This window comes from Drosophila teissieri, chromosome 2L, assembly GCF_016746235.2.
Source record: "Drosophila teissieri strain GT53w chromosome 2L, Prin_Dtei_1.1, whole genome shotgun sequence".
Taxonomy (NCBI): Eukaryota; Metazoa; Arthropoda; class Insecta; order Diptera; family Drosophilidae; genus Drosophila; species Drosophila teissieri.
Window position 1 is genome coordinate 6,674,543 of NC_053029.1, and position 1,091,790 is coordinate 7,766,332.

The following is a 1,091,790-nucleotide window of genomic DNA, read 5'->3' on the forward strand; positions in this document are numbered from 1 at the left end:
GTCGTCTTCTAAGCTGCACCCCACTGATGTCCACGTAACAGCCGTTCTCGTGGAGTACAAGACTCCGACAGGGCGCGTCAACAAGGGTGTGGCCACCACATATCTGAAGAACAAGCAACCTCAAGGCGGTGAGGAAGTAAAGGTGCCCGTATTCATCCGCAAGTCGCAGTTCCGTTTGCCATCGAAGCCGGAGACGCCTATCATTATGGTGGGTCCTGGCACGGGATTGGCTCCCTTCCGCGGTTTCATTCAGGAGCGACAGTTCCTGCGCGATGACGGCAAGACCGTGGGCGAGTCGATTCTCTACTTTGGCTGCCGTAAGCGCAGCGAGGACTACATCTACGAATCCGAGTTGGAGGAGTGGGTAAAGAAGGGCACTCTCAACCTGAAGGCCGCCTTTTCTCGTGACCAGGGCAAGAAGGTCTATGTGCAGCACCTGCTCGAACAGGACGCAGATCTTATTTGGAACGTGATTGGCGAGAACAAGGGACACTTCTACATATGCGGGTAAGTTGCTAGAGGACCAACATATACACAAGATTCTTACCATCCGTTCTTCCCATTTCAGTGATGCGAAGAACATGGCCGTGGACGTTAGGAACATTTTAGTGAAAATTTTGTCCACTAAGGGTAACATGAGCGAGGCTGACGCCGTGCAGTATATCAAGAAGATGGAGGCTCAGAAGCGCTACTCGGCCGATGTCTGGAGTTAATCTAATCCAAAAGCCAACCGATAAGCGTAAAGTTTTCTAGTTCACTAAGATATGTATGTAAGAGTAATTTTTGGTTTGGGAACTCCATGCTGCAGTTCAACAAACGAATGAGTAACGATTAAGTGTATGTCTAGTGTAATTGACTCTAGCTTGACCCTGGACTGTTTGATGGGACAAACTGAGATGGAATCTAAGTAATGAAATGAGCGGAGTAACAAGTTATCGATTAAGTAGCTGTGTACGAGTGCAGATTAGTTAAAGTCCTTTATACAAGCAATTTAATTTGTATTCTCTTGGTGATTTCAATACAAAAACGAAACATGATGTGCAATTAAACAGTGACATTGCAATTGTATTTTTATAAATAAAGAAAAGTACGGTTGACTTCTTTAATGGTTTGTGTTTGATGCTATGGTTTCTTTAAAATTTGTGATGAAAATGGAGGGTGCTATATGATATATATTTTTCAGTTTAAGAGAGATTTTATGATTTTGTGTATGTAAAAACTGTAAGAAGTGTTGCATATGTTTTGGCTGAAAAATAAGTTAAGTTGCTCTCACAGTCATGTCGCATTTATTAAAGCCTGTTAACTTCAAGTCCCCATTCAAAATCGTGGTAATAAGTAAAGTAAAGTAAAGAGTAGCAACCAGTCGGTATTTTGCCACATTGCTTGTTATATAATATATATTTTTTAGCAAGGTTTTTAAAACTTTAAACCTGAATATTATGTATTTACAAACGAAAGTAAAATCAGTAAATACATTTTTGTAAAAATCCTTACATTGGTAGTTATATTAAAATGGTACCTAAATGATAGTAGTGTAATAGAACTTCAATCTAGTACTCCAGCGCGTTCAAAGTGCGGTAGCGTGTAGCGCAGGGTATCCGCCAGTCGGCGGGACTGGAACATCTGACGGACCTTCTGCTTGGCGAAATCGGCGTCCTTGAAGCTCTCCAGGTTGTTGTCCGCCGTCTGGGCCTTGTCCTGGCTAACAGTGGGGAAAATGCCGTAGTTGGCAAAGAATCCGTACGACTCCCGACGATGGACCTCCTCCAGGATTTGCTCGTAGCTGGGCACCGGGACGCCCATGTCCAGATCCAGCAGCGTCTTGGCCAGACGCGCATGGTAGGTGCGCAGCAGCTGGGTACGTCGATGACGCAGTACGTCCAACGTCAGGCTGGTGTAGAAGAAATAGTTGAGGTCAATGCCCGGACTGCCCCACACGCTCAACTGGAAGTCGATGAGGATGAGGTCCTGCGGCCGCTGGGCGGCGTCATACTTGAACAGCATATTGTTGACCCACAGGTCGCCGTGGTTGAGTACCTTGAGCTCCCTCTCCTGCGGCGCCTGGCTCCGTTCCAAGTTGGCTCGCTGGTTCTGCATGTACTTGCCGATCTTCGCGGCGATGCCCTCGTAGCCAGGCCACGTGCTCACCAGGTGGTGCAACTCCTTGCCATTGCCCGAGAAGAACTGCATTAGCAGTCCATCGTCCTTGGCTAAGCCCCGCGGCGACAGCATTCCGTCGCCATAGGCATCGAACAAGTGGGGATCCTGGCCATGTCGAGGTGATTCGATAAGACTTCACCACCTTTCTCCCTTTATAAGAAATACTTACCAGCACCGCCAAGGCCATCGATGTGGCATGAAACTCCGCCAAGCGCTCCATGACCAGCTGACAGTGCTCCTCGTTCAGGCCCAACTCGCGGGAAGCCATCACGAAGCCCTTCTCGGCCAGATCTTCGAACACAAGGGAGTTCTCCGGCTGTTTTAGGCAGTGGTAAAGTCTATGGAAGTCATAAGGATATAGGTCGAACGATAGTAAGTCAAGTATAATCAAAAAGTGCAACAGTGCGTATGAGTAATTTTGAGCTGACTGAAGATTTTTTGAGACTCACTTGGGGCCGAATCTTCGTTTGCACTGCATCAACAGCTCCAGCCGGGGAAGCACCTCGTAGTAGGTGATCTTCTCCTTGAGGTACACCTGCAGGTCGTCGATGAACTCCACCGAGTCCAGGTGGGGAATGCTCTTCACAATGAACGCCATGTGCTGCTCCGGATGATCGGGTCGCTTGAACGATACCTTCACTCGGTAGATCTGGCTGCAGTAGTTCTCGCCCGTGCTGCTGCCCATCCGGATGTGAATGGAGAGCAGCTGCACCCTGGCCGTCCGCAGGGCTGTCTCCAGCACCTCCTCGAAGAAGGCGACGTCCAGGTGGCTGGGTGGAGCAACCACGTCCGCGTCAAATACAATGCTACACATCTTGCGATCGTTTGAAAAGTGGCTACCGGGCGTTGCTCAATTTATATACGTGTCAGTGGAGCTCGCTATGATCTTGCCCAGCGGAATCCGGCGGCGCAATTAATTATAGTTATGTGTATCCAGTTATGTGTAGTATTATACTTTCAGCTAAGTTATATATAGACTTTAATAGGCGACAACGAGATGTCTAATTTTTCGATACTTGTAAAACACGCAACGCGGAGACGTCGACCTTTTTAGGCGCATTTAACTAGTAGTTTGATTCCTCTTTCAGCCTTTGCCGGCAATATTCAGTTAGAATCTTTTTCGAATTCTGCTGGATGGATTTCACTTGCAACGATTGACAGCCTATTATCTAATCAAGATCTGATTCTAATTTGCATTAATACAACGAGTTTCTGATAAGGGAACGCTCTCAGTCAAGTGTCAATCCGAGGTTAATTATTCGCGAACGCTTCCTAAATATATTATTTTTGTATGTAATCACTTATATCTTATTTGTTTGGCATGATTGAATCCAATATTCAGCTTGCAATTAATATGATCCACGTGAAACAGCGCAGGGTTTCGATCATATAAATCAGGTGGCTGTTAGCCTCCTAGATTTAAAATACACCTTTTCTAAACCCTACTATTTAAATTTAGGGTGTTATACTCGTAAAAAGAGTATACCTTATCATCATCCATATGTTGTTTATACGTTATAGCTTTAATAAAAGAGTCAGACGAGAGATAACACTATTAAACTTTTTTATAAGCTTACCTAATGATACAGCCCTAACAAAATGTTCCCAGGCTGCAGAAACTGACTGAGAATGTTTAGCGGAAACTACCAGGAAACCATTAAATTCTGAATTCACGTGAAGGCGTAGGGTGCTATTATCTAATACGTAAGTTGTTATTCAAGATGATTGCACTCTTCAGTGGGAATGCGAAATATATAATATAATTATTTAATACGAGCTGTCTGTGCTTCACCTCCATAATTTTAATGGTACTTTCGGAACTTTAAACCATACGTCATATACGTCCCTAGATTGAACGCGACAATGTGATCTTATCTTAATGTTTACTATTTCTGAAGAAGTTAGCATACACTTATCGAATGAGTGGTTTACTAAATCGACAAAATTGGTTTTTTGTTATGCAAGCCCCTGATATTGTTACAATTGTCTGATACCATTTTCCTGAAATCTGATTAAAACACAAACATAATTGCGATAGCCCAACATTTTCGTTTTAATTTATTGCATCGAAGTCAGGTTTAGTACTTTAATCAATTTAAAGGCCCACCATTTGCACTTTACCTTCTCAGGCAAGAAGCTAATATAGCTATATTAAGGATGAGCGCCTTGGAAGAGCCTCTACTTGTATCACAAAGGTAAAAGAGCCCCAACCTCCATAATACTCATGCCACTCTTCAGTAGTCCTCGAAGACGCCAAGTGAATCCGCTCGCTGCAGAGCCCACTTTTGGTGGTCGTTCAGGAACTTTTGCGAGAAGATGGCATCCATTTTGCGCTGCTTGAAGGCCTCGTCCTGCATGTTCTCAATGCTGTTGTCCTGGGCCAACTCCTTGGGCATGGTGATCATGGGCAGGAAGGCGAACATGCCGAAGAGCCCGTAGGTTTCGCGGCTGCGCAGCTCATACTGCAGATCCTCGTAGGTGGGAATGTCCTCAAAGCGGGCATACTCCAGAGCGTCCTTGAAGGCCGCATAGTACACCTTGATGAGCTCCTCGCGGCGCTCCTGCAGCAGCTGCAGCTTGATGCTGGTGTTCAGGAAGAAGTTCAGGTCGCACGCCGGACTGCCATAGAAGCTCAGCTGGAAGTCCACGAAGATGGCGCGCGTGGGAACGTCCGGCTGCGAAGCGTTATCGTAGCCGTACATGAAGTTGTTGGTCCACATGTCGCCGTGGTTGAGCACCACGTAGCGATCCCCCTTCCTCGGCCTGGCCGCATCCGCGCACACGTTCCTAAAGTTGTCCATGAGCCGCTGCAGGTGCTTGCTAATCTTCTCGTAGCCGCTCCAGCTCGCCGAGCTCTTGATGAGGCCCTTGAGGAAGCCGCCAAACATTTGCTCAAAGGTGTCGCTCTTCATCAGGATGTCCTCGCTGAGCATGCCACGTGTGTACTGCTTCACAATGGCGGGGTCCTGTGGAATTGCAAAGGAAAGGAAAGGAAGTGAGCCCGCAGTTCGAGGATCGTGCAGAGTCGCCACTGTTACCTTCTTGGCCAGCACCATGGAGGTGGCGTGGAACTTTCCCAGCTGCTGGAGGATGAGGGAGGCGTGGTTCCAGTCTAGGCCTGCTTCCCGCGATGCCACACTGAATCCCTCCACCTTGAGGTCGCTAAACACGATCGTCTGCACCGGAGCCTTCACGGAGTGATAGTATCTGTTGTGAGATTGAGATGCTAGTAAGCACTGTGTACTTTCACCAAAAACTTTCTGCCACCTACTTTGCGCCGAATGTGTCGCCACGGCTGAGGATATCCAAGCGCGGCAAGACATCGGTGTAGGTCTGCTTCTCCTTGATGAACACACAGACGTCCTCCAGGAACTGGGTGGCTTCGGTGATCGGAATGGTCTTCACAATCAGCGAAAGCTGTTCTGTTGCCGGCGATTCCGCACCATCGGCCCACCGTGCGAACGTGACTGCGACGCGATAGATGGCCGAGCAGTAGTTGTCGCCCGGATTGCTGCCCCACGCAAAGTTGATCTCCTTCAGGGTCACCTTCGACTCCCGCAGACCCTCCTCCAGGGTCTCTGTGAAGAACTTCTCGTTGAGGTACTCGGGCACCGAGATCTTCTGCTCGTTCTTGATGACCACCATTGCGAACTACTGAATGCGCGAACTATTGAATCTCCAACTAAAAGGGGCAACTTTCGATCGAAACCTTTTCGCTCGCCTTGCGTAGCCAACTGATTCTGCTGCCGCGTAGAACGAAGCGTTTTATATTTGCCCGCAATAGTGTTAGTTTTTTGGGAAATGTTTATACGACATTTCAGAGCTTTTCATACGGCTGTGGTGTCATCGTAAAAAAAAACTAATTGGGCAGTAAAAAGTACAGTGGGTTGATTTCCATTTGAATTTCGTGTTGAAGTGTATTTCTATTTTACGGGTAAAATTTGTTTAAAAAAAAGGGTTTTTGCTTATACTAGAGTATGGGTCTCGCCTTAGTTTCACTTTAAATAATTTCTTATATATGTATGTATATATCTTAAATGCTTTTTTATTAGCTTTTTTAGGAAATAAGACGAGGATTCATATGTAGTGATTTCCAATGAAAATATTTTATAATCTACTCAACTGCGTCCCACTGTCCAAGCGTAGTAGACTGCTCGCCTTGAGCTTTCTTAGAGCCAAAAGTCGCAGCCCAGTATCACTGCTCTACGCGTTTTGCATAGTCATCCGCATACAACGAAATACACATGCTTGTGGGTTGATGGAACCTTAATTAATTTTCAGCTCTTGTGCTACGCTCTGTTTTGATAGAAGCAACCTGTTGATCGCCGTCATTCGACCACGTCATAGGTGCTCTATTCGGAGATTGAGATTCGCCGCTTGATAGTTTGGTTCAACAACAGGCGGTGCTTCGCTGCTGGAACACCGCCCGTCAGTGGGTCAACAGACCTGGTATTTGCTCTCGGTGTTATCAACTGTGCTGGAGGTATCCGCATTGGAATATACGAGAATACGAGAATTATAGAAACGTGTGGCCAATGAATATACATGTGTTCATTTAGTTTTGCTCATTTAGTTGTATTTTTTACGTACGATGACAGTGGGGTTTACCGTCAACGATCTCAGGGAAGGATTTGGACAGCGCGGGGGACTTGGATCATCCCCCTTTGTCACTTAGTTCTAATAATATTGATTGTTAGTAATGAACATTTTTTTAAGATTTTGTCTACATTTAATAAATCAAATTAAAATAAATCAATTATGAAAAACGCACTTAATTATAAATAAATCAACAATAAATACCTTTAATGAACAATTACATTTCGTAGCTCTCATTGAAAATGTCAGTTAAATTTCAGCTCTATATGAAAATATGATATATGATAATTGGTGTCTGGAAATCGATGCTAATCCGCTACTGACCATAGCTAATGAGAATTGCCCCAGCGATAGAAACCAAGCCCATCACCTTATCACGCACACGCTAACAACAGATTAAATCATTTCCTCGGAGCTTTTGCGTTATCACGCACTGTAATTTCGGTGTGTCAAATAATACTTCACAACACTGCAAAAAATATCGTACAAAGCTAAATTACATAATAATACTTCAAATAAATTTATAATGCCAAATGTATTTATTTCAACAACTTTTTTTACTTTACTTTATTAGTTAGCTTGATAGAAGATAAAACTGCCGTGCTCTTAGTTCTACAAATGAATAGTTTGAAGACGGCTTGCCACTATCCTCTACAATCATTTCTTAACAAACTAATATTATAATCGTTCACATGATTCACTTGCCAATAACATGCTTTTGAGCAAACGTAATGCGGTGCCAGTTTTGAAAGTTGGCCCTCTGCTGTTGCGCCCTTTCGGCCTTAAGTTGCATGATGTAGTTCTCCATCAGCTGACTGGGCGTGGTTTGTCGGAAGTTCAAGGTGGGCGTGGTCGTGGACACGGTTACGCCCAGATCCATCTGCCGTCGAGCCTTCCACCTCCGACGCAGTCCATCCAGTCCAAAGGCCGGCACTTCGATGCACAGGAAGTAGGCCAATTCCATGCCGCTTATCAAGGAGCAGCCGAGAAACAGACCGGCTATGCCACCGAAGCTTACTGGAAGAAAAACAATGATTGTTTATTAATTAGTAAGAATATCAACTATTTTTCTCTAAAACAAACTATAGCAGTGTTAATATGTTAAGCATATTTATTTTGAAACCTGAGATGTGGGACTACAGACATGTGAGGATGTAAGAAGGTGGTTTCTCATAGCTCTATAACATAGAAGCTGTTTGCTTTTGTACTGACCCATTAAGTCCACCCAGCCGAAGACGAGGCTGGTGCGATAGACCATGATGGTCTCGAAGCGGTAGTGCACATCCAGGTCCACATAGGAGTTGTTTTCGTACACCTCCGGCGGCAGGAAGGCGGGCCGGACATCGTTGATGTAGTTGAGGGAGTAGCAGTTGCGGAAGCATCTGCAGGTCATGCCCTTGAAGTGGTTGCGCACGAACGCCTTCTCCCCGGGATTGTGGGAGTACATGAGCAGGTCTGCGGGTGAGGGATTTCGTTTATAGAGGGTCTTCCTTTGGTATGATAGGCTACCACTAACCATTGTGCTCGGCGAGGCAGAGCAAATCCTGCGCCCGACACGACGGATATTGACCTGGCCAGGGGATGCCAATGAATCGGTAATTTGGAAACGTGTTTGATATCGTGCTCACCCGGCGGAAACAGCAGGTCCATTGTGCAGTTACAGTAGCGCACCAGGTACTCCTGCTGGCACTCGGACTGGCAGTTCTCAATCATGTACACGTATCCTTGCAGCGACTTGAAGTCCTTGCTGTTGTGTTCGTCCTTGGGTGCCATCCAAAGTGCAGGATAAGTACAAACCCAGTTGGGTATTAAACAGATAGCCACTCACATCGAAAACGCACTCCCGCTGGTCGGAGCGCACTCCCCGGGTGTCGTTGTCATAGAAGTAGATGACGGGCTCGATCTCCAGGGTCGTCTCCGTGTTTGCGGGCACAAAGAACGGATTGTTGTGCCACACGAAGGGCTCGGTTACCATGACATCGATGCCCTTCATGGCACCCGTCTCCCGGCGCCCCGGCCAGTGCTTCGTGGGCTGGATGAGGACGCGCACGGAGAGGGCGCTCATGGGACCCGCCGACCCCGTGCGCCAGGGCCACATGGGATCGAGCAGCTGCATCCGCCTGCCCTCCTCCGTCTCCAGCGAGTTGAACGCCCAGCACAGGCCGTTCTTGCTGCGCCGCTTCGAGAAGATCTCGCAGCAGTTGTAGGCGTGGTGGCGCCACAGACAGTCCGTGAGCAGCTCGTTGCAGCGCCAGGTCATGAAGTCCACCACCTGGCTGAAGTTGACGTAGCTGAGCAGCTCCGTCGGCTGGTTGCGCAATCGCTCGAACGACTGAAAGTGCCCAAAGTACGCGTCGTCGTAGCCGCCCACAATCAGCTCGAAGAGCTCCATCTGGGCGGAGTCGCTGCCGTTGGCCAGGAACCTGGACTTCGCCTCGCCCAGGCGCTGCCAGTTGAGGCGATTCCGGTTGCAGATCGTTATGACCGGAAAGGGTATGCGGTAGACCGGAAACCGAGTGCTATCCACCACAGTCTGGAAGTGGGCGGCATTGTAGCGGGCCGAGAGGATCAGGCACACGTACACCGCGCCCAGAAAGGCACTCACAAAGGTGCACAGCCAGACGAACCGCTCCCACCGACTGGCCCTGGCACAGAGCAGCCTGTCCAGGCCGTGGATGGTGGTCCGCTTGCCAAAGCGCAGGGCCAGCTGCCAGGCGGACTGGGCCAGCTGTTGGGCCAGGCGACTGGATCTCGATGGCTGCTGCTCCTGCTGCTGCTGCTGCTGTTGCTGCTGTTGCTGCTGCTGCTGTTGCTGCTGCTGCTGCTGCAGCTTTGGCGGAGGAAAGTAGACCAGTGTCATGGCGGCACAGGACTCACTGAGTTTGGTTGAGCGGAATGACAGGCTTTTATACCATGCCAGTGTGCCGTGAAGGGAATGCGTGCTGAAATGCAGTGGTAATTAGATGCCGTTTAGCGCGTTGACAACTACTCACCAAGTGCGGTTGACATGCCGGCCCCTTATTAGCCCAATAACTGACTGGCCCAAAGGCTGTCACCCAAAGGTCGGGTCAATCGATTGCCTACTCCCATGAGATCTAACCTGATTCGCAGCCAATGGTCATGGTTGGGGCTAATAAGCATCGAAATATATTCAATTGAATGCAATCAAACGCAATTGATTTGCAAACAGCGATAAAAACTCGAGCTCAATGGAGTGGAATGCAGGTGCGACCTTTGAATACCCTGAGATACTCTATCGAGCATTTCAAGCTGATTTATGAAAGCTTTTCTATGAGTAAAGCTACTTTAGAATCGTTATTTGACCTTATTTGACTACCCATAGATTGGGTAGATCTTTTGAATTTAAAAACTAATTGGCATCCAAATCAGCGAGTGATTGGATTGCTTTGGGCGACAAAGTGCCTGCTGCATTCCATACACTACAGTAATCCAAACTTTTGGAGCTCGTTTATAAAAGCCATGATGCAGCTTAAAGGACTCATATCAAAATGTTTGTTCGCTCAACGGGAAAGGAATCGCGAGCTGTGGCGGCTAGGATACGGCGACAGGACCCAAATCCTTTGCCGCCAGTCAATCTGAAATCAGACAACCAAAATGCATGGACTTCACTGCTCGATAGCTACATATCCCGATCGCACATCCACGGATTGTATATGCTCTTCTTACCCTCGATGCGACGCCGTATGCGGTGAGCTGGGCAACTGAACTCATAGAATTTGGGAAAAAAACAATATTTCTTTGATAGAGTCTTGTGGGCACTGGCCTTGATCTGCGCCTGCACCGTGCTGCTCCACGTGAGCTATTTGCTGGGGGAGCGATACCACAGCAAGCAGTTCCAAACGATCGTGGCCAACGCACATGCTCCTATCGACCACATCGCCTTTCCCGTGGTCATCATCTGCAACAAGAACCGTCTGAACTGGTCGCGGCTGCCCGAGATCAAGTCCCTGTACAACATCACGCCGGCGCAAGAGGAGCTCTTCGATCGCATCCTCACCGCCTACGATGGTTTCAGTTTTCACAACTTCAACGTATTCGATCCGCTCGTGGGGGAGTCCTTGGATGAACTCAATCACCTGAACTTCACGCAAATCGTGATACATATGTCGTGGCGATGTGACGAGATCCTCAGAGATTGCTACTGGCAGAAAGCGCCGAGGGACTGCTGCAAGCTCTTTCGACCCCGTCGCCTGCCCCTCGGCTATTGCCTGGCCTTCAACGAGCTGGAGAAGCGACGTGGCATGGAGACGGGCCTCAACTCGGGGCTACTGCTGAGGCTCCTGCAACGGGAGGCGCATCATGCTCCGGGCAATCCAGGCCTAAAGGGCTTCTGGGTGGGTAAAAGAGGTAAAGAGAGGTGCTCTATAGAACTTCGTTTGTTTTCCAGCTAACTGTGATAGAGTCTTCAGTGTGGTTCGGTTTTCCCATCGAGGTGGTGCCCCACATCCGCACCAATGTGGCCGTTACAGCGGTGTACCACTACTACGACGAGAGCACCTTGAGCGCGCCCTCCAGCTGGCGGCACTGCGTCATGGACTACGAGGAGGAGAGCGAGCACTTCTTCACCCTGGAGGGCCAGAAGTATATGCTGGAGAACTGCCAGGCGGAGTGCCAGCAGCGTTACCTGCTGCGGTACTGCAACTGCTCCGTGGACCTCTTCTATCCGCCATCCGACTACCCCGCCTGCCGGCTGAAGGATCTGCCCTGCCTGGCGTCCCACAACCATTTGCTCCAGAACTTCGAGCAGCCCGGAGAGCAGCCCTATGTGCACCGGGAGATGCCCGGCCTGGTCTGCGAGTGCCTGTACAACTGCAAGTCCCTCTCCCTGCTGACCGACATGCGGAAGAGTGTCCTGCAGCCGTGGCTGCGCTCCAACTTCAGCGCCATCGAGAGCATGTGGCTCAACGTGTTCTTCAAGAAGCCGTCCATGCTGGTCTACAAGACCAACCTGATCTACACCTGGGTGGACTTGATTGGTATGCTGTTCTGAGGTATCTATCTGTGTATATTTCCCATCTATCCATTTCAGTTTCATTCGGAGGCATTTGTCAGCTTTGCTTGGGGTGTTCGATTATCAGCCTCATAGAGTTCGTATTCTTTGCGCTGTACAAAGTACCCCAGTTTTATTGGAGGCGTTTAATGAATGAAAAACGTATGCAATGAATAAAGTTGAATTTATTTGATTGTTGTTTCTCGGACGAGTCCAAAAACATATTTATAATAATAATATTCTCAACGGTTTTTGTTTTAAAATTCAAAATAGCTTGGCTTCTTCTGTGATTTTACTTACATTTGACATTACACGTGTGTGTTATATGTCAGCAAAGACTCAAACCTCTTTTAATTGTACAACAATTGGGAAGATAACATAGAACATAGAACAACAGCGACGACTGAATAACGTTTCGAGAGTAATTTCGAAGTTATTTATTTTACTTATATCTTGGTTACATACACATGATTCGCATAATTTACCCATAAGTTACTTATATTTTACTAAAATTCTACATTACACCTTAATGTCGTTTACAATGATTACAATTCATAGAATTTCATAGCACTTCGAAATCGAAATGATGTTTCGAAAGTAGTTTCGAAGTGCCTTATTTTACTTATATCATAAGTTAAATGCACATTTCTTTGGCGAATACATATTATGTAGAATTTCTCTAAGTTTGATATAAAGTAATTTTTAGTTGCCAGAAGGTAGATGGCTCCGTGGTGTCATTGCATCTGAGAATTACCATTATCAGAGAATTATTTATTATCAACCCTGCAATTTGATATGGTTAAACATTGCAATTAGTAGCTGAAAGATGCAGTATAAATACCTCTTTCTATCTGGAGCAATAGCATTTGGGTCGAACCATCATTTGCATCACTTTGTAGGAGTAACTCTCAGTGCGCCAAGAGTGCCAGACGATCCCCTTCCACGGAAAGTACTGGGCATCATCTCCTTTCACATAGACGCCAAAAAGATTACTGGAATAATAAAATTACTGGAATAATAAAAGGCTATAAATCTGCAATAACCGTATGAGATCATTACCTGTATGTGCAGTTCAAATGCCACCAAGGACCAAAATACTCCTCGGCACAGTTTTTGTGCCACGCATCATTGTCCCTATCGAAGGTGGAAAAGTTCTGGTTCCTGTTGGGCATCATGGAATCACCTGCATCGCCGGTGAATCCACCCAGTTTGGTCATTGCATAGAACTTGTTTTCGCTCTCGACAAAGAACTCATCGTAATGCGCATATCGGGTGTGTCCTTCAAAGTCCTCCAGGTGTATGTATAACTCATGGGGCTGTGACTTGGTGATGGCGTGCAGTTTGTCCAAGCCAATGAAAAAATCTCCATCGAGCTGCCCAAAGCCATTTTTGTACTCCGCCCAGCTGCGAAAGAAGTTCAACTTGTTGCTGGTGCGACGGGCCACCACAGTCCATCCGGAAGCGGCAATCTTGGCATCGCAGGACACCTGAAAGGGTTCCATCCCCAACACTTGCACGGTGTAAACTCCGTGAGCAGATGGATTGGTGGGACAGCGGGAGCGATATCTTCCCAACAAGCCGGTGGTATTCAAATCTAAATCTAATTTAGGCTCTTGGATGTTTTCTGTATTGGGACTGGTTTCGTTTTCTTCGAGCAGGGCCAGTACCATTTTGTAAAACAATTCCAGTGCGGGTTTATTTCTGCAAAATGGCAGCTTGTTTGCATATACTTAACTTTTGGAAGTGGAACTACAAATTTACCTAATTGCTTCTCTCTGGATGGCGGTAGCATTTTGAAAACTCTGTAAAATGATTTAATTGTTAAGTAAATAAGATAAAGAAGCTCAAATGTAACTGATTTACCTCAATATCCTTGGTATCTGTTGAATAAAAAACGAGACTCACAAGCGCCGCATACATATATCCACACTGATCGCATCGTAGCGCGTTAGTAACTGAATGAGCTTTACCATTACTGCATATTTTAATTAATAGCTGCGTCTCCTAATCACACAACTAATTGTGACAGTTATCATAGATATTACTAATTGTGTCACATGGCCACATAATACGGTATAGCAGTTAAGTGTGGCTAAGCAAATCATTTATGGTGGTAAATAATAAGATATGCCAACCAATTCTCTTACTATTCTGCATGCTATTCTTATGATATATTGATATATGAATGTTTATTTAAAAGCTGACCTTAACTTTTAATTTGCTCATTATCCTAACACTAAATGCCAGTTTCATTCATGGATTTCATTGCGGTCTTTTAATCACCGAGCTGATAATCACACTTTGATTGAGGAAAGTCCAGGAATAAATGCCAATTTGCATATATCCAATAATTTTTAAAGCCCAGCCATAAGACTTGCAGACATTCGCATGGCACTAAAGTGGCTGAGCAGACTTCCAAATATATCTGTTTGTGGGTGGGATGGGGTGGTGGGTGGTTTGGTGTGGGGTGGGGTCTTCCATCCTAGTGAGTTTTTAACGGCTTATTGAATGCCGGCGGGCGGTGTCTTAACTGCTGCAATGTCGCGTTCGCCGCTTAACAAGCGTCCTCCGGATGCGAATGTGAATCGGGATGGGGATGAGGATGGGGATGGAGATGTGGGCATGCCCGATGCTCCGTGCAGCTGGGGGCGATTGTGGCTCCGTCTGGCGAATTGTGGCGGGATCGGGATTGGAAGATTGGAAGGGGTCTTGTCGAAATTACGCTCATAAACGTGACTTGACATAATAATCTGGCTGGAGCGCTCTGACTTCGTTCACTTGCTTTGTCTTTGCCTCTTGGCACTTGCCTTCTGACTCCCGGCCCTTTGCAGCAGTGGCCATCTTCGCCTCGGATTTCTTTACCTTGCCCCCCACTTTCAAGGTGGCGTTGGATTTTCTTTTTTTTTTCTTTGCGGTCTCCTTTTAATTTTTTGCGGTCAGATTTTATGTTTTTATGCTGTGGGGTCAGGGCACCGCCGCCCCACCGACCGGCGAATATGGCAAAAATTTCATTAGTTTTGCAAACAAGCAACCAAACAAACCCAGAAACAAATATTTGTGCCTGCATTTTTTAACAGTTTAGCGCCAGTGGTTGTTCTTATTGTAGGCGCCACAGCAGCAGCTTTTTTATCTTGAACTGGAGAACTGGAGAAAAAGGAGCCGCAGCTGGCTGGGGTTATGTGCAGGTGAAGGCGCTTTCCTCCGGGGATATCAAACTGAACAAACAGCGAGGGTATCAGAGAAATGCCATTTCTTGGATTCCTTTTAAAATAAACATTTTATGAACTTTGTTTGTTCTTGCCCTTGCAGATAGCCAGTTGTAATGGGTCCGAAAATGTCAAAAGGAGGCAGCTCACTACACCACTTCTATTAAATCAATCATAAGAAAGCCTTAAACTAGAAGTAATGTTTCGCTAGGAAAAATGTTTGCTTCATTCAAAATAAGCTTTGATTCGTGGTAGCACTTGTTATCTCAATTACATTGATAGAGGAGTGCGCTTCGTCACTACGTGCATTGCCATTTGTTTGCAGCACATTATTTCTATTATCTCTAGTAAAAATCATAGTCATAAAGGGAGTCTGTGAAACGCATTAAAATGAGTCACTTTTTGAAGGTGGTAAATTATTGATGAAGAAAGTGCTCATGTAACGAAACCAATCTCTTACGTACATCAATGGAAATGTCAACCTTTCTTGCTTGAATAAGATTTCTGTGACTGTTTCTGTTTTCTAACTACTTGCAATAGCTTTCAATGGTAACTTATGGACCAGCTTGCTTTAAACTGACAGCCTGGCTGACAAATGGGTGGAGGAAAAATGTATGTCCCTATTTACTCCATAGGGTCGAATATGCACCAGGACTACGGCTGTGCCGGGCGGCGTCCACCAGGAATGGACTCGCCTCACCCCTTATCACCTGGCCCCATAAATTATGGCGAAGAGGTTACTTTGTAATCAGCAAATTAACTTTATCGCCGAAAGCGCTGTGTCCATATAGTGCACGTGTGTGCGTGGGGCGCCACTTCTCCTGTTTGAAGGGTTAACTCAGTTCGGATTTTGAGTGGACATGCCCTGACCTCTGTCCGTGGAGAGTAATGAGTGATGTTTTGAGTGCATTTTTTATACTTGCCTTTTTTTTATGGGGGCAGCAATCAAAAATTAAATCGGGAAGGCGTTCCTTTTTCGTCCTCGATAATCAAAATTTTAATATTTGCACTGTGTGTGGAGACGCCTAACTCACGAGCTCCCCTTCGTTGGCGAATGTGCCGCTGTGTCACGGTTTTCGTGGTCCTGGCTGCCTGGTCCTGAAAGCTGGCGAGTTATAGGATCCGTGCTCTTTGGTGGGGTAACCGCCGAGCGCTGTAAATTATCTAATTTTCAATGTCGGTCGGGAGGCCGCCCCCATTTGGGGGTACTGATTGGATTTCAGTATTGTTCCTAATCTCCGCCCTACGCGGTATGCGCACGAGTTAATCGAATCTGCCTTTTATGTTAACGCATTTCCATATCGGCACAGCGATGCCAGCCAATTTGGTTGTTTGCATTCGATTTGTGCCTCGCCAGGGTGTTTCGTTATCTCTCTTATTATACTAATTTCTGGCCATATTGCAAACAGTTTTCAGGCTACAGGTAATTTTGGTTTAATTTGCAGCCACAAGCTAAGCACTGTTTGGCATCGTAAACCCAAGAAAATGCCCCCAACCTTGTCTTCCAAGAAGTGGACAATTTACGTGAGCCAAGGATAAGTTCATAAGTTGATAAGCAAAAGGTAAGAAAATGAAAATCGAATGTCTGTCAATGTGTCGCAGCAATAGATTTACATTAAGTTCTGGGCCCACAGACCCATTTGAGCACATGTGGTCTTAGACACCTGCCAGACCCAAATCCAGCTGCGACTGGCGATGTGAGGAGCGTTTAATAAGGCACGGATTATCGCCCGGCATTATTTCAATCACATACCAAGTGTCGAGTATTTAGCAGACAAGGAGCACGCGCTCGCCTCCACTGCCCGCTCCAGCCGACCATCCTTCCAGGAGCATCCTGCCACGACCCAAACATCCCTGTCAGGCCGAGGCGTCAGTTGACTTTGGACGGGGAGCTGGTAGCTGGGAGCAGGCTTCCTAAAAAGCCAATAAAAATACTTTGTTTGACAAATAAAAGCCACAGTGAGAGGGGCTTTGGCGATAAAGCGCTTCAAGATATCGGGCGGAGCGCCGAGGTTCGTTCACCAGGCCTGCCTCCGCCTCTGCCTGGCAGGTCGCACATGTGTGGATGTGCGGATGTGTGGAAGTGTGGATGTGCCGGGGAGTTGGGATCTGCAGTTTGTGCAGGCAGGGTCCTCGCATCGTTTGGCTTTAAGAGCCAGTTAAAGTGCCCCGTGACCGTTGGGTGTCCGTGTCCGTGTCTACTTCTGCGTCTGTCTCTGCTTAGGCGGTACATCCGGTGGACTGGGAGTCGCCGGACAGCAGGAACGTATGCCGCATTCGGGGTATCTTGAAAATGAGCTGCCATATTGTCGAGTAGGGTTCAGCACACCTGCAGCACAAGGAGAATAGCAATACTGGTGTTACCTAGTAGAATACTTATCCTCTTCTCAGGTTTTTTAGGAAGACCTGCATTCCATTTCAAGTTTGTGTAGGGTATTGTCTACGCCGTGGTTTATTTTCCTGGGCTTGTTGGAACCAAGACTGGCGACCCAAGCAGATCTTGTTGTTGATGCTGTCGACAACTGTCCTTCCTTTTTCTTCGCCCTCTGTTTGACAATAATCAACGCTGACGACGTTGCCGTTCCACATGTTTGCCAACATGGAGCGGCCATCACGGATATGTTTATGCCTGGGCGTTGAGTTGAGCTGAGTTTGTGCTGCCGCGTATTGGTTCAGTATTGGTTCATGTTATTTTTGCCGCACATATTTGCTCTTAGACAGATGACCCCGCGGCGCTGCTCCTTCGATTCCCTCGAATCCTTCGGCACTCGACATCCAACATCCAGCATCCGGCGGCTCTTCAAGGGAATTTTAAAGTTGTGCGGCGAGACATTATCATCAGCAGGCTGCGTGACTTTGGTCGCTGCTGTCGGCTTCTTTTATTTTTGGCGCTGCTTAAAACTAATTAAAATTGGGGCGCGTTATTTTGGGGCCCACAGAAAATATGCAAACGAGCAGAAGGCGAGCGAGTGTCGGGCATAAAAAATAATACAATTTCCTGGGACGACAGCCTTTTGGGCGGCAATTAAAACGGCTGCAACTTGAGCTGCTCTCGAGCACGCTCCGAAATATTGAAATGTTTGCCACGCATCCACTGTTGTTTGCTCATATCCTGCAATCAGTGCACACAAGCGCAGCCTAGTCAATCGCACACATACACACACTAGCACACACACACTCGCACACACACACATGGGTACACTCAGTGAAGTCCTGATTACAGCTGCCATATTAATCAACTGACCAAAACATACAAATCGCCGATAGCCCATCGTTTATGAATCGCCACAGCACTGCGTTCGAAAATTGTTCAGCTCAACGTTTGGCTATGTTTGTTAATTGCAGATCCTCGTCCTTGCAGGACTATTGCGTTTGCCAACAGAAATCGTCGCTTGACTGCTGCAAATTTCAATAAATGATTGCTTACTTTCGCATGCTGAAATATTTGTGTCACTTTAGTCGCAAAATTTCGATTTCGATTTCTTGTTGGGCTCTATGATTTCAAGAGCAATATAATACTATACTCTGTTTTTTACACTACAAAATATATATGCAATCTTTTATTACATTGAAAGCAATGTGTGTTTTCTAAAAAATAAATCATATGTAAAATAACTTTTATTACTAGATATTTACTTTTTATCGAAAAAGGCGACATGTTTAATACATTATTGCTATTGACTGTAAAAAGTGACAAATTCCAAGATCAAAGGAAGCGCTTTTACAAACAATGCTGCCTCTTATCTCGACAAAGAGCGATGCGAGTATATGGAAATACAGCTTTCCTGGCCAGCGCTCTTGAAAAATGAAACCTGTAATTCATCGAGGCGCCACTGTGGTCCGTCCTGCGACTTTTGCGGCGATGCAGCGAAGCGGTCAAAGCCGCCACTGGGATTCTGGATTCTGGAGGGGATGGGCACGGATGGGTTCGATGGAGTTGGATGGTGGAATGCCGATGGGGAAGGGGATGGGGATGGGGATGTTTGTGCCGTTGGAGCTGCGGAAGTGCTGCGTTGCCATTGAACCGTTAACGACTGGCATTCTTTTCGAGTCTCTTTGGCGGTGGAAGCGGGGGGTGTGGCGGGGGGTGGAGAGATTAATTTTCGTTTGGCGCGCTTGTTAATAAATTAATAAATTAAATTGCATATTTCGCTTTATACTTTATGACGCTTTGGCCGCACTCTCTCTTGTTTTCGTAGGTTTGCCATCTACATGTATGTATGTATGTGCCGAAAATGTACCATTTTTAATATAAATAATTTCGCCTGATTTTCTCTTTGACACACACGGCCTGCCAACAGGGGGGGGATACCCCTCTCAATGTCATTATCTTTGGCGCTAGCTGCATAAACAAATTTAAAGCATTTCCAATAAATTTTGCATTCGGTTGCGCGATTAATAACAAGGGTTTTCCCCTGTTTATGTGCGACAGGCATTAAACTTTATTAATCAATTTTATGGAATTTTTACTGAGTCGCTAATGGATTTATAAACGAGTGCTCCATCAATCCTTTATGCTTAATTGCAATTTAATTATTTTTAATTAATCAATACAAAGTGAATGATTTCAGTGCAGCGATTAGGTGTATATGCAACACAAGTAAAAATAGAAATATATGTATTAAATTAGGTAATCACTTTAAAAGCTGTAAAAGTAGGAAAGTAGGAAACCAAGGAGAACGCTATAGTCGTGCCCCGACTATCTGATACCCGTTACTCAGCTAGTGGTGCGGGGTGCGGAGTGCGGGTAACAAGTAACGAGTAACGGGTATAAAAAGTAAATATGCTCCATCGATAAAATACAAATTAAATTATGTTTTATCAACACCAAGTTAAACAAAGGGCCCAAACAAATGAAATTGTTGTCAAACAAATTGTGCAGCATACTTTTAGGGTGGTGGCCATTCTGACAGGGAACAAATTTAGAACCGAAATCTGTAACCGAAATTAACCGGTTCACTATGTGTAACTGAAACGGAACGGAAATAAACAAAATGGTTAATTCATGTACCAAATCGGTTAAGCCGGTACCGGTTCAAACCCATTTGAATGTATTTTTAACTTTACACTTACAAATTTCAATTCTGACAACGTTGTAATTTGTTTACGAAAAACCAGTACTTGCTGATTTAAGTACCTATTCGAAAAATCAGAAACGTAATAAATTATTTAGTATGTACGTGAAATTTGAGCTTCCCAAAAGATAACAATTTTTTGCGACAAATTTACGCCTCTTTTTTGTTAGCGGAGGTATAGACTCGAATTGATTAGGATCACAACCGAATTCCGTCCGCCTTTCAGACTTCGTATACTTTGAATAGGTTCAACCAATTAGATGCTATGCAGAGATTACAATATTACTGCTGTAAAAATGTGCTTCTATTGATTAAACGGTGTTGCATTCATTGACGGCATTAATGAATCAATCTAATTTCTTGTGATAGATTAGAATATTGCCGGAATAAGCCGGGCAAAATGGCTGATGTTGGCATTTGTCGCTAATGTTTCATTGTAAGTCATGGAATCATGGAAATGTTCAGCTTAAATCACATATTATAATTTTGATAAATGAGCTTTGTGTCAAAATTAAGTTAACAAAATAAATTAGTATACGTCGTTTGAACTTTGTAGATTTTTCTGTCTTGTCGTAGACTCTGTAGATAACCCCCCTACTTAAATGCCGAAAAGAAAATACGTATTTAAATCGCTATAGCTGATAAGCTAACCAAGCAAAAAGAGCCGAGCTGCAAGAATTCTACAAGCACAGGCACAGGCACACAGTCGTCGGAAGAAACCCCGCAAGTGGGGAAGTGTGGGTAATATTTGGTTTGGCGGCGATGAGAGAGCACTAAATGCGAATAAGGCATTCGGCATACGGAATATATGTACATAAAATCGAAACCGCGTGAAACGAGATTTTAGTTGAATTTGAGACAGCGGCAAACGCGCAACCACCCGTCCTGAAGCATCGATAAATCGGATTCGAAATCGGAATCGCAAAACTCGTCGGGTTAGAATACAATTAGCAGCTTTACCTTGAAATGATCGTATCTAAGCACCAGAGACAAGAACTTTGTAAGGCGCCGCAGTACAGGTGCAGCATATGAGTCTCGCCGTGAAAGTGAAACAAACGCGCGGAAATATCAGCTATACACCATTGCCCCAAAATAGAAATTCCAAGGAGCAATGGTGCGAAATCTATGGACTGCCCTCCTCCTGCTGGGCAGTGCCACCTGCGGTTCCAGTGTGCCGGTCAACGCAAATGATCCTGAACAGAGTTGTCCGTACCTCGGCGAGTGCAATTCCACAATCAATGAGCAGCACATCGACACCCTAATGTCCTACGTGGACAGCGAAAAGAATCCCTGCGAGGACTTCTACGGCTACGCCTGTGGGAAATGGAGTGCGAAGCACGGAAGCCACACCACAGCCACGATGATCAGCGAATCGCAGATCAATCGCCAGTACGAGGACCTGTTCCTCCAGCTGCTGAGGAATCCCAGTGCCCCGGAGTACGCATACCCCATGTACGCCAAGGTGCTGGCCCATTACCAGTCGTGCATCGTCCTGGAAAAACCCGACCTGCGGCGGTACATCGAGCTACTGGACCGCGAACTGCTCGCCTCCTTGAACTCCACGCACTGGATGCACCTGCTGGCGGCTCTTGGGCGGTACGGCTACCACGGCCACTTCGTCCAAGTGGAGGTGCGTTGGTACAACGCCACCCACCACATGATCTTCCTGCAGCCGCACAATCACCACCTCAACCTGAGTCTCACGGAGGACATCTATGATGCGCTGAGTCAGGATGGCTCCTCCTGGCCCCCGCTCCACCAGCTGCAGGAGCAGTTCAAAAGTCTGGAGCAGAACCTGGTACGACTGGCGAAGCCGCTTTCGACGGATGACACATTCCGGAATTACAGTCTGGAGCAGATTCGGAAGGAGGTGCCGGCACTGCAGTGGGACGAGGCGTTGAGGACGCAGCTGGGCAGAACGGTGGCTGGGGATCACATCTTCCAGGTGGACGACTTGGACGCCATCCAGGGGCTGGTAGAGTACCTCAATACGGCGGATACACTTCTGCTCAATCGATACAGCCTGGCAAGGTTCCTCAGCCACCTGCTGGAGCTGCCGCACAATCCGCTGGCCACGTGGCGGACCGGCCAGCGGTCCCGGGGAAGGAGCTGCATTCGCCACATGCGCCGCTCCGTTTACCTGCCGATGAACTACGTTTACGAGAGAAGTTTCTACGCCCGGCGGCGACACGCGGACGAGGTGGTCATCCACAGCGTGTTCCAGCAGCTGCAGAGCCAGCTGGAGCAGCGGGTGCAGCACAACGTCTTCAATCTGAGCCAGGAGCTGGTGCACTCGCTGCAGGCAAAGGTGCACCAGATGCGCATCAACGTGGGCAACCTGCCGCCCAACGTTTCGGAGCAGTTCTACTGGGACAGCGACCGGCGGTGGAGCGTGGGTCGCGACTTCTACGAGAACCACCTGAACAGCCTGCTGTACTACTACACGCTCGTCGCCGATCTGGAAAGCAGCACGGACCAGGAGGAGCGCGACATCTGGTACAGCTTCAACATGCACACGCCCGAGTTTCCGGACAACATCGATGCCACGCCCTACTTCTACTGCCTGGGCAACATCATCTTCGTGCCGTACTCCTACGTGAAGCGTCCCTTCTTCGACGCCAACTTCTGGCCAGCGCTGCTCTACGGCGATCTGGCCAACACCCTGGGCCACGAGATCATGCACGCCTTGGACACGGACCTGGTGGACTACGATGCGCGGGGTAATCTGCGCAACTTCAGCGAACAGTTGGGCGAAGTGGAGCTCTACAACGGGGCGGTTGGCTGCCTGAACAGCAGCGCCGTAATGCTGAACGAGCGCACCTCGGACGTCAGCGGATCCCGGCTGGCCCTGCAGACCTACGGCGGCGACTGGCTCACCCGGTCGGGCAACGGGCGGCTCTACTTCCTCCAGTTCGCCCACTTCTTCTGCGGCGATGAGGGCGACCAGTACCACGACTCCGGCAGCCAGCGGCTCAACTACGCCCTCGGCCAGGTGCTGCAGTTCGCCGAGGTGTTCCAGTGCCACGTTGGCTCTGGCATGACCAGCGCGGACCAGTGCCCCTACTGGTGACGGGGGAAACGCAGAGACGGTGACTGCAAGTCGGTGTATAGCTTTAATTAGGAACCCAAGTATTGTGAATAAACTTCTATGCTTAGCAATTGCGTATGCGGTTCGCATCTGTCGGGCGGATTTTCCGACACGGACTCAGTTAATTTTCAATTACGTGTGCCACGTGATAGACAGGACATCGGTGAGCAGTAGATGCCCTTCCAGGATGTTCGCTGTCAGGCGGGGAGAAAAAAATGGGGTACTCACGCCTACACAGTGAAAATAGAGCTTTCCAAAATGGGGCGCTTCACTGAAAATATTTAACAGTGTGTGAGGCAAAACCTTTTTCAAAGATACAAAATGTTTCGACTCTGTTTGTGTGCACCCTGAACTTTTGCAGGTTTCCGCTGTGGAAGAGCTCACGGGTGATTTTGCTCGCTTGTCCACGGTGCGTATGTGCTACGCGGCGTGCTCTTATTTATTTGCTAATTAACACCCAACCTGCGCAGAAACCAAGACTGAATACGACTTCGATTCCGATTGCCGGGGCAAAGTCGCTAGCCGCAAATTGTTGCACTGTGCAACTTGTTGAAGGTCGTCGCGCAAATCGCTCATACGCCGCGTGGGTCCAGAGGCTAGAAGGCTAGAAGGCGCGTGGCAAGCGGTCGGGTTCGCCTGGCAACCGCATTAATGGGCCATTAACAACCTGCCGGGATGATAGCGCGTGAGCCGCGTGTCAAACAGCGGTTTGCCCCAACAACGTGGCTCCGATGGCTTCCGATGAATGGCCGACCGTCTGTTTGGCTTTGGCACACAAGTGGACTAGAAACGGGGGCTTGAATTGAATCTGCGATAAAGAACGAATGCCTCGGAACGCAAACTACTCATGGGAAATACTCATGCTGCCTCCAGACATCTAAATCAATATGCTGCGCTTCTAATTTGGTATGTTTCAGATTATTCTTATCGTCTTTTTCCGAGTCAGCAAAATGGATAGGATAAACACATCTTTAGCAGTCTGAATTCCACAGTCGCTCATCCAACTCTGCTGCATTATGCTGAGTGTGAGCTACTGCGATATAGCCCCACAGACCTCCAGTCCGTCTATCCAACAAGCGGCTTATCAGTGCTTCATTCATTCATGTAATTCAAAGCGACTGTGCATTATATTTGGGCTGCCTTATAATTAGTTTTAAAATAAACCGCTTGGCCAGCGGAACGCGGAAAGCCGAGTGACGCAATCGGAGCTGCGAATTGCGCATGGTGTGCTGTGGTGTGAGTCGCCGGCAGCTGGCGGAAGCCAGCAACAAACTCGCCTCCGCCTCTGATCGCCACGGCGTTGCTCCGCTCGGCTGAGGTCCGTTCCTTGACCCCCGGATTCCGGCGGTCTCTTCGGTCTCGGCGGTCTCGGTCGGCACTCGGGGTTTCCATGTCACGTGCTCTAGCTCGGCGGAGCAGCAAGTATGTGGGTCTGTGCTGAATTGATTGATTCGCCAGCGAAGGTGGCGCACTGGAAGACAGACAGACTGATAGACTGACAGACTGGCAGACTGAAAGACTGACGAACTGACAGACTGATAGGGCTGATGAAATTACAAGTCGCGCAGCGTCATTCGGAACGATTATGGGCATGTTATGCGAGTAAACGGATTTCGCGGCAATGAAATAATTACCAACAATACAGAACTGCTAGTGCCTAATTAACCCCCGTTCAGATTTTCGAAAATTGCACACCCCGCGCAAATCGAGTGGCCAAACTCTGAAACCAAATATTCGCGTTCCGGTGTCGCCGACAGAAGCGGTGGCTACTTAGCAAGTGGAACCACTGCGTCCGTCCATGTCCATCCCTGTTGGCATTGGAACGCCAGCCACATGAGTTTATCGTAATGCATCCACTGAATTTTAGCTGCTGGTTTTGGTGCCGCTGGTGACCACAATGTTTGTAAATGTTTTTCAGCGGGAAATGGAATTTCGGGGATGGCTTTGTTTGTCATTTGGGGTATTTGCCAGCTGACCATCTACTGTCTATTTGAATGAGTTTGTTGTGCGCCTTTTGGCATAAATATCCATATATTCAGACACCAAGCAAGGTACGTTTGATGGAATGCAGGCCACAGGGGCAATCCATTTGTGATAGATGATGGGTCGGTAGGCCCTTGAGCTGTTAGCATCGGAATAGTAACGAAACAGCATGCTGTCGTATTTCCTTGTCTTTACTTACCAAACTCGACTATGAGTTATGGGCATTCTCATCTATTTTCTTCTGTCCATCTTCATATAGCCCATTTGGGGCTCTAAAGTTGGGATTGTATGCTTACGGTTTAAAATGCACTGAGCTTTGATGCTGAGTGCAGCAGCTGATTCTTGGTTCGCGGTGATTGGCTCGATTATCAGCTGTGGAATCTAAATGTATTTTATTTGGCGCAAATAACCACGCTTTTCCGTGGTCTCCAGTTTACAAAAATAATTTGTAATTTGCTTAAGAACTTGTCTGTCTTATGTGTGCTGTGTAGTATACTTGTAGTATATAAAGTATACCGCAATCCTATATGGAAATCTCTAACTAAGTAAGTGTTTTTTATGCTTTACTTTATATATATATCCAAGCCAATTCCATAAAGCATAAAAAAGGGTTATGTGTGCGCACGTATACCCTTCCTTTTTAAGCGCGTTCATCTTTAGAGTCATTACCTTGTGCTAAAGCTAAAAAAAACAGAATTAAAGGAAAAATCGTTAGTTTGCTGCAGTTTGGAGATATGTATATCCCTTCAAGGAACTCATCCTCAAGTTGTGTACCTCATCAGCTCTATTCTGCCACCTGAGCCCCCACAAATCTGAGCTCCTGATTTCATTTTACTGCTCCGTCGGTGTGAAAGTCACTTTGTGGCAAACTGCAAGCAAAGTTGTGCTTATCCCTGGGGTCCTGCATTCGGTTCGTTTTTCCCTCCGAATTTTAGCAATAGTCAGATGAAGAATTTTCAGTGTGTGATTTTTATTGTGGCTGCAATTCGCCTGGGTCTTGTTAACATTCGCATTTTCCGAGGAAATTCGTTTCGCCTGCAGTATGATGATGATGCTGGGAGATGATTTCGCCGAGTTGCTGCACTAATAATTGGAATTTAAATTTTAAGGACTTTCCGTCAGCTGTCGTTCGAGTGAATCTCCGTGGTCATACCTTTCCAAGTCAGCAATCTATTGCACAGCCCTAATATTCCCTACCTGTTTTTCGTTGTTTCAGGTCACCTGGATATATTTATAGCGGAAAGGTTCGCGAAAATAATTAAATAACGGTTAGCGCGAGGAAAATCCATCGATCCGACAGCTGTGGCTGTTAATCTTACCTGATCGCTGGATAGGTGGATTAAGGAAAATCTGAGGTATTGGGTGGGCAATAAAGTTTGCACCCCGTTCATATTTTACCTGATCATTGTATATAAGCCATTAGCAAAATGCCAGAAAGCCACAGTTACAAACTGAAACGTCTAACGTCAACAACCAGACAGCGAACTAATCCAAAAATGGTCCTGACCAATTCCACGCCAAACAGCTCGTCCCAGCACAACCAGATGGTGGTGGACACCGCGGCCATGAACAGTGAGGATCTCAGCGAGCTGCTGCAGCTGAACGCCGAGATCGAGGAACGTCGTCGCTCCTGCCGCTTTGGAGATGCCAGCACCGCCTGTGGCCTGCTCCGCGCTACGATGACCAGGGAGGAGCTCTTCGAAATCTCCTCGCTGGACGACGACCGCTTCCTGACCGCCCTGGAGCACCAAAACTCGTTTGCGAGTCCGCGCCGTGTGCAGGTTACCGATCTGGACCTGTCCAGCATCGAGAATCTGATGAAGTACTTCGACGAAGAGGTACCTGTGACGCCCACAAAGACACTGGGCGCCACCAAGGCAACCACAACCACGGGCATGGTGGCCAGCACCATTGCCAAGTTGTCCCTCCAGACGGAACCGGTCACGCCGCCCAAGCCAAAGGTTGGAGGTGGCCACCTGAAGATCAGCGAGCTCAAGCAGAAGTACGAACAGCTGCCGGAGATGGAGACGCCACGCTCCGCTTACCAGGGATCCAGAAAGGCGTCCGCCTCGCTGCCCATGAAGGTCAAGGAGATGGCCCAGCTGTTCAACTCGAAGATCAGCCAGGTAATGCGACGCACTGAGGAACCGCAGTATGTGCAGCTGCAAAATGAGATGTCGCCGGAGGTCAAGGCCCAGAGCCGCCTGGTCTCGCCCTTAGAGTCCCCAGTCCAGGGACCCTGCCTGGTGGCCGAGGAGGTTTTCCGCGAGCTGAGCGTCAAGGACAAGGCGCTGCTGTTCAACAAGTTCATCGGCGACATGGCAGCCAAGCATCCCAAGTTCAACGCCCATGCCGCGGATCTCAAGGAGAAGGTGAACAAGCAGGTGGCCCGCGGCGAGGTGGTGGCTGAACGGCAAGCTAGTGTCAAGCATCTCGCCCAGGAGCTGGAGGCGAAGTGTATCCTGGAGCCGGTATCGCCACCGCGACCAGGCGGTGTCTCTCCCCCCAAGATAACTGAGAGCAAAGCGGAGACAAGCACCTCCGAGCTCCATGTGAGCACACTGACTGTGATCCTCAAGCCGAGTCCGGAGCGCCGAGCTCCACTGGCACGACCCCGTCGTTGCCTGGACCGTCAGAGTGATGAGCATGCCCGAGAGCCGTCCCAGAAGCGAAACCTCGACGCGATTCGCACCATCATGCCAACGGAGGCCTATGCGCCGCCCAAGAAGATCCGACGCACTCGGCAGGAGCGCTCCGGTGCGGATAACCAAATGTTTTTTCAGAACGAACAACTCGAGACCCTGTTCTACAGCTGGCTCAGCACGGAGAATGGTGTCCAGTTCGACATTACGAGTGTGTCTAACGGCCAGCAGACCATTGAGATAGCCACCGAGGAGGGTGAGCTTCTGGAGCAGCCACTGCTCGAGCCGAGCACCGCTGCTCTGGAGGATGTGAGCCAGAAGTCCGCGGTCGAGCGGCTTCTGGAGGAGGCCATAGCCAAACTGGAGCGAGATAACGAGTCCAGGAAGGTGGCGCAAGTCGAGGAAAAGAAGGAGGTAGAGGAGCCGGTCGTCCAAGTCACTCCGAGACGCATCAAGCGCCAGGCACCGCCAGTGCCGGCCCCACGACCCAGTCTAAGCCAGGTCACCTCCAGTGCATCCAGCTGCAAGCAGTCCGAGGCTGAGGAAAGCGAATCCGGGTTGTCTACTCTGCCCAAGGTAAGTGATATCTTTAACAAGTGGATGCAAGAATGTGAACTAACTGGGCTTAACTTTCTATCACAGATAACCAGCGACGAATCCCAGCCCGACACGCCAAAGGATGACTTGCAGTCAGGTGAATTTGACTTCGCCAAGCCCCAGCGTCCGCCACGCAAGAAGAAGATGCGCCGCACTCTCACCTGGAAGAAGGAGAACTCCATTGTGGAGGCAACTGCCATAACGTCCACGGACTCCGATTCCGATTACAAGCCACCGCTATCGGGGGCAGGCAAAAAGAAGAACCCACTTGCACTTCCACTGCCCGAGCAAAGCTTCATTGAGCTGGACAAGTCACTGATGCGCCACCTGAACTCGCCCCGGAAGATCAAGTCGGCATACACCCTCACCGTGATGTCCTCGCCCTCGCCGAATGCCGACAGCGATCAGTCTCCCAGTCAGACACCAAGGCAATCCCTGGTGCAGGCCATGCGGGACAGTTTCGTGGATCAGGGCTTTGAGACGTGCTCGAACGATCCCATGGACAACAGTCCGATACGCCGATCCTCGGTGGGAGGCACGGACTCGAAGCCCTCCGGCTTTTCAACGCCCGTTAAGGGACGCCACGCTGCCAGTCCGGCGCAACAGCAACTCTTCAGTCCGATTCTCATCCAGGAGCGACCGCGCCGCAGCTCCCTGGCCATGCAAGTAATCCGGGAGGATCATCCGCTCGACCTGGACGCCACCTCCAGCTCACCCTCCACACCGTGCAGCGAGCGGGAGTTCTTCGCCAATGCCCCGACAGTCGAGATCGACAACTCCCAGGATGAGAGTCCCACCAGCAAGGCGCACTCGATGTTCTGGATCACCTCGGGCGACTTCACTGTCTCGCTGGAGATCTTCAAGAACAGCCCGGAACGCCTGCGTCTGCTCTACGAGATCTTCACGCAGAAGAGCTGGGAGACTCGTGACCTGGCCTTTGGCATCGACGGCCACAAGTTCAGTCGCGGAGCTGCAAGCTCCGAGTCCGAATCCGTCCGCCAGTCGCTGCCCGAGCGTCCGCCCAGTGTGAAGGGCTGCTCCCACTACTGGTTCGCCAGCGGAGATCTCGCCGTGCCCTTCAGCGGCAAACTGATGTCCGGCGAGAAGATCGAGCGTCTGTTCGCCTTCCTCAACGGCGAGCAGTCGGAGCTGCGCTTCGGCGTGGACCACATCGAGTTGAGCAGCGTGCCCGAGTTCTGGCCCACCACCCAGAAGTATTCGATCGAGAGCAGCTACAGCATGCTGGTGGGTCTACAGGCGGGTGCCAGCAACGGGCTGGAGGGGCGCAGCAAGTACTCCTGGCCCAACAGCAGCTTGAGTGCCAACCAGGCGATCAAGACCAGCGACCTGGATCAGACGGAGTTCGAGTCCGACAGCTTCGGCAACAACAGTGGCCGGCTGTCCTTCTCGCCGGACCTCTTCTCCCTGGACTACGAGGCAGTGCCACTGGACGAGCTGTTCGCCAAGGCTCCGCCGTCTGGCGCCGCACCTGCCATGTCCGTGCCACAAATGATGCAGACACTCAAGCAGCAGCAGTCCAAACTTCGCAGTGTGGAGCAGCGCATTCGTGGCTATGCCAAGCCCGCCAATCTGGCCGACTCCTCGCTGGAGCACTGCCGCAATACGCCGCAGTATGTCCACAAGCTGCGCTCCATCATCCGGGCCATCGACAACATTGGACGCGACGATGGCTTCCGCGGCTGCTCGATGGAGCAGCTCGAGAGCTTCATGTACTTCCTCAGCGAGTATGCGGATGTGTGCCTGGCCAACTGCAGCGAGCACATGGACAAGATTCTGGACACACTGATGGACCGGAGGGCCGTGGAGGTCTGATTTTAAGATTTAAGATATTTTAAGATTTAATAACCAATTAGTTCCTAGACATTAACATATAATGTTACAAAGACTTTAGATAATAAACTTTAAAGCGAAAAGTTAAAGCCATTCAGTACTTTTCTTTAGGGGAGTGGGGTTGGATAGTCGAACCAATCTGGAGTCCTGGAAGGCACAGCTCCTTGGTATCCTGCACACACGTAGGAGTCTGGCAAGCATCACGTTTCCGGCAGGCACTTGGTGCTCCTTCTTCTTCTCCTTCTCTCATCAAGCAAATGCTCCTGTTGCATCAACTTCAGACATTTCTCGCCAAGGATAACATGTTTGTGCAATTCCAGTGGCCAAGGGAATCGGTTAGGGCCAAAAGGAGGAACTGAGTCCGGCTCAATAACAGTTTCATGTGCACAAGTGCTGCGCAAACACGGTATCAAATGAAACTGCTAACTATTAACGCATTAAATGGTTGCTTGTTCTCCATAAGATTAAATTCCTGTTGACATCTTTTAGAAAATAAACCTGGGAATAATAGTAGTAGTCATTTGTACAGTTCACAAAGTATGAACCACTGCAACAAATATCAATCTAAAATTGTTAAATTATTAGACCCCTAAAATAAAAACCTTCTTACATTTAAGAAGCAATCCCAAATACATAGATATTTTATTTGTTTCTTTCGCAGTGCCTGTTTGTTCCACTCGGGGAGCAAGTTAATAAATATACATTATCACTCTTATCGCTAAGAAACACAAACTAAGGCCTATGATATATGTAGGTATTTAAATATATATATATATATACTTCTGTATGAGTAGTTTAGAACTTACATATTTGGATTTGGCTTTATGGCAACTCGATTATTTCTCAAATGTAAACCCTTCTTAACTGATCAGCTAACTAAATTATGTATCAACAGTTGTCGCTTCAATCGTGAATATTCGTAATTCATATTTGCTTATTTACTTATGTAGGTTAATGGTTTTTGATTAATGCATTTTAGGTGCCTGTTTTGTTCAGAGTATTTAAGCCTTTCTTTTTCCTGTTAAATATCTAGTTTTTGAATGGTTTGATGCCTACTCTCGTACAAATGAACATCCATTTCTAATGCCTATAACGAGTACATAATTTACAATTGCATTCGGGCTTTATCCATGCATATACGCGTTTATTTACAGTTTGCTTGCAGGTGAGTGCTCGCTTTTTAACAATTTGGCATCATTTGAAGGGTATATTTGTTCACTTGTTTATGTAAATTAATTGATTTTATATCTAACTAACCAGGGATTTATGTGTTTTGGTTTGCTTTGTCGCCGCTGAAATGCTTTTTGCTACATTCTTCGTATACCCTCACCGATAGATGTGAACTGATTAGCAATTGTGAACTAAACGAATGTGTAGAAAATATTTAAGAGTGCTTCCGAACGAGTTGCAAACAAAAATGTGCGAGGTTCATTAATTTAGTAGCTTTGTTTGCCTAAAAACATGCTGTGGTTTTCGGCACCAAACGTAATCAAATATTAATGGGCTGCAGTGGGAGTTTGGGGGCAAACCAAAGCCTGACTTCGTTAACGTTTGTAAATTGCAATTCGCTTAATTAATTACACTGTTGCTATGGCTAATCGTATGCATCGACTTCGTACACCTTTCATTTCGACTGTTTTGTAATGGCACTTTATTAATATGAAATCGCACATAATTCTCAACCACAAGAGTGCCTCGCCAGCAGCGCGAGGAGCGCAAGGATCCCGCGGATGAGGGGCCAACTGGAGGCCACTAGGATGCCATGACTCCCACTGCTCTTGCCCTTGGACCAGTCGAATCCCTTGGGACTGCTGCCCGTCAGCTTCTGCTTCGACTTGTCAATCTCGTTCAGATTCGATAGGTATTTACTGCTCGCTGCAACAGATAGACAAAATGTGCAACGTTTTCATTCAACACCAAACATCAACATCCTCTGCATTGGGGCACTACTCACATTTGCCGGACGCAATCACCGAATTTGTGGGTCCTTCGCCCACAATGCCAATGCCATTCAGGGGCGTGTTCATGTAGCCGTCCAGCGCGATTTCCGCCGCGGTTGTTGTTGTCCGCCGCAGCGTTGTGGTTGTGGGCGGCGGTTGTGTTGTCGGCGGACTGGACACTACACGGAGAAAAATGTGGGGTACATAAACGTTACAAATGATTCAACAAATAGGATTCGCATTAGCATGAAGGAAAGTAGAATGATAAATGATGTGTAACTCTATATGTTCTTGAAACAGTAAGAAAATATGAAGCCAGAAACTTGGAAAAGTGTAAACAAAATTAGTGCCCTGCATTATTTAAGCAGATTTCTGTCAGTTTAGTAATTAAAATAAGGGGTAAGCGCGTAGTGTCTGGGCTAAAAAAGATCCAGGATAAAAGTGGATTGCTCAATCGGAAACAATCCATAAACAACTTAAATTAACTGTGAGTTATAAGCCAGTCCTGCCTCCCCATCAGTGCCAAAGTCCCTCTCGATTTCTAAACAGATATTTTCGGTTTCCCAGCCGAATTGTCTTCACTTATCAGCCATCGTAAATTCACTGGCATCCCTTTTGCCACCGCCGCTACTCTCCTTCCCCGATTCTTTTCAATTTCTTGGCCATTCCCCGGGGGATTCCCCACTCTCGACTCTGTTTCTCGGCTGACTGCCCTGCGCTGGCATTATTGAAGACAATTTGTAGAGGAAATTTATTGGGCTTGACACTTGGCCTTGTGCCTGGGCTGGGAATCACTGGGAAACTATACCCCAACTGCCGTGCCCGGTTGACGGCGCCTTTCTGCGACTGCTGTATCGCCTCCTGACCACTCAATAAAATTGTCACAGGTTCATTGTTCTCATTGTCGCAGCTGCCCCTTCTATTATCGATGCGGGCATTGTTACCTTTAATTGGTAGAACGACACCCACTTTTCGATGGGCTGCAGCAGCCCATTGCCATTGTTGTGGCAGCAGAATGAAAACCGTGTATATATAAATTAAGTTGTCTTTTCACATTCGCCATTCTTGGTGGCGGTGGGCTTTCGTGGACCTCACCACCAACGAGCGGGCATTTTATTTTGTTTTATGAACTTTTGTAATCGGAATCGCTGCCGCCGAGCTGGGCTTTAATGGCCCAAACAGTGACTGGGGAGTAATTTAGCAAATTGACACAATATTGACACTTTATTGACCCTGCAGTGGCTCTAATTGCCGGTCGCGAGGATTGCGCATACGCCCCGTAAACGGCAACAAAGATAAAACGAAAAAATTAAACATCATTACCTTATTAAATATATAAATCTTATCTTGCTACATATAAAAATATTATAACTACTTATTAAGAAAAGGTATTTTCTTTTGTGAAGCCCCAAAAATCCAACAAAATGAAACTTCCATTTAAGAAACCGTCGCAGTTTCGAGTTTAAAGCCCCCCAAACACTGGCGCCCATTTTCATTTACAGTGGGGCGTAAATATGCGTTTAGCTGCGACTGTGGCGCAATATCAAAGGGTATAAATAACACATATAGCCTAGTCACTTACTGTAGAGCTTTATGTTGCCGTCCATGTCGCCGCGAGGATTTTTGGCGACGCACTTGTAGTTGCCGTAATCGCTGCTCTGGACGTTGGTAATCGTGAGCCGCATGGTCGCCTTGTACGAGGGATGGCCGGGAATGGTCTCGGTTCTGAAAGTGGAGAGGCGGAGGCATCAGCGTGAGGCAAGTTCAATGACAGCCATTGTGCTCGTTGTGGGTCAGTCCCACAACAGCCCACAGCCCACTGCCCACAGCCCACAATCGGGTATCAAGGCCAAGGTGAAACTGATAAGCGCGCACTTATGTCTAATCAAAACGCGACCTAGCCGCCAGCGTACAGTGGCTTCAGGTGCTGAAGATCCGATCTAAAGTCAAATGATATTATATCCCATGGCTTTGTATCTAGCTATTAAGAATGCGCCACCAACAGCTACGAAGTCCATCAAACTTTGGCCTTTTAAAAACCATTTTAGTTACTTGACAAAAAAACAAGGCGAGCACAGCTTTGCTCTACTTAGGAAAGGTCAAGTACTGGGTGTGTACATGTAGCTAGGATCCACTGCTCCTCCCACGATGATGACTGACAGGCGATGGCCTGCTCTAGTCCGCAGTCGCCGCGATCCGGGCGAATCGCAGTTCGGCCAGTTGCAATTTGTCACAGTCGAAACCATCATGCTGAAGCTCAGCCTGGTGGCCTGGCTCATATTTTCGCTGGCCTGGCGCACCACGCCCACCGCCTGTCGCCAGACCAACGCCCCCCGGAGCGTCCAGGAAATGCTGGCCGAGCAGCTGCAGAGCTACATGGACACGAAGGCGCATCCCTGCGAGAACTTCTACCAGTACACCTGCGGTAACTGGCAGATCCAGCAGCAGGAGCAGCACTCCCCGCGCGACCGGGATTGGACCAGGGATCGGCAGCGATACCAGGGTCAGCTGCTGCCCACCGATACCCTGGGGCTGATCGACCAATCCGTGAACCGGAAGCTGGAGCTGCTGCTGCGGAGAAGGAATGAGAGCTCCGCCGAGTCGGACTCCACGATTCTGGAGCAGATGCGACTCTACTACCGTTCGTGCAAACGCCTTAAGCCGTACAACCTGAAGAAGTACCTGCAGCTCCTGCCGCCCAGCAACTCCACCCAGTGGCCATCGGTGGGTCGCGGCTGGCGTCCGGAGCAGTTCGACTGGATAACGACCTTGGGGCGACTGCGTCTGCACGGACTGAACGGAGTGCTGCTGCGGGAGGAGGTCCTGCCCCGATGGGATGACGCGCGCAACTACAGCATCTATGTGAACAAGCCGAGTCGCCAGGAGACGCAGCCCACGGGTGAGGGAGCCATGATCGAGCTGCTCCTGGACATCGGCCAGACCAAGCGCACGGCCAACGCCTTGGCGCGTCAGGTGGACGACTTCGAGCGGAAGCTGCACCGCCTGCAGGAGCTGGAGGACGACGAAGGACCGCGGGAAATGCAGCTGGGCTACCTGGACTCGTACCTGCCTCAGCTACGTTGGCTGTCCTTTATGCGCCAGGTGCGCAGCGACTCCGAGCTGGATCTGCGCTCCACATTGATCATCGAGAATATCCCGTACCTCAGGGCCCTCAGCGACCTGGTGGAATCGGAGAGCCCGGACACCGTCTGCAACTACATCATGCTCAAGTGTTTGGCCTTCCTCAAGCAACAGGGTCCGGCGGACATCTCGCGGGGTGAGTGCGTGGCCGCCCTCCGGAGGTCCATGCCCCTGGCCAGTAGCTGGCTGGTGGGCCAGCAGTTCTCCGACCCGCAATCCGATACCCACGTCCGCGCCCTGTTCCAGCGCTTGAAGGCGCGATTTGGCCAGATCTTGGCTGAGAACCGGATGAGACTATCGCCACCTCTGGTGCACATCCTGCAGCAGAAGCTGCGCGCAGCACGCCTGCAGATGGGCTTCTTTCAGCCGGAGGATGTGGAGGACGTGGAGCAGTACCACGTGCGCGTCGACCTGAGCGGCCACTCCTTCTACGGCAACCAGCTGGTCCTGCTGCGCCAGCGCGTAGAGGCGAACCACGATCTGCTCTCCGTGAACGCGACCAACTCCGCCAATTCCACGGGCAGCAACTTGAGCTACCTGTCGGAGAGCTGGGAGGCCAGCAACTCGTCGCCCCTGTATGTGCGACCCCGCAACCTGGTCCTGGTGCCTCACGGTCTGCTCCAGCTGCCCATCTGGCATCGGAACATCAGCGCCCTGCAGCAGCACGCGGTCATGGGATTCGTTCTGGCCCACGAACTGGCGCACGGCTTCGACATGTCGGGAATGGACTACGATGGCCTGGGAAACATCATGGGCCCCGTGGAGGAGATCGGCGCCAGTCGACAGTTTCGTCAGGGGCTGCAGTGCCTGCAGCAGCAGATGGCCACCGGCTCCAAGTGGATCGACGAGAAGCTGGCCGACTTTGTGGCCCTGCGGCTGGCGTATGAGACGTTCTTCGGGGTGCGGGACAAGCGGGAGCCGCGGGATCCGCTGATGCCGCAGTTCAGCCAGCGGCAGCTATTCTTCATCACCTTCGCCCAGTTCTTCTGCGGCCGGACACCAGTGCTCAGTCCGCGTTCCCAGTCGGAGGCACATCTGAAGCACGCCGCGGATGAGTTGCGTGTGATGCAGACGCTGGCCAACTTTGAAGAGTTCGCACGGGAGTTCGGGTGCGACAAGAAGGCCAAGATGCAGGCCAGCCAGCGGTGCCGCCTATGGTAATGGTTCTCCCTCCATCTCAGGACATCGCAGGATCCAGTTATGAATAAATAGAATCTCACCCAAGCAAGTGTGTTTTAAATGCTGAGTGAATGTAGCTGGACGATGAGGTAGTGAGCTTCAGATCCATTTAATTTATTGTATGATTCAGTTTTATACATTATTCGATTTTATTCAGATTTATTATTCATGTCCAACGGGTATGAAAACATCCGATTCTCTGTTAATTGTGATAGTGTAGTACCACTTGAATCGGTTGGAACTTGGAACTTGTAACTCGTTACCACAGCTGGCACTTTTCGGGCTGGTTACTCCTTGCTGGACAGCCATAGGCCTGGTGGAACGGAGCGAACCCATTGAGCATTTGCTGCAGACGCATCTGGTCGTTGTCGTGGTCCACGAAGTTCGTGGGATCACCGTCTCCGCAGAAGAACTGCGCCAGATTGAGGAAGAAGATTTGTTGCGGCGGAATGGTGGTAAAGTCGGTTTGACTCCTTCGCAAGTTCTTTTGAAAGTAGGTGGAATAGACCAGATCCAGTCCGGCAATGTCTGCAATGCGCTCGTCCACATACTGGGTATTGTTCTGGTTCAGGCACTGCACTCCCGCCTCGAATTGCGGTGAACTGGATATCTGCGGGTCAATTTCGTATACGTTCCCGTAACTGTCGAACTGCAGACCCATGGTGTCGACGGAGTGCATCAACTCGTGGGCAAGGACGAATCCCAGCAGGCTGTACTTGAATATGTCGTGGCTGTCCGCCGCAAAGAATGGCTCCTGCAGAAGTCCGTGTGGCACCACGATGACGTTGTACCGCATCAGATAGTAGGGACTGGAGTTGATGTCCGCGCTGGGTTCCGCCAGGTAAAAGAACTCCCCGGGACTCGGAGCACGTTGGTCGAGATGTAACAGCTGCTTTCTGGTGCGGAACTCCAGCAGGTTAAGATGCTCCCGTGCGTAGTCATAATCCGCGAGCGGAAACACAAGATCCTCATAGTGCCGGCTGACAAAGCTACGATGGTCAAGTCCTCTTGGCATGCTCCCAATGTTGAGCACGACATGCTGTGCCTTTGTAGCCACCATACTGCTCTGCTCCCTGGTCAGTCCAAGGCGATTCTCACCGAGTTGCAATAGGAATCGCCGGCGCAACTGGTCAAAGATCTGCGTCACCTCCTGGGTGTACTGCTGCAGTGTCGCCGCGTCCAGGAAGCGCTCCTCGTAGAGCAGGTCCGATGCCAGGTTCATGGTGCGGCGCACATCCTTGACGCAATCGATGGGCTCACTGCTGTCCATGCTGTCATCCAGGAGATAGAGCACGAATCGGGTCATGATGTAGTAGGCCACCACCTCGCCGTCTGTGGAGTCCATCAGTCGCTTGAGGCCCTTGAAGTACTTTACGTTTTGGGCCTGCACCAAGTGTTGATTTGAGACACTGTGGCCAACTATGGACTCGATGAAATCCTGCCATGCGTAGCCGGTTAGGTGCTCCCACTGGCGCAGAGTCCAAGTCTCGCTATTATCATCGTCGTCCACTTCGGTTAGGACCCGTATGGCGGACTCCAGCCTTCTGATCTTCCGCGCAAGGGGTATTGAGCTTTTTTCCGGCACACCCATGGCATTAAGAGTGGCGAGGGTATTGAGAAAGCTGCCCAGGTGCTGCGCGTTCCCTTCCAGACTGGGCATACTGATGTCCAGTCGGAAGTGGTCCCTATTCTTAACGCTTGGTAGGGCCAACACGTATACCAGAACATTGGTAAAGCCGTAGCGGTATAGGTGGCCCAGGGCCTGCATCCAATTGAAGTGATCCTTGGGCCAGGGCTCGCCGCGGGGTGCGAAGTGGGGCCATGTGATTGCCTCGGCGGGAGAAGTTAGTCTAAGGTAGTGCTCCATCTTGCGTGTGCTCTGTGGAGCGTCACGGCAGGTTTGGTAGAAGCGCAGTGCCTTGGCCTCCACACTGGACTCGTTGAAGCCAGGTGACCGGGAGCGTTGGTGCAGTTCGTCCATTAGCTGGACCAGGTTTCCGTTCACCTTGTGGTCCAGCATTTGGGTGATCTCCGTGAAGGGATCGTCGATGTGGCGCGCCGCGTACTTGCCGCAGGCATGTTGGTAGTAGTTGTCGCACGCACTGGAATCCTCCGCCACGTAGCTGAGGATGTTGCTCATCAGCCGTGAGTTGGGATGTGACTCGGCATTGCGGGCTGTGGTGGCAGCGCAAATGGGAAAAATCAGCAGGCTGGCAATCCAGAACATTGTAGACAGCAAACTGAGCCGAGATCGCAGATTGCTGGGAGCGACTGGTTGCGAAACGTCGCCATATCAGCGGAATATAATGTGCCCACAGCTGATAGTTCACCCAAGAGATAACCCAAAGCATCCTCAATCGATTGGTGAATAAACAATGGCACGATGACTTCAACTTACTTGTACTTCGATGACTCAGTGATCATTTGATCGTTTTCCCGCGTCCAATAGTTAAGTGATGTCGGATTCGCCTCGATGAAGCACTCCAGCGTGATGTTGAACCCAATGGGAATGCCCACCAGCTGATGTGGTATCCAGACCATTGGCGAAACTGGAGGAAAGAGTAAATGTCATTATAGTAAAAGCTAACCAAGTAAGGATATCGATGGACTTACAGTCCACGCTGACTTTGATCCGCTTGGACACGCTGGGCGGCACTCCATTCGAGGCGATGCACAGATAGGCGCCCATGTGCAGTCGCGAAATGCGCTCCAGCTCCAGGGAGTCCGTCTCCAAGTCGTGCACTGCAAGGATTTCACGGTTTAGTGGCATCTCAAAGGCTGGCCAAAGGCTTGGACTCACCCTCGAGCGTCTTGTTGACAACGATTTTATTGCCGTCATCGCGTTTCCACTTGATGGTCGGCTCCGGACTACCTTTCGCCTTGCAGCGCAGCGTAACGTTATCGCCCTCGCGCACGATGATGTCACTGGAGGTCAGGGCGTCGTCTATATTGGGCGGCACTGTTGGAGAGCCAGAGGGAGAGTGAGAGGGAGAGGGGACATTAGGGGAGTATTTCAGCCAAAACTACATGGAAACGTGCAAAGCTCGATTTAAATGCAAAGGACAGAAGTGAAAAGTTCCACTTTCATGGAAATGTCGCTGCCAAGAAAGCGGAAACCGATGGAAAACACTCCGACAACTACAGTGACTTGGGAATACCCTCTCCGCGAGAAGCACTTGTAATGCGAGTAGCTGGTTGGTTGAAGACACCCAGACATGTCGGACTTGCCCAAAGGTAGTGGGAAAGCGGAAAAAAAGGAACATTTCACGCATTGTTGACTCCAATGCGCTCACTCCGCAGTGAGTGAGTTCTTGTTCTACTCACAGTCAGTGCGTAACTTTAAGCCTAATTAGCTTTGCATCCAGATTCAGACTCGAAGTCCGTTGCTCCTGGCGAAATAAGGAGTCATTCGGCTAATTCAAAAATCGATGCGGCAACCTTCATCAAGTTGTCATCAGTTTCACTTCCCATGCCATTCACTTTGTTTGAGGGTTTTTTTTCAATAGCTCGAGGAACTCTTTTGTATTTGGTCGAAAATCCCTGAAAATCTTTAATGAAAAATCTATGCAAATCACAGCGGAGCGTGGAAAGGGTCGTGGAATGGACAGCCTTCTGGCAATGCACATTGATTAGCATTGACAGTGATTGAAACTTCAAATTCTGCATTTCTGGAGCTGCCTAATACATACATTTTCCGATTTTCAAACATTTGATCGCTGGCAGTAATCCGTCGGGTAGTTTTCATGGGGGTCAAGGCCAGGTCTTCCATGGCAGGTCACGTATTTGCAGCGACCTGTCGCCATTCGTTCTGAATTGGACAGCTAATCAATGGCAATCCGGTCAGCAAATGTCTGGTTTTCGGCACACGTTTTTAATTGATGGAACTGGAGGCCATGGGGCAATAAATATATATTGTCCGCGTATCATTGTAGCGTCGGGATTAACATTAATAGCCGGCTTATCTTGTCGACGTAGAAAGTTGCCTTTCATAAGGAAATACCCCATGTTTCAACTTTTCTCATCCGAGAACTATGGTAACCGTAGGGGAAAAAAGCGTAATTAAAAGAACAAACTTTTGAAAAGTTTCGCCCTTTTACCTTTCTTTTCTCGTGCCCAATAATGACCAAAAACTTTTTGCCCAAGCTTTATATCATGCTATTAATAAACGCTTGATGTGCTAATCGCCGGACAAACCAGGACAGAACCCGGACACAACCAGGATGAAAAAAGTGGCCCAACTTGGTGACCCGGCAGATGTTGTTCCCTTGCTTGTGACATATTAGTTTCTTATTGATATTTTTCGCAGCTGCCGACGTTGCGGAAACTTTCGACCCTAAACCAAGAAACTTTTTCCTCGAGATACAAACATATGTACATACATGTAAGTGCATGTGAAATTTAATTAGTAGTGCAATAGTGTTCTATTTTTTGCTTATTACATAATGCGCCAATTGGTGTTTTTGGCTTAGCACTTTTGATGACCATCACACGCTGCAAAATCTTTGTAAACTTTTTAATCGATGTGTTTGCCTGGAAAGTTTTTATTTATGTGTTTTTGCTGGCTTTTGACTGGCCATAATGACAATAGATAGGAATAATAAATTTTATTTTGGCGTTTTTTATCTAGAATTAGCTTTATTTATTAATCGTTTCTTATCATTGGAATGCGAAGTTATATCTATGGGCTTTGCTATGCAGTCGCAACTTCAATTAGACAAAGGCAATGTCCATTAGAAACTGTTGCCTACTTTTTGGCGCACAATTTAGCGGCTATTCCCATTATTTGTTGCCTTAGTACATTGTGATATTGCCTCTGCCCCGCGCCGATGTCAACAAAATAATTGAATTTAATAAATGGCCTCATTATGTGAACATAAATGAGAATATATGTATGCGGCAGCCGCGCTGAATACACCCAGTGTCCACATCCACATCCTAGTCCTCGTCCTCATTCTCGTCCAGCTCGTAATTGTTGGTGTTTGTTATTTCGCTACGGTTACAAGCTGCATTTGCTGCTACTTTCGCAATGTGCGGTAATTTGGCGGGAGGCGCAGGGGAGCAGCTATGGGGGTCCTGCTTCTGGTACTGGTCCTGCTCCTGCTCCTGCTCCTGCTCCTCCGTGCCCCGTTTGCGTCAGGCGGCACAGCATCAGAGGATGGACAACAGCAGGCTGCCATCGGCATCACCATCGCCATGGCCATTGCCATCGCCATCGCCGGCGCATTTAAATGCATTCTGTGTGCATGGGCCATAAATTCGGACGCATTTAATGTTTGTTTTTGCATGCTCAAGCCACAAATTTCTGCGTAGCCTCCGTGATGTCTGTGGATTTTATTCCGCGCATTGCATTCGAGTCAGCAAATTAAATTCACAAATGTTGCACTACCCAAAAATGAATTTATTTATTTACTCATTTGGCCGACAACGTTTTCAGGTTTGTTTTCCCATCTACACAGCACAAATGCAACATTTTAATTTCGTTTTATGTTTGTCGCTAAATGTAATTAAGAGCATGTTATGTTTTTATTGCGTTTTTCTTTCGCAATTATACCTGTTACTACAGGCAGTATGCTGATTTTTTTGATAAGTACGTTACATGGCAAAAAATAGCTTAAGTTTGTTAGAAATAAGTTGCCAAAGTCACAGAACAACACAGAAATTAAGTTAATAATTGGTCGTAAAATAAAGATAACTTCATACGAATTCAGTTTACAGAGTAGCGGGTATCTGGTAGTCGAGATGCTGAAACCGAAACGTTCCTCTTGTTTAGTTCTGTTAAATCGATGTGCGCTGCGTGGTGTTTCCGATTTTCATTTAGACCAGTGCGCACCATTTAGTTTCGGAGCAATTAATTCGATTTGTTATGTAAATGAAAATTGTTTGATTTCATTTGAATGATGCAATATGCGCTCTTTTATGGACCCATTTTTGGCCAATTGACGGCACAATATTGGCGCCATCTTAGTTGACGCCAGGAAGTACGGCTTATGAAGCCAAAGGCCTAAAACCTGTCTATTAAGCCTGTCTATGGCCTGAGAAGCTCTGAACAGACAATTGTTTCCGCCATTCCTGCGGCTTAATGCCTTATGCCTTTTAAAAAGTCGTTAAGCAGGCGACGGCGCTGTAAAATGCTCATATAACACGCAGCACGCGTCTTGGCCATTTGATGCGGCGTGACCGGAGCGACTGTAACTGTTAACAATTTTTTCCGGTTAACCCTTTTTGGCCAACGTTGTCGTTGGCGCAATTTTTTGTGTCTTTTTCGCCGCACTCACACACTCACGCACGTTATCGTCCACACAGATACAGCACACACACATATGTACATATTCTTGCCACATGCTGATGTGGCAAAAGTTCTGGGCCGGCAAAAATGCAAGGCAAATTTACCAGCAGCAAAAAATGAAAAAGTAAAACACAAAAAATGCAACTATGACAGCTCTGGTCGCTCTGCACAGAGCCAACAAAACGAGCCACAAATGTGGAAGGCTTGACCAAAAAAAAATGCTTGAAATATGCCGCAGCCATTTTTATACCTGCAAAAGTTTTAAGGGCGTACGCCGCATGAACCCCAATATGCGATTTAAATTGGCCTGGGAAATTAGGCTTAACAAAGTTTCATTACTTTGCCCATGCAAAAAACAGAGAATGGGATCAACTGAAATCTGGCTTATACTTGGATGTTGCACTTTTAATTTGTCAACGAGATTTAACCGAATTGAATTGGGATTACTGTCTCATGTGTGTTTTGAAAAATGGCCCTACGAACTTACTGAACTTTGTTGCATTTAGGTAAGTGGCTTATACTATAGAGTACTATTTGTGTTAAAAATAATATTAAATAGTACTGAACTGAATAATATACATATATTTGTTTAAGGTCGCCTAGTGGTCTACCATTTAAACAATTTCAAGGTGAGTCCTTACATTTAAAATTAAAAATTTAAAGTATGCCAAGCTTGTACAGAAAGCTACCTCTCTTACATTAAACGAAGAAATACAAGGCGAAATCAGAAGCATTCATTAAGTTTCAGTAATGGGTGTTTCCAGTCACGACAGAGACTTCTCCTTCAAAAAGGACCTAAGCCCAAAACCCACTATGTGCAGCATATGTGTCCTTGCATTTCCATGCGATGTCTGTGTCTGTTTCTCTTCCTGTGTCTGTGACTGTGTCTGTGTCTGCGTGTGTCCCTCGTGTCGGTATGTGTTGCCACTGTGGCACTCTGGGCTCAAACTGTTGCACGGACTGCCTGCTGATTCTCCCCGTCCATTTCACTTCATCGTCCGTTGCCATTTGTTTGCGCACATATTTTTCAAGTTTTGCCACAAAAACTGATTTATGCGAATGGACCGAAGCACGCCCATTCGACCCTGCAGGAGGCAATAAAGGCTTCTGTGGAATAGGATGTGGACGTGGACGTGGACGTGGACATGGACATGGACTGTGCCCCAGTGCCGTTCGGTAGCCGGATGATGTTGATTTGTCAACTTGAAAGGCGGAACTTGTTCGAAAATTCCAGCACTTCCTTGTAGTTTGTCCGTTCCTTTCAAAGATCTTAATCATTTTATTGGTTCTAAATATTGGTTGCTATGTAATTATTTATTATCTTCTCACGCCCTAGCCGAGTTATGGATCCTTGGATCCTGGACATATCCACGTAGTTCTCAAAAGTAGACAAGGATCGGAAGGAGACAGGTAAACTAATATCCTCCGACAGATTTGGCAAATGAAATGCAAAATGCAAAGGACGGTGCAATGCCAGTCAAAGACTTACCCACTACTTTGACAAATCCATACTGGGTCTTGGCCGTAACCGTATTGATTTGGCACATGTATCGGCCCCTGTCCTCCTCCTGGACATTGTTGATATGCAGGAACCAGGTGCGGTGCTTGTCGTGCTTATCGTGGGTGACACTAATCCTCGGATTACGCGTTATCACGTGGTTGTGAACGGTGAGAATGGCCGACTGCTCGAAGTGCATCCACGCAACCTGGGAAACAAAAAAAAAAAACCTTAATTATTCAAGCCGCTGATATGGACCAAGTTATGATGGATGTCCACCAACTGCGGCATCTTTGCCAAACACATGTACATACATATGTGCGGGTCATTTGACGACAAGCTGTCAACGGTTTTATTGGCCAAACTTTGGGCCATCATCATCAATTTCAATGAAGGATTAACGACCGCATTCGGCTCTAAACTTCTTCCACATGTCACAGCCGATGCGGGGACCATAGTGTAACCTCTAGCAAGGGATGCTAGGCTGGGCATCCCACTCCGCCACTCACCCACACGCTTATGCAACATCAATAGTTTGCTTTTCCCGTCCAACAGATGGCGGGGCAGGGGCTGAGAACAACAAGCAATTTATGCAAATATAAGCACCCAACGCATTGGCTGAGACATGCCGAGCGCGGGCAACAAAGGAGGTCGATGCCATTTCAATGATAAATTCCAAAGAAGTGTCAGGGAATCCATGGTAATGGTGGGCGCTGCTCGCCCAGTGGCGTCGGCGAAGGGGGATTGAATGAAATATCCCGAAACGCTGCACTATCAACATCAACCGAGGGGCGCCACAGGAGGAGAAGCATCCAAGAAGGATTGTGACTGGCAAACGTGGACTGATATCGGTTAATTTTTCAACGTCTGCCAGGGAAAACGTGCAGCCCCATAGACGCGATGAGCGGGAATCGGAGACAAGACGACGAGGCGAGGAAGTCGCCATCAAATTTGCTTATTTTACATTTCGGCGCCGTTGACTTTGGCATATTAAAAGTCAGGACTGCAAATGCTAGTTTTGCGATGCTGTTGCTCAAAGTAGAATCGAATGGAAGAATTAATGTGGCCACGTTTATCAGCCAGACGGAAAGATAGTGGACTTAAAATCAATAGAAATGAATTCCTGAGTGGATTTAAGTTATTAGAAAGTTTGCTTTAAGTTGCAGCCAGCCAATTCTGCTAGAGTTTGCAAGAATATTTTAAACTTATTATTATAAGCTTATGCTTAAACGCCATTTCAACAAATTTAATTAGACGCCATGTTAGGCCATCAAAAGTTCCCCACCATCCTCCTAGACGAAGGCGCAGCCACAGTGCGACTCTTGACCAAATTATTTTACGATTTTCGAGTAAAAGTCAAGGCAATGTAGACTTTTGGGCGGTGCGGTTTGTGTAACAGTGCGACTTTTAAAAGTCTTCTCCTCAGGCCGAGCACCAGCTGCCATTAAAATTTCACGCATATTTTAGTCCATTTATGGCCACCAAATGGCATGAGTCGTGCCCAGAAGATTACTATTAGTGGCACCAGCACTTATGCTGGTCCCAATTTGAAAGTTTTGCTAATTTGAGTTACACGGTCATTGCCATATGTATGCAAAATAGTATTAGTAAGATTGGGTGGGTTGGCATCACTTGAATATGCAACGGACGGACGGGCTTACGGACAGACGTACGGACAGACTTACGGACAGACGTACCGACAGACTTACGGACAGACTACAGACAGACGAACGGACAGACTTACGGACAGGCGTACGGACAGACTTACGGACAGACAGAAGAGCGGACAAACGGACATCGCGTGAACTAAAATACCCTCTTCCCTTTGTAAAAGGTGAGAGTTTGGAAAAGCTATATTTGGTTTACTAAGCAAGCCCGTCGTAAGTGAATCTACCCCGCCACTGTGCCACCACATATTTCACTTAAAGCAGAGCAGCTGAATGTCCACGAGCTCCATTAAAGCAGTTTTTTATTTGGGAAGAGCTGCAAGCTCTCTTGTGTTTATCTTCATTTTCATGGAGCAGAAGCTTTCACTTGTCTCAGACACATGCTGATGGCTCGATTCGATAGAAGCCGACAAACAAAATGACCAATTTGCAATTTGCGTAATGGCACAACTCTTGCCAGCCCCCAAAAATTCCTTGCCGCTAGCCGACGACGCCTGCCATAGAAAATACTAAATGAAGTCATAAAATTTAAAGTAAAAACTAAAAAAGAAAACAAGTAGAAAAACTTGTAGCCGAAGCAAAAATAAACAAACTTTATTATGCCTGAAAATGTTTATGTTCTGTGGGGGCGGCGGAGTGGGAGGAGTTGAAAGTGGGGCCAAGCAACAACATAAACAAAGTAAACTTATGCTCATGTTACTGGCATTGTTGTTAGTTCGGCTCTGTGTGTGCGAGTTTTTCGACTGTTTGTGTAGGCGTTTAAAATTGAAATGCAAACAAGGACAATACGTAGTGCTGTGGGAAATGGGAAAAGGGAAAATGGGGAAATGTGTATGGGTAAGGGTATGGGTAGCTAAAGGGCTTCAGCTAATAAAAACCTACTTGCTCGACATTAACAATTTGGGAGTAAACGTGTGAAAAAAGCGCTTATGAACTACGCGAGTTAATTTCCACGCAGCTCAAATATTTGGCAGCACAAGAAGTGCTGAAAGTTTTTCAAACACTAAGGATAACGAAGTGGGTATGCCCTATCTAAATTGCTACAAAATCATCTGAAATCTTTAAGCTTAATTTCAGAGTGTAGACTTGTCTGGGCCAAAACGAAAATATTTCATATATATATATACAAAAACCGGGATTTTAAGCCAATATTGAATAAATATATTTTCTTTGTTGTACATCTGAATTATTCCGAAAGCCACTTGCACAATAGATATTTGTTCAGTACATCGATAAACAATTTTTCATTGGAACATTAAACTGCTTGTATGCTGTTAATACGTGGTCTTTTTTGAGTGGCCAGTTTGGTGGAAAAGTGGTTATACCCGCCGAGGGCTTTAAAATCAATTCCCCGGCAACCTGACTGTTTGTGCTAAAGCCAATGTGGCGTTGCGATGGGCGAGATGGGCGAAATGGGTGAGATGGGTGGCCCACCCACTCGCTAGGCAACTATTTTGCATGCAAAGTCACGTTTTATTGCAGCTACAAGCGGTCCTCGCTGGTTAACTTTTGAGCTTACCTGAGGCCAATGAGGATAGCACCTGGAGATGAATGGCTGGGCGGGCGGAGGTGGGCGTAGTTTGTGCGGTAATGGGTGGTTGTGGGTGGTTTTGGGTGGTTGTGGGCGGTTGTGGGTGGCTGTGGGAGGTTATGGGTGGTGGGGTCGAGGGTCGCACATGCCGAACTTAAGAGACATAAAAATTATTACAAGCCGAGTGTCGAGGCGAAAGTCGAGAATGAAATTAATGCACGTTTCGGTCGCACGCACATTATGGAAATTCAATTGGATGCAAATTTAAATTGTCGGCTGAGCCACAAGTCACAGCAATGCGATGCGATGCGATGCGGTGGATTCTTCTAGGCACGCCGAGTGGCGCCCAAAAGTGTGCACCACACAATGAATATTGATCAGCTGGATGCATCCATCCGGATGGAGCAGTGTCCAGTTCGCATTAGTGCCACACCCACAAAAACCACTCCAATCGATTGGCGGTGGAGCATTTATTTCAGCGCAAACCAAAAGTCGCTGCGAAAGTTGACTTCGTTTTGTTAACCTTATGGACTTTATGCATTTCGGTTTAAAAAACCAAATGCTACATTTTTTATTTAAGTTAACATAAGGTACAAATCTGCAAAATTGTTGATTTGGCTGGTCTTACCTTATAGGTTCCCAGGTTCTTGACAGAGCAAGCTAACTTTACGTTTCGCCCCGCGGGCACAGTGATATTCTCGATCACATCCGTGAACTCGGGATCTTCGCTGATGACTGCAAATGAAATGAAATAGTGAAATATATTAAACCACATAATAGATTTTCAAGAAATATAAAAGCTATATTCTTATTCGTTCTATATTTTTATTGAGAAGTATCTTAATGATAGTCAGATATTTTTGACAATTCTTTGGTTACAATAAAAACAGATTGAACTTGACATTGTTCTGTAACATTTTCCGAATATCGAGTTGCGCACTTGGTTTTTGGTCGCATAAAAGCTATTGTGTGACCACCACAAAACAGCTGCATAACCCAGCAACCCCCTTGTGTCCAATTTGGCACGGCTATCCCCTCATGTCATCGCTTTTCTGACGGCTAACTGCGCCACGGAAACTTCTGCTGCACCGGCAACTCATTTAAGTTCTAATCACCTGCAACGACGACAATTAATTAGCTGGCTTTGGCCAACGACAGCGGCAGCAGCAGTCATTAGTCTGAAGGCCCATCGGTGCCACAGGGGAGCCAGGGAACTGCAGCTTCAGCTTCAGCTGGATCAGGAGCAGCGCAGCAGCTGAATCCTTGGAGCACTGGCAGCATCAGATAAACAAGGACAAGCGCTGGAGAAGCAACACCAGGAGCAGCAACACTAACGGCAACATCTGCATAATGCGGCAAAAGGAAGTTCCTGTCCGCTCAACCTGAAGATGTGGAAAGGTGTTCCTGGACGATACTTAAGCGAAATCAGATGCGGCAGACGGATATTAAAAGCAGCCGACAACCGCAGGAACTGGGAAAATGTAATTATCCTGTGAAACTTGTCCTTTCGAACTCTGTCACTTGCAGCCCAGGCGGCCGCTGTCTTCAATAAAAGGCATTCTCATATGGAACTTTGTGGTAAATTGTATGGAACTATATGGTAAACTCTTTGGAACTTTATAGTAAAATGTATGGAACTATATAGTAAAATGTATGGAACCGCCAGCATTTAAGCAGCCCAGATGGGTTTATTATAATGTTAAAGGACTAAGGCTCATCTCAGCTCGTTGCACTTGTCCCGGATCATGTTGAAGGTGACCGTGCCGACGCTTTGGGCGGCGTTGTGGAGCAGCTCAAAGATGTGCCTATTGCGCTGGCCCTGCTCCACGGTCCGCTCGTGCAAGCGACGCAGTGCGTCCGAGTAGGCCGTGTACTTGGCCTCGCAGTCCGTGTCCAGCTTGAAGGCCTGGTACAGCTGCTGCAGATCGTACAGCTGGCGGGCGGTGTCGTCGTAGAGGAGACTAGGTGACTGTGGCAGCAGCTGAGCCCAGTGCTCGTGCACCAGGTCTATGAATTCAAAGTTGCTGAAGAGGAAGATGACGAACAGGTCCAGTCCCTTGGTCCGCAGCTGGGTGAGTAGGTGCTCGGTGATGTGCTCGCTGCTCGACGTGTCCCGCATATCCTCGTAATCCATACGCAAGTGGGTCTCCAGGTACGCGTACACCCGCTGCCGTTTCTCGAAGAAGTCCGCTGTGGCAAGCATGGCGTCCAGCTGCTGCAGCATCTTGTCCAGCTTGGCAGTGCTGCCGGCCAGATCCGCATGGTCGCCGTCGATGATGTCCTGCAGCAGGGAGCGCAGGATGTGCAGGTAGTTGTCGATGATTTCGGCGCCCGACAACTTGACTCGCTCGTAAAGCTGCGCCCCAAACTCATTAAGATCCAAGCCGGTGGCGTTGACCTCCTTCTTGGTCAGGTTGAGTTGCTCCAATGCGGCGCCGACTGTCTGTTCGTTGATCAGACGACTCCCTTGATGATGAGGAGCCGGGCGGTCAAGCTGCTGGCAGAGGCGGTACATGCGCATCATGCGTATCTCTTGTGTGCTGGTCTCCTCGGCCGCCCTTAGCGTGGATCTCAGTCGGTTGAGAAAGACCAGGTTCCGCAGCACGATGGTGTACTCCATGTCCGTGTCCAGGTGAGGTCGCACATCCAGCAGCTGCTTGATGAGCGTCACCTTCGATTGGATCTTCGGCGTGGCACGCGCTGCACTCAGCTGTTCTGTATAGTTGGCATTCCTGGGAATGCGCCCCAGACGATCCAGGTAATCGTTGAGACTCGGCTCAGTCCGCTGTTGCAGCAGGTCGCCTAGTTCGCGCAGCAGCTCCAGCTGGAAGTCCTTCACAGCAATATCCAGCTTGGGAGCCACATGATCCGCCTGCATAAGCGGCAGAAGGCACATGCACACAAGTGGCAGCCACATCCAGATCATCGTCTTAGAGGCAACTGGCTCCAACTGACTGATGGAAGGAACTGCGTTGTTGTCGCCTAGTCGCCCACCAGTTGGCTGATTAGACGAAGGGGCTTAGATTGGGGTCAGTCAGTGATGCGGTTAATCCGTCTGATATTCCAAGCCGACTACTGACGATTAACCAGTGCTCAGGCGAACTGTGCTCAGTTCGACTGCCTTATCGCTACTGAGCTTGCACTGGGAGAAATAATGTGCAAACCAAGTTTCTGCTTATAATCAAACGCTAGTTACGTATTTAAAAAATATAAAAGAAGAAGTGGCGCGCTGATAACAATTCCTGTGGTGAAAAAACCCGCCAATTTAACGCATAACTTTTTATTTGATAGTAATGCCATTCTCCAGTTATAGTACTCGCTAGTAGTAGTACTAATGCCTTTTCGCCGAACAATGCTATTGAATGAATGAATCGATACGCTGGAACCTGGTGGCCGTGCCAGAGTGCCACCCCGGTTGCCACTGCAAATGCCCGGGACATTGGAACCCCCACAATGTATCAAATAGTCAGTGGTGCTTTCCAATTTGTCTATGTGGGCAATTGTTGACCGAACTCAAACTGAGCGCGTGTGCGGGATACGTATCACAAGTTAGCTTAAAGTTGCAGACGGCTGCCATTTGGCCATTTGACGACAGAACTTCGGCGGAATCCCAAATGCGATGTGGCACGAATCCACGTGGATTCGAAGCCAGTGATGCTCGTCATTCTTCATTCTTTGGCGCAGCTTGATTGAAGTTCATCAAATCGATTGAAGTCGTAGCACTTTCGTTTTATTGACTTTCGAGGACAACATTTAACTTCGATATCTTTTGACAATTTTATGCATTAGCCTTGCATATTCAATCAAAGGGTATCTGCAACCGCATGGTGGCCAACACCTTTTAAGACGAGTTCCAAATCGCAACAATGACCGTGGAAACGGTTTGGCAAAGAGCGTAAAAAAGGGAAAAAATGGCTGAGAAAAAAAAATGAAAGGCGCACCGATAAAGTTTTTAGAAAAAATGAAAGAAATGAAAGAAAAAAGAAAGGATACCAAAAACCTGAAGAAGAAATTTTCCAACAATTGCACAATTGGCATGGGCAACGCATTCGCTTCAATGGCGAACGACCAAGACACTTTGATTCAAACTGCGGCCAAGGACAAAGGATTTCTGCAGGACGAACGCCGAGGAGTCATGAGCAAGGAAAGGCTATCCTCCATATTTCTGGCACTTAAGTGACAAAATCTATTCACAGGCAAGTCATCTGGTTAGGGTATCTACTAGCCCATGGCGCGTTGCTCCGGTCACTCATGGTCATTTTATTCTTATACTTTTCCGCCAGTGATGCCTTTGACTAAAACTTTGCCACTTTTTCCATCATAGCCGGCAGTTTCTCTTCTTTTTTTTGTGTGTTTTTTTTTGGTAACAAAGCCGAAACAAAACTTTCCATCGCTTTGGCAGACGGGTGGAAATTCTCGCTGGCCAGGGGCGTGAAAAGCGCTAAAAGCGTTTTAATGATTTTAAAGGAGTTAAACTTTTGTTTTTTTCCAAACATTTCTTCTGCGTTTCCTTCTTTGTCCGAACAATTTCCAAATCTTTTTGAACAATTGTTCTGGTTGTACTGTGCTTTGATTTTATCGCTCAACCCGCGCCAGTTACATTTTAAGTCGTCTTCTTTTATTTAAATATACACACGGTAATCCTGGGGTCAAAGGTTAAGGGTATGGATATACTTAAGTCTACTAAAATGAGGAACCAAATAGAGAGAGTGATTACTATACAGTTTTGTAAGCTTGGGTTTAAGATCTCAAAGAAACCTCTTTTTACTACAGACGTGATCAAGGCTCCAAGAATTTACAGGAATTAACGGAAATATATCTTTAGAATGTGCAATTTTACATTTTCTCAGTGCATTTATCTGTTCTTCTATTCTGCCTCATTGTTTACTCAACTTGACAGATAAAGTAAAGGCTTGTGGGGCCAATAGAAAGCATCGCACTTACATATATTTATCAAGTGTGCATTTTTCATCTCAGAATTAAAGTTTAAACTTTAAAGTACAAGCTCAGTATGGAAAAAAGAAGGTTTGTATGCGGCATTCCAGCGATAGAGGCACTCTATCAACTTCAGTGTGTTCGAACACACGGAGGGTAATAGTGTTAATACATTTAGAGACATGTCGACCAGGTAAAAGGAGCAAGTATCTTAGTATCTGACATGACTGCTGCATCTCGGTTAGAGGCTGCATTGTTCCGCAAACTGAGGACTCCTCTAGCCTGCGTTTTCCAGTCCAAGTGCAGTATAGTCCGAGAAAAGCGGGGAAAAGCTATAAGGAGATGGAGTCTTGGGGCACGGGGAGAGTTCAATCAAGCAAATGTAATTCTGCCCCGGCTGCCAATTGCAGCCGGGAGCACAAACAACAACGATTGAATGGGGAGCACTGACAGTTTGACTGGGTGAATGAGTGACATAGGTATGTGTTCTTAAAGCCGATTCTGTTGTGTTTGTCGTCACACATGATGTTTTAGGTTGGAGTGCGCTTGCAGCCAAGAAAAAGGTAAATTTGAAAAGTGGACTATATAAACAGTGTACGAATAACTGCCAAGCCAAACAGACAAAAGTTGCAACAGAAGGATACACAAGGATAGTCACAATATTTGTCTTTGTACAACCCTTAACTATGATCAATGTCGCAGGCTTACACTGTGCAGGCAATAAAAGGGTATACTACATTCGTTGCATTGAAGAGTAGAGAGCCTATATATGTGCATGCACACTATAGGTAAGCAAAGTCAGGAACTGCTCATGCAGAAATGCGCATAACTGCCTTGCAGACAGAGATTCACCTTCACACAAATGCGAAAGTTTAAGTAGCCCCCAGCCATTCTGGGGCGCCGAAGAATGAGCCCCTGCCATCGGACTCCATCAGGCACTAAGTACTGCTCTATTAACCAAGAATCAACAACAACAGCAGCAGACGGCCCAGACTGCCATTCTATGATTCGACAGCAGGGAAAGCAGGGACTCCTCTGGAAACAGGACGTTTGCAAACAGGCTGCCTCGCAGGACCTTCTCTTAATTATGCACTTTGTGCCGCACTCCATAGCCACACAGAATTGATTGGCCTGTGTGTGTACTCGATAATAATTATAGGGCCTAAGTAGGTTTAGAACAGCTAATGGCCAATGTCTCTGCCTGTTTGCTTAGTTCTGCACATGTGCTAAACATTTTTGATGGCCAAATCATCCAACCATTTGAGTACATTTTGGTTTATTTACTTATGGCTCTTTGCACCACACCGACAATTGATTGGTTTTCGCATCTTAAGACTTTCTTATGACTTTTGTTGTTAACTTCTAAATCGATTGAACTGTATAAATGGGTTGTTTTGGGGAGCAAACCCCCAAGGATAACCCGTTCGTAGGGAACTTCTTGGTTAACATTCACGCCTCTCTAATTGCCAATTTCCGAGAAACACAAATAATAATTCGCTGAATGTTGCAATGAGCAGGTTACAAAGTTTGGCACAGGAAGCCGCGCGTTGCAAATTGGTTTTGTTGCGAGAAGAGCAGATGCAACACCTCCTAACGAGTCACTTTCCCATTCGCCACGTGCCACCTGAAAACCCCTTTGCAAGTGACTGCATGCCGAAGTTCAAAAGAAAGATTGTCTTAAATCACAAGCACCCTCAGGGATATACAACATTTAATGACTGCCACGTGGCGGAATATTGTTATGGACCAGAAGCATTGCCAGGATCTTGTGCTTATTTTTTCGGAAGTTTTATTTTTAATTAATAGAACAGACGCAGACACTTCCATTTGGCCGTGTAAGCAATTTTGTCGATAAACAGAAGATTTATGCAACTTTATAGCACAAATAATCTGTACAGAAAGCCAATCAACGAACACAAATGCATTTTACTTTAAATATTCGAACCGAAAAGTTGACGCATTTTTAAAACCCAATGTGCCCAATGTTCAATATGTTGAGTGTGCTTGTAAAGAATTTATTATTCTCTCGCTTTAAAACCTGTGCAAGCTTTAATTCATTATAAGTAAAGAGCAAATGTTAAATGAGTTCGAAGACCAATCAATATGTGTTTTTATTGGGCTCGTTTAGTACATGTCTGTGAGTGTGGCAAAGAAAAAACAGGCATCTGGGATAAACAAGTACAACTCTGGCAAGAAATACAAGCCAAAATGGCAATGGAATCAAATCAAATAAAGTGAAATAGAAGTTCAAATAAAATGTGATTATATACTTGGTGCCTTTTTGGCATTCTCGTTTTTTTTCTGCAATGACTTTCCCCGTATTTACCAGAATTTCTTTCCATGCTTAGTTGAACGTGCTCAGATAAATAGCACAAACGTAAACATTCGATAGAATCTCAGAACACAGAACGAGATGCAGCTGCAGCTGCCTAACACAATGGATGAAGTGAAAATTGGAAAATTCATTTTCACCAGCCCGCAGACGGAAGAGCAAAAGATCCAGACTGAAGCGCCCGGGGGCAGCAACGCATATGAACAGGAAAAAATAGCGATAACTCAAATTGAATGCCAATAAAGTAACATATGCGCCCCCCAGGCATCCGCGCAGCTCCGCCGGAAAAGTCAAACAGAGCCAGATCTGGACAGTTCAGTGCGTCAGCGCACTAACAAGGGGCCTTCGCGAAGGACACTCTCCTGGCCACCAGGCCACCCCCATCCACCACTCTCTCTGCTCTCCGCTCTCCTCACCTCTCCCGGCCACTCCGGCCACCCGGAAACGAAGCGAATCGAACTGCCAAAAGCAAAACTAACTAGCTTCTTTTATTCCGTTGATGCCGCCGCGGCCCCCAAAGTAATGCCAATCTGACATAATACCTTATATGTTCTATATGTGGGCCACTTGGCGAGCAGGTGAAGCTGGCCACAAAGGAGGTGGCCAGGTGGGGTGGGGCACCATTCAAGTGGGTTTTGTTGACAACTATTGACAGCATGCATACTCCTATCTTAAACAGCAAAAGCCTTCAAAGTAGAGAAACCCGCAAAGGCAGGATATTAATATATGGGTTAAACTCCCCATGCCCCAAGATTCATTTGGATCTTCAGGAAGATCTCTTAACATTTTTTTTTCATTTTTACTTTCAGATAATTTAGTATATTGACAAAACAAAAGACATTCCCTTGGCACGTCATATATAACCCATTGCTTCTTTGCCGGCAACATAGAACATTGCAGCTTGCAACCAAACTGCACACACATGCGAATGCACGAGCGTGTGAATGTGCGGCAGGTGCATGCCACTAAATGATACTGAGTGCACATTGCCACAATTCTTCGAGTGCGGCACTTGCGGCTCCTGGGTGGCATAATTTACATAGCTCGGGCACTTGAGGCAGCCATTGTATATAGTATATAGTATGCACGTACATACCCACGTACATTGCGGCGCACAAAGAGCGGGGAAAGCGAAATGCTGATGCAGTGGGGCGCCGTGTGATTAGCGCGATTTAGCGTGCGGACTTGAAGATGCCCGGCTACGCGGCGTATACGTAATGCCTAATTAGCGTTAGAGCTAAAAACTTTTTATTGCAATGGCTAACCGCGGGCAATGCAAGCAAACAAGCAAACAAACAAGCCAACAAACAGACAGATACACAGACAGACAGACATTCAAACCGGCAAAGCAAACAGACACAAGGCCAACTCAATGGGCCAACTTTAAGCAACAAATTTGGTTCGGCCCTCGGCTGTGCCCACCACTGCATCCATATCCATGGTGCACGCACCCAGGGAAAGGTTTAAGGGGGCAACCAGCGGATAGAGATGGATGATGGACGACAACTGTTCGGGGCATGCAAAGCGCGATAATTGACCCGCGAGCGAGTGAGAGGGATCTCTCTTTCAGGGCGTGAGCTCCTGTGTATGTAAGCCATGCAACTGTGCAACAACTTTCGCTTTGATAAAGGACCTTGGCGTCGAGTCAAGTCGAGTCCTTTAAGCGGCAGCCGGGCGTGCTCCCAGTTACATGGCGCACAAAACCCACAAAAGTAGCACAGAGTGCGCGGCATACGAACCCGCATTCGCATTCGCATCCGCAATCGCATCCGCATTCGAATCCGCATCCGCATGCCGCCCTCTATTCTCGACTTTAAGCCCTACTTATGGAAAATTTAAAAATAAATTTAAACCTAACTGCTTAATTAGACGAATCCCGTTGAGGTTTAAAGAACTGTAAGACACAAAATCGAACTTAATTATTACTACTACACATTTTTCATATTCCTAACACATCGCCCCATTATAAAACTAAACAAGGAGCTATTTTTGATAAATACAAGTCGAAATTTATTTATGAAGAATGACAAATACATAATCATTCAAGTTTCCTTCTTAGTATTTCAAACATCTTGTTACAAACTGGGCCAGTCTGTCGTGCGATAAATACCAAAGCACTTTAAGAAGTTTTTTCTTTATTGTATGAAGCCATTTTATTAGGCGTAAAAAACAACATTTAAATGTTAACACACCATTTAAGCACAAATTTACAGCAAACGATTGTAAAAGTCAGGCGGCGGCAAATGGAAAGCAAAAGGGGAAAGCCGGAAAACTGCGGCGTGCCAAGCGCCCGGAGTGTGGTTTTTCCGCCTGATGGCTGGCCACTGCGGCAGCTGAGGCGGGCGGGCGGAGAAGGTGGTAAAAAAAATTCAAGGAAATCGTCGGGAAAAAACTTGTTCGAAATTTATTGACGAAAACAAAGTCAAGTGCTGAGCAGAGCAGCCAGGACCCCAAAAGGACTAGCAGACACCCAGCCGGCTCTGATTGCATAGATCCGTGGGTCCATGTGGGAACTAGCCCATCTCCATGTGTTTACGAGCTGAGATAAGCCCAAGCCACCAAGCCGCCTGGCCCTGGCCCAAGCAAGAAATTAAGTATGCCACACGTTGCCCACTGAAATGTCGCCGAGAGGAATCCTAGCATCCCAGCATCCCAGGATCCGAGCATCCAGCCATACAACCGCAGAAGCAGAGCCAACTATAAATCTATCATGTTTACGCCGGGCTTGACGAGCGTGAGGAAACCCCACTCCGATTTCCAGTACACTTGAGCACAATTTGTTTATGCAAGTCGAGTGAGGCTGCTAGCGGCAAAACGTTTCTTGAATTATGGCTTTGTTTATCCCAAGTTGCAAAAGGCGAAAGCACAAATGCTGCTGCTTCTGCTGCTGCTGCCCCAGAAGGGTTCAAAGTTTTCGCCATTGCAGACAAAACAAAGTCGAGCAGAAAACTCCACAAACGCACTGCATCGGGGGATGACTCAGTCGTTATCTGGCCCAATGGAGGCGTGATATGTTATGGCACCATAACAATGGATTTTATTTTCCCCGCTTATTGATATCGTGAGTTGCTCTGATTTTATTGTGGCAGAGTCTTAACCCAAACGAAAGGAACACCGCTTTGCCATTCGCACATTGATAGCATTTAGAACAGGCGGTCCCAAAAATAATGAAACTGCCTTATCATCTGCCGTTTGTTTTGTGGAATTCTACTTTGGTTTTATTGGTACTCGTCATGTGTTTTCTCAACCGCATCAAGTTGGTTTTAACCGAAATATAAGCTCAATATTTATCGGTGGACAAATCTAAAACGAGGCTAAGAAAAAGAAAAACAAATATGATGGTCCGAATTTCTTACCAATTCTTGTGGAACATTTGTAAATATTATGCCACTGAAAATTGAAATCGCCCCGCAAAATACGCCACTTATTAGAAGCGGCACGTCTGTTGGCAATTTTTCATTGGGTGCAGACTAACAGGTACCTCTGATGAACTGATGAATTTTATGGAATCTCTGGTCCAGATGAAAAATTCATGTATATACTCCTTGGGGGAACCACAAGAAGTTTACCTGTCCGAAGTAAGAAAAGAACCAAATAATTTGAAACAGTGTAAAGCGGCAGAAATAATTTTGATGAACTTGCAGGCACAACATTGCCGAAGCGTTCCTCTCCTAACGAACAGTTTGCCAATTACCCAGGATGGCCTGCCCCCTTCGGAGTCCACTCCCCAGCTTTGGTTAATTAACAGGTCTTTTGGCCACACTGCTACTGGCACCAGCGCCGACCTTTCTCAACCAGGCTAGGCTGAAAGATGGGTGTTTGCGTTTGCTTTGCTCACTTGACGGCCGCGCAGCGAAATGTTTTCTCGGAAAACGCTCCCGAAAACGGCTGCCATGCACAGGAGTGGCCTTGTCAAGGCCTTCGCGACCACAACCGCCGACTTTAATTAAATTAACAACACGAATTGTCAAACGCAGCCAGAGCATTCAGCAGCCAGCATCCAGCAGCAGGCAACAGCAGCTAGCAACGAAATGCGAAGTTTGGGGAAACAAACCTTATTAAAAACGTGTCAGAAACATTTTCATAAATATTTCAGGTGCAACTTTTTTCCGACGTGGCTTGTCAAAGTGCCAAAACCAAAGTGTCAAACTGTTTACGTAGAGGCTACGGAATCAATAAGGTGCTGAAGCTTGTTTCGTGGACTCGAGTGCGTCCAAAGTCCTGCCAGAGTGAGCAACAAGTGAAACTCAGTAAAACAAACTTTCCAATTTGCAATATCAATTATTACTAAAAAAAAAATGAAAACATAACTTTTTAGTGGACTTGGTTAGTTTATGTTTAAAATGTGGAGCTTAAGTGATTCAACTGAAGCATCTTCTACATATAAATTAAAGACGTCTTATAATTCAAAGGGCGACTCAAACACATCACACTCGTAACGTAATCCGCATTGACCTAGAAGATGGGAAAAACAATAAAACCACACTGAAAGCCCTCAGAGTTAAGTGTCGTGTATCATTATGTAATGTCACATTTAAACAAAGGGCCTGCGAAAACGAATGTACATGAGTCATTTGATGACGTGTGAAAAAAGACAGCTCTGGGGGATGATCCAAATCAATGTCAGTGGCAAGGAAAGGAAACATAAGAAATTACTCAAAGTCAAGAGGTTGTTGAAACTATGTTTAGCAGCCTACTTCTCCGAAACATTTCCGGGCTACTATAGGTGCGTGTTGGGGTAGGCGACATAGAACCCATTATAACGCCAGATGACAGATAAAGCACAAGCCACACTAAGCCATTTCCATAAGCAGGCGATCATTTGTCAGCTGGACGGACATTGCCGACACATAGCTGATTCAAAGGATACTTCCTACACCATCAAACACCTCATAATCCCGGGCAAATTGGGGCTGCATCTACGGCTCTACAATACTCTTTGTTGGGGTAAAAAATATATTAAAAAAGCACTGAATTTGTGGACAATTCAGCAAACTATTTGAAACAATCAAATCACAATGGAAAATGCATTAATCTAACTCAAATATGTATTAAATATTCTTGCTGATGAGGGGCGCTATGTGGCTATCATATTTCTTACGAATTTTAAGAAGAACTCGTTAAAGAGTTTCGAATGGCCAAATTAGGTTTAGGAAATTATGTTTTAAAGCTACTCATAGATAGGGTTGAAAAATATCCTTCAAGTGCTCCCTTGCCTTGCTCCACCGCAAAGCAATATAAACAGAATGATTTTTACATGGCCTCATAATGGGTGATGCTGGTAGCACGTGGTCTGTGGTCATTCCGGACGCTTATCCGCCTTGATTAGCAATTAGCACGCGTTCTTGTCTTCTGTGGGCCGCCGAGCGTTGAATTATTGGACGAAGGTCAGCCGATCCGGGCCCAGCCTCCGATGTCTGGTGCCCAGTGGGCCAACGACCCAATGGGCCAAAGGGGCAGCATCCCGCATGGGCGTTATGCGGAGATTAATGATGTTGCCTGTACGCCGTAGTGGTCGAGTAATGATTTTCGCCGTTGGCACTCACATAAATCAAGCTGATTATCAGGTAGCGATAGTTGGTTCCGGAGATTGGAATATGGCATTTAGTTTTTCGCATAAAAAGAATTACCAATTTGTAAAATGTTAAGTGTCCCCAAAAATAAAAAGATGGATTTTCCTAAACGTTTGGATTCACTGTCCTTAGAACAATAATAAACACTTACTGCTGCTGCCATCCCTTTGGCTAACTTCATTAGCCCGACACTCCCGCATCGCAGTACTTAATCGTCCCTGCTCCGAACCGAAATGATTTAAGTTGATTTGCTCGCTGGAAGCTAAATCAGAATCACACCAGGAAACTTTCTGCTTTCAAGCTAATAAATGGCGTACAAAAGTTTTGGGTTCGCTCGTTTGTCATTTTCCTGGTTAACTACTGAACAAGAGTGGGGGGGGCTGGGGAAGAGGTCACCGTATAATTGTCAATTTCATTTGTGTGGCGCCCAACGCGGGGCGAAGAAGTTCAAGTAGGCGTCGTTGAACAAATAAAGGCAGACAGCAATAAAATTTATTTAAGTGCCCTCATAATTGTTAACAACAATAACAACAAATATAATAAAATCCAAACAAAAGGCAGCTGCAAGTGAAATGAGCAATTATTAAGCCATGAAAATTGTAAGCCAACAACAACACGCGTCATAATAAAGTTATTATTCCAATGAAAATCCGTCCGGCTGGTGATTCTGGGGTATTTAAAGTGGGAAAAGGAGAATGCTCCGTAAAATACTGCGCAATGAAAATATTAATAACGTTAATGAAAATTACATTTGCAGGCCGCAAACTCGAGGAGCAGGTTGTGCAGAGTTATTCGACTATTTAACATTATTTTACATTACATTATTTTCCTTTTTGAATCAAACTAGTCGGTTTGTGTTGAATATACTTTTCAGTGTCAAATTACATGTTCACGAAATATGGTCGGATAAAAAATATATTTATAGGTATATGTAAAAATATTAACCCTTAATATTACAAAGAAATAGCACAGAATACCTGATTAAAATGCAATTCCAATTGTTTGTATCAATTAAAATCACAATCATTATTTGTAAGTAATTTAATAATGCTGAGTTCACCATTAATTTACTTGACCAGATAAATTACAAAAGGAAAAGAAATTAATAATTGAAAATATTTACTTAATGTATTTGATTTATACAAATAAATATAATTTCTGCTCCCTACATTAATAACCCAAAAAAAAGTGCAATCGGAAACCTTTTAACCATGTAGTGTGCAATAAAACAAAATATAATTTAAAACAGTTATTTAAAAGGTGTATAATTTTTCTTACAGAATAAGTTAAGTTAAGTTGTCCAGATAATTTATAGGACATTGAACATTAGTTTTACTCACCATTATTTAGGGTTGAGCCACCGACGCTACCAGCGTTGCCTTCACTTCCAGTATCTGTACTTAGTGCCACAGACGAGGCAATCAGGCATCCAAGGCCCACATACAGAAACGAGGAAATAGCTTCGAGGTGGTATGCCATTATTTTGCTGGGTTTGATGCCACTTTTTTTACCGTTGTTTAGCTTCTCAATTAAGAAATTTTAATTACTTGTAGCGTACAAATATTTTGTGGCATTACTGTATATTACTGTATATTCAGGTTCATGTTTTGTTTGCTTTCGGAATCGCTCAACGTTTAATTGCGATTGGCTTTTATTCGCGCTTCCCCTGAAATATAAGGAAACATGAGAGGAAATTATTGGTTGTCATTATAAATTAAAATATAGGTCATTAATTTCAAAACAGTGAAATTATACACGACTGCCTGCCTTTAGGCTTGAGTGTACATTCAATATGTCATTTCTGAAGAGTCTAGGGTTCCACAAGTAAGTTGAGTTGCACGACTATCAGATACCCGGTACACAGCATATTGATTATTTATTATTGATTATATTGATTAAAAAGATAAGCCCTAAAATAGAGTGGTTTAATCTAAGCTTTTAAATTCCATTACCTTCAGGGATCTTGTCGTTTATGCGGACATACGGACAGAGAAGCGGACAGATAGTTTTTTATGTTTAAGAAATGGTGTGAGGGCTTTTAACTAGATCTACATCTGGCTTTCATTGGTCTTCATGGGGTAAATTGGATTTAATAAGCCAGGATCAGCATCAGGAAGATATCAGAGCAGAGGCCAGCACTAAACTCCGTCCGACCTCAAATCCGTTCAAATGCCAAGGACAACGTTATCGTCATCATCAGAATTATCAGCTTCCTTTCCGTGGTTGTTTTGCTGCATGCATGCATAGATGAATTTTTTCCTTGTTTTTAATTCCTGCTCGTGTCATAAGCGAAAAGCAATTTGCTCTGTCAGCTGTTGTTTTACACTCCGGCTACGGCAGTCAAGTAAACCCATGGAGGTCCTTCCAGTCTCGTCAATTTCTTCATTCTATTGCAATATGAATGCATTTCAATTAGAATGCCTCCTTGGGGACAGCTGTTGTGGATTTTCCATTAAGTAAGGGTTATTGAAACCGAATTGCAAAACTTAATTGATTTCTAAGCCGACGACTCAACTTTCATTTTGGGTGTGATATATAAACTAAGAACTTGAACGTTGTGCAGAGAAGGATATAGTAAACAACTTAAAACTTATTAGAGGCATACAAATATGCTAAATGGAATCCTACTTCTAGGGAATTAATGTAAACTTATTAGCGGTTTGCTCCTTAATCCAATTTTCTAATATTGTAGTTTCCCATGATCGATGAGCATACCAAAAATCTCACACATCTCGATATAAAAGCTAAGAAAATGGGCAAAAATATGTGATTTTTTATATGAATGGCGTATATATGTGAAGTTGGTTTAATATACCAAAATGTATTGTGGAACTAACCGCGAAATGTAAATGGACCGTGAATACATAATGCATTTAAATCATTGTAAACAGCGATGTTTGTGCCCCGCAGACAAAAAGGATATTTCCCACATCTTCGAAGTGATGTAGCCGCGTGATGAAAAGGAACCAGCGGTGAATGTTCGCAGTTCTGACTTCTGCTCTGTCTTTCCGTCTCCTAGGGAGCATTTACTCGCTTTTGCATAATAGATCAATTTACATTTCCATTCACACGCAATAATGAATAACGAATAATAGCAACAAGCCCGTGGCGCAGGAATCTCCTTGCGTATTCTTTGAGTATAAGTATGTACATTATATGAGAAACCTCTTCTCGCTGCACTAAAATCACACCGAAAGGAATCAATCAATCAAACAGATTAATTATTTAATTATACTTATTAGTTCTTTTCTGGCGATTTTAACAATTGTTTTTTATACAGCACAGCGAATTTAACCTAAGTGTTTGTTTACCTAAAAGATTCGATCTTCAGAGTTATTCAAAAATATTGTGTTTATTTAGTTAAAACTATTTACTTAAGTAAACAAATAACTTAAATTTAAAACATGAACACAAAGCACTAACCAGACGCAGCATCGTAAATTCATACTACCTCTTAAAATGATTTCACTCCACGGTATATTAATCTTTTCGATCGGACAATCATGGCAGATTTCTGCACGTTTGTTTACATATATAGTAGCCGGCTTTCGCACTTCGGTGCACATTGCCACCACGCAGACGGCCGTCAGGAGGATATATAAATATCTGAGTCAGACTGTGCGCGGTAGTTGGAAACGCACAATTTAAATCGGAAATAAAGACAGAGGGTGTTTTAATTTAAACAAGTAGATATCGGTCCTTACAAGGCTGCCATTTGGCATGTAAAACAATAATCTGCAACGCATTTGATGCCTTGTAACGTACTTAGTGTCATAAATGAAACATGAAGAATATTAGGTTTGAAGTCGGAATTGCATGCAATTCGGATTATTTTGAACGCCGCCTAATGAAACATTTAAGGTGCAATCAGTTGCCTACACAATTGCTCAAGCAGAGGTAAGCCAAGTGGTAAGCGGAAGGATCCATTGTGGAAGGTGCAGCTCCATAAGCAGGGCATCCTGTGAACTCTATTATGCCTTTATTGGTGCCCATCTGCATCTTCGTTACACATCCGATGTCGCCCTGCTTCCAGAAACTAATAACTCACCGTGGCAATGTCTGGCTGCTGGATGGGGCGTCAGATGTCGGCAGGAATCAGCAAATCAATTTATAAATAGAGCAGCGAGACAACATAACAACGGATTTTCATGTTTCCCTCTGCCGTTCTCCGTTTTTGCAACATAACTAAATTAGGGGACCACGCGGCAGACACACAGACGCCGTCACAAAACCAGCAGCTCCTCCGGTGGGCAGCGGAGGTGCATAAATGGCATGGATGGGGGCAATAGAGGGATAAAGCACTCACAGCAGTTGATTTACTACAACAACTATTTGCCACTAATGCCAATCGAAAATACTATTTTTAACTATGTATTTGGCCAACGCAAACAAGACGACGTACGCGCGTCCAAGGAATCCGAGGAATCCGATTCTGGTTCTAATACCGTTACCGATTCGAGTTCGGATTCAAAAGCGATTGCGATTGCGACTGCAGATACGGATGCGGATGCGGTACCGTTGACTGACGACAACCGAACGAAACGACAGCCGAGTTCACACTGGCACCAGCATCCCGTCGTGCGACTCACTTCGGCTGCGGCATGTTAAAAAGATAAACAAATGTTGCGGTTGGCCGTGATTTATGTTAGCTTACATATGTTTATGGCCCTGCCTACAGAGCCAACAGCACTTTCCGCTGCTAACAGCCCCCAAAACAGCGAACTACCCAGCGATTCGAGTGTTCGCGTGTTTTAATGTACTATCCGTTCCACCAGCTAATGCGGCGGGGTTAAATTTTATGTTTATCATGTGAGAGATAAAGTGTGAGAAGAGTTAAAGGTCACAGAATTTCTAGCACTAGAATGAGCACATGTCCGCCTGAGTTAAGAAACATATTATTCCTTTCTGAACTTAATAGAGCAGGGCGTATCACTTGCGTAAGCATTTTAATCTCCCTCATCTGTCTTACAGTGAAAACATGTTTTTCATCCTAGCTAATCATTAAGCATTTGTTAGTTGGTCTTTTGAGCGGGCATAATGGAACAATGTCTTAGCACTTCAACACATTTAAAGTTGGGACTCTATGCATTTGTAAGTTTTATGACCATAAATGTCAGAGTTCAAAAAGCAAGACATCTTTAGCTTGCTGTTAAGTTCGCTATCTTAAGATATGAATGCTGTAACACAAACTTCATTTAAGAGAAATTTGCAAATAACATGGTCTTTCTTTGCTCTACATCCCACATATCCCTTTATAAACCCTTACAAAGCTCCAACAATTTGGTCCTGCAAGCCTTAACATTTCCCACTGTACACCCCAAGCAAAGCTTCAGCATGTTGGTCCTTCAAGCCTTAACATATCCCGTTATTACCCCTAATAAAGCTCCCGCTAGTAGAAAGCGCTCACTGCTCAAAGGCATTAACTTTGAGCGTCCGTTGAAGCTTTAAGTGGTGACGAAAGCTCCTGTCACAAGGCGCTTTCCTCTCTTGTTGACTTTTGGCAACTTGACAGCGCAAAAAGCGAAAGCCACAACACTCAGTCGGAACAGCTGACTCTCAAAGGTGGCCGCACCATCGCCACCCACCACCCTACATATCTGCTGCAGGGCCAAACAGAAACTCCGTCACTAGGCTTACGGAGCATTTCACTCCCCAGAAAGCGTGGGGGCGTCACCGTCACCGTCACCCACTGACGTCGACGCACTCGGCGCATGCAAAACAGTTACGCGCTGTGCCACGGAGTGTGTGGAGTTGCGTTGAAAGGGGCTCCGGAGTGCAAACGGTAATCGAAAAGCCCCCGGGAAGGGGCCATCACAGCGGAGCCTTGACCCGAGCGCCACGCGTGAAATGTGGCGCCTTGCTGGCGAATAAATGACGTGAAATGCCAAGTGCAGCCACATCGAAGCCAACAAGGATCTTGTAGCAGCGGCAGGAGCAGCCCCTTCTTCATGGGTTCATGCCTTGGCAGCTGTGCCCCAGCTGCCGCCGCACCCGCCCAATCCGCCTGCACCTCCACGTCCGACTCCACCACACACTCGACGTCCTCGACGTCGTCTTCCCTGACAACTCCACCCACGTCCTGGGTGGCCAACAGCTGGCTCTGGTAAGTGGGGCCAATTAGTTGAAGCTCAACTCCGTTGACTTTCGTTCGCGCGCAAATCCGCTGACCAATCAATACTGGCTAAGCTCGGGGTGGAATCGGCTAGTTGGGGGTCAACAGCCTAAAACTATGCAACGCCCGCTGGTTGCCACAAAACAATGTGCCACACGCGGGCTTCTCGCCCAAGTGGGTGGTTACTGCAACTAGATCTGTAAACAGTAAACACCAGTTATATATGAATTCCGTCAATAAGTAATTGAAGCTTCTTGTGAATAAAAAACAATTTTATATTAATTAAATTAAATTAGTAAATTTAGTTATAATAACATAAGCTCTGTATTATCTTCCAGGCGAAAGAACAGATCCGCAGGACGACAAGACCCAGAGGCAGAGCTTCTATCGAGGACCACCAGGCAGCGCTGCCAGCGAAACGGATTCATCTACCGCATCCTGCGGCTCAAGAGGAGCCAGCAGTGCCCCAGCTTTCTGGACAAGTACTGGGAGCAGCAACCCAGCTACACCAAGCTGCCGACCACGTATGTTGCCTCTCGTAAGGTGTTGCCTACAAATGAAAACTACTAAATCCTTGCAGGGCCATGTCGGACATCCAGATGCAAAACCTCGACGCCGGCAAGTTGCTCAACGCCCAGACGACGTCCAGCAGGGAGACAGAGATGGGACTTGGAGCGTACCAGCGCATGACCAACTCGCGGGCCAGCTCCTCCTTGGACCTGGAGTGGGAGCACGAGTACTCGCAGCTGCGGCAGTATCAGTTCCAGTGCCAGCAGGTGCCCAAGGAGCTGCCGCCAAAGCCGCGCTATGCATCCCTGGACCAGCTGGCGGCAGCCAATGCGATGGCCACCAGCCAAGGACGACACATGGCGCGCCAGGCCAGGTTGAGTAGCCAACGCCACGGCGGTTCGCTCACGCGGCACTCGTGCTGCTCGTCCACGCAAAACTCCTGGTCCCACATCTCCACGCCGGAGTCGCTCGAATGGGACGTGGACGAGGAGCGGGAGCAGCAGCGTCAGCTCCGCCTGGAGGATGACAATCTGGATGATAGAACGCTCAAGCTGCTGCATCAGATCGAGCAATTGAAGCACCATGTGCTGCAGGAGACTGGCGATGGACTCAGCTTGGAAGCTGCTGCGGTCGACGAGCTCACCGAGGGTCTTCAGTTCCGAGCAACGCACTTCGCCGGCGACTCCCAGCTGGAGGCCCATGTAAGTTGATTGGAATCACTTTAGAACCTATCATGCACATAGTATTAGGGTAAGAGGTGTACATAGCAGATGTAAGGAACAGTTATAATATCCTGTAAGGAGCAGGTCGTTGAAAGATACATATATAGAAACCCGTTTCCGTTTTAATCATATTTTTACTATCTGACTTTTTCGAGTTTCGCTATCCTAAAGACTTTATCTGTAAGCCAATGTCTATACTTATGCACTCATAAAAAGCGATGCTTTTTAATTAGGGCTAAACCATAGTTCGTTAAAAATCATTTTTTAATGCTTTGCTAATTGAGGGATCAAACTTTAAAATTATAAAAAACAATGTCTGAGGTATACATTTTGACTTGCCTTAACTTAGATTTTTTTTAATTTTCTGCCTATTATTTTTGTACCGCTTGCCTTGTAAGAAACTGTTTTAAATCTTTACTAATATATATTTGATTAGATGAACTAAAGAATTTCGCAACATCCTTAGTTTCATTACATATTGCACCTGGTATAAAACATATAAATGGAAAATAAGTTATGAAATTTAAGTGCCTAGTCTAAGTCCGATCCGAGTTCAAAAATTAAAGTACTCAAATAAAGATAGAATTTAATATCCTGAACTCAAAATGTGTCCTATAAAATAACAGTATATCAAGCAAATAGTTTGCATTATTAGCCACACACAAAACTCAATTGTCTATTCTATACCTATTTATGTGTGTGTGTAAGTAAGGGCTTGAAAACTATTTTAATTGCAGAGATTTATACAGAAATATTAGGATGTAGTGAAAGATGTTATGTATTTCTTTCTCTTTGCTCCAAAATTGTGCTTTTTGGATTAAATCCGAACCAAAAATGTATATGCATTCGTTAAAGTAAGAGCTTTTTAGGGCAATACATTAGTGACTTCGTTACATTTTGAAAGCTATTCAAAAGAATCGCACCTACCTTGAAAATTAAAGTACTTTAGGTACTTACATCTTTATAGACCAGATTGGTAAATAACACAAAAACCACTTTAGCTTTTTATCTGTGAACTTTCCGCTGCATTCTGTTAAGTTTCTGTTGTTCTTGTAAAAAAAATAGAAAATATTTTGCAAAGTCTGCGCCGAGATTTGATCGAGTTTTCTAATTAAATAAGTACCTAAGTTTTATTTTGAAACTCGAATGTTACTCTCCATAGACTACAAAAACTAGTATGTAAGTACGTTCACTATTTTCGCTGCACAGTAAATGTCATTTATTTGTGTCTTAAACTAAGAGGATTAAAGAAGGATTTGTAGAAAATATTAAGATTTGTATTAGTTGAGAGTTTCATCTCGGGTAGTAACTTTTTAGTTCGGACTAACAACAGTCCGTTGGTAAATGGCAGTTATTTGGTTTCGCCCTCTAGCCGAGCTTTCCCTTCAGCTTCTCCCAGAACGACGGTGCTGCAGTGGCTTCCACCTCCACCTGTTGGAAGATTACAATCATTATCATCTCTGATATCCCAATCTCCTCTTCTTCACTTACCGGCGTTGCTTGCTGCAGGGGTTGACTCCTGCTGCTGCTGCTGCTGTGACCGGGCTTTTGGTCAAAGTGGAGGTCCTCCTCAACCTGAACCTGCTGCTGACCGAGATCCTCTGCCTGCTGGTTCCAGTCCGTGTCCTCGACTTGCGTTTGCTGTCCAAGGTCCTCCAGCCTTTCGTTCCATCCCTGCTCCTCCACTTGCTGCTGCTGGCCGAGATCCACTTCCTGTTGCAATGGCTCGTCCCCAGCAGCCCGGTTCCACTTTCCTAAACTCGCACTTGCACTGGCCGAGGATCCGGTGGGTCCGCCGCTAGCCGAGGCGGAGGCAGTGCCCACTGGCACGTTGAAGGTGTAGTCCTGGCGACGGTACTCGTACCCACCAGACGGGCCACCACGGGAATAGGGAATTGGAGGCGTTGGTGTGGACAGAATGGCTGCAGAACTTGGTGGCCTGGGGCGGGCGGTATCGCCCTCCAGTCCCGGCTCGTCACCCTCGACAAAGGATTCATCGTAAGTGTGGGGCGGCTGGTCACCGCGATCCTTGGAGAATATGGGCTTGTAGACAGCAGTGGCATTGGTGCTTCCTGGGTCCACCACATATCCGCCATTGGAGCCGCTGTCCGCGGGTAGGTCGATGAGTCCCTGGCTGAGCAGGTAGAGTGTGCGACGCCAGGCGACCAGCTCTTGGCCAAACTTGCCATAGCGACTCTGGAGACGACTCAGTGTCCACTGGTGACGCTTCTCCCACTTCGCCGCCTCGGCAGCGGACAATAGCTGGCGGTGATTGATGTACGCCAGCTGGCGAAGCTCACCCTCGCGGAATTGCTGCAGATCGCTCTGGGACATGCCGTAGTACCGGGCCAACTGGTTGATGCGGGCGAGCTCCTGCTTCTGCCAATCCGAAAGCTGCTGCACCGAGATTTCGTACCTCTGCGCGAATTCCGCCAGCAATTTGGAGTCCTGGATCTGCCAGGTCTTCAGCTCCGTCTGCGTCATGTTCTGATTGCCGATGAACTCGTACAGGCGGTCACGTTCTCGCTGCTGCCAGCTGGTCAGATGGTTGAGGCGGCGCTGCTCCAGGAACTGGCCCAAGTGGCTGATGAATATGCGTTGGGCGGGCGCCAACTGCCCGAGGCCCACCTGGTAGGACTGGGCCAGTTGCGTCTGGAAGCTCGTGTCCTGCGAGATGAATTCGAGCAGCTCCTGCTCGGTGATCACCACACCTTTGGCCACTTCGCGCAGACGCTGTCGCTCCTGGTCCTGCCAGTTGTTGGCCTGCCGCCCATTGTCTGCGATCAAGCCCATGTCCGAGAATCGACGCAGCTGGCTCAGAATGAACTGCCGCAGCTCCTCGTCGGTGATCTTGTACTGTGAGGCTAGGATGTGGACGTCACGGAATAGTCGGTTCTCCAGAGCCTGCCTACTGATGCCCGGATGGTTGACGATCTCCAGATAGATCCGTTGCGATTCAATGCTCTGCCAGGCGACACCTGATCCACGATCGATTCTGCGCTGCTCCAGCAGTCGGTTAAGCTCGTCCTTGTACCACACCTTCAACTCTTCCACGGTGACATGGTACTGCGCGACTGCATCCTGCAAGTGCTTCTGGTCGTTGTTCAGCCGGAGCTCCAGCTCATCGATGGTCCAACGCTGCTGCTTGCGCTGCTGCTGGTTGATCAGGTTGTCGATGTGCAGCCGTTCCTTGGCTTGCCACTCGGAGGTGACCAGGCCCTCGTTCTTGGCGCTCTGGTCCAGCCACAAGTGGATGTCTTCGATGGTCACATGGTACTGGCGTGCGATCTGCTCGAAGATCGGCTTGTTGCGGATCAGGTAGCTCTCGAATTCCTGCCGGCTGAAGGGTCGCTGACGGGTCACGCTTCGCAGACGCGTCACCAAATCGCTCTTCCAGGAATCGTTCTGGTCGCCAACCCATATGTTGCTAATATCCTCGTACCTCACGTTGTTCTCTGGTCGTTCAATCACTCCGATGAGCGAGAGGCGGGCGGCTTCTTTTTGAACCTAAAAAGTAAAATATAGTTGTACAATGAATTTAAGCATATAATCTTTGGATTTGAATTTGTGCCGAATTAGAAAGTCGTCTGGCCTTACCCATTTCTCCACCTGCTCCACAGTGACATGGTAGTCGGTGGCGATGCCATCCATGCGCTGCTTGTCGCGCTTGAGGAATTCCACGAAGTCCTGGTAGCTGGCACCATTGCGCTGTTGCTCCAGCCAGTCGTTGAATCCGTTGCTGATCTTCTGCTGCCACTGGGTCTGCTGCTCGATCTGGACGAGGCCAGAGCTCTGCAGACGACGCAGCTCCTCCCGCAGCCAGTGGTCAACATGGTCGATGTCCACGTGATGCGTTTGCGAAAGGCTCTGTAGGCGGGCGTGATCCTGGGTCAGCTCTCGCTCCACCTGCTCGTAGGGCATCTCTTGCTGCTTCTTCAAGAGCATCTCTATCAGACGCTGCTGCTCCTCCACCTGCCACTTGCTCAGGTGCTCGACCTTAGCCTGACCTGTGGTGCGCAGATTGATCAGCTGCTGGCGTAGCCACTCCTCGATCTCCACAACGTTGACGGAATACTGGTTGGCCAGTTTCTGCAGACGGTCTCGTTCCTGATTCAGCTCCATCTCGAACTCCACAAAGGTCAGATGGTTCTGCTGCTTGACCAAGTTCTGCAGTCGTTCCAACTCGGACACCTGCCAGGCGCTAAGGCTCTTTAGGGTTTCCTCGGTGCTGCCGCGCAGTCGCTTCAGTTCCGCAATCATCCACTCCTCGATCTGCTCCACGTTTATGCGGTACTGATCGGCAAGGTGCTTCAGATGGGCACGGTCTGCCAGCAGTTTCTCCTCGTACTCGGCCGTGGACAGACTGTTCTTGTACTCCGAAATCAGGCTCTTGATGTAGTCCCGCTCCACTCTCTGCCACGTTTGCAGTTGCTCGATCTCAAACTGGCCGTTCTTGCGCAGATCCTCGATCACCTGCTTCACATAGTTGTCGACTTCCTCGATGTGCACGTGGTGCTGTTCGGCGAGGTTCATCAGGAAACGTCGATCGTTGTGGACCTGCAAGTGCAAAGTAATTCATTTCAATGCTGTTTGTCGAGTAATATATGTAATGTATAGGATAAAGACCAACCTTGGCTTGGAACTGCTCCAAGGTGATGTTGGAGTGCTGCTGGAGCAGCGACAGGATTCGCTGCTGCTCGGTGCGCTGCCAGGCGGTGAGCTGCTCGATGTTGAGCTTGCCCTGCTGCTTCAGTCGCTCGATTTCGCTCTGGAGCCACGTCTCGATCTCCTCCACCGAGGTGTGGTACTGGAAGGCCATGGTCTGCATGTGCTCGCGATCCTTCTCCAGCTCGGCCCGCAGTTCCTCGGCGCTCCACTGTTTGTTCTGCTTGATGAGGGCCTCCAGGCGTTCGCGCTCGGCCAGCTGCCAGGAGGTCAGGTTGTCGATTTGAAGCTGACCCTCGTCACGCATGCGCGCCAGCTCCTGCTTCATCCAGCTCTCGATCTCCTCCACCTGCACGCTGTACTGGCGGGCCAGGCGCTCGAGGAGCTCCCGATCCTGCCGGAGACGAGCCTCCAGTTGCTCTGTGGACTTGTACTGCTGCTGGGCCAGGTTCTTCAGATGCAGTCGCTCCACCTCCTGCCAGTTGGTCAGTTTTTCGCTGGGCTTCAGCAGACCCATTCCGATGAAGCGCTGCTCCTCCTTCTGGACAAACTGCTCGATCTCCTCGATCTGCACGTTGTGCTGCATGGCCAGGCTCTGCAGTTGCTCACGATCCTTCAGCAGCCACTTGTGGAACTCCTCGACGGTGTAGTCGCGATCCTGCACCATGTTGGTGAGATTGCCGCGCCACTCCAGCTGCCAGTTCTTTAGCTTCTGCATCTCAATCAGGCCCTGGTCCTGCAGCTTCTGGATCTGCTGCTTTATCCACTGCTCGATCTCCTCGACGCGCACCTGGTGCTGTTGGGCCAAGCTGTAGAGGTGGGTCTGATCCTTGCTGATCTTGGACTCGATCTCCTCGATGGACAGGTTGTTCTTATTGATCAGATCGAGCAGGCGTTGTCGCTCGATCTTCTGCCAGTTGTTCAGCTGGGACTCCATTCTCAGCTGTCCCTCGTGCTGCAGTCGATCGCCCTCGGACTTTATCCACTGCTCAATCTCGGACACCTTGACATTATAGGTCTTGGAGAGCTCCTGGAGGCGTGCCCGGTCGTTCAGCATCTTGCGCTCGAACTCGTCCAGCGAGTACTTGTTCTGTTGCACCAGCAAAGAGATCTGGGCCCGCTCCTGCTCTTGCCACTCCTTAAGGGTTTCCGCCTTGACCAGACCCTCGCTTTGCAGGCGCAGCAGCTCCTTCTTCAGCCAGTCCTGGATGTCATCGACGCTAATCTTGTACTTGTCGGCCAGCTTGAAGAAATGGTCCTGGTCGTTCTTGATCCTCACCTCCAGCTGCTCCACCGTCAGCGAGTTCTGCTGCACGATGGCCTGGAGACGTTCCCGTTCCTTCTGCTGCCACAGGATCAACTCCTGCTCCACTCCCTTAAGCAAGCCCTCCGACTGGAACTTCTTCAGCTCGCTCTTGATCCACTGCTCGATCTCCTCCACCTTTACCTTGTACAGGCGCGCCATCTCCTCCAGGTGGCTGCGGTCGTTGATGATGTAGTTATGGAACTCCTCAATGGTCAGCTGGTTCTGAGTCGCGATGTCGCGCAGGTTGCTGCTCACGCTGATCTGCCAGTCCTTGATGTGGTCCTCCAGCTGCTGCTGTCCGCGCACCTGAAGGCGCTGCAGTTCCTCCCTCTGCCACTTCTCCAACTCCTCAACGGACACCTGATACTTGGTAGCCAGATTCTGCAGGTAGTTACGGTCCACGTTTATGCGCTGCTGCACTTCCTCCACGGAGCCGCGGTGCTGCTGCAGAATGTTCTCGAGGCGGGAGCGCTCCGAGCTCTGCCATGCGGTGATTTTGGAAACCTGCTCGTTCTGCTCCTTAATCAGGTCACCGATACGGGACACCTCGCCGCGAAGCCACTGCGTTTGGCTTTGCATGTCACCCTGGTACTTGATCGAAAGGTTCTTCAGGCGCTGTTGGTCCGTCTTGATGGAGTTCTGGAGGGCGGCGATGGTGGCGTTGTGCTGACGAATCAGCTCCTCCAGACGCTGTTGCTCCTTGGTGTTGTCCTCGGTCAGGGAGCTCGACGACTGGTAGTCGTAGGTGGTTTGCGGCACCGACGGCAACTGCGGCGCCAGAGACTCGTTCACCTGGTTGAAGTGGACGTACAGACGCTGCAACTCCTCGCGCTGGAACTGCTGCAATTGGTTCTGGCTGATACCATGCTGATGTGCCGCCTCAGCCAGCTTACGTGCGTTCTCGTTCTGCCACCGCTCGATGTCCTGGGCGGTGAATCCGTTCTGGTGTACCAGCCAGTCCAGGCGACCACGCTCCTGCCTCTGCCAGCTACCTAAGTCTTGGGTACGCGACTGATACTGACCCAACAGTGCCTGGTAGCGGGCCAGTTCGCGGCGGTGGAACTCCTTGAGCACGGGAAGACTAATCTGGTAGCGCTGCACCACGCCCAGCAGGCGCTCCTCCTGCTGCTGCTGCCAGTCGTCCAGTCGCTGCGGCGTGGTCAGGTACCAGAAGAGCCTCTCGCGCTCCTCGCGCTTCCACTGCTCGTCCCGCGGGATCGTGGACTGGCCAAAGGGCTGCTGCTGATCGAGCACCAGCTTGCCGTCCTGCCAACGCTGATGTGACTCCGATCCGCCCACGGAGCTGGTTCCGTCCGAATTCGTGGTGAATGTTTTGTTAAATCGGCGTATCACCACGGTGGAGCCTGCTCCACCCGGCGACACTGGGACCATCTGGTTCAGGGCACTGTTTCTCAGCTGGTCATCCAAACTGACCACCGAGTTGTAGCCAACCACACTCGGCTCCCTGTTCTCCCTCACCCAGTCATGGATGGTCTTCTTTCGCGTGATGGTGGTCGTGGTGCTGCTAAGTGGCAGCGACGTCTGCTGTTGGCCATGGAAACCGGAGTTCAGCTGGGCAGAGCTTCCGTATCCCGACAGCTTTGTGGCCTCGGTGCAGTTGCGGTGCACCACATAGGTCTTGCCATCGATGACCTTCACCTCAGCGGGATAGGCGTAGTTCTTCACCTCGTCGAAGCCGCTCAAGTCCACGGGCTGATAGGGACCCAGGCCCACTGTCTGCTGCAGACCGGCTCTCTCCACTCCGGAGTATCGCTCGAGCAGCTCGGCGGCCTTTGCCTCAAAGAAATTGGGCTGCGCAATGGTGTGATAGGTTGTTATGCCTTGGCGCATATCCGCCACCAGCTGCTGGCTGATCTCAGAGGTCAAGTGGTCCAGCTGCGAGGTGCTCTTTCCACTAAGGCCTAAAACAGAAGCTGAAGAACCAGGAACGGTTAGAGGTTTTTTGTAAAGATAAGGCGGTCAAATCCAACGAAAGTTGATTAGGCAGTGGAAATATTTCCAACCCTTTTTTAAAGTTAAGCAAAATTAAGACGAATATCATAAGAAAGTTGAGGGAACTTCTTGCTTGCAGATCTAGATGGCGTTAGTTGATATTCTACATAGGATTTAAAGACTATAACTGACGTCATTGCTGTGACTTTCAACCCAAATGTACACTGCAGTTTTCCAAACAAACATTTACTTGAATCTGCATTTTCCCATTCACCTTATATAACCTGCTTTTTCACTAGCATCCATTTAAGTCTAATATACTCTTGAATACATTTCAACTCACCACTCCACGGAGATGTGTAGCCAAAGTTGGTGGATCCCTGCGAAAGGACGTTGAACTTCTGCTTCAGTTGGTTGGCCAGCTCCCGCACCTCATTGAAGTGGGCGGAGGCAAATGAATTGAGTTGGGGCACCGTCTGTCCACCTCCATAGCCCGACGACGAGCTGGATCTGAAACTGGAGCGCTGATAGGTCTCGTAGCCCTGACAGATGGCCACCGCCAGAAGCAGGGTGAGCCCTCCCAGAGCCCTCATCCTGTGATGCGCTGCAAATGAGCAGAAAAAAAAACCATGTCATTCACCAATACCATCTACTCCGAAAGAACGTAGGTTCTCAGGGGATTGAGATCACTTTTTTAAGACCAAGTAGTCGTATTTTCGGCGTTGATAAGGGGAGGATGTCGAATCTAGTTCAGACCGTAAGTCAAGACTATCGCATCGGCTCCGGACTTGTGGGTCGAAAAGGTTAATCGGGCGATAATGCGCGCACTGCCCGGTATCAGCCCATGAAAAAATCACTCTTATTTCAAGCTCACTGACCACTTTGGGGCTTATTTTTCTGTTCTTATTTTTTTTTTTTTTGACAACAATTAGACTAATGTATGTGGCCCCGAATTCCCTTTTCATCCGGTTTAGGTTGATAAGTCCCATGGACTTGGCGACGTGTAACATTCGGTTTCAGGGCCCCTCAGAAGATGTCACCCCAAATGGGTCACACATGCATTTTCCCAATTTAGTATTGCTTATTTCTGGAACACATTTCTTGGGCCCCTGCAGGCTGTCGCTATTTATTTTTAAATGTTTTCCCAACTTCTGTCTATTTTCATCTAACGCATGGATGGTAATCAGACAAATTATGCTGCTGCAATGACTTACAGTTCTAATCACTTTCCGAGAGGAATCTCGTTTAACACTTTAAGTGCGTTTCACAATTATCTATTGATTGAATGCAGGACACTTTGTGGGGTGAACCCTATCACTGGCACTACCGAAATCTTTCCGAGTCGTGGGGAAACCGCTGCGCCTTGTGGCGCTGTCGAACAGCAACTGACAGCTGAGTTCCCAGCACGAAGCTTTTATGGAAAGATCGCTTGGCGCGAGAGGCTGCGATATGCGGAGCAGCGTTATCAGCAGGAGAGAGAGCATATGAGTCGGACTATCACTTGGACGACATAATCTATGGGTATGGATCCACCGGCCACATAGTTAATATCAGAAGAATCGATTACTACGTCATCGCTCGAGGCGAGAAGAATTAATGAATGAATGAATCTCGCCATGACCTCATACACATGATTCACAAGCCGGTCGGTCATCTGCTCTCCGAGCACTTTTATTTTGCTTGCATCCGATCGCATTAGATCGAAATAGCCAGCAAATGCGTGATCTCATGAGGTGCTCTTTACATGACTCGAGGGGAGAACACGGATTTCGGTACTCCAAGTGACTGAATCACTTAGGTAGCTGTTAGGTGGAAATATGCAAATCTAGTGACCTTAGGCTCTATTTCAGTCTAATTCGGCAACACGAATGTGAGCCAGATATCCGTTCTGTCTGCTGATTAGATAGATTCTGTTTATTGGGCTGCTGGGAAATTTAACCACAATGACTTGGCCGATTTGGTGGGGTTCCCCATCTGAAGAACAAGAATGGTTTCAGAGAATGAGAGGATGGAGTACAACGATGCCTTACAGACCCTCACTTCATAGTTTTGAGAAAAGAAGAGGGCATTTTATAAAGAGCTCTCCTCATGACATTGTGTACAAAACCACATTAAACATGTATATCAAATATACTACTGTCAATTTTACATAATTCGGCCATTGCAAATGTATTTCGTTTTAGTTGTTGAGATAGATAGGTCGCATCAGTTGCCGCAACAGTTTTTAATGTAAATTATTATTAAATAGAATATTGATTTATAACAACAAATATATTAAACAAATTCACGTATTGCGGCTGGTGAACGACATTTATGTGTATGAAACGTTTTCATAGACAAATCAATTTGCTTTATATATATATAGTAATCATTTAAAATTTTAAACTATATAAATTTGATTTAATTAAAGTGCTAAAACCTTGCAAGAGTTGAAAAATCAAATTAAGATTACTTTGAAGTAAAAAACGTTTCAATAACTTCGAGATATGTAAATGATTTTATACCTCCCAAGCAACCCCGAATACTCTGTTAGTATTTTTATGTCGTTGCCTATTATTGTTGCAAAACAATAGTTTATAATTGCATAATTGTTATAACGTCGCTAAGTGGATAACCATTTTTATGTAAGCTTTCAAAAGTATCCTTTTTAAATTTGAATTTCAAATAATATCCTCTATGGTTTCACTTCCACCGTTCCACTGTGGAACATGCGGATTTCGGTGGGATGTGTATCAGAAACGGTCACACTTAGAAAAGAAGAAGAAGCAAGTACGTGGTGCTAGAAGTCGGTACGCAGCAACTGCAATATTGCAGATAAACAATTTTGGGCACACGTCTTCCAACGATTGGACGCAACGTAACATGTACCTGGCGTGTCAAGTATTCAAAATTCGCGTGAAACACAAAAGAGCATAAAGCACTGGCCATGGGCACGGAAGCAGAGCAACCGAGTCCACCCTCTCCGCCTGCTCAGCAGCAAGAACAGGCGAATCCGCCACTCTGGAATGCACAAAATCAGAAACCTGCCCGTCTCTACCGCCTGGTATTGTTCTTCATCGCTGGAAGCCTGGCGGCCTGGACGTTACATGCCTTGAGCTCCTCGAATCTGGTCTGGAAACTGCGACAGCTGCATCATCTGCCCACCGCCCACTACCTGCAGACGCGGGACGAGTTCGCAGTGTACTCCGTGGAGGAGCTGAATGCCTTCAAGGAGTTCTACGACAAGAGCATCAGCGACAGTGTCGCTGCCAGCTACACGAACGAGGAGCAGACGAGCATCAATGAGGCGCTGGTGTCACTTCGAATGGCCCAGGACATGTACCTGACGGGAAAGGATGATAAGGCGTCGCGTCTCTTCGAACACGCCCTCGCGCTAGCGCCCCGACACCCGGAAGTGCTTCTGCGCTACGGCGAGTTCCTGGAGCACAGCCAGCGCAACATTGTACTGGCGGATCAGTACTACTTTCAGGCTCTGACCATCAGTCCGAGCAACTCCGAGGCACTAGCCAACCGACAGCGCACTGCAGACGTGGTACAGACTCTGGACGAACGCCGCTTGGAATCGTTGGACTCCAAACGAGACGCCCTCTCCGCCATCCACGAGTCCAATGGAGCTCTGCGGCGGGCAAAGAAGGAAGCCTACTTTCAGCACATCTACCACTCGGTAGGCATTGAGGGCAACACTATGACGCTGGCCCAGACGCGGTCTATCCTAGAGACCCGCATGGCCGTAGACGGCAAATCCATTGACGAGCACAACGAGATCTTGGGCATGGATCTGGCTATGAAGTACATAAACGCTAGCCTGGTGCAAAAGTAAGTTGCCAATTTTATTGTTTACGCAGTCTGAAGCATTCCTAGTAAAACCATATGAATTGCCCACAGAATCGATATTACTATTAAGGACATCCTCGAGCTGCATCGGAGAGTTTTGGGACATGTGGACCCAATTGAAGGGGGCGAGTTTCGGCGAAACCAGGTGTATGTGGGCGGTCACGTACCTCCTGGTCCGGGCGATCTCGCGCTGTTGATGCAGCGCTTCGAACGATGGCTAAACTCGGAGCATAGTAGTTCTCTACATCCCGTCAAGTGAGTGTTAAACAACCGCCCAATTTCTTTATCTTATAGTTTTCTGTCTCCTTTCAGCTATGCAGCCCTTGCTCACTACAAGTTGGTCCACATTCACCCATTCATCGATGGAAACGGACGCACCTCACGCCTGCTGATGAACACCCTGTTGATGCGAGCAGGTTACCCACCAGTGATAATTCCAAAGCAGCAGCGTAACAAGTACTACCACTTCCTCAAGCTGGCCAACGAGGGCGACATACGCCCCTTTGTGCGGTTCATTGCTGACTGCACGGAGAAGACGCTAGACCTTTATCTATGGGCCACCAGCGACCTGCCACAACAGATTCCTATGCTCATCCAGACAGAAAGCGAGGCGGGAGAGCGTTTGGCTCATATGCAGTCTCCCAACGTGGCCCAAAGGTCATCAATATTAGAATTCTACGAATCCGGGTCTGGAGCTCTACCGTGACCCATCTAGATGCATCGATATTAGCCAATTCTTTAATTTATTATTTATGTTCTTCTTTATTCTGTAAATTATTGTATATGCCGATCTATCTAAATAACGATGTAATACTGTGATCATATTTAAGCTAAAAGACAACCAAAAATTGTACATAATGCACAATCCAACTAACGTGTTCTAGTATTTAGTACGATTTGTATAAAATTACGTATACTATAAAACAACCACGTCTATGTATATTTCCTCCTGCTAATATTAGACTAGAAGGTTAAAGGTTTGATTATATATAGGTTACTCGATATGGGGTCTACTTTTTATCTCAACCAAATGTTTGTTATCAGTATTTATTTAAAATAACTACGCCTACAAATTGGAAATCTTTCGCTTGACGCCGCTGCCAGACATCGTATGTATTTGTATTGCAAGTGTACACTTATTTTTGATTAGACAATTCTGGCTATCAACTATATTATCAGCGTACCTATTGCCAATTTAATTATATTATTAAATGGTTCTACGTCATCGACGGTAAGCCTTCAAGATCAGCGCGTGGCACATATCTGAGCTTTTAAACTTCGACCACCTTTGGACCGGTGACATCAAGTGATAACTCCTTATAACATGCTAAAATACTTTTTAATAAAAGTCAACGCGATTAAAGGTTAGTTTAAGCACCGAGTATATTTCTTGGCAAAACCGTAATAGGCAGAGCGTGTAGGTAGAGTGTGTGTGTAACAAATATCATACTGTGATTCTTCAGAACTTTGAAAACTTATCATTAATAATGCACTTGTCCGAATGTAAATGTTTTTGCGACTCTACAATTTGGCGCGCTTAAGGTAATCCTTATAAGTAACGTCACGCCACCAATGGGGACGCTCGTAGACGCCTGGAGTGGAAACAATAGTGCGCTGCAGATGCTGATAGACCTGCAGAAAGGAAAGATTCTTTAGTAAGAGTTGCAGTTGCTTTTAGTAGATCACTTACGTTTCCATCGCTCATGCCCAGTGGAGAGTTAAGAATAAAGTCTGTGGGAGCAATGGCATCCACCAGAGCAATAGCTTCGTTCTTCAGCAGGGGAAGCAGGGCCAAGATACCTTGCTCGTACAGCTCCAGTTGGTTTGAGCTCTCACGGAAGTAGCCCCCGCGGTAGAAGGCAGCGGAGTACTTTGTGACCAGGTGGGCGCCATAGAAGGAGAGCACCTGCTGCAACACCTTCTTCTCAGCAGAGTCAGGCAGGCCAATAACAAACTTATAGAACACGTAGTAGATGGTACGCTAAAAGAAAGAAGGTCCATCTCCATTAATTGACTGTCCAGTTTGGGGGGCTTAGGGGGTTGGCAACTCACCTCGCCGTATATAACAGAGAGCTTCTGGGCGGCAAAGACCTGAATATTGTTGCGCGTCTCAAACGCATCCTTTCCTTCGCGCTGCAGTTCCTCAACTCGTTTCACCGTCGTGTCCAATTGCCAGACGGTAAGCCAGTTGAGAGCATTAAGTAGATCTATAAAAGCGCAAAAGAAAACATGTTTCTCTTTGTTTAATTGGGATAAATACGAAATACTCACTGTGCGGATCCAAAACTTCGGCAGGAGTTCGCTCCTGGCCCTTGCTTTGCAGAATTGCGTCCATATCTTTCAGGAAGGAGACTGTCTCCAATGGAGATACTGCCACGAAGTCGGCATTGTTGCGTCGCAGACTGATCAACCAATTGGACGCTTGCTGGATGAGTGTGTTGTTCTCGCCCTCATAGGTGCAGTTAGCATCGTTGTCGTTGCGAAGCTCGCCCAAGCCTGACGACTTAAGGTAGCCATGACCGCCACAGGCCTCGCGGCACTCCTGGATGCCATCCCTGGCTGCCCAAGTAGCCACTGGCTTGAGTGCCGAAGAGATCGCATGGATCTCCATGCCCGCCTGCGACGTGTCCTCGCCAGTGAAGCCCTTCATGGTCAAATCCACGTTCTCTTTGCCAATCCAGAGTGTAGCAACCCGCAAGGCGATTGTGGTGGCCAAGTGAGGAATAAGTCGGTATTGCTGTGACTGATACTCGATCACAGGCCACTCCGCCGGGCTGTTCGTAGGACCGAACTGGCGTCTGCTGGCCGCATAGCGAGTGGCAATCGTCACAGCCTTGCTCAGCGCCACATAGGTGATAGCAGTAATATTGACGCGGCCCACGGAGAGAGCGCCCAAGGAGGCGCCAAGGCGCTTACGCTCGTCCTTAATTTGACTGGTGTAGTTGCCCTGCGCATCGATGTCACCGGTCTTGGAGAGCAGATTCGCCTTAGGGATGCGATACTGGTTGAACATCACAAATCTGCAATGTAGAACAAATCGAAATTATTGCTGTTGTTGTTGATAAGTTTTATCAACTGATAGGAGAAAGTACTTGCCCGTTATCAATGCCATTGAGACCGATCTTCTCGCCCATATCGCCAACGGTTACGCCGGGGAAAGGCAGCAAGGTACGCTCGTCGCGAATGGGAACAAGGAATGCCTGTAGGCCCTGGTGCTTGTCATCGGGCACGTACAGCTGGGCGTAGACGATGGCGTGGGTGCAGGTCTTGCCAAGATTGCCGACCCAACATTTGGCCGCCTCGAAGTCTGGCGTGTTGATGATAAACTCCTGCCTTTTGACGTCGTAGGTGGCTCGGGTGCGCATGCCGAGCGCGTTGGTGCCGTGCGAAATCTCAGTGAGAGCGTAGGCTCCCAGAATACGGTTGTCCGCGATCTTGGCCACGTACTTGCCCAGGCGGCCAGATCCGTTGGAGACCAGGGTGCTGGGGAACATGCCAGTGGACAGGCCGAACTTGACCGAAGTGCTGAAGTCGTAGCTGAAGATGGCCTGTCCGAAAGCAAGCAGAAGATGCGGAGTTCCCAGATACTGAAAGAAAGACAGGACATTTAAGCAGCCGCTCATTCAGGAGAACGTAAAGCATCCTACCTCGTTGACGCCGTAAAACTGTTGCTCCCACAGAAGATGCTGCCGCTTGTTAGCCAATTCTCGGGTGCGTTCCAAGTCCGATCCTGCCTCCCGCTGGTAGTCGGGGTGCTTCTCCATCCATTGCCACACCTTGTGCTAAAGACGGAGCGGCATGTAAATGAATTACTCAATTGTGCAGATAAGAAGTGCTCGGCTATTAGACAGCTGGCGATTATAAGCTATCGAAGCAGTCTGCACTTCGACCCCGCTGACCATGTAAAAACTGGATATGGCAAACGAACCTTCAGCCGGATGTGATCCTCGCCCTCGAGCACCACGTTCATGCGCTTGTAGCAGAAGCTAGCCCGTTCGCGGTACTCGTCCAAAGGTCCGCCACGGAAGTCGGGAAAGATCCGTTTGTCATCGTAGATGTTGGCTACAGCCTTCTCCTCACGGCGGCCGCTGTAATAGTCGCCCAGTGCGGTTAGTAGTGAGTTCAGACCGTTTTGGTCACCATCGCCGCCTTCTCCGCTCGCCATTGCCCAGGGAACTGGCTACTGACTACTGGCTCTTGGTGGAATGGTGGGATTGTGGACGTTGTGGTCGTGAGTAGGGGCGGGGGGCAGGGGTACTTACTGTGTGCTCAATGCAACCATGTTGGAGTACGATTCTAGCGACTGGTCTGGCTGCTTCGAATGCTAGGCGCGAAATGCTTGAAAGTCCAGCCACTCATAACTATTATTGGTAAAATAGCCAATGTCCAATCGCCAGCGGCGATAAGGAGGAATCCGCTTATCCGCACTTCATGGCCAAGTCGCCTTTTAGTGGTTTGCATCCGCTGCGGATAAGATATGGGCGTCTAAGTGAACGGAGGATTAGGGAGCGCTGTGCCGGTGAAGCTACCTGCGGATTTCGGATTTTTATTGCCAAAAACATTACTTCATTTTCCTATCAGTCAACAACAAGCGCGATAAACATAAACAGTTTTAACCCAGTTTTTCACCATGGAAGATAACATTGATTGACGTGACTTGAGCCATGAGGGACAACCATGTTATATAAATACAACAAATTATATTTTTTAATATAGCTTGCTTTTTGTTCCAGTTTAATTAAATTTAATATTACAATGAAATTAAACGTTTTCCCAAAATATTTTAACATGCGGCGTTGCCAGACTAGTTTTAATGAATCCAGGGCTGGTAAACTTGGTCTAGGCAATGGCGCGAAATTTGAATAACTTTTCAAAAGGCGGAAAACCGAATGGATTTAGAAAACATGTAATTTATAGCAATAATGTTATCAAAGTCCATTTCCCCCACAGCCTACAGTTTCCAAACATCCAATAAAATGAAAATACATATGTACATGAATTGATCTAATAGCGTTTATTTGATTACGTTCTTAATTCAACTTACACACTTAGTTAACATGCACTCGTTTTTCCTTCGTTATTGGCTTGTCAGTTTTTTCTTACGATACACGTCAGATTAATTATAAAACTAAATTGTAAACATCCGCACAGTAATTACTATTTAATGGAGAAATTAATAACCAAAAAGAAACACTAAAGTTGCTTTATTTGATTTAAAAACCCTTTGGAGTTTGATTGATATTAGCAATTAAAAATGTACAAATTGCAAGATAATTAGGGTGCAATTATCAAATCGAATGTTCAGAATACAATTTTACATACATTATTATAATCTGACGTCTAACTATAACCTACATGTGTTGCATTACTTTTTCCTCTGCTAATTTCAAGTTCGAATCCTACATTTCACTCTTTTGTATAAGTTCTGGCTAAAATCCTTGCAATGCGCCATTTGGGCAATTGTTTAATTAAACTAATTAGGTAACACGTAGTTATTGATTACAAATTTAAATTTTCCTATTTTCGTTTCAGTGGCTGCAATCGCGAACAGTTCCTTAATTGTTGCTAAAAATGTTCCATTAGAAAAAGCTATAAAAATTACGTCGCTTTTACATATATGCATTAAAAATTTCATTAATATAGCTGTTTAAAAAAGTAGAATTGACGATTCAAAATAAGACGTTGCGTGATATTTTGGTGTTGCTCATCTAAATCGCTGATATTTCTAAGTTTCTTAAGATTATCAATAATATGAATGATTGAATATATTGAATGAATATAATAAATTTATAGGAAATAAATGGCCTATTTGAGCTAAATACAATTCAAAATCAAACTAACATTTTGCTAAACAACTAAAGAGAACTAAAACACAAGATATTACCACTTTTGGTCTTAAAAGAATACGTCCGGCGTTTCAAAAAGATTCAGGCTCTTCTCCATCAGGGTGCCCGTGAGAATGTCCTCCCCCATCGCCGCTATGGGCTCCTCCAGTGCCGGGGATCTCCATTCGGCGCCATTCGTACCGCCCTCCCCGGCTTTTTCATATCATCGACTCTGCACCGAGCTGGCCGCCGACGAGTTCGATGAGAACGCCGACTGAAGGCTGGTCATGGAGCCCTTGTAGTTGGCCGAGCTGAGCACCTCGTAGAAGACATTTAACTGGGCACCCGATGGACTGAACCAGTGCATAAGATAGCTGTCGTTGTGATGCATCACGTGCGACCCCTGGACGCTCTCCTTGTGCCGGCAAATCAGTGTGGGCTCCTCCCGGAAGTAATTGACGCCCTCGATGAAGTCTTGCAGATCAAAGTACGAGACGGCGGAGTCTGTGGGAGGAAGGCATTTAGTTTGTGTTAGTTAATCAGAAGTAATACTGTCGAGCAAAGTATAAATTGCTTATAAGGTTCAAAGTACAAAAAGCTTTATTATATAGGGTTGGTCTTGTTTGAATTTTACTACACTATCACTCCACATATAAAAAGCAGTCCCTATCATTCAACCGGAACCAGAATACGTGCTTTTTTTCGTTATCAATATAATTGAGCCCCAGCAACAGATACCTTTTCAATTTGTACAAAAATATGCTTACGTATGGCTGAATATTTCTAGGAATATATTTTAAATTGTAATGCAAAATGCTATTAATTTGTTTTAAAATTTCTTGTGCTTACTGGAAGGGTACATAAGTTTCTACTTTCCGTATTGTTTGCTCATTATTGTTCATTGTATTTTTGGGGTAGTGTTAAGTAAACAAAAACACCTTTTAATGAGGCAAGGACATCGTGATATTCGCACCTTTAAAGGGCAACAACACTTGTATAGTAACCAAAACCAGTTTTCAGCACAAAAGAAAAACAAAAACCAGTATGAAAGCCATTTGTTAGTGGATTACAAACTCACCATTCTTGTCCGGAAGCTCCTGGGTGACCCGGTAGAGCGTAAAGTGCAGATCGTTGCGCATTACATCAAAGTCCCAGGTGAGCACACTCTTGGGATCCTCGTTCCGGATGAGCAGCTCGTGCGTGAATCCGGCCTTCAGATCCACACTCTTGTACAGATTGCGATGGTCGTGCTGGTGATTGGCGGAGAGGCGCTTGCCTGGAACCAGAGCCTGTGCCGCGGCAGTGGTGGGCAGCTCGGCGGTCACTTCGTCGTCGTGATCCTCCAGCGAGTTCATCTTGTAGAGCGTCTTGGGCACCAGTCCGCCCTCGTGTATCATGGTCTTTTGGGAAGAGGACAATACGTTAGAGCACTTTCTGGAGGCAAGGGCCCGTGGCTGTTGGCGTGGACTGGTCACATGGATGACAGCCGCCGGGGTGAACAGAGATTAAGTGACGTGGACATGGACGCTGGGGCACAATGGAGGAAATATTGTAGCAGGAATGTCATGGCTAAGCTGCGCACATGGGCTTGACACAGTTTGCAACAGAACCGCACAACGAACAAAGTGTGAGAAACAAAAACGAGGAAGTAAGACAAAGGCGGACGAATACAGTACAATTTGTCGTTGTGGATGGTGACAAACGAAATCGAGAGCAGGAGCAAAAGAACAAGAGAGTAGGATGCTTACACAATCGCATTTGGTTAAATAACAATGGCTAAAGTATTTCTGACTGACTTGCTCCACATGCGAGACTAGCTGGTTCTCTGTCTGAGCAGCCCCAGCGAGCCGGAATCAAGGCCGGAACCAGAGGGAAAGATAGGTTACGCACAGATACAATTATAACAGAAGTAATAGTAAGTACGTAGCTACAGATGCAGCAGTAATGGGCTCCCAACCGAAGACGCGCCACCGCTACCGGAAGTCGTGGCTGCCACCAGCTTGCTTACCTTGCAGGGTCCCCCCAGGAAGTCGGGCACTATCTCCTCGTCAAGATACTGGGCCAGGCCGTCCTTCATGTGTGCGCAGTCGGGGCCGTAAAATAGGAACTTGGATCGGGTGTGCTCATCTAAAGGATTTCAAAGCGTTTGTAAAGGGGGATTCCTTACGGAGCCAAGTTCGGACTCACCGATAAAAGCGCTAACGATTGTCCATGCAATGGGAAACACTCTGGGCGCCCGCACCACTAGGACTCGGCCCATGGTCTCTGGGTAATTGCGCTCCACAGTCTCGATGATGTTGAGCAGGGCTTTGATGCCGGGACGCCAGAGGTGCCGCATGGAAAGACCCTCCAGGTCAACGAGCAGTGACCAGTTGAGGACAGGCTTCTCCAGGCGTTCGGCGGATTCATTGATCTTCTGAATACCTTCCTCGCAGATGTGCAAAGCCTATGGCCAAATAACAAATCGTTTAAAAGGTAATCTCGGCGAAGTTATGCAGCCATGCTTACCAATCGCAGTAGGCCGTCCATGCCCAGCGACTTCAGCAGGCCCTTGACGTCCATGTGTCCTAGGCGCAGAATGTAGACGGGTCGACCGTCCTTGTCGAGGTGGTGCCAGCCGCCCGGAAAGTGTTCCACCACCACGGCGGGCTTGGAGTACTCCTGCAACAGTGCGTCTATGCGGTGTTCCCGACGCCAGCGAAGCGAGTCGCACAGCATGGCATAGGCCTGGCTCACATGCCAGTCCCTGGCTGCCAAGAAACGCAGGATGGTCTGATAACTGGGCACACGCTCCAAGTCATCGACACCATCCAGCATTTTTCGCAGCTCCAGCAGCTTGGACTCCTGCATGGGAGACAGCTGGCCCAGGCTGCGTGCGATGAAGTCGCCATCCAGCAAGATGCTGTGCTGCTGATCCAGAGCCTGGTCGAGAATCGGCGATTTGGGTGCATCACTGGGCGATGTCCAACGCTCCACGTGCGTGACGCCTTCCTCGCGCAGCTGCCCGATAAAGAACTCAATGATTTCCTTGCCCTTCAGCGTCGTCTGGGTGTACTGCTTCATGCCCATCTTTTCCATGGAGTGCTCGAAGCCAAAGAAGTTCTTAATGTCCAGCGTGGCCGACTGGTCAAAGCAGGTCCACTCGGAGTTGTCTGGATGGGCGTAGTAGCGACACCGCTCGAAGATCTCGATGCGGGACGAGAAGCTCTCGTTGACCGCCTCGATGCTCAGCGTGCGGTTGGCCATGTCCAGGAAGTTGTGCTGCAGGAAGTACACATGGTCCACGCCAATCAGCTTCTTGAAGATGTACGGCGCGTCCACCGCCAACTTGCAGCGACGGCTCGTGTTCCGCTTGGCCCCGTTCTCCAGGGACTCGTCCTTAATGACCTCACAGTCCAGCACGATGGGCATCTGCGGGCATGTGGGAAACCGCCGCTCGTAGGCCTGCAAAAGCAACAAGGATAACTAGTTAGAAACATGCCAAATATATATATTTAAGGACTCTTCTAGTTAAGTATAAAGTATCTTAAATGTTTGGTTGGTTAGTGATTTCAAACTGCTAGCAACAGTTTTGGTAAGTGTATGTATTTCCTATATTCCGGTTCCCTGCCAAGCGACCTTGAACGCTGGCCAATTTATAACTTGGCCCTGCAGCCATTTGCATGCATCCCATATCCCATCCCACCCCGTTTTTGCTCATCCTCCGCCAGAGATGGCAGCCAACGTCTCAGAAGCCTTTAACAATTTCGAAGGTCTATTTTTGGCCCATGGTGCTTGGGGTTTCGACGAAAAAGGTCTAATTATTAGGGCGGTTACGAAGTGTTGTTTCCTATATTCCGATTTACATATATATATTTATAAATACTAAACTGCTAATTAGGAACATACAAATTGGGAAAACTTGTAATCTTAACGAAAACCCAAGCCCTAAAACAACTGTTTGATTAGGGCCAACAGCGCGTATGTGTAATTATGCAGTTCATTCGCAGACGCTAAAACTCATATATTTAAATATTTATTTCGGTATGGCGTAAATACGCACAAGCACACTATTTAAGCAGGTGAGAGCAGTGCCTCAAAAAGTTGTTTACAAAATAGGATGCTAGAAACTCGTGCTTTCTTTCATAAATATTAAATGCAAATTTGCTAAATAAATTGAAGACATATAGACAACAAATTTCATTTAGAAAGGCTTCATACTGTAGAGTATAGGACCCAAATCATCGATCGGTTAAAACTAGAAATTGGTGGCTGTTTCTGAAATTTGCGCAGTTGAAAAGCAATCAATTTAGAAAATAGCAATTCTAGCAATACAACCTAATCGCTGAAAAAGTTCTGTCTGATTGGACAAATCAATATAATTCAAGTAATATATATTTAAATACGCCCACATGCTGTTTTGCATTTAATATTCGCTATTTTCATGCAATTGTTGGGTTTACTAATTTCAAATTCTTCGGTCAGTGGAAGAATTTTTTGTAATGTATTTGCTTGGCTTGCAGTTGCCTTTATTTCTTTATATTTTTGTTGGTGGGATCAACTCCATGCCTTGTTAAGAAGCAATAAGCTAAGAAAATCCAAAATAGATTTTCCATATCGATAATTGTGCAATCCAGGGGGAAGGTGTGAGTCCAAGTACTACAGTATTGGAGCACTGATCATAAATCTATCCATAGTTCTATATGCGAGTCCTTGATGCTATGGCAAAGGTCGTAAATCGGAGTGTGGATAAGCAGGTGGATATTCATGTGGATATTCACACGTTGAATAATTCAGTGTGCGGTGGGAGCCATCCAACACGTGGCGACTCCTCGCTGACATGGACATGTCTTCCAATATCCATATTTTCCCCACAACAAGCCAACAAATTGTGGTCTTTAATTATTCAGATAGGCTGTCTTAATTGTCCTGGAGGTCGGTAATAGTGTAAAATGCTAAGCTTTGCCTGCATCTTTGGGGACATGCGAGCGGACAGGTGTCCTTCCGTGTGGCTCATAAATGTGACTTAAGTTTTCAAATTCTTATAGATTTCCCCCTGTCGGTGACGTAGAATAAATGTTTGACCTTTGACATTTAAGTCTTTTAAGTTTTTGTCACGAAAAGTAGTTTCTTATATTTGTGTACAAGAGGAAACATAATAAGCACCCAAAGTATCGAATATCCATAATAGGCTTTCCATTTTATGTGATTTGTGTTTGGCCTACATTTAGTCATAAGCTTTAAATATGTTGAATAACTAGAAGAAAGTCAAAATATGACAGTAAACAATAATCACTACAATAAACTTTAATTTTTAAATTCAAAAGAATGTGTTTTAGGCGACTTCCGTTGCTTGAATAAACTTTTAAAGCAATTTTTAGTTGGAATAGCAAAAAGATTGTATTGTTATCAGTCAGCGAAAAAGCAAAAACAAAGTTTTTAAAAGCAAACAGTAAAAAGAAAGGAGAAATATCTTTAATAGAAACTACAGTCATTTTTTATCTTATAAATTTATTACAATTTTAAAGCTCAATCAACGATAATTGTTAAACCATTCAACAATGCGCATCATGTAAATTGGCAGTACTAGAAAAAGACAAATTGAGGCTAAAACGCAAAGCTAGACGCAAACAATCAGTAGATTAATAAAAATAAATGGGAAATTCACAAACAAGCCGTTATAACCGATCCGCCCCCTCTCTCCCACAAGCCATTCACACCCACATACACACACACATACATGCAGTGTGTATTATTCAATTGGATAAAGAATCGTATATCTCTCTCTTCGGGCGCAACTGCGTGAGAGCGCGGTGGGCGGGGGTGATAGGGAGGGGGGCGGAATTGCTGTCCAAGGTTAATTTTATTTATCTGCAGCTTGGATTCAAATCCAAATAAATGAAGCAACTGGCCAAACGGAAACGATCCACGACGAACCCTTGCGAGTCGCAGTGAATTAGTGGCTTTGCCATCGCATAATGCACAATTTAAATTGATAGGTACGTGTAAACAGGCAGTGGGACACGCCTATAAGGCCGCCCACTCCACACGAATTGGAGACGGGAAAATGCAATGTACACACCTTCATCACCAGCTCAAAAGGATATTTGTAGACGCGAACGGGGGACTGGAATTTCTGCACCATCTTGTTGCTTTTCTATCGTCCGTTCTGGGTTTTTATATTTAGAATTATTGTTGCACTGATTGTAGAGTTCGCACTGTTTTAAAAATCAATTTTCACTCTGCGCTTTTCCGTTGCAGTCGCGGGGGCGGAGGCGGGGGAGAGGCAACCAAACTTAGGCACACAATACCGAGTTGGGTTTGTTTTTTTGCTTGTGACAGTTCACGCCACTGCTATTTATTTCACTGAATTGTGTCTGGTATCCGTTGGCTCCTAGCGTAGGAGTTCTAGAGAACCGCCTGGCCGTGGAAAACAGAGAAAGCCTTTCTCCCAGTTTGATTAACAGACGCCAATGGTGTGACCGCTTTCGGTTAGGTGGTATTCGCCCGCAAAAAATACCCGATGAATACCGAAATTGATTCTAATTACACTGCACTTGCGTTATGCCGCTTACGCACAGCCGCTTGAAAGTGCTGATGCGATAAAGTTCACACCGAACGAAGTTTATGTAAAAACAACAAATTGACCAATGCAAATAAAACAAACCGCAAAAGAAAGATAAAGCTAACTAACTTACGTTGATAACAGCGGACTGTATTTTTAATACATAGCGTTTTTTATCAAATGTGCAGGCGATATCCGTCGCATTTCATACCGTTTAATAGCGACACCTGTGGTAATTTTCATGAAGTTTTGTTGCTGCAATTGCATTGTTTTTGAATTTATTAAATATGAGTGGTAAAAAATATCGCAAAAATAGCTTTAAGCGATAGGCCACCGTCATATGAGTGGCAACACTGGCTGCTTTGCCTCTGCGGAGCGGATAAAACAAATCAAAAATCAATAGCCGGGGGATCGAGTATCCACTGCAGGATGAGCATCGACGACGTAATCTACGTGATCTGCCTGCTGGCCTGCATCGGAGCTGGCAGCTATGTGAAGAAGATTGCGGACGAGGGCCAGCGCAAGCTGGTGTCCACTGCGCTGGGCATTGTTGTGGTTGTCATTGTCTCGGGGCTCCACAGCCTGCACTGCTTTGTTTCCCTGGCACTGGGCACGGCCGCCGTGCTCCTGGTGCACCCGAGGTGAGCTGGGGTTCCTAAGCCACCGGAAACGGCCAATAACCACACTACTCCTTCTTCCAGCAAGGGTCACCTGGTCACCTTTGCGGTCATGTTTGGCTACCTGGTGTTCTTCCGCATGTTCGACTTCTACCTAGGCATTCCCGGCCACACCAACATGATACAAATGATACTTACACTGAAGGTGGGTTGCATAACCATCTAATCAATGCCATTACTTGACTCGTCATCATTGTACCGGCAGGTTTCGGGTATTGCCTTCGAGAAAACGGCCGCCTGGAAGCGCCTGCAGGCGCGCGACGAGCAGAAGAAGAACGACCAACGGGATGTGAACCAGGAGAGTCAAATCGAAATCACCGACTACGATGTGGAACTGCAGACCCTGAGTGCAGCTGAGATCCTGCACTACAGCTTCAACTACATCGGAGTTCTTACAGGTGAAGATCGCGCCAGGTTCAAGTACATAATTTCCTATCCATAAGCAATTAAAAAGTCAGTCTAGTCGCAACGCAATTAGATATCAAAGTCCAATTCAATTGCTGATTGTAAAACGTTACTTACACATGCACATAATCTATTATAATATGTGTACTATACTATCTACTTGTAAATCTGCATTTTAAGCGGAACCACTCATGCTCATGAATTGCAGGTCCCTATTATCGGTATCGCACATACAGGGACTACTTTGAGATGCCCTTCAAGACCCACGCTCCAAGTGTTGAAGCCACCCTGGAGAAGCTCAAATACGCTGTCTTCTATTGTGCATTATACCTGGCAACCAACTACGTGTGGCCACTGGATGTGAGTGCTTAAGCACAGCGCCAAACATAACTAAATTGACTACATTTCAGTATGCGTTGAGTGATGAGTTCTTCAACGATCGCTCCTTTGTGTATCGTTTGTTGTACGTGTGGCCCACGTTCTTCACATTCCGAGCTCGCATCTACACCGGACTGACCCTCAGCGAATGTGTCTGCACAATGGCCGGCTTCGGAGCTTATCCGGACGAGTCGGATCCCAACAATGGCGAGGGGCCGCGGAAGCGCTATCAGCACCTAAAGCGCGACGCCGAGAAGCACACCTACAACTTCACAACGATCGTGAACACCAGGGTTCTGGAGGTGGAGAGATGCTGGACCTTCCGCGAGGGCATGAAGCACTGGAATGTCTGCGTCCAGTATTGGTTGGCTGTCAATGTGTATAAGCTCTTTCCCAGCAAAAAATACAGGTGCGTTTTAATGTAAGGGTATTCTATGAAACTAATAATTCGATTACTTCACGTCGAAGTGTAAATGTTAACTATTTCATAGAACCGTAGTTTTTGTTGTTTTATTGCTTGCTTCTGGTATTACTCTTGTCGTTGTTGTTCTTTCCCTTTGCTACTGATCGCAGGGTTGGCAGGTATTCCTAGTAGTTACCTAAACTATAAGCTTTGATAATGTTCCCCTTACTAATTTGCTTTTGTGATATTCCTAGGACTGGCGCCACTTTGCTGTGCTCTGCCTACTGGCACGGATTCCGGCCGGGACACTACTTCTGCATCATGGGCGCACCCTTCTACGTTTCCCTGGAGGACATGTGGGATAAGCTGGTGCGCAGATCTGCCACCGGCACTAGCCGCCGGGTAATCGATGTTATCTTCTGGATCTTCAAGTGGTTCGCCTTCAGCTACTTGGGCGAGGCCTTCCTGCTCTCCTCATTTGGCAAAATCTGGCGGTTCTATGGATCGGTCTATCACATTGGATACATCAGTTGGGCGGTGATGACTGCATTAGGATTTTACCTCACCAGTCAAAAGAAAGCGGCCGAACGTAGAAAGAATCGCGCTGCAGAGAAAGCAGCCGGCGGAGATGGAATCACCGCCTCAGTTGATAAGGAGAAGGCGCAGTAGAGTGGGCAGTTAGATGGCAACAGCTCTAACACTCCTAATTGGTAGTTTAAATTCAAACACAACTTCCTTTTAGTTTTCCAATTGATATTCTGTAGAAGGAAGTTGAAAAGCTCTTCCTGAAAATTGTATATCATGATGATCAAACGAATTTTCTTCAGAAAAATATTGTTCTCTACGTAAGTCTCCATTTAAATTATGTACAAAGTGGTCTTGTTACGCCTTCTACCCGCTTCCATCCAAACTTCTTCTGGGGAAGGTGATGATATTAATATGAGCAAAATCTAGATTTAGATGCTAAACAGTTGCTAAAGAAAGATAATTATAGTTATATATTTTAACCAAAGCCAATGAAAGTGGAGTCAAAAGTTATATAATTATTAAATCCCAATATGATCATTCAATTCCTAATTATAAGAATTTTAATTATATAAAAGGAAATACACTAAAGATTGCTTTTGTACGTTTACTTTTTTTATTCGTGGTAGCAGAGTTTTCAATGTGTACAGAGAAATTCGAGATTTACACAAAATAATTTTTGCAAAATTAGAATACTTAAAATTCGAGTGAAAATTTGAATTTACCAATGTGTGTTGTGTATAAAATATTGGTGTGCTGGAATCTCCAAGTGATTTAAAAAGCCAATTAAGGTATAATGTTTTTTAAATGCCTATTACGATTGAAACTAACTATTTCCATTAAACCTAATTGATGTTTTTAAATCTACTTGGGTTTCGAAGCACGTCCACAATCATTTAGGGAGCCTTTTGTTTGTGTTTTTGTATGGTTTATATATTCGATACCAGCTCGAATTTGATCTAAATTCAATGCGTTTCGATTTCAGTTGTGTTGTCTTGAGCTAACAAATCAGTGTCTTCAGATGTGGGTAGCATGGCAAGAGGTTTCCTGTTGCTGATGCGAATATGGATGCGGATGCTGATGCTGATGTGGCTTGAATCGGTGGATATCACGCCGACGATGGCTCATCGGTGACCAGGGACAGGCGGCGCTTGACATCCTGCGTTGTGTTGTAGGCGCCGCAATGGACGCACTTGAGCCCAATGAAATGGAATTTGGTTTTTGAAGTCTGTAATATAAAGTTGGTAAGGTTATACGATCTTTTTATATAATATATGCACTTAAGTATGTATAGACGTACCTTGTGACAATCGTTGCAGAATATGTGCACCCGCTGATTCTCGTACTTCAGGGGCACCGGCATGCGCTCCGCCTGGTCGTCCAGGTACTCCCACAGCGCCGTCATGTCGATCAGCGAGGTCTGGCAGGTGGGACAGGTGTAGTGGCCGGAGGCCAGCAGCTGGTCAAAGCACATCTTGTGGAGCAGGTGGCCGCAGTCGGGGATGTGGCAGGGTATGCGCGAGGTGTGGATGTCGCCCAGGCACACGGGACAGTGGGACCGCGAGATGTTCTCCACGCACTGCAGCGGAATAGACAAGCATTGGGTTGTTAATTAATAGGGAGTTACCAATCAGTCATCGCCAGGCAATCTTTGGTTCACTTTGGTGCCTGATACGAGTCTCCATATGCTGCTGCCAATTAACGAAACTATTCCTTCAACACATTTGACATTCATATCCACTCAACTGGATCGCAGATCGCAGATTGCTGATCACAGATCTCAGATCGTTATGTATAGCAATTAGGCAACCGGTTTCGGTAATGAATTGACAAAAAATTAATATGCCAGCCAGCTGGCTGTTTCTTTGATTTGCTTTCGAATCGCGGAGGTCACCATTCTCACTACACAGGCCAAAATGGAGTGCCTGAAATCGAGTTCCAACTCACCCGGTGGCCATCGATCTTCAGCTGGATTGGCAGGCACATGTTGCACACCTCGCAGTGGAAGAAGTTCTCGGCGCCGCCAATGCGACAAATCCCACATCCGTGGCAGTGGTACTGCTGCTTGTCCGCATCGTCGAAGAGGTTGCATATCAGGCAGGTGTACTGTAATCGCAACAAAATGATATTACTAGGACTAAACAGTTTCACCTAGATAGTTAACTTACCTTGCCAAATCGCACTCCGCAATTCACGCACTGCTCCCGCACCGTTTGCCGTGTGTTGCACTCGGAGCATATTAGCTCGGTGAGCGTTTTGCGATCGAAGTGGTGCGTCTCGTTCTCGTCGTGGCAGAATCGGCACTTGTAGAACTTGTTGCAGCAGGGGGTCTAAATGAGACATAGAAAGATATGCGATTAAATCAGAATCGAAGCATATTGGTTTGAAAAAATTCCACTTTCCACAAAAACCTCCAAGTTGGCTGCCCGCCGCCTTCTGATGAACTACTCCCCCGGCCAAGGACTAGGTAACCCATTATGAAGCGGCAATTAGCACGACTCCTCACTCCCAAATCGAGTTGCTAATTTGGGAAATCTGCCTGGAAACCGCCGACTTAAAAACAAATGGTTGTTTAAACTTGAGTAGCGACGCCTCGCTGCCAGAGGCAATAACTTAGCATTATCATAAACATTGCACTTGAAACTGGATCGATTTTGAATCAAATCAGCGGGTGAATCCGCTTTACGACTGTAAAGATGCCAGAGATACTCGTGTTGGCTAATTAGGCGGCTGCTAATTGGTTCACCTGTCGATATTGCTGATATTGCTCGATCTATAAACATTTGGCTATGGTGGAAGATACCGTATGAGACCGAAAGATACTGTATCCGATCGACCAGGTTTGGAATTCCTAGCTGGCCAGGCAGTTTGAGTTAAAATGGGTTATTGTATGCCCTTTACTATCTTGTGTAATGTAGTTTACCCTCGAGTTCGGCTTAGTTACAGCCAACAGCCAACAGTCAGCTATTTATATCGCCCAGCCTCGCTCACATCTATCTCCACTATCTTTGTGAATTATTTATAACTTTAACAACAGTTTTTCGTACACAAGTATTTATTTCAACTCTGCTCCGCGATGATGATAACACTTGAAGTAGAAGTAACACAGAACCGGAGAAGAGTGTTCGAATCCGGTTTCTTTGTGTTTCCCCTGCTTTCATTGCCTTGCCTCACTAATGATCGTATTATAACGCGTTTGCATCTGCAATTGGCATTGGCCAGCACCAGACATCTGAAATTTATTTAGCCAACCCGAAACAAAGCAGGCAAATACAAGCCAGCTTCTAAGACAAATTGATACAAGATCCGTTGGCACAGACGATATCCAGACCCAGATCCAGGGGCATTGGCATTGCTCCAGCAGCACTTGGGATTGCACATTGAGCTTAAGTCCACAGGCGTGTATACATGAATTTCACGCACTGTCGGGTGAAAATAAATATTTGAGTATAAAATAACCCACCTGGTTCAACAGTTAATGGGGCACCTCATTAGTGCCCAAGCCCTCACCTATCCGAATTTCTCGCGGTGTAAGACGTGTACACACAAACAGCAAAAGAACTCAAAAGACCATTCGGATTTTATAAAATGTGGGACAGATTGAACGTGTACGGATTTACGTGACATTTTTTTGGAAAGCAATAGCGCTTGGGAACGAATATTTGGGCAATTAATAATTCATAACGCGGAATTGCAATTGAAAGTTATTTAAACGGGTTGCTTTCCAATAACAAATAAGTATGCCCAACTGGAGCAATTATAAATATTTAAATACGTATATAGCAGGTGCTACTTTCTTTCCAGGCCCTTATTTTCGAAATCTATCCAATCCATTGCAGCTGGCCATGATCTATGTATATATGAAATGGTCAGTACTTTCCCCAGCATTGGGTTACTGTTCCCACCTTTAAACTTCTGCACTTATCACCTCCCGATAATTATGTCTGCTGGCTACTAATTGCTAAAGTAAAGACCTGAATATAGACCTGAATAAACTATTGCAACGATTGCTTGATATGCACACACCATTTTTAGATACCCCATAATTTGTTAACCAAAGCCGAGCGATCAAGACAAACACATTGTTTGCCCAGATGAATGGAGAATGGAGGTGTTAACTGGCCACTCGCCTCCGGGCAGCTGGTCACCGAGAATCACAAAATTCCCGGTCTGCGGATCGGAACCGGAGCAGTTGGAGCAGTTAGTTTTCTAATTTGTGGGTCCACGCACATTCCGGACATCGTCAAGCTGTCCACACAGACCAAACAAACAATTGGCGTGCAAATAGCGATGCCCTCCAATTGAACGCGAATCACACATTAGACACAAAGGAATCTTTGCCAAAGGTGTGTCTGTTTAGAGTTCAGGCACTTTATTTGGGCTGATTGTTTAGAAACGAATAAATAAAGGTTAAATGGCCATTTTCAGGAAGGCAGCATCAGCGTTGGATAGACACACACGCGCCTTTCAAAGGCGCCATCATAAACTTCTTAAAAAGTTCCCAAATGGGTGGAAAATTTAATAGCCTTCCCACTGTTTTCCTAAGATCAGATCATATCATCTGATGAACGATAAAAAATTGGTAATGCGCTTTTTAATTATGGTATAGTGGTTCCAATTGCCCAGTTCTTTATCTGCTGACCCGGAAATTGAACTATCCCCTATCATAAAAATGCACAAAACATAAGAGGGAGAAGTTGCGACTTTGAAGAGCATTCTTATATCATATATGTATCTTATATCATCTTATCTTATATCACATAAGTTGACTGGTTTTTTTTTTAATTGAGGTTTGCATAAAATCAACTCAATACAGCTAATGCTGTAAAATGTATGGATCTGTCTAGTTGTTCTACTAACATCTATCTATTAAACTTAGGTTACAGATATTCAAATTTACTGTAGTACCAAATGGTTTGTGATCTACATATATACTCCTTATACATTAACCTATTCCTTGATAAAATGGCTCTTTTCAGATTTTTTTGATATTACAGTGATACTGCAGTGAATCAAACAAGTTCAAGTGCATAGCTTTGCATGATTTTCCATATCTGAACGCCCAGTAACACTAACTGTGGCTTTTCCTTTCATTTAATGTGCGGAAAAACTTCCCTAGCATAGCTGAGACAGCTGACATGACTGGTTTTGGACTCCTTGTTGCACTTACCACGAACATGGCCCGCCGCTTGTAGTGGGCGCATCCGAAGCGCAGTGAGTCTGGAGTTGTTGGCTGCGCACCGCTGATGTTGCTGCTGCACTTGTTGCTGTTGCTGTTGCAGCTGCCGTCGCTGCTGCTGATGCGCGATGGTTGTGCTGCATGTTGCTGCTGCATTTGCTGAGCCTCCGTGGCGGGGTTACGTGCGCATGGGGAGCTGCGGTGGTGCTCGTCCTCCTCCATGGGCTCCTCCGCCAAGCTATCGCAATTGAGACTCGGTGTCGATTTGCATCTTCGCAGCTTGGCGTGCGCTGGATGATACTTGCCCGTCATCGTTGAGGGCGGCATAATCAACTGGTGTTGCTGGCTTTGCTGGTGGAGATGGGGATTGGGATGGGTATGGTTGTGGGTATGGGTGTGGGTATGGGGAAGGGTATATTGCTGCGCTATCTGAGCAAGTGGAAGCGAAGCGGGCAGAGCAGCCTCCGCTGACGTCGTCAGCAGCTTTGACGATGAATTTAAATTGACTTGATTGGGCTCTTTTGTATTGGTAACTATTTGTACATCGATGCCGGCGCTGCCCATGTATTTGTTGTGGTTTTCATTTAGCGATATTCGGCGCGTTCGCTGGCGGTTCTTCATTTTGCTGCAGGAGCTAACTATCTATATATACATATGTATATATAGATATGTATATGGTCTTTGTTAATTGCGGGATCTTCAATTGCCGCCGCGTAGCATTTAAATTACTGGCCGATGCTGTCGTTGTGCCACATGTAGACTTTGTATCCGATCCCGCGACGTGAGCAGCACCACAAATCTGACTGTCTGGTTTCCCTTTTCACGCGATCGCAACTAACTTTCGTTTGCCCAGCTCATCCTTGGGTATTCCATGGGTTGCACTTGGCTGAAGCGATTGAAAAGTGTGGGAAAGTGGTGGTAAGTATACCATTTGCTGGTAATGATACCATGGCTCACACACCGATCGACCGATCAGTTCAGTGTCTAAGCCGGGTTATCCATTCGTACACAATGTTTGACACACAAAGTAACTACCGAGGCGGCGTATTTGCATTTCAATGTTTCCCAGTCGCAGTTCCCCGGCTGCGAAAGGCCATCTAAACTAGATAACGACTATCTTGATTTTCACTCCGTATTCGTCGCCGTCTCGCACTGTACACAGCGTACAATGGGGCGCAAGAAAATAGCACTAAGAACGCCTGAATTACAAGATGCATGGAAATAAAGATCACTTATGACCACTATTTTCCATTTCTGTTTAGTTTTGGATCAAAAATCAAATAATTTGCATATAATATATTGCATAAATATTTTGCATATCAAATACTGAATTGTTAACTGAGTGTTAATACTCTCTTTCTGAGTCTCAGTCCGCATATCCGTTAGTGCTACTATCTTGGCCGCTGCTGTCTGCGGATGGGACCTTGTGCCATGTGAGCGGCAGCATGTAAATCGCTTGCTTAGCCTGCAGGTCGCCAAAAAGACGTTCACAGCTCCGCAGATTCGGATACGGATTCGGAATCGGATTCGGAATCGCAGTGGCTTGGCACACGGTGCGGATGATGAATGGAAATGCGGGGAGGAACAGCCAGTCACACTTGTTAACATAACCGGCGTGCAACTTGGCAAAACTTTCGCTCATCGGCTGCTTGTTGCTGCAAGTCGGTGTTGCAAGTTGCTCCCGCCAAAGGAGGAACTACGAGCTATGTATATTTGTATATATATATTTATAAATAAATGCACGTATGTAAGCACATTTATGTATTGTCACTATCGTTTCGTGGTTACTTTTATTTGCACAGCGCGGCGAGCTGAATAATCGTTGCCGAATCTTGTTTGCTCACATTGTTTTCGCATTTTTATTTTTTTGTTGAGAAGGAGATCGGGGACCGACAATAAAAATTGAAAGTGTGCTAAAATTACAAACGCAAGGCGATAAAAGCAGCCTCTGGCCGGAAAACCAGTCGGCGAAAAGAACGCAAGTTTGAACTCGATTCGGCGGCGGGGTATTCAATATATTCAATGTATTCAATTCAGTATTCATGTTTACGCACGCACGCACTCACGCACACACTTCCACACACACACACCATTGCACACGTCGATCGGGCGGACAAATGCATTAAAAATGTCACGATCTGGCTAATCGGTTTCTAAAAGTTTCCAATTCAAATCCAAACCGCCTTCAAAACGCCTTTTGGCTGTATATACATATGTATGTGTGTATTTACCCAAATCTGCACATATAAACGCAAATTTATTTAAGTTTTTTAAACCAATTTCTTGTTTAACGTGTTTTTCGTTTTTTGTTTGGCTCTTGCACCGTTTGAGCTTACGGCTCATTGTGATTTTCGTCAAAGCGTAGCCCTTAATTATGATTTAGCCATTTGTTAATTATAATTATAAATATGTATGTACATATGTATGTATGGTATGCACATACTTGAAAGTGAAACAACACACACCAGCGACACGAAGAAGATCGCAGCGCGAAATCGTCAATTGAATTAAAGAGCCACGACAATCTAAATCCGCGTTCCACTCGCGCACCCGGATTCCGCTGACTCGTCCGGCGCGAGTTTCGACTTCCAACTGAGCGGACGGATGGAGATAGTCGATGGGCCCACTTGTTGCTTCCAGCCCGTCTGCCGGAGCTTTCATCCGCTCCGCAGCTTAAAGCTCTCCGAGATTCAGACGCCAAGTCTGGAGATTCATGCACTTGGCTGCATAATTATGCTAATCCCAGTGGATTATGGTATTCCGTGTTTTCTTAATCAGTAACTTTAAGTTGTATCTATATAATTAACGTGGACATATTCTTTAAGTATCCTGGTTTTTCTATTGCATGCAGATACATATGCTGAGACATGTACATTATATCCCCTATGTTAGAAAAGGTGTTCGAATTTTCCTTAAATTTGGAACACATCAAATGTTTAGACAGCATTATACTTGTTCTGCCGTGATAATAAAACCCCATAAAATGGTTTAAAAGCCCACTAGTTATGGCCGTAATCCCCTAGTTGTAAATCATATAGTAATTGCTTAAATCTGTGCCTAGTTATTATAGGCACATTACACTTTTAGCCTATTGATCTTTATAATTCTGTTACCATGGCAATGCTCTCAGTATTACTATAAGATCAAAGATTCAGTAGAAAGCCGTAGGGAAAAGTCGCTGTGGAATATGTATACCAGTACTTATATGGTCATAAATCAAGCAGCTAAATTCACGGCCAACGATACAGCTAATTGCATTGTGTAATTTATGCAGGCACATTTGTGAAGTAATACCGCCTGCGGCGATTGCTAAAAAAATTAAGAGACGAAACTTAAGGATTATAGCGCTATATATTCTGTTTATATAGGTGTGAGTCTGTGGGCAGCGTGTAGGTTTTGTGGTCTTAAATCAAATCACAGCTAAATGCATGGGCAACGTAATAGCTAATTGCATTGTCTAAGTCATATCATCCCGTCCTCTCTATGGGGTAACACCGTCTAGACCTTCTCGATCTGGACGAATCTCTCGCGCTTATACTGGTCATTGTAGCTGGCAATGAACTTGAGCCGGCCTTCGTATTTCAGATTCATGATGGTCTTGACCAGCGGCGGATGCTCGTTGCCCAGTTCCAGCCAGAGCTTACCGCCGGGACGTAGGTGCCGGCAAGCCAAGTCGAAGACCAGTCGAGCCACCCTCAATCCATCGGAACCACCGTCCAGGGCATTTAGGTTCTCATAGCTGTGAAATACAAGATATATTCAGTGCACTGTATTCTTCTGGTAAGCCTTTACTTACACCACCACTTCGGGATGGAGGAACTGAAACTCCTCCGTTTTCACATAGGGAGGATTGGAGATGATCAAGTCGTACTTCTTGTCCTTCAGCACCTCCGGCATGTACTTGTCCTCCTCCATGGTGTGGTTGTGTACCTCGAAACGGTTCAGCAGGCCCAGCATCTTGGCATTCTCAGCCGCCAGCACGGTGGCCGCCTTGCTACGCTCGATGGCAGTGGCCACCACCTGCGGCAGACTGTGCAGCATGGACAAGGACATGGCGCCCGACCCGCAGCCCACCTCCAGAAGGTCGACGTGCTTGGCGTTCTTATATTCGTCGATCACTAGGCGCACAAACTCCTCCGTTTCGGGGCGTGGAATAAAGACCGATGGCGACGTCTTCAGGGTGATGTCCATGAAGTCCCACTCGCCAATGATGTGCTGCAGCGGCATGCGGGCACATCGGGCCTCCAGGAAACGCTCCAAGTCCGCCAGCTGGCTGGGATTTAACTGCAGCTGGTCATACGAGTCCGGAACCTTATTCTAGGGAAAGTAAACGTGGTTAGTCGCACTGATAACCAGCTTTTCTAATTTAGATACTTACGAATTTCTGCTTCAGGACATGCGACACGATGCACTTCACGTTGAACTTCGTGTCCTCGACGCCGGCGGCCTTGAGCTTTTCCACCCACTGCCCTATTTCGAGGGCCTTGGTCACGGGAATAAGGGTGCCAGCTGGGGCATTTGTGCCATAGTTGACCTGCCTGAGCAGCCGCGAGGTCAGGCCCATTGACCGTGTCAGTTGTCTGAGCATAGTTTCACTTATTATCTAATTGCTATTGATTAACAAAATTTCGACGACCCACTGCCTGCAGTTCGGTCCAGCGTGACCGTTTCACGAGCTTTACGATATACCTGCAGTGGCGATTTGACAAGTCGTCACGCTTCAAGTGTTACCGTAGTGCGGAATAGTGTGGCTGAGCTTTCGAGTTCTTTGGCGGACAATTTAAACGTGCGACGTAATTATGTTGTTCTTATTAACTGGAAAAAGCCCTAGTAATTGTTCACGCTCTGATTGCAATTGACCCTTTTTGATTATTGTGGCGCAAATTAGCCTACAATATAAAAAGGGTGGAGTTATAACGGTCAAATAATGATGTGTGCCTCATTAAATTTTAAACTTTATGGAAAGTAGCTAAGCGAGTAAAGCTTTTTGGTAGGAAATTACTAATATTCATTTCAAATTAGTATTATAATCTGCCAGCCTGCCCAAAAATTACAACTAGTCCATCAGTAAGCAATGCAAATTAAAACTGGTTTTAAGCATACAAGTAATGGCGGCGTAAAATGTAGCTCATTTATAAAAACCAGAATGTTTACATCATATATGTAGATAATGTATTCTAAGCCCATGCTATGAAATTTAAAATCTTTGTATAGGCTAACCGGAGATTATGGCATAAGTAACTTTTTCCTGTAAAGCTGCGTACTCGAGCTGGCAAGAAAATGAGGTTTGTTTGCTTAGCAATTGCTATTATGTGCCTAGTCCATCTGCAGGTAAATAAAACTAATATAATCTTGTAGTGCATTGGGTACAATTTGTGCCAATAAGACATTTTCCTGATATCTATTAACAACCTTGTCAATAGGAAACGACACCTGCTCAAACATGGGATGGGTCTACTGTTTATCTGCCATATATATCAATATATGATTCGCAAAGAAGTGAAAATCAAGTCGCTTGATCGTACTAATAATTTTTGTATTTTACAACATATTAAAATATTCATATCATTACATGTTCTATATATTGTATATATTCACATTACGATTGCACAATTATTTCCAAAACGAAAAATAAACAACGGACACAATAATTAACAAATTTTTACAAGTCTCCTTTAAGTACTGAAATCTATGGAATTTCCGTGCACTAACTATAACTTGGGAATCATAACGTTCAGAAACGGTATACGAAAAATGTACAAATAACCGAAACAACGACTACCATCCGTCCATCAGTCTATGCGTCGATACTGCCCCCCGTTTAAAGGTGTCCGTGCAAGGGATCGCGGCTGTCCCGCAAGTAGACGGGACTGGTGAACGACTTGCCCTCAACCTGCGAGGCGAGATTTTCACCGGCGTAGGTGACGAACGGCGAGATCTCGCAGACTTCGCCATGCACAATGCCACCGGCTCCTTCGATATACTTCTTGTGCAGGCGATGCAGATCCGATCGGGCAGTGCTGGGGCAATCCTTGCCAGCTGTATCGGAGTTCTTCAGGGCGCTGAACTCTTCGTCGCGTGGCACTTCCATGGCCACGAACTTCTGGGCGAACTCGAAGACGTCAAATACGAACTTCTCTATCTTAATGCCGTTCGGCTTGTCGGGTGTTAGCCGCTTGCCGGCGTTGTCCACGAAGGGAATCTTCTTCTTGGCCACGTGCAGCTTCAGCTCCTGCTCGAAGGTGCTGCCAATCTTCTGCAGGAAGTTCGAGCTGAAGAAGTGATTGCAAATGTTTCCAGCACTGAAGGTCAGCCTGCCGTCCGAATTGCGCATCTCGGCAGTTTTGGCAGAGATTTCGCTGTACTCCACCACCTGATATTTGCCATCGACAATGGCCACCACGCCCACAGCCTCGTTGGGCGCCGCCTTCTCCACGACCTTGGCGGCGCAGTCAGCCTTCTCCTGCACACAGTAGCCGATGAAGACGGGATCGGCCACCTTGATCAGTATGTTGTCCACGCTGTGGGCGTGCAGATATAATACACCCCGCTTCTGCATGTCGTCCAGTATTCCTTGGCGTTTCATAGCCCGATAGATACCCCCGTTGCCGTCCGGTGCGCGCGCCACCCGATGCTTCTCGTCCAGAATGATGCGTCCATCGTATTCGAAGCACGGCAGTGATCCCTGCTCGAACAGCAGCACGTTCTCCGCCTTCAGGCCAAAGAAGTTGTTGGCCACAAAGTAGTCGTATGTGGGTTGCACCGTGTGCTCCGACGTCATTATGTACCAAGTGATGTGGCCACGCTTGCCAGTCGCCTCTTGGGCGAGCTCCTCCAGCCTCAGGATCCGCTCGGCCTGAATGCGAAACAGGGTCTTCCGGGACTGCAGTCCCACATCGTACATTCCCTTGGGGTGATCGAAACCAAGTCGTGTGCCTGCAAAAGGAGAAGGCAACTTTAGTCGGTTTTGATGTGATGTGGTAAGTGATGTGGAACGCTCATACATTACTAAGGCTTCCAAGAAAGTTCCCCAATATAATAATTATTCTTCGGTATATATGGCAATTCCTGAATGTATTAATCACCCTTTAACAACAAGAACTGCAGCATTTTTATATCTCACCCGGCTGACCTTAAAAACAAGTTTATTTTTCGACCATCGTTTCGCTCTTTCCGTCGTCTTTTGTCTGCGCCTTTTTTAACATATATGAGCGACTTGTTTAAGGTCAGTTCCACTACCGGTTTGGAAATGATCGACTACATTTAATCTATGGCTTATCGGTACGGCAAACGGAACATCCACTAGTGACCAGAAATTCTCAGAACTTCAATCGTTATCTAGGTCCACCATTTATGGCTCTTCTTGAATTTGAACGTGCAAGAAATAATGCTATACCTGATACCTGACTAATAAAGTTCCATTGCCCTGCCCCCAACTGTAAACAACTCTTTTTTCTTGGTTTCCCAAAAGGCAATTACGTGATTGGACTCCATCGTTTGCTCGAGAAACTGGTAAGGAAATGTCAAATGCCGCCCACATTTCAATGTTTCCAATCGAAAGAGCACTGGCCCCAGCAATAATCAAAATGAGAAAGGCAAGTCTGGCTTTAAGAATGGCTTCAAATTGTTGCTGGCCTGGCGTGTTTTAAGTTTTATACGCTTTTTTGTCTTTTTGTCTTGCAAACGGAATTACAATTGCAATTACAATTCCAATGCAGCTGCATGAGTGGGCAGCTGATTGAGATTGCGTGTGTTTGTGAGCGCAATGGAGCGCTTTTATATCAAGTTAATTAGCTCTTATAAAGCACACACACACTGCTATTGATCAAGTTGTTGTTTTGGTTCAGAGGCGCAAATTTCGGTGGGTGGAGCATGATAAAAATATCTTAACTTTTTTGCTATCAGAGGAAGTATCTTTCATAACAGATACAAGCAACTGTGCTCTATAACAACCAAGATATCAGTACGATAGAATACAACATGATTTAATGGTAGTACCTGAGTTGTATGTTATGGTTTCAATGCTGCATTTATGTCATTAAAATACTTTAAAACTTCAGTGTTCTTTTAATAATAAATAAATTTGAAAACCGAAATCATTCATTCATTTCAGAATAACCAAATCGTTTTCGCTATCAATAATTGAATAGTTATCTCAAGTATATATATATATGTCACCTAACATTACCAACTGGAGCCACAAAGGTCTGTCCCACTTCAAGTGCGTCAAATGGCTCCATAATAACACTGTTGACTTAAATATGCTGCCAACTAAACACAGGTGTACTAATTTCCCAGGTATCTGATTATTCTATTTTCGTTTAACTCCCTTTGCGTTAGAGGAACTACTAGCTCACCTTGTCCGCCTGCCATTAGCAACACAGCGACATGTCCGTTGCTGATCTGGAGTAGACCCTCATCCCGGTAGGCGGCCAACTTCTCCAGCGGCGCCCTGGCAATGGAGATTAGTTTGCCATCGGGCAGCGGCTGCAGGCGATCGTCCAGCTTGATGCCATTCTCATTCATTGAGACCGTGGCGCGGTCGAAGTACAGTTTGATTTCGTCCAGATTCAGCTCCTCGATGTCACGCACCAGATCGCTGCGTTCGTCATTTGAGAGCTCCGGCCAGAACTTGAGCAGGTGCTCCTGGCCCACCTGGGCGAGTCGCGAGTGCAGCGATAGGTAGTCCGTCATTGTTGGCGATGGTTTGGCTGTGTTTGGTGATTTTGCTGTGGCGCCGCCAGCTGCAAGAGTCAAGAGACAACATATAAGTTACTGGTATCGAAATAGATTCGTACGCAAAGATTCAAATTGACTATTAAACGTATTGATAAGTAGCAGATTAAAACATCAACCAGAACAACAAGCGTAAGATATTATTATAGGGAATCCCACTTAATACGTGGTATCTTCGCCAAGTTAGTGCAACAATTGGAACATGTGTAATGCGAAACACAGTTAAAAACATGATGATATCTTTAGAGATCACACTGAAATTATATATTAATTGCTGCTATCTGTTTGTTGATTCAGCTAATGGAACAGGCTCTCCGGAAGGTGTGTATTTACTTTTCTCTCCGCTGGCTGACTGACTGACTGATTATTTGGCGAATGCGATAAAAAGACAGTGGTCGGGTTGTCCGGGCTTTGTTGCGGTCCGTTATACGTGGTAACCAAAGCGCAACTGAGCGCCAAGCGATCGCCCTCAGTGGTTTTTCTTGCTCGAAGTGGAGCCGTCACACCGCCACCACCACCACCACCTCTGCCATCGCCATCGTCATCGCCTTCGCCTCCAACTGGCTGTGTCTGCGGGACCGCCTGAATATCTGAATGGCAGTAGCTCGTGTGCAGGTTATATTGGTATCTGGTATTTGGGCGCGAATGTGTGCGAACGTGTGTCTCTTAACGTATTTGCAGCCGCGTTTTAACATGGCCATGCCAGTTGTTTGGCTATACCCTGTAAAAACCTGAAGGGCGGGTCGCGATCATGCGACAAGAATGGCCCAATCTTTGTTTTTAGGTGCTTCATTATATAATATTCAATCTTCTTGATCTAGACATTATAAACTAGAACTTCAGGTCTTTGCGTCCTGTTTCAGAAAGCGGAACTTAGTCCTTATAGGTAACACGTTTATACTGTTGAGAATTGCTCTTTTTATAATAATTTGCTTCATATGCCTATAAACATTCATATATAACATTTTTTATATATATACATATAAATACTCGTACATCTGTTAAGTGATCTTAATGAGCTCAACCTTGTTGTAATTAAAGTTGAGTACGAAATGCCGGGAGTTCACAATTTCGGGTATCAAACACTTAAGACTAACATGTAACATGTAACAAGATAGGGTATCAACTGGTCGGGGGTATCAACTGGCACTCTTGATTACACGGCTTTGTTAGCGATACGGCTACTGGGGCTGCAGCAATTCCAATCGGATTTTCGCCGCTGGGCCAATTTGCCAAGCAGCGTGTTGCAAATGCAAAGCGAAATATCAGAAACCGAAACCGAATTCGAATTCAAAACCAAATGGCCCTGAACACGGGCTTTAGTTTTAGTGAAAGTAAGAGGTGCCACAGTCCAAGAGACGCCAGCCACAAGGAAACACTTAAGGGCGACACATATCCATAGTTCATTTAGTTCATATATGTAGTTCAGTTCCTGATAAACGGGTTACAAACTAGTTGTAGTTGACTAGGCTGTCGGGAGTTGTTGGAAAGGTTATGGCATTAAGGCGAGCCAAGAACTGACGAAAACATGGCAAAACAAAGTCGGTGCTCGGCCGGTTTATTCAGTTTCAATACCCATTAATTAACAGCAGTGGTGTATATAACATATTATGGCATATAAATGTTAAAGACTAATATTTATGATCGGCATTATTAAGCGTGGTTATAGCATTCGAGACCAATTAAAGCTTGAAAATTCGGTCAAAATCCTAACATTTTTTGAAAGGTAATTTTATAGCTCCAACAGGTTTGAAATATAATAAATTTGAAATAATCAAAATATATGGAAACGTAAACATATGTAACATTTTAAATGGGTTACACTCGGCAAACGAATTATGAAAATGTATTCTGTAAGCCGTGATTAGAGGGTATTCCTCATTCGCTATCTTTTCGTTCTTTTTGTTGTTTTTGCCACGAAGCAAAACACTTGTCTGCATGTGTGCGTGCGCATAAAAAACAGAAAAAGCTGCAGCAACAAAAACACAACCGCACACAAGCTCCCAAAAACGGAACGAAACAGCGATAGCAAATAAGTTGTTTACATACACCCGCTGCTGTGTGTGTATGTGATTGTGGGCTTTCCGCTTTTTCTTATCGCAGCTCTCGGCTCCAACTATTGCTTTACCATTATCAGTTTTGCCTTTTTAAGTGGGCTTTTTACCAACTAACCATTGCGGTGGCGCCTCACATGAGTCTGCTGGTGCTGCGAACTGAAGTTGTTGCGACCCATTTTGGCAAGGAGCACCCTGTGTGGCTCTGGCTCCACTCCACTCCGTGCTAATTATTCTTGCAGTGACTGTGCCTTGTCCGCCGCGGATTCTATGGCATCGTGCTAGTTCTGACGTGGTTTAATTCACACCCCGTGCGGCCGTTGGATACATAGGAAAACGGAAAATGCACAATCCGAACGCAACTGCCGTGTATTTTTTTTGGCCCCAAAAACTGGGCGGAGAATCGATATCGATTACAAGCGGAGCCAGCTGGCCGCCAGTGTGACCGTTTTTGGGCAATTGCACTAAGCTAGAGCGCTGAAAAAATACTAAGTACACAGCTCCATATCCAGTAAAATTCGAAAAATATTAAAAACTAAATACAATGAAATATACGGAATAAAATATATATTAAAACTTTATTTTAGCCACAACTTGAATTATTTTAATATATTTAATCAACCATTTTTTGTTAAAATTACAACAGTGAATGCACATATTTAAAATGAATTAATCTTATTATAGAAATGTGTTATATTATAGTTATAATATTTACACTTTATATATAGATTTACTCTTTTTTAGTTTTCTTCCACTAAATAATGAATTCCTAATCTTCGCTTAGACGCGTATCATGAAGATAAAATAATCATTAAAAAAAGTTTGTTTGAAAAAGGATAGTAAAATAATACAAGCTCAAACAAACTTATCTTTTGCAATTAAAAAATTTGTTTAAAAATGAGTAATAGGCAGTGATGGTTTCTTCATATAACCAACCCAACTACAATGGTTAGTAATACGAAAGTTATTAGCAGTCATAAACATATCGAGTGAAAAACAACAATATTTTTGGAGTTTTAAATATATTTACAGTTATTAACTAAATAAAGCATCATTTTCAATTACATGTAAAGACTACAACAGAAAGTATGCATCTATGTAAAGGCTCTAGTATTCTCATATTGCCTGGAAGGTATTTGTTTATGCTGATCTCATATTACTTCACTTCACTGCTCCTAGTAGCATGGCCGGCGGTGTGCGCAGCAAGCAAGCGTAAGTCTACAGGACACTACGAAACACTCGAATGGTAATTACAAAGTGGGAACACTGATGGGGTACGTACTTGATGCAGAATCATACAAAACATGGGCGTAAATCATTAGATCATTCGTTTAAATATCAAAAATTCATCAATGTTTGCATAGAATCACTGTCTAGGCCATCGAAGACGTGGTTGGTACATCGTCCAGGTTGATAAGTGTCGCCTCGCCTCCGGTTGAGGATTCAGCACCTTGACCCGGAATATTCCCCTCCTTGGGCGGCGGCGCCGGCATTGGTATTGCGATCGGACTCATGGTGCTGATCATGCGCGGCTCCGCCCGCGACGTTGTGATGGGCAGCTGACTGGAGCTGCCGGTGGGCTTTAGGAAGTCGGGCTGCGGCATTTGAGCGGGTCCGGGACCATGGCTGTGTCCCGCCCCATGACTATGACTATGACCCGCTCCATGGCTGTGACTGTGCCCACCGCCGTGACTGTGCCCAGCGCCGTGACTGTGCCCAGCGCCGTGACTGTGATGCTTTTGCTGCTGGTGCGGCGCATGCTGGTGATGATGTTGCAGCTGCTGCTGCTGCGGGAACGACTTAGGCAGCTGGGCGTGGCGGCTAGAGTCCGTGGCCTTTAGTCGCTCACTTAGCGCCTTTAGGGCAATTTGTCTGAAATCGAAAAAGAATTATTCATAATCTATACATAATAACAGAATAATTATTCAGGTTAATGCAAGTACTCTTATCTAATGAACAATTATTAGCCTGTTCTGATTAAATGGTTTGTGGCTCTTTAGATAGGCGTACTTAAATTGATATCAAGACAATCAAGTTAATCATAACATTTACCCAATGCTATCTTACTTACCGCCTTCTTTCAATGTCATGCGGATCCACTCCCGGCATTTGCACCGATACCGACGTCAAGCTGGCCGTAGATATCGTCCGCAGCGGCGTGGGCGTCTTGACCACGCCCGCCCGCAAACAGCAGTTGTAAATGGGATTAACCAATACGCTGATAAACGGCTGCGATACGTTTGGGAAGAAGCTGACGAACGTGAAGCTCTCCGAGCTGTCGCCACGCCCATTGGGATGGTGTTGGTAAAAGCGAAGATAGATCCAGGAAACCAGCGATCCGGAGGCAAACATAGCCGGATAAGTACCATCTAGAAGACCGATGGCCCACAAGATGATGGCCATGATGAGGACAGTGAGGGGAACGTTCCTGAGTAGCAAAGAGTACGTTTGTATATTTATTTCATGATTCGGAATATACTTTAAGTAATGCAGTGAAGAAAGTACATACAATTCACGGCAGTATTTACTTTTGCGTCAGAGATCCAATAATTTATTGAACTTTGACCGAAGGCTAATAGGTTGATGAAGTACCAAATTCAATTCAATTTATTGTGCTTGTCCCCATTTAAATCTATATTCAAAGGGTGCACCCTCCTTAATTCTGTGAAAGCATCATTTTCGATTTAGAGACATATTTGGAAATAATGGAGGGATTCCTAAAACGGTTTTAACTTTCTAAAGCTAGCTCTTAGCTACCGTGTAACTTTGAAATGACAGCATATAAAGTATCTCACCTATTGGTCAGACGTCCGTAGCGCGTCTTGAAGATCAGGTGATCGGGCATTATCTGGCGCACGGCTACGCAGATGCCGGCCACGTATCCGGCCAGGCCGTGAATGTGGACCTCGAAGAGAATGGTTGGGTTTTTGGTGACCATGTAGTAGAACAGGTAGTAGACAGTGGTCAGCAGCGAGACGCCGAAGTTGCTCAGGGCGAAGAACTTGAACATCTCCAGCTGACCCCAGAGGGGCTCCAGCATCTTGCCGCACAGGCCCACGGTGACCACGTCGACGGCCACCTCCCACCAGTGCAGCTCGATGAAGCAGAACGTGAAGGCGGTCCATATCCAGAACTTGCCGTTGGGCAGGATATATCCGGGCGTGACGCTGAGCAGCAGGATGGCCGTCTCCGAGAAGGAGAGCAGATAGCCGAACGTGGTCACCACGCAGATGAGGGTGATCACCGGCGAGGTGTTGTGCAGCAGGGCGTTCAGCTGTTGCCAGATGTACGGCCAGTTTCTGGCCAGTTGAGCTGACATGGCACCGATCGCTTCTCCTCGAGTTCGCACGCGTTTTTGGGTGGCCTCGCAGCTCCTGGGCGGCGGACTGGAACCGGGGGGACTTGAATGCGCTGCGGTGCTTGTCTGCCTCGCAACTCAACACGTTCGAGGGGCGTAGAAGTGGTTCATTTGCTAATATTTACGATTTTGCTTCACAATTACAATAACAAGAGTGTCATCGAAGTGGGTAGGCGTATCTATCGCTTATCGATTGTTTTGTTTCAGCATGACCAGACCATTAGCCAGGATAAATTCTTTGAATCGTTTTGCTTTGGCCACACTAGCCAGGCAAAAGGCTAAGTAATTGAACATTATGATTATGAATTTTAGGCGCCATTTCGTAAGCTGAGCTTAAATTAAACATTTATGCGTAAACAAAACGTGGCATAAAGTGTAGAAATAATATTGCTTTCTTTTTTCCCAATACCCAAACACAATAAAAATCGACGAATTCGTTTAAAAAAGTTATCTAATTTACGTTTTATTATGACAATTTGTATGCATGTGTTCGTTTGATGTACATCTTCGCTTTAATAATTTCAATGTCTCCATATCATGTTGTATTTAAAGTATAATTCAATTGATTTAATATTAAAACAAGTTATTGAATTGAAATTCAATCAATTCGCAGAAATATTGAACTCAAGCAATGTAGTCTCACATTTGAATACAACTAAAAACTATTCAAAATAAAGGGTCTCTCATCCGCTTTTATGTACGCTTCTATTGGTTGGGAAGATGAAAATAGCAGCCAAAGGCCTTACAATTTACGCTTACTGTGGGTGTTTGACAGAGTACGAAAAAAACAAAGCAAGTAATTAAGTTTGTTTTAATGGGAGCGAGCGTGTGGGAAGTATGATGAAGTATTAGTTGTTGTTGATTGGATCGCAGGTGATCTTCTACACTGCTTAGAACAGCAGCGTGCCCATGCCGCCCATCTCGGACTGCTCCTTAACGAAAATCTCAAAGTATTGGTAGATGATGGTCACCGCCAACAAGATACCCGTACCAGAGCCGATGGCCCCCAGGAAATCGGCCATCACAGACAGAGCTCCGATGCAGAGACCACCGAAAGCAGCCGCCGTTGGGATGTAGCGGTTGAGCTCGTGGATCATCGAGTTCTCGCGATGGCCACGCATCACCATGTGCTGCTCCTTCAGCTGCTTGGCAACCTGCAGGGAGAGAAGTCAAAAAGGATCGGTAAGTTTATGCTGATTGAGGTTTACTACTATAGTACTTACATCCTTGGCTGAGCTGCCGGACACATCGATCCAGGTCTTGGAGAAGAAGGCGCAGGAGCCCAACATGAAGACAATGTAGAGCAACGCGTGAATGGGGTCGGTCAGGATGTGTCCAACGCTCTCCGGTGGCGAAAGATAATAGCACAGACCTCCGATGGGATAGGAACGGGCCGGGCCGCCGCCTCCAACATCAGCCCACACACCCAAAAGGTTAATGAAGAAGTTGCCCTGGAACTTGACAGCCAGCATCTGGGAGATGACGTACAAGTTGGACACGAGCGCAGACTGCAGGATAATGGGAATGTTGGAGGTGTAGAACAGCTTGATGGGGTAGCTGCTGTACTGGCCGCGGTAACGGGCGCTCTTGATGGGTAGGTCCACGCGGAAGCCTTGGAAGTATATGACCACGGCGAACACCAGCACGGTGGCCAGCAGGTTCATCAGGTTGGGCAGGTTCTGGCGATAGAAGGCCTCACGCAGAGCGCGCACCTTATCGTTCCTGGTGGCCATCAGGTGGAACAGGGCAATCACAGCGCCCTCGAATTCGGTGCCGCGTCCCGTCGTCACGGTGGTGGGGCTGAACGCCTTCCACACGATCGTCTCGCAAATGTTGGTGGCAATGAAAAGGGAAATACCCGATCCCAGTCCATAGCCCTTCTGGAGGAGCTCGTCCAGCAGCAACACAATCAGACCAGCGGCGAACAGCTGGATGATGATCAGCAGGCAGACACCGGCTCCAATCTCAGACGGATCACCGTACATGCCAGTCATCACATAGACGATGGCCTGACCAATGGTGATCACCATGCCGAAGAGCTTCTGAGCGCCGTTGAACAGAGCACGATCCTTGGGCGTATCGCCGACCTCAATGATCTTTGCTCCGGCCAGCAGCTGCATGATCAGGCCAGAGGTCACAATGGGCGAGATACCCAGCTCCATGAGCGTACCACGGTTGGAGGCCAGGATCACACGGATCCAGTAGAAGGGATCCGCCGAGTCCGAGCTCATGATACCGAAAAGCGGGATCTGGCAACAAACCAGGAAAATGAACAGCGTGATCGCAGTCCATAGCACTTTCTCCCTGAATTGGATCTGAAAATGAAAAGAGCCAGCCATTGCAAATGAGTCATATTGCGGTGAAACGGATACAATGTTCTTATGTACTTATGTTTTAAACAAGCTTTAAACAAAGCAAATGACTACACTATTGTTATTTTATTTTAAATAAACAGCCTAAGCTCAGGAGCATTTTACCCTTGAACCTAAGCTGTACAAATAAGACTACCGCTATGTTGACCTACATGGCCGCTTTCCCATGTGTGTACGTGTGTTAAATGTTTAAACAAAATCAGGTAAACTTCATTTTGCCGTAGTCGTCATCGCTTGTCACCTGCGAGCAACAAAAACAAACGAAGCTGACGTCGACAGTGCTTCGGGTGAGCGCTTCGTGCGAGCCGAAGTTTGACATTTCCACGTAGCGTTTGTTTGTCAGTGGGCGAGCGAGTAGTTTGCGTTATAGTGTGTGTGTGTGTGTAAAATGGGAGTATGGCAACAAGTAGCCAGGTGATAAGAAAAGTAGCAGCAGCATTGAGGTGGAAATTATAAGATTTATGAATGAAAACGCCTAGGAATCATATAAAAACTTAAAAATATATGCACTTCAAGTGGTGTACGATGAAATAAATCATTAAATCAAGGTTGGGCATAAATATTATGACGAAATAAACAGACACAAAAGGAACAACTGAAAGAATCTGATTGCTTATATGTGTATTTCTGTATTTCGTCACATAAAAGCCTCAGTTTGATTCATATCAGGGTGGTTTTGCTGCCGTTTGCCTGCTACTAAATGAAGAGCAAACTGTTTGCGTGGCGATGTTCAATTTTTGACAAGTGAAAGCAACCACAAAACGCGTGCGCTGGCAACACTGGCAGAGAGCAAAGCGAGATTAGCTCGGTAAAACACACGTAAAGGCTGAGAAAAGCCGCTAATTGTAAAGAATATTCGATCTTTATGGTACAGCACATATTAGGGTAATAGTCAGGACTTTGATTATATCTAATTACAGTTTAATACACACCTTGCGCTCCGGTTTTGCGATTTCCGGCAGTATACTGCAGAACGGTTTGATAACTTCCAGGAACTTGACTGCAAATAGTGAATTAAGGCAGCCGAATTAGTTGCGTTTCAGGGCATTTTCAATTAATTGCGATTTTCGGACACAACGAACGGCGCCGCACGCCGAATCTTTTTTGTATACGTAAGCAATGAGCGACGGGGGTGCGAGCGGCATTGCAAGGGCGGCACTTCACAAAAAAACCGCTGCAGTCCCCGATTTTGGGGAAGATGTCTGACGATGACGGTTACTTACTTCCCATTTTGCCGGACTTGTGTAGTTAGCCTGGGAACTGAGTGGGTGGCTTGCACTTATTGCACTTTCTACACGAACAGTAGAAGGTCTCACTTTTCACGGCACAGCGAACTCCTCAAATTTCAAAAACCGAATGAACGATGCGAACGAATAGACGACGTCGACGTGTCACTCAGTGTGGCTGTTGTTGAAACGTCAAAATACACCGTCGTGTCACTTGGCACTGAACGGTAACACTAGCTCTGTTAAGCGTTAACATTTGGAGTCAAACAATGGGAAAACCTATATTTTGGGCAGTGTATTGTTAGGCTGTCGAACAATTGTTCGATTAGTTCATAAAGAAAAGCTAAGGAATTCAAACATTTTGGGTATTGGGGGTTTAACGTGACTATTAATAAGGCTTACGGATTAGAGGCTTTTTGATGTAAGCTGGGCATATATATTTATTTTTTATTTTTTTTATTTATTGTGTTTTATATTCCCTTAAAATTTATTTTAGTCACTAAAGCTTATGATATTATATTATAATTTTTCAGAGTCTAGCATTTATGCGCTTTTCAACTGAATATTGGGCATATATATTTTGGGTAATGTAATGTACTCGTTGCATTTTGGCGTTATAGGGTTAATAAACAGCGTCATCGATATCAGATGGCGATAGTGGTAAGGCCATCGCTGTCACCGGCTGACACCTAGCGACCGATACTTTCGGTTCAGCCTGCGATGTTTTGGCAGCTCTAGAACTCTCCAATTTGACAATTGTGAGGAATGAATACAAACAAACACTCACGCAGTGCATTCAGTAGGCGAGCGTAATAAATATGTGGGAGAATTCCCACATATATATAGTATTCAGTGCCAGTGCCGAGAACTCGGATCGAACACGGACGCGTCGTGCACATATGCGTGAAAAACTAGCTGGCAACAACGGGGGCGAGTCCAAATGCGAAGAAAAGCCAGTGAATCGCGCGGCGAGTAAAGTGAATAAATTCGGTGCAGACCACTGCCGTTTCGGGGCGAATAATGTCTGCGTCTGTGATATGTGTTGACTTGAGCTCGGAGTCTGATGAAGAGGTAATTTCCCGATTTCCCAGCGGACTCGCCTGTGTTTGTGTGTGTAAAAAAGTACAGTTGGATTTAAATAGGCTCGCTGCATGAGTATGTGTGCGTGTTACACATAGTGTGGAATTAATTTTTTTTCGCGCTGCTTTTTTATTGAGAGCGAGCAGACACGAACGTGCAGAGCCCCCACTCACACAGTTGCAAAGTGGGGCAGTGCTGCCAGACTGTGCGATTGGAGACCTGGCGAATCTTGCAATTGCAGTGGCGAATATCGGACTTTAATTACGATTACGTTAGGCGTGAAAGAGCGAGTGAGGGTGCGGTGAGTCTCCGCTTCTGGAGAGAATTTGGCTAAGACGCAATTCGCCTGGTTAAGTTCGGAAAGTCGTCTCTGCTGATACGGCAGTAAATCAAATCAACTCTCCACAACGCGCGCTCGCAACTCTCCAAAGCTCTCGCGCACACCGACGAGCCCACAAACACACACTAACGGCTTTCGTTTGTTTATATTTTCATTCAAATTTAAAATGCATCAGAGAGCCAACAGGTCGCCTGTAGTTTGGAATTAAAATAAATGCTGCTAATTATAAAACGCACTTCAATGCCCATGCAGTGTCACTGTGCTTTCTGTGGTCTTCGTATCCATTGAACATGAATTGTTTTTAAGTCTCAAATTATATTTGCAGTCGCCAGCCAAAAGACGACGACTCGAGGATCCTTTGGGACTACTAACGCCATCCGGTAGGCAAAGTTTGCCTGCCAAACTTCTGAACATACCAAAAGCCTCCCTGGCATCTCCGATCGGAGTGCCAGTAGTAGGAACCGGACCTGCAAGGGATCCGGTCATAGCGGATCCACTCCGATCCATGCACATCCCCAGTGGAATCACCGTCACCAAGCACCAGAAGAATGTCCTCACCACAAATGGAAACCTGACCATTTCCCTGGCAGAGAGCAACAACAACACCACCAGCTTCAACAACAATGTGACCCCGAAGCAGATCAAGATTGGCACCGGCCAGAAAGTGGCCTGGTCGGTGAGCAACAAGGCGCCCAGTCCGAATGCCGTGATAACCACCGTGCCCAGCCACCAAGTGAGGGTGACGCCGTTTAACCAGATACGGCTTGCACCCGGGTCAAAAATCATCCCGGCGTCGAAAGCAATGCCGGCAAAGATTCAACCCGTTCTTGGGATAGGTCAGCCTCAGCAACAGCCACAGGCCCAGCAACCGAAGGCCATAATATTGGGTGTTACGAAGCCCAAAACTGCGGTGGGTCAAATGGCGCCGCAGCAGCAGAAGGCGCTATCGCTCCAGGTTCATCAGAAATTAGTTGCAGGACAGCAGCAACATATAGCTTCACTGGGTCAATTGCAGCAGCTACAGTTGCAACAGCCGCAGCCACTTAGACCGGTGGGTATTCAGCTGCAGCAGCAACCGAAACCACTGGGAAGCCCATTGCCAACGCAGCAACCGAAACCACTGGGTGGCCAATTGCCTACGCAGCAACCAAAACCACTGGGAGGCCAACTGCAAACGCAGCCAAAACCATCGGTGGGATCGCCACAACAGCCTGTTAAACAGAATACGGCGATTGGAGTACAGATTCAGCAAATACCAAAGGTTTTCGTGGGACAACAGCCGCAGAAGGTGTTCCTGGGGCAACTACAACAGCAGCAGCAGAAGGTGTTCCTAGGACAGCTGCAACAGCAGCAACAAAATACGTTCCTGGGGCAACTACAACAGGAGCAACAGAAGACGTTTCTGGGTCAACTGCAACAGGAGCAACAGAAGATGTTCCTGGGGCAACTACAAAAACAGCAGCAGCAACACCAACAGCAGCAACAGAAGAAGATCGTCGGTCAATCACCACAGCAAAAGGTTCCTTTGGGGCAACTACAACCACAGCAGAAGCTACCACAACAACTGAAGAATTCACTGGTGCAACCAAAACAGCCACCCCCACAGCAACAGAAACCTTTAGTGAGCCAACAACAACAAAAAACATCAGTGGGGCAAATCCAGCAACAGCAGAAGAGTTCACTTGTGCAGCTACAACAGCAACCACAAGTGCAACAGAAAACTTCTGTGATCCAGCAGCAACAGAAGACATCAGTGGTGCCAATCCAGCAACAGCAGCAGCAGCCACCACAGCGGAAGAATTCACTGGTGCACCTACAACAGCAACCACCACAGCAACAGAAGACTTCAGTAGGGCAACTCCAGCAGCAACCACAACAGCAGCAACCACAACAGCAGCAACCACAACAGCAGCAGAAGACTTTAGCGGAGCAACTCCAGCAGCAAGCTCCACAGCAGCAGAAGACTTCAGCGGGGCAACTTCAGCAGCAACCTCAACAGCAGCAGAAGACTTCAGTGGGGCAACTCCAGCAACCGAAAACTTCAGCGGGGCAACTCCAGCAGCAACCACAACAGCAGCAGAAGACTTCAGCGGGGCAACTCCAGCAGCAACCACAACAGTCACAGAAGACTTCAGCGGGGCAACACCAGCAGCAACCAAAACAGTCACAGAAGACTTCAGTGAAGCAACTCCAGCAGCAACCAAAGTCTTCAGCGGGGCAACCCCAGCAGCAACCTCAACAGCAACAGAAGAATTCAGTAGGGCAACAGCAGCAAAAAACACCAAAAGCGGCCGTAGTGCAACCGGCTACACCTCAAAGGTTACAACAGCAACGAGCAGCCCCAGGGCAACAGCAAAAGTTACCCGTCGGACAGCCCCAGTCGCAGCAGAGAACAAATGTAGGCCTAATTCAACAGCAACCGGTGCCACAGAAGAAATTGGTAGGGCCAATACAGCACCTACTAAAGAATCCTTTGGTCCAAGCGCAGCTTCCAAAAACATCGGTGGGCCTGCCGCGGCAACAACCTCTCCCGCTAAATCCCTTGCTAGTGGCCCAACAGCAATCACCAAAGGCGCAATTGGCTATACAATTGCTAAACTCTGTGATGGGCACACAGATTCCACCGCAGCAACCGTCGCTTCCAGTTGTCAATCAAATAACACACAAATCGATGACAATTCAGAGACTTCCCATGTTACAGACTCCGCCTACGGGTCAAAAAATTCTGCCAAAACAGATAACTCCGCAGCAGACGCCACCACCCGCTCATATAGTACAAAAGCAGATAATGCCAAACGCGGCAATGCCAAATCCTCCGTTCGCACACCGTCCACCGATAGTGAGACCCATGACGGTAGCCAAGATCACGCCTGTGCCTGCAAACAGCAAAGTCTGCTACCCAATGAAATCACAGGTAGCTAGAGCTGTCAGTCCCACAGCCGCAACTATGACTGCAGCTCGTACTTTGCCCTTTAGAAGCTCACAGCACAAGGCATCTGCGTCACCAATGACTTCCACGCATGTCCAGGGATTCACAGCCAGTGCCGCACCTCCACAGCGCCTTCTGGCCACTCCACCGCATTGTGCCGCGGCTTTGAATGAGCCGCTGTTGTTAAACTTGCCGCCCACCACTAGCATTACGCCCCAGCTAACGCCTACAACAACACCACCGCCCGCTGGACCATCGGCTGGAGTTCAGCAACAGCAGCTTGCCAAGGCGGCAGCGTTTAAATTGAATTCGTTGCCCGGCGCGAGCATTTCTCCAGTGATTAGGACTCCTACGGCAAGCGTCAAGCGCATCCAGCCCATTACCGTGCTCAAGAAATCAGACGAGGAATGGCGAAGGCATCTTGAGCAGCAGCAGCAGCAAAAGCATCGCGTACCATTGCAGTCCTCCTCGACGCCAACAATTGTCCTAGTCGAATCACCACCCACTACGCCGCCCACGGATAAGCCGGAGACGGATGCCAGGGAGGCCAGAGACCAAGTAGGAATGGGCAAATCATCGATCAACCCGATTCCAACAGATAAAAAACCCAGATCAATGAAAAGACCTGCAGTGGTGATTACTCCCCCAAAGAAAACAGTTCCTGTGGTCACAGAAATAGTGGATTTAGATGATATACCAGAGACCCCGCCAGAGAAGCGAAGGAAAGAATGTTACACTCCCATTATGCATGCAAACGAGGCATCACCAGCAGCGAATGCTCCTTTTACAACGGAGTACGCGGCACTTTTGAGGCTGTGCCGCGAGGTGGACAAATCGGATGTCATGGAGGGTCTGGTAAGGGGAAAGTTGACCCAGTATTACTACAGTGTGCCCGAAAGCTTCGTGATGTCATGTGGCTTTCGCAAGCTGGTCACAGTGGCTATGGCGAGGATCAGAAACGAGTCGGACCTGGTGTACGTACATCTAAAGTACGTGGTGGATGAGCTTGCAGCGCGGATGGTGGCCAAAATGTTTCCCACAATACGGGCAACGCCGCCAGCTATCCAGTTCCCACTTCCAAGAACATTCACACCCAAGCAGCCGGAGATGTTCAAGGCCCCGGAGCAGATTGGGATGGTGGGGAAAGAGCAGGACGATGATGTAGAGGAGGTGACAGTGGTGCATTTGGAGCCCGTTTCTCGCGAAGATAAACGGAGGGATGAGCGCATACGCCACTTGAACCGCACGCTGCATGCTATTACTAAGCGAATCAAGATGTTGGACGATGCTGAAGTGGACTTGAACGACGAGGACTCCAGCTATCTTCAGGTGGAGCGCTTCAAAAAGCGCGCCTGCCAAATCTATGAGAAAATCTGTGATCTAACCGGCGAGAGCAAGAGTGTTCGTCGTCAGCTTAAGAAGCCCATCCAATTCAAGGATACGAACTATCCATACTTCAATCGCAAGCTTTCGGCTTTTGTCAACAAGTTGCATGAGTTTCCCGACTACCACGATGTGCTTCAAATTCTGGAACAGTGCAACAAGGAAAAGGAACTTGGACTAGCCAAGTTCGAGATAAAGAGAATCGGTATGTTGTGGGTTTAAACTATCAAAATTAATATTAACCACACATTTTATTGTTTTGCAGCCTACGATGCCTTTAACAAAGTCGGTCGAATGCTGCAGTCGCGTCGAAAAAATGATCTTTACGAAACCGTCACACATTTTACGGCGAACGGAAAAGATCCAGCGTCCAGTGATCCTGAGCTGCTAGCCAAGCTGAAGGAAAACAACAAAAAGCAAACCAAAATAAGTGATGTCTTAGAAAAGTGAGCACAAATCAAGGATTTCAGAACTGCGCTGTTCAATAGGGTTTCGACTTGAAAAATATTTGATTTTTATTCATATGTCGGACGTTTTTATTCTTCTGTAAATTCGTATCTAATTTGTTTGGGACGCATCGAGAACAGCAGCAGTGAATGAATTCTACATTTATAAACTACGGTTCCAATCTAATACTTAAATTCATTATTACAGGTATGCCCTCGAGCAGGATCTCAATGCGGAGGAGCGTCAGGAGGCGCGACTCAAGGAGAAAAAGTTGAAGCAGGTGAAAGCTGACGAGGAGGCCGCCAAGCTGGCAGCTTTGTCGCAAGACGATGACCAGCCCTGCACAAGTGCTCAGGCAGCAGCCAAGGCGGCTGCTCTCGCCGCTTTAAAGAAGAGTCCAGCAGCTCGTGGAAAGGTGATTGGAAGAAGGCGCCCCATTAATGGACGGATCTTTAATATCGACGACGACGGAGATGACTCGGAGGAGGAGTCGGACACGGAGGACGACGATGTTGACGAATTTGTTAATAACTTCCAAGCGAACGGTGATGTGAGTGATGCCGACTCCGAAGTGGAAGCAGTTACATCACCAAAGAAAGATGCCTTGCCGCTCGCCGAGGAGGATGTGATAGATATAACGAGAGACGAGACTGGTAAAAAGAATGACGAAGCCACGCCCAACGGCAGGCTTAAGATTATGTCCGTCTCTAGTCTGAACGCCAATTTCGTCCATGGGCAGGATCCGCTCAGAAAACCCAATCCCATGCCGTGTGCTAAGCCTGTCATTGCTGACCAGATTATCATTTCGGATGAGGAGTCATAGAAACAGTTTTACCCGCAGCCCTAGTTAAGTTATTTATTCAATATGTTCAGTTTGTTTCTGAATACGTTCGGTACACTACGTGTACCTTTTTCTACCCTCCTTACTAACAAAAATGCGGTGGGATCGAATAGTTATTTTCCAACATCAATTAATAACTTGTTTGTGTTTATCCAAAAGATTATATAAAATTCGAACGACTATTGTTGTTTAAAAATGACTGTCGCCCTTACATTTTTGTGGTTGCTATGTTACCAGTTCCACCACGCTTATTTATTGTAAAGTCCCCTACCTTTGGGTACAAGCCACAAAACTACGGTAGTGTATATACGGAATACTACTAGTCTAAGTTAGTCGTAGAAAATAAACAGAACGATGAGAAATGATGACAGAAAGCGAAACTGCCCCCGTTTATTCAATTTGAATGTTGCGTAGAAAACGGCATACATCCGATTCGTCGATGGCCGTCTCCTCGATGATGTCGAAGTGGTCGTAGTTTTTGAAGAGCGTGTAGCTCGCTTTGTAGCCCTTCTTTGTCAGCACTTCAGCAAAGTGGCGACTCTGCTCGATGAAGGTGATACTGTCATGCTCTGCGGCCACCACATAGATCTTGGTGGAGTTCCAAACGGATACATCGGTGTATTCCCACAACATCGGCGACACGGACTCTATATTCCGTTCGTTGAGCCCCAGAATATTTTTGGGATTAACCGATTCCAGGTTCCAGAGCTCCCTCAGATCGTAGACGCCGCACAGGAAGACCAAAGCCCACACCATCTTGCTCCTCTGGGGTGAAATCACATTCGGGCGAATGAGTATCTGGGCCAGCAAGTGAGCACCGGCCGAGTGTCCGGCGAAGGTCATCTCCTGCACATTGGTCATTTCGGCATAGTCAAAGATCCAGTTGAGGAAGTCGGTGAACTGCGACATCAGCCGCTCGAGCGTGACCTCCGGGCACAGGTTGTAGTCCATGACGACCACACGGTATCCTCGTCGCACTAGGGGGCCCACAATCGAGCAGGACGTGCTTATGTCCATCTCCTGCCAGTAGCCCCCGTGCACGAAGACGAACAGCGGAGCCTGGTTGGAGGTCCTATCGCTGTAGAACATGTCCACCAACTGACGACCTCCTCCGTAGCGCAAGTGGTCCACAATGATGCCCTGCTTCTCGGTAAGTTCCCTTTCATCTGAAATTTGATTTCGATTTTAAATGGGGCTCTGCCAAGGGGAATGCCAGTTCTTACGCTGCTTGGTCACCCGCACAAAGTGCTCCAATATGGCTAAATTCGGTTCCGGCTGATCCTGAAACCTGGTCGTGTGATAGCTGGGAAAATAGTCCCGGTCAAGGTCTTTGCACCTCGGATTGTACATTCCAGATAAGAGACAGTAAACCCTGAGACTTCGTAACACAGATTAGAAAGGCAAAGTAGCGAGGGCGTAGGCTTTGTGGCTTAATTATTCTTACTGCGATTTGCGGTCTAGTGTAATGCAATATTAGAGCTTAGTTGCTTCAAGTCAAACCGGATTGCCAAAGTCGAACCAAACCGTTAGCTTTTAACGTATAATTAAGCTTTCGCACTAATTATCGGATCTGGAATTGATGTAGGAGATGGCGTTTTGCAACACTGAGCTCCAGGGTCGAAAAGATAAACCTTTTTTTGAGATTTGAAATCAGATTTGAAGTTTAAATTTTTAAGTCAAGGGAACAAAACCTTTCATTTTTGGCATTTTATTATTGACAGCCATCAAAAAATAAGAAGTATGTACTGAATTTCCGAAGCTGAAATAGTGTTTATAGAAAATAATCGGTTCAAAAATTATAAAAATATGTTTTTTTAACAAAAAAGCGTTGCCAGATGGGATTTGAGTCAGGGCATTTATTCGATTCAACGGTTACACTGTGACAACTCGACGATAACAACACATCTAATATCGATGTACGATAGACACCGATAAGTTTGGGCAAATAAGCCAACTCAGCCGAAAAGAATTCTGTTTTCCTAGCTAATTTAAAAATAATCACGAAAATGAGCCGACAACAGAACGAGGAGGACACTAACTCGGTGCTATTCGATGCCCGCAACGAGTACTACATCGGCAACTTTATGGGCTCGATCAATTTCGTGCTGCCGGAGCAGGGCACCGCGGGACCGGAGCTCCTGTCCTACATGTACCTCTCTTACTTGGCCATCGATTCTGGGCGTATCGTCGCCTCAGACATCAAGGAGGGAAACTCCACGCCCCTGCAGGCTTTGCGTCTGGTGCATGAAGCCTTTGAGCAGCCTTCGAGGACGGAGGAGATACTGGAGAAACTCACGGACAAGGTGGCCGGAGAGGAGGATGAGACCAATATCTGGCACCTTGCCACCGCCATCGTCTACTGCCACGACGGCCAGTTTGAGAACGCTTTGAAGATCCTGCACGGCTCCACCAATTTGGAGTCCATGGCTCTGTCGGTACAGTGCTTGCTGCGCCTGCAGCGCGTGGACCTGGCCAAGCAGCTGGTGGCCAAGATGCAGGAGATTAGCGACGACGCTACGCTGACTCAGCTCGCTCAGGCGTGGGTGGCCCTCGCCCAGGGCACTGAACAGATGCAGGACGCCTTTCACATATACCAGGAGTTCTGTGAAAAGTTCAAGCCTACTCCGGCGCTGCTGAATGGCCAAGCGGTCGTGCATTTGGGTCTGGAGCGGTATGAGGAGGCTGATTCTGTGCTGCGTGAATCTCTGCTGAAGAAGCACAACGATTACGACACCCTGATCAATCTGATGGTTCATGCCCATCTTACGGCCAAACCGACAGAGGCTATCACCCGGAATCTAGAGCAGCTGAGGCAGTTCTATCCTAAGAGCGACTTTGTAACCGATCTGGACAAGAAATCAGCGGAGTTCGACCGCCTGTGCCTGCAGTACGACGTCGAGGGCGGGGAAAAATTGCTTGCCATCTAGACATAAGAAGAAATTCCAAATATTCATTTATCAAAACCTTTTGTTTATGTATTAAACTACAATAAAAATTTATTAGAAATGTATGAGGTAGCGGAGAGCACATCAATAGCTGTAAGGAGAAAACAATGTATAAGGGTGGATTTTACATGTTTGATTAATGTCCTGGATACTCACTTCTGTTTGAAGCCATATTTCTTGCGTTCGTAGAACAGGTCAGTCTTGGAGCTACCCAGATTCACGATCTTGGGGCAACCGTCGCGCTATAAAAAACCAAGATACCAATTAATGGCAGACAATGCACCAGGAATGACTGGCTAACTCACGTCCTTCTCCTGAATGGTGCAGGACTTGCAGTAGTAGGCATCGGAAACTCCAGGTCCGCCACAGATGACGCACCTGCCCTGATAGGATCCGTAGTTGCACTCGTCGCAAATCCTCACCAAGGTGCACGGCCGCACATAGGAGTCGCAGATTACACACTTTCCGTCGTCCTTCTCGCACAGGCGTCCAATGGCTGCCGCATGGGATTGTGAAAATGATCAAATTATTGAATTGCCGGTTCGTTTTCAAAGGGTTTTGTTTGAGAACTCACCCACGCCGGGCTGCTTGCGGCAGAAAATCAAATCCGGATGATGTTTGGCCATGATTTAATGGTAGTTTTCAGTCAGCAACTATAAAAACAATTGCAGAAAAAAGCGGCGACTTATTTAGTGTGACCTTTACGCACTCTCGCTTCAGGGTTGCCAAGTGATCAAAATTATCACGTAGGGCATTCATTCAAATCTATGATGGCTTGAATAAAAGGTAAATCAATTTTTTCTAATATTGTTTATTATAAATGATAAAATAAAACATATGAGCAAAGTGGTTCCAAACTATTACCTGAAACTAAATGACCCTTAAGGGCACTTGGCAGCCCTATACCATTGCAGTTTGGACATTCACAGCGACTAGTAAACAACAGCTGTTGGCATTCTCGAATTTTATTTTCTGTATTCGCATTTAGCTTTGGTCCAAAATATTGCAAAAACACGCCCACAATGCAACAGATCAGTTAGGAAGTTGTGAGGCACCAAGGACAGCAACCAGAATTCAGAAAGGACACCAACGAAATGTCGCAGGCGGCATCAACGACGCAAAGTGCAACCGCTGCACCGGTGGGCGGCAGCAGACGCAATGAAGTGGGCGGCGTGGGCGTCATCGGGACCACCATGTCGGCTAGATACGGAGAAACGGAATGGGAGGCTCGAGAGGTGCGTATTAGACTGTAATGCTCACCACTATTGCAAGAAATGAAACTTCTATTATCTACTCAGTCCCAGCGGCAGAGGGAACTGCACGAAGCTCGAGCACGGGCAGCGCAAATGGAGAAAACCATGAAGTGGTGGTAAGTGGAGTAGCTGTTCCTGGTCAAAAGTATCTACTAATCAAAACTTTAACCATTCCAGGTCCGACTGCACAGCCAACTGGCGGGAGAAGTGGAGTAAGGTAATCCGGTTGCCATGGCTTTCAAGTTGGGTCAATATCGCCGGTTTCCAATAACAAAACTTTTCACTTTTCGCAGGTCCGCAACGAGCGGAATAAGGCCAGAGAGGAGTCCAAGCAGCTGAGCCTCAAACTGGACGGCGCCATGAAGGAGGCCCACTCCCTGAAGCGGGAGAAGAACGATCTCGAGTTGCAGATCACGCAGCTGAAGAAGGAGATGGAGAAAGTGCACACGCTGATGATGAAGCATGCCGGTCAGTTCCATCGGGCCGACACCAGCGAGGATGCGGAGGCCAATGGACGGGATGCCAACTGCTCGCCGGACATCTCCTCGGATGGCTTGAAGAATATCAATAGCGAGGACGGTTTGGTTACCAAGCTGACCAATGATGTCAAGGATCTGGACATTGAGGAGTTCGCTATGAAGGGGGCTATGCCCAAGCATCTGACCGAGTTGGATGAAGCGGCGACTGCCGAGGAGAAGCGCCTGATTCAGCAGTTGTCCAAGGATGACTTTGACGAGGACTACTTGCTGCAAAAAATATCCATGCTGCAACTGCGCCTCGACGAGGCTCAGAAAACTCTTCAAGCGGAAAGGGAGTGAGTAATCTCTATTCCAATATCGTACGAATGTTGTTAAATGTTAAATAATTTTTTTCGTAGTGAAAAGCTGGAGCTGCACAAGAGCATTGAGAAACTGACGCTGGAGATCCAGGATGTGCGCGGACGTCAAGAGGAGATGCGCTCGGCCAAGCAGGAGGCAGTGCGCGAACTCCTAACTCTTCAAGAACAACATCGTGCTGAGATGCGTATAGTGAACAACTCGCTGCAGGAGGAGATTGCCGCCCGTGAGAATCTCGAGCGCCGGTAAGCAAAAATGCATTCAATACTTTGGCTAGAGTCTAATCATGGATTTATTTTAGCCTCACGGAGCTGCGCACTGAGCTCGAGCACCTTCAGGCGGAGAACGCCTCCGAATGGGGCAAGCGGGAGCGACTGGAGTCCGAGAAATTGGCCATGGAGCGTGACAACAAGAAACTGCGCGCAGAACTGCGGGACTACCAGGAACGTTCTGATCGTAAGTGCCGACCCATGCAAGCTAATGACGTGGAGCTGCGAGCATTGCAGCAGGAACTTTCGGAGCGCAATAAGGAGATCAGCGAGGTGAAGATGTCGCACGCCAAGCTTAAGAAGTTGCTGGCCGAAACAAACACGGAGCTGGGACACGCCGTGCGCCGCGCCGAGCAGTACGAGGCGGAGGTGAGTAAATCCACGCCCAAAATTCTTATCGGATGATATATGGATCAGATTAGGCATATCAGCTTATCAGCCTAGGAAAACTTAGAGATGTAGCAGCCCCTCTTGCCGAATTCAGTTTCATTAACATTTATTGGCATTGACACATGGACATAAAACAACTTGGTAAATGCAGTAATTTTGGATTATCGAAAGAAGTACATTAGTTAGCAAATGCCGCCAGTCCTGTGATGGCTCGGCCCAGGATCAACGCGTGTATATCGTGCGTGCCCTCATAGGTGTTCACCGACTCCAGGTTGATTACATGCCTGATCACATGATATTCGTCGCTGATTCCATTAGCGCCCAGCATGTCCCTCATTTGGCGCGCAATATCCAGCGATTTGCCAGTATTGTTTCGCTTGAGAAGGGAAATCATGTCGGGCGTATGGAGCTTCTGATCCTTGAGGCGACCCACATGCAGGCACGCCTGCAGGCCCAAAGCAATCTCCGTGATGGCATCGGCCAGCTTCTTTTGGATCAACTGATTGGCAGCCAAAGGACGGCCGAATTGCTTGCGATCTAGTGTGTACTGGCGAGCAATCTCCACACAGGTTTCGGCTGCTCCCAGGGCTCCCCACGCGATTCCATAGCGAGCGTTGTTCAGACAGGTGAAGGGTCCGCTGAAGCCTGCCACATTGGGTAGCAACTGCTCCTCTGGCACACGCACCTCGTCCATCAGGATCATACCCGTGGGCGAAGCTCGCAGCGAGAACTTGCCCTCGATCTTTGGCGTCTCCAATCCCTTGCCGGATATTTTGCGGTCCACCAGGAAGCCGCGCACCTTGCCATCCTCGCATTTGGCCCATACAACTATGACGTCTGCGATGGGGGCACTTGTAATCCAGGTCTTAGATCCGTTCAGGATGTATGTCTTGCTCTTGCTGTCGTATTTGGCGCGGGTCTCCATGCCAGCGGGGTCACTACCGTGGTTGGGCTCAGTTAGGCCAAAGGCACCTGGATTAAGATGAGACAAAGTTGAGATTCGCTTATGAAAATCGTGACTATACTACGGCGCCTTTATATAATCCACTCAATATTTCTTCCAAATAAAAAGCATTACATTCATTTTGGGACTCACCAATCAGTTTGCCCTCCGCCATGCTGGGCAAATAGCGCTGCTTCTGCTCCTCGGATCCAAAGTCGTATATGGCGCCCATGGCCAGCGAGCTCTGGACACTAACGGCGGACCGATAAGCGGAGTCCACGCGCTCCACCTCGCGGGTCAGCAAACCGTAGGCAACGCTAGAGACTCCAGCGCAACCGTATCCCTTGATGGTGCAGCCCAGGACACCCAGGCTGCCGATCTCCTCCATAATCTTCTTGTCGAATGTCTCGAGGCGATTGGCCATCTTGACGCGCGGTTGCAATTCCGCTTGGCAGTAACCGCGGAACGCATCCCGAATGGCCACCTCCTCCTCGGTCAGCTGGCTCTCCAAATTCAGCGGATCCTGCCAGTTGAACTTGGGTGCTGCGGCTTTGGAGCTCGTGCTGGCCAAGCGGCTGGCGCACGGTCGCAGTTTGCTGATTACACTTTGCGCAATCATAATTCCAATTCGGTTCTGTCTTTTCTGTTCTGTTGGATGTGCCAGCCGGTTCTCCACGGAACAGCTGCTCGATTCGACGTTCGGCGAGAGACTGAAGAAAGCTCAAATATACAGCGAGAGCTTTTGCCTGCCGGCTCTTCGCGCGCTCTCTTCGCTCTTCGCGCTCTTTTCGCCACTTTGTTTACCTCGATTTAATATTGTTGTTATGCCCGATCTTAATCGGCGGGTTTTAAATTTTTCGCATTATCGCGCCTATTTTTGCCTTGACGATAGAAACCAAGAGTGATAGAAACGCGAGTGGAAGGAAATTTTTCCTATTTCAAGCGTTATCACCACTTGGCGGGGGTCGTCTGCTTATCAGTTGTGTTTGAAGACTGCAAGACACGCCCCTTTTGCTCTTTGCGTTCTGAGTTTTGGCTACAGATGCAATATCTGGGTTCAGAGTAGATGCATACATATGTCATGTACCAATTTGAAACTAAATATGTAGTTGCTAATGTTCCGAATTTCCCTGCAGGTGAAGCGTCTTCGCCAGCGCGTGGAGGAGCTGAAACGGGAGCTAGCTGGTGCTGAGGACGAACTGGATTCGGCCGTTAACCAAGTGCGCCGCCTGCAGCGCTCCAACGATGAGCTAGTGGGTCAGACGGAAGGGCTGCAGGTGCAGATTCAGCACCTCCAGAATAGGTAAGATGAGCAGAATTATTTCAATTTGTATACGGCAAAGTCTTTTGGCTAACTCCAATAACCACTAACTTTTCCACTGGTGCTGGCTTGACTAATAACCTAACTCCTAACCCACGCTTAACCCAACGAAAAAGACGTGCTCCGAGTCCCCAGCTGCGGGGAATGGGCGGGGTGCAGCTGAGGAATAAGATTGCCGTGGAGCTGCCCAACGATTGTCTGCCAAACATCAATGATCTTCGCCAGATCTTCGATGACTCGCAGGCAGGTTTGAGGAGCTCCCACAATGGCAGCGACGCCGCTGTGCATCATGCTGCTTCCGTGAAGAGATCTAGTCACACGGAACGGACGCTCCTGCAGCAACAGCAGAGTAGTGCTGCGGCATCTGCAGCGGCGGCGGCAGCGGCAGCAGCTGCTTTTTTTGATGCCAAGCCCACGCATCTGGAGGAGAACATATTTGAGTCAAAGTCGCGGAACCTGGAGTTCGAGCGGGCCAAGCAGAAGTTCGATAATCCGCACGGACAGCACCATCACCATCACCAGAGACAGAGATCCGGAAACGGACGTTATGGAAGCGCAGGAAGCAATGCCAGTCGAGCGAATCTCGTGCTGCCCTTGAAGGGAACGACCAATGGAGGCAGCAGCTCCGCTTCCAGTAAGGACGAGCTGAACCGGCAGCTGTACGAGAAGGAGCAGTCCGCAGGCGCAGGATATGCGAGGAACAGCATTAATCTAGACGGTCTCAAGGTGTCCGACGATGAGGTGAGATTGGAGGAAGAGAAACGATTGTTTTCAGCCATTGACCTAAGTAAATAGACTCACTCTGCGCTTTACTTTGAAAGTAACCACTTTTTTGTTAGCTATTATGATGAACAACATTAGTTTGACTTCTTATTACATTACTAATCCCGACTGCACGTATTGTTCTACTAACCAAATCATTACTCCTATTCAATATAATAACTACTATCAATTTAAATTTCAGACTCCGTAGCTATGGTTCGACAAGCTTGCTGCTAGACGACGAGACGGAGGGTAACAGCGATTAGGATAACCAGACAAGCAGAAAAGACATTTGAGAGACAGTAATGGTATTAACCTTAAGTATTAATTCGCAAGTACTTCAATGTTGGCAAGACAACGGTCGCAAATATAATCCGCATTCCTAGTTTATATTTGGGGCTTTAACCAACCGGTGCCCTAGGTTTTTATAAGAGAATCTATTGCAGAACGATAGTTCAAGAACAAATACTTAATTGTAAACTAAGATAACTTTAATTTCGCGACTAATTCCAATCATCAGATCACCAATTAGCCACGATCATGTTCATATCTTCAATATTCCAAGTAACTTAAGGAAAACGTTTGAAACTCATTTTACTGGCCATATTCTTATGAGCTTAACTCGCAGATAAGACGGTTGTTAGGAGGATTTCTCCTTCGCATCCTTTCATCCTCATCGGAAACCCTTGCCTTTACTAAAAATGAACAGACTTAATAACAGATATACCGACATATATACGTATGGAAGCATAATACAGGTTCGATGTTTGCGGAATAGCATTTAGTGCCAGAAATCTAAAGAAATTGTACGTTGTATTAAGAAAGCATGATAAGAATGCTGCTAATTATTAATCGACATTAACTGAAATTATACACATAATTCTCACTACAGATTTAGACATTTTTCCAGTTGCCTAGTCCGAAATTCTTTTATTTTTTCAAAAGTTTATCGATATTCAGCTGCTAATTAGTTGATCTTTTACAAAATATGTATACACATTTGCAAATCAGAATTCAAAATATTTACGTATTATAACATAGCAATATTAGTATTTTAGCTATTGATAAATAACAATTTATTATTAACTATTAAAAGTATATAAAATACAAACGATATGCCAATAAAGGTAGCATGTTACAAGATATACCCACTCGTACTTGTAGTCTTCTTGCGAATCCTATCCTGCTTTTTCCTCGTCCACATGGCAGCACAGTGCCTTCTGTCAGATCAACACTTCAACCATTCGGATTTTGTCAACAAAAAATTGAGAGTGTGGGGCTTGGGAAAAAACTTAAAATTTCAGTCATGGTTCAACTTTCGCGTACTACAAAATTAACCGCCTGTTGTGTGGGCGTCTATACGATCTATGTCCTGTTCACATTCTTCCTTTTGCCCATTCTTATGCCGGATCCGGTGACGCTGCAGCGATCGTTGCTATCCTACAGCACCAGGCACCTGGGCGACCTGAGCAACTTGACCCTGGAAACCGGCGGCCAGCCAATCCGCTCAATGCTGGTCACGTTCCGGGGATCGGGTGCCCTGACCCTGCTGGACAACCTGGCTCATCAGCCGGGCTGCTATCAGCACTACGCTCCACTGATCGGCTACGAGAGCCGTCCCCTTGCCGCAAAGGAGCACGATCGAGCCTTGGAGGAGCTGGTGTCGCTGTACAACTGCAACTACAACATGTCTGCGGAAATGATCCAATGGGGAATGCGATCGTCGGTCTTCCGGCGCTTCTACGGCGCACAGGCCAAGATCTGTCGCACTCACAGCCATGAGACCTGCTGGGATCCCAAGACGATGGCCGCCGTCTGCAAGCTGCACCCATTCATCAACATGGCGGTGTACAATTTGCGGCTGAGTCTTCTGGCTTCCCTCTTGGAGCGCGAGGAGTGAGTGATATAAGTTTTGGCAAATTAATCATTTTACATAAAATTCCTCATTTCTAGCCTTCATTTGAGCATCCTGCTGCTTGTCCGCGATCCTCGGGGCACCATATATTCCCGAATGAATAACAAGTGGTGCTTGGATGAAAGGGATTGCGACGCAGAAGCCCTGTGCAGCGACATGGTCAGTGATCATCAGATGGTGGAGACCCTCACCCGAGCCTATCCCCAGCGTTTTAGGTAAGGTTTTGTCCACTTTATTATCATATGTAATATACTATATGTACATATGTATATTCCACAGCATTATACGTTACGAGGACTTGTTCCTGCAGCCCGAGGAGACCATCAAACAGGTATTCGACTTCTACGGATTGCCCCTGGGAGGAACCAAGTCCAGGACGCAGAAGCTTCATCCGCGCAGTGGCTATGTGGTAGAGTCCTTCCGCCGGGAGGAGCTATTCAACCAGCCCGCCTTTGAGTGGATGAGCGAAATGATGGTGGACGATATTGGGGCTGTACAGGACGTGTGCGGCCAGGCCATGGACCTATGGGGGTATCGCCCGATTCAGGACTTCCAGCGCTTCTCGCCGGAATCATTCCAGCCAATAATGGGCAAGGCCTAGCTTTTTGTGGGCAGATGACAGACGTAGTGGCCCAGGGGCTGGATATGAACGCTTTATTTGAGGTATATTTCGAGAGGGTAGTGTAAACCGCGAATAAATATGTACATTTGATCTATTCTAAACCGAACTTCTTCTTTAACTTTTTATTATACCCGTTACTCGCTTTTGGTTGGAGTCCGCGCTGCATGGCTGGCTAAGTTTCCCACCGCCACCAGTGACTAGTTCACTGTGATTTCATGGAATATTTAGGGCATATTTTTCCGCAATTTCATTGCTCGCCGCGGCATCTTTCCACCTGCCCGCAACGGTCACTTTGTTGTTGTCAATCGTTTCGTTCGCATCGCATCGCGTCGCGTCGCGGAAAATCGAGACATAAATACGGAAAACAAAGATATAACTCCGACTCCGGCGACTTCCGCAGCGAACGGCAATGCGCTCGAGTTGAGGGCGCGGCGATAACTATGTGCGTGTGGGAGCGAGTGCGAGTATAGCACACACACAGTGATCACGCCAGTAATCAGCCAGCAGCAATTAGCGAGTGACCAATGAGCACGGGCATTGGCAGCAGCAGCACCTGTACGGAGGAGCAGCACCTGGACCTGGGCGCGGACTTGGAGGCGTGCTCCCTGCTGGGCCAGCAGGACCAGGACCCGTCGAACGTCGATACCGGCAGGACACGCGCTAAGCAGCGCCTCAGCTTGAACGGGAAGCGGCGCCGCAGCCGGATGTCGCGCAGGGCCAATCTGATCGGCATCTGCGGCGTGAGCAGCCTGTGCATCCTGCTGCTGATCGCCACCACCCAGCACCGTCCGCTGACCACACCGTTTAACCAGGCGGCGGCTGGTCGGGATCAGGGCGCGGGCGGTGGTGGTGCCGCGTCCGTAGATGGCGGTCCATCCAATTCGCTGGCGCGCAGCGCCTTCTATGATCGCTTCCAGCAGCAACTGCAGCAGCAGCAGCCGTCGCAGACGGCCGTCTACAATCTGACAGCTACTATAGTGGATGTCCTGTCGGCTCAACGGTCGCGCATCCTGGCCGAAATGGAGAACTTCGAGTATCCGCGCGGCGGAGCTGAGCGCCTGGCGGACATGACGCCGGAGACGAACGGCACCCCGGTGCGCAGTGTGGTAGTCACCTCTTGGCGCTCCGGCTCCACCTTTCTGGGCGACATACTCAATTCGATTCCGGGCAACTTCTATCACTATGAGCCGCTGCTTGACTTCGGCATCAAACAGATCCGCGATCCCGACGACCAGGAGCTGGCCGTGCAGAACCTGAAGAACCTGCTCAACTGCGACTACGCCGACATGATGGACTACCTGAACTTCGGCAAGACGCACACCTATCTGTTCGAGCACAACACCCGACTGTGGGACGTCTGCCGGGAGTTTCCGCGCTTCTGCTGGCGTCCAGCCTTCCTCACGCGCTTCTGCCGCCTCTTCCCCATCCAGAGCATGAAGACCGTCCGCCTGCGACTCGCCCAGGCCGAAAAGCTGCTCGAGGACCAAAGGTGAGTGGGCCCCAGACATCCGGGTAGAAAGTGAAAGCCAACTGGCATGCGATATGCAACGCATCTCAGGCGGATTGTTTATTCGGGGACCCTGGAGTGTGGAGTGTCTTAGGAGAAAGCTATTTACTGCATTGATTCGTGCCGAATCTCGAGGGTTTAAACGTACCACATGGTAACCTTCTCTCCCGCAACGGTGGATACTAATTCAATAATTAACCATATGAGGGATTGGAATTTTGCTTTAGACTTGATTATGTTCCTTAAGTTCACATATTACACTCACTGCTTGCTTCTGCGTGTCACGTAGTGACTTCAGTGTAGAATTATAGATTTATCACTTTGCAACATGCATTGCTGCATGTCTTATCGTATTGCTTTGTTATATTCCCCATCCAGAGTCAGTCAGTATTTCATGAATTGGTCCCAACAATTGCTTAATGTTACTTTGTGCATCCCATACTTATCTTTCGAGCAGGCCAAGGCCCCCGTTTGTGATAAGTTTGGAGAAGCATTACTATAGTACTTTCTTAGTTTTGCCAGTTCAACTTCCTCGGCCAGTCAACTTATTCGGCTTATCTAATTGCTTATGTACATATGTATATACAAAAGTTTATTTCAAATTTAAAGTCTTGAGACTTTAAACGGAGTTTTGAAACGCGCGAGCAGTAATCAATCTTTTATATAAAAAGGTTCTCTTTTGCTAATTAGCTTCAATTAGTGCTCGCTTACCTTTTGACAATAGAATTTTAATTATCAGTATTAATTTATTTTCCATGTGCAAGCACGTTATCGTTCTGGTTTATTACTCTAATTACTTGTTGGGCTTTCCGAGGTTTTTTGAACACGATAGCAATACGATACTGAGATAGGCTGTGTAGGTTTGGTAGATTACAATATCATGTGCAGAACTATTCAACTTTTCAATTGTCCTATATTTACTTTGTTCTTGATCTATAGAGTTCGGAAGTGTAGCTTAAATAGTTTTACAGAAGTTGAGTATTGACTCATCTCTCAGTTATCAACACTCATTTATTAAGTGGGGATTACCTGTTCAAAAAATAGTTGTATGCGTAGCTGATAGCAATTGCTGATAGCAATTGTTTCTCAAGGTATTTACTTTCGGCTGAGTGAAAACATTTTCACATCAGAGTAAATCCTTGGGGCATTCTCGTTGGGGCATTCCCCAAACAAAAGTGCTGCAAACAAAAGTTTCATTTACATAATTTCCCATTTCAAATGTAAGCCGGCCAACAACAGCAGAAATCGATAAAATTAGTGTACAGCAATCCCTAGCTAAACAAACCAGCGACAAGTAAACAGAAACCGAAAATGTATTTGATTGATGTGGGGTTCTGGTCCTGGTTCTTTGGCCGTTGGGTTTTGGGGACCCCATCCTCTGCAACTGGCTTTTGTGGTTTCGATTACATGCTCCGATCATTCCTTTTGTAAGGACGTTCTAGATATGTATTAGATTCGGCTTTTGTGTGGGCTTTGAGCTGTGTCAATGTTATGCAAAGGATATCCAAAAACCATTTCAATCAATGAGTGCGAATCTGACATGTGTGCACAAATTTCTGTTCAATAAATAATCGAATTGGTAGAGATAAAATGTCTGAGTCGAACAAGTCATTTATAGTCCACTTCTTGTGGCGCATAAATGTCACAAGAATTGTTTAATGTCTTTCAATGGATATTTAGTGGCAGTGGAGAGTCATCTTTCCCTCCTCTGACAAGCGGCAAACAATTAACACACTAAATCATGAGCTGAAAGTACTCAGTAACGACTTTCGTATAGTTTAGCCCGGAAGTTGGACCACCAAATCTACAAACTCTTTAAGTTTAGCACGCCGAATTTCTCTTTTGGCCTGCTAACTTTGTTTTCCTAGTTCCACTCCTCCTCCTAATCTATTTTCTTCTATTTTGGCGCAGACTATATTGTTACCCTTAATTAAAAGTGCTACTGTATGATCTTATTTATTGTGCTTTTATTAGAGTCTAGGAGATAGTATTTAATTAACACATAAACCGGAAGCTATAATGGCGACTTACTTCTAGGCTGCCATTATATTAATTAAGATTATATTTCAATAAATGGTTAGCGTTTGCTTGATTCTTGTTTTACGATAACTTTAAGCTGTACTTCAAATTGAAAAGTGCCTCATACAATTAGCTTTAAGTAAGCACTTTACACTTAAGTTGCGCCTCTCACTCGGTTCTTTGTACTCCCATTCACGGGACTGCAGTAAAAATTCTTTCACACTCTATTAACTTGGCCCGTTGGCCGCTGGGAAATGCATCAAAATTCCGGAAATGCTGACCAGCACTTGGATTTATGTTGCCTGCGGTCCAACATCATCCCAGCCACACACTTAGCCACAATTTGGGTCACTGCGAGCATTGTGGGGCGAAAAGCCGTGTTTGGTGAGTCACTAAGCGACCGCTAACTTGGCTAACATCGCTAGCTTGGCTTCTAATTGTCGATTGGCCCAGTCTCGCCTGGCTGGGTGTGCCTATGATTTTTTTGGGGGAACTGGGCGAAGCTTTCCCACAATTATCGCGTATACGCCGTGGTGGACGGTCTCTTAAATTTAATGCCCAATGACCATTTCATTTATAAATCACACATTATTTTTATGTTATTTTTCATGGTCTCCTTCCCGCCACTCACTCAGCTGCGATAAGCAAGAAAATGTAGCTAATGAAATGTATTACCAAATGGGGAACTGAGTCACGAGCTTTATTGCAAAATTTATTATTACTACTTCCATTGGGCGCACTGAACGAATAGAACCAATCACGGAATGTAAATTGTATTTCGTTATTTTGTTTATTCCAATTGAAATAAGTGTATATAAAATATAATTTAAATGGAAATTGCGCTGCTTAAGGTCGGACTTTATTAAATTTCCTCACGCTGCTGGTAAAGCCTTTTCAGTAAGCTTTTCATTTAATTTTCCGCGCAGCGCTAAGGTTTTGTGGCCGCTAACTTTGAGAGGCTTTTTGGCATCAAGTAGATTAAAATTGTGAGCATTGAATGCGCCCACAGGCCGCACTAACGGAAGATGGCGAAAATAGTTGCATTCAACCAACATCTGCCAAAAGAGCCGAAAGAGCCGAAAGAACCGCAGAAACCACAAAGAGTTTGAGCCCCGTCAGTTTCAGTTGGCTTATAATGAGCAAAGTGGCCATTAACTCAAAAACTTTTCCGCGCTGCGTTTTAAAGCGGCCCAAACAGCCAACAAACAATGAGAACGAGACGCAAGAAGAAGCCGCTAGACGTCAAGAGCCCGCGGTTTTTGGGCTGCTGTAAGACTAAGACCCGGTTCTCGGAAGCCTATTGCGCCATAGACCTCATTCTGGGCCGTTTAGCATTTTGCTCGTTTTGAACCTTTGACTTGACAGTTTTGTCAAAAAAGTCAGCAATTGGTTTGGCGGATTGGATGGAGAGAGACGGCTGTAGGCGGTGCGAAAGAGAGCGATCGTGAGTTCAGTGAACGTTCAAGTAGAATAGTTTGCATGCCCGATGCGGGTGTATGGATTTCTTTATAGCGGTACAGATACATATATGTATATATGACAATCGTTAGATTACCAAGTGCAAGAATGGATATATTATTCATGTTAAGCAAAGATAGTAGTTTACTAAGTAGGTAATTGAAATTGGAGTATGTGGAGCAAGTGTAACTCACGCGCAAACGGGTAACTTACCCTCAACTTTCTTTTCGAAAAACAGCTGACATGTTATCAAATCGCATTTGACCGAAATATAACTAGTCTGTCAGGCAGCCGAAAGAGCATTGAGTCTGCTAGTCTATACGCTTTTGTGTGTGCCCCAAACTTTGTATCTTATTGCATTTGCCAAAAGCGAAACGGGTTTCGTTGCTGGCTAAGCCAAACCTTTTTCTTTTTTCTTGTTTTTATTTTTATTTATATTTCTTGTATATTTTTTGTTTATTTTTGCCGACTACCAGTGCTGTTTTGGTACGTGTAGCGATCGGCTTGGCGTAAATGGGTGAAAAGCAGCAATAAAAATTGTCGGAGGCACTGTGAAGATGGGAGGGAGAGACCCCGGATCGGACCCGACCAGAAACTCGACTATGACAAACTCTGCTGGCCGGCAGTGAAAGTGATTGATTTTTTGTACCAACTTCTCTGCCACATGCACTGGAAGTTTCGCTTTTTTTTGTCGATGTTTGGGCGTAGAAATAATTTCTAATATTGTAGCGTAGCTTGTGCTGGAGCTTGATTGCTCATATAGCTGGTTTTTGTAGCTTATTTATTTTCCTCTTTAGTGGAACTTGATGAGGCGTTGAATGATGATAGTAATGGCAAATAATGATAAGTATAGAAATTTTCGACAAAACCAGTTAAGCCAGTTGCGGCAAGTTGCATGAGCAGCATGCGAAAAGTGATGAAAATAATAGTTTGGTATAGAAGTGATTGACTATGAAAGAGTGATCAAAATCCTTATGTTCGAGTGGCCTAAATGGGTGCTACCAATCCAATCCAAGATGATCAAATAGATAACCCGGTAGCAGAAGAAGCATATTTATCAAGCAAAAAACACAATTTTCTGCAGGCAATTTCCACTTGGAAAAACCTTAATAAATGGGTGCAATCGCTCCGGGGGGCCGCTAATAACTCGTGGTTCTTTTTCTGCTCTTGACAGAGCTGGAAAAGCGTGTGAAAATTACAATGATTTAGTGGCTGAAGGCAGCTCATCGATCAATGGAATCGATCAGTTGGATGCAGCTAACGATGCCGCAAACGGAATCCGCAGCATCTGCTGCCCCGAAACGCACAGAAAATTGATGAACCATGCTAAAGGAAGTTCTGTGTGCCTGTGTGCCTGTGACCCCCGCGAATTCCCCCTTTTGGCCCCGGTAACTGGCCCAAAGCCACAAGACCAAAACTAATGTCATAAAGTTGCAGTTGAGGCTGGGGCCAGAGCGCGGAAAGAGGTCCAAATCGCATTAGGCGATGCGAGCCTTGTCTATGGCTACTTAAAGATTTACAACGCGACGTTGCGGCCATAAATTCCGCTTGGTAATTGTTTGGGCCAGCTGAACGGAGGAACAGAAACGAAATCCAAAAAAACTAGAAACCGAAAAGCTCTCCTCAAGGCTGGGTGTACTGCTGATTGGAGTTCCTCTTACAGCTGACAGACAGAGTGAATAAAGAACAGAGACGTTCCTGCTTCTTGGCCACTTTTTTCACTTTGCAGTTTGGCTAGTCCGTCTGTCAGCGTTTAAAAATAAACAAATATGCCCAGATGGTGTTTGGTGTGTGGTAATGCCCACAATGTTGGCACATTACCTAATGAGTTTGCTTTTGGTTAAATAAAAAAACTAGGTTTTGCCGACGATTAATGGTTGCGATAGGTGTTAAAAAAGTATGCAACTTTGTACATGGGATTTCTACAAGCTTATCTTATTAAAGATTGAGTATTAAGCTTAAGGAATTCGTCGCAGGGAATAAAAGAGTTACTTAGACATTAACAAATGACTGGGATTTGTTCTACACAAAATCAACTAAAAGTTCCAGCAATAAGCCATTTTTAAAACAACCAATTAATTACTTGTTGTTTACTATGATGTTTCATCATAAACTCAAGATCTTTACTTATATAAAATGATTTTTGTTTAATGCACACAGATAATTCTGTGCTTTTCTGCTATTGTTTATGTATTTATGCTTTATGACTAAGAACTTACTTTGGTTTCGTAGCAGTCACTTTAAAAGTAGTTTTAGGATAGCGATTTATGTCTTATTTCACTTTGGGTTATATACGGATTATTCTGTTTGAATCGGTTGTACAAAAAACAGCTTCCGCTGCAACTAAAAACCACTTTAAAATCAGTATTTAAGCTCGGAAAAGACTATGCCGATTTGCTTACATTTTCTTTTTGTGTTCGGTTTTTGGCAAAAGTTTTTGTGCCGATGGACGTTTTCGCAGTTGTAGCTAACTTTGATTTAGACGCGTAAATCCGTGTGGAGCTCGCTCTTGTTTAAGTAGAAAAAGTATTTTATTTTACTTTTAATGACCGGGAAAAGTTGCAGTTTTTTGCTCTTGCTCTCACCTCAGTCACTTTTAATTGCAACCATAGAATGAATGGTGTAGTCGTAGCCGTCGTAGAAAGTCTTCAATTTCTTTTCTGTGAAAACTTTTTGCGCGAAAATGCAGTCGTCAATGTCATTGTGTCTAACCTCACCTTGCCATTTGTGAACGTGTTTTTCTCTTTGTTTGGCTGCTTTTCCTATCCGCCTCTTGCCTTTTAATAATTATGTGAATCTTACAGAGTTTTCTGTTTTCGGCTGCCGCTAACCAGCCGGAACTTTTCTGCGGCTGCTCCAACAATTTTCACTCTCTAAAAACTGGCCTGCATCGTTTATCATTTTCCTATCTTTGTGCAATTGATTGTCTTCTTTGTTCTCGTTTGTGGTTTAAATGTGGCCTGTGGAAAGGTTTTTGTATTACCTTTGGTTCGATGAGTGTTTATGGACTCATAAATAGATTAGCATGTTGTTTTATTTATGTTTTAAACTGTACTGAAATTGTATACAAGTTATGAAGATTGCTGAAAAGTTAATTGGTTGATGTACGGAAAATACAGTTTTTTGTTTTATAAGTTGGTTAAAAAAAGCGAAAAACATTGTTTCCTATAAGCTACACATCATTTATCAGCACAAACATTGCATTCTGCTCTAAACGAAAACTTTTTGGCGCAAGTTTTTTTTAGCCCAACGCTCCATAATCCCCATCGCATCTTTTTCATATTTCCGTAACATTTTCGCTAAGCTCGTTTTTGTTTTATGCTTTCTATTTCACTTTTTTCTCGTTTTAAGGAGCACATCCAACGCGAAACAAATTTCCTGTCTTCAGTTCGGTAGTTTCGCTCTGCAACGAGGTTTGTTTTAGTAACTAAAGCTCGTAGTTTTTGCAGTTGGGTGGGTGGCTGGGTGTTGGCCATGTCGGAAATCCGATGCAGTTTGCTGTTCCACCCGCAGTTACGCCCCTTTTTCGGAGCCATTCCAAGTCGAGTCTGTGGCCATTTATTTATGCATGTGGAGCAAGTTTTTTCCCTCATTCACTTCGCTTTTTAAATGATCCTTGCCGGGGAGAAGCGAAAAATTCCAATAGACGTTGTCTGAGTGGAAATGCTGGGTGCGCGCGGTCATGGCATCTTGTCCGACATGTGGGCGTCTTTCTCTGGACTGCATTTTACGTAAGTGAGCCGTACCCGTCGAACCGAGGAGCCATCGAGCCATCGAACCATCGAGCCAAGGGAAGCGAAGTGAAGTGTTCTGATTGCATAAGAACATTCATGCTTGGCCCCGGGCAAAGTGCTCCATTCGCCGCTCATGCCAAAGGACCATTCACCCATTCCTCCATTCCTCCACTCGTCCACTCCTCCATTCCTCCAGTTCTCCTTCATTCCTCCTGCGCCGAGAAGGTCGAGCAAGTTGCTCAACGATTTATGGCCACTGGCGGCGCTCGACAAAATTCTACTTACCTTGGCATAAACGAAATGAAATAATTGAAGGATGTGTGTGTGCACTGCAGGTGCTCCAAGGGTCTTAGATTATGGATAAGGCCAGGACGGCTGCCAGGACGGCCCAGAACAAAAGGTGTTGGCCAACTCCCTTCGCTGCTAGTCATATTTTGATGGGGAAACGATGTGGGGGCTGATGATGCAGATACTGCAGAATTTATAAGCCAACTCCTTTAACAATAAATATTTCCCAAGGCTGTTGCTAAATTATTTTATGTTTATGTAAAGTTATAAACAGGATGTTTATAACATTTATGCAAGATCTGTTGTAAAAAGCCCTTTGCAGTTTCTAAACATATGTTTCTAATCTATATGCTACTATATTTCGATGCTTTTCTGCAATTAAGCGTTGCATTATTGCACAGCTTAAAATCTAGTCCGTATGCTCTACACTTTCCAGTGACCTCGATAACTCTTTATTCTGGCAAAATTCGTTGGTTTAGCAGACACATTAAGATCCCAGCGAAGTGCTCTAGCATCGAACCCATTGGCCACCAATCTAAATTACCCCAAAATCCCAGCTGCACCGGCAACCTTCCTGGGAACACCTCCACTCCACTGCAATGCACTCCACCACCTGGAATATGCAGCTGGGTCGACAGCTTTGTGGCTATCATTAGCACAAGGCACAGATCCTGACCTCCCTCGCTGCTAAACACTGTAATCTCCGGACTCCGGACTGCACTATTTTCGCCGCTCTACCTTTTGGGCACAGATATATTAGCCTAATTTATGCGCGAAAGTTTTCTGTCCACCGCGGAGGACAGAGCCGCGGCGAGGCGAGGCGGCAATCTAAGCCTGAATGGCTGAGCAATTTGCGTCCATGACTGTTAATGATTGAGTGGAGTTTGGGTTGCAGCTAGTATTAAAGTCGGTGAAGGGAAGAGAAAAGTGTCGGGAGGGTGAGGAGGAGGAGGAGGAGGTGGAGACAGAGGCCCAGTTTCCATTTGGAGTCGAGACAAGCAACTGCAGGCCGCATTATAAATTGTTTCTAGTCATGGCACGCATTTCAGTTAACCGGCATGGTCCGGAGTCGTACCTTCGATGCAGTTGTTCCCTTGGCCAGGCGGCGCAGAGGGGGGACTTTCTCTTTTGGCCGGGCTCATTATATTCCGTTCACACCGCTGTTTGCTGTTCGCTGTTGTGGGTTGTGTGTTGTGTGCTGTCTGTTATTTGCCTTTTGGACGACTTCTGAGTGCCTTGTCTTTGGCAGTTAATCACAATTTAACTCGCTTTAACTGGGTTACTGTGATGGCAGATGGGAGATCTTCCCAGCCAACAGTCTTTGTTTTAATTTTGCCCGCTCAGAGCGCTGTGCTGTGTGGTCTGGTTTGGATCGTTTAGTTTCCTTACGTTACGTTAAGTTTCGTTTCACTCGCTCTTGCCATCCAATAGTACATGGTAGTCAACTCAACTCTACTAGCGAACTTTATAAACATTGTCATGCCGGGCTCGTTTTCCTTTGTTGTTGCCTAATGTTTTTGCAGTCGTCGTGTATCCGCTTACATCAAATGGCCAGAACAACTTCAGCTACAAAAGCATCTTAGCGATTGCAGAGGCAAACAAAAAAAATAAAGAAAAAACAAAACAAAAAAAAAAAAACTACACAACAGATACATTAGAAAACTTCCGTTGTAACGGCTCTAGATATTTTCATGCCCATTCCCCTTTATGCTTGCTGTTAATTTTTTACCTCCCGACTTTTGCATATATACTCATAAATGCATGTACATGGTTCAAACACTGAAAAAAGAAAATATAATCCTACAATTCAATGTAAATCTATTGGGAATATGTTGAGCTGGTTTCTGTATTCATTCTTTATCATCAAACACTCAAATGCTTTCAGCTTCTTAAGGAACATTTTAATGCATACTTCGTTGATTTCTTACATTTGCTTTTAAAGTTTGTGCTGCACATTGAGGTAGTTATTTTGTGGCATTTTTTGTGCAGTGCACTGCTGTTGTAGTCGCTCTGCTCCTCGTCACTCGATGAAACACACAAAGAGACAAAACTGTGTCGCCCTGTTCATTAAAAAGCAAATGGCCAGCACTTGTTAAATTAATAAACGGCAAAAGAAGCGGAGGAAAGAGCACGATACTATGGCAACAGAGTTCCCGGAAATGGGCGGGGGTCAGTGGGAATTGGGTGAGGTGAAATGCCTTCCGAGACTGGGAATGTTCTTTATGTTGGTTGCCCCACGTTTCAAATTCCTTTGCATTTTGGCTCCGACATTTCTAATGCTTTGTGAATTACAAAAGCGCCCGGAATATTTCGCAACCACAGTAACTTAATGAATTCCCTAGCACTTTTGATAACAACTTTTTAGGTATCCAACCGCTGAATTCTATTAGGTGTGATAATCTTGCTACTTTTGTTTTAGAAATTGCAAGTACAACCTTCGCTTGGGTATGGGAATATGCTTACACCATCCTTGACCTCGATTCGCTAAAAAACTTTGGCTATAAATTGATTTTTGTGCTGGACCTTAGTGGCTGCTAGTAGCATTTTGCTGTCGGATTTGCTAAACAGATTGTCAACATTTAACCTCCGGCCTTGGTATGGTTACCTGCCTGGCATCCTGCTTGATATGCTGCTCTTTCCGCTCTTCCTGCTCAGCTTGGTTTCCTGATCCCGGCGAGAATCAAAGGCGTAACATCCTCCGCTTGACTTTGCTTGGTATTTGGTCTGCCAACGCAGGCACTTGGTGATATATTTTTATAAAAGAATAAAAATGCCAGGCTCCGGCTTATTCTTTGCCGGATGGTGTCTGTGTCGTCTCCTTCTCTTCCTCGCGGTGACCCGATATCCTGGCCTTTATTTTATCTCGTTGCCTTGGCTCCTGGCCAAAAAAAAGTTCGGTGTCTTGCCTTCGCCACACGTTCGCGAGGCTTAGCTTTTCCGTTTTTCCGCTTTTCCTTTCGCACGGCATTGTGTGAGTGTGCGGCCAGCAAGGACTTTCATTTGCGTTACCCGTTACCCGCTGCCCACTTGAACTGCCTAAATTCCATGCCCGTAACGTACTCCGCCACATACATATTTCATTCCGTTTGTGCTTCAGTTTTTCCATTTTTCCATTTTTCCCTTTTTGGCAACACGCAAAGCAGAGAGATTTGGGGCCAGTGGGGAGTGTGGAGTGGTGAGTGTGGAGTGCGATGCCTACTCCAACAACTAATTCCCATAACCATAAGTTGGCATATGTGCGTACGCCGGGTACATCTGTCGATCGCACGTGTGACCCCAAGGTCAGAGGTCCTTTTCTCACGGGCAACTGAGTTACTGAGTTACCACCCAGCTCGTTCGTTAATTATTTGAGCTCAGCTGGTTTGGCTTATATCTGCAGAGTGTAAATATGTATTTCTGATGTAGTTGAAAGTTGGTATTTCTATTGCATGGTAACTATACTGGTAATTAGCTAGAATGTGATTTCATGCGAACAAAACTTTTTAAAAAGCTTTCTTTGTCGATTGATATTTACATTAGCATTTTTAATGAGACTTTTGCATTTTGTCAGTATCTGAAAGAGTAGATTGTGTAGTTCATTCAGAAAAGTATCTTTAATATAGTCATTTATTGCTTGTTAATTACTTGATTGAAATTTCTTTCAATTGCTATGTTATATCATCATTTCTCTATATAACTTCTAAATTATCTGAAATAAGTTGCCAAGGTCATGTGAATTGGTTCAATTGTATTTATGATCTTTTCAATGAGCAGATACTGTTTTTTATGGCTTTTTCCCATAGAACCCACCACATCCTACATTTATTTACACAAAATTCATTTATTGAGGCTTGCGTTCAGCTGCGGTTATTGGTTGGTTGTTTATCTGGCCACTACAATGTGAGCTAAGTGCATAAATACTTGGAATACGAGGGGAACTATTCCGTAAATGGGTCAGTGAGAGGTTTCCTTTGGCGGGGCACGTCGTAAACGTCTTATTTCTCGCACACATTTCGCCCAGTAATCTTCTGCTGACAACCACTGACAGGGGGGCTCCCCAACTATTTTTCATATGCCCCATTCCGCACTCATTATATAAGCCTTCCACATGGCATTGCATAATGGACGCAGTCCCAAATTTTCCCCCACCACCCGCCCCTCCGTCGCTGAGACCTCCGTCTTTGTTGCCTCAAATTAAGTTTTAAGCATCGTCGAGCGGGACGATGACGCTCTCTGCGAGCTGTCAGGCGTCGCTCGTTAGTACGTGTCAGTGTCCCCACTGCCAGTCAGCTCCCTTTCCCCAAATTTGGTGAGTGTGCCCCCACTGCGACCCCTTTTGTGCCCCAAGTCACGTGCTTTTGTTGCAGGCCAAAGTCTTTGCCACTGCAGCAATTGGTGGGGTCGCTTGTCTTCAGATTTCCAGTTGAAATTCTTTTTCCAGCTATATTTTGTTATATGTCATTAGAAAAACACTTCTTCGGCAACTCAGCTACTCGGCTTAAAAATACAATGCGTTTGTCTTTGTAAATAAAAGCTTGTAAATAGAAATATATATTTAGATCCCTTTCATCATTTAGATCCCGATTGGCACGCAAATTGTTTAATGCTTTGTTTAAAGCAACTTGTTAAAGTTTTATAAATGGGTTGCCAACAGTAGAAGTGCAAAAATATCAATATTTCAGTGAAATTGCTTTCTATCACAGTTTGTCTTACCTCAACAGCGTTTCATTTCGTTTGTTTTGGCCAACATTCTGCTGCTGTTGCCGCTTTCAAACAAACAACGGACACATTGAGCTCGGATTCTATTAGCCAAAAGTTCGTGTTGCAATTTTCTCCGATATGTTCCGCTCAAGTGCCTGACTGATTGACAGCAGATTCAAGTGCACGTGCTGGCCCAGAACCAAAGCAAGATTGCTCGAAGAGAAGAGTAGATAACTAAACAATACGATCAACAATTTACATTCAAAACAAATTGAAAACTCTATTATAACTATTAGAAATGGAAATGTTCATTAAGCGAGATAATCCATTAATATCGATCGATATAGTGTTCCCCCGCCTGAAGACACCAACTGGCCTCGTTTAGTTGTTATAGATCGCCGATCGCAGCTCCACTTTGCCTCCATCCACAGCTCACTTCCCGTATCGAATTTCAGCCACATCCAGTTTCAATGGATAGCGCAGAACAAGGTTGTCATGTCACTGGGTCCGTTGCGCAGCTCCAACGCCACTCGTCGTCATTATTGGCTCATTATAATTATCAGGTTGCAATTTCTGGCCGCCGCTCTCCAGACAATTCATTCCGCTCTAAATTATTTCTGCCACACTCCGCACTTCGCCGCTGCTCCTGGGCTGCTGTGTCTGTGGCAGTGGCACTCGCAAACTGTAAATTGCTGCCACAATAATCGCAATAATTAAAAGCGAGCCCGGCCACAAATCATGAAAACTGCCGGGCAGACGCAGCGTGAAAAGCGGCAGTGGAAAAGCGCTCGCTCGGTAATGGAGGAAAATCTAGAACAATCTTGCGATGATGGTCCGTGGCAGGGGCTGTCGGATCACTGCGATCGTGGGGCGTTTTGTGAAAGGGTTCTTGATAAGTAATGGCAATTAAAGAATATAATGAGTCGACAGCTCATGGATGCAGGTATCTTCAAGTGCCTGTTCTTTTGGCTGTGAACTAAGTGAAGTACTGCGGATGTGGCAGAAATTAAGAATTTATTAGTTGTTGCCTCTCCTTTTTGCAATGACGCAAGAATAGGTTGTAAAATAGGTAGTATACTTAATATTTATGTTTATACCTAAAGCTTACTACTATTTTGCAGGATATATTATAATATATAAAAAGAAACAGCAATTAGTTGTGTTTATATTCAAGTTAAAGAGCCAACTTCCTTATACGTAGAATAAAAATAGAATAAAAAGTAATAAAAATAGGGTTCCTAGAATATATGCCCTCCCCGAAAAAGAAATGGCCTTTCACACATCACTTGAGCCGCATTATAAAAATTAGCATTTCGTGGCCGTTTTTAATCTCGTTCGTTTCAACAAATAAGTGGCATCTGTGGAATAAACAGATACAACGAAGTGGCATCTGTGTGATAAACAGATACCTGGCGTCTTGTGTGTGCAAATGTGTGTATAAATATATTTCGCGTCTCGGTTTATCTCGCTGGCTTTGTTTGCTGTTGCGGCTTTTTGTCACTTAACCTTGAGGTTGGCGTTCAACGTGACTCTGGCTAAACAGCCTGAACGGAGGCGATTTTGCTCTCCTCCAGAACGCAACCGAAAGCCTTAGCCCAGTGTCAACGCATTCGGACCAAAGCCAAAGGCAGTCAGCTGGGGGGTTGGGGGTCAGGTGTTACTGTGCCACTGTGGTCGCATAAAAAGATACGCAGCTCACTTTTACTTTTCCCGTTTCGTGGGTAATTTGTTTGCATATGCCATCAATGTGTGGGGTGAGGTGGGGTGGGGGCGGTGAAGGAGCAGCTGGGCGTGGCAGCTGCTCCGTGTCGGAGTGTGTCACCAAGTGGTCGTTCCGATGGCTCCGTGTTGTTTAATTAAGGTACAAAGTCAAGGATTTGCATGCATGAATAACGAGGCTGAAAGACCTGAAACAGAAACAGAAAGGCAGCAGGCAGAAAGTGAACGGATTAAAAGTTTCATTTTTTCGTTTCTCGTGCCCGATTCGATTCGATACGATTCCAGGAAATGAAATTAAACGAATACGGCTATTTTTTATGGACAGCAGCAGTCATTTAAGAGCAGCCAGCTGTTATTTCAACCTTGTAGCTTTTACCTGGCCATCTTCATGTATCTGCTGCTCTGTGTTCCAATAAGACTGTCAATATTGTCTCGCGCCACACGGGAGAATGCAATTATCTTAATGTTTACACATAGTGCGGTATTCGACAGAGCTTTTGGCTTTCTTCCGACTTATGGTAAAGTTTTCTGAAAGTTCTATCACATCGCCTACGTCAATCAACTGAAAGAACGAATCATAGAGTCGGTGACTGCGGGCAAGAGTATCTATCGGATGCAATCTATCGCGTCGAACATGTGCACAATGCAATTGAAAGGAGCCGACAGAGAGGCAAACATGTATCTTCACTATTGATATTACGACGGGGGGCTGGTGCACATTTTATTGTATAATTTCTATTACCTTTTCAGTTGAGGGTTGGGCGGTTGAGCGGGTTGGATGTGGTCTTCGGGAACGGGGCGTATCTGCAACCTTGGTCCGCATATCTGCAAGTTGTTTAAATTAGTTCTATTCTTGTGCAATTTTCTACGTGGCACCTTTTGTGCCGCGTCGCCGTGGATGCTGCATTCGCATTCGCATTCTTCTCTTCGCCGGCTCCGTTGTATTGTTAGCCACGCTTCCCAACCACACAGCCCCGCCCACCCATGTGCTGCCCCCTTTTGGCCGCGAACCATTGCAGTCGGCAGTACGTTTTGTATCTGTGCATCTGTATCTTTAGCTGCAAAGCGTTCGCACCATGACTGCGCCTATGCTCGCGAATCCATGTAATTTGCGCACATTTCGCTGGCCGTAATAAACGCAAAATTAGTCTCAACTCTTTCCACTCTGACGAAGAATTTTCCTCTTCTTCAGTGCACTCCAAATTGATTTTATTATGTGAAGATTTGATCCACGCTGTTGCATTTCAAAGAGGATGATTCTATCATTTTCGGATTGGCTGCATCATGAAACATTAATTTAGATCCATACTATTATTATGAGTTTTAGAGCATTTGATGTTATACTAATTTAGTTAACTTCGCAAATTTACTAAATTTAAGTGCATTTACCTTAAGTTCTTGTCGGGATAGAACTGGTTTCCTTTTAAATTTTTTTCCTTTTTTAAAATTTCTTACTTGTGAATTTTATCTTAAATGTGTAGTTTTTAAATTAATAACACCCTACAGAACTTGGTAAACTGGTCGTTTTTATTTCGCAAAGGCAACAGCAGTTGCATTCCTCGCCTGCAGTTCCCTGTTTTCCGGTGCTCATGTTGCAGTTTTCCTTCGCTTTTTCGCCTTTCACGTGGTCGGGGCTATTTGTCACAGATCTGCTGCAATTTATCGCTCTCGCTTGCTCCGAATAATGGCGACGTCCACACGGGTTACCCTTTCGTGCTCCATAAACAAGCGTGGAGCTGCAGCTCCCTTCACCTCCCATCGCCTCCCTGCCCACCAAAAGTAGTTACCTTCTCCTCCTGAAAACTCTGGTTTTGCACCAGATGCAGATGGGTGCCTCTGTGTGGGCAGCGGAATCTGAAATCTGGAGCTGGGAGCATGGAGCTGGGAGCATGGAACTGGGAGCATGGAGCTGGCAACTTGGCCAAACGTGCTCGGCATTGATTTTGGGAAATTTCAGGCAGACCTTGGCTCGCTTATTTATGATTGCCTTAATTCGTTTCCGTGGGCGGCTCCTTTGTGTGCAACTTGTAATTGCCTTTTCCTTTAAATCTCCGGAATTGAATCTGACTGTATTAACTTTATTTTTCTCTCTTTTCCTTGCTTGCAGGTATGAAAACACTGTGAAGAAATAGTAACTATCTCAAGATAATATAGAAAACTGTTTAACCAAGCAAACAGCATTTACGTAAGTACTTAGTACAGATACGTAAACGATGCCAAGATACCAGTTATCTGTTGGATACATTTTCATTTGTTATGCAATTTTGAGTGCTTTACAAAAGGCTACTCTGCAGTACTGTAATTTACTCGTAAACTTCATTAGCAAATCAGGGCGGACTATAGCTAAATGAGGGCGTGGCAAGATGGCCAGCAATAACCCAAGCCCACACACACTTACGGGCCACAGATAAGGGAGAAAATGGCTGGAAAATTGTAACTGCAATGAAATGAAGTGTCAAAATGTTCGGAGTTGCAAAGCCCTGCCACAGCCACGCCCATCTGGAGCTCCGCCACTTCCTGGTCGCAAGTGGAGCAATTTATTTAAGAGTCATGAGAGGGAAAAAATGTACATTTACATGACAATCAGAGGGGCCAGAAGGGGCGGCCATTGCAGTCCAGCGGAATATAAAAAGAGTCACCCAGTTGAGAGTAGGTCCATGTAGATGTTGTCAGTGGGATTCCCTTGTGGTAGGTCGCATCGTGTGACGTTACTGTCCGCCAGGTGACCACCACGTGTCCAATGAATCTGCACAAAGAAACCTCCGGGGGATGAATGCTAAAGCTCCATAAATTATGTCCATTTTAATTCAACTTAAATAAGTACTTGGTTCGGAGGATATTTATTAAGTGGGAGAAATGCCTTTTAACAGCATATTTGGGTTACAAATCTTTTATTATATAATTTATAAATAAAATTGTATTAGAGTTGCATAGCACATAGCCATAAAGGATCAAGAGGACTCTTTATAAGCTTGTTAGTGCATTCGAGTTTCGTTGCTTTTCATAATATTATCCCTACTGTTTGAGCACTCCGCTGCTAAAACTTAATATCATTCATGCCGCGGGCAAAGTGAAAGGAAGCTGAATTTATGTGGGTGACGTGTAGTTCTTGAATAAGCTGCCCCATGTACCCCAAGTACATGCCGCCATTCCGCCCGATGAACCCCACTTCGAACTCTTTCTTTCAGCGGAATCATCTCCGCCGAATATGAGTCGCTTGGCTTAGTAACTTGGCAACATGGCCGCACTTGGCTGGCAACTCGTAGCCTCTCGAGCTTCTTTCACTTTACGCTTTCTTGGCTTTAGCTGCAGCCCAAAAGTCACTTTGAATCGCACAGCCAGCGAGGCATAATGACGGCGATAAGTCATTAAGTAGCTCAGCGCTCAACGCTCAACGCGCCACGGCATTCACTTCAGATGACGTCGTTAAGAGGTAGTGCAAAGTCAATACATCTTGGATAGTGGCGGTTTTATGGGGGCGGCAATGCTCTATTCATATTACTCAAGCGTTCCGTTCCATTCTGTTTTCACTGGAAACTGAGGGCGCATTCTAAAACCAGGGCGGCGGAAGTTGCCAAGGAGGAACTGTGAAGAAGTTTTTAAGAAAGCAATAAAAAAGATGGGAGCGGTTTCTAGTTAATTGAAACTCAAGTGTACGCAAGGGAAGTTTTGCAAAAATATTTTGCAAGACTCGCAGCGAACAAGAAAACAAATCAAAGCGAACACAAGTATTTGTTTCTTAAAATATCAACCTTTTAGAACAACACACTAGTCGGAAAAGTCTGTGCAAACTTTTTACATGTTAGTAGAACTTAGTTCAATGCTATAAAAGGGTTAAAAAGAGCTAAAAGCGATTCGATATGAACACCAACGTTTAAAATTTTAAAGGTCTCCCTATTCGATTGCGTTGCATAAATCATTTCACTTCATTTCATTCCTCGTAGGTTTCTGTCTTTTTGTCAGTGCGCCCCATTTTAATTAAAAGTTTCTAGTGACTCCCATAAATTCCAATCAAGATTTTAGTGTCCCCCATTGATTTCACTTTGCCCAGAAGGAGCAGTTCCCAGGCGTGCGAAATTCAATTAGATCAGAAGTCAATCAACTGCAAGGCGTGGTCGAAATCACATTAAAGGACGTTGTGTATGCATTTGGATTTTGTCAAGAATTTGTTGCTGTAATTGCACATGTTTCGTGTAATTAGATTGATAATCGACCAAATTACTGACAGAATTACTGTGGCTGATCAGTGAGTAATTAGAGAACGTTATTAAAGCCGCATGTCCTTTCTATTTTAGGCATTCTATTGTCAGTTAACAAATCAAACATATCGCATACGAATGTGTGCTTTCCCCAACCAACTTCCCCAGTAAGCTCTACCACCACCGACATCATCTCCATCAGCAGCTCACATGGTTATATAAATTTCTGTGGTTGCCTATCAAAGGCATAGCCCCAAGGCTTCATGTCAAATGCACGAACCCAATAAATTTCATACTTCAGTCAGCTGAAAAACAATGGCAGCTTGAGCACACTCTGTTGCACAGTGTTTCTAAACCCAAGATTTAAACAAAACATTTAACTTTGAAATGATGAGATTAGAAATTAACAAAAATTTTTGGATTGAATAATACGGAGTGTACTATTGTAATAAGCATTACTTTTTTACTTACTTTATTAAAAAGTGACACACAACCAGACCATTATATACGGATATTAATAACTGTCTCAATTAACATAAAATATAACTTTTTGTTCATGATTATAGAGATTAACGAGATTTGATTAATACGATTTATAATTCTAATTATGGATAAGCATAGCTTTTTTACTTACTTCATAGTGAGCAAGTTAAATAGTGACACAACCAAGTTAACTATTCTCATTCCGGGCGATATTAAATTCTAACGGTGTGCTTCGTCACAACGTAAACATGAAATACATGGGTATGTTTCTTGTCGACACTGTGGCCCAGTTCGTCCCTATTCACTCCTAGTAACTCCCCAGTATTAGTGGCTGGTTTGCCGAGACCTTCGGACAACCTCCTGTCATATGTGTGAATAGGTTCGGTTGTAACGTGCATATATCCATGGCATATTCACCAGAGCCGACCCTTAGTTTGTTATTAATGAAGTTTCCAAGAGGCTTTTGCACCTCGGCTCTTTCAACTTTGTCAGTTCCTTGGGCGAAGGACTCACAAACCGACGAAAAACCAATGCGAACAGCAGATAGTTAAAATGTTCCCCTGTTACGCCTCAGACCGCCCACTTGGCCTCCTCTAATTCGATTCTCTTCTGGCAACCTCCCGACTTCCAACTCCTAGCTCCCAACTCCTAGCTCCCAACTCCAAGCTCCCAACTCCCAACTCCCAACTCCCAACTCCCAGCTCACAACCCCGTTTCTCCTTTGCTGTCAACTGCTACTCGGGCCTTTCTCTTTTGCCACTCTACTTGGCCGCATCCCAGTTGACTTTGATTGACATTTGCTGTTGTTTGCATTTGCCGGAACAATTTCAGCGCTTTTTTAGTTTTATTTTTCGTTGCTGGTACTCCGCCATGATTTCATTTCGCATTTTGGGTGGCCCATTGGCTGGATTTTGCCACGCTACTGCTTTTTATTGGAAATTGATCTGTGGGTTCTCCTTTGGGTTTTGACCCAGTTGCGGATCGCAGAGCGCATTATCCTTAGGATTCGTTTGATTGGACTCGTTAGTCACGCAATTTCGAACTTTGTTTGGAAGTCATATAGAGCGTTGGATAGCAGTTCGTTTTTTTAGTTGGTGTAAGTCAAGTTCAAGGTCTGGTTTCTATGGTTAAATTGTTACAATATCTGTAATGACATGACATTGATGAAAATGTGGCTTATCGCAACAATGGAATTGGTATGTAATGGCCAATTAAGTAACAATAAGCACTCAGTTGATTTATGTGGCGGTATAGAAGCGTTTAATGGCAAATAATAATCGTTAAAACTAATATAAGATCTTTAACTCCCTAAAACTTATCCAGAAACTTTCAATTCATGATTGTATCACTTTCCCTCCTAAGTTCTTCCACAAGTTTTCAGCACTTTGCGAGAATTAAAAGCTCTTAAGTTGCCCAACTTTTCTGTGGCCCGAAAATGGACACCCCTTGACCCCAATTAAATTCGTGCTAGAACTCCAGTTCTACATTAAAATAATGCACTTTACGAGGTTAAGTAGCGTCAACAGTCCTAATTGCCTGTGGAAAGTTGCTTGCCTCTTCTCTCATGGCATGTATTATTTAAATTATTAAAAACCAAAAGGGGGACTGAATAAATGGCCATGCACTTGCATTTTAAAATCAGCTCAGTTTATTTTCTAAATTTTTCCCCTTTTCAGTAGAACACATTTTCCGAGTTGACTGCATTCGAAGTCATCGTTTTTGTAGCTTAGCATGTTTTCCCAGTTTTCTGTTTGTGTTCTGTTCTAGATTGCAACATAGGAATTTTGCATATTTTCGACTGGGCATAAACTAAAATTACTAAGCGGCTGTGATAAATGGGCCAAGTACGATGGGGTTGGGTGGGAATTCCGCCTACCGCCTTCATGTGACTGCTGTTTTTGCGATTGTTGGGCAATTGTTAAATCGATAAATTTACTCCACTTTTTATTCGCGTTTTTCCGAAAAACGTCATACTCAGTAGCGCTATTTTCGTTTCGCCCTTGTTGCTTCCGCTTTTGTGGCGGTTGCCGTTCTATATTTCACTATATTTTTGGGGCATGTTTGTGGCAGTAATGCCGAGCTTTGGAGTATTTATGTGGCTTATGTTACTGTTGTAGGGATTCTTATCTGTTTCGGTTCTGTTGTGGTTCTCAAATCCAAAGTATAATCAAATTACGCGCGGAGTCTTGTTGAAAAATGTATTATCCGCATATTTTACTTGTGCCTTGTCAACATAATTTGGTTAACAAACTCTCGAACTATTGTTATGAGTTTTAATAATTAAATATTAAATAAGTCCTGAAAGCTTAAGCCTTAATAGCTCGCACTTTTTCTGTATTTTGATTTTATTTAAATGATTTTTTCCCCTGGTAAGTCTAGTCTTTTTTCTCAACGTGGTTTCCCTTTTTTTCGTTTCGCTCTCAACAGTTTTTTAACCCGCACGCGACAATTATGCATATTTTTATAAATAAACACACACACAAGCGAGCACACACACACAAACACCAGCACATATTTACAAGCCTTTGGCCAACGGAGCGTATGCGTAATAAATTTTCAGCGCTAGCGAAGTGGTCAGGGCGGAAAATTCAGACCACCGTGCCGCAATGGCAAGCATACACAAATGTGAAAAAATTCTTAAAAGCACTCTTCACCCGGAAAATAAAAGAATTACTACTTTAAAAATACGGCTGCAAATAAGTTAAAACGGCCTAATTGATTGTTAAAGTTGTTCAATTTATTGCGTAAATTCTGGTGAAAGAAGGCCAAGGGAAAGCTTTTGGCTTTTTCTCTCACAGATCTTTTCGGCTTGATCGCTGCAATAACTCTGAGTCTAGCGCAGTGGAAAGCCATTCCCAATTTTCCGCTCTCTCAACATTTGAATTTCCCAGTTGCCATTAATCAACATTATCAGCTTATGTCTGGCCTAAGCTGGCGAGCCTCTGGAAATAATTACGCCGTACTTAGTGCGACGATGAGTTTATGAGTTTATAAGGCGAGACATCTGCACACGCATGAGAACCCAGCCGAAAGCCAAACCATCCGCCGAATGGTACTTGGCCATGCCAGAAGTGGGACGTTGTATCTGCGATGTGGCTAGCCCGTTCCCGCCAGAGATGTGGCCCAATCGCTTTGTGGGTCAGCCACTGGGGAGCACTTCGGGTCTTGGGTCTATTAATATATGGAAATCTGTGCCGTCGCCACTGCCGCCTGACTAATGGTGCACATTGTTTCGCAGAGTTCACCTGGCCGGCCGTTGGGGTTCAAGGCCTCGAGCAACACGTGAGCGACTCTTACTTTTGTTCGCTGGTTCGCCTCTTCCTGGTAAAAGTTATGTAAATAGTTGGGTGCGAGTATCGGTTCGATTGAATCGGTAATATGGCTATGGATGTGGTATCCGTGCCCATTATATTGATTAATCGCTTGAGGTTCGCCTCGGCCCAGTGTGACCCCGAATTGGTCAACAAAAGAGCAACTAACTGTGAACGAATCTATCCATCATGTGTGCCACATAGCCAGATGGACCATTTCTATTGGTGTCCCCGGCCATTGATTGCGCTTCTCCCGTATAATTTTGCGTATATTTCTTTTGCAAATTTTCGGCTTTTGATCTTTGAAAGTGTGTCAGAATGCCGCACAACTGCCGCAGTCCCGCAGTCCGATTGAAATAAAAACACAAAACACCAAAGTATGAACACTAAAAAGTCTGAGTCAATGAGTCAGTTGTGATGGAGATGCTTAGAAGCTTTTTGTTTTGGGGGCCAAAATGAATTGCCAAAAGCCAGAGTCAGTGGGTCAATGTGACGCGGAATGTGGCATGCGAATCGAGGTGGCTTCTGCCGTTGAAAAATAATATGTCCGCAATGCTTCTTTTCCAATTATTTTATGTGTTTCAGAAACAATTTTTTCAGGGCTAAGTGCGTTTAACAGGCATTAAATGCCTGTGAGCCATTGGGCCATTAAGATTAAATTAAAAGCCAACTTGACTTATGGCCAGCAAGTGGTAAAACACCACATAAAAAACGGTCACCAGTGCATATAGAAATCCCAAGAGTCGACATAGTTAGCATCCAATTAACAGCTGGCCGAAACACCATACTTTTCAGCCAAATTGATAATTTATTCAAATGTAATATGTAATATATGAAATATACTCTAGGTGGTTGCTCGGCTGCTTCCAATGTCAAAAACTTTTGAAAGCACACTTGAGAATTCCTCGACAGGCCATTTGGATCAACGATTTTGGTTTACGCACAAACATTATGCATATTTATAGCCACAAGTGGCACTTTTTTTTTGCACAATTACACAACACAAACGAAAAGAAAACATATCGAATTACTCAGCCAAAACGAAAGTGAAATTCATGTCGGCCTTCAACAGTTTTGTATTGTGTTTCTGGGCCCCTACATAAGTGCACTTCATCATAAATTATTTTCAAATTTATTCAACTTCAAACGTAACAAAAGATTTGGTTAGCGATCTAGGGAAACGCATAATTTTAAAAAATAAACATTGACATTGACTACGAAATGTAGAAAGTACAACTCTTTAAATTTAAATCACACAGATTAAAATCTTAAAGTCGCTGAATGATGTACAAGTATTTTAAATAAAAGCAATATGTGTGATTGTATATCTACGAATCAATTCATATTTTATTTAAAAGCCTTGACCAACTCGGTTCAAGCCCATTAGCTTTAAACAATTGGGATGTTTTTGCAGCATTTAAATGAATACGGCAAATATTCCCTTCACGTTCCATTGATTTTCCTCGTTATTTTGAATAAATTTAATGTTGTGCAATTTTTACAATCCGCAATTTTATCATACAATTTCCATTGTCTTTTTCGGTTTTTGGCTTTGGAAAAGTTTTCGTTATTGATATTTTTGCAGCTGTTGCGGTTGCCAGCAGCCAAGCACAGTGGACCCTTTTTGTAGATGTGGGAGAGATACAGTAAAGCTCTGCCAAAACGACCATTATTTGTTATGGCTTCTGTTATTATTTCATCCAGCTCTCTCAACTTGACAACAATGCCAGCTGTTGGAAACTCAATTAAATTTGTTCGACAGCAACTTGTATTTAAATTTACGTTCCGAAACATTCATATGCGATTTATTTATCGACTGGAACTCAAATTAAATTTTGTGTTTCTCAACAATCTTATACGATTTATGTGGGATATAACTCTGGGGATTCATTTCTATTTATCGCACTTTGTGCTGACGACATTTAAACCTATAAATAGGCTGTAGGCACATATGTATACCACAATTTGCATGCAGTTGCAGCTTTGGATGTTTACATTGTCTCAATTCGCCACAAACTCATTAGCATTGTGGTTAAGTGGGTGTTGAAGCTCCATGGCGGTGCCCCAGCATGTGGTTATATCTCCGATGTTGATGATGCGCTTCTATGGCATTAGGTTGAAAGAGCTGCGAACTAATTGGGTCGCGAATGTTTTTGGCTTGTTTGCAATAAATACGCTACCAGTTAAAAATTTCTAAATGTTTTATCTCCCTAAAAGGAAAAATAGGATTCCCTTGTCTGCTACTGCTACTGTACATTGATTTAAGCTTCCCTTTAATTTCCCAATCGCTCCCATTGACACCAAAAATAATGTTTCCGCTTTTGCCATTTTATCAACTTTTTGTTGCTTCCGCTTAGGCAAAACATTTTCATGAAATAAATTAGCAATTGCAATGAGTGTTGAGCTGCGAGGATGGAAGTGAAGCTAAAACAGAAGCTACATTTAAGTGTTGTAATTAAAGAGAATTTCCATTCGGTCGATGGATTGCCATGGAGTTCAGCCGAAACTAATTCGTGCTGAGCTGCATGAAAATGCTAACTATGCTTCATTATAGAAGTTTTAAACCGATTTAATTGAAAGCCAATTCCAGGCTGGCTCCCTCCCTCCCAATGTTATGGCAAAGTGAACTTCACGGCTCGGCGCTCAACTATTACGCCAGCAATTATATATCACTCATCACATACAAAATATATATGTACATATGATAATCTCTCAAATGGGTATTCTAACAAGTTTCTCCTCCCACCCGCAGTCTCTCCAGCGTGCGGATCGTGCTGCTGGTGCGGGATCCACGAGGAACGATGCAGTCGAGGAGACATCGCGTGTGGTGCGGAGGCAACGAGGACTGCGAGGATCCGCGACTGGTGTGCCAGGATCTGCGGGATGACTACAAGACAGCGGAGGTGCTGCTGCTGAAATATCCGTCTCGTTTTAGGTGAGTTATCTCATTTGAGGTTTTAACTGCTACGGTGTGTTTAATATATCAATTTATTTGCCTTCTAGGACTGTTCGTTATGAGGACCTATCCCTGAGCCCCAGTGAGATGACCCAGGATATTTTGCAGTTCTATGGCTTGCCATTTGATCCTGCAGTGGAGGAGTTTTTGGACACGCACACCAAGGTGAACATTGGAGGTGTCAGTTCCACATATCGTGATTCCAGATCAGCACCATTCCATTGGATGCAGGATCTAAAACCGGAAGAGGTAGTGTATTCCTCATATTATTATTTGTCGCAATGTACAATTAATTAATAATGATACTATCCCATTTAAGATCAAGCAAATCCAGGATGTCTGTACTGAGGCGATGGATTTGTGGGGCTATCGCCGCATTGAGAACTTCGACAACTTCTCCACCACCCAGCAGACCTTCGATCCAATGGTGATGCCGCCACCGTTCACGTGAAGCGGTCCTAGTGTTAGCGGATCGTTTACGATAACTGATATGGATAACTAATTCTTCTACTTGGTACATTTTGTTGTGATATCGTCGTGTTGAGCGAGCAAAAAAAAAAAATAAGAAAAGAACGGAAGCAAGCAGCGAGATATAGTAGACCGATTGGATGGAGCAAGTGGGTGCATTGTGAAAACTCATTCATAGCGGGCACATTTTTGCTACACACGCAAACACACTTAACTGGGCAATAGTTCAGAATATATGTAAACTGAATATACAATATGAAATGCATAATTTTAGTAATTGGCGAATTTTGTGTAGAGAGTAAAGCGGTACGAAAACCAGTCGAATATCAGATTTACATTTAGGCCTAGAACTTAAGCAAACAATAACTGAAAACTTAGTATATTTAGGGCTGCGTATAGTGGAATGTTTACTTGGCTTTTTGATGTAAATTATTTAGGCAAACAACTTTTGTAATTCGGCTTAACAATGAAATCCAGTGATTTAGCATATAACAACCAAAACGTATCACAGAGATATTAAACAGAACACAACGTTTGAAATTAATCGAGATGCAATTATACAAACATGTTTGGCAAACCAAAAACTGTGCAATATTATCAAATTGGAAGAACGATTAAATTTACCCTAGTATCAATTTAGACATAAATTTTCGAATGAAAATTAAAACTATAAAAATGTATTAAGAAGAGCAATGGGCACTCAATTCCTACTCATAAGTTTCCTTAGGCATAAATTATTTGTATGGTTATTTAGTTGTAATTGTAATTAAATTGTACTATACTTTATGTCCTTATTATATAAATGAGTTATATTCGTTTTCTTTTTCCAAAAACGAAGCCCAGTTCATCAATAGATACGTTTAAAGAGTAAATGGATGTTTAATAAAAAGAAGAATCCAGCAATATTTGCATAATTACACTTATTAAGCAAGATACCAACTGAATAAACAATGAATTATAAAAATAACAATTTTGGTTTCTCTAAAAAGTGGATTGGCTGAATCTGTTGAATATTTTAACTAAAGGACTAGTTATTTTTTGCAGTTTTTTGAACAGCAGTAATATAAAGTAGCATAGTTTTGGGTAACAGAAAACATGTAGAATACATGTATGTAATATTTAATTCCGCGTGTGTAGAAAAGTAAAGGGCGCCATCTGGAGTTCGTGTTGGGTACTATTACTTCAATGCTTATTCTACACAATCGTTCTTACATTGTAAATTTACAAAATTACAAATCATTGCGATCGTAAAATTGCATTAATTCCTCTTTTCTTTTTATATTTATTAAAAATGTTCTTACACGTGGTACATTTTACGTAGGAAACGTTTAGTGTGCAGACCTAAATATTTCCAATATCTTAAACCCATATTAGAATATTTACTCAAAGGTTCACATAGTTAAATCATATTGAAGAATGACAATTTCCAGAATAACTTTCGCCCCCCAATGAAAAATGCTCAGTTTTATGCTTTAATAGAGTGCGTTGCTGTTGGATTTGCTCTTTTATTACTTGGTTTTATATTTTAAATATAGTTTAATATATGCAGCTATATAATAGTTATTTAAAATTTGAATACTACGGCTTTGTCGAATTATTTATTATATTTATGCTTCGGCTTTTAAACTAAGAACTTTAAACTAATTTTTGTTGTGTTTGCTCCGCTTCTTCGGCCAGGATGCGCTATTATTTTCTGTTATTATTTGCTACTCTAGGATGCTAAATACGTATATCATTAATTCATTAATTCATTAATTACACACTTGAACAACTTCGTGCGAGAATTGTTACGATCGTTGATTAGGTGTTTAAAAACTATATAATACAAAAAGTCTTGGCGTTAAATGATAATTGTTTAAACAAAATAATTAAATTATTTTGCGCTGGTTTACAGTTTCCATTTGTTGCTTGTCTCCCACACACACACACACACATACACAGAGACACACACACACATACATATTAATAAATTAATTAAACATTTTGCTGTTTGTACTCAAAACCGCTTCGAATCCCTTACAGTTTGGCCTTTCATAAGAAGCCCATGTCGAGGGCAGTGTAGAGGGCGCGAATGTCGCTGTGGGCGGAGATGCGCCAGAAGGGGAAGTTCATGGCCTTGGCGGCGGTCTCCTCCTCGTTCCCATCCCCAATCACCACGTAGGTGCTCTTGCGGCCAAAGCGAGTCACGATCCGCTCATAGCAGGTTTCATGGCCTGCGGAAAAGAGGGAGAAACTGGTTATATCTCTGATTGATCTACCAACGCCACACCGTCGTCCTCACTCACCGATTTTGTGCGCACTGTAAATGTTCTCGATGTTGAAGATGCCGCCCAGGCCGAACAGCAGGACCTTGGCCAGCGCCGGGGCCAGTTGCGTGGAGGTGACCAGCACGTTGACGCAGTTCTCCCGCTGGGAGATCATGCTCAGGCACTTGAGCGCCAGCGTGGCCCAGTTGTCGGTCGCCACCTCGATTTCCGAGCGGATCTGCAGCCAGGCCTCGCGTTTTCCGGGTCCCAGAAGGGTGCCCACACTGGAAGGTAGAGCAAAAAAATTTTCGATCAGTCAGAATAAAAAATACTTATTACGTAAAGTAGTTTAAAGATAGAGGGCCTATCTTATTTTTACCAGAACGCAAGGACTAGTCTATACTCACTTTCCACGGTAGCTGTTGTAGATGTCCTTGATCTTGCGGTAGCGGAAGGCCAGCTTGCGCATCCAGTCGACGCCGCCCCTCACGCCGGTGGGCAGGCAGAGATTGGGCGGGGCGCCTGGAGGAGTGTTCGTGTGGAAGCCGTCCGTGGCGAAGTTGTAGGCGCTCAGGTCCTGGCCATTGTCATCGGAGCTGACGTCGTCGATGTGCACCTGGTCGCACTCCTCGATCTCGTTGAAGAAGAAGTGCGTGTCGGCCATGTTGAAGACCATCTCCTCCATGCGGAAGGCGATGGTCATCAGGGAGCTGTGGTCTTTGGTGTATCGGTTGGCATAGCTGCCCGACAGCAGCGTGTGGAAGATGATGAGGGTCTCGTCCAGGTCCCACACGAACACCCTCTCCGGTGGCTTCACAGCCTCACTGTTTCCAGTGTCCGAGGCAGTGCTTCTGGTTGGGCTGGGCTGCTGATGGCGCCTACCGCGCGCCCGTCCCGTCTTACCCGTGGGCGTGGTCTTGCTGGCCGCCACGCCCCCCGAACCGGCGGTGCCCACACTGCTGCCTCCGCTCGAGTTGAGAGCAGCGGCCGCAGCAGCTGCGGACACGTTGCCCAGCGGGCCAATGCCGGAGCCGGTGCTCGGCGAGATCGGGAGCGGGGAGTGCGGCGAGTGGGTGGTCTGGTGCACCGGCGTCGTCGAGTGGGTGTCCGTGGGACTCTCGGAGAGGTTCGAGGAGGCCGCCACATGGAAGCCGTGCCCATGACTGGCACTCGAGCTGGGCGAGCTGACCGCGTACGGAGAGTAGTTGGCCGGACTGTAGTAGTTGCCGTACTGCTCGTTGTAGTAGCCGCCGTAGTCCTGCTGCCCGAAGTTGTTGTAGCCGGCGTACGGACTGCTGTACAGCTGCGAGTTGTTGTTGCCGCTGGCGGCATAGCTGGGCGTCAAGTAGGCCGCCGCCGCAGCCGCCGCTCCGGGCTCCATCTTGGCCTGGCGGGCCGCCGTTGCCGCCGCGTATGGAGTTCCGTATCCGGAGTAGAACGGCGGCGGCGTGTACTGCTGCATGCTGTTGTAGTAGTAGTAGTCGTGTTTGCCGTCGTAGACCGCTGCTGCTGCCGCTGCCACCGCCGAGGAGTTGACCGCCACTGCTCCTCCGTCCAGCGGATTGCTGGCCGAGCTGCAGCCATACAAATTGGAGCCGGCCACCGAGCCGTTGTCCAGCGCAGCGTGCACTTGGCCCGGGCTGCGGGACTCCGACTTGACCGCTGCACTGGAGCCAGTGCCATCGTGCGTCCAGTGCGACATCACAGTTGCTCCGCCCACCACACCATCCTCGCCAGAGACGCCACCGCTGGCGCCACCAGCCTGTTGATATGTGGAGAAGCTGCTGCCGGCGGACTGCGCGAAACTGGAGGCTGTGGCCAGGCTGCAGCTGCTCGAGTTCACATTCGGATTGGCATTCCCGTTCGAGTAGTGGCCGCTCAGCGAGGCCAGCGATCCTATGGTCGGCTGGAGCGGCTGGCTCTGCGGCGGCAGTCCCAGCGGACTGCACTGGCCAACCCCGCCCCCGCCTCCTCCACCGCCTCCGCCCACACCGACACCCATGCCGGCACCGGCGCTACTGGGTCCATTGCTGGCCAACACGGTGCTGGGATGGGATTGCTGATGGGATTGTTGCTGCTGCTGCTGCTGCTGATGCGTCTGCTGCTGATGCGTCTGTTGCTGCTGGGGTTGCTGTTGCTGCTGCTGCTGTGACAGATTGCAGAGGCTGCAAGGAGATAAGATGAGAGGGGTGATGAGTGGGGGAGCTAATTAATGGGGTGGTGTGATTAATGGTGTGGGAACACACACAGAAAGTAAACCCTTAACAAAAGCAGTTTTAAATCAAAAGTACACTTTACTACCATTCACAATTGACAAATATATTTATATATTTGATATTAAAAATGCTGTCAATCGAATCGCACATGTTAATTTTAGATCTTCAATTTATGCCTATGCAGATTATGAATATTTTAAACCCGTTCTCAATAAATTCAATATATCCTTAGGTGGCAAACATGACTAATGTAATAACCGAGTGCATTAAATCAATCGAGGTGTTAATATATTAAAACCGGTTGCCTGAATTTATATTTACCAATTAAAAGGTGGCGGCTTTATCAAAGTATTTACTTTATGATCATGTGTTTATTAAAATGTGTACTTACAGCTTAATTATGCTTATAATTAGTCTGAGTCCAAAGCAAACTATGTAGTTATTAAATTACAAAACTTTCAAATTGGAATTCTCTATTATACATTCAATTGCTCTACGAATCATAAGTAAATATATTACTTGAATTGTTTTATTGGAAACTAAAGAAATAATGAATTTTAAGCGACTGCAGGACAAATTGTAAGGGACTTTGGAATGATCCTACTCAATATTGAGAATAATACATGAGGGACCCACAAAACACACAACACACATGAGCAGTTTCTTTGTGTGGAAGAGCATGGAAACACAGAAACACAGAACCTTTTGCTCGTTAAGGAAACACATAAAACTGTTTCCAATAATCTTTAAACAACCATTAAATTAACGGCACGTAGTCGTTCGGTTCTCGGTTCTTGGTTCTCGGTTGCCCATTTCCCCGATCCCTTTGGCCACGGCGACCAAGTCAAGTGCTTCCCAGTTGAAGACCCGGGCGAAGAGGTCTTCCAAATCTTGTCAAGTGTTATAAATATTTTTCTACGATCTGGCCGTTCGTTCGTTCCCCTCTTCCTGTCGCTGGATTTTTGGATTTTTTCGGCTTGTTTACTGGGATCTTGGGAGGAAATCGCTTGGAATCGGTGAGGGGCACTTGAGCGGATCGCTGGGTTCGCATTTTGGTGGCATGTGCGGAGTGTCCCGGACAAGTCCTGACCTTCCCCATCCCCTTTTCGCTGGCCATGTGTGCAGCAAATGTTGAGCTCGCTTAGAGCGGCGACAAATATTTTTTTTATGCTACATACGAGTATTTAACGATTTGTGTTTTGATGTTTCTTTCTGTTTTTCTGGTGTTATTGCTTTTCGAGTAGGACATTATTAAGTGGACAAATTGGAAAATCTTGAAGGGCTCGCTAAAAATCAAATAAAACTGAGCACCAATGGAAAGTCAAATAAATCACAGCTACGGGAAAATTAAAATTTTCGGTTGTTTCGGTTTTGGGGGAAAACGGAGGGAAGAAATTCAATCCTTTTCGAAGCAATTAAGAGGAGTTTTCTTAGCTCCACAAACTAAAGCGTTATACAATCAGCTGTCCATTAAGATATATATAAAACTAACATAAAAAAGGGATTTGCCTTGATTCGAATATTTTCTATCTTGAAGTAGCAACAAGATAGATATAAACTCATTTAGGTACAGGGTTATTTCCCTATTGAGTATAATTATTTTAAATTACTCTCCAGTCTAATGATTTATCTGCCTCACTTTCTTCCTTTGCTTATACCATATTTCCACTTCAACTTCCCCCATTACGGCTTGGAAAATATTTAACAATTTTTCATAATTTTAATAGGAAGGTAAATTAAGTGCCCAATTTCCAAAGGAATCTGACACCTTGAGATACTTTTCCCCCGCCTGCAAAGGGGGGACATTTATCTTGCTGGCAGCCACAACAAGGGGAAAATGTGAAAAGGGAGCAGCTGGTGAAAGGGGGAAAAGCGTTTTCCCAGCGCAGAACGACGCGTGCGCCAGACAGAGGGGGAAAAACCAACCGAAACTTTGGCTTTGGGGATCTGCTCGCCGCAGAATATAACATAATGCTGTGGACCAATGGGAGATTTACGAATATTATAATGGAAATTATTGAAGAGGGAGGTAGAGGTCTTTAGCACTAAGCCGCAACTGTTGCCGCCTTTAAGCCCCTTTTAAGTAGTTGGGCCTGGACCGCCTCGAGTCCCTACGATGTCCTCCTGCCCCTTGGCAAGTGTTAAGTGCTCTGACACTTTTCGGTTCTTTTTGTTTTTTGGGATTTCGGATTTCGTATTTCGGATTTCGGTCTTGGGCTCTCTGCAGTGTCGCAGCTGAAGCGTGCAACGAATTCCTTGAATTTCTGCCGAAGGCATGTGTCAGGTTGTGAGGACCACATGCAAAATATGCACTTCCCTTCCGCCGACGACCCTGGCCCCTTTTCAATTGAAACCAATTGAAGATGGTGCGCCTCTTGTCAAGTGCGAGGGCGTCCTCGCCGTTCTGCTACAAATTGTCTACGCTTACACAGGGGAAAACCTTCTTCTGGGATCCTGGGAAGCAATTTGATAAGAACCCAAATCTGTACATCCCCATACAATTTATTATATACATTATGTTTCCTTAACATGTGATTAGGGCCTTCTATGTTTTACGTTTCAATAGATTTGATTTTAATGCAAATACTCCAAGAGGTTTAGCACACTCATTTTTACATGTTGCATGCTTAAGTTATCTTTTTCATACATGTAGCTATGTATATAACTATTTGATAAGTTCATATATTTCATTTAATTTCGACCTACCGGTTGCGTTCATGTGTATCCGTGTGCTCTGTCTTGGGACGTTTAACCTGAAAATATGACAAGAAGAGCGCACATTAGGAATATATATTAAAATTTTGTGTATAATGTGATTTTTCGGATTTTCGCCGGCCCTGGAAAAGAATTTGTTTATAAACAACGCGGCGCACTCACACCTCAGCGTCTGGCGCGGAATCGGCCTGCTGAGCTCGGCACTTCCAGCGCCTGAAACTCTATTTGGGTTATCCAGTGCGAGTGGCGAAAGAAAACAGCCAATTTTACATAATTCGCAATCGCCATTTGCTGCTGCGCCAAGCGATTTTCGCTGGCCGAGCTTGTGCGTGGGAAAAAGTTTTACTCAATTGTTACTCGGATGTGCGGCGCCATTTGGGGGGAAGTCGAGGAAGGGGGGCGGCTCGGAAAAGCAGCAGGTGGCGGTGATTTTCGATAAGGATGCGACAAGGTAAGATGGGGCATATTGGTATACATCAATAATAAAGGTTATGTGGTTCCTTTGTCAGCTAAGTAAAAAGAAGCTGGAAAAGTTAGTATAGTCTTTGATATAGCGTCATAATTGCTAAGTATCTCAATTAACAGCATCAATCCCAAATGGTGAAAATATCAGGATGTGGCTGGTTTGTTTTTGTTAGTCGAGAAACTGTTCTTAACTGAAATTATAATAAAATTGGTTTGACAAATGGCAAGAAACGAGCCGAAAGATGGCACATATGCAAATCGAACGGAAGCCAGATAAATCGAAGGCGGACAGACGGGAGCGGCCAGTCCAGGTGCTGGAATTTGTGCGCCTCTCCGCCCCTAAAAGGAGACCCTACAAACAAAAAAAGGGCGGGGATGGAGCGAAAGCTGAGCGGCTTCGGTTGACAGCTTCTGCCGTCCGGCGAGATGACCACACGCACGCACTGTCCATCAGCCGGCGATCTGGAACTGGAGGGGGGGCAGGATGCGCCCGGGGGGCGGGGCATGGCGTGGCGGGACGGGACGGGTTTGGACTCAGATTTGTCGACGGAGCAAAGGAAACACGCGCATGAGCAGCGGCGGACAAGCGGACAGATTGCCGAACGGTAGCGTTTCGAAGCTGCGCATGGAGTTGCGATCTCGGGTCGCGAATTCTGCAGGATTGCGTGCTGCACGAGCAACCGAATTCGAGTCGAGTTCGAGTTGTATGCAAAAGTGAGATAGTGAGATGATGAGGGGCCAAAACAAAATAAAGAAGGGGGGAGAAAAGAGCCAAATGCAACCTTTTACTAAACTAATTTATGGCACAAGCTGACAACGTAAACATTAACACAGACAACACTCGAATTGGGGGGGGTTTTGGATGGTTTTTGAGCCGAGTGAGAGGAAAAGAGTGGGAGATACATGTGTGGTATAAAGACCTGTTTGCTGGGCATCTTTAACGAAATTCCTGCGATCGTAATCTCTTTGTCTCTTCTGCTGCTTTAGAAGAAGATTAAAACACACACACACACTCGGTCACAAAAAGCAGGCAAACAAAAGACAAGACAAGAAGACGGCGACAAATTTTTTATTAACTCGGCCCTAAGACCCCTACAACCCCTTGAGCTCCCCTCCCCCTCGAACCCCGCGATAAAAATCAAAATAAACAAGAGGAAAATTTGTATCTTCTGGTGGACGAACGCAGTGGAATGGGCAGCTATGCCATGCACCTTAACACTTTGGCACGTTAATTACGTTTGGGCCACGATCGTGGTAGTATACTCCACAATCGCCAAGTGTCAATCGCAGTGGCCATAATCAATATTTCGACTCCTCCCCCGCCCCCACACTCACACACACACACACTTGCACACACACATACGCACACACACACATGGGCATTCCCTTTGTCATAAATTACATGCAGCGCGTATTGTCGCAGTTGAATTATGGCGTGTTAATTTTTACGATTACGGCTTAAACTTAATTAAAATGTGATTAATGCCGCTGGACGGCCGAAGCCCAGCTCTGGCTTTTGTGGGCCAGGCTCTTTAAATTCCCATAAAGCCGGCACCCAGACCCACTAGTGCTGTAATTTATGCTCTATTAATATTTCGCCTTAACCATCCGGCCTCAACCACTCCACGTTCGTCACGTTTCCATCGATCCTTCGACTTTGTCTTAGCCGTAGTTCAGGAACTCATAAAAGCCTGCTGTTTACTTTTGGCATGCAGTTCCATTAAATCGCCGGCCAAAACGAACTTTACGCCAATCTGGGCCAGAGACTTTGCCTCGAAACTCCAGTGAATGAAGCGGCTTCTTAATTGGTGGGAGAAGTGCATATTATTTGGACGAAAGGAAAACGCTTGTCACTTTTTAGGCACTTTATTAAGCGGTTTTAATGACCTTTGCGACTGCAGTTGTTTGCTTCATTACCCACAATCAAAGTTAAGCCGATTAATGCGTTGTAATAAAATTGTGGTCAGGTGCCCATAATCTTTATCCCCATTTACGATTTCCCAACAATGCACAATCGTTTGGGGTCTTTAAAGCGCTTTTCTTTTGCAGCATGGGTCTATAAAAAACAAAGTAATCCTCTGTAAAAGTAATCCTCAAATCTGCCTAGAGGAATTCTATTTCTTCGAGTGTATTTGCGAGACTTATTGGCTTAGATTTATGCAATCGAATAACATCTCAACACAACTTTGTTGTCAAGCTGAACCAGATTTATAAGTGAAGTGTGCTATGATATCACGCCGCCCAATAGATCAGCTTAAAGCATCCTAAACTGTTGTTCGTACATATATTAGACTCCAGATTTAATAAATTGCTACAAGCGATATCTCGCCGTGGAGTTTCACTTTTCGGATAGATGGTACTCCCGACTGGGGAAGCCCCACAAGGGGCAACCACCAAGGAAGCTACCGCCGACATCTACGAACATAACCATAGTTATAGCAATAGCAATAGCCATAGTCATAACACTAGCAATAACAATTCCAATAACCGACGGCTCAACCACATCACTTTTAAAGCTTCGCAGCTTGGGAGGAGCATTACGACTATGTGATTACCTTTGGCTCGATCATTTTGTCAATTAATCCGCAACGCGGGGCGGCGTAGTTGTATGGCATTAGGGTGACCATTCTGTGGGATTGCGTTTGCTGATTACTGATAACTGAATACTTTCACTAGAAACAACACACAAGCACACGCGGGGGAGTGAACTCGACCGATTCAGGTAGTTAAGTTAGTGTTCGATGTTTTGTAATCGAATATATAGCAGCAGTTTCAGAACGAACGAAGTGTATGGTTTGTATCTTGTATCTGCGACTTCGGGCGGATCGACCGTTCCCGTAGCGCTCGCTTTGAGTGGCTCGAATCGACTGAACCACCGAACTACCAAACCACCCGACTTTTTGTGGCAGAGGCGCGGCAGCGCTGCTTGAGTGAAAATCCCTGGCTCCGGATTCGGATTCGTATGGCTACGAGTATTTGTATCTGATGTGGTGTCGTTTCGGCACTCGAAACGAGTTCGTGTGAGCGGTGCGCACTCGCAGCAGCCTCTCTCGCTCCCACCGCCGGCCAGAGACCGCTCCTAGACTCCGCCCATTCCCATTCCCCAAGTCGAAGGGCCCATCCAGCCAGAGTATCTCACAGGGGTGGGTCGAAAACAACTTTTCCTTGAGAGCCACAAGCCCAAAGTTTGCTGTTTCTTTCTCTGTAATATTTTTGGTTGTTTTTGTTTTCGCGTTTTTGGTAAGTATCTCTCGGATGCGGGCGAACAATGCCCATTGTGAATGAGATTTTGCCGCTGGGCGAACGCAGCAACTGAAAAGTGGGTTTCCTATGCGCATAAATTAATAAATTAATTCCAACCAACTTCGCCACCATTCGAGCACATTACACAAATTAATAAGCTAATCAGATGAAGTTCCTCGGACTTTTCAATGGAAACCGCCGGCAATTTAATGGCAATCGTAAAATGCGCAACGAATATATCGGGTAATTCAATCGGGTAAATGCCTAAAACACATTGGATTCGATGGATCCGTAACGCATTAGAGAAGGAGCTCCAAAAATCGAAATGCTCATGTAAGACGAGCCGAAGTGTGCTGGGCATAATCTAACCGATACACGATATGGCATATGGGACATGGGATATGGGACATCCGATCTCTAGACGGACTAGCGAGTGCCATAAACAAATTGGCATCTAATCAAAATCACAGGGCTCTCTTCATCCATGCAGACGTGAGTCACTTTCGATGGTAATTGGGTACCATAAACACGATGGTGGCTTAGAGCCACTAATGAGCTCGATTTAATGAAGTAGAATGCTCAAAGAGGATGGAAGCCAATTGATGTTGATTGGGGGCATCTCTGGGAAATTACTGAGCACATGAATTCTAAATTGTGTTGAAACTTCAACCGAATTAAGTGCTAAAACACTGATGAAAATCTAGTAAAATTATTATTCAGCTTATAGGCATTAGGTATTTTTGAAGTGACTAAAATTGGAGGTTAATAAAATAAATATTTAATAAGTAATTAAACCTCTCCTCGATATGACTATTAGAATAAATAACCCATGCAACGTGCAGCAAGTTGTTTATTATTCATTTCGCATACATGCTTATTTCCTAGACATTTCGTATTTATTTATGTTTGATTGCCGTCTCCAGCGAGACCAAACAATTGAGTCGTGTGGTAAACAATTGATATTGATGCAACACTTGATTTTTGGCCCAGCAGAGACTGACGTGCAAGCCTGGATGTAATTACAAGTAAGCAGAAACAAGTGCAGTTCAGTAAATAGGCGACTCACATGCAAAGGAATTCCGGCAATAGGCCCATTCGATGCCTAGTCGACAACAAATCCAGCCACAAGAAATAAATAATTGTGAAGCTAGAAATTTGATTATGGCATTTCGGAAGGGGCATTTCCAAACTGAAAACTGAGCATGACCCCAAAAGTGGGGGAGTGGACCGACCTCTTGGTGGCTACATTTTGGGGGGGGGCAGTGAATCGCCGAGCATTGGCGGGCATTAAATTAGCTTTAATCGCTTTAGCACGATCGTGAGACAACATGTCGTCAATTATATCTACGATGATCATGGTGCCCCTCGCTGCTCCTTGCCGCCTTCCCCCAGTTGGCCACTCGGAGAGTCTTCTGTAAACAAATCTGCGCACAATTCGCTGCATTTGCAGATATTTCTGCGGCCTGGCTTGTTGCTGAGACTGGCACATTTGTCGTGGACCGGTTGCCGATCGTCGACCATCCAACATCCAGTATCCAAGTTTCCCCCTGGAACAGCAGATCCCCTCGGAACCGAGCTGAACTGAACGTGCTGATCGTGCGACTGCAAAAGCCTGCTGCACAATGGAGAATCGGAGAATCAGAGAATCAGGGGAATCAGGGAATCGCACGGGGGCAGGGTGGGGCTGGAAAGTGTTTAAGATTTACGTTCAGTTTTGATCGGCCCGGACCTCCCCGAGTGTAGTATTAATTTTACACAGCCAAAGGAAGTGGGAGGTGGGGAGGAGAGGTGGGAAGGCAACATGGTTGGGATCGAGAGGCCTGTGCCACAACGTTGCACGTTGGGCGCCATTTTAATGCAAAAGTTTTAACACCTGAGTCGAGCACATTTGTTGCCATGTTCGCATTCTTACAACTTGATCTGCTGGGCCTGCGACTGTTCGCGCTGGACATCTAGATAAGGACTTGGATTTGGCCACGGCACCAGGGACATTGAATTGCTTGTCCGTTGTCATTTGGTTGGATGACCACCGTGCCCCCTGCCTCCCCACTCCGGGTTCTCCGGTTCAAAAGTCGTCGGGGAATGCGTCACTCGATTGGCGAGCCCGCGAATTGGGTCAGTTTTTCCATGCTATGCTGATTAGGGAAGTTTCACATTTGTCAGCACATGCCAAGCGTCTGAGGCATTCGTTTTTCTACCCCTCGACAAAAAAAATATTGCTGAGCCATGGAGATCTGACCGCAATTACATATGAAATAGAGAACAAAACGATGAATAGCGCAGTCCAGGGAGCTGCAAAGTGCAACGATATTTGCACAGAGTAAAGCCTAGAAGAGTTTGGTATGCAGATTATTCTGGAGTTTGGGGTTTTTTCGTTTTGTAGCTGAGCTTCCGACGGGGGAACTGCACATGGGATTCCAATTCCGAAAATCTTGAATGAAACGGTTTTGTAATAAAACTGCTTCATAGACAAAACCGCACTGAACTTTCCTTGGTCCGCTTGTCACTCAACTATTTCCACAGAAACTTGCAAAATAAATGGAAAAGTCAACAGCCAATCTAAAGGTATTGCATTTCCTATGGAAAACACATTTCCCACTTGTACAAATATTTATAGGGTAACTCCAGACGATCAGCTGTTCCACGGATCCCATATCAATCGAATCGAATCGATCGTAAATCACACAAAATTCGTGTTTTCTATCCCACAGAGCCCAAGGCGCATTAGTCGAATATACATATAATTTTGAGAGGCCATTTTATGGGTCGAAGATCATTAAAGTGCGCATAGCCAACTACTGTGCTGGTTCCATAAAAAATATGAACATAAACTGGGATTTTATGAATCAACAAGGCTGCTCGACCACAAAATCGGCTAGCAAAGCTAAACAAAGACTTGGTCAGTGGTCTATATGGTCTATATGGTCTATGTGGGCGTTTGCCTCGATCTTGATTCCCCCAATAAAAGAAAAAAGAAACAAAAAACAAAGCATACAAAAATAAACCAAGTCGGGAATTGCACTTGCAGTTCATTATGATTGAGTCGATTATCATGACCACCAGGGTCGGCGAGAAACGGTTCGTTTATGCTTTCATTCTTGGGAAAAATTATGCGGAACCTGTGTTTCAGTTCCAGGCACGTGCCGATCCGCGACTGATACGTACATTTGGATGTATGTATGCACATCCGATGGGGGTCAGGCGGCGGTGGGAGAGGGGAACGGCAGGGAGGAGGAGGTGAATCGCCATGGTGACCCAGGCGATGCAAACATTGGTCAGGAATTTCATTAAAAGCCAAAGCCGAAGCCCAAAGCCGAGCAGCTACTATGTGTGTGTTCTCCTGGCAACCGGCGCACAAGCCACCCACTCCACCACCCATTCCACCACCCACTCCAGCCCCGCGCACCACCCATCAACCTGCCGCCGACTGGGCCACCCACCGAGCGAAGTGTGTCGCCTGTCACTGCGAATGAGCATCAAAACTGCGGCAGAACGCCAGAATGCCAGAGCGGCAGAACTCCAGAATGGATAGGATTGGACCGGAGCGAATTGAGGTGAATGGGAAGGGGGGGTGGTCGGAGGTTTACCTGTGGGAACGGCTCTCTAATTAATTTAATTACGTGCTCTCGACTAGCGCGTGTCAAAACGCGCAGCGACCCAACAACGAACAACAAAATTAAATACTCACGCCTCGGTGGGCTCTAATCAAATGCGCCCTCAAGTATGCAATGGAAACATATGCTTTTACCGGGTGGGTAACGCAGGGTATTGGGTAAGAGGGTGTGCTCGACTAGGGGTGACTTCGCACGGCCAGCACTTAACACTTTCAAAATAGTGAGCATTTTACAATATTTTACGAAGAACTAAGGCAAATATGAAGAGAAACATTCAATTCTGTTAATATAGGTTTTCTGTTAGAGGTTTCAAGTTGGGATAAGAAACTAAAAAGTATAGCTTGTAAACTCAAGGAGATAACGTAATCTTTTTGACCTTTCAAATCGAGTCAAATGTGTTCTTAACCCTTTTATTAATGTATGTGTAGATGGAATTCTTCATATGCTGCAGTGGGGATCACAGGATCCAGCTTACTGGGTATGCTGCAGTCGATACCCCACGCATGTTCCGCCAATTTAGCCGCGTTGTTCCTTGGGTTAACCGTTGCCAGGCCTATGAAATGGTGCTTGCAACCACTCGCCCCGTCCGGAAAACAACAACATTGAGGCATCGCTGACAAATTGAATTTGTAAACTTGTCCGCGGGCAACAACAAATCATTGGAGACCCCCAGGGATGCTGTTTCGGTTGCTGATCCGTCCGTTGCCATAATCATCCGGATTCCGGAGTCAGGGGGAGAAGGAGGAGGAGGACGCCCGATACGGAGGTGGATGCGAATGCCATGGGACGCTGGTAATCCAATACCCATGCCCTATCCATGTTACGCTCCTCTGGACGGACTTTCTAACTCGGTCTCAGTTCGCCGGCTCGGTTCTGTCCTCCCAACCACCTCAAACCACCTCCAACCACGCGCCACCCAGCACTCCCCCACAAAAAACAGTGGCGAAAGTGATGTGAAATTATAGACCCGCTCTCGGGCGGTTGGGGGCGTGTCAGCGCAGTTGGAAAAAAAACACACACGCACAATTATTAACACTTATTAATGTTGAGGTTTCGATATGGATGGCACCCCAGGGCTTAAATTAAAGTCATCCCGAGTGCCAAACAGCTGCCTCAAGTGTCGCACTTGAGCCAATCTGGATCCGGAGCCAGGGGGTTGCAACCCGGGGATTGAGTGGGGTTGGGCGTTGGCTTTGTCGCTGTTTAAGTAGTCATTAAGATCGAGTGCGGATAAGATTTTTATTCACAGCTGGCCGTCCTGTACCACCGGGAGTACCACCTATCCACCGGTCCAGTCGCCAACCCCTCGGAAAAGGAAAAAAAATAACAGAACCCCGCCTTGCAATTAGCCAACAACCTTTGACTCCGGCCCAACTCCCATCGTGGCTCACCGGGATCCTGGCTGTTCGGGGCAAGCTATTGACAGCTATTGTCTTCTAATTAAACAACAATGTTGACCTATTCTCAAGATGTCACGGATCGGGTTCAACGAAAACTTCCTTTTGGGCTAAAAAATTATTGCAAATTATTTACACAATTTTTCCTCCGGAAAATCGATTTCATTGTTTGTTAATTAAAAACTTTGATTGCTTCACGAACAACCCTCGAAGTAGTTTGCCTTGCTAACCCTTTGAGTTTATCTCCTGAAGACGTTGCTTGTTAACCCTTTGAGTTGGTCGTCAACCCTTTTCTTGTAATAATTCAGTTGAAGGGAAGACAGTTTTGTAAATTATAAAGCTGAGAAGGGACTGAGTGAGCACTAACGATGTCTTACTACGCAGTGCGGGGTACTTTTGAAAATGAAGTACACCATTTTGTAGATACATAGTTTGAAAGCTTGCAAAACTGACTCAAAAACTCTTCTTATGAGTAGAAAAGTTAGCTTTCCTATTTTAAATAAATCTTTAAATTAATTTCTTCAATAAATCTCCCCAGCATAGGGCAGAGATTCCACTCTGCGGCTGATGGCGAACCGCAAACTGTGCCAACTGTGCAACACTTGGACTTGGGCAACTGGTAACTGGTGTCTGGTAAATGGTTACTGGTAAATGGTAACTGGTAACTGGTAAATGGTAGACGGCAACCGAATACGCTGCTGAACTATCAGTTACACTTACACCATATGTGGCAGCCCTAAAGTTGCCGCGTATCGTTTTCATCACTCAGACCTTGGCCACATTTAACTTTTGCGCGGCAGCCGCTCGACAATTGTGGCAGTTCTAACTATTAAAATGGGTATAAAAATGGCAAATACTTGATTATTTCCGTTAAACTTAATTACGACAAAAAAAACTGAACTGAACTGAACGGCAAGGCCGAACCGAACCGAAAAGAGGGAAATACGTATAGTATTACCAGTGCAAATGGAAGGGCGTAAAGCTGAATTGCGACCAACTGTTGATGGGACACAACTTTCGAGGCGGAGAACAGGTGCACAACTCGGCACTGGGAATCGAACGGGAATCGGTGCGGAAACCCTATAGAAATCGGAGGATGGTGGGCCGGGACATCCCCGACAGCACTTTCATCTACCACCTCTGTCCTCCCTCCAGACGATCCCGAATAACGAATACCGAGTACCGAATATCGAATTTCGCTTTACCGCCTCGCCAATCAATGGACGAAATGTGAATGATTTGTTTGTTGGCATTTTGGCTGCCAATTGTACGGATTTCGGAGGCTGCTACTGCTACCGCTGCTGCTGCACTTTCCCAAGCCCCGAAGAATGGATGGAAAAATGTGCAATGAGGAAATCTGATATTTTTTTGTGAGACAGCCTGGAAAATTGCTGAGGACGAGGCCAGCCCAGGCTAGGAAAAAATTCGTGGTAAAATTATGAAAAAAATCTAAGAAAAACTGTCACGACTGCTAACGAGTAATGCTATCCCCGTTCCTCTCATTTCGCCCCGTAAAGTCAAAGGTCGCACAAATTTGTCTCGGAAAAAACCGCTTAATTGGTAGGGGCTTTCAGTGGGATGGGATGAGATGGGATGGTATGGTATGGTAGGGTATTGCTTGGGATGAGATGGAATGGGGATGGGGATGGGGTTACAGGGAGGGCAGCTGCCTGTCTGCGCCTTTGACTGACAACAGCCACACCTAAGTAAACCACGTTGCGGAGAGTCGCAGTCGCCGGCAGGAGTCTTATCATGCTCATGCCCCAAGTTGTCTGCCACTTGATTGAACCGGAAATGAAGCGCAAGTTTTGTTTTCACAGGCTGCGACCACTTGACCCCGCAACCCGCTGGCAGTGACACCGAAAAGTGGAATCAAAGTGAACCGAATCCAATGCCGATGCTAAACCGAACCGAACCGAACCCCTTTCCCATCGGCAAAATGTTTTACATCAATTTTTGGTTAATGTGCCGCTGGCAGAGGCAGCATCCCACTTACCCCGACTGTCAAATAATTATGACAAGTTCATTTCGTCGCACTTTCGCTCATTTGTTTGGCTCCCATTCGCATCTATTTTTTCCCCTCCAATTTTACCAGGAATTCCTGTAAGCGAGGGCAGGCCCGGAAAAAGACTCAGATCCGGACCCGGGCCCACCAATTACCGGAGCGTTGTAAGATGCTCGGGGCTTTTGATGTGACAGATGCGTGTCTATGTCGCTTCCGAGGTGTATTGCTCCATCACTTGGTAGTTCTACGAATAATACTTCTCGATTTAGCCACAAATGGGCTTAAAGTACTTCTCTAGCAGTTTCTCAAAAGTATGCTGTGATTTTAAGTACCATTTGAAAAAGGTGAACAGAGAAAAAAGGTTCCATGGCAATATATCTAAACTTAATCATAGAAAGGCGAATCACTGTAAATCATTTTACTTATGTAATAATTATTGATTGACAACCATTAGATGATGCCTCGCTGTCACTGTTTTGCTGATCTATTCCAAATTATTCACCAAAAAGGTGCCCAGGAAAGAGTTGGGCACTATATTTAGTGCAGTGCTGGCTATCTATAGACGCATGTGGGCTCAAAATATGCTGTCGAAAGTGACAATTGATTGCGTACAGACGTTTTGTATTTGACTGGGCTATTTCGGTATCTGCCACCATTCAGATTTAGACCAGGAGACAACAATGAGTCACGAGTAGAGCACTGGAGAGCAGACAAAGCAAATCCCTCTTAAAATGGCCACAGCAAGGTACAAATATTTGCTATCATTAGAGGGCATTAGGATCGGAATCCAGCGGAAAGGCCAGGATATCCATCCATCCGTATATCCATCAGGCAGGTTGCTCTAATTTTGCGTTCCACATCTTCATCTGCTGACAGGCGACATAAAACAGGATAAAAGGACTAAGCAGCGTCGCCAGTTGAGCGGATTATGCGAGCCTCTGGCGAAACTGGAACAAAAAGCAGGTCCTTCGAGCAGGAGCCTAAAGGATAAACCTCCTCCTACCCTCTCCGCTTCTCGCCCTTTTCCAGTGCTGTAACTCAAGCATGATGCATGCAAATTTATGCCATACATTCTGTGGTTTAGCCCTCGGATATGACGTCACAGAAAGGACTCGGGGCCGATTTCATCGGAATTATGTCAGGCGAAAGGCGAGCGATAAGCTTGAAATGAATTTTAAATAGTTCTTCAAGCTGATTTGAAATTCTCTAAAATGTACGTAGATATAAAAGTAGCCACATCGATTTGAGAAAGCAATAAAAGTAGCTGTATGTGCCTGATTTTTGATTTCTATCAGCATAAGTCGTCGAATGATAATGACAGTACATCAAAATGATCATCATCGAATTGAAAACTAGTGCCAGTCTCCAAGGAAGAGTTTCCAGTTCGAGCTCCAAGTCTGTTTATTGACTTTGTCTCGACCATGGCTACTGAAATTGCGCCCAACTCAGCACTGGCGAAACTTGCGAGTAAACAAACAAACAAGTTCATTTGTTGAAGTGGCAGAAACCCAGATAAATGCCTCGACTTCGGACGGGAACAGGTAGGTGTATGTATATCCCTTTTCCAGACAGAGATGGATGCACTTCCTGTGCCACGCCCCAGACAAACATTTGCCATTTAAGCCGAAGGACAATGCGGATTAAGAGCTGGGAGATGGGCGATGAGAGATGAAATGCCTGGCCTGAACTCACTGAATCACAGATTCACAGATTATGTTGTAAAACTGTCGCCAGGCATTTGAACCTGGGGGAATAATGAGATGAGCTGCTGGCGAATAGGCCACCCCCCTGCATTTAATTTTAATTTTTCGGGACATTCCCAGGGCGTGGCTGAAATGGAGCAACCGGGGCCACAAACGAGAAGCGAATTGAAATGCTCGCTATCGTTTGGCAACCCGCAGAGCGAAAAGTCCTGCGGGCAGCGCAAACGCCCAGGCGACGATGAGGGGGGATGAGGGGCTGAAGGACCCCCAGCCGAAACCCCTGATCCTGTCCCGCTCCTGCCTGCATTGTTTGTTGTTTTAATGGCAAAACGAAAAGCGCAAGGCATCTGCACGGCGTTGTCCTTTTGTACATTCTCTGCTGCTCCTTTCTGACTACTCAAATTTCAATGAAATTATCCTCACGGCATTTGCCTGCCTTCTCCCTCTCCCTCTCTCTCTCTTACTCACTCTCACTCACTCACTCCTTAGCCGTCGTCTCCTTCCCTGCAGCTCGGCCAACAATGCCGAATAAAATGTTTTTCGCTGAAATTATTTGCTAATGGCTCGTCCTTTTTTTGCATTCCCATTTATGAGATTTTCGTGTTGTCTCCGATGCTGTCAAATAGATACCCGCAAACAAAAAAAAATGGCGGCAGTTGACGCTTTTGTCTCTCTGACGTTTTTGGCTTTCTGCCTTCTTCTGCTTCTTCCTTCCGGCCGCCATCGATGGCAGCCATTTTGGATGGCCGCTGGCAGGAAAAAGCCGCGTTCTGTTTGCCTTGGCAACGAGACAAACACATCGCAAATTGCTTTGCCCCAAAAGTTTGCTCAAGTTACGCCGGAGTTGTGGGGGAGCTGCCACGGCAACGACGCCTTTATGTGGAATGGAACTCACTTTGAGGCAAAGAAAACCAGCAACCAGCGTACAACTGTCAATCACAGCAGGATTCAGCAGAAACTCAGATCTAAAGATCTCTGCTTTCCATCGAGTTACAGCCCTTGACCTAGTGCCTTCACGAACCGATCCTTTTTGCGGTTTTATTTCTGGTCAAATGATTCCCTCTCGATCGACAGGATATCTGGCTGTGGCCCTTTGTGCGCACTTAAGCTGAAAATTCCCTTTTGACTACTGTCTGCATTGTGTCCTGTGTTTAAAGGATCAGCACTGGGCAAATGCGCAGTAGCATCTTTGATTTCTTACAGTTCACTGTACAGTGGGCCTATCTCTCACGATCAACTGCTACCAGCTAGACCCTCTAGCATTAAAGGATCGCAATTATGCGCACTTGATGCGAAAAATATGATTGGGAGCACCAGGAGTCAGGTTTGAACCGCTCTAGAAATTGACTGGACTTTGCTGCTTTCTTTCGGTTTTTAATTCGAGTTTAGATTCTTTGTGCGCGTTGTGCAATATGCGTGTGGTCTAGGATCTTAGCAAGTCAAGATAGAGATTGGAAAATAGAACATGTATATGTAAATATGCATAGGTATATATGAAATACAATGCTTTAAACACAACTCGTATATCCAGAAGCCACAGTGTTATAAGAATAGAACCCATATATTACTTTCAATGACCAAATATTCAGTTAGCTCCGATCTCTGCACTTACTTTGTAGTAATCCAGCGTTGAGAAGTTTTGATAGCACGGCACATTATACAACATATTCCAAGTGTTGTGGCTGCTCCTGTCGCTGCTCCTGCGGCACTCGATGCCGGGAACTGCGGATCCTGGCACAGTGGAAATGTCAAAGGGCCCACTGGAGGGGATACTCTCCCATGGCAGATAGGCTTTAAGTGGACTTTACAAGCATTAAAAGCAGTTATACACACTCGAAAATGCACACACAAGTCGATATTTTAAGTGTTGCGTGATGTGGATTGATAATTAATTGAGCCTATTGCGTTATTTTTATCACAATGCGCGCCACACAAACGATGGACATTAAATTGCGTTAAGTGAGCAGTTCCGTTTCGCCAATTAATTTGTGCCAAATTGATCTGAAAGATGTGAATTGTATCTCGTTTGCGTTTATTTCAGTTTAAGCGCTGCGCCGACGGGCGAAAAGATACGGATTGGTTTATGGTGGTCCGCTCTCGCCACGAATGTCACATAAAGCTGCGTGTCAACTGATTCGCATTCAACTTGCACCAAAAGCGCTCATCGCCGGATTCTCGATCGCAAAGCTGACGTCGTCGCCATGCGACTTTTGAGTGAGTTTCCTCCGCCGGAACAGCCAATCACAAGCGGCCTCCCAGCAGCGCTGCCCTCTCGCTCGCACCTCCGGGCAGCGCCCTGCGTTGCGGCAGGGAAACCACCGCATTGGCCATGTTCTCCAGCTGCTGCCTCTTGCGCTCGAATCACTCGAGTGGCTCCTGGGGCAGCGGCGAACTGTTGGCTTGGCCATAGGTGTGCTCCGAATCGGAATGGAATCGCAGTTGCAGCGTGGAAAGCTCACTTGGAGCCGCTTCCAGCGCCAACTGACTGGTACTGGTGTGAATGCGATTTGTGGGCTTCCATTGCTTGGGATCGTCTTTGTGCAGATTCCCAGTTCTCCTATTTTGAAAATAGGAATAGATTAAAAAAGTTCCTCTTTATAACTCGCAGTTCGTAATGGGAACTGACCTGCGCAACTGTTATTTTTCCTAATGCTCAAACACTTATTTGGTACAAACTTTTAACACATACCTCACGCACAACATGTTTGAATATTTTCAATACGACATAGTTTTTGAGATTTTCACAGCAGGTTGGCAGCGCCGTGCGTTTGGTGCTAGGGCTTCCTGGAAGCCTTATTTCGGAACCCTTCCACGAACGGTTCTGGGTCTCCGTCTCCCCTTTTTTTTTGGTTTTTGGACCCTCGGCTAACCCAATTTGGCAACACTTGATTGGGCGCCAGGCGAAATGTCGACTCGCATTAGTCTGACCAATTTCGGGATATTGCGGACAGCTCCAAGCCGCTGGTCTTTAGCCAAAAAATCACAGGGCAAACTAGGAGACATACGGCCAGTTTCGTCTCCTCTTTGCCTGCCTCTTTCATGGCAAAGAGGTTTTTTTTTGTTTTATATTTTTTGTCGACTGGCGTCTGGACGACGACGACAACGATCTTGAAGCAAGTTATCCCTGCACGGCTCAGCGCATCGCGACAGTTGTTAACGTGTTTAATTAGCCCTGCAAATTCAATGAATTGCGACAGTAACAGTTAGGCTTAACAACACACCCCCCAGCCCCCGCAGCAGAGCAGAGCCCGGGGGCACTCCCTTCTCCACATATCCAAATATTTGTGCAGCCATTTTGAATTGTCCTGGTGCTGCGAGGATGCGGAATCCTCCCCCGTCGGCAGGCGAGGATTTTCGAACGCATGCGCGCGGAAAAGCACTCAATGTTGACTCTCGAAGGTGTGGAAATGGGGGAGTGCTAATGGAATGGAGGGCGTTTTCCTAATTCCATCCGACTTTAAGCCGTAAACTACGGTGTGGCTTTAAATTGGTTTCCTGGCTCGGCGGCGCTGCGGCATAACTTCCTTTAATGAGTCGGATAAAATGGGATCGGCATGATTTGCCAGTCATAGCATCAGGATATAATTAGTATAATTATCAAACTGCAATACACAACATTGTATACTTCAGTTAGATGCACAATTGCAACAATGCGCTAAAATGAAATGTGATAATGGTAGGTTTTGGCAGCTGATAGGCATCAGATACTTAAATAATAATATTGAAAGGGTTATCTAACTATTATAACTACTTTCCTTAAAATCACTCAAGTAACTCAATGACTTTACTTCGACAGAAAGCACATAGTAGTCTGTTATTGATTTCCCAACCCATCCCATTGGATTTGCCTATCAACCTGTCCAACTCCTGCACTCCATCGATTGCCTTCAATTGGATTTACTTTTATTTTTCAACAACCATTTGTTTGCCTGCTGCGGTCGTTGGAATATTTTCATTCATAAAACTCGAGCGACGTCTGCTGGGTAATAGGATTATGCCAGAAGCGCACACGTGCTCAGTGTCAGAGGCATCGGTGCTCCATCTGCAGCTCCAGCCGCCTCCATCTGTGACCAGCTCCGAGTCCAGCCTGAGAGGGCAGCTCGACGACTGGCAGTTGGACCGCTTGACCGATTCAAGTTAAGTGCAGAAATGCATTGGCAGTCGCTGAGCGCTGGGTCTCGAATGCTCGCTGCCTCTTTATTGCCATGGCTCTTATTATTAGTGACGGATTTCCGAGTCATTAGACAAAGTTATGTCGCGGACCACCGCGTCTGTTTAAGCTACTTAAGTGCGCCGCCCACAGTCCGCTGTCCGCGGCCCAAAGATCGGGAATCGAGGCTGGGCGGGATTGGACTTGACTTTAGTGGAGTGGAGTGATGGTGGTGGTGGACAGCGATTGCTCGAGGGGAGTGACTTGCTCATGTCGCAATTGACAGGCGTCAGCTTTGGACCCCAAACCGCTCAGCGCAGCTCAGCGTTTAATAAAGCAAATAAGCTGATAAATGCCAGCGATTGTTGGCCCGAATGCGACGCATTAATCTGCAGGGGAAAGGCTTTCTTCTCCAGAACCCCGAACGCCGTTGGGCTTCCAAGCGGGTCACCCACGGCACTTAAACACAAATCAATAACTTTATTATACAAAAACAAACAGCCAGCCAAGCCAGCCAACCAGCCAGCCAGCTTGTTTTACGAGCTGAAAAGCGTCTTGTTTAACTGCCCGGACAATGAGCACCCGCTGGGCGCGCTAAGAAAAAATCACTTGGCATCGGAGCTGGCGACAGTGAGCTGGAGGAGGAGCTGCTGGAGGCACTGGAGGCGGAGTAGGTCCCCAATTGGGATGCGCAGAGATGCGAAGGGTCCTGCTGGCGGATAATTTATGACCAACCAGTTCGGCCCAAGCGCCAGTTGACAGTAAGTCACCAGCGGGAAGAGCCCACAGCCAGCTGTCCGGATGAGTCAGCGCTGGAAGGTGGTGGTGCTGGTGGTGGTGGTGGTGGTGGGTTTCCAAGGCTTCGCCCGTCGGGTGGTGGAGGGAACTGCTCAGTGGAAAATCTCAGGCAAAGTTTAAAGTTTGCATTTGGAACATATTGTCTTTGTCCCATGGAAACAGCAGCAGATACCCAGCTCAATTTGATGACTAATCCAAGCCGATGACAGGCCGGCAATACCAAGTTTACTTACTATTTATGATAGTAATTTGTATAAATGCTGTAAAATCGCAATTAGATACAGACGCACGTTTTAATTAATTTAATTCAATAAAACATAAGAATTTAGTGTAATGTAGCCCTATTGCACCTGTTCACTGGAACCACCGATGGATGGGAAACCCCTTTGCTGATCCCTTCAAGACGATGCGCCCCCCGTTGGCGTGACCATTGTTGATTTTGCTGCCCTTGTGATTGTGACTGTCGTCCACATACCTATATCGCACTGAAGTTTATTGACTTTTGTATAGACATTCTCGATTGTGGATTTGGCTGATGTTTCTTTTTTGTTTAGCCGCGGGCAATGTAAACGGCGCCAGATTTCGATTTCGAGACAGTCACCAACATTCACCAACATTCACCCCATCACACACACTCACAACTGGTTATTTTCTAAAAGGGTCAAGTGTCAGCCAGCAGAGAAGCGGGGCCCACAAGGGAGAGGTAGAAAAAATAACAAATTACACAATATAAATAAATAAATAAACGCTGTGTGAAGGAATAAAGGGCTAGGGCTGACTTAGGCAGTGGGTAATTATGGGTATTAATGGAGGTGTAATCCTTGCATATACCATTCAGTTTACTGCTGCTTCAGAGGATCATCAACGATGCGTTTAACACATTCCTCGGAAGGTACAAGCCTTTGTCATAAAGCCCAATCAAATATGTAAACTTTGACATTCCGCCACTTGGACACAACGCCACCCCCTCGAATCGCATATCAGGCACATTCCGAGATGAAGCGATAACGCCAAGTGTTTGATGACCCTGCCGCAGACCCAACACTCGACCCATCATCATCGTGATGGGCCTCATCAGTGTCAGGGAGTCGGGAGTGAAGTGAAGTGGAGTCGGGAGATCTTGGCACGTGTAAACGACACCCAAATTAGAGGCAGATTATTTAATGTTCGTCTGGGCCAACGCGGCTTATCTGCGGCTCTTCCGAGAATCGGAATCGGGTACGCGAGGTAGAGAGTCGTGGCCTGGCTGATTCCGGAGGAGCTGCAGCTACCAGTGCTGCCTTGATGAGCTTATCACAACCAAATCGGGCCAAGACAATTCCGGCTCCCCGAGCAGCTTTGTCATGGAAATGCGGCCAAAATCAATCTAAAACTTGGCGCCAGCCTAATGAGGAAAAAGCGACAGGCACAGCAGGTGCCCCCAAACCCACTTCCCCGCAAAGCTCACTTAATTGAGTTATAAAAATTATACTTTATGTATACAATTTGCATTTTTATGCGCCTCAAATGTAACGTGCACCGATTTGATTTATGGAACAAGTCTCGATCTCCGATCTCCGATGCCCGATGTCCGATGCCCATTGCTTGGCCCCGTGGGCGGCTGGAAATGTGACAAATGGCTAGGTGTGACTTATAGCATTTGAGGTGACGATCATTCGGATGGAGATAAGGCCAGGCTTTCCACTCTCACACATCTACGGTTTCAGAAGGGATGCGAATCGGGTGATTTCGAAATGTCAGCATCATGGCAGATTCGCGTGCGGCTCCTCGCCGAAATACTCGTATAAGCAAAACTACCATGGAAAATGCCATTAATGCGATATAAAACCATCAAAACCGCAAGATCAGCGCCGTATCAACCTGGAAACACGCCAGAGGAACCCATTTTTTTCCTTTTTTTTTGTCAATTACACATTCAGTGAGATAAGGACGGTGATGGGAAAGATTTCCGTCTACCAGAACTATTAATGCCCTGAAATCAGCCAAAGTTTATATGTATATTATAAATACATCATTATTTATTGGTTTTAAAATTACCTGTAAGCCTGGGCAACCTTTTTACTTAACTAAGTAATAAATAAACAATGATTTATACACTCATATATTTTTTGACCTGCAATAACAGCAGCCCTTGACAAGTCTAGTTTGTACGCAAATCTGTTGTGTTTCATAGTAGCCTAAAAACAAAAGGTATTAACAAAACACCCAATTGTACAGTATGAACTCGCTATTATCCGATTTCAAGGGAGCAAGCTACCTTAGCACTTTTATAGAGAATAAGCCGCAGACGTCTGAATGACGCGCTTTTATTTTGCATGATTTTTGCGCCCGCTAGATTTCTTTATAATTCTGCCATTATTTGTTGCATGTTTTGACATTTTTATAGCTTCGGCGACGACATTGCGCATTTCTGCTTAGCTGCACATAGAAACTGAATCTTAGCATAACACTCTCAAAATGGCGAACTGGGCCATAAAAATCGTTGACGGGCATACGTCAAACTGAGATGGCCAGGGCCCATCGTCTTGGCCAGCCAGCTGCTGGCTTATCGGGCCAACACGTTTTGTCCTTAAACGTTTTACAGCTACCAACTGTCGAGCTGGGGTCCGGTCCTCCAGCCACGGAACTGGAGGAGCTGAAGGAGCTGGAGGAGCTGGAGCTGGCATCCACTGAAAGGCTGCTGGATGGAACACCCATTTAACAAGTCAGCCCGTGCGGGCAAGACCATAAATATTGGCAATTTAACAGAGTCAACAGTATGGCACTCTGGCACTCGACGGCACAACTTCGACTGGGGGACATTGGGCATTTGGCTGCCGAACGGTGTGGTGGGGGGTAGCCAAATCGGAGGGGGGTGGGGACTCTGGATTGGGGGTCCATAATACACCTTGTCGTACACGATCCTTATCTCTTGGAATTTCTCGTGCGTGTCTGGCGTGCCAAAAAGTATAAAAATAAAGCACCAGAAACCCACAGCAGCCAGTTGAAGATCACCGAATGCTGGATGAACTACACGTCCGGAAAAAGGTAAAGTACTCATATGCTTAAGGTTGTTTAAATTAGTAGCTATATTTAAAATGAAACAAAGTGAAACTGTTTAATAGCTGTAATTTTGCAGCCTAACTGACCAAACCTAGTAGACTGATACAATTATGAATTTATCATTTCACTTCATGCCTTTGCTACACATTAAATGTGGGTTGAATTAGTTTTCAATTGCGAAACCCCCTTTGCATCATTGAATAATGTAATGTACATCTAATGCTAATTCAAAGTTAATACTAGTGCAGCACAAAGGCTACAGAATAGCAATGATACCCTTGCTGCAACTGCGCCAAGTGATAGCCTGGTCAGGAGCTGTCGCTGTCGGTTGCCGACTTTGGCAACGCGAATGGAGATGGAGTTGGAGCTGGGATGGAGCAGGGATGGAGCAGGGATGGAGCAGGGATGCAGCAGGGATGGAGCTGGGATGGAGCAGGGATGGAGCTGCAGTCGGAGTGCGCGTGAAAAATTAGCCGTGGAAATGCGTGTTGTGGTTGTTGTTGTTGTTTCCGTTCTGGTTCTTCTCATTGGTGTTGTTGTTGTTGGTGGTGATGTTGTTGGTGTTGCTGTTGGTGTTGCTGTTGGTGTTGTTGTTGTTGATGTTGATATTGGTGATGTTGCTGGCGATGTTGTGGCCTGTCGCCATTTCTCGTGAGGCGACTAATAAGCACAACAAGCTCATAAAATTTCGAAAGCTGCGCAGTCTGATTTTATTTCCTTTTAAATTGTACACGCGCTTCGAGCGCACATTTGCCCCGTTTCGCTGCAAGATATGTATTCGATTCGATTTGGATTGGTATTTTATTTTGGGTGGAGTGTGTGATTTGTTTAGCATTTACACGCATCATTAGAGCTTGTTGTACAACGGCGACCTAATGATAGATTAATAACAATGCCACAACATAAAAGACAAGCTTTCTATTCCGATGATGGCCATTTAGACATTGACATTGGGCCCCACAGCGATGGCAACAACAACCACATGGCCCAGCCAGCAGACAGAAACAACAACAATAATAACAACAACAACAACACCACCAGTGGGGCGACATCCACGGAGACAAAGACAAAGACAGACAGACAGACAGAGTCCAGCGGACGAAGAAGCGTGCCAAGCCAATCTTGGGTCAACGGTCCAACGGCTGACGGAGCGCTTTAACCCTCGCGCGGGTAAGGGGGTTCCCATCACCCCAGTCACTCATTCCGAGCATAAACTAAAAAAAAGGAGATAAATAATAAAATATAACATTTACGAATATAGCAAAATCAACTAAATGGATACCTAGGATTATTAAGGAAAAAATAACAATTTACGTTAAGTTATTACACTTAACTCCACATAATCCAGAGACCTATAGCTTGTGAAAGTTACCACTTGAAAGGAGGAGACAAAGAGTGATGCTACACAAGGGTTAACTGGAATCTCCGATCTGAGCCGATCTGAGCCTATCTGGCCTGTTAATTGATTGTTACATTCGCCTCGTGTGAGCGAGTGTCTGTTTATGTTGGTGGTTGTGTCCGGCCAGCTTCCCCCCACCCACATTCCGTGGGATTAACCCCCACCACGGATTAACACAGAACTCCACCTTTGGCCAGCTGCGATGCAGACGTGTTGTTTTTTATGATTGCCCATTTTTGACAATGAATAAAAATGATTATAGTGTCGCACGTTTTGGTGGCTGTAATTTAATTAAAGCGATGTCGCCACGACCCGCATCACGATCACGGCATGCTCCATGAGGGTTTTCCCGGAATTTCCCCACCAACCATGCCAGCCAGAGATTCATACAGGTGACAAATGCTGCACAGTTCGGGAAGGTAACTAATTTATAAAGTCCGATTTGTGTGCGAGAAAATCGCAGCTGGAAAAAAGGGATGCGATTGGGAAAACAAACGCAGCGCACTTGAGAAGTCAGGACTTTTTCGAATATTTGCGCTTGCTTTTGGGAGAACGGAAGTGCGGCAAATACAGCTGGGGATTCGTTTGGCAAACAGAATCGAAATGAAATCATTTTTCCCTTCGTTTAATGGAACTGCCCTCGCCGGCCAGATGGCTGAGGAAAAGTGGAAGGTGGACGAGGACGTGGCTGAGAATGAGGATGAGCAGCCGGGAAAAACTTGTGCGGCTTCTGTGCTCCGTGAGCCTGTGAACCTGTTTGCACTAAAGAAACGAAAGAGAAAGAAAAAACCAAACGACTGAAACCATGAATGAAGTGCAACTTGGACTTGGGCGGGCATTGTCACTGTCGATACAGATATATAGAAATGCACTCAAGGTAACTTCCTACTTGGCCGGTATCCGATTTCATCCCAACCTCTTTCTTCCCCTCACAGATTATTGCACCTCCTCACCTCAGCGGCTTAGCCGTCCAACGTTATATTTAGCGGTCAGGCCAAGAAAAAGCCAAACAGAAATAGCAAACAAAATGGCCAACACACAAGCGAGGGATCGGGGAACCCATGGAGTTCCAGTGCGCAGTGCCCAGTGCCCCGCCTGCGGTGTGGGAACCTTCAATATTGATTGATTGAGCAGCCGTTGTCCGGCGGTCGGCGTCGGGGTCGGGGTCACCACCACCACCACTCTGGGCCACTCTCGAGGGGGGAGTTTGGGGTGGAATGGCTGCAAAGTAGCAACATTTGGAAAATAATCCATAACATTGTGTAATTTACTGGAGAAAACCATATGCTTTTTTGAAATTAAAGCAGAGTTTGAGCTCTGAGTTTCTGCAACATGTTAGTTAAAGTGTACTTTGATGTAAGTTGATTACAAACGTTAACCTGTCATAACAATTTCAAATCTATTTATGAATGATTTATTTAAACTTAGTTGGTTGATGTCAAAAACTGTCTTCAGGTAAAACTAGCATTCCCAAGCATATCCTATGTAGCCACATACTCCAGGGAAACATTTTATCTCTAAAGGAAAATCAAAAAAATTTACAACCGCCAGTTGTGCAGAAGTATTTTTTAAAGGACTCCACTCCCTGGAAGTACATTCCCCTTGGGAGCCCAGATTGATGACACTATTTGTTGTGACAAGCATTAACCAGTGGTTTCTCACACGCTAGATCCTCCCGCACCCTGACTCGCATCCCAATTAGCAGGGAGGAAGGAGTCGCCCCTCCGGATAAGCGGAAACAAATTGTTAGCACCTAAAAACAAAACTGCCCCTCGGAAATTCCCTAGGGAGATCTGCGTGGTGAGGAGGCTCCCCTTGGCGTACGGGGAAATATTAATACAAATAATTAATTGTGTTAAATAACCAATTTTCGTACTAAATGCTGGCAGAGCCTCGCATAAGTGCAGCTATATAGCTTTACTTCCCACAGGTCTTGTGTTTCCCGCACTCCAAAAATTGCCTTCGGTGTAATTCAACTCGGGAGCCCTGCGGAGAACGGAGGAGCGTTCATTCGCTGGCTTGCCGGCCATGTTTGAATTCGAGTCGCCAACATGTTTACATAAAACAGACTAGGTTTTCAATTTTATATTAAATATATTCACATAATTCAAATTTTGCTGATTGCCTAATTTTGCCGAAAAAGTTGCAAGGAATGTAGTAATCGGAGCGTTCTAATCCTCCGCATAAGGTCTGTAGCTGACAATTTGGCGCGCCACGATGTTCAGTATCTCGCGGGCGGCCATATCCTGACGGTCGTCCACAATGGCCGTTATCCTGGCGCACTCCTTTATGTAGTTCTCCAACTCCCGCTGGTTGAGAGCCCTCCTCTGTGGCTCCTTGGACTGCAGCGCCTGGAGCACCTGGCCGGTCATGTGCGCCAGTTGTGATCGAGCTCCGCTGAAGGTCTCGTCGAGATCGTACAGCTCCAGCGGTGGAGCCGAAGGCTCACTGAAGATGGGCGGAAACGTGGCCAACTGGACGTTGGGCAGGGGAATCTCGAACTGCGGCTTGATGATCTTCAGCGGCTCGTACTTGACGTGCAGTTGCTCGTAGGTATCCATGACGTCCTTGAGCAGGCGGTTGCTCAGCCTGCAGAGCCTCATGTCGAACATCTGCTTGAAGTCCGTGGGCATATCGGTTCCAATCGAGTCGATCAGGCAGGCCTTGGGCATATCGGCTAGGAACCCAATATCGGTGAAGTGCTTATTGTCGCTCAGCTTTGGAACATAATGTAATTAGTTTCAGTGCACACTTTATATTGATAATCCACCCACCTCCACATCATTGAAGTCCAAGTGGGTGTATTTAATCTCATCTGCTCCGAGCAGCTTAATCAAGTACTCAAACATGGCATCGTTGGTCTTGTCCTGCAGATACTTGTCATGCCAAATGTATCCGGATCCCACAGCCAGGATTTTTCCACCTTTCCCATTTGTAAAGTAGCCGGCTAGGGGACGATTGAAGGGGTACACCACTGGACCAGTGGTGAGCAGGACATTCGCAGGCTCAGATACATTCAGCGTGGCACCATAGGGGTATTGAAAGTGTATCTTGTACTTCTCGTCACTGAAATCGTAGTCCACCTTCTCGATGTCCAGCTTGAGAAGGTGTCGCCACATGGACTCGCAGACAACGCCGCCACCCACGATACACTCCTTGGGATGGAAATTCTTGTAGTAGTGTGGTCGCACCACTGTGTCGCCGTTGATGTAGATCCCGTACTGCTCCAGGAAGAAGTTGACGTTGGTATTGAACTCCGGCTCCCCACCTTCACCCAGGAACACCACCAGGCTGCCTCCTTGCACCTCCACGTAGTGCTTTAGTACCTCGAATTCGTCCTCCGTGAATCGATCCTGTGGCCCGGCGAGAACGAAAATCTTCACCCGAGCAAGACGCTCCTTTCTGAGTTCCGCATCATTTCTATAAACATATTAAAATAAAATAAATATTCTAGTTTTTTGGTGTATCCCTAAGACTAAATTTTACAAACTTTGTTTTATTTTATTGTAAAGTAAGCTTATTGACCACATATAATGTTTGGAATACTGACTGTTCTACATTCCAATGGACCTTCAGCTTGCGGTGCATCATTTTGTAGTTGTCCGATATTTGAAAGCGTTCATTTTTTGATATATCAAAACAGATTACCGGCTTGCTGGACATGTTTTATGCAGTTTCTATTTAACTTATAACTTATATTTTGTTTTCACATTTGGTTGCCCGGCAACGCGGTGGCGCCCTCTCGTGGATCCGATAACAGTGTTCCGCCGGTGTTTTGAAACACTTAAGATCGTGTAATTGTTGCACACTGCAGAGTGACCGTTGTAAAATATTTTTAAAAAGTTGGTATATTAGTATATAAAGAAATTATTCGTTATTTATAAACTTAAGCACCCAGCTGTTTAAGGCACACTTTATTTATATGCAACATATATTTTGTGAAATATATGTAAGCCCATAAAATGATTTTATTATTGCTCTATAATTAGTTTAAACAAACATTTTACAGTATTAATATCACATTTCTTAGGGCCTGCGGTATTTTTTTCTTACTTTCCCGTGGTCACACTGGTCCCTAGTTGTGTGAAAAATTACGAAAGAATTTTTGGTGTTCACCTCCTAAGACCGACCGAAATTTTCGCAAAACGAACAATGGCACAGATCTGTGGACGCATGGCGCTCCGTGCCGCCGCACGCCAGAATGTTGCCTACACGCCCGTGCGCTTCTGCAAAAGTAAGTGGTGAAAAGCAGGAGGGAAATCCCACGGCCAGCTGCTTTTCGGTCACGTTCGCCGATTTGGCGGAGGTTCTGGCCTGGAATTGCATAATATTGGTGTGCTGGTGGTAGAACGCCAAGGCACTGTGCTCGACACCCTGGAAAGCTGCAGATTTGGACCCACAGAAAAGTGTCTATGGAAAGTGCGAGGTTATGTAATAACTATGCGCTGGGAAATGTGTGACTTGTGGACGGAGAGGGGGAGCGGTGACACCTCAGTGCGGAGTTCGCACTTCGACAGAAGCTGGCCGGGATTACCCCTCCGAAGACCTCTACTTGTGACGGAGCCCCTGGATTTGGGGCGTCTGCTGTTTATGTAACCAGTGTCCCACTCGCTTATCAATTTATGAGCTAATTCCTAATTGCGTTTTCCGCTTTTCCGCATTGCAGTGATGAACGATCCTTTGGAGCACGCCACTGGTATCGAGAAGCGCGAGCTGCTGCTCAAGGCCGCCGGCAACGATAATCCCTTCGACATGAAGGTCTTCAAGCGGGGCGCCGGCACCAAGGAGAACCCCAACCTTATTCCATCGGCCTTCGATGCCCGCATTGTGGGCTGCATCTGTAAGTAGTCCGAGAACACTATCTGCGGTCAGGATAATGCCACTATTCGGAGTATTCTATCAACCTTGCCGTTTGCATGATTTTATTCTATTTATATGCATTTCTATGACGTTTTTGTGCGAATCAAACTTTCCCACCTTTAATTGTATGATATATTCAATTGCTAAAAATGTTAGCAATTTTATTTTAAATTAATTATATATCGCATTTAAATGTTTTTATCCCGGATTAAATATTGTTTTAAATAATTTGTTGCACAAACTTAAACTTACCGAGTTAAATGCGAATTAATAACTTAAACATTCTTAAGAAAACCTGAGTGCCTTTATTCTGACCAAAGCTATAGCCCGATATTCGAGTAGAATACTTTCTAACATACATTTTATTCCAACTCAGGCGAAGAGGATCAGACCTACGTGCAATGGATGTGGCTGCAGAAGGGCAACCAGAAGCGTTGTGAGTGCGGTCACTGGTTCAAGCTGGTGGAGAAGGCAGCTGTTTAAAGTTATTATTAATTAATTCAATAAACCAATTAATAACAAAAACACAACAACTATTAAGCTAAAAGTCAACCCACTTAGCTGTCCAAATAAACAAACATCAACCCAAAAAAACGAAACTGTGAACAGTACCGGAGAAAAGGGCGGCGCAGCTTCCATTTTCAGATCTGCAATCGTATTTTCCAACGCAGCCGAGGAAAAATGCTTTATTGTATACAAAAAGCAAACAATAAAGTCAAAAGAAGAGATTTTGAGTGAAAATCAAAGGATTTCATTTGCCACCAACTTTAGGTGAATTTTTAGGATGTGCCCACAAACAGGAGGAAGGTTAATTTCGTTTAAAATGTAACAAATTTAAATTTTTATAAACTAGTAGGCGTCTTAATAAGCAATCAAACATTATCAAAGGCTTTGGTTCACACTTACAACTCACTCAAAGTGAGAATTCCTCTGGCAATAATCGTACAATCGTAGTTAAACTCCTGTAAAAATGTCGTCCTACATTTCGCGTCTACTTAAGGCTCAGTCCGCTTCCAAGCGTCTTATCTCGAATTTAACCCAGCGCGACGGAAAGCTAAGCTCTTTGCTTCGGCGACTAGGATTGCAGCGGCAGGGAGGAGCAGCGGCTGCTCCTGGACAGCGTCCCATATCGACAACTCAGGTGCAGAAGTCGGGTAAGTAGTGGTTGGAGCTTTCAAAGATCCCCAGTTCAGTTTTCATGCACTATTAGCACTAATTGAGGACGAACAACTGGTCACCGGTATTCAGAAGCGTGAAATGCTGCTGGCCAAGCAGGGCTGCGAGGACCCTTGGGGTTTCACCAAGGTGATAAGGCGCGGATCAGGAAGGGAGAACGATCCCACAGTCGTGCCATCGGCATTCGATGCCCGCATCGTGGGCTGTCTGTGCTTGGACGACCGTTTGCCCAAGTGGATGTGGATTGAGAAAGACGAAGGTCCCAAGCGGTGCGAGTGCGGCCACTTCTTCGTTCTAAAGAACGTCCCACCCGTCTAGATCGATGTCACAGAGCGCTGTACTTAACACAAACACACTTGGCATGATCCTTACCTGGTATTAAACATTGCATGATATTATCAAAACAAAGGCTTACATGTATTTGTTAGTCGCACAACAACTATCTTAGCGTATAGCCCGTCAAAAGGTAACCACTATTTCCGCTCATATTCACTTCCGGATGGGTGCGGTTGGGCAAGATCTGGTATGTGCGCAGCCAGTTTGAAGTCAAGTGCAGACCCGTCACCTTGCCTGTGGTTTTCAGCTCCATGAACGTCTCTTGCAGCAGCTCCTTGCAGGTGCTGAATACCACCACGGGTCTTGATGGTTTTACAAGAGGCAGCAGGGCTTGCAGAATGTTGGACGGGTGTTCCTTGGCAGCCACCACCAGGCAGTCAAATTCAGCATGCATTAGGGCTGTGGCTCGCTTGTTTTCCAAATGCCACCGCGGAGGTCCCTTTGCTCCTATAATAACAGAAATGGTATTTTCACTTGTCTTGATTAGTTTACGATTGTATCCAATACCTTCTCTACCGTTCTTTGACTCATCCAGCTTGGGTTTCTTTGTGATCGGTTCTACAGCCTCCGGTTGTTCCTCCGTTGGGGTCTCAGGCTGAGATTCCTGGGGTTCCTCTTCACTGGGCTCCACAACTGGGATCTCTGTTACCTTCGCCTCTCCTCCTTGGTAGAACTCCCTCAAAACGGAATAGAGGTTCACGGAAACACATCGCTGCTGCTGCTCGAGGGGTAGTTTCAAAGCTAACAGCGCCTGTTTCTGGGGCACATTTCCCGGATGCATGTGCACCAAGGTGCCCTCCGTGTCTGCGCCTATGGAGTTCAGCATGGCCGCCGGCAGTAGACCATTGGTTCCACTCTCGTACAGCAGATAGTTGCCGAAGCCACAGACGCCCGAGTAAGAAATAATCTGCGATAAAGTGTCAACGCGAATGCCCATAACCTTCTCTGAGTCTTGGCGGTAAAAGATGTCCATCATCAGACGGATCGTCGGCTGGCGGATCTGAACGAACTCAAAATACTTTTTCTCCTTCTTCCGCAGGTACTTTTCCTGGGAGTACTCTGTCCGATTGTGGAACGTCTTCGAATTCTCCACAAGCTTCTCGATGATTTTGCTGGAGTCGTTGCCCTCCTCTCGCAGTTGGGCAATGTCCTCTGGTTTCAGGGTCTGCGCTTCCCCGTCATCGCAGATGTCCCGGTTATCCGCTCCGCTGCTGGAGATTCCGAGGACCTCCCGGGTACTTCTCAGCTCTGTCTCGCTGCACAGCTCCAGTGTGTGTTGCCTCTGCGCTCCCCTTTTGCCTGGCTTTGTCTCCTTGACGCACATCTTGAACGTGGAGCCATAGGGTTGATCCAAAAGGGACTTCAACTCCAGTGTTTCTTTGCCCAAAGTGGCCGTGGTGTCCAGGCTGCCGAACTTTTGTAGCTTCGTATACTTCTGCCGCTGGATGACTATGTAGTCGCCCAATTGGATTCTAGGAATGGCCTCTTCAGTGGCCATTGTCGTTACTTTATGTTATAATAATTATAAACAACGTGTTTGTCGAAAACAAACGAAAAGCCGCAAATTCTAAAGAGGGGTTAGAAGAGGAAGATAAATTTAGTGTTGGTAAACGGGCAAATCTGTTATTATAGTCACCTGTTGCAGGTGCTTGGTAACATCATTTTAAATGGAGAGCTATATTTAAGACCAATTTAAATTCCTGTTTTGGAAATTAAAATTCATTTATGGAAATGAGGAAATCATTTTATTTCCTTTATTTGTTTTGATTATTTAAATGATCTGGCAGCTCCATTACCTGTTGCATGACGAAATTTTTCAAAATTGTAGTTAAGAATTAACCAACATTTTTTATTTATGCTAAAACTGACAATTAATTTAATTGACAAAATTTGCTTTTAATGCAATCGGAATATATAAGAATTCGGAATACATTCAATCAGGAACACAATCTAAATACTCATAGTAAAAACCACACAAAATAAAAATCAACACCAATTATGTATGTACATACATAATGTAATAATGTATGTACATTACCTACTTTTGTGATAAGCAGTTGGTTGCTATTACTTTTTAAGTGTAACATGGGTGTAGATAACAGGGGTTGTGACAGTGTGAGTAACTAATACAAGATGTACCTTCAATTACTGTGATTAGGTAATACTCATAGCCAAGAAAACATGATTAACTGCCTATACTAACGGCCCCTCTTGGCGATTACGGAAGGAAAAGACTGCGCCCATGTGTGACGGCACCCCTCAAATCGCGTGTAACTACGCCCATAAATCATTCTTTTCAACGGCATGGCAACTCTGTTCGATCGAGTACAGCTGGCTGATACAACGCGGCGATAATCTTGTAGTGCGGTTATAACCTTTGATTCGATGCGATCTGTGCTGTAATCAGTGTTCTTCGGGCACTGCAGTTGGCTCTCCACGTGACCGCTAGTTTCAGGCGAACCTCCCGCCACGAGGATAAACCTAATCCCGAAATCAGAGAGGTGCGCCAGGCGAAGGTGAAAATCAAACCTTCCCGCCCTCCTACCGGTTTTGTAGCCCCCCCGAAGAATAACTGACCGCGCAAGTTTTCGGGTTTGAAGCATACGCCCCAATAACTGCTGTCGCCCGCATCAGCAAAACCAGAAAGAAATCCGAGCCAGAACAGAACAGAAGTCGCGCAGCTATGGCGGAGGCTAAATCGGAAAAGTCGCCTTTTATTGGCAAAGTGCAGGCGCCGGTGACGCTGAATCCCTCGTGGGAATCCAAGCTGCCGCCCCACGATTCCAATGGCAAGGGATCTACGTCGGTGTTGGCGAAATTGGGCCTGCCAGCGCCAAAGGATAAATTCCTTATCGTGTTCTTCATATTCCTGCTGCACGGCGTGGGCACCCTGATGCCGTGGAACATGTTCATTACGGCCAAGTCCTATTTCGAGGACTTCAAACTTGGACCGAACCACACTGTGGCCACGGAAGTGAGTTACCGCACCCATTTTATGCAGAATATGGGCTTCGCCTCGCAGATCCCTAACTTGGTCTTCAACTGGCTGAACATCTTTGTCAACTTGGGCGGCGACCTGACCACCCGAATCGTCTACAGCATTATCTTCGAGATGGTCATTCTGCTGGTGACCATTATTTTGGCCATGGTCGACTCCTCCGAGTGGCCGGGCACGTTCTTCTGGGCCACCATGGTGTGCATTGTGCTGCTGAACGTGTGCAACGGCATCTACCAGAACACCATCTACGGAATTGTGGCATCGTTGCCAATCAAGTACACCGGCGCCGTCGTCCTGGGCTCCAACATCAGCGGCTGCTTCACCACCGCCATGGCCTTTATCTGCGGAGAGATCTTCTCGTCCATGAGGACATCGGCCATATACTACTTTGTGACCGCCATCCTAGTGCTGCTACTCTGCTTCGACACCTACTTTGCGCTGCCGCTGAACAAGTTCTTCCGCCACTACGAGACCATTAGCCGGAGCAGCGAAAAGAAATCGGACTCCAAACAGCAGCTCAACGTGCCTTACTGGCAGATCTTCAAGAAAGCATCGCCGCAACTATTTAACATCTTCCTCACGTTTTTCGTGACGTTATCGGTTTTCCCGGCGATTCAGTCGAATGTGCAGCGCTCCGATCCAGATTTTGTAGTAGGCAAATCACACTTTGTACTGGTCTGTTGCTTTGCGACCTTTAACGTGTTCGCCATGCTGGGCAGTTTGACCACATCGTGGGTGAAATGGCCGGGGCCAAAGTTCCTCTGGGTGCCAGTGGTATTGCGCCTGGCGTTCATCCCCCTGTTTGTTATGTGCAACTACGTTCCGCCGGACTCGGTGCGCAAACTGACCGTATTCATCGACAATGACTGGGTGTACTGGGGCATCGCCATCGCGATGGCCTACAGCTCCGGCTACCTCAGCTCTCTGGGAATGATGTACGCCCCGCAGACGGTGCACACCAAGTACCAGACCACCGCCGGAATGTACGGAGCTGCCATGCTGATTACGGGCATCTTCTCCGGAGTGCTGTTCTCGTACCTGGGACCATCTTTCGTCGTGTAGTCTTACATTTTTTCGTATGACACTTACTAACAATTATCATTGCTCATTGCTTTGCACTTATTTGACCCATGTTAAATTTAGTTTTGTGCTCAGTACCAGTTTTAAGACCTGGCCTTTTGGTTTTGTGTTAAGGAATTATTTAAATTCTTTTTAATTTAATAAAGGTTTTTTAGCTTGCATTTTAATACATCATCGAAATTTTCAAAAGTAATGCATCCACGTATTTGACACATGTTAAATTTAGTTTTGCGCTCAATTCTAGTTCTAGGACTAACCCATCATTTTAACACGTTTTATTTAATAAAGTTTTTCAATTTGTATTTTATTACATCAACGAAATAATACAAAGCTAGTGGTACAAATTTAAACAACAATATACCTCGTATTCATGGGAAAATTGTGCCGACAAAAGAGGAAAGGGAACTTGCAGAGTATGACAATTGGGTCCTAATTGATGTACATATATGTATCAATTAGGAGGGGGTCTAACAAGTCAATGGAATATTTGGTTCATTTTATCACAGCTTCATCCGATTGAATGAAATAACAAAGTGGCACAAATATGCATGAGCAAAGCATTTAATCAATGCATTCTTTTGGTGACCACCGCAACCACTGAAATTGTGGACACCCTTGTATCGATAAATAAAACTTTCAACAGGGAACGTAAGAATAACATTAAATTAAAGATATTGTCAAATGTTCTACTAAAATAATAAATGTGCAGAAAACGGCCTTATAGAAAACTAATTCAATTAATTTCAAATTGGCAGAAAGGTAGCAAAAACTGGATTTAACACTTTTAGGCACGATGGTGAATATAATCTCAAAATACGTAATATTGCATCTGTGCTAAAGTTTAATGCCATCTTCCAGGGTAGCGTACACATAATTTCGGTGTACATTTCAAAAGCGATAGAAGTGTTTGGACATGGCGCCGAAAAATTATTGGTAAACAAACAAAATAACCAAACAAACGAGCCTTATCTGAGAAGACACATAATTACCATGGGGAGCAGCTAGTAGCAGATAATCATATCAGTTCCACTTGTCACTTGGGTGACGTCTAGTACCTATCTATGTATTTACAAGGGCAAATGTGGGGGGGCATCTCCGAGGAAGATCCATGACCATCTCAAGGTGATTTCTTATCTCCGCCCTGCGGATTGGACAAGAAGTACATGATCTTCAGAAGCTCATTGAACTTTGGGGTGTCCCTGGGATGGCGTTTCTCAAGGCCTGCAATCTGCTCGAGGGCCACCTCCACATCCACCACATTGCACAAGATCGACTGCAGGCGCCGGGGAAATTTTCTCGAGGCTCGCTCCACACGCTGGCGCGTTGTCTCCAGCATGACTAGTTGTTTCTGGGTGCTTACCTTGTGGTAGCTCACCACCAGCGTGTTCAGTTGAGGCAGACTATCGGCCATTGGAAAGCCGTAGTCTTGGGCATCAGATAGGCCAAGTCGCTCTAGTCGTTTGCTTCCCTCCGTCTGCAGTATAGTCTCCTCTACGGGATATCGATTTGAGGTGAGGTCCAGATGCTTCAGAGGAACTTGTTCCAGCAACTCTGTAAGAAGGGGCAGCTCCACGGAGCATTCGGGTGCCACTAGGGTTTCTAAATTGGAGAGTCCAGTGAGGTACTTTCCCGTGATGTACGCACTGGACACGCTTAGGCTACGCAGCTGGCGACAGCTCTTAGCTATCGTGCTTATCATGCCATTGTTCATGTTCTCATCCGCAATGCAGAGCTCCCGGAGATTGCTGTAATCCCTGCGCAGATAGAAGGCCAATTCGGGTCGCATCAGATGGCGACCCAAGTACGAGTCGAACGCCTTCTTGTGCACGTTCCAAATATACAGCTCCTCCATTGCAGGGCTCGTCAGTTCGAAGAAATATATGTAGTCCTCCTTACTCAGAGGTTCCAGCATGGAATCGGACACGGAAACCTTCCGGTAGCGCGGCTTTCGCCACACAATTAGGCAGAGGAGCTCCTGGAACCGCGGCGCCAGCCTGGCCATCTTGATCTGCTCCACGAGTGGCAGGAACTCCAGTATGTTACACACGCAGTCATCGTTTAGTCCCTCCATTGTAAATAAATTAGCGCCAGTATAAATAAGTAAATATTATGTTATTGGGTAAAACAATGTGACCAGGCGGCGCGCGCTGAAAAATACCGTGCTGTTTGAAAATGAAAATACTGAATGTTACGAAACTCGTTGGTATGTATATATTTTGAACTACAGGGTATCCGTTAGCATGGTCTCAACTAAAGCATTCGCACTACTTCAAAGTAAGCAGAAAGCTGTCAAATGAATGTTGTTATATTTTAAACCAGTTTTATGCAAAGAAGTATAGATATATGTATATTAATGTCGATTGTGTTTGATTTTAGTTTCGAGTTACATCATTCATTGAAAGTTTCTGTAACCGCCACAACAGCCAATCGAGAAACTTTCTGAGTGCCCGCGGCCCGTAAATCGCATTGCATACGTATCAATTAACATTTTGAGTGGTTTTCCATGTTGAACTGTCACTTTGATGCGCATCGTGCGCCATTCGCCGCCCCCAGGATGCCCCACCAAAATCGAAAAGCCCCAAACCCAATTCCAATATCCCAGTCTGACTGTTGCCGCTTCTTTGGCTCGCATGATTTGTGCGTGACCATGCGAAATGTAAATTATTTATGTATTGTAGGGGCATTATGCTGCAGCAGTATTGAGTTCTGCTTTCCCTGACAGGCGGCCGGCATCTGCAGAGTCCAGGGTATGAGTCCTTCGTAGTCTACGTCTCGGCAACACAATAGCGCAAAAATAGCCAACTGTCGGATGAACCCTTGTCAGGACATGGGACGCCAATTGATTGGCACTAGCGGCCGGATGGTGGGAATAGCTGGTGTGCCCGGAATAACGTATCAGAGCAAAAAATTAAAGCAGCGCTTAAAATTTACATTCCTATCGTAGATGCCATAAATTGGAGTGGTGCAGAAATTAGGTCACTGAACCTACATCATGTTTGCTGTAAGCTGACACCTTTCTTGACTACATACGAACAGAACTTAAATAGAACGTGTTGGTATACCCTACAATTTATAGCTTATATGAGAGAAGAAAAATACATTTGCACAGTAGTAGAATAAGGTGTACCTTTAACATAGTAAGTAATGCTCAATGCCATCATCTTTCTTAAGTTGTTCAAGTTTTTCTTTAACTAAAAACTATGTTTAATAACCTTGTGTTACCTTCACCTTTCTTTATTCCAAAGGAACAGATATTAAATAGGACGTGTTGGTATACCCTACAATTTATAGCTTGTATGAGAGAAGAGAAACACATTTGCACAGTAGTAGAATAAGGTGTACCTTTAACATGGTAAATAAGTGCCATCATCTTTCTTAAGTTGTTCTTTAACTAAAAACAATGTTTAATAAATTTATGTTAGTGGTTATGTCTTCACCTTTCTTTATTACATAGGAACATATATTAAGTAGAACGTGTTGGTATACCCTACAATTTATAGCTTATATGAGTGAAGAAAAACACATTTGCGCTGTAGTAGAATAAGGTGTACCTCTAACATAGTAAATAATGCTCAATGCCATCATCTTTCTTGAGTTGTTTAAGTTGTGTGCTTCTTTAACTAAACGCAAACCTACGTTGTTGTGTTAAATTGTTATATAATAACAATGGCTAAGGATACTTTCTCATAATTGTCGGCCATTGAAATTGGATAATGGCCGTAGTGACATACGTGAGTCATGGCCGTAACTACGAATCCTTCTCCCCCACCGATACAGATACTTCTTCTCGACCGCCTCGGGTTTCCCGATTTAAGTGGCCAGCAATTTGTGCCGGACATTTTCATCGTTGCGGCTCAATTATGGCCATGATTAGAGCGCGGGCGACCATGCCATCCGTGCATTATACCCCATATTTTCATATTTGTTCCTGAGTGGCAATTAGGCGCTCGCTGAAATCGCGTCGATAAATTATAAGCTGCCAAAACGATGGCTCTTAAAACTTGCCGCCTCTTTGGCTGCGGATCGTTGGTCTGCAGCTACAGAGGAGAAAGAAATGTGTAAAACGGCATCAAATATGCAACACTTTTTCTTGTTCAGTGCCTTGGCAAACAATTGGCCAATTAAGTCGAAAGTTTGCCTGTTGGCGGCAGCAGACCTCCTACGAAAACCCCCAGCTCCACTTGGCCCGCGTCCATTGGCCCCAAAACTGATGGCCATTGCATGCCAGTCGAACATTTTGTGGCCATTTGCGTGCCGCCTGTTAGCCCTTTTGGCCCTCTTAGCCCTTTTACTCCGTGCTTCGTGGCCAACAAAGGGGCGGGGCACTGCAACCCGTTACGTGTTTTATGCAGATTGCCAAGCCGGACTTTTCCACGGTTTACATTTTCGATTTTCCAAGAATCCCTTTTGCAGCTTGAGTGCAATATTTCATTTTTAATTCGGACTCCAGAGGTGAGGATTTGATTTAGTTGGCCAACGGACCACGAAATCCATCGACATCTTTTGGCATTTGGGATGTGGAAATGGATAATGTGGCATTGGGGACCACTTGAATGATTTGATTCATGTTTAAAGGGAGTAGATGATTACTTAAAATACACTTACCGCACTTCTTTTCTTGTCTGCATTTCGCAATTTGCTAAATTTTGTGGCATGCACCCAAAAGCCGCGTTAAATAAAACCACATTGTTTTCCAGTTTGCTTTTGGCTTCATGCTTTCATATATTTTAGGTATTTCTGCTTTTCACGATTTCCATTACTAAATGCCAGGCGAAATTATTGAACGTCTCAGCTAATTAAGTCAATGTAATTACATATTAATATTAAATTCATATTATTATATTGGTTAGTTTGGTTTTGCTTCATGGAAGAGAAGAAACTTGTTGGATCACAAAGGTTTTGTTTTCGCTAACGGCTTAAGTAATTCTCAAACACTCTTTAACGAAAGGAGTAAACAAAGTAATTGAATTGAGCTAGCCACCTTAAAGCTTATTTACATCAAACAACATAACTAACAACTTGTATGCGATTTCGTTGGTTAGGATAGACTTCCATATCTGCACATTGGCCATCTGAGCTCTCTAGGAGTTATTGAGTTACCATGTATGTATGTTCGTTCTTAGAATTTCCCATTTAGTTTACGGTAAGGCTGAAGATAGAGTATTAAAATGGTTTTTGTTTAAGAGTAAAAGTTGTTTATAAAATATATATGTATCATATATCAAAGTATAGTTATTTAGTTATGTATAGGCGTATATTACAGTTTTCCCTTTTTTTACAGAGCCGCTTCGAGCTTTCAGTATTTTGAGCTAATAGTATTTCAACAATACAGAGTGGTTTTCATTTGGTTTTTCACTTGGTTTTTCTTTGGTTTTCTTTGGTTTTCTTCATAGGTTGTAACTCGAATAATGCAAACGCTTGATCCACTAGATGAACTAAACTACCATATTCGCATGTGTATACATATTAATTTGATTTCTTGTGTATATCGTTAGGTATATATATATGCTTGTATAATTACTAAATGGTATTTGAGTCAATATTCATTTTGTCGAATGCGTGTCTCTATGTATATATTGCAAATTTTCGTTTATCGTCTACCGCGCGCGTTGCTACATTTCCGTAATTTGTATATATATTTTTATTCTTTAATTACTTCCACACTCCACATAGGTAATTGGTCCTTAGTACACTACATAGAAAGCATTTAAATGTTTTTGTTTCCGGGTCTCCCTTTGTCTTCGAGCCTTTTTCAATTTCCATTGCTCGCTGACACAGCATCGCACTTATGGCTTCATCTCGGATTGTTAGGGCAAACACCTGTATCCTCTATTTTGTGTTTGTGTGGGTCAGATGGATCTGAATGGGAAGTGGGATGGAGTGGGGATGGAGCAGCAGCTGGCCTTTTACAGTCCCTCTCAGAGACGACCTTTCGGTCTAAAAATAAGCGCCTTCACACAAACGCACGACTCCTGCCACGCCCACTGGCCAGGTGGGCGGTGGCGGTGGCGGCGGCAGCTGTGTGCGTTAATTGCGGACAGGAAAACCTGCGGCTTAGCCAAACATTGGCATGCGTTCTGCTGGCGTCTAAAAACGCGACGTAAAAAGCTGAAACCGCCAGCGAGGCACATAAAAGTGTCAGGCAGACATAAATTTATGTTGGCTTGCAATTTTCCAACACCAGCACACATCACTGCCTGCCTGCCTACCTGTGCCCAGGTGAGGGGGGAGGGGGGCAGTGGCAGTGAGCATGGGAGTGGAAAAGGGGTTGCAGCGCAAGGACGAGTTTGTATTTTGTGTAGCATACTTTGCGGCCAACGCGGCTTTATTATTAAAATTGCCCCCAAAGTTGGGGGAAACTCTATCCAGCTGGGATTTGCTTGTGCTACATGCTGCAAAGAGCGTTAAAGCATACACACATTTATGTTTATAGGAATTTAGCGCGAAATAGAGTAGCGATTATATGCAAACATACTTTGCCAATTAGCTGTCACATAATAAGAGTTTGCAGAACCTTGTGGTTATGGATCCTTGCATATACCATTGGAATTAGTGAAGTAAGGATGCGAATACGGATTTTTAATGACTAATTAAATAAAGATTTTGCGCTATTTAAAGTCACCCTATTTCACCAAAACTTATCTGAATTTTAAACTAATAATATTCATAAGTGAATCACCCCAGTATTCTACAACTCTCGGGAAAACATCCTGTTCAGCCATCAGCAGTAAGAGCCGCAGTTTGGCGGCGGTTGCTAATTAACTGCCGCTCTCAAAAAAGTGTGCCAAATGTCTAATTAAGGATAATCCTTTTCTGCATACTGCCACTTCAGGGGAAAAGGGTTGGGATTAATACAGTTTTGCGGAATATGCGATGCGGTGTCAGTTGCTTTCTGCTTCCAGTTTATTTTTGTGTTTCATACATATTGAGCATTGCTTTTGTGCCATCTTTATGTTTTATGTGTATCGCAGCTATTTTTGACCTTTTTCTCATCTCTGTTTATCGTTTTAGTTCACTTTGGCTTAATTAACTAGTTTTACTTGGTTTTAGTTTGGATACCGACTAACGCTACTCTACTGCCACTAAACTCGATTTGTTCGGCTAATGAAATCGAACAAAAAGTCGTAAATTTATATTAAATATTATTGCGCTACTTACATGCAATTATTCTATTTAATTGGTTTGTTTGATTTATAATTTGTTCATTTTCACATTGAATCCTTCGTTCGCGTAATCAATTTACTTTGGCCATTTGGTAGTTTTACTTTTTTGCTTTCTGGAAATTAAATTGGATTCGTTCGAAAGCACTTTTATTCAATTCTTTCAAGTCGCTGGTTTGTTTCATTTATCTCAATTCAAATATTTATGCCTGGTTTATGGCTGCGTTTTTATTTCGTTTGATTTAATTAAACATTCCAACTGAGGCTTCCCTCATCGCTCGGACATTATTCAGCTTTATTTCCTTTCTGTTTGGGCAGTAAATTTGATGATCAAATTTATGAGTAACCAAAATCAAATTAAAAACGTAATTCAATCTAGGCAAACAGAGACAAATGTTATTCAAATTGAATTCGCATTTAAACTCGCAATGAGTTTGGTACACAAATTCTCACTTCAATCATGCGTTCTGTCAACGGTTTGCAAATCCAGACTCAATTATGAGCCAAGTCCATAAATTCAGTCGCAATTTATGGGTCACTATTCGCCTCCACCCCCCAGTGAGCCATTACACATTTTGGAAAACTTTCCCTTGGCAAACGATAAAACCGTTCGACTATCAGAAAATGTCATTTAGAATGTTGTCAGATTTGATTTATGCTGGCCATTTCCGTTCAAGCCGAGCGGCACGAAGTTCAGCTGGTTCACGTGTAGCGTTTTTAATAAATTTGTTTTTCAATTTTATTTCTGTTTGCTCTGCATTGGGAATTTATGCAAAATATGCATAAATTCCAACGAAATGAAAAAGTAATTCAAACCAAGAGTGTTGCCTTTACAAGCCGACTCTCTAAATACCAGCTTTAAATAAGATTTTATGCTTATACTTGTAACTCAAATGAAAATATTTGTTCGTGATATTGATATATTGCTTGTAAATCAGGCGTAGCGCAGAAATTAAAAAATGCAACAAATGCTGAGTATTTTAGGGCTAATAAAGAAAGAATTTGGCAGAGTGTTTGCCGTAATGAAGGGACCTTTCGCGAGGGCATTGAAATGTCACACCTGTCACCAGAGAAAAGCCGCATGTGTAAATTTTTATTGCCTACCTTTGTGCGCGCTCTCTCTGCGTGCTCGTGTGTGTATGTGTGTGTGTGTCTGTTTGAGTCGGAGGCTGTGTGCGCGTGTGTGTGTGTGTGAGTTATGTTTTCACAACCATGTTGATTTTGTCCGCTTTGTCCGCATACATATACATTTGTTTGTTTATGCTCCTTTTTGGGCACACTTACTTGGCATTTCGCATTTCGTATTTCACATTTCGCTGTCGCTGCCGCTGCTGCTGCCGCTGCTTTGCTTATTAATTTTACACAAAATGCCATTTAACTAAGTTGTTTTTTTCTGCCGTTACCGCCGCCATTTGGCTATTTGAGTGGCCATTTAGCCGCGTTCTGTGTGTGAGTGTCGTGGGTGTGTTCATGATAAATCACATTGAATGCAATTTACAGAAAAACATTTCGTTCGCACGTTCCGGTTGAAGTTTGTGGTGTTCCATACTTTTTGTTATCAGAATTCCTGCTGCCATAATTCAAGTTTATCGCTGTTGCATATCGCCGCCATTACCCAGACCAGCTTTCGATTCCGGCGGCACCTGTTGTTGGACAGAAACGGAACCATTATTCAAAAATATCAAATACAATTATTTTCTACATTAATTGACAGACGGCGTCCGAGAAAATGAAAGTGGAAAGGAGTTAGGTTTAAGCACAATCAAGGCATTAGCAAACATTTAGGTAAAGTAGCCAGTTTGGGTGTGCGTGTATCTAGTGTCTCTGGGTGTGTGTGTGAGTGTGTGCATCTAGCCTGCGTAAAAGGAAAACACATCGAGCAACAACAAGTCCCACACACAAACATACGCCAAAGGATACAAATGTTGGACAGCCAAAACAATTTGTTCGAATCAAACGAGGGATCAACGAAAATTCGGGGCAAACGAAAAAAAGGTATTCAAGGCGAAACTTTCAGAATAATAATGGAGAAAGCTCCAGAAACCTAGGAATATGTTGGAACTCATAGGAAAAACTAGCATCAAACAAGGGAAACAAATAATCCAAAGAACGAAGCAACCGAAAACTAAAGCAAACACAACCAAACCAAAAGGAAAAGGAAAGCCGCAATATTCCGCCTGGATCCAAGGCCAGAAAAAGGACAACAAGCCAACAGCAAACACATACGATTATGACTGGGACTTAGGCCCAAAATAAAGTTCGGCTGGTAAACCATATTAAGCCCCAAGTGTAACAAGTGTAATGCAGACTCAACGCGTTCAATATTAAATTAAGAGGCAACCGAACCGGAAAAGTTTTTGGAAGATAAAGGAAAAGGAAAACAGCATTGCTTATGCAGGATGCCAAAGAGACTGAATGGCTTACGCTGAAAATCAAAACACATTTAAAACTTATGAAAAATGTAGATTTGTTCACATATTATTATTCCAGAAAGAATACACTGTCTTTAAAAATAAAATGATATAGAAAGAGGATAATAGGCTTATGCATATTCAAACATCAAACATCAATATCTATCTTAACTTTAAACGATATGAAAGCATGTAAATATTCATGACCGCATTAAGAGTTGGCAATAAGCCAGCGAATAGATTGGGATATCCTTCAAAAAATGAACACACATCGACAATGAAAACGACACTGAACAACTTGACAACGATGAGAAACCAATAAAAGATAACTGACAACCGCGACTGTACCTAGTATCTGAAGGATGTGGGATATGGAATCAAGCTTAGCGGCCATAGAAACTATGGAAGTCCAGGAAATCCATGGAATCTGTTTGATTTTGTTGTTGCTGATCGATCTACACCAGGACGATGGGCATAACAAACCAATAACGTAACAAAAGAGGAATGGCAGTGGTTGTGGTTTTATTTTGGCGGTGATTTGGTGGGTATGTATTAAAATTTGGAGAGCAGGAGAAATAGAGAGAGTTATATATATATATATACTTGTGGTAGGAGAGTGGAATATATTACAAAGTAAGGGTTAGGGTATGCACGGTTCACCTACCAGTTTCTTGAAACAATCCTCAAAGAAGGCGGTCATCGAGCGGTACAGGTGGCGTTTAACCCCCGACAGGCTGTGGCCCTCATCCGGATATATCTGCTGCTTATAGAGCACTCCCTTGCTGGTCAGAGATCGGGCCAGGACCATCGATTGCTGCACATGCACATTGTCGTCGGCGGTTCCGTGGACCAGCAGGAACTGGCGGTCGCGCAGATTGTCCACGTACTTGGACAGGTCACTCTCCTCGTAGCCCTTGTAGTTGTCCGTCACGTTGGGGAAGCTCAGATAGCGTTCCGCATACGTGGAGTCTTAAATGAAAGAACAAAGGATGATTTGACAAAGGAGCTGTATACAGGTTGCACCTTAGTAAAGGCATTCTCTAAAACCTTCAAGGAAATGCGAAACTCACCATACAACTTCCAGTTGGTAACGGGTGACACGCTGATGCCGCACTGGAAGATCGACTGCTGTCCGGCCAGGGCCAATGCAGCTGTGTATCCTCCGTAGCTCCAGCCCCAGACGCCCATTCTGCGTGAGTCGATGAAGTGCAGGTTGTCCCTGAGATACTCGCTCACCTCCAGTTGATCGGAGACCTCCACGCTGCCCAGACGCTTGTAGACCTCGTGGAGCAGCTGGTAGCCCTGACCGGCAGATCCCCGTCCGTCGATCTCCACGACAATGTAATCCTTGCTGCCGGCCAGATAGGTGTTCCAGTCGACGTGCCAGTGATCGGTGACCAATTGGCTGCCCGGTCCCGAGTAAACATGCAGTATGGTGGGATAGCGTGTTATCTCATCCTCGCGCAGCACGGGCGGTAGGTATAGTCGGACCTGGGCATGATAGCCGCCGGAGATCATGACGGGGAAGGTCTTGATCTGCGGCATGGCCGTCTTGGCCATCTTCTCCTTCAACCGCGTGTTGTTCTGCACGATGACCAGCAGTTCCAGGTACTGAGACTTGGGCTCCTCCGCTGCTTTCTCATCACCACCCTCCGTGGGTGGTTCCTCCTGCTGGGTGCTGTGTCGTTTCGCTTTGACACTGTCCGCAGCGGCGGCTTTCAAGCCGTAGAGTATGGAAGTGGGCACCACTGGGCCCAGGCAATCGATCAGTACGTACTTCGCCTGCCGCGAGATGGGAAACTTCGCCTCGTGGTACAGGCAATCACTGGGAGGCGGCGGCAGAGGAGCACTTTGACCCCGTCCCGCAGGCTGTTGCTCCACTGGCAGAGCTGGCTGGGGTGGTTGCGCCTCCGCCTCCTCGGAATCCTCCCAGTCATCGTCCCAGGCGGTGACCAACTTGGGCGGCGACTTGGTGTGACCTTCGTCGTAGCCCTCGGCCGACTGCGACACCGCCGGACACGTCAGACAGTCGGGGGGGCGCAGGGCCTGACCTTGGCGGGCCGGCAGGGCGGATACGCGATACAGATGCTGCTGCGACGGAAGACGCTCCGGAGTGCCCAGGAAGTAACTGGATGGAGGGACAACAAAATGCTGATAAATGCCTTACAAGTTTACTGTAATCTAGGAAGTAGGTACTTTCGTAATGTAAGTTAGTAAACTGCTTAATGTAATACGTAATCTATTTAAAGCACTTAAATGATGAAACAAATGCATTCATTATTATCACATCCAGAACACTACGTCTCAAACGGACGGAAGTTCGGTCGGTTTGATGTGTGCGCAATCACTTACATCCAATTATCCAGCTGATCCCAGTGCAGCAATCGATTCACTTCGTACGGACCATGGGTGAGGGGCAGCACCCGGTTCTTGTCGATGTCCACGTGCACAATGTGCCGGAAATAGCCTGTGATTAAGAGGTATTGGTTTCAGGCGCAAGAGGAAACTCGAAAGAGGAGACTCGCAGCTAGCAGGCCGTGTCACTCGGGGGAAACAAAGGCCAATTTGACAACTCAGTGACTTACCAAACAGTCCATCTCGCAGCGGGGATATGGCCACGTAGATGCTGGCATTGGCGGCAAACAGCGGCACTGCGACAGTGTCCACCCAACCACGTCCATCTCCGCTCACCCGGTGGGTCTGCAACGGGGTTCATTAGGAGATTGGCGGCTCACTGGCACGACTCACTGCCATCCAACTCACCTCGATGCACTGGAACGATGGAGCCTTGCACACACTGACCACCGAGATGTTCTGCGGACGATTGAGCCACACCACGGCGATCTTCGAGTGACTCACCCAGCTGGCGCTGCTGAAGTAGTGATCTCTGTGGGTCACAGTGATTGCGATAATGCGAGAACATTTGTTAAGCCACATTAATGTTTATACAAAGAGCAAACCGACTTACTCATTAGCTATTATTTGCGGAGGATGCAGGTCTGTGACGTGGACTTTCAGCGGATCCTTCAGGTCAGCCACTCGCAGGGTTACCGTGGGATTCTGAGTGCCCGGCTTGGGGTAGCTATCACAATGGAAAGAGAACACAACAATATGAATTAGGAGTTAAAGCTTTAATCCCATTTCCTATTTCTAGAAGACGACCCAAACACCCAAATGAGATATCAACCTTTCCAGCTCCGTTCTAGCAATTTATCAAACGCAATTGACAGGGGATCAACCTCCAAGCGTCACAGCTCGCTTAGACAACCCAAAGGTGTTTTGTCTTACAGCATAGCAACCAATTCTAACGCCCCAACTATCAGCACACCCGAATCGCAGTTGGAAAGGGTATGGCCACCCGAAAAAGGATAAAGCCAGTGCCGAAATCCACCTGTGAAAAGGTTTCGCCACTGTCACCTCATGAATTTTAAGCGTGGCACCAGGAGCCCATTAGATGTTACGAAGGGCACGACGACGATGGGGGCATCATTAACACATAATCGAAAAGCGATTTAGGCAGAGCTCCGCACCAAATGGGGTCACGACTTACCGTAAGGACCTGATTTCCGGGTACAGGCTGGCATGCGGATTGCTGCCGGCTGCTCCTGCACTCCCGCTTCCCGATCCTCCAGCGCCGGCGGCCGCTGCAGCTGCTGCCTCTCCGCCGGACGGACCCGTTGTGCCGTACCAGGCGAAGTGCTGCTCCTGGACGTGCGTGTCGTTGAAGGTGGCGTAGAGCATCAGTTGGCCGTTGTCGGACATCCAAATCGCATTATTTGCACGAAGTAACTCCTCTGCAAAGTGCGAATCAGAACGGAAAATGCAAATCAGTGGCAGTTGGGGCATCATTATTGTGCAACATGCGCCTCCGGTTTGCAAGTAATGCAGAAAGTTTCTCATTTAACATAAGACTTGTATTATATACTTTAGATATTCCTACTTTACTGCCAGCAATATGGCAGTTTAGGCGGGATAAGCAACAGATAAGATTTGCATTTCCCTAAAGATTTGTGTTGTTTCTGGGGCTGATTATCCCTTCAAATGAATCCTGCCACACACATCCGATATGTCGTGCGAATGCCACTCACCTTCGTACAGCCAATCGGGAATGCCGTTGTACACCACTCCGGGCACCCCGTCGTGGGTAATCCGATGCACGGACGCACTGCGGACCTCCTCCCGGTAATAGATGTCGTAGCTCTGGACCCAGACAAGTGCGTTTCCAGCTGGCGTGAATCGCGCATAGTGCAGATAGGGCCATTCATCCTGCTGCGGACTGTGGCGCAGCTTGATGCTCTCGCTGTCGGGGATTAGGGATTAGGGGGGCACAGTGTGATAAAAGTGTGAACGGAACGTGGAATTATGCCGGAACTCACCTGGTCTGAATATCGTAGAGCGTGTACTGGGCCAGGTACGAGTGCCGGAACAGCTTCACAACATTCTGGGCCAGGAGCAGATAGCGCTTGTCCGCCGATATGGTGAAATGGTAGGGTGACAGGGTTTTCTGCGAGGGCAAATGGATCCGTGAGTGCTTGCAAATTATGCGAAATAAGGGGGTGAGTTGCCTGCCACCGCCACATTGCGTATACGCAATTTTAATTAAAATTTTAATGGTATTTTCTGATTTGCACGCAAAATGGCGGAAGTTTGGCTTGGTGGCTGGTTGGGAAGTTTTTGGAAATTTGCGGCATTGTTTACGGCTCTGGCTGCCGAAATTGTTGCCAACGAGTTGCCGCCTTAATTTGCCTGGGAAAACAATCTGAAAATTATTCCCAGCAGATCAACTTAATCAAGAGCCAAGTTGATGTCTAGTATTTTGCTATTCATTGCGCATTTCGTGTTTGAGTTTGACGGCAAAGTAAGTTTATGCCATATCCTTAGCAAAACTATGAATATGCATTGCCATTTTGTCGTTGCGACTGCTCACTCGAGTTTCTTTGGATTCGGCTGCACATTAATTATTTCCCACTCAACTGTCTCAACTGTTTCAACTGTTTCAGCTGGCAACTGTTGACTTGCAGTGGCTGCACTTGTTGCACTCCCCGTCTGCATTTTCGGGCCCTCGAGGCACTCAGAATGTTCATTTGCCAAGTTGGCAAGGAAAAGGAAAAGCTTCTGCTTACCGCCCTTTGCTCCCCCCATTCACCCCTTTTCATCGGCTGGCATTCATTTTCCTTGCCTTCAGTTTCGCCTTATTTGTTTGTTTTTCAATTCCATTCGCGCATTATTCATTAGAAAGCGTTTTTCCTCCCCGCGATTTCCCGGCGCTTTTCCACATGTGTGTTTACCCAGTCATTGACATAAAAATCTTTTTGCCTTTTATCGCTATCACTGTATTGGGGCGAAAGTCGCCGCACTCGGTTAGCGATAACTTGGCCCATTTGTTTCGCCCACATTTGTGCGCGCCATAATATCAGTTAACATTGCCAAGTCGAGTGTGTACACTTGAGATATCTGCCTTCAGGCCGACCCCGCCCCCTTTAACTATATTTTCTAGGACTCCGACAACTTCCCTGGTCGTAAATAAGATGGGGCAAATATTTATTCAGCTCAGAGAGATAAGCAATAAGCAAACAAACAGTCCACAAGGGGGCACGGAATTCAGCGAAATGTACTTACAAATGTCACATTGGACATGAGGACACGTTCCGAGCGATTGGCTGCATTCAGCAGACAGATGCGACCCAAATGGTCCTGGTACAGGAACTCCTCGCCTGCAAAAAACGAAATGAAAGCGGAAATTAAAAGCGATTTGCCACATGGCACTGCCACCCTGCCACCGAGAGGGGCACTCAACGCATACACGCAGAGAAAGTGCCTAATAATCTGATAACCGAAACATACATATATCAATTTGATACGAAATATCCGCTTGTGCCCAAAAGTATGCAATGAAAAGGTTAGGTTCTTTTCCAGTTTGTTGTTGCATACTTTTAAGCACCTTGGTTGGGACTTTCAACAAAGTGTGGCACTCACCATCGATCCAGCTGGCGTTGGAGTGCTGCGGCACGAAGAGGCCATCGACGATGTCCTGCAGCTTGATGCGCTGCCCCTTGACCCGCGGTCCCTCATCGGGGGGCGTGAGCAGCACCTTTTTTGATAAATGTAGAAATTTTATATGTTGTCTTCTGCACACTCACACAGACAGACAGACAGACAGGCAGGCAGGCACACGTGAACAACACACACACAACAGCAACAGCAACAACGAATGGAGGGAAAAATGGTCGGTTTGGTGGTGTGGGTGGGTTAAATTTATCAGGCAGCCACAAAATTGCAAAAAAGTAAACAAACAGACAAAAGACAAAAATGAGCGTAACGTATTTACACAAAAATTTATCACAGTTTCTTTTTATATACATAAGTACATACATACATATAAATATACACATAAATGTTAATGGTCGCTTTGGTTTTCTTTTTTATTTAGCATTGTTGAAATATTTATGAATCAGCCTAAAAGCAGGCCACAAAAATATCGTTGGTGAACGACACAGTTTTGCCAATTAAAAGAGAAAACTTTTGCCATCGAATAACGCATGAGGATTTGTGTTTCGTGTGGAGATTTTAAATGGAGCAGAGTAACAGTTTACAATTAAACAAAACCCAAATGAAATTCGCATTGTGGTGTTTAGTTTCATGGAGGCTTGCTATTATTTATTAGCGATATGTCAGTTGGAATACTCTTGCCATATGGGGGATTTATGGAAATAATTGCATTACTTTTTGTAGAGGTACAGTGATAGCACCTATTTTTAAATGGAAATTTAAAATCCCATCCACATATCTTTTAGTTAGGCAAAGTGCTTTTAGCAGAGTGTTTAACAATCGCGGATAGAAAGTGGATTTTATTTTGGTGTTTTCGTGTGGGTGAAGTAGATGTGCTTTTGTTTTGACAGTATTTTGGTTATTGCTTTGGGCCTATTTTAGAAAACAAACGTAATTGCATTGCGCGTTGTTGAATCAATTTTGTGATTTCGGGTTGGCGATTGTCCAGGGGAGCCACGAGCCACCCCAAATAGAAACTCATTTAATTGTCCATAAATATATTCGTAACACCGATTTCGACCATTAGGCCGCCCAGTTGGTGCCAAATTATATTGCCAGGGACAATAACCAAACATCATGCTGTACTATTTGTGGTTCGCCTTCAGACTTACCACCGATGTTACAATGAGGGCCAGGACGATGATGATGACCAGCAGCGCGATGAGGATTCCGCGCCAGTTCCGTTGGTTGGGATTGCTGGAGACCAACTGTGGGGAATCAGAAGAAAGTAGTCAGAAATTAATTGGTAAACGCTGGAATGCAAATGCTGCACATAAAGAGCACGTGCGACTCATTACACCGAAAGTTATGAAGGCCAACCATGGCCATAATAAACCGGTCAGAACCGCAAATAATTGGTTGGCCAAGATGCAATTAGTAAACTGATGATTCAGTCTTCCCTTTTCTGCGCGGCCTTATAAACGCTTTTCCTTCCAATTTATGCCTGCTCTTATACAAACAGACACAGCACACATATTGCTGCGTGCATGTTGAACACAGAGCCGGCCCAAAACCCCTTGGAAATCAAGGCTTAATGCATATTTAATGTTGTCAAGCAACAAAGGAAAACAGAAACCCAAATTAAACACGACAGAAACTTAACTCACGCAGCCCGCACAAGTTGATACCGATTTTTACGAGCGGTAGGGGTTTTCGTCTGCAACTCTGCATGATTTGCTGCCATTCAGTCCATCATGTCGCACATATAACTACATTCCCGCCTAGCCGCATAATTAATTAAGGGCTCATAAAACTGCGCTGCTCGCAAGATAATAAAGAAATGACAATGTATTAATCAAGAGTTGCGTGCCAAAAGGCCTGGACTTGTCCAACTAATTGGGCAGAAATATAAGTTGGGTTTTATTATTTAAGCTGAGTTTTTAATGGAATGCTTAAGATTCTTACTTGATTGACAAAGAAGCACAGACAAAAGTCCATACCTAATCGATTTTCTGCTTATCAGGGATGCTTAAAAAGGGAGAAATCCTTAATTAGAATCGCATAAATATGTTCCACCTGCAAAGCTTCCCTTTTGGCCATTAGTGCAGGCAGGTGAATCGCGGTTCTTAATTAATAACACGTCGCACATACAAATGGGGGACAAATTGCGAGGGAACACGTGTACCTGCCCACACACATCCTTGCCAGCATGTTTATTTATAAGGGGTCCGATCCCCTATATATGTATGTATGTATGCTCCATTCCGGAATCGAGTCCGTAATCCAGCAGTATTTATTAGTCCGGAGTTGCGTCGCAAATAAGGCGAAAATAGCGTAAACCAAACTATCAAACAACAATAGAGAGAGCTCGAGCTTTGGTTAAACTTTCGTTAAACTTTATGCCAACGCTTCAGTGCTTGAAAATATTTTCGTGATAGCAATCATAATAATAATGATTTCTTTGGGGCGGAGGAGGCGCACGCGTCGTATACTTAATGTGTCCTAATTGAATTGCATTTATTCCCGTCCGGAGGGTCAAGTGATAGAGTCCTCAGGACACTCGCTTAGCACACACAGCAGAGCTCAAAACACTCATCTTGATTGCCATGGAGGAGAGTGCGTACACACAAGCTCAAGAAAATATGCAAAAATACGAGCATAAATGAAATTTAAACACTCAACTTGATGAGTTGCTGTTAACGCTAAAGGAATTAAAAATAATGACAGTCATCAATTTGAACAAAGGCCGTAGCTGCCGCACAATTCAATGAGTTTACTTCTGACGTTTCCAGTAAATGGTGGAATTTGAAGGATACTAAGGATGAACGGAGCACATGAGCTGCGCATCCTGTTCATTTCCATCCATTTTTAATGCCTTGCCATTAGGCGTTACTCAAAGACGGAAAATTGCTCTTCTAGACCGAGAAAAGTGGGAATGGGGAAAATTAGTTGACTGTTGCTATTTATTAGCTGGCACATTAGGTGGAAATAACTCTCTTAATTTAACAAAATTCGTCCAATTTACAAATTACTGCATTTAGTAAATAACATTTAAGTTTTGTAATTCAAACGTTCAACTTTTTTTAGATTGCGTCGGGTGTAATAAATACAATAAATCAGTAAATGGTGACCATAAATAAACAAACTCTACCCCCTGAGCTGCGATAAATAAATTCGAAGGCCGTTTGTTTTATGCGCTTTTCCGGGCATTGCAAACTATGCGGCCCAAATGGAAAAATATTGTATCCAAATTCCACACAATGCGACACTCGATGCATGGAAATGAAATGCACGAGCGCAAATCGTAATGCAAATGGATTGCGTTTTAAGTGCACGCGAAAACAAAAAATAAAAAACAAACAAAAAAGCGGATGCCAGAGATTGCGAGAAAGTAAACCTCTTTCACCGTTTAATGATGTTTATTTGCAGGATTTCCATTTCTGCTGACTTTTGATTACCATGGGATTTCGGATCAGCTTTGTTATCATTCCATCTTCGTTGTGTCCGCAAACGGGAAAACCAGTTTTCCCACCGCACAAAGCGCAGAGAGTGCGGCTTGATTAAACTCTCGGTTACCTGAGATTCAGTCCACCCGGAAAGCGAACTGCTGAAATATTCCTTTTCGGGCAGCGTTCAGAGTTTAAGTTTAAGCTGCAAAACTTACCCGGACCGAGCTTAAAAGCAGAGAATAACCAAATTAAGTCCTGCTGCCTCTCTCTATCTCTGGTCCCACCTGCTTTCACCGCCCACTTTCACTTGCGCCTTCCCCCAGCTGTCCAGGGGGGCAGAGATAATGCGAATGGCCAAGCACTCTTCCCCAACCCCACTCACTCACACACACACACACACTCATACTCAAACACACACACAGAGGCACCTACAATCCCGGGCAGAGCATTAGCCGCCTTTTGCGGTTGAGCTGGGCAAACTCGGGCTGCTCCTCGAGTGCAGAAAGTTGAAGGAGCCAGCTGGTTGAGGGGCTTCTAGGAGGAGGGGGGTTGCAGGAGGAGGGGGGGTTGCAGGAGAAGGGGGGCTGGCAGGATGATGGTGCTGGAGAGCCGCCAGTTATTTGCATAAGTTGTCATAGTTATTAAGCTCTGAGCGTTAAAATTCTTTCCTGCATACTTTTAAGCGCATTAAAAATAGATGCCAGCCATAGTATTTGTCGAACGAAAAGGGGAAAATGAGCTTGTTGAGCTCGCGTGGGAAAGAGAGAAAGGCGGGGAGGTGGCGAGGGCGTGGCCGCATCCCGCTGGCAGTGAAAGTGTCGTTTTCAATTAACTTTCGAGTTGGCTCAACAGCGTTGGAGATGGCCCAGTTAATCGCATTAGGAACCATCTGTTTGACACACAAGAAGAAGGCCAGCTACGAAGGTCTTTCAATATGGATTTCAGGTCTTTTCATTTTGAAATTTAAATCGCACTAGCAATTATGAAGGAAAATTATGAAGATTTTGGCTTAGCTTATAGGGGATGTAGAAGTGAAAAGCTGAACTTCCAATTCAAATTCAAAGTTAAGGTACTCAAAAGATAAGTGCCATGCTTTATAAAACTCATTTCAACAAAATATATCTAAAGGCATATAAAAAACCTTAAAAATAAATACGTAAAAATGTATTTTCAGTTAGCTGCTATAAATTTATTTAATTTTGTAGCTGATAGTTACTATGCAGCATAGGTGGCTAACATTAAAGATCGATAGTATATAGTCAAATTTGAGTTTGAGCTGACCTCCAACCTTTGCCGAATAAAAGTTTATCTAGCACCGTTTGCTTTTCACTCAAAGTCAATGTGTGCAGAACTTCTGAGCCAATGAATTCTGACTTATTGCATTTTTTGCTGGATCCTTCCATCCCCGTTCGTGGGCACTGGAAACCTTGGAGGTCCTGTGCCTCCTGCGAACGCGTCACCTGAGGCCACATTCCGCTCAAACGATATTGCCCTTCGCATTGGGAGGGCGACATTACTAAGCAATCTTTATGGCCCGCTGCCTTCCTGCCAAACATGAAATCCATAAACAGTCCTTCGGCGTTCGCGGGCGATTGTGGAAATGAAAAGGATGCAGCAACACCATGGTGCATCCTTGCACGCTACTTGCACTCGGCTACTGTGGCTGTATTGGTGGGGGGGTCCTCAAGGGCTGGTGTGTGTGAGTGAGTGAGTGTGGCTGTCTGTGTCTGGCTTTCCGGCATGCCAGCCCCATTGTCTACCTCCGATTCCTGCCCACCTGTCCACCCGCCGCCCGTCGCCCATCGCGTTTGGCGCTGTTGTCAACAGCAGTTTAGCTCAAGGCCATAACGGCATAGCATTTGCTATATCTGTCACGTGGTTCCCCACTTCCCCAGTTCCCCATTTCCCGAGTTCCCCAGTTCCTTGGTTCCTTCGTGTGTGCGGCTTTTCCCCCATGTCAACACATACTTGAGCTTCCATTACACTGCCATGATTGCTTATTTTTTGTACTTTCCTTTTCCGATCTGCCCCGCCAGGTGGCGCGCCTGTCGGCGGTCGTGAAGTTGCCTGAATTTGTCAAAATAAAATGTAATATGCCAGCGCTGACACAATTGAATGCGACTTTGGATTGGTTGCTCAAGCAAGAGTGATTATTTTGAGCCATTCCGCCCACGGCGGTTTCCATTTTATGATTTTAAGCTTGACTTAACTTGATTTATTGCCAAGTAAACACTTTTCGAAACTGGGTAGGGAAGCAAAATAAATTATGAAGGAAATAAGTTTCGGAAAACGGAACAAGATATTCTCACATTACTAATTAGTTTCCACTGTCTTCACATCGTTCATATAGAAGCTATTCAAAAACATTTTCCATCTCACAAACCTACAAAGGAATCTTCCATTAAATCGTAGCCAGAAGTGAATATATACTATATTAAGGATATTTAATCTTTAAACTGCAAAGGAAGCCCTAAGATTAATCACATCTTTAGCAAATATTGATATTGCACAGCAACACCTGTCGGCCGAAATTAGCATAGTCAAAGCAGTTAATATAGATGAAGTGCACTGGCCAATTCGATTGCTGCCAAAATATATGGCCAACACTGTGGGCTGCCAAAGGCACACCGATGCGTGTCGGTGGAATGGAAATCGGAGTGGAAATTCCGGCTAATTGATTTCCGCTCGAATGGCTGATTGCCACTGCGACTGGCTGCTGGCTGCTGGCTGTTTATCCGGGCGGCGATTGACACTCCCACTTGGGCGGGAAAGTATCCGCCCGACGACTTGGTATGCGTGGCACACACGCAGTCGGAGTCTGAGTCAGAGTCACAGACACGCGGTGCATGGCTAATTCAATTTCGCAATTGTAGTCAGCACTGTCAGCGTTTTGCATTTGAATAACATGCGGAATTTATTTCAATTAGCATCGCAGCCACAGAGTTGCTGCCATGGCGCCGCAACAAAATCCGGCGAAGCGGCAAGAGCTGACCATCAAAGTCCGGAAAAGACGGAAAAGGCGGAAAAGCGAAAGTGGATAGAGGATAGTGGAAAAGCCGGGAGGAAACTCAAGTAGTCGACGAACTTTCCTGCCTCCACAAAGTACTTCTCAAACTTGAAATCAGAGTGGGTAGTGACTGAAGTGACGATGTAAGTGCTAAGTCAGCTCGTCGCACAAGTGGAGCTAATAATAAATGCAATCGCGAAAGGTAATCTCTGGAGCTGATAAGCCAATCAAGGATTTCCCCAAGTGCCGCGGCTTGTCGTTCAGCAACATTTATGCATTTAAGCTATGTAAATTTAAGTATTATAAGTAAGTCCAGCTGTAAAAATATTGCGGTCCATTAATTTATAGCAGCTAATGAATGACATTTCATCCTTATGTATAAAAACAAATTGTGCACTTTTTATTTAACCTGTTTAAACGCGCATTTATGCATACCTAATTATAGCCAATTTCACGATTTCGTAAATATTTAATAAAAAGAGGGAATAATGAGAGCTTTGTGTTTCACGTTTAGTTACGCTTTTTCATTACATAAATTAAAAAATACTTCTACAGACGCAGTTGCACTGCCCTCAAGGCAAATTCAAATTAAATTGCTATATTTACATAAATGTGCCGTAATGACGCTAGAGATCCCAACTTTAAAGTGAGTTAATTAGATTGCATAACAATAACCCTTACGTTCTGCTTACGTCAGCTAGCCAACTTTCTGATATCCAAGCCATCCTTATGTATTCTCCTGGCGCTTTTCAATTTTCCCCGCCATTAAACAATTTGAAATTTTAATCCCAACCAGAAGTTTGGCTTTCCTTGACTTTCGAATGTGCTCCACGAATTCCGGATGGAATTTTCGGGATGGAAAAATGGCACACACGTGCCGGGGAAATATTTGTTTTTTAAAATTAATTATGCCTAATTATATTTGGGCTCAAAACATATTCTCTTTTTTTCCCAGCTTTCCGCCGCCTGCTGGCTGCGTACGCAAAAAGTGTAACAAAAGAAATTACCTCATCATCGTAATTATCCTGCTCCGGCATGACTCGATGTTTGTGGGCTTACGGCGATGGATTTAGCGGAAGTCCGATGGGCGGTGGGTGGTGGGTGGTGGTTGGAGGTTGGTTTTTGGAGGTTGCTGGTTGCTGTTTGGTTGACAAATTAAAGAAGCCGCCGGCTGTTGTCTCTGTGGTCCGCTGGCTTTATGCTTTCTAGACTGCTGCTAATCGAATCTATCAGTTTCCCCGGCGATAAATTGCGAGCTCTGCCAATTTGTCTAGTTGTGAAAATCACCTCGCTGCGTCCGCCTTGGGCGTCTTGTGGGGCTCGAGATAACTGAAGTTACTGCCCATGGCTACCATGCGCTCGCGAATTATTATTCTGGAGCTCGTCCTTGACTGGTGCCAGCTGTCCTTCCGCCTTTCGCCTTCCGTTGGCCACCCCAAGTTTCCCTGTACTGCTTGTTGTTTTTGCTAATTATGGCAGGGTGTTGTTTTTTCGGCGTTGGCGTTTGACTTAGGAACTCGCAATGCGCTTTTGCTGTTGGCTTTTCCCGCTCGCCGCGTCTGCCCCTCCTAATGAGCGTGCATTTTCAGTTTTCCCAGCTGCAGCCAGCCCAGTTCATCCTTTGTCTCGTTGGTGTGATTGTAGTCGTAGGCGTTGGTGTAGTTGTTGTAGTTGTTGTTGTGTCCGTTGTTGAGACACTAATGATGCAGCATACTTTTAGGCCAAGCGCTAAATTGGAATAGAGTGGGTTTTGGAGTGGGGAGAAAGAAACACACACGATATTTTAAAATGCAGTTCTTGCTTAAACATTTTCTTGTTGCTCTGGTGTTGCTGTTGCTGTTGTTGGTTGTTGGTTGTTGGTTGTTGTTGCTTGCTGTTCATGCACTGTGTGTTGTTGTTAGTGCCAATTTGTTGTGTTGTGCTTTTAGCCTTGGTGGTGTGTGCGTGTGTGTGTGCTTATATAGGATGTTAGGGGTAGCTTATATAACATGACACATGCTGCATTCTTTCGGGCTGCTCGTGTGCTGCTGTGTGTGTGTGTGGCGCTTTGCTGGCATCTGAATGTGGGTTAAGTAGTCTAGTGCTTAAATATTTGCATAAACAAAGGCCGCTGCCCAAAAGCAGGCAATGTTAGTTCTAATTACATGTACAGCGACTATGTTTCCAGTCTTGTACTTTTCGATTGGGGGTTTGAAACATGCAGGTAACCCCAAAGAAAACTAATCTGTTTATTATGCAAAATGTCGCAGGCGGTTGCAACTTGCAACACTTTAAACACGACTGCGTTGTATTATGCAAATCGAATCCATGGGGCGGGGTGCAGTGGTTGAGGGCAGTGTTAATAGCATTACATTTTCAATTTAAGTTATGGCAAGTTTTTCCTAGCTCCTTCCTTTTTTTTTGATACCGCTTATACGTAGCTTATTATGCAAAATGCATGCACAGTTAACAATGATAACAGGGTATGTGGAGATGTGTAGAGACATTCATTGTGGGTGAAAATCGTGCTAAGGTCAGTTTCAATTTATGAGGACTTCAAATACTCGGTATGCCGCAAATCACAGGTTTCGTATTAAATAATCTTAGAGACTACGGAAATTATTAAGTTTAAATAATAGGTGCTGAACGATTTGCGGCTGCTTCAATCACAATGACTCAACAGCTTTCTAAGCCACAAGAGGATCAAGCGAGTGTTATCCCCATAATCCAAAGGCTACCAAAGCTATTTTCTATATGTATAAACATATACTATAATTACCCTCGATGTCAGCTTTATAGCTGCACGACATGAGGAAGACAAATGACTCAACTCCCATACATATACGTTAAAACTTGTTCTTCGCCCGAAGAGAAGCTTTGGCTTAAATAGCCAATGACACACAAATAATCTACAATAGCCCCATGAGGGGCCAGGGAAGAGAGGGTGTTTATCATTCGCCTGAGTCATCTTTAGGGAGCGTTCACTGTGCACTCCGCTTCCTCGAAGCGCATTACAATGCATAAACTTTGGTCATTGTGGGGTTTCGTGTGACCGCCTTTTACCTTAAGCGACAAGCACAACTATAAATTTAAGCAAAATGTATGAAAGAAAACACAATACTCGACCTAAACGTCACTTTGGGGAACAATGGAAATGTAGCTGCTAACATAAATTTCATTAATTTTAACGTAGCCAAATTGTTTGGGACTTTTGTTATGTTTGTTGTTTTTTTGCCGTATTGTTTTACATTAATTCTTACGCAGCCAAGCGCAAATGGTATTGTTTTCATAAAAATGATTTTCATTTTACCCCGAACAATGTACCATTGAAATACTCCTCGCAGGCAAGTAAAACAAAACAATTTGCATTTCAGTTGGCTAACGAGGAACTGCTGATGACCAAGGGAGTATGCTCTGCGGATCCTATTAAAGACACCAGAAACCATATAAATATATTCAAAGATAATTTAAAGTACCTATGATAGAATTATGCTGGAAAAACTGTTAAAAAATGGTAAAAATGACTAGAACAAACAATGTTGTATACCTTCTCTCAGCAATAAAAACACGTGCCCCTCTGCGAATCGCACAGCTTAATCGTTGCAGTTAAATTTATTATTCCCGTATTTTTCATTTCGATACTTGGAAAAGTTTTTAAGCATTCTTCGCAACTTGGTTTCATGTGTTTTGTTATCAACATGTTGACATTCACTCGCGTGGGCGACTCCATTGCCCCTCCTACTTTTGTTGTTCTATCTCGCTCTGCGAACGACTTCCGGCATGATGCAACCGTGCGTACGTCGCTTCCGGTTGAAGGACGAGTGCCGCTTCATAAAGTGCCGCGCACACAGTCACAGAACTGCCAGCACACTCGAATGTATATCATGGCATTTGGCCAAAATGTTAAATTTATTGCTTCAATGAAGCGATAAAACATAGTGCAGCCAAATCAACATTCGTGCAATATGAATTGTTGATTATTTTAAAAGTAACCGCCGTCGAAAGTAGACGTGTGCCTGGTGGAAGGGAAAAATCAATTGCAGCTGCTGCAAACGTGTTGCAGCTGGCCAATTTGAGAGGACACTTTTGTGGCTTTTGCCGTCGCTTTCCCACGTGCCACTTATCGGTTGGCCCACAGCCCATGTTGCACGTATAGTGCGGCCGTAAACGTTTTTAGCAACTGTCTGACTAGGACGGCCATTAGGTCTCATTAGTGGTCGGTTCAGTGCCACTTGGCAGCAAGCACAGGTGGATTGTGGTGGTCGAAACCATGTGCCGCTTTAAAGCTGCAACTACTGTTTAAAATAATGTGTTTCCTATATAATACAGAACTTTCTGCTATTATAAAATACAAATGTATATACTTTCTGCTAATATTCAATATAAATGTATATACTTTGTAAAGCAGCGTAACAATACTAATGCAATCAGCCATGTGTAATTGCATAAACAAATGATCGAATACTCTATTTAGTTGCAGTCAGCTTTATTTGATTAATTTATGCCGTTGCCCCGCCCCTTTGCCGCCCCCCATTTCAGCAGCACTTTCACAGCAAAATATTGCGTAGCATGAAATTAGGCTGGCATCATTAAACGGGGCCACCCAGTGGGACACAAGTGGCAAGGACATCTGCCCCACCGCCACCGCCACCCCTTTTTGTTGCCTATTGCGACGGCAACGGCGACGGCGACGAGGCTTGCACATTAGTTTTAATGCATGTTTCATGCGCCATTAGGCTTAATTAGTGGCATTCGCTTCCCCCAGCGAGCTCAACTTAAATGGGTTTCAATGTTGCTGCACAGGTCAAGGGTTGGGGGTTGGGTTGGTGGGTGGGGTTGGGGGGTGGGGATCACGACCAGACTGCAATCTGCAGCCTGTAGACCGACATTATGGCTCTCAACTCCGCTCCTGTGTCCCCATTAAGCCCAGCGGTCGCCGTCATTCATCAGCCGTTCATTTGGCTTTAAGCCCCCCACACGTACGCTGCGGAAAAATGAAGATTTAATTAAGAAAAATAATAAATGCTTTCGGCCCTGGACGGCGGAACGAAAGCCTGAGGCGGCTTTAAGCAGGAACAAACAAATTGTCTCTTCTGGCCCGGCGCATGAGCCTTTCGGCCTTGGTTGAAACGAGATTTCCATCTCGACAGCCAACTCAGCTGCCTATTCAAATTTGCCAGCAACAATGTTGGTACTACCAAATTTGGCCAACAGCAGTTGAACATTTGATTTGTGCCGAGACTGAAGTGCTTTCTAGGCAGTGATGCGTCTACTTTTGGATGCCATACAACTTAAACATTCGATTTTCCTTTGCAAAATACATACTATTGGTTCGAGAAGACAACTCATAACCAAGACTTTACAAGGTACTTCTAGGCCATTGAATTGTAGCTTAAGTTCCAGCTGATTTGGCCAGCATCGCTGTTGATTTCCGCCGAGTGGCGCCAACACTTTATGGCCAGCACAGAAAACGGTGGCTTATAGGCCATAAACAGGCTAGTCGCTGGGCCATTGAAGCGCACAAAATGCTCGACATGTTTGCCCAGACAGCTACAGAAACTCTGAACTCGGAAAAGGGGAATAAATTTGGGCAAAGACAACTGAAAGTGGCTGGCTCCCAGAAACGAGACTAGTTAACTTGGATGAAAACGGATGGGGCTGAAGCTGGGTGAATTGTAGAGCGGGGCATGAAAGCCAAATTAGGAGGGAAGTCGGCCAAAAGTAAATAAACAAATAAAGACGACGACAAATGACAAGGAATAAGAGACAAGTTCATGTCCATGTCACTGTCTCCTCGTCTCAGTTCGTTTCGTTTTGGCTCGTTCCGTGTTTGCTTTATTTCGATTTTTCTTCTTTGAGGCAATTTCACTGTAAATTTATGGCCCACATTTCCTAAGAACATTTTTCACCTTGTAAAAGTCAAGACCGCGAAAAAAACAACAAAATTACATAAAAGCCCGAGAGAAGAAGCAGAATTTCCAGCGAGCGCGTTCAAAAAATTATCAAAACAAGCACGACCGCCATGAAATTGTAAAAATCGGCATGAAAATATTCTCCAATAATAAACAGGCTCAAAAATGTTTAAACATCGCTGAGAGAACTGGAGACAAAGGCAGGAATATCCGAATATATACACAAATAAGTAGGATGAGACAACACCGAAGGCAAAAGTTCATCGAGATCCATAAACAAAGTGCAATTGTTCGATTTCAGATAAGGTAAGCATTGCATAAAGGATATAGATTTATGTGTTATCATTAAAGTGCTGATGACCTACTGGGAATAAGCGATCGAAAGGTCAGTTCAGTGTTCCCCAAATCAACTCCACGCATTTATTCTAATTTATTCGAAATGTTGTTTTCTTTAATTGAGAGATTTACTACAAACGCCTGTTTGTTTTCGTAGTAATCAATAGGTCCATTGTATGGGTTTTAAATAAATAAAGGTGGGAATTGTTTAAGTTATATTTACTCAGGACTGAAAGTCTACGTGAGCACTGCAAATAAATGGAAACAGCATCTAATATTAGATCCATTAAAAATTGTATAGATATCGATTTTTGGAGACCCTGTTTGAATATGCACCTTGGGAATATATATTCCACAACACTACTCCTACCACAGCGCACGTAAGAAAAATAACTATAAATAACAGGGAAATGTTTTGATTATTGCGGCAAAAAGCTTTTAATGTACAACCTGTCGTATACACAATATTTTACGCTAAGCCAACAAACAAAGCCGAAGAATTGTGAGACTGCAAGCAAATGCGAAGATTTTCCCATCGCTCGACTGTCTGCTTCTGTCAGACGAAAGCCGAAAATGATTTTAGCAACTTTTCTGAGGTCAGTCAAAAGACGTTTCCTCTCCACTGACAGATTGACAGATATCAGCGGTATCAAGTGCCTCGAAGATCTCGAGAAATTTCCATAAAGGAGAACCGCTGGCTATTCAATTCTCACATACATTTTCCCATTTTCCTGGTTAAATCCGATAATAACCAAGTCTTTCAATTAAATAGCTCTATTTATTTATGCGGGCACTCTCTGTGTGAGGCACATTAATTAAAATGGAAAACCAGAAGGAAATTATTTATGGCATAATTGAAAATCGTTTTCACAAAAGTAAGAAAGAACTATGGGAAAGTAAACAAGTGGAAATTGAGCACTTTGGTTAATACACTACATTTCATATAAACGTATAAAAGTGAATTAACTTTTAAATACTTTACAGCTGCAAATAGCCATAAAAATGATTTGCAAAAGTAATTAACTCTTCTGCTTATTTTCATCATTTTCATAGAGAAAACACCAATAAACCGATCTAGCTAATGTTAATAACTTAATCATGCATTCATATGTGTATAAACACGAATAAATTGGCGATTTCAATTGAAAATACGCCATTAGTTCGCTGTTCACGAATTCAATTTCTATCGAACGAAGATGCTCCGCTGATTGATGTTTATGGAGCGTAATTTGTTCTGGCCGCTCGAAAGAATCTTACATGGGCACATACATATATCTAAAAAGTCCGTACGAGGTGAGTCAGATTGATGGCCAGCAGTTGAGTAATGGCTGCAGATAAATGTCCAAATTCAAAGTGTTTAGAGAATAATGCGAAAGAGATAAGACAACAAAGGATTTGTACATACGCTTATACAGAAAGCAATCGCATAAGAACCTACAAATAATTCTACTTTAATCATAAAATATAATGTGTGGTCTTGATTATTACCATTGGCTTCTTGGAAGGCACGAATATTAAAAAGCAATTTTAATTGGCCATAAATAAGCTGCTCGTATATTTCCGCCATTGTAAGTGGAAATCCTTAGACTGCAGTTGATCCTGCTATAAATAAACATTTATCGAACTGCCCGCATTTTGAAGGCTCCCACAGAAAGCGACTTATTTAGTCGGCCACAAAAACTCATTACAAGCGGCAATTCAATGGAATTGGAAAGACGCAGAGGTAAAATCGACAACGAAAACTATTTGGAAAGGCTCTTTAGCAAATGGAATGCGGCATGAAAAAGTTTTGCGAACGTCCTTGCCACATGCGATGCAGTGCCGTGTTGCAGGATCTGGTTTAATGCGGCACCGCAACCGATTCAATAATAATAGACCCACCGGCAGCCATAATTTTCAATTGCAATACCAATTGATGGATCAACTTTTTTTTCCAATTTCTGCAGCTCATGTCTTATAAATTATTCATAGTTTTCGTTTCGAGTTGGCTTCAAATGACCGGAAAATTGCATTATAGACATATACCGATGGCACGGAAAAGGTAGGAATGACAGGCGGTCCACTGCTTTCCACTCGAACATGTCATTGGTGCATTAAGGTCACCCCAGTCATGTCAGTTGTGTCCTGTTCGTCCTGTTCGTCCTGGCCGTCCTGCTGCCCGGCTGCTTGCTGTCCTGTGTGCCATTGACCAGCGGCAACCAAACATAAAATATACATGCCATGGCCGCTCAGTACGGAAAAGTGTCAGGAAAACTGTTAAAAAGCGCTTCAGCAACTTTCACAATCAACAAACATGACAAAAACTGTATGTTCCCATGTTCCCATACCCCCCTCCTCACTGCCCCCCTCCCCAAATCCCCCATAGCCCCACATCCCCATTGTCCGCAGCGCCCTCTGTGAAACGAAAACAAAAACAAGTGTCAAACACAAACGCAAATACAACAAAAATGAAATGGCAAAAACTTGCTGCATAAGTTTGAAGGAGGGCAAGTGGGTGGTGCTGACTAGTGGGTGTCCAGTTAGTAAGCACAAAATGCTGCTGGCTAAAAGAATAAACAATAGCCGAAATGTCCTGCACACAATAGCAGCAGCTTATGTGCTCTGCTGGGACAACTATTTCGTTCGCTCGTTTCAATAATAATAGACTCTATATATAATGCCCTATATTTAGGTATGTTGTGTTAACATTACAACTAAACATAGTACATCTAAGTACATCTGAGTAAATCTATACATCTAAGTTACACAAAATAAATAAAACACTTTATCATAGTTTACACAATGTACAAGTGTACTGAGTTTTATACTATACATAATTTATTATAGATTATTAACTACAAGCCCTAATATTGTAATCTCCCCCAGGCGTACATGCAACTCATTCATATGCCCCACATTCCCTTCCGATGAAAGAAAAAAAAGCTGCTTTACAAGCCAACTATGATGCCCATTCACAGAGTATGACGAGAGATGAAATAGCTGCTGAAATGGAATTTTCACCGCATGGACATGAGTCAGCGACAGGATGCATGGCATATGTACGTTGAGGCGCAAATGACAATGGAAAGTGCTTTGTGCTCCTCTGTGTATGTCTGTGTGTATGTCTGTGTGTGTGTGTGTGGGGGGTGGGCCCTGCTGCGTGTGTGTGTGTGTGTGTGGTGCGAGACTTGCGTGAGTTAAACGCAAATAATGAAAGTGGATGGGCTGCAGCAAAGAGAGCGAAACGTGAGATGGAAGCAGTCAACAAGCGAGCGCAAAGTGAAAGTGGAAAGTGCACTCAACACGAGCTGCAGCGGTGTGTGTGTGCCAGAGAACTGCAAGGGTGGCATTTTTTGCCACCTTAATCACACTCAACAAATTTCGGTGTCGGGTGCCACTCACACCGTCACGCGGTACTTGCAACACCCGCTCAAAATTCGGTGTCTGCAGCACCCTGGTGCGGCACCCGAATCAATGCGGCACTCAGTAGCGGTACCGATCACACACGCCACTCATAACGAAGGTAGAGAAGGCAAATGCAGAAAAGGCAAGTGCCCAAAAAGGGATGAGTGGCAAAAACACTCATTTATTTCTCGGAAACACCCGGGTGTCTCGCCAAACACCCGGGTGTCTGGTAGACACTCGAGTGCCTGTGGTAGCATAATTCCTGAAAAACGAAATAGATTATGCCCAAAATCTGAAGATAGACTCCATTTTTTGCATTCTTTTTACAGAAATTTAAACAACACGAAATAGACTTTTCTCTCTTATATTTTATATTATTTGCTTTGTTAAAAATTTTAATATTTGTTTCTATAAATGTATAGTTTTATAAAAAAAATAATAAAAAATTAAAATAAATAAAATTGTTTTAAAAAAACAAGCGAAAAAACAATAGAAATAGAATAGTGTTAATAATGTATAAATATTATTTAATAATATATAAGATTGTTTTTTGTTAAGACATTAGGTAGATCAAAACGCAAAAACATGTGCTCGACCTTTTTCTTGGGTGTTCCCTTTCACCCTTCATTTTTGAGACCGTCTCGCTTCCACCATACAAATGTATGCATACAGAAATACCTGCGGCGATCGTTGCTTGCGCGTCACTCACCCTAATTTGTTGCACAGCAGACACCGGTGTTTTGTGCAAGTAGCAAAAACACCCGGGTGTTTGTCTTTGCTGAAAATAGAGTGTCTACAAACACCGGTGCTGAAATACCGTGTTTACGGTGCACTTAGGGTGCGGTGGCTTGCTGCAGTTCTCTGGTGTGTGCCTCTTTGCATGTGTGTGTGAGCAGTGCTTATGTTGCATACACTGGGGGTGCTCGCGCTTAAGATAAATAGCTGTGGGTGCCAGAAAAACAAATCTGAACACCAAGTTCACTCCCTTCAGCTCCCTGAATTCTGTCCTTTTTCTTTTTTTCTCGCAGGCGCAGCTCCCAAAACTGAAAATGGTGGCGAACTTTGCCGTTAAAGACGAGGTGAACTTTCGAAATTCTCCCAGCTTCTGGTCATAATTATGTTAATTAAGGCAGGGGAACGTAAGGTTTTCCATATGCCAGGTAGCCAAGTAATTTGCGCCGTTCAAATGAAGCACACCATTTAAATTTGAATTTAGGTAGCCCTTCTTTCCCATTTCACTTTCTCCCCGCCATTTCTTTTCACACGTGGATGGGGACTCTTCACGTAGCTGGGCCACGTTTTTATTTGCATATCATTTAGTGTTCGTAACGGCTGTGGAATGTTCCCTAAAAAGAACAAAACGACCTAAGACAAACTACCCAACTTCAGAGTGTAAGAGTGCACAGAAAAGAAAACATTGCAAACTAACCAATGAAAAATATTTATTGTTATAACTTTATTATTGATCTTAACAATAAACCAAACAAAAATTAGGCTTTCAATACGTATTGATTTATATAAAATTTAAAACATATTTCATTCATACTGAATCCCAAGTACAAAACATTTCCTCTGCTGAAAGGCTCCATTTATTTTCAGTGGAGTGGGAAACTCAGTCAGCAATTTGCTTTAATATTAAATGGCTAACGAACCGTAAGAAATATGAACGTGTTATATAGTTTGATGCGAACGCATTTCGGCCAGAACGTAATGTTGGGGATCATTGGGGAGACCCCACCGAAGAAGCGGGAAAGGAGGTGGCAGTGGGTGGCAGAGGGTGGCGATGGGTGGCGGTGGGTGGCAGGGGGTGGGAAAGTGACTGCAAGGTTGAATGGACATGGCATTGAGCGGCTAAGTGTATGAGTGGGTAGGTAATGCCAACGGGTGGTTACCAGTTTTGTCCAAGCATCAACTTTTCTCAAACTTTGATAAAGTTTTTCACTCGGCAGGAGTAAGTTTTCGGAATCATTTGCCTAGGAAAATGTGTTTGTCAGTGAAATCTTATGATTTCGCCAGATTAATTGCTCAATCTCGAAAGTTTTTAGTAAATTAAGAGAAAATTTTCTCCCCGATTGCCAAAGATATTTTATATATCATTCAGCTAAACTTTTAATGCAGTTAGGGAAAATAAGTCGCAAGTAATTTCGATTACAATTCCTACGTGATATAGTAAACTATTAAGTAAATTGCCTTTTCGACATATTCAAAAATATACCTGTTGATAATTAAATATCACTAGATTGATAATTAAACTACTATTTATTTGCAATTTCCTTAGCTGAAGAACCAAATCTTTCAAATTAAATCTGTTTAATTTTTTCCGCTGCTTTCGAAACTTTTGAGGCCAACCTGGTAAACAAGGATCCTGCTAAAAGTGAAAATTGTTGCTTCCTTTGTGTGGCAGTGTGTGTGTGTTGTACATATATATCTATAAGTACTTCTGCTACTGTCTGCGAGAATACACATATGAGTATGTGTGCAAGGTGAAGCGCTGTGGCGGCAGAGACATTCAAATTTAGATACAAATGTTGCACGTGCCCTCGGAGGTGTTTCACTACAATCCTGCGATGTGAACTACATCCACACCTGTGTGAGAGTGTGTGTGTGCCTCTTTTTCTCGAGTATTTGTGTGTGTGTGCGCTCATTTCGGTGATTGCGCTGCTAAGGTTTAATAAAGCAACACCAAGACGACGTCGAGGAGGACGATTACGTGGAACTGCGTGAGGGAATGGCAGCAGAGGCAGAGGCGGCAGAAATGGCAGCCATTCCCCAGAATCGAGGAGCAGTGCGCCGTGGCCCTCGTACAATAAAGCAACTTACCGGCATAATTGGCAGCCGCAGCCAGATATAAAAAGTGGAGGCACAGAGAGCGTGGCATAAGCAAAAGGCGCACACAAAAACTTCAAGTTGAAATGAAATGAAGCGTGAGGCAGCATTTTACGCATAGAATCCCACCTCAATTTGCCCTTTTATATGGCGCGAGGTTTTCCCGGAAAATGTGTGTGTGCAGGTGTTTTCGGTGTGCTTGTTTAGCTTAATTAAAATGCCCCGTACAAACACTAAAGTGTTTCATAGCGGGCCACAAAAGTAGCAAATACATGGAAATTAGATTTTTCCTTTATCATCTTTTTGCACTCGCAGTCCTATTTTCATTTTTTTTGCACCACTTATTGCGCCTGGAGCTGACCACGTGATGGGTCATTCGGAAAAGTCAGTTCCCAAAGCGACGAAGCTGCGAGGTGTTGAACATTAAGCAAAAGCTGTTATAAAATATTTTACTGTTAAACTATAAAACAGAATTGAATTGCTTAATAAACAAGCATTATTTTCTGCTTCATTAAATCGCCAACACCTTTGTGTGTCTCATATATTACTTTATCTGGGAAATACACAATTTCTGAGTTGAATAATTTCCATTCTCCTACTGACTGCACACACTTTGTGCACTTGTGTGTGGCCATATGATTATCTTATTCACATCATTAATAAAGGCGTATAAGTAATTTGCATCGCATTAGAAGGACGCAATGCAATTAATTTGCTGTGGCAATATTCTAACTGATGTGGTTACAAATGGCAAGGCAGTGATTGTTCCACTTTAAAGTTATATTTATACTGCACAAATGAGAGATGTATAACTAAGGTTTTAAGAAAATAAAAGTATTTCTTGTTGGTGTAGCTTTCTAATAATGTATATAGAGTATATATTTTTTAAGGTAATGGAGCTTGGGTAAATGGAATATATGGAACATAACACTCGCCCCGAAGTGCGTGCAGCTTGTATAATATTTTTATATGACTCTGGGGCATCTCTATTCCGCCACCTGCTGGCTTTCCAGGATCCCGTTGACAAGCGGAAAGGCTGCTGCCTTTCGTGTTGCTGTTGATGTTACCGCTGCTGTTTACCCGCTTTTTATACAGCAAAACAGCAAAAAGCAATTTGGTCTGCCGGCTCTGGCTTGGGCTCTGGTCCGCCTCCTCATCTTTGACAGCCTTTTGTGCTGTCTGCTGACTGATGTCCTGTTGTCCTGCCGCTCCTTCGCCCTCCTCCCTTCGCCGCAAACAAGCCGTTTTATGCTGTGCCCGTTGCTGTCGTTGGTGTTGCCCGCACTGCGGTGTTGACAGCCCGCTGGCTTGGCACTTCAATTTCGGACCGACGGATGGAATATATTCCCAAACACCCTCACCTGCCTAATGGTCTGTGCTGGAAGCTGTGACCGGACATGGGCGACCATAACTCTAATGGACGCGAAGACACGACTCTTTCATTCATTCATTTTTTTCGGGCATAATCAAGGCTATTAAAATTCAGTGCCAGGCATGACAGTGCGTATACGTAATGTGGTGATATTGGCCAAAATTGCGCCCTAAAAATGCCACCAAACGAAATTTCACATTAAAGTGCCCTCTTTTATGGCATCACAATTTGAAGGAATTTGCCATCGCGGAATTTTGAATTCAACCCCCGCATGCCAGCAAGTTAATCCTTTCGTTTGCTTTGGATTTCCCTAAGACACAGCTGCCTGAGAAGCCCGAGAAGCCTGCGAAGCCGCAGGAACTGCATTCATCATCCATCATCCGCCAGCTGAACCATGCGCTCCATCAACTACACAGCGCTCTGCTAATGATTGTGTGCCAAAAGACTTCACCTCATCCTTAATCAGGCCAAAAGGAAAAAAACATAAAAAACTAAAAAAGGAAAAAGGAAAAAGAAAAACGTTTTGCTTGCGGCGAGCGCTTCACAGCCATTCGGAAAACATAATATTTTGAGAGGAGTGTGTGCGTGCCGACCAGAGAACTGCATGGGTAGCCTTTTTTGCCACCTTAATCACACTCAAAATTGGTATCGGTGCCACTCACCCGTCACGCGGTACTTGCAAACACCCGCTCAAATATTCGGTGTCTGCAGCACCTGGTGCGCGCACCCGAATCATGCGGCACTCTAGTAGCGGTACCGATCACACTCGCCACTCATAACGAAGAGTAGAGAAGGCAAACATGCAGAAAAAGCAAGTGCCAAAAGGATGAGTGGCAAAACACTCATTATTTTCGAAACACCGGTGTCTCGCCAACACCGGTGTCTGGTGGACACTCGAGTGCCTGTGGTAGCATAATTCCTGAAAAACGAAATATATTATGCCCAAAATCTGAAGATCGTCTCCTTTTTTTGCATTCTTTTTACAGAAATTTAAACAACGCAAAATATACTTTTCGTTGTATATATTATATTATTTGCTTTGTTAAAATTTGTAATATTTGCTTCTATAAATGTATAATTTTATAAAAAGAATAATAAATAAAATTGTATAATAAAAAAAAACAAACGAAAAAACAATAGAAATATAATAGTGTTAATTAAGTTATAAAATATATAATATATTTTTTAATAATATATAAGTTGGTTTTTTGTTAAGACATTAGATACATCAAAGCGCAAAAACATGTGCACGACCTTTTTCTTGGGTGTTCCCTTTCACCCTTCATTTCTGAGACCGTCTCGCTTCCACCCATACAAATTTTATGCATACAGAAAAGTACCTGCGGCCGATCGTTGCTTGCGCGTCACTCACCCTAAACTTTGTTGCACAGCAGACACCCGGTGTTTTGTGCAAGTAGCAAAGACACCCGGTGGCAAAACACCGGTGTTTGTCTTTGCTGAAAATAGAGTGTCTACAAACACCCGGGTGCTGAAATACCCGGTGTTTACCGGGTGCACTTAGGGTGCCGGTGGCTTGCTGCAGTTCTCTGGTGCCGACGCGTCGGCCTTGGCGGAAAACTTGCGACGAGCGTAGCATAGTTTTCCGCGCTTTTCCGAGACGCCTCCCTTACCACCTCCCCAAAAGCGGGCGCTTTAATTAAGGCGGCGAACAAACACGGGGCGGGAATGTCGGCTTATGGCCATCAATCAAAATGACAAAATAAAAATGTTTGTTCGCCCGTCGAGGAGGCAGATAATAATGTGCATTGACAAGGACTCGTCAAGTATGCAAAGGCATTCGAGATTCGAATGCGGACTCGGATTCGACTGTTTTGCAGCTGTCGAAAATGAAGAGACCATAAAATGTTGTAGTAGCAAGGCGAATGAAATTTATTGCCCTGTTGTGATAAACGTGACGCGCTGTGCCAAGGGCCACGCCCTCCGCAAGGGGCGGGCAGGAGCAGGACATTTTACAAGTGCCTGTTACGTTTGATTTGTGTGACGCCGCTGTGCGTGTGCCTGTACGTGTGTGTGTGTGTGAGTGTGGCTGCCAAGGAAAAGCTGGCATTTTCCGAGGTCTCCGAACAGCTGACAACAGGTTAATGCGAGCCAAAAGGTTGCGGGGAGGAGGAGCCTTTTGAATAATGAGGCTAGATGGATGATCTTTAATGGCTGAACTTGGGCACAAGTTGCACAAATTAAGTTGTTCATGATTGTTCAGAAATAAGTGTCTTTCTTGATTTTATCTCGCTAAATTAAAAGTAGAAAATTAAGCTCTTATTTATTTCCAAAAAATATATAGACTAAAGTATACATATTCATTGAATTCAAATTCATTACATTTAAGCGTATGTACATACATTAAGCAGACCACAATAAATATAATCGCTCGAATAAATTAACTATTTCCACCAAAATAGCTGACGGAACACACTGTTTATTTTAAAACAAATGCCGAATTAAATTGTATTTAATTTCCCGAACTCGGGCGGAAACGGGGATGACTGCATTCGTTATTTAAATCTGAGTACCTGGAGGCCAAATCCGCAGCCAAAGCCAAAGTTCAAATGCAAGTAAAAGCCCTAACCGGATAACTGATAACCTAGAAAAGCTGCCATGACTGCGGAAAAAGTTTGCGTTCAAGGTTCAATCAACTTAGCCCGGAATATTTGCCCAAATTCGTGTCCAACGTGGCGTATGCTCGACATTGGCCCTCACCACGTTTCACTTAGTGCTTCAGTAGCCTGGTTTGACATTTTCCCAGCGTCAATTTTTTGTTGGCTTTATTTCCAACATTTTTGGGACCGCGTTTTTGCGCTGGATTTTCAAACCTTTGCTTCACGTTGCCCGAAATAAGCCTAAAAGATGGAAGATTTACGCTAGCAAAAAAAAGCGAATTCCACGAGAGTTCCGTCAACTGCATTTGCATTCCCCTTTTGACGTAATTTTTTGTGGAATTCTTTCTGTTCTTTTATCAGTTGAGCTGCCAAAATCAAAGAGCCAGTTGGCCAGTTGGCCAGTTTACAGACTCAGATAGGAACTCTTGGAAATTAATGCGCGATTTCTTTTGCTCACTGGGTGTCTGTTTTTGGCAGCCAACTTGACTTGGCGATAAGGTTTAGTTTTTCTGTGTGCTGCTCAAATTTAAGCTCACGATTTTGGGGCACAAAACGCATAAAAATGTAGCAAGCCTCACGGGCATACGGGGCGTATACGTCACGTGAATGTGGCTGCCCACTTTGCTGCTACTCCACGCAGCCATAATCGTAAAATAAAAAGTTCGTATATCGGCGGAAGGTGACCAAGTCGATGGCTTAAGATACCCTCACCCGATTGGGCATGTTGGTTAGAATATATGGCAATAATTTAATCATATATGTTAGGACTATTCCCTGCTTTAAAACTAAATGTTTGCTGTTTATTTAATCAAATATGTTAGGACTCTTTCCTGTTTTAAAACGTTTGCTGTCAAAAATATCCTGTTGCTAAGGAGTATTCAGTATTAGCCATTGATGAATGATGGTCAAAGTTCACAGAGCGCGAAATTCGATGGGAAATGAAAATAAATATAAAATTAGCAGTAAAAGTGGGGGGGTGGGGTGGTGCCCGCGCAAGTCGGCATGCAAACGCGTTAAAATGGGAAATTGGGAAATTCAATTTGCTGGAGCTGAAACAGGCAAAGGGCAAAAATGGCAAGCCGCAGAAATTCGGTTGCTGGAAAATGTGTGTCTGTGGGTGCGTGAGAGTGTTTCGTTTCGTTTCGTTTAAAGTGTTTCGCTTTAAAGGTGGGAATTCCGCTGCCTGGGGCAGCAGGCAGCAGGCAGCAGCTGAAAGGACGAGCCTTTCTCGGGACTCGGAACTCGGGACTCAGGACTCACCACAATGCGCCTGACACGTGTCATTTTGCGGTAATCGCCCAGCTTGAGGCCTGGCAGGCGGACAATTTCCCGGGATTCCGATTCGGATTTGGATGTGGATGTGGATGTGGATCTGGATGAAGTGCGAAGCAGGAGAAGCGTAACCGGCGGCAGGAGCAAAAGTTTTTCCTTCCTGATTGCCGCCTGTCAGCTGCACAATTAGCGACGGCAAATGCGAAACTCCGCCACCGCAGGACACTTTCAGGTTCCACAACACTTGGCCAGGTCCTTTCCGTATCACTTTTCACAATTCACTCTGCAAGTTTTCAACCGGAAAAAAGCTCATTGACAACCACAAGTATCCTTAGTTCGAAATTAAGGTTTTTCTAACTGAATTTTTTAGGTTTTCGCCTTCTTCCTTGCTGGTTCGTATTTTTTTCACAGCGTTTGGCCAGATGCTCTGTGGTATCGACCGCTGCGCCAAACGTCTCAGATGAAACTGAACGCTGCCCGAGATTCGCAGCCAGATGAAGTACCCCTGGAAAACTCGTGTGTGGCCAGGCCAGGAGCAACAACAAGACTGCGGCAAAGAGCGCAACTGCCGCTCTCCGGCTCTCTGGCCTGACTTTTGCTCTCAGCGCCGCTCTCGCGGGCACCCACTGCGTATACGTAACGTCACGCCGAAAAGCAGCTGTGCGCACAGTGGGTGGAATACTGCTGAAAACCTTTCGGAATGTATGAAGTTTAAGAAAATGCATTTCAAATTCAACTTACATGGGTTACATTTATTTTTTGCTCTCTAATATGAACATATGGATTTTCACCTTTCCAATCATTCTTAACCCACTGTGCGTGCGACTACTCCTCGTCCATGGCTTTCTTTCAGTGTACGCGAAACGCCAAGAGAACTTTTTTGTTTCCTCTGAGAGAGTGCTGCCTTTTTGCTTTGTACAACTTTTATTTTCCCAAACAAATTGCAGAGACAAAAAAGTAAGGCACGCGGACAGCCTGAAGCAGGGAGTTTTTTGGGATCGGAAGGGCAGCACAGGATTCAGCTGGCGTGGAAGTTTGGGCTGCTGGAAGCACTGGGACGGGGCGGGGTGGTAGGTGTGTGTGTAAGGGTGTGCTTATCTGTTTGTTTGGTTACATTTTCTGTGAATTTCCCAGTTCCCTTGTGTTTGCGCTCTTGGAGCGACCCGAAGTCGAGAAATTCAAAAATCAAGCACTGCAAACTTGTTGATGAAAAGCCCGGGCTTCACTATGTGTGTGTGTTAGTGTGTGTGTTTGTGTGAGTGCGGAAAACTCTCAGCTTCGCTTTAAAGCGAGAAGAGATAGTTTCCATGCGGATTCGGTTGGTGGAAGTGCAGGAAGGTGGGCTATTTACATATGCCAAGGAACAACATGTTGATTTTACACGTGTTCAACGGGAGCAAACAAGTGCACATGTTCACCATCCAAATGGAAGATTGTGTCCTTCTGTCTGGCGACGACTGCTCACGTGTGTAATTCAAAAATGCAATTACTTAACTGCACGCTAATTGCCATTTAATTGCTGAACGCTGGCAAAGCCCAAGCAGAACCTGCTCCATTGTTTTTGCCCCCCTTTTTGTTTTGGGTACCGGAAATTGCTCGCAAATGGAGCACAGATTTCATCGGTTAAGGGTGCTTTTTGGGGTTGCGAGTGAGTCCAATTTTTACAGGCTTACTCAGTTGTAAGCGATTAAATAAGGGAAATATGAACTCTTTTCCGATTTATCTTTTTAGGACGTATTTCTTATTAATTTGGAAACGAACACCGGAAGGGATTACAAAAAAAGGACCAAAAGTATTGTGTTCCAAGTACCAAGAAAATATATTTTATTAAAAAAAGGAAATTTTGCAGACTTTGTTTAATACTTTACTCAAACTGAGGGTATAATGCAAAATTATGTTAAAACATTTTAAAGACGTATGTGCAAACCTAATATACTTTTGAATCGAAATCCAAATCGATGGCAGAACGAAAGAATTCCAGCGCAAATCAAGCCTAACATGCATGTTTGGGTGTCTTTTTCCAGCTTTGATTTTTCCTTGGCTTTTCCGCCTTTTGCCATTTTCCAAGTCGCAAGTTACCCACTTTTCCGCTGCCGTCCGGATTGTTTTGCCATTGTCTTTTGCTTGGCAGCATGGCCGGCAGTATTCCGGTGAACGGTGAAGGAGCCGCAGCAGCGTGCCCAAGTGGCCCCAAAAGGGATTTCCCAGTCCGCCGGGCCACGTGTAATCCTTTCTGCCACATGACCCCATCGCTCGCCATTCCCATGCCACTCGTCGTTGCCGTTGCCGTTGCCCATCGGCAGGCCTCGCATTCACTCTCTGGGTATTTTTAGGCCTTCGTTTGCGAGCTCTGCCCATTGTTGGGGTTTCTTGTTTTGTTTGGGCCTTGATTACTTTAAGTTTTGGTCTTCGAATGATTTTGATTCGAGTGTAGGCGGCACTGATAGGTCTTTGATGTAAATGATAGCATGGGGGATTTCTGCTGCTTTAAATTTGCATTTGAGCCGAGCCGAAGCGGAAAATCCGTAGTAATGCAATCTGCCCGCAGCTCTGGTCGATAATTCATTCCATAATTACGCATTTGCTCTAATTGGCGGAGTTGGACCGTGAATTGTGGCCGGGCATTCAATTTGAATATTATGCTAGATTAGTTTCCCCTTCGTGCACAATGGTTTATCATAATTTCATAGAGTGGCCACACAGAGTACAATGCAACTGCGTTTTCATGGACGCAACTATTTCCATGATGTTTGCCCAAATGAATTGATAGTAAAACCAAATTTGGGGGAATGCTTAGCGCCAGCATTAAATTCCCAGTGCCCTGGAATGTGTCGTCAAAACAAAATAAACTGCGGAATCAGAGGAGCGATTATATCCGAATATTTCACATAACTTTATGTAGCTATAGAGTAATGCTTGTATCATTTTCAGATGGTACTTATCTGTATGCATTTCCTACACAAAAATCTTTATCTTTGATTTGCCAACCAATGCCCAAATTAAGCTTGTTATAAGGATAAAATAAACCAATATATTGCCTATTCTAGAGTCAAATTTTAGTTCCTAATTGAAGAATGTTTTGCTCTACTAACATATTTATTAGAGTTTTGAGTACTCACTAAAAAAAACTTATTTATAGTGTACAAGTGCGCCGGTTCGAGTTAAAAGTTACGATCCGCTTTTATGGCCAAGCTGCAGCGCTATTTGCTGACAATTAACATTTTATGCGTTCTATTTTTTCGCGCTTTCTGTGTCGTCCATTGCAGAAGTGACTAACTGCCTAATCAAGAGTTAATCCAGCGCCATCCACCGCCCCCGCCCACTCTTCCCTCGGCCCCACGAATGAAGTCATAGTTTTGGAGCTCTGGACCGGGACATAATAATTAGCAGCCCGGGTAATTTGGCTCAATTTATGCGCATAGTTTCAGCGAAGGACCACTCCTTTTGTACAATTTATGCAGAACATTCTGCGTCTGTAAATGCTCAGGCGATGGAAAAACTGGAGGCAAATGTTTGAGCGCAATTTGGCATCCGGTTTTAATTGTGGCCAAGCACAATGGATGGACAGGATGGCACCCATATATCCTATATCTATAACTATAGCTATATATATATTTCTATTCCTATCTGTGTGGAATCTGCCGCTCCAACTGGGTTGCCTTGGAGGAAAGTGACAGGCTGTGTGCTAAGTGAATGTGGTCGACGCTTTCTATTTGCCATTTCAATTGCAAATTAACTTTGCTGTCCCATGTCTGACAATGCCAAGTTCCTCCTCGACATGTGTGCAAATGCTGTACAAATAGACGCGTATGTGCAAGTATATATATTTGTAGAAAACACATATATATTAACACCACATGGCAGCCACAAAAATAAACTCAACTGCTGCTGTCGAGTAGAAAATGCAATGTTCTACGCTTCGTTCCCTTCCTCCTTCAAGTTATTTTCAATTAAAACCTAATTGTATTAAACTCGTAACTGGGGCAAATAAAAAGCACATCAAGAAATTAAAGTTTAACTGCAACTATTTTCTAAACTTCCACTTAACATAGTTGCCATCATCTTGATAAATGGAGCAAGCAACATAATCCCAGTGTCCTAAACTCTCAATGGCAATCGCTTTGCAGAGCTAGGCTTACACAATTTTAGGGGATTTTTCAACTAGCCAACTTCGGTTATTTATGCCCGTACGTGCATCAATGTTGCTGCAGCTGCCACAGCCTGCAACGAATTGTGGCAGACAAAACAAACCACTGGGCCCAAAAGTGTGGGGTGGCAAGGCAAATTTACATAAAGACTTAAGCCAGAAAGCCAGTAATCGTGGTCGAGTCACGTTTATTGGCCACAGGCTGGCTGGACACACAACCAGCACAAATCATGCAAAATTAAACTGAAGAGCCGAGGCGACGACTCCAACATCCCATCCCCGCCCATCGCTAAGTTCGTGCCCGGAGCTTCTCCATTCGATTATTGATCAATAGCAGATTTTTGCGAATTTCCCAGTATCTCACGGAATGCAATTTTCCGACTCTGCCCCAACCGTCTGGGAATATTACCATTTCGCTTCAAGTGTTTGCCCAAACAAGGGGGCACATGTGTGTCTCCTGGCCAGTCGGAATGATATTGCTCGACAACTGCCAGTTGCCCAGTTGTCCAGTTGCTCCATGGATACGTGGAGCACAGGGGAAGACAACAAGATCTCCAGCAGCAGAATGTGCGTGTTTCGCTGCCATTTGGGGCAACTCGATGCAAACCGAAACTGCGAGAGGCAAACACATGTTTTCGCATTGCAGAAGCATCAGGGAAATTGGCTGATACAGGAAGCTCATTTCAATGGCATGATGCATGCGAATGAGATGTACTTCTTTTCAGTAGAGAATAAAGTGGGTTGTACAGAAGTTTTTTAGAGTCTCAGAGCTAACGATCTTATAATTTGATTCTAACAACTTAACTTCAAGTCAAGTTCTTTTTTTAATTTTAGTAGTAAAAAGCTCACATGTGTCAAAGTTCCAGTGCAACAAGTTTGGGAAAATATAAAAGATAAATAAGTGTTTCTTTGACGGGATTTTAATTAGTATTTCTCCACTTGTTTGACCACATCACGCATACGCCCCGTGGTGCGCCATTCAACTTATTTATGACTTTGTGTTTTGGTTCAGCAAATTTAATTAAAGTTCATTTTACTGCCATTCATCAAAAGCGTATGTGTGGGTGTATCCCAGGATATATGTTAGGATATATGAAATAAATGTACTTTTTACACTGCACAATTATGTGTCGACATTTAAATAATGTTACTTTTGGCCAAGACAAATTGCAGCATCATTTTGAGGCAGCTGCACGGGGAGTTTAGACAATTTTGGAGTTGCTAAAATTTACAATTTAAGTCAGCAAAATTAATAATTGGAAACTTTGAAATGCAACTGAAGGGCACTTCAAAAAAAAAGATTTAAGATTGGCATGTTAATGGGTATTGACTTTAAGTTTTATCCTTCTAAAAATGCGAATAAACTCACCGATCCAACCTCTGTACTTGGTCAAACATGGTATCCCGCAGTGAGAGCGAGTCCTTTGATTTTTGTTTGTTGCCGTTTCACTCATTTCTGCCGCTTCGCCTGCTGTGACCGAAGGAAAACTTCTAACGAGTTTCATTTTCGGCTTTTCTTCGCTGCTGTTTGTGGGCTCTGTGTGGTTGGGTGGTGGGTGGTGGCAAGTTTGGACCAGGGAGGTGGAGGTGGTTCCGCCTGTCAGTTGCCAACAAGGAGCCCTTTTTTTGTGTGTGCCTCCAGTGGCCGGACTTCTCTCCAGTTTCGCAGCTGTGTGATTTATATCACAATTTACTCGCATTCGTAGCTCGCATTCTGCTGGCCATTGTCCCATTGCCGAACTACTTGGCTGTTATTGAATTACTTGCGGCACAGCGAACTTGCGGATCTCCCCTCGCCAGAGCCACCATTTAGTTGGTGGCGCACTGTCGATGATAAATCAACGTGCTAACGAATCTTTCGTTTGCTTTCGCTTTTTCGGCTTTTGTTTCGCCTGTTCGGCTGCAGCAAGGTGATTTCTTTTGGGCCAACAATACCTTAAGCCTTCCGCATTTGCCTGGCTGATGGGATGCGATGGAATGGTATAGGATGGGCTGTGGTCCCTCTCCTGGCAGGAGCTTCATAAATTGCCAGCTTCCTTTGTTTCTCAAGATTTTTGCTCGAGTTATTTTTAATTTCGTGGCTCTTGCAATTTCTCAGTGTCAGTTGAAGGGCCTGGAAACATGCCACAGACAGAGATGAAGTGGGCGGAAAAGTGGGGGAGCTCGAGTGCCTCATTAGCCTTTGTTGTGGCCAAAACAACCGAAAGGGAATGCAATTTTTTCATTCAACTTGATGCCGCTGATAATCAGTTCCAATTGTTGATGGGCCGTGTTTAATTAAATTAGCAACACTCGAGTAATTAAAGAGCGTTTCTCAACGCCCCTGAAACGGTGGGTGAAAACCCTTCTTGCTGTTTTCCCATCTGTGGAACATCAATCATATGCCAAAACACAAATACGAAGCTTGACGAAAAATAGAAAGAGAATTTCTAACTTTTTGCTTTCTGCGTCAGGCTCAAGAAGATTTATGGCCAAAACGGGAATGGGACACATGTGAGTTCGCCAACCAGGCAGCCAAAAAGAGGCCAAAAATGAAAAGAAAAGGCTGAGCATTGGGGGGAGGGAGATTCCTCAAACGGAGCTAACAAATGTAGTTTTTAGTCACATTTGGCTCACATTCCGACTGATTATTTAAATAAATGAGTGAGTGCCACACCCGTTTTCATCGATTTTGCAGTGCAACTTGTCGCTACTTCCAAACAACTTACCCACCAAATTGACAAGCCATTGATTGATGGTTCTGGTGGTTGGGTCAAGGCAGCTACCCAATCCTTCTCGGCACATTAACTAACTAAAAAATTGCAATTTATTTAGTTTTTATGGCCCGCATATTTGTGCACCCATTCAACCTTTTCATTTCTGTGGATGCTAACTAATAGTTTGCCATTATCCCATCGCCAGGAATGGCAAATGGGCGGGATTCCATTCCGAAACCCACTCCGAAGACTTCGGATACTGTCCCCACATTCCGAGGAATTTGATTGAACGGCCCCACAAACATTTGACCGTCCATTCAGCACATGCTTACAGTGCGCACCGAACGTGTAAGGCATTCTGAAGGAGCTCAGTCCAAACATCATATTATTCTACTCATTTGTTTTTAAAATTCTGTATTTCTTTGTGTTAAGAAATCCGTTTTTATTTGACTTTAATTATTTATTTTTTGTATAAATCATTAACAGAATGTCTTGAGTCTTTCAACTGAAAACTGTTCGCATTCTTTATGTGTACCATAAAATCACTTTATCAATGGAATGAACTATATACATGTTTGTACGCCAGGCGTCTCAACAAATCGATAATCATAAACATTAGTGCTTTAAATTTAATATTGCTGATGGTCTGACATTTCGTGTGGCGAAGAATAAATGATCCATTGAACATTGAAAGCGGGCAGCAAATGGGATGTATTTTTTCGGAGAAAACACTAACAGAGAAAGCTTGCCACAATATACAAGCTATTAAATGATGATATTAGAGAACAGAAACGTCTAGAAAGGTCATTAATGTATTGCAGGCTAGTCCCTTTAATAAGCCTCAAATTATAAGACAAACAGCAACTTGTTTTCATCTTGCCTTACTTGGCCGCAACTTTTTTGCCTGCACCAATTTGATTTTGTCATTAAAAAGTTTTTAGCGAAATAATAAAATTTGTCAGCGCGGAATTTGAGGACCCAGCGAAAGCAAGTACATCCGGGGAAAAAAGCGAAAAGGAAATCACAGTCCAAAAGTGGCCAATGAAAGTTTTAATTTTCAATGTAGGACGAAGAGTCGGCAGGGTGGAAAGTGGAAAGCAGCTGGCCAAGAGCAAAGTGCAGACTTTTTGGCGGAGCCCAGACCAAAACCTTATCTTCACAGAGCTCGAGATGTGTCCAAACTCGGTTGGTATGTGTCAGGAGCTTAAACGCATTCTGCATTCGGTGCAAAAAGCGATAATAAATGACCTGCAGTCATCGCTTTTTGCCAGAGAAAGTTTAATTAAATTGGCAAAATCAATAAGTAAATTGATTACTTTTTAAATGATTTTGCTCGTCAATGTTATAAAAAATCGTAGTGATTTTAAGTGTGAAATTGCCATACGCGCTATTCAATTATTTTTCATTGGCTGAGTCGAGAACTTGCTGACAAGTCGTTTATTATATTCGCCTATATTAATTATTTAAATTGGCTTTTATGTGCTTTTAAACAGTGGTTTCTTTTTATAATACAGTGAATATGAAGAGTATTCATACTATATAAAGTAGGTAAATGCTCAGTTTCTTTCTCACGAGGAGTAGAAGAATTTCACTGACCCGCTGGCTGCAATTTGAATCACTCTCTCCATTTTCTCTGCGCTTATTGAATTAAATGCAGCGCTGGCCGATGCATAATTCAATTAGCATATGGGAGCGAGCGAGCAGTGCCTGCAGGCACTTCCTGTGTCCAACATGACGTATGCGCAATCCGACACAAAAGATGGGCTTGTGACTGGGCTTGGGACTGGGCTTGGGACTGGGACCTTGCGAACCGGTGCTGCTTCGTTATGAATTACATTTCAATATGCTTCAGCGTGTTCATCATTTATTAAGCCAACTGGGCAGGCGAATGCCAGACTGCGAAATGCCAATCGAGGATGCGGAGGATCCATGAGCCCGACCTGCGATGAGGGAACCTGGGACCTACGAATGCCGACAGGAAGCTGGAAAGCTGGGAAGCTGCTGAGCGAATGGCGACGAGTGCTTAGCTCCGTTTGCAATTTCCGTTTTGTCACATTTGTCTAAGTGAATGGAAATTTATGCAGCTGCTCGATCCAAATCATGCTGCCTGGCGGCTGCTGGTTGGGTTAATGCTTTATTCACGCTCCAGCGCTTAATGAAAGAGTCATTACACTCATTCATTCATTCAATCGCTGATTCATTCATGAGCAGACGAGAGCGCGTGTCCTTTGTTTTCCACTTTTCCCATCGATTCCTGCCTCTGACCCTGCCTCTTACTCTGCATCTGCCTTTGCAGCTCCTGTTGTTGTCGTTAATTAATTGATTTTCATTGATGCTTAGGTAGCATTAATCATACGCCGCGTTGGCCTAGCAACCGTTGCAGACTATTGTTATTCTGTCCTTAGTGCTGCCTGTCCTCCAACTTCGTCGCTATTTTTCCTGTCGTTCAGCGGAGCCTTTCAATTTCCCTGCTGGAATGCAGTTTTCAGTCAAAGTTTTTCATTACCGCTTCACTTGCCAGTTGCGCAGCAGTCTAAGGAAAAGGATGAAAAGTTGCATTTGATGAAATTGAAATTTTTTGGTATGCTTCTCAGAGAGATTCAGTTGAGTCAGAAGATGAAATAGTGCTAATTTAATTTAATTTAAAACACAAAAACAAGTCGAGCTCCTCGACTATCACATACCCGTTACTCAGCCAGTGCGAGTGCGAGAAAGTCATGAATGTATATAAAAAGTATATATGTAAAGGATATAAATATATTTAAGCATATTCCAATTTCTGCCTTGACTTGTGCTCCAACTTTTCCTAATGCAATTGAAAAAGTTTTTAAATTGATCACGCATCGCGGGTTGAAAATGTGCGGCATTTTTATTCAAATCAATTATTGAATTTGAGCAAAGATTAAACCAATTTAATGCCGCCCATACAATAAATGTTAATACATTTTCCGTTGAGGATTTTCACAAACGCAATTACATAAAAAAAGTACAAATGAGCTGAGTTGAGCTTGCACTTTGACTGCTAGGTGACCCATAAATAAATCATTTCCGCAAACAGCAAAGCCCTGTTGCATAATGGATGCCGCGGATTTATGTGCGGTAATGTTGCCTAAAATATGCATAAGTTGTAACCGTCGATTTAAATTCATTCATAATCTGCACCGCCCAACCGGAAGCTGCCAAATGCTCTTCCAGTCCCAAAAGAATCAATTAAATTGGCTTGTGGTCGGTCGGACTGCCGTCCAGAGTGAATCCGTTTCGAGCTTAGTGGTTGACGTTTTGACAGTTTTATTCTAACTGATTCCGCGCTTAACTGCCTTTGAGGCGACTTATTTAGCGACTTATTTATCGACCCATTGCTGTCACAACGCGATTTCAATATAATCAGGGAAATAATTGTGACAGCAGAAACAGGGTTTAATGCGGAGCTTAAATCACCACATATTAATTGATTAAAATAGATAAAAAGTCGGAAATTCTTTAGTCAAGTATCTCGGTTACATGATAGACTATTCCCAATTTCTAAATAAATATATGTTTCTGCCAGATGCAATTAAAATTAAAATTAGAAGAATACAATAGCGGAACTAATATTATACTTGTAAACCTATATACTAAAAAGGTACTTGGTGATGCCTGTTCGTAATACAAACCATAATCTATTTTTTCCCTTTATGCACTGTTTTTAATTTTACTTACTTTACCTACCTTTTTGCAACAGTGTAAAAGGGTGGGAGTTGCCAGACCTGCAAAATTTATTTATCCAAGTTCTCCACCAGTATAGTATAGCTCGCAACCATGCATTTCGTTTCCCCAGCCCTGATGACTCAACTCACCAGCTGACCGCCCCTACTTTGTGGCATTTTGCCGAGACGCGGTCACACCGACGGCAACAGCTGCTCGCGGGCAGAAAAGCGAAAAGTGTAAACGAAAAAAGACAATTGTGCAATTGCTGCGATAGCGAAACACAATTGAACAATAGAGCGCGCAACATTGTTGGTTTGTTGCCCGTTGGCGGGCGAGAGAGCGCGTGGATTTGTGCATTAAATAAAAAAGAAATACTCATCGCATCAGGATGCACAACATCGCTTGGTGATACAGAATGCAGATTGTTTGGCTGTTGCATAAATTCCGTTAGTAATTCTAACTATTTCTACCGTCCTATATTTCGTTTTATTGTTGTAGTTGTGCGCGTGTGCAGTGTGTGTGAGTGTGAGTGTGTGTGTGTCTGTGTGCCATGGTGTCTATATTAGCTTAGCGATATATTTATATTCCTAATTACAAACGTTGTGCCTGTGCCTGCGGTGGTCGCATCGAATTAAAAGAAAGCACTTCAGTTTGTCATCGGCGGGCGCAGCTCATAGTCGTCAACATTGCAACGAACTAACGGTGCTTACGCTGCTTACGTGCCACACGACGCACACCACGTACCGCCTTCCCCTCCCCGGAATCGGCATCACCTTGAGCTGCCTGTCAATTCACGGCATCGCTTCCTATTTATTCGCTGCCCCCGTTCTAACGGAACTTCTTGCGGTGTCAAGGTAGCCGAACCACACACACTCACACACGTGCGCACACACACAAGCTGGCAAACAGCTGCGGCGGAAACAATAGTGCACAGCCTTTAAAATCGAGTGTTTGCAGCTACTTCTACTGCATTATTAGTGCTACCAAACTTTACATTTATTTAAACATTATTGCATTGTGGTTCTTGTGAGAGTAATTTTTAAATTCCTGTTTCCGTTTGCTTGGAATTCATGGTACAGCCTTCCTGCTATTTTAGTGTTATTGTTTTGAACCGAACTGTACCTACATACATACATACGTACGTACATATTAATGTTTATGTTTATATGAGAGTCTGGGAAGAAAAGTGCCGACAGCTGATAAGAACGACCTAATTGTTCTTGCTCATCGATTGCACTTTGGACGATCCATAAAATTTAAAAAGCAATATTATTTTCGACATTGTGTTTTGCAATAAATAATTAATTTTTAATTGCCTCAGTTCGTATTTCGTTTTTGCAAAAAGTGTCTGGTTCTGTGTATAGTATACATTGCATCAGCTTATTTGAGAGGAAATAACTCCGAGGTGTTAATTTGAAATAATACATTAGTTATTTTACATATGGTTGCTTGCTTACGGCAGTGAATCGCAGTGAATAGGATTGTAAAACTGCAGATCACGTGCCCTATTTCGATTTTAAGCTGAAAATTAAGAATTCTTCCAAAAATCTTCATAAACGTAAATAACAAAATCTCCCATGATATTCGATTTCTCATTTTTTCAGTCAAATTAATCGCATGCGATAAAAATGTACCCAAATCCATTTTCTCTCTTTTGATTTGAAATTTTTGTTCTCTTTTTAAGAAGATATCATCCGCTCTCTGGCTACAAATTTGTAGCTTAAATTTGTGGTCGCGATGTTCTCACTACAGCAGTTGCTCAGAGCGACAGCGACTTCGAATGGCGGCAACGATCTCAGCCGGCTGCTGCGCCACATGGGCGGCGTGACGTCAGGAACTACAACGACACAGGTAAAAATAGTTGTTTAATAGTGCAATTATACTCACAAATGTTCATGCATGCTATGTGCTTAAAGTAAATGTACCGTTAGCATTTGTATTGCTTTCATATTAATAAACATTTCTAAGTTAAATTCATTCTGTTTCTGATACAATGCTGGATTAACAAACAAAATAATGTTTTCAGTGCACAACGCCAGCCACAAAACACTCTAGTCAGGCGAAGTTCGGCGACAACAGCAGTCACGGTTCGCCCTCGCACACGGACGGTCGCAGTCACGGTGAATCAGAGTCGGATTTGGAGTCGGCGCACGGCCCGAATTTCACAGCACACCATTTCGCTCGACGGATACTTCAGCAGCGCAGCCAGGACATCCAGCGCTACATCCACACGCAGTCAACCAAAGGACAGACCAGAGCCAAGTCGTCGCAGCAACAGCAGCAGACCGCCACCAAGTTCGCCATGTCATCGCTAGCAGCCGAGCCCCTGCAGTCGCAGAAACCAGATGAAATCACGGCCAGCACGGGCGGCGATGTGGAGGCACCCGGACTAGGCGCATCCTGCCACGAGGTGGCCTCCGCATCGGCCAGTGCCGGCAAGAAGCCCTGCTTCAGCTCCGGCCTCGGCGAGATACTCCAGTTCATGGAGCTCATTGGCAACCTGAAGGTATGTGAAACTGGTTACTCAGCGCCTTGCCTGCGATTTCCCCCGCTCCACTTGCGCGTCATATGCTCGCATCGATTTTTCCCGAAGTTCTATGTGTTTTGATTTTGCCACCAACTGGTTGCTGCATAACATTACAAAGTGTTTTGAAGTCTTGATAATAATATTAGACTGGATTTTAACATTTTAGAGAACAGAAACATTTATAAAAGTGTATTCAAATAGTAGTCTGTTGTTTATTCATATGTCTGCAATTTTCTATTTGCTTTCCTTCAAAGAGTTTTATATCGTATCCACTTGCCAATTGTATTACAAACCTCTGCTAGTACAAGTCGTATCTATAATAAACAAATGGCATATCAAAATATTCCAACAAAACCGCGATCTCAAGTAAAGCCAGATAGATAGCAAACAAAAAATAAACAAAAGTACGAAATCCAACGCAAATAGAACGCGAAGATGTATTTATTTACGTTTTGTATAATCAATTCTTTTTCGCCTGCACTCTTTCGTTTTTCTGTTTTTTATTTTGCTTAGTATATCTGCGAAAGTATTGTATAATGCCAGCGACAACCTCGCTCTTGTCCCCCTTGAACGGATTTGTATAGTCGGTTGCCAAAAAGATATATCTAATATATAGGCGCGTTTGTATATATGCAGTCAAATATGTTCTGCTTCAATTCATTTTAAATTGAAATTCATTTTGAATTGAAATTCATTTTGAATTGAAATTCATTTTTTTTTGCAACTTTCTCTCAATTGTATAACGTATCTAATATCTGCGACAGAAGCTCTGTCAAATTGCAAAGTCCAGCCATATAGGAAGGTATCTTTATAGTTGTGTGTAAGTCAGTCAAATAAACTAAAATGAGCAAAACAAACAGCGCAAAAGTCCAGAGCTTCGCACGTTCTGGAACCATTAGCTCAGCTTTTATCTAATCGGAATAGTTCAACCCATCCACAAAATGACGAAAATCCCCCAGCACGGGGCTTGATTTCCTATCGACAAGCTGCAGAAAGTGAATCGTTTTGTAATTCGAGCAGCTGCCCCGTCGTCCATCGGTGAAAATGTCACTTAAGTGGGCTGATTGTGTGAGTCGTCTAATCTCGCCACAAAATTGCAATAGCTATACAAGCACTCGAGCTAATTTTCAAATTGTTCACGTGACCAGGCATTTGTTGCTTGGCTTTCTTTCCTAAATGTTTTGGATTCCCCTAGAACTTTCAGTTCCAGCCCATGAACAATACTGTATCGTCAGCATTGACGTAAGGCGAGCAACGGACTTGAAAAAGCCACAACGAATATTTTTTTTGCAACGGCAGGTTCCTAAATCTTCTACTATACATATATCCGATTGCATATAGAGCGTGCAAAAGCAGCGAAAACCAAGGCACCCGTGACTTTGATCTTGGCCTTCAAATTATAGACGCTATCTTCTAGAGCTGACGGAGCGCCACAAGGGCTGTTGGGGGTTAGGTGGGCCAATAATATATTCTATATGTTTTCCAAACTGAGCGAAGTGATGCGATAAAATTGTATATATAATACGTACTGTTTTGTTTCTATTCAAAAACAGGCGCATTGTTATTAGTTTACACGAAGCACTTTACGAGGATTTGACGATTTTAGACAAACTGTTAAAATGAATATGAGTTTGATTATATTTTATTTCGCTTTTAAGTTTTGTTTATTAATTTATACCTATAATGTACCTATCTTACATCAACGTGCAACAAATTAACCATCGTATGACTATAATTCACTAGCCCTATATATCTTCATTACAAACAAAGTTAATATAACTTTATATATACTCATAATAATAACTGCAGTGTGACCTCATAAAAAAAGCATATCAATCAGATAAGATCCTCCATTAATTACGTGCCTACAAAATGATCGAGCCAGCTAATCAATCAGCCCGATAAGTCACGACCGTATGTGGTTGCAGCTGAATTGTGGCTTCTTGCAGTTTTATGACACAAAAATCTAAGAAGTAAGGAAACATTTTACCATCGGCAACTACAAAAATGAACGAACGTCAATGGCAATGGGCCTGCAATGTCTTTTGGACCTTGTTCTCCCAACCACCGGTGTCTATAAATACAACTTTTATTGATCAAATAGCAACAGTCTCAAACCACCCTCGCCGACAGGCTTGGGTTGAAGGTCGGGGGCATGGGGCCACAACCTTGATGTGTGCAACGAGCCCAGCCGGCAACGATGTCACCGAATTCGCGTCGTGTTTTTAATTAGTCAAAGTGGCAGGAGGGATATTATGTGCGACTGTGCACAGCAACAAGCAATCTTAGAACCGTGAAATGAAAACAATATCTTAAATAATAAAGAAATTAGTTTCTTATTAAATTTTACCTGAAAGCAATGCATTTTTTTAGAACGTATGTTGTGTTGCCTTAGAATAGTCAGTTTATATTATAAATTCACTAACCGGCTGGTTTTTCTTCTTTTCTTATAGCACACAAAACGCACCGGATGGGTGCTGCGTGATGTCAACGACTGCGAATCGATTTCGGGTCACATGTACAGGATGAGCATGCTAACCTTCCTGCTGGATGGCAGTGAGGGACTCAACCAGATTCGCTGCATGGAACTGGCACTGGTACACGATTTGGCTGAGAGTTTGGTGGGTGACATAACGCCGTTCTGCGGGATTTCCAAAGACGATAAGCGAGCCATGGAGTTCAAGGCGATGGAAGATATCTGCAAGCTGATCGAGCCCCGCGGAAAACGCATTATGGAACTGTTTGAGGTGCGTTACTTAGCGAAGTTTACTCGATGTGGAAAGCGTATTTATGTAATTCAATTTGCAGGAATACGAGCATGGGCAGACTGCAGAGAGCAAGTTCGTCAAGGATTTGGATCGCCTTGATATGGTCATGCAGGCGTTCGAATACGAGAAGCGGGACAATTGCCTTCTGAAACACCAGGAATTCTTCGACTCAACGGAGGGCAAGTTTAACCATCCGTTCGTTAAGAAGCTGGTTAACGAGATCTACGAGCAGAGGGATGTCCTGGCCAAGGAAAAGGGAGCCACACCGCCGCCGGCCATTGAGGTGCCTAGCATGGAGAGATCCTCGAAACTTGTTAACGGGCATGACGGCTCGAGTTGAGCGTTATTCTAGGAACCCGTCTTAGGCTAGCACATGAACACATCCTCACATACAAACCACCACGCTCTTAATTTGTAAGCCAATCCAACTAACAAACTGTTAAGCCTACCTCGACACGCTCATAGCTAGATCTAATTCTTAACTCACTAATTTATTGCGAAAGAAACGGAAAAGATGCAACCGATGGGAAGTAGCTAAATATTATTGTGGACAAACACACCTGTTGAACACGTCTCCTTAGTTCGATTTCCTCTAAGTTAAGCGTAAAGTTGCGGATCGAGTTTTATCAATACATTCAATTGATCTGACTTAGGAACACAATTGTAAATAACTTAAACGAATTGTAGTCTATTTGAAAAGTATATTGACCATTATTATTGTAAATGTTGTCCTAAAGCAATTTTATTCAGCCAACCGTAACCGAACGTAAAAATCAAAATGAAAGATCAGAATCAAAATCAAGTAAATTGATTTTTTTAATAGTTTGTTCACACGTGCGTTACTTTTACCCTTGAATCGAACAATTGTCACCAAAATTATTATTAATATAACATTGTGAATTAGGCAATATAAAGATGCAGTCACTCATTAGACGTGGCCAAAAGACAAAGCACCCATTGTTTGATTGCTCACAAAAGTGACACTTTATTGACGAAACATAGAAACATTATCCACAGGGGTGGGAAACTGCAGCTCTTATCAGACACATTCGCTATGTATTCTGAAATAGTAATTAGCTAGTTATCTTTACCGATTCTGTTTGGGACAAACAAACCTTCGATGACAATGAACTGACTTTCGCGGGAGGACGTTTGGTGCGAGTGCTGTCCATGCTTCTTGGCCTTATCTGTGGTGGTCAAAGATTGTTACGTCTATGGGATTAAGTAACCGAAATATAATCCGACTTACGATGCACTGTTATAATCCGATCTGTCTGACCCATCGCATTCTTTGCCCTGCATATGTACTCTCCAAAATCTCTTTTCGTTATCGGACGCAGAGTGAGCCGCATCACGATCCGAAAGACGTGGTCCACTGAGACCGACTCATAGGAACCTCCTTGCAGCAGTTGCGAGTCCCTCAGCCAGAAGTTCACCGATGCCGGCTGCGATTCTGTGATGCACTCCAGCGTCAGCTTTTGGCCCAGGCCCACGTAGATGGTATCGTAGCGTGTCCAGATCGTTGGCGCAACTGGCATATATCACAGTATTAGGAATTGAATACGCGCTCTTGTTCTCACTTACAGTTCACCACCAGCATGACGCGCTTGCTCACTGTGGGCGGCACTCCGTTGGAGGCGATGCAGAGGTAGGCGCCCATGTGGGAGCGCTGCACCTGCCACAGGGTGAGATTCTGGCCCTCCACGCTGAACACTTCCCGATCGTCGTCGTCTGAAAGGAGGATCGGAGTCGACTCCTCGCGACGCCAGGTGATGGTGGGCATGGGCAGTCCGGTCGCACTGCAAGTGAGTGTGACGTTCTCGCCCGAGGAACGAACCACATCCTGACTGGTTTGATAGTCAACAATGTCTGGCGGCACCACGACGTCCAGGTAGCCCATTTGGCTCTTCATGGGATCCGTGTTTATTTGGCACATGTACCTACGGGGTAAATGTGTAGCGAAAGGGGTATCAATAATGGAATCACCTTCACTCACCATCCGCGATCCGACTCGTGAACATCGCGTATTTTGAGCTGCCAGATGCGATGCTCCGTGTGGGAGATGGAGATGCGATGGTTCTTGGTGATGACATGGTTCTGGATGCTCAGTATCGTCTGCGTGTCCACTCGCAGCCAGGCCACCTTGAAGCTAACCAGGTCGTGGACAACGCACGTGAGCAGGCCATCCCGTCCCACGGGAACTGTTGAGTTGTTGATGGGACCGCTGAACTTGGGGTCCGCTGGAAAGGAAGAAGATGGCACCAAGCCCAATTGTTTGGCATTTATGGCTTTCATCATTAGGGCGCTAAATGGGGCGACGATGTACAAGTGCTGGGTGGCTTTTTGGGGTGGTTTATGGGGCTTGCAAATGTTAGACACTGGCATTTGCTGTATTTCCATTTCATGGAGCTCGGGCGCAAACATTTAATTCAATTAAAAAATAACCTTATTTTTATGTGTAGCTTTTCTAATCCACAATTATCCCGATAATTATTTCATTTCTTTTCCTCGCACATTTTTGCGTGTCTCTGCAGAATGTCAACAGCCCAGGCAAAATTTGCCAGATGGCCCACCGAAACGGTCAACGATATTTAAAATTGTTTAACGGCCATAAATTTGTTGAGGTTAACATTAGGCCGAGACAGCGGCAAATAATCCAACAATTAGGTAAATTAGGTGTCCTAGAGATGGCAGCTACTTTTAGGCAAAGTGGATTAGCTTCAAAATGAAAAGCATATCTAAGCTATTGAATTAAAGTAAATATTTTTGGAGGCAAGAGAAAAATATGCTTAATATATTTAGAAAGATAGTAATACTTTTTTGATTTGTTTCTTTTCTGTGTGCAAATTTACATCATTTCAAAAAGGGACCCATTCATGGTACTCCATGTATATGCTATTGAACAACGTAATGGTTAGACTTTGATTCAATCGTGAATAATGGAATAAACACGTCACAAACAACTCACACACTATGGACTCAAACTACTCCGTTCCGGTATGTTGTTGATTTGGCCAACTCCGACTCCCATCGCAATAATTTTGAGTGAAACTGCCCCACCGACCGCAAGACTTCGACAGTTCGCGTCAGCCAATCCAACCACCAGAGTTCCGACCGCAAACCGACACACACCACCCACACCATTGCAAACACAACAATGGGCAGGAGGCAGGAGTCAGGAGTAATGGAAGAAATCACATCACATGCCTAACAAGTAGCACGACTCTGTGGCCAGGAGGCGAGGAGTCCAGCTCCAGTTCCTCACTCCACCGCCGACAAACGCCTAAATTACAATTATGACCAAATAATAACCCGAAAAAATGCAAAAATCTAATAGAGCGCGGTGTGTGGGGAGCGGAGGGGGGGCAGGTGCTGGTACCTGGAAAATTGTAAAAAGCTGTGCTACACCTTTACATTTTCCCCCGTGCCCCACGAATTGATTGCGTTGCGGGTGCGGTGGGTTTCCACCAAACTAGCATCAAATTGGGGAGCCTACGATGCCATGCCATACAGCCTATAATTTGCGATTATGTTTGGGTCTGGCCCAAGTTGGGCGCTCTTGGAGTCCGAGTCGGTGGGCTCCGCCTTCGGTTCCTCCAAATGTGAGGAACGAGACGCCATTGTTGTTTGACTGCCTTCAGTTGATATGGTTTCTGTTTTTGTTGCTATTGCAATTTGGCTATTGCATGTTTGCATATTGAAACATTCCGAAGAAAAAGGACGAGTGAGACTTTTTAAGCCATAAAACACATCGTGCTTTACACTGCGAGAAAGGGTAGCATACGTTATCATCAGGAGCGGAAAAAGCTAGGGCTAACAATTGAATGAACTAAACTTAAAATAAGACAAAAGTTTCAGTTAAAGGATTGCACATCTTTTATAACAAAGGCAAAGTGCTAAATGAACATTGAAATAAATTAGGAAAACATAAAAATAACAATGAATATTAAACGCTAAAACGATTATCTGCAGGTTAAAACTACAAAGTGTTTTATGATGATCTGCAGCAGAATTCTTTTGAGTGTATTTACACATGTACATACATATGGCTGTTTTAGTTAAATTTTGCTCCTTTTAGTTATGTCTGCAAGGTAAAGTAATTTAGCATTTAACGTTTTCGCCGCCACACGCCTTTGTTGTTGGCACATTTTATAGGGGAAATTGACTATGAGTTGTTAACCATATATTCCCATTTTCCAGCACGACTTGCATCGCTGGACGAGGACTTAAGCCGCAATTTCCCCACGAAGTCCCTGCAAATCCGGCCGAGTCCTTTCCCCACGCCACTTGAACTTGAAACGGAAAGTGAATGTCCTGTCTCCTGTTAGACACTCCAGCTGTCTGCTGGCGCAAAGAATCACAATCACAATCAGCACGCAATGTCTGCCAAAAAGCAGAGAAGTAAAAACTGCGAAATAACCCACTGCAGTGCAACTCCCACATTGCCGCCCCGAAAAACGCGGCACTTCAGCGGCAGAAACCGCCGGCCCGGCATGAAAAATGAAAATATCGCAGAGTGCAATAGGAAGTGGGAAAACGTCGCCTTTCCGCGACTGTCTGTCTGCCTGCCCGCTGTGCGGGGGGTGGTGGGTAGTGGTGGGAGGTGTTGGGTTGGGTGGTTGGGGCGGAACATCGTGCGGTGCATCACTCCTTTGAGCCACTTCTCACTTTCTTATCGCACGCTGCGGCTAGCCTGCCAATATTTATGTTTACTTTGCATCTGGCACATTGATTTAAATGCGAATTTTGTCGAATTTTGTCGATTTTGATATATTTATCGCACTTGGCTCGCCAAAGTCAAGGAACATTTGTTTTTGTTTTTTTGGCGCACATTTTCCCCAGCGGAAGTTGCCCCTCGTTACTCTTTCGCAGCTCTCCACCGGAAACCCTCTACCCTCTGCCCCATCTATCCTGTCTCCCCTGTCTGGGGAACATGTTGGCCACAGTTTATTCACTTATGGACTCGTTGGACTTCCGATTACCAGCTGCCTTCCATTTTATCCGCTGCCGCTGGTATCTGCAGCGCTTTTCGTTTTTAGATAGTTTGCAGTCAATTAGCAGTACACTTTTGGGTCCATAATTTCGAGTTGGCTGGTAACAAAAGTTCAGCTTGCGGACAGGTTACATTTTAATTGTACAACTGTTCAATAATATTCCAAAATATCACAATACGTCAATCGCGTGAGTATTCTTTGCAAAATTTAAATAAATAAATACTTTGCGATATTTCATTATTAATTAGCCTTGGAAAAATATGTTCATGGCTTGTATGTAAAGTTGGAGAAAAAATTAAATGAGCTGCACATTCAATAAGTTTAGAAATGTTAAAAAAAAAGGCATTACGTTTTTGGTAATGAGAAGTGTAAATATTTGTACCAGTTTACCTCTTAAGTTTAATATTTAATAGCTAACCAATTTTATTCTACAATTTCTGACTGATTTTTATGATTTGCAATACCATTATCACCAATCAGTTTTAGTTAACCAGTTCAGTTAACCACATCTCCGATGGACTTACAATTGTTTAGCTCCGAAAAGCTGGCGTGGCTCAAACACAAGCTCTGCATGAACAGCAGCCAAAAACTGGGGAATCGGCTTCTCATCGCCGGAACTGAACCGCGACCAAGGTGCGAAACTTTTTAATATTTGCTGTTTTCCCACTTCAATTTGCTACTTCGCCACTTTCACTGCCCAAATGGACGAAGTTCAACTTCCGCCGCACCAGCGCAAATGTATTTTTTCCGGCTCTGCAGATGAAGTTTTCCGCCGATTGCCGTGGCCAAACGTCCGCACACTCGTACAACTGGTCGCCAACTGATAATCAAGTGTCAAAACTCATATTCAAAATTCAAATGCGGCACTGGCGTTGCGCATGTGTCCTGCGGCCTTGCGCGGCGAGTGGGTGGTTGGGTGGTTCTGGTGGGTCTAGTGGGTCTGGTTGGTCTGGTTGGCCAGTAGTCAAGGTGCCCGGCAGCCAAAAGACGGTGCTATGCAATAGTAAATGTTTCATTCATAAACCGCCCGACGTAACATTTTCATATGCACGTGACGATATGATGTATACGCCATGTTGCCGGGGGAAAGTGACACATTATTGGTATTTGAGGTGGTTGGGTATGAAAGGAAACTCCAATTGCCAAACGCGCCCAACACCATTCTAATTAACCCCGAAATGCCGCGCATCTTCTGCCCAACTTTCACCCGAATCCACATCCACATCCACCGGCTGCTCCACCGCTTTTTTGCGGTGCTTGCATTTCCAACTTGGCTTGGTTTGCATGTGTGAGCTTCTTCGTAAGTTGGCAATAAGTTCGCACCGCTATTTGCGCACAATTAGCGCTTTTCAATAGCGATAACAATAATGATAATAAGCACGTGGAATTTGCTTGATTGTTGTTTCCTCTGGGGGTACATCTTTTGCTGGCACATGCAAGTTTCTCTCGTCTTATAAAATCCTTTTCACATTCTCACCTCTGTGTCAGAGCCTCTGTCTTAATTAAATATTATTTAGCTTTTATAAGCGTATACTTTGATGCAATGTGACCGATGAATCCTACTTTTTCATAATCAACAAACTGTTGCAACGGGTTTTAGACTAGCTGAAATGGATGCTTAATGTCAGGTGTTCGTTAGCATTAGCTGCATCATATTAGAATATTTAAAAATGTTGCGAAATCAGGAAATCGAAAAATCTAAGTTGGATCTCAATCAATCACAATAATAAAATTATTTACTGTTTCATAATGTCATTAAAACTTTATAATATTACTGCCTGATATAAAAACATTGCTCTACTTTTACTTACACAAATATTTACAAGGGCCCTGAAAAAGTACATGTTTTGGCTAATCGCGTAGAAACTGGGATTCAAATTTTGTAAGGAGCAGACAAAAATGGTTTGCAACTCCGATGTCACATAACCATAACATTATGGCGGTGTAACACTCCACTACAACTTGGTCCAATTATGGAATGTCATATCTCGTTGAATTTGTAATTCAATTTCCAATCAAACTGTGTTCACCAAAAAAAAATTATTTTTTTAAAATTTTTTTTCAATTTTTAATGATGAATTTTGGATTTCGGCAGAAAATTGATTTTCTGTTGTTTTCCGATAGCAAATAGCAGTATTTTGATCAGAACATTCGAAATATTGGTCCAAATATGGAATGTCATATCTCGTTGAATTTGTAATTAAATTTACAATCAAACTGCGTTTACCAAAAAAATTTTTTTTTTTTTTTATTTTTTTCCAATTTTTGGTGATGAAATTGGATTTTGTCCGAAAATTGATTTTCTGTTTTTTTGCGATTTAAATAGCAGTATTTTGATCAGAACATTCGAAATATGGTTTCAATTATGGAATGTCATAGCTCGTTAGATTGGTAATTAAATTTCCAATCGAAATGCGTTTACCAAACAAAAAAAATTTTTTTTAATTTTTTTTTCAATTTTTGATGATGATTCTTGGATTTTGGCCGAAAATTGATTTTCTGTTTTTTTGCGATTTAAATAGCAGTATTTTGATCAGAACATTCGAAATATTGGTCCAATTATGGATTGTCATATCTCGTTGAATTTGTAATTCAATTTCCAATCAAACTGTGTTCACCAAAAAAAAAAGATTTTTTTAAAATTTTGTTTCAATTTGTAATGATGAATTTTGGATTTCGGCAGAAAATTGATTTTATGTTGTTTTCCGATAGCAAATAGCAGTATTTTGATCAGAACATTCGAAATATTGGTCGAATTATGGAATTTCATATCTCGTTGAATTTGTAATTAAATTTTCAATCAAACTGCGTTTACCAAAAAAATTAATTTTTTTTTTTCATTTTTTCCAATTTTGGGTGATGAAATTGGATTTTGTCCGAAAATTGATTTTCTGTTTTTTTTGCGATTTAAATAGCAGTATTTTGATCAGAACATTCGAAATATTGGTCCAATTATGGATTGTCATATCTCGTTGAATTTGTAATTCAATTTCCAATCAAACTGTGTTCACCAAAAAAAAAAGATTTTTTTTAAATTTTTTTTCAATTTGTAATGATGAATTTGGGATTTCGGCAGAAAATTGATTTTATGTTGTTTTCCGATAGCAAATAGCAGTATTTTGATCAGAACATTCGAAATATTGGTCGAATTATGGAATTTCATATCTCGTTGAATTTGTAATTAAATTTTCAATCAAACTGCGTTTACCAAAAAAATTAATTTTTTTTTTTCATTTTTTCCAATTTTAGGTGATGAAATTGGATTTTGTCCGAAAATTGATTTTCTGTTTTTTTTGCGATTTAAATAGCAGTATTTTGATCAGAACATTCGAATATGGTTTCAATTATGGAATGTCATAGCTCGTTAGTAATTAAATTTCCAATCGAAATGCGTTTACCAAAAAAATTTATTTATTTTTTAATGATGATTCTTGGATTTTGGCCGAAAATTGATTTTCTGTTGTTTTGCGATTTAAATAGCAGTATTTTGATCAGAACATTCGAAATATTGGTCCAATTATGGATTGTCATATCTCGTTGAATTTGTAATTCAATTTCCAATCAAACTGTGTTCACCAAATTAAGTTTTTTTTCAATTTTTAATGATGAATTTTGGATTTCGGCAGAAAATTGATTTTATGTTGTTTTCCGATAGCAAATAGCAGTATTTTGATCAGAACATTCGAAATATTGGTCGAAATATGGAATGTCATATCTCGTTGAATTTGTAATTAAATTTACAATCAAACTGCGTTTACCAAAAAAATTAATTTTTTTTTTTTCATTTTTTCCAATTTTGGGTGATGAAATTGGATTTTGTCCGAAAATTGATTTTCTGTTTTTTTTGCGATTTAAATAGCAGTATTTTGATCAGAACATTCGAAATATGGTTTCAATTATGGAATGTCATAGCTCGTTAGATTGGTAATTAAATTTCCAATCGAAATGCGTTTACCAAAATAATTTTTTTTTTTTTTAATTTTTTCCAATTTTTGGTGATGATTCTTGGATTTTGGCCGAAAATTGATTTTCTGTTTTTTTGCGATTTAAATAGCAGTATTTTGATCAGAACATTCGAAATATTGGTCCAATTATGGATTGTCATATCTCGTTGAATTTGTAATTCAATTTCCAATCAAACTGTGTTCACCAAAAAAAAAAGATTTCTTTTAAATTTTTTTTCAATTTTTAATGATGAATTTTGGATTTCGGCAGAAAATTGATTTTATGTTGTTTTCCGATAGCAAATAGCAGTATTTTGATCAGAACATTCGAAATATTGGTCCAATTATGGATTGTCATATCTCGTTGAATTTGTAATTCAATTTCCAATCAAACTGCGTTTACCAAAAAAATTAATTTTTTTTTTTCATTTTTTCCAATTTTAGGTGATGAAATTGGATTTTGTCCGAAAATTGATTTTCTGTTTTTTTGCGATTTAAATAGCAGTATTTTGATCAGAACATTCGAAATATGATTTCAATTATGGAATTGTCATAGCTCGTTAAATTGGTAATTAAATTTCAAATCAAAATGCGTTTACCAAAAAAAAATTTTTTTTTGTTGATGAATTTTGGATTTTGGCCGAAAATTGATTTTCTGTTGTTTTCCGATAGCAAATAGCAGTATTTTGATCAGAACATTCGAAATATTTGACTTTTTTGATGATTTTGAAATTTACTTCCGAAAATTGTTTTTGTGCGATTATATTTAATAGTATTGTGATCAGAATAGTCGAAATATTGGTCCAAATATGGACCAATTTTCAATCAAACTGTTTTCAAAAAAGAAAATTCTTTTTTTTTTCAAATTTTGTGCAATAATTTATGATTTTTTAATTATTGCAGAAAATCGTTTTTCTGTTTTTTTGCGATTGCAATCAGACTGAATCTAATCATAAAAAATAAATCATTCATCCACTAATTATTAATTTTTCCAACCTTCCAAGAAAAAAAAACACAATTCGATAGAAATTATTTTAATTTATTTTCAGGTTTCGTTTATTACAAAAGAAAACACAAGACACTTCATAGAGATTCGATTCTTATAGTTCGGGAAGGAGCGACATTCTTAAGTTGTGTACAATCATTTCCTTGTTGCTCACTTAGTTAGCTTCATGTACATGGCTATGTGAGATTTTTGTGTGGGGAATTTAAAAACTAATTGTGGTTTATATGGAGGGTATATACGTATAAAACTTACAAACTATGCAGATTCTTTATTTGCATAAATTAATTGGACGGTTTTCTCAACGCTTTTCTCTTCATTTCGATTAAAAATATTCAAGAGTTAGAGTTAGTTAATACAAATAAGATAAATTTTCATTCGATATGCATGCAAACATTTGTCAAGATACATTTGCTAATGATTTCTAAAATCTATTAAAGGCATTTTGTGAAAGACACATTGATTGATTTTTCATTTCGTACTTGGAGCCCGCTCTATGATAAGGCATAGTACGGTTCGTTACGACTTACAAGATACATTAGGTGGCTATATGTGGTCTGCTACGAGTGGCAGATTTTCTTTGTTCAGCAATAAAAACATAAATTAATATACGTTTAACTGCTGTTTTGTACATTTGATTCTACAGCGGGTCAGTGGAGTACAACTGAAAAGAACTAAAAATAAAACCAAAAAGTAGACCAGCATTTTTGGACGGAATGCAATTTCGTTGGCAAACAAAAACCTACAACTCAAAACAAAAAACTAAAAAGTAAACACTCAATAAATGAACAAAAACACTACAAATCTTAGCAAGGTGTTTTAAGGGTGACTTTGTGAATAGCATTCATTTCGTTCTATGTGAGCAGTTGCATCATGTTTAGGACCAGGTGCGTGCGACTCCGCAGTAGGTATATGAATACGCTGAAGAAGAGCAGAGACATGGACATGGAGGCGCGCCAGCCCATGTTGTAGATGGAGCAGTACGGACACTGAGAGCTGCCGCATACCTCGCAAATGTTCAGCAGATATGTGGGCAGGGCATCAAATATTGATTCGTTGAACCGTTCTGAAAACATAAAGGAAAATAAGAGTTAACTACTTGCTGACAAATAAACTACGATTCTATATAGATTTTACTTACCCGGTGCATAGTAGTCGTAAATCCGCACTGGCAGATAGCGAGACATATTGGCTACTGGATACCAACGCTCAATGGTGAAGTTCACACAAATATCCTCATGGTCAAGCTGTTCAGAATCGACGAGATTTAACATTAATATTAATGAATAACAATAAAAATCCACTTGTATCTTACATAATCGAAGTAAAAGACAATCTTGCGTTCTAGATATCGAGCCCTTCTCAAATTCCTGACCCGATTACTTAGCACATAAGTGTCGAGTTTTTGCTGCTGTATCCAATAGCCAGTCGGAATGGCCACATCCAAAACCGCCATGCCTGACCGCTCCGACTCGTTTTGGTTAATCCAACTAAAAATTTACAAATTTAATACAATGGTCTAACACATTTAGTTCCAATGGTAACTCACTTTTGACAAGCCACATAGGATATGTGCGACTGATTCCTGCCGTGGAAGACTGCCTTGGTGTGTAGTCCAAAGGCTGGCACTGGTGGCTTGGTCTGGAACTTCTCAATGTCCACATTGTACTGCACGTGCATTTGGAGGATGGCATATCCAGCACCCTTGGCCTGAACCTTGATGGTGCCCCATGCGTCTGGAATCTGAGAATGATAATATATATTATTAAATATAATGGTAAAATCTAAATCTAATCCTAAATCCTACATCTAATTGACAATCCTCTTACCTCGATACTCTGCAATTTGGCTAGATTCGTGTCATCAATGTAAAGAGTTTGTGTTTTGCCGCCCTGCGAAGAGGCCTCGATCTCCACGGTCAACGAGGAAACCTCTCGCAGCCTAGACCGCACTGTGTACTCCACAAGAGCCTTGAGTGCTGCACTGGTATCCTGCGTGGAGGCCCATCCGCCGTCGTTTAAGCGCTGCGAGTTTAGCCACCGCACAATGGGATCTACCAAGAACTCACGGCGTGCCACATATACCAATAACGCGTAGGCGGTTGTCTCTATATTTAGCGAATCATATTCGTACGGCAGGCGGGGCAGCGAGAACCACTTTTGATTCTCCAACTTGCGCGGAGGTTGCGGTATTTCCTGGTTACCCCAGTACATAAAATCGCCTATAGTCCTGGCGTTACGTCGCAGAATGGCAAATACTTCTTCGGCAATTGGGGAGTTACAAAGCTGAAGGGCGTAGGCTGTAATGGCCACATCAAAAGGTTGCGCTTGGTGTCTCAGGAAGTCCATATTTCGTTCTATATACGCTAAGGCTCGCTGGGTTGCTAAAGCAACTCGAGAGCCCAGAGTGCCAGAGATATCCTTTACGGTGGCCAAAGTTATGAGTACGTGGGACGTTAGCGTAATGTTCTTGTCAAAGTTGGTGCGATTCATCTTCCTATCCGGTAGCCACGTGACCTCGTAGAAGGATCCCTGTGGCGTCTGGTGTTGCAGTAGCCATCGCATGTTCTTTTCAATAATGGTGGCATCGATCCAGATGAAGTTCTCCCATTCGTAGAAGCTGGCCTCTTGGAACACCCTTAGACAGTAGCTGGTCAACCATACGGACGAATCTGAGTTGTTCCAATCGGAACGGAACAGCGAGAAGCTGCCGTCGGGCCGCATAAAGCTCAACTGCCGCTGATAGCCAATGTTCATGTGGTAAAAGGCATTCTTCTCCAGCGTTTTGTTGCGCTGATTAATTAATCGCATGTACATAATCGTGTAGAGATTGGCGGCAAAACTAAAAGCATTCTGCTCGCCCGACTCCATGGGCAGGTAAAGCAGGGAGCTGGCATTGACGGGCATGGTGGGGAAAATGGGGCCCACCACATCACCGACTACGGATATTCTAGCCTTGTTTGAGCCGTACACAAAGTAACGATCCACCTGGTATGGAATTATTGGCGTTTGGGTTACATTAACATGCATGTATTCCAGGACGTAGGCGCGGTTCGAGAGATCCAGAAGCACGGACTGATGGCGATACTGTGGCAGACCATCCGACTCTACATGCAGTGTTCGTTTTATGGTATCAGTTCCAAGCAAAGTAGCTACGTGTAGGGTAACCTCCACATTGCCCAGGCGCTGAGGCACCACGGGCACGTATACCACCGTGGTGCCTTGGGCCTCCAAATAGATGAAGAATTGGTGTTCACCAAAGCTGGTTCTGGGGTTATACGATCTTACGATGCCATCCTCCTCCACGTGCACAAACTTGTAGTCCGGACTGCCGTGCAGCACGACAACGGCCTCGATCGGAGTTATCATATAATTGAATACGGTGACACGGATGCCCACCTGCTCGCCTTGCCTGCAAGCCTCTGGCATTTCCACATTTATGAAGAAAGGTTGGACTCCAACGTACTCCAGGGCCTTGTTCATCATACCAAAGCCTTTGGATGGACTCACACTGAACGCACTCACCATCCAGTAGGCGGGACGATCAGGAACTTCCACATTAAAGATGTACCGACCATGCGGTCCAATGTTCACATCCTTCCAAAGCCACACATTCTCGTAATGCCGGAGCACGCGATTAAATCGGTACTTTCTGTAGTTCAACAACTCTGTGTCATTTCTCACATGGCAATTGATCTCGTCCGTTCCATCATCACAATCAAACAAACCATCGCACTGCTTCTCGAGGCGATAGCAACGTCCACTCAAGCACTCTCCGAAACCCAATGTACGATTGCAGGTATCCTGTCTTCTGGGAACATAGCCATCCGTAAATACGATCAAGCCACTGTACTCAAATGTGCGATTTGCATCGACACCAAAGGACGATGCGGGGAAGTACACCAACTCATCGGGATTGCCCTCGTGAGAGTACCAAATATGCTTATAAGTTCCGTTGGTCTGCTCGTCGAAGTTGGACATCTTAGTGATGATCTTGGCGTACGTAAGCTCGTTGCCGGCCTGCATTGTGTAGAAGGCGCTGTCGATGCCTGAAAGACCCACATACGAACCAGGCTCTCCAAAGATGGCCACCTCCACTTTTTCTCCGGTTCTCGCTTTGCGATTGTTAATGTATACAGTGAAGTTATTCCGGGAGATGCCATTTACCGGGAATGTGAGAGAATCGGCCACAACCTGTCCCTGTTGGTTGATTTTCCACACTACAATAGTAGCCACAGGTGCCATTTCGGAACTCAGAACCACAGCAATGGTTTTGATACCCTCTGCGATGGTTTCTCGGTCATTCACCAAGATAACACCCTTTGACATAATGAGATAGTTGAACTCTTCGAGGTAGAAGTTCGTACGGATGTGGAAGATTATATACTCCCCAACCACTGGTTTCTCTGTGCTGGTGGTGACCTTGATGTGCTGATTTCTAGGAGAATAGTGAGACACTAAAAGAAGCTCCGTTTGAATGCGTTCACCACGCGGATCCACAAAGTTCGCCTGCAAGCGCATGTTTTGTATACCGTTCAAAAAATCTCTTGCTTGTGGGCGGTCGTCCAAGTTCAAATCATTCCTGATGTCTATCTTCACCTCCCAAATGCCATCACTCTGCTGCGACATGGACAATCGCTGGGCAGGCCAGTCCCTCCTGCCGCCACTGCGGCTCTCCACGAAACCAGAGACTTCCATTAAGCCCTGGCGTAATAGGTTTGGATTAATGGGTGAGCCATCATGGTACTCAACAGCTAGATATGTGGTAAATGGCATGGCGGGCTTAAAGACCTGCGGAGACTCGCCAAGGAATACCACCCTCAGACTGGAATTGTATACCCTGGCCACGGAGTACCCACTGATGATCTCATCGTAGAACTTCTCACCAACAGTGGCCGTGATCAACACTTCCGAGTTGGCTAGATTGGGCACCAGTAGCTCTAGCTCTCTTAATGGCCACTTAAAGTCAAAGGTTCCATTGAAATAGCGCAGGTAGGGCAGGGTTTTTCGATAAGTTCCACTCCACGCCTCGTAGCTGCTGTCCTGATACTCGGGTTTTCTAACCCAGAATGGCCACTCCTCGTCGAACTGATAGTGCCGCTCTACAACATATTGATTCCTGTACAGAATATCCTGTGAAAGATCTGTTCCGTCCTGGGGCAGTTGTCCAGGCACATTATACTGCACTTGCGGATTCTGGTTGGGATTATTGTAGCGCCATCGTTCATTGTATCGGTTAGTTTGCTCCAAAGGTGACCGACCCAGACGATACTTCTCATTGAGGACTTGGTTACTGAAGTATCCAATTGGCCGGATTGTAGCCTTGATTGTGAGATTTCCTCTTACTGGTAGGCCACTGGTAAAGTTAGCCATCACTCTTCCGTGGATAAACGGATCCGTGGTGAAGAAGTAGGCAGGCATGGTAACATTCACTTCGAAGCGGGTCTGATAGTATTCCTCCACGGTGAAGTGGCTCTCCTCTTGCTGTCCCTGAGCAATAACACGGATGGTCCATTCACCAAAAGTGGGCTGATCCGACAGTTTGTACTCCAATGAGACGGAACCCAAGTTTGATTGACTGAAAGTAAAACAGGAATAGTTAGTTCATTTGCAATTACATTTTTAAAAGACTTGATGTTATAATTGTATATTTAGACTGTTGTAATATACAACTTTCACTTACCGCGACAACCAACGTTTAAGAATATGCCTGTTTGGATCCAGCATGTACACATCCACCGGATTGTCAAATCCCTTGAGTTCGGTGGTGATCGGAATGGTCCTGAATCGCACAGTTTCCCCTTGCATATAAAGGGGTTTATCGGTCTGCACAAATATCGTCATGGAACGCTGGGAGAAGTCTAGTCTTGTTTCGTTCAGGAAGGCGAGACCACCAAAAACATTCTGGTAGAAACCTTCCACTCGAAGCTTATAGCTTCCAGTCACACTGGTTGGTGGGATCCTCATGAGCAGCGTCTCCGGTATGCCCTCCTTAACATCCTTAGAGTCTCCGCTAATTTGGACACCATCGCAGGCGATGCTAGCATGAACGGTTATCGGGTACTGAGCTTGGAGAATGGACACCGATACCTGATAGATTAGACCTGGTCTGACCATTCGAGAGGCAACAATGAAGTATGTGGGCTCCCTTGAATGCAGCGATTCCAGGAAGGTGGCCTTGATGTTATAGGACGACTTTCCCCGAGTCAGACTCGGCTCTTCGTTGTCCTGATAGCCTCCTCCCAGTCGTTTATTATAGTCATCTTGCCCAGCAAGATCGTTGTAGATTCCCGAATCTGTCCTGTACGGCGGGCGATCGTTGGGATTCGTTAGGCCAATGTTTGGGTTGTTGTTGCTATATTGATTCGTCGTCTGTGGGTTGTTTCCCCACTGCTGGTTGGGCAGTAGCGGCTGCTGGGGATTCTGCTGGTTCTGGTTGGGGTTGTAGTAGGTGTCACTTTGTCCAACCGCCGGTTGCAGTGCATCCAAGACGGCGGCTACCACGAGCAGGGCGCGCAGCAAGTGCCACATCATTGCTGAGGAGCAGTCAGAAGTGAATGAATTAGAATCGCTGAGTAAACTGCATCTCCCGAATACTATAAATAGAGGGCTTTGATTTGGGTGATCGGCCGGTTCTTTAATGCCCGGCGAACAGGGTGTATCAATGCTTTCCAAAACAAAAATTCGAGTTCTCGACCAAAACAGAGATCTTTGTATATCCATCTGACATGGGATTAATTCAAAATAATTTTTAAAATTCCTAAAATAAGATGCGCTTTAAAAATTTGTGAAGAACCTCCTTCCAACATTCTTCTTTAAACTTAGCATGTAGGTTTTTAAAAATTTTGGCATAAATATATTCTTAGAACACCCTAATCCCTAAGTCATGGACCGCATCTCATGTTCGAGGATTGTGGTCGGTTGGTTGATTTCCGCGTGCTGCGAACAAGTCGTTAATGAGGGCGCCGACATCGGTATTTATAGACTATAGACGCGATCTGGCAGGAGCAATGAACGTATCTTCAGGGAGATCTTTTTAAGGGGCAAGCGGCAGTATGGAAACTATGTCAAACATTGAGTAAAATGTCATTCAAGTGGGCGCGCAATTAGACGGCGGAGATGAATGCCGCGCAGGGATTTGGGGCATTCCAATCTTCTGCCGAATGCGTTTTTAATGCCTTCGTTATTTATGGTTGAATTTAGATTACGAAATCAGAGATTCACAAACCACTTTGAGCACAACAATATTTTTACTATTACTTAACTGTAGAACAGCAAACTTTTAATGATTGGCTCTACTTACAATACGGAAATGTTGTATTAAGTAAAGCTGTTTTCCTTCTAAAATATTATTCCTTTCTATGTTTTTAGCAAATTGCCGGTGGTGGAATGTGTGCAACATTAAAAAATGCGCATATTCGAATAGTCCGGCTTATCAGCACACAATCAGCCGGCACACAAGGAATATATTATTTGAGCAAGGACCTCGAAATCCTCCCTACTCAGGTATTAACTCATTTTGCTAGGTAAAAAGTCAACGCTTGATGGCAACCATACAAAAAGGGTCCACGCCAGGAGAACAATGAGGCACCGACTTCTAGACAAGTGAGGTGAAATGAAACTGAAGGATGGAGGGAGTGTGTGTGTCTGCATTTGAAATGCATCCACTGGCAAGCCAGTGGTAAAGGTAGCAAGCACACTGGAACCAAGCGAAACACGCAAATGAAACGGCCGGCTACCTGACCATAGATATACATAGGTGTCTATATGGGCCTGGGCGAGATACTCTGTGCACTGAAGCAGCAGAAGTTACTGGCCTATAGGGGTCTCTACACTCGGCGGTGAAAACAAATACCGAACTCGTAATAATTTCAACAACGCGACTTGTAATCCACCCTTTGCGCACAGCTACACAGAGAAAAAACAGTTTACAGTGTAACATTAAATATTTAAAATAAGCAACACCTTTAAATGTGATTTTTAATTTTAAATTTAAATATGTACATATATATTGTAATTAATTAATATGTATTTTAATTTAATTTGTTTGTAGTGAATATTATATTATATTCATTAAAAATTAAGAAATATTTTTTTAAATGAGTTTACTTTTGTTTTAACATGGGATTTTAGTATAACATTTCTATTATACCTTTTCAATTCCTTTTTTTCAGTGCAAGAGGGCGCACCACCACAAGCGTAACACACCAACTAAGTGGGCATTAATTAGCCGAGAAGACCCATTCAAAATGAGTTGAGAGGGCAAAAGTGCAATTGAAACAGCAGGCAGGACTTTTTGGCGGCCAAAGAAGCAACTGTTGGCGAAATTCGAGAGCTTGAAGGCAGACAAACTAAAAAAAAATAAAAAAGACGCCGCAATCCAATTGGTCAGCAGGTGGCTAAAACGCCAGCTTCACATTTCCTTTGAGTGGCAAAGAGCTCCTTACGAGGAACTCCATTTACAATTACTAATTCCATTTAAGCAATAAAAGAGCACAACGTGAAAAGTTGTAACCAATATTTGAGACATATCTTCGGTTTTCGGTCAACGCCCATGTGCCAACAACAACACAATAACACTGGCTTAGGCATTTTGTAGACGGCCAAACACACGATTTGGGCGGGTCGCCAAAGTGGAAGAGCTACGAAAACCCATTTCTACTCACCTCGGTACTGAAATCGATCTGATCTGGCTGCTCAGCAGGCCACGCACATTTTATTAATCAACAGAAAGGTAAATAAAACTAACTCGGAAACTCAAATATTCGAAAAAATGAAACAACACAAAACCAACAGCGATCCACACCCGCTTTGATGACTGATGCAGTGTGACCGTCAGCAGAAAGTGGCGCAATACCGGATTCCAGGTGTGGCCAGGACGCTCGGAATTTAACGGTCGCACTGCGAATTGAAATTGCTACGATGAAAAAATTGTATAAGTTTTTATGTTTTTCGTGTCTTAAATAATATCTTAGACAACAAATGAAAGACAAAAATTGTAAGCATTTAATGTTCCAAATTGTTTTGTTTAGACTCGAAGACTTTCAAAAAGATGTGCCAAACAGCTGATATATGTATTTAACGTATGATTTACTTTATTCAAATATTTATCAGTATAAACCAATATTTTTATTTGGTATATAACGGATGTACAAGATGTAAAAAAAATTTTTGGAATGTAGGAACTCCCATTTAAAAGAATAGCACTTTGTGAAAAAATAATTTGTTGTATTATGGGAATTTAGTTCTTATCCTGGGAGTGGGACAGAGAGGGCTATACTTCAAAGGCTTAGCACCAGTGTTGGAAATTGGCGTTCTACTGCCAATTTGGTATATATCGCACAGTATTTATGCTACCATTTGACTGCAAGCTTTGGTCATACCACCGCCTCAGTTGTCTGTGTGTGTGTGTATTGTATGCATGTGATGTAAGGTCATTCGCGTGAAAATATCAGCGAGGAAAAAATCGAATTTTTGTGTTTTGTGTGCTAGGTAATTGCAAAAAATTGTGCAAAGTCGATCGGTTTAAGGCCCAGTACATGTGCCAGCGCTAAAAGTGTGAGCCCGCTCGGTCATTTACGTGTGAAAATTCGCCAAGAAGTCAAAGGTGCTGGGTTGCCCAACGCAAAAATTATGACGAAAAGCACACCAGCACAAGTACCCTATCTCTCTCTCACAGGCACACACACTCGTACACGCAGCAGAAGCAAAAGCAGTGGAGCTGGGAGAGCTAGAACCTAGAGTTGTCAACGCTGTGCGAGGAATTTCGTCATTGAGCGGTGGGATGTGTGTGTGTGTGTGTGTCAGATTGGTGCGTGTTCAGTGAGTGTGTGTGCGAGAGTGCGTGCGTGTGTATTGGTAGTTTCTTCTCTTCTTTGGTAGTAAAATACAAAAGAAAAATCATCGGGGAAAAATGTGAAAAATGTACATAATTCGTTACCCAGTCTGCGGCTAGTGCTCGCCAGCCAGTGCCCGAAAATCGCGCTGAGATGAAACACCGCGCACCGATTGAAAAACTATTACATAAATAGTGCAAAGTGTAAATGTTATTGAAGGCAAAAAAAACCGAGCAGCATTGGGAAAAAGAGCCGCGCACGCTGTCGTCATCGCTGCTAAAAAAAGCAAGAAGAAAGCGAAAAAGAGAAAGATAAAGACACCCCCTTCCTTTGCCACAAAAGAAAAGAAAAGAAATGAAAATGGAAACACAGTAGCTAAAATCCCCAACGCGTTACTGTTACAATGCCGAAAAGTGCTTAAAAACCATATCCGTGTGTGTGTGTTTTTCCTGCTCAGATGTACATACTCCAGTGTGATGCATGATGTACGATGTACTACGCTATTCATACCAATAACATTTTGTTAATACCGTAAATAAACTAATAACATTTAACGCGTGCGAGTGTGTGGGTGTTGGGGAGTACGTCCCTGCGCCTGTGTGAGTGACCTCTTGTGCGTGTGTCGCGTGCTCCGCTGGTGTTGGTGTATCTGTGCAAGTGTGTGTGTGCGGCGGCAAGGAGTGTCATGCGTATATTCTACCTCCCACAACCCCCTACTCACCCACCACCCCCACCCGCAACCTCACACCCTTTTCCAACACTGACCCACTGGCAGGGCCTATCCGACAGTAACAACAACAGAACCAACAAGCAGGCGGCAGCAGCTCCTTTGCTCCAGCGAGTTTTATCTTGTTTTGCCGTTTTAATCATATGCGGGCGCAGAGAAAGGAGAAAAGCCAGCGAGCAAAAGAGTGGGAGAGCGTGTAAGGGGAAGAGTAGAGCAGAGCAGAGGAGTGGAGTGGAGACAATCACGTCATCCAGCCTGCCATGACACACCAACATCAACATCGATACAGTGAGGGCTCTCGGCTAATGAACAGCAGCTCAGAATAGCTAAACTCGCTCTTTATAGCGGTTGCCCCACTGCTGTTGGCCAGTCAAATTCCATGTCATACCTCGTCGATCGCGCGCACAGTGGAGTGCCATATATCGATAGCAAGCTACTTTTCCTAAAAAGTAGGTTTCAAACAAATGTCTGAAAAGAGGAAACCGTTTTCATAGCATACTTTGCGGATTACAACCACATTGGAAGCCAATTTGTGGTTTTTACAAATATGTTGGTTTTTGGGCTAAAAATCCAAACAACAAGAAACATTTTCATGTTCTGTATTTACTTACTATTTCATTATTACATATTGTATTGATCATCTTCTAGGGTTTTGCTGGTTTTTTAAGTTCATGGTTCTGTGTTGACCACTTTATTCGAGAAAATCAGAAATATTGGTTTTAATTACGGTAATTTTTCGTGTGCGAAAGAAGATAGCCTGTAGTTTTTAGATTAAATTGGAATAGATGATTAAAATCACAGCCCGGATTGCAACGGCATACTATCCATTTCTGTTTAAAGACGGCTTCACTGTACTTACCAATGATGACAACACCAACACACACATTTAAATGAACCCTATTGGCGAAATAAAGACGAGCGCGTGAATTCGATTGCGATGATGATGGAGCTCAGTCGTGTTTTTCTAAGCCTTTTAATTAAGGCAATTAAACTGGCACCCCTCTTCCGCGCCTGCTTATTATTTAATTTTTTATCGGTCATCCTTGGTTCGATTTTTGGCCTCAGCTTAGAACAGCATCGTTTGTGTGTGAGTGTGCCGCTTGAATGTCAGAGTGTGTGTGTGTGTGTGTAGGGGGGATGGATGAGGGGGTTCTTGAGCGAGCGTACGAGAGAGCAAATAAACTGAGTCATGGCTGACGATGACGTTATGCTGCTGCTCTTTTCTGCTCTATTATATTCCGCTGCCTAACTTGCGGCTAGGGCAATTTGTCTCTAAAGTGTTTATGCTCAAAGTTTGCCAATAAAACGCGCAAGAAGGAACAAAAGTTTGGCACAAATGCCCGCACACAACTACCATGGCATTTAGCATTCGATTGACCTCGAGGCCAGCAGCAAATCGATAGAAATGTTTTTTGTTTCTCCACCAAATCGATAACATGCCGCACAACACCACCAGCCCCCGCCGCCAACCCCTCTGTGTCCCCGAAAAAGCGGCTTTGAAAACTAGTTTGTGTGGGATGCTCTCACTCCGTCATAAATCTGATTTAAGGTCTAATTAATTTGAAACTATACGATATTGATGAAGATGAACTTGTTCGCGTGCACCAACTACCCCATTGGAGAGTTTAATAGCTATATATATTTCCATTAATTTGATTTAAGTTTCACCTAATGGAAAATTAATATCAGTGAGAACAAATTAAGTGGTTTGATGATTATTTATTTATTAGAATAGCAATCTTAACCTAAACTAAAGGTTTGAAGCAAATTAGCCGTTTTTTATATTTTTCATCATAATCAACAAATTTTTAAGATTACTTTTATAATGTTAAATGGACAGGACACTCATTGCAGTAAAGTATATAGAATATTTAATCAATCACATTATCTGAGGACAGTTTTATTTTGCGCGAACACTTCAAAAATGAGTAATAGAGTATTTGCTTTTCATGGCTTATCAACTTTCTAGAACTTTGGAATATTTGCCAATTACTAGTTAGTAATTCTATTGTCCTCCACAACCTTAGTGTTGCCAAAACATATGACTCTTGTTGCTTTATTAATATTTATTAACTCACTGCAAAATGTTCTTTTCGGGTGTTGGATACACCTCATCAAATACTATATATCTCCTGATCGCCTTAATCTCAGCGGGCAATGCAAACAGCTGATTTCATATTTGCTCTCCCAAATTTGTAAAAATAAATACGGCTGACCAATAATAAATGCGACGAGACGACTCCCCCCCTACGGTGCCGTTTCCCCGCAAAAACCCCTACGTATTCAACACCCATGCCGAATTAGCAAAGTTCCCTGCCTTCCGAAAAGATGGATACATAGAGATGTACATTCGTGTGCGAACCGCACAGAACCGCCCGAAACCAGAGTGGCAGTGCGAGCGGGACGGCAATGGACCAAAGCGGTCAGTTTGGACGGTCTGGGGTCTGGGTCTTTGGGACTCGGCGACTGGGCCGCGGACATCTGACGTCGTTGTCGACCATGCTCGGCTACAGCATTATATCATGTGGCCAAGGCGTTGGTGGTTGTGGTGGTGAATTTGGCGGCGATGGTGATAGTGGTGGTGGTGGGGTTGGTGATACGAACGGACAGAGTCCCGTATTTGTTCAAAGTACTGCATTGGGGCTTTATCTTAATGCGATATAATGAGAGTCGGATTCGTGACACGTTACGGAAACATTTCAACTGGCGTTCTGGCTATCTGCTCTGCCGAGGGCCGCACGTCGTCTGGCGGTAAACAAAAATCCAGGCGCTATGATTTAGCGTTGTCCGTTCGACGGTTTTATTGCCAAAACTTTGAGAATTTATTTTTACTAGTTTTAGCTGTTTCCTTGTATAACACAATTGCTTTCTTAAATGTTTACGTGTTTTACGGCATTTCTTGTGGGGTGAAAAGGAACTGGTCAGATTTTCAATTGTTGAAATGTGAAGTTTATTATTTTAGGTGTTTTCAAACATTTACATATGCCTTTTTTACGCTATCGTCAGTTGTTGAAGTTTAAAACTGATGTACTGGGTTGATGATAATGAAATCTATCAGCACTGGTGAGAAATTCTACCCTTTTTGTTTCTTATCTGCATACACAGTTACTGTCCTCCCGCACTGATAAGAGTGGCAATAGTTGTTTTCTCGACGCATCCGCAATACGAAATTCTAGAAGTAATAATAGATCTCGGGCCAATTGTTATCAGCGTTTATGCGGACGTCATGCGGCAAGGCGAATGGAATGCTATTTTTCATCGACCGTCAAATAATTGGTCGTAATTACTCGCAGACACTGTCACTTTTTGATTTTTGTTGAATCATTGCTCGATTGCACTTTGTTTGATACTGTTATTGTAGTGCCTTATAAAGTGAGAGAAAGGGGAAATATATATATATATATAAATATATGTATAATAAAGCTTTTATTCTTATCAAGCTTTAAAATCAAACAACTTCGTATTTCCTCTGCATTTGTCATTTATAGTTTCTTCTTAAAATTGAATAAAAGCAGCGTATTTTCTGGCACATAAGTACATTGTTATTTCGTCAATATGGGAAATCTCAATCAAACTGGAAGATAAGATTTCAAAAGAACTTTTTAAGTCGAGCCACTTATGGTATGAACGAGTTTCGGATCTTACCAAAATTATTACATGCTTTTGGTTACTTTAAGTCGATTTTATCTTCTGCATTTTGTTTTAAATGTGGTTTTAATGTTTTGTTTTAAATGTCGGTAATTTCCTATCCCACGAGATTCTTCAGTAATACAAAATGTCTTTGAAACTCGTTTTCTTTTTCGCCATTTTGTACAGTACTCGTAATCGGTCTGGTCAAGATAACGGCCGAACTATTTAGATAAGCTGACAAGTGTATGTCAAACTGAACCCAAATCACTGTGCGTCGACGTCGCTGCCGCAGCGACGCTGGCAGAAACGGCGAAGGCGGCTACTCACGTCCGTTGGTCATGTGTGCGGTTCAGTCTGCTCGCTGAATTCGCCGCGTTCGCTCCGTTCGCTCTGTTCTGTTTGCCTCGTTTTGGCCCGTCCGTTTGCCAAATTTCGTTCGCTTTTTGTGTTCCCGTTGTGCAATAACGGCAAAACAGCAATAACAACTACAACTAGTACAAGTACGTGTAGCAACAACAATGACCATTGGCTGAAAAGCAGCTAGAAATTGTTGCGCTCCTTGTGTAAAACATAATTATTTGCTCTCAGTCTCAAGAATCCCTCTCTCTCTCTCCTGCTTTCACTCTATCGCCCTCTCTTTTGCTCGCTGGCTAGGCAGAAAAGTAGTATTTTCGTCGTCAACGTGCCATAATTTCTTTTTTTCTGTTTAGCCAGCAAAAAAATAGAATTTTTTGGACTGGGAAAAGTTAGGTGCGCGTCTGTATGAGTGCGTGTGAAAAAAAAACTAAAAGTAAACGTTAAATTAGCGGGCTAAAAGAAAAAACCCATCCACCCCGCCCCTTAAGTGAACAGCACGTGCTTAGCTGCAGTGAAATAAAAATAAAAAATTTGACATTTGAAAAATTATACATTTAGTTGAATGTTGAATGTTGTTCGTTCGGCTTTCGTTTTGATTTTGATCTTTTCGATTTGTTTTTGGATCCTTGACACCGCTCCTCTCCCCATCTCTTCTTAATTTTAAAATTTATGTATAATTTAAAAAGTTTTTCTTCTCTCACTCGCATTTCCTTTTGCTTTTGTTGTTGGAAAAAAGCATACGATTAAAACCGAACGAAAAACACAACAAAAAGAATACGAGGAAGCGAACGAAAAGTTTGCCTTCAACGAAAAACAATGCAAAATGAAAAATTTTCTTAAACATTTTTTTTTTTTGCAAAAATAGCTTCATGAATTAAGAACAAAATAGGAAAGCTGGAAGAGCCAAAAAAATTGAAAATTCGCACTCAAGCAAAAACACCAACGGAAGATCCAAAGCAAACAACCAACCAATAACATCAACAGCATCAACTAATATCAAATTAAATAACTAAGCCTAATAACGTATACATTTAAAAATCTATTTATAAATTAATATTTACCATAATGATTTAGTAAGTTAAGCTTAAAGTACAAAAAAAAATAAGAAAAGCTAAGAAAAAGAAACACCACTACCAACAACCAACATCAACAACCAACCACAAATAATTTATTAATCATTAAACGGAGTTAATTCACAAATCTGTAATAAATGCAAATGACAAGGAAATAACGAAAACGACAACAACAACAAGTCACCGCCAACAACAACAACCACACATCGGCAGCATAATTAACAAGAACCAACAACAACAACGGATCAATACCAAAGATGGAGGCAAAATTCTTGGCTAGCGCTCTTTCATTCCTCTCGATATTTTTAGCGATTTATGCTCAATCACTTGGTGAGTACAGCCCCCCGAAAAGCCCTCCCTAAAACTCAAAGAAAACCCCCCTACAATAAGCATAATGATAAACAAAGGAGGCCCTTTTAACCTATAAGTTGTACCCCGCCCCTAAAATCACCCTGCCCCACCCACACACCCATACACACATTTAATATCTACACATCTACGTAGCACCCCAGTATAAAGGAATAAAAATGAATATACATACATATATGGGGAAAGTATGGTTAAACTGCAGCTGTGATAGCAGAAATTGCAAAACAGAACACAACCGAACCGAACAAAGCAAAACAATGGGTAGGAGGGGGTGAGCAAGGGCAAAGGGAATAAATAAAAAAAGGAGGATATTGTTTGTGGCTTACTATAACACCCACTAACCTTATCCCATGCCCCCTAATTGCCCCGCCGTCCGAAACAAAAGTGCACCCACCTGACTTTTCCCCCCATCCAAGTTCACCCAGAAGCCAGGCCCTAGCCTCAATAATGGAAACAAGCTGTATTAATAAGAGGTGACTCAAATCGATAGTAAAGTTATCGAAGAAATCGAATATTTCTAGAATTTGTCGGGTATCTCAGAAAGATGTTTATGAACTAGAAAATTATATTGAGACGAGACTTATATTAATCAGCAATTATTTTGTTCTAAAAATATCCGTTAAAAATGAAATACATATCAACGTGCTCAGCTATGATCTTATATCATCTTTTTGTGGTATTCTATGCCAAATTTCAAACATTCTTTAAGCCACAAGGCAATGTGTAATACCAGGCATATTAGAAAATGTGTGTTGCTATTAATATATTTGAGACCGCGCTTTTCAAAATGAAACTTTTATTTTGTTCACGTTCTCGTTCTCGGCTTTGAAGAGAACCACAAAATGGACAATCACATTTCTTCTTTGCCCGGCTTTATGTATTCCCTTTTCATATTGCACGGGACCCCAGCCAACACCCACCACCCACCAGCCACCCAGCCATTTTCCAACTTTGGACAAGGTCTCTCTGCTGCATTCTACTGTTTTGCCCTCTAGTTAAGCGGACTTCGATATTTTCGTGTTGCTTTTATAGTTCATATTGTTGGGTCGGTTGGATGGACTTGGGATTGGATTGCAGTGCTGCCATATTGACATTGTTGCTTATGTTTTTCCCCTGCCTCTTCGTCGTTTTCCGTCGCTTTTCCACTGTCCGCGCGACCGCATTTCATTTGATTTTCAATTTTCCACACAATTGCTGAAAGAGAACAGCGGCGAATGTCGGGAAGAGCAGAGCAACAGAGGAGCAGTAGCAAAGTATCAAGTTCATTTCGTTTCTAGTGAGGGCTATCTTTAAGAATTTTTTGTTTAGCCTTAAGACTATTTTACATGCGGTCCAATAATTACGGCCTGTCTCTGGTTTTTCCCCGCTTGTTTATATTAACTTTAGCCGACCCAAAGCGAAGCGGACCAGAACGAATCGATTTACCGATTAACCGATACGTGCCCGATACTTACCCGATACGAACCGGCAACGGTGGCCTGCATTTTGTTTACATATGGAACTGTGCGGGCAACCCGCCTCGCGCCTTGCGCCTCCCAACTTTCATTGGGATTTGTCTATAAGATGCCCGCGCGGGCGGTTCCATCTATTTATTATTCTATGCATACTATCCATTTACCTATTCTACTTTATTCCATACATCACATCCAACTATCTACATATCTATCGGCCCGTCCGAATGTCCATCCGTCTGGCTATGGCTCACTACCAAAACCTACGTATGTTCATGAATTTTGAATTTTTTTGCGCTAAACTGAACGTTTGGCTGGTTTTGTTTTGTTTCGTTCATTATTTAGCCCCATGCAGCTATTTTCACATTCAAGGTGTATTAATTGAGTTTTTTTTTTTTGCTTGCTGTTCATATGATGGCATTTATTCGTAGTTGATTGGGGGTATTCGTTTCGTTCAAAAGGCAGTGTGTAAATAATTTAAGATTTTATTCATGTCTTTATTAGGTTCTGTGATTGATTTATTTAATGATTAATTTAGATGCCTAAAGTTGCGGCTTATTATGGCTAAAAATGAAATGCAAAAATGTTGCCCTTTTTTAGTATAAACCCATATCGTTAATTGTACATTACTTAGTTTTTATTAGTCCATTTGGTATTTTTTGCACAATTTCCTAAGCGTACTAAATATTCAATGATTTTTCAAATTGTTTACGTAAATAAGCAGCCAAAATAAAAGAAAGAAATTACCAGGCACGCATCGGGGGAAAAGCGGCCTGGAAAAACAAGAAAAGCGATCCCTCCAGGGGGATAATGTCGGTGGCGTGGCAAACACTTGTACATAAATAGGTGTACATACATATGTTGGCACTACATGAATCACTTTGGGTTGGTGGCGAGGGAAGAGGGCGGACAGGGGTCGAAAACCAGAAAGCCAATTTGAAGAAGCATTCCTTTGTCTCCCCGCTGAAAATGCCCCACACCACTTCAAAGCCATTTCCAGTTAGTGGCGAAAAAACCACGTGTTGTCCAGGTGTTTATGCTGCGGACGAATGTGCGAAGAGGCAAAATATAATGCTGGTCCTCCCCCAATTTGCCCCCAACGCCTGAAAACATTCCATAGGTCTTGTCACATATATGTGTATGTACACTGTACCATGTACTCCTCCTTTTTCTCTTTTGTTTTGCGGAATATCCGAGCAGGTGGAATGTCTTGGCAAGTGCTTTCATTTCGGCTGTTGACTGCGCACATTTGGCTAACCAGTTTCATTTTGCCATGTTTATTTAATGACATTTTCATTACATTAATAAATGTCAAATATTTAAATTTCGGCTCACCCAGCAAAAGGAAGCTAAAGCAAACAAGTAGCGTAAAACGAAACCGATGTATGTACAGTGGGTTAAAAAAAGGTTTAAACTGCTCATAATAGACTTTCTTTGTAGCCAGTCGTCTAGATTAACTAAAGAGGAGGGTTCAAAAAATGTGATGTACACTTGCAATGATCCAATAGTTATCGATTAATATTACGAATAGTATGAACTAAAGTTAAAGACATTGTTTTTACTAATGGTAAAATAAATTTAGAATGCTACCATAGGTGAAATGTAATCGAAGAAAGCCCATTTTATTCCCCAAATAACATTGATAAAATGTTTAATTAGCTTAACTGTGTACCTTTTCTCAATTACTTGATCGCAGGAAGTCTCTTTTTGAACATAAATCATACGTATTGATCCATATCTCAAGCGGATTCAGCTGAAGCGAATTTAACTCCTTGAACAGCTAGCAATAATTCAATGTTGTTCTGGTTTCCTTTGCTTTTGCTGCATTTGCTATAAAAATACATTACAAAAGGCACAGATTGTCTTGGGTATCTGCATTTTGCATTGAATCCGAGATGATTTGTGCGATACGGAGTGGGTGGCAGAACCTGGGTGTTTTGCCTCTTTTGCGAAAACATTATTTTTATTAAGACAATAAACATGAAATGTAATTTCCCTTTCAATGTCATCGTGGCCTGGCGTTGGCTTCAGTTTAGTTTGGTCTCATATTGGATTTTGTTGGGTTGGGTTGGGTTGGGTTGGGTCGGGTTTGGTTTGAATTTGTGTTTGGAGCTTGAGTTCTATGGGTGGTTTTACAGGACTACACGCACACACAGATAGAGAGAGCGGGAGAGGGAGAAAGGCGTCATGGTGAAAGAAAGGCTTGGCTGGCAGTTTCTGGTTTCTATAGTGATGCCATGATGCCATGGTGCTAAAGAGCTTCAGTGTGGGCGTGGCATTGGCTTGCACCGCACTTCCCCCCATTTCTGATTGCACATTGTCTGGAATTCTGCGATTGCAGGGGAAAACTCTCTGCCTCTGCTCCCTTTCGACAGCCTGGTTGTGCCACTGTCCGTCCGCTCGTTCCTTTTCTTTCTTTCCTTTCTTCTGACTCTGGTTCTTGTTGTTCTTCAATATAGAGGTTGCCTTGTGTTTCCGGCCCGTGCCAGATAATGGTTGCTTAAACAGGGCACGTCCATAAATATGTATATGTACATATAAGTATGTGTGCCTAGTATGTAAGGTTGCTACACAGCAGAAAACCAAAACTCAAGGCAAGGTGAACAACTTCAAGTTGAAGTAGTGATCAAAAGGTGAATAACCAACCAACATGTACATACTCTACTCCATCGATGTAATGAATTGTATTTTGCTTAAATTATAAACTTAACATTCTGATATTCTTATTATATTCTGAGGAATTGTACGATATCATTGTCGAGAACGGTTGCCAAATTAATTAAGGTCTTGTGACGCAAGATGAGAATGAAATTGTGATTTTATGACGCACAATAGCAGAATAAAATGCCCGTAAATCAAATTTCGCCACCTTGACTTTCGAGCGGCATTCATTTCGCGCAGTGTATGCATATGCATATGCGTGTGCACCTTTCTGTGATGCATTTTCCTGCTAATTGAGGACGGTGGTTCAAGGCGGAAGGTGATGCCGTGCACAAAAACAAAGTTGTATTTTAACGCCCTTATCTATTTATCGTAGCAAAACGACCATCAGCACCCCCAACCAACAACCTCCGCCACCCTAATCTCCATTCCCCACTCGATATTGTGGTTGTTGCTCTTTTATTAGCAGGTACCCGATAAAAGCTTAAAGTTCACACATTTGGCAGACCTTTCATACGGCTATATCCGTGCCATTTGTCTGTGTGCACGCTCCAATATTTGCCTTTGTTATAGGCTAAGCATTATATTTAAAAATAAATATAGTGTTTTTTCTTCTGCGTGAGAACAATAAAAATATATACGCCGCGCTGCTGGCTCTCTCACAGTTTGCTCTTAAAATATTCTCGATTCGAAATGTCAAGTTTTTCACTCGATTTTCATCTTTTGTTCTCTTTTTTTTCGCACTTAAAGACAATTGCGTATGGCCCACTGTGCCGGGCCGCACAAATACGTATATTCGTATATACATATATGTATACATTTGTGTATATCCTCCTATAGATTATATGAATGTGTGTATTTTGAATGTCTGACTGTCTGGCAGAAGTGCTGTTTCTTGTTGTTGCTGTGTGTTTGACTTTTCATCGGCAGCAACGTGAGGCAAAAAAGCAATGCCAAACCAAACCGAAGAGTCGCCAACAACGTCACCAAAGAAAATGACACCACCCGCAGCCCTTTTCCCGCCCAATCAATCAGCTACCCCCCGCGTGTGGGGCTTTTGACCAGCCAAAGTGGAAATCACATACATACTCGTATGTGTATGTTACGTACATACATATATTTCTCCTCCTTTTTTAATTCTGTTTTGCTCAAATATTTTCTTTTTTGAGTGACTGTCTGGGAATTGTTTTCGCTATTTCCACGAAAGAGAGAAATTTTTCCATTGTGATGATGGCTGAAACAGTGGGCAAAAATACACAGAATAATAATGCAAGTACGGACACCCCGCACAGACCGCACAACCGGACTCCACGGACAACGCGGACATCCCGGACAAAGGATATTTATAAAAGGATTCCATTTTTTGTGGTGTAGCAAACTTGACAGCGTTTTATAAAGTCAAGATGCGAACTAACCAAAATAGAGTTATATTATTTAATTATTTAATATTAATTTATATGGTTAAATGACCCAAGAGACTTTATACCCCTTGGAAATATGAAATTCGTTTGCTGTTACGTATTTGACCACATGTGTCAGGATTTTGATTAGAATGCCCTTTTGTTATTTGCCATCATATCAGAGCTTGAAGTTAGTATAAATGTACTTTGCGACAATACTGATAAGAATGTTGAAAATAACAGCTTTATCGCCTGTGGCATTGACTCTCTCTCTATTTTCTGGTGCCTTTGTCTTAAAGTTCAAAAGTACAGATGCGCGTTAAACGAAAATAAAACATTGACGATACAATAAATGGAACTTGGGGACATTTTTTCGCCATTAAATGCTAGCAGGCAGTAAATGCGTCATATTCCAGAGCAATTGGCCCAACGATGATCAATTAAAAAGCCTCACCATATCCATCGGCATTTACTGCGCGAACAGTAATATTTTTTTTTACAAGTTCCATAAATACATAAAGAAATAAATAAATTGGCAACTGCTCGGAGGCCCACACGTGCGCAGATACATTTCTATCTGCATGTTCCCCTCCGAGTTTCTCGATTTAGTTTTCTTTTCCTTGCATCAATTTGCGTTTCGTTCCCAATTGTGCCAAAGCCAATAATAATTGACATAAATGGCGCATCCAGGGGACCGGGGATACTGAATAGCATAGGGGAATGTCGACGAAAGCAGGGCATTCAAATGAAATATTCAACAGAACTGGAAGACATACATACATATGTACGTATGTTTATGCGGACCAAACAATTTATTGATCAATTCTGATGGCCCGTGACGTATGCAGAGCTCATTGATTCTTTTCCCCAACAATGATCGCACTACTGACAGTGCCCGTCAAACAGTATGAAACGAAATATATTACTCAGCCATAAACAATAAATATCGATTTGCATGTGATGATTTCGTTTAGAATTTCGGGCAGAAGTCATAGCTATGATTTCATTTTTAACTAACCATTGTATTCAACTATATGCTCACTTACAAACGAATAAAATTGTAAGAACTAATATATTATTTTTAATATTTCGATTTGGAAAATTCACGGTCAAACTGACCACTGACTAGATTGCTTATTTATTAGCTAGTTAGTCGTTCTTGAGTTTGGGAAATTGAAGCGAAACACACCTCACATTATCTAAACATTATGTAGCCCATAAAACGTTTAAATGTATCTGAACGATATCAAAGTTCCCACTTCTGTGTTCCGGGTTCGCCACGACTTGTATGGCTTTTCCATGGCCAAAAGAAACCGCCACAGGAGAGGCTGAAATTAAATTTAGACTATGTTTATTTCGTTTAATTAGACACAGCAACTGCAAGCAAATAAAATATTTATGTACAGCCACAAGGCAGAAGGCAGACGCACACTCTCAGCACCATCCAAAGATATTCCTATACCTATTCCTATTCCCCTGTTATTTCTACATACTTGAAAACGTTAAACAAGTGTTTTGTTAATGTTTGTTTGCTTTAAAGACGTCTAATGTGCATTTGTCCGAAAACAGAAAAAGAAATCCCAGAGGCCAAAAGCCAACAGCTAAATGAATGAAGAACATTTTTCAAGTTCTTTTCAGATCCACATGTGCCAAAACAGATTGTATCTGTGCCTAACGCAAAGTATAAGGAATCAGGGATAGCTATTCTCTTATTTAACAAAAAATATAAATATAAACTAATTATCCGTTTTTATGAACCGAAGAACAACGCAGTGCATTTTTTATGTATCAATTTCAAATTAGCCTACAACACATCATTTAAAAGTGCACATTTTCACAATGGTTAGAATACAGTTTTATTTCATTCATGTTACCTTGGGTTCTAGAAATACCAGATTATTTTGAAATTGATTTTGAATACTCATGTCCAGAAAGTTTCTCTTTTTAGAAGACATTCTAACTGGAAATAATGAACTTTTTCCCCAGTTTTCCCGAAGGTCCTGCCAGTTTATCAGCGGTAAAAGTGCAAACTGCAATTGCAAATGCAAATGCAACTGTTGCTGTTGTCTTTAGTTTGTTTTTGTGTTTCGCGGCTGTTGCTTTTGTTGTGCGGTGGGGTTAGGCGGCACAAAGTTTTTCACATGCACAAGTGCAGCGAGATACAGATACTATGTAGTTTAGTACTACGTATAGCCTGTTTGTCGGAGGGGGCATATTAGTTGGGAGGGTGCGGGGGCACCGACATATCGCATGGTTAGCTGCGAGCGCGCCTCGTCATTTTCGTTTTGGTTTCGTTTTGCTAATTTTAAAATAGACAAACAAATTTTTATTTCAATTTACAGCAGCAGCCAGCCTGCCAGAGCACCACGCACACACTTCTAGAGCAGAGCAAACACACTACGCGCTCTGTATAATGCCATATACCAACACAACCTAGACACATGACTACTCTACCTCCGACCGCCTGTCAAACAGCCCCTAACCACTACCCCCTACCCCCACCACCACCCCTACCCCGTATTCATTGTGTTTGCTCTGCCTCGCGTAACCCGGCTGCGTATTTAAATATTTATTTATAAATCTCTGGCTGATTATGATAAGCAAGATAATAATAATCACCATAATGGTTAGTTGGCGCATTTTAAAAGTGGCACTTCCCTCACAGTTCCTCCCGCTAGAACCCCTTCATTATCCATCGCACCAGCCTCTGTTCGTTGCTGTTGTTTAAATTACTTTGCTTTGTTGGGATTTCGGTGCGAGTATCTGTATCTGTATCTGTAACTGACTGTGCCTGAGTATCTGTGTATTTGTGTGTGTTTTTGTTTGTCAAGTGTGGTTGAGTTCTCTGCATTTAATTGACATTTCTCATGCAATTTACTTAATGAACCTTCGATACGAACAATTCGGCGTCGCCTGGCGTTCACTGACCCATCATACATCGACCGGTTCGATCGGTGAATCCGGTCTGTTGGGTCTTACGCTCTCAATCGATCGTCAATACGGCAATTGAGTCAATCAGTCAGCCACTCGAAGTATTGAACATTTCGGGAAAATCAATTATATAATTGGGGAATAAAGCAGAGCAACGGAGGTCATGCGATTCATCCGACCACAATAATTAGCATTACAAATGCTCTCGATTTATTATTTCGTATGGACAAGCTCCATAGAAGACTATCCCAATAAACTTTTAAATAAATGTACGACTTTTTAAACACAACAGACCTTTTAACAAGCGGTTTTTCATTTTTGGATGATATCAACTTCTTCATTCGTGGACTTCATCCTAGTTGTATACAAATGAGCTTTAACTTTTTCCGACAGCAAAAGTTTTAAATCAGATTTTCATAAAGTTTTCGAAATTGTTGGGTGTTTTGCTGGTGACCCTCAAACTGTTTAAAATTAGTTTGCGCACGATGTGGCTGTCCCAGTGCACCCAAAACTGTGCTTTCACGTGCGCAGCGCCTGCTAAAAATAACACAAAATCACATATACCTTCGAAGCAGCATATTCATACACATATAACACTCTTTGCGTGGTGTTAATTAATTTTCATTATACTCGGTTTTTTTTTTCGTGTTAATTTAGTGTAATTCTCGTCCACTTTGCGTTCGTTTTCGCGGGGTTTTGCCAATTTTCTCTGTAAACTTTATTTTAATTGCTCTCGGCAACACAAATTTCGACAACAACTGAGGGCAAATACATATAACAATATAGACACTACAGCAACCACCATAACAAGATGGTCATTTGTTTTTCCTTTAGAAGAATGACTTCATCAAATAATGATGCAAAGTCCCAAATTAAACTGGTTCATGTGTAATATGTGTTAAGACACTTAAATGCTAGTTATTTATTGACTGAAAAACTTTTCTCGTTTCACAAAGTATACTTTTCAAAAATATTATGTTTTAATATTAGATCCTATTTCGTGGAAACTTTTAAAAAGCACTAAACATTGAATATGCTCATAGAGAAGTTTGCGTATATACAGTGTATATATATTTACGCCTGCCAATTTGTACGCACATAAACACACAGACAAATGCCTTTAACAATATGTCACAAGTTTGCGATGCAGGGGGGCGTTCGATTTTCGGAGAGGGGGGCGTTGCACAGTCTACAGGCAGTCCCATAAATTTGATTAAATAAACTTTTAGCTTTGCGCTTTTTAGACGCCCCTCTCTGCCGCCGCATTCATTTGTTTTCTGCTCACTTCTATTTGAAGCAGACAGGAATGCGACAAAAACTATGTTAGATGAACAAGCAATAAACCATGAATTTCTTGTTCTCCGACAGCAACAAAAACTACGGCAACTAGCGGTTAAGCGTTTAGGGCTTGTCGGGCGAGGAAATGTGGTGGATTGTATGTAGATATTTAGTGGGTTAAGAGAAAGGGTCGGGCAGGAGCTGGTAAGGTGTGCTTTTGTACATCAGGGCTGCAAGCCATTTCAAATATTTGGCTTTATAGTATAAACTTTATGCGGAAAGCTTGGCCAGAGTTTGCTTAATAATGTGGTTGCTGTTGTTTCGAAGGGATGTTCTGGGCTTCAATGCTTTTCTGAATAGGTTTTATGAACGAATGGGCGGGAACTTATAAATAAATGGCATCATAACAAGGGTATCAGTATTACAGAATTATCAAGTATCAAAAGCAGAAAATTAAATAATTATTCAACTTATAGGCAAATAACATTGTCAAACTGCCAACATTGCGTATGCGCAATACAAATATTACGTATTCGCAATAAAAAGTAAGCAATCATTAAGGGAGCAGTAATAAATAACTTTAGTATTTCATAAGTATAATGATGTCTAGCTTTTGTCTCATATCATTTTCCACAAGCTTTCTTTTGTTTAAATGTAACAATGCGTGTTGGCTTGAGTACTCTCTATGACCATTGAATTTTTTATATTGTTAGCAGAAACGTATTTTTAAAGAGGCGACAGCCCTGGCACCTGTAAGGTACACATAAATTCCTTTAAACGAGAGTGTGTGCGACAGTGTTGTATAAATTTAAATTATTGTTCAGCTGTCTGCTGTCTCCATTCGCCCTGTCTCTCTCTAACTGCCTCTGCCGGCTGCAATATGCTCGAATATGTTGTGTAGCCCCGTCTCCCTCTCGCCCCTTGGCCGTGTAGTTGGTCTGTCCAAAGTGACAAAAGCATTTTCGGGACGAGTTGGGTGGGGAAAATGGGGCGGTGGGCGTTGGGTGGGGCGGCGGCGGTTTTAGACTTTGGCGGTATCACGACTCGTGCATGTAACATGTTTGTAAAATAAATTGCTGTAGCTCTTCTCGCGCTTTTCCATCTTTTTGGCACAACTTTTTCCTTCTCTCTCGTTGCGTGTGTGGAAAATCTACATATGTATGTATCTCTACGCTTAACCCTCTATGTACCCTTAGAATGAATATGCCCAATAATAAGAAAATGTCCTAAAAAATTAAACCGTTTAAAAGTATTCAAAAATAATACATATAATTGTAGCTTAAGTAGCTTACCTTATATTCTTCAAAGCTAAAATGGGTACAATTGCGTTTTTGGGCAAATAGGGGTTAATTCTGATGCGAGTGACAGAATAAAAGAAGGAAAATGCCAGCAGCTGGCTAACGAGACGTAAACATAATTTAACATCAGTTATGTGCAAACGTGCGAGTGTGTTGACATGTCAACGATAAGGACAAGGATAAAGATAAAGACATTGTCCGACCGCTTGCTAACTGCTATAATCAGCTGATAAGATTGTGGGCGCTCATGCTGTGCTGCGTGTGTTCGGTTCGGTAAGGTTCGGTTCACTTTTTATCACACTCGACGACAGTCCATTTTGTAATACATCCGCAGGGTATATGGTATATGGTATACGGTGTACGGTCGAGTGTGTGAGCAAATACAATTACACTAATATTTATGGCGGCCTGCTTCTGTGTTATCACTTGGGCACTTACCGATAACAGCTCAATAAGTTATGATAGCCTTCGCAGCAGGTACTCGTATATGTGGGTATATGCAGTTAAAACTGGTCGAAATTGACGTCACCGATGCAGTTTAAACCAGCTACCAACAATTGACGTCATTGTTTGCGACTATCATTCCTGATGAGAATAACCCGAAGGTCAACCTGAAATCCAATTACCAAGTTTTAAGCAATACAATGACAATTCTTAGAAAATAAATGTGATACATTCGAAATGACATATGGCAAGAAATATTTTACTTGTTTGAGTGCTACTTATAGGAAATATACATGTTGATAGTGCTTTTACTAAACCTATGATATATGCGATTATCGTTATTTGTCATGAATTACCTATGTACCATTAAGGAAATTTTATCAAATTGTATGACACCCAGTGTAGCTTTTAAGGTTTTTCAAACGTGAAAAACTAACTATTTACCCAACTCCGTGCAATGTTTTCCCCACGTCTCTTTGATGTCTTGTATCGATTGAGTTACCATAAATCTCTCAGTGGAGTAAAAAGAAAACAATTAGATCGATACATAAGTTAATGTTAATTTCCACCATTACGTAAATACATTTTCGGTATATGTTAATTTATTTTTCATCCGTTGTGTTTTTTCTTTGTTTTGTGCGTAAATGTGTTTTATTAGTCTCCTTCTCTTTACCCAAAAAAAAAACAAAATAAAACAACCCAGAGCATTTGAGTTTTCGACTAGATAAATTCCAACATTGATATATATCTTAGCAACTTGGCGCTGAAATCAAATAATCTAAAACAACTTTTTGGATAAATACCATAAACGGGAAAAACACACATAATATAAGTCATCACATAAACAATTATAATATTAGGAACGTCTGATCATCGATTTTAGTTTTTCCTCTTTTTGTGTTGAGTTTTATTTTATGATTTCGAATCGTTTCCACTGGTCAACGAAATTTGATCGGAATTTGCTAAGAAACTAGTGGTTGCAACTGTATTTTGGTCTTGAGGAAACCAATTAGGTTGCCACGGAAATCTCTAGTGCTTATAAAACTTCGGAAAATGCGTTAAAATTATGTCATTCCTCACATTTACACGCCTTTTCGTCAGATTTTAAATAGCCGTATATTTTGTGGCACACGGCTCTATACGTTTTGTTGACCAGCACTTTTCCTAGACTAGTTATTTGCTCATTGTGAGACCCTAAAATCCTATACCAACGTTCGCTTTTTGTTGTGGGAGCAGCCAACGACCTGAGCAAGGGGTCCAAAGAGTTCGAGGAGCCGCATACCATCTACTACGGCGATCCCGTGGTGAACCTGGGCCAGCCCTTCTCGATCACCTGCATAATCCCGATCACCGAACAGATTCATTGGCTCAAGAACGGGGAGCCGATCACGCGGCACAATCTGCGGCACGGGCGGGATGATCATGCCTACGCTCTGTCCGAGAGTGCAATCGAGGGTGAGTATTGTGGCGATGGACTTGATTCCGGAGGCGTTGATTCCACCACTCATCTGGTCATCTGTTGCTCCCGCTAAAGGTGAGAAGCACAAGATCGAGGCGCACCTGAGTGTGCGGCATGCCCTTAAGGTGCACGAGGGTCGCTACCAGTGCAACCGGTACAGCGACAGCGACAGCTACATGCTGCACGTGCGGGATCCCAAGGGAGTTGGTGCGGGAGCAGGCGAACCCACCGAATCCGGCTATCAAACCATCGACGAGCTGACGCCCAACTCTGCGGATGATTTCTTTACACGAGCGTGGCTGGAGCAACAGCAGCAGCAGCAACAACAGTTGCCCCACCAGTCGCACAAGCTGCACAAGTCGCATTTGGGCTTCGGAAATGCCAGTCTGTCTGGGTCTCAGCCCTGGCATCCGTCGGCCGGCGGAGGCGGTATCCACCGCGTATACTCGGCCACGCCGCCCGATTTTCCACCCCCGCGCCTTAATCTGCTGGAGCAGACGGTGGCGCCGCCAGAGCCACCGACCATACTATACAATCCCAATCCGACGCATCCCACTGCCAGTGCCACTGCCACGGAGGCTAGCCTGCTCCAGACGACGGCGCACCACCATGCCCACCACCAGCAGCAGCAGTCGCAGCACACGCTGAACGCCTTCCAGTTGCCACTGCCGCCGCGACCCAATCCCGGCCAGAGTGAGCGATACCAGACCTATGCGCCGCACAATGTGCCCCCAGTGGTGGTATCTGGAGCGTCAGGGGAACAGACCACCATTTCAGCAGCCACCAGCACAAGGGCTGCTGCGGGCATTTCTGCGGGGGCCAGTGGCCCAATGCTGGGTGCTGGCGGCCACATGCTGATGGGTGGCCAGGGGCATCAGGTGCATCTGCAGCACCAGACGCTTTTGCCCGTCAAGATGGGTGAGCCACACGCATACACGAAACACACGAAGCACACGAAACACACACACACGTAACACACATGATACACCCACAAAGCCTCTAATCAAAGTTCAACTTGTATTTGCCCACTTTGTTGTTGTTCGTTTTTGGCTTCTAACTCGCTCGCGCCGATCAAAACTGCCATTTTAATTGTTATCGTATCAAAACACAGCTTTGATCCCATTTTTGATATTTAGCTATGAAGATATTTTTCTTCGCATAAAAGTTATCTAATTAATTTTTGGACTTCTAGCTATATCTGAAAACTGAGGTTTGACATCTTTAAGATCGAAAACATTTTTAAATATAGTTTACTCACTCATATTTTCATAGACCCCTAAAATTAAAATTATATTGCTTTTTGATTTTGTTTAAGCTTTAAACTGACATAGTTTTATAAACTTTTAGTATTGAAAGAAATACATCGTTTAAAAAGTATGCTACAAAATATTTCTAATTTTGAATGTCCTACAGATAAATGCAGATGATATTTATTGCAATATTCTTTTATAAGATATCTTTAAAACTAGAGAGTCTTCAAAACAGAAACAAATTTAAAACAAATTAGTTGTGAATTTGAAAATGGGATCAAGGTCAAGTGTCATCGCTGCTGTTGTGCGCCCAAACCACACCACCCCACCCCACCCACTCGCTCTGTTTCGTTCGAACTGCATCTGATCTCAGCTCTGGCACCACACCACACCCCTCCCCGCGCTTTCTCTGGCGCTCTCGCCTCATTAGCAGCCCCTCTCGCTTGTACTTTCCATCGTCGTCTCTTTCCATCGCATTAAACTTGCTAGTCTAAATTTGGTGTTGTTGGTTTTTAATTAAACGTTAATCGCTCCCTCTCGCTCGCTCCCCCTCACTGTGAATTTGGCAAGTTTGCTCTCTCGCTGCCGTCCATACACACAGCTTACATACACACACACGCACACACACACATACATCCACATACGGTCACACCTTTAAGTTGAGCTTAAGTTGTTTGCCTGAACTTTTTCATCATTTCCGCTCTTTCTTTGTCTTTTGTTCTTTACTTTCTTTTGATTTCATTTGTTGCCATGTCCCGTGTCCTCAGTAAACCATGTAGCTATCTCTGTCTTTGTTTTTCTTTGCATTTTTTTGACTTTCCTTGCTCTCCCTCCCACCGTTCGTTCGTTCCTTTTGTCTATTTGGTTCTTCCTTTTTTTAACGCTTTGGTTGTTGACTCTGATTGTTGAACACACAGATGGCAGGTGCATCGATTCCGATTTCAATTTCAATTCAGATTCCATTTCAATTCGTTTCGATTCTATTCGATCGAATTCGAATTTGATTGGCAGCCAGTTTGCAATGACGCATAAGTTTACAATTGGCAGCGTTTGGCTTACGAGCTGATTATAATCAATCAGATTGCCAGATAAGGCGGAAAAACAACACGTGACGAGTTGCTGATTCTCTTTCTGTCGCTCTATTGCTTTTTGCTTGCGTTTGATTATCGACGATGAATCGAGAATCGATCTAAATGTTGTATGTATCGCATTGTGTATATCGATAAACATAAATTTACCTACTTTTGCTCCTTCTTACATTACAGCTAACTTAACCGATAATTAATCAACTATACTATACACATATCCAACTAAACAAACATAAGCGTAAATAATCAGAGTAATCTCAGTTCATAAGCAGCGTAAAAACTAAAGTTTATTTGATTTCAGTCCAAGTTTCAAAATAGTACAAATGTGTTTTATACCAGACAGGATGAATAAAATTCGATTGACCAAATTGTATGCTCTTTTGTTTTATTTATACGTATTCTTTAGTTATAGTTTTAGTTTTACGAATATCCTTCTCTTTTTTTTCGCTCCACCTTTGATTTGGTATTAGTGATTTGTGTGTTGCTAATTAATCATTTCTCTCCCAAGCAATTTAGTCAGTATTCAAAACCGAATCTCAAGCGCTCATCTATCAGCCAAAAAAAAAAAAAAAACTTAAATCAAAAACCTCAGAAATCTCTCCAAAAATCTCCACCAAACCTCTCATACTTTAAGCTCGTTCTCAAATTATTCCTATAAGCAAATATATTTATCTTTACATACAAGTTATTAGAATAAACTTTGTTTAAGCAGTTCTTTATGTAAACGTTTTCTCGTATCCCAACATTAGAACAACCACCCCACCCCACCTAACATATAACTAATCGTCTTTACCTATCTATACCATCTCCAGATAAGCTGGTGCCAAACTATGATAATGCCGAGCACCAAATGAAATTTTACGACATCAGATCGCCGCTCGTTCTCAGCTGCAACGTGAAAGACGGTACGCCGGGCGGCGTGCTCATATGGTAAGTCATTCCGAGGTTCCCCCCATTTGGGGATACGGGGTCATAAAATATCCGGGAGTTGTTTCAAGCAAGAGAATGGGCCGCTGTGTTTGTGTCTGTACCCGTGTCCCACATAGTTAGTAGTTATAAGAGCAATCATTTTAATACGGCACAGCTAAGCACTTTTGCTTAATTATGTTGGCCTGACTGCCTAACTGACTGCCTGACTGACGTAACTTGGTAACCGAAACATGAACGAACCGAGAAACACACTGCACTTGGAAATATTCATCGGACGTGAACTGCATTATATGAAGAGCTATGCTACATTCTAGTAATCATGAGCAGAGTATCAAGCCTGAGTATTTTTGTATTTGTTTTTGAAGTTTATGAAAGCATAGTTATAGTAATTGGGCCAGACTGGATCCTCTACTCTATCCCCACCCTTACACGAATTATGTGAATAATTAGCATACCCTCTGCAAGGGTACAATAAGGTGCCATTTCTGCGAGTGTGCACAGTTGAGTGGGTCTGATGGGTGGCACTTCTAGGGAGGGCGGTTACTGAAAAGTGCCTTCCTGTCTGGGACCAGTAAGTGTTGGTGGCCAAAGCTCCGAGCTCTGTGGCAGGGTCTGGTAATGGTAATGACACTTCTGTTCATTCCGGGACCTGTCCGGGTCTCAGGTTCTCGTTCTCGTTCTTGTTCTGGGGCCAGGGCCAAACTTTGCGTGTGCCTCGGTGTGGAATTAGTCTTTGAATAATTGGCAAAAGGCGTAGAAAACGGCGAAGGGCTTACAGAAAGTTTGGCCCTCGAGTGGGTGCAGCACTCGGATACTCGGCGATAACTGTAGAATTCATTTAGATAAATGAGTATTTTCTGTTACCATATATCTACACAGAAAAAAAGAAGAAAATAAACCATGAAATAACGAATTTTTGGGGTTCTATTATAAGTTCAGACTACATATAAGAAACTAATGTCGTATCGTGTATTCCTCGCGTAAATAGGAGAAAGAACAACACCGCTGTGACGGAAGTAGCTTCTCTAAAAGGTCGCTTTAAGTTAATCGCAGACGAGAACAAGTTCATCATCGATAAGACGGATACGACCGACGATGGCGAATACAGTTGCGAGTACAATGGAGAGAAAAGGAAAATCGAAGTAATTGGTACGTACTGGGTTTTTTATTGAAATCAAGAACCTTCCACTAAGTGATCGTTTCTATATCCGCAGCCCGCGTTGTTGTAAGAGTGCCTTCAAATACAGCCGTTGTGGAGGGTGAGAAGATGTCGGTGACCTGCAGCGTTGTGGGAACCAAACCACGGTTGACATGGACCTATGGTGAGTATCCATCCCTACTTATCTTCGGTTCGACATCGGTTTTAACTGTGGTGCTCTTCTATCGACAGGCAATGTAACGCTGACAAACGCCACAGATCGCGTCATCGTCAAACCAGATAATGGTGTTCCTAACGCCATTCTGACACTGGACAATGTGACATTGGACGACAGAGGCGAATACAAATGCACTGGAGTAAATGCGGCCAATGACTACGGTCAGAACACCACCACTCTTGCCAGCGACGCCACGACTCTTCGTGTTAAGAGTAAGTTTTCATCGGAAGGGTGTGTCACCCGAGCTTTAATTAATATCCGCAAAAAGTCATGGTCGCTATTCGCAGTAGAGATTTATTAGATATTACTACATTTATCTCCAAAACGTGCGCTCTCTTACCGACTCTAAATCGTAATTACGTTTGTATGTAAGCTTAAAAACCAACATTTTCAAGTCGCAAATTTTAATTAAGTAATTAATTAAATTTGGTAAAATCAACATTTTGGCAAATGTAGCTAGAAATTATTATAATAAATTGTGACCCTGGCTAACTAATAGTTGTAACTGCAATTAATTTATGATTTTTTTATTATTTGTAGGCAAATTTGCCGCCTTGTGGCCTTTCCTGGGCATCTGTGCTGAGGTGCTGATTCTGTGCATCATCATTCTCATTTATGAGAAGCGACGCAACAAGAGCGAACTGGAGGAGAGTGATACTGATCCCCAAGAACAGTAAGTGTGCTACTCTCCAACCCACACACCAACCAACCTACCAACCAATCAACACCACAACAAACAAAATACCAACAACATAAACTGTCAACACCAAATAATATTAAAGATCAGTAAACAAACAAACAAACAAACAAGAAACAAAACGCAACAGAAGAAGAAAAAGTTGAAATTTTAGTTTTATACTGCAAATTAAAGACGTTGAAGCTGCAGGCAAATGCGATTGCGAGTGCGATCGCGAATGCGAATGCAGACCAGACACCAACATAACCATACGGAACCAGATACAGATACGGATACGGAGAAGCAACGTACTTACGGACGGACAGACAAACGGACGGAGGAGCAGCAGCAACAACAATTAGTGAAATTTTCTTAGTTAACAATTTCTAATAGTTACCACAATGGGAAACGAAAAATAAATATGAATGAATTTTGTGTTTGACGCAAACGGATATGCGATAAATTGAAAAGTTAAATGTTAAGAAATGATATAGTTTTTGCTAATTTTGTATTATAATGAAATCCATTGTGCCTGGAGCGTCGCAAAGAAATTAATAAAATACCGAAACCCAGAGAAGTGAAATGGAGAGTGATCCACTAATCGTTGTGGTTTCTACTTTTTTCGATGTGTGCTAAGCGAAAGCAAATATATTCGTGATCCGTATATTTGTTTCGCCCCGAAACTCTGACAAACACAAAACGGAAACGGAAACGAAAACACAAAACGAACGCACACAGACAGCACTCACTCACACCAACACATCCGAGAGTTAAAACAAAATATGTAGTTCTCTAGATATAGATACTATAAAGTTAATTCATCGTATATATGCCCTATGATTTCTTGCTTTATTCAAATCGAAAAATTCATTTTTCGCTGAGCTTGTTTCTGTTGCTTAAAAAACTACAAACGAAACTTAATGAGAAATAAATACACATACACAAATCCTTTCTTTTTATGTCAAAGTCCAGTCCATAATATTATTACTATCATGTAAAGGAATACGACAAGAAAATGTTATCAACTTTCTTTTTAAGTACTTATTGTTTAATTATATACATTTAAAAGAAAACCACATTAAACAAAAAAAAAAAACACAAAAACACCGTAGGCGAAGCAAAAGTTATCATTTTGCTTTGAGAGATACAAAAAACACAATTAATCGTTACTTATGTATATTATAAATCATTATATAAGCTTATTAATTTCTTGGCAGCGAATAAAACACACACATGAAAACACAGAAGTCGTAGCTCAACACGTTTGCATTGATTTGGAATTATAATTAGAATTATTTGTATATTGTACACAAAAGAGTATTTTCCCCGCCCCCAATGCCCCTCAACCCTGCCCCTCTAGTTGCGCACTTTCTGTTTTTTTTGTCGCCTCTGTTGATTTTGCTGTGTATAAACTTGAGAACTTTATCATTTCGATTCTTTGTATCTAGTATCTAAACACTTGTGCTATTCTTTACCGATTACAACTATCCATTATAATTTTGTGAGTTTTGAGATTGATTTCTACCGAAATATAAAACAAACAACAAAAAATACAATTGTAAATTAAACAAATGAAAAAAAAAATATATAAAAAATAAACAAAAAAAAGAACAAAACCAACCAATTTGCATTTTTATTATTTCTATCACATTTTACGTAGTGCTACCCTGTAAATGAACACTCTTTTGTTTCTTAGATCTTCGTTTCTGCTTGCGCGCGCCTGCCTGATAAATGGGGAGAATATCCCCGATGAATCTTTGTTTTACTTCTGATTTGGTTTCAGTTGCTGATTGACTTATGATTTGCTGTTCTTGGCGATTTCCGGTATCTTTGAGTGATTTGTCATAGCCGATAATCATGGAAAGCTAATCAAATGTATCTTTCATTCTTTTCTTATTTTCCCATTTCTATCCATATGAATTGTCGAATAAACCAACATTTCTTTTGAGTAGTTGATCAAGTTCGCTCTCTAGTTAAAACTAATTTGAATGAGAAATCCTATAACAAAAACTGAAAACATGTGGGAGAACCTGCTGCTTGATTCGATCGATTGATTGGTTGACTGTTTTCTGCAATCATCATAAAAAAACTTAAAATTGAAATCTAAAAACCGAAATCCACCACCAAAAACGATAAATAACCCAAAATATAAACCTCGCCCTCGATCAATTCTCCATGAACCCGCCTTGACTAAACAAATCTGATCCAAAATGTGCCCAGCGTCAACTAACATCAACAACTACAACTCCAAAAACAACAATCACTGCAATAATTTACCAAAATAGCTAAAAATATCTACTAACAATCCGAACAGCAATAGCAACATCTACGGTATCTGCAACAGCAACAACCAAAGTAGTCTAATTTTTCTACTAACAAACCATTTTATAATTTATTATTTTATTATTATTTACTTACTTTGCATTGGAGCACAGACAAGTTCATTGAGTATTTGAATGTAATCCCCCACTATTATAAAATCTATTATAAATCTTTGACCTTGACATTTTACTTTGACCTTATTCAAATTCGTTGATAAAACCCCAATCCAATCACAACAACATGAGTTAACCAACACCCAAAAGCCTCCAAACTAATTCAAGTGATTTTTGCAATTTATTCTTTATTGCAGGAAAAAGAAAAGGAGAAATTATGATTAAAATTCCTAAGCAAAAGAAAGAACACACCGTATAAAAAAAAATAACAAAATAAACAATATAAATATGAGCAAAACCCACTAACTGAAAGTAAAATGCATTAAAACATTACATAAACTACATAAAACTAGCGAGATCGAGAATGGTAATGGTACCGAAAAAAGAAAAACATCACAAGAAAACAAGTTGTGTATCCATGTCCCTCTCCCAATTCCCCTGCCCCAGCAAAACAGCAAAATTTGTTTAGCAAAATTGTATTTTATTAATGAAATATAAAGGAAAAGCAAACAATTAACATTAAACAAGAGGAAACCGAAGTAAATCTAATATAATATTAAAATGGAAAGTGATAGCAGTTAAACGAACACTAATAAGAGAATATGAATAGACGACGATGGCAGAATAAAGGAACTTTAGCAATTAACCTTAAACTGAATCGTTAACTCCAAGCAAAAATGTCGCACATGCCACCCCCTTTCCCACGCACCCTCCACCTGAACAACCGAATAATATTGTACATAACCTAAAAAGTTGAGAAAAGCTAAAGAAGAAGGGCACTTTCTTCTGTCTCTGCCCCACTCACCGTAGAAGCGAGCAGCCAAGGCTCTGTCTCTCTCTTTCCTAGCAGGAGGACTCTTTATACGACTATGATTTTTTAGGTAGCGATATTTTGAGGTTAGTTTTTAGTTCGAGCGGAAGCGGAAGTAACAGCAGCCACATTTGACAGCAAGATGGCGGAGGAGAGAACAGGATGGAACTTGATGAAATGGGAGACCGTTGGCAAACGACGTTGAAAGAACTTTGTTTATTTAACTTAGTTAATGCGGTGTATTGAAAAAACGGAAGATGAACTTTTTAAACAATTAAGTAGCGCGTTATGAGTATATTTTTAAAGGATTAATACCACAACTAGTAGCTGATGATGGAGAGTTAGACGAAGCGTTGGAAGCGAGAACATTGTATATTGCATAATTTTAGGAGAAGAGGATGGACGTAAATCAGATGCGTACTGCCAAAACTTGTAAAGTTCAGTACTATTTGCTTAGCCTCATTTTTGGTAAACAAAAACTAAAAAACCAAAATCAAAACACACTAACAACTAAAAAACATAAAAGAAATCATAAGCTCTGTTAATTCATTTCTGTTGTTGTTAATTTCGGTTGTTTATGTATGTATAATGTATGTGTATAAAAATCGAATTGTAAAAGAACTAAGAACTAAAGCGGTCTTCAATTCACACCCTAACTCGTTATCATAAATTATAAATTTGTATGACTTGAATTTTAGTTACATACGATTTCATTTTCGTGGACCTTTTGTTGTTGATTTTTTCGCCGCCACCAAAGCTTTAAATATTTACATAGTAAACTGTGTTCTCAGCAAAACGATCAAGTTAATGAAATAAAATTATGTTAAATGATAGAAGTCGAGACAATTTGTATAGTAAACTAAATGAGCATAATAAACAGAACCCTTGATGAAACCAACAAAGAAATGTTCTTGTTATATATATAAATAAAGAATATATATATAATTACTATATATATACATATGTATATATATATAGATCACGTGTGTGTGTGTGCATGTTCGATTACATAGTTATATACATACGCGATGAATTACAAAAATAGAAGCAGAGGGGAAAGGTAAATAATAGCCTAGAGAGGAGACTTTTTGGAAACCGTCGATAAGTTCTCGTGCATAAGTTTTTTATTCATGTACAATTGTTGTACAGTTTTTGTGGCTTATTTGTGTATAACAACTATTACAGACAACAACAACAACTACTACTTGTATTACAATTGATCTATTATGCATAACTGTACATTAAAGTGAGCCCCTACTCTCCCACTTCGTGAACCCCATTCGTGAACCCCCTTCATATTTTGTACTTCTGGGCTTGGAATCCTTCCGACCAACCGACTCCCCTAGAAAACATCCCAGATGTCCTTGAACCTCTTTGAACTGAAAAGCAAACCCAACAACACGAACAACAACAGCTACGATACCTATTTACTGCTATATTGTATGACGTAATGTTACCCACAACAACAGCAACAACATGAACAACTAACCATACACACGTAACTAACTTTAAAGCAAACCAAACCAAAAACCAAAATCAACTTCGGAACACTCGTCAACTATGCTATATACATATATATATATTTAAATATATATATATATACAACAACATACTAACGAGAGAATGCAAAAACAAAACGGAAACTATACATACTTATATAATATACACCTATATACAAACAACCACATACGCAGTATTGTATGTCTTTTTGTACAGAAAACAAACGACAAACTACTAAGCCTGACAACAAACAAATCGTGTATCCTAACTACAACTCCTCAGATAGAACATATGACGCCTCCACAGCACCACCACCACCACCACACAGCACTCACCCCTCACCCCTGGAACTCCCATGCCAACACCCATCCCCCGTTTTCACCGTACGGTCAGGTCTCCCTATCATTTACCGATCACCGACCGACAACGATCCATTGTTTACCCATCAATTGTTGCTAGCTATCGAACAGTATAATCAACAAAAGCAGAATTTCTTGGCACACACTTTTGAATCTCACGCGGTAGTCGCTTCATGAGTAGAGCAGCTAGATGTGAACATCGGACGGAGCTCTAGTTGAGTCACACAAGAAGGAACCTTATATATATTATATATATAACATACATATAAATAAATAATATTAACAATTACATGTACTTTTAATTAGACGCATAAGCCAAATGTCGAGGGGAGATAAATCTAAATCACAAGCCGAAACGAAAACTAAGACTAAACCTAAGCCAGAAAAGCGGTTCGCATCGGTAATCCCAGGATTGATAGATCAAATTGACAGGTTAGGTTCGAATTTCAGGAAGGTCCTCGGTTTTATATATTATTCCGCAACGCAGCGAGTATGCAACGTAGAGCTTGTATATTTGAAAATTAAATCACAACTGTCTCTCTTCGACTTTCCGTACAGTGCGTTTCGGAGCTGCAAAGCCCAAGATAACAAAAAGGACAAATGCCCCCAAAAGTTATACCATCATTATGCAATGAAACCCACAATTTCAACACTTGTTATAGCATTGAAATCACTTGCAGCACCAAAACACATTGTACGCGAAATCAGAGCCAAATGTATGTTTATTCAAAAATATTCTTTTTGGCGGATTCACTGGCAAGTCACACATTTTGTATGAATTCCGGCTCTGGGAAGGAGCTAGCTTCCGATCGATATGGAAATGAGTATATGGTGGAGGAGCCATCAGCCGGCCAGGCTGAGATTCCTGCGAACCGAACCCAGAAAAAAAACCTAACTTTGTTTTCCGCAGGCGCCCAGGGTAGTGTTAATGAAAACTGTAGGAGACACTGTAGGAAAACAAATAATTGCCTTAGGGTTTCAGTAGAAATATGTAAAAGAAAACATTAACGAATAATTTACCTTTTAAATCATTTCCCTTATCGGCGACTTTAAGCAAAACGTGTGACTTGGCCTTATTGGGGGTGTGACATCAGCACTTTATAAACCACTTAGAACTACGGGTAAACACGGTTCGCCATAAAAACCGACACCAAAACCGAAACCAAGAGCCGAGTGCAGTAAAATATTCTGTAATCAACGCTAGTAACCGAATGTCACACAAAACACACACATGGGCCAACGGAGGCAGATGGAATCCTTCCGGGATGAGCTAGATACATACATATATAGGATAGCTAGCCGCATAAGCCTTTAGGGGGAGTTAGAAGAGAAGCAGATGAAATCAATTAAGTGCCACGGCCCCGCCCCTCTCCTAACCAGACTAACTTCGCCGTATGACAACCAAATATAACTCGTTACCAGATCCCGATGAAGGATTCCAGATGGTTCCGCGGGGCCCCTGCGAAATGTCTTCAACTAGAGCGAACACAAAACCGTTTCAGAATACTAATCGATAAAACTATGATTTTTAGCAATTTATATAAATTACATATATACATACAAATACATAGATAATGAATTATGGAAACCGAAGCTAAAACTAGACCTAATCCTAAATCTAGACCGAAGAGAAATCACAAACAAGTCAACAGGGCACAGCGCTTCTTAACTATATTAATTTCGACAAGCAGAACTTTTTCTAAACCTAAACCTAAACCAAAACCAAACCAAGAAAATGTAAAACCAACGCTAATCTTAAACTATAACTAACTTTTTAAACTAATATTGAAATTGAACCCAACAAAGTGTTCATTAAACTAAAACCAAAGGAATACATATGTGTGTATGTACGAGCATGTATGTATGTATATGTACTTAAAGTTATACATTAAAGAAACACAACATTTTGTATGGCTATGGCAAAAACAAATTCAAAAAAAAAACCGAACAAAATAACAAAAAAAAAAGAAATAAACAGAAGATGGTGAAAAGAACCCAACAATTTAGCTAAGTAATTTAATGTAAAGAGTTTATCGAATAAATTGAGAGACAAACCAAAAAAAAAAACAAAATGAAAACTTTAATGAAACTTTCATCAGATTTCTAACGAACTTTACGAATTTCCAATAAGAAGAAAACTGCGCTCTTTACGCCTATCTACCGAACATCTCTTTACATAGACATTATATGATATAAATATAATTATAATGGAGGATCAGGTCCAGGGAAACCGAGACCGAGGCCGAATACTTACATAAGCATACACTTGTTTTTAGCACTAAATGAAATCTCTTGCGTTACTTTTGTTTACCAAATACTAATTAAAACAGATAAATTAATATAAATACAAAACAAACTATAAACATACATACTATATATACATACATTACATATATATATATAAATAGAGTTTTTTAGATCGAACGCCCGACGAAGAAACAAGCCCCTATCCCCAAAACCGAAATTCCCTGAAACTAAACACGCAAATCTCGTCTCATCTCACGGATGTGCTACACTAAATTAGTAACTAAACTAAACTAAAACTAAACTATTGTTAAACCATTAAACACACGCATACATACACGAACACACAAGTCATTAACTAAATATTACATGGCGGACAACAACCAAGCTAAAAGTTTAAGCCAGTTTAAGCGAAACCAAAGTGGAGAAATGGATAGATTGAGAATTTGCAGCCGCTGGCAGTTAGAACTTGAAAAATCCCCGAAAAAAGGCAGTTAGTAAATGAAGTGAAAGTGAGCCGAACGAGACCGTTAGTGCAGTATAATAAACAACAAATTGTATTATATCTAAGCCCATGAAATTAAAACAAAGGTTAAACATAATGAGAACACAACAAAAATGTTAATTACAAGCGCTAAACAAGTAAATAGCTAAATCAAACCAAACCAAACAGAAGCAGCAACCAAGGCGGCGTGGCGGCTATTTATTATTAAAAGTGATTTATAGGGCAGAGTTGAAAAGCAACTTTCAGCTAATATAGATTAATAACAAATAAAGACCGAAAAACCACAAAAAAAAATATTTTAAAGCAAGCGCTTGAATTGTACATTTTTACAAGGCAACTGTACATTAAGCGCCCACGGCATTAAGTAAAAAATGAAAACAAAAAAAGATAAAAACCAAAAGAGTTGACAAGCACATAAAACAAAAGCAAAAACATAAAAATATAAAATCCAAAAAAAATATACGAGACAGCAACGGAGTGTGCGGCTGCTGCCCGACACACAAGAAGTTGCCTAGCCAGAACGGAAATGAGTTTATTAAATATATACATTTAAAAATTCATAAACAAAAATCATGAGATGGAAAAGAAACCCAAAAATTCGTTGCATAATATTTAAAACGAAGGTAGTATTAAACTCGATTGCCTAATTCTAATATTAAAACCAAAAGAAAACAAAAAACTATAAAAACATTAACATTACAGTAATAATAATAATGAAAACAAGAACAACAAAAAATGTTATTATACTTATTATACCGATTAAAATGAAAACAAAAACAGAAAACCGACAAAAAAATGAAACAAAACAAATTAAAATAAAAATTTTATTTAGATTAAAACCTTGCACTTTCGCTGACCTACACGCACAAGCGGAATCCAAAAGGTGGGTACATGTCCAAATTGGTAATACCAATTTCTTACCAATTTTACCATTACTGATTGTTGTTACATACAACTTTCCGCTAAACGACAGGATTATCAGTGAGATAAATATTTATTATGCGGTCGCATACAGTTCACTTTTCTAAACATAATAAAAGTTATCAGTAACCCCATTTCGCAAATACAAACCAGTTGCCAAGTTGATAGAATTCCATGTCGAGGCAGTTCAAGGTGGCTCCTCACTGCGGATGCGATAAGAATGGGGCAACAGAAGATGTGTGTGCTCAGGTAACCGGCGGGGTAAACTTGTCGTCGAGGCAGCCGTCCATCCAACTGGAGGTTCGTGATAAGGGAAATCTGACGTCATAAATTAACTACGCTTAACAGGTGGTAATAATAATTTTTGCTTTATTTAAAAACGTCACTACAAAGTTGGTTGGTTGCATCATGGTTAATGGTTAATATTTGATTCAGATAACACGCAAGTCTGTACTTTAAAATGCGCTACACAAATAGATCGTAGTTAGATTTGTATAGGTATAGCCATAGCTTATATAGTTCTTTGTCTTTGCGTCTCGAAAAGGTACTAAAGGAATCTGCTGTCTGCATTTCTTTCCTGTGCCAAGCGGTTCGTAGGGTTTTATCTTGGTTATTCGGCTTCGGGGCAACGCCGGATAGACCTATTATATACTTCATAGCTCAACTACAAAATACTTTTACAAATATATATATATATATATATGTTTAGGTATGTATGTAAGTACATAGATGCTAAGTCGTTACATCTATGCGAGGGAGGGCTAAGATTAACATTCATAAATTATGCACAAAATAAATATATATTCAAACGGTTCGCGCTTAAACAACTAAGAAAAACATCGCACAGCTGTCACCAGTCTGGATGTCGACTTGGTCTCTGTCTGTGTCTAGGCATACTTTCACTCTTGTCCATTCGATTGTATTACATTGTCGTTTGAGGTGGCCGCTGCGCAAGAGCGTGGCGCCTGCAGCAAGTCCGTGTACTGGAGCAGTGCTTCGCGCAGCGATCTCGAAACTTCCGGCGACGTTGTAGTGGTGCAGTCCACCAGGTATGGATACAGGCCAATCAACTGATCCCAAGCCGGCTTGTTGACTGCGAGAAACGAAACATGTAAGTTAACATACGACACAATCTTATTAAAGTCGTGTATATTTTACCCTTTGATGCTGGCGCTTTTTTCATGGATACCACAAGTGTCGCAATGGCTTTTAGCACGAACGATATCTCAGACAGCCGGAATCTGAAAAGAAAGTAAATTACATGAGTCAATAAAAAACAAATCTCCCAGAAATAGTTTGCGTTCTGTAGAATCGTAATATTCTAGGACAACCTCCAATCTAATCTTACCTTGGAAGCGGGCACTTTCCGCTTTGCCTCTCATCGTCGTTAAACCGTTTGAGCACCTCTTGGAAGCGATGCAGCAGGGCGGTTACTGCTAGCCTGCCGGCAAAGTCCTTGCCCCCTGCTCCCGCGGCCCCTGCAGTCAACACATTGGCATTGAGACGATTGTTGTTGGTGTTGGCATGGTCCTCCAGTAGCGAGAACTGCAGAAGGGTCTCGAAACACGTTTTGGCAAAAATCTCACGCAGCTTCCAGTCGGACTCGTAGCAAATATTCGTGTCTGAGGCGGAGTGAATAGAACCCTTGTTCAGCAGCACTACGATCTGCATGATAAACTGGTGCGGCATTTCGTGGGAGTGAGGCAACACCTCGTCCCTCAGCAGCTCAATGACCTGACAATCGATCGTTTCATCCAGCACGATCTCCTCGAGACCGCGATCCTCGATGGTACACACACTGGCCGGAAACAGGAATTTGTCCAGGGTGTCGGCCAAATCGTCCCACAAGCTTGCGAAATGCTGCGGCTTAGCTCGCGCCACCTTGAGACCAGTATGCAGCACGCTAATCAGACTGGAAATGGCCAGTTTCCAAGTGCTGGAGGACAGGCATTTGTACTTCATTGCCAGTGGCGTACGCAGAGCCTTGACGATGTCATGCAGAATCTGCTCCTGCACCACCGGATCCTCGGTGGCCGTGGTCTGGTAAAGCTTCACGCAAATACTGATTGACTTCTCCCCGAAAGGTATGTAGTTCATGCTGACCACCTCAACGGAGGCATTGTTGGCATAGTGTCCCGATGACTTCGCATACTTGTGCTCCACACTTTGCTGGAATGTGGGCGGGGCGCAAGCGAATTTACTGAAGATCAGCAACTGCCGGAAAATGGCAGGGATAAGCTGACTGATGTGCGAATCGGTTTTTGTGGCCTCCTATTCAAATATTATTGATCATAATTTTTAATGCATAATGCAATGTCTGGTAAAATCGTACCTTCTGTATAAGTTCCATGCAATCGAGGATGCCATCGTGTAGCGGCGTCAGCAGGGTGTCCGACACAGTGGACATGATGTAGGGAACCGCATCGGTCTGGACGGGAATGCATACAGCGTTCGTCAGTACCGTACAGAACTTGTCAAAGTCTGCGGCACTAAATCTGAAAGCATTTCAAATATAATTTAATCTTGTTGAAAAAAAAGTACCTTAAATCTATTAAGCAAAAGATGTAAACTACTAATATTGAAATGAAAAGATCTGAATTACTACGAAATTTATGACAATGCGTTCTGCCTATGCGTTCTGTCTACTAACTTGACTTGAATGTGCTGAAAAATGGCGGGAAAGATTTGGATCAGGGCGGTGAGGAAGGCCTGACTGGGAATGTAAAAATCGTCCTGAGTTTCGGAGCCATTGCTATTTTGCTGCTGCAACTTCGTTGAGGTCGATGTAGACATTTTGGTGCTCTCCATGCCAATGCTAAGCCAAATGTTCCAGGCAATCTGCTCAAAAATAAGGAAGACAGAAGTCCATTTAGTATTAATGTAGAGAAGATAACCGCTTTGGTTGGCAGCTATCACATCTTAATCTGTAGACAACTCACGGTCCAGATTTCCTCGTCCTGCTCCTGGGCCGTCTGAGGATCCTTCAATGCCCTCTCCGTTCGCTCTGCTGTGTTGTGGTACATGATCTCCTGCAGAGACTTAAGGGCAGCAAGTGAAACTTCACCATTTTTGCTCAACGCTGCATTCTGGATGAACTCTAGGATTAGGGACCAGGCACGCTCAAAATCACCCAGCATCTGAAGCAGCTCCCGTTTTGTATTGAACACCCTGCAGACGCCCGATAGAGTCAGCACCTGCGTCTCTGCCCACTGCTTCTGGGCGGTGTTGCGCGAGTGATGGATAAGAATGTTGCCACTGGCGTCCACCTTCTCGTTGCTGGCCGAGCTGCTCAGAGCACGCACGTTGTCCAGCAGCGGGAAGAGAACCTGCCAGACCAGCGCCTGCCACGTGGGCGGATTAAGCAGGCTGCCGTGGGCGGAGATGGTGGAGAAGAGCGTCTGGCCGGCCGATTTACGCACCGCCGGACGCAGATCCACACACAGCTCGCCCAGCTTGGCGTACAAGCACATCCACAACTTATCGAACTGCGGCATCTTCACTGTGCCTGGGAAGTCGGGCAGAATGGCCACATCCTGCAGCTGAGTGGACATAAGCTTGTCCTGGTTTTGATTAAAGAAGTCTGAAATATTCCACTGCAATCAAAGTACACAATTAAAGTAACTCAATAAGACTGAATGCGATAGTTTATCTAAGATTTAAAACATATCTTACCATGAGACCGATAGCCGTTAGAGAAATGTTCAACTCCTGGGTCTGGGAGCCGAACTTAGCAGCAGTGCTGATGCACAGAGGCAGACACCGCCATGGCATCACAGTCAGGAAATCTGTGATAACCAACTGCAGGCATTGGAATGCTGTGCGAATTAACGGCTCGCCGTGGTGCTCGTTTACAGCACCAATGATCTCAATAATGGCTGGCCAGCCAAAGGAGAGGATTTCCCCTGCAGTGTTTAGAATCTGAAGGACGCAATCCAACTGTCGCTGCCGAACATCTGCGTGGAGGACAGTAGACAACTCAGAGAGAGGACTCAGCAGCATTGTTTGTAGTTCCTAAACGAGAAAGTGGAACATTTATATTTTCTTCTGGAATTGCTTCTTTAAAACACTTTTCAGTGACGTTCTACAATAATTGTTAAAGAAATACAGAGGGATAATCTTACCATGTTCTCCTTGAGAGGCGTTTTGTGCTTGAACTGAAGGGCAGACTTAACCAGGTAGGTAATGGCTTCCACGCCCCACTCCCGCATTCGAATGTGTCGATGTTGGCACACCTCCAGCAGGTGATTAGTGAGTGGTCGCCACAATACCTTTATGCGAGGCATGTTAACGAGGCCAGTCTCTAGCAGTTTGGCTACCGCAAAAAGCGATGGTTCTCGATTGGCGTAAGCCAGCTCCATGGCCTCGTGGGAGAGCTTGCACAACGCATCGATTAAATGATGCAGCGCTACATCGTCCAGATATTGACTGGACTCGAACAGCTGACTAAGCATTTGTGACAGCACCGGAAGATCAGCCATCACTGCCGTTTGAATGCCCACATTGGCCTCTACAGCTGGCTTTGGCATGGCCTGAAGACTGCCTCCGGTAGAAGGTTTCAGCCCCAGGATCCACACTAGGTGCTGCAGCGTCTGCAGCACAATGTGCCAGGAGGTGCCCAAAATACCACCATTATTGTGCGCCAGGAAAAGAATAGCTCGCATACACTGTAGATTCTTGTTAGTCAGCATCACCGGCGCCTGCATCACGCTGTGGGGCAATGATGCAGACGGCAGTGGTGTGCCCACCGCTACGATCTGGGGTCGGAAGTCTCCTGCATCGCCACTACAGCTATTGATGAACTGGCTGCTTAGATCTTGACTACCACTGCGCGTGTGACCTGTAACGGAGTGGTTAGCTAAGCTATACAAAAAGTAAATACAATTCGGAACTCACATCTTAAGTCACCATCCGACTGTGTGGTATTGGCAAATATGGACATGGCATAGTGGGGCGGAAAGGAGGCGCGGCACATGGCCATAATAAAGGCGTCTCGGGGCTGTAGCTGCTCTAGCATTCCGCAAAGAGCTGCATAGTTTTGCATAGCCTTAAGGATGTTCTCCGTGGTGGCTTCGTCAATCGACGTCTCCACCAACGGAACAAAAGCGCTGAGAAGGGCAGACCAACTGGAGTTCACCAGTTGGAGGCACAGAGGCTTGTGCTCCTCCTCTGTAATCACTGCCGTATTGTGGCTGGGATGAATCTCCGGAGTTCGTTGAATGACGCCTCCAATTGATCGTGTCATATCCAGTAGAATAGCATGACCCACCGAGATGCCATAACTATCAGGAATATTCGATGCATCTACCTTATCCAACATTTCCAAGCTGAAAACAAATTGTAAATAAGATTTTAAGGAAATAACCAGAAATTTCCACTTACTAAACAGCCTTGGAGATGCCTGGTGCATAAGTGGCTACCAAGGGAAGGTAGGCACCTCGAAACATGAAGCCACATTGATTGCTTCCCGACAAGGCTGTCAGCGAATTGGCGACTCCATTCTGCTGGCCATTCAACATGGCCGATGCATTGATCAGGGAATATCGAATATAGCTACCCATGGCGGCAATCATGTCGTGCACAATGTTGGTTGCATGATTTTTTAGGTCGTACGACTTGCAGAAGAATGCAATCAGTGAAGAGCGTGTAACCAGCTTGTGGATAACCTCAAGGGCCAGGGCTCGCTGCCAAGCTGGCTTATCCGGATCCAAAAACTTGATAATCAGCGACAGAAAGATCTCACACTCTGTTACCAGTATGGTGTGGTATTTTTGTATCAGTATAGCCACGAGGCGCAGCAATCGCATGCTGATTGGGAAATAGGGTTTCTCGGCCGGCACAGGAGCGTTTCCATTGCTTGGTGCAGGCAACTGGCGATGCTTGACGTTTGGCGAGAAGAGCTTTATGACCAAGGCACACACTCGCTCCTTAAGTAGCAGTCGAAAGTCGTTACTCTAATAAAAAAAAGGAATTAATTAATATTTAGATATAACGATATACATATATGCCAAATATATAAAAACTTTACTTGAAACTTTAAAGACTTTATTGTCGATACCTCTCTGCCGATTTGTAAACATACCTCGTGAAACACGGCACTGAAGTTGGTCAGCACGGCCTCAAGTAACTCCAGACCAAAGGTGCGCGTCATTTCGGTCATGCCCAACAGCCAGTAGGGCTGATCCGCGTTTACCAGCTGCACGAGATCCTGAAATAGCAGGAATGCATCCGAAGCAAAAGTCTGCACGTCCTGATTTCCGCCCTCTCCCTCAGCCGGCGAACCACTGGCCTGTTGCTGCTGGAGACTGGAAACCGAGTCTTTCTCCAGGTACACTCGCTCGAACACCAGGGACACCAGTTGCCGGATGGTGGCACCCGCTGTATTCACAATTGTGGGATTTTTGGCGTAGTGCAGGCGGAAGCATAGAACTAAGGCCTTGGCCAATGTGTCGCCGTGCACCACCGTATTGGTGGTCAGCAAAAGTGTTACCGTTTGCAGCACCTTCACTTCCTCGATGTTGTTCTCCATTAGGGTCCACAACGCGTTGGTGATGTAAAGGGCGCCCTTCTGGTCCACCACCTGCTGGGTGATGAGCCGCTGCATCATGCCTAAGCAAAACTGGGAGAGATGGGATAGGAATTAGATATAGATACTATATACTGAAATGGCTGCTCTTACCTTGATGATCTTGAGGTCCTTGGTCTCGCATCCCTGCACCAGCGGATAGAGTATCTGGTTGACGGTGTAGTATACTGAGTTTTGCTGGCTGCTGCCAGCTGTGCAGAGCTTGGAAATGGCCTCCTCGCACGCCTGATTGAGAATTGGAAACGTTAGGGAGTTAATGGGCAGGTGGAAATGTCATAAAAACAATTTCATATGCGCTGGCTATCAATTTCATAATTGCGTAGAGCAAGCACAGGTGGAACCAGAGCAAACCACCCCCCGCCCACCGACGTCCTTCCACCACCACCCAACTGGGTTGTTGGGTGACACACACTAGTGTGTCGGCGAATAAGTGCCGCAATTAGACAAACACGGCCGTGAACCACACGTCAGCAGGACTCACCTCCTTGATCTGAGGATACTTCTTCTTGGTCTCCAGCGAGAGGGTCTTGAAATCCGCCTGCAGGGCCTCCACAAACTTGTGCACGTCTTGGCCACCGCACCCGCCCCCGCCCACAAACGACATGGTTACTGGTTGTACTCGCTTCTGGTCAATTGACAGTCACTGCACCGGATGCGTGCCACATTTAAGTACCGCGACCGATCCACGCATATGCTACGCAACCGCTTTGGACTCGGGAAAATGCAATAATAATGCAGCGCACAATAAAAGCCGTGAAAAAATTGTGATTCGTTTTGACAGCTGACGTACACAGTGCAGAGTTGCTAGTGGTTGGCAACGCGAGCAGGCAATGTTAACTAACTAACATAAGCAGAATCATCATAACAGTGGACTGAAAAGCGCCCTTAACAGAGCTGTAAGTTCGGTGAAAATTGGTGGGTCGCCGGATAACGGAAAATATATGTTGATAATGGCAAGATGAGGCTCAAACACCAATGGTCAATTACATTTTATGCCATAAATTCAGGCAGCACGCAAAACAAACAACAAGTCAAAAGAATTCACAACCATGTTAAGTATAAAAAGTAAGGTGTCAAGCATGCATTTCTTTTAATGCTAATTCAAACGCAATTTATAAAAACATGACTTTTTGGTGCTTCTGTCAAAACCACCTTGTAGAGCGAACATATTCCCGGAAAATAAGAACTTACTTATAGCCATGGCTAGCCGACTGCTGCGCTGCATCCTCATTCTAATCCTTGTCAGCATTACTGTCATCACGTACGTTTCCAAAGTAGGGATAATGGAAAATGTTGACTATTTTGCCAAGAGTCCTGAAAAGCAGTTAGTGGACAAAGCGATACGGCTGCGATCTTTTCAGGAGTCTATTGAAGATGGTGGTTTTGCCGTTCAAATTTTAGGAAACAGCAGTGGCAGCAAAAACGATATGCACACAACTTTTGATGAGAATTTAAATGTTGCAGATTCTATTGCGCTAATTAGAAACAGAAGAATTGATAAGGATGAGCTCCTGGGTAAGAACTTGTATTCTCTAAATAGTCGGCAAAATGAAATGATTAAACCAATCCTTAGCATCATTATTTCATTAGTCGACTATAAATATAAATATAAAGTTATAAGTTGTAACTTTATAGGGTTTTTTTCACAGATGACGGTCCAATGCAAAAATTGCTCTCAGAAATGTTGCTAGACTCGAAAAATATGGTAGCAAGGAAAGCAGTGCCATTGTTCTCAATTGATACCGAAATTCCCGTCCGAATGCCGATCGTAAAAACTATCTACCAGCCTGGTCACCTGGACAGTGAGATTGATATGGAAAGGATATGTCCCCGAGAAGGGTTATTCACAAAGTTGTTGGTTTTAATAACCTCATCACTTCGACACTCGGCTGCCAGAATGTCCATACGGCAGACATGGATGCACTACGGCAGCAGAAGGGACGTCGGCATGGCATTCGTCCTGGGTAAAAGCAAAAACAAGACGCTGAACAAGGTAATCGATCAGGAGGATTTTATGTACCAGGATCTGATAAGGGGGCACTTCATAGACTCGTACAACAATCTCACTCTGAAGACCATCTCTTTGCTGGAATGGGCTGATCTTCACTGTCCGAAGGCGAAGTACCTTCTCAAGACGGACGACGACATGTTCATCAATGTGCCGAAGTTGCTGACCCTCATGGACACGCTTAAAGCCAATAGATCGATCTACGGACGACGGGCTGAAAATTGGAAGCCCATACGAAACCGATGGTCGAAATATCACATATCCAACGCGCAATATGGTAAGAATACCTTTCCCTACTTCACCACCGGACCCGCTTACCTGCTCACTGGTGACATTGTTCACGCTCTGTATGCCCAATCGCTGAATACCGCTTTTTTGAAGCTGGAAGATGTCTTCACCACGGGCATCGTGGCTGAAAGTCTGGACATCCGGAGGGTAAACGTGCGCGAGATGGCCAACAGCCGCACGAAATTCGAGGCTTGCAATATCCGCGGAAAGATTACCATCCATATGGTACGGAATAGCGAACAGTTTGACTTGTGGAAGATGTTATTAGATGACACCATAAAGTGTGATCACAAGTAAAGAAAGCACCTTGTTACTTTTACAGTCTCACTTTTTTGGAAATAAAAATTATATAAACATCTTTTACAAACAAATAATTGTATACGGTCAACAGAATAATGAAAATAAAAGGATTTACAGCGCGCTGGTTGGCTGGTAGACATAGAAATCTTCATCCGCCGACTTGCTGACCCGTAGCTTGCCCTCTTTCTCCAACTTGCTTAGGTGGTGGTTCACATTGTAGGCGGCGGCGGGCCAGAGGTTTTCCGGTGTCTCCTTGTAGACCACCTTCACGACGTCCATAGCCTGCAAGCGTTCGTTGGGCCGCTGAACGAAGAACTGCAGGATTTGCTGCTCGCGCTGGTTGCGATGGTTAATGTAGTACTCAATCTTGCCAATCGGCTCCTCAATGACATTGCCGTGGCCTGGAAAGATACGCTGCGGCTTGATATCTAGTATCTTCTCCAGGCTTTTCATGTACTCAAATAGGTCCTCGAAGACTGCAGTGCCTTCGCCCAGGATGCAATCGCCGCTGAAGAGTGTGCCCTCGTTCATGGCCAGCACCACGTGATCGGTGGTGTGCCCGGGAGTGTGAACCACGCGCACATTCGCCCCCTCCGTGGTGAACTCTTGATTGTGTGCTAGCGGATGGAGTTTGATATCCGTCGGTATCTCGGGACACACATCTGGGGCATCTGTACGCCCGTACTTGAATACCCGGCAATCCTTGTCGGCCAATTTGGTACCCAGAATGCTCTTGACGCCGCCGACATGGTCGTGGTGCCAGTGTGTCAGCAGTATGGTGTCTATGGCGGCCTTTTCCTGCTGCAGCACATCTTCCAGATGAGCAATGTACTGGGGCACGTCTTCGTCGCCAGTGTCAATCAAGATTCTCCTTCTCCCGCTGCCGAGCAGGTACGTGTTGGTGCCCTGGAGCGTCATGGGGCTGGGATTACAGCCCAGTATCCGAATTACGGAGGAGGTGAGTCTGGTAACAGCCGGAATCAGCGCCATCTCTTCGTTCACGAAGTCTATGAAAGTGATAAGTAGCTTACGTATTCAGATTACTCTGCAGAATAAAGGTTGCGATAATGGTTGTATACTTGCATAAACTAAGGAGGAAAGTGAAACACTTAAGGAAGATAATATTAGGGTGAACTTTGGTCTTATCCAGAAAGGCGCTTTTGTATTGCTACAAATCAAACAGCTGTTGGTTTACAGTGATGTTAACCGTCATAGAGTGACCATAACATTTGATAACATGTCAGCTAGTTATCGACTTATCGAAAGAAAAACTTTTTTTAACTTATCGATGTTGTTTTACATCACTAATGTTGAGCTAATCGCGAACAAAATCGGTTTGGTTTTTGGAAGTGGGAGTAATGGTGTTCCCACAAAAAAGGAGGAAAAAATTGGAATATCTGCGGCCGCTGTAACGCAGCGAAGTGTGGAAAAGCCCTAAAAGTGTAATAAAGCCGCGTTTCATCAGCAGACTGCAATCGAAAATCCCAAAAAAAAAAAATCGAGGGCAACGCGAAATTAAATCAAAATCTCTGCTTTGCAGCAACAACAACAAATGGCTTCGCTTGCCAAGGTGTTAATGCTTATTTATTTATAAAACATGCCCCGCATGAGTAATGAAACGGGCTGGCGGTATTAAAATCGATTAATGCCGAAATACGCGCAAAACTAAAGCCAGAACCAGATAATTCCCCAAGGCACACGATTTCCGTGGTGGCGCCTGGGGTCCACCAACAACAACAAAAACAACAGCAAACACTAGGATAACACAAGCAACAACAGCAACGATAGCAATTCATCATCGTTAATTGTCAACAAAAGGCATATTTATTAACGTTAAATAAGCACTAAAAATAAGCAGGCAAGCAAGTAATTATGCTTGACCCTGGTCCAACAATAGCACCATCTCCAATTCCAGCGAACGAGGAAGAGAGACGCAGCTAAACCGCACTGGGAGGTAAGTTTATAATGAGTGTCTCTGGCTGCCCGGAGATTCGTGGATTTCGAAGGGGCACTAAGACTCGGCAACGCAACGATGACGGTGCGTTGCCTAGGGTTTTTGTTTAGTTGGTTTTTTCGGTATTTTATTAACACACATTTACGTCTGCTTAAGCAACCGACGAGCGCACATTTCCAAACTTCACGGCCGGACATTGCACCACCAGTGGGCCCAAGTCAAGTGGAGGTTTCATTAACGCCACCCAACCTCCACGGCAATGTCTTTCTCGTATCACTGGCTTAGACCCCAATAATGCTCGATTTCTAATCAAAACGTATCAATTTATTACCTCATTTATCGTTAATTGCTCGGAATTCCCCATTATTAGGCAGAGTCAAACGTATGATTATACATGCACCAGAAATGCGTTCCAAGAATTTAAATTTGTAAGATGTTTCCGCTTTCTCATTAATTTAAAATGTTGGGAGAACAAAAAAATGCGTTAGAAGAGTCATTTTTTTATCGCCCGACTTAAATTTGCATTTTAATGATTTGAGAGGAAGTTAAATGTCAAACGATCTCTCCTTCTACTGGTTTCACTGCAAGTCGAGAATCGCCTCAATGTGATTTAGCTCTTTGGTCAACTTAATGTCTCGAAAAATAATGAAACAGGGGTGTTAACTCTAAGCAGGCAAAAATGCAGCTTTTATTTGAATTTTTACGACTCTGCAGGCAACTCCTTGCCATTTCTATTGAAGACTTTCATTAGCACGATACAGAGTCCAGCTGAATCTTCCTGGTCGAAACTGTGATTGATAGTGGGCCGTTGGAGATGAAAATAGTTTCGAGACGCCCGAAAACCCGTTTGCCGTCTAACCGGCGATTATCTGCGGTTCATTGTACTTATTAGCAGAGTCGGGAGTGGGGCCACGAAAAAATATAACCGACCGCCAGCCGGATTGGAAGCTTGGATCCACTTCCGCTCACCACTCGCCGCGCGGACCCTCCAACTTCAGCAAAAGCTGAATCCGAGTTACACTTCATCAAATTACGCGCTCTCGTCAAATTTCACGGCTCTTTGGTAATTTCGCACACAATTACAAGGCACTAAAAGCAGCCAACTGCTAAAACATGTGGAACAATTTCAGTCGAAGTTCTTGAAATTGAACAATTATATGCCTAGTGAGTTATGGCAACTGGTGAGAACCGTTTATAAATTAAATTACGAACAGAATCCATAGTTTGTGCAGATAAAAAGTTTCTTTTTTACGCACGACTTCATAGAATGGAACTAAAGCATATTCAAAATATATTTAATGTTTATATCCCGCAAGGGAAATAAAAGTCTGATAGGAAGCGGGTCGCGATTATTACACAAATTCCATTTAAAGTGCATATATACCCTATACTTTTCGATTTATAAAGTGTAATTAGCCAATGCGAGTGAGTGATTCATCTCATTGCACAAGATAAGCCACACTTTCACTCTTGATTGAAAAACAAAGGGTTATCTCTTATCAATGCGCTGCACGTCACGCTACGGATCCAAATAGAAATAGAATTTCGCTCTACTCTGTGTACGTCCGTCCGTTTAGCTTCACGATAAGCCATAAACACGATACGACATTGTCGGATCTAGCCCCCAAAAAAATTCCATTGTGCCCGTACTCGTGGCTATTCTTTCCGGTTCCCGGGAGATAGTTAACCAAACCAGACCACCCATTTAACTAATAACCGTTCACTAGTAGACTTAATATTTGATGAAACTCTTTTAATTAAATGTCAGTGTATGCCTATCAGTATAGCACTATCTTAATAAAGAAATAATTCATTTTGCGGAATAGTAAATTTGTAGTGATTATAATTAATTGATAAGAACAAATTCGTAGAAGTTAGCGATTGTCTTATCAGCTTTGCATTTAACTCGGCAAGGTATTAACAAAAACGCTTGTGTTGCCTTTTATCTAATTTTTTTTATCAAGTATATTTTTTTTTCGTACTTTCTATTTGAAAATAGGATAAACAAAACGCAGACAGAACATTAATTCGATTGTGTTTAACCTTGCCGAATTACGACTTAAGGTGTTTCTTCACCTCCATAAGGCAGATAAGATAAGTTTCAAAAACCTGCTAATTGTTTGAAATAAGAGCGATTTTTAATCATAAGTAAAAGATAGCGAGTAAGTAGGTGGAGTTGCAGCAAAAATGCTTCGATCGTCATTTCCTGACAGTTATTAGATATCTAGATATCTAGACGCGTGTATACAAACGATTCTGGGCAAGAGAAGAAAACGACTTGCTTGATAGTTCTTATCAAAACAGCATGCACTAAAAGAATATTTCATCAGTATTTCAACGACGAAAACTGAAAACAATAGCATATTTGGAAGTAATAAGCAGAAGTTACTGTTTGTTGATTTATTTAGCTGTCCAGCAAAAATTCTGTGCAAATTAATAAATCACTTAAGTATTAGGTATATGACCATTCTCCGCTAGACAGCCAGATAAGATTTGTGTTAATAGGTTGATAGGAACTTGCTTATCGAATAACAATTAAGGTAGCACAGTTACCAATAGTGACGCATTGGGGATTTTCATTGACTATCCAAGACGGTTCGGGGCCGAATCGAAAGGTGCTGGAAGAGCTACGAGTGTCGATGTCCTGCTGTTGTATTGATTTTTATATCGAGCTGTTGAAAACTACTGCCACTATTTTTATAACGGCCCAGAGTATATAAATACTACTACTGATTCTAAGAAAGCCCTGAAATACCCAGATGAGATCGAACGATAAGAAATCTTATCGAACAGCCGGCCATGGAACACGAGTCAAGTGGTTCGTTCCCTGCCAGCTGGAGTAGGGTCTGTCCAGTGCTTGGATTTCTGTTTTGCCTCCGCTGGGGCTCTCTTGAGTTGCGGAATAGGGTCAAGACTGTTGTTGACTTGTTCAAGCGCATGCAAAGTAGGGACAGAGCCGAGGGCGATGTCGTGACGATTCTGGATGCTGTGCGTGTTCTCCTCTTTCTGGCAATTCATTAGCCCACGGAAACTTCCCAATTGCTTTCCAGTTCGTCACTCTCATTACCATACAAAAAGCAGCAAAGCCCTTCCCTTGTGGTTTCCCAAAATAAAATCACGCTGCCCCTTGAAATTTTCAGTTAAAAACTAGGCTTTGCCATTACTATATTTTTAAAAAATGTGCAAAAAACTAAATTAATCGTTAATTAATTTTAAGTGTTCTTTTGTAAACGGTTTGAAAAGTACATAAAAACGTTATCTTTCAGGTTAGTTAACTTCCACTTGCTCGCTCTCTTCACAAATATTTGCATTATTCCGCGCCAATGGTAACAAATGCAACAAAACCGAGTGTCTGGCCATACTCGACTTAAAAATACCATTCTATATTGGATAAGAATATATATTCGATTTAATTGTGAACTTTATTTTTTAACTGTTGCTTTATTATGACATAACCGCAGGACAGAAGTATGCTTTTATAATTAAAAACCTGAGACCCTTTATCGTAATATACTTTTCTATTGCTATAGTGCCACGCGTGAGATCACTTAACAAATGAACTGAGTCAGTTATTTACCTTTATTTCCGTTGTGCTCATTGCAGTTGCATCGCATTCGTCGTCGGACTTGCAAGCGTGCAGTTATCATCGTTATCATAATACTCACAAATTGAAGGCGAGGAGCGGAGTCGTCCAGACTGAAACTGAGACCTAGACTGACTGAGAGATTTGAGAGATTTAGCAAGTGCCACCATGGCGGCCGTGGGCAATCTGCACAACACGCGCATGCTACGCTTCTTTTTAGTCCTAATCGTGGTGATCCTCACCATTTTCATCTACGCATCGTACTCAACGACGAGCACCCTAACAGGCAACCATGTGCACCCCGCGGCATCTCCGCCACAGCAGCTGATTGGCGGTCATCCTGGGCGACAGTCGCTTGACCAAGTGCCACCCGCCAACAGCACGGATAAGGAGTACAATTCGCCCACCGGTGAAAGTTCGTCAAAGCAGCAAAGCGTATCCAGCAGACACTCGCAACAATCACCTTCGCAACCGGCGGAGATCCACAAGAAGCACCCGCAGCACCGGCTGCCCACCATCGACGAGGATGCTCTGCTCGACGGTGGGTCCGCGGGCGCCAGTCCCCAGGTGGGTGGCGCTGAGCAGACGCCCAATGTCATGGCGGATGAGCTGCTGGAGGAGCAGCAGTATGGCCAGAATGTTGATGGCATAACTGGTTAGTGGGTGCGCTAATGCTGCCTCGCTAATTAAGCTAATAATGTTTATTCCACAGGCAACATCAACAGCAGCACCAACAACAACAGTTCTGCTGACACTTTGGCTGTGAAACAATCGATTCCCGCCCAGTCACCACCACAACAACAGCTGCCCCAGTCGCAGGTGCAGCCAGGTCTCTCCGATGCGGACCTCCTTATACCCACATCCAATTTGCAAAAGTTTATTGAGAACGCCGATAGGATACTGAAAAACATCACATCGAACAGTAGCACGGGTAATTATTACGCCAATACTTATGGGGCGGTAGACCTTTGAGACCTATAAATCCAACTGAACAATATGAAATTCGAATTGATCCTCTTTTTGTTTACCTTATTCCGACTTGCATAATCATTTCCTTGAGCTGTTTTGTTTTATTCAAGTAAAGCCCCTCCGAAAACAAACATTTGATCAGACAAAGACACGCTGGCGGCACACCCATTTGTTTAACTGCACGGCAATGGGGAGTGAAATGCGCAGTCCTCGTATTTGGCCAGGTTTCGTGTTTCATTATGAAAGCGCTGTATACATCACGTATTGTTTCATACTATTGGATTACTGTCGAACAGATGTTTACGGGACGGACTAGAATTCGCTTGAGTGTTTGTTTGTATTTCAATTAATGGTGTGGTTTCTCGTTCCAAATAAAGGCAATCAATCGGATATGGCGCAACTGAACTCAGTGGACGGCAAACTGGAAGTCTCGGGTGTTGGGTCCGAAAAGCAGGAACCGGAATCCAAGGTGATACAGGAAATTAAGGAAGCCAAGAAAGAGGCGGCAGCTCCGCAGCCAAAATCCGCAAAACCACCTCCGTCACCTGCGAAAATTATAAAAGGCAAGAGCGTGGTGCCAATTCCTCCTGTTGATCCCTCGAAGGGAGTGGCCACAGAGACGCTCTATGAGCCCGGTCACCTGGATGAGGAGATCGATGCGGAGCGCATATGTCCAAAGGGCGGAGAGTTTATTAAGCTCCTGGTTCTCATTAGCTCAGCGATGTCTCATGATGCAGCCCGCATGTCCATCAGGCAGACATGGATGCATTACGGAACGAGAAGGGACGTGGGCATGGCATTTGTCCTAGGACGTGGCACCAATGAAACCATAAACAAAGCTCTTACCCAGGAGAACTTCATCTATGGGGATCTGATACGGGGAAACTTCATAGACTCGTACAACAATCTTACCCTCAAAACGATATCGACGCTGGAGTGGGCAGATGTGCATTGCTCGAAGGCAAAGTACATTCTCAAGACGGACGACGACATGTTCATCAATGTGCCCAAGCTGCTGACCTTCCTGGACAAGCACAAAGACAAGCGAACCATATACGGTCGCCTGGCCAAAAAGTGGAAACCGATTCGCAATAAGAAGTCCAAATACTATGTATCCGTCGACCAGTTCGCGGCGGGAGTCTTCCCGTCCTTCACCACTGGACCCGCCTACGTTCTCACCGGAGACATTGTGCACGAACTCTACTTGCGATCTCTGAAGACCGTTTATCTGAAGCTGGAGGACGTGTTCACCACGGGCATAGTCGCCAAGAGCCTTAATGTAAAGCGGGTGCAGGCGAACGAGTTCGTCAACCGACGCATCTCATTCAACCCGTGCAACATCCGCAACGCAATCAGCGTGCACATGATCAAGTCGAACGAACAATTCGATTTGTGGAAAAAGCTGCTGGATCAGACCACCAAGTGTAAATAGTATTTTAAGTTTAGAGTGTAGTTTTCCGGTATGAAGAACACAGTGTGGTCTTTCGAGAAAAAAGGGCAAACATATATGTAATATGGTAGGAGTAGAGAATGATTAGCAAAGGCAGCTACATACATATATAGGATTATAAAATTAGCCTAGTCTAAGTCCTAGAAATATCACAAATTTTGTTGTCGGTCTCTGCATCTGCCTACATGCATGCGATCCAACAACGATTCGAGTACATTTTAAAAAATCTGTAGTTTAATTTTAGCATTCTGAATGCCATTATTTAAATGATAATTACTGAGCGATAACTGTGGTTATATATTAACACTAAATACATTAATGTATATGGAGAGAATCATAAAGTGCCTTTTTATTTTAAACAGCTCCTTATGGTGGGGGCTTGGAGCTTTTTCATTTATCAATTAAAAAAATATAGCAAAATTATTGCTATTACCTTCATTAAGAATCTATTAATAAATCAATATTTAGTTTGAAATAGTAAACAAACACTGGGACACTTCCTCAAAATCGAAATCGTACGAAGTGTTCGACGAAATCGCGGTAAAATTGAAACAAAATTTTTTGAATTTTTCATCGTTCCGTTTTGTTGCTCTGAATGTTGGTATTATTCAGTACTTCTTTCGCATCGAAAAATACCGCAAGAGAGCAGTTATCGACTGTTCGATAGGCTGAAACAGTAATTCAATATATGAAAACCCGCCAAAATTTGAAAACAATGGTAGTTATTTATTTTAAAATTTGTTAGACATACACTTTGTTTAACATAAATGTTACAAAGTCAATTACACAGGCGATATTACAAAAATAACAAATAGGTCTCTTCGGTGCCAATCCGATGAATACATATGTAATTTTGTAAAGCTCGAGAACTTGCTACGGATTAGTCACTCAAACGATAAAGACTTCTTATTTTGATAATACCTTTAACCATGTTAGAGTTGCACATATGGAAAATTGTTTGTATGATTGGGCTAACAAATAACATATCTAAATAAATTGGTACTAAATGTATATATAGTTATGGTGTGTACGGTACGTAGGATCGGTGGATCCAACAGAGCTCTCGTGTGGTTTTGTGGACTCACATCGGCAACAGCGAGTGGCTAACACTGCTCTCATGCGAGACGGGTCGCTCGATGGTCATTGAGGACTGCGGCACCTGGCTGTCTGTGCTGATTCCCAGGCTGGCGTAAATCTCCTTCATCACGAAAAGAATTGTATCTTCGGAGCCCCTGCGATAGATAATCCATAATTGGTAAATAAATCCATATTAACAGACTAATTTAAGATGATAACTTACCAGTAGCACACATGGCTGCTCAAGGCGAAAATGTATTCGTTGATGAATTCTAGGGGCGCTTCCTGAAGCACGTAGTCCACACGCTTTGAGTCGTTCAGCTTACCCAGGGGGAAATCAAGTTCTATAAACTCAGGGTCAGAAGCCGTCGTCGAATTGGAATCGGTGCGATTTCGTAGTTTGCAAGACGAGCTAGCAACAGAACTCTCGTCATGATCTTCGTGTTGCTTTTGAAAAGCTTGCGATGAAGTCTGGCTTGTCTCTTTCTCCAGCGACTCCTCGGCTTCCTTCTTTACCTTCGTCACCGTAGTCAAAAAGTTTACGCTGTCCAGCGTGGTCTTGAAGGTGTCCATAAATCGCTGCTTGATATCCGCACCCACACGTGACATCGTCTCCTTCAGCTCCAGGTGCATGCGTTTTCGTCCCTTGTGGTGGGGAATCAACACCGGTCGAATGCCGTTCATGTCTGGATTGACAAGCGCCTCGATCCGATAGGCTACCGGATCGAAGGGATGGAATATGTTGTAGAAACCCGGACACGTGGGCAGGTGGAAGTCGAGGCCAAGCTTATCGATCCCTCTGATTGTTACAAACATTCCGATGGGTGAGCCCAAAGCAAAGAATTTCTTGGGGTGGAATATGAGCTGTGTGTACGTAATCACGGGCTGTCCCGTTCCCTCCGGACCCATCGCATAGCTGACTTGTTTCGGCAAAAGATCGCTGGTTGGTAGCTGAACTTTTTGACTCGTTTGCTTTTGGGGAAGCTGGTCGGGATTCTCCTTAATAGACAAAATACTTTGAAAATTGTTCTATTGATCGCAAATGTTTTACTCACTTTATTCTCTTCCTCGCTTTCCTTAAGCGGTTCCTGATGGCACAGCAAATCGAATAGGATTAGGGAGCCGAGACTGTGTCCTGCCAACGACACTCCCCCATTAAATTCAGGATGTCGCATTCGGTACTTCAGGTAGACATCGTTAAGCGCATCTGCCACCGTGTTCATGATCTTTTGGCAGTATTTCGGACTGGTGTAGAACAGCACGTCGAGCAGCGTGTCATTGGTGAAGTTTCGAAGGCGAGGAATGGACTCCAACGTGATGGACTTGAGCTTTTCGTCGATGCCTAGCTCTTCGGAGTGCAGGTGACCGTGCCACGAGATGGGCAACACTTCAACGCGACCAACCAGGCCCATATCTGTTGAGTTTTTGTAGTGCGACTGAACTAGTTGCTGGGCAATAACACGAAAGTCGTCCACTATGAATGAATTAATTGGTTATTTGCAAGAACATTTAGAAACTCAAGTATATAACTTACCCACTTCCTCCACGGAACGCATTTTTAGATCGCAGGCTGAACCAATGCCATGGACCATGAAAAGCAGGTGATCGACTCTCTGCGATTCGCCTTGTTCGATGGTAAAATCATCCAGGTCCCTCTTGACAACTCTCGGTCGCATGGAACCCTGTGTGCTGGCTCCCCAAGTGTCTGCATTCTGTTGCGGCAGGAAGTGAACGATGACTGTAGGTCCGTGGAAGACCACCTGTTCGCCATTGGCCAGCATGATCTTCTGATGCCATTCGCCAGTCTCGGCAGATCGCTTGTATTCCGCTTCAAGTAGTGCAGCCGTATCCTCGGTGTACGGAACATACTTGGAGTCAACTCCCTTGTAGAACCAGGAGCAGCGTCGCACTTCGATGGCCTTTCCCTCCCAGTAAACGGGAGTCTTGGTGCGTTCCTTGATGTTTACATCGTAACGGCCACCCTCAACGGGAATAATCAATGAGGAATCGTCTGGAATTGCGATGTAGTCATAAGATGATACTACTTGACATGTTTCTACAGCTAAGTAAAAGAATGTGCTTACCAAGGTTTAGGCTGGTTTCCAACAAGGCCGAATCATAGTGGCTGAATGGTGTCCAGATGAACTTAGTGTCCACGCTGCGCTTGTAGAACCAATGGACCACCACTGGTGAGTACGGCTAAATAAAAAATTGTTAATTTATTTAAATATTTTGTAGGTATTTTATAACGTACTATAGCCACGGGAGGCGTCGCCACCTGGCCCTTGTCGCTGCTGGCACTTGCCATTCTGAGCTCTCTGAGGATCTCCTCGGGCAGCTCGCCCAGATGCTGCTGGACTAGATCGTCGCCCGATTGGCGATCGGTTTGTGTTGGTGCTGGAGCAAGGGTCGAGAACTCTGAACAGGCGGACGAAGGCGGCTCGACAAGATTTGAAACGGGCGTCTGGGAGCGCTCTTGCAGCTGCTTTACAGCCACGCCGCTGTGGACGATGTCGTACTTGAGTTCACCTGGTGCAGCGGGTTGATCCTGCAACGGTGGATTGTTGAAGAAGTTCTGGATGCGCTGATCCTCGTTAGCTTGCTGGATTTGCGACTGGGTCTGAGGAACCTGATCGAAGAAATTGACGGGATCGCAGTTTACAACTGGAGCAACAGGTGCTGCAGTTGCCTCAGGTGCGACTGTTGGTGGCGCAATGGCACTATGGCCACCAAAATAGCCGTCGAAAGAGTTGACACTAGAATTTTGGTTTGAATTTTCGACGAAACTGGGTGCTTGCTGGGTTTGGCTTAACAAATCGAATCCTAGAGCAGCTGTGGCAATATTGGAATCACTAGCCTCTGGCGGCGGCTCTTGTGTCAATGGTGGCGGCGCAATTCCCTGCTGCACTGGCAAATCAGGAAACACACTGCTAGGTGCTGGGCTTCCAAAGAAATTGAAGTCGGCGGATGTAGCTGTTTCTGGTGCTGTGCTGAAGAAGCTCTGCAGCGGCGAGGGAGCAAGTGGTGGCTGGCTAAGAACTTCGTTTTCGTTCTTCGGCGCAAAGAATCCAATTGGAGGTGGAACCAGTTCTGCTTTTGTTTCCTGAACCAAAGGTGTAGCTTTAGTTTGTGCAAATGGACTAAACACCGTTTGGGTTTCGGAGTTGCCCTGGAAGAGATTAGTTGTGGTGACCTCTGGTGATCCTTGGAAACCAGGAGGTGCATCAACCAGCTCAGCCGATGTAGCCGGAATCAGATCAGGTGTGGATGGTGTGGTTGTTGATATGGAAGCAAACAACGAAGATGTCGTTGGTGGAGCAAATAATGAAGAAGTAGAATCCCCTTGAGGGGGAGAAAAGAACGATGAAACAGGCGCAGAAACAGGAACAGGAACAAAGAGTGGAGCACTTGTAGCCACTGGTGGCGCAGCAAAAATCGCGCTGGCGCTGGTGGAACCAGTTGGTGGTGGTGGATATAGTGGTACGCCCTGACTTTGTCCCGACAAAGATGGCACTGGCACGAATAATGGAATCTCTTGCTCCACCGGCGCAGATGGTTCTGGGCAGACTATATCTGCTTGATCTACCTTACTTGCGGGCGGAAATAGTGGAGCACTCAATTCCGAGCTAGCTGCTGGGGTTTCTTCGATTACGGGTTCAATTACAGGAGGACCACTGTATGTACCTTCGCCGAGTTCGGTTGACAAGTTGGCGCTCTGAGTAGATTCCTGTGGTGGTGCAGATAAAGGTTCTTCCTGAATCTCAGATGGCTTGGACTCCTCTATTGGTGTTATTAACTCCTGCTGAAGCTGTGGTGTAAAAATATTTGTTGCCGTTGGCACTGGAGGCGGTGGCGCAAAGAATGGAATTCCTTGGTTCGATTCAGGCTCCTGGACAAGATTTGCACTTCCTGAGGAAACACTTGCTTCTTGGTTCTCCGGTTGGGTTTCTATCGGCGATGGGGCATCAAAGAATTGACTTGCGGACGGTGCTGTAGCAAACAAGGAATTTTCTTGATGTGATGAAGGTCCTTGCACCAGAGCTTCCAAAGTTGTCGATGGCGCAGCTGCGGTTTTCTGTTGGCTCAAACCAGTTGTTTGTTGGGGATTAAAGAATGGAATAGCCGTGGAGGATGTTGTTGGTGCAGCGAAGAGTGGTACACTTGCAAAGCCAGCTGTTGGAGGAGGATTAGCTATAGATGCCGATAGCGGAGGAGCAACGATTACACTTTCAGTTGCTGGTGGAGGGTCAATAGGTGCTGCTTGTGGAAGAGCAACAGTTGCACTGGGAGCTGTCACGTGTCCTGGTGGATTATACACTGGCGGCGTAAAGAGTGGAACTCCTTGGCTAGTTTGAACCTCTAGCTGGCCTACTGAATTGAAAGATCCTGGTGCAGGTGCTCCAAATGGATTAAAAATTGCTGGAGTTCCAGATATGGGAGGCAGAGGTGCGGCGAATCCCGAAGATGTTGCGGTTTCTTGAGGCGTCAATGGACTTTTGTAGAGACGAGTTCCCTTCTGGAGGCGATATGAAGCTTGTCCAGCGGCTGGCGGTGGTGCAGCTGTTCCTGGCAAGGGATTCGGATTTGAAACTGGTGGGACACCAGGCTGAGCGGCTGCTGGTGGAAATATCCCTGTAGGTGGACCACCTGATGATGTAATCGGTATGGTTGGTACTGCTTCTCCTGGGTTTAAGAATCCGACAGATTGTGTTGCTGGAGTCGCTGGTGTTGCAAATGGTCCAACAACAGGTGGAACCTCACCTGTGGTAAAGAATCCTCCTAGTGTCGATGTTGGAGGAGGATTGCCTGATGGAACTGTTAAAGGTATTGTTGGAACAGCTTGTGGGTCAAAAAATGACACTGCGGGTGCAATTCCCTGGTCGATTTTCGGTGGTCCCGGAAAAGAGAGAACTCCTACTGCAGATGCGACCGGAGGATTGTTCGCTGGCAATGCAGATTGGCTCACAGTTGGTGGCTGAACAGGCCGCGGAGCAACAGGAGGAACTGATCCTGGAGTAAAAACTGAAGGCGGAACAGCTGGGACAGTAGCAGGAGAAGGCTCCTACAGCTGGGGGAGCAGCTGCTTGTGTTCCAGGCGGCGCGAAGAAGTTTCCGACAGAAGGAGGAACTATTGCCTCGGTCGAGGGTAAGGATGTAGGTGCTCCAGGTACGAAATAACTTCCTCCCGGCGGAAGGGTTGAGTTTGGTCCACCAAATAAGTTCGCAGGTGGAGCTGGTGCCGATGTGGTAGTAATGTCTAAGTAACTTCCTACTGGCTGGGCATTAGTGTATTCTGGTTCACTGCCTCGCCCAGTGGCGGATTGAACAAGTCCTGTGATATTTTGAAGGACTCCTGTGGGTACGAAGCTGGTCAATGAGAAGAGTCCTCCACCGGACTTGCGTTCCTCTGCGGGAATCGGAGCTGACTGAGCTGATATGTCAAAGGGTGCAGGGTTTGCTGCGTATGTTGGCTGTGGTGGATATGGTGGCGTCTGGAATGATGGAACCGCTTGGGGAGCCTGTGGAGCCTGTGCAGGTGGTCCAGACTGCTCTGAGAATCCAGGAATGGGAGCGTATAGCTTCTTCCTGGCGGTGAATCGGTAAGTATTTGGATTTCCCGATGCAGGCGGTGGTGCCGGAACTCCTACGTTCGTTGGCGGAACCTCAGTAGGTGCGTAGAACTTGGGTGGTTCGGGGGCGACCACTTCATTTGCAGCCGCTGGCGGAGCTGCATAAAAGGGAGCAGGCACTGGACTTGCTGGCTGAATGTAGTTGGCCTGCTGAATGTAAGAGGGCTGAATGTCTAGTTTGGGCTCCTCCGAGGTCTCCCTGCTGCCGGCGTAGATCCGCTTCGAGAAGGTGGAAAACACATTGGAGGCCACCGCAGGCAGGGCAGTAAAGGAGGAGGCCGCCTGACTCAGCAGCGAATCGTTTCCAGCTTCCGGCGGTGGTTCCAACAGAGGATTGGCGTTTCGATCGCCTGCGCCTTGATATGGACTCGATCCACCTGCGCCAACGGAATCCTCGCTGCTGGTATTCAAGTTAATCTCGTCGAGGACTTCGCTGTCGTCAATGCTCGATGGCTGACCAACGGTAACCAATGTTTTCGGTTCTGAAATAAAGACAAAAAACCCATTGGTCACAATGATGCTTAATTGTTTCAACAATTAAGTGTTTAATTGAATGTCCATAGGAAGGTATTATTTGGAAGTGACCAATTCCCCGCATTCCCTCCCGTTCTGCACACAAAAATAAGAAACTTAAGGTCGTCAAGAAGTTAAGGCTTGTAATGAATGCTAATATCGGCACAATTCAAAACGTAACCGTCATAAACGAGTTTACGGATTGGCACTTGGAATCAAAGTAGGAACTGGACTTCAAGATGCAGGTTGAGTGGGCAAACTAAACAAGCAATAGCCACAATCAAACATGCAACAACATTATCACAAACGGAGTTATTTATTAATTATGTGGAGATGGTAAAAAATCATTAAATCACTATTAGTTTAAAAAACCAGTACTATTTAATAAAATACTTGAGAAGGTAAGCCATGGTTTATAATTTGTTATTGCACCGACTGATTGCTCTCAAATGGTTTCCGCCATCAATTTGGCTAGATAAAATGGTTAATGGTTCAACAGTTTGATTAACCCATAATAACAAGCAACATTCATGGGGAAACTGGCAAACAAACAGGTCAGTTAACGTTTTTTAGCTGGCTTAGTGGCTTAATCCACACTCTAATTCCGAATCGGGTTTGTCTACTGCGTTGGGGGTGTCATAAAAAGCCAAATCTTGACATTAGCCGTAGTATAAATGCCATGGCATTTGCAGAAGAAGCGCCGATGAAGTTCCCCATGAATGTGAAATGCAAAACGAAATGTGAAATGAAAGCACATGGCCGCAAAACATGGCAAACGTGTCATTTGGCCAGCGAATACGTCAAAGAATTCACCTCGATCTTGAAACGTGATTGGATCCGAGGCGTATTTGCCGGCCAAAAGGTTTTCGCACCTCGACGACTTCAGACTATTTTAAGAACTGCATTGTTCACATGCTCAAAAGCGAGTTTGGAATTCTTGTCGCAGCTGCATAACCAGATTTCCAAAGCCAGGCCAATGAATTAGAATTATGAATAGCGCAAATTATGGGATTCTAAATGCGATCTTTGATTCAAACGGGCTTGCTTCTAAGCTAGTCTACCTGGTCTGAAGTCCAGGTACAGATGCGTCCGTAATGGTCAGGTTTCCTATGCATATCAGTGTTAGTTTCCACAGAGTATTTTGTATAAAGTAATGTGCAATCCAGTTCATTAATTACTTTCATGGATTAGTTATTAAGGAACTAAATTGCCGCCCATAAATATGCTAATATTGTAATGTTACAATGGAAATTATCGAGATTGATAAGAGATCCTATGGTTTCGTTGCAAATATGTTAAATGTTTAATGGTAACAGTTATTATAAATAGTTGTAGTTTGACCTGAAATGTTTCATTAATTACCGACCTTCTTCTGCACTGTTTTTATATTGTATTCGTTTAAGTAATTTTTTCCTTTTTGCTTTTTTGTAATCTTAAAGATCTTAACACAAAAGATACAAATATTAGTTTGGATAGTATAAATATGAAGTCATTGCAAAAGCGAAGTGATTTCATTGATAACTGACTGATTATTAAATTATTGAACAAATTAATTAATTAATGTGTAATGTGTAATGTGGCTTTATTTTAATTATTTAGCATATAAATTGACTAATGTATATTTGTAGCTTCAATTACTGGTTGGAAAATTATGATTTATTTTGCCATTTTTCCAATGAGTGTCAGTGAAAAAGCTTAAATCACGCGCAAAACTATTTTTTGCCGTATATTCTCGCCACTTGAAGGCACTTGACATTGTCGACTTTGTGTTGTCACTTTAAGGGTCGTCATTTGTAACGGCTAGGCAAAGTTTAGTTATAGCAACTGGCCGAGGTGGGGCTCGGAAAATATTAAATAACGACGAAAAAAATTTCAAGTTTTCAGTTTGAGTCTGAGGTGGTTTTTGTTTTAATATTTACAAATGCTCGCAATGAGAATGACGCATTACGACAAATGTGTTAAAATAAATAAAGACGGTCGCTAGTCGTCTAACCGCAAAGGTGGAAAAAAGTAGAACAGCATAATTCATTTAAATTGCGAGCATACACAAAATGTGGAAGAATTTTATACCTTACTTATGAGAGCATGACATCATAACCAGATTTTGGTCACTTTCGAGCACTCAAAAGAAGCAGCATCTGAAAGATCTTCAGCTCCGTCTCAAGTGCCTGCACATAATGGCACTCAAATAAAACAATTAAGGCCCATATGAGCACGTCAAGAGCACGATGAAATCATTTGCAGGATACCCGAGCATAATATGTATTCGAGCCACAACAATGCCACTAAGAAAAAGCTGCCCCAAAAAAAGATTGCCATCAATTTGGGAATTTAAACGCTGGCCAAAGGCTCGTGCAGGTCGCATGCCAAAAACGCGATCCGAAAAAAACAACTAAGAAAACAAAGGATGGCAAAAATGTTTGGCATTGAACCCTCGGGCCAAAAAATAAAGCACCAAAAACTAAGACCGAAATGAAATCAAAATAAATCTCAATAAAATGCGTGCTCTGTGGAAATGATGCTGAAGAAGCTCCTCGAGACGTCGGCCAGTCTGCGTGTGCCAGCGGCTAAATGGCATAAATAAAGCGAGCACGACTTCCAATACTCTATCCCAGAGGTTTTCTGCCTCGATTTTTTACTTAAAAGCAGTTACGGAAAGTCACGGAAGTATGACACATACTGCTGACAAAAGAATATTAAGTAATCCGTCCTATTTTCCAAAACTGATTACTTTAAATAGCGACTTGTTTTCCACCAAGTACCCAAATAGTCTTTTAGCTAAAAGCAATCACAATTCTCCTGTCAAAGAAGTTATAGTCAGTTAAGTTTGTTGCATTATCTCGGAATCTATAAATACTCTAAGAAAAGGAAAGACATTTCTAGTGAACAAAGAAAATATTTATTGTTTTGTATATGGTGCAAGCACTTTCAGCACATTTATTAATTGTTATTCCATACACTGCAGAAAAGCAAGGCTCTGATTTACGAAATCCTTCATGTTTCTTGGCCAAAAAGCAATTTCTTACTTTTGTCAATTGTTTTGCCAAGTCTCTGATCAATTTTTTCCGACACTTTAATAAGTTTTCTGCTCAGCTGTGTAAGTTTATCCACAGTTTTCTTGAATAAATGTATCATACTTTTTCCAAAATAAGTATTTGTGCGTGTTGGTTCGTTTTTGGAATGCATTTCTTGGTAGTCAATGAATTCCATAACGTACTGCATTTGTTCTTTTGGGGAATTCAGCTTATTGGCGCGATCTAAACAGCTCTGAAGAAATTCGACTTGGGAGGTGCACTTTTCCATATTTGATGCCCGTTTGATGGCCTCTTCCAGAGATCTCCTTACATTATGAAATATATTTGACCACGAATCGTCGGTATCAACATGCTCCAAAAGCTCGCAATCATTTCCCTGCTCCAAGGGAAATCCAATGGAGAGACACTAGGATGGCACATGCAATTAGACTAATGGTTACTTCTACTGTAAAATTCTTACCAACAAATTGAGTGATATAAGTATTCCAGAGAAACGCATATTACGGTGGCTTTAAAAACACTGATTGCCAAAGAAAAAAACGTGATCCTTTTATAGGACTCAGAAGGAATTTATTCTTTGAAATCGTCCATCAACTACCAGCATATTATTATTCTGAGCAATAATAGGCTCAACTCTCTAGAAAATTACGTTACCCTTTAGTGGAAGTGTGTTATGGCAGGGGACTCAAAGGAAATACAAACTCAGGTAGCCACAACTGAGATGTGGGGACTCCCATAATTTCGAAGGAATTCGATAATGCATTTGGACTTTATGGTTACGATATTGGTGACAGTCACCAACTGCCACACTAATCACTAGGTTACTTTTGACCATGGATGCCTTGCTATATTATGCATTACAGTATAATAGTTTTATAAACTTCCTAACGTTATGTGATACAAAACAGCTTTAGTGAAACAAATTATATGTCAATTTAATCTCACGTTTTTATTAATTGGGAAGAGTACACTTTGTTAAAGGAAACCGTGTTAAGTACTTCAGCGTGGGAATAGAGAACTCAGATAAAACATTTCTAATCGTATCCACATTCGTATCAACTTGTGCCACGAAATTATGATATTCGTTTTGGTCTTTTACACTTTGACTCAATTCGCGTATATCGGCTTTCATGTCTTTTATGTCTCTTGAATATATGTAACTATACGGTTCCCCATCAGCACAAGGACCCCCTTGATATTCCTGTGAGGATGCGTTGAGATATTCAATTCTTTGTGCCCAAGGACTGGATGCACTTAAGTCATTTCCACGATTTTTCAGGTTTTGGAGGGAAGCAACCTGTTGCGTACAGGAACGATATGATTGTTTATATCTGATTTGAGTCTCCAGAATAGAATTGGCTAAATTTTTACTCTTTTCCCACCAATCATTCTCCTCGTCTTCAAATTTGGCAACATTTCTGATAAATTCGCAAGCATTTTCCGCATTTGGCTCCAGTGGAGTACCATTTGCTGATAACTGCGGTCAACAGATCAATAATAGATTAATAATTTGTATTAGAATTGGTTTCTGAATAGCGTACCAGTACAGCCAGCCAAACAATGAGGAGATGGAAGTACATTGCCTTATTCATTTTATAGAACTGCCCTTTTTCGACGCATACACGCTGCTTTATAGAATTCCAATGCGACTGTCGCAGTATCGCTTATTTCTATAAGTACGCCGAGATAATCTGGACGTCTAGAAGACAAAGAACAGTTTATATAATGTAATCTGTTATATGTCTATACACTGTGAAGAACCTGAGCAGTAATATACACTAAGTAATATCACTAAAATCGTGATACTCTCACGATAAGTGCATTATTTCGGGACGAACTAACAAAAGACTTAGGCAACAAACTCAGGTAGCCACCAGTTCAGGTGAAAAAGGAGATGGGAGTCGCATATTTTTGAAGGTATTTTTCGGGGTTTTTTCCCCGGGCACATGAGTAAACCCTTCGTGGTAGGGGTATGCTAATTGTGTCAGCCACCCATTGCCACACCCACTGACCCGTGACGCATCTGCCACAATCTCGCTTCCTCCGGGTTATTCCGATTGCGGATTCCTATGACTCTATATCTTATCGATGGGGCGGCCTGAGGTGTGCCATTCCGTTTCAACGTTTAGCTACATACATCCACATTCAGCCAATTGTTCAATATTTAAACAATTTATGAGCCACAAAAGCATACAAAATATACAAGTGCGACAAGTACAAAAAGGTCAGTAATTAGTGGAGTTTGTTTTAGTAGATCGACAGTCGTGCAGTGCTTCACAAGTGCGTTCTGTGAATCGAGTGGATATTGTGAAAGTGACATAACACTCAAAGGATTAAGGATATTAGTGTATTATCAGATGCAATTATTAACACAAAGCTGACACCGCCTTGCGCCAGTTCGTTCTGCGAGAGGCTCGTTTGGCTGCCACTGCGAAAACAAGTTGGTAATTGTTGATTAACACTCTTGGGACATGCGTACGCGTTTATATATTCATCATAAAATTAAACCAGCCGCGGCTTCCATATGTGAGCCCATAACAACAGCAGCACAAACAAAATCACAGGCCGAGCAAGCGGCAAATGGAACGATAATCACAAAAATCGACCCAAGCCGATTGCCAAATATTTAATTTGTTTTATTGAAAGGGTTTTTCTTTTGCGTTCGTTGCCGGAAAGTTGTTAATTGAAGCAGTACCCGAAAGCAGGAACAACTGCAAAAGAAGGCGAGCAACAAAAATTGATTGCATAATTATTAACGAAAGCACGACAACAGCGTAATATTCGCAAAGTGAAAATTGCGTGAGCTGCATAAATTCTGGATGCAATAAATTTGTTTACAAAACGTGCGGAGATATCTCCTTGCCATCGACTCTTTGATACTCTTGCTACGTTAATTCAGATATTCGGAAAATGAAAATATAGTAAGCTCATAAATATGTCAACTTTGCAGTTATATACACTATGGTATATTTATAAAGTTAAAATCTTACCAAATGAGAGCTTTGACCGCATGCCCATGTCTCTTCGCTTTAACCACACAATTATCACTTAATAACTCAACAAAGTGTTGCTATTCAAATCGCAATGCAGAGTGGTTCAATGGTTTCTGCCAAAGACCTCAGTATTGGGAGGTTTTCGAGATAGGCACGTAGGTCAAGATGGGCACGATTTCGCATGGAAAATAAGTCATGTCAAGCTCAAGATGCTCAACAATTTGTCATACAAGCTAAAAAGCAGCGAAATCATTGTGCTTAAACGTCGTGGTTGTGTTTACATTTATTTTTGTGAACAATCTAAGGTTCTGCTGGAATAACAATAAAGTGTGTTTTTACAACAGAGCCATTCTTGTTTGTGTCGCACACATTATTCATAGCCAAACGTTTTATTTAACAAACCCGGGTCTTACAGGTACTGCTTAAGTGGCAAACCCACAGTAAACTAATTTCTATGGAATTTCCAAGGCTCAGGTAAAGAAAGCAGGCTAAGCCCTTTTTTAATACACTAGGAAGAAAGAGAGGAAGCCTCAACGTTTCCGCATACAATATTTAAATGAACAAGTATACGAATTTATTGGACTACTATATATGTACGCGCTTGTATTTATTATGATTTTATTGATGCCATCAGCGACTGCCAGTCAGAGTTGTCATATTAAATTCATTTCACGCTCCATTTTAATGCAGCGGCCAGTCGGGTAGTCGAACTTCCACACAAGTTCAACGTCGGTATGTCTTGGATGAATTTTGACGATCACCAAGCCGATTACATATTCACTTTGCATGCCACCATTGCGGTTATTATTTGCCATAATGATTCCCAAACAAAAAGGTCAACATGCAAAGAACTCTGCCAGAAAGTTGCAAAATTTTATAACTCTGAACTTGAAACAGTTTTATTCAATTTGTTTTTGGTTTGATTGGTTCGAGGTCACTGTAGTTACTTAGCTTGTTCCTAGAGAAAGATTTTAAATGAACGTAGGTAGCCTTAAAGTGATAATAGTAATCTTTAATGAACAAAGAAGGCAATCACCCATATAAAATTGTAGTATACTTTCTTTGCAATATACTTATATTTATGTAACTGGTAAGAATAACGAATTTCACGGTGAAACCTAAAGTTAATCTATTATTACAGTGCAGGCTTTGAACTTTCGGCATATATGGCATATGAGTTGCTAAAAATACATTTGTATATCATAAAGCCTTAAACGACTGCATGCAAAACATCCTAAGCAAATTATTCTTTCAATCACAAGCATTACAAATACTTATCTTTAAAACATAAAAGTCAATAAATAAACTAGTGCACAGTATTCAATTGATAAGGAATATAAATATAATAAAAGAAGCTGATAAGAAAACTCCTATAAAACCCGGAGAGTGCATTGAAAGAATTGCAGTCACTTTTAAAGATTTGCGAAATGCTATTTCCCCGTATAATTTGTTTCCTGCCGCTGCTGGTGAGTTGTGCCAAGAGCAAACCCACTTTCAAAATGTAATCCTTGTTGCAATCCCAGGCACTTGCCAGGAGTGATCCTGTGGAAACGAATTCAGCAGCCATATGCGAGTTTTTCCAACACGTTCGAGCGTTTCAAGAAGACTGGTGGGATGATTCAGTAGTCGCGATGAGGACAATGTTGCAGGAAATGATCGTTGCCTTAGAGCCGTATCCCGAATATGAAGAATACAGGAAAACCATGCAGGACTATGTTGAGCAGGGAAGGACTATAGTAAAGTCAAGCAGGTTGGAAGATAAAGTCGCATTTGTTCAAGGATTCAATGAACGCGGTGACCAGCCAGTTCTAACCGGATCTCCTGCTAAGAAGCAGGCGCTCACCAGACCTTTAGACAATTTCAAATCGAACATGATTTTCAAAGTGCTCACAGAATTCCATAAAAAGTTGCTCAAAGCTGCAGACGACGTGGAGCGAGTTGTGCGATTCCCGGATAACTCTCCTAAGGATGAACTTTTTAGACTCCTCGAGAAATATCGCAGGAGTGGCATTGGCAGTCTTACTGAAGATATAGCTTCTCGTATCCTGGCATTGAAGGATAAATACCAATGTGCTTAGACCAAAAGTCAAGACCATATCTTTGGCACTAAATAATTGCAGTTTACTAAACTGAATATGTTTGTAAATAAATGTTCAGTTTGTATATAAATTTAGAAGCCCATGTCTGTTGCTTACTGATTAATTATCCTAACTCTTGTAATCATACACTTATTACTTTCGTATTTTCAATATTTGAATGAAACATATTCAACCCACTACTTGTGGCATAAGACACTTCAGTTGCGGTATCAGCAAGTTCAGTGTTGAGAATGATAGAGCAGTGATTGCATAACAGGTTGATGATACCATGGGAACAGAATTGCCATCTGAGCGAAGATATTTCCATGGCGCTGCCACCAAACATTCGTGTCATGAACACATCCAATTGTGGCATCAGCTCGGCAGCTCAGCTGCTCCAGCACGTTGCCTCGGTTTATCAGTGGCACGCTCTTCTAGATTCCAACCTCTGCTGGCCATATAGCAATAGCAGCTATAGCAGCGGGTATACCTATACACATACCCATATCTACATACCTGCTGCGTCGGCCGAGTAAAGAGAGCCAAGCGAACCAAGCCAAGTTGAGCCGAGCGGAGCGGAGCTGATCTGATCGGATCGGATGGGATCGGTTTGGAATGGAGTGGAGTGGCGTGGCATGGAGTGAATATGAGCAACGAACTGCTCCGCTGGTCGCAGCTTGTGTTTCTGCTTTCAGTTTCATTTGAGACGTTGACGCGATCGCCAGCAAAAAATAAAGCCAGCTGCCAAAATCGCAGTCAGCAAGTACAAGTCGCGCATGAGAAATATATTTAAACGGGTTAATCCAATACACGGTCGCAAATCGAACGCTCTTAATTTTGTACATTTTTTTGTTTCGGTCGCTTGCAATTTGCTGAACGTAAAATACTGCAGCAAGTGAATTTCTGAATTTCGGAATATCTGTGTGGTGGAGTTTTGTTGTTGTCGTGATTTGCATAATCGGCAAGTTAATAAACAATGCAAAGAAGTGGGCAAAACTCATAAATAAAGTGTACCGCTTAAGGTGTAATTAAAATTCATTGAGATTTTTTCGTGCGCACAGCAAGGAGAAAACAAGTTTGTTGCCTAAGTTATTTGTTTTGAATTTCAAAAATTCAGAAAACATTTAATAATAAATATTAAAAAAAAACAAGCTAGAAAGCTTTATTAAGTCCAGACCACGTCGACAAGAAGTTTCACAAAAGGCAAGTGAATGAAAAGCAGGTTTAATTAAAACATTTTAAGCAAATGGAAATACATAGGAAATACCTAGGAAATGCAAAGTAGGGAAATAAATAGTAAACCGTGTCCGAGTCAGCGCACATGAAGTTCGGCAAACAAAAAAACCAGAAACAATTCAAAAAAATATTTTCGAATCATAGTTTACACTGCGCCTACGCCGCCGTTTAGTTCTACAAACAGAATGCCATTAGTTTTGTTATTCCTAGGCCCATCAGAACCCTTCAAAGCACTAAAAATCAACAAATCAATTGGCTTTTCAATGTCAGGGAAATAAACAATAAAGGCGCGTGGGCTCGCTGAAGGGTTTTGATCCCCCCATGCCCCGATCCACAAGCACAAGTATTCATCACTGATGATCGTCGAGTAAAGCTGCCACAATTAGAGTGCATTTCAAGTCGATTCAGCTGACACGAAGGGGCTGGTCAGAGCGAAAGGGGGGGAGAGACATAGGAACGCAATTTGAATTTATAATTTTCGCAATTATTTTTCATTAATTTGTTGCAGCTATAAAAACGGCAGAATAACGTCCGAGTGATATAAAAATCATGGCGAAAATAAATGCTTACGCGTCTGTTAATCACATCGCGGCGACTGACTCCCCGTAATTGCAAAAGCAAAAGCAAAAATACAACAACGAAAAGAAATATGTAAATAAATAAAAACCGACAACGTGCTCGCCTCTCTAATTTGTTTATAGAACCATTTTGTTGGCGCTGTGTGCTTTTTTTATGAGCCGCAACAAATCAGCTGCTGACGCCTGTTGTGCCTGATTGATGAACTGCCTCAGCGGGTTTCGGTTTTTCGGCTTTTGGGTTTATCTAAGCACTTTTCCCTGATCACAAAATAGAGTGCCTATAGATCACAAATAATCTCCTTTAAATGTTGGTTTTTATGGGCTTTTTATGGTTTTTAATAATATAACCCATTGGAAGCTATGTAATTTGCAGACTCACAATCTCTACCAATTGTTAAATTATGTAATGAACCAAAGTTTATCTGGAGATAAGGGCTTCCTAGTAAGGTTCTATAACGAATTTATCTTATCAACCCGCAATAATAATTTATTATTAACAAAAGGTTATTTCCCAATAAGTAAATCAAAATATTGTTTACCCAAAAAAGGCCACTGTGGTTCGTCGTAGAACCTTATTACCCGAAACACAACTTTCTTTCCCCAAAAGCGTTCATCTTCTCGGAACTGAGGAGTTCCCCTGAACCTAAGGGCAATCTATCAAAGAATTACGTGACCTGCTGAGGCGGAGAATCTGAAATGAATAAAAGCCACCCAGCATTCGCCCAAAGATGTCTTATGAATGGGGATTGTGCAATGGACATTTAACATTTCAAAACGATAAAGACCAAGCATGGAGATGACAGACGAACGTGTCGTTCACGAATTTATCAAGACAAAGTTTTCCAAAAAAGAGAAAACGTGCAAGAGAAACGGGCAGACCCCAAGAGAGGCCTAAGCTCCGGCTATTTAATTGCATGATCCATGATCCCCGCTGACCCCCAATTTGGTGACCTTGCAACGCACGAAAATGTACAAATCGATTTGGAGTTGATTCAGCAGGCAGCCTGCCAAACGAGAAAAACGAACGCAGAATATTTTAACTTAATTTATTTCCATTTTACGCATCAATGCGATACTTTTGGATTTCAACTTGAATGTGTATATATCATTTCATTTCATTTTGTTTTATTTATTTGTATTTTTGTTTTAATCTTTTTTTTTGCGGCTTTGCATATTGTTAATTAATGGCAACTGGCTCGTTTCTGAGTTTTTACACTGCAAATCACGGGGCGAGAGCCCAGAGCCAAGAAATCAATCACTCAAATTGATTTGTGGGTAATTTGTTATTCAAACAAGTCGCAGAAGAAACGACTGCAAATATGCAACAAAAAGTATAAGCACACAAACGGCGAGTGCAAAGGAAAATAGCATATCATAAAAGCGTTTTGCATGTTGCCTTAACCAATGTGTTAATTGCATTTGCTTAATTAAATATTATAAATTGATCAAATTGAAGCCACAAAGTTAGCGTGTTCCTCCGGCTTTAATCAAGTTTAAACATTTATTTTTACTTTATTCACAAATGGATTCACATGTGTGAGTTTACACAACCACGAGAAGTCGTTTGTTTTTTTTTTATGGCAAATTTGTTTTATTGTCAACGTCGTCTTCGCTTTCTGTGTTTCTATTTTCCTCACCTGCAGCAGGTTTAACGAAAACCTTGACCATATCTTTGTATATATGCTTTTAATACTCTACCCGGTTATTTTCGACGAGCTACTTGGGCTTTTAGTTGATTTTTGGCCGAACTTTTCATCACATACTAATGTTTTACCAGTCCTTAAGTGGTTTGGATAAGTTCGTGCATCAAGGCTTAGTTTTACATTATTGCATGCTCATGAACATGACTTTGACAACGTATTTTTGGCTCCACAAAAACATTATGATGTGTATTTAAGCCAAGTTACATTGGTACCTTTTTTTTGCTTCTATGACTAGCCCGATGTTCTTTTATTTAATATAATTTGTATAGGATCAAGAGTAACAGAGATAAACTTTCAACTACAATTACAATTACAAACTAGTCTAAAATCATGTTCGAACAAGGTTAGCAACTGATTAAATTAAAATCAGATCTAGTATAATTATAGAATTATATAATATTTATTGGCATGTATTTCCTGATAGTTGTATCTCTGAAGCTAGCAGCATTTGAATTTATACAACACCCTTTGTCTATCATTTCTCACATTTCAATCCATATTCAAACACTTTCAAACTATTAAAACAAATTTTAAACAACAAATTCCCCAGAATTTTGTAGTTAAATGGAAATTTCCTCAAAACTCTGCAACGCCAATTTGCTATAAATGTTCGATTTGTCAGCAATAATTATTTAAAATTATTTTAATAACAAGCCAGATGATTATCACAATGAGCAGTCATAACATTTCACTTTTTCGCATTGCGAAAGTGTTGAAAAGAAGATCAACAGTCGAAAAAACGGACACAATCTATAGAAAAACTAAAAATAACGGCTCGACAAAAGTAAACTCGAAATAATAATGAATAATTGCGTCAATTAAGTAAGCGAAAGAAGTCAGTCAATTAATCAATCAATCATTGAACTCCAAAACGCTTTCCAAAATCGTATTTTGACACATTTCTTTGCTCCATCATTTCTTGCAGACTTTTATGCTGACAACTGAGGATAGCTAAGATAATATCAATCGAAATGATTTTGAGAACGCAACTCTGGCTGGGAGTGCTCCTGGCGGCGTTGCTTCTTAGCCCCATAGTTTCTGGAGAGGATGAGGACTATGGCGGCGAAATGATTGGCTCTAGCCTGGGAGGCAACGATGAGATCTACGACCCTGCTCAACTGGAGGCCGAGGTAGAAAAAGAGATGGAGCAGCATCGCAATAGCTTGGAGGAGGACCAAACCGAAAGTGCCCAGGTCATGGAGATGGAAATGAGCACGATGAGGCCCATGGAGAGCAGGATGAGCACCATGGCTCCGTATTCCGGGGAAAACTCATCCGCCGAAATGATGGATGATGCTTCAACACAGAAACATGTGTCAAAGGTGGACAAACCCGCACGCGATTATTATTACGAAGACGCGCCTGAGGATGAGATGGTGGCCAGCACCACAGCAAAAGTGGTCACCACCATGATACCGGAATATGTGCGTCAAGCCAAGGCAGAGAGATTCCCGCAGCGAGATCAGGAGCACACTGCATCCGACTACATCGAGGAGGAGGCCACCAAGTCGGCAGATGAGCAGCCTCCAGCCGATCAGTTCTACCGAGTTGAGCAACACGAACCCATTCCCCAGGCTCAAGTCCAACAGCTGCCCAGTCGGGACAAGCCCAAACCGTTTGAGTACTCCTCCGAGGATGACTACTACGACGAGCATGCAGAAGTCAAGACGACCACAACAACCACTACCACACAGGCACCTTTGCCCATACTGAGGGCTCGTTTTGGCGGGTTTCCCTGGGCCACCACCACGGCACCCACTCAGGCACCTGCCACCAGTTCAACAACCTCAACGACAACTACTTCAACCACAACCACGACCACCACATCAACCACAACAACGCCCAGTCCCAGAAAACAGCCCAAGCACATCCAAGTGACCGGTGGCCTAAAGCCGGAATTGCTGCCCGCTGATCAGCTGCGCAACTACATCAAGGATGTGTACATTCGCATGCCCCTGGCGGTGATTGTGGATCCTTCATCCGCTTCCTTGGAGCAGGCAAAGCGTCTCTATATCGATGCTTTGCAGGACAAGAACATCGATATCAAGATCGTTTTGGTAACACTTAATGCAGCCGGTAGGTTAACAATCATAATAATTTAAAGTACTTTCAGTTGTCACTCTTTTAGAAACAATCTTTTTTTGTGTGGATATGAGCTTAAAAACATATTTCCTTCCACTTAGGTGCTCCCTCTGCCTTCAGCTTCAACAACACCCGGGAGTTCATCGCTGGCTTGAATAGCACCAAGGAGCACGAGGGCGGCAACTCGTTTGTGGGCGTGTTGCATGCCGCCGAGCTGGTTCCCTACGACAGTGCTGTTTTCATCTCGACCGCAGTCATCCCACCGCACACGGAACTGGTCCAAGATGCGGCCATCACTCTGCTGAAGAAGAGGATCAGGGTGAGTTGATCAACAGTGAAAAAAACTTGGAAGTAAACACGTTGAACGATCTAAAATACTCTTTGTAATCTGCCGGATATTTTTATAGTTATTCCTTTTGTGGTACGGAGAGCGATCGGGCAGCGAAAACGAAACGGAGGACGCAGTGGGCGGCATTCTGGGTGAGGTAGCCATCCGATCTGGTGGCGAGATCATCCACATTGTGAGCACCGAGCACGGACAGCATATAGCTGGCAATACGGTGAGATATGAACGCGATGATAGCAACCAGCAAACCCGACCCGCAATTGGGGTAATTAAAGTGTGCGGACCAGAGCCAGATTCGGCGGGTAAGGCCTAAGTGTTGAGAAACTGAAAGTGGCAACCAGATCCAGCCGACTTGACTGTTGCCCAAGCAGCCAACTGAGACGGAGCCACTTGGATTACCTCTCCAGTGGCCAGGCGGCAGCGACAGCACCACCACCAGCACCAGCACCACCGCCAGCACAGACAGGTGGTGCTCAAGACCCCGCGACTTGTTGTCGATGATGGTGCATCTTTTGTGGCTGTGCGGCCACTGCAAAACTAGGTTATGGAAAGAAAAGTGAAGGGCAAATCTGTTGGTAGAAAGGAAGCCTAGACGAAAATGCCGAAATTAACCCACACAGCAAACTCACAAAATGGCAAATTGAGTATTTTGTACTCAAATTCTGCGGAATGCGGAATAATACATTTGCATAATTTCAATTTCCTGTGCAAGGGTACTTTTGCAGAGGGTTTTAATCTTTCCCTTCTGTCTAAGGTTTATCAACTAAACTACTCTGTGTTCCTATTGTTAATGGACCTTCAAGCCTGATATATGTTTAGTACTTCGAGTTGGCTTAAATGTGTTAACACATTTGTTATTTATCGTTTTTTCAGCTCACCCTAGTAGCGGACGCGTATCAGGGCAGTCAAGAGCTGGATCTGCCGGTAGACACGACGCTGTCCAGTCTCCATGTGCGAATCGATGCGAATATGAGGCGGGCCACGATGGAGACGCCGAATGGTGGTTAGTGATCCTCGAAAAGCGAGTTACCAAGCACCGACTCCGTTTGCTCTATCGCACTTACTAACGCAGGGTTGTATTTTAGTGTTTAGCGACTTAAATGTGTAGGAGTCTGTGTGCCAAACCTACGTAGATCCTAAGTCTAATCCTCTTGATAATGGCACAAGCTTCCAATACCTTCCCAGATGTATTGACAACTGTACTACTGTGTAATTTATGTCCTTAGCTCGTAAGATCATTGACTAACCAACAGACCAATCGCTGCTCTCTAATCCCAAGTCAGCTATGCTGATCCTTGTATATAGCCGATGTCCCAACGCTTTCCTTAACCAAAACGCTAGTATAATAATAATGCTCAACAAAACCACACTTGACACTAAACTGTAGTACAAAGGAAATTTCAATATATATGTTTACTGTTTTACAGTTATAAAGTAATAAATGTTTTAGCTTTTTAAGGGTCCACAAATAAAACGAAACGATAAAAATCAAATCTATTTAACACCAAACACACAAATGATAACGATTTTAAATGATGACTGTTAATTGTCACAAGCTAATTAGCTAATCAGCTATATTGCAATGCAACTTAGCCATTTAAAATCGAATATTTTGCGTGTGCAGATAAATTATGTTTTACGAACTTCACCTTAACTTTATATCAGCACTTTGTGTTCTAGTCCCTTCTGTGTTTCGTCCTGTGAGGTGAGTATGCTTAATATATTTATTATCCAACTTAATCATGGAGCACTTGCAACTGTCCGGCACAAAATGTTATTGTTAACTAACTTAAAACGTAGAATGCCTGGAGGAATGGATCAAATATAACGAGCGTTCCCCCAGATTAATCATACGCCACGTCGAACGAGTGGACAAAGTCCGATTTTGTATTGTATAGCTAATAAAATGAAGATTGCACGGGGTCAGACAGAAAATAATTATGACTCAAAAATGACGGAATATAACATTTGTAGTCAAAACAGCGACTTATCGCACAAAACTGAAAATAACCATTGAAAGTATTGCAATCTTTTTATAACTTATGGAACAGCCGATTATAAACAAACTTATCTCCCGGAAGTTACCAACACAAACGCGCACTGCACATGTACAGCCTGAAAAAAATCAATTTTTTGGGGAGGTTATTGTTCACTGCCTGCCTCAACTCCCAACGAGTTGTGACCTTTTCAGAAAAGTATTTCAAAACTCGAACAAAAATTTCCCTTTGGTATAATATTTAACCATAAATCTTTAAATATTAACATACTTTGAGGTATATGCGCACAAATTTCAAGATTTTAAACATTTGAGGCGGCTTTATAGTTAGATATCTTTCACTTTTTTGTGAAGGCGGTTTTTTCTTAAAATACAATACATACATACGTACGTTTTTAAATAACAAAATTAGGCAAATCACATCACTGTCAAGGGCAAATTTAGAAACCGACCAGTTTTTGGTGATTTATTGCACTGGCTGGCTATGTCGTCAGCACTGATCTAGACTGGCAATTAATATGCCTCTTTGTCAACACTTTAGCGGCCTAAAATCGTACGATATTTGCTAAGTTTACGAGGAAAACCAATTGTTTTTGTCGCGGATTTTTGTAGACGTGTTTTTCTTTCACAACAACTACGGCGCAGCTGCCAGGCCAGGGTTGCCAAGGTCTCGCAGTTGGCTACAGATTACGGCCAATTGTGTTTATTTAATGTTTGTCCATTAATTATAATTATTGTGGCTCTAAAAACACGTTTGATGGCTTACAGATTGAATGTTTATTGCACAATTTTGATGATTTAATTAAAGGGGTACGCAATGCAATGGTCTGGCAACGCCGCGCAAACACCTGTAACAGCTGTCCGCGTTGCGCTGTGAATGCCAAACAGCTGTTCGACTGTTGTTTACTTTGGTTTTTTTTTCTACCTTTTAGAGATAAATTTGAAGAAACTAGCGAAATTCGGTGGAGTTAATGTCACCGAAACGTCAAATATCCAAGAACTCGATGCTTACGTACCGCTAAACAAGCTGCGACGCGCGTCGATTTTCAAACTGAAGTTACAGCCCGAGCTGCATGAGAAGTACAATGTGTTTGTGCGCGCCGAAAGAAAAGCGGATGTGTTTCTGGGTAAGTTATAGTGACAAAATAACAAACAACCTGGCGGTAGTGATTGCCACACAGAACTGAGCCCCAGTTAGCTAATTAAATGCTCTGAGACTGAGTTTCGGCTGATAATGGCCTGCAATCTGGGCTGTTTGCCCCAATGAATACAAATCTTGACTGATAACCGCGCTTCAACCTTGGATGGAATCGTCAGCGTTGACGCCATCATCGATTCATTTACATCTAGCAAAAAATACACGTGTGCGGAGCTGGTTTTGTAATTGTTTTCTATTTTCCCCACAGGCGACATCATTAAACGCATCGACAGCTACTACAAGACCGGGCAAACAAAGGCCAAGTCGGCCAAAATCCAGTTTCCCGACAAGGAGAAGGACACCGAAAAGCTAGAGGAAGATGTGGACTCCCCGAAGAACGATATCGAAACCTTTTCGGAGAAGGAAATCCAGAGTTCTCCAAATCTAAACCAAACGTTATTGGCTTCCAGCACAGGACAGCCGAGAAGCACCCTAAATGCCATGCTCCTCCAGCGATGTGGCACAAAAATTGAGTTGGGCACAGAATCGAAGCTGCTGGTGATGGCTGGTCAGACAGCTACGCTGCTCTTTGAGGTCACTAACATGAAAACGGAAACAGTTTACTCCACCATTCAGGTCACTGACGAACGGCGCTTCCTGGTTCAATTGAATCCTACCAGGTTAGAGCGCTTAAAATCGAAGTCTGTGTTGTAAACATTATACAAATTACGTACTTCTGCCTTTATAGATTAAGCCTGCGCGCCCTGGAGACGGCCACAGTGCGTCTGATTGTTCTGGTGCCCACTGGCACTGCTCAGGGCACCACCGACCGGATTACCTTCACCAATTATGGTCGCGAAACATCTACTCTGGCGGTAAATCTGAAAGTGGTCACCAGCATAGATGCTCAGGTAAATTAACTGCCGATAAGCTGACTATGAAAGCATAATTGAGATGTTTAAATATTATTTCCAGGACTCAACTGGACCCACACTGTCCTGGGAGTTTGGCAGCCGCTGTGATTACCTGACGCCCGAGTCCCTGAACTGTGGCGAGCGTTTTTGGACTGTGGATGTAACCGCTCAGGATTGGCAGTCGGGCATGATGCGTTTGCAGGCCACGCCGCCAGAGGGTCTTTTCTACAGGAACTATTATACTGCTGGTAGCACAGAGCCCCTGAAGGCAACCTACATGGCCTCTTGCTGCGAACCAAAGGTATCATTCGTCGCTTTTGATGCGGCCGGGAATCAGAGGAGCCTTACTATCGATGTCAGAGATGTGTATTTAAACGAGGCCGCCATTGCAGCCATTTGTCTTGGAGTCATTCTGCTGATCCTGCTTATCGCAGCCCTCATATGGAGCATTGTGTGGTGTTGCAGGCGGAGGAAGACGACGCTGGAGCTGCCTACATATAGATCCCACTCCACTAGGAGCATGGAGTAGATTGTTATGTTATTGTGCCAAGTTAGAACAGATGGGAACTCGAAGGAGTCAAATAAAAAAGCCATGATATAAAAAAGCCACCGTTTTACTAAAGTTACGCACATACTTAAGTACTGAAAAGAATTGCAACCCCTGGATTTATATATAAGCTATCCATAATAGAGTAGTAGTGGTGTCGGTGATTGCAAATAATTAAATGGATGACCGAACTTGCAAAAAAGTTCCTAATCTCCAGCTTATCAGGAAAAACATTATCAACAAACATTCACATTTAGATTTTACTTCACCAATATCTTATGTTTTGGGTGTACCAATAATGCTAAAAAATAACTATTCCAACTTATTACCTCATTAACTGAAGTATTCACTTCTAATTTCAGAAAGCTATTATATCATATCATCATACTTAATCGACTTGTATGACATTCATTTGATTAAGTGTAAACATGTGCAGACTTGACCCATTTACCATTACACCGAAAGAAGTTTAGAGTATCTTGATCTGTGATAATGTAAATCACAGTTTTATAAAAGGGCTAGAAGGTCAAGTGCGTGGCTTATCAGCTTATCATTATAGCAGCAACGAGCAACAGGTGACCCCCACTCCGCGTAAGATTCCCGAACGAGCGGTGACCCACTTACCGCGGTTCAAGATGCCAGCGATGAGGACGGGTGCCGCTGGGGGCGTGGCATGGACCACGGGTGGGGCGGCGGGCAGGAGCTGCGGCTTGTTGGGGAAGTCGTCGAAACTCAGGCCGGTCACGGAGGCGCTCAGAAGCGGATTTTTAACGACACGCGTCGGGTTGGCGTTGTTGTTTACGCGAGCGGACACGTCACCTTTCGATCTTTCCGACATGTTAGCGGCCGTTTTGGAGCTTTAAATTGGGTGAATTCGATATGTAGATGTGTGCCAGGTGCACAGCTGCCTTAGAGATATTTTTTATTCACAGGATATTAACACCCACAACGGATTCAAAGTGTTAAACCCGAGAAAACTTCCAGGCAGGCAACTCTCTGCTTCTTTCCGCGCTTGGCACTCACCATGGAAAGCTTTCACCAGGGCTGCAACGGATGTAGAAATGAACAGACAAATCTTTATAATCAAAATCTGCATATAAAATATTTTAGCACTCTTCATATAACAATTGTTATCCTGCGCCAATCAGAAGTGCTATTATAATAATGCCAAGGAAAATTCATTGACAAAATTAACAAATTTTTAAAAACCAAAATAAACTGCAAAAATAGCCAAAATATTTCGCCTGCTTCAGCCCAAATTCTCGCATATTCCTGTGAATGGCAATTGGGCAAGAACAAGAGTGAGGTAGGCAGATCTTGACTTGTGAAAATATAAATTTATTAATAAAATTATTGGATTTGTAGAAACTCTGACCGTATTATTCGAGTTTAAGGCTACAAGTGGAGTAAGTCGCGTCATGCCACTGCTCTAGGATAAGTGGAAAGCCTGCACAATAATTTTTTTGGGGAGGAGACCACAACAAAACACACCCACCGAATTATCCGCGATTACTCATCGCCAGAATGTCTGGAAATCCTTTCGACAGCGACGAAGATCAGAGTTCGGCCAGTGGAGAGATACTGGAGGGCTTCCTATGTCCCATTTGCCGGGCGGATCTCAAATCCATCGATGTGCTCACAGATCATTTTGCCCGCCAGCACGCCGAAGAGGAGGCGGCCCTAAAATCCATCAAAGACATTTTTACGAAGGCGAAAAAGAAAATCCTAAACCCCTTTGAGGATGAAAAAGGAACTTCTGCATCCTCACCCGCAGGGTCCTCTTCTTCAGCGGCTGCCAAGAATCCCAATGGCAACGGAGATCGCAATGGACCCAGTAATGCACGCTCCCGTCTTAATGTTTTTAACTATATGTCCAGGCAGCAGGCAGGGGCTGAATGCTCCCACTTCGATTACTTTCAGTCCATTCGCAATCCTCGCCTGGAGCGGTATGCTAGCGAAACGAACAAGTTAATCATTCGATTGCATCGCCTGCTTAAGGATCTGCCCGCGGATTCAGTGCAACGGCGTCAGCACGAACAACAAACGGTTGCCTGGCTGGATGGTAGTTCCGTCAAGTTGTGCCCCAGCTGTGCCAAGAGTTTCCACATCGCCCGAAGACAGCACCACTGCCGTTTGTGCGGAGGCATAATGTGCAATGATTGCTCTAAGTTCCTGCCCCTGGATGATGCCCGTTAGTAGACCCAGTAATAGAGAAAAAAAATTTGACTTATTTTATTCTAATCCCGCAGTGCAACTGGCCAGTCTCTCCACCACAAGAAGCGAGCCCCTCCAGCAGCTGCATCAAAATGAGAACGCCATCCGACTGTGCGAGCACTGCCTTTGGCTGCTGGACACGCGAAGGGATATGCACGAAAGTCGCACTTGTCGCCCACTCCTAGTCCAGGTCTATGAACAAATTCGTCAGCTACAAAAAGAAGTTACCCCGGATCTGGACATGTATCTAAAGATCATCAATAGCCTGAACGAAGGGGACACAATCTTCACGCTGGCAGATGCTGGAGCTCTGCGCGGCAAGATTGGACAAGTGGCAGAGGCCATGGACATGAGGAGCAAGCGCATTCTAGCCATATTTTGTGAACCAGGAAGCCGGGAGGAGGCATTGAAAAAGGCCATTCGGTTAGGTTGCATCCAAGCCATTAAGGAGCGCATGCTATCGCTGCCACCACTGCCAGAGGAGTCGCACATACGCCAGATGCAAGAGCGTAGACGCATGGAAACAGAACAGCGTATCCTCACCGAGCAGCGCATGGCCATGGAAGCCTACGAGCGAAATAACATGGCAGCTAACCAATCTGGCGTTGGAGTTCCGGGTCCGGAAAGCGGTTCCTTTGCTCAAGGGGTATGTTGTTGACGACTCTCAACAGGGCTCTTTCTGTAACCTCTGTGATTCCATTTGCTCCACAGTCTGATCTTCAATCCCTGACCAACTGGTCGGCCCCGCAGGCGGCTAGCAAGTCCAGCCTGGACGATCCGCTGATTGAGCAGATAAACATCATCAAGGGCTACATCAAACAGGCTCGTCAGGACATGAACTTTGACGTGGTGGAGACGCTGGAACTAAATCTTCGCGAGCTACAGCGAGAGGTGTACGAGCGACAGCGGCAGTCCCAGGGCAGCACCGCCGCCTCACCTACAGAGCCCTAAGCAGTATCCTATATAGTTAAATGTATAACCATTCCCCCTATGACAAATTACATGGCTTACGTTACGAATTTGTGGTGTAATTGTGCGAAAAATCGAAGTTTTGTGCGAAGTTTCTTTAAACCAAAGTTTGTGCGTTTGACGACAACTGAGACTATAAAATGCAATATCCTTTTTTGATTGAGTCTAGGACTTCAGACCAACGGCGGCGATCAGTGCCTTGACCTTGGTGATGTAGGCGGCCTGGGCGTCGGCATTGCTCAATCCCTTGCGGTTGTTCCACGCCTCCCACTTGGCCTTGCCCTTGAAGTCCAAGAAGCCGGGCTTATCTGCATTGGATTTAAATTATCGATGGTGCAACGGAGTGAGGACTATGACCGAGGCCCACCTGTATTGCAATCGCCCACTGTGGCCTGTTTGTACAAGCTGTAGAGCTCCAAAAGGTCATTGTCCCCGGGTGTGGTGTTAAGGTTCTTCACATCTTCGGCAGCCTGGTTGAATTCCTGTGCAGGTTAAGTTAAGGTAGATTCATACTTTATGATGCGATTACGAATTTTATGTTGATTGCCCAGTTCACCTGCAATTCGGACATTTTTGGTAATATTTCTATCTAGCGGAAGTCTATGGAAAATAATTGCTCGATTTTATTTGACCGAATCTATCGGGGCTTATCGATATCTGGTCTATATTTTTGTGTGACCAACAGTTTTGCAATTTAAAAACGAAAAACTGTTGCGTTTTATTTCTCGGGTCTGGCAGCCTATCCTCGAATTAAATAAAAATACCATATAATAATTCTAACTTTTTGTTGAAAACTCTTGTTGAAAACTTAAATACATAATTGAGACGTTAGCTAAGAACATATGTTAGATATGGTAGATAGTTTCCTGCGCACAATAAATGTGTCATAAAAAATGCATGAAATAATATCGACAATATGCGACATTGCAATGGGTTATAAACATATTTAAAATATTGATGAGGCATTTAAAACAATTTAAACAAATAGATTTATTTTTGCATTATCTTAATTGAATATGTTTTTAGACCACTGTCCTGCACTCTCAAAATGTGACAACAAAAATGAGAGGTTTATGGCATAGGAAACATGATTCACTAAGTAACATATAAAATGATGATGTTCTATGAACCAACGTTATAAACTTGTTATAGTTAAAAATTTATTTATTTCAGTCTTAAAGTGAATTCTATTCATTTAATGAAACCTAACACCTAGCTAGAAACCGTAAATACATGAACTTAACTCTTTTCATGTTACTAGCCTCGCATAACCGCAGCGAGAGAGCCGGAGAGCGAGTTTGATGTTCTTCCTCTTTTATTTGTATTTCGTATTTAAGGAGAGGAAAGCGCTAAACAGCAGTCAGTTCGAAATGTTTTCATCTGTGTTGTTCATGCGTTTGGTGCTCCGCTAAAAGTAACAAAAAGTGCACAAATTGCCGGGAGAAAATGTTACATTAACGATATTTTCGGTTTCTGCTAAGCACACGGATACGGATACTATATATACGGATATACGCAGTTCACAACCAAAATCGGTGCAATAAACGGATTCGCGCAAACAAAGCAGCGCCTGTAAAAATCGAAGCCGAAACGAAACAATAACAAATGCGCTGAAGTGCTTACCAAATAATTTGCACCGACAGAAAAAGTGTGCTAGAAAGTGAGCAAAAGTGATCGGAAAGATCAGAAAAGTCCGTTAAAATAAAGAAAGTGGATGGTTCAGTGAGCGTTTTTGGTGATAAATCGGTAAATCGTTCGCTTTCGTTTTTGTTGTGGTCGCCGTTCGCAGAGCTTATGCAAATGTGGTAAGACACCGTGGAACTTGGGCATATTTTTTCTGTTTTGCTCGACTCCAAATGCCTAGCAACTCGATAAAAAGGGCGCTAAAAAGCTGAAGGTCTCCCACTCGTTTAACAAATTCGAGATTCACAAATAACAAGTGTGAAGAGCAAGCAAACAAGAAAACCAAACGCATTTGATTTTCCATTCTGATTTCCCGTGTTCTAGTTCTTTGTGTTTTTCTCACTTCCCCCACTCCATCTCTTTCTGCCACGCTCGCTTTTGTTTGACTTTCCTGGCCACTCTTGATCGCCCCATCTCCCTCGCACACCGTGTATTTTCAGCTGTTGATCTATTTTTAATTTCATTAACGTGTACTGCAAGTTTTTTTAAATCCGTTTCTGTGTCAATTAGTTTGAGGAATTAGCGCAGCCACGAAAAAGCGTCAAATCAGCGCAAATAACTTTCATTTATTTACATTTCTGTGCCGCGATAAGCGTTTCAGCAGTGAACCCCTTTCATTTAACAAGTATTTCCTTTCAATTGCAGCGATAACGCCACTTGAAGTTGACCCATTAGCTTTACGGCCAGGTTAGTCATGGTCATGGATGAGTGCTTAAAACCAGAGAGATAATCAAATGAGCTTGCAGTTGCTTTTGTCCGTAATAGTACAATAAAATATATTCTGAACAGAAGTTTAAAATTGTTCATGTTGTGTGGCGAAACTGACCGGATGTTCCTTTGCTAAATGCCGCAATATAAGCTCCATAACTATATTAATTTTGGGAAAAAAAACGAGATTCTTTTCTAGTTTCTAGTATTCTGACCGCAGTTGTGGGGGTTTTAAAAACTGGGCTTCAGCGTTATCAGACTTGGGTTTTGAGCACATGGCACTGCAGTTTCTTGTTTGGGGCAATGTAAATCAGGGTGTTTGTTTATTATTTACACATATCAATTGAATGCCGGTAGCACATGACTGCGGTTAAAATAATCGTTAAAATCAACTAATTGCATGCACATTAAATACAAGTTGGAGTTGATAGTAACAATGCCAATGGTTTACATTTTTTTGTAATATGTAATATTGTAATATCTTTTTGAAACTCATTTGAATTTGACGGAATTGATGCTTTGTAATACTTGTAAGTATTTCGTTTTGACTCATTTTTGAATGAGGCATTGCATTCGATTTGTTTTTAGCTTCGGTGTCGCTTGTTGCGTTCCCAGATATTTATTTGCAATCAATAAATGACGCATTTCATACGGTGGGACCCACGACTCGCGCCAGTCTAGACCTGTGGCATTATCACGGCTTGGGCATCTGAATCTATTTGGGTTTTGTTTTCTCAATGAAACACTAATTCCAGATGCCACTGATGAGTTCATGAATATTTTTAAAAATTACCTATTATGATTACCGACTCATTATTGTCATAATGGCCTCTTTATATTTGATTTCTGATCAGATCAATGATTTTTGATTTTTTCATCTTTGATTTCGGTGTTTGTTCGTTGGGCTTGTTTAATGAAAATATAATTTGTATAGATCTTTAAACAGTTTCATGTTTATTGTGGGTTTCCGAAAAATGTTTGTGTACAATTTTAATGATTAGAACTCTGAGCTGTACACAAATCAAGTCAATAAACTGCAATGCAGTGAGCAAGCCAAGAGTCACATTGATTAATTGCCAAAAAAAGGGACAGAAAATCTCCGCTATTAGTTCTCATTTCATTTATCAAAGTAGCTTTTTTGATTACTTCTTCGTTGTAAGACGGACGGAAATGTTGTTGCAATTAGTCTATGTTGCCCTGTGCAACCTCGGAAAGTTCTCCACAAAATGTTTCAGTGTCAGTGGCTAAAAGTCGTTACCACCGAGCACCCACCCACTGTCAACAGAATTTGGCACGAGAAAATTTTTACTTTTATTGTGGAGAGCCAGCCAACCGAGTGACAACAGAACGTTCACATCTAACCCCAGCTATATGCCATATAGTATATGATATATCTATACTATATGTGTGCAGATTGGATAGCTAGCCCCTTTGGATGGAGGAGAGGATGAGCTGCAGGGGGAGTACGTTTTTGGGGAACCACATTTATAAAACTGCAACAGCTGCAGTTATTTTTTAGATTGTTTTGTTTGTCTCTCGACGATGCCACTGCGATGTTTCTTTTGTGCTCGCTAGGACCCTTTATTTCATACGCCCCACCTTTCGGTTCCCACCTTTAATATATTGGTTCGATTTTTGCATACCAACTTGTAAAATTAAGACAAAATATACAATCGATTGGATAGCAAGATAGAAAAGAAAAGATTTTGGAAATTAGGAAGCTGCAATCGTTTGCCCCTTTACAATTAGGATAATTGACTGTTTGGCCGTTGTGGCCTTTTTTGAACCGAAATACTTCAACAAAATGCTGCCGTCGCCAGAGGCGAGCAAGAAAACTAAAATAAAGAAAACGAATTCCTTAACATTTTATGCGTTGTTGCGTCATCGCACACGGAATATGTACATTTATATGTATGTATTTACCTCCAAACACAACTTATATATAAGCGAGTATCTAGATACAATAAAACAAAAGTCTCTTTCTGTCTGCGAGTCTGGTTTGAAATTTAGTCATCTGCCGGTCTCGGCAATAGAACTCGTTTCTAGATTTAGCTTTAATTTAGTGCTTTCAACGCATACCAACAGCCTATTTTACATTTCGTGTGAGAATTTCCTTCCATTCTATATAAGCTAAGCTGTCACCGCTTCTAAATGCGTTAATTAAATTTTAGTTTTATCGCAGTCAGTTTCTATCAGAAATAATATACATCTATGCTTATCGTGGCATTGTGGGTGTGGGGCCCGGCAATCAGAAAATAAAATAAATATCAGTTTGTATTGGCAAGCATATTTATTCACACATATTATTCAGGCAAATAGTTCTTAGTATCTCGATATATGTAGATAATCCTAGCTGGTTGACTTCTCATGCGTGAATGTTTTTGTTTCCGATTTTCGCACTGTTTTGAAGGCCGTGAGAAACCAACTGAGTCTGGGTTTACAATTTTCATTGAGTTTTCTTCTCAATTATGGTTCTCTACAAATTGTTGTCTTGGCTTTCGATCTTGAATTCCCCTTTACAAAGTGTGCAATGATGCGCGTGGATGGTTGTGGCCATGCTTCACTGACAGTCGGGAATTTATTTATACACAATATTTGTTTGCTTCTACTGCACCTTGTTCTAGTGTAAGAAAGAAATTTAAATAGTTTAAAAACAAAGTTTATGCTAACTATCACAAAGAATCTTTAGGTATTGATAGCTCCAAACAAAAAGCTCCTACTTTCATCGAAAATAAACTTCTGTCTGACTAGAAAATTTTTTTATAGGGAGGTATGAGCTAAATAATATTATTTATAGTATATTCCCATCTCAGCTTTCAACCATGACCTTAAATAAACTTTGGCTAGCACAAAACTTTTTAATCGAGTTGTTAGATAACTTTGTACGTCATTTGACAAGCCCCACCTTCATGTAAATGAAATGCGCCCCGTTTCAGGGCCAAAACCTGTTGACTCAACTATATCCCTCGGGTTGGGTTGAGTCAACTATTTGGAAGCATGTTAATGTCAGGTCGTAATCCTAAGGACCGCCTGTCAGGACGACACTCATTTGACAGCCTAGCCCGCACTCCCGTTTCCAATTTGCAAAAGAAATGTGTCTCGAAAAAACTGTTGCGTGTCTTCTCTGAGGGATTGGGGATTGGAACGAAGGTCGGACCAACTATTTCGTTGATGTATGATGATGAATGAGGGGAGCATGGCATGTGCAAAAGAATCCTCTTGTTTATATTTTAAGCCTGGGTCAAATGGCAACGAAATAAGCAAGCGAATGGCCAAAGTTACTGTCATATAACGACAAAAAAAGACATTTACGGCAGACCAAATGAAATGGAAAGTGGAAAGGATGTCCAGGGCATTACCATTACCATTACCATTACGCTACATTTGTCACTATTAATGCCGCGTTAGCGGGACGCGACAATTTTCTGGGCGGAGCAATTGCACACATGTACACATGTACGTGCTCAGCGCGCTTTGGCCTTTCAAATAGATTAAAAAAGGGTAAAGATATAAAAGGTCCACGCGAAGTAAACCATAAAAAACGGGAAGCGAAACTAGCTGCTTCTGTTCCTTTGCCCGAATGCATCAGCCAAATTGTTTGTTAATGGACAACAAGGCAGGAGCAATGCCGTTTGGCTCCTCGACGCGCTTTAGACACACGGCACACATGGCGGATGTGTAATATGCTCTGACAGGTCAAACAGAGAGGCGCGCTGCACATTTTATGATATTTGCACACTATGGAGAATCCACAGGGCGCATCACCCCCGCCACTTGCCCCTGCCACTGCCACTTTGTAGTCGATGCTCTTGTGCACAGCTGGTGCAGTTTACAGTGGGCCAAATAAAACCAGTAGCACTTTCCCCGGTTACCCTAAATATTAACTACTACATTTATTTTCAACTTGTGTATCGAACAAAGCTGCATCGAACTAGTAATCATTAAAATGTTTTTAAGTACTAATGCCAATTTCTTATCAGAACCTCAATTCATAGAACAAACTTTCTAGCTATTTTAGTGAACACAACTTTATTAAAAATACAAATAGATGTGACTGTTTGAAAATGTAATTCAATTGTATTTATAGACATCATCAGAGTTTTTCCACGGTGGAAGCGGTGTAGGGGGCTCGTTCGCCAAGACAAATGTAGGCCAAGACCAGAGACGAATATGCATTTTGGTTAGACCGCCCCCATTGCTCCTCCTGCTGCTCCTGCTCCTGGCCATCTCCTGTCATTCTGAGTGAAACGAAGGCGTTGGCCACAGCTTGTCGGCCCATTAGCTCACTCTTTCTGCCCAGCGGCACACACAAAAACAAGTTAAATGTGTGTGCTCGTGGGGTCGCAACCACTTTGAAATTAATTTCCCTTGTGAAATTTACGTACACGTAATTGTAGGAGCTGCCCTTACCCTTAAATAATGCATGAAAGAGCGAGGAAAGCGCTGCAAGTGACCCAATTCTTCTCCAGATGAAACGACACAGCTGCCGATGCATGTCAAGTTTACGATTCCATTCGGATTTATCACACATTAACCATAAATTGTGTGATTCAATTAACCCTTGCTGATTAATGCGGGCTGAAATGATACGAGTACTCGAACAATAATTAATTTGGTTTGTGGCTGATAATGAAATATATTGTGACCTTTTTAAATGCCTGCTGCTGTTGGTCACATATTGTCGTGATAAATTGCAGAATATTATTAGTAGGATATCGGGTTGAAAGATGATTTAGATATTTGAATATACCTGAATTTCCTAGACCCAATAACCGAATTTTCACATTCATTCTGTAATCAAAGCTAAATTATTCTATGAATTTTCGCTTTTGAAGGAATCAACAACTAAATACAGAAGGTTTCAGCAAATAAAAGCGTGTTCTGCTCACTTCTTTATTTTCAAGTTATTGTAAAATAAAATGGCATGCGAAGTTTTCTGCTTTTATGGGCAAGCTTGCTTTTGAAACGCACACCAAGAATGTCAAATGAAGTTTGTTCATTATTTTCGCTACTCCCACTTTTCGGAATGAGCATTGCGTGTTATTAAGTAATTATGCTTTGATTCTCGGATAGTTACTTTTTTTTAAAGCTCCCGAAGCCACGTGGCGACAAGGGGTTAACAATTTGCGGAGTAGTGACATTGTCAGTTTCCACACAAGGTGACGTCATCATCGTTCTATACGTGGGGTCAGAATCGAAAGTAATGTGACATGAATGGGTTTTCAGCAACAATTGCAGCAAGAGGTAGTAAAAAGAACTGGCAGAGGTATCCAACTCAGCGCAATAATTCTTGGATTACGAGGTTCAAAAAAAGAACTAAACCTCCGCAGAAAAGTCGACACTATAAATAGAGCAAGTTGAAAGTGGGCAGAAAAGAGAAAAGCTCAGTCCACTCGCTGGACATTCGTAATTAATGGTAAATTAATGGGCCACAGACACGCGGCAAGGGAGGCAAGAAGTACAGACTAACTGGGCAGAGATTAGTTGACTTTGTCAACGCTGTTCCGACTTTTCCGACGTTTTCGACTTTTCCGTTTTGCCAGTGCACTTGGGAAAATAGAATTGCAAATATTATTGCAAGAGTTGCCGCCCAGACAAAGTTCAAGTGACTGGGTGACTTGGCAATGAAGCTGCCCTAATGAATGCCAGGGAGCTGAGGAGCTTCCGGTGGCTCCAAGACGAGGATGAAGGTCGGTCTGGGTGCGAGATGATGGCAGTCTGGCAATTGTGCTCTTCCCTTGCAGCTCAATTTCGTTATTCATGTAAGCCGCTTTAGATAAAGCGCTTCATCTCGGTTATTCAGAAACTTCGAGAGAGTTGAAATGGGTATCGTGCCAGGGATTTAATAAAAATTAAAATTTCTGCCAAGACTAGATAAAGAAACCACCAGGATTTTAAATATGTGATTCTAAAATATGGCAACGATAAAAACAATAACATCCCAGGGTATTACTTATAGAACAAATAATTAGGAATGCAAGCGAGATAATTCTTTGGACAATAAACTTAAAGTACACATGCTCGCAAATTTATCGACAATTTGTACATTTAAGACTGAATAAAACAGAGGAAATGCCTGAAAATCACGTATACGCCACATGGCCCACACTCTGGGACATTTTGCCACCAGCTGCCTTTGTTTCGTCCAAAACAAATGTTAATGTTTGTTTTCAAGTGCCAAAACATGCATTTCATCTGCATTGAACATATCGAACAAGGGCAACATTGGGTGCCTCAATACCGACAGCGACATTGATGTGCCAGTTGCAAATATGTGTGCCAAGTTAACCCAATGAAAGCACACACGAGAATGCTACTTATGTTTGAAATCGAAAGACAATAAACATTTCGATCGGAATGGAAATGGAAATCAAATCGAATCGAATCGAAACTGTAACAGAAAACGAAAGCAGCCAGCAGGCCAAACAAGAAGAAGGCTCCCCCAAGAATGCGGACAGACAACAGCAGCTGGCCCCTCGATTGGCATATACTTATGTTCATATGTAGATATCTGGCTATCTGGGTATCTCTGAGCATTCATATACATTATAATGCTTATATTATAATCACAAACGGCAGCAGCAGCTCAGCAATCAGCGATGCGTGCATGGCAAATGAATTAGTTGCGAAAAGCACGCGGGTTAAACCCTGCTCCTCTCCTGGCATTTCATATTCATGGTCATTGAGGGCGGGAGGCGTTTGTGTTAACCCAAAAAGGGGGTGTGTGCTTTGGAATGCCTTTAGGCCCATAATCAAGCCCCAAAGCATAGAAGCAACACGTGTCCCATTCGATTTTGATGGAACGATGGAGACGTGCCGCTCGCTTTCCGCGGATGGAAGGGGAAACAAGCTGCGCTTATGAGCTTACTCCGTTCTGTAATAATCGAATTATAAAACCACCATCATGCTTACCATATGGTTCTCGAAAATAGGGTACAAATGGTATAAATTCGTAGAGGAAACGTGAGTTCTTTAGCATTTATCATTGAAGTACTTTTAAAGATGTAAAGTAAAGCCTTTAAGCATATTTATATTAGCTTTAATGGCACACTTATCCCCAAAACTATCTCCCTTGTAGCTGTGATAGACATACTTTTTGCCGGCATTGTGTATTAAACATCCATATAGACAGTCGCATTTCCATCAGCATTATTGTGCTATTAGACATCTGCTCAGACAGAGAAACGCCGGTCTCCTCCGGCCTCCCTTTGGATCCCCAATCCCCAACAGCCCGCATTTATTTTGTTAAAACAGTAGAACAGTAGAGTGCTTTTTTTTGTTTTTCATATGCCTACCACTGGTTTTTATCGCCATTTGGGGGCAAACCGGCTCGTTGTTGTGGTTCTATCATTCGTTTTTCCCGTCTAGCTGAATCTGTTTGTTTGCCCAGGGGCGGCGGGACGGTGGTGCAGGGAAGTGGGTGGTCGTGGGTGGTTCTGGGTGGTGGTGGGGTTAGGTGTGGCACCACTTGAGGTTCGTCGGCTCGGTGGCTCAACTGCCAGACCCTCGCTTTTTGAAATTTCTGCCTCTCTTATTAGCTGACATTATGTCGGATATATGTATGTATGTATGTATTTGCGTTGGAGGCGTGGGTGGAGCCTCTTTTCCCCTCGATTTCGCACTCTTTGTTGCTTTCTTTGTTTGCCCGCTTGTTGTTCTTATTAACCCAGCCAAAAGTGTGGAATTAAAAGTTTTGAACATGCCAAATTACGTCATGGCTGTTGATCTTTTTTCGCCATTCACTGAAATTAGCAGTTTTGTTGCTCTTTTTATTTTTTGCTTGTTTCTTCTTTTGCGTTTTTTTTGCATTTGTAGTTTCACTGTGCATTTGAGGCATTAGGTCAGGAATTCATGCCTTTTTTCTCTACAATATGTGACTTGAGTGGATCTGTAAATTAGCCAAAGAAACGAGTTCAATGAAACAACAAATTTTTACTGATAAAGCTGAATACATTTCAGAATTTCTTTATCTCTTGGGAAAAATAAATAGAAAAAATATTAGAACACAAAGCTGTATATATCAGTTCTTTTAAAAATACTAAAGATAACAAAAACAAAAGAATGTTTAGAACTTTGGACAAGTTTTCTGGCATCCATCAAATTCACGAATATAATTATGTATCTTTATGATGTTCCTAATAATTACGTTTTATTATTGGCTTATATGTTCTTCAATAAATAAATAAACTAACTTCGTTTAAAAGCGAATTCTTAAAGGTCTGGTATGCTCCTTTGCCATTATCCTTAGCATTCTGGATGACTTTCTTTCTTTGTCCCGACAGTTGCTGCACCATTAGTTTAAACCGCAATCGAATAAATGCCGCATTTTGTGCCATCAAATGTCAATTACACAACCTATATAAGGATGGCCTCCCGTCTCCCAGATTCTACACCCTAAAGCTTGAGTTGCGTGGCCGCTCCTCGCTCCTTTTGAGACTGGAAATTGTGAAAAGCGGAAGCGGAAAATTGAAACTAACCCCACCCAATTCAGGATAGCGTGCGACTACCGACTGCCACGCCTTCTTCTCAGCTTTGGCTGGATTTTATTTGCTTTCCTCGCAGTGTTAATTAAAAGTGTGTCAAAGTTTATATCCGTGAAATATTTTGGCTCTTTTAGGGTCCGCTTAATTAAGAACTATTAATCTTTAAGCCTTAAAGTGGTAGCAACAGGCGTTGCGCGCTTCCTTGGACTGAAACTTAATTCCAATTTCTTTTCTTTTCTTCATCTTTAAGCTGCTCTGCGCCGCTTGTGGCAACAAATTGCACTCGAAGCTGAGTCTTTTCTGAATGCTACTGCGTTGGAGTCGGAGTCTGAGTCCAGAGACGCATCTGGAGGAGAACGGCGGCGGCAGCATCCATCAAAATGGTCTTCAGTTATGCGTGCATGGTGCTCCAGCGCATCGTGGTGCCAGCGGTCCTGGTACTCGGTGAGTAGATGGATTTCTAGTAAAAGCATTCTAATTAGTGCATAGAAATTACTCTAATATTGAATGCCTAAATATGAAAAAATAACGATTTTCTTCCATCAATAGCTGCGCTGATGCGACCAGTGGGCATATCCTTTGTGTACCTTCTGATGTTCTTCGTGTCGCCCTTTGTCCCACTGGCCACGCGACGCAACTTCAAAGGATCAGTGACTGCCTTCTTCATCATCCTGCTGGCGCTGAGCACGCTGCTCCTCTTGGGTCACATAACGCTCCAGATTCTGGCGGTCAGCCTCACGCTGTCCATCTACAACTGCTCGGTCAGTGAGCAACTGCTGCGGCACATTGGCTTCGTGAGCTTTATTGGTCTACAGTGGGTGTCTTTTGGCCATCACGTGGTGCCCGTTTATTAATTCTATATTTCGTAGGCCATTTGCCATCATTGAATGGCTGGTGCCCGAGGTGCTGGTATTCGCCACCTCACTGGGATCGTATCTCACCGTGAAGCGAGTGGCCTCTCAGCCCGTCGGCGTCGAGCAGCTGGAGAACGGCGAAGTGGTCGATGGCCAGGCGGAAAACGAGCAGACATCATCTCAGCCTCCTGCCACAGATGCCAATGGCGGAGATGTGCAACAGGCCACGGTCACCACGCCACTGCAGCAACAGCAGCAGCAGCTGAGGAAGCGAGTGTCCATGATCAGCCAGCACATTCACTTTGAGGGATTGGTCAAGATCTGTAAGTGGGAACTACGTCGGGGTATCCTTGAATTTGCTGAGATGGTTGTTGTGTATTTCTAAAATACAGTGGTCTTTGAAAAAAACTGTGTGGTACTGAACCCACTTACTATGAAGATAATTAGCATATACAACTTTCTTTATATACATTTTTTTAGGCATTAGTCTGAGAATATCTAAACTTTAGTTTGCCTACCAGATTCTCCAGAAGTTTTTCAGACAACAACCTCAGGGAATTCATGAGCCCCCTGACGAATGTTTTTCAATCGAATTTAATGAATCGCTTCCATCGACAGCTCCTCTGTTCTGCCTGGCCACGCTGTTCTTTGCGGCCGTGCTGCGTCCCTCGGTGCCTGGCGGATTTTACTTTCTCATTTTCCTGCTGGCCGGCACCTACTGGGCAACATGCCAGACGCTGCAACGGTGCGTGTCCCATCAACGCCATCAATTCCGGACGCCCTTCTCACTTTTCCCCTTGCATTGTTGCACCTTTTTTTGTTGCAGGGGCTTCGCATTGTTGCTGCGCTGCGTGATGGTCGTCCTCGTGCTGCACTCCCTGTCCATTGTGTCCTACCAGACGCCGTGGATGCAGGCCGAACTCAATCATACCACCCTGACAGCCCGGTAAGTAGAAGTGCAGTAGGTGCAGTGGAGCGTGGGGTTTGCTGTTCCGGGAAATCATTCGACTTTCATCTTTCTCTGCCCATCAGTTTGATTGGACTGGAACCGCTTATTGAATCCTACTGCTCGCCGGATATACGAGTCTTTCTGTACAATAATAAGCTATCCCTGGACTCGTACCTCAATCCCTTTGCGTTGTTCTTTGCCTACTTCGCACTGGCCCTGACCACCAAGCATCTCATTAAGCCACGGGTAAGTTTCAATTGCGGGCAAATTGATTACAGAAGACTTCTTATGACGGAACAGCGCTTACTCTGATTTAGACTGCTCTAGAGCAAGTAACACAGGCATCATTTATCAAGAGTGAAAGCTAGTTTAATTAGAAATATTACAAAAATCTATTATTTATACTTAAAGATAAACGTTTAGATTTATCTATTTTTTGTATAAGAACTGAGTATTTTTCTAAAAATTGCTTTCATTCTTCTTAAAAATCTGGCCAACACTGGGATATAGTTTTAAATGCTCTCAATTTCTGCTCTTCCTATGCTGCCATACGCATCCGGATAAACCACTTCAATTTCAATTCTTCTAACACAAAAATCTCTGCACGCCTAAACAACGACATATTAAACACTCCTAACACCTAACAATCAAACGAATTGTCACTAACACACCACACTCAACACCTGAACATCTGAACACCTAAATCCACGAACACCGGAACACCGGAATTCCGAACTCCTTAGCTGGAGCCCAAGCCCGCCACCGCATTTGGGCAGCAACTAGATTGCAATAGCAGCAGCATCAACAACACCACCACCGGCAACAAGGTCAACCGCCAGCTGTCGCTGCTCACCTCGCAAACATCGCGGGGTCGTCGGGATGGGTCGAATCCTGGCGGAGGTGGAGCCACCACCACCACCACCACCACCACCACCACCAACACCTCCACCGCAATCCGCAATCAGCGCTTGAGTGTAAGCGAGCGAGTGGATTGGGCCAGGGTTTCTATTTTGATCTCCATTCAGTGTGTGAATGTTGATTATTTCTGGGGATTTCGGGCGCACAATGAATAGGAATAGGTGTACTAGTTGGGGGAATCAGAAAATTCCCAATAAGCCGGCTTAGCTATATGACCTGAAAAGTATAATTCACTAACATAACTCGACGGAAAATTTATCTCGCTCTGAACACTTTTATTTGCATACTTCCTTTTCGAACGCGCTTAAAGAAAAACGCGCTTAAAGCTTTGAAGTAAACACTAGATATGCCTTTGCCGATCCCATTTCAAGCCTTAAAATTTGTTTAGTTGATTCTTTAAATAAATATTATCTTACATGTGGGGATAGTGGAATTAGGAGCAGGATAAGAACTGGGACAAACACTATACACAACTAGTGACCGCAACTAAAACCCAACTAAATGTTCGTCTGTGGCTTAACGTTTAACCCCAAAAACTCCGCCGAGGTTTATCCGATTTGTGTGCGCTTTTGCTGAAGTCTGACCGCTATATTTTTTTTGTTTGCGATTTTCCTGCCATTTTCTTTTAGTATGTTTGTTTTCCTTTTGATTTTTGTTTATGCTCTCTCTTTTATTACTTCCGCTTTAGGTTTCTTTGCGCCGTGATCAGCGTGCAACGTTGAATGAACCGACTGAGACGACGCCTGTACGTAAACTAACTTCACTTTGCGCCAATAGCGTGTATCTTTCTCCCAGCCTAACCCCAAATCATTAGAATAGTTCTAGCCTATCTCTGCCTCTGTCTCTCTATGTATCATTTGGATTAAGCTTTCCTAACGTTTGCCATTTGTCTATGTAAACCTGTACTCGTCTAACATCTCTAGCGATCTGTAGTACTAATCGCCGTAGTATTTCCCTGAAATCTAGGGATATTCTAACCCATATTATAAACTAAACATTGTACTAACTGCGCCAGTGTGTCTGTATGTATGTGTTCTGGGCCATAGAGCACCGCCAAAGCGATACCAAATAGTCTGCAACTCTCACCCGGATAGTAACCTATCGCCATCAACACCCGTAGTGCTCTAGAACTTTAGAACTCTTTATGTACATATGTTGTTTAGTAAGCTGAACTCTCTCCTTTATGTATGTTCTGTAATTTCAAATTCTGAGCTAATAAGCCCGTATCTGAATCTATAGTTGGTGCGGCAAAGCACGCGCAAGGCACGCACACCCCAACCGCTGGAAAGTGGATCCTCGGTGGCGCCCAGTGTCACTCAGCGGGGAAATGACATTCAGCTGGACTCGATGGAACAGCGATCGGAGCAGGAGAACACCACCACATCCATACTGGATCAAATTTCGTATGGCTTCGTCAGCGTGGGGGGATTCATATATCAGAACAGCTATATATTCACCAACATTCTCATGATGGTAAGTCTGTGCAAATATATCTTTAAGTTATGGTATAGTTTTTCAAATATCAAATCTCTTCATAGGCCTGGTCCATAGTGTATCACAGCTGGCTGACTTTCGTCCTGTTGCTGTGGGCCAACGTGCTGTGGATGATTCCTAACCAGAGGAAGGCCATGATGCGGTCCAGTCCCTTCATAGTCCTATATGCTGAGGCCCTTTTGATTGCCCAATACATATACGGCATGGATCTCAACAACGAAGAGCTGCCTACGAGCGTTCCAGTAAGATTGCGACACATAGCTGACGAATTTAATTTAATTAACTGAAGTATTTGCAGACTGCGGGCATTAACCTGCAACAAATTGGCTTCGAACGACCCATCGAAAACCAAATGCGGCCATGTGTGCCGCTGATCGTAAAGACAGCGTTTGTGCTAATGTTTTGGGTGACATCACGGCAGTTCTTCAAGGAGAAGCGTGATCGCCGAAGGGACAGCACCCTGGCGGATATCATTGCCCCACTGCAGATCACTGTGGGATCGGCTGGCTCCAGCTACCTCATCAACGATGGCAAGAAGACCTCAAAGTTCCTAAAGAAGGCCGGCGATGTGATCAAGAATTTACTGGTGCGTCTGTGGATCTGGCTACTGGTGCTGGTTATCTTCCTTTGCGCCATCACCGGCGAGAACATGACCGGCTTCCGCATCTGCTACATGGCCCTGTTCCTATTCTTCTTGCTAGTCTTTCAATCGTCGTCCAAGGCGTGGGTTAAGATCATGTACGGCTTCTGGCTGTTTCTGATCTTCTATGCCATGTCCATTCTAATATTGATCTACACATATCAATTCGACAAGTTCGACAAGTACTGGAGCGACTATCTCAATGTGTCCGCGACGCTGTAAGTTAGGAATTTAAAAATTCCAAAGTAATAGCTTTAAAGTTAACCGATCTAACCAAAATGATGGGTTTTCAGGCAAAAGGACATCGGCCTTAAGCGCTACCAGACCAAGGATCTGTTCCTCCATTTGGTCTCACCGACGATAATTGTGATCCTGACTGTCATCCAAGTGCACTACTTCCACAAGCGCTTCATCGCCTCATTGCAACAGCAGCCGTTGGCTGGCGGATCGGCACAGCAGAAACCCACGGAGACAACTGCATTGGAACCGGCGCCATCAAAGCGACGTGGCAGCGCCGGTTCACTGCGCAGATCCCAGGGTCCATCGGCGGAGGCTGCTCCAGGAGCCACCACCGATTTCGAGACATCTGTGCGAGACTTGGTGCGCATTTCGTTCCGCAAGATCAAGAACAAGTCGGAGTACATTTTCAAGAACTTCAAGGATGTCTTCTGGCGCTTCCTGGAGCTGCACATCATGAAGGCTGTGTATATCGCAGCCTTCGTGTGCAGTGTCAGCGAAGTCTGCGTACTGCACATTATCTTTGTGGGTTTCTGTGTGCTGGGCGCCACCTCACGCAAGGCCGTCCAGGTGGTGATCAGCCGCCTCATCTCGTTCATTGTCACCATCATAGTTCTGTCCAAGATGATCTACCAGATCGAGTACTTAAGTCACTCGCAGCACAACGTGGTTTGTGTAAGTAAACAATGTTCTTTGAGAAGGGTAATTATAATTGAATCTGAATTATATTTCGCAGTCTGACAACCGGACGGCCAACAATGCGGAGTGGATAGGCCTCACCAAGGCCGACAAGGTAACGGGCGGACTGATGAGCCTGTTGCGCACCTACATCATTTACATGGTTATAGTGACCATGCACGCAGTGATCACTTTGCGGCAGCTTCAAATGCGTGTAAAGATTGGAGCACTGAATGCTCCACCGACCAAGCTGCTGTTTCCCAATATTATTCGAGCTGATGCTGAGAAGGATCTGGTGGGCCTGGTCAAGTATCTCCTCAACTTTGGCTTCTACAAATTTGGCATTGAGATATCGCTAATCGCCCTGGTCTCCACCATCACATATCGCCAGGATATTGTGGCCGTAGTCTATGCTCTGTGGCTGGTGGTGCTTTTGCTTCTGAGGAGATCTCAGTGCGCCAAAATATGGGGCGTGTTTCAGGCTTTCTTTGCCATCTCCATACTAACACAGTACATAGTACTTGTAGGACTGCCGCCGAGCTCATGCCTGGGTACGATACGGAACAATGACTTTAAATTAGGTTAAATAACTTCTTTATATGTCTTGCAGTTTATCCCTGGGATGAAGGCCCTTTCGGCGAGGGCGTACAACGCTGGACGATGCTGCCAGGAACGCTGCACTTCAACCACGTGCCCAAGCTGATCTTCGACTTCATTGTCTTGGTCATTCTGAACCGGCAGAAGAGTATCTTCTGCATCGAACAGCGTTATGCTAGTAACGACGACTATCCGGGTGGCAGCAATCGCAGTGTGATCGCCGATATTGCTCAGCTGGGTCGCGTTCCCTTCGACAATCCCACGCACGACTTTTGCTCTTACATACGGAACTACTCGGACATCCTCAAGAATGGAGTGTTGTGCGGCTTCTACTGGTTTACTCTGGCAGTTGTGTTCCTGGCCGGCACCAATATTGCAGATCTACTGGCTCTGGGCTATCTGATCGGAGCGTTCATCTTCCTGTGGCAGGGATCTGATTTCTATCTGCGTCCCATACACACCATCATCTTTCGCTGGAAGTGGCTGCTGGCATTCAATGTGGCCAACATACTCATCAAGACGTCCTTCCAGATGGCCGGCTGTTTGTTCATGACACAGCTGACCAAAGACTGCTGCTGGCTGGTGCACATGCTCGGCATCACCTGTACGAGTAATGTGCTTACGGAGCAAATAATGCTGCCCGAGGAGGCAGAGCTGGCGCTGAAACCAGGCGAATGTCCTAAGATCACCCACCAGGTGGTCCTCCTGTGGGACACGATTTGCTTCGCCTTCATCATCTTCCAGCTGCGCATCTTCAAGTCGCACTACTTCTGTCACATCATAACGGACACAAAAGCGAATAACATCCTGGCCTCAAGGTGGGTTTATTACAGGACCTCATATTGTCAGTTGGTCAATTAAATTAACGATTTCTGTCACAGAGGTGCCGACATCATTGAGAGCCTACGACACAAGCAGATTTCCCATCGTCACGACCATGAAAAGCAGGTGCTACATAAGATCAAGCGAAAGATGGAGCGCATCCGGGCCACGCAGCAGAAGATGCTTCGACCCTTGGACAAGCAAACCCACTTCGACGGTAAGTGCTTACACAATCACATCCAGGGGCTATTTCCTCCCCTTTCTGTAATTTTTTGGAACTCGAACTTCTCGTCGCGTTTTTTGCAATTTCCCCTTTTGTATTTTGATCGTTGGAAATTGTCGCGTGTGTGTCTTACATTAATCTTTGGATTCCTGAAGGGCGACGCACGCCCTCAGAGCACGCCATGTCCGATGTGGCACCTTTGGCCCACAATAGCAGCTTCACCTCTTGTCAGGGCTCTGGATATCTGACCCCAGATGAGCATAGCTCCGCCACCTCAGCCACATCATCGCCAGCAAGGGCATCGATCCTCTCCAGCAGTGGAGGCAGCGTGGAAAGCGTGGACAGTGCAGACGCAGCAGTGATTATTGAACCTGAAATCAATGTGATGCCTTGTGAGGAGATTACGGATTATGTGGATGTGCAGTCGATCAGTGAGGAGGAGACAACTGTGGCAAGGCCCAAGAAACTTTTGGAGTTCTTGGCCACTTCTAAGGACTCTCAATCAAGGGAATGTGTCTTCAAAAGCCCAGAGCTTTCGAAGCCAACCACGCCGAGTACGGATGTCTTGTCTTCTCTCCTGACCGATGGATTTTTGGAACCAAAGAGAATCTCCTTGGGATTGGCTTCTCCTGAGCTAAGTGCCCCTGTTGGAATGCAAAGCCTGGCTCCTCCGTTGGCCGCTTATGCCACAGCCATGGCTTCCAGTGCGGCCAGTTCTGTGCTGTCCACCAACCTGACTCCGAATCTTCGCCGAGAACACCGCCGCCAGTCGTCGACCAATGCCGCTGTTTCCTGGAACGAAACAGTTTCCATCAAACGATCACCCATGAAAAAGCAAATGGTAAAATGTGAAAAGTGTGGGATGCAAACTGTTCATATTGTGTTATTTAGTTTAAAGTGTTGATTTGTTTAATCAATATACTAAAGTTAATATATCTAAAAGTGGTAAGGCTTGAAAGTGTTCGGTTTGCATCCCAGGTGAATGAATCGATCACTCATTTATCCCACTTGCCAAACAGTCGGCGGATAAGGAGGAGGTGGTAACCATGCGGCACAAGTCGCTCCACCGCCGACACCAGAGCATGGGGAATGCCAGTTACTCCTTGGACGAAGCCAGCCAGTCGCAATCGCAGCGCAAGCGGCTGTCCAGCAATTTATCCGGAACTCGGGACGAGACCGCTCTGCGCTCCGCACAGAGACCACATAGCTGGGGACCCGTGGGTACGACCTCCTACATGGAGTCGCTGATGTGCGCCTTCTACGAGCCTGCTCTGCTGCATGGACCATGTATTGGATGAATCCTTACTCTCAAATTATAATGATAATTTTGCTCAATTTTAACGAAACTCTGTACAAAAAACCATTTGTTCAATGTGCGTGACATTCAATCTTCAATAAAACCGATTGGGGTCCTGTGTAGCAGACCCCAAGAAACTGCCTCCATGAGTCTGGCCTGTAAATAACACTGATCTAGATTTACTTAGCTCCCAATTACTTCTACTTGGGTTAATGCTTACGTGCGCAATCAGAACTCCTGAGCGCTGCTACAAGTGTATTATAAATTTCTTCAAAGATCTAAATGTGATTGCTAGAATCGATTTCTTAAAGCTTCAGGGGGTTTACCTTTGTTGTAAATTAAGACTTTTGATCTGCATGGACAATCTATGAAACTTTTCCAAATTTTCCTTAAAGCTTTTTATGATACTTTTTCTAAGAATTCTTTTATTTCCTTGAAAACGGATATGGAATCTGGTTATATATTTCCACTGTCTATAAGCATATTGAATGCCTTGGGATCGGTTTAGAAATATACAATTTACAACATTTTAAGCATCGGCTAGCCGTTGTTAGATTATGTTCCATCTTCATTTCGATTAAAGCCAAATGTCTAAATTCTGTTTGTTTTTCAACATTTTATTTTTGTTTATTTTGTTTTCGATTATTTTTTAGAACATGGTTATCCACTTCCTGCACCAACAGTACGCAGAAGGAAGGAAATTAAATTACATCCACATGGTAAAGTTTTTGTTTGTTGTGCCTTATTTGTTCGATATTACCTACCGCTATCTAAGCTGTCCCATGCGATGTATATATTCAATCTGTTCCCTATTAACTGCATGAAATTCTGTGTGCTGCTCTGTAAATTGAATGCATCAAGAAAAGCCTACTCCTAGCTACTCCAACTATTTACTAATACCTATCTGAATGTCGTTCAACACTATAACTGCTACTTTTCGTGGGAGCTGTGTGTAATAATGTTGTTTTCAATGTTCCGTGCAGCTACGCGTGCTGGTGACTACTACATGTTCGAGGAGATGGACGATAAGTTTGAGCTTGACTTGATCCACGACGAGATCGACTTCCTCGAGGAGGAGAACATCACCGAGAGCGAGATGAAGATGCAGCGCCGCAAAACCCTCTACGATGTGAGTTTCCGCATACTTATTGTTGGGATTTCTCTAAGTTTAGGCCATGCTGCCATGCCATCCTTGCCCGCATGAATCGTACTTAAATTCTTGTAAATTCCCCCCTTTAAAAATAATCCAAAAAACAAAACCAAATATTGCTCCGACTTGTGATCGAAGGTGTGGAAGGATCTGAATGATGCCGAGTACCGTCGCCACTTCTATATGCGTGAGCGTTCGTACGCCTCAGAGCCGGGCTCTCGCATTATCCTGAAGTTGGACGACGAGAAGGAGAAGATTGGCCCCGATCTCGGCCTGACCAGCGACGACGATGAGGACGACGATACCATTGAGTGCGATCTGGGCATGCGCACCTCGACGCTGTCCGAACCGCTCGACTTTGGTCGTCGCAGCCAGACGCTGCTCGAGGTTGTGAGTCTATGGAGCTACCTGAGAGCTACCTGCATATCTTGTCTTTAATTGGCGCACCTCCCGTTGATTTCACATATTTTGCTCACGAGCTCAAGTTATTCAACTGCGCCCGCAATATCAACCTGCCGACCAGCAGTTGGGCGCACTCACCTTAAAATACTGTACAGAAAACATACAAAACTACAAACGAATTCTTGTAACTGCATATTGTATAAGCTTGGTTTTTCGTTAATATCGTGTAAATGTCTTTCTTACAGCTGTTACCAGCCAGTGGACTAACTCGCTATATTTATTTGAACCCACAGAAGTCGAAGGACGCACCCACTGGCGAGTTTCCCTCCACCAGCAAGGGTATTTCCAAGGAACGCGATGCGGCGACGGCTTCTAGTTCGGCCAGTCCAGCGCCCACTAGGGAGGTGTGTGATCTGCCCGTGATTCCACCACCTTCGACTGGCCTGGGACGTGAGCAAACGTCCAAGGAGACCTCCGATAGCAAGTCCAAAATGGAAGTGGACAGCGGAGAGGTGACGGCCAAGGATTCGGATGAGGACTTTGATACAAATCCCATTATCAGACTGCTCGAGGGCTTCTTGGTCACGTTGACCATAAGACTGAACCGCTTCTCGCGCAACTATCGCTTTGTAAATCGCATCCTGGCCGGCGAGAAGAAGACCCTGAAGGTGGGTTCTATCTATGGAACTTGTAACTAAAATTTTGATGGTGCTTTCTCTTACAGGAATCGAGTTCGTTGAATCGTCTGGGGCTGTCCAGTGCCGCTGCCATGTTCCACTTCCTCAAGTCCAATCTCGAGAGGTATTTAGAAAACGATTCTGGAATACAGTTCCAGTGTGCGCCGCTTGCGTTAAGTTTTGAATTAAGTTTTGATTTTCGGATTTTTGGAAACTGGAAACCCGAACGTCGTAGAGTAGCGTGTTCTGGTCGCGTTACGAAGCGTTCAATTTATTTGTATTTAAGTTTGTTAAGAGTTGTGTTTGGTTTTTATTCATTATTTATTTGGTATTCTTTTTCTTCTTTTTATTTGCATATCCGTTTTACTTTTGTGTTCCGTGTGTTTGAAACTCTGTACCTGCTTCCACAACATACTACTACTATCGAAACCAACAACACCACCCGCCAAAATGTTTCACCACCTCACCTCCATCATTTGTGCCACCATGTCGATCGATCGATGTTGCTGTTGCTGCTGTTGAAGCGATGAAAGTGTCCCGCCCGCCTCCACATCCACCCCGCGGCGGGTGGTGATTGCACCACCGAATGCCACCGAGCACTCAGACCCCACCAGCACCACACTGAACACGAACACGACAACCACACCGCTATCACCACCAGAACCACTGCAACCACTGCAACCAACTACAACTAGTACACCACAGCATCAGCATCAGCATACTCGCGCTGCCGAAGAAATCATCGAACTGCCTTTAGATACCGTTGATGGAGTCACCTATAGGTAACCCAAAACCACATGAAAATCGTTGTTCTAAATGCGGGGATTCCAAAAGAGTTCATTAAAAAGATTTTGTTTAGCTATGTTTGATGAATAATACGTCCCAAAAACACAAGCAAAATTAAGTTACCATTTGGTTAACTTAATCAATCTTCAGTATTTATGAATCCTATCCGCACAATAGTATTAGCGCCGCACTATTTGTTTCACATGTACTTACGTATTCTTTTCCAAATTAGAAAATAATGAATTTTTCTTCATTTCATTAGAATAGAGAGTAATTCCATGTGATTATGTGAAATTTTCAGAATGAACCAAAACAGATCCTTACTAATTTATTTTTCTTACATTTTACATTTTTCTGCGCGCATTTCGATCATCCGAATCAATTTTTGTTTTGTTAGAAAACAATCAATCAATTCATCGCCGCCAGCAAAGGGGTAAGTAGATCGAACCATACTACCAATCTATACCTAAATCGAGATCAGTAAAACCAAACTAACAACACATCAAAGTGTCTGCTCTCTAAGACTCTACTAAGATCTCCGAATACTTGAGCAATTTTCTCTATATATATATATTTGTAAACCTCATCTAAACTGCATTGTGACACCTATTTTCCATTTCACTCCATTCCATTTCTGTTGCCCCATCCATGCGCTGTACCAAATATGTATAACTCGTATATATAGCACGATGCTCAGTCGAAAATCGGATTGTGGCCTGCCCGAGATCCGAATTAAAGCGCCATCTGTCGAGCGCGGTGCACACTATTACCATAATCATCACAGCGGCGGTGGCTCAGGATCCTTGAGCAAACACTGGTCCTACGAGCAGGTGGACAGGTACTGGTCCCGCCCACTAACTATGCGTAGCCCACTATCCCCTAGCCTATTGATGTGCCTATTCATGTGTTGGTGTCTTTCGGTTTGTGCTCGTAACGCTCTATAACTCTTTCTTCACAGGCGGGTCGATTTTACGAAAACTATATCCCAGGTTTTATAAGCTTTTGAACCTTTTATTACAAATGAACTGGGAAATTACATATTTGTGACTAAAGTGATTAAAATTATAAAGTTTAAAGGATAAAAGATACGAATTTAAATCTGACAAACCTATGATAACTTTAAAATTAAAAGTAATATATATTAACGTTTTTTGGAAATTGAAAACTAAGTAATGGGTTTAATAATAGATACATAGTACTACAACTCCAGCACTCCAGTGCAGTGTAAATCGACCCACCCAACTCTATATCTTCATATCTATCTTTTAAGCTCACGCCCATCCTCATGACCATGCTCATCGCCCATGACTACTACCCATGACTACTATAAAATCTATCACGACTCTGTCTCTTCCCTCTGTATCCTTTGGTAACTGTAACTGCATCTATTTCTGTATTTGTACCCGTTTCTCTGCCTCTCCACTAAGTTGCATTCGCTGCTATGATTTAAACCTATCTCTATGCGTTCTTTGCTAGTATGTACCGTTGTCTGGCTTCGATTTATCCTAGTTTATATCAATTTTTGTGTTCCACCCGAGTTCCACACAATGCACTCGCATGTAGACTGTGGAGCATGCAGCGCACACATTTCAACCGGAAACGGCACCCAGCATGTGAAGTTGATAGATTCCACGAATGTGCATAGCGATATTCAGCCATTATCTAATATTGTACTTACGATCTTCCAGCGCGGGTGAGTTCAATCTGGAGGAGGAGAACTTTGCGCAGAGAGATCATCATATCATTGTCGAGGTGCTGATCTCCTCGTGGTATGCCTTGTTGGCCAACACGGATCTCATCTGCTACATTGTGGTGTTCATCAATCAGGTAAGAGATTGGATTCGTACTCCCTGACGATTTATTTGATTTAATTTTCAATTCTAGGTGGTCAATGCCAGTCTCATTTCGCTGCCGCTGCCAATAATGGTCTTTTTGTGGGGTACATTGTCCCTGCCGCGACCCACTAAAACCTTCTGGGTCACATTGATTGCCTACACCCAGGCCATCGTACTGATCAAGTGCATCTTCCAGTTTAAACTGATCTGGTCCAACTACCACCAACTGCCCAATCAGCCGCTGACACCTGCCAAAATCTTCGGCGTGGAGAACAAGGCCCACTATGCGATTTACGACCTGATCCTATTGCTGGTTCTATTCCTGCATCGTTATCTGCTTAAGTCACAGGGCCTGTGGAAATCGGGCTACAAGGACACGGACAACCAGTTCACCAAACCCACCGCTAGCATGTGAGTTACAGATTATTTCTGAAAACAGAAATCTTTATATTCCCTCGCTCTTATTTAAGTGATGAACGCGACGATAGCGACAACCTATCCCAACCGGATTCCCGCCAGCTAAACGAAGATGCTGCTCAGAAGCTGAGTCTCCAAGTGAGCCAGGCTTCCTTGCCAGGATCGCCAGAATTCAGCAAGACTGGCATCAATCAGCTAGAGTAAGTGAAGCACTTACAAGCATAGAAACCCTTAATAAAAATAATCGTTTTTATTTCAGGCGCACCAAGTACACCTCATCACTATACAAATTTTTCTTCAGTTTGGTTCACAAATCCCGTTTAGCCACAGATGTTTATGCTCTGATGTTCCTCTGCGATTTTGTGAACTTCTTTGTGCTTCTTTTCGGCTTCACTGCATTTGGAGTGAGTTTGATTTAAATTATTTATACCTTTTTTGGGATTATCAACATTCTATTCTCTACCTTTAGACTCAGCAAACGGAAAGCGATGAGGGTGTTCAGACATATCTCGCGGAGAACAAAGTACCCATACCATTCCTGATTATGTTACTGGTTCAGTTCCTGCTCATCGTCATTGATCGAGCTTTGTATCTGCGCAAAGCCCTGGTGAACAAGATCATCTTCCACTTCTTTTCGGTTATCGGAATACACATCTGGATGTTCTTCGTCGTGCCCGCAGTTACGGAGCGCACTTTCAACTCCCTCGCACCTCCAATAATATTCTACGTGATAAAGTGCTTTTACATGCTGCTCAGCTCTTATCAAATCAAATCCGGTTACCCCAAGCGCATTCTAGGCAATTTCTTCACCAAGGGATTCTCGATGGTCAATATGATTGCCTTTAAGGTGTACATGCAGATTCCATTCCTGTACGAGCTGCGAACTATATTAGACTGGGTGTGCATTGACAGCACAATGACCATTTTTGACTGGCTAAAGATGGAGGACATTTTCTCGAATATATATCTAATCCGCTGCACCCGACAGTCAGAGACAGATTTTCCGGCCATGAGAGCTCAGAAGAAGGCCTCACTGTCCAAGCTTATAATGGGTGGCACCGTCGTCCTGCTGATAGTGATCTGCATTTGGGGACCACTGTGTTTGTTTGCCCTTGGCAACGCGGTGGGCACCTCGAATGTGCCGTTCCATGTGTCGCTATCAATACGAATCGGACCCTATGATCCCATCTACACAACAAACAACTACGACAGTATCTTCGAGATCAATCCTGAGATGTACTCTCAGATGACTAATGCATACATTAAGGAGAAACAGGCTTTGACGTTTATTGCTGGTTATGATGCAACAGATGTAGCTGCGGTTCGACTAGCCGGCAACTCGCCTTCTCTGTGGAACATAGCCCCGCCAGATAGGCAGCGACTACTAAATGATTTAAGAAACAGTAAGATATTTTTATATTATTTGGTCGGCTAATAGTCAAGTATCATTGATGAACCTATTTCTTATTATTTCAATTTTAGATCACACACTGAAGGCGCGCTTTTCTTACTCTCTCACCCGGAAGGCTCCTGCCAAGGGGCTAAAGGAAAATGTGGGCGACGAGCATGCCATATCCTTGGATGAGTCCTTTGAGGGACGAGCGGCCCTCATTCATATGCTAAGCGAGACCCATGACGTGGAGCCAATTCATAGCAATGCCACTACAAATGGTACCACTCCTGAAGTCGAAGAAGTGGTGGTGATACCCGGTATGATACCCAAGTTTATCAAGGTTCTCAATTCGGGCGACGCTGCGGTGGTAAGTGTGTTGAGCCAAAAACACTACGACTACCGGCCGTTGGTTATCAAAATGCATCGCGACAACGAGACCAATGGATTGTGGTGGGAGATTCGGGACTACTGCAACGATACCTTCTACAACGAAACTCTGTCGAAGTTTGCATACAGCAACTGCACTTCAGGAATTGTAATGTACACGTTCAACGATAAAAAGTTCCCATCTACGTTCAGCTTCCTCACAGCGGGAGGGTAAGTGGGCAGATGAATCCCCAAGAATACATGTTCAAATGTTAATATTTACTTCTGTAGCATCATTGGCCTGTACACCACCTTTGTGTTATTGGCCTCGCGCTTTATGAAGTCCTTCATTGGCGGGCAAAATCGAAAGATAATGTTTGAGGATCTGCCTTACGTGGATAGAGTGCTGCAGCTCTGTCTGGACATTTATCTGGTAAATCAAACAATTGGGATTATATATTTGTTTTGAGCCCTCTATAACCTCGTTTCGTCTCTTAGGTACGGGAGGCATTGGAATTCGCTCTGGAAGAAGACCTGTTTGCCAAATTACTTTTCCTATACCGATCGCCCGAAACGCTCATCAAGTGGACCCGTCCCAAGGAGGAATACGTGGACGATGATGGCGACACCGACTCGATTCCCAGTCGAATGAGCGTGCGCCGGCCCGAGCAGCTGCAGCCACAGCAACCGCAATAACATAGGCCTAATACAATCGCTTAACTAAAGTAGAGTTTGTTTACGTATTTAGTACGTATTGCGTTATCGTAGGTTTCATAGTCTTTTTTAAACGTTTTTGTAAGGAGAAAGAGAACACAAATCAAAACACAAATGTACGCATCACCACCCATTTATACCAGTCGTTCGATTTTTTGTCAAAAGTACTGCCCATGTGTAAAACTGTGTATTTAGCAAGTAAGCAAAAAGTGTTGATGTTTGTTAATTCAAACAATTGAAAATAATAGTGAATCATAATTGCCTAATCAAGGAAATTACCTATTTAAGTTACTTCTAAAAAAGTGTATAAATTGAAGATTAAGTGCGGAAATACTAATAATAATGATGAAAACTCATATTCAGGGAATTTAGCATTTTACAGAAACCGTAAATATAATAACTAACCTAAAGCATCCGAGTTATTAAGTAAAAATAGCGATTAAATAATAAATGTTTTATATTTATACAAAAAAATATCATGGAAAATTACCCATTACTTTGATTCGCATACATTTCTATGCTGTTTGCCTAATTGTGCCCTTTACAACTGATTAAAGATATTATGTATATGTTATACTGTTTACTATATAACTAAATCGATACATATTGCATATATAGAGCGTTGACTTTAGTTTTAGGCATATCACTTGACATATTTTTGTATTGAATGCAAATATCATTTGCTTAAACGTCTCTCTTTTAGGCAAATTCATATCAAAATTGAATGATATAGTGCGTTGGCTTCGAATGAAATTTCTCCCTTTTGCAATCTCTTACAATTAGTAAACGCCAACTAGCTCGGAATGTTATTTTTTTATATAGCAAAACGAAACTAAAATGATAAATGTAAAAATAATGAATTTTTATACTAAGAAACGAACAACTTAAAACGTAAATGTAATAGGTATGTATGTATATTTAGCGATTAATTTCCAAAACTAGCTTATTAACTGCGTGGAATACTTGCAAATTAAAATAAAGAAAACAAATTGATTGTAATAAATATGGAATGTGTTTCAGTTTTATAGCATTGGGGGTTTATTAAAATACCATTTTGAAAAAGACATCCAAAAGATATCTGCAAATCAAAAACTGCGTATATTGTTTTGAGGCTATTTGTTGTTTTATTGTTTTTACTTAATTCTGATACAAATTTATGGATTATCAAAAAAAGATTAAAGATGGTATATCCACTCAGGGAATACGCGTGGCACAATTTCTATAGTGGGTGAACCGCATTTCGTTATCCTCACTCATGTCACTCTCGCTGCTCCCTTGGCGAACGAACTTGACGGCAGGATACACCTCCTCCCATTCCGATTGACTGCGACTTAAGACACCGCGCCGTCGCGGCGTTGTGAAGGAGCTCTCCGGCTGCGATCTGGCGGTGGCAGCGGCTGGTGCCGGAGGCATAGGATTGTTCAGCATTTGGGTAACGCTTTTGGACAGTCGAATCGACTGGATGCGGTTGTATCCACTGCCCGTTGGCTTGTAACGCTCGAGCCTTGATGTGAGGCGCGCCATTTCATTGCTCATCCACTCTGGTGCCCGCATGGTGTGGTGTTCGATTGCGACGACTGCTGGTCAAGTAAACCGAGTGAAGAATTGGTCAAGAGCTTTTATAACCACGGGTAAGTGGCATAAGTCGACACGAAAATCAATACGGCTTGCCTTAAGCGAGGTTAGGGCTCAGTTGCTCGGGTTTCCACCCCCAGTGTTATTGACCTATTAACTAATCAAACACTCGGCCATGTAACACCTTCGATTATTGCAACAAAATATACATAACATTTAATTAAGAACTAGGCGAACGGCGAGGGACACAGAGAGACAAGTTAAATAAGAATAACAGAATAAAATAGCTACAACATTCGAGCTAATGGTGGGTCAGTGCAACGAAGATATGTCAAAACTGTGCTATGTACATAATCTAAATCCGGCGTTCCTCTGCTTAGGATACCTTACAGTTGTCGTCATGCAAACGATCGCCATCGAGCTGAACATCCTCTTCATTGGTGGAAAAGATGCCACCCTGCAAAACCTTGTTGACTGCGGCGCGAGCCAAATAACCCGTAGTCTCGGAATATGGCAACGAATAGAAAGCTTTGAGATCCTCATTTTTGGTCTGCTCATGCTCCGGTTTTGGTTGATGCTGTATGTTGTTGTCCTTGCAGTACATTGCAAACGCTTCCGCCAAGATGCCGTCCAAGTCTAGAGCTTGTTTAAAGTGCAGCTCGGGATTACTGCAAAAAGAGATTTAAGATCATTTAATAGGTCGAGTCAATTTCAACTATCCCGCTTAATTAGGCATTCATTTACCGATTTAGAATGGTGGCCACAATGCACAGAAGCTCCACGGTTATCTGACGCCTCTCCGGGCGGTCAATGCAAATCAGAGTTTCCTCGACCAGCAGATTAAAGGTCAACTCGCCGCGGCTCATGTTGGTTAGTGTGGGCGTGGCTGGCAAATGATGTCCCTGGGTCAGAATGCCTTGGGGGGTTCGCTGAAGGATTTCCCAGATTTTGTTATAAAAATGTTTTGGCACACGGCACAAGCACCCCTCCAGTTGACGACGTTGTAGGGTAGTAAGCCTAATAAATAAAATATATTTAAATGTTGCTGTAAGAACATCAAATTGTATTACTTACTTTTCTTCTACAGCCCATTCGCTGACAGTTAAAACTTTCTGAAGAAGTATGCGGACTTGGAAGGGCGAAAGATTGTCCACATCAATGCTCTGTTGTCCTGAGATTTGTAAATAGATTCGCATCGCCTCCAGCACCCAACCAATGCGAATTTTTAGTATACCGCGGAACATGGATGGATTGGTGGCTATTAAACGGCCACAATACAGAACCACTTCCTGCTGCAACACCGCCTGAATGACGTCGTAGGGCTGGACACTCGTGTACATGACGTTTTGAATCTCCGCCGGCGTCATGGGCTTGTCGAATACCGTCTCCTTCTGGCCAATGATGCCCACTGTGAGTTCCTTGCCATTCACCAACACAGTGGTGATAAATGGACTAATCGAGTCCACGATGTGGTGAAGAAGAGAAGAGCAGTATCGCACGGCACGCCAGTAGCGCAAGGAACCAGCGCGGTGGTAAAGCTGCGTCAAAGCCGTGTTTACGTTCAGACCGTTTACCTCAAAATGAGGACCCTCGCGGTTGAGGATAATACCCCACAATTGGCACAAACAGTAAATGGAATCCGTGCTACGAAGTGCGTTTATGATATCCGGCGTGGGTTTGGTGTCGAAGTGCTGCAGCATGAATATTTTACATTTTTATCTTTAATATTGTTACAACTAAAAGTACTTACCGCAACCGAAATCTTTTCCTCCACATATGTAAGAGCTTTGGGAACATCTGTTAGCGATTGGTAGCCAATGTACTCATGGTTTATCTGCGAGAACGCATTCTCGTTGTCGGTCAGATCACTTTGGTTCATAAAGTCAAGATGCTCGATGCACGAGCTGCTAATCAGATTCTGTAGACGACCGATGCGAACTTTCATGCCATCGCAGTAGCCCTTCTTGAGCATGGCCAGCAGGTCGAGCATCTCCTTGAATTGCGGATCCCGCATGTGCTCCTCCCGGATAAGCAGACAAACTGTTGGTCTGCCCGATAATCGCCAGTACTTGCCCACAAACTGTAGCTCTGTCTTGATGTCATCAATTAGCAGAGCCATGTCCCGGTAGAGATAAAAGTCGGAGACCTCAAAGATAAGGGGGTAGCAGAGAACGGTCATGCCGCAGATGCGATACACCTTGCTGGTGCCCAAGGAACCCACAGGTCTGGATGGACGACCCGACAGGCCAACCTTATTGTTGACACCGAGATGTTGATATACTTTTATGAGCTCGGTGGAGCTCCAAATTTGCACAGGTTCCACCTGTTCAAGAAAATGATTAAATATGCTGTCTAGTAGTTGTAATATAAGCGATCTGCGATTCGACTTACCTCATGTGGCGTCTGTGTTTGAATGCCATAGGTGGCCATCATAGCCTGCAGTCGCATGGACTCGGCAATCAGGACAATCTGCACCACAAGATCAGTGGCAGTGCCCTGTAAGGATTACAGAAGTATAATTAGAAGGTGCACGTATTCTTTGACTATATAACATGTTAGGATGCATGAGACCAATTCAATATTCTTGGGTTTTAATCACTTGACAAGAAAATTTGGACTAGCCAGATGCCAAAATGCAAAAACACACAAAGGTAAACATAAATTGAAGAAAGGATCAGGGAATACTAGCAGAGGGGTAAAAGTGCGGGATTCGGGAGAGTTTAAGTTTGGAGTTTAAAAGTTGGAGAGTATTAACATGCCATACAAGTATTAGAATTTTATAATATCTTACAATTTGAAGCCCCCATTAGTAGTAAATTTGGGATTGAATTTTGAAGTAAGTACTAACTTGAAGATAGAACCATGGTTTTTTTTAGGATTTTTCCAATTTATATATCTTTGCCGATTAGTATACTTAATCAAAGTTAAGCCAGTGAAGACCCCAAATTTCTACCCAAAAATTACCTTTTTGTCATCCAATATTATAGGTATGCGTGGTTTCTTTTTGCACAATGCGGAGGATTTTTAGTAGAGGAGCATATGGATATTTAGCAATGGCAGTTAATAAGTAGTTTACATTTTCTAAGGGCTCAAGCAAAGCTGCTGTCTCTTGGCATTTTATTTTGAATCGCTGCCCCGAAAAACATTTGTAATTAAGAATGCATTGCACTTTGGAAGGCGTGATCATTATTTTGAACATTTTAAGGCTAATTCCCAGTGTTAGCACCTTTGAAACATCAAGCCAAATCAAGCTTCTGCGGCCATTTGGTTAATAACATGAATTAGGAACTGCAAACTACGTAAATAAACCCAAAAGTCTGGTGACAATTACTTACAGTGCCCGGTTTAGCCTATAGAGCGTGTGTTTATGTTCATTTTTAAACAAAATATGCAGTATATTGATAGGTATATAAGGAGGAAAAGAAACCGAAAAGAGTAGAGAGAAAACTTTTGATTTAGATACCAAAAAGAATTTGTTCACTATATACAAATAAAACGGGAATACAGAAATAATAATTCATACTGAAAATAAGCAAATAATCATTTCTATAGTGTAGTTGTGTGTGGTTTGATCGTAAAGTGTGTCATAGTTATATATTTTCGATCAGTGTGTCTTGCCGAACATGAAAAGCCACAATGTAAACTAGGTGATCTTTTGTGCGAATGTGTCTGTGGTCTAAAAAGCAAAATTTAGTTTGTACACATACGTATAATTTAGGTTTTAGATAATTTTGAATTTGGAAATCAATAAAATATTTTTGTACAGCAGGACATCTACTTACTTTGTGTTTTTCGTCAATAGCTTTGCCCTGTTTTTACGAAACCAATTATTATACAATTTGGGGTTTGATTTTGATCATTTTGGATATATAGACGTGTGGTAGCAGTAGTATTTGGTAGTGGTTGGTAGTAAAGAATGAATAGATGTAGACAGAATTAAGTATCAAGAGCCAATTATAAACTAAACCCATATAATCTACTTAGGCAAAAAACAACTTATGTGTAAAGTTCCAATTGAGATCGAACGCAGACACACACGGCAGACACACAAAACTCATCAGCGGCAGCGGCGGCAGAAGCGGAAACCCCAGATAGGCATTTAGGATCCCTTTGAAACCGACGCTATGAAATGTCCTTCCAATGGCTTAGAATAAATTAAAGTTTTTTGATTTCAGGTAGGACAATGTAAATTCAATACAAATTAGAATGCTTTGCCATTGGTTTACAAATTGAGAACACTTCATAGCGTTTAGTACCCTGCAAGTATCAGGATTCCAACTCACCTGGAAAGCGGAATAGCGACCCGCCCTTCTGGGCCGATTATAGCTTGGCAAGTAGCGGCGGATTGGATCCAACTCATTTATGTGTAGGAGTCCTGCGGTCAGCAGCTGGGCTATAATAAAGAAGGACTGACCCCAAAGGAACAGCGATTGCGATGGAGCACGCATGTAGGAGCCATCTCCATCCGGCGCATAGTACATGGTCACCACGGGATCTCCGTTAACGTCAGTACGCAAACAGCGCCTCAGATCGTTTTGGAACTCTTCAATTTGTTCATTGTTATTCTTGAACACGCCATCGATAATCATGGCTATGAAAAAGAGCGGCCATTCACATTCCAGGCCTTCAAATTCCTTTAGCTCGCCAGAGTGATAATAGCGACGTGATTTGTCCTCGTTTTTACTGAGGAAGCCATCACGGGTGAAGCGCTTAAATCCCATTTTGCAGCGCAATCGATTCACCACATTTTGTTTGGTCTGCTCCACTAGGCGGTCTTCGTGCGAGGCAAAGGCTGGGAAGGAAAGTGTGAGAAGCAGTGAAGCATCAACTCCCTAAAAGTACAATCTCAATAATGAAAATTACACTTAAAATAGTTAAATACAACCTTTGAGCTCGATTCTCTGGGCAGCATGGTTTCAAAAATACTGCGATTACGGTTGTGGGCATCGATGTCCACATAGACAACGCTCCATGAAGCTCCTTTTTCGCCGAACAGATTGCATCCGTTAATGGCCTCCAAGGCGGACTTAGCCATGCCAATGGAGGAGGCATGGATCTCTGGGGTGCCATTGTTGTATTTGGAGCCTCGCTCCCACATGCCAAAGTCGGGCGTACGATAGGCTCGCTCCACATAGTACACCAGATTCTGGACAAACGCCACCTCGTCGTGGGTGTAAATGATCTGCAGGCCAGAGGTTATCATCTGGACAAGGAACAACAGATAGAGAGAAACCTAAGGGAGAGGAATTATTGCATTTTAAAACTCTTTGATAAGAAATCCTCTAGCACTCACACAATCGATCTGCAGGTGATTGTAAAACTCATCCGGATAGATCTTCTCTCCGGTGTGCAGCTGGAACTTGCTGTGCAGGGCGTGCTGATTGGACTGGCGCTGCTTAAAGAGCTCCACGCGCGAAGCCTGTTTGACCCAGCACTCCAAAATGCCTCGCATGCACTTCACAGTGCTCTGGCCCAGTTCGTAGGACTTTCCGCGGTCATCATCTATCCGCCTGTAGGCCTGGTACAAGCTCCACACGGCGGATGCGCAATACACACTGTCCCGCACGGATCCCACCACCTGGTCGGTGCTCATCACGGGAAACAAACCGGTGATGGGACTCTGGTAGCGCAGCAGTTGACGCTTAACTGAGGGAAGAGAAAGTGTTAGATTCACCCGGTTATCGTCTCTCAATTGGCTATGCAAATAAACAAACGATGTTGTTTACAATCAAGTGTGGGGCGTCGACATTTCGCGATGTTCGATGCTTATTAATAGACGCCGTCAATTGGTGCTTAATTGGCTGCCCCACAGACGACTCCAAGGTTATATAAATCCTCACCGATGCCATAGTAGATGTCCAGCTGCTTCACCGTATCCTCGTAGTTGGACGTCTTGAGGAACTGGTCCAGATTGATCTCCTCCAAGCTGTTGTGGCGTCCAGTGTCCGGAGCACCTGAACTGCCGCCTGGAGTTGTGACCGAGAGACCGAGACTGGAAGTTGAAAAATGCTTTCCATTAATCTGTGGTTATTTTCGATGCTTTGATGCTTACGATTTCGGCACATCGCGCATTGTTTCTTCAGCAATTGCAAATTATACTGCTATTGCGCCTAAGAAAATGTATCAAAGTCAAAAAAAAGTCAAACGCTTCTAACAGCTGAGCAGCTTTTCGTTGCGATCCGGCAATGCTGTGAGCTAAAATCGATTGCGGAAGACCAATCGATAAAAGCAGAGCGGTTAATTTAAATCGAAAGCACACAGATCAAAAACAAATTAATTTCTGATAATGTTTGGAAGATTACAAATTTCAGTAATTATACTTTTAAGCCAATAGATATGTTACAAATGTGATTTTAAATTAAGTTCAGAAAAACACTTTTAATAACCTATTTAGGGTGACCATTTTGACTATGTGATGCCGTTTGCCGTTTAGTGTAATTTTGTACGCTATGGTCACTTTGCTGCCGGCTTTTTTTTTGTATGCGATTTGTTTTTGTGCCATTTATGCTGTGGTCCTGATTGTCCTTCTGTCGAAATGCGTGCGCCTAATGCGCTCCTGCTCCTCCTCGCTCTCCTGCTTCTCCTGCTGACCTGCGTCCACGGCACCCTCGCCCCCGACAGCCACAAATCGAAGACCAAGACCAAGGAAAGTGCTCTGCGTGGCGGACCGCAAGACCAAGATGTTTTCGATCTGGGACTGGTAAGTCCCGAGCCCCTGGCCAAGGACATCGTAAGCAATCATCGAGGATACTTCAAGGAGACGGGATTGCGTCGCTTCAATGGCACCACCTTGGGCTATGTGACTCCAGTAAGCAGAGGACGTACTCCCACTTTTTGTGCATGTGTAGTAATCTATTGTTTACTTTGCTTGTAGTGGAATTCCCATGGCTATGATGTGGCCAAGATCTTTGCCAAGAAGTTCGACATCATCTCGCCGGTTTGGCTGCAGATTGTGAAGCAGGGAGATCGTTATGCCGTAGCAGGCACCCATGACATCGATGCGGGTTGGGTTACCGATGTCCGGAGGAAGGGTAAACTGGTGCACAATCAAAGAACAGTTAAAGGTACTGGGAAATGATTTCCGCTTTCGTTAGTGTATACTCATGGTTCTTGGCTTTCAGTGTTTCCCCGTTTTATATTCGATCACTTCACTGATCGCGACATTAAGCTCTTGCTTAGCGACGCACAGGAGAGGACGAAAGTCAACGATGTGCTGATTAAGTGCTGTAAGGATAATGGCTTCGATGGACTCGTCCTGGAGGTTTGGTCCCAGCTAGCTGGACGCATAGATGACAAAATTCTGTACACATTGGTTCTGCAAATGGGTGCGTTTAATAGGTTGCAGCCCTCGGCTTATTATTAATAATATAATATATTTATTTTACGTAATTTAGCCAAAGAACTCCAGAAGCAACAGCTGCGCCTTATTCTGGTCATTCCTCCATTCCGCAAGGAAACAGGCCACCTTTTCGGAGAAAAGCACATGGACAAGCTGTTCAAGCACATATACGCCTTCTCCCTGATGACCTACGACTTCTCCAGTGTGCAGCGTCCCGGAGCAAATGCACCATTATATTTCGTCCGTAAGGCTGTGGAGACAATAGCTCCAGAAGGTTGTGCTGATATGGCGGCAAAGCGGGCTAAAATTCTGTTGGGACTGAATATGTACGGTAATGATTACACGCCCGATGGAGGTGGACCCATCACCTTCTCCCAGTACTTGGACCTGGTCAGGCATGTGAAGAAGCACCTTACTTACGATGAGCGGGATGTGGAAAATTTCTTTGAAATCAAGTAAGTTTACTATTGTAGGAGTTTAAGGCGAAGATTATAGATTTTTTAACTTTTAGAAACGATGACGGCCGCCACATTGTATTTTATCCCACTCTCTATTCCATAAACGAGCGTATAAAGCTCGCCCAGGAATTGGGCACTGGCATCTCGATCTGGGAACTGGGCCAAGGCCTAAACTACTTTTACGATCTCTTTTAGTTAGCTTGTAAGCAGCATGCAATGCACAATAACTATTCCAAATAAACAAAATAATATTCTAGCCATAATGCTTTTTACCAATCAACTGTGTACATTTTTGTCATTTTGTGAACTTATCATATTGTAGAGCAACACAAAATATTTTTTTGTAGATGCTTTTCTTGTGGAAAAAATAATTGCATACATATGTACGTTGAATTGGAATTTCGTGTAATGTACAATTTGAGTAACCTAACTTTGAATTGTGCGCCAATTTGTTAGTTGACCCGCCGTCGCTTGACAGCACTGCTAAATTTATCGAGTATTGTAAATGTAAATCGAGTAGTAGAGCCGTTTTGATCGATACTATCGTTGATGGTTTTTCAGCTCTAGAATAAATTTGTTATTATTTTTTAAGCCGGTGGGAAATCCTGAAATGCGATTTCTTTACGCATGTTTTGTGATTGTGCTCTGCGCCCTGATCTTCTGCGAGTATGTGGCGGACTTTGTGGTGCTGCAAAAGTGCAAGTGGCCGGAGATAAAGCGCAAGAAGTATGTGGACGATCCGCTTAGAGCAATGATTCTGGCGGATCCGCATCTCCTAGGACCGCATCGCGGCCACTGGCTGGACAAGCTCTACCGGGAGTGGCATATGACGCGGGCGTTTCAGGCTGCATCACGTCTGTTCCAGCCAGACGTGGTCTTCGTCCTGGGTGATTTGTTCGATGAGGGCGACATGGTCAGCGACAAGCAGTTCCAGGAATATGTTTGGCGCTACCTGAAGATGTTCCACCTACCACCGGGAATTCCGCTCATCAGTGTTGCCGGAAATCATGACGTGGGCTTCCATTACAAGTAAGTCAAGAAGACTGATTGAAAATACATATATTCCCTACTATTTATTAAATGTGTGATTTTCAGAATGCATCCATTTTTTATGTCGCGCTTCGAAAGCTATCTAAACAACTCCTCGGTTAATCTGTACACCATTAAGCAGATCCATTTTGTGGTGATCAATTCGATGGCTATGGAAGCCGATGGCTGCATGTTTTGCACCCAGGCCGAGGATCAGTTGAAAAACATTTCGCGAACATTGCACTGCATGAAGTATCCGCTAGAGGCCGAGTGCGCCCGCACCAGGCGGCATCCATACAGCCAGCCAATTCTATTGCAGCACTTCCCTACATACCGCATTTCGGATACCATGTGCGAGGAACACGATGCTCCGTACATCGAGGCGTTTCGAGAGCGGTTTCATGTGCTCTCCAAGGATGCCACGGATATGCTGGGAGAGCTGCTTAAACCTAGGCTGGCATTCGCCGGCCATTCACATCATTATTGTCACAGTGTAAATCGGCTGGGAATCGATGAATATACGGTGGCCTCTTTCAGCTGGCGAAACAAAGTCAATCCCAGCTTTATGCTGGTGGGTATTATATTTGTTCTCACAATTGTAACACCTTAGAACTTGTACTAACAAGCTGTTACTTTTAGGCCACTATAACCCCCGATGACTATGTGGTGTCCAAGTGCAAAATGCTCCCACAGCAGTTTGTCTTCAATAGCTATCTGAGTGCTGGCTTTCTTTGTCTAATTGTCATCGGGTTCCAGTTACGAAAATGCATCCAAAGAAGAAGACAGTCGTCTGCTGCAGAGCATCGGAAGGCTAATTAGTATGTACAACCATGCCTATACAAGGCACATCCTCTTTTGTGATTAACTCCTAATTGGGGCTTAGTTTAGACTAGTTACGCCAGATTCCAGACTCAGATCCCAGATCCAGTGGAGGTCATATCATTCCTGCTACTTTGCAATCGCTTAACTATATTCTAGGTGTACAAAATTCGGATAGTATGTATGATCTATTTATTGAATTTATCACAGACATTATGCTTGTAAAGTCAAACGGAATACACATTGAGACACAGTCTGCTGACTACAAATCGAAAATGCCAAAAAATAATGCTTGAACAAAGTCTGGAAAGTAAAGAACCACTACAAACAGAACAATTAAATAAAGCTATATTATAATTCAATAATTATATTACGGTAATGATTGTGCACTCGGGATTCTGAGATGCAGATTCATAGGTTCCTGTACTTCGGTTTGTGATTTCCAATAGCTGAATCGCATTGTACTAGACTAGGCTATCTATAAGGTAACTACCACAAAGCAACTACTACTACAAACTATGCTAACAAAACAAGGTGTGGAATTCAATGCCACAGGTATAGGACCACGATTTCTCGATCAATTCCATTAAGTTTGGCACAGGAAGTTATGGTGCGTCTATTTTAGGAGACGTTAAGAAGGTTTTTGTGCGCATGCGCATGGAGATTGCGACCACTAAAGCACTCTTTTGGAAGGAATCTAAAAGAAAAAGATTTGATAACAAAGGTTATTCGTACGTTTACCATAATTACCTGTGAATCACTGGTGATATTAAATCCGGGTCTAGAGTTTTCATATCTGTGGGTTTGGTCACAAGGGAGACTAGTGCACCAACCACTATGACTGTGGCCACGCCAATGGGATTTATCCAGTGGTAGGACAGTCGGTACAGTGGAAAAACTTGCTCCTCATCTACCCATATATTTTCCCGAAGGGTCACATTGCCCACGCATCCGTCCACGGACACGGGAAGCTTTTGAGAATTTAATTCACCCGCTGCAATGGTAAACTGCGTACCGAAAGATATCCACCCGGCGAGCAGAGCACTTGCAATTCCGCCCACAGCAGTGCCTACGGTATTGGCCCAGGGAACGAGCATTCCCAGGGTAAACAGGCCAAAAGTGGTTCCAGCTGCAATGGCCGTCATTGAAGTGCAAATGCTCAGGATTCCACTCAGTTGTTCCAGGACAAACACCAGTGAAAGGGCCACCAAGCCAAGAACTATAACAGTTGACTTGACAAGAATGGTTGAGGCTTTTTCACTTGGTCGCATCTTGAAGCAGCCGCGAACTATATCCTCCAGGATTACCAAGGATGTTGAGTTTAGAACCACGGAAAGTGAACTCAAGGCAGCTCCAAATATTCCAGCTATAAACAAACCAGACATACCATAGATGTGACCCACACTCTGGACGACAAAAAGCGGCAGCAGTTGATCGTCGTGCTGCAAAGATATAAAAGTAAGCAACGTTCAAAAACTATTTATTCTTTACTTACCGTAATTAGTCCCGCACTTAGAGGGTCACAATCTTTATACATCTCATAGATTAACAGTCCCACATAACAACAAACAGAGACGAAAGCAGCGACACCAATTGTAAAAATAGCCATAGAAGCACGAGCCTTTTTCAGCGATGGAAGAGACATGTAACGCTGAACCATGGTCTGGTTGACAGCATTGAATGAGGTCCAGTAAGAGAACCCCCCGATGAGAACGCTCCAAACAGTGTGCCGTACATAAGGCGATGGGTTTGTATTGTTAAAGATCAATCGGCCACCTTTGGCAGCATCATCAAAGAGGACATTTAAGCCATTTGCATAGACAGTGGCCAAAATAGCCACAGCAAGAACGGAAAGGAACATGACCAGCACTTGCCAAGCATCTGTGTGGACCACTGCTTTGATTCCTCCCTGGAATATACCATTTATACGCCATTAATATAAACACAAAGGTCTCAAACACCATGTATAACTTACGACAAATGTGTAGAAAACACACACGACCACAATTACCACTGCAATCACATGGAGATTAATGCCCGATACTGCAGGATTATCGAGAGATTAGAGGTATGTTTGAAACAATTGAAAAACGTAGCTTACCCTGATTCAGAGCTATAGCTGGTACATACACAATGAAAGGCAGAAACAGAATCTAAGAGGATTGACGATTAATAAAATATAGTAATCCGAACTCGAACTTTGACTTACCTCATCCAGAATAAACATGAAGGATGCAATACTTCGTACCACCGAATGAAAGCGCATCTCTAAGTACTGAAAGCAAAATGTATTCCTTCATTATTCAATGACTTGCTTGTAGGATTTGAAAAGTAACGTCAGTCATAAAGACCAAAAACAAAAACGTATTGCTCGACACAATTGTCAAGTGGCAGCAAAACACATTGCAATTAATCATATTGAACCCCTGGAATACAGAAAAAAAGGCGCAACAAGTGGGCGAGTGCAAAGTCCAAGAAATTCCACTTGAGGGTGGTCTCCGATTCCCAGTTAATTAAAGTGTTCACTACGTCCGTTCATTGATTGGAAACAAATGACAGTGAAAGGGGAAAGACGGAAACATCTTAGAGAGTTTGTCATTCTTATCAACCAGTACAGACAAACTTGTCTATCTTTTAGTTTAACCAACTTGTCATTGAAAGAAATGGTAAGTATTTTGTTGTTGAGCTTGTACCAAAAAATAAATATTTCAGCTTAAACCCAATTTAGATTTATAGTTATGCTCTGGACGTTATTACTTTTACTGTAACAATAGGCTTCTCGACTCATTAAATTGTAAATTAATAAATCTGTTTCTAGAATTTACGAGTGTCGTACCTCATAGGAAGAGCCTACTTGAAGAGCCGAGAATACTGGTATATAGACGTAGGAGACGGCAATGCCTTGGAGCACTATTGCGATCGCTATAAACCAATATTGTGTGCCATAATTGTAGATTTCAGAGGTAGTGCCCAGTATGGTGACGCCCGATATGTAGCTGGAAATAAAAGGGAACAGATTACAGGGATGTTAGGGGGCAGTAATATCGCGCACTCTACCTGGCTATCAGACTCATAGCAACAGGGAAAACTTTCAGATTGCGTGACCCGAGCAGATACTCGCTCATCTTCTCCGATCCGAAATCGTGTTTTCGCCTTTGTGGCGTGGTGGTCGGCAGAGTGGGTTCCGCCTCCTCGAGCTTCACCTTGCTCTTCCTGTAATTACAGCAATTGTTTGGCAATATTCCGAGGATTTGTTTAAAGGTCACTCACTTGATGCACCCGAAATAGATTCCCGTGCTGGTGGATAATACGATCATGCCCAGGAAAACCGCATAGTCCACACTGCCGAATCTGTAGTTTTCCATGCCCTTCTTAGCCACCTAAATTGAAGAATGTATTTATTCATTGGATTATGATAATTGCATTAAGGGTTCAGTATTTTTTACGAATCTAGTTTAAAGTTTCTTGTGATTTTGCTTGGCAGTGCCACTCTATATCAGATGGATTTGAGATTTAGAATCGTATTTGGTTTCTTTTGCATGAACAAGTGTGTGAAGTGAACTTAAATCCGTATAATCATCGCACGTCTGGGATTGTGGCCATATACTTGTAAATGCTGAAGTTTGTCTTAAATGGGTCATAAAATGCTATTAACGCGCAAACTGTCTTAAACCGTAGCAGCTTTTCTTAAAAGCAAAGAATGAAAACTTAACAAATCCATGCTAATAACAATTATCTCGCTCTGTTTATTTCTATATTACCCCACAATAAATTTTTATCTGCTTTTAAAATGTTTATTTCGCTAGTTCAAAATGCCATGGCTTAATTATATTATTAAAAGTGGGACTTTAGTCCCTACATCCACAGTTCGCCATGTGGAGTTATGGGAACCAGGTCTTATCAGCAGGTGCCTGCTTATTATTCATCAAATATGAAATCAATGCGGTCTGGCCAATCTCAAAGGGGCACAGACTTTAACCCATTTCCCAATGTATTATGTATTTATTTAACAAGTTTAGCAATCTCTTAAAAATTACAAACAATTTTATTAATATACGCATTATTATCAAAGGCCAACTTGGCAACATAACTCGTTCTGGAGACGTTGGCATTTATCCAGTTTCGGTTTTCTAGATTATGAATCTCTTGTTATTAAAGAAATGTGTCATTTTTAGGGGCTGAGAGTTCACTTTTACTTTTTTAGTTTATAGCTGACGATGTAGACGATGTTTAGCATAAAATACTCATTTTTCGTCTGCGATTTCGGTTCATTGACTGGATGATCAATCGGAACCGATCGAATCTCAGAAAAGAGACTGCAACCGTTTTACGCAATATCTCGAGCAGCATTATCGCCCTGGACTTGGACTTTGTAACAGAGATGCCGGGTCCCCCGCTCCCCAGTTTCTAAATAGCTCTGAATATTTGGAACCGGCGGAAGGTGCGAATACGTACCGCTTCCATATTGTTGGGGACCGGCAAACGATGGGCTTTACGATGGTGGGGGGTGGTTTCCAGAACTGGAGCAGCAGAGGTGAATGGAAAATTGCGCGTCCCTCACGGAAATCAACAACAAAGCAACGCACGATAAACAGCCAGAAACAGAAAACTACCAACAAATACCGAGAAACGTAATGAAAATTTTCACAAAGGGTCAACGGATACCGTGTATTTACATTGGTTTGGAAAAGGTTCTATACACGTTCAAAGTTAATCACATGGAACCAGCACAACACATTAAATTACAACTCAGAAACGTAAAGAAAAGTTTTTTAGGTTTGTTCTGTGCGCTTTTGCCGATTCTTTGAAGTCGAAAACGCGAGTGTACAAAAGTGAAATGTTCCACGTCCGAATCGGAGCAACAACATCAACCGATTCCGCTTCCGAACTGCAACTGATGTCTACGAGCGGGTCGAAAATAAAAGCCACTGGGCCAGCTGCTTAACGAAAACAAGTGGGAGAGCTAAAGTGGAGAGTACCGACTAAAGTATACTCATTACCTAATATTAAAGATAGGAACAACTACTGGGGAATCGGAACAGAAAGCCTGTATAAAGTATAAAAATAAAATAAAAGTATATAAATAAAAAAAGAATAAAATAATTACCTAATTATTAACGGGCATTACATGAACATAATATACCCATGAATACTGCGCTCTAAAAGCTCCCTCTCCCACCCATTTATCTTCCCAGTGCGAGAGAGAAAGTAAAAGAGCGAGCATTGTAAGTGTGTGAGGGTTTTGGCGAGAGTAAGAGGTGTGAGAGAAAGCTTCCGTGGCTTTTGTAATCTTCAACGTATTATGTCAAAGCAAGTGGCTACTTGTCCATTCGATCGGCTAATGGAGCTATTAACGGAACTTTGGAGCAGATGAAAAAATGCACAAGTGTTTTTAACCGCTATTTTTAAAAAACATTTTATAGGAATAATTTTAAGATCTATATGTACAAAGTTAGTACCATATAAATATGACAAATAGAAGTGTTGATATTGTGTTTTGGTTTTCAAGCCACACTTAATAATTTTCGGTTATATTAAAATTATTATACTTCCATCGTATTTTTTAAAGGCAAGAAAATTACTTATTGATTTCCTACCAATTGCTCGAGGAATGCGTGGTTAACTACACAGCGGAGTTTTCCATTGCCCCTTCTCGGGAAAAAAGTGAATTGGACACTCCTTTTTGATTCACTGGCGACATAGAGTTTCTGTTCATGGGTTTTAGTAGGTAACGGGTAAGGTAAGATGTCCCTTTCACGTCACTTTCACTTTGGCTACTCCAATGGATTTCCTCGCGCACATCCCTCTACGAAAGCCTCTCTGTATTCAGAAAATCTGAAAAGTCAATCAATAGCAAGTGACAGGTTTTCATGAAAGAACTATTTAGAATGAGCAACCACAACAGATAATTGCACAATTGTCAGTGTCAGACTTTTGCCACCTCTCCACTCGCACTGCGCCGTGCGTTTGCAATGAGGAATGTAATTGGATTAGGCAGCAACCAAGTCCGAGACCCAGTCTCAGTTTCAGTCCCAATTGCAACGGGAACACTCGGTAGTGCTCCAGATTGCCACGAATGCGTTGTCCGAGCTGCAGGATTGCATAATCTGGGAGCATGAGCAGGGAAAATCGCTCGAAAATCGCATTCAAGCGAAAAACGAGCATCGGGAACAAGAATGGCCAGTTAATGGATTACGAACGCATCCGCGGGGAGTTGGAGGCGGTGGTCCCAACCCCACCTCCTCCTCCAGTTGTGCCACCCAGTGCATCCCTAGGAAAACTTAAGATAAAGTTGAGTTCGGCCAAGATTTCCCTACGAAAAAACTCGCAGACTCCGCAGAATAATCTACAGACCGCTCCCTTACCAGACGCAGTGCGTCGCAAATCAGCACCACAGCTTTTTACCTTCAGCATTGCCCCAAAGAGCGAATCGAATTCAAAAATACAACTACCCTCAGTGCCAAAGCTACCCGGCTTGGCACCAAAGAGCTCCATCCGAAGGTCGAGGACGTTGGGTTTGTCGAATGGTGCCCCAGCCGGAACATCTGGGACTGGGTTGACCAGTGTGGAATTTGGAGCGCAGGATAGGGACAGTGGCAGTGAGCCCACTAGCAGCTTGGCTGGAGGCGGTAGCTCTACTTCCCCTGAATCCCTACTGGATAACATACTCAGCGGGGCCTCCTCCGTTTCCGTACAAAGTAGTAGCAGCAGCCAGGTCAGTAATGCTACGGTGGCTCACCCCATAAAAGCAAAGGAGCAACTGCATCCCAGGAGGCTACTCAGCTTGAAGGCTTCTCCGGAGTTGAGAGTATCTCCTCCAACTCCAGACACTACTCAACCCCAGGTGCAAATGCTACCTCAACTTTTGCTTGCGATGTCTCCAAGACCGGAGGCCTTCGATGCACCATCACCACTGACTAGGAGTCCCACCCGATCTCCCGCAATTTCACCCTCTGTTTCACCATCACCCAGCATTACTCTGAGACCCAGTACTCCTCCCGAGAACCCTATAATCTTCACAGATGATCTCAAGTGCGGCATCTGCCTGGATGTTTACACTGATCCCAGGACACTGCACTGCTTGCATTCCTTCTGTCTCCAATGTCTGGTCAGCGAGAACTTCAAGGACGAATCCATGTGGGATCAGGACCAAGCCCGTAGCGAGGAGCCCTCGAACTATAGTTTAAGATCGGAGATGGGTGGATCTAGTGCGGAGCTCACTGCGACAGTATCACCCGCCAGGCAGCGAGGAGCCAGTTTTACGTTGAGAAGAAAGAAGTCCATGGATCGCCTTGTAATCAGGGTAAGAATGCAAGAAATGTCTTGTCTTCAAAAAGAGATTATATCCGGTGCTTCGCTACTTCATTCTAATAGTCAAAAAGTGAAGGAAAGCGATCAACCAGTTCCATTGGCACCCGATTCACCGGAAGCTTTGCGAGCGAGGTATCCACCCGCTGCATCCGCTGCCATACATGTAACTATCCCACGGATCTTCCGTTAGGAGGAGTACGTCAGCTTCCACAGAACTACTTGCTAGTGAGACGCATTGAGGCCTTGCGACTACAGGCTGGGGAGGATGTAATCTCCAGGGTCTGGTGTTCTCTTTGCACAGAGGAGATAAGCGTAAGAGAGATAAGAGATAAGCATAAGTGATTTGAATGATGTCTAAAGGGGTATATTCTGTTCCAGGCCACCTACCACTGCATTAGCTGCACTTTAAACCTCTGCACATTGTGCAAGGAGGCACACGAAAGGCAAAGGAGCACCGCAAGCCACCGGATGCGAAGCATCCTGGAGCTTAGACGCGCCAGAAAGCAAAAACAACAGCAGATGGGACTGGGAGACAGTAGCAAACTAGTGCTGCGATGTGGAATCCATACTAACTTTGAACTAAAGGCATTCTGCAGCCAATGCCGGCAACTGGCCTGCACTGACTGTTTGGTGCTCCTCCACAAAGGTCATCGACATGAGACCATTTCCCGGGCAATTGGACATCAGGGAAAACTACTCAAAGAAGCTACGGATCAAACACGTCCCCTCTGTCAATATGCGGAGCACTCCATCGAAAGGTTGAACGCCATAGCACGTGGAATTAACGACAAGTGTGACGACATCCAGAGTCAAGTGGAGCGGTATATGCAGCAGTACATGGATGCTCTGGCAGTCCATCGCAAGACTCTGCTCCAGCAAATCAGCAGAGCTAGAGAGTCCAAAGTGGAGGTGGTACTCAAGCAGCAACTTGATTTGGGTAAGACAATTTTCATTCGATTAAAGCTCTAGTTATCTGAGGAAGTCCTCCAGAGAAACGCACTCAGCAGGCCATGGATGCGGTGAGATTTAGCCAAGAGCTGTGCGAGATTGGTGCTGATGTGGAGATTCTCAGTTATGTGACTATACTTCTAAGGCGTTTGGAGTACTGTCAGCAATTTAAGCCGCCCGTGGATCCCAAGGTAGGTTACCCATTTGTTCGTTTAAAGCATTTAGTTCGTTTACATCCTGTTTTTTTAGATATCCGACTCGCTTCACTTCCTTCCAAAAATACGCGCCCCGTCGACGAGGGACCAGCGCGATATCCCTCTTTATGGCATCATCACCATGCAGGTGGTGGAGCCTGGCTTATGCACCTTGGAATGGGAGGGATTTTCGCAGCTGCGCCTCCACAAAAAAGCGGATCTACTGCTTCACTCCAGAGATGCCGATGGGGTTTCACTCTGCCACGGTGGCCTGGAGATCAACTGCATGCTCAAGTACAAGGACTCGAGCTCCAAGTTCCTACCTGTGGAGGTGTCGGACAATCGGGATGGCACCTACAACATATCCTTTACCCCGGATGCCCAGGGCACATTGATTCTTACAATCACCATTAACGACAGGCCCATCAAGGGAGGTCCTTTCAGCTTCCAGGCACGTCAGGTTCGGCCGCATACGGGCATCTACCACTGCTGTTCTTTCTGTTCCGGAAAGGGCAACCGGAACGTAATGTGCTCATGTGAGGGTCGCATGCCTGGGTATAGTGGCTGCGGTCATGGACATGCTGGACATCCAGGGAGACGTCACTGGTCCTGCTGCGGTAATGTCCTAGAGAACTCGGAATGCAATGTGGCCAACAAACTGTTAAATTCCTAAATTATTTAAGATGTATGGTTACAAGACGAATTAATAAACACATGGTAAGGTTTTTGTATTTTTGTTGATCTGGTAAAATTTTAGGGATCTTGTAAATCATATGCACGCCCAGATAGAGAACAAAGATACTTCAAGGGGTCGTAAACGCCTTTTTTACCTGCACACAATGTGGACGGAACAAAAAACAACAATCCCATATTGCTATGGTCAGAAAATCCCGGTCAGCGTACCATATGGTCAGCATATCCGCATCATATCCTGACCGTCGACCAAAAAGAGAGGAATATAATTTACTTATAGGGGCTCCGGCAGAACAAAGGTTTTGTTTATTCATTGAAAATGGTTATGATAAATACAAACACTGTCGCTGGACAGTAATATAACTTTAGTCCTATGCTTCAAGAGTTGTGGGGGGTTTTGTAAGCTCCTGCAAGGGGCTGTAATTCTAAGTGGGTGATTTTTCGTTAAATGTATAAGCGTTCTTATTCGCTCGTTCGATGCTGCAACTGTACCGCAAAGTTTAATCCTCGTTATCCGAGTACCAGGATAGGCGTTCCTCGTAGAAGTGGATGACCATCTGCGGGATTTTTTGATTGGCCACAGAGGACGGCACCATTTCTGCCTGGTCCACGCCTTTGAACTGAATGAGGAATGTCAGGCGGCCATTATTGTCGGAGGCTCCCAGGATCTTCTCAGCCTCCAGGCCGCGATCGAATCCGGTAGAGCCTGAAACGGGTATGGTGTCCTGCTCTGCTTCTGTGGTACGTTTTGATTTGTTGGCAGCGGGCGCTAAATAAATAAAACAAAATAAATAGTAATAAATACAGTGTGCTCTTGAAAATGATGCAAACTGGCTTATTAATCAACATCACAAATCGAAATCTTTGAATCTCTATTACTAAGAGTAAGACCATATTTTTCTTACGCATCCTATTCTTCTGGAGAACAACATTTGTGTTTTTTTATACCCGTTACTCGTATAGTAAAAGGGTATGCTAGACTCCTTGAAAAGTATGTAACACGCAGAAGGAAGCGTTTCCGACCATATAAAGTATATATATTCTTGATCGGGATCAATAGCCGAGTCCATCTGGCCATGTCCGTCTGTCCGTAGACATAGACGCAGCGCAAGTTTTACGATTCATGTTGCCACGCCCACCCTAACGCCCAGAAACTGCCCAAAACTGTTACGCCCACACTTTTGAAAAATGTGTGTCGGGGAACCCGACTATAGCGTTCTCTCTTCTTTTTTTTTTTTGTTGATAAGACGTTAGGAGAAGCTTGGGATATGGAAGTTTAACTGTGTCTACTGCATTGTTGAAAGTGGCAACTAAATGCCAAGGGATACTGTAGGTACTGTTTACTATTATTCACTGTAAGGTACTAGTTTGCGCGGCAAAATGAAAACTTAGTGTACAGAAAATATTTGTAGGTACACTCAATTCTCTAGCTCACTCCGCAAACTTCCGAGTTTTCCTGCATGTGTTGGGTGACCTACCTGTTGGTTCTTCGGACTTTCGCTTGCTTGCTGTGGACGCTGAAGTGCTGGCGCGTCCCGGAGTTTCCTTGGCCTTGGTGCTGCTGCTGGGACGATCCTTTTTGGAGGCCGCTGACTTTTCCTACGGACCGAAGCGAGATGTAATGGAAATCCAAGCAAGCACAACTGTACTTGGCACCGCAATGTACTGTACTTACCTCATCCTTGCGGCTCGCCTCGTACTGCTGGATTAGGTCCTGGCAGTCAAGATTGTTCTCCGGCTCCCAGGTGTTCTCAGTTTCCGGGTAGCCCTTCCATTTGAGATAGTACTCCACCTGCGGGTGGAAAATGCCGTTTTAGGACCAAAAATAATGGGATGTCTGGTTCGGATCACGCACCTTTCCCTTCCGCACACGCCTGTCGATGATCTTCTCCACTGCGTACTCCTCCTCCTCCTCGCCGTCGGAACCCTTTACCGAGCTCTCAGGGTTGTCGATTTTCTTGCCCATTTTGTTTTTATTAAAATACTTTACACGGTGAAAAAAAAGAAAAGAATTTGCACATCCACACACACACGCACATGCAAGTACTCCTTTTAGTCGCTTGTTTACAAGGTGTTTTCGTGACCTACCTATATTAAATATGATCTACACTTTATGAACCTAAGTTAACTGGTTTTTATAAGCCTGTGTGTTAGCGCCAGGAGACTTTTTTACAAAATGAAAAGTCTGCAAAAAAAATGCGCGTTCTAAAGTGACGCCGGTCGAACAGTGTGCAAAAATACTCGTGGACTACTAACCAACGTTATAATTTATCGATAGTTTTGCGTATCCTACTATTTTTATTTTAAATTTAGGTCCTATAAAAATAGTATAAACTTAACAAATTAACTAAAATTTTTCACTGATCCTTAATTAAATACATTTTCTGAGATTGTGTAATAAATCGATATATCGATACGGATCCGATTCTATCTAAGTTATTATCAACGCGTTTCGCAACACTGCATAACTAGCGCGAATATTCACGCATTATTGCCAATTTGCGTTTTGTTTCTTGTGTTTTACGGAAATACTATAAAGATGCCCAAAACAAAAAAGCAGGATTCCGGATAGCGATAGCGGGCCAGATGATGTAAGTTAACTAGAAATACTAAAATACTGGGAATAATTAGTAAAAAAAACCTCTCAGCGAAACAAGCCGGCAAGCAAGAAGGCTAAGGAATCAGCTGCTCCAAAGTCAGCTCGTCGAGATTCAGGCGGAGATAGCGCAACCACTTGGACCCTGGAGGGTCTTCGCCAGGTGCGAATCAATGAGTTCCGCGGTCGCAAAATGGTGGACATTCGAGAGTTCTACGAAAAGGGCGGCGAAACTCTGCCCGGCAAGAAGGGCATCTCCCTATCTGTAAAGCAGTGGAAGAAACTGCTCGAAGTGGCTGAAGAAGTCACCCGCGCCGTCGAGAATTAATTCAAGTTCATCTACATGCCAAACTAAGTCGTAGCGATATCCATATGTAGTTATTGTAGACCACGTTAAGAAGCATTTAACTGGGACGTATCCAGTGAATAAACGTTATCTTAGGCACTAGTAATCTAAAATCTGTATTTTCACAGGTGTTGAACCAATTATGAATAATCATTAATTGCCTAATAGGTATTTTTCTTATCTGAAATTTGGGGGGACTACGAATGGCACATACACAAATGAATGAATCCTTTATTTGTCGAAATACGTACTTAGATAAGCTGTTCCAGCTGAATTATCTTAATTGCTTCCGTGTATTAATATTTCCATAACATTCAAAATTTGATAAAGTTTGGTTGCATTTCCGTGCTATTTTTGACATATAATATATTAAAGTACACCACATAAACGAGCATTTAACTATAAGGTAGACATACTAAATATTAGAAATAGATGCCCAAAATGATGCAGATGGACAGGAGAATTGCAAACGGCAGCCAGGTCTTGATAAAGCCCCCTATTCCAACGTAGCGTCCGCAGACAAAGAGCCACATGCTGAGGATAATCATGTTCCATCCGGTGCTGTTGTTGTAGCGCATGTTGATGAGTGCCGTGGCCACATGCGAGTGGCAGTTGTCACAGAAGATGTTGTGGATGCGGGTGCCATAGAGTACTGATGCTTTGGAGACCGCCTCATCCCAGGCGTAACTGCCGCCCTCCACGTACTTGGGGTGCAACCTCAAGTACCGAGTGGGTCGCCCAAACGCCATGTTGTCCTCCGATACGAAGTAGGCGCCGGCAAAGTCACGAATCACCCCGGACGAAGTGCAAATGCCCATATGTCCGATCATAGGCAACATCCAGGTAAGCACTGGTATGGGAGTCCACACGATACAGTAGGGGAAGCGCTGGTCCTTTTCACTGATCGGAGGCAGTCTGTCTGGCACGCCATCGCCGGCTCCTCCTCCGGAACCGCCCATCGAGATCTGAACGTCCTCTGACAGTTGCCGCTGCGGTCTTGGGTTTGTCGTCATTATTACACTGTATTAGTCAGATATTTGTGCGGGGAAACCACAAGAACAGTCACTCACGGTCTTTCCGCTCGTAATGCTCACGACACCAGGCGCTAACAATTCCGATTGGGCTTTAATTGCACGATAAGGAGAACATAAAGCAGACGCAGTTTACTCACATCTACCTGAGTATTTATTTACATGGAGAGTGACAGTGTTGGAAAGCATTGCTGTATGGCAGGGGCGTCTGGAAAGGGGTTCCGTCCCCCGTACATAATTAGTCGCACAACATTTTCAGCCTCGAAAAACTGAATAAATTAGTACTCTCCTTATGGGCGTATTTAATAACGGAAATATGGTTCAGCATTTGTAAAACAGCAGTGTTAACCCCCAAATTTTAGCCCTGGGTACGCCCCTGCAGCGAACAGCTGTTGCAGCATTTGCTATTGCGGTGGAAGTGAGAACTAGCTGGTGCTGTTTATTGGCTGAGCTGCTACTTCTATTGCGAAATATTCATTAACAATCGTTGGCCATGACACAGGTGTTTATCAATGGTGCCAGAGACGATCTCAATGTACGGGAGTTCCAGAGCCTGGGTACGAAGTCGTGTAACACTGCCATGTAATTCTGATTTGTGGTCCTTCCTGCAGATCCTTCGATTCAGGAGCTCATCCTGGCGGCCACGGAAGCTAGGAAACAGGCATATTGTCCGTACAGTAACTTTGCAGTAGGAGCTGCCCTGAGGACAAGCGATGGCACCATATATTCCGGTTGCAACATTGAAAACGGGGCGTATGCCACCTGCATTTGTGCGGAGCGCACTGCAGCCGTCAAGGCCATCAGGTCAGTGGGTCAATATTCTCGGGGTCACATACGCATGGCTTATGGCTTATGATCTGTATATATTTCATTCCTTATTCTTGGGCTAGGGCACAAGTATGGAAATACAAAGAGTTAAGTGTGACTAACACCGTAATAAACCGTATAATAAATTAAAATCGTAGATTCCAACATATTGAGATAACCTTTGACAGTAACATTGTAAATAAGAATGCTAATCTGTAATGTTTTGATGTGTCCAAGTTTCGTAGTAGCTCACAACGTACAACATATGGATTTTTATGATACATAAAAGCCAGTTCTTATAACCACTTTTACTAAAGTTCTTATATATTATATTGGCCTATCTAATAAACTAAAAACCGCTTTTATTTTTTAGTGAAGGCAAACGCGACTTTGTGGCTTGTGCAGTGGTGGCCCAGCAGGATAATGGCTTCACCACGCCCTGCGGCGTCTGCCGGCAGTTCCTCTCGGAGTTCGTCAACGGCAAGGACATCCCCCTGTACGCCGCCAAGCCGACCAATCTTCCATTGAGGGTACTCTGCACCAGCGTTCTCCAACTGCTGCCCAACGGCTTCAGCTTCACGAACGGAAAATAGGAAAGAAGAGCCCAGCTCAAGCGGACAGGGTGCAATTCATGTGCAATAGTTAATGTGACTTCCAATTTGTAATGTTCTGTAAACCCACCCCTCGTTATTTGTTGATTGAATAGCTACTACAAGACAAGGCATATGTTTGTGTTTTTCACTGCTCTCCGCGATCGTTGCTTATCAGGCTAATACCTAGTTCTCTCTCACGCTCCGAGTTGACCAAATGTTTATTTCTGTCACCACCACACGGCGGAGAGTGCTATCAGCATAGCCAACTTCGCGCGCCGCCGTCACCACAAACTGTCCATTTGCCAGCGGACGTTCAAAGGAGAAACACTGAGCCACGCACTCACCTTGCTAAAAATAAATTAAAATTTAAGAAAAGAGGCGTGCCTCCATTGACCAAAAGATATTAACTATTATGACACATCTGACCAAAAATTTTGCACGTCCGGAGAAGAATGAGGAGGTTGTGACCTTCGGCAGTCTGGGTAAGATTTCTGTGCGAGATTGATCATAAAGCATTCCTTAAATATCTTCTAATTCGTCAATAACATATTGTCTTAGAGTTGTTTTATAACGCAATAAGTTATTAAAAATAGTTACCACATTTACTTATTGACAAGATCTAAGTTTAATTCTCTTGCATGGCGTGTATTGTTTCGACTTCCAGATCCGTCGGTTCAAGAACTTCTGACAGCTGCTTTCCAAGTGCGTCAGCGGGCATACGTTCCATATAGTGGCTTCAAAGTGGGAGCAGCTTTTCGCGCCAAGGTCGGCGGACAGATCTTCACCGGCTGTAATGTGGAAAACGCTGCCTTTACGCCGTGCTCTTGTGCTGAGAGAACGGCCATTGCCAAAGCCGTAAGCGAGGGAGCCACCGAATTTTCCGCAGGGGCTGTTTTGGCCTACGAACCTGATGTATTCACCACTCCTTGCGGTGTTTGTCGTCAGTTTATACGCGAGTTTGCCAACGAGGATATACCCATCTACGTGGCCCAAGCTTTCGATGCAAGGATTTCTGAAAAGAAGGATCTCTTGCAGAGCGATGATCCCGTTCTGTGCACCTCAATCTTTAATCTGTTGCCGAGCAGTTTTCACACCTATCGAAAGTAATGCCCACTGCAGGCATGAATCGCAAAGAGACAGAAGGGAGCTAGTTCAAGGTTGTTTCTCAACCCCTTACTGCCTCGGGTAAATAGTCTAATCAATATAATTATAATCTTATCACTTGCAATAAAGAAAATTACACTACTTAACAGCGTTTTAAGGTTTTTCGATGAATAAAAAGGAGTGGGGATATAAATGATGGAATGATTAAAACAGTGAAACATTCTAGAAAAAGTTGATAAACCACGTTTGATTAAATTCCTAATATAACATTATTATTATGTTGTACATTAGACCACGTACTGCACATTTAAAAATTCAAGATTGTCTCAGAGATATCGAATTTGGATTGGCAACTGCTCAAGTAATGATTTGTAGTTGATTGCAATATAGGGAATTCCCCGATTTGTGAGTGTTATTATCTCAGCTTTCGTTTAATACAGGTAATTTCCTGTATTTATCTCTGCTTTCATTGATTCACAAAAGCAAAACAAAAGAAAGTGCTATTGTCGAGTTGCCCGACTATCAGATACCCGTTACTCATTTTCTGGAATATCAGTAGAAATTGGAAAAAAAGAAAAAATATATAAAAATTAAATATTTGGGCTGTTTTGTGGGCGTTTGAGTGGAAACAAACCTGCGCTGAGTCTATGTCTCCGGAAACTGCAGGCATAATCTGAACAACTTGGCCAGTTCGTCTTGGCAATTGATCCTGTCACAAATATATAAGATTTAAATGGTCGGAAACGCTTCCCTTGGCCTGTTACATACTATTCAAGGAATATATTATACCCTTTTACTCCACGAGTAACAGGTATAATTATTGAGGTATTAAGTTTCGCCAGCTACACAGTTGGGAAAACAAGAAAATCGTTATAGTCGTGGAAATCTTTTAAAGCGATGTTGTATGCTTTGCTTCCACCTAATAGGGCTTATAATTTTCGAGATCTTCATATTCATATATTTATTCATATGATGGTTAGATCAACCTCGCGAATAAGCCGCGTTCAAAACGCGCCCAAAACGCGTCTCAAATTTTTTAAGTAATGACAATGTACAGTTGTTGTGGTTTCAATGTTGACTAAATAAGCATTAACTATAATTTAGTTAATACAAATACAGTTGATACAGATGGCGCAGAATAATATAGTACTCATACCTTTTTCCTACCCTTTTTCGAAGAAGTGACATTAGTTTTTTACAAATTGCCAACAGATTCCGTATTTGTCTCTGGCTTTCAAAAATTTAGTTCATTTTAAAAAATTAAAGTTACCAAAATGGCCGAAAAGCGGAAGCTCCTTCAGTGTTACATGCGGAACCTGAACGACCTACAGGACGAGCTTAAGCGGAAAGAACTGGATAGCAAGATGAGAGAACTGGAAATGCTGCAGGTAAAGCTAGCTCGTCGCCAGGAGCAATCTGGCACCGAATGCGCTGGCGGCAAGATCAAGGAATTGCGCCAGAAGAAGCTTCGAAAGGTGCTGGGGAAATATATGATGACCTTGGAGGGGTTCCTTTGCGAGCTGGCCCGCAGGGAGGCGCGTCTAAATGGCGACAGGGGTCGCGCTAGTGAATCCGAGAACCTGCCACATCCACAGATGTTGGAGGAGTACACAGTAGCGTTCTGCGCTGTCGGTAAGGGTTCGCTATAATGATGAATCCTTAGCATTGTTAATACAACCGCAACTTTCAGGTGAGGACGGTCGGGAGCTGTTACAGGCTGCTCTTTCTGCCCGCCGGTGTGCCTATGCACCATACAGCAAATTCAAAGTAGGAGCAGCCTTTCGTGCAAAGTGCGGCAGGATATACACGGGCTGCAATATCGAGAACGTAGCTTTCACTCCAGGTAATTGTGCAGAGCGTTGTGCTCTGGCCAAGGGAATAAGCGAGGGCGAGAAGAAGTACACGGCGGGTGCTGTGGTAGCCTATCACCCAGATGGGTTCACCACACCCTGTGGTGTCTGCCGGCAGTTCATTCTGGAGTTCGTCCAACGAGACATTCCTATCTATATTGCCAAGGCTCCGCCGCCGGAGCAGGAGGACTGCATTCCCTCGATTCAGGACGAGGATGAAGTACTGGTCACGTCCGCATACCATCTGCTTCCTTACAGCTTTAACTCATTTGAATGAAATCAAATTTTCTTGTAATAATAAAAGGAGTTTGCATATTTATGTACCATTGTAATTTGGCTCTAAACCATATTCTGATTTTATTTAATGCAATACAATTAATCGTTCTTGTGTCAATAAATATTGAGAACAACAAAATTTAGTTGAAAACCAAGTCAAAACGATGTGTAGAGAACTCCTAAACGTACTTGATAACTGGTTCCCCCGAGCCGTAGATGCCGTACTCGCTTTTCTCGGCAAACGGAGTAACTTCCTCGTGCACCAGTACGGGCTTAACATCAGGATCGAATTCAACCCTTCGGAACTGTGGATCTGTGAAATTAGCGCGCACCTCGGTGACCATTCCCGAATGCGGCACTCGTTTGGTGAGGTTTTGAAACTCACAACGCCGCTTTGGGCAGTTATGCGTATTACCCTCGTCACACATTGTAGGATCCTCTTCGCGGGATACTTTCTGGATGATCGGCATCTTCTCCGACCAATTCCAGTATGTAATATTGTCGTGGGCAGCTACTCCGCCACTTAAGTTCTCGGGACACCATCGCACATAGGAAAGATTGTATGTGGTGGCGGAGGGGTCCAGGTACTTGCTGTAGGACGCCTCCGAACGGTCGATGATTATCTTGGTGGCTGCCACTGGAGTGGGCATTGTTACGGGCAATATTTCCTGTTCCTCCGGCAGCTCCTTAAGCACATAAGAGTCATGACTGACACTAGAAATGGGCTTCATCTTCCGCTTGACAAAGCGAAGAGAGCCCTCCTCAAATGGCTTCATGTACTGCGTTTTCATGTTAAGCGAGGGATTCCTAAGTGCATTGGGATCGGCATACTGCAAAAAAAAAGGGTGCAATTTGAGTTTGGTGCAACAAAGACATATTAATTTACTCACCTTCCACACATAATTGGCCATACACTCAGAAGTCGGCTTCTCAGACAGCAGCGGATCTTTCACATAAATACCCTTATCCGCGAACTTGGCGTTCAGCTTGTTACCCATCCTCAAGTCAGTAATGTGACGATGCCCTCGATAGTACGAGGTCCTCCAATCAGGATCTGTAGCGCTGGCAGGGCGCTTGTAATCGAAGACGCCAAATTCATCCATGGTGTGTGGACTTTTAAAATATATCTAACTCTGAAACACAATTCTCAGCGACTATGACTAAGTACTCTCCTTGGGACGCTAAATTTCGAAACCCTTGTTGTTGCCCGGCTACCGAATCGACTCCAAACAATGCTAGTATACTGACGGCACACAAACAGCCAGCCTTCTGTACAATATTTCTCGTTTATATTCTGCTTCAAATGCAAGTGTTTACAATATAGTTGTAGTTTATGCTTTAGAGAGGAATGCTTGTTTGACAAATATAAAAGCGCTCTGTTCACAAAACAAATGAATATTCGTTAATATAATACGTGGGCTAAGATAATAATGTTGCACTCGATCTGGCCTGTGCAATAATAAACTGTTTGCTTAGCAATTAAACAATTGATTTACTTCGTCTCCCGGGGGCTGTGTAATCGATGAGGCGTGCGTTTCAATGGGGTGTGTAAACAATGTGCGGGTGACCCATTCTTCTATTCTTTGTCCACTTCCGGCTCCCCGTCTCAGGCAATCTCTTTGAGCGCTAGCAGCGACTGGCGTAGATATTCATACTGGGTCTTGGCATGCTTGATCTCCAGTTCTGAGAGCTCGACGAGGCTGTGTTTAGAAAAGCGATAGTAAAATGTTGAGAACAAGAGGTTTAGCAGCTGCTAGCTTACCTTTTCTTGAAAGCAGCCACTCGTCGGTTACGGAAACCGATCAGCTCCTCCTTTCCACATGCAGACATAGATTCGAACTTTTCACAGGCCTCCGCCTGGGCAGTCTCAGCCTAATTGGAGGGTAAACGAAAACGATTATGTACAGTGAACACAACAAGTGGGCAACAGCAAGGGCATGCTAGAGTGAATACAGGTTGAGCAACGGTGGAGCGCATGCAGCAGTTACGTGGGGTGGCGACACATCTACTAAACCGACGGTTAAAACGTTAAATGCCAAATACCTCTTGCACCTCCAACGGCTGCAGAAACAGAACCACAAACACGCACAAAAAGTGAAGAGGGAGGGACAGGCAGATCAGAGAGCAGAGTTGTGGGTTTGCGGGGTTGTGTACGGTAGAAATAAAATACAAGAACGCAAATAATTTGTTATTTGTAATTAGTGAAGCGTGAGAATTAACTGCCCCGCTGGAAACATATTATAGGGAAAACAATTGCTCTTTTAAAAAAAAATTGTGATCATCCCTCAATCTTACCGCATGAACATCCTTGTTTTTGGAGCGAGCCTTCTCCAGGTTTCGATTGGCCGTCTCATAAGCGGCCAAACACCGCAGTCGCCGAATAAGTAGAGCTTTGGCAGCGTCACTATCCCGCTGATAGTAGCGCAAAGTGTCGCCCAGCTTGAGATCTTGGTCGCTGGCCACTCGGGTTTCCAGATTCTTTAAAGTATTAGGAAAACAATGTAACAAATATGTGTGGCAAAAACAAAGCAAAGCCTACCTTGATCCTTTCGAATATCTCTGCTGTCTTAGCCACAAACGTCTCCATATTGCCCTTTTCCGTAGTCGAGAGCTGCGTCAACGCATTTGAAATCTTCTGATGCGAGTCACCGACGTCCTTGTGGCGTTGCGTCATTTTCTCCGTCCTGAGTGCTGCCTCGCGCAAGTGGCCGTGGTACTCGGTAAGGAACTGCAGTTCGTTCTCAAAAAAGTCATTAACATCCCGAACAGTGGCACTCAACAAGATCTCGTCTGTGGTCTTGCCCAAGGACTTGACAAAGCCTCCAAAGATGGCCATCTTCTTGCGCGGCTTAGCGCACAGATCTTGGTCGTATTCAAGGAAAACCTTAAGGTGTTGATCAACGCGAAAGACGGGATGACTAGCAAGGCGGCGCAGGAACACCTCGTGCATGGCCACTGTCTTTTTGAAGGTGGCCAGGTACTCACTGGCAAGTAAAAACGTACATTTGTATATAATATATAAATATTTGGATTAATTAACACATACGCCTCCAGCTCTGACTTCATCTTCTTGAACTCCTCTTTGGTCATGTTGCCCTCGCCTTCGCCAAGGCGCTGTAGCTTCTCCCGGGAGGCATCAAAGTCCGGACGAGGTGGACAGGGCGGAATCTAAGAGAGATATTTAAGTAATCAGTGTGGACACGTTTTTACCAAGTACTCACAATATAGCCAGCATAGTCGTCGTTCTCCTCAATTCGGTCGTGGAGCCAGACGAACTCTTCGTGCTGGCGCACCACGTTATTGTCCTTCTTTGAGAATCCCGGTAGTGTGGTGCGGGTGTGGACAGTGAATTTCACCTTCTCCTTTTCGCTGAGAGCATCGGAGATCTCGACGTGGAGGGCGTTTTCGCCTAGCACTGCCGGCGTGGCCGGGGCTGAAGAGGAGCTATCCGGCGATGTGGCGGATCCGCTGCCATTTGTGGCTCCACTTGGTGCGGGTGCACCGCCTGTTGCTGGTGGATTGGCAAGTGGATTCGTAGGCGAGGCGATTTCCATTGTGGCTCCATTGTTGGTGGAGGGACTGTTTAGCAGATTTGAGTCATCCGTGCCGTCCTAGGGGGGCAAAATAACCATTAGCCGTGTACACTCTAATTACGCCCATTTTTAATGATAAGACTTTCTTTGTGTGCGAACGAGGCGTCATTTTACAAGCCACGAAAATCAAATACTACTGAACACTTTAATTGCTCGAATAATTCCAATATAGAATGTTTTATTAGTCTTTCTGATTCTACTTACCATCATCTTGCGGCCGAGTAAATAACAAGTGATTGGGCTAAAAACAAGTTTTTATTACAAATTACAGAGAGCGAATTTCAACTAGAGGTGGCAACAGGCGGACTACCAAATAATCGATAGCGTGCGGCTCAAAAATCGGTATCGAAAACGCCTGCTATCGAATTTGAAATGTGAAAACGAATCAAGTGATTCACAACTGCAACGGAATTAAAAGGCTATATTTATAACACAAAGTATTGGCTTTCTATTACTAATACTCTATTAACACAATAATTAAATGTTAAATTATAGTTATTATTAGAGCTATGGAATCTGATTTACTGAATCTGTGATCGGCTCATAGAATAATCATCTTTAAAACGAGTTTTTGTTTGAACAATTTATCATACATATTCCCAGCTTTTAAAACCATAACGAATAAAAGATAAAATGTATTAAACGTTTATTTAAGCGACGCATATGACCTCGGGAATTTAGTTGTGATAAAAAAAAATATTTGAATAAAAACCCATTGCTATTGTTATCATACCCATTGTATTTGAGTAGTCGTAGGTACATGTATACACAATACAAGACAATCATATACATAGATAAGTTTAATCGACTTAGACTTAGACTACACTAAAAGTAAAACATGAAATGGCATTAATAGTATATAACATGGAGTGAGTGTGTGGTCCTAAAGCTATATCAGTATGTTCACAATGCCACTAAGTAGTATTGTTTTCTAAAGGCCGCTAAACAGTTAAGTTGAAATTTTAACATTTTTATAAGATTATATCGTGTACTTAAACTTTCTTTTAACAATTTGTTCTCCTAGATCAACTATAGTCACTACATAGTTGATTACATTTAAAATTTTCTATTCAAGATTTCGCTTAAAACTCCAACTGAGCTGCATAGAGGTCTTAAACTTAAGTTAATGGCTCCGGGATGTCCTAATACCTTCGTTGCTCCTTCTCGTTGACGGTGGACAGTGGCTGGTAGCTGGGATTCGAGAAGGCCTCCGTGGAGGCTCCAGCACCACCACCTCCTCCACCTGTTGTGGTTTTGCCGGGTATATTCTTCCTAGGCGGCTTCACATTCACATAGTTTTCGGAGGACTCGCCATTGAGTTTGGTCTCCACATGATGGCGAGGGGACGGTGTGGGCGTGACATACTGCTGCTTGAGGGCCTGATTGAAGCGCCTGCCCTGCTCCGGACTTTCATCCGATTCGGTGGAGCGGCGATGCAGCATAGGTATCTCCTCCGGCGCCTGGTCCGCCACATCCACCGTGGGCATGCCGTTCTTCTTGCGGAGCGGCTTGGATGACCCGCTGTTGAGATTGTTACTCAACGTGGGCGATTGTCGCGCTCCTGGGAAATTGAAAGTGGTTTCGCTAGAGAAGTCCGGAAAGTCGGAGGTCTCGCCTTCGAGGCGTGTGGGTGAGAATATGGCTGTGCTGGCATCGGGTTCGGAGTCCGGGCTCATCGCCATGTAGTCATCCGGCAGCTCCTCGATGCCTGAGTTAGTGTGCCAGCGAGAGTGGGTGCATTTGGATGGTCATATGGGTGTGATCGTGCGCAGTTAGTAACCTGATACATGGCCATGGCTGAAATAATACTCACGTATGTCGGGCACTATGTGTCCGTTGACGTAGCGCGGAGCTGCAGGCGCCAGCTCGTCGGGTGAACCCATCAGCGCCAGGTAATCCGTAGACTGCTTCTTCATGTACTCAACGTTGCTCTGCATGTACGGGTTGTTTAGGTCCAGATAGTGCTGTATTTGTTCGGAGAATGCACTTAATTATTATTCTGTTTTACACTCAATATGTTTCCCACTTACACTGGCCACATCCTCGCCCAGCATGTTGCCAAATCGCTTCTCCAGCTCAGCAAACAACGGTCTGCTCTCGGGACTAGAAGAATGGCAAGTATAATGACGATGGATTCGGATTAAAAGATGAAGCTAGGCACTTACTTCTTTCGCCAGCACTCTAGCATAATCTCGTAGAGCTCCTGGTTGGCGAACTTCGGCTTCTCCATGCGGTAGCCGTCGTTCAGTTTGTTGAACAGCTCCTGGTTGGGATCGATGCCCGGATACGGCACCTTGGCCAGCGAGAACATCTCCCATAGAACAATGCCGTAGGACCAAACGTCGCTGTATGTGCTGAACACATGATCGCTCAGCGACTCCAGCGCCAGCCACTTGATGGGCAGCTTGCCACTCTCTAATTAATTCGTTTTAATAATGTTAATAAATAGTTAACTAACACATAGATTCACAATTACCTGACTTCTTGTAGTTATCCCCTCGGTACATGGATCGAGCCAGACCGAAGTCGCAAATCTTAACAACATTATCCTCGCAGAGGAGTATATTTCTGGCGGCCAAATCGCCGTGCAACACCTTCTTGGAGGACAAGTAATCCATGCCCCTTGCCACTTGGAATGCCCAACTGATCAGATCAACGGTGGTCACCGTCATCGCCTCTGTGGAGTCGGTTTTGTAATTGGAACGCCAGGCGGGTTGTACGGAGTTATTGGACATTATCTGATCATCTGTTGATTAAGATTTAACAAGTATACATCATTATATCTTAGTTCAATATTTCAAGTTCCTTGGTGGTTATTAACTATAGTATCTTCATCCTAACTTATTCTGCTGCATCAAACCTACCTTCTGGGACGGTGGTCATCACGGTGGCACACGTATCCATCTGTCGGTCGTAGCTATAGGTGGCGGATCCGGATCCGGTTCGTCCGGCTCGGGTGCCCGATCGGGGATCATTGTCCGAGTTTCTGCGATGAGGTGGCGGTTGCGTGTTATTGTTGTGCGGCTCATTAATGTAAGAGTGGATCGGGAAACCGACATTGGCGTACTTCAAGCCACCACCATTTGTCTCGCTGTTAGTTGGAGTTAAGTCGCCACCACAAGGACACACAGTATAGACACAGAGCACAGAGCGGAGAGCGGAGAGCGGGGATCACAGAGGAGGAGACCACAACCAGGAGCGGGATCACAAGCACCGGTGCAAGAACATTCAGTGTTTTTTTGTAGAGTGTGTGCAGTTTAGTTAATTGTATTGTGTTTGGTTGTAAGTTAGTTGGTGGATTAACAATAGTGGTAGTACCAAAACCAAGAAATAAACGTTAGAAGATGTTAGTCAACACAAAGGTTATCTCAAGTTAGAGTCAGTCAGCTTTGAGGTGTTTAGCCACGTGTTTATAATTAATAAATCATAAAAATAATAATTTGTTAGCCACTTTACTGGACCCTAATTACTTACCGGTGCAGATCGTAGTTGTCGGACATGCGCTGGGTCATGATGCTGGTGTCAATGTGATCGGTATCCGGATTGATTTGATTGATAAAGCACTTCCGGTTCCTCAGAAGGAAGTTCTGAATGTTGCCAAAGCGACAGTACTCCACGATGACCATGAGTTCGCCTATATGATCCATGGATTAATATATTAATAATCAAAAAAGTAAAGTATAGTAGATAGGGCTCGTTAGCATTGCTAATTTTTAGTCAAGTTATAAAGGTAATACACTCCACTTTAGTTTCTTAAAACTTACGCTTCGCAATATTTTTGGTGACGGCACCCAGGAGATTGACCACATTCAAGTGCTGTCCCAGATGCACCATGATCTTGAGCTCGGAGACCAGTGCCCTCACCACCTCATTGTCGGCCGTCGCCTTGACCATCTTGACAGCCACCGTGGTGGTGGGCTCCTCGCGCCGGATGCCCCTGGCCTCGCCCTTGAGCACCACGCCAAAGGCTCCGGCTCCCAGCTGCTTGCCCAGCTTCAGGCTATCCCGCGGGAACTCAAATTCCCGATTGTAGGGCAGCAGTTCCGCCTGCTCGTCCAGGGTCAGATCGGGATTAATGTGTCCCACGGCGCCCTCCTCGAAGTTGGCCAATCCAGCGGCCTTTAGGGCCAGATGCCGCTTGTGCTCCTTTTGGTAGCGCACGGCCAGGAAGAGGCACAGACTGATCAGGATGAGGAAAAGTATCACGCCGAACCACACCCACGCCATGCTAATTCCGGGCAGATCTAAAATAAATATCAAATATGAAACTATAATTTTAGATAGCAAGTATAATTGAAAACTCACCTGAAATCACCACCGTGAAGGAGCGCTCGATTCTGTCCAACCTGTTCTCGACCACACACTTGTAGACGCCTTCATCGCCGGGATAGAGGTGAGTGATCAGCAGCTTGGACTCCTTTTCGATGAAGTGCCTGAGCTTCGATTCGCTCAGCTCCTTGTCGTCCTTGAACCACCGCACCGTGGCCACGGGAACCGCTGTGGAGGCACACTCCAGCTCCAGGGTTTGGCTAAGTTTGCGCTTTATTTTCGAATGGCCCTCCTGGCCGGCGACTGTCCACTGAGGAGCAGAAGGATCGTGGACGTACAAATCTATCTCCTGACTGCTGTAAACGGCGTCGTTGTCGTTGTGGAAGGCGCGGCACTCGTAGGTTCCGCGATCCCTGTCGGATATCGTAGCGATGTGCACAGTGCTCTTGTAGGAGTACTTGGTGTGGCTGGTCTCAATGCGAACCACTGTGGAGCAAATGCTTAGAATGAAGGAAGAGGACAAACAGAAAGCACTTCAAAGACCCTTACGATCTGACTCCTTCAAATCCTCTCCATTAAGGAACCATTTCAGATTTCCATCGAAGTGATAGGCCAGCGCCTCGCAGGTGAAGTTCACATTGTCCTCCTTGGCAATTTTGTGATCCTTGTCGAAGCCATATATGGTCATGTTCGATGAAATGTTGCCCAGCAGAACGTGCGCCTTCGTCAGGGTCCTTCGTTCCTTTCCATCTATTATATTTTGAGCGATGCACGTGAGGATTCCCGGCTCCGTGGGCAGGAAGGACACCTCGTATATGCGCTCCACACTCAGCTTTCCGGGTCTTGGTCGTGTCTGGAACTGGGTATGGTACACAAATCGTTGGTAATTGAGCTTAAAATGGTTGGGGGAAACGAGTTTAAACAAATACCTGGTATTTCTCCTGTTCACTTGGCAACTGCAGCAGGACATAACCAAAGCATGGGACGACACAAAAAAACAATACAAATATAAATAAGAGGACAAAACAAATCTATTATTAAAAAAAAGTATAATTTTGTATAGATCCGTAACATTAAGTAAGGAATATCAGATATACCCATACACCAGGCTTAAATACTTTTAGATATATTAATAGAAATGGATATATATTTTTGGCACAAGTCGAATCGTACTACTTACGCTGAAGTTCTGATTGAGCACGGAGCAAGTGGGCCACCGTGGCTCCAGGCTGCAGGGGCGGAAGAAGAAGGTGACGATAGCCGGCGGATAGGAGCGCACGGTGCACTCCAGTCGCGCCACGGATCCCACCTGGACATAGGCGTCCGACATCTTCAGCGCCGGCGCGTCCATCACACTGACATTGTACTCCCGCTGAACGACGCCAAAGGAATTGGATCCCCGGAGGACATATGTGCCGCTGTCCTGCAACTGGGCGTTCAGCACCTGGAGCATGGTGCTCAGTTCCGTGGAGAGAATCTTAAAGTTGTTCTCCGACTGGCGAACCTCGGCGCCGTCCGGCTTGAACCAGCTGAAGGTGGGCGTCGGAAATCCCTCAAAGTTGGCCGTCATCTGGATGGTGCGATTGGCATACTCCTGCACATTGTAATGGCCCGAGGGTTCGCCCACGTTCAGGTAGCTTTCGTTGTGCTCTGTGGGATTTGGTATACAAATAAGTAGATTTCTTGATAATACTCACTCTATTTACTGTACTCACTTAGGACCTTAATCCTGTAGGTGGCACGCTGAACGTTCTGGTTGAGGGTGTCTGTGGTCACACACTTGTACAGACCAGTGTCCGTGGGTTGGGCATTCAATACCGTCAAGGTGCTCCTGCCCGTTTGGTGGGTGCTGTTCCTGGTCTTGGGATCGGTTATTGACTGCGAGGCAAAGATGCGATTCTGCGGGAGAGCATTATCTCAGCACTAAATTATCACACTAAAACATTGGTTGGCTAAGTTGAACTGACCTCATCGCGGGTCGGAGTGAACCACTCCATTCCGTATACGGATTGAACGTAGGCGGACTGCTCGCAGTCCAGGGTGAAGTTGGTGTCCGTGAAGACGTGATGCTCCACGGAGGACCTGATCACGGGCTTTGGCAGCGGTTTGCCGTCTTCTGTGGCGTTGGTAGAAAGTTTAGCTTTATTAGATACCCTTCGCAAAGGACTGGGACTGGCCAGCAATGCTACGACTTCATGCAGATGGGTTGGGTTAGACATAGACGTGGACACAGATGGGTTAACGTTTCTACAGTACTTAGGCGCTAGTGGTTAGCATTGATTAGTAACTAATAAGGTTGCCCAAGCAGTTAAACGAGTCCATAACCAACATAAATCAAACACAAAGAATGCAAGAATTTATCACGCACATCCAGAACAAAAAACAACATGAACAGAAACAGAAACGACACAAGAACAGATCAACAACAACCAGGACAACACTTACGCCCTGGTCTGGGTGAGGGCGACGCATTCATCGGAGCCAGGCGGGCTGGACTCCGCCGAGCTCGCTCCCCGGATAAGGATCCATCACCACCATCAAGGATTAGTGCCACATTACCCGTCGATTGGTTAGTAACATTGAGGACCTCGTCATCGCCGTCGGTGACACCTTGTGCGTACGTGGTGTACCCCATGTTAGTTGGGAGTTCCAATCCGGATTCTGGAGGAGTTAGCAGATTAACATGACAGTGGGCAGGTCAATCAATAATTTGGAGACAGGGATGTAGAGAAAGGCAAATATACCATTGGTTTTTGGTTAGCACACTTTTGTTACTGGCAAGCCGTGATTTTGGGTGGTGTGCAATTTGAAAGTTTATTTTAAAAGTTAGTTCTAAAGAAATTCGAATTTATTATTATTCGGAATTAAGTGAAGTTTACGTGTAAGAAATTCGCTTTTTTGTTAAATACCCAAAACGATTTATAACAAACGAAAGTGAGCAGAAAAAATATTTGATTGGAAATCAATTTTTTTGAACTTTGTGCGAGAGTCTACAACAAAATGCGTGCAGTGTAGTTTCGTGTATGGGCTGTGGAGTGTGATTAAAGCCCATTAATTTGGAAGAGAATGGAGTTGCATAGATTAGATCCGTGGTATCAGGAAACCAAAACCATAACCGATCCCGAAACCGCTTCAGTTGATCGATTCCAAATATAATTGAGTAATTGAATTGTTGAATAGTTGAATATAGTGGAATAGTGGAAAGCAATATTTACGACATGTATAGACGGAAATCACAAATCACAAACTTTGGGGTGCAAAAACTCACTATCAATGTGACCGTTACCAATAAAGCGCACTTCAATGCTGGTCATCTCCTCTTCGTTATGCGGGAACGGCGGATTGGGGCGGCAGTAGTAGTCCCCGCCATCTACGATGCTGCGGATTTCGATGGTGAATCCCCGTTGCGGATCGTACCGACCGACCGATTTGCTGGAATGCATCTGCACAGAGGCATATGGTCAGATATCAAGTGGGTACTCAAAAGGGTGGCCTAAACTCGGACTCTGCCTCTCTGCTGGCTAACAACACAACTACGAACTTGGAGCGGATTTGTTAATGCTACGCTATAGTAATATATTATTGGTTGTCTGTACAGTATAGTTCGAGTATATACATATATGGAGGGCGCATAGGGGTTTAACTACGAATTGAATAAAAGACGGACTGTGACATACTTGCTGAGTAGTTAAGGTCAATTATCGAATGATTGTACAACGCTTTGCAATAATGGTAACCGGATATCCTGTCAATGACGCGAAAGGTAAAGCCCCATCTGGGGTGGTACCTCACACTAGCGAAGAACTTGGGGTTACCCTGGATCAGACCTTTCGAGCTGATTCTCCACGGGTTCTGCGCGCCGAGAAAAGAAGATCATAAGTTCAGAGGGACAACACCAGGAATACATGGGACCTGCATGAATCTCAAGCAATCTAATTTCAATATCAAAGCAATCAGAATTGTAGGACTGGGAAATGTAAAATCCTTGCCTAGTAGATCTTATGTTCTTAAATTTCTTTTCTAGTTTGGAAAGTACTCCGCTACTTTAAAATATCTTTAGCTACAATCCCTTTTTTTGGTCGTTTCCTGTGGCGGATTCATGCAGGTCCCTTCTGGCCGATTAGACTTGATGTTTCTGAAAAGGTTTCCACGCAGTAGATCCTGCCCACTTACATCTCCATTGCTGGTCTCCAGCACCACCTCCGTGTCCGGCATGGATGGCTTGCAGGGTATGACCACGTCGCTATATTGCCGTGCCGTCACCACGTTGTGACTATCGACCAGCTTATTGTCCGGGTCGTTCACGTACACGTAGATGGAGCTGGCATAGCCCTGATTCACCAGTTCGATCATCGCCTCGTCCGACTGCTCCTCATGGGGGATCTCGTTGAATTTGGAGTCCTTCACGCAATAGTAGGCTGCCACATATTCTGCAGTCACCTCGTTGAGTTGCAGGCTGGTTCCGTATGGTCGGGCCGGATCCTCCGTATTGCTGAATGAATCGGGTAGTATTAACGGCGCTTGACTACTACTGGTCCACCAGGTCATCGGTTCGTTGTCCTCGCACTTCAGCGTGGTGCTCGTCGCGGCATCCAGGATTATGGCGCTCTTGCATGGCGTCATCAGTGGGGCTCCATTCTCGCCGCCGCAGTTTTCGGTGCTGTCATCGGGATCCGGCGTGAACTGCTGCAATGGCACTGAAGTCGTAAAGGAGAACATTAATTGTTGATTTTATAACATAATAAGCCATATGTATTAGTTCGTCTGTCCGTTTGTCCGTAATTCTGTCCGTATAAGTAATGCAAGTAATACACATCTTTCATCGGTGTGTGGCAGAAGGTCAGCTGCACTCGTATATTGCTCATTGATCGCTCGAATGCCCTACAATGGAGCACTTCACATGCCGCTTTATCTAGTGCCGGGTTCCAGCCTTCGGCTTTCCCTCCGGTCAACAATACATAGGGACCCCATCCATCCTGGTGGCGCTATAATAATGACTTCAAGTGATTTGCGGTTGAGCGACCCTCTCGGGAGTGTCATGGGCGCAGTGGCACAATCCTTTACGGATCCCATGCTTCATTTCTATTGATCATGGGGTCCCAAAGGCTGCGCCTCTGTGGTGGCCGCTCAACTAGTTTGTTTTGCCTTCTTGGCTCGGGCTCAGAATCAATTGTTTGCTTACAGCGATAACAATAGAGTTGATAGTAATTATATTATGCTCTCCGCTCAGCCTCGTTCTCTACAAAATGTGAGTGTGTAAGGAATTCTTTAGAAATGCAACACAATATCAAACTCGTAACTAATGCAAACGACACTTGAGTTGAATAGGCAAAGTCGTGACTAGAAGCCCAAAATTCGGGGATATACGAGTACCAAGCAATGTTCAAAGTTCAGAGCGGTGTCTATAAACTGTAGCTGTCGGATCTGTCTGGTGTGGCTGAAGCGTAGAGATGGATAGATTATGCCATCACACTGAGCAGAATTTAGTGCAAGTCCACTAAAATGTTTAATTGTAATCTGTAATTGTAAGAATCGCTTCAAGAATACCAATTGGCATTCACTTTAAAAGACCTATCTCAAAAATGGAACTGCAATTATATTACTGAAATTACTTAGCCTGTGCTAAATAGCCATTCTTTGTGCGACACAGATTGCTCAGTTTTTTGGCTCAGTGCACTTAATAATAAAAAATGTACGATTGTTGACAGGAAGCAAGCCATACATAAATATCAATGCATATTCGCAGATATGTATGTATTGTTTTTTTAATTGTGCAGATTGAAAGCGTTATCCGTCGTGTATTTGCAGGGCTTTCTCTTATCAGCTCCATAAAATTCTTTGGAATTAAATAAATGGTCGGAAAATATGTTTTTTGAATGAGATTCGTGCAGGGCTACTTACGAGCATCGCTCCACATGATCCATAAAATCGGCAGCAGGAACAACCCCTTCAGCATCGCCATTTGTATTGGTCAGATTGTTTGTTTCGTTTGCGATTAGATATTGTGCTAATTGTTAATTGTTATATTGTGCTAATCTTGAATATTCACAATTTTAACACATTTGGCCATGCACAGCCATGGTCTCGCTGGAAGACACCTTGCTCACTTGGCGTTGCACTGAAAAGAATCGAAAGTAGTTTGGATTAGAGTGGAAGTTGTGAGTTAGTGCCATTGAAAGTATTGTTTGTTTGCTTTCACTTTATAGTTTTAACTCGGATTTATTGGTATTACTAATTAGCAGATATGTACATGTTTTTTTCTTATGCACATTGTCGTCCAGTTTCGGCTTTTCTCCCGAAGTTCACTTCAGATAAACACATTTCGTTGATAGCATTTTGGGATTGGACACTTTGATATCTGGACTTTAGTTTATTCCGGGCTTACTCCGCTTTTCGAGCACAAGTGAACGGCATAGCAGTCCGAGGAAGAATAAAGCTTTTGCTGGGTGGTCACAGCAACGACGCGATAAGTGGCCTGTATACTCTTATGTTCTCTACACTTCATTCAAGCCCAATAAATTCGATAAAGCGGAAATACAAGAGTGTAAGTCTTGTATGACTTCGCTGAGATACTGTGCTTACGCATAAACAACAAGAACAACACAATGCACTCCATAGTTTTTCGAAGGCATTACATTTCTTTTTTTCTTTTTTATTTTGGTGGCATTTCCGCATTTTGAAATGCGAGCTTCCGGGAGATATGGTTTTTTTGGGGCGCAAGGGAAGGCGGTGGGCCACACCCACCGACGGATGAGGCAACAGGTCACCCACGTGGCCATAACTCACTGTCACACAAGCTGAGTTAGTCCAATTCTCCAAATGACAACGGGACATGCACAATTAAACAAGCTGACTAACCATTGCCTACACGGCCACAAAAATACAAATTAAAAGATACAGCGATTATTATGTCTACATGGCATACTCTTTGTATAGAGTACTTCAAAAGTTCAGTCAATCTGGAATGTGATAATGATGTTTTTATATTCATATGGTATGCAGTGAGATTCGACCAGCAGTACGTTAATTTCCATTTTGTACGGCTTAACTTTTGCTCCCATTGGCGAGCTTCATTCTTGTTATGCTTTTTATGTTCACTATCGGCAATTCCTTATCATGTCAGCTTGCCTCAAAAAAAACAGTACTATATGTGGATTACCACTGCTTTTATGTTCTGCATGACATATTTTTAAAACAATTTTAGTAGCTACACACATTTTTGCCTATTAAAAGAAATGACTACATTTCAATCAAGATATCAATTTAACAAAGCAATTGAAGTGCAGTGCATTTTTGCAGTGTGTGCAACCGGCGGCGCCTCCGTTTGCCGACAATTAGAGCAAACGAGCTGGCTGCTGATGGGCCACTTCCGTGGCCATGTCGTATAAATGTAATCCCTCCCAGCCACAGACAACAAGTGTCCCGCCTGCTCCCGGCTGACACCAATAAACTGGTATTTAATTTGCTGGCCAACTTTGAGGGCACTCCTACAGCGCCTTCGTGATGACATTTTGGCCTATTCGACTCCTTCTGGCTAATTGCCAGGTGGTCGGCCAACAAAGCCATTCATCTTTGTCACTCCCAGGACTTGAGGTCAGTTCTTAGCCCGTTTCAGCCCGTTTCAGCCCGTTTCAGCCCGTTTCAGCCCGTTTGTTGGCCAATTGAAACCGCTCTGGTTTCTTCGGACCACGAACATTGCGGATTAAACGCAATCAGCCGGCAAATATTGACTTGCTCACTAATCACCTGTGAGGAGCCGCTAATGGAACGATGAAAAGGCGGAAAACTGAGGGGCACGAAGTATAACATTGCGGCATACACTTCCTTTCAAGCATGCTTACATGGAGTTACAATCTTGAGCTTCGTATAATTTTGGGATCCAATTTTGTAATCAAAATTCGACGTAACTCATTTTTCGAATAATTTGTAATATTCTGGGTATTCCCTCAGTCGATAGTTTATCTTTGGCAATACACATTTTCCATCGGTGTTGGCAGAAGGTCGAGCAAGAGTTACAATCTTCGAATAATTTTGTGCCCAATCAAAATTCGACATAACTCATTATTTCAATAATTTGTAATATGTTCTGGGTTTTTCCCCAGTCGATGGTTTATCTTTGGCTCTTCCGCATAAATTTAAACTTAACTGCACATGTTCGAATACTGTTTCCGTTAGTGGCACTATATCCTAATCCACATATGCCAAATCCATTATCGCTGCAGGAATGCAAGCGAGTGAAACCCATAACCAGTAGCAGACAGTACATCAAATGTGTCTGGCTGCTTGTGGCACGTTGCACATTGAACGTTGCAAGTGGCTGGCTGTCGAGAAAAGCTTGGACTTTGACAAGGAGAAGTTAAGACTTGCAACTCCGTTTTCTGCCAGTCACTCGCTACACAGCAAGAAAGTGTGCAGGCATTTCATTACTATTGGCAAGAAGTAATGTGCATTCGAGTTCGATTTAAAGTGGAGCTGGTTTCTTCCGGTGCACCGGTTTGTGTTGTCGCTGGAATGCCGCCTGTTGTCATGACGACACGCCCACTGTGGCCATTTTCAAGGGCGACTGTGGGCTATGGCATTTTCCTACAGCCCCGATTGCGGCTATTTATATCTGGGCAACAGTTTTTTAATGCTGCTGCTCTTTTAAGTGCCTCACGTGCCCGTGACGCAAATTACAGGGCGCCCTAATTGCAGTCCCAGCTGCAGGCGAATCCCTATTCCCTCTTCTTCCGCAGCTCTGAGATTTCTCTGATTGTCTTCCCGCTGCCCTCGGAACACAGGTCGTGCAATTAGCCATGGGCATAATGAGGCCAGTTGGCGAGAGGTGGATCTCCACCTCGTCGCCCTATCGCGAGTACACAACTCTGCACTTAGTCACTTTCCGTGGGCAAACAGAACGCTCGAAATATCTGCTCCAATTTGAGCGTTTTCATTGCAGTAATGGAATTATACACAACTGCTTATCACTCGTTATTGGTTTATAAACGTGTAATGACATTGAAAAATAATGGTGGATGATAATCGATTATCTTTTTAGAACGAAATAAAGAAAAGTCCGAAATTATGATATGGTCTGTCTCAAGAGTTCAAATATTGTTGTGATCATTTTGTTTAAAGTATTTTTTAATCGGCACATATTAATGCGTTTCAAAAGTGAATGCTTAAACGAATCTTGTTGAAAGAAGGAAAACACAGCGAGATGAATAATCTCTGCGGCATCATAGGAATTCATCTTCATCTTCAATTTCCCAGTCACTTTCTGCGTGCTTTTTTCCTGATGCATTTTTTCTCGTAATCTATTAGATTTCTTTAAGTTTTGAGTGTTTCAGTCGGATACGAAATAGATATAATTAATAAGCTTCTGTCTGAAGCTATCATATCAATTCACAACTATCAAAATTCTCATGGATATACACACAACATGTGCTTAACACACAATTGTACACACACATCATCAGGGCGTATGAATAACAAAGAATGACGTCACTTCATGGCCGTGTGGCGCCCCCCTTCATTCATTCCCCAATGTCCCCCATATTTAATGATCCCCTCTTGTCACACATTTGGTCATTCATGTGTGACGTTTGCACTCACGTTTTCGTTCCATGTAAATCTGTTTATATAAGTGACGTATTTGCGTAGTAATTAAACTGCCGCGCACTCAGTCAGCCAACACATTTATATCTGTTAAATGCATAAATATGTATTTTACGTATATATATTATAAAACCGTATAGCACGCAAACCGGTTGACCGACTGCATTTGTAAGGGGAGAACTTTCCTTGAGAGCAAGTGTCTCCTTGCATTCATCATCATCATCTGCATCAGCATCATCGCATTGATCGAACACATATTGCGAAATCTTTTGTTACGAGGAAAGATCTTGCAGCAGAATATTTACATAGAAGAGAAGTCATTGAAAATCATTTAAGGAGCTTACAAGGCAATGATAATCTGAATTCAGGTACCTACAGACCATGTAAAACAATTTCAAAACCTACAAAAGATAACCAAATCCGGTGGATTGTTAAAAAATTGTAGAGAATGTCGACTAGAATGATTAAAAATAACAAATTGGGCTCCAGTTTTACTTTTTGGCGATAAGCTCCAGCATTTTTATCTTAAGTTCTTGTGAATTTCCGAAGTCTATTTATAGCACTTTATAGCACTTACGAGAACGCAGTAATAGAATTGGGCAAACTTTGAAGTGTATTTATGCAATGATACAATGTTTATTTATGGAGAGACAAGTGAACTCTTTCATGCGTTTCAGCCATAAAAGCGGATGGTCATTTTATGTTTCGGCTCCATCAGCGGACAACATTCTTATTAGTTTCATGTTTTTCCCACAAAAATAGCATTCCACCACTATTTTTACGCCGAAACTTTTGACAGTTTAACGCTTTGCCGGGAAAATCTTTCAACGTTATTGGGTTCTTTATGGCCAATGAATGGAAAACTTGCACAGCGCGTGCTTTTCACGCGTTGCATGTGCAACAGATTCATTTCGAGGTTTGAGTGCGGTTTTTGTGGCTTTCCGTCACGTGTTCCTGCAAATTTTCACTCTGAAAATTTACCCGGCTACGTGGCTGGACTTCAACGGATGGCCCCATCACGGTGAAATTTTCCTGCAGTTTTCCACCGCTGTCCATTTTAATTTGGAACTCCCATGTACAAATTGAATTTATATGGGCCACAACTCAGTGTTTATTTCTGCAATTATCCGGAGTCGGGAAAAGTGTGTCTCATTGTTCGGACTACCTTTGTATTTTCCTTTTTTTTTGCCTACGTGCAAAGGAAAATTTACGACTCTTTCGCCTGAGTTTTCCCGTGCTTTTATTTGATTTTCCCGCTGACCTTTGGCGTTGCGTGTTTTTCTCTTTTTGTGTGTGTGCAAAAGTCAAGTGTTTTCCTTTGTTTTTCATTGCAATTGAAATTTCGCGCGCCACATCTTAATGGAAAGTTGGGTCGTACACGAATTCTGCGATTGCAATTGCAAACATGCCGCTGGCTCCTGGCCAAAATAATGAGCACTCAGCCTGGAGAAATACGAAAAATACTTGTATCGGGAAATATTTTTATCCATCTGCATTGCCTGGAAACGGAAAATGGGTGTGGGTTGCTTGTCTTACTTCATTAAGATTCAAGAGAGCGCCACGCAGCCAAATTGAAATTTGCAATTTGGGCCAAGCTGAGATTTGCTGGCTCGTAAATCAAACTATTTGTCAATCGGTTAACAGCGGTATCGAGAGATCTGGGCCCAAACTGCTGCCCACCCAGGCCAGAAAACCGCGTGTGGGCCTCTTGGCCAACTCTCGTTTTTTGGCCCATACCCAGTGCGAAAATCGTTCTGCATAATGACGCTACTTTGGCCCAGTTTGCGTGCCTCCAAATGACGGAGGTTGGGATGATGGTAACGTGGTTATGTTTCCTTGCGGGGCATGTCAGCTAATTCCATTAACCAATAGGCTTTCGTCAGGACAACAAATGTCCGTAAGTGGGCGTGAGCTAACCAGAAGCGCTAATGAACCCAAGGATGTCATAGGGCATAAGCATTTTATTCGCTTCAAATGCCAAGAGATAATGGAATTGCCTTGGCAACTCAACTTATTTCGCACAGACAGAACTTTCCACAAAGTTTACGGGGTGACACAATTTATAATAAGCGATTTCTCACTGAGTCGAGCTGTTTTTTCTCGCCTAATTAGAAAAAATTGTACTTGTGACTGGTAGAAGCATTATTGATTTAAATTGAAAACAAAACTAAAATCTTCAAACTGGCTGCTGTTCGCAGATTAGCAATATATGAGTCCATTAACATTCAAGTGTCCTATAAAAAGAATACGATCTGGGTGCAAATATTTTTCGGCACATAAACTACTTTAATAAAAGCAGACTATTAGTTTTGGGCGAGAACAAGCTGATGACAATTCCAAGGTAATACGGAAGAATTAATATGTCTGGACTTGATTAATTGAGCAGACGTTTCAGCACCCTAAGATTGAGGTCACTTTACTTGTGGGTTTGTGGGTGAGCTGTCAGCGGGAACAGCTGGATTAATGTCTCTTGTTGGACTCTAATTAATTGATATATGGTCCCATTTCAATTGACATTTTTTTGGGCAAGTGCAGCGCCCGCTGTGAATTCCGCCCACCAACAAGAGCGAGTTTTGCAATTGCTGTGCTGGCTTCCAGAGTGTGTCGGCCACGCCCCCACGCCCACGGCCCCGCCCATTTGGCATACCACACTCCCAGCTGGGAATAGAAATACGGGCTTCTGTGCCCAGATCTAATGCATTTCGAAGCGATAGCAGCCGGCGGCGCTAATCTGCAAGACAAATGCATAAACAACACCAGCTGAGAAAGAAACAAAAGTGACGCCTTGATGGATTGGCAACTGGAATCGGAGAGCAAGGAGCAAGGGGTAACAGAAATCAGCCGCCAATCCCCGAGAAGCTGCCAGATAAGGTGGCCAGGCTCTTAGGAACCGTTGCTAAGCTGCGGGCGTACTGCAAGATAAACTATCTGGCAGATACAAATTTCTTAACGCGATTTCGCAACGGCCTATCTTTACAACCACTCTGCTGCGATAAGGCCAGGAAATAGATATAGTGTGTCGTTAAATAAAAGCCAAGCAGAAGCGGCGAAAATAATTAAATGTGTTTTTTTTGCATAACGCGCAAAGAAAGTCAAGTGACATAAAAGTGAAATTACCGGAGCAGGTAATGTATCTTTTAGATGAGTCATTTGGGAAACTTTTTTCTGCCAGTTGTGTAACCGCTGCGACTGCTCGTGAGACTTGGAAAAGTTATTTCATTTGTTTTCCATAAACTGGGAATTTAATAAAAATAATAGAGAGAGAAAGAGCGTTGCCAGTGAAACTGAATCGCTGGCATTCTGCCCAGATATTATACAACTACAACGCGTGGCGACAACAAGTTGTTGGCCAGCTGCTGTCCAATAAATAGAAATGTTATAGGCGTTCACTTAATAGCCGACAAGTGTTTAATTTGTTTGTTTTGGTTTTCGCCCGATTAATAAATAAATGTTTCCAATGCTATGGCCCATTTCGTGCCTCGCCGTGACCTCAAAACATGGCTCAATTTCACTCGATTTGTTTACTCAATGCATTTCTTGCCTGTCTGGCTGGCAGGCTGCCTTCATTTTGTTTTTACTCGCGGCGGAAGCAAGATTGCAGCTATATATTTACTTATTTCCCTGGCTCTCCGAAGTGCACTTGATTAGGTAGTTCACGGGGCGGACCAAGTTTTCCAACGACTGAATGGGTTCTAGTCTAGGGCCCAGGTGAAAGGCAATTGCCTGTTAGCCTTTTGCGCAGATTTATGTCCAGGCTATTGCCATACTCTCCATGCAGACAGCTCGGAATGGCCTGGCCAAAACATTTGTTGTCCGCTGTCCATTTATTATTTGTTATTTATGATTTACGTGCTGACTCACAGCGCAGCGGATGTAAAGAGGCGAAGGTGTCTGTTCATTCATAGAATGCCAAACCAACCGCACAGAGCTGCGTGAAAACGTGTTCAATGTTGGCGCAGAGACTGGTGGAGATTGTCCACCGAATCGGTTTTATTTATGGCTATTGGTAACCGGCAAATTCAATTAAACAGATATTATCTTAAATGGAAATTTATGAGCCAATTCGCCCAAAGAGTTAAGGGGTTTACCTAGCGCTTTTCCTAAAACTGCTTTCAGCTTATCCGACTTACTGAGAAAAACGGAGAATGCTATTTCTGTATGAGGGTCATGTCACTCTGCAGATGTCCAAAATGAATCTAAACTCGATTCAACCCAGTGCTATGATTTTATCTACAAGAGGATGTCAATCTGCTGTGCATTTCCAAACCTCTTGAGATTAAAATGAGATCTGCTGCATGAACACATATCAGCATTCAGAAGATCTCTAGAGATTTTACAATCGCTTGAAATATACGAATTCCTTGTCACACATATTCTTTGATTACTTTGGAGTCTATTTTCGGCGAGTTCTGCTCTATTAGGTGCGTAAATATTTTGTGTGTATTTAAAAGTAGTGTGTATTTAGAAGTAGTACTGCCATTTTGCTCGGTGCAGACAAAGTAATTTATTCGTAATGGAGCTCTCTACTTCAGCATAATCAACTACAGTAAAGTATCTCTAATTTGACACCTACTGAGGGGGGGAAGGTGTGCGTATCTGGCGGATACTTGGCCATAAGCCCCACCTGATTAATGTGCCATGTGCATAATGGGAAGGTGTGAAAAAGAGCTGCAAGTGGCCAGTAGCAATGTGGTGGGGGGCACATTTTCCAGGAACCACTAGTATCCATTGATTATTCTGGCTTATCACAACAGTTGTTCAATGTCTTATGCCAGGTGATTCGCGAATTGGGCAGGGAGTTCCAGTAAATATTTCATCCACACCTTTCGCGGACATTTTTATGACTCGAAACTCCGAGCATTCCTTTCGGTTTTCCACCATTTCCCGCTGCAGTCCGGAAAAGTGATTGAGAACGGCAGCAATGGCAGCAATGAGCAGCAATGGCCAGCCTTTTGAAGTGGCCAGAGATAAATGGAGCAGTCGGCGCACTGGAGGTCTGTATTCAATAAACAAATTGGGCACAGTGTGCAATTGGAGGCAGTGAATTATTCGATCAGAACTTCTGGATCCTGAGTCACGTTTTGGGGGAAATGTATCAACAGTTCGTTTGGCCAAGAAACGGATGGCATGGAACCGGTTTAAGAAAGTCGCTATAGACACCACTCAGTTGACCAGGCAAACAAAAGAAAGGTGAACCCTTTATTTTTACCCACACACACACTTTTATACATATATACGATATAAACTTTAGTTGGGAGTTTCTGTAAAAGCTTTTCTTCGAAAATCGTAGGATTACCCATATTCATAGTCTTACACAGTCTACCGTTTTACCGCATCAGCTTGGCAGCAACAACAACAACAAGATACAACGTTTACAGTCACGATCGGCGATGAATCACGATTTTGAATACCTGGCACCGGAGTTTGCAGTCTCGATTACTTGGAATGCCGCTGACGTATTCACCATAGACACACGCACACTTTTCGTACACCCAACACTTATCAATGAATAATACCAGGCTGTGATAATACCACTCGCACACACACACACACACGCACTTTGAAAAAGGTCACTGATAATAGATTATTATGTACACCATCCATAGAGCATAGTGACTATTTTGGGTGTTTTTCAATTGCATTGAATTGAGCAACAGCAACAGCACGAGCATCGAACTCGATTTTGGGGCTCACAATTGAATATCACTCAGAACAGAACAGAACAGAACTCTTGTCAACCACCTGTGGCTGAGTTTGCATTGGTGTTCGAATTCCGATTCGTATCTGTGTTTGTTGTTCACTTTGGCGTTTTGCGAATGTGTGGGCTCGCTCACCATCGATATCTAAACTTTCGAGTGCGGATTCATTTGCTTAGCACCTTTGATGCTTCACTTACTATACTATATGTACATATATACACTTATACGGCACAATTTGTTTTCGATTCGATGTCGCACACTATACTATTTTTCGCAGCTCTGAGCCTTTCAAAAATTACCGCTTACGTTGTGGTTTTTTGCGTTTAACACTTTCTGCGTGGGGCACTTCAGAATCGGCTGCTCTTAAGAGACAATATATACTGCGTCGTCGGCAAAGTTTGAACAGTTTGCCGCTGAATACAAGTGAAAAGCCCGCGATATTTCGTTCCGCTTTGACGTCCGAACAGCTCGAAAAGTTAACGTGAACTAAATAACGAGCTAAAAATTGAACGGAGTCACGCTGTTCGCGGTGATGCCAGACCGCTTGATAAACAGTGCCATTGAGCTAGATGGGGTGAGCCAGATGCTGTCAGTGATGCCAGAGCTCTTCGCTTGGCGTACTAAACTTGCTAACGGTTTACGTTTTAGATCACAGTCTTTAAATTCAAATTTTCCGTTTTTGTTTTTGATTAGAAATAATAGGCCTTTTAGTATTAATTAAGGCAAATTCCAAATTATTTAGTTTCTTTTCGATTTTCCATCGATATAAAAGCTGAGTTACGGAACCATAGCATTCCCTTCAGTTTCCACCTATTTCATATTTTCTAGAAACTGGTAAACCCTTTAATTGTACGTGTACCGAGTATAATTTCCATGTAAAATGTTCTATTTATTATTGATATAACAGAATACCTTTTATCATTCCGGGTTCACGAAGTGGCCCTGAAAATAAATGGTCTTTTCATCGCGAATGACATATGCAAATGGATGATCGACATTAAAATCCAGAGGTATACCATTTGCACTTTGGTATACCATTTTAATTTCTGTTATACCCGTTGCTTCGGCACCTTCTTCATTAACCTCTATGAACGCCTTATGAACGACTCTCCCCACACGAGCCCTAGGCTTCGCCACTAGATCATAGAAATTAGCCGAAGTTTGGAACGCATCTTGAATGCCCATCTATAAGTCAAATCTGTAAATTGTAAAGGTGTACCAACAATAATCTGTAAATACCCACCGCTTTAAGTTGATCGTTTAGCTCATCGGAGAATTCAATTTTGAACTTCGGCAGCCTTAAAGACACTTCAGTGTGGTTAAGGTTCAGGGAGAATCCAGCGATCTTTTTCTCCAACTCCGGTAGTCCATCGATCCTATCCGGTAGATAGATGACCATGTAGAGGCTTGAATTTCTGTAGGGCAGCTCGATAGCCTTGGCACCTAATTCGCGAATATATCCAGCCTTAAATGATCCTAATCGTGACATCATCTGGACAGGAACACTCTTTTGATCCGAAATGCGAAAATCTTCCTTCCTTGTAACCTTGGGATTAAACTTATACGCCCACTGGCCTTTAAAGTAAATGGCATTTAAGATAACCATTACTAGATCCCTCATGTCACTGGGCTTAACTATGTCTCTGATTTTACCACGGGTCTGATTGTCTACCCACTTATTGATAATTGAAGCAGCTTTGTTGGGATCAGCAACGCTGATTGCCTCCGCCTCAGCCTTAAAGGAATCCTTGACTATCTGATTGTACTCCGGCACTAGCTCGAACTCATTGTTCACGTATATGCGGTTTGCCAGACTAAGAATGGCTACCTTCTCGCGCCCTTCCAGTGCAGTCAGAAGATCCTTGTATTTGGCGGCCACTTCCTTTTTGTCCTCGGGCAGCTTCAACACTTGCCTCATTTCTTGGGCTGTCCTTCCCCTGGCTCCCATGTAGGCCATGCTCAGTGCGATTTCGACCGAAAGGGGAGAGGAAATGAGATTCTTGTTCGCATTCTTCTTGGCCAAAAGTTGGTAGAAGTCGTCGGTGAAGCGGCAAGACACTGACGTGGCCAAAAGGAGCAGACCTGCGGTGCAATTATTGAGTATTGGGATTTGCTGAATTTGTTTTTTATTTAGTTCACTTACACAAATACTTCATTTTAATGTTTGAAGGTAAGAAAGAATTCGGATTATATATAGTCCGCATCGTAATCAAATTAGACTCGCCACCGCGATATTAAATTTAGGCGATTCGGTTAGATTTCGTTAGGTAATCCTTTCGCAATCTTTTACAATTACATAAAGATATTTTGCTTAGACATTAGTCTTACATGTTTGCGTTCCCGCTTGAAGGAAGTATATTGATTTTGGGCACATCTGTGCAGTAAAGTTGATATTTAGGGTATTATAAAGTATGTTACATTTTTGATCAGATTAACAACACATTCGATATAGATGTGTCCGTTGTATAGGTTGTAGGTTGTATATAAATTTGTACTTGTTGCATAGAACTTCTATAGCATATAGTGATAATATAGGAATGCTAGAGTTTTTTGTCATATAGTGTTCCAATTCGGTATACACCAGTTTTTGGACAATAATTTCCGTTTTAATTTCATCAGCATCGAACAATAAACTTTCTAACGGTTTTAGTTTTAGATCGCAGTATTTAAAATCAAATTTTCCGTTTTTATACCCGTTACTCGTAGAGTAAGAGGGTATAGTAGTGTAGTAGACTGGTAGAGGGTTACACTGACTTATCGATACTCATTTAGATGACTATGTTAAACCTATGTAAACTAACATTAAGATCAAGAGAATGTTAGCGGTTCGCTCTAAAAGAGGCATTCTGGATTAGCGTGTCAAATATTGTAGGTCGTGTGTGAACTTATTAAGCTTCTACAAATTCAGAAGTGGTCAAACCTACAAAATGTGGTCACCCAATTAAAAAGCCGAGGTTTTTAAAGCCGAATTAATGGCTCGTCTAGGGCAAATACCGCCTTAACAACGAGGCCAAGTTCCAGAGGAAGTAGCCAGCCAGAAAAACATAGGTTAAATCTATAATCTAAATGATGACTGCCTATGAATGTTGTTCGTTACCAAACTAAACATCGTGCTCGAACATCTCCTCGAGGGAATCCCATCGGCGAGCTTACAAAGGTTCTCCAATCCGGAGCAAATGCAGCTAGCATTTGCCACTGTACGCCATCCACAACAAGCCGAAGGCTACACAAAGAATTCGACAACTAGCAACTGCCGTGTAGACAATTGCTATTCCAGTGGAACTATTACGGAAATGCAACGGTTACGAAAAATGAGACTGTTGAGGAATAACTGTTAGAAAATTCAAATGTTACAGAAATTAAAAAAATTGTTGAAAAACTGTTATTAAATGAAGTTACAAAGGAAACGAAAAAAATATTTATACTAAACTACAGTTATTCGATAAGTTTACTATAAAAAATGTAGAAATTGTTACTTCAGAAATGTTTAGCTCATAAGAAACCAGGATCAGGGGATCCTTATCGTCAGGATGGCCGAATTGTAGTAGGCTGGTAGAGGGTTACACTGACATATCGATACTTACCTAACACGATTACTAAATTTCTAGGGACATAGACGGAGCACAAGCCCACAAATAGCCAAAAACTATCAGAGTTGAAAATTTCTCCTTCGCACTTCAATTAGCTACTATAGCGTTCTCTCTTGGTATTTTTAACAATATGCCTTTACGTATTAATAAAGGCCAATTAAATTTTATTTAGTTTCTTTTCGATTTTCCATCGATATGTAAGCTGAGTTACTTTACCTTTAGTTTCCACCTATTTCATATTTTCTAGCAACTGGTAAACCCTTCAATTGTACGTGTACCGAGTATAATTTCCATGTAAAATGTTCAATTTATTATTGATATAACAGAATACCTTTTATCATTCCGGGTTCACAAAGTGGCCCTGAAAATAAATGGTCTTTTCATCGCGAATGACATATGCAAAAGGATGATCGACATTAAAATCCAGAGGACCCCTTGAGTTCTTGAGTAACATTGTTATTTCTGTTATACCCGCTGCTTCGGCACCTTCTTCATTAACCTCTATGAACGCCTTATGAATGACTTTCCCCACACGAGCCCCAGTCTTCACCATTAGATCATTGAATTCAGCCGAATTTTGGAACGCATCTTGAATGCCCATCTATAAGTAAAATCTGTAAATTGTAAGGGTGTATCAACAATAATCTGTATATACCCACCGCTTTAAGTTGATCGTTTAGATCATCGGAGAATTCAATTTTGAACTTCGGCAGCCTTAAAGACACTTTAGTGTGGTTAAGGTTCAGGGAGAATCCAGCGATCTTTTTCTCCAACTCCGGTAGTCCATCGATCCTATCCGGTAGATAGATGACCATGTAGAGGCTTGAATTTCTGTAGGGCAGCTCGATAGCCTTGACACCTAATTCGCGAATATATCCAGCCTTAAATGATCCAAATCGTGACATCATCTCGACAGGAACACTCTTTTGATCCGAAATGCGAAAATCTTCCTTCCTTGTAACCTTGGGATTAAACTTAAACGCCCACTGGCCTTTAAAGTAAATGGCATTTAAGATAACCATTATCAGATCCGTCATGTCATTGGGTGTAACTATGTCTCTGATTTTACCACGGGTCTGATTATCTACCCACTTATTGATAATTGAAGCAGCTTTGTTGGGATCAGCAACGCTGATTGCCTCCGCCTCAGCCTTAAAGGAATCCTTGACTATCTGATTGTACTCCGGCACTAGCTCGAACTCATTGTTCACGTATATGCGGTTTGCCAGACTAAGAATGGCTACCTTCTCGCGCCCTTCCAGTGCAGTCAGAAGATCCTTGTATTTGGCGGCCACTTCCTTTTTGTCCTCGGGCAGCTTCAACACTTGCCTCATTTCTTGGGCTGTCCTTCCCCTGGCTCCCATGTACGCCATGCTCAGTGCGATTTCGACCGAAAGGGGAGAGGAAATAAGATTCTTGTTCGCATTCTTCGTGGCCAAAAGTTGGTAGAAGTCGTCGGTGAAGCGGCAAGACACCGACGTGGCCAAAAGGAGCAGACCTGCGGTGCAATTATTGAGTATTGGGATTTGCTCAATTTGTTATACCCGTTACTCGTAGAGTAAAAGGGTATACTAGATTCGTTGAAAAGTATGTAACAGGCAGAAGGAAGCGTTTCCGACCATATAAAGTATATATATTCTTGATCAGGATCAGTAGCCGAGTCGATCTGGCCATGTCCGTCTGTCCGTCCGTCTGTCCGTCCGTCTGTCCGTCCATATGAACCTCGAGATCTCAGGAACTACAAAAGCTAGAAAGTTGAGATAAAGAATACAGACTCCAGGGACATAGACGCAGCGCAAGTTTGTCGATTCATGTTGCCACGCCCACTCTAAGGCCCACAAACCGCCCAAAACTGCCACGTCCACACTTTTGAAAAATGTTTCGATATTTTTTCATTTTTGTATTAGTCTTGTAAATTTCTAACGATTTGCCAAAAAACATTATGCCACGCCCTCTCTAACGCCCACAAACCGCACAAAGCTGCCACGCCCACACTTTTGAAAAATGTTTTGATATTTTTTCATTTTTGTCTTGTAAATTTCTATCGATTTGCCAAAAAGCTTTTTGCCACGCCCACTCTAACGCGCACAAAACCGCCAAAAACTGTATGTGCTGAAGACTCTCCTTCGCACTTCGAATAGCTGAGTAACAGGTATCAGATAGTCGGGGAACTCGACTATAGCGTTCTATCTTGTTTTTTATTATGTTCACTTACACAAATACTTCATTTTAACGTTTGAAGGTAAGAACGAATACGGATTATATATAGTCTGCATCGTAATCAAATTAGACTCGCCACCGGGATATTAAATTTAGGCGATTCGGTTAGATTTCGTTAGGTAATCCTTTAGCAATCTTTTACAATTACATAAAGATATTTTGCTTAAACATTAGTCTTACATGTTTGCGTTTCTGCTTTCAGAAAGTATATTGATTTTAGGCACATCTGTGCAGTAAAGTTGATATTTATAAAGTACATTTATGTTACATTCCTAGTCAGATTAACAACACAGTTGATATAGGTATGTCCGTCTTTCCGTCCGTCTGTCCGTCCGTCTGTTCGTCCGTCTGTCCGTCCGTATGAACGCTGAGATCTCAGGAACTACAAAAGCTAGAAAGTTGAGATTAAGCATACAGACTGCAGAGACATAGACACAGCGCAAGTTTGTCGATTCATGTTGCCACGCCCACTCTATCGCCCACAAACCGCCAAAAACTGCGACGCCCACACTTTTGAAAAATGTTTGGATATTTTTTCATTTTTGTATTAGTCCTTTAAATTTTTGTCGATTTGCACTTTTTGCCACGCCCACTCTAACGCCCACAAACCGCCCAAAGCTGCCACGCCCACTTTTAAAAAATGTTTTGATATTTTTCCATTTTTGTGTTAGTCTCGTAAATTTCTATCGATGTCGCCCACAAACCGCTAAAAACTGTCAGTGTTGAAGACTCTCCTGCGCACTTCCAATAGCTGAGTAAAGGGCATCAGATAGTCGGGAACTCGAGTATAGCGTTCTCTCTTCTTTTTGTCATAAAGTGTTTTAATTTGTTATACCCCAGGCTTTTGACAATATAACTTTTTCCGTTTTAATTTTATCAGCATCGAACAATACATTTTCAAACAGTTTTAGTTTTAGATCGCAGTTTAATTTAATTTTAAGTTTCTTTTCGATTTTCCATCGATATGCTAGCTGCGTTACGGGAATCTGATTGTCAAGGATCTCGACCATAGCATTCCCTTTTGTTTCCACCTATTTCATATGTTCAAGAAACTGGTAAACCCTTTAATACTACGAGTAGGGGGTATAAATTCCATGTACAATTTATATATTAAAATAGCTTTTATTGTTTCGGGTTCACGAAGTGACCCTGAAAATAAATGTTCTTTTCGTCGCGAATGGCATAGGCAAATGGATGATCGACATTAAGATCCAGAGGAGCACTGTGATTTATCAATTCTATTTTTGTTGCAGCCGTTGCTTCGGCACCTTCTTCATTAACCTCTATGAACGCCTTATGAACGACGCTCCCCACATGAGTCCCACTCTTCGCCACTAGATCATTGAATTCAGCCGAACTTTGGAACGCATCTTGAATGCCCATCTATAAGTCAAATCTGTAAATTGTAAAGGTGTACCAACAATAATCTGTAAATACCCACCGCTTTAAGTTGATCGTTTAGATCATCGGAGAATTCAATTTTGAACTTCGGCAGGCTTAACAACACTGTAGTGTGGTGAAGGTTGAGGGAGAATCCGGCGATCTTTTTCTCCAACTCCGGTAGTCCATCGATCCTATCCGGTAGATAGATGACCATGTAGAGGCTTGAATTTCTGTAGGGCAGCTCGATAGCCTTGGCACCTAATTCGCGAATATATCCAGCCTTAAATGATCCTAATCGTGACATCATCTGGACAGGAACACTCTTTTGATCCGAAATGCGAAAATCTTCCTTTCTTGTAGCCTTAGGATTAAACGTAAACGCCCACTGGCCTTTGAAGTAAATGGCATTTAAGATAACCATTATCAGATCCTTCATGTCACTGGGCTTAACTATGTCTCTGATTTTACCACGGGTCTGATTATCTACCCACTTATTGATAATTGAAGCAGCTTTGTTGGGATCAGCAACGCTGATTGCCTCCGCCTCAGCCTTAAAGGAATCCTTGACTATCTGATTGTACTCCGGCACTAGCTCGAACTCATTGTTCACGTATATGCGGTTTGCCAGACTAAGAATGGCTACCTTCTCGCGACCTTCGAGTGCAGTCAGAAGATCCTTGTATTTGGCTGCCACTTCCTTTTTGTCCTCGGGCAGCTTCAACACTTGCCTCATTTCTTGGGCTGTCCTTCCCCTGGCTCCCATGTAGGCCATGCTCAGTGCGATTTCGACCGAAAGGGGAGAGGAAATGAGATTCTTGTTCGCATTCTTCGTGGCCAAAAGTTGGTAGAAGTCGTCGGTGAAGCGGCAAGACACCGACGTGGCCAAAAGGAGCAGACCTGCGGTGCAATTATTGAGTATTGGGATTTGCTCAATTTGTTTTTTATTATGTTCACTTACACAAATACTTCATTTTAACGTTTGAAGGTAAGAAAGAATACGGATTATATATAGTCTGCATCGTAATCAAATTAGACTCGCCACCACGATATTAAATTTAAGCGATTCGGTTGGATTTTGTTAGGTCATCCTTTGAAAATCTTTTACAATTACATAACTACATTTTGTTTAGACATTAGTCTAACAAGTTTGCGTTTATACCCTTGCAGGAGTTACATTCCTGATCACATGAACAACACAGTTGATATAGCCATGTCCGTGTGTCCGTCTGTCCGTCAGTTTTAAAGCTTTTATTCTAAAAGGCTTCTTTCAATTCAGAAATAAGATTATAAATTGGTATTTACAACATTGAACTACTATGTAAAGAATATAGTAATAATATAGGAATGCTTTTGTTTTTTCTCATAAAGTGTTATATTCGGTGTACACTAGTTTTTGGACAATATATAAAAACAAGTTTAGTTTCAACGACATCGAACAATAATATCATATAGGGATTGCAAATCAAACTGAAACTTGTCGAAACTAATTTGATTAGTCCACTGAGTATAAATAGCCTTCCAAGTTTTGAAGAGCACTAATAACTAAGTTTTTTCCAATGGATAGGGTTGATAGAGTTGGAGAAATGGATCGATTGATTCTCTGGGACCAGCGCTTCTGACCACAAAACTTATGGAATTTCTGATAAGAGGTGGTTTAAAAAAAAACGAACCATTTGATCGTGGACTAAATTACATTTTTGCCACAAAAGTGGTATGATTAGTTGTCGAACAACCGTGTCGCTACATTTGAATCAATTGCATGCCATTCAATGCCCCACAACTAACTACTCATTCATCTACGAGTATATCTGCGACTTACAAAGCAGTGACATGGCATACATACAAATAACAAGAGTGATGGCCACTTATCAATTACAGAAAACTGATTTTACCGGACTCTGGATGACTCGGCTTTAGCCACATCCATATAGTTGTGGATACAAACACATTCCGGGATATCAAGAGATCAAACTCCAGCGACACGCTAGGAATACAAACAATATCATGTCGCGAGGGTAATTAAAATTGGACGTCCATAATGTTCCGTAGTTCCGACATTTAGAGCGGTCTAATGGATGACCGCCTGGCCAGTGGAGTTTCAGCAATCAATTGAGCCGAACGATCACTGATCGCTGCAGCCAAATACCGCTTAATGCGCAAATAATTGTGGATTTTGGGTAAACGGGGCCAGCGAAATTTCCATATAAATAGGGCTTGGGCCGTCCAGGAGTTTTCAAAATCATCCAAAACCCCGAGTGGACAGAATGCTGCGACTGAATTGCTTGTTCCTGCTCAGCTGCCTGGGCTTCCAGGCAGCCTTGGCCTGCGTAAGTATGGCAGGAGCTCCGAACCAGACCAGATCTATAAGCTATCTTATGCCCAGAATGGCTACAAGGCCAAGCTGGTCAAGATGGAGAACTGTGCTGGCGAGGACGCCATTATGACGGTGGGCAGTGACTTCAACCTGAAGCTGAACAAGAAGTGCGAGCTGGTTCCCTCGGGCTGCATCATGAACAAGCCCTTCGGCACCGCCGTGGCCAAGTTCAAGGTGCAGAAGGACGGCATCGTGATGAAGGAGGGCAAGATGGACATGTGCGCCGCCATCGACCAGGCCTCCAGCGAGGCCAAGGACATGCTGAAGCTCTTCGGAGCACCCTCCGCCTGTCCAGTGGCCGAGGAGAAGGTGTGCGCCAACGACCACTCCGTGGATATAAGCAAGTACAAGGCCATGTTGGGCATGGCTCGCGGTCACCTCATCATCGATTCGGAGGTCAAGCATGACACAGTGAGTTTATTTCCCCTATATGACTATGGCTATTTAACGACTGATGACACCTCGTTGTATTCTCCTCCAGGGCAAGTCCTGCATTCATGCCGAAATCGAGATCACCAAGAACTAATGCTTCTCGGACTATCGGTGGTCTTATGTTTGTATTATGAGTCTTGCAAATTATGTAGTTGTAAATACGCCGGCAATCAAAGCTGGTAATGCGGTGCACACAGGGAATAAATATGCAAAAAATACCGAATTCAAATTGTTACGGCTTTTAATGAAAGCTTATTTAGAAATCACGGCTGCTGGTGCCGCAGGTGGCGCAGCATCACCTCCTTCTGGCGCTCCTGAGGCACCTCCAGGTGCAGGAGTCGTCGCGTTTCCGGGTGGCGGCGGATTGGGCAATGCCATGTGGTAGTGGCAGGCATCTCTGCACGATTCCAGAGTATGGAACTCGTTCCTCCTGTAGAGCTTTCGGCAGTTTGTGGTCACCTTAAATGGTCAAAGGACTTAAAAGTTGTGCTCATGATCGTTTCTCGGCTCTACCTTTATGCAGTCGAATAAAACCCGATGGAAGGCAAAATATTCGCGACGCGGTGCAGTACAAGAGCTTTCGTGGGGATACTTGTTTCTCACCAGACAGGAACTGTTCTTCGCTAGAGGATGGGTAACTGAGTGAACTGGTGACCTAGACAACGGGTATCAAGTTGAATCTTACTCCTTCTCTTGGCAGCCTCAATGGGAAGCCAACAGACGGCCACAATTGCCCACAACAGCAGTAGCTTCATGGCGGATCATCAGATGGGTGGAGACTAAGTGGACATCCAACTGGCAGAGTACTCATAATTAACACCGCTTCAAGCATGAAAATTGCCATTTTCCATGAAAAGTGAATGCCTTTCATGCTCACTTATCTAAGCATGATTCACTGTGCTAAGCTCTTTAGGAAAACATCGTTGCCATATTAGTAATATCTCTTTATATATCAGTGTATACAATTGTAACATTCCACAACACTTTCGGCTTACAAATAGGTTTGAGAAACAATTAAAACTTAAGGTTAGTCCGATACGAGTAGCGAAGGTAGTGTAGTTAAGGTAAGGAAGCTGTTCATCGAAGACCGTCTTGGGCAGAGTGAGGATTTGGTAAGTGGAAGCGCTCCAGCTTCTAGCAAATTCCGGAAAAGCTGTAGTCGAACTCGGTGTTCTTCTCGTTCAGGCGACCCAAATATTGCGAGTGCTTGATGCCAAAGCTGTAGGCGGGCACATGGGAGAGGTTTATCTGTGGGCCGGAGCATAAGAAAACAGAGGGAACCCATTGGTTACTGTGGTGACTATAGGAATTTATGGCATTAATGGCAAAATACATAGGTGCAGTCTCAAAATCAAATATTGTCGTAGGGCTTGTCCGCCCGATTCTCCAGCAAAGAGCGCACACAACGCTGCGGAACTGTGACGGGCAATGGTTTCTTGAGATACGGGGAGTGCAGGATGCCAAAGGATATGGCAGGAGGCGATCGTTTCTCCCAGTACTGCGGGTGGGATCAGGTTGAGGTGAAATCTATTTTCATTGGGTGAGTTGCATGCCCCACAGGCAATGAACGTTCTATGGTAACTTTTGGACATTGGTGAATTCAATGCTTCATGGTTGCCAAAGAATTTTCAATTTGAACTCGGACTAATACTAAAAGTATCTAATGTACCACCAGCACATTACTGTGTACCCACACCCACTTTCAAGACTTAATGGCGAGATGGGGACTAGTATGTTTAGAAATCCCAGACTCACCTTCTCCGGACAGTGGGCTCCGGGTCCGGGCTTCGCGTCCTCGCTGCCCATCTTGTACTTGCCGCGCATGGAGTAGACTGGCGGCTTCGGCTTGACCACCGTGTACTCGCCGTCGTAGTAGCCGGGTCCGGGGAAGATCATCACCGGAATCAGCGGAGGCTTCTCGCGACCCGTAATCGTGTAAGCCGGAGCCGAGCGAATCTTGCCCTCCTTGCTGCTGCCCATGACGGTGGGTATTTTGTAGACATTAGGAGCTGTTAAGGATGTGAAAACATGTGCAATAGTTAGTTGTGATGGTCAATTCATTGGCTGGTCGGGGGTTAATTCAATGGCTTGTCTCTTGGGCTGGTGTTTGAATGGTTCGGGTTAGTTTCGGGTTGGATTGGGTGATCTTGGTCTGGGGTCTTGACATGACGTGCCTGCAAATAAACACACGAAACGGCAACGGCAGACACCAAAGAAATGGAGTACTAATATCAGTTAACATTCGAAAGTTCAATAATATTGTAGTTCTTAAGAAAACAAAACATAAAAACTAAAGTGTTGAATGGGTTTTCAATGCAATACTCTAATCTGTTTGTAACATAAAATATTACTCATACGACTGGTGGGGTGGTAAAAGGTACAAATATTTTTCTTTTGCAAATTTACTTAATTTGTGTCAATAAATTTGTTGTTTTTTCCATAAATACAAAACAATAATATGTTGTAACTATAATTTATGTAGAAAAATGATTTGTGAGCAAGTGCAACGTTGCGTATGAGTGATGCAAAATCTTCTTCGTTTCTGTTTGTTTTAGTCTTCAAAACGTTTGCTGTTTAAAGCCACGCGGGTTACCTGATAATCTTCTCCTGCACGCTGCTCGCCTCCACAGCGTACTTGACCGTCTGCATCCTCGAGGATTGGCCACTGGTCACGATGGCGCCATCCGCGTGCATCACAGTCTGGTGGCTCACGGCCGCCGCCTTGGTGGCACTGGCATCAGACTTACCACTGGCCACCACCTTCAAGTTGCCACTCTCCTTCTGCGCGTGGGCAACTTCCTGAATCCTGGTGGTGGTGCTGACCATCTTCGAGTGGTTGCCATTGGAAACGACATTGCCATTGCTCAGTGGTGCTGGTGGTGCGGACTTAAGCTCCTTGTGGGTGCCATTCACCTGCTTGGTGGTTTCCTTCTTCTGCAGCTCCGGCTGCTCCACTCCGTTAATGAAGGTCTTTGTGGTGGTGGTGGTGGTTGTTGTGGTGGTGCTGCTACCGGCATTGTTGTTCGTGTGGTTGGTGGTGGTGCTGCTACTAGCATTGTTGTTGGTGGTTGTGGTGGTGCATTCCGCGTTGTTGCGTACTGTGTTTTGGTATATGTTTAAAATCATAAATTAACAACAAATAAAAGCAACAATGAGATGGAGCGGGGATGTGTATATACAAAGCACATTTCATTTTACATGCAGAAAGCGATTCAAGTAGATCAGATTGATTTGCAGTGTTCTATATCCATCTTAAAGTCATAACTGTATCTGTATATACTAAGAGATGTCAATAAAACTTCAACGAACACTGATCCTAATATTTAAAACGAATGCTGGCAGTTTGATGATTGGATGATCTGGTGGATTCTTACCGGGACTGGCCAGACGGCGTTCGCGTCTCTGCACAATGCGATCTTCGATGTACGCGCCTCTGGGTTCTGGTGATTCGTGGGTACGAGTATATACAGAGATGAGAGCATGGCCAGAATACCAGCGAATGTGTGTGCGAACAAACATGGAACAAAAAACAAATAGGCACAAGAACAAAAACAGATCGTATGGATCCGGACGGAGTTTGCGGAATCCGGCACCAAGGAAAGCGGAATTGGGTGTCACCTACCTGGAAGCGAAGCAGTGGGCACCGTCTTCAGGCCAAAGCTGTAGGCTGGCGAGCTGTCCAGCTTGCACTGCTCCGGATGATAGTGACCAGGTGCTAAATGGGTTGGAGGAGGAAACAAACAAAGAAGCGGGAGACATGCAGTACACAGTACACGACAGAGACATGCAACACCGATGGAGCCAACTATTTACCTGGAGCATCGGTGGTCACGCGGATATCCGACTTGGTGCCGAAGCTGTAGGCGGGTGTGGAGTGCAGTGAGTGCTTTTCCGGCTCATAGGCGGAGGGTGCTGCAATGGTACTGATGCTCGTTAGGGTGGATCAAGATAATTAAGGATCTAACCCTCTAATCCTTTACGGAACTAGTTCCATTGGAAGCTACTTGCCTGGCGTATCGGAGAAGCGCTCCCTTCCCAGGCGCATGCCGAAGGTGAACGCTGGCGTGCTGTCCACCTGGCACTGCTCCGGATGGTAGTCGCAGGGAGCCGGCGTCTGGCTCACGGGATCGGCGGCTGGACGACCTGCAATGGTGTAGGCGGGTGTATGGTCGAGACGCACTTTCTCGGGGGCGTAGTCGCATGGCGCGGGATGAAGGTGCTCCGCCTTGGGGTCGTGCTTGCCGCCAAAGCTGAAAGCGGGTGCATGGTCCAGTCGCACCTTCTCGGGGCTGTAGTCGCCGGGAGCGGGGGATTCGCTCAGTGATCTGGGATCGTGTTTGCCGGCGAAGGTGAACGCCGGGTTGAAGTCCTGCCTGACCTTCTCCGGGAAGTAGTCTCCGGGTGCGGGCGTTTCACTGGGCCTCTGCAGGTCATGGCGACCGGCGAAGGAGAAGGCGGGATTGTGATCTAGCCTAACCTTCTCGGGATGGTAGTCCCCTGGGGCTGGAGTGTCATTGGTAACCTTTGGGTCATGCTTGCCGGCCATTGTAAAGGCGGGATTGTGGTCTTGCCTAACCTTCTCTGGGGAGTAAGCTCCGGGAGCAGGAGTCTCACTGGGCTTGTGGAGGTCATGGCGACCGGCAAAGGAAAAGGCAGGGTTGTGATCTTGTCTAACTTTCTCGGGATGATAATCTCCTGGCGCCGGTGTATTGTTCTCCACCCTAGGGTCGTTCTTGCCCCCAAAGGTAAAAGCGGGAGTGTGATCTAAGCGAACCTTCTCGGGACTGTAATCCCCTGGAGCTGGCGTGCCATTGGTAATCTTCTCAATGTGCTTACCAGCCATGGAGAATGCGGGATTGTGATCTTGCCTCACCTTCTCCGGCGAGTACGCTCCTGGAGCAGGGGTGTCACTGGGCTTGTGAAGATCGTGCCTACCGGCAAAGGAAAAGGCAGGGTTGTTATCTTGTCTAACCTTCTCGGGATGATAGTCACCTGGAGCTGGGTTATCGTTCTCAACTTTGGGATTGTTTTTGCCAGCAAAGGTGAAGGAAGGTGTGTAATCTAGACGGACCTTTTCGGGACTGTAGTCGCCAGGGGCAGGAGTGTCATTGCAAACCTTAGGATCATGCTTGCCGGCCATTGAAAAGGCAGGATTATGATCCTGTCTGACTTTTTCAGGAAAGTAGGCTCCAGGAGCGGGAGTGTCGCTAGGCTTTTGAAGATCATGACGGCCAGCGAAAGAGAATGCTGGGTTATGATCCTGCCTAACTTTCTCGGGATGATAGTCACCTGGAGCTGGGTTATTGTTCTCCACTCTGGGCTCGTTTTTTCCCCCGAAAGTATAGGCAGGTGTGTGGTCTAGACGCACCTTTTCCGGACTGTAATCGCCAGGAGCTGGAGTGTCGTTGGCGATCTTTTGACTGTGCTTACCCGCCATTGAGAAGGCCGGATTGCGATCCTGACGTACCTTCTCCGGACAGTAGGCACCAGGGGCGGGCGTATCACTCGGTTTGTGGAGATCATGGCGACCAGCAAATGAGAAAGCTGGGTTATGATCTTGCCTGACTTTTTCGGGGGCGTAGTCTCCGGGAGCAGGAGTATTGTTCTCCACTTTCGGATCGTTTTTGCCACCGAAAGTGTAGGCCGGAGTATGGTCTAAACGCACTTTCTCCGGGCAGTAGTCTCCGGGAGCCGGTGTGCCATTAGTCAGCTTTTCCACCGGCTTGCCTGCCATGGAAAATGCTGGGTTATGATCTTGACGTACCTTCTCGGGGGAGTAGGCTCCTGGAGCAGGAGTATCACTGGGCTTATGAAGGTCGTGGCGTCCGGCAAAGGAGAACGCTGGATTGTGATCCAGCCTCACCTTCTCCGGATGGTAGTCCCCTGGAGCCGGGGTGTTGTTTTCTACTCTGGGATCGTTCTTTCCACCAAAACTGTAAGCAGGTGTGTTATCTAGTCTACACTTCTCGGGACTGTAGTCTCCGGGTGCGGGAGTGCCATTTAAGATCTTCTGATCGTACTTGCCAGCCATCGTGAAAGCCGGATTGTGATCTAGCCTCACCTTCTCCGGCGAGTAAGCACCGGGAGCGGGAGTTTCGCTGGGCTTGTGGAGATCATGACGGCCAGCAAAGGAGTACGCCAGGTTGGTATCTTGCCTGACTTTCTCGGGGCTATAGTCACCGGGAGCAGGTGTGTCATTGGTAACCTTGGCATCATGCTTGCCCGCCATGGAGAAAGCTGGGTTGTGGTCCAGCCTTACTTTCTCCGGGAAGTAGGCTCCAGGGGCGGGAGTGTGGTCTGGTTTCTGAAGGTCGTGACGACCGGCGAATGAAAATGCGGGATTGTGGTCCTGCCTAACCTTTTCGGGATGGTAATCACCCGGCGCCGGAGTGCTGTTCTCTACCTTTGGATCACTCTTTACGCCAAAGCTGTAGGCGGGAGTGTGGTCCAGGCGGACCTTCTCGGGACAGTAGTCCCCAGGAGCCGGACTGTCGCTGGACACCTTCTGAGTGTACTTCCCGGCCATGGAGAAGGCAGGATTGTGATCGTGTCGCACCTTCTCCGGAGAGTAGGCGCCCGGAGCGGGCGTTTCACTGGGCTTGTGCAGATCGTGGCGCCCGGCAAAGGAGAAGGCCGGATTGTGATCTTGCCGGACCTTGTCGGTGTCGTAGGCTCCGGGTGCTGGTGTGTCGCTGGGCTTGTGCAGATCGTGGCGACCGGCGAATGAGAAAGCGGGATTGTGATCGTGCCGCACTTTTTCGGGACAGTAGTCGCCCGGTGCCGGAGTGGAGCTCTCGAGGCGCTGCTCGTGCTTACCGCCGAAGGTGAAGGCCGGCGTTCGATCGTTGCGGTACTTTTCCGGGGCATACGAACCGGGCGCCGGAGTCTCGCTCACGGACCTCGTTTCCGGACGTCCGGACAGGGTGAATGCGGGCGTGTGGTCCAGCCGCACCTTCTCCGGATTGTAGGTGCCCGGCGCGGGTGTGTCACTGCACTTGGCGAGCTCGGCGCGGTGGCCAAAGCTGAAGGCAGGCGTCCTGCTTAGGACGCACTTCTCGGGTTCGTATGCTCCGGGTGCTGCAAGAGATTGGGTAAGGTGTGAAAGTTGGGGTTGGTGTGGCTAGGCACGCTAGGACTACTTCAAAGTCATTCATTGCAGTGCGATTCTGTCACTCACCAGGTGTGCAATCGACCACGTCCTGAGATGCCTTTCCGGCGATTGAGTAGGCGGGTGTGGAGTGCAACCGGGACTTTTCGGGGCTGTAGGCACCGGGTGCTGGTCATAGGGACAAAAAGAGTGTGCTCTTTAAGCCACGTTGCTACTCTCAGCTGAGCGGGGAAGCCTTACCTGGCGTGTCGCTGACCTGCATGTGTTTGGTTTTCAAGCCGAAGCTGTAGGCGGGCATGTGTTCCAGGACCACCTGCTCGGGCTTGTAGGTGCCTGGCGCTGGTGAAAGTGGTGTAGGTCATAGTGGCGAAAGCATGAAGCAGCTATTAACGTGGCTAAGTCCTACGAGGAGTACTACGAGTATTTACAAACCTGGTGTGTAATCCGGTCTCTGTTCGTGGTGCTTGATGCCGAAGCTGAACTCTGGCGTCTTGTTGAGCTTCACCTTCTCCGGACAATATGCGCCGGGAGCTGCGGATTGGATGGATATCAGTATTAAGTTGGCCAACAGTCGGGGGAATAGAAAGGGAAAGCGGTATAGATACTGTCCAATTGGGTTCGCTTGAGCAAGTGGATACAGTTACAGATGTAGTTACAGTTACAGTTACAGATACAGATACAGTTACTGGGGAGCTGGGGTTTATTACCTGGTGTGCCCTGATCGTGTTCGATTTTAGTTCGTCTACCGAAAGTGTAGCGTGGCGCATTCTTTTTTGATTGCGTGACCTTTTCAGGGCAATAGCTATTCGGAGCTGTTAGTGTTAATAAAACATTCGATTTTAGTCTACTCGAATCAAAACTAGAGTCTACACTAGGTGAGCTACGACTAAAGGGTGGGTGAAGTACAGATATACCGATATGCAGATAGAAAGATACATTATTTCGGGAATTAGTGATGAGGTGGGATTGAGTCGGGTTAGAAGTTAGAGAGCGGAGCTAGACCAACACCAAAACACAACGTGGACGAAGGAGAGACAGTTAGTTGGGTTACCTGGATTGTTAACCAAATACACGTTAACCTTAATGCGAAAGGAGTATCGTGGGGCTCGCCGCTTGACGACATCAAGTGGCACCACTTGATAATGGTTGGGACCTGAGTTTCGATTTGCCACGGCAATCATTCATTGAAAGAGAAAAACGTTTCAAATTAAAATCAAATCAGGCAACACAAAAACACGGCACACAAATTACTGAACCACTAAAGTAACACATATACAAAGAACAACGGTGTAGCTAGGAGTAGGGGAAATAATAAATAAGAAATAAATTTAATTTTAGATACAAATGTTTTTGGGAAATGAAGACATCTGGTGCCCGTTTCCGTTTAACTCATAAATAAAAAATAACTCATTTGTGTGAATCACTTTGAGCCAAGATGTAGGCAATCGTTAACAAAGTGGAAGACCTTATAAAGACATAGCCAATTCCACCTACGCAAATGTTGGTCTATTTTAGGAAAACAAAGAAAGTTCACAGAACGAAAGATGAAGAAATCAAATAAGTCTTTTATAATAGCCCCCAAAGATGCTCAAAGGCGACAAACGTTTGCTGAAGATTTACATTTTAATTTAATACTTTATAATAAAGATACTTTGATAAAAAAGTAATAGAATAGGAAAAGCCAAAACACAGCTACGATTCATTCACAAGGATACCCAAAGATACAGAAGAATATTCTACGAAATGTGGCTACGACTACACTAGCTACTGAGATAGAGCTACTGAGATGGCGATAGAGAAAGTGGTAGAAAGTGGAAGAAAGGGGCGGTAGCAACTTACGCGATGCAACTGGCATGGGTTCGGATTAGTTAATGAGATCGCTTCTATGTACAATGATGGTCCATGATTGAAATTGATTGATGATTTCCTCAGTCCGCGCATGCAACAACAACAATAGCACCAGTCCGAAACACACACCGAATTCAACTTCAACTCCGAAATCCAACATCAAGTCCAAAACTCCAAAACACCATTCAAACACCAGAGGAAGAAGCCCGCAACTCACCTGGTATCTGGAAGGTTTTCAACGCCACCGGCCGCTGGCCAAAGGTGTACTTGGGCGTGGCATCGATCACCGCCTTGGCCGCCGGCACCACATCGTATTCGCCGGGTCCGGGATTCGAGAATCTCGTCAGTTCCTTGGGCCTGCTCTGCAGCGTGGCTGCGCGGGGATAGTCGCGACCCTTGGCCCGCATACCCGTAACATTGTACTGCGCCGGACCCGGTCCGGAGGTGTCGTACTTGCCGCCCAACTTGTGCCCGAAGGAGTACGAGGGGGCGGCCTTCTTCTTCGAGTCGGGCACTTTGCTGCCTGCATGCAGTTTAAATATAAATTCAGTCTTATTTTATAGCAAGTAATCTAACTATATAATCTATATAATTATTTCATTAATAAACTAGCAATTGATGATACTTTACGCGCTTTTAATGGTTATAATGAATAGAGCAGTCTCAAACTTACCGATCAAAGTTGGAAGCTGGACGGTGGCTGGACCTGGATTGGTGGTCTCGGCGGCGATCCTGCCGATCCTGACAGTTGGAGTCCAAGGACGCTGCTCCACGTTGCCGCCCATGTTGATTGGACGAATCTTACGCACCCGGGCGCAGGGTCCCTGATCCTTGTTCTTCTTTTTTAACTCGACCTGAGAACGAAACCAAATAACAAAATCAAGGAATCCATTAGCTATTAAGATGTTTAATATGCCACCTTGTTCATCTTGTTGTCTTAGGGGTAGAATATCTAAGTCGAAGTCTCAAAGCTGTGCCCCAATGTAAAAAAGAAAACACAAATTTCACCAAACTCCCTTCGATGACACTAACACGTGTGAGTGGGTGATAGGCTCACTGCTCGAAATCTATAGTTCGACCCCTAAATTTGGGTAACCTAATAATCCAAATTCCGCCCTACTCCAACAGCCAGTCGATGACACAAAAATCAATCGCCTGGCCGTTGTTTCGAACTTTCTGGGCCAATTCCGTGAGGCGGCTAATAACCAGAGGCGTGTGGCTCTTTATACCCATACCATCCATGGGCGAGGGTTTGCAGTTTGTGGAGGGGGCGTGTCGTGTGGCGGCTGTCACTCTTTTTCTTCTCCGCTGCAGTGGCTGTTGCTCGGCATTTGTGGCAGGTTGTTTCTGTTCGAGCCGCGAATTTGTTGCGCCGCGCGAAAGACAAACAATGGCAATAACTTTGCGGTAGGCTCGTAATTCTTGGGCGCCAGTGGCAGGGCCAAAAGTTGCAGGGGTTGCATTGCACCCAAAGAAAACTAAAGGAACTGCAATTGAAGTCTCATGTTTTCAGTTGTATTTGGTTTTGAGTGAAGGGCAATCACCTACCAATTCTCGTAGTTTAAATAAATAATATAATATTAGGATATTAGAATTCAAATAGTTGCCTAAACATATTTTACATCGTCTTAAGAAGACCTTTAAAATTAAATGGAAATTGGTGTTTCCCTATCAAAAGGTAATAATAAATTGTGAAGAGAAAACAAAATGAATTTTAACGCAGTTACAACGGTAGACAAGTTTATTATACATATGATTACCTCAAGCAGTAACAAAAAGAAGTGTACAATAAAAAAGTTTCCGGTTAGTTGGGAGCTACCCAAAGTAAATATTTTAATGAGAGCCCCCCTCAACAACATTTGTGTCCCCCAAAACCGGCTGCCCTGGGTGACGACCTTCTTTTCACAGCTCAGCACACTCGGCACACGGGATCCACGTCCAAAGTGTTGCCCATCGACAGGCGGGCAGACATCGGAAAACAGACGGTACCAACTGGTATCAGGAGATCCTTCCACATTCCACCTTTCCACCTTTCTACCTTTCAGCGCCAGGAACCAGCCATCTGGGAGTGTAATCGATATGGGGCTGAATTTGGATACGGATACGTACATATTTGGATTCGACGGGCGCCGAGATTTGGGGCCTGGTCAACAAGGTTGCGCCCCGAATCGGGGCAAAGTATGCTAAGTGCTAATGCTGCCCATTTTGTGGGGCATGTAAGCCAACAAAACGATTACTTTTAATGACTTATGGCCGACAATTGCATGACGGACAAAGAAGGCGCAACTAAAACTAGAACCGAAACAAAAACAAACTCAAACCCAAACTCAAACTCAAACTCGAACCCTAACCCAAAAGAAATGCGAAGCGTGCCACTTCTTTTGGCCGTGAAAATTCGCCAGCCTGTGTAAATAATTACAACAATGTAAGGGGGCGTGGCCTGGCTGTTAACAGGGCCAATAAAGCCGTCGTTCTGCTGCCAAGAAAAGCTTTTTTTCCCGCCTGCCACACTTGTTACTTGCCACATTCGACTCCTGACCTCGCATGCAATTCACATACGAAAAGCCGTGTTCTCTTTTGCAAGGCAGTCATCAGCCATCAGCCGGTCTTATAAGGCAACTCTTACATCACCATCGTGAGGTTGGAAAGCCCACACACCGAACACCGAACCGCGTGTTCAATTGCTGTTCGAGGCCAAGATCAGCAAAGAAAACTGAAAATCTACGATGATGAATCAGAGCCGGCAGCTGAGCCAACAAAGTCAGACATCTGTCAGACAAAGAGTCTTGGGCACCCACATAATTCGCATGGAAGGAAATCTGTCTAAATATGCACATACCGTTTTCAAAACAGATCAATTGAAAACACTACAAATAAAAGATGCATCATCGAGAAAGAAGAATAGAAACAGAACTGACGTGATTATGGGATCATATAATAAAGTAGTTTATGACCACACTTAAAAGAATAGACGAGGGATTGCAGTTGACTGGCCAGCTTTGGGTTTTGTAAATGCCTTTAAAAGAGGAAAACTAGAATGCAAAATAATATATGGATTAAATTCACATGTCTCCAATTTGTTACAATATTACTAAATCGTGTGTGATATTTTTCTGAGTGCTGCTTCAATTGAACATTGTTTGGGGCGCCCGGCCAGGAGGTCGCATTTAATCAAGTTAATAGAGCGTTGGCTCATGCTATAAATTTGCATGCGGCGATCAGATTTCAGTAATCAAATTATAGATGGTGATGCTCGATAATCTATGCACGGGGGTCAGTGTAAAAAGCGGCTAAACTATATAGTAAAATATATAAAGCCGCCCACACACTCGACTTTCGATCCCTCTTTCTCTCTATATATTTTTTTGCATGCAATTTTTTAGAAACAAACCTTGGCATTCATGATTAGTAACAGAGATACTGACTGCGAGATGCTGAGCAAATATTTCAGCATTATCTTTGTGACCTTCGGTGATTTGTTTATGATCATTTGTTTCTGTTTGATTTAAATTGATATTCTCACAGTTGACCCGACTCTCGACCCGTGACGAAAAGAGCAAATTTAGCACGCGTCAGCTTGAATTTGTGATTTCAACTTTAAAAATATAAATATAAGCTGTAGCCTCAGCCAAAAAGCTTAAATACCCTGTTAAAATAATTCCTCGAATAGCAGTTTAGTAGTGCATATCCAATTTGGTTTTATTAAATATAATAGAATGGAATAGGCTAGAATATTCTTTAACATTAAATAATGTATCAAATTGTTTTAATATTTCAAAAGTTTTTAAAAATTTACGTGATCCATCGTTATAACCCCATTTTTACTGATTGAGAGGTATCAATATCTCCGACATGATCAACAATCACTCAGTGAAAATGATTTCATGTTCTTTGGACTTAGTTTTACGCTCTCCCAATTGCGAATTAAATATGAGCTCATTCCCAAAATTTAGACAATTTCCAGCTTTTACGCCCAAATGCGGCGGCCGTCGTTTCCTTTAGCCCACATTGAGTGGTTGAGTTGTCCGAAAAAGCCAGTTCGGAATTGGGTTTCCAGACGGCAGATCGACCCACGCAGCGCTGCGAAACTCCATGACTCCGCGATATATAGACATATAGCCAAATAGCCATAATTCGTGCGCTGTCTCTATTAACAATTGACTTTTTCGCCTCAGACGGTGGTGGCGGTGTGTGTTAGTTTAATTAACGGCGAACAAGTCGAGCGATTCCTTCCCAAAATCAGAAACCGACAACAAGTGAGCAGCCGGCAAAAGGCCAAAAAATAAAAGAGCAGTTAAATGAAAACATGAGAGCCAAAAGCGAATCATTTGTCATCCGCACTGAACTGAACTCTCGATTGTGATAAAAAGCCAAGACCGACGACTGACGTCAGCTGTGTGAACTAGTTTGCGATCGTCCAAATCTAATTAAGTTTCTCAACATTCTCGGTGCTCTGCAGCGAACGTGTTTTGGCTTTGAAAACCAAGAGAAAGCTGGGAAATGAAGCGGGAAAAATTGGCAAACCTTCTCCGAATCTCGGTTCTCAAGGCATGGTTACAATTTCCAAATAGCTGGTTCAAATTATGAATTTAATACGACAATCACATCCGCTTCCAAATTGTAGAGCCTGAGATCACTGGCGCTGACACAATTTGCATGTTTGGATACATAAATACCTGTTGGGTCATTTTATAAATATTTATTTAGCGATTATTGCATTTCCCCTTAGCAGTTCAGCAGTTTAGTTTTCTGTTTAACCTTTTCCCATTCTTTACTTTGTTATTTTTTGTTTTTGGCCAACGCTTTTTTGTGTTGTGCCTGCTATAATCAGTGACTTTGAAAAATGAGCTGACTCGGGTCGACCGGTTATTAGAGCTGATGTCATGGGCTCCATTGGCCCAAGTGGTAGGGAAGGTGTAGTATCAGGAACCGCGGAAGGGTTACATCTATGCCAACAAGTGACATCAATACGAGTACGCGAGTGTCATTGACTAAACAATGGGAGGAGCAAGGTGGATTATTGGGGGCGGAACTGAACAGCTGACTGCTGGGGAAACCTAGCCCTATGCCACCAGGAAATGCCAATAGTCAGACAGACAGTCAATGAACTTTGGGGTCGGGTCGGTTCAGCACGCAATCCACTGGCTGCTCCAGTCGGTCTGCCACCGACTTGGTTAACGCCTACTCCAGTTTATCCTTACCGCTGGCTACTTTTCGATTTGGGGTATCTCGTCCTGCTTCCGTTGTTTCGTTTGATTTCCGTAACTTTCTTTTACACCGTAAAAAACTTCACTTTATCGCGGTGCTAATGACGCGTAATACGCACAGTCCTCGCCAGGATTAGTCGCGATTTTTGGGCGATATTCAAAACATCTGTTCACCCAAAGAGATTGCTATATTCGTTGTTATTGTAGTTGGTTTCGTGGCTGATTTATTATTTCGTTGATTCGTTCGTTGATTGGGTTCAAGTGACAGCTGCTTTCGAGTGTCGGTCTCCGACTGTCGTTTGAAGTCTATTAGAGGTTTTCAAAACAAAACACACTTTGCTGATTTATTTATACCGATTGGATTGGTCGCCGTGAGCTGCGTTTGCTTGAGGGCAGAGAGCTGGAACCGCACTCGAGAGCTGTCGAACAGAAACTGCCGCACAAAGTCGCTAACGCTCGCTTTTCGTTTCAAATGTTTGACGTAGCGAGTGCTACGTAAGCTGCCGCATTGGAGTTAACAGTCGACGTAAGAGTTAACATAAGCTTCATCTGTTACTTGGCTCAGGATTCTCTTGTTAGGTGAGCGATGGGCAAATATTTTATTAAAAACTTTAAGCAGTTTAAAAAATCAAAACAACATTTACAAATCAAATATGTATCAAACACGTTTTAAATAATGCATGCTATTGGCAAATAACCATTAAGGTCCTTTATTTATAATTTCTTTCTAGCAGTCTATTATGTTATCAATGTTACCTGCGTATTATTTTCAATTTAGGTGTAAAGTTAGAAGAAAATTCAAGAAAATATTCAAATTAACTTTCTGGGAGTGCTGTCGAATTGAATTTCCCTGCCCAAACCATCATTTCTAAGATCGATTTCCATTTAATTGACTCATTTACATTTTAAGAAAGTCGTATCTAGGGGAAGGTCGCCTTAGATAGACATTGCCCCCGGTCTCCTGCCCACGGTTCAATCGTATCTTAATGGCTCATTGACTATCTGTAATTCGACTGGGTTTGCGATCATCGAGAGGCCTATTTATGGCCGTGCTCACAGCAAATAATGCCGCTTGCCTGTGGTTATGTAATGCGAGAGCGCGATCTTGCCTCCGGCGAATCTATCCGCCCCGCTGACCCACCAATTTATGGACCACTGCTGCGGTGGCACAGACAGCCTTCACCCACACACGTGCTTAATGGAGCATGACAAATTATTGGCGGGGAAACCACGATTAAACTGTATTGGAAAATCGTTTATTGCAAAATTGGGATAAATGCATTTTTTAGAATAACTATTATAAGTAAAGTTTAAGTCGTTATGGTGTCAAAGTTACTGAAAATAAAAATTGTACATCTTAATTTAAATAAGAACCACAACCCATCTAGATTTTTCCCAAAAAACCGAATTTGCCAATGTTTTTTGTTTAATTTTTGTTTATTTATTTATTTATATCCTAATAGTAGGCCATGGAAGAAAATAAAGCACTTTTAAAAATCCAAAATCAAGTATAAAGATATTTTTATTTTTCAGACCTCCATAATTATGTGGCATAATTTTAGGCTAAATAGCAATGTTATCAAGCAAGTGTATTTAAGCTTGAGTCTTATTTTAGATTCATTAAATTTCATTATAAAAAATTAAAATTTCGTAAATAAATTGCACTTTTATTAAGTCGGCGGGCGAGAAAAACCGCAACGCTCCTCAAAGCTGGCTGTGATATGAATACTGTAGACAACATGTCACCGCCACTTTGAAGACAGTTGAAGTTTTCACTTTTTCAATTTGCACGGAGTCCCCAACTATGCATAAAACACCAGAGACACCAGCAGCAGTATTTTCGGTTCTTTTATTAGCAATATCACGTTGATGATTTTTGGTTTTGTTTTTATTTTTCTGGGTGTGGGTTTCATGGCAATAGACGTATTTCGCATTTATATCGTATCGTTTATCGTATGTATTTATATATAGCTCTTATGCATAGGCGCAAGAAATCAACTAAGCCGCGTATTATAAGTTAGTAGTGTAATTTGTAGATTGCATATGTTGACCGTAGTCTGGATAGTGGCTACTGCAAGGATTTTGCGAATGGGCAATGGGTGGATACTCTATCTCCAATCTGCCCTTCGCTCAGCAAAAGGAATCATCATAGATAGACATTACCATTACCAGTTTTGTGGATCGGCTAATGCTACATATAGTCGTACGAAGGACGCTTACACATTCACATAAACATAGACAAACCTTTGCGGTTTCTGTATATAGTTCGTATCTCGTATCAAAATGCTGTATCAAAAGTTCTACAAAATGCGCATTTGGTTTGCGTGTTGGTGTTTCGGCTTGTTTTGTTGCTTGATTTGCTTTCTGTTTGCTGTTGTCTTGTATAGTCTGGCTAATAAGTCTATGTGAGTTGCATCTATTTTGGTTCTGTTCTCATTGCTTCGAATTCTTCTCGGCTGAACTTGGCTCGCAAACATTTTGGTGTGAAACCGAGTTCTGTGCTTGCAGTCTCCAAAATTTCGCAAATGGATACCAAAATAAGATAAATGATAATGAGATAAAATAAATGTTTATCGTACATTTTATTTGATTTTCGGTTTTTCTTTTCTCTTTTGTATTTCTGGTTGCTTAATCAAATGATAAAATTAATTAAGTAAAACGTTCATAAAAATACGGTAAAATATGTGTATAGATATATAGATTTATATCGCATAGACATTGAAAAAAACGAAAGAATTCAGTTAAAATATATAGCATATCGTATAAATTTCTCGTAATTATACCGTATCTGATTCATACTTTGAGCGTGGAAAAAGCCATCGCAAGATCAAAATTAAATAAAAATAAAAATCGTCTGCAAGAATTAAACAATAAATCACAAAACTTAAACTAAGCACGTACAAATCTAGTCTAAAAATTGTTTATCTTTCTTGGCGAACTTCACTTATCATCCTTCGGTTCCTTCATCCTTTATCAGTTGTGCAAACATTTCGCTTTCGACTTGAGGCTTACATTTAATATTTAATGCATAATCAGTTTTCTTGTTTGTTTGTTTCTATCATTCTTTAGAGATAATCATATTTTACTCAGCACAGTGGCTCGCTATTTAAAAAAGCACATTTAAATATCATATCATATGCATGTATCGTTATAATTTTTTAAATCGCTTTCGGTATGTGAAATGTATCAAAAATTTGACTATTAACTACAGTTTTCCATACTATAATGCATTTCCGTTTTCTCATTTAATATAGTTACTATATGTGACTGTCAGTTGCTGCGCTTCGTATCTCACCGACTAACAGTTAACGCGTTCATAAACATAATGATATCATTCGCTCAGCTCTAATTCTATCAAATAATCCAAATATACCATAATCATGTGGGGCTGGTGCCGTAATGTAAACTGGCTCGCGCTTAACTAAATCTTATGGTTCATATACATGTATGTATAAATCTAAATATATATATCTTTCTTTCGCCGCTTTTGTAACCTTAAATGTAATGCCTTTAACGTTCTTCAATATCTTAAGATGCTTCAGTGTGTTCAGTGCGTGTTAATTTCAGGCGATGGGTGCCGCAATCTGGTCCGCTCCTTAGTCGGTTAGCGTCTGGGCCACAAGAGCCAGCTGATCCATGAGCACACGGAACGCGGGACGCTCCTCGGGTCCATGTGACCAGCACAACTTCATGACCTATATAGAATGATTAACAATTAGAAAACTCGTTCACGTTGTATTTGGATAATGCACTCACATCATAAATCTCCTTGGCACACGACTTTGGTTTCTCTAGGATAATTCCGCGCTGCACACGCTCCACAACCTCGGTATTCTTTAGGCGACCGTATGGCATCTTGCCGCAAGTGAAGATCTCCCACATCAGCACACCTAAAACAGCAAAATAATAGATATTAATTTAAGAATTAATTGAGTTAGTGCTTTCGTTGTGCGGGACAAAGACTCACCGTATGCCCACACATCGCTCTTAGAGGAGAAGCGCGTGTAGTTGAGCACTTCGGGCGGTGCCCACTTGATGGGGAACTTGGTGCCGCCAGAGCTGGTGTACTGATCGTCGAGAACGTATCGGGCCAGTCCAAAGTCGGCCACTTTAACGACATTCTCGGAGCCAACGAGACAGTTACGGGCAGCCAGATCCCGGTGAATGTAGTTATGGCGCTCCAGGTAGGTCATGCCCTTGCTCACCTGTATGCACATGTCAAGGAGCAAACCCATATTACCAATCAGGGTCTTCTCATGCCGTCGCAAGTAATTCAACAAGGATCCGTGCTTCATGTACTCGGTCACGATGTAGATGGGCCGGTGCTTGGAGCAGACGCCATATAGCTGCACAAGATTCGGATGCTGCAGCTTGGTCATCACCTTGGCCTCCTCAATGAAATCGTCCTCGGACATGGTTCCCTCCTTCATCATCTTGACCGCTGTGTCGATAGACCCACGCCACTTGCCGCGTCGCACAACACCAAACTGTCCCGATCCAAGCTCCTCCATCAGCATCAGCTCCATCGGATGGATCTCCCATTTGTCGTGGGACAATCCCGCCGTGGGTGGAACTGGGCGATCGCAGGGCGAGGATTTGAGTCGGCAAGCCAATCCGCCAGAGTTGTGGCGATGGTAGTTGATCAGATCCGGAATTGTTTCACAGCAATGCTTCTCACTCAAATAATACTCGCAGCGAGCATTTTGCTTGATGTGGTAGTGCTTCACATGCGACTGTGGACTATAGATAAAATGACATTAATCTCCATATTTATCTTGGTTGTTTTGCTTGAACTTACACTTTGGTATGCAGCGATAGTGTGTAGAGACCCTTGGTCGATGACTTCCGGACCACAAAGCAGCCCTCCTTGTCCCCTTGCTTGAGCAGGGATTCGGCTCGTTGTCGTGACATGTCGCCCACATACCATCTGGAAATAAGCAGCAGGAGAATCATTAGTTTGCAATCTAAACTTTTGATTTATTATTGAAAACCCTTAATTGTGTCGTTCTTGTATTTAATACTTAATCGTTAGATTATTTGTTGTTTGAAAAATTGGTTTTACTTACTCGTAGCGCTCCAGGCCAAGAAGAGCCTTCGGTTTGACATAGTTGCTGGGTATATAGCCGACATTGCCCAAGGCATCTTTGACCTTCCACCAGTGCTCCTGTGAGTCATCTATCACTTCGTATTCGGCATTCTGTTCAGAAATCAGCCGTATTAGTTTTGCGCTTACACAGAAAATATATTATATTGTAAGCCTTACCTTTTCCAGCGACAAATCACCGCCTTCGATGGCCTTGAATGGATAGAGAGCAACCACCAGCTTGACAAAGTGGGAATTGTCCTGTCGACAAAACACAAATTAGAAGCTATCGCAAATGAATTTACTCAGCTTTTACCTTGGCTTTGGAATTTGGTGTTCCGGGGGTGGGTATACCGCCAGGCATATTGGCATCCAATAGAGTTCCGTTGCCGTTCAATAGAGTTGGGGACTGCTTGAAAGTTGTCAGCGAGGACTGTTCGAATTGAAAGTTGGTTAGTTAGATGCGGCTTTAATTATGGTGTTATCCGAAAAGAAACTAACCTGAGGCTGCAGCGATGTGGGCGTGCAACTGCCGCCACCTCCTCCTCCGCCGCCTAGGCCAAGGCTGCCTCCGCCTCCCAATCCGCCGCCCACTCCTCCGCCGAGACTCCCCGAGCTGTTGTGCTGCAAGCTGAACTGACTGTTGGTCGTGGAGCTGTTGGGACTGATGCTGCGCGTTGAATTCTGGGCTGGAGAACTGCCGTTGCCTGCAAAATGCAAAAAGAAAACCAAACTGATTAGAAACCGTGGACAAGTTCGTTGCTGAAGTCATTCGTTTGCTCAAGTTCGTTGCTTAAGTCTTTCAATTCAGTATATCGTCTTTTGCAGTAGCCGTTGAATAAAGTAAATACAACATAATGGCTTATACATATATGCAGTTTACCAAAAACATAACTCGACTATTTCGTATTAGTGTGCCATGTACTACACTCAAATCTAAATTTAAACATTTTCAGGCCCCAGGGCTGTCCGATTAATTAGCCATCGACAAATATCGCTAAGTCGCCTTATGCTGTCTGTTAGTTTTTTTTTTTTTGTATTTGGTGGCTTGCGATTCTTGTCAAGGTGATAATTAATTAAACGCTGGCCGAGCGCTGACACTGAACATTGACAAGATTTTCAACGGTTCAAGGCGCCCGCTCGGTCGCCCACAATTCGCAGATAAATCAAAGACATCGGGCATTGGAAAGCTCTTTGATGAGCTGCACGGACTTTGCTCGGCTTAATACGATTTCAGTGTTTGCCAACTGGGGGTTTTTCGAGAGCCCGTCAATAATAATAACGTTAGCTCGAAGTGAACTCGAAGTGTAACCCCAATTAAAGCAAAAATAAATAAAGATAAATAAATGAAACTTAAATGCCAGTCGAGAGCAGTCGAGTTTCGGCATTTGAGTGGGCGTCTCTTATGCAATCGCCCTCAGCAAATGAGTCAACTTTTCGGCTCATGATACACATTTTGATGTCTGCCTTAAATTTGTTTTTTCTTTTCTGATTTTTTGGATTTTCTGTGTGCTGTTACCACTTGGAATCCACTTTGCATCGGATGAGCAAATGGAGAAGTGCTTCAGGTAGGCGCCTGCTCGAGAATCGCGAGCGCCGAGCGGCTACAAACAAAAGTGAAGGTTAATCGCAAAGCGAAAGTGACTGCCAGCCGCTTTGCCGATTTCCCAACCCGCAGTCTACACGTATTGCTATAAATTGATACAAAGTGTGGTAGGGGAAAAATTGCCCTGCAGTTTGCAACTGGCAACTGCCAACTGCCGCCACTGACTTTCAATTGATAAGCCAATTTTCTCAATTTTCTCAATATCACAGAAGCACAAAGCAGCGGTGCGCGCATTTTTCATGTGAAAACTTGTTGCGTCTGGCCCGCCCCCTTTTATATTTCCCCACCCGTTCTCACAAACAAGCCAAACAACAGCGTTACGAGGAAAACGTGCCGGCAAAAGATGACAAAAGCCTCGGAGGCACCACTCCAAACTACGTAGTAGTACTTACAAACACAATACGGCAGTTGGGTACCCGTACCCGTAGTCGTAGTCGTAGTCGTACTCGTGCCCCTGCATTGATGCAAGATTGAAACCGAAAATAGAAAGTTTTCTTTCTTTCCCAGCCAAATGCACACAATCGCACACTTGGCGGTTGTTAAAGCCGTGTTCAAGCTTTTGTTTGGCCATTTTCCATGCAAATGAAAAGCGCTCCAAGCATTTTCTCTGCTTACATATACATATAATAAGAAAATTGCTATCTTTGATGTCTGACTTCTTCCGAAAGGTTGAAGTATTTTGTGATTTGCTTAGTCGGGAAAAGTAACGATATTCCTTACGACAAGTTAGTTTGATTATATTGATTTGTATATTAATTATATTCGAAAACATAACGAATTATTTTTAGTAAGAGTAGGAAGAAATGATTAAATTGTTAACCACTTTTTGAATGACAGAGTATTAAAATTCATGAGCCCACAACTGGATTTTCCCGTTGCCCAGCCACTTGAGTATTTAAATCATTTTCAAAACACCTGAAAATTGTCAAACGGAAGTACATATTTTATATATGCACATAACCTGCAGCTCTCTTATAAATTTTCTATAAATGAAGTGGAGAGAGGAGATACCAGAGGTGAGCATACATTTTCGACTTGGTGAGTGCCTCATCAACAGGTGCGTTGCATTTCCAAGCCCACTTGCAACATTTGTCATTACCGTTGTACGGGTATTTATAGCTAATTGTGTAATTGTGCTTTGTGTTTGCCCCGCTTTTACCGCCGCTCCTCTGCCACCCCCTCCCTCCTTTAACACTCCTCTGCCAACAATTTGTTATGCAAATTGCAATTCTTGTTATTGCCATTAAGGCAGGCATTACAATGCATTGTTGTTGCAGCTGGTGGTGCTCAGCCTCGAACCGAGTGTTTGTAGAAATCAAAGGCTGCAAGACTTTCAAACACGTGTTTGCTGCTTTGTTCTCTACTTTGTATTAGTTATTCCAAGCAGGTGAAACTAATCAAAATGCTTGTGCGATGACTCAAAGACAGCAGCGCTGGAAAACGCCCACAAAAGTTACAAACAAGATCAGGGTCTACAAAAAGTTAAGAGGGGCACTGAAAACAATTTATGATTAAATGAAAATGAATGCCATAAGCTGGGCATGTACAACATATGTATATATATGTGATATGTAAATGACAAAAATGTATAATTGTAATATAGAAAAAGCAGAAATAATACTGTATAAGCTTCTTGATTTAGTTCCTAAACCATTTTCTAAACTATCATTTGGACTACTAAGAGGGACGACTATCTTAGTAATCGCTAAGTGGAACTACAAGATAGGAACAGAATGGAAATTTCCTTAAGCATAAGACCTTGTTGATCGCAGCTTACCCAGCTTCAGTGCCGATAAAAGCATCATAGTTCGGCTTCAGGGAAAATCTACGGTGAAGACTGCGGAGGCTCCACTCGGTAAAAATTCCACTGTTTGGTCGACGATATGGTTGCAGTAATTGTGTCAATTCACTTTCACATAAATCGCTTGTTCGGTTTTTATGTTTCTTCTTTTGATTCGATTTGCAATTCTTTGAACTACAGTTTCAGGTTGTTGGCAAACTGGTTTCTCAGTTGCTTCCTTTTGCAATCTGCAGTTGTTATTTGTTATTATAGTAGTTGATGTTGCTGTTGCTGCTTTGCTTTTGCTGCTTTGCTGTTGCTGTTGACCTTTAAGCGTTTCCCATTCAGCGATGCTGAGCGGCTTTTACCGTTAAGGCGGCCCACGAATAAAACAAACTCAGAGCTTCCTGTGCTCAAGATTTTATTTCAAGTGATCTCGACTTGCGCCTCACATTTATAATTATTTATTTTCGCAATATCTGATGTCTGCTTTCACACGATGGCCGAAGGCGTCGCCATCTTGAAAACATTTTCCATAGGCCGTAAATATTTTTCCATTTTCTATCATTAGTTATGTTTGTAAACTTGGTTATTTCATTTTATTTTCGACACAAATCATATGACAACAATTGTTTGGAATAGATTTATCATCTCTCAGAAATTTCTTTCTCCTTTATAAAAAAAATCAATTTTTACTGCGCGACGCGAACTGTTTCAGTTAATGTTTAAAAGCCAACTGACTGAAATGGCAACTGAATTTTTTTTAGCCAGACAGCAGCAACTTGGCTCGGAGAAAAACAACAGCAACAACAGCAACAGAAACAACTTCCAACACACGGAGGCCATAAACATAAAGTAAAACTTAATTGTAGCAGTGGAGAGCGGAGAGTGGAGAGAATGGAGAGCAAAGCAGCAGGCTCCACAAAGCAGAAGCCGCCAAGCGAAACGACGGCAACTTGAGCAACATAAACAAACACTGCGAACAACTTTGTGTAACTTCGATTAATCGATTAATGTTCATTAGCTAAGACCAAACTTAGACAAAATTGAGGCGGATTTCTAGTATACTTCCAATTTAAATAAAAAACATAACATAAAACATTTCACTCTGTAGATATTCATATTCATATTCATAATAGAGATACTTTCTTACAATAACAGAAAGAATATCCCGCTATTAGTCTTTTTAAAATGATGTAATTGGCAAAATGGCAAAAAGATGTAATTTTTGTCGGTGTAAATATGAAATCACATGTGTTTATGTACATATGTATGTATATCACCGATGAAGGTGCAGAGTTCAGAGCCAGCTCTTCTGTTTTTAGGCTTATGAAGCTGCAACTATGGTTTTTCATTTTTGTATTATTATTTTTGTTGTATTTACCAAGCGATGCGCCTTCAACTGTAAAATGATTTTTCTTTGAATGTTAACGGTAAAGTTTCCATTATGCTCATACGCCGGAAAAAACAACAAAAGCGATTACAACAATTACATCAATGTAACGAAACAAAACTTTTGAACTTTGCCTGTACGCCAAAGTTTTCGGAGAACAAAAAGCACGAAAAACTCACTTGTATAATAGCAAAGTGTGTGGAAAAATGAAAAAACGAGAAAAAAGCCGCAAAACACAAGACGGAATAAAAAAGCAGTTTCTTTTGTTACTTCTTCTTTGCGAAGATGAAGCAACAGGCGGGAAATTCAGCGGGCGTGAGCGAGACAGGTGATGTCTGCACACCTGCGCAGGTGTTTGCAGTTGTGTGTGTGCGTTACCGGTAGCTAATGAATATGAATCGGTTGGCAGCAGCAACAAAAGTTGCCAATGTGCCAGCAACATGTTGCTGACGGAATATTAATAAATTCAAATAATTTGTTATTAACAAAAATATAATTTTCTTAAAATATTTTTGTTTTGCTCAACAACCATATTTACATTTATTGTTTTACATAACACAATTTGAAAACCACTTTAAAATAAACTCGCCTATGGTAAACACAAAATTAAGCTACATAAATTAATAACTCTTTTTATTTTGGTCAACAATATCCTAGTAAACATGGCACTCAAAACTTTAATTTAGTTTGGCCCCATTTGATTGTGCAGCTCCACTCTGCCCGAAAGTAGGCAACATTATTGTTTAATTACCAATTGTGGCAACAATGCAGTGTTGTGGTAAAAAGAGAAAAATTATATTAGAGAAAACAAAGAAAAATACGATGTCCATGCCGAAGAAGAAAGGCAGTTGCCACATCCTTAACATTGGGTATTTAACGACCATTCAACGCCTTCAACAGCTGAGCTTTTAAATATGTTGGAAAACTCGGGAAAACGCAACACAAATCCAAGATAGAACCACTAAAATGTGAGAAAATGTAAACACTAACTATTTTCTTATTCAAAGTAATGGAAAATTCCAATCATCTAACAGCCATGAAACGCACTTCACGAAAAAAAAAACCAAATATGTATATGTATATGTAAGTATGGAAAAAATTAAGGTTAAATGTTTACATCCGAGGCTCATAAAAAAGCGTGTGAAAAATTGTTAACTAATTGGCAAGTTGCATGCGGCAAAGAAAACAAATAATTACACGCAAATTGTTTGAAAAATTGTGCAGTCAGCGACACCAGCGTCAACAAACATAAACAATAACAATAACACAGCAGTACTAGTAATCAAACAGGAAACGGCAAAAAGACAAACCAACAAATTGTAATCGTGGCCGCGTCTGTGTTATTCTTTTGTTATTTGTTATGCAAATGTGGGTTAATAACATTTTAACGCATGCGCCATGAATGCAAAGCTGTGCGGCAATCAAGATACTCCGTGGAATTCTAATCATTTTGCAGCAATTTTATTCAGCTGACAGAACATAGATTGTCAAGTTGATTGAAATGTTTTCGCGAGTATCTCATGGATTGCTGCTGGGTGTTCCTTTCTCCAATAACTTTACACGACTTGATTAATTGCCACAACTGTAAATGGCTTAGCCAATTTATGGCAAGAAAATGCATCGAATTATGCATTCGATTTGGTTTTGCATTCTGGCATTCAATTAATGCCAGACGGAAGTGGCTTTTGAGTGGGTTGTAAATAAGTTTGCAATAAACAATCAGTCAATTTCTTTAGGAAGATAGTTTCAGAGTCTGACAGCCAAAGCTACTGGAATTGAATACTTCAATAAGTTACATGATATGGGACGGCCTTTATGTAACTTGTAGTTTTTATTACGAAATAAATCTTATAATTAGCAGTTGCAGGAATTCTGTGAGTATAGATAACTAATTAAATACCATTTTTTCATACACTGGTAACCATTAAGATGATATTACTGTTGTGTTACAACTGCATTAAGTTCATTTATTGAATATATTATTAAATAATATAGATAGAGTATTTAGATTCGGTACATTAACCAAGGGTGTATATTTTCAAAGTCTTTTATTAATCTCTCTTAGCCATCCGATTTTCAATCGTGTTTGGAGTAACATTATGCAACTTTTGAAATTTATATAAATCCCACGTCCAAATTCCCCCGAAAAACTATATCCCTAGGTGATCGCCGCCAGCCTTAAATCACTTGAAAAATGCACAAAGCTGTTGGGATTAGAGACCGCCCTTAAGCGACTGCCACTCCCACCCGTGGGGTTTTATGTCCCCAATTAACACAATATAAAACAAACCTCGAACAAAGGAAGAAATAGACGGGCACAAAGCGAAATCAATCGAACCAATTTGCATATGAAAAATGACGTCAAAAATGAAGCGGGCGTTGCTGCTGCTTGATTTGCTTTTGAATGTGAAATATTTTTTGGGATTTCTGCTTAATTTCTGCCCGCAGCTTGCAGCGGCGAACCATGGTTTTTGTTTTATTTTTATGCATTTTTAATGAAACCATTTAAGAGACCACAGGCAACAGATGGAAATTGTATTTATGACAACGAGAAATCCCTACGTATACGTAAAATTCAAAATCATAAAGTTGATAAGCAACTTTTGAGCTGCGCACTGACCTTGATGTTTTATGGTTTGTTTTTTTCGGGTTTTTTTTATTATCGGTGTAGCTTGAAAGACATTTTTCCATTTTCAGGCAGTCTTTTCAGTGTTGTCAGTCTTGTCAATAACTTAATGTTTCGCATCTCGATGCAAATTGAATTTACAATAAATAAAAGTGGTTAACCGGATGGTAAGATCTTGGGTTCTCCAGCATGGCAACAGAACCACTGAGCCAAGAATGGAGATCGCGGATGAGTGAGCGGACTGACCCAGGTGCAGAATTGCACGTATGGAGCTTCGTGCCCAGAAGCAAAATGGAAGCCCCATGGTCTGAAGAGTCACCACCGATTGCTTTGTCGGGCCAAAGACAATTTACAATAATATTTAAATACGCTATTTGCAACTGCTTTGACTCGCCAACTGGTTTGGCGACTGCCCAAGTTAACTTAACTTAACTTAACCCGACTTGAAGTGAGTTAAGTTGAGCTGAGTTGAGTCGAACGTGCCATTGCCGGTTCACAAGATTTGCCTCTCTGGCGTTTCTGTTTCTGTTTCATTTTCAGTTTCAGTTGCTGTTTTCGGTTTCGGTTTCGTTTCAGACAAATTTAAACGAACGCGAATCTCGCGAAGGCTATTTGGGGTAAATTGGAAATGGTATCGGAATTCACATGCCACTGGGCTGCAATAGGTTTTCCTATCTGTAAAGTGTACAAGTTCTAGTTAAACACGAGTAAGATTAATATTTGTTTGGATTTGTGGCAGGTGTGCCGCCTTAATAATTAGCATCTGCGTCAAGTTTGCGGTGATTTCGCATTGCGACACGAACGTAGTTCTGTGACGTCATGGCAACCACACGTTTTTTACTTAGCAAAATTATGTGAGGTAATTATTACAACGTTAACGTTACACTGCGCCAAAATGCAGCATACATTCAAGCTTTAAGACTCAAAAGACCACCTGATAGAATCCGAAAAGCACTATTCACAATAATACACCCAGAAAACGCGTTGAAAACGCAGCTTGACATGCACATGAAATCGTACATAAAGCAACAACTGCAAAATAAATTGAATGTTTCTGGTCAATTGATTCGGTCAACTTTAAAGCACCGACATTCAACAAGTGGCCGTGTGGGACAGAGATGGAAGCTGCCAATGGCTTGTGCTTTTGGCTCAAATTGCAAATGCAAATTGCAAATTTTTGTGGTCATTGTTAAGTAAAGGCCATAAATAGAAACACACACACACAGAGAGCCAGGGCAGCAACAATGCAATAATTTTATTGTCAACTTTGGCATGCCAATCAGCCGAAAGAAAAGAAAACAAAGCGAAATGAGCACACAGTAAAACCGAAAGTCTAGCTAGAGAAAAAAAACCACACACAAAACGCTCCAAGTGGGGCGTGCTATAAAAATGGATGAAAAAAGGGGCCAAGTGGTGGACCCAAAGGGGGCAAAGTGGGGGGCCTACAGCGGGCATGATGGAGCAGCTTTCAATCTTCGTCGTATCTCATATGAAATTACTATGCAAAAACCGACTTTTCGATTGGCATTGATGCATCTGCCTGGAGAGAATCGTAGAATCTACCACTTTACCCACCCCATCGTGGCACTTTCGGTTTTATTGCGACTGGATACTGGCAACTGGATGCGGTATGGATGGCTAGCTGGGATCAGCTCTTCAGGTTTTCTTCTGGGCTTGGTCGACGGCTGCTAATTGATTTCAATTATGCAATTGCCATGTCTACTCCTTTGTTTTTCTGCCTTTCTTTATCGTGTGCCTGGCATCGTCTCGCCCCAGCTGCTGTCATATGTTCTTATACATGCGCTGCACTGCTGACGATCATCTAATAACCGCCTGCCATCTGAGCCGAGCCATGGCCATATAATCATGATAATTGTCAGGGAGCGGAGATCCAAGAGCGGCCAGCACCGATCGCATCCACAGACTGTCGCTAAATGCTGGCTTGGCTCAAGCACTCCGAAAAATACTGCTCTAGAACTATGGGTTCTCATGTAATAAAGCAAGTTTTCATTTGTTATCACTAGATGCTCAGCATTTCGATTCAAATTCTATCCTTTTATTTACGAGTATATATTTGTTAGCATTTATATGACCTTATGCTAGCAAGCCAATTCTACCTTTTAAGCCTTGACTTGCAGTTCCCAGTTTAAAGTTAAAGCCAGCTGAACTAAAGACCAAGTACTCCGCTCAGTGCAGGATTCGACTGACTGCTGCATTGGAATTGCATTGGCAATCATCGCCAGCGACGCCTCTGCGGGATGAGTTGGCCTCATCTGCTGTGGAAGTTGAGCTTTCGCTTTGCATGCCATGCGGCAATACATATCAGAATCGGCTTATGGATCCCCTCCTGCAGATGGCTTCGTGTTTACAATTGGCATGGCAAAGCCTCTGGAGATGTTTACGCTGCAATACATTTACGTAATTGATGCACTCTTTGCGGGGGGATTGCCTGCACAAGATTAAATCATTTGTTTTCGTTGTGAAAACTTCCGCTTTATATAAACAAACAGCGAACCATAGAGTGGTTCTTATCGGAAAGAATATTTACATTTTTAGATATTGAAACGTTTGCTTGTACAGTACTTGGTGTACAGAAAATCAAAGAACTTTTTACGTTTCTTGCACTCTTGTCTAGATTGCACTGCAGATACATTTACTATCTATCATCTACTATACATTTACAAATATTTAATCACAAGTGCATCATTTTGGACATGACAAGAACATCACTTGCAGATCTCATTTAAAGCAATTCACTTAAGTTTAAGCAGGTTTTTAATCATTAATTTCACTTCAGAATCAAGACGAAAAAACCTGTATATTTTATTCTAAGTTGTGTGTTCACACCCAAAACAATTGGTATTAGTACTGAAAATGTTTCTGTCAATTTATTTGTGTTGTTCTTTCCCCAATGTTTGCTAGATTAAAACCGAAAATAATTTATACGTAATATATTTGAACCGCGGGGTAAAACACTTATACTCGTAGACTGGTAAACCCCATTAGGCGACTTGATATTTACCTTCTTTGGTTTTGGAACTGGTCAGGCTGTGACCAATGTGGTTCCAGAAGTTGAGTCGGCAGCCGAACACCTTCATTTCCTTGACCCGCTCCTTCATGTTGCCAATGACGCTCGTTTCGGCCAAACTCACGCAGGGAATCATTTGGGAACGGATGCGATGAGATACCAAAAACGCTGGCGTTGCACACGCGTTTTTAAAACTCGATTTTTGAGCACTATTTTAATTGAAATTTTACTGCTGACAGGGGGAGAAATACATTTGTTTGAGCATTGACGCGTTTCGGGTCATTAAAGTTGAGTTGGGCAAGCGGTTTTTCGGCCATTCGAAGCGATTTGTGCTTATATGTATATCGCGTTGGTTTTGCACCGATTTGTAATTGCGATTTCTTAAAGTCACACACATAAATACATTAGGTTCAGCCATTTAATGAGCTTCTGCTCAAGTACGACGCGTTTGCGGAAGCAAACTACAACACTACTTAAAGTCCATCAAATTCATGGATGCTTTAATTGCCAAAAAGGCAAAAAAATAAAAATAAAAAATGCCTGGGCATTGAAACAATCAATCAAAACAACAAAATAGCCAACAGAGGAAGCCGACGAAATTTCAATTCCTGTTTTGGCAATTGAATATAAATATTGAAGGCATGCTTTTAACTAACTCGTACACATGAAACCCCCATAAATCAAACACATTATGCATTTGATTTATGCTTTGTTTGCAGAACATCAAACGTGTCTCGTTTTTATTTTTATAGTGAATTCGTACAGTTGGGCTCAAGAATTTCCTTAAAGATGCCAGATACCTGGCACAGATTGCAGCTAAGAGGCAGATGAGCGATGCTGCTAAACAATTGGGGTTAGCCTGCTGCAAATGCTAATGATGCTGCAGCCAAAGTCGGTTGAGGTTGCCCCCATCATTATCGACAATCATCATCAGCTTCATTGATTTTCGCATTGTAATTGTTCGAGTGAATCGCAGCAGCAGCAGATTAATAACGATTTCCATGCGGTAGAAGCTAATGACGTATCCATACTTAAAAAACCAAAATTGATTTATGAGGCTGTGAAGTAAGTAGAACAGTTTTCATTTACTTACAACACGGTACTACTACGGATTAGGCAAGTGGAAACAAGCCTTGAAACAAACAAAACGCACCCAGTCGAGTGAAAAAACGCCATCAATAGCAATCTGAGACAACAATCTATAGCCGTGGGCAGAGGAGACCTAGGCGCAGTTCATTGAGCTCCACTGTAACGCACACACTCGCTTGGCTGTCTCTTCTTTTCATCATTTTTGTTGTTGTATTTTTTGTATTTTAGTAGCAACTGTTGGCAACATAATTAACATCAATTTCAAGTCTTTTCTACCCAGTTGGTTCCTTAATTCAGTGGAACAAGCCAACGAAATCTAATGAACTTTCAAAATGATTAACGATGCTCGGCGTGCGGCTTACGCAAAATGGGCGAGGTGCGGTTTTAAAATTAAAGTCTATTTTAAGACGAATTGGTGGAAGCTTGATAAACAGTTAAACCGATATCGAAGTGATCAGGTGTGGATGTGGAATTTCATTGGAAATGTGTAAATCTGTATCCTATAAAGTGCTGAAAACTATGTAGTAGTGACTAACAGTAAGAAACTATCAAAACAGTGTCGCTGAAAAACCATGATAAATTGTAAACTGTTTTTGTGAGAAATCCACCAAACTTATTGGTTAAGTGAAAGGTATTACCCTTATAAATTCTTACTTTATGCCATTAAGTTATAAAGACTGTAATCTCCACGCTTAAGTTCAAATACCAAGGGCAGCGAATAGTTTATTTGAGAAAATTCAAAGCTAAAAGCCTGATGAAAAGTCGTGGGAAATCAGAAGACAATAGAAGTATTTATACTTGATTGAATCAGAGTTTTAAGCCTCAGCTCTTTGTTGTTGACTTGCCAGTAATTAGTGCTACAGATTGCAGCTTGAAACTCGTGTCGAATTGGAAAAGTGAAATTTTCACGCCTTACACAATTGCCATTAAAGTTGCGACTCCGATGACATGTGAGTGTTGACACAGAAAACGAGAAAAACAGTTCAACTTTTACTTGTCGTTAACTAAAAAAACAGACAAACGAATAAATGAATATGCATGTAAAGCTGCTGTGACATATGAACGTCTCATTGACCTTGCCTGACCCGGCAAACATCCCGAAAAGAGTTAAGATGCTGGCCGCGGGCGAAAGGAAAGGAAAGCGCTGCCAAAGTAAAACCGAATACAAAATAAACCGTTTGGGGCGTGGCAATGGGAAAGAAAGCAACCGCTTTGACCTGATTCCGAAAGGTAAATGCTAAAGCCGAAAACAAAAATCCAGCGACTTGAGGAGCGTGAACAAAGCAAATCCGCCAAATAATTTAAAGCGGTCAAGAAGCGGCGGCGCGAAAAAGGGAGTGAAAGAAGCTATAGCTTTCGCTTGTCATGTTTTTTGGACATTTTTATTCCCTCCTCTGTTGTGCTCCCGACTTCGTCTTCTTTCCCTCCAGATTTGCGAATTGGGTTTGGGGTTTCGGTTTTTCGGGTTTACGGCGTGCTGCTGAAAAGCTCCACAAATGAAATGGCACGTAGCTGACCTTGACCCGTTGCTTTTGGGGCTCCCATAAAATGCAATCTTTATGAACAGGCAGCCGCAACAGGCAAAACAGCAAATTGCAATTGAATCTTTGGGCCAATTTACTTTTGGCAAATTGCTAACGGTACCGCAGAGGAAAATAAGCACAAAAAAAAACGAAGTGCAGGCTTTCGCAATTCACGATAAAAAAAAAAAGTTTTAACCAGTTCCAAAGAGAGCTGCCTAAGGAAAAGGCAAAGAAAAAGAGATGGGGCACAAAACTTGTTTCCGATTTTTATTTGCAACCTTCGAAGAGGCATCCGAAAACTACCTTTTCGTATCTGTGTGCCTGACTATCTGAGACAGGCTGTGTATATATAGGTGTGTGTGTGTGTACTGCCGCATAACCGTTAGGCGGAGGATCCTTCGATTTTAAACCTGGTTTGCATTATAAATTGAGCCAAGCAGCCACACAAGTGGTTTGGCCTGTTTGCGAGTGGAAAACATACATTTTTCCTACCGATAATTAACATGGACAATGAATAACTCTCTTAGGTACCTGCCACACATAAGCACATGCCGCACAGCTGCGGTCAACGAAATAGCTCAAGGAGGTCGCAAAATTTCGAAGAATCAACTTAAGTCGTCACTTAAGTCTTTTTAATAAGAAATATATCACAAAGTATTTATTAAAAAAAGTCAATGAAAAGGCAAATACATTTAATTATATACATTTTTCTTCTATATTTAATGGTTCAACTATTTAATTCAAATGAAAATTATTATTTTCCTTGCTGCACAGCTTTCGAACGCAACTGTGTTAAGTACTTTACATCGTAAGGAGAATTTTACTGTTTGCTTATTTGTTAGGAACATTTCGCCTCGTTTGTTTTATGAACGTTTGTGGAGAGGTTAGAGATGCCAATCGCATTTACCAGGAATTATCCACACACTCAAGAGGAAGTTAAAAGTAAACCTCCCGCCTTGTTTAATCGGCTGCCATCAAAATATTTGTAATCCAAACATTTATGACTCGGTAGTTACATTTTGGAGTAACAAATTTAATGCCCCTCCATGTATGTATGTATGTATGTATGGGATTTTATATCTTTCACTCACTCCACCCGTTGATTTCCCCACTCATTTCAGGCCCTTTGTTCGGCCTTTTACTCAGTTTTTAATGACAATTTCAAGCTACCTTTTAATGGCATTTTGGTTTGTTATTTTTATTATTTTTTATGGACCCTCTTTCCATGAAAAGAACACCATGGAAGCGGAGATGCGGAGAAAATATTTTCTATAAACAAAAGCTTCACGAAAGCTGAGAAAACACGAGTAGACTTGAATTGATTTCTATTGAAATCCGAAACGGCACTTTTAGTGCTGCCTTTGTAATTTTTTAATGGCCCTGTCTGGATCAACCAAATGCAATGTGATAAGGGCCAAACTGATAAGCCAATCGAGAGTTGAGAGAAATGTGTAAGGGCAACTACAGTGTAAGTTGAGAAATGCATATAAAGGAAATGGGATTAAAGGGGAGCATTGCGAGGAAAACAGTGACTCCACATTCTACTTGAGATGGTATCATTACAAAAGTGAGTTTTTTAAGCTTCCAGAGCATACTATGAGTAAGGGGTTTGGAGTTTTAACATTTTGCTCCCTTGAAAGCTAACCACATAATTATGAAATGCAAATATATGTATTAATGCACTCTTTAACAGAAATTTGTATTTTAAATTTCAGCAATAAAATTTTCCGTGGCGCCCGAGACATGCAAATGCAGCATATGATGAGATACCCCTAAGACTCGATGAAGATTGATACTTCCTTTTCGACCACTCCCAGGCAATACATCTTTTATTGTAGTGAGTGAGTGAGTGCCTTCTAGCTCTTGGTTTCAAGTCGGTAGTGTTATTCCACGGCTTTCCACGGATTGCTTTTGAGCTGGGTTACGTGATAAGCAGGCTTAAGTATTTAAGCATTTGCCTGAACGTGCTGGCTGGGCGCACAAGAGACAACAAAACAACGAAAAATAAACATAAAACAAACGACGAACGGCTAACAAATTCTCGTTAAAGCAAAGTGACCTAAACTCAAAACTCAAGACCCAATCGCAAGGCAAACGAGGAAAGAAACGAAAAGAGAGCTGTTTTAAGATCCTGTTTGGGCAATATACAAATATCCACAAGAATAATATTGAATTACACAACGGTGGAATATTTCGGGATGGGCTATTTGGGCTACCTGCTTAGGACAATTCCCAGGTTTTCAGAGCCGTAAACGACTTTGAAATTGAAGTTCCTTAGGATCGGAGGCGCCCCTCACTTTGCTAATTGGTTTGGTGTGAAAGGGAGAACCAAACTAGAGAGAGACAGGTAGATCCTTGAAAACAAAACCGTTTAAAGAAAGTAATTGTCATATTTCTAAGCATTCGTTTAAAATTAAACAATCAATATGATAAGAACTAACTTCTTGGGTCTAAAAATAAAGAACTATTTACGTCGTTGGAAAATAATTATTTTCGTAACTTGCTGATTAAATGAAGAAGGGAATAAACTTTTGCAAAAGAGAAAATCAGATGAGATAACTGTGGTAGATCAAAATCTTTACACGTGCCTAAATCTAGAATTTACATCCACTGGATAAAGATGCTGAATAAAAGAACACAATAGAAGACCATAAACCAAAAATAAACCTTTGAGGAGTTCTTTCTCATGTAAGATTTTTGTATTAAGTGTGTGTTTTTTTCGACAAGTTAATTAAGCAAATGGGCAGAAGAAATAATGAATTTCTGAGAGGGGGTGGCAGGTGACAGGGGGGACTGTTAGAAAATGCGCAAAAGATAAGCACGAAAGCAAAAAGCAGAAAAACTGCTGTGGCACGCCAAAAAGAAACAAGTTAAACAACTTTACTCGGCTCCCCAGAGTTGCCAGATTGGTCCACTAAATAGGGTTTGAACGCAGATGTTTGTATGTTTGTGTGTGTGCCGTGACATAAGCAACTTTTACTGTTAGAAATGAGTTTTGGAGATGAGTGAGATCTCCAGCGGTAATAAGTCAAGAAAGGCACAATGTCTTCGCTTCGCCTGGCTGCAAACACTTTTGCCTCTCAGTTAATTCTTCTTATTTTTTTTCTCAATTTGTAGATATTTACATTTGGATTTATTTTTGGGGCTGAGAACACTTTTTGGCCTTTTGAGCAAACTTCACTTCTGCCTGAGCATTTACATTTTGTCGCCGCCGCACGTTTTGGCCGTAAACAAATTTTCTAATTTATTGCACTTTTGCGGCTTAACGCGGCCAGTGATCTAGCAATTTGGTTATCGTGGTATTCAGCTGGTACTAAAATCAAACTACTGTGTTTTTCAATGGCACACGCGACAATCGAAACAACAGCTAAATTCGAAACCGCAACCGCTTTTCGATTTACGCTTTCCGCTCTGCGTTGTGCACTCGACGACGGTTCAAAAGAAACTCAATCGGATTCGGATCGCGCAGGCGTCGAGCGCTTCTCAGCAGCTCAAGAAGTAAGCGCAACAATGAGAGAGTAAAGAGCACGGCCAACATTACACTTAGAGAAATGCACCTTGGAATTGTACAATATGATTTTCAGTATGAATAGAATATTTATGTAACTGGTTTTATTTGAGGTACTGAAAGCAAACCCCATATTTACTTATAATTACTAATTAAAGTAGAGGTTTAATTTATTAAAAAAAATTTGTATATCTGATTCTTAATATGTTTTTTTTTAAGTGGAAGTGGAGTGAGCAGCAAAGTGTGGGGGAGAGATCCTCTATAAAGCGAAAAAGGGACAGCCGATCTTAAGAGAGCTGCCAAGTAGGGGGTAAAATAACAACACTGGAGCCAGCAGAGTGGAGCACAGCTGGTATAGAGAATAGCAATGTATCAGAAAAGAGCAGAGTGGAGCGGAAAAATGCAACAGAGCCAAAGAGAAGTGCGAACTTAACCGCAAACGTTGTTGCTGTTTTTGTTGCATAGGCAAATCAATGAGCACTTGTGCACTTAGCCAGTCGCAATTACAGTTAGAATCGGTGAAAAATTAGTAACACGCGTAACTGCAAGTGGAAGAGAGACGGCACGAGAGTGGGGGCTATAACTCTAACCAATAAAAGTAATGAAGTTCTAAAGTCCTAAGGAAATGAGAAGAAAACGCTTAAGAGCAAGTTTTTGTTTATTTTTGTTTTTGGGCAAGGCAACTTGTAATGCAACACACACGAAAACAGAGGGAGATAGAGCGAGAGAGTGAGAGATGGAGAAAGGGAAGGGAAGGTGGCGAGAGGGGGTGGTGGCTGCATCTTTCGGCTGATGGCCGAAATGGAGTAGAGAGAAAGAAATAGAAAGAGAACAGACATGGCTAATATCAATTATAAGACGCAATTAGGAAAAACATTTTTGGAGCACAGCAAGTAAACAAAAACAAGGCGACAGGAAAAGTTTGGGAAACAACTTGAAAAGAATATTTTGGGGATTTTTTTGTTTTCTCAATAAAGCAAAACGAGGAAGTTTCTGATGGAATAGAAATAGGAAATTATTTGATTTCTTATCTAAGGAAAGAAAAAAAAAACTATTTAATCATTTTAGCACAAACATGAAACGCACGGTTTTTTTTTGAATTTCTTCAGAACTTCCTTGCAATTGACAACTTTCTTTAACTTGTATTTCTGAAATGGATAAAAATCCCGCTTAAGCATTAACATAAGTATAAAGAAATCATTATTATACCATCCATCAAATGAATTCGTCTTAAACCTCTCAATATCACATGATTAAATGCTTCTGATTAACTGCCAAAACCTGCTTGGAGAATGATGGAAATTCTTTCTTAATTTCACTGGCTTTTTACAGACATGAGGTAATTACCAGCTTAGCATAACAAATCCTGTCCGAAGAGCAGACTTAAGCGTTTATATAATACCAGCCAAATGGCGGATTATAGGAAATCAAACACTTGTCACACGCCAGTTCTTCGTAAAAAGAAAATTAATTGGTTGAGAAATTTGCCAAGATATTATGTATGGCCAAAAATAATTATTGCGTGGTCTTTTTCGAGATGGAAAGGTTAAGAGATTTGAGTGAGTTAACAAAGGAGAACGGGCCAAAGCGAAATAAATAAAAATGAAGGGTTCAAACCATTCGAAAGCTCGGCTTCTGCTGCCGATTTCCCACGTTTAGAACGAATCACAACAGAACGCATCATTAATCATGGCAGGATGACCAGGGGGTGCGGTGGGGATGGTGGGGATGCCGCACTCCGACCGCCAGGCGGCCTAAAACTTTTTGAAAGACCCGACCAGAACAGAGCGGAGCAGAGCAGAGCAGAGCAGAGCAGAATCCAACAGAATGGAGCCAAATGCGAGGCACATTGGGCAGGTCGAAGGCATCCCAGCCACCAGCCACCAGCCACCGGCCACTGAAGATGCATGAACAAAAAGCAGCAGCAACAACTAACACAAGGCGCAAAGGCGCGTTCCTCGTCTGGCGGATTGGTTTTCAAGAACGGGAACAGCAACGCGCTTCAGACTACGTGCACTTGGAAATAAAATAATAAACTTTACAATCAACCGAGAGACAGCCTTGAGATTAAGGATAATCGTTTCTGTATCATCAATTATCTCACATATGAAATGAATGTACATGAATGAATTATTTAAATGTTTGATAGTAGTTCGTTATGAAACTCGTTTCGCTTTATAATATAGTTGTAAATTTGTTCCCAGTGTACTGTGACTTTTATCGGACGCGGAGCTTAGGTCCGTTTTCATGGTCACTCACCCGACGCATTTCGGTGTTCTTTTCCGAGCTGCAAGAGACAACAAGGGGCACCTAATTACAATCAAATGGAAGGAGGCGGACGTCTGGCCAAGATCGGTTAATAGCAAAATTAATCAAATCATCAGGGGGACAGGCGCACCGACATACTGACAGATAGACAAGCCAGTTCCTCCCTATCCACTAAACTGAATTCAGAGCCTGCGGCGGCCAAAGAAAGGAAGCAGCATCGCCACTACGAGTGTAGGTCTATTGGGTACCATCCTAGTTTTCAAGCCAAGTTCAATGCACGTGCCTAGGCACACTCACACAATCGCAACAATGGTGATACCCAGATACTGGCCAGTTGTTGTTGTTTACTTTTTCCATTCGAGGCTTAAACAATTGGCCCAGGCCAGAGCCAAAATAAGAACCAGTTTGTGTTCGGGTTTCAGCTTTTTTCGTCGATTTCAGTTTGTTTGGCTGCTGTGGCTGCTGTTCTCTTGGGCTGTGCTCTTAAATATCGAACGGCTGCCTTTTCGGATACATCCGTGCTGGCTAAAAACCGAAACCAGTTTGGAGAACTGGCCACTGGCCAAAAGGAAACCTCCCTGCTTTTGGTGGGGGTGTTTGCTGGTTCGGTTTGTCAAAATAATAAAGAAGGAGATACGAAAAAAAAAAGTGCAACCCAAAAACTCAGGTTAAAACTTAATAGAAAAACTTCTTTCAGTCCGCTTCTTTGTTTTCGAGTTCACTTTTTTTATGGGCTAGATACATATACCCCCTTCCTTTTCACTCTTTATTTTCTTTACGCCGCGGAACCCAGATAATAATCACAACATGAAACTATTTTTGAAGCACTTAAAACGAGACCCATAAATCTTTAGTTTTCGGGAATAGTGGAACAAAACCGAAAATCCGAGCCACAAAAAATCTGGAGAAAGAGCAACGACATCGTTAAATTGCAGCTAGCGGACCCTACTTTCTGCGTATCGCCTGATTATTCAGCTTAGTTGGGTTTATTACTTCATTTATTTCCATTTTTAACATGAATCGGGAAAGATTCCAGCATTCCTTCTCTGTCGCCTTCTGAGTGTTATAAATTTAACCATATTTTTAATGTTTGTGTATGTTCTTTTATTACCATAATGGTAATAAAGAATTCGATGTATATACCATTAAAATGTTAAAACAATTTGTTAAAACTGTTAGCTAGTTGACAAAGAGGTATTAACTTAGCCATTCATTTAAAGTCAATAATTTATTGGAATATATCTTTATGGTTGTCAGAAGCTCAACACTTTTCCTCTTAATCATCTCACCCTCGATTTTTCTGGCCATTTCAAGAGTCATGCGAAGCGGTTTTTAAATGCAATCATACCATACCATACGATGGCACGCGGCGAAAGTCAAAATGCGAAGGGAAAAGGATTTTCGGGTAGCGTAATTAATTTCTGAAGACCTCGGAATCGCGGGGGTGCGGGGATGTGAGGGCGTAGGGCCGTGAGGTGGAGTGAAAGATAACCGAAGGAGAAAATTGACAGGCTAATTTATTGTAACGGCAACTGACAAGCTGCCGCAATCGCAGGCCCAGTCATTCCACTTTCATTGTCTTCGGCTGATAAATGAAGATGAAGGCGACCTGATTTTTATTGTTATTTCCGCTTGGCTCCTTGCAGATCCCTCCCGATCCCTTCGAGATTCTTATTCCACCCAATGACTGGCCGAAATTGGCAGACTTAACGGCAATTTAAAGTGACGCCACTAATTGATGTCCCCACAACACGAAAAGTAAGAAATGAAAATGGGGAGAATCCTCATGAAGATATCGCCACCAGGGGCAACTGAAATTTGTTGGGCCCTACATTCGGTGAAACTGTCAAACAGTGGGACACAATGTGGCCACACATGGCATTTAGGGGTCTGTCTTCTGGTTCCCAGTTTCGTTCCCATTTTCAAATCTAATCTGATGACACAAATGAGCAATCAGAACACCAGCTTGACATCTGCGGGCTGTCGGCGAATGGGAAAAGTTCTCGACCATAATTTCAGCTGCCTCGGGCGGTCAGGGGTTAAGGTTGGAGAAGGTGCCGGGACAATTGGTGATCTACATCAAAATATTTATGACAGCCGATAATGAGAGCAAAGGATTTGGGATATAGTGACGAAATGGTGTTTACATTCCTTTCTCACACATTAGACAAAAACATTTCTTTTGGGAAATTTGTTTTGGCTTTATTAAAGATAACGAAGAAAGGTGTCTTTTCTAACCATCTCGTTATTTTTTAATTTCCTGGAGAGTCTTTTACCAAATGCTAACCAAAGATTTGTTTTGATGACTCAAAGTCTGTGACACAATCTTATGAGATCAAACAGTGAGTCTCGTGACGTTGATAAAAACCGGTAAGATGTCTTCTCGAGATTAGAGTGACGAAAGCAGTAGAAACAATATAATAAACATTTCATTAAAGCTATTATTTAAATTCGTCACTTTTGTAAATGAATGCAGCAAATGTAGAAGTTTCCTGCAATCCACAGGCAAATATGGAAGACAAACTTTTTAGCAACTATTTGCTGACCACATGCACGTTATAAGGAATTAGCACCCAGTCAATAAAAAACACAAAACAAAAACTTACCGACAGGTGCCAAGTTGCATTAGAGTTGTATACCCAGCAATATGCCCATTTTGTTGAGGTATTTGTTCCGGCCACACAGAAGTATCTGCAAGTGTCTGCCAGTATCTGCGTAACTCTCAGATACTTCTCTCCCAACCCAGACTCCTTTCGAGCCTGCTCATTAACGGCTTAGAAAAGTAGAAGAGCTGCACTTGAGACACGCACACACAATATAAAATGAAGAAAAATCCAAATGGGGAGCCAGTTGGCACCGCAGACAATGTGTCAAATAAGGCCTGACGACAGGAAAAAGGAAAAGCGTTGCAAATGCAGAACATGTGTGTGAAAAACAAGGGGCGATAAGTGAGAAAAAGATGTGCAGATACAAAGGAGCATTTTACGAATGGGCCGGGACAGTTCCCCTGGGGGCAGGAAAAGTGGCTGACAGTGGGGGCAACTCCCACAGTTGACAATGACATTTGCCTGACACGGCAAGGAAGTCGCCAGTCAAGGCTAGCCTCAAGAGGTTCTTCAACTGCGCCAGAGAGTCGGGGCACGCAGCGCATTAAAGATATAATTCTAGTCCAGAAATCACAACTTGTTTCGTAAAACTTCGTATATACATTGCACAATTTTTTTAAGTTGACTAAAGCCCTGGTTAGAGCTTAAACTATATAACTATATCTTCTTTATATGCTTTGACAACATATTTACCATTATAAGATCACATTTACTTACTTGGATTATTGTTTGCCTCACGCCAATGGGCGGCTGCTCTGCAACCAAAGGTGCTTCGCGATAATCCCTTGCAGCAGCTCCACTTCTTTCCGGACCACAAGCCCGGATGATAGCGGTACGATTTTGGAGTATTACTGTCCTCACAAACTAGAAATAAATATAAATAATAATGCTTATAGAATGAAGAATGTTAAATAATGGCAATTTTAAAGAACTCATTATGGTCGTTTAAACTATAATTTTCCATGATTTTATTTCCATGTCTCCTAAACAGCTAACCATCTGCCTTAAGTCTTCTTGATTATTTCAAGTCTCTTTTTCCCTAATTTACAGGCGCTTCTTGAACTGAACACGACTACCTCTTATCGAATTCGATTGATCTGGCCAAAAACAGCTGCAGTTTGGCGCTCCCTTGCCTTTGTTTATTGGGTCATCATCAGTCGAGTCAATGGGGGCTCACCTTGGCGGATGGCGCGGATCCACTCGCTGCGCTCCTTTTCGCTGTTGGCGATCACGTAGAGTGTGTACTGTGGCACCGCTCGTCCACTCTGCTGACCCTCGATTCCGCCCCCGCCGCCGTTCTCCAGCTGATGCGAACTGACCGACGAAGAGATCTCACAGTAGCCCACTTGGAACGGATAACCCTGGATGGATGAACGTTTGTTAATGAAATCTAACCATTCCCAACCGTTTCTGGCTACTCACATCCGGTGCAAAGGGATCACCGCCCTCGCCGCTGACCGTCGCCTCCTCCACCAGGCGAACGCCCTTCAAATGAATGCGACCACGTTCGCGTCTCCGCTGAAAGTGAATCAGATGAATGGGAAAGTTGTAGTTATTCGAATAAACTAATTTAACACTTAAATCGAATGGAAACGTTTATTTGGCATTGGGGCAAAGGAAATATTAATCAATTGGGTACTATCCTTATAATAATTAAACAAACTATTTAAGAAAAGAAAAGAAAGCCACTCCCTCTAAGAATCTACCCCAAATTCCACTTTCTTCCAATTAAAAGTAAATTAACTTAAATTACCTCCAAGCGTATCAGATTCCCTAATAAATTGTTGGTTGTGGGTTCATACGAATCGATTAAAAATATAGTTCTGCTCCAATTCATTCTAATTAAATTCCACCACGAACACGGAAGTTCGTTTTCGTTTTCAACAAATAAGAAACACTCCGAGCAAACAGACTTTCCATTACAGCATACCCTCGATAAATTGGCTTCTTCAATCATCATCATCATTGGGCCCATTAGCAGCCCCATGTTCATCGGCATTATCATCTCTACCACTCATCGCACAAACTCACACATTAGCAGCGCCAATTTAACGGATCGCCTTGTGGATTTTCCTGCTCATTTTCGAGTGGAGTGCGAGTTTCAATTTCAATTCTCAATTGGCCGCCAAGTTGGCTTTTCCTGCCCCACACATACAATACACACATACTCGCATACGCATTTTCAATTTCATTACGAATTTGAAGTTAAAGTTGAATTTGATTTTCTGCTGGCTCATGGTTCCGTCTTCCCCACTCACTCCTCGTTTCCCATCCAACCTTTTCGCTTTTGGCCTAACCCAAATGGGTTTTGACTCTTTATGCACAAGTTTTATGTACACAAAGAAAAATTGATCAAAATATCTTCCGAAAGCAGTGCTTATGAACCTTCAGATGTATTAGAGAATTGTAGTATGTTTCAATATTTCAATCCTGTCATAACACTTTATTTTCATTAAAAGTAAAGTTAATATTGAGTAAAAAATGAAGATACCATTTGTGTTTCCTTTTTTTCTCTGCACTTCTTGAACAACTTGAAGTTTCAAAAACCCAAGAAGGAAGTTCAATTTCTTTTCTTGAATTTCAGTTTCTCGTTTTTTTACTACACTCCCCCTTCTTGTTTGTGTTTTTTGTACAGCTTTTGTTTTTATTTTTTTCTTATTTTGAAATTGCTGCTTGTTTATTTGAGGTCTTTGTGTCAACGCTGTTGTTGATGAGGTTTTTATGTTGCGTCTGCCGTTGGTTGCCTCACTTTGTGTTTGGATAGATTTTTTTTCTGGGTTGCAGCGATAAGTAGGGGCCAAAAGCTAACCCGACAGCCAACAACGTGCTTATCTGCCGGTCCTCAAAAATTTCACTCTCCAAACTGCCTGTGTGTTCCAGCGGCATCCCCACTCCACGCCCTGAAAGTTATACGTCTTAGAAGGCAGCCTTCCTTTGTTGGCCGTCGGAGTCAATTAGGCCAATTACGTTGACTTAATTGAGCTGGCAGCGCTTTAAGGTCTTCCCCAATTGTTGCACCTTCTTGGCCGGGACTTTGCCCCACCTCTCTACTCCTCACCCTCCAAAGTTGCCATCAAGTGGAGGCACACGTGCAAAAATTACCCTGTGCGCAAAAAAGAAAAGGACGTTGACGACGTTGCTCAAGTGCCGTCAAGTGGAATGCCAGGACGATGCCGAAAAAAGGAGCGAGTCAAATTTAAATGGCGCACATTTTTCGGCATCCAGTTAACGTAGTTTATTGAGCGTGTCAGCGCACGGAAATTATATGCATAACAGGGCATTTCTTAACAAATTGGCTATGTAGTAGTTAAGGGGATGTACCAAGTAGTTTCTTAAAAACGAAGTAATATTATATATTGATGAAATATCTCTACCTGTACCTCTCTACCTCTAACTCTCTAAAACGGAGTAAAAATAATTATTTCTTAATAACTGAAGCGCAAAGGACACGCCATCCTTACTTTAACCTATAAATGTTTTACTAATAAGGCAATCAGCAACAAAGAATGCCTTATTAGCTAACGCAGTTCATGCCCATTCTCCCTATTGAAGCCACAAAAAACTTTCAGTGAAATGAAAAATTCAACGTAAATGGAGTTGGCGAGGTATAGTACCATTCAATAGGAGCTAGAAGCAGAGATGATGGGGAGGGGGCTAGGAAAATAGTCCGACAGCTAGATGACATCCGGCGTCTGTCAGCCCAATTCAACCCAGTTTCAGTATAGTTGGCCAGACGATGCTTCCTGAACACGCCAAGTTAGCTGGGAGGAAACGGAGGAGCTGGAGGAGCAGGAGGAGCATGTCGTGCCACTTTCTCGTGAATAGCCAACTAACTGAACTGAGTTGCGCTGAACAAACTGAACTGAACTGAACCGAAATGGATGTAGAAATGAAAAGTAGAACTACATAACTGCAAAAAGAGTATGACTGCTAGTTATGGTTTCTGCTTTTGATATCTGCGAACAATGTTCTGACTTGCAGATATTTCCCTTTGGAGGAAAAAAGGTCAATGCACTGGCAGATACAAATGTATCTGTATCTGTATCTGTGGCCAAAGGTTGCGCAAATGTTGAGCATGTGTTCCAACATGTGGCATCAATAACCGAAATGGAGATGGAGATGCAGCTGCTACTGATTCCGAGTGAAAACGAGCTAAAAATTGTCGGCAATTAAATTGAGATCTTTCAAACCCGTATGGAAATTTCCTTTGGCTAAAAACGAAAAATAAAGTGGAATACCCTGTAAAACAGGTTGGCCAAAATTCTGGTAAAAACAACAAAAAATAATAATATACCCTCGTTTAACGAAATGGAAAGGCCCGGACAAAATGAAACTCCACCAAGTGAAAGTCAATTAGGGCAACATTAATCAAATTGATTAACAAAATGCAGTTTGGCTCTCGAACATTTCAGAAATTGCCGCAAGCCAAAAAATAAAGCCATAAAAACACAGAATGAGTATGGAAATGAAATGAAATGGTTTTGGTGTCGAAAGTTGGTTAAGCAAACAAGGAGAGGATAGCAACCAACTTCCCTCGGGCTCATTCTTTAAGGCAGGGAAATATTTTACCTCATAATTCTGTGCTTGTTAAAAACGCACTTTTCTTACATAATTTTCCAGACGAAGAACGTACTTTTTTCGCCTTCTCTGCTGCACTCTTAAAATGGCAAAGGAATTTCCGGAAGCAAGTGGAAGAAATGCCGTCGAGGGAGCAAAGGTAACACAATATGCCAAAAAGGACAACAGGTTGAAACACGAAACGCACCTGTAAAGGTACACCAGTGTGTATCCTTATTTAATTCTATTGTTAAAGGGGAAACAGGGAGGGTTGGGAAAAGAGCGTCCTAATGGCACGGCAATCACCTGTGCATAATTGAGAGAGCTGTCAAAGCAAAATGCACCCCAGGTAGGCAAAAATGAGGAGAAAATACGAAATATAATGAAAAATAGGGGAGTCGGCGAAGGAAAACGCAACAAAGTCCCGGAAAATTGAGTACCAGCAGCATAAAGAAAAACGATTAAGTGAAAATTGCCATTGCCGGGGGTCAAAGTGGATTGGGTTAGCAGAAAGAGAGAGCGTGGAAACTGAAACGATGATTGTAGAATAGGTGAAGAGAGTATGAAAAAGTGGAAAATGTAATTAAAATTAGAAGCTATTATACATTTTCTTGGATTTTTTAATAAACTCTCAATGATGTTCAAGCTCATTTAATACATATAATAAAAACACTTTGCAATTAATATAAGCAACAAAACAACTGAATTAATTAAAATGGTACAATCGCACTGTGGAATGAACACTCCCTAAAATTGAAATTCCCACGGAGCCGACCAAAAGTGCTCTTAAAATTAGAATGATAGAAACCCGATTATAATGCTAGATGCACTCCACTGGACAGTTAAGTGAAGGCCCTCCCACTCTGTATCTAAATCGCCCACTCAAGTGCATCCTCGAGGTTCAAGAGTGGAACCTTTACAATGTTGATTAATGAAAACCAAACTGCCTCATGTGGCATGTTAAAATGCCATTTCGGTTCGACTTTGAGCTGCGTAACGAATCGGCCAAGATATGTACTGTGTACACATGTTCCCTTCGATTGATCGAGGGGAAACTACATGTATATGTGTATATAGAGTGGGGGAACCCCCTGACAATTCCCATGATTGATTGCAACTGGGAGGGAGCGCTTCTTAAACTTACCGCATGTGGAGTGCGATTGAAAAATCGCCTCAAATAAATTATAACTGTAATAAAGAGAAAAGCAAGTATACAAAATGCCTCGGCGTAATGGTTTTTCAATTTCCCCAACCTCCCCGGTTTTTTTCCCCTTAATTATTACAATTTCACGCGTAGGAGCGGCGACGGGCGATAAATTTCAGTTAAAAGAAGTATGTAAACAAAGACAGCCGGCCAAGTTGTTTCCTTGCCTTGCATCTCATTCCCCAGTTTGGTGGAAAATTTATGCATTTTTCCAATGAAAACGAAAATTTTCCTTCGCATAGTTTTAGTTGTTTTCGCTGCTCTTTCGGTGCTCGTTCCCAGCCATCAAAAGGACATGGTTGGCTGACTCGGATGTTCTGTTCTGGTCAAGACGAAGTAATTAATTTTAGTGTGGGTAATTTGTGCTAAATCATTCCATGTTCATCTATGTCGGCTGTCTTCGCCTCTTCCTGTCAACAGAAAAAACCTCACTTCCTCTACGTGGTTTTATGGCCAAATTTGCATTAAACGCAAACCGTATATCACATTAAAAATTATATTTATGCAGATTACATATTATGAAAAAAAAAAATGGTAAGGTATTTATAAAAGTATTTTCAGAAGCGGGTGTTAGTATTATGCTTTACAAATATATTTTGCTTAATTTAATGTGCAATTATATGTATATATTTTGGAATATTATTGCATCCTGAGAAAAGGCACCAAAGCATGAACTGCTGCTTAGCTGGAATTCCCCAGCACATGGGAGTGATCCATCATTGGGTCGCAGAATAAAAGAAATAACTAAGGAAATCTTGGGAAAAACGAAAAAGCGTTGGCGATGTAATTAACGATAAGACAAAGTTCAAAGTTGCCTTCGGGCAACCCTAATAATTAAATTTATAGAAAAGAAAAGACAACGACAGAGCGAAGAGGAGAGAAAAAATCGAATCCAGATAGGCATCAAGAAGAGCTTGCACATCCACATACATACAGCTGATCAATCAGCGATCCCCCCATTCCCCACTCCCCGCTCCCCACCGCTTTTCCTCTGTAAACTCTATAAATATGAAAATCGTGACTTGAACGCTTAAAAAGCGCTTAAAACGTATTAAGCAAACACACATATGGAAAACTTGTCTGCCGCGGAGACAAAGAAAAAGAGGAATAATTGAAAAGTGAGTGGGGAACAAAGTGCGATAGCAGGGGACCCAAAGAGATAAATGTGCTGAGGAAATTGTCAGTCATAAGGTCAGCGGCGAGTGGATCCGAAGAAAACCCCTATCCCAAAAATTCCTATCCCTCGAAATCTACCCAATATCAAGCAATTACATGCAAGAGCCAGAGGAAAGGGTATTTCCTTGACAGCTGTGGAAAACGAAGGAAAAGCCGAAGTCGAAAATGTACACATGTATACCCCTACGCACGAGCATTCTCAAGCATTTTCCTCTGCTTGGTTAGCTGCTTAAATATATATGTACATATATGCACATACAAATTCCTTCTTTCGATATTTTGAGGGAAACATTTGGTCGCTGCGCCCTTTGTCTATTTCTGTAGCAATTCGTGTTTATTTTTATGTTTTGATAAATGCATTTCTCCAGCCGCATCCCATTCACAGACATCGGCGAATCGTTGGGGAGGTCGTTCACTGCATTTCATCTACTCTTTCATCTGTCCTGAATGGGAACTCTAATTGGGATATCAATACAAATCGGATTAATTTTCGAATTCGATTTTGAGCGGAGCCCATTTAGAAATTTCATGGTCTAGGGTTTTCTAAAAATCCTAGAATAACATTACTGATTAAGCAACTCCGGTATTTCGACTTAGGCAATTTACTTTTTATTCGCTTATTATATTAATTTGGGTGTATGTTTCTAAAAATACAGCAGTACCATATGCACATGCATACAAGTCTATGAGCAACATTTCTTTATTTAGAAACAAAATAAAGTATTGCTAATATTTCCTCTGCAATTTTAAATTGTTTTCGATAAGAAAATCTGAACAGTTCCGTATTTAGAGACGACAGACATATTAAAATATTTAAATAAACATTTCCATTTGTAAGGTAACACAACAATTTTAAACTGAGGATGGACTTGGGAACACCTCAGTCACAGCAATCAACTTAAAAAGAGAGTACAGAATGGCAGAGCGCCAGAACTGTTCTCTTGATTTTGGCGATGTTTGCTCTTATTTCGTTTTTCGCGAGCCCGTTGCCATATGCCCGGATAGCTCAGTCGGTAGAGCATTGGACTTTTAATCCAAGGGTCCAGGGTTCAAGTCCCTGTTCGGGCGATCCATTTTTTTAACTTTTTAATTCCATAACTTTTTTCAGCGCAGACTAATTCATTTTTATAAATATTTTTTCATTCGTGTGGGAAAGAGCTCGAGGCTGTGATTCATTCATAAAAATGTGCATGTGCAACAACATAATTAGGCCAGGAAGAGGGCGTTAAGCTTTGATTTAGAGTGAAGCTTCGATAAAACGAAATATGAATATTACTTTATGACTGAAAATTAAACAAAAACAAAATGTAATACTCAAGTCTTTGACTAAATTCCCGTAAAACCATAGTTGTAATGCAATGTTTTCACTACGTTTTGCTATAAAGTTCCATTTACTGGGGTAGCACTGTAGCATGGATTGGCGCAACCGCATACTGGAGCTGATACACCAGTAGAGAGCACAAGCAACGGCCGTCGGGGCAATTTGTCTGGGTCGAAACTCTGGAATCCTCCTCCTTCTGACAGAAACGCAGTGTCTGCGCCAATTCCTGACCGATGACTGCGAAACGCCTACCAAAACTAAAAATGGAAAAAAGAAAGAGCCACGAGGTGGTGACCACTCCGCAATGGCGGGTGAAAGAGCTGCCTGGGAAACTGTAATGGAAACCGGAAATGGGGTGGATGCCAAGCAGATTGAATCACTGGACATGCCTACATGTGCTACATGTGATCCTATGCTGCAGTCGGGAAAGAAGTGAAATGGTGAGTCGCCGGCTGCATTTCATATCGGGATCTTTTACACGACAGATTCGAGGGAATTTTGATTTGGCGAAATTGCACTGGAAGCGGAAATTAGCCGGAGTGGCAAAAGTGGCAAACGGCGAAAGTCATTTATCATTTTGGACATTTTTCAGGCAGTGTGTGAATATTTTGCTGTCCGTCTGCTTGGACAATTGCTCGCATGATTTTACAGTTACGCATTTAATAAGAATGGTTTGATGAACTGTGGAAAAAAATGATTATTTTAAATACAATAAAATGAAGACTAAGAAGCCTAATTTGTATATTTTCGTTTGTACCAGCTTAACCACAAAGCAAATGTAAAATAGCAACCGATTAATAGTATTAGTTAAAATGTTAGTACATTTAATAGCGTTTCTATTTTGCCAAAATGGCACAAAGCTATTGAAAACGTAAGCTCCTTGTGTTAATGATTTATGCCAAGTCGTAAATGTTCACCGACTTGAAAAGGTAATTTTCAACATTCGCTGTAATTACATTTTTTCCCACATGTCGAAAGCATCTTTTTTTTACTGTCCGAGTTTACGTTTCGTTCCATAGTACTCTAGCAACGGCCTTTGTGTGGGCCAAAATAAAAACGGAGGAAAGTAAGTATCGCACGCAGCTTAAGCAGAACCGACACGACAACCCACATTGAGTTATGAAGCTAACCCATCCCTCCCCCTCCTCAGCAGATGCGATCCACCGCCCCTATTTCGCCGCCAAAAGGCAATAAAGTACAAAACAGCTAACAACTTATGGCGATCGCTGCTGAGGCGGCTGAGGCTGCTAAGGCTGCCGATGCTGCTGCGGCTGCTGAAGAAGAAAAATATGTGTTTTTTATGATGACTCACGGGGCGAGCGGGCCGCGATAAGATCAATCATCAACCACAAAGGTGGAAAGGGGGAAGCAACGAGCTCTCGACAATCTGGAACTCGGCGACCGTAGACGCGTTTGCGGTCTGCGTCTGGCCATTCAGACCATCTTTCATGATAACACTATTGAATACGAAAGTAGACAAGTTTTCGGAATCGTTTTCAGATACAGTGCGTTACGAAATGGAACGGAACTTGGTTTTGAATATAAATCTGTATAATATAATTGATTACAATCTTGACTTAATTTATTGAAAACTCATATGAAACTTGCTGTACTTAAGTTATTGGTATTTTGCTATTTCTCAGCTTACTTGGAATTTACACTACCGAATCGCACTGTCCCACACATGCTCACACATTTGGATGAAACCGGCTTTGATTTCTAATTATTGGGATCGGTTTGTTTTTTCTGGGTCTACAGTTTTTTCTTTTTTGATATTTGATTCGATGGCTCGTGAGCTTTAAATTAACAGCGGAAATAGCTGAAGCGATAATGCCAATAAAAACGCTTAAGACTTTTAGTTTTTCCCCAGAAAGGCGTTTATTTTCGAACTTAATTCCAATAAAACGATGGTTTATTGTCTCCGGCCGATAATAAGGCGTAAAGGGTGTTTAGGCTTATGCTCACTTGCTGTGGGAGCGACCTGATTGAAACTGGGCTTTATGTTTATGGCCAACTTTAGGGTTTCTGTTCTGGGTTCCCTGTCTGGATGTAATAATTCAATGTCAGCTCGTGGGCGAAGGAAAACAAAGGGAGCCAGGAGGACGAATAGGAGAGATTCATTCAAGGCAGCATAATGAAGCATGAAAAGCTTAAGCTTCAACAGACAATGCGACGTCTGGAGTCCAGGCACAAAAGGTATGATGTATACATACATATATATAATCCTAGACACTCTGGCCCTCTTCCTTCTGGGATTTACAACTCATTAGACGCTGCAAAACCTTCATTTGGCATTCAAGACACGGCGGATAACACCAAAAACACCTCCATTCATCGAATGAATCATCTCGCGGTTTAAATCCGTTAATAGGCAAATCATGTACCAGCAGACCACCAATTGTCCAACAGGTTTTCCTTATAATTTTATTACCATCATGCACGGTTCGAGTTCCAGTTCGAATCGGAGTCCGGAGTGCCGGAGTGCCGGAGTTGGAGTGTTACCTTTTCGATTGTGATTCATAATTGTTACAAGTGCTTACGAAAAGGGCTTGGTCTCTGCACAATTGAAATGTATTGAGCATATGCGCACATGTAAATGGCTCGAAAAGTGCTCGTAATTAGTCAGCATATGTCGGGCTGTCATATGGAAAGGGGAATCAAATTTGGGATTATTGTTTCCAAGAATTTCGAATGCCCTCTTAATTGATTGCTTTTCGTTGTACAAAAACTTAAAATATCACATTACGTTCAAGGTTACAAAAATAGTTTGCATTTAAGTGCATTAGACGTAAGTGTTTTTGCTAATTAGCCTTATATACCCTGCGCATCAAGCGGTAGCATCCTTAAACAAGTAACTGTAATCAGGCTTAAACCTCTCGGTCATTTAGCCTGCGGTCATTCGCCACTGCAACTGCCAACCGCAAGAGAAGTCAGGTTGTCTTTCAAGGTCCAGGAACAGAGTCATGCCATCCGATCATTTTCGGAACTGAAAAGAAGGCTAACATATGTCAGAGTCAAGTTTCCCCAACCCCAGAAGACGACCAACCACCAACGTCTACCAACGGAAGACGAGGCTTATCAAAAACATTTTGGCTTTGGCGCCAATTTCGTGTTAAATAAAATGCAGCGCGAAGATTTATAAAGGCATAAAGACAGCGATTGGAAACGGGACCACCCAACATATTCAAAAATATTCAGCTTCGCTCGCTAATTTGTCAGCATTGAAAGGGTGGGGGAGTGGAGTAGCGGGAGGGGTAGGGGGAGGGGGAAGAAGAGCGATGCGGGTTTTGTAATTCTACGAAATCAGCTTTAAGCCATTCGGCGGAGGCCTCCCAAAGGTGTCAATTCGTGAAGAATTTTAAAATGCATGCGATGAGTAATAATCCCCACGACAGACACATATTTTTCTTTCACCGAAGCGGCTTAAAAACCGGCGTAGTGGAATAAGAAAAAGTTGGCGGACAGCAAAGTGATAAATTTGAACGTCTAATTGGGTATGTGGCTCACAATTGTGGTAGATTGATCAGCAGCTCTAGGCCCGCTTCACAAACAGCAAAGATACTTTGGAGTGCAGGTCGTAAAAAGATAAAAAAAAACAAACTCCCCGAAAAGTCGTAAAAAAATGTTTTTCGCTGCGTATTGGCTACTGGAGTGGATTAGTCCTCGTCCACGCTCTCTCACAGGCAAACATCAATAATGGGGAAAGCATTTACAGCATTTACATTTACGAGCCAAGGTGGCAAGGAACTCCAGCTCAACCATGTGCCATATGGCACCTCCATTAGCCAAAGGGCAGTGGCCATTGGCTCTAAAATAGATATGGGGAAAGGGTATATGCACAGTATATATTTATCTGTCGGAGCTATAAATACATCAACTATTGGTAGCCAGGGAAATTGTCTTTGAGTTCGGTTGAAAGGGGGTTGAATGGAGTGCGATTAGAATCTAATCAATGTAGGGTTACTCAGGGTTAATCGATTTTGCTTTTAATACATTTGAATTTATCTGCTTTAGCCTGATTATCTCCTAAAAATATTTGTTCCTCAAATTTTCTCCCCATCGTTGATTGAAAGTGCATTCCCACATTCGTTATTCACACTTCGCCCCCAGTTCATTTCCCCAGTTAACGCGGATTGCGTGGCGACCCGCCTCCTTTTGGAAAATTGTTATTTACAGCCTTAATCTGTGCGAAATGTATTTGAGAGCAGAACGAACGCATTGGCACGGAGCGGCGAGCGTAGAGAACTGCAAAGTGTTGGCAAACAAAAAGTCCAGCTTCAATTAGCATACCATGGCGGTGAGCCATAGAGGATGGCTCTTCGTCTATCCAGCTCCCAGCCCCCAGACATCAGCTCCCACTTCACTACAGTTCACTCTTTTTCCACTCGTGGGACTGCGACTGTAACTGGGACCTGGCCCAAGCTGCGATTTTTATGACAGGTTAATGACACAACTACGACAATGATGGTGCTGCTGATGATGTTGAAGCCAAGGCGGGAGTGCAATACCCACAATATCCAGGAAAAATACAATAAAAAACCTAGAAATGCTAGAACCTTATTTTTTAATTAAGCAGTGAATTAAACATTCACCAAACAAAAAGTGGCAAGAAATTGATCTGGAACGTGAGGCTCAGCGGCATTATATTAGAAGGAAAACAATGCGATAAAGCTGTGGCTGATTCATAAGTGATGCACCTAATGTAAGTTCCGATTTAAATCTTTTACAGCTTTGCCCGGACTTGAATATTGATGCTCCTTAACTAATTACGATTTATTCCTTTTTTTCCCTAGTGTAGGTGGCTGCAATGACTAGGTGGCTACTCGGATGAGTTGGCCGGCTCAGCTTGTTGCTGGCTAGCCATTAATCAGTACGCCCTACGTCCAAAGGTCTGACCCCAATAAACATGACAGGCTCGGACATTGGATTACAAGGCAGGAAGAAAGGCAGACGGAAGAGTGCCAAGCAGCTGGGTTTATCCTCAACTTCAGCGAAATGGGGTGGGAGCACACAAAGAAGCCACCGCGAATCAATCAATTAATTGCACATTTTCTACACGAGTTCATCGAACCCCCGAACTCCGCAGCAGCCCTTAAAATAGGGACAAAAGGAAAGTGCCAAAGGAAAACCAGCGAATGCCAGTTAGTAAATGTATGGGAAAATGATGGGATCGAGTGACAGGAGTGATTGACACCCGACTGTCTGTTGTCTCCTGAAATTGAAACGGAGATTAGATCTGTATTAAGGTTCCATTGAGGTTCAAGTAAATGGAAAATACTTCCCATGATAGATTATGCGATTTTAATGAAGTGGTTCACCATTCGGAGACCTCCTTAAAAAGCTTAACTTTATAATGGAATAAACTGAATTTCAATCAAGCATAAAATGTATATTTATTGCATAACTTCAGGAGTATTCCCCAGAACGAAAAACCCAATCTAATTCAATTACGATATTCAAACTTGGCACATAAAACTAGTATCTCCCGAGGGGGTTTCTCGCTCTCAGTTCAATGCTTACCTAGGACTAAAAATGCGTCCTTTTGGGCGGCAGGATAATCCTTTTAATTTAGGCACAGGCACACGAAATTCGAAATTCGGGGTGCGGCAAAAGTAGCAACAACAACAACGACAACAGCACTGGGACTCACGCACATACACAAACGCACCACGCACGCACACAAAGGCAGCTGGATACACTTGAAAAACTTTTGCCTTGGGTGGGGCGTTTTCTTCTCTCTTTTTTTTCGGTGGCTTTCGGCTAGATTCGCAAAAAATTTTCCAACGACGCCATGGAATGGATTTGCGATTTAAATGTTTTATTTGGGTGTTTTCTTCTTTTCAGCTATCTATAGGATGCACTGCACTTTTGGAATCATTTATATGATTTAGTAGAGATAAAGAATTGTTTTAACAGTTAGAAATAGCGTAAATAAGGGTGGTTTCACTTAGCCGCTGAAAACCAATACAATTTTCAAGGGTAGCGGCCGGCGCATTAGAAAAATGTTTGTAATTTGAAAAGTATTGCAAATAAACAAGTTAGTCGAGATCTAAACACACTCTTGTTTATTTGGAAATGTCATGCAAATCAGAGAGATATTTTAAAACAACTATAATAAATTCTTTGGGCTTGACTAACAATTAATTCGAAAATTTACCGCACGTCCACACGCGACGAAGCCAGGATAGAAACTCCTGCTACGGTTACTGAACTTCATCCAGGATATTCAGAGGGAAACTCAAGGGAAACTTCGCTTCCAATTGGAACGGCATAACGGGATAGGACACCGAGTCTACACCCAAGGACTTACGAGGGTGGGTTTCACACACATAGCACACATTGTGCCGGCTAACAGCTGCTTCTGTGTGTGTATTTTCCATCCCCCACAGTGGTTACTTTCCAGCCGGAGACTGGATGGTGGTACATATACGACCCAAGCCGAGCAGACTGGAGACTTCTCCCGAAAACCACATTTGTTTTGAAACGAATGCAGCCGGCCGCCGAAGCAGAGTAGCTTTTCCCGGGCGCCCGGATGGTGAAAATTGCGTGCCGGTAGGTGCCGTAATAACGACGCAATAAATGACGAAGCTATGACGACAAGATGAGACGCCCACTTGAACATGCATAATGAAAGGACCCTCCTTCATTCACCATTTTGCCCAATTCAAAACGCGCAGTTCCCGGTCCTTCGAGTCTTAGGATCTGTCATTGTCATTGTCAGCCGGACGGACAACTGACTAACTCCGATGTGCCTTTTGGCTAGCGTATTTATAAAATTTCCCGGACCTATTATTTTTACAAAATAATTCAAAATAAAGTGTAGCGTACTGATATAAACCTTTCCACCGTTACACCACTTGTATTACGAGTATAATACAATTTCAAGATCATCCATGAATTCCCAGCAGACAAAGAGCGGACGTAATGAGAATGGATCCGAAAAATGTCCGCTAAATATATTAAATACGGACGTAGAATCGGAGATTTCGCACTAGTTCGTTGAATGCTCAAAAATGTTGCTGCCACAAAACTCCTGACAGGTGATTAACTTAAGTATCTTTTTGGATCTGAAATCGGTCTGTTGGGTTATTTCTATGTTATCTATTAATAGATAAGCTATATTATTTTATTGATTTTACCGTCTGAGCGGAAATAAAAATGCACAGCAGCTTCTCATAATATTTTTGTTTTGTCGCTGTTATCTACATTCTCATTTCGTGTCCGCTAATTTAGCCTAAATTATGTTGATTCACTTTTTTTGGGTGAATTAGTGCTTTCCAAACGAAACCTGTTGGCCGAAATGCTGTACGCATTTGAATGACTCACCTCCACATTTTCCACATCGAAATAGCTGAAAGTTCGCTTGGTCAACTCAAACCATCGATGTTTGTAATTCACGGGGGTGAAACGTTTCTTGTTTTGGGCCCTTTTGACCATCGATCCGCTTTTCACAACGTCGTACAGCCTTTCAGACATCAGATCCATTTTTGCCTGAAAGGATTTGCTGCTGGATCGCAGCGATGATGATGACTTAATGCTGCCATTGACATGTGAATTTCGATGCTTTGTGCCCATCATCTTGACAAGAAAAAGTGTCTGGAAAGACAAGAAACATATTAGCCAACCAAAAATTAATGTTAATATTTACACGCAAGCCAAAACGAGTTTAACCCTTCGATACACACTTCTTTTTATTAACCTAATAGTAATTACATATTTTTCAGGGTAAAGTTGTTTTTAGAATTCGATAATAAGGTACATATGCCTTTGTTTTAATTAATTTTAAGCAATGCATACGTATGGACATAAAATATTGAATTATACATTTCATTTTCCCATCGGCGAAATATAGATTTTTAAATAGTTTAATAGGCCATCTTGTGGGACGTCAGAATGGATGTCGCATTGGCAAACAGAGGGTTAAAATTAGACGCGCTCGGCCAAAAAGATTGGTTACAACACACACTAAAGACAAGGCCATAAATCTATTTTTGGGGGGCGTGGGCGTGCGAATCTTTTCGGCGCCCCTCGAGGCATTGACCGTGGAACATGGAACCATTGGATCACTGAAACATTGGAGCACTGGGAGTTACCTGATTGACTAATTGCCGTGGGCGTTCCGGTTGACATCAATCAGAATGGGATGGCGAAAAGTAGGGGAAAATATAGTTATACATTTACAGATACTGCATACTGGCTATTAATGCAGAAGAGAAGTGCCAAGGAAGGGGAAGCCCAGTGGACAGACAAGTCAGGCAGCAAATCGAACGATTAAACGGACAATTAATTAGCCTCCGACCAGACAGAGTATATATACCACATATGTATATGTATACACTAGTAAAGATCACTTGCTGACCTTGAAGTCGCGCACAGCGGATTAAAGGATTAGCCCCCAAAGCGGGATATTCCCCATTCTCTTGCCGCTTCCCTTTGCCACCTTTCCCCACCACTTCCATTTCGTGCTGCAAAGCGAGAAGCGTGTACACAAACAAACGGCCCGTTGAAAAGGAGGCTCCAACCGGAGGAGCAGCCTCCATACGATCTCTGGCATTATCACACTTCAACAAAAGCTAACAAGACGCAGGAGAGGCTCCAGGAGCGAAGTGCTCAAGATTCGGGAATTGGGCGCTGTAAAACATTTGACCTAAACAATCCAGAGATTGTTTTTTAAGATTTAATTATGATTTAATTATGATTTAAAAACGCCGGTTTCAATAGACCAGGATAAAGTATAAATATTATTTTAAACTATAGGCTGGACCCCTATGAAATTATGACCCTATCGTTTTGATTTAGAAATCCGCTCCTGATCTCCAAGGAACATGAACGGACGCGTCTGGAACAGAGCGAAACAAAGCTAAAGCGACAAATGCTCGTGCGACAACAACAACTGGCTGAATCTCCTGATCCACTCTGCCTCCTCCCCGTCTCCTGCCCCACCCCCTGGCACTTTAATCAAGCGGAGCCGCTACAAAAACAGGAGCGCAGTGCGGGGGAATGGGCGAACGGAGCGTAGAAAGAGGGGCCGAGAGAATCTTGAGCGCAACGCGCATGGCCATAAGTAATAAAATAAACACGGACCGAGGCACAGAAAGGAAAAAAGGATGGCAAAAAGGCAGAAGGCGCAATGTGTACATAAATCTTTTTGGTGGAGCGAGAAGCCAAAAGACCTGGGCTATATGCACATCAACATACATATATATATATGCACATATGTACGTATATATATTTACATATAGCGGGCGTGGCCTGGCAACTCGTTTTTGACTTTGAATTTCGCCACGCAAATGGTCGCGCTTAGTTTGTATTCTTCTTTGCATTTAATTTTTGTTTATTGTCGCGCTTTTTCTAGTCGAGAGGCGACAAAGCAGAAGGCTGAAGAATCTGAGACCTTTGCAAGAATTTCCGTCTTATTTGAAATCAATTTTTGGGTTATTTTATCTACTAATAAGATTGATTTTTATTTTAAAATAAATAAAGGAACTTTATAAAACATTGCTTTTCTTTTTAACTAGTAGTACTATTTATAGTTACAATTATATGCAAATGTTTCGATTGTGACATTAAGCTAGAGTCGCCCTTAATTCTTATCACAAACAAAGCGCTTCTTCTTAAAAGCTACAAAATAAAACCACAAGCTGAGAATAATCGTTTAAATTAATACTAATTCATTTTTTGCCATTTAATTGAAAAATGCGACAAAGGAAATCCACTGCAGAGGCAATCCAATGCAAAGGCAAGGGCGTCTGATTAGAGTGCATCCAGCACAGAGTTTGCTTTTCTTATCAGACCTAACGAGAATCAAGCGCAGCTTGCTAGGCGATTGAATAAATGCTGATAAGGCGAAGAACAAAAGAAGAAATTCGATAACGATAAAAAGGGGACAGAAAGGAGGAGTAAATAAAATTGATAACTGTGCCAGTTCTCCAGCTTACCACAAGTGCCGTTGATTGAGCAATTTGAAGCAATGACCCGACCGCATAGCAACAACAATAACAGCAACTACAACAACACCACCGCACACCACGAACAAATCACAATTCTCCAATTGGAGGGAGGGCAGACGCAATGGGCAACAATAACAAATCACTTTCGTTTGCGCGGCGACGAGAGTAAATACGAAATATCAACCGACCGGCTTGTTCAGCATTTGCATACTGCGAAAAAAAAACTTTATAAACAAAATATATCGCAGGCACAGCTGAGACGCTCACACAGACGAGCGGACACCCGCACACACCTGCACGAAACTTTGGAGAGAGGGAGAGGAGCAACAGGCGCAACGTAGGATTCCTGGAATTCTTCACTTAGTGGCGCCCATGGCAGTTGCACTCGCGATCCTTCGGTTTAACTGGAATCTTTTGTGTTTATTTACGTGGCAGCTGTATTAATATTTGATTGGTTTGTTTACACTAATTAACTATAATTAAATAGTAACGATTTAATACGAAACTAAACGCGCCGCCGCAACTTCTTTGGAGTGTGACCGCATTTCAAGTGTGGAGATATACCAAATTCAAAATAATTACTTTTAAAAATACCAGGAGTATTCCAAATACCACATATACTGTTTTTAATTTTAGTTTCCCGCGTATTTTGTGTTTTAATATTTTGATTTTATGTCCCACTTTTCAAAATTGATAAAGCAGTATGAGTTATTTAAGAGAAACTTTATATATTTAAGGCGCAATAATAATCCTTGCTGTATTCAAAAGGAAGACTACTTGATATGGTCACGTTTTTAAGTTTCTAACATTTAAGTGGAGCAATGGATGCGCTATTATATTCAAATTAATCTTTTTTTATTTGAAAAAATACTGTACTTAAGTACTTAACCAGCTAGAATTCTTTACACTTTATCAGGCCTACAAAAATAGAGTTAAAAGTCAAAAGAGTTTTGGTAATGCACGACAGCGGTGTAAGTTCGACACAAAATGCTAGTTAATATTGGGAATGAGATGTCCTCCAAGTCCACTTCACTTCTCCTTCTTCTGTATTGAGGCAATCCGCCAGGCGCCCACCAAATATCGCAGCCAAATCATGAACAGATCCCTGCCCATTTGCAGCCACGACCAAAATGGTGTCAGTTTCGAGCCATCGATCTCCGTCCATCGAACGGCAACCTCGGTCATGGGCAGCTTTAAGTTCTCGGCGAGGTACAGCAGCTCAACATCGAAGGCCCACCGCTCCACATGAAGACTGGTAAAGAGTTTCCTGGCCGTCGTTCGGGTGAACAGCTTAAAGCCACACTGGGTATCGCGAATGGATCGCACGGCAAAGAGCCAGACGAGGAAATGGAAGCCGTGCATCAAAATGGTTCTGTGGAAATTGTGATCAATATCTGGTCAACTTATAGATGTCATATCCTATCTTACCTAAAGAAACTTCTTGTTGCAATAGCATCGTTCTCTAGATGTGCTCTCGATCCAATGGCAATGCCATCGTCTCGCCATTCGGGAGCTAGTTCCTTAAGGGCCGCCTCCAGCTTATCGTAGTCGGGGAACTTGGTGGCTCCATCCGCATCCGCGAAGAGCAGATTACGACCCCGTGCACTTAGCATACCCATGCGAACGGCACCACCTTTCCCCCGGTTTTCAATGAGTTCCAGAACGCGAACCTTCTCTGCTCCGTGCTTTTTCGAGTAACCCAAGGCGACGGAAACTGTGCCATCTTGACTGCCGTCACTCACCACAATTACCTCGTATGTGAAATTGGGATTGCCTCCAGATTTCTGTTCCAGGAACGCCAAGCACTCGTCCAGCATAGAGGGCACTAAAAATGTATAATTACTTGTTCGTTAAGAATGCTTACAGAATACAAATAATATCACAACAGTTTCTTAAAAGAAATCGAGATCAAAACTTAATAAAAACTGGGATCATCAATATTTATGTTGACTAGATACGGTAGATAAATGAAGGTGTAGACAATCAATCATAAATGGGCATAGATAAAATGTCGACTGTGATTCATCAAACGAAACAAAAAAGCAACATACAGCGCTGCTCCTCATTGTAAGCTGGTACAATGACACTGAGCTCCAAACTTGGCGAGTCCTCAAGGCTGGGAAAAGTCACTGTTTTGATGCTGTGCGGGTCCAGGAAGGTCTCCTCATCCTTGTGCCTCTTGATGTTGGGATAGGGCTTCGTTTTGTAGAGCACCAGCGCCACAATCTAAACGATGGATTATCAATACAATAATAATGATAGCGAATGTATTCGAGAACTGACCGACAGCGCTGCGACTGCAAACGCAGAAAGTATATAGAAGCAGAGCTGGCACAGGCAGGGCCACATCGTAGGGCTTTTTTAGCAACTAGTTTGTATAAACAGGTGCAGCTGCTACCTGTCAGCAGACATTACTTCTCCAATTTGTGCGAGATAAACAGAGCCACGTATTTATTTCCAAGAATTTTAGCCCGAAATGCCGCAGCTGATTAGGGTTGTCAAGACAATTTAGGGATGACACTTCCCCAACAACCAGTGACTCCTTCACAGTCACTGCTTATACCGATTAATGGTCTATCGCAGTAAAGCATTGTACAAATTTAAAAATTTTTAAATACTATAATATTATATATAATATAAGACAAGACCATATTAATGTTTTAAAACTTATAACATTAAATAAGATTATCCAAAGTCTTTTCTTTAAATTAAGATACATATAAAGATTTTCTGCAACTTTAAACTTAATATAATCATTAAAGCTAATCTATATTTTTTAGTCAATGTAAACATTATAAATATTTCAAAACTGACCTAAGTCACAAATATCTCTGTTTTAGGATTAAAACGCGCATGCGCGCTCTTCGAAATTCAAAAACAACAAGTTCTGAGAATATATGTAGTCCTCTCCCATTCAGATACACACCATAGGAATTTTTCATCGCCTTGCTGCTGGGCGGAACAACAATTTGTTTATAGTCAATTAAAATGTGCTTGTGAATCGTAAAAAAAATACATAAATTACAAAATGAAGTTTTTAAACTTAATAGTGGCCGTATTAGCTTTAATCTGCAACGGAGTGGCGGGCCTAAAGTTGCAGGCAAATGTTGGGGAGCTCTTTACCTATAAGATCGAACCGCAACTCTTTAACTGGACACACCAGGTCATCAGCCAGCAGTTTCGCTACAGACCGTCCCTGAAGAATTACCCCGATTTGCCCAGTTGGATGAGATATATGTATAGCCACGAATACCACGCGGGTTTCCTATACGGAACTCCTCCGGCATCGGCGGCTGGCAGGGATCTGAGTCTGGATGTGGTGGCCCTTAATCGTCAGAATTACGAAACCCGACGTGTTGTGGTCTCGATGTTTGTGGCCCACAAGTTCCCCACTCCCAATGTCGTGCAGATGAAGATAAACAACCTGAATTGGGTGCACCTAATGGATCCAGGTAGAAGGGAGAATTTACGCAATATATTCCGCAACGATCTGTGGCCGAATAGCAAGGAGGATTTGAGTGTGGTCTTCATGGAGTCGGCTGTGAATATGGGAGGACGGCTTCCTCTGCGTCCACAGCAGCGCGAGGGGTAAGCTGGTTATCCTCATATCTTTCTGATTACATTAATATGCTACCCATTACAGGGTCATTGTCCACGTGGGCAGCTTTGCCCAGTTCTCACCCCGGCTGCAGGAGCTCCAGGAGGAAGTGAGACCCCTGTACAAACTGCCCTCGTGCACATACAAGCGCACATCCGTGCAGAAAATCTTTGAGAATGTGGGCTTCAAGCTGGACTGGTGCGCCTTTCGCATGGTGGGAATGGAATCGCCCACGGAAATCCTCTTCCACAGTGGCAAGCAGAACGAGCAGCAGATGGCGGAGGATGAGAATCATAGGCCAGAGGATCGCTGGATGGGCATCTCCAGGGAGGACGTACCCGTGCGCAATTACATCGATGAATTTGCCTTTGCCTTCGCCATTCCGGGCATGATTTTAGCCATTTTAATCGGAATGCTATCCGCTGTTTTGTGTTTCCAGCACGAGAAGTTGTGAGTTCCCAACTGGGAAAATTTCGAAATTATTTTCATTATTTTGATATTTGGTTAATTGTTGTTTTCTTTCGTTTCCTTGCACTTCAGTTACGATCCGCATTCTGAGTTTTTCTTTGCCAACATTTTCCACATCTGCGAAGAGTCCTGTGCGCAAAGCGCGTCAAGCGATTCTGGGGCGGATGATGGTTCCGAGAGGTGATTTCCCAATAAACATGTTCTTTTCTTTCTTCCTATTACTCATATAGAGCAATGTAAAATATATTTTTTGATCGGTTTCAGCTCTTCCAACTCGGACTATCCCATGGCATCCACTGTGCAGATGGTCCAGTGTTCGGATAGCAAGTCCAATCAACCCATAACCACATTGAAGAGTCTCAAGGATCCCAATTTTCTCCTGGACAACACTAGCATGAGATCTCAGAGGTTGGGCCGCATAACTATCTCATTCAGAACTCTCATATCTAAATATTTATACACTTATTGCAGTCCCAACAACAGCCTTTACCAGTTGGACTGCGGAAACTCCAGCATTTATGCTCGACCCAAGCCGCCGCCGTATAAGGGCGGCACTTTGGGACGGAATGGAGTGGACATTTGACAAACATCTCCCCGAGTGCTCTACTGCTGAAGGGCATTGGATCCGAACGTATATGAATTCAATAAGCAATATCGAGGAGCGTTATATCAATTGCATAAATACTCACACCTGCCGAACTAGACAAACCATATCGTAATTATCATTTTATATAGATATGCAAGCATTAAACTAGACAATTTATGAATATGCCGTTTATGAATAAAGGCAATCAAATATAGGATACTTTTTTAGCAGACTTTCGTTTTAACTAATTCTAATTCGACTCCTTTTTTTAAACATAAAAATAACGTTTCAAACGTTTGCGCCTAATTTTAAATTGTATTTGAAACGATATTCAGAATTAAAATCGATATTTCAGAATAAGCCAAATATCGATGTATCGATGGGAGAATCGATTTTATCTCCAGCACTAGAATGAATGTTCCGCAAGTTTTCGTTTTTCGGAGAAAGTTTTTACAGTTTTTGCGGGCTGCATCGTGCCGAATCAATTCGCAATGGCGGCACCCGAAAATGGGATCCTTGAGGTCCTCGAAAGCCTACTCGACCGGTACAAAATCAACCTGCTGCAAATGATGTTCGGCACCTTTATCGCCACGATCGTGTTCTTTGGCGGACTGATGACTTTCGTGGAGAAGTACCTGCCCAATAGCATACGCCAGTCCTTTCGGTATGGAAAGCACAGTTTCCAGGGTGAAACGGATCCTTTGGTGGCCTGGCTGGAGGTGCCGAAATCCTGGTTCAAGCATTTCTACATCTTTGCCCTGTTTTGGAGCTGGCTGGCATTTTACATCCTCGTTTCAACTGTCCGGGAGCAAAAGGAGGCGCCGGAATATGTCCTGCTTTTCCTTGACATAATGGGCGGCGGACGAAGTCACCGGAAGGTGGAGATCGACTCAACAACTGCCTGTGTCGGCGCACTCATGCTCACGCTGCAGTGCACCCGGCGTTTTTACGAAACCAACTTTGTGCAGATCTTCTCCAAGAAGAGCAAGATCAATCTGTCCCACTATGCCGTGGGCTATGTGCACTACTTTGGCGCCATTATAGCATTACTATCCAATACCTCTGGCTTTGTGCGCGGCTCCAAGCCTATGGAGTTCAGCCTGGACAGGCTGACAAGCCAGCAAATACTCTACCTCGTCATCTTCTTTGTCGCCTGGCAACAGCAGTATGCCAGCAACATTATATTGGTTAACCTGCGTAAGGATCCGCGGACGGGAAGTGTCAAAACGGAAAAGCACCTTCTGCCCAAGGGTGGTCTTTTCAATGTGCTGTCTTCGCCGCACATGTTCCTCGAGGTGGTCATGTACTTCTGCATCGCCGATCTCTACATGCCAGTAAGGATTTGGCGACTAATCTTCCTCTGGGTGGCCAGCAATCAAACGATCAATGCTCTGCTAACACACAAGTGGTACCGGGAAACATTCAGGGAATATCCAAAGAACCGACGTGCTATTATTCCGTTCCTGCTCTGAGTCCGAAGACTGGAAACATTTCGCATTTTTGTACAAATAATTTAGTAGTGGAATTTATTAAAGTCGTTTTACACGCACGAAAAATGTGTGCTCGCTGGTGATTTTAACTACAAAACGATATAGGGTGAACTTGAACTGGAACAGGACTGCAGTCGATTCTATTTGAACAAGAAACTGTGGGGGATAGAAAAATTAAACTTGATTATTTTATAAATTGCTTTTAGGGTAATAATGACTGACCTATAGGGATAGCCCTGCGCCTTCGAACGAAAAACGGACAACAGGAAGGAGAAGAACACGGTGAGGAGCACCAAACCAGTCATCGCCATTATCCTGTTCTTGTTGTGGACCTTTGGGGTTCCCGATTCAATCAGCAGAATCATGCCCAGCACAATCATGGCATCTGTAATCAAAGTTATTAGTTATTTAATTACAAAAAAATATATGATTAAATAAACTAGACAGGAGACTAAAGTAAGTAGTGTTACTTACTCAGGAACATGACGATATAGGTCTCCACCACCAGCTGACCCTGCGAGGAGCCGTGGATGTAGGCCACGCCACCATTTTGCGACTTGTGCACCAGCGGCGGTCCACGGATATGGTTCCACATTTGGCCCGAGATCATGGCGAAGCAGAAGAATACTGCGATGGCACCCCACAGGTTCTTGTTGTATAAGAACTCCAAGTTATTACGCCGGATATAGAGGAAACTGCCCACCAGGGCCACCAATGTGATCATTGCCACGGTGCCCGAATAGTTTGGGGGACGGAAGATGCGGATGGTGATGTCCGTGCGCTCGGCCACGAATTTCGCAATAGAATCGGCGGCAAAGCCAACGCGATGGATATCCATGGTGTCAGCTCCCTTTGGCTTGCCCTTGGCCGGGAAATGCATGAACACCGGGGCGGTGTTCAGGCGCAGAAGTTGGAAAACCTCGGAGCCATCATCGAAATCCACCATGGCAAAGAATAGTTTGTTGGAGTAAGTCGAGGAGAAGCGGTACGAGTTGGCCACGATGGCGAATTCGTCGTGGGCGTGCCTACAGATCTGGCATTGTCTCGATGGAGCCAATGCGGTGAGCATTACGATCATCGAGTAATTCCGGGGTGCACTCTTCACGTACTCCCGGAACTTGGGTCCATTGAAGCGGAGCAGCGGCTTCTTTGCGTTCATGTCCACCAGGTTTTGTACTTTTTCCGACAGCGACAGCCCCGTCTGAAAGGCATTTGATGTTCATTAATAACATGCTGGATTTTCCTCCACCCGGCATTCTGGGATGTGGAGCTAGAACGTCCACGGAAAAGTGACGTGGCCACAAACAAACCTTTGATTTTGTCTGCGCGGCAGCGTAAATAGCGAATATCGCCACCACCAGCAGACCGCTGAGCAGCGTCTTGTGCAGCAGTCTCATTCTGCAGGCGATTTAATTAACAACTTCACTACTTTAACGCAAAATCACAGAAAAACGTTTAATCAAAAATATTTTCCGGCGCATGCAGCTGATTGTGAATGGCCAGCGACACCTGTGCGCGCTTACTGTGAATGGCTACTTTGATTGTCTAGATGTGGAAGAAAAATAAATATATCGATAACCATATTAAATTTATGTTGTTAAATTTCTTAAATTTGAGCGTATTGATATATATAAAGCGTTGTAATTGTATTCTTAAAAATGTATAATCATATAAATTAGATCTAACCTTATTCAGGTTTATATGTCTTATAAAATTTCGTGCGGTATATCGGTATGGTTATCGACCCCGCTATGATCAGTATGCCGTCACTAGACGGCAAATTTTGTTGTCTTTAATTTTAAGTTTTCTTAGAATTGCGATTTTAAATATAGTTTAGAACGTTTTTACTGCATTTATTAGTATGAGCGATGTGCTAAAGAGCTCTCAGGAGCGATCGCGCAAGCGGCGTTTGCTTTTAGCGCAAACTGTAAGTATTCTCGCTACGTCAAAAGTAATCGGCTTCGAATTTAACTCATAATTTATGTATTTCCTAACTTAGTTGGGCTTGTCGAGTGTCGACGATCTGAAGAAGGTTCTGGGTAATGCCGAGGACATTAACAGTAGTCGCCAACTGAATCCCGGTGGGCAACGCGAGGAGGAGGATGGTGGCGCCTCATCCTCCAAGAAAACCCCGAATGAAATCATCTATAGGGACTCCTCCACCTTTCTTAAGGGAACCCAGTCTTCCAATCCGCACAATGATTACTGCCAGCACTTTGTTGATACTGGTCAGCGTCCCCAGAATTTTATCCGCGATGTCGGACTAGCTGACCGCTTTGAGGAGTATCCCAAACTGAGGGAGCTGATCAAACTGAAGGACAAACTCATCCAAGACACCGCATCCGCACCTATGTACTTAAAGGCGGATCTGAAATCGCTTGATGTCAAGACCCTGGGCGCCAAGTTTGATGTTATACTGATTGAACCGCCGCTTGAGGAATATGCCAGAGCAGCACCTGCGGTAGCCACTGTAGGTGGAGCACCTCGGGTCTTCTGGAACTGGGATGATATACTTAGTAAGTTCTAATCAATCATCGATAAATATAACTTTAAGTAATTTTGATTCTCTGCCAGATTTGGATGTGGGCGAGATCGCCGCTCACCGCTCGTTTGTATTCCTTTGGTGCGGCTCCTCGGAGGGCTTGGACATGGGCCGCAACTGCCTAAAAAAGTGGGGATTCCGGAGGTGTGAAGACATTTGTTGGATACGGACCAATATTAACAAGCCCGGACACTCCAAGCAGCTCGAACCGAAAGCGGTCTTTCAACGCACCAAGGAACACTGCCTAATGGGAATCAAGGGAACTGTTCGCCGCTCCACTGATGGCGATTTTATCCATGCCAACGTGGACATTGATTTAATAATCTCAGAGGAAGAGGAGTTCGGCAGCTTTGAGAAGCCCATCGAGATCTTTCACATCATCGAACACTTTTGCTTGGGTCGACGGCGTTTGCATCTGTTCGGCAGAGATTCGAGTATCCGACCAGGATGGCTAACTGTGGGTCCGGAACTGACGAACTCGAACTTCAACTCCGAGCTGTACCAGACCTACTTCGCTGAGGCTCCAGCCACCGGTTGCACTAGTAGGATTGAGCTACTTAGGCCCAAGAGTCCGCCGCCTAATAGCAAAGTCTTAAGGGGAAGAGGACGCGGCTTTCCACGTGGTCGTGGAAGGCCCAGATAACCACATTTTTACTCAACAACTGCATGTATTCTAGTGTCTAAGATCAAAATTTGTTAAGGCTAAGAATAAGATTAACATTAAAAACTATTGCTGCAGAATGCTGAGTATTCTGTGGATTTCCAGGGTTTTCTTTGGATATTGAGCCACCAGCAGCTCTTTATTATTATCCGTGGCTATTCTGAAGACTGTGGTGATTGTTTAGATGCCTCATATAGATATCCAAGTCATCTTCACTTGAGACGGCATTCTCCTCCGCAATGTGCTCCTCCAATTCCTCCTCATCCTCGCTGTCCTCGAAATAGGCATCTTCTTCATCCTGCTCAATTTGCTTCAGATCATCCAGCAAAGTATTGTCATCTACAGCAGTATAATCAAAATCCTTGTCCTCCCCACTAAGAAAGCGTTCCTTCATCATACCCAGGAACTCATTCCGTAGCAGTTCTCGCTCTCCTGGATTATAAAACTCAGGCGTGGAGATCTTAGTTATATTTGTTGGTGCTCGAACTTGTGCATTTCGACTCGTTGAACAGGCAACTGGTTCATCATCTTCAAAGCCACCCCACTGCTTTCGGCAAGCTACAGGAACTTCAAAGTCTGCGGGAGGATTGGGTTCACGTATTGCCTGCACGCTTTGTTCTCCTTCCTGTTGAGTTTCCTCTAGCAATTCATCTCTTTGCTTTTTTTCCAAAGTATGCATAAGTATTCCCGAGAAGCTAGTATTCCGAACATCGTAACTATCCCGAGCCTTCTTTTCCGCCTCCGTGAGGTACTGACCCACCAGCTCCTGGTAGAGATCCGGCGCCCTTTGCATCATTTCGTGCTCGCTAAAGTATTCTCCTTTGTCAAGTAGCTGTTGCATGGCATGGTATCTTCGGTTTTTAATGGATACCGCACGTGTGCTGAGTTTTCTCCTGAAATCCTCTAGTAGCAGACACATCTCCTCCAGATTTTCATTTGGCTTGATGGGTTCCTTGACAGCCAGTTCCTGGAAGGACCCCAGTTGTCTCACATTTAGGAAGCCTCCAAAACGGATTAGGAAGTTCTCACGGTTCTTCTCGAATGCATCTCGTGCAATTTGTTGCTTCTCTTCAATTGGAATTTCCGGATCATCAATTTGCTGCGACTTAAAGACGATCTGGTTGTTTTCGGCCAGGGATTTGAAGATGTTCATTAGTTCCGGAGGGTGCTCTGGATTTAGGACGATGTCACCATTTCCCTGGTGCTCGCCATCTCCGTCAGCTTCGCTTCCAGTAGTCATAATTGTTTACACAAATTGCACAAAGTGTGAAATAAAACGTAAACAAATGCTTCTTCTTTCTTCGCCAATGTCATTCACATAGAGTTGCCAGGGTGATTAAATTTTTCGATAAAACTTGGAGATTGTGATTACCAACCAATTTAAAACCGTCCTTTTGGTTTTGCATTATCTGTATCTCTGTTGGAAAATTATATATACGATTCTTAAAAAATGTATAATTTAATTTTTCATTTATAATAATCCATTCTAAAAAAAAGAAGAAAACGAGAACCGGTCAACGAATTTCATCACAGTTTTGATAGTTGGCAACCCTGCGGCTCCACATAGCGGCTGTATTTTCATTACGAAGGTTTATCTGAACTACAATTGTTGTGTTTATCGCTTTGTTTAACGCCACTCGGTGGTTCAGTGGTGCAAATGTGCAGGCAGCGATGACTAACTGAACAAGCGCAGCGAAAGACCGAAGAATCCCTCAAAGATTTCGATCGAGATGTCGTCTGTGGATTGGGGCGACTTTGCCTGGAACTGGACGCAGTTCTGTCCCACGGGACTGAAGCCGTTCGCCAACGAGACCAACGATCTGCTGCCCTGCTTCCAAAAGATCCTGCTCCAGCTGCCCGTTTATACTATCTTCGCCGCCATATCCGCCTACAATTTCGGCAATCAGTCACGACCCGTCGTCCGCAATGGATTGCAACTGCGAATGCTTTGGATCCGGGCATTCCTGGCCATGGTACTGGCCCTGCTCCCGGTGGCCAAGGTGTTTGTCTTCCACCAGCAGGGCGTTGAACTGTTTGCGGCTGATCTGCTGGTTGTCAGTGCCGAATGCATTATGTGGGTGGTTCACAGCGGTGAGTGTGCGGTTTTCCTTTTCCCGGGGGTTTACATCCATTCAATAGCTTAGGTGCATATGCGGGCATGTTTGGGGTTTCCCTTTCAAAGACTCGTATTGTATATCCTACTTTCTTTTTATCAATTGAAATATGTGGGAAGTTCTTATCATTTTATTGCCTAAACCTTTTAAACTTGATAGTAAATTTATTTCTTTTTTAAATAGATTTGCTATTTTATCCGCAATACAAGCGTGGTTCTTTCATTTCACCTATCTAGATTTATTTAGACGCCCTTTGTTTTACTTATTAACTTAACAAATATAAACCGTTTTCTGTTGTCTTTTAACAGCAAACATAATTTTCTTAGGACAAGCAGAAATGTATTATTCCGCAATAAAATAATAAGACTAAAACAATAATTTATGACCCCTTTGTTAATCAGTTTTCCTATTCCTCTCCCCTATCCACAGGTTTTCTACTGACAGCCCGTCAATATGGAGAGCTGAGTCATCGGGGATCGCTGCTAATCAATGTCGTTTGGCTCACAGTAGTGGTGTTGGATGCAGTGTGGCTGCGGACAAGTCGTCACTTTAGCTGGTGGCCCTGGAGCTTGGCCACGCTGGTATGCGATCTGCTGTTTGGAGCCACCTTAATACCCAAAGGAAGTGCTGTTTACACCAGTTTGCCCAGAGTAGGAGCTTCTGCCAGAGAGGATGAGGCTCTGCTATCCCAGCAATATACGTACTTTCAATTCGATCTGAATGAGAGCCACTTGGGTCATGCCCAGGATGAAGCCAATTTGGGATCGCGTTTCCTCTTCCACTGGGTTCAGCCCCTAATCCTAAAAGGAGTGGCTGGAAAGCTGAGAAAGATTGAGGATCTGTTCGATCTACCCGACGCCCTGAATATTACGCGACTGAGTGAGAAGTTGCACTTGGCTCTATCGCAATCGCAAAATTTATGGAGAGCACTGCATAGATGCTTCGGTGTGGAGTTTTACCTCATTGGAATCCTTCGATTGATCGCCGACTTAAGTGGCTTTGCTGGCCCTTTACTGCTCGGAGGACTGCTCCGTCAGGATCACGCAGACCCCAATCAAGTATACTATTATGCCTTGGGTCTATTCGGCAGCACATTGCTGTCGGCTGTGTGCGCCACCCACTTCGACTGGCGCATGGCTATGGTTTCCATGAAAATGCGAGTGGGAGTGGTCAACTCAATATACAGAAAAGCACTAGAGGCAAGGGGCTTAAAGGATTCTAAGCCGGATTTGCTTAATCTTATGTCGACGGATACGGATAGGATTGTGAACTCCTGCATAAGTTTTCACTTCTTCTGGAGCATTCCCTTCAAGCTGTTTACCACATTGTACTTGCTGTATCTTCAACTAGGAGCAGCCTTCCTGTCGGGAGTAATATTCGCTGCTCTTCTGATTCCAATTAATAGATGGCTGGCCAAGAGGATAGGCATATTTTCAAGTGGTTTGATGACGGCCAAGGATGCGAGGCTATCTGCCACGACGGAAACAATGCAAGGAGCCAAGCAGATCAAGATCAATGCTTGGGAGGATATATTTATAACAAAGATTCGAGGACTTCGGCAGGAGGAGCTGCGATTTTTATCGAAGCGGAAATATCTGGATGCCATGTGCGTTTACTTTTGGGCCACCACTCCCGTGCTTATGTGCCTGCTTACCTTTGGAGTATCCGTACTAATGGGCAATCAATTGATAGCTTCCACTACCTATACCAGCGTGGCCCTGCTCTATATGCTCATTGGACCATTGAACGCCTTTCCATGGGTGCTCAACGGCTTAATTGAAGCCTGGGTTTCCATTAAGAGAGTCCAACAACTGATGGATGTGCCCAATTTGGATTATTCGTCGTACTACAATCCCATAATGAGAGGAAGCGGTGGATTTGGAGCAGGAGATGATGCTCCTTTGGATGCTCCAAAAGCCAGTGTGCTGCAGATGAAGTGCGCCAGTTTCTGTCATGATAGCGATGAGCACACATCTCCGACTGCCTTCCGCATGAAGGATATAAATGTGGACATAAAAGCAGGACAGCTTGTGTGCATCGAAGGTCCTGTGGGTGGTGGTAAAAGTAGCTTTCTATCTGCCATAGTGGCCAATCTGCAGTGCACCGAAGGCGAGGTGTGCGTCCAGGAACTGACCACTGGATTTGGTTATGTGCCGCAGTCACCTTGGCTCCAAAGAGGCACTATCAGGGATAACATCGTTTGGGGCGCCCAGTTTGATGAACAGTGGTATAAAACTGTTTTGCATGCCTGCGCCTTGGAGGAGGATCTCCAAATCCTTGGAGGTGATCTTGTAGGTGTCGGTGAGAATGGAAGAACACTTTCCGGAGGCCAGAGAGCAAGAGTTGCACTGGCAAGAGCTGTTTATCAGGATAAAAAAGGTGAGATCCGCTTTAAAAGATTTTTGTTGTAAATATTCTAATTTAAATTCATGCTCTGTCGACAGTTTACCTTCTGGACGATGTGCTCTCCTCTTTGGATGCCCATGTGGCCAGGCATATTATTAAGCACTGTATTCTGCGACTGCTTAAGCACAAAACGCGCATTGTGGTCACACGAAGTATTCAATTATTTTTCCACGCCAATCAGATTCTTCAGGTGAAGGATGGTCAACTTCTTCCGAGTGAATATATGACACAGAGCATTGACCTAAGTCTGGATGAAGATGCAGACGAGGAGCAGGAAGCGTCGGCCAGGCGACGTTCGGTGGAGCTATCCAACCAGGACGACAAGAAGAGTGTGGATAGTCTGCTTTTGGAAGAATCGAGGGAGTACGGACATCTTTCTGGAAACGTTTTTACCTGCTACTGGAAGGCAGTGACTTCCCCACTGGCATTTACTGTTTTGCTATCAGTTGTACTCATGCAATTGACACGGAATTTAAGTGATGCCTGGCTGGCATATTGGGTCACTGAAACCACCTTGGATCCCCACTCAAATGACACTTCCTTGGATCACATGCTGATGCGACCTGCTGTGGGCAATGAAACGGTGTCTGGGCACACAACAAAATTCTATTTGAGCATCTTCACCGCAATTGCTGTGAGCAATTCCTTGGTGACTTTGGCCAGGGCGTTTCTGTTTGCCTACGCTGGAATAAAAGCGGCCATCTTTATGCACGAAAAGCTACTGAAGAAAGTGATGTTTGTAAGTAGTTGCTTGGCTTAATTATATAAAGAAAACGTTTAATACATACCCATGTTCCAGGCTAAATTCAACTTCTTTGACATCACCTCAGTGGGTCGTATTCTGAATCGCTTCTCATCCGACACCAACACTGTGGACGACTCCCTGCCATTTATTTTGAATATTTTATTGGCGCAACTTGCTGGTTTAGTGGGAGCTCTGTGTGTCAGCCTATATGCGATGCCTTGGCTGGGATTGGTGATTATTCCCATGGTGCCCATCTACCTAAACTTACAGCAGCGTTATCGGCACGCATCCAGGGACATCAAACGATTGTCGAGCAATGCAATGTCCCCGCTTTACACTCATTTTACGGAGACTTTACAGGGACTGACAACAATAAGGAGTATGCGAGCTAGTCCGAGGTTTCAGCGGGATTTCCAAGTGAAACTCGAGGAGAGCATTAAGGCTCAGTTGACACAGTCGGCTGCCCAACAATGGCTAGCTCTGCGACTTCAGTTGCTGGGAACGCTACTTGTCGGAGGAGCAGGTCTTTTGGCAGCCATTACCGCCTCTCACACAACCAATCCTGGCTTGGTGGGCCTATGCATCTCCTATGCACTCTCCATAACTGGTCAATTGGGAGATCTGCTTCATGCTGTGGCTGAAACGGAACAGGAATTGGTCGCAGTGGAGCGTATAGATCAGTACCTGCAGCTGGAGGAAGAGCAAAATGCCTCCGGAAGTGCTGATCCTCCATTTGGGTGGCCTACCCAAGGAGTTCTAAGCTTTCGGGAAGTCCAACTCAGCTACAGAGAGCACTTGGCGCCGGCTTTGAGAGGTATAACCTTTCAAACCGACGCCTTCGAGCGAATTGGCATCGTTGGACGCACAGGAGCTGGTAAAACTTCTGTGTTAGCTGCCCTACTGCGAGTGGCACCATTGTCGCACGGAGAGATTCGATTGGATCAGGTGAATCTAAAAACATTGCCTTTGAGTGTGCTCAGGGAGCGAGTCGGAGTTATCACTCAGGAGCCCTTCCTCTTTGAAGGTCAGTAGAACGATTTTTGAATGTGAACTATTATAAGAAACGAAATAACAAATCTTACCGTTCATCAGGCACTGTGCGGGAAAATCTGGATCCGCGTCATGGGTTCTACGACTCGGAGATCTGGCACGCCATCAAGAACTCCGCAGCGGCTACTCTGCTCGTTCAGCAGTTGGGTGGGTTGGACGGAAAAGTCGAGACATGTGGCAACAACCTATCCGCCGGTCAAAGGCAACTACTTTGTTTGGCAAGGGCCCTGCTCAAAAACGCCAAGGTGGTGGCCATCGACGAGGGCACTTCCAACTTAGACGACGAATCTGATCTGAGCATTCAGCAGGCCTTAAGAAATGCCTTTAAGGGTTGCACACTCCTCTTTATCGCGCATCGCTTGCGGGGACTGCATGCCATGGATCGTATAATAGTTCTGGATGATGGACGTATTTGTGAGGAAGGCAAACCACAAAACCTGGCCTCCGATAGCTCAACTATTTTTTATAGTATGCTATTGGCCCAGGACATTAATCCAGATGACTTCATCAGATCGAATTAGCACTAAGTAAAGGTTATTAACTACCAATTGTATATAAGTCAGTTGTTATACAATTTAATTTATTATTTTCTTTAATTTATGCACTTCTGTTCCTAACTAACGATTTCATTATGAGTTACATTCAAAATTAAGAAATTTGATATGACTAGCATAACTTTTCTCTATTTTTATTTCATTGTACAAATTTAAATTTGATTGACATACTAATTATGTAGAAAATCCGACAAAGCAGTTAGATCCGTACAATGTGTACAAAAAACGTTATATTATAAATATTACATTATAAAATATAAGACTTGTATTAATTACATACTGAATAATTGATGCGACCGTAAAACAGTAGGTAGGGTGAATTGATGAATCGGATTTAGGACTTCTCTAGTCATTTAAATTATTAAATCATGGATTTTTTAAAATTTGGTTTAAGGCACTGTGGTTTGCTTAATTGATTTCGAAATGAATCTACTTAGTTACGCGTATTAATGCTAAATAAGCCGCATGAATCGGTTAACTTTCCGTTGACTACATTGTTAATACTTTCTCACTTAGATTTCGTAGTTGAATAGCTTTTCGCCTGGCCTGCCCATAATGTGATCATACTGATTGGGCAGATGTGGTGGCTTGGACAGCATGTCATTCACAGAGCGCTCGTAGAGATCAATGTAGTAAAGGAGGTTCTCGTCAGAGTACATCTAGGAGATTCATAAAATTATGATCAGTAATGCGCTATGCTGGTTGTGAAAGTGGTTAAATAGTTAATTGGTGATCTGGTTATGTGTTATATATGAGATTAGTGCCCGAATGAGACCAGTGATTAGTGCATTAGTCCATTAAATGGCCCACTCATACTGATACCTTGGATTGGATACATTCATTCCTCGACCTATAAATACAGCATCGGTTGGCATTCGAGAACAAAAAGTAGTATAGAGTGTAACAGACGGCTGCATGGAATCAAACCAATACCTTCAGGTAACAGCGCACCGTAAAGATGATCCTGCGCAGATCGTGAATAGCTTGGTATATATGATGGTACGAGGCATTCTCGCACTGCACAATAATTGCTCGCACATCTATATATTCATCCTGGCATTGTTGGAAGAAGTCTGGGTACTGAAATGGTAGTTAAAATTAATAAGCAGCTATATAAACTTAACTTAAGAAAACAGACATAGTTACGAGTGAACTGCTTTTTAAAGAAGCGCTCCAAGTGATTGAGCTCCATGACGCGGTCACTGAACTCGTACAGCTGCCTGGTAACCTCTTTGCCAATCAGGCTAAATGGATTTGTGAACGCCCTTACATCTTGCGCCCGCTCCGGCATCGGAGATGCTTTCGGAGTTGGTGCCTTAGGAATCTCTTGAGCTGGCAAAGCCTGCTGTGAAGCATTCCACTCCACGTATTGATCATTTGGCTTTGAGGGCGGCGTCTCCAGTTGCTTCGACTCCTTTTGCAATGGTTGATAGGTTCCAGTTTTCAGGTAAGTACCATTCGCATCCACATTGCGTTGGGTTTCCTCCGAATCCTCAATCATGGTGTACAAATAGTTCAGATTTAACGCACATTTTGGTTTGTAAAGGGACGATGGAGTGGGATCTTGACCTTCTGCAACTGCATTTCGTATTTGATTCTGCGGTGTACTAAAGGCACTGGGTCCTTGTCCAGTAGTCATCCCCTGGTGTTTCTGTCCCAAGCTGCTGCTATCGTTGCTATCTATGAAACTTCTAACAGAGCTGCTATTGTTTAGGTTTGTGAAAGCACCATCCTTTCCAGAAAAGCTGTTTTTCTGCTTCTGCAGCAGTTCGTCCAGACTTACAAAGGATTTAATGATCATCTGCACGAGGGATAGGGTCGAAACCTGCCAGGAATCAAAGGAAGCCATAAAACCCGCCGGCAGCTCATCTTTAATCTTGTTCAAAGCATCGGGGGTGTTGTAGACATAGCCCTTCAGTATGACCCAGGCATTCACAATGCGAGTAAAGACGAATATGAAATCCTTAACGGCCCAAGCAATGCCCTGTGAGTTGATGTTGGGCAGCACGCCATCCGGACGCAGCAGATCCTGCTTTAAGCGGGCACACAGGGTATCGATCTTCTTGAAGCACGGGCGATTGCGATGGGCATTGGCCAGACGTTCGGCTATCTCACTGCCCTGCAGTGAGACCCTAGTAATGTCGTGGAGGCGCTGTTCCAGCAACATCACCTCCGAGTTGCGCACCAAGTTTTGGACTCGCAAACCATCGCCTGCACCGCTTTCCAAAGAACTGACGCTCGATTCTTCAGGAACAACACTGAAACGTATTATTTTTAATTATTCAGTCAACAAAAATGTTAAAATAAATGAGTTTTTCTGCAACTATTTAATAAACTTAAAGATATATATTTTGGGAGAGCTTTTCTATTTGAAATTTATTTATCCTTACCTGTCTGAAAAAGGCACTGGTCCTGGCTTCTTAGCTTCCGAGCGCATTCCTACAAGGCCGAGATCCACCTGCGTGGCCACATCGCAGCTGGTCATAACGGGCTCCTGGGTCTGGGTGTAAGCGGTACAGAACTGCTTTTTCGGCGGTGCATGACTGCAGTTTGCATGGTACTGTGGCAAATAGAGACCGGCAGAGGCCGAAGCACGGGCGGAGTACACCTGATTAGGGCCATAGGCGTTCATCGAGGCTGGAGGGAAGTGGTAATCAATGAAATTGTGGACACTAGGGTAACCAGAACGCACCAGAGCTGGCCGCATAGTACTGCATACCCGGCAAGGGCATATAGGCCGCATAATGGGGATTCACGGTCTGAACTGTGGCGCTATGATGGCACTGTCCATGGATACCTCCGGGCACAATGGGGCAATTGGCCGTACCCGGTATAAAAACAGCCGATGGGCCGGCCGAGCCCATTGACCAAGAGCTCTGCGAGACGTGTTCATGCACAAATACATCGGTGACCATGCGATTGCGATCCAAATAGGTTTGCTGGTACAAGGATTGTTGGTGCAGCGACTGCATGGTCACCGAGGGCACTTGGTAGATGGGGATGTTCATGATCCTGCCTGGAAGTTGGGTTTTTAAACTGAAAGAAAAACAACTGGCGAAAGCACACAGAAATGCTTAGAATTGGTATCTCGATTTTAAGGTTATCCTTTCTAAGTCACACGTGGAATTGGGTGAATCTTTGCAGCAACTTACACGGTCTGAAGTGTTGGTATCTCCTGACTACACAGTGGCAGGTGCCGAAGATTTGGCTAAAAGTAAGAGCCGTCTGCTCCCTAGGAATTCAGAACGGAAAAGGAAATTTTTCAAAACGGTCACCAGAGTTGCCAAGCAATCCATGGAGCTATCGCTTTTCAATTCCAATCGCACGCTTTTAGTAGGACCAAAGCTCTAGAATAGAGTTGAGTGCCAATATTTTTAAGGGCGTTCGAGAGGGAACTCTTGGATCGACGGTCTCTAAAGGTAATTTCGAGTTGCTACAAAGTGATAGTCTTTGGCTCGAATTAAATGAGGTAATGGGATGTAAACCGTGTTAAATAAGTTAATAAAGGAGTAAGAGAATGGATTACAGATAAAATGTTCCACACTTATGTGTAGAATTCATATAACTTATTTCTTATTTATTTTCTTGGTAAGAACGGAAACGGAAACTCTATTTTTGAATTTTTGGCTTAACGGCGGCGATAAGTATCGTCTATCGATAACGGCAGTGTGACCACTCAACAACTCAGTGTTGTGAAACGGCTGCTTTAGTATCAACTGATTACACTTTCTGCGTTTGGTGCTAAATTAATATAAATCCACAAAAAATGACAGAGGAAGCCGATTTTAGCGAGCAAATCGCCGATGGGAAAAACAAATCTAACGTGCGCTGCCAGTTCTGCAACAGTTTGATGCTGAAAGCCCAGGAGGGCATCTACAACCAGGAGGAGGTGAGTGCCGGATGTCTAAGCCCATCTGACTGGGCCAACAATCTAATTGTTTACGTTTTTTGGGACCAGGTGGATGTGCCACTGATGATGCAGAAGCAGGACCGAACGGCGGACAGCCTGAACAGCGAGCCACTGAAGGACTTCTGGCTGGTCAAGGACATGATGACGTTCGAGAACATCGGCTTCTCCAACACGCTGGACGGCAGGAAGTTCCTGGTTTGTGCGGACTGCGAGCGAGGACCCGTGGGCTACCATGATCTGAGCACCCGCCACTGCTTCCTGGCCCTCAAAAGGGTGGTCCACAAGGACACCTAGCTGCCCCATTGCTAAACACTTACGTCCAGTCTCTTGCAATCCATTTTATTCGCTTATCTTTAATTTTTTACTTCCATGACACGGAATATGAGCGATTTTCATTCGATTTGGGTAGGGCTTTTTAGTAATTCCATAAAGATTCACTATTTTTTACACTCTCATTGTCTTGTTAGCTAAAGTTTCTATGCGCTTACTAAAGATTCCAAACGAATTCGCAAAAAAGCCGTGAAATTGAAAGCCTAGTTTGTCGAGTTTAGATTTAAGCGAAATAAAACGCTTTAACGTGTCTGGTTACCAAATGAATTTGCAAGCTTTTTCCAATTAGTCGTTGTTTAATTAAATTTTTATATTTATAAAACGGGAGTGTTCCCTGGTCAATAAGAAAATCGATCTTTGTATTCATATTTATTGTTTTTCACTTTAAACATTTTACAATTTTATTGCATTACAAATATTGCATTTAAGAGGAGATTCTTAACTAAAAAAATTTTTACTATAAACTGTTATTTTGCTAAAAAGAACTAAAGACAATGTATTTGTTTGCTTTGGTTTCTGTAACGTTTGAATGTATTTATTTAATTCTGCATCAGCATTTATTGCTACTTTGGACAAAAGGTTTCATTGGTGTTTCCTCTACAGGATATCGCAAGTATTTCGTATTCATTTGTTGATTGCTGGGTGGTGCCTATGCGGTAAGATGAAACGACTTTAAAGTTTTCTTTTTTGGCAGTTGGTTACAACAACGAGTGTTTTCCCCTGGGGAGTGCGGAGATATGGGCGTGGTCGTCGCCCCTAAGCGTGTCACAACTATCATTTTGGGTTATCCAGGGACGACACTCCTCCCAATTGCTTGCTAATTATTCTAAGAAGTGTTCACCTCGTTGAGCATTACTTTAAATTTGTTTAATTGTTAATGTTAGCTATTGCCGAAATTTTGTTCAAGTCTTGTGTTAAATAAAAATAGACAAACTTAGGCGAAGAGTGTTAACATTTATTATGTACTACTTTTATGTTTGGTAGCCTTAATTTTTAACATCGTTAGCTTTGTGGCCATCTTTGACTTATTCGTTATTTTCGATTTGTTTAATACTTTCAACTGCGGTAGGTTTTAGTTTTATTTATTCGTTATTTTCCTTGATTTCGTTTAATACGTTAGTTGCAAAAATTCCTGTTAATGTAAAAAGATTTGAACGATTATATTGGCCAATTGTTACATGCTCTCTTTGGTTTTTTATATACACTTCTAGTTAGGGAGTTATGTTATTATTTAATACTTTGTATAAAGCTTTTACGGTTCTCCATTCAAAAAATGTTACAAAATCAGGCTGGGCCAGAGCTGAAAATATGTTTCATATTATAATTTGCCATCACATTAGGTCGGATTTTCATTATATTACCTGACTCTGGAGCAGCTCTTCGAGTGGACCTTGTTAATGATGTGGTGGAGTGTGGGGGGCGGAGGAGTAAGCGGTGAAAGTGTCACAGAAGTCAAAGAGTCAGCAGCAATACGAAAGAAAAACTGGGTGGATGCATCGATAAAACAAACAAAAACAACTGAGGCAGTCCCTCGATTTCGTCCTTAACGCTGCAGATACTGACGGGCACTCAGCAGGAGTCCCACCATGGCCGCCACGCCCACCGCCGATGCGCCCATCGCTCCGGCTCCGTTGCAGGTATCCGTATCGCAGGAGCAGACCACCTGCCGACCACCGAACCCGGCACGCTGATAGCAGTAGTTGGTGGAGGTCTGGTTCTGATAGGCGCAGGTCCTAATCACACGGCTATCCGGGGGCACTGCAATGCGATTGTTTGTTGTATTATCTAGACTATCCCATCCATTCAGATGCCATTTCAGGGCATTGTTCTACTCACGGCTGTTCACCGAGAACTCGATGATCTGCGTAATCTTGCGGCAGTACGTGGGAATCCCCTTGCCGCGGGACGAGTACTGCTCATCGCAGTCCTTCACCAGGTTGTCCGGCGGTATGTCCAGCGCGCAGTTGGCGTCTTTGTGGCTGTTGCAGACAAAGCACTTGATGGCATATCCTGAAACCATTCCAAAGTAACCAAGTTTAGTAAAGATATGTTGATAAATGTAAATAATATATCAAATAACTGTCTAATGTGCAATAACTTCGTTTTGCTGAGAAGTCCTTGCTATTTCCCTAGAGCACTAAGTTCTTTCTGCCCCTAATTGTAATTGCATTTGTGCATCCTGAGTGCATATACCCATCCAATAGATTCCTTTCAGCAAGCACTGTTTTTTAACCCAATTGCAATCTTGCGCTTAATTGACTCAAAGCCATAGTTAATGCCAATTAGAAAATTTCCATTGGCAGCATATGCGGCATATGCTTAACCTTAATAGTTTCACAAAACAAGCGAATCTGAAAGAAACAAGCGCGTAAACAAATGCGATATAAAGAGCTCTCTAAGAGATCTCTGGTGCTAGTGATTACTTGTGTAGCGTCGAGCTAAATTGAATTTAAGGTCGTGCGCGACACGAGATTCGCATTATTTAATTTTCCAAATATACGAGCTGGCAATGTCCAGTGCCGCCTGCCCGTTCGTCCGCCCATCAGAGTGCCACCTGCTCCACCGTGGAAATACGGGTGTGCAACCTGCGATGCGCTTTTGCCTCACGCTGTGCCAAAAGTGGCACAATGGCATGGAGATGCGAGTGATGCCAGTGATGCCAGCGATGCCAGTGACGGCAGTGGTTCCATTGACGCCTCCATTAGTGCCAGGCTGCGAGGCTCTTAGGAGTGCCTAGCTAATTGAGCCATCGACATTGCTAATGGACTCGAATAACTTTGCCTCATCCCGTCCCATCTCAGCTGAATACTACCCCGTGCTACTGTCCATTATTCTCCGTCCATTTGGGTTACATAAGCAGGGCGGAAAAGAATGTGTTGCCTACTTCGGGGCGAAGATACTTGAGAACAATGGGAAAAGGTCCTCGCAAAGATGAAGCACTCCACGGGATGGTCTAGATACTCTGAGAGCTGGAAGCTCATCGCGACAAAGGAATGCAATTTTCTAAAGGAAAGCACCGAATATGGTAGGCTTCTAAGATGATTTGAAAACCATAGAGAAAACATATGGATGTTTCTCTTTTAGAAAAATATTTCCTTAATTTGAAGTAAGGAATTATTCATAATTATAATTTTATAGATTGCTTGATGAGCCAAATATCTATAATATTATTAATGTATATATATATATACAGTGTATATTATATATTAATCTATATATTATCAATGATGAAGGGTCTTACAACCCTCATCTAAAAAGTTTTCATGAAAATGCTGACGTTCTTGCACTGTTTACACTTACTCATAACCAATTAAGGTTTATTAAAGTCTATAAAAAGTCGCAAATTGCATTAATTGAATTGCCTAGAACGCGAAAAATACAGCAATGCATTCTTATATGTATATAGGAATTCCCTGACAGACAGTTAAAATTTTGTTTAAACGTTTAAAGTTTCCTTACGAAACAGTAATTAAATATATATTTTTATATAAGTCGCTGAGTGGATTTTGGCTTTGGGTGTCGGATAACTGCAACTTGCCCCCAGGACCTTTAACCAAATAGAGTGCGCATGTCCTACATAAACCCTGCACATACACACATATGTGGGAAAACCTAAATTGGGATTTGCGGTGAAAGGAGGAAGGAAAAACTTGGCTCTAAAGCAAGTTACTCGCCATTATCCTTTGCGAAAGCATGGCACAGTGTAGACTAATTATTATCTGTTTTAATTGGGATGTCAACGTGCCACGACCCCATGGAAAACCCATCCTCCTCCGTCATCTTCTCATTTTTCCATTCCTGAGCTGGGGCTCAAGAAAAAGCTGTGGCAGAGAGCCAACAAATGAAGTAGAGAAAAAAGTTGCCTCCTCGCAGAGAGAGAGCTCGCGACACCCAAGTTCTATCTATATCTATTGAATGCAAATATTACTCAGCGGGCTGGACAAAAAGGCGCCACGGCGACCGGCTACCCAAGATACTCCAGGCAGATACTCTGGCATTTGGCTGTGGCGCCGTCCTGACGCCACAAGCTTTTCCCCCCTGTTTCCCAGCGCCCCCCTGCAGGAAGCAGCCCCCTTCGCCCATATCATATCTTCCGTTATGTAATCGTGTAATCGCGTCGTCGGAAGTGCGTTGACTTGAATCCTTTTACCTTGCTGCACGGCGATGGCCAAAATCAGCGCACTAATCACATAGATGTACTGCATTTCTGTTGAATTATGCTTGAAACACTTTTTAGCTGAACACTAAATATTAGTTATACTATTTCGGTTTACTGGGCGACGCTCACAGACGACTTTATACACAGATTCAGATTCAGTTATTATCGCTGCTTCTATTTAATATATGGGTATATATATATATATATATTTCTTGCAAGAAACTAGCGCTCACGGCAAACGCTGGCAAACGGTTGACAAACGGCAAACGACTGGGCGAAGCAGCAGCCGCACTCGACAAAAGTACCACAAACACGAATTGCGGACGACCAGCCCACGGGGCGGATGAGTCGAATCGTTTCGCATCGGCTGGCGGTGGGTGGTGGGTTGTGGGTGGTGGTATGTGGCATGTGGTTGCTGGGAGGGAGGAGGCCCCAGTCCCAGCCTGAAACTCAGATTCAGTTTTTAGCTTGCAGCCAGGGAGCTTTGGCCGCCAAGCTTTCGAGTGTGCGTCCTCTTTGCGATTTCCACGGTGTGTGTATTTTTGCAGTCAGCAGATGCGAGTGTGTGTGGCCGCAAAAGTATCTCAAACGACACTGGCCTGCAGGGATGCGGTTTCCATAGGTTTCTATTGTCTTTTGGTACAAACAAGGAATTAAAGGCCTAGCTATTTATTTTAGTATACATAAACAATCATTATCATAATTCAAACACATTAATTACGTTATCATACAACTTTAGGTGAGCACAAAACTCACCTCTCAACTTTAACTTGTATAGCATTAAATACCCTTGCAAATATGTTATGATTTTTCTCCAATTTGTATTTTAGAATAAATATTTAAACACAGATTGTTAAATGAATATTTTATGAAGATATGCTTATTCAATTTTTGTAAACAAATATTAATTAGTTGAAGCACGGGTTAAATTGGTAAAAAAATAACGTAAATCAAATAAAATTCATCACATAGCCTATCAATTGTGTTGCTATTAAATATTATTCCAGAAATGAGATCTCTAAGCTAATCCTATTTAAATGTTTGTGATAACAAATACAATAATCGTGCTGCCTGAATTAGGTCACTTAAGAGGCAGATAATGTATTTTCAGATGTAATGTAATGTTTTAAAGCATACATATATGATTACATATTTTTTCAGGAAACTGAAATAGATTGTATTAAAATAACAACCTATCAGTTGCGCTCACTTTGGCAGCTCACTTTTTTATTTATGCATATTTAAGCAGCCGCAATTAGAAGCTGCAATTAGCCGAAGGCAGTGCACTGGCCCATCCGCCATCCACTTATAACCCTGAGCGCCATTTCAACTAGGCGTCCAGACACTCAATCCGGAGCCGGAGATCAGGAGGCGCACGTGAACCGCCGGAGGAGAAGCAGTCACAGCCCAGGCACAAATCTGCCCGGTGGATTAATTAAGCTTAATCGCAGGCTTCCTCTTGGAGCTCCAGCCACGTACATAGCCTATCGCAAAGTCGCACAAATTGCTGCCCCAAGACGCTGCTCAATTGAATTAAGTCTCTCTTTCACTCACTATATCTATACAACATATGTACATATACTCGTATATATTTTTGCAGATCGGTTTGCCTGGCTTTTGTGCCCCAATCAGTGCGCGAAATTGAAGAATCCGTGGGCGTAGATTGCCCTTTGGGGAGATTCGCCTTACCCTGTCTCCCAGTCTCGTTTGTACTTACACTCGACAAAAAAAATGTTTCTAATATGCAGTCAATCCTTCATAAGCTCCTCCAGGTTTCACTGTATGGCATATATTTTGAAAGAGAATTTAGCTGTACTTGGCGTAGTTAAATCGGCTTTGAATATCTTTTAAATCATTATTATTATGTTAGATATACTTAACTATTTATTTAATTTATTGTATTTATATAGAAATATATTACAAAATAAATAATAAAAATTTTTGTGTGTGATGTCCCTCAATTGATTGCATTAAATAATGTTTGTGCCTATAAATAGCGACAGTGAAAAAAAAAGAGTTTTGGCTTTGGACTGGGGTTAAAGTACGAATAATCAAAATGTTGACTAACATATTAAGCAACAAATTGTTTAAATTTAAATAACATTGAGCCCGTCTAAAACGCGAAGCTTTGAAATCTTGAGCTTTCAAGCTATGCCTTCTAATAAGTTGAAGAACCGACTAAAAGCTCTTCTAACAAAATATGGGTTATTTCCGTGAGAATTTCCCCTTGTTTCAATTAGAGCATTAACCCCAACAATTAAGTTTCCTTTTATTTACTTTTTGATTGCTCTGACTTCGCATTAATTTCGTATTTTATGCGCAATTAATCCTGAAGTCTGGCATTTGAAGTCGCGAGCAGAAGAGATACATTTCCAGAAATCACTTGTTAGAAAAAGAAAGAAATCAGCAAACCGGTTCCAGCAAACAAGAATCATCGGCTCATTTGCTTCACTTTGTTTTTGGTTGAAACGAATCCCAGTCTGACCTCCAATAACGCTCGTCGATCAGCTGATTTCTGATTTCTGATTTGTGATTTCTCACTTCTATAGGAATCCAATGCCATTTGGCTGAAGACAAAGATCCCATAGTCACCGACGTCAGTTACACGTTGAATTTGCAGTGGATTGGTTCTACAGTCGGTGGCAATTTAAACTTGAGAGCAAACGAACAATAACTAACAAGAAAGTGAGTTGGTTGTGTTAAACTTTCAAAAAAAGAAGGTATTTCTTAATTTAAATTTAATAAATAAATAGCAGGGAGTAAGCCATTTTAGTGACATTTATAGCACTGTAACTTTATTAACTTATTTGCCAAGTAAAGAACAGATAATTCGTAATTTTTAGCGCAGATTTTTTTTTGATAATTTAAGAAAATGTCTAACAACATTTTCCACACGAGCACAGTAACAATAATTTTGTGTATGGCTCCTAACGAAATTTTCCGCTTTTCATGGAGAGCTCTTTTCGACCAAGAACCACTTTGAACTGGCTGAAACCGGCAACTGAACGCGGCATATATATATTCAGTTTAGCTAGGCGCTCCACCGAATGCAGCGTGGTAAATCATAATTAGTTGCATTGTTTGCAGAATCGGACACCTCTAGGAATGCATTAAACCATTCGGAAGGGCAGCAAATATGAAGTATAATGATGAGTCAAGAAATCGGCACTGCCGCTTAGCACCGCCTTGAACTAGGAGCGATAAGCGCAATCCACTGATTTCCCCAATTAAGAAGAGTCTGGAATTCCGACTTCGTCACCGATGCGGACTAGAACGAACCACCACAGCTGAGTTTTTGGAGGTGCGAACCAGTTTTAACTAATCAGCGCCGTTGGCTGATAAGGAACACTGGCATTACGAGTATATGGAGCTCGTACCATCCGTGTTATGGCGTTCAGAACGTGCTCCTATCGCAAAAACCCAGCTCACCGGAACCAAACCGATCACTCGATAGGAACACACTGCAGAGCCAATGACATCTCGGCCCGAATTCAAGATTCCATTGCGAACTTCCGAGCTTGGACCTCCGCGTCAAATAAATTTTTTATTACTTTACTATTGCAATAGAGGTATAGCAATGGTACATAATAATATAGTAAGATACAAGTTAATTGTTAGTCATGCACTTTTATTTTTTGTTCCATTTCTGAAATATCTTTGTCTTTAAATTAGTACCAATATTCTGTTGAATTTCACTCATGAGCACCTTAAACAAGGGATATCTTTTGTTAATAGGCATAGTTACTGGTCAGTGTCTAGCATGGTATATATGTACATTGTTTATTTACTTTTTTGGATCTGTTAGCGAGTGACGTCACAAGTCGGACTTAACCAGTTCCAGCCGGTGGATTCCATTTGGACAGTGTTTTGCATTCGGGTTAAGAACCAAGCTGAAACCAACCGAAGCTGGCGCTTATCAATGGGACGAGGGAACTACCTTGTGTAGCATTACCCTATATAGACGCACATATATGTATATATGTATGTTGTGTGTATAAAAGTACATATGTATGTTGATATAATACGACCCCGTAAAAACGATCGAGTGACGGAAGTTTTCACATATTTTCCACTTGCTGCCTTTAGGGTCGATCTGGTGTCGCTCTCTTTGCTCTCTCGCGAAGTCACTCTGCTCGGCTCTCAGTTCGCAGTGAGCTGGCTTTTTGAAAAATCAACGTTTTTCGAAAAGTCAAATACGAGTTTTCAGATTCACATCGACGGTGCTCGCGTCCAGTTGTCCGTTCGCATTAATCAAGAATAATTGAATTGTGTGCTGTAACTTCTTGTGACCGCAACGAGTTGTTTGGCTTTGAATTAAAAATATCAAAGGTTATTAAAGGCATACCATTTACATTTTTTAGCCTAAAATTTGTTATGAATAACCAGTGTTTTCAATGACTGTTTCAAAACTTAAATTTATTTGAATTGTAACAGGAACCACTTGAACTGTGTGAATAAATACCAAATGCACAAACAATTTTGTTTGCTGTTTAAATTTACATATTCGCAGCTACTTGTTGCCATTCGACTCTTAAAATATTCAAATCTCAAAAAATCCTAAGGTTACATGAGTACAGTACTTGCACTTGTCACGTTTAATGGCCACGTTCTGATACCGGTTTACGAGTGTAAATAATAAAAGTCGTATATAAGGAATTATAGATTATTAATATTACCAGGGCGATGCTAATTAAACAAGGCAGCTTTGAGTGCTAATCAAATTACAAACAAACCGCAGTAAAAAACAAAGAAAAATCTTAAAAATTAAAACGTAAAATCTAATACATCTTTCAGCATCAGCGTTGAAAATCTAGTAACTGCAACCAAAAACCGCAAAATGGCAACCTCTATGTTCATCTATGCCGTGTGCCTCGTATTGGCTACCAATTTGTTATCAGGTAAGTTTTAATAAGTTTTTTTATACGATATTATTTAGCAATTAAATAGTTTAAACATCTATGATTGTTTCAAATTGAAACTGTAATTACCTTTGAGTTTGAATTATTTGTAGTGTGAATGGTGTTCTGTGTTCCAAAGTAATCAGCTAGTTTTTGTTTCGCTAATCAATTGAAAATCACTTTCAATAGTACAAAAGACCAATTGGTTGGCCAACACTTTAGAGATTGTCAAAATAGGTTTTTGGCCAATTGATTGATTTTCGCCTAGTTAAAATCATCCCCACCAAGTACAACAAATCAGGCCATACAAGCAGCGGGTTGGAAACTGATGCCAAACGCTTTTGTGACTCACCAAAACCCATCATGAAAATTGATGCTGCCCATTCAAGCGCCGAATTTAATTGTGTTTACCCGGATTGAGCGTAAAATAATTGAACTTTTTTATGTGCTATAGCTAAGAAAACCGAATACCCAGCTGCTATGCAGTCATAAATGAGGATGATAAATTGGCATCCTAATTGATTCTTGAAATGGATAGCACTAGATATTGGTATTTATCGTACTAACATATGATGAATAAACATTTACATCAAATGTATTAAAAATATTGAGTGCAAAGCAAAAGCTAGCCTAAAGTTGTTGCTTATTTGTTATTTAATTACTTGTTTAATATTATTTTTCTGGCCGATGGAATCACTTGATTTCCTTTATACGTTCAATAAATTAGCGATGCCCACAGTGTTGGCAGCAATTAGCTCATCATTCTAAGCATCACTTCTGCATCCACCACTGTGCTAAGTATTCATTGTTTAAAAAATCCGAGAGTTTAAACTAATTATACACGCACACACAGTTGCCAGAATCGTTTGTATTCCACCGCTCGAAGTTAATTGATTGTCCAAGCAATTCGGCGACTCGCACTCACTCGTTAAGGGAACATTAAATGGCGTTAAATAATATTGAATGTATTTGCACGCCAACTTATGTATGTTTATATTAAGTATAAGTACATAATATGTATATACCCTCGATTCATTTGGCGGTTGGGCAAATATGCACATTTATGGGCATTCCAGCGGCGAGTGAATAGCACTCGACCTTTTTCCCGGCGAACTGAAGATCGCTTTTCATTAGCGAACAATTGTCAAGCGAAAAGCTGCAACAGTTGAGAGATATTGCGCTCCACTGCCTCGATTTCCTCCCGCTTTTCCGGTTTTCCGCGTTTCCCTTCAAGTTCACTGCAAAACCGCATGAATATGCATCAAATGTAAAATGCAAATGGCAAATGCTAGAAATGCAAATTCTGTTTTCTCCCACTCTTACTCGTACTGTGGATTTTTATGGCAGGTGACTTTTTATTACTGATTTTTGTTTGCACTGCCCTGGATTCGTTTAATTGCCAAACGCCCTGCAAATAGTAACCAAAGTGTTATAATATTGCTCATACGCCCCGTTAGACATTCGTAATCCTGACAACCTCAGACATATTTCGAATTTACAAAAACGAGTTTCAGTTAGTATGTCCTTGCCCTTTGGCAATGTAGTTTATTTCTTTCAGCGGGTTCAATGGGGAAATTCTCTTTGAGTGACGCCTTCAAGTTTACCCATCGTATTCCTAACCAAATTGGATGGAGACTGTCAAATCAGCTGAAAGGAAAATTGATATGGTAATAGGCAGGAGCCTCGAGCAGGATAATTTCCTAATTCGACTAGATTTTAAATAGGCTTCTTATTTCTTTACTTCCGCAAGTTGGTTTTACATCTATCAAATATATCCAACTAAATATATTTATAGAAAGTATAACTAAAACTAAGATACGCTTGGAACAAAAGGCTTAAAATTGATTTGTGTATTTTATTTAATAAATTTAAGTTACTCTCCTTGCATTTTTCATATGCTTTTGTTAGGGCTTACAAACTTCGCATCCATTTAAGCCGAGTGACTTGAAGCCCAGTTTTTGTTGAGTTCTTGACGGTTTGCGTGCCAAAGTCTGGATGTTTAGGCATTTATTTGTTGGCCCCAAGCAGTTGACATGCAATTATTCAGGTTACTGCAGTCGAATAGGACTCAGTTTGTCAGTCAGTGTTTTTTTTTTTTCATTTTTGGCTTGGTAGTGGGTGGCTAATAAAACAATTTCTGTCAGTGTGACGAGGACTTTGAAAAGGGCGAATTGCGAGGCATTTGAATGCCATTAGTGGCTGCACGTATCCAATTACTTTCGAGGGGGGAAAAAGTAGTTTAATTAAAGCGGGGGTTTACCTTATCGAAACAGGAGGCATCAAAATGCATGCAGTTGGAAGGTTCTGATTAAAACATTAAAATTTTAATTACTAAAATAATTCATGGTATTGAATTACCTTAAATTACCAATCATTAAGCTGTAGAAATATATATACAAATAGATCTAGCATAAGTAATTATTTTATATATTTATACTCTAAGTAAAGTATACTAATTGTTGAAAGTTACCTTAATATATATATTTTGATCAGTAGATGATTATTGTCTTTGTCTTTTGTCTTGTCTTTATAGTCAGATCTCAGGAACTACAAAAGCTAGAAAGTTGAGATTAAACATACGGACTCCAGAGACATAGACGCAGCGCAAGTTTGTTGATTCATGTTGCCACGCCCACTCTAACGCCCACAAGCCGCATAAAACTGCCACGCCCACACTTTTGAAAAATGTTTTGATATTTTTTCATTTTTGTATTAGTCTTATAAATTTCTATCGATTTGCCAAAAAACTTTTTGCCACGCCCACTCTAACGCCCCCAAGCCGCCCAAACCTGCCCCGCCCACCCTTTTGAAAAATATTTTGATATTTTTTCATTTTTGTATCAGACTTCTAAATTTCTACCGATTTGCCAAAAAACTTTTTGCCACGCCCACTCTAACGCCCACAAACCGCCCAAAACTGCCACGCCCACACTTTTGAAAAATATTTTGATATTTTTTCATTTTTGTATTAGACTTGTAAATTTCTATCGATTTGCCAAAAACTTTTTGCCACGCCCACTCTAACGCCCTCAAACCGAAAACTGTCAGTTGAAGACCCTTCGCACTTCACTAGCTGAGTAACGGTATCAGATAGTCGGAACTCGACTATAGGTTCTTTTTTTAATACTACGCTTTATAAGTGTAATAGGACATATACTGCACATAATCTTATTATTTTATTAAGAATTGTTAAGCTAGATACATATATTCGTAGTACAAGCAGTTAGTTAATGAATAAAAAGCAATTAAATAACGTATCCTTGTCTGGTTGGTCTCCCCTTGCAGTGAGTGCCATCCGGTGTCACCAGTGCAACTCGCACGACAACGAGGACTGCGGTGGCCTGGTGGTGAACACGCCACGTGCCCAGAGGGACAACCAGTACCTGACGGACTGCATCCCGCCCAGCGGCAAGGACGCCTTCTGCCGCAAGACGGTGATCAAGTTCGAGCAGAACAACGAGCACCGGATCGAGCGGAGCTGTGGCTACATACCGGAGAAGATCCAGAACGCCTGCTTCACCGCCGACAACGAGGGCTACAAGCAGATCATCTGCACCTGTCCCGAGGAGGGATGCAATGGAGCCACCTCCTTGCTGGGTGCCCGCCAGGTGGGCTACAGCCTGGTTGGCTCTGTGGTCAGTTTGGCACTGGCCAGCCTGCTGAGGCATTAAGTCATCGATCAACTCAACTCCTGCATCCTGTATCCTGCATTCTGCATTCTGCATCCAAAACACGTACCTTGTCCTAACTGGTTAAGCTAAGTCCTAAATATTTTGCACTAAGTTCTTTGCTGTTTGCCATATTTAGCTATGTACACATACCCCATTTGTCGTGGCAGCAATTTTGTGTTTAGTCTTGTACTCTGTATTTGTAATTAATTACTATAAAAATATAAGCATCGTATTTAAAAGAAATCTTTGGAGTTTGACATTTATGCGTTACCAGGGGCCGATTTTCTGAACTTGTCGCCAATTGTATAAAATCGAATATTTCATGGAAAATGGAGAGGACTCGCCCACGCACGCCGTCTCGCTCGCACTTTCTTCGTCCTTTTCCTCGCTGCCAAAATGTCTGCAGAATTTGTTTTGTGGCCCAGAGTCAAAGTCACTGTCTACGCAGGCCAAAAATAATAGGGCAACTTTGTTAGTTTTATTGTTGAGGATGAGCATGAAACCCTGACATGTTGGCCCATTAAGTCAAACACAAGATTACACTGAAAATGAAAGCGAGGGTCATCCTTTTAAATGTATAAAAATGATTCCAGCGGATGTGCAACATAAATAAAATAAAACCGTGAAAATATTTGTTGTTTTGATCAAATGCTTCTGTGAGTTTTCTAGTTAAAATCTTAGTTCTTATGGAAAATATTTCTATATCCTTGAAATTGTCATAAAACTTAACCTACATATAGATTGATTTCTTGGGGTGTCGCCCATTTGGTTGACTTTAATGCGCCGCAGCGCGTTGTTGTTTGTTCTTCGCGCATACACACACACACACACACACACACACAGATGTGAGAACACGCTCTCACAGATACGCGGAAGGAGATACAAATACATATACAAATACAACTTCTGGTCGACCTACATGCGTTAGCATTTGTGCTCTGTCGTCGCCAGCTCAAATGCTCAAATGGCTCTGCAGCTTTTGTCTATGGCGCTATGGGTGCGTTCTGCCGACCGAGTGGCGCCTTGTTGCCACGGCCACTGCCACAGCAACAGCATCCGCCCAGCCCCGCCCACTGGTGGGGCCACGCCCCCTTCTGGCCACGGTCATTGGCAGCCTTTCTTCCTGTCTGCTCAGTCGTTGGCTTCCTTTTATTTTCGTGGACAGCCCGGCGCCAACATAAAAAACATTGATTTCGAATTCACTGAGCGCCCTCGCCAAAAATGTTGTCCAAATCATTCATTACTGTTATTTCTGCTGCTTACTGGATGTTCCCCGGTTTTCCTATTTTCTTTAATTGTTTGATTTGTTGGCTGTATTGATTAAGTATATGTTAAAGTAGTACGACATTAAATACCTAAATAAAAGTTAGCACGACTTTAATTTTTTCTGAAACTCATAGAATTACAATTTTTGATAATTTATACATTTTCTTATATATATTTGAATAGCTAGAATATTACCTTAAAAATATTTGTCGTAAGAGTTTCACACTTGAGCGCCACTCCACATTATGCATCATAAAAGCGGGCAGGAATAAATGTCATTACGCGGCAAATTGCGCATACGCAGGGTTGGCACAGCTCGGAAAATAGGAAAACCCCACAAGGGGATAAAGTTGTCATTGTCTGCGGGACTCTGGCATTTTGTTTGCTTTCCAGGCTATGGCGCAAATATGTGTGCAATGCGATGTCCATTGTTCTATGCTTGGAATTTCCATCCACATAGCAGTGGTAAATGTGGTTTATAATTAATGGCAGCTCAAGTTTTTGTTGAATATTTGAAAATGCCATTCTTTATTCTGTGTTGCATGGTGTCACAAAATCTAGTTTATAGAATGTTTTCCTTTCTTTTATGTGCTGTTTTCACACAAAGCATATTTAAGCTGATTATGCTAGTTATCTGAACTTAAGCCAGCTTTTGTTTGCTTTGTGGTAAATCTCAACAAAGTTTGCGTTGTCTTTGGCATTTGTTAGCATTTTATAGCGACTCGCAGATTTCGCATGTTAATCAGCTGCATGAATTCTACTTGGCTTTGTTCTGGCCAAAGGCACATAAATATGTTTTTATTATTCAGAGCGCACATTGAGTCACGTTTCGGAGCCATCGTGGCGTATACGCAATGCGGAGTAAATATTTTCACTAGCCACCTAGAAGTATGCAACGATATTTTGTATTTGTCACGCCCTCTCAGAAGCTGATTGCTGTTGATGGTAATGGTGATGGTGATGCCATGCCATGCCGCACTTGTTCCCAAATTCCTGTGGCACGTGCATCACGGGAGACACTCACAAATTGCTGCCATAGTTCTTCGAGCTGCTTCGCCTTTTTTCTTTTGGCCCAACATCCGTGCTCAGTTGGCTCATTGACCTGTGAATCGTGAAGAGGTTAGTGGGGATGGTAAGCGGGAAATGCCAGCACTTTCCTGGTCGATTTTCCTGTGAGGAAAACGTCCTTCGGCCCACCTGAGGCTGCTTGAACGGCGATGGCAGTCAAGTGCAAGTGATTGCTGGAAAAAATTACGTACTTTGGCATTGTTTGCCTGCCAAATTGATTTCACCTGCTTAGCATTCCGGAGGTAATCGGCCTGGCAATAGTTCAAGTGACGCCAAGGGAGCATAGAAATAAAATAGGAACAATAAATAATATTAATTTAATTTAAATATAAAATTGTATAACTAGAAACTGGAAACTTACCACCTAAAGTTAACCATTTTAAAGAGCTTTTAACTTATATTTTCACTTTAAAATTCAGTTACCTTTATATTACGCTCTAGCACAGAAAAGTAGTTTAGCACGTCAATTGAAATTTATTTATATTCGAGTTTAAGCCAGTGGAATCCCCCAATCAGCCATTATACATGGCCATAAAATACCTTCGCTCGTTCCACACACATATGCTGTAGTGCAGAATAATCCCCACGAACTGTGTGTGTGTGGGATCCTTTTGCAATTGTGAAAGCCGTTCTTTTTATATTCCGACTGCCCAGCAAATCGAGTTTCCAGCATTTGCAAAAGTATTCGTAGCGATTGATTTGCCCAGAAGCTGCAGATATAGCCAACGATAAAGTTTTATGTTTATTGGCGGCACCGCAGCTAACTGGGATTGGTATGCCAGCGTCCTTGGTAGCTGTGCAAACTAATTGGCTACGGGAACCGGCGGCAAAGTGCGTGGAACGCTGCGTATACGTAATAAAGCTTAATTACAGCAGAGTAAACACAGAAGTCCACCGTTTACCGACTCGAGTTCTATTATTGTGACTGTGCAGTTTCAACTGGGTACGTCTGGATAGGATTGTCTGACACAGTTTTACTACACAATCGTAAATAGTTCATCAATGTGGTGGAGAGGCAAAAAGTTTTTCAATTAGCATGCCAAGCGAAAATTTCAACTAATTAAAGGTCATTTTGTGGGTGGAAGTCCACAACAGCAGAAAAACTTTTGACCCACAAAATGTTGTTGCGTTTTTTCGCATTTTGGCAAAAACTAAATTTATGACCGTGGTAAAGCAGACTGCAAAAAAAGGAGAGAAAAGTACGATTTCCGATTAGCACGGTTCGATGCAAAGATAAAAGGGTTGTAAACCAAAGTCGAGTTCCAACGAAAATGTGTCAAGTTGTAAAAGTCGAAAGCGTATAAATAATGCTCTACATTCTGGGGAACCCAAAGAAATAAAATGCCAACCGGAAACGGAAGCGTGCATAAACAGTTTTAATTATGTCCTGTTGCTGTTAGCAAATGAAGTGGCGGCATGCGATGCGGCGAACCCACCGAACACCTCGGGAATTATGACATCAACACTCGAATGCCATCATCGCCATTGTCCAGAAAGTTCGGAATGTGCCCTTGTCACTTGCCACCTATTTGGTGGTAAAATTGGAAAGGTTCTGATTTGGTTTTCATTCTACTTTTCACTGTGCAACAGGCTGCGATTTTATGGCCCTCAGCCCAGTGAAAAATAGCGAAACTACGCTTCTTCAAAAAGTAATTGCAATTGGCGCTAATTCGCAATTCCGTTGGCGTTCTCTTGAGTGGATTACATCGACTTATCCCCTTTAATAAAGTTGTTGCAATTAAAAGTTTCAATGCCCTAAAAGTTTTGTCTGCCGTTGTTTGCGTGAAGTCAATTTAATTAGTTGTTTTTCTCAAGCTTCTGAGATCCCCAATTCCCTAAAGAGTTTACTTACAAAAACAAGTTTAAATGCCCTAGAAAACTACGCTCCTTTAAGAAATACTTTCTGCATATCCAGCGAAGCTTTAAGGATTGGTTTTAAGCTAGTGCAAAGTAAGCCTGGAGGTAATTCCCCAAACACTGGCAACCACGCGACTACTCCCTTATTATCCACCAGAAACAAGCGGCCACATTAGCTAACCCTTTTTGGCGGCTTTTTGGGGCCAGGGTCGCGACCTACACCAATCACGGTCTGCATTGTTTATGATAAATGGAAACGCTTGCCAGCTGCTCTGCCCCGCGGGAGATATGAAAAGGCTCGGATTCGGATTCGGATTTGGTTTCGGTTTCGGATGGTGGCGGGTGGGCGGTTCTGGTGGGGATGCGGTTTCCTGTATGTGAGGACAGCCGTTGGCCTGGCGATAAATGGGCGCCCACGCCCAGGATGTCGTCCTGTGGCCATGCGACGAGGTCACTATTCGCGAAAGAATAGGGAAGCCGCATTGCAGGAACGCGGATGAGTTTTCGCTCTTGGGTGCCACTAATTGCTGCGCTTTGTTGCTGCCACCCAATCCTCTGGGCACCTCCACCTCCTCCACCACCTCAGCATCCTATCCTTTCCATTCAGTTCGTTTTCGTTTTTCCACGTTTTCGCAGCTCTCCAGGCACTCATTTTCTAACAGTATCTCGCTGGAGCTGCAAGACCACTCATTTCGCGCTTTTTTTTATGAATACATAATTTAATTTCAGCTTCAGTGGCAAACTACGAACTGGAGTTATTCGAAGGATAGTATTAAATTTTGAAAGGCACTTGAAAAGTTGCATACTGTAAAATACTTTTGCTCATTTTGGAGATAAGTCATGCATTTCCATATTCGCTAGCACTTACTATTTTTATCATTATATATTTTCGTATTCACATAAAATGGAAACCAATGGAAACAGTATAGAAAGAGCGTCATTTCTCTCTGTGTATGGCTATCCAATTTTGTCTATTTACTTAGTTATTTTTGGTATAATACTTTATTATTCAAATTTTTTGCCATGATATCCTATTGGCTTTGGTGTTGAGCCGCGATGCAGAGGCCAAAAGTGTTTGGCCACAAGGAAATTGCATTTTTTTCCGTCGCGCTACTGCCGTTCCTTTGACGAATAGTTGCCATCTTTGGTTTGGGCTGGTGCATTTCGCATTTTGCAATTTAAATAAATTTTCCTTTGCTGCCATGTGGGGCGGCCAAGACGTTATTACTGTCGGAATCAGGAGCCACTCAAGCGACGCACCCACGCAGGAAAAGGGAACCCACGACGGAGGACGAAGGACGCAGGACGCAGGACGAGCAGCTTCGTTTCGTTTGGTTTCGTTTGCTTCGGGTCGGGCCAAAAACGATGACGTAGTCGTCGTCCTTTGGCAGGCAATTGCCTTCACCAAGTTGGCCACCAATTTCAGTTTGCCTTTTGCCAGCGGCAGCGAAAGAACCTCCCGGGAGTCTTGGAGCGGAAAATTCGAGAAAATCACAGCGCGCGAGTGGCAGAAAATATTTGAAAAATCAGCAACCGAAAGGGAAATAAATCAAAGAAAGGCAATTATAGTGCGAATCATGTGGGGAATGCTATTGCCACTGGCCCTGTTGGCCCTCGTTTCAAATGGTGTGTGTTTTGCCTTGCGGTTTATGGGCTCTTAAGTTCCGAAATGAAAATGTAAAAAAATGTATATTGCATATCCCACAGGCGCAGCCATCAGGTGTTATGTCTGCGATTCCAGTGATAATCCCAGCTGCGCCGATCTGAGCTCGAATTCCAGCATAGAGGCCGAGGTGAGTTGTCCACCAGATTGCCAGGACATTATCCATTAGCGCACTGATTGATTACTGGCCTATGACCTGTTGGTGGGCCACTGGCCAAGTTGGTTTGCAGGTCAAGTTGGTTCAACCTTTTCAAGCCTAATCGTCCTAATCGGATTTCAGTTGACCTTAGTGCTGAGTGAAGAGTTCTGGCCCAGACGGTCGCAAATTAAATCTACATGGCACATAAATTTGCACGGCCAAAATAAAAAATAGTGCAGGGCAACCGTTTGGAAATAGAGCCCACAAAAGCGGAAACGGAAACGTGCTCCGTCGTCGTCCTCTTGTGGTGGAAACCCACTTTCCACTTCTCACTTTTCCCCTTTTCCAGGCTAAGTGAATTTTCTGTTAGTGGCATCTATCGCCCTTTTTAACCCGACTACTACTTAACCCGGCCACGTGCCAAACAGTTGAAATACTTTCGCCAGAGTCCAACAACGTAAATTTCAGGCTGACAGGTTCTTGTAGAAGTACTTTCTTGTAGAATTACTTTGATTTCAAGTGGCGACACCTGAGCTCAAGTGGCTTATAATGCTGCTAAAACTACTGCCAAGCTCTTTTATAAAAATCAAGAAATTTAAACAAGTCGTAGGAAATATATAAATACATATATAATGTATATTATATTATATATAAACAATAATACAATACAAGACGACTAATGTGTATACTCATATATAATATTTTGGACTATAAAGAAAAAGTTTGCAGTTTTTTTAAGTTGTCCAGAATTATCTTTAGTTAAGTCAAATGTACTTCCCAGCTGAAAATAACTTATTTTTTCAAATAATAGACTTTAATCATCATATTCATGAATCACTTACTCAAGTTGGTAAAACTAAAGGTGTTGATTGAATTATTTCGACAAGAACTATGACTTTCTTAGCCTGTCGAAAAATTCACTGTCAAACTTGCGAAAAGTCCCGTGCGAATTTCTTATCGTTGCTGAAAATGATAACCAAATTTGTATTAAAAGTCAAATTAATTCTTAAAATTTATTTCATTTGTCAAATCAGAGATGTGAATACGCAACCACGAAACTGCAAATAGCGCAAAGTGTTCTGATAATTCTCTGAATTATTAATCATGGAAATCTTATCTTGTATTGTGCGCGAAACTCAATTTTGTGTCAAAATAAATAATTCAGAATCAAATTAGATGCGCCGAACTAAACCCATCAATTTATGTGGCTTGTCAAACTGAAGATTTTAAATCGCAAAATGTACAACAAATGTGACACAGCCATTTAGTTATTGTTATGAAATTGAAGTCTAAAGCAATTAAGAACTTAGAAACCCCTCGTATTTAGCAAACGCAATTAGTTAATTAGACAATATTATATTTATTTTACAATTTAATTTTGTATAGCTATATAGTAAAAGGTGCCCATTTTGAGCACTTGCCGATTGCCTGTAGAGTTTGCCTGAGGGTTTCCCCTTTCTCGGTTAATGCTGATACCATTCTAAGAATCGTTTTATATCACCACTTATCTGGGCTAAACAAATAGAGTCTAAGTACTCTTGGTCTGCAAAGCAAGGCCATCCGGAAAACGCATCATTACCGTATCGTATGATTGCGTCGATAAGATAAATTACTTACGCACCGAGTGCAACGGCAATTAATACTTGAACCAAGCAATAGGTATTCGTGGTTCCCCGAATTAAAAAATAAAGATTATATAGAAAAGCGGCTCATACCACTTGATTGATATCCTTTTAGGAGTGCACTTTGGACAAAATGAAATCCCTGGACACCTGGCTCTTCGACTTGAATAAGTTCTCATATTTCGATAATGGCGCCAACAAAAGTCCGCTTATGAATTGCCAAAAAGTTGTGGCCAAAGATCGTGAGTATTACAAAAAAAACACAAATATAAATAAATAAATATATAATTAGATATAAATATACTTGAATAATTGAATCACATTTTACTGCCACTTGGCTTACAAGCAATTCTTATCAGATGGTTAGCAATAAAGCTGCAGTTTGCAGTATGAGTAGAATGTCAATAAAAAGAGCCCTAAAGATAAAGAAAAGTTTTTTAGTTCACGTGAAATGGCACAGATTGTTTATTCAAAGCACTTACTGTTTATGACAAACATAGTGCAGCAATTAAGTTTATTAGGCGCCAATTGCACGCTTTTACCAATTTCAGATTTAACTTAAATTTAATGATTTAAGTCCCCAAGACATATTTATATATAATACTAATGTAAATATTTAGATGAAATAAATTATAACTAGTTCTTTAATATGGCTACTTTCTGCAGCTGATACCAGGAAAGTGGTGACGGCGCGCTTCTGCCAACTGGACACTGGCGACTCCGATGCCTGTGACATCCTGAGGACCAAGCTGCGCATCCCGAGCGCCGAGGAGCGGGAGCAGCGGAATCGCAACCAGAACAAGCGGAGGAAGGGGCACGGCCAGGATGCGGATGCAGACGAGGAGATCTCCGCGGAGGATGCGTTCTTCTGCGACATCTGCAAATCGCATCGCTGCAATGGAGCGGCGGCCGTAACGCTCTCCCTGGCCTCCATTCTGGCCATGATTGCGCTCCAACTGGGCTGCTAAGGCAATGGATTTGTGTGAGGGATATACACAGATGGACGTGGAACGAGTGGTGGTGGCATGATGGTTGCATTTAGGTTGAGTTACCCTTAGCGTTACCCTCGCCGATTACTTTGTAAATATTTGAGTGCAATGTCGCTGATTCGTACAGGTGCTTCAAAGGCACTCACTTAACCCCATTAACCCCTTCCTCCCTTAACCCTAGAAATGTAAGCACCGCACAGCACACACAGCACACACGATACACCGAAACACCGATACAGTACATACAAGAAGGGTAAAACTCACACAGAAACCCGCTTTGATTCAGAGCAAATATGAAACTTTCGATTTCCAAAATAAACACTGGGAAAAAATAAAGAGTAGGGATATGTGTGTTACCAGGCTTGCAAGGTACTACATATACCAGGTACTAGATATCAATGTTTGGCATTCTGTGCCATTAGCTCTTGTTGTTCAGCTTTATTATGTTACTATTCAGATGGTTTGTTTTAATGGCTTGGAGCGATGAGCATAGGAATTCACCAATTGCCTTTAATTCTGATATGATTTCTTAGGTAAAAATTTAAAAGTGCTTAAATGTCTAGTCAATCAATTCGTGTTAGAATATTTGAAAATTGATAAATTGATAGTACGTAAATTAACTGAAAATAGCCGCAAGCAAAAACAATCAACTTAATGCAAAACGCGAATTTAAGTATAACGTGAAACAAGTGCAATAAATCTAAATAAATGTTAGTAAATGTGCAATTAGAGGAAATGTCAACGAAAAGCAATGCAACAATTAATCCGTGAGCTTCAATCGCCTAAAAGCCACACACTATATACCATATAGTACATTATGTTTTTGCGACGCGTCGAGTTCTCAGTTCTGCTTAGTTTATAAGCGGTTTTTGAAATGGAAACCGAATTCAACATTCAGAGCACACAATAAATGCTGTATGACAGTATAAACGAGTTTGGCGTACGAATTTTTACTATCTGATAACGATGGCAATACTTTTATAACAGTTTCGGCATCATGATAAGGGGTATTTCGTTTTCACTGGAGTCTTGTTAGACTCGGGAGAAATTATCTCTGGAATATGAAGTATGTGCCATGGGCCATAAATATATCTTTATATTTATTACCACTTTATTACTTTTTATGTTGTCTAAGGCCAACACAGCGTATGCGCAATATTCCTATGAACTCTATCTTTTAAATCAAATAACTCTTTTTTTATTTTCCTCCGTTTTTTGTGTAAACAGCATTGCGTAATTAATTATCCTTATTATTAAGTTTAACTTTTGGACGGTATCCAGCTCTTCGAGTGCCGAAAAAATCTCAGCCCATATCACGCATTTTGCTATTGTTGTGTTTTTCTCCTTTTGGTCGTGTGTTCAGCAATCAAAGATAATTTTCCCATTACTCATGTAAGATGCTTCAGCTCCACGCCCCCCGCCCGCTTATCAATAGCTCGACCTCTGTCGCTCCATCGTGCCCTCCCTGTCGCTCGCATTTAATTTGAAAGTCTGTGGCGATGCTATCGTATGTCACATGTAGTTTTTTCCTGCGCTTCCCGTGAACTACATGTTCCACCCCAGCCCCCCAAATCATGAGTCAACCCCCACGACCCCCAAGCCACATTTATGGGGGCATGAGCTTCAGTTTTCGATGGAGCCAGACAACAGACTCCGGAAAGTTCTTGGTGCCAGTTCAATTTGAATTTTCGGTAGCTACTGCTGGCACAACGGCAGAGCAGTAAAGAAGAAAATTTATATATATTTATAAAAATAATCCATTGAAGGCGGCTCAATCTGGGAAAGTTGCCTGCTCTGACACCTTGACGTTTGGCACATTGCAAGTTTGAAGCCAATTTACCACCACCGACCTATTAACCTGCCCGGAATGCGCTCCTTGTGGTTGCTACTTGTACTGGCTTTCGTTGGCTGCGGCCCAGGTGCTTCAGGTATGTCATAAATCATCGAGTGGGGTAAGTGAGGTAAGCCCGCCACATGCTAATTGATTGACCCCGAAGCGAGTTGCAAAAGGTGCGCATACGCAACGTTGAACCACACAGAGGGGTGCGCTTATTGCCCGGGTAATCCAGCTGATAAGGTGGATCTGATATGGCACACCCTCACCCCCCTCTTATGGGGAAATGAAGAGGTCTATCTCAAGGTCATGTTCCTTTCGAAAACTACAGAAATAAAGTTACATTTTGCATATTATATGATTGATGTAGTGCTGCAATTAATACATACTCGTATTAAGTGGAATATTCTTCAATCGAATGCCTCATTTATAATTACAGTTTCTATTCAACATTACATTATAGTATTGACTAAAAGATAGTTTCATTATTTTTTTAGCAGAAAAGAGAGGAACATTATATTTCTAAAGTAGTAACCCATTTAATAATCAGAAGTGGTTGAAACTCTTCTTTGAAGTGTGAAATCTTCTTTGAATGTAAAATTCTTTTATTATTTTATTATTTTTGATTATTATTAGCTTAAAATATATTTTTTGCCCAGCCCTGCGTTGCTACAAATGTGAAGACTGCGATGAAAACACGCAGCTAAGTGACATGGAAGTGTGTGAGGGTCCACTTTTGAGCGGTAATGGACAAGGCACACCTGCCAGCTCCAACTCCAGTCCGAGTCCAAGTCCGGCTCCTTCTCCATCACCTGCTGCATCGAACAATACAAATAATGCTTCTGGCTCCTCCTCCGATGCCAGCGAAGAGGAAGAGGACTATGAAAGCGAGGAGTCCACAACCATAGGTATCCTGCCGGCAGGAAATAACCTACCCATCCAACCCGGTTCCGGAACCGGTGGCATAGCTGCTGCAGGCGGACAACCAGCTGGAGGGGCAGCTGGGGGAGAAACTGGAGAAGTTGTGAGCGAAGAGGAGGAAGAGGACGAGGAGGAGGAGGAGGAGGAGCGACGCAAGCGGAGATCGAGTGCACGACAGGTCGATCCCGATGTGCCAATCGCCTTCTGCTACACAGTGAGGCTCCAACGTAAGCAACTGCCTGCCACTCCCATGGCTGCACATCATATAAAATCATAAAATTCATAAAAAGCTGCGTCGTTCGATGTTCCCACCGATGGCGATAAGTTACATATCTACGACTGAGTCATGGAAAAATAGCACAAAGTGCAAACTCCAATGCACTGCGAGCAATGATTTGTATATTGATAGGATCCAATTTCAAGAAGATATTACTATTATTATTATTATTAATGGTTATTCGACTTACCTGCTCCACAGTTAACGACTCGACGATCACCAAGAGGGGCTGCACCACCGCCAGGAAGAGCAATCAGACGGGTGGCTGCGACGGTCTCTTCGAGAACTGGACGGTGGCCGGATGCCAGTTGTGCCAGGACGACGGATGCAACCAGCCCATCGCCATTGGATCAGCCAGTAGAATCGCTGGACGGTTCTGGCCTCTTGTGGCACTCACGCTAATGGCATTTACGATCCGCCATCCGATATAGTAGACATCAGCAGACACACTGTGGGCAATCGATATGATATATAGAAATACAAGATATATGGCCCGCAACTTTGATTTCGACTTTGGCGTCTGAGTTCATTGTTTTTTGGGAGCGTTTGCCGATTTACCAGCCACATGATGTGTCTATTTATGGCTCGCTTACTACACTGGAAACAAACGAAAACTTTGGGGGCAATGAGCACACCTGAGCTATTTTCGCATAATTGTTTAATTGGCGTCGATAAGGCATTGTCCCTTTTTCATTTCATTCTACCAGCTAGGGAAAGTGGCTCGCTCATTGAGCGCCCGTTCATTCAGTTGCAGCCGTATCGCAATCAAATCAATTAGTAGCTGGCGATAAGTGGTGACGAGGTATACTAGATGAGTGGCTATGAGTCGTGTGCTCCCGAATGCCATGACTTCATGCGACCCGCAAATGGCTGATAAATTGATACAGCGATCAACTGGGCAACTGGCCAAAGCGTTTAGGCCGATAAGCGTTGCGAAGTCGAGTGGCAATTGCTGCCTAAAGCTTTTGCCAGATTTATGGTATTATTATTTCGGTGTCCGGAATTAAGTAAAGTTCTTAATAAAGCGATGAGGAAACGCGGCCGACAACGAGGCAGCACTTTAAGGAAACTTGCTCTAAACTGCAAATGCAACTGCCAAATTCGTTACTCTTATTTATATATATGTATATAACTCCCCGATTTGTGGGCTCGCATTGGGGGAACTTTAAAACGCTTCCCCGTTTTATTTTCGTCGGTTTCCGGGATGGTAAAGTACCCTGTTATGACGAGCATGCCCAAAAGTCCGGCTTCCAAGCCGATTCTCGATGAGAATCCAAAGAGCATCTAAAGAGAATCCCAATGAGTAAGAGTATCGTTAGCGCATTTAGCGCTTTACGTGATGTCGTCGACACTTTGGAAGATATATGCAACTTTTCCCCATCGACTTTTGTCTCCGGGGAAGTTATGGTTTTTATCTCCCGTCTGCGCTTCTCAGACAATGCGTCAGTTTCGCCAGCCGGCACTAACCAGATTCGCTCGACATTCGGCACGAACTGCGGCCGGTAAATGATGAGTTATTTGCATTTGGCCAAGATACACGATCTACGAAATGCAACCGTAGTGTTTCAGGGCCAGTTGTTATTTAAAAATATAGAGTTAACTTGAATAAATTATGTTTGGGTCTATAAGTGCTTGAAGAAATACATCCATTTCAATTTGCTAGTTATGCGCACTTAAGCAAATGAGGCTTTGATTTGAAATGGAAACACTGATACAGAATGTGTGGCATACACATTCTTCTATTATCGCACCCTTAATATTGAAAATAAATACAAACAAAAGCAGAACAACAAACAAAACTCCGCACACCTTACAAAAGTTCGGCTTATCAGTTGACCTTGCCCCCAGTCTGCAGGCTCTTTTCTGGGTCAGCTGGCGAATTGAATTAAGTTTCGAGTGGAAACGACCTTGGTGGCTACTCGACTGGAAAATTTCGTTAGCCTAATGCGAATTGGGGGTTCTAAGCTCGCGAAAATAGAGCAGGTGCCAATAGAGTGAGCCAATACGCACCACAAAGAGATCTCTGTTAATTGCCCGCCTCTTTCTGATTCGAATTTGTTTGCTTATCGTGCTCTGATATTGAATAATAATCATGGGACATCCAGGGCAATACAAAAAAAACAAGTGACGAATATTATGTAAATGGGCGAGCGTTATTAAGTTAAAACGCGTCTGGAGTTGGGTAAATCGCCGGATTACGAACGCTGAGTAACAATTAGCTGCTTAATTATCGGGGAACAAAGAAATCAACTGAAATAAAAAGGGTGTGAAGAATCGTATGCGAAAGTGCACTGAATCCCCAGAACTGAATCACTCGCTTGGGGGAAAAGCCGAAGAACCGTAGATTGAATCCCGGAAAAACACATTTCCATTCATTACCATCGATTTAAGAGAACAAAAACCCCAAAGAGCACTGGGGCTCTCTTGGCGATCAGTTAATTTGTTGCTCGTTTGGTATGCATTATAAATTAATTTGTTATCAATAAAGAAAACCGGTAAACTTGTTTTACGGCCCGCTCTTCATCTGTCGCCCCCTCTCGCTCTTTCGGGCTCGTGCCGTCCCGCTCTGGCAGTCACTCTCTTACGCATTGAAGCCACTGACGTCGCAGTAGCAGCGCAGTCCGCTTTTGAAACTCTATAAAAAGTCTCAAACAAATCACAAGATTTTCAGTTAAATTTCAGAATTCGCAAACTGCGGTCGCCTTGATAATAAATAAATAAATTCAAACGTGAGGCGCGAGAACCTAAATGCAAACAGCCCAATTAAACTGGCATAAATACTATACGAAACAATTGTTTGAAATATATCTAGAATATATTTATTTCAAAATAAACAAATATTATGTTCAGCAGAAGTCACATCGTTTTGGCCAGCTCTTTGCTGTTGCTAATCGCCCTGCCAGGTAAAATGAAAAAAATAAAAAAAACAGAAGCATTTTGGGTATTTGCGGCTATTAGAATATCGTGAAAAGTGTCGTGATAACTTTGATGTGCATTATTTCGCCCAAAACGGTCTAAATCATGGGCATATATCTGATATCAGATATCAGATACCAGATAACGCCAGAAGGAATCAAGCGATCTGATAAACATATCGTGAGGATTTTATAGCTGCGCTATAAATACACGCTCGTGTCTCAAGTGTTGCTATTGTACAGATACAGATACAGCTGCAGATGCGGATACAGATACATATATGCAGTTGCCAAAAATCTAAAAAGCCAGCGAAATGTATTCAGAATTCAAGATCACGATCATTTGGCCATAATATCTTGCATATCAAGCAGCGACATTAAAACCGCCCAAGTTTTTTGTTATTATTTAACTGTCATAAATAATGCAAAGACTGTTGCCAATTTGCGGTGCTTTTTTCATTCAGCAGAAATGCTGTGTGATGCGGAAATGTCATCCAAGCATTCAGCTGCCACCCTTCGAATCGTTATATATAGCATTATCATTGGGAGAGGGCCCTCTCTAATTTATGCCTCAGATGAAAAGGAAAAGTCAGTCGGGGAAATTGCGAATAACGAACAAATATTAGTTGACATTGAAACGGTCGGGCAGCTGCTAATTGGAAATGTTATAGTTACACTTAACACATTTCGCGAAGGCGGCCCGAAATGGAAAAACTCGTCTGGGCATTAGCACCACTCAGAAAATAACCGAACCAAACCTGAATTTATAATACTTTTTCACGATCTTTTGACGCAATTGCAAATGATTTCATTTTGCGAGTCGAGAAGAGTAACGTATATGTATATTCCAAAATCAACTTAAAACTTGTTTGTTTTCTACATTAAACGGGCTAAGAAATGGCAATCGTCCAGAACGACCTTTGGCTTAAGAATTTTAAATGGCCTTTCAACTACCTTTACGCAAACAGCATTTGCATCACGGGGAGTTTTATGGATTTACCCAAGTAAATAACAACCCAACCAGTTGCACCCTTGTTTGAAGGGAAAAAAATTGCAAAAATCATCAAGATGCAGCTTTCTATAATGTGGAAATTATTAATGAGAAAGTCAAAAGTGCAAAGTGCTGGGCAAGGTGGCGCTTATCACGTGCCAATAAACCCCAACAATGTTGTCATTGCGCTGGAGAATTTAAGGCCCAAAACTCGCCATCAATCACAATGATTTATGATAAATTTCCAGCAATAAATCAACAAAGTTTAGACACAAATGTATTGAACCATTTTATTGTGACGATTTAACAAAATTATTTTAAATACCAGTATTATGCCATGCAAATAGCTTAAAGTCCGCTGCAGTTAGTCACTTGGCAAGAACTTGCCTTTGCGGCACGAGTTCTGATATCTGATTTCTGATATCGGTATCAATGTGATATGGAAACCCGTCAAGCGGAGATCAACTTCCATGTCGGATTATCACACACACACGACGTTCATGGACATGACTCACTTCTGGTCGTCCGTTGATATTGGGGCTTTTCGGGAGGGTAGCCATCTCCACTGATAAGGCAATTAACGCAATTACACCAGTGTTGCCACGCCGATAGATGTCTCTATTTACCTGTTGACACCTGGCAAATATTTACCATTTTCTGCGATGACGATAACATGCAAATGGAATCGAATTGCTGGGGCAGGGCGCCCGTCTAAAAACCAGATACGAAAAAAAAAAGAAAACAGCTACTTGCGCTAGATCAAAGGCTATGGAAAAGCACATACAACGTAATACTAAAGAATCGGCAAATAATACGCCAAATACTTGGGATTCAAATTGATTTATGGTGCTCACATGTTCTTTGTTCTGGACAATAATCATTTATCTTTTATCGCAATGTTGCTGTTTGCCAAAGCTGTAAATTGAGCACTTTTGAATAATAGATATCTTGGCGTCCAATAAAATGGGTGCGAAAAAAGGGTTAAACGCCATTCGCAAGGAAATCACACAAATGTCAAATAATTAATAAAAGAGGATAGTTCAATAGGTTTGGCAATATAAAGTATATTTTCAGCTGCAGGGTCTCTTGCAAAAGAATATCTATATAGGTCAACTAATAACAAGACAATATCAAATCATAAACAATATATGTTTGAGATTGATAAGCAGAAAAATAGTGATGTTATTAAGGCAATCGGTTTTTTTTATTGCAGTAATCCGTGCCGATCTCATGTGCTACGTGTGCGATGACTGTGCCCAGCTGCCCAAGGATGCACCACTGCTGGCGTGCAATGAGGATTTCTTTAATCCTGGCGGCAGCACGGAAGCCTCCACGGTGACCACCACCACAACCACCGAGGCGAGCACCACCACGTCACAGGAGACCACAACCACACCGGAAACCACCACTGTGATCACGAGTGTTCAGACGGATCCACCCACAACGGAGTCCACGACCACGACAGTGGAGACCACCACCAGCGATCCGACCACCGAGAGCACAGAGACCACCCAGAGCACTGAGAGCACCGAGGCTCCGATACCCACGCCCGCAACCGCCGGACCCGTCCAGACGACCACCGGAGTGCCCACGCCACCAGCCGAGGATCTGACTGCCCTGTTGTTTGCCACGAACACCACCCGTTTGGTGCCTGTGGAGGATGCGGAAGCGGAGACCACCACGCCCATTTCATCGCTGGCCATCAGGCAGCGGAGGGCGGTGATCGACACCGAGTACACCTACCACTGCTATTCCGTCCAGGTTTCAGGTGAGTCTGCATATCCAACCGATCATAGAAAATTGTATTCAAAAAGGTGAAATACTTTTTTTTTGTATACATTCTATAGAAATCCTTTAAGAAACTGTAATTTAATTTCTTTTGCCTTTCCGATTCCAGTGAACGGCACCATGTCGACGGATCGCGGTTGCTCGCGGGTGAGCACCATGGAAGGAGTCTGCGAGCAGCTGAAGTTGCGGAACAACAACACGGAGCTGGCCAACTGCAATCCGTGCAGTATGAACGCCTGCAACGGCAGCTCGGCGCTCCAGAGCTCCATTCTGGCCTCCGTGCTCCTGGCCGTGGTGGCATTCGCCCTGCAGCGCAACTAGGGACCAGATCATCATCCATTACCCGGTGCTTTAGTCTAGTATTCCTCGTTTCTTTAAGGCGAACTCACACTCATCAGTCCGCGCTCATAGTTAAGTGATTCGAAAATTATTATGTAACTTTAAGATATACACAAACCCGAAAATCGAAATATATACAAACGTAATTGTATACAAACTTAATCTAATCAAATGTAACGCTTTAAGCGACTTAATAAATAATGAGTAATTATTAAAACAAGTTCCATTTATTTCAACTGTAAAAAGTGTATGCATTTGTAAAAGTTTATACATTTTTATTCATGACATCATTCTGCGGCGCAGAACCCATATATCTAAACTTTATAGCTCTCTCAGCTAATATCTAGAGGAATTTTTATGGCTCTACTTTTATATTGTGGAAGATAAACGGAGCTTTAAATCACATCCTGTCAATATAATGAATGCAATATACATACAACCAAACCCAGCTATAAATAGTAGACAACTGAAATTGAAGGTCTGAACATCTAAAGTGTTTTGAAGCGGGATTTTCAAATATATATTATAAACTAAGTGACTAATTCATAAGATCACTAAATATAGAAAAGGAAGGAGTTTACACCTTGCCAATGCCAATGTCACATATACGCCTAGTGGTACGATTTCATTTACTGAACAAACATAATATGTTCAAAAACAAGGCGGTGGCATACTTTTAGGCCATTTATGCTAAACAAATTTGCTCAAGACAAGCCCAAAGGCAAAATCAACAAGGAAATCAAACACACAATAACAATGGTTTATCATTGATTAGATAAGATATTGTTAAACAATTTTGGGACTTCGCAAAACACTAAACGCAATAAATATGCGAGCACGAGCCTATCAATAAAAATATTTTATAGCGCCAAATAATTACTACTATAAAGTGTGTGAAAGGCACATCAAAACTATTTACTACGATGCCTTGAACTACTGCTACTTAAAACGTTTTTCTAAACTATTATCTAATCCGCTTATCTCAAAGCTTAACCAATTATAGCAATTACTAAAACTGACCTGCACGTTTTACAAACTGATAAAATCCGAAATCCAATAGACTTGGCGACTCCTTCTCGAATTTCGTCACTAGATTACGAGCTATATGCCCACACTATTGTCACAGATTAGACTAACTTATCAGGTCTAATTGATTTACCAATCAGCCGCACATAGAGGCAAATCAATAAATCGTTTTTAATTTATTTCCACGTAGTTTACTAACTCAACTAAAGTTTTAAAGTTCCAATGTCCAAAGAAGTAGCCAAAGTAACGACGATTCTGGTGCTCATCTATTAGGCAGCTGTCCAAAAATTTATGAATCATGATAAATAAATGTACAATAATACGGCCTATTTTCCACACGCTAGAAAGCAATGAATCATACTAAATAAATGAATTAAATGGCATTTGACTGCACTGATATTGCAGGATTATTTATCGTTATTCTTTTGTCCAACAAAAAGTAAACACAAATACATGTAACGTGTTTGTCTTGCACTCGAAGAAATAATTATATTTTAAATTAATTTACTTATTGAAGTAAATAGAAAGAAATCTATATTTTTTATTTATAAGTTGCTGATTGAAATATGAGCCTCTTTTTTCTAAGTGCCGAACTTTGCCAACTTCATATAGATATTTTCAAAGTATTTGGGCAGATTACGAAGGAAGGAAATCATAAAGCCGAGAAATATTTTGGACTTATTGAGCTAATTAGAATTGGATCCGACTGATTAAAAGTTTCCATAGATAAGATTTGCAGGCAAGCCATCACGTTGTCCAAGTTAGAGAACGTTTGTCCCTAAATAGTATGACTAAATGTGGCCACCTGGACTGCACCTTCGAAAGATTCTATCAGCGAAAATTTCCAGGAAATTTCCAGCTGTGGCATTGTGGGTAAATGCCACTTGAGGCAGTTTCCAGCGCAGATCGATTGGCCAATAGAGCAACGCGGATTTTCATAAAGAGCCAATAGCTGAATATTATCAGACATCCTGAGGAAGTGAATGCCCAGTATTTCCCCGAGGACCCTAAAACTCCTTATCGGCGACGATTGCGGCCATTAACTTTTATTGCCAATCCGTGGGTTGGCCTAAACAGTGCGATTGCTCTGCCTTCTTTCGCTGCCGCCGCTTATCAGTGACTGAAAATGATAAAAACGCCTGAAAAGCCAGGTTAACATTATATTTAATTGTTAGTTCCCATTCAACCGTCGTGCGGTGCGTTTCCTATACCACATTCGCTTCGATCCTCGCTGCTAATATTCAACTCGTTTAATATCCTTTCGGTCATAAGACAAAAAAAAGAAGGAAAAATGCGTGTGATCACAGTCAACCTTTTGCTGATGGCAATTTGTGCTTGCTCAACTCTTTGGCCAGGTTGGTCATTTAATGCCATTATCTAAAAGTGCTACGCAAAAACATTTGATTGAGTAATACAGAGCCTAAAATCGTTGATTGACGGACGTACAAATGGAATTTATCAAAATATTTATGAACTTACTTAGTTCGAAAAACAAGAAAAACTAAAACAACCGAGACATCTTATCGGTGTGTTCGCGGAAATTCTAGTCAAAAATAGTGCCATGGACAGTTCCATTATTGAAATTAGTTTTGTTGCCACAAATAGCTTTTAGCCTCCATATTTAGTATCGGAAAATTATCATCAATGTTTTAAAAGAAATATAAAAATAATTCCAAAAGCAGCTAAGAGGCTAAAACAGTTAAATACTTTATTTAGTCATTTAAATTGCAAGGTTTTATGAATTAAATATGAAATTTAGAACTTACGAAAGTACCTTATTGGTTTTAATATCACAAAAAAAATATTTTATTTCATATAAATATTTTTTTTTATTTATTTACTTAAAAGGATTTTTAAGAGTTGTTCGTTATAAGCTGGCATTAGAAACTATGTTAACTGCTGGTTATTTTTTTAACTGCATTGCTAATAATTGAATATTACTAACACGGGGCTTTCCCCGTAATCTTATTAGCATGATTCACAAGTTGAAAAATAAGAACATCACGTGTGTACTTTAACCAATTTAATAGGTTGATAACACAAGGATTATATATGAACAATGTACATATGTATGTAGTACTGTTGAGCCCCAGATTAAAATGAGGCCATAGAGCGAAAAGGTTATCTGATAAAGGAAAATTCAAGTACAATAACCTAAAAAGAAGCACAATGCGAGCGTAGAAAGTAGTCAGATTTGCTTGGTGAGGCAATCGGTCCGATGTTATCTTGGTATTTGATTTATCAATCAGAGTTATTGCCCGTTCTTGAGCGACGAATTTTATCTCGTTCGGCGTTCGGCCTTCGGGCAACCTGCCCACTTCTCCTCATTCAACTGATTCACCTGCTCACCACCCACGTTTTTTTCAGCGAGTGCCCTGGAATGCTACAGTTGTGTAGGAGATGAGTGCCATGTGGAATCGGTTCCGACGGTTACTTGCTCCATAGATGCCGCTGCAGCATTTGGATTGGATATGGCCGCATTCAATCCGTTCAAACGGTCTCTTCTTTCCGTGATGCCACGAGATGCAGACGATGTACGTTGCATTATATAAAAGCATTCTACCAATTGTATTAATATCCATGCTTAACACATGACACAGGACTCCACAACTGGATCCACCACAAATGAGGATTCTTCAACCACCTCTTCAGCTTCATCAACCGCAGGATCTTCAACCTCCGATTCTACAACAGATTCTTCGACAGCTTCCTCCACCACAAATGCAGATTCTAGCTCTAGCTCATTGGGTTCTTCAACATCCGATTCTACAACAGATTCTTCGACAGCCTCCTCCACCACAAATGGAGATTCTAGCTCCAGCTCATTGGCTTCTTCCACCACAGATTCTTCAACATCAGATTCTACGACAGATTCCTCGACAGCTTCCTCCACCACAATTGGAGATTCTAGCTCCAGCTCATTGGCTTCTTCCACCACAGATTCTTCAACATCCGATTCAACAACAGATTCCTCGACAGCTTCCTCCACCACAATTGGAGATTCTAGCTCCAGCTCTTTAGCTTCTTCCTCGACGGATTCTTCTACCTCCGATTCTACAACAGATTCTACGACAGCCTCCTCCACCACAAATGGAGATTCTAGTTCCAGCTCTTTGGGTTCTTCCACGACAGATTCTTCAACCTCCGATTCTACAACTGATTCGTCGACTGCTTCCTCCACCACAAATGAAGATTCTACCACTAGCTCTTCGGCTTCTTCCACCACAGATTCTTCAACATCCGATTCTACAACGGATTCGTCGTCTCCTTCCTCTACCACAGATGAAGATTCTAGCTCCAGCTCTTCGGCTTCTTCCACCACAGATTCCTCAACCTCCGATTCTACACCGGTTTCGTCGACTCCTTCCTCCACCACAGAGGCTGATTCTACCAGTAGCTCGTCGGCTTCTACGAACACAGATTCGTCATCGTCTGAATCTTCCACCAGCTCTACAACATCTTCGCCATCTCCTTCTACCCCAACAAACTACAAGGTTGCGGCCTGTTACAGCATCTACAAGGACGGAGGTAAGTACACGGCGTTCTTTGAAACCAAATTGTTATTCAAGATAACATATTTCATTAAACTTTTTCTCTGTTGACCCATCAGTGTTGAACCGCGGTTGTGTTAAGGTGCCCGAAGAACAATCCGGTTGCCAGGCTGTGAAGAATGATCTTGACATAACTGAGGACTCTGCCGATCAGTGCGATCTCTGTTTGACAGATCGGTGCAATGGAAGCACTAGCCTGAAGGTTTCACTTGGCGCCATGATTCTTCTTTTGACGATGGGACTTAAAAACGTGCTGTAAGAGATGGTGGGAAAATACTATGAATTATGTATATACTTGTTAGTAATTTGTATTTGTATTATCATTATTAAATAATAAACGTTTACCTTGTATTACTTTGCATACTTTGGGACAAGAGGCTTTCTTCATACTTCGTTATCATGGAGCTTAAATTGTTTCATTTGAATTGATTGATGTACCAGACAGCTATGTTGAAGGATATGAAAATGTCTTAAAATATCAAAGTATATTAACTTCGTGAGAGGGAAAAACCTTAGTTCGTTATCTAACATATTAAAAACAGATTATTGAAATTAGTGGAATATCAGCCAAGTCAAAAATAATAAAATTAAATGAAAACTAAACATTTTGCATATGTGTGGCGACATTTGAACACAAACTTGCGCTACATACGGACAGACACACAGCCCGACAGGCGGACATAGCCAGATCGACTCGGCTAGTGATCCTGATCAAGAATATATACACCTTATAAGGTCGGAAACGCTTCCTTCTCCAACAGATTTGCATACTTTTCAACGAATCTGCTCTACGAGTAGCGTGTATAACTAGATTCCTTATGAGTGGCACACGAATGAGTTACCTTTAGCACGCCAGCACATTCATAAGAAAGAAATACTCCCTAGAAGAGTTAAAAACGGAATTGTATTCTTAAAATACCGGCAGGACATGTCGAAGCCCGTCATGTTCCGCCAGAGCCCGGACCCCGTACCATCCACATCCCGCCAGAGCCCGCTGTTACGGGTATATGAATCCGATAAATGCGGCAACGTAAGAAATGAAGCGTTACGTTACAACGTATTACGACGTAACAACTACGTGTATGGTGTTAGAATAGCATACTTAGCAACAGAGAAAATATTTCGTTTATTTTTAAAGGCACTTCTTTGCTCATAGAAAATGTTAAATAAATACATATAGTAGATTAAAGAATGGTTTCCTATACAGTTTTTAAGTTATATTAAGTATTTAGCACACACACGGAAAAACATATTTACATGCACACAAAATAACACATTCAAAAACATTATTATTACTTAAACTATGATTAGCCAGCTAAAGACAAACACATGGTAGCTGATTCTCATGAGGAAAGACTGTGATTCTGGCGGTTTTCGAATGCCTGTAATTAATTTGAAAAGTATTGAACATTATTTGTCTTTTGTATGCTAAAAAACAAATTAAAAACGAACCTTTTGTGCGATTTTTAGCAGCATCTCATAGGTAGCGTGACCCGTCTGCTTGACCATACCGTGGAACACCTTTGAATCCGCCAGGGTAAGCAGCTCATAGGGCGTTCCGAACTCCACCGCTCTTCCAGCATCCATCACCAAGACTTTGTCTGAGTCCATGATAGTATGCAAACGATGGGCTATCGTCAGCACAGTGCACTCCTTGAACTTGTTGCGAATGGTGGTTTGGATGAGGCCATCTGTCTGGGGATCCACATTGGCCGTGGCCTCGTCCATCACCAGAATGCGATTCTCACGGAGTATAGCCCGTGCCAAGCAGACCAGCTGGCGCTGGCCCACGCTGAAGTTGGTTCCGCCCTCAGTGATTTTGCTCTGCAAGCCACTGGGAAGATCAGCCACCACCTCCTTTAGTTTTACCTCCTCCAGGGAGCGCCACAGCTTCTCATCACTATACTCATCAAAGGGATCCAAATTGTATCTCATTGTGCCGGAAAACAGAACGGGTTCCTGGGGTATGATCGATATTTTGCTGCGCAGGTCGTGCAAACCCATATCATTGGTATCCCTCTTATCTATGAGCACGGATCCATCGTTGTAGGACAGTCGGAACAGGGCATTAATCAGCGAGGACTTTCCAGCTCCTGTGCGTCCCACGATGCCTACCTTCTCCTTAGGTTTTATTACGAAACTGAGTGACTTGAGTACATTCTCTGACTTTGGATCCGGCGTATAGCGCAGGCTCAGCTCGTCGAAAACGATTTTTCCCTGCTCTGGCCAGGACTTAGGTGGCTTCTTATCGGCCGGAGCTTCCAACGCTCCTTCCGGTTTAATGTCCTCGTACTCAACCACTCGCTCCACAGCAGTCATTGTATTCTCCAGCTCCGCTGACTGACGCATTCCCCACTGGACCATGCCAGTCATTCCCATGGCCTTTAAGACACAGAAACGTTGGATGAGTCAATACTCAAATACAAATCAGTGTTTGCTTACCTGTGTGATTGCCAGTCCCACATCACCTCCGTTCGCAGGAGGAAAGATGAAGAAACTGAGGGTGATGATTGCAATGTAAATCACACAGAAACAGTCAAGCCAATAGCCGAAGGCTCGCGAAGTGCTAATGAACATATAAAATGCGGAGCTATGCATGTCCTGGTAGTTGTCGAACTCCGCCTCCAGAACACGTTGGGCTCCAAAGGCACGAATGGTGGACAGACCGGTCAACGAAGCGGCCAAATGCGAGTATACTGGAGACCGGGCTATACGAAAAATTTAATAAAATATATGTGGAATGTATTTTCATAATCGGGCACTTACTAATTGCTTCCATGCGCTTTACATCCCTTGATGTTTTTAGATAGAAGGTACGCAGTTGATAGAAAATAATCCCCAGTATTACGGTTGGAATAAGGAACAGCGGATTAACAATAGCTATAACAATCACAATGCCAGCAAGCGCAAGAAATATCTGGATGACGTCCATCATCACGGCGGGAAGTATCTCGTCAACTTGTCCCATATCCTTCGAGAAACGATTTAGAATGCGCCCAGATGGATTCGTATTGAAGAAGTACATGGCAGCTCGGGTGATGCCACGAAACATGGAGTTGTGCAGACGTATGGAGGCTTTCATGGCTAGATTGAAGAATAAAAACGAGCGAGCCACGGTCACCAAAATTGTCAGTACTGTGATCACCGTGAATATATAAGTATCCAGCATTTCAGCGTCCACGGGCAATCCTATATCACGAAGCCATGTCGACAACCGAGGCTCGAGTTCCTCAGAGCGAATTGTATCATTATTATCTGCACGGTTAGCAACATTTCCTTTTTTCGTTACCCTAAAATTTTCAAATATATTTAATATAGTTTCACAGAAGATCTCCCTAAGGCAATTCCTTACCAATATGAGAGAAAATAGTCACCCAGCGAAGCCAGTCCTTGCGAGAGCACACAGAAGCCCATCATCACGAAGAAGGCGAAGAAACCGCCACCCGCTTTGAAGTATTTGCTGTACAACCGCAGTCCGATTTGACCAGCCTCCTGGCGTTCCTGGTTGTTAGCTTGCTCCGCCTCGAGGTCATCCACACACGAATCTGCCATGGAAAGCAGGGATTGTTCGCTGTTGCGTCGCTGGTCCGAATGGCTATGGGTGTAGCTGCCCGAACGCGACCGTGATCGCTCCTCTGATTGCTCATCCCGCTCTGGATCGGCTAGCATGGTAGCGAAGTCCAATCCGGATTCGCGTAGCGACTCGTAGGTACCCACGGCGCTGACACGACCTTTGTCCATAATGACAATTTGATCGGCGTGCTGCAAGAACTGGAGCTGATGAGTAGCCAATATAACGATTCGCTCGCGTAGATAGCCCCGCATGCACTGCTCGAAGAGATGGCGCGCCACATGGGTGTCCACAGCACTCAATGGATCATCCAGTAAGTAAATCGAAGTCTCCCGATAAACAGCCCTGGCCAAACTGATTCTCGCCTTTTGGCCACCAGACAGGGAAGCTCCTCGCTCACCCACTATGGTCTTATCCTTGAACGGAAGCAACTCGAAATCCCGCTCCAGCGCACACTTCTTTACCACCTTAGCATATCGACGACGATCCATGGGCTGGCCAAAGAGAATATTTTGCCGCACAGTGCCAGAAAAGAGCCACGGTTCTTGGGAAGCGTACGACATGGAGCCGTTAACCTTTATCTCGCCAGACTCTGCAGGCAGTTCACCAAGAATGGCTTGGATGAGACTGGATTTACCAGATCCAGTGCGTCCGACAATACCCAGCATGGTTCCAGGCTGAACACGGAGGTTTACCCCGTTAAGCGAGTAATCAGGGGAGTTAACATCCCATTTGGCCATAAGCCCGCTTATAGAGATTCCCGCCTCCGACAACTTGGCGTTCTCGTTAATATTGGCAATTGGTGGTCCCAAAAGCTTATCCTCAGCTTCGTCGCGTTCCTCATCTCCATCGGCGTGTACCGTTTCCTGATTGCTGCCTAGGAAATCCTCAGTAAGATCTACGCTCATATCCATAACATTGGTCTCATCAGACTGCATATACTTCTGGACACGTTTTATGGACACCAGGGTCTCCGCCATTTGGGAGATGCCTTGGGGAAAGAACACCGTCATAGTGGTACGCAGGATATTGTAGTAGGCTGTGATCAAGAAGGCCACTTCCGGGGTTAGGAACGTTCCAAGCAGCACATATCCCACCAGACTCAGGAAAATGGAGACTCGCGTCAGGAATATGATGAAGGATAGCAGTATTCCCCGGATGTAGGACACATGGCGAATGGCATTTATCTCCTTCTTACGCGCAAAGGCCACCATATGTTCGAATGGCAGTTCCCATGCGTACATTTTGATCACTTGAATGCCCGAGATGATTTCATTCATCATCCGAACCCTTTCGTCTGTGCGTAGAGCGGTTCTGAGTCGAAGAACCGATGTTCTCTTTCCCAGATACGCCTGCAGGGGGATGAACAGCAACATGAAGGCCACACCAAATACAGCTGCGATTCCAATCTGTAAAAATATTTGGGTTGTTAATCGCAGTTTGTTGGGGTTCGAAAGATTATCGCTTTGCTCACCCTAAGGTACATCAGGTACGTGATAAAGATGGTCTCCAGCGGTCCCACCCACAAGTAGTGTACGAATATGGTAGCCAGATCCAGACGTCCCACGTCGTTGGACATAAGGTTTACCACATGTCCGGCAGTGGTGTTTCCCAGTGCCGACTTACTCAGCCGCAGCGCCTTGCGGTAGATCATGCTGCACATACCAACGCGCATCTTGAGTCCTGCGAAAATATAAGCATTTGTTAAAGTAACTTTGATAGCAAATAGTATATCATAATAATTAATGAAATAGTTACAGCCCTCATTATCGCAAATAAAGTTTCAACCTGTACTATTTAACAACAAGACACTAAGTGGGTCGCAGATTACCTAATTAAATGCGGATTGTTAATTTTTTGTCACTTTTTTATCTATGCCGACATCGTTTAAACTGAGTGAGGGGTTTTACCCAATAGAGTAATTAAGACATTCTAGTTAAAAACGTTGACCGGGAATAAGTTACATTGTATCCTATTAGCTTTTAAAATTATATAATAGATGTTAATAATATTCTAATGAATACATAAATATTTATTTACTTCATTTAGATTTATGTACTAAAAAAAAGACTTGTATGAAGTAAAACTCGAGACTCACCCACATGCATTGTGCCCAGCATATACGGATGCATTATGATGACATTGAGGGCACTGCACAGGATCACTCCAGCAGCATAGTAATAGGCCGACTCAATGGATTCCCCGCCATGTGTATAGTAGGATATAAGCTTTAGCAAGAAGATTGGCTGAAGCGTTCGGAGACCCAATTCCAGCAGGAAAAGCACCAGGCCAAGAAGTGCGAAGTACCAGCCGAAAACCCTCAGAAGGGCCCTTAGCAAATTGGGTTTTCCTTTGGTCTTCTCAAGTTCCAACTCCCAGGAAGCGCACAATTTGTTCCCCAGAGTCTCTGGAAAAATGGCACAAATAAACACAGTTTAATCGCAGATAAGGGACTCAATAAATTCGGATTACGAAAACAATGATTACCCAGAGACACAGTTATCAATTTGGGGAAAAAAAATACAAAATCACAAAACAATTGAAGGCATAAAGCGAATCAATTAAGACGGTCAACGAACATACTATGTACGATGTACATGCATCGATCAGTAAAATTAATTGTTCCCGTGATAACTACACACAGTGCGTCCGGAAAATGTAAGTCTGATTGAAGTAAAGACATTTGGAGTGATCACTTCTTTATCTAATTTTTTTGATACACCACTATGACTTGCATAGATAATAACAAATCTCCATTGATGTATTTATGCTCAAATCGTTTTGGAATTTCCCAATTCACCATTAGGTGAATCATAATCACAATTTCACCATACCCGATTTGTGCTCTTTCAAGGCCCTGTAAAGATCCTGGGTATCCAATTGGCGCTTCCGACCCTTGATAAAAGTTGGCATGGTGTACCTATGTACATTGTTAAAAAATAAAACCAAATCATTAATATGTTTAAATTGAATGTATGGTAATATGCTTACCAGAAACATGCTGCCGAAATAAAATTTGAATGTTCCCGGGGATTTTCCGGCAAATCTGCCGTTTTCAGCGACTGCATGTTGTACTCCCTTCAAAGAAACTGAAATAAATGGAGGTATAAGCAGCGGAATAGATAAATAACGAACTAAACTGTATTGGATAAGGGAAATATGTAATTCTGCTGAGTGGTTCTAGAACAAAAGTCGATATGAGCACAAACACGACACATCTTAATCAAACAAACATTGCCGTTTTATTTATCAACGGTTCCTATTGACGTTGGCTTGACGACTCCAAGAAAGTCGACGTACTTTTTATTTTTTAGTGGAAAACCCATTGGTTTGGATGTCAAGGGATGGTGAATGTGTCACTGCTCATGAGTTTGTAGTTCGTCATGATAGGGCTTGCTGTAACGACAGGCCCAGGGAATCAGCAATGTTGAAGAGGGCTTTGGTTCCCTAAAACCAAACACGCGTTTGCCATTTCGCATTACAGTGAATACCTGGTAGAAGTGCATGTTACATGGTTTACATTCTAAAGTTACATTGTCGTTTTTTTAAATTACTGCAAAGATATTTGGTTTATATTTATTTATTTATAATTCATGCTTTGGCGTGACTAATTTCATGCTTGAAAGCTATCGCTTGTTTTCGAAATTCCATAGCACTGTAGTAAACAATTTTTGGTTTTTTATTAATTTCATCAGGCGGCGAAAAGATAAACCCCCGTACTTATAAACACCTATTAAAGATTCCAAAAATAGTTTGTGTTTTGCCGGCTTTTTTATATCCTTCTATTAGCTCTGTTACTTAACAGTTAGAAAGCCCGCATATGTTGTAATACGAATATCTCCCAACTGGGATCCACTGTAATTGTCTGTTTCGCACTCTCTCCCTGTTCCACTCACACCCGCCCAGAATAAGCACTTCGAGCATTTACCGTTTACCCATTCGGAGTATAAGTTATGTGTATGTACATATGTATGTTTATGTGCGGGTGTACGAAACGTACCACGTTGTTGGTGGCACAAGAAAAAGGGAAACTTTTATCCAAATTAACAAATGCAAATACACATTACATTTATCGGCCAACAAACAATAATTGCGCACAGATAAAGCCGCATCGATGGTTTTTCGTTTGTCTGTAAATTATCTAATCACATGGATTTTTTCAGGCACACAAATTACCAAGCAATCGCGGCGAGCATACAATTAAAATAATTGCCATTGCTTACGAATCCCATGTACTACGTACTTCTGTTTCAATATTGTTTACATTCAACAATATGGTTATTGTTGCTGGCGAACGTGAGAAAATCGCGATAGAAGACCCGGCAAAGCAACACAAACTATATACAGATGTTGTAAATAATAAAATAAACTTCGTCCGAGCGCCAGAAAGAGCAGCAGGCTACTGAATGCTCAATTCTGAACACTGGCGGTTTCGGTTTCGGCGGCTATCGGCTCTAAATACGAAATGCGCCCCCAACCCCAGGAGTTCGCGAGTTACAGTGGACTCTGCCTAACGGGAACCGCCATTGTTACTTCCTTTTTTCTTTACTAATAATTAATTTTAGAAACTGGTAAAGGAGTTTGAAATTTGCATAATACTCGATGTAGCACTTTGTCCTATACAACACTTTATCTATCAGCAGTACCTTATCTTAATTATTTCATTGATCTGAGAGCGCACTGTGCATAGCATCATCGTTAAATATTTTTTTCATCTTCCAAGACAAACTCCAACTCCAATGAAGCGTGCAACCATCTCAACGATATTTCAAATATATGTACATAGGTACATACATATGTAGAAACTACATATATGTATATACACATATAATAAGACATATTTGTAGTATACAGTGTATAGTATAGATATGTGAATTACCAATTTTAATCTAATTAGGATTATTGACAATATGATTTATACCGGAAGCGCGATAACCGTTTGAATGCTAGTTAGTACCAATATCATGGTTAATTGCAAATTTTTTCCTATCCCTTAGTATTTGGTAAAGAAAATAAATCCATTTGTCTTTAACTATTAGCGCTATCGTTTTACATATTCTCAACAAGTTAGAAAAAGTTGAATCAGAGATTCAAACATCCTTAGTCATTCATGTTGCAAAAGTATCACTGTACAATTGTTACCTGTGATACCCTCTATCGTGTGGCACATACATACATACAAACACTTGTATATAAATATGTGATTCGCAGATTCTTGCTGAAAAACATGCAACAAGTGAATGCATAAGAGTGGAACATTCCAATTTCGTTATTTGGATAGCTGTTTCTAAAATTATTGGGTGTAGTCATTTCAAAATTTAAAGCACTCATTTAAACACTTCCTAATTGGGAAATAAAATTCAGACACCTATAATTAAAGCCTGAAAGGTGGCATTTTATTCACCATTAGCCCATTTTACGTTCAGGTCTATAAACCAAAGCGTAAACGAAGACTTCGACCAAGACATGCACACAGCGGACTTTCAAACAGAATTTCCCATGGTGTTCCTAAAAATCTTACAATACAACACTAGACTTGGCCGCACATATTTCAAAGCGATTTGGTTTTCAATCCATTTCTATCAAGCTAAATCAGCCTCTAGTTCATTGTTTCACCAAGTTGTAACTTTATTGGAGATGCTACTGAATTCGAATTAAAGCAAAGTTCGGAAACTAAGGGTATCTTAAGATCTTTTGGTTTTGAAAATCAAATCCACATTATCCAAGTAAATAAGCCGCGCAGCAATTGTTTAGTCTATAAAATAGTTCCGATTTCCAGTTTTATTTGTTGGGTTTATTGGTTGTACATTGATGGAAATGTAGGACCCCGTAAGACTTGAAAGCAAACTACCAACTAGCGAATCAAGGACTTAGGCGACCAAGGCGGAGGCGGTGCTCGACTCGTATTTCCAGTTGGGGGGCAGGACACTCTTGGTCTTGTAGTAGCGGGCCAGACGGTGGATCCTGGACTCGACCAGAATCAGACGGAACTTGCCGTCCTTGTCCTTGCGGTTGCGCTCCAAGTGCTTACGGATGGCGACAGCCTTCTTGATCATATGGTACAGATCCTCGGGAATGTCGGGCTTGAGACCCACCGACTTCATGATGCGCAGGATCTTGTTTCCGTTGACGAAACGCACCTGGGCAACTCCGTGCGAGTCACGCAGAATGATGCCTGTGAAAACCGGAATCGAGATTAACATAACCTCAAACAACAACATACTCGGAAACACTCACCGATTTTGGAGGGAGTCAGACCCTTCTTGCCCAGCTTCTTGATCTGGTCCTTAACATCCTCGGCGTTCAGTTTCAGCCAGGATGGGACAGTGCGTCTGTAGGGGAGGGCTGATTGGGAAATACCCTTGCTGCGAAAGAAATACAAAATTGTTAGTACGCGTTTATGGCGGTGCCTGTCAAATACGAATACGTCCGCACCATGTGCTTGCCTTTGCGGTCGATAATTATCCCACTAAAACCCCCGGGGAATTGCATTTGACACATTTATTCGTTCGTCCCGCACGGCAGACACATTTTGCATACATTCAGGTTGACACATAGTCATCGAAAACAATAAAAAATTGCATTTTTACCCAGGAGCGTGCATACGACCCATCTTGATAGTCTAGTTTTTGACACCGAAAAGAAGGTGGAGACTTTTGGCACGTTGACAGCTCTACGATTGTGGAGACCTGTCAAAGAAGCTATCGATAACGGGATGCTTGACGATATTTTTTGGGAATGGACTTACAATGTGTTGAGATATTCAAAACAATAAATCAAGTGAATTTTTCTGGTCTTTTTAATGCCGAATTGTCAGCTTTGTTTTAAAATTTCATTAATTCAGCTTTCGATATTTGTGTACTATCGTTAGCTAAACTCTACATAAGCACAGGAGTGCTTTGGGAGTGCCTTTGGGAAGGTTTCATTTCTTACAGCACGCTAAACGGTCACATTATTGTTTTCGGACCAAGAATTTACCATTAAAATGCATTTAAATAAATATAGTGAACTAGTTGAGCGGCTTGAGAACGAGGAATTCGAGGTGAGTGATTGTTATATAAATCCGCTTTATATGGAATATTAGAAACCCCTATTTTCACAGCAAATCGAACTGGGAGTTGAAGTCTACCAGCAATTACTTGCTATTTATCTCTACCAAAACAAACTGTAAGTGATAGATATTAAATCAATACATATTATAATCTTGTGCTATAGGGCCGATGCCAAATTGCTATGGATGCGAGTTCCGGCTAAACTAAAGGAGGACAAGGAACTGATGCAGCTGAACCTGCTTAATATCGCCCTACAGAACAATAACTATGCCGATTTCTTCAGAAACATCAAGTATGAGTGGTCCGAAAGAGTAAAGTCACCTGTGGAGGATCTTCTAGGTACGGCTATCCCGTTAAGTTTACTAATTGCTTATAAAACTCATAATGTATCTTAGTTAAGCAACGCGAGGAGCTGTTCAAACTAATGGGCAGTGCCTATGTGTCCATTTACCAGCACAATCTACTGGAATTGTCACTAATGTCGGAGGACGAACTGAAACATGCCTGTGCGGCCTTAAATTGGACTGAGGAACTGGACGGTGACCGGGTAATCCTAAAGCCGAAGGTTCAGGAAGCACTGCCAACTCGTGGAAACGATGACCAGTTGCTTAAGTTGACCGAGTTTGTAACTTTCCTAGAAAATTAAGCCTCAATAAATGTCAATACTTTTATGTGGATACTGTGTTTAATTTCAGTTTAAACCTTCCTTTTTGTATACATTTGCAGAAAAGTTATGGTCACACAGCCTGTTTGGCTGAAAACAAATCCTCGATTAATATCGTTGTTAAAGTCATTTCAATAAATGTTAGGTAAATTACCGAATTGGCGCCATTTGGTTTTGCACCAATTAGCTTTTGAAAGAGTACTTCAAACCTTTTTTTGGAAAATTGTACTCCGGAATTATAATTTCCCACGTAATTTTTGAAGTTATTTTAACATGTTCTTGTACAAATTTAATGAGCATGATTCTAATATTTCTTTTCAATTAAATAAAATATATTAAAAAAAGTCTTTCGATGCAACCACCCGCAAACACCGATAATATCGAGTAATCATCGATTTGTGTTCCACCTCTACCGTTGTGTCACTTGAAGAAAAAAAATATTAATTTGCACCAACGACGTACGTTTTTCATTCGAAAAGAAGAGCAATCAGAGAATAATTGTCTATATTATTTGAAAATTTAAGGCGACGGAATAGAAATTATTTTGTAACCTTGAACAAGCTAATTGCGAATCGCCAGAGGGCCAAATCGAAATCTCGTCGATTGCCTGCAGAATAGAAAAACCGATTTTCAGTGCGTTTGTGTTTGTGTGTGAGCAGCAGCAACAGCGGAAAAAATGGCAGCGAGCGACAAATCGGTCGACGATTCACTATATCCCATTGCGGTTCTAATCGATGAACTAAAGAACGAGGATGTGCAGGTTTGTCAAGTTATAAAACCCCAATTTCAATTGTGTCTCAAGAAGAATCTACCGAAATATTCTAGTGCTTAAATTTTGGGGTAGCGTGCCCACACTCCCTGCTTTATCTGCGATTGTGTTTGTGCAAAAATGCGTCACTGTGTGCGTGTGTGTGCGAGGGTGCATGGGCATTTGTGTTGGTGCGAGTGTGCATCGAAATTATACCAAATTTCGATATACACAAGATTAGCGCTTTGTGAAATTAAAGAAAACTTACTATTATCAATTAATTGCAATTATCGGTAACCCTATTTATCCACTTATTATTTGTAGATTTTATTATCCTTCACGTTGATATGTATGTATACATATATATAAGTTTATACGCATTAGTTGTTTGCTAAAACAATTCACAACTGCGTGTTTTAAAAATAGAACAACTTCAATCAATAGTAACCCCATTACTTACGTTAAAATGAGATCGTAAGATGGAATTATTTCGTTACATCGAAAAATCTAATCTCTTATATTATCTTTAAAAGTTATCTTTAATAAATATATTTTCTGCGATACTTAAAAAATTAATATAATATCGCTTTATTAACAAAGAGAGGTGTTGAAAGACCACGCCTTTTATTTAGATACAACCAGCATCAACCAAAATAAAAATAACCTTAAAATCGTGGAATTAGTTACTCATTTACCCTACATGTGATCACCGTATTAAATAAGCTTCTTCAATCTTCTTCCTCTCCCAAAACAGCTTCGGTTGAACTCCATCAAGAAGCTGTCCACTATTGCCCTCGCTTTGGGCGAAGAGCGCACACGGTCCGAGTTGATACCCTTCCTTACCGAGACCATATACGATGAGGACGAGGTACTGCTGGCCCTGGCCGACCAACTGGGAAACTTTACAAGTGAGCAAATAAACAGTACATCCTTCCACGAAATATTTCTAACCATTTTTTGTCGTTACTTTACAGGTCTCGTTGGTGGACCAGAGTTTGCCATGTACTTGATCCCGCCCCTTGAGAGTTTGGCCACCGTAGAGGAAACCGTGGTGCGAGACAAGGCCGTAGAATCTCTGCGCACTGTGGCCGCTGAGCACAGCGCCCAGGATCTGGAGATCCATGTGGTGCCGACATTGCAGCGCCTGGTTTCCGGTGACTGGTTCACCTCACGCACCTCTGCCTGCGGCCTCTTCTCGGTCTGCTATCCACGCGTCACGCAGCCAGTGAAGGCCGAGCTGCGCGCCAACTTCCGAAAGCTCTGCCAGGATGAGACACCCATGGTGCGTCGTGCAGCAGCCAACAAGCTGGGCGAGTTTGCCAAGGTCGTTGAGACCGAGTATCTGAAATCAGACTTGATTCCCAACTTCGTACAGCTGGCACAGGATGATCAGGTAAGCAGATACATTTCGAGGGAAATAAAATAAATTGTTTAATTACAATTTCAATAACTAAAATATTAATCCTAACCTATTTTCCAGGACTCTGTTCGTCTGCTGGCTGTAGAGGCTTGCGTCAGCATTGCCCAACTGCTGCCCCAGGATGATGTAGAGCACGTAAGTTGATCAGCGCTGAAATCATTAATTTCGTGGCTTACACAAAATAATCCTTTCTTAGCTGGTTCTCCCCACGCTGCGCCAGTGCGCCAGCGACTCGTCTTGGAGGGTGCGTTATATGGTGGCCGAGAAGTTTGTTGATCTGCAGAAGGCTGTCGGTCCGGAGATAACTCGGGTGGACTTGGTGCCTGCTTTCCAGTATCTGCTCAAGGACGCCGAGGCCGAGGTTCGCGCTGCAGTGGCCACCAAAGTGAAGGACTTCTGCGCCAACCTTGATAAGGTCAACCAGGTGCAAATCATCCTTAGTTCCATTTTACCCTATGTGCGCGATCTTGTCTCGGACCCCAACCCTCATGTAAAGTCAGCTCTGGCCTCAGTGATCATGGGCTTGAGTCCCATGCTGGGCGCCTATCAGACTGTGGAGCAATTGCTGCCCTTGTTCCTTATTCAACTCAAGGATGAGTGCCCAGAAGTGCGCCTTAACATCATCTCAAACCTGGACTGCGTTAACGACGTCATCGGCATCCAGCAATTGTCACAGTCGCTTCTGCCCGCCATCGTCGAGCTGGCCGAGGACTCCAAGTGGCGTGTGCGTCTAGCCATCATCGAGTACATGCCTGCTCTGGCCGGTCAGTTGGGTCAGGAGTTCTTCGACCAAAAACTGCGCGGTCTCTGCATGGGCTGGCTCAACGATCACGTGTACGCCATTCGTGAGGCAGCCACCCTCAACATGAAGAAGCTCGTCGAGCAGTTCGGAGCTCCCTGGGCCGAACAGGCCATAATTCCAATGATTCTGGTTATGTCGCGCAATAAGAACTATTTGCACAGTAAGTCATCGAATTGAAATTGAAATGATCAATATTTGATGATTATGATTATGATTTTTAGGAATGACTTGCTTGTTCTGCCTGAATGTTTTGGCAGAGGTCTGCGGCACAGATATCACCACCAAGTTGCTGCTGCCCACGGTTCTGCTGCTTGCCGCTGATCCCGTTGCCAATGTTCGTTTCAACGTGGCAAAGACCCTGCAGAAGATCTCGCCCTTCCTCGAAGCCAGCGTCATTGATGCCCAAGTAAAGCCCACACTCGACAAACTGAACGCAGACACAGATGTGGACGTCAAGCATTTTGCTGCACAAGCCATTGCCGGCATAGCTGCAGGTAAGCATTACACGGTCTGATACAAGTTTGGGGTTTGACAGGGATCGGAAGAACACAGCTTTACTTTTGTCGTAAAATAAGGGCATACGCGCTAAGTTATTGAATAGTGAATAGAATTTTTAAAACACACAACAGATTTAATTACCACACGTTTTAATACAAGCAGTTTTAATACAAGCAGTGTGAGTGTTACACAAATTCATAACATGTGAACAAATGTACGTTAGTGCTTAGGCTTTAATTTTAATTGCAATCCTGCCGTAGAAATGGAACTGAATGTGTTTAGAACGGCAATACCGCCTTGCATGGGTGCGAAAATTGAGGCGGCAATGGACTCAAAGTTGATCGTGGAACCGCCACGGCAGTCGGAGACAGCTGACGATGACATTTTGCAGGATATGAATGGCACGGCAGCGGAGCCGCCCAAGCTTGAATCGGAATGTTAGAGGATGAGTAGCCAACCACATAACGTGTGATGTGCCTCCCGCTGTCTCCAGCCAGTTCCACAGCCAATGTGTTTAATCCTCCCCGTCATGACCGTATTCACATTTGATTGTTTGTTTGTTCAAGATAACGAAGCTAGATGTCCGATTTGATTAAAGTGCGAGTGCAATGGATTAAGTTATAACCAATACTAATGTTGTACCATATTTTTCTGTCTCTTTCCCGGTATCATCGCAACCACCACGTGGTTATCTTTCCATCATCCCACTCTGTGTTCGTCTGCAATAATGTATTTTGTATATTTGTTTACAGCGTAATCAACCTTCTTGCATCTTTTTTTATTCTATTTTTAAAACTGTATGTATTTAACGCCGGCAACAAAACATATTATGTAGCAACAACACTTAAGAACGGAAAATTGTAGTGGATCCCGGAAGGTGTTAAACGCTGCAGCCGATGCTGAATGAGGGATGGATGAAGCCAGGAGTCAATGGAAACAGAGATTTGGAGAAGCGCCGCCAAGGCCGGCCAGCATGGGAGGAGACCCACTAAACGCGACACACAACTAAACATTACTACTTACATACTTATATTATATATAAATTACCATAGACATAAAGATCATTATTAAAAACATTTGTAGAGTTTGGAACATTTGATCGCATCTGAATGCAAAAATAAAATTGTAGTGAAACAATATCACAAGATTTATTGAAATGTTTAAAATGGAGGAAATGTAACTAACAAAGTTGAAGCGAATACACTTAACTTCTGATATTTTATATTAATTGATAAATTTGTTTCAGAATCCAATTCTTATAAATCCCAATTATATACAGGAAACTCACATTATCCTGTTCTTTGGTTATTCATGTTTTTGTGTATATTTGTATAATTTAGAGTTTTATCTTTAAAGCTTTATAATTATAAGTAACGTACATTATTTATTTTTGAGAGATATGGCTATTAATGCACAGATTAACAAACTAAACACCTAATTTCACCTTAAATAAATACTGTCAAATAATTTGAGAGTCTTAAAATCACTTTTACAGCTATGAACGATTTTGACAGCAAGTTAGGCTGATATCGATAGGCGGCAAACAGACACCTGGCGATAGTTGCGGCTTCTTTTTTGTTTGGATTGGATGGCGAGCAGTTTCGAGCGAGAGATCAGTTGGACTTTTGCGACGGTGCGATACGCTTGTTTGTTTCGCCGTTCCACTGCGCGTTGGCAAATGTTTTCCTAACTCTCGAATCCGATTCGAAGTGGACTCGTAAGTGCCATTGAATTATTCGTCTGCCGCTCGAGCGCCATCAAATCACAAGCGGCGTGGAATGCGGAGTCAATGGGGGGAATCAGATGCAAATTTGATTGGGCCAATGGGTGGAACCAATCAATTATGTGTGCATATGCAATAAACTGTGGTGTTTGTGTGCCCAAACACAGCCAAATGCGGAACATTATCAGTTTACCCACGGGTGTCGCAATCTCCGCGTCCGTTTACCGACCACTGACCTACGATCCACCTGCCGCCGTCGACGCAACAAGTGTTCGTATCCGTTAGCGATTGTTTGTAGTCTATAGAGTATGCGTTAATTAATCGCATATGTCAAAAACGCTGAGCTGTTATTACAATTAGTAATTCTTTCATTATTTCGTCCGATTTCCCCAAGTGGCGCGTTTTGCTAAGCGTTAGTTTTTACCTTCCGCCAAGCACTTGGCGCCGAACCGATCCCCTCGAACCCACTGATACTCCCCATACCCCTCATGCGACAGCATTATCTGACGGCTAATTTTCCCCCGATAAGCCGGAATATAAATTGAAGTGCTCTTTATTTATGTCCGCAGTACAACGGCGAAATCGAGGCAAAAAAAAGGCCGGTACTTAAATTACGATTTCGTTGGGTAGGCAACGAGGGTCAGGGGTCTTCAATTCCGACATATATCTAAATATAAACACTTCTACAGTACAACTTCCATCAGTTAGATATTTTGCGACTGGAAAAATGTGCATATTTTTTGATTTGTTTTGCTTATATGATTGTACTTTAAAGAAATTGGGCACAAAAACAATGTTAAAAAATATATACCAAGCTAAACTTAAAGTTCGGTTTCAATTTAGGGACGTTGGACTGTAGCTTACAAGTGTGTTTGAATGGCATTGCTGTAATTTCAAGTCTACATATTTAAGCACTGTAGTTTGTTCACTTAGACCCCGGGTTAAGGTAATCTGTGGCAATACACAGTGGGCCATGTAGCTGGTTGAACTGTCAAAAATTTCCCTTTTTTTATGATGTTATTACTAAGGTCAAAGTTACAGGGCCCGCCCATAAAAAGATTATTACTACATAAAAGCTAATTTAAGGTACAATAAAACGCGTTTAAATAGGTAGCAAAAGTATTAAAGAAATGCTTAAATATGCCTATTGTTAAAGTCTATAGGTATACTGAGCCCATCATATAATGATCCATCATATATTAATGGATCAATGATAGTTATGACGGTCTTTAAGTTTCTAATTTTCAACGGGAAAACTTTGTAATTATTCTGGCCACTCTTGTTCGGCAAACCAATTATGTTGCAATACTAAATGATCGTGAATGGGCACTTGCAACTACGTTGCTACCTCTCGAAATTAGTAGACTGGCTGGCGACAAAGCTTTTATGGCTTTTTCATCCAATCACAATTGAATTACTCCTCAAGTGCATAATAGGATTAGCGTTCGATTAAACGATTAAAGCCAGTAAAAGTGGATGAATAATGGGAGATTTAGAATGTTCAAGTGCCCGGAATCGGATGTTCCACCGTAGGAGCACATGAATGATGCATGGACTGGCAAAGGCTTGGACTCCCACACGGACTTTGCCGCCGTTGGTGCCACTCGTGTGATTCACGATACCCATGTCGGAAGGCTTTTTTGGGCCGAATTCACCATGACTATCTTATCCGAAAAAGATTGAAATTTAATTAGAGTTATCAATTTCAATGGGGTTTAGGCCACGCCACATTAATCCGGCTAACCGAGTGCTCGGCCCAGTGTTTGTCAATCACCGCATGGGACCAGAGGATATCCGGACAACCCACTGACCACGTAATCAATCATTTTATGGACTAATAGCCTACAGCCATCAGAAACATGCACAAGGCCATTAAAAACAAATCGAGTAAGTAAGTGTGCGAATATGGAAAATTCCGCTAATACCATTTGGATAATTATTGCTTAGGACTCCTCTGCGGGCTCAAGAACTCAAAGGCGGATCTGACGACAGCTAAGTTTATACTGTATTACGGGTAAGAACTATTACTATTATAAATTTATGGAACTAAAATTAGACTGTCTATTAAACAATACCCAAATATATTCAAGAATTTACTTAAAGTTTTATCTTTTACCCACAGGCCCACGGTGGCAGATAGCGATATCTATGACCTAACCGATTTCCAGAGTCTTTTGGAGGACGAGCACTTGGATTTGGGCAAGAACACCGTGCTCTATTTACACGGCTACTTGGAAGATCCGGATGTGGAGAGCATTCACGTCATAGCCGAGGCCTATCTGGAGCGAAAGGATACCAATCTTATCGTCCTGGACTGGGGTGAACTGGCCGATGGCAATTACATGTTCGATGCCTTCCCGAACCTCAAGCAGTTGGGCCCAGAGTTGGCCAAGGTCCTGCTCAAAATGTTCGACCACGGCCTGGACATTGAGAAGTTTCACATTGTCGGCCACTCGATGGGCGGCCAGCTGGCAGGAGTCCTCGGGCGAGAGATTGCTAAACGCACGAAGGGTGTACGAAAGCTGAAAAGGTGAGAGGAGCGGGGTGTCAATTATCTGCACAAATTGTTATTTAAAATTTTGTAGTATTCTTTCATTTTCCATCTTTGTCACTGGCAACTTGACGACGTCATGATATTATTTGAACATAGATTTATTTATAAGTCCAAAGTGCAATACCTTTGTATCGCAGAAAAGATTTATTTTAAGAAACATAAACCTACATATTCATAATAGAGATTTTTGTTTTCAATGTTTTAGTATTCTTCAATATGGTAAACAATAGATTTAATACTTTCCTTGACACACTAATCTTAAATCTTGTTTTTTAGAATTTCCGCTTTGGATCCCGCATTTCCGCTGTTCTATCCGGGCACGCACCTGTCTGCCAGTGATGCGGAATTCGTCGACGTGATACACACGGACGCCTGGCTGTACGGAGCTCCAACCAGCACGGGCACGGCGGACTTCTGGCCCAATGGAGGATACAGTCTGCAGCCTGGCTGTCCCAAGCGGAACTACAAGATGCTCAGCGACAACGATTTGTCCAGTCATAGGCGGAGCTGGTGGTTCTGGGCCGAGAGTGTGTCGGATCGGTATCCCATCGGCTTTGATGCTGTGCCCGCCAAGAAATGGTCGGACTTCAAGCAGAACAAAATAGTGGAGAACTGCCCGCCCGTGGTGATGGGTCATCATTGTCCCACGACGTAAGTTCCAATTTATTTGCATAGCGCAGAATTTAGTTTCATTATGGCAAATTGTGATTTTCAGAATTCATGGCGACTTTTACTTACAAACCAACGGACATACACCTTTTGCTCGAGGCAAGGAGGGCACTGTCTACGTTGACCCCAAGGATCTGCTGGGAAATACTCGCAGTATCACCTGTGACTGCCCATCGGAGAAAACGAATTGAATAGACCATCTACAATTGCACTGTGTACATTATGAAATGTATCTAAATTAATGTTGTTTCTATGACGCCTTACACCACATCTTGCTTTACGAGAAAAATATACTTAAATTTTGTTGTTGAATGCATGCCTTTTATTCTCTTATGGTATATATAAATTATTATTGCAATTTTTGCTCGATTTTTTTCAAATGTCCATGGAGTTCCTATATTAGTGTTTATTTAACAGACATTTTCAAATTATTTAAATCTGGTTGCTGGTTCCGCTTTTGAAATTCTGTCCGGAACCAGTCGCAACTCGGTGGTTCGATATCGATAGGTCACTCACTTATCGAGCCGTAAGCGTATGCTACCGATAACACAGCCTTGCGACAACTAAAAATATTGACAACAAAACGAAATTCGACGGATCAAAATGAAGATAAAACTAATAGATTCGGTGGTGCGCAGCTTCAAAGTGGCCAAGATCTTCAGGGAGAACACGGACAAGATCAACGCCATTGATTTTGCGCCCAACGGGGAGCATCTAATATCGTGCAGCGAGGATGACCAGATCGTGATCTACGACTGCGAAAAGGGAACGCAGTCGCGCACGGTGAACTCGAAGAAGTATGGAGTGGATTTAATCCACTTTACGCACGCCAACAACACTGCCATCCACAGCTCCACCAAGGTGGACGACACCATTCGCTATCTCAGCCTGCACGACAACAAATATCTGCGCTACTTCCCCGGCCACACCAAAAAGGTAATCTCGCTGTGCATTTCTCCGGTGGAGGATACTTTTCTCTCTGGCTCGCTGGACAAGACGCTGCGGCTGTGGGACCTACGTTCGCCCAACTGTCAGGGACTGATGCATCTCTCTGGACGCCCCATTGCCGCCTACGACCCCGAGGGCTTGATCTTCGCTGCCGGCGTTAATTCGGAAAGCATTAAATTGTACGACCTGCGGTCGTTTGACAAAGGTCCCTTCGTAACATTTAAACTTAATCAGGAGAAGGAATGCGACTGGACTGGCCTTAAGTTCTCCCGTGACGGCAAAACCATTCTGATCAGCACGAATGGATCGGTCATCCGGCTGGTAGATGCCTTCCACGGTACTCCGCTGCAAACGTTCACCGGCTATCCAAACAACAAGGGCATTGCCATCGAGGCGAGCTTCAGTCCAGACTCGCAGTTTATCTTCTCAGGCAGCACCGATGGACGTGTGCACATCTGGAACGCAGACACGGGGAACAAGGTGTCGGTCCTAAATGGGGACCATCCGGGACCGGTGCAGTGCGTTCAGTTTAATCCGAAGTACATGATGTTGGCCTCCGCCTGCACCAACATGGCTTTTTGGCTGCCCACATCCGAGGAGGGCTTGTAGGCAATGATTCCCGCTTGCGTAGCTAATAAGATTAAAGTTTAATTTATAATTAATAAACCAACAGAACTTAAACAGATGCCCCTAATTGGATTCCTTGGGTTGGGCCTTATGGCGGTCGTATCCTCTTCGTATGCTGTTTAGGAGTTGTCCAAGATTGTGACCCATTTTGGCACTAATGCCGAGCACGGGATTTTGCAGCCGACGTTGTAGTTCCTCAAAGTTTCTTTGGCCCTCTTCCACGTCCAGCTTATTGGCCACCACCAATTGCGGGCGACTCGCCAGCCGTCCACCAAACTGGCGCAGCTCGTGCATTAGCTGCTCATAGTGAGTCCACGGCTCTGGTGCACTGGCATCCAATACGAACAGCAGCAAGGTGCAGCGCTCGGCGTGCTTTAGGAACTGAATGCCCAAACCCTTATTGCGATGCGCATCGGGCACGAGTCCGGGAAGATCGGCAATGGTGAGCTGGACATGGTCATCGTACTGGACGGTTCCTAAGTGAGGACGCAGCGTGGTGAAGGCGTAGGGAGCCACCTTTGGCTTGGCCCTTGTCAAGGCATTCAGCAGAGTGCTTTTGCCGGCGTTGGGATAACCAATCAAACCCACATCCGCCATGCTGCGCAGTTCCAGTGTGTAAGATAGGTCTTCACCCCTAGGTCCGTACTCGCTAACTTTGGGACTTGTTTCCTTGTCCGTGGTAAAGAAGCGGTTTCCCTTGCCACCGGCTCCGCCTCGAGCGGCCACAAACATAAGATCCGCTTGTCCCAGGTCCCCGACAATTATGCCTTGGGCATTCCTGATCACCGTCCCAATTGGAACCTTAATCACAGAGTGTTTGGCGTTCTTGCCATGGCAATCCTTGGAGCTACCCTGCTCTCCTTCGTCCGCTTTCAGAATACTCCCCACGTGGTTAAAGTTGCGCACATCGTTGGAAGCCTGGAACACCACATGGCCGCCGTGGCCACCGTCTCCGCCATCTGGACCGGCCCTCTCATTGCACCATAGCTGCAGGAAGGACACGCACCCGTCTCCACCCTTTCCGCCGATGGCACGGATCCTCTTGGCATCGGAAAAGTACTGCGCCTGGAAAAGGGAACAGAAAAATGTGGCATTAGTTATGTAAATTTCTGTGCAAGCTGAAGATCATACCTCTTTTCGGGTGGACTTTGCCTTCTTTGGACGTAGCGCAGATGCCACCTGACAGTAGTTGGCTATGAGACCAATTGGTTTTACATTTCTGGATATATCCAATGAAAACCGCGCTAGAAAAGATTTGCCGGTAGAGAATAACATTGCTGAAGTCTTGTGAGCATGGGCATGGTCAGAAAAACATCTGTGAAAAAGGCGCCGCAAGATAAAGTGAAATTAAATAGAAATGTTTTATAATATTAATAATAATAAAATATATTTAGATGTATTTTTAGGGAGGGAAACAAATCTTTTCAATTTTTAAGAAGTATACAAACCCCCTTTCTACGCCTGTGGTAAATCACCTGCTGAGAAAAAAAACATATCGAGAGAACTATCGAAAGGTATCGAACCAGCTGGAAATTATGTTTTTGTTCTCAAGAGGAACGAGAAGCTTTCAACAGTTAAGAAAGATGTCTATTAAAGGAGCACTCATTGATCTCAGTGGCACCTTGCATGTGGAAGATGAACCTACTCCAAATGCTGTTGAGGCGTTGAAAAGGTGCGATGGCAATAGTCAAAACCCAAATATTCGTAATTACATTCATAATTGTCGTGAAGATTGCGTGATTCTGGTGTACTGGTCAAATTCGTTACAAATACCACAAAGGATTCAAAGGCCACTCTTCACGAACGGCTCTGCAGAATTGGCTTCCAAGTGGACCCCTCTGAGATCTACAGCTCCTTAAGCGCCGCGGTATCATACGTGGAAAATGAGAAACTGAATCCGTACTATATTCTGTCTGAGGATGCACGACAGGACTTTCCCCCGGAGGACACTAGGCGCTATAAGGATTCAGTTGTAATCGGTCTGGCACCCAAGGCCTTTAACTATGACCAGCTGAACGAGGCTTTTAAGTGAGCAACCAAACCAGAATAATCTTAACTTAATTAACGATTATGTTTTCGATAGCGTTCTGTTAGAGAATAAGAATCACAAACTGGTCGCTGTGCATCAGGGTAAGTACTACAAACAAGCCGATGGTCTAGCCTTGGGTCCAGGGTGCTTTGTCAAGGGTCTGGAGTTTGCTACCGGACGAACCGCCAAAGTGATTGGCAAGCCCAATCCTTATTTCTTCGAAGGAGCCATGGCTGACCTTGATCCAGCCTCCTGCGTTATGATTGGAGATGTAAGTAATGTAAGGAATACATTTTAAAAACTTAGCCAATTTCCGGTTCCCAGGACGCCAATGACGACATTGTGGGCGCCATGAGTGTGGGCATGCAGGGTATTCTGGTCAAGACCGGCAAATATTTGCCAGATGTTAAGCCATCGCCGCCACCAACAGCGTTGCTAGAAAACTTTGCCGAAGCTGTCGATTGGATAATACAGAAAAACCGTTCTTAGGCTTTATTCGTGTTTGAAATTATGTTGTGTTATGTATAAAACATAGGTACAGACTATTTTTAATTTAAAATAGTTACTTTACTGATAATAGTAAGGTTTAGATATATTAAATGCTCAAAATAAATTCAGTTTTACTTATAAAGTTTGTATGTGGAAAACAATAAAGGACCCCTTTTTAATGTGTGAACAATCCATATTATTCCATACCATTTTTGAACGAATTACGGTCTCAGCCAAAAACACAGTTAGTATTTAATTTAAGTGTATAAATGCTTTTATTTTATAAATAGCCGTAAAAATTCATCTGAAATGCTGTTTAAAACAGATCAACGGATTAAGATTAAGCATGGTTGTGTATCAAAATTGTGAGTAATTGAAGGTCTAGCCGCTTGGAAATTCTTTATGCTTTTAAGACAGTTTCGACTGAGCGAATTTGCTGGCCAACTGGACAATTTCGTCCACCTTTTCGAAGTTTGTGCCCGATGCCTGGGCGGATTCCGGCTTGCCACCTCCCTTGCCGCCCAGCGTAGCGGAAACATGCTGCACCCACTCGTTGGCCTTCAGGCCCTTTTCCACAGCACTTTTCGGCACCGAGCTTAGGCAGAAGATCTTCTTTGAGTCCGCATCCACTGACAAAAACATGGCGGCAGCGTCGGGCAGCTGGCTGCGTACTTGCTTCAGAGCGGCATCCAGGGCCTTGGTGTTGTTGAAGGCTTCCAGCTGCTCGACCAACACGGTGGCATTGGGATTGGCCTCGCACAGAGCCTTGGCGCGCTCCACAACAGTGACCGAGACGGCGGCACGCAGGGCACGTTCCTTGTCGTCCAGAGTTTTCTTCAAACCCTTCAACAGGTTGCGCATCTCGTCCTTTTTCACGTAAGGAATAGTGGCATGCGAGATCTGTTCAGTCAGCTCAACAATCTCCTTGACATGCGACTTGGAGTCCTTACCAGACTTATCGGTATCAATGGTGGCCTTAAGCCGGACGATTTCTTGTTCGAAAGCTTCAGATTTCTTCAGTGCCTTGAGAGCTTCGGGTCCTGTAAGAGCCACAATGCGTCGGATACCCTTGGCAATGGCCTCTTCGCTGCTGATAACGAAATCCATGATGTGACCCGAGCGCCTTAAATGGGTGCCGCCGCAAAACTCGACGGAGGTTTGTTCGCCGGCTTCTGAATCGGGATTCTGTTCCAGCTCATCTACAGACACTCCGAAGGAGATTACCCTAACAGGATCTGGGTAAACTTCGTCGAAGACAGATCGCAGGCCTCGGATCTTCTTGGCCAGGGCCAATTTCGACTCCTTTGCGTAAATCGGAACATTCTTGTAGACCATGTCCTTAGTCAGCTGCTCCGTCTTGGCCACCTGCTCGATGGTCATTGCTGCCTTGCTGTTGAAGTCGAAGCGGAGCTTCTCTGGCACTACCAGAGAACCTTTCTGCTCGGTATCCTTACCCAATACTTGCAGCAAGCAATGGTTAAGGGCATGGGTGGCGGAGTGGTTTTTCATGGTCAGCCAGCGACGCTCCACGTCGATGTGCAGTTCCAACTCATCACCCACCTTCAGTGTGCCCTCTACAATGCCGATGTGAAGAATGTAGCCTCCGCGGTTGTAGACACGGTCCACAAGGAATTCGTTTGCCTCGTCATTGACTTTAACCAGAGCACCTTGGTCGTAGATTTGACCACCGCTCTCTGCATAGAAATTTGTCTTGTCCAAAACGATGCCCGCCTTCTGTCCGCTGGTGATCTCGTTCACAAACTGGTTTTCGAAACGCAGAGCAACAATCTTGCTATTGCACACACCATAGTTGTAGGCGGAGTCACGTTCGTCAGACACAGCCTCGTACTTGTACTTGAAGGTGTCGTTGGTTGGTGGCACACCTTGCTCCTGCAACTGCGAAATGGCGTGCACATCCAGATTGATCTCCTCGATCTTGCTAGCACCTTTGCCCTGCGAAAGCACATATGAATTATGCTTGGCTGCCTCGTAGCCATCCATATCGATTTTTAAGGATTTCTCCTCTGCCATAAGCTGGGTAAGATCGACTGGGAAGCCGTAGGTGTCGTACAGCCGCCAAGCAACATCTCCGGGAATGGTAGACTGGTTACCCAACTTTTCGATTGTGCGGTTCAGCAAATTACGCCCGCGCGTTAATGTCTTAAGGAACTGCAACTCTTCTTCGTTGATAATATCAATGATATGTTGCGGATCCTTTTTCACCTCCGGGAAGGCATCACCAAGCAGATCAACCACTGTGTTTACCAGGGTGGCGAAGAATCCGGGCTTGGCATTTAACTTCTCAGTGGCATAGCTGTGGGAAAATAAGATCAAGCTTATCAGAATCTGAATCTAGATTAGGTAATGATACCATTATACATAATATATAGTGTGTGTGGCATAAAACTAAGTTCTCTTACCGCACAGCGCGACGAAGAATGCGTCGCAGCACATAACCTCGGCCAGTGTTATCCGGAGTGCCGCCATCAGCCAAAGCAATAGTGATGGTGCGGGCGTGATCGGCAAGCACACGGTAGGCCATGTCAATGCCGTCCACATCGTCAGCACCCACGCGACCCTGGTAAGATGGGGCACCAGTGCCTGCCTGGATGGCATCGAAGAGTGGCACAAACAGATCGGTATCGTAGTTGGATCGCTTATTCTGAATGACAGACACGAGACGCTCAAAGCCCATGCCGCAATCGATGTGCTTCCTAGGCAGTTGCTTCAAGCTGCCATCGGATTCTCGGTTGTACTGGATGAACACGAGATTCCAGATCTCCAGCACATCGGGATCATCCATGTTGACCAGCTCCGGGACGCTGCGTCCTCCGATCCGGTCAAAGTGCAGTTCGGAGCATGGTCCGCAGGGCCCAGTCTCGCCCATCTCCCAAAAGTTGTCCTTCATGCTGCCGGGAAGGATGTGCTCCGGCTTCAGGCCCAAGTCCAGCCACAATTGCTTGCACTCCAGATCGGGCTCCAGGCCGCTGGCCTCGTCACCACCAAAATAAGTCACATACAGACGATCCTTGGGCAGGGAGAGACGCTGCGTGAGGAACTCCCAGGCCCAGGAGCAGATCTCCTTCTTAAAGTAGTCACCGAAAGACCAGTTTCCCAGCATCTCGAAGAAGGTGTGGTGATAGACATCCTTGCCCACATCGTCCAGATCGTTGTGCTTGCCGCCGGCACGAATGCACTTCTGCGTGTTGGCCACGCGCACCCACTTGGACATCTCGCTGTTTGGATCGGCGGTGCCCAGAAAAATGGGCTTGAACTGATTCATTCCGGCGTTGGCGAACAACAGCGTGGGGTCGTCCAGCGGAATCGTGCTCGACGAGTGAACATAGATGTGCTTCTGCTCCTTGAAGAAGTCCAGATAAGCGTTGCGCACCTCCTTTGCGGTGAGTAACTTCATTTTGCTGGTTCTGCAAAGGACAAATCGTGAGTGTACTCGGCATAATACGTTGCCACGCGACAATTGGGGCCCCTAACCCCTCAAAACGGACAAAAATCGGAGCAGTGAAAGTGCACTCTGCACACTACGTGACAAAATTACACAATTTGGGAGCAAATCGAATCAGAAAACGTCCGTTTGCTCTTGTATACAAGAATAGCCCGAACTGGCACTTAACCAAAACAAGTTATGTATTACTCACGGTTTGAACAGTAAATGCAAATGCAAACAATTTCGTCAGCCGACTGCAGCAACGTGTGAGATTGGCCCCTTTGCGATAGTCAATGCGGCAAACTTTGTGGGATATCGATTAATTTAGGGATGGCAAATTGAGGCAAAATAACAGTTTATATATTTTTGATATTTCAATATAAAGTTAAAATGCCTAATTAACATTAATTGCACTTTAGAATCGTCTAGATATTCTAGACTCATCTAGAAATTTAAGTCGTATCAGCTTAATTATATATTTCTAATCCATCCAAAAGTTATAAATATTACAAAATGCATTTAGACAAAACTCTGAAATGCTCCTCTATTTGAACTAGATAACAATAGGTAACAATTAAAAGTCCATTCGCTGTGGCAAGTGTTCCTGCTCCAGCTGATGCTCGATCTCCCTCATGCGCAGCATAAGTTTAAAGTTCTGTTTTTCCTCCTGGCCTGTGAGGAACATGGTTAGCAGGGCCTGCAGGCCGATTATGGTTCCCAAGGCCGGTACAATGGGGCGTGTGAATTTCCGCCACAACTGAAACACCTCCCTTGGACTTTCCGTGATCGAGGGAATGCGGTACGTGTAGCAGCGGGTCGCGAACATAAATGCGGCGAATGGGGCCAGAATCGTGGGGTATATGATGCCCAGACCTGTCTGAAAGGTAGCACTGCGCACCTGGATGCACACCGGGCACTCGCCCAGCGGATTTAGTAGGATGGGCCGCTGAATGAAGAACTTGTGCGCCAGCATGGTGAATATGGCGGGAACGGCGACTATCGGCAGGTAACTGGACAACCGTCCATGTCCTCCGAGACGCAGCTTCGTGCGATAATGATTATTTATGTAAGCGCCCGTCCCCGCAGCCAAGGCACTGAGAATTCCGGGAGTGTAGCGCAACGACCACCTACAAGACAATGTATTTAGATCAGTTGTTAGGTAAGCGGCATATTTGGAATGCTTCATGCACTTACACATCACCGATTTTGTCCCAGGCAGTTATAATCTTCCATTGGTATTTAAGAGCCTGATCCTCTGTTATAACAACCGCGTCCTTGGGCAGTTCGTCGGGCTTGGCGCGGGATAATGCCATTTTTTTTCTAATTTATCAAAATATTTGGTTCGCAGCGAACCAAAAAGAAAACAGCTGCTAATGGGATAGTGTTGTACAATGTCCGAACCGGCGTGAGAATACAGTGGGTATTGGAAAAAAAATTTTGGAAAGTAACGCGATTATAAAACCATAACTTCCAATACGAAATTATGATAAATACAAACCTTCTTTATTTTATGCGTTCAAGTCTTACATTTAATAACTAAATTCAAAATAAAATTGTCTATAGAATTAGTACAATATCTTACCAGTGTTCCACTGTGAAACAGTTGTTACTTTACCAGTGCTGTAAAATAGTCGAATCAGTGTGGCGTGCTGTTTTATATCAGAGGGGAATTGAAATGTACTACCGTAATTCTTGCGGGTTTGTTTAAAATGCCACACAAGCGTAGAAACCGAGTCCATGCGAACCAAAGGAATTCCACAACGCGACGCGTTCCTTTGTCCCACCTGCCGACTGCACCGCCGAATGTGCTCGTCGAATCCTGCAACGGGCTTGATGCGGAGATCCGCTCGCCGAGCTGTCCGATGGCCAAAGGAGGCGCAATGACCACCGGAAGAAACTTCTCGGCGAACAAGTTAGCCGTGCCCCAATACAATACCACCGTGCGCAAGCAGAACGAGGTCCAGATCATATCAAACATTAAGCTGGATACGAAACTTCATACAGAAACTAGGTCGTCCATCGCACCAAAGGTTAATTAATACTTTCAATTATGTAGACTGTCTTTTAAAAACCTGTGCTGAAACCACCCCAAAGGTCACCCAAAAGATGAACTTCGCGCCCAATCAAGCAGTATTCAGGGATCTGGTGCCACTCAACGTCAACGATTCTCTGCTGGTGCCGCACAAGAACAAGAATGATGCTTCAAAGAACAAGACAACGAAAGACTCGGAGACAAACAAGACTAAAGGCGAGCCCCAGCTAGCTGAATATGCGGAAAAAGTAGATCCCATTGGCATGGAGGTTAAGGAACCTACACTCCGCTTGGATTGGGTACCAGAACCCTTTGATTTTTTCGGCGCTTATAGGAGAACATACAATTAGAGTTACATTTTATTTATAAATATATCCGAGTCGCACAGTACACAACTTTGTTAACCGATGAAGTTCATGACCACCAGGTGCAGGATCACATGAGCGAAGATGAAGTCGGCGAATCCGCGTTCCGGCGAAATTCCGGCAAACACGCTCTTGTTCTGGGGATTGGCCTGCAGGCGGAGGCACACTGCCAGGACGAAACAGCTGACGGTGCTGATGAACCCGGATAGAAAGGAGTTGAACGGGAAGGTTCCCACCAGGCAGCAGTAAACAAACTGGATGATGCCGGTGAGCAGAATGTAGCCCAGGTAGATGTCAATCAGCTTCAGTTTCTTGGGCGTGTTCTGAACGTAATCGTTGTAGAACTTGGAAATGACGCTCGACAGCTCAACCATGTTTCTAATTAATGTGATATTGGTCCGGAAATTTAAGGATAAAGGCGATTTTTTACAAATTAGCCGCAGACACGTCACGAATTGGGAGAGAACTCAAAAGTAGGACCGTTTGTCTAATTTAAAAATAATACTGAAAGCGTTATCGGCGACGGCTGAAGTACAGTGGGCACTTTATATCGGGAAATTTTAATAAAGAATTGGGTAAAATATTTAATAATTATTATTATGTGTCTGTTTTGGTAATGAATTGATACATATTTAAGATTTCTATTAGTTAAAGATTCTATATATTACTACTGTCATCTTAAAAAAATTCAAAGCGACGAACTAATTTAAATAAAGTAATACAAATTTAAAAGAATATTACATTTTCTAAACCATTGTAATTTTAACCGATTTTCACTGTACCGCCCAATCAGTGAATTAATCGATAGATACGGAAAATCAACCTCGATTGTTGTGTTTTGCTTTGCATCTTCAGTGCTTGTTTTGGGGTGAGAGGCAATTGTTATTGCAAATCGAGTTCGAAGAAAGTAGTAACGTACGTATTTAAAACACCACAAAAGGATATCATGTGCGTTGCAACGTTAAAATAAATAGTCGCTATCAATTGAGCAACAGCGATGCACCGTGTTATCAAACTTTTATATAAACACAACATGATTCATTACTGATGTTTTCTCTGTTCGATTCGCAGACTGGGAGAAGATAATTGCCACAGCCTCCTCCCACCACGCACCCTAAATTCTGTAATTAATGAACTTTTTAATTTGATTGGCTCTGCACATTGATAAACCAGCGTTGTGACCTTCGCAGGAGCACCCATTTCATTGCCAGTGTCAAGCGGGAAAAAATCAATGGACGACCTGACACCACTGACCAACCTTCAACAGGTAGGGCAGCCACACACATCTGGTCATCGAATTGCGCATGCTGAATGGGTTTATTTTGATTTTGTATCGTACATCTGTTAATTATGTTTTTGTTTCAGTTTTAGTTCCTACATTATAATTTTACCAACTGCCCAAAAGACGCGTTCCTACAGCTACGTAAAGTCAAGCGAGATACAAGTTGAGATACATCTAATTTCCGATAGTCAGTGTAAGTGAAAAAGATATAGTTATGTATCTCTGTAATGTCGCACTTTGTTGTGCAAGTCTGTGATGCAAGATAAAACGAAAATAAGTTCGTAATGCTTTGTTTGGTTTCTTTATTGCTCTCGAATAAAGATTTCTTGACATAAGTCGGCTGCTTGTCTGGATTTAGGTAGACTTTACGATATAAGCACTGTTAATTCCTCGCTAAGAAGATAGCACACATACTATGACCATGTAGTATTTAGTCCTCTAAAAAGTAATGTATGTATGTATATGCACAAGCACATTTGGATTATGAAGTCTATTTTCAAAGCTAGTCTTAAAATAAGGAAAGTATAATTACTTATCAAATGGCACTATAATCATAATATTGAATGCATGTCAATTAAATTTTCATATATCATTGCCAGAATCATCCAAACGTATTATGTTAATATTTGATTATGTTTTGTATTTTTTAACTTAACACTTTCATTTCACACTTATTTGCGAAAACTTTCTCGTTTCAAATGTTCATTCAAGAAAGTTGATTAATTCCTAAATCATTCTACAACATTCTTGCAACTTGAGTAATTCCGTCTGCTGACTCAAGTCAATAATCTGAATATAATGGGTGGATATTTGATTCACCGTCTGGATACACATTATATAATTGTGATTTATGGTATGCTCACTGGCTTCGCAGGAGATATGCGGGTCTTATCTCCTCGTATGGATTGTTTTTCGCGACTTGTTGGTGTTTTCGACTTTAAAGCTATACTCTAGTGGACTGGCCAATTTGATATCGACTTCCGAAGCAGGCGTAATCAGACCCATATGCAAAGTAATGAAATGATCATATTAATCGCACTTTGAGTCAAGTCCAAGGCTAGCTTCGACTATCAGCATGGTCGAAATTTTCCACACCGCCCGGCACGCGTTCGCTGTCCACTATGCGACGCACTATCTGCACCTCCTATTGTTATAAGCGTGGAAAACTGAGTCAGCGGAAAATTTCCGAGGCGAAAAGCGGGCGTCTCAAGTTGCACTTTCAGTGTGTTTCGTGTAGCCGGGGAGGGCGCATCATATAGTCCGACGCTCCTAGTTACTTACCTACCACTGTTTCCAGAGTCCCGAGGAAGCGCCGCGCAAGAAAAAGATGACGGAACGCCAGCCGTTGCTCTTCAACAGCGATGCCTCTGACTACGAGGGCAGTCGAGGATCGGCGGCACGGCCCGTGCGCAGCTCTCCGCCGGACAACACCCTTGTCAACGTGCACAGCGAGGACAGCTTAGCAGGTGAGTTTGCGAAGAGGTCAAAAATCTTTAGTTTACTTAAGTAAACTAAAATGTTATTAAAAAAAACTGAGTAACGACAAGAAACTTATAATTCCTTCGCTTTTTCTCTGTGAGTGCACGCAGCAGCCTCCGGATCGGGAGATGATGAAATTGGGTCGACGGATAAGGCCACTTACAACCCCACCCACCATCGCGACCTGGAGCATCCGACGTCCAACTTCGACACCCTGGTTCATCTGCTGAAGGGCAACATTGGCACGGGCATTCTGGCAATGCCGGATGCCTTTAAGAACGCCGGACTTTATGTTGGACTCTTTGGCACCATGATCATGGGAGCTATCTGCACCCACTGCATGCACATGCTGGTCAACTGCTCCCACGAGCTGTGCCGGAGATTCCAGCAGCCATCCTTAGACTTTTCGGAGGTGGCATACTGCAGTTTTGAGTCAGGACCTCTGGGACTAAGACGATACTCCATGTTGGCTCGACGGATCGTTACCACGTTCTTGTTTATCACGCAAATCGGGTTCTGCTGCGTCTACTTCCTCTTTGTGGCGTTGAATATTAAGGATGTTATGGACCACTACTACAAGATGCCTGTGCAGATTTATCTGCTTATAATGCTTGGACCCATGATCCTGTTGAATCTGGTGCGGAATCTGAAATATTTGACGCCAGTTTCGCTGGTTGCCGCCCTCCTCACAGTGGCCGGACTGGCCATTACCTTCTCGTACATGCTGGTGGATCTGCCGGATGTCCACACGGTCAAGCCGGTGGCCACCTGGGCCACGTTGCCTTTGTACTTCGGAACTGCCATCTACGCGTTTGAAGGAATTGGTGTTGTCCTGCCTTTGGAGAACAACATGCGCACCCCCGAGGACTTTGGCGGCACCACAGGTGTCCTCAACACGGGCATGGTGATCGTGGCCTGCTTGTACACAGCAGTCGGGTTTTTCGGCTACCTGAAGTACGGCGAACACGTGGAGGGCAGCATTACCCTAAATCTACCACAGGGCGACACGTAAGTCATTAAACTTTACATTGCTAATCGGTTTTCGTTGTATGAATGAGGGATTTAATATTCCTCAGGTTGACATAATCTGTTCTTGCTTCTTTGAGAAGACCTTTTCAAAATATTGACAGTTCAGATAATCTTTATTGGCTGAGAATTTAGTAATTTCACTATCTGTATCTATTTATTGAGCAAAAGATTCGTAGACCGCACCCTAAGTCATTAAAGTGCTTTACTTATAATATTAACTTTATTGACCTCTTTTTCACCTATTTAGACTGTCCCAGTTGGTGCGGATTTCAATGGCGGTGGCCATCTTCCTCTCGTATACGCTTCAGTTCTATGTGCCTGTAAACATCGTGGAGCCCTTTGTGCGGAGTCATTTCGATACAACGAGGGCCAAGGATCTTTCGGCCACTGTGTTGCGAGTCGTTCTGGTCACTTTTACCTGTACGTATAGATAGTATATGTTCAAATTATCCCAATCATTATCGTATTTTATTTCACAGTTTTGCTAGCCACCTGCATTCCCAATCTAGGCTCCATTATCTCGCTGGTAGGAGCCGTCAGCAGCTCAGCTTTGGCCCTAATTGCTCCCCCCATAATTGAAGTTATTACATTCTACAACGTTGGCTATGGACGCTACAATTGGATGCTATGGAAGGACGTTCTAATCCTGATCTTTGGACTCGGTGGCTTCGTTTTTGGCACCTGGGCCAGCTTAGCTCAAATCCTGAACGACAAAACCCACTGAGTGTAATCGAAATGAGCAAAACAAAAACAGAACCTGGCTAGTTCTGCCTACAAATGTGTGCGAATTTATGACGAAGGCTTTATGTAGTTACTCTCAGACTACGAATATGTTAACCATTAGTTGTTTACCATTTACCAACTGGTATCGGTCCAGTTCAGTGGCGGTGCTTTTGTGTGATTAATTTATATTTATGGCAAATTAGTTGCATTTTTTTTGTTATCAGCCAGCTGCAATCGTACCAGACAATAACTAGCATTTTAAGTAGAAAGTTTTGCAACATTTGTTCAGTTTGTTAGTTGGAGATTATTTCTGTGTAAACTCGAAGACCGCACAATGCCAAACGTGATTTTACGTAGTATTCTTAAATAAATTATTATTTAGCTTTTACTATGTAGTCTAGATCGGGGCAGATCATTCCAAAGCAACTGCTAAGATTTTCCCAAAACCGAAATTAGCTAAAGTTATCTGCATACTTTTATCGTTCGATTATTTGTAATTATACAATATATATATGTATACTCCTCACCGTACTGGTCCCGCAATGGGGACCTCCAAAAAAGTTTTGTATATACATCAACTCGGTGTATCAACAAATGTTCTTTAATAGTTCAACCAGTAACAAAGACAATAATTAATATAACGTTTATAAAAATCAGTACCAAGAATGTTCTTTAGTGTTCCTACCACAGGGCTTGAATGGTCACTGGAAATGGGATTCCATTGGAATTAGCCACTCTCAATGGACTCGAAGATAGCAAAATCAATCCTTGAGATCGTGGACCACTCCTTATCTGCTTGGTCAGGCGAGCGGGAGCCTGCTGGATGGGCTGAACTTCCTCTGCATCCGGATCGGGTGTAAAGTCTTGCGGCTCCTCATCGCTGGGAAGCTGCTCAACTGCATCGGTGGGCGGAGGTCCGTAGGTTACATCCGGTGGTCCGTAGGTTTGATCCGGTGGTCCATAAGTCTGATCGGGCACTCCTTCCTCGAATGGCACCTCTGGCTTCAGTTCGTCGGCGGATGGGTAGGGTGCTGCTTGCTGTTTCTGAAGTTGCTTTGCCAGCCTTGCCGGCTGAGCTGAAACCGCTCCAAGTGCCAGGATGAGGGCCAGCAAGGAACAGGAAGACTTCACGTAGCTGCACATATTGGCTTCAACTATAAAGATACACGAGCTTATGAGGGAATCGTTGTTGATTGATTGATAACTTTGCTGTTCATAACCTGTCTTTTTATATGTTTTTTCGGGTACTACGTGGATGGATTAATTAATTTTGGGTGGTTGAACGTGGTCGTATGGTTAATGACTGGGTCATCGGTGGCCCTTGTGGTCATTTGGAGTCAATCCTCAATGTCACGTTGCAGGTACCCAAAACGGGAAATCATTCGGCCCATTAATTTCAGTGTCAATGTCAGCAGAACAATTTGCCTTTAAATAAGTTATTAAGAAATATGTTGCAATGGTTATAGTTAAACTAAGTAAGAGTATCTATCTGTATATCACTAATTCACATGCACTGCGCTCTTAAAATTCCCAAGTTCTTTTTCCGCAAAGCAAGCGTATAAAAGGCGGCTAGCATCTGGTGCAAACGTGTTGTTTGAAAGGAGAGCAAGTTAGCACTCCCCTAGACAAGGATGGAACACATAAACGGTCGGCTAGGCACAAGACAAAGCCGTCCACAATTTTTTTTGTTAGTCTCGCATCAAAATTGTACGGCCTTGTATTGTATTTAATGGAAAAAAAAACATTAAAAGAAATAGCGGAAAAATAACCTTGAATTCTATGACTAAATGTTAAATGTTCAATATAAAAGACAAGAAATCAAACAAATACATTATCTTATATTCTGAAGCTCCACATGTCAAATGGTAAAAATAATCAGAGGTATAAAAACATATCAATTTAGTCTTGAACTTATCACTACGCACTAGAGATTCCAGTAATTGAATGTCAATGTTGACCACATTGATTATTGTAAAATCCTGTTCTTACAAAAAAAACATGCTGTGATCTAAGGCCTGTTTAGCCACATCTATGAGCTATGAATTGGCTGAAGGTGGGATCTATACTCCTGGGGGAACTTGGCAGATAAGTAAAAAAGGTGCGACGAATCCTGGAACTGTTGACAAAGCGCAGGCTGTGCTGCGCCTGCCAGCAGAGACGGGTTTGCTTCAGGATGATCTGAAGGACTTCCTCGCGAAACGACTTCTTGAACTTGTTCGACTTTTCCATGATGTCCTTGAAGAGTGCATAAGGGATGGGATTTTGTTTGACTATCAGCGGATCTATATTGGTCAAGAGCGGAATCAATTTCTTTTCCATCTCCGACAATTTACACATTTTGAGCCTGTAGCTTTCTTTTTCCGCATTGGTTTGTGGACCATATCGCTTGCCAAATCTCCTACAAACCCACTCCCGCAGCTCTGGAATTTGGTGTCCATTGGGCAGGCTGGCCAGCACCAGTTTGGCATCGCGACGCAAGACCTCGAAGCCATCGCTAAGCATCTGGTCCATGAACTTTTCATCATCGGGATCGATTCGTTCTCGGTTGTAGACGAGACGTTCACTGGAACGCTTGGGTGTCGGCGCAGTCGGCACCGCCAGCAAACTCTTCTCAAAGATTTTTCTTACACACCGGGCGACAGCTTCGGTGATGTGACTGCTCCTAATCGTACCCAATGCCACTCCTTGCCGCTGCTCGTGATCTTCGTCAGTGAGTGCATCCACCAAGGAGCTCCGAAGGACATCTTTTGTGTCCAAATATTGTTTGCTGCCCATTCTAAAAATTTGTTCATAGTTGAAGGCGAAGGGCCTGTGGTTGCCGGGTGCCGTAAAATATTTAGGTTTGACCTTAGAAACCTTATCCTTAGTCAGGACATTTTGTTTGCCATCCGCACCAGCACAGAGTCGCATCATCGCACCACTCCTGTCGTACAGACGCCCCCATTCACCCTCGAGGAGAAGCACCTGGGGTGGAGTCTCCAAACTCACGTGCACCAGTTCGTTGCAAGCAACACATCCGGATTTCCGAAAAGCAGGCACCCCAGGACTCCAGCCCTTGTCACCAAACTTCAGAAGGTACATGTCCACGTCGCGATTGAGGTGATAAGTAATCCTCTCCCTTGTTAGCTTTAGCAGAGAAATTAAAAGAGGCAGAGCAACAATTATTAGGACAACTTACTCGCTTTTCAGAGCCCTCCAAGTCAATCATTTCCAAATAGCGTCGTCGCTGCTCCTGCAGAAACGCCTGTCGCTCCTGGGATCGAGTTTCCTCATGGAACTCGCACAGATCCCTCGCTTCCTGTGCAGGATCAGAGGCCACCTCGTCTATGTGGTCGAACAGGTGGCACAGTTCGTAGTTGATGACTGCCTTAACTGTACGCTGGATGGGATGCAACTGGAAGTCGGCGAACCATCGTTCCTCATCCGCCTTCGGGTCCCCCACTTCATTGGGAATCTGAATCTTTAAAAGCGGGGATTCCGACAGATACTTCTTGGACCGAGGAACCTTCTTGGGACGTGGCAGCTTTTGAAAGTAGGGCTTGGAACTCTGCCTCCTTTTGCGCACAGACGAGGATTTCTTCTGGGATATCCGCGAGGATAGAACTCTGCTCAGAGCTCTAAATGTAGCTGGGAGATCCAGAGGCATTTCTTCATCTATCTTCTCTGAATTGCGAGTAGGATTCGGACTCTTGAAGGAAGGCCGCGCAGATCGATTCTGGAAGAGCACAAGTTTTTGTTAATTCTATTTTTAGAATAAGACTCTTAGTTTGCAACTTAAATTACTAACCTGTTGATCGGTATCATTCATCGGTTCTTTTGATTCAACGGACAGATTTCCGTGTAGAGGTAGAACCTTATCTAGAGCTCGAAAAGTTGCGGGCAAATCCAGATAGGCGATGGCCGAGAGCAAGAGTTGGCCATTAACTGTGTACTTTCCGCAGGAACCGCCGGTGTCATAGTGCTCCTGGAACAGGAAGAAGAGAAAGGCCAGGTTCTGGCCACGACTGAACCGCAAAATTCTGACTAGCTGACGATTCCTGACCAAAGGACTCAGTCCAAGGCGCAGCAGGCAATCCCGAATGGACCTGATATCGAACTCAAGTGCCATTCTCAGGTCCTCAGCCGCCTGTATCTGATCGAGCGACAGACCCCGATACCAACTAGCCACGGGTAGTCCCAAATCCACTTCTGGACTTTTAAACATGTTTCTAGCAAATAGATAGATAGAATTCACAAGATAAACAAAGAACGAACAATTTAAGAAACGTCGGTAATTTTGTGGTGCAAATGATGCAAATAACTAGAGTTAGGGAGTTCAGAAATAATACTCAGTGCAGACCAGTCGATTGTTTAAGTTAGACATATTTCTTATGATCTTATCATATAAAGGATATACTTATGTAAATCAAGAAGACTGAGTACCCGTTTACCATGATCGTTGGGAAATAAAATTATAAATGCTAAAATAGTTAAATGTTAAACTTTATTATTAAAGTCGCATTTACGTTTGAGATAGTTTCAAAACTAAATGATTTATGTTCAGGCCCATTGCTCGGCTTGGCAAGCAAAATAATTCTTATCAGCACACTGCTCGCGGATCATTTCTTTATCATAGACAGACGCGCAATATTCGTCTACCTTTTCTTGGTTTGACTTCCATTTGAAAAATGGCGCTGTCCTTCCGGTTAGTGATGAAATGAAGTTAAAATCTCTTTTTTGACGGCTGTTCAAGTCCACCCAGTAGTGATAGTCTGGGGCTCCTTTAAAGATTTCATTCAGCTCCTTTTCGTTATAGATGTTCGCCAGGTGACCGCCCATTCGACGACACGTGTCGGATGCAGCATCCCAGGACTTCTTACTTTTCGTTTCCAAGTAAAAGTACCTTGAGCCAACCTTCTTGAACGCTGACATTTCGCTCTTCTTGGGCCTATTTAGGTTTTCCATATCGTTTGAAATTTGTTTCCTTAGAGATTGCATATTAGCGTCCAACTGGGTTTGAAGGGCCTGCAATTGGCTTTCTAAGCGTTTTTCCATGGCATAAACTCTCCACAAAGTTGCATTTTGTCTTAAGGAATTGTAGTTAAACCAGTGCACCTGGTGCTCTCCAATGTTGTCGATGGTATAATACGGCGTTGGTGGTTCTGGCAGTGCAGCCTTGTCTTTGACCTCATTAGCACTGACTTCCCAAAGGTTCCATAAAGCTAAAACGCAGAAAAAACTAGTTGCGTACTTGTACATATTGAAGGCTTCAAGTCTGTGATACCAAATGTTTAATTCCACCTGGGGCTAACCCCTTTTTCACACTTCTAAACGAGGTAATCACCCAAAGCATAAACTTATCAAAGCATTTAATACTCTGTTAACGATTCGATATGGAGCCTATGGAGTTATGGAGTTATATCCACCGCTATGGTAAAGTAACTTTCGAATCCGAAATATCCAAGACCTCATCCATATCTTTAGAATCAAAAAGAAAGTTAATGAAAAAAGCGATTCAGCTCAGAAGTTTATTGTTTAGGTGGATGTTGTGGGACATGGCGGATACCACTGCCAAACGCTCCAATCTACGCAGATTCCAGTTTTGGGATCGAACCCAGTCTGCGGCTCGCAGGCAAGGAGCTCAGCCTGTCCGGTGCTAGAGCACTTCCAGTAGTGGGTGGGATCCCAGAAGTCACGGGAAACATCTCCAGAGCGTCCCACGCAATCGGGCTCACCATCGCCATCGGGATTGCAGACAAAGTCGGCGTTGATAGCCACGCAGAGGCCCAGAAACAGAAGGACTATGGCTGAAACAGAGTTCCTCAGTTGGCATCTTCAAAGTTTCAAGGATATGAGGTCATCATCGAAACTCACCTGCTTTCATTGTGGGTTGTTCGAGTGATTAATTCCGAATGCGATTTGAACGCAACGTTCGTCATTTTATAGCACCCTGTTATCTATCCTTAACATACATAGTCTACGACTATCGGCACAATAGATTCTATTTCTGAAAGAACATGGAATTGTTTAACAATAATCGCATGATCACTATTGGTATCTGTATCTCGACAGTTGGTTTAATTGACTCCATCGTATTTATGAAGATCGTGCCATTCGGTTTCAAACAAACAAGTACATTTTACCACTTTTTATAATATTATAATATTAATAATATTATTATAATATAATGCCGATTTAAATCCATTCTCTTTCAGATAATTTTCACCGGGCGTGGCAGTTTTGTGCGGTTTGTGGGCGTTAGGGTAGGCGTGGCAAAAAGTTTTTTTGCAGATCAATACAAATTTACATTCCTAATAAGAAAATAAACAACATTTAAACATTTTTCAAAAGTGTGGCCATGGTTTTTGGCTGTTTAGGGGCGTTAGAGTGGGCGTGGCCACATGGGTCAACTCTGGAGTCTGCATGCTTAATCTCCATTCGCTAGCTTTTGTAGTTCCTGAGATATCGACGTTCATACGGACGGACAGACGGACATGTCCAGATCGACTCGGCTATTGATCCTGATCAAGAATATATATAATTTATATGGTCGAAAACGGTTTCTTCTATCTGTTGCATACTTTTCAACGAATCTAGTATACCCTTTTACTCTACGAGTAACGGGTATAGGAACTGGTATCTGATAGTTGAGTAGCTCTCAAACTTTCTTAGAGAGGACTTTTATTTTACAAATAACGTGTATAATACGACAAACTCTACTTATTAGCCTATAGTTCTCGAGAAATCGATTCAATAGTAGCAAAAAAACTGCACAATCGCAATTGATATATAAACCGCCCAGCTTGGTATAGTTTCAAATACTCGTTAGAACTCGAATTATGCATAGAAATCCAGATAATAATCCAAGCAATATAAGTAATCATTTAGTTTGCCATATATTTTAATTTTTATTTTATTAGAATGCAATCAACTTAGGGACAGTAAGCAGTCCAAGTCCAATTCTTCCAGGGCACGCATTCTTTCTGTGTGGGGTCGAATCCGGTGGTGTTTCCATTGATCGGCGGGCAAATCACAGCCTGGGCTGTGGAACTGGTGGACTCACACCACCAGTAGCGGGTGGGATCCCAGAAGTTGCGGATATTCACTTGAACGTTGGATGAGTTGCTGCAGTCGGGCTGGTTGTTGCTATTGGGATCGCACGCATTCACGGCGGTGTACACCGCCACAAAGAGGGCAATGCAGATGAAAGCTAGAGCTATGGATCGGGGGAGAAAGGTATTTTTTGAATTGGGGATCCTTTTCGATTTCCTCGGCTGACTTACTGGACTTCATGGTGCAGTTGAGTTCCTACTGGTTCCGTAAGTGTGCTCTGACTGGGCGAATTCGCAAGCTTATATACCCCAGACCGCCACTGATACTAGCTTTCGTGAATAGCAGTTATCTCCCTTGCCGGAAAGCCTGTGCAAAATTCTATTTCGGCAGCGACATGAAATCGTTCCAAAATAATCGCACCTTGTATCGCCCAACCTATCTGTATCTCTCAGCGCAGTATACGCGCCCCTAAGTTTTATTGACGCAATAGTTCGATTAGTTGGAGGTGTTGTAAAGGGCATGCCGCGTGCAGCCCCCCAATTGGGGTCAAAAAGTTATGCTACAACCTCTGAGTTGTAATCTAAAAATGGATTTGGTTTTTCACTTCTAATAACTACTTACCTTCGGGGAACCCCTTACTCATTTTTATTTATATCAATCTACTACCCTTAACTGTTGGTGATAGCACTACCAGACTACTAATCTTAAGAAATTAACCTACCTAAGTGTAAACAACATTTTTTAGTTGTATGACCGCATGGCTTTTAAAAATATTTAACTCTTTGTGAATCCCCAATACGCTTCCTTTAATTAGTAATCTGCAACCCTTATAAAGAGCGCTTCCTTTAAAATCCTAAAATATGCTTTAATTTCAAAAGAAGACGACATTCAAAGATGCAAATATAGCACTCCAAAATATAACATACAATCTCAGTAGGCGTGACACAACTACGTATTCGCTGTAGTAATGATTACAAATTGCTCGTGATAGATCTTCCACAGTGATGGAGTCGAGGGTCACCAGTGGCACAGGTCAGCCGAACACCATTATGATCCAGCTGGTGTCCCAGCAGCCGAGTTCCTGTGGACAGATGCAGGCCATGCCCATCTCGGTGCAGACAATACCCTTGTTTCCCAATTCCAGACAAACGACAGAGCGACCTTGTCGTTCGGTTTCCATTGCGCCGAATATAAGATCTCCGCCGGACGGACCTCCTCGACCGAATTTCAGAGTCCGAACCGAGGACTATGCTCCAACCAAGCGGAAGCATTCGCAAAGCCAGTTTCGTCCTTGCTCCCGTGGCACGAACCAACCGCCACCGGTGTACTATGTTCTTCGTCCAGAGGACCGGATTATGCCCATCTACATACCAGCTCCTAGGCTTTGCAATGGGCAAGGAGCAAAGATGGAGACGGGGTGTCCTTGCTGTGGGCGTACAACGACATTGAACACGGAGGTGCCTCTAGGAGTACACGTACCACAGAATCCGTTTGCCAAAGCAGTGGGTCATCAGAAGGAGGATCCTGGACAACGGGATCAATGCACGAACACCATTGACCAACCAGATCTGGGGAATTTAAGAACGATCTACGAAACTTTAGGACGTGCAATGGTTACCGCAGCCGTAGAGGCTGCCCAGCGATCCCAGTTAGCAGGAGCCTCAGACTCAAAGGATCCGACAAACATAATAATGAAATTATTAACCCAGATGGGGGAGCAGAATCAAACAGCAGGTGGGAGTCCAGTTTTAGGAGGAGCAGGAATTCGGGACGATCAACCAGATATGAGCAAGCGAAAAGCCAGCTTTTCGGGGGCAGTTAGCTTGGTGAGGCCAGCGTCTAACACATCCATTAGTGAAGTGTCATCAGATGAGCTTGCTGACCAAACTAGGCTTCCATCTATACTATCTGATGGTCGTTTACGCGTCGAGTACCCCAAAACGCCGAGGCCAACACCAGCTTTCTCCGTCGAATCTGGGAACACGCCCAACAGCCATATGTCTACGGAGAGATTGAGACTCGATTCTGGATCCTCGTCAAACGTGGGGAACTCTATTGGACAAAGCATGGCATAGCCAGTTCTCTGTCCCTCGATCAGCAGGTATCCCATATACAACTTCAATAGTCTCCAATCCTTTGGGGGAATCAAGCGAAAAATCAAATAAAATGAGTTCTTGAGCACATCGAACAGCAAAGTGTTGTTTATGGCGGCAAAGTGCTTTGACTGGACAATTACGTAGCTATGAAGCTTAAGTAGACTTTACTTGCCCCAGTTACTCAATTCATTATATCTATGTATCTGTAAGTCGCAATTTGTAATATCAAGGACAAGGTCGTAGAGCAGCAAACATCCTGATTAGATTCAATCAAATTGGGCTTAAGATAACACTAGTGCAATGCAAAGTGAAAATATTCGAAACGTGTAGCACGATTGGCTTAGATTATGGAACTTGTCGTGATAAGTGACACACAAATGTATCATATTTAATTTCCCTGGTTTGTGAAGATAGCGAAGCTCCGCGAAATACCATAGCAATTCCCAATAAGCTGATAAAGTGACACGTTCCAAAAGACCGCTATTTTTGCAATCGGGAGTCGTCGTCTGTCGGAAACGAAAGACATCATTCACTACCATTTTAGATCGTTTTGCATCTTCCTATCAAATTGGACACACATCTAATGAATTGGTCATGTTTTCTGGTTAATGTTGCTGCCGTTTTGTCGATTGCAGCCGCAGCCATCGGAAACGGTGATAATTTCTTAACTATTCTTAGCTGCGTTGCGATCTGTCATCATTCCGAATGACTGCCGTGGGTGGTATGAGTAGTTTCCCCCTTGGGGCTTTCCACAAACATCGTTAACCCCTTACCACTTCTAAGAGCACTGAAAAAAAATCTATTGAAATTACATAATTACTTGAAGTACTTAAGGTTCATAAATAAGTTGACCATCAAAAATATAAATATTTAAATGTAATTTTTAAAAATCTAAAAAAATAATAGTTATCATTTTAAAATGAAAGTAGTTAATTTCTTACAATTTGTTTTCTTCTAAATGAAAATGTTTAATTTCTTACAATTTGTTTGCTTCTAATTATTTTATCTTTTACTTATTAAGTCATGTTTAAAGATTCGAATATTCCGCCCAGAAACTGTAATACTTTATTTTCTGTTGAGTTGGGCTTTGCTCACCAGACGCTGCCTGTTAAGGAAAGTGAAATTCCCGACCAGACTGGCGCAACTGATGATGAACGCAGCGAAGCGGACACTTTTAGCTCCAAATTGCACACCACAATTTGTCGCCAGTCGCCTGCAATCCCTCAGATTTTTTATAAAGTCGATGACATGGCGCCGGCGAGCTTTGTCATCATGTTCGCCCGCAATCGTAAGCTTCGGATCGCATTTGGCCTTATCTTCTGGACGAGTCTCGCCGTGGCCCAGAATGCCAGCGATGAACGGGTCAGTGAGCGGTCTGGAAACCAACTGGACCTGGCTGGCTCGGCCACCGCCAAGAGTTTCGAACCACCGCCCGAATTCTACAGGGGTCCAGGCTCAGGAGGGGGATTGGAAGCCAACCGTCCCATAAGTTCCAGCGGTCATCCCGCTCTGGGAAGTGTGGGCGAAAGTCTAAGTGATACCTACAATAGGTGGCGAGCTGGAGGTGCAAGTCTCCAGGATCGCATCAGTGTGGGTTAGTGGTTCATTTTCATTCATTTCTTCATTTTTAATTTGAAGCATTTATATATATTCATGACTATTTCAAATAAACCCAGCTTAACCTCCTGAGTTGTATAACTAAAGCTATATTAATTAATTTTCCCCCAAAAAAGGTCCCTACGGAGTCGCAGGAGTAGGATCATCGCATGCACCGAATGTGGGCAGCTTTGAAAGTAGTTCCCACCCGTATCCCTACGAGTACTCCCACGGTAGCGGAGGAGGAGTAGGAGGAGCTGGTCTAGCAGGTGGAGCTGGTGGAGCTGGAAGTGGCGCTTATTTCGGCAGCTCCAGTGTAGAGGCAGGTATTCCCTTCGATGTATATGGATCGCGACCGGGTCACGGTGTTGGCCATGGTCACTATTCACCGCCCGAGTATGCGTATCCGTATCCTCTGGAGCACCATGAGGTAGCTGCGCACAAGGGTCCTGGCTACGGCGACGTATCCTCCAAAGCCCTGCTGGCCAAGAGCTTTCTCATCCCGTTGGCCAGTGCTGCAGTTCTGGGTATCGCCGCCGCCCTGGTCAGCAATCCTCTGCTCCTCCAGTTGGGCACTGTTTCGGGGCTGGGCACCATCGTTGGCAAACGCAAACGACGCGCAGCAAGTCGAAGTCCGCGAGCGAGAAAAGTCCATAAATACAATTTTTAAATATGCCATTCATAACCGAAATAATGGACGAGTAACAATCCGTGATAAGACTTTGTTGTGGTAAATTATGAGAACCATTCTGTGGACTCGAAGACATTTCATTATTGTTTAATCATTTCTGAAAACGTAATCGCTATAATAATAAATCATTTATCAGCAGAGCGTTAAATGGTTCTTCCCTTTAAAAAAAAGTTACACAGTTCGTGTAAAACATATTATAAAATAAAATGCATTGTTAGTAATTTTATACAATATTATACATATTAATGTGTTTATTAATAAATGATAAAACAGATATCAAGTATTTTAAGATACAAAGTAATACTTAATTTGGATTTAACGTTTTAAATAATATTATTGGCGCCAATAATTTTGTAGCTCGGCTTATCGATTATTCGATTACTTGCCATACGTTATCATTTTGGTGTGGTCACACTGGCTTTTATTCGCGGCTAAACAAACTAAATAAAATGTAGTTCCTCTAAAGAAATATGGGCTCCAAACGTAAACTTAAATTCCTTTTGGAGGAAGACGATCAGCAGGAGAACAGCCCGGAAAGAGATAGTCCAAGGATCAAGCAGCATTTTTCGCCAAAGGACTCTAACAATAAAAGAAGTATTTTGGCGGAGTCCACATGCACTCAGAAGAACACTCCCTCCAGGTTCCAGGCAATGTGGCAGACGTTAAACAAGTCCGGCATGAGCAGCAGTCAACCGGATTCTCCCGGAAACACCAGTTTCTCATCATGTTCCCAGCTTCTGAACACCAGTTGGCCAGGAACGAGGCGAAGAGCAAAGGCATTGCCACTCGCGGTCCAGAATTTTCCAAGAACTCCTCCTTCAATTTCATATAAAAGACGTGAGGCAACCTCTTTATTCCAGACATCTTGGAAATCATTAATGAACCAAAGCGCTTCTGATAACGGTTCGTCAGAGAATGTATACATCGACTCCGACCCAGCTACTCCTCAACGATTGGCAAAGTCCTCATTCCAAACGTCTTGGAAATCGTTAGGCCAGAGCTCGCTGAACAAATCTAACTGCTCTGGCTTGACCGAGGATAGCTATATTGAATCTTCTCCAGCTATTCAACTGGTGCCTACTGAAAGTCCACGGCAGTACTTGCCACTAAGCCAGAACAGGGTCAATTTGAAGTCAAACCTGCGCTTTGTTAGAGGAGGCTATGCTGAAGAATTCCGTAAAGTCCTGAAGAAAGTGCGAATGGATCAGCGTCAATCGAAAAACCATGCACCCACCCACACGGTTCAAGTTTTGTCTGTAAGCAACGAGTGTGGTGTTACCATGGCCCTAGTGGCTCCTGAAAATGGGTCGATTTTCAGCATTCTTTCTCCAAAAGGAGAAACAACACTACTTACAGTGGGCTCCAAAGTACAATTCTATCTAGATCCAAAGATAAAGCCCTTAGAAATAAAAAACAAAGTATTGGTCTATTGTCGCCCATACAATATTGTATTAAAAGGATAAAATACATGTAAGCGCATATTGTATATTTGCAGTATCATATACATATGTACGAGTATATATATTAATAGTATTTTTAAGGACGGAATTCTATAAGTCATTAAAGCCATATTAGTATGTACCATATACATATAAGTTTTGTCGCGAAGTTAGGCTCAACTTGAGAAAAGGAGTTGTATACGTAAAATATAATTTCATTCGCCTCAAAAGAGTACATTATTAAAAAGTAATAACGAAAATCAGTCTTATAGTTCAGAAAGGAAAATCGGATCACCAGCATACTGACTTCTCCTGGAGTATGTTAGCATGTATGCGTTGCGCTAGGAACCTCATTGCATGCGAGGGCACCGCTGCCACGAACAACAAAAATATTACATTTCCTAGGTCATCCGTATGCGCATAGCACTTGTGGTAGTCCGAGCAGCTATACTGGTCCACCAACGTAGTTTTATTGCTGGACGGCTGCGCCTCAAATTGGTGGACTGCATCCATAGTTTGATCGAAAAACTTCTTAAGAATTTCCAAGCGCTGTAGATCGCCCACAATAATGCGCTTGATACTCGCCGACTGGTTTAGATTTCTGGTAAAGAGACTTTTTCGGGTGTGTCGGTTAATAAGAATGATGGCCAGCACATTTCCATCGATCTCCAGGTGCTCGGGCAGGCTACGCGGCACACAGCGCTCAGCGGCTGCCAGAAGGTTGCCCTCATTTCGGTAGGCACTCATGGCATGTGCATGCAACTCTCGGAATGAGGCATTCTCAGCGCCACACAGAACACACAAAGCACTATTGGAGGCCACAGGAATGCTGACAAAACGGTAGGCTATATGAGGACTCTTCACAGGCAAATAGACCGGCACGTCGTGTTGCAGTGTGCTCGATGAATTCAACAGAAACAGCAAGAGCTCGCGATCGCGAGTGTCCAGATCCCACCAGCCCTCTGTGGCAACGGCGATGCGATGTCCAACAACCAGGCAGCAAAAGAGCGAACCGCAGTGGCCGCTAAACTCGTTTAGGCACTGCAGCAACTGGGCGTTTTCCGCCGCCAGCAGGCAGTCCGTGTAGCCCAGGAGCTGTGTGCCCGCACAGGCGGCTTCGAGAATGGCATCAACAATCGGCACATACTTCTTAGCGTCCTTCTTTAGTCTGTCCAGAAGCGTTGCATGTGCCATTTCCGCGGCCCGAGTGATAAACATGCCTATCGCTCCAAAGACAAGATCAGCCAGCGTCTGAAGCAGTTGCTCCGACCCCACGCCGCAACCGCAGACGATCAGGGTGATGGATTCCCTGTCCCGCCATATGTAAGTCCACTCCTCGGCATCCGCGGGAGCCTGATTCTGGATTGGCTGCTGTTTGCTGGTCGTTGTGGCTTCCAGTTGGATCCCCAGCGATTTGAAGAACATGTGAAAGCCGTTCAGGGAGGCCACCGTGGAAAAGGGCAACTGTATAAGAGCAAGGTAAGGTTACTGGGTGATAAGGATAGGAATTTGTTGCTCTTACATTTTCGCATTCTCCCTTCTTTCGCGTAAACACAGGCAATCCGCCGTTTGTTGTCAGACATAACAAATAGATGGACATCGCAGCTCTTCTTCTTCGCCGAACCTGCAACGTATGATGTTTACATCGATTAAATCGATTCTTTTTTAAAGATCGAAAATAAGCGATTCACTAAAAATCGACTTCTACTCGATCGTTAAAATATATGAGTATGCTAATGAATTAATATAATAATTGTTTTTGAATTGTTTGCATTGTCATTTGCGTCATCGTAATATGAGCGCATTTTTATATTTAGCAGGCGTTTTGTTTTTTAATTGAATAGATCAGTACGGAGAAGTGTGTGTATTTGTCTTAAAGGAACAGTTACACTTAATATATAATCAAGGCCTTATTATAAGCGGGCTATTAGTCACGTATATAAAATTCAAATCAATGTTGTCACACTGATTTTTATAGCAGGCATTAAATAAGCAAACGAACTATAGATCTTCATTCCATTTCAATCAGTTATTTTAATCGATTGCCCATCGATGGCATATCACCGCTATCGATCGCTTTGGGTGCATGTCTGCACACCAGGGCTGCGGACATATGTTTTCACCAAACCAACGACTCAGTACAGCACAATACGGGCACACTGTTCACACAAATTGCATTTCGCATTGTCCGTCGTCGTCGTTTTCACACGCTGCTCTTTTCTGGAATCGGAAAAAGGTAAGCTGCATAAGTGAATTGCATGTTTATGATTGTTAATTACGCACCGCGTCCTCGCTGGCGCGTTTGAAAAGCTTCAAAAATTGCGAAATGCCGCCGCAGTTGCTCGTCGCATTTGCGGCGGCGATGCGTTCGCCTGTGCCAGTATGTGCGTGTGTGTGTGGTGTGCCGAGCGCTTGTATGTGTGCGAGTGCGAAAAAGTGTAAGCGCGCGCAGGCAGTAAGCGTGTGCTTGTAGTTGTGTGTTCCAAAAAAATGAAATAAGAAAACAAAAAAGAAATATGGTTGCCTGCCGACAGGCGGAAAAGTACGCAATATGTATAACCAACGGTCTTCTATCCACAGCTCCAGGTCCAGTCCCGGCACTAGATCCAGATCTCGATCCAGATCGAGAGTCGCCGCTCCTCACCGTCATCATAGTGCGAAGAAGAAGAAGAAGCAGTAGCAGCAAAAGCCGCCGCACACATCCGATAAATAGAACGCTAGAAACAGAAAAACCAGAAATCCAAAGGGAAAAACGTGAGAACCGAGCTCATCCGGCGGAGGAGGAAGCCAAGAAGCTATCAAAATTAACGCGGACACAGCTGCAGAGCGACGCCGACGCGAACGCCGCTTCTACTACAAAGCGATGGCGACAATGTTGACATCGGACGAGGCGAGCAAGCTGCTCGACTTCTCCCAGAAGCTGGACATCAATCTGCTGGACAAGATCGTCGAGGTTGTGTACACAGCGCAGGGCGAGCAATTGCGCCTCGCCCAGAGCATACTGACCACGTTGAAGGAGCATCCGGAGGCGTGGACGCGAGTGGACAGCATATTGGAGTACTCACAGAACCAGCGGACCAAGTTTTATGCTCTGCAAATCCTCGAGGAGGTCATTAAAACACGCTGGAAGGTCCTTCCGCGCAACCAGTGCGAGGGAATCAAGAAGTATGTGGTCAGTCTGATCATCAAGACCTCGTCGGATCCCAACGTTATGGAGCAGAACAAAGTGTATCTGAACAAGTTAAACATGATTCTGGTCCACATTCTGAAGCGCGAATGGCCACGCAACTGGGAGACATTCATCAGTGACATTGTCGGTGCGTCCAAAACGAACGAGAGCCTGTGCATGAACAACATGGTCATCCTGAAGAACCTTAGTGAAGAGGTGTTCGACTTTTCGCAGGGTCAGATCACGCAGACTAAGGCCAAGCACCTGAAAGACACCATGTGCTCGGAGTTCTCTCAGATCTTTACACTATGCTCCTTCGTGCTGGAGAACTCGATGAATGCCGCCCTAATCCACGTCACACTGGAGACTCTGTTGAGGTTCCTCAACTGGATACCGCTGGGCTACATCTTTGAAACGCAGCAGATTGAAACGCTGATATTCAAATTCCTTAGCGTGCCCATGTTCCGGAATGTGACCCTGAAGTGCCTGTCCGAAATCGCCGGCCTGACTGCGGCAAACTACGACGAAAATTTCGCGACGCTCTTCAAGGACACGATGGTGCAGTTGGAACAAATAGTCGGCCAAAATATGAACATGAACCACGTGTTCAAGCATGGCTCCGACACGGAGCAGGAGCTTGTCCTTAATTTGGCCATGTTCCTGTGCACCTTCCTCAAGGAGCACGGCAAACTGGTGGAGGATGCCAAGTATGTGGACTACCTAAACCAGGCGCTCATGTATCTGGTGATGATTAGCGAGGTGGAGGACGTGGAGGTATTTAAGATCTGCCTTGAGTACTGGAACAGCCTCGTGGAGGATCTATACAATTCAGAGTTCTTCCACCCCACCTTGGAGTCTACGAAGAGGCAACAAGTGTATCCCCGTCGACGCTTCTACGCCCCCATCCTATCTAAAGTGCGATTCATAATGATTTCGCGCATGGCCAAGCCGGAGGAGGTGCTGGTGGTGGAGAACGAAAACGGGGAAGTGGTGCGCGAGTTTATGAAGGACACAAACTCGATCAACCTGTACAAGAACATGCGCGAAACGCTGGTCTTTCTTACCCATTTGGACTCTGCGGACACGGACCGTATCATGACGCTAAAGCTGCTTAATCAGGTGAACGGATCGGAATTCTCCTGGAAGAACCTGAACACGTTGTGCTGGGCCATTGGTTCCATATCCGGTGAGCCATTTTTGGTGTTTCTTTTCCCAGTCTGTACTTGATTATTATAAATCACAAATACACAGTCTGTATTATCATAGGTATCCATAATTTCCTAGTATCAACCGTATTTTACTTTGTGCTTTTCTCACTTTTAAGGTGCTTTTTGTGAAGAGGACGAAAAACGGTTCCTGGTCACCGTCATCAAGGATCTGTTAGGCCTGTGCGAACAGAAGAAGGGCAAGGACAACAAGGCCATTATTGCCTCCAATATCATGTATGTGGTGGGACAGTATCCACGCTTCCTGCGCGCCCACTGGAAGTTCCTCAAGACGGTGGTAAACAAACTCTTCGAATTTATGCACGAAACGCACGATGGTGTCCAGGATATGGCATGCGACACGTTCATCAAGATAGCAATCAAGTGCCGACGCTACTTTGTCACCATCCAGCCGAATGAGGCCTGCACCTTTATTGACGAGATTCTCACAACAATGAGCAGCATCATTTGTGATCTGCAGCCACAGCAGGTAGTGCCTTTCTTGATTACAACATTGGAACATTTGATTTCAGATTGTGATTTGATAAAATACTAATTTTTAAATGTATTTGTAGGTTCACACGTTTTATGAAGCTGTCGGCTACATGATCTCCGCCCAGGTGGATCAGGTACAACAGGATGTGCTTATCGAGAGGTATATGCAACTGCCCAACCAGGTGTGGGATGACATCATATCCCGCGCCTCGAAAAACGTTGACTTCTTGAAAAACATGACCGCTGTCAAGCAGCTGGGCAGCATCCTAAAGACGAATGTGGCTGCCTGCAAAGCCCTGGGGCACGCGTATGTCATTCAACTGGGCCGCATATATCTGGACATGCTGAATGTGTACAAGATAACTTCGGAAAATATTATCCAGGCCATCGAGGTGAATGGCGTCAATGTGAACAATCAGCCCCTGATCAAAACAATGCATGTGGTCAAGAAGGAGACGCTTAACTTGATATCCGAGTGGGTGTCTCGTTCCAACGACAATCAGTTGGTGATGGACAATTTCATACCGCCTTTGCTGGACGCTATACTGCTAGACTACCAGGTAACTTCCGAATGACACAAGGAATACGTACACTTGCTCTCAATTTGATTTCCGTTGGAAACCATTGACTAAGATTCAAAACTAATGTTGTTTTCTTATTTTGTAGCGCTGCAAAGTTCCATCGGCACGGGAGCCAAAGGTTTTAAGTGCGATGGCAATCATTGTGCATAAACTGCGTCAGCATATCACAAATGAAGTACCAAAAATATTTGACGCCGTCTTTGAGTGCACGCTGGACATGATCAACAAGAACTTTGAGGATTTCCCACAGCACCGGCTTAGCTTCTACGAGCTACTGCAGGCGGTCAATGCGCACTGCTTTAAGGCGTTCCTTAATATACCGCCGGCTCAGTTCAAACTGGTCTTCGACTCGGTGGTGTGGGCATTCAAGCACACCATGCGAAATGTGGCCGACATGGGATTGAATATTCTCTTTAAGGTACATTGTTTGTATTTCACTTTTGAATTTTGATTCTAACGTGTCTCTTCAATTGCAGATGCTTCAAAACTTAGATCAGCACCCCGGCGCGGCGCAGAGCTTCTATCAGACGTACTTCACAGATATTCTGATGCAAATATTTTCGGTGGTCACTGACACTTCACACACGGCCGGTCTGCCCAATCATGCCATCATTCTGGCGTACATGTTCTCACTGGTGGAGAACAGGAAGATTACGGTGAACCTGGGTCCGATACCGGATAATATGATATTCATACAGGAGTATGTCGCGTCCCTGCTGAAATCGGCATTTAACCATCTGTCCGATAATCAGATCAAAGTCTTTGTCACTGGCCTTTTCAATTTAGACGAGAATGTGCAAGCATTTAAGGAGCATTTGAGAGATTTTCTCATACAGATTCGCGTGAGTATTAGTCGACTAATTGCCATTAAAGCTGAATGTAAATAGAGCAGCGACAATTGGCAACATCAACTGCTTTAAAATATAATTTATCCGAATATATCATTTCCATTGCAGGAGGCCACCGGCGAGGACGATTCCGATCTGTACTTGGAAGAGCGTGAAGCGGCTCTGGCCGAAGAGCAGTCAAACAAACATCAGATGCAGCGTAATATTCCAGGAATGTTGAATCCGCACGAGTTGCCCGAGGATATGCAGGACGAATAGATGTCGATGTCGATGTCCCTGAGCTAGAATGTTTTAGTTGATGCTTGAGAATGATAAAAGGATGGTGATGTATGAGTGTTTCTCGAGCGAGAAAGTATAAATGTTTGTTTGATTGAATGCATATAAGTACGTTATATATATAAATACACCCACACAAGACCCAACACACGTGCATACACATACACCTATACAAATATAGTTGCGTTAAATGGTGAATGAGTAAATGGTTATTCGTGCGCAATTACATACATTAATATGATTAACATATTTTTGCGCATTGTCCTCGACATACCAGCATATATAAGAAGCCCAGCCAGTTCCCAACTCCCGCCCCTAATCCACATTATATAGTTGTAAAACGTCATACTACACGCAACCGATACGAAAGATGCAAACTTTATTGTACTAATATAAAATAATGTTTGTTTGGAATTTTTTAAATGAGTAATTGTAGAAATATCGAGTATGAATGAATATTTGAGCAAACACAAACACACACCTCTCAGAGAAACCCACACAAACATGAGCAAAGGAAGCAACAATAAGATGAAAAAACCCTAAAGTAAAAATTACATTGTAGTGACTTAAACAGATCAGATGCTGCAGGAGTAACAAAATTATATGCAATCTTTTTGCATAAATTTAGCATTAACCCGACGTTGAAGACGATGGACGCAATAAGGAGATGATCAAGAAAACAGCATCATAACCAGAATAGAGTTCATCATGCAATGTGTGAAAAAAGAGAACTAAAACGCAGATACCCAAAACACAAATACATCAAGAAAAACAAAAATAACCATAGTAATGCGTATTAATGATCATGTTTAAATTTTTACATAATTAGTTTGTACATTAATTTAAATAAAAATCAATTAAAACTACATTGATGTATGATGCAAAGCCACATTTCAGTTTCAATTATAATACCGTGACCCTCTGGGATTTTAGGAAAAGTTCTCATGAAACATACATATCTAACCTCAAAAGTGGTTAAAACATCATTAAATTCGAATACTTTCCTCCAAATCAATTGCGAAAGGTCGTAACTTAAATGCATTTGAGATACTATTGTCAAAAGATTTTTATTTCGAACATTTAAAGTCAATTTTAGAGAAAGTATTATAAAACGTTTAGAGTGGCAGTCGTATTGAACAATATGAAAATTAAAAATTATTTAGGACCCAATTTTCGAGGCACTGGTAATCTGTTGTTATGTAGAAAGTGCGTGTTCTTTGAGTAGTCCTTCCAGGTTTCGAAAATATCCTGGGAAATAAGCCAGGTGTTGCCAACTGGCGTCACAGGATAAACGTCGACTTTGTTACTAAAAGGAAGTTCTATATCCTGCGAGACTTTCAGCTTGAAAGCGGTGCCGTTAAAGGGTCGCCGAGAATGCAGGGCCACTGTCACATCTTCCAGGAAGAGTCTCCACCGTGGCATATAGTAATCGCTCACCAAGCCGGACCACTGTTTGCACGCATAGTCCAGAATCTGACCATCAGGACCCCAGGCGGTGATTTGATTTCTGGCATTGAATTCGAAGTTTCTTTGTTCCCCAGGGCTGGGTGCCGCTTGTTTGGCCTGCTGCAGCCAGTTGCCCAGCAGAAAGTTCCTGCTGCTCGCCAGGATCAGCTCCATATCATCGAACAGCTTCAACAGCTTGGTGCTAAGGAATTCGAAACGCGAAACCTGTCGCTTTCTAAAGGCCGACCTGAGATTGACGTAAAACTGATCTGCGCTGATCTGCAGGAATTGCCTGGTTATGTCCACCAAATCGTGCTCGTACATCTCGTATCTGTCATCCTCCAGCGGAATAATAGCTCTGGAGGAGAGCAACAGGTGCCAGGCATCCAGCACCGCGCTTGCATTGTACCAAGTGAAGGGTTCCTGGTTGAAGGACGGCCTTCGCGTCACCACATACTGTCCCCGCATTTTCTGCAGGCCACGGAAGGAATAGACACTATTCTTCAGCAGCAGCCAAGCCTGCTCCAAACGCTCATCCTTAACGCCATAACGGGTGTGTGAGAAATGTGTGAACCAGCTATCCAGATCCAGGGGTTTGTTACTCCAGCCGCGCTCCAAGGTGAATGAGTACATCACATAGTTCTGGCCAATGCCCTCGGGTGTGATTCCCGTGCCCACCAAACTGCTGTTGGGCAACCGACGCGCCTCTTCGATTCCGGAATTTATCAGTTTCGCTGATCCAAACATTCCAAGTGTGCCGCCGAAATTGTGAAGCATGCACCATATGAAAGGCTGTCCAAAGTATGAGCGCGTTAGCTCATATTGCGGAAACTGCTCGCTCTGGAGATCCAGCACCAGTATGCGACCACGTGGTGCGGCCGTAAGGAAGGCCTCAGCCATGTCCGTCGTCCAAAAGGGATTCTTTACGAACATCCAGCCTTGAAGCAGCCAAATGGCCTGAGGATCAATGCGGCGCATAGACTCATATATCGCCGCAGCCGTAGAACGCATGTATTCCGGCTTGGCCACCGGTGGCTCCAGTTCGTTGAAGGGATCGCAGAAGAAGATGTGATTCGAACCATATGTCGTAATGATCTTTTGCAGAAAAATCGAAGCTATCTTGTTGAAAAGATTCTCCGTGGGTTCCACAAACAAACCGCAGCAATATTGATCAGGGAACTGGTTCCATCGCTGCACTTCCATGAAAGTCGATTCGGGATACAGGTGCTTTAGAGCCCGTGGCACATGACCGGCAAAGGCGGGCAATGCCACACTCATGCCCAGATTCCGCTGGGCAGCGATTATCTCCTGCTGGAGGAGCAATTGATATCGTCGCCACCCCGGGGTCAGTGGTCCCGCCCACCCACGGATGTTGCCCATGCGCTGCCAGGCCTGAAAAGCTGGTCCAGCCAGATGCTCATCGATCTCCTCCAGCCTGAGACCCAACTCCGAGTACACCTCTACCCAAATGGCTTCCTGAACCGGAGCAATAGTCAGACTGATGCCCATCAGGGCCATCCAATCCAGGTGACGGCGCCACTGCTCAAAGCCCCACCACGCAAAGCTGTAGCTCCAAGTGCACACGTTCTGGTGATAGATAAACGGGCTCGCTGACTTGGACTCGATGGTCACATTGGGCAGCTGCAAGTTGGTGGGCAACTCAATGCGCATCTTGAACCAATCCACGTCCTTGTTTAAAACGTATTTGAGGTAGTGATGGAAGGCCTTGCACACGGAAACACCATCCCATCCCATCAACAGAATCCGGCCATCATCCAACATGGTAATCTGCAGGGTGAAGCGGAACTCTTTTATTTCCAAGCTATTCAAAGATTGATTGACTAGTTAAACCCTCTCTTTTTAATATTTTTTTAAGTAAATTGGTATTTTTTCCATTAGTTAAGCAAATATTATTTCCATAGGAGCGATTTTACTTACCTGAAAGCTTCGTAAATCCATATTTTTATTAACTTGCACCTTAAACAATTGAGAAGAACGTTCGCCGATTAATCTGCTGATTACGGCCATGGCGGCGGTTTCCTGGACATCTGTGGTGGTGCTGGGCGCCAAGTGGGCAGCCATCTGGAGTCCCATTTCAACGCCTGAAGCCGCATTGAAGTTCAGTTCCGATCCCTGCCCGAGTTGCAGGCAGAGCACCGCCAGCAAGGCCAAGGCCAGTTTCCAATTAAGCTGCATTTTCCCGTTCGTCCGTCCGCCCACTGCCATGTGTCAATGTCAACGGGGCGCAAGTGACTGACTGACTGACAGCTCCTCCTCTCGCAATTGGAGCTCTCCCGAAGAATGCGGGATCTGAGGAAAGAGCGCTAAGTGAATGCGATGAGTACACAATGAAAGAGAAGAGCAGCAGCAGCTGGCTGGATTCGATCACTTTCTTCTTATCGCCAGATTGAACAATGACGCAGTAGAGTTCTGAAATGCGAGGGATCTGATACACTCACTAAGTGTATTACAACTCTGATAAAAAGTTTGTAGATCATGTTTATCAAACTTATCCTTGATCTCTAATCCCCCAAGAAAGTCTAGCTGTTTAAGCTAATATGCAGTTTTAGAATAATATGCAGTTTTAGAATAACAATAAATATTAACTTTAAATAAATAAATAAAAAAACAAAATAAGTAAATAAATTATTTTTTATCAGCAACCAATAACGTCAAATCTCGGGAACTATTCAATATAAAAAAGAGTATTAAAATGGCTATCTTCATCGAAATCCTTATTGTGATCTTTGTTAAAAGATATGGTGAAATAAACGCCAAATCAACATGCAATATTTTGTCCAATTGAAAAACATGTATTTGACAGGGTCATTGAGCTTTATTGCACATATTTCGTCTTAGACACTAACAATAATTTAGTTTATGCCGCCGACTAAGCAGCGATCTTAAGTATGTAAATGAATGCAGCTGCAAGAACATCAATTTGAATGCTTCTTGTGGCAATCAGTGTATATAACTCCTAACAAATTGAATAACAATTCAGCGATATATATGTAAAAAATTATAAACTCACAGCGGACAATGCAACGCGATGCTTTCTACCATTGTTTTTTCTTTTTTGGCAACAAAATACAATTTCAAAGCCTTGGCCAACAACAAACGTACGTGTACGTCGGTGATGTATTTTTTGGTGCTTATGAGCTACTCTTAAGTATCTACCATTTACAATTTTAATGTTAAAAGCCTTTCGTGTTGCTCACTATTTTATATGCACAAAATCAAAAATGACTAGCTCTAAACAGCCGCTGGCAATTGCATAAATCAACTAATCACTAGATAATGCTATGTTATTATCCTTAAATACAAGTTATGTACGTATGCAATTCATGTCTATGTGTTCTTGGCTGTGTGAGTTTACTGTACTGACTACAAAAACAACCTGGTTATAATATTGTTACTCGTTTGCGTTCTAGCTTGGCGCAGGTGGAAGCAAACAAATCTTTGGACAAATCACTCTTCAAATTTCACTTTACCACAAACTCGTGCAGTAAATTCGTTGTGCAACACGTTCTTATCAACCTCCATATCTTTCTTTTTATCATACTCTCTTGAAAATCCCTTGAAAATAGTAGAAAAGTTATTTAGCTTCTTGTTAAGTGTGCCTTTCAAAATCAGAAGTACCAGCTTCACGAAAATTTCTGTGCAACAAAGTTTAAAACGTTATGAAGCTAATTAAACATTTGGAAATTCTAAAATATTTTATGCTGTATCAACCAATCACTTCAATAAAATCCTGTTTGATCCCATGTGTGGTTAATTTTAGTAGTATATCTTCCTACTTTTAAACAAGCTATCATCCAGTTGATCTGCTCAACCTTCTAGTTGCACAGTATGTGTTTTAGTTCGATTCATGTTTGGAATTTCTATCTTCATAAGTGGTCAATGTTATTAAATTTAAATCGAACATTTTACGATTGTGCCCTAACAAATCGTGTGGCCATTGTTCTTTGACGTTTGTACTCTTTTCGATCCGGCTGCTTATCCTTTCTTAGTGATCTGGAGTCCTCTTTACTTCTGAATTTAGACACTTCCTGACTGTCCCGACCGACAGGATTCTGATTTTGCTTTTAAGAGCTCCTTACATCTTAATTGTATTCAGATTTGGCACAAATAAATGTGGGGTTAGATCCTTAGCTTATATGGTCTATTTGGCCAGCGATCTGGTGTCATTATGCTTTCTGTAAATTCGTTGTGCACTCGGTCTCCACCAATCCTATTCCAGCTGCCTCCATTTCACTCACTTATGGAGTAGGCCTTTCGTATGCACTTGCTGTGCCTGGTGATTCTCAGCTCCTCGGCATCGTGCGACGAATGCTGGCGATGCGTCACTGTTTCTGGCAGCTCAGTTGACGACTTGTTCAACGCGTATGTGCGGATAAAGTCGATGGTTGAGTAGCCTTGGGTCCCGGAGCATTCTGTTACCTTCTTCGCTTGAGTATCTCCCGCATCAGCAGAGATGCTGTTTAGGCTTTGGGTCTGCATGGGTGGTGGTGGAACGTCCAACGTAGTACCTGCCTCAGGAGTCACTGGGGCAGTGACAGGTGCTGGGGTGGAAATCAGTGATAAGCCGCTGCCAAATCCATTTATCGCCTTTGGTGAACCCGCCGGCCCCACGGGACTTCGCGGCTGATCAAGATCAAGCACAATATAGTTTACTCCGCAGCTACCCGCCAAACTGGTGGGCGTGGCCGGCTCCTGAGTGGAAATGGGTTCTCTCGGCAGCAGTGGCAGCTCCAAGCGGTTTACGTTCTCATAGCAGCGCTCATTGCTTAGATCGAAGATCAGAGCTTCCACATTGGCGTACATGTGCACAGCATCGTTGGGACTCAGAAGTGGAGCTGGTGCTGGGGCAGATTCCAGGGGAGGCAAGTCCATTGTGCGCCTTCGTGTTGTCAATCTATTGCCGGGCGGGGTGGACAGCAAATCCGTAGCGGTGCCTTCGTGACAGCAGTCCTGCAAAGCCCGCAATGGCTGATCCAAATAGGCACTGGGTATTAGGACTGGTGATTGCAAATTGGGCGGAGAGTCTTCGACTTGCGAGTCATTGGCCTGCAGCGGATACGAAGCACTGGTGCTCGAGGGCTCACTGTGGAAGTTGCCCAGCTGGCGGCTCATTAAGGGAGCCGGCTCTAAGTAGTTATTGCCCTCAGTTCTGCCCATATTCACGGACACCGAATGAGCGGAATTAACTCTTTCTCGTTCGCCCTGCACAAATGCATCTGTATTCACCGCGTTGATGTAGCGCTGGAACATCGGATACAGCTGCTCGGCATTGTGGACTCGAAAGGTGTAGATCCCTGGTCCAGACATGCACCTGCGTCCTGCCTCGAAGGAGAAGAGATCGTTATTCAGGCCGTATCGTCGAAGGTGTTGCAGTGCCCAGACAATGGGCTCACAGCCAGGCGTCTGGAATATCAGTTCCCGGGGCGTTAGCTCCAGGTAGCCACTCCGGATGATGGGAGTACCCGGAGTGGGTTGCAGGTGAGCCACTCGCACTCGAAACACATTCTCATGACCGCGCAGCTCGTTTAACTTGCTGCTGCTGGTGATGCAGCCCATGGTGTTGCACTGAAAGATGGAATATCGGCTATTGAATGATATACCACTACAAGAAGGTTCAGTGAATATCAAAATGCACACCTGGACAGGCAGATCCGCCTGGCTGTTATCGCAGCGGGCATGGAAGAAATTGCAGGCCGATAAGAGCACCACCCACCGCCACCTCCAGCTGAAATCAGCTACCCAGTGGAACTGGAGGCTCTGGATTGCAGCGGAATTGTTCTGGCTTTATCTGGGTAAATCCTTCTGCTCTGGTTAACTCCTGCTTGTAGGAACTGCTGGCTGTTTGTTGTTATTTGGCCACGGAAATTCCGTTCGTGTGGTATAAAATTTCTTCTGCGACTTTTCCCCTCGCCCAACAACGCGCAATTGTGAGCAACGAGCATGCCAACTTAATTTTCCAAAAAAGACTTGCAAGGAACTGTTTAAAATAAATCAACGGTGTCTACAATTACTACTACTTGTATTAATATTATCATTTACAGAACATAAGAATAAATTGGAATAAATCCATTACAATATTATAAATTACATTTTTTTAATTTTTCTTCTTTCTTTCAAATTAAAGAAACACAATTAATTCTGCAATTGTAGCTACAAGATGTATGCTTAATAAGTGTAATTAATTAGTTAAAAGAACTCTCATAATAGACTAAATCTATAAGATTGATTACTGGTATGTATTTTTGCAGCAAGGTATTACGATTATTGTTTGAATCATTATAATTGTAAATATTTCTGTAAGTGGCAAATAATAAAACGAGTACAGATGTCGTGTCTCAAAAAATTTGAGAAATAAACCGATTTAAAATTTTAATAAAATGTGTACCCTTAAATATACAATAAAATTCATTAACCATGTCAATCACACAGGTCAATCACTCGGCGGGAAATCAACCTCGTGGACAGCACCATTGCTAGTCCCGAGGCACTAACGCGTTTTAACAACAAAAACACCCTAACGCCACGAAAATACCAGACCAGAGCGGACATTTTTTATTTGTGGAGCGCGCAACAAGAACGAGAAAAGAAACCGAAACGGAAAGCAGGCAAAAAGAGCTGCTGCCAGTGTAGAATCGCAAAGCAAAGAAAGAAGCAAGTGCGTGTGTTTTTAAACCGAAACCGAGAGAATCGAGCCAGGTAAATTGCACTTTAAGTCATAAGATCAAAAAAAAAGGCGTTTATTTAAAAAAAAATGAAAAAGAAACCAAAGCCAAGCAGGCAGACGGCTTGCGTGTGTGTGTGTGCGTGAGTGGTGCTACTTTTGAAATTCTGTATACCCGCTCTAAATTTCGCGTTTGTTTCGAAGGAATTGTGATTAAAAAGGAGACAAAGAGTTTTCGAAGAAAAGTTACTAACTGGTTTAATGAAATGCTAACTGTATTTGAGGCACAAGTGTTCGTAAAAGAGACGCCCGCCGACGCACACACACACAGGCAGGAAAAAGGACGCCATGGAAGGCGGCTTAGTATGCGTGAACGGTGAAGAATGGGAGAAGCAAAGAGTAAAAGAGATCTTTAAATGGAGTTTTATGCATTTGAGAAGAACTTTCTTTGTCATTAACCCCGCCCCCGCATATACATCTTTTCGAATTTCGCCACTTTGGAGTAGTTGCCTTTTTACAAAATTTTTGGGTGTGCCGCCTTCAATGCGTCGGCGTTGCCACCACGTCGGCGTCCGCAGCAGAGGCGCAGGCAGCGACGGCGGCAGAGGCGAACACCATGCCGGTGTGGCTTTGTATTTGTATCCGTTTTGCTCTCTCACTCTGTCTCTCCGGCTCAATCGCACTCCCTCTCTCTCCTTTTTGTGCCTCGCCTTCCTTCGCCTTGCCCGCTCTTCGCTCTGGTCCTTTGTGCCATCGCTTCGCCTTGACTTCTGGTTCATTGTCGTTGTCTCCTCTTTGTTTGCATTGTACGCCTGATTACACTTGCCAACATGTTTCGCCTTCTCGGGCAAGCATCCTTGTGCAAGGTGCATGCACATAGCGAGTGCCCACTGTGGGCATTTGATCTTTGTATGTGTTCCGTTCTGCCTGTCTTTCCCTTTTGCGTCTCAGTTTACTCAGATTATCGATACGAGGATCGTCTTTTTGTTTTTTCTACACTTTTGTTGCGAAAAACTGCGTCGCACTTTCTGCAGCGTCGGTTTGTCAGTTCGTCCGTCCGTCAGTCCGTCACTCACTCAGTCGTTCAATCGCTCAATCGCAGACGGGCAGACAGCCACCGCCCTAGCTGGCGTCGCCTACATGCCTTTGTGTGTGTGTATGTGCTTGCGTGCCTGGCGTAGTGTGCCGGTGTGCGTGCCACGCTGCATGTGTGAGTCCTTTACGAATGGAGTGGGTGGGCAGAGGCCGAGGAGGAAGAAGCAGAAACGCAATCATAAGATTTTCGATTGTCAACTGCAATTTATATTGCAGCGGAGGGAATTTTATGAACTACTTGCAACGCGGAATGCTAATACCTGTAACGCTTATATGTTAGTCGCCTGTTTGTAAATGACCATACAAAAATATGCATGCAAATATGATACTTTAATTTCAGAAGACTAAAAATGTTACATTTTTGTCTTTACTAATTTTAAGCTCCTAAGTTTGTAAGCGCATTTAAGAGCAAATCCTCAGTACTGGTAAACTCAAATCGAATATTTTGAATTTAATTCACTTCTTTTGTTCTAATCTGATCTGACCCAATATTCTGTTAATTATATTTGTCAATGACCCAGAACTGTGAAAATTTTGAAAATAGTTGTAATTCGATTTGCGTCATGAAGTGGAATGGAATATGCATTCTGAATTTCCCCCACTCCCGAAATTAAAGCAAATTAAATTATTGCGCTGTGATTTCAGGTAGCGGTCGGCAACCGGCCACCGAATGTATCTTTGAAATTGGTTTATTGCCAAGAAGGAAGGGGCGCTCCATAGAATTTGTGGCGGGTTTCCCTTGAAGTCGGGTCGAATTTCGTGTACATATTTGCAAGTCGTTCACTGAGGACGAGTATAATGCTTTTTGCTCTCGCCTTTATTGGCGAATTTGTCAACGTTTGCTCAAACTCGAGTAAATATTGCATTGCGATACGGAGGGGGGAGGAACTGGGGACAAACATGCCGTTTCGTCAAGTGCGATTTGCGGTTAACCAGCAGAGCTCGATCGCACAATTGGCCTTAAAGCTGTCGATTAGTGTCTTTAGCTACGAATTATTAGGAAATAAACATTAGGAAACAAACGCAATTCCAATACAACCTTATGAGCGTAAAACGTAGCTTGATATTCTAAGAAGTAATAGCAGCTTTAGGGAGGTTCGCATATGGTTATGGATTTTGTTGGGGCAGTAAAGGTGGCAAGGCATGTATGAAACATATTTTCGGATTTGTAGGACATTTAAATGTAATGTTTATAACTTGAATGATTCTAGGAAGGAGGGCTTATGTTTGTTAACATCGTAATTATATATCAATAGCGATTTAGCTACTTCCTGGAATGACTGACATTGTGACTTTGGAAGTAACCCATCCGATCTAATGATTCGCAGAACGGAGACACAGGTCTGCCCAGCGTATTTGTGCTAAACATATGAAGCTCAAAGTCCGAATCTCAATTGGGGAGCATGGGTTGCGTATATGGGTGTGTGTGTGTAAGCCCAAGTGTTGAGAGGTCCCTTGTCACCGCTGCCATACATCCGTATCTATATTGTGGGCACAGAAGGCGAGCGAATTTCTCATTTCATATGCAAACATCTGTGTGAAAGATGTTCGAAGGCTGCCGCTGTGCTGTGCTGAGTGGAAAACGTTTGCAGATTGAGCTGATTTTCATTTCGCGTTTTCTTCTCGAATAACTAGAGGGATATATGTATGGTATGTAGCCCTCGGTTCGACCACTTGAGGCCACTAATTCCACAGGAATTCGGTATGGTTTCAGGCACACTATCATAATTGCTGGGGTGCACATTATTTGTGGTGTTTGCTGTTGTTGGTTTTGGGAGGCATTTGGCGTGCCGAATGGGCATTGTATTAATGCCAAATCAACAGAAATGTGGAAAATAGAAAAATATGTGTAGTCCGCACTAAAAATCAATCGCAGTAGGCCCCAGAAATCAAAATAAATAAACAAATAGCGTCCGAGGCGAAGATAAGCGGCCCTGGTCGGATTTAATGCGATCCGGTCTCCATCATATCCCCCACTCCCCCGATCATGAATTTTATTCGAATTCAAGCTTTTGGTGGCATTCGATTTCGTTGTTGCGGTTTTCTGATTTACTTATTTCGCGCTCCTTATCAAAGCCGCTATTTGTTCTCAGTCCGCGAAGGTACAGTAATACAGTAATCGAAACAATAAACATGTAGTATCAATTGTTTCACAAATAACCAACTGTTTCCATTATAATATCTGATAATATATCTGATCTCTATGTGTGGCAGTTTGTCTGAATTTACTTGGTAATACTGGTATAGATTGTAGTCAAAGCTGTGCTTCTAAAGTTAATGTATGTTTGATTATTTAATGTATAATTTCTCTGTCCGAAACAGATTGGATTGAATCCATTAGATTTGATCGTAGTTCTATGGAAACCACTTTCAACAGAAGTCACTTCCATTAACCCCGCGACCACAGCAGAGATTTATCTTAAATTGGAGTGGAGTACCCCCACGAAATGCAATCCCAATCCACGATACACAATTACTTTCCCATTCGAGAGCGATAATTAAATAACAATACAAGAGTCCCGTTGACTGTTACACCACATATTTTGGTATTTCGGTGATTCTTCACGCCTTCTCTTTCTCTTCATTTTGTCTCTCTGTGTGTGTGCGAGTGCGAGGCTCCCCCTTGCATATTGTTTATTCCCGCTGCCTGCGCTTGCCTCTGTTTTTGTTGCTTTTGCTGTTGCATGTGGGGTCATTGTGTGAATGGCAGCAAAATAAAGCAATAAAGCATACGCATCGACGCCGCCAAGGCTCATTAGTTTGTTATTGACTAAGGAGTGAGAAGAGGAAGAAGAATCAGATGGAACATTGGTAGTGGGTTATGGAGGGAGGGGTGGTGAAAGGGAGAGGTGGAGTTGGGGGGCACCAGGAGCACGCCTTTATCTTTATCGGCAGCTGACGGTCAGTAAGTGTGTATGTGTGTGAGTATGCCCGCATTTCTTTGCTTCTATTTTTTTTTCCGACTCCTCTGCTTCCGGCTGACGTCGCTGCCTCTGCCGCCGCTGACGTCGCAGTCTCTGCCGGCTGCAAGAGAAGTTTCTGCCATTGATCGCAACTCACTCTCTCAGTCATCGTTTTTCGCTCGACTTTAACGGTTCTCGTGGGAATTCAACTCCAGCCTGCACACACAAATAAAACAAGCTAAACGACGCGGAGTGCCAAACGACTAAACTATTACTCTCACTAGTTAATTGCACAGTTACCACAGTTATTTTCACCCAGTTAAGAGAGAGAGAAAGAGACCACCCGCGCGGTTGGCAAAAATAGTAAGTACCGGAAATCGAAGAATGAGACAGCAAACGCAGCACCAAAGGGGTCTAATGAATTATGTATAAAATCAAAGAGGATCCGTTTACAACAGACACACTTCGAGTGCCCACTGTGAATTTCTAATCAGAAAAGCTGTGTACGGCTGCTGCTCTTTGCGGAAAATGAATGCTAATTGGCCACGCTAGCTAACTTGTTGTTGTTACCACTTTTTAATACACAACTTACAACTGTCGCACGCCTCTCGGAGTTTTAATTAACCGCAACGGTAGAGAAAGAGAGGGAGAGAGTGAGAACAGGAGACCGAGAGAATCAGCAAAGAGAGTTGGAGCAGCAGGAAAAGAGAAGAAAAGCGAACCGGTTTAGTGGGCGCTCTGGTTCTTTTTTCGTTGCTGCTTTCCTCCGATTCACTTTGTCTTCGTTTTTATCCTTTTTCCACTGAGCCATGAAAACGAAGAAGGAGAAGCTGAAGAAGAAGAGGTGACTCTGCGTGGGCAGGCGACAAATTTATTGGCACTTATTCGCTTATTCCCGCTTTTCCGCCCTTTCTTGTCTATAAAGAAAAAAAGGAAGCCCCCAAGCTTTGAATATTCAAATATTTATTGTAATTATTTTCAACAACGGCCCACAGCGTAGTTGATTTAAGTGCGCGCTCATTTGATACCCTGTAATGTGTGAGTGGGGAGGGTATATTAGCTGACGGAAAGGTGTAATAGACTGATGTTAAATGTGCATACATCCATCCAGAATAGTCTCCAGTAAGAATTTAATAGTTAGTTAATTTTATCTATACTATACAAATGGTTCTTAATCAGAAAGTTTTTAAAAAGTTATCAAAATTAGATAACTACTCCAGACGGAATGAGAAAGTTAAACAAATGGACTTTATCTCTTCATATCAGCATTAACTATATTAAAGCATTGCCATGGTTTTTTAAGTCTTAACACAAGTTGATATCTTCCAACGGAATTAGAAAGTACAAAAAGAACTGTGCACCCATCTTCCATTAGAACAACCGTATCTCATGCCCTGAAGTGTAATTTTCTTCGCTACAAAAACTAGGGTTCTTCCATCATTGCTACTTGTCTTCCAGATTACACATTGTTGAAATATTTTCAAGTACCATACACACATACGGCCCCACGGCAACATATTTCTTAGGCCATTTCGGGTTTTGCGCCTTGCAAAAAGAAGTTGGCATACGCTTCTAGCCATCATACATACATACGTAAATACATATATGTTAATAGTGAAGGAACGTTCGTACAAAGACATATCGGACGTTCTCAACGAGCTCATAAAATTTTACGGTTCTTGCTGATGATTTTATGCGTTTTGGGTCTCATTATATTTCGTACATATGTGTGTGATGCCGATTGTTCAGCGGTTTTGATAGGTTTTGAATGGCAGGCCAAGAGGAAGAAGATATTTTCAAGTGCGTCTAATTTAACGATTGATGCCCCATTCCCCGACAATATGCCCCATTCTTTCTTCTTTCCATTCTATGCATGTTTGCTTGTGTGTGGCAAAGTACGAGAATATCTTGAAGATATGATAAAAACCGGCTAGATAAGCCGGTCGTATCTGTATCTGCTGTCATGTTGTGAAAAACTTGACTGGAGCACGTCTCCACAATGTGTACACTCTGCAAGTCCGTATTTCGTGGGGCAGGTAATGTTTGCCAAGATCACCGAGACTGGCCAAACATGCCTAAATTCGGGTGAAATGTTTCGCTTAAACATGGGTGGTACATATATTAATCACGTAGCACCCGATCTTAGTGAATCCCCCGCATTTAGTGAATCACTTGCTGATATGGTTTTCCTTTGTTTTCCTACGAACACTGGCTGCATTTATCAATTGAAGAGCCGTGTTCCTGCACACTAAACTCCCCCCACTTCCCAATCGCAACCGAAACACGACTTCCTCTGGTGTTATCGTCATTATTAATACAGATATAGAAGAATAGGTTTCTGGGTACCGTTAACAATGATTCTATATTTTATTTTTGGCCATGTGAATGTATCCATATCAAATGTGATTGTAAAGACACACGAAACTGAAAAGGGGAGGGAGGTTGTCCGTTGTCCGCTGTCCGTACAGAACATTCCGAATTGACCGGAAATGATAATTGAAAAAAATATTTTCTCTTTTCTTTGGGTCTTGTCAACTTGTGCGTGTGATATGTGTGTATGGGAGTGTGTGTACTTGCTACTAATTATGGAATGCATTCATTTTACGTATCGTATCATTTTCATTATGCCACAACTCCAGTACAGCACTCTCGCCCAGCAACAACAATTGTATCCGGTGGTTACTTGAGACACTCGGCCTGTTGTCAATGTTTTGATATAGTGGCCTGGCCCATTGCTCTTCTCGGTTTCGTTATTGCCTTCTGGTTCTTGCATATTTTTGGCTTAGTGGTTTGGCTTAAACCGTTGACAAGGCCCAATTCGGGCTAAAAAGCACGAGAACTCTTTGTGGTGTTGGACATGGGGTATTTGCATGCAAACTTATTTTCCAGTCGGAACAGTTAAATATTTAAATTTATCTGTAGCATCTGCGATTATTGAAATTGATTTAGTATGAGTTTTGCGTCTATTTATAAGATTTTGATAAGCAAAAATAGCACTGGGATTTTACTGATCAATGTGATAGTAATAAAATCCACTGCGTCTAGACTAAAAGTTTTTTTATTTTAATTTTTTTTTTTTTTATGTATTTATTCTACCCTTTGTTTTAAATGCTAAGCAATTATATATTTTTGGTTAAAAATGTCTTTAAATTTGTTTCTTATTATAGGAAGAATACATTCCTTTCGCACGCTTTTTGGGAATCATAATCTTAATCTTTTTTTAGCTTGCCAATAAGATTGCATCCGCATTGTGGGTGTGCGTGTGTGTGAGTGTGCATACTTTTTGCGTGGGGGGCCACAACAAGAATGTTTCTTGATGACAATTAAAGTGGACTGCGACGGCACAGTCAGTACAGTATATGCGCTCAATAAAGCGAAATGCATCGCCTGATTGCGGCTTAGGCGTGGCTTATCAGCGGCAGCGAAGGCAACAATGCAACGAAAGTGCACTCTGCTTTCTTCTGCTGCTCCTTCCGCGCCGTCTTATTGTTCTCCCACTCGAAACTTGGGTCTACTTGAGCCTGATTGAGGGAAACTTTCCACTCAATTGAGAGGAGGATGGCTGGACGGACTGACGTATGGACAGACGGTTGGGTGGATGGATGGATAGATGGATGGATGGATGTTTGATGTGTGTGAGCGATGCCATTAACGATCTCTCTTGATTAGTTTATAAAAGTTCAATTGCGCTGGTGCGCATGCACTCTGCTCTCAGACATTGTCCCTACCACAAATGGTGAAACTTTTAAATTTTAATTGCACAACAATGTACACATCATGATGCCACACTGCCACTGATCTTGGAGGGAGTGAGTCCAAATGGGTTTATTGGAATGGAGAATGGATGGGAATGGTGGCTCTGCGCCTGCGCTTTAACAAGCCAGGCCAGCATCTCCCAAACGCACACACATTAATTTGTTTGACCGGCCGGCCGGCTAGACATTCAGACGGTCACTCAGCCGGCACATTCCAGCACAATCAATTTAATTTACGTATCAAAACGTCTCATCGCTCCCTCGCCGGCAGGCGAGAATGAGACGGCCAGATGGATTGATAGCGTTGGAAGGAGGCGACTGAGTTGACAGCTTGGCTATTTCTTAGCTATATTCCAAAATCAGCTATCTATCAAATTTTATAAATCTGAAAGATTTGTATATAATTTCCTCTTAACACAACGTCTATTAGCAAAATATATATTGTAAGATGAAATGGTCAATCGCTAGCACCTCTAACAACAAAAACCCGGTTTCAAATCCCACCGCTAGTCAGATTAGTATTATTTTTCAATTCGTAATGTTAGGGAAATAAAGATGCATCGATGGTATGGGAACTGTTTGAATAAGATATAATCCAGTGTATTTTCATTTTCTCAACGTTGTTTACTCATATTATTTAGCCGAGTTTCTTTCGTCAGCACTATTCGCAGAAGAATGCAGGAGCAGCAAAGTGATACACAACAGCTTGGAGTGTCAAAATTGATAGGCGGCTGCGTCCGAAAGGCAGGGGGAATGGGAATGGGAATGAATTGAAGCTCACACTCACGCCTCTTTGTGCTGTTGCTTCTTTTATTTTATTTTCGAACACACTCCATTGTTGATAAATGCGCTTTTATTTATAGACCGCGGCTGCTGTTTTGTGAGCTTGGGAGCTCTGCTCTGCGTTTTCCTTTGTCGTCCATCGGCTCGACAGTTGGAGAGAAGGGGGAAGGGAGCTAAATGAGGGGAGGGCGTGTGAAAGTGGGCGCACATGTCAAAAGCCATGTCTAATTGAATTAAACTAATAAAAACTGAGACACAAAGGCCCCGAAAACTGTCGTTGTTGTCGCCATTAAGTCATTTTCATAGATTACACATTTAGCCGGTCCTCCACCCTTGGAGGCACTTCACTCCATAACTTCAAACTCCCCGCCTCCTGAATCAATTTGGAAAACTAGAGGGTATTAATTTGAATTTTACACATTCAATCGCAGTCTACTTGACGAAATAAGACATTTTGAATTAATTACGATATAAAGAAACAAAATTTGTTATAAGATGTTTTACAATAGTTTCAGAATGCTTAAGTTTGAGTTTTCCACTCAAAGGAAGTATTTTCGGGGTGATCTGGCAACGCTATGCATGTGTGTCCTAATGCATCGAATAAACGTTGGACCGCACTCAATTATTTTCACACGCCCCACCGCAGGGGGTTGTGGGCAGAGACGAGGATGGGGATGGGGATGTGGATGGGGACGTTGACGATAAAGTGGAAGAGAAGGAAGAAGAGGGAGAAACAACAGTTGTTGCTAAGTTGGCATGGCAACGTGCAATGACCAGACCCGTTAACTTTGTTATTATTGTTGTAGTTCCCTGCCGGCAAATGCCGGCAACCCTCGCACTCTAGAGTCCTTCCTTCCTTACTCACGCTCTCTGCTCTCTCTCTTTCTCTTTTGCTCTCTCGATGTCCTTTTGCTTGATGCGTCATGCGCGCCAGTTTACTTGCGCTTTTATGTTATTACCTTCTATGACCAAATTCAGTGGGCGCGATGGGGGAGTATTTCGGCATATTTCGGCCATTACTCATCCGGTTTGGATAGACATAGGGCAGGAATTAATAGCCTCATTCTTTGCCCATCCATCGGATATGTGGCTCGCTCCGCTATCACTCCGATCGAAATACATAACCGAGGAGCTGCTTCAGTTGGCCCGGTATTGTATGGTATACGTATGGTATTGTGTCGGGTTGTCTCGTATTAATTGCTGTGCTGGGTTCGTTGAACCCATAGAGTCTTGAAACTTGAGGTCTCTTTTGCTTGTTACGTATTTAAATTGATATGATGTATATGTGCCGAGTGCACGATTGTTTGCTTTCGGTGCAAATTTGAAGCTTTTGGTGTTATTTCTAATCGGAATTCCAAACCTTAAGAGGTTTGCTGTTCCAAATATAGTTTCAAGTACGAGGTATTGAAGAGAAGGGGCATGCTCAAGTTATTCTGTTTTTTGTTTTCATTCATTTTTATACCGTAATTGATAAAGACAGTGACATATTGCTCACACCTTTATTTAGTTGACAACGCCTTAGACATCAAAAGTGAGTCAAAGCTCTTCGGCGAAACTCCAATGTCAGAACGTTTTTATTCGCACCTACCAAACGGGAATCATTCAGTTCGTTAATTATATTTTGCTTCCTGCCTCAGCCACGTCTTGACTCACGTCCAACTAACTAGGCAATAATAAATTGACGCTAATGAGTCACTGATGGATTCCCGGAGAATTCTTAATTTGCATATGGCGCCCCACGTGCCGGTCGTGCGTGTGTGTCTGTTAAAAAGTGGAAGTGGAATTGGATGGTGGGGAGAGTATGTGGATGGGTGGGATGTGGGAGGCTGTTGATTCACAGGGTCGAGATAAAGCGGTCGGAACAGCTGCTCTTTTAGCCTTTGTTGTCTGTGTGGGTCGGTGTGATGTGTGTGTGTTTGCCGCCATTTTTTCGCTGCACACACCTTCCCCGTTTTATTTCCCACTTACAACCCCTAAAAATGCAAAAACTTCTTGCTGAGCCACCTCTAACCGCCCAAAAATGTTGGTTCTTTGCTACGGTTTCTGTTTCATTCACTCTGGCAAAAATGTTGTGTGTGTAATTCGATTTTACTTGAACATGACGCATTGCTTGCTAAAAAAAACCCTCCTCCCCTTTTCTCTTTTTCTTTGCTGCGGTGTCTGTTTCGTTGTTTCATATAAACTTCCCAGCAAAATGAAAAACATTCAAGTGTCGATGAATCATTTGAGGCGCTGATATTGTTCACGATTACTGCCGTCTGTTTGGGCCGATACAGTATTTATTGGGTGATTGGAGACGATAGTAGTATACATTTTATTACAATTAAAAAATAATATATTAGAGAACATTCTTTAAAATGTAGGTAACATAGTTAATAAACACATCGCCAATATTATTTCCAAATATTGCTTCAAGAAATCTTTTCAAAGTAAATACACATTATCGCACTTGTTTTCTTCACGGTCTAGCTTATTTGATAAGCCCTAAGTGGTGGATGCAATCGACAATCCTTAATGAGGTCATCGAATTGCATTGAAAGATCTAGAGTGCGTCTCAGTGAAAATGTCAATCGCAAAAAATAGGAGAAACACTATCTAAAAATAAAAAGTGCCGCCGTACTTGTGCCATTTCCGACTCTACAATGTTTCACATTTAAACTAATTACTCACTTCATTTGCTTTCAGTTTACACTAGCGACTAAAGGAGGATCAGCAGGAAAAAATGGGTAAAGCTCAGAGCAAGCGTTCAATCGACATCACCACCGATCCCAAGAAGGTCGGAGAGGGCGATGAGGTCGCCGGCAAGGTGGAGAAAATTGATGTGGATCAGAAGACGGACGCGCCGGCTGTGAACGGAGATGCTGCCACGCCCAAAGAGGGTGGTGATGAAGCGGCGGCGGTAGAGGTAAGCTAATCATATTTACAAAAGTGTACAGCTCATGCCTGATGTCTCATTATTCCCCTTAATAGAAAAAGGAAAGTGAGGAGCATTCTGAGAACGACAAAGATCTGACCACCGAAAAGAATGCCGCAGTCGCTGAGGGTGGCGATGCGGCCGCTGAAACGGCGAAGAGCGAGGAGGGATCGCCCAAGGAGGCTGCTGCTGGTGAGGATATCACTCCGCTGGCAGACGAAAGCATCAAGTCCAAGTCCAAGAAGGACAAGGTCAAAAAGAAGTGGTCCTTCCGAAGCATCTCCTTTGGCAAGAAGGACAAACAGAAACCGGCCAAGTCGGAGGAGGCTACGTCCCCCACCTCTGGCACAACGTCGCCCACGACGGCCGAAGCAGAGGCAGCTCCTTCTGCAGATGCGGCTCCCGCAGAACCATCGGTCGCTACAAATGGCGAGGCTGAAAAGCCAGCTGAGGTGAGTTGACTGTCTAAATAGTGAAAAATTAATTTTTTAACATCTCTGAATATCATCAGACTGCCACTGCCACCAGCGAGCCGGCGTCCAAGGATGAGAAGCCCACCGAGAACGGATCGGCGACCGAACAGGAGAAACAGGCCAACGGAGAAGCCGAAAAGGCGGCGCCAGCCCCTGCCACAGTTGAGGAAGCGGCGAAGCCCAAGCCCGCCGAGGAACCAGCCACAGTCACTGCCACCGAGTCGAACACCACTGCCACCGAAGAAGTACCCGTGAAAGAGAGCCAGCCAGAGCCCGAAGTGGTTACCAATGGACATGGAGCCGGAGAGGCGCTGACCAACGGATCAAGCAACGGACTGGCCGAGTCCCCAGTGACCGAGACAGCACCTGTCGCTGACAACATTCCGAGCAACGTTGATGACGAGCAGCCGCACCAGAATGGCACCAATGGCACCACCACGCCCCCGCCCACTCCTGTGGCCACGGAGATTGAGAAGGGACAGCAAATTGAGGTAAAGAACCACACACGAACAGACAGCACCACACAACACAACAGCAAAAACTACACTGTAAATACAAGTACAACAACAACAAATACAACCGAAATCACAGAGAACACTGCACTAAAAACTATAAGTACAGAAACAGAAAGAACTTGCACAAGCACTGTGACCGAGACCGTTGTAGCAGCCGCAGAGTTAGTTCAGACCCAAACAATCCTAACCAAAAAAACCAACACGATCCTTCCCACCTCCCACACGCAGGCCAGCAGTGAAGTGATTGAAACAGTGACCCCCAGCCAAGCGGAAGAGGAAGTTGTGGCAGCAATCATCAAGGCGGTTAGCAGCGAACTTGAAGCCGAAACGGAGACTGAGACGGAGGCCGAGGGATTCGTGGTTGTTGCTTCTGTGTCCACCGAAGTCGAAGTCCCCGTTTCCATTTCCCCTGTTGAACCCGTGGCTGAGGTTTCCCAAGTGGATACTGAACCGGTGGTTGAAATTCCCGAAGTTGAAGCTCAGACCGTAGTTGAAGTGTCTAAAGCTGAAACTGAATCCGTACCAGAAGTTTCTGAAGTGAAAACTGAACAGGTGGTCGAAGTTGAATCTGAATCCGTTATTGTGGAAACGAGAAGCAGCAGTCCGCCACCTCCATTGCCCAAATCCCCGCCTCCGTCTCGTGTCTCCGCATTTGTGCTGTCCGAGGATGTTATCGAGGAGCAGGTTACCCCTAACGTCCCTGAAGAAAACGAAACAAAGCCCGATGAGATCGAACAGCAGGCTATCAGCATGGTGGCTGAAATCACTGAACAGGCAGCAGAAATTGTCACCGAAAAAGAGAAACAAGAGGAGGAGGCCAAGGTGGATTCTGTACCCGAAACAGTTGAAGAGTCCAGCTCCACGGTTGAAGTGGAGGAATCCAGCTCTACGGTTGAAGTGGAGGAATCCAGCTCCACGGTTGAAGTGGAGGAATCCAGCTCCACGGTTAAAGTTGAGGAAGTTTTAACTGTTCAAAACGTTGAGGTAACGCCTCCCTCTCCTACTGCTGATGAGGTTCAGGAAACTATCGAGGACCAAGCCACACCCGACGAAGGAGAGTCTTTCCCAGTTCCAGCTCCCATTGATCCGGCGGAAGTAAACGATGATGTTGCTTTTGAAGTCCAAAAAGAAACGGTTAGCATCAGCTCCAACGTTGTTGAATCCTCTGCAGTCTCCGACGACGAGGCGGCAATCGAAAATCAGGATGAAATCCTCCCAGAACAGCCATCAGCTGTTGAGGAGACCACCGAACAAGAGACATCAGAACAGCAAGTTATATCCGAGGAGGCGCATAGCGATAACGATAAGGAGAATGAAATCGACCTGGTTGAAAACATCATTAGCGATCTGGATGCCCCGATTACCAAAGCAGGTGGCGATCTGCTGGTAGAGTTGGATGTGAGACCCACGGAACAGGAGGGCGAGAGCAACAACAAGGTGAATAGCAACTGGCAGTGAGTCTTAAAACTGCAACCTCAACTCTTCAAAACACATCGACTTCAACACACCATATTACCATTCTTGCATCTGCCGCTCCATTTGGTGGGCATGGAGTTATGTCCTGGGCGTGCTTCTTCTGCTTTCTCGACTCTGTGTGTGTTTCTCATTCGAATGGCATCAGATATTCTGCTGCTGGTAGCGCGCTTGTTGCCGTAGTTAATACGTAGTTCGTTAGTGTTTGGTACATTGATTGATGTTGATTGAATTGCTCGGGGATTGCATGATTTTTTGGTGATGTAAAGCGAATGAAGTACGTAATACTAAAATGAGGATAGCGACTGCATTGTATTAACCGCAAGAAACCAAGCCCATAAACACAACTTAAAACGCATTCATCCTAATCCTCCACACATGCACACCAAAATACAAATTTAGAAAACAGAAAATTATTCCCAATCCATCTACCGCTCTGTCCTAACCCATTATCTGTTTGGCTGTCGTAACTCTTGGCTCTCACTAAAACCAAAGACCATAAATACACAACTGTACCTAAATGTTGAAAACACACACAAATCGCTTATTATTAAATACATTATTTTGTATACTATTTCGTTTTGTTTTTGCGCCGACGAATGCCTTTGTCATTGTCGCGAACTTTCTTTCCCCTTAATTGTTGTTGTTGTGCTTTCAGTTTTTAATCTTTTTATGCGACACAAAAAAGTAAAAGAGCCTTGACCAGATAAACAATTAATATTTTCCATCGTTCGTTCACAGGTGGATCTCGCCAAGGATCTGAAGGAGAAGAATGCCGCCGCGGCAGACGTTACAACACAGGAACAACTGCCCGTTACATGCGAATAATCCTACTCATAATTATTATATATAATATTACATATTATTAAAAACAAAACAAACGATACAAGCAACAACAAAAGAACGCAACGTAAAACAACAAACAATTACAAGATAAACGAGATAAAAACAAAACAAAAAACAAGTAAAAATACATTTTTAAACATTTACATATTTTAAACAATTTTTGTACGAACTTCATATCCCTAATCCAAGATATACGCAAGCAAAAGTCCGAGTTACACGTGACACCACCATCCACGCCACCACTGCAACCACTGCAATTACACCCCACTCAAACACCCACGCGCAGGCATCAATAGTTTTTTTTATTGGTGCCTCTGAATTCCAGATCGGGTTAAGCCCCCAAAACACATCCATCACCCATCAAGCACACATCCACCACACATGCGCATACATACCATTCTCATATTGATGATCTTGATAGAGAAAGAATCAACAAATCATATACGATGAAAAAGATGAAAGTGAGGAGAATTTTTTGAATAATTTCTACTATACATTTAACTGTAAGTTCGAAGAAATTTGTAAAGAATTTTTGGACGAAATATTGGATAAAATATATATTATAAAATATAAAACCCAAAAGCGTGCTTCACTCATATCCGGCGGCTGAAAAAAAAGAGAGATACGAGATACGATGAACCGCAGAAAGGAAACACTGTTTTGAATGTTTTAGTTCTGTTTCGAGTCGAGTCCCAATCCTCTTCTTTAATACACTACCAAAATAGTTTTTCTTTACAATATACACGATGTAACAGAGTGTTACAAAAAATAATCACTTGTCCTGGTAACTGGAGTAAGCGCTAAGATTATGTTCTAAGTACATTCTTAATATTTCGTAATGGTTAATTTAACGTAACAAAATGTTACTACAAACAAACTACAAAAGCTCCAACGAAAGCTTCAAAAGCGAAACAAACGAAACTAAGAAATGATAAAGAAAAGCAAATACTAACTGTGCGTCTTTTGCAACTAAATAGAAAATCCTACTAAGTACACTAAATGTATTCAATAAATTAAAGCGTTAATTTTACGCTGCGCAACGTAAAGAAAAATGGTCAACAAGAATTTGCCATCCAATAATGAGGCTTATATAGGTGAAACCAAATTGTTTCCAAATCTAATCAAATCTAAATCCAGAGGAGGACCTCTCCTCATCGAAGGTCTCTCAGCATCTGACAAAAAACCGCTGCTTGTGCAGGTGTAGTTGCTGCTGCTTCCGGCGATAATCCGGCACATTGCGGAGCATGAAAACGGCTGCGAAGAGCACGTAGAGTGACGACAGCATGATGAGTACGGGAAAGGAGAAGACGATGTGTGCCATCCGGACCTTCCGCTGTGCTGTTGGAGGCGAATAGACGTAGTCACCTGCAATGATCAATTATGATTATGTGGTTACCAACTACTGGGGACTTATAGATAGTAATAGTTAGTTTTGTATCTGGATGCCACAGAAATCCTTTCCAACCACAAGTCCATACAAGATCGGAAGAGACTTCTGTAGCAAGCCGGATGGATTACTTTGCTATGCAAGACCACCTACCATTCCAGCTCTTGTAGGCGCACCTCTCTCCATCGTAGTCGTTTACGCAGAGGCAGGAATGGAAGACTGTGTTGTTTACCATCGGATGCTGGAAGCAGTGGCCGCCGTTCAGGCAAAAGCTAGTATTGTAAGCTTCGCTGCAGGGCAGCATCTGAATCTCTGTCTCCTTGTCGTTCGGGCTGGGAGTTGTGGAGCCTGGCGTACTGGAGGAGCTGTGGTCAGGTGGCGGTTCTCCGGTGTGCGTAACAGTTTCGGGTGTTGTCACTGTCTCGGACTCAGTGATTGGTGTGCTGCTTGCGCTGGCAAACCAGGTCGCGGTACTGGATCCGATAATAACCGCATCCTGTTCAGGATCGGCGACATTGGAGTCGTCCGTGGTTGGCAGTTGGTCGCCAGTGTCCGGAGTAGTATCCGTATCGGGATGCAGTTGGTCTGCCTCCTCCTGAGCGGAAGCCTCCAGTTGCTTGCGCTGCAGCTCCAGGCGATTGAGCAACTCAACCGCAGTCTCCTGGATCTGCTGCTGCAGCTCGTGCGCATGCTCGTGCATGTGGCTGTGCTGATGCTGCACAATTTTCAGCGTATGCTCTCGGAGAAGTAAGATCCGGCTCGAACAACAATCTGCAGGATACAGAGGGGTGCGATTACAAAAAAAGGACATATCTACTGCATGCACAAAATGCTCAAAGATACAGATTCAATAACATTATAAAATTTATGTTCAAGTACAGAAAGCTTTTTGTAACAAATTTTTGAAATGATGGTAAATAAACAAATGATTTCTAGGGAGCTCTAGGCAAGTACGTTACTTTACAATATACATAATTTTGATGAATCCCAAACAAATCTTTAAAGATAATCTACAAATCTATTTTTCAAAGTTTACGTTATTCAGGTTAGACTTTTTTGTCATTTAATAGTTAATACAAAATAAGAGACAATTTTCAAGAAAGTTTGAATGAATTAGCATTAAAAATATCATAGACTCGTCAGCACTGCCAATATTTTAGCTGTGCTTTGTTTTAGCTGTTTTTTATGTTTTCGACGCTAGATATAGCTATTTTTGTTAGAGAACCTGGCAATACTGGCGCAAAATTGGAATCAAAAAATCAGATGGGGATTATGTACTTACCTGTGACGGCGACAATTGTTGAGAGCACGAAAATTACTTTGAAAATCCGAGTAAATGGGATTTGCATCATTGGAAAACGCTTGGGGCGCTCCGAAAAATGTTGGCTGGCTGGACCGATTGTCCACCACTAGGAAAACTGAGTCAATGAAGGGGTCTAAACGATCGAGGGATCGGGCGGCGTGCTGGCCGCAAATGCAATTTGGCGTCGCAACAGAAGCTGAAACATACTACACACTTGCATCTCCTTGTGGATTTTACTGCAAAATAAAAATAGAACATTTTAGCGCCTCCACATTTTCTGTCGCACGAACGAGCACACACACGACACAAAAAAAAATAGCATTCAAATTTGGTGATCCAAAAGCTTTTTATAGATTATCATAGACGTACTGGAGCTGCTATATCGCCTATGGAAGGCTTCGACATTATAAATATAATTATTATAATGACTCGTGAATCATTTTATATATCGGGCAAGTAATTAATTAGTTAATCTAAAGAGCAGCACGCGCGGGAAGCGGGCTCTTCTCTGCTCCACTTTGATTTTAGGTCTTGTTGCGCGCACGTCGGAAAAGAGACTGAGGAAAACAGAGCCAGAGAATCAGATGGACCCCATCCCCACATTGGCATTGGCATGCGCCATGAATGAAATCGATCGGTGAGCGGGGAGAACAAAGAGAGCGCCTGCAAAGAGATGCGATTGCGACGGATAATGGTGCCAAAGAATCATATGGATATGCTAAGAGCTGCAAAACCGCCCTCCCATTAACAGTTATTGAATTTGCTAACGGCACTTTTCACTGCATACTTCTGGGGCAGGATAAAGATGTGTTACTCGCTGAACTTAACTGATAAGGTTCTAAACGAAAATACAAAAACTTCGTTTTGAAGAAATTGTAAAGATTCTTATTTATATATAAACAGAACTTGTTCAAGATTGTTGAAATTTAATCAAATATACAGGTTACTGTAACCAATGATAATAAAAAATGCTGCTTTCCTTTTTCAGACATTAATTTAGTTAATTTATTGCTTAGATTTATGCTTATCAACGAGTACAAGACTCTAATTAGATATCAACTAATATCCCAGTAGAATTTGAACTATTACGCGCACTTGATAAAAAATAAATTCAAAACAATGGCAACTGCACATTAGATTTGTGGTTCCAGCGGAGCAGCTCCCAAGTGCCTGTTTCCCAGGAAATCCAGTTCAGAACACTGACTGATAACGCGGCCGATGTCCTGAGGTTGGAGACACAACGGAGCATTGCCCGCCGACGGTGGCAACTGTTCCAAAGTCTCCTGCTGCAGCTTCGCCGCCAAGGAGCGGCGCACCAATCTCTCCACAAAAGTGCACAGCACTTGGCCGAGCATCGTTAGGGCCAGCGGCTGGGAGACGCCAGGCGGAGATTCCTCCGGTTCCAGTGTGATATTAATGTCCTTGCACATTTCCTGGACCAGCGGCAAGGCCGAATCCAAGTGCTTCGGAGGAGGTAGATAAAGTAGTTGGCGATGGTTCACCATTTGAAGAGATACACTTGCTGAGTTAGTTTCCCTGTGGGCTTGCGAATGAGGTTTGTCCACACCCAGCACATCGATGAACTCCTTATCCCGCACCTTTTGATCATGCCCAAGCAGACGTTCAGATTGCTTGGTTATCCAAGCTTCCAGCCGATTGTCGGAGCTGAGAGTGCTGTAGGCCGATAGTTGCGGTTGAGGCTCGCCCTTGAGTTGCGCCTGAATACGGTGAGCCAGTTGCTCCTCGGCGCTCAGTTTTTGTTTTCTCTTCATCTGCGTGCCAGGTAACACATCTTTGAGAGGTGGCGTATAACCATGCACCCTGGCGAACGCCACTATCTCCCGTAAACTCCAGTAGTGTTCCTTCCCACTAATATTAAGCTGATGCAGCTTGTGATGCTGCATCAGACTGCGACGGAGGAGACGTGCCCGCAAGTACTCAAAGCAACGTTGTTTCAGAGCAGTTTGCTTGTGGAACGCGTCGAGGCTTATGCATGTGAAAGGGTGCTCTTTCTGCTGATCAATCGCCGTAAGCGGCAGACGGCGCAGGAGGAACTCCACAGCACTGCGCATGTTTCGGAATTGGGCACTTCTAAAGACATGCTCCAGCCTTCGGGGTCGCGGTTGTAAGGAAGTGTCCACAAGTGGAGGCAACAGCATTAGCTTTTCCTCCACCTCGCCGCTCATGTTGGCGTACCCATGATCATGCTGCATGCACTGCAGCATATGCCATCGCGTTTCTGACGGTGGCTTAAGAAGACTCAATTGTGGTTTCAGCAGGGATTGTTGCTTCGCAGCCTGCTTAAGCTTCCGCTGCAAAGGATCAATAATGTACAGCTTTCCTGCTCTCTGAAACACAACATTCTTCTTGCCCTGCTGATGGCCATTGGGCACAGGCTTTATTGGAGGCCGATCCGGCGAAGATTCCTGCCACGCTCTTTGGGGAGACGCCGGTGGATAGTGCTTCACTGGCGAAAACTCGTGCCGCTGCCTCTCTGACAAGGATTCCTGCCTAGGACTTCTGCCGTTTACTGGTAGATAGACCACAGAAGGCTTTGAAGCGCTGACGGGAGCCGCATTTAACCGAAGTTGAGCCCTAGGAGGCGTTGATGGAGTGGGCGGCTGCTTTCTAGGACTGTAGCTTAACTTCAGGGGCTCAGAAACCAGCACCGTTGGTTCAATTTTCTCAATGTCGTCGCTGAGTTCAATTTTGTTGATGCCAGCAAACAGATTATCATCCAGTTCCTCCTTATTTTGAGTGAAGGAAATAGTGCGCGGTTTGCACGACTCCCCAGGAAATGCGAAAATCGAAGGCTCTAAAAGATGCGGAGCAGCAACAGGGTGAGCAGGAACAACAATTTTCTTCTCAGGGGAAGTAGGAGGTTTGACACTTTTCTGTTTCGTTAACGCCTGTTTCGCTCTCAGCCATATTTCCACAGTAGTCTCAGCACCCATCGTGTGTAGTCCACACATTGTTTTATCCAGCACCACTGTATGCATCAGTTGCACGGGCTTCTGCTGCAAGTGCTCTTGAAAGAATAACTGGATGCGCATCGGAAACTCCCCCCAACCATGTCGGTTGAGCTGAAAAGGAGGACTGTGCACGTCCACAATGTCGTTTGGTCGGTATGACGGATGCAGGTGGAAGCGCACCTAAAAATGCCAAGAACGCACTGAATCACTATGAACGTTTTTTGAAAATCACTTACCTTTTTAATGTACTTTTCCAGTGGTTCAGGTAGATCTTTGCCTTGCACATAGACCAACCACTTATAGGTTAAAGCTGGACCACCTGTGGCATTTTCTCGAGAGCCATCGCCAATGTACTTGGAGGTATTACCCACCACAAAATTGAACTTGTTCTTGTTATTAAGCCGCGAGGCATTAAGCTCCAGTTGTTTTTCGTGGGCCTGCCGACTGGTGCACGGCTGCTCGTCCTCCAACTTAACGGAAACGGGAGGTTCCTGCTCTGGCTGATCTTTGGAATCCTTGGAGTGATCGGTTACGATGCCTTGCTCCTTGATCTTCTGTTGTCGTCTTCGCTCCGCACGACGATGAGCAGGATTCCTTAGTCTGATGGTTTCTTTGGCCAAGGTGGCCGCCGTGCGCTCTGGCAAATGATTCTGGATGGGAACAGGGCGCTTGCCAACGATTTTTTTGATGGCTGGATGCAGTGGCAGCTGCGGTACGGATACGTCGTCCCCAAAGAGGCTGTCGCCACGGACCTTGGCAACGTCCGCACCAGTGAGGGGAACCTGTTGCTTCCGGTAGTATTCGCTGACCACCTGATAGCGCAGTCTGTCCAACAGTTGTCGTCCCTGCAGCAGTCGTCGGTCGATTTCGGCCAACTGCTCGACCTTCTGAGAGATTTCGCGCTGGAACTCCAGCCGAAGGAGCTCCCGGATGCGCTGAAATTTGTCGGACGACGTTGGCATCTCCTCTGCCTGTTCTGTCTTTGCACGCTTGTGCTGAACGGGCGACTTGCCCTCCGGACGGGTTTCGTCCTCATCCTGGCTAGAGACTTCCGTTTGCTGATAATCTGGATCGTGGTACTCGCTGTGCCTGCGTTTTTTTGGCGGCGTCGCCTGTTGCTGGTCCATGTGCGTGGTAGCTGGCTCACGCACAGGACTCGTATCACGTGAGTTCGGAGGGGAACAGCTTCAAGTTGGGCCCGAAACGCTCCGTGCACATTTATGCCGGGGTAATTGGCTGTTATTTATAAAAATGTGTAAACAATTGATGCGAACGAGGCGGCGCAAACAGAATTGAGTGGAGGAGTTGCCACATCGTGGGTGGAGATGCGTGCACGCTGGCCTTGTCCAACACTGGCTGGCCAGCTGTTTACTCTTTACGCGGGAAGCAGCGACGCCTAAACTCCACGGGAAATAAGAAGTGCCCACCAAGTAAAAGCAGATAAGCCGGAGCAAAATGGTCGAGCGCATCGAGGATCTTAACCTGCCGAATGCCGTGATTGCGCGGCTCATCAAGGAATCCCTGCCGGAGTCTGCCAGCGTCAGCAAGGAAGCGCGAGCAGCGATCACCCGAGCGGCATCTGTGTTTGCCATCTTTGTGACATCCTCGTCGACGGCGTTGGCCCACAAGCAGAACCACAAGACCATCACGGCCAAAGATATTCTACAGACCCTCACCGAGCTAGACTTCGAGAGCTTTGTGCCCTCCCTGACGCAGGATCTCGAGGTCTATCGCAAAATGGTGAAGGACAAAAAGGAGAGCAAGGCCAGCAAGAAGGACTCCAGCACCGCCGAAAATGCCAACGCCACTGCCGCAGCAGCCGCAGAGGAAGCTGCAGAGTGAAGACGAATATATGAGAATATATTCGGATCAATTATCCTCTTTAGTCCTTAAGAACAAAGCTAGTATTAAGCATAAACAAAGAACATTAGACCTAAGAAGTATCTAAGCACGTCACTTGTGTTATGTCGCTTTCCCTAAAGGCTAAAGTACGTTAGTAAACGATTGTTTCCATTAATTTGGGTTTGTAATGTGACAGCAATGATCAAAAAGTGGAAGAAAATAAATTATGAATACTCTACACTTTTTATTGCTAATAATTAGTTTGAAATTTTAATCCAGTTTGATCTAGTTTTTTATGGGCCTAATCGGAATAATATTAAACAGGTGTCAGAATGCTATTTAGTTTCTTTCAGGTATTATTTGTTCATATTTATTGTGATCAGGAAATCACTATTTTGAAAATCACCACTTTGCGCATCTCAGGTAAAAGTCCACGTGCTCTTTTCAACACTAGAAGCAGCTGTTTAAAAAAGCGCGTCTTGTCGCAACAAAAAGTTTAGTTATCTATTATTTTGCATGTTTTATACAATAAATATTTTAGTGGAAAATGGGAGTTACGGGCTTGTGGAAGCTCATTGAGCCTTGTGGCAAGCCAGTGCCCGTAGAGACTTTGGAGGGTAAAATCCTGGCAGTGGGTAAGCATCGATTTCGCCACCTAATGAAATACTTGCTGATTTGGATTCTGTTTATCCCGCAGATATATCCATTTGGTTGCATCAGGTTGTGAAGGGCTTTCAGGACAACAAGGGCTCAGCCCTGAGTAATGCCCATTTACTGGGTCTGTTCCATCGCCTCTGTAAATTGCTATACTATCGTGTGCGACCGGTTTTCATTTTCGATGGATGCGTGCCGCAGCTCAAAAAGGACACCATTGTGAGTTACTATAGTGCATTTTACGGAGATTGACATTCCAAATAAAATCCTCTCTATGTTACTCTTTCAGGCACGTCGTCAGCAGCAGAGGAATAAGCTCAGCAATGAAGCTGATCGCATTCAGGCGTTGCTTCTACAATCCCTGGCCAAAGAAAAAGTAGTGCAGCAAGCGCTGGGCAAGAATGCGGAGCTACTGCTAAAATCTCCGGTTAAGCGTCCGCCTCCAGCCAAGAAGAACGACGAGGATGACTTGTTCAAGCTGCCCGAACTGCCGGCTGCATCGGAGGGGCAAGACAATCACGGTGAAAGCGAGCAGGACACCAGTGCCAGTGCCTCAGACAGCTCCTTTGACGAGTCAACCGCTCGACACTCTTACAACTCCAGTTTACAGGCCATCGATGTGAAGAGCCAGCACTTTCGGAATCTCCCAGCCGATGTGCGACACGAGATCCTCACAGACATCAAGGAGACGCGCAAGCAGTCGTCGTGGGGCCGCCTACACGAGTTGCCCGCCCGCAGCGATGACTTCTGCTCCTTTCAGATGAAGCGACTCCTAAAGCGTCGAGCCGTTCAGGAGAGCTTAGAGCAGGCGGAACAGGAGATGGGCGGACATACGCTGACCTATGCAGAGTTGTGCGACTTCTTCAGCGAGGAGGGCATACTCACCCCAACTGCCATTGAACAGTGCACCCGACAAATCAGCTCAGATGAGCACACACGATTCCTGCTGGTCAGGGATCTTAAGAAGAAAGCTATGGAAAGCACCAAGCAGGAGGTTAAAATGGAGATGATTGAGGAGGTACCCGCGGAGGAGGATGAGAAGCCAAGCACTTCCACCAAGAAAGAGCCAGTGGAAAGGTTAGACCTAGGCACGGAGTTCGATGCGGATTTGGCCAAAGCACTGTCTATGTCAATGGAGGAGACCAAGGTGTACGATGAAAAGGACTACGAGTACGACTCGGACCAAGAGTTGCGCCTCAACCGAGCTCAAACCAAGCAGTTGCGCCATGCGGCCAAAGGACCTGCACGGGCATATATGATTGAGTACGGCGGAATGAACGAAGAGGAGGTTGGCAACATTATGGAGGCCACTCAGTTGAATGACACTCAAAGCCTTGAGAAGTTGTTTGAGACCACCACAGTCCAGACCGACATCGCTGACAACTCGATTGAGGAGGCCAAACTTATTTCACAAGCTATTGAAGAAAGCAAACAACTCTCCCAAGCGATTGAGGAAAGTAAGAGGAATCTTAACGAGGATAAGGTGGAGATTGTAGATACTGATACTGACTCAGACTTGGAAGAAGTAATGGAAGTTCAAGAGCGAGGTAAAAGCAAAAAGAATCTTGAGATTTGTGTTGACATCACTGAGGGCCAAGGGGACTCCAACGATCTGTTTGCGGATATATTCGAAGGTGCAGAGACAAATAGAATTGAGAAAAGCGATGAGGAAGACGATGACTTCATAGAAGTAAAAGACAGTGAGGAACTAAAATTGGACTCTGAAGACGAAGCTAAAGCACTCCCGAATAAAAGTATTCAAGAAATTAATGAAGGGAAGCCGTCCGTTGATGAAGTTATCGAAGTAAAAGATAGTCAAGAAACGCTTCCAGCAGAAGTTAATCTCAAACCTGATCTAGACTCAATTTTAAATGATCTGAAGAAGAAACCGCTGCAGTTAAGAATATTCAACTAAGCATAAATGATGAAGCAAAACCAAAACCAAAGGTTGAACTCAGCTCTATATTGGATGAGCTAAAAATAAAGATGGCCGACGTTAAAAACATCAGTCTGGATCACGTGAAATTAAGCAATAGTGCCCCTATTGTACTGTCCTCCGACGACGAAAGTGCCCTGAAATCCTCGAAAATAGTTCCGAAGGACGAGTTAATCGAGCTGTGCGACAGCGACGATAATAAAAACAATCGCATATCTCCAAACAAAACGCCCAGCAAAAACAAATCCATAAAGGACTTTTTTGAGACCAGTTACGTGATCAAGCGAACGCCCGACAAATCGCCAGCGACAAATGAAACATCACCGGGAACACCCAAGACCCCGCAACCGTTTTTCAGGAAGAGAACCCCAAAGTCCGGACGTAAAAGAGCTAGTGATGCCAATGAGGACAGTGATGAGGAAGTTTCGCCCACTAAAAGGTCCAGTAAGGCCTCGAAATCGCTCTTCGAGCCAAAGGAGCCGGAAAAAGAAAAGACTGTAGATCCTGAGGTATGTATTGTACATATTCATTTGCGAGAGTCTCTAAGTATTTAATTTAAATAATGTTGTATCCTTACAGGATCTTATCAAAGATGCAGCAGAGGCCCTCAAATCGCAGAAGACCTCAGAAGAACTGCAAGAGATGGCTACCAACCTAGCCCAGGAGCGAAAGGAACTTGAAATCGAGCGGAACCGGCAAGACCGAATGGGCATGTCCATCAGCCAGCGCATGAGTATCGACTGCCAGGAGCTGCTACGCCTTTTCGGCATCCCGTACATTGTCGCCCCCATGGAGGCGGAGGCGCAGTGCGCCTTCCTCAATGCCACCGATCTCACCAACGGCACCATTACGGATGACAGTGATATTTGGCTCTTTGGTGGACGAACTGTCTACAAGAACTTCTTTGCACAAAACAAGCACGTGCTGGAATTCCGAGCGGAACAGATAGAGCAAACGTTTAACTGCAACAGGGGTAAACTAATTCAGTTGGCCTGTTTGGTTGGTAGTGACTACACTACAGGAATTCATGGCATTGGTGCTGTAACAGCCCTGGAGATATTGGCCTCCTTTTCCGGACAGGATGCGAATGGGCCAGGTGTCTGCAATCAATCGGTGTTACAAACGCTAACAAAGTTCCGCGACTGGTGGCAAGCACACAAGAGCAGCAATCTTCCACCTGGCAGCTCGGCTCGCCATTCGCTCAGCAAAAAACTGAAGAACATCGAACTGCACGAGGGTTTCCCCAGCGGTGCAGTGGTGGAGGCATATTTAGCGCCCACGATCGATGACAATCGTGATGCATTTAGCTGGGGCACGCCGGATGTGGAATCAATACGGGAATTCACGCGAAAATCTTTCGGCTGGACTACTTCCAAAACGGATGACATTCTGATGCCCGTTATGAAGAAAATTAACGAGAAGAAGATACAGGGTTCCATACGCAACTACTTTACGGCAAAGAGTGCACTGCGAGTTCAACAACCGCTCGTCAGCAAACGTGTCCAACTGGCCATCGATAAGATGTCCGGGAAGATCGATGAGACGCCGGAGAAACCAAAAAAGGTGGCACGCACAAGACGGACAAAGGCAGCTCCGCCAACAGATGCTGATTTAGCCTACGCGGAAGTCGAGGCGAAAACAGCTCGCCCCAAACGCGGCAAACGAAAAGCTGCACCTGAATCGGAAGTTGTGGATGGGGAACTGCCTTCCACATCGCAGTCAGCGCCGAAGCCTGAGAAGTGTCCTCGAATACCAAACACCGTTGAAGTTATACCACAGAGGGAAAAGGACCTGGAGCAGATGCGCCTAAACAAAGCAAAGGCAGCAGAGATACTTAAGAAGTCAGCAAAAGCCAATAAAAAATAGGCTTAACAAATCTATTAAATACAAATTTATAGAAACCATCTAGTGAAGTTTGCATCGCTTTTGTATTTAGTTTTACAGCAACCTTGACAAGCTACGTCATTTTTTTTTTTATTTCTTTCTTTATGTTGTATAATTACTTAAGATCACTATTAGTGGAACTTTAAGATGATTTTGAAACGAAATAATGGACGACCAGCAGCCTACCGTTTATATAACAAACACCTTATTATGAAGGGTTTTAGGAGGCGAAGGACGAAAGCGATTGAACTCCAAGAATGCCTAAACGAACTTTTAAGTAAAGATGGCAATTTAATTCACAGGATCCGAATGATGTCCATGCATAGAACCCGATCCATTCTAGCTGAATCCATTAAATTGCTACGGCGACGAAATCGTAAGCATGAAAGAAATTATCTGCGAGATGAACACAATGACAGAAAACTGAAGTTACTATTAAAAAAATTATTTGATCATAAGACACATAGTTTATATCTCAAAAAAATGTTAGCAAATCTGAAGATTCAAATTAATGAGCATGATTGCAGTAATATTGCAGAAATTTTAAAGTCACATCTAAAAGTAATGAGAAAATTAACCAAAGGCAACTTAAAAGAAGCTGAAGAATGTTATAATGTTGCACGCCAATTGCGGTATATGAGTAGAAGTAGGTCTACAAGACGCAAACCAAAAAAATCCTTTGAAAAATCCATATGGATTTTCTTAAATTCACTAAAAACCCAGAAGAATGTGGAAACAACAAAGATAATGAATAACAATAAAAAAGAATCCTACACGGTGAACAAAAAACGAAATTTATTTGATTTGGGGGAGGATCCTAATGAAAAGCCACGTAAAAAACGTATTCATAAGCAACGCATTTTACGGCCAAAACAATTAGGCGCAATGAACTTTGATTTAATGAAGGATTCAAATGTAGTTTCTCAAAAAAAGAGCACTCATAACATAGCATCAAGGCTAAAGGTTAAAGTTTATCCCCGAGAAAAGACCCAAACATACAATACAGCGGACAGAGAAACAACACCTTATACAGATACAGATTTAAAACAAGCAGATAAAGAAGAAAATCAGCAGGGAACCTGGAGAAAACCCCCCTATACCGACTCAAAAATACTTAAAGGTAGAGTCAAAAAGAGGATGAAAAATAAAAAAGTCTCGAAATTGAAAAAGGAATTTACGTTAACAAATGCAACGATTGAAGACGAATCCTTGCAAAAGGATCAATCGGAACAGATAGAGAAGGAGAATCATACAAAAAATGATCTTACTAAGTTTCCAAAATCTTCAAATCTTAACAATATACAAAATTTCTCAACATACGAAAAATTGAAATCTGCGTACCAAGTGGAAACTTTAAAACCATTGGGAAAAAGTTATGTTCTTAATAGAAAAAATAAAATAGGTACATCTGATGAAAGCCTAGCCAAGAACCAGAAGATGACTGTATCGAAATATTTCGACATCAAATCAAAGTTGAATCCTGTTTTAAGCGCATCTGAGATATCTCAAACAAACTCCTTTTCAGTGGCAAAACCGAAAGTTTATTCCTCGTTGAAATCATTGGATAGCGTAACAAAAGATTCAGCACAGCTACCCATGTCATCAATGGCCACAACGATTATCAATCGCTTATTCGAAGAAAAGCCAATAGCTTCGGATGAACCAAAAAGATTTCACAAAACAATGGACGCCACAAAAATGTCAGCAAACAGTTTTCTGGCAACGATTTCTAAGATCAAGGCCTCGGATTGGATAAGTGCGGTGTGGAACGATTTGCGGGGAAAGTATAAAGAGTGGTCGTCGTATGTTAAAACGCCCGAGGATGCTCACAAACTGAAGGAAATTCTCAAGTGGCGCTACATTCAAAATGTTCAAAAGGTCTTGTACAATCATGTCAAGCTTCTCAAGATCGATTCAGACGGTGGACGATCAGAAACAGAGAGCAGAAAATCTGTTATGTCCAGTAGGGCCATTCGCTCCAGCTTCCGAATACCAACTAACTTTGTATCTTTGGGAGTCAAAAGGGCATCTAGCACAGACATTTCGACGCTCAGACAAACGCACGACGCCTTTGTGCGATCGCAAATGGATACGTTGAAGTCTGGCGCTTTTGACAAGGATGTGGAGCAAATGGAGCACATGATCATGGGTAGACAGGTACCCATAAGTGCGGAGGAAGTTGAAATCTTTAAGAAATATAAAAGTGACCCTCAGCACTACAACGTATTGATACTAAACTTCGGTAAACACATTTCGGATGAAAAGTATGAGGAATTGTTGCCAGTTCTGGAGAAGAATTTTCAATTTATAAGCGAACAATTAGTGGCACTTTCAAGGGAAAGGAGGGTTCAGAAAATGCAAGCCAAAATCGAAATGCAAAGAGCAGAAGAGGAAGTAGCATCAAAAATATCTGGTGAAAGCTACACCATAGATCGTACAGACTTAAGTGAATATCTGGAGAAAAGGAGGGACTGGTGGGCAGCCTACATAGCCAAACAGGCCAGGACTCCTACAGAGATGCTTTTGGACGAAGCCCGGTATCAGAAACGAATGGACCAGCTGGCCAAAAAGAGGGAAGAGCGCGAGCAACGAAGACTACAACAGCAGCGGATTCACAAAAAGAGGAGATCACTTAGTGCCCAATTCAGAGCTCCAAGGCAAACGCACCGCCAGCGACAAGCCATGGAGGATATTAAGGAGAAGCTGGAGGGCAGGAAGTCGAAATGCTCGCTAACATCATTGTGCTGTCGGCAATGCAGCAGGTGCGGCTTGATCTGGATACAGAAGTGCTCCGAAGATTCCGACGATAGCTCAGCAGAACACATCTGTCAAAATGTAGACGTATGATAGGTCTTAGGATATGTACAAATTCCGTGGGAAGATCTTATTTTGTGGTGGTACAGAAGTCTCTCTCCACCAAATTCTAACCGAATGTTTGAATGAATTTGGTGAAGAGAGATTTTTCTACTACCAAGGATTGTTATAATTTGAATGTGTGAGGTGCAACGAAAGTGTAGGAATAACTTTTAACCATTTCCAAAAACAAACAAAAACACATGGAATATGACGTAACATTTATAATATGTATATACTCTAACAAAATGGCATTCTTATTCTAATTAAATTGTAGTCATACAAGTAAATTCTGTATCTTCATTGGACATTTGGTATACAGATATTAAGGCACGTATTTCTATATTAATATTAAACTACAAGTTGGCTGTAATTGGAAATGTATCAGTTTCAGTTAATATCTAGATGCCCAGACAGTAAAGGAAGTTGTCCCGACATCCCACGAAAACACGACGCAGGTCCTCAATAAAGCATGCGCTGGAAAACACTTGACCGGGCAGTTTATCCGACCACTGAATCTCGCCATTTCTAAAGTTCATCAGCATGACGCGTCCATCGGTGGCGGCGCACCAAACCAGAAGACCGTTCGGTTGCACTGTGAGCAGAGTTGGCGTGGCATAAACGGGTGCACCCACATTGACCTTCCAGTGGAGCTCGAAGTCAACAGATTTGCCACCCGATCCGGTTTTGCATCGCAGGCAATACACATGTTGGTCTATACAACCAAAAACGGCAAAGGAATGTCCCATAAAAGTCGGTGGGGTCTTGACCACCAGCGAAGAGAAAATGTTTCCTTCTGTGCTGAAGGTAGCCAGCTAAAGATTGCAATTGTTATGACCAAGTTTGAAATTGGGAACAGAAAAACACTACTCACAATTTTACCATTGCCCACATGACAGGCATGGACTCGACCAGCCACTTCCGCGCTTAGAAAAATACTGGACATGGACTCCAAAAGAACAGGTGTGGAGAATACGGGCTCCCTAAATTTCTGCGTCCACTCCACTGAGCCATCGGTGATGGCCACGCGCGAGTAGCTGCCATCCAAGGTGCAGACTATCAGCGACTGTTCCCTTGGCAGCTCCAGAGGGCTCGCGAAGATCGGCTTTTCACCGATCCTTAGGCACCACAGCACCTCCTGCCGCTCGGCTGACAAGCAATAGACATTGTAGTCATCCGCATAGCTGCATACTATAATTCGACGACCATCGGCGGTCAGCATGGGCTGCGACTTAATCATGCCCCCAATTCCAACGCGAAATACAATGTCACCAGTTTGGGGATTAAAACCGTAGAGACATCCATCGTAGCAGCCCACCATAGCGAGCTGCTCGCTAAGAAACGTAACCTTACACTCGATACGGTCGGGAAGTTTGACTGCACTGTACTCGCTGCCCGTCTGCGGATTAAGAGTACGAAGAATTTTCGAATGTGCGCCCACGCAGATGAAGCGGCCCTCGTATTCGGTCACTGGGGAGTCTATGCACTTTTCGAAGTTTACCTTCCAGTAAAACTGAAGCTTGAGCACCGGCTGTTCGATACGTTTAATTATCAGACCTTGGCAGGACGAGGCAACAACCGCTGGCTCAACATTCTTCCGCTTGGTGTTGTTGGCCACCAGCTTGGCTGTGTCCAAGAACCTTAGCACTGTGCGCAACGGAATGTTCTCATCCAGTAGCATTTCGAACAAGTGGCGTTGCTCGTCATCGATGCACATTTGTAGACCAATCTCTCGGCAAATTGTGATGGCATGGAACGATGTGCCACCCGCCTGGCGAAAACTTAAGTCATAGCCACAGGGAGCAGCGTCTTCAAGTCGCTGCTTTTTTGGTAAGTTATCATCAGGCTCTTCCACACATTCCAGCCTATCGTGCAGATAACTCTTTAAAATTTGCTGAGCTGGCTGAGCAAGGGGAATGCACATCTTGAGGAGCTGTTGCTTGTCCAGTTTGCCGTGTACGTTACACGGAAAGTGTTGTAGATAGACAAATCTATCTGGCTGTTCGGCAATCGATACCTTGGAAAGGATATCAAAGGTCTGGACGCGTTGATCAACTCTAGTTTTTGCCTCTAAAGAGCGAATGCAGCAAATAAGTTTCTGCAAGTCTTCGAGCCACAGGCATGTAGTCAATTCAGCGCTTGGCAGACATTTTTGAATTTTTCGAGTGATTAAACCTGCATATTTGTAAAAAATTAATATTATATTGACTGAAACGATTTGGAAAACTTACCCAAGCTAATACGATTACCAGCTCGCTTTACCACATCGTTCGATCTCTCGCTGTAGAACAATGTGCCATCCTTCTGTTGCGTGACCAGATCTCCTGTCGCCCTGAAACAAATGCCTGGATCGTCTTTTGAAGCATTTGCCTGATCATCAACTTCTGGGATATAGCAGCGACGCTTGGCACTGCCCAGAAAGAGCTCTCCTTGCTGCGAGGGTTCATCGCTTTGAGATTCAATCCGCAGAATAGTGTCCTTTTCAATAGGAGTTCCCAAAGGCACAGGTGATTGTAATGACTGAACAATGTGCAGGAGGCTCCAGCAGGATATTTCTGTGATTCCATATATGTTGCATATGTGTTTCTGCATCAGGACACTCGGATTCATCCAAGTTACGAGCTCGGCATTGCTGGGAAATGGTTCGCCACCAAGAAGCAGTACTCTGAAAACGATGCCTATTTCATAATAAAGATCAAATAACATATATATCAAAAATCACCTCAATGAACTGGATCTGCTTAGCACTCGCTCTCTGATAGAAGAAGCTCCAAATTGCCGAAACAGAGATGGAGTCATCTGCAGGATGGTGATACCCGGCGTGGTCAGGTTGTCGGGGAACAGGGCACCTAGCACCTTACTAGGGGAGTCCCTCATGGAGTGACGACTGGTAAGTAACGTAGCTCCATTTTGAAGAGCTAGGAAGAACTCCACCACGAAGGGATCGAATGTAATGGGTGTGCCAAGGTAAATGATGTCGGCCATGGAGACGTTTAACTTCTGGCTTGGGGGCATAGTGGTCAGTTTGGGTTTTGGTATATCCAGTGGATATTTACCTGAGCCCCACTATGTTGGGTGCAATGCATTCGTAGGGCACATGTACGAGCTTAGGCTTTCCCGTAGTGCCCGTCGTGGAGATGGTGTAGCACATATTGGCGGGCAGCGGCTTCTTGGCCTGTACAGCATGATCGGCGGATTTCGACTTTACGGTGTACAGCTTGCAGTCCTCTTTAAACACCAAGATGCTTCCCAGAAATGTAAAGTATAAGGGTGCAACGGTCAAATGTTTGTTGACCAAGAGGTAGTCCACACCGGCCGTGCTCATCTGTACGTACAGATCATGGGAGAGCATCATCTTATCCGTGGGAAAGAAGTAGCACTTGTTATTGAGGATTCTGGATGATTATAATTTTTAGTTTATATGATAGTAACAGAGTAACCCACATAATTAAGTACTCTTACGCTAAAATCATAAGAGAAGAGGCCGGCGTGTGCTCCGTGACTCGTAGTGCAATTCCTGCTCCGGCTGGGACCTTGTTCATGCGCAGAAAATTAACCAAAACCTGGATCTGTTCTGCAGCATCGCCGTATGTCACGATCGTGTCCTTGGGCTCCATGCGGCTTATCAGGAAAGGAACATCCTTGAACGCTCGCAGTTTGTTGATGTCGTAAAGCTTGTCCGTCTCCTCAGATTCACTTAGGTCCGCATCTGCTGGAATGTTAGTCCCCATGTTCTGAGGGGAATGATCGTGTCCTGGTGATGAATCTGCCGACAATTCAGGATTCGTCTCAACAGATGCAATTTTTTTGTTTGTTTACAAAACACGTTAAAATGTATGGTTAAATGGTTTCCCAGCTAAATGGCGTCGTCCATTCACAATTACAACAAATAATGTGCAGCAATCGTGCTAGTGGAAACAGAGTGTTGTTTCCCAAAAACACATATCATTTAATCCGTAAACAAAATTAAAAGAAAATAATAATAACTACATATATTGTATAGCCGGTAATCGATATCAACAATCGAAACAGCTGTTCGTCTGTGGATGGGATGTAAGCGATAGGCAATTACCTCAACTTTGGCGCGAAAAAACAGAATTCAAAAAGTAAGCTATGTTGCCTAATTTTAAAATATTGTAAAACTAAAGAAACAAAAAACGTTAAAAATTTGTTCAGTGCAAAATGTTTTATTAAATAGGTCTCATTTCATTATTCACATATAAATCAATATATTATTTGCATAAAGCTAAACATCTAACAAATGCGCTTTCTTCGTTTGTAAAATTTGTTTTCTGTTTGTTTCTCGCTTAGTCGAAAAAGGCTCTGGGCATATACATGCATGTACTGGAGGTAAAACAGTTAATATTAATCGGAAATTCACCGATGGAGTGATATTGTGTAGCTTAATACTAGGCCAACGGTTTTACGTCCCTCAAATATCGGCATTCTGTTGCTTTTGATTCATCTCATCCATGGATAGGCAAATCTTTTAGATCGATTGTACATTAAAACCCAAATCACAAGCCCAGTGTATGTGTGGGTGTAGTTTTTATGTAACCTGAGTTTGATTATAGCCTATCCAGTCCTATGCCTGCTTCTTCGAGCTCAAGGCTTGGCCTTCTTTGCTCAGCTTAGTGTACTCCGTCTGCATGATGGACTGGCATTCGTCGATCAGCAGCTGCACGTCCTCTCTCTTGTACTTCTCGGTGGACACCTCGGGAAGGATGTGGATAAGGGCGTGGCCAGGACGGAATGTCTTCTTCTCGTCATCCATGAATGAGTACTTCGATATGACCACCGGCTGCACGGGACTCTTGCCCTGGAGTGCAATGTGGAACGAGCCCTTCTTAAAGGGCAGCAGCGAGTCCTTGGAGTTTCGTGTGCCCTCAGGGAAGAGCAGAAGCTTGCAGTTGCGCTCCTGTATCGCTTTGGCCTCCTTTTGCAGAGAGTTGATCGAGTCGGTCTTGCGGGACCGGTTTATGTAGAGGGTTCCCCAGAGCCATGCTCCAATGCCGAAAAATGGGATGTAGAGGACCTCCTTCTTGGAGACAACTGTTGCTCTTCCGATCACCGGCCACAAATAGGCCAGAACGCAAAGATCAACAGCACTCTGGTGGTTCATTATCACCACTGCGCCGTGGTCCTTACGGACATTCTCCAGACCGCGAACCTCCATTGTTATGCCCACCAGGCGGCAAAGCTGGCGGAAGCACCATGATGGAAAACTGAAGGATTAAAATATTTGAATAAATTTGGAAACATGACGGAAGCGTAGGTATTTTCACTTACAGCGCATTGCGGTAGTCTCTCGGTCGCAGGATCATAAAGGGCACGCACAGAAAGACTATCAGACCTGCTCCAAAAAATATGAAGAACATGCGCATCTGGTAGGGCGCTTTGGCCGTAGCGCTCAGGATTAAGGCCACCACGCAGGCCAGGCCAATTACTTCGCAAGTGCAAGCCATTTTGAGAAGCTGCTTAACCGCAAAGGATCCTTTTTCTGAAAACACGACAAAACATTTAATTTAAATGTTCACTAATTTTTACTAATTTTTATAAGCTAGGGAAATATATTTTGAAATCTTGGGATTCTGTATTGAACGTTTAATGCTAGGGTTTCTATGAGCTACAAGCGAAAATCAACATTCGTGACTGAGCTCATTTAAATTATCTTCATTATTGAATTTAAGAAAGACTTGGGATTACGAGCCTATTACGAGATTGTTTGAAAAGACGCACTGTGGCAATTGTTTTCAATTCTCTCTAATTTGCATACTGTCTTGATTGGTCAATAAATTATCATGTGATGCTCTTATAAATCCTATACCCATGTTCCACGATAGCTTTTGAACCAGAACAAATAGTTCCACTCGAAGTTGGGGTGATTAAAGCTTTATTGCCAGCACGAGTACTTTTAGATTTCTCAAAAGAATTTAGATTATAAATTCATGCGCGTTATCCCTTTGGTAACAAACCTTTAGAAGACCTTAACAAGGTCGGCACACGTCCGATACCGCCGATCGGACAATTAAAACTGAAAAGCCCACTAGCAGGTGGGTCCGTTTAAACGGGGAATCGCCCTGGGCTTATCAGAAAGTGTCCAATTGCTTTTGTTTGGATTAAGGCAGTGAACTTTGATATCTCGCTGATACATGTTGTTAAAAGCCAAACGTTCGAGTAAGTTTCTTAATCAGCTCTTGGTAAGACCATGACGAATAGTACAAAGATTCGGGAGATCAGAATAGTAATCAACTGTGGGCGATAAGCCTTAAGTGGCTCACAAAGGAGGCATATGCTATTGCCCAAAGATTACTGTTGTTTTATGGCAATACACTTTTTTTTTTATTTATGAAAGTGTACAATCAAAAGATTACAAAAATAATTATGCTGGAGTGGGAAGAACTAAGCAAGTGGGTACAACCAAACCCAAAGCTTAAGGGAAAATATTCGGGGATTTAATGTTAACTTTTTTACTTTTGGCAGAAAGTCACAGTTCAAATGTTGACATTCAGGTTAGAGCTCATCTCTACATTTACAGGGACATCATTACTCTAACCTTATAACACTAGTAATTAGCAACAAGAGCTGCGTGTATTATTCAACATTTAACTCAGTAGGCATGTTGCCAAGGGTACTTTAAACATAAGAAGTCTACTTGAGATTAGTAAATTTTTTGTTCAGAATTCATCACATGATCCTTTTATCTTTATGACCACATCATCTTAATATTAAATTCAGCCGCTAGCACTGGAGATCTAATCAGAACATATTTGCTTTCAATTGTTTTGTCGATCTTGAAGTAACTTTTAACGACCTGCGTTTGTAAATTATATACAAAACGACTTCTGATGTTGGCAATAGCAATTAAGACAATTATAATTATAGTTACAGATACAGATACGAAATTCGGCTGTTGAAGCTCTAAATTGATGTCAAACTTTGTATATTGACGTGACCTTTTGCGGGGTAATTACGTGTTGAATGGCTACTAATAAGGCTTAATCAAGCGCCGAGATCTAATGGTAATGCCATTTTCCTTGGATTTTCATTGATTTTTTCTATAAGGTGTGGGGAAATTATCGTGAATGTCACATTTTCCTAACTTTCTACTTAATTTGCACGGCGATATTAGATTTTCGATATTGCGGCTTAGTAATTGGTCATAAACGGCTTATGTTATTGGTTCTGCAGAAAACAAACGCATTGCGATAGCATTTCCACGTATTTATCGTTATTTATACCCCTGTGTTTATTACGTTCCTAGTACACACGGAAAAATAATCAATGACATAAGAAACTATTTTCCTTCTAAGAGAAATGCCAGGTGTAATTTTTTACGACAGACTACATTGTGATTATTCTAGAGAGCTAAATGACAAGAAAATTACAGATATGGTTTTACAGCCTGCAAGCTTTAGAATGCAAATAAAAAATGTCTTAAAAGTACTACGCCCTCATACGGACAACATTTCTGACAGTGTGCTCAAATCAATTTATCTACGGCACTTGTGTGTCTTTTCGTTAACAATTTCCACCGGCACCGCCTGCTTTCAATATCGCGATTCGTGAAGGGGGTAAATGGTTTGACACCCATTATCAGTTCGACGTACGACAATCTCAGCGAAGCGTTCGGTGTGCGACAGCGGAACATCGATCGATTCATATTCATTCAGCCAGCATAAGCTCAGGCTACTGATAAGATTGTGGCATGATTTTACGCTGTGCATTACGATGGGCATTGTTTCGTTACAAAGCTTCACAAGCTACGCATGTGACGAGCGTGGAAATTAACCTAAGTGTAGATCTCCAGCACAGCCTCTATTTGCCGGTCAATTTAGCATTTAGCGTCAGCGTTTCAAGTCAAGTTCAAAGTCAACGAGTGCACGGTCTGTGGGCGATTCTAAGCTCTAGAACTAGACCTAGCTTGAGTCACGACACCGATTCGTTTGATCTGGTGCTTGGACTTTCCTCATCGAATGATCATTGCCTAGCACTTAATTGCCGAGTGGAATGTTTAGGATCGTAATCTTCGGTTGTTGTACAATGTATACATTGTGCACAAAACTGGAAGTCACTCTCATGTGGCCGGCAAATGCCATATTCCTGTGTTTAGAGGTAATTCAATGCAAGTGTAAACATTAAATTAGCAGGAGTCTCGCAGGGTGGCAAATTTGCTGATTCGGTAGGGTGATATCATCTGCTTCAAGGGACTTTAATCAGACCACTAAGCTCAAATGCAATCTTTGGGCTTATTTCACTTAAACCATTACATGTTATCTTTATGTTCAGCCTTTTTAGGGCAGATAGTGCATAGCGCTAGTGTTTTCGTTCTCTACAACTTTATAAATCGTTACCTAAATAGGCTAATAGACGCATTTTGAAGACCACAAATTTGGGAAGTTACATGAAATTATAAATTTTCTTTTTTCGTAGTCCTAGTCATGAATTATTAACGCACAAATTCATTAATATACACGCCATGGCAACTGTGAAAAGTGAGGAATCCCAATAACATACAATCAACAGGGACTTGGTGGCGAAAAAAAGTAAAACTCATGGGAACTACAGGGATAGGTACACAGAAAATAATATTATTTCACTTTAATAAAATACTACAAATTAAACATCAAGGAAAGCGTTCTTCGTACTCATTAAAAAATCTTAAAAGCGCAATGTGTTTTCTTTATTTATCTAATCCAATCAGTTCACCAATTTAATCATACAGTGCAAATAAAAACATTAATCATCTTTACGTTCAACATTTTCTCTCTGTGCAATGGGGGAGAACAATAAATGTACATGGGGTTGTTGTTGCTTTTATTCCTTCAGGACGTTAATAACACACTAACCGCATGGGAGAGGATTGTTGCGGAAGAGTAAGGTGAGGAGAGAAAAGGAGCGGAAGAAGGAGAAGCAGCAGGAGCATAGTAAAGACATAAAGTACGTTGGATGACAACAACAAATACATCCCAAATTGCACAAACTCACGGAACAGTTATTTCCCTCTTTGGGTGGAAAATTGTTGCTGCTAATTCCCTCGCTGCAGCTGCTGTTGTTGTTGTTTCTGCTGCTGTGTAGGCGTAACAGTTGTTTTGCCGATGTGTATGTGTGCGTTCTAGTGTAATTTCCAGCATCTGTAATGCAATAAATTCCACTAAACGAACATCAGTCACTTTCAAATAAACAAATATCGCACTACAATTAAACAATAACCGCGCTCAATCAGGATTAGTTAAAGGAATATACGCGCGCACGCACAGATTTTCAAACAATTTCCACTTTCGCCGAAAGAGTGCCGACACTCCAAAAATACCTCCGCTTTAATCAACAGTTCGCGGGCAATTGAAAAAGCTCTCTTTCTCTCTCACCGCATGTACCTACATAGGTACGCATCAATTAGGTACAATGCGGGTTCTAAACAATAACTTCAGTTATTTAAGCTGCTTTATTTAACTGTGAACTGCAATAAATATTTATATAAGTCGTTTCATTTTAAATTTAGTGCGTGGGATGAAATTACGTTGTATTGTATTTGCGCATCACCAATCTTCAACCCCAAGAATTACACATAAGTAGTTTCGTTTCTGCAGTCAAAAATTCTGACGTTTCTGACATTTGCGCATCAGATTTGGTGTTTGAATAAATAAGTTTATTAGTTATTATTTTATCTATATATATATTATTTTGCTTAACAATTTTTAAAATAGAAGAGTATAAATCTTAACTGAATAAAAATAACTAAATTTTTTGAAATGCAAAATAGTTTAGTTTCAATTGGTTGTGGTATATTCAAACATTCCTATAATTCAATTGAGCAACCCACTGTGCAGCGGTATATCGATTTCCTCCGACAATCGATTGGGCCATGTTGTTAAATTTCGCGATATATCGATACTATCGTGGTGGATTAACCAACGCGTTTTACTTTCTACCGGTGCGGTTTTTGTTTGCTTGAACAATTTGATAATTTAATGTAATTACGGTTTAAATGCATATAATCGAAGAATGCATTCATCGGAGACCAACATGACCGAGGATCAGGATGTGAGCACTTGCCGTCTGTGCCACCGTGAAACGGATCCCAATTCGCTAAACATTTTCGATGGCACTGTGGAGTTTTGCCAGGATTTGTCTGTTGCAGAGGTTTCCCAGGGTCTCTGGAGCGTTCAGGTGATAGGTTTTTTATAATCCATGGGAAAAAGGGAATAAATAACTTATCCACTTGCAGTACGATCGCCACGAATGTTTGTCGGAGCTCATTTGCTCAAGGTGTCTGGAGATCCTGAAAGATGCTTTCGAACTGCGAAGACGGATGCAGGAGCAGGAACAGTCCCTGCAGGAGCAGCTGATGGAGCTGATTAAAGATGATCCCAAGTACCGTCCAGGCTTAAACGGCAACCCCGGATTATTTGTGCCCGAGGAGGGCTGCATTATTGTGGACGTCGATCCAGAGAAGCTGGCTGAGAGCAGTGAAGATGAGTTCGCACTTGGCTCCGACGGGGAATACGATAACTATGACGACGATGATGATGAGGAGGAGGAAGACTTTGATGAGGAGGACGAAGAAGATGGCCAGAACGGCGATGACGTCGACATGCCACTGGGCATGGATGCGGCCCAGATGGCGGCTCAAAAGACCGTTGCCACCAACGCCAACACCACAGAGGCACGGCCCAAACGGGCGTTCCTTTGTCAATACTGTGATCTGGGCTTCACCCTGCCCGCCGACTGTCAAGAGCACGAGCGGACAGCACATGATCCTAACGCGCCGTACTGCTGCACCTACTGCAATCTTAAGCTGGTTACCCGGCCCGCTTTGATTTCGCACATTAAGACGCTGCATGATCCGGAGCGTCCGTATGTGTGTGCCCACTGTCGGAAGGGATTTGTGCGCCGCTCCGATCTGAAAAAGCACACAATCGTGCATACTGGCGTCAGGCCCTACACATGCAACGTTTGCTCAAAGAGTTTCTCGCGGAACACCAATCTGACCAAGCACATGCGCATTCACAGCGGTGTCAAGCCGTTTGTTTGCCAGCAGTGTCCGCGGTCCTTCCAGACGGCAGTGGAAATGATGCGCCATACCCGATCCCACGGAGAGGTAAAGGCTTTCCAATGTGGCCGCTGCCCTTACTCGTTTTCGCGCAAGGATAAACTACTCGCCCATCAGCAAGTCCACACCAGGCGGGACGTAGAGCAGCAGCAGCATATGGGCCTAATTCCCCCGATGGAGGGTGACCTGCAGCAGCAGGCGTTTCAGGCAAAACAAAAGGCTCCTGTACAAACCAAAAACTCGCGCAATTACCGATGCGATGTCTGCGATCGAACTTTTCAACGGGAGAGGGACCTGCAACGCCATCGAGCTCTTCACATGGACTCGCTGTTCGCCTGCAAGATATGCAATCAAGGTTTCAACCGACGCGAGCAACTGCAGCGCCATGAACTGGAGGCCCATGGGCCCAGCTTTACGTGCGGAATCTGCTGCATTAGCTTCCTGCATCAAATCGAGCTGGAGAATCACCTCAAGGTTCATCAGTTGCAGCACAAGATGGCCCAGCGGGCTCAAGAGGCTTCAATTTTGCCCCTGAAAATGCCCGAACAGGCTCCAGTGGCTATGGCAGCTCCGGTAGTTCAGGAACCCCAGCCAATGCGACCTTCGGCAGCGGAACTGTCGTTCTACAGCAACATGATTCCCACAATGAATCTGGGCTTCTATAGCGAGACTCGTCCCGAGGAGTAGAATTACATATTTACATATTTAACAAGCTTAGTTGATAGGTTGGAAAAGTTTTGTAGGTCATGGCTGTTTTAGTCGTTCAGGTCAACTTAGGTTCCATCGACGGAAATGGATCTGTATAGTTTAAGTCATCTGACTAATGTCTGCCAAAATTTAGACTAGCGGTTTTTAATAAAAGGCCAAACGTGAAAAAGTTATCTTTGAGATCGACTGATTTTGTAAAGATATTAATTTTCCTCATATATATAAGTAAGGTTTCTGCTGTATCTAAAAACTTCTCTATAGATGTTGGACTAAATATACGGTTTTATTTAATATATAAATAAAATATTAAGTAATACTATTGGAAAACGCAATATTTTTCAAATTATTGATCTCAGCAGTCATCTCAGACCAACATGTTGCGTGCAACAAGTTGCAAGTTGTCCGACACGAAGACTGTCTTCACCGAAAGCTTCATGGCAACAGCAACGCTGCAGATTCTTTCTTGAGGTCGCCTCGTACGGTAGTGCCTCGACCTGCGCTCGGATCTCGATCGCCTGGAGATCTCGGATCTCGTAATCGCCTCGAAGTGCGCATAGTGAATTGTGCTGGTGCTGACAGTGTAACGCTTGATAGAATAATAAATAATAAGAATAGCAAGAAGGGGGAGATCCACAAAGAAATGTGGCCAAGCTGCCATAAATAAAGTGCGGATTTCAAACGAGACGATAAATCTATTCCCGAATCGGGCACGCAATCGAGGGAATTCGAATCCACCTTACGGTTCCACCAACTTGGTTTTGGATAGGTTCAGGTTCCGCTGAGAGCGGTAAGTACGCAATTACCTTGGCACTGGCAAGGGTCACTTTGCAGGCGATTTATGTGTATGTCGATGCTGTGCTGGCCCGGGGTCTTGGGTGTTTAGGTGTTGGCGTTCCCGCTGGGCGCCCTCAGTTCCCAGTCCCCCATCCTCGAACGGGGCTCTGACCATCCCCGGCCATGACAAATGAACATGTTGCCGGGGCATGATCAGCGGTCCGCGTTGCTTTCCTTTGATTGAATTGAAATATCCACAAGGTTCGGGGACCATCGAACGGGGAAGCCGCGGAAGCTTGCATGATTTGAGTAGCACCAGCAACTTTTGTCATTCCCAAAAAGATAAGGGGCACGAGAGGCAGTGGCAGTCGCACGTAGAAGGCAGCTCCCAGTTGCCAGACATCGAGTCCTTCGTGTCGTCGCTTTTTGTCCATTTAAACCTCGAAGAATGCGAGGGGTTCTCTTTTGTATAGCCATGCTAACCTTCTGCTTAAGTTGCAGGCTTAATCATTTTATAATAAGAGCTGTTGTCGTTGTACCCGATTGTTATATAAGTACTGGCATATATTTGCTTAGAACTGAAGTTGCCTTTATGTATGTAATTGCTAAGTCTTCCTTATGGTCCTTAAGCTATTTCCTTTTTATTTCATTTATAGGATAATGTCTTTATTGTCTCACTACCCCATAAGAATTAGTCAACCATAAACCAATAGAGTAGCAAAACCTTCGAGTTCTTGACAGCTTTTATTAGAACCTTTGAAGCCGTCGATAACTAAGCTACCGCAGTGAAATTTACTCGTTAGCTTCCTTTGCGGATTGCGTGTCTGGGTTGCACGAGATTCCGATTCCGTGGAACCACCTGTGGTGCGAAAGTGGCGCGATTGTGGACTCGCGAACATTTGCGAGAATGATTTTATTGCTGCGGATGCAAAGGGTTAAGTCTTACCCATTCCGATTAGCTGGCGGACGGACGCACGATTCCACTTCCTGGGAAGATAAATGGACTCTAGTTTGATGGAAAACTCAATTTAGCACGCACCTAGAACTGATTTACAATATCTTACAGAAATTGTGCCATATAAGCCTTCGGGCGCGAATTCTGAAGCCGTAGAGCAGCAACAACTTAATTACTCACCTTGTACACGAACTGGGAACATCCCCTTGGGCGGATATATTCTACATCTGAATATGTTTATGTTTATAGAAGTTTTCCAGTTATTTAAACTTATTTTTTTATGAGTTTACAACTGAATTTGAAACCAGCTTTTTGGTGTGCAAGCTGAATAAGTTGATTTCGTTGCTGCCAAACTCACTGAACCGAGACCGAGATTTTCCACTTATTGCACTCCCAAAAGATACATCATTTGGAGTGATTGTGTTGGAGATCCCCTCAAGCTTGCACCATTCCCAGGCTGTCTTCCCTTTCGGGGTATCAGACCTTATCGACCCATCCCAACATTGAGCATCATGTATTGCAAATCGGTGGACTGATGGGAATACGAATGCGAATTCGAATGCATCAATGTCAGCCAGACAGACGACACTTTTACATCTGTCAATCGGAGCGGAGGCACTGTCTCCTCCTCCTCCTCTTCCTCCGTTTCCCCTATAGATGTAGATGTAGATATATGTGGCAGCAGTCCCCAGCTAATCTCTCATAAGTACTCCATAGTGTTTCGCTGAAAAGTATTTCGCCGGTGAGAGAAAGACGTTTTCGTTTCACATCCGTTTCACTTGATTTTGATCAGATGCAATTCAATTTGCAATTCACTTTCTTCTGCGCAGACAATGCGATGCAGCAAGCAAATGTTGCATGTACGAGTATAACGTTCCACTTGGCTGACAGGCGGTGTTAGACCTCCGGTTTTTCATCATCTTCAGTCGTTTTTGTCGCCATCCGCTTACTGTATCATAAACATTCATGCCAACATTATGTCTTTCTGCCCTCACAAGGGGTCTTCGAGTTCAGTGGATCGTTTTGTTATGACGTTGAGAGTGGCAGTCTATAGTTAATGAGCTTGATAAGTGGTAGGGCTATTATGAGGATCGTTGCTTAGATGATTAGGAAGATTAAGAGGATATATCCAGAGAAGAAGTTCCGACAGCTAGATTTAAGGTTAATCGTCTAGCTCAAAGGGAATCCAATCAAAACCTATCAAAACAAGTGTCTATACCTCATTGTTTATTAATGAGGCATTAATTTAATAATTTGTTAAATATCATTCCATTAACATAAATATCCCCTTATGATCACCATATCAAAGGTGCTCCCAGCTTCGAGCTGAATCCTTGGCACTTTTCTCCTCGTTTCGCCGACTGTCGCGATGTGAAGCCGATGAGCCTCCATGGGAAACCAGTTCCTTGGCTCCCTGTCCCCGACGATACCTCCTCCTGCTCCTCCTGCTTCTCCTGCTCCTCCTCCTCCTCATGAGGTATTTGTTTGGCACGACATTTGCTTCTTGGCCGCGGCGATGTTGTGCTTGTTGTGCTGTTGCTGATGGCCCCTCCGAATGACTGCGGCACGCCTCCGACTTTTCCATGGTGGCGATTCTGGTGACGATGGCTATGACGTCTCTGCCCATCTCCCCCCCATCCCCTGGCCAGTCCTCGGATCACATCATGTCGTCACGCAAACTTTAATTCGTTCATTAATTCAGCCGGCAAACGGTTAGCCGGCTCGGTGGGCGTGGAAGTAGCTGGAAGTGTTAATTAGTTGTTAGTGTCTCCGCCTGCCCTTCGCGGATATATGTTACTATATACTTAATGAGCGCCACTGGAGCTCCAATGTCAATCGTGAGTGCCTCTGCCCAGCGCCCAGTGCCCAGTGCTCAGCCAACTGCTTATTAATCTATCCAGATAAGTAGGAAATTCCATGCCCAGCTGCAAATGGACGTGGCAATGGAAAATTTATCAACTAAAAGTGCTTTTAGCTTCAGAAGTAAATAGTGGGTGCTTTATAATCCTCTTTTAGATCTAGGAAGTATACTTTTTTCTGGTGATCATATAACCTTTCACTTTAGGACCCATGATAAATTACCGAATTGAAAGCTTTTGCACTATAAGGATCGGATATTTTTAACCACGGCTCATGCCAGGTGATTTCCATAATTGTGTAAATTGCTCGAGTCGTTGCTTTGCTGTGTCGAATCGGCATTTCCACTTTTGTAATACATATAGTCGTAGTAATACCTCGTAGTAATACCTCTTGTCTGCGAGGAGCAGTCACAAATTAGTGGGCCAGCAACTGAAACTGGGCACATCGATCCAGCGACCAATTGCAATTGGAGAACCCTTGCGAATAAATTCCTCGGCAAGCAATTTTGACCCAGGTCCACCGATGGAAACCGAGCGAAGTGCGCAGGTGATGCGAGGTGAGGTCCAATCTTGGAATTGGGCCCCGAAGCGGCAGTATACTGTGCTGTGGCCAAGAATCACCTCCAGAATCTGGTGTGGGTGTGCAGCTGTGTGTGCTGTCAACCAGCCGGTGATCCATAGTGCCCATGCGGAAATGGTGGCCAAGGGTGTGCAATTGCTTTGGCCACATCCACATCCATGGCCATAGCCATAGCCATTGCTATAGCCGTAGCTCTTTGGCCATGGCAATTTCGATTGCATTTTCTTTATCGCATCCTGCACAAATTACGAAAATATTTCACGTTCCTCGGGGTTTGGCCAACTTACATATATTTGTATGTGAGGCTGTGCCGGGGCCTCCTCGGGTCACTTGCCCATCGAACGTGTCCACATTTGCCTGGCCACAGAGCTCCATTGAGGAATTCCCTGTTGCTGTTGCTGTTCCTATTCCTGTTCCTGCTGCAATCCTCGTGCTCTTTGACTTGCCGCGTGGGAGAGATAGATGAATATGGGGTTGCCAATAGGAAATACACCCATGGCAGGTTACTTACTTGTACTACCACTTCTACATTGGCGGCAAGTTCATGGAAGGCTGCATCTAATATCTGGCTATTTATTTATGGTCTTTGTTCTTAACTTAAAAAGATACAATTTTTAGAATCAGTAAACTGGTATCCCAACTCGTTTCTTGCACGCATATTCCCAGAGAATCTATATGGATAGCAAAAAATTAGAGTAAGCCACTGAGTAATTGCAAACTGGTTAAGCCAAATTGGGTCGGGATTAGTTAACCAGGAATCATATATGGCTATTGCACTTTCATAACTGATTGTGAAAGGAAATTGCAATTATGTAAATTCCTCCAGTGCTAATTTTAATCAAGGTACAAAATTGAAAATGTTTCTGTTTTATTCCTTATCGTTAAAAACAAACGTGTATCAATAAATAGTTGATGTTCAAGTAAGGCAGGTTCGCAGAGCAGCTCTAGGTTTACAACAAATTCAGCCACTAATAAAATATTTTACCACTTTTGGCAAATTGAAGTTTTTTTACAATGCCTTGCGGACGGCTACAAACCCACAATTAGTATAAAAACTCAATCGTTAAGACTCCGCTGATTGGTTTGTCTACCCGTGGCTCCCAAACAGCTAGGATCCAAGATCAGTGGAAGCCAGAGGTCAAGTCGAAGTCATTCACAGGCTGTATATCTTGAGGAGAAATGACTGATGATGGCTTATGCAACAGCGAGCTCTGCAATTCATAAATATCCAGAGTCGGGCTTTAAAAACCAGCGAAGACTCGTCTAATTGTTTGCCTCCTTTTATTGGCCATCGATCCAATGCCATACTATCCAATGCCACTGCCACTGCCAATATGCCACTGGGCAGCGCCGTCGGAATGGCGAGGACAAGTTTTTGTGGGCCAACCACGATTGTGATCTTGGCCAGGTCCTTAGCGGGCTACACGTGCTGGCATCCACATCCACTTGCATCGTGGATCGCAGCGATATTGCGTAACCTGCACGCGACAAGAAATTTAACGCAATGCGGCTAGATCGTTGCGGGCACAGCGGCGGTCAACCAAATAGGTTCTTATAGTAAAAAATATACTTTATAACTGAATAAGTTTGTTGTTTGAAATATATCGCTGAAGCGAAGAATGGATTACAATTAGCTGAGGCATAACTTCAACCACTTTAAAATGCAAATAGAATTAATCTATTTACAGCATGCATCTTAAGAAGTTAGCTAAGATTATCTCTTCTCTAAATTACACTATACAAATTTATAACCTATGTACCTAATAGTATGCCAACCACTGTGCGTGGACTTAGATCGATCTATTATGGAGCGATCGTCGTGCTTCCAATCGACATTGCTGCAGTCGGATTTAAAGCTGCAGAGATGCGCCTTGTTGGGACCTAATGCAATTAAGATTCGATTAAAAGTTTTCACACACCTTTCCTCATTCGGCGATGGCGATGGAGATGGAGATGGCGGGCCTGGAAGTCAGGTGTGCCAATCCCCGGGATCGGGACGGCGAATGCAGCGGGACTCCCACATAAATTAGCACATTACGTGTTACGTTGATGGTGCAGCCGTTTTCCGCTTTCCTCTGTGCACTTCCTCATCCGCTTCCGCTGCTGGGCTTCTGCTTAGAAACCGCGCTCATTGGGAGCGGGAGCAAGTACTTTCCATTTTCTGGGCTCCAGAGCTCCAGAGATCCGCAGTTCAGTTGCCGCCCTCGGCCACTGGGCTCCTTCTGATTCGTGACTGAAGCCTCAGCGTCGTTGCCTTGGTCGCTGCTGGTTCTTTGTTTATGGCTGTGAAATTCGCAAATTGAATCTTGCACAGGTTGAAGACCAACTGCCTCTTTTTTTCCTCACAGCCTCACAGCCGCAGTGGCGTACAACCTCACAGCCTGCTGAGCTATGCACACGTAATTATCCTTAAAGCCAGAAACGTGACGATATTTGCAATTTTCATGCATTTAAGTTCCGTTGAAAATGTTCGGCAGGAATGCGAATATTAATGCCGAATGCGAACTGAAAGCGGATTCGAATTTCGCATACATTGTGGCTGATTCGCGGGATAAACCTCTTTTTTTCGCCTTTTAAACTGACAGCCACGTAAGGTTTTAATTGCAGACCTGAGCAGAGAATAGAGATACCCATCATAAGATCGACTACACAGGTTATTTCGAGAGTAAATAGAGGTCATTTCATTTAAGAAGCTCAGTATAAAGAAGTACTACTACTTCAACTTATAAGATTAGTTTCCAGCTGTTATATTCTATAAGGTTGCTTGCCTTGCATAAAAAGTACTTTCCACTTAGATCGAAATAATAGTTGATAATTACGTGGAAAATCACATACGAATGCAGATATCGATTTCCTTAGAAAAGTATTATTAATGTCCCGAATACGATTAGCTCACAATGGTTGAATTGTGGAACAACGGCGCAGAACAAACGCGATTACCAAATCAACGAAAGAGCCTCAACCACATGGCATCCGCGCCAAATTCATTGAGTTTCGACTGCCTTCGTCTGTCGACTCGATTCGCGAAAATATTTCTCAATGTCTAACCCGAGGCCATGGCCAAGGAGGCCAAGGAGTCGTCCGGATCTGCAACGGTCTACCTTCGACTACCTTCGACTGCCTTCGTCCAGAAACTGGCCACCACCACCTATTAATCAAAATCTCTTGATCTACACAAATCCGTGCACTGCAAGAAATCGCGGTGCAGTCGAATATTCGGTCATGGGATGCCAGCATGAATGGGTGGCTAAAAGATTATTTTTTGGAGTGTGGCCAAGTTCGAGGACAGCATCCACAACCACAGCCGTAGCCCCTCCACGTTGATGGACGACCAAGACGCCATGGCTCCGACTTTGACTGCGCCGAAAACTTCGTTTCTGACTACACAGATCAACAAAACTGGGATGTTTCTGTTTCTTTTGATAGACCAAATGCAATCTATTGTAAACTTTGGTTATATTCCATTTATGTACTTTAAGAACTCCCCAAGAAAGCTTTTATAATTCTTCAAGAGTTCAACGTCTTAATTTCATAAGTTTGTTTGGTAAAACAGCGAATTATCCTTTAGTACTGTATCTCATAGATGCCACTTTGTCTGCATTTAATTCGTGTTTAGCTTCGAACTCAACCCTGTTGTGCAGTGTAGCTCTGGTGGAGATTGGCGGGGGCGGCGCTCGACCCTTGGCAGGGATGTCGCGGGAAGCGGGGAGCAAACATGCGGTAAATCACAAAAGCGAGCCACGATACCACGATGCGATAGCAGCTGCAGTTTGTTGTTGGGGGCACCGACTAGGCCTTGAGTTGGACTTGCCGCCCTTGGCTCTTTATTAAATTAAGTTAAATCATGTAATTTCCCTGCATCGAGTCAAAAGTGCACTTCTTACTCGGGGGAGGAGCTCCGGAGCCCGCAGATGAAGGGCCACATTCTAGGACTGCAATCATCTGCAGGCCTGGGAAATTGCTCAGTCGATGGCTTCAAATTGATTGTAAATGTTTGCCCAGGCGGTCTTAAAGTATAGCTCAAAAAATTGAACTTCATCAGATATTCGTGTTGTTTTTAAGAAGGTTTTATAGAAGTTTGATCTACTTCGATCATTCTTTAAAAGTAAAGAAAGGATTTTAATAGCTTATATAAGAAATATATATATATGAAGATCTAATCATAGCAAAATACATTTAAGAACTAAGAGCGCAGACAATATAATTTATGGGTATATACATATATACTGATAGGTGTTTTTAAAACCTATGAATAGAATGGTAGTTAGTGTTGATTGTCTTTGACAGTTTCCATTAGTTTAAATACGAGTAGCTACTAAGATCTACATTCCCACTGTGGTCCACTTCCCACTCGATATGAATGGAGCTGGAAGAAAACATTTCCATCTGTCTGAACTTCAGCTGACTTATTAATTCATACCTGAACTCGGCCTCGGCGTACGAATGCTGATTTGTTGAAATGGCCGCGAATGCAAATTGCCAGCGGCCCCCCACATGAGAAGTCTTGGCCAGAAAGTCCAGGGAGGCCATGAAGGCCAGGAAGGGTGCTCCCTTGGAAAAGTTTTCGGCTTGGAGTGGAGCGACCCACAGCAGCGTTTGTCTTCCAGTCTTCCACTTTACAGATTGGAGTGGAAATTGTATATCGCACTGGTGGTTAGAATAAATAAATTCCCGTCGTACCACCGAGCAGCAGTCAGTTGGTTGGTTGGTGGCCAGGTAGACCAAAGCCCAGGTATTCCAGCGAACGGACCATTCTAGATGGACCACCTCCATCTGCATCTGCAGCTACAGCTCCAACTGCAGCTCCAAGTCCAGCTCCACACAGCCTGCATATTTATGAGATTTATTTTATTTTATGCGATGTCGCTACCTGATACTCCGATACTCCGATTCTCCGGCTCCCGCTGTCCGTGCGCATTTATTAGATGACATATTTTATTCATTCCAAAAGGACCGGCGGCGAGCATGGCGATTAGCCATGTTCAGATAGCCAAATTGTTCCGGATGGAATGGCTGCCGTTTCGTTTCCGCTGCTTAAGCCGATTTATGGCCAAAACATTTCCTTGGCCGTGTAATCTGTCAGCCACGAGAGATAGGATTCGAGCTGTGGAAGAGGGGTATTGTGGGGAAGGGGGGCAGGTGGAGCCAATCAGCAGCCATATATATTGACAATATCAAAGTACTAGATTGTTGGCCCCGAGGGAATAGGTCTTTAATGTGACCCCCTTCCTTCAAAGCTGCTTCTCTCATGTTGCATCATAAACCACAAGTGGCGCAGATATCGCTGATCTCAAACTGACTTTTACAGGCAGAGAAAAAGGGCACTTTCTCGTAAAATTATCACATCAGATGGATCACACTTTTATTCAGAATAATATGAAGAAAAGAAGCTAAGTACTTGAATTGCAAGAAAGACCACAACTACTATACAAAATTAAACTCATAAATCTGTTCAAATATGCACATTATTTATTCAATTTATCAGTTTTATTTTTGTCAAAAACAATATAATTTATGTGTCTTATCTGGCAGACATTGTGAGATCTACGAATCAGAACTGTTGACCGATTTCGTTAGAACCTTTTTCTTTGTGTTCCTGTGACTTTAATCAAACGCCGCCGCCCGCTGTGGTGACATTGAAAAATGCCGAAGCCAGCGGCCTGATCTCCGATTTCTGCTGCCGCTGGCGGCCACATGTTCCTCCGCACACGTCCAACACTTTATGACAATCATTTCAGTTAATTGCCAACGAACCGAGTGGATCTCGGTGGACCACACGGCGAAGTGGCCGCGTGTGGCGTAAATACTGCGTCTCATTTGGCCAAGCAAACTCATCTGTTTAGACGCACTTGCAACATGTTGCATGGCATGGTGGGGCATGGTGTGGCGTCCAGTTCCATCTCCGCCAGCGACCCCGCCCCCAGACGAGATCCATTCCCACTTCCAGAGCCAGACGCAGACCCAGACCCATCTGAGCTGGGCAGTAAAAGGCATTAGCGTCCGTGTCTGTCACCTTCGTCATGGTCACGCTAATCGTGGTAATCGGCTGCGCCAATAAACCGACAGGTTTATGGACCTGCAGACGCGGAAGCCGCGGAAGCCTCCTGCGACCAGACGCATGCGCACTTGATTTAAAAGCAATTAAAATGCGAATTGATGTCACGATCGATTTTTCACCAGTCGCCTAGCTCGTCGGATCTATGCTGGCCAAATGCCAAAAGCGGGCCAAGTCCTCAATCTTCAATCTTCAATCCTCAATCCTGCTTTCGCCAGATGGAAATGATCCAGCTCAGTTCCGATTTTGGGCTTTATTTCCTATAACTCAAATATGTATTAATAAGCTGTCTAGTAGAAAAGTAACTTTGTAAGAAATTGTGTCAATCAGAGTTGGTGGCACTGCATGGGATTACAGGAGGATAACTTAATATCACCATAATAGTAATGACCATGGACTGAAGTTTGCTGCCTTTCCAGCTGTTGACCAGTTGATGGGTCGATCAGGATGAGGCTGCTATGTTGCTGCCGGACCAGACTTATGCCGACTACGATGTGGGCCGCCCCAAGCTGCTGACCTACCACAAGAGCAGGAGTCGCGGCTTGAAGTCCCAGTCCAAGCTGCAGCGGTCCAAGAGCTCCGATGCCAGCAGCAGCAGCTACGAGCGAACGGCGGACTTCTTCGAGAACATTCCGGATTTCCTCGGCGATTCGCTTCCCACCTTTCTCTACAGTCCGCCGGAGCAGCAGGATGCCCAGTCGAAGGGCGGGGGCGGTGAGGTGCGATTGGAGCGGGATCAGCTGGAGGATGAGGACGAGGACCTCGATAGCGAGAGCAGCAGCCAGAGCGACAACTGCGAGGACGACGATGTCCTGCGACTGTGCGAGGACTTCCTCTGTCGCCATCGCATGCGACCCGACTTCTTCTGCCAGTACCACAAGGCAGTCAGGTGAGTGATTGTAATCCCATTAATACCAAAAATGCTTACAAAAATTTTAGAATAGAGAAATCTTTATTTGTATTTCTATTTTTATTGCAATTGCTCTTGAATATACCATTTGACAACTGATATGGTTCACTACTGTGTATAAAATTATCTCACCTCATATCATGTTCTCATAAGATTTAATACTAGTATTTCAACTCGATACTTATAAAGTCTCTTATTTTTAGTTCCACAACGGCGTCACCAAAGCAAACGAAAACCTCAACTCCCATTGTGCAGTGCAAGTCCGTATCCCCGCCAGGAAAAGTGCCAGCGGACAAAAAGGACCTCAAGTCGACGAGCAGGACGAGTACTGTGGTGGAGAGGTTTGCCAAGTTCTCAGCCATTTACACGCTTCCAGTGCCCAAGAGGAAGAAGGCGTGCAACAAAACCACAGGAAATATCACAGGTAAAACCAAATTACATGAATCAAAAGTTTATAATTGAAGACAACTCTAATATTATTAAGTAAAAAAGAAAATGCTTGCTGGGTGGCTAAATAGAAATTCGAAAAAAACGGCTTTTACGGGCAAGCAGTTGCCGGCGAGTTAGGGCGTTAAATAAGCAGTTCCAATCGACAATAATTTTCTTTAAGCAGTTGGACTGCTTGCGTCCGCGAAGCGGTTATAAAGTAGTCGATAACACACTCGACGATCGGCCGCGAAGCAGTCGTAACCGCAAAAATTGTCTACCGTTATTTTTAAAGGGGAATAAGCTATTTTTGTGCCTATAATTAAATGGTAGGTTACAAATTGTTGTGAAAAAAGGGTTGCTAGTTCTAATAGTTACCGAGCATTTTTAAAGTCACGTAGCTGTGTCTCTCTGAGCCTAGCCTAGCAGCTATGTAAACACCCTTGTGAACCTATGGGCATTCACACTGCAGTGCTGTGGGAATTGCGAAATGCAGCAAAGCAACAAACAATCGGCACTAATTATCACGCGACCAGCGAAAAGAGTCGAGATGGAGATGGTCGGCGGGCGGAGGTTCAAACACTTGACCTCATATTTGAGCAACTGCAAACGCATCGCGCAGGGTAGAGCCTCTTACCTGTTAGAAAACCAAAAACAAAAAACAAAAAGTTACCTGGCCGAGCGGGAGAAGCCGAGATCTTAGGGAGCTGCTCCCAAGCAGCAGCAGCAGCAGCAGCACCACAAGCGATCGCGTTCAGTCTGCCGCCGGAGTTTGAATCGTTCGCATCGAGTGCGCTCGCGTTCGGATGTTGTGCATATACCACTGTGCCCGCTCTCTCGATCTCGTTTGAGTAAAAACCAAGTGAAACGATCGCACAAAACCCAATTAAAGTTTATAATTAATCGGCGAAGAGGTCACGCGCTAGCCGAGAGTTGAAAGTGCCACCAGCAAAATCGCGGATCCAGTGGTTTGGGTTCGGGTTCGATCTGAAAACTCCAACTCCAAACTATCAATCCATCTCCATCTGTGTGGCTGGCTGTATACTTCGTGTGTACCTTCGAGGTATCGTGGTATCGAGGTATCTAAGCGCACATCTACACTGGGTCTGGCTGCCTGTTGGACCTGGAGTTAAAGTTGGAAACGGAAACTCGTTTTTCAAAACCAAAACGACGAAAAAAAGTCTGCACAAAACGAGAAAATAAGCGCGGTCGCGAAGAAAACAACACAAACAACAACAACATCAAAGGCAGCAGCAGCAGCAACTATAGCAATAATATAGGAAAAGCAAAAGCAGATCCAGAACCAAAAACCAAAGGCAAAACCAAAGCCAAAGCCAAAACCAAAACCTGACGGCCAGGCATCCAGTGATTTGGTTCGGTTTGGTTTGGTTTTTGGCCGCCGCTCGCCCTTCTGCATTCTTTTCGCTTGTTTACTTATTTTCGTGTGCTGTGCGGCTGCTTCACTTGTTGCAGCTGCACATACGTTCGCCCAAACATATACATACATATATACACACATATATCCCTCGCGCAACATACATACGTATATATATTTATTCGGACTCGGTTTCGGGTTCGGTCTGTATGGCATAGATATAGATACGGTGCCTGCCAGAGCCTGTGCGGAAAACGAAAAACGAATTACGAATACGAATACGAATACGAATACGAATACTAAAAACCTGTTCCTCCGGCCATTTGCGAGTGTATCGGTGGCGCGGTGAGAGCCTGTATACGGAATTATTCAAATAAGAAAATCGCCGTCTTGGTCGTCGTAGTCGTGGCCACACAAATGTTCAACAACGATGGCCACATTGGGCCTGTCAAAAGTCTTCATACTGGATAAATACTTTACCGAATTGCAAAAATTTTGGGAGACGGAGAAGAAGCTGCAGGGTAAGTTGCACAGTATCCCTGTGAATAAGTTAGTCTATTAGTGACAGGAATTCCGAGTTTGTTTTCCAAGTCTTTTGTATATGGTAAGGAAAATATCCATCACCATCTTCAGTGTGAAGAGCATTTCTTGAAAGTAAACAACTTTCACGGGAACACATATGCACATGAATCGTTTGAACAATAATGTTAGTTGCCTAAGCAAAATTTCTTTTCAAAACAGCAAAGAAAAAGGATTAGTAACATACAGTTTTTAATGACCATCACTTAAACTGATGCTGCAGCTGAAAGAACTGAGGTGGTACTTTCAAGTTTGTTGCCTAAGTCTTTCGATAGTTATGAACAAGAAGCACTGATCTTAAAGCATCTCAGTGTAAAGTCATTTAATCCAATATGAGAAGTTATTATATGTGTTCTTTCTTATTTTACTCATTTTATTAATAGTTCACTGCTGTTTTTTAAAGTTATATACATATGTATGTCCATTTTCTTCTTCAACAAACACATATGCGACTGAAACAGAAGCATAACTTTTTATTAAGCTTAATGGTCAAGCCATTTGCTGGATTTCTTTTCTGGACTATCTGTCGAGAGTGTCAGTTGATTGGTTCTCGACTTACTTGTCTTTGCCATCTTGGGCTGCCCGTTTGAGTTTTTCAATCAACCTCCATGAGCATTCGCCGTCGATCGCATTCATATTCATAATCATCGGCAATAACTACAAACCGAATCCGCTTATATGGATACCTGGTTGTATGGGTGTCGCTTGCCTCTCGACTTGCAACATTTCATTTGAGCGACGCGACTGTTCTTCCACACCAACCTTCTTCTCCCCTCCCAAGCCCCTGGGCCCACTGAAAGCAGATAACTTGTGCTTGGGGACCAGTTTGGGCCAACTTGGTTACTCAGCTTCCACGAAAACTTTGTCGCCCGCTCCATGCAAAAACACAGAGAACCGAAGCGTAGAGGAAAAGCCAATAAAGCTAATTGCTAATTACATTAATTTTAGTACATTAGTCTAGTTGGTGAAATGATCAGCAATTAATTGATTGGAGCAGAGACTCGAAACTTAACGCTTCACTTCGTTGGAAGATTTTCTGTACCTTTTTCTGTGGCTTTTGTCTTATTTCTTGAGTGCAACTTTGGGCCACAGAAAGCACTAAAAAAAACCTACACCAAAACTGGTTTCCTCTGTCTGAGCTCAAGTCATCAATGATATTGTTTTTTGTATATTGTCGACTCTGATTTTGTTATAAGCTCCAGTCTGCCTCACTGCTGTGGCCTACCGATGCCGATACTTCAGTCGAAGGTATACCTTTTGGTGGTAGTACTCTTCGTCCAAGCTTTTCTCCGTTTTTCATTAGCTAATTAGTTTGATTTCCCGCTGAAGGCTGTACAAAATAGTAGACAGGTTTCTGAAACGCATAAGCTTCGTAAAATCTTGTTAGCTTGTCAGCGTTTTCGGGGTGTTGGGCTGTAACAATGACCTCTCGGCCCTGTTTTGAAAGTCTTCATAAATCAGTTGGCATTTTAAGCTGTTCGTCGAGTCTGCCCATTGAACTTCTATTCTCGATGTACACACGTCTTTGAAATTTTGTATCCACCTGCCGCCAATTTGTGTTTCATCTTAGCGCTTTCGGTGTCTCTATTTTTCTTTAACTCCGGCGAAATTGGTTCATTAACATTTTATGTAAATGCTCACCATCCATATCTATTAAAATGACTTTTTCTGCTCCATGGGCACAAGCCTACCAAAGCGATTCGCGTGCATAAAAGTCTGCTGGCCGCGGCGAAATTAATCGGTGCGAATTGATTTTCGTTGTATTGAGTTGTTAATTAGAACTAATTAAATTCCTCTTCGCCATAATGAAGATTTCCATATGGTCTGCTGATTATATGTTTTTAAGTGAGAGCCAAAGGTACCACTATTAAATGCAAAGAGGTTCGAAATATATTAATCTCAGCTTGGATATAAAACTGCAATTCATTTGGATATTTATTTGAGTTAAATAATTAATTAAATAAAGGAAGAAATGGCTTAAGTTATTTAATAGAATGACAAAATGTGTATATACAACTATTTTACTGTTCTTAAAATACTTTACACTATAAGGATTGCTTCTTAGGGCAATGGGACTATTTTAAATCTGTAGAAACTCATCTATTTTAATAATTATTATTTATTATGTATTTGGTTTACACAGTTTCAAGTGAAGCAAAAATTTCCAATAGAACTATTGGCCAGCGGCGTTCAACGTCCTCGATAGTATAGTGGTTAGTATCCCCGCCTGTCACGCGGGAGACCGGGGTTCAATTCCCCGTCGGGGAGACGCATAAGCGAACTTTTTATTTTTTTTTCCTAAAATTTATAAAAATATTTAATAATTTTGAAATTGTTAAACCTGAACACATTAAATAAAAATAATTTCCAACTATTATATTGCCAGACTCATGTATTTCCTTCACTTATTATATATATACATATATAATATTTATAATTCCAATTTTCAACAATTAAATTTAGATTTTAATTGTATTTAAGTTAAAAAGATAAATTAAAAAAAGGATCAATCCTATCTCCCCGACGGGGAATTGAACCCCGGTCTCCCGCGTGACAGGCGGGGATACTAACCACTATACTATCGAGGATGTTGACCGACCGTTGCCAATAGTTCTATTTGCGATTCTATGGTGTTCTCACTGCAAATTTTGGCACTAAGACTTCAAGCCAATATAAATAAAATTAAAGAGATTAAATATATAGATTAATTAAACAGATTACCAAAACTATGTAATGAGTTAAACCTGTACAAACCAACCAATTATTTGCAGGCATCTGATTTTTCATTTGAACTTTCTATATTATCACACATTCCGTGAATTGCCAGTCATGGGTTGCACTTTTTGACAGATGTTGTATTAGATAGCAAGGGCCTACACGTTCACTGTTAACTTTCCAATACGTAAAACTGTTAAATATGATAAAGGAGCCCATTCCTGAAGTGGACATGAGAATGGTGGCCAAAAATGCAGAGGCTCATCGACGGGGCATTTTGGGCTTTGCTCCTCGGATCGCAATGCTCACTGTCGACTACGACGATCTAGACAGGATCGACAACTTCTATCTGGAGAGCCAGAGGTACCGGGACTATTACCGCGACCCGCACAACACTCTGCACAAGCCGCCCCGTTTTCGGCGACATCAGGGAAAGTGCGGCATCAAACTGGACACCAGTGTCCAGCACTTGACCCGGCCCATCCGTTGGGTCAAGGAGCGACAGCCAGTGATCTATCCTTCTTTAAGGGACACTGCCATGATGGTGGGCATACCGATTTCATCCATGCTCATAGGCCACTACGACAAGGCGTCTTGTGTCTCATTTCATCGTTAGGGAAATTGATTTTTATGCGATTGCAGGCGAGCTGAGATTGTTTGCGAAGTCTTTGTTTTCCATTAGGGTGAATGCACTTGGTGGTCAGAAAGGCGCTCGCAGGTCATCTCAGTTCACCTGTCAACGAATCACAGAGCTGGGAGTAAAATCTAATGTATTAAAATAAATGTTTTAATGATACATATGCTTATTTTATTATCTTCAGATGCATCTTCATCCAACGAGGCAGTTCATCTGCAGCAGCGGCTCAAAAGCCTGAGCACCGAGTTGGTTACTCTGCGAAATCGGCTACACGTGGGCCATGGACCCGGTCAGGGTCAGAGCCAGGGAGGAAATGGTTCACAGCCAGTACCTCCGGGTCCCAATGCGGGTCCCAAGGCCAACAACTTTGACCTGAACGCATCCAGTCCGAATCTCAACCTGAGTTCCAGCGGCGCAGGACTCTCAGCCACCGCCGTGCAGCAGCACACCAATGGACACCACACGACATCGAAGGTAAGTTAGACAGCAAAAAAATTCATCCTAACGATGGATTTTGAAGTATAAAAGTTTAATAAAGAACCAGTTTGTCTAAACTAGACTTCTGATACGCAATCTAGTACTTTCCTACTTCTTTCTGAAGTCGTCTTCACCTGACATAAAGATGTTCATTTCTTTTTTTTACTGCTCCTACAGAATCACAGCTTCAGCCACTCGGGCTCCGGGGGAGGAGGAGCAGGAGGAGGTGGGACGGTGGTGTCGGCTAGGAACACCTCGATTCCACACCCACTTCCGCACCAGCTGGCCGAGAAGCCGAGTCTGCCGCATCAGCAGAGTGGCAGCGGACATGGCCAGTCCACTGGGACACTGCCGCACATGAGCGGCATGGGAAGCATCCTGGGGCAAGGTTCCCACTCCCATGCAGCGGTCAACAGCAACAACTCCAACACGCTGCCCATGCGCTCCACGAACTCTGGACACCTGGGCAGCAATGGCGGAGGCGTTGGACACCATCTCAGCCACGCCCACAGCCAGCAATTGCCATTCATCCCGCAGTCGAAGCACACGAATCCCTGCCAGAGTGTGAAGACTCTGCCCTTTGGATTCGGCTACTCCGAGAGTCAGCAGAAGGTGCAGCAGCAGAAGCAGCCGCCGGCCAACTCCTCGCCCAAGGACATGCAGGATCTGATCCACTTGTCGGGACCGCTCACCGAGCACGCCGTGATGCGGACGCTGCAGGCCCGCTTCAATGAGCAGCGGTACTTTGTGAGTATTAGCGGGATCCGCCCCTGCGAGTCACTTGTGTCCACACAGAGCCACAGAAACCATTTGGAACCGGTCCGGGGATCTACACTAGACGGGTCTGCAGCAATTATGCTGATAGTTTGTCATTAAAGCCCAACTCCGTTTGCACTCAGCCTCAGATTAACTGCTAATTTCGACAATTACTTGGCGGAAGGCCGCGGAAGTCGATATGATCTGGTCTTCCCCTTGGCGAACCGGAGTTTGACAACCGGAGCTGCGGATGAGGTGTGAGCAGTTGGATCGGGTTTGGCACATTTGCTGGCAGTCTTTACTCAATTAATGGGCTGCAGAATGTTAGTTTTCAGCTCACTTTAGCTTTCTCACTTTATCGCAGTATATCTATGGAGTTTCCCACTAACAGTTTTAATAGGTGTAATTATAAACATTATTTGATTAGGCAAAGCAAGCACTTGTTTGGCAATTAATACCATTCTTGTTTTATTTTCGGTTAAGTGCTCTGTAGATTCCAAAAATATAATCGTGACTTGAACGAAGGTAGTTAGGTAATTTATCCAACAAAGTTTTGTTGTCTTTGGGTATCAAATATCCTGCGAAATAGCTTGTTGACCCCATTGTTAACTCATATATTTCTTTTTTTCCTCGAATTTATCAAATGACCCGAAGCTTTTGACTCACCGGGCTAATTAATGTGCCATCATTTCATCATTTATCTTGCGCGCTGTTTCAGACGAACGTGGGTCCGATCTTGCTCTCCATCAATCCGTACCTGGACGTGGGCAACCCGCTGACCCTCACCTCCACGCGCGCCATGCCGCTGGCCCCGCAGCTGCAGAAGATCGTCCAGGAGGCAGTGCGTCAGCAGAGCGAGACGGGCTATCCGCAGGCCATCATCCTGTCGGGCACATCGGGCGCCGGAAAGACGGCCAATGCGATGCTGATGCTGCGTCAGCTCTTCGCCATCGCCGGCGGAGGTCCGGAGACGGATGCCTTCAAGCACCTGGCAGCTGCATTCACAGTACTTAGATCCCTGGGATCGGCCAAGACCACAACCAACTCGGAGTCGAGTCGCATTGGCCAGTTCATCGAGGTGCAGGTGACGGATGGCGCGCTCTATCGCACCAAGATCCACTGCTACTTCCTGGACCAGACGCGCGTCATTCGTCCACTGCCCAAGGAGAAGAACTACCACATCTTCTATCAACTCCTAGCTGGTCTCAGCCGAGAGGAGCGCCAGAAGCTCCACCTGGATGGCTACTCGCCGGCCAATCTGCGCTATCTGCGTGGAGACATCGGCCAGAACGAGCAGGAGGATGCGGCGCGGTTCCAGGCCTGGAAGACCTGCCTAGGCATTCTGGGCATTCCGTTCCTGGATGTCGTGCGGGTGCTGGCCGCCGTTTTGCTGCTGGGAAATGTTCAGTTTATTGATGGAGGGGTGAGTATTAGTTAATAGTAATTTTACCCTTGAGGGAAATTATTGCAGACTCTTAAAAAATTGTAAATATAATTGTAATCTAATTGCAAACTATACATATTTTTAAAATATTTTATTTTCAAATATTCAGCTTTCGATTTTGTAAGAGTATATTTACTTTAGCGATAGTAAAACTGAAACCAATGCGTCGACAGCTCCACCTGTATTTCATTTCAATACTTCAACGCCACCTAGCGCCAATTTTAGGTCCTAGCTAACTTTGTATTTAGCCGCTTAACATACTGATGCTTCATTGGTGTGGTGGTCAGAGTGCTGGCTCTCGAATCCGCTCGCGCGAGTTCGAATCCCACTCTGGCATTCATATTTCTAGAATGCAACATTTCTTGCGCTGATGCCATATTCCATTCGTCACAATAATGGAGGTAATTTACGACTGAAAATGCCGTGATTGACAACACATTCTGAGCGAGAAATATTTTGAATATTTTGTGATTTAATTAGCATTATATAAGAATATGACGGTTGTGATAACCTTAACTAATTATGGTTTCACTTACATTTGCAGGGTCTCGAGGTGGACGTGAAGGGTGAAACGGAGTTGAACTCGGTGGCCAGTCTTCTGGGCGTTCCGCCGGCGGCACTCTTCCGTGGACTGACCACCCGCACCCACAACGTTCGTGGCCAGCTGGTGAAGTCCGTGTGCGGCGACGGCGATGCCAACATGACGCGCGACTGCCTGGCAAAGGCGCTGTACTGCCGCACGGTGGCCACCATTGTGCGCCGGGCCAATAGCCTGAAGCGCCTGGGCTCCACGCTGGGCACCCTCAGCTCGGACTCCAACGAATCGGTGCACAACCAGGCGGACGTCGCCTCCCAACACGCCTCCACCATTGGCGGTGGCAATGCGGGCTCCAAGTCGATGGCTGCCCTCAATAATGCGGTGCGCCATGCCACTTCCGATGGCTTCATCGGTATCCTGGACATGTTCGGCTTCGAGGAGCCCTCGCCACATGCTCATCTGGAGCACTTGTGCATCAACCTGTGCGCCGAGACCATGCAGCACTTCTACAACACGCACATCTTCAAGTCCTCCGTGGAGTCCTGTCGCGACGAGGGCATCGTGTGCGACACCGAGGTGGACTACGTGGACAATGTGCCCTGCATTGATCTGATATCCTCGCTGCGAACTGGTTTGCTCAGCATGCTGGACGCGGAGTGTTCGGTGAGGGGCACTGCCGAGAGTTATGTGACCAAGTTGAAGGTGCAGCACCGCAGCTCCAGCCGCTTGGAGACGAAACCCACCGCCGAGCCACACGATCCACGCATGTTTCTCATCCGTCACTTTGCCGGCCGGGTGGAGTACGATACCACGGACTTCCTGGACACCAATCGGGATGTGGTGCCCGACGACTTGGTGGGCGTCTTCTACAAGCACACCTGCAACTTTGGCTTCGCCACCCATCTCTTTGGCTCCGAGCTGAAGGCCCTGTATGCCCAGCAGCAGGCTCCGCGGGGTCTTAGCTTCCGCATTTCGCCCACATCACACTCGGATCTGCTGAACGGCGACGAGCCGGTCTCCACGCTGACCCAAGACTTCCACACCAGGCTGGACAATCTGCTGCGCACCCTGGTGCACGCCAGGCCGCACTTTGTGCGCTGCATCCGGAGCAATGGCACCGAGGCGGCCGGCAGCTTCGATAGGGCCACGGTGGTGCGCCAGATTAGGTCGCTGCAGGTCCTGGAGACGGTCAACCTGATGGCCAGTGGGTTTCCGCATCGCATGCGCTTCAAGCAGTTCAACGCCCGCTACCGGATGCTGGCCCCATTCCGGCTGCTGCGTCGCAGCGAGGACAAGGCTCTGGAGGATTGCCAGCTGATACTGCAGTACGCGCTGGAGCAGCCGCCGGTGCTGGATGGCTCGGTGACCCTGGCCTGGGCGCCCGGCAAGCGTCACGCCTTCCTCAGCGAGGGCATTCGCCAGCACTTGGAGCACTTGCGCACCGAGATCAGGCACAAGAGCGCCACCCTGATGCAGGCCACCTGGCGCGGCTGGTGGTGGCGCAAGAAGATGGGCAGTGGCGGGCCCAAGCGCTCTAAGCTCCCAGGTCATCAGCAGGCGCCACTGGCGAACTCCAAGGTCACGCCGAACTCCGCCGCGCAGAGCAAGGCCGCATCCTCCACGATGGCCGCCCTTGCCGCGGTGGCAGCTGCTGCTCCCATTTCTGGTGAGAACCCCCCACGGGTATTCCCCTACTCCGCCAATCTAATCCCCAAACTCTGTGATGCAGTGCCACGCCTCTCGGCCAAGACAACGAACCTGGGCATTGGGGGCACAGTGGCCAGACCCAGGCCACAGCCCATAGCTGGCACTCCGCCGCCGGATCCGCAGGAGAAGTGCGACCAGAAGATCATACAGCAGACCTGCAACCTGTTTGGACTCGATTTGGTAGGTGTTTTCCTCTTGCTCTTTGTAAATGTGATTATGTATATATTTGAACTCCCGACTACTTTCATTTTGCAGGAACGTCCGCCGCCAGTTCCGCCGTCTCGTTCCTACACAATCACCGGCAACTCCAAGATAAGCTATCCCCAAAACCGGGTTATGAAGATGAACTTCCCGGAGGAGGGACAGTCGGAGGCGCCGCAGCTGAAGAAGGGCGAGGCGGTGACCGTGGTGGGGGCCTCCACCGGTCGGGGTCACCTGATGGTGGAGCACAAGGGGCAGAGCTTCCATGTTCCCTTCCAGTTCATGACACTCAGTAAATAATAGGAGTCCACTGGTGGAAACGAACTGGTTATGATTCTGCCTGGCCAGACCATTGGTGTAACAAGTTCTCCACGTCTTCAACTCTTCCCGATAATAGACGTGCCCAATGTTTTAAGACTGTAAATATTCCACTTGGTAGATTTAATAACAAGCATTCTCTCCACGAAGCGCATGCTAACTGAGGTGCTCCAATTGGCCCGGACTTACGTAGTATTATTACGGTCGTGTTTATTAATAAACGCCAATCGATAGGTTGTAGCTTCAATTACATACCCACAAGTGCCAATCAAATAAGTTCTTCCATCTAATTCATAAGTATTTTACATGTTACTGAGATTACATTATTTGCGTTAAGTAATTAGTTAAGTGAGTTTCAACAACACCATTCAATTATTATTATTGATTTCACTTAAGCATTGTGCATTTTATTAGACTACGGTTCATTTTGTCATTCAAATAAACGAAGCATACATTGAAATATTTAAAGTATCTTGTTTCACTACATAAATAGGCGATGTTTCTGCTAAATAACTAGTTGTAGATAATTGTCGCTGTTTATGATAAGAAAAAAGTATTGAATTAGGTAGAAAAATATGTATAAGGAAACTCCTAACTAATATCATTACATGCTGTTTAATAATAGGTAATATTTAGAGGAGTAGTGTATGTGTACTCAATTTTCCCGCGCTGTTTTTGAATGTGCATATATTCGTAGTGTTAGAAAACGCCGCATTGCATTCAAGCAGTGCAAATGCAAGTGGTTCAAGTCTCGATCGGCAAGCATGCAAACAAACAGCTGACAGTATTTGTTTTTGTTGATCTCTCGTTTTGAACAAAAATTTCGATGTGAGATGGAGCAAATAAACGAAGATATATGGATAAACATACTAAAGTACCTGCCGATGTGCGATCAGTTTTCGCTGACCCAAGTCAACGAGAATATATGCTCCTACGTGAAGTATCAATGGGGTCACCTCAAAACAGTGACCCTGTACCGCGAGGATCTGGAATTTCTGGACCGGAATAGGAGTTAGTGCTGCTGTTATAGATTCAATGCCATAATAATATATGCCATATGTACTTAGAACTGATGCAGGAATGTCTGGGCGGCTGGTCGGCAACGGTGGAGCATCTGAATCTGCAAGGTGCCAGCTGTGATTTGCTTAGGAAGTGGACCGAGTACAGCTTTGCCCACCTCCGAACGCTGGACTGCCGCATGGACTACAATCTCGAGGAGGCGGACGAGGAGACCCTTCTGCTAACCAAGTTGTTTCCGCTGCTGACCAAGCTGTCACTCCATAGCAGCACCACAGGTCGTCATTTGTGGCACTGGAGGCATCTGAAGGAGTTGGATCTCACCTGGTGTGAGTATCTGGACCCGGATCACTTCCAGGAGATCTTTGGCAGCTTGCAGCTGACCAAGCTGACTATGCTCTACTACGGATACAACGTGAACCTGGGCGAAAAGGTTGTGGACATAACCCGGTGTACCATGCTTGAGGAGCTGCACCTCGACGACCACCATTTGTTGGGCGATTTCCTGCCCCGACTGTTGAATCTGCCGCACTTCCGCCGCTTGGCGTTCTACACGCGGGACTACTATGAGTTCATACTCAGTTCGGTGGCCAAGCACAAGCCGCTGAAGGTGCAATCGCTTCTGTTCAACGACTCCTTCTGGAGCAGTGAACGGGTGGCGCACAGTATACTGCATATGACCAATCTACGCCGGCTGGTCCTGCAGGAGGATGACATCGACTCGCAGCAGCTGCACACCATCTGCCACAAATTGCCAAATTTGGAGGAGCTGCACCTTCTGGCAATGCGCAAAGTTCCCTCTCCCAGCCATCTGTGGAACTCCGTAGGTCACTGCCACCTTCTTAGGATCCTTAATCTATCGTCTACCAAGCTGAGCAGCCAGTCGGTGGATCTCAAAAACCCCTACCTGTCAAAGGTTCTGCTCAATCGCAGGATTCCGCTGACCCTGCATCTCCACAACACTGGATTGGATCCTAGTAAAGTAAGTTAGGCACACCAAATTGTTGAATGACTACTAAGTTTAATTATCTGCCTAGGTTCTGCGGGATTTCGATTGTGCTGCTCTAAAAATCTCCTTTGAGCCCATCCATTTGAATATCTGGAGTTCCCGATTTGTGGAGATCGAATTCAGTCCAGACTCGTAGTATCAATTGAGTATGAGATTTCTACCTCAATAGAAATAGGCGTAGATGTCTACATCAATCAAATTGGTGATGGAGATCCAGTTTATACATTCTGTCTAAAGTATCATACCCTTTGCGAGGGTAGAGTGTCAAAGCTGTTTGACAAAAAGGATCGTATTAAATTCAAGTAAATAAATAAAAAATATATTACAATGTATTTTAAACTTCAAACGTACTACTTTCGATTTTTAAACATTAAAAAGCTCCATAGATGGCAACCAATATTGGCTGCTAAGATTTCACAAGAATAATGTCTAAGAATGATAAGTATTTATCTTTATTGGAGCAAGAGCACCAACCTTTGTTTACCTGCAAAAGCTAAATGGATGGCAAACATTTTGCCTCAATGCAGTTGTGCTTTAAAACTTCTTAGGTACGGATACCATTGGCAATGGATCGGACATATGTGGAGGAGTTCATACATAAAATACGGCGGATTCTGAATTGCGGACTTAGTGAGGCCGACGAACTAAAGTATAAATTGTTCGAGGTTCAAAAGGAACTAGATGAAGCTAATGACTTTATTGCCGAAATAAAATTCGAATTGGATAGTGTAAGGTGTGCCATAAACACACGAGTTCCCAGAAAATTCAATGGACTTCTATCTGCGCACAGGTTGATATACTGGCCCTCCAGAATCAGTGGCTACGCGATGAATTGTTGAAGCTGAAGGCCGAGGAGGTGGGTGTGATTCATAGGGACTGGGATGAGGATCCAGCAACGCGAAAGGAGCGTCGCAGCCATCGACAGCAAGTTTCGGTCGGAATGGTGTCCCCTCAGCTCGAATGCCCTCGCCAAGAGCAGCGATACGGACGCAAACTGGATTAAGCTAATGGCTGATTACCTGGCTCTCTATTGATTGTTGATTGCTCGAAATCAGAATTTATTTATCGAAAATAATATTGTATGCCATTAGCCGCTTCCGACTACACACAAACCACTTAAAACATAAGGCTTATCTTTGTCGGCGTCACACTTTATAAAAATATATTTCTGAATCACAGAACGCAAATACTCAAACTCAGTATTTGATAAAGGTTTTCATTGCTCTTCATTTCAGTTAATGATTGCTGTTACCTTTGACTCTTATATATTTGCACAATATATTTAATCTTACCCAATTCGCAGTTGGTGGCGAATTTATGGCACCTCGAAGTCCACTTATGCGGCCAGCTAACCTTTCGAACTCCATGCATAAATCAGCCGATTCTAATTCGCCCGTAAGTACATACATAAATAAAATCAATTGCATTTGCAGCTCGGTGGCTTTCTTAATGGCTGCTCTGTGCGAATAAGCGAATGCAATGCATCTGCAACTCCCAGATGCAAAGATACATTTTGTGAGCTGTGCAAATTGGATGGCCAGCTGCGTCAGGTGTGCGATTTGGCTTGGTTTTGGGGCCAAAGATAAATGGGTCATTTCCGAATTGGGGAAACCCCCCGTTAAAGAAATAATGAATGAAAATGAAATTCAAGCCAGTTCTCAAAATGTAGACTTTTATTTGATCATGTCCGACTCACGTTAAGATATATGTTTGCAGCATAGACACAATAATTATTAAATATATATGCAAGTAGAATTCCGTAATATATTTGTATCGCATTAGTTGTACGTGTGTGTTTCAATCATTTATATTTACAATACTTAAAAGTCAGACCAAGTGAGACCAAGTCGGCTATGGGTAAAATAAACTTTCAGTTTCGTTGGGGTTTCTTTTCGGGTTTCTTTGCTGGGGTTTTGTTGGCTTCATTTGGGGGCCAAAAGTGTGTAGCACATATAAGTATGTATGTTGTGTATGTTTGTGTAGCTCTTTTTTATTTTTTTGATTTTGTTAGTTTATGTAAGACATACCTAGTTAAAGATTTTTTGCGCGATTATGCTTACACTTGAATATATATTTAGGATATTTATTTAAACTTCTCCCTTCTCTTTATACCTTTGCCCCTGATTTTGGGTTAAAACGAGCAATTGCTCGTTAATAGCAGAGTTGCAGAGTTAAAACTGAGATGGAAATTGGCATAAATAGTGTTCAACATTTTCGTTCGGAGCAACAGTTTAACGCTTTTATTCGGTTGTTCGCCTTTGGTAGATATAATTTCGATATCTGTTGAATAGTATTTTTGTATAATTCTTGAAGGAAGAGAATGTGATGAATGCATGAGGACATTTCCGTAATAAATATTTATGTACAATGAATAACAAACAAATGAAAGCTCTAGGAAAGTTTCAAAGTATGGGTCAAGTTTAGTTGTTTAGTTGCTGGAGTAGTTGACACTCGTCGTCCTTGGCGTCCACAGGATTCGCAGCTTAGACATCGGTCTCGGATCGCCGCCTCCGCCCGGGTCCTCCGGCAAAGTTGGCTGCAGCCAGACCCATGCGATGTTTCGCCTCCTGGGTGCCCGAATATCCGCGGGCCAGGCCAAAGTCCACGGTTCGCTTGGAGCTTTGAAAACGAATGAGTTTCGTAGTTAGCAATGATTTGGTTAGATTGGACGGGTAGCATTCAAATATATAAAGGTACTTTAGGTGCTTATGTGTATTAATCAATTTCTATCAAGACTTTAGTGTTATCTGCCAGCTGAGTGCATCACTTACTTCTCCAGATCGTTGCGGGCCCGTATGATGGTGCGCCCGAAGCGAGTCATCAGCTCCATGAGCAAGTCGTCGGGCACCTCCTCCAGTTCGTTGTAGCCAGCGCCACCGTATCCTCCATTGGATTGGCTATTTAAAAGTCAACGAAATGGAAAATTAGAGTGCGGCTTGTGGGGCTGTTTTGTTGTATTCGTATTTATACATCGGCATAATGCCGCTGAACAGGATATCCAATTACGTTGGCCCCGCTGAACTTGACATTCGACTGGCTTAAAATCTTCATTTGCATGGAAACCCAATTATTTGTTAAAGCCCAAATGTTTCCGAGCAATGTTTTCCATTCGAGCAATCGCTAATTAGTTGGGCTGGGGTCAATGAATTTTTAATAGTTACTTTGATGAAGGGAAATTGAGTTTTACACCCGCCACACAGGACATCACTTGTCCTTGGAATATCTGCAATCTACATAAGCGACTTAAGTGTATGGGCAAGTACTGCAATTTTTGAGACACTTTTCTGTCAACGTTTACATTTTGTTAATTGAAAATTTTCGTTCGCCATGTGAGCGTTTTTCGTTTTTCGTTTTTCCGACTGCCTAAGTATATTTTCCCCACCCACTCGCACTCAGTGGGGCAATTGCTTTGCTCAAATATTTGCGTGGCACATTTTTGGTTTTCGCAGCTTAAGTGACGGAATTTAATTAGACCATGTATGTATGTGTTCAGCCAAAATTGGAAGGGATATGTCTGCATAGGGGGGATGTGTGGGGGAATAGGGTACAACTACCTGGGCATCGGAGCTGCCTCGATGCTGGAGATGGCCAGGAGGCAGAAGAGGAGGAAGGCCAAGGCGAAGCAAGTGCATCGGTTTGTCATCTTTGTGCGGCTGTCTCCTGAAAGGAAATGGTTTAAATAATAATTTAATAAACATCGAAGCCTCAAAAAGTGCAATGTAAGCAAAGGTAAATTAAGTAGTAGTGACTTTCCCAATTTTATATAAGGCATTTTCCACATTTTCGTGGCCAGACATTGTGGCCGTTTTTCCAGTGCCTTCATAAGCTATTTGAAAAGCCAAGCGGTTTAGTGTTCTAAGGTCAACATCAATTAGAAGTCGATGGTGGGGGCTGAGTTTACACCCGGAACGGAACGGAGCGAAACGGAACGGAAGTCGAGTGGCGACCAGGTTTTTCCATTAAGTGATTCATTAACTGCTCAACGAAGCATTCCCAATCTGGGTTACCCTTCCTGTTTTCCGTCCTTTCTGCTACACTGCTACACTCATTTGCGTTGCCAACTAGTTGGCCAGCAGGGCCAATATAACCTGTGTTGTCCACCTGTTTCCACCGAGTTTGGAGTCAGGACACCTCCACTTTTTGCATTGCTCAACTGCACTTCCACTTCCTGTCATCGTGCACGGATGCCCCTCGTCCTTCCGCCGCTGCTCCCAAACGGTGTTGTCACTGTGTTGTGTTTGCCATTGCAAAACTATAGTCCCGCACAATTCCCTGACATCACCGGCTATCCTTTGACACCCCGCCACTATCCCTGACATCTGTGGCATTCCCCCGAGGTCTCCGCTGTCTCCGCTGTCTCCGAGGTCCCTCAGTTCCCGCCTGACACCCGGTGACACACTTCATTGCCCGGGCAACAGGCTGGACAAATGAATTGGCTCCCGGAGCTGATGGTTTCTGTCATTGCCTTCATAACACGTCTCCTCCTCCACCACCACCACCCATCGCACATCATCCCCTTTGGGTGCAGAGTCAACATTTGTCCCACTGCCAGCTGGGGATTTGCGGACTGCCGGATAACACAGTTGGATAACCGCTTCAGTCTCCTTAAGTGTCGATAAATCACAGCCACGAGATCTGATTCTGATTCTGAGTGGTTTAGTTGTGAATTGTACTTAGGTAATAGCTTAAGTCAATTAGTTTATACATTATGTACTCTTGAACCATTTAGGATAGGGATATATAGTTTCATTAAACGCATTGAACCCATTTGTTGAAATCCTATCAGGTAAAAAGAGTAATTACAAAGTTATAAGTGCGTCGCAGAAGTTAATTAACAAAACGAGATTAATTTGTTATGAATGGCAAATAGATAAGCATAAATAACCATGAATGTAAAACGCAATTGGAACCGCCTACTCATCCATCCCTCCACTTACGAAGTCGTGAAGAGATTAGATTGTTACACCGCCAGCCTTCAGAAGGTGCCCCACTTCAGGTGACCCAGACATTCGGTGTAAAATTCAAAGAGCTCGTTGCTTTATTGATTACTAATTGGGAATCGTAGGTAGTTTAGGCGACTGGGGCGAAGCCAATGCGGTTGTTGCCCAAGTCGAACTCGGTGTAGTACTGGCCAATGAAGACATCGCCCAGGATCCAGAAGTCGGTGCCCATGTACTCGAAGGCGGACATGCAGTTGCCATCCGACTGGATGATGTAGGCCGAGGGCTCCAGCACGAAGTCGGTGCCACCGATGTTGAAGGTGACATCGGGCAGAGAGCTGACGGTGGAGCAGTCCAGGTAGCCCTCATTGCCCACGTTCAGGATCTCGGAGAGCGTGATGTAGGCGTTGTAGGGAGCCACGATGAGGGAGGTGCCGGTATCGGCAATAGCCTGGCAGTCATCGCACAGAGACTCCCCATCGACGGAGGATCCGTCCATGGTGAACTGCCAGTAGCCCTGCTCCGAGATGGGCACGTAGGTCAGCGAGCCAGAGTACAGGGACGAATCGGAGCCACCGAGGATCAGCTCGCCACCGGAAGTGGAGGTGCCATCGCGGGCCAGATAGAACGAGAACACGGAGCTGTCGACCAGATCCTGGGACACCATGTTGTAGAACGGCGGAGCCACGCCATCCACGGCCAGGGACTCATAGGCCATGCCCAGGATGCCATCGAAGTTGGCGTCGTTGAAGTTGGTGCCCGGCTCGCTGGTGGACTCGGCAAAGGTCTGGCTCTCGATGCTCAGGCCATTGACGTCGACGGTATCGGTGGACAGGTAGCCGGTGAGGCTGCCAGTGCCATACTGGATGGAGAAGGACTCGCCGTTGGCCACGTAGCTGGAGCTGGCACTGGAGTCGTACTGGCTGTGCGTCTGGCAGGCATCGCTCTGGCAGGTGTTCGAGGGCACCCAGAGATTGGAGGAGCCCGAGTCGAACAGAACCTTGAAGCTCTGGGCGGGAGTGCCGATGCTGATGGCTCCGTAGTAGGCCATGTTCATCGAGTTGGACAGCTGCTCCTCATCCACGGTGCGCAGGCTGGGCAGCTGGTACTTGGTGCGCAGATACGACTTCTCGGCCAGCACATTCTGGCGCGTCTTCACAAAGTTCTGCTCCTTGAGGATCGGCACGCGGTGCAGCTCCGCGCTGGCCAAGGCCACCAGGAGCACTACTACTGCGATGGGTTTCCACATTCTCTTGGTTTGTCGTCTACTCGACGAGGTTGACTAACTGACGATCGGTGTGGCGGCTCTAATTTATAGCACTTGCCATCAATCACAGCCCAAATTGTGCGGCGATAAGATTTGTTGACCACTCCAGTCTTGAGCAGTATGAGTTCTTAATGCTCGCCCATCCGATAAATTTAATCTGGCATACTATCATTTCAGGTGATATTTTGGCTTTCTTCGCGATAGCGCTGTTCTCAAGAAGTGAATCCTGAAATTCGATTAGGCAGCTGGACTTTGTTTTGATTGCGCATTTTGAGTGACTTTGATAATGGGTTACATTAGGCGATAATAACAAGTGACTCTCCATGCTAATGCGTTAATATCATTAAGCTCTCAGATAAGCCAATAAATTGGAGATAGCGATAGGTGAGTTGGGGTTTTGGGAATAACCGAGAATTTAGGAAAGTCATGGGCAAATCCTCTGTTTAGCAAAAAACCTTTGTTAGGGTGATGAAATAAATGCTAGACCATTAACAGTCACAGGTTTTACTACATAACTTATTTATTCAATACACATGCAACCATCTTAAGAGCCACAAAATGCGGCGCCATACCAAAGAGAATCTCTTTTCAATTGGTTAATTTAAAGAAACGTGGCAATTGGATCGCTTTCAGCCAAGAGGAAACGTCTTCACTGCGGCTTAAAATTCCCTTCCAATCAAGTGGCCACACTTGAGCACTTTCACCAGCGATTTGCTCGCTCATATAAAAATATAAATTTCGTTTTGCCAGATAAAAGCAAATGCAGGTCTTGCCTTGCCTTGCCAAGGCTGCTACCATTAAGCTTAAGTCCCTATTGAAATCAGATTTAAAATCAAATAAAATGCCCCTCCAATTGGCCAAGCAGGACAATGGCGATTCATGGGTTCGATTGCGTTTTACTGCCAGCTGGACGGGGACTGTTTGCCCATGTGGGATTGTGGGCAGTAATGTGTGGATTTCTGGGTGGGATTTCGACTGGCGCTGTGTGGTCGGTCAGCCACAGGTTAATTGTGGTGCAGAGCATCCGCTGCTATCGCCAAGGGCTAGTGGCACACGGAGAGGGAGACGAGGACAACACATGGAGGTGTCCACGGGCGAGTGCGTTGCGCACTTTCGACCCAAATAAAGTAATCAACGGATTTCACGCACCGTCGGCCAATTTTGGTGACTGGCCATACTGGGCACACGGGGCGTATGATTACCGACGTGGGCCGCCTGCCTTTTTGTTTCTTGTGCTCCTGCGGTGACATTTCATGTGCAATTATTAGGCTGCTCAAATGGTGCCCCTACCCCCCCGTACCCCCCCGCCAACCGTTTATCAATCATTTTTGATTTATGGGCCCGGGCGAGTGGATTGAACTGGAGTTGATTGTAGTCGGTAAACACATAAATAAAGTATACGCCCGGGGTGGCAGGCCAACTAACCGAACAACTCACCGAATTGTGTGCGCTTGTATGAATTTCGATTTATTTTTTCGTATTTGCCGTGCGTGGACATGGCTTAAAGGCTTAGAGCGCGATGCAAATAATATTTAACCAAAAAATAATCAGCAAACATTCACAATTGGTAAATATTTCCTACGTCACACAGCCAGTGAACAAATAAATTGCTATCATGGAAAGTATCCGGTTCGGTCAGTGAGCATTTGCCTCCGAGTCACCAATGTGGGTGGGGCGTTCCATCAGCCGGAAGCACCCACTCCTCCATCTCCTCCACATCCTCCTTCTTTCCGCCGATTGCATTTTCACAGCTTGCTTGATCTGCGATGCACCCACTCGTGGTTTATGAGCCTCGGAGTCACTCAAGTGCCAGGCGATTAATCGGGCAGATACTCGCACTGTTGTTTCAAATGAACACTAGCCGGCGACCTTTGGCCTATAAGCACATTAAATATAACCCGACTGCGATGACAGATAGGTTCAACAAGTGAAAATAGTTTATGCTTTCAATTAACTAAAGTCAAGTGGAAAACGAGTTAAGCACATTTGCTTGGTTTTATGAGAGGTATATTAAATCTGTTGGATGATTGTGTTCGTTTCAATCATTATTTCAGTTAGAGTTTGACTTTCGCAACGAACTACTCAGGAATGGAGATCTTATCGCCCAACAAGCTGCTCCAAGGAACTTCAAAGAGACGTCCAGCAATCAGAAGCTGACTACATAATCTGGCGTTTGAAAACCCCCTTCGCGTATGCAAACCCATTCCATCCAGTGGTCGGAATGCCTCGGCATCGCAGCATTCAAATCCCATCAAGCGGAATAGGCCAAACAGTGTGGGCTGCCTGGTGGTTAACCCAAATCAAGTGTTGCCCAGTCAGCACGGGCATTTGTCTAACGAGATGAGATTCCTGACTGGCAGACCCACCTGCTACGCAAAACTCTCACCTTGGCCAAGTGGAAGTGTGGATGGCGATGGTCTGGATGTGGATGGTGGGAGCTGTGAGCTGGGAGGTGGGTGTGGAGGTGGGTGGTTGGGTGCAGCCTGGACAAAAGTGTAACACGAGAGTCAGACATTGAAATTGCATTGCCTTGATTGTGGCCAAACAACACAAGACACACTCGCACCCTGTGAGCCCCCGGCTTTTGTGGGTCGCTCGGTGGCCCGCTGCGTTGGTAACTGGAAACGTACTTATGATTGCTGGGTGGGGCCAGTTCGGAGGTGGTGCTGAATCTGGATACTCGGTACTGGGTACTGGGATCTGGGCACACAAATGGGCAAATTGAATTTGGGTCATTCAATCGCAAGGCCAGGGCTAAGGACTTTAGCCCACTTCCTTCCGCAGCATCGACAATCAGAAATGGTTTCACGTGCTTTAATCCCAATACCCAGCACGGATTGACTTTGATATGTATATTGCTTGAAGGACTTATCAATTACCCATCAGTTTCTTTTATTTGATTGCTAAAAAAAAAAGAAACTGCCCATCTAAAGATAGATTGTTTCAAATTAATATTATCCACAAGTAACTTTAGTTGTTAAACCTGTTAAAGCTAGGTATTTCCAAAAATAAACCACATTAAAACATGATTTGAATTAAAACCCTCTATGTAATGTTTTAAAGTAATAAGTTGACTTAATTATAAACTGAATATGCATATTTCTAAATTTAGTAAAAAGGGTAAAGTGGTTTATCTGCCTTCTTGGTAAAAGTATAACTTTACCTTGAAATTAGTTTGTGAAGAAATAAAACAGAAAATCCAGGCTCGAATTAATAATTACTTATTCAAAACAGGTAGTTTGTCTTTCTTTAGCCTTTACCCTTAACCATTATTTAATTAGCGTTGCATTACTTTCACTTTCGTTGAAGCCTGAAATTGAATAAATTGCAGGTAATTTAGCAAAGCCCAGCAACGGCAGGGAAGCGGCAAAATAATTAGGGGAAATTATTGCCGCGACAGCTTTCCACTTTTAGTTGCATTAAATTTTCATATACCAAATGGAAATTGCGTATACGCATGGAAGGGGGTGGCACTGGGAGCTGGGCGGAGGGTGGAGGGTGGGAGAGGGCATCACTCCCGTCGCGTTGTAATTGGATGCTTATTGAATTAGTGACAAAGTCGGCGGATTGGGCGGATGATTCTGCGGTGTCCGTGTCCGTGTCCGCTGGACTCCGAAAGTGGAAGAGGAGGAGGTGGTGGCCCCGCTGGTTTGCTGGCTGCCATTTTAGATATACATCAAATTATTCCGTTTGTCAAATTAAGCAAACAAGACCCGCACAGTCGGAGACAGAAGATTGATTTGGATTTGTGTTGGCAGACATTTGATTTGCCCCCGATCCCCGATCCCCGAGCCGAGCGTATCCTTCGTCCTTCGTCCTTGCGGTTAACGCATTGTGTGCGGAAGCGATGCCATCTTAACTGATTAGTTGGCAAAGCCACTGGGCCTAAGTCGGCTGAAAGTCCGCAAACATGTGAGTTGCCATTCCGCATTGCCAGGTGCAAAAGTCTTGTGCAGAAACTGGCTAATGGAAACGGCTAATGAGCTCGCACTTAACTTCCCCAAAGTCGCTGACAGAAGTGAGTTTTCCCAAACTTAAGTACCCTCTACTCCGAAGTTCGAATCATATATTATTTACTGGGAATCCGGTGCAAATCGGGGAGATATCAACAAGTCAGAAACGCGACCACTTCAAGTGTCGAATATCTGTAGGCAGCGATTTGTGACTTCAATCAAGGCAATAATCTTCAACCGATTAGATTGGTTGTCGCGTCAGTTAAGCTGGTTATGGTTATGGCCACAATTGTTAACACTTTAAAGCACGCGACGTCAGCACTTAAGTCTCAACAATAACACTTTCATTCAAGTTAAATTTATTGTGCATTTCTATAATGATTTATAATGATTAGAAAACGATTTCAGTTTCAGTTAAACACAGTAACCTGTAGTATTTTTTATACATTTGAGTACGCTCTTTTTACGACAGACAAACGACTTATCCTTCACACACGCTGGCCTAAAAGGTCACGTCATAAACCACTAGTAATTATAATTGTATAACCTATAATGGTTATGTACCATTAAAAGAGCTGTGCGAAAACTTTGGCCCGTTCCCCGCGGGATCTGAACTTTGGAGCGAAAGTTTGCCTCGCTTCCCGTCGAAAGGACACGGCGCAGAGACAACCGAGCATTTCTCGGATGCCAAAAACAATGTAAAAATTGTTGACCCAACATGGAAGAGGGTGGGGATGATGTAAGGAGCTCCTTTGCCGCACACATAAAGACAATGAGGTGGAAAAGGCGAACGCAAGGTGGGCACAGAGGTGAGGAGCAAGTGCGGGGGAAGGTCGGAGCATTTAACTTCAGGAGGCTAAAAGCATTGCCCACAACAACCGACAGGATAACGTCCTCCTGGGAGTTGCCACGCGAGCGCCGCCTTGGGTTTCCTTCGGGCCCGAGACTTTCAGGTCGTGGATGAGAATGAGGACATGGATGTGGATGTGGATGTGGATGAGGTCTGGATGAGATTTCGGGGAGTGGGGCACAGGCGGCACTCTTTACATTTACTTAAAAATTCATTGCGGCCCAAGGAATTCTTTTATTTTACTTCGGCCCCAACCTTGAATCTTTAAAATTGATGAAAAATTATGCCGAAAATGTCGGCAACAGATTAAAATAATTGCACTCAACTAGAGTCTTCAGTTTTTCATGTCGGTTCATGGGGTATTCGGGTTTGGACTTGAACTTGGATTCGGATTTGGTTTTGGTTTTGGATTTTGCGGTTGGTTAACACCGTACAAGCCACAAATTATGCCGGCAACAGGTTTTAGGCCAAATGGGAATTTGGTGTTAGGCAAATGTTTTTATTCTTTCACATTTCTGTATGCAAACTGTGGGAATTTGTGAATTAGCCTCCGGTGATTCGGAATTCTTGGGATCTTTTCTCTTTCTCTTTTTCGTTTTGGGTTTTGCTCTTTGCCTGCCACAATTCGATACAGTGTTTTATTCTTTGATGAGTTTTCGTTGTTTGGACAAGCCGATGATTTTAAATGCAAGAGAAAATAAAGCATGTCCCCAAGGTATGTTCGATAAAATACTATAAATGTTTTATTTATGTCGAGTGTATTTCGAAAAAAGGCTCATATGAATTAAAGATTTCACTGCGTTTAAACGCACTGGATAGTTTCAAATTTTTACTATTCAGGAGATTCGGTAATGAAGAGTGCTAAAAAATATTATTTATTCCTCGATTACGTTTCACTTTTGCATATAAAATATGTATATTTTGTGCTGGAAATATTCATATACATAATAATGAAAACAAAACGAAATAAAAAATATACTAGCCTACTTTTAAGGGCAGTGCGCAAAAACTTTCTGTTCGGTTTTACGGCGACGAGGCCAAGTAAGTATATCTTAAAAAAGTATAAACTGGAAAAAGAGGAACTTTGCAAATACTTTTCGCACTTGCTAAACTTCCACGTAACTCATATGAAGAATGGAGCCGAAAGCCAAGTGCGTCAGCAGAGTGACAAAATATTCAAATCAAACGAAGACCAGCAACTATGCCACTGGGGAGGGAATCAGCGCACAAAAAATGCGAAGAGGAAAACTTGTGTCGAAAGTTTGGCTAAATACTTTGGCGCCGCCATTTTGTTGTGCCACACAGTATTGCCATCCAGCATGCCACATCCGCCACATCCGTCAGCCGCAAATCCAAATCCCCATAGAGCCGTCATCATGTGCACCAGTTACCAGTTACCAGGGACCAGTTGCCAGTTGCCAGTTGTCGACATATCGATGTCAGTGGCGCAGCTCCTGCTGCTCTGTCACTTTCGCTTGATTGCATTGTCAGGTTGGTGCGGTGAGTAACCCCCTTTAGAATCCCCCCCTTTGAAACCACTCCTCACACATGTATTATGCAATCCAGAGCCACCCGGAGCCACCCACTTCAACCCGCTGGCTGATAAACTGCCGGTCTCAATGACGTTTGTTTGTTTGTTTATGTTTTATGAGCATTGTTGCCACAACTTTTGCTCAACACAAACAGCAGCAGCACACACACACTTGCCCCCTAACCCCGCTCGATTGCTCTTATTTTGCATTGAATTGCTGTTCGCCAGTTGCAAAATGTAAATGTTTCTCCTCGATAACACAAAGCCTTACTTTGAGCTCTCGCTGCCAGTGTATTGTGATATTTACCCTAGCAGTTGGTTCAGCAGCTCAAGTGCCTTTAATTGCCAGCCGGAATGGGAATGGGAACGACCTCTGCTAATTTCGTGGCATTTAAGTTTGCATTCCACACATCCTGGCTCCTTGAGCCTGAGACCATTGAGCCGAAAAAGTAAACACGAGAATGCAGTTGGAACGTGTCGTGGGCCTCGTTTTCATTAAGGTAATACGTTTTATTTAAATTGTTTTTCGGTTTGAAACTGCTCTCTTTGCCGTCATAAAGAAAACCATTATAATAATGAAAATTTCAGCAGTGGCCAAACGCAAAGGCAAATACTTAAACACTCACATCCGCGATATATACATTATATTGGACCTCGTTTAATATTCGGCTTTACTTGTTTTGCACCGCCAGCTGAGCTGGCGAATAGTATTTAATTTGAATACCGACCATAAACATTCGGATATTTTGAATTTTCTGTAAGCAAATTTATTACAAAATGCGAACTTTGTCATACAAACAATTCATGACTCGGGCATGGGTGGGATTAAAACAAACACTTCCAAGGAGGAGCACGCATAAAACCCAACGCCAAAGCATTTTTGAGGACTCAGGAGCAGATGGACGGGGGGTTTAAGGATGTTTTTGGGGGCCTCCGGCGAGGTTGAATGCATGTCTTATCATCGAGGACTGGTATTTGGACGGAGGACTCACGTGGCAGCAGGAGCAAGAGTGCCCGGAAAATGCTGATGGGAAAATGCAACATAAAATACTTTTTAAATGCGAATAAATATTTGGCAGCTGTGCGGTGGCATACCATCAAAGCGTTTGGAGCTCGTGGAGCTCGAATGGTGAGTTGGCGGGCTTTATGTCGATGCAAATGCAGAAGGAAAGTGAAAATTTATATGTTAAGAGGTTAACACACTGCAAGAGTGAATTTATCCTCCACGAAGGCGTAAGCAGCTCAGAATGAGTCAAATGGGGTGAGAAATCACGTGCAGTTAAGCGCCAATATTGGTTGCAGAATGGCAGATAGAGTAGCTCAACCGAAATGTATCTGCTAGATAAATAGTGCTTAAAGGTATGGCAGTTCGAATATTAAAGCAAAAGTCTGACAAATTGTTGCACTATTTAACTGATTTATTTCTCTTAACTATTTCTGAAGGAAACACTATTCTTCCCCTATTATTTCACCTTACAATTATAGTTGCATGTAATACCATTCATGCTCACAGAAAGAATCTAAAAACCTGATATCTAGCCTAATAATTAATTACTCAAACACCACAGGCCGGTCATATTAAAAGCAACTTTTAACAAATTGTTACGCACTACATAAAGCCCCTCACTTGACTTTGAACACCCCTGGCATTTGAGAGTTTATGAATTCATAAACTCGCCCAATTAGAGGCGTAAACATTTTCGGACTGAAAATCGTGCTCAATTAAATTCATGCAGGCAGTCGTTTGGGGAAATATAAAGCGGAAATATTATGAGCCAAATACTCCGCATAATAAGAATGCAATAAATGTGGGAGATGAGCCTGAAAAGTGGCCCCGAATCTTTGAGTTTTAGCAGGGAATAAAGAGGACTGCTCCCAATGAAAAGCGTGGCAAGCATCCGAATCTCATCTGCAATTGTCCCCAGTTTTGTTTGCATTGTCATGGCCTTGGGGCCTTGGGTGTTAATTTTCGAAGGGGATTCCCCTGCCCTGCGGTGATTAGTATGCACATGTGAGTCGGGGCCCCAAGTTCGCAAGCTGCCAGTAAACACTGGCTAAACAATTTAATTAATAAAAATATGCAAATTTAATTAGAGCGAGAGCAGTTCAAGGAGACTGGTGGCGAAACATTTTTGGCCCAAAAGTTGCCTAAGCTTCTAGGCGTCTATGTATTTCGTATTTTGTGGGCTTAAGTCCCTTTTCGCCATGCTTAAGTGAATTTTTAAAGCCTCTCGCTTAAGCATTTTTTAATTGTTGCCCAGTTGAGGTAAACTCCTTTACTCCAGCACGAATTAATTAAGTATGAAAGTTTCCGCCTCTGAGTGTTTTCACAGACCCAGGGATAAAAGAAAGCGAGTGGCCATGGAAAAGAAATCCCAAGACCCAAATCATCTGCCCTCTTACTGTCTTATATCTGCAGTGTGTTCCCTTTTGTAAATTTAAAGAAAACAAGAATTGGCCACAAATCGTCACAGTAGAGAGCATTTCATAAACAACCGCAGGGCAGGGGAGGGGACATGAAAATAAGTAGTTTTCCACGCCCTCTATTTCATCCAAGGCACCTGAGCGAGAGAATTGAATTTTCCAGAAATGCCATTTTACGCAAGAAAGTAGGCAACACAAAACGATCAAAGGTCGCAGGAGGTGTGAAAACAGTGAATAAAAACACTTTTAGTGCGAAGAGTGATGAATGTGAGCTTAGTCAAGCTTTTCCATTTGAAATGTGAAACAAAATAGTACATAAATAAGACTACTTTTGAGTTCACGATCTTGGATTTGTATGGTACAAAATGGCGAACTCAACTTAATTATAATAGTATGGGGAGATTTCCCTGAGATACTTTGTGGCTATAAGCTTATAGTTTTTTATTAATCGCTTAGTGATTAATGTCTGATCTTCGCAAAATCATGTGAACTGCAACCAATTAAAAGTGAAGCTCAAAATAGTAACCGAATTGCGATTTAAAGCCAGTGAAAACATAATCCGCCTTGTTTACAATTTCATTCATGATACCGAATGCTTAATTAAAAAGCGGATGTAAAAAATGAAAAGGATTAGAAGCAATTGCCTGGGACACTGTGCAAAACCAACTCACGTTTTCTGTTGCCGCAGCTAAGCGGCTTTTGCGATGCACCGCACTTGATACAATTTAAATTTCATCATTTTCCAATTATGCTTTTTTCCATCTACATGGTTAAATGGTCTTCAATTTCGATGCCCACGTAAACGAAATTAAATTGCTCATTTATTAAGCGTTGAAATTGAAGTTGTGTTCGTCAGCAACTTCAATTGAATTTTCTTTAAGTTTTTGGGGGGCGCATCAAGTCATTCGAATCACTGAACAACTGAGCAGTTTCTGCGAACTCGAATTGCCCAACTGTTGTTCCTCATAAAGGAAAATTAATTTCATGTACCAAACTTTAAGATCAAAAGTTCCACAAGCTCGCACTGAAGTTTTAGCAATTTAAGTTTGAAACAGCCAAGAGCGTTACCCGTAAGATCATAAAACTATAAGGACACTCTAATGTGGCAGCAAAATAAAGCTCCAAATGATTGCGATAATCCAAAGGACTTACTTGGCCCGAGCCCAGCCAAGAGGTAATAAAGCCAGGGAGCCAGCTTCAATTTTGTAGCAAGAAAATAAAGATTTTCCCAGATACTAGGGGCAAAAGGTCGCCTAGGCCAGAGCCCAAAGAGAACCCAGCCCATTTCGGAAGGACAAAGGGGATGCAACAAATGTCCTGGGCTCAACACACATCGTCGAAGGACCTCTGCATCGGTCCTGGGCATCTGCCTACATGTGGACTTAATGGCTTAGGCCAGCTAAGAAGCAATTTACAAAAGGCCGGCTCATTTTCTGATTTTTAAACGTTGGCAATTTTGAGCCATGAAAACATTATTAAATGCAAGTTGAAAAAACGGAAACACATATTTGATTAATAGGTTGGCTTTCATAGATTAAAAATATTTAAAATTGGGAGTGGCAGTTCATTGCCTTTTTTATGTTAAATTGATGAAGATATTCTCTTCATTAAAGCAATTTCATATTTAAAACTAATAAAAATTAACAAACTTTTTATTTCGAAAATGTTGTTAAACCGAGTATAAATGGTATTCTAAAATAATAACCTAGTTTTTCTATTAAAACAAAAAAATTCTGTTAAATTTAGTATTAGCTGAGAAATAATTTACCCGTCGGCAAAAACAAAAATCTTGCAATCTGAATTTTTTTTACAAAACCTTCAGTAAAAATAATATGTTTCTTTTATATTTCTTGATCAGTTTTAAGATACTTCTTGAAACATTAAAATAATTTATCTAAACGGGACTATTAAAATATATGAGTTAATATTTTAAACCAAGATCTTTTTAAGCCTATAAAACCTTACCAAATTTGTGTGTATTACTTTATAATTGAAATAATAATTGAATATCTTTGTAATATGCTATAAAACATTTGAAACTTTATTATCACTCACCCTTTTTCACAAATGCACACAACACTTTTGCTTTAATTGCGATCAAAGTTCAAATGTTTTAGATCGATTCCACTGCAAAACACAGAAAGCAAGTTCAAAAACGTTGAGCAACGGTCGATGGGATTTTGAAAAACTCTTTTGGAATCGGTTGTCTAAAATATTAACCGTTAGTGGCTGCTGACTGCACCGCTTTGAGACTGAAACGCAAGTGAAATCGGCAGCCAAGGAGACCGCGATTTATACGAGGCCAGGATACGAAAGATTTCAACGCGTTCAGGTGGCAGCCGAGTGGAAACTCCGAAGTTCGCAACACGACGACTGCCGCCCACGACGTGATACTTGCTGCTTTTGTTGCGTTGCTTTTGGCCAATTTCGATGGGGATTTTGCGCAGTCATGGGACGTCGGTGGGTGCTGGCCAACTGGTCGTATACGCAACACGTGGCAAAAGGGCAACTGCTACGGCTACGAATGCTACGACTACGCCAATGGGGCAAGCAGTTAGATATATCAGTTTATTAATCATCTATTACGCACAATTATCGAAGCGTTTATCGAGTCCGTCCACCGTCCATGTCCATCGATCATGGGTATCAGCATTGGATTAATCAGCATCTGATTGTTTTCAATTAGTGCCTGGACAGCTGCCGTATGTCGGCCGTCAAATCCAATATAAATCCCCCCAATATTCCAGATTATTAATAACTTTACGGCCATTATCGCATAATTGGCAGTGCATCAACTATCTCTGCCTTTTTGCCCGCGGCAACTCTGTCTAATCAGATGCGATTACCATCACAATTATTTGGTTATTTTGGTTATTTCGGTTATTTTTGCAAGCTCACAATTAGTCGTCCCTAAAAGCCATATAACGTAATGTGATAATTCCCCATATTGATAAGGAAGTTATATCATTGGCTATCACCGGACTGACTGATGTAATGTGAATGCTAACTGTTGATATTTGAATTGTGGCAATCCCAATCATAAATAGTGCATAAAGGTTACTATAAAGGTTACAATTAAATTATGCAATATTCATTGATAACAATATATTCTAATAATATAATAATATTTTTATCTCCGCAGAGACCAATGGTGATTTCTTTAATGTTAGGAAAAGTATTTTATTACAGTGTATTTTTATTGCTTCATTTCGACAATTTATGGTAAAAAATTAGGAGTTCTTTTTGCTCTGTAACCTAGCTTAATACCCTCTAATCCATGTCAATCCTTTGACTGACCCACATTTTTTCAGCGCTCCAACTGAAGCTAATTCATGTGTACCAAAAGGTTGGCCGGCGGAAATGGGAAAATGGCCAATGCCTATGTGGGAATCCTGACCGCCCATATCCACATGGAAGTATGCATGTTTATCTGCACATATGTACATATATGTATGGATTTTATGGCAGCCACAGAGAACGCGGCTAATGATAATTTGGGCTGATAAAAGCTTTACAATGTTTTTGTTGCTTCCGACGACGTGTCCGGCTTGGTATTTGGTTTTTGCCACATTTATTCGGCGGTCACCACAAACGGAACGTGATTCTAATCTCTAGAGTCGCGACCTTGCCCATTGGAAAAGAACTCAATGGATCTCGCACAATGGAAGTGGACAAGACAGCTGGCCAACTTATGGACGTTCAACTGTCAAAGTTCCTGCGAGCCAGGAGCAATAACTGAATCACCAGGCTAATTAAGAGAAATTATGCAAGCAAATGGCCACTTTTGGTCAGCCACCTCATCAAAAAAGTCCGCATAATACATAATTCGTTGCTGGCGAGACATCAAAGAAATTGCATTTTGCTGTACTCCCACTGGATGGTTCGGATTCAGGGAGCTCTACGAAAACATATAGAAAATTGTGTATATGCATATAAATCGGTTCTTATGAAAATTGAAATTGACTCTGTTGTGTACACGTTGCAACTTCCCGCTGGGCAAAGACCGTTGCCATAATGCATATTGGGATTTTATGACCTCAAAAGGATGCCACGAAGGGTAAGGGTTGTTGGCATCCACTTTGAACTGCGATATGTGAACAGGAATTTGCGCCATGTACCGCGAGCCGGCAATCTGGAAAAGACATTCAAAATCGGCGACCATAGGGTAAAATGTCCATGCCTGATTTCATATAATGAATATGCATGGAAATCAATTGCAAGTCATAAGGCAAAAAGCGATTTTAAAAGCGATATTTGCATACTATCACAATTATATTTATATATTTATTGGTTCGTGATAGTTTTTTGGCGTCGTAAAAATAGCTGTTTATATTTCGGATCAACTGTAGCCAAGCAGTCCTATTTATTTAATATAATATAATGTATACAGAGCAAGACAAATATTTGAGTTTCATTGCCATTAAGTCACATACACAACCATCATGGCGGATGAGTAATGTTAATCTTGTTTGAATGACAAAGAAAACTGGCATGGGTTGATCGCGTTCTGATTTCCATGCATATTCCCATGCATATTCTCACAGCCCAAAACCGAGTTGAAATCGGGCAATATTTGTAAATATGCTGCTAAATGCGCGTTTGTTGAAAATATTTTTAAGTAAAAAGAGCTATGTCTTCATACCTAAAACATTCGTTTATTACTTAAAACTGTTGTAAAAATTGCAAACGGAATTATAGCAAGATTGGTTTGCATATATAGAAATAACCTATAACTAAGAAAGAGCAATGCGACTGACATATTACTCGTCATCGTCATCATCATCATCGTCTTCCTCGTCGTCATCTTCCTCATCGTCGTCCTCATCGTCATCATCATCATCTTCATTTTCTTCATCGTCATCTTCATCAGTATCATCGCCATCTTCGCCCTCCTCGCCACTAGCGCCGTCACTGTCCTCTGCCTCCTCGACTTCCTCCTCCTCATCGGATTCTGCTTCGGCCTTGGCGCCCTCGCTGCCCGAATCCTTGCGAGCCTTTTTTGTGGGCACTGCTGTGTCCTCGCCATCATTGTCCTTTGGGGCGGCATCAGCAGCCAGCAATGCTGCCTTCTCGGCCTGCAACTCGGCCTTGCGCTGCACCTGGTTCTTGGTCAGCTTAATGAACTCGGCATCCTTGGTCATGGCAAATCTGGACAGCACCTCGTTGGCCTGCTTCTTAAGCTTGAGCATACGCTGCTCACGAGGACCCACAACATAGGGTGCATCCTCCGGTGGTGCACACATGCTGACATATAGGGGCAGCGAACTGGTGCCCGTAATGTCGATCTTGAGGTACATCGAACGGATGTTGGCCAGTCCCCCAGGATAGACTTGCTGGAGCTGCTTGCTCACCAGCAGGATGTTCTCAGCCAACTGCTCGGCGGTGATCTCGTGGTTGCCCACCGCAATGGCAGTTAGATCACCCTTGGACAACTGCCTGAATGCGGTGCGGGTCAGAGCACGGGTCACCTCCTCTGGCAGCTTGTCGTTGTCCTTGCTCAGACGCACAGCGTGGAGTACATTGCGGGGCTTCTGGGTGTTCTGCGAATGGAGGAAACAAGTGTTTTACAAATTTTGAAAATAGTTTATAATTTGATGATTTTGCATATTAAAAAACCTTAAAATACATTTCATATGGTTGCTTACTAATGGAGTCGGCCGATTTTACGTTTTAAAATTGGTAAAGTAAATAAGTAATGATTTCATTATAAAGCAGCACAAATGATACCCTGATTCAGATATGTAATCTAAAGTTACATATATGAATACCTTTTAACAATACATAGGAATGTTCGCGACCTTCCTTGAGGATTATGTGCGGACAAAAGAAAGGTACTGTGTGTTCCTGGAACACACTCATTACATTAGCAGGCAGAATTTCTTACCTTGCCCAAAAAGGCAGTAGCCTGTCCTGACAATCGACCGTCGCACAACAGGTAGTCGTAGGTGTTGAGGAACTTGCGCTTGGCCTCGAAGGAACCCATCTCGTTGCGCAGCTGGTTGAATGGAACGATGGTTAGTCGTTGCTTCACACCGGCCTCTCGCAACAGATCCTCGTAGTGCTGCTTGGTGGGATCAGACTCAAACTTGGCTCCCCGCTGCAAATCTGGCACGATGAGAGCCACATCGTCATCCTTACCCACCAACGAATGCTTCAGATTCAACTTGACCATGCGCTTTGGGCAGCTGGGAATCTTGTAGCTGCAAACTTGCAGAACGTAACGATAATCAGAGAAGATCGAGGTGTTCTTCTTCTTGGCCACCTCCTCAGACACAACAGACTTCAGAGCCTCGCACACCTTTGTCACATTATTTTCGTTGACAATCTCCTGGAACCGCTTCTCGTCAAAGGACTTCAATTCGAAGGTCAGCTCAACTGGTTTCTTTGTCTTGGCAGGCTCTTTCTTGACAGCGTTGCCTTTGGCCTGGCCTGGTTTGGACTTGTTCGCTGGCTTCTTGGATTTGGGTGCCTTGGAAGGCTTAGACAGCTTCTGCACCGTCTTTGCCTTCTTTTGGAGCTGCGAAGCCGGCTGAGCCTTAACTGGTTTAGCTTGTGCCGCTGCTTTTCCGGATTTTTGGGGGTTTACTGGTGCTACAGTAGCTGGCTTCTGGGCTTCTGGCTTCTTCACTGCTGCTGCTGTTGGGGCAGTCTTTTTAGTTTGTGCAGCAGTTTGCCCTGACTTTTTAGCTGCAGGAGCCACCTGGGCGGCCTTCTTTACAGAAGGTGCGGGATCTTGAGCAGGCTTCTTTGCTGGTGCTTGCTTCTTTGCTGGTGCTTGCTCCTTTTTGGCTTCCACGGGAGCAGCTTTAGTCTTTTTCTCTTGCTTTTTTGGTGGCACTGGGGACTCTGGAGGAGCCAAAATCAAAGCCTTCTTGGATGCGACCTTTTTGCCCACAGGAGCCGCAGTAACCGCTGAAGCCGCTGGTTTTGCCTTGGACTTTTTCGCCGCTGGTGGAGGAGCAGCCGGCGACTCAGGAGGAGCCAGAATCAGTGGCCGCTTGGCCGCTTTTGGCTGCTTCTTCTCGGCTTCCTTCTTGGTCACCACCTGCTTCTTCTCGGCTTCCTTCTTGGACACCACCTGCTCCTTCTTGATGCCATCTTTTTTCACCGGAGCCGCGTTTTTTCCCTTTTTGCTGCTGGCCAGCTCGAGAGTGGCGTCTGTGGCGAGTTTCTTGGTTTTTTCTGGTTTGCTCTTCTTCTTAACCACGCCCTCGATGCTGGCGCTCTTGTTCAGCGACTTGGGCTGCGGTTTCTGTACTTTAACCATATTATATTTTGCGGCAGATGCGTATAAACTCGAGCAAAACTATATTTAAAATGCTACACAACTACACGTGCTACGCTATAATATCGATATAATCAGATTCGCACATCGGTGCTGCAGTCGATATCGGGAACTAATTCGATTAACGATGTCTCAAATTTAGCCAATACATCCACCAATTGCAGCTGTATCGCAGGAATCGATTAAAAAGTATATTTTTGTATGTCATCTCTAAATCCTTTTAATTTTTGGCGCCAACAGATAAAATCAAATTTTTAATTGTAACTTACCAAGGGATTCAATGTTGGACAAAATAGCACGGCAACCCTCTTTTTTTAGTTTGATCAATTATTAAAAAATTAAAGGATTGGCAGGGGCATGGGGACGGCATAGAAAAGGCAATTGTTTTTTTTTTAATAAAGATAGCAAGATTAAAAAAAAATTCTAAATTCAGCCAAACAAAATATAAAATAGCAAATATAAAAAGTATTTATAATCCAAAAGCCTATTTAAACCATAACCAATCAATTCGATTTGAATACTTTACTCCCATTCAAGAAAAGAACATGAACATTTCAAATGCTACGTTATTTGCTTTGATTTCTTTAATTAGGGTACTATTTACATAGCAAACAGTTATTTTAGGTAAATAATTCTAAAAATAGTCATATTCTGCAAACTGCACGCGTGCCTAATCGCCTCACCAGGACACAGAATGTCCTTGACTCACAGACAGCCACACGCAAAGCGCCCACACATCACATACCCATACGCAGAATGGAACATTAAAAGTACCGGCACATGGGAGCTCCCATTGAGCACCAAATTGGGGACTCCCCAGACGCACAGTACATGCTAAAGATATTCTTGCAACCGGGATTGCTTTGTGGGCATACGTGTGTGCTTGTGACAACTTTCTGGCACGTGACTGGACACGAAAAACTTTGCTGGCTTAAGGCAATTACAATATGAAGGAGTCCTAACATGTACGTTTAAAGCTTTAGCTTCTTGGCATCCGCCTTGGCGGGATCCTTTTTCGGTCGCTTGTTGGATGCTGTAGCCGCTGCAGTATCCTGCAGTTTGTGGAAGAAGGCCTTTGAGGACTTCAGAGCACCCTGGTCGTTGCTACTAGCATTGATCTGCAAGAAAAATGTTCATTTAGAATTTAAGTCGCTCAAGAATAGCATTTTATATACAAAACTTAAATGAAGATAAAGTAACATTGTATTTACCTTTTGAACATTGCGATTCTTGGTGATTGTCTTAAGCAGCTTGGCATCCGCCTCCTTCTTTGTGGGCGCCTTGCCCTCCTTGGCTCGCTGAAGCTCGCGCTGTTCCACAGCCGAGTTGATGGCCCGCTGCTTTTGCTTCTTCTTGCGGCGCTCGCGGTTCTTGTCCGTCCGATCTCGTTCGGTCTTGCCAAGTGGAGCGTGCTTGGGTCCGCGGAACACCTCCTCGGGTGCCAATAGCTTGGCATCGCTCACCGCCAGCGGTGCCACCTCTTCCATGTGAACTGCTGGTGTGTTGGTTACGATCTTGACCTCTGGCGCCACCGGTTTCGGAGTGAAGTGGAAGTTGGAAAGAGCGTCCAGTTTAAGGAACAGCGAACGCATTGCCCGCTTGATTTCTTGGTGTTCTTTTGGTTCCGGACCAGACTTGTCATCGCCATCGCGATTGGGATCGAGTTTTTCCATTTCGCGCTGATACTGCGCCTCGTAGATCTGCGACAGAGATTGTTTTGACTTCTCCTGATCTAGCACCAGCTGTTTTCTGTACTCTTGCGGGGTGTTCACTGGTCGCACAGTGCGCTCCACATCGTCCCATGCTTTGTCGCGAATACGCTGCTTAATTATGTCCTCGATGGAGCGGTTATCCTCTTCCGTAATTGGTGCCGTTGGCCTGGTGGTCGAATCAAAGTCGAGAATCTCCTCAAGCAGTGAGTTCTGGGGCCTATTGGCCGCCTTTACTTCACCTTTGAGCTGCCAAGGCTTCTCGCCTAGAACAACGTCTTCGTAGTCGCGGATGCGTTGGAACAAACGAGCCTCTCTCATCTCATTGGATGATTGGGATGGTGGCTCTGTGGGTTGTGGCTCCTCCTCGTCTTTCTCCGAGTCCGAGTCTGAATCGCTGGCGGGTTCTATGCCACTTTTTGCCACAAATTCAGACTCGTCTATTTCGCTGGCCGCCTCCTCTTGATCATTTTCAGGTTCGTCGTGGCCCTCTTCTCCTTCGCTTAGATCCGGATCGCCCTCCTTGGGAAATTCATCCTCATCCGGTTCATTTTCATTTTCACTCTCGTTTTCATTGAAGAAATCTTTCTGCTTGCCTTTGTTAATCTTTTTAGCATGCTCTGTGAGTTCCTCATTCATGTCGAAGAAGTCCGCATAGTTGACATTGCCCTCCTCGTCCTCTTCCTCATCTTCGCCAAGGCCAAAATCCTCTGCATAGTGATCTATATCATCGACCTGCTCAACGCGCTTCTTGCTGTTCAGCCGGCGCATCTCCTTGGCATCCTCCTGCTCCAGGAACTCATTCATCTCTTCCAACTTGAAAAAGGTATCGTCCACCACAGAGTTGCGTACTCGCTTGTTTCTTTTGTCTTTCGGCGTCGTGGTCTTCTGCTTTTGTTGCCCGCCATCCTCGTCGCTGAAGTCCGGTTCCTCGTCTTCATCCTCATCTTCTTCCTCATCAACTGAGTCTTCAGCTTCTACATCTTCGTCTTCCTCCTCCTGTTCCTCACCATCGTCCAGTTCGATGCCCAGGTGCTGCTCTCGCATCGCCGTCAGCTGAGCGGTTTGCTCCAGCAGCTGTTGGAACACCAGTTCGTTGCGCATCTCCAGTTGCTGCCAGATCTGCTCCTTGTCCATCTGCTCCAGCACCAATTCCGGCAGCAGTGCCTTCTTGTTCGCCACATCCCCGCTGATGCTAACGGCGTATGTCTGCTGGATGAGCTGCTCGATGGCCTCCACTTGTTCCGGCTGTGGCCTAAAATGGAAATTGTTTAGACTACGTTTGAACAAAACACGTGCGCGGTCTTTGGGAGGAAAACAAACTTGAGAAAACGCTCCGGATTCTTGGTCAGCTGCTCGAAGTTCTCTGCGATTTCCTTAAAGACATTCGCCTTCTTAGGTTTTTTACTTCCAATCATTGCTAATCTCGCTTTCTGTGCTTAATTAAATGAAATATATAATTCAACAATTCGAGTGCAAGAGCGGTTCCAGAAACAACAACAAGATGGCAAGAGATGGACCAGATACCTAGAGATGAGTGCGTGACGATTTGAAACCTACGGAACGATTACAAGTAACCATTTACGAAGTTTTGCCAAAAAGTTTAAGCCTAAATTTGTTATTTCCACTCTAATAACTTTATTAAACTTTGGGAAAACATTGCTTAGTAAAATATCCCATTTGCTAACTCAGCCATATATTGTGACAGGGAAATCGATAATTTATCGAGGGCCTGTGCCACCACCAAGCCAGCTGTAGGCGGCTTTTTACAGGCGGAGTCCGTTCCTAAAAAACTATGCCCAACTAGAAGATGGATTCAAAGTTCTTTAAACTGCTGCTCCTGGGCGGCGCCGTGCGCTTCTATTTCTGTCGCACGCCGCTGGCTCCGATGATTGGCAACCGAGTGGAGTTCGCGACGCCTTTAAACTCACACAAGCGCAGTGAGTAAACAAAATACACATCACATAAATGCACCAGTCTGAATGGAGTTATTCTTGCAGTGCAAGAGGGGATATTCCTGCTGCAGAATGGCATTGATCCCTATGAAGGCGACCTGGTACACGAATCGCCGCTGATACTCAGCGCCCTCTCTGGATTGTTTCAAAAGTTCCCGCACTTCTTGCCCATATTCTACATATTCCTGGATGTCTGCACGGCGGCCCTGCTGTATGCGATGAGTCTGAGATTCGTAAAGCAAAAGCAGAAGCAGCAGGACGTGGAGCGAAAGGAATATGCGAAGGATTCGGAGGAGCTGCAGTTTAACCCGCTGGACAAGTTTGACATTCCGGAACTTGTGATCGTTGCATATCTCTTTAACCCACTGACTGTAATGAGTTGCATCGGCATGACATCGACCGTGATAAGCAATCTGTTCCTGGCTTTCTTTTTCTACTGCCTTGTGAAAGGACTGCTCCTTCCATGCGTACTGGTCCTCGCTTTCGAGACCGTCCGCAGCTTCTATCCCATCGTACTGATAGCGCCACTGCTACTCGTCTTTTCACGGAACTCGGTCAGAAGGGGTGTGGCTATATCGGTGCTGTTCATCGTCAGTTGCCTAATCGTGGCAATTGCTAACTATTTTGTGCTGAACAGCTGGAACTTCCTGGATGGAACGTTGGGTTTCATGTAAGCTATAACTTCTCTAATAATTATTTGTAATAATATGTAATATGTATCTCTATGTAATTATTTATTGTAATAATAATAATTTATTTTATGTTTTTTAATGTCTTGCAGATTTTATTTCCGCGATCTGCAGCCGAATATCGGCCTGTTCTGGTACTTTTTTACTGAAATGTTTGAACACTTCCGCACCATGTTCCTGATCACATTCCAATTAAATGCCACCGTATTATACCTGGTGCCACTAAGTATTAAGCTGCGCAAGGAGCCCCTACTGCTAGCCACGGTATTGGTAGCCCTAATGGCCGTTTTTAGGGCGTATCCCAGCCTGGGCGATGTGGGCTTTTATTTGGCCTTGCTTCCTCTGTGGAAAAGATGTTGGAAATGTAAGTTATCTGGTTCACTTAGTAATTTCAACTATTAATCATTATGGAATTTTTTTCAGTCATGGCCCATGGCTTTGTGGTCTTTACGTTCTTTCTGGTCACTCTATCTATGATGGGAGCCCTTTGGCACTTGTGGATCTATGCAGGCTCGGCAAATGCCAATTTCTATTTCGGTGCCACTCTGGCGTTTTCCACCGGCCAGATATTTCTCATCACCGATCTGCTGTTCGCCCACGTTAAACGTGAGTTCTGCCTATTCAATGGTCAGAAGATCCTGATCGATGGCGAAGAAGCGAGGATAGTCTTAAAGTAAGCATAAACAGTATCAGTATGACAGACGGAATCCAGGAACTTTGTACAGATGCAGAATGCGCTTCCTAATGGCAGCCAGGCATACTCTTAAGATAAGTTAACTCCGAACAATATCAGATTAAACAAAATATTTTATTTGATTCTAATGGTTTTACTGATGTGAATAGCCCGTCTTAGTCTTGCGGTTGAGGAATCTGTACAAGTACAGGATGCGCTTCTCCATTTCCCGCCATTTGGTGGGTCGGGCGATTGGATACTTGGACTTCTCGAGCAGCTTACGCTTACGGAGAAGCACCTGGTACTCATTGCCGGAGACACCGCGCAGCCAGGATGGCAGGGAGTAGAGCACCTTGACTGGATGCAGACGATCGTTGCCCAGAATGTCGATGTAGTCGTTCTGGCCAAATAAGGCACGTTTCTTTGACCAGGCGTTCTTCGGGCGGTACACTGGCATGGGCAGCTTATGTCCGTTGTCCACATGGGGTAGTAGACCGCTCTTGAAGATCTTATCCTCGTATCCATAGCGCCGCACAGTGGGACCGCGTGCTCTTCGCTCGGCATGGGATAACTGCCGCACGGTGTAGCTTGTTGATGCCATCGGAGCCAAGGCTTTTCCGCCCACAGCAAGGAGCGTGGCTCTGCCCACCTTTTGAATCGTACTTCCCAGCCAGGACATGGCTATGTTTTAATTTACGATTAGATAATTGTAAACACCGACTGGAAATGGGTGAAAAAACACGAACAGAACAGCTGTTCTAGCTGGCATGCCGGCAGTGTTGGAAAATGTTATGGGTTGTTGTACCTAAGTGCGGTACAAGGCATATGGCAATATAAGTTAAGTAGGGAAGGTAAATATAAGCGAATTTTTATGTTATGAAAATCATAACAATTTAAATTTGCGATGTAATAAGCTTTTATAGAGAGTGCAAGTTATACGGCAAACTAGGAATCGAAACAGTGGACCATCGAAAGTGCCGGTAAGTGTAATCGACATTCAACAGCTGATTGCCCAGCAAAACATTTGTTTCAATTGACCAACGCAAAATCCATCTGCAGCATCCCAATGATGGAATCCGAGGTAGATTCCGAGCGAAGCCAGTTGAAGCGGGAGATCGCCGAGCTGCGCGCAGCGCTCAACCGGAAGGAGCAGTGCCTCCGGGAATTGGAGGCCTCTGTTTACAGCCACGCTAGCGCAGACCAGCAGGTCGTCGGAAATGCTCTGGAATCTCCTGGACGTGCTGTCCACACCAAGTTGACTAATGACGATATTGCACGATACAGCCGCCAGCTTATACTGCCCGACTTCGGAGTCCAGGGACAACTAAAGCTGAAGAACAGCTCTGTGCTGATTGTGGGCCTGGGCGGATTAGGATGTCCGGCGGCGCAATACTTGGCGGCAGCCGGATGCGGACGCTTGGGACTCATAGACTATGACGAGGTGGAGCGGAGCAACTTTCACCGCCAGATCCTGCACTCCGAGGACCGGTGCGGTATGTCTAAGGCTGAGTCGGCGAGGATAGCGCTGCTCGAACTGAATCCGCACTGCGAGATCCATTGCCATTCCAGGCTGCTGTACAGCCAGAACGCCTTGCACATCATCCGTGGCTACGACGTGGTCCTGGACTGCAGCGACAATGTGCCCACCCGTTATCTACTCAGCGATGCCTGCGTCATGCTGAGGAAACCCCTCGTCTCCGGCAGTGCACTCAAGATGGACGGTCAGCTCACTGTTTACAACTACGCTAATGGACCTTGCTACCGGTGTATCTACCCAGTGCCTCCGCCACCGGAAGCAGTCACCAACTGCGGAGATGGCGGCGTACTGGGTGCTGTCACGGGCACAATTGGTGCTATGCAGGCACTGGAGGCCATCAAGGTGATTGTGGGACTGGGCGATGTCCTCGCCGGACGCCTCCTCATCTTCGATGGCAGTAGCAGCTTGTTTCGGAATATTCGCATACGCAGCAAGCGGCCCAACTGCCATGTGTGCTCCGCCCAGCCGCTGATCACGGAGCTGATCGACTACGAAATGTTCTGCGGCATGCATGCAACCGACAAGGACAATCCCTTGCAACTGTTGTCGTCGGATGAGCGTTTGTCCGTGACGGACTACCAGGCGAAGCTCCAGGCTCAACCACATTTGCTTATCGATGTGCGGCCAACGGCGGAATTCGAGATTTGCCAGCTGCCCGAGGCTGTGAACGTGCCACTAGTGGAGATCCTAGACGACAGCTATCTCAAGCGGTTTGGCAAGCAGTTGGAGGATAAGGAACTGCCCATCATCCTGCTCTGCCGTCGTGGAAATGATTCCCAGATCGCCGTTCAGCATGTGCGCAATCGATTCCCCATGCATTCCGTTCGAGACCTCATTGGCGGACTGCACGCCTGGACGAACAGCGTAGACCCCAGTTTTCCCATATACTAATCCGACGAAAGTTCTACGTAGACATATATGTTGATTTATTCTTGTTTTCTCCTGCGTTGCATTGGCTTTTTTTTGTATTTACCTAAGTTCTACGTCTGTCTTGTTATCACAAATACCAAGCTGGTGTAATAAAATGAATAATTCAGTTCTCCCTTTTTTCATTGAGTATAACGATAAATTTGATGGAAAAATACGTCTTCCGGGTTCTAAAGGGGAACTATAAAAGTGGAAAAGTATGGACACCCAAGCATTGCATATCCTTACATACTTTTCTATGTGCAAGAGGTGAAGCGATGGATTTTCAGTCTATAAATATATATATCCATATATATCCTTTTAATTCAATGCTGATAAAAAAACTAACCTTTACAACACGTTTACCTTTACACACCGATCAGTTCCACCAGTTTTTCACCTTCGTAATTGCATTTTGTAATCAAATACAAAGTGAAACAAATTGAATAATTGAAGCGCAATGGTGGGCACAAGAACATTAGCATTCGATTATAAATGGGATAAAGAGTGAAAGCACCTGCTCATTTGTGTAGGCGAGCTGACGAAACCAATATCATTTCAATCCAAAATGCAGACTGACATTTTACAGTTTTATAAAAACAAATCGGTTTTTGTAACCGGTGGCACTGGATTTCTGGGAAAAGGTTGTGATAAATCCCTCGGTATTAAGTCCCAAACCAAGATCTCCAATCCTAATTTCAGTGATCATTGAAAAACTGTTGCGTTCAACTGATGTAAGGCGAGTTTATCTCTTAATAAGGCCCAAAAAGAATGACACTGTGGAGGGACGATTTCTGGCCTGGAAAGATGAACCGGTGAGTCCAATTAGAGGATGATCAGCAAGTGGATAACCATTCTATAGTGACTTCCGAACTCTTCTGATATAAAATCGGATTAAATGATTATATATTCCAGGTTTTTGAGACCCTACTCAAGGCTAAGCCGAAGGCCCTGCAGTTGGTGACACCCATTTCGGGAGACTGCAGCGAATCAGGTTTGGGTCTCAGCGACGGGGATCACAAAATAGTGACCACTGATGTGCAGGTGATCATCCACAGTGCCGCCTCCATTCGCTTTGTTGAGCCGCTCCACAGGGCTCTCAACACCAACACGCGTGCCACGCGCCTATTGATCCAGCTGGCCAAGGAGATGAAGGGCCTAGAAGCCTTCGTGCACATCTCCACGGCCTTCTCCAACTGCCCCTCGCAGCACATTGAGGAGCGTTTCTACCCGGAGCACCTATCATGCCCGGCCGCCAAGGTGCTCGAATTCAACGAGACTTTGAGCGCAGATCTGATGGACAACATGGCTCCGGCTCTGATGGGCAAGTTCCCGAACACCTATACATACACCAAGGCACTGGCCGAGCAGGTGATCCAGATGGAGGCGCAGGATCTGCCTATCTGCATATTTCGTCCTGCGATAAGTAAGTGATCTTGCTCTGAAAGCGATTACGGATTAAATATCTTCATATGTGTGATTTAAGTTAACATTAAACACCTTTGTCCGTTGCAGTCCTGGCAAATTTCAAGGAACCGATGTCCGGATGGATTGACAACCTTCACGGCATCGTAGCCTTGATATACGGCAATGCCCATGGGATCCTTCGCTTGTTATATGTCAATCCTAAGGCCGATGCTCTAATAGTTCCCGGCGACTATTGTGCCAACGTGGCGCTGGCCGCCGGATGGCAGGTGGCAAAGCATTCTGAATCGCCATCCGCCTCTCAGTTGGCGGTAAAGACGCCCATTTATACTCTCGCCACAGCGAAGTCAAATTCCATCACCTTCGGGGAAGCGGTCAAGTTGGGCATCGATCATAATCATAAGATTCCGGTCACCAAAACGATTTGGTATCCCTTTGCCCACTTTACCACCTGTTCGTGGCTGTTCAAGTTGGGCTGCATATTTTATCATCTGATTCCTGGTTTCTTCTTTGATCTCCTCCTGCGCATTCAAGGTAAAAAGCCCATTCTGATGAAGAGTTATCAAAAGATCCACGAAGCACTATTGCTGCTCTTTCCCTTCAACGGCATAACGTACACGATGGATATGGGGAATACCAATCAGTTATGGGATTCCATGTCGCCGGAGGACAGAAGAATATTTCCCTTCGACATGGCCACTCTCAACTGGGAGGAGTACTACAGTCGCATCTTGTCCGGAATGCGGGTGTTTCTCTTCAAGGAATCCTGGGACACCTTGGAATACGCAAAAAAACGATTATTCAGGTGCGTATAATACTGATACAATTTAATAATACTGCTTATCCAATTTTAATGTCTTTTTCAGATTTTACCTGTTGCATCGATTCCTTCAACTTGTACTGTGTCTGGTTTTCGGAAAGTTTGTGTGGATCCTGTACAGTCTAATTGCTAATAATTACTTTCAGAGCGTTGAGGTTAACCTGGCGTCTGCGGTTTTCGATTCTCCAAATATTTAATCGAAAGTCAATTGTTCTTTTTTGATCAATCACAAAAAAAAAGTTGTGTCCGTGCGTAAATTGATTGTCGCAGTCTGCGTTTGACCGTTTTTTACGCTAATATACGAAGTGTTATAATAATTTAAAAACATAAATTTGTTTGTAAATTAACTGTTACGAAAATATAAATTCCTTTTTTTTAACAATTACACTCACAACTAACGGCTTTATAATTTGAGTTTGGCGTAAAAAATACCGTTAGCGCTGCACTCAACAGCTGAGCGGCGCTCAGCCGCCGATAATGCAGACAACAAAAAAAGTATAGCAAAGTGGTAGATTGGAGGGCAGGTGTAAAATTACGGAACACGCAAACTCTTGTGATTGTGTATGAATGCGAGACGGCAAGCAGTTCTGCATTTGTATCGACATCGGGAGCGCATTGAGCAGCAGTGCTGTTAGCTCAGCCATTTTCCCGCCACATACGTACTTAATATATAGATTACTAATCAATTTTATATACTTGCCAACACAACACAAAGATGTATTTACTAGCCATAAACACTATAAATTGTAGAATAATCATAGTTGATTAATTTGTATTCGTTTTTTTATGGCCTATACTAAAACATGTGTACACTGCTCGTGTAAGACTTTAGCGATTTCTTTCGGCCCCCAGTCGGCAGCACTGTGGACTGCTTTATCTCGTTTTACTGTACGATGCTCGTGAACGCTCTTATAAAAACCGTTCTCCGTCGAAACGAGAATTCAGTAGCTCCACAGCAGCGACGGGAAGACAAAGCAATCCGGATTGAATACGTCCTAGTTTTGGGTCCGTATTACTGAAAATTTAAAGTGCAAAGTAGCTGATAAGCGCGGCTTGACCCAGGAAAGGCGGCAAAGATGGGGGCATGCAATATAACCGTCTTATTGCTGGTCATCATGTTGTGGGTGAGTTATACCATCACAAACCGCAAAGAATTCTCTTAATTTCTATATTTAAACATATGTATATATTTCATTAGCTACCCCATGGACTGTCCATGGGCAATAGCTGCTCGGCATCGGTGCTGGAGGCGCGCAGATTTTTCGAGCTAGAAAATGAGCAACTGCGAAAGCGCTTCCACGAGGAATTCCTGTCCGGCTACAACTATAACACCAATGTTACGGAGGCGAACCGCCAGGCCATGATCGAAGTGTATGCCCGCAATGCCGAGCTCAACAAGCTCCTAGCCCAGCGGATAAAGGCCTCCGATTACATCCTGTCGGAGGATGCGGATATACGACGACAGGCCGAGCATCTCTCCAAACTGGGAGCATCTGCCCTGAACGCCGACGACTACCTGGCCCTGCAGAATGCCATCAGTTCGATGCAGACGAACTATGCCACCGCCACCGTGTGTTCCTACACCAATCGCAGCGATTGCTCGCTCACACTAGAGCCGCACATCCAGGAGCGTCTGTCCCACAGCCGTGATCCTGCCGAGCTGGCTTGGTACTGGCGGGAGTGGCACGATAAGGCCGGAACTCCCATGCGGGAGAACTTCGCCGAGTACGTGCGTCTGACGCGCAAGGCATCCCAATTGAATGGTAAGTAATGGACGCCCCGATAACCCGCTGTCTGACCCGAATCGGAGGAAATTGTTCCGCCAGCACTGGGAGAAATGCATTCAAAGTGGGTTAACCACTCCATATTTATCTGTTGTTGGGTATTTTCAGTCCCCTTTTTGCAATGTCGTGATATAAGAAAATTTGAAAAGCAAAGAATGTTTTCCTGTGTAACGAAACTCCCCAAAATATTTAGATATCTAAATATGTTTGAATAACTCTATATCCATCCCACAAAAGCTGAAAGATTATTGAAGCCTTATAATAGTTCTAAAAATAGTTTCTACCAAAGTTTATGTATTATTTTTAATTAATTTAATATTTAATAATAGGTTAAAAGGGGTTATCACTTTTTCAGACTTTGATTTAATTACAAAACATAGTTTTTTTTTTACAAATGCTTTCGATTTAATATTAATAGAATTCACATTACAAATCTTGCCTATAACGTAATATTTCTGTCTGCTTAAAGGTCACCGCTCCTATGCCGACTACTGGGTTCAGTTCTACGAGGACCCGGACTTTGAGCGCCAACTGGATGCCACATTTAAGCAGCTACTGCCCTTCTACCGACAGCTCCACGGCTACGTTCGCTTTCGTCTGCGGCAGCACTACGGTCCGGATGTGATGCCGGCAGAGGGAAACATTCCCATAAGTCTGCTGGGCAACATGTGGGGTCAGTCCTGGAACGAACTGCTCGATTTGTTTACTCCGTATCCGGAGAAGCCGTTTGTGGACGTGAAGGCCGAAATGGAGAAGCAGGGATACACGGTGCAGAAGCTGTTTGAGCTGGGTGATCAGTACTTCCAGTCGCTCGGAATGCGCGCCCTGCCCCTCAGTTTCTGGAATCTGAGTGTGCTCACCCGTCCCGACGATCGTCAGGTGGTTTGCCACGCCTCCGCCTGGGACTTTTACCAAGACAGCGATGTGCGGATCAAGATGTGCACCGAAGTGGACTCCCACTACTTCTATGTGGTGCATCATGAACTAGGCCATATCCAGTACTATCTGCAATACGAGCAACAGCCGGCTGTCTACCGGGGAGCCCCCAATCCTGGCTTCCATGAAGCTGTGGGCGATGTGATAGCCTTATCGGTGATGTCGGCAAAGCACTTGAAGGCCATTGGGCTGATCGAGAATGGTCGACTAGACGAAAAGAGTCGTATCAATCAGTTGTTCAAGCAGGCCCTCTCCAAGATTGTCTTCCTGCCCTTTGGCTACGCCGTGGATAAGTATCGCTATGCCGTTTTTCGCAATGAATTAGATGAGTCGCAATGGAACTGCGGCTTCTGGCAGATGCGATCCGAGTTTGGCGGCGTTGAGCCACCAGTATTCCGCACCGAAAAAGACTTTGACCCGCCAGCCAAGTACCACATTGATGCAGATGTGGAGTACCTGCGCTACTTTGCCGCCCACATCTTCCAGTTTCAGTTCCACAAGGCCCTGTGCCGCAAGGCCGGCCAGTATGCACCCAACGACAGTCGACTGACTCTGGACAACTGTGATATCTTCGGGAGCAAGGCAGCTGGACGATCACTAAGCCAGTTCCTCTCAAAGGGCAGCTCCCGCCATTGGAAGGAGGTGCTGGAGGAGTTCACGGGCGAAACGGAAATGGACCCAGCCGCTCTGCTGGAGTACTTTGAACCGCTCTACCAGTGGCTAAAGCAGGAGAACAGTCGCTTGGGCGTGCCATTGGGCTGGGGACCAACAGACAGTAAGTAATTAAATTTAAAAAAGTTACTCCAAATTACAAATTACCTTTCCTTTGCAGAAATCCCCTCTGATTGCTGTGGAACATTTAGCACCTAGACTGAGCCATCCAAAACATGACTAAAGGTTATTAGGACCCGCAAAAAAAATAGTGGTTTAGACTGTCATTAACAAACAAACAAAATAAACTTGATAAGAACGATAATTAATTCTACATCTGCGCATTGATATTTAAATTGATATTTATTGTATCGATTCATTCGTATCGTTTCTTTCTTTTCATTAATAAATTGCCATTACATAATACACTTTTTAACGATATCTCACCACCTTTCGTCATAAACAAAATTGTATAAATTATATCCTTTTGTGAATTGTGTTTCCATCTCAACCACAAAGTTGTATATGTTTCGGTCAGTGTAAATTTTCGATATCTTGCTTGCTTTTTTGTACACAGCAAAAGCGCTCAAAAGTTCATCTCAAATTTATTTGATGCTTCTAACTGGTTGCCCCTTTGAATAACTCGGATAAGATATGATCGTTAATATCAGTGTTAATGGAACCTGTTGAATATTTAAGCTGAATTCAGATTGGCTACACAAAAAAAAAACTGCAAAAAAAAAAACTATCGGTTAATATTAGTAAACAAAGGTATTGCTGAAACTGAAATCAAGCCATGAGTTCTAAAACCGTTTGTTTAACAAGAACTGTAAACTATTGCCCTTGAGAAAGTGTATTTGTTAACTGGTTATCCTTATACTGAATCCTTATAGGTCATATTCCACCCGAGTTGTTCAAAGCTAGGCCAGTGATTATATGTTGCGACTTGTGCTGCAGTATATGTTCTATGTTCTGCTAATATATCGATGCTTTTGTGATCTGGTCGTATCGAATTTCCGCACATTTTGATTTGTAGTCTCTGTTGGAGTTGTGTATTTGAGAATGAAATAAGGAACAGTTAATTATGATCGTGTGGATTTTAATTCCAATCGTTTAACTTCATAGGGTGATTTAATTTTAGTAGATTATAAGGAATTTGTTTTGAGAAATAAAACAATCTAAAAACTAACAATAAATATTGGAAATTGTATAATTTTTGATTAGGTAATATATGTAAATCTGTTTTCATTTCGCAATCTCCCGCTTTATGCTTGTGATATGGGAGATACCGATGGTATCTACTGCGTTTTCATCAATTTTCGCTTTAACTGTTACTTGGTAAAAATTGTATATGTGTTTAGGATATAAATATTTTATGCAATGCAATTCCAGAATTATAAGACAGTTAGCCCCAATTGCGGAGTGCGACTTTGGAACAAATTGGGAAAATTTACAATCAAAAATAGTTTAAAATGCTTTTCTGCTTCACGGAACGTGCAACGTGCAGGTAACTGACTTATAGATCTGAAACGCACTGTACAACTGCTCGGGGGATTTGCTCCAATACTTGAGCTTTACATATATATGCCTAGTTTTTTTGTTGTATTTTTAATGATAGGATTATTGGACTAACAGTAAGATCAGCTAGATTTTGCTTTGAGATGCAGATACATTTTCGTATTATATAATTTTCCAAACGATTCGCCATTACGAAACTAATACTTAACAGGGCTATAAAATCAATCCAGATATTCATATGTATAGGCCAAGAGTTTAGTTTTGGTTAGTGCTACATGAGTTGGAACAATTTGATTTCGTTTTTGTTGGATAGTATGCATTCTAACAAAACATTTCAGAGTCAATGCAAATAATAGAACTAGATCTATGAATTCGATGCGGAATTTCAAGCATTTTAGAATTATGTTTATACAATTTGAGTAATACATAGATGCATATAAGGATCTTATCCTTTACTACTTAGCGATTATTATTGAATACAAATTTCTTGTGTTTATTATTTAATATTAAACGTGAAAAGTGGTACGCTTACATTCATAGACATTTTCATCGTTTTGCAAAAAACATTTATAAACCGTTCATATGTTTCGAGATTCAATATCAAGAACGAGGGACCATGGCAAGCTTTATGAGTTGAAAGTTGATAGAGTGAGTGTTGAGTGTGTGTGGGATCTTTCTGCACTTGAATTTGAATTGACTCTTGGAGAAATGTCGTCTAATTGACCCTTTCCGAAGTGTTGGCAGCGGCTGCTATTTGAATCTGCTTATGTTCTTGAACTTGGCTTAGTCCAAGAACGGGTTTTGTCATACAGGTCGCGAATGGTGGGTATGTTGGGGATGTTGATGTGAATGTGGATGCGGCTGGGTGACGCTGCTGATGCTGTGGTTACTGCTGCTGGTGCTCGCACCGCCTCCACCACCGCCGCCCGCCTTTTGCCTTGTGGGTGGCGGCGGAGGCGGTGCCTGTCTCATGCGCTGCTGCAGGATTCTCGGCAACTGTGGATGCGCCTTGTGCTGAGCTGGTGGTGCGGGTGGTGGCGCTGGCCTCTGGTGGTAGTGGTTAGCCGATTGCGGCTGCTGCTGTTGTTGCTGCTGCATTTGTTGGTGCTTGCCCATCGAGGAGGCTGCGGATGAGGAGCCGGAGGCTCCTGAAGTGGAGCTAGTGGAGGCGTGGGAAGTGGTCGACCCAGTGGCCAGTTTGGTGGGCAGTCCCCCGCTGGCTGCCGGCGATGCCATGGCCCTGGAGTTCACATTTCCCGCACTCCCAGCTCCAGCAGCATCTGTCATCTTAGGCAAGGCTACTGGCGCATAGGAGCCATCGTCCTCTTCGTCGGAGCTCAAGGAATTCGCGTCCGATGGAGTGCGAGACCTCGAGGGCGGCGACAGTGCGTCCTGCTCTTGCAGGAACACGCGGAATCCCTGTATCGACTCGTTTAGCGCCCACAGCTGAGATAGCAGCGACAAATCCAACTGCCGCAGACCGTACATCTCCCGTCGCAGAATGGCCAACTGGTTGTCGATGGTGGACGAGGTGGCTCCAGTGCTGCTTGAGCTGTTAGTGGGCGTATGAACCGCTCCAGCGCTGTGTGTGCTGGAAGCGCGACTGTGCACAGACTCCCGATCACTGAGCGACTCCTGCGTGGACGAAAGACTACCGTGCCGCTGGCTGTGTCCGTGTCCATTATAGCTGCGATTTCGGGACGCCACCGCCGCCGACGAGGAGGTGGAGGGGCCCAGGTATAGTTCGCCGGCGGCTACTGTCAGTGCGGAAACACTGGACGCTGGCGAGGCCGTGCGGGGATGGGGGCCAATGGCCACAGGAGCCGCCGTAGCGGCGCTCAGACTTTTTGGCAGTGGCGGCAGACCCGTCAAGTGCGGCTGGGCATCGTTGCTGCTGTTCTCCATCATTTGATAAAGCTTACTATGTCTCTACGGTTTCTTCTTACTGCTGATCCTCACGGGTATTTAGTAACTAGAACTATAACGCGGGCTTAATGCACGTTGAACTTCCAGCTCTGGCGGCACATGGGGCACTGTTTGTTCAACGGTTGCAGGTTCAGCCACTTGACGATGCAGTGCATGTGGAAGCAATGGGAGCAGACACCCCACACCAGCGGGCAGTCGTCACCGGGCAGAGCGCACTCCGGGCAGGTGCTCTCGAAGGACATGCGACAGATACCGCAGTTCTCGTCATTCGCTATCCAACGCCAAGTTGCAACTCCCGTCCATGACTTGATTGTCACTTTCATTTTGCGCACATTTGTCTTACACTGAAATTGTCTGGTTTGTCCCCGCTTTGCGTTGCATGGAATATGGGTGCTCTGGCCAATGAAGCGGGTGTTTTTCGACCGTTTCCGAATGTTTTTTGCAAAATATTGCCTTTTTTCTTTAGTTAGGCTGCTGAAAATAGGTCGATAGGTCCGGATATCGATTGCCCGATTGGTCTTAGCGATGGACGCAGTGTAGGCTGAGCTAAGCTGTCGGTCAAGCAGTGCGACTTGCGATGCCCTGTTGTGGTAAACGAAATATTTTTAATTGTTTATTATGGTATTAATATGGATATTTTTCTTTTATTTTTGAGTGTTGTAACAATGTAAATTTGATCTGCACTTAGTGCTATTCTTTGACATTTAAGTCGCTTTGTACCTTTGCAAGCACTAGATAGAGATATCGATATTATATAGAAATCTATCGTACTTTAAAGTGATATCGCTCCTTGGCGGAAAGTATTTAAACTCTAAGCTGTTCGGAATGAAATTATTGATAAAGTAAAATAAAAGCCTACCTATAAAAGGTAAATATAGGTAAAATAAATTATTCTTTGGTCGTATCGGTAAGCGCCTAAGTAGTATTTTCAATATCAAGGCCACGTTCTCGAAGCCGCAGGGCCATCAATTACAATTTTCGGTAACGACGGGTCGGAACTCAGGTCAAATCTTTAATCAGCAATGCGAGCGGCGAATCGTATGTCTGAAACAACTTCCGAAAGCTTATGCTCATGCTCCATCGGATTGGGATTTGATGGGGCTCTGGGGTTGCCTTGTGTTGTTTTGTTGTTCTTGTTGTTGTTGTTGTTGTCGGGGGCCGGTGGAGTTGTTGTCTCCGGTTTATTCGCATTCAGTCAGCCGACGATTGTTGAACCCGACAGACGTGCGCGCACTACACATGTAGCCAGTCAGCTCGATCGGCGAGCTTACCCGTTTTTCCCACTGTGTTTTTTTCGACAATTTCGCGTGCAAAGCGTGATCACTGCCAAAAATTGCTTTGTGTTTTGCCCCCCATGTGTGACGCAGTTTTCGGTAAAGGTTCTGTGGACCAGCAAACGAGAGATCAGCATACAAAAACCCTTGTGAGTGAAAAGAAAGTGCCTGCGAAAAGGAGTTGATTGAAAGTTGTATACTAATTGAAAGGAGCCGTCGCCTGCGAAGTTGCGTGTGAGTGTGAGAGTGAAATAATTGAATTGAAATAAAACACAATAAGTGAAGTACGACAACACGGCGTTGTTTAAGAACCTGTAATTGAAAACGCACTTGAATACACCCATACAGGCAAGAATAAAATGTATAAAATATAAGCCCAATAATGCGCCATACAACACGTTGTTGACCCTGAGCCAGAGCCAGAGCCTCGTGATTTTCCAAGAACAAGTAGAACACCCCCCTTTCAATCCCCCTACCCAAACAAAAACAAAAAAAAAAATAACCACTCGATGATGGTTAGCATAAGAATTTATGTTGCAGTTTGTTGCACTCTTTCTGCCTCCCGTTTCTGGAAAAAACCGTTTGCGCCTCGCAAGGAGATTCTGCCACCTTACTTGGTGTTCCGGTTTTTGGTCACGCCCGGGATTTTCTTGAATTCTGCGAAACACTTACTTACGTACCCCATAAGGCATCTATAAAAAACATGGTGTGCTCGTCAGTTTTCAGTTTTCATTGCAAATGCAATGCGAGAATTCCATTCGATATTTGCGATTTATTTCACTTTGATTTGTCTTGCCTTGTCATGTGTCTCGTCCATAAAATGTTGCCAATAAACAAACAATTATAAAATGCCGGATTTTTGTTTTACCTCTTCACGGCCTTAAATACGAGTCCAAATAAACAATTTACCACCACCACACAAAACTTTGAAGCTGTTCATTTGTTTATGACTCATTCAATCCTAAATAGATTAATTCGTACTTCACAGAAATAAGTGTTATTAATCACCCATATGAAAACATTTATACATTACATATTAGACTAGTCTAGACTTTAATTAAAGAACTGCACATTATTTGTGATAGATAAACACATTTGAAATACTAAACATGTTCAGGAACTACCAAGTATACATATGTATATATTGGCCAAAACCGTTTCTGGCTATCATGCCTTTCGACACAATTTTGATTGATTGTGTATATCCCAGCGATTAGTTTTTTGGCCGTTAACATTCCCAAACTCTTCCTTTCGTCATGTCATATCTAATCAATAATCGTAGACAACCGAAAAAGTGCTGCTATCGTGTTAGAGCCATACGTTTAAAAATCAAAGTTAGTCAAGAGCCTTTCGAAATCGAGCGTTGCATTTGCTGTGCAAACTGTGTGGTGAGGAGAACTTGCACTATCGTCATTCGAAATAGCTGCTATAATGTATATGGTCATGAACAATCAAGTGATTACTGATAAAAAATTGAAGCAAATGGACTGACAAACAAAATACTTGGCACTTGGCACGCGGATTTGGCCGAGATAAGTGCCTATATACGTATACTCGAAATGTATTTCAAGGAAGCATCTTGGCGGAGGGACGTGTTCTGAGTGAATGATTCAAGTAAAAATTACTTATGAGACACACCAGTGACTCACTCGCCTGAGACACAAAATCGCGGAACTGAAAAGATCACAATGAAACGCGGATCGTCCACATAAATTGCATTCATTCATAAAAAAATACAATAAAATCGCTCTAGCCGCCATTCTAGAAGGGGAATGTAATGTCATGGGATTTTGTATTCTGGAGAACAGATTAAGATTCACGTAAAGTATTTCCCGTTTACGCTGGAATTGCTTTTATGTTCAGGGTCTTGTTTCTCCAGTCAATTAATGGGCAAACAATTTAGGGAACCTTTGCGGTTAATCGAAGCTATTATCTCTGTGAATTACAAAAATACCCTTTTGTTTTAGTGTATAATTGATTACGGTACACGTTGTGGAGCAACAAGGTGAAATGTATTTCTCAATGGGAAATTGAAGGCAGTATATTAAAATGCATTTAGAAGAGCAAAGGCGTATGAATATATGTACACTTCCGAGTTCAACTGATTTAATGTTCTTAAATAATCTTTTATTTTGCCTTATTAATTAATGATTTTGATGAAGCTGACTTATTTTTATACATTTAATTCCGGTTTCATTCGTTAAATAAAGCTGTAGTCCGAATAACTTCGATACTTTCCTTTTTAAATTATCTGGTAGCTTAATGCAAAGTATATTTCAATTTCACGTTGTTGTTAAATGAACGAACAACAACGTAATGGTATAAATGCTAACAAAATGGCTATAAAGGCAGAAAGTTGAGCCGCCAGACACGAATCGAAAATATTTGCGAGCTAAACTGCGCTTGAGTTTGAGTTACTAATTTATAAGATCAACAGAGAATACTGCGCGTGCTCTAAAAACTGAAATATATATATATATATATGTATATATTGAAACATTCGAGAATCGATCTGATCTGATCTGCAGTTGCGAAAACGTCAGGGTGCGGAAAGTTTTCGGTTGCCAAGTGAAACTCGATGGCACTGCAGCAGGTCCAACTCGATCGCAATGCAAGTCAGTCTCTGATGTCTTATGTCTGATTTCTGTGTCTGATGCCTGTCAAAGCCTAAAAACTGAAACGAGGCCAATGCACGCCACTTGTCGTCTGGGGTTTTTAGTTTACCATGAACCGATCGAGGCACTATACTCATTTATATATATGTACCTGCATATGTTCATATTGGAGTTGCAAGTCGGGCTGCGGTTAATGACACCTGGGTTCGATCTTTCTGGGCAGTTATAGAGGCTGATTCCGAGTTGCCCGATGCGTGTGAATGATTTTATTTGACGGGTTATTGTAATTTACACTTTGTATTTAATCCAAAAGTAAACAGCAAACAAGCATCTGTTGATTTTCGGAGACGGAAAATGCGTAAATCACAGTGAGATATTAATACTCAAAGTGTTAATAATAGTTGTTATTTTGGAGCTAATATGTACACTTTTCTTCAAAATACTCATTAAAAAGTTTTTAGAGTTGTAATGCTGTTTAGTTACTCGACAGTTCTTGATACCCTTATAAGTTATAATTCATTATTTTGCTACATACATATGCATAGATACATATGTGAATTTGTAGCCTCGCCAATATCTCAAACAATGCCAAGCTCAATTAAATGAAGTGGGAACTCGATTTGAATTTCTACTTAGCAAACTAACGATAGAAATGGAATAATGAATAATATGATAGATCATGTTGATAAAATACACGTTTCTCTCCGGTAATGCAAAAAATAAGAATACTAATAAACCAACTTTTTTACGCTTTTGAACTTTTCGGTGATTTTCCAGTGAGAGATTCTAGATAATGTTCATTTAGCCGTTTATTATATTGTATATGGGCATGTACATATATATTTTTTACTGCCACAAAACTCGTTTTGTCGTAAAATGTTTTATATGGTTAAGGAGAGGGGCTGATGTTGTGAAGGGATGCCTGACAGGCGTATAAAAAGTTAATTAAGTAAAGTGCATTAGATGGTAGATCAATATTTGAAATTGAAACTTAACGCTTAGCTAAAGATTTTCCCCTTCAATAGTGCAATCAAAGACCGGGAATAATTTCGCTTGTTAATCTGAATTGTGGAAATGGGTTATGCATATGAATTTCAGTTTCGTTGTTATTAAAATATAGTTTGAAAGAATGCACCGCATTGCATGCATCGCTCGAGTGACTCGTGAAATTGTACATACATTGTAATTCGATTGTTATTGTTCGCAGTTCGCAGTTTTGGTGCTGAATTTGTTTTGCACTCCGTGCGGAAGTTATTCGCTCGCAAATTTTTACCTGTGTCATGTGATTTTTTCTCTCAAATTACCAAAACAATTCAATTCCGACCCAGTTCAATGGTCAGGGTAAAAGAATATAGCACGAGAAATCTACAAAATGTTGATTGCTTTGTTAGGTTTACTTAACGAGATATGAATCGCAAACTTTTCACAGCCCATTAAAAAGACGGAGACAACTTAAATGCGTTTTGCTGAATGCTTTTTAATTGTTTACCCTAATTAATGACTCGGAAAAGGGTTGGTAAATGGCAAATCGAAGCTGACTAAGTGGCTAAGCTTTTGTACACAAATTATGATTTTTACAATTAGCTTCAGCAAAAGTTGTTTGGCTGGTTTCAAGGTAATGCAAATTTATGTCAAGATAATTTATAATTACAATTAAGGTTTAATTTATAGAGATTTTTAATAGGCACACGATATGCAAATCCTATTTGTGCAAACGTTTATCAAAAAAATCTCATAAGTGAAGTCGAATTTTTGAAATTCCAAGGCTGAATTAACTTTTAAGTTTTGTAAAAGACAGTTTATATGTACAGATTTGGTTAAAGTACACTTTTGAATTAAAAAGGAGCCATAATGAAGATGATGTTATATGGAATTTCACTTGTTTCTGAATTTCCATTAGCTTACCAATATAAATTCCAATATTTCTCCAACGCCCCTCGTGGTGTATTGTATAACGCCATTCGAGTTGGCATGAGTTTCACGCACAAAACGTGTAGACATCAACAAATTGCATTACACGGCTTAAAGTAACAGTGACAACGGAAAGGTAGCAACTAAATGACTGCTATTCATTTCAGCGCAGCTGATTGACATTCAATTACCAAATGGCCCCGCCCCCAGCCCCTTTCACGTCATCGTATATACTTTAATGAGTGTTGAGCGCTTTTCCATTCAACTGTCGCCGAATGCTTCGAATGCTATGAATAGTATAGCTACGGCTTTATCAAAAGACAATCAATTGATCGATTGTCGCAGCTGGGTCTCACATGATTCGCTGTGGTCTCTGAACTCTGGAGCAGCTTACACGAATGTTTCAATTTCTTTTTTTTCTTTCGGTGTTAAACATATCTTTACCACCAGCAAACAATTGTCTTGCTTCTTGACACCTTAAAGTCAAGTGAAATCGGGGAGTTATGTTATCTGCACTCAGAGATTAGGTTCCTAAAATGAACTTGGAGATAAACCAAAAAACGAGATCTGAACAACCAAAATTTGTTCAGTTGGGGCAATGAAAGTAGCCATTGACGATCTAACATGTAATTCGATGCTATAAAATATTATAAATCAATTTTCAGTTCAGTTTGTTGAACTTTGTTTTCGGAGTTGTCGTTATCAACTCGTTTAAATTCAATTAGCAATCTGTTGATAAGAACTTACAAAACTGAATTAGTAATCTATTGATATGACTTTACAAAACTGAATTTGCAATCTATTGATAAGATTGTAGCGAACAAAAAACGCCGATGACAAAGAGGCGAAAGATGGCTAAACTAGGTTGAAAGGCAGTGAAGGAGATTTTTCGACCGCCTAAAAGTATGCTTATTGGGGAACCTTGGGTAGATCCGCACCTCCCACCACCCAACGCAGAGCCACTCCCCTTCCGTCCACCCACCTGGGCAGAGAATGAGGCCTCAATTTGCAGAAACGCTTATCGTTCAAAGCGTTAAGTAAACTCAGGCAGGCAAACACGAGTACATGTGTAGCGAGGTTATCTTCGTGTGTGCGCGGTGCAAGTTTAAAAAGTTTCAATTACTCCACCAACACCAGCACACGCCCACACACACACGCACACACAGACAGAAGTGCAAGGCTTGAGCAGGTGTCACAATACAGCAACAGGTTACAGTGGGGCAATACTAGGTCATAGTGTATAAAATTAGTAGCATGTCTGTATTTTGCACATTAATTTAACATAATGGACTACGAATATTATATTTTTTTTGCTTTTCACCTGTTCACAAATATTAAAGTTTCATGTTTTTCTTTATAAATCTGTATTATTGAAGTAAACACTGTGTACAAACTGCGCGTTAAGCTACATAAAAGTCTGCGAAATAATGAGAACGAAATTGAAACTGAACGGCATAGACTGAGATAACGGCTGGTCATAAATTATAAAATATTCTTGCACTTTTAATCTGATAATGTTAGGGGCGCGCCACGCCATCTGACCCACGGTGCAAAAAGAGAGTGAAAGAGAGAGTTGGCAATGTTTAATCGGGAGAGAAAAAGAGCGCCAAAAGTAGTTATAAATTGTCGCAAAATCATCACTCTCTGGCAGTAATCTATCATGCGCGATCGATCAATGGCTCTCTAAAACTGCTACAGCCAACCACCCCCTCCCATGGCTCCACTTTCAGAGAGATGAGTTCACAAAGTAGGTGAGAGAGAGCCTTCTCCAGTAGCTCCTCTCAAATGTGCTCACTTTTATCACACACTCGTACACAACGAAAAAAATTCCAATAATAAAATATTCTCATTATAAAATTAAATATTTCAATTACTTACTTAACGAATAACAAAACGAATTAAGACATATTAAAACTAATTAGACATTGTTTGGAATGTTCTACTTTAGGTTCTGGTTCTACATGGTCTACGTGTCGTATGAGCAATATTTTGGTGAAACGAGAATATTGAACAACGCTTCAATTCCAGTAAATAAATTCTTATTTCTAATGGAAAATTTAAGCATGTTATGTAAACATGACTTTTTAATTATGTTTAAGAATATACAATTTTTTAAATAATATAGAATAGAACCCCTTTAATATAATAAAAATGTTTTGCAAAATTCAAAACCAATTTCTTCTCAGTGTAGAGTCGAGAGCGGGTGGAGAGAGCCATCAGAGCGCGATTTGGGTTTGGGGCCACTTCATGTGCCGATAAAAGCTGTCTCCACACGCTCACCGCTCGCCACTGAAAAAAAATTTCTGGAACGAGTCACACGCACCGCACGCTCCTCCGCGGAGCAACAATAAAAACAATAACAACATAGCTCGTTGCCGTCGAACAAATCTGAATTTAATTTATTATTCCCAAACAGAAATCATAAATTAATCAAAGCATTGTTACAACACAAAAACGATTTTCGGACTCGGATTCTCTCTTAATTTTTTTTCGGCCGGAGAGTCACAAAAAAAAAAAAGTCAAGAAAGCAAGAGGAAGAGGAAGAGCAGGAGGGAGCCAACAACAAAATGTGCCGCTGTTGTCAAAAGTGAGTAAACGCTATGAATGTTCCCCCTCCCCCCGCTCCCCACTCGCTTAACCAACTTGCTCCGCATTCGAGCCAACAATTCACTTGGCTAACACATTCCGAATCGCCGTTTTTCCCCTTTTTTTCATGTGTTGTAGCTGCTGGGAAGATTTCTACTGGAATTGCTTCGAGGAGCGTTTCTGCTACGACGAATCCATCGGTAAGTTTTCGAGCTACTTTGATTGGGGCAGTTGACGGATACGCGCTGGTCGCGATTATCTGAACTGAACTGAGTACCTTGGCTACTGCCACTGAAATACAAATACTCGCTCTCTTCGCGCGCCACACACTCACAAGAAACTAATAAGATCTTGAAACGCACAATGCTACGGCGGTTTTGCGCGATTTTGCGCGACTTTGCGCGATTTAACGTGTTTGGCATTTGGAATCGAGTACGAGTACGTAAAAGGAAAAAAAACACAAGCTGATAAATCAGTTTTATGGCATTTTTGGCCAAACTTGCATACATATATGGTATATTATAAAGTTTCGCTTTAGCGTCATAATGTTGTGTTAGTAATGTTTCTATAATGAAGTACCAAAAAACAATTTACTGTGTGAATGTGGTAGAGTTAGGCTTATAATTTAGATCAAATTCGGTTTCTGTAGAAGACTCACATTCTGTTTGGAAATGTAATTCAAGAAGTGGGGACTTGGAAGTTTCTGGAACAAATTTGTTTATAAGGTTATTTGTTTATTTCATATACTAATTTCGCCACCTCCTTGTCCCTTAGCCAACTACAATCCCGAGGAGGACGAGGACTACTTGGCATCCAGAAAGAATGGCCAGATTATTGGACGCATACAGCCGACATCGGCGGACAATAATAATTCGCTGACGGTGCCACAACCGATTTGCGATCAGCCGCAAATGAGGCAGGGCAACTCGAGCTTGGGCCTGAGTCTAATGAGGTACTAATTGATAGATCAAATCCCGATCCAGAGATCGCATTTTGCACTTTGTTTGGGAGGCTGGCGGTTAGCGAGTAATTGGCATGCTCGTGTTCGCTTACTGTTGGCGATATCAATTGACATATGTATATATAATCAATGTCTACTTTCTTTTGTGGCCCTTTTAGCGCCAAGATCCACGAGGAGGACTATCGCCGAGAGACGCAAATCAATGTGCCCAACTTGGGACCAGAGATATTGGCGGTGTTTGCCAACTCGCAGATCTTCCAGGACCATCAGCCCACCAAGCTGAACCGGATCAGCACCAAGACCTATCTGGCCGGGATCCATTCGCCGAATCGCGAGATGCCGACAACGCCGCGGCTCAGCGATCAGGATCGATTGCTGCGGCGACTGGAAGGTAATGATGGCCCCAGTGGTGCACACACCCCACTTTTGGGTGGTGCTGGTAATGGTAAAAGCAGCGGCAAGAGCACCCGCAGCAGCAGCATCGTCTCCAGCGGTGTGCCCAAGGTCAAGTTCTATCTGAACTGAGACTCGATGGCATTGATGGCATTGATGGCATCGATGGGCTTTGGGGTTCAATGGGTACTAGCAGTATTTGTGCCAAAGATTGAGGAACTCTCGCTATGCGGATATAATCAATGGGAGAGTGACCAATATCGCCAAAATGTGACTTAATATTATTAACTAATTAGCTGTAAGTGTTGCCAATATCGCATACGGGTATAAACAACGCCAAGAAATATTCGAAAGAGACAGCAAGGCCCGGTGTGGCTGGCATTTAGTATTATCTGTACTCCTAAGTAGCCTAACTTAAGTTAACTTAAACGTTTACTATTTAAGTCTTAATTGTTGGACCTTGTAATTGTTTAGTCCTAAGTGACAAATAGCAAACAGTATGATTTTCATAAAGTTTTTTGAACAAAAATTTCGCTTGGGTTTCACTCTTACGCTCCACATCTTAGATATAGGTGTTACACATTCTGAAATGTTTTATTCAAATTGATCGATTGACTTTATTTGAGGTAAAAGTTCTGATAAATACATCATCCTGCCTTCAAATCGCGTTTACCAGCAAATTTCAGCAAATTATTTTGTGCACTTTGAACAATTGCTTTGTTTGTCAAGTTGGCATTACTCAACAGCTTTTACTAATTGCTTGGGACTGGGATCGCTTAGTCAAACATATTCACATTCTAAGCGTTCAGCTTGTAGGGAGATTTCTCAGAAGTGGTTCAAATGATTTCACTGGGAAACTTCGAAAATCAATTCCTAAAAAAAAGTTTAAGCTGATAATCAGATTTCAAACTGAAATTCAAATTAAAAAGGGAATCAAAAATACGCATAAACAATATTTAAACGAGTTTTCAATAAGGTTTCAAATGCATATGTCATATTTGCTTAAGCAATTATTATAATTTTGCATTCCAAACTTTTCCGCAGCCTTGACTCACAATCCATTAACTCCATTTAGCTTAAAAAATATTCATTCATTCATTCGAACCTCCAACGAGGAAGCGGGGAAAAGAACAAATCTGGATCTGAAGCCAGATTTAATTAACAATATTACTTCTCAATGACGCAGACAGCGCCTTAAGGTGCCGGTTCCATCTGGAGTTAAAAAAAGATAAAATTTCTTGTTTTACGTCACACATCTGATAATTAGTTTTCATATATGGGAAGAGAGATAAAAGCTTAGCCAATCGGCGATGATTTAATGGGCTATAATTTATCGCAATACTCGCAAATTGGTTAATCACTGCGCCAGACTTATTCCACCCAAGCCCATTCCATCAGCAAAACGAACCGAACCCAATTAGTCTAATTTCGACTTTCTTATCGAGACCATAAAAGAGTGTTAACAGCAAATATACACCCAGGCAATATGAATATTTTTGCTCATTTATGTCTGTTGTCCAAAATACACGTATGGGTATATTTTTTATAGATAAGACCTCGAGGTGGTAATCAGTTTTTGCATGCTAACGATCGATTCCTCAGCTTTTCCCCAGCTGATAAAAGTAAAGGCGCAAAGAAACCGTCAAATTTGTAGATGTGTGCTGCTTGTCATTCCATTCTATAGAACTCACTTATAAACTCCAACAATCATCGTTTCTTGTTATAGTTTAATTAAAAAAGAGTCAACTCTTCAACGTGGGCATCTCTATACAAAATGAATTCAAAGTTAATATTTTATATGTTTTATGACTTGGATTTTTATTTATCTTCATATATTATTGATCGATTCAATTTTAAAGAGCAGACTTAAATATTTAAACAACAGGTGTTGTATGTATCGATACTCAATAAATCGTGTTTAATTATTTGTATGTTCGTATAATCTCGGGTTTCATTTCGAAATAAAGCAAAACATTAACAACGATCCGTGCAAAACGGAACAATAAACAATTAATACCCCAATTTCGGCGAATTGTCATGCCAGTTTTATGCCCTGGACTATTTTTATTTGTATTTATACTTGTAAATTATATTGTTATACGTGTGTATGATATCTTAACTACATTCACGTAGTCATCACGTTCTGCTGCTGATGTTGGATGACTTTTCCGATTCGCCAGTTGCCAGTCGAGGGCTCCTGTACATTTATAGCTGCTTTGTTTTAGGTATTTCCCCATCGACATCATATAATTTCGTCAGCAGATTATACCTTATAAAGGTGACGTTTATTGTCGGGGGCTTGACTGTACTTAAATCATCATCATACGTCATCTTGTATCATTTAACAACTTTTGCTTTCGCGAATTACGATCTAAGTAGTTTCCGATTAAGAATTATTAAAGAGTAATTTAAACTATTTTATAGGTATCTCATTTTATAAGTATTATCCTTACTTTTAATTTATTTTCACAAATAAATAGCGAACCAGAATTTAGCAAGTTGGTATTTGACAATGGCGTGCTTTCAAAGCGCATTCTAGTTATCCAAATAAGAAAAATTGTTTTCATTGCAAATATTGACTGAATCAGAATGATACTATATAAAATACTGATAAGAAAATCGTGCAACTTTGTTCATTTGATGCTTGAAAATAACTGTTAAGCTAAGTGCATTGGCTAGTAAATGGGTATTTGTGGTGAAAATCACATTTAAAAGTCAAATTAAATGTACAAATCTTGAAATAACAGTAAAATAACGTAAAAATATGGCCAGTAAGATTAAAAACTATTAAATCAAAGTAATTTCCTAGTGAGTTCCGACTGTAACATTTTCATTTTAGCCATAGTCGAGGGCTACTTATTATCTGCAAATATCTTTCCTATCTGCCATGAACTCAACCCTTATCTTGTTTGCCAACCTTTTATGCGTCATACTTGTCATCTACTTTTCCGACTCTTCCCACCAACTTGATATTACTGAGGTCTTACAAAGATAATTTTGTCATTTCCGACAGTTGGCCAATTGGGGTACATTAAAATCAGGACAAAATCTCTGAATTTGAAGGATTTTTGACAAACACTTTTTAAGATGCGTATGCCTTCCCTTTGCAGGAGATGCCACTGATGCGAGAACAGGATCGGCTGAGAAGCGAATCACCTTCACATTGGCTCCCAGCTCCGCCGAATGCTCGCCCTCGGGTAGCCAGACGACCCTTACTCCCAAAAAGTTCGAGGCCATTGCCGAGGAGGAGAAGGAGGACGACAAGGCCGATGAGGAGGAGGAGGAGGTCATGGAGGAGGTGGTGCTGCGACCTCGCCTCATCGACCGGCATCTTCATCTGCTGTCCAATCCCAGTGGCCTGACCACCACGCCCAAACGGATCCTGCGATCCGCCAAGAGCGTTCCACACATGAATGTCCGCTCCTCAGCCAGTGAGACGGATATATTCTCCATAAGCGGTACGATGACTGGAAGCAGCCAGATCAGCATGACGCCGGAGGTGCCATCGATATCGTTCAGTAATCTGCCGAAGAACTACGAGGACACGCCCACCATCGAGAAGTACAGGGTATCGCAGAGTCTCTATTCCATTCAGACGGCAAACGCTGCACGGGCCACACAAGATGACTACTCCATGCCGCGCTACTTCCGTCGATCTGCTATGCTATTGACCCAGAGCTCTGAGGTTCTGCCCGGCGCCAGTTCATTGGCCTCCATGTCGCCATCGATGGCCTCGTCCTCTGCCTCGCCCGGATCCTCCAAGGACGAGCTGCGTCGCCCAGAGAAGGAGAAGAGCAAACGACTCCAAATGCTGCGCGGAAATCTTCCGCCTTTACTTATCCATTCCGTGTCCTTCAAACGAAATCGCGACGAGGGCAAGCAGGTTGACTAGTCGCACTAGAGATATATATGTGTATATATATGTATTTGATAACCACTTTGTCCATGTTTTTAATGTTTAAAATGTATTAGCCTTTAGTACCTGCCTATGCGTTTTCTGTATTATCTTCTAAGCAATGACCTTGTCCAAACAATTCCTCAGTATTCGGATGTACTTCATTTTGAGTTAATGATTGATATTACAAAATAAATTGTATTTTACCCAAAAAACAAGAGAGAACGCTGATACCTGTTAGTGAGGGGTGAAGGGTGAGGGGTGTGGGGTCTGGGCTGCGGGGTACGTGGTCTGGGTGCGAGGCTGGGCTGCGTCTATGTCTCTGGAGTCTGTATGCTTAATCTCAACTTTCTAGCTTTTGTAGTTCCTGAGATCTCAACGTTCATACGGACGGACGGACAGACGGACATGACCAGATCGACTCGGCTATTGATCCTGATCAAGAATATATATACTTTATATAGTCGGAAACGCTTCCTTCTGCCTGTTACATACTTTTCAACGAATCTAGTATAACCTTTTACTCTAAGTAACGGGTATAAAAATAATACATTTATAAGAAATCCAACACGTATAATAATATTTGTAGTTAAAAGTCATTTATCTGTATTTATGATTTTTTTGAAAATAAACAATTTGGAAAAAAAAATAGATTTACATCTCTCCCCGACGGGGAATTGAACCCCGGTCTCCCGCGTGACAGGCGGGGATACTAACCACTATACTATCGAGGATGTTGAACGATGGCTGTCAAACTCGCTTTTTCCATTTGCGCACTGTGAATGCTAGTTTCAATTTCGTTTGTTTCATATTTTTACTATGAAAGCAGAGCGCTAGTAAAACATTATTTTTTGGCAACCTTCAAACAACATCCTCGATAGTATAGTGGTTAGTATCCCCGCCTGTCACGCGGGAGACCGGGGTTCAATTCCCCGTCGGGGAGATGTGCATACATTTTTTTTTCGGATTTTTATTGTTAATATACAAATGGCATGCTATTTACATTTTACTTGTATTTTCAAAAAATGTAATGCAATACAAGTTTTACTATATTAAATTTCGATTAAATACTTGTCTTGAATTAATAGCTATTTTCTTTACGGGGTAACTGAAAACGGAACCCATTCAGCTAAGCACCCAACATGGCAGCACTGGTTGTAGAAAATCCCACTGGCAACGCTAGTCGACCAGTTTTCATTCGTATTGGTGTGTGTTTGTACAACAAAACATTCTGGTTGTTTTATTTTCGAGGTGCTCTTCTAAATACATTAACAATAAATTGCGTAGAGAGCGGTACAATTTTTTAAGTTGTGAATAAAACAAATATAAACAAAAGCTTGCGCAAGTGAATTAGTTCAATTGTAAATTATAAATAAAGCAATACATATAAACGGCCGGCAAAACAGAGAGCGCAACTTTTTAGAGAGAGCCAAATAGGAAAAGATTAGAGTTGCCAGGTTTCAATTAGGTACCATACTGAAAACAGGTACACCACTAATGTTATGTTTACCAATATAACTAGCTTATATGGGCAAAGCAAATACATTATTCGTGAAGCTTTAAACTTATTATTGGTGGTAAAAACATTTTTCTGAAAATATAAGTGCAATTATTTATGATTTTTGTGCACGTGCAATCGTTGCTATTAAAATTTCGTACACAAACGCCCTTGACACGCGCAGTCGCACCCGCCCACTGAGAGCGGAACGATGGAACTTTCAGAAACACTGTTTCTATTTTCTATTTTAAGTAAAGAAACTTTTTAGAAACTATGTATTTTACATCCTCTTTTAACTTCACTTTTAATATATTGATTTCCATGAATAAATAACATAAATATTTTATGTAATGCGAGGGAGAACTAGAATTTAAAGTTGCCGATTTTTGTAAAGGGGAGTTTCAGTTGACGAGGAGAAAGAATGTGATAGGAGAGAGTTTATTGAAGAGAGCCTTTCATTTTGAAATTTCTCTTAAGCCTTGTGCTTCATAAAGGACACTAAAGCCACGATATTTATAAAATATGAAACTTTACTTTGTGCAAACAAGTTCTTTCGAATTATTGAGTTAATAAAAAAAGAGTTTGGGGATATGCGTAGTATACGACATATTATTATCAAATAATTAGTGACATTTTAAAAATATTTTTGAAACTTTTTATGTTATTATTAAAATGCCCATACAAATAACTTTTTCTTTATTCATTATATCTCGATAATATTACCCAAATAATGCCTACTTGCAATTTTTATTTAATTAATTATTTTTTAACACTCTCTTAGTGTTATATTTAGGTCAATTTCCTTATTGTGTGCGTGTTTTTTTTTAAATTTGTATATTTGTTTATTGACCAGCTGTTAAGAGAGGAGAGCGCAAAAGAGAGTGGACATGTTTGACGTCGAACCAAAAAAGTGACCGTTCGCTACTTTTCATATACCGCTAGAAACGCACTAACGCGCGGAAAGTGCCTGAACTCTCTTTCATGCGAGTTCTCTTTTCATTCGAAAATTTAACGCCCGCGCTGCTGCAGCGCGTTGCTCCGGTTGGAAAATATCTGAAAACAGCATTAATAAATAAACAAAAATATTGGATAAGTCGCCGGAAAAAACGCTGCATAAAACGAAATTTGGTTTCTTGTAAAAATATTGTTTTTCAAGATATTTTCTTGTTTATTTCCGTAAATTCGACAAGGATATATCTGTATCTTTCGCGTTGATAAACAAATTCCAGCACCGCAACCTTTGTGTAGCGCAATTGTGAAAAGTGATTTGTCCATTGTGTACATTAATTAATAAATTGGTAATTGCTCAATTGAGAAACATGTGCAATCGAGTGCTAGTGTGAGTGCGTGTGTGCAACAATAATAAAGCCGAAAATTGCCCAATTGCAATTGGCAATCGCAACAAAATTGGAATATTATGGCACATTAGAAAAGGAAAAAATAATAAAACTGTGCTTCATCCAAAGTTTAGGCCGCAGCGCAGCGAATCCAAAAATATACAATTTCGGCAATTTTTCCCCATATTTTTCATTGATTTTTCGCCTGGCGCGCACCCATCCTGCGGGTGTGAGCGAGAGGGCGACAGAGTTGGAAGAAGAGCCAGGCTTTTGTATTCTGTTTTGTGTACGTTTTGGCAATGGAACGGTCCTGCCACTCTCTTGCTCTCTCTAACCCACCCTTCCTGGCTGGCTGGATTATCCTTTTTATATTTTGTTTATTTCTCTATTTTCCTGGCCACGTTTTGTGCTCACCATTCGTTTCGCTGCATTTCATTCTCGCGGCGTTTCAAATTGGCCACACACCGACTCAGAGAGAGTGCGAGAGAGAGAGAGTAGCTCTCTTTTATTTTACTTCCCCACACACACACCCCCCGCATAATGTTTTTCGGCTCTGCCTTGTGCCCCCCATTCGCATCTCTCTGCAGTCGTTGTCCTTTGTCCGCAGCGCGTTGCCAACCGAAAAAAAAACTAAAGTACTGTTGTCATAATAAGAAATTAATCGGGGAAAAAAGTAGGAATTGTAAATTCCGTGGGACTTAAAATGTGTTTCTTATCAGTTAAAAGGTTTTGACATGGGTTTTCCCAATGCTCTTTCATTGTTTTAATTTCATTAATTTAAAAAAATATTGATTTTTATTCAAAGAGCTCTACATAATTTAAAAAGTTCTGTGTATTATCTGTGAAATGTGGTTTTATGTCAGAAATGAATGTTCAAGATAAGCTCCGCCTGCGGCCGTAACTTTGGATTAAGAAACTGAAATCTAATCCAGTTCTCCTGCTCCCTTTCCCACAGTAATTAAGCCAGAAACAAAGTGAATAAGGCGAAATTGAATAAAGCAAACGAATAAACCAAGGAAATATGCACAGAAAACGCATTCATAGCCTACTTATCGCATGAAGCACCGGTACCGTTAACGGATAATCGCCGTCGCGTTAATTCAACTCCCCGCCCCCCTTCGCCGTTTCGCCCGTTCATATAGCCGATATAACCGTTATCGCGCCCGTGCATCTGCGTCTGCATCTGTGTGCGTGAGTCCTTGTATCCTCTGTACATATGTACAATATTTGTCGTCGTCGTCGTCGTGCATCGTTGTTGTTGTTCTTGCTGTTATCCTATTATTCATCGTCGTCCGCTGGCATTAATCTGCGTATAAAGTAAATATAACAAATTTGTGTTCTTCGGTGTTGTCTCGTGTAAGTGTCTATAATTTGTTTAAGTACGACAAGCGATCGGTGCGAATCAAAAAATTCCAATTCACCAGTCGACGTCAGTGTGTGCAAATCGATAATCGAGCTATCAGAACCACCACAACCACAACAACAACCCAATCAATCGATCAATGTCAGCAAACAAGCGATAAGCAGGACTCGCTGGGACTAATCAATTGCGTAATCTTTCGAATATCTTGGATCCCAACGTCCAAGGAGTTTCAACTTTTGAACAAAAGTTTCGGCTTACACAATCCATTCTATTGGACAGTTTTTGGAAAGGTAAGTTCAGAAATAAATATCATATTTTACATAGTAAAAGAAACCCAAGTGCCTCAATTTCTTAAGTCATTTAAGTTTTCTCTCAGTGTGCGAGTGTGTTTTTAATAAGATGCAGAAATGACAGTTTCAAAGTTTGGATTAAATGAAAACAGATATATGCTAATGATTTGCAATTGAAGGAAATTAAGTTTCGATTAGGACTAATTGTTTAATTTTCCGGAAAATCGGAATGTAATTTAAACAAGATACATTGATATATTTGAAATTTCATTAGCACTGCACTCGTTACCTCCAGCTCCCAAATTTCTAGCTTTGTCCACGGGATAAGTGAATGCACATCGGTCGTGCCGGGGCATATCTATATTTAGCGCACGTATTGTCCTTTGGCCACGTTCTAGGATAAGGAAGGACACTCCTTGGGGAGGGGTCAACAAAAGTCGTTCTCGATATTTGCGTACGCCGCACACACGACTGCATGGGTGCAATGGTATAGGTGCATGGGTATAGGACGAGACTCATTAGGACGATCCGAAAATGGTTGAAATGCACTTTTGCAGACAGACTCAGATACACTCGGACACTACACACAGCAGGAGATATCGGAGCTCAGACAGAGATACAAAACGGAGCGATTTCCATTTGAAACGTAAACAAAGCACGCTGATACCCGCACAGTGGAGCAGATGATTGGACAGACGGCAAAACAAAGGCGAACCGAGCACTTAAGATACGGCTACAGTAGAAACCACAGAAAAGGGACAGCGACAACTAGTCATTCGAAAATGTTGATAAAAATGTGGTAGCTATTTAGTGAACCCATAAGGATACGGATATCTTAGGTTGTGTCTAAAAAACTAAAACTTTATTTATTATAATGCCCAAAAGAGTTTTTTTATATGTTGGATATCAGATCTTGCTAATAGTTTCGATAAATTGAAATTGTGAACAACCTAATCACTTTATATGGAGTATCTTTTATATGCTCAATCCCTACGGCGCCTACTTATAGACACGCATGCAGAAAAAACAGAACAACGTGTATTCGACTCGGGAATTAGATTTAGTTCTGCTTCACCCGCATTTATGTCTGCATTACTTAACCGATTTCCCAGCTGTAATCTGTTCTTTTCCTATCTTTGATTCCCTCTTTTTTACACTCGCTGTGAGATACATTTCGATTGTAGAAATGGTCTTCGTCATCGTTTTTGATAGCTTTAATCTTTTAATCGCTTGCATATTTAGGAATTTAACAGACAGCCATCTACGCTAATCCGCCCAGATTAGCCTAATGGGATTTTGTATCTCTGCTTGTGATTCCCCATAATCTTTAATTTTTGTAAATGGTCACTTCTTGAAATGTTATTCCATGTTCTTATGGTAATTTGATTTTATCTCTGGTGGTAAACGACATATCTGTATCTGATAAGAATTGTGATAGAATTGGTGATTTTCTTCAAATGCCCTGTTGAATTTCTAGCGTAGACACGGTTTCTTAATTAATTATATATTTTTGTAAAAAATTTAATTTGCTTCCCATTGTGCAGTGGCGGGTGAGCTTAGTCTGTGGTTTAGACGACTGTGGACTTCTGGCGTTTAACCTCCTTCGCCACTCCAAGACCCATTTCACATTCTCATAGCCAAGTATCTAATCTATGTATCTAAGTATAACCAAAGAAGCCCGTATGTTTTGTATTATGTTACACAAATATTTAAGCTGCCTTAAGTAGATACAACGAAACGCGTTCAAGATACACAAATATGTGTAGAAAGAAAGACCCAAGGAAAAGCGCAACAACAAACAGCGCCTCGGAAGGAAAAGTTACATTTCAGTTAAATGTGCGGGTGCTGAGCGCAGTGGGTGGTGGAAATCCCCCATCTCCCCAACAAACAAAACTAGAAAAGCCAAAGTCGTGCAGTAAGTTATCACTACCAAAGAAATTGAATGAGCAGACTAACATATAGATGGATTAACAGGCAAATTCAAACTGAGTTGGCATGCAAAAGTGCTGGAAATAAAGCCAACACAGGAACACAGATACAGATACTTATTTACTTTGTTGGCTGGATGGTGGAAATAAATAAATTTGCAAAAATTAAATACTTAGCCCAAATTAACCTTAATAGTTTTGTTTATTAAAGTATATATACATATACGTAGACTGGATATATGACCAACTGGTGATAATTTTTAGCATGACTTACATGTAAATGTAATAGCAAAAAATCATCACTGACTGAACTCGGTTTCTTTCCAACTAGCTAACTGGTTCTCAGTTGGGTGTTTTGGTAGCACATGGACTGTTTTTCTTCGTTTGCCATGCTTGCTATTTGTATAAGTTGTCTACTGATGCTATGCTGTTGTCTACCGATACAATTTTTCCTCGTTTTGTTATCCATTGATACGCATATCGTTTGCCATTTGCCATTTGCCTTTCGCCATTTGCCCCCCCCAACTCCAAAGCGATTCAATTCAATTTCTACGATTTCATCTCGACCAGACTGCAAGTTGGCAATAAGAGCAAAAACTGTAGCGTCACATCCATGAGATACTTTTTCATAGACATTCCAACCATTGCAATGGTCCCCATGCTTATGCTAATAAATTTCAATAAATTCATGAATTATTTTACGGCCTAAATCTCGCTCGTTGCTTCTATGCATTTTCTAACTGTATCTAGTGATGTTTTTCCTATTTTGTTGCCTCTGTAATCTGACTAATACGCAGTGCAGCTGGACTTGCTTTTACCAGAATTTATAGCCAACAACCCAGAAAGGGATAAATAAGGGAAAAAACTGAATTCGTTTCGTTTTTCCAGATCTGCGCTGTGGGCGTTTTGTACTAATCAAGATACACGAGTCTAAAATGTTATTTTAACTCTTTTTCTCTCCATGCCCTACATTCCACTCGTTTCTTCTATTTTGTCCAAATTTGGCTGGAATCATGATTTATCCTCCATGGGCAAGAAAACAGCATACAGTTCTTATAAAAATATGCAATCGGATTGGTGGCAATATTTATCGACATGATTTAATTATGAAAACCAAGAATGTAAGATTACATTGCAAAGAAAATAAATTACTTACATTAATTACGAAGCCAATCAATATCGGGTCAATATCCAATGCTTGTTATTTACGAAACGAAGAAAACTGAGCAAAGAATTTCGTCATTTATTTGATTATAATCATTTTTCTTTGTCAGCCCTGCAAAAATGAAATGTGGGTAACAAATTAGACGAAGAATTTTTGGACACACAAGAAAGCAAAGTAAACACTTATAAATATACGGACAGAGAAAAGCAAATAGCGAAGCCAAGGTAAGAAAATAAAATATTCCTCGGCTGGCGTGTTGACCAAATTAAGACCGCAAGTGGCCGGATGGCTGGCCAAAATGATTGATTTACTGACGGTATCATTGACACTCAATTCGAGCTGCTATCTCGGCCACACCTACCATCGATTTGAGTAAAATCGGCAGATGGCAGGGACAAATGGATTTCGCTTAATTAAATCCAAAAAAAGAGAAAGCACAAGGTTGATCTATTGATTTTCAAACAAAAACCACATAAAAGTCATGTTTATTGATAACAGATTGTATACTTTTTGTAAGCTTCACTTTGTATAAACGTAATCTAAGCAAACATGAATGGCAACTTGTGTTCTAAAATTACATATGCAATGTAATACTTTGCCCGCATAAAAATTTATTGGGCGCACAAATTGGAATTTGTTAAGGGGGACAATAAAAACGCAATTAAAATTTACGCTTAATCTAAAATCACTTGCACAATGCAAAAAAACCATGAATATATAATTAATTTATTAATTAAAATATAATTAAAGCTTTTGCTTTAAAGAACTTCTCCCTTGTCCCTAATCCCCCATCTCCCCGCTCCAACGACACTTTTCAATGGCCATTCGCGTGTGTAAAGTTAATTGCAAAAAAAAAGTAAATAACAAAAGCGGCTATAGTTCTTTTTATGGCACACTTTTTAATGAACCTATTGAATTATATCAGCGTGCTTCCGTTCGAAAATGGTTTAATAACATTCTTTGTTTATGACTTTATGGCAAACATTTTTGCTGTTGAATAAAAAAAACTTGAGGGCCATGTTTACTGCCAAATAAATGCATTATTGTTGCCTGCGCTAAAATATTATAACATTATCTACTGTCTTTATCTTAAATGCAATGAAAAACATTTGATATATGTTATGTGTTTGCAAATGCACTAGTTTGCAGGTAAATGAGGAAAAAATGGTGAAATAGCTGGTACACAATTCTATTAAATATTTATGTCCATTGAATTGCTAATTAAGCTGAATAACTCTCACAATACTAAATTAAATTGACAAATTACCTCGGTGTACAGAAAAAGGGTGACATTCGCACTGAAAACCACATCAAGCCGAAATTTAAATTTGTTTATGGGTTTGGTTAATTTAATTTTCCTTAATTTTCCTGTTTGGTTAAATGCATGTTCGAATATTGTGCTATTAAATATTTATTTACTTTTACAAGGATTGAACGATAAACGAAAAATTGTGTGCTGTAATAATATTGTATCAACTGTATATATTTATTATTAATAATACTATTTGTATAGGCTTAAAACAAGCTCTTAAACACGCCTAACAATTTTGATTAATGTGCAAATAGTGTTGTTTGTCTGAATACTATTTACTTTTGATTCACAAACTACAGGGAAACCAAAATAAAAAGTACTCGCCTTACATTTTTTTATTTGAACGTTCATGGAAAGTTTAACGCGAACAATTTAGTTATTATCATGAAAATAGCAAACACGTATAAATTTAGCATGAGAGGAAAAACGGTAATTGTTAAAAAAAGAGTTTCGAGTGAAAAGCAGTTAATAATTTGAATGGCTGATGTGGGTGGCGCTGGGTAAAACTGGGAAAACCCAGCCATAAAAAGGATCAAAATAAATAAACGCAAATGCACAAACACAAGCGAACATACAGAAATTCGCGATAAAACCAGAAAAACCAGCGAAAACACAAATTTCCAGCAATTAAAAATTCAATGTTTGCCATTTTTTCCAGCATTCATTTATTTGTACATACAACACGCATAGAGATACATGTACATACATATATAAATGGATGCCTATTTTTTGGGATTTCTCCTACATTTGCATACAATTTTAATGGCATTTGTTTTATACTTGGTTATTATTTTTAGTCCGCGATTTTCCCTCCGCCGCTTTATTGATATTATAAATTATGGTTTGCGCGAATTATGAAAAATCCTTTTACCAATTTTTTCAACGCTTTTCGCTCGGTTTATGCGGCGTTGAATTTTATTTTTACGATGATGCTAGCATCCTGCTGTTATACTGTTTTTAATCTCAGCTAAAAACTGAAATATGATAGTATTTTTTGTATTTCGCAATGCGGTTGGTTTTGAATGAAAGGAAAGGCTTTTGATAAAACTTAACCATAGACTTTATTTATCCAATTATAACTACATAATTATAAAAGCTGCATAATTCAAACTCTCAATTTACCTAAACAGAATGGCAAGCTACAATTTTTCGTCTATAAAAACGTATTAAAACAGAATTTGGTACTTAAATTTGAAATGAAACCAGAATTTGGTACTTGGAATTAAAAATGTTTTTCGAGTCGAGAATAATGAAATGTTCAAATGAGCAATGCAAATATGTTGTAGAGCTCTTGGCGAACGGAAAACGAGAGGATGGAGGACTCATTCTCCATTTGGCACAAGCATCATTAACAACAAACCTTTTAGCAAAAAAAGGGGTCTAACCCTCTAAAATAATATATTTCGGTAATGCATATGCGCATTTGCATTCCAAATTGGAGAATCAACCCCCGAAAAAAAGAAAATGCTGGTTTGGGTTCACTCGGGTTAAAGTGCACTCAACGCCAAAAGTTGCGACAGCTGCAAATTGAACTTTTTGGTATCGTTGCATGGAATTCTTATTCAACAAATTTTTTTTTCGCCTTTCTGCCCGAGGCAACGCCACCGCATTTAACCCATGAGCGTCCGTTGCGCTTAGTAATTTGAGCGTAATTGGGTTAAGGCTGAAGAGAAAAGCGCCAAGATGGAAAATTGTGTGCATAATACAATGTGGGGGCGAGGAAGTTCGGCTTCATTTGGTCTATTTCATCTCAATTAAAATTGAAATTCAAATTTAAATTGAAAATGTAAATTCTCCCCTCTCTGTGCCGAGCTGCAAAGCTATCCTTTTGGCCTGCCAGCCTGCGAAATCCAGCTGGTCCAGCAACGAGTTGTGGTAGTTCGGTAGTTTTCGTTCTTGGCTCATCCAAAGGAAGCACAATTTGTTGAGCAAAAGTTATAAAATTAACACTTAAATGCTTCCAGATGTTGGTGCTCCCACTCTTCGAAACCCCGGGTGTGTGTGTGTGTGTGTGGCATGAATGGGCTGATGGATCTGGATGTGACACATGTTGTGCCAATGTACGAACCATTAGGGTTACCAAATGTTGCCTAGGCGAAATCTAATAACAATAAATTGAGCTCGGCCAATTTGGCAGGCCAACACGTGTGTAAAGTTCTTAACAGTTTCCTCTTATTTAATCGAAGATTTGTAATCTGATATGCCAATCAAAGTTGCTTAAATGTGTAGATATCACAAATGTATTTGATTGATTTAATTATGAACAGACTTGTTGATCTGTTGAACCCATAATGACTCAAATAAAAAATACAATTATTTTAAGTTGTATCAAATCTTTAAGGGTTTCTTATTACTAAGGTTTGAACTCAATTTAAAAATTTGCACAAACACAATTTAATCCCAATTTCCATAGGAAGAGAAAAGAAAAGCCGCTTAGCTTAAAACTTTTCGCTATCCTTGTTAAAAATATCGATAACCCACGTAATTCTGTATCGTTCGATATTGAAAAGTCATAAAAGTCCCTTCTTTGTGCGAAAAAGTATTAAATAACTTAACAAATTGTACACAAAGTCCCACACATTTTTGGGCTAGCTACTTAAGGCAACCAAAATAAAAAAAACAACTGCACTGAAAGGTAGGGGTGGAAAATCAGAAAAGCAGAGACGAAGCCAAAGGAAAAGACGACAAGTCTCGGCGAGTGGGAAACTTTTCTTTTAAAAAGTTACGTACACTGGATGACACTTCTGCTGGTGGAAACGAGGGGGGAGGAGGTGGGCAGTTGGGGTCTTGGCCAGATGTTGCCAGGAAAACATTAAAAGTGCAACGCCGGCGAAAACTTATTTACTTTTTCACATTTCGCAGCACTTGACTGCCCCGCCTGCTTGGACGGTGGATGCGGGATGCGGCTTTTCAAGTTGGAGTCCAAAAAAAAACCCCACCATACCCCTTCCAGGCAATGCGCTCTACGTTGTCTCATTTCGCAAGAACGCTACACAGAAAGAAATATGCTTAGCTTTCAATAGTTTCATATGTCGCCGTAAAAGGTTAAAGAGTTTCCTGGAATTTTGTTTATCCTAAATCTCTTTCTTGTTTGCTATCTTGGTGGAAATCAAAGAGTTGCATTATCAAGTATTGCCCCTTTTTCTCAGTGCAGCCTGGGAATGATTCTGATAGCGGGCGGTGGCTGCTTGACAAGTTTGAAATTTCAATTAAATTCATTTGAACTGCGGCCGGACTTCTTGGGGTCGGTCTCTGGTAATGAGCAGGCCAGACCAGCGTAATGGCATCTTAGCTGATGGAGCCAACTGCCAACTGATTGCAATGCGTGAGTGCCAGTCGTTGTCAAAGTTCTGTTGTTAGGTTTGCGGGTCGAAAGGTAAAGCAGGGCGCCGAAAACCAATTGGCCACAGTGGTGCAAAAGTGCAAAATGTCAGGGCACAGAAACACCCATTGGCAGGCACTATCTATCAGGCTTAATATAAGTATTATACATTTGAAACCTAATTTATTGTCTGTAATTAAACAGGCTTTCTTATGTCGCTAGAGATACTTAAGTTTTGGTGAGAGTTTGCTGTGGTCAAAACCACTGTTTCCGCAATTCCGGCCAAACCATTCGAGGCTTAAAGCCATTGGACGGTGGAGATGAGGTCAACGGCGTTGACAACCCCACTGGCGACAGGAGGCCAAGGGGGTTTCTGGCCAAGGGGATGGATGGAGGGATGGATGGATGGGAATGAGCGGATGGGGACATCCATGCCCGAATTGTGGGGGTGTTGCCGCATACCGTGATGGTGGTCCACTGGTCAAGTGCAGTTCGCTATTGTTGCATTTCTCTGGCGAGGATCGCCGTCCGTTGGTCCGTTGGCGTGGGCCAAGCAAATTGTGGCGTTGTCGTCGTCGTTGTCGACCAAACGGAAAATGTCTTCATCTTCATCAATCAAAGCCCTGGCATCTGACACTCAAGTCACTCATGCAGTCACTCAGCTCAATTCAATTCCCAGAGACAATGCTGCCCCGCCCCCCATTTCAGTGGGTTGTCGTCTTGTTGCTAAATTTCAATTACAAGTGCAACAACTAAGTGCATCAAGTCAACTTTCCTGCCACATAAATGAACTTTCCGCAGCAACCATCATTCAAAGTGTTTCCATTCATTTTGTGTTTCGTTGACATCTGGAAAGTTAACGAAAAGTGCGATGGGAGTTCGAGATACAAAACGTACGAGTACATATGCTAGCACCCCGGACTTAAAATAGTTTTTCTACGAATTATATATATTTTGGACAATAACCTATATGATTTTTACTAACTTTTATTACTTATTGTCTTGTAAAGAGTGGCAAACAAGTATAGTTTCCTATCTTGTTTGTCTCATTTATCAGAGATAGCTTTATGATACAGAGATAGCCCTATGCATCCCCCATAGTTTCCATCCCCAGTTGTGGCCATGCTGGCATTTGCCTCTGTCAGCAGCTGATATTGTGCGGTTGGAGCCACACCCCCACTTTGGACGCCCAAAGTCCCCTGCTGTTTCTGCTCAGCTTGGGGTCTGCAATATACTAAATATACAGTATAGTGTATGCATATTGGGTCGTGTGTGCGACCACCAGTCGCATTTCCGCTGAGATACCACATCCCCCTCCATATTCTCCCCCTGACAGTTGGCTGTCATTTGGCTTTGGGTTGGAGTTTCTGGTTCTGGGTTCTCGAGCGGCTGCTTAATTATTACAGCATAAATTATCGGGGTCTTGAGATGTGCTGCCAGCAGAGCGCCGCGTATGATTCACTCACTTAATGTAGCCCAAAGTCTCGATTTGCATACTAAGAGGCTTTTGTCGGTGGTCAAATCCCCACGAACACCGCCCCACTCCCCCATACCATCACTTCCCCACTCCCACACTTAACCCATCGCAGTGCCTTAACCCGCGACTGGTGCAGATAACACTCGCGTACACACGAACACATAATTCCTGGCTTTGTGTTTTCCGGAATTTATTGAAATTGATTTCGTTCGGCTCTTTTCTTTATCGACACCAAGTCTCTGGGACATTACATTCGATCATTTGGGCAGTCGGCATTCGGCATTCGATTCCGGTTTTTATTCTTCCCCTTTTTTCCTTGTGATTTATTGATTTCTTCCCAATGTTGTTGTTCCCAACGCAACACTAATGGCTATAGGTTGAGTTAGAGCATAAAATGGCATAAAAGTACAGTGGTTAAAAGAAAAACATATTTATAACTATCCAATAAAAATCAGAAGCAGATTAGGTAATGTTCCTGAATTTTACACAATAATTCAATTTTGATTCTGGCCCAAAATTTGAAGAAAATTCAATTAGAGTTTGCATAAATAAGAGCCACGAAATATATACTTAACAATTTCCTTTCTCTCAATTGAAACCCAAATTACAGTGTTCAGTTTAGCGAAGAGCCACTGTGTTTGCGATTGGCTTTGGTTAGGTGGGTTCGATTCACTTCGGTTTCGATGGGGTGTCGCCTTTCAGTTTGATGGTTTGATGAGTGAGTTAGACACATTCGCCTCGTCCTGCGGGTGTCCCTCTTGTGTTTTTCAGTCAGTCAGGATGAGTTTGCCGTGGGAATTCGTAATTTCGTATGCAAGATGTGTGCGACAAGAGGCGCGGCTTTGTGATGGATTTTTCGCTTCTTTCTTTTTTTTTTTTTCTTTTTTTTGCACTCACCCCATATCCTAAGTAAATATGATGGGTAATTTCTTTTTAAAGGTTCTGCGTGGGCCATTAGGGGAATTGCAATATCACTGATGTTTAGGCCGCCAGTCCCAAAATGAAATTAAATTGAAAATGCTTTCTTTTCATTCCTCTTCTTTTTCTTGCGTATTCCCACGAGTTGAGCTTTATTTAATTTGGCCTTATACTTTTGTTCTCTCGTTACAGGTAATATTTTGGGACAGAAAGTGGATTTTCATAAAAAAAGGATTCAGGCGAACTTGGTTTGTTATTGTTATATTGTTATAACTGATTGCATCGCAAAATAGGGACGATCAAAATAAACTTTGATTGGTATTTATTCTTTAACTACGTATAGATTTTTCGATTACTCTTGAAAGCGAAAAAATCAAGATTCTTTTAGAGCGAATCAATAAACAATAAACAATATTTACAGCAAATTCCTTGTGGGCTTCAATCTTATCTGGCTTGCTAATGCTTGCCAAGGTTTACTTTTCAATTATTTAGTGAATGACACATGATTTGGCGAGACTCAAACTTGCGTTGCTGCCTGCCTGTCTGCCAAAAGTCAGTATCTTTGATTGGGCCAAAGAAAAACAAAAATGGAAACAAGGACGAGAACTTGTGAGCTATTTGAGAAGATGCAAGGAAAAGTCAAGCATTCAAGAAATGACAACAGAAATGTTGCACCCCTCCCCTGCGCCAAATACTGCCGCCCTTATTTCGCAGTCAGATTTTTGCAAAAATAACAGCAAACAGAATTCCCATGGCACGCGCTTGCGACACTTTCGAGGGGCAAACATTTTTGCAGGGTGGTGGGCGTGTGTGTGTGTTGGTGGGTGGTGGGGAAAAGCCAAGGGCACGCGCTTCTTGCATGTTGTGAATTTTCCTTTTTTGTTTGCTACAAAATGCGGGGGCGATGCGAAGCCGGGAAAAGCGGGGAAAGTGAGAAAAGCGAGGACATCGACTTGCCCACAAGGAGGGTAGTAAAAGCGTGTACCGTTATACAAACATTACATAAAAATATTAAATTTATGATGCAATAAAAAAAACGGTGTTAACAGCAGGGAATAGAGAGAGAGAGAGGGGCATGAAAATTATGGGCGTGGCATGCATGTGAGCGTGTCTAAAGAGCCTTGAAAATCAAACAACCGCAGTGGGAAAATAGAAAAGGAATTAATAACCAAAATTAAGGAAAGTGGCTGCTCCTTGTAGTAATCGTGCTATAAAAAAAATTGTGCAACTTACAAATTATTCACGAACTGAAGCCTTACGTAGTTTGAAATGGCTCTACTAACGCATACCTATTACTTTGTAAACCATTATTACAAGGTACCTGGCATGGAAAAACCAGTATTTGTGCTTTGAAATTTAACTATAGATGATTAAAATGATGCAAAGTAGAGTCACACATCAGACATCTGCTGGAAAATTTCGAAAATAATTCTTGAAAAAATACTGTCCATGAAGGACTTAATTCATTTATTTTACGCCTCTTATTTTTGACCCACGAAGACCATTTTTCTTTCCCTAATGAGATCAGCCGAACGATTTATACCCAACACTCACACACAAACTCAAGCGAACTGAACTGGCCAACTGAACCGGGCCAACCGGTTGCCATATAAAAGCGGTTATGACAGCGACCAACCCCAAGCAAACCCCCCTGGAAATGATCCTTAGAGCGTAAAATGAAAAAGGAAAACTTCTATCGATGTCAACTGTGTGCAAAGCCCTCGAGTCAAACGAGATTAAAGGGATGCGGATGCTGCATGGCCGAGGAAGGGCGATGTTGCTGTGGGGAGGCAATCGGTGGTGTCACGTACCTCAAACCTTTTGGGTTTTATTTATTTTGCACTCATCTTCTATTTTGCCGTCTGTCGGCTTACTTTGACTTTTGACAGCCCGCCGCCCCAATGAGAAAAAGTTGTGGGAAATTCATGTTGAGTTTTCTGAGTTTTCGGGCAGCGAAAGGATCAGACAGGACAGGACAGGACGTACGGGAATATCACTCAAAATGTAGTCACGTGCCAGCCTTCAAAGCGATGTCCTTTCGATGGGTTGCAAAAGAGTTATCGCTGTTCCTTTATTGCTTCTTATCGAGGTCAGCAGGATCTTGAAAATAGAAAAACTTGAATGTTGTTCGCTTAATTGCTTAAACATTATGATGCACTCTAAACAGTTCTTAGATAAGAATAATAAATACTCTTGTTGTATTATAACTAGTAAACTGCAGCGAATGTTTTTCAAATCACCTTGAAACTAAATCCCCCCCTAACAATGGCACCCCTTTCACTCATCGCACTTCGGGAAAATGGGGTGCCCACTTTCCGCGTTGCATTCACCATCCATCAATTTGCATTTTCCTCATCGCCAGGGTGGTTTGTTCCTTCACGGATTGCCAATTTGCATTCCATATGATGAAGGGAACTACAACTATTATGCAATCTCATGTTGGTCGCTGGTTGGAGATGTGCGGCTTTTGGGGTTGAAAGTTAGTAAATAATCCCAAACACGCGACGACTGCCAGCGCCAACAATAATAATTCTCATTCGAAATCTCGTAAATCAATTTTTTTTCTTCTACATTCTAATTATGTGATTAAGTGATTTATGAGTTTTTGTGCGAGTTGAAAAGGGGGGAGGGAGGTGGCGCCACCTCAAGTTCGTCCTCGTTTAAGGATTCCATTGACCCTGCTCAACATTTTTGCCCCTGCTCGTTTTTATTATTTGTTTGTTGCTGTTTGAACTCTTGAAGAGCGAATATAAAAATTTATGGCTGCACTAAACCGAAAAAAGGAGAGGTACAAAATGTGTCCGTGACATTTATGATGTGCCACATTGTGCGCCCAACTCAACCTCTTCTAGTTACCTTTAATATATTTTTTACTGATTCCTTGGCCTCATCAAAAAGTATAAAATAAATTGTTTACTTTTTGGAAGACTCTCTGGTGTGGCTTAATTTTTATTTGTTCAATTTCCTTGGCGCAGCATTTTTTCAATTCAGCATTTTTTACTTCTCTTTGCTCTTCAAATTATGAATTTTATTGCCCTTAATTGATGACCTCCCATTGATAACCACAAAGTGTTTCCTCAATGTGCTACTTCTCCTCCGAATTGATTGAGCAGATCGTAAATACATTTAGTACGTTTCCTGAATTTTCAAGTACTGCCACACCCATTCTCACACGGGCTTTTCAATGCTCCTCCCTGCAGGTTAAGTACTCCACTAATTTGTGACAAACATCGAAATGATGTAAGTTCACATCGGGGCTCAGCCTCCAAAAAAAAACTGAGTTTGGTTTAGGGAATTTCATTAATATTTTATGACTCGTTCTCTTGAAGTGTTCTTGTTTGTCTCGTGGTTTTATTTGATAAGGTCGAAGAGACCTAACCATACAAATGGGGATGATTGATTGTGCTTTTCTGGTTTTGTTAATGGTTAACTTTTCATCGCTTTGTAAATGTCAACTGTGCTCAATGGGAGGGTTCTGAAATCGTTTTTTAGTCACGTTTTCTTTGAAGTGATCTTTTCTTATGCCCGAAAATTTAACTGTTTTTTTTTGGAATTGGAATCATTTGCATTACAGATGAAAAAAAAACAAATATTGCTTTGATTATCTTAAGTTTTATAAATCTGTATAATACCCGTATATCAATATCAACGACTTTTGGAGGATTACCAGACTCAGCTTCATTATTTATGAGCGAGTTTAAGCCGAGAGTAAACAGGCGGCCAAAAAGGCCAAGTCGAGTGGTCCATCAGTGGCATTGGGCATACGCAAAATTTCAGGGGATTATCAAATGCAAAAGAGCTGAGAGTGCGCTGCCCCTTCTTGGGGCCCATAAATCATGGAATCAAAGTGCCACATTTTTGACTGGGTTTCTGGGACGGGGTATGCGTTAAGCCCTTTGGCCGAGGTCTAACACGTACTAAATGCTTGTCAACAGAAATCCGGAGAGGGGGGAATCCGGACGGGCAACGTGACAGTGCGCAGACGTGACGTGGAAAGTATTTATGGGAAAATATTTGTTCAAAAATTTCTTACTGATTGTATTGGATAGACGACGACGGGCAACGAACGGAAAGGGAAATGGAAATGGAAATGTGAATTGATTTTCCAGCGCTGTATAAATATGAGACATTTTCCAATGTCAATGTTATGATAGATTTCGTACAGAATACGGCGGAAACTTAAGTGTTTTGAATAATTTGAAATTGGAATTTTACTACAGCAGACATGGTCCCATGAAGATTTTCCAAACTTGTTTGCTTTTGTCAAGGTATTTTTACAATTTATTCAATCAACTCTACGAACTTATACAACTAAACTCCATTTGTCCAATCAAATTGAAGGACTTTTACTTAACTATACTTTCTCTTCACATCGCATTCGTTCCATCATCAAATTACAAAATTTGTTTTCATGCAGTTTTGCATAAAATTCCAAGGACTGTGGCGGCGTGAAACTTTCGCCCTCTGGAAAATTGCTAGCTGAGTGCATCAATTTGCATGTTTGCAAAGTGTGAGCTGCAAAAACGAAATTAATAATGAATCGACTAGAGGAATCAGCATCAAACTTATCCATAACAAGCGGGAAAACAAACAAGCAAGTACATCGGAGTGCAAAATGCATACTACAAGGAAAATTCGGCTGCACAAAGTGTTGCCAAAAATGGGAAATGGAAACTGGAAAATGGGAGGAAAGGACGACGCTCCAAGTTGCGAAAACTTGAGCAACCACAAAAGAATGAAATTCAAGTTGCTGGGGCAACATTAACTGAGCGCCAACAATGGGAGCTGGCAACAAGAAAAGTACAACAATAAATAGCATTATGCTAATCCAGGCCAAACAGAATGCGGCAAAAGCAAGGAAAGCTTTTTGGACTAGTCTCCCCGCCATCCTTAGCCCCTCCACCCAACCTCAAAAAAAAAAATGGAAAAGGAAAAGGAAGCATTAGCTCCTGTCGGAACTCGGGCAGCAGCTGGCAGAAAGACGGGAGACTGGAGACCGGAGCTCTCGGAGTCCGGAATCCGAATAATAATTACGAGGGAAAACAGCGTCAGCACCCGTCCCAACTAGCTAACTAGTATTTACTAAAAAATAAGTCACAACAACCACAGTTCAGCCGCACAAGTTTCCACTCACAAGCCTCACAAGCAAAGACGAAAAAAATTCCGAGAACGTGTCATGGCACAAGAAATAAGAATTAAATCCCCTCGAAGCACTGAGCACCAGCTTTTTCCGACAATAAACTCCCAGCTTCAAATGAGCTTTGAATTCTGCAGAGCAGATAAATTAGCAGATGAGATTGGGATCCTGATACGATAATGCTAATAGACACGACTTGCAGGAGCAAACTTACCAATGAGTGGAAGGGGTGGATGAACTGGGTTGTAATTAGGAAAATGCCAAAGAACTATAAACTGCATTTGTGTTGAATTCGATAAAAATGAACATCCATATTAAAACATCAAATCATCATTAAATAGCTCGAGATTCAATTGGTTTTAAAGAAGATTTATTTAACATTTTATTATTTATAGAATTTCTTTCATAAATGCTTCAAAATTCTGAAGATTTAAGTAAGTGCCCCTATATCAATCCAAAATGCATTTTAAATTTTCAACACAGTAAATTCATATCATTCGGATTTAGATCCCATTATTCACAGTTAAGCTGGAGGCAGAACGAAGACAAGTGTGTACACTCACATGCGAGCAACATGTTAAATTGTCATAAGCCTTAAAAATTCCATTATGATTATTTACTCTAGTGCCGAAACACACTCATTCCCCACAACCACCCTCCTTCGAAGATGAACATAAAACACGAAACACAAACAAAGACACATGGACCGAGATAAGGATACAAAGTTTTCTAAGCGAATAAATCTGTTTGTCTTGGTGCCAGGACACAAACACGCAACACACACATATACACAAACACACATAAAAGCTGGTAAAAATTGTAAAATATTTTCAAGCAGACACAGACATAAGCAAGGCTAATAAATGAGAACTTTGGCGCGACAACAAGGGCAAATCCCATTTTTACAAGGATTTGAAGGAGCTGAGGAGCCATTGCAGGCCAAAAACGAGGAAAACACAACAAATCGCTGCAGGATATGCAGACAAGACAAACAAGTCACGAGCCGAAACCAAAGGGAGAAAAGCGATAAAGCACAACTGAAAATGAAGAAAAACTCGTCGGGCCGCAAAAGATTTGCAACATAAATATTTTCCATGGCAGACAAACGATAAAAAAACACATTCACACAACACACACACACACAAATACAAATGGAAAACAAAACGCGAATTGCGGCATTTATTTGTATATTAAGAGCTGATTTTTTGCTCCCAACTCTTGTGTTCGCAATGGCGGCGCGGCCATTTTGCAAAAGGCTGCAACAAAATGGCGGCCGCAAAAAACAAATTGCATCGCCTGATGAGTGTTAAGTGAGTGGATGGTGTGAGTTGAGTGGGTGGTGTGTGTTGAGTGGGTGGTGTGTGTTGAGTGGGTTTCGGGTGAGTGTGCAAACTGATGCCGGTACCGCTTTTTATGCTTGACAATCGCGTAGGGAACCCATGACTCACTGACGGGCTAAAGTATGCACTATTTTTGAATAAGTTTTTAAAAATATATATCTGAAAGGGGCTTTTATCATTCGTTATCATAAGTGTAAAAATATAAGCTAAAGGTGCTAATTTAATTGAAATTTTATCCATAAGCTGATGAAAGCTTTTACCAAATTGTAGTTTTTTCTAAGTAAATGGTTTAGTATAAATTTTATATTTTTTAAATATTTAGATTTTAATTTAAATAGTTAACTTAAGCCAGGGTATTTTTACTACTGCACAAAAGCCAATTTCGTTTGCACTTATTATTGTTTTTATTTTTTGAGCAGACATTATTTTTGAGTAATATGCGCCATGCATCAGGCTCAGACGCAGGATCTGGACTATTCAGTTTTTCTTGCTGCCAGCCATTCGCTGTATTTGTTGTTTAAACACACACACACTTACCCGCACACACACACTCATCCGCACACTCACCCGCACACCCACACACACGCACTTGACATATTCGTGCTGTCTGCAGGGATTCGAGGCATTTAATTTTTGGTAGCCATTTACAGACCCCAGTGCCCTAAGTCCTTGCACAACGGAAAATTCAGTTTTCCAGTTTTTCAGTTGTCCGTGCGGCGGCGAGTACAGTGCAACATGCAGTTAAAAAGGCCGCCAAAACGCAGTGGGCGTGGCACTGCCTCATTTTTCGTTAGCCAGTTCTTGTTGTTGCCGCTGCATGAAAAATAATTGTATATGCCTGGCAAAACGTCTCTCTCTTTTGATAGCTTTCCCCAAAAATGTTTTATGTTTGCACTTTGTAAGCGGGTTACGAGTTGAAATAGTAGATGGCTTCCGAATGCTTAGCTCTAAATTATTCCTAAACATTGAAACTTGTGTGTTGGAAATGCTGCAATTGCAGCTAAATGGGCAACACAATTAGGTTTTGACTTATGCAAATGGTTGGGGCAATAGTGCCATTATATTATATTTTGTGCGAGCAGAAATCATATCAGCGTTGTTAAATATTTTTAATTGGATAAATTTGTTCAGCTTGGAGTTGTGTTAGTATTTAAATTAGAAATAGTGTTTTTGAAAACCCAGAAAATATTCAACTATTTTGTATTATATTTCGTTCTTTGTATTCCTATTCCCTTGCACTCTAAGCAGTTAATACCTTGACAGGCTCAATGTCCTTTTTGTGTGCTCTTCAAACAGCCATCGACTGCTCTCGATAGTTTATGGCTTACTGTTCAGTGACAGCGTTTTTGGTTAAATTTTGCGTGAACACTTACAGGCACTTGGCAAACACATGGCCACTTATACTGCCCTCAAACATGTTCGCATCTAAAGCGGCAAGTGTGTCTGTCTGCTTTTTATCCAAACTAACAATCGGTAGAGTGTGCAGAGCTACAACAGCAAAACAGCACAGGGGAGCTGCAAAGTGGATGCTCCACTCGTAGGTACATATGTATGTGTATCACCTGCTGCCCTTTCACCTCCAGTTCGTTTCGGTTCATTCTGGTACAGGGTACTTTTGGACACTGCAGGGTATATAATAGTTTCGTGGCAAAAACAAAGTCTTTATTTCTCTTTTTTAAAGATTGAAACAGATGTTTTTATGTTTTTAATTTTGCAGTATACACAAGTATCTTGAACGTCTTTCTTAGTGGTAGTCAAAATACCTAACTATAGTTCTTCCAGCAAAAAGACTTTATTGCCAATATAAACTAAGTCTTTAAAGAGGTTTTGAGTTTAATTTGCGGGTATTTTATAGTCTTTTTTGTGCATTCTCGTTCGCTTTTGGTTGGCACCTCGGCGCTTCGTTGACGTCATAATTAGAACGAAGCCAACACACAGATGCACATGACTTGGAAAAACAAATTGCACTGCACTCTGGCCACCCAGCCAACCAACCAGCCACACCCACCTCAAAGTTCACCTGTGGCAGATTTATGACACCGAGTAACCCCATTCCGCCTTCATTCCGCCTCCACTCGCCGCACCTTGTCAACCCCTTCGTGTGCTAGATTTGTACATTTTCGTGCCACATTTTAATTTCTCTGCATTTCTCCTCTACTTGGGGGCTCGAAACCACCCACAGTTTCGATGGGTGTTGGGTGTTGGGTGGTGGGTGGCTGGGGGATGTGCTGAAAAACTCATTAACTGTGCACGCTACTTGGCACCTTTTCTCTTCTCACCCACTCTTTGCTCGCTTTCTTCATCCGCCTTTTGCCCATTTTACCCATTACCTACTGCCTTTCAGATTCTTTTCGCCTCGCCTCGCCTTGTTCTTGCTTTCTTCATTTATTTTATTTTATATTTTTTTGTATATTTTCTGTTTTCCACTTCTTACAGCTTTCCATTTGTGGGCTAAGGTCGCTAAAATTATCTGCATGGGGCGGGGTACAACAAAAAAAATACAATTTCTGCGACTTTCCAAAAGAGGGCGTGGTCATGTGCGTGTGTGCCTGTGTGTGTGTGGTATTTGTTTGTGCGGGTGTGCACACACACGATTGCACAATAAGCCCATTTAAGCGCAGAGGGTAAACGAGACCTACATTAAATCGAGCACAAAATGTATGCATGCGAAATTGAAAAAAAAATGCTAAAACAAGGGTTGGAAGACAATATATATTGGGTTCAATTATTCAAAGAGTGTCTTCTTGAGCAACAGCATATGGTTACGCAGAAGGCTTTAAAATTGCGCATACGACCAGTGTGCCGAGTGTTTATTATTCTTAAACTAAACTAATACCTTGCCACTTTCTCTCTCGTTACAGAAATGACTGAACTTTCAACCCGCAATCCATTTGTTCGCCCATAAAACCCAGAGACAATTTAAGCCCTGTTATGACAAGTTGTTGAACAAAAAATTAATCAATATATTTTGAAATAATTTAAAATCAATTTAAAGTTAAAAGTAAAAAGTAAATTCAGCTGCAATAACTCGGAAACACGCACAACCAAGCCAAACAAACATAAAATCAAATCCATTTAAGTGCAATAAAGTTAGAGGCAAAGCACACACAGAAAATCAACAATAATAGATGTTGCAAATTTAATCAAACCAACTGAAATTTAACTAAATTTTATGCAAAATAGAAATGTTAAATTCACACAACACAAACCACAATAACAACAGCGGCAACGGCAACGGCAGCGGCAGCAACAACAACTATAACAAAGGCCACAAAATGCATTTGAAAGGTGCAACGGCAAAAGCAACAATAATGAAACATAAGTTAAGCAAATCTTACGGATACGGTTGGATGCAAGTCTTCCTACTACTTACAGTCCTCGTGATTGGTAATCAAAGTGCCTGGCAGGAGAATATACGACCAAAACTCTACGTTGAATTAGGTGAGTTTAGTTCCAAAGAATTTATAAAAGTATTCATTTGTTTATTTTACACATAAGATATTTGAATGGTGGAAGTTACACTTCAATTTGAAGAATGTCCACAAAAAGCTTATAGTTTTGTGGCCTAAAAATGTTGTTTAATTTAGTCACAATCTTTCTCACAATATTTGTTTATATTCATACGAGATTTTATATGTTCAAGAAATACATACAATTTACATATTTATTGGAATTTTTTCACTCCCGTAATCAAATTTATTTGTCATATTTCAATGTCAGTCAAAGAAAATCTCAAGAGAATTTGGCAATGGCACTGTGCAGAGTCACAATCATTGTAACCAAATTAAGACAAAAGCAAATGCCAATTTGAATTATGACCAATAAAAGATGCAGAGTCGGAGTTGGAATGTTAGGCAACGAAATGAAAGCAACGAATCGAAGTCAGCTGCCAAAAACTTTAATGACAACATTTTTATGAGCTACAAAATGTAATTTGACTGCCAGACTTTCATGCGATGGCAATGACAGGAAGCCGGAAGATAGTTGCAGATATTTCGTTAAAGTTTGACATCCAAAAAACTCGTCCAACGCCAAACGCCCAACGCACAACGCCCAACTCCTAACTCCCAACTCATCAGGAAACCTTTTTGCCATCCTTCGAAAGTATCCACTTTTGGCAGGTGAAGAAGTTTGCTCAAGAAATGAAGCAATAACTTGGACAAAGCGTGTGTGCGAGCGGGAGACATAGAGCTACTAATGCACACACTTTTTGAGATATATCCAGACATCCACACGTTTTGCTATCTTAACTATAAATAACAAAAATTCCTGGAAGACATTATTTGCATAAAAGTGGCGAAGCTTTCAGTGCTGAAATGAGTGGGGATGGGATGGGGATAGTCGGGTGGTGCTGGGCTGATGGTTAGTGGATGGCAGTGGATGGTAGAGGATGGTGTGGATGGCTTGGAATGGCTTGGATGGGTTGGTTAGCTGTTGCCAGCAGCTATTTCTAGTGTCCTGTGTATGTCCTCAATGTGCGACATCATCATCCTGCTCATCATCGTTGCCGTCATGATCGTCGTCAGGAGTTACGTTGCATATGCAAATTTTGTTCCTTACCCACTTTTTTTTTGCCTTTTTTTTTGGCCAAAAAGTTGGGCGACTTCTTCATCGTGCTCACGTAGGTTGGAGACAGATATATGGTACATATACCTATGTAGTATGTATATGCATATATATTTATACGGCGTGCTATGTACATAGTTCTGCTTACATATGTATTTCTGCACCGCTTTTTGTTTGTGCAAGATGAAGCAGAAAAGTTGCCGGCAGCAGATGGAGAAAAAGTCGAGGCGATGCTGGAGTTTTTGGCGCAGAAGAACTAAATTCTAAAAATATCTTGTGCACGCTTCAGAAATTACGTTATTAAATGTGCATTTGGCACACTCTAAAATGGGAACAGTGGAGGGCAAAAACCAGACTGCCAAAGAAAATGTTGCATTCTTGAAGACAATTTCAGCAGCAAAGATATGGAGTCGTTCTACTAGGTGTTGGAAGAGATTCCTTGCCTTCTGTACCAGGAAGTTGTTCAACCGAATGGGTTTCAGAAATGCTTTCTTACCTATGAATTTGAATTGGAAATCACATTTGGGAAAATTCGTACACATCAAGTAGTATAGCTAAAAGTACATTTCAGGATCAGGAAATGAGTTTGGCTGCAGGAAATTGAACTTCGTAATGTAAATGTTGGTAAATACGCTAGCAAAACATAGTAGATAACGTTATTAACCGTATGCATATATTGCTATACTCTTTTTGCAATACTTTAAGGATTGAGTAAAATCTTCTTACGAACGCCATGCAATTTGCCATTTCTGCATGCTCAATATCTCATTAGGAAAGTCTTCTTTCTGCGCCAACTGCTGTTGCCAACTGGAATGAACATTTTTTGTTATTAGTTTAGCAGTAAAATCAACTCAAGGATAATCTGTGAAGCGAACCTGTTCGGTCGGTCGGTCCCCTTCGACCATCCCCACTCGCGCAGTGCTAAACCAATTACTTAGCTCTGGTCCCCTTCATTTCGCACTGTCAGGGGACATTGCACGTGTTAAAGTTCATTTAAAATCCATCAGGGAGCCAGAGCGAGTGGGCACGGAAAGGCGTTATTTCCAGTGGGTGGTTGGGTGACAATTTCATCTTCTTCTTCTGCTTCTTCTCTACGCTGTTTGGGGCACTCGTGCATAACAGGAAAATAGGGTTAATGGGGAAATTATGAATGCGCCCAAGGAGGCGCAGACCAAATGAGCAAGGCTGTTGGCTGCTGGGTGAATGTGTGAGTGGGGCCATGCATTCATATGCCATTGTTGGTCAAAATAGCGAGAAAAAAAGTGGATAGCGTTTCGACTATCAAGTACCTTGTAAACAAAATTATTTAACAACAGTTATAACTAATCAATAAATGTTACATCTGTGTGATAATACCTGTTCATAATACAAGCTTTGTTCGTTTTGCACTATTCACTCCGAGAGTATACCCGCATTTACTGGGTATAATGAAAAGCAAACACCCCTTCTTTTCCGACGCTTGCTCTTGCCATTGCTGTTTCTCCACCATTGGACCACTTGGACCATAAAATATTACAACCCTGCGTGGCCAGAGTTGCATTTGACAGCCGCAAGTGGTTGTCATTAGGAGCTGCGACAAAACGGTCATTTAAATGCACTCTTCTCTCTTTCTTCTTCTGGCTCCTTTCACAACTTGTACGCCAAAGTGGGCGCAACATTTGTGGTAAAATTACGTATATCAAGTGGGCGGCAAGGGGAGCCAGCTAATGCTGATCGTTTTGGGGCACTATCGCGCTGCATTCTTCCCAGAGCAAGTGCGAAGCCCTCATTCTTTCTTCGCTAAATTTTGTGGACATTTTGCAAAATGTTTCCTTTGCTTATATTTTGGTACGTGCGCAGATTTCCTGATTGCCACAAAGCCAATTTCTGGTAAAGGGGATAAACGAACGTCTTGGTAAATAGGACACGATTTTGCATTCTTAAGATAAATTAGATATCTGCACAATCACTACTTAAAGCAATAAAACTTATATTTTCTGATGTCAATGTTGTAGAATAATTTTCAAGAAGGTGTGATAATTAAATTAGTATTTCTCCATCTCACTGTGGCTGTTAAATTGATATTTTCCGCTCAATTGAACCTGTGGAAGTTTAAGACGTCCAGATGCTGACCAAAGTTGCCATCATTGACTTTAAATGACACGAACTTCCGTTGGCAGCCAATTAGGCGGGCACCAACTGCATTACTCAGGTTCCGCACTGAGCGAAAAAAGGCACTCAACAGTTTCATTAAGCCACAAATTTGGTAAAATTCATTTTCGGCTTAAAACCGAAAACATTAAACATTGAAAACTATTATTAAATGAGCTGATTAAATTCGTTTATCATAAAAACATAATGTGCATCTATATCGGAAGTAGACTTTAATAAGATGTAATAAATATAGTTATAAGTGATAATATAATCATTTCCGTGTAAAGACAGAACCTTAACTTCCTGTTTGAAGTCTCCGTTTTTCAGAGGGTGTCTGCGGCCTTTGCTCGAAGTCGAAGTCGCCCAAAAATAGTTCTGCAGTTCTGTGTTCTTCTGGCCGTCATTAAAACTGTCTGCAACGTGTCAGAACAGCAAACATAACTGTTAATTGCCATTTGTGCGCGAAGTCGGAATTCCGTGCCGAAACCCAACCCCCCCTCCATTTTCCGGTTTCACTTGGCTCCGCCGGCACTTCGGTCTCATTTTCATATTTCGCCGCATGCGCCTCATTACAATTTAATTCACAATGTAATTGCAAGCGTTGAGTGGGATGCGGAATGGTAATGAAATGGGCGCTATGTGTGTGTGTGTGTGTATGAAGGGAAGGGGGAATGGAAGGCAACTAAGCAGGGGGATTACAACCACCGACTTGGCGAAAAGTTTTCTTGCAGTTTTGCGCCACTTGACACGCGCCTCGCATAATTTCCACACGTCTTATGTATGCAGTCTTCCACAATTCTCAACACGGCACTTTCATTTCCTTGCCATATGCATTTTTGGCAGCAGTCGAATGTCGAAAGGGGCGGAAATGCGACAACTACAAAAATTCCCCCATCTGCCCCACTTTGTTTGGATTTTCTGTCTGGCTTTGTTTCCTCTCCACTTGTCCATACTTACATCGGCACCCCGGAGTCGAGACCACGATCCCCAGACCACGGACACTGGAGCCCAGACCCCGTACCCCGGAGCCCGTACCCCAGACCACGGAGCCTAGATCACGGACACCGCACCCCGGACCCCTCACCCACGACCACTTATATTTCACTTAAATAAATTATGTATTGATAATGGTGGCTGCTATCGCTTGGCTCTGTCCATATTTAGATTTTCGAAACATGTGAGACGCATAGTTAAATTGATGATTGCGTAAGCCAAAAAATAATGGAAATTCATTCAAAGTTATTTATTCAATGATGTTATCAATATCAAATATATAAACAAACATATCAAATATATATGTATATCTAATATGGTTTCTGCCTGTTACCTACTTTTCAACGAATCTAGTATACCCTCTTACTCTACGAGTAACGGGTAAAAACTAATATTGATTTTAAGTCTGTATAACAATAAAGGAAATGTAAGTTATAAAATATTTCGTAACTTTACGGCAAAGTTTTACAGATATTCTGTGCTTAAAGTTTATTGTACAGCTCTTCAGTTTGTGATATATATTTTCCTCATTTGACTATGCTAACATTTAAATTGAGCACATTTCGGTCATGTAATTTGAAATGGGAATTACAAATCACTGGGTTGTGCCTTAAACACAAAGAACAGAAAAATAAAAAAAATATAAATGTGAGGAAAAACGAAGCGGAAGAGCAAATCCGAAAGGCACACCCAATCAATTATATAGACAGCAATTTTACAGCCCCCACCGGGCAGTGTCGTTCCATCCTCTCCCATAACCTACACCATATCCATGCCTTACCGTACCGTACCGTACCGAACCGAAAACCCGCCCCATGAATTCGTGTCCAGCCTCCCAGTGCTGCACTTGGTCGTGCTTGTGTGTCTGTGCAATTGGAACATTTCATGGATTAAACGTTTTCTTAATTGAGTGCCTCATTTTCCGGTTAGGAAGTTTTTCATGCCGAGAAAATAAATTACACACATGAGTGCAATTTGGTAGCGGCAGTCGCCGCTCCAGGACGCAGGATGCAGTCGCCAGGAACGAGCCTTGACGGTCTTAACCCGTCCCATCTTTATCCCGGCCGGGCCTGAACTGAACAATCACCTCATAATGGCGTTAATCAAAAAGTTGCCGTGGCAACACTGTTGATGCAGCAAGTTGCACTCGAACGATTGAACGTTTAATGGCGTAACTTATAGATACACATTAAAAAAGAATGTAATGCTAGTGCCGGTTTTTGTCTTTAAAATATATTATTTTATGCTCTGGCTAAAAATATATTTTTAAATTAATTTTCATCTTAAGCCATTTTAAAAGTTAAAATCCAATTTTTCTTCGCCCCATGCTTGGATATATTGAATCCTGTAGATCTTGTTTGTATCAGTGCACGAGTGTGAGAGGTTCAATGGCTTGCTCTTGGTCACCAGGGAAATTAGTAATACGACAAGTGCAGCAGCATTACCACCCCGCCCCATTTACCATTTACCATTTACCCCACTTTAACCGTTCACCGCCCCCTTTTCTTCTTCTTCTGCCACTGCATCTGTGGACAAATGAGCTCGATGGCGGTGCCGACGTTGTCGTCGCCGTTCCCTTCACCATTTTTACACATTTTACTTATTCCCTTTGTTCTTCTCGTTGTCCTAGCTTTTTGTCTCTATAAATTTGCCAATGATCGTCCAGGTCCTGCCATGGACATGCCCCTTCCTTTTCTGCCCGACTGCATCGTGCGTCGTGTGTCCTTTTCTGGCTCGTCCTGGCACTTGGCCAGTAATTGAAATGGCGTAACGACTAAAAATTGAAGCGAATCCCGCTCACAACTCTAATGAAAAAGTTAAAGAGTCTTAGCTCCGGTATACGACACACATTCGAGGTGGTCCAAAATGAGAAAAAAGAGTGGCTGACTGTTGAAAAGTTAGTGAAAAGTTAATATTGATAAATTGATTAAAAGTTTAATAATTCAACTTTTTAGAAAAGACCAAAGAGCAGTAAGGGAAAAATGGTAGCGATTGGAATCAGCAAACTTCAAGTTATTCAAGCAAGGCGTGAAACTGAAAAATTATATATTAATTGCAAAAACTAGTTGAATACTTGGTTTTGATTAATGCTATTTTCCCATTGTACCTTTAGCGGAGTAACAAGTATCTGATAGTCACTTGACTGTAGCGTTCGTTTTTGTTTTTATTTGAGAGATTATATCGTTGTTAGTCGTTGGTCGACGTAAGAGGAAGTTGTTGTCGATGGAGGCGGTGTTTTCGGATGTATTAATGTGCCGAACTTCCTCCAATCGAATCCATATCTATTTCCACTGGACAGTATGTTGTGGTACTTTCCGTCTGTCAGGAGTATTTAATATGCGGGGTCTCTTAGGAGAAGCTAAATAAAGATATTTTTATTAATAAATTGAAAAATAAAATAATACAAAGAAAATAATACAAACCGCTGGTCAGAGCCAAAAGGGCGAGCAGGAAGGCAAAAAAAACGAGTTTCATCTTTGACTAGCTACTCCAACAGAGGTGCAAACTGAACTGATGCTACTGTTTGCTTCTATGCTCACCCGTCAATCCGAGGCGATCATCTGTTATCACAGTTTTTATAACCGTTACTCGTAGAGTAAAAGGGTATACTAGATTCGTTGAAGAGTATGTAACAGGCAGAAGGAAGCATTTCTGATCATATAAAGTATATATATTCTTGATCAGGATCAATAGCCGAGTCGATGTAGCCATGTCCGTCTGTCCGTCCGTATGAACGCTAAGATCTCAGGAACTACAAAGGTTGAGATAAAACATACAGACTCCAGAGACATAGACGCAGCGCAAGTTTGTCGATTCATGTTGCCACGCCCACTCTAACGCCCACAAACCGCCCAAATCTGCCACGCCCACACTTTTGAAAAATGTTTTGATATTTTTTCATTTTTTTTATTAGTCTTGTAAATTTCTCTCGATTTGCAAAATGTTTTAATATTTTTTTATTATTTGTTAGTAATGTAAAGTTCCATCGATCTGCAGAAAAACTTTTTTACGCCCACAAACCGCCAAAAACTGTCAGTGTTGAAGAGCCTCCGTCGCACTTTCACTAGCTGAGTAACGGGTATCAGATAGTCGCGGATCGACTAAAAACCACAGTTTTTGCGGGTCGTGCAAAACCGAATTTTTAATTCTACGGTTTCCGGCAATAATGAAATGTTAATGCCAAATGACATGTGTTCGATTAAATGTATTATCATACACAAAATTGAGTCAGAGAGATTAAATCAAAAGTTGTAGAGATTAGTGACTTTTTATTTTAGTAGTCCAATCAGAATTAAGAGGAATTAAGTTGTCGGTGGAGACGGTGTTGTCTGATATATGGATCTGCCGTAGTTAACCTTTACGATTCCATATCCATAGTTTCCATTTAATCTGAGGTCGGGACTCAGAGGAGTAGCTATATAAGAAGCAAAGATAGTAAGGACACAATAAATTGAAATATGCAATTTTTTGTGGGCAATACTGACCTCTGGTTAGAGCCAAAAGGCCGAGCAGGAAGGCAACCAAAAGAAATTTCATCTTTGAAGTAGCTAGAACAGAAGTGCAAACTGAACTGATGCTATGGTCCGTCTGACCCAATCTTTATGCTCTGCCGCCAATTCGATTCGATTATCTGTTTTCAGGGTTTCCGAATTTTTAATGTAGTGTGTGGTATTGCCCAACGCAAAATTTGAAATTCCCAACTTCTCGGTTCTATGCCTACCCTAAAATAATATAAAATTATGTCACCTCATTTGAACATATAAGTATAAATCGGAAAATGATTCAAATAGACTTATTTAGTGATTTATCCCTCTATTATTAACACTAATCACTCACGAAATAAACCAATACTATCACACTCCAAATCTAATTTGTATTATCACTATATCTGTGAGCTTCAACGGAACCTATTTACGGTCTGTGCGTTTCAGATCTCCAATATCGCGATTCGGCTTTCTACTCTTGAGTGTCTGAGCGATAAGAAGTACTTATAACAATCTTGACCCTTGCCCTAACAGTTCTAATAGCTGTGCCTTGTAGCTTGTGTTGAGCTTCTATCGCCGTTCGCTCAAGTGCCGAAATAGCTCAGTTGGGAGAGCGTTAGACTGAAGATCTAAAGGTCCCCGGTTCAATCCCGGGTTTCGGCAAGCCCAGTTATTTTTTTATGTTATTTTTTTTATATTCTTTTACTTCAAGTAAATTCTGTATTTTCATTATCTATTGTAATGCAGAACCATTCTGTAGTTCCTCAGCGTATTTCCCTTGGTGAACTTTCGACATTCTTCGGTGTCTCTATGGGGGACACATCCGTACAGTGCGCTCATTACAAAATGAAGTCGCGCCGCGTCAAGGATTAAGGATGGAGGCTGGCTGTCTGATGAATTCCGACAACAATCTCGCCCACTGCGCACAAATCACAATGCGAACGAACTTTTGCCAAAACTTTTACCCCAAACAAATGCAGAAAATGCTGAGGCACCGCCATGCGAAAGTGGGAGTACAAAAATCAGCATGACAATTATAATGATAATGAGGGGGTTTTCGGGTCTGCGGGCGGGATCGGCGGTGGGGCCTTGATGAAAATGTCATTAAATGATGGCCAGGAATGCGCCCAACTACCACCAACTACATTCAGCCAACTTGCCAACGTCATCAGTGCCATGTTCTGTCTCTGTTTGGCGCCTTATAGTCGCTTTATCCTTGTCGTTGTAGTTTGCAGCTACATTGAATGCAATTAAAAAAGTTTAACTTGGCTCCCATCTTTTTTATACGTGTATGCTACGCTTTCTCCTCGCTCGCTGTGCTCTAATTAATTTAATTAACAGGAAAATGAGTTGCTCAACAGTTGGCAACACGGTAAGTGAAAGATTTTAGCATGTGCAAGTGCAGCTTATCCGACATTTAGGTGTCGAATCTGGCAATGAGAAACGAAAATGGTTTGGCTACTTAAAAACGTATATTTTTCAATAGAATGGGGTTACTTAACAGTAACAGTACTACTATTGATTTAGTTTCATTGTAGTATTAATTATGGCTTTCTATTGCTACCAGGCCAATAGTTAGTTATAATATCACCCGAAATTTATTGTTTGCGGCTGGGGAGCAAAAAGTTTTGGACCCTTGTGATTGCCCAGACCCTAATTACCTATTTGGGCTTTCGCAGTACGCCTGCAGGCAGTAAAATAATAAACACTTTTCTCGAAATCTTGTTGTTATTTTTTATTTTTTCCTCCTGAATTATGCGCCATAAAACATAAATCAAACTTTTGTCTTGGCCATAAACTTTTTCAAGTTGAGGCCACGCTGTCGCGGCCGTTTTTCTTTTGCTTTCTGCAGTCGTTGGCCTGTCAGCAGCAGAGTCGCAAAGTTTTTATATATTTTTTTATTTTAGTTTGTAAAAGAAGTAATCGTTTAGCCCGCATGGGGACGCCTGTCGTCGTTTGTGTCACTCTCCCAGTTTTCTTCACCTTGCCCACTATTCCCGCCACGCTAATGATCCTCGCCACTTGCGCCCACGTAACAACCTCAACTTCAGCTTATTTCCCTAGGACTTTCCTCCTTCACAGCTGGACTGCAAAGTGCTCACGTGACGTCCATTTGGCTGCATTCAGTCTGGAGATGCAAAACTTACGATAGCCAATAGCAAATCGATGTTTTCTTATTGTTGACTTGCTTGGTTGGCTGGCCTCTCAGTTACCAGATGTGCGATGATGTCTGGGAAGCGCCTTACAAAGATTCAACCTTTATAAGTCCAAGCTTTTTCATCTTGCAAACTATATTTGTGTTCAAGCCTTTAAAGACTTAAGGTTATGGAAGCAATCTTCAAAAACCCTATAACTCCTTTCGATAATCGTCTCCTAAGAAATCTGTTCATAATTGAAACATCTGTTTCGTACTGCACATCATCATTCATCATTCCCAAAGACGTTATTAAACCACGTCGGTCAACCCTTAAGGCTTCCATTATAACTCATTACACGGGTCTCATACGCTTATGAGCAATTGTGCGAACAACCCTCGTTGCGATGACGTCGTCGGGAGGACCATCCAATCCCATTTCCTTATACGCATCATCATCGCCGGCGACAGGAGTTGACATCCCACGCAGCCGCTCTACAATTTGTTGTCATCAGGCGGGCTACCGCTAGAGGAAAACCCCCTTCGCCACCGGGTGCCAAACCTAGCAGATCCCGGCCTAAAACAAATGCCTTCCGTCGTGCCAGCTTTCAACTTGCACCAGAAAAAAAAAGTATTTATTAAATATTTGCTTTAAGAACCAGGACAGCAAGCATTATCTGCGTTGCAAACGAGAGAAACCTATAAAATTCCGTACCCTTAAATTGGGAATGCTATAAATATTGGTATACAAAACCATTATTCATCGATATACAAATCTAGTAAAATTTTATCATATTTTTAGTAGAGCCCGTCTTTTCTCGCAGTGCCTTTCAGCAACCACCTTCCGCCGTCTTAACTAGAGTAAATCCGCTGTAGACTTTTTCTTGTGCGGCTCTGTACGTTTCCTTTTGGCGAGATTTATCGCATTTTATACATCATTGTCACACCGAGGAGTCGGCTTGAGAGATTGGGGCTGGATCCCAGCGTTTTTTTTTGCTTTTTGCTCGATTTTTCTGCGGTGACAACGTGCAACCGCGTCAACGCAATTTGCCGCCACGTCGGGGATCGAAGTTTAGCCTAGGGAGTGAGTCGGTGGGGGAAATCTTTTCGTGACGCCTTTCGGCCTTCGTGATGAATTATTGAGACGCATGTCGTTGTGACAATCGGCAAATCAGCCAGGAATCCAACGCAAGTGTGTGTCCCAGAATCAGTGTTTCGCATCTGCCTACTGTATCTGTATCCCGTGTCGTTATCTGTATCTGTATCTGTGGGCATTTGTCCCTTTTCTTGACTGATGATTTGTTAAGGCAACATCCGCTGCGGAGTTGGTAAAGTATCTGTCTTTCTGCATTTCAAGTGGATTACATTTAGAGGTCATTTGCGAGTTTAAAACTAAGCTACTTAGGTGTTTATCAATTGAATGTCGTGGCTCTCGTGTATTTTTTGGCAATTGTACTAATTGTTTCGTTTTCAATTGGTTTAACGTAGGATTTTATAATAAACTACAGATATTTTCAGTTAATTTGCTTAAAATCTTTAAATCTTTTTCATTACGTGGTCAATGAACCATTCTGTGAGCAGTATTGTTTGTAAACATGTATCCTTGGAGCGTATTTACATTCACTCCACTTGAATTTATAGCTCAATTTAAGCAGGGTACAAAACTGCAGGGTACAACTACAGGGAATAAAAAGTGCAGTAATATGAAGCAGCAAAGAGTTTGCTTTTTCATAGTTTACAGCTCGTTAGCTCTTTATAGTTGGCTGATTCTTTCCATATATATTTTATAGTCGGACAGCGAGGCAGAAACTGCTGACAGCTTTTCACTTTTCACCGCGGTCAAGGCTGTCGCTTCAGATGCTTGAGCTGTCATCATTTGCAGCGGAGTCCTTTGTGGTTCACCTCCGATTCTTCTGCCTGGAAAGCATGGCATCTGCGGCAAATGCTCGCCCGCTCCTTGCAGTTGCCGTAATGGCAATCGGCCACTTTGAAGTTCCACTAATGCACCGTGGACCGAAAGTGGTCTTAATTGTTAAAAAATAAATTTATCTAACATACATATCTCTACATTTCAAAATAAAAGAGTCTTAACGAGAAGTATAGGCAACATTCCTTGAATTGATGCGATTAAGATTATTTTCTTAAGATAGTTGCTGGTCCATTGAACCTATAACTCTATTTCCAAGCCACAGTTCGCTATTTTAAGAGGTACCTTTAAAACATATGGTATCTAAACGCCTTATAACTTATATCGCACCAACTCTTTTGAATGCCCCTTGTTTGGCCGATGTCTCTCCTCGCCTGTCGCTCTGTGTTGCTGCAGCTTATGGTGCGGTAGGCTGGACAAAAACATTTTAGAATTTTAAATGTGCCGCCTTCTGCCTTTTATGGCATAGCCCACAATCGTCGTCGGCGGGAACAGGAACGGGAACGGGAACGGGAAAGCAAACGGAAGCAGCAGCAGCTGCCAAACTGGCCGACCGCAGGCCCAAAAGATGGAAGGCAGCCTGGTCGGAACGCACTCCAAAATATATATTTTCCAGTGCCTCTGCTTTCGGTCTGTTAACATGCACATGACATTTGTCTTTAGACGTTAATCTCATTAAATAAGCAATGTGGCGCAGACCAGGCGCCCTCTCACAATTACACCAGCCTCTTCCACTTGCCACTTGCCGCTTTTGCTCCTCCACTCCACATCACTCCACATGTGCATTGTGAATTGTGAGCTGTTTCGGCTGGACCGTGGTTCAAATGTTATTTATGGTTTAGTTTAAGCTTAATGCATAACGTATAGTAAAAGTATTATTACTGTATCTTTTATGAATATTTAACATTATTCCTTTATCAATTACACTAAGGAAAGAAATAACATCCTTCATTATTCCTAAAATACATACATAAAGCTTTCAATATGAAATGCATTAATATTAAAGATTTATAGCTATTATGCTGCAATATCTGCGTGTCTTTGAACCACTGTGCCGTGTGATTTGCAAGCCCGACTATTTGGTTCTGTTTGCCCGTCCGCCTGACAGTTTCTGCTCGGACCGCTTTTAATGCAAATGCAGGGCCAAATGGGCATTAGGACCGGCCCAAACCGAAGCTGGCCGCAAAGTAAGCTGCCGGAGGAGGAGAATGGCGGATGGAGGAGTTGAACTGCACTGGGAGCCACCAGCCACAGCGGATGGAGTTGAATGCCGTAGATACTCTGCATACTATGAGATACAATGTGCATCTTTTATGAGATGGCAACGACACTGCACCGACTGTGTGTGCCTATGGGCCTGGAGTTTTGGGGGTTCTCAGTTTGCATTAGGTTCGCTTTGTGTCTGGGCAAATGTTTCGCCATCGATTAGTTGGTTGCCGAATGGCCAAAAGCCGCACATTGCCAGAGCATCGAGAATTGGGAGGTAAGAGCTTAGAACAGCAGATCCCAATATCGAAATCTTTTTGGGCCCTCGCATTTGCATTTTGTGGGCTGTCGACTGCGGAATGGTAATTGGTAATTCTATAAAGGCGCAGTTTAATTGATGAATTACAGCTGCACTCCGGAATCGCTGAAAACCAAATGGTTCGAATGCATCATTGCCATTCCCATTGTATGGCTATGTGTTCGTATATATGGATCTTTTGCGGTCTGGTCGGTCTGCTGGCAAATTTCATGTGTGTGTCGTCCACAAAAGATAATTCGCCCAGCTGACGAGGCAATCAGACGTGTGTGCATCTGAATCATCACATTATCATATTACGTTTTCCATTCGTACCGGCACATTGTGCAGATACATCTTGAGTACAAGATTTCCAGTTGTGAAATTCTGAAAGCAAATGCATCCAGACTGTCCTGGTGGAACACTAGGCATTGTTAGATTGCATACCAAATTATATTTATATGAAATTATTAATGACAAGACTAAGGCAACTGGAGAATAATACATTAAATAAATTGGTGTGATAGTCTGTGTTTGTATTTAATTCGTTAACAGACAGTATAACTTACATTCCGCCAATTATCTTAAAGTAATAATGATTTGGTTAAGAAACTTTTAAATTTTTCTATATGACGCTTCTAGTTGTTTACTAGAATTATTGGAAGAAATAACTACCCATTCCTTCGTTTGGACAAAGGACATTTTTGACGAACTCAATCTTCAGATGACCTTAATTAGTAGAAACAAGTTTACTTGGGAATTCAGGAGCTGGTTCGGATTCAGTGAGTCCAGTTTTGCAATTTGAAAGTTTTATAATTTCAACTTGAATCTGTCGAGTGCAAAATCTTAATTCTGGAGCTGAGTGCGGGGTTTGAGGTTGATGGGGTCACTTGAAGCTGCCATCGGATGCGCAACTAAATCGTCCATGTCATCGCACACAGATACTCACACACACGCACACTGTAAGCCGGGGAAAGTTTCCCCTGCCCCCTTGCGAAGCAACTCAGACACCCAACATTTCCCTTCGACCCCTGCACTCTCATTCACATTCGCATTCACATTGCATTTTGCTATCCGTCTACACTGTTGACTTATTTGCTTTGAGATAAACGCCAAGTTGATTTATACAACCCACCGACAATTCATTCAGCCATTTGCACCACTCACCCACCCAGTCATTCAGTCAGTCACTCACTCACTCACTCGCTCATTCATTCATTCATTCATTCGCTCATGCAGACATGCAGTCAAGCGTACGAAATTCTTGTTTGTTTGTTTCTTTATTCATTGGACAAGCGGGCTACTTCCTTGCCAGGCAACTTGGACACGGGCTAGTCGAGCCAGCAAACTAGCAAACAATAAGTGAGGAGCGGTCAGGCCAGGATTGGTAATCGGGCATCTGGTGGCCGGTGGTCGGGGGTCGGGGGTCGGAATGGGGCAGGATCTCGAATGGCTCTACGTGGCCACTTGGCCACGTCACTCGACAATCAATCCTCATCGAGGCGGCGTCGGAAATGGTTTTCACTCGCATTTGCATTTCAATATTCAGCGATTGCAGCTGCCAGTTTAGACTGGCTTTAGTGCACAGAAACTGAAAATATGAGATCTGATATGCAATATTTTATTTTCGATATAAAAACCTTAATTGAAAAACGAGGCCGATGCTAATATAAATCAAACCCATTTTAAAAAGTTCATTAACGCAATCATTGTTTGAGTTTAGAAGAATGTAATCTGTAAAGAAAATTTGAAGCTATTCGCAAAGTTTCCTGTAAACGCAGTTCTCCAACCGTTTTCCACTTTTATGTGGACCTAAACCTAAACCTAACCCATATAGAGAGTAACTACCCTGCTGAAGCCACGCTTTTGGCCCTGTATATTTAGGCCTTTATGTGAGGGCGGCTGAATAATGGCGGCTTGTATGCGTAGCGGCAATTAATCAGCGGAACTGTCCGCACCCAAACATGCGTGAATATACCCACCGCCCACCATAAAACCCGTGCCCCGTGTCAGAAAGAGATAGATGGATGGATGTGAAAGAGAGGGGGAGTGTGGCGGGCCACCCCGAAAATGTTTTGCTGTAATTAACTTAGATAAACAAAGACGCCAAGGGGACATTCGCCTGCAAGTGCGACTATGTCCTTTAAGGACCACCAACACCGCCATCCCGAAACGAAAAGGAGGGAAGATGTGCCAGAGAGAGAAAGGCAGAGAAAGAGTGAGAGGGAGGGGGCAAGAAAAGTTGAAGAAGCAGCGTGGCATGGCCTAGAAGTCGACAGACTTCCGTTCTCGTCTATGGCTATATATATACTCGTACATTTGCCGGCAGTTGAGAAAAATGATTGCTCCAATAAATCATAATTAGCCATGTAAACATTTAGCAGATGCAAGTGTGTGTTTGCGCCGAAGACAAAGCGATGCCATAAATCGTACATTGAGTCCAGTCTCTGGGAATAAAAATTCACTTCTATGCTACTTACTTTCTACAATTGCCTGACATCGGCAGCCATGGAACTTGTACGAATTTATTGCCGCTAAAAATTAGTACGCAAGTCTGCATTTGAATTGCGTTCGATAAATCACACGATAAGCATTTCATTTACATTGTTGAGTTACATAAATCTGCAACAGATTTCACCTTACTGATGGCTCTAAGAATAATTTAATCTAAACGAAGGATAGATTTTAATGAGAACAAAGTTTGGAAATATGAGAAGAGAATGAAGTGAGATATATTCTCCAGCCATTTACCTGTTTAATTGTCTGTTTAAATCGATAAATTGGCTTAGTCATGATACCAAGAATAAAAGCCCACTTATCCTGTGGCCATTGGGTCATCTGGTCATCATCAGAAGTTTATCGCCCCGCACATTGACCGCTCGTAAATTTCATAGAAATTAATTACTGCATCTGTTGGCTGTTGTCGCTGGCATTGTTCTTGTTATTATTATTATTGCTATTATTGCTATTATTGTTTAACAGGCATTTGTTTGTGTTTGTGCTTGTGGGGCTCTTTTAATTTCTGCGCCAGCTTAATGATCCATGAATTACTGGATCGTGGGCGTTTCCAATTCCAAAGGGTCGAGGTCACAATTGTTCATGCTGCATGTCATTCCCGCTCTGCGGTTCATTGACTGATGTGGCGATGTCTGCTCGATGTTAACAATTGATTTCTTACCTCTTTGCCGAACTCGTTGAGAAAAGGGCAACGTATGTATACTCGTAATTACTGCTGACATCTGTGAGTACCTGACCTGTCTGGGCTCTGGTAAATGATTCGGTTTACGAGTTCCTTGGGCATCTTTAATTGGTTGCCCGTGAGTGGGAGATCTGTTTAATTGTTCTGGGACAGGGATTGATTTAAAGGGTTTTTTATCTCATTTGGCGTATTTGGAGTTCTCCAAATCGATTTACACCTTTCTTAAAAGGATTATTCACATAGCACTTTAATGGGTTTAGTTGAAGGTAATAAATGTTAAATTTTATAGTTTCGCGTGCTTTAAATTAGTCTCCTTGGAAGTACTTAAGATTTCACTATTCTCATTAGTATAAAAACCGATTAAACTATTGATAAAGTTGCTAATATATGTTCTTTCTTTATCGTTTCAGGTATGTACCCTAAACAAAGCGGTCCAAAGAAGTTAAAAGTAGTAGGTAGTTATGGTCTCTCTTGTACTTCATATATATTGTCCACTCTCAACCCGAGGACTTTTTTATATTTGGGAGTTTACCTTTCGAGTTGTGCTCCCCGTTTTATTTCCACAGCTTAGCAAATTAAAGTTTGGTGGCATTTTTGATGGCAGCGTGAAAGCTTAACCTTGCCAACCCAGCCCCCCGGGGATTAATTCTCTCCCATTTTTTGCTAAGCGACTGAATGTTGTCGCCATTTGCGTTGAATGCCACGGCGGCAGCAACAATGGCAACAACCGCGCTGTGTAATAGAGTCGGTTAGTTTCCACCCTGCATTACATATATATATATATGTACATATATACAAACCTATATATTTATCGAAGGACAGCGGTGAGGGGGCTGCCCACCAAATTGGCTCCAGGCTGAGCTGAGTGGGGTGAATTAAGTCTTTTCAGGGAGTAGTCAGCACACAACAATGGAATGTCGTGCTATCTCCCTGCTGCACAATGTTAGAGTTGCACTTAACTTCAGACACAGGAAAGCCGAGCTGCACAATAAGCACAAGGACAACCGAAGAGTAGCTAAGCAGGATGCTGAATGGTGAATGGTCACCCATTCCCTCTCCTTTCCTCTCCTCTCCACTTCATTCCACTCCACTCCACTGCATTCAAGCAACCCCTCACCCCACACACTTTTTTTGCTCAGTGTCTTTGGGTGTGTGGGCGACCTGACAAAAACAAAAGTCACATGAAAGTTGCATGAAATTGCTGCAGCTTGGCTGTTGCTGTTGCTGCCGGCAAAGTCAAGTGCCGGGCGATTTTTCTTACACAATAATACACTTTTCCCATTTCGCTGACAGGGCTCCACTTTAATATCCTCTAGCTAAATGTTCGCAAGGTATGATAATTGTAGTGCAAATGCAACTCATTTTAATATCTGAAAGTTTTACAGCTGTTACACAATTGGGAAAATTCTGGAAAAATAAAATATGAGAAACATCTTTTGTAAAACGCCAAGAAACTAGATCAGTAATATGAAATGATAGGTCATCAAAAAGTCGAGTACTGAGCACACACGAACTTTCATTTCATCTGTAACTCCACTCAGCTGAAACATTTCTTGCACATGCAGCCTGTGACGTCACTTAGCTCAGACAACTGTGATAATGATAAAATTAGATTATAGATGCTTTCCATTTTTCACACCCAACTCGCAGCAGCAGTTCTCCCCATTTCCAGAGTGCCAGCTCCCCGGTTTTTCAATTTATAGCTGCCTCCCATGTGGGAATTCCATGCGGGTGTTGTGCTGGAAAATAATTACCATCAAAGTTTTATATTACACATATTTATTACGAGCAGAATAGAGGAGCTTGAACGTTGAGTGCTGGAACCATATCCATACGATATGGATACACACAGTCAAGTGGAATGAAGCGAAAATGGTTCAACGGAAAATGACAGTTTTCTTAAGCTCATTTGTTGGCAACAACTGCCACTGACTTTTGTGCGAAAAGATACGGATAAAAATGTATCTCTATTTGTTATCCCAATCGAATGCAACAGTTGCAGTTCCACACACATGTGCCGATTATAAAAGAAGTCTCGTCTCTGCGACCCTTCAGCTGCTCTGCACCAATTCCAATTGAGAAGTCGGAGAAAATTATTTCTATATTTGTCTTTGCCCGTTTGTCTGTGCTGAATTCGACACAGTTTCGTTAAGTAATTGAATTCAATTGTATCTTCAGTAACCATCATCGACTTCTGCTCAAGTTTAAATGAAATGCCAAATGTCGATTGAACTCTCTTACACAGAGTATTGGTTGCTGTTTTGGGTTGGATTTCAGCTGCTACTAAATTGAAAACGAAATCGATACTCTTGATGGGAAAATGGAATAGCTTGGAATAACATGAACAAAATGTACAGACAGCTTCTTGTATTAATTGGAGGGAAGTTGCCGAAAACGTATTTAAACGAAAGCTGTTGTTAGAGGCCTTTATTTCTATCGTTACATTAAATATAACCCAAGTAGAAAAATAACCTTTTATGTCATAAAAAAAGACCAATACCCTTTTTGTAATAATGACAACCAAAGCCGCAAAGTGCAATATAAATTTGTTGAATTGTAATCCGTTGGCAAATGACATTAAACATCCATTCTGATAATAAATAATCCATTTAAATTATATTGATACTCACGGCTCTTAATCGGAATTCCATGTGTTTGAATTTTGCCAGCCAACGTAATTATTTCCATAACGTTTGACCAGCCATTTAATAATAAAACAATTTGACTGAAGTGATTCGCTTAAATTTGAAATTATTTCAATCAGGATCTTCAACACTTCTCCTCCGCTGCCCGCAACCACTGGCAACAAAATGTATTTCCACAACAATTATTTTCCCATTATGGTGATTTCACCTCCGCCTGACCGACGCTCGAAAAATTAACGTGAAAACAAAGACCAAAAAATTAAACATGCCAAACCATCAAATTAGTGTTAGCCGCAAAGGATTTTCAAAACTATTCAAACACGCTCCACCCTTCCGCCCCCCTCAAACTAAAAACAAGAACAAAAACAAAAACAACCAGAAAAAAAAGAGAAAAACTACAAGTGGGAAAAGGGGAAAACCCTGAAAAACGAGAACATGCCATAGAAAAGACTAATTACACTCCACTAAAAACTTTAACGAATGGGCGCCGGTAATCTTGACGAGGGTACGAGATTCTGGCCCGGGGATTTGGAATTCGGGATCCGGGATTTGGGAGGTTGGAGGTTGGAGGTGGACCCAACTCGACCCGGCAACCGCAATGCTATAAACGAAGAGATATTTGAGTGTAAACACAGCTTGCATGCAGTGTGCAAAGTGTTTTCAGGGGCGTTGCATGCCACACACACGCAACAGCCGCATCCCCGAGATACATTTGTATCTTTTCAGCTCTGCCAGCCAGGGCGGGGGCGGGGCGCATCCATGCCACACCGAATGTAAATGTCTGTCTGGTGAATCTTGCGTTGGTCGTTGGTCTGAGGCGCCACCGCCTGCAAATGCATTCGAGTTGAACGTGTAGAAAGTAAGCTGCAGTTGCTGGTGACAAAATCGCGCCTCGCTACGTGATCTGGCTTGGCTATATGCTATATCTGCACCATGCCTCTTAAACTTGCCGCCGATAATATATACATACACATGTATGGTCGTGGACTGACAGGAAGAACTATTTGTCACGACATTCCTTCGGCGACAGGATTAAGTTCTCCCCCCACCCAACCGCCGCCTTTGTCCGGACTTTTGTTGCAGATTTTCACCAGACGGAGTGGAAAAATGCTGGCAATAAAAGTGCCAAAAAGGGGGAGCTGCTCAGCTCAATGCACCTGTTTTGGAAATCCTTGTAAAATAGCTCTTCAAATGGCAGAGTGCCACAAACAAAGCGTCCAATTAGCGAGAATTGACTAATTTGAATCCTTTAAACTTCATAAGTTTAAAACTTTGCTATGCCAAACCAACTTGTATATTCCGTATTCCAATACTATATCCAAAAGTACTCTTTATAAATAGAAAATTAAAGATCAATCCTATTTATAAAAGTGGCTGCAACAACCTGCGTTTATTTTAGATACGAAATGGTGACAAAAATAAATGAATTTACTTACGTAGCTACTGTGATGCAAATAAAAAGAGAAAGTTTCTCTAACTACGCACTAAAAAGTAAATAATCGGTTTAAAAAACTAAAGCTTGCCCACATGAAGATATAAAGGAATTTGTAGTATAATTACTGCTTATAATAATAACAGTAATCAAAGGAAATGAGCGTTATTTTCATTGAGCATTGAGCAAGATAAATAAATGGAAAAAATAAAAACAACTTCTGTGCGAAATCGGAGTGTGGCGTTCCAATATGTAGAACACGCCCTATTAGTGCCACGCCCACTGTCCTCGGGGCAAGCTCAATGGAAAGGAACTGCAGTAAGAGAAATAGAAACATGTGTCTACTTTCGCATCGGCGCCAAAAGGAAACTTCACACAAGTGAGGCAAGCCAGCATGCATTAAAAATCCACGCTTCCGGCAGAAGTTTACCCCCCAAAAGGCAACAACCAACATGCATGTCCAACCCCCCATCCAATACAAAAACAAAAAAAAAACGAAATAAAAAACACCCCCCATGCAGTTTCGATAAAAAGATACACAGGCACACATAAATAAGGGAAGAGCCAAATCTGGGGAATGGCAAATGCATTTGGAGTGTTTGCGGCAAATGCCAAAATGAAATACTTATTACTTAGTAACAAAAGGAAGGCACCACTGCTGCCATCTATGGTCTCGACTACAGGGTACTGTGTAATTAAGTGATGTTTTCTTAAAAACATAAAGCATCATATTTCTTGATTACTTCACTAAAGGTTACAATTATTTGTAATACTTACGATTACAAATAAAATACTTGTCGTTAAGCAGTAAAAGACTTTTAAAAGTTACCTAAAGTAATTGCTAATGTAGTTGAAAGCTATTGAGATACGTTTGCCGAACATATATGCCCTTTGAACTCAAGTTTAATGGGTGTACAAACCAAAAAGGGAGGAACGCTTTATTTTGTTTTGCAGAGTTGCATTTTTGTTTAGCCAGAGGATGGAGCACGCAGTGATATGTATATATCATGACCGATTTAGCAGAGCGAAGTTGTCCCTTTTTTTTGCAACTTTTTTTGTTTGTTAAAAAATTTAATATCGCTGCAGGGCATTTTTCATGTTCGGTTGGGTGTGACAGTTGGGTGCCCGAGGGGCTTTCGGCGATGTTTTGTAATCCGCTTTCACAATAATGATAGAACAAATTGAAAAAAACTCATTTTAAAACCTGTGCATTGCTGAAATTCCGCCACATTTGTTTGATGCAAATCTATCCATCCGAACTATGCATGAATGGATGGATGATTTGGTGATTTGGCGGCTTTCCCTTAAGCACAGCTTCCATTCAATCCAGTTGAAAACTTTTAAAGCAGTCCAAACTTTTCACTCCGATTCGCCCACCGCCGCAGTCAGATGCTGATCCATTTGGTCTGCTGTACAGTGAGTTCGCCTGGAACAATAAATCTTGTGCAGCGAATCAATAAAACTTGCTAATTTTCCGCTCCAATTAGCTGAGTATATACTACGTTCTCAGCAAATCTCGGCAAATGGCGAGGGATAAAGGAAATAAGTTTGCACAATGGCGAAACAACTTCGAGAGGAGCGGAAAACAGCACAACTGGAAATAAGAATTCTAGTCGTTTTTTCCCCTTTTATGTGTTTGTTTTCTTTGCGAGCTCAGTAAGGTCCTGTGTGCAACTCAAATTCTAGTAAGTGAATAGATAGGAAATATAGGCTTGGCTCTTGAAAATAATTTATTTAAAGTCTTTACTACTGGATTGTGGAATATCTGCAGTTTTGTTTTATAATTTACCAACTCAAATGAAATATCCAAACAATTATATAAACATGGCAATTTCAGTGCCTCGAAATCCCCACGAATAGCAACTTATAAACAAGATAGCAAATTTAATTTAAAGATCAATCGAAATTCCGTGAACGAGTGAAACAATATTTATCCAAGCAGCTATCGCCCGTTTGTTGCAGCACTGCAACCATTTGGTGGCGCACCACCACCAGAAATAGCAGCAACTTTATGGCTGATTTGTAGCATGCAGCAGGCATAATTCAATGTTCTATGGCTGAATGGGGCATGGAGTCGTGATGGCGGGCAGGAGACACAAGCCTTCATTGCTGGGATATTCCAACACCTTCGACAATGTCGCCGTCGAAGGGGGGCGGCGGGTGTTTGTGGGATCGGGAGTTTCGGGCTGTGTACGGGGGGCCGTGGCAGGGCAGGCGCCGCCTGCTTGCAACCGCCTGCTTGCAACTGCAATCTGTCTGGCCTGCCAATCTGCCCCTGCCGCCATCCTGTGCCCAGGTCTGCCAACCCTCTTTCTGCAAGGATTCAGCACATGGGGATTATTGCCAAGGGGCAAGGAGTCGAGTCAGTGGCACATCCCCTCCGTCTCCGCCTCCGTCTCCCCACCTTAAATGCAACGGCAATCGGTTGCACCTTTGAAGCGTGTCTGTGTTGCATTGCACCACCAACAACGTCAACAAAAACAAATTTGCACAGTCAGCTGCCTTTCGATTAGAGATGGTAAATGAATAAAATGAATCAAATGCCTAAGCGATATATTTGGCCAACTCATTACTTGGCGGATTAGTGAGTGCGTTTCGCATTGAAAGCGATTGTGTCCTTTTAAATTTGGAAAAATATCGTTAAATTTGCAAATTATTCATTCCAAGATCACAGTGTCGTCTGTAACACTCTGCGCGATACAAATGAATATGCATTGCTTTTCTCTATTTGTAAGCAGATGATCTGCCCTCCCCGAATGTTTCGCTGTTGCATTTCGGTGTTTATTTTTTGCCATGCGCTTGGCAAGATTTTCCAATTCCACCAACTGTTTGCCACCCCGTGTGGCACTCCCCTTTTCGCTTTGACTGTGAAAAGTTCCTTCAACTTCACCTTGTGTTGCATTTGCGTTTTGTCATTGCCATTATAATTGATAGCAATATAATTTTGTGCTGTCGCTTTAGCTGTCGCAGTCTATCTCGTTCTGTATCTGTATCTGTCTCTGTCTTCCTCCTGGATTTTATGTAAATTTTTCGTGCAAATTGCTTTTAATGCATTTTGAATGCAATTTGTGTTTTGTATGCTGGAACCGGAGTGGTGCACACAAAAACTCGTAATTGAAACTGAAAGATTTTAATTTAATTTGAGTTTCTGTTTCTCTTATCGCCGTCTGACTCTGTTATTGTGTTTGCCTTTCGAGGGGCGGATGAGGGTTCCGTTTTCCGTTTGCCGTTTGCCGTATTCTGTATTCCGTATTCGGTATTCCGTATTTTGTATTCCTGAATTCCGGATTGCCAGCTCCCAACTTGGAGTTCTGTGTATTTTTAGCACTCTGTTTGCCGGCATCATGCAGAAACCCATGCGGGATGCTACTTCCTTCTGCCTGTCTGCATCTGCATCTGGCTGCCTGTGTTTGGATGGAGCTTTCGTTGAATTGATTTAGATAAAATCACCGTGTGTCTGTTGTCTGGGTCGTGTGTGTTATACATTTTTGTTGATTGCGTAACGCCCTGGCGAATGCAACTTCATTATGCCGCCCAAAATGCACCACCGATTGGCGGCATGTGAATGATGTGAATGGTGTGACGGTGTGCCGGTGTGCCGCCAGCTCATCATGGATACATTGAGGTGTTCTGTGGCTTGGCCTCCGTCTCCTCCCCGATGACTTGAGGTTGACATCAAACGAGCATGTAAGTGTGTTGCGCCTGGCATCGAGATTTATGGCATGCACTCAGTCCATGAGGCATATAAATCTCAATCTGGCACCGTAAATTGGGAGGACTGGGGGCGATGGGGTGGCTGGCGATAAGACTTTAATGAGATTTGGGCGGCTTTATTCCGTCTAGGAATCAAGTAATTAGGAGGTATTGTTATTAATTTCTGTGTTGTGATACTAGAAGCCATACACCAAATGGCTTTCATCATTATTAATGATTATTATTGGCATTGCTCAGCTTTAAGGAATTTTGATTTCAAGTCAACATTAAAAAATACTTTTTTGTATTGTCAAGCCAATAAATCAGACAAAACTTTTCAGTAATTTTGTTAAGTCTAAAATCCCTGGACGCTGCTTATTAAATTATATCCTTCCTGCTTTCGTTTCCATGTAAAATAGAGTATTGTGAAAATCCTTGAAGAAATGCTGTTGATGTAATTAATATAAAGTTGATAGAGTTCATTTTTAAGCCGGCTAACCTAGCAGTAATTATGTTGATTTTCGGAGTTAAATCAGAAACTTTTACTAGCCAATCCAGGGACTTTTTGTTGAATGGCTACCGCATAGTGGGCAGCAGAGGTTGCAAGGACCCCACACAAAAGGATATTCCATTAAGCCATGAATGTGATTTTTTAATCCCGCCCATTCAAACACACACACATAAGAGGTGATCGTTGGGCAGCCAAAAGCGACCTTTTATGACCTTCAAATGAACAGGCAGTTTTGGGGCCATATTCCTCAGCCAAATAACAATTTAATTATGAACATACTCAGGCCTCCAACTCCAGCATCGAACACCACTCTTCTTTTGGCTCCCCCTCCAGAACTCAAGGACAAATTATGGCCATAAAGCTGGTGTGGCCAGGGGCTGCAGAGCCTTTTCGCCTGTGGGATAAGCCGAGAGCTCATTAATGTCACATTCATGGCAACTCCGGAAAGAGCATAAAATGAGCAAAAATTCTATCAGAGTATCCCCTGAGCTGGGACCAAACTCCATTTAAATTGAGTGCACACAACAATTTGTTGGGTCTATGTGTGTGTTTAAGCCACTTTGTGGGCCTGTAAGGCAATTAACGTGGGACCCCGCACCCAAAGTGCTGCAGTAAAATAATCAAAATTAGCCAAAAAGCCACCATCGTTTTGGGTATTCTGGGCTGCAATTAATTTTCGAGAATATCTTTGCTCTTGGCCCATTGCCGCACTAAACGATTATTTTTATATAATAGTGTGGTGCGTTTATTTATTATTAAAATACCGGGCGGATTACACGGAAATTAAATCTTATTCCCCTAAAAATACTTATCAAATTAACTAGTGCCTTTCTTTCTCATTTTTAATGAGAGCTCACAATAGATTGCGAACTTCATATTCATCGAAGTGAAATATATTTTTGTTTTTGGTGCTTACCAAGTTTGTAGGTGTGTGCACTCATATAATGCTAGATTTTCTGCTAAAAGCTCTAAGCTGCCTTTGAAGTCTGGTCATTGCGGGCTACGTGTTCCTCTGGATGAATTTATGTTTACCAGTCGCTCTAATTAAATTTAATATGCATATTGCCAAGGCATTTCAAGTGGCCAGACACGCTCTCTAAGCTCAAAGGGGAAACTAGATGGCCAGTGAGAGAGAGAGAGAGAGAGAGAGAGAGGGCCACGGCTTGCGGTTGGTCTGCCAGTATATGGGTAATAAATTTGATTAGTAGGATTTACGGGCCGGGCCAACGTTCAAATGCCGCCTGGTGCAGTAAATTTTATGCTAAGCAGCAGTGGAAAAAGGTTGAAAAAGGGCGGCTTGGTCAAAAGGAGACTTGCGATGTGGTTTTCTCGAGTTTTCCCAGCTCTTGTTTGTTTTGTCGTTTTCGGTGTTTTGTCTTCAACGTTCAACGAGTTGTTACAATAAAATAAAATATTATAGCATACTCTGGGTGCCTTTCCATATATTTTGTGTTATGCAATACGGAGTATTGCTCCGTAAGCAAGAATCCATAAGCACAAATTCAAGCCTTCTTTGAGTCGGCCAATGAGTTACTCTCATCCCCATCCACTTTTGCACTGGCTGCCAAAAAGTATGCAACACATCAGCGAACCCATCATTAACGTCATTATCGGGCCATGGAGTTGCACGGAAACCAGAAGAAAAATCACCAAAATGATGCCAAGGCCCAGGGACCGAGATTATGCGATAAAGCACACCGACAACCCCCACACCCTCACTCACACACACACACTCCATTGGCAGTGAGAAGTTGAGATGGCCAAGCTATATCCCCCGATTCCGTACATCCCTCCCACTTCGCAGACCTGCGCCTTTCTGCGGCTTTCAGCCACACAGCATGCTGCCATTTTGCTGGCTGTCGAAAACTCAAAATGAAATGCAGTCAACGCCCTTACTTCTGACACTCCCACAACCGCACAGCGCACTGAGAAAAAATAACACATGTTGTGCTGTAATTTTTTGTGTTAATCAAAGCAAAGGTTAGGCAAAGGTTATCAATGTTGTACAGCTTTCAGTTCTTTCGGTACGGAAAGATTGAATTTATTATACATTTTTATAAAATAATAATTACTGTGTTTCTACAACAACTTGAGTAACTCATTGTTGGGTTTATAAAACAGGCAACATTTTTAGTAGTCAGTAGGAAAAACTCGTAACAATATTCATTTCCATCAGTGCACGTCGGCTCGTCAGTTAAATTATGCGCATTGGGCTTCTTTGGGTACTGAAATTATTTCGCTCTCTAGCTCATGTTGGCTGATGATGATTCCCCCATCATCAGGACTTCCTTTGTGAGTCCGTTTGTGGGAAAAGTGAAAAGAAATTTTTGTGTGCTTGCCAAAAGACCAAAAACGAGCGCCAAAAAATGCATTTTGATTATTGGCGCTGCTGGGACATAAATCTGCATTCGCAATTGCAGAGTGAATCAGTTTGAGCTGCGTGCAAAACTCAAACAGACTAAATGTGAAAATATCTATTCTATTCCAATATCTATATCTAATATCTTACACTAATTAATCATGTTTTTTCTATTTCTTTTAGGTAAGCCTTACGAAACCAAAAAATTGTGTATTTTAATCGTTTTTGAAATAACATATGTGAGTAAAATTTAAAAATAATATAAGGATATACATATTTTCAAGCAAAAAGGGTATTTTCGATATTTCAAAAGGAAGTATCCAGAAAAAAAACGTATAAATTGAGAATAACTTATATTAAATAAAGAATACTTTGTTACCATCGATTGAAAAGTTAAGTGCTAAATTACTTTTAATGCTTTCATCAATGCAAAAATAATGAATTTTTTTCGCTTAAAATATTTTTGAAAAATTATTATCGAATTACAATTTTCGATCATGACCAAATTAAAACCAATAAGATTATCGTGGGCGTAGAGTTTTTAATGAGAATATTATATTCATCATTATCAATTTTCAACAAGTATTAAATAATGTGTAGCCAAAGGTAAACGACAACTTTTATGAGCGCCATATTTTCAGTACTGGGAAAAGGCTAATAAATCAATGCAAATGCCAAACGCGGACATCGATGGCAGTAAAAATAGGTGTTCTCAGTGGCGCATTAACATAGCAGTTATGTGCATATTAAGTGAACATTATGTTCCTTAATCCAGACAATAAAGGGCCCAACAATGCGCCAACAGCAAACGAATGAATTTATGCAACAACTTTACAACAAATCAATTAACTGCATTACCAGCCCCGCGTTTCAAACCAAATCAGCCAACCATTTGGGCCTTGCACATAAATGCGGTAATGCCAAACGGTTTCAGGCAATAATGAAATGAGTTGTTAATGCCGAACGACATGTGTTCGAATTGGGTCAGAGAGATTAAATCAAAAGTTGTAGAGATTAGTGAGTGAGTTTTTATTTCAGTACTCCAATCAGAATTAAGCGGAAGTTGGTGGATCCGGTGTTGACGAATCTATAGATATACCGTAGTTCACCCAAACGAATCCATATACATCGGCGCACATTTTTTTTTCAGTAGTTCGAAGTAGTTGAACCCGTCGAATTGGTGAATTTTCTTGGCCATCCTAAATGCCAATGGCCATAATCACCGAAGACGCAAAAATGTTTGTCGTTATCGTAATAGTCGCCAACATTTTTGGGAGTCCGGTAGCAGGGACTCAGAGGAACAGCTATATAAACCATTTTTATTAATAAATTAAAAAAGGAAATAATAAAAAAAATATTACTAACCGCTGGTCAGAGCCAAGAGGCCGAGCAGGAAGGCAACCAAAAGGAATTTCATCTTTGAAGTAGCTAGAACAGAAGTGCAAACTGAACTGATGCTATTGTCCGGCAGATATTTTATTTATTCTCTGCCACCAATCCGATACGATCATCTGTTATCATGGTTTACGGATCGGGCAAAACCGAATTTTTTGGTATTGCCCTGCGATGATTGAAATTTCCGGATCTATGTCTACCCAATTTCAGCAACCGAGTATTTAAATAGAATTTCGTGCTTTGATATGAAAATACGTCACTTTATTTGCTTTTGTAAAACTGAAAAAATAGTTGTAAGCCGAAAACCACAAACAAATAAAAAAGTAGGGAAACCTAGTGTAATCTAATCATCTTCACCGCTTTGCAAACTTGTGATAAAAATAATAAATAAATAACTAAAACACCCTTTAAAAGGGTGCTACAAATCTGCTACAAATCTTCTCAAATATTTTGTTTGTTTAGAATGAAATCATTTGCAATTTAAAGCAGTTCAATATAGCGGAACAAGGGCAATGGTTACAAATTTTTTCCTATCATTTTCGTTATCACTCAAAACTAATTATATGTGATGAACTTGTTTTTATGGCATTTTCTGAATGATGAAATTAAAGTTGAGACATACAAATTTTACGTTGTCTGTATTGTTAAATTTATTTGTACATAAAATATATTTAAATCGAAGATAAATGATTCGTTTGGGATTCCAAATGCATTTTAAGAAAAGTTTCCTGTATAGTAGGTCCTCGTGTTTTCGCGCTTAACATTTTTTATATCCATCGAAAAGTGCGGACTAGAAAAAGCGAAAACATAGAAACAACGGTTAGCACATCAAAAATGTATTATTTTTTCTTATTTGAAAGTTTTAAAGTCTGTCACCGATCACTGATTACAATTTAAGAATCACTGGTTATCATATTTAAGCTTTAAAGTATTATATGTACCATTCTTGAGGTTCTCCCTCCGGTTCCAAAACGATTAATAAAAGAAAAATGAAAAGCAATTTTAAGAAGTTCGCAGTGAAGACCTTCATGTTGAACTCCTTTGACTGCTGGACACTTTTGAACTGAGCACAATTTGAGTTGGATATGCAATATATGCCATTCGATAAGAACCATTTATTGCTCCATAAATTCCCCTGAGAATCTACACTTCATCTACTCCTTATCAACTGACGGCAGACGGAAACACTGGGTTACAGAACCTATTGACAATATTTTTCCCTTGTTTTAAGCTGTGAGTCTGTGAGTCATGCACTATTTTTATCGTCATTTATTGAAGTCCCTGAAGATCAACAGGAATTCTGGAAAATAATTGAAATTGCGGGGAATTTCATAGTTATCCCAGATTCACACTTGAATCACACTTTATTTATATATTAATATTTGCTAAATCTTTAAATATATTCAGATCATTGAATATATTGATTAAAAAAAGCTTCAAAGAATTCGAAATTTATCTTAACTTCGCCCAAATATATTTTTTATTTCTATCCTAATGCAGCTATGCAAAATTTCTGACAATCAATCGGTAAAAATGCAAAGCTCTGGCCAAATTAAAGCAAAAAGAACTTAAATTACATTACCAACTTCGAAATCAACCATGGAATATTATTTTCCATCGTTTTTCAATTTATTATAATTACTTCTTTTATACTTTCTTTTGCATAACAGCTCAGAGAAACTCGTAAGGCACGGCGAAAAGTGCAGAACTGCATTTTCGTTGCATATTCTTATTCTCATTCTTTCGGTTCAAGTGCTATGGTGATTGCTTTTTATTTTTTGGTTCATGTACATCAGTTCAAAGAATACTGCTTTTCGATATTTAAACAGTTTATAAAGGGACAAATTTTATATTTATTATTACTAATAGACAGTAATACTCAAAATACTACATACTTATTGTGCTAACTACTATAAAACTAAAGCCTTCGCTTTCGCCAGCTTCAATGGCAAATGAATTTAGTTATTTTCCGGACGTCTTCCCCAGATGACTTTAGAGTCCATTAGCAATAGTCTATGAATTTGAGTTTGACAGGCTTAAAGTCTGCGATTTAAAAATGCAACCAGAAATGATAAATGCATCCATCAAATTGATAGAGCCATCTGAAACGTTTCTTAGAATTTATAGGCATGTGTGTGCGAGTATATGGGAAACGCTGCTAGAGCTGTTTAATCAAATTACGAACCGGGCAGCCCCAGACAATAAAGTTAATTAATTTACTGTGCATGGACTTGGTCTTGGTTGTCGTTCGGCTCTGGCAGGAGCTTTGACAGACGCACTGGATGAGGTCCTGTCAGGATTCCGGAGGCGAGGTGGGCTGGCAGTAAATTAAATTTAATGGAAACTGTTTGACGGCCACTCCGACAAAGTGCAGTTAATAATTTTGGGCACAGCCTTAACGAGAGATGGTTTAAATGCCTTGCCATCTGCTTAAGGACATGCCGAGCATGCAAATCACGAACGAAATTCGATTATAAAATATTAATCTATTAATTTGTATTCCGCCCACTCAATGGAAGGTAGTCAGTGCCGGTGTCATTCATAAATCAAAGCCAAAACTGTTAATGTACAATTGTGATAAGGGGCCCAGCTCAAACATTTGCTCGACACTTCACATTCGCATTGAACGAGTAATCAAGGGCCATTCTCTGATGTCGATTTTCGTGCCGCAATTTATGCTAATTTAGTTATAACCTTTCTTGAACCCAGAATCCTTACACATACATATGCACAGTAAAGAGGACTCCATCCATTATTGGGTTACTAACGGTACCCGGCCACCATTTTGTGTAATAACGGCAAATCAATGTCCCGACATGTGAAAAATGGCTGCCAGAACGGGGTTCCTTTTGTTGTATGTCTATTATAATATTGGCGTATTATTTTATGCATGCAACTGTGTCCATGTGGCACACACTCACACCCATGCAAGCACACACACACACAAACTCCCTGTGATTGTGTCTGCATTTTCGTAATCAAGCTCATGATAAATCGTTTGCGCAAAATTTATTGAGTTTTTGCATGACACCACCAAAACGACAGCAGCTGCAGCCTGGAACACAAAATCCATAATAAGAGTGATGCCAAAGAAGTGCTCTTTGGGTGTCTATCTGCATTTATCTATTTTATTTGCCACATTTTTGGCCACCACGCACCACGAGCTTTCTAGCAATGATTTTTCAATACTGAGTATTGAGAAAACTTAATAATACCGATTTTCCGTACTGTCTTGATTTGCAAAAAACGTTTAGTTTCTTCTTCGTGAATGCAAATCCAAGCAAATTCACCCGCCTGTCAATTTACTGAGAACAAAAGATAAAAATCAATTTACGACTCTATTTTATACATTCGAATGTAAATTGCAGAATTGAATATTCTTAGTCCATGTTCAGCATCAATATGTGTGCGTAAATTGTTTTTACTATTTTTCGAAATTTCTCGACTTGCGTGCAACGAATCGAATGGTGGCCAATTCTTATCATGTTTGTCCAGCTGCTGCAGCAATTGCTTTGTACAAAAAATGAGCCGAAAATGTCTTTGTGAAAATTGTTCATGGCATTTCATACATATAAATCGAAATCTACATGCATTCTCACCCTAGCAGGCGAAGGAAATAGGCAAGGACAATCATACATATGTATCCTTGCAGCCTGCACTTGCATATTTAATGCAGTCTCCTACGAAAATGATTGATGACCAAAACGATTCCATTTGAGTGGCCTTATTTTTTATCCCATAAATGAGTTTGCCATTTTACCATATTCACAAATAGGCAATCAAGTATTTTGGTTGTTTGATTTTTATGACTCCTAGCTATTAAATAGTATTACGTAGCTCAACACTTTTATTTTATGTATTATTCTTTAAACGTGCAAAGTTATGCAAAAGTGATTGGAAAGTCTGCATATTTTTTAATGGGTTTCCGCTGTGAGTTTTGTAAATCAAAGCATTCGTTTTTCTATTTATTGATGACGTACACAAATTCAGTTTTTCTTGTTCGTGTTCTAAATAAAGTGTTTGCATCATTTTCAGTTATTATCACTATTATGCATTATTTAACAAAATTTGCAACAATACAGTAAGGCAATTTCTAAACAACAGACTTGCAGTAAATTAGACCGTAGTCATTACGGATAAGTTTCGCACTATGATGCACTCAAAAACTATCATATAAAACACCCGAAACAAATGGCAGATGGACACTAGAATACTAGAGTGGTAGTATAGTATGTCACTCGTCTTTGGAACATGTCGTCAATAAGGGTAAAATTATGAGTGACTACCCTTGACTTACTTGGGTGTTAGTCAGTCGCTTGGCTCTGGTGTAGTCAAAAATCATTTGTGAAATATGGCACACAAAATGGCAATGACAAATGTGCCGAGTGAAGTGGCCTGGTCTGTCCAGCGTTTCTGGTCCTGTGGTCAATGTGCAGTGCATGGGCCCGAATGAAAACTATTAGCCTGACATGCTGGGCGGCCAGTGCGGGAAAAACGGGGAAAATGGGGGAAACGGGGGAAAACAACATCATTGTGCAGTTGTTAGGTGACTCACAGCCGGAGAAGCGTCAGGAACCAGAGAATTCCGTGTCCAGTGTCCATCTGACGGCAGAAAATAAGTTTTTGGCTTTGCACTCGAATAAACCGCAACCCCTGGCCATGGGTGAGTAGCTGATGCAAGTGCACGCCGCAAAAAATACACAAAAAATAGATAAACTGAATTTAAACTATACGTTAATCGCATATATAAACTGTTAACAGAATAGCTATTTTTAATTGCTTTAAAACATTCGAAAATAAATAATTCGGTACTTGAACACGGATCTTCTTTATAAAAGCTGGAAATTTATTTTTGAACTTAACTTATTTTAACATCAAAGAAAGTTAAGAAAAAGCTAAATATATTTATAAGGTATGCTCAGATTAAATATAACTTATTTCTCTCTGTGCATCCGATTTTGCAACTAGCCGGCTGTGTCTGTTTGCCATGTTCATGTCGCTAATGTTGCGCTTCAACCGAACATCGGCCACAACAGCCGTTGGAAAAAAAACTGCAAAGTTTGGTTGGAAATTATTTTGGAAAAAAAGGATTGTCACTGAAATGTTCCCTCGTTTTTTGCCACCTAATCAGTTTTAGATTCTTAAAGGCTTAGCATACTTTCGGGGGCGATGGAAATGGGCTGCGATGGAAAAGTGCCAGACAAATGGGCAATAAATTTGAATTAAGTACTGCTTTTTATTTGCTGCTGATTTACCATGGCTAATGTTATTGCTGTGGCCATAACCTTTTTATGACTTTCACTTGATGTGCAGTTACATAAGCGCTGCTGCGACTTTCGATCCGATTAACCATTATGTTTATTTACTGCGAGCTCTGGCAATGAAAACTACAATGACTGTACCAGAATGCTTGTAATTCAAAACTATTGTTCGTAAACTATTTGCGTAAGGCAAAACATGGCAGCAACTTAAACAATTTCAAATTCTCTGATTGCCCGTCATCACAATTCCATTTTTATGTTTATTTGTATGGCTACACAAAATATAAAGTCACATCAGATGAAAACCATGGCACGAAATCCAACCGAAATGGCGACAAAAAATATCAAAAAAATAACCGAATGCAGACCCAAAAAAGGGGGAAAAAAATATTTGTTGCCCTTATTAAAATTCCATGCAAATTCGTTTATGGTGACTACTGTGGGCGTAATCCCCACCCCTTTTCACTATGATGTGTCTGTGTGTGTGTGTGTTTTGTGGCAACAATTGTTTCGACTGTGCAGCCAAAGAATGGAGGAAAATAAGTGAAAACCTAACGAAAAGTTATTTCATATGCGCCAGACAAAAAAGTCGAGCAACAACGCCACCGAAAAAAAAGGACCAGTCGTGCCAAGGACTTTTTCCAAAGAAGGACATAGGTGGAGAGGCAGGCGATTGTATGGGGCTTGCTACACCTTAAGAAACGTGTACCGAGTTTGATAAAAAATAATATGAAAATATAACTATTTCAAATTGAAATTTTATTGTCTTTTTCTTAATTAAGCCTTTTTAAGTCGCATACTTCGTACTTTTGAATAATAATCGTCTGCTTTTGCTTATTTCTCTCAGTGCAGGGGGTGGCTTACGGCCACGTTTGTGTGGAAGCGCGCGTGTTAAGCATATTTAGTTCATTTATTTCAAATTAGATTCTTTTTCGGAGCGACAACAAAGGAATTGCCACCAAGGCTGGCTTGGTTTGCTTGCACGGTGGCGGTGGGTGGTGTGTGGTGGGTGGTGGCAGTTGGGTGGTGGGTGGTGGGGAGACAAAATCCACGCCAAGGACGAGTGTCAGCATTGATAAGAGTGACAACTGCCACCGGTCGCTGCTCATTTGGGGGATTTTGCATACATTTTCAAATTATTCAGCATTTATTTTTGCTCTTTTCTGCACATTTGTTAAGAATTCCATTACGTATCCGTATATATGCATGATATAATTTTCCATTTGCTGATTAAAGTGGCCATAACAGGGCTGTTTTCACTGTACTTGTTGATGTGTGTGTGTGTGTGTGTGTGGGGCTGTGTTTGTGGGTTAGGTTTAAAAAGGGTTCAAATAACAATAACTGAAAGTGCGCTTAAATTTTGTGAATTGTAAATTGTTTGATGTGCGCTTGGGTTACCCGCTTTCCCTTCCCTTTTTTCTTTTTCGGTTTGTTTGGCCATGTTTGAATGGTTCATCAAGTTAGTTGTCTCTGGATGTGGGCGTGGCCCATGAGTTTGGACTGGAATAAATAAATTATTTAAGGCGCTTAGTTGAGCTGGGAACTGGTCAAATGGGCTGCTGAACCCTTCATGGTTGTTTGCTTTATGAATAAGCCAAAACAAGCGATATAATTTTCCTGAATTGTGAACAAAATTATACAATTTATGTTTAATATAATTGTGTTTAAAAGAATATGAACTGACATGCAGCGCAGAATGCAATAAACTAATCCAAGGCTCTCTGCATTCTACAAATAAAGTTTGTGCAAGCCGCATTTTAATTTAATTTTTCAATGTTGTAATTTGATTCGACTGCAATAACCTGAGTACCTGCAACATTATTGTGGCATGCAGGATGTGTAGTATGCCGGCATTTCTCTGGAGGTTTGAATATTGCTTTTCGCCATGGTTTTTACCAACCTATATTTCTCTTTTTCCTTATTTTTTTTTTTTTTTGCTGTACTTTGCTGTGTTTTCTTTTATTTTTTCACCACTGTTGGCTGGGCACCGTAGGGAGAAGTCCGCAGTGCGCTTTGTTTCCAGCAAAATGAGCAGCGGCAGCATGTGTTGTGCATGCTAAATTGTTTTCTTTTTTGTTGCCAGCATTTTTTTAAGAATTCACTCCTTTTTTTTATATTTTGGCCATCTCCCTGGGCTGGCTACTTGACTTTTGTTGTTGCAGCTATGGGCATTTTGTTTTCTGTGTTGTTTTTTATTCGCCGCTCTGTTTGACCTTTTATGAAATCAGCCAAAAGTCGTTGAACGCTGCTAGCATTTTTTGTTGTTGTTGTTCGCCCGGCTTTTTGGGTCTGAGGCAGCTGTCAAATATTAGTTCTTGTTAGTGGAAGGACGAGCAGGAATGCCAGGACGACGGAACGACGGGATGGGCTGTGTGTACATGTTGTGACCAACATTGTTGGTCAACACACTCAAAAGGGGGCGGTGGATGGGATGGCTTTGCCCACTGCCACTTGTTATAATTGTGTTTGCGTTTTTCAGTCGTTTTTCGCATCTTTTTATTTCCTTTGTTGCACCATTGCCCCCCGCTTCCACGCTCCTCAAGCCCCCTCACATTCAGCTTGTTCGCAATGTCATAAAATTTTTGCTTGTTCAGCAACATTCTCCTTTTGCTTACTCAACTGGTCTTTGGTCTCGCCTTCCCTGGTTCGACCTCCTGCCCCTGCCCCTCCCCCTGTCCAGTTCCCGATGCGATTCTATATCTTCGTGGGACATGCCCTTTGGTATTCAGTTTTTGTGGTACTTACATTGCCCGGTTCACTTTGCCGGATTGAACAGGACATCAAAATTACGAACGACGGAAGCGAACTGATTGGTCTGGGGTCCGAAAGAAATTATAAAAAGGTGTGGTCGAGAAAAATGTACGAGAGTGTATACAAACACAGTCCTTGGTGTGATAGACCTAACAATAAATCAATAATTCCATTATTCAACGTGATCTAATCACAACTGACATCCGTATCGAATTCTTAATCCCATTAAAGGGCCACATATGGTAGGAATCGTAGTCATTTGGGTTTAGCAACCCTTTCGGGTTTACTCAAATAAGCCATGGCAATGATTTACCACCTTGATCTTTGTTTGGCAGCCCCCGTCGGACCATTAAATAAATTAAAAATGAGCAACAGCAGGGAGAAATTGGCTAGCCACATTTATTTGAGTATGCTTTGAAATTCGAGCTGTGGCAGGACACATTTGACTTTCACCTTGCTTGGGCGCCGAGTTCAAGGCAAGAACATGAAAAGGCCACACAAAAGTCGGGTGAAAACAGAAAAAAACGAACTCCACTCGAACTCAGTCAGACACTGGACTCGATGGATGCAAATCTCGATGGATAAAACCTGCACCTGCATCTAGACACAAGTTTAATGTTTCATTTTAGATGCCCATTCAACGGGCGATTCAGTTGGACTGGGCGGTGGAAGGAAAAGTCCAGTTGGGGTTACGCCCTCGGCAATCCATCAAGTTGGCCCGCTGCTGTGGCCAGTATCCAGGACCCAGTAGCCAGTAGCCAGTGTCCAGTACCCAGAAGCCAACCGATGGCCAACCCCTGAATGCATTAGCCATAACTCTCATTATGTGGCATCCGATCCGGATTCCGGACCCGGGTCATAGCTCCAGAGTCCAGCGACCCATTCAATCACGCTATAGCGCCCCCAAAATTTCCACCGCTCCAAGCGGCCGACAAATGGTGAAAACGTAGCCAGATTTTCAATGCGGAAAACACTCTCGGAATGCCGCAATCAAGCGCATTTTCGGCGTGGATTTAGGGATGTGATTTTCCAAGTGAGTCACGGCTTTCTTCTCCCAAACAAAACTGAAATGTGCGATTTAAAACGAGCCAGCGTTACTGTGCATTCCAATATATTTGCTTACTAATGGGATGCTTTTTAAATGAATATTAGAACAATTATTTACAGAAATAGGGAAAGCACACCACCATTAGATTTATTAATATTACCCTTTTGTAATTATGAACTGAGCCCAAATCTTGGCACCATTCCATTAGCATATATTGGAGTTAGTTCTGCCTTTTTCCCCAGCCCAGTGGCGAAATTATTCGGACTGCTAAGTGAACAGGGAACTGGGACTGGGACTGGGAATAGAGCTCCAAGTGGGAAGCTACTGTCCGATTGCCCGATTATGCTGTTGCATTCCGTGATGAATGCGAGTGCCGGCCACCTGGTTGCAACTCGCACTGAAAGTTCAACTCCAACTTGTGCTGTGACTCCCAGTTGGCCATCGGATTGGAGTCGGATTAATTTGCCACTGATAGTGCTCGGGCTTCCATTGCACTTGGTCGGATTTCCATTTTTTATTTTTATTTTTTTCGTCCTGTTTTTGGTGGCGAAACTTTTTTGCAGCTGTGCAAATTTGTGCAGCATCGTCATAGAAAAGTTAAAATGGAATAAAGTAGCGGGAAGTGAACAGGAGTGAGTGGCTCAGAGGGTCCTGTGTGTCCTGTTGTATACTGTCGTCTGCCCTGCCCGGCTAATCAAGTTTTGCAACATTTGCGCACAAAAAATGCTTTCTACTATCCATAGTTTTATCAGCCACTTTTGTGCCGGGCAAAAGTGGGTTAACAATATGTAATATACCTAGTTGAAATTGCTGCTGCTCAGTGCCGAGATAATTGGGTTTTGTAATTAATGCCCTAAGCCATTTATTAGTGAAATCAGTTCACCAACAATGCCAGATTAATTCGACCAAAAGGGAACAAAGCCCAAACATACCTACGGATAATGGATAATGGATTTTGTTCCTATTTCATTAAGCATTAAATATGCATTAAAGGATAATTGCATTACGTTCTTATGAGTGTTAGTGCTTTGCATATGGAGACATCTTTCGATAGTCGTAGATGGCGCCTTCAAGGTAAATGCGATTAAAATCTACATTGAATTAGGCTTATAGATGTATTGGATATTATATTTCATTAAATTTGAAGTTGTGCTTGATATTGGCAAAATATATATTTTGCTAAGCTCTTCAGATTTAAGAGGGCACATTTTTTCTGTCCCGTCCTCGGTCAGTTTGTAAATGTCTATGAGCATTTTATTTTATTGGTTAAAGTTGGCTAACGATTTATATTGGATATTTTGAATGTTTCAGCTTAGCATACAAATAAATAACCAGCACAACAACCCACACACACCACACATACACTTGCAGACAAGACATCTTCCTTAGTACCGAGTCCTGGTTTATCCTTCGTCCTGCGTCCTTTCCTCTCATTCTTATTCTGCTGCTGCTTCACCCAACATCATTTATATTCAACTTGTTTTCGAAGCGTCTGACTAACTTTGTGAAAAAGAGTATTGGAGACTTTTACACTTGAAAAGAAAAGCTATAACACTGCCATTTATGAGATAGTTTCGGTTGTCTATTTAAATTTCCCACTTTAACTTTAGCAATATTAACTGTCACATATCTATACAGTTATTTTACAACAGATTTTCGCTGGCATCTTGTGTTGTACACGTCTAACGCATAATTTTTAAAAATGTACAAAACATATAAAGATATTTATTTTCTCATTCACTGTGCACATGTGTGGCAGCCATTTTTGCGTGTTTTTACAGCATTATGTGGTGGGTTTCCCACTGCTGAGTGGTGCACGATGGTGGGTGGTGCTGGGAGGTGGGTGGTGCTGGGAGGTGGGTGGTGCTGGGTGGGGAGTGGTGCTGTTAAGGATGGGCATGTGGTTGGGTGGGGCTGGGCTGTCTGGATTGCACGCTTCAGTTGAACGCACAAGCAAATGTTGTTGCTCAATCGAAAGTATCAAATTGCCCACAATAACACTTAAATCCCGAGCTTCTATAAGTTGAAGTCAACAGCTGGTGGACTCATGGAGGGGGGGCTGGGGATGAATTGGAGCCCCCAGAAAATAACCAGACCAAATAAAAATGTTCAGCTCAACGAGAAACTGTCAACTTGGACTTCGGCTTGGGCTTGGACTTGGGCTTGGGCTAATCGAAGAAAAATATTTGAAATAAACTTGAGATTTTATGATGGTTATCTAAGAAGTGCCATTGTAGCACACATGCACACATTACCACAAGTCAATCAAATAGTTTTATATATTTATTTTAAATTTTATAGCCCTTCGAATTTCATTGCAATGCAAACGTGATTTCATTCTAATCATCTTCGGTTATCTGAAAACTAGGTAAATAAATATTCTAAAATTGCTGCCTAAATTGTAGCCTAAAGCAAATCAATACATTTAAATGAAAACCCAATGGTTGCAACTTTGTGCAGCATTGGACATCTCAATCGCCTCAACTTCTGGCAGCAATAAGTGTCATAAACTTTTCTACGGCATATTTCATTTTTAATTCTTTTTCCTTGGCGTTTCTTTGGCCGAATCTTGGCAAGCAGCGGAGCCAACTTATTCAATCGCCAATGTTTGTGGGCAAGGGGGGGAAAAGGTTAGCAGAGACACGGTCTGCGTTGGGTCAAAGGTCGTGGGCCAGAAGGAATTGGGAAGAAACTTTGTTGGCTTTGTTGGCTGGTTGGCTGGTTGGCCGGGAATGCCAAGAATTCGACGGACGGGCGACTGGGAAACGAAAAGAATGTTGAAGGAACACAGCGAGCAACTGTTGTGCAATCGTGTCAAATATTAAAACATGAAATACATATTAAACGAGCACTGAGACTAAGCGGAATACCGATTGAAATCGCCGCCAGCTTAGACAGCAAGCGAGTCCTGCCGGGGCAGCAGTAGTGTGTAAACATGGGCACAATAAGTTGAAAAATATAGACAATATTTTGCTATTCGCCGGCGCATCCAGCATCCTCTGTACTGTGCCATAAAACATCGCGGAATCGGTAAGACAAAAAGCCCGGGTAGCAAAGCGAAAATCAAGCAGCCAAAGGGCAAAAGATAAGCGACTTTTGGGGGTGGGAGTTTTTCCTCATCTAATGGCCAAAAACGCAGACAGGAAAATCCCTACATCGCCAGATGCTGGAAAAACAATAACAAAGACATAAATAACAGTTGCATCGCAGAGTAGCAGCGAAAGACGAGACATCGAATCGTGATTTGCTTGAGGAGCACAAAGTGTTTGAATATTTGATATTCGATGTGCTTTAATAACATTTACATTCAAAAATGTCAATGATTAAAAACATTTATTATAGTACCTATTAAGGGGATAAGGATCCGCTCATCTGATTGCTTTTTGTCAGGTGTTTGGGGGCAATTGAGTTGGTAACCAAAGCTAATGAATGTAGAAGCAATCAGCAAATTCTACACGCAAGCTCCACCAATCTTTGTCAATTCTTTAAAATATTGTTAATGACGGCAAAAGTTCATCTCCTGATTACGAATGAAGCCGCCGCATCTGTGGCAATCTGGAAGTATCCTTGCGGCCTGCGCATCCGGCTAACGAGCAGTCGAGTCCTGTCTGCCCGTCTGCCTGTCCAGGGTCAACATTAATATTTGAGCAACGTACGCTTGCTGCGATTCGCCATCCTCGACTATAGTTTTTTCGATTTTGTGTGTGTGTTTATCTGTTCAACTCATATATATATATATATACACTATAGTACTGCTGCTGTTGTTGATTATTCAAGGATCAGAGCGGCACAAACAAAGCACATGGCAGCAGTCAGCGGAGCAACTTCTGCACTCAGCGTATAAATTTCGCCGGCTGCAAACGAACTCAGCAAAATCAGCAAAAATTTCTGGGTGTAAAAACACATTTCGGACCGGTTGGGTACTTTTCGCTCGAAAAGGGAAGGGCGTGGCACAAAATATGCGGCGTACGTGTTAAGTGGCAAACGTTTTTCAACCAAAATCCCAGAAAACTGAAGCCAGAGCTCAAGCCAAAAAACGCAGCCGAAGCAAGCCAAAAACCCGGGTCCGTCAGTCAAGTCAAGTCACGAGGTTTTTGCCACGCATTTGTAAACTTTATAAATCAGTTCGTGTCGAAGCTAAAGTTGGGCTAAGGATGCAGTTTGTGGGGTGTTTTTTCTCCAGCCAGCCAACGATGCGTTGCGAAAATATTTCACGTTATTTTTGTAAATTGCATACTTTGCGGCGCTCTCCACGTTGGTTTGACAGACGGGATCCGTCTCCTGAACTCCAAGTTCTCCGCTTCCCATGTATTTCACTGTGAGGTAGAGTGGGTTTTCGTTTTGCCATATAGTGTAGTGTGTAAAATAAATATTAAACGATTATCATTGTTTCTCTAGTTATTCACCATGACGTATACGACAAGATATCCATACGATGTGTGTATCCTAAGAACTCGATAAATTATATATAATTAAATAATAGATTATTTATAGTTCCCAAAGTAACATTCTAATTCGTTTTATCTGCTCTTTGTTCCCATTGCAGGTTCGTAAAATCAACTTTTCTTGACCCAATCTGATAGCCTGACCGGGAATTTACTATGTGGTTAAATTGAGTAAGAAATTAAATGGTATAAGTGCCCAGTTTGCAGATAGCTTCGTGAATGTAATTTGTGGGCTAATCAGAAATTGCATGGCTACAACATTAATTAATGGCCATTAAGGAGAGAGCGACACAAAGGATATCAGGGAGCTGGGCGTAGGGGGGCGTGTCCATTTCTGCCTTAATAAGCAATTTTTAAAATGCAATTACTCGAGCATTGTACACACTCGACTGAAGCGATTGTGAAATGAATTTTTATTGAAAATGCACATGCAAACTCATTACGTATACGAGGCGTTGGACAAACAAGCGCCAGCTCAAGCCCTTATATACATATCCACACACACACGTATACACTCTGTCATTCACACACACACACACTGGCACTGTGGGAAACCGCATACGCACACCACCAGGCGCCAATCAATGCCGAGTTACACATATGAGTTTAATAACTTTGCCGCTGCCGAGAATGGTCGATCCTAAGTCGACAACTTGGTCATTAGGGGCCTGGGCCGAAATGTTAATCACAATACCACAAAACGTTATAATGTTTGGAGGATGCGGTTCTTCAGCGCCGCCCCCTCCCCTCCCCTTCCACTCAAGCCACAATAACAATTATTTTGACCACGCACACACAGATACTAAATACACTGAGAAAGACGAGGAGCAGCGTTCTTCGGAATGGAATGCCTGCTTTCGTAAGGGTTGATAAATCCAAAAAGTAGTTTCATCTGTCCTAGAAGTTCTTGTAGTTTTTCCCAGTGTACTGGTGTGTATGTCTCATTGGAATAGTGAACCGCAATTTGGCTGCCTGACTCGTCGAGAGCTGCTAACTAGTTGAAAATGCAAACGCAAACCATAACCGACGACGAACAGAGACGGAGCGCCGTGGGCCAGTACTCTGTCCCTGTCCCACCTTTGTGGCGCCACCCGCTTGTGGCGCCTCCCCACTGTTGAGGCAACAACATAATCAAAGTCTCGGCCCACTGTCCACCCTCTCACCCAAACCACCCCCCCGAAACCCCAAGTTGGATGATGGGCCTTGGCCCCAAAGCGGTAAACGGAGCAGCGCTTAGTTCGATCACAAACACAACACACATGGGATGAGCGGCGGTGGCGAGGGGTTTAGGGGGGGTGGCGTTGGCTTGCGAGCCATAATTGTTGGCAAACTTACCATTTCCTGTGCCGGTGCTACACTGCGAGAAAGTTCCGCTCAGGCAGAAACTTTGATTAGTTCAATCAATTGAGCAACTGAGCTGGAAATAATGCGCAAGAAATCGGTTTACCAAATTAGCCAACTGAGCATTAGAAATGAAATCGACGTGAAATCTCTACCTCCTCCGCCATTGATAAGAGTTATTGATTTCCCTGCATTCGAATGGCTCAAGAAATGTACGTGGTTTAAAATTATTAGGAAAGGCATGCCATTTTCTAATTAGGTGTCACACCACAGCTATATATCTATATGCTATAATCTATTGTCATCCTTTCACCTGGCGGCATTTAATAACTTTTCATTATAATGAGCTAACTTTTATTGGTAAACTTCTTGAAAGGATTGTTATTAATGTGGGCTAGAGTTCCACTAAATTGTATGACTCTAAAAAGTCCTTTTTCTTCAAAAAAAGAAGAACAGAAAGCCTATATTTAGTTATTCGTCAACGTAAGCTGCATTTTTACATACATTACGTAGTGTCTACGTAGCTCTCTCTCACAAATCTGAAATCGGAAATAATTTTTTGGTTTTTTTTCGACTTTCATTGCGTATCACGTGCGATTAGAAGAGGCTGTGTGTGTGTGTCATCGGCAGTGGCAGCCATCAAATGGATCGATACGTATTACAATACCACCGCCAGGGATGAGGATGGACCTGTGGTGCTGATGGTGCTGCTGATGGCGGTGGTGGTGGTGGTGGTGGTGGATGCGGTGATGGCGGTGGTGCGGTGGCTGGGCCCCAGATCCCTTAACTTAACTACCCCGTATGGCGGGGTCCTTTGTGCTGGCTTTGCTTCCACTTCAATCATAACTGTGTTCAATTGTTGTTTTTATTACCACATTTTCCTTCACCTTTCCGGGCGAGAAACAATGGCTGCGAGAGCGGTAGCAAATTGGTTGGCTCTACTTCCTCCCGCTGTCGTTATCCTTTGGAGTATATATATTTTTTCCTCTTTTTTTTTTTGTTTTTTTTTTGTGTTATGCCTGTGCTTCTTTTACGGTTTCAGTCGAGCAACCTTTACATGGTGCTTATCTTGCGGCCTGTGTCTGTTTCCTACCCCGATTACTGCCCCTCGTCCTTGCCACGATTTTCCGCATGAACAGCGGCCGTGTGTGTGTGTGTGCGGCTGTGCTTCTGTGTGCGTGTGTGTGTGTGTGTGTGCGAGGACCTTCTGCCCACAGTTTGCAACAATTGCGCATAATATAAATTAATAATGCAACAATTGCATTTTGTTATGCTTCCATCTCCACGCTGTTGTGCCACTGCTGATTTCATTAAATATTTTTGCGGCCCCACCCACTCGTCCTTATCGGCAGCCAGAAGAGAGCGGGATGCCAAGAAGTACACTGATAAAAAAGAAAGTAAAGTCAATAGTAAATGTAAAATATTTTACGTACAACTTTTAAAGATTCCTGTTTCTTGGAACTTAAGATATTTAATGTTGCAAAGATCCGTGTATCCTTGTCTCAAATCTTTTTAGTTGGCAATTTGTTATGTGTTTGTTATGCAGTGTAGGGGCTGTTCATTGCTTTTGTCCCTCTCACTTTTACGAGGCTGCTGTAGACGTGGGCATAACCATTAAGTGTGATCTGCAGGACCTGCCGCATTGAATGCATTTGGCATACCAACCGAAACCGAGCAGCTAGCAACCAACTCCTGGCTCCTTTACGACCCCGTTAAGGTCGAAACGAGTTTTCCTTTTCTGTTGCCCGCTTCTTGTTGTATTGTTTGTTCTATCAAATGTCGAACAAGATACGTGTTGGGCTTTTTAATGACAATGGGTAGCGGGTTTGTGCTTGTGAGTGTGAGTGTGGCACTCGTGATTTGCTGTCAGACATAACTAATTACGAGAGTGGAGAGATTATTGTAGTTTGCGACTTGCGAACTACAACCAATGACGCTATTCTGTTTCATATGAGTCATAAACAAATTTATGGTTGATGCGTGAGCTTAAGTTTGATCAAAATCACAGGAGCTAATGGTAAGTGCCACAGTCAATCGATGGGGATTACTCCTAAATTCCTCTATACACTTAAGCAAATTTCAAAACTCTACTATTTCAATTAGCATTTCTCTCTAATTAGAAGCAAGTTATCCCCGGGCAGAATATCGATTTCGGCCTATCAAAATGCCACTGACTGAGCAGAAACTGCAATGTCCACGCCATCGAGGGCTCATTATCAGAAAATATCAATATTAATTAGTGTGTATTACGTGACAACTTTCGCCCTGTCCAGGACTCCAAACTAACTTGGCCAGCAGTTCAGGGAGATCCTGGGGAAAGCTGGTCATAATTGTTTTCCGACCTCACCATGGGAATGGATCGGGAGGCCGGGGAATTGGCAAAATCAAGCAACTCGTCCTGGTTGGATGGATGGATGGATGGATGGATTAACAAAGCGATTGGCAACGACATTAACATTTTCATCAGGCCTCAGGCTCAGTTTCAGTATCAGTACTCCATCCCCAACGAGTTGACGTCGTAATCCATCATCGATGCCATTTAGTGGGGGCGATGGAGCTTTGAATTTTTATGATTATTATGTATTTGTGCGTTGCGTTGCGTTGCGAGGGACGGCCGTGGGGTAGAGCCTGCAATGGATGGCTTACTATCAGCGATTCCGCTGACTTAACCATTTATCGCAACTCATGGCGCACGTTTCTCATTAGTCTGGCTTCCCCCCATACTCCCCACCCACCACCAACTCACATCCGGCTCTATTGTTGTCCGCGTTCTTGAACAGTGGGGATTACTGGTGAAAAGGGTTAAGTTCTGGGATCGTACCTCTATATGACTATGCTGTATGCTTTTGTTTTGCTAAATAAAGTTGCATGGAGAAGTAAAGCACACGCCAAGTTATTGATTTCTGATCTAGAACGCATCACACATAACAAATCATAGTAAATGAAATCGTATTCTTCAAAGTAGCAACTTATTTGAACGAATCGGAAATCTTTATAATATGTTAAAAGCATTCAATTCTATTATTTAGAAATAGCTAATATCCTCAAAATGAAAACGGATCCCATTGGGTTTAGTAAAACCTATAAAAAGCAGTTGTTGTTTTGAGAAAGTTTTCAGCCTGAGATATATATCCATGAGAATCATTAGTTATGCCACCTATCGATTTTTTGTGACCATTGTGCTTGCGCTCCATTCGGCGGGTGGCAAAGTGGCGATAATGATGACTGACTTCTACAAAGACACCTCCTTCCAGTTGCCTCCCGTCGGCGGACTGTAAACACGTTTAATCTGCTTGCCGCAGATTTCTATCACTGTCAGGGCCGTTTGCTGTAGCCAGTGCTCCCTGTTTCCCTGTTAATGTCGCCGGCATTCGAGCCAAGCCCGGCTGCTTGCTTGTCACAGTCTGCCATTGTCAGCGAACATCGATACCGCCGGCTGTGGCTTCGTCCTGCGAAGGAGAACGGAGCTGTTTTTATTTTGTATTTTCCGCTCCTATCCCGGCTCCTTTGGGTTAACATCGGCGCCAGTGTCGGATCTGTACGCCCGTACTCGCCTCTTTTTTTAATGATACACAATTAGTGGGATGATAAATGGTCTGTCAACTGCAGCATCATCAGGAAGGAGCCGGGCAAAAGCCAGTCAACCCTGGTCATCCTGTACACTACTGAAAAAATTTCAATTTAAATTTAAAATTTTAAATCTAAGGATTTACGCAAGTAATCCACTAAATAATAAGGTGTTTCTCTTGTATATATTAATAAGCATACTTTGTCTAAAAAACTAGAGATGAATCTTCAAAGTTAAGATAAGATGACTTGAAGTCTTAGAACATTAAGGGCATAGCTTTTTCTCGACTTGAATTATAATTCGAGATTTTCCCAGTGTATTTTCCCTTCGCTGCTTAACAACAGTACTGAAGTTGCCCTGCGCCTTTGTTGTAGTTTTCCCATTGATATTAGTAGCTCTCTTTGTAGCGCCAAGTGAAACGTATCGGACAGATAGAAAAGAATAATATATATATATTTTTTGTTGAAAAGGGGGGAAAAAGAAATAAAGTTGGCAAGGAAAGGAAAATAAACTAATGATGCCAGCGCCCAGATATTGGATATTAATTGGTACAAATAACAAGATGCGCTGCCTGCACTCTGCGTCTGTGGCAACCCATGGAGCGGGGAAACCCCCGAGCGAGGGAAGCGACAGAATCAATTAAAACGACTGAAATAAATTGTACACACAAAGTACGACTAAGCAGTGGGGGCAAACTGACTAGCTGACTAGCTGACTGCCGGATGGATATGGTAGATATAGCAGATATAGCAGGAACTAATTCTGATTAGTGTCGTCACAGTGCTGCCAGCTGCAACCCCAATAAATTAGGGGGTGGAAATCAGCCTGATATCTTGATTAAATATATACATTTATCAGAGTGACTAGCATGTATTCGAACGTACTATGAACTGGGTGCAAGTACTAAATGACGTCATAGATGTGTATTAAATTGTAAGCTCTTCCGTCTAACTTATTTTTACAACGATCTACCATGTTGTCCTTAGGAATAAAAAAATATTATATTTAGTTCCCAATCCTCTTATGTTCATAGCTCTCAACAGATTCTCGACCACATGCAGCAGCACTTGTATAATTAGTAATCAAAGGAGAAGCTCCTCAATGGACTGCTCCAATAAGCCCCCATCCTGAAATGCAAATGCTATGGCTTTCAAAACTGGAAATTATCGTTAGCAAATCAGGTTGCCACAACGGATCGGATAACGTGCCACGCTGAGTGTTTGCCCTGTGATTCGATTTCACTGCTGACGACATCAAAGTCGCCGGCCTAACGTAATTTGCATGGACCATGACTATCCGAGAGGCATTTCTTGTTGGCTGGCATTCGTGTATCGTGCAACTAAACGCACCCGCATTGTTATCGGATTGCAAATGATGTGGGTGGCATGGGTTGCTGGATGGTGAATGGTGAATGGCGAATGGTGGATGGGTGGTTGGGGTGAATAATTTGGGTTGCATGCAACTTTCCATCGAACTTGACTGGGTGTTGCAATAACTGTCTGCCCCAGGGGTCGTTTAACGTTTAACGTTTGGATTTTTCATTATTAGTTTCTGTGGTTTCACTCGGTAAATTCGGTACATTTAATCGTAACCACATTGATTTGCGGACTGGTCGGGAAACTCAATAGCTTTAGGGCTTTTTAGTTGTACTCAATCTTTTGAAAATTTGTATTTTAAGCTGCAATTATTCTGAAAACTAACGCCTCGTTGATACGTTAATGTATTATCACAAAACACAAGTCAGACAATTAAATTGCACCGCAAAGAACCATTAAGGTTTAATTTGTTCAATTTATGAGTTCTACACATGCAGATACAAATCAGCACTTTTATGGCGCGATTTGCATGCTGCTGGTGACCACAGCTATGGGTAATATTTTAAGATGGCAATTTATGAGCTTAGATGCAAACCAGCAGATCTATAGAGCAAACAGTTGATCTTTTTAGAAGCCTTGAACTTAATGCTTTATTTTGGAAACAAAGCAACACATTTGGGGTGTAAGTCCGCAGTCAGTGTCTCCTGTAAAGTGTATACCATCGGATAGTTGGATTTACCGCACTTCCCTTTGGTAATATTCCTCTTAAATTTCCCGAGATGGTATTCTATCTCGTGCAGGACAGCAAGTGGCTGCCACACAGATTGCCTGAATGTGGCGTGAGCTGAGCTTCACACGCATAAACCTCTTCGCAGTCACCTGTAGACGGGCGATGCCACTCGAGCACGGTTACTTAACTTTTACCGCCGCCGTGTTTTCCGGGGGATGAAAGGAGCCGCAGGAGACGCTGAACAGCGAACGGCGAATGGCAACATCGAATGCTGGCAGGTTGTTATAAGGAAAGCCCCTAGTCTCGTCCTCGTCCTTTGCCGCGCCAGGATGCGAAAACTCACTCAAAATAAATGCGCAATTAATTTTCATGGTAAAACTCGGCGGGAACTTGGACCAAAGGTTGAATGTTGAACTGAGTAGAGTGGTGAGTGGTGGAGTTGAGGGTTGAGAGTTGGGGGTGGTGGAGAAATTGTTGTTTCCTACTACAACTTTTACCATTGAGGGCAAAAAATAATAATAACAAGCTGCTTGGCTCTGGCGAAAAGTCCACAAAACTTTGCTTAGAATGGAGAATGGAGGCAGCGGAAAAAACGAAATCAAGTAATGAAAGGCAGCCAAGTAAACAGCTGCCGGAACATCGAAAAAATATTCTTTTCAATAAAAACAAGCGTGTGAAATATTTATACTTTTCCTCCAGTTGTTCAACCGCGCGCACAAGTTTTTGCAACTAAAATAAGCATTTCAAATAAATAAATAGTTTTCAAAGTGTTGCGAGAATAAATATATTCGTTTTGAAAGTATGACATGTAGAATTGTTTAATGCGTATACAAAAAATTGTTAAATAACTTGTTTGTTCCTTAAAACAGATAGCTTTATAAATATATATTAAAAAATTGTTAAATGATTTTAACGACGCTGAAAAAATAGCTTTGATTTCGTGCTGTGTGAGCACTTATTAATTTATATTTCACGCAGAGCTTTGCTGAGTGAATTTCAAAATGGAAATCAAAATATTCGGTGGCCACAAATGAGCAAAGTTTTCTTTCACAGCTTTCACGTACTTGTTTTTTTACTTTTTGTGTTCCGTTTGTCCCTATTTTTGTTGTTTCCTCAACTTTGGAGCAAAGCTGCTGAATTTATTGCTTTTGAAATGCGGTTGCGCATAAATGTGCAGCAAGCAAAACATTAACAATAGAAGAATCTCTTACAACTGCGTTCTCGAATGGACGCAAACTCAAATGAAATGAAAAATCCTCACATAATTGCAAACGCGTGAGATACTTGCCAAATGGCGAAATTATGAAAATGAAATGGAAAAAGCATTTCGCAGCCTCTTCTGGGCGGTTGGGAAAATCTCTTGGGTCCCAGGCTTTTCCCCCTTATTTTGTGTTAATTTTTTTTTTAATATTCCGTTCAGGTTTTTTCGCCTCGAAGGCATTTTGGCGCCTCGTCCTTGGGTTTTGCCAACCAACTATTGCCTTGATGCCTTGCCAGCTTAGGTACATTTTTCTAATCAAATTCTCAAGCTATTTAAACTCTGTCCGGTTGGCAACAAATTACGTTTTAGCACATTGAATATGAATAAATAGCTTTAAATGTTATAGCTTATGCTATACGTATGTTCCATTTCACAATGGAAGAGACTGAAAGAAGCTTAACTATTAAATGCACCGAGAACATAATCCCAACCTTTGAAGCCCACAGGAATATTTAATATTATTTTCCGGCCTAAACTAATCAATATTCGTGCGCAGAGAGCGAACAGGACTTTAATTCCACATCAAACATGCATTGTTTGACGGTAGGCCCAGCATAAAGCATAAAGTGCATGAATATTTCATTCAGCAACTGCCCGCCTCGAATGCAGCCCACATAATTGAGTGCTCTTTTATTTAACATGCAAAATTAATGACCGGGCTCTGCATGAATGCAATAAAACTATTAATCAATAAGCGCTCATGTGCCCATTCACACACAGTCTGAAGTGGCGGATAAAAAATGTGGAAGTATGGGCATACAACTTTTGCCCACTTTATAAATTTAATGGAGTTTGCCAAAGCAGCACAGCAATTATATTTTCAAACTTTTTTTCCCCACAGCAGTTTCAGTAGCTGCATGAGTAATATTAATTTTTTTTTTTGCTATGGGTTCTATACTCTTGTAAATGGTCAGGCATTGCCATTATAACGAATTCCGATTAAAAAATAGTTTTGATAAAATTCATAATAAAATCGTATTTGTAACAGATATGAATTAAGTAAATTCATTTTTATAATTCTGTGATGGTTTGTACAACTATAAATACGAAACACTTTTAGTGTTTATAGTTAAATGTGGTTCATGAAAATATTCTTGCGCATTTATTATGAATGTAAAATCTGAATGCTAAATAACTTTAGCTTAATATCAACATTCTTTAAATAACTATATTTTTTTAGTATGTTACGAAGCGCACTACTGTGCACTAAAAACCGGTTGGATTCTGCCTCTGACTCTCTACATGTATTTTTTTTATTTCCCCCACTTTTTTAGCCAGTTGTGAGTGGCTTTAGTTGGCCAAAGATTCTAGAGAAAGTCCGCAGCTGGAAGCGGCTGTAGAAAAAATATATATGACTGGTAGGGGGTGAAAGTACAATAGCGCAAAGTTTCAAGTGGACTCACATGTTCTGGCAGGGGTGGCGTCGGAAGGGGGTCATCGGGGGGTGTAAATGGGAAAGGGAATGGCAATGGAGTATGGAGTAGGTATAGGGATAGGGATCGGGAGAGCGGCTGTCGTTGGTCGTTGGCATCTGTTCAGCGTTGTGGCACATATTCCACTTTTGTCTTTTATTGCGTGTTGCTGGTCCCTGCAGCTTGTAGCTCAGCTTGGCTCCCCGGCTGAAAGCCCACCAGCCACCAGCCAGCAGCTTGTATTTCATTGTTTTAAAACAATGTTTCCCCATTTGGCTGCGCTGCTGACTTTGATTTGCCATCCCTCTCGCACGCCCCTTTATTGTAGTCCGTTCATCTTTTTTTGCTTTTTGCCCTTGTGCCCACTGTGCGATGTGTGCTTTAAGATTTTAAAGCTTTCGTATACGTATCTACGATATGTGTATACCTTGAAAACGATCTGAATAATCTAATTAGATTAAAGCTCTCAAAATTACCGTGTGAACACTGATAGTTATGGCTATCGGTTACAAATTTAATATCAGTCAAGCGGCAAACAACATCCTCGATAGTATAGTGGTTAGTATCCCCGCCTGTCACGCGGGAGACCGGGGTTCAATTCCCCGTCGGGGAGAATGGATGAAACCAGTTTTTTATTTTTATTTTTTTTAACATAACCGCTCATTAAATATATACATTAAGTAATATTAAGCAGGTCTTTTGAATGCGTATTTTAATGCTTTTGAAAACACATCAGAAACGTACACTTTCGGTGATTGACGGCGGTCCTACTTCCCTCATTAATTTGTGTATGGGAATGTTGTGGCTGGGTGTTGAGAGCAATAACAATAAATTGCTTGCGAAAAAATAACGTTTTTGTCTACTCCTTTGGGACTTTAGCCACTTCCACGCAAAGCAGGGCAGGCAACAAACAAATTAAGGTGAAACTAATAAATTTTCAACACTTAACAAAATGCAAACACAAACCGAAACCTCCAACTTCAGCATCGTTTGTTGTTGGCTGGTCACGCCCCCTCCATCCACCGCCCACGTAAAAGGAACTTGAAAATGTCTGGGAGGGTTTGGCTGGCCCTTTTGGTTGTTTCCTGTTTGCTGGCGCACATGGCGAACCTTAACAAAGTTTCTCCTCAAAATTAAGTTGCCTTCCTGGCTGCTATGCGAATTCAATAAATTTGCCCCAGGAAATGTGGGTGTGCGACTGTGTGTGTATGTGTGTGGATGTGTTTTTGTTTGGGACAGGCAAAGCGAATTCGAGAATAGCAGCAATAACAGCAATAACAGAAACAAAACAGGATGAAGGGCAGCTAGTGGAAAAAGTTTGCAGAGATCCTGTAATATGAATACCACAAAGCGGAACCCGAAAGCAACATTTCCCATCAGGGACGTAAGCAGGATATTATCAAGGGGATAACTAATTTTAATGTATGCTGTTTAATTATTATCTTGCTACCAGTAAAATTACCATATTTGTAATTTTATGTTTCTCTCTTTCAAGTGATAATATTGTAATAATGCGTGATATTGGTATAGAAGGAAATTCAATTTGAGGCTCCGGTTTTAATCTAGTGCAAACAATGACAACTCTGCAGTGCCGCCCCCTCCTTATACATTTTCCGCCATTTTCAGCATATATGCGCCCTGCACCTGCGGCTAAAGTTTTGGGAAAATAATAATAACACAAAATTGGTAAAAAATGGCTAGCGAAAGGGTAAAGGAATCTGGGTTACAAACTTTTTCGAATTGTATTCTCGTTCTGTGTGAGCATTTTTTTGTGCCCGCCCGTGTTTTCCTCAAAGGGAATTTATGCCAACGCGAATATTTCCATTGATTTTAGTTCTCTTTATTGCCATTTTGCCACTCGCAATATATATGTATGTACAATATGTATAGGCACCCCAGCGGTATTTGCATCTTTTAAACGTTGTTTTGTTTCTTTGGTTGGAACCCCTTGTCACGAGCAAATAAATTGCCGGCTTGCTGGAAAGCAATCGGAAAAAAGGCAAAAACAGTTTGCGGGGCGGGGGTAGGGTTGGGGAAAACCAGCTCGGAAAAACCAGCTGCAACGGAAGCGAGCGGGCAGCGAACCAAAATGGCAATATGCACAAAGGGGCAGGACCAGAATTCCATTCAGCTCCCAATTCCGAGCACCATTCGATTATTCATTTTAGCCGACAGTCGCCAGGCAACTGTCCAACACAGTTGCACTAGCAGAGCACGATGTGCATTACTCAAATGGAGCTCTAATGGCTGCGCCAATTGAAAACTAATCAGTGAATTGAGTAAATTGACAAAAAACGAGGGAAGCGCAAATGGAAATCACCGGTCCAAATGTGTGCTATTAAAAATGTATATCAATACAAACTAATGAAAGTACTGCCAAAGCTCAATTGGAAACAGATCGTTAATTAGTATGGAATTAAATCGCTTCTAGAAGATGTCAATGGAAATTAGGTATATAGGAGAAAGGAAATATACTTTAAATTAAAAATAAACAATCTTTTATGACCTTTCTGTAATATAAGAGCACTTAAGTGCTCATAGACACATTTTTAACTTATAAACTAATGATATCATTTACTTTTGTATCTTTTCAGGTGTGTATCATGTAATTTATGAAACTACTTAAATTGAGGAGGACTTCAACATTAAGAACTATCTAGTGGCGCTCCCTTAGTAAATGAATACAACCACCTTTGTGTTCCCTTTGAATAACTGCACTCCATTAGCATCTCTAAAAACTTTAAGTTTCTCAATTCATCAGTTGCCAAGGTGAAAATTCCAAGGCAAAAATTATTGCCTTTGAGAGCTCCCGAACCCGCCATGTCAAGTAGCAAACAAAAAAAAAAACCAAAAAAAAGAAGAGAAAAGGAAAACCGAACCCAGGAGACGACTTCAGCGTTTTACATTTTCCCCTGTTTTCCTCTTTCATTTTGACAAGCATTTTTCCGGCTCGCCCTTATCATTGTCTTTGCACTTTTTCTGAGCCTTTGGCGCTTTTATCTTTACTTTCAGTTTACTTTATATCTTTTGTACTCTTTATGTCTTTTGTATCTCTGGTACGTGTGCTGTACGTATGTACGTACATTCAGCTGCGTAAAATTATCAAAGCCCCGGCCTCTTTTGGCCGATTTCAAAGCAAGCGTTTTTCCACCGAACCACCCATTCGGCACTTAAGACTTTCAGCTTCATCGGCTTTCCGTTTAAATAAATAAAACGCTGCGGAAGAAGTTTATCCCGACAAAGTGCTGAGCGGGCTGAAAACTCCTTGCAAGGACCTCGAAAAGCCACAAGTAGTCGAGCGAATCTAAAAGCGTGTATGTATATGCCCCAGCCCTTATCATAAAATCATGCACGATGGCAACGATGACATTGACGAGTTGAATTCTGAAAGCGTTTCCTAGCACTTAACTCAGACCCCTTTGCTTTGTCTGGTACTAAATCCTTCAACGGAAAACTAATGAATAGGTAAATAAATCCGGACGAGACCAGAACTGAGAACAACAATCAATATACGATGAAGCGGTTGCTTATTCCGGAACCATCACGTTTTATCAATGGAAATAACATACGTCCTTTAATAAAATCTGTCATCATATCATATCTCAGTTAATACATTTTAAAAATGTGTATAATTGTATAAAAGTGTTTTTGCACGAGTTAATCAATAAAAGAACCACTCGTAATTGTTTGAGATAATGGCAAAACGCCATTACGTTATGTCACTCATATGAAAACTCTTTAATCCAATTGACAGTCCGAAAAGGAGGCCATATGGCTATTCCTGGACATCTCAAAGACACCAGAAAGGTGGGCTGCGGCAATCGGTGGCAGATTCCCCATACGAGGCAGATGCATCGATGCAAATTGGTGGGCGGTTCAGTCGGCAGAGCTGCAAAGTTAAGTCCTCGTCCGCGGACGTTTGTGTATGTGATCCGGATAGTTGCCAACGCTCGATTGAGCACAAGCACCCGACAGAGATGCGAAGTACCTAGAGGTATTTTTACTAGGCTTTAAAGTACACAAGGTACGCTCAAATCAAATAGCAAGGCTCGTTCCTTAAGCCAGAAGAATCATTACAATCATTGGGGGAAGAATTTGAACCCTTTCCTAAAGTAAATGTGAAATCTTAACCAAATATGACAAGACAAACACAATGATTACATGAACATTATGCATAAAATAGTATGTGTATTTTATCTATTTAATTACTGAATGATATCTCCCTGAAGTTTGATACATATTTAGGTACACATAAATTCTTTGTGGGTCACTTAAGGAAATGGTACCTCGGTGTGGCCATCACTGCAGTTGGCACTTTATGTTAGAGTGCGCGTGCCATGTGAACCACAAAAGCCTGGCAAAGCTGATTCCGCCCGGTGGCAGCGTCCGTTTTATGGGTCATTGGATCATCAGTGCAGCAGCAGTTGGGGTTGGGGTGTGTGTGTGCACTAGGAGAAAGGGGTACTGGAGACTCGAGGTGGCCTCGCTCCGTGTCCGGAGCCGGATAGGGATCCGTACTGATGAAAAGCGCAAAGCGAGCGCATAACCTACATGCTGCTGTCACACGGCACTGAGATGGCTCAGCCACGTCGAGATGAGCCGGCCGGCAGAGCTGGCAGAGCTGGCAGAGCTGGCAGATGTCCTCCGAACGACAGGCAAACGGCATCATTAAAAAGGAGCAAAGTGCCCATCCTCGTCGTCGCCATCATCAGCTTCATCATCCGAGCGGAGGAGCACCAGTTTCCAGCGATTCCACCGAGGATGGGTCATGTATTGTCATGTGGCAATACACATCAACTTCAGCACGTGCTTGTGCCTTGGGCACTGCAAGAAAATTAAAAGCCAGGGTACCCAACGTCGTTAAACAGTCGAGACTTGTTCGTAAAATTCCAATTCTCTGACTCGTGCCTAGATAGATTATAGTTTAAATTCCACGAAATAGGCCAGATCAACCAGCATTTTAGTTATTTTCCAACAGCCTCATGTTTAAATAGACCAATTTTTGGATAACTAAATCATTAAAAAATATTCTTTTTAAAAACAATGGGTAATAGGCTTGAGTCTCTAATAAAGTTGGCCCGCTTTATGGGTTTAAGTTCGTTTTAGTATGATTACCAGCTCGTACGACTTGCACGTGTCCTATCGCCGTGAAAGCCACACGGTTTTGCGAGAAATTTTCTTGCTGTATAAAATGCATCGCACACATGTTTGTATCATCTGCCTGCCGCTCGTCCTGACATTTTGGATTTCGTGCCGAGCATTTCTTAGGCGGAGCCAAGCCTCCTCCCCTCTGCCGTGGCATTAAGTGCAGCCGATTTATGGTGCAACTGCAAGTCATTGTTTGATTGTGTGCGTGCCCCAGTCACTCCTGATCAATTACACCCGCCGACATTTGTTTGAAGGCTCGGGCCCCAGGATCCTTGAGTCCTTGGAGTCGGGGCCGCCCCTCCAACCCCCAACCACCAACCTCCAAACAGCCAGGCTTTTAAACCGGGTCGTGCCCATATTTGTGTGCAAGCGGCATATCATTGTCACTGTAATAAGTGACGCGTGTACTTAGTGCATACACCTGAGCCCTGAGATGCCGCCAGTACTGGCAAAGTAGTCTTTTCTTAGCTAAGTATAGACATTCTTAACCGATACACCAAACTAGCATTTTGTATTAGTTATAGTTTAGTTTGTATTAGTTACCTGTTCATTGTAGGTTAGCCACTATATATGGCAAGAAAAAGGGTAAAGGAAATATATCTGTTGATGATATATTTCAGCTTTTTTTTACCAGTTAGCTACTTTTGGTGTGGCAGATATACCAACACTGACACTGTGTCAGCTTGTGATTCATTCTCGTGTGCCCCAGTTGTAAATGGATGTGGGTACGCCGTACTCAGAGTACGCCGCACGCAGAGTAGAGAAAGCTGCTCCTGACTGAATGGCACCCAGGTACATGCCCCCATCTCGTGTTTGTTTAGGCACATGTAAAGCACATCTTATCTGAGCCATGTCGCTGTGAGTTTGGGTTCCAGGAGCCAAGATCCGGGATTATGCGAGTAAACAGCACATGTCTGGCCAGGATGGGGATGTGGGACTGAGTGGCATCATTTAGACCCTGTTTGGATAACATATCACGTTCCTACGCAAGGGGGCTGCTTCTTAATGACGATGCAATGTGTATCTCAAAAGTAGGGTATTCTTAATATCAAAATTTTCAATTTTACCAGCGACAGTTAGAAAGATAAATGTACTTGCTTTTCTCTTTAAATACAGCAAGTACCCAGAAATAATTACGTACTCATACAGATAAGGTCCTTTAAAGGAAAGTATTTCAACGAAAAAAAACGTGGCCAATATTGCTGCTCTTACTTAACATCGTTTCTTCCCATTTAATCGAACATATTTATTCCGCTGAAACGCTCAGATAGTGTCGCCTCGCACTCGGCTGCATATTCATACATATGTCTGGTGGAATCCTTTGGTTTCCTTTGCGGAAACACCTGGTAATTTGTTACGACATTTTGTTGGCATTAAGCAACCCAACTGTGGCCCATCTGATGTTCCAACAGGCCGCCGACATGCCGCGCAAGACATCAACGGGAAAATGCATACTTTTCCGGCGAGTGCACAATGGATATCTGGAAGCAGGGCGCGATGTGCGTAAATAAATGCAATATAATACAATAATAATTAAAGCGGCATGCAATACGACGCTGAGGTCCTGCAGGTGCAGGTCCTTCGGCTCCTGCAGCGCATGTGCCTGGCGTTAATTGCTGCATAAATGACAAGGAGTTCATATCCTGTCACAGTTCGTGGCAACCGCAGGTCGCAGAAACGACCTCGGTGCCCGCAGCTCGGCTCTTTTGGACTAAATGAATTTTCCAGCCTTTACGGCGTTTTCCTTAACGTCTACCGATTAATTTCATTTCTTTCGAAGCCCGCTTGTCCGCAGCGAAAAGTAAGAAACATGTTAATATATTGATTTTACTCATTGAGTTACTGTAAAAACTTCATCATGTCGGTATGCATTTATCCGTACATCTAAAACTGCCAGAAAAATGTGAAAATAATCACAAATATCTCTGTTTGCATTCTGTGTAAATATGAAATGCATTTCACTTGCAGCTAAATGAATTCCGTTACATTTACTTAATTCTATTTACGCGCATTGATTTTTAAATAGAGTTTTTTCGTTTATAAATTGTTGATGAAAACGAATGTAATTGGCATACGATTTACAATATTAATGACGCTTTCAATTCAGCGAAAAAGTGGAGTCCCGTGGCTTTCGTTACATGCTAAATAAATTTGATTTGGTCAAAATTGTATGCATTAAAAAAAAAAAAAAAAGATTATGACGTGAGAGAAATATTTACCACTGATTGGCGATTGTTTTAACGTTTATTTTTTGGCTGTTACATAAAACCAGACAGCTTTACACTATTTTGGATAGCTAATTGGAGTGACTGCTGGGAAATTAATCAATTGGTAACATGAGATGCATGTCAAATTCATCCACACCTAATGGCCTAATAAGCCCAATAAATTAAATGCAAATTTGTTTCTCGTAATCGAACTTATCAATCGCATTTACACCTGGAATTTCGAAAATCCCTATTAAATTACTGAGATTTGCCGCAAAGGGCGTAACTCCATCAAGTTGCAGAGTTCAGCAAAAACGAAATTGACAACTTTGGTAGCAGGGCAAACAAAGCAAATCAACAATTGCCATTGAGCTAAGAAGGGGATGGCATGGAGTGGAGGCACTGCTCCGATAAGCTGGAATTCAAAGGAGATATGTCCTGTTCCAGGGTCAGCTCGCGGCATTCATTTCACATTTCGTTTCGAGGTCCTCCAGAAGAATAAACTCCCAGGATCCCCTGAATTTTGGACGCTTGCCCCTTGCCGTTTGCTCTTTGCTCTTTCCTCCTATGCCGTTTGTGCCTCCGATTCGGTTTCGGATTCCGATTCGGATTCAGATTCTGATTCTGATTCAGATTCTGTCTGGTCTGGTCTGGCCATTTGATGTGTCCTCTGTCGACCGTTGGCGTTCATTTCAATTAAATGCAAATCTCAACGAGGGATTTTTCCTTCTCCACACCATTTTTTTTTCTTTTTCGGCCGCCGTGTTATTGTTGCTTTTTCCCGGGGTGTGTGGAATCGTTTCCAAAGTCGGGGAATGCTTTTCACGCGTCGCTGCATTTTGTTTTCCGGCAAGCCAAGCCGCTTTTCTCCTTCCACCCCTTGAACAGCGAACTTTATTTCCTTTTTTGGGCTTTCATATAATTTTTATGAGAGGTGTCAGGAATAAATTTGCTTCGTTTCCTTGAAGTAAGTTCTTCATTTCTTTCAAGGGAACTACCGCTGTTGGTTTTTTCGTTCAAAAAAGCATCTTTAAATTTGGGCAGTTGTAAAATTCATAATTAAATCCACAAAAAACGGAATAGGAATTTCTTACAATTATTGCATTACATTTATGGTTTTTAAGGTAAAAACTGCATTAATTACAAAGGCAAAGGGAAAGCATTTAAAAAGTGAATCATTTAAAGTTTTCCAGCGAACCTGATTTAACAACTGGTTAATTCAACAAACGAACGTTTTTTCGTATGCTCTGCTTATGATCACCTTAGGAGTCCAAAGGAGCTCCGCTTTGCATATTTTTTTACTTCCGGAAGCCTTCATTATTGACAGACTGCCGTTGCCTTTCTGCGAAGCGCTAGTCCCGGCGTTTTATAGCCTTTTTCTCTTATTTCTCTCGGCAGCACTAAGAGCAACATTTGACTTGCATTTACGAAGAGGTTTTTGCATTTTTAATGCTGCATTGTTGTCTGCCCTTCCGCTCGCCCATTTGCAGGCGAATGTGAATCTGAAATATTTTTGCAAGGAATGAGGGCTTGGCGAGTGGTCATCACACCTGTAAGCGGACGCCATTTTGTTTGCGCGCGCCATCTTGGGGAAATATTTACCGTTGTAACCGGGACTGCCAACCTGTTCGGGAATTCCGCGAGTGCAAATGAAAAATTCATTAAGAAAATATTTAATAATCAACGTATTTTTTCGATTTTTTTTTGGTTATTTTTGTTTTTTTTTTTTTGGTTTCTGGTGTGTGCGATTTGTTGGTGTGTGTGCAAGAGGTGGCGAGCAAATGCCGCAGGATCGAAAAGTTGACCATTAAGTTGGCTGGTCCTTGCACAGTCACGTTCGCAAGTCAATGTCAAACACGAGAAGGACTCCGGCACTCCACATCGCTAGATGTACCGTACGTCAGAAATTTTATTTTATTTTCCGTTGAATTTGCATAATTTGGAGCAGTCAGTGCCCGGTTCAGTTGATTAAAGTGATAGACTCTGACACGGGGTTCCCTTTTCTTTTTTTGCTTTTTTGCTTTTTGCTGTCTGGCCTTTGCGAACGTCCTTTGTTCAAATATACATACTATGCGAGTGTGCTCATGGGGAAACAGGAATTGGACTGGGACCGCTTCGCTTTCAGTGTATTTTTTTCCCTTCCTCTCTCTGTTTTTTAGCTTGCAGTTTGCTTTTTGCAAAGTCAAGGTAAATATTAGATTTTTGGTTGCGGAATTTCTCGCTCTTTTCCGCTTCCATTTTCCCCTCTATGCAGATGAACGTGTGTGTGTGTAATAGTGTGTGTGTGTGTGTGCCCGGGCGGTATTGTGTGCAGATGTAGGTAAGGCAAATATTAGCTTACAATTTTGGGCTTACAAAGTTTTTGGCCAGGTCGACAAAAGGCCCGCGGTGGCATTAAACAAAAGTTGGACTTGTAGCACAAAAAGCGCTTCGGGGGACAGCAGGCTGAGTAATGAGATGGGCTGGCACGGGCCTTTTGTGAGGAAAAGCTGCAGGGACAACAAATGAGAATCATTATCATACAAATGAGAATGGTTGCGAGCAATGGCCAAGGTCTTGAAAATCGTCTTCAAAACGAACTGAGTAAGAAAAAGCAACGCAGCTTTGGCTTTAAAGTCATAAGTTTTTGAGTAATCTTAAGCTCTTGCAATTGAAGTCGAAAATGAAAGCATAAGGCTAAATTAAAGCTAAAAACCTTTTTTCAATTAAATGGATGAACAACTATATTTTAATTTACTTCTATCCATTACTTTTCTTACCGGTTTCTTGAAGCTTTTCCTTCTTACTATGTCATACCATCCTGACTTGTTTGTCTATCCTTCTACCTTAAGCATCTCTCAGGTTTTTGTCTGCAATAATTATTTTTCCATTCGTTATTTTCATTTTCCCCGACTTTCTGCAGCTTTTGTCTTGTGTCCCTCTCCTTCGGCTACTGTTTGCTGCTTTTGTTGCTTTTAATTACAAGGCAAAATTAAAAAAATGTCGCTTCATTTGAGGGACTCTGTTGCGGGACTCCAGGTTTTAACTTTTTCCATAGTTGGCACCGATCTCACTCTCTCGTCCTCAAAAGAGGACGCCCCCACATTTGTGCACATGTCCCGCGTGTCACGTTAAATGTCAAGCAAACAAAAGGCTCTTCTGTCTCGTGTATAAAAGCGTTCATGGTACCCATTAATTTTAGCATTCGTTTTTTGCCATTCTTGCCGTTCGCTTTTTATTCTCACCCGTTGAAATGAAAAGTGGACGAGCATGAAAAGAGTCCAAATGCGCTTTCAATAACCAGGTGGCATTTACCAGTCCTTTTCCAGGCACCCATTTCCGCGTTGAAAAGGACGCTGGGTGCAAAAAACCAACGAGAACAACTTTTTTGCTCTTTTGAGGTTGACCGAACATTTGCAGTTAAAAGTTAAAAGCTCACTGGAAGCGCAAAAAAGTTTGGGAAAATAAGAAAAATGATTTTTAGCTTCTGCAACATCAATGATCCAATGCTGGCTAGGGGTGAAATAAGTACTAAATGCACGATTAAAAGATAAAACCACAGGAAGCTATGCTATCCAAAAGGATTTCATTAAAAATTTTATATATAGAATAATTCAATTCATAACTCTCATCAGTTATTTGATCAGGTTATTGTGTTTACGAACTTAAACAAAATATTTCTTGTTTTTAATCAGACCACAAAACGAGTTTTTTATTTCACGGAAGAAACTATATAAATTATTGAAACTTCAGAGTTTACCTTACGGTTTAATCCCCGTGGCAACCGTTTCTCTTTTTATCGGCCAGACAGATGGATGAACTGGTTGCAGTTTGTGGCAAGTGGCAAGTGGCAAGGCAACAAAGGTTTTCCGGACCGGCTGCATAAAGTAGATGCAAATAACCAAAGTAAACAAACGACAAAAATTGTACTTGCAGCTGCTGATTATGTTGCTGTTGCTAAACGGGCCATTCTAAGTGCAGCTGCCCTTTTTTGCATATCAGCGGGGGGAAAGTTGCCATCAGGAATCCCAGCGTCCATGCCCCATGCCCCATGCCGCATTTCCCATTTCCTTTTTACCAACTTCAGCTGCGCGGGTTCCCGGTGCAGCGCCATGTGGCTGAATATTCCACTGCTTTTTACGTTGCTGCCAGATAATCCGCTTGCGTTTTTTCCTTTCTTCTCAACTGCCTTTTGTCGCCTTTAACGCCGCCTAATTGCCTAATTAGGCATTTGCTGGCCGAACCAAAACCATCCGGCCATCTCATCTGTCTCCCAGTTTCACCCAGCCGGTTTCACTCCCCGTTCTTCCTGGTGCAATTTATTTATAATCCTCTTTTCTTTCCGGCTTCCAGGTCCCGAAGATGTACTGAAGTTTGTGGGAAACGAAAGTGTTGTGGATCACTTCAAGCTCGTTACCAAGGATGGCAACAGTCTGCTCATTGGTGCCAGGTAAGAGACCATTTATCCCTTAACTTAACAAATATACTATTTTGTGATGCGCTTAAAGGAGAACACACTGCTTTAAGCAATTGAAAACCATGACCAACATATAACGTTTAGTGTGTAACCATTTGCTTCGAGTTTCGACATGTTGGTTCTTTGAAAAACAACTTCCGTCAATTAGAAACCATTGAAATAAAATGTGAGCCTAATCCTCCTTGACCAAGCTAGTATTAAATTGTAACAAAAAACCATTCGGTTCAATTATTTATGAGGGGCATCCCCAATTATGTTCGCTTTGGCTTTGGAACATTGTCAATTTCCCCAAGTCCCCGCCAGGAATTTAGTTGAAGTGAAGGAGGGAATCTCTGAAAATTGCAAAGAAAAAGGGCAAGTGGAAAATACACATAAAGCAAACTTCAATTTATTTTCTGCAGACATTGTATTTAATTTAAGTAGAAGATACTAGCATGTTCACTTCCCCATATATGTGTGTACGTACCAACCGACATGACAAACTTTCTCGGAGCCGAAAATGGGTAGAACGTACATATGTATGGGGTTTTCGGGGGCATGAAGTCTACTCTTAGCAACTTTGATTTTGCAACGCTGGCAAGGGAAACAGAAACGAAAACCAGTGCAAAAGGAAGCGGAAACTTTTGCAGCAGGTGCCCCAAAGATATGAGGAACTGTGCTAAAGTTTCCAGTACTTCCTTTTCGAGATATAACCCCAGAAGACTTAAAGGGTTGCCAAGGTTTTTGGCGACTCCCAGGGTTCTTTTTCTTCGAAAGTGCGGGGTGCGGGCTGCGGTGGATTTTGTCGTCGTCAGAGACCACAAAATATGTTTGCTGCAAATGTGGGGTTTATTATATTTTGCCTAGACAATGCCAGCATATGAGCACTTAAACACACCCACACCAGCACTCAGACATGGACGACGCACTGACATACATATTAAAATGTTGCACACTTTTCGGGGCCCAACGAGACTTAATAAACTTGCCTCACTCGGTGTCTTCATGTGTGTGTGCGTGTGTGTGATTGTGAATGTGGAGTCGTGTTAACTTTTGTAGTCGAAGAATGCTTGCAGCTTGTAATGAATGGACAAAATTCCTCCATCAAATGGAACAATGGGAGAATGTCTGGATTACGCTTCAACTTTAAATAGTTGGTGGTCATTCAATGCACACAGAATTAAGGGAAAGAAATGCAGTTCTAATTTAACAACATAGTGCCCCATGTTTGCTTGGAACAAGTTTGCAAACATTAAATTAAAAATGTACTGCGGAATTAAGTTTAGCTAATACTAAATTCCTAAATATAAGCGCTACATTTTGTAATGTTGTTTTAAATAAATTAAAAAACATAATTCGTTTAAATAGTTGCTATAATTAAAGTTGAGAAGCACTTTCTGAGTCGCTTTGTTGCAGAGTAATTTTTAATGTGAAGATAATGAGGCAATAAAATGCAAAACCATAACCAAAGCAGGAAAATTAAGGGAAACCCCTACTCACATACACATACTCGCATACCCACATACATACTTACATGCATACATATGTACATACGTTAGGGTTTCTCCTGCCTTCTTTATTTCTTTTTTTTTGAATTTTCGCACGCATGAACAAATTTGTATGCCGGCAATGTCGTATCCAGAGTTGCCACTTACGTGATTAATGGATTTTTAACAAGTTGCACACTCGCATTGCGAAAGGGAATTCACACACGCACATATCCACTTATCAGACCCCAAAAGAGTCAAAGTAACCAAAGGAAAACCTCTTCTGCGACTGTCGGCGAAAGCCAAAAAGCACCACGTGCGTTTGAGTGTGTGCGTGGGCTTGGGTTTCCTAGTGTGCATGTATTTGTGGCGGTATGCAGGGTGTACGTAATACGTATGCTAGGGTGCTAGGGTGGACCAACTAAACTAGGATGACAGGCGGAAATGCGAATGTGACACGCGTTTTGCATGTGAAACGTCATGAACAATGTACAACAAAAATGAAAGAGTGTAAAGGGAAAGTTCTACCAGGTAACCATACACAAACACACCCACAAGGCACTTTTTCCATGGCATATAGTAGCTAGACGCTTACATTTCCTGTGGCAAGCAGGTACTACGATGGTGGCTTAACCGGCACATGATGTCAACCATGCCGAAAGGCATTCTTAAACCCCTTTAATCATTTTCTCTCTTATTGATTTTCTTTATATTATTTGAATATTTGTGTACTGAAATGCCTATCTGAGGCTAGCATATCAATACAATCAGTACAATTACCTTTAGCTTTATGGTATAGAGTTAGATTACAATTTCGTTCGTTTCACATTTTATTTTCATTGGGAATGTAAGCCACCATTGGAACTGTACACTTATTACGCTAACTACCTTAGCCATTCCCATTCCCATACCCATTCCTGTTGGTATCTCTTACGACACTTATGCAAATAAGCTAGAAGTGGTTGTCTAAACCAGGACATCTCCTCTGCTATGCGCGTTGCGAGAACTCGGCGGTAAATACTCGTAAAGCTTTTCCTCCGCTGCTAGATTCTCGCGCTGCGATCTATAAATATTCCACGGCAATGCGCTCGACATGAAAATTGGGTTAACACATTAAGATGGGAAAAATGCGCCAACGTTTTCCCTGCTGTCATTGCCACATTCCATGCCATGCCATGCCATACCATCCCGTGCCATCCGTTCCCATTTCCATTCCGTTCCGCCCGCGCACTTCCGTTCCATTCCATGCCGTCCCGACCATGTCAGGTTGGCAGGCAATCGAATGAATCGCGACAAAGGCGGAAATAAAATTGCTAAGCGAACAAAGGAAAATCCATTTCATTGCCCAACGGGCCTAGCTTCATCTCTCCCATCTCCCATCTCTCTCTGCCTCTCTGTCTCTTCTCTGTCTGTCCCTGTCCCTCACGTTTTGAATTCGAGTGTGTTCTATATGCCAGCCTATCTCTCGGCTTTTAACGTCTTTTTCAACGCAATTGTCTACCGAGCACAGTGGTTTGTTGAATTTTAAATATTAGTTTAAGCCAAAAAGTCAACGCTTTGTACAATATGAACTCTATATCACTAATTCATCTTCTTGACTGATAGAAGTGGAATAAATTTAATTAATAATATTGTTTTTTCACTCGTGATAGATGAAACTTTTTGCTTTACACCCACTGTTCGCTTGCAATCGCGTATCCAATTTTTGCATGCAATTTTCCTTTTGTCGGCAGCTCTAGAAATTCCTTTGCTCACAAACACGCACACAATCTCACGGCGTTGTCCATCTTTTATTTCATTTTGTTCTTATCCTGCGCATTTGTGTGTGTCGAGTCGAGTCGAGTCGAGTCCTTTGTGCAACCGCACAACAATCATTTCGGCACCACAAATTCATTTCCGTTTGCGCTCGTTTTTGCTCACATCAGAGTGCATGTGTGAATGCGGCATGCATCCGCTAATTTCTGACGATTTAAGTCCATTTCTGCGTGGGCAAACTCATCAGAAGTTAGGATTGAAATGTAATCGTTTTGTTGAATGGATTGAAGGATTTCGAATTGAATTTTCTGGCCATTTCACTGGCTTAAAAGCCTTGCACGCATTGTTTTCAATGGGCCATTGTTAATAGACCAGTCAGTGCCTTTAGCTCACAAATTAGGGTATTTCTTCTGGGGCAATCGCCATTGTTCAGAAGGCCTTTGTACAGAACAGATGAATAATTTGGCTGATTTGTGATTTAAATAATTGATTATTCGAATGTGGGTTATATAGTCTGAAATGTAGCGAAATTCATTTTATCATTGAGAATATAGTTTGAGTACCAATCCAATTTTCTTTCCATTTCGCCCACTGTACATAACTCGGTAAACAAAATATTCTTACGGCGCAGTCAGCTCTTATTTGACAATTTGCGAAATGGACGTCTGGGATCCAAGTCTTGGCAGTCTGACTGAGAGTCATCAAATTAAAAGTGATTCGAAATGCAGTTAATATTTTATGTGGCTTTGCCCGGAATGTCCAATTTTGGCTACGAAATGGAGTTTAATCATGCTTATGGGACCACAATGATGAAATGCAATTCGCTTTGCCATGTTTGCCTGTGGCCAGAAACAATCGCTCCGCACCTGACTTGGCCAAAGGGCACAAGTCAAATGCCACCACCTGGTTAACGGGACTGATTGGTTCTGGTGGGTGAAGGGGTGAATGGGTGTATGGGTGAATGGGTGTATGGGTGGTGCAACTACAACGATATCAAGTTGTGGGTCAGCTCAGCTCGGGCAATTCACATTTGGGTTTTTGGCATTTGACAGTTTCGACATTTTCTGCCTCCATTGAGTGAATGGCACGGTATAACGTGGCTCAGTTCGGAGTTTGGTTGTTTGATTTGGTTTGGCTTGGTTATACTGGGCTGGGCTTGTTGCACACATGAGAAAAAACTTTGGTCAATAACATGGAAATGCACGCCGATTCAAGCCATACACTTCAGAAAAAGCATCCCAACTTATGCTTCATTGCAAAATATGCAGAACCCATTAGGCGTTCAAGTATCCATTTACACATTTTAAGGCGGAAGGCGCAGTGAGTAAACGATAAGCGATTTGAAATGCTAATTTTACTGCCAGTGTACAATAGCAGCACCCAAAGTCCTGAACTCTGAATTGGCTTAGTCAGCATCATGGAATGATGTGGAATGAAGTTGAAGCCGAAGCCATATCCCTGGCAGAGTCAAAAAGTCAATGAAAAATGACAAAGGCTCAGCTCGCAATGGTGATGGATGTGAGTGCGGAAGGGGTTACCCCCACGTTCTCTCTTGGACTTCAATATATTCTTTTTTCTTTGCATTTGGCAGCCATTGCAAACACTCGCACACGCACACTAAGACAGCCAGCGCATGCAAATGGCGGCGACATACATAAATTCCACCCAAACCAAAACCAAAGCGAACCGAACCAAAAAAGCCTTGAAAGCGGAGAAACATGAGATGCTCGCCTGATTTGCTTAGCTATTCAGAAAAGCCATTTACCGTTATGTCAACCCCCATATGCCACGCCCACGATATAAGGGGGCTGCAGTGCAGTGTACTGCTGCATCGAAATCGGAATCGGGATCGGCATCAGCATCCGCCTCAGAATCGGCATCAACGCATCAATGCATTCCGGAAGTCGAGTGTTCTTTTCTCTGATTGCCCTCGGGCATTCCTTTGGGGCGCTGATGACGTGTGACATTGAACGTTGCTGGCATTTTTCATGACGAATTCAGTCCTGCAATTTGCCATCTCAATTGGCCATTCAGAGGAAATTTATGGAGATAAGGAATTGATTTACGGAAAAGCAGAGCTTAGCAGTGCTTATCGTAAGTTCTTGGAGCCGTACAAAATATTTTAAACCTAACCTATTTCAAAAAGTGTGATTTTTCTATCTCTTAAGTATTCCACTTACATTCCAGTATGCTTTTAAAGTTTTATTTGTGCGAAAATTTATTTCTTCTTTCACCAACAACAATTTAATTGTATTTACTTATATGTATGTTGTATGCCTAATACAACCAAGTTAAAGACAAACTTTGGCTGTAAATAACCCTGGTGATATTTTATTAAAATGAATTTTAAACAACATGAAACTAACCATTTGTATATGTAAATGTCTAGCAAAGTTTGAAATACTTTGTATATATCTACATACATATACATCAAATGTTCAACCTATAGTCTTAAAACTCTTGAAATATTTCCACGAAGGTGATGATTGAAGTCGAGTGTCAGGAGAATTTGCATTATTCAAGTGAATAGCCAATTTTGCACGACATTGATTTTCTGCTGTAACGCAGAACAAATCATTTTTCTTGGAATTTCTGTCTTTTTAATTTACATAATTCCAACGAAAATTACGAGTCACCTTGAAATGTTATACTCGTATTCGAAGAGATGAAAATACCAAGAAATCAAACTCCACAATCGAATCAATCATTCAAGCGCTATTAAATGAAGATGAGAGGGTGTTGTGTATGCCTAACCAAGGTCGTCCAACATGGCGTATGAGTAATTTACGGCTTCCTTTCACGTATTTTCCTTTCGAGTCTAGACATATTTGATTTGTTTGGCAATGGTGTCCTATTCTGTTTATAACCGATACCTTTTGTGGGTCAAACCACAAGAACGCCGACCAAAATGATGGCTACACCAGTTTTCGTCATTCGTCTTGCCTTTGCAGAGGTGGCTTCAATCTATTTTATGACTGTTACTGTTACTTTCAAAGTGTGCCCTCTTCTCAGAGGTTTTGGCGATGTCTTCTCGACCACAATGCTGTTATTTATGTGCATGTGGCTTTTGTTTCATGAAAAGGGTCCTGGCGTCGTGTTTTATTTTCCAACTGGTTGTCCTTGTGGCTTTTGCTTTTCCGATGGCTGACAACGCGGCGGATGCTTGATTTGCTTGCTGGTTTTCGGTTGGTTAACGGCTGGCGAATAATGAGCGAATTTTAAATGAATTTTAACTTGTTTTTGGCAAGTGAATTATATGTATATGTTCAGTGTTTGTCTGGTGATTTGTAATTTATTTAACATATCTGGCATTTTAAACGGTAGCGGATGGTTTTTAATACATTTCTTTTCTGCTAATTATACGTGAATTTGAAATTATTTTCTGTATAAATAAATGGTACGTTTAAAATGCAGATTTATGTGCATGTAGCTCCGAATCATTTCATGTTTAAGCGATATTTGGCACACGTCTGTGTAAACCACGAATTATTTTGGGGCTTAATGGCATTACCACAAACCGCAGGAATTTCAAACCCATGGTCTGCCATCAAATGGTAACCACGCAAAGTGTTGTTTTGCCTGATTTGCCTAGTTATCGTTAGCAGACAAGCTCGTAAATTTGCTTCCTGCAGTTATCCTCTTATTATAATTGTTTTCATGCACGTTGTGTTTCACTTAGGTTGTTGTACTTGTACAGAAAGTTCATACCGATTTATTTTCAGATTTTTAGTTCAACTACAATCGTTAGCAATTGTTTATCTACATATGTGATCTATCTACTTTTTGACTGTATATTTAATAGGTTAGAGTTTTTAAATTTAAAGCATGTTGCCTTGCATATGCTCACCGAAATTCGTTGGGATTGTGTTTGCCTCATTATCGCCAGCGTTTCATCCCACTAAATGTAAAGTGTAAACGTTTTGCTAGAGCAACTCGCCACATATTCCCCTTTATATTTGCCAACTGCGCTTAAGCTGCATAATAATAAACTGCAGAGCAGCGGCAACAACGAGAATTGCTAAATGTGCAACTGCAACAAGGATGGCTAGAGGAACAACAACACGGCCAGGATAATGCGAGCCAAAGCAGTGGAAATCCTGGCGTAATCGTTGCGTTCACTGCTAGCTGGCAACAACAACTGGAACAACTGGTACAACTGCAACACTAACACACTATGCCGTGTGGAAAATATTTATGAGCTCGGTTTTCACGCCAAATGCGTTCTTTAAAATGCTCCACTCCACACACACACACACATACACACGCGTACATGGCTGCTTTGCCATTTCCCTTTGCTTTCACCTCGCTTTGGCATTTTCCGCGACATTTTCACAAGCGCTTGCATTGCTTGTTGCACTCTGCGCTAGTGTGTGTGTGTGCGTTTGCGTGTATTCCTATGTGTGTTAAGCAATGCGCTAAAGTGTTTATGTGTTTGTAACGTTGCAAGCCGACGAGCGACTGCAACAACAGCAAGCTGCCACAGAGGCAACACCAGCAATTCCAACACCCTTTGACCCACTTTTTGATTGCCCACTGGTACTACGGCTATTATACAAGTATTTTGTTCGGGCATAACAGTTAAAAATAATCAGTACAACAAATTAAACTAATTAATACAATTTTTATTAAAATTCAATATAAAAGTTTATAAGAAATACACTTAGAATATATTCTAAACTGAAATCAATCCTTTTTAGAAAACGAAGAAATTAGGGGTGACATGTTTCCCATTCTTAGGCAGCGTATTCGGAGTTTGCCTTCAGTAGAAGTCCCAGCACGAATCCCTTAACCTATCACCAACATTCGAGTCCTGCCACCTGCCCTTCCAGCTCTCCAGCCCGGGTCCAACCCATTATGGCGACTGTCCCCTTTATATGCTAATTTGGTTCGGCGCATTTTATGTGTGTACATATGTACCGCCGCATGCATATATCCCATAGCCATAGTATAGTACGTCCTGCGACAAGGAGGCGCTGACAGGCGAGGACGGTCGAGGGGAAGGGAGGAAGGCAGCTGCAGCAACTTTGCTGATTTTGCTGGCATCCTGCGATGCTGCTGATGGTGCACATTCGCGTCGTTTGAAGTTGCCTTTTGCCGTTGTCATAATTAAAACGCGCTGCATAATTGCCAAACAAAGGTTGTGTCCTGTGCTGGGAGAAGTCCTGTTCACAATGCGCACCGAAGTTGGTCACTCGTTGTTTTACCTCAACATTTGAAGAGCACAACTCGAAAACTTAAAATTATCCCCATTTGGCAAATGCAGAATATCAAAACCGCACGCAAACTAAGCATTGATTATATAGCATATGCATATATTCATATTGATGCATGTTTTGTGCTTTTCTCAGAAAGTTATTATTTTATTTCGAAAATACCCGTATTTGATACCACTCATTGCGTTCTTCAACTAGAAGCTTTGCCCAATTTGGCCATCTGTATGCAAGCCCACTGCTCTCACGCAAATAATATCTGCGTATCTATGTATTTATTTAAAACTTTACGCCCCGTTTTGCTGCACAACAAAAAAACACAAAAAAATGGGGGCAAATTTGAAAAGTTTCGATAAGGTTATGCGGGTTTTTCGGGTGATTTTTGGGTGGTGCGATGGCTGCATCCCGTATTCGGTAGTCATAAAGTGTTCGACCGAAGTGCACCCACAGCCAGGTGGACTAACAAAACCCACACACACGCACACACACACACACTCGCACTCACACACCATCGCACTCACACGTAGTTGTGGTTTCAATAATCAATGAGTTGATTTTATGAAATTTTACCCCCACACCTTGAATTCCAGGATGCGACACGCCCGTCCTTGCACACCACTTCATTTTGTGGGTCGCACTTGGACACACGAACATGCACCGCATGTGTGTGAGTGGGTGTGTGTGCAATTTTATTAACGAGAATTTTGGAATTTCTGCACAAATATCACATTCAAGCCGACAGAGGGGGTGAAAGGTTAAAAGGAAAACAAAACATAGAGCAGAGGCTTTTTGTGGTCCTGGTCACAGGCTGCGTGTTGATTGCTCGGCGGCGCCCAAAAAGCCCAAATGAATTTTAATTAATTTTTTAATTAATTCTCCGAAACCGCCAGCTGCCCGCTGCCCGCTGCCCGCTGCCCGCTGTCCCTTCTACGTCTACTCAACCGATAGCAATGATAAAACGAGAACCGCACACACAATCTATCTGCGGCCAAGTTTGCCCCTTAAATTGTTGACCACAACTGGCGAAGGACCTTTTCTTATGCCATTTCCATTCTTTGTCTCTTGCAGAAATACGGTTTTTAATTTAAGCATACACGACCTCGTGGAGCAGCAGCGATTGGTCTGGACATCGCCGGAGGATGATACCAAAATGTGTCTCGTCAAGGGCAAGGATGAGGTGAGTGGAAAGTTGCCATCAATCAATAGGAAACAAAATCCATAATATTATATTACTTATATGAATTTGATGGGCATTTGTACATCCATCAAATCAAACTGCAAACTTTAGGGGATGAGCAAGATTTATAACTTTAAAACCTTTTAGCGGACTTAAAATAGAATTTAGAAATGGCATTTATTAATTGTGGCCACCTGAAATAACATTTTCGTGCATTCGCTTCAGTTCATTTGCAGCTTTTTTCGTGCTGTTCGTTAACTTTGCTGCACTTTGGCCAAATGGCCTTGCGATTTCCATTTCCCTTCCTATTTCCATTTCGATTTCAACTTTGGCTGTTGCTTCCGTTGTCATAGAAATGCAAAAACAAGGCAATAAAGTGTTTCTCAGTCCCGCACGCCATCTATCTTAACTTTTTTCGCGCTAAAAACATGGAAAACTATGAAGAAGAAGTACGCCATGCAAGAAGAAATTGATTTATGCAACTTTTTCTGTTGTTGCTACGTACTTGTGTTTTTCTTCTTTGCGGCTAAGAAATCAAGGAAATTTATTGGAAACTCTTCGCCACTGCAGTTGACCTATTAAGAAAATGCCAGTTAAGCAGCGGCAACGGGGTAAATTGAGTCCACAGGGAAGGGGAAGGGGAACAGGGAAATCAAAGCCCCAGAGCAAACTTTTGCCTAATGGAAATGGCAAATATTTTGGCTTTCAAATTGTCTTTGTTGCTGGCTTTTTGTTTCGCCTTCCGTTTCCGGTCAACTAAGCCAAGTCCTGCGTCTCACTCGCTCTGGTGGAGCACTGCATTGTAGTTGTCTTAAATTATTTAAACAGTGTAAAAGCTTTTTCCCATTAAATTATTGATAAACTATTATATCAAAACCATTTATTGGGATATTTTATAAGCCCTCTATATATAAATATCATGTCTTTTGCGCAATTGCCAAATAGAAGGAAGTTTGTAATGAATATATATTGTTTCAATATTGAGATGTATTGATATTTGTATAAGCTTTTTATATACATATATATTCCAAGTTGTTGTACAATTGTCAAATAGAAGGGATATTGTAATATATATAAGTTTTTTAAATATTAGGATATATTGATATTTGTATAAGCTTTCTTTCTATATATACCATGTTTTTTGTACAATTGACAAATAGAAGGAAGATTGTAATGAATATATATTTTTTGAGTATAAGGACAGCAGGAATACCGCAAATTGGAGTTATTTTCAAGCCGAATTTCGAGTGCCCCATCCGCATCCTCGACTGTGTTTTCTTCGCCCTTTCCGTGCATGCCCGAGTGCACTTCAAGTTTGGCTTTTTGCTCACGTAATTAGCCAACACTTGTTGGCTGGTCGTGCCACCAATTGCAGAGGCAACAAAAATAGGAGAGCAAAAACAAAAATACGGCAAGCCAGCGCATTAGCAGGTGTAATTTGTTGAACTCAATTTGCTTGCCGGCTCCACCTGAGTGGGGTCACTTTATATGTCTGCGCTCGGGTGGGTCGCGTTATTTATGGCATCAGGGCATCAAAGGGAGGTGGGAGGTGGGGGGCAGAGTTTCTTAGGACTTCTGGCCATGGCGTGCTGCGATGCCATTTTGTGGAGAGCGGTTTTACCACTGAAAATAAATTGCAATTGTTTGGCTGGCCAAAAGAAATGGAGAGAAAAGAAAAGTTCAAAATTTACAATTTTAATTAACCGACATTTTGGCCACTAATTTGGATGCGAAAACGTCGAGTTAATCAAGCTGATAATCGGCCAAAGGACGTAAAAGCCTGCAATCTTCTTAATGCGAAATGCGGTTAAGGCGGTTCCAAATATATATAACGTTCTCACTCACGCTATGAAAAGTAGCCAAGTGGTAAAATAAGTTATTTTAGAGTTAAGTGAGCTGCATTGCCTCCGATTTGTGTAATTATTCGATTATTTCACATTGAATTCCTTAAATTTCTTTAAAATAGTGCTAGTGCATTGGCGCCCCCCGCAAAGTTGACATTGATGATTTATAAAATATTCAAATGTGGTCAACGATGTACAGCTGGCCAACATAAAAGACAAATATTTTTTATTTAACTTGCTGGGTGTTCGACCAAATAAATCAAAGAGCAAAATGTTTTTGCAATGATTTTCGACATACGCAGTTAAAGCCAAATCAAAGTAGGAATGCAATAAACAATTAGGAAGTAATTTGCCCATATTAATTCACAAACCATGGCGTAATGAGCAGTTATGCAGTAATTTTCAACATTGCTTCTCGAACTGAAGAGAGAACTTGTAGCTCACCGTATGGTTGCTATCCTTATTAAGATGAACTACGACCTTAATCATCGAACAGGCCACAGAGCATCACCCACGTTCTGTTCCCCTTTGGCCTTCTCTGGTTTTCCCATCCAACATCCAGCATTCGATTTGGCTTGCAAATGGGTTTTCCCTCAATCTGCCCTGCCCAGAAACACAATTCTGAGTCTGAAAGTGGGATTGCAGTCGCCCATTGTTCTATTGGAAAATGCTGTTGCATTCATGCGGGGCTTACCAACACGTTTTCCTTCATTGTCTGCAAAAAGAGGTCCTGGCAGAAGTGTACTGAATACCTTTCGGTACATCCTCTCAGCGTGCAGCTCTATTAAGCAACTTGTTCTGGTTTCCATTCAAATCTGCGTTACCAGACGATTTCAAGCTAATTAGGCATTCTACTCTCTGCTAAATCTACTACTAATTTGCATTAAATTTAATGAAATAGACACACAAAATGGGAAAGATAAAACATAGCTTGACAAAGCCGAGTCAGACAAAAAACCAACTTTAGCGGAGGAAAAAGTTTCAATGTTCATTATTGTTCGTTGTCAATGGAATGAAAAGTTGGAGCAAAAAAAGCAGGAAAATATTTTGACGGCTACCAAAACGCTCGAGGGCAGAGCAAAATGTTGTAAATGATGCTAAAACAGGACAAAAATGAGCCAAATCAGCCCACGAGTAATGAGTCCTAAAAATCATGTCACTTTATAATTTTTAAAAAACTTTATCTGACTGACAGGACTTAGACAGCCAGAGGCCACTTCTTGATTTTCCACAACCGCAGATTTATTATTGTAATTAAAATGGTTGCCAAATCAATATTTCTACATAGCCAAATGCTTAAAACCAAATATATGTTTTGGTTTAAACAAAAAGAAAAATTTAATCACGTTTGCGAGAGGCTGAGCGACAATTTATGTGCAAAAACTATAATTAAGAATAATTTATTAACCAGCAGCACCCAGTGGCCAGTGGCTGCCGCAAAATTTCGAAAGCAAATTAATAAATATCACAGTTAATTGCATTCTAAACATTGTTCTATGTCTGCAAAGCGTGTTAATTACAAGCGAAATAAGGGAAACTACGACTTCACAGCCAGCCCTGGACTTCATGTTATTGTTTTGTTAAATTATTTAAATTTGTGCTCTAGTAGTTCGCCACACACAACAAGGCCAAAGCATGTTAATTACTTTACGAACAATAAACTAAATTAAATGGAAAACGAACTCTGTGCGAACACAAGACAGCAAATGCTGAGGAAAAGGCCAAGGGTATGGGCATAAATTGAAAAGCTGAGTATTTCCTAGGCATCTGCAATCAACTTATTCGAGGACTTTTAAATTAATTAGGGCACTTAAGGATAATTAGTATAAATGGTATAGCTATTTAATGCAAGTGCAACTTAGTTACCCTTTAATTGGAAAATATTTAATAATGACATGAGGCAATACTTTGGTAGAGCAAAACTGCTGGGGGTAATAGTAACAAATGCAACTAACAACCGGCCTCATTATTAACGGGCAAACCAAATATTTAAATATTGCAGCGCACACAGGAAATGCAAGAGACACATAAAAGGTATACAGTGGAATCAGCTGCCAGGGAACACGAGTATTTCAAATGATTTGTCATGTCAGAGTGCAAACAATTCCGGCTGTAATGGTGACAGAGCGGGGGAAAAGCAGGTGGCGCCGGAAATGTCAGGCAACAATTTTCCACCGCTATGGGAAAAGTTTGCCCCCACTCTCGGCTGCTAAATGGGAGCAAGTTGCGCATTTGCCTTTTAATATTTATTGAGTTGCAGGTGCACCGCCCCGGCAACATTCATTGTTTGCTTTCGAAGTGCTTTTGCAACGCATCAAATATTACAATTTGCGAAACATTTATGCAAAATAGGTTGGAAGTGGAAAAGAGGCGCACATACATATATGTATCTATGTTCACACTGTGACCTCTTTAACTACTATATTTTGGGTCTACATATTATATCACAGAATGGTTGTTTATATATGCTATTTACCTAGCTAATAACCAACCAAATGGTTGAACGTTTCAACACAGAGTCATTTAGAAATCATGAAGATGGCGAATCCAGCTAGTTTTTAAATACCACTTCCTTTAGAGTTCCTGTGCTTAAATTCTTCAACTTTAACGTTTCCAGGAGGCCTGCCAGAACTACATCCGCATCATGGTGGTGCCATCGCCGGGTCGCCTCTTCGTCTGTGGCACCAACTCGTTCCGGCCCATGTGCAACACGTATATCATTAGTGACAGCAACTACACGCTGGAGGCCACGAAGAACGGACAGGCGGTGTGCCCCTACGACCCCCGTCACAACTCCACCTCTGTGCTGGCCGGTAAGTACACCATGGCCACTTTCCATTGTATTATTACTAACAAATCGAAGAATGATAGTTAATAGATTCGAATAGCAGAGAACATGAGAGAACTGCACAGTGACAACACTGCGTATACGTAATTCGCCGGATGTCCATGTAGAACTCATTTGCCAATTACTTTTAATGATCCTAACTGTGCTCGAAAAACATAACCATGTGCTCTGGGGTGCAATTAATATATTTAAATGCCATCACTTTGAGGTCAAGGAAAAAATGGCAAAAACACGCATACGCCCCGTTGCCCATATCAACCATTTTCAACGAATTCAGTTGTGAAGACTTTTTCTGTGTGCCCTCTTGCTTTTTTGCCGCTTTGTTATGCCACTCGAATAATTTATTGTTCACAAGCATTTTGTATGCGAATTGTCCATTTGCTTCCGGCTGTTATCGCCATTCGCAACCAAAGAGAAAAGTGCAAGGAATGTGACTGTGAGTAGACTCCTTGCATTGCCCCCCTCCTCTGCCCAGGCATATAAATCGGTTGAAAATTGTCATTCATCATGCGATGCCTGCGCTGCCGCACTTTTTTTTCAGATTTGACTTCGTGAACGGAGCCGCATGATAAATTTGTAGTATTATTGTTCGGCTGCCGAATGGCAGACAACTGCGAATTATGTGCGAAATACATATTTCTCCGCCCAGCAAACTGATAAAAGATTTCGAAATTACCTACATACTCGATATTTGATTGAAATTTATGGCCCCACCAGGTGTGTTAAGTGGGTCGGTCGGTGCGCGGAAAAGAAACTCGTTAATAATACATAAATTGAAAGGTTTTAATATCCATACAATTTGAAATACTTATTATTTAACCTGACTTTATGCCCCCTCCAACTGTCTGCAACTGGGTATTTCAATTTAAGAGTAGTGGAGAGTAGAGAATGCGCATTGCATATAGAATGAACCTTTATTTTCGCCACTCGTGCAACCCAGAAACTCAGCCAATAAACAAGCGCATTTGGCGACTGCAACGATGGGGGAGCATGCACACCACCCACCACCCACCACCCACTACATCCACCACCCACTTTCTAGCGCCTGCAAAGTCATAGTTTTGATAATATTTCCACTTGGCACCCATAAATCGACATTCTTTGCCGCCATGTTGTGAAGTTTTCGTGCAGTGATTTGTTTGCATTTCATTGTCTGCAGCCAGCGAAAACTTTGCCAAGAGCAAGGAGGAGTGGGTCGCTCATAGATAATATCGATAAACGTTTATAACTAACTTGAAAGTGTGTGTGTTTCTCTCTCTGTGTGTGTGTGTGTCGGTGTGTGTGTGATGGGTTTTGTTGGTCCATCGGCATGAGAGGGCACCAAGTGTTGCCACAACTTCCGCCGGATGCAGCTGCCTTCCCCATGTGTTTGGCTATACATATGTGTGTGTGTGGTGCTTCTTCCATCTACACTCTCACACACACACACACACACAAGTGTGTTGGCAACTTGCCCACTTTTCCGCGCTCGTGACCCCCGTGCGCCCCCTCACCCCCAACACCGCGCCAATGTGGGTCATAAGAGTTTATCATCAACAAGCTGCCACATCCTGGCCAAAAAAGAAGCAGCCAAACCTGAAGCTGTTGTCAGCCGCCATTTTCTTTATTGCTTGCAGCCATTTATGCGCCCATTACTTTCCACACCGCCGTCGGGTATATCGAATTGCCACGCAGCTTGAGTGCAGAGTTTCATTGAGTTCGCTCCGTGGGGAGACCACACCACTTTTAGCACTCGCTCGTAAGCTGATTTTAAATCGAGGCAAAGATTGCTTTTAATTGCAATAAGCCAGAGCTTAGAATTCACTACTAGGTACTAACAAGCCTAATCCGCTTTGGTTTCCTTCATTTTCATCCGGCGTTTTCCCTTCGCCTCCCCCCTCCCCCCACTTTGTTCTTATTCCACTTTGATTTCCCTTCATGGTGCTAATATTAAATCGAAATTTTTACATATACCGACGAGCTGCGTCTTCAGTCACTTCGTTGGCTGGCTGTCAGTTTTGCAGCGCTCGCCTTGCCAGGATTTAAGGATATGCGACGCGGATTGGATAACGGTTAGCCGGGCCATGTTGTTTAGATTACAAATTGCCCGGACAGAGGCAACCCATAAAAAAGCCCCATCATGGTGGTGCACTAAATAACAACAACAATGCCAGCGAGTCTAGAAAAGTTCCGATTCAGAAATGCTGAAAAAAAAAACAAGGACCAAGGACGAGCGAAAAAAAGTCGCCGAAAAACCAGAACAAGCTGAAAAATGTTATCAATTCAGTTTTTATTCGTGACAGGGCGTTGATGTCATGGGCTGACGTGGGCGTGGTCGGTAACTGGCACAAAAGTTTACTCCCCACTCCCCCCATTTTATAGCCCCCGCTTGTCCCTCAGTTGGCCACAGTTTTCTAACGCTTTGCGCAAAAAGTTCGTGGACACATTTTTGTGCCAATTTCGTTGTAAAAATATTGTTGTAACCATGATGAAGTTTTCAATTGCTTTTTCCACCAATATACGACATCTAGCCACCCAGCTCAGCTCAGTTCAGTTCAGTTCAGTCCGGTCCAGTCCAACCGCCTTATCCTGTTCGCTTTCCTGGTGTTTCAATACGGCGGAAGGAATCTATTTTTGTTCGATTTAAAAAGTGCATGCGAAATAAATTTCAATCGCTGACAGTGTCACCCAGCGAATACAAAACTTTCCCAATAAAAAATTAAGCACACCAAAAAGAGGAGGAAACAAGTTCTTTTTTTTGTAGAACCGTAGAAAATGGATGAAGGAAACACGTATTAGCCGGCTTTGTCGTTTAATTTGCTAAATGTTTTCATTTGGCATTAAGGTTAGAGCGGGAATGGTTGAGCAAAATGTGTGGCAGTAGAGAGCTTCGGTAATTCTGGGGCAACACAAATTCAATTAACAAGAACACGTTCTTTATAATGCCTATTTTATGAAGCAAGGTTTGAAAGCAATCTACATTTTTAACATAATAATAAGAAATAAAAAGCATTCCCCTTTCACAGATCCCAAAAATCATTTAAAATCAGTTCTGTTTGCATGCCTATGACTGAGCCCTTTCTTTAGGCTTTGAGATTTTACAAAATAATGTTGTGTTAACTGTCCAATTCAGTGCTCTGAATATTAAACTCTTATCACGCTGATTTCAACCCCCATTTTGACCTTTTGTGGCACTCGAAAATATGGCTTAAATGTCTTACCAATTCGCACACGCCTCAGGAAACAATGCGAAGAATAGTAATAAATAATTTATAACTGCGCATTTGCCACATTAATCACGAGCCAACGCTGCCGGGCTGCCGGCCAAAGGAAAAAATAGAAGGGGGAGATGGCCAAATGGCCAAATGGCCAACAGCGGCCAAATCCCTTTCCGGCAAAGTTTGTCCCGCTCCCCAAAAGCCAACGCATATTAATTTCGGCACCCTCCCCATTCAGACCCATTCCCATCCTTCGGTGTCCTTCGAATTTTCGGTCTGCACGTCCGTGGATTCTCAGGCACAGCGAAGCGTACAAATTGCCATCACTTGCGTTCAATTTTAGACTTTTCCAAGCAAATGCACAAACGCGATTAAAATGCTGACGAATGCTGGCGAAAGGGGGCAGCGGGGGCAAAGGAGGCTGGTCGGACATTGGCGCCGCCGAAAAATGTCAAGGACTCGGCAGGACATGGCGTACACGGCGACCTGTGAACCGGGAACACCATTGCCAAACCGTTCCACGCTGCATTTGCATATCGCACAAACCGCTTCAATTTCACACCACGTTGGCACTTTTCGTCCTTTGCGCCGCTTTAAAGTCCACCCTCTCTGCGATTCAATTTTTGATTCCGTATAATTTATTTCCGCACTTTAAGCACACCTAGGGGAACGTCATTTAGAGATGTGAAAGTTTCAACAACTTTCAAGAACCTTTAAAATATATGATATAAAACAGCTAAAGTAGCAAGCAATATTTTGTGGAGAAAAGTGGAACTGCTTGAAATTATCTAATTTATTTATTTAATAATTAAGGACCATTCTCGCGCATCATTTGCTTCTTAGGGTTATTTCTACTGATGTTTCGGGTCGTTGGGACCGTGCGCCAGAGCTCGTTAAAAAGCGAAGGAGGACTAATTTATTTTAGCCAACTTAAATTGGCTTAGGCGAATGACCAGAGGAAAACAAATGGCGCGTTATCTGGAAACCAAAGCCGGCTAAAAGGATGGCCCTGGTCAAAGTGCGGGTGCAATGCAAAATGAGAGCAACAACTATGCTGGGCAAAGAGAACACGACCAGCGACAGCAACAACTGTCAGTTTCATTAAAAACAATGAAATCTGCTAAGAGCCAAAAGTTTAAATGACCGTCTAACAACTGCAAAGGATAAAAAGGACACCAGCGCACACACACACACATACCTAAAAGGGCACTCGAAGAGCTCTTGAAAAAAAGCCAGGCAAAAACGTCTGCAGTAAAATATGTACTCGAAAACAAAGTCCAAACAATAAACCAAATGGCGGAAAAGCAAAGAGAAAACGCTGTCAAAATAAGCTATATAAAGACCCCAAACAAGCACAGCTTGCGACCCTTTTCAGCGGACAATGTGCGGACTTTTCTCGGTTCCTTTCTCCTATTTATGTCCAAGACAAAAACAATCATTACAAGAAACAATTAGCTGCCAAAAAATGAGGCCAACAGCACACCCCATCTTTTCATAGCTCAAAAACACTGGATCCTTGAAATTCGGGCAAACTTAGGTTTAAAAGAGTTTGCTTTTCTATCTCATTTCTACATTTCAATTGATAAGAATTATATAGTACGTCTATATCAAGTACATAAATAGCTTGGCACAATGACCCGGGTAAAAAGTTATGCACAATATAATATTTTGTGTCTGCCAAAGTTCCAAAATCCACAACAAAAAAAAAAAAGCAGTACCATTACAATAAACACAAATAAAGGATTATTCCTAAGTTGCCATTTACAATTGCTGCCAAATCTCTGTCAGCCATTTCACAATAGAAACGCACTGAAGTGCCCTCGAAAATCAATGACAAGATGCCGCAGCAACCAAGCTTATGTTTGAAAACATTTCCTCCAGACCACTTCTTGAGCACCCACTTTGGGCTAAAAAGACTGGAAAGACATTAACTTTTAATTCGATCGTTTATAAGCACAATGCAAAATCCCCAGCAGATGCAGTTGCATCTGCAAATGCAAATCTGGCCGTAGAGAGACCATAGCTGATAATTGCGGTGCGCCAATAAAAAGCGAATTAAGCTAATTGCCAAATTTTCAAAATCCCCCAAAAAAACATTAGGAATTGGAAAGCACCAGCGCCAGAACAAAGATGGCCCCAAAAGCAGCAAAAAGCCCAAAAGAGTAATGAAAGTGGAGCAAAATGCGAAACTGCTACAGAGCAGCGCACATGTTGCCAAAACTTTTCAGCCATTATTCCTCCCTCGTTATTGCCCGACGTCTGCATTTCTATAAGAGTACAAGTGAAGTGTAATTACAGCCAAAAATTGATAACACACAAAAATGGCAAAGAGAATGTGTTCCCTCACATTCTGGCACTCAGCCAGCCAGTGCAATTAAAGCCCTAAAGTTCCTCTTAAAAGTGGGTCAGGCGTATACTGTAATTAACCCAATTGATGCGGCAGAAATTCTCAACAAAAGACCAAATTTCGATCGAAAATCGATCCGTTTTCCAAGCGTAACTAAGCTTAAGTCCAGATTACATGGCTTGAAACTAATTAGACAACATAAAGGAATAGACTTAACCATACAATAGACACGGGGCGGTTTTTCCACTTGATTATCCAGTATAAATAAATCACATATCGCTTAAATATCATCTAATGTAGCTTGAACATTATCCAACGCCACGCTATGTTTCCGGTCATTTCCATAAAATTAAGCAATTTACCGGATTGCAACGCAGCAGACAATTGTACAATAAGAGTCCATCTAGAAACGCATTGATATGCATAATGTAAGTGGGCACGGTTGAGGGTAATTGCTCCAAAGTGGGCTATTTAACTGAGGGCCTTACACTCGACGTATGCAGGCATGAATAAACGTAATGCAAGGTATTTAACAAGGGCCAAAAGCAATGTTTATATGCTTAGACCCTGAAAAATGGCAATTATAAGTGTGTTTGGGCGCGAGTGTGTGTGTTAGATATCAAATATTTAAAACACAACGTACCGGTAATAAAGCTTTCCCCCGTTTTCCAGCTCGATTCCCGCCGGTGCGCTCGTTATTTCGACCCTCTATCCCTGTACGTCCTGTCATTGAAAATGAGTGTAATTTATGTATTAGCGTGTGCCCCAGTGTGTGTGTGTGTGCCCCTGTGTGCTCGTGTGTGTGTGTGTGCCGGCCGCATAATAAAACATGCAAAAATATGCAAATTGCCGCAGTCAACGCGATGAACTTTCATTACGCCTTGTTCCCGTCGCTCTAAAGAGCATTTTCCGCTTTCCTCGACTAGCCCAGAAAATCGATTAAATCACTTAAAGAGTTTATCGAACTTTATGCCACAGTCAGAAGGCCGCGTTTCCAGAACGCTTCAAGCCCACCAAGACTTTGTGAGAAGCGCATAGAGAGGCGCCGTGTGCGAAAGGGATGGCGCACAGACATGGCCGATGTGCATAATTTTTGCACGCTAGATTGTCATTTAAAATGAGTTAAGCCCGGCCAATTGCTGCAATGCGGAAAACTTCACAAGGCCTTCAGTCTGAGTCGCATTTTGAGTCCGAGTCCTGGTCGGTCGGTCGGTTGGTTGGTTGGTTGGTTTGTTCGTTGGACGTGGGTCGTCAGGTAACTGGCGTTATAATGAGCAAACAATAAAAGCAAACGTCGCTGTACGAAACAATGACGATAACGAGAAAGAGAAAGACAGCGTGCAATAAGAAAGAGATGGGGCAAAAAACACACACACAAACAAAAACCAATTAGATGCAGCGAGGACAGCGAAGGCCAAAGGTGGCAGCTGCAACTTTTCGTGTCCTGTCGATGTTGCGACAGGTCGACCGTTGGCTGCGGCGACTGAGGGGAACGAGGGGCACGTCCTTTTCTCATTGTGCAACTTGTTAGCGAAGGCCAAAGAAAGCAGCTCGAGTTCAACAAAAAAGTATCCCAAATACAACTGCGACAATGACAACCATCTATCGCTATGCTAATTGCATTCTTATTGTTAATTACGGGCATTTAAGCAAAAGTTTTCTTTTTTATTGCACTGCCAGCTTCTGAACACGTAACTTGAATGTCAGCAGGAAAAGAATATATATACTTGATATGGTGGAAAACGCTTTCTTTTGCCTTTTACACACTTTTCAACGAATCTAGTATACCCTTTTACTCTCTCGTAACGGGTATAAAAAGGAAAGTAAGGCAAGCCCAGAGACATGTGTTCGATTGAGTGTATAATCATACACGGAATTGGGTCAGAGAGATTAAATCAAACCGTGTAGAGATTAGTAATTGAGTTTTTATTTCACTAGTCCAATCAGAATAAATAGGAAGTTTGTAGGTGCGCTGTTGGCCAATAAATTCATTCGCTGTATTCTTCATATGATTGCCAGTTATTGCCGCTAAATAAAGACAATTGGTTATCAAAGACATACAAAACAAAATTTTTTGTAGGCAATACTCAATAATGATGCAGCCTACGCAACGTCTAATGTCGACGTCGGGTTCGGGTTCGGCAAACTAAACTGATGCTATTGTGTCCGTCCGAGCAAATATTTATATCTCTTATCAGGGTTTGCGGATCGGGCAAAACCGAATTTTTAATTTAGTGCGTGGTATTGCCCAACGCTGTGAATTGCCCAACTTCTCAGTTCTATTTCCCAATTTGAGCATTCGTGTATTGATATAAAATAATCGCGTCACTTTAATTGAACAAATAGTTATAAGCCGGAAAGAACTAGTAACTAGTGAGTTCCCCGAAGAAGAAATTTGAACACTGACAGTGGGCGTTAGAGTGGACATGGCAAACAGATAAGTAGAGACTAATAATAAAAAAAGAAGTTTCAACACAATAGACGGATGGACAGACGGAAAATCGACTCCGCTATTGATCCTGATCAAGAATATATACATATACTTTATATGGTCGGAAACGCTTCCTTCTGCCTGTTACATACTTTTCAACGAATCTAGTATACCCTTTTAATCTACGAGTGAGGGGTATAAATATAGACATTAAAATATACACATACGAGTATATACACTTGACGATTGTTTTGCCGAGTTGTGTGGATGGAGGTGCTGAGATTTCGATGCCGAGACAGCAAAGCCATTTCCGGCCAGACAAAAAGCTGAAGCTCGGAATTTCCGTTTCTATTGTTCGGCGGGCTTGATTCTGTTTTTCCATATTTATTTCACTGGCTGTCTTTATTTTATTGCTGCCGGAGCTCGAAAAGGACAAAGCCAAAGTCTCTGACAAGCGCGAGCCAATTCGCTGCACAAACAAAAATCAAAACGAAAACGAAAACGACAACGACAACGACAAAATGAAAATACAAAATAAATATAAAAACAAGAAAATCTCATTTATCTTCTCAATGTGGCCGCAGGCGCATTCAATGCCATCCAAGAAGACATGTCAAACTTCTCCCCTCAATGTTGTCGTTGTCGTTTAGCTTAATGGAATTTGTCGCTAGCATTTAGTCCGCCAACAGGGCGTATGTGTGTTGGCTTGTGCTCGATGTACAGCAATTGGCAAGTACATACTTTATAATGCCCGAGATGAATTTTCTTTAATGCATAATAGATGGATGCAGTGATAGTACAATTTAATTGAAAAAGTACGTTAGTACGTTAGTACTTCTGTACTTTTGTGCAGGTAATAGAATTACACGTAATTGACATTTATCTGTGACATTTGAATGCTAGAAACGCCTGTTTCCTGGCCCACTTTAAAATCTGCGATTATGCCTGAAAGTATTTGATTTTACTAAACCAGCGTTTCCATGTATCCTTGCTCTCCTTGCAGACAACGAACTGTATTCCGGTACCGTGGCGGATTTCAGTGGCAGCGATCCGATTATCTACAGAGAGCCCCTGCAGACCGAGCAGTACGATAGCCTAAGTCTCAACGGTAAGTTGTAGCCACTTGTGGTAATTGAAAATGTCATGGACCCTGTCAGGATGGCGCTTCCGTTTTGTAAGCGCAGTGCGAGTCCTGGATACGCAGACCCCCCTACCGCCGCCACCCATGATTGTCCATGGTGTCCTGTCGAATGTCAGTTTACGATGGCCCGCGATTGCCTTTTGCATATTTCAAGGGCCTTGGCCATGTTCAGCTTCCATTAACTGAATCTGAATCCGAACCGACATGGCACGTTCGACTGTCATTTACCACCAAAGATGTGCGACAGACTTCATAATTCATATTAAATAGCCCGTATCGGAAACTATTACTTTACTTGGGGGTCCTAAAGAGGTTCACTGAAAATTTACAGGATTTTTACCTAAAATACTTGCCTATTCACATTTATTGCATGCATATAAAATTGTTTGGGCAAGGATATTTGACTTCGAGGAAAAAATCAAGTCATAGACAACTATTATTTACACTTTGTTAGTTCGAAAACTAATGAATTTTAATCTAGCTATTAAATTCAGAACCTTTGCATAGGAATGAACCCATAAAACCAATATCACCGACTGACGCAACATATTACTCGCCATATATGTACATCATAAATTCATGGAAATTGACAATATCTGAACACTGACAGCTATAAAATTGTTTACAATCTCGAAAACTATAAATGAATTTGATGACCGAACTTTGTGCCATTTCTCGTCCCGCAGCCCCCAACTTTGTGAGCTCATTTACGCAGGGGGACTTTGTCTATTTCTTCTTTCGGGAAACCGCTGTGGAGTTCATCAACTGCGGCAAGGTGAGTACACGTGCAACATCCAATCGAGGAGTTTTCCAATCGATTTGGGGCATTTGGAGCACTTGGAGCAACAGCAAATGCAATCAAACGCGGCGAAGATACAATCAAAGTTGGACAGAAAACAGGGAACAACTGCTGATGCTCGGATTATTTATGCTTCGCAGATTGTCGCATTTGCTGGTGGTCCTAGCAGCCCCAAGCTGAGCAGAATTAATATCTTATCATTTGATGCGATGCTCTTCATGGTCTTGATGGTCTTGATGCTCTTTTCAGGCGATTTATTCGCGCGTTGCCCGCGTCTGCAAGTGGGACAAAGGTGGCCCGCATCGATTCCGCAACCGCTGGACATCCTTCCTCAAGTCCCGCCTCAACTGCTCCATTCCCGGCGATTATCCTTTCTACTTTAACGAAATCCGTAAGTGTTCGGCTTTAAGTGAATGAATGAATGAATGTATGAATTGAATTTAGCTTTTATCTGTGTAATTGAACCAGTGCGTTTGACGTTTGTTATTGAAAGTGACAGCGTCGCTCAGCCAACTAAAATGAGTTTTCACAGTATTAATTAGTAAATTGCCGTTTGCCTATAACTAAAACGCATTTTGCTGTTACCCAAACGAAATAAAATGTGTTGTGAACAACGTAGATTATGTTCCTAATTGAAAGCAAACAGATAAACTTTTGAAAATATGTTAAATAATACATCAATCCTCGTTAAATTCCGTACCAAATTCGACATTTATGAAACATTTGGCTGCAAATCAAAATATTTCATTTACTTGATACATTTAGAATCGGCCAGCAATCTGGTGGAGGGACAGTACGGCTCGATGAGCTCGAAACTGATCTACGGAGTGTTCAACACGCCGAGCAACTCGATTCCCGGCTCAGCGGTTTGTGCCTTTGCCCTCCAGGTGAGTTTCCTTGCCAGCGAATTGTTTCTTGAAATGGAAAATTTAATTTTGCTCCCCCAGGACATCGCCGATACGTTTGAGGGTCAGTTCAAGGAGCAGACCGGCATCAACTCCAACTGGCTGCCAGTTAACAACGCCAAGGTAAGAATCCCCCAATCCTTGAGCGTGAATTTTGTGAGCGCAAATCCCGAATTTCTTGTGACCGCACTCCGGCACATCTGTTGCCTGGCAAATTTATGACTTATGGCCGGCTTGCCATAAAAATGTATTCTTCGTTTTGGCACAAATTTTGCATTTGCATCTCCAAATGCTTTTGCCAATTTCCCGCAGCTGACTGCACATGTCGCCATCGATTTGGGGTTTGCCTTCATGTGCCACAAGGACTTGGCACTGCAAAGGAGTAGCTAAAGAATCGTCTTATTGGAGCTACCAATATTTATCCCCCTATTCGAGCATTAAATCTATAGTTGGTGACAAAATTTGAAATTCTTATGCTTCACTTATTACTATAAATATGTGCTTTATCTCCTCCTCTTTCTAGGTGCCCGATCCTCGACCCGGCTCCTGTCACAACGATTCGAGAGCGCTTCCGGATCCCACACTGAACTTCATCAAAACACACTCGCTAATGGACGAGAATGTGCCGGCATTTTTCAGCCAACCGATTTTGGTCCGGACGAGCACAATGTGAGTAGCTGCATGCCAACACACGTGTATATAGTATGCACGTGGTCCTTATTTCGGTGCTACGTCACTTCCGTTTCCGGGGCGAGGGATATGACAGAACTCTAAGGGGCAGTAAATAAATCCAGGCAACTTCGGCTGGTTTCGTGCTTGTTGTTGAGTTAAAAACACACGACGCACATATCACATATCACATATACTTGTGGCCACTCTTAAACTATTGCTGAATTCATGAGTATCATGGCTGGCTCTGTCGTCGCACACAAAATGCACAAACTTACTGGCTTTCAACGAGCATATCCTGCCATAGATTTGCCATCGCACGGGCTTATTCCCTCCATGTGGCAGCATCTGTTTCAGTTTATGGAAATTCGATAAGGTGTTAGTCAGCGCAAATAGCCGTAAACCGTAGCAACCTGAACTGCAAGCGGAAAGGGAAAGAAAACGGCTGGGTTGTTGCAATAAATTATTTGCCAGCGATATCGCCCTCTCTGGCCGCAGGGAGAATTTAAAAATTCAATTTGGTAACTTTTCCATGTAATTGAGCCACAATTATGGCGAAAAGCGCCGAGATGTGTGCTGGCAAAGTGGTGAAACTTTAAAGAGGGCTAAATCATAGGCGAGCCACTGAGCACCACTTGCGACTGGGAGTTACTGCTGCACAGTGGGGCAAGTACAGCCACAAATTATATAATGAAAAAAATATGAAAAACAAAAGTAGTGGTTTGTATTACATGTTATTAATAATAGAAACACCATTTAACACACAAATAAAAAGCCATATTGCTTCACATCTATTCAGGATCTATTCAGCGTTTTGGCAGTTTTGTTTAATCTATCCTACAGATTTGTAATCAAAATTCAAAGATTACGCCATTGAGTAGAAGAGTCCATTGGCAAATTGATATTTGGGAGCAGCAGGAACCACTGTGGCCAAATGGTGGCTCAGGTGGTGGGGCAGCAGCAGTTGCCTTTGCGATAGTTTGAAGCAAACGAAGCGAGCCAGCCAGAAGGAAATGCATGGATGCGCTGAGGAGGCAACCCGTAACGAAAATATGTATGCACAACTGAATAAATTAGAATGAAATATGGAACACGTAGCAACAACGCAGTCTGCGGACTTGCTCCTGCATCCGCATTCCCATCCGCACTGGCATCCCTTGCACATCCGCATCCGTATCCGCATCCCCCGAACATTTGCTGTGCCACATGAGCACACCACAACAAATGTACGTGGAGTGGGTGAAGTGGGTGGCGAGGGTGAGGTGGATGGAGTGGGTGGAGTGAAGGGTGTGGGTAATGTGGGGCGGCCACTTTCTGCAACTGACTCACTGCATTTTGGGGGACTGGAGCAGCGGATGCTCCGCCCGAGGACGCGGGCGTGCATCGGAATTTAATCAAGACCCCGGGACACTCAATTGAAAGCCATAAAAATGCGCAAAAGTTACTTCAGCACTTTTTTTCTCATTTTGTGGCTCAGCTGCTCTCATATGGCAGAACGTCAACTTTTTCACTTTATCCTGATTTAAATCCAACTGCCTTAAACCGAGATTTGATATTTGAAGACTTGATTAGGCGTCATCCTGAGTCCATAAATCAATTTATTAACTGGGTCAGAGATGTATCCTTCTTGTTGATATTTAATCATCGCAAGGATGTGTGTAACTCGTTAATACAATTCATTAGCAATATTCATAAGAGTTAACCTGTGACTGCAAGACTGGAAGACCCATGAAAAGAAACACATATTTTTTCAAGTTTTTAAATGTTTAAGCCATTTAGCATTTTGCTTTCCTGTCAGCAGAAATCGTAAGATTACGTTTAATTCCCCTCGGCTCTTGGCCGCTTAGTCTTTGAGCCAGGTCAAGCTTGTTGGGCAAATTCATTTATCATGTTTTCCAATTCGGCACAAACAATGCGCATAAATTATTCTCGAGCTGAAACCAGGGCGAAAAACCGCAAAACGAGGGCGTCGTCAATGCGATAGGCTGGATAATGTGGGGGATTTATTGAACGCAAATGACAAAATCAAATCAAAAATTCTACGGAATTCTGCAGAATTTATGGCATTTGGCCAAAACATAAATTTATTATAATTCCGTTCGTTTTGGGCCAGCCCATTTCCGCAGCAGCCTAGGCGGAGGGCGTGGCCGAAATAAATCTGGAAAAAAGGCAAATAATTTGCATAGTGAGTTCCAAAAGTTTACAGCAAGTTGAAAGCCGCCGTGCTCATGAAATGTCGACGAAAGTTGAATGTACCAGCTCGGGCTCCGTTACAGATTGTTTCCTGACGCAGACCGGAAGCATCCCATATTCAACCGATTCCAGCCAGCTGACTGGCTGACCATATCCCGTCTGCATCTTCCTGCCCCAAGATATCGCATTGTGCTTAACGTGTTCTTATCGCTTTCACTGCCAGGTTACCAACGGGCGACGGTGGTGACATAGTCCAAGTCCAAGTGGGAGGTGGAGGTGGACAAATGACGACCAACTTCCCGCCCATTGTGTACCGCCCATTTGTCTGGCAAGTTGGCTGTCATCGTCATCGCCCTTTGAACTCATCGGAGCGATACAAAAAGTTGGCAACATTTTTGCAAGTTTCAATTGCCAGAACTTTGTACTTTGACCCGGACCAGGACGTGTTCTTGCGTCCTGTGCTAGCATTTTTTCTCTCCTCCTGCTGGCTCACATATTTGTTTTGCATATGCTGAAGTTTCATGAAGTCCGTCAGCTTTAAAATTGCATACATATATTTGAAAACTTCAAGCCAAAAATTAACAAAATCTAGTTAGTTCAAATTGTTAAGTAAATGTTGCACAGCTCAACAATGAAGTTTCCTTTCCAAATAGAGATAGAAATATTATGGTGGAAACCCAAAACTTCAAATTCCGCAAAATATATTAAATTAGTATCAAAGAGCTAACGGCCAAATGCTTTGACAAACAATTTTAATCTTAAATTTCACCCTTAAATTGTTCGAAATGAAAACTTTGTTCGATGCATTTTTTGCACAATTGTTGAGCAATTTGGAAATTGTTGCTTGCAGACAGACCGGAGTCCCGAAAACAAGATTAGTTAATTAACAATAAAAAAGCAGAGCAATGGAGCACAGTTCCCAGCTCCCATTTGGTGGCCCATTTCAGCTGCCGGGCATTTGCATTTAAATCGAGGCAGAAGGCATGACAGCAACAATGGACATGGACCTGGCCACAAATGTTGCAACAACGCGGGCTTTTCGGGGGCAGACGGGCGTCGTTTGTGCGGTGAAATCAGAGGGAAGTTTTCGTTTTTATTTCATCTACTTGTGTTGTTGTTTGGAATATGTTTTTTCCATAAAAACACAAACAGTTTGTTGCTGCTGCAGCAGTCGTTGCCTGTATGTATGTCCGCATGTATCTTGTATTGGCAGTCATGTTGCACTGGTAGTGGTTTGTTCAAGTCCTCGACTAACCAGTCCTGCCAGCCAACCAGCCAACCAGTCAACCAGCCAGCCGCAGACTTTTCCTTCAACATTCCGACAGCGAGTACCATTTTGGCATCCGTCCATTATTAATGGACATCTAACCGAAATGACAGACGTACGTCCATTGTCAGGAGAACTGGCGAAACACAATGTCGCAAAATAAAGAAAACATGGATTGACATTCATTCCACCATTTGGATGCTGACCGCCGTTGAGTCGTTGATAAAAGCGGTATTAGATACAAATGAAATGGAATGGGAAAAGTAATTAAGAAACAGAATAAATATGGGTGACATTTAATATATACATTGCTCCCTATTAATTTCGTGTCTTCTTTTACAGATACCGCTTCACCCAAATCGCCGTAGATGCGCAGATCAAAACTCCTGGCGGCAAGACATACGATGTTATTTTTGTGGGCACAGGTGTGTAGAGCATATCAAGTTATATGAAATTAAAACTTTTTAAAATCATATTAATATATTTAATATTGTAACAGATCATGGCAAGATTATCAAGTCAGTGAATGCCGAGTCCGCCGATTCCGCAGAGAAAGTCACCTCCGTTGTCATCGAGGAGATCGATGTGCTGACCAAGAGCGAGCCCATTCGCAATCTGGAGATAGTCAGAACCATGCAGTACGGTGAGTAGTGCTCTTGCTTTTGACCAAAAGGACTATGTTGGCAAGTGGAATTTTAACCTGTTTTTTCGATCCGCAGATCAACCCAAAGATGGCAGCTACGACGATGGCAAATTAATCATTGTGACGGACAGCCAGGTGGTAGCCATACAATTGCATCGTTGTCACAACGACAAAATCACCAGCTGCAGGTGAGTGTCCTCCCCCTCCTCTACCCCTTTCACTGCACACCCCCCCTCTATCAACGAACGCCAGACAATGGCATTTTTATTATCATGTAACAATTTGCGTGACTCTCGCTTGTCGCTTGTCAGGCACTTGACAGCCTCAATATGCAGTGAATTCGTGGAGTTTACACTTGACTTTTAGGTCTTTCAAAGTTTTGTCAAACAGAGCAAATGCTAAATATAACATAATAAATACGAAAGCTAAGAGATGCAAATTAAATCATAAATAAATTCCTTCAAGTCAGACCAGCGAATGTTAGTCCTTCACTCTTACATATTTTCCTGTCGATTTTTTCGGAGTGCACGTACTTACCCAGAATTCAACGTCTGTTCGCAGTGAGTGCGTCGCATTGCAGGATCCCTACTGCGCCTGGGACAAAATTGCCGGCAAGTGCCGTTCGCACGGAGCTCCCCGATGGCTGGAGGAGAACTACTTCTACCAGAATGTGGCCACTGGCCAGCATGCGGCCTGCCCCTCAGGTGAGTGCCCAGTTCTACGGCCAAGTTCCACGGTCCTAACTGGCCAAGAGTGTCGAGATTAACGCCGTTCTGGTCGTGCAGGCAAAATCAATTCGAAGGATGCCAACGCCGGGGAGCAGAAGGGCTTCCGCAACGACATGGACTTATTGGATTCGCGGCGCCAGAGCAAGGATCAGGAAATCATCGACAATATTGATAAGAACTTTGAAGGTGATTTACCTAAACGCATTTCCAGCATATTCTTCCATCATATTTATTTTGCATTTGTTCGTTTTGTATTATGCACGTACCCGCTTGTCACTTTGCCCTTCTCACCTTCTCACCTCCCCTGCGACCTTCGACCTTTGCTTGTTGTCTTCCCCGTGTTGTGTTGTCTACCCTGCAAATCATATTTTCATTTTGTCGGCATTCCCCGGACTCCGACTGCCGGCTTGTTGGCACTTTATGCCATTCAAGTGTCTTGCACTTGCATTTTATCTAAAGCGAATTTGTTTTTCATGAGCTTCAATTTATTTGTAAGCATAGAATATGGGCGGAAATTGATAAGAAGACATCGAGACAAGGATCATTTTTGATTTACTAAATTTCCTGAGAGAGTTGCTTAAGAAAGCTAACATAATAACAATAATTATCCAAAGTAACATTAAAACAAGTAACATAAACTTACTAATCTCAAATGCTTTTGAATGTATACTCAATATTTTGCCTGCCTTTGCTTCATTTAATATCTTGTATATATTTCATAATAAGCTACTTACCAAGATTTCAGTTCAATACATATATATTTTGTTAAACTAATGACAAAGTCTTTTCCAAGTTGAATTCTCGTTGTTGTACAAGGTTACTAACTGTTCCTATTCATATTTTTCTTGTTTCTTTCATTATGATTTCTGAACAATTACTGTGCAATTACCTTATACCGTGCGTTCTAAATTCGATGTTTGGATGTTTATTGATGTCGTTGCAATAATGGACCAACCTCCATAAAACCCGATACCACCCACACTGAAACAACAAACCAAATCAATCAATCAATAAAATCGTTGCATATTTGTTGTGATTTGGAATGTTTGTTGAATGTTTTGCCTAATGCACACACTGTATCGATGCGAAACAAAACGAACCGAATCCGATCCCCGAACCTCCACTAACCGAAGGTCCCCAAATCTCCGCAGATATAATCAACGCCCAGTACACGGTGGAGACCCTCGTGATGGCCGTGCTGGCCGGTTCGATCTTCTCGCTGCTGGTCGGCTTCTTTACAGGCTACTTCTGCGGTCGCCGTTGCCACAAGGACGAGGACGACAATCTGCCGTATCCGGACACGGAGTACGAGTACTTCGAGCAGCGCCAGAATGTCAATAGGTGCGTATAGGCTAACTCGTAGTTAGTATGGGTTCTTTAAAGCTGGCAGCAAACCGGCGCTAAAAAGTAGGCAATGGTATTGTAAACTAGGTGCTCCACATTCTATGGTCGTAAGCTTCAATTAAGGCAGTTAACTCCGGTGTATTTGTGCCAGTTAGTAACCGTGCTTCCATCCACACAGCTTCCCCTCGTCCTGCCGCATCCAGCAGGAGCCCAAGCTGCTGCCCCAGGTGGAGGAGGTGACGTATGCGGAGCCGGTGCTGCTGCCCCAGCCGCCGCCGCCCAATAAGATGCACTCGCCCAAGAACACGCTGCGCAAGCCCCCGATGCACCAGATGCACCAGGGTCCCAACTCGGAGACCCTCTTCCAGTTCCAGCCCGACGGCTACAACACCCAGCAGTCGTATCGCGGTCGCGACAACTTCGGCACGCTGCGTTCCCACCAGGTGATGGTGAGTAGTCGCCGCATACTATATACCTCTATATCTGATTTATAACCATTTTTATCATTCGCAGGGCGATAATTACAGGCGCGGCGATGGCTTTTCCACCACCCGCAGCGTCAAGAAGGTGAGTTGAGCCAGCATTCATAGCGATCGGCGATCTGGGAGAGCAGAGCGATTTGTTTTTTATTTTCCGACTATCGTATCGTATCTACAATCTAATCTAATCTCTAACCGTATCCATTGCGCTCTTTTCGATGTTGTTCGACATTTATTGACATTAGTTAACTAACTTGCTCGCCCATCGAGAGTCCTTGTGCTGCGCTTGTATTTGATTGAACTCTCCTCACACAATCGTCGATTGGTGTATTTCTTAGCCTCACCTTTACTATATGTGTGTGTTCTTGTGTTCGAGGGTGTGTCCCTCTATGTGTGTGTTAACAAGTATATAGCACCGAGTTGCATCACTGTCATCTATCATTAACAAAACCCAATCATATTGCTAACATTGTAGTTAATGTCGTTGTGATCTTATTATTTACCTACTCGTAACCTCTGCACGCTTATCTATTATTTAAACACCTATAATCACTACTTAAACTAAGATAAGAACTATTTTGGGGCTGTGTGGCATATTATCACCGTCTAAAATGAAATATGAACTCTGTTTCACCTATATCAAATCATCAAATCCTTCATAATTTAACCCGGATTTCCATCACTCACGATCAACCGCATGTTAATTTACCATCTTCATTCCACGAACATAGCTTTTGTTTTCGGGTTCTGTCCTAAGGCTGGAAATACACCAATCGCTCAGATAAGTGGGATTGGATCTCTGCAGGGCTTTCTTAGTACTTAGTACCCTATCTCTATCTAAGCATTTGTACAGCTACATTCTTACTACTCACTCTACTTGAGCTCAATGAGGAAACTCTTTCTATCGATACTAACTTTTGCATTCTAAGAACAACACAAGAAGACAAAAAAAAAAAGAAACTGAAACCGAAACCGAAACCGAAAAAACAAAAATCTATCTCTATCTTTTCTCTATTCTTCTTCCCCTTTTTACATTAGGTTTACCTTTGAGACGGGAGTGGGGCGGCTGAAACCAGTCAGGGACTAATTACCCAAAATATGGTAAATACTTATTTATAACTAAAGCCATTTTAGTTTATTTATTTCAGTTGATTTTGATTTATTTTTATTTAGGTTCTGTCCTTAATTGTTCGTATTCGTTCACGTTTCTTTGGCGGGCTTTCGTTTGCTGTAATTATTAATCTGGAAAATATTTTGCTCAAAAGCTGCAATACGGAAGCTCTCTTTGCAACGAGCGAAACCGAAATTCCATAGGCAAAAAGTAATTTTCCAAATCTCCCCGATTTCGCTCACACTTTGCATAATCCAATTTTCAAATTTCGAGCACCATTGCAAAAATTTTGTTTTCATTTTCGTTAGATATTTAGGCACTGTTGCAGAAGCTTTGTTGTTTGCTATCTCCTTCTCTCTTCACTCAATGTTATTTTCTGTTCCACATTACACACTTTCGAATGGCTAAAAAGGTTATCGATCAATCAATGCTGCTCAAAAGCTCAATCGTTCAATCAGGCCAGTCCAGCCCAGTCAGCCATCCCGCGCCCAACTCGCTTCGCAAATCGCCAGCGCTTCCTTCAACATTTTTTTGACCTCTGCGTGATTGAGAGTATGCGTGTGTGTGTGTGTGTGTGTGTGTGTGTTGTCTGGCGCCATCCGATGTACCCACATTCCAGCACCAAACTCCCACCAAACCTAAACCCCTTGAACCGCTTGACCTCTTCTGCATGGGCGCCAAACTCCAATTTCAATAAACCCAATTGATTACAAATACAATACAAAATACTTCAGAGATATTTGAGACAATAGGAAGTGCGTGTGTGCATCCTAGACTACATTTGATATTTAAGAAACCAATATAACGTATAACCCGATAATAATAAAACCACTACTACCCCACCAAGATACATGTACTCTTTTGCTTTCGTTTCTATATATGGTATATGCTAAACATATTATTTCATTCATTGCTTGCCCACTAAAATCTGCCGTCCCGATATTAATTAAAAGTTATTGCATTAACCCACCAGAAATCCCAAACAAAAAACGGTACACTAATAGTTCGATTTTAACCAGATCTTTATTTCGGCTCATAGAGCCACACGTTTTGAAATACAAATTGAAATTGGCATTGCTTGCAACATTTGAGAGCAAAAACTGATTGTGAACTGATTGCGTTTTTACTTAGATTCAAGCAAATTAGCAAATTATACTTTCTTCTGTTTGATTTTCTTCAACAATGACATACATATGTAACTTTTTCAAAAACAATTTATTTTGACTATAAGAGATGAGAAATTGATAACACTCCAACCCCATAGGCTGTAAACAACACAAACACACGTAACAGAAGTCTTGGTCGCGCAAGAAGACAGCCGCCCCGTCATGGCATTGGTAAGTCGAAAATCCTGAGTTGCATTAAGTTAGAGTTACTACTTGACTGGCCCACAGAACCCAAAGACACCAAAGACACCGACACCGACACCGACCCATTTTGATTGTACCATTTTATACATCTGTTGCCAGGCCTTCCTTTCCATCTATATCAGAGATCTGATCGATCTCATCGATCTGATCGCCCTGTGGTTCGAGACCCGAATGGGTTGGACAGTTCTCTGAAATCGAATTCTTTAGTTTAAACTATTTCTGAGAGTAGAACCACACGTTATTTCATAATTTATGTGCTGTATTGTTTCCCTTCCATAACTTGATATTCATTATTTAATATGTGTACCAGTAGTTTAACGATCTGTGTGTGTGTGTGTGTGTGTGTGCGAGTGTTTATGTGCATGTTGCAGCAGATTCAGATTCAGTGTTGTATCCAAATATTCATTCCACAGCCCCATCGTATGTGTCTCTTTATCCCAAGCATCGATGCAACATGCACCCAAGCACCCATGCCAAGTCGATATATCGCAACTAATCCGTGTGCTTTCCGTGTGCTCTTGCAGTAACTCAACACCGCTCGAATAGCCCCCAGCAGCAGCAACAGCAGTCGCAGCAGCCGCACTCCAGTTCCGGCTCCTCGCCCGTAATGTCCAACAGCAGCAGCAGTCCGGCTCCGCCCTCCAGTAGTCCCAGTCCGCAGGAGAGCCCCAAGAACTGCAGCTACATCTACCGTGATTGATTGATATGCAATACCAAATCGATGCCACTCATCCAGGCCCAGTCCACGCACGTCCAGCCACACCCACACACACACCCGCATCCACACCCGCTTCCGCCCCCCGTTCCGACCACGCCCCCAGCCCAGCCACGCTCCAGGAGTCCAGTGATCAGCAGGACGTACGCCAAGTCCATGCCCGTCACGCCAGTTCAACCGCAATCGCCGCTGGCCGAGACGCCCTCCTATGAGCTCTACGAACGCCACTCCGATGCCGCCAACTACCACTTCGGGGATGAGGACGATGAGGAAGATGACGATGACGATGAGCACGACCAGGAGGACACCTCATCGCTGGCCATGATCACACCGCCGCCGCCCTACGACACTCCGCACCTGGTGGCATCGCCACCGCTGCCGCCGCCACGTAGATTTCGCTTTGGCAACCGGGAGCTCTTCAGCATGAGTCCAGCCGGAGGCGGAGCCACGCCCACCGCCTCGACAGTCAGCCGCGGCAGCAGCGCCATAACGCCCACCAAGCTGAGTGCGGCGGCAGCGGCCATGTTTGCCGCACCCCAAATGGCCACCCAACTCAACCGGAAGTGGGCTCATCTGCAGAGGCGGCGGCGCCGGCGCAACAGCAGCTCCGGCGACTCCAAGGAGCTCGACAAACTGGTCCTGCAATCGGTCGACTGGGATGAGAACGAGATGTACTAGTACGCAAACCAACAATGAGATAGCAGAAGCACTTTGATTCAGAATTTATACACCTTTGTTTGCATACTTAAATGGGATCGTTTGTAAAATCGTGTTCCTAAACAAGAAACACAGTTACATGTTAAAGTAATTATTTTTAATTGTTGTAAAGATGCTGCAATCTTTGTTTTCTGCTACCTCACTTAGTACACACTACTTATTTGCAACGTGGCGCTCCCTTCCCTTAAACTCAAAACCGCAATCGGAAAATCATTCATTAGCGATAGAAACTGGATGGGGATTTACTTACACACAAAAAGCCAGAGAAGTTATACACGAAGTTTATAGTTATATAGCCTTTATACATACTCCCCGATCTGCTAAGTATACACAAGCATAACAGAACATACGTATATATGACTCTATATATATACCAATAGATTTCATAGACGGTTCACAAGGATCGGCTACGCTAAATTAGAGCTGCAAAATGATATTGTTAATTACGATTAGAGCGAAAAAACAACAGATGTAAATATTAATCCTAGAGATGGGAAGGACGTAACATACTGTAAGCAAACCTTATTCGAATAGAGTATACACAAGATATACAAGATTTTTTGCATTTAACCCAGAGAAATTTAAAATAGATAAAATTAGAAAGTCATAACAAATGGTTAAGAACAAAGAGAAAACAAAACAAAACAAAACAAAACGAAACGCTTATTACTGATTTATACAAATGAAATAAGTTACCGGAATAGTAGGAGGGCAAACAAATTAGTCTTAAGCCGTCAGAAATCTGGGAAACAGGAGGGGATTGCATTCGGGATTCATTCCGAACTGGAACTTGGTACTGCCAAACGCGATGCAGCGCTCCCAACGAAATCGAGTCCATCGAGTGCACTTTCCATTGTCAATTTCATTTGCAGAGCCTCAAGCTATAGTACTTCTTCAGACTTCCGAATTCAGACTACAGACTACAGACTCCTGCGCTTCTGCTTCAGTCTGCTATAGGAACGTGTAAATTATGTACAGGACTATACGCATTATTCAACCGATCTGTACAGTGCGATCTGCAGTATGTGCGATATGTGCCATAATTGGGCATGTGCCCTCTTTGAGTTTAGTTGTTATTGTTTGCATTGATTCAGAATAGTTCTTTACCGAGAACACAACTCGCTATCTTTGTATATACTCGAATATATATACATATATATATATACATATATATATACATATATGCATGAAGACGGATACACAAATTTCATGTGAAGTGATCGATCAAAATTTAGTGAAAGCATTCAAACTGAACTTTAGCCTAGCCACATAGGGTTTGTAATATAGACTGGACAGAGGGCAGAACAAAACTTTTGAAAATATTTTCACTAGGGGCATTGCTAATGTTGTTCTCATATTAAAGTATATTAGAAATAGGATAAGCCAATTGATACTCAATATTTTGTATGAGAAACATTCAAATCATCCGATCAAACTTGGAAATTGCGTTGCAAAACGAGTAAAAAAGCGTAGAAATATCTAAATCAAAGCAAATGTATAAACGACAAAACCCATAAAAAAGCAGTAGATTTAAAAAGTAAACCCACACAAAAACGTAAGCGTATATATTGATTAATATATACTTTATGCAGCTGCAATTTAATGCTTTTTATATGCCATTTTACTTTTTGACAAAATGTATACAACCGAAGAAAAATCATCAACAGCGGAAAACGAAAATGCATAGAAACCAAGTAGAATCATTACGATTACATTACGATTTAGACAGCCAAAGACACGAATGATTTTAAAAGTTGTTTTTAAAGTTGTTTGTGCTAATTTTTAATTAGTTTTATTTGTACATAAATATTATTTAAAGCAATTTATACCGCTAAACAAACTGTGTAACACTAATGTTACTGTTTCTAATTATTTAGTTATTCCATTATGCTCTCTATTATTGTCTTCTTTTTCTTAAACGAAATAGTGTCGAGTAATTTGAAAGCAATAAAAACCCTTGGAAAAATATATGAAAAACATAAATGAGATTCAGACACATAGAGTAGCAGCAGATGGTAAAACTTAGGAATACACTAGAGTTTTGAACTAATTCTAGATCTACATCAACTACTTATACAATTGCATACAAGTATTAATTGAATCAGATCATTAACTTTTATACACTTTACCATTTACATACGAGTATATACAAGCAAACTGATTGCCGATTACCGATTATTCAATATACAAGGCAAATTTAACATGTAATTGTAATTTGAAGCCAGGCTGCAATTGAAAGGTTTTACAGTAAATCATGCCTACACACATAAACCAGCAACAACAGTAACAAGATCAGAGAATCCGTAAATATATACTTATACATAATATAGATGACCCATATACATACACTTATTAGATACTTTAGAAGAGAGATTCTCTAGAAATGCTTTTAAATTAAAAAATCCACAAAAAATAACAAAAAAAACGAAGAAATAAACAAGAAAAAAATAACTGATTTAAGCAAAGTATTTTATTAAAAACACTCAGTAAGGAAAGGGCAAATTCAAGCGCAAAAACACAAAAAAAAGCATATATATAAATTTCTTAAAACTTTCAGCGAAAGGCAAACATTTGTGAAATAAGCCAACTCAGACACTTTTTTAGAACATCAGAAATTGGAGTTGACGATGATGATGATGATCACTAGACGTCGTTGAGAATACTTTAAAGATAATTATAAGCTAAACGAAAACGATTTTTAACTTTCTCCGAATAAGACAAAAACAATTATTACCAGCAAATGGTAGAAGCGCATTCATATTTGCTAATTAGCAACTTATTAAACTATAAAGAACAAGCAACATTTAAAAGCTAGAGCAGAAAGCAGGAACCCACACAAAAATGAAAAAGCAAATACAAAAAATAAAATGAAAACATGAATCCATGAATCCATGACACCACACACCCAAGTTTTCATTTTCCATTAAAAACGATATATATTCAAGTGCTTCTTACATAAAATAAATATAAATATAAATATATATGAAACAAAAAATATATTAATGATTACATGATAGATATTATTACAAGCAGGCATTACATTATAAATACCTACTAAATAGTTTAAGGCATTTACCACAAACTTCATTATTATGAACTGTATTATTATGTTTTGTGAAATCGAGCGAACTATTACAGATAATGAAAATCAGATAACTGAGCGGATTTAGAGTAAACGTAATAACTCTGTACTATATCCGGTTCCGTTTGGTTTTTTAATCTCTAAGTAGCCAGCTCTCTATGCAAATAGAATAAAGACGAACACACACTGACACGTAATCGATGCATTTTACTTACTTGAAAGCCATCAATGCAGCAAAGTAAAGCGAGTTCTTGAATTCAATTTATATAATTATGTTAAGATTTTATAACGCAACCAGCCTAACGTATGCATTACCCCTATGAATACTATTATGCGAATCTTTGTAAATACTCACCAACCAAATAAATACTCCTTCATTCAAGCGAAATCCAGTTCAGACCCCAAAACTCAACACGAAACATTTGATTTCCTACCCACACCCACACCCACATCCACACACAATCCTAAAGAGATGCTTATCGGTTAGGTATTATCGATTAGGTAGCATACCAGCCACGAGTATGTTATCCGTTCTTTAGCGATTACAAATACGTAAGGATAAATTTAAATTGTTGAAAATGTAGCGCAAGAACGTAATGAGTAATGAGTAACAAACTAAATGAAAGCCCCAAAGCGAATAACAAATATTTAACCAAATAAGTTACGAAAGTTAGACACAAAACGGTACTTCCAAGCAACTATAGAGCTAACAGCAAGCCATTTAAATGAATGAACTCAAATGCGAACTAAACTGTATGAATTGAATTCCCGTCCCGATCCCGGTTTAAATCCGCTGATAAGGTGCACCGAAATAAGCCCCAGATCTTCTCAAGCAAATCCAAAGATCGGTAACGGTTCGTGCGAAAAGGTGGCCCTATCTTCTAGTTCCCCCATTGAAATCTCCTCTACACAACTCCCATTAGGAATTCGTCAAGTTTTGGATTCAGAAACTAATACACAACACTTAATTATTCATGAATGCGGTATGTGCAGTATCATAAATCAGAACGGCACCGCGAATCGAGAATCTACAGCATGAAGAAGCTATATAAAACAACAACATGAACAACAAAAAATTGTTAGTAAAAAGACTGAGCTACAAAATATACAAGAAAAACACAAAAGAAACACAAGCTAGAAACAAATCAGTGAATAACTTTGATTCAGTGACAAATTAATTAATGTGCATTTTTGGGTAAACGATTTTTGACGAACGGAAGCCAGCAAATTCGTTACAATTTTCAGTCTCATCAGTCGTAAATTTGTTAAGAAGTTCCTAACACAAAGCGCAGGCAAATCCATTCTGATATTAAATCCAATCAATGTCGAGCCAGGTTCAATTGTGCACCTACCTAGAAGGAACTTCTGCATTAACTATTTACTTCTCAGTGCACGAGGGTTTGTTGAAATCGTAATTAATGGAAGCTGCTAAAGAAAATACGTAATTTGACACTTTGATACTTTTAAGTTCGAATTTGGATTTGAATTAAGAGGCTTCTTGTTTACTTTGGGCCACTGCCACAGCATAATCGAGATTAAAATACCTAGAATGAATATATATAAACACGTATATACATATATAGACTCAAGTATATATGCATACACTTGCTTTTAGCTTTCCTAGAACTCTGATTTCCATACTTGAACGTACAGTAAGCTGCGAGACATAAGAGATAGTCGGTCTCAGGCACGAAATAATCAAACTGAAGCTGATAAAAACGACACGAGCTCAAAGATTTGGTCCGAGACACAATTAATTCCACACAAACCAAACGGATCGGAAAACATTCTGACGCAAGCCACACAAAAGTTGAACATGCATGGCGAAAAAGAGAAATCGATTAATGAAAACCGCATATTATTAATGATTATTATATTGTATTATTATAACTGAAATATTTAGATGAAATGACGATTCTTAATTATAACACATTATTATAGATACATACTGAACAAACCGAAGCAAAAGAAGAAATTGAAATGAAACTTAAAAAAAAAACAAAAACGGAGGGAATGGAATCTAAAATGATTAATAAAAATGAAAATATAGAGAATATTATATTACGAACTCCCCAATGCGTTTTATTCCAACTGAATTACAGGTCTGTAAATGCAGGCAACTATCCAGAAATTCCAACTAAGTAGTCAAAAGTCTGGCGTAAGAGAAGAATTGGATCCTAATTATATTTTCTGTAGGATATGGCTACCCGTGGTAAAAGTAGTACTAGAATTTTAGGATGCTGGATAGATGTACATCTAGAAATTGCCAAGGATGGGGAATTCATCTCGGACGCAACTGGGAAGAAAGCGAATGTCCTGAAATGGCGACAAAGACCGGATGACTGGACCACCGAAGACGGTGTTGAGATTGGGACAGAAGGGTGAACCACACTTATGATTTTACAATTTAAAATAAAATAAATATTCATTATTTTGATTAAAAGTTGAAAGTTATCGGGACTATTGAGGATAAAAAGTATTTTTAAATACAATTTTAACAACGCATTAAATGAAGAAAGATTGTGTGGGTGTAGTAAGAATGTTATTTTAACCATTTGTTTCATAATCAGTGTGGCTTCCACGACTGTTCCATTAAGTTGCACATATACATATAAATATGGGTTGAACTTAATTTAACATGGCGAAACACGCTTCAACAACAAGAAAAGCTTGACCCACAGATAATCCTCTATCGGCCGCCGACCGGATGAGATTAAGTCCGACAGACCCAGCGAAGCTATACTTGCACATAAATGTTCAACCAAGAATTCAAAAAGTGTTTGCTCGGTATTTAAATTAGTTTGTATAGTATATGTCTATTAAACATTTAGTAATTTCTTTTAATAATATAAAACAAATATGCTCAGTAGTTTTAACTACTTCCTGGGGTCTTGTCAACTAAGAGACTTCAACTCCGCTACTGTACTTAGATGAGTAAAACATTAATATCGAGGGTGGGTCAACAACATCCAACATAATCTTTGTTATTTAACGCTTTATTTTAAATATTTCTTTGAACAAGTAGTTAGAGTAACCATGCAACCAAGCGGTGGGCAAACCATAAAGTTCTATACCTTTCGTAAGCTTTCGTATTCAGTGTTCTAGTGCGGTATCAAGCCAACCTCGCAGATCGGCGCCAAGGCTGTTTTGATTACAGATAGTGCTTGGAGCTTTACAGGCCGTCGAATCCGATTCGGAAATCAGTTCTCTTTAAAACGCGACGGAGTGAGCAACATGAAGACGTTGCTCCTAGTGCTGGCCCTTTGTGGGGCCCAAATCCATGCCCTCTCAGCGGGTCCACGGCCCGACTATAACGATGACTACGACCAGGATATCAGAAACGATTGGCAGCCCGAGCCGCTGAAGCCAGCTTCTTGGCAGTCAGAGCCACGATACGCACAGCCCGCGGAAGCTGTGGTTCAAGTGCCCGAAATCGGACAGATCTTGGGAGTCGGTGGCTATAAGACCATTGCCAATCGCCCGGTGAATGCCTTCTTGGGCATACGGTATGGCACGGTTGGAGGCGGCTTGGCACGCTTCCAGGCGGCCCAACCGATTGGATACCAGGGACGGGTTAATGCCACCGTCCAGAGTCCAAATTGTGCGCAGTTCCCGGAGCTCGATCGCCTGAGGGTGTCTGAATCCCGGGGAGAAAACGTCGACGACTGCCTTACCTTGGACATCTACGCACCCGAAGGGGCCAATCATCTGCCCGTTTTGGTCTTTGTTCACGGAGAAATGCTGTTCGACGGCGGCTCCGAGGAGGCCCAACCGGACTATGTCCTGGAGAAGGATGTGCTATTGGTCTCCATTAACTACCGACTGGCGCCCTTTGGCTTTCTAAGTGCTTTAACCGACGAGCTGCCCGGAAACGTCGCCCTTTCCGATCTGCACTTGGCCCTGGAGTGGCTGCAACGCCATCTGGTCCACTTCGGTGGCAATCCAGGACAGGTGACCCTAGTGGGTCAGGCCGGTGGTGCCACGTTGGCTCACGCCTTGAGCCTCAGCGGTCGAGCGGGCAATCTCTTCCAGCAGCTGATCCTGCAGTCGGGCACCGCCTTGAATCCGTACCTGATTGACAATCAGCCACTTGACACCTTGAGTACCTTCGCCCGCCTTGCTCGCTGCCCACCACCACCCATAAACGCAATCCCACAAGGATTTAAGCCGCTCTACGAGTGTCTCGGCCGACTGCCCACCTCCCAGCTGGTGGCGGCCTTCGAGCAGCTGCTCCTCCAAAACGAGCAACTCGGCCTCACCCAACTGGGCGGCTTCAAGCTGGTGGTCGGCGACCCTCTGGGCTTCCTGCCCAGCCACCCAGCCTCACTGGTCACCAACAGCAGCCTCGCGCTGCCCATGATTGTCGGGGCCACCAAGGATGCCAGCGCCTTCATCCTGTCGCGTGAGTACTCACATCTGTTATTCTCATTGAATTGCGTTTAAGTTGCCAACATGCGCAGTATAATCGTATGCAAATATGAATCTAAAACATAACATCAATGCAGCGATCCATAATGGAGTCAAGCTAATCTAATTCGGAAGGAGGCGATTGAGAGGCACTTTTGCTGATAAGGTGCTGTTCTCGAGGTCAAACTGATTAGGTCTAGTTTAAAATGACTATTAAATTATATTTTAATTACTGGGTTTTTTCGAAAAAAGAAATCTAGGGTAAGCAGATAGCCTTTTGGCACAAGCATAATTGCTTTAAGGTGTATTTTTATTTGGGCGTGTAAATAATCTATTTTAGAATGTATTGTGTTGTAGATCAAATGTCTGATCAAATTTGTTCCCTTTTACATCCAGGAATCTATGACCAGATCGCTCGCCTGCAATCCCGCAATGTGAGTGACTACATCGACGTGGTCCTGCGCCACACAGCGCCGCCAAGTGAGCACCGCCTTTGGAAGCAATGGGCACTGCGCGAGATCTTCACTCCGATTCAGGAACACACGGCTAGTGTGCAAACAGTGGCATCTGGTCTGCTCGAGCTGAGCAACTACATCCTGTATCGTGCCCCCGTGATTAACTCCATTCGTCAGTCGTACCGCTCCACCCCGGCCTACTTGTACACCTTCGACTATCGCGGAGAGCACCATCGGTTCGGACACCTGTCCAACCCTCTTCCCTTCGGAATAGATGCCTCGCTCAGCGATGACAGCGTGTATTTGTTCCCCTATCCACCGGAGGCCAGTCGCCTGAATCCCTCGGACAGGTCGGTGTCCCGTGCCCTGGTCACCATGTGGGTGAACTTTGCTTCTACTGGCGTGCCCAATCCCAATTCTGGTGTATGGCCGCAGGCTACCTCTGAGTACGGGCCCTTCCTACGATTCACGAATAATCAGCAGAGTCCGATTGAGCTAGATCCGAACTTTGGCGAGGGAATTTACCTGCCAAATCATAGCTGGGTAAGCTATAAGCCGACCACTATCGTTTCACCTCCGATTACCACCACGACCACCACCACAACAACAACTACCAGCCGTCCATACGCCTACAACCCGTATGCCAATTGGCAAAACAGGCCTGCCCTGCAGAATCCGAATTGGCATCCTGCGGATCCGGAATACGTCAGAGCACAGGAAGCTCGTCAGCAAGAGTTCATCCGCGAAAGGGAGCAGCGTAGGCGGGAGCAGCAGCAGCGAGAGCAACGGCGTCGCCCCCAGCAGGAGTCACGTGAGCAGCAAGAGGTACGACTACGCCAGCAACGAGAGCAAGAAGAACGAATTCGTCAGCAGCGAGAGGAAGAAGAGAGATTACATCAGCAGCGAGAGCAAGAAGATCGAATTCGTCAGCAACAGGAACGAGAACAGTATGAACGCGAGCAGCAAGAGCGAGAGCAACGAGAACGAGAAGAGCGACAACGGGAGGAGCAAGAACGTGAGCAACAAGAGCGAGAGCAACGGCAGTTTGATCATAATCCTGAGCCAGAACCAGGTTATCCGGAAGATGACCAGCAGCCAGATAATAATCCGGATGATGGTCGGCTACCATATCCCTCATACGAACAATATGGTACTGAAGAAAACGGAAATCTCCCCGAATCCGATCCCAATCGCAACTATAGCGAGGAAGACCGCGAGCAACAACTGCAAGAGCAACTGCGTCGCGAGCAGCATGAACAGCAAGAGCGAGAATATCAATTGCAGCGAGAACGTGAGCAGCGAGAGCGTGAGCAGCGAGAGCGTGAGCAGCAAGAACATGGACTGCCGGAACTTGGCCCCGAAGAATACCCTAGCTACGAGGAATATATTAAAGCCCTACAGGAGAAAAATGCGGAAAGTGATCGAGTCTATGCCGAGGAGCAAGAGCGGGAACGACAGCACCAAGATACATTGCTTCAGGAAAATCAACAGCAACCGCACGAAGTTTTGCCAGAGGAAACGCCAACCCACCCCAACTACGAAGCATACGATCCCGAGCGCAGCTATATCGAGGAGCAGGAGCGCGAGCAACAGCGAAGGGATCAGGTTGAACAGGAAAGGAATCAACAGGAACAGGAAAGGGACCAAGGAGAAGAGTACGAGAGGTCACCTGATGAGGAAGAGGCGGCAGAACACGATGTTCTCAAGGTGGAGGATTTCCCCAGCTATGAGGCTTACCTGGAGGCCGCAACCAAGCTCCGCGAGGAGCAGGAGAAACAAGAAAAATTGGAGGAGGAACTGTATAGGGCCCAACAGGAGGAGGAGGACCGCATCCACGCAGAGAGGGAACGCAATTCTCACAACTAAGGAAACAGATCAACCATGTAAAACCACCTTTCATTATAATCCCTATACACAACTCAAATCAAAAAGTTTACCGCGCTCTGATATCTATATCTATAGAAATACATCGAAAGCTAATGTTTTTGAATAAATGCATTTTTGAATTACTGCTTACATCATAACTTTTGGTTTTATAAATTCTCTATCTAATATGGGTCAAAAACGTATCTTGTTGCGATTTGGCCTCTTAACTAGGCTCTTGCGTCCGCCGAGCTTCGGATTCTGCAACCTTCTTGCATTCGATTTGGCCAGCTGCTTTCGACGTTTATTCTGAGCCCGCTTTCGACTGCGGCTTCGCAAATAGTAAACCTCGCGGATCAGACTTTTGCCCTTTTCCTCGTCGCTCAGCGTGGCGGAGAACTCGGTAAAGTAGTTACCCCCGATGGTCATCGTCTCGTCGATCCTCATGTATGGCCCGTAGAGTGTGGTCATAGGCGGCCAGTAGCCGCCTCGAGCGGATCCCAACGGATGACCACTGATTACAAAGTTTGTCCAGAGGTCCACCATCCGGCGGGCCATCGACTGATCCGGGCGACTGAGACGAGTCACGTGCTCGGGGTAGGGAAACAGGTAGAGGGCCTCGTCGGTGAGCGAAACGCCCGCCCTGAAGGGGCTCTGCATGTTGGTCTCCTCGTCCATTTCCTTGTAGCGATTAAACTCGCCCGCATAATCGAACGAGTAGAGGAACGTGTTGGCAGGATTGTGCTTGTTGTTCATGTTCAGGGCCAACAGGACAGGGAGCTTGTGGTTTAGAGTGCCGGCAACCTAATAATTAAATTTTATAAATTAGTTTATAAAATGTGAATGTAGAGAAAAGTTTGTTTGAGAAAAGTAACTCACATCGATAAGCCTGGGGATCAGTGTGTCGAAGGTGCCGTTTTCCATCAGATGACGGTTGAAGAAATCGTGGGTCACAAAGCTGGTGAGGAGCATCGTCTTGTCGGTGCCCACCGTTTGCCGGATCACGTGGTCGATGTAGTTGTACGTGTTGTATTCGTCATCCGGTATCTTTCTCTCGAAGTCATTGTCCACAATCTCGTTGAGCACTCGAGATCCGGCATTTTTGGGACACCCGCCCATTGCCGGATAAGAAAAGTTGGACTCCAGCATCAGGTCGTAGGGATGCTTGGGCAGAACACCACTAGGTCCGCCGATGGTGAACTGTATGCCTCCGGTGTGCCCAATGCCGAGCTCTGATTTTTCCAGCTAGTAAGCGAGTAAAAGAAATAGATTTGTTATCAATATTTTTTACATCGGTATTTCGATTTTCTTTGGAAAATTAATAATAATTTCTTCATAACCAAGGTTTAAAATTAATTTCAGGGTAAAGAGATCACATAAACTAACTGACCAACTGTGTTAACCATCAAAAGTCCGCTTACCGCATGATCCATGAAGGCAGTGAGCAACTCCAGTGCCGTAAGCTCCATTAGGCAGTTGTTCAAATCCCGCACGGTCACCATTTTGCAGTCGGCCTTACTGGCGATTTCCTGAGCCTGCTTTCGCGGATCCTCCTCGAGGAAAATGGGCATAATGGCCGATCCCGACTGATATATCACCTGGTGGAACAGTCCGCGCTGCACAATTGGCGAAAGCGTGAGCAGGTGCGCAATTGCAGCGCCGCCCACCTGTCCAGCTACTGTGACCTGCGATGGGTCACCGCCGAAGTATTTGATGAAGTGCTTGATGAACTGCAAGGCCAGGAAAATGTCCAGGAACCCGGCGTTACCAGGAATCTCATCTGTCTTCGTAGAAAGAAAGCCGAAGGGTCCAAGGCGGTACTGGGGTGTGACCAGCACCACATCCCTCTCGAGGAGATAGTCCGGCGGAGCCTCCGAGTTGCTGCCCTCGTACAAATACTCGCCGTGGATGTAAACGAGAACGGGGAGTTGTGAGGTCACATTCGGAGTGGTGATGGTCATGGTCAGACAGTCCTCTACGTCAAAGACGTCATCCAACCTCCGGAGCGAGTCCATCGACACCACCGACGGGCAGCCAATCTTCTCCGCAGTGGCATCCATCACATCCTCCCACGGTTCAATCGGTCGAGGGGCCTATAAAAAGCATAATCATATGAGAACTCACGAAACAGACACCCACTGGTTTAGAAGCAAAAATATAAATAATACTATTTTTATTGGTAAAGGCAGGTATTTATGCATCACTTTTTGAATTTGGTTAATAAGTTTGTAATACCAAGTATTGTATTCATTTATATATTTACAATTGATTAATCAGGTTTTTATTTATAAATGTTTGCCTATGACTCATAGAGATCGTTTATCTTGGAAGTAATTTAATAATATTTGTCTTTTGATAAGATCAGCAAACGAAGAGTTCCGATGGCAAATATTTGTGATTGTACGAAAAAAAACCAAGTCCTCGATAGTATAGTGGTTAGTATCCCCGCCTGTCACGCGGGAGACCGGGGTTCAATTCCCCGTCGGGGAGATGCGGAGTATTTCGTATTTATTTTGTTTTCCTCTTTTTGTTTTGCTTATTTATTGCTTCTAAAAACATTTACATAATTTTGAAAGTTTTAAAATGCTATAAGCCAGACGCTCAATAAAATCAAACATTTCTATTTGGAATTTTTGGCAAAGTTACTCTGCGTCAACCTCATTTTGCATGCCGACGTTTTGAATTTGTTGCATTATGTATATGGCTTAATCACTTATGTTCTGCTGACACACTTTTGAGCTTCTGCCATAATCACCAACCACATTTTTTTATCACTTTAATATATCTTCTTAATATTCCAATTAATGGATTACAATTAGTATGCACTTGTGTACCTTAAAGCGATGCAGTCCTGTCGGAGGTTCCGCATATCTGACATCAACGAACTGCAACACTTCGCGTTTCGTCCAGGCAGTTTCGAAAATCTTTCCCTGGATGCTACCCAAACTGGGTAGCTCCACAATAGTGTCCTTCTCCTCATCGTATTGCCTGCCACGAACCCTGGACTCCACCACGGATTGGAGTACTAGGAGCAGGGAAACTATTTGCCACCACAAGAGCTGCATTGTTGAGGATTTCGCGAACCGAACCAACACTCGCTTCGAGGAACCGATCGCAACTGATCTGTGGCCATCGGGAACCAATAGATTTTAGTCCGCTGTGACCCGAAGTTTCACCCCACTTCTGACCGAAATAGCCAAATGAAGAGTTTGCAAACGGAAACTGGCTAAAACGAAACGCGAAATAAACTGCAAATGATGCGGCGTCCCCGAGGCTCGAGCCACTAATTTATGCTAATAGATACACAGAAAATAAATTTGCTTTTAAACTTTTACTTAAATACTACTTATATACTAGAATTTTTAATTTTACCGAAAATTTGTTAAATATATTATATTTGTTAAATATATTCCCGCTTTGTTCCACGAAAACTGCGAAATCCAAGTTTATAGCTCACTATTTCTTCTAGAGCTTCAAGCTCAACATATTAATTTTTAAATTTTTTCTCCAAGCGCAAGAACAGATTTCGCTCCGGTTTTAGCTGCTTAGGTGCTCGGTTGATCATCTTAAGTAAAAGGGAAACCTTTCAGAGCAGCCGCTGGCTTGAACTTCTGATTTGCCCGATAGTCAGTCATTAGTCGCTCATATTGATGCGAATATTTGCCGGCAAACATGGGACATCGTCCATTAACTTGGTTTGTCTTTCTCACGACGATGAAAGTGCGGGTAGCGCCAGGCGAAATTAATTTCTTGAGAGATGCGGGAACTGATTTAAATTTTAGATTTTACCAAATTGTTTCCAGAAATTCTCTTCGCTACTGGTATTCACAGTACGAGGTATTAGTATTAATCATCATCATCGCGAGCTATGGGAGAAAGCATTCGTGATGCGTTGATGCCAAAAAAAGATCGTCGACTCCTAACTAATCGCACGAGATAATTCCACAATTTGACAGCATTTAACTATCGACGAACTTGGGAAGCCCCACTGTATAAGGAAGCTAGAAAGCGAAGACGTAAAATATTTCTCTTTATTATTGTGTTTTCGAGAGCTCAATGTCAAAGGAATTGGAACCTCTCAACATATTTCAAATATTATCATACCCGTTACTCGTAGAGTAAAAGGGTATACTAGATTCGTAGAAAAGTATGTAACAGGCAGAAGGAAGCGTTTCCGACCATATAAAGTATATATGTATATTCAATAGGATCTCAGAAACTATAAAAGCTAGAAAGTTGAGACTAAGCATGCAGACTCCAGAGACACAGAAGCAGCGCAGGTTTGTTGATCCATGTTGACACGCCCACTCTAACGCCCACAAGCCGGCAAAAACTGTCAGTGTTGAGAGAGCCCCCTTCGCACTTCCACAAGCTGAGTAACGGGTATCAGATAGTCGGGGAACTCGACTATAGCGTTCTTTCTTATTTTTTTATTTAATTTACTCACGCTTTTCCTAAATCGATCCGGGTTCTTTTTGAAGTGCCCCACAATTGAGCTGTTAAAGGACACAAAAAACCGCCAAGTTAAATGTTATTTAAACAATGTTCTTGGCCTTTCTTAAATAAGAGAGAACTCTTAAGTTGAGATTTTCGAGAATTTAACAAAGTAGTATTTTTATTGCAGTTATATTTGCATTGACAGAGCATGGATCTGATACTAAGCTATTCAGATTTGATAAAAAAACAGGAAACAAGTATAATATATTTTTCATAACATATGATGTGTATTTTGTTCTTATACCTCGGTTTCTGCATCAAAACGTCTTCTCTTCGAGTGCATGGCATGTGGCATTGAATACATCAGCTTGTTCCAGAAGTTTGGATGATTTCTATCCAGATAGGTGTTCAGCACCATGTACGCTTTCAACTCGCTGTCTAGATCATCGAAGTTTTCTACATCAGGATAAACTACTACGATCAGGCGCTTGCACCGATCCTTCGAGGTTGCATGTAGCGCCAGTCTGAACTCGAGGCGACCCCAGGTGGACTGGAGGAAGTTCTTCGTCATCAGGATGATAATGCGCCTTGAGCCCTGCACAGATCGGTTAATGCAATCGGGAATGCACTCGCCCACTAACCAATCTCGCAGGTAGAAACATAGCCTAAACTTGTGCTTGCCGTTCTCCAGGCGATCCACGAACTCCTCGACAAGCTCCTCGTCCTTGTGGGTGAATGATAGGAAGGCATCGTATTTCTTCTCCTCGTCGAATTCCCGGCGCGCGGTTAAACTGAGGCATACTTCGTGCTCGTAGAACCAGATCATTATGGGTCGCCTAAAGCAGACAAAGAGGTGAATGGACAAAGCAAGGATCAGCAGAGAGACGGTGAGGGAGGTGTAGTAGATTTGAACCGAGGGGCATATATCAGCCCCTTCGATTTCAATCAACGATCGTCCAGTACCACTGCATTGAATAGCTGAAGCGTTTGCAATATTTCTCGCTTGCGCCTTTACGAATACCAGGAAGTCCTTCTCGTCGCAACTGCATGTCCACGGATTCCCAATAAGTGATACTTTCATCTGGCATAAACTCATTTTGTTCTGCAGGAATCCCCGTACTCGACCGTCTAGAGCCGAGAAAGTATTGTTACTGATGTCCAGGTGTTCAAGCTTGTCTGGTAGTTGATCAATATCGGAAAGTTTGTTGTTGGCCAAATAAAGTCGTGTCACACTTGAGTATCCTGGTAGCAAGCTGGATGGCCATTTCGCGAGATTATTTCTTTCAAAGATGAGAGTTGTTTGTCCAGATGCTGGTGTGGGTAATGGTGGTATTTCGCGAAGGTCCTTTCCATTGCAGTCGATCATCAGTGTGAGCGATTCGGAATTGGAGGTGTCGACGCAGCAAATGCAGTCTACAGGACACTTATCCTGAGTTATGTTAACGCGGCGGAGGACAGTTTCGTATTCCTTCGGCTCGTGCTTCCTGAGATAAGATAGGAAGTTCTTAGCCCTGCAATTACATTCCCATGGGTTCCCAGAAAGTTCTGTCTTGGTAATGTTCTCCCGATTTTTCAGGAAGGCTACCACACCATCATCCAGATACTTTAAACGATTATTGCGTACGTCTAGGTAAGTTATGTTTTCTGACAGCAGATGAGGTGGAAGTTCTGTTAACAGGTTTTGGGACATGTGCAATTTCTGAACATAGAACATAGATTTTGTATCACTGAGGTTACTTATTTCATTTGCATCAAGATATAATGTCGTGTTGTACGGAATCGAGTCCGGTAGCCTTGGATAAAAGTCAAGAGTTAAATTCCGACAATTTATAATTAATTCACCTGTTTGCCGTTCGACACAACATGAGCATCTGTAAGGACAGCGTCCGTTGAGATGGTGGAGAATAATTTCATCGAACTCCCCCGAAAACTGCGAAATGGCGTGATTTAATAGTTCCATTGTCTTTAGGTATTTATACGAACTGTCAAAGGCAATTATCATTTCATCTTCATTTGCTATGTAGAAATTATTTCTACTTTCATCAAAATTTATTTTGGAGATGGAAACCATCGATCTTAAGTTCACGTATTTCATTATGCGGTTAAATTCGGATGTTTTTATCCGTACTAATTTTGCGCTATTCCTAAAGAATTCTTGTAAGTAGTATTCATCGCAGTAGATAATCCATTTGTTGCCAACCTGATAGAAAGTTTCAACACTGTATAGATATTGAACAACCTCTGGACCTAGGGTAGTAATATTATTATATCTGATGTCCAGATAGTAAAGACTTTCAGGCAGTTGGCACACGCTTAGACTTGTTAGTTGGTTGTATGACACGTCCAAGTATTGTATGTTTTTATAGCCTTCCAATGAGTTGTAGGGCAGTTCAGTCAACCAGTTCCCCCGAAAGAGCAGAAGTGAATGACCTTTTTTCGGAACCGGTAGCGATGGAATAGTTCTGAGATTACTATTCCGACATCTAAAGTCTAAACGTGATTCGTCTCGATTATATGTGCAATTGCATTCTAAGGGGCATGCAACCTTATTAATTCCCAATGTAAATTTACAGTCCCTTTTGTTTGGTTCACATATGAAAGCAGTAAAATTTGCAAAGGATTTATATCGGTAGACTTCTATGGTTTCAAGATTCGTGAATTTGTCAAAGATTTTCAAGTCCACCAAATTCGCTACATTCATAACGCAATGTTTTAATGATTTCTGAAGTGTAGAAGATCTGAAATGCAGGCACACATTAATGTTAGAAAAGCGACGCTTACTTTTACTTACCTTAAAAACGAAAGATCTTTTAAAATAACATTATCGAAAATAAGCCAACTTAAACTTGTTAAATTTTCAAATGTTTTAGCCGTCAAACCATTTACATTTAATCCAGTAAATGTGACGTCGCTGATGTTATATTTGCCATAAAAAACATTTTCTTCCACCGTTAGTGTCGGTTTTTCAAAAGAATTTGGGTTATGAATTTTGATTTCCTTGGTGTTGTTCATGGTCTTCCGAATGTAATTGTTGATCATCATTGAATTAGGTGCTTTGTCATTTTCATATTTAATAGATAGAACTCGCGGTCCATTTGCGTAATGTACATCCGTCTCAGTTATCACCAAGGATGGAAGGTAAATATTGTAGTTACCAATTTCCCGAATGCCAAGTAGGCCAAGATAATTTACGCCAGGGCTTATTCTCATATCGACTGCACTTTGAATTCCATGCACAACAAGTATATTTAAGTACGTAATCAGTTTCATTACATATTTTGTAAATATTCCAACGGTGAAACACTGGGCTTGTCCAATTTATTTGTAGAGTAGTATAATCATCGAAAGTAGACAAACTCATTTGATAATCTTCAGTGGTTACAATATTATCAGTTATTGAGCACGATCGGTTTTCGCCAAATTCACCAAAATAAATTTCGCAGTAGTCCTCTCTAATGTATTTTAAGAAACAGTGAATTCTAGAATGTTGAATCAAAATAAGAACAAAAAGAAATCTTATTGGACTCGACATTGTACGATGTTGCCCGGGCCGAACTTCAAACTGAACTAAATTGGCTGCAATGTCATTTGCTTTTGATTACCAAAAGGAATATTAATAAATCTACTGGGAGCAATTGGAAAATAGTTTTGAAATTAGAGGCTCACCCAAGAGTGATAAAATAATGATTTAATAAATGGGAAAAAGGCGTAATGGTAAGAATTTTAGTTGTGTTCCGACTCCCTGTGGGACAATAAAAATTAAACAGCCCAAATCTGCCACTTTTAAAAGAGTAACCCGTGGTGCGGGATTTGCGGTGCGGGGTGCCGGGTGCCGTGCAAATGTGTTTCCAAATATGGCCAGCCCACAAGCAGCCCAAAACTAACACGCCCAAATTTTTAATTGTATTATTTTTACCGCAACTTCAACGGATATACCAGAAAATGTTAAAATTTCTATTTAGCACTTCCCCTAGCTGAGTAACGGGTATCTAATAGTCGAGTTTCCCGACTATAGCATTATCTCTTCTTAATGTTGGGTTTGTTGACTGAGCATATCGTTAATATACTGAGCAAATTATTTGTATTCAAATCCGAATTTCTTACAAGAAAAGCATCACTGTTTTGACTAATAAACGCTTGAAATTAACTCGTAAGTTAATCAAAGCAAGCCGAACATTTTTTCCCATCATGACCTGCCAATTCTGATACGAAACTAGCAAATTAAATAGACCATATAAGAAATTAGTTGTCACACTCAATTAAGTCTTTATTATGTTCCCTAATGAATTCTAATTTGAATTTAGCTCCAAGCCAGACTTTTGTTCACCTGGCCTTTGGACACGCAAAAGATGATTTATGAGGCCAATGAAGAAAGCAAGTTCTGAACTATGTTTTGAGCACTTTTTTAAATCAAAGCAGATTTGCCGCGCTTTAGCGCTCTGGCACAGTTATTTATAATTTTACGTTGACCCAACAATATATAAGTTAATCTATTCACTTTTGTTAGTGCCAAAAATTTTCACTACACTATTTTATAATGGATTGAAAATCAAAGTTTTTCCTCTTCTTTTGGTCTCACAATATGTTTATTAGTGAAGTTTATGTAATAAATAAATAAAAGGATAAATTACGTGAATAGGTTGGGGAACTCTACTGCTTCTGGACGCGCGTCGACTTCCTGGCGATGAAGACCCAGTTCTGACCACCAGCCTCACTGGCAGCTCTCTGCCCCTCCGCATCGTCCTGATCCTGTTCATCCTCCTCGTTGGCATCGCTCAAGTTATCCAGCCGGCTGGCCGCCAAAAGGGCTGCCTCCAGATCGTAGTACTCCTCGTTGACCAGGTTATAGCCGTGCTTCGCCTCCTCCACGGCGATGCGGTACTCGTCCAGGTAATTGTCCCCGAAACTGACAGTGCGATCGATCTTCATGTAGGGTCCCGTCTCGTCGCTCATCGCTGGCCAGGTGGGCAGTCCGGGTGCTTGCGGCACTCCCGTGGTGGCGAAGGACGTCCAAAGGGCCACCATGCGCCGAGCCACCTTGAGGTCGCGGTTCGAGTTGAGGGCCAGGAATCGCGGCCACGGGAACAGGTACAGGTTGTCGTCGGTCAAGGAGACACCCATGTCGAAGGGCACGAAGTTGGCCTCCTCCTCACCTGTGGCATAGCGATTCTGCTCGCCCTCGTAGTCAAAGCTGTACAGGTAAGTGCTGTTGGGCAGCTTCTTTGCGTTGGCCTGCAGGACCAGCAATACTGGATTCTTCAGAGAAATAGTGCTGCAGAGCTGGGAAAATAATGGTTTTGAATAATGAATCATTATAGAAAAATGACTATACTTACATCGATCAGACCTGGAGTCAGACGCCTGAAGGTGCCATTCTTAACATCAGCCTGCGTGAATATCTCCTCGTCGGAGAACTCCTTCCACGATCCACTGGGATCGGCTCCATTAGCCTGTTCGATAATGGTGTCGATGTACTGCCTTCCGCTCATTTTGTCGTCCAAAATGGTCTCATTAAAGATATCCGCAAAGATGTCTGTAGTGTAAAGAATATACATAACGTAAAGAACATACATAATACCCTTGGAGAAATATCTATTTAATTACCTCGCAGCATGAAGGTGCCTCCGTGCTTGACGCTGCCGCCCATCGTGGGATAGGCCTGGAACTTCTCGGCCGCCAGCAGGCGACCTGGGTGCTCCGGCAGAATGCCAGATGGTCCGCCGATTACCAGCTGCACACCGCCATAGGCGCCGCCCGACAAGGAGGGCTGATTTTCGCCGTGGACGCTGAAGGCGGCCAGTAGCATGGTGACGTTCAGGCGGCTCAGACACTTGTTCAGCTGATCCACCTTAGTGGACTGCTTGCATCCCGCAATCCGGCCGATAGCCTTGGTGGCGCCCAGGGGAGCATCCGTGATGAAGGCGGGCGACAGCGCCGTGCCGGACTGATAGATGACGCGATGAAAGAGGCCGGCCGGCACCGCAGGACTCAGGGTGAGCACGTTGACCAATGCTGCACCGCCCACTTGGCCGAAGAGCGTAACGCGCTGGGGATCGCCGCCGAAGGATGCGATGTGCTTCTGCACCCACTTGAGCGCCAGTATGATGTCGGTGACCGCCGCATTGCCAGGCATCTCGTCCGTCAGCGTGGACAGGAAGCCGAAGGGTCCCAGGCGATAGCGCACGGACACCAAGACCACATCCTGCTCCAGCAAATAGCCGGGAGCTGCCTCCACAGAGTCGCCATCGTAGAAGAAATCGCCATGGATGTACACCATCACCGGCAGGGACTTGCCCTCCATCTGTAATGAAAGCAGGATTTTATTGATCACGTCGCTCCCAAAACGAAATGCTATTTTCTAAGCTAAAACTTGCAAGAAAGAGTCTTCTTAGCCCCCACAATTGAGTATTTTCTTTCAATATTAACATTAAGTGTTGGCAATTTACTCACCGCCTTGGTGTTCACTGTAAGACGCAGACAGTCCTCCACATCGAAGCCGTCCTCCTCCAGCTTGGCGAACACGATCAGATCCTGAATGGATGGACAGCCGGCGTGGGGTCGATGGGCGGGAAGGACGCCCTTCCAAGATGGTGCCGGCTCAGCTGGCTGTAGATACAACAAATATATTGTTAATTATTCCTTGTATATATTTATAAATTTCTTGTTACACCATTTGGTTCTAATTTGATTTGGAAGATTTACTTTGCACGCATTTCCTTTCCGGTTTTTGGCAAGCGCTGTTCACCGTCCTCGATAGTATAGTGGTTAGTATCCCCGCCTGTCACGCGGGAGACCGGGGTTCAATTCCCCGTCGGGGAGAATGCGAAGGCATTTATTTTTGAAATAAATTTTTTTATTTTCTAACAACTATTAATTTTTTGGATTAACACTAACCTTTATAGGAAAGGTTTTTTCTTTCTTTGGTGATTCAGAAAGAAATATTATTCAACGCAGAACATTTGTTATAAGAAAAATATAAATGTGATTTAATTAAACGTGAATAGAACCAAAATAGTATTTATATAAATTAAAAACATTAAAAAAAAATGCTTTCACATTCTCCCCGACGGGGAATTGAACCCCGGTCTCCCGCGTGACAGGCGGGGATACTAACCACTATACTATCGAGGACGGTGCACGACCTTAGTCAAATAATAAACAACCATTAAGTGGTTGAATTGGCCAACGTTTAGGTATGAAAAAGTAGTAAGCTATGTATGTCGTTTTCTTGCGATAATATTACTAATAACTCACCATGAATCGCTCTGCCTTGCCGTAGGGAATGTCCAGGAATTGCATTATCTTCTTTCCCGTCCAGTCGGTGGTGAGAGTTCGTCCACGGAGCTTGCCCAAATCAGGAACCGTTGTGGTGAACACCTTTGGCTCTTTAACATTCTGCACCTGTTGCTTGTTGGGCTTCTGTTTCTGGGCTTTTTGGGGCTTTGGACGCTTATTTTTCTGAATACCCAAGTTTTGATTTCCCGGTCTGGGCTTCTGCTGCTTCTGCCGGTTGGCGTTCTTTTCCGCCAGGCCTTGCGCAACAAAAACGGCCAGAAGGACGATTGCCAGGAGCAGTACAACTCCATTAAGCCGTGCCATTATATTAATTCGGTCCGCTGCTGTGGCTAGATGGAAGCGAACTGTTGGCCATCTGAGATTTCTGCCCACCAAGAAGACTTTCTCGGCATGTTCGAGTGACACTTGACCGGCCACGGATTCTATTTCGATTGAAATGGGGTCAAGTCAGCACTCTTCGTTCCAATCTTCCTCTTAACTTCATGGCCACTTTTTGCGATTCCAATCGTTGAATATTCATTGACGTCTAATCTGAATCCATACTTGGGCGATGTATTGCCGAAAGGCAAGCCCGCGATATAAATGGGATTATGCTCGTTGGCATGAAAGTAAAATAAAGCCAGGCGCAACCTGTTCTACGATTGACCCCTAAAGCATTTTCTCCCATTGAACCAGACTTAGTGAATCTGTATACGATGAGAAATTGCATTATGCTAAGTTCTTTTTACTAAAAACAGCTGTATCCTCATGAACAAAAATGTCGATTCGCAAACTTTCTTTTAACATATGTTTATTTTTGCTGAAAAATTGCGTACAGCTCGGCTATATCTAATACAACTTTTTCGATTGCATGAGCAAATTTCGTCTCATACAGCTTCAACAGACTTAGATAGACTTTACGGATTGATTTCAACTGGTACAGAGATCCATAGATACAAAATATCTCAAGGGACACAGTGTTCTGCAGCTATTTTTAGTCCAAATTTGAGTCTACTAATGATTTGTACATAAGCATGCATGTTGCGTTCGAATTCGAGTTGGCAGACTCCTTGGTTTATGCGCATTACATTTGTTATTTGTATTAATAAGATACTGTGATAAACGTAAAATTAGGTTAAAATGCATTAGGCTACAACTAGTTCATAAACGCGCAAACAATTGCATTGAAATGCAGAAGTACTCTAAAGCGAAGTATGTATGTTGTGTAGAGAACATCTTGAAGAACATCCAGAAGAATTCGTGAGTGGATGCGAGAACACCTGGTCGAGCAGCAGAACAGCAGGTGACTCACAGTTGCCTAAATGTAGTACAGGCGCACAACCGATTTGGTGATGAGTGTCTCGTTGTCGTAGAAACTGGTTTGGATAGTCACATTGCCGTTCAAGACCTTGGCGGGCATCATCTGGGATTCCGGTGCCGCCTCGATTGTCGACTGCCAGGTATTGGTGGTGTTGGCACCCACGAATCCCATCTCGAAGAACCACTCCTCCATGATGCGGCCCTTGAAGAGCACCTTTTGGTCGAGGCGAAAGTTCTCCATCGACTCGATGGTGCTGAAGTTGATCTCCCGGGAAACAGCCCGCATGTCCAGTATCTTGACCGGCACCCGCGCCTCGTGCTCCTGGTCCGGTGCCGAGAAGTCTTTGTTCTCCTGCCAGATTATCTTTCCACTGTCGGCATCCCGCAGAATCATGTAGTTGATCTGGAATCCCTTCTGGATCCTGTCCCCGGCACTCTGGTCGTCGGAGCCCATCGCTGCCCGTGGAGGTTGCAAGTCGGTCAATCGGGTGCACTACCAGGTGGGAGCGCCTACGCGTTTACGTATACTTTCGGGCAGAAAATCAATTATGTTTATTTTTAATTCTAATGCCCAGTCAGCTGTTCGGCTGCGAACTAGTTCAATAAATGCGATAGCCGAGCTGGAATCAGTTTCATCTGTTCTGAATGTTATAGCTATGCCACCCTGGAAGAACTAGTTTTTGTGTGAATTTGATAACAATTTTAGGCATCCTGAGTATCGGTGATGGTTTTACAGTCCGTTTTATTTTCTAATTCTAATTTATGTGCCATACAGTAATTTAATAGATAATTCACGCTAATAATTTTAATTCCTTCATTGAGCCAAACTGTTAAGTCGGAATGTTAATGGTATGTTAATGGGGACAATCTGGAACTGGAACTGGTTCCGGTACACACAGCTGGCTTGCACTACCATCGCTAATTCGCATAAAATATAAAAACATTCCCAGGAAACACAGAAGTAGTAATAGTAAGAAATGATTATATATGGCGTCTACATAGTTAGTAAATCGGGTGGCCTTATTTTCAACCTGGACAACAATGTGCCGCGCATCGAGCACGAGAAGACCTTCACATACCCACTGGACTTGGTGCTGGACTACGATTCCAAGAAGGTGTCGGTGTCGTTCAACAGAAAGGATGGAATAAATGGTGGGTGTGTCTGGGAATTCTAGAAATAAATCCCGCTCACTATATGCTTACAAACAGTTGGCCATGTCCTGGTGGCAGTCAACGGTATGCCTGTGAATGGAGTCACCCTGGATGATGGACGCGATGTGAGGACAACGCTGGAGGCACCGGAGAACTATCCCATTAACCTGAAGTTCAGCCGACCAAAGATGACCACCAACGAGAAAATCTTCCTGGCCAGCATGTTCTACCCGCTGTTCGCCATCGCCAGCCAACTGAGCCCCGAGCCCAAGAGTTCCGGCATCGAGCTTCTGGAGGCGGACACCTTCACGCTGCACTGCTTCCAAACGCTGACCGGGATCAAGTTCATTATAATCTCGGAAACGGGTCTCAATGGCGTCGATCTGCTGCTGCGAAAGGTGTACGAGCTGTACTCGGACTACGTTCTCAAGAACCCCTTCTACTCCCTGGAGATGCCCATCCGATGCGAGCTCTTCGACAACAAGCTCCAAGAGCTCCTCGCCCAGGTCGAGAAAACGGGCATTAGCAATATCGATAAATAAACGTTAGTTAGACTTTGTAAATTGTTAATGATTTGTCCTCTGCTAGGAGCAGGGTTATGTTCAAAGTGGGAACTAGGATATATTTCTCTGCAGTTTACTTGTGCGAAGTTTTATTTGCGAATTACAGTTGTCTGAGCGGCTTCAAAAATTGGTATAACTTCTTGTAAAAGCATTATTGGTAGGAAAATCAGTTTTAGTAGTTGTTGCTGAAAATGGAAAGACATTCATATTTTCATAAAAACATATTACTAGTAAAAATGCCAGAGTTAAACGATTTACATTCATATTCTCCACTGTTTATTTTGTTTTTGTTTTTATTCATTCAGCCATCTTAGAAATAGTTTGTATATTATACATATTCATATAAAAATAGTTCTTTGTTTAAAACTAAATATATATTACACTTTCAGCGCATAATCTAGACAACACCCTAACCTAAAACAATATATTGCATGGCCTATATGAATGTTTTGTGATCCACGCACAAGTATAAGATAACCAAATAACCAACAAACTCAGTACATGCTAAATGGTGTATATATAGTATAATTGTATATAATAAACTTCTTGAGCGAAATATGACTCCAAAAATAAATTGCAACTGCGTTAAACATTTAAAAATTAAGCAACAATTTCCAAAATACCTACTTAGGGACTAATAAAAAGTATCAAAATGGTTCAAGGCATAACAATTAAGTAAGTTCTTCATTTCAATTTCATCTCTATATAGCACTTGGTAGGGAGTACAGCAAGAGAGGGCCTGTATGTGTGTGGGTTGTGTGCTTAAAGGGTGTCCTATTGCAAACTGCATATTGCACCGTTCGTTATTCTTCTAGTAACCAGTCTCTGGCTCCTGTTTAAGTGTCATGCGACAGGGTTCTGAAATAGTACACAAAATCTGTTATTTCTCTTAAATACAGGAATTTTTATTATCCCTACTCACCCATTCCATAACCAGCGGGGGCTGTTAGTAGCTCGGGAACCCGGATCTTCAGTGGAGTCCGTCGCAGCAGCTCCTCGGCGCTGCTGCCCTCGCTCCGGTTGTACTCGTTGAGCGTAATGTCGGCAGGATTGCGCAGACCCAATCCGCCACCCCCGCTGGACACTTCCGCCGGCGAGGCGACCGCTCTTTGGTAGGGATGCATCCTCTGGGGACTGTGCTGTGTTGGCAGCGGTCCGGACCGATTGCCATTGTAGTGCTTGACGGGCATGTCCAAATATGAGCTCTCCTGTTGTTGCTGGTGCGTCGCATGCTGCTGATGCTGATGTTGTGACTTGGGGCTGTTGAGCGGTGGAGAGATCGCGGCTGGAGCAACGGATGCGGGTGCAGAGGAGGAGGACGAGACGGCTGCTGCGGCTGCCGCTGCAGTACTGGCCGCGTAAGCACGGAAGGAATCATCCCCGCTATTTGCTTCGATAAGTGCCTGGATGTGCTGCACCTCTAGGTCTAAACTATGCGTGCCAGGACCTCCAGACGCGGCCAGCGAGTCCAGAGAGGAGTTAACCTGACTACCGCCCTCCATGTTGCCTGTGTGGGTAGGACTCTGGTAGTCATTTGACTGATTGGGCGGCGATAGCGGCAGAGGATTGTCGGCCAACTCTCCTGTTAACATACGCAAAAACATTAAGTCAATTAATTGTTCCAAACATGTATGTGAACTATTTAAGAACTCACCTCCCAGCAACATCTCCTGCAGCAATGAATCAATGTGGGCGACTCCAAAGATCTTGGCAAACTGGATCTGCTCGATCATCTGCCAGGTGATAGACTGCAGAACCGGCAGGATGAGCAGGATCTCGCCAAAGCGACCGCGCGACTCGTATTGCCGATCCGATATGTAGTCCTCGAGATTATTGAGTATCTGATGCCGAAGCGATTTGATGCGATGCGGTTCATTAAGACCCTTGGCGTCTAAAGAGATTTGAAGAACAGATTATTAAAAGATCACTTTTGTAACTATATCGAATAACTCACTAGGATCAAAGAAGACTAGGGCCTTGATGCAAGCGAATTCGGTATCATCGATGCCCACATCCTTCATGACCGTCACCAGTTCATCGATGATGCGGGCGCCGATCCGCGAGATGTCCAAATTTGGTGACACAAGAGGATCTGCAGCGAAAATTGTATCAAAGATTATAAAACTTTCATATATAGGTTTCAAAAGTATCAAAAACATTACCTGGACAGTGTCTAGTGATCACACAGTTGTTGCTCAGCAGGAGAACATCCTTCAAGTGCATCGATCGACGCGATAGGCCGAGGAGCAGATGCTCGCCAGCATGGGCGCGTAGCAGGGCCACCTGGTCATCCAGCTGCAGCTCGTTGAAGGCCGGAATCTGTTTGGCCCACTCCACCAGGGTCAGCAGCTGCTGCTTCATCGACTCGCAGACGTCGTTGATGCTGGCGAACTGCTTGTTGGAGAGGTCCTCGTTTATGTTTGTCTCCATGGCAGCGCCTGCCTTCGACTGGCGCGACTCATTCTCTGCCTTGACCAGGGAGATCACAGACAGCCCGTTTCCCGGATCCGGGTCGTCATTGGAGGTCCTTCGGCAACTGATTCGATCCCGCTCATTCTGCACCGCCTCTTTCTTCATGCCCGCCTTGAAGCACTTCCTCAGGCGGCAGTAGCGGCACTGGTTCCGCTTGTCCTTGTCCACAACGCAGTTGCGCGAAAATCTGCCAAGAAAAGTTGAAGTTGAGTAAGCGTATAGATAGTCGTATATATTATAATTATATTCTATGGTGATTAAGGTAAAGCTAGAATTTTTGCAATACTAAAGGTAATATCTCATTTAAAGTAATGGCCACATAAACGGCTATATAAAACATTATTTACGTTCTTGTCAGTATATTATTGCAGTTTAACATCGATAAGTCGGCGTTAGTGATGTTTATTGCAAACTGCATAGCTCAATTCATTTTACAAATGATTTCTAACTGCCTTTTTTGAATAATTGGCAATTTGTCATGAGCAAAAACGTCTCCCTGACGTTTTTATACATCATATGTATGTATGCGTACCTGCAAGTGTACTGATGGTTTTTCCGGACACTCCTCCTAAAGAATCCTTTGCAGCCGTCGCAGCTGGAGGCCCCGTAGTGTTTCCCCGTCGCCCGATCTCCGCAAATGGCGCAGACCGTCGGAGATTGCTGTTGTTGCTGCTGCTGCTGCAATTGCTGCTGGCTGCTGCTGGCCCCACTTCCGCTTCCGCTCAGGTTGTTGTTGGGCGAGAACATGCTGTTGTTGTTGTTGCTGCCACTGCTGGCACTTCCGCCTCCTGCGCTACCCGCATTTCCGTTTCCGTTGCAGAGCGCAAAGTTCTCGCTGCTCTGGTTGCTACTGTTGCTCAGCCCCAGCCCACCGCCATTGGGGCTGAGGGCGTGGCCGATCGGACTGTGGGGCTGCGATGCAGCCGGATAGCCAGAGGTCAGAGCATCCGCGTGCATTAGGTGGCTTTCCGATTCTGCAACAAAAAACAGATACAATTGTGATCAGCTAAAGTTTATCATAAGATTCAATATAGTCAAAAGGCAAGTTAAACTAGTTCAATATATTATATAGTTTAATAATATATTCTATATATTCTAAGTTATCTTCAAATGTAGATAGCTTCGTTCCAAAAGTGTCCCGTCATGCTGAGCTCTACAGTTTTGTAGCCCATGCGCTGGGCGTACGCACAGTTTTAGAAGTTGTTAATGCCTACGCAAATTCCTCGCTACGGTTTTGCAGCAACTGGATATGCCATTTTTAATCCACTGACAATCTTTGCAATCAAAGAGCAATTAAAAACATACACAGTCAGAAATTTCAGCACAGTACGATGAACACATTCCTTTTCATAGAGAGGGAATTTATTTATTTATTATATATAACACGAGAGAAAGACAAAATGAGGTGGATAAAAAATGAAGTCTATGCTAAATAATATATTCATTTTACTTTATACCTAAGACCTTAAAAATCATAGCAATATTAATTAGTTAAAGGTAAATTCTGTTCGTTGTTCTTTTATTTCGACCGCAGATGTACTGCGTACGATACACATGGGTCATTAAGTTGTGGTTTTGTACAAACTAGCGAAAAATCTCGCAATAGCAACAAACACAAATTGCACAAATAACAAAAATAATAGCAACAATAAAATCAACAACAACTGACCGTCACTGGATGCAGTGCGGCTGGCGCTGCTGTCGCGCCTGCGTCGACGTCGCCCCGCCCCCACCTCCTCTGCCGCAGGCGCTGCCACTGCCACCCGCTCACCGCCCACTTTGCCACGCAACAGAATGTTGCCAACGGCGACGCGATCGCGACTAGAAATCTTAACTCTACCGGACTTGCGCACCATTTTAATGCAACTGATTAATGAAAAAACACACGACTCGAAATTTTTCAGTCGCGTATCGTATGTTGTGTCTTGGCACCTCTCCTGCTCTCTCTGCGCCGCCGCACAGTGGTCTAATTTCAGAAAATTCTAAGTAAATAAATGTTTCTCTCTTTGCTATATGATATGCAAAAAAATGGCCATTTCTACTGCATTTAAATGTTTATATCTTTACAATCTTGTAAATATTATATTATATATATATATATACATATATATATTCTTAGGGATTCGGAAGTGCGATAACATCACTATTTGACCACGTTACTACGCATTCGGAAATTTCTAAATTTACCTTTGAAAGCTCGAGTTCCCACCGTGCATTTTGAGTGTGTGCGTTAATCGACGCTTAAATCAATTCAACTGTGTTTGCATATCTCGACCCCTCTCTTTCTGCCCCGGAGAGGGAGCGAGAGCCCAAAACCAGACTTGGGGCTCTCACCAATACAAAGGCACGCAGCCGCAGAGATAGAAATTCATTTACTGGACAGAAGCAGAGGCAAAAGCAACAGCAACAACATGAACAACAACCATAACGACAACGACAGCGGCCAAACGAATAAACAAATAAATAAATAAAATGTGTAGAAAAAAAGCCGGCTTTAATTTGGTCCGAGTTATGAGGGATTGTTTGCGTGTGTGAGAAAATCATTTGTGGATACGGAGAAAGAGAGAAACTAGAAATACTAGTAAAACGGAGAAGAGGAATAGATGGAAAATAGTAGTTACTTTTAATAAACAACAATACAAGTGCTCGTACAGTGGATGGCAATCATAACAAATACTTGTTTAATTAAATAATAAGAGTTAAATATAAGAAGTTACTATTTTTAGATTTTTTTTTAATATTCATGAAATAAAAAACGAGATGTTTAATCATGAATGCGAACATGAAATTTTACTGTATAATAATAATGAATATATTTTCACTTTTCTATCTCTAGATATAATAAAAAGAACTTTGATAACATTCTGTCCTCGCATAAAATATTCTTTCAATAAACATTTTAATAGCTCTATAAATACTGCGATTATCTCAAAGCGATCACAGTGGGTGGTCCCCAGAGATTTTCCACTATTTGTCTTATTAGTTTTCATATACCGGGAATTCTCTGAGAGTTAATTGATTGGCAAACATTTACAATTTTAATAGACTTTTCATGATTGCACTCCAAACAGCAAATTAGCCCGTTTGTTTACGGATTCTCAGACAGTTAATCACGGCACCACCCGATATATTGTACACCTGAAATATATATCCTCACCGCTTGAAAATCCAACGCGAAATAAGAGCAGTGGCTTCCAAGAGAAGTATAAGTAAGAAATACAACTGCCAAAAGTTCTTATATCTCTTTTTATGGGTGTGCATTTGTTGTTGTTTTATTACCCTTAATGTTGTTGTTTTACCAGCTCGAGAGAAATAAGCAAAACATACACTGAAACAGCCACGGATAAAAAAGGTAAATACAAAACCATAATACTCGTTTGCTAACATTTCGCGCATAAAACTTTCTCGCCCCACACTCGCCATCCCTTTCGCCCACAGCCGTCGTCTCGCTCGCACACTCCACTGGTGGGGTAAACAGGCCCCGGTGTAAGTTTTATATTTTTAGCCAACTCATCGTTAGAGTTCACTTTTTTCGACCGCGTCATCGTTAGTATCGCAAAAAATGTTGATGCCCCACACTGAAGTGGGCAAATCGTAATCTGAGATTAGAAAATATCGGATTCTTGATTCGCCAAATATTATTATTTGGAGGCTTTCCGATGGTACAAGTATTCCGCAAATAGTTTATGATGCGTTGATAAATCGAAACAGCCGAAAACAGCAATCAAAAGTGTATATGTACATATGTATGTACAGGATTTCACGTTTCCCGATAAGATGGCACAAACAAACAAATGAAGCCACCTGATAATCATATAAAAGCAAAGCAGCACTTTTATCTATTAATACTCTAATGCGTTCGCTTAAAATTTATTTAATTAACATGCCGAACACAATACTTCAATACTCGTAACAGACGGACGACGAGCCCCCAAAAAGTATAAATAAATAGATCTGGAGAGCGCTTCCAAAATAAGAGAACCAAGTATTCGCGCCACGACGATAATTTTTGCATTGACTCTCTGTCTCTCGGCAATATGTAATATGTATTTATTCTTAAAATAATAGACAATGGTCGAATATCTGCTAGAGTATATGACTATTGGAATATTTATTTATTCGAGTTTCTTGTTTGGATTTATTGGCCTACAATGTTACGCAGGCATGTGGCCGTTCTATATATTATATATATTCATATTCATGGGATTCGTCTGCCAAAAACAAGTTGGGTGGGAACTTTGCTCGAACTACGCAAAATTTCTATTTCTATTTATTTTTGGCCACAATGTTCTTGTTTACCAAGCAAACATATAGGATCTTTTTAAAAAATCGTTATATCTTTATATAAGCTTGAGCGAAGGAAGCGTAAAGATACTTAAAAATTGCTACCACTTTTAGGAAACGCTTGTCCGTTAATTGAATTTAATTCCTTTTTTATTAAACAATGCATTGACAGACGTGTTCACACTTATTTCCGGAGGCGGTTGTATGAATAAGAACCTTTGCATTGCATTAGTCAGCCATTAGTCAGAAAAACAATGAAATTTGATAACAAGCAAACAGTTAACGAGATTGTGAATTGTAAATGGAGTATAAATATTCAGTGTGCCGGCAACGCATAAACTCAATGGAAGAACCAAGCAACCGATTTTGTTCTTCATAAACCTTTATTGTTGAATTTCATGGTTCCTACAATTCAGAGAGCCACATGGAAGGGCTTTATCTGAAACGTTTTAGGCTGTTTTTGTAAATTACAGCTTTGGTTTTTTAGATGGTAAAAATTAATGGGTACCATTTAAATGACGAAATTGTAGGCTCGACTTGATTAGGATTATATAGTATAAAGACTGAGGTAAAAATAGCCGTGATAATAGCTCATTATTTTTCTAAAATGATTTGGGCTGTGCTCGCTTCAGGGAAGCTCTTGATCACGCTCACACGCACAGATACACAGATTATTGAATACATACGATCGAGGAGGGCAATTTAGCAAAGACCTTAATTATTGTTTTGTTTCAACGGCGGCAATGCGAACGACTACCATTAGCCCACATAAATGTGTAATTTTGAAACCCCATCTAACCCCATCTGGGCGCACACACATTTATAGCCCCCAATCGAGCACTATACATATGTACATACATATGTACATACTTTATTGAATATATAGACTCTTATCGGCGTCGCAGCTCTGCGGCAGAGACTCAATAACGTGCCTAATGGCAGCGAGGCTCCCAACCGCCGCTGATAGCACACACGGCGTATGATCAATTTAAAATCGGCGAGCTAAATGAAAACACTGCAAATCGAAATTGGAAACCGATTCCGAATCCGAATACGAAACAATAGCTGCACACAACACACGGTGTCCACATGCGACAAGAGCAATTAGCAGAAATTGAAAATAAATCGAGGGCAGGGGGAGAAAATTAAAAATGAATCAGCGAGATATCAGTGGGGCTCTTGGTGATATTCCTAGTCTTAAACGAGTATGCTTGCATGCGCTGTAAATGTAATGAAAACGCATAGAGGAGTACGTGAGTCAAAAGAAATTCTAGTTAAATGCAATGACATAGCAAAAATACACTTTATTTTCATGTATTCAGTACCCATTGATTGCTTGTTTTCATTTTAATATATGATATGCTTGCACACTTTTTTTAGGTACGTAAGAAATTGGTAAGATGGTTTTCCATAAAACATTTTATCATCAACAGAAGCCCTGAATTTAAGACACCTTTTCACTTGTGTCATATTTAGAATAAGTGATTCTGGACTGTTTTTAGGTTAGATCGTTTAAATTTAAATGGCGTGTCAGAGATCAAAGCCAATAATAAATATGCGTAAGACGGTCGCCGCAAAGCACTGTCTAATTGCCAGGTAGAAATCTCGCTGGGGAAGCAAACGTCTAGGGAGGGTACATATATAATATTATCAGTAAGCTGCGCAGCTGCATGCACCCTCCCACGATCTGAGCTCATGACAACGCCCCTAAATGATGCAACTTTGAAGGTTGTCTGTTCCGTCCCTTTGGTGCGACTATAATCAACGGGGTTCCGAAAGTGACTTGAACTAGCAAGATTTTAGTAGCACTCGTTGTTCCGTGGAAATAAATCAAGTCTGGTGGAATTGTCTTTGGCTACTACTGTTATTTCAGCTAATGATTTTGACCCAACCACGGAGAGGTTATGTTTAATATTCGCAAAGTGCATTTAAATCCCGTGCTATACAAACAACATACCATAGATATTGGACGGGCATTACCAGAAAGCCGAAAACCCAACTTGAGCATTGCATCACGATGGGGAAAACAGGGGGGAAAATTTAGAGTTTGGATGGAGCAAACACTTGTAGGTGGAAATATCTGTGAAATCACCGAAAGTTGAGCTCATCTCCAGGAATTTACGTGGTGATCTTTATAGGATCCCATTCGCACCCAATTGTGAACTTTGGAAACGATTCCTTTGCCATTAACTGGAGATGATCTCCCCACGGATGTTTACCCTGGACATTAGGAATATTCAACTGGCCATTGTTTGTGAGAAAACTATGAAGTCTGTTAAGTACAAATATTGTAAAAACTGTGACAATCCCACACGGCGAAAAATTAAATACTTTTCATGAATTGTTGTGAATTAGACGAAGTTTTAATCTGACATTTTCATTTAAATAATGTATTGGTTTCCTAATGATATTGCTTTTTATGACTTTCTCTTAAGAACATCCAGTGTTTGCTTTGCCATTCCTATTTGTTTATTGGTTTTTAAGTGGATTATATGAAATTGGAAAACCCTCTTGCGGTTGCAAAATAGTTTGGTAATGTTTGCCTGGCAAATATAGGTAGTGTCAACACATTGTGCCTTTTCCAGCTAACCGATTGCGATCATTGGCTTAAGTTGGGCTAGGTTAGGTTGTTTATTAAGAAACCAACGAGAAGCATTAATGATCGTATTCAGGCAACTTTTCAGATTTCCCCTCGTTGGTCTGATCCAATTAAAGGCGACGGCGTCTCGTAAGATTCAACTTTTTATTGGCATTATCATTATCTTTATGACTAATAATTGCGCTCATATTGTCTATAATTAAAATACTAAAAACGTCTCAATTAAATTGTTATTAACAAAAAGCCAAAGCTGCAAGCAGCAAGCAGCGAGCAGCACTCGGACCAATCAAATGGCAAGCCGACAGCTAAAACTATTGTATCCGAGTATTTGTATCTCTAGAGATACTGATGCTGAAAGTAAAACTTCTCGCCTGGTACTTAGAATCGAGTCAAGTGTAATTTCCATTAACTATGTTTGTTATGGTCGCCGTGTCCGTCTGGCCTCTTAATTGGGCGCTAACGTGTTTCAGATACATTTGTATCTCCAAATAGCAAACAGCCGAGCGCAATTAAAGCAATCCTCGCCTTGAACCGCGTATCATGACATTTAGAACTTGACTGCGCCAAGCGCTCGTTTAGCTCACCCAAAGCCCGGCTCTGAATTACTCGTCTTGGAATTGATTTTCCTAATCTTTTCTATTCTTTGCTCATCCACTACGGATAGTCGCCCTTATTCAGATGCAAAATGCACCAGAGCTTAGGCGTTCTATTATACCTATTATACCTATTAGCATATAAACAATGTGTATTTACTCTTTTTTTTGTGAAAATCTAACTGCAAGTCACGGTGAGTAGAGCAGTGACTGAAAGCGTGTGAAAGCAGTGATTAAAAATCCCCAAAATAACGTTTTTATTACCACTTCACCAAATGGGAGCATCAGCATGATTCAACACAAATTTAGTATATCCTAACCTATCCTCTTTCTATTTATTTGCGGTGAAATTAAATTCGGTTAATTAGGGTGAAACCCAATTTGTTGCGAAAAATCACGTTTCCGGGTTTATCACAGACGCCATCACTGTGATCTATCTAGTTTTCCTGTACATTAGGATAAAACCACTTTTATTTGATAGCCCTACTAACTTGCATGAACTACTAAAACGTGCATGGATACATTACTTTGCCTGATTCTTTGGCATAATCTTGAAAGTTCTTTTAAAAAAACACATACTTATTGCTTAAACTTATTGCAGGACTAAATGTATTCCTCAAGCGAACAGATTTTAGGACAGCAAACTTTCGACTTTGAACATATCTGGTTTTCGTTTTTGGCATTTAAAGTGTTCCAAGTGTTAGGGACACTCAATCAGTCTTGATTTCCCAGCTTTTTGACAATACCTAACGATAACAGCGAACTTCTGTAGATGTAAATCTCGAATGGCCTTTTCTTATACATAGCGATATGCATATAGTACGGCTAGTATTTCCGGTTAATTGACTGCCATCCGAGAACTAGTGATTAGTTCAATAAGGTAGCTGAATAATTGTAAGAAATTAAGTACGAATCGAACACGTAGTTGTAGTTGAAGTTGATTTTCTTATGACTGTGGAGAGGTTGCCAAGTGCTCATCGCCCTTGATGACTAAGGATCGAGGGGGCTACTTATATCAGCAATAAATGTATCAATAATGTGAATGTTTTCAAATTCACCGAATGGCAAATGATAATTAACCCAACCAGTCGTGTGCAGAAAAGCATAGGAACAAATTTTTATTCGGCTGACTGATTTTAGATTTATTCTATCTTTAGCTTAATAATCACATCACATTTTATTCGCCTGCAGCCGCGCGCACCAACAATGAAGTAAACAAAAACATATATTTTAATGTTTTTAATCGCAAATTAAGGCATCCATTATAATCGTATAAAACTGTTCTAAGCAAAGCAAAAAATTAATCGTTTTGGCAGAATTTAATGTTCGAGTATTTGAGCACCATTGATGGCAAATTATGGCTAGTATGAGGGAAAAACAGCTACGCTCAGCTAAACAGCATTTAAATATCATTTAATTTCTGTCTATTTCATTTAAAGAATCGGCTTTAAGTATTAACAACGCAACCTGGCTAATTGTACACTGCCGTTGGCTGTTTGTGGCTTTCTCTGTTTCTTGGCTCTTGATGAAATCTTATCGCCTTGGATGCACACGGGCAGAGAATCATAATCGCTGATAAGCATTGCAATAAAGTTGTTTTTATGGTTCGGCTATGTGTGATAATGGGCACTGTGTGCCACGATTAATCCCCTACCCCCCGTGAATGTCTTGCACACGGTGTTATCAGTAATCTGCGGCCAGATATAGTCAGAGATAAAACCCATATCGGGATCGGGAGTGGGGCAACGAATTACAGTGCAATTGTTTGTTTAGCCCCACAAATCGCGAATCGATGAACACATAATGAGGAGAGATCTACATGAATTGTATCGCCTGATTTTGGCTGTGAATTATTTGCGATGTTGTCATGGACGCAATTAAGTGTATCTTATCAGAGGCGTTGGGCTGTGGGAACGAAACACATTGCAGGGATGGTCAGTCTAGACCTTTAGATACCCATCAAAGCTAGTAGTAGTAGTAGTTACTAAGCTGTAACCTTAAATTTCAGTGTATAAACTTTCTTTCCGCTTGGAAGATCCCATTTATTCCAGACAAAGGTGTTATCATGTTAAGTTTTGCAAAAGGCTTTGTCAGCATGACTCGGTTAAATTTGAGATTGCGGGGGATTCCTGCTGATTCCTTTTGAAACCTGATATTGTTACCAATGTATGCTGATTATTACCAAAACTACGTATTCTTAGTTTGCCACCAAGAAGGCCTTACCCCCATTGGTTTAAGATAAGATCTGCTTAATCTATAAAGTATTTCATTGCAGAACAAAGTTATTTATTGGGATGAAGAAATCTGGAGTAGGTTGCAAAATTAGCCATTCTCATTTCTACTTAACATTTAAAATATGCTTTATTTGAGACGAGCTATTGATAAGTATGTTTCAGTCTAAAAGTGTGCTATGCAATATGATCAGAAACCTGTTCGAGGTTAAAGCGAGGTCCTTTTTGATGACTTTTTGTGCATTTAAAAAGTTAGTCACAGTTGGCGCGCTTTCTATTCACATTTCCCACTCACCCATAATGTGCAGAAGATTTTCTTCCAGAAGAAATGCATCGTCGTAGCTTGAGTTAGTCAGATTCTCCGTTTTCATATTCAGCAAACTGGGCAACATTGAGGCGTACATTTAGATTGCTTTAATCTCTGGCTGATAGTTCGCGTATTGAAATGATGTGTATATATATAGAACCGATCCGGTTGGTAGCAATGAATTCTACAAAGTGTGGGAGACGCGTCCCTAGTTCCTGGTACGCAGTTGATGAAGATCGTAGACAAGTGTAAATATAATATTTGAAAATCCTTCACACTCTTTGGCAAATTGAGTTTTTCACAAACGATTGCTGCTTTTGTCGCTGCTGCCGACTTTGTTGTTATTGTTGGTGAACATTTTTTTTTGTAATTCTCTCGGTTTTTTTGTTTTTTTGCCGATTTTATTTCCAGCCAGCTAAGGTGAGGGGCCAGAGACACACTTAAGTAAAGTTAAATATTTGCACAAATTAAAACCGAAAATAGCTGAAGCGATGAAAGTTAAGGAGCGAGGGAAAACGCCGCACTGCTCAGAAAAACCGAAGCGAACCGAACCGTTGGCAATTGGTTCGATACGATATAGATATGTATATATATTTATGTATATATTATATATATATCTATTTCCATGCGAGCCGCTTAAATAAATAAATAGTGATTGGGGCGGTGGGTAGAATTGTTTAAAATTATCACAGTTATTTTCACGAATCCTTTTCCTATGCCGCACAGGTGCTCGTGCAAAATGTTTCGAGTGGCAAGTTGGATTGTTCAAGCCGGCTTGTGTCTTGTATCTTGTGTTGTGTTGTGTTGAGTTGTGTATTGTTGGTAGAAAGGTAAAAGGGTGTGAGCCTGCGGCGCCTGTATTATTACCGCCTAGTGCAAAACACTGACTAAACCTCAAATAATGTTCTCAACACGTACTAACTGTCTTAATATTATTTGTTGTAGATATAGAAGCCGACGGCCCCGACGAAGCGACTACGAAAGCTCTGGATCGCTCGGCTGGCTCGAAGCTGACCGAGCCCAGCGATCGCACAGAAACTTTAATAAATATAATTCTGGCTATTCTGACTAGGCTGTTGTTGCTGGTGTTGTGGTTGTTGCTGGCACCGTGATTAATAATATTGCAGCGCCGCACTCGTCTTGGCAAAATTGTTAACACTTCAGCTCAGCTCGGCTCGGATCGGATCGGCTCAGTTCGGATCGTATCGTATCGTATCGGATCGCTCGGATCGTTTGGATTGCTTGGATCGGTTTGGATCGGCTTGGATCGCTTTCGATCGCCGCGAATCGGGGGCATGCGCATAAGATCGACGCGCTAGTACCGCCGGTCTTATCAGACTAGATTAAGCGGATTCCACTCACACTCACACACACAAGCACACGCACGGCGCTTCGTATATAATACAAATTGTTTAATGGCACATATAATAAAACCATATCTCTGTGTATTTGTTTTCGGGGCTATGTGTGCTTTTGAGCTTTCATTAAATAAATAGTGTTTATTGCTTATTTTTTTCACAGTTCTGAAGATTACCAAAAGTTGGGCACTCCGAAAAAAAGTCTTGAGTTCCGGTGCCTCTCGAGATACTTGAAAATAACACCTTTGAATAATAGTCAAGCTATAATTATTCAGTTGATAGTAACACTTAATAAAAATATACGATAAAACTCTTTGAATTTCAAATTATTTAATTTTTTAATTTAATTGACTGAAGAGAATTTATTTAAAGGTTGAAATTTAATATTGTTATATATGTTTAATGCACTTTCTTCTTTCCATTGTTTACCTGGAAAGTGACGTAAGGATATGTATAAAACCTGACTTTTACGGATTGCATCTAAAGATTTCACTTGGTGTCTCCTAATCTGATAAAATGGTCATGTTCTTCAAACACTCTTAGGTGGCTTTAGCAACTTAAGAGCTTTCTGGCGTAGGTGAAATGTGTTTCTCTATTATTCTATTTGTAGATCACTTCACTTTCAGCTCGGCAAACAGGCAGTCTGGTATCGCCGTAGTTTCTTATCACAGCCGGAGCTGCAGCCTCGTCGCCTCAGACAGCCGCGGAAAGAGACAGACAGAGATAGAGATACAGATATATTATATAGTGAGGCATTATAGTAGGTCGTTGTTGCTGATTGTATCGGCTTGGCTGAGTCGGTTAGTAAGCGCCTTAGTCTAAGCCGCCCAAGGCACCCACTTCTCCGCCGCTTATCAGTGAAATGCTGAGAAATAAGTCGGAAAATTCCGATTTGGGATAGTGGAAAACCGATGACGGGTGTCTCTTCAAATGATTTGTTTGGCTTTTCGGTTTCTTGGGCCGCAGCGCTGATTGCTGATTGATACTTCTGATTCAATTGAATATAATTCGCTGTCATTCAACACCACCACACCATGCACAATCGCAGTCAGCTGGTCGTCGCCAGCCGTACTTTATACGCCGGAATTTCTGTGACGAAACGGAGCTACACGCCAGCCGCAGTTGCCCACTCACGGTGCACTTTGGATTCGAATGAGGAATCCATTCCTCATTCCGTTGGGCTTGCGGAAACTTGATATGATTATGATTCGGCGATTCTGGTGGCAACAAAGGGATTGAGTTGGCTTATTGCTGTTTGCAGCGAATTTCAATTGAATGTAAATGGGTGAGATACAAAGAAGAGATCCAAGCCAATAGCTGTGTCCGACTTCTTCAGATAGCACAACAACATATTTAGCTACATTTTGGTCTTTCTTTTAAATAGATTGGGTTTCTTCGTTACGGGGGGTTTTAAAACGAACCTTATACTTATACTTATTTCTTGTTGTGCCCTATTTAACTTGAAGTAAACTTATTTCCATATGTAAAAGTTATTCTCACCAAGAGAACCGACTCTGTCGTCCCTCTCTTTCTGCGGCACTGATGCAAAACATCATCTGGATGATCCCTCGAATGGGGGAAATGGGGTTGAGCGATTGCATTAAGTGCAATTACAAAATATGTTTACCAGCACCCATCTGTAATCTGTGTGACTGAGTGTGGGTAGAACGGGCGACCGGGCGATCAGGACATGACGCATATGTTTTGGTTTGAATGCAGCGACCAGCTTATTCGATCCAATCCAATCCCATCCGATCTGAGTAGTGAATCACAGCAGCAGAAAACAAGTGTTGTCCCCACATCGTGGATCGTGGATCGTGGAGACGAATTCGAAGCCAGCAACTCCGGCTTGCTCCGGTTGCTATCTGAGAGATACGTTTCCGGGGGTGTGGTGGTGATGAAAATAATGCATGTAGCCGGAGAAAAACCGCAGTAAGAGTGGAAAACAACGGGCGCAGAGATAGAATTGAAATAAAATGCATGTCATGTTCGTGCTGATGGCTGTCGCTTTTCCCGGCCACATGTGGCGACCCTTGCTGGCGTGCAATTTCCAGGGAATTATGAAAATTAGCCAAGCCGAAGGCAAGCTGCCATTTCATTTCTTCGCTCGATCTTCAGCTGGTGCCACGTTAAGTGAGTTTTGTGCGAGACTTATTATTTTATTTGCATACATTTTTATAGAGACAACACACCGAAGAACGAGCCATGGGACACACATGTGATTTGCATGTGCGGTTCGTCATCGCCTTCATGACGATCACCATCACCACCATCATCATCATCATCACGATCACTCGCCGTCGCCTGACAGGCACATATGTATGTATGTATGTATGAATGAATGCAATGATGACGATCGCAATAATGACGATTGTGGTAGGTTTTCATAATGTTTGACTGCAATTTACTATTTACACTTCATTTAGCGGCGACAACTTTAAGTGAAATGTGTCCACATGGGCTGAGTGGTTCGCTCGCTTTCCCGTATCTGTGAGATACTCGCCGCGGCGATTCTCCTGCGTGAAACAATAAGATATAATAGGCATCGCAATTGAATAAAGCTGCCCGCAGCTCCAACTAATTGGAGAATTAGCTCAAGTGTGAGGATAGTCCGGCCAAGTGGGTTGTGTAAGGAGCGAGCCTCGAGAATGGGTTCACTGCAACTACTACTAAAAGCAGATGATACTCGACTCGGAAAGCTTTTCCCCAATCGCCATTAAGTAATGCGACTTTAGTTTGAAAGATTCAGTACCTAGCCTACCTAGTCAGCAGTTAATGTTAAATTGAAAGAAGTAGTCAGGTACTAACATATATTACAAAATATGTAAACACAACACTGATTAAAGTTATATAATTTTAATGCATTTTTAAAGGTTACCATCAATTGTTTCCATCCCATCTTGACCACTTTTGCATTGACCACCATTAATCTTATGTGTTTCATATATGAAACTGGCTTATCTGGCGGTCACTCTCAGTTTTTATTATCCCATACATGTATGTGTATATATATTAATGCCGAACGATTGCGAAACGCCTCTAGACCTCAAGCAAAGTGACATATTTGTTTACTTTATATCGCAAGTGACGCAAGGCACTTCTTGCATTATCTACCATGGAAATTAATGAATGTCTAAAGCGGATATCATATAGGAAGGCACAGAAATACAGACCTATGTGGGTTACTTCGTTAGTTCCGTCTGCCAATGCCAATGCGACTATTCCATCTTAGATAGCGGAAAACAGTATTCTTAATTATGCCGCTTGACCCAAAACCAAAAGAACCATAACAGAAATAAAATAAACCTCAATGGATCGCAGAACGACGAAGATTTGCGAAGGCGAATACAAATCAATGGAGTTCGCGTCTGGGCGATAACCTCCATATCATATCAGCCGGGTGGGAAGACTCTCCTCGTTTTATATGGCATATATATGGTATATGTATATATATGTATGTATATATATATGTAAGGATGAAAGCCCGGGCCTGTGAACCTCTGTCATGCATAATGCCAGGCAATTACAGGAGGCATAAATAGGTTCGAATTTGCTTTCAACTGCGGGTAAAAAGTAAGGTAAAAACCAGAAAGTAAATGCACATCGACTTAGGTGACACAAGCCCCTTTAAAAAAGGTTGAGCTAAAGCTATAGCTATAGACAGACAGTCGGGCTGATCGTCTCCATAAATATTCAACAACTTGGAGACGTTGCTGGCTGGTTGTAAGCTGGGCATATATGTACATACGAGTATAAGCCACAGTATTTAGTCGCACCGTGTGTTTGCCATTGCGCATACTTAACCCTTTGGGGTTAAGTTAAACATTACGATTACGTTTCACATCGCTTAAATTTGTGCGCGTTTCCTTTGTTTTTCACAGCCCCATTTACTCGCATTCTTGATTTCTCGGTACCCTGTTTCAATTGTAACTTTAATGCCATCATCAGCGGTTGCAACAGGCGGCACAGTGCCAGCAAATTTTCCTAATCAATAAACAAATTATAAACATTTATAATGATTGCAGGCTTATCGTTTGAACAGCGTTCTTATCAAGGCCATGGCGCTCTATTTATAATACCACCACCACATTTCTACCAGAATCGGACACGATTTGCCACCACACGTGGCACGTGTGCAATGTCTTGTCCGGTTTTTTGCCTTACCTTTTACTTTATAAATTATCATTCAATTTATAAGCAATAAAACTAGCCACAAGCCATTAATGAAAATATTTTTAAGTCGCATTAGCATGACATAAAATAGTATATTGAGTTAGCTTTTGTGTGACATCTGTGCATCGTCATATAATATGTATATGTTTGATTTAGAGACAGGTTCTTATAGAAATACCATTAGATCTAGCTACTATAATTGCACACTTACCAGGGTCGTGCAACTCCTGCTCCAGTTTCTCCACCTTCTTCACCTTCATCAGCTGCTGGCCATCCGTGACACTCAGATCCTGCGGATGCTTCATCGTATACTGGTTACTGTTTATTTACAAGTCGGTCGTGGAGATCCAATCACATAGTCATAAAGCAATGCCCGGCAACTGTAAGTGGAAAAGGCAATCGATAAGCTGTCGTATATCAATCTACTACTGGCTAAGCACCCAGAAGGCTTGTCGAACACATTAAATTTTTAATGATGGCCCGCTAATCGAGGGAAGTATCGCCTGTAAATCTACAAAAGTGTATATACAATATATGGGCTATTTGTCGTTTGTGCACACAATGTAGGTGTCAACTCGAGTGGCCGACAACCAAACGCTTCGCATTACATGGCCCCCATCGGATATTTTTGGTGGGGAGGAGACATTTGTTTAACGATCCCATATCACCAATATGCCAGACACACCTGTACTAGGGATAGCGCTTATAGGTTTTTCTATAAAGCAAAGCTATGTACACTCCCCCTTCGAATATCACAACTGTCCCAAAGGTAACACGTAAACCTCAAAAAATACCCAAAATCATAATCTTCAATGCTTTATTGACTAGCAGATAAAAAACAACCATTCCCGCAAAAAAGGTAAAAGTGAAAATGGTAAAAAAAAAGAAGGGAATTGACTGTTTGCCGATAACGCCGAAACAGAATTTCTGATTATCAGGCATTTATTGTTTCTCCTGCCCATTTACCATTATGCGAATGTGTTTTTCTCCCCCGACTTTTTGCGATTCTCGCTCGAGTGCCAGAAAGGCCGATAAGCCCCATGGGCTCCACGGGTTCTAGCTCTATCACACAGGGTCCCCCTGTATCTCTCTTTGATTTCTCTCTCTTATCACTTATCGTGGGGCTGCTGACGCAGACCCCCTCGTCTGCATTGTCAATTCGTGACCTTTGAACCCTTGTGACTGTCGCGAGGCGCCAAAAACAACACAAACAGAAATGTTTAATAAGTTTCTAAACTTCCGGGGAAAAAACTGATATACTTTGTCTATAAAATCATACAGTCTTAGCACAGGTCGCAAACTTAGTTGATCTAACTTATACTTTATAAATGTACTTCACATCGCATCTGGTGTTCTTGGAATTAGACTTCATTTTCAGATCACACAACTGACGACCAGAATCACTCACAAAGCTCTCGTTTGCAGTTCAAATCGATTGTGTGAAGTATTTTATTCGAAACACCCATTTTTGGAAATTTCAAGACCAAAGACAAAATTGAAAAATGTGTTCACGCGATGCGGCGTCAAATCAATTGATCGACTACAAGAACAATGACTCCGAGGTGCAAAGGGAGATTACGACATCCAGTGGAATTCCAGTTGGCGTCAAGGATGCCATACAGACGGTGGGACCGAGGGGTCCTGCTTTGCTGCAGGACTTTCAGTTTCTCGACGAGATGATGCACTTCGACACGGAGCGGATTCCCGAAAGGGTGGCCTACGCCAAGGGAGCCGGGGCCTTTGGGTATTTCGAGTGTACCCATGACATTTCCAAGTTCTGTGCGGCCGCCATATTCGATAAGGTTAGAAAACGAACTGCCATCGCCATGAGATTCTCGGTGGCCAGCGGGGAACAGGGTTCTGCGGATACGATACGTGAACAGCGTGGATTTGCCGTCAAATTCTACACCGACGACGGCATCTGGGACATTGTGGGTTGCAACATGCCCGTGCACTATGTGCGGGATCCCATGTTGTTTCCCAGCCTGGTCCATGCCCAAAAGCGCAATCCGCAGACGCACCTGAAGGATCCGGACATGTTCTGGGACTTCATGACCCTGCGTCCGGAAACCCTTCATGCCCTGCTCATGTACTTCAGCGATCGGGGAACCCCCGATGGCTATCGCCACCTGCACGGATACGGAGTGCACACCTACCGCATGATCAATGCCAGTGGGGAAACGCAGTACGTTCGGTTCCACTTCAAGACGGACCAGGGCATCAAGAACCTGGACGCGCGACGATGCGAGGAGCTGATGTCCCACGATCCGGACTATGCCATCAGGGATCTGTACAACTCGATCAAGAAGGGCAACTATCCCAGCTGGTCCATGTACATTCAGGTAGGAATCATATATCTATGAGCATGCTGATCCCGGTATGCCTTATCGTATAAATACGCTCTGTATATAGATTTTCTATACCAAGCATTTGTTTGTTCTGGTATACTAAGGCTTTCTTCATGTATAACCACTAGGTGATGCTCAACGAGGAGGCGAAGAAGTGCCGTTTCAATCCGTTCGATGTGACCAAGGTATGGCCCCAGAAGGACTTCCCCCTGCTGCCAGTTGGCAAGCTCGTCCTCGACCGCAATCCCACCAACTATTTCACGGAGGTGGAGCAGCTGGCCTTCAGTCCGGCCCACATGGTGCCGGGCATTGAGCCATCGCCGGATAAGATGCTCCAGGGTCGTCTCTTCGCCTACGGCGATTCGCAGCGCCATCGCTTGGGCGTGAACTACATGCAGATACCGGTGAATTGTCCGTACCGCGTGAATGTCCGCAACTTCCAGCGGGATGGTGCCATGACAGTGACTGACAACCAGAACGGCGCACCCAACTACTTCCCCAATTCCTTCTGCGGACCGAAGGAGAGTCCGCGGGCTTTGGGCCTGCAGACGTGCTGTCCCCTGAGCGGCGATGTCTATCGATTCATGAGCGGCGACACCGAGGATAATTTCAGCCAGGTCACCGACTTTTGGACCTACACCCTGGACAACTGCGGCCGGAAGCGGCTAGTTCGCAACTTGTCCGAGCATCTGACCGAAGCCAGCCAGTTCCTCCAGGAGCGGGCAGTGAAACTGTTTACCATGGTGCACTCCGATTTCGGGAGACTGATGACGGAGGCCCTCAACACGGCCAGAATTTCCAAGTTCTAGGATGTATTTCCACACTTGAGTAGACTGTGGGCTTTTGCACTGCTTGGCGTACTTTGTAAATTATTGTTACACAAATTTGTTTTTGGATCTGGTCTAACTTTTAAAATGTGTCCCAACTGAAGTAAATGAGAAATTTTAAATTAATCTGTATTTGAGTTTGAAACTTGGAATCTTTGTTGGCTTAATATATACACTTGCTGTAGAGTTCTACTTAGTTGATGTACATTGTTGCTGGCCTAAAATATTTGAGGAAACATTGAAATAGTCTAAAAGTGTTTTTCCGCGTCAATTATTTAGCATACTTTCAGGAGTTGACCTTGAGTACTGGCAAATGATCGTCGCTAATCTGCTTACCCAACGGATCTGCTGGCTGTGATTATCCAACCCGGATGATAATGCCCTTTCGGAGACCTCTCCCCATCACAACCCATCGAGATCTGTCATTAGCTAGCCGCTCTGTTTACATGCTGCACACGTGTCTGGGCGTTCTGCGTTTGATTCAATTCGCCGGAGTACAGTGCGATTCGTCATTAAAGGGCTTCATTTGAATATTGTGTTTATTCAACCTCAAAATGTGCTGTTGGTCATTAAATTACTGCATAATATATATTTTACACATTAGTGATTCTTTTTAAGACTGTAAACTGTTTGCTTTAGAGATCGTAAATTCTATTATTCTACTAAATTTCGATACTTTTCTAGAAGATAAATATTAGGGCTATCAAATCATTTTAATATGCTTACTTTGTTATGTTTATAATGCAAGCTTGCAATAAATTCAGCACTTGCTGAATTAGGAGCCTATGTATAATATCAAACTTTGTATATTATGTGCATGCTGATATCAAATCCCACCCAATGAAATTGTTTATAATTTTTCAGTTAACTTGTGAGCTCATACACTTGATCATTATGCAATGTCAACACAGCTTAGGGGCCCCACCATCATTACGATTTTGTAACGCACTGTATATTAAACCGAAAAGCTTGTCCAACTCAAATGCTCGGCAAATAGTCGTAGCAAATGTTGGCAACCGGTTGAGTTAAGCGACTTGAAGGCAGTAACTAAGAACTTAATAAACTTACTTTAAGCTCAATGGCCAGACAATGTTCTAACTATCTTTGTTGTTGCTGTTGTTGTTTCAGCTGCAGGGCTTTTATCAGCGACTGCTGCTGCTGTTGTTTCTGTTGTTGCGTTTTCGAGTTGTTATTGTTGAGTTGACTGCATGAATGAAAGCGAATAGGGAGAAAAAAGGCAGACACACACTTGTTGATTTCTTTATGCGATTTTGTGGCTCGTTATAATTAACGTTTCTCCGTATTATTTTGTTGCGTATTTTTATTTTTTTCTATTTTTGTTTTCGTTTTGGCACCGCGACACGCTTCTCCGTTTTTTTGGGAGAGATTTCGTTGTTTGGCTTTTGATTTTTTACTATTATTGCACTTGTTGCCGCCGCTGTGAAATTCATCTCGGGCGTTTATTTTAATGAGTGACTCTTTGCAGGGCAGTTGTATAACTGGCACACCGCATATATTCATTTATATCAATCAAAGCGGAATATACAGCTTATAAACATTGTCTTTGTTTTTGCCTTTTGCAGTTGTTTCTTCCAACGTCACTGGAATTCAACTACGGCTTCTGCGTTCCGTTACAAAGCGCTCACTTATCACTCTCTCTTTCTCTCTATCTCTTTCATGCCACCCACTCTCTCCGCTCTCTGCCATACACACGCACACTAGAACATGGCTGTTACGTAGTTGTTTTTGCCAAACAAATATTCCGTTCACTTTATAAGTTTAATATGCATTAATTGCATAAATGTGGCGTTTCTTGTAGGGGGGAGTGGGCGGGGAATGTGCTCGACTTGCAAACTGCAGTTGATTGAACCCGCTCTCTCACGCACACACTCACACACCCACGTTCAAATTGTAGGAGAAGAGAACCCGGCGCACCGATTGACGATTGGCGACTGAAATCAAAATCAAAGTCGCCAAATCGAACGAAAGATACTAAATAGAAATGGAAATGTTACCATCAACGCACAGCACACAACCGTTGCGAAAAGCGGAAAACACGTGAGCAAAACAAGACGCGATAATATCTCATTTTGTTGCTAATATTCTGTTTGACAGAGTTCAAAACGGAGCCACGCGAAAATAGCAACAAAGCGATTTGCGGAGAGTAAAAGTGCAATTGCTGTAGTGTGGGTGTGTGCGTGTGACTTCTATCACGTCAATTTTCAGCGATCGCGGTGGAGGGCTGCCAGACTATGGAAAAAGCATACGGTCTGGTAGCCCTTCGTATAGCTTGCCAAGCTTTTTTTGACACCTCGAAAAGCTAATTACTGCGCGCGCATTTCAAATTCAAAATTGTGTTGTTTAAAATATATGCCCCCTGCTAAAAAAATGTCGTATTTCGTAGTAAAATCCACAAAAAGTATCTCATTATAATTAAGAAACAGTGGTTTTTATTTCCAACGTATTATAAAGTAAATGAAATCCAAACTTCTACAATCATATGTTAGAAAAATTGGTTTATTGAGATATTTTTTGCCAGCTAACTGGTACAGTGGGTCACTATGGGTATACATATACATGATGGGATTTTATATAGATATTATTTTAGATTTGAATGCTCACTATGATTAAAAAATATTTATTTTTTAGTTGGTGTTCCATTGTACATACATGCACTAAGAATTGTACACGCTCGAATATTTACATTTAATTTAGCACATGTACCACGTGTATGGTGTTAAATAAATAATAAATTAGCATAAAGCAAATAGCTTATAGCGATTATAGAGAGAGGGGAGCTGAATGCATGACTTTCTCCATAAGGTTATGAAATGCGCTCTCTGGGCGACGACATTTTAGTGGTTTTACACTCGTCTTATCTTCTATATAATATTACGTATAGCGTTAACTAGGTAGAAGAGTGTTCTCCGAATACGATCAGACACCATTTAAGTTAGTGGGGGTTAAGAGTAGAACGTAAATTGCACTAGGCCTTAGACTTAAACATAAGCTTAAATTGTCACGTGCTGGAACTTAAATACAGGTACGATTTAGCAGCGGTCGCGGTTGTTATACGCCTTCACCTTGGCCACGGTGCACTCGAGGGCTGCCCGAATGTCGGTGAACACGGGCACACCCTGCCTTTTGGCCAAGTCGATCAGGTACGACCGTCCGCGATTGTAGTCCTTGATGGCCGCCACAGTCAGCTGGAAAGGGTAACATAACGCTTGGTTAATATAAGTTAAAACTAAATCAACTACAATGCTACAATGTAAAGCAGCCTTTGAAATGTTTTGAGGTATTCGACAACAACTCACCTTCTCGCCACCCAGGACACAGTCTTCGGGCAGCATTTGCACCGCCAGCACTACGTTGTACATGAGGCCAATGCAGTGGGCGGCCAGGGTCATGGGTGCCAGGGAACGAGTCTCGTTGGTGATGACGAAGAGCAGCACTCGACTGGAGTCGAGCAGCGATGGATTGAACAGGCTCTGACGAACGGCGACCGGCGGTAGGGACCAGCTGAGTGACTCCTCGGCCACTGTCAGCTCCTCCTGCTCCTCCAGCTGCAGTTGGTTGCCCCTGCACTTTCTGCGAGTGCGCACAAAGGAACGCTGCTGCTGTTGCTGTTCCTGCGGGGGAACTGTTTGCTGCTGAGCTTGATCCTGGTTCTGTTCCTGGTTTTGAATCATTTGCTGGATGCTTTCGTGCAGCGCTGGTGTGTGGAAACTGACACTCTTGGACTGCAGGTAGGGGACGGCCAGTTCCTGACGCCACTTGGTGCGGAGCACACAACTACCGCCCAGATAGACATCCCGCAGATCCAGGCCACCACCGCAGCATAGTACATCGCCGGCACTTGCTATGGAGCTGCTGCTGGAAAAGACCGAGTCGTTGGAATCACTCTCCTCCTCCTCGGCATGCACAACAGTTGATGCCGCCACCGGATTGGGCTTGGTCTCAATGGTTTTGGTGGTGATTATTTCCGTTGTCTCGATGGACTCCACGTTTAGCAGGATCTGTGGTCGAGGGCTTTTGCCCAAACTGCTCGTGGGCTGGGGCGAAGAAGTTCCACTGTCCCGGCTGCGGCTGAGCTGCTCGAAGAGGCTCTGGCGCTCCAGGTCATGTCCGATGCCACTGCTACTATTCGACGGAACACTGGCGTTGCTCGACGTGCGCGAAATATTCTTGCTGGCCGAGTAGTAAATGTCCACATCGGGTGCTAAGTAATAAACAAATGAAAAATTAATAAAGCTTGTTAAACTAAACCACTGTAGTTTGGCACATACCGTTGGTGAAGTAAACTTGCGGCGGCGGCACATTGGTGCCCTTTATGGGCGAAATGCAGCCACTCTCGTGGATCTCCTGCTGCAGGACGGACAGATACGCGGAGATCACACAAAACAGATCAAAGTCGATGAGCTCCTGGCTGGGCAGGATGGGCTGGCTGCAGTTGACGCCATCGGCATCCACATCCGAATCATCGGCGACAGCTCTTGGACTGTGCGTTTGGAGCAATTTCAGCGATTCGCGTTGGTTGATAATGATCTTATTTAGATTGTCTAAATTAACTAAACTCTGAGCATAGCCTAGGAATAAGAGAGCACGTTTGCATTGTTCCACAGTGAGCAGATCGTTTTGCGGATTAACACGATCAAAGGCGCCGCGAACGGTACTAGAAAATTCCAAATAAAAAGGTTAGTTGATCATGAATTGAACGTATTCGGTGTAACTTACTCTAAAATAGAAGATATTTTGGACGGTGGATCCCTGATGCCAGACAGGATATCCTTAGTGCGCTGCAGACCCAGAGGTATGTTATCCAATACGGGCAGACCGCGTCGGGAGACCAGCTCCTTAAGTATCAACTGATTGCGATTCAGATCGAGGTATTCTCTGAAAGATGAACACGACATTTAAACTTAATGCTTCTGAAAATATGTGCTCAAGATGCGGACGATGATTCTTCAAGTTGAAATGAGTGCGTAATAGTAATAATACTCACTGCTGCGAAATAGGCTCATTGAGGATCTTCTGATTTGGTTTGTACGGATGCAAAACCAACACCAGCTGCTTGCAGTTTTGACCCGCTATGTGTGCCGCCTCGATGGCACCAGCAGATGCGCGTGTTTCCGAATCCATAACGAAGAATAATACACGGGCCTTTTCCTTAGCTCGATGCTCGAGCTCGATGAGATCGGGCGTCCAATCGGATACTTGCTGTTGGCAAACGAAAGTCACAAAATAAGTTTGGCTGCACAAGAGATGTTTCTTTACTCAGGTATACTTACAGGATTGTAGAACGAAATGCCCAGCTCCTTGAGGGCTGGTATGGCAACGTCGGCTCGCCAGGTGGTGGGATTACAGGATCCGCCCAGGAACACCTCGACGGGCTCATTGGTGGCGTTCTTCTTCTTTTTGGTATCGTCCACACTGCTGAATGACTTGGTACTCCTCAGTTCGGTACCGTGGTTATCCGGCTTCTTGGCGCTGTACGCAGGTGACGAGTTGATGGCCGCCGGCGACTGCAGGTGTTGCTTGGAGGAGCTGGCGGGATCATCTTGTTCCGGGAGCAGCAGTCCCGAGGAGAGAGACTGATAGTCGCAGTACGATGGCTGATTCGAAATTGTTGAAGCTCTGCGGACACGAAAATAAATTATGTTTTATTAAATTCTGGTTGGTTACTAATTATGTGCCCTTACCTGAAACGTTTCAGATCCGCGGCTAACACACAAAACTGGCCAAAGGTCAGCCCGTTTGCCTGTCCACTTCCTCCCTTGCGGGCCACTTTCTTGGCAGTCTGCAGCATTTCGCTTACTGTTTGGAAAAAGATCAGTTAAATACGAATACTTAATATTTTATTTATAGAGCACTCACTCTGCTTTTGGCTAGGATGGAAGCTTAGCTCGTGGAAGAGTTCCTGTGTCCGCTCGTCGGGCACCACATTGCATCTGGCCTTTGCTCGCCATGCATTCAGAACTTCTCTGTAAGAACAAAAAGAGGGAAATCGTCAGTGGGGAGCAATAAAATGGTATCTTTGTTGGAGATTTATAAATAACCCGCCCTGAGGTAAGCATTAATTGAACGATTTATGGCCTTATTACACAATTGATCGATTTATTGGCCTCCTTAAATATTTATGTAGCATATTGTAGTACATTTTATAAAATCATTCCCGTTGAAGGAATGAAAATGATATTCATATGAGCACAGAGGTAAACAGAATGATTGAATCAATAGTACTGACAAAGAGAGTTTTTGATGATTCAGAATTGCATAAGGAATATAATTGATCACGTTGTTGCTTTCACACTAAATTATTGAGTTAATCAGATGATTAGCTTATTATGAGTTTGTTTACACTAAAAATAAATCATGAAATGGCTTTACAATTCCGCAAGGCACTACTGTTTTACATCGGTTAACTCGCAAAATGACCATATAAATCAAGTAGGGAAATTACTTCAACGAGTTGCCTCCTTATATAGATGGATTACGGCAATGAACCCGCCCAAGGACACAAGAGGCGAACAAATTCCGAGTTTTAAATCGTATATATATTATATATCGAATAAATCAGTGTAAATCAGAATCGTACGCCAGTCACGTTTCCCGGGGCCGAAGCCCGGGGTTTTGAAGCCACCAATTTGAGTCATGTAAGCGCGACAATGGAAAAGCGAAATACAAACAACGCCAAAATAGTAGGTACATGGAAATATTACGAGATTTGTGCGGCAGCTTCGTCGGCTCCTTCAGTGTCTTCCGTGTTTTGGCAAGAAAACACTGTCATCGTCGTCAGAAGCAGCAAAAATATCATTGACAATTGCATCATTCGAGCAATGGAAATTCAAATATCGCGCATACGTAGCGTATGCCAGCCACAATGGGTGAAAAACAGATTGGAACGGGATGGCAAGTAGCTAAATGGGTAGTATTTATCATATATAGCTGAACAACACTTTGCGGCGCAGTTACTTGATTTCCATTTTATTTCGAAACTGTTTTCGCTTTTTTTCTTTCGTATTTATTTCACTTGGTTCGAGCTTGACATGGAAATCGCAAATATAATTCATCCACAAATTCGCTTATATTTCTCCATTTTTTTTTTGCGTTGTTGACAATTTGCACAGCACGAAAAAAATAATTCAATTCTGTAATATATTGCGTAAAAGGGTTTGAAATAATTTTTATTCCATTCCCGGCTTTATTCCGCATACGATTGAGAATCACGACTGAACTCAGAACGATCTTTGTTAATATATTCCATTCAGTGTCGGGAATTATTTCATTTCATTGCTGGCTTATCATCTTTTTTAGAGCGCTATTTTATGAAATGACGTCAGGTGAAGTGACAAATAGAATAGGCGGAAAAACAATTAAAAAGTGATTTAAAATGTCATCAAAACGTAAGTGGGAAACAAGTAAAATACATATTAAAATTCTCTTTTACCATTATTTGTAGATAATTAGTTCGTAGATTAAATCAGGAAAGATCAGCATTGAAAAGGGACCTTCATTTGTGATACCCTGTTCTCACTGCTTCTTATCAAGCTACATTTGAATTCCTTCTCAAATATTATTGAACAAGAAAGCTTATTGACAAAATATTTGTAGGGTATATCATATCATATATTATATCACATTTTTATTTACAAACAAATTTACACCCATTTCCCTAATCGGCCAACACGCGTCGGCCAAAACGGGTGAGCGAATGAAAAATCATAAATGAGGAGCAACTTTTTCGGTTTTATAGCTCAACAAACTTGTCTTTTGACTGTTTGAGCCGCTACCCACTCAAACAAAACTTAAGCTATGCAACAAAGGGGCCAAGAAAATTTAACAACAAAGTGGCAAAAGTAACTCCCGATACCAGGCGATTATGTCAGAGAAAGACAGCGTTTTGAAGGGAAGGGAAAGCTGATGCAAATATCAGCAATTTTGTCAGCCAATTTAGCTATTTAAATGCTAAAATGAAATGCAGTTTTAATAACAGGCAGCCCCAAGAGCAGTGGTAATAAACTATAAAATAAACACTATACTAGTTTTATGAATATTTAATTTAAACTGTTGTGGGAGCTAAGTCTAGAATACCGCTCACTAAATGCAGACTATTATTCCTTAAATGTCTTATGATTTCTTAGGTACTCCAAGTCTGTGCTCCCAATTTCTGGCAACACAGACTAGTTGGCTGTGAAACAACTCAAGACCAAGTGCAGGCGGCGGTCAAACTTGTCTAGATGCCAATTACATGACTGCATCAACATCAGTATCAACATCAAGCGACTAGGCACGCCTACAGCCCCACATTATTCACTAAATTTGGCCTGGCCTCTCTTTGGGTTTTGTTTGGTTCTGGCCTGGCCTTCTATTTTTGGCCAGCTTCTGCCTCTGTTTGCCCCGTCGTTTTCGTGTGGGTGAAGTTGCGCCATATATGTTAGGTTTACTTTTTTGGAATTTTTATGGCAAACAGACGCAACAGACGCAGCAGCCGCAGAACTTATGCTTTGTTTACCACAAACACGGCAGAACCAGAGAGATCGCATCCATAAAGAGGAGGAGCAACGGCCCCCAGTCGCTGCTCAAATTTGGCTGTCGAAACATTTCCGGGATGCGGAAAAGGAGGAAGTGCAGCAGCGATACAATTAGTAGACTTTCGAATTTGGTCATAAACGTAAAAGCAGCTGTGATATTATTATGTTCAGTTTATATTCAGATGATATATTTCCTGTAAGGAAGGAACTTTGTGGGGGAGAGGCTGTATAAATAGTACACAAGTACGTATGCAGATGCACAAAGTGTTATTTAAAAATATACACGTATTTATATAGATCTTGATTTTACAAGAAATCGCATTTCTCTTTAGGGAATCAACACACATTATGTTCCAGATGCATGTGGTTAATATAAAATGAGCTTGTTGAATTAGCACCATATAAAGATGACAAAATGCACTCTGCAAGGTATACATAATGGGTAATTTCCATTCCCTGCTCCAAAAATCAAACAGGTCACGCATGATTCACAAGCGGCTCTGCTTTCATGATGAAATTGTGGAACCAGATGGATTCTTAGAACCCGACATGATGAGCTACTAAAACTGCGACGAAATTTAGTGGTAAACAAGTTTTGCGTTTTGACCAACCGAGTGGAAAAACAAAGACTTAACGGGGAACATAATAAGGTACGCAAAAATGCCGGCATGATTGGCGCTTAGCCAACAGGCTACCGGAAATACTTGGCGACCCATTAATAGGTGGGCAGATAAGGCCAAGGTAATGAGCCAAGGTCCTTTCCTTTCTTTGTATCTTTATCTCACATTTACTGTAGCCCTACGTGCTTACGATAACGCTCTACCATTTACAAATGAGTCAAGACAAGGCAATCTATAATAGGCCTATCTCTCGGTAGCCAGCAGAATTGGCTTATAATGAAATCCTAGTATGTGCTTCACTTAGTAATAGACATTAGCCCATCAAATGCGATGATAAAAACGTAGTATCTGTGATTCATCCGATAGTGCACACAATCATTATTGATTACAATTTTATCTGCTCTGTTATCTTGTGAATGAAAGAATGTCGAAATCAATCAAGCACATACATATATTTGTTTCATGAATAAAATGTGGCTTATCTTATATCTTGCTTTTCTCAATGAGGGTTTATGAATGGCATTTAATTTAACTAATACTTTTTATTAATGCCTTACTATGTTTGAACAATTTCATTGAGAAGAAAGTATTAATGAGGAAGACGAGTAGAGCACGCTCTAAAATCCGACATTATCCAGTCAGCTTATAAGCTATTTCTGCTGCCTTTGTCAATGGATCAATGTATTCAGCAGATCAGCATTTCCGCAAATGATAAATGGACTTTCCAAACAAATCGCATGCAACACTTTTGGCCAGGGGCCAAGCTGAACGACGCTGCGGTCAATGTACATACATACGTATGTACAATCTTACAGCTAACAGATACCCATTGAGAAATGCATTTGTGGAAATGATTTCATTGACCCACGCTCCCCGTCGACTGCCTTACAAATGAGTAATAAACAATTTCCGAATACAATTAAACAAAGTGACAAAATGTACATTGAACTCGGCGCGTGAGAAAAGAAAGGAAAATTAAGTGTTGCTAGTCGCATCATCAGCAGCAAAACACAATAGTAAACATGTTTTTTGCATTTGACAGTTTGTAAAGTCGGCGGGAAAGAGGTGTTATGATGTTATTATGAATCGGCCAAAAGCAATAGCAATAGTTTTAGACTGACTAAACGTACATATATTTGCATTTAACAGCTTGTAAATCAAGCGCAAAATATTTGCTCACAAGTTTATAGAACACATGTCAACCACACGCGGATTAATCAGCACTCATCTATGCAAAGATGTAGGCAAATCTCAAAGAGAGGTGTGTTTCACACTACACTCAAAGAAAATGTAAAGCTTGGTTATGCTACATATATCAAAAAGGAAAGAAAAAGGAAAGTTGATTTATGTACTTCTTCTAAACAATTAGGATTTTAAAGGAAACATATTTGTCTGCCGATTAATAAGAATAGTAAAGATCCATGGCGACCATGGATCGCATTTCCCAACTCTCCACTTTTCTGCATTTGAGGGAAACCAATAGACCTCTAATCAATTTTTGTATGAGTTTATCACAATAATCAATCAATAAGCAGGAAAAAAATAGATTTTATGGTCAGGTCTACAGAACTTGTATAACCGATTTAGTAAAGGGGTTTACGTTCTTAAGACATACATAAAATCTGTAATAAAAGAGATAGAAACAGATTTCGAAATAAAAGCAAAATATAACAATTTGAGGAAGATGTTTCTTCAAGTGTAGCCACAAGACTTGTGGCGCCCTCACCAAAAGACACACACATACACTCATGTACACTCAACGGCTCTCTGTTGGTAACAGGTAGAGCGAGATAGAGAGTGAGAGAACGAGAGAGAGGGGACAAAGTGGTGGGGGGAGTGGGGGCTAGTGCAGCTTGCTCAGCGACGACTCGTTTCAATACAAACACACCGACGCACCAACACCAGCGCAACTCGCCCGGCAATAATCGATGATGAGGTCATAACTAATAATAAAAATGACGCTTACTCACCAGAGAAAGAAGCCAAACAAAGAGCGCCTCTCAGCAAAGAGAGCCGCGCCAGCGAAAAGAGGGGGAACAGCTGTTTTTGGTGGGCCGGCCAACAGCAGAAAAGCCAAGCAATCTTGCCCATACAACATATGGATGTATGTATCTCCTCTTTTAAATAAGCGCTATCCGTTATCGGCTATCTGCTATCCGCTATCTTCTTTATCAATGAAACTGTCTGGCGTCATCGCAGAGCTCTTTGAACTTTCTGCAGATGTTCCGGTGTTTATCTAGATCCGTGTTCCCTTGCATTTATCGCTAATGATATCGCAATACTGCACAGAGACCCTAAGTCAATAAATCAGCCCCCTAAATCCCCTAATGGGTCAAGAAAAATTGTATATCTAATGGAGTGTGGAATTTTATCATCTTTGCTTACAAATGCATGCTAATAATTTCACTTAACAATGTACATCAATATTCTGGCATTTGAACAGCTAATTGTGTTTAACAGGAAAGTGTAAATTTTTTGGGTAGCTACAGTTTTGAAAATACGCAAGATACGGTTTTTACAGGCCAATGATTCCGTTTGCCATTCGGCCAGATAAATGTAAACAATTATAAATTATGGTGTAAAAAACTTTAAAAGAAATTAGTTCTTGTCTTAGGCATAACCTTATCGGGTACAGTGAACTTAAAAAATATAAATATTTGCACTAAAATAAGTTTGGTAAATAACATTTGGCATTGCTGATACTAGCACAGAGTTCACTAGCCTTGATAGGGTTGGCCCCATGCAAAGCGATTCTGTATCTTTCTGGGAATAAGTAAGAACCAAATCGGATATTTACATTGGGGCAAAAAAACAGCCGCATTGCTTGAAAAATAATTGTCTGAACTTACAACAAGCAGCTAAACAAATTTTGCAATTCCTAGAGCAGGAATTTCTGCAGCATCTTATCTTCTCCGTAAATTAATGACTCGAATCAAAATTCCTCTTAAAATTAGTTGTATGTATTTCAGTCGAAAGTGTCTGGTTTGTCTTAAGCTTATCATTTAGTAGAGAATCTATCTTTGTGGTGTTCTGAGCCATGCTAATTACCTGTCTGCTTTGGCCATTTTGGCCACTTTAAAGAAACCCTACCTCAAGAGGTATGCATGTCCGATTAATCGGTGGTTTGTTTATTTATGAAGCGCCGCTTTTGCCGCTGTTGTTTTTTGCCGCCGTTTTGGCCTGCTTCGTCGACCGGCGACTATTTATAGAGACTGGGCAATCATGGCCAGAATTTCCGCACCAACAATGGGCCAGGCCGAAACTTTCACGAAGCAGAAAGCAGTTAGGCCATCGCCTGCTGAAGAAGATATAGCGTCATCGTTTTAGTCTGGGAATCGGTTTAGTTGGCGGCTCATATCTTGATTGCAGAGTCGTTGTCCTATAACCTTTTAGTTTCGCTTTATTCTTTATTTAATACTTCTTTTTTTTTTGCAGAGGTGGTGGTGCTTGTCTGCGGTTTGTGACATCAACGTTTATTTCTGAAGCTCCACACTTAAGCATTTGTGTTGTGTATTTATTTATTTCTTTGGCCCTCTCGCCATGTTTGCATTTATTTATTATTCATTCGATTGTATACCAAATTTGTAGAGCGCCATGATATCACTAGCGGGTAATTTGTTTACCTTCACAAGCACTTGGCGCTGCTCGGCCAGAAATTCCATCCAGCCGGAGGCCAGACAAAAAACGAATTGGCTGTATTGGCCTGTATTGGCTTAACTGTCTGATTTCCAATCTTTTTGGGTTTCTCTGGAGTGTACAATGTGATTTGCCCTATCGCACTGCCATCTAATCTAATCTAACAGCTAGAGTTCTAGTCCAATACTATTTCCAATCGCCGAACAACGAGGAGTCGTTGGGAACACAGTCGATCTATGTGTGCTGAAATCGATTGCTGAATCAGATTGGCGTGTGAACACGATTCGATCATGCTCCGGAAAAAGAATATGCGCGCCAAACATTGGCGGAAAATGTAGAGCGTGACTTTCCCTGGGAAATCGAAGCGAATCAACTGCCTGCTTAATGGGTGGATTATTTACTCTTCGTTGGGAATTGCCATTCCAGTTAGTCACTAGCGCCAAATTCAAAGCTTATGAATATAGCTTAGGAAACAAAATGTTTTCCTTATATTCAAAAATAATGCAAAATTTTTAATAATTCCAAAATGGTATATAATAATTTTGAAAAATTGGAAGAAATATTTAAGTCAATTACTAGTAAAAGAAATATTAAAAAATTAATGATTTGATTTTAATTGTAAATGTAGAAAACCCGAATTTGTGATCTAAATAAAATATTAAAATTATTCCATTAAATTATTATTAAAAATCGGAATAGTTCAAAATAAATTATTAGTTTACCAAATTAGTTGTAGTTTCAATTTTTTAATTCCGGAACCTTGAAGTAAGTTGTTTCTAGTATTATAATCCTTTTTTTTAATTCCGGAACCTTGAAGTAAGTTGCTTCTAGTATTATAATCCTTTTTCCGTTTTTTTTTTCAAAAGTGCCATAAGGATATGGAATAGATTTAAACTAAAATCCTTATACAAGGCGAGGCGAGTGCGAGGCAGAGATGCAGACAAACACGACTGCTCATTAGACGAGCAAACGGGCAACTGATTTGCTTCTGCTCGCGTGCAGTGCTTCTTTCTGCCGCTTTTCATTCTGTTTTCAGTTTAGCTTTTCAATGGCTCCATCCGGACAAAATAGTAATATAATAAAAATAAAAAGAAACAGAAACAGAAACAGCTAAACTGAGTGCTCGATGAAATTCCGATTATGAGAAAATTGCCCAGCCGAGCTCACGAACTTTTGATGTCATGAAGAAACAAAAGTCGCAGTGGATTACCAGTATTATTAATAGGAATTACAACGCGAGTCAGGGGCGTCGACTTGCGAGGGGGTCAACGACTGAAAACCAGAGGGCTCACATTTATTTAATATTGTGTTAAATTACTAATTAAGTGTGCCACTCAAGCGGAAAGGGGCAGAGTGTTACGGACGGCTGATGATGATGGTGATGGCGATGGCGAGGTGATGTCATGAATTATCGGTTTCTGATTGAAAGTAGGGAGATAGTGAACCCGACACTCGACGACCATCGTCGGCCTAGAACCAACGGCCTACGTACTGTCACCCTGTCACTTTGGCAATCTGTCAGTGCCCCAATCCGCCGGTTATTCATGTCATTCAGTCAGTTAGTCAGTTAGTGTGTCGGTCAATCAAACGTCCACATGCTGCGCTAAATGAAGTTGTCATCGACACATTTGGCCGCTATCGTTCTACTCCCACTTGGGCAACACACAGTGCGTATGAGGTCAACATTTCAAAAATAAATAGCTTACATATTCCATACTTCGGGCGCCCAAGAAAGAACCAAAAGCCCAGATCCAACCGATCGATAGCACACAAACCCACATAATAATGGCTTTTTGCGCAAGGTTAGTGAGCCATCGATCGATTCGACATCTGGTTTCCTGTAAAGGTGAATGCAAAATGCAAAATACAAAAAGCGGAGAAATGTGAGTCAGTTCGCGGCTCGCAATTGTTTGTACGACCTATGGAATGAATCTGTGGGTGGAGCAGATCATTCCAGGCCATATATAAGATATAGGACACGTAGTGAAGTCAAAGTGAAATTGATGGAAAATTATGATAAAGCAATTGCTCTTATTTATGATATATACCGACTTATGTAATTCCATCCTTTTATAGTAATCGGAGGAAAATTCTTCCCAAAGAAGCGAAATGAGAGGTAACTTACGCATTCATTCATACCATATTTTTAAGAACTTGGATACATACAATAAATATATAAAGATGATCCTATCTGCACAATCATCGTGAGTATGCTCAATTTGGAGTGAAACACAATCAGATCCCACACAAAATTTAACCCAACCATAAAATAATATTCTAAAAGATTGCTTTCTTTTTCGGTAGATATATCTTCTTTTTGGCGCTCTTTCTTTATATATTGCTATTAGATTGTGGTGCTCTTTCTTTTTTAATTCGTGTTGTTTGCATTTGGCTGCTGATGTGTTTGCTTTGTAAATTATGAAGTAGCCTCAGTTATGGCCCTCAAAAATTCACACTTTCTTTTGACTTTGGATGATGCTTATTATTTTTAGAACACGCTGGCGTAAACAAAACGACGAATAAATAGGCATTCGTAAACAATGCAAAGAAGAATACATTTTTAAAGCGCTTTTTAGTTTGCACATTGAACATTTTAATAGCCACAGGCATGGCACTGAGTGTAGCCAAAACTCTGCTCGTCTTGACCATGAATATAGACCAAGTGCAAGTGAGTGATAGGTGGCCAAGATCACCGCAAGTAGATCGTGCACGAAAGAGTATGAAGCGCACACATCAATATTTGGCTAATAAAAGCGAACGAATTTCAACTTCCAAAATAATGCAAACATTTCTCAAATAGTTTATTTACCCAATTTCTGATACAATAACGCTTATCAAACACATATCATCAAAAATTCTCCATTTGCTGCATCAGCCCAAATTTCTGGTGGTGACCACATCATCACCGACTTGGGCATTGATTTGTTTGGAAATACGTCGATGGTGTCATCGATCGATTGGATCATCTTTAATTCGACCTTATCAGCAGAGCGTATCAGTGAAATCAAACCCTTAAAATGTTCTTCAGGGATACTGTACTGAATCTACGAGTATATGTATGGTTTTATCAATTCGAGCCAAATAAATGCCGAAACTCTTTTGGAGGTGACTACATCACTTGATTGGCTCATCCATCGCAATCACAATTGCGACTTTATCGGTTGACATTATCGGGCAATCAAGTGGGATATACGTAGCTGTCGTACTCCCTGATTCTGGTAACACTTTGGCCCTTTAAATGAACGACTCTTTATGGCGGAACATCGATATAAACTAGTTCTGATGGGCTGGCTATTCTTAGTCGCTGATTGCAGTAGAGTGCAATCTGCACTCTGCGCACGCGTTGTTGGTATTTTTAAACGATTAGCTCAGAGTGCGCCATTCGATATTTATGTTTGCCTCTGGATGCAAATACTATTTACAGCGCCCGGCTCTCTGCAGTCTTTCAATTAATTGTTTACAGCACGTTTCTCAATTATGTCGACGGAATAATTAATGCGCGCATTTGCTTAGCCTATTAATGCATTTCCCAGCACATTTATTACTATTTATTTGCCAACGTGCCGCAGTTCCGCAAACGAGAATTGTGTGAGAATTGGGTGGGCGAGTGGTTTTCCTAATTGACTTCTCCCGATTTCCAATGCCGGGTTTATCTACCTATATCTACCTGACGTCCATTGCAATTTGTACGGGCTTTTGATAAATGAATCGCCTCCAAACGAGTTGCACCCGTTGGAATAGCAGAATGTTTTCACACTGCGAAAGATGATAGTCCATAATGTGAATATGAAATATCACGGATTATACTATGCGCATAAAAATGATGTCTACCTATCAGTTTACTAACACAAGGGATGATCAGTGAGACTTGAATTGAACCAGCTTGTTACGCTCGTTTGGGAAATCTGAGTAAACAAAGCCATTACTTCAAGTGAATCCCTTCGCTTCAGTTTTACCCATCTGAATGAATTTGAAAGCGTTCCGGTTGAAGGGCTCCACCAGTTAAAACACATCTAAAAATACAAATAGTATCATTCTACACACAACAACTTCTCTGCATTTCAGATAATCAACCTAATGAATATCTCCCAACTGCAAATTGCGAGTACCTAGAATTTCTATTCGTCAACCGAATGAATCGCATTCGCCAATTACGAGCTAAGTGAATTAACCGTGATTGCTACTTGGCTGTACAGTATGCACTGCTATATTGCATTATACCATAATCAAGTTAAAAATAAAGCATAATAACACCAGACAGCAAAATGAGAGGGCAAATTAATATATGTATGTATTGTATATACATATGAGGAGAAGACAAATTGATAAATGCACTTCACGTCAAGAGGAATAACAAAACAATAAAAGCAAGACAAATAATGCTACTAGAATAATTGACAAAGGAATGCGGCATTTCGCTGAATTGAAGTGCCTTTGATAAACTCATCTTCATGGCGACTTTTGCCCGGTCAATGCTTGATTTATGCTTGCATCAATAAAAATTAAATTAAGGCGAAATAAAAACAAAGCCAAAGGCATCCAGCTCTTTTAATTAAACTTTTTTGTACCATATATGTGTGTACCATATATTTTGTAGACCACATCAAGTCTTCAATGAACGCGGCAGTCCGTGATTTATGGGTTGAAATCAGTTGACGCCTCATCAACTCATGGAGTTGGGGCAAGAAGTAAGCAAGCTTCCAGTGCAATACTCTGCAAATCGCCGACACGTGTGGATTTACAAATTGAGTGTGTCACGAAGAAGGTCAGTCGACAATAGATCATGGCTAAAATTAAATTTCAGCCATAACATCATCGACCACGAAGGCGGTGGGAAGCAGGAGAGCGATAGCCATCTAGCCATACAGATACAGATACAGATACTCGACGAATCGAACTTTGTTCATACCCCGCAGCTAACTTGATGAACTCGGGCGTGGTTTCGCAACTAAAAATTCATTTATATATTTCCTCTACTTTCTAATAACCGAAAATATTTTCCATATCCGCAAAACACAGCTTTTAACGAGGTATATAATATTCGGCAGCCGGAGACGTCCATTAAGCTTGGATCTGATAATTATCCACTGTGAAAACGCATAACCCACTCACTAAATTAAACAAACTTGTGAGTTTTAAGGTGATAATGATGCTATTAAGAGATAGCCGGTTTTAACCGAATGAGTTGCACATTATAAATATTATAAATATATACTAATTACTGCAGGGAATCACATATTCGATGTTATCCAACGCAAAGTGAGTTCCATTTGCTGGAGGCAATGTGCTCAATAAATACGTTATAAAAGTGACAATTTGTAGCCTTATTTATGACTTTATTATATGCAAATTGAGACAAATGTCCAATCTACAGCGTGTACTCGATACCAGCAATCGCAATCGCACTCGATACTCGACTCGATATTGGCCAGATCGTGTTTACAGCGCGCTTTGACATTTGAATGCTTTGTTATTATTTTGAATTTCAATTTCAATTCCAATTGACAAAGAGAGCAAAAGGAAAAGAAAAGAAAAAACACTAAGCAAAACTGCAATACACGCGCTTTTGTGTATGGAGGCGACGAAAATAAATAAATACAAGTACAAGTATGAAAACATCACACAAAGATCAAGTTCAATGAATTTTCACACAGTGACAAAAATGGATGGATCGCTGGTGGGTCGATTATCGGGGAGCGGTGGTAATTTCGTTTAATTGAATATTTTCGTTCTCTGTTTTTGAGCGCGCGCAAAATAAATATATATGTATAAACATATATGAGTTTTAAAATAACGATGACAAAATCTCCCAAGAACGAGCGCACCAAACGGAACGTATCGCGGTTCCCATCGCCTCAAATGGGGGCGTGGCAGATCGTGACGCCCAGCAGATAAATCTCTGCCAGCAGCGTATCGAACTGATCGGATAATGCAGAACGAACGGATAATGATAGTCCGCTAATAAAGTGAATAACCCCAAAAATGTCAAGCAACTCGGGTGCATATCATGGTTAATGAACGGTGCGTTTCGTCACTACGTGTAATGCCTTGACAGGATATTGAACCGTTCTAAAATCATGATGACGATGCTGATGTTAGCATAGGTTTCCTGTTTTATGTGCGGTTTGCATCACCTGAAAACCCATCAATTCATTGAAGAACCCAGAAATATTTATGCGAATGCCCATTCACATCTGGATTGCTTTTTGGGCGACCTTGGTGTGGTGCAAATGGCTTGACCTCCCAATTGATCAGCCATCGGTTGGAATGATGAATGGCAATCTCTGAAGTAAACTTTTATGTACATCCTTGACTGGCAAATTCTTTTTCTATCCAAATGTTTACTCCTTCTATTTCTTCTTTTTACCGCATGAATATAAAAAGTGTAGTGTTCGTGCTCGAATTCAAAACGCATTAATAGCTACTTTACTGTATTAAATCAAAGTATAAATTCAATAGAAATGTAAGAAAACCTTAAAGTAATAACGTGTCTATTAATTTTTCTGATTAAAAAACGTGCATGGTTTGTTGTTAGTAGATTAGTGATACCCGCAAACCGAACTTAGGAAAAACAAACTGAAAAACGTACCCAAAAAACATTTGCGTTATCTGCGCGGGCGTCTGGCAGACATTGTGGACATTGAGGGTGCGTGGGCGGGCGTATAGCATTCCGGCGGGGGTGAGGGGCGGCGGCAGTACCGCCTCGTGCAGAATCGCCGACGTCGAGTTGCTCCGGATGGTGGTGTATGCCCTGTAATGCGAACTGGTCGAGGATCGCAGCTCCACGGACGTGGTGGTCGTGCTGGTGGTCTCCTCCACGTCGATGTCATCCTCCTCCAACTCTTGGTTGTTATTCGCTGATAGTACCGCCGATTCCTTGGCCGATTCCAATGCCTTATCCATCATGATTGGGTGCTGACGACACAACGGCTGTGGGGTTGCTGGTGGCATTGTGGTGGCGGTGGTTTTGGAGGTGGCGTTTGATTTGGAGCCCGATTGCTTGGCGGAGCGCAATTTGATAATGTTCTGGCCACTCAGTTTCTTGGCCCGCTTAATGTTGATGTTGTTGTTGTTCTGGTTCTGGTTGTTGTTGCTGGCGCTGGCGGTGCTTATGTTGCAATTATTACTCGAATTTGTAGTTGCATTGCTGGCATAACGATGTTGCAAGCGCATTTTGCCTGCTAGATAACTTCTGTTTTCTGTTTTAAGTTTTTCAATTTCGATTTTCGTCCGATTTGTTGCATTTGTTTGTCAGTTTGTTAGCGGGTTATTTCTTGGCCATTAGCATAACTTGTCCATTCTGCGATCTCGAGTCGCCGGCAACAACATTTCACGACGCTGATGATGCGACGCCGCTTTCACTTTCAACTGAAGAATTTATGTGAAAATAAACAATGTTCAAAAACTCATATAGAAAGCAACAAAAAGTCAAACAATAAATATAATTCAAATGCAGCAAAGAGGATTTCGCTGTGTGTGTGTGTGCGAGTATGTTTATATCGATATTTGTCTGACGAAAATAAATCAAGAAATTTTATTTCCCACTTTTTTATGTTGTTTAGCAGCTAGCTGAGGCACTTGGTTGTTGATTTTTGTTTGGTTATTGTGTGTGGGTGCTCTTTTGGCAAATATTTATGCATAAATATACATCTTAAGGCATTACGTCTTGCACAAATTAAATTGATTTCTTTGGCGGCGAGTGAGTGAGTGAGTGTGTGTGTGCTTGTGTTTGTATACGCGTTTGTTTTTATAAATTTAGAAATGATTTTATATGGCGCGCACACAGGCGCGGTTTTATATGCGATCGGAACGGAAGTCGGCTGAAAAATATTCGTAAATATCAGGAGAACTCGAAACAGAGACTCACACACGCGCACACGTAGGCGACGGCTCACCAACACACATGCAACGCAACCGACGAGGCGTATACGCAACGTTGTTAACGCGTCGAATGAACGCAAGCGAATGAGTCGCAGCACTCAGAAGAGCCAGCACAAGTACCTCGAACATCGATCGCCGCGCCACAGAGAGCACCACATGGCACAGACAATTTGAGAATTCGATGGATTCAAAAGAGAAAGAGAAGCCCTCTCTTTCTTTGCCGCCCAGCAGCACCCGTCCGTTCAAAACAAACAACATTCAATCAAAAGGCGAACACTCGACCAATGCCGCTAGCCAACTGAGTAGGAAGACGCCACCAAATTCAAATTCACTTTGCGCGTGGGCAACTCTCGATTGTTTAACACTTTTCGTTGACCAGGCCAGAAACTGATTCAAACCGCTTGAAAAATTAAGTCTCGAACTCGATTGCACACCAAATAAACAAGATAAATATTATTTTAATTCATTAAAAGTTAAAGTTCTCACTAACGGCTTATAGTTAAATCAGAAATAATTGGATAACAAAGAAACTTAAAAGAAATCAAGTAAAAAAAAACATTAAGGTACAGTACAAAAAAATAAAAAAAAAATGGAAAAAAAAAAAAAAATTAAAAAAAAAAATAAAACCTATATATCGAATATATATTCTCGTAAGTTATTACTTGCGTTATCAGATCAAGATTAAGTGAAAATTACCATGATAATCTAGCTTTCTTAGGTTTGCAATCAATGGAAACTCAACGAAGTCAAATAATCACATGGCATAAAACCTATTTTACCAAGTCCGGGATCACAAATAAACTAATATTTAAACTCCGTTTTGTTTTTACAACAAAAAGCTGAAGTAATAAGCGAGATAAGCTTCCAAAATCAATTTATTTAAATTGACTAATCAACTGTGAGGCCTAATTTTAAGCGGGTGGTTGGTTTGCAAAACCATAGGTTTTTTAAACGAACTGTGCATTTACATTTCTATGGATCGAAGTGACTTAGTCATCTAGGTCCAAGCCGATTTGCTCCCAATTACTAATTACCGCGGTTACTCATGTACGAAAAAATGCGAGTATAGATTGTAGTTGACCGGTAATCAGGTGACTGACTAACAATTGGGACTCCCTTCGACATCAAGTGGGCTTTCTTTCTGTGGGTCCACCATCTTCCTATTGGCCAAAAATAGGGACAACAGGTAGTGCTATTTCCGGAGCATTTCCCTTTTCCATTTCGTGGGTGAGTGTCAACAGCTGTTGTGGGCGGGCCGAAGACTATTTACCAAATACTATAGCTGGCCAAATATACTATAACTAAAAACTCACCTATTCAAATAGCGAAAATGCGAATAGAAATCTGGCTATATCTGCCAGGCCGAAAATTTATTGATGCCGCTCGAAATGGGATTAGGCGCGCGTGTAGGTGAACAAAATATCCACAAAAAACCTATATATCTATATTAAAAAAAATCGGTTTCGAAAAAAAGAGGGCGTTGCTACAAATTATAATGTATGTCAGGGTTTGCTCTTGGCACTTGTTTCGCCTGCCTCGTATGCCGCGTATGCGAAAGTTCAAAAGATTTTTGCGCACATGTCCAAGACGTTTGTGCTTTGGCTCTTTGTTTTAGGTTTCTGTTTAGGTTTTTTTTTTTATATTATTTTTGTTGTTTCGTTTATTATTTGCCCTGCTTGCTGTTTTGGCCAAAAATACTCAACTTTGCACGGCACCAGCGACGGAGATGCTGTCATAGACGCGCCTTTTATGAGCATTTCGCGATGATGCCATGCGACTGTGGGTTAGGTTATCTGCGCTTGTATGATGGCCATAAATCCATCTAAGCCTTATTAATTGCTGGCCACGGGTTGAGAGCAAGGTGAAAACATTTTAATTGCGGTTCCGGATAATCGCCGATTACAATTTTTCAACGCACTAACAGTGGCAGCCATTATTTTGGCTATTTAATTGGATGAGATAAAATGGGATAACATATTGTTGACGATTTCATTCTTGACACACAAAGTACAGCAGATGCAGATTATACAGAGATTCTTAGTTGGGATTGTAGTTTTTTTTTCTATCATCTGTAGTTTGTAAATCTCACTGCTTAATTACAATTTAGTTTAAGTAATCAGATGTTTGCTATTGGATTACTAGCCATTTTAAAACAATCAGATAAGATAACAAACTGCAAAACAATAATATATTTGTACTTCAAATGGAAAACTATCTGGATAACTTTTCTTATAACAGCTGTATACGATTGTAAGCTTTATATCATAAAAATGTAAATAAATCAAATATTCTTGTATTTAATACATGGGAAGTGATTCAAAGTATTTAAAAACATTCGTTGACTGTGAAATATTTGCAGCACAAATCATGTAGCTTAAATGGAAATAATTGCCGTAAACAATGTGTTCGATTAGTCAGTCAATTGCTGTCCCACTTTTCCGACAGTTTTCCCATCCTCCAACCAAAGAAAATCTAGAACTCACCTCACCCACGAATTTTTGATTGGCAAGCGATTGTCGGTTGATTGACAAATTGTTTGGATGTGTGCGAGGAGGGGCAGTGCCTTCTAAAAGACAAAGCTCCTGACTATTGCATACCCTAGAAACTGGTAGATATTACTTCCATCTGATTACTTCAGGATAGTTTTCTTACTGTAAGATGAAACACATTCGCACAGTCTTTCTTGCTTCTAAAGATAATAATATTAAAGATAGTCCACAGACACCATAACTTTGAGAGCATCTAACCTTCGGCTTGAGTTTCAGGAACTCTTATTCATGTTTCTGCCAGCTGATAAGCGTCTGTCGATTGTTTTTAGGCGCTAACATACGGACAACAATTCAATCAAGTATCCATCACAAACACACGCATTGGTAGTGGGAGTGGGAGTGAGAGCCGTGCCCAGATAAGCAAATGGTTGGATAACAAAGGCCCACAGATAATACCAATCGCAAACACAGGGTAGCATTCGGGCTTGTATGTGTGATATTTGCTATAAAGTCGAAAAAAAAGTTTATCGCACGCAAACAAAAACGACCTTCAGTTATGATGCCTTTGTATTTACCTAGCCATATTAATGTCGCGTCGGTTTCTTATTGCCAATTTGCCATTTATAAGTACATAAATATACATATATATTTTCGAAACCATACAAGTTTCCGTTCTTCTCTTCCTGGCTGTTTCATGTGCAACTGATGCACAATTGTAAATATTTTGGTATTTCGTTTTATTTTCCCCTGGCACGCTTATTCATTTCCCGGCTGTTTACATTTAATTGCTCGGTCGACACGCGTTTAAATTTTTAAATCAAGCAGAGCACAAAGGCGTTTTCCTACGCTCTCAAGTTTTTAGCTCTCCTTTCTGTCAGCAGAGCCGCAAAGTACACCGCATATAGAGTGCCCTACAAAATCTGAGTACTAATTAAATGTTTATTCCAGTGAAACAGACTGATAAAAGGCCAAACAATTAATCTTAATACGCAGAAGTACCGTTCAAGATTCTGTAAAATTCCGAATATTATATAGGGTGCTACAAAATTCACTAGGTTGTAAATAATTTTATATTGAAACAATTATTTTTACAGACTACTATTGTTTGCATCTTTTTTTAGAACTTTCTATTTTATAAAAAAAGGAACTCATAATTGTACAATTGAAGTACAAAACATATTATTTGTAAGTGTATATATTATTGTCACAATTTTAAAGTGTTCTTGAATAGCTTAGATAATTTATTTCCCAAAAAGCTTTCACGAATGCACTGAGATCTTTGCTGCATTTACAGCTTCTGGGTAATCGCTTGTCGTAACAACAATAATATTTATTTTATAATATTTATTTCATCTACCAAACAGTGCATTATTATTTGACCGGCAATGTTTACTCTTTGGCATTCTGTTTTCATGTCTAATGCTTATCAACTTGTCATATTTGTGCACATCTTTGTGCACTTTTGTTTCCGGCTTTGTGACAATTGAGTGCATAAACTTAATTACTGTCAAAATGTCACAACAGCAAGGCAATTGGATGATCGAGTGAAATACAACTTAGTTGAAGAAATCTAAGGATGCACTACAAAATTCATTTCATTCTACATATGTACATGAGTTCGGAAAATAAAGTTAGTAAACATTTCATTTATACAACACAATTGTCTATTGTTTTAATTTATTCCATTTAGATTTATGCTTTTTTTACAGCTGAAAGTTTCCTAAGAGTTAATATTAATATTTGTAGTAAATGTCTTTAAAAATAAAGATTTTTTAACCATTTACTACTTTAAACTTGAAACTTTGTGCTTACTCTATTTATTAAATAATGAAGTGAAGAAAGCCTGGGAAAATTACCCACACATAAGCAAAGTGTAAACAACGTTTTTTTGTGAAAATAGAATTCGTTTTTTAACTCGCACACAAAAGCACGGAAATTGGCGAAAGAAACGAATCCAACTAACGGACAAAAAAGCTTAGGTCATTGACCAAAAAAAGAAATAACATTGCAAAGAGAGAGAGACGGCTAAGCGCTCTCTTACTTTCTCTCTTTATAGTTCGAGCACGTTTTCCAAGTCAAAATTCAACGACGCCACTTTTACCTGCGTATGCATGTGTGTGCATAGGTGAGTGGAAGCTCTCACACATACGCACGCACAGAACAAAATCATTCTGTTATTTTCCTTGTTTGCAAAAGCAACAAAAACGAAATTGTTGTTATTGCTTTTGTACTGCTACCAAAGAGGCGCGCTTACGTCATTCATAATATTAAACTTCAAAGAGAAAGAGAGAGCCCAGAACAACAACAATAAGAGCACGAAAGCAATCTAGCACATGTTGTTTTTGTTGTGATTGAAATTACCTGAGGAATAATTTAACCATTTTGTGCATGTTGCGCTCTCTTCTCGACTGTTTTGTTTAATCAATTTTCACGGCTGCTCCATTGTTTTTAGACCACACTCCCACACTCTCTTTTCCGCAGAGCCGATTCACTTGGCACGTTTAAGAAAAAAATATTACACCCCTTGGTTTATTACTTGGCAAACATTTGGTTCACTGATGTCACATTTTAAACAATTAGTTTATTGTATTTGCAGTTAGAAACGGTTGTGTTCTCTTTAGATTTCTAGTTTCAACTCTGGTGTGACCAGATAGTGCAACGCTTAAAATACTCACAAACGTAAGACAAGTAACTTGGTAACACTAATGCTTGAACAGCATGTTAACATGAGTCACAATTTTGAGTGAATTTGGCATGCCGGTAACAATGGTGAAGCTTATGAAATGAATATTATATGCTTAATAAGTTTCGAAAAACTATAATAATCACGCGGATATTACCTTTGCAGTAGTGTTGCCAATTTTTGCATAAATTGGGTTCAGATTTTTTGTTGCCCCGCTGTTTACATATATTTTCCGCAAATTCATTTAAGATCTCATTTATCGGGAAAAAAGCTACATTGGCAGCAGTGTATAACACTTCTTATTATAAGGATGTGCGGCGCTGCCATACTAATTTCTGCGGTTGACCCGCCTTGCCTTACCAAATGTTATGAACTTCGAGCGTTGCCATCCTGAGTTCTAAGGATGTGTACTGGATTCTACACAACATCAGAATGGTTCATGTCACGGCTGGGTCGAAATGTATGGGAAGTGAATTCTCACACCTTTTTTGAGGTTAACAGTAACATCTCAATAACATTATAAAGTACTGTAGTGCGAAAGTATCTTTTATTACAAAAATAAATTGCATTTACACTACTATGTATTTAAATATATATTCAGCTTTTAACAATTGGACAGGAAACATATTTATAACTTTTTACATTTGCAAGCAACTTTTTAAAGCTTATTCTTTACAATTAACTTTTCGAATTAAAATTTCAATTTTTTTTGAACAAAATACGGAATGTGGAAATTAGGAATTTGAAATTCTTAAAATAATAGAAGAACTAGTCAAATTTTATTGCTCCTTTCTTTTACACAAATTTCTGCCTTTTCGAATAGTTCTTATTTCCTAAATTTCTGATATTTTTGATTTTGAACGTCTGAAAATGGCATTTCCCATTGTTATTTGGAATTAAGAATTAAGTCATATTTGTGAAATTGGATATAGACTGTTAATATTCATCGCCTCTGCTGATTTATGAATATTTTTGAAAGACACTCAAGCGAATTGACTGCAAGTGTCGCTGTAATGGAAGTGTTTGTTTCAGAAGTGTTTGCTTTTTAATTGGCAATTTCCTAATGGCGAAATGCGTTTTGCAGCTGCTTCAAGTGCCACCTTTGCGTATTGTTTTGGCGTAATTTAAATTACCTGTTTGAGTAATGCACAGTCTCAGCCACGGACTGCAACAATAATAACGCGACTCTCAACTCATTATGCATTGTTTATTGCCACTCAAAGTAGCATTTGCATCCTCTTTCCACCTTTTTCTGAGCACTGCAGCATTACTCTTAATGCACGTGCAACAATGGGGAAACTCCACGCCCACTTTTCCTCCTTTTCCACACACACACACACCCACTCCTGTGCGCTGATATTTCGCTTTTTCCAGAAGCAGTCCGAAAAACTGCAGCATTTTCCTTAACCATCTCTTGTAAACAAACATCCATTAATATGGAATTTACATAACCAGTAGCCATCATTTATTTTAAGACACCTAAAGCAATTCAAAAAGCGTATTGCACCAGAATCTAGAATTAGAATCTATAAATTATGAATCCGCAATTTAAAAATGATGTCTGATTGAATGATGGACATCCTTTGCAATTGCTTTGGTAGCAGGAATAGCTTTTATTTATTATATTTACGAGCTCTTCCTGTGTTAGGCGAAGTAATAGGCTGTATTTCCTGGAAATTGGGATTTTCCCGATAGCTTTTCCTCTCAGCCGTAGGATCCGTGCATCCACCGGATTCACAGTGGCACATCCAGTTGGTCCTGGATGGCAAGTCGAGTCGGGCACTTCATCATGCACATTAAGATACAAGTTCGGTTCGCACTGACGAGGTGGTATCTTAACTTAATTTAACCAACTAGGAGACAGCGGGGGGTGGCGGGTGTTCCGTGTGTGCCGCTAATGGGCTTAATAAAAAATGCAACATTTTGATTTAATTTAATTGAAATTCACGCCACTCGAGCAACTCCATTAGGCAGAAACGTGTCCGCCGTCAAGGATGCAGATGATGGCAGCGTCGAGGAAATCAAATTACCCAGCGGCAGTGGCTCTAGTGTGGGCGGCCTGCGCGGTGGTGGGGGGCTGGCATGCCGCAGGGGGCGGGGCTAGGGGCGTGGCAGTTGCCGTGGCTTGTAGCAACTCGAATAAATATTGTCAAAACACTTGTCAAATGGCTAAACAATGGGGCTGGGACGTGGTCAGGGCACGGTGCGCTCTTCTTTCCCAAAAAGGGCGATACCAATTGATACTACACTGAAAACTATTGTGTTGCAGAAATCTGTTTGTGCCAATTTGCTGGTTAAGTACTACACTGTGTCTAGCTATCTATTTATTACTTAAGCAGACAGCTCTTCAGTTCATATAAAATTAAATAAGTTAGCAATAGATAGAGGTTATTAGAATATCTCTTTTAGATTAAAAATTACATTAAATTAGATTAAATTTATTCACATAAATGGGCTTTAAATACCTTTGTAAAAAACTTAGTTATACACTTCTCCGAGTGTAGAGCTTGCGTGGGTAAAAAGTGAAACTGGAACTGTGCGCAAATCAATTTGATTCGATTTAAATTTAAAAGCATCTGCACACAGGCATTCATCACCTCCATCACTTGGACCATACCACCCAGTACTCAGTGCCCAGTGCAGACTACCCAGTATCCAGTATCCAGTACCCAGTGTAGAGTACCCAGTTCCTTCGTCAGCATCAGCCCTATCCATTTGCCATCCTCAGCGATCTTGAGAGTGATTTTCATGTCGGGGTCACGTGCCGCAGACGCGTGCCACTGACATAAGTTTCCAGTTCTAGACTCACAGCTCTGCTCCGAGTTCGAGAAAAACAGGGGACTTGGAATTAAGTCGCGCCACAACCACAAGGCAAAAAAAAATGAAAAAGGTCGACACTTTTCAGTGGGTGTTCTCGGTCGGTCGGGTGAAGTGATTCGATTTGATTTAGTTAAGTTATCAGTTAAATTGTATTAGCCGAAAGGATTTACTTCTGCGCGTGTGTGTTTGCTGATTAAAATGTATTTATGCTGTGTAGTGTAGCTACAAGATGGAATCGCTTTAATCTGCAAAGTGTGGCGCTGACATGGTCAAATAATCAATATAATTACTACATCTCTCAAGCAAAGAGCTTATATGTTTTACAAATATTTTATTAGCTTGAGATTGCATATAAATCCAAGTATTTTTCGATTGAAATAGATTTCTATAGTTAGTAAGTTTCGATGGGCACACTGTGTTAATAACTTCCCAATACTTTGTTACCAATTGTGCCTCCTTCACTCTGAGCCACTTGAACCGCAGCAGTTCGGCACTTCCCACGGCTAACTTAACCGATTTGTCCAATCGAAGGTGACAGCCACACAGTGGCCAAGTACATCCTGTTCACCTGTTCATCCGTTCCTGTGTTCATGTGTTCCTGTGTTCACCTGGAGCCCCGTCGCTCTCGAAGTTCGCCAAAGTTTGGATCAAATCAGCCGTGGAGGTGTCAGTCTACAAAGGACGCGTTCTGACACGCGTCTGACGTTTATTAGTGCCCTCCAGCTGCAGCGCAAAAGTTTTCCCGAGCAGAAAGCCTTTCAAGGAAAAGCCACATGTGGAAATTGTAGACGACAAGCAGACACAACACAAGACACAAAAATACACGAAAATACACAAGAATGCTTGCCCAACTGGGTCGCACCGAAGATGGGAGCACTGTTTGGAAGTTCAGAAATAAAATACTTTTGTTGAAAACATTCAATTGATATGAAAATCCAGATATCACAAATAGATATATGTATGTATATGTTAATATGCACTTCATTTGTATCTTTATATGTATGTATCTTTATATGAGCACCTAAAACTCTTAATTGCATTCAAGATAACTTTAACATAAGTTACCAATTCAAGAAGTAATCTACTTCATTTTCTAATAGTTTGAACTCAAATGAAGGGCATTGAAGATCCCTAGAGAGTTTCAACTTTTTTGTGATAGCGAAGGCATGGTCGCGATTTGTATTTTTGTGTAAACATTCTCGTGTCAATATTGCAAAAGTAAACACGGACTGAGGGCAAAGTTGGGGAGGTCCTCTTAAGTGCTGCCCTTTAGGCAGCTGGCAAGTGGGTTTAAAATTTCCCATGTCCATTTCGTGGCATTCGCCTCGCTTGGCGTCAACTTGTCCCAGCATTTTGGCTTGGCTTTCTTCTCGCCAAATATTTGAAGTGTTTCGGATTTCAGCCAAATAAAAAAAAAGAAACAGAAAATTAAAACACATTTTTGGCTTTCTTTAAAGTGTTTTTTAGTCGCCATCCCCTACGCCGAAAACACAAAACTACCCCCTCATTTGCAGCAAGGAATCTCCTTTTGGGACACCGAGTGTTGCCAACTCACTCAATGATTTCTGCTTTGCAGCAATTTTTATTTTCTACTTTTGCCCCGTTGAGGGTTTCTGTTTCAAGTCGACTGGGAGGTGGGCGTTGGGTTGTGAGGGGTGAGGGGGCGGCAAGGACTGCGAGGCGTGGCACACTCGAGTGCGTGCTTGAAAATACAAAAATTTCACTGCATTTCGCGTTATTAACACGTAGGTGCCAAGAACCCTCGCGAGTTCGGGTTAGCAGCGGATTCGGGACTATGGTGCGGGTTGCACTAAAAAAAAGGAAATTTATATATAAAGTAAATCAAGAAATTTGTTCAAATCCTTTTCAGAGACTTTAAATTGCGCTCCTAACGTATAAATACATAAATTATTCTAACACCACTTAAAACATTTAAGACATCATTTGTTTATATTTATATTATGTTATGTTATATTATGTTATCCAAATGTCAATAGAATTTTTAATAATTTTCTAGTTATTGTTTAGTTTAGAGTATCTGCCCCATTTAAAGTGAGACACCTAACTTATTTCATTTATAACTTTCCAAGTTGGTAGATTTCTTTTACATTTTCTACCAATAATCCTTCCTTTTTTTGCTAAATAAAACATAGAAACGTTTTCAGTGTGGCTGGTCGGCTGACACCGTGTAATAAGGAGTTTTCATGGCCTCTTGAACGCTCACGCTTACCAAGCGAGGACATTTTAATTGAGAGTGTTGCGAGGAAGGACGACGCCGCTGATGTCGATGATGGCGGCGCGGTACTTGGCCAGCTGCCGCTCCTTCTTCCGCTCCTTCCGCTTCTCTGGAGCGCCTCAAGTGCGGTCCGACATCCTCGCCCTCATCCTCGTCCTCATCCTCGTCCACATCCGTGTCCTCAAGCGACGTCCTCGCCACTCGGCGCCATTCCGCCTTGGATTTGGCCAGCTGGGTGGATTGGGTTTGGGTTCTGCCTTTCTGCTCAGGTGTTGATGGATGAAAATTCTGAGGGCAACTGCTGAGTGGCGGACACTTGGACGACAAGGCGGCGCATTCAGAGTTAGCCATGAATAAGATCCTGGAAGTTAACCGTAGTTTACCAACCCAAACCCAACCTAACTGCGGGAATTAATTCCCTTGTCTAGAGCTGAAACTAAGTGAAGTCGTTGCATTCATCTATTTCATAATTGTACTATTCTAAGACTATCTTATTTCCACCGCATCACAGAGACATAACTTGGCTTTAAGAAGTAGAATATTCTATCTTTCATTTCAAGTTAGTAAGTAGACTAGTAAGATTTTGGGAGTATATTGTCGAATGAGAGGAGATTTACTTAAATCATTGTCTATTTAAATAATATTAATGATAACTTTACAGGCACCTTTTTTTGCCATCCTGATTGGGTTAATAATTATGCCTAAATAGTGTGAGAAAACAAAAACAACACGAACAAGCAGGCCTAGAGCAATTTATAAGTAATTTCCATTTTGGGACCGGCACCAAGAGGAAAGACATCATTAATTTGCCCTCTGGGGAAATCGGAGCGGGGGGAAAGCGACAATTGCCAAAAATATTTACAGGCAAAACAGAAGCTGGCGCAACAACAATCAGCCACCCCAAACCCACCCACTCCTTCCTGCCGCCCACCCACCAAAATCCACCCACTCCCACCCACTTTAAGTTCGTTCCCAGCGGAGCAAAAGAAGTCGAAATGAAATCAGCAGAAAATTCAATGAGCAGCAAGGAGTGGCAGGAGTTCCCGATTCGGGTTGTGCCACACTGCAAATAAAACCCTTTAATAGTTCAAAATAAATCTGTGCTTATTTTGTTGTTGTTATCATTTGTTAAGAAGATAATATGTTAGCTACTACATGGAAAATACTTATTGAAATATATAATACTATCTGAATACAATCTGTACAAACAACTATAACACAATTTAAATGAAAGGAAATATATTTAAATAAATTTGTATATAATATTAAAATCCTATTTCTCAGAGACTATGATATTTCTAGGTATAATATGGTATTTATATGATATGGTATGATATTTCTTTGGTTTTGATCCTTTATCATAAATATTTAATATATAAAATTACTCATTTTTTCTCGGTGCATTGTGCGCTCGGAGTTTCCCAGTGATATCAGGCAGTCAGACGCCCTGTCGTCGGTGGATGATGGCTGCAATTGATGGCTGGCAAGCAACCGCTGCCCCGCCCCCAAAACTCCGGCCCGCCGCCGCCCACATCGTTTGGCTAGCAAAGGGGTTGTGATGCCAGGACCTTCCTATGCGTGTGTGTGTGCGTATCAGCTGCTTAAGCCAGAATTTCGGGGGAGTTTGGTAAGGCCAACAATCTGGGGACGGGGAGTGCCGGGCGGGGGTGACGTGCAAATGCCAGAAAAATATTATGTGACATGATAAATATTGCACACAGGGGGATTTTTCGAGGCTATAAACGAGGATACAGCCGTTGTTGTTGTCAGCATCATAGCCGAAATAATATGACAGATTCATTCACGAACCAGATGAGGAGGGCGATAAGTTGTTGCTGTGGTTTCGCATCTTCTGCCCTCTGCGGTGGCACTGGGTGTTACTTGTGGGTGGCTTCTTGTGGGCTATGCAAATTGGGAGGGATTGATATGTTTTTGGTGCGCCTATCCCGGTGGGTTATAAAAATAAATATTTTATTTGACTTACTATGTATATAAAAAGTGGGATTCAATTGGTTCAGTACTAAAGAGCTCCTTAAAAGTGTAACAATTATATTTCGTTTTTTGAACTAGTTTATCTAAAAATCAAATGATTTTCCAATAAAATTACACAGATGTTGAAATTTTTCAATTCCTGATACCTGTGCCAAGAACTCATTGTAAATAATAAACAGGATGTAATGAGCATGAGTGTCTGACTCAGCGTAAACTATACTTAAGTAATCAATAAGACGGACTTAAGCCTTTAAAACAATATAATAGTACATATAAATCAGGTGACCGACGAAAGCAATTTATCTTAGTAATGACAAACCTTTGTGTCTTTAAGACCCTCCCATATTCATAAGCTTAAGCAGCAACGCCAAGTATGAAAAAAGCAGTATGCAGCAATAAAAAATCATAGTTAATAAATTGAAACTGTGAAAATGGGATGTTTAAAGAGGCGTCGGGTGATTAATGGGGGATCCCCTTCAGGAAGCCACTTCGCATTGCCATTCCAATAACCTTTGGCCATGTCTGCGGGTCCTGGCCTCCCGACTCGGAAGTACCCAAAAAAACCAAAAAATAACCAAAAAAAGAAGGAACGAGAAACCAAACAAACAAAATTGGAGGACGCAGGACGGCGATGGGCGTGGGTGTGGGTGTGTGTATGGGTGTGAGGGAATCCTTTTGTTCTTATTGGAGCACGCGCTGCCAAATGCCAATACAAATGGCGCAAAAAAGGACGCGCGGCTGGAGCAGCGGCAGAAAAACACAGAAATGGAAGGGAGAAAAAGTTACTCAGGGTTGCAACCACTTTGAAGTGTTGCTGTTTGCTCAGCTCCCTGTTGGCGGGGCTTTCGTCCTTAAACATGCGCACTAAACGCTAATAGTTTGCCCTTCGCCCCCCAGAAAAGAGGAAAAAACAAAACCACCCCAGACAAATGGAGCTGCTCCATTTTGTTGCGGACATCGGGGCGGCTTTAAGAATATTCAAGCTTCGAATGTCCGGCCGGCCAACTGGCTCGTAAAATATTTCGAAATTGCATTCATTAATGCCCCGGCTCACTGATTCGGGATTCGGAATTCGGTATTCGGGATTCGGGAGCTGTTGTTTACTTCCTGTGCCCGCAAGATTGATTCACAGCGTGACCAAAGGTCCTGCAGCAAAATTATTCACGCATCTCCCTCCTGGACATGCAAGCGGCCAAGAGTCCTGAAAAGGACGAAAAAAATGGACACGTGCGCTCCCTGATTTTTTACGACTACTTGGCTTTCGGGCAGGAGCAGTTCGAGGGGGTGAGGGGGGATGGAGTGGTGGAGGGAGCTGTTTACGAGGGTGTTGTACACGATTTAATATCCTTGACCCGTGGAGCAGTCGACGAGCTTCATCGACCTGAAGTCCTGCAAAAAATGTATTTATTAGCCAGCTCATTTCGATTACTTTATGAACTTTTGGTCATGTAAATAGTAAAACATACTAAAGCAAAGTGCTGTATTTTAATTTATTCTTTTTAATTCCAATTTGGTATATTATTATTTAATTATATTGCAACAAATACTCAAATATATATCTTTTACAAGTGAAAAGTTCACTATCAAAATCTTTATGTTAATTCCTTTGCCTTTTTGGCACACACTTACAAAAAAAAACCAACCAGAAAAAACAAATAACAACCCAAAAAATTGCATTCCATAAAAAACAACCAGAAAACTGGGCGTTTCCGGTTACCACAATAACTGTCAAATATCAATGTGCCCACAAGAAAAAAAATATAGCAAGCAATGCCATAAATAAATACATTTATGTAGGACAATAAAAATAAAATCCAATAAAATTGCCCTTCCTGTGGGTCGCCCCTAAACAGCCCAACTCAAGGAATTCAACTTATGAACAAAAAGGATGTGAAAACCAATATACAGATTTACATGCCATAGAATAGGTGTACGACCCGCATACTCAAATGGAGGTCAAGTTCAGTGATAGATTGAATGGCTTTAATTAGATCAGATTTATGCATAAGTTTTGGGGAGGAATGAAACGATATTTGCCTTTATTTTGCCCGCATTTGTCCTCGAAGTGCAGCGGCCTTAAATAATTTTGAGCAATTGTATAATTATTAGCTTGCAGTTAGATTTAAGAAGGCAAATGACACATTACCTCAGTGACCCTAGTTTTGTAAATACAAGACACCCCTACCACGAAGAAGTCCCTGTGGTGATTTGTTTGCCACAGACTAATGATGTTGGCTGGAGATTCGGAATCGATGGGGGTTGTACTCGTATATGCCAACAATAAATTTAATTATCGTTAATCTTCGATAATTTGCCATGAGAAAATGCTCAGTTGGTTGTGGTTTTGATATGGATCGTTTCCAATGATTATTTATGCGTTTTACCCCTCGGTAGATGGAATTTGAGATAAACTGTCGCATCAGCGAAAAATAATACTAATATTGTTTATAAATCTAAGGAAATTCATCAGCGTTGTATATTTTTTATTAATCGACCTTTTCAATGGGTAAATTTAAATATGCACCTGACTACAATCTTTAGAATCCGGGTTCGCAAACAATAGATTTATTGTCAAACGAAATGCAGACATATGACGAGCAAATCAAAACAGTTCAATTAATCACACGGCTCACAGAAGATCGCAGATAAGTCAGCTCCCCCCATTAGGATGAATAATCAGCTTTAAGCCAGATTATTTGGCCTAGGTTAGGGTGGCTAGGTTTTCGATTAAAACACACTACGGGGCAGTCGATACGATAAGCTACACGTATTTACATACACTCAGATCCAGATCCAGATCCAGACGTACATCAAAGCGAGAAAAGCAAGCGGGGAAACTTGACATTTTGCACTTGGTCAAGCAGAGAGCGATGGGGAAATTGTGGCAGGCGGACATCTGAAGGGGTTTGTGCAACTTATGGCGACATCGATAGGACAAATAGCAAAAAAACCAGAAAAAAAAACAGAAGAGAAGAGAAGAGTGGAGAAGAGAAGAGAAGAGAAACCCCTAAACCTAAACCCCTAAAAAGCGGGAAAGGCGGACTGAACCACTCGACAAGCTGTTGGCACACATAGAATGTGCTGAAAGCCCAAAGACACTCGAAAGTATGCTACAGTTGCCAGGAAATGTCTTCACCCACACACATAGGCACACGGACACAGACACACGGACACGCACACACACAGGAGCACACTTTGGGACTCGTTCCCAATCCCATTCTTTAGTCCAATCCAAAATCCACGGCACCCATTCCCAAAAGTTGCCTGTCATTTATCTTCGCCGCTTTTTTTTTATTTTGTTTGTTGCCGGGCTCTAACGAGAAATGTCGAGCAGCCCGAAGTTTGTTGGCTCGAATTCTTTTTTATTTTATCTTTTACAATTAGAAGCGTTGTCCCCGCGTTTTCCATATATTTACAGAGTGAGAAAAAGTTCTGATTGCTACATATACTTATGGTTTTAAAAAATAAATAAATAAAAGCATAGAAATATTAGTAGAGACAATGCTCTAAAGAATACTGATGTTATTGTGATTTCATTAATATAATTATATTGCATAAATTGAATTGAATTTTTGCCTGTGTTTTTCGAGATATATACACTTTTTTCTCCTCCGTTTTTTTCGACCCTTGGTCAGATAAATGCATTTTTGGCCGCTTTTCCCCCCTCAGTTGGCTCGTGATTAAGGAAGGAAATTGTTTTGGACAACGCACCAAACAAATAACGCTCTTGGGGTCGTTCTGATTTTGGAGGAGGATGTTTTTTTTTTCGTTCTTATCGCGCAAGTAGCATCATTTAACTGCTGTCTGTGGTAGGTTTACCTTCTTTTATTTGTATTATTTGGTTTTCATGTTTTTTCTTGTGGGTCTCAATTGCCGGGCATTGCAATTTGTCGTGATGAATGTTGGCAATAATTGGTCTAGGTAATATTGTGTAATGTATATTTATTGATTTGGAAACATGGGACTTTATCTGTTTCGAGTATTTGGGATCTCTGATTTCAATATGTTTGTTTGCCATGATAGACTTTACAAACCCTTCCATAACTACGCTCCTTACTTCCTTTGAATTTGATTTTCTCTGTTCATGTGACCCTGTAAACAAAGGTGTATCAGACAATGCAATCAGTTGGCCTGAAACCACTAATTGGCATATGGATTTGTGGTCTCCTTGTCACACCGATGTAAACAGGTTGCCGCAGTAACTGCGCGCTGAACTGATGTGCAATCTTAACTTTCGAGATGGGGTGGCCGCATACTTTTATTTGGGTGGATGAAGCTGTGAGGTACGCAGACCCAAGACCCCAGCCCAGATAATTACATAATCAGGAACGTTAAAAAATGGAAATGGTCATTGTCAGTCAGGCGGGGCAAACGGGTGAAGTGACATTTTGTGGTTAAGCAATTTCGTCGTCCCTTTCGGCGAGGGTTTCACAGAGTTTTCTGCGCCTGGCAACGAACGCACAATTTATAATTGTCAAGGGAATGACCGACGAACGAACGCGGGGGGACATTCAGCAGCAGTGCTGATTTATGGAATTTAATAAATTTCCACAGATTTTAATCGCTTGTAATTATACGTAAGGAAGCACGCGGGCAACAACAGCAGAGAGGGAAAAATGATTTTGTACAAATTTCAATTAAAATTAAGAACGAAATCGACGACAGGTGAAGTACAGCATCGGTTGGTGCTGCTGCCTCCCTTATTTGATTGGTTTTCCACAGCTCTCGATTCGTGTGTGTTTCAATGTGGTCATTTTCAATTCAATTTCCCAGCCAAACATTTTCTCTTATTTTTATTTCATTATGCTGCCCATACATGTGTGTGCAGCTGAGGAGATAAAATCAAAGTATTTTAAAGTTATTACAAATATTATTGATGAATATATCAGACATCATGCACATCATTTAAAAGTTAAAAGTGTGCATTTTTGGTGCTAGTTTGTTATAAGAGATTAATTATTTGTAGATTACTATTATTTTGACGGCGACTGTAAGCGTGCTTTTTTCCTGGACTCTGAGGTCGCTCCCTGGTAGTTGTTATTGTATAGTATTATAGAGACTCTCATATCCTTACCATTGGCAGTCGCAGATTGATTTCCCCCTCACTCCGCCCATCAGCGATCTGTGTTTTTTGTACGTGTATTTCCTTGGCGACATACTGGCCCACCCACAGGACTCGAGTTTTTATCCAACTTCAAAGGACTTTCGGCCGCTGCTGAGCCTCAAGTGTCCTTGCAGTATGTCCTGCGCCGGCTTATGCGACATTTTCATTTCTTTCTTTTTTTTCTCATTTATGTAGCGCTTCTCGGGCTTCGGCTCTCTGATTTCATTTTTTGTTTTCTTCTCCGACGGAGGATTGAGGCTGAGTGGGCCTCAAATTGATGGCCCAAAAACGATGGGGAATAAGTCCTCAAGAGGTGTGGCAGAGTCGGCACTTTTGCGGCTGCCACATATTAGATTTGCTCGGTGAGGCTGCCAAATTGGAAAGCACGATTGAATTGAGCAGTCTCTATAAGGAATAGAGTGCCAGTCGATAATGCTGAAAATTTACATACGAGTATGGGTCAAACGGAACAAGAATTTTAATTAATTTCTGAAAGAAAATAAAATTAGTGCACTAAAAGCATTTTATTTGATTAAAAGTTTGTTTAGATAATAACTATCTGAAAGTTTTATTTACAGCTATCCCAGTTGTTTCGAGCATTACCTCAAATGTTTGTGAGGACACTAGTAATATTTTAGTAATATTTTGTATAGCTATGTACCAAATTTCTACATGCAAGCTGTTGGCTTTCCATTGGCTGTCTATCGAAAGCGCTTTCAAATCGCACCATGGCGGAGAATGAGAACCTTAATGGCATTGGGCTGGGCAAGTTTATTGCGTGGACCCTGCTCACTTTTGGAATCTGTCTGCTGGGCGCCATTCCGCAGTGGATGATCTTGTGTCTGTTTGCCAAGGGTGCCGTGGTGTACACCATCGGGTGCTTCTTCGCGGCCTTCGTGATGCTGCTGTGCATCCATTTGATTGAGCCGCTGAAGTACTGGAGGCCCTGCAACTATGTCGCCATCATCGTGTGCTACGAACTGCTGACAGTGGGAGCTGCAAGTTTCCTTATGAAGTGGCGTCTACTCTGGTCCATTGCGGTGATAGTTGTGGCTCTTCTGTGTCTCGCCATCACGCTGTTCATTTGTCTTTTTCTAATTTGCACTGGATTTTATATGAACCCCTTCAAGCTGGCCGTCGTGGGAGGAATGCTATTCGTACTGACATTCTGCATAGAAATTATGAACACGCTGCTGTCGTGGTGGTATTGGCAGGATGTGGCTGTTGGTTTCTTCTTTGTCAGTGTAGCCACTTTGGTCATCTCCCACGTGCTGATCGCGTACCACAGCTTCGCGTTCCTGGTCAGAGATGACTCCGTCTTGGTGGCCATCGTGCTCTACATCGCCTACATACTCTTCCTCATCGCCTGTCGCCTTTCCGCCATCTATATCAAGGACAACGCCGATCAATCCGCCACATCGGCCAGTTCAGATTATGACGAGAGCACCCCAGTTGACGCAGATTATTCCTAATCGTAGAGCTGTGTGATACGTATTCATTTTCGACTCATGTACATTCTCTGTGTAAGCCTCCATGTCTCAAGTTCAATTAGATCTTAGGTCACTTTCTTAATAATGAGTGTTTGACTATTTGAAACACAAAGGCTTTTCAGACAATGCTAACTAGGAAGCGTGTATAAGGAGTAACTCTCGACGTGTTGGTATTCGGTTTAAAATCGATCTTGAAGCTGTGTGATTCATCGGCTGATCAGAAACTGATGAGTATATAGCCTCAATCACGTTCCTGCTGCCATGCGAAGACGTGACTCGAGAGCTGATCTCAAATCGAAATATCTGAGAAAATAATACGTACAATACAATCCTCCAATCACTACGAATGATTTATTTAGTTAATAAGCTTTGATTACATATGTAGACTTCTGGCAGTAAGAAAATATAAGTACTAGTGAATAATTACCTTTACATTTAACTCTTTGATAAACCGAAATCAATTAAAAGTCCCATTAAATTGTTGAACATGAAGCAGCTTTTCGTGTGGTAAAAAAGCCAAAATTATGGAATCATGGCCACAACGGTCGGCCATAAATTAAACTAGAATAGTATTTTGCCCATTCGCATGTCCGAGGCAAAGTGGCGGCGTGGGAGCGAGACGGACGATGGGGTGGACCAAAAAAAAGGGGGCGGGGCGGGGCGATATTGAGGAAGAGATGCCGGCAATTGAAATTGTCGTCGTTTCTGTTGTTATTGCTCGGTTTTTCTGGCTCGCAGCGGATGCAATTCCTACAAAATGATAATTTATGATAATGATGCTTCCGTTATGGCCAGCACAAAACTGGACATTCGATGGCACAGGACGAGAGGACAGCAGGACAGCAGGACAACAGGACATTGGATTGTGTGCGCCGTGCTGCACATAAAAATCATCGGGTGAGATATGGCGAAAAATTTGCCAGTTTCATTCATTTTACGGGTCGGGCCTCGCATATTTATTGATAATTTCCGTGAATTTTGCAGCAGTCAAGCGAAAGCGGAAGTTATGCCATTTGCTGCACGCCCTCCCCCTCCTGCCTCCCCACTCCCCTCCCCCACTGAAAAAGGACAATAAATGTGTAGTTGTCGTCCCGGCGAGGGGCGTGGCAGTGGGCAGTGGCTAGTGGGTTAGAGTGACTGCCCGAAATCAAAGTGCCTATCGATTGCGTTGATTCGCCTTGTTTATTGTCTCGACTAAGGCGACAGATCCCCCCTATAAGAGCCGCCCCCCGCCCCCCATGTCCCCTTCGCATCCAATTGTTTTGACTGCCCCTGAGTATTTATGGGTTACGCTCGAACAACAATGACGGTGGGCTGGCTAGTCCATTGTCTGCGATTATCAATAAGCATTAGCCAAACAATAGGATGCTCAGTGTCAGTGGTTCCTAGTGGAACCCACCGCCCACTTGGGTGAGCATTCTAATGACCTTGAAAATTAGTTCCTGCATAAATCTCCCACAACCACACCCACTCCACTCCACTACTCCTCCACTGCCAGCCACACACTGCTGCCCATAATAAGTTCTTAATTATTGTTTATTATTTATCGCCGATTGCATATTAATTGCCAGCCATGTGACAAAAATGCCATTTTAATTTGCCATTACAAACTTATGGCTGGTCGGGCCGAAGCACCGACAATATGCTCGAAATCAGCTCATGGCTGATGCACTGCATCCGCTTTTGGTCGACGGCAGGAAGATCCATTAAGGCCATATGAAATGCAGTGGGCCGTGGCGCACACAATAATGAGATGAATATTGTTTACGAGCACTTTTATTCCAAATATGTGTATTTAAAAAAAAATGAAATTCAATAAGTGACACAGAATTATTGAATGTTTTTAGTTTCCGAAAGCGCTTTATGCTTTTGTTTTTTACATAAAAAATAGTAAAATATTGCAGAATTAATTAGACTTTAATTTAATACATTTGCTGTAAGCTTGTGGTATCTATATCATAAAAGAAAACCATTCTTTGGCTTACATTTATCGGCAGACGAGAACAAACTTTTGACAGCCAACAGAAACTGCATTGAGCCAAGCTGCTCATTTGCAAGAGTTTAAAGTGCACTTGCCAGTTGCATATGAATATGAAAATAGTTTTCCTTATCTGTCACGAGACTGCTGCCGATTCTGGCAGCGACACTTCCCAAATTCGGCGGCAAATGGAGCCAAAAGTTATGGAGCAGCCGAAGGCTCCCATTTCCATTTCCTCGATTTGCCCAACTCCGATTTCAGTTCGCAGAACTTTCGCTGGCATAATGCGAATCGCACAGAGAGCGAAGTGTTTGGCATAAAGTTATGCGCGCCAGCCAAACAACAATAAAATAATATAATTTTTTTGTTTGCCAACTCTCGATTGGGTTGGTACATGGAGTCGGCGGTGGCGGTGGGAATACCCCGCCATTATTTGTATTTTTTGTATTTTTTCGGCAACTTGCGACTGGTTCGTCGCTGGGCCATAAACTTTTCAAGGAATATCGAAAGTTTGCTCGCATCGCGTTCGGCTCGCTAAAAAGCAAAAAGCTGCAAACTGCGAGCTGCGAACTGCGAGCTGCGCGAGAGACACACAAAGGCTACAAAACTTATAACGAGAAAACTTTGCCACTTGGCAAATGCGCGATAAAGAAACAAACGGAACAGAACCCAGCAAAATGGAGCCGGGCTCCAAGGAGAGCTGAGCTGAGATGAGAATGAGAATGAGATGAGCAGCCGAACTAGGAGCGAAGATGATGCCATCGAGCTGATACCAATGGCAGTGCTAACTTGGCCAAAAGCGAAATGCCAGCACCTTATCCTGGCTGCCTGCGAGCTATGAGCTTCCCAACTATGAGGTGTCATGTTTGCAGACTAATCATAATATTCTAGATTAAGTCACTTAACTTGGTACTTGGTGGTATAGTGATTCTTTAACTATAAAATCAACCATATTCTTGCATAGTTTAGAACTACAACTGATCACCAGCAATATTAATAATAAGTGTTACATTTTCTTGTACACAGCTCATATATCTGATATACCCGCATGTGGCAGGGTATTCCGGGGCAGCGATTGGATAAAAACTTGCTCAGCCTCAACCCGCGGAGCCGCCGGCTGCTGGGCTGGCTAAATATAAAACTTCGACAGGAGCCGAGTTTTTCGCTGACAATGGAAAAGCGGAGGGAAGAAAACTCAAGAAAACTCATTCGCGCGTTTTAACTAACTAGCAGAGTGAGCCGCGTAAGGAAAAACTGGCAAAAATTATTATTTACGCACGGATGGTGTCATCTAATTATGAATTCATTTTCGTTTTCTATGCCGCCGTGTGCACCGCACCCACAACAACTGCCTTTCTTCGGACCATTCCTTTGGTCCTGTGGTGCCTTGGTCCTTTGGTCCTGTGGCCAGGTCTCAGAAATTAACGAAATGCGACCGCACTTGGACAATGCACCTGCAGTGCTGGGAAAACAGCTTCCCGATCGCCATTCTTCCCCTTTTGGCGGTGGGCTGCTTTTAATGCCATATTTTGCATGCAATTTTTTTTTTTTTTTGCCGGCCGCCATGATAAAAAGTTTGCTGCACGCAGCATTTTCAGCATTTTGAGCATTTTGCATGCTGCATTCTGCATTTTTGCGCCCAAGTTGCATTTTTCAGTCCAGACTTGGGGGACTCGACTCGACCAAAGAAAATTTCATGCTCTTTGAAAACTTGTTAAAGTATGATAACCACAATGCAGGCCACACCCCCCCGCCCGCCACTCCTCCGCCCACCACCATCAGCATGCGTTTTCCGCAGAAAATTCCAAGCCAAAGAATCGCCGCAAATAATAATAAGCAAGTTGGATTCCAGAGCACGGGACTCGTTAACTCGCCTCCGAAAGTTAAGAAATGCATAAAATTTGTTAACAAGCCAAAAAAAACTACAAAAATAATAATAAAAAAGGCGGGAAAGCATAATGCCTTGTTCATACTTATTCGAGGGTGGCCAGCACCTACAACAAGGCAGCCATTTTCTTAGCGGAAGTAGTTAACAAGCGCGAAATTTCCCTTCTGATACCCTTGCCAACAGGAAAATGCGATGTACAATAATACATAAAGCAAGTTTTTCTATATAGTCTACAAAATATTTTCTTCTACCAAAGTATTTTCAGTAATTATATTCTTCTATCATATTTACTACTTATAGATTTGTTACTACTTATTTGTTTCAGCTTAACAAGATAATAATTATGTGATAGATAAACTTGTTTTTCTGGACATTAATTACCATTCTAACTGAGTGGTACAAATTCTCAGAAAGAGTACTCATATCTTCTAGTTTGTATACAAATTTTTTTAAATTTTCCTAGTGAATGTTAAACTAAACAAATTCAGGCAAAGTTCCACTAATGAGATCTCGAAGAAACCAAACGAATTAAGGTCTTGTGTTTTGTAAAAGCCAGACGGCAAATGCAATTAGAGAAACCACTTTTATTTGGGCCAAAAGTGGTGTAGGTATGCATATTAATTCTCTTATGACACAATAAAATATGAATAATTATTATCGCCGTACTCAGCTGAACGTAAAGCAATAAAATAAATATTTTTAAATTGCATTTCAATTGGTTTTGTGTTTTTTTTTTTTCGCTTGTTGCCTTCCCTTCTTTAATGGCAGCTCGCATATTTTGCGGTTTCAGTATTTTCCTGCCACTTATTTGACTGCTAATTACATTTTAATGTAAATTAATGAATCTGCGCACTTAACTCTGCCCTCCTCCGCAGCCCCAACTTTCGGACTTTGAGGTTGGGCCTGTCAACTTGTCTGGCCGCCATCCTCCAAAGATAAATTTTGACTCATTGGCTTCCATGGAACAACAACAGGAATTTGGCTCATTAGGCGGTCGTGTCGCAAGCCTGAAACTCGATATTTTTGTCAGTTTCTCTTTTTGGCCCGACCGTTTTGATAAATGATTGAAATAAATGATGCTGACTTTTTTGTACTGCCAAATTAAGAGGAATTCCAGAGCTAAGCCAAGTTTTTTGCCATGTGCTTGGACGCAAATGTCAATCAGAGTAAGTTTGCCGAACATTAAACGTGTTTATTACAAGGCTAAGATACTTGTTAACATCGATTACTGCTGAACTGCAAGGATATTCAAAAAAGGTAGCTTAACTTATATGTAAGATATGTGAGATATTATTAGTATTTTACCAGTATGATTGCTGTAACATGTTCTTATGCTAAGGATCTGAAAATTAGCCAAATGTGTTCCCACTCCCTGAGTGCCCGAGTACCTGAGCACTTCCAGCTCTTTAAACATCGCACCCACTCAGCTAATTTTGCCACACATTTTGATAAGCCTGCAGGATCTTTCCTTCCCCATTTTGTTTTGCATATTAAAAATATTGTTTGCCACGGCTTCCCCCATCAAATATGTATATATATGTATGTATGTGCTAGCATTTTTTATGTTGCCATTATGAAAGTGCGACGCCTGTTTTGTGATTTTCCTCACATGTGTGAAATTGCATGTAGGTGCGAGGGCATTGAGGGGAAAAGCTGGCTGCAGGTGGATGGGTGTGATGCATTAGAGACATGATAATTAAACGCGGCATGTGCTCATCATCATCGCCATCAGCGGCTCATTATCATCAACATTTTTTCGCGATTATAATAAGCCGTTCGTGCTGTTGCCGCGCTTTATTTTCTTTTCCTTTTTTTATGCCGCCATCCTAGCGCCAATTAGGGAAATTGTGTGCTATTTCCAATTTGAATATTTCAGCTCATCCCGCGCTTCTGGCTGGCTTCTGCCGCTTGGCTTAAGTGCCTGGCAAGGAAGCAGCCAACCAGCCATCCAGCCAACCAGCCAACCAGGATGCAAAAATATCCGAAAGGATACCAGACAATGGGTGTCTACAATGGTGAATACTCTTTGTAAGACTTGGAACTATGTGGCTACAATCGATTTTTTAAAACAAGATAAGCAGATTTTACTTGCCTGAACTATTACTATATAAAAAAAAAAATTTATATTACACTTATTTCTAACAACTTATAAAACAAGCTATATTATAGCTATATTAGGAAAAGAAAATCTGCAATTATTTAAAGTTTTAACTTCCGCGATTTGTTTTCCTTGTTAGGGTGTTGTCCATTAGCCAAAATGGAGCAGACTATTTCTGATTTAATGAGCCGTGGTCTAATGGTTTTCTATGCTTCCTTTGCTGTGATTAAACACTCACCACCGCAAAATACAGGTTTTTTTAAGTTACCTCAAGATATTCTTTTGTTCAGCACCAAAAACATGATGCAAGGAAGTTTCAGCTGAAGTATTTTTTTTTTGGAATTCAATGGGCAAAATATATCTCTTAGATAAATAACGCATAATTCTTTCTACGCAAATGTGGTTCCCCTTTTAATAAAGTAAGTTCAAGAGTGGGGCATTCTTTGAGCTGTTTTTAATTCAGGCGAAAATATGAAAACCTTCAAAATCATCAGTAAACCCCAAAATGCCAAACTCGAATCAAAATCTCTGACCGATTGCAGGGGTGCAAACTGAAAGTGCGGACCAAAAAAAAAGGCCAAGTTAAATAAAATAAACAAACAAATGCCTCATTACATGCGAAATTAAATTTAAATGTTTGCTTAATGCGATTCCAGAGTTGCCCGTGGTGGCCGTAGTCCCAGCTCCGGGTTCACAATATTTCCGGAATGGGGGCGGAAAAGGTATACGGAACTAAACAAACCCAAACACCAGGGCCATCAAATTTAATTTCATTTTGAAGCCCTGGGCTAACCAAGGATGACGAGGACGAAGACGATGACGATGGTGATGACGCTGGTGATGGTGATGGGTAGCCGACGCATGCTTAGAAAAATATTTCTGGTATTTTTACCCCCTCAGCTTTACCCCTCAGTTTTTCCCCATTTTCGTTATTTTTCCTTTTTTTGGGTTCTTTACCGAGTGGAGAAATTAGAATTTTTGCGTGTGTCTGCGGTCGCCGCATTTGGACGCCGACGGATGCCGCCATCGCCTCCGGCCGCATATCCTGACACCCCGCCCCCCCGGAAAGCGCCCAGAATTTAATATATTTATACAGGGTATGTGAGCAGAACCGCAGGCTATATACGGTTTCTTGAAAACTTTCCCGATAATTGAAGAAAAACGATTAGAATATCTGGAAATATTGCCAAAAAGAAGAATCGGCTGCCAGAATGGAAACTCACTTTCAAATTGTTATCAACAAAAAAACATTATTATTTAAATATCATTAATCTGAAGTGGTATTTTGAGATGCTTATAAAATGAAGAGTGCATTGTCCGTGGTTGAATATAATCACTGTGCTAAATCTTAATTTCAGTTAATGAGTAACCGCTAGTCGAATGTTCTGCCTTTGACGAGTAAATAAGGCCAGAATCTGGCGGAGACAAAGTCATAATAATTTCAATATTTTGCTTGTCGTTGATGTGGCTGTCAGCGGCAAACTGTCAGCACAAGGCGTTTATTTGACAGCCGCTGGGGATTAGAGAATGAGTGAAACTCCGTTGGCCAATGGGGCGGATGGATGGTCGGTGGCGGTGGCGGTGGTTTTTGGGGCGGCACGCTCAATTAAAATATATAATTTTTGCGCGAAAAGCGACGGCAGTGGAATGAGAGAAACAACGGGAGTCGGGAAGATCCTGGCTGGGATCTGCATCCCATTGCATTCACATGGCCATAAATTAAAAACTTAATAACGAGCGGCGCGCAGGATCCGCGCCGAAACCAGGACATGCCCAATACGTGTGTCCTGCTCCTGGCGACATCCGCAGTCACGTCACCAATTCCCCCCTCTGCACCCCTCTCTGTCTTCCTCTCTCTGCCACTGCTGCGGACGATGGGATGCGGCTGCGGCAGCAATAAATCGCTAACAGCAAATAAATCAACGCGCATAAATTCCAATGTTCGGCGAGGATGCCTGCCCCGACTTTATTTACGACATTGCGACAAAGACAGAGTTACAGCAAACTGCGCCCCGTACCCTCGGGGCCTGTGCCCCCCTACCCCTACCCACTACCCTCTACATGGCCACCGCCCGTGCCCCTGACTCGGTCCCTGACCCCCGCCGCTGACCCCCTTGCAGTGAGCGGTACGAGGTCAAGTCGATGGGACAGATGCAGCCTGTCTTGCTGCCCAAACTCAAGGCAGGGAAACTCCTTGAGAAACTCCTGCTGGCTCAAAATCTAACCTAAGTCTTGTTTTTCCCATTCAATGATCCTTTCCATAAGATTCTTTTGTTGGATGGGAACCTTTTCCTAGCAATACTAGTCAAAATATTACTAAACAGATAGGAAAATCCAAATAGTATTCATTTGAAGTGGTTTTATGGATAGTTACTCATAAAAGTCACCGTCGTATTATGTCACATTATCCTTAATTAGTTGGCACTGCCATATGAGAAAGAAGTAACCCAAAAATTGTAGAAAATCAGTTTGGACCAAGCGAATCGCATGCTGCAAGTGGCAAAGCCAATGAACATGAAAAAGGTTGACCTCAGTGTCGTGGCAATATGTCCTGGAAAAATGTCATCCAGCGCTGTGTCCGTGGTTAACCAAAGCGGAGTTGCTTGCCAAGGGTTAAAAGGGTTAACCCACGACCGAAACAAAAAGCGGCGATGGAATGGAAACCAAGAGAAAATGGTAGTTGGCAGGACAGAGCACGTCGGCAAGGACGAGTATATTTGGCGCATTTAAACAAAAGGATGCCGTGTGCTAGGCAAATAGACAAAGGACATGCCCGGACACATGCGAGGCGCCAAATCAAGCAGTGATTTATGGCCCAGCCAAAGGATTGCCAAGGAGCTGGAATAGGAACTCACACCGGCACCGGAATAGGAGCCGTAGAAAAAGTGCACCAAACTAGCATTAGCACCCTTGTAAATGTGTAAAACCGCCAGGGACACGGGGACACCAACAAATCATAAAAATTCGAGCGGCATTAAAAAAAGAGAATCCCATCCTGGACGGAACGAATAACCAGCATCCATTAGTTGCGCCACTCGGGCCGTTCGTTCGGCCCAAGAAACCTCGAGAAACCTCTGGCGAGGCGATAATTTATTTATTTCGGATTATTTATTGCACATACATCATAATTCCTCGGGACTCGCTGGCAAATATATTTTATTCCTTGAGCACACCCTCCCGTCTCCCCGTCTCCCAAGATGCAAGAATTATAACTTTCAACAATGAAGGATGCGCAATAAATTAAAAATTCCAAACTTAAAAACGCAACAATAAATACACGACGCTCGTGGGGAGAGGGGAACGAACGAGCGAGGATTCCTGGCAATCGCCAGAAACAGGACATGCAGTTGATTTATTTCTCCTCTATGGAAAATCACAGAGGAGCGCAATTTTCCACCACGCACCCCGCAGCCCGAAAACCCGGGCGAGGTTTCAAAGAAACGGAAGTATTTATTTCATAATCGTTATGATGTAATGAAGAAAGCGTCGACGTTTTCGAAGGATTTGCCGAGATGGCAGACATGGATCATGTGCATTTTTCGAAAGTAAAGCATTTGCAATTTAATCTTTTTTCAGCATTGCATATAGTACAGTATGGCATATAGTGTATGGGCTTAAAATACCCAAGCCTTTAAAGTCCCAATCAAATTTTCCATTTGCCATTGCTCATGGATATGGGAATCTTGGCTGCAGCTCACAGTGTGAATGATTCAAGGAACTGCGCAAGATTGAAAGGACGAGTACGAATAAACCGAAACACATCCTCGACATCGAAATACGTGGCGCATATTAAATTCTTATAAAATCGGCACTCACCAAGGGATGCTCGTCTTGGGGCGGCGCCGCGGGGGAAGGGCGCGAGTTGGGATATGGATAGACTAGGGCGCTATTGTTAAAAGTTGCAAGGATTTCATGGAACCCTCTGCCTCTGCCACTACCACTACCACTACATCTACCTCCATGGCTGTGAGGTCCCGCTGCGATATTAAAAACTTGTTGCTAATAAAAAGATTCGGATATGGTTGTCGATGTCGCATTTTCATAATGCCTGCGATGATCATCACTGGGTGCAGTGGCAGATGATGCCGTTGATGATGACATCAATGACATTTGTTGCGGTTCAATAAATTCGCAAGCGCTTGGAAACACGCCATATACTCATCGCATGCACTGAGAGAAATGCATTGAAAGTGCTTTGGTAAGGAGGTTAAGCGATTCTAGCCAACTAGTTGGTATATCTATCACTATATTGTAAAAATATTTAAAAACTAAATCGAAATCTCAACATGCAACAGAGTTTTTAACCCCGTTTGTAATACAAGAGTAGCTTAAACGAGTTTTACTTGGTAGCTATCTATCGGATTATCTATCTAAATAGATAGAAGTTTCTTTCAGTGATCGTGCTTGTGTGTGTAGAACGCGTACCCGGCTTTATAGACCCTAAGTAGGCTTGAGGCTCACTGCGCATTTAATTGTCGCAGAAACGGGGTGGTGGTGCAGAGGGAGGGGGATGGGGAGGGGCGAATGTCGAGCGGACAAGTTAAGCGTCGTAGTGGCAATTGTCAAAACGAAACGCTTTGCCATTCATCCATCGGCAGCGGGTGTTGTTTAGCTGTCGGATAATCCGATGCATGTTTCCGTTGATTAAAATGACACACATAGGGACACACAGGGCCACAATTTGCCGCTTTGCCGCTGGGGCCATTGGTCCCATGGATTTTCCCGATTTTCCGGGGGGGACGACACCAGTCGATTGTCTATAAGCCGGCTGCACTGTATTCCCTGTATTTGAAGTGCCAAAAAGCACACTTTGGATGCCATTTTTTGTATTTGTTTTTTTTTTCTGTGGCGCCGTTTGTGCTCGTATTATTGAGTTGTCGAGTGAGCGCTTTGGCAAGGATTTATGCTCGATGGCGATATTTGTTTAGCCGCTTAGTTTACCATTTACCATTTGTCCATTGTTTTCCATTTTCCCGATTCGCGTTCCCTTTGAACTCGGCTTAAACACACAGTTTTTGCCAATAGTATTACACAAAAAAGTGATGGAAAATTTAAGTTTTACGAAAATGTTATAAGCTCTTTTTGATAGGCAGCGCGAAGTGAAATTAAAGAAATATATTATAATATTTATTAAAATAAACTGTTTAGCATTCCACTTCAAGCTGATCTATTGCAAACTTATTGCTTTCGTTTGGTTTAATTATAAAATGATTTCCCAAACAGAAAATCATATTGCTACAAGGTTTTAAAAGGTAAATGCTAAAAATTCAACGATTTAAAGATGTAGTTTTAAATAACTGATGGCAATTTAAGCAATCTAGATATGATACAAATTAAGAAATCTGAATATTACAAGTTTATGGCTTCGCTAGTAATCACTTCACATGAGGGAGCAGTTATCGCGTTATAACTGCGATGTCAAAGGCATTAACCGAACAACAGAAATTTGAAAACAGCACGAAAACCCGGCCATACTGGGCATTGTGCTAAATATTTTCGGTGCTTTCATGGTGATTTTCTTTTTGTTTTGTCGGCTTCAGTGCGGCATGGGAATCTCACATGGGAATAAGCGGCTGAGTCTTGGATTTGAACACCCAACTTATTACGTTCCCCAACGCTGAAATTACTTAATCAAAGTTGGATTATCTGCCCAGCTCAGCGAGTAAACAGGCGGCAAGTGGGTGGGTAGATGAGTGGGTGATGATGGGTGGCTTCTTGCATGGGTTCCATTTGAATTAAAAGCGCCAACTCGACCGGAAGTCGGCAGAGCAGAGTCTGACTGCCAGCATGGGGTACTTGGCACACATATGCCAGGCCACACTGTGGCAAGTCCGGTACAGAGAGAGAAACGCTCAGTAAGAGAGTGCAGGTGTACTAAATTAGACAAGCTTACAGCAATAGAACCAAGAGAATAGCATAGTAAATTGTTTTAAAAAATGAAATCATTATTTCAATTATAATTTCTATTGCTGTATAATGTGTTGGAACTTATAATTGTAGTAAGTTCACTCTGTGAATAAGTTATTGAGTAAATCTGCAACTTTTTTGGGATGTTTCTTTTATTTTTGTTGATATTTTGGCTCGGTGTGTTTCCTTTCCTACTTGTAAAGGAACCAGGCTTCAGCTGGAACTACGAGTAAATTAAATTCCGTGTCTAATGCTCGCCAAGGATTAGTACCAAACAACGCCTCAACTTGCCACGCCTCATCGCCCCAACGCCTAAGACGGGCAATATTAAATAATTTTTCCCATCTCCCAGGACGCAGGACTCAGGCCGCAGGACTCGGTACACACACATATGGCATGAATTCAGGAGCTCATTGTTTTGCATCGCAGCCAAGTGAAATGGAGTAGAGCCGAGGGTGTAGCTGTGTAAAGCTGTGGGTATCTATGTGTGCGAGCATGAGCCGGCTGTCCCAACCAGGAGACGAAAGATTAAAGTCTCCCGTGGCGAACTTAATAATAAAAGCCCAGGACCACAGTGCTCCTGCAATGCGAGTGTGGTGTTGGCACAAAAGTATTTAGTGGGCAGGGGCCAAAGCCAAGGGGTATTGGGCGCAAATCTTTTTTCGAGTGCCAGACATTAGCAGCATTAGACCAACAACAACAATAACAACAAGCTATCGCATACAGATATCACTTCTACTTCTATACATACATACATTTATATGCATATACATTTATATAGAGATATATGAAGCAGGCATTGCACAACACCGAAAACCCACAGGCAAAATGCAAAATGGGGGAAGAGTGGAAGCCACGGGTTCACCAAATAACCAAAGGACTTATGCCGACTCAGGCCGGGATTTGAGGTGTTTTCAGCGGGAATGGGGCTCATGGGTGGTTGGTTGGAAGCCAATGCAGTAAATGTATCTGCATTGTAAGCGGCAAATATGAAAATCCTGCGGAGCGGCTGATACTGATAATCTCGATTCGACATAGCCAACTTGTAATTATCATTGCGGTTCGTCTATTCCGGTGGAATTACAATAAACCGAAATATGAATGCGTTATTACTTTCGAATAATTTCAAGCATTTATTTTTCCTATATTTCGGAGGCAGCCTACTCCTTTTTAATGATGAAAGTACGGATTTGCAGGGGCTTCAAGGTAACACTGAACTCCGAGGCATCCTGCGACTTATCAGCTGCCAAGGGCTTATGCAAGCTGGTGAAGTACTCCGGACTTGAGGGAAGAGGACCAGAACCCTCATGGTGGAACTTTAGACGCTTCATATCGCTTAGTGGAAGGTTGCCGTCCAAGGTCGTTTCACGAATCTCCAGTCCGCCAAGATCGTCGAAAATTTGCCGAATACTGAAGCTAACCACGTGGCCCTCAGTCTGATCCAAAAAGTTCTCCAAACGCAGCAGGATTTCGTCCTGGGAATAGGGCTCCAGGGTAAGCAGATGAACCGACTGTGGCAAGTCATTGAAATCGGACAACGACTTGGTTACATCACTTTGGATGTCACTAGATTTGCTGAAGAACTTCCAGAAGGGCAGGTGAATCTCTTTCTCGGCCACTCGCTCGGATGCAGTGGCTCCATCCTCGACGGCGTTGAGGTACAGAAACAGTTTGCCACGGGCAATCAGTCCCTTTCCGAACTGTTGTTCATTGATGGCCTCGGCAGCTCCTGAGCCGTCGGCGAAAATGTGACGACGATGCAGCATCATCTCCAAGCGTCCGTCCTCCAAGCTGGCGCCTCCCTGGGAACGGTCATTGAGCAGGACCATTCGCTTGCTACCATCCTGCAGAGCCATCCTGGATGTGACTGGATAGTAGTTTCCGCTCACAGGCTGCTCACTCAAATCGGGACTGAAGTCCTCCCGCTGGTCCTTTTCCCTCCTCATCATTTCACGACCATTTGAGTCGGTGTAGAAGACTCCACCGGAGGCGATGCCACTTTTGAAGATGGTCACAATCTCCTTGCCCAGCTCATCGTCAATGGGAACAGGACCCACTAGCCACTCGAACTCCACTCGGTTGACTCCCTCGTAGATGCGGATCACCTGCGAGATCCACTCGTTCACATGCTGGTGGACTTCCTTGACGGATTCGCCCTCGTAAACAGTGAATTCAAATGCATCTTCCAGTAGCTCCAAGTCTGCATCCTGGCGGAATATGTAGTGACAAGATCGGGCAGTCTTGTACATTGCAAAGGTCTGCTCTATATCTTCGGAAACTCCGTTCATTTCAACGGTCTTCAACCGTCCTGTGTTGTTGTCAATAACTAGTTTTATAAGCTGGTAAGGAAAGAAAATATTTAGGGATGAGTTACTTTGGTAACCTTTGTTGTTCATGCTGTAAAACTCACCGAGTTTTGGACAATTGTCTCTTGATCGTCGAGGGTTTCCAAATCGGTTTTCAAGGAGTGAACCTTCTTGAAACGCTTAGGAACATTCACGTTAGATTCCTTCTCATTCAATAACTGTTTAGTTTGAGTAGTTGCTGCTGTAGTTTTATCAACCTTTTTGATAAAGTACGTAGCGATCTTATTAACAGATGCCTTGAAAACCAGCTCATGCTGAGTGTCGTTGTTACGGAATTCCAGTGCCAGGACTTGCCAGGGAACTGGGACCAACTCGGAAGCCACCACTGCACCCTTCTCGTCGGTAACCTGGTAGTTTTCCTCCTTGACAGGCACTCGCACGTACTGCACAGACGTGTGAGCCAATGGGTTGTACAGGGTAACCATGAAGTCATCAGCATTTTCCTTGGCAAAGGCGCACTCGCTGATATTCAACTTTAGACAGCTTTCGAACTCTCCACTTGGCTGCTTGGTAAGAACTCGAAGAGCATCGCGGGCTGTGTTGGCACCTCCCAAAATGGCATCATACAGGAGGCGATCGTAGTCATTGGAAACTTCCTGTTTCTCGGTGCCCGTGATGGCATCGTGGTGCTGCATAACAGCCATGATCTGACGCAGATAGTCCAAGTCTTTGGTCTGTTCTTCGCCTGATAGATCGGCAAGGACACTCAGTTGCTTGGCCACCTGGAGGATGTGGTTGCCATCGCGCTCGAATCGCTTCTGGGTGGGGCGAGAGGTGAAGAATCCTGTCCAGAAGCTCTTGGCCTCATGGGAATGGGGCAGGAAGTCCTGTGTCTTGTTGGGCCAGCTTTGGAGGCTCTTGTGCAGGGAGTTCAGATAGCAGCCAGCAGTTGAGTAGAAGATATTGTACTTGGAGCCACTGGCTTGACGCTCATTGACATACCTAAAGATAATAATTTACAGAAGTGTACTTACTTATTGGAAATATTAAACCTACTTGATCAGCTTGTCCATGTTCTTGTAGTTCATGTAGGCATTCTCGTATTGAAAGTCATCGCCCATGGGCACCATTATGTGAGTAGAGCGATAGTAGCCAGCCAAGTTGGAAGCATAGTTGAGGAAATCGTCCACCCGGGACTTGACATTGTTGTCGTAGCTCTTGCCATCAATTATGGGATCATCTTGGCAGAGGGAGTCGAAGCAGAAGCCAGGTGGAGCAGAGTAGTGATTGTAGAGCATGCCGGTGAAGAAGTCCATCTCCTCCAGGGTCTCGCTGGCGTCCCAGACCATTTCCAGGCCCAGGTTATCCACTCGCTTGTTCTTGTCATTCTGATCCATGCGCGCAAAGAACTGGCCATCGAAGGCCATTTGGGCAAACATGGATGCCTGCTCCCTGGAGTGGCCAAAGGCGTCGATCTGCCAGCCGACGCGAGGGCGGCCACAAACTCCAAAGTTGTCATTCAAGAACCTTATAAATATGGGTTTACGATTATTTTCTATTCATTTGAATATTGATTCGTTATGATTTTACTTTAAGCCAACGGCGAACTGGTCAATGACACTCTGGTAGTTGACGGCAGCTTCATCGTTCATGCTCCAGGCGCCACCGGTGAATTCCAGACGACCCTCGTTCACCAAGGTCCTGACCAGCTGCTTCTTGGCCTCCGACTGATCCTCCCACCACTTGGCAAAGAAACCGGTCTCCACCTGGATGAAGCGGCGACGTGAGTCCTTGCTCAGCTCGGCCACAACGGTATCAAATATATACTGCACTCCGGCGTGTTGAATGTTGTGCTTATTGCCATAATAGTACTGATCGACCGTTTTCAGCCAACCCAAGTCGTCATGGGAGTGGGGCACCAAGTGAATGTTGATCATATTGGACTTGGTGTCGGGACATGACTGCATAAATCAACACTTTAATACCTATGCTTTCGAAGATCTCTTAATTTGCTCACCTCGTAACCACAGACAGCCTCAGATATCGCTATGTAAGAGGCAAACAAGGCCAAGAAAATGGCCAAGTTCTTTACAGAACCCATCTTGCAGAGTTCCCTAATAGACGACTGCAAACCAAGAACTGACTTTACAATAAAAGTTGCCACTTTTATAAACTTCTCAATGGGGGTTATCTGATAAGTAATCACCACTTCAGGATATTTTGAATTTTAAGTAGTCGAGAGAGCCAATTAACCAAAAACCAACCGCCAGTGAAAAGTCTCAAAGGGTAAGTACCATGCGTTTTATTTGTGCCCCATGCAGTGCTCGTGTTTCCGACATAATCACACTGTACTTGTTGGCCTACCTTCGATTTGGCATGAATTGCAGTTCTTATCATTCAATAACTTAAATGGATTTTAATTGGTAATAACCCACTTGAAGATAACCAAAGGTTTGATTGCGAACCCCAAGCAGGTTTAAGATTACAGTCAATCGAGCTCTAATCTACAGGAAAGGGAAAGCACCACATGCAGAAGTAGCCGATAATGATATGAACAAAGTAATTTCATTTTTGATAATTTATTTCTTATTCTTTTCTTACACCGTTTTAATAATAAATGTGCGAATTTGCATGGGATATAGAGTTACAGCGAACAGTGAGGCCTCGTCCGATTGGACAGCCTCAAGTGCCTTGTGCTGAGCCGTAGAATATTCCACGGATGCCGGTTTATTTCCGGATTCTTGGGCATGGAACTTGAATCGCTTCATCTCGCTCAGTGGCATGTTTCCATCCAAGGTGGTTTCCCTGATCGCCGAGCCGCCAAGACTATCGAATATATCTCGTATGTTGAAGCTAATCACCCTTCCTTCAGATTTATCCAGGAAGTGCTCGAAGCGGATCAAAATTTCATTCTCGGCGAAGGACTCCAAGGTGAGTAGGTGAACCGACTGGGGCAGATCATCGAAGTCGGGTAGGGACTTTGTTAAAGCCGCTTCGACTCCACCTGCCTTGCTAAAGAACTTCCAAAAGGGTAGGAAGAGCTCCTTCTCAGTCTTGCGTTCTGTGACAGTATCTCCATCTGTCGCGGAATCGAGAATGAGGTAAAGTTTTCCTCGGGCAATCAGACCTTTGCCATACTGCGTCTCATTCAGGGCTTCGCCCACGCCACCGCCGTCGTTGAAGAGATGACGCCGATGGAGCAGCATCTCCAGGGCACCGTCCTCCAAACTGGCTCCTCCCTGGGAGCGATCATTCAGGAGGACCAATCGCTTGGTATCATCTTGAAGAGCAATTCTCGAAGTGACTGGATAAAAGTTGCCACTCACAGGCTGACGGCTTAAGTCGGAGACGAAGTCCTCGCGCTTGTTCTTCTCGCGTTTCATCAGCTCCCGACCATTGGAATCGGTATAGAAAACTCCGTTCGAAGAAATTTCACTCTTAAAGTTTGTGACGAATTCACTACCTTGCTTGTCATCGATGGGAATCGGTCCTACCAGCCACTCCAACTCCACACTGTTTACGCCCTCGTAGATGCGGATCACTTGCGAGATCCACTCGTTCACATGCTGGTGCACTTCCTTGACCAAACTTCCCTCATAGACGGCAAACTCGAAATCATTTTCAAAAACTTCAATGTCCCCACTCTGGCGGAAAGTGTAGGCGCACGAAGTGTTACTCTTGTAAACGCCAAAGTTCTGCACTATTTTCTCGGACACTCCGTTCATTGCGACCGACTTCAATCGTCCTGTTTGGTTGTCAATCACCAGTTTAACGAGCTAAGGGGTAAATTTCTTAGGCATAAAACATTTTAGTTATTGGACAATTAAAGGCACTTACGGAGTTTTCTACTACAGTCTCGGAATTGCCATCTTCTCTGGGTTCAATCTTCTTTATAAATGAAAGTTTGGCCTCCGAGCTGTCGACCTTTTTGATATAGTAACTGGCAATTTTATTTGCAGTGGCCTTGAACACCAGTTCGTGCTGGGTATCATTGGGTCTGTACTCCAATGCCAAAACTTGCCACGGCACTGGCACCACCTCCGATGGAACTGCTCTGCCCTTCTCATCAGTTACTTGGTAGCTCTCCTCCTTAACTGGAATGCGAACATACTGAGTGGAGCCATGGGCCAGTGGATTGTACAGGGTGACCACCACATTGTCAGCACCATCCTTGGTGAAGGCACACTCGCTGATGTTCAACCTCAGGCAGCTCTCGAACTCTCCATTGGGCATGTTGGCCAGAATCCGCAAGGCATCTCGGGCATTGTTAGATGCTCCCACAATGGCTTCGTACATCATTCGATCGTAGTCATCCGAGACAGCCTGCTTCTCCGTGCCCGTGATGGCATCATGGTGCTGCATCACTCCCATCACCTGGCGCAGATAATCCAGGTCTTCGTTGTGCTGCTCGGTTGTTAGATTTGCGAGTACGGAAAGCTGCTTGGCAACCTGCAACATGTGATTACCATCCCGCTCGAATCTCTTCTGAGTGGGTCGGGAAGTGAAGAATCCAGTCCAGAAGCTATTCTTCTCGTGAGCATATGGGAAGAAGTCCTGTGTCTTGTTTGGCCAGGACTCCAGGCTCTGGTGTAGGGAGTTCAGATAGCAGCTTGGAGTGGAGTAGAAGATATTGTACTTGGATCCAGATGCCTGACGTTCGTTGATGTACCTAGAGGGAAGGAAAATAGGAAACTATACACCTTAAACTTAGTTACACCTACTTGATAAGCTTGTCCATGTTCTTGTAGTTGACTTTGGCGTCCTCGTACTGGAAATCGCCGCCCATGGGAACCATGATGTGATTTGTGATGTAGACCTCTGACACATTCTTTGCATAATTGATGAACTTATCTACCCTCTGTTTCACATTGTTCTCTTCGCTGTCGCCATCGATAATGGGCTCATCAGTGCAAAGTATGTCGAAACAGAAGCCTGGAGTGTCCGAGTAGAAGTTGTACAGCATGCCGCTGAAGAGACTGACGCCGCTCAACGATTCACTGGCGTCCCAAATCATCTCCATGGTCAAGTTACTCATACGCGTATCCTTGTCATTGTGATCCATGCGTGAAAAGAACTGGCCATCGTAACCCATGTGGGCGAAAATGGCTGCCTGCTCGCGGGAGTGTCCAAAAGTATCGATCTGCCAGCCAACTCGAGGACGACCACAGGCGCCAAAGGTCTCGTCTAGGAACCTACGAACATCAGGTTATTAAGATGCTGAAGAAGATAGGATTTGGTATTAACCCACTTCAATCCCACAGTGAACTGATCAATGACACCCTGGTAGTTGACATCTGCCTCGTCGTTCATACTCCAAGCACCGCCGGTGAACTCGAAACGCCCCTCGTTGACCAGCTTGGTGACCACCTTCTTCATGGTCTCCGACTGGACGTCCCACCACTTGGCAAAGAAGGCCGTCTCCACCTGAATAAAGCGACGCTCGGAATCCTGGAGGAGCTGAGACACCACACTATCCAATATATACTGCACACCGGCATGATGAATTTTGTTTTTGTAACCGTAGTATGACTGATCAACTGTTTTCAGCCAACCCACATCGTTGTGGGAGTGAGGCACCAAATGAATGTTGACCATGTTCGCTTTTGTTGCGGGACATGACTGCAAAATATCTTGGCAGTGTTATCATTGCATAGGAATTAACACATATATCTTACCTCATAGCCACAAACTGCTTTGGATGGATCTACGTAGACCACCAACAAGATGGACAGGAGTGAAATACGAGTAAAATAAGTCATCTTGTCTTTGCGAAGTACTGAATTTCAATTAAGCCAAGACTGCTCCTTTATAGGGCGCACCGTTTCCAAGTGTGCAGTGATAAGAAAGTACATGATGGTCACTAAGATAAGCTAACCTAATTAGCAATTAGGGGTCATTAAATACTTGAAACTGGATGAATAGGGTTTTTTTTTTAGAATGACCACCCTCCACGTGGCGATAACAATTGGATCCATTATTTATCATCCACTTCAAAAGGTTGAAGCTCCTGTAATGCACTTGCAGCCTAATTGATAAATTTGCGTATTTTACTAATATTTGCTAAACTTCTTCTCGGTTAAATAAAATAAGTGATTGCTTATTTTAGCTTAGACGCAGTGGGAAAGATTCCTGGAATCTCCAGTCATAAGTAACTTGAAGTCTTTAAGGTAGCTAGTACCATAAATTAATGATTGTTTATTAATTCTATTTATTGAATCACATGGCAATACTCCACTAACTTGTAATGTAAGGTGTCAAAGCGAATTGAGTTAAAACCGAACCAGCTCAATGAATTTTGCACAGTTCTTCAATATTTATATGACTCGAATTATTCTCCTATATATACTCGTAGTGTTAAGAGAGATATTTCCTAAGTAGTATAAGCAAAACCACATTGTATTTTATTTAGACATCATTTTATTTAATTCTTTCGTTTTCATTGAAATACAATTATATTATTAATGTTTAATGATGAATGTGCGAATCTGCATCGGATACAAGGTGACAGCAAAGTCGGCGGCTTCCTGCGTCTGATTTGCGGAAAGCGGCTTGTGCGACGAGGTGTAGTACTCAGGCTCTGATCCCCTAACTCCGGAACCCTCAGCGTGGAACTTGAATTGTTTCATGTCGCTCAATGGCATGTTGCCGTCCAAGGTGGTTTCACGGATCTCGACACCGTTGAGGTAGTCAAAGATCGGGCGAATGTTGAAGCTGACCACTTTGCCTTCGATGTGATCCTTGAAGTTCTCCACACGCAGCAGAACCTCGTCGTCGTTGAAGGGCTCCAGGGTGAGCAGATGCACCGACTTGGGGAAGTCGTCAAAGCTGGGCACCGACTTGGCAACAGCGTTGGTGCTCTCAGTGTTCTTGCTGAAGAACTTCCAAAGGGGCAGGTGGAACTCCTTCTCGGCTTCGCGCTCCGCGGCCGTGGACTCATCGGCGGCGTTCAGGATCAGGAACACCTTACCACGGGCAATCAGGGGCTGGCCGAACTTCTCCTCGTTCAGGGCCTCTCCCACTCCGTAGCCGTCATCACGGACGAGTCGGCGGTGCAGCATGAGCTCGATTTGACCATCCTTCATGCTAGAGCCTCCTTGAGCACGATCGTTTAGGATGGCAAGGCGCTTCTTGCTGTCCTGCAGAGCAATGCGGGATGTGATCGGGTAGTAGTTTCCGGAAGTGGGCTGGACACCAAGCTCAGAGGTGAAGTCCTCTCGCTTGTCCTTCTCGCGTCTAATCAACTCGCGTCCATTGGAATCAGTATAGAACACGCCTTCGGAGGCAATTTCACTGCTGAAGATCGTAACTACTTCCGTGCCAAAGTCCTCTTCAACGGGAATGGGGCCCACAAGCCACTCGAATTCCACGTAGGGTTTGTCTTCGCTGATACGGATGACCTGGGAAATGTAGTCGCTGAATCGCTGGTGGACTTCCTTGACCAAAGCTCCCTCGTAAACGGTGAACTCGACACCATCTTCCTGGATGACGAAGTCTCCTTGGTTGTACTGGCGGAACACATAGGCACCAGAGTCATAGGTCCTATAAAGACCATAGCTCTGTTCAATGTTCTCGGATACTCCGTTCATTTCGACCCTCTTCAATAGGCCAGTCTTGTTGTCGAGCACCAACTTGATCAGCTAATGGATTCAAAATAGTTTGGTAAAGTGTTTCCATTATTAAACAGTTTGGCACTTACCGAAGTCTGCACAGTAGTCTCGCCGTCATCGTAGGTCTCAGCATTCGTCTTAGGTTGAGAAATGATCCTAACGGCATTCGAACTCTCCTTACTGTCAACCTTCTTAATGTAGTAGTTGGCGATCTTGTCAACGGAAGCCTTGAAGACCAACTCGTGCTGAGTGTCCTGGTCACGGAACTCCAGAGCCAGCACCTCCGTGGGCAATGGAAGCACCTCGGAGGCCACCACACGGCCCTTGTCATCGGTCACCTGGTAGTTTTCGTTCTTCACTGGCACGCGCACATATTGCTTGGTGGTGTGGGCCAATGGGTTGTACACGGTCACCACCACGTTGTCGGCACCGTCCTTGGTGAAGGCACACTGGCTGATGTTCAACTGCAGGCAACTCTCGAACTCTCCGTTGGGCAGATTGGTCAACTTGCGCAGAGCATCGCCGGCAGTTTGGACTCCTCCGACGATGGCGTCGTACAGAATGCGATCGTAGTCATCGGACACGTGCTGCTTCTCGGTTCCAGTGATGGCGTCGTGGTGCTGCATCACACCCATGATCTCGCGAAGGTACTCCAGGTCCTCCTTCTGCTGCTCGGTGTTCAGTTCGGCGAAGGCGCTCAGCTGCTTGGCCACCTGCAGGATGTGGTTGCCATCGCGCTCGAAGCGCTTCTGGGTGGGACGGGAGGTGTAGTAACCAGTCCAGAAGCTGTTGGTATCACTGCCGTAGGGGAAGAAGTCCAGAGTTTTGTTCGGGTAGGACTGCACACTCTTGTGCACGGAGTTCAAGTAGCACGTGGGTGTTGAGTAGATGATGTTGTACTTCGAGCCACTGGATTGGCGTTCGTTGACGTACCTAACATAGAAAGACAATGAATTAGAAAACACAGAATTTAAAGTAACCAGATGCTATACGTACTTGATCAGTTTGTCCATGTTCTTGTAGTTAACCTCGGCATCTTCGTACTGGAAGTCACCGCCCATGGGGATCATGATGTGGTTGGTGCGGAACTTTTCGGCTACTTGGGCGGCGTAGGCGATGAAGTCATCCACCCTCGACTTGACATTGTTGTCGTAACTGTCGCTGTCAATAATTGGATCGTCGCTGCAGTGAACGTCGAAGCAGAAGCCGGGAGTGTCCCAGTAGAAGGTGTACAGGAGTCCAGTGAAGAGCTTGACTTGGCTCATCGACTCACTGGCATCCCAAATCATCTCGAGAGCCAGGTCGTTCATTCGCCTACCCTTGTCGTTGTGATCCATGCGGGAGAAGAACTCGCCATCGAATCCCATCTGGGCGTAGATTGAGGCTTGCTCACGGGAGTGACCAAAGGGATCGATCTGCCATCCAACACGCGGGCGGCCACAAACTCCAAAAGTCTCATCCAGGAACCTTTTATGGAAATTGTATTTTAAAATTTTTGTTTCCAACGACGTTTCACCGCCACAACTTACTTCAATCCGACTGTGAACTGGTCGATCACACTCTGGTAGTTCACGGCAGCCTCATCGTTCATACTCCAGGCTCCGTTGATGAACGTAAGGCGACCCTCGTCCACCAGCTTCTTCACGATTGCCCGCATGGTCTCCGACTGCTCGTCCCACCATTTGGAGAAGAAGGAGGTCTCCACCTGGATGAAGCGACGATCGGGATTCTTGATCAGCTCGGAGATGACGGTGTCGATGATGTACTGCACTCCAGCGTGCTGGATGTTGTTCCTGTGTCCATAGTAGTACTGGTCGACGGTCTTCAGCCAGCCCACATCGTCGTGGGAGTGGGGCACCAAGTGTATGTTGACCATGTTAGACTTGGTTTCATGGCATGACTTAAGAACACAATCCTCCTATTAGTTTGGTTAATTCGGGTGAAACTATCCTTTTCCTCACCTCATAGCCGCAAACAGCTTGGGCTGACTTGGCTTGAAGGGCCAAAAAGGCAACGCTAAGGACGATGCCAAACAACTTCATCGTGGGATTCCTTGATCTGCCAAATCGATGTAACCGATGGTTCCAGGTGAGAACCACAACTGAATTCTTAGCTTTTGAGAACTGGCCCATTTATATCAGAGATTGTTGATAAGCAATCGGTACTTGAATGCATTATCGGATTACGTAAACTCAAGCGCACTCAAAATTCAGTTAAGTGTATTTTAATCATAATGGGCTAATAATGCCCGCAATTCGATCAATGGTTAAACTTTTAAACAAATGAACGCTATTACTACTACTGGTCATTATTGAACTTTTATCTTAATAGGCCTCCATAAAAGTTTGCTTCTGTTTTGACAGAGTTGCAGTGCTTATCTGCTGATTAGTCAAATCAAATTGTAGTTGCCGATTGCATCCAAACACCATTTATGGCTTTGTACTGGAAATTATCAGAAGGCAACACATTAGTTACTTTTACTCGGAAAGTTGAAAGCCCCACGCAAAGTGTAAGTGATGAGATACAGTGAAGTACCAAGGCTAACGATAAAATAATCCAAAGCCCACAAGCCACTCATGGTGACCTGAATTCTCCTTAGCAGCAAAACACTTATGTGCCTATCGTGGATTCTAGTTTTCAAGTTCACAGTGATGTTGGGTAAAATGTTTAACTAAAGTAACACCTTTGTTTCGTTGAAGCACAGAAAAATTTAATATTTAGGGGACCAAATTACTTCAAACGATTTATCTTATCGCTAACCCAATATAGGCTAAATTGGCTTTCAATTTAAATTTGTTCATACATAAGACCTCAAGCCGTTTAAAACTCACCATGACATGAGAATTGCATTAAACACGATTCCGCAATCTTTAAAAAAGTTGATTAGGTTGACAAATATTTTGATGAAAATAATATTCTGAGTATTAAATAAGCCTTTATTTATTCTATAAGGATTTCACATTTCGAATACTACGACTCTATAAAACACCACTTTTAATACTAAACTGATTTATACAAGCAAAAAATGATCGAAATTAGTTTCAGTCCACTAAATTGACACAAGAGATAAATAGTTTGATTTGTAAGTTTTATTTGGCATAATAACTAAAGTTTCTTAAAAAAATAATGTTTTTGATAACTTTCAAATTGAGGAGTTCATAATGAAGCACACTAGCATAAATATTTCATTATCCGAAGTAGTAAAACCAATTTATCTAATTTCCAACCCAATATAGACTTTCCACTTAATTGTTCTTATAGTATATTAGAGGTAAAGTAGTTCTGCCTTTAAAAATCATCATGACGTAAAAAATGCATAAAATACAATTTCGCACTCTATGAAACAGTTGATTAAGCTAACAAATATTTTGATGTAAATAAAATTCTATGAGTATCACATAAACATTCATTTATTCAAATCGGAATTTATATTTCGAATAATACGCATATATAAAACACCACTTTTAGTACTAAACTGATTGAATTTACACAAAAAAATAAGAAGAAGATATGTTAGTCAAATTCCCCGACAAACGAGAATTTTCAATATTTTACAAATGTGTGGGCGTGGCAGTTTTGTGCATAGAGTGGGCTTGGCAGCATTTGGAAACAAACTTCTTAAGATTAAGCATTCATTTTCTAGAGACATATATGCAGTATGTCTCTAGAAAATAAATGCCTAGTCTCAACACTCTAGCTTTTATAGTTCCTGAGGTCGAGGCGTTCATACGGACAGACGGACGGACATGGCCAGTTCGACATGGCTATTGATCCTGATTAAGAACTTGATGTGGTCGGAAACACTTCCTTCTGCCTGTTACATACTTTTCAACGAATCTTCTAGTATACCCTTTCACTCTACGAGTAACGGGTATAATAATAGACAAATGATTTCCAGTCCAATAAGTAGGCACAAGGAATAAATGTTATAAAGTTCGCTTTACATTGGATTAGCTATTTTTATTTGGCTTTAAAACAAAAATGTCTTAAAATTAATGTGTTTAATAACCCTCAAATGGTGGAGTGTATGTTGACAGTTAACAGCACCCAAGATATCATTTCCTTGTAGAGAAAATGAACTATGAAGCCAAGCGTTTATGTTCCCAATACTTGTAAAGTTAATTGTCTATAACATAGCCCATTTCTACTCCTAACGCTTTAAATTAGTTTCCAAGGAAAGCTTTATATTTTTGACATTGAATTTATTTATTAAATTATTTACATTTCGTGAAATACTGCATTGAGAACTTTGGTTTACTCCGTCTTGATAATGAAGGTACGGATCTGCATTGGCTGCAAGGTGACGCTGAACTCGGAGGCCTCCTGCGACTGCTCAGCGGCCAGAGGCTTGTGGGCAGAGGTGAAGTACTCGACAGCTTCCGGCTTGTGTCCTGAGCTATCGTGGTGGAACTTGAATCGCTTCATCTCACTCAAAGGCAGGTTGCCGTCCAGGGTGGTTTCACGGATCTCGACACCGTTCAGGTAGTCAAAGATCGGGCGAATGTTGAAGCTGACCACTTTGCCCTCGGTTTGATCCAAGAAGTTCTCCACACGCAGCAGAACCTCGTCGTCGTTGAAGGGCTCCAGGGTGAGCAGGTGCACCGACTTGGGGAAGTCGTCAAAGCTGGGAACCGACTTGGCAACAGCGTTGGTGCTCTCAGTGTTCTTGCTGAAGAACTTCCAGAAGGGCAGGTGGATCTCCTTTTCGGCTTCGCGTTCCGCGGCCGTAGACTCATCGCTGGGGCTGAGAATCAGGTACACCTTTCCGCGGGCAATCATGCCCTGGCCGTACTTCTCCTCGTTGAGGGCCTCTCCCACTCCGTAGCCATCGTCACGGACGAGACGACGGTGCAGCATGAGCTCCAGTTGGCCGTCGAGCATACTGGCTCCTCCCTGAGCACGATCGTTCAGCAGGGCAATACGCTTCTTGCTGTCCTGCAGGGCAATGCGGGATGTGACTGGGTAGTAGTTGGCTGCAGTTGGCTGCCTGTCCAGACCGGGGGTGAAGGTCTCACGCAGATCCTTGACACGCTTGATCATTTCACGGCCGTTGGAGTCGGTGTAGGAAACGCCGTCGGAGGCAATGGTGCTGTTGAAGATGATGACCACTTCCCTGCCGAACTCTTCTTCCTGCTCAATGGGTCCAACCTGCCACTCGAACTCCACAAGGTTCTTGCCCTCGTAGATGCGGATGACTTGGGAGACATACTCGCTGAACTGCTGGTGGACTTCCTTGACCAAGGATCCATCGTAAACGGTGAACTCCACACCTTCGTACTGGACAATGAAGTCAGCCTGGTGGTATTGACGGAAGACGTATGCGCCGGAGTCGTAGGTCCTGTAGACACCGTAGCTCTGGTCGATGTTCTCGGATACTCCGTTCATTTCGACGGTCTTCAGCAGACCGGTTTTGTTGTCGATCACGAGTTTGACTTGCTATAAGCGGAAGGAATCACAGTGTTACTTTACATACAAAATTAGCTGAAAACCAATAACATACCGAAGTCTGCACCACGGTCTCTCCCTCATCGTCGTCAAAGGTCTCAGTAGCATTCTTCAGTGAGTGAACCTTCTTGAAACGCTTAGGCACCTCCTGCGTGGATTCTTCAGCCTTGATGGACCTCTTCGATTGAGTGTGAGCAACGACGTTCTTTGTCTCCTGGCTAGCGATCTTCTTAATGTAGTAGTTGGCGATCTTGTCAACGGAAGCCTTGAAGACCAGCTCATGCTGGGTATCATTGTCGCGGAACTCCAGGGCCAGCACCTGCGAGGCCACTGGAACCACTTCGGAGGTCACCACGCGGCCCTTCTCATCGGTCACCTCGTAGTTCTCGTTCTTCACAGGCACGCGCACATACTGGGTGGAAGTGTGGGCCAATGGGTTGTACAGGGTCACCACCACGTTGTCGGCACCGTCCTTGGTGAAGGCACACTGGCTGATGTTCAACTGCAGGCAACTCTCGAACTCTCCGTTGGGCAGATTGGTCAGCTTGCGCAGACCATCGCGAGCGGTGTTAACTCCTCCGAGGATGGCGTCGTACAGAATGCGATCGTAGTCGTCGGACACGTGCTGCTTCTCGGTTCCAGTGATGGCGTCGTGGTGCTGCATCACACCCATGATCTCGCGAAGGTACTCCAGGTCCTCCTTCTGCTGCTCGGTGTTCAGGTCGGCGAAGACACTGAGCTGCTTGGCCACCTGCAGGATGTGGTTGCCATCGCGCTCGAAGCGCTTCTGGGTGGGGCGCGAGGTGAAGTATCCGGTCCAGTAGCTGTTGTCGTCGCTGCCGTAGGGGAAGAAGTCCTGGGTCTTGTTGGGCCAGGTCTGGAGACCTTCGTGGACCGAGTTCAGGTAGCAAGCGGGCGTGGAGTAGAACAGGTTGAAGGTGGAGCCCTCGGCCTGACGCTCATTGACGTACTTGATGAGCTTGTCCATGTTCTTGAAGTTGACCTGGGCATCCTCGTACTGGAAGTCATCACCCATGGGGATCATGATGTGGTTGGAGCGGTAGTGCTTGGCCACCTCGCTCACGTAGCTGAGGAAGTCATCCACGCGGGACTTGACGTTGTTGTCGTAGCTCTTGGTGTCAATGATCGGATCGTCACCGCAGTGGACATCGAAGCAGTAGCCGGGAGGAGCCGAGTAGTGGCGGTACAACAGACCAGTGAAGATTTCATCGTTGCTCAGCGTATCACTGGCATCCCAGATCATTTCCATGCCCAAGTTGTCGATACGGTCGTTCTTGTCGCGGTGATCCATGCGGGCAAAGAACTCTCCATCAAATCCCATCTGAGCGAAGATCGAGGCCTGCTCACGGGAATGACCGAAGGGATCGATCTGCCATCCAATGCGGGGACGGGCACAGGAACCGAAGGTGTCGTCCAAGAATCTGGTATATACCAATTGCCATTAGATACCTGCCTCTGTAACTTCTCTTTCCGAACACTTACTTCAATCCCAGGGTGAACTGATCGATGACACTCTGGTAGTTCACTGCGGCCTCATCGTTCATGCTCCATGCGCCACCGGTGAATTCCAGACGACCCTCGTTGACCAGTTTCTTCACGACCTGCTTGGCAGTCTCCGACTGCTCCGACCACCACTTGGAGAAGAAGGAGGTCTCCACCTGGATGAAGCGACGGGCGGGGTCCTTGATCAGCTCGGCGATCACGGTGTCGATGATGTACTGGACACCAGCGTGCTGGATGTTGCTCCTGTGGCCATAGAAGTACTGATCGACGGTCTTGAGCCAGCCGACGTCATCGTGGGAGTGGGGCACCATGTGAATGTTGATCATGTTGGTCTTGGTTTGGGGGCATGCCTGAAAAGCATTTTACTTTTAGTTAAACTGTAGTATTTGATGGCTCAAAACAAAATCGGTTTTGCGATTGCCAACTTGAGGATTAAATTTCATGTTCATTTAACACTCATATTGCCGTTTTTGGAGCGTTAAGGAATGGAAATACACCGTGGAAGTCAAAAACTTTTCCTTATTGATATTATTGAATCACTTTCACGGTATTCACATTATTATTCCTGTGGCACTGTGGCATTCACTTCTCACCTCGTATCCACAAGCCTCCTCAGATGGCCTCACACTGAGGGCCAAAAGGGCGACAAAAAGCGCAATGCCACACAAATACTTCATGGCGACGACTTTCCAATTTCTTTTCGAACTGACCGCGAGTTTCGATTCGAGAACAGAACTGACTTTCTCAGGAAATTGGCGCTGCTTTTATAGGAGGGCCCCACACGGTTTTGGGCTGATAAGCAAATACTTTAGACCCTCAAGAGGCTTGTGCTTCGGCTTAGGGCCAATAAAACGGTTTAACGATAAGCAAAAGCTTAGGTAAAACCTGATACTGTAACTACGAAGTTCAAGTTCAGTGTATTCGCGATCGCCAGTGAATGCGTATCTTAATTGGTATCTTAATTGGTTCTAATCGCTGCCATGCGATTAGTAAAATGAGTTCCCATTGACGATTACGCGATGGTACTTCTTCTACAATGTTTATGAATTTGTACCAAGCAGTAGTGCCGGCAATTATTTCATGCAGACCGCAGACCAGGAAATTCAGACCCCAAACGGGGCGCCAATACTTGGGGGGCTAAAGGTCTATTTTCGTTCTTTTATAACAGCCCTTCAGGGAACCATGAACCACGAGTACCTGATTACCTCAAGGAGTGTTTTGAATATTGGGACCACAGGCAAATGATTTGAATTGGTTATCAGAAACACCCAATCACTAATCGCAATCAATTAAGAGTTTTGTTTTTGATTAAAAAACGACACACATTGGGCAATTAAAAGTTATGCCATTTTTACTTTAACGCACACTTTAAAACACAGTTAAATTCAAAACATTATAAGCTGCTTGCAAGACATTCGAGAAAGCACTGAAATATGGCTAAATGGGCATTGAATGATAGGCTGAGGGCAAAGACTTGATTCAACTCGATGCCAAAAAGGGACAGTATCTTCTTGAAGAGAATACTTGAGATCGCAATGACCACCGGCATCAGGCGCTTCCAACTCAACCAGGGTATTGCCTTTCTGTTGGGCCGAAAGATGATCACAGCCGGCCTCTCGTTATCGGCGATCCGCGGAATGACGTGATGTCCATCGCCAGCAGCAGATAGGTCAATGCTCGGTTCTTGGGGCAGGGGCACCACTTCGAAGTCCGTGGTTTCTTCTCTGGGCTGCCATTCTGAGAGGGGCACCACTTCCACATTTGGCTCGTTGTTTTGTTGGCCAATTTCTTGTGGGCTTAGAAAGTCAACGATGTAGTTCCAGTGCAGGCGAAGTTCAGCCGGTATGGCAACCATATACAGATAGGGATCTCCCAGGTCTACAAGTTGTTCCATTATCCTGACTCGATCCGTTTCTCACCAACAATTTTGAATTCCTTAAATACTTTGTTCTTCTACACCCAAAAAATGAAGTGAGGGGAAGTGGTACATGTTTTTTTAGGTTTTCATAAAGTTATTTAATAATTTTATATTAGTGGAAGTATTTGAATGTGGGCTTTAGAGTTCGTTGATCAAGCCAAATCAAGCGCAGTGAGATACAAATTTATTCAACTTTTAATGAGTCTGCCGCGCATATAAAGACATATTTTTTAATGAAGCAAAAACGGCAATTATGCAGCACATTCGTATTTATGCACATATCCCTTTTTGCAGCCAACACTATTGCGGATGGTGATGATTGCATAAAATCGCTTAAATGCAAAACTCATTAAAATAATTGCAAAATGCAGAAGTATAACAAACACATGGAAGTCGACGTCCCAGACCGCCAGCGAGCAACACTGGGTACAGTAAACACACACAGCGAATGGCACACACTCATTAAACCAACCATAAATAATTAACAAAACAATTTATTTTCAAGGATATAACCGGGTTGGGGGTTGTTGGGTGGGGGGATGGACGTGGACCCAGTCTCAGTCTGTAATTGCGTCGCATTATCCCTTCAGCCAGTGAGAATGCAGCGCCTGCACTCGCGTATGCAAACTTCAAAGCTCATTTATGTGGCCGCTTGTCTGCGCCGATGCCAAGATGAAAAGCCAAAAAGTACATGGGAAATACATATATGGGCAAAAAACAAAAAAAAAAACAGGAAAGCAAAATTGTGCTGACAAACAAACAGCGTCTAAAAGTCAACAAACCATGGGGCCCAGGGCTGACTGTCGCTGGCTACTGATGTGCGATATCTGAAAACACTTAAGCAGTCCACACACACATGCCACATGCCACATGCCACATGACGCATAAGCATAAGCATACACCGTGTGTGCGGGTGTAGTTTGCGAGTCATTAAAAGCAAATAACCTCAAAGCAAAGAGCTGAAGCGGCAGCTTCGGTCTCTGGTCTCCGGACCACTTGAGTCCCCATAAACGCTGGCTAGCTGGCAAAAAGAAATGCTGCCGCCTCTTCTCATGGCCATGTCCAGTTGGGGTTCACAGGATAAACACCGCAGCAGCCCAGTTGTCCGCAAACACTTTTGTAATTAATTGCGCATGGCCAGCGCAAATGTCAGGACCTCCGTGTTCCTCCTCAGTGTTCCTCTGTGTTCCGGCCGTAGATCTCCGCCTTAGATCCACTCAAAAGTCAACCAATGCGTTGGTCAAAGGTGGTTCCGGACGCCAAGCAACATTTCAGGGATGAATTACGCAGCTTTTCGAGCGGCAAACGGATGCGGAAAAGATTAATGGGCTTATGATTTTTCTCAGATTTCCTTCTGGCTTATGTATTTAGTTCAAACCACTTAAATGTTAAGCGATGAGCATACATTTAATACTATAATACTTTATTACTTATATTGAGAATTATCTTTAAGTTACGAGAAAGCAATGCATTAACAAACTCAAATGTTGTTGTGTTCTTTTGCATGAGGCTGCTGCCTTTCGCCTAACGAGTTTAGCATAATTAATTGCCTTGTCGAAATGTGTGCAAATGGAGCACGCTGCAGTGCCGCAGGTCCTGGCTAAGGATCTGCACACCTCCTTACTTCTTACTTCTTGGCTGGGACCAGCTCTCCACTCCGCTCCACTTTGGCACTGCAGTAAAATATTGTTTCGTCCCGCTCGAGTATTGCATAATGCAGCACCATGAATTAAAGGCCTCCTTTGGCATCTGAACTCGCTCGTCCTTGCGAGCATCTCCTTGTCACTGGGGTGTTCTCATTAGCACGACTCGAGTGGATTCGGCCCTGGGGGAACTATTTAGCACACAACAGCGGCAAACGGGGAGAAAATATCAGAATGAAGGCATTCGAGTGTTGCAGCAACAATTGCAAACAGAACTCTGTCGATTCCACAGTACCAGAGCTAATTTTGAGTTTACAGAACTAGAAAACTGTATTTTTCAAAGAGTTGTCACAGTAATATCTAATAGGAAAATGAAAACAGTTGTTAATAATATGCGTTAGGATTGCTCATTTGGTGTGATTCAGAATGAGATATATTTTAATAAACTTATTTACTTTCATGAACTTACTTTTCGCCCTTCAAAGCGTCAATCAGCAGGGGCGTAGGGCAAAGGGGCTGCGGATTTGCCTTGAGACGAGTAATTAAAACATTTTTCACTTTGTACCTCTCCTGCCCTGCTGTTTATGTTCTAGTTTGTTTTTGAGCCACGCGCCTCTTACATGTCAGTTCTGCACTTTCATGGGAAGTCATCTGCCTTGCAAGCTATAAAGCATAAATTGCAGATGAGCTTGGTTTGGGGCATGTCAGGCCACAGAGCTGCTACCCAATATCAATTTCAATATTATAAAGTGGCCTTTATTGCAATTTTTTGGTAGCAACTAATCACTTACTTTACTTTTGTTGCCATCTGAAAAACATTATCTGCATTATTGGCTTTTGCCTTATCAAATAGGTAAACAAACCGCGAAGCACTTCAGTTTGTCAAAAATTTATTGCTTCGCTTTGACGATTGATTAACCTAATGGCACACTTAACCGGAATTATAATGTAATTAAAGATAGCGCCCTTGTAAGCCAACTGATTAGCAGGCGGAAACGCGTGAAATTCTGTAATAAAAATCACTTGAATTTGAAAATGAAGCTTAACATAATCAATGGCAATTATAAGGAAAAATGATAAGACTATTACTCAATAATAATTTATTTAGCTGAGACTTCCACTTGAAACGCTTTCAAATCTTGGTAATGTGCTGATTAGGAGCTAATTGAGTTTTCCGTTGTTGCAACATGCAACGTTGCTTGCAAGTAGCGCATTCCTCAACTACTTAAGCCTAATCTAAACAATTGCCATTTTCCTTGGCTGCACCCGCCAAGTGTTGCCCCCAAGTGCAGTTGGTGCTGTTGCAGCAACGAGTTTCGTTTTCCTGCTGCTCCTAATGTCGTTTTTATATTTCTCTCTTTTTTCTTTTTTTCTGTCACCTGTTTCAACACTTGAAATGTGACGGCAGCCGCCAAACAACCTAATTAGTATGCAAAACACATTAAGTGGCAGCCAACTACGTTGCCGCAGTACTCAGTACTCAGTACTCGTGGCAAAAAAAAAAAGAAAAAACAGAATACAGACCGAGAAAAGCTAGAAAAAGCGGACGCGGAGTGGGTGACGCTGTAGGATTACCCCGTCGGAGGCAGGCCATTGTTTTCGCAACCTACAAAACATTTCAAATGGAAATTTTGCTGCCACCGAGAGCGCCGAGCTGTTGCGACGATATTGACAACCTTCACCTTCATTGATGCCTATAATTAGTGCAGCACACAACCAACACACACAACAACAACATCATAAATTGGCAGCAGGGGGGAATTTATCCGCCAGGGAGCTGTTTATTAATCATACGCCGCGTTGACGCCGACTCAACGAGCCATCACCGTCATCGGGGAGTCCTTGGCTGCTGCTGGTGTGTGCTAATTAAGCCTTCGATTAATTTACGCCTTTTGGCCTCAAAACGTCAGTGTGAAAACAAAGAAAATTAAAAGCCCGCCGCTCGGCTCGAACTTCAAAAGCCGGAAACGGAGCGAGCCTCTAACCTCGGCTCCCTCGGCTTGGATTCCAGATACTCGTACTCGTGCTGCATCCTGGACCCTGGTTGCCGGATCCGGGTGTCTGCCTGTGCCCGAAAGGCAGTCCGGAATATGCGTTAATGATGCCATCGAGCCGTCAGAGTGGATGACACTGTCTGGGCTTAGTGGCTCCGTCCGTCCGCTCATCATCATCACGCTTTTCGGCGGGGGCGTGGTCGTGGTCGTACTCTTCGTCCTGCTCCTGCTCCTAGTCCCTTTGCCTGCGAAACATCAAAGCGTTGAAGCTTGGGAATTGTTGACACACCGGATGAGCAGAGCTCCATGCCGAGATCTTCCCGGGGATGGTGTATCATTTCATTTTCCCCACCTCGGCCTTTCTCCCTTTTTTTTTGTTTCTGTTAATACTCTGACTGCTGCGCTTACTGATAAGCTCTCCGATTTTATTATGACGTTTTTTTGTGGCCACTTTTCCCCGTCCGTCTGCATTATTTTCCTTTATTTTTGGTTATTTTTGCCTGTGAGGCAAAATTCACTGCTAGGTACAGTGAAATTGTCACTTTTTAGGGAGAGACGGGTGCCTTTGGGTTTGAGGGCTATTTATGTGTTCCTGATTTGGGTAATTTAGTGCTGAATGGGTTTGCTAAAAATAATGCAAATGCCTTTGGGAAATTTGGTTTGGCTATGATTTTACTGATTTTATTTTACCTGTGTGATTTCGGATGTGCTTACTCTGAGAACAACAAACATTTCAGTTCGACTTTTAAGAATTATGATGAGAAGAATACAAGTGTAGTCTCCTACTTATTTTTGATTTCCGCAATTAGCTAGAAGATCTACTAAGAAATATTTGCGGCTAGGACCTGCCAAATGAATCCATCCGAAAGTTTCCCAAACACAACCGAGAACCACAAACGTCTTAGCATACCTCCGCCATATTACCGCCGAATCTAAATCCAAATCAAATCGAAATCAAAGCAGCCATCAGGCTGCTCATTGCGGCTAAATGTTCCAGCTGAAATGGAAATCCAGCCAGAGTCCACACAAAGGACCACATCTGTGGGTTGCTGGCTGGCTTGATGGGTGGCTGCTTGTGTGTGGGTGTGTGTGCTTTGAATTTGCGGAAATGAATTGGTATTTAATTAATAGTTTTACCCTGATTAATCTACCCCTTGCGCATCCGCCCCCATCATCATCGCAATCATCATTGCCATCGAGAGCGTTGCGTAAGCCGCAAACCAGCGATCCCGCCCCCTTGGCCAACGTCACTCCCTCCCCTCCAGTGGCAAGTTCTTACAGTTCGCACAGTAATGCCGCATGTTGTCCTAATGAAGTTGCCGTATAATTGTTGCTCAGACCTTCAGTCCCTTTCTACACCCCCCTCCACCCTCACCACCCGAAAGGAAATCAAATTGAAATTAACGTACCATCGACAGGCGGCTCCGGCGGATTGAGGGGTGCAGTTTTTGGAAAAGGGAGTCGGGTTCATCAGGGGCTTCATAAGCCCAGACTCCGTTCCTATTCCAATTCCTATTCCAATTCCGTCTCCTGTTCCTGCTGCCGCTTCTGCGGCCTGTTGTTGTTAATTTGATTGGATTCTGATGATGGGGCGGAGCAGTTGCAACGCCCACGCACACGTTTCCACATTCGAGTTCGCATCCGCATCCGCAGTCGGATTCGGATTCGGATTGGGATACGAGTTGAGTCGGTTGGTCGGTCTATTACTTTAGTGCTTTAGTGTCCCGGCTTTGATTTTTCGCCGGATTCTCGTCTCGATCCGATGGGAGAAGGACACAACCCCTGCGAACTGCGAACTGAGAACTGAGACCTGGGAGCTGCTGTGCCTGTTTTGATTGTGTAATGCAATCACGTCGTTGTTTTGCTTCACTTTTTTCCCCTTACAGTTTTGGTACACTTGGAGAAAGAGAGGCGATTGCAATGCCAATCTGACATTCATTATAAATGGTATAATATGTATGTATGTAGTAACTACACGATTACTCCAAATTATCGAAATACTTAAACACATAATTTTTATTAACCAAATTTAAATATTCAGAAGGTACCTTAAAGCGTTCTGTTAAGTTAGTCTTGAAATGTGGAAATTTGACCTGAATGAATATTCTGATACTAATTCTAAGAGCACTCGCATCTCGCAGTGCACTCATGGGCTTAGGTAAGGTAAGTTAAGTAGGAGGGTCTCTGAATTTTAATTTTCGACAGCATTTTGAGCTGCGCACGAACAATGCGCGTAATCATACGTGATGATGTGATGAGCCCCACTCCAGGAGCTGGTCCACATGCCAGGACGCTCCTTGCGGATCGTACTTATAAGGCGGTGACAGGGTGTCTTCATTGTTGATGCCTCTATGGGAAGACATTGATGTGCCTGGCACTTCATGAAATTAATAAGTTGATATACTTGCGACTTCTGCTCGGCTGATTGTTCAATCTGCGGAAAGCGAAGTGGGAGTGGTAGTGGAAATGGAAATGGAGGCGTGCCCCACAACATGTGTACTTGAACTTGCCGCAAGGGTGACTGCTGCCGCTGCTTCATTAGTTAATAGTAATCAATGCAAAAGTTTTATGTTTTGTCCTCTTTTTTTTTTTCCTTTTGCTGGGCATTACCCCCCAAAAAATATGCATAAATGGAATGCAAGTTCACGGGACAACCCTCTGCGTTCTCCCCCTCTGCGTTCTGGCGCGTTTCCTGCCGGCACACGCCGCTGCCGAAGCTTGAGCCTTCAGGATTCAGGACTCAGGACTCAGAACTCAGAACGCAGAGCGAAGGCAGCCTTCAGCCAGGATGCTGCTGTCTGCCGCTGCGCTGTGACATGCCACGCATTTAAACGTCACCGGAAGTCCTTTTGTTCTTGTGCCTCAACGATGACGTTCCCGCCGATGTCTAACTGACTGACAGGCGATGCCAGGAGGTCCTTCTCCTGCCCCACAAAAACCCCCTGCCCAGCTCGTTGGGCGCTCAACTGCCAGCAGAGTTCAAGTGTAAATGCGAAATTTATATTTAAAATAAAGTAAATGTACAGCTGAGCGTGAAGAAAGATTTGTACAGAACATGAGCGCAGACTTTGCACGATGAGAAATATTCACGCAAAGGTGTTGATTAAAGGCGTCGTCGAAAACTGAGTATGTGTAGAAAAAGGCTTATATGAGAAAATAGGCAACAAGCTTTAAAAAATATGAGCACTAAAGGATTTAATATAACAAGTACTTGAACTTTCGAAACGATTTTACAAGGGCTTGAATCCCACTATTCGCTGACTTTTTCGTTTTAAATTTTTACAGGCTTTTTCCTTTGGGAAAATCCCCATCCTGTCAGTTTTCCAATTGATTTTTGAGGTTTGGCCTGTCTAAAAAATCGAGAAAAAATCAATCAAATTGTTCACATGCACTTCTCACATTACGAGCGGGCTAAAGTGAATGATTGCGCATTATGTTGGGACTTATACCTCTATACACCTTAAACAACATGACATTGGCATTATTTATTGTTTAGCAGGCAGCAAGGGCCTGTGTGGGTGCAAAATGGGCAGGCTGAGGGGTAGGATAAGAAAAAAAAAACGAGCCAGAAGGAAATGTCCCTGAATGCGGCTGTCAGTGACACAATTCGATGTCAGGAATAATGCGTCATTCGTCATTTGGCATTGTTCAACCAGCCAGGCACCGCAGCGAGTCCTTGCTTCCAATCGAACATACATATTTCATGTGAATCGCCCCCGCCGAGTACCTGAGTCTGAAACTCAAAACTGAAACTGGGCCCAAAAGTCAAGCGTTGTTTGTTATTATGGCCAGTAATCCGCACTTTCAACTTCACCTTTCTGTATTACTTGCAATTCTTTCCATTCCGTAATATATTGTGAAATTTCTAATGAATTGCCACTATGTTGGTTCATTCATAAAAAAGAGAATCACTGGGAATCGTACCCCTGGGTTGCCGTTTGCTTTGATTTCACCTAATGGTTTTCCCTGAGTGCATACGTATTTTATAGCCTCATTTGTTAAAAATTCTGTGAAAGGGTTTTAGGTAAATAAATATTTTAGAAAAACTTATCAATTTCCTAAATTGTAGAAGTTTATGAAAGGTCAGAAGTGATATTAAAATTACTTTCTTTAAAGAGAACTGAATCTTTCCGGTTTCCACAGCACATTTTCCCATCCAATTCCCGGAAATAAATATCTCCTACAGAAAAATGCTAGGAAAAATGCAAATATAAATGTATGGCAGAACAACAATTACCATAAAAGTTGGCGGTTTACACCGACCCGCAAACAACAAACAGAGAAAAACGGAAAACAGAGGGAAAGCCCCTAAAGCCGTCACAAAGACTTTTGTTGGTGTTGGCCAAGTGGAAAACATTTGCCAGCCTATTCCGCACTCTGCTTTGGGCCATTAGAGCAGCAAATTGTTGGTAAAACAAGCGCAAACACCTTGCGAAGTTTATCCTGAAGGAAATGTATTGGGAAAAGTTTATATAGCGACGCCACATCGATTAGTTGTCTATAATTTTTCCGTTCACTGAATCGCAAGGTTCGAGTTGAATGGCGAAAATGAAAAAGGAAAAATTGTAGCCGTATATTATTCAAAAATGGCTGAAGATTTTATGCTCCTATTGCAACACGTTTATTTAGATATTCACGATCGAAGAGTAAGCCTAAAAATATGCTTCAAAGTCCTTACATTCTAGTAGTATTATAAAATAATATTTTATATTTAGAAACATGTCTCTTTAGGGCTTACTCTTCTGTCAGATACTTTCAGATAGCCTGTCGGCTTTATCCGGCCGAAGTCAGCTTTGAACCTGAACTAACTTCCCGACTTTGTGCCGTCGAGGAGCTGAGACTCACTTGACTCTAAGCCTCCTATTCTGGCCCCGAAACTCAGCCGGCCCATAGAAATGCGGACTCCGGAGTGACGAGTGGCCTGGAGTGCTCCGAGGGTCTGGGCCCGATACTTTGTTTAAGATTTTTTTGCAACCCCCAGCCAAGAGCAACGCCCATGCAGCACCACAGAGGGTAGTAGCACCACCACCACCAACAGCACCACCTCCACCAAGTGGAGTCTATGTGCAGACAGACATCGGATTGCTTCCAATTCGTCGCGCAGTCGGCGGTGCAAAGTATTTGCCAAAGGCATCATGAGTGCTGGGGATTAGTTCGCCCCATCCTCCGCCACTTTGGCCATCCAGCCATCCAACCATCCAACCATCCAGGCAGCCACTTCACTTCAGGGATAGGATAGCGGATAGCTGGGCTGGCTCAGGATGGGATATTTTCCTCCTTTATTTTTTCGCACAACCTTGGGAAAGCGGCTTTAAAGATGCGCGCCTGGGGGGAGAAAGGCGCAAAAAATTAGTTAATACCGGAAGTCATCGCACTGTTTCGTGCATCCGCCTCAAGTCTGATTTGGGTTCTCATTCCCCTGCAGCTTTGTGCAGAGATTCTGCGCAGTCGAGTGGAAATTTTATGAAACTGTTGCCTGTCTGTCTGTGGTTTGGCCAACGATCTACGAGTAGGGCTCTGGTGGTGGTGCTGAAGTCATAATTTATAATTTATTGGCCTGTGCATATTTATGTGCGTTTTATGGGTGCTAATTAGCTTGGCCTGCGACCGCGACTCCTTGGAGGTGGGAGTTCTCATATTCACGATCTGCGACTGACAGTGAAATACGGACTTGGATTCGAAGGAATATAATTTGAATACCATTCGAAGGTCAGATACGTTTGCCCCTCTTTGAATCTATTCAATTCAAATAAAGTAGTAATAAATAATACTGTTTTACATTGAGCAGATAATAATAAAAGGGAACTGGTACTTGTACTTGTTTCGTTTTTTAAGAAAGTCCATTTCCATGTCCTCAATTTGCGTGACTAAAATCCCAATTTTAATAAGAGGTTCATACCACATTGAAGGGGCTCTCTACCAAAAAGACACGGCTTTAAACCTAATTCGAAACGAAAACAGAAAATCAAAGGAGCGCCCAATATTCATAAAGTGCCCACGAAGACATCTTGAAATTAATGCGCCGGTCAGGGGAACGAAATTGGAGCAGGAACTGGGGCCAAGCGGAGCGCGGAGCACTTTCCAATTTTCATTAAAATAACAGAGTCCTGCCAGTCCTCAATTCTCGGTCGCCCAAGCCCATGGAACCCATGGAACCCATGAAACCCATGGCCAGCATGGCGATTGGATAGCCACCCCCACAGCAGAGTACTTTTCAGGGCGCATGAGTTTGGGGGCATGAGTTGGGGGATGCAGATGTGGGGGTCGTCTACGTGATTGCTGGGCGATGGATGTCTGCCCTCGCCCCACAGCTCCACAGTTCCACAGTGCCAGCGATCTCGGGTCCTTCGTTCCATTCGTTAGTTCAACGCACACCCGGGAGTATGATGAAATTAAATTGGGGAAACTTTGCTGCCAGTCGTCGTCTGTCGTTCGCTGGTCCCTCTGCTGCTGCTCCTGCTCCTCCTTCTGCTCCTGCTCCTGCTGCAGATGATGATGATGATGGCGATGGCGATGACGATGATGGCTGCCATCGCCAGAGCAGCTACATCCACAACCCGGCTGTGGGTCTGGTGTCCTTCTGTTTTTGGGCTGCTTTCAGCACCCGTCCTGCTCCGGCTGCCATATTTTATATGTACACAAACATGCACGTATATATATGTATGTACTTTCTGCGTTATTCTGGTCCTGAAACATTTTCACTGCAAACGAAAGCGAATGTAGATTTTTTCAACGTTTCCCTCCGATATGTTTAAAAATTTTAACTTGTCGCTGTGGACATTTTCCCCCATTTTCTTGTTGGTTGTTTTAAGCTTTTTACCTGGCCCCACTTCGCTGCAGCTGCCTCTTGTTGGGAAAATTTAATCAGTTGCCAAAGTTTTGCAATTTTAATTAAATTCTCCAAATTGGTTTTGACTGCTCTGCGCTAAAGTTTTTCATTTTCATTGTCGCTCGCTCGTTCGCTCGGTTTTTCTTGCCGCTTTTCATTCTCCATGCCATCCATCCATCCTCCAACCCGCCCCTCCCCCTTTTGGCCCTCTGTCATCGGTTCTGGTTTAGAGGTTATCCAAATTGGCAACTTTGTAGGTAGACGAGCAAAGTTTTAATTGTTTAAGAAATGCAACCAGAAGTGCACACGCAAAATAATTGCACCGAAAGACGGTTGAACATATGCAAAATAAATATATAATTGTGCTTTTTTATTGTATAAATATTTGTTGAAATTATACCTAGTTTATTATTTTAATTCTATTAATTCGAAAATTTCTAAAAACCCTATTTAAATTGACTTTATTCTTAACTTAGATCTACATTTCATGTTCTAAGAAATCTAAATTTATGAAAATATTTCATAGTGTTTAGTTTGCTATAATTACATGTTTTGTATAATAGAGACAACATTTATAGCCACTTAATGTTTCCAGTGTACGCCATCCAGAGCTCCGTGGAGTGCAAAGAAATGATTTAAAAAAGTTTTTGCTCATTTAATGTCGCCATTTTTGCTGGTTTGCTGGGTATATAGGGACATAAACTATCGTCGCCTGCAATGGATGCCCCTCCCCCAATTTTCTCCGCCCCTCCCATCGCTGGTGGAAAACAAAAACAAGAAGAAGCAGCAAAGGAAGAAGAAGAAGTAGATGGGATCCAACACAAAAACGCCATTTAGCGCACAGGAAACAGTTTTAAAAGCGCGACAGGCGACGATGGCGATGGCGACGTCGCGTCGCTGGGAAAACCCAGGGAAAACCCACGGAAAATGGCGGGGTTTTTTGCGGGGCGGGGGCGGGGGAGTGGGCCGTTACTGGCCAACGCAATTGCGTTTAATTGCAAACAGCAACAACAACAAAAAAAGGGAAAATATAATGCGAAATAGTAACGAAATGAGGCAGCGTCTGGTAGACAAATTACGAGTGGACCCTCGCACACCCAAATATACAAAGTGAAAAACTTATGTTTCTGCCGTCTTTGTCTTGGCAAATTACCAAATGGATGCAACCTCTCCACAAACTGTTTGAATTTCTACCTTTTTACGCGGCCCAGTGCACAAAATAGATCGAAATCAAAGCGGATCGGTCCATCCTAATTGCGTGCCAGCAATTTTGGTGTTGAATTAGAGATGACAGCATCTATAAAAACATGCGATAGTTATAGACCAAGTTCACTCGGAAGAACTTTCTGAAATAAAGTCGGAATATGAGTAAGGTCCTTTGCTATAAAATATATCCCAAAATGAAAGTTCGACTCCTTCTACTTTGATAAGTGTGATTTGCTATAGCGAACTTTCTGATTTGGAACCAGAACAAGTTTTGTTACTTTATGCAGGAGAAGCACGATCCCGATCGCCAACCGAATCACGCATCAGTAGCACATCCGATTGAAATATGTTAAATCAATCGCACGGGGATAGCAGTGCATATGGACGTTTTTCTTATCAACTGTGGCCTATCGCTGGGATGCTGAAATGGTTGCCAAGGACATGGGCGCTGAAAAAGGGGGAGTGGGTCAGCGCTACGGAAGCGCGAAGATTAGTTGATTGCATCAATATGCTAGCCGTCCGATTCGATTCACCCTCACGTTTCGTCGTTTCGTCGTTTCGTAACTCGGCCGTGGGCTTTATCTCATCGTTCATGCGAATCCGAAATTAAATTATCTCCCAAACTGCCAACAGACGTCGAATTGGAGGAGGACAACCCTTGTTTCAAAAGTCCTTTCGCCCCACGCCACTCGGCAGCTTTTATTCCAATCAGATTGTTTCCGTGGCTGCCCTCTCCTCCTTCGTCCTTCATCTCACTGGCTCGCTGTGTGTGTATGGCTGTGTGTGTGTGTGGGTGTGTGTGACGGTGTGTGTGCCTCAAATAGGCTTTTTACTTTGTCGCTGAGCTGCGCCTTGCAGATTGAATTCGAATTAATGCCTTTGACCCGCCCCGCAGCAACCTCATTACCATCACCCCCGCGCCAGGAATTACAGCGGCAACATCATCATCATCATCATCAGCAGCAGCAGTGGCAGCAGCATCATCCTCGTTCCACACGGCTCGATTTGGTCCGGGTCCTCGGCATTATCCCCATCCTTCTGTCTCCCTCCTTGCGGCGCGTGTTCGTACGCCTGATTAACATATGTCAACAGTATTATATAAAGTGGTATTTTGGGCCTCATTTCGGGGGAATTGGAATTGGAACTCGGATTTGGCACTGCGCTTGGGACTCAGATTCAGATCCGGTATTCGGACCAGGGTCCGCTCAAAGGCGGCACATGTTGCTCACGAAATTCAATTATGGCAGCACTTGCTTATTTTGGTAAGAAATTAACTTGTAGATTAAAGGAAGGAAAGCCTTTTCGATGGGGGCGAAAGAGTTACTCACAAATCTGGTGACTTAATGGAATTTTCAATTTAGCTGTAGGCACAGTGGTTGAATGGGAAACTGGGTTAATAACTGGCGTCTCTTTGGAAATACTTGAAGGGAAAAAGGTCGTGACAACATGCATGCTATTAAAGATAATAAAGTTGCATTCATTTTGGATTAATATTAGGACTTACTTTTATATTTTCTATTTTTTATATAGTTTATGCCACAAAATTTCCCTTGTTTTGTCCTGGTTACAGATTCAAGAGTCTGTTAAAATTCTTATCAGAGAGCAATGAGAAACATGAAAAGCTTAGGCTCACAATCAGCATACATGTTTATTAAACTTGAAAATTTGCACATAAAAACCCTTTTCAAAACAACCAACTACTGGTTCGACTTTTTCAGGTCTCAACACTGATTTCAATAGCACCCAAATCGGTTGAACTTTAACTTGAAACTTGCGCACTGAAACTTTTCTGCAAAAAGATGTAAAAGGAATTTATAGTCGCAACATCGATACACACTCCCTGCGGAATAAAGGATTGCACTTGAAATTGCTATCATCCTTTGGCCGGCGGTCAACCACCAATAAACCCGCCCAGTCCCCTCGAAATGCAAATGAACAGCCGCCATCATCGCCTCGATCCACCAATCCACCAACCCAGCTACCCACTCGAATGGGATTCATCACGGAAAAATAAGGGGAGCAGCAATAACTCGTCTTTTACGGGTCCAAGGAGTGGGGGTGTCCGCTGCAATAAATCAGGGCTCCAATAATTGAGTGGCGCACGAGCGGCTTGTAGTGGGTGGTGGCTTGGGTGGCTTTGGTGGTACTGGTGGCTTTGGTGGTGCTGGTGGTTCCACGGTTAATGGTGGTGGCTGCTGGACTGGACTGGGCTGCATGCAAAGGGCCAACAAGTGTGGTGGAGCCGGGGTATCGCGTCTGCCCGGTCGTCTGGTCAGCGCGGCCTGGCCAGACACTCGACTTGGTTCAATGAGTTGCCCGCTGGCGGCTGCGGCTGGTTTCGAGATTTTTCGGCTTTAACCCGTTTCAGACGGCGGGCCTTTTAATTAGGCTCGTAATTTGCGAAATATTTCCACGTGATGTTCAAGTGGACTGGCTGGCAAAAGGCAGCCAATCCATGCCTAAATGCGAGTTAAACCATCAATGCACTCGGAAAAAAAGCAGGAACCAAAGCATCACAGCTTAGAAATAATTATTAAAACGAATATACTTAGAAACCCAACTTTACCTGGTTTCAAACGAAATTGTTCTACTTTTTTGAATAGAATCAACTTTGTATTTTATGGATTCTATGATTATTCTATTATTATGATTGGTGGCTTCTATCATTACCCTAGAGTAGGGTAGCTTCTTTAATTCCCTACCTATATTCATTTGACATTTATGCTGAATTTCTGGATTGAAAAGTGGTTTTTGTTCCAAGTGTGGCCACACCGGAATCGTTCACCCACATTTCCCTCGTGGAGAAACAATGATGGGTAATAGAAGCTAGTCCTTATTATGAGTGCTAAACCCGTGTGCACTCGAGAGCCAGGCAAAGGGTTCATCATCATCAGCATCATCATCGTCGTCATCCTCGTCCTCGTCCTCGTGATCAACAACAACGTTGTGGTATTTTCTTTGCTGACGAGTTTTGTCTCAGGACTAAGGACATGGAGAACCAACTGGGGCAGTCATTGCAGCAATCCTTCAGCCAGCCGCACTTGAAATATTTGTGGTTGTTGTTTGATTGAAGCAGCTCAAGCCGTTTGCAACGGAAGTGTGTTTGATTAAACGCAAAAGGACGAAACAGGAGTGGCGGGAGATGGATCGCAAGTGGCTCGGTAGCAGAATGGTGGGAACGGGCAAAAAACGGGGGAACAGGTTAAAAGGGTTCCGAGGACCTCTTCTTGGGGAACAGTGCTTTAAATTGCAGGTATACTATGCTGAGATACGAATCAAATTGGTCTACAGTAATGGCTAACTACCCGAAATGGATAGAACGGAGATGTAGAGATATAAACAAGTGTAAGGAGTAAAGGCTTAGTTCAGGCAAGTAATTCCAGCTGCATTCATTAAATTGCATATTCCAGAGTTCGGTTACCTTGAGACCAAAAGTTTTTAGAGGCTGGAAGTACACTAGTGAACTTGTACTCAATAACATATTTTGGAATTGCAATGCTTTTCAAAATGATTATACTGATGCCTTTTTGTTGCATCTGCTGTTAGGTGCAATAGTGGCTGCCATTAATGGCATATCGATTAGTGGTTAACTCCTTTGTGGGGCAGAAGCTCGTCGTGTCCCTGCTGCGTTCACCTTCTGGTCATCCCCATCTCGTGGTGAATGGGATGCCATCCGTGCCGCATGGAGAGATAGAGAGTGTGTGCCACATTGTTGCCACCTAATCCGTTTATCTAGCTTCGTACACCGTTGGACTTGATACCCCGAAAACTAGCTGAGCGTCCAAAATCCCAGCCCGAGTTGCACCAATTTCTATTTCTCCTGTTCCCCAGATCAGGAGCGAAATGGAAACGGGGCGCTGGGGTTGTGGCCGGGGTGGGATTCACTTGAAAATTTGAAGTCCATTCGACCGTATAGTCAAGCCCCCACTCCGCCTGGCGGTTTCGGTGCGACTTAGTCGGGATCCAGTGCTCGGAGTCGACAGCCAGTCGACATCCATTAGCAATCGCAGTCATACAGACTTCCGCATCATACTTTCGACTTCCGCATACTTTATGCTCCACTCTCTGTGGCACTCTCCACTCAAAATGGCGGATTTGGATCCGTGTTGGCCATGCGCGAGCTTCGACGACCTTCCGACTCCAACTCGGCTTTGGGCCAAAAGTTTGCCCGTCGCCTGGGAGTTTCTATTTCTGTGCTCTCGATTCCATGCGATCTGAATGAACCGATGCGAATTGCTTTGTTGCAAGTACTTTGGGGACCGGGTGGCCTTCGCCAGCCACTTGCAACATTTCTGCGAAGTTGTGATTGCTTTTATTGGGGGGTTTCACTTTTTATGCCGATTTAGAGGGCGAGTGAAACAAAAAGTTGATAACAAACAATGAAAAAGCTATAAATATTGCTGTCGTCGCAAATACCTCAATGTGGTAGTTCAGACATTAAATTCAAAACAAAAACTGTTTGAACTGCAAAAAAAGTCCTTGCTTTTCTATAAAAATAAATATATTTATGCGAATATGTAAATTCTAAAAAGCAGCGAAATATAAATAATATATAATAATATAATGTTGCCATCAAAAGTAGTCCAACCTAAAAACTTGCTAAATATAGATATTCCCTTACAAATATATAAGAAATCAGTACAAGTCAGTTTCAAAAACACAAATAAACTTTAATTAAAAGCCACCCACAACTTATCTTATTTGCTACGGATAAACTGAATTTCTTATCTGGGACCCGAAAAAAAAGGTCAAGTTTAAACGACAAATTTGTTTGTAAAGAACCCCAAACCGGAGGAACAAGTAAACAAACAAACCGAATGCGGCAACCGAATTTTAGCCGGCAAGAAATCAGCGACAAAATATGACAAATTCGGGCCCGTGAACAAACAGGAAACTCAGCGCCAAGAGCTGTGGAACAAAACGCTCCTTAAGATCCTTGGATTCTGTATTCTGGATCCTTGGATCCTCCGCCCTCCCCGGAAACTCACCGTCTCTGTGTGTGTTCAAATGCAAATCCTCGGCAAACCTGTAAAACTTTTTTAAAGTTATGTACCGCTGTCGTGTACCACCCTCAACTTTTGCTACCTTGGCTGCCATAAATCACGGCACTCCTCGCCACCCCGGAGATCCCGAAACCCGAGTTTTGTAGGCTGGTGTGCTACGTATTCACCGATTCTTTTCGCTTTGTTTTGTTGAGGACAGCGTTTCCTGAACTTACCTTCGTTCCAACTGCTGTCTCTGTCGCGCGACGCGTCCTTGTATCTGTGTATCTATTACTTAGAAAAATTGTATGAATAATAAATGCATAAATAATCACACATTTCGCGTTTTTTTCCATATTAGGGATTGTATTTCATAAAATATCCTGTACATGTTATAACAGATAACAAGCAGTTCATTGAGTTTTGTAATTTAAAATGTTATAGTTTCGTAGAATATATGTTTTAAAGTATATATTTTTAAAATACCCAAAAACATTTTTAATAAAATAAATTGTTGTTTTTAAGCCTTATTTTATCCTAAGATATTAATAGCTTTTAGTATCCAGGATTGTTTTTTTTTTTCGAGTGTGTATCATGGACTGCGGCACTCCTTGGCCTTTTTTCCTCTGGTGTTTGTTTCGAGAAGCGTCGCAAAAACATAAATCCGAACGCCAAGACAAATTTCGCAGATCCGCCATCCAGCGCTACCCCCTCCCCCCTTTCCACTCCCCTCTACGAGATGGGGGATAAACTTTCGCTCCAAGTTTTCTCTTTGCACGTTGTGATTTATGCCTGGCACGCCATTGGACTAGGGGTGTCCTGGGCGAAAAGTTTTTTGGGGCTGCGCGAAAAATTATTTGCCCCGGCAAAGTAGTCCTTCCCTTATCCTTCCCCTCCCCTTCCCATCCCCCATCGACTTTAATGCCACCCGTTGTTCTAAGCCATTTGCGTGGATTGCCTGCAATTTGCTGCCCAGATTTCCCAAGATGTTCCCATTTGCAGTGGAGTGGTGGGTGGCATCCTCCCCTTCCTCCTTCCCCTTTCCCCTTCCCCTTTCCCCGGCCGTGTGTCTGTTTCAAAATTATGTTTGTGCAAAAGATTTGCCGGAGTCGTGTGGCCGTGTGAGTGAGCCAGCGTCCATGTAAGACGGTCTCTCATCTTTTTCGGTATCCCCGACTCCGGCCGGAAGAGCTTTCTTGGCTCTCGGGATTTTATATGTCCGCCGTAGTCTGGTGCTGGTTGTGGTCCTGTTTCTGGTCCCGCTGTGCGGACTACGAAAATTGCGTTTAAATTAATTGCAAATGGCGCATGATTAAGGGGAAGTAATAAATGGCTAATTGTTCATGATTTAATGATTTCGGTCTTGCAGTTTACTTCATCTTTCACAGCTAATCGAGGTCTTTACTGAGCAGCAGCAGGCTTGTTTATTGGGGGAAAAATAGTGGAGTGATACTACTTGGGGCGAACAAAGGCGCATTGAAGGGCGATGCAGCTTCAAGAAGGTTTTATGGCTTGTGAAAATAATGTAATAGCTGACTTCCATATTTGGTTAGTTTTAAATGTATAGCAAAGAAGGCATTCTGTTCGGTTTGAAAGATATTAAAGAGTATCTCTACACAAAAAGGAATTTTTCCGATTTATAATAAAGGTATCAGAAATGTCTTTAAGATATATATAAGTAGTAAGCTAGAGGTTCGCAGCTCTTGAGAATCTCTCGTGTGTCCCCTTCAATCTCGGCCCAACTTTACAATTCCTGCTGTAATGACAAATGTAACCCTACTTAAAATAATTACTTCGCCTTAATTGCGCTGTCACTTGGTGTCTACTTAGGGAAATATTATCCCGCATCGCTCGGGGACATATAAATACATAAATATTGTGTGAAAGGGTGTGAACGTAGCTATGTGGCTATAAAGTATAGTATACATCTACCCCAGGACCAGGACCAGGACTCGGGGAATCTCAGATGAGTGTGCTCAGCATATGTCAATTAAGCCATAATTCCGTTCGGCATGCTGAGCCTCAACGAGTTGCCGACTGACTGTCAATCAAGCTATTTCGCCTCCGTTGCCTTACTGACTTCCTTAAAGTCGCAGGCAACTTTAAGATGCAACAACCACATCGAGTTGTCAACAAACAACCCTTGGATCTCGAAATCCGGAACCCAGAACCCGGAACAACTGGATGGGTTGTGAGGGGAGGGGGAGAGCTGCCTTGCCTCACAATTATCAGCGATAATTATGCCATATTTTTACTCGAACGCATCCGCTGATGATGATGGGAACGAGCACAGTTCTCGCCAAGGGAAATTCACAGTGCCATTCCCCAAAACCCGATTCATGGCTCATGGCCCTCATTTCCCAAATGCCTAATTTTCCCATGCCGCATGCATGATGTGTGATTGATTGGAAAGCAGTTTTCAGAGTGCAGTAATAGGGTTCTAGGGTATGCAAAATATATCAGGTGTTATATTTCTCCTAAATTTACATACGTACATACATGATTAAGTTTTATTGTCAATATTTGAAAGACTTCATATATACATTTGACGTATAATACTAAAAAAACGGATATTACAAATTTGTATATGGCCAGTAAAGTACAAAGTCTCTGAGCAAATCTAATATATATTTTTATATGAAAAAAAAAACAATAACATAGTTAATATTCGAGTGCAGGCAGCATTTGCATTGCATTCTTGTCTTAATTAGTCTCAAATCGAAGCGGGCTTGTTAATTGGCCTGAATGGCAGACGTGGCTTTAATTCCCCGTTAGTTCCCAATGCTTTCGACGGCTCCTTTTAATGCTCCATTCGCTTGGTCCTTGATGCCGGCGCGCCAATTTGCGTCCTGGCCAACTCAATGGCGTGTTAAGTCAGTCAATAGGCGCCGCCGCCAATCAGTGCTCCAGCTACCAAGGAGCCATGGTGGTGCCGACACTGAGAGAAAAAGTGTCAGCCGAGAAAGCGTTGTTTATGGCAGGGGTGGGGCTTTTGATCTCCGACTTTAATGCAAATTCAAATTCTGCCACCCCAGAAGCATAAGATAAATTAGAAAATATGACATCGACGATGTTTTGGTTCGAAATTGGTTATGATACACCGAAAAAGATGCAATAAATAACAGCAAAGTATAGAAAAACTTTAGAATTTATAATTTTTTTTTTGGATATTGATATGCAAGTTGAAATTGAAAGTTTCGAAGGTATCACTTATTTTGTATATCCATACTTTTAGCAATCTCTTTCAAATGATATATAGAAAGATAGGGAAATGTTTTCCAGTGCACCCGCCACACTCACGCACACCAAGAGAGACAGAATCCCTCCCACGCACACACACACACACACACACAGCGGAGATGGGAGATTGGAGAAGGGAGATGGCAACCCTGGCGCGCGTTCTTAATAGAAAAGCGCTTTTCAATTATGTTAGCCAACTCCTTTTTGCCAAGAGTTTCTGGCTGCTTTTACCCGGCAGTCCCTTCCTTCCCCGCTCCTCCTGCTGGCCGGGCATGTTGTGTACCTTTTAATTTACTATTTTTGCTCCTTCCTTGGCCAGGTACTGAGCTCCGGTCTCTGGGACTCTGGGAGTCCGCACTCCGGACTCCGGACCCTCTAGGTCCATAGTTATAGTCGGGCAGCAGGCAGCATCCTGCTGTTAGTATCCAATTAAAATCGAAAATTAAATGTCAGAAAAGCAGTCCGGCTCCTGTGAGATGGGCCTGACCTGCTCTTAGTACCGAACCTGTGTTCCGAACCTGTGGCCTGTCTTTTTTGCGCTTTTGCAGAGCGGTTGGGGGCTGTGGGGGCTGTGGGGGTCTGGGAGGTCCAGAATGGTGGGGCTAAGGCGCTTACTTATTGAATATTTGCAGCACATTTCGGGCCCGAGGGCAGGAAAACCTAATTGCCTTGACCGTAAGCAAACAGGCTGGCCGGCCCTCTGCCGAGCAACTCAAAAATGCATGAAGCCGCACAACAAATAGACAAACATAATCAAAAGTACGACGGCGAGCGGCGAGTACCAGCCACTTGAAAATCACGCCCAATTTGACATGCGCCTAAAGTAAACAATCCGGGCTCGGCAAAAATCCGTGTATAAATTCCGTGAATAATTGATGTCAGCCAGAGTGTGTGTGCGTGTGTGTGTGTGTGTGTGTGCTGGGACGCAATGCAAACTTAGTCATTAATGGCCCCGGGGTCCTTAATATATGTATTACCATCGCCCACTCGAATGTATACATTGTATACTTAGCACAGCCTCCACTCCACTCCACCTCAGCCCAGATACCCACCTCCCACCTCCCACACGGCGTATACTTATCGTTTTCCCCATCCTCGTACTTGACGTGTGTCGCAATATTTTCTTTGTGCATTTTAAATGCTTTGTTTGCCTTGGTTTATTGGACGGATCCGTCAAGTGGCGGAAGAATTGGCTTTTTTTCGGCGGAAAGGGTTCTGCTCAGATTTTATTAATGCTCGAAAGTCTGAGAGGGTATAACTTGCTCTGGGGTTATCAATACCTACTCTTTAATGGCTTTCGTTGTACAGTAACATGTTTACTCAAATATTTTATTTGCTGTTCTTCAAAACATCAAAATTATCTAAAGCATCATTTACTCCTCCCTTTTTTGGTTTTAATTGTAAGGATACTGTTGCTTAAAATTATAAGAAGAAATCATATCGGTTTACCATATATATGAAACTTTGCTCGAAGCGATAAAAATGTAATTCCGCCTTGTGGATGATATCCTTCGCGCCCTCCTCTTACAAGGAATTATGAAATGTTCCGCTCATTATGCAATGGGGGGAGGGAGGCTGTTGGCAGCGCAGCCCATAAACTAATGTAACTAATGCCAGCGATGATCAACAAATTATACAGGGGAATTATTCAAGCATTAATGCGAAAGCTGCCAAAGCCGAGATGGATGACTTGGATGGCCGAGGATGGCGGAAGGACAGAAGGTTCGCCGTTCGCCTGGATGGTTGGATGGTTGGATGGACGAGTATTTCGGTTCGGTTCAGTTCGGTTCGGCTGGATGGGTTGTCAGTCAGTCGGTGGGCCAGCTCATATGAAATTTTAATGCCTGGGAATACTTTAATATGGCACTGGGACTTCCACCTCCATCACATCGGGTGTTTTTTTATCCGAGCATTTTTAATAACACAGTGGCACGCAGATGGGTAGCAGACAGAATCGCATGACACCAAATGATAAACAAGAAATGTAAAAAAAAGGAGATTTATTACGCAGGCGGTGGCGAGGTTCGTGAGATGCTGATGATGGACCATAAACAAAAAATGCAAAGCAAGGCACAAAAAGTATATAAATATATAGATACACATGTATATTATGTGCACCCGGACAACCCGAGAACTAAGTACTGCGTGCCACAAAAGCCATCAATCATTTTGAGCGAAAGGGGCAAGCGGTGGACTTGGCAGTGGGTTCTGCAACCCGGCAGCTCGGGAACCTTGGATCCTTGGATCCAGGGGGATCCAGGGAAACAGAAACAGAATCAGGGGTTTTAGGGAATTAAAATAATCAGCCAACGTCATCGGAATGGAGCAAGTCCTGCCATGCGGCGGCTCATGATTATTAAATTTGGCAAAAAATGGGACCCAGAGTTAATCGATTTATTATGCTAACCACACGATGCAGCTAAGTGTGGAAAACTGAGTCCGCCGTAGTGGAAAACCCAGGAAGAGACTCCAAATGCGTGTCTTGGTAGAATGGCCAACAAGAAAATGAAGCGCGAGGCTGTCGCAGATTGAGAGTCACCTCTTATTATGTTTTTCAAGGGTATTTCTGTTTATGTTCCTCGCGGCCAACATAGCACACCATTTTCGGTATTAAATGCTTTTTTATATGCGAGGACGAATTTACATTTTGGGTTAATTAAGAGCACGCAGAAGTGAAAAATCCCATCACTTAAAATTCAACTCATTGGCCGGGGGCCACGCCATTAAGCGACAGCCGACACCCGGAACCGTCCGCAGACAACTGTGATGGCTCCGGGCGGTGATTTCGGATGTGAGATGACTAGGACGTGGACGAGGATGAGGATTGCGACTGCGATGCCAATGTGGCCGTGAAGGACTCGCAGCATGGGGCAGCGTGGCAGGACACGTGCCGCTAACTTGGCCAAGCGTGTGCAGCATCAGAAACCAGGAGAAGACGATGGATGGATGGATGGATGCTTAGCTGGATGTTGATGATGATGACGGCGACGAAGGACGCCCAAGGCGGTGTGTGTGTGCGTGTGGTGTTGTGGTCAGCCAATCGACCGCCCCGCCCACAGCGGCCACGCCCCCAAGGCCAGGATTCCCAGGACTTTATCGCCCAACAGGGCCGCCTGCGCAATAACTTTTGACATTAATGACCAGGGCGAGGCACCGGCAGCCTTATAAATTGCCATTTGTATCTTTCACTCTGCATTCGGTTTTGACAAGCTACAAATTCGTATCTGTGTTCTGTCCTCTGCTGATGTGTTTATCTAAACTTTGCGCTAGAATGCTCGTCAGAAACGTCGTCGCTCGTCGGCACTTCTACATCAACTGCTCCATCGCTTCATCGCTTCATCTTCATCATCAGACTTTGGCATCATGGGCTCAACTTGGTTGTACTTCCCCCAGGACTCAAATATTGCCTGCTATTAATAATAACATTCATGTGCCTCTTTCGCTTCACTGGGCTTTAGTTCCGGTTTAATGTTAATGCAAATTTCAAACTTCTGCTTGTCAACGATTAAATGACTAGAAGTTGGGGAGTTGTGAGCGAAGGCTCTCTGGGTCAGTGGTCTTTATATATATTGATATACATGACAAGACATTAATGTTTATTAAATAACTTTAGTGAAAGAAAAGTTAAAGCTAATTTGAGTTGGAACAAATATGGATAATTATTGATAACAGTTGTAATTATTTGTTATCAAATCGATGATATATCTTATTAATGTTTTTCTTTTGGTCTCTTTCAAAATAACTGAAGTTCAAATAGAAGAAGTAACGCAATATGCGCGAGGAAATATCGGTATCATTAGAAATGTATACATATCATTTCCCATCAGTTTTTTATTGGTGCATACACTCATCATCATGGTCAACACTCCTTGTTCCCAAGCTAGCATTTTCCTAGTGAGGGTAGAAAAACTTGAAATTTCATTTGCTGCTGACACCGATTTTCAGAAGCAGCTTTTCCGCAACTTGACATGTTCCTAATTGATTTTTTTGGCAATTTAATTTGGCAAAGCAGCCTTTGCCACCTGTCCAGGTGGGGCGCGTGGACCTGTGGGCGTGGCCGATGGGGGCGGCGGAAGATGCAAGGGGCAGCAAAATCCTTTTCATCACATGCTCCTTGGTTGGCCACTGCCAAAAAGGAAAACCCCCGAAAATGGAGATGGGGCGGAACCTGCCCGCTTTCAACCTTTTCATCACCATTTTCCTCTCGTTTTTTATGCGCCACATGTGCCAACAGCATTCATAAAGCAAACACACACCCCAGTCACACATCCTTACATATATATATGTATATACATATATATAATATATGAACATCCCTGCAAACCACTCGACCATCGGGAGCTGCATTGGTTATGGGAATTTTTGATTGACATCGGGTTCCAGCCCAGCATAAAAGTAAGCTCGACGCGTTAACTACACAAGCTCAATCTGGGCAGGAACCCGAAGCCGGAGCTGGAACACAAGCCCGATCCGGAGCAGAAGTAGGAGCAGGAGCAGCAGCAGGAGCAGGAGCAGGAGCCTCAGTCGGATATCTGCCCCCTGTTCCTTGTGCCACCTGGGGCGGCAGTGATGCAATATTGACAGGTTAGCACACACTCGCATGTACATCCTGGTGGAGGACTAGGGAATGAGTGCTTCCATGTGACCATGCTGTAGGAGCCTTTCAGATGCGCACAGTGGGCTGATGGCATATAAACATCATTTCTTCAGATGCTGAGAATATATCTCTATAAAATCATAAGACAAGATAGAAACGAAAGGGAATTTGAACCCCTTAAGTTTAGTTGGCTATGTGAAAGATATGTTTTAGCTTGAATACTGAAGCCAAATTTGTATAATTTAATAATAAACTGATTTCTGTTCATTTGGTAAACTGAGTTCTCTAAGGAAGCATCCTTGGAAGGTGGAAACTTTTAAGTAGAATTATGGATTGCCATATTCCCAAGTTTTCCAAGATTTCGGTGACACGGTGGCTGGCTGCTTCTTCTGCTCCGACATTTTGTGAAGCATAAATGAAAAAGTTTTTCGGTTAGCACTCAGCGCGAACCCAATTTTCTTTTTGCCTGGCCGAAAATACGTGTATGTTTTTCCTTAGCCGTAGCAGCTACCTTGCAATCGCCCTCGCCCCCGGATCCTTAACCCTCAAGGCCCCCCTGTCCGCTATTATCCTTAAGCACCCCACCCCTCCCCTCAGGATACACACACACACACAGCAGCACACACTCACGCACACAAATATGGTGGCTGTGTTTGCTTTTGAAGCAGCGCAAATTAGTTTTTTCACTTTGGTCGCGCTCGTTCGCGTTCTTGCCTCCTTCCCTGGACTTTTTATTTATTTTATTTTTGGTTGTTTGTCGTTGTTGGCCTTTGTATGGCCCGTTGCCTTGCTTTTAACGTTAAATGACGAAATAGCTTTACGGTTCATTGATGCACGTAGCAAGTCCCCCCTTTTCTTTTTTTTTTCGGGACCACCCTCCTCCATTTGGGGCAGCAAGTCACACGCCCAATTAGTAGACCAAGTTTTAGTCTGTAGCGCTAAGCTTCATTGAATTTCCACTTTGTATTTGCATTGGCCATTTGTTTGGGCCCCTTCCTTCCCCTCCCTTCCCCCTCAAAACCCCATCTAGATGTCAGTTTTTCCTTTTTTTTTTTTTTGAGCGAGAAACGTGCACTTTTCGGCTACAGTTTTTTCCCTCCTTATTTTCCTCGTTTTTTGGCGAGTGTGTGTGGTTCTTTGTATAATAGCCAAAGCTATTTGCCGAGGCCAATGAAAGCCGTTAAGTTTAGTTGGAATTTTTGAAGCGTTGATTTATTCAATAAACCCAAGTGCCAGAAGAGCGCGAAGTGGCAGAAGAAGCCCTCAGATGCACTGCATTTTATTTGGCCAGTTTGAGCGGCGTCCTGTATGCATCCTGCATGTGAAGTGTTGTCAGTGGAGATTGGCCAGGCAGATTTGTGGGCTGAATGGAAGCCACTTCAGGTTGAATCGTTCTTAAAGGTAGCGACTCTTGAATGTAAGTATTTGAGTTGGAACCTATGGGTTCTTTGCTTTTTATAAATAATATAATGTTTGGAAGGATAGATTATTATCTAAGCAGTCTGCCAGTTAGCTAATACCTAAGGTATATAAACTCATATTAAAATGCTTTATTAATCACAAACCGCCCTTGATAGATCTGCCCTAGGGCAAGGCCGAAGTTCCATCCCCAAGAACTGGAGGTCCATTTGTTAATCACCTAAGTGTCCATAAAGCGAGCACGATTTATGATCAGAACATGAAACTACTTAGGAATCCATTATCCATTACCAGTGACTGACCGCATTAGATGCGTGAAGTGTGGCGAAATGCGCATATATATCCGAGCACATAATTGAACACTTGCACGCAATTCCATATTTTACGATTCGAAGACACTATCCCCTTGCCGAAGGCCATCAACCTGGCCAAATGCTGCTTGGCCAGCAATTTATGGCTGATTAAAGCAACGCATGGCACGCAAAGTTTGAAAGTTCCACCTCGCAACGACCCAAATATGTATGCAATGAATTATGCCGAGGTCCCTAAAACAACTGCAAACGGCAAACAAATCGGGGAATGTCAAAGGGCACCAAAACAGAGCTGGCAACTTTTGCAGTTGAAATATTCGGGGTCGGGGCCATTGAGTTTAATGTCAGTTTGTCTGCAGCTCCTGTTTGTATGTGCTTTCTACTTCCTGTTTGCCTTGCAAAAGTAAAGTAAATTGCTCTGGACATGCCAGCTTCCTGCTGAAATCATTTTCAGATTGCGCCAGCCGGGCAGCGCACAAAAAGAAAATCCAAAACCAAATTCAAATCCAAATCCGAATCCGAAATGGGAAATGGGAAGTGGGAAGCTGCATCTGCACATATCTGAGTCGGTAATCTGGACCTGGAGCTCTCAGTCTGCATAGCAATGTGACATTTGCATGCGCCCCAAAGTATGCAATGCCAACTGGATATACTTAAAGTGCCTTTGCTCGACCAAAAACAGTACAGGATATTCAGGAGCACCGAGTACCAAGTACAGAGAACAGAGTACAGAGTAGAGAGTGCCGAGTATCCACTCGGCCATCCTTGGTTGTTTTTCGGTTACGCTTCGCTTTTAATTTCCACCTGGGAGTTAACTAAACATGTGAGTTTATTTGATGTGCTCCGGCCCTTTCAACTCGCAACGAGGAAAAGGATGTCATGTGCCGGAGTGCAAACAAAGTACCAGCTTCTTCCTCATGGCTCCAAAAAAAGGAAAACTGCAAATTTGCAGAGCCCGAAAAATATTTGAATCATGTTTGATGTTACTCAGTTACCGATGTGAGTTGTTAAAGGAAGTTCACAAGAGCAGGGGAAAACAATGGGCAAAGCGAATTGTTCTTAAAGTCACTAAATACTAAGCCCACTGAACGTGCTTATGCATTTCTAGAAAACCTCCATAAGAAACACCCTAAAACGTTTGCAATTAGAATAGTCTTAGCTCTGACAAACTTCCCCTAAATATTACACAAACTATTAAAACACAAAGCGCATCTAGCCCTATTTAAGTTCACAAGGTCTCGCCTAATGATCATCGAAAACCCATTTTATAGTACCCAAGTTCATTGAACACCTTTCGGTTCCATTTTCATCCATCGGCAGCTGTATACCGTGCTCTCCTTGACCCAATCCCCCTCTGAAAAAAAAAACGATGAAAACAACATGAGATGTCTATAAATCAGCGCCAAGACACTGGCATCTTTCCATAAATAATATTGATAATATAAAACCGAATCGAAACTTGAATGAATTGCAACACGTGTTGATGTTTATGTTCTACTTCACCCCGTCCTTGGTTCATTGAGCAAACCCAGCTCACGTCCAAGACAAAAGACTATATGATCGCGAAAGATGTGGATGTGGATGTGGATGTGGAGACGACGATGACGACGACGACGACAATGCGATCGTGTCCATTGTTTGCTGGGTTTGCTGGGTAGTTCTATCAAAAGGCGACGACTGCTGAATGGAAGTTTTCTCCTTTATACCGCGGCATCTGAAGAGGTTTTCCATAGAAAATTTATGGTATTTATATACTGCGCACGCGGCTCGGGCGCCCAAAGGTGTTCCCCTCGATCGCGCAAAGGCAGCTGCCCGGAGTTGCGGATTCGCCCTGGACCCATCGCCCAACTTTCGATTTTGATTTTCGACTGCCTAACACACGCCACAAAGGGTGGGTTGATCTCTGAGAGTGTGTATTTCATCGATCTGAATGAAAAATGCTGACATATGTGCCCGCGAGTTTGGGGTTAATAGAGCACCGAAAACGAGTGATTGCCCCAAAGAATAGGTACAGTTGTAACCAAAGCATGTTAACAAATGCCTATATAGATATTTCAATTAGTATACTTATATAAAAAATCACTTAGATATGCAAGGAAGGGATAATGTTTATATTTTACTTTTTGTCAGTTTTCATTTGCATAAGCCTCCGACTAAAAACTGTAGCTATGTGGATTTAATCAAAACAATCCCTCGCACAGCAGTGCCGACAGCCATCAAGTCAACTCGGCTTACGGTCAGGATCGAATTCAATCCGGGCCCAGATTTCGGCTCAGATCGAAGGACTCAATCCAGGGCCCAGTTTTTCGTTCTAATTCGCCTTAAGCCTTCTGAAACTGCCGCTCCCAATTCCGAAACCCATGTTTGCTACACTGAATCCAGAATGGAACACACATACCGATACCGACACCGAGCGATTCCAGAGTACATGTTTTCCGAAATCTGTATTTCATTTTGGCAAGGAACAAAACCCGACACCGCTCGATGCGAAGGACCAACCCTCCTGTCAGGACGAGAAATCGGGCCCAGGAATCGAGGGCCAGGTGTGCCCGTGCCGGTGCGCAATCAGCTTTGTAGGCGATTTGTGAGGATTAAACTGTGCACTGGGGGCGATCAGCGAGTGCGAAAGAGTGAGAGAGAGAGGATGGTTGGAAAGGGATGGTTGCCTACCTGCGCAACTCGGCGATCCTGCGAGGATCCTTGTAGGAGGATCAATTTGCTGACTAAATACGCACGGAAAGGTGTATCCGTAAAATCTGCCAGATACACACAACACAACACACATACTCGCACGACGAGGTTTTGGGGGCAGAGGATAAATGCTTCATTTTTTGCGTTTCAATGGGCACTTTGAGTGCGCACTGCGCACCGAAAATCCGAAATTGGAAAATTGAAATGCTGGAAAAGGTATAATAATTTCATGCTTCCTGGTAATTGGCAAACAACAGGATGGCCCAGAGTTGGCAACAGGCTTTGCTCCGCAAACAAGTTGAGATCCTCACTCTGGCCAGGTGGCTTTAGTTTAGTTTTTTTTCTTATTTTTTTGGACTCCTTGGGGGGTTGATTCGCCGCCTCATGTTCATGCAAATTACTGTTCCTTTCACATCTTGGCGAAATAACTGCGCAGTTGTAACGGGTTGAGCCCTGCAGAATTACGATCTTCAATTAAGCCCGAGGTGCCTGTCACAAAGGTTGCTGGTTGCCAGTGCCCCCAAACTGTTGCCAACTCCAATCGGCAGTGCTCAGCACCTCAGCAGCAATTGCAACACCCAATCGTCGAAAAGTCCACTGCATTCAACACATTACATCGATCATCGTCATTCGCTGTCTGCCATTATGTCTGCCTCAGGTGTTTCGGCCAGCGGATTCGAGAGGGAGACTCGTTCAGATACTTAGATACTTGTCATGTTATTGCGCCGTTGGCATTTTTCCATCTCGAGACCCAAACTCCCCTTTGAATTGCCCTCCTGCCTTCGACTATTGCGCATTTGGCACTGCATCCCAGCACTTTTAGTTGCTTTTGCCGCTGGCGAATGATTTCTGAGATTGACTGAGGATTTCATCTACTTCCCAGAGCTGGTTTTCGGCACTCAACGGAAAAATGTGAACGGAGATAAATTATAAGCTCTAATTGGGCTTCACAAAAATATTAAAGCAAATACTTTATCCACTAATTTTGATCATTAGCAACACACAAATTATTAGATTTTATATTTATTTATTTTCGTTGAGATATGATTATGATTATAGATATTAGTTAAACCTATAAACCCATTTGGTACACTTGCATACTATGAGCCATAATTGAGACTTGAATCCCGAACTCCACTTTTATCTGGTAATATAATAATAAAAATTTGAGGTAACCTATTATTTGATGTAATTTCCCAAGCTGCTCGGGACAAGTGATCTTTATTAGCATTCCCACCGTCACCCGCACCGACAGGATACAAATTTTACGGCTCCTGCACACATTTTCCCACCAATCGAGTCGAGGAGGGTGGCGGCGGCATTCCCAATAAGTCCCATGCAATTTCCATTGACAATGGCCGGCAGCCGCAGGATATATTCGGCATGAGCAAATACAATAAAAATACCTGTTGGCTGCTGGCTGAATAGAAGGATGGATGCATTTACCTATATCATTATACGGCCATTGTCGGTTGTCGGTTGACGGGCAAGTCGGGAAAACGGGGAAAAACGAGAAATCGAGAGAAACGGGAAGCTGCAAGTGCCCTCAACCCGAACGAAAAACAGTCAGCGAAACAATAATGCGAGTCGGTACTTGAGAAAAACCCAATAATAAGAGCAGGGCCAGTGGAGGGAGGTTACTTGGGCCCATTGTCTATTGATTTTTTGCACTTCGAGGGAATTGCACAAGAAATGCAATTCATTTTCACACGACACAGAAAGGTGAGTTGTGGCGAAAAAATTCATGGAAGGACTTGTTGGTTGGTGGGCGTAATTTATGGCACCTAATGATTTGCCTTCCCCTCTGACTTTCGATCGATAAGTGAATTCCAGACTGCGAGTATTTAAATCCGGTCCAGCCTAAAAAACTTTCACCCATTGCGACTTTGGGCTGGAGTGGAGTGGAAAATTTATTGTTCAGTCATAAATCTTATGGGGCTGCGCGCTCCCGCGATTTTTACGACCTGTGAGACGAGTAAAATCTCAGATTGGGATGGATGGCAATTGCCTTCGAACTTCGACGACGACGACGACGATTGGCGTCGAATTGTCTGGCCGCGCCAGGAATTTAATAAAATGCTATCCGTTTGCTCTCGGAAAGGATTCCGCTACCTTTAACACGTTGGAAAAATCGGAGGGCAGCTGGTTGTTGCTGACAAAAGGATTCTGCCTTGGATCTGCTCATCCTGCGCATCTTGCCAGCGTTTCTTAATTTTTATTGAATCCCGTTTTTATGACATTCCAGTAAGCAGAGTAAATTTCAATTTTTTTATGTATATACGTGCGAGTATGCCCCCATCCTCTTCATTATTTCCTTTTTTTTGTATCTGGGCAGTAAATTAAGCGTAAAATCGTAAAACCAGGCAAGGTGTGAAATTTTATGCCAGCCTTGATTTATGCCCACATCAGAGTTCCTGATGCTACTCCACGGGCACAGGATTAGCACTGATTTAGTGTTCTCGTTCCCAGGGGGACACTGCATATGGGATTGTAATTAAATTTATATTTTGAACTTTATAGCTTTGCTGCCTTGCAGAACAGGACCACCGGGCTTTTGTGCGATTTTTCGGTCAAGGCTAGCGAGCATTTTTTGAATATTATGCACGGATTATCCCGACAGGTTGCCAATAAATAAATATACGAGTATAGCAGTGAAAAACTCGCCGAGAACAATTTTAATTAAAATAATCTCAATGGCAATTGAAACTCATTTTTGTAGATCTTCATTCAATTGCATCTTTTCCATTTGACTAACTCCAATGTCGCAGGAGACAAAAAGCTAAGCAAAAGATCTCGTCATTTTCGACAATACCATCATCGTCTGCAAAGTTTCTCAATTATACTTATGCCGTGCCTCGTGCCTCAAACTCCGAATGTGGTGACAAATATATGAGCAGACAATTGCCACGTAGTCCTCGGGGGGATAAAAAGTCCTGATGAGACCCATGGGGCGCCGAGCAGCCACTAACTTCAGGTACATATCTGGCCAAGTGCAGGCCCCTTGAGAAAATGTCTAATTGCGGCAACTTAAACTCCAAATAAGCACTTAATTTACCAGGCAAGTGCACCAAGTTTCCACTTACGACCGCCATAAATCACAAAAAATGCCAGCAAAATGGAAAGAAAAAAAACAAACATTGTATGTGCATGGGGCGCCATATTTGCAACAGAAATAGAAGAAGAAACAAGGACCTTAGGGAAAGGGCAGCGCATCGGGGGGAGTGTAAAGATGGCAGCGTCCAAGGCGAGAGACGACTCATTGCCAAGTCCCAGACCATTCCGTTCCAAGCCCAGACCCCGACTCAGAATATCCGCCATTGGTGAAGCACAGTGGGTAGACATATGGCAGATATATATTAGCTAATATAACTATATTTTTCTACCTCAGTCACTCATTTCTTAGAAACTTGTATTCAAAATGATTTAATTATTTGCCTTAAATTTGTATAATTTTTATAAATATTTTCAGCCCACTGTGGCTGCTATGCCGTCTCCGAAACAGACACCGACGACTGCAAATGCGACTGCAAGAGCGGCGGCGGACAAACAATAAGCGACAGTAGCACTGATTACTTGAGCACTGAATAACAACAGTTGCAGTGCCTCCATCCAAGACCCCTGCTCCCCTGCTCCCCCCTCCCTCCACCTCCTTGGCAGAAGAAGCTGCTGCTGACATTCGAGCCACGTTTGGCAGCGTTTTAGCCAGACTGCTGAGTGGTGCTGGGGTGGCGAGTGCGGTTTGGGGCAAGGTGCATTGCATGCGCCTTGAGAGTGCAACGCTAGAACTTAAGTAAAATAACTCATGTGCAAAAATAGAATGCGAGTGGCAGGCGTGGGGTTGAATGCGTCTAGCTGCACCCATGTGCCCATGTACCCATGTGCCCATGTGCGATGTGCCCTTGCTGGCGCAACTTGCAACTGTCGACTTGCAACCGGCAACGTTCGTTGCACTTGGCGGGGCACAGTTTGAGAGTCACCCGTCGCCCGATGCCCGATGCCTGTTTGCACATTTGCTCAGGCAAAGTGCTTGGCTTACTTATGACGAGGTGGCCCACTTGATGATGCCATCCATGGGTTAAATCGGAACTGGGGAACTCACTCCCATCCCACCAAGCCCAAAAGCCAAAGTGCTTTTACCTGTTCCTGGGCAGGGGATCCCCTCCAGAGTGGCACCAAGTTGGCCCTGCTATCTGCTGGGTTTTGTTTGTTTGTTTGTTGCTCTGTCGGAGATTGCTTTCAAATTACTTTGAATCAAAAGCAAATGTGTGAGATTTTTGATTGATTTTGTTTTGTTTTGCCCTTTGTGCATCCATTCCCACCTTCTAGAGCTGCACATTATTCTGCTGATTTGGATGAAATTGCGCGGAAAGTGCGCAAAGTATATTGAAGTAATCACAGGCTGTGTCGATTGTTTCCAGCTGAACCAGGCTTTTTGTTACGATAATGCAAGCTCAAAGGCCAGGCGAAGTATTAAAAAAATGAGAGGAAAAATTATCCCTTGATCTGTAATTTATAAAGGACTTTTGGTTTTAAAAATGAATAAATACTTGGATAATCCATCTATTGCCAAAGAACTATAACAAATATATTAAACTAATGTAGAACAAGTTATATTTTTAGCAACTCAACAAGAATGGCGATAGGTTTCTGGTAGTTCGTAGTTAATTTTAGGCACTGCCAACCATGAAATCGCCGCAAAGTAAACCAATCCCAGTCGAACCAAATTGGATCCACGCCTCTGCTTGTTTTAGCCCCTCCCTGTAATTAGCTGAGCAACTGGGCTTTAATCAAGCGGAAAATTGGAACGCTTCGGTTCTGGCAATTAGAAGTGGTCAAATGCAAAGCACAAATAGTGGCAGCAGCGAAAATGCGAAATGCGAGCAAAATATATGTATATTCCAGCACAAATTGTAGCAAAACAGCACAAAACACAAAGTTACCGCTCCGCTCCGAATGGCAAACAAAACGAATGCCGAGCTCAGCGCAAATTTCATCAGCCTGTCGAACTTTTGCCTTTGTTCGAGGTGGATTATTGGTGGTGTCAATTGCCAGTGGCCATTTCAATTCTGTTCTTTTTTCTCCCTTTTTATATTCGTTTTTTTTCTTTTTTTTTTTTGGTAATTTACGCCCTCGTCCTGGGATCCTTGGCAGCCCCACCGTCATCAGCTCCACCATTCCCACTTTAACGAGCTCAAGTAATTTCAAGTTTCAAGACTCTGGCCGCCTTTGAATGCAAATGCTGATGATGCACTTCCTTTCAGTCGGATGCCGAAACTGCTGAGAGCGGCAGATTGGAAATGGCTCCTACAAGATGCATATATACCCATACCCATACCCATCCATATTGGCTGTGTGGCAGCACGTACATATATATCCGATTTGTATTATTTGTCTTGCAAGTTAATTGAATAAAATGCCAAATGGCGAATGGCGAATGCTGGATTCCAAGTGCGACAATTTCAGCTGCCCTGGCTTTTTATTTTAGAGACATTCCGTTTCATTGACCGACGTGGAGCGTTGTCGTCGCTCCAACGACAACGACAAATTGTCAGCCATATTAATAACATCCCAGAGGTGGAGCGTGGAGCGTGGAGCACAGTCCAGATCCCGGGGCATTGTTCCCTGACCAGGCGGAGCTCTCATTGTCCGCACTTTCAGTTACTTGTAACAGCATTTCAATGGCGACGACAGCGGCTTGCTTATTACTTGTAACTCGCAGAAGGCACCGCAGCATCCACAGTCCCCCATCCCCCAGTTACCTTCATCTCCATCCAGATCCACTCCCGATCCCCCTGCAATCCACGTCCAGCCTGGTGAACACCACATGCTCTGCGGTCAGCAAGTTCTTTGTTCCCTGCAAGTGCGTGCTCGCATCTGAAAGGCGGCGAAGTACGAGAACGAGTGCCACAGTCACAGTCATCTATCCACATTGAATGCCTATTTACAGTGGCCCTTGAATCTGACTGTCATTTTCAACTAGGATGTATAAAATCAATCTCGTTCTATAAGCTTGAATATGCAAATAAACATTATTAATCCACATCACTATGATTACTATATTTTTTTGCCACCTGTATGCTTTGGAGAAACACCTTTCTATCCGAATTCTTTCCACAGTGCGGATGACCCCTGCCTAATTTATGTTTGACTAATCTCACACTCAGCCAGTCCAGTTCCAGTCCGTCCTCAGGTCGAACAAGATCCAGCTATCCGGCTGTCCGATAACGAAGATTCCCATAATTTATGCCCCAATCACTGTCCACTTTTGTTCGCCTCCCCGAAAGGAATTGGGAGTTGGAGTGTGGTGTTTGGTGTTTGGTAGTGGCGTGAAGATGCCTAATTATGAATTAATTTCCGAAGATATTAGCAAAATATTTGAATTTCTCGGGAGTAATTTATTACGGCCATTAGAAGGTCTTTTTGATGCGCTTGCTGCTTTCTTGTCTTGGACTGCTCAAAGTGTTTTAAAAGAATTTCGTGGCTCGTTATTCTCGTATTTTATTCCCAGTGAATAAAGACATAAGCGAAATTATTAATATGTGTCGCCATGTGGCAGCCAAATGAATTCATAGTTCATTGATATCAATATAAATTTATCGCAGGTGAGAGATTTGAATTTTTCAACCTCGAGTCGAGTGTGGTTCGTTTTGAAAACAATTAATGTGACAGGCTCTCCCATATCATTGGATATTTATTGGGGCCTAATGCTCTTCTTCAACCTCATACTTTTTGCATTTTTAATCACGACCCATGTATGTCTGTCTAAGTTATGCGAAATCTTCGAATATCCACATCGCTGGGATTTGCTACATAAGTTTCAAGTCCAAATAAAGTCCATAATATATTGCCCCTGCGTCTTAACTGTATGCGTTGTAAATTACAGAGTCTTAGGCCTATGGCTATTCATGAAAAGGGCTAACCAGCCTTTCGTTCCCCTCCGATATTTTATCAATATGAATTAACATATGAACGGATCTCTGAAATCTGTGGAGCATGCCACACTCGTCAGGTATTTTGGGGCAAAGGTTCCATCGCTGTCGGTATTACAATAGATGTATAGATTGTGGCAAGCCGATTGATGAAAGCTTCGATAGGCTGTTAACATTAAAATTTATCTGCAGAATAATTAGGCACACTTGTGCTGGACTATTTCTATGTGGCTTGATAGTTGTCAGATGGTTTGGGTTAGAAGAAAAGATTCTAACGCTAAAGACTCAGAGGCTAGAAATATTTATATGTAAATATACCGATTATGTATTACAATAGGACATATCGTTATAAATGGCTTTGGTTTAGCTAAACTCATGTGCCATCTTGTTGATATTCTGTGTTTCCTATGATAAGAGCGAACTAATCATTGAAAAGTATTGTACAGAGTGACCTCCTCCAAAGTGAACTGCTTGCTACAAATTCAATTTCACTTAGATGTATATAATTTGCAAAATTGTCGCGCAAAACAAAGCAAAAGCTGAAAGGGCCACACCGTACATACGATTAGCTCCAGTTTGCTTGGCGATTTCAACGACCATAACCAGTTTGGTGCGGCACATATGAAAACCATTATTCACATTGGCCGCAGTCAGCGCCGGCCATTAAAAACTCATCACCAGCCAACTGGAATGAGCCGTGGGGTTGCCTCTGCTCCTCACTCCTCACTCCGATCTGCCACTAAATCCAAAATCGAGAGGGGAGTGTCCAAGACGACGAGCAGCTCCTAAAACTTTAACATGCTGAAGTTCGCAGTGCTGAGCTGCGCCATTTTCAAGCTCCTAATTCGATTATATTATTAAGCGAATTTCCTGCCGGGAAGGGAATTTAGACGCCCAGCACTCGGGTGGACGCCCACAAATTTACAAAATATTTAAAACCAAACTTCCGCCAACTGATTTCTCATTGCATTGTCATTGTCATTCAAATGCCTCTAATTTGCCGGATAAAAGCGGGTTCAGATCGGATGGATGGATCGAGAAGGAGAACGAGATCGAGGATGGATTCTCGGTATGCTTATGAGCAGGTCACTTCTCACGACCAGTTCCATAATTACAGGGAGATCGCTGTAAGGGCCAGAGATGAGGAGCATATCACTGGGTACACATCTTGCGATCCTTCGGCTGCGGCTTCGTTTTTCGTTCTTGGATCTAATTGCAGAACGGGGCGACCTTTTTCTCCTTCCCTACTCGTTTTATATATTTTTTTCTTTTTTTTTTCTGCCCAGCCCCGACGACTGCAATTAAAATGGAACCACGAGCAGGGCAAGGCAAGGCCCATACCAGAGCATCTAGATGATGATTTCAGACGAAGCGAACAGCATGCCGGAAAAATGGACTCAAATTACAGAGACTTAGCATCGGATCTCGGGTCGCCGCTACTGGCATAGCTACTGGTTTTTGGTACTGGCACTGGCACTGGTACTGGTAATGGTACTGGGTACTGTGGTGCTGGTACTACCCCTACTCCTGCCCCGGAGAATCTCGACGGAGGAGGGAGTTTCGTGTTTACAGTACGGCATGGTATGAAATTTGCGTGCCCTAATTGCCAGCTGTCGGCCGGGAGGATTTCGCATTTTGCGCAGTGTATGTACTTTACTTTCTGCTAAATTTGAGCGATCGCTTTGCTGATTGATCTCTAGCCCCTTTTGCGATGAGTAACTAGTTTGTAAATTGCCGGGGATTTTCGATTTCGATTTCGCATCGCTTTGTTTGTTGTCCTTAATTTCATGCGGTCATGGGTTTCTATGAGTACTATGAGTACTTATGCAGTTTAATGTTACCCTAAACGATACTTGGGCCATGCGTAATTTTATGTCTTCATTGGGGATAAAGAGATGCGATTGGGTGATAGCGGCGATACAGGTGGTCTAATTATCTGCCTTACATAAGGCGGCATCGATTACATCTAGATCCCGAAAATATTCTCATTTGAATGCACTACCTTTGCCAGACTCGCAAATAATTCTCAGGAATCTAAGGTATTGGGCAAGGATAAAACTGTAATTATTTTCTAAGTTTTCTGCTTCAGTTCATCGCCTTGTAATAAGAAATATGTATTTCCTCATGATAGGTAATCTCCAATTTTTAAAAATTAGATTTTAATCCGTTTTTAATTACCTGGATTACATTTCGTAGCTATTGATGGCCAGATTCATTCTTAAATTTCCTATGAAAATACCTAATTATGTTTAAAGTAGCCACTGACATCAAACATGAACCGCAAAACCCGAAGGCGTATTTAACTTGAAAACAAAAGCTCGCTTCGCTTAACAATTAGATCAGGCCTAAGTCCATTACGAAACTTTTGCTTAGTAATTACCTATGAATTAGTGAGTGGGCTGGTCAGTAAGTAGAAAAGCCAACAAAATTCAACTGACCTTAAATCATTTAATCAGCACGAAAGTCCCCGGGCCGTTTGGTATATTTGCAAAACTCAAACTGGGATGACAACTGTTTGCAGATTTTAATCTTTCACAAAAAGTCCACAGTCCGAGGACTCAGCTATATATACATACTATATGCATGGGGTATATATGTATATCCATGTCCATGTCCAGTTCGGTGTCCAGAGGAGAGCAACAAAAACTTGCCGTGACACTTGTTAGACGGGCTGACAGCTGCTGGACTTTGGCCAGGAGCCGGGAACTGGCAGTCGGGAGACGGGAACTTGGATTGGGATTGGAACTGGGATTGGAATCGGGATGTTCGGAGTGCAGATGTTGTCGTCATCGTGGCGATTCTCGTTGTCCTTCAGCCGCTCTGCAGCTGCCGAGAACTTGGGCCACCGGACAATGCGAGATGACGACAAGTTTTCCTTACCCGCCCAACGACTTTGACAGACGCCATAACTTGGGCCGCAGAGCAACGCCTTAACCCAGGGACAGCAGCAGCTTCCTTGTAGCACCATTCCACTGCCAGCTACCCAACTACCCAGCATCCCAGCAGCCCAGCAGCCCAACAGCCCAACATCTCGACATCTCGAGTAATGAGGACAAAGTTTTGCATTCGTAATGCGGACTGTGGACGTTGGACTTGGACGACTGAGACGGAGACTGCACTGGGCTGCAGCGACTTGGGCTGCAAATGTTTCGGTGTTTCGGTGGTGGTCAGGCGTGGTGCAATTTGCAAACTTCATTTATTCACGCCCGGAGCGAAGCGCTAGATGAGCCCTTCCTTGTTGTTTGCCTTCCAGTTGCTGGCCAAAAGTTTGACGCTTTCGACAAGGCATCGGAGCCCAACAACTGAAGACTCTTCACCCTGGGCTTCCGCCGCCATTCGCTTCACATTATTGGGCTCGTCGTGGAAGTCAACGATTTGCCTGTCACTCGGCTGTTTAGCCAGACTTTGTTGCATAAATGGTTTAGTTTCGCAGTAATATTTATGGGGTAATTTGTTCAGGATAATTTACTTTATTGATGAGGTGCAATTTTAAGTCAAATTTTTTTTGTATCTTAAAGCTGCATTGGTGTCAACTAAATGTTGAACCTACCTTCTTCCATTTTGGATTTCAGTTTAACAGAAATACCCAAAATGATTCACACACTTAATGCAATTTATCGCTTTACCTCCTCGGGCTTTCGTCTCAACTTATCCCAATTGTGGCACTCAAACTTTAACTACGCAAACACCCTGAGAAATCAGGCCTGCCGGTGTGTGGATAAGTCTCTCAACTAGTTCAACGCATTTTAAATTTATTTAAATTGAATTAAATGGCTGCAATTTGCGCGGCACCGCCAATCGGAGTAGGCAGCGACAACAACCTTTAACGAGCTCGTCCCCACATCTCGTTGATAATAATGATAATGATGCGATAAATTACGCCCTGCCCATGAACAAAGAACTTCTGCAGTCGCCAGCCATCGTCGTCATCTCAATTGGTTGTATCCGCCCAAGAGCCACTAAATGGAAATATGGCGACAGTCATGCGACGACGGTGGGTCTTCGTATTCCATCTTTTAAAAATCATTCTTTCTGTGTATCCAGCAACTCGACGAGGTTTATATTAGTGTCAATATATGGGCAATTCCGATTCGGATGCTTAGGAGGAAGAATCACAACAAGTAAACTACAAATCAGTTTCTAGTAACAAACATTTAAAGAATCAAATATCTGAAAGATTTGTATTTAAAGGAATATATGCGGTAATCATATGATTTCCCCAGAATGAGAGTAGTACTTTAACAACAAATAAGTTAAAGCTTTAAAATGCACAGGATTCTTGATTAAAAATGCTGGCGAATGAAAAATCAATTCCGTAATCGCAAAATCTCGATTGTGTAAAATGTCTGGCGATCTGTCTGCCGGAGGTCTGGAAAACATTTAAATTTCCCATTGTGTGGGTGCTCAATAACCATTTGGGGAAGTAAGTAAAAGTGGTATAAAAACACAGGCTGGGTAAAACAATTGCAGTCTTCCTCCTATTCTATTGATTATGATTGCCTTGGCTCGTCCTATCCCTGCTGTCCCTCCTGCGCCGTCTAGCCATCCCGCTCATTCATATTCCGATGGCCTTACTCACTTTTCCTTTATGGCGAAATAAGTTCAATGACACAAAAATAATACAGAATAACAATAAGATATAATATCTTTGGCGGATTGTTCGCCTTGGCTGACAAACACGCCCCGTCTGCGAGCGGGATGGCAGTACTGGATACTGGATGGCAGAGGCGAGCCATTATTTGCATCTTTCACTTTTCAACTCTTTGGGGGTTCGTCCTGTGAATAGACTCCATGGAATGTGGGGCAGTTCTCTCGCGCTCTCCGTCGCTCTCTCTCTCACTCTCTATCTCTCTTTTCATCTATCTCTCTCTCTCTCTCTTTGGGGTATATGTAGATTTAGATGTGTAGTCCTCTCGTTTGACCGCATAAAATCGATGACAGGCCTTCGTCCCACTACCACCTATATTGTTCAACGCAGTGCCCTGCATCAAGTTCAGAGCCCGAAAACTAATGCCATTTTATTGTTCTGCTGGCGACAGACAGACAGACCATCCTAACTATTCCGATTCTGATTCAGATCCCCACTCCCACTCCCATACCCTTTGCCATTCCGATTCCGATTACGACCGGGTCCGACCGACTTTCACTTTTTGCCAGCCGGAACCAGAACAGAACAGAACAGAATGGGGAGTGAAGAATGGCAGCGCCGACAATCAAGGCGAGTGAATGTCTGACTGACTGACTGACTGACTGAATGAGTGAGTGAATGAATGACTGAATGCGGCACTCATCAACACGTTCGCAATTTCAATGGCCAGAACTTCGCGCTTATCATCATCATGCAATCAGGATAAACACACACACACACACACAGAATAACATCCAGGACGAGAGCCTTTTGTCTCCGTGTGGCAGGAATTCAAAAAGCTAGACGCCGAGCAGAGCAACCTGTTGCCAAATAGCCATACACTTGCACACTCGCATTGCCACACACATGCGAAAACGACCTGAACTTCGCCAGGGAATGCAATTTTCAACAACGTCATCATCGTCATCCTCATCATCATCATCAGCAGCAGCAACGCCATCGCCATCAGTGGCAACAACAGGGCCTTCCATAGCCACAACGCATATAATACATTCAACAAACAATTGAAATTTCGTATACAATTGCGAATTGAATGAGGAAATGAATGTGTAAAATGAATAAGTCTGAATAGGGTCTGTGGATGTGTCTGCGTGTGAGTGTAAGAGTGCCTCTCCCTCGCACACTCGCCCCATCTCGCTCGCACTCGCTGCGCTGCGAATGGTCGTCTACAAGTGTCGAGACGGGTCGTATACGTAATATACGTTTTTCTGCACTTGTTTTTGTTCTCGGCCCGGGTGAGTGTTTGCAGATTTTTTTCATTTTGCGCCACTTTCTTTTTCGGGCGTTGTTAAACGGATAAACTCGTAAAACAGTTGCCGGCAAAGTTGCAAGAGCAAAGCATTTAGGGAACATTCAGATCCGAGTTTAGAGTCAACACGGCGGCAGAAAGCTGGGAAAGCCGGGAAATCTGGGAAAAGAGAGGACGAGTTGCGCAGCATGCGGCAGCAAGGAGTGGCCCAAAGTTTGGCCAACAAAACGGATGCAATATGGCTTATATCACGGGAGGGGTGCCAATATCAGCCCAAGAACTTTGACTCCAATCCACAGAAAGGAACCTAATAATTAGCTGGATGATAATATATGACAGGAAAAGGAGAAATTATTAAATACTTAATTGAATAGATTTTTAGTTATTAAATATAATACGTATTTACTTACTTTCCCTTAAGATGAAATCTATTGATTTGTGGCCAAGTCTTAGATCCCATTTGGCTTTATTCAGATTTCAGATTTGCCCAACTTGTTTGCTGCCAATTCAGTGTTTTGTTGTTGTTGTTGCCGGCGCTGGTGCTGGTGCTCCTCCTGTTGCCATTTGGCCATTGTTGTTGCGTTTTTATTTCTTTTATTATGTACGAATGTTTGCCTGTTTGTTTGTGCAATGCTCTCCCTCCCATTGTGTTTTTCTGCTTTATTTCCCAGTGGCATAGTGGTGTGTGTGTGTGTGTGAGAGTATTTTTATTTCGTATTTTCATTTGTGTTTTTTGTGTGTGAACAATTAAAACTCTTTACAATGACCTTGACTTTGTTTTTTGTATGGCTCATGGCCCGCCTGTTTGCGAGTGTTTGTGAGTGAGTGAGCTTCCTTTTCATTCACACGCGACCAGCACGCTCAAACGTCAAACATAAAACATGAAACACAAAATACAAAATACAAAACACAAAACACCAATGGCAGCAACAATGCCATGTCTGAGTGTCTACTCGTCGCTCATTCTGGATCCGAATCCGAATCAGAATCGGATTCAGAATCGGAATCGCAATCGCCATCTGAATCGGAGTCTGAGTCTGAGTATAAGTCTGGGTTTGGTTCGGTTTTTCGGGTTTCGGATTGTTTGCCCATTTGCAGCAAAATACTTTCTGAGGAGCAACAGAATCGATGCCTCGTACTCGTACTCGTACTCATACAATAGCAAAACAAACAGGCAGGCCAAGTACAAGTACATTGATAATGAACCGAGAATTGTATTTCTTTTTCTCTTTCTGCATTTTGTATTTGAAATTACACAATAGCCGCCGTAGAATCAACAACGACTCTGACTTATTCTATTTCTTTAGCCAACTTTTTGCGGTTAAGATTTGCGTTCTTGTTGTTTTGGATGTTTTCGATGTTTTGATGTTACGATGTTGCTTTGTTGTAGGTCAGTTACTGGGGCAGGTTTTGCATTGTTTGCCGGCAGGTCTTGCCTTTATTATTGTGCCCGCTTGCCCCAGTGTTTTCGCTCCATTGTCAAATGTTTAGCAATTGGCCATAAATTCATTAAGCCGACGAGCCCACATATCGGCTTTGTTTGCATTATACATTTTTAATGGGTTAGTAGCTCGATTCAAGTGTTCGATGACTTTGCAGGAAATGTGGAGACGAGGCTTAAGGAATCGCACAAAAGAAATGTTGATTGCGCTTTAAAGGGAGAAATTAAATATTATTTGTTATTTATCCAGTAAATAAACATTTCCTCATTTAAATTGTGTTTTATTTATTTTGGGAATACAAAATATTCTTCCATAAATTTTGCAGTTTACAGATGCAAACGTAGCTTTTATATCAGCCAATGGCAAATAATGGTAGTTTTGTTTATATAATAATATATAAATTCCCTAAAAAAGCATATAAACCTTGTTTTAGCTGTACGAGTATGCAATAATCTTGATTTAATCGACTTCCACCTGCCTGGTAAGAAGTGAGTGAGTAGTTTCCACCAGCTGAGAACTGCAATCCAATCACTTTGCACTGAAATCACTGCTGAAAGTCGCACAAAAACAAGCCCGACATTTACTCATGGGCAACCCAAAAAAAAAACTGAATTCCAGAGTCGGCTGAAGAAAAACGCATTCATCGAGGGGTGCTAAATTAAAGAGGGGTCGTGATGGGGGAGCTGGTGCCCTAAGACAATGCCGTAGGACGGGCCGGCTCATGTGGCGGATACGTGATACGTGAGATACGTGTATGCCAAACCGCATCAAAGTTCTGAGATACAACTAGCGACTGCCGGCAGCGAGATACATTTGCAGCTGCACTTGCTTAATAAATTTTTCCATCTGCCGACTGCCTGCCTACACAATTATTCGTGAGCCACCTTGGCAAACCCATTAGGTTAATAAGAAGCGCAGCGCAAGACGCAGAGTGACTATATCTATATATATATTATATATCTTTTTGTATGTATAGCTGGGCCAAAAAAAAAAAGAAAGAAAACCAGGAAAAACTATGCGCGTGAGACGCGCTCTAACGGCGAAAACGCCGCAAACACTAAGGCCCCTGGGTCCCTGGATCCCTAGACTGGGTTGAAAGTATGAGAGTACCCCTAGCCCACTCGTTTCGGCCATGTTTAAAGCTCGAAATTTATACGAGAAATTCCAGCAGAGTCTCTTTGGGCAGCGGAAAAGCCGAAAAGCGGAAAAGCGGCAACAGCGCTTGCCATAAACGCAGAGACGACATTTTTATGGCAGCGTTGAGCGCAACGCGGATCGATAAAGCGCCGAAACGAGATACAGATACATCCGCACCGCTCTCGCCGTCCTGCGATTGGCCGCGCAGTGTGCGCAAAATCCAACCCAGCCAGCGCTCACCGCACACAGATACACACATGCACAGCTGCGCGTTTATTTGATTTATTAGCAGGGCAGCCAGCCAGTATATTCATCTCGCTCGCGCGCAGGCGACGCGCAATGGAAATGCCGACGCACACAGGGACAGCAGCGACGCACACACACACACAGATACTCAAGACCAGTTTTTCCAGCCACCCTGTCTGGCGGTCCGTGGTCCGCGGTCCGTACCGCATTTACCGCCTGCTCGAGCGGCCAGCGGCAGACGGTCTCTCATTCGACTCTCGCATTCGCCGTCGTCAGCACACGCGCACGCAACGCACGGCAGTCGCAGCAACTTCAACTCGGTTGCTTCGCTGAATTCGAATTCGGAAACTCGGTTTCGTGTCGCATCGCACATCGCACATCGTATCGTATCGTATCGTATCCGTATCGTTTCGCATCGCATCGCATCGGTGGTTCGTGCCTCGTCATCAGCTAGCCAAAAAGCGGTGATACGAAAGAAAGAATCAAAAAAATAAAAAACAGTCATCACACAGCCAGGGAAAAAGCAGCGTAGAACGCACCTCGAACAGGTTTCGCCGTCGTCCGGAGAAACAGAAAGGTGCTCAATTCCGCCTAGTGTGGAGGTATTTTTTCGCTGTTCCCGCTTCTCGCTGACGAAAAATAAAATAAAAACACAACCAAACTAAACCAAATATATTTACAACAAATTCAAATACAAACAACAGCAACAACAACAACAATTCACTGAGGCACTTTCGCGTCGGGTTTTAGTAACAATTTTCAAGTGTTTTTCGCCGCCTCTCGTTTGTTTGCTAGCAAACAACATAAATATCTGTATCTCATATCTGATATCTGTGACTGTGGAAAAAACGCAATTCAAGCTGTTTAGCTACATTTTTGGTACGCGTTAAGATACATACGTAATACGTAAAACGACGAAACACAAACTACAGCAAATATCCAAAATCACAAGTGCAACATGGTTTCCCACAAAATGTTCAAAATGTCTAACTAAGAAAAGAGTAAACTAAAGCTAAAAACTAACTGCATCACAGAGCGAAGGGCGAATATCCAAGGAGAACCAACTTTGAATCAAATCAGCTTTATCGCAGCGAAAACTGGAAGCAATCCCCGCAAAATGCTGACCATGGAATCGGATATGAAGGGCAGCCTGCTGCATGCCACCATGCCGCCGCATCACACAAGTGCCGCGTTGCACGGCCATGCGGCATCGCCGTACTCCGCCCTGGCACCACTCATGAACCTGGGCCAGTCGCACCTGACCCACTCGCAGCTGAGCCACCACAATCACCACCACCACCACATGAGCGCCCACATCGCGGCCAGCCAGAGCCCCAATCCGCTCAGCTCGCTGCAATCCTCGATGGCGAACACCCTCAACGGCAGCCAGGTGGGGCAGCAGCAGCAGCAACAGCAGCAGCAGCAGCAGAGCTCCCCGCTGCACAGCTCCAGCGAACTGAGTCCCACCCAGAGCAGCATCGGGAGCCACCACATGACCTCGCCGGTCAGCCACCAGCAGCACACGCAGCAGCAGCAGCAGCAGCACGCGCAGCAGCAGCACCTGGGCGCCGGATCCGCGCTGAGCAGCCTGACTGGAGGATCCAGCAACAACAACAACAACAGCGCCACGGCCAACAAGAACCAGCAGCACGCGGATCGCGTGAAGCGGCCCATGAACGCGTTCATGGTGTGGTCACGGGGCCAGCGGAGGAAGATGGCGTCGGACAACCCCAAGATGCACAACTCGGAGATCTCGAAGCGACTGGGCGCCCAGTGGAAGGACCTCTCGGAGTCGGAGAAGCGACCCTTCATCGACGAGGCCAAGCGCCTGCGGGCGGTGCACATGAAGGAGCATCCGGACTACAAGTACCGGCCGCGCCGCAAGACCAAAACGCTGACCAAGACCAAGGAGAAGTACCCCATGGGCGGCCTGATGCCCGGCCAGACGGTGGGCGGTGGGGCGCCGGGTGAGCCGGTGACGCCCACGCGGGTGCAGGGTCAGCCGGGCCAGAACCAGTCGCTGAACGGCAGCGGAGGCAGTGCAGCAGCGGCGGCGGCGGCAGCAGCGGCGGCAGCGCAACAGGCGCGCCAGGATATGTACCAGATGAACGCGCCCAATGGATACATGCCCAATGGCTACATGATGCACGCGGATCCGGCCGGAGCGGCAGCCTACCAGACCTCCTACATGGGCCAGCACTACGCGGCGCAGCGCTACGACATGGGACACATGTACAACAACGGGTATGCGATGTACCAGACGGTGTCCGGCGGACAGACCTCGCCCTACGGCAGCAGTCTGCAGCAGCCGGGATCCCCGTCGCCGTACGGCGGCAGCAGCTTGCAGCAGCAGCCGGGCAGTCCGGCTCCGTATGGCGGAGGAGGCAGCGGTGGCGGCCAGGTGTCCTGCCAGAGCCACAGCCCCAGCGACTCGAGCATCAAGTCCGAGCCGGTGTCGCCCAGTCCCAGTGCCATAGCGCTCAACAACAACAACAACATCAACAACAATCACATCATGAAGCGGGAATACAGCTCCGCAGCGGCGGCGGCAGCAGCAGCAGCAGCGGCAGCAGCCGCCGGCGGCGGTGAGCTGAATCACCTAATGAACATGTACCATCTGCCGGATGAGCAGCGCCACCTGCTGCACTACCAGACTGACTCGCCCGATCTGCAGCAGCAGCACCAGGCGATGCAACAGCAGCAGCAACAGCAGCAGCAGCACCTCCCGCAGCAACACCTCGCGCAGCAGCACCAACAGATCTCGCAGCAACACCAGACCATGCAGCAGCAGCAGCAGCAACACCACCTGCAGCATCAGCAATCGCTGCGGGCGATGGCGCCGCTGGCACACATGTGAGAAATGGCCAGCGCCTATGGAGCAGCAGGCTCCAGTGTGAGCGTTTCGCCTCCACTGCGCCGTACATGCCGACGGCCCCGCAGCAACAGCAACAGCAGCAGCAGCAACAACAGCAGCAGCAGCAACAGTTGCTCAATGGACGGCCTAGTCCGACGGCATCGGGGTCGTCGGGCGGCCGCTCCTCGGCGCATTCCAGTGGCCATACCGCCGCGCATTCACCCGCCTTGGCAGCCGCCTACCAGCTGACCCCCTCCGCTGCCACCTCCTCCTCCGCCACATCGGCTGCTGCTGCTGCTGCGGCGGCGGCGACTGCTGCGGCCGTTGCTGCTGCTGCGGCTGCAGGCAGCTCCTTCGCCGCCTCGGCCAGCATGCTGGACATGCAGCAGCAGCATCTGGAGGAGCAGCAGCAGCACCACCACCTGCACTACCAGCAGCAGCAGCAGCAACAGCAACACTACCAGCAGCAGCAGCAGCAGCTGCAGCAGCACCTCCCGCAGCAGCAGCAGCAACACCAGCTGTACCATCACTATCATCCTGGCCACGAGGCAGCGGTGGCTGCCAGTGCTGGCCTCCTGGATATATCCACATTGTAAATTATTGAAAATATTAACTAAAGCCCTAGGATACGCACACCCACACCCACGCCCACACCCACACCCAAAACTACACCCACACCCACACACAGATACAATTTTAGCCTTAGTTCTTAAGCAGGTTTAATTCGAATTTCGAAGTGGCAGAGTAACACACGCGCATATAAATAAATGAGAATAGGATTAACGTTTAGTCATTTAAATGAAGCATACGCACTGTTGTACCACAATAGTAAGATGACAACTCACTTGCATTCCATAACGTTCTGCTTCGATTTCCCTTGATTTCCCGCTCGCTGCTGCATTGCTGCATTGCTAAAAACAATTGTGTGATACAAATAAACTGTTGCCAATTACTGGGACAACAAATCGTTGGGTTTAGCATTTCATTTCCACTCACCTTTTGCTGTACAAAACATTCTCAGACATTAAATGTGCGTTCCATAATTCAATTGAGAGGAGCAAACGGAATCAAACACAAGTTTAGTAGGAGTAGAGGCAGTTGAGGCGAAAGAGAGAGAGTCGATGAAATTGAAATTTCAGAAAAGCAAAGAAAAATGTCAAAAAACATTCTATTTTATAAATTCTCTTATGCATTAAGTAATTATAATTATTATCTATTATATAAACAATTTAATTATTAATTATGCTTACAAATACCAGACAAGACAACCATAATTAATTGTAATAAAGCGAAAACAAAATTATTATTATTATTAAAACATAAATCGAATCGAAGGCAAGCATCTACTGCATAATACAAAACCCACAACCAGAAAAATGTTAGTAAACCTAAAGCAAATTTAGTAAAAAAACAAACCAAGAAGCGTGCAAACGTGATTGTGAAACATGGCGCAAGGCAGCGAAAACAAACAAATCCAACAAAACATTGCCAAGCACCTGGAGATAATAAAAACAAAATCCACAAAAAATCCACAAAAAAACAAATAAAAGAAAAATCTTTACAAAAACTTCTCACTATATTTTTATTTTCATTTCAATATTTGCCGTCGGCAAAATGGGAGGAACCGTGAGTTTTGCATACCGAATCGATGTGCAGGCTCACTAATGTGTCAGATGGCTTAAATTCCAGTTTGGTTTGATTTTATAGCTCCCCTTAGTTTTGAGTGGGATGCGTAATTCCTTAGACAAAGGCGATTAGAGTAGTAAAAATCAAATGAAATTCACGCATTGTCAACATAAATAAAAATGTCATTAAACAAACCCTGACAAATTAGAACAAAACATGATACGAGACGCCCATAAAAATGGTATTCCATCCACATTTATAAAATCCAACCACGGCAATTACTTGGGAACTTCATGTGAATCGCATGCTGCCGCCTGGCACTACAATATTTATTTAAGTGCATTTTGTCAATGATTAACTGCAATTCTCGTGACCGGAAAGCGGCGCTTTGTAGCCGACACCGTCCGCACCAATTCCACCGATCATGCATCAAGGTTGAAACACAATTATTAGGAATTTTGATAATGCGATATAAAATATACCATAGACCATATAGCATATACCATATTTCCAGAGCCGCTCACCAGACCCAGGTTGTCCAATCACTCGGCTGTCGCGACGGTGAATGGGCCTACAAAACCCTATAATATCCACTTAATATGGCTAATTTATGCTGGCCAAAACCATCGCAGCTGGCCCACGCGCAGTGCCAGCATTTCAAAAAGCTCATAAAAAATTATGATATGTATTATTAATGGGAATTGCAAATTCAGAGCGACTTGGGCCGAAAACAAACACATTGCCTACAAAACAATTTATTTATTATGTGCAAACATTATACACTGTTTACTACTCCTCTTACTTTTTTTTGTGTCATTCGAAAGCTGCTGATTATTGTAATTTGGGTATATGGTTTGGCTTAAAATGAAAGCTGCCGGGGAATTTCAATTAATATATTTTCAATTTTTCACCACCATTCCCCGCCTTCCCTGTTTCTATTATTTCCACTTTGCAATCAATTAGTGGCAACGATTTTTAATTACAAAATTTCGCATCTAAATTATTTTTCGCTTCGGATGCTTAACCCTTAACCATACCCTCGGTTGATTAAAAATGTTTAACCTTTCCCTCTGGCTTCAAAATAACCATTTGTGTTTTTGTTGTCTCTGCTCGAAATAGTTCGCATACATAAAAAACGAGCTTCGATTTGCATTTGTCGCAATTTTCATAATATTCACAGATTTTTCTGTGGGCCTCTGCTTATCTTTGATTTTGAGGCCTGTTTATTTGTGTTGAAATGCGAGATTGTCGAGTGGCATGTTCGAGATACATGCATAATTTGTGTGTATATTTCTACTCGCTGTGTGAAACAAATGCAAAACGAGAAATTTATTAATGCCATATGGGTGTCATTTGAGCTAAGTTGCAGCCGATACAATCTAGCTAAAAATGCGACTTCGTTTGACATGCAAATCGTAGCGGAGAGATCGTTTCACTCAGTTGCGCCTCGTATTTGATTTGGATTTATTTCGGAATTGTATGCATTTGGCTTGTTCTCTTGTCAGCCAGCTGTGTTTGCTTACCTTTAATTAGCTACAAAAAATTGTTCTGCTTTCCGTTTGATTTGAACGCTATTTCTGCGACTAATTTTTTGTGGCGCTGTCATTTGTTGCAATCAGTGAGAAAATTAAACGCAATCCCGATGACAACATTTTTATTGCTGCTCGCTTGCCATTAAAATTAGGAGCTAATCACACGTTTAACTAGATTTTGCTGTGTGTTTGGTGTTTGTTTATTCGGTGCTTTCTGACTTCGATCAGTTTTTATTTTTATTTTTATTTTATTTTTTGTTGGCTTTGTAGTGGAGACAGCAGACAGCAGACATCAGACAGGTGCTTAGCTTATTTTTATTTTTGGCTGCAGCTGAGTCAGCAATCGCCGATCGTGAGAGTTTCTCGCTGGCTTTGTTTTCGGTCTTTTGATTTAGTTCATTAATTGGCCATAATAGTTTTGTTTTATAACTCTCTAGAGCTTTACAGCAGTGCTGAACTTGGAATTCATTAGAAGCTGTTGCTTGACATGCCCGTCAAGTGTTTGGTAATTACATTTAAACAGTAAGCAATGAGATAGAATATTCCTAAGTACACTCTGTGAGGTTCCCTAATCAGATGTATCTGGGCTTACTCTCTCTTTCGTTTGGGGAACTTCTACTTCAACCCTTCAATCCCCTCAATCCCTTTAATTATGGCAACAAAAGCTCGGCGAATGCCAGAAAGAGACGTCAACTGGGATGCAGAGATAGATGGAAAGAGTTGAACAACTAATTAAACTTGAACAATGGCGCAAAGTTGGCAAACAAATGTCATTACTTCGACTTCAGTCTGGTCAGTAAGTACTAGTAGACGCTGAGTGGTTCGAGTTTTTGGTTTTCGGATTTCGGGTTTCGGTTTGGGCTGCTGGTTGACACATTTTCTGGAATGTAGGTTAACCGAGTGAGACATGCAACGAAATCGAGTGGATTCGTAAGCCTAAAACTGTAACCAATTCGGATACGGGCCTTTTCTACACACATTTTTTTCTTCATTTTTTCGGCTACATTTCCAAGATGCGAGTACATAAACAAATCGGATTAGTTGACAAAAATCCAATTAGCCGTGGGCCCCAACACCCAAAACGGTTGACCATTTTCAACTGGCAACTGGCAGTGGAAGGAAAACTAACTCGAGCATTTGATGGATATGTGGTGATGTGTGGCAGGCGTAAGAATTTATAGAGCCGTGATTTGATCGATAGGCCCGATGATTTACGAGGCAGGTACTGGTAAATGGTACAGGTAAACCTCTGGGGGGTGCTGCATACCATACCACACATGCAAATTCTCAGACTGCCTGGCGACCCCGGAGATAAGCCGACATCCCGTCCACCTGCACCGGAAAACGGGAAAATGGGAAAACCCATTCGCCATCGGCAGGTCGACACTCATACCTGCTGATATCTGTGAGCAGGGATAATGAACCTCTAAAATCCACGCCTCGCAAATCCTCGAACGGATGCTCAGATCCGCATTCTCGCACTCATCCTCGCTTTTGGGCAATAAAGGGCTAAACAAACAAGGGCACGACAATAAGTCCCTATAGATCCCAGTGCATATTATCATAATCACCAATAAAACCCTAGTCGCAAACTAATCCACAGCAACCCATTCCGGGCCTTCGCTGGCATTCAGAGATCTGCGGTCCACTACAACTCCCAAAGTTTATCTGCATACGAGTAACACTGCATACTTACACTCGGTATCTCAACGATTCTTGGTATTCCTCGACCCGCTCGCCACCCGCATTTTCGCCTAGTGTAATTCAATCACAGAACGCGTTCTTCCTAGGGAATGAGCGCCTGCATAAAATGCGCAATCTGAATCCCATGGGGCCATTGGCTAATCGCTGTCTAATTATAATTTTGCATTTTTATCGCTAAGGGTCTGGGTATTTCGAGTATTTTGGCTATTAGGGAGAGGGAGCTGGCAAGGCCGTTCTGTTTCGGATGCGGTTTGTTTTGCAATTAGACGATTAGTCACGCCCTGATTTGTCATTGATACTCCCTTCGCTCGATTGCTCAGTTTTCGCCGAGTGTTATGTGCCAGTACTAGATGGAACAGAGGCGCTGTAACTATGGATATAAACTATGCGGGTTGGGTTAGTGGTACATCTGACAGGGGGGCGGGGTAAAATATGCAGATAACAGGAAGGGAACACGATATGCGATGCCAGGGGGAAGGTCTGTCTTCGGTGGTTTCTCGTTTTGGGAGATCATATTAAAGTATCACAGCATAATATCGGACTGTTGTAAGATACAGCTATCACTTACACGAAGAAGTAAGGCATCTTATATATGCATGCAAATATATTTAAATATCCTGGATTCCTTTTACCTAGATTTAGATGAAGTTTGTCGTAGAAATACAAAAACTGCACTCCCATAAACCATCCAACAGCCTTGATTACCTGTTATGAACTTTTGGAAACGATAAATCTCTTTTTAAACTTTAAATTAACATTGCACTGCAAAGTTCCCATTCCCATTCAAGCGGGGCATAACTTAAAATCGCAATAAGTTTCAAGGTGGGTGGTGGTAGGTGGGAGGTGGCAGGAGGAACAACAACTCCGGGCGAGAGGAGCAGCAGCAAGGCGATGCACTTGTGTCACTTAATTAAGTCGACGTTTTATTGTCGTCGTCATCGCAGGCAGCATCGTTGCTCAAGTTAATTACTCAGCAGTGGAGGTGGCTGCCTGCGAGTCAATCCCCCCCAGCCAGCAAATCCCTACCTGTGGAAGGCGAAGGCACTGGTACTGGCACTGGCACTACTTTTCAACTGGCTGCAAGTGAGCATAACAATTCCCCACTCTGCCCAGGATGCCGAGTCCTGAGTTCTCAGTTCTGAGTCCTGCACTTTGGCGCATTTGTTGATTCGCGCACTTGAACAACGTGATGGTGATGGACCTGCCGAGGAGCAGGGAAAGGGCTGAGGGGCGGGGAGGAGCAGCGAGGTGGAGGCACAACAACCAGTAGCAGCAGCAGCAGCAGCTCTTATCTTAATGAGTTTTTATGCATCTAATTAAATAAATTGCACCCTCTTTGGGCTGCTGGCGCCATGACAACTACCAAGTCTGCACAAATCTCGCACAACATTTTTATTCGCTAGTCAGCCCCCGTTGTTGTTGTTGTTGTTGTTCGAGGGCGTGGTCCATGCAACTGCCCATGGCCCCATGGTTAAAAAAAAAACAAAATAACACACCCACTAGCTGAAATTCAATTTTAATTACAATTTTTTACCTCAGTCTCTCGCCCTTTTCGCCACTCAAATCGATTTTACTAACCAATTTTTTCCGCAATTTGTACACAGTCGTGTGTGTGTGTGTAATGTTTTATATATTTACATATATACGCATATATATGTTTGTTTATATGTATGTGGTTGTGCACTTTTGTGTATATATTTTTAATCAACCGCGCCCAGACACAAACGCTTAACAACATTTTCAGTGGCTTTCGTTTCGAATGTCCGGCAGTTTGTTGAGCCGCAAAGCAGCTACAGATTGTTTTTATATATGGTACACAACTCTTTTTATGAACCGTATGGATTTATTTACTTGACGTTGTCCCTCGCATACTCCCGTATACCCCGTATCTACTGTACCTCCCCGATCCATCACCGCTCATCACATTCGTCGTCGTCGCATTTTCAATTTTTCGCTTGCAAATTGGAAAAGTTCAAACGCACACACGCTCTCCGGGGTTTGCGGGGGGAGGGGGTATGGACATGGAAAAATCGGGGGCGGAGAACCTATCCCCAAATGGCGACTACGACCTGACCGGACTCCGAAACTCGGACTCGGCAGCAGGACCAGAATCACAGACACATGAGTGCAAAAGCTGCCGATAAATGCGACGAAGTCGGGCGCTGCAGCACTGCAATCAGGCTGACCCATGCACAGTGGTCGGAAAGTGATTCACTTGGGAAAATAAATTCATTTCATTCTGTTCATTTTCATAAATGGTAAAGTTCGGACACTACATTTAATATAGAATCTCATTTTTTAATAAGCAAGTTAAAATAGTGGGATATATAATTCGTTACACTGTGCCATGGGCTACCATAATTAAGGCATCAATTTCATTCAAGATGTTTTATTTTTTAAGACAATATGTGAATCAGTAAACACCGCACTCGCACCACTGTGCAATGGCAATTCGGTTGTAGCTTATGTTGCATTAAGAGGGGCAAAATGGGAATGGGGCGGGCAGCATTTACATACGCACACCGTCTCATACTTATTTCGAACATTTCGCCATGTCCGGCAAAGCGACGTCATTTGAACAGCAATGTCAGCCCCAATGAATGACTGACTGACTGACTGAGAGACTGAGTGACTGAATGACAGACTGTCAGACTGACGGACTGCTGGATTGATCAAGCGTCGCAGCGACCAGTGACCAATGAAAGCCGACGTCTGTGCCGTCTAGATAGGGCGTGCAGCTTTTTGCCGGAATGTGTGTGCGCTGATTGATTGATTATTTGTTCCGCATCACTCACCTGGAAAATTCAACTGAAGTGGCAACTTTAATTAATTTGCTTATGTTTGTTGGCCCGACTAGCCTCAAAGGCCGGGCCAAGCCACTGCATTTTATATGGCGAAATTGTACACCATATACATACGAGTATATGTGGCATATAAGATCCGCACGAGTATATAATTTAATAGACTTGGGCTGGGCTGCAAGTGAACTTAATTGCAGGGGCATATAATTTAATTTAAACATATACGAGTACACCGTGCATATAGAAACTATCTGTCTGTGACCTGAATTCTCATCGGAAGTCGGAGTCAATATATAAATTCAAGCATACAAGTATGATGTCATGTCATGCTAAACTGGTTTACTTGGTTGTCTGCCAGGCCAAACGTCATAAACAAATCATCCTCGTAGCTCCACCCCAAGTACCATTAATCGATATTAACCTAGTAAAGAGCAGTGATCGTTCAAATTCCGGAGTTCACAGGCCATAGCCCAACTGTGTGGTAAACAAGTCCACAAATCAAGATAACTGTTTTCACACATCTTGGCCTATCAATAATGGGAAACCAGAATACAAATGTATCAAGAAACAAAGCAGCTGACCGAAAACTAACAAAATCCGAGCGTTGCGATGACAAGAAAATATATTTAAAACACCAAACGAGACCTGACAAAAAGCATAACAAATTAAGACTTATAATTTAGCGTGCGCCAAAATACCGTTTTTGGTGGACTGATGAAAACAATGGAACCTGCGGAGAGCTTCGGTTGATTTGTTTATGAGGAAACCCGACGGGGCATCGTACCTGCATTTCGAATCCCCCCGATTTCGTTGTCATTTTATAGCATTTTAAACGCCAAATTTATCATATCCCCTCCGTGTGGAGCATCCCAAATAGTTCCAACTTTCTTTCCACCCAAATGGAACTCGAACTAAGCTGGGATGTATCTGTATATGTATGTATCTGTATCTGTTCCGAGCCCAGGCATTAATTATAGACCCAATGAATTGCCTCTTTGACAATGATTTCTGGCCAAGAGTGGTGCGATCTGTGCGATAGAACATGTGTAGATTTACGGACTTTGGAATTTGCTACTATTTTTGGGAGCTGTCTTAATCGAGTCGAGTGGCGAGTGGCATTTGTATTGCCAATTTAATATGGCAATTCATTTAAGATGGCTTTAAGCTGAGATAAATTAAGTGCATATTTTGTTTGCTCACTTTGCACTCCCCCCTGCCAGTGGATTAATGCCCATTCAAGTCACAACTAGTTGCCACTTAATCATTGGCTCGCCTCACTTGATCCACTTGGTGCAATCCACTCAGGCTAAATTAGTTTGCTGACTAGTTGCTTGCCGCTGAGCGAACCAATAAAGGGCCCGAAAATGTGGGCTGGCTAAGCAGTAGGGTAATAGCATAAAAAAGGGAGATTTAGCAATAAAAAGGAAATCGGGCAAAGGCGGCAGCTGCCGAGGAGCGTGGTGTTGTCAACAAACCGCAGCCCTCTAATGAGGCGGACTCGCTTTTTTTTGGGGGGTGACAAATGGGAGGGATGTAGTTGTGCAGTTTTTGATTGACATGTCGCCGACGGCTGGACGTTGACTTGCGTGTCAATTAAAACTAGGAGACTGACAGTGACAGGAAGGGCGACGGGATGCAGGATGGCTGGATGAGGATCAGGACGGGATGCAGGACACGGACGCGGTCTGTGGGAGAGCTGGCCCACTTTAATAGGCTCAAAGTGGATTTTAATTTATGTTTGATTTGATTTCATTCGATTCGAGCACGGGCAGCCCAGCAGGCGACCTTCGGGGGAGGGTGGTAGTACCAATGCCCTGGTACCAATAGCATTTCCATCCCACGGTTTCCACCCATCTGCCCACCGGGAACGGGAACCCCTTTCGCCGATGACTTGAGCCTGGCTTCAGGATTACAACGGCAGCTGCCTGTTTTGGACAGTAATTCGCATTAATAGCGCTAGACTGGTGCCGGCTCCCAATCAATGCTAAATGCCCACGAACTCGCATTCCCAGCCAAAATGCAAAGATGGGTAGATGGGATGATGGGATGCTGGGATGAGGCCCAGAGTCCAGCGCTCAACTGGCCGGGTTCCCACGCACTCACGACTCGCATCTCGAGAAAAAGTGCGACGACAAATGCTCTCGGTTGATAAATTGGGTGCCAAGCCATGGCACACAGTGCGAAAGTTGTAAAAAGTTAAACGCTCCCCTTGCAAATGCGTGTGGAACACGCAACTCACCGGTCCAAAAACATTTCTTACACGGCGAGAATAGCGGGGTGAGAAATACATGCGGTAATCGGATTAGTGCGCAGATTATGGCAATTGGAATAAACTAAACGGGGTCAAATTAAGCAATGGAATAATTAAACCAAAAGTGTTCCCATGAATGCGGAAGTGCAGGCCACAAGTTCAAAGTAACATTTCCTTAAGCTCATCATTCATTTTAATCTTTAAACAACTTTGTAAGATTTATTTAACATTTGTTTCATTCTGCGAAACTTTTTGCCATTGAAGGCATCAAGGATTATTTGTTTCCTTATGGCTATTTAACATTCTGTTAATTTATATACTATTTATTTAACTAATTCATAGTTTAATGGCAATTTCGTTCAGTGAGCTTAATCTCAGTGCATTGAAGTCATTATTTTATACGGCAATTAATGAGCAGCCGTGGGAGTGCAAACATGTAACGCATGTAAGCATTTAGATCAAATTGTTGGACGCCAGTACCTTTGCCTTCCTTCCGCCGGCTTCCAAAATATCTGCTCCTGGGTCCCAGGCTCGGTTTCACTGCGAGCTTCGGTTTCTGACAGTTCGTGACTTGGTCTTGGCGCTATGTGAGTTATGGCCACGTCGTCTGCACGCCAACAACGAAATTATATTTAAAAACACATAACTCAGGAGATTATCATTAAAAGCGGTGGGCGCAAAGAGGCAAAAACGAAATGGAGTGCGAACCGCACTGGGACCCCAACTCGATTCCAGATCCCAAATCCAAAGCGGAGCACTCCAGGCGATTCACGCGTGCGCAAAGCCCAAACGGAAGTCGTTAGGTCGAGACGTTCCAAGAGATACGCAATGCGATGCGAGGAGAGGCGGCTAATGTGGCAAGGAGTCGCCCGAGGGCCAAAGGATTACCCCGGCGAGGAGGAGGGATGAGGGCCAGCTCGGTTCGGAGCAGGACAATGCCCATGAATGAATGAAATGCCCGCGCGTTGACAATAAATTGGAGTTGCATTTAAATAAGCCAGCAAAGGGTCTGCGCGGCTCTGGGTGTGAAGTTGCTAATGCGTTTTTGAAGATGCCCTTTCACGGGCCAGGTAATCATCGATATGGCCAGGTGGGGTGGAAGGTACAATGCATATCTATTTCACGGAAGTTGCTTCGAAAAAGTAACTTTCTATGGGAAAATAACTTAAGTTGGTAGATAAGCGAGAATAAGTCACAAATATAGAAATGAATAAATAACAAAACTTAAAACATAGTAAAAGCCATGGATACTTGTTAGGCGTCTTTGCTAGGGTTTTGACCTATCCACTCTAATTTGCAACACGTAACTCATTTGGGTCACGTTTACTTGCCATACTTGCCACCCGACATATGCTCATTTCTGGCCCGATAATTGCCATTTCAAAGGGCCTGTCCCGCACAGCCGCACAAGTGTTTCGCAACCGAGCTGTCTTGGCCACAAGTTGCATGCATAGTGGCGGAGTAGCTGGCTGGATGGCCAGGACAATGCTGGATTGCTGGTAGCGCCAATGACAGACCCTTTCATAACTTTATCGATGACAGCGTACAAAGACGGTTAGCCCGAAGACGCTATATGCCACACAATTGCATTCGCTGCAGCTTCAGCTTCAGTTGCTGTTGCCGTTGCAGTTGCAGTTGCATGTGCAATTGTGTTTGCTCGCTGGCTTGTGTGTTTGTTTATTTGTTTGTCGCTGGGCAATTTGTTTGCTCTGTCACACGCTTCATTGTGCCGAACCAGGGCTGCTAATTGCACTTGTTGATTGTGTGATAACAGGTTGCTGGCCAACTGCAAGTGTCCAACTTGCACAAGTGCCACTGCATAACTGCCTAAGACGAACTTGAGTCCCCCAAAGTGGGCGTGGTTGTCACGCAACCAACTGCCCAACTGACAATTGTAGATTGCACATGTCCTTCTGCGAAGCCAAACAAACTTAAGTAGGTAATTTGCAACTAATTTTCAAGTGGCACGTATCCAGCATTGACATTGCCACAATTACACAAATGTCTCCACACATCGCATTGCTCATACGCAGCGTTGTCTGCCTGGCATTTGCCCATGCCACATCGCATTGCATTGCATTCAGATGCGCCCCACTCGATGTCCTCCAGGTGACACCGCCTTCGGCTGCCGGTAATGAGTGTGAGATGCCTGATTGCAGGTGAATCGAGTTGCCGGCCGTGTTTGCCAAGCAGATTGCAGAATAGTTCACCTGTGATCTGAGATCTGAGAAAATAAGGTGAACATGTATTGTTGCAACTTGGGCGCCAAGAAGCTTGGATGCTTGGATAAATGTCAAAGCAATTAAATCGGTCTTCAAGGCAACATGTTTCAAATGCTTAACAAAATTAGTCAAGCGTATAGTTCCTAGTTTATAAAAATAATGTAAATTGGAACGTATTAGAGACGTACAATTAATATTTGGGGTTACTCCATATTTTTAACAAATACTTTTATGTGAACTAAAACTATTTCCGCAATAGCCTAATTTAATTCAGATTTTTCAAGCCATTTACCAGCCAATCAACCAAATAAATGTGTGAGAAATTTCAAATATTTAATTTATATTGTGCCACATATCCACCACTCAACCGCATCCTTCGCCCTCTCGTTGCGGCTGGAAAAACGTATAAATTTGAAAAATATGCGTGACAAATAATTTGCCAGGCCAAAAATTGGCATTTCTGCAAGCGGCGGCCGTATTGGTTTGGGGCTAATAAAAGTCTTCAAAGCGAACGCATAAAATTAAATAAAAATTTCACGCAGCCTCCCCGAAAACGACAGACTCCAGCTGCTGTGCGTGATTTCCGCCCGGCGATGTCGCCCATGTACGCGCCATTAAATAATTTCCGCCCTCGCCGCCACCCAAACATAAAAAGAAGTCAAATAATGAAAAAAAAAAAAATACCAAAATGAAAAAGAAAACAAAATGCGAGAGGAAAAAGTTCTTCAGTCAAGTTCAGAGTAAAGTCACGCGTCGCTGAATGCATTTCACAAATCAACTAGAAATATTGCCACGAAAAATCCCGCCGCATCGAATCTCAATCTGTATCTGGATCTGGAATCGAGAAACGAAAATCGAGAAACGGCTGTTCGCTGTTCGCCGAGGCACTCTCCAGTGATTTCTCTAAAAAGGTTCGAAGTTATTATGCATAAGATGGGGCCATTAAAGCTGGCTGCTGCTGCTGCTGCCGGTGGGTCAACTTTTGGCTGCCATCGTCTTCACATAATTAGGGTACATAGCGGTACTTATTATGGGTGTTAACGGTTTCGCAGCGCCATAGCCGGCAGATCAAAACCCATTCGCAATCCGAAAACAGAAACCAAACAGCTCGAAAACCCGCCTGTCAACTCGACAGAGTCAACTGGCAGAGCTTTAATTTAAAACAGAAAATAAACGCCTGTCACCGGCTGCTTTTAACACAAAACTACAAAACTACGAACGCCGAGAGCATTCACAACCAAAATAGAGGCAAAAGAGTCGAAAAAATTTGTATTTAAAATTATGCACAACACTTAAAAATCAACGCGCTTATTTATTTCACTGTGGCGTTTTTCAATCGACGGATCAGTCGGACGGCGAAAACGTCGCCAAACGAGTTTTTATGAAAATTTCGAAAATGCCAGGGCTCCGTTGCTGGAAACCTAATGCTCATAAATCCACTGGGAGTCGGGGCACATTAGCTGTTGCAATCTGTCTCAATGGCTTAGCCCAAACGACCATCGGAAAAGTTTCCATTTGATTTGATTTGATGGAAAGTGAAAATGCGCCCAGAACAGTTAACTTGTGGTAGGTCTGTTAAGAGAAAAGTTCTACTGACCTCGGCCAATAAGACTTGATAGGATATGTTTGGTCAATGGAAGATCAACCGATAATAAAATAAACATATTTAATATAGGTTTCGCTTGGAACTCTTTTAGTTGCTGGCCAATCAGGATCTGTATTTCATATATAAGCCTGACTTTCGCCGCGATTAGGCTTATCTCCCTCGCTGCGCCCTCATGTCTGAACGCCTCTGACCCAAAACAGACCTCCCCGCAAATGAAATGGAAATGGAAATCCCCCTGGCCGCATTCAAGCCGCAGATTTCAATGGAAAGCGACAGGCAGTCTGCCTGCAGTACGCCAAGCTAATCTTATCGCCGCTGACGATGCAACTATGGGAGATAGGAGATCGATAAGAGATCGCCAAATCAAACGAACCGCAAACGCAGGATCCTTGGATTCGGAGCAGGATCGAGTGCACAGTAGTCCGCAAGCAATGATTACCCATGCACTGTGCGTCCTTTGTCTCCCAAAGCGAATACCGCAAAAAACACACAGGGATCAGAGGAGAGGTGGAGATAAGAATCGAAATTGTAAAATGGTACGTAAAAATGCGAGGATTCATAGTTCCCAGAATAGGGCCAGTACCAACCCCCTTCCTCCAGGATTTCAGGACTTCGGGACAGGACCAACCCTCCCAGCTCTGAAATACTCCTACGCAGCAGCCGCTGCCTGTTACATCCTGTGTGCAAAGGTGGCAAAAACTCGGAGCTACCTGCGGAGCATCGGCGTAAAATATGTCCCTCGTCCTGGGTCTAGGTAAAGATTTATTATCCTATACATTTCATGAATGCGATATGCGAGTGAGCCAGCAACTGTATCTGTATCTGTGTCTGCATCTGTATTCGTATCACTATCTGTGCCTGTGTGTATGAGTGTGTGTGTGAGGGTTTCCCTGGAAAACTACTACTACTCCTACTGCCAACTGAGGCAGCAGCGAGAGCAACAACAACACGGGAAGCACAAAAGGTGTGCACCATAATGGCTGACAAAAAGTCGGCCTTAGCCTTTAATAGCACTGAGTTTAACAGCCAACACAAACGTGGCCCAACTGCCATGCACTGCACGAAAAAAACCCCGTCTGCGGTTTGCAACAAGTGGCACTTAACTGGGAGGGAAAGTTTTTTATGAGTTCAATTTAGAGGTGACTGAACTTCAGATAAATCGTATTATCAACCCATTGCTTTTAATTTATCTTAATATATTGCTTACAAAATAAAGAGGCACAAAATATCTTTGCAATTTTCAGATATATATCCACCTATACATTTCTCCCAGTGCACAGCAGCCAACTTCATAGAACCCATTCGCTGCAATCCAACAAAATGGCAACATTCACTTCTCACTTACAATTGAAGCTGGGGCTTCCTTCGCTTTTTCGCATGGAAAAAGTGAAAAGTGAAACTATTCGCTGTTGTTTGGTTAAGCGTTTTAAAGTCCGTCCGTCTGCGAGGTGAGTTCTGCCCGGATAGGTGATGGACTCCGCCAGCAGGATGGCACTAGGACTAGGATGGGCATGGATGATGGTTGAGGATGGTGGAGAATGGAGTTGGTTCGCGTTTGGATCTGTGTAAATGCCAATTAGCATAACAAAAAACTCAGCGAATGTCTGAGCGTATGGGGGAGTGCTGCGGAGGTCGGTGGCATTATAAACCGGCAAGGCAGAACCCTTACTTATTATCCCCCGATTTCAGCCAGGGGTCCCCTAAATGCGGACTCAGGTGTCGTTCCCATGTGGGCGAGATGATAATTTGGTGCCCGGGGCTGCGGACTCTGCGCTGATGTAGATTATGTTGGGACGGCACAATCAGCCAGCCAGACGTCAGTGTGGGCGCATAAATTGTTTACTTTCAACTGATATGAAATGTGAAAATCGTGATAATATACGAGAGATGTATTTGTTTGAGGAAACAAGAAAACATAGTGTGGGAAAAGGTTTGAAAGCCATCAAAGGGCGAAGGCGAGGGGCTTCTTCAAGTGAGTCCATGCTCATTAAATAAGTGAGTAGAGATTTCTGAATTTTAGAACCGATACTTATTCATTTTAATATATATTGTTATGAAAAACAATCCATTTTATGGGGGGATTCATTAATCATCGAAACATTAACAAGTTTTCACGAATCAAATTTTATTGGTCGTTTCGTCGAGTGCCCAAATGACCCGTAAAAAATCAGAAACCAGACCTATACATATGCTTAAAGTGCCATTTATGTCTCCCAGTGATCAGTGATCGTCCCCACAAAGCAGCATGAAGGTAGATTCAGTATAAAATTTACATTTCTAAATAGCAACATGAAATTCGGCAAACTATTAAATTTAGAGCCGAAAACCAAACAAAAATCTGTCAAAATGTTTATTCATACGCGGCAATTTATGTGGCATTTCGGAGAGGCGGTGACATCGGCCAGCCAGCCCATATTCCCAAAACCAATTCGAGTGTATCTCTTTCGGGGTGGCTAGGATACACCAAAGCGGAGCGAAGGATGTTCGAGGATACGCTATGCTCGCTTGGGTAATCAATTTTCCCAGCCGTGACGTCATCATGACGAATTAACACTTTTCCCCCATCGGACACATCAAGTACTCACATTTTGGGCATTCGGGCTTGGGAATCTCGGCTTGGTCGCACTGACATGCCCAACATACTCGATTCGATACGTTTGTTATAACATTTTACTCCCCTCGCGATCCTACTTGAACCACCCCCCGGGAAACGCCGCCCATGTCAGCTTTTTCCACTCCAGTTCAGTACTTGCGAACCCCTCCGAAGACTGTGTGGTTACTTACTATGTGCTGTGTGCTATGTGCACCGAGTGGTCGAGGTGAGTGCTTTGTGCTCTGCGTTTTTTCCCATTTCGTTCTTGGATTTCCACAATTTGAATATTTTCGAGTGCTCGAGGGAGAGCGATACAACTTCTGATGGTGACTGTGTAGTTTTGCTCCTGCTTGTGGCCAAAGCGTAACGAAATTCGTATGAATATTAATTGGCTGGCCGTGTGCGTTGGCGTCTGTTGTCACTATGTTGTTTTAAAGTTGTTTTCTTGGCGGCTGTGGGAGTGGCTGAGTGACAGGTTTAGTTCGCTAAACGATCAGCGGCTTAGCTGGACAAGGATCAGCATTTTAATGGCACTCAAAATTAAGGGAACAGTAGGTATAAAGTGGAGTATTTTATTCCATTTTTTCATTCAATCTAGGTATTGTTACTTATGGTACTACATTAATGATGTAATTTCCAAGGCAACCGTTTAGTCCTTTTTCTAATTCAAAATAGTTCCACACGTTTTACGGTTTCGGGGCAGTCCCTAAAACTTTCCGATTCACTGCCCTTTACAAACAATTCAAGCAAACAATGAATATTTCTTTCTAATTCACTTGTCAATAATATGCGTTAAGCCTATAATTATGCCAACAATGCAGATGGCCTCGAGTTTGTGTTCTCTCACAAACTGGAATGCTTAATTGGTGGCAATTTCGAATCCGGCCGCAACTGACTGACAGATCCATCCAGGTTGTGATTCGCAATCAGAATCAGAATCGGACTCGGATTCGGATTCAGATTCACATACAGGCGAGTCCGAAACGTTTAGCGAAGTAGAAGGATCGGCGCAGCAGCTTTGATTGAGAGCAGGACCAATCCCAATCCCAATCACAATCCCAATCCCCCGCAACCCCTAAGATGCGTTGTATGTTAGTGCCAGCTCTTGGACCTCAAGGGTTGTTTGCGGCTTGGGCTTGGGTACGGACTGGGTACGGATGTTGTTTCTGCCTGGTCTGGGGAGTGGAATCGGGACGGGATCTGGATGAGTGTTGTGCGTGGTTATTGGCGGCTGTGCCCACTCGAACATCTCTTGGCATAATTTCAAGTGGACCGCGGCACTCGAGCTGAGCTGATTGAGGTCTTCGTCTGGAAACTTGAAATTTGTATTCGAGGGCACACACAGTTGTTCCTAAAAAGCTGAGATATTCATAGAGGTTTTATTGCGCTTATATAGAGTGATTAATAAAGGCAGTAATTTGCATACATGTATCAAATAATTACGCAAATCCATCTACTTAAGCTGTTGTAATTGGCGTGTAAATTGTAAGTAATATGAAAGTCCAATTAAATAACCATCTTGCGACATCAGATACACGTTGATTCCTCCCCTTGATCATTACATTTTAAAGGATATTTATTTTATCTTGTGGAATCTCCCCACCGCCCACCATGTCGTATTTGTGTCTACTTGCCAATAAAAAGTCGAGAAGCGGTCGCATTTGCGTATCGCAGCTCAAATCCGTTTAATTGGTTTGCACCTTGGCAACGGGCCATAAGTTGGTACCCATGAGTTGGCTAAGAAGCGCTGAGGGGGCTCTATGCAAAGGGGGGTAGGTGCTAACCATGACAACAAGCGATTGATTGGCTTCGCAACATTTGCGCCATTTATATCAAGCGACCAGAAATGTGGCACGCAAGCCGCTTGTCAGACAAACTGAATGTGGATGTGGATGTGAATGTGAGTGTGGCGTGTGCGCCTAATTAGCCAACCGCCGCAAGAATATTATCCTTTTGTCGGCTGGGCTACTCCACGAAATTCGGCGATGCCAATTAACGCGATTTGTGCATATTTGAAGAGTCCAAATCCAACATAAGCCACCTGTCGACTCTAATTGGCTAGTAATGCTATACCCAAAAGGCCATGGGTGGGAACTCGTTACTTACTTACCTTACTCATACATATGCTATGTTATGTCATAAACACTGCTGTTACTTTAAGATACATTTAGGCAAGAAGTAATCACTTGGCAAGCGCAGTCAAAAAATACCTCTTTAGAGTCCAGAATTGCTGGCAATAAAGTTGTGCGTTCCTCTTTCCACGTATTTATTCAACTGCTAGTCAGCACATATTTACATAGAGAGTCGTGTTTATTTATACGTGGTAGCCACCTTTGCGACCTTTACCACGCATTTCACCGAACACTTGACACCTTTTTTTTTGGCACGGCAACCAAATATTTTTGAGTTTTATGATCTATTTGCATTCGACAAGCCCTCTGACCTTAAGCAAATACTAATGGCACAGGACACTTGAAGAGTGTGAACGGAAGGTGAAGGACGATTTGAATAGTCCAAATGGGAAGGACAAGTGTTTTGGTTTTTAGTGCGAATGGTGAGAAACTCTGCACAAAAATAACATATAAAATATATAGAGGGTAAGTGTTTTCTTTTCACTGATAATACATAATACATTTCTTATAAATAAAAACAAATTATTTTTAAAAGATTTTGAGTATAACTAAAGATTGATATATTTGTGTAACTTGATTTAACAGCAGCAATAAATTACATTGATTGAATCGAGCTCCAAGATCCTGAGGTAATTGGTTATTTCTCCAGTTAGCCATTTGGCTACCAATTCGATTAGTCATTTACGACCGGCTCCAAGTCCGTCGTCTCCCCGGCCAGGGAAGACCCACTACCCAGTACCCACTGCCCAGTAACCAGTAACCAGTACCCAGTACCCAATATCCAAAAGCAAATAAAAGCGGGGCCCGCATCTGGTTCCCTGGATGCCTGTTCTCTGTCATTGAGGAGACAGACGGGACGCACACGCATACAGTTGCTAATGATGCCGCTGCCAGTTTGTCTGGGCCGAGATATGGATATGGAACAGAAAAGAGTAAATAACCTGGCCCTCGCCAGAGGAAGACGAGCAGCTACCTACCAAACCAAGCCGAACTCAACTACCTCTACCTACCTGCTGCAGTCTGGAAATATTTATCGATCGGCTCATCGGCGAGTTATGAAAAATTTACTTTCGTTACAACGACGGACATTAAGCGGGGACGTCATGAAGTCTGTGCCGACCAGACACACCAGATACCAGACTTCGGAGCTCGAATCTGAGCTCTGAGCTCGGAGAACCCTCTGCACAGCATGAGGTGGTTGCCTTGGAGGTGCAAAGTGGTCGGGGGCAGATGCATACGTTACTTTTATAATTTTTATGGCCCGGTCAGGTATTTCTCTTCGCAGCTCTTCTCCTTTGCCTCGGCGGCTCTGAATGAGCATTGAGCCGTCGTAAACTCCTGATGAACATCATAAATAATATGTGTGTTCGATTTTTATTCCAGTTTCCAGTTTCTTCACACATTTTACGCACTCTTGAGGAGGAGGAAGGGACTGTGTCAGGGGCAGGGGCAGGAGATCAAGATCGCCACGAACCATAAAACCCATGTCAAAAAGTTAGCCCACATCCCTGCAGCCAAAAGTCAAGAATGAAATCATTGGATTTGGATTTTCGATTCTCGATTTTCGATTTTGTCCACGGTCCAGCCTACTTAACATTTCCCAACAATTTCCCCCCAGCAATATGTGGGAACAATGGGAGAAATGTCCACTAGCTCTCGATGCAATAAAATTTACTTGTAGGTTCGCCTAGGATCCCCGTTGCGTTTGGAACCGAGCAGCTGCATTCAGCACCAAATTTATTTTCGGCCATGTTTGGCTCTTCAGGGATTTACTTCAATGTAAATAATAATATTGTCAAATGGGCTCATGGAGGCTGTTCAAATACTCGCATTCGTGTTTGGGTTTCTTCTAACAATTTTTATTTAAAATATTCATCACTAACGATTCTATATCCCTTTTGTAATGGCAACTTAGCTTGAGCAGTGAAATCAGCTCGAGAGGAAACAAACTTTCTAGTTTTGTTTTTATTTTAACAACATCTCATATTTATACATGTACGAGGCTAAGACTAGTACCGTTATAAGACCCACACCAAAGAGACCTATACTAAAATCGAGTTCAAGGCAATCTCTAAGTCATCGCACCTCATAAAAGTCGATCGTAAAAGCGCTGGCGACATAAAAGCTCAACTTAACTTCGTCCAACTCAACAGATTGCCATAAAAAGCCATATCTTATTGAAAATTAGAAAATCGCAGACCAGAAGAGTGAGAGGGAGGACCACCGGCACGGATCTCGCCGCTCTGATACGATTCTAAGTAGTAGTCGAAAGCCATTTGGAAATCAAATTACAAAATTACGCTAAATGACAGGTCCCTGTCCCTCCGTTCGCATCTCAAATGTAGCGGCGGCCTTAACGATCAATAATGTCACATAAGTCACCGATTATTTTGGGGGGCAGAGGCTCTCAGAATATGGCGGTTCATTGGTTTTATGTTTTCGAGATCCATCCAACTGATCGAGGGTCGTAAAAAGTTTGAAGCCCATAGATCCATAGCACCTATCGCAGGTGCGAAATGGGCTTCGAGAGCAGCTCTGTTGTGACTTTTTGATATGGCTTTACGACTTTTTCGAGACATCGCATCGCATCGAACAAAGATCCCCACTCATGTCTCCTAAATGTTTCTGTTTTCTGTTTTACGATCACATTGGGCACATTCCCGCGGATCGAACAAATCGCTTGGCACCGACCCTCGTCCCGCTGGTGACCCCGTCCCGAAATTCGGAAATTATGCAAATCTACGAGGTCCAGCCATAATACTTTTTTTCTTTGCGTCTGGAATCCAGTGTGCTCGTAAAAAATCAATAAAAAATATCGTTCAACATATATTTTTCGCTTCAGTGGTGGATGTTCAGTCCGGTTTACCAATATTCCAAGGGTCATCAAAGTCTAATAAGAATATAATTCAAATTAAATAGACCCGAATCATCATTGATAACCTAGTAGCCATTGCCTCATTAAAATTTGCCTATCGCTGGCCCCTATATTTAGAAAGAATAAAAAAGCTACAAAATCTTAAATGCCACAAAGCCGCATACCGGAGACAATGAGTTCGACTTGAAAGCTTGCCACACACAAAGACTGCTGGACTACCTACATCTTAAAGTAGCTAAAAGTATCTTTTCTATGCTGATTTTATGGCATTCTATTATGATCTATTAGTGACCATTAATTGATAAGCCAAATGAAAAGGGCGGTCTACTTTACAGCATGTGAATGCTTTCAACTCGATTTGGATTTCTATTTGTACCTCGAACATGATCTATTAGTCAGCATTGGGTGATATGCAGGGAAATGGGAAACATGTCGTTAGGATGAACCTTTAAGTAAGAACATTTCACTTTTATGTTTATGTATTCAAACCTACACGTTTGTTGATACATTTAAAGATTTAGAAATAGTTTGCTACTATGAAATCTAAACTAAGTAGATGTTATTTGCAACCTGTTAATGTTTTACCTGATTTCAGGACGCCTGAGAGTCTGGCAAATCCGCCGGGTGGACCATTTGGCCAGGACGTCCTCCGCGGGTTGCACTTCCCGGACAGTTCGCAGCGTGTCCTCGCACCAAGGCCAACTCCCAGCGCGATCTGGACGGGAATAGGTGCCAGAACCTCGCCAGACAGCTAGACGCCCCGTTTAAAGTGCCTGGAAAGCGGCTGGACTGCAGATTCGCTGCACAGCATGAGACTAGTGAATGTTGAGGATGTTGCAGTTGCACTGCAGCAAGTTGCAGGTGTTTCGGCGCGGAATCTCCCATGCGGTTGAGCAGCGTCATGTTGTCTGCGTTGCATTCTCTGCCTTTTTTGAAAGTCATGGTCATGGAAGGGCCCTAATGATGCTTGAGACGAATTGTCATTGGTTTTGCCCGGTGTTTGGCCATCCGAAGGGTTGCGTTTGCCTACTTGTGAATTTCAAGGCTGCCATCAGCTGTCGGTGAGCATGAGTGGTGATTATGCGTATTATTCCCATTTTAGATCCTCTGAAATGCTCCAAAATACCAGCTGAGTCGCTTGAGTTATGATCCAAAACGCAAAAATGGACCATAAGTCCAGATTTAGCTGTAATCGATTTATTAGGAATGCTGCGTTTAACTTTCACAGGACTCTCACCCAACTGGGCGAAATCAGATGTCGATGCAAGGATGTGCCACAACCATTGCCACGCCCAGACATCCCCGCCGCCCACAACGATGAAGAAGAGCAAAAGCGATATAAAAATTGTTGTACATATGACAGGGTGATGCTGTGCATTAGTGTGTATGTGTGTGTGTGTGTGTGTGTGTGGTGAGTGTGTGCTGAAGCATTGAAAAAAGTAAAGAACTTCGACAGACGGAAACAGGAAACCGGAAGTCCATCTTGCTCACAGTGTCGACGACAGCAACATGGCGGGGAGAAGTGGCGGTGGAGGTGGTAGGATGTAGGAGGATGGTGCAGGGGGTGGCAGGTCCAAGATATTTTTATGCGTTGAAATTTTTCAGCTGGACCAAATCGCATACATCATAAATATATATATATATAGATACACATAAAATATCCGCGTGTGTGGGCGCCGGCAACTTCAATAATCATTATCAGCAGAACGACAACGTTGTCGCTGCCCCATCGCCTCACACTTTGCGGCATCATGTTGCGGAAACAGATAACGCACGGACACGACTACGGACATCTGGTGGATGGAGCGGGTGGTGGCAAGGAGGTGGGCAGCAGTCGACGCAGCACACAACATTTAATGCGGATAGTTGGGGGTCCTGCCAGATTCTGGTCCTGCCAAGACGACAACTCGAGCTTCAAATTGAAATCAATGATGCGCAAGCTTATGCCGCAGAACCAAGTGCACAAAAAAAGAACTACAAAATATGAGAGCTGGCTGCTCTAATGTAGCATCAACATATGGATGGGGAAGTTGCCCCATCCAGCGGGCGGAGCAACAAATGATGCGAAAACCCGTAGCCGCTTGCCACCCGCCAGGCAGTGACGCCGGTGTCCGGAGTTCGGAGCTTGGAGCCCGGAGCCTGGAGCTCGGAGCTCGGAGTTTGCAGTCCGGCCGGAACCATAAAAAAGTGTTAATGTATTTGCAATCGCCAGGAAAGGTATGGCGGAGAAAAGAATAAATTTCGCAGAAGAAAGTACGATAGGGTCGGAATTTCCGATGCCAGAGTCTGGCCAAAAAGAAGCTTACGCTTACAAGTTTCGCAGCCGAGATAATCTCGCTTTAAGAGCGCAGCCAAAGCGGGGATTGTAGTCTGTTTTTACGCCGAATACTCACTCACATATTAAATCAAGCTGTCCGGCAGGTATATAAAAACGCCACCATGGAGTCTGAAAATAAAGTTATTCGATGCCGCCACAAGTCACCGACGACGAATCAAACAAATCAAACTACGGGCTACTTGGTAAAATGGTTCAACATCTACCCACGCGCAAAATAAAAAACTCAGAGCTCCGAAAAAGGCGGACAAATTAGTCGATAAACTCCAATTAACATAATACATGGCCCCAAGTCAGATCCAAGAGATTCAGAGACGTGCTTTGCAAATCAAATCCCATACAATCCAATCAAAAATTTATGCAAAATCAACACTTTACGCTAATAATTTGCGACCAGTCACAGATCGTCGCCAGTTCCCGGACTTATCTGCATTGAGAGCATCGAGTCCGTGCGATATTAGCTACGACTTTCGGACCATTAACATATTCCGAATCCAATGCGTATTTCTCGAGTGGTAGCGTTTTATGAATGATCTGGATCCACTAGACCCAACTGGCAGAACTTTCTGTAACGTTTTTCTTTTAATGCCCCACTTATAAATAGTTAAATATTTAAATTTAACTGTTGGTTAATGATTGCCAAATTATGCCTAAGACAGCGCAAACATTTGTGTGAAATCCTAAGCCGCAGACAGGTTGCCAACTCTTTTTGTTCCTGCATTTCCAGTTGGTCGTCCCATAAATTCTGCTTAAAGAAGTTGTTAGCTGACAGCCCGAAACTGTGAATGGAACTCGGTTTGCTTTCAAATTGTCAGAGTTAAGAGTTCGACTAGAAATCGGTTGAGAATAGTATACTTAAGACCATATAATGAGCTTATCACATAGTGGCGAAGGGAGTTTATTTGCTTCTCATAAAGAGGGTGTTGACCAATTTGCTTAACTAAAAGGAACTGAGTAACTGGACGAATCAAATTAAATGAATACTAATTAATCAATTTCAAATTGGACGCATCAAAATAAGTGACTACCATAATCAATCAATTTAAATTCAGTGTGATTATTTTTAAAATGTTTATTTCTAAACGGTGTTGCTCAGAAAAGCCTTAACATTTGTATGCTGTTCATTTGTTTCAAAACAAATTAGTCATAAATAAGTTCTCTATTATGATACATCATATTATGAGTACTACAAGATATTGAGTTGCTCTTAAAATTGTAAGCAATTTATAATTGTTATATTTACAGGTGTCACTTATAAGGTATGCATGCTATGAGAATATGTGCAGCCATAATCCAACATTACACGGCTCGGACACCCTTGAAGGTCCTTCGAGGAGTGCACGTCAGCCGACATGTCCTGAGTCCTTGTCTCTGGCTCTTGGCAGGCTTTTATCAGGCTGTTTTTTGCGGTGGAGTGGGGCTTGGGGTGCGATGTTTGGTATTTCGTATTTGGTGTTTGGTTACACCACCGCAGTCCGAGCTGGAAGACGTGGCAGAGATGAGACCCTTGGGCTCGGATTCCCGGGGTCGTCGACTGATGTTCGGGATGTGTAAGTAAGGTTGTAAGTAACATATTGTGCGAGCATACATACTTATTTATCGATGGACGCGTGTCTGTTTATTAATTGAAGTATTTGTTCAGTGTGTTGTCGTCATCGTCAGCGGCGTCGCCGCCTGTCGTCTGTTTGCTTTTCCATGGTTGTTGTTTCTGCGGCGCGTCAACACTTGAAATTTGAAACATTCCTGCTTCTTTCCCATTCGATCGGCTAGCTACTTGTTTACATTAACCAATTAGCGTGTGGCGGGGGGCTAAGACCTTTGACATCCCAGTGACATGTTGCGACTCATATTTGTTTTGACAGTTTTCCAAAGTGCGGGGCAGTACGCGTGTGTGCCACTGAACAACTGGCACATAAACCGTTGGAAAACTGACACTTTAACCCACGCACTTTCGGGAAACGGTCCTTTCGTCCTTTGTGTGTCAGGTGCCCTGCATCGATTTCAATCTGAATGTATTTTTGGCAAAACCTACGCAAATTATCATAAATTTTTCAATTCATTGCACGATAGATGTGTATATGCAATAGTTTCATATACAACAACGTAACTTTGTTTTGTTTAGAAGTCATAATACCAAAAGTCTGCTTAAAGATTTCTTAGTAATTTTCCTTTGCGCTTTGCAGAACGCGAACCGATTAAATGGCTGGGAATTTTCCGTCCTCCATCCACCAACTATCTACGTATCTCCCCAACCCGAAGCGATGGAATCCCGGTGCTTTGCGGATTGGTTTTTGTGTTATCAAAACAAATTGCACTGCCAGCAGCAGGCGCAGCATCAGAATCGCCGAAGATTGGGGCAGGAAATTTTATTTGGCAACCCCGCCACTTAACCCGGACCCCCAGAAACCCCAGAAACCCCAGAAACCTCCAAACTCCAGCAGAACCCTCACCTTTTCGCCCGTCGGAGCCACATCCCACATAATGATGATGCGCAAGTGTCGCGTGCACCTTTTTTCCACCCGGATTCTGTGATGGGGTTTCGGTATCGGATTGGGGATGGAGATGGAGATGGGAATGGAGATGGGAGTGGGAGTGGAGGGCACAGCATTCAGGACGCAGGATGCGATGTATTAGCCGTGGGTGGGTGGGGCTGCGGTTGTGCCTGGGATGCCTGCAAGGAGATTGGCCATAAAAATTCCATAAAGATAGCGATTTATGTGGAAAAGGGTTGGCAAGTCGATGCGCAAATTGATGTGGCTTCTGCTGTAATGGCACTTCTCATCTCGGCAGCTCTGCAACGCGGCATCATCAGCATTTGTTGCTGACATTTTCGCTACTTAGTGGGGTGCGAGATTTCGGCAAGTATATATACGCGAGTATATATTCTTTTTCTTGTCAATCGTGGGGTCTTTTGTGTGAGTGTGGAAATGATTTGCAGGTGGTTATTAATCAAATTAATGTGCTTATTGATAACGAGCTGAATGGCATGCCGTAATGTTGTCGCCTCGCCATTGTTGATGTTTGCCGCTTTAAGTGGCGCACCAGACCAGCCGATTGGCCTCAGACCTCAGACGGGCGCACATTTTACAAGCTTTTAAAAACAGATTATCTTATCCCATCTGAATGGAACAGGAACAACACGGGGCCGCACTTAATAGAAACCCAATTCCGAGGTTACCAAATTTACATTCGAATCAAAACGAAAGCGCCGCCTCAGCTTCGTCGGCGAAGAACCATTCCGAATCCGAAAACATTGGTAATCATTCCGACTCTGTCGACGCTGAAATTGAGACATCAAATTGGTTAGGGATCTGAGGAAAAACCACTTAAATCACCTCAGAGACAAGCGGCGAGATAACGAGAGTAGAAAAGAATCCACAGCCCCGAAAAACCCGAAAACAAATCAAGTGCCTCGCTCGGAAAACCAATTTCCCGAATGGGAAGGCAGGCTGATTTATTTAGAGAGACCAATTATGTGATGTCTGTTTCGGTATTAGATTCGATTTTGAAGTTCCCCCTCCCGCTCAAAGTGGCTGAAACAAATGACGACAACGGCTGGTGACCACAACAAACACACCGATGACAGCCAAAGTGCATCTTAATTTCTCGACGATGGCTGACATGGTCCAGTGGCCAGGGAGTGACTCCAACTGGGCACGCGATACTCGTTCCGAACTGAAAAATGCAACAACCTGGCAGTTGGCTTGGCAGACAGGTTGACAACTTAGTCAAGCGAGTGAAATGCGCAAGTTACGTGGGGCGGAATCGAGCTGGAAAGATGGGAAATATGGCATAGAGCTCTTTTTGAAGGGCAGTTTTCACTAATATGGGTAGGTAAAACCACATCTATTAGGCTGAGACATGTTGATTAGCTACATCGCCACATTGCATCTCAGAAGATATGCGATTGAAAGCAAATAAAGAGTTAAGACTTGTCAGCACAATTTGTATATTTAAATATGTTATTTGAAGAAACAGAGTAAGACTAATAAAATAGGGGTTATTTATTAAAGCCTGATAAAAAAATATTTCAGTAAAATAATACAGAAATTTATGAGTACAACATGATCTTAAGTCTATAAGTATCTGTTCTATTGACTACTTAATACTTCTAGGTTTATTCAAGTTAGAATATGTATTAATAATGTGTAGATCTATGCGCTGCTTCATGCTATATTATAAAAAGTAATTTCTTATTTCCATTTTATATTTTATTGCGAACTAGAGCCGCAAGTTATGCACTCCAGCGTTCCCTTCTGGACTGCATTCCACCACGTATGTGGAAGCAAGCCGATGGCCCTGTCCCAAATCGGAGGCCCCGCCAAACCCCTTTCATCCCAATAGGCCAAAATGCGGTTCAATAACTTGGCAACGTAAACAACTTAATTAGCAACCAGGTAGCAGCAAAAAAAAAGAAAAAAAAAATGAAATAATAATGAAAGAAGCACATGTGCACACCAAGAGCGAGAATGTTGGGGGGTAATTAATTTCGAACGCATGCCAAAAGCAATCCTGGTTGCTGTCCACCCGCTGATTATTATGTGAGTCCCACATCGACGGCTCCAGCTCCAGCTACAGCTCCTCCTCAGACCTCCAGATCGGTTGTCTGGTAGCACTGCTCAGGGGTTTAGCTTTCATATATATATATATATCTATATATATCAGTGTTTTTTGTTATCTCGCCTACGCGAGGCGTTTTTTAGGAGCCCTCGAAGCGTTGGCGGTGCGTGCGTTTTTTGCCTAATTAATGGCGGCAATTTGTAAACGTCGCAAAATGCGCGAAAATGTATTTGCCAAATGTGAGGCGGCCGGGGCCAAGTTGGTAATAAGAAACTGGTATGGAAGGGTACGACTGCAGTTCGCTTTTTAAGGCGCTGATTGATCAGCAGCCCAAGCTGAAGTGGCACCAACTTTTCGCCGTCCCAACGCACTGGAAAACGAGTTTTAGACAACAAGTTTTTTACTTTGCAATGAAGTAAATGTGCTATAGTATGCAAGTTATTGGTACATGTATCTAATAGTAATATAATAATATTTTATAACATATTTTAATATGGCAAGCATGAGATCCTCTGAATTCCTCCCGGTGCACTGCCAATAACGAGGATGATGGAGATGACGATGCGCTGCATGCTGATGAACGATCATCGGAGGATCGGCCTGGATCGCCGACTGCCGATCGTTTGCCACGTAGCGTGATAATATTTTTTCGAAATTATTCGACTGGCATACATAAGCAGCACGCGAGCGCCATAATCCATAATCCATAATGTCACCAAGTGTCGATCGACGATCGCCGTCCATCGCTGATCTCGCCTAATAATGTTGTCGCGTCAGTTCAATGGCTTGTGACACATCAGAGGACTGCGAAAACGGGGCACAGATCGCGGGGAGAAATGTGGCGAATTGAAATGGAAACGGGTGATTTATGAGCCAATGGCCGACAATGCCGGTGAATAATATCGAAGGTGATTTTGGGTTCTGGGGATCGCTTGATCTCGCCGGGAGTTGCAGTCGTCGATTTATGGCCCCCCATAATTGTCATGGGTCTCTGTATGGCCAACAAGTAGCTACCGCTTGGGGTTTCCAAGTTACTTACTGGATATTGGGCTACCAGTGCACTGATTTCGAGAATACCACAGAGACACCACCAGCTGGGCTACCGTTTAAATTTTGATAAGGGCTCCACCGACGCCACATGTGGCGAATCTACAGGCAAATCTGCAGCAAATCTGCAGGCGAATCTGCGCAACAAGATCGCAATTAATTCACGCGGATAAATCTTCAAGTGCTAACTACATGACAACAACAAAGTAGTTACACTTCTTTTCATACACCCCACACACAACCGAAACTCACGAACTTTCGGTCTCTTCTCTGATTGCATTCTGCGGCTGCAGAATCCGCAGAATCTGCAGAATCTGCCGATTCTCCTCGGCAAGATTTCGCTGCGCGGTGTCTGTTCGTTTAATTTCAATTTGTTGCCGCTGCAAAATTTATGATGGTTATTAGCAAAAGACGTGCGGCCAGCACATTCCTCATCATGATGTTCGCCCTCTTTTCTTGGGGCTTCCTGTCGCTTCGCTGGCAGGATCCCTTGGCTACCGAAACCGAAACAGAAACTCCATTTTCTGCACGCCTGCGCAACTGCCAACTGGCAACATGCAACATGCAACTTGCAACTGGCAACTTGGGCCAACGTGCGGTGGCAATGTTTACTCGCCGCAGACAAATTTCATTGTAACCCGAGTAACTTGGTAGTGGCTCTTTGCTCCTTTTGCCTTTGCGTCATGTAGACGCCTTTGTTGCCCCGCGTCCGTTTGTCTAGGTAATTGCGTTTATAGTTTGTCATGTGGACTGGCTGTTGGCTGGTAAGGTGAGGTGGTTTCTAGTTTGGGCTTCTGTTACAGTTTCAATTGAAATCGCTGAGGTAGGATTGTAAGCTGGCGCTTGTTTTGGCTTATCAAGATCCCACTGATTGATAGACGCTCGAGTATTTACTGATTACATCTGCACTGCGCCAAATACGGTTACCGTATCTACTTACTTTCTGCTAAAATATTCCCAATTTAGCAACGAATTATAAAGAGAGAGAGAGCTGGTTACTTAGAAAGTCGGTAGTAACGCATCATAAAATATAAATTTATTATAACCCCTTATCATTCCACTTATTACTGATGCCTGACACCGTCCGCGCTCGGCGATAATAAATTATTTAATTAGCACTCATTACCATTTTTGATCACCTCTGCCCAGGTGCGTGGCAGCTCACCAAACTATTGGATAAGATCGCCAACACGTCGGCTGGACTGGCACAACTCGATGGCTCATCACTCATAGTGGAGATTGTTGGGGAGGTGTGGGCATGGAGGTCCCCAACTTCGAGGGCGTGACAAATTTTGGGTCATCCCGTTACCGATTCCCCAGGGATTGCCCGTGAAATACAGATCTCGGTGTGTGGCTGGCGACGATCGACAAATGCGCTGTTTACCTGCAGCAACACGAACTCCCTGGATCGCTGGATGGGCGAGAGAGTAAAGTATCCCCATCCGAGAATCCATTAAGTTGTTAATCATATGCGCAGCGCGGCTCCACCGCGGAGTATCCAGTGCGCAGTGTCCTTTTCGGGTATCCTTTACGCTGCCTCAGCCAGGCTGCCTTGGCTGCCTTGGCTGGCTGCCACAATTAATATGCGTCCAGCGATCGTAATCAATTCTCGCCGTTCAGCGCGACGCATAGTCATCGTAGAGCTCGTAGAACTCGCACCGCTGCCAGTCGGAACACGTGCGGGTCATTAGTCGCAGTCACGCATTTTGAGTCGAGCCGGTGTCCGAGATGGAGTATGGAGTGGCCCAACCCCCACCACTGACCATCCAGATCCCATAGCCCATAGCCCATACCATGCCACAACACCTCCGCCCGTCCACTCGAACAATCCACCGACATGGGCGACGGCGACTCCACCTCTGCGGCATGTCCGTTTCGTTGATTTTAGTAGGAAATGATTTTGTACGCTTCGTTCAACTTGGATTTTGTTTTCGGCTTTTGGCGCTCAGCTGCGAAATTTTATGAGTAGATGGCACTGAATACGGGCGGCTTCTCTCGGCTCAGCCGGTCGGCTCTTTGTTTGGTTTACCTTAATGGGTTCTAATGAACCATGGCAGCCAGTCGCCTATCAATGACTACTGATTCAGAGCCAGGGGTGTCGGCCATCCGTTGGCAGTGGGAGGATCCGGAGGTGCGACCAAATTCGGCGTTCTTACCCAGATGCATTTGGATAGTAGGCAAATGAAAAGTGACATAAAGTTAAGCACAAGCAAGCAGGACTTGTATCATTTAATGGAAATATCAAACATCAAATGAAAAGATTTGGTCGAATGGTTAAAACTTTTGATTAGGTTCGAACAAGTAACATGTTCAACATATTCGACTGTTTGGCAGTGCTTTTAATGCATTAACTCAGCCACATTAAAACACTTAATGAGTCTGCTGCAATCAATTTCCCCAGTCACGTGTGAGGAAACCACGCAGCTAAAAGCAAACAATTTAGATTCCATAAAGTGCCCTGCTACACCCCCTAGTACACCCCCTAGTACACCACCTAGTACACCCCCTACAACCGACCCGTGCCCATCGATTGATGTTCCTGGTGCTGCGAGGACGAGGCAAGGATGTGGTCGTCCATGGGGCACCAGTAGTGTGGCTTCCTTGCGCGTTTCCATGATGGCAAAATGCCAGCAGTAGGCGGGCTTTTAACCTTTCTGGCCTGCGGGCGAAAGATTTCTTGTAGTTTCGATTAATGGATACTAATGCATTGCTAATACATTAGAGGGACTTCGGGACTGGGGCCTCAAAATTGCTGGCACGTGCGAGGCAAATATCGACAAATTTGTTATGATAAATAAACAAACGGTGACACACATATGGAAAACATATATATTTATTACTAATATCTGACAACAATTTATGCGGCCATTAACAGCGGCAATACAACGTGTTTATTTCAACATTCTGCCAAGCCATAAAAAGCATTAAAATATGTAGCCAAAGGCGAATGAAAAGTATTAAATAAATAAATATGAATATCTTGAAAATCAATCAAAATTCACGGCATGTCCGTTCGTTCGACTCGGCGTTCCGGTTGGACGAGTGCAAAATTCGCCCATAGCCCACAGCCCATAAACTGTTCATAAATTCAAACACCCACGAAAAGTATTATTCACCCGAACAAAAGGCATTCAACGATATATGGCAATATGACTATCGATCGTCTGGCCAGCAGTTTTGTGTGGGCCTTCAGTGGGTCAGTTGTGGGTATCCAAGAAAAGTGATAGTAATCGATCAGAAACTGGAAACTGGAGTGTTACGCTGGCAAATGAGAAGAACTGTCGAGGTTAAATGTCATTACCTGGCCAGCATAGTTTATTTGAACTGGTAAATTGCATTTCCCCTGTTCTACATATAAAATATGCTAATGTATTTCCTCCACTGGTTTGATATATTCAACAATTGAAGAGGAAGTTCCTCCACAGCGGCCACCCCAATGTGGAATGGAATGCTTCTAGAACGCAGAGTAAATTTATGCCACTAATAAAAATGTTGGAAAATAAATTAGCGAAATTCCGGAAATTGTAACAAATTAACATTAGCACAAATGTAATTAGTAACGCCGTGTTGGGCGGTGCTTTTATGCCAAGTTCATTTCTCCGTTGCGCTGGAAATGAGTCGAAATTCGTTACTAAGTAGAGCACCATAACTTTCAACACAACTTAAACAACTTATATATATTACTTGTATATTATAGTTAATAACTTAAGTTCAAAGAATAACTTTGTGTATGGAAAAAATGAGTTGCATATGGAATATTATTTTAAATGCATGGCAGGTGGCAGCTCATCGAAAGAAAACAATTCCATGCCTTCTAGAATTTTGATTACATTTTCATTTTTAAAAACCTTTTCACTTTCTGGCGGGTGGGTGTGTGTTTAAACAGCTTTCCAGCCTTGTTGACACAACATTGTTTGTTTGCTCAACGTGTATACATTTTGGGTGACGAACTAGGAAGACCCCGAAACAGCAGCCGTCGAATCAGAAGGTGTTATACAATAACTCATTAATATAATGCAACGCTGGACAGGCAACCACCATTCATTTCCCACTGCCTGGGTGCTGGGTGCTGGCCTCTGGATTTCCCGATAAGATAGTGGGGTTACGGGTGCCGTGCAGGGAAAGTCATGCAGAACTTCCGTTTCGAAAATGGAGGGAGGCGGAGGCGGAGTTCAGGAAGGGGCTGCTGGAACATAATTACCCGACTTTGCGAGGTGCAAGCTCCATTTGAGCTTCCGTTTTGGAGCAAATGCAGCAAATGCGGCAGATTTACCAATCCCCCACATATGTGCTCCCGCTCCAAAAATGCATTATTAATTGCTTCGCCTTTGATTTATCTAAGAAGCGGTCTCCAGCCGACCTCAGTGCCGGCACCCCTTAAATGCCCAGAACCTCCCCTGAATACCCAGAACCTCCTAAGCCCTCCTGCCCCCCAGAACTTATGCAACCCTTGGAGCATTCGCCATAACGCTCCACTCACAATGTTTAATTGTGGAAATGAGAAATATGCGGAAGCGTTGACGATTCCGCTCCAGCGTCTGCTGCACTTGTCGCATCACTTGATGCGCCCAGCCCCATTTCCATTTTCAGATTCAGATTCAGATTCAGTTCCAGTTTCAGCCCGTGTCCGTGTCCATGCACATGCCCCTGCCCCTGCCCCTGCCCCAGCTCCTGCCCACTCCACCATTCTCCGTGCTCCATGCTACACCCCACCCCATCCCACGTTGCACCCCTCGTTAGCTGGCATGTCAGCGGCATTTGAAAGTCTGCGTGTGCGCTGGAAAAAATATGCTGCAGTCTTAAAAGTAGTCGTCATTATATTTACAAGTTTTCAAAGACATTACCTTCTTACGTATTCCAAACAATAATCATTGTGGTGATTTTGACTACTTTTGTACCCCGATTTCTATCATCGAAAGTGGCTCATATTCGCTCAGTGTAGCCAGCATCTGTGGCTGTTGCTGTCTGTTCCACTCCCACACAAGCGGTCTCGGCACTTGCCGCACTGCCCCGACCTCTGTTCCCCCAACCCCCCGTCGCCCCACCAACTAAATGACACAAAAATATGGGCTTAACCGGAAACGGATGTATTATCTGCGCTAACTGCGCTGCCACACACAACAGTCAGTCAGCGGCAGCCGGGGCTGGGCCCAAACTCGGGATCGGGTTTGAGCTGTAGCTCGAGCTCGAGCTCGGGTCGTGGAACTAATAGAATATTATAAATCGTGCCCCGAGCACGTAGAACGAGACAACCTGTCTTCTCCACTGACCCACGGATGAAGCGGTGTCCGCTCCCCCACCCCACCAGCACTGCCCTGCCTTTTCCTCCTCCGAATCTCCGGGCGGTTCTCGTTCGTTACGCTTCTGTAAGCTTTTTGGCTTGTGCTTTTTGCGGCTCCCGAGCATTTCGTGTTCGCATGCAAAATCCCAAATGAAGTTAGGGCCGGGAAAAGTCGACGGGGGAAACGCCGTTAGTTTGTCCGTGGCTGTCTGAGGTGGGGTTAGGATGGTGATGGTGATGGGGATGGTGATTGTGATGGTTTTTGGTCCCGGCCTGGTCCACTGCATACGCTCGCATGTCGTTGTTGTCAAGCACTTGCCAGCGCTTTCACTTTCCTCCCAACCGACCTCTCGTCGTTGTCAGTCACCCAGTAGTCAGTCTGTGGGTGGAAAAATATAAGCCGAAAAAGTTATACCATGGTACATTGACCTCAACTGAAGGGGCCATTGTAGAATAGTGAATAGTGCACACATATGTATCTGGCCCAAGGCCAAAAACTGCAAGGGAAAAATCAATAAACAAGGCATATATGTAAGTTTCTCCAAATTAGTTGCTGTTTAGGCTGCAAACCTTAAAGTTAAATGTGTTTATGTGCAAATAAATAAATGAAAATATTAACTAGTAACTGCCTGAATGGTTTTCAGCTCTTACCAACTCAATAATCCAATCACGAGGAGCAGGCGAGTTAACGACTTGATTGGCAACTCAAGGGTTATGCTCCTTCGACTGCAAGCGTATCTATTGCATTGAGTGCAGCTGCCAGATAACTGACATTCTCCCCGCTCGTCTGCTGCCCTGGCATTTGCATGTCTTTAGCGGGTATCAAGGATAAGCGGAGCCAGCTGATTGAGATTGAGTCATACCCGGAACAATGCCGTCCAACCATCCAGCATCAAGCATCAACCGTCTGTGAAAGTGATCGTGATCGAGGCCGCAGATGCGGCAGTAAACACATCTCGGGATCGCCTTTCTACTGCTGTGTATCCCTGTATCCTTGCATCCTTGCATCCTTGTATCCTTGTATCCTTTGCTTTGCGTGTCACTCGAGCGATCAGCCAAACAACAACAAACAATGCAGAGAGGGGAAAGGAGTAAGCATCCTTTGTGGCTGTTTTGTTAGCTTTGATCGCAGCTACTTAGCATTTTCCTTTCCGGCTTTGTACTCCTCCCCTTCGGAATTCCACATGCCTCGCTGAGTTTTCCGCCCCGATCGAAGGGAATAATACTGCTTAGACTTGGAAAATGTAAAATATTGTGCTTGCCATCGCATTGGGTAAGTCATCATTATTATCTCTTGCGTGAATCTTAATCTTAGGGCGATTGTAATGTATACAGTGCACGTAAATATTTCCAATTCTTAAAATTTGCATCATATGTATTGTTTTCGTATTTTAATACTTTGCGTGGTGTGCCGTAAATATTTTGTCAAAATTTTTGAGTTGCTGCCCTCCAAGTGCTCCCACAGAGAATGTTAGGTGACAGTTTAAGACACGACTGGCTCCTCTGGCCCCCTGCCCTCCAGCTGCTCAACTTTCCCTCGCCGCAGCAGCAGGAGCAGGCTCCTGGACCTTTGGTTCGGTACGAGTATCCTTCGATACCCCAACTACGTAGATTGAGGCCACCGCGTTCGGTCGTGGAAGGATCTGGCGAAGGCTCCGGTGGACAGGAGAACGGAGGTGGCGCCTCGGCGAGAGTGATCTTTGTGCGGAGGTGCTACATGATGGCCGGCTTGTTCGCGATCAACACTGCGATCCCCGCCATAATCCTGTCCACGGTCATTCCTCCGCACACGGATCTCATAATGGCAGGCTTCATTTGCGCCATGGTTTCCCTCATGGTTCTCTTTGTCTTCTGTCTGTCGGGCAAGTTGCGGAAGTTCTATTGGTTCAGTTTCATCCTGGCCGGGCTGTTTGTGAGTCTGGCAGGATTGGGCGTGAATCTGCTGCTTCTGGAGCGGAATATTGTCCGCGTCTGTTTAGCTCTCCTGGTGGCGTCTGCCATGACTGCGATCTGCTATTGCGCTGGCGCATGGCTACCCAAGATCATCCTGCCCGGAGAGAAGACTATGTTTCTGCTGCTCGTCATCTTCGTGATGGCCTCCATCTTTGTGATGACCGTGTTTATTTTCACGGACAATTGGATCTACCAGTTGGTGTACTTCTCGTTATTGGCCACTTTGCTCATACCCGCATCCGTTTATCACGCTCAGGTGGTTCATTCCAGGCGATTCCAGCTGCCCGAATACGAATTTGTGATTTGCGCCGTCAACGTGTATCTGCACTTTCTGTTGTTCTTCGCGGCCTTCTACTTCGTCATCTGGGCGCCCAAGTGGTGAGAATCTCAGGGATTTGGAGTCCTTACTACTGGAGTTCCTTGATCGAAATGATGGCCATGTAGTGCGTCTAAGAAGCTAGCTGAATCTACTGCCTTTGGCTAAATAAAGGATCATTCTTGTAGCCATAATGTTAATATATATCTCAGCAAGAGTATCAGTACAATTTTGTATACAGCAGATATTTAAAAATAATACTTTGTTAAATAAAAAGAAAAGGAACGCTTAGATGAGAAAGATACCAACATGTAAATGGAAGATGTGGCAGGTGAGCAGCTTTGCCGGGAGGTAAGTGTCAGGGTGCAGACCAGTCGTAGTCTCAACACTCATCCCATAGGGATTTCACCGGGATGGACAACATCTACCACCAGGACAGCGTGCGGCCGACGATCATGCAACTGGACCCGGTGACGCAGTTCATCCGCAGCATCTACAACATCGGACTGATCTTCATCGGAGTCACGGTGGGCGCGTGGCTGCTGCTCGTGCTGACCAATACCCATCTGCACACGCACCTTCCGTTTCCCAGCTACGTCCTGGCCAGCATTGTCTTTGTGGTGATAGTATGCATGCACTGCATCCCAAGGCTATCCCACTACTGGATCTCCAAGTGGTTTCTGGCTGCTGTGGTGGTGGTGTGTACCACCTTGTTCGGCACCTATCTCCTCGACGACTTGACCAAGTTCGTCATCCTGGGCGTGATGATCGGCGTGGCCCTGATCATCCTGTTTCTCAACTTCGCGGGCGCCATGTGTCCGCAGGAGTTCCTGCCCGGTGGCGTCTGTTCCACGCTGCTGATGATGGCCCTGCTGTTGTGCTTGTTCATCGTGGGAATCGTCCAGATCTGCACCGGAAATGTGTTCGTACTCGATGCCTTCGCTAGCATTTTGTTCGTGATGGTGATCATAGCGATACCCATCCAGGCGCAGTTCAACCACGTCCGCCTGGACACCGTGGAGGTGGTTCCCAAGGAGCACCTCATGGTCTGCGCCCTGACCTTGTACCTGCACTCCATGATCTTCTTCTTCTGCGTGTGCTACTTCATCCTGGTCGAGGAGCGGAAGGAGGCCATCAGGCGAACAACGGAAGGCCCGAAAATCTCACTTGAAAATGACTTCGATTGAGCGAAATCGCTGTCATCATGCGATCGAAACTGTGTCACCATGGAGCTGTGGACCAAAGGATACTGTCATCCAGTCTAATCACATGGCGGCATGTATAGCCTTGGGGGTACAGAAAATACAAATACTGACTCATTGTAAGGCAAAAAGTCTGTTAACTCAATATAAGAAAAGATATTCATTTACTTCACTAAGCAAAGTTTTCAAACGCTGTAAATTTGTATCCCAGCTTATTTTGTCAAAATTGCAGTATATTGATTCGAAGTCCTTGATCTACACATGAATAATCCCAATTGGCGCTGGAGTCGTCATGAAAGGAGGGGAAGAGATGGTGGCGAACCAGGTCCTGCGGAGGGACCGGAGGTCTTGGTCATCAACGAGCGCGAGTTGCGGGCCTTCATTTTCCGGGTGTACTTATCCTCCGTAGTGCTGGGTTTGCTCTCCTCCGTTCCGTGGATCATACTATCCGCACTCAACGTGAAAGTCTACGAGGACATTCCTGTGCCGCCGTACGTGTGGCTCATATTGTCCTTCCTCATCCTCACGGTGCTCAGCTGCTTCCGGCAGACCCCGGCATTGACCCTGCTCTGTTGGGCCTTGGTGCTGGGATCCCTGTTCTTCATCACCCTGTTCGGATCGTATTATATGCATCGAGTGCACGTCTGGAAGCTCTTGGTGGCCATTTTGGTGGCCGGCGCCCTGCTGGGCCTGCTGCACTTGTACGGGGCCAAAAGTCCGGAGGTTCTGCTACCCAACGTCATATGTACCTGCTGCATTTTCCTGCTGCTCACCGTCACCATGCTCGTGTTGCTCATACTCTACTTCGTCATCAAGGACTTGCGGTACCTCCTGGCCCTTGGCATCGTCTTCGTCGTCCTGATCGCGTTCATGGCTCCCTTCGCGGCTCGCTACATTTGTGGAAGGCTGCAGCAGGTGCCTTTTGGGGAGACTGCGGATTGCGCCAATGGCATTTACCTGCACTTTGTTTTCCTGCTCTTCTGCATGCTCATGTTTGTCTACTACCATAATCGCACCAAAGACGATTAGTCCAAAAATATGTAATGTGTGCAGAAATATAAGCAGAAAAGTATTAGGGTCTGTCTTAAATAAAAACGACTGCATGTTGTTGGCTTCAATTAAATTATCAAGTTATATATTGAATATTCATAATATAATGAGTGGGCAACCTAAATTTGGTCTACCTCAACACATGCAAGTAGTAAACAATCTTAGCAAAATGTAGAAATACATCAATTTTTGAAATTTCACTCTCTTAAAATTCCGGCTCGATGTCTTGTTGTTCGAGTGAGCTGATGAACACGGAAGAGGAAACCGGCGAGGAGTTGCTAGTGTTCATCCGTACTGTTTACATAGAAGCCGGAATATTGTGTTTCGTATCGGCCATTACTCTGCTGGTGATCTCATCGCTGAACATTAGTGTTGTCAACATCCTGCCGATTCCGCCGTACGTCTGGCTGATCTTCGCCCTCGTCCTCCTGGCAGTCCTTATCTGTCTGCCCATCCGGCGCATCCGAAGACTGATCCCCTGGATAGTGGTCGGCGGAGTTGTGGCATTCTTCACACTGAGCGCCGCATGCTTTATGTGCATCTACGACATACCCGACTTGGTGCTCTACTTGGCCATCATGGTGCTGGTGGTGGTCGGACTGATGGTCTGTGGCGCCAGGTGCCGGAAATCGTTTCTACCCAATGGCCTCGTCACCGCCGTGATCGTGACCCTCTGCCTGGCAGCGCTCCTTCCGCTCATCTTTTTGTCGCTGGCCTCCATCCGGTACTTCTTTGCGAGCTTCTCTGCCGTCCTGAGCGTCCTGGTGATGACGGTCATCCCCCTGCAAACCCAGTTCATCCACGGACGATTGCAATACTCCCCGATTGGCCTCGAACCCATCTGCGCCACTCTGATCTACCTCACCTCATTCGCCCTGTTCATCTGCATATGCGTGTTTTCTATTGCCATTGAATCGGAGATTCTTGGAGCCTTCAACTTGCATTTAGCAGGCCTGTCCACTATTCCATTGTAAATGTGGTTAATTAAAATGTTTACGACAGTATGCGGGCACTACAAAATACGTTTTTCAAATCAATCGAGATACCTCAGTACCTCAGTACCTTTAAAATTTCCGATTTCCGAGAAACAAAGTCCATTGAATTTCATAACTCTATCATAGTCCAATGCTCAGTGTTTCGAGAGCCAGTTTTCGGTTCGGCGATCCGGAGGTCTACGGCGAGCCGCCGGATGAGAGCATCAGCCATGCGGCCAAGATATACGGACTAAGTGTGATCCTAGCCGCCATCGCACTGACGCAGTGGCTCATCATTGGCTCCACCCAGCTGCTGAGCCACAACCGATCGGAGGAGCGCTACGGCTGGTGGCTGCTGTGCACCTTCTTTGCAGTCGCCACTCTGTCCTGGACCAAGTTTGGACGCAAGGTGCCCTTCAACTACATCATCATCGGTGCGATCGTGGAGAGCTCCACTATATACATAGCCATGGAGCAGAGGCACAATGAGAACAGACTCGTCAACTTCTACGCCGGCATTGTGGTGGTGGCCCTGATGTTGGTCTCCATATTCTGGGGCGCCTACTTTCCCATGTTCATTGTGCCCGGCGATCTGCTGCTCAGCTGCTTGGTGGTCATCGCCAACATTATGATGATCATATTCTTCATCAATGTCCTGTTTATCGACTACCAGGGCATATACTATGCTGTTCGGAACGTATTCGCCCTGGTGGCCATCTGCATGGTCATGTACACGGCCACCATCATCCACGACCGCCAGTTCGATGTGCCCAAGAACGAGTATCTGTTCCTCAGCGTCCTGCAGTTCTTCTCCTACATGATCCTGCACGAACGCATCCTGGCCTTATCCTTTAAGAGTATGAAAAATTCAAGTTGCTGAATGCAAGTCTCCTCTGGCAGTCGTATGGAATTTGGAATCTTGAAATCTCTTAAAATTTTGTTGCATGAAGTTACTAAATAATAAACTGTATCGAATCTAGACTCATCAATGCGGAAGATATCTTGGGTATTTTTGCATTATTGTGCTTATGGTTGTTGTATTGTTCTGATCGAAATTTTGGGCTCATTGTTTTGGGACTGCGGACAGGGTTCCTTGGCATGCGCCAGATGCAAACAATGGGGGGATTGTCTGGCAGTGAAATAAATAAATAATAAATAAACCGCTAAATTGGCACTGCAACGTGTCTCAATTTCGGTGGGGCGTGTATGGCGATGCCTTTCATTCGCTGCACATGTGATTCAGCAACCTTATTGGAGTAGGTAAACAGCAAGCAGGGGATTCCGAAACCGGATTCATATTTGCCATAAATATCGTAATAACTCAGTTCAAATAGATTTATATATTTTTTATTTAAGATTTGTGTAAATAAAGGTGCTTCCTTTGTTAGGAAATCTAATCACTTAGGCGTGAAGACTGGCAAACTCATCTGGAATTCCGTTTGTCCGCGATCATAACCATCCCCATCCCATGACCATCCAGCTTTAATGAGAAACTCGCGCATCGATTTGAACTGGATTAATCCGGCGGAAAACGTAACTCTCTAACGTACGAAATTTACATAAGGAATCAGCTACTCCAGCACGTCTATTTGATAAGCTGCCGTAACACAAGAAGTGCCACCGAAAACAGGATTAATCGAGCAGGGTACTGGACTGTCCAAGACCAAACAAAGCGGCAGCTGGCTGAGACAAAGGACCGCGAGTCCCTCGACAATGCAATATCCACTTAAGGTCCAAGCGAGGCGAGAGGAAACTCGTTATGAGTCACACAAATCTCAAGCTTCGCGGCGAGGGTCTTCCATCCACATCCGAATCCAGATCCAGATTCAGATCCACCGTGCCGTATGTGCCGTATCTTCTGGGAGTAGCAACCCTTTTATTCGAAGGCGTCGCGGTCAGTCGCGAAAACAATCAGCGGCCATAAATGCTGATTATCGGGATGATAGTGTGCATAGCGATGGTGATGATGATGGTGATGATCAACGGCTGCCACCACCCTGCACACTGCGAGAAATAACTGTGGGGTTATAGAGGAAAATGTTTGTCTGAACCATATCTTTTATACAAAATCAGCAAGAATGTTTAATATTAAAATAAATATAATATCTGATTAATACCTTTATTGATTAATACCCCTTTATTATTTATTTAGGTTTTGGCTAGTACTTATAAGCACAAAAACCTTGCACGAATAATTTAATAAATAAATTAAACTTCAATTTATTATAAGTTTTACATATTTATCTCAGTGCACTCGCATGCATTCGCTCGCAGCAGCTTTCGATCCACGCATCTGGACCCGAGCTGCGCTTAACTGACCTGAGCTAGTTACCTTTCGGAAAATCTTACACGAAAATCGTGGGAAAATTCCGAAAAGCGCATATCGAATGCAATTAAAGGCTCGCGACGTTCGCGGCGGTGGTTACTTTGCCACCCGAAACCCAATCCCGATGGCCAGGGGTTGTTAATGCGCGCGGAAAACTTGCGCGCTTTCCAAACTCTCATTTTCACCCTCAAAAGGTGCGAGTGGAAAATGGGGAAAAGGGAATAATTCCGCTTGTTGCGTGGTCAGCTCTTGTGATTTACCTTTCCGGTGACAAAAAAAATAAATAAAATACGCGGAAGCATTGTAAATCGAGCCGAGAGAGGGGGGCTCGACTTTTCCGCCCAACTTCTGCTAACGACTTTGGTAGGCGGTTGCTTGTGTGTGGTGTGTGTGTGTGTGCCTTAACGTGGGAAAGCGAGACTTCAATGTCAACTGGTAGCTGGCTATCGAAGGCTTTCGCATAATTAAGTGCAACGAAATGTGGCAGCAGCAGTTTGATTTCTCTCCCAGATAACTGCGCCCAGGGTGGTGGAATTTGTCGTAATCACTTACATTAGGTCGTGGTCCTAATGGCCAACACAAAATAAACGCCAAAGGTTTTGGCTTACTTTAAATAAGTTCGAAACACAGGATTTAAATGCCGAATAAATTTGTGTTAGTATCATCATGCGACAGGAAACTGTTTATATCAAGTTTTTGAATCCTCAAAATAAGTATTAATTCAAATATAAATGGAATACAGGAATTTTCTGCAAATGGAGTTATTATAAATCAGCATATTCCTGTAATTTAAATAATTAAAGCATTTAAACTAAGATATTTAATTTATCTCCCACACTGCAGAAATTCGTACTAAGGAATTTAAATTATAAATAATTGTGTCGCTTACTTGGTTAATTGTAACTTAAAATTTGTATCTTAAGTTGAATTCCTAAAATCCCTTCCGTTTTGTATTTCTCTGCCCGATTTTCTATACTGAAGACATCTTGAGAGGTTTGCTTCTTGAAAGGAATTGTGGAGGGGAAATACCAGAACCAATGGCCAATAACTCGGTGTCATCAGCATATCCTCGTTTCGCTGCGCTCCGTGGCTTAATGCGAAATAATTACAACTTGTTCGCACATCATTCAGCACAAGCTGAAAAAAATGATCTGTCAGCTCGACGTCCCCTTCATTTGTTTGCCCAATGACGAATGTGACCCTCCAATGACGAACGATGGCGATGGTGATGATGATGATGACGGTGATGATGAAAACTTGAAAACGACACTTGCCTTATTTGCTTTTTGCGTATTTTTGTACTTTTGCAAAAAGAAACTCTTGTGGGCGCGTCGGTAAAATTTCAAAGTCGGCATCATTAACACCAATGCGCCATTTTGGTATTTCGATGTCGATGAGTTGTTGAGTGCTGATGGTGATTGATGTAACTTTTGAGCCAGCCAGCCAGCCAGTCAGCCAGCAGCACTTGGAACCCGATCTCGAGTGAGTGTACCAAATTGGTAGCTTGCTGGCAACCCATTCCAGGCCATCTCATCCGCCCTCCTCCCAAATAAAACCCTGCGGCTGTATATTTGTTGTTTTAGTCCGTAGTCCCAGGGCCGCGCTTCCCCCGGCCTATGCTAATTTGTTATTTTAAGCATGTTTGTTTGCCTACAGCCCTCCAGTCCACCAGTCTACCAGTCCTCCAGTTTGCCGGTCCTCCAATCCTCCGGCTCTGCAGTTCCGGACCAAAATATTGACAAATGCAACGGGCGGAAGGGCGCGGCTGTGGTTGTGTCTGCACCTGAGGCGAAATATACTCTGCAACAAATAACAAACAAGTAAACCAATTAAAGCAAAAGATACAATTTGAATGCGTAATGGACTTGGGAGAGGGGAACCCGTGCTTAAAACTAAATTTGAAACACATTTAAACGAAATTTTCACTTGCTAAGGGGAATGCAGGCATTTTCTCAAGGGTGGTAATCGAAAAACCCAAGTAAATTAATTAACAAATAATTAGGTAGGAACACTTACTCCTGCAATTGGCATGTTAACCTTTAACTGGACAGCCTTAAGAACCTTAAGGTTTCCTGGGACAATGGCACTTAAATCAACTCTGTATAAAGCAGATTAATTGGAAAATAATTTAGACAATCCAAAAAAATAAGATAAAGGGGTAACTCAATAACACCCAAGAGGTGTTTTTCAACTTTTAGCACTTATCCGTGTAAGTTTTAAGCAGATCCTCAATGGCCTCATTAACCCACTTTCGAAGTCTGGGGCTTTGACATGCATAATCTGGTTATAGGCAGACCCGGGTGGTCCGGTCCAATTCCGGTATAAATATCACCCAAAACTCAGCCCGAGAAGGGATAACAAGTTCTAACCCCAAATAAACTATAACTCAACGCACTAATTACGTGAGAGACAAAGGTGGTTGGGTCTAACCAAATGGCAATTGCACATTGACTTCATCGGCGGCCCAGAGAACCAGATCTCGGCATATTCAATTACCGCAAATTTGTCGGCGAAGAATAAATGCAATAATTAAGAATCAAGTTGCCAACGAAGTGGACCAGACCAGACCAGACCAGATCAGACACTCGTAAGCCGACCCTCAAAGGTTCCTCCACATATATGTGTGTATCTATATATATTCTTCTGCCTTTTGGGGTGAAGTGATACATTCGCACAACTTCCGTTGAAAGTCATGTAACTTACTTCTTGTTACGCTTGAGAAACTCTGGCAGTTGACATCGAGACCGGCAGGAGTAACTGAAAACTCAAAAACTAACCCAAATGGGTTTCGGAAGCTGCGGTCGACCGAACCTCCGACCCCTAAGAGGGTTGGCCGCTCCTCGGGTTTTTTGTTTTAGTGGTGGACGCATTTAAATGTCTTTCCAATTTGTTCGTTCCGTGTGCTCCGCTCCGTCTGTCCCGTATCCCATATCCTTATCACAGCCTGGAGTGGCACTCGTGAGAGAATTCCCAGCTCGACAGACCGACCTCGAATCGCTCGACTGACTGCCCCGGGAAACCCCCTGATTTCGACTCGAATGTGACACCACCACCTCAGCGGGCATTCGGCTCTGTGGACTTTAATTATGGGTGACAATGGCCTGCGGAATTGATTTTCGATATTTGATCATTCGCTGTGGTTAGTTAACGCTCTTTAGCGATGAAAGCGCGACAACCGCAGTCGCTGGCGAAATGGGATCGGCATTGGGAATGGGAATGGAAGCGGGAACGGGAGTGGAAATGCGAATGGAAATGGGGTGGCAGGGGACTCAGATGTCGCAGATGAAATTACGCCAAATGAGGCGAGTGCAGCACTTGAGGTGCACTCGGATCTCATTTGCAAGGCACTTTTTTTTTTAAACGCCAGTCGGGGATGATGTGGTCGATTTATTACGGCTAAATAGCTAAATGTTTAAAGTTTTGATTCATGATTTGTAGCTACGACATTTTCGATTATTTCGTATATAAATTTGGTTAGAAACCATTCAGTTTAAGTATTCCTCTTAGCTATCAAACAATGTCTACGAGTGTAAACTGCATTTAGCGCCAACTGATCGGACATTTCACGAATTCATTCCACTTGGCCAGAGTCCATTTTCAAGCGGCTTAGTGCGGTTCGTGGAAAATGCCGTAGACGCCGTTCTGTCTAAGAACTTCCACTTGGCCAAATGCCCGAATCAGGTAACTGAACAATTTCCCATTGCCCCCCGCAGCAGCGAACCCCTCAACTCTGCAGAGTATACCTGTTTACTGAGGCCGTGAAACGCCTAAAACTAATTGAGACCGCCCTCATTGAATAATTTCTGAAGATTTTTCTTTTTCTTTCGGTTTTTTTTTCTGAAGCCAAGATTTTCCGCAGACAGAAAGGGGCCAGAGAAGCGAGCGGAGTGTAAATTGGGAACTGGAAACTGCAGAGGGACACTGAGAGCTGTGGGTAATGATGATGTATGGGTAATTTGAATGATTAATGGACTGCGCTTTATGCCAGTGTTCCGGTCACAGTTGAAGGTTTGCCCGGGTCTGTCCAAGTCATTCGGCACTCGGCAAAAGGATATCTTCGGCGTAGATGTGAAATTTAATTAAAATATTTTTATGGTAGCCCATAAGAATGGAAAAGGTGTGTAAAGGCAGTTGCGGAGGCATGCAAAAAGGTGCACCAGGGGTCACTGATTCGATTCGATGCAGGGAGTAGTACAAAGGTGCGGGGCAAGAAGATTTACTTTAATTAGGGTGCTGCTGGAGACACACAATAAGCTAGGGAATATTATTGTAAAATAGCAGCCTCTTATTCATTGTATGCTGGAATTACCAGTTGTTTCTATCAATTTGTACTACACTGATGCACCGAAAGCCTTACAAACTTCACTGGCTTATCGCATAATTTAAATCTCTGGCGCTGAAATTATGTTTCCCAAGTGCGTTGTGTGTCCTGGCCGCATAATCATTGCGAACTATCTGGCCACCAGCCAAAGCCAAAGCCAATAAGGCGGCATATCCTTTCGGGCCTGTGGCCATAATCAGCACACAATCGGGCCCACGGACCGGCGAGCGGATGGTAAAAATTAACTTTTTTAATGAATTACGTAAGGGGTAGGAAATGGGAGCAGTCCGCCCCGTAGACAGTTGCAACGCAACGTAACGTGACGCCAAACGCATTATGTCATATCGCAGATTGAACCAGCGAACCGCACCAAACCGACCTGAACTGAACTGAACTGAACTCGACTGAACTCGACTGGCAAAATGTTATGGGCCAAGAACAAAAGGCCAGGCCGAAGTGACATCCCAGTGGCCATTAAAAATGTATATTTTAATTTGATTTTCCTCTCGCCATTTCATTGGCAATAATAATCATGTAAAGCGGCCTCAAACCGCGCCATCCCCTTGAATTTCCCCACCCATCTCATCGCTTCTCATCTCATCTCTCGATTGCTAAGCGGATGAAATTGGCACCGAGCGAGCTGCTTATAAGGCTATTATATCTATCGGGCCTAAGCCGTAATGGCAGGACCCCAACCCCAACCCAAAGCGAAAACGAGAACCCCTTCTTTTTCACTTGAATTGGAAGAGCATTTGAAAGGACAAATCCGCGTGCTAGGCTTTTGATGCATCAGCAACTGCTGCAGCAAACGCCTGCAACTCCCTGCTTTTTTTTATTTTTGTATCTGGATCCCGGTAGCGTCTTTGTATCTGGATCGCTGTATCTGTATCTTCGGCGCGGCTCCTTGCCGGTGGACATGTGCGGATTTATTCTTGCCTCTATTTTCGCGCAATGAATACGCGGCTTATTCGATTATTGTATGTGGAAGTCTGCTTTCATTTCCTTTTCAGCGGCCGTGATTGAACGCGAGTTATCCTCGCCGACTTAGGCGTTGTCTCTTCCAATACCAATCGGAGTGGCACAAAAGGAGGTCACACACAAGGACTCACTCGATGCGACTGTCAGCAGATTATCCTCATTCCCCCCCGAAACCCCGATACCCTGACACCCCGTTACCCCGATACCCTGTTACCCCGATGCTATGATACTTGGGCTCCCCCGCCTCCCTGCAAATGTGTGAAGATAATTGTCAAGGTTCACGGCTGCCTGACTCGCTGATGGCTAAAACCTTTCATCACATTTTTCATTTCATATTTCATAGTGCTTTTTTAATTAAACCATTTTTTGTGGCTTCCCCGACTGGCTTATGGAAGCCATTTTCCTTGCCCTGCGGCGACAGGCGAGAAAATTATAGATATTCCGCTGAAAAGGTAGTGGCGGTAATTGCAAATGTCAATTTAACCCCTGCGTCTTTAGTTAAATTTACTAAAATACTACTAGACGGCAATATCAATCGGTTGGGCACAAAGTTTGGCAATGAAACGTTGGCACAATTGTGGCAGCTGAATAAATATTGGGTTTCTTCAACGTTTTTATTTGCCTGAGGTACATAAACTAATTTTTATGCAAACTCACATCTTCTCGAAAAAATCCAGCGACAAAGTGCGTGTTTAATGAAATCGTATACTTCCTTTTGCTGAAAGAGAGAAGTATGGTATTAGTGATTCTTTAAAGGAATTCGCGCCATGAGTTTTTCCGACGCCAACAAAATGGCACCCAACTGGACAAAATGGCGACTGCCATCGGTGCGGTGCGGTGACCCCAACTTTGTGGATGTGGATGTGCATGTATGCATGTGTGCATGTGTGCTAATTTTTTCCTGGCCCGGGCAAACAATATTTTGAGCGTTAAAACCGACAAACAAATAAACAAAGTCACTGGCAGCAGCGACAGCCCGACCATATACACTCCTCTACATACATACATAAGTGTGTGTGTTTGTGTGCTGTAATAAATTATGTTTGCTTAAAATTTATGCCCATATACGTATGTTTGTGCATAACATATACACGGACGAGTGTGAGTGTGTGTGGGCAAGTCCTTTTGTGCGAGAGTGTGTGTGCTCCGGTCCAATATTAATACCTTCATAATTAATGAGCGTCCGCTGCGGCCTCGTGCACAAAATGCATATGCCCAAGCCGCCGGCCAAAAACCATCCCTCCCCCCCAGCACCGCCCGCTACCCCTCGAGTGTGTATTCGTATTTGTTTATGCATTTTGTGGCTGACAGCATCTGTCATTTGCCATTTCCCATTCGCCATTTGCCATTGGGGGCGACGTGTTCGGGCCTGGTAATGTCAACCGACCACCGACCAGCGACCATCGACAACCGAGCCGGCGGTTTAAGTCAATATCAATCCCCGCCAGTCGCCCACCAGCGACTCACTCCATCCACCCATCCACCTATCCATCCATCCATTCGTTCCTGGAGCAGAAGTGTCTGTGAGTAATTGCGAAATGTCCACGGAAATAAATGAAAACAAATTGCCAGGGGATGGCCAAATATTTGCCTAGTTCGGAACATTTAATCGCTTTGCAATTATTCAAAACTTAGCAAGGCCAAGAAGGGATACGAAATTTATTTTAAAATATAAAATAATTTAAAAAGAATACACCACATACTTATCTCTTATTCGACTTACGTAATGAGTTAAGGATTCCAAAGGAAACAGATTTCCGAATTATATTTTAAAGTGACTCAAGAAGTATCTGATGAATATAAGTATCAGTTTGTGATAAACAATAAACTAAATGTTATTAAACCCAAACAGCTGTTTAACCACCTGGGAAAAAAGGAAAGTCGGAAAATGTGAGTGCATTCCCATGCAAATAAAATAGGCAAACGTGCAGAAATTTCCCACACCAGGTGGGTCCCGGGATTCCAGGACACACAGCGTGATCCTGGATCGAAGACCCCCCCGCCCAGCGGGGAGAGCACTTTTCCAGCTAAACCGAGCTAAGGATCGTAAAATCCTTCACACCTCCGGCGCTGCTGGGAGTCGCAGGACCAAGGCGACAAAAGTCGACTGATTAATCGGAATATATCGATCAGGCCCGAGGCGATGCAGCAGACAGCCTGGCGTTAATGTTCCGCTTGCAGGCCTGCAGGTCCTTGGGCTGCCTTCTGCCTGCTGCTTCTGTCTCGCAGTCCGAAGTCCTGCACCTGTGCGCGTCCTGCGACGACTCAGGTGTGCACATTAGTCACAGACACAGACAAACACACCAGTATATGGTGACACAGGGTGGGGGTAGGGAAAGATAAAGCCAGGCAAGGACAACGACAACGACGAGGACGAGGAAGAGGACGAGGACATTAACGAGCCAGGCAGTTAGTTGCTTTGCCTTCGATGATGCAGCACTTTCCGTGGTAATTTCAGGGGGGGATTGTGCTCCTCGGATCCCCTTGGTTCCGGGACCTCTTCTACACCACCACCACCACCACCCCCTCGTCCGATCGCCGTGCGTATGACAAATGTTTTTCATTGCCAGAAATTTTCACAGTCATGGTCATTTAAAGCGGTTCTCCTCATAATGCATCGGCGGCCCTGCCGACCATTTATGCCAAATCATTTGGCCAAAATAAATTAAATATGATTTTGGTTTGTCAGCCGGACGAAAGCTGATTTATAGGCCCCATCATACCCACAACCAAACTGTAGTAAATTGGTCAGGATGGACCACTCCCACATGTTGCTTAAATGTTTTGTATACCGAAAATGTGTAACCACCATTATCGGATTTGTATGTAATTATATATTCCAAAGCTCTGGCTTAAACTTTCAACATAAATCCGTTCCTATCAATTAGATTTTTTCTATAGTTTTTATAATATTTCCAAGTAAAACTCATGAGGCTTTTAAAATTAATTAGTTTACTACAATTTCAAAAAGTTTCCTTGTTGATTAAACACATGATCTTAGAGTATTAAGTTTCACGTAATCATTTGGGAATCCAATAAAGCTTAAGTTATGATGAATTAATTGCAACAGGAATCAGTAAAGTATTAAATTCAATTACACTTTCAACCTACACTTCATTAAGGAATGATTAAAAAAACACACAAAAGCAAGAAACACAAAATTAATACAGCTTAATAACCATGAACAATAACGGCTACAGGGGTATTAGTGGTTTTGCGAGGGAGTTTTCGTGTTTGCTGAGTGCACGAAATTTACGATCAATTTTTAATATATTTTATGTGAATTTTTAATTTGTCGCATTTGCCCGAGAACCTCACACCAACGAATTAGGATTATGCATAAACGTTTTGCCTTATTTTCCATTTTCGGCAAGCGGCTACGCTTGTTGTTTGCCTGCATTATTAATATTTTAATAATGTTGAGTGTGGCTCCCAGCGAGACGGCGACTGCCTTAATTTAATATTTATTTATATTGCTCCACGAATGTATTATAAGCAGCACCCAGCTACTAATTAATATTGAAACAAGCGAAGCGGCGTCGAAACTGCCAGTAATCAAAATTCTAAATACAGCAGCAGGCTAAAAAAATATTTAAATGCTGAAAATAAATTCAAAGTACCAGCAGCGCATAAAGATTCAATAAACCCTCCGATTTTTCGGAGGAACCAGCCCCATATCATCCCATCTAGTTCCCCAGCTAAACAGTCTTGTAGGTTTTAGGTCTGGATCTCAAACTCAACTCGTTATCGAAGAATATCGTCTCGACTATTTTGGTCATGGAGATTCGCCTATGGAGATTTTTGGTTCCTGCGTGCGGCGCGTTGACTAATTTCAATAAAATAACAATCGATTTTGGAGTCGAAGAAAAAGGTGTGAAGTATTAATAAGATGTCAACGAGAAAATGTTAATTTCGTATATAATTCGAATTGGGTATCATCTTCTTTAAGTCGAGGCAGGTTGTTTTGTCTTGTTTTGGGCTTTTTGGAGCTATATGCCAGAGCATTGTTTTTATGCAGAAGCTATCATAATTTAGATTTTTAAGCCCTTTGGGTATGCATACTTAAAAATAGCTTACATTGGATGTTCAGAAAGTTAGTCGAATGAATGAAATGAGTTCTACTCAAGGGGCCTTCTTGTATCAGTATAAATATTTGTTAACTAATCAACTGGTTTGGATTGGTTTTTAAATACTTGTAGTGTATGAAAAAGTTCGAAAGCTATTTATATTTGTCAAGAGTAGTTCTCCCATTTACAGTTCACCATCGCCGTATCACATTACAAATGGATCGACAAGACGTTTCAATTCCTCATAACTACGGTCTCCTAAAATTTACATAACTCTCTCGTTTGGTCGTTCGGTCCTGAAGCCTGCCACCATCCATGAAATATCATTCCACGGAGTTATTTCAGTGTTCTGCTGAACGGGCCGGGTAACCGCATTTCTCATTTGGTGTTGCTGTTGCTGTTGGTGCTGGTGCTGGATGGGGTTTTTCAGTTTTTCAGTTTTCTCTTGTGAACACCCTTTCGGACCATCATCGACTTTAACTTGCACTCGATGTCTCACCTTTCGAATGATTTATTAAAGTGTCATTAGTGCACGAATGTTGGAAAAATGAAACGAAACCGAACCGAACCGACCCGACTATTGAGTAGCTGCCAGAGTGGCGGTCTGGAATCTGGGGGACTGGACTGGAGTGTGGTAATGAAGTTACCAAAGTCCCCATCCCATATCCATACCAATACCCATACCCATGCCCATTCTCATCCCCAACGACTGGGCCTCATCATCGATCGTGTAATGGCTGCGTTAAGTAGTTGATGTCTGAGGTGGTTGCCTCTCGTAAATTTAAATGAAGCGAGCATCCATCTCAAACGCAACTCAGACTCCGATTTCAGTCCGATCTCAATCACACTCTCTAGCCCATTACCGTTAGCCATGATGTGCAGATGCCATGATCTCTTGCCTTTGACCCATAGACGAGACGAGCTCTGACAGCTCCGTTGATTTATTCACACCCATAAACCCGGCTACATTTTCGAATCGAATCGAGTCGAGTTGAGGCGAGAAAATTAAGTTGTTGTCGGCAGAGTGTTGCCCCCATCTGATAAGCTCGATAAAGGCGACTATAAACCTTGTATACGACTGCGCCGCACTTGACCCAGCAGATCAGTTGCCAGCGGTTTGTCAGCTGCTTGTATCAGTTGCAATCATCTTCAGTAGTAAATGTATCTTCAAACATTTGGAGCTGACATTGTTAGGCATCTCACAAGAATGTTTGTTTATTGGAATGATGCAGTCTAAAAATATTTCGTAAGGTTTCTGCCAAGATTTCTCTTCAAAAGGGAAATGCATCCCTTTATAAAACATTTTATAAAATCAAAAATCTTGTATGGCCTTCATTTCGAAAAAAGCTAATCTCTTTAGCTTAACCTCCTTGTTACTGGAAAATAAAAAAATCTATTTAATTAATTTAGTTTCTTGTCTATTTTAGGATATATCATATATTACTCTATAGAAAGGGCACAATTTCAAGTATTTAATATTTAGAAAATGTACAAAATAAATTAACATTTTTTAATTTGATCTACTAATTCAGCCAAAGCCTCTTTTGGCAAAGCCACCCTTGACCAAGACCCACGTATTTGGGCGACTTCCGATTTTGGATCAATGGATCGATGGATCGATGGCTGGAACACCTGCGCATGTCACGTAGCCCTCCTGCTCTTGGCCAACTTGCACGGCTACCTTAAAGCAGCCAGCAACAACAAATGATAACCGTTCACGCCGCATAAATTGACGATTGAACCGGAGAGTTGACTTCGAGCTCGCAGCTCGCGAGCGTCCCAATCAAATATTCAAATTGGGATACGCTTATTTTTCGATATTTTTTTTTTTTTTTGGTGGGGCTTCGGCGTTCATAACTTCATCTTTAAAATGAATCGATGAAATATGTACCAAAGCGAAGCGAAGCGAGGCGAACGGCAAGCGGCAAACGACGACAGTTAGTGACTGTCCCGGCTCATATATTTGCTGGCCAACTTGTTACTGTCAAAATAGCCGGGGAGTGAGTTGGGCCAAGAAGCGGATCGCTATGAGGGCCGCCTAATACCCCATAAATAAATGCCTGCCAGGGGAGTCGCCGCTCAACGAAATTGTAGCGCACAAAAACAAATGCCCCCCGAGTCCATGGCCGATCGCTCATGCCCACTAAAACATCCAAAAAATCTGACCACGGGGTGCTCTACGTTAGGGGAAACCCATTGTCACCCAGTGGCTCAGATCGGATCGTATCGGATTGGATCGGAACGGAACAGATCGTATTGGGGGAATGCTGGAGCAGAAGTGCCATCGTGATAACTTCATAACTTAGCGCATTTGAATAACTTGGTATGCGCATTTCAATATTGTTTTGTCGCAATGGAAATGGAAGTGGAATGGGTCGGTCGGAAAATATTGACAGCGACAAATGTTAATGGATGGATATGCATTTGAAATTTGATTCATCTGATTAAATTGGGAGTTTTCAAAGAGGTTCTCTGGCAGTAAATACACGTAAGACTTGAAGGATAATTCTGGCTTTTAGTCTTTGAAAAGAAGTTAGCTGGACTGGACTTTTGTTGCCCAGCACGATGCTTTTATTTTACAAATTTATTTTATTAGTTTTTTTGAACTTTAGTTTAAATAAAGCGACCACAACAAATGTGTCAACATTAATTACAAGCAACCGCTAACAATAAAGTTCATAATTGCCGAGCGAAAACCAAAAAAAAAACACATACAATAAAAGTAATATTACTTCATAATAGTGATTTCAGCTAAAACAAAAAATGGTAACGGTTCGCGAACCTTACATTAGTAAACATAAATCATCGAAATATGTGAATAAATTTCTGAAATTGGAAAATTAATAATTTACGCCTTAGAATGAGTCACAATTAACGAACGAATTGCTAGCGATAAATGGGAAATAAAAAACACGAACAACAATACAAATTTTGTACACAACAACTTTTTGCAAACACACACAAAACATGTTTGACAAATTAGCGACATTAACTAAAAATTAAAAAGCTTTCAGCATTCAAGAAAGTATTTAGCAGGGGCTTAAATAAATATATTATTAGTTGTAGAACCGTTTTAAATTGCCTCGAGTCTCATTTTTCTTTGTCTCTAGGCCTTTGGCTTATCCGCGGAGCTAATCTTTTCAATTTATCAAAATCAATCACCATTGACTTACTGACTAGTAGCGCTTTATATCTAGGCGAACAGTTAGTTATTAGCGAGTGACGTCTAAATATACAGATTCATTTGAATAAATATATTATTTTTTTGCACGAAACCCGATATATTTATCTTTGAGTTTTTGAATGCTCATTATTTGGTTAGTTGAATTGGTGGTTTGTTGAACTGGCGCTGTATATGAAAGTTCTGCTACAGTTGTATCGTTCTCTCGCCAGCGTATTCATTAAATGTTAATTTCTACATTTACGTTTAATTATATAGTATGCTGGGGTAGCGCCTGCTCGGGCCTCAGAGCCAAAAGTCATAGCCAAGTCGGCAAAGACGGGGCCGCCATTAACGCAAATGACTCTGCAAAATGGCGGCCATATTAGGCAAGAAGCCCAGGCCGAAACCCAAGAGCCAGTACCAGTACCAGTAACACTACCTTTGCCGCAACGTCCACCAGCCAGCAGTAGGTTGGTCTAACCCAACCAGAAAATGCGGACCCAGTCTGGTTTGACAAGCGCACGTTGATTGGGGCAGCGAGATTGGCAAACGGCAACAACTGTTGCCACGTTACCACGATGATGGTGATGATGATGATGATTGTGGCGATGATTAAGGCGACTTTGATGATGGGAGGGAGTGCGCAGTTGCCGCAGTTGCCGCCGCTGACAGTGATGACTGTCAAGAGCAATTAAAGTCAAACTCAAGTCCGGGCAACTTAGATTTTTCGCCGCCGCAAACGCAGCTGCGCATGGTCAGTGGACCATCCATCCATCTATCCATCCATCGGACTAGCCCCGGACGTGAGCTGTCGTCCAGCCGAATGCAACCGCAGTACACTCAGAAAAATCACAAATTTCGTTTTTATTTCAGAGCTTAGAGCAACACCTAGAGATTTCTACTTGACCTCTTGGTATTTCAAGCTGTCTAAAATGTGAGAATAACAGATTGCAGAATAAAAAGTTTGAGAAGAAAATGTTGTTTTCCAAACTAATAATATTTTTTTCACTTTGAAGATATACCATACATATTATTATAAGATATAGATTTGTATCTATTTAGAGACCGTTTTTAATTCCAAGTGCAATTCCAACGGCAGCCGCGGATCCAAAATTACAATTAACAAAGGTAGCAGCAACATCAACAGCTACAGCAGCCTAAACTTTAATTTCTTGAGTTTTTCCACTTGAAAAACTATGTAATTTAGCACTTGAACAAGAAGCAGACGATGTGTTAAAAAGGAGGGCGGCAGCGAAGGTGGAAAAAATTTAAGAAATAAAAAAAGGTAACTGGAGAAGTGCGTCATTGTCGTCATTATGATGCTCGTCATGATCATGATTATCGTCGTCGGCGTGGACAACTCAATCAGCGTATAAATTTCTGCGTCTGCATTTTGTGTGTGACATGAAGTGTGCCCAATAATGAGCAATTAACGCCTTACAGCCCACTTTTTTCATCATCCCCACCTCGTCATCCACCTCGGCATCAGCATCATCATCAGCTGGCGGTACTGGTTGGCGGTACTGGTACTCCATGGCTTTTTGATTGCCAAACGGTAGTTTTTTCCTCTCACACTTCAAATGCTCCATAGCATGCATAGCCATACCATAGCCATCCAAATGAATTGATGTGTGATGTGGAATATCTAGCTCCATCTCGTTTTCACTGCGGTGGAGAGGGATGGGGATGGGAGTGGGGAAGGGGGCTCTCCAACGCCCAGTTGATGGAGGCGCGGCGGGTAGAAAGCAATTTTGTAGCGCCTTTTATCTGGCACCGCCAAGTCTTCAACACCTCTCGAGTGCGCCGCAAAGGAAGCGCGAGGGGGGAAAAACAACAACGAGTCAAAATGAGAGAAAAAAAAAACCAAAAACCAGCTGTAATAAGAAGTTGGTTAAAAACAGTAATAATAATAAAGAAAATCACCAAATCATCATCAACATCATCATCAGCATCGGCATCCACGATCGCCGGCATCAAACGATGAATCGATTTACACATCGTTGTCGGAGTCTTGGAATGCCTGCATCAGCCATCAAGTAAATAAAACGATCAGGGAGTGCGAGGGCGGCTTTAAAAGTTGAGATCCTGAACAATTTATAAACTAAGAAATTTATAAACTTTTAAATAAACTATCTAAGTGAATGCCTGTTTTTATTGAATGCTCTTCTAACTTAGGATTACCTATTCCATACCCACCTATAGGCGAGAAAACAAGTTTGTTGCCTAAGTTATTCGTTTTTAGGCTGTGGATAACTACTTTCCGACACTCGAGTTGCTGTGGGAGGAGGCTGAGGCAGCTGAGATGGCGTAAACCAGGTGAGATGTAATTAATGCGCAACAACTTCATCTTTATGAGCTGTTAATTAAAGGCGTCCGTTGGCCACTGCGAACACAACCTAAGCCGCTTAGAGCGAACAAGCCAGCGTGACTATTATTTCGGCGAATAAAAAGTGCTGGCAATTGGAAACTTCGCAGAATTTGTCATTATTCGCTAAATACAGCTCAGTGCGAAGTGGAATGGAAGGAGTACGGGGAAAGTGAGTCAAAGTCACTGCTGTTCTGGGCTCGATCTCTAATTGGCCGCCGATATTTCTATTTTTCGAGAGCCACTTCTGGGCTTTGGCCATCGCACATTTACTATTGTTGGCGGAGGCCACCGGGCCACCGGCTTAGCAACGCTCTAGTGACACAGATATTAGCGTGATTGGCACGAAATTCATTTTGGACTATGACCGATTCGAGAAACCGCACGACCCATTGCAAAAGTCTGGCCTGAAGTGAAACTATGTGGCATCTGTCTTGGCCCAGAAAAACCACAGTGCCAAGTACCCAGTGGCACTGGCTGCACGTAATTGCAACTAAATCTAGGCACTTAAATCACATTTCCAGTCAGCAGCAGCCGGTGTCGATCCTCAGATCCTTTTCAGCCAACAAGTGCTGCCACACAGCTGCCGGTATTGCCAACCGCAAATTATGAGCAAATGAATTGGCGAGCAAAAAACCTTAAATGCCAAGAGCTGCTGGAAAAAAAGGGTTTTGCGGCTGGACCTCTATAATTTACCCTATGCACCCTAAACCGCAACAGATTGCAAATTGCGGGCTAAAGTCGGCTCAAGACCTAGGATCACTCACTCAATATGCCGTGTGCGTGGGCGGCGAAAGTTAAACACTACAAAAGATACTAAATCATTAGTAATGGTTTTCCTAACTTTAAAGAGGAATTTATTTAAATCTATTTATATTCTTATTTGATATTCCTGGACATATTAAACCATTCAACCCTTTTTGTTCACTGCCCTTTCGACATCGTACAAATAATTCCATGTCTTTCAAGTACTGATAAACTTTTATTGCCTCTCCGCAACCATATATTAAATATTCACAGTTCCACAGTTCAGTCCTAATGAAGTGACAACAACCATAACTAAGTGGGCGTTGAGGATTTTTATTTGATTTTATTGTTTCTGGCGAACGTGCCAAAAGCTAACAGTTAATCTGGGGCCACAGTTTCCTCCCCTCGAAGGCACGGGTATGGCAAATTAAATCAAATGAAAAGTCAAACCCATAAACACATGCTACGCGGCAGCGAAGCACCCACATTTAGCCTGCTCTCCGATTTCCACCCTCTTGGAAAACAGTTGCCAGTTGCGAGGGTTGCCAGGCCAAACCCACCCATCATCGAATGGGCCAGAAACAATTGCGATACATTTTGGCTAAATTTATGCACCCCTTTGCACCTTACACTTGTCATTTTTTACGGCCCATCGATGCGGTGCGAGGGGTGCCGCCAAGTGGTAAAAAACGGGGCTGAGCTCACTGCGGCAATTTGAGCGGATCAGGCCGACTGCTGATACTCCCAGGCTAATGCCACTAAATGACCTCAAAGCCGCTCATCGATATATCACTTTACTTAGTGTCGGATTCAATTTGGCGGGATTTACTTATTTCGAACAGTTGTGGGCGGATTCGAACGGATTTCGAACGGCGATTTGTGCCGACAGAGTAACGATCTTAACTTCTGCTTAAAAAATATAATATATTTCATACTGCCCAACTGAATCTTCTGACTGGCTAACAATTACTTTCATTAAAACAGCATCAGATGAGCTCGGAAAAATAAAAAAATTGCCCCAACGAGAAACCAACAAAATGAGTGAGACATTTATATTAATGTCCAAATTACAAAGCCAGCAAGAAATGCGGTACATTTTTCCAAATACCAAGTGTAACAAACCCGAAACTCGAAATTTTCCTTCTTTTTTTTTTTTTGGTCGGGTCGTTGTGGGCGCAAAATGCAAAGGGACAGAAAATACTGATAAATGAGCAGGGTAAATGTGAAAATAATGACTCCAGCCCCGAGTCCACCTATATAGCAATGATTTTGGCTGAAGCAGAGATATATAGTTCTGCCACGCCGCCAATCTGATTGATGAACGGACATTAGGGCATTAGTTGGTAGTAGTGGGTATGTAGGTAGTTACCTGAAGGGGTCCGAAAGTGTTAAAAAATGGTTAGTGATGATGCGCTCTAATTGCATGCATCGATGCAATCACCCAAAGTGTTCCATCTCGGGCCTCGCAATTAAATGGAGTCTTCGTGTTTGAGTTACCCAGCATCCATAGCTCAGGTTCCCGTAGATGAGTGCTGGAGATAGCTCCACATAGACGTCGAAGTGTCTGACTTCGATGGAGAACCCATATCTCAGACAGATTCCAGATTCCACATCCCAGATCGGGATCTCTCACATTTGTGCGCCGCTAATTTCGGATTTTATTAAACGGTCATCGCGGCGCATATAAAAATCGGTATTCCTACTCATCTCTTCTCACCCATACCATTTTTGAATATCATCGTAAATAATTAAACATACCGGGCACGTCGTTATGGGTCTGCGCCATAGGAGAAAAAATAACTCACATAAATATGTGAAGTACTCATATTTAATTTCAATTTCATGTCACAGACTTCTGGCCGTTCCTCTCCAGATGCTGCAGATAATTATTATGCCGACTGCATTAGAGTTCTGCGCTGAAACTCTGCGCTCCATTCCAACGACCACTGCCAATTGCAATTAAGTCAAGTGACGAGCGAAATGCGAAATCCGAAATCCGGCTAGAAATCAAACATCCTTCACGGTTTTCAGGCCACAGCACAGCATTAGGATTTGGTGGACTCAAGGAACTAGTTTTTGCTCAACTATTTCATTATGGTTTTCCTTCATTTACTTTTGCCAATAAAAAAGTATTATTTCGTTGATTAATAACGAAACATTTTAAAGTACCTCCTTGCCTCTTCCACAAGCAGCAAATTAACTTAATTTTATTCAATTTGCGCTGTGCTCGGCGCAACAAGTCTCTTAGCGGAAAGGAAAAGTCTTCAAATTAAGTGGATGCACTGGGAAATGTGCAACAAAGTCGGGGAAAACACAGTTCTGCCATCTGGGTTCTGGGTTCTGTGTGGAAATCGAGGCAGGGCAGTGGGCTAAAAGGCAGTTCAAAAGCTGGCGGGAAAACAAAATTGACAACGCGCCGCAAAATTCAATTACTTATTCATGTATGCAGAAGAAGGAAGCGCCAAATACGCAGCCAGCACAACAACAGTGCCACCAACAACCACAAGTGGAGCCGCGCCCCCTGACCCAGCCCACGCCCACCACCCACAGCCCACCCATTTCCCCACAAAAACGCCCCTTCTCGTTCTGACTGGGCGGACCTGGAAGTCGAACAGTGGAATTAACTGTTGTACTAAGAAATATACCATTCATTTCAGAAATAAACATTCGCTAAATAAATAATTGTTTAACGAAATAACATTGAAGATAGTAACTGTTGTATTATGAAACACAGTATTCATTTCAGAATTAAACTGAACCTAAAGTCGTTGCATTAGTTTAATAATCAATTTATAATGAAATAACATTGGAAATAGTACCATATTACCATATGATATACTGTATTCCCTATATGACAGTATTCTCTATAAATATTCTGTGTATATTGTCTGCTATTCGTGACATTGTATTGGGCTGCAAAGAATGTATCTTTTGCTTGTCCAACTGTAGTGAACTTCCATCAAATATATTACTGCATCCTCTAGTATAATTTTCCCAACTTTAACCTGTAAATTGAATACACATTTAGGTGCTTGCCACTGTGCAGAGCATTTTCGGTCGGAAAACTCCCCCTGGAACGCCCTTTCTTGGCACCAGACAGCATTTGATTGTTTGCCGGAGGTCTGAGTATGTGCCTTGCAGGTCTTGTGGGCATGGGTGCTGCTGCTGTCAGTTATGCAAAATAGCTGACATGCCAAGGAAGCAGGGTCGCTCGACTCCTTCGCCCCAAGTCCCAAACCAGCGAGCTTATCTCGGCTGGCTTATTGATAAAGGCGGCGGAAGGGCTTAGACAGTCCAAAAGGCGGCCGACGGAAGAAGGTGGCCGCAACAAAAGTATGCCGGGGAAAAACGAAAGTCTTCTGGTTTCTTTGGATACTCGACATTTCTATTAGAAATGCCGCCGATGGGGAACCCAAATAGATATGGATCCGATCGGAGCAGGAGAAGGAGAAGGAGTTTTGCGCGTGTTTATGTATCAATCAGAGGAGCGGATCCATTGGCATGATGCGGCACAAACCGAAGTAGCTGGAAATGGATCTGGGATCTTGGATCTGTGGAGATGGAGTTGGAGCTGGAGCTGGAGCTGGAGTTAGAGATGGAGATGCACTGACTCAGCTGCGAGTTCTCTGCGATCATGAGAAAGACGAGATTAGCGCAACGAATTATGAAATTGAAATTACTCTAAAAAGTGTTTGGCGATCGAATGCGATACGAGTTCGAATCCGAAGACCAAGACTCAGCACATTTCCGCAATACAACTGAGTCATCGTGGATCAAATGCGCTGTGCCGACGCCAGATATTTGTGTTTACATGTATATACACCTATATCGTGGGGGCCCATCCTCTCGAGATGCGCTAATCTCGTAGGGAGAGGAGTCCCCCGCCATCTTGGCCAATCCAATCCAAACGTATCCAATCCAATCCAATCCCATCCACTTCGATCTAATTAATCAACATTCAGCGGGCAGAGAGTGTCAAATAGTTCGGGGGTCGCCTTTTGTAATTGCTACCATTTGAAATGGAAATCGATGTCGATGTGGAATATCGCGAGTGCCTCGCCCAGTCGACTGTCGACTGTCTACTGTCGATTGTGGATTGTGTGTCAACTGCGACACGGACGGTGACTGTCACCTCGCATTCGCGTTGAGGTGACTGCAATCGATCATGGGTCCATGGGTACATGTTCAGGGGGCCCTGGCCTCCACTCCAAACGGGTGTCTTTGTGGCCCCGGTCTCTGATTAGCCGCCGCATTTACCCGGCATTCCACGCTTGACATTTTTCCGGGGCCCAAACAGCTCCGTTGTCGGCCAATTAAACGGTTACCAAACTGATTGTAACCAGGCGATACGGATTCAGATCAAGCCAAAAACCCACCGAATACAGTGTAAATTTGCTGGAATTACATGAGATATTAACTCATTTCATACATGTATCAGTACGTTAATTTGGGGAAATTATAATTTAAATGACCGTAGTTATTATAAACGGTGGTATGCTAGCTTATTTCAGAAATTAAAGCTCACGTAAATGTACTTTAAATACATATAATATTATTTGAACATCTTAAACAAAATAAGACATGTATAAAAGGTTTTTTCTAGGGGGAATATTTTATTGAAATTCATTTAGTATTCATTTCCCTTTTCCAATTACCCACTAAATGAATCTTTTATCGCCCGATCCCCAGCAAAAGAAATCGTAAGTTGAGCCGGACAAACATTTTCGTTGGCACCTTCCTTGACCATTTTGGTTGGCGTCACCTGTCCATCGCACGTTCGAAGCTGTCGCTGGTGCGTTAAAAATGATTAATTAAGGCATTTGAAAATCATTTGTCATTCTTAATTTATTAATTAATTAGAATTGCCCAACACGTACATTGACACCTGAGGCGGACTCGGACTCGAAACTCCAAGTCCGAGTCCCTCAACGGGGATGTCCGACTGGTAATGCGATATGGAACCGGTTCGGGACTGCCCAAAGATACAGATATTGCCTCGAACTAAGTAATATAATGCAGTGAAAAGATATTACAAAGGTCAACTATATTGTACCCTCACATTAAAATTACAAATATAAATATATAAGGAACCGAAATAAGTCGGTTAGTTTAGATTTGGAGATAAAGATGTACTAAATAAAAGTAGAAGATAATAATTTATAAATTAAGATGTTCGTCAACTCCTTTGGCTTTCAATTTTAACATTGTACAAATTGCCTTTTCATAAATTTATATTTTAAATATATGTATAGAACTATTAAATACCTATATCGCAATTTGAAAATAACGTACATTTGACGCAATCGTCGGTATTTTTAAGTTACCATCCCGATTTCTACACATATCAGTAGTTGCCATATTGACTAAATTTCGAGAGCTGCCATCCAGATTTTTACATCTTTAAAGAGCTTACATGCGTATTTTTACCGCAAAACTTCGCTCATTTTAAAATGCGATAAATACAAATTTGGTTTGAACATCCCCTAATTTCTTGAATGGTTCGCCACTTCGCTAGAAAGCTTTAGTGGTTCGGGTCTTTGATATATATTTAATTTAAGAAATCATAACGAATGTTTTATACCCTAAATATACCGATGTTTGTTGCGCGTCGAAGCAGACATTTCTGAGCAGGATTAAATAGTAGTCGAAATATCCAAGTTCGGTCAGCGAATTTTTAGATAAATGTCTAACGACTGTGTTACGAAATAACTATTAGTGATGAATGCAGCTTTGTGTGGAGCACAAATCATCCTTAAAATATTTACCTATTTTTATTACTTCGAGAAGCATAAGCACTTGGTAAGGCACTTTGTCAAGGGACATTCAATCACGTTCTAGCCTTTAGCGCTGATGAGCAAATAAAACTATAATCGCGTCATTCATTATGCGCAGTCACAGAAGTGCCATTGTAATGTGCCTTGATTCGCTTCGATTTACGATCGCAACGCACAATGGATCAGCGATAGCCATAAGGAAGTCCCGATCTGACAGCAGCTGCCCCCCGATTTATGTTTTCATAGTTAAATGATAAATGTAGACGCCCCTCGCGAAGAAAACCAACGTTGAAGTGTCAGTTTGAAGGCCCTTTGGTGGCACCATCAATTCCACCGATCGAGAATAACTCGAAAATGACTCGTAGTCAACTTTTAATGTCGCTCCCTTTCCTGAGTTACCCGGCATTATTAAGACATTAACGATAGAGATTTCAAGTTTCAGCTTAGCTTGCACAGCATGTACT

General features: G+C 43.3%; 163 protein-coding genes, 11 non-coding genes and 1 pseudogene across 259 annotated transcripts in view; 86 read left to right on the plus strand and 89 right to left on the minus strand.

The window, feature by feature from the left end:
• Positions 1-1,106, plus strand: part of LOC122625973 (NADPH--cytochrome P450 reductase-like) — a 6,898-nt gene extending 5,792 nt beyond the window's left edge. Inside the window, exons 6-7 of the mRNA XM_043806054.1 lie at positions 1-507; positions 569-1,106. The exon at positions 1-507 is cut by the window's left edge and continues 142 nt beyond it. Of these exons, the coding sequence (XP_043661989.1) occupies positions 1-507; positions 569-713 (652 nt within the window). The 3' untranslated portion in view covers positions 714-1,106. The remainder of the gene's footprint in view (positions 508-568) is intronic.
• Positions 1,107-1,435: 329 nt separating this feature from the next.
• Positions 1,436-3,360, minus strand: LOC122626073. The gene is made up of 3 exons (XM_043806192.1): positions 2,610-3,360; positions 2,330-2,498; positions 1,436-2,265 (listed from the first exon to the last, which is right to left on the minus strand). The coding sequence occupies exons 1-3, from the start codon at positions 2,972-2,974 to the stop codon at positions 1,546-1,548; spliced, it is 1,254 nt and encodes a 417-aa protein (XP_043662127.1). The 5' UTR covers positions 2,975-3,360; the 3' UTR covers positions 1,436-1,545.
• An 829-nt stretch (positions 3,361-4,189) lies between these two features.
• LOC122622520 lies at positions 4,190-5,902 on the minus strand. The gene is made up of 3 exons (XM_043801025.1): positions 5,432-5,902; positions 5,199-5,367; positions 4,190-5,126 (listed from the first exon to the last, which is right to left on the minus strand). The coding sequence occupies exons 1-3, from the start codon at positions 5,803-5,805 to the stop codon at positions 4,395-4,397; spliced, it is 1,275 nt and encodes a 424-aa protein (XP_043656960.1). The 5' UTR covers positions 5,806-5,902; the 3' UTR covers positions 4,190-4,394.
• Positions 5,903-7,453: 1,551 nt separating this feature from the next.
• Positions 7,454-9,532, minus strand: LOC122611920 (pickpocket protein 19-like; the record flags this gene model as incomplete). Its single annotated transcript, XM_043785339.1, has 5 exons — positions 7,454-7,773; positions 7,969-8,211; positions 8,273-8,326; positions 8,385-8,517; positions 8,585-9,532. Coding segments are annotated over 5 exons (1,698 nt in total), but the record flags the coding sequence as incomplete, so codon positions are not given.
• Positions 9,533-10,265: 733 nt separating this feature from the next.
• LOC122611921 (pickpocket protein 19-like) lies at positions 10,266-11,940 on the plus strand. The gene is made up of 4 exons (XM_043785341.1): positions 10,266-10,465; positions 10,523-11,111; positions 11,165-11,753; positions 11,807-11,940. The coding sequence occupies exons 1-4, from the start codon at positions 10,266-10,268 to the stop codon at positions 11,938-11,940; spliced, it is 1,512 nt and encodes a 503-aa protein (XP_043641276.1).
• A 674-nt stretch (positions 11,941-12,614) lies between these two features.
• On the minus strand, positions 12,615-13,706 carry LOC122611922 (annotated as a pseudogene).
• A 6,976-nt stretch (positions 13,707-20,682) lies between these two features.
• LOC122625852 (endothelin-converting enzyme 2-like) lies at positions 20,683-23,148 on the plus strand. The gene has a single exon (XM_043805884.1). The coding sequence runs from the start codon at positions 21,160-21,162 to the stop codon at positions 23,116-23,118; it is 1,959 nt and encodes a 652-aa protein (XP_043661819.1). The 5' UTR covers positions 20,683-21,159; the 3' UTR covers positions 23,119-23,148.
• A 2,357-nt stretch (positions 23,149-25,505) lies between these two features.
• Positions 25,506-30,206, plus strand: LOC122618596. Its single transcript, XM_043795164.1, has 3 exons — positions 25,506-25,664; positions 26,336-28,337; positions 28,404-30,206. The coding sequence occupies exons 2-3, from the start codon at positions 26,547-26,549 to the stop codon at positions 30,189-30,191; spliced, it is 3,579 nt and encodes a 1,192-aa protein (XP_043651099.1). The 5' UTR covers positions 25,506-25,664; positions 26,336-26,546; the 3' UTR covers positions 30,192-30,206.
• Positions 30,207-30,893: 687 nt separating this feature from the next.
• LOC122623494 (neurotrimin) lies at positions 30,894-61,770 on the minus strand. The gene is made up of 9 exons (XM_043802693.1): positions 61,632-61,770; positions 48,080-48,186; positions 44,245-44,461; positions 39,270-39,428; positions 39,083-39,211; positions 38,868-39,018; positions 33,732-33,874; positions 32,164-32,328; positions 30,894-32,084 (listed from the first exon to the last, which is right to left on the minus strand). The coding sequence occupies exons 1-9, from the start codon at positions 61,768-61,770 to the stop codon at positions 31,888-31,890; spliced, it is 1,407 nt and encodes a 468-aa protein (XP_043658628.1). The 3' UTR covers positions 30,894-31,887.
• LOC122623477 (membrane metallo-endopeptidase-like 1) lies at positions 33,870-36,489 on the plus strand. Its single transcript, XM_043802670.1, has one exon. It carries the CDS (start codon positions 34,298-34,300, stop codon positions 36,449-36,451), a length of 2,154 nt encoding a protein of 717 aa, XP_043658605.1. The 5' UTR covers positions 33,870-34,297; the 3' UTR covers positions 36,452-36,489.
• Positions 36,563-38,696, minus strand: LOC122623484 (neprilysin-21-like). Its single transcript, XM_043802683.1, has one exon. The coding sequence runs from the start codon at positions 38,694-38,696 to the stop codon at positions 36,729-36,731; it is 1,968 nt and encodes a 655-aa protein (XP_043658618.1). The 3' UTR covers positions 36,563-36,728.
• LOC122623504 lies at positions 49,005-50,525 on the minus strand. The gene has a single exon (XM_043802705.1). It carries the CDS (start codon positions 50,375-50,377, stop codon positions 49,166-49,168), a length of 1,212 nt encoding a protein of 403 aa, XP_043658640.1. The 5' UTR covers positions 50,378-50,525; the 3' UTR covers positions 49,005-49,165.
• A 4,469-nt stretch (positions 61,771-66,239) lies between the features above and the next one.
• Positions 66,240-67,623, plus strand: LOC122626759. Its single transcript, XM_043807135.1, has 3 exons — positions 66,240-66,394; positions 66,742-66,927; positions 66,984-67,623. The coding sequence occupies exons 1-3, from the start codon at positions 66,240-66,242 to the stop codon at positions 67,621-67,623; spliced, it is 981 nt and encodes a 326-aa protein (XP_043663070.1).
• Positions 67,624-68,830: 1,207 nt separating this feature from the next.
• Positions 68,831-76,930, minus strand: LOC122625898 (tiggrin). Its single transcript, XM_043805952.1, has 6 exons — positions 76,774-76,930; positions 75,903-76,163; positions 72,266-75,540; positions 71,233-72,192; positions 69,127-71,142; positions 68,831-69,066 (listed from the first exon to the last, which is right to left on the minus strand). Exons 2-6 carry the CDS (start codon positions 76,150-76,152, stop codon positions 69,004-69,006), a joined length of 6,564 nt encoding a protein of 2,187 aa, XP_043661887.1. The 5' UTR covers positions 76,153-76,163; positions 76,774-76,930; the 3' UTR covers positions 68,831-69,003.
• Positions 76,931-78,312: 1,382 nt separating this feature from the next.
• On the plus strand, positions 78,313-80,317 carry LOC122626662 (protein adenylyltransferase Fic). The gene is made up of 3 exons (XM_043807006.1): positions 78,313-79,375; positions 79,445-79,648; positions 79,706-80,317. The coding sequence occupies exons 1-3, from the start codon at positions 78,486-78,488 to the stop codon at positions 80,097-80,099; spliced, it is 1,488 nt and encodes a 495-aa protein (XP_043662941.1). The 5' UTR covers positions 78,313-78,485; the 3' UTR covers positions 80,100-80,317.
• A 441-nt stretch (positions 80,318-80,758) lies between these two features.
• On the minus strand, positions 80,759-83,812 carry LOC122626652 (peroxisomal acyl-coenzyme A oxidase 3). Of its 2 annotated transcripts, XM_043806994.1 has the most exons (8): positions 83,656-83,812; positions 83,322-83,481; positions 83,041-83,175; positions 82,490-82,980; positions 81,665-82,413; positions 81,446-81,600; positions 81,084-81,374; positions 80,759-81,025 (listed from the first exon to the last, which is right to left on the minus strand). In XM_043806994.1, the coding sequence occupies exons 1-8, from the start codon at positions 83,673-83,675 to the stop codon at positions 80,915-80,917; spliced, it is 2,112 nt and encodes a 703-aa protein (XP_043662929.1). In that variant the 5' UTR covers positions 83,676-83,812; the 3' UTR covers positions 80,759-80,914. The 2 variants fall into 2 exon arrangements, with proteins under 2 accessions (XP_043662929.1, XP_043662919.1); XM_043806984.1 differs by lacking the exon at positions 83,656-83,812 and having other exon boundaries at positions 83,322-83,584.
• Positions 83,813-85,157: 1,345 nt separating this feature from the next.
• Positions 85,158-91,658, minus strand: LOC122613959 (protein real-time). The gene is made up of 6 exons (XM_043788401.1): positions 91,280-91,658; positions 87,727-88,662; positions 87,406-87,664; positions 87,227-87,345; positions 86,297-86,618; positions 85,158-85,722 (listed from the first exon to the last, which is right to left on the minus strand). Exons 1-6 carry the CDS (start codon positions 91,340-91,342, stop codon positions 85,442-85,444), a joined length of 1,980 nt encoding a protein of 659 aa, XP_043644336.1. The 5' UTR covers positions 91,343-91,658; the 3' UTR covers positions 85,158-85,441.
• A 447-nt stretch (positions 91,659-92,105) lies between these two features.
• Positions 92,106-94,754, plus strand: LOC122622654 (lysophospholipid acyltransferase 7). Its single transcript, XM_043801271.1, has 6 exons — positions 92,106-92,403; positions 92,464-92,584; positions 92,645-92,837; positions 93,053-93,204; positions 93,255-93,631; positions 93,880-94,754. The coding sequence occupies exons 1-6, from the start codon at positions 92,192-92,194 to the stop codon at positions 94,292-94,294; spliced, it is 1,470 nt and encodes a 489-aa protein (XP_043657206.1). The 5' UTR covers positions 92,106-92,191; the 3' UTR covers positions 94,295-94,754.
• A 57-nt stretch (positions 94,755-94,811) lies between these two features.
• On the minus strand, positions 94,812-101,906 carry LOC122625364 (RING finger and CHY zinc finger domain-containing protein 1). Of its 2 annotated transcripts, none has more exons than XM_043805505.1 (6): positions 101,795-101,906; positions 99,321-100,215; positions 96,319-96,480; positions 96,098-96,256; positions 95,451-95,729; positions 94,812-95,378 (listed from the first exon to the last, which is right to left on the minus strand). In XM_043805505.1, the coding sequence occupies exons 2-6, from the start codon at positions 99,948-99,950 to the stop codon at positions 95,259-95,261; spliced, it is 1,350 nt and encodes a 449-aa protein (XP_043661440.1). In that variant the 5' UTR covers positions 99,951-100,215; positions 101,795-101,906; the 3' UTR covers positions 94,812-95,258. The 2 variants fall into 2 exon arrangements, with proteins under 2 accessions (XP_043661440.1, XP_043661429.1); XM_043805494.1 differs by having other exon boundaries at positions 101,773-101,902.
• Positions 101,907-102,661: 755 nt separating this feature from the next.
• Positions 102,662-104,004, minus strand: LOC122626019 (MTRF1L release factor glutamine methyltransferase). Its single transcript, XM_043806119.1, has 3 exons — positions 103,708-104,004; positions 103,126-103,646; positions 102,662-103,068 (listed from the first exon to the last, which is right to left on the minus strand). Exons 1-3 carry the CDS (start codon positions 103,915-103,917, stop codon positions 102,828-102,830), a joined length of 972 nt encoding a protein of 323 aa, XP_043662054.1. The 5' UTR covers positions 103,918-104,004; the 3' UTR covers positions 102,662-102,827.
• A 910-nt stretch (positions 104,005-104,914) lies between these two features.
• Positions 104,915-110,540, minus strand: LOC122618025 (UDP-N-acetylhexosamine pyrophosphorylase). 2 transcript variants are annotated; one of them, XM_043794178.1, is made up of 3 exons: positions 110,238-110,540; positions 107,687-108,073; positions 104,915-106,265 (listed from the first exon to the last, which is right to left on the minus strand). In XM_043794178.1, the coding sequence occupies exons 1-3, from the start codon at positions 110,296-110,298 to the stop codon at positions 105,151-105,153; spliced, it is 1,563 nt and encodes a 520-aa protein (XP_043650113.1). In that variant the 5' UTR covers positions 110,299-110,540; the 3' UTR covers positions 104,915-105,150. The 2 variants fall into 2 exon arrangements, with proteins under 2 accessions (XP_043650113.1, XP_043650185.1); XM_043794250.1 differs by lacking the exon at positions 110,238-110,540 and adding an exon at positions 108,399-108,559.
• Positions 110,541-111,124: 584 nt separating this feature from the next.
• LOC122621243 (transmembrane protein 115) lies at positions 111,125-113,657 on the minus strand. Of its 2 annotated transcripts, XR_006326201.1 has the most exons (4): positions 112,915-113,657; positions 112,191-112,547; positions 111,402-111,991; positions 111,125-111,347 (listed from the first exon to the last, which is right to left on the minus strand). XR_006326201.1 is itself a non-coding variant. In XM_043799057.1 (3 exons), exons 1-3 carry the CDS (start codon positions 113,436-113,438, stop codon positions 111,493-111,495), a joined length of 1,380 nt encoding a protein of 459 aa, XP_043654992.1. In that variant the 5' UTR covers positions 113,439-113,657; the 3' UTR covers positions 111,125-111,492. The 2 variants fall into 2 exon arrangements, 1 of the variants encoding a protein (XP_043654992.1); XM_043799057.1 differs by having other exon boundaries at positions 111,125-111,991.
• A 253-nt stretch (positions 113,658-113,910) lies between these two features.
• LOC122613931 (protein transport protein Sec61 subunit alpha) lies at positions 113,911-117,242 on the minus strand. The gene is made up of 4 exons (XM_043788357.1): positions 117,073-117,242; positions 116,782-116,849; positions 114,701-115,792; positions 113,911-114,631 (listed from the first exon to the last, which is right to left on the minus strand). The coding sequence occupies exons 1-4, from the start codon at positions 117,077-117,079 to the stop codon at positions 114,368-114,370; spliced, it is 1,431 nt and encodes a 476-aa protein (XP_043644292.1). The 5' UTR covers positions 117,080-117,242; the 3' UTR covers positions 113,911-114,367.
• Positions 117,243-117,791: 549 nt separating this feature from the next.
• On the plus strand, positions 117,792-124,455 carry LOC122626695 (daxx-like protein). The gene is made up of 4 exons (XM_043807056.1): positions 117,792-118,146; positions 118,821-123,012; positions 123,073-123,253; positions 123,462-124,455. The coding sequence occupies exons 1-4, from the start codon at positions 118,096-118,098 to the stop codon at positions 124,075-124,077; spliced, it is 5,040 nt and encodes a 1,679-aa protein (XP_043662991.1). The 5' UTR covers positions 117,792-118,095; the 3' UTR covers positions 124,078-124,455.
• On the minus strand, positions 124,451-125,711 carry LOC122626700 (kynurenine formamidase). Of its 2 annotated transcripts, XM_043807064.1 has the most exons (3): positions 125,540-125,711; positions 125,319-125,473; positions 124,451-125,261 (listed from the first exon to the last, which is right to left on the minus strand). In XM_043807064.1, exons 2-3 carry the CDS (start codon positions 125,443-125,445, stop codon positions 124,486-124,488), a joined length of 903 nt encoding a protein of 300 aa, XP_043662999.1. In that variant the 5' UTR covers positions 125,446-125,473; positions 125,540-125,711; the 3' UTR covers positions 124,451-124,485. The 2 variants fall into 2 exon arrangements, with proteins under 2 accessions (XP_043662999.1, XP_043662998.1); XM_043807063.1 differs by having other exon boundaries at positions 125,319-125,711.
• Positions 125,712-125,934: 223 nt separating this feature from the next.
• On the plus strand, positions 125,935-127,105 carry LOC122626699 (coatomer subunit epsilon). Its single transcript, XM_043807062.1, has one exon. The coding sequence runs from the start codon at positions 126,102-126,104 to the stop codon at positions 127,020-127,022; it is 921 nt and encodes a 306-aa protein (XP_043662997.1). The 5' UTR covers positions 125,935-126,101; the 3' UTR covers positions 127,023-127,105.
• On the minus strand, positions 127,045-127,774 carry LOC122626701 (PHD finger-like domain-containing protein 5A). Its single transcript, XM_043807065.1, has 4 exons — positions 127,615-127,774; positions 127,346-127,536; positions 127,197-127,282; positions 127,045-127,131 (listed from the first exon to the last, which is right to left on the minus strand). The coding sequence occupies exons 1-4, from the start codon at positions 127,664-127,666 to the stop codon at positions 127,125-127,127; spliced, it is 336 nt and encodes a 111-aa protein (XP_043663000.1). The 5' UTR covers positions 127,667-127,774; the 3' UTR covers positions 127,045-127,124.
• Positions 127,718-133,898, plus strand: LOC122626696 (coiled-coil domain-containing protein 102A). Of its 2 annotated transcripts, XM_043807057.1 has the most exons (10): positions 127,718-127,826; positions 128,029-128,275; positions 128,339-128,409; positions 128,471-128,510; positions 128,587-129,107; positions 129,171-129,374; positions 129,431-129,767; positions 131,868-132,034; positions 132,169-132,793; positions 133,017-133,898. In XM_043807057.1, the coding sequence occupies exons 2-10, from the start codon at positions 128,135-128,137 to the stop codon at positions 133,023-133,025; spliced, it is 2,115 nt and encodes a 704-aa protein (XP_043662992.1). In that variant the 5' UTR covers positions 127,718-127,826; positions 128,029-128,134; the 3' UTR covers positions 133,026-133,898. The 2 variants fall into 2 exon arrangements, with proteins under 2 accessions (XP_043662992.1, XP_043662993.1); XM_043807058.1 differs by lacking the exons at positions 127,718-127,826; positions 132,169-132,793 and having other exon boundaries at positions 127,966-128,275.
• LOC122626698 (glutaryl-CoA dehydrogenase, mitochondrial) lies at positions 129,878-131,428 on the minus strand. The gene is made up of 2 exons (XM_043807061.1): positions 130,885-131,428; positions 129,878-130,760 (listed from the first exon to the last, which is right to left on the minus strand). The coding sequence occupies exons 1-2, from the start codon at positions 131,348-131,350 to the stop codon at positions 129,967-129,969; spliced, it is 1,260 nt and encodes a 419-aa protein (XP_043662996.1). The 5' UTR covers positions 131,351-131,428; the 3' UTR covers positions 129,878-129,966.
• A 130-nt stretch (positions 133,899-134,028) lies between the features above and the next one.
• On the plus strand, positions 134,029-135,457 carry LOC122626697. The gene is made up of 3 exons (XM_043807060.1): positions 134,029-134,710; positions 134,768-134,944; positions 135,009-135,457. The coding sequence occupies exons 1-3, from the start codon at positions 134,121-134,123 to the stop codon at positions 135,328-135,330; spliced, it is 1,089 nt and encodes a 362-aa protein (XP_043662995.1). The 5' UTR covers positions 134,029-134,120; the 3' UTR covers positions 135,331-135,457.
• Positions 135,458-135,647: 190 nt separating this feature from the next.
• On the plus strand, positions 135,648-163,140 carry LOC122626098 (carbohydrate sulfotransferase 4). The gene is made up of 4 exons (XM_043806223.1): positions 135,648-136,840; positions 161,502-161,684; positions 161,753-161,954; positions 162,025-163,140. The coding sequence occupies exons 1-4, from the start codon at positions 135,876-135,878 to the stop codon at positions 162,154-162,156; spliced, it is 1,482 nt and encodes a 493-aa protein (XP_043662158.1). The 5' UTR covers positions 135,648-135,875; the 3' UTR covers positions 162,157-163,140.
• A 522-nt stretch (positions 163,141-163,662) lies between these two features.
• LOC122615319 (developmental protein eyes absent) lies at positions 163,663-183,890 on the minus strand. 2 transcript variants are annotated; one of them, XM_043790372.1, is made up of 5 exons: positions 183,390-183,890; positions 169,342-169,388; positions 164,827-166,584; positions 164,459-164,703; positions 163,663-164,386 (listed from the first exon to the last, which is right to left on the minus strand). In XM_043790372.1, the coding sequence occupies exons 1-5, from the start codon at positions 183,441-183,443 to the stop codon at positions 164,205-164,207; spliced, it is 2,286 nt and encodes a 761-aa protein (XP_043646307.1). In that variant the 5' UTR covers positions 183,444-183,890; the 3' UTR covers positions 163,663-164,204. The 2 variants fall into 2 exon arrangements, with proteins under 2 accessions (XP_043646307.1, XP_043646298.1); XM_043790363.1 differs by lacking the exon at positions 183,390-183,890 and adding an exon at positions 172,371-172,668.
• Positions 183,891-193,300: 9,410 nt separating this feature from the next.
• On the minus strand, positions 193,301-194,933 carry LOC122626214 (intraflagellar transport protein 52 homolog). Its single transcript, XM_043806388.1, has 3 exons — positions 194,717-194,933; positions 193,941-194,586; positions 193,301-193,883 (listed from the first exon to the last, which is right to left on the minus strand). The coding sequence occupies exons 1-3, from the start codon at positions 194,827-194,829 to the stop codon at positions 193,338-193,340; spliced, it is 1,305 nt and encodes a 434-aa protein (XP_043662323.1). The 5' UTR covers positions 194,830-194,933; the 3' UTR covers positions 193,301-193,337.
• Positions 194,934-195,222: 289 nt separating this feature from the next.
• Positions 195,223-196,767, plus strand: LOC122613669 (cytochrome c oxidase subunit 5B, mitochondrial). The gene is made up of 3 exons (XM_043787968.1): positions 195,223-195,400; positions 195,833-196,006; positions 196,403-196,767. Exons 1-3 carry the CDS (start codon positions 195,319-195,321, stop codon positions 196,507-196,509), a joined length of 363 nt encoding a protein of 120 aa, XP_043643903.1. The 5' UTR covers positions 195,223-195,318; the 3' UTR covers positions 196,510-196,767.
• Positions 196,768-196,885: 118 nt separating this feature from the next.
• Positions 196,886-197,610, plus strand: LOC122613662 (cytochrome c oxidase subunit 5B, mitochondrial). Its single transcript, XM_043787952.1, has 2 exons — positions 196,886-197,180; positions 197,237-197,610. The coding sequence occupies exons 1-2, from the start codon at positions 196,997-196,999 to the stop codon at positions 197,518-197,520; spliced, it is 468 nt and encodes a 155-aa protein (XP_043643887.1). The 5' UTR covers positions 196,886-196,996; the 3' UTR covers positions 197,521-197,610.
• Positions 197,598-199,124, minus strand: LOC122613653 (tRNA (adenine(58)-N(1))-methyltransferase non-catalytic subunit TRM6). The gene is made up of 2 exons (XM_043787940.1): positions 198,046-199,124; positions 197,598-197,985 (listed from the first exon to the last, which is right to left on the minus strand). The coding sequence occupies exons 1-2, from the start codon at positions 199,034-199,036 to the stop codon at positions 197,642-197,644; spliced, it is 1,335 nt and encodes a 444-aa protein (XP_043643875.1). The 5' UTR covers positions 199,037-199,124; the 3' UTR covers positions 197,598-197,641.
• A 745-nt stretch (positions 199,125-199,869) lies between these two features.
• Positions 199,870-201,972, plus strand: LOC122611405 (equilibrative nucleoside transporter 1). Its single transcript, XM_043784459.1, has one exon. It carries the CDS (start codon positions 200,222-200,224, stop codon positions 201,596-201,598), a length of 1,377 nt encoding a protein of 458 aa, XP_043640394.1. The 5' UTR covers positions 199,870-200,221; the 3' UTR covers positions 201,599-201,972.
• LOC122611411 lies at positions 201,900-203,739 on the minus strand. The gene has a single exon (XM_043784472.1). It carries the CDS (start codon positions 203,685-203,687, stop codon positions 202,734-202,736), a length of 954 nt encoding a protein of 317 aa, XP_043640407.1. The 5' UTR covers positions 203,688-203,739; the 3' UTR covers positions 201,900-202,733.
• Positions 203,740-206,328: 2,589 nt separating this feature from the next.
• LOC122616848 lies at positions 206,329-241,820 on the minus strand. Of its 3 annotated transcripts, XR_006325921.1 has the most exons (17): positions 241,319-241,820; positions 224,639-225,359; positions 218,348-218,443; positions 217,164-217,278; positions 216,807-216,901; positions 215,564-215,691; positions 215,276-215,487; positions 214,738-214,981; positions 214,156-214,269; positions 213,951-214,074; positions 213,773-213,887; positions 213,540-213,654; positions 212,258-213,315; positions 211,852-212,156; positions 211,536-211,642; positions 210,061-210,419; positions 206,329-206,765 (listed from the first exon to the last, which is right to left on the minus strand). XR_006325921.1 is itself a non-coding variant. In XM_043792424.1 (16 exons), exons 2-15 carry the CDS (start codon positions 224,666-224,668, stop codon positions 211,571-211,573), a joined length of 2,823 nt encoding a protein of 940 aa, XP_043648359.1. In that variant the 5' UTR covers positions 224,669-225,359; positions 241,319-241,820; the 3' UTR covers positions 206,329-210,419; positions 211,536-211,570. The 3 variants fall into 3 exon arrangements, 2 of the variants coding, with proteins under 2 accessions (XP_043648359.1, XP_043648371.1); XM_043792424.1 differs by having other exon boundaries at positions 206,329-210,419; XM_043792436.1 differs by lacking the exon at positions 211,536-211,642 and having other exon boundaries at positions 206,329-210,419; positions 241,319-241,817.
• A 10,252-nt stretch (positions 241,821-252,072) lies between these two features.
• Positions 252,073-258,105, plus strand: LOC122612395. 4 transcript variants are annotated; one of them, XM_043785986.1, is made up of 5 exons: positions 252,073-252,306; positions 253,545-253,711; positions 253,887-254,366; positions 256,841-257,134; positions 257,196-258,105. In XM_043785986.1, the coding sequence occupies exons 2-5, from the start codon at positions 253,598-253,600 to the stop codon at positions 257,493-257,495; spliced, it is 1,188 nt and encodes a 395-aa protein (XP_043641921.1). In that variant the 5' UTR covers positions 252,073-252,306; positions 253,545-253,597; the 3' UTR covers positions 257,496-258,105. The 4 variants fall into 4 exon arrangements, with proteins under 4 accessions (XP_043641921.1, XP_043641912.1, XP_043641938.1 ...); XM_043785977.1 differs by having other exon boundaries at positions 253,548-253,711; XM_043786003.1 differs by lacking the exon at positions 252,073-252,306 and adding an exon at positions 252,523-252,714.
• Positions 258,106-258,232: 127 nt separating this feature from the next.
• LOC122611928 (igLON family member 5) lies at positions 258,233-262,812 on the minus strand. The gene is made up of 5 exons (XM_043785347.1): positions 262,674-262,812; positions 259,152-259,395; positions 258,740-259,095; positions 258,405-258,686; positions 258,233-258,342 (listed from the first exon to the last, which is right to left on the minus strand). The coding sequence occupies exons 1-5, from the start codon at positions 262,756-262,758 to the stop codon at positions 258,233-258,235; spliced, it is 1,077 nt and encodes a 358-aa protein (XP_043641282.1). The 5' UTR covers positions 262,759-262,812.
• Positions 262,813-267,143: 4,331 nt separating this feature from the next.
• On the minus strand, positions 267,144-275,906 carry LOC122620237 (CD109 antigen). Its single transcript, XM_043797612.1, has 7 exons — positions 275,762-275,906; positions 272,779-273,631; positions 268,926-272,673; positions 268,646-268,839; positions 268,412-268,586; positions 268,238-268,343; positions 267,144-268,162 (listed from the first exon to the last, which is right to left on the minus strand). The coding sequence occupies exons 2-7, from the start codon at positions 273,627-273,629 to the stop codon at positions 267,951-267,953; spliced, it is 5,286 nt and encodes a 1,761-aa protein (XP_043653547.1). The 5' UTR covers positions 273,630-273,631; positions 275,762-275,906; the 3' UTR covers positions 267,144-267,950.
• Positions 275,907-276,492: 586 nt separating this feature from the next.
• LOC122611581 (basigin) lies at positions 276,493-302,949 on the plus strand. Of its 4 annotated transcripts, none has more exons than XM_043784761.1 (7): positions 276,493-276,587; positions 282,511-283,048; positions 299,160-299,277; positions 300,266-300,426; positions 300,492-300,599; positions 300,668-300,865; positions 301,194-302,949. In XM_043784761.1, exons 2-7 carry the CDS (start codon positions 282,976-282,978, stop codon positions 301,328-301,330), a joined length of 795 nt encoding a protein of 264 aa, XP_043640696.1. In that variant the 5' UTR covers positions 276,493-276,587; positions 282,511-282,975; the 3' UTR covers positions 301,331-302,949. The 4 variants fall into 4 exon arrangements, with proteins under 4 accessions (XP_043640696.1, XP_043640699.1, XP_043640697.1 ...); XM_043784764.1 differs by having other exon boundaries at positions 276,502-276,587; positions 282,720-283,048; XM_043784762.1 differs by lacking the exon at positions 276,493-276,587 and adding an exon at positions 281,641-281,788 and having other exon boundaries at positions 282,720-283,048.
• A 7,504-nt stretch (positions 302,950-310,453) lies between these two features.
• LOC122611669 (protein MON2 homolog) lies at positions 310,454-317,474 on the minus strand. The gene is made up of 13 exons (XM_043784925.1): positions 317,169-317,474; positions 316,781-316,912; positions 316,184-316,720; positions 315,484-316,055; positions 314,998-315,428; positions 314,226-314,941; positions 313,777-314,115; positions 313,044-313,697; positions 312,755-312,942; positions 312,437-312,599; positions 311,453-312,375; positions 311,263-311,345; positions 310,454-311,197 (listed from the first exon to the last, which is right to left on the minus strand). Exons 1-13 carry the CDS (start codon positions 317,289-317,291, stop codon positions 311,004-311,006), a joined length of 5,055 nt encoding a protein of 1,684 aa, XP_043640860.1. The 5' UTR covers positions 317,292-317,474; the 3' UTR covers positions 310,454-311,003.
• Positions 317,475-317,631: 157 nt separating this feature from the next.
• LOC122611671 (beta-1,3-galactosyltransferase 5) lies at positions 317,632-319,380 on the plus strand. Its single transcript, XM_043784928.1, has 2 exons — positions 317,632-318,202; positions 318,337-319,380. The coding sequence occupies exons 1-2, from the start codon at positions 317,887-317,889 to the stop codon at positions 319,278-319,280; spliced, it is 1,260 nt and encodes a 419-aa protein (XP_043640863.1). The 5' UTR covers positions 317,632-317,886; the 3' UTR covers positions 319,281-319,380.
• On the minus strand, positions 319,298-320,507 carry LOC122611672 (beta-lactamase-like protein 2 homolog). 2 transcript variants are annotated; one of them, XM_043784929.1, is made up of 2 exons: positions 320,367-320,507; positions 319,298-320,290 (listed from the first exon to the last, which is right to left on the minus strand). In XM_043784929.1, the coding sequence occupies exon 2, from the start codon at positions 320,271-320,273 to the stop codon at positions 319,395-319,397; it is 879 nt and encodes a 292-aa protein (XP_043640864.1). In that variant the 5' UTR covers positions 320,274-320,290; positions 320,367-320,507; the 3' UTR covers positions 319,298-319,394. The 2 variants fall into 2 exon arrangements, with proteins under 2 accessions (XP_043640864.1, XP_043640865.1); XM_043784930.1 differs by having other exon boundaries at positions 320,363-320,492.
• Positions 320,508-320,589: 82 nt separating this feature from the next.
• On the plus strand, positions 320,590-327,564 carry LOC122611670 (UDP-GlcNAc:betaGal beta-1,3-N-acetylglucosaminyltransferase 9). Its single transcript, XM_043784927.1, has 4 exons — positions 320,590-321,237; positions 324,841-325,475; positions 325,533-325,751; positions 326,167-327,564. Exons 2-4 carry the CDS (start codon positions 324,989-324,991, stop codon positions 327,219-327,221), a joined length of 1,761 nt encoding a protein of 586 aa, XP_043640862.1. The 5' UTR covers positions 320,590-321,237; positions 324,841-324,988; the 3' UTR covers positions 327,222-327,564.
• Positions 327,565-327,943: 379 nt separating this feature from the next.
• Positions 327,944-354,128, minus strand: LOC122626618 (nascent polypeptide-associated complex subunit alpha, muscle-specific form). Its single transcript, XM_043806936.1, is given in 8 exon segments — positions 327,944-328,471; positions 328,540-329,315; positions 329,372-329,790; positions 329,851-330,327; positions 330,401-330,515; positions 330,571-333,370; positions 333,372-334,428; positions 353,730-354,128. Coding segments are annotated over 8 exon segments (6,009 nt in total). The 5' UTR covers positions 353,944-354,128; the 3' UTR covers positions 327,944-328,320.
• On the minus strand, positions 337,454-337,993 carry LOC122626623. The gene is made up of 2 exons (XM_043806946.1): positions 337,955-337,993; positions 337,454-337,900 (listed from the first exon to the last, which is right to left on the minus strand). The coding sequence occupies exons 1-2, from the start codon at positions 337,991-337,993 to the stop codon at positions 337,454-337,456; spliced, it is 486 nt and encodes a 161-aa protein (XP_043662881.1).
• On the minus strand, positions 338,447-351,402 carry LOC122626622. Of its 2 annotated transcripts, none has more exons than XM_043806945.1 (3): positions 350,898-351,402; positions 339,036-339,193; positions 338,447-338,971 (listed from the first exon to the last, which is right to left on the minus strand). In XM_043806945.1, the coding sequence occupies exons 2-3, from the start codon at positions 339,084-339,086 to the stop codon at positions 338,447-338,449; spliced, it is 576 nt and encodes a 191-aa protein (XP_043662880.1). In that variant the 5' UTR covers positions 339,087-339,193; positions 350,898-351,402. The 2 variants fall into 2 exon arrangements, with proteins under 2 accessions (XP_043662880.1, XP_043662879.1); XM_043806944.1 differs by lacking the exon at positions 350,898-351,402 and adding an exon at positions 350,160-350,860.
• LOC122626619 lies at positions 339,766-353,144 on the plus strand. 4 transcript variants are annotated; one of them, XM_043806939.1, is made up of 9 exons: positions 339,766-339,938; positions 347,008-348,158; positions 348,266-348,483; positions 348,572-348,724; positions 349,384-349,513; positions 351,439-351,633; positions 351,913-352,324; positions 352,393-352,555; positions 352,620-353,144. In XM_043806939.1, the coding sequence occupies exons 2-9, from the start codon at positions 347,054-347,056 to the stop codon at positions 353,085-353,087; spliced, it is 2,844 nt and encodes a 947-aa protein (XP_043662874.1). In that variant the 5' UTR covers positions 339,766-339,938; positions 347,008-347,053; the 3' UTR covers positions 353,088-353,144. The 4 variants fall into 4 exon arrangements, with proteins under 4 accessions (XP_043662874.1, XP_043662875.1, XP_043662872.1 ...); XM_043806940.1 differs by having other exon boundaries at positions 339,766-339,934; XM_043806937.1 differs by lacking the exon at positions 339,766-339,938 and adding an exon at positions 343,272-343,768.
• On the plus strand, positions 341,909-342,693 carry LOC122626621. The gene is made up of 2 exons (XM_043806943.1): positions 341,909-341,953; positions 342,011-342,693. Exons 1-2 carry the CDS (start codon positions 341,915-341,917, stop codon positions 342,563-342,565), a joined length of 594 nt encoding a protein of 197 aa, XP_043662878.1. The 5' UTR covers positions 341,909-341,914; the 3' UTR covers positions 342,566-342,693.
• A 131-nt stretch (positions 354,129-354,259) lies between the features above and the next one.
• On the plus strand, positions 354,260-356,338 carry LOC122626620 (rabenosyn-5). The gene is made up of 4 exons (XM_043806942.1): positions 354,260-354,411; positions 354,471-355,296; positions 355,355-355,965; positions 356,031-356,338. Exons 2-4 carry the CDS (start codon positions 354,630-354,632, stop codon positions 356,268-356,270), a joined length of 1,518 nt encoding a protein of 505 aa, XP_043662877.1. The 5' UTR covers positions 354,260-354,411; positions 354,471-354,629; the 3' UTR covers positions 356,271-356,338.
• Positions 356,327-356,981, minus strand: LOC122626625 (acyl-CoA-binding protein homolog). Its single transcript, XM_043806947.1, has 3 exons — positions 356,845-356,981; positions 356,656-356,770; positions 356,327-356,596 (listed from the first exon to the last, which is right to left on the minus strand). The coding sequence occupies exons 1-3, from the start codon at positions 356,857-356,859 to the stop codon at positions 356,454-356,456; spliced, it is 273 nt and encodes a 90-aa protein (XP_043662882.1). The 5' UTR covers positions 356,860-356,981; the 3' UTR covers positions 356,327-356,453.
• Positions 356,982-357,663: 682 nt separating this feature from the next.
• On the plus strand, positions 357,664-384,572 carry LOC122611991 (piezo-type mechanosensitive ion channel component). Of its 14 annotated transcripts, none has more exons than XM_043785443.1 (30): positions 357,664-358,093; positions 367,413-367,606; positions 367,712-367,976; positions 368,032-368,339; positions 368,635-368,761; positions 368,843-368,962; positions 369,049-369,211; positions 370,572-370,628; positions 371,123-371,356; positions 371,422-371,619; positions 371,667-372,235; positions 372,311-372,929; positions 372,991-373,483; positions 373,543-374,347; positions 374,411-374,568; positions 376,525-376,590; positions 376,855-377,000; positions 377,669-378,091; positions 378,148-378,224; positions 378,625-378,882; positions 379,284-379,319; positions 379,572-379,724; positions 380,575-380,713; positions 380,771-381,132; positions 381,192-381,338; positions 381,398-381,542; positions 381,608-382,541; positions 382,621-383,128; positions 383,189-383,330; positions 383,396-384,572. In XM_043785443.1, exons 2-30 carry the CDS (start codon positions 367,543-367,545, stop codon positions 383,591-383,593), a joined length of 7,914 nt encoding a protein of 2,637 aa, XP_043641378.1. In that variant the 5' UTR covers positions 357,664-358,093; positions 367,413-367,542; the 3' UTR covers positions 383,594-384,572. The 14 variants fall into 14 exon arrangements, with proteins under 14 accessions (XP_043641378.1, XP_043641380.1, XP_043641379.1 ...); XM_043785445.1 differs by having other exon boundaries at positions 377,717-378,091; XM_043785444.1 differs by having other exon boundaries at positions 371,676-372,235.
• A 140-nt stretch (positions 384,573-384,712) lies between these two features.
• LOC122623199 lies at positions 384,713-385,232 on the minus strand. Its single transcript, XM_043802210.1, has one exon. It carries the CDS (start codon positions 385,163-385,165, stop codon positions 384,806-384,808), a length of 360 nt encoding a protein of 119 aa, XP_043658145.1. The 5' UTR covers positions 385,166-385,232; the 3' UTR covers positions 384,713-384,805.
• A 144-nt stretch (positions 385,233-385,376) lies between these two features.
• On the minus strand, positions 385,377-391,393 carry LOC122623187 (probable phosphorylase b kinase regulatory subunit beta). Of its 2 annotated transcripts, XM_043802189.1 has the most exons (11): positions 391,239-391,393; positions 391,027-391,178; positions 390,480-390,832; positions 390,072-390,419; positions 389,470-390,018; positions 388,522-388,536; positions 387,578-387,682; positions 386,937-387,509; positions 386,261-386,877; positions 385,931-386,203; positions 385,377-385,854 (listed from the first exon to the last, which is right to left on the minus strand). In XM_043802189.1, exons 1-11 carry the CDS (start codon positions 391,256-391,258, stop codon positions 385,563-385,565), a joined length of 3,297 nt encoding a protein of 1,098 aa, XP_043658124.1. In that variant the 5' UTR covers positions 391,259-391,393; the 3' UTR covers positions 385,377-385,562. The 2 variants fall into 2 exon arrangements, with proteins under 2 accessions (XP_043658124.1, XP_043658133.1); XM_043802198.1 differs by lacking the exon at positions 388,522-388,536.
• A 237-nt stretch (positions 391,394-391,630) lies between these two features.
• Positions 391,631-393,259, plus strand: LOC122625885 (chitinase domain-containing protein 1). The gene is made up of 5 exons (XM_043805933.1): positions 391,631-391,994; positions 392,061-392,250; positions 392,308-392,511; positions 392,581-392,980; positions 393,037-393,259. The coding sequence occupies exons 1-5, from the start codon at positions 391,722-391,724 to the stop codon at positions 393,176-393,178; spliced, it is 1,209 nt and encodes a 402-aa protein (XP_043661868.1). The 5' UTR covers positions 391,631-391,721; the 3' UTR covers positions 393,179-393,259.
• Positions 393,260-393,513: 254 nt separating this feature from the next.
• Positions 393,514-395,196, plus strand: LOC122611875 (metallophosphoesterase 1 homolog). Of its 3 annotated transcripts, none has more exons than XM_043785243.1 (4): positions 393,514-394,012; positions 394,079-394,583; positions 394,652-394,830; positions 394,896-395,196. In XM_043785243.1, exons 1-4 carry the CDS (start codon positions 393,594-393,596, stop codon positions 394,903-394,905), a joined length of 1,113 nt encoding a protein of 370 aa, XP_043641178.1. In that variant the 5' UTR covers positions 393,514-393,593; the 3' UTR covers positions 394,906-395,196. The 3 variants fall into 3 exon arrangements, with proteins under 3 accessions (XP_043641178.1, XP_043641177.1, XP_043641176.1); XM_043785242.1 differs by having other exon boundaries at positions 394,901-395,196; XM_043785241.1 differs by having other exon boundaries at positions 394,652-395,196.
• LOC122611874 (sodium-coupled monocarboxylate transporter 2) lies at positions 395,007-399,779 on the minus strand. Of its 2 annotated transcripts, XM_043785239.1 has the most exons (11): positions 399,508-399,779; positions 399,287-399,440; positions 398,102-398,211; positions 397,889-398,044; positions 397,668-397,827; positions 397,041-397,106; positions 396,933-396,984; positions 396,807-396,874; positions 396,327-396,740; positions 395,582-396,273; positions 395,007-395,528 (listed from the first exon to the last, which is right to left on the minus strand). In XM_043785239.1, exons 2-11 carry the CDS (start codon positions 399,293-399,295, stop codon positions 395,453-395,455), a joined length of 1,803 nt encoding a protein of 600 aa, XP_043641174.1. In that variant the 5' UTR covers positions 399,296-399,440; positions 399,508-399,779; the 3' UTR covers positions 395,007-395,452. The 2 variants fall into 2 exon arrangements, with proteins under 2 accessions (XP_043641174.1, XP_043641173.1); XM_043785238.1 differs by having other exon boundaries at positions 399,287-399,779.
• A 1,033-nt stretch (positions 399,780-400,812) lies between these two features.
• On the plus strand, positions 400,813-403,987 carry LOC122625889 (tripartite motif-containing protein 45). Its single transcript, XM_043805937.1, has 5 exons — positions 400,813-402,134; positions 402,206-402,454; positions 402,521-403,079; positions 403,133-403,281; positions 403,340-403,987. The coding sequence occupies exons 1-5, from the start codon at positions 400,947-400,949 to the stop codon at positions 403,955-403,957; spliced, it is 2,763 nt and encodes a 920-aa protein (XP_043661872.1). The 5' UTR covers positions 400,813-400,946; the 3' UTR covers positions 403,958-403,987.
• Positions 403,988-404,246: 259 nt separating this feature from the next.
• LOC122625186 (heterochromatin protein 1) lies at positions 404,247-406,224 on the minus strand. Of its 2 annotated transcripts, XM_043805170.1 has the most exons (6): positions 406,066-406,224; positions 405,833-405,961; positions 405,653-405,769; positions 405,456-405,576; positions 404,470-404,746; positions 404,247-404,402 (listed from the first exon to the last, which is right to left on the minus strand). In XM_043805170.1, exons 2-5 carry the CDS (start codon positions 405,941-405,943, stop codon positions 404,478-404,480), a joined length of 618 nt encoding a protein of 205 aa, XP_043661105.1. In that variant the 5' UTR covers positions 405,944-405,961; positions 406,066-406,224; the 3' UTR covers positions 404,247-404,402; positions 404,470-404,477. The 2 variants fall into 2 exon arrangements, with proteins under 2 accessions (XP_043661105.1, XP_043661097.1); XM_043805162.1 differs by having other exon boundaries at positions 404,247-404,746.
• Positions 406,225-406,501: 277 nt separating this feature from the next.
• LOC122626802 (RNA polymerase II transcriptional coactivator) lies at positions 406,502-407,032 on the plus strand. The gene is given in 3 exon segments (XM_043807197.1): positions 406,502-406,542; positions 406,544-406,568; positions 406,626-407,032. Coding segments are annotated over 3 exon segments (327 nt in total). The 5' UTR covers positions 406,502-406,516; the 3' UTR covers positions 406,902-407,032.
• A 238-nt stretch (positions 407,033-407,270) lies between these two features.
• On the minus strand, positions 407,271-408,147 carry LOC122626772 (transmembrane protein 222). Of its 2 annotated transcripts, XM_043807159.1 has the most exons (2): positions 407,990-408,147; positions 407,271-407,915 (listed from the first exon to the last, which is right to left on the minus strand). In XM_043807159.1, the coding sequence occupies exon 2, from the start codon at positions 407,876-407,878 to the stop codon at positions 407,342-407,344; it is 537 nt and encodes a 178-aa protein (XP_043663094.1). In that variant the 5' UTR covers positions 407,879-407,915; positions 407,990-408,147; the 3' UTR covers positions 407,271-407,341. The 2 variants fall into 2 exon arrangements, with proteins under 2 accessions (XP_043663094.1, XP_043663086.1); XM_043807151.1 differs by having other exon boundaries at positions 407,271-408,106.
• A 175-nt stretch (positions 408,148-408,322) lies between these two features.
• Positions 408,323-409,481, plus strand: LOC122626800 (cytidine deaminase). Its single transcript, XM_043807182.1, has 3 exons — positions 408,323-408,507; positions 408,562-408,754; positions 409,131-409,481. Exons 1-3 carry the CDS (start codon positions 408,444-408,446, stop codon positions 409,348-409,350), a joined length of 477 nt encoding a protein of 158 aa, XP_043663117.1. The 5' UTR covers positions 408,323-408,443; the 3' UTR covers positions 409,351-409,481.
• A 154-nt stretch (positions 409,482-409,635) lies between these two features.
• On the plus strand, positions 409,636-410,600 carry LOC122626788 (cytidine deaminase). The gene is made up of 2 exons (XM_043807169.1): positions 409,636-409,832; positions 410,015-410,600. Exons 1-2 carry the CDS (start codon positions 409,763-409,765, stop codon positions 410,455-410,457), a joined length of 513 nt encoding a protein of 170 aa, XP_043663104.1. The 5' UTR covers positions 409,636-409,762; the 3' UTR covers positions 410,458-410,600.
• Positions 410,601-411,633: 1,033 nt separating this feature from the next.
• Positions 411,634-412,636, plus strand: LOC122612007 (cytidine deaminase). Its single transcript, XM_043785463.1, has 2 exons — positions 411,634-412,086; positions 412,145-412,636. Exons 1-2 carry the CDS (start codon positions 411,729-411,731, stop codon positions 412,579-412,581), a joined length of 795 nt encoding a protein of 264 aa, XP_043641398.1. The 5' UTR covers positions 411,634-411,728; the 3' UTR covers positions 412,582-412,636.
• On the minus strand, positions 412,620-413,836 carry LOC122611994. The gene is made up of 2 exons (XM_043785462.1): positions 413,471-413,836; positions 412,620-413,410 (listed from the first exon to the last, which is right to left on the minus strand). The coding sequence occupies exons 1-2, from the start codon at positions 413,681-413,683 to the stop codon at positions 412,760-412,762; spliced, it is 864 nt and encodes a 287-aa protein (XP_043641397.1). The 5' UTR covers positions 413,684-413,836; the 3' UTR covers positions 412,620-412,759.
• An 11-nt stretch (positions 413,837-413,847) lies between these two features.
• Positions 413,848-416,511, minus strand: LOC122611985 (sorting nexin-32). Of its 2 annotated transcripts, XM_043785439.1 has the most exons (8): positions 416,378-416,511; positions 415,802-416,191; positions 415,627-415,748; positions 415,120-415,564; positions 414,876-415,058; positions 414,624-414,641; positions 414,343-414,452; positions 413,848-414,280 (listed from the first exon to the last, which is right to left on the minus strand). In XM_043785439.1, the coding sequence occupies exons 1-8, from the start codon at positions 416,381-416,383 to the stop codon at positions 414,187-414,189; spliced, it is 1,368 nt and encodes a 455-aa protein (XP_043641374.1). In that variant the 5' UTR covers positions 416,384-416,511; the 3' UTR covers positions 413,848-414,186. The 2 variants fall into 2 exon arrangements, with proteins under 2 accessions (XP_043641374.1, XP_043641383.1); XM_043785448.1 differs by lacking the exon at positions 414,624-414,641.
• Positions 416,512-416,892: 381 nt separating this feature from the next.
• LOC122612091 (vascular endothelial growth factor receptor 1) lies at positions 416,893-436,214 on the minus strand. Of its 14 annotated transcripts, none has more exons than XM_043785507.1 (19): positions 436,045-436,214; positions 426,344-426,560; positions 424,616-425,139; positions 423,729-423,885; positions 422,888-423,103; positions 422,410-422,558; positions 422,158-422,341; positions 421,623-422,092; positions 421,372-421,398; positions 420,992-421,301; positions 420,479-420,928; positions 419,938-420,417; positions 419,648-419,807; positions 419,038-419,264; positions 418,650-418,919; positions 418,339-418,588; positions 418,204-418,276; positions 417,987-418,137; positions 416,893-417,734 (listed from the first exon to the last, which is right to left on the minus strand). In XM_043785507.1, the coding sequence occupies exons 2-19, from the start codon at positions 426,402-426,404 to the stop codon at positions 417,316-417,318; spliced, it is 4,578 nt and encodes a 1,525-aa protein (XP_043641442.1). In that variant the 5' UTR covers positions 426,405-426,560; positions 436,045-436,214; the 3' UTR covers positions 416,893-417,315. The 14 variants fall into 14 exon arrangements, with proteins under 14 accessions (XP_043641442.1, XP_043641409.1, XP_043641460.1 ...); XM_043785474.1 differs by having other exon boundaries at positions 416,893-417,881; XM_043785525.1 differs by having other exon boundaries at positions 416,893-417,881; positions 419,038-419,159; positions 423,002-423,103; positions 423,711-423,885.
• A 392-nt stretch (positions 436,215-436,606) lies between these two features.
• On the minus strand, positions 436,607-438,029 carry LOC122618264 (serine protease inhibitor 42Dd-like). The gene is made up of 3 exons (XM_043794570.1): positions 437,882-438,029; positions 436,982-437,820; positions 436,607-436,923 (listed from the first exon to the last, which is right to left on the minus strand). Exons 1-3 carry the CDS (start codon positions 437,940-437,942, stop codon positions 436,657-436,659), a joined length of 1,167 nt encoding a protein of 388 aa, XP_043650505.1. The 5' UTR covers positions 437,943-438,029; the 3' UTR covers positions 436,607-436,656.
• A 1,586-nt stretch (positions 438,030-439,615) lies between these two features.
• On the minus strand, positions 439,616-443,939 carry LOC122618272 (serine protease inhibitor 42Dd-like). Of its 3 annotated transcripts, XM_043794579.1 has the most exons (4): positions 443,890-443,939; positions 442,990-443,828; positions 442,817-442,931; positions 439,616-439,814 (listed from the first exon to the last, which is right to left on the minus strand). In XM_043794579.1, the coding sequence occupies exons 1-4, from the start codon at positions 443,900-443,902 to the stop codon at positions 439,666-439,668; spliced, it is 1,116 nt and encodes a 371-aa protein (XP_043650514.1). In that variant the 5' UTR covers positions 443,903-443,939; the 3' UTR covers positions 439,616-439,665. The 3 variants fall into 3 exon arrangements, with proteins under 3 accessions (XP_043650514.1, XP_043650524.1, XP_043650534.1); XM_043794589.1 differs by lacking the exons at positions 442,817-442,931; positions 442,990-443,828; positions 443,890-443,939 and adding exons at positions 439,988-440,826; positions 441,544-441,581 and having other exon boundaries at positions 439,616-439,929; XM_043794599.1 differs by lacking the exon at positions 439,616-439,814 and having other exon boundaries at positions 442,651-442,931.
• Positions 443,940-444,477: 538 nt separating this feature from the next.
• LOC122625920 lies at positions 444,478-445,954 on the plus strand. Its single transcript, XM_043805980.1, has 4 exons — positions 444,478-444,580; positions 444,810-445,258; positions 445,315-445,716; positions 445,787-445,954. The coding sequence occupies exons 2-4, from the start codon at positions 445,196-445,198 to the stop codon at positions 445,829-445,831; spliced, it is 510 nt and encodes a 169-aa protein (XP_043661915.1). The 5' UTR covers positions 444,478-444,580; positions 444,810-445,195; the 3' UTR covers positions 445,832-445,954.
• A 6-nt stretch (positions 445,955-445,960) lies between these two features.
• LOC122625921 lies at positions 445,961-446,524 on the minus strand. Its single transcript, XM_043805982.1, has 3 exons — positions 446,423-446,524; positions 446,251-446,360; positions 445,961-446,196 (listed from the first exon to the last, which is right to left on the minus strand). The coding sequence occupies exons 1-3, from the start codon at positions 446,490-446,492 to the stop codon at positions 445,990-445,992; spliced, it is 387 nt and encodes a 128-aa protein (XP_043661917.1). The 5' UTR covers positions 446,493-446,524; the 3' UTR covers positions 445,961-445,989.
• A 347-nt stretch (positions 446,525-446,871) lies between these two features.
• On the minus strand, positions 446,872-447,717 carry LOC122611935 (outer dense fiber protein 3-like). Its single transcript, XM_043785357.1, has 3 exons — positions 447,493-447,717; positions 447,140-447,235; positions 446,872-446,985 (listed from the first exon to the last, which is right to left on the minus strand). Exons 1-3 carry the CDS (start codon positions 447,715-447,717, stop codon positions 446,872-446,874), a joined length of 435 nt encoding a protein of 144 aa, XP_043641292.1.
• On the minus strand, positions 447,604-455,780 carry LOC122612495. Of its 2 annotated transcripts, XM_043786159.1 has the most exons (14): positions 455,613-455,780; positions 455,367-455,547; positions 454,911-455,216; positions 453,897-453,998; positions 453,553-453,657; positions 453,278-453,376; positions 453,086-453,184; positions 452,915-453,013; positions 449,746-452,814; positions 449,551-449,649; positions 449,360-449,452; positions 449,112-449,177; positions 448,331-448,835; positions 447,604-447,746 (listed from the first exon to the last, which is right to left on the minus strand). In XM_043786159.1, the coding sequence occupies exons 1-14, from the start codon at positions 455,619-455,621 to the stop codon at positions 447,740-447,742; spliced, it is 4,839 nt and encodes a 1,612-aa protein (XP_043642094.1). In that variant the 5' UTR covers positions 455,622-455,780; the 3' UTR covers positions 447,604-447,739. The 2 variants fall into 2 exon arrangements, with proteins under 2 accessions (XP_043642094.1, XP_043642100.1); XM_043786165.1 differs by lacking the exon at positions 453,553-453,657.
• Positions 455,781-462,636: 6,856 nt separating this feature from the next.
• LOC122620836 (tyrosine-protein kinase Btk29A) lies at positions 462,637-505,154 on the minus strand. 5 transcript variants are annotated; one of them, XM_043798491.1, is made up of 14 exons: positions 504,912-505,154; positions 504,607-504,828; positions 501,995-502,264; positions 487,833-487,928; positions 487,588-487,771; positions 487,128-487,274; positions 465,485-465,690; positions 465,300-465,416; positions 465,164-465,244; positions 464,967-465,097; positions 464,699-464,827; positions 463,868-464,640; positions 463,657-463,790; positions 462,637-463,595 (listed from the first exon to the last, which is right to left on the minus strand). In XM_043798491.1, exons 3-14 carry the CDS (start codon positions 502,244-502,246, stop codon positions 463,497-463,499), a joined length of 2,349 nt encoding a protein of 782 aa, XP_043654426.1. In that variant the 5' UTR covers positions 502,247-502,264; positions 504,607-504,828; positions 504,912-505,154; the 3' UTR covers positions 462,637-463,496. The 5 variants fall into 5 exon arrangements, with proteins under 5 accessions (XP_043654426.1, XP_043654434.1, XP_043654453.1 ...); XM_043798499.1 differs by lacking the exon at positions 504,607-504,828; XM_043798518.1 differs by lacking the exons at positions 487,128-487,274; positions 487,588-487,771; positions 487,833-487,928; ... (1 more) ...; positions 504,607-504,828; positions 504,912-505,154 and adding exons at positions 475,411-475,645; positions 481,154-481,465.
• Trnak-uuu lies at positions 494,343-494,415 on the plus strand. The gene has a single exon. It is a non-coding gene; the product is annotated as a tRNA-Lys (tRNA).
• A 272-nt stretch (positions 505,155-505,426) lies between the features above and the next one.
• On the minus strand, positions 505,427-507,118 carry LOC122625851 (dolichyl-phosphate beta-glucosyltransferase). The gene is made up of 4 exons (XM_043805883.1): positions 506,902-507,118; positions 506,670-506,844; positions 506,047-506,443; positions 505,427-505,990 (listed from the first exon to the last, which is right to left on the minus strand). The coding sequence occupies exons 1-4, from the start codon at positions 506,965-506,967 to the stop codon at positions 505,648-505,650; spliced, it is 981 nt and encodes a 326-aa protein (XP_043661818.1). The 5' UTR covers positions 506,968-507,118; the 3' UTR covers positions 505,427-505,647.
• Positions 507,119-507,554: 436 nt separating this feature from the next.
• Positions 507,555-509,474, plus strand: LOC122625877 (epsilon-sarcoglycan). 2 transcript variants are annotated; one of them, XM_043805925.1, is made up of 5 exons: positions 507,555-508,206; positions 508,262-508,666; positions 508,757-508,864; positions 508,949-509,092; positions 509,156-509,473. In XM_043805925.1, the coding sequence occupies exons 1-5, from the start codon at positions 507,647-507,649 to the stop codon at positions 509,265-509,267; spliced, it is 1,329 nt and encodes a 442-aa protein (XP_043661860.1). In that variant the 5' UTR covers positions 507,555-507,646; the 3' UTR covers positions 509,268-509,473. The 2 variants fall into 2 exon arrangements, with proteins under 2 accessions (XP_043661860.1, XP_043661861.1); XM_043805926.1 differs by lacking the exon at positions 508,757-508,864 and having other exon boundaries at positions 509,156-509,474.
• A 214-nt stretch (positions 509,475-509,688) lies between these two features.
• On the plus strand, positions 509,689-510,826 carry LOC122625253 (polyprenol reductase). The gene has a single exon (XM_043805276.1). It carries the CDS (start codon positions 509,762-509,764, stop codon positions 510,740-510,742), a length of 981 nt encoding a protein of 326 aa, XP_043661211.1. The 5' UTR covers positions 509,689-509,761; the 3' UTR covers positions 510,743-510,826.
• LOC122625245 (tumor suppressor candidate 3) lies at positions 510,780-512,286 on the minus strand. Its single transcript, XM_043805265.1, has 4 exons — positions 512,071-512,286; positions 511,235-511,961; positions 510,983-511,145; positions 510,780-510,916 (listed from the first exon to the last, which is right to left on the minus strand). Exons 1-4 carry the CDS (start codon positions 512,155-512,157, stop codon positions 510,901-510,903), a joined length of 993 nt encoding a protein of 330 aa, XP_043661200.1. The 5' UTR covers positions 512,158-512,286; the 3' UTR covers positions 510,780-510,900.
• Positions 512,287-512,519: 233 nt separating this feature from the next.
• LOC122625219 (N6-adenosine-methyltransferase non-catalytic subunit) lies at positions 512,520-514,043 on the plus strand. The gene is made up of 3 exons (XM_043805233.1): positions 512,520-512,687; positions 512,760-513,276; positions 513,335-514,043. Exons 1-3 carry the CDS (start codon positions 512,622-512,624, stop codon positions 513,943-513,945), a joined length of 1,194 nt encoding a protein of 397 aa, XP_043661168.1. The 5' UTR covers positions 512,520-512,621; the 3' UTR covers positions 513,946-514,043.
• On the minus strand, positions 513,951-515,254 carry LOC122625230 (coiled-coil domain-containing protein 97). Of its 2 annotated transcripts, XM_043805252.1 has the most exons (2): positions 514,993-515,126; positions 513,951-514,930 (listed from the first exon to the last, which is right to left on the minus strand). In XM_043805252.1, exons 1-2 carry the CDS (start codon positions 515,053-515,055, stop codon positions 514,109-514,111), a joined length of 885 nt encoding a protein of 294 aa, XP_043661187.1. In that variant the 5' UTR covers positions 515,056-515,126; the 3' UTR covers positions 513,951-514,108. The 2 variants fall into 2 exon arrangements, with proteins under 2 accessions (XP_043661187.1, XP_043661179.1); XM_043805244.1 differs by having other exon boundaries at positions 513,951-515,254.
• Positions 515,255-515,560: 306 nt separating this feature from the next.
• LOC122620774 (ATP-binding cassette sub-family C member 10) lies at positions 515,561-520,950 on the plus strand. Its single transcript, XM_043798391.1, has 5 exons — positions 515,561-516,054; positions 516,507-518,456; positions 518,522-519,222; positions 519,283-520,252; positions 520,321-520,950. Exons 1-5 carry the CDS (start codon positions 515,694-515,696, stop codon positions 520,797-520,799), a joined length of 4,461 nt encoding a protein of 1,486 aa, XP_043654326.1. The 5' UTR covers positions 515,561-515,693; the 3' UTR covers positions 520,800-520,950.
• Positions 520,951-521,090: 140 nt separating this feature from the next.
• LOC122620781 (protein mitoshell) lies at positions 521,091-524,131 on the minus strand. The gene is made up of 6 exons (XM_043798404.1): positions 523,985-524,131; positions 523,525-523,883; positions 523,223-523,469; positions 521,971-523,090; positions 521,766-521,912; positions 521,091-521,491 (listed from the first exon to the last, which is right to left on the minus strand). The coding sequence occupies exons 2-6, from the start codon at positions 523,838-523,840 to the stop codon at positions 521,345-521,347; spliced, it is 1,977 nt and encodes a 658-aa protein (XP_043654339.1). The 5' UTR covers positions 523,841-523,883; positions 523,985-524,131; the 3' UTR covers positions 521,091-521,344.
• A 393-nt stretch (positions 524,132-524,524) lies between these two features.
• LOC122621991 (guanine nucleotide exchange factor MSS4 homolog) lies at positions 524,525-525,354 on the plus strand. Its single transcript, XM_043800067.1, has 2 exons — positions 524,525-524,721; positions 524,791-525,354. Exons 1-2 carry the CDS (start codon positions 524,599-524,601, stop codon positions 525,034-525,036), a joined length of 369 nt encoding a protein of 122 aa, XP_043656002.1. The 5' UTR covers positions 524,525-524,598; the 3' UTR covers positions 525,037-525,354.
• A 659-nt stretch (positions 525,355-526,013) lies between these two features.
• LOC122621985 lies at positions 526,014-529,513 on the minus strand. The gene is made up of 4 exons (XM_043800054.1): positions 529,223-529,513; positions 526,909-527,082; positions 526,434-526,830; positions 526,014-526,372 (listed from the first exon to the last, which is right to left on the minus strand). Exons 1-3 carry the CDS (start codon positions 529,275-529,277, stop codon positions 526,616-526,618), a joined length of 444 nt encoding a protein of 147 aa, XP_043655989.1. The 5' UTR covers positions 529,278-529,513; the 3' UTR covers positions 526,014-526,372; positions 526,434-526,615.
• A 2,267-nt stretch (positions 529,514-531,780) lies between these two features.
• LOC122621972 lies at positions 531,781-538,429 on the plus strand. 2 transcript variants are annotated; one of them, XM_043800043.1, is made up of 3 exons: positions 531,781-531,916; positions 534,026-534,129; positions 537,415-538,429. In XM_043800043.1, the coding sequence occupies exons 2-3, from the start codon at positions 534,069-534,071 to the stop codon at positions 537,798-537,800; spliced, it is 447 nt and encodes a 148-aa protein (XP_043655978.1). In that variant the 5' UTR covers positions 531,781-531,916; positions 534,026-534,068; the 3' UTR covers positions 537,801-538,429. The 2 variants fall into 2 exon arrangements, with proteins under 2 accessions (XP_043655978.1, XP_043655972.1); XM_043800037.1 differs by lacking the exon at positions 531,781-531,916 and adding an exon at positions 533,326-533,560.
• Positions 538,430-543,445: 5,016 nt separating this feature from the next.
• Positions 543,446-547,297, plus strand: LOC122626286. Its single transcript, XM_043806483.1, has 4 exons — positions 543,446-543,617; positions 543,699-543,784; positions 545,531-545,657; positions 546,082-547,297. The coding sequence occupies exons 1-4, from the start codon at positions 543,569-543,571 to the stop codon at positions 546,381-546,383; spliced, it is 564 nt and encodes a 187-aa protein (XP_043662418.1). The 5' UTR covers positions 543,446-543,568; the 3' UTR covers positions 546,384-547,297.
• An 862-nt stretch (positions 547,298-548,159) lies between these two features.
• On the plus strand, positions 548,160-549,871 carry LOC122626645. Its single transcript, XM_043806975.1, has 3 exons — positions 548,160-548,332; positions 548,898-549,386; positions 549,638-549,871. Exons 1-3 carry the CDS (start codon positions 548,272-548,274, stop codon positions 549,865-549,867), a joined length of 780 nt encoding a protein of 259 aa, XP_043662910.1. The 5' UTR covers positions 548,160-548,271; the 3' UTR covers positions 549,868-549,871.
• Positions 549,872-552,122: 2,251 nt separating this feature from the next.
• On the plus strand, positions 552,123-555,689 carry LOC122620416 (cell wall protein DAN4). The gene is made up of 3 exons (XM_043797862.1): positions 552,123-552,339; positions 554,556-555,110; positions 555,240-555,689. Exons 1-3 carry the CDS (start codon positions 552,279-552,281, stop codon positions 555,449-555,451), a joined length of 828 nt encoding a protein of 275 aa, XP_043653797.1. The 5' UTR covers positions 552,123-552,278; the 3' UTR covers positions 555,452-555,689.
• A 1,970-nt stretch (positions 555,690-557,659) lies between these two features.
• LOC122623532 (uncharacterized protein DDB_G0271670) lies at positions 557,660-560,397 on the plus strand. 2 transcript variants are annotated; one of them, XM_043802748.1, is made up of 5 exons: positions 557,660-557,850; positions 558,863-559,029; positions 559,096-559,216; positions 559,298-560,023; positions 560,106-560,397. In XM_043802748.1, exons 1-5 carry the CDS (start codon positions 557,787-557,789, stop codon positions 560,303-560,305), a joined length of 1,278 nt encoding a protein of 425 aa, XP_043658683.1. In that variant the 5' UTR covers positions 557,660-557,786; the 3' UTR covers positions 560,306-560,397. The 2 variants fall into 2 exon arrangements, with proteins under 2 accessions (XP_043658683.1, XP_043658676.1); XM_043802741.1 differs by having other exon boundaries at positions 557,661-557,850; positions 559,096-560,023.
• Positions 560,398-561,238: 841 nt separating this feature from the next.
• Positions 561,239-568,028, minus strand: LOC122622278 (probable multidrug resistance-associated protein lethal(2)03659). Its single transcript, XM_043800613.1, has 10 exons — positions 567,861-568,028; positions 566,609-566,706; positions 566,452-566,537; positions 565,716-566,024; positions 565,092-565,300; positions 563,399-565,026; positions 562,813-563,336; positions 562,489-562,754; positions 561,499-562,428; positions 561,239-561,428 (listed from the first exon to the last, which is right to left on the minus strand). The coding sequence occupies exons 2-10, from the start codon at positions 566,683-566,685 to the stop codon at positions 561,390-561,392; spliced, it is 4,068 nt and encodes a 1,355-aa protein (XP_043656548.1). The 5' UTR covers positions 566,686-566,706; positions 567,861-568,028; the 3' UTR covers positions 561,239-561,389.
• A 1,335-nt stretch (positions 568,029-569,363) lies between these two features.
• Positions 569,364-570,323, minus strand: LOC122614784 (40S ribosomal protein S13). Its single transcript, XM_043789442.1, has 3 exons — positions 570,208-570,323; positions 569,855-569,982; positions 569,364-569,792 (listed from the first exon to the last, which is right to left on the minus strand). The coding sequence occupies exons 1-3, from the start codon at positions 570,228-570,230 to the stop codon at positions 569,488-569,490; spliced, it is 456 nt and encodes a 151-aa protein (XP_043645377.1). The 5' UTR covers positions 570,231-570,323; the 3' UTR covers positions 569,364-569,487.
• A 178-nt stretch (positions 570,324-570,501) lies between these two features.
• LOC122614774 (COP9 signalosome complex subunit 8) lies at positions 570,502-571,346 on the plus strand. Its single transcript, XM_043789430.1, has 4 exons — positions 570,502-570,659; positions 570,720-570,784; positions 570,833-571,008; positions 571,065-571,346. The coding sequence occupies exons 1-4, from the start codon at positions 570,603-570,605 to the stop codon at positions 571,313-571,315; spliced, it is 549 nt and encodes a 182-aa protein (XP_043645365.1). The 5' UTR covers positions 570,502-570,602; the 3' UTR covers positions 571,316-571,346.
• A 392-nt stretch (positions 571,347-571,738) lies between these two features.
• On the plus strand, positions 571,739-575,940 carry LOC122611895 (serine/threonine-protein phosphatase PP2A 65 kDa regulatory subunit). Of its 4 annotated transcripts, XM_043785286.1 has the most exons (9): positions 571,739-571,791; positions 571,858-572,093; positions 572,836-572,989; positions 573,056-573,474; positions 573,562-573,636; positions 573,698-574,463; positions 574,525-574,797; positions 575,062-575,238; positions 575,637-575,940. In XM_043785286.1, the coding sequence occupies exons 2-9, from the start codon at positions 572,010-572,012 to the stop codon at positions 575,663-575,665; spliced, it is 1,977 nt and encodes a 658-aa protein (XP_043641221.1). In that variant the 5' UTR covers positions 571,739-571,791; positions 571,858-572,009; the 3' UTR covers positions 575,666-575,940. The 4 variants fall into 4 exon arrangements, with proteins under 4 accessions (XP_043641221.1, XP_043641250.1, XP_043641242.1 ...); XM_043785315.1 differs by lacking the exon at positions 575,062-575,238 and adding an exon at positions 575,554-575,598 and having other exon boundaries at positions 571,742-572,093; positions 575,666-575,940; XM_043785307.1 differs by lacking the exon at positions 575,062-575,238 and having other exon boundaries at positions 571,742-572,093; positions 575,554-575,940.
• A 428-nt stretch (positions 575,941-576,368) lies between these two features.
• LOC122621772 (inactive pancreatic lipase-related protein 1) lies at positions 576,369-580,059 on the plus strand. The gene is made up of 6 exons (XM_043799749.1): positions 576,369-576,518; positions 578,244-578,411; positions 578,472-578,538; positions 578,647-579,054; positions 579,355-579,729; positions 579,794-580,059. The coding sequence occupies exons 2-6, from the start codon at positions 578,384-578,386 to the stop codon at positions 579,936-579,938; spliced, it is 1,023 nt and encodes a 340-aa protein (XP_043655684.1). The 5' UTR covers positions 576,369-576,518; positions 578,244-578,383; the 3' UTR covers positions 579,939-580,059.
• Positions 580,060-580,270: 211 nt separating this feature from the next.
• Positions 580,271-581,376, plus strand: LOC122619689 (WD repeat-containing protein 82). The gene has a single exon (XM_043796775.1). It carries the CDS (start codon positions 580,351-580,353, stop codon positions 581,302-581,304), a length of 954 nt encoding a protein of 317 aa, XP_043652710.1. The 5' UTR covers positions 580,271-580,350; the 3' UTR covers positions 581,305-581,376.
• Positions 581,357-582,638, minus strand: LOC122619688 (mitochondrial ribosome-associated GTPase 2). The gene is made up of 2 exons (XM_043796760.1): positions 582,454-582,638; positions 581,357-582,387 (listed from the first exon to the last, which is right to left on the minus strand). Exons 1-2 carry the CDS (start codon positions 582,595-582,597, stop codon positions 581,386-581,388), a joined length of 1,146 nt encoding a protein of 381 aa, XP_043652695.1. The 5' UTR covers positions 582,598-582,638; the 3' UTR covers positions 581,357-581,385.
• A 213-nt stretch (positions 582,639-582,851) lies between these two features.
• Positions 582,852-584,027, plus strand: LOC122623226 (haloacid dehalogenase-like hydrolase domain-containing protein 2). The gene is made up of 4 exons (XM_043802246.1): positions 582,852-582,994; positions 583,054-583,350; positions 583,406-583,622; positions 583,676-584,027. The coding sequence occupies exons 1-4, from the start codon at positions 582,858-582,860 to the stop codon at positions 583,838-583,840; spliced, it is 816 nt and encodes a 271-aa protein (XP_043658181.1). The 5' UTR covers positions 582,852-582,857; the 3' UTR covers positions 583,841-584,027.
• A 64-nt stretch (positions 584,028-584,091) lies between these two features.
• LOC122623216 (alanine--tRNA ligase, cytoplasmic) lies at positions 584,092-587,598 on the minus strand. The gene is made up of 3 exons (XM_043802235.1): positions 587,497-587,598; positions 586,261-587,265; positions 584,092-586,154 (listed from the first exon to the last, which is right to left on the minus strand). Exons 2-3 carry the CDS (start codon positions 587,253-587,255, stop codon positions 584,249-584,251), a joined length of 2,901 nt encoding a protein of 966 aa, XP_043658170.1. The 5' UTR covers positions 587,256-587,265; positions 587,497-587,598; the 3' UTR covers positions 584,092-584,248.
• A 191-nt stretch (positions 587,599-587,789) lies between these two features.
• Positions 587,790-588,666, minus strand: LOC122623235. Its single transcript, XM_043802258.1, has 2 exons — positions 588,480-588,666; positions 587,790-588,412 (listed from the first exon to the last, which is right to left on the minus strand). The coding sequence occupies exons 1-2, from the start codon at positions 588,596-588,598 to the stop codon at positions 587,860-587,862; spliced, it is 672 nt and encodes a 223-aa protein (XP_043658193.1). The 5' UTR covers positions 588,599-588,666; the 3' UTR covers positions 587,790-587,859.
• A 237-nt stretch (positions 588,667-588,903) lies between these two features.
• On the plus strand, positions 588,904-589,707 carry LOC122625962. Its single transcript, XM_043806038.1, has 2 exons — positions 588,904-589,315; positions 589,380-589,707. The coding sequence occupies exons 1-2, from the start codon at positions 588,995-588,997 to the stop codon at positions 589,665-589,667; spliced, it is 609 nt and encodes a 202-aa protein (XP_043661973.1). The 5' UTR covers positions 588,904-588,994; the 3' UTR covers positions 589,668-589,707.
• LOC122625963 (dolichyl-diphosphooligosaccharide--protein glycosyltransferase subunit DAD1) lies at positions 589,664-590,183 on the minus strand. The gene has a single exon (XM_043806039.1). The coding sequence runs from the start codon at positions 590,054-590,056 to the stop codon at positions 589,718-589,720; it is 339 nt and encodes a 112-aa protein (XP_043661974.1). The 5' UTR covers positions 590,057-590,183; the 3' UTR covers positions 589,664-589,717.
• A 305-nt stretch (positions 590,184-590,488) lies between these two features.
• Positions 590,489-594,726, plus strand: LOC122611883 (proton-coupled amino acid transporter-like protein CG1139). Of its 5 annotated transcripts, none has more exons than XM_043785260.1 (7): positions 590,489-590,597; positions 590,754-590,949; positions 591,048-591,157; positions 592,262-592,430; positions 592,545-593,451; positions 593,720-593,892; positions 593,952-594,726. In XM_043785260.1, the coding sequence occupies exons 4-7, from the start codon at positions 592,292-592,294 to the stop codon at positions 594,194-594,196; spliced, it is 1,464 nt and encodes a 487-aa protein (XP_043641195.1). In that variant the 5' UTR covers positions 590,489-590,597; positions 590,754-590,949; positions 591,048-591,157; positions 592,262-592,291; the 3' UTR covers positions 594,197-594,726. The 5 variants fall into 5 exon arrangements, with proteins under 5 accessions (XP_043641195.1, XP_043641196.1, XP_043641198.1 ...); XM_043785261.1 differs by having other exon boundaries at positions 591,054-591,157; XM_043785262.1 differs by lacking the exon at positions 591,048-591,157 and having other exon boundaries at positions 590,541-590,597; positions 590,754-590,805; positions 590,873-590,949.
• A 150-nt stretch (positions 594,727-594,876) lies between these two features.
• Positions 594,877-595,353, minus strand: LOC122626797. Its single transcript, XM_043807175.1, has one exon. The coding sequence runs from the start codon at positions 595,336-595,338 to the stop codon at positions 594,877-594,879; it is 462 nt and encodes a 153-aa protein (XP_043663110.1). The 5' UTR covers positions 595,339-595,353.
• A 429-nt stretch (positions 595,354-595,782) lies between these two features.
• Positions 595,783-595,880, plus strand: LOC122612010. Its single transcript, XR_006325582.1, has one exon. It is a non-coding gene; the product is annotated as a U6atac minor spliceosomal RNA (small nuclear RNA).
• Positions 595,881-596,013: 133 nt separating this feature from the next.
• LOC122625551 lies at positions 596,014-598,521 on the minus strand. Its single transcript, XM_043805644.1, has 3 exons — positions 597,983-598,521; positions 597,374-597,910; positions 596,014-597,321 (listed from the first exon to the last, which is right to left on the minus strand). The coding sequence occupies exons 1-3, from the start codon at positions 598,397-598,399 to the stop codon at positions 596,215-596,217; spliced, it is 2,061 nt and encodes a 686-aa protein (XP_043661579.1). The 5' UTR covers positions 598,400-598,521; the 3' UTR covers positions 596,014-596,214.
• Positions 598,522-598,664: 143 nt separating this feature from the next.
• Positions 598,665-599,457, minus strand: LOC122626398 (accessory gland protein Acp29AB). The gene has a single exon (XM_043806644.1). It carries the CDS (start codon positions 599,431-599,433, stop codon positions 598,735-598,737), a length of 699 nt encoding a protein of 232 aa, XP_043662579.1. The 5' UTR covers positions 599,434-599,457; the 3' UTR covers positions 598,665-598,734.
• Positions 599,458-599,611: 154 nt separating this feature from the next.
• LOC122626374 lies at positions 599,612-600,447 on the minus strand. Its single transcript, XM_043806617.1, has 2 exons — positions 600,049-600,447; positions 599,612-599,981 (listed from the first exon to the last, which is right to left on the minus strand). Exons 1-2 carry the CDS (start codon positions 600,056-600,058, stop codon positions 599,710-599,712), a joined length of 282 nt encoding a protein of 93 aa, XP_043662552.1. The 5' UTR covers positions 600,059-600,447; the 3' UTR covers positions 599,612-599,709.
• A 610-nt stretch (positions 600,448-601,057) lies between these two features.
• On the minus strand, positions 601,058-601,605 carry LOC122626486. Its single transcript, XM_043806763.1, has 2 exons — positions 601,458-601,605; positions 601,058-601,390 (listed from the first exon to the last, which is right to left on the minus strand). The coding sequence occupies exons 1-2, from the start codon at positions 601,465-601,467 to the stop codon at positions 601,107-601,109; spliced, it is 294 nt and encodes a 97-aa protein (XP_043662698.1). The 5' UTR covers positions 601,468-601,605; the 3' UTR covers positions 601,058-601,106.
• Positions 601,606-602,145: 540 nt separating this feature from the next.
• On the plus strand, positions 602,146-603,415 carry LOC122626042. Its single transcript, XM_043806149.1, has one exon. The coding sequence runs from the start codon at positions 602,232-602,234 to the stop codon at positions 603,300-603,302; it is 1,071 nt and encodes a 356-aa protein (XP_043662084.1). The 5' UTR covers positions 602,146-602,231; the 3' UTR covers positions 603,303-603,415.
• Positions 603,416-604,493: 1,078 nt separating this feature from the next.
• Positions 604,494-605,607, plus strand: LOC122626661 (glycine, alanine and asparagine-rich protein). The gene is made up of 2 exons (XM_043807002.1): positions 604,494-604,917; positions 605,057-605,607. Exons 1-2 carry the CDS (start codon positions 604,572-604,574, stop codon positions 605,587-605,589), a joined length of 879 nt encoding a protein of 292 aa, XP_043662937.1. The 5' UTR covers positions 604,494-604,571; the 3' UTR covers positions 605,590-605,607.
• A 407-nt stretch (positions 605,608-606,014) lies between these two features.
• On the plus strand, positions 606,015-607,300 carry LOC122611919. The gene has a single exon (XM_043785338.1). The coding sequence runs from the start codon at positions 606,081-606,083 to the stop codon at positions 607,071-607,073; it is 993 nt and encodes a 330-aa protein (XP_043641273.1). The 5' UTR covers positions 606,015-606,080; the 3' UTR covers positions 607,074-607,300.
• Positions 607,301-607,338: 38 nt separating this feature from the next.
• Positions 607,339-608,701, minus strand: LOC122611918 (protein fuzzy). Its single transcript, XM_043785337.1, has 2 exons — positions 608,572-608,701; positions 607,339-608,513 (listed from the first exon to the last, which is right to left on the minus strand). The coding sequence occupies exons 1-2, from the start codon at positions 608,647-608,649 to the stop codon at positions 607,341-607,343; spliced, it is 1,251 nt and encodes a 416-aa protein (XP_043641272.1). The 5' UTR covers positions 608,650-608,701; the 3' UTR covers positions 607,339-607,340.
• A 455-nt stretch (positions 608,702-609,156) lies between these two features.
• Positions 609,157-614,489, plus strand: LOC122611914 (exportin-1). Its single transcript, XM_043785335.1, has 7 exons — positions 609,157-609,285; positions 609,630-611,404; positions 611,543-611,913; positions 611,999-612,478; positions 612,585-612,917; positions 612,976-613,341; positions 613,456-614,489. Exons 2-7 carry the CDS (start codon positions 609,913-609,915, stop codon positions 613,603-613,605), a joined length of 3,192 nt encoding a protein of 1,063 aa, XP_043641270.1. The 5' UTR covers positions 609,157-609,285; positions 609,630-609,912; the 3' UTR covers positions 613,606-614,489.
• A 118-nt stretch (positions 614,490-614,607) lies between these two features.
• LOC122611915 (alpha-N-acetylglucosaminidase) lies at positions 614,608-617,315 on the minus strand. Its single transcript, XM_043785336.1, has 2 exons — positions 617,008-617,315; positions 614,608-616,857 (listed from the first exon to the last, which is right to left on the minus strand). Exons 1-2 carry the CDS (start codon positions 617,293-617,295, stop codon positions 614,779-614,781), a joined length of 2,367 nt encoding a protein of 788 aa, XP_043641271.1. The 5' UTR covers positions 617,296-617,315; the 3' UTR covers positions 614,608-614,778.
• A 631-nt stretch (positions 617,316-617,946) lies between these two features.
• On the minus strand, positions 617,947-621,035 carry LOC122617607. Of its 2 annotated transcripts, none has more exons than XM_043793534.1 (2): positions 620,728-621,035; positions 617,947-620,674 (listed from the first exon to the last, which is right to left on the minus strand). In XM_043793534.1, the coding sequence occupies exons 1-2, from the start codon at positions 620,766-620,768 to the stop codon at positions 619,321-619,323; spliced, it is 1,395 nt and encodes a 464-aa protein (XP_043649469.1). In that variant the 5' UTR covers positions 620,769-621,035; the 3' UTR covers positions 617,947-619,320. The 2 variants fall into 2 exon arrangements, with proteins under 2 accessions (XP_043649469.1, XP_043649477.1); XM_043793542.1 differs by having other exon boundaries at positions 617,947-620,655; positions 620,728-621,034.
• Positions 621,036-621,629: 594 nt separating this feature from the next.
• LOC122620892 (A-kinase anchor protein 200) lies at positions 621,630-637,083 on the plus strand. Of its 3 annotated transcripts, none has more exons than XM_043798568.1 (6): positions 621,630-621,786; positions 632,973-633,192; positions 633,258-633,653; positions 633,713-634,165; positions 634,418-635,626; positions 636,404-637,083. In XM_043798568.1, the coding sequence occupies exons 2-6, from the start codon at positions 633,010-633,012 to the stop codon at positions 636,488-636,490; spliced, it is 2,328 nt and encodes a 775-aa protein (XP_043654503.1). In that variant the 5' UTR covers positions 621,630-621,786; positions 632,973-633,009; the 3' UTR covers positions 636,491-637,083. The 3 variants fall into 3 exon arrangements, with proteins under 3 accessions (XP_043654503.1, XP_043654520.1, XP_043654512.1); XM_043798577.1 differs by lacking the exon at positions 621,630-621,786 and adding an exon at positions 625,926-626,112; XM_043798585.1 differs by lacking the exon at positions 634,418-635,626 and having other exon boundaries at positions 621,631-621,786.
• A 147-nt stretch (positions 637,084-637,230) lies between these two features.
• LOC122620913 (protein gurken) lies at positions 637,231-639,737 on the minus strand. Its single transcript, XM_043798597.1, has 4 exons — positions 639,568-639,737; positions 639,178-639,434; positions 638,049-638,666; positions 637,231-637,873 (listed from the first exon to the last, which is right to left on the minus strand). The coding sequence occupies exons 2-4, from the start codon at positions 639,245-639,247 to the stop codon at positions 637,674-637,676; spliced, it is 888 nt and encodes a 295-aa protein (XP_043654532.1). The 5' UTR covers positions 639,248-639,434; positions 639,568-639,737; the 3' UTR covers positions 637,231-637,673.
• A 441-nt stretch (positions 639,738-640,178) lies between these two features.
• Positions 640,179-643,474, minus strand: LOC122614283. Its single transcript, XM_043788830.1, has 2 exons — positions 642,407-643,474; positions 640,179-642,350 (listed from the first exon to the last, which is right to left on the minus strand). The coding sequence occupies exons 1-2, from the start codon at positions 643,295-643,297 to the stop codon at positions 640,332-640,334; spliced, it is 2,910 nt and encodes a 969-aa protein (XP_043644765.1). The 5' UTR covers positions 643,298-643,474; the 3' UTR covers positions 640,179-640,331.
• A 48-nt stretch (positions 643,475-643,522) lies between these two features.
• On the plus strand, positions 643,523-644,286 carry LOC122614289 (DNA polymerase epsilon subunit 3). Its single transcript, XM_043788843.1, has one exon. It carries the CDS (start codon positions 643,626-643,628, stop codon positions 644,010-644,012), a length of 387 nt encoding a protein of 128 aa, XP_043644778.1. The 5' UTR covers positions 643,523-643,625; the 3' UTR covers positions 644,013-644,286.
• A 171-nt stretch (positions 644,287-644,457) lies between these two features.
• Positions 644,458-648,565, plus strand: LOC122611628 (DNA excision repair protein ERCC-5 homolog). Its single transcript, XM_043784845.1, is given in 5 exon segments — positions 644,458-644,647; positions 644,710-644,885; positions 644,956-646,549; positions 646,552-647,111; positions 647,182-648,565. Coding segments are annotated over 5 exon segments (3,705 nt in total). The 5' UTR covers positions 644,458-644,559; the 3' UTR covers positions 648,469-648,565.
• LOC122611630 lies at positions 648,501-651,586 on the plus strand. Its single transcript, XM_043784849.1, has one exon. The coding sequence runs from the start codon at positions 648,634-648,636 to the stop codon at positions 651,331-651,333; it is 2,700 nt and encodes an 899-aa protein (XP_043640784.1). The 5' UTR covers positions 648,501-648,633; the 3' UTR covers positions 651,334-651,586.
• LOC122611629 (beta-alanine-activating enzyme) lies at positions 651,584-655,461 on the minus strand. Of its 2 annotated transcripts, XM_043784846.1 has the most exons (6): positions 654,802-655,461; positions 654,396-654,734; positions 654,062-654,343; positions 653,571-654,004; positions 652,214-653,514; positions 651,584-652,154 (listed from the first exon to the last, which is right to left on the minus strand). In XM_043784846.1, exons 1-6 carry the CDS (start codon positions 655,068-655,070, stop codon positions 651,741-651,743), a joined length of 3,039 nt encoding a protein of 1,012 aa, XP_043640781.1. In that variant the 5' UTR covers positions 655,071-655,461; the 3' UTR covers positions 651,584-651,740. The 2 variants fall into 2 exon arrangements, with proteins under 2 accessions (XP_043640781.1, XP_043640782.1); XM_043784847.1 differs by lacking the exon at positions 654,802-655,461 and having other exon boundaries at positions 654,062-654,339; positions 654,396-654,561.
• Positions 655,462-655,506: 45 nt separating this feature from the next.
• On the minus strand, positions 655,507-660,668 carry LOC122611631 (1-acyl-sn-glycerol-3-phosphate acyltransferase alpha). 2 transcript variants are annotated; one of them, XM_043784850.1, is made up of 3 exons: positions 660,328-660,668; positions 656,629-656,839; positions 655,507-656,564 (listed from the first exon to the last, which is right to left on the minus strand). In XM_043784850.1, exons 2-3 carry the CDS (start codon positions 656,802-656,804, stop codon positions 655,925-655,927), a joined length of 816 nt encoding a protein of 271 aa, XP_043640785.1. In that variant the 5' UTR covers positions 656,805-656,839; positions 660,328-660,668; the 3' UTR covers positions 655,507-655,924. The 2 variants fall into 2 exon arrangements, with proteins under 2 accessions (XP_043640785.1, XP_043640786.1); XM_043784851.1 differs by lacking the exon at positions 660,328-660,668 and adding an exon at positions 657,315-657,390.
• A 573-nt stretch (positions 660,669-661,241) lies between these two features.
• On the plus strand, positions 661,242-663,273 carry LOC122622585 (zinc finger and SCAN domain-containing protein 23). Its single transcript, XM_043801160.1, has 2 exons — positions 661,242-661,509; positions 661,568-663,273. Exons 1-2 carry the CDS (start codon positions 661,345-661,347, stop codon positions 663,077-663,079), a joined length of 1,677 nt encoding a protein of 558 aa, XP_043657095.1. The 5' UTR covers positions 661,242-661,344; the 3' UTR covers positions 663,080-663,273.
• Positions 663,274-673,781: 10,508 nt separating this feature from the next.
• Positions 673,782-685,717, plus strand: LOC122619441 (unconventional myosin-IXa). Of its 2 annotated transcripts, XM_043796396.1 has the most exons (8): positions 673,782-674,212; positions 674,437-674,657; positions 680,150-680,439; positions 680,620-681,189; positions 681,917-682,621; positions 683,187-684,846; positions 684,910-685,067; positions 685,143-685,717. In XM_043796396.1, the coding sequence occupies exons 1-8, from the start codon at positions 673,782-673,784 to the stop codon at positions 685,386-685,388; spliced, it is 4,281 nt and encodes a 1,426-aa protein (XP_043652331.1). In that variant the 3' UTR covers positions 685,389-685,717. The 2 variants fall into 2 exon arrangements, with proteins under 2 accessions (XP_043652331.1, XP_043652339.1); XM_043796404.1 differs by lacking the exons at positions 673,782-674,212; positions 674,437-674,657 and adding an exon at positions 676,465-676,555.
• Positions 678,810-678,881, plus strand: Trnad-guc. The gene has a single exon. It is a non-coding gene; the product is annotated as a tRNA-Asp (tRNA).
• On the minus strand, positions 679,130-679,201 carry Trnad-guc. Its single transcript has one exon. It is a non-coding gene; the product is annotated as a tRNA-Asp (tRNA).
• On the plus strand, positions 679,453-680,124 carry LOC122619454. The gene has a single exon (XM_043796418.1). It carries the CDS (start codon positions 679,531-679,533, stop codon positions 679,942-679,944), a length of 414 nt encoding a protein of 137 aa, XP_043652353.1. The 5' UTR covers positions 679,453-679,530; the 3' UTR covers positions 679,945-680,124.
• A 465-nt stretch (positions 685,718-686,182) lies between the features above and the next one.
• Positions 686,183-687,696, plus strand: LOC122622075. Its single transcript, XM_043800246.1, has 3 exons — positions 686,183-686,417; positions 686,474-687,405; positions 687,461-687,696. Exons 1-3 carry the CDS (start codon positions 686,240-686,242, stop codon positions 687,566-687,568), a joined length of 1,218 nt encoding a protein of 405 aa, XP_043656181.1. The 5' UTR covers positions 686,183-686,239; the 3' UTR covers positions 687,569-687,696.
• Positions 687,697-687,813: 117 nt separating this feature from the next.
• On the plus strand, positions 687,814-688,576 carry LOC122622088. Its single transcript, XM_043800271.1, has 2 exons — positions 687,814-688,160; positions 688,223-688,576. The coding sequence occupies exons 1-2, from the start codon at positions 687,999-688,001 to the stop codon at positions 688,433-688,435; spliced, it is 375 nt and encodes a 124-aa protein (XP_043656206.1). The 5' UTR covers positions 687,814-687,998; the 3' UTR covers positions 688,436-688,576.
• Positions 688,577-689,090: 514 nt separating this feature from the next.
• On the minus strand, positions 689,091-704,649 carry LOC122622096 (diuretic hormone class 2). Of its 2 annotated transcripts, none has more exons than XM_043800292.1 (4): positions 704,453-704,649; positions 690,987-691,092; positions 690,204-690,329; positions 689,091-690,051 (listed from the first exon to the last, which is right to left on the minus strand). In XM_043800292.1, exons 2-4 carry the CDS (start codon positions 691,073-691,075, stop codon positions 689,916-689,918), a joined length of 351 nt encoding a protein of 116 aa, XP_043656227.1. In that variant the 5' UTR covers positions 691,076-691,092; positions 704,453-704,649; the 3' UTR covers positions 689,091-689,915. The 2 variants fall into 2 exon arrangements, with proteins under 2 accessions (XP_043656227.1, XP_043656218.1); XM_043800283.1 differs by having other exon boundaries at positions 690,984-691,092.
• On the minus strand, positions 692,448-693,661 carry LOC122622082 (lysosomal aspartic protease). The gene has a single exon (XM_043800257.1). It carries the CDS (start codon positions 693,619-693,621, stop codon positions 692,503-692,505), a length of 1,119 nt encoding a protein of 372 aa, XP_043656192.1. The 5' UTR covers positions 693,622-693,661; the 3' UTR covers positions 692,448-692,502.
• Positions 704,650-706,995: 2,346 nt separating the features above from the next.
• Positions 706,996-709,752, minus strand: LOC122618082 (ribosomal L1 domain-containing protein CG13096). Its single transcript, XM_043794219.1, has 2 exons — positions 708,282-709,752; positions 706,996-707,937 (listed from the first exon to the last, which is right to left on the minus strand). Exons 1-2 carry the CDS (start codon positions 709,662-709,664, stop codon positions 707,158-707,160), a joined length of 2,163 nt encoding a protein of 720 aa, XP_043650154.1. The 5' UTR covers positions 709,665-709,752; the 3' UTR covers positions 706,996-707,157.
• A 482-nt stretch (positions 709,753-710,234) lies between these two features.
• Positions 710,235-712,918, minus strand: LOC122613644 (U3 small nucleolar ribonucleoprotein protein MPP10). The gene is made up of 3 exons (XM_043787967.1): positions 712,715-712,918; positions 710,894-712,646; positions 710,235-710,800 (listed from the first exon to the last, which is right to left on the minus strand). Exons 1-3 carry the CDS (start codon positions 712,807-712,809, stop codon positions 710,654-710,656), a joined length of 1,995 nt encoding a protein of 664 aa, XP_043643902.1. The 5' UTR covers positions 712,810-712,918; the 3' UTR covers positions 710,235-710,653.
• A 202-nt stretch (positions 712,919-713,120) lies between these two features.
• Positions 713,121-714,851, plus strand: LOC122613724 (phosphatidylinositol glycan anchor biosynthesis class U protein). The gene is made up of 4 exons (XM_043788090.1): positions 713,121-713,331; positions 713,392-714,016; positions 714,128-714,399; positions 714,459-714,851. Exons 1-4 carry the CDS (start codon positions 713,202-713,204, stop codon positions 714,710-714,712), a joined length of 1,281 nt encoding a protein of 426 aa, XP_043644025.1. The 5' UTR covers positions 713,121-713,201; the 3' UTR covers positions 714,713-714,851.
• On the minus strand, positions 714,825-715,480 carry LOC122613794 (39S ribosomal protein L51, mitochondrial). Its single transcript, XM_043788214.1, has one exon. It carries the CDS (start codon positions 715,385-715,387, stop codon positions 714,863-714,865), a length of 525 nt encoding a protein of 174 aa, XP_043644149.1. The 5' UTR covers positions 715,388-715,480; the 3' UTR covers positions 714,825-714,862.
• Positions 715,481-715,638: 158 nt separating this feature from the next.
• LOC122623208 (adenylyltransferase and sulfurtransferase MOCS3) lies at positions 715,639-717,259 on the plus strand. The gene is made up of 2 exons (XM_043802223.1): positions 715,639-715,688; positions 715,768-717,259. Exon 2 carries the CDS (start codon positions 715,775-715,777, stop codon positions 717,134-717,136), a length of 1,362 nt encoding a protein of 453 aa, XP_043658158.1. The 5' UTR covers positions 715,639-715,688; positions 715,768-715,774; the 3' UTR covers positions 717,137-717,259.
• Positions 717,260-717,646: 387 nt separating this feature from the next.
• On the plus strand, positions 717,647-719,813 carry LOC122616063 (fatty acyl-CoA reductase wat). Its single transcript, XM_043791329.1, has 5 exons — positions 717,647-717,795; positions 717,854-717,966; positions 718,067-718,577; positions 718,667-719,381; positions 719,443-719,813. The coding sequence occupies exons 1-5, from the start codon at positions 717,720-717,722 to the stop codon at positions 719,591-719,593; spliced, it is 1,566 nt and encodes a 521-aa protein (XP_043647264.1). The 5' UTR covers positions 717,647-717,719; the 3' UTR covers positions 719,594-719,813.
• A 519-nt stretch (positions 719,814-720,332) lies between these two features.
• Positions 720,333-723,195, plus strand: LOC122619929 (angiotensin-converting enzyme-related protein). The gene is made up of 4 exons (XM_043797160.1): positions 720,333-720,520; positions 720,595-721,159; positions 721,650-722,891; positions 722,949-723,195. Exons 1-4 carry the CDS (start codon positions 720,473-720,475, stop codon positions 722,984-722,986), a joined length of 1,893 nt encoding a protein of 630 aa, XP_043653095.1. The 5' UTR covers positions 720,333-720,472; the 3' UTR covers positions 722,987-723,195.
• A 654-nt stretch (positions 723,196-723,849) lies between these two features.
• LOC122619936 (flocculation protein FLO11) lies at positions 723,850-726,193 on the minus strand. Its single transcript, XM_043797171.1, has one exon. It carries the CDS (start codon positions 726,191-726,193, stop codon positions 725,090-725,092), a length of 1,104 nt encoding a protein of 367 aa, XP_043653106.1. The 3' UTR covers positions 723,850-725,089.
• An 83-nt stretch (positions 726,194-726,276) lies between these two features.
• On the minus strand, positions 726,277-726,860 carry LOC122619943 (anaphase-promoting complex subunit 11). Its single transcript, XM_043797184.1, has one exon. The coding sequence runs from the start codon at positions 726,532-726,534 to the stop codon at positions 726,277-726,279; it is 258 nt and encodes an 85-aa protein (XP_043653119.1). The 5' UTR covers positions 726,535-726,860.
• Positions 726,861-727,417: 557 nt separating this feature from the next.
• On the plus strand, positions 727,418-739,959 carry LOC122625557. The gene is made up of 6 exons (XM_043805648.1): positions 727,418-727,719; positions 734,428-734,598; positions 734,736-734,797; positions 735,372-735,549; positions 735,717-735,949; positions 739,062-739,959. The coding sequence occupies exons 2-6, from the start codon at positions 734,579-734,581 to the stop codon at positions 739,841-739,843; spliced, it is 1,275 nt and encodes a 424-aa protein (XP_043661583.1). The 5' UTR covers positions 727,418-727,719; positions 734,428-734,578; the 3' UTR covers positions 739,844-739,959.
• A 549-nt stretch (positions 739,960-740,508) lies between these two features.
• Positions 740,509-740,580, minus strand: Trnad-guc. The gene has a single exon. It is a non-coding gene; the product is annotated as a tRNA-Asp (tRNA).
• Positions 740,581-740,717: 137 nt separating this feature from the next.
• Trnad-guc lies at positions 740,718-740,789 on the plus strand. The gene has a single exon. It is a non-coding gene; the product is annotated as a tRNA-Asp (tRNA).
• Positions 740,790-741,076: 287 nt separating this feature from the next.
• LOC122619960 (semaphorin-1A) lies at positions 741,077-869,292 on the plus strand. Its single transcript, XM_043797239.1, is given in 22 exon segments — positions 741,077-741,332; positions 743,637-744,334; positions 763,795-764,374; positions 827,727-827,823; positions 837,350-837,458; positions 841,920-842,115; positions 851,129-851,233; positions 851,953-852,041; positions 852,315-852,456; positions 852,831-852,952; positions 853,013-853,093; positions 853,494-853,639; positions 857,442-857,524; positions 857,599-857,742; positions 857,819-857,930; positions 858,304-858,446; positions 858,528-858,656; positions 859,604-859,811; positions 859,993-860,263; positions 860,328-860,381; positions 862,669-862,741; positions 863,299-869,292. Coding segments are annotated over 20 exon segments (3,429 nt in total). The 5' UTR covers positions 741,077-741,332; positions 743,637-744,334; positions 763,795-764,118; the 3' UTR covers positions 864,168-869,292.
• On the plus strand, positions 772,701-772,773 carry Trnaf-gaa. The gene has a single exon. It is a non-coding gene; the product is annotated as a tRNA-Phe (tRNA).
• Trnad-guc lies at positions 816,581-816,652 on the plus strand. Its single transcript has one exon. It is a non-coding gene; the product is annotated as a tRNA-Asp (tRNA).
• A 1,202-nt stretch (positions 869,293-870,494) lies between the features above and the next one.
• Positions 870,495-874,174, plus strand: LOC122612953 (glutactin). Its single transcript, XM_043786878.1, has 2 exons — positions 870,495-871,690; positions 872,092-874,174. The coding sequence occupies exons 1-2, from the start codon at positions 870,523-870,525 to the stop codon at positions 874,014-874,016; spliced, it is 3,093 nt and encodes a 1,030-aa protein (XP_043642813.1). The 5' UTR covers positions 870,495-870,522; the 3' UTR covers positions 874,017-874,174.
• LOC122612960 (glutactin) lies at positions 874,167-877,078 on the minus strand. Its single transcript, XM_043786890.1, has 4 exons — positions 876,848-877,078; positions 875,435-876,106; positions 874,893-875,258; positions 874,167-874,817 (listed from the first exon to the last, which is right to left on the minus strand). The coding sequence occupies exons 1-4, from the start codon at positions 877,076-877,078 to the stop codon at positions 874,209-874,211; spliced, it is 1,878 nt and encodes a 625-aa protein (XP_043642825.1). The 3' UTR covers positions 874,167-874,208.
• Trnad-guc lies at positions 876,432-876,503 on the plus strand. The gene has a single exon. It is a non-coding gene; the product is annotated as a tRNA-Asp (tRNA).
• Positions 877,079-878,663: 1,585 nt separating the features above from the next.
• Positions 878,664-881,477, minus strand: LOC122625729 (protein toll-like). The gene is made up of 2 exons (XM_043805804.1): positions 881,242-881,477; positions 878,664-881,188 (listed from the first exon to the last, which is right to left on the minus strand). The coding sequence occupies exons 1-2, from the start codon at positions 881,460-881,462 to the stop codon at positions 878,749-878,751; spliced, it is 2,661 nt and encodes an 886-aa protein (XP_043661739.1). The 5' UTR covers positions 881,463-881,477; the 3' UTR covers positions 878,664-878,748.
• Positions 881,478-883,100: 1,623 nt separating this feature from the next.
• On the minus strand, positions 883,101-886,067 carry LOC122611434 (glutactin). Its single transcript, XM_043784504.1, has 5 exons — positions 885,705-886,067; positions 884,901-885,056; positions 884,055-884,751; positions 883,787-883,983; positions 883,101-883,730 (listed from the first exon to the last, which is right to left on the minus strand). The coding sequence occupies exons 1-5, from the start codon at positions 886,047-886,049 to the stop codon at positions 883,101-883,103; spliced, it is 2,025 nt and encodes a 674-aa protein (XP_043640439.1). The 5' UTR covers positions 886,050-886,067.
• Trnad-guc lies at positions 885,198-885,269 on the plus strand. The gene has a single exon. It is a non-coding gene; the product is annotated as a tRNA-Asp (tRNA).
• Positions 885,510-885,581, minus strand: Trnad-guc. The gene has a single exon. It is a non-coding gene; the product is annotated as a tRNA-Asp (tRNA).
• A 452-nt stretch (positions 886,068-886,519) lies between the features above and the next one.
• LOC122611436 (probable cGMP 3',5'-cyclic phosphodiesterase subunit delta) lies at positions 886,520-887,677 on the minus strand. The gene has a single exon (XM_043784506.1). It carries the CDS (start codon positions 887,497-887,499, stop codon positions 887,044-887,046), a length of 456 nt encoding a protein of 151 aa, XP_043640441.1. The 5' UTR covers positions 887,500-887,677; the 3' UTR covers positions 886,520-887,043.
• A 262-nt stretch (positions 887,678-887,939) lies between these two features.
• LOC122611435 (trafficking protein particle complex subunit 4) lies at positions 887,940-889,334 on the plus strand. The gene is made up of 2 exons (XM_043784505.1): positions 887,940-888,197; positions 888,255-889,334. Exons 1-2 carry the CDS (start codon positions 888,023-888,025, stop codon positions 888,737-888,739), a joined length of 660 nt encoding a protein of 219 aa, XP_043640440.1. The 5' UTR covers positions 887,940-888,022; the 3' UTR covers positions 888,740-889,334.
• On the minus strand, positions 889,029-912,091 carry LOC122611432 (transcription factor HNF-4 homolog). 3 transcript variants are annotated; one of them, XM_043784500.1, is made up of 8 exons: positions 911,021-912,091; positions 906,989-907,157; positions 891,765-892,206; positions 890,923-891,419; positions 890,715-890,852; positions 890,415-890,651; positions 889,683-890,342; positions 889,029-889,618 (listed from the first exon to the last, which is right to left on the minus strand). In XM_043784500.1, exons 2-8 carry the CDS (start codon positions 907,080-907,082, stop codon positions 889,572-889,574), a joined length of 2,115 nt encoding a protein of 704 aa, XP_043640435.1. In that variant the 5' UTR covers positions 907,083-907,157; positions 911,021-912,091; the 3' UTR covers positions 889,029-889,571. The 3 variants fall into 3 exon arrangements, with proteins under 3 accessions (XP_043640435.1, XP_043640434.1, XP_043640436.1); XM_043784499.1 differs by lacking the exons at positions 906,989-907,157; positions 911,021-912,091 and adding an exon at positions 901,235-902,100; XM_043784501.1 differs by lacking the exons at positions 906,989-907,157; positions 911,021-912,091 and adding an exon at positions 892,902-893,100.
• Positions 908,152-910,078, plus strand: LOC122611433 (catalase). Its single transcript, XM_043784503.1, has 2 exons — positions 908,152-909,119; positions 909,254-910,078. The coding sequence occupies exons 1-2, from the start codon at positions 908,280-908,282 to the stop codon at positions 909,932-909,934; spliced, it is 1,521 nt and encodes a 506-aa protein (XP_043640438.1). The 5' UTR covers positions 908,152-908,279; the 3' UTR covers positions 909,935-910,078.
• A 360-nt stretch (positions 912,092-912,451) lies between the features above and the next one.
• Positions 912,452-935,752, minus strand: LOC122622854. Of its 6 annotated transcripts, XM_043801454.1 has the most exons (10): positions 935,474-935,752; positions 929,332-930,110; positions 915,830-915,936; positions 915,655-915,769; positions 915,244-915,589; positions 914,958-915,172; positions 914,690-914,848; positions 914,242-914,627; positions 913,270-914,174; positions 912,452-913,158 (listed from the first exon to the last, which is right to left on the minus strand). In XM_043801454.1, exons 2-10 carry the CDS (start codon positions 929,913-929,915, stop codon positions 913,003-913,005), a joined length of 2,973 nt encoding a protein of 990 aa, XP_043657389.1. In that variant the 5' UTR covers positions 929,916-930,110; positions 935,474-935,752; the 3' UTR covers positions 912,452-913,002. The 6 variants fall into 6 exon arrangements, with proteins under 6 accessions (XP_043657389.1, XP_043657416.1, XP_043657396.1 ...); XM_043801481.1 differs by lacking the exon at positions 929,332-930,110 and having other exon boundaries at positions 935,474-935,750; XM_043801461.1 differs by lacking the exon at positions 935,474-935,752 and having other exon boundaries at positions 929,332-930,212.
• A 12,798-nt stretch (positions 935,753-948,550) lies between these two features.
• LOC122626405 lies at positions 948,551-949,648 on the plus strand. Its single transcript, XM_043806653.1, has one exon. It carries the CDS (start codon positions 948,676-948,678, stop codon positions 949,417-949,419), a length of 744 nt encoding a protein of 247 aa, XP_043662588.1. The 5' UTR covers positions 948,551-948,675; the 3' UTR covers positions 949,420-949,648.
• A 12,793-nt stretch (positions 949,649-962,441) lies between these two features.
• Positions 962,442-965,765, minus strand: LOC122618691 (lysosomal alpha-mannosidase). Its single transcript, XM_043795258.1, has 5 exons — positions 965,632-965,765; positions 965,205-965,575; positions 964,671-965,141; positions 963,719-964,616; positions 962,442-963,647 (listed from the first exon to the last, which is right to left on the minus strand). The coding sequence occupies exons 1-5, from the start codon at positions 965,713-965,715 to the stop codon at positions 962,469-962,471; spliced, it is 3,003 nt and encodes a 1,000-aa protein (XP_043651193.1). The 5' UTR covers positions 965,716-965,765; the 3' UTR covers positions 962,442-962,468.
• A 446-nt stretch (positions 965,766-966,211) lies between these two features.
• On the minus strand, positions 966,212-969,378 carry LOC122611942 (lysosomal alpha-mannosidase). Its single transcript, XM_043785368.1, has 5 exons — positions 969,290-969,378; positions 968,863-969,233; positions 968,336-968,806; positions 967,452-968,283; positions 966,212-967,390 (listed from the first exon to the last, which is right to left on the minus strand). Exons 1-5 carry the CDS (start codon positions 969,371-969,373, stop codon positions 966,212-966,214), a joined length of 2,937 nt encoding a protein of 978 aa, XP_043641303.1. The 5' UTR covers positions 969,374-969,378.
• A 635-nt stretch (positions 969,379-970,013) lies between these two features.
• On the minus strand, positions 970,014-973,340 carry LOC122616054 (lysosomal alpha-mannosidase). The gene is made up of 5 exons (XM_043791317.1): positions 973,183-973,340; positions 972,751-973,121; positions 972,218-972,688; positions 971,311-972,154; positions 970,014-971,251 (listed from the first exon to the last, which is right to left on the minus strand). The coding sequence occupies exons 1-5, from the start codon at positions 973,261-973,263 to the stop codon at positions 970,073-970,075; spliced, it is 2,946 nt and encodes a 981-aa protein (XP_043647252.1). The 5' UTR covers positions 973,264-973,340; the 3' UTR covers positions 970,014-970,072.
• Positions 973,341-975,424: 2,084 nt separating this feature from the next.
• On the minus strand, positions 975,425-978,919 carry LOC122615286 (lysosomal alpha-mannosidase). The gene is made up of 4 exons (XM_043790305.1): positions 978,784-978,919; positions 978,170-978,540; positions 976,722-978,108; positions 975,425-976,657 (listed from the first exon to the last, which is right to left on the minus strand). Exons 1-4 carry the CDS (start codon positions 978,865-978,867, stop codon positions 975,476-975,478), a joined length of 3,024 nt encoding a protein of 1,007 aa, XP_043646240.1. The 5' UTR covers positions 978,868-978,919; the 3' UTR covers positions 975,425-975,475.
• A 604-nt stretch (positions 978,920-979,523) lies between these two features.
• Positions 979,524-980,173, minus strand: LOC122626502. The gene has a single exon (XM_043806786.1). It carries the CDS (start codon positions 980,082-980,084, stop codon positions 979,584-979,586), a length of 501 nt encoding a protein of 166 aa, XP_043662721.1. The 5' UTR covers positions 980,085-980,173; the 3' UTR covers positions 979,524-979,583.
• Positions 980,174-1,025,370: 45,197 nt separating this feature from the next.
• LOC122625930 (GATA zinc finger domain-containing protein 10) lies at positions 1,025,371-1,028,980 on the plus strand. The gene is given in 2 exon segments (XM_043805992.1): positions 1,025,371-1,027,583; positions 1,027,586-1,028,980. Coding segments are annotated over 2 exon segments (2,331 nt in total). The 5' UTR covers positions 1,025,371-1,025,788; the 3' UTR covers positions 1,028,122-1,028,980.
• Positions 1,028,981-1,062,790: 33,810 nt separating this feature from the next.
• Positions 1,062,791-1,064,606, plus strand: LOC122618842. The gene has a single exon (XM_043795437.1). The coding sequence runs from the start codon at positions 1,063,559-1,063,561 to the stop codon at positions 1,064,423-1,064,425; it is 867 nt and encodes a 288-aa protein (XP_043651372.1). The 5' UTR covers positions 1,062,791-1,063,558; the 3' UTR covers positions 1,064,426-1,064,606.
• On the plus strand, positions 1,064,601-1,065,731 carry LOC122618852. The gene is made up of 2 exons (XM_043795448.1): positions 1,064,601-1,064,690; positions 1,064,760-1,065,731. The coding sequence occupies exon 2, from the start codon at positions 1,064,773-1,064,775 to the stop codon at positions 1,065,544-1,065,546; it is 774 nt and encodes a 257-aa protein (XP_043651383.1). The 5' UTR covers positions 1,064,601-1,064,690; positions 1,064,760-1,064,772; the 3' UTR covers positions 1,065,547-1,065,731.
• LOC122618862 lies at positions 1,065,687-1,066,633 on the plus strand. Its single transcript, XM_043795460.1, has one exon. The coding sequence runs from the start codon at positions 1,065,823-1,065,825 to the stop codon at positions 1,066,588-1,066,590; it is 768 nt and encodes a 255-aa protein (XP_043651395.1). The 5' UTR covers positions 1,065,687-1,065,822; the 3' UTR covers positions 1,066,591-1,066,633.
• Positions 1,066,634-1,066,757: 124 nt separating this feature from the next.
• Positions 1,066,758-1,067,585, plus strand: LOC122626082 (NADH-quinone oxidoreductase subunit N). The gene has a single exon (XM_043806204.1). The coding sequence runs from the start codon at positions 1,066,833-1,066,835 to the stop codon at positions 1,067,583-1,067,585; it is 753 nt and encodes a 250-aa protein (XP_043662139.1). The 5' UTR covers positions 1,066,758-1,066,832.
• Positions 1,067,586-1,067,643: 58 nt separating this feature from the next.
• On the plus strand, positions 1,067,644-1,068,570 carry LOC122626083. Its single transcript, XM_043806205.1, has one exon. It carries the CDS (start codon positions 1,067,737-1,067,739, stop codon positions 1,068,463-1,068,465), a length of 729 nt encoding a protein of 242 aa, XP_043662140.1. The 5' UTR covers positions 1,067,644-1,067,736; the 3' UTR covers positions 1,068,466-1,068,570.
• The last annotated feature ends 23,220 nt before the right edge of the window (positions 1,068,571-1,091,790 follow it).

Excerpts from the sequence above, each read along its gene's own strand:
- LOC122626073 (XM_043806192.1), bottom strand. The coding sequence starts at position 2,974 with ATGTGTAGCATTGTATTTGACGCGGACGTGGTTGCTCCACCCAGCCAC. Across the intron at positions 2,499-2,609 it reads AAACGAAGATTCGGCCCCAA|ACTTTACCACTGCCTAAAAC; the intron begins GTGAGTCTCAAA and ends TGACTTCCATAG. Across the intron at positions 2,266-2,329 it reads CGATGGCCTTGGCGGTGCTG|GATCCCCACTTGTTCGATGC; the intron begins GTAAGTATTTCT and ends CGACATGGCCAG.
- LOC122622520 (XM_043801025.1), bottom strand. The coding sequence starts at position 5,805 with ATGGTGGTCATCAAGAACGAGCAGAAGATCTCGGTGCCCGAGTACCTC. Across the intron at positions 5,368-5,431 it reads GGCGACACATTCGGCGCAAA|ATACTATCACTCCGTGAAGG; the intron begins GTAGGTGGCAGA and ends ATCTCACAACAG. Across the intron at positions 5,127-5,198 it reads CCATGGTGCTGGCCAAGAAG|GACCCCGCCATTGTGAAGCA; the intron begins GTAACAGTGGCG and ends GCAATTCCACAG.
- LOC122611921 (XM_043785341.1), top strand. The coding sequence starts at position 10,266 with ATGTTTGTTCGCTCAACGGGAAAGGAATCGCGAGCTGTGGCGGCTAGG. Across the intron at positions 10,466-10,522 it reads TCGATGCGACGCCGTATGCG|AGTCTTGTGGGCACTGGCCT; the intron begins GTGAGCTGGGCA and ends TTTCTTTGATAG. Across the intron at positions 11,754-11,806 it reads CACCTGGGTGGACTTGATTG|TTTCATTCGGAGGCATTTGT; the intron begins GTATGCTGTTCT and ends TATCCATTTCAG.
- LOC122625852 (XM_043805884.1), top strand. The coding sequence starts at position 21,160 with ATGGTGCGAAATCTATGGACTGCCCTCCTCCTGCTGGGCAGTGCCACC.
- LOC122618596 (XM_043795164.1), top strand. The coding sequence starts at position 26,547 with ATGCCAGAAAGCCACAGTTACAAACTGAAACGTCTAACGTCAACAACC. Across the intron at positions 28,338-28,403 it reads GGTTGTCTACTCTGCCCAAG|ATAACCAGCGACGAATCCCA; the intron begins GTAAGTGATATC and ends TTTCTATCACAG.
- LOC122623477 (XM_043802670.1), top strand. The coding sequence starts at position 34,298 with ATGATGACTGACAGGCGATGGCCTGCTCTAGTCCGCAGTCGCCGCGAT.
- LOC122623484 (XM_043802683.1), bottom strand. The coding sequence starts at position 38,696 with ATGTTCTGGATTGCCAGCCTGCTGATTTTTCCCATTTGCGCTGCCACC.
- LOC122623504 (XM_043802705.1), bottom strand. The coding sequence starts at position 50,377 with ATGATCTGGATGTGGCTGCCACTTGTGTGCATGTGCCTTCTGCCGCTT.
- LOC122623494 (XM_043802693.1), bottom strand. The coding sequence starts at position 61,770 with ATGGCATACCACCTCGAAGCTATTTCCTCGTTTCTGTATGTGGGCCTT. Across the intron at positions 48,187-61,631 it reads TGGCTCAACCCTAAATAATG|TCATCAGCGAAGATCCCGAG; the intron begins GTGAGTAAAACT and ends TTTCATTTGCAG. Across the intron at positions 39,429-44,244 it reads TGGATTTGTCAAAGTAGTGG|TGCCGCCCAATATAGACGAC; the intron begins GTAAGTCTTTGA and ends GCTCTCCAACAG.
- LOC122626759 (XM_043807135.1), top strand. The coding sequence starts at position 66,240 with ATGGGTTCATGCCTTGGCAGCTGTGCCCCAGCTGCCGCCGCACCCGCC. Across the intron at positions 66,395-66,741 it reads GTGGCCAACAGCTGGCTCTG|GCGAAAGAACAGATCCGCAG; the intron begins GTAAGTGGGGCC and ends ATTATCTTCCAG. Across the intron at positions 66,928-66,983 it reads TACACCAAGCTGCCGACCAC|GGCCATGTCGGACATCCAGA; the intron begins GTATGTTGCCTC and ends AAATCCTTGCAG.
- LOC122625898 (XM_043805952.1), bottom strand. The coding sequence starts at position 76,152 with ATGAGGGCTCTGGGAGGGCTCACCCTGCTTCTGGCGGTGGCCATCTGT. Across the intron at positions 75,541-75,902 it reads CTACACATCTCCGTGGAGTG|CTTCTGTTTTAGGCCTTAGT; the intron begins GTGAGTTGAAAT and ends CTGGTTCTTCAG. Across the intron at positions 72,193-72,265 it reads TGGAGCAGTTCCAAGCCAAG|GTCCACAACGATCGACGTTT; the intron begins GTTGGTCTTTAT and ends TTGCACTTGCAG.
- LOC122626662 (XM_043807006.1), top strand. The coding sequence starts at position 78,486 with ATGGGCACGGAAGCAGAGCAACCGAGTCCACCCTCTCCGCCTGCTCAG. Across the intron at positions 79,376-79,444 it reads AACGCTAGCCTGGTGCAAAA|AATCGATATTACTATTAAGG; the intron begins GTAAGTTGCCAA and ends AATTGCCCACAG. Across the intron at positions 79,649-79,705 it reads AGTTCTCTACATCCCGTCAA|CTATGCAGCCCTTGCTCACT; the intron begins GTGAGTGTTAAA and ends GTCTCCTTTCAG.
- LOC122626652 (XM_043806984.1), bottom strand. The coding sequence starts at position 83,558 with ATGGCGAGCGGAGAAGGCGGCGATGGTGACCAAAACGGTCTGAACTCA. Across the intron at positions 83,176-83,321 it reads AGGATCACATCCGGCTGAAG|CACAAGGTGTGGCAATGGAT; the intron begins GTTCGTTTGCCA and ends CTCCGTCTTTAG. Across the intron at positions 81,375-81,445 it reads TCTCTGTTATATACGGCGAG|CGTACCATCTACTACGTGTT; the intron begins GTGAGTTGCCAA and ends TCTTTCTTTTAG.
- LOC122613959 (XM_043788401.1), bottom strand. The coding sequence starts at position 91,342 with ATGGTGCAGAAATTCCAGTCCCCCGTTCGCGTCTACAAATATCCTTTT. Across the intron at positions 86,619-87,226 it reads TCCTGGGGGGACCCTGCAAG|ACCATGATACACGAGGGCGG; the intron begins GTAAGCAAGCTG and ends TCTTCCCAAAAG. Across the intron at positions 85,723-86,296 it reads GGAGCTTCCGGACAAGAATG|ACTCCGCCGTCTCGTACTTT; the intron begins GTGAGTTTGTAA and ends TTCCTCCCACAG.
- LOC122622654 (XM_043801271.1), top strand. The coding sequence starts at position 92,192 with ATGAGCATCGACGACGTAATCTACGTGATCTGCCTGCTGGCCTGCATC. Across the intron at positions 92,585-92,644 it reads AAATGATACTTACACTGAAG|GTTTCGGGTATTGCCTTCGA; the intron begins GTGGGTTGCATA and ends TTGTACCGGCAG. Across the intron at positions 93,205-93,254 it reads ACTACGTGTGGCCACTGGAT|TATGCGTTGAGTGATGAGTT; the intron begins GTGAGTGCTTAA and ends ACTACATTTCAG.
- LOC122625364 (XM_043805505.1), bottom strand. The coding sequence starts at position 99,950 with ATGAAGAACCGCCAGCGAACGCGCCGAATATCGCTAAATGAAAACCAC. Across the intron at positions 96,481-99,320 it reads AGCGGCGGGCCATGTTCGTG|ACCCCCTGCTGCAACAAGTT; the intron begins GTAAGTGCAACA and ends TGTCTCATTTAG. Across the intron at positions 95,730-96,097 it reads TGAAGATCGATGGCCACCGG|TGCGTGGAGAACATCTCGCG; the intron begins GTGAGTTGGAAC and ends ATTCCGCTGCAG.
- LOC122626019 (XM_043806119.1), bottom strand. The coding sequence starts at position 103,917 with ATGCTCAGACAACTGACACGGTCAATGGGCCTGACCTCGCGGCTGCTC. Across the intron at positions 103,647-103,707 it reads ATGTCCTGAAGCAGAAATTC|AATAAGGTTCCGGACTCGTA; the intron begins GTAAGTATCTAA and ends TACTTTCCCTAG. Across the intron at positions 103,069-103,125 it reads CTCCATCCCGAAGTGGTGGT|CTATGAGAACCTAAATGCCC; the intron begins GTAAGTAAAGGC and ends TGTATTTCACAG.
- LOC122618025 (XM_043794178.1), bottom strand. The coding sequence starts at position 110,298 with ATGGGTCGCAACAACTTCAGTTCGCAGCACCAGCAGACTCATGTGAGG. Across the intron at positions 108,074-110,237 it reads TGTGAGGCGCCACCGCAATG|CTGGCGGCGCCACAGCAAAA; the intron begins GTTAGTTGGTAA and ends TGACTCTTGCAG. Across the intron at positions 106,266-107,686 it reads GCTAATGGCAGGCGGACAAG|GCACACGACTTGGTTTCGAT; the intron begins GTGAGCTAGTAG and ends CTCCTTTTGCAG.
- LOC122621243 (XM_043799057.1), bottom strand. The coding sequence starts at position 113,438 with ATGTCAGCTCAACTGGCCAGAAACTGGCCGTACATCTGGCAACAGCTG. Across the intron at positions 112,548-112,914 it reads TACGGACGTCTGACCAATAG|GAACGTTCCCCTCACTGTCC; the intron begins GTGAGATACTTT and ends TTTGCTACTCAG. Across the intron at positions 111,992-112,190 it reads CATGACATTGAAAGAAGGCG|ACAAATTGCCCTAAAGGCGC; the intron begins GTAAGTAAGATA and ends TTTCGATTTCAG.
- LOC122613931 (XM_043788357.1), bottom strand. Across the intron at positions 115,793-116,781 it reads TCGCAAAACCGGAGCGCAAG|ATCCAATTCAGGGAGAAAGT; the intron begins GTGTGTATTAAA and ends TTTCATTTTCAG. Across the intron at positions 114,632-114,700 it reads CCGGCAGCTCAGCCAAGGAT|GTTGCCAAGCAGCTGAAGGA; the intron begins GTAAGTACTATA and ends CTCTCCCTGCAG.
- LOC122626695 (XM_043807056.1), top strand. The coding sequence starts at position 118,096 with ATGTCTGCGTCTGTGATATGTGTTGACTTGAGCTCGGAGTCTGATGAA. Across the intron at positions 118,147-118,820 it reads GCTCGGAGTCTGATGAAGAG|TCGCCAGCCAAAAGACGACG; the intron begins GTAATTTCCCGA and ends TTATATTTGCAG. Across the intron at positions 123,254-123,461 it reads ATAAGTGATGTCTTAGAAAA|GTATGCCCTCGAGCAGGATC; the intron begins GTGAGCACAAAT and ends TCATTATTACAG.
- LOC122626700 (XM_043807064.1), bottom strand. The coding sequence starts at position 125,445 with ATGTACAATCCGAGGTGCAAAGACCTTGACCGGGACTATTTTCCCAGC. Across the intron at positions 125,262-125,318 it reads TGTGCGGGTGACCAAGCAGC|ATGAAAGGGAACTTACCGAG; the intron begins GTAAGAACTGGC and ends ATCAAATTTCAG.
- LOC122626699 (XM_043807062.1), top strand. The coding sequence starts at position 126,102 with ATGAGCCGACAACAGAACGAGGAGGACACTAACTCGGTGCTATTCGAT.
- LOC122626701 (XM_043807065.1), bottom strand. The coding sequence starts at position 127,666 with ATGGCCAAACATCATCCGGATTTGATTTTCTGCCGCAAGCAGCCCGGC. Across the intron at positions 127,537-127,614 it reads CCGCAAGCAGCCCGGCGTGG|CCATTGGACGCCTGTGCGAG; the intron begins GTGAGTTCTCAA and ends CCCATGCGGCAG. Across the intron at positions 127,283-127,345 it reads GCACCATTCAGGAGAAGGAC|CGCGACGGTTGCCCCAAGAT; the intron begins GTGAGTTAGCCA and ends GGTTTTTTATAG.
- LOC122626696 (XM_043807057.1), top strand. The coding sequence starts at position 128,135 with ATGTCGCAGGCGGCATCAACGACGCAAAGTGCAACCGCTGCACCGGTG. Across the intron at positions 129,108-129,170 it reads ACTCTTCAAGCGGAAAGGGA|TGAAAAGCTGGAGCTGCACA; the intron begins GTGAGTAATCTC and ends TTTTTTTCGTAG. Across the intron at positions 129,768-131,867 it reads CCGAGCAGTACGAGGCGGAG|GTGAAGCGTCTTCGCCAGCG; the intron begins GTGAGTAAATCC and ends ATTTCCCTGCAG.
- LOC122626698 (XM_043807061.1), bottom strand. The coding sequence starts at position 131,350 with ATGATTGCGCAAAGTGTAATCAGCAAACTGCGACCGTGCGCCAGCCGC. Across the intron at positions 130,761-130,884 it reads GGCGGAGGGCAAACTGATTG|GTGCCTTTGGCCTAACTGAG; the intron begins GTGAGTCCCAAA and ends ATCTTAATCCAG.
- LOC122626697 (XM_043807060.1), top strand. The coding sequence starts at position 134,121 with ATGGTTCAACTTTCGCGTACTACAAAATTAACCGCCTGTTGTGTGGGC. Across the intron at positions 134,711-134,767 it reads TCCCTCTTGGAGCGCGAGGA|CCTTCATTTGAGCATCCTGC; the intron begins GTGAGTGATATA and ends CCTCATTTCTAG. Across the intron at positions 134,945-135,008 it reads GCCTATCCCCAGCGTTTTAG|CATTATACGTTACGAGGACT; the intron begins GTAAGGTTTTGT and ends TATATTCCACAG.
- LOC122626098 (XM_043806223.1), top strand. The coding sequence starts at position 135,876 with ATGAGCACGGGCATTGGCAGCAGCAGCACCTGTACGGAGGAGCAGCAC. Across the intron at positions 136,841-161,501 it reads AAGCTGCTCGAGGACCAAAG|TCTCTCCAGCGTGCGGATCG; the intron begins GTGAGTGGGCCC and ends TCCCACCCGCAG. Across the intron at positions 161,685-161,752 it reads AAATATCCGTCTCGTTTTAG|GACTGTTCGTTATGAGGACC; the intron begins GTGAGTTATCTC and ends TTTGCCTTCTAG.
- LOC122615319 (XM_043790363.1), bottom strand. The coding sequence starts at position 172,442 with ATGGTCACCCTAATGCCATACAACTACGCCGCCCCGCGTTGCGGATTA. Across the intron at positions 164,704-164,826 it reads TACAACAGCTACCGTGGAAA|TGTGGGCACCCTTCTGGGAC; the intron begins GTGAGTATAGAC and ends TCTACCTTCCAG. Across the intron at positions 164,387-164,458 it reads TTACAGTGCGCACAAAATCG|GCCATGAAACCTGCTATGAG; the intron begins GTGAGTGAGGAC and ends TCTTTTCCGCAG.
- LOC122626214 (XM_043806388.1), bottom strand. The coding sequence starts at position 194,829 with ATGTCCAGCAAGCCGGTAATCTGTTTTGATATATCAAAAAATGAACGC. Across the intron at positions 194,587-194,716 it reads GTCCATTGGAATGTAGAACA|AAATGATGCGGAACTCAGAA; the intron begins GTCAGTATTCCA and ends ATATGTTTATAG. Across the intron at positions 193,884-193,940 it reads TGGACTTCAATGATGTGGAG|CTGAGCGACAATAAGCACTT; the intron begins GTGGGTGGATTA and ends TATGTTCCAAAG.
- LOC122613669 (XM_043787968.1), top strand. The coding sequence starts at position 195,319 with ATGGCACAGATCTGTGGACGCATGGCGCTCCGTGCCGCCGCACGCCAG. Across the intron at positions 195,401-195,832 it reads GCCCGTGCGCTTCTGCAAAA|TGATGAACGATCCTTTGGAG; the intron begins GTAAGTGGTGAA and ends TCCGCATTGCAG. Across the intron at positions 196,007-196,402 it reads CCGCATTGTGGGCTGCATCT|GCGAAGAGGATCAGACCTAC; the intron begins GTAAGTAGTCCG and ends ATTCCAACTCAG.
- LOC122613662 (XM_043787952.1), top strand. The coding sequence starts at position 196,997 with ATGTCGTCCTACATTTCGCGTCTACTTAAGGCTCAGTCCGCTTCCAAG. Across the intron at positions 197,181-197,236 it reads AACTCAGGTGCAGAAGTCGG|CACTAATTGAGGACGAACAA; the intron begins GTAAGTAGTGGT and ends ATGCACTATTAG.
- LOC122613653 (XM_043787940.1), bottom strand. The coding sequence starts at position 199,036 with ATGGCCACTGAAGAGGCCATTCCTAGAATCCAATTGGGCGACTACATA. Across the intron at positions 197,986-198,045 it reads GTCAAAGAACGGTAGAGAAG|GAGCAAAGGGACCTCCGCGG; the intron begins GTATTGGATACA and ends CTGTTATTATAG.
- LOC122611405 (XM_043784459.1), top strand. The coding sequence starts at position 200,222 with ATGGCGGAGGCTAAATCGGAAAAGTCGCCTTTTATTGGCAAAGTGCAG.
- LOC122611411 (XM_043784472.1), bottom strand. The coding sequence starts at position 203,687 with ATGGAGGGACTAAACGATGACTGCGTGTGTAACATACTGGAGTTCCTG.
- LOC122616848 (XM_043792424.1), bottom strand. The coding sequence starts at position 224,668 with ATGCCGGAGCAGGATAATTACGATGATGAG. Across the intron at positions 217,279-218,347 it reads CCCTCATTGTAACATCGGTG|GTGCTGCTCACGCCCCCCGA; the intron begins GTAAGTCTGAAG and ends TTATCAAAAAAG. Across the intron at positions 213,655-213,772 it reads GCTGCGAGATGGACTGTTTG|GCTATTTCCGGCACATTGTG; the intron begins GTAAGTCACTGA and ends TCTTAATCACAG.
- LOC122612395 (XM_043785986.1), top strand. The coding sequence starts at position 253,598 with ATGTTCTCACTACAGCAGTTGCTCAGAGCGACAGCGACTTCGAATGGC. Across the intron at positions 253,712-253,886 it reads CAGGAACTACAACGACACAG|TGCACAACGCCAGCCACAAA; the intron begins GTAAAAATAGTT and ends TAATGTTTTCAG. Across the intron at positions 254,367-256,840 it reads AGCTCATTGGCAACCTGAAG|CACACAAAACGCACCGGATG; the intron begins GTATGTGAAACT and ends CTTTTCTTATAG.
- LOC122611928 (XM_043785347.1), bottom strand. The coding sequence starts at position 262,758 with ATGAGAAGCCGATTCCCCAGTTTTTGGCTGCTGTTCATGCAGAGCTTG. Across the intron at positions 259,096-259,151 it reads CACGAGTCGGATCGCGGATG|GTACATGTGCCAAATAAACA; the intron begins GTGAGTGAAGGT and ends TTTACCCCGTAG. Across the intron at positions 258,687-258,739 it reads CGTCATGCTGGTGGTGAACT|TTGCGCCAACGATCTGGACA; the intron begins GTAAGTGAGAAC and ends GATATATGCCAG.
- LOC122620237 (XM_043797612.1), bottom strand. The coding sequence starts at position 273,629 with ATGATGTGGCACTTGCTGCGCGCCCTGCTCGTGGTAGCCGCCGTCTTG. Across the intron at positions 268,587-268,645 it reads TCCTATGTGGCTTGTCAAAA|TTGGATTAACCAAAACGAGT; the intron begins GTGAGTTACCAT and ends GTAAATTTTTAG. Across the intron at positions 268,163-268,237 it reads TTACGACTACTATGCACCGG|AACGGTTCAACGAATCAATA; the intron begins GTAAGTAAAATC and ends TTATGTTTTCAG.
- LOC122611581 (XM_043784761.1), top strand. The coding sequence starts at position 282,976 with ATGGAGGCAAAATTCTTGGCTAGCGCTCTTTCATTCCTCTCGATATTT. Across the intron at positions 299,278-300,265 it reads CCGGGCGGCGTGCTCATATG|GAGAAAGAACAACACCGCTG; the intron begins GTAAGTCATTCC and ends TCGCGTAAATAG. Across the intron at positions 300,600-300,667 it reads ACGGTTGACATGGACCTATG|GCAATGTAACGCTGACAAAC; the intron begins GTGAGTATCCAT and ends TTCTATCGACAG.
- LOC122611669 (XM_043784925.1), bottom strand. The coding sequence starts at position 317,291 with ATGTCGTTTGTGGGCGGGGGCGGGTGCGGTGGCCAAGACGTGCACAAG. Across the intron at positions 316,721-316,780 it reads AGGACCTCAAGATCATCAAG|TTTTGCTTAGGCATGATGCA; the intron begins GTAAGAGCAGCC and ends CATCTCTCCCAG. Across the intron at positions 311,346-311,452 it reads GGAAAGTGCCCGCTTCCAAG|ATTCCGGCTGTCTGAGATAT; the intron begins GTAAGATTAGAT and ends CTTTCTTTTCAG.
- LOC122611671 (XM_043784928.1), top strand. The coding sequence starts at position 317,887 with ATGGCTAGCCGACTGCTGCGCTGCATCCTCATTCTAATCCTTGTCAGC. Across the intron at positions 318,203-318,336 it reads TGATAAGGATGAGCTCCTGG|ATGACGGTCCAATGCAAAAA; the intron begins GTAAGAACTTGT and ends TTTTTTTCACAG.
- LOC122611672 (XM_043784929.1), bottom strand. The coding sequence starts at position 320,273 with ATGGCGCTGATTCCGGCTGTTACCAGACTCACCTCCTCCGTAATTCGG.
- LOC122611670 (XM_043784927.1), top strand. The coding sequence starts at position 324,989 with ATGGCGGCCGTGGGCAATCTGCACAACACGCGCATGCTACGCTTCTTT. Across the intron at positions 325,476-325,532 it reads GAATGTTGATGGCATAACTG|GCAACATCAACAGCAGCACC; the intron begins GTTAGTGGGTGC and ends TTTATTCCACAG. Across the intron at positions 325,752-326,166 it reads CACATCGAACAGTAGCACGG|GCAATCAATCGGATATGGCG; the intron begins GTAATTATTACG and ends TTCCAAATAAAG.
- LOC122626623 (XM_043806946.1), bottom strand. The coding sequence starts at position 337,993 with ATGCGTTTCTCTGGAATACTTATATCACTCAATTTGTTG. Across the intron at positions 337,901-337,954 it reads TTATATCACTCAATTTGTTG|TGTCTCTCCATTGGATTTCC; the intron begins GTAAGAATTTTA and ends GTGCCATCCTAG.
- LOC122626622 (XM_043806945.1), bottom strand. The coding sequence starts at position 339,086 with ATGAATAAGGCAATGTACTTCCATCTCCTCATTGTTTGGCTGGCTGTA. Across the intron at positions 338,972-339,035 it reads TTGTTTGGCTGGCTGTACTG|TTATCAGCAAATGGTACTCC; the intron begins GTACGCTATTCA and ends TGTTGACCGCAG.
- LOC122626621 (XM_043806943.1), top strand. The coding sequence starts at position 341,915 with ATGCTATTTCCCCGTATAATTTGTTTCCTGCCGCTGCTG. Across the intron at positions 341,954-342,010 it reads TTTGTTTCCTGCCGCTGCTG|GCACTTGCCAGGAGTGATCC; the intron begins GTGAGTTGTGCC and ends TTGCAATCCCAG.
- LOC122626619 (XM_043806939.1), top strand. The coding sequence starts at position 347,054 with ATGATTTTGAGAACGCAACTCTGGCTGGGAGTGCTCCTGGCGGCGTTG. Across the intron at positions 348,159-348,265 it reads GGTAACACTTAATGCAGCCG|GTGCTCCCTCTGCCTTCAGC; the intron begins GTAGGTTAACAA and ends CCTTCCACTTAG. Across the intron at positions 352,325-352,392 it reads GTTCAATTGAATCCTACCAG|ATTAAGCCTGCGCGCCCTGG; the intron begins GTTAGAGCGCTT and ends CTGCCTTTATAG.
- LOC122626620 (XM_043806942.1), top strand. The coding sequence starts at position 354,630 with ATGTCTGGAAATCCTTTCGACAGCGACGAAGATCAGAGTTCGGCCAGT. Across the intron at positions 355,297-355,354 it reads CCTGCCCCTGGATGATGCCC|TGCAACTGGCCAGTCTCTCC; the intron begins GTTAGTAGACCC and ends CTAATCCCGCAG. Across the intron at positions 355,966-356,030 it reads GCGGTTCCTTTGCTCAAGGG|TCTGATCTTCAATCCCTGAC; the intron begins GTATGTTGTTGA and ends TTTGCTCCACAG.
- LOC122626625 (XM_043806947.1), bottom strand. Across the intron at positions 356,597-356,655 it reads AGTGGGCGATTGCAATACAG|ATAAGCCCGGCTTCTTGGAC; the intron begins GTGGGCCTCGGT and ends AATCCAATGCAG.
- LOC122611991 (XM_043785456.1), top strand. The coding sequence starts at position 367,543 with ATGGTCTTCAGTTATGCGTGCATGGTGCTCCAGCGCATCGTGGTGCCA. Across the intron at positions 369,212-371,122 it reads AGCATCTCATTAAGCCACGG|TTGGTGCGGCAAAGCACGCG; the intron begins GTAAGTTTCAAT and ends CTGAATCTATAG. Across the intron at positions 381,339-381,397 it reads ACTGGCATCAATCAGCTAGA|GCGCACCAAGTACACCTCAT; the intron begins GTAAGTGAAGCA and ends TTTTTATTTCAG.
- LOC122623199 (XM_043802210.1), bottom strand. The coding sequence starts at position 385,165 with ATGCGGGCACCAGAGTGGATGAGCAATGAAATGGCGCGCCTCACATCA.
- LOC122623187 (XM_043802189.1), bottom strand. The coding sequence starts at position 391,258 with ATGCGCGATGTGCCGAAATC. Across the intron at positions 390,019-390,071 it reads CCAGAGAATCGAGCTCAAAG|GGAGTTGATGCTTCACTGCT; the intron begins GTTGTATTTAAC and ends TTGTACTTTTAG. Across the intron at positions 387,510-387,577 it reads AAACACAGACGCCACATGAG|GTGGAACCTGTGCAAATTTG; the intron begins GTAAGTCGAATC and ends TTTCTTGAACAG.
- LOC122625885 (XM_043805933.1), top strand. The coding sequence starts at position 391,722 with ATGCGTGCGCCTAATGCGCTCCTGCTCCTCCTCGCTCTCCTGCTTCTC. Across the intron at positions 392,512-392,580 it reads CACATTGGTTCTGCAAATGG|CCAAAGAACTCCAGAAGCAA; the intron begins GTGCGTTTAATA and ends TACGTAATTTAG. Across the intron at positions 392,981-393,036 it reads GAAAATTTCTTTGAAATCAA|AAACGATGACGGCCGCCACA; the intron begins GTAAGTTTACTA and ends TTTAACTTTTAG.
- LOC122611875 (XM_043785243.1), top strand. The coding sequence starts at position 393,594 with ATGCGATTTCTTTACGCATGTTTTGTGATTGTGCTCTGCGCCCTGATC. Across the intron at positions 394,013-394,078 it reads GACGTGGGCTTCCATTACAA|AATGCATCCATTTTTTATGT; the intron begins GTAAGTCAAGAA and ends TGTGATTTTCAG. Across the intron at positions 394,584-394,651 it reads TCAATCCCAGCTTTATGCTG|GCCACTATAACCCCCGATGA; the intron begins GTGGGTATTATA and ends TGTTACTTTTAG.
- LOC122611874 (XM_043785239.1), bottom strand. Across the intron at positions 397,828-397,888 it reads GCTATGAGTCTGATAGCCAG|CTACATATCGGGCGTCACCA; the intron begins GTAGAGTGCGCG and ends TTTTATTTCCAG. Across the intron at positions 396,274-396,326 it reads TAAGTGCGGGACTAATTACG|CACGACGATCAACTGCTGCC; the intron begins GTAAGTAAAGAA and ends ATATCTTTGCAG.
- LOC122625889 (XM_043805937.1), top strand. The coding sequence starts at position 400,947 with ATGAGCAGGGAAAATCGCTCGAAAATCGCATTCAAGCGAAAAACGAGC. Across the intron at positions 402,135-402,205 it reads TGGATCGCCTTGTAATCAGG|TCAAAAAGTGAAGGAAAGCG; the intron begins GTAAGAATGCAA and ends TCATTCTAATAG. Across the intron at positions 403,080-403,132 it reads CAAGCAGCAACTTGATTTGG|AGAAACGCACTCAGCAGGCC; the intron begins GTAAGACAATTT and ends GAAGTCCTCCAG.
- LOC122625186 (XM_043805170.1), bottom strand. The coding sequence starts at position 405,943 with ATGGGCAAGAAAATCGACAACCCTGAGAGCTCGGTAAAGGGTTCCGAC. Across the intron at positions 405,577-405,652 it reads AGGCGAGCCGCAAGGATGAG|GAAAAGTCAGCGGCCTCCAA; the intron begins GTAAGTACAGTA and ends TTCGGTCCGTAG. Across the intron at positions 404,747-405,455 it reads AAAGTCCGAAGAACCAACAG|CGCCCGCTGCCAACAAATCA; the intron begins GTAGGTCACCCA and ends TTATTTATTTAG.
- LOC122626772 (XM_043807151.1), bottom strand. The coding sequence starts at position 407,932 with ATGACGACAAACCCAAGACCGCAGCGGCAACTGTCAGAGGACGTTCAG.
- LOC122626800 (XM_043807182.1), top strand. The coding sequence starts at position 408,444 with ATGACACAGGTGTTTATCAATGGTGCCAGAGACGATCTCAATGTACGG. Across the intron at positions 408,508-408,561 it reads ACGGGAGTTCCAGAGCCTGG|ATCCTTCGATTCAGGAGCTC; the intron begins GTACGAAGTCGT and ends TCCTTCCTGCAG. Across the intron at positions 408,755-409,130 it reads GCAGCCGTCAAGGCCATCAG|TGAAGGCAAACGCGACTTTG; the intron begins GTCAGTGGGTCA and ends TTTATTTTTTAG.
- LOC122626788 (XM_043807169.1), top strand. The coding sequence starts at position 409,763 with ATGACACATCTGACCAAAAATTTTGCACGTCCGGAGAAGAATGAGGAG. Across the intron at positions 409,833-410,014 it reads TGTGACCTTCGGCAGTCTGG|ATCCGTCGGTTCAAGAACTT; the intron begins GTAAGATTTCTG and ends TTCGACTTCCAG.
- LOC122612007 (XM_043785463.1), top strand. The coding sequence starts at position 411,729 with ATGGCCGAAAAGCGGAAGCTCCTTCAGTGTTACATGCGGAACCTGAAC. Across the intron at positions 412,087-412,144 it reads AGTAGCGTTCTGCGCTGTCG|GTGAGGACGGTCGGGAGCTG; the intron begins GTAAGGGTTCGC and ends CGCAACTTTCAG.
- LOC122611994 (XM_043785462.1), bottom strand. The coding sequence starts at position 413,683 with ATGGATGAATTTGGCGTCTTCGATTACAAGCGCCCTGCCAGCGCTACA. Across the intron at positions 413,411-413,470 it reads TGGCCAATTATGTGTGGAAG|TATGCCGATCCCAATGCACT; the intron begins GTGAGTAAATTA and ends TTTTTTTTGCAG.
- LOC122611985 (XM_043785439.1), bottom strand. Across the intron at positions 415,749-415,801 it reads ACGACTATGCTGGCTATATT|ATTCCGCCCTGTCCACCTCG; the intron begins GTGAGTACTTGG and ends TATCTCTCTTAG. Across the intron at positions 415,059-415,119 it reads AGATATTCGAAAGGATCAAG|AATCTGGAAACCCGAGTGGC; the intron begins GTAGGCTTTGCT and ends AATACTTTAAAG.
- LOC122612091 (XM_043785474.1), bottom strand. The coding sequence starts at position 426,404 with ATGGCGATGCTGAAGGGGTTGTTCCTGCTGCCGATTTTATGGATCATG. Across the intron at positions 419,265-419,647 it reads GACAACTACGATCTGCACCG|CGAGACAAATGGTGGTGGCT; the intron begins GTAAGTAATTAG and ends TCCAACTAACAG. Across the intron at positions 417,882-417,986 it reads ACACATAGTGCCCGACATAC|GCATCGAGGAGCTGCCGGAT; the intron begins GTGAGTATTATT and ends ACACTAACTCAG.
- LOC122618264 (XM_043794570.1), bottom strand. The coding sequence starts at position 437,942 with ATGCGGACTATATATAATCCGAATTCTTTCTTACCTTCAAACATTAAA. Across the intron at positions 437,821-437,881 it reads CATTAAAATGAAGTATTTGT|GTCTGCTCCTTTTGGCCACG; the intron begins GTAAGTGAACTA and ends ATTGCACCGCAG. Across the intron at positions 436,924-436,981 it reads TAAACGATCAACTTAAAGCG|ATGGGCATTCAAGATGCGTT; the intron begins GTGGGTATTTAC and ends TTTGACTTATAG.
- LOC122618272 (XM_043794579.1), bottom strand. Across the intron at positions 442,932-442,989 it reads TAAACGATCAACTTAAAGCG|ATGGGCATTCAAGATGCGTT; the intron begins GTGGGTATTTAC and ends TTTGACTTATAG. Across the intron at positions 439,815-442,816 it reads CATAGAGGTTAATGAAGAAG|GTGCCGAAGCAGCGGGTATA; the intron begins GTGCCGAAGCAA and ends TTAATGAAGAAG.
- LOC122625920 (XM_043805980.1), top strand. The coding sequence starts at position 445,196 with ATGCTGCGACTGAATTGCTTGTTCCTGCTCAGCTGCCTGGGCTTCCAG. Across the intron at positions 445,259-445,314 it reads TCCAGGCAGCCTTGGCCTGC|AATGGCTACAAGGCCAAGCT; the intron begins GTAAGTATGGCA and ends TCTTATGCCCAG. Across the intron at positions 445,717-445,786 it reads CGGAGGTCAAGCATGACACA|GGCAAGTCCTGCATTCATGC; the intron begins GTGAGTTTATTT and ends ATTCTCCTCCAG.
- LOC122625921 (XM_043805982.1), bottom strand. The coding sequence starts at position 446,492 with ATGAAGCTACTGCTGTTGTGGGCAATTGTGGCCGTCTGTTGGCTTCCC. Across the intron at positions 446,361-446,422 it reads TGAGGCTGCCAAGAGAAGGA|CGAAGAACAGTTCCTGTCTG; the intron begins GTAAGATTCAAC and ends CCCATCCTCTAG. Across the intron at positions 446,197-446,250 it reads TTTTATTCGACTGCATAAAG|GTGACCACAAACTGCCGAAA; the intron begins GTAGAGCCGAGA and ends TGACCATTTAAG.
- LOC122611935 (XM_043785357.1), bottom strand. The coding sequence starts at position 447,717 with ATGGGCAGCAGCAAGGAGGGCAAGATTCGCTCGGCTCCGGCTTACACG. Across the intron at positions 447,236-447,492 it reads GAGCCCACTGTCCGGAGAAG|TACTGGGAGAAACGATCGCC; the intron begins GTGAGTCTGGGA and ends TCCCACCCGCAG. Across the intron at positions 446,986-447,139 it reads TCACAGTTCCGCAGCGTTGT|ATAAACCTCTCCCATGTGCC; the intron begins GTGCGCTCTTTG and ends TCCGGCCCACAG.
- LOC122612495 (XM_043786159.1), bottom strand. Across the intron at positions 455,217-455,366 it reads CCAGCTTCCAACTTTGATCG|GCAGCAAAGTGCCCGACTCG; the intron begins GTAAGTTTGAGA and ends AACTGCATGCAG. Across the intron at positions 449,650-449,745 it reads GCGCTTCTCCGATACGCCAG|CACCCTCCGCCTATGAGCCG; the intron begins GCAAGTAGCTTC and ends GTACCATTGCAG.
- LOC122620836 (XM_043798499.1), bottom strand. The coding sequence starts at position 502,246 with ATGATGGGCACAAAGCATCGAAATTCACATGTCAATGGCAGCATTAAG. Across the intron at positions 464,641-464,698 it reads CTATCGCTGCATACCAAAGT|TCCACAGTCGCATGTGAAGC; the intron begins GTAAGTTCAAGC and ends TTTTATCTATAG. Across the intron at positions 463,791-463,867 it reads GAGCGATGTGTGGGCATACG|GTGTGCTGATGTGGGAGATC; the intron begins GTGAGTCTTTGT and ends TTGCTGTTTTAG.
- LOC122625851 (XM_043805883.1), bottom strand. The coding sequence starts at position 506,967 with ATGTGGCCCTGCCTGTGCCAGCTCTGCTTCTATATACTTTCTGCGTTT. Across the intron at positions 506,444-506,669 it reads TTACAATGAGGAGCAGCGCT|TGCCCTCTATGCTGGACGAG; the intron begins GTATGTTGCTTT and ends ATACATTTTTAG. Across the intron at positions 505,991-506,046 it reads GCAACAAGAAGTTTCTTTAG|AACCATTTTGATGCACGGCT; the intron begins GTAAGATAGGAT and ends CAATTTCCACAG.
- LOC122625877 (XM_043805925.1), top strand. The coding sequence starts at position 507,647 with ATGAAGTTTTTAAACTTAATAGTGGCCGTATTAGCTTTAATCTGCAAC. Across the intron at positions 508,865-508,948 it reads GCGGATGATGGTTCCGAGAG|CTCTTCCAACTCGGACTATC; the intron begins GTGATTTCCCAA and ends GATCGGTTTCAG. Across the intron at positions 509,093-509,155 it reads ACTAGCATGAGATCTCAGAG|TCCCAACAACAGCCTTTACC; the intron begins GTTGGGCCGCAT and ends CACTTATTGCAG.
- LOC122625253 (XM_043805276.1), top strand. The coding sequence starts at position 509,762 with ATGGCGGCACCCGAAAATGGGATCCTTGAGGTCCTCGAAAGCCTACTC.
- LOC122625245 (XM_043805265.1), bottom strand. The coding sequence starts at position 512,157 with ATGAGACTGCTGCACAAGACGCTGCTCAGCGGTCTGCTGGTGGTGGCG. Across the intron at positions 511,962-512,070 it reads CCGCGCAGACAAAATCAAAG|ACGGGGCTGTCGCTGTCGGA; the intron begins GTTTGTTTGTGG and ends AATGCCTTTCAG. Across the intron at positions 511,146-511,234 it reads CTATATCGTCATGTTCCTGA|ATGCCATGATTGTGCTGGGC; the intron begins GTAAGTAACACT and ends CTTTGATTACAG.
- LOC122625219 (XM_043805233.1), top strand. The coding sequence starts at position 512,622 with ATGAGCGATGTGCTAAAGAGCTCTCAGGAGCGATCGCGCAAGCGGCGT. Across the intron at positions 512,688-512,759 it reads GTTTGCTTTTAGCGCAAACT|TTGGGCTTGTCGAGTGTCGA; the intron begins GTAAGTATTCTC and ends TTCCTAACTTAG. Across the intron at positions 513,277-513,334 it reads GAACTGGGATGATATACTTA|ATTTGGATGTGGGCGAGATC; the intron begins GTAAGTTCTAAT and ends ATTCTCTGCCAG.
- LOC122625230 (XM_043805244.1), bottom strand. The coding sequence starts at position 515,203 with ATGACTACTGGAAGCGAAGCTGACGGAGATGGCGAGCACCAGGGAAAT.
- LOC122620774 (XM_043798391.1), top strand. The coding sequence starts at position 515,694 with ATGTCGTCTGTGGATTGGGGCGACTTTGCCTGGAACTGGACGCAGTTC. Across the intron at positions 519,223-519,282 it reads TACTGAAGAAAGTGATGTTT|GCTAAATTCAACTTCTTTGA; the intron begins GTAAGTAGTTGC and ends CCCATGTTCCAG. Across the intron at positions 520,253-520,320 it reads GGAGCCCTTCCTCTTTGAAG|GCACTGTGCGGGAAAATCTG; the intron begins GTCAGTAGAACG and ends ACCGTTCATCAG.
- LOC122620781 (XM_043798404.1), bottom strand. The coding sequence starts at position 523,840 with ATGAACATCCCCATCTACCAAGTGCCCTCGGTGACCATGCAGTCGCTG. Across the intron at positions 523,470-523,524 it reads GTACTATGCGGCCAGCTCTG|CCTCGATGAACGCCTATGGC; the intron begins GTGCGTTCTGGT and ends ACTTCCCTCCAG. Across the intron at positions 521,913-521,970 it reads AGCAGTTCACTCGTAACTAT|TACCCAGACTTCTTCCAACA; the intron begins GTCTGTTTTCTT and ends CTACCATTTCAG.
- LOC122621991 (XM_043800067.1), top strand. The coding sequence starts at position 524,599 with ATGACAGAGGAAGCCGATTTTAGCGAGCAAATCGCCGATGGGAAAAAC. Across the intron at positions 524,722-524,790 it reads GCATCTACAACCAGGAGGAG|GTGGATGTGCCACTGATGAT; the intron begins GTGAGTGCCGGA and ends TTTTGGGACCAG.
- LOC122621985 (XM_043800054.1), bottom strand. The coding sequence starts at position 529,277 with ATGCAGTACATCTATGTGATTAGTGCGCTGATTTTGGCCATCGCCGTG. Across the intron at positions 527,083-529,222 it reads GGCCATCGCCGTGCAGCAAG|GATATGCCATCAAGTGCTTT; the intron begins GTAAAAGGATTC and ends GAATGGTTTCAG. Across the intron at positions 526,831-526,908 it reads CGAGTTCTCGGTGAACAGCC|TGCCCCCGGATAGCCGTGTG; the intron begins GTGAGTAGAACA and ends ATCGCATTGCAG.
- LOC122621972 (XM_043800043.1), top strand. The coding sequence starts at position 534,069 with ATGGCAACCTCTATGTTCATCTATGCCGTGTGCCTCGTATTGGCTACC. Across the intron at positions 534,130-537,414 it reads GGCTACCAATTTGTTATCAG|TGAGTGCCATCCGGTGTCAC; the intron begins GTAAGTTTTAAT and ends CTCCCCTTGCAG.
- LOC122626286 (XM_043806483.1), top strand. The coding sequence starts at position 543,569 with ATGTGGGGAATGCTATTGCCACTGGCCCTGTTGGCCCTCGTTTCAAAT. Across the intron at positions 543,785-545,530 it reads ATTCCAGCATAGAGGCCGAG|GAGTGCACTTTGGACAAAAT; the intron begins GTGAGTTGTCCA and ends ATATCCTTTTAG. Across the intron at positions 545,658-546,081 it reads AAAAGTTGTGGCCAAAGATC|CTGATACCAGGAAAGTGGTG; the intron begins GTGAGTATTACA and ends TACTTTCTGCAG.
- LOC122626645 (XM_043806975.1), top strand. The coding sequence starts at position 548,272 with ATGCGCTCCTTGTGGTTGCTACTTGTACTGGCTTTCGTTGGCTGCGGC. Across the intron at positions 548,333-548,897 it reads CTGCGGCCCAGGTGCTTCAG|CCCTGCGTTGCTACAAATGT; the intron begins GTATGTCATAAA and ends TTTTTTGCCCAG. Across the intron at positions 549,387-549,637 it reads CTACACAGTGAGGCTCCAAC|TTAACGACTCGACGATCACC; the intron begins GTAAGCAACTGC and ends CCTGCTCCACAG.
- LOC122620416 (XM_043797862.1), top strand. The coding sequence starts at position 552,279 with ATGTTCAGCAGAAGTCACATCGTTTTGGCCAGCTCTTTGCTGTTGCTA. Across the intron at positions 552,340-554,555 it reads GTTGCTAATCGCCCTGCCAG|TAATCCGTGCCGATCTCATG; the intron begins GTAAAATGAAAA and ends TTTTTATTGCAG. Across the intron at positions 555,111-555,239 it reads CTATTCCGTCCAGGTTTCAG|TGAACGGCACCATGTCGACG; the intron begins GTGAGTCTGCAT and ends TTCCGATTCCAG.
- LOC122623532 (XM_043802741.1), top strand. The coding sequence starts at position 557,787 with ATGCGTGTGATCACAGTCAACCTTTTGCTGATGGCAATTTGTGCTTGC. Across the intron at positions 557,851-558,862 it reads TTGCTCAACTCTTTGGCCAG|CGAGTGCCCTGGAATGCTAC; the intron begins GTTGGTCATTTA and ends CGTTTTTTTCAG. Across the intron at positions 560,024-560,105 it reads CAGCATCTACAAGGACGGAG|TGTTGAACCGCGGTTGTGTT; the intron begins GTAAGTACACGG and ends TTGACCCATCAG.
- LOC122622278 (XM_043800613.1), bottom strand. The coding sequence starts at position 566,685 with ATGCAGTCGCTGAAAACGGCAGATTTGCCGGAAAATCCCCGGGAACAT. Across the intron at positions 566,538-566,608 it reads ATTTCGGCAGCATGTTTCTG|GTACACCATGCCAACTTTTA; the intron begins GTAAGCATATTA and ends CAATGTACATAG. Across the intron at positions 562,755-562,812 it reads AAAGCGCATGGAAGCAATTA|CCCGGTCTCCAGTATACTCG; the intron begins GTAAGTGCCCGA and ends TTTTTCGTATAG.
- LOC122614784 (XM_043789442.1), bottom strand. The coding sequence starts at position 570,230 with ATGGGTCGTATGCACGCTCCTGG. Across the intron at positions 569,983-570,207 it reads GGTCGTATGCACGCTCCTGG|CAAGGGTATTTCCCAATCAG; the intron begins GTAAAAATGCAA and ends TTTCTTTCGCAG. Across the intron at positions 569,793-569,854 it reads TCTGACTCCCTCCAAAATCG|GCATCATTCTGCGTGACTCG; the intron begins GTGAGTGTTTCC and ends CGGTTTTCACAG.
- LOC122614774 (XM_043789430.1), top strand. The coding sequence starts at position 570,603 with ATGCATTTAAATAAATATAGTGAACTAGTTGAGCGGCTTGAGAACGAG. Across the intron at positions 570,660-570,719 it reads TTGAGAACGAGGAATTCGAG|CAAATCGAACTGGGAGTTGA; the intron begins GTGAGTGATTGT and ends CTATTTTCACAG. Across the intron at positions 571,009-571,064 it reads ACCTGTGGAGGATCTTCTAG|TTAAGCAACGCGAGGAGCTG; the intron begins GTACGGCTATCC and ends AATGTATCTTAG.
- LOC122611895 (XM_043785286.1), top strand. The coding sequence starts at position 572,010 with ATGGCAGCGAGCGACAAATCGGTCGACGATTCACTATATCCCATTGCG. Across the intron at positions 572,990-573,055 it reads CCAACTGGGAAACTTTACAA|GTCTCGTTGGTGGACCAGAG; the intron begins GTGAGCAAATAA and ends GTTACTTTACAG. Across the intron at positions 574,464-574,524 it reads CAATAAGAACTATTTGCACA|GAATGACTTGCTTGTTCTGC; the intron begins GTAAGTCATCGA and ends TATGATTTTTAG.
- LOC122621772 (XM_043799749.1), top strand. The coding sequence starts at position 578,384 with ATGCACAAGGCCATTAAAAACAAATCGA. Across the intron at positions 579,055-579,354 it reads GGTGTACGAAAGCTGAAAAG|AATTTCCGCTTTGGATCCCG; the intron begins GTGAGAGGAGCG and ends CTTGTTTTTTAG. Across the intron at positions 579,730-579,793 it reads GGTCATCATTGTCCCACGAC|AATTCATGGCGACTTTTACT; the intron begins GTAAGTTCCAAT and ends TGTGATTTTCAG.
- LOC122619689 (XM_043796775.1), top strand. The coding sequence starts at position 580,351 with ATGAAGATAAAACTAATAGATTCGGTGGTGCGCAGCTTCAAAGTGGCC.
- LOC122619688 (XM_043796760.1), bottom strand. The coding sequence starts at position 582,597 with ATGTTATTCTCTACCGGCAAATCTTTTCTAGCGCGGTTTTCATTGGAT. Across the intron at positions 582,388-582,453 it reads CAAAGTCCACCCGAAAAGAG|GCGCAGTACTTTTCCGATGC; the intron begins GTATGATCTTCA and ends TCCCTTTTCCAG.
- LOC122623226 (XM_043802246.1), top strand. The coding sequence starts at position 582,858 with ATGTTTTTGTTCTCAAGAGGAACGAGAAGCTTTCAACAGTTAAGAAAG. Across the intron at positions 583,351-583,405 it reads CAGCTGAACGAGGCTTTTAA|CGTTCTGTTAGAGAATAAGA; the intron begins GTGAGCAACCAA and ends TGTTTTCGATAG. Across the intron at positions 583,623-583,675 it reads CCTGCGTTATGATTGGAGAT|GACGCCAATGACGACATTGT; the intron begins GTAAGTAATGTA and ends TCCGGTTCCCAG.
- LOC122623216 (XM_043802235.1), bottom strand. The coding sequence starts at position 587,255 with ATGAAGTTACTCACCGCAAAGGAGGTGCGCAACGCTTATCTGGACTTC. Across the intron at positions 586,155-586,260 it reads ATTCTTCGTCGCGCTGTGCG|CTATGCCACTGAGAAGTTAA; the intron begins GTAAGAGAACTT and ends ATTTTCCCACAG.
- LOC122623235 (XM_043802258.1), bottom strand. The coding sequence starts at position 588,598 with ATGGCATTATCCCGCGCCAAGCCCGACGAACTGCCCAAGGACGCGGTT. Across the intron at positions 588,413-588,479 it reads TGGGACAAAATCGGTGATGT|GTGGTCGTTGCGCTACACTC; the intron begins GTAAGTGCATGA and ends ATTGTCTTGTAG.
- LOC122625962 (XM_043806038.1), top strand. The coding sequence starts at position 588,995 with ATGCCACACAAGCGTAGAAACCGAGTCCATGCGAACCAAAGGAATTCC. Across the intron at positions 589,316-589,379 it reads GGTCGTCCATCGCACCAAAG|GTCACCCAAAAGATGAACTT; the intron begins GTTAATTAATAC and ends ACCACCCCAAAG.
- LOC122625963 (XM_043806039.1), bottom strand. The coding sequence starts at position 590,056 with ATGGTTGAGCTGTCGAGCGTCATTTCCAAGTTCTACAACGATTACGTT.
- LOC122611883 (XM_043785262.1), top strand. The coding sequence starts at position 590,914 with ATGGACGACCTGACACCACTGACCAACCTTCAACAG. Across the intron at positions 590,950-592,261 it reads CACTGACCAACCTTCAACAG|AGTCCCGAGGAAGCGCCGCG; the intron begins GTAGGGCAGCCA and ends CACTGTTTCCAG. Across the intron at positions 593,893-593,951 it reads CGTTCTGGTCACTTTTACCT|TTTTGCTAGCCACCTGCATT; the intron begins GTACGTATAGAT and ends TTTATTTCACAG.
- LOC122626797 (XM_043807175.1), bottom strand. The coding sequence starts at position 595,338 with ATGTGCAGCTACGTGAAGTCTTCCTGTTCCTTGCTGGCCCTCATCCTG.
- LOC122625551 (XM_043805644.1), bottom strand. The coding sequence starts at position 598,399 with ATGTTTAAAAGTCCAGAAGTGGATTTGGGACTACCCGTGGCTAGTTGG. Across the intron at positions 597,911-597,982 it reads TGAATGATACCGATCAACAG|AATCGATCTGCGCGGCCTTC; the intron begins GTTAGTAATTTA and ends GTGCTCTTCCAG. Across the intron at positions 597,322-597,373 it reads TGGAGGGCTCTGAAAAGCGA|CTAACAAGGGAGAGGATTAC; the intron begins GTAAGTTGTCCT and ends TCTCTGCTAAAG.
- LOC122626398 (XM_043806644.1), bottom strand. The coding sequence starts at position 599,433 with ATGTACAAGTACGCAACTAGTTTTTTCTGCGTTTTAGCTTTATGGAAC.
- LOC122626042 (XM_043806149.1), top strand. The coding sequence starts at position 602,232 with ATGGAGTCGAGGGTCACCAGTGGCACAGGTCAGCCGAACACCATTATG.
- LOC122626661 (XM_043807002.1), top strand. The coding sequence starts at position 604,572 with ATGGCGCCGGCGAGCTTTGTCATCATGTTCGCCCGCAATCGTAAGCTT. Across the intron at positions 604,918-605,056 it reads CCAGGATCGCATCAGTGTGG|GTCCCTACGGAGTCGCAGGA; the intron begins GTTAGTGGTTCA and ends CCCCCAAAAAAG.
- LOC122611919 (XM_043785338.1), top strand. The coding sequence starts at position 606,081 with ATGGGCTCCAAACGTAAACTTAAATTCCTTTTGGAGGAAGACGATCAG.
- LOC122611918 (XM_043785337.1), bottom strand. The coding sequence starts at position 608,649 with ATGTCCATCTATTTGTTATGTCTGACAACAAACGGCGGATTGCCTGTG. Across the intron at positions 608,514-608,571 it reads AGAAGGGAGAATGCGAAAAT|TTGCCCTTTTCCACGGTGGC; the intron begins GTAAGAGCAACA and ends GCTCTTATACAG.
- LOC122611914 (XM_043785335.1), top strand. The coding sequence starts at position 609,913 with ATGGCGACAATGTTGACATCGGACGAGGCGAGCAAGCTGCTCGACTTC. Across the intron at positions 612,479-612,584 it reads CTATACTGCTAGACTACCAG|CGCTGCAAAGTTCCATCGGC; the intron begins GTAACTTCCGAA and ends CTTATTTTGTAG. Across the intron at positions 612,918-612,975 it reads GATTGAATATTCTCTTTAAG|ATGCTTCAAAACTTAGATCA; the intron begins GTACATTGTTTG and ends CTTCAATTGCAG.
- LOC122611915 (XM_043785336.1), bottom strand. The coding sequence starts at position 617,295 with ATGGCAGTGGGCGGACGGACGAACGGGAAAATGCAGCTTAATTGGAAA. Across the intron at positions 616,858-617,007 it reads TGGATTTACGAAGCTTTCAG|ATTACCATGTTGGATGATGG; the intron begins GTAAGTAAAATC and ends TTCACCCTGCAG.
- LOC122617607 (XM_043793534.1), bottom strand. The coding sequence starts at position 620,768 with ATGCCCGCTGCGATAACAGCCAGGCGGATCTGCCTGTCCAG. Across the intron at positions 620,675-620,727 it reads AGGCGGATCTGCCTGTCCAG|CCGATATTCCATCTTTCAGT; the intron begins GTGTGCATTTTG and ends ATCATTCAATAG.
- LOC122620892 (XM_043798568.1), top strand. The coding sequence starts at position 633,010 with ATGGGTAAAGCTCAGAGCAAGCGTTCAATCGACATCACCACCGATCCC. Across the intron at positions 634,166-634,417 it reads AGAAGGGACAGCAAATTGAG|GCCAGCAGTGAAGTGATTGA; the intron begins GTAAAGAACCAC and ends TCCCACACGCAG. Across the intron at positions 635,627-636,403 it reads AGGGCGAGAGCAACAACAAG|GTGGATCTCGCCAAGGATCT; the intron begins GTGAATAGCAAC and ends GTTCGTTCACAG.
- LOC122620913 (XM_043798597.1), bottom strand. The coding sequence starts at position 639,247 with ATGATGCAAATCCCATTTACTCGGATTTTCAAAGTAATTTTCGTGCTC. Across the intron at positions 638,667-639,177 it reads AACAATTGTCGCCGTCACAG|ATTGTTGTTCGAGCCGGATC; the intron begins GTAAGTACATAA and ends TGTATCCTGCAG. Across the intron at positions 637,874-638,048 it reads CGCCTACAAGAGCTGGAATG|GTGACTACGTCTATTCGCCT; the intron begins GTAGGTGGTCTT and ends TGATCATTGCAG.
- LOC122614283 (XM_043788830.1), bottom strand. The coding sequence starts at position 643,297 with ATGGACCAGCAACAGGCGACGCCGCCAAAAAAACGCAGGCACAGCGAG. Across the intron at positions 642,351-642,406 it reads TGGAAAAGTACATTAAAAAG|GTGCGCTTCCACCTGCATCC; the intron begins GTAAGTGATTTT and ends TGGCATTTTTAG.
- LOC122614289 (XM_043788843.1), top strand. The coding sequence starts at position 643,626 with ATGGTCGAGCGCATCGAGGATCTTAACCTGCCGAATGCCGTGATTGCG.
- LOC122611630 (XM_043784849.1), top strand. The coding sequence starts at position 648,634 with ATGATTTTGAAACGAAATAATGGACGACCAGCAGCCTACCGTTTATAT.
- LOC122611629 (XM_043784846.1), bottom strand. The coding sequence starts at position 655,070 with ATGGGGACTAACATTCCAGCAGATGCGGACCTAAGTGAATCTGAGGAG. Across the intron at positions 654,735-654,801 it reads TCTTCTCTTATGATTTTAGC|AATCCTCAATAACAAGTGCT; the intron begins GTAAGAGTACTT and ends ATAATCATCCAG. Across the intron at positions 652,155-652,213 it reads ATGTGGGCAATGGTAAAATT|CTGGCTACCTTCAGCACAGA; the intron begins GTGAGTAGTGTT and ends TGCAATCTTTAG.
- LOC122611631 (XM_043784850.1), bottom strand. The coding sequence starts at position 656,804 with ATGGCTTGCACTTGCGAAGTAATTGGCCTGGCCTGCGTGGTGGCCTTA. Across the intron at positions 656,565-656,628 it reads AGAGACTACCGCAATGCGCT|TTTTCCATCATGGTGCTTCC; the intron begins GTAAGTGAAAAT and ends TTAATCCTTCAG.
- LOC122622585 (XM_043801160.1), top strand. The coding sequence starts at position 661,345 with ATGCATTCATCGGAGACCAACATGACCGAGGATCAGGATGTGAGCACT. Across the intron at positions 661,510-661,567 it reads AGGGTCTCTGGAGCGTTCAG|TACGATCGCCACGAATGTTT; the intron begins GTGATAGGTTTT and ends ATCCACTTGCAG.
- LOC122619441 (XM_043796396.1), top strand. The coding sequence starts at position 673,782 with ATGTTGCTGCCGGACCAGACTTATGCCGACTACGATGTGGGCCGCCCC. Across the intron at positions 680,440-680,619 it reads GACACCACACGACATCGAAG|AATCACAGCTTCAGCCACTC; the intron begins GTAAGTTAGACA and ends CTGCTCCTACAG. Across the intron at positions 682,622-683,186 it reads TTCAGTTTATTGATGGAGGG|GGTCTCGAGGTGGACGTGAA; the intron begins GTGAGTATTAGT and ends TTACATTTGCAG.
- LOC122619454 (XM_043796418.1), top strand. The coding sequence starts at position 679,531 with ATGATAAAGGAGCCCATTCCTGAAGTGGACATGAGAATGGTGGCCAAA.
- LOC122622075 (XM_043800246.1), top strand. The coding sequence starts at position 686,240 with ATGGAGCAAATAAACGAAGATATATGGATAAACATACTAAAGTACCTG. Across the intron at positions 686,418-686,473 it reads ATTTCTGGACCGGAATAGGA|AACTGATGCAGGAATGTCTG; the intron begins GTTAGTGCTGCT and ends ATATGTACTTAG. Across the intron at positions 687,406-687,460 it reads CTGGATTGGATCCTAGTAAA|GTTCTGCGGGATTTCGATTG; the intron begins GTAAGTTAGGCA and ends TTATCTGCCTAG.
- LOC122622088 (XM_043800271.1), top strand. The coding sequence starts at position 687,999 with ATGGATCGGACATATGTGGAGGAGTTCATACATAAAATACGGCGGATT. Across the intron at positions 688,161-688,222 it reads TAAAATTCGAATTGGATAGT|GTTGATATACTGGCCCTCCA; the intron begins GTAAGGTGTGCC and ends ATCTGCGCACAG.
- LOC122622096 (XM_043800283.1), bottom strand. The coding sequence starts at position 691,075 with ATGACAAACCGATGCACTTGCTTCGCCTTGGCCTTCCTCCTCTTCTGC. Across the intron at positions 690,330-690,983 it reads GCAGCTCCGATGCCCAGGTA|CCAATCCAATGGAGGATACG; the intron begins GTTGTACCCTAT and ends ACTTTTAAATAG. Across the intron at positions 690,052-690,203 it reads GCCCGCAACGATCTGGAGAA|CTCCAAGCGAACCGTGGACT; the intron begins GTAAGTGATGCA and ends TCGTTTTCAAAG.
- LOC122622082 (XM_043800257.1), bottom strand. The coding sequence starts at position 693,621 with ATGTGGAAACCCATCGCAGTAGTAGTGCTCCTGGTGGCCTTGGCCAGC.
- LOC122618082 (XM_043794219.1), bottom strand. The coding sequence starts at position 709,664 with ATGGTTAAAGTACAGAAACCGCAGCCCAAGTCGCTGAACAAGAGCGCC. Across the intron at positions 707,938-708,281 it reads CTACTGCCTTTTTGGGCAAG|AACACCCAGAAGCCCCGCAA; the intron begins GTAAGAAATTCT and ends CTCCATTCGCAG.
- LOC122613644 (XM_043787967.1), bottom strand. The coding sequence starts at position 712,809 with ATGATTGGAAGTAAAAAACCTAAGAAGGCGAATGTCTTTAAGGAAATC. Across the intron at positions 712,647-712,714 it reads AATCCGGAGCGTTTTCTCAA|GCCACAGCCGGAACAAGTGG; the intron begins GTTTGTTTTCCT and ends TTTCCATTTTAG. Across the intron at positions 710,801-710,893 it reads AGAATCGCAATGTTCAAAAG|ATCAATGCTAGTAGCAACGA; the intron begins GTAAATACAATG and ends TTTTTCTTGCAG.
- LOC122613724 (XM_043788090.1), top strand. The coding sequence starts at position 713,202 with ATGGATTCAAAGTTCTTTAAACTGCTGCTCCTGGGCGGCGCCGTGCGC. Across the intron at positions 713,332-713,391 it reads TTTAAACTCACACAAGCGCA|TGCAAGAGGGGATATTCCTG; the intron begins GTGAGTAAACAA and ends TTATTCTTGCAG. Across the intron at positions 714,400-714,458 it reads GTGGAAAAGATGTTGGAAAT|TCATGGCCCATGGCTTTGTG; the intron begins GTAAGTTATCTG and ends AATTTTTTTCAG.
- LOC122613794 (XM_043788214.1), bottom strand. The coding sequence starts at position 715,387 with ATGTCCTGGCTGGGAAGTACGATTCAAAAGGTGGGCAGAGCCACGCTC.
- LOC122623208 (XM_043802223.1), top strand. The coding sequence starts at position 715,775 with ATGATGGAATCCGAGGTAGATTCCGAGCGAAGCCAGTTGAAGCGGGAG.
- LOC122616063 (XM_043791329.1), top strand. The coding sequence starts at position 717,720 with ATGCAGACTGACATTTTACAGTTTTATAAAAACAAATCGGTTTTTGTA. Across the intron at positions 717,967-718,066 it reads TGGCCTGGAAAGATGAACCG|GTTTTTGAGACCCTACTCAA; the intron begins GTGAGTCCAATT and ends TATATATTCCAG. Across the intron at positions 719,382-719,442 it reads GCAAAAAAACGATTATTCAG|ATTTTACCTGTTGCATCGAT; the intron begins GTGCGTATAATA and ends TGTCTTTTTCAG.
- LOC122619929 (XM_043797160.1), top strand. The coding sequence starts at position 720,473 with ATGGGGGCATGCAATATAACCGTCTTATTGCTGGTCATCATGTTGTGG. Across the intron at positions 720,521-720,594 it reads TGCTGGTCATCATGTTGTGG|CTACCCCATGGACTGTCCAT; the intron begins GTGAGTTATACC and ends ATATTTCATTAG. Across the intron at positions 722,892-722,948 it reads GGGCTGGGGACCAACAGACA|AAATCCCCTCTGATTGCTGT; the intron begins GTAAGTAATTAA and ends TTTCCTTTGCAG.
- LOC122619936 (XM_043797171.1), bottom strand. The coding sequence starts at position 726,193 with ATGATGGAGAACAGCAGCAACGATGCCCAGCCGCACTTGACGGGTCTG.
- LOC122619943 (XM_043797184.1), bottom strand. The coding sequence starts at position 726,534 with ATGAAAGTGACAATCAAGTCATGGACGGGAGTTGCAACTTGGCGTTGG.
- LOC122625557 (XM_043805648.1), top strand. The coding sequence starts at position 734,579 with ATGTGCCGCTGTTGTCAAAA. Across the intron at positions 734,798-735,371 it reads CTGCTACGACGAATCCATCG|CCAACTACAATCCCGAGGAG; the intron begins GTAAGTTTTCGA and ends CTTGTCCCTTAG. Across the intron at positions 735,550-735,716 it reads TTGGGCCTGAGTCTAATGAG|CGCCAAGATCCACGAGGAGG; the intron begins GTACTAATTGAT and ends TGGCCCTTTTAG.
- LOC122612953 (XM_043786878.1), top strand. The coding sequence starts at position 870,523 with ATGAAGACGTTGCTCCTAGTGCTGGCCCTTTGTGGGGCCCAAATCCAT. Across the intron at positions 871,691-872,091 it reads CAGCGCCTTCATCCTGTCGC|GAATCTATGACCAGATCGCT; the intron begins GTGAGTACTCAC and ends TTTTACATCCAG.
- LOC122612960 (XM_043786890.1), bottom strand. The coding sequence starts at position 877,078 with ATGCAGCTCTTGTGGTGGCAAATAGTTTCCCTGCTCCTAGTACTCCAA. Across the intron at positions 876,107-876,847 it reads CAGGACTGCATCGCTTTAAG|GCCCCTCGACCGATTGAACC; the intron begins GTACACAAGTGC and ends TGCTTTTTATAG. Across the intron at positions 874,818-874,892 it reads TGATCCCCAGGCTTATCGAT|GTTGCCGGCACTCTAAACCA; the intron begins GTGAGTTACTTT and ends TTTAATTATTAG.
- LOC122625729 (XM_043805804.1), bottom strand. The coding sequence starts at position 881,462 with ATGAACAACACCAAGGAAATCAAAATTCATAACCCAAATTCTTTTGAA. Across the intron at positions 881,189-881,241 it reads AAAGATCTTTCGTTTTTAAG|ATCTTCTACACTTCAGAAAT; the intron begins GTAAGTAAAAGT and ends CCTGCATTTCAG.
- LOC122611434 (XM_043784504.1), bottom strand. The coding sequence starts at position 886,049 with ATGGCACGGCTTAATGGAGTTGTACTGCTCCTGGCAATCGTCCTTCTG. Across the intron at positions 883,984-884,054 it reads AGGCACCTTCATGCTGCGAG|ACATCTTTGCGGATATCTTT; the intron begins GTAATTAAATAG and ends TTTACACTACAG. Across the intron at positions 883,731-883,786 it reads TGACTCCAGGTCTGATCGAT|CTCTGCAGCACTATTTCTCT; the intron begins GTAAGTATAGTC and ends TTATTTTCCCAG.
- LOC122611436 (XM_043784506.1), bottom strand. The coding sequence starts at position 887,499 with ATGGGCTCCGACGACCAGAGTGCCGGGGACAGGATCCAGAAGGGATTC.
- LOC122611435 (XM_043784505.1), top strand. The coding sequence starts at position 888,023 with ATGATTATATATGGCGTCTACATAGTTAGTAAATCGGGTGGCCTTATT. Across the intron at positions 888,198-888,254 it reads CAGAAAGGATGGAATAAATG|TTGGCCATGTCCTGGTGGCA; the intron begins GTGGGTGTGTCT and ends GCTTACAAACAG.
- LOC122611432 (XM_043784501.1), bottom strand. The coding sequence starts at position 893,088 with ATGGTGCGCAAGTCCGGTAGAGTTAAGATTTCTAGTCGCGATCGCGTC. Across the intron at positions 892,207-892,901 it reads CCGCACTGCATCCAGTGACG|AATCGGAAAGCCACCTAATG; the intron begins GTCAGTTGTTGT and ends TTTTTGTTGCAG. Across the intron at positions 891,420-891,764 it reads AACCATCAGTACACTTGCAG|ATTTTCGCGCAACTGCGTTG; the intron begins GTACGCATACAT and ends TTTTCTTGGCAG.
- LOC122611433 (XM_043784503.1), top strand. The coding sequence starts at position 908,280 with ATGTGTTCACGCGATGCGGCGTCAAATCAATTGATCGACTACAAGAAC. Across the intron at positions 909,120-909,253 it reads GCTGGTCCATGTACATTCAG|GTGATGCTCAACGAGGAGGC; the intron begins GTAGGAATCATA and ends TATAACCACTAG.
- LOC122622854 (XM_043801454.1), bottom strand. The coding sequence starts at position 929,915 with ATGCGCTTGCAACATCGTTATGCCAGCAATGCAACTACAAATTCGAGT. Across the intron at positions 915,770-915,829 it reads CCATCCTAGCCAAAAGCAGA|TAAGCGAAATGCTGCAGACT; the intron begins GTGAGTGCTCTA and ends TTTTCCAAACAG. Across the intron at positions 913,159-913,269 it reads GTGTCCTGGGTGGCGAGAAG|CTGACTGTGGCGGCCATCAA; the intron begins GTGAGTTGTTGT and ends TACCCTTTCCAG.
- LOC122626405 (XM_043806653.1), top strand. The coding sequence starts at position 948,676 with ATGGCGGAGAATGAGAACCTTAATGGCATTGGGCTGGGCAAGTTTATT.
- LOC122618691 (XM_043795258.1), bottom strand. The coding sequence starts at position 965,715 with ATGGGTTCTGTAAAGAACTTGGCCATTTTCTTGGCCTTGTTTGCCTCT. Across the intron at positions 965,576-965,631 it reads AGGCTGTCTGTGGTTACGAG|TCATGTCCCGACACCAAGTC; the intron begins GTGAGCAAATTA and ends TGATTTATGCAG. Across the intron at positions 964,617-964,670 it reads AACATGGACAAGCTGATCAA|GTATGTCAATGAGCGTCAAG; the intron begins GTAGGTTTAATA and ends TATTATCTTTAG.
- LOC122611942 (XM_043785368.1), bottom strand. The coding sequence starts at position 969,373 with ATGACTTATTTTACTCGTATTTCACTCCTGTCCATCTTGTTGGTGGTC. Across the intron at positions 968,807-968,862 it reads CAGTTCACTGTGGGATTGAA|GTTCCTAGACGAGACCTTTG; the intron begins GTGGGTTAATAC and ends TGATGTTCGTAG. Across the intron at positions 967,391-967,451 it reads AGACTGTAGTAGAAAACTCC|CTCGTTAAACTGGTGATTGA; the intron begins GTAAGTGCCTTT and ends TTTACCCCTTAG.
- LOC122616054 (XM_043791317.1), bottom strand. The coding sequence starts at position 973,263 with ATGAAGTTGTTTGGCATCGTCCTTAGCGTTGCCTTTTTGGCCCTTCAA. Across the intron at positions 973,122-973,182 it reads AAGCTGTTTGCGGCTATGAG|TCATGCCATGAAACCAAGTC; the intron begins GTGAGGAAAAGG and ends TGTGTTCTTAAG. Across the intron at positions 972,155-972,217 it reads AACATGGACAAACTGATCAA|GTACGTCAACGAACGCCAAT; the intron begins GTACGTATAGCA and ends TTTCTATGTTAG.
- LOC122615286 (XM_043790305.1), bottom strand. The coding sequence starts at position 978,867 with ATGAAGTATTTGTGTGGCATTGCGCTTTTTGTCGCCCTTTTGGCCCTC. Across the intron at positions 978,541-978,783 it reads AGGAGGCTTGTGGATACGAG|GCATGCCCCCAAACCAAGAC; the intron begins GTGAGAAGTGAA and ends AATGCTTTTCAG. Across the intron at positions 976,658-976,721 it reads AGACCGTGGTGCAGACTTCG|CAAGTCAAACTCGTGATCGA; the intron begins GTATGTTATTGG and ends TTCCGCTTATAG.
- LOC122626502 (XM_043806786.1), bottom strand. The coding sequence starts at position 980,084 with ATGGAACAACTTGTAGACCTGGGAGATCCCTATCTGTATATGGTTGCC.
- LOC122618842 (XM_043795437.1), top strand. The coding sequence starts at position 1,063,559 with ATGTTAGGTGACAGTTTAAGACACGACTGGCTCCTCTGGCCCCCTGCC.
- LOC122618852 (XM_043795448.1), top strand. The coding sequence starts at position 1,064,773 with ATGGACAACATCTACCACCAGGACAGCGTGCGGCCGACGATCATGCAA.
- LOC122618862 (XM_043795460.1), top strand. The coding sequence starts at position 1,065,823 with ATGAATAATCCCAATTGGCGCTGGAGTCGTCATGAAAGGAGGGGAAGA.
- LOC122626082 (XM_043806204.1), top strand. The coding sequence starts at position 1,066,833 with ATGTCTTGTTGTTCGAGTGAGCTGATGAACACGGAAGAGGAAACCGGC.
- LOC122626083 (XM_043806205.1), top strand. The coding sequence starts at position 1,067,737 with ATGCTCAGTGTTTCGAGAGCCAGTTTTCGGTTCGGCGATCCGGAGGTC.